General features: G+C 39.0%; 2 protein-coding genes across 10 annotated transcripts; both read right to left on the bottom strand.

Moving 5' to 3' along the window:
- Window positions 1–12,594: 12,594 nt before the first annotated feature.
- Window positions 12,595–143,388, bottom strand: MCPH1 (Microcephalin). 4 transcript variants are annotated; one of them, XM_067147408.2, is made up of 6 exons: window positions 143,307–143,388; window positions 96,298–97,051; window positions 74,794–74,903; window positions 51,747–53,047; window positions 42,079–42,319; window positions 12,595–16,500 (listed from the first exon to the last, which is right to left on the bottom strand). In XM_067147408.2, exons 2-6 carry the CDS (start codon window positions 97,046–97,048, stop codon window positions 16,192–16,194), a joined length of 2,712 nt encoding a protein of 903 aa, XP_067003509.2. In that variant the 5' UTR covers window positions 97,049–97,051; window positions 143,307–143,388; the 3' UTR covers window positions 12,595–16,191. The 4 variants fall into 4 exon arrangements, with proteins under 4 accessions (XP_067003509.2, XP_067003512.2, XP_067003510.2 ...); XM_067147411.2 differs by lacking the exon at window positions 143,307–143,388 and adding an exon at window positions 142,379–142,498; XM_067147409.2 differs by lacking the exon at window positions 143,307–143,388 and adding an exon at window positions 124,541–124,572.
- Window positions 143,389–208,567: 65,179 nt separating this feature from the next.
- Window positions 208,568–1,126,797, bottom strand: LOC136873986 (ankyrin repeat domain-containing protein 17). Of its 6 annotated transcripts, none has more exons than XM_067147404.2 (43): window positions 1,126,687–1,126,797; window positions 1,126,536–1,126,600; window positions 1,004,456–1,004,614; window positions 907,003–907,147; window positions 889,493–889,646; window positions 889,261–889,405; window positions 855,056–855,203; window positions 831,973–832,124; window positions 811,413–811,541; window positions 808,602–808,697; window positions 797,822–798,011; window positions 763,405–763,579; window positions 754,917–755,043; window positions 734,828–735,043; window positions 734,441–734,708; window positions 720,459–720,580; window positions 706,742–706,921; window positions 677,986–678,130; window positions 652,726–652,991; window positions 619,185–619,514; window positions 610,550–610,759; window positions 600,124–600,340; window positions 580,353–580,552; window positions 574,853–575,114; window positions 550,321–550,599; window positions 530,730–530,909; window positions 515,104–515,267; window positions 514,818–515,019; window positions 507,742–508,072; window positions 489,570–489,702; window positions 472,402–472,527; window positions 458,945–459,257; window positions 387,295–387,841; window positions 386,664–386,786; window positions 354,061–354,231; window positions 344,444–344,585; window positions 328,055–328,166; window positions 306,536–306,652; window positions 280,523–281,127; window positions 267,479–267,622; window positions 247,505–249,055; window positions 234,267–234,524; window positions 208,568–209,858 (listed from the first exon to the last, which is right to left on the bottom strand). In XM_067147404.2, the coding sequence occupies exons 1-42, from the start codon at window positions 1,126,700–1,126,702 to the stop codon at window positions 234,309–234,311; spliced, it is 9,573 nt and encodes a 3,190-aa protein (XP_067003505.2). In that variant the 5' UTR covers window positions 1,126,703–1,126,797; the 3' UTR covers window positions 208,568–209,858; window positions 234,267–234,308. The 6 variants fall into 6 exon arrangements, with proteins under 6 accessions (XP_067003505.2, XP_067003503.2, XP_068083717.1 ...); XM_067147402.2 differs by having other exon boundaries at window positions 234,327–234,524; XM_068227616.1 differs by having other exon boundaries at window positions 234,327–234,524; window positions 387,295–387,838.
- Window positions 1,126,798–1,153,433: the final 26,636 nt, after the last annotated feature.

Raw genomic sequence — 1,153,433 nt, 5'->3', positions numbered from 1 at the left:
ATGGAGGCACTAAGCCTTTCCACTTATAATTAAACATTTAATTTACTTATTTAACATTCAGTATCTTTTTTGCTTTTGACTCGGCTCTGTATGACTAAGTTTAACTTTTACTCCGGAATCTCTCTTTTCATAATGTATATTCTAATATATGAATTCAATTGCCAATAAAGTAAGAAATACCAGAATATCGACTAACTATTGCCGGGAGAGTACAAACCAAAAGTGAAAATCTTTTTTTACGTCGCACCGACACTGATAGGTCTTATGGCGACGATGGGATAGCAAAGGTCTAGGAATGGGAAGGAAGTGGCCATGGCCTTAATTAAGGTACAGCCCCAACATTTGCCTGGTGTGAAAATGGGAAACCGTGGAAAACCATCTTCAGGGCTGCCGACAGGGGGGTTCGAACCCACTATCTCCCGGATGCAAGCTCACAGCTGCGCGCTTCTAACCGCACGACCAACTCGCCCGGTCTGATTACAACTGAAGAGCTATCTGACAGTGAGATGGCGGCCCCAGTCCAGAAAGCCAAGAATAACAGACGAGAGGATTTATCGCGCTGACCACATGACACCTCGTAATCTGTAGACCTTTGGGCTGAGCAGCGGTCGTTTGGTAGACCATGGCGCTTTGGGGTGTTGCACCATGGAGTTGTTTTTTCTTCCTTTTTCCAAACAGACTAATATTAAATCTTGTCTGAAATACACAGTGTTTTACTTTTTTGCAGGCGAGTGTAGAATGATATTGTTTGTTCTTAAAAGAACATCATCAGATTCTATCAATACTACCTTCCTGTATTTTCTGACTTTACTTCTCCTAGATTCATACCATATATCTTTGCCCTCAAAATGGACATTATTTCCCCTTCAACTTTCTTTCTTTTGTTTCTTGGTGAAGTATGCACCGTAATTAGACATTACCAATAACTTGGAATTTTAGCCCAGGTAGTACTACAATCATGTTTCTTCACTGTTCAACAGACACTGGCATGTAACTCTAGCGTGCTATGTACCTTACCGAGATTTGTTTTGCCAGCTGGATTTAGAAGCGTTTGTGCCAGCAGATTGAGAGGTTTTTTGTGAAAACCTGTGCTTCTTATTACGCGAGTTGTTTATTGTTTTTTAGTTAACTTGTAATTAGTAGGTACTTGAATTTATGGATATCAATAACAAACTAATATAATTCCTGCAATTCTGAGAAGTTATGTATATATTGCACTAATGTAGTCTTTACTCTTTGAAAGTATTTATGACCGACTATAGTGATTATGTCTCTACCTAAAGAAAGTTTTTACACCAAACATAAAAAAGACGGAGATGCAACATCGGTGTGGAGCCTTTTTTTGGTCGCTAAAGATAGCAAAATAACGCAGTATAAATACTGCCCGGCTATATTAAAAACCTTAGAAGGGTCTACCAAAGGACTACACGCTCATCTTTCAACCAAACATGGCAAAAATGTTATTACTGCAAGGCCGTCCTCATCAACTAGCCAAAGTGGCAAAGAACCACCGGCAATGAAGAGAAAACATAGTTGGCACTTGAAGACTTATTTTGTTAAACCGTTACTTAGACGACATTTTAGCGCGAATGACTGCCTTAGATGACTTTCCTTTTAGTGTCTTTGTAACCTCATAAGATATGAGAGCATTATTATTATCAAAAGGATATTCAGATTTACCGAAAGCTGCTTCAACAGTTTGTAACCGTGTCGTCAATTACAGCTACATAATATATTTTTTTTGCTAGTGGGCTTCACGTCGCACCAACTCAGATAGGTCTTATGCCGATGATGGGAGAGGAAAGGCCTAGGAGTTGGAAGGAAGTGGCTGTGGCCTTAATTAAGGTACAGCCCCAGCATTTACCTGGTGTAAAAACGGGAAACCATGGAAAACCATCTTCAGGGCTGCCGACAGTGGGATTCGTACCCACTATTTCCCAGATGCAAGTTTACAGCCGCATGCCTCTATCCGCATGACTAACTTGCCTGGTAATTTTAAAAAAAGCATATAAAAGCTGAATTAACTGTTTTAAAAACTGAAGGCCAGTGCTTTAGTTTGAGCTTTGATGAATGGACACTGACTTCTAACAAACGTAAATATTCATTCCAAGAAAAAGTTTTGAGTTCAAGCCTTATTCTCATTGATGCATCTTTGAATGCGGATACATGTAGTGATGTTTTAAAAGAGCGCCTTTCTCAATTCAATATTTCACTGGACAGCAAAATTGTGGCAATCATAACCGACCAGTTTTATGGCCAGATGAGGAATGCGTTCAGCTTTTTTTACTATTATAGTTCTGTGATATTTGATTAGGCGGTGTGTTGTATGTACAGGAAGAGGAGTCTCCAAGCCGAGGAATCAACTAAATCTCTGTCCGGGAATCGAACCTCGGACCCTCTGAAACAAAGGCCACTAAGTTGAAAATTTAGCCAATGCCAATTTATTTTACAGTCTGCCTCTGTAGCATAACTATTATTAGCTGCCATCCTTGAAAATCTGGGTTTGTTTCCTGGTACCGCCAGAGATTTAAGATTGGCAGGAGGACAGGTATGTGGTTAGAAATGCTACATGCAGCTCACGTCCACAGGGGGGAGTGCCTGAAAAGAGCTGCATCACCTCAAATATGAGGACACAAGTTTACTTTGTCCGTCTCCTTGGCTGAAAGTGCCAACAGCCGTAGCCGTGTTGAAACACCGGATCCCGTGAGAGCTCCGAAGTTAAGCAACATTGGGCGTGGTCAGGTGTTGGATGGGTTGCCACGCGCTGTTGGTGGGGGGTAAGGGAATGGAGGAGCGGAAAGGAACTGGCCACCCTACCGCACGTAAACTCCGGCTCAGGAACACCTCTGCGGAGGTTCGGACCTGCCTTCGGGCAGAACAACCCTTACCCTTTTGGCTGAATGGTCAGATTAGTGGCCATCGGTTCAGAGGGCCCGGAGTTTGTTTCCCAGCCGGGTTGAGGATTTTATTCTTAACTGGTTAGTCCTCTTGGTTTGGGGAATGGGTATTTGTATCGTCCCCAGCATCCCTGCAATTATTACATCCCACACAACACAATGCTCCACCACAATAACATGCAGTTTCCTAGACATGGCAGATGCTGCCCACCCTCAAGGGTCTGCTTTAAAAGAGCTGCAACAGGCTAGCAATAGCCCCACAAAATTATCCTTATGTTTTTATTTTATTTATTATTTCAAAGAGGTTAATCAGCTATACTTAAGTTGTACTACACATCAGATAATGCATGAAGTACAGTACAAACTACACAGCACATGATGCATTGCACTCCAAAGAGTGTACAAACAGGAAGACACACTTCTTATGTGGCAATGTTGTCATTCAGTATGGAACTGTCAAGAAATGGAGATACGCTGCTATTATTGGTAACCAGAAGGTGAGGGAAAATACAAAGGTTTTATTTTCAATCACTAGGGACCTGTGTTTTTCGTTTTGGTGGAAACTGGGGTTATTTTTTAAGAATTTTGCATTTTTTAAAAACAGAATTTTGCACTGTTTTAAATAATTTTCCTATCATATTTTGGTATTTTAAAGACATAATACTAGCTGTAACAGAACACAGAAAGTACGCGCATGAGTCGAGTTGAGTGAGTGAGAGAATAAGTTGACCTTGTGCGACTATTTATTATTTTTTTTTTTTATTTTTTTTACTATTTGCTTTTCGTCGCACCGACACAGGTCTTATAGTGACAATGGGATAGGAAAGGCCTAGGAATAGGAAGGAAGCAGCCATGGCCTTAATTAAGGTACAGCCCCAGCATTTGCCTGGTGTGAAAATTGGAAGCCATGGAAAACCATCTTCAGAGCTGCCGAAAGTGGGGTTCAATCCCGCTATCTCCCGGATTCAAGCTCACAACTGCGCGCACCTAACCGCACGGCCAACTCGCCCGGTTTGTAAGACTGTGATGGGCACAATTGTTTATTCTGGCGGTGGAAAGACCTTTATAAGAAGGCAAACACCGTGAATTCACATTATTATACATATAAAATTGATAAAGTTAACATATTTGCATTATTGACTCATTTTGTTTTATTTAGCAAAATAAAGCTGTCTAATTTTCGAATTGTTAACAACGTTAAGTACAGGTAACTGTTTCCCAAGCATTTTAGGGAATATTTTTAAAGTTCGGTGTTATCGCAAATGTGAAAAGCGCAGGCCCATATCAATCACTCTTCATTCAAAATGTTTAAAGCCATGGAGTAGAGATATTGCAGTTTGAAGAAGTTTCCTTCAGGCGGTCTTTTACTTACATAGCGGACTCTGGATCCCTTAAATGACACTCTTCTGCAAATGAGCAGTCTTCGTGCAATCACAGGATTCTTTTCTATAATAGCAACAAACTTAATACCGGTACTAAACTTCTTGTCATCCTTCATGCTGTAACATTCACACTAAACCACACTTAGACGATTCGATCCCGGGATCCCGAATGCTTCATAACAAGCCAAATTTTGTATGGCTATGATTGCCCAGTAATGAGAAAATGTCATTTCACAAAATTTACAACAATCCTTTTCGTAAATATCAGGTGAAATAAAAACTTGGCATACTGATGAACAATAAGTTACTTGAAGACTTATTAAAGTTTGGCAACGATCAGCTCAATATTTTTAAAGTTATGAATTTTCAAAGTGAACGCTCCGTTGGAAATGGAAAAAAATACTGGCACTTTTTTGTTCAACCTACGTTAAACTTTTAACTGGGTATAATAAAAATGTATACTCCACATAATTAAACGTAGAATAAAATAAGCTAAATTTTGGTGTAGCTCGTTTCTATGTGGGACAAAGGATGAACTTTTTATTAATGTATTAACTCGGGTGTCTATACTTTTTTCCACGACAGATGTTGATTTAAATGTCGTACTGTGTATGTTGGCCAAACACTTGTAAAACATATGGCCCCAAAAGCTATGTTCAAGGGAATACTTTTATGATGGTACATTTTCAACTTGCACAAACACTTTAAAATGCTTTCAAAGGATGAGTGAAGGAAGTTCTATCAATGATACATTTAATTTAGGAGGGTCTCTTCCCGCATCAAGCTCACTTTTTTCTCTTCCTGGTCGCCTTCTGCGTGACGTCATGTGATATGAGACAGCGCTCTCCCGTCCTGTTGACATGTATTACCATTACAGTCTAAAATGGTCATAACTTCTGAACCATTCATGCAAATAATGTCCTGACAAGGTTATTGTAATCCTTATAAAATACTGGAGGAGGTCCAAAAATTTATTTTGATGAGGAACTTGAGGATAATATCAAAATATTCATTTAATTTTAAGGAGTTATATTTTTTACCACGGACTATAGCATAAAATCGCTTCTAGAGGGCAGTCGGTTGGAAATAGGTATGTGCCATCGCAGACTTTTTTGTAGAGGTTTCTATGCTCTACATTTCGTACACTTATCTTGGGGTCTATCGCTGATGGTTCACGCAGTGTACGCCAAGAAAGCAAGTGACTTACCGACCAACATTTTGGTCTCTTTCTACGTATTTACTGTATATCGGATCACGGATACATAATAATTTTATATTGGTTCATTACGTGAACAGTGTTCGTGTTGTCAGTATCTGAAGCAGAACCACTGTACTGAATAAAATGCAGTCAACATATTACGGAAACGTGTGTGGCACTATAAATTGTCGGCACGTAAAAGAACTCCCGTGGGACGAAATTACGGCACCTCGAGTCTCAGAAAACTGTAAATGTTGTTAGTGAGGCGTAACACAAATAACATTATTATTATTTTGCATATTATAAAGACAGTAATGACAACAACCATCATAGCCAGTTAGTTTGCTACGGTGATGGCATAACAATACTTCCTCATCAGCAATGCTCGGTTGTTGAAACACTTTGTAATAAACTTTTGAATATCTCCATTATTACAGCTCGTACGCCAAAAGGTGTCAGATATAAATGACTGAATTAAAATCATATTTTTTAAAATTATTGTTATGTGCTAATAGCCGGGCCGAGTAGCAACCCAAATGGTAGAGCGCTGGCCGTCTTAGCCCAACTTGGCAGGTTCGATCCTGTCTCAGTCCGGTAGTGAAGGTGCTCAAATACATAGTTAGTGGGATGAAAAATCCAATAACATTAACATTATTATGAGCTAATAACTTATATTTCTGAATATATTTCGAAGCTCGTGAAATAATACAGTATCCGTGATCCGATATACAGTAAATACGAAGAAAGAGACAAAAATGTCGTACTGTATCTCCGTCATTACAAAAGGGGACCTCACACATCCCAGTCATGAGTGGTTAAAAAACATAGCCCAGTACAAAATTTCATTTGGTGTGTTTCACGGTAAGACTATCCAGATGAAAAACGTAATGAAAACTCTTATTTCTATTATTAAGTCAAAATTTCCAGTATTCCATGACAAAATAATTTGTCTCTACGTAAGGACCAGGACATTTATTAGGATATGGCATTTTAATGCAAAGAGTAAGGAACTAGCACTGAGAAAATATGCCAATAAGAAGGCTAAGGTTTGGGCTGGTTCATCAAGTAATTAAGTCTCCTGACACGTACTTTTTAATAATTTAATATAATTTCATAAAGATGTCGATATGATGTATATTTTCCTATGCCATTTGATATAAATATTTACTTCATCAGGAAATAAGTTATTTATTTTGAGTTGCATGGCAATATTTTATTTCTTATCGTATTATATGTCATGTATTTGATAGCTGATGTTCTACCTGCTCAGCATGTGACGAAATTTAACGCATTTTCACGTTTTTAAATCTATTGGAAGTGCCGTTACTTATCAAATCGGACTAAACCAGACTATTATTTGATGAAAGATTGAGAAGATGTTTCACAGGCACGAGAACTTATAGGCTTGCTGTACTGCGACTGTGTACCTTACTCGCTGTCGTTCATATCGTGTGACGTCATAGAGCTCCAGCCAATGGAAGCTTCAACCGCCGGAGTAGCCTACCTTTTATTCTAGTTACCTTGCATTTTATTGATGAAGTCCCTAATAAACGTTAGGGCTGCAGCAGGTATTTTTTCTGTAGGTTTTTCATAAAGCAGTCTGACACTGCTTTATTTGTCTCTTCTGTCTTAGCCAGTGTTCTCATTTCATTCTTTTAGAATTTCGTATTAGATATTAACGAATGATGTCAATGGCAATTCTGATTTGTACTCACAATAATTACTACCAGATAACAGGCAAGTTTTGTTTGGATACAAATAGATTGCAATATGTGTATGTCTACCTCTTAGTCCCGCTTCTTGATGCGGGGTTGGAGATGAGGCGAGATGAATTTATATGGCATGTTGTTTTACAGCCGGATGCCAATCTCAGTTGAGGAGTTAATGTAAATGAAATGAATCGTGGTGAATAAAATTGGGTAAGGAGTTGGAAGGAATCGGCTGTGCCCTATGCATAGGAACTGTCCTGGCATTTGCCTGGAAGTGAAAAATGGGAAACCACAGACAACCATTCTCAGGACAGCTGATGGTGGGGTTTGAACCCATTCTCCTCTTGAATGGAGAGCTTGCCTCCATAGCCATGCCGAGTTAAACTGCATGACCACATTGCTCGGTAGACTGCAACATATGTAACTTCAGAAAATCTGTTGTTGATGAGTGACGGTCAACACTAAACGAACATATTATACATAAGTGCTGTTCTAGCACATATAGGAATCCATTATTCCTTTATTCCTATAGGCCTATGGTGCCCTCCTTTGTTCCTCTTATTTATTCACAAGTTCTTTCCAAGAAAAAAAAAAAAAAAAAAAAAGTTATTCTTATTTCCTCTGAAGTTATCTCTCAATTTAATTAAGATTGGTGCCCTATTGAATCTTTATACATAGGCTCTGCTGATGGGGAAATATTTAAAACATCCATTATGCAATTTTGATCCTTGCCTTTGTAGAGCAACACTACTGAGCATGTACAACTATGGATACCAACTCTCATGTAGCGCCAGTGCTGCCTGTGGGGAGTGAGCCACTGTGGTTCCTATACTTCTCAATAGTAAACAACTTATGAGCTCACACTTTCTCTTCTCATCATGCATCATTGATTTGATGGATTCTCATAAAATTTCTTCATGAAGAATTTAGCTCGCACCATCAGTCTTCATAATACTGCTTGGCACCTCTTTTCCAACCTTTTGTATGAATAGTTACTTGTTCATGATGTAAATCTGTACCTTCCACATCAACAACATTCACCTGTGGGTGCGGGCAGTAGAATTCATCCACGGTATCCTCTTCCTGTCGTATAAGAGGTGACTAACAGAGGCCCCGAGAACTATTAGATGATGGAGGAAGCTCCCTAGCAACTGTTAACGTGTCTGCGTACCTAACTCCTTCTGTTGACACTGCCACAGCCTCAAGTTCCGATGTTTGAGGTCGAGAAGCAAAACACAAATAAGATCTATAGGATGGAGAAATACCTTTGACAATGGTATGTACAATCTGCCCTTCTGAGTAATGAAGGGTGAACACCCTTATATAAAACTTTATACCTTTAATAAAGTCAGCTAAATTCTTGTCTAGCCTTAAGACTCTGAAATAGTATTCTTGTATTAACGAAGGATGAAAGTGGCTAAGAGATGGGCATGGAAGACTTCTATAGAACTTCTATCAGCTACTGCTTTCACAGTTTTATCAGAGAGGACACCAACAGAGTATGCGTAAATGACTTGGAGAATTTGAGAATGAGAAAGAGAGAATACTAAAAGCACGATCCTGAAATTCCACCAGAAACCTCAGAAAGATGATCACTTCGTTAGTAGAATTTACAGAAAATTTTGAGATGCTCTTAAGCAACATAATCAGAGACGGCATTGAATGTTGAGGGGGTTCAAAAGCTGCATTAATGATGATGAAGGGCGCAATTTGTTGTGGATGATTAACTTGTTCAGATTGGGCAGAAATGTGTTGCTGCTCAGCAGATTCCCTATTCTCAGAAGACTTAGTAGGGTTCTCATCGGTTTGCACGTTTGCTGGTTGAAGATAGTCATGCTTAGCACTAGCGGCTCCCGACAACAATTGATTAACCTTATTTGACAACTCCAAACTTTGTTCGACAAAAGTATTAGCTATACTAGCATAACTGTCCTTCAGTTTCAGAGACAATAGTCCCTAGCCCTATTGTAAAAATGGAACAATCTAGCTTCAATATGCTTTAATTGATTTCCAGAAGGTTCACCTACTTCAAAAAAACTTGAAACAGAGACAAGCTCAGTAATATTAGCAGTGATGGTGGACAGAGCCTCATCAATTTCCTTGTCCCCATACACCAGAATACAGATGGAAAACTCTAAAGACTAAGTTTAGCTGCATCAATCGCAACCATATCACCAGATTGGACCTTTCTAATTAGAAGTTCGTAAATTAATTCCTCCTTGTGCAGATACCACGGTGCAAGGACTTCCCTAACACCAGACATTGTGATGGAAAAGTGTAAAAATTTAGACAATTCCAAAAAAGGAACAAAAAATGTTTAGAGTTCAATTTCAAATTTTATGATCAGCCGTCAAAAGGGGCTGTGTCCAGACCCATTCAACCACGCTCTGCTACCACTTGTTCTGGGGATATCGTGGAACACAAAGGTGTAAGAAGGTGCATGCATGAATGGGTGGACAGAAAAAAGATCAAAGAATAATTTACAACTCTAAAATTTGAAAATTTATTTCTTTCCTTGATTTTTTTTGTTTCTTTTCAGATTTTAAAATTTGTTAACAATAACAATTGGACAGAGATAAGGAGAGATCTACAGCTCTAGAAACAATGATTATTTGAAATCAGGTACACTAAAGAGATGAGTTAGGTAGCTCAAACGTTACACAATTACTAAGAGCACTACTGCTCCAATCAATTACAAGTAAGAAGAAGGAGCTCCAAAATTTACAAGGTTCAAGCCACTCAAAGGCACAGTTTAACTTTTAAATTAGGTAAAAGTACAACCAGATCTCACTGTCTTACTCACTCGACAGTCTATATTACATTTAAATGGGAAAATAAGAATAGTTAACAGAGGCAATTAGCGCCCATTCTACTTGGCCTTGGAGAAAAAGAAAAGGTAATATATGTCAGCCGTAAACCGAAGTGTTGTGGGCTTATGGTCCAAAGTTACAGAGGCTAAGCCTATACAACGGTGGTAACTAGATGAACAGAAAATTTTAAATTACAAAAGGAAGACATCAACTTTAAAGTTTACAAAATCGAAGTCATCTCAATACCAAGTTGAAGGGGAATACAAGAGGGTTCACACCCTTTATTTCCTAAAGTTACACTAAGGTCTTAGACCTGATTGAAAATTTACATTGAAAGACTACATTAAGGAAGGATTTTGAAACCTTCCCCTCGAGTTTAGCTTTCTGAGATTATCACATGATTAACAAGATATCTGCCGTTGCCTTGAGCTGAAGGGCCTTCCAGAGATGGGCGAGGCGTGTCCCCTGCCTCCTCTATGAATACATTCTACATTTCAAAAATTCCTGATTTGCTAACATTTTAAGCCAGTGGAAAGATATAGAAGTGCTGATAACTTTAGAACACCAAAAACAATTTACAAACAATAGTTTTACCAACTTATGACTATATTATATCATTCCATTAACAGGAATAATAGCGACATTTAATTCATATCTTTCAACGTTATCAGATGTGGATTGTTCTAAGCAGTTAGTTTTGTTTTACACAGCATTACTTTGAGTATTCCACCCATAAAAGCATTAAGGGGGAGGGGTGTGTGTGTGTGTGTGTGTGTGTGTGTATGCGATATTGCAGTATAATGGTATTTTCATCATAACTCAGGCCGTTTTATGGTTAGCTTTACCAAACTTTGTACACACATAAATAGGTGTCAGAGGGATAAATATAAAAATTTAATTTTCTTCAAATTATGAAAAGTAAAATTTTGAAAATTCTGCCATGGTGTAAGGAACCTTTACACAAAAACGGCTAATGTTATCAACTTGAATTTTTGTATACAGACTGTAAGAAACCAGTTGAAACATTCTGTTGAACAGAATTTGTCTAAATATTTTTGTTTTTAAGGAATTAAATTTTCAATTTCAGAAACCTTTTTTTACCTTTTTATAAGTATATATAAAAATGCATAATTGGTTTCAAAATTTATTTAGGAAGAAACTGTTGGAGAGTATTGTAGACTTAGTTATTTAAAACAACTGTGCTAAATTTCAAAAGAATAGTCCTGATAGTTTAGGAGAAAATGCTCTGTATATGTTGAAATATGTCATTTACGGGAAATGAAGAAAGGAAATTTGAAATGTGATTTACGAAAAACAAACAACTAATGCTGGCCATAACCATATTCATCTTCTTCTTGTGACTTTTCTAAACCTCTCCTTTTCAGCTGTTTCTTTTGCCTGGATTCTTTGACGAGCATTTCCCCTGATAGTTCTCAAGCAGCAATGCGCCAGTTGTCTACCTTTCTCAGCACTGTCTGCGTGTAAGCACCAGCATCAAAATCAGGCCTTTCAAGGACGTTGATTCTTCTGTTATTTCCATCATTGAACACTAAACATGCGTCATATGCAGCAATTTTAACAACAACAGAAACAGCGAATATCGTTTTTGCACACCTTTTACATATTAATTGGTTGTAACTCTCATTTGCATTTTGAGTTTTGCTATGAGTGCACTTTTGTAACAGGTCGGGGTGTGCTAGAATCCAGAATGTGGGCTTGATAGTATTCATCACAGCCTCGAGAAGACTGTGTTTATGTTTATATGATCTTCTTTCTACCTGTATTTGTATATATATTTGCACCAGTTTATGCTGCATGTTCATCAGTAGAGAGCTTGTGAAAAATATTGCCCACACTGCTTTTTGCACAGTTTTGACATCTCCATCATTTTCTCTTCTGGCCTTGCCGTAGAAAACCTGCAAACTGTGTATTTCTTTATCTGTGAGCCTGTGTAACCCACCAAGTGGTTTACCATCTTCAAGCTTCTTGCCTTTCAGTTCACTCAATTCACTTTAGAAATGTGTTTATAATAACCCAGCAACAACAACAATTTGCACCTTTCTTTACAGCGAAAGTGGTCTGTGCGCACGTGGCCATACAGCAGAAGTTGTAACAGCTTTCTTGATCGTGCAGCAAGACCTGTCTCAACTTTCGCCCATCCAAACGGACAAAATAGTTCAGTTTATGTCATGATGACTGCCACGAAGGGGACATGACCTTATGCACCACGAAACAAAATATTATTTTTTGACACACTTGTAGACTGAGTAGCGCCATGAAACTTTGGGAATATACTGTCAATATATCTAACTGAATAATAACACTGTTTTCAAAATCGCATTTTCGACCAAAAATCGCATACCTTCCCCCCCACCCCATCCTAATAAAAATTCATGACAAATTTTGTAAAAATAATCATTTCTCTGAAAGAGATTACCAAAACTCTCTTCATCTATTCAACGGATGTTTACATATACAGAATAAACTATGTAATGTTCTTTGCACACAGAGCATGCACAAAGAAAATTGCACTCAGGGAATTGGAAAGACGTAGAACAAAGAAATAGCAGCAACATTTCAATAAACAGTATTAAGCAGTAAAATTCTAACATAAAATTTATGACTTTGAACATTTTTGAAATTTAGTTACTTTCTAGACTTACTTAACATATTACATACCAACACCTTCCATTACAGATTGACTTTTTTTTTTTTTTAGCTTATTTTGTAAACTATACACACATTTCATTTAAACTGACATCCACTGTTCTTGTGTTCCAGTTTGTAAACTGAAGATTTACTTCTAATTACACATAATTTTTATACATAAAACCTACATTTTAATGGTCCTCTACATTCACGAACAACTTGAACTCTAAGATAACATTTTTGAGACAAATAATTACACTCTCTGGGAAAATTATAACTGATGATAAATAAAAAAATTAAAAAAATAAATAATTCATTTATGCAACTAGCAACAATAGAATAATAACTTGAAAGGACATATAATCTTAAAGAAAATACATTAATAGCATTTTGTGGACAATGGCGATAAATGTATCAGTTTATAGAAAACATGGTAGAGCTATTACAACAGGAAAGTTACAATTAAAAAAAAAGTTTCACAAAATCACCTGTCTCAATACTGAACACACCCATGTTGCAGTTGATATTAAAATGTGCAAAGAAGAATAGCAGCAATGCTATTATAAATTTTATAGACATTCATAAAGCCTTCAATAACACAGGCCACAAACATCTTAGAAGGACTGTTGGTATCTGGATTGTTTTGATACATTTTGTGTATATAATGTAGTTTGTATATTAAGTTTAGATTATGCTATATTTTTATTATGTCAAAGTTGGTACCATGTTTTTATTGTTTGTTTTTTCTTTTTTTAATCACAGATTGTTTCACTATTGGGACTAACTGTTGCTCTCTGTTGATGTAATAAAATGGTTGTGTAGCGGTGTGTGCTTGCCGATGTGAGCAATAAAGGTGTTTTAGTATCTGATATCATGAGTAGTAGATTATCATCATTAAACCTTGTCCAGGTACAACCAACAAGAACACTGAAAAATTTTGCTGCTCCCTCAAAGCTTTCTTCTCTGGTTATCTCATTACAAGAAAGAAATGAAACTCAAATTGAATGTAACCACCTCAAAACCAAGCCAATATGCTTAAAAGAGGCATTTTGCAGGGATCTCCTTTATCTCCAGCATTATACAATCTAGCAACGGACCATATTTTGAAAAAAAAATTCACGAAGAACCTGTTGCAACAGAATATGGATTTCCCGTTACACCAGACCTTAAGCTTAGGCTTCACGGATAATACCTTCATCATCAGCAAAGATAAACAATATACTCTCAAATTTGCATGAGTGGCAGTTCAAGGATTCAATGAGACTGGTTTGAATATTCATCTGTCCAAGCCAGTAGGTATCAAGATTATTCAAGGTAAACACATTGGTGAAGATATTTCAACTTACGGAGCAGTAGTCTAGAGCATCTCTCCAGGAGAATCAATCAAATATTTGGGAGTGATGTTTGAGAGTACTATGACATTCAACTCTCTAACTTCAATGATTGATCTGTCATCCTCAGCTCTTTCGAAAACTAATTTTAAAAAATCTGTATTTTGAATACATCAACTGGCCGATGTCCTAGATGCTAGGACCCTTTAAACAACAAGCAATACCTCAATTTGTCCATGTGTTGTTTAACAGTTCCAAACTATTCCCTCTGAGCAAATTCCATGAAGATTCAGATAAAATGATCAGATGCACATTGAAAGAAATCTTACAAGTTTCCACTAATATGCCAGACAATCCTAGGAAATACAAGGAACCAGGACTATTCGATTCATGTTAATGACCTTGGAATACTCTTTAGCACCAGAGATCTTTACATACTAAATACAAGCGAACCAAAAGAATAAAGCCTCAGCTGTTTGAAAAGGTTTCATCTAACACCATATGACAGTGTGTTGAATAAAAAATGATGGTTTTTTTAGACCCCCGGAAAATACGAACTAAGTTGAGAGAAATTGAATTTAGTAAATGGTGTGACCTCATACAGAAAGTGAACACCCTCCAGCCAATCAGTGGGTTAGTCGTCTTCAAGGATTATCTTATAGCGAAGGGTGTGATGCCTTGAAAATGACAGGCAATGCGACTGAATGAGCTATTCCAGGCAGGACCATGGACAGCATCCGTTATAGGCACTGCCACAAACCAAACCAAACCGCATGGTGTGACAGCCCTGAAGGGCCATGACCTACCAAGCGACCGCTGCTCAGCCTGAAGGCATGCAGATTATGAGGTTCCGTGTGGTCAGCAAGACAAATCCTCTCGGCCATTATTCTTGGATTCCAAGACCAAAGGCACTGCCACAACGAGGTAGACCTTGGTTACTGCTCGCATGTCGAAGCTCTACGAAAAGAAGGCATCATAAAATACTATCTGCCATTGTTCAAGCGTTAAGTGACTCTGGATTCAAAGTCTTTGAGGAGGTTCATGGTCTCTCTCTTACAGGCAGCACCCATCGAATTGACATGACAGCTTTCAAAGACCATCGAAAGTGCTTTATAACAGATCTGACAATCAGGTCTGAAACATCTGTAAAACAACCCAATGAGATACATGAAGAAAATAAAACATCATATGAACCAAACATCCCATTCTATCAACAAGAATACCAACAGAAGTCATTAGATTAATATTTGGTGCTAGAGGAACCATTCTTCTGTTTTTCATGAAGTTCTGCAAATCATTTAACCTCGATCAGGCATCAGTAAAAGAAGTTGCAGTGACTACCTTGATTTTCGATCCAAATCCTGAATAACTGTATCTCTCAAACTTCTTAATGAAACAACATAAGTCAAATTTACAAACCAACCCTTATGTAATCAACTCACAATAAAATCTATCTTGTTTTATTGTATACTTTGACCTCAGGGGCAATCTACAGTTGGGGAAAGTCAAAGTAAATAAATAAAACTCAAATATATTTCACACATCATAGATATCATCTGTTATTTACAGTCATAGCATCCAAGCTACCAATAAGCAAATATATTGCATCACTCATTGACAGAATTCATGCATAAATCAGTGAAATTATTTGAAATGGCAGGATGTTAATCAAGTAAGAAAGGAAGATGATAATGAATTCTGTTCCTTACAAGGTGAACTGATTGGAAATTTACACATTTGAACTTTTCAATCAAAGAGGATGATGAAAAAACAAACTACCATATTATTTTGTTTCCAGTGAATAAAAATATGAAATATGCTCTTGATAAAGAATGTCTATGCGCACAATGTCATAGTCCTATACATTCAATATTACTAGAGTGATGAAGTACATATCATATAGGATGGATATTAACAAAAATGAAAAGAATGATCTACTTTTCACTTCAAAGAGTGCTGAACCTAAATTGTAAAAATACTGTATTTATTTCAATAAGCAGTCATCCTATTTATTCATTATTTAAAAACAGTATATATATGTCATGTGAATATGCCAAATTTTGTAGTAGTAAATTGTTACTTTCCCCTTATTCCCTCCTTTGTATTATACACACATTATACATCACAGTAGTGGTTCATTGTCAAACATTTACTATGTACAAATTTTCAATGGTTCAGACAAACACAACTACTGTATATACAGAATTAATCAGTGTCATGATGATGATGATGTATGCATGGTGTATGTTTCTACAGCTTCAAGCTTATTTCTAGAAATAGAATCTAATATCCATTGGACACTGACACACACTACACCATTACATGAGTGAGATGTTTGGCCAATAACTACTTCAGCAGAATGAATACTTGATGTTATTTTTCCACCACACAAAACAACCAGTTCCTCAATGTCCTCCTTTGGTGGAGAGTTCTTACCACTCTTCTTCACATAGATGGGTCCACATGAAGTAAATAAATCTGGCTTGTAGGCTGGACCAAATGAAATTTTCTCAAGACGATATTGCTGTAGAAGTGATTAAACTAATTAATATATGGCATTAACAACTTTCATGAGTAAGTACAAGGAAATAAACACAAAAAGAAATTTCCTACTATCCACACACAAGAGGAGACAGCATACAAAGAGGAAAGAGGCATTGTTTGAAAGCCCTAGGTCACTACCCAACACAGGAGACAAAGTGTGTCGTAGATAGGCAGAGGAGAGATCATTCACACCACAACATCGTACGGCATGGAGTGTCAAATGGACTTTCTTCCCTGCTCTTAAAAAATCTGACTACCTCAGCCTCAGCCGGGTCTGACCCCACGATCTGGGATCTGGAGGCCAACACTACCACTGGTCCACAGAGGGAGCTATATATAAAATAATAATAACAATAGCAACAACAACAATAATGTTATTGTTTTACGTCCCACTAACTACATTTTGATGGTTTTCGGAGACACCAAGGTGTCGGAATTTCATCCCACAGGAGTTCTTTTACCTGCCAGTAAATCTACCGACACAAGGCAACGTATTTGAGCACCTTCAAATACCACCGGATAGAGCCAGGATCGAACCTGCCAAGTTGGGGTCAGAAGGCCAGGACTTCAACTGTCTAAGCCACTCAGCCCGACAGAGCTTTAAAAATACTGCCAAGCACCAAGTTAATTCATTTAGAATGAAACATGACAGAAATCATTACCGATGTTACATCAGTATCATGGCCAATTTCCTGATAGAAAACAATTGATGGTCAATATGTTTTGGATGCTTGAATGATAATACATGCATGCAGTTGGGTCACTTGGAAAGACATATGAGGTTAGAGATGCTCCTGTAACATCCAGTCATAAAAGAGGTTATTTTAGACACTGTCTAGAACACCAATCATAATGGTGCACAAGCACTTGAACAACAGATCAAAATCGCCAGTCATTTGTTATGTAAATATTCCATAGCAAACATCACCCGTTTGAAGATTACATCAATTACATCAGAAGTTCCACAATCATGACTGCCAACACTCAAGTAGCGTTTTGTCAATAGACATTACACAATGTGGCCAATGACGTAGCCTGTTTATCAACAGTCCTCTTCACTGTTAATAGCCACAATATGCTCTATTGGAGTGTGGAGATCCCCCACTAGGTTAGAGAGACCACATTTCAAGTATAGTGGGGAGTAAATGTCTGGTGGCATCTCTAAAAAGATGGTAAGATGCAAAACCATGCTATGGAATCTGGGGCGAGCACTTAACTGGATCATATTGACAGCATGTTACCTTCATTTTCTCCAAAATGAACTAGGTAAAGTTGATGGAGGGTGTGTCACTATGTGACTGATTAAATAAGTACGGACTTCCACTTCACGGGTCAGTGGTCATCGGGAACCATCTTTATACTATACATCCTGATAAACAGATAAGAAGACGAATGCCTTCCCTGATTACACTGTCAATCCTTCCTTTGACAATGCATCACTAGCTTCTGAAGGCAGATTATGTACAGTATATAAATCATAAATGAACCCTCGTTTAGATCTATTAACTGTCATTCTGTATTCTTAGCAGGCTTTAATCTAAGATTAGATGTGTGTTGCTTCTTTTACAGTTCACGTGACACTGACTGAGTGGTACAAATCTCAAGGCCAAAACAGGTCCCATGGCTGCTGGATATCCTGGTGCATATGAGTGTGTACCTATACATGCATATAAACGGTATATTGTCTACACCAATTCACTGAGACCGATGTACAGATTAAGTGGAAGATCTAGCTTTTTTATTCAAACAACCACAAACAAGCTGTTTTTGTCGTAGTTAAAAATAAATGTGACAGAAAGGAAGGTCTTAAAATTAGGACTATCAGGCAGTACCATATGGCTGACAAAACAAGCATGAGGGAGTTTTTAAAATGTAACTATGATCGGTGGAAAACGGTAAATAAAAATGTAAACAGACACTAGGATGGGTTTAAAACAATTGTTGAGGAATGTGAAAAGAGGTTTGTACCTTTAAAGGTACAATATCTTGTAATTTTTAAAGGTGGTAAGAAATGGTAAAGATCCACTATATTATAACAGAGAAATAAGGAGACTACAAAGGATTCAATTATAAAACCTCCAACACATTAACAAACACAACTCCCACCTTGAAAACACATAGAGACCTCCCTTCACAAGCTACGTAAGTATCCAACATCCTGCCCACAATCCCTTCCCCCACGTCCCCTACTCGCCCTCCATATGTCACACCAGTGCCTAACGCCCCGCCCACAGTTCCTTCCCCTACCCCACCTACTCGTTCTCCACCACACCCGTCCCATGCATATAACACAAGAAGTATAAACACGATAACAAATAGTCTCAGTACTGCAACAAGCACAGCTAGGCACTAAAGTGCAAAAAACAGGGGTAAGTGAGATTCCAACCACAAGATTTTCTAATAACAACTACAAACAACACACTCATAATATTCTTTTGTTACAGATACATACATCCATAAATATTGCAGTAAAATCAATACACGAACAACTAAGTATCAATTATTTAGTGTCCCTTTTAACCATGCTTCAATAACACACACATCAGCATAAAAATAGGCTGACTCAAATCAGATGAAGATCGGTGAAAACAACTAGTATGACGTATCCAGTAGACCACAAACCTTCAATGCGCAATCTTTTAATAATGTTGTGATTTCTCAACTAAAATGAAAATGCAACAAAGGAGAAAAACATTGCAAGTTAATCTTCTAACATCACTAATTTCAAACAGGACATTTAACTTAGAAAATAACTTAACACTAAATAGTGTTAGAAAAACTGGGAACCTACAGGAAAAAAAGCCAAATTTTACAGTTGTTTAGAACATTACTATGACTTGGACATCAGTATTTTGTGATCAATGTCTACTCCATCACAGATATATTTTAATTGTTAATTCTTTTTAATTATGTGTTATTTAGTCATAATATTTTATGGATGTAAAACAATTTTAATGAACAAATTAATTATAAGACGGTTCAATGTAAAGACTCAACTTTGAAATAATTGTTTAAAATGGCTGAAGATGCTCGATATAACGAGCGAAACATGTCCCTGTTAATGTTTCTATTGTGATAAAATGTCCTTCTAGAGACAAGCATTTTTATGTACTGAATTAGGTGGAAAATAAAACAAGAATTGTAACTATTAGTAGTTAGTTCAATAGTGTAAAAAACATGAAAATAGTTTTATGCAATAAGTGGTATGTTCCGATCTGTCAGTGTGGAGAGATGGCATGGAATGACATCAGTAGATGAATAAGTTTGAGTGGTGTCTTTAAACGTAGGAAAGATCATAATATGAAGATAGAGCTGGAATTCAAGTGGACAAATTAGGGCAAATATTAGTTTATAGGAAGGGGAGTTAGGGATTGGAATAATTTACCAAGGGAGATATTCAATAAATTTCCAATTTCATCGCAATCATTTAAGAAAAGGGTAGGGAAACAACAGATAGGGAATCTACCACCTAGGCGACTGCCCTAAATGCAGATCAGTAGTGACTGATTGATTGATTGATTGATTGATTGATTGACTGATTGATTGATTGATTGAAGTAGCATAACAGTAAGGTAGTAGTTTTATGTAACTGGGCAGAAAGCTAGTAGTTTTATATGATAGTTGCCACGATCTACTGGTAGGATTAACTGACACACGGTAGACACTAAATATGATACAGAACCAAACTTAAAAAGCTGGAAATTGTTACAGAATTTAAGCAAGGTCAATAATCATCAAGAAATCATCATATATGAAAAGCATCCTGAAATTCAGAAAACTATTACAATTATACAGTATTTATATAAATTAATCTTAATTGTAGACTATTATGCCTTCCAGCCTCTGTAAATCAACTAAGCTCCTCCACAATCCCATTTTGTAAACCCTGAAATCCATGAAAATAGTATGTGGGATGTAAAATCACTAATATGAAATATTTATGCAATATGCTTCTTATGCAATGCAGGTTTCCATTAAGGTATTAAAAACTGAGTTTTAACCATTATAGGGCTCACTTTACCTTTCTTACCCTAGCCCAGTCAGAATGCTTCTATGTAATCTATCCTTCTCCATTCACTTCACATAGCCCCACAATCAAAGCCAGTTTGTGTGTACAGCTTCATTCAATTTTACTGCTAACTTAACCTGTAACTCTTCACTGCAAATGCCTACCCTTCTGTATTTAAAGATTATTAAGATGTCAATATCAAAATTACAAAGGTGACCAATAAAGAAATATCAACAAAGTCAAAACACTGGAAAGAAGATGAAGAGAGACGAGAATTTTGATGATGAATCAGCTGTTTACAATGTATATGCTGGTCATCTAGCAGACAGTGCCAGTGAGTCTATTGGTGTACACACAACCAATAAAAGATTTGAAGCTGAAAAAGACAAAATCATCTGAGTCTGAAATTGTGGCGCACCAGTCAGAAAATAAAGAAGATGTAAGCTGATTTAGAAATAGAGAAAGCAAAGATGGACAAGTTCAGCAAACAGTATCAAACAAATTTAAAAACAATAATGGACACCAATGAGCCTAATCCTGAAGACTCAAAAACTTCATTCGTACTGGATCAAATCTTAAATTAAAACAAACTGTCCCCCATTGGTCAGAAAACTACATGAAACAGTGCTTCATCCAGCAATTTATATCTCTGAAGGCCTAAGCTTATGCACAAAATCATTTATCCAAGTTGCCTTCTAGAAGCTCATCATGCCAAACAGGAGCGACAGATCTTTACATGTAACTAATCTCATTATTAGACCCGTATTGAACTATGCTATGATATACTAACAATTTGTTGGTGTTTTGATCCACCTTTTCAATACAAATTACAGTTTGTGTTGCTAAGTTGTAATGTTACAACACTAATTTACCAGGACATGTTTCGCTTTTATTCACAATCATCATCAACCTATACAATTGCCTCAAGGTTTGTCATATTTGGATTGTTGTTACAAATTTCATTACATTGAATGTAAATCTAATTTCAGTGATAACAATATTTAAAACACAAGAATAATATACACATTAAAAATTATGACAATATGATTTGCAATGTTAAAATGGAGTAACTTTAATTCTAAAACACATTGACGTCCAAAATACAGTTTTTACAATTTGAAAATTTGGCTAAAAATTGTTTGCAATGTTAAAATAAAATTGATTCAACTATAATTTGGCATTAAAATTTGAGTCATAAATATAAATATTGGATGTTAATATATAGGAGCCATAGTTTCTGAAGTGCATTGGTTTCTAGAATACAGTAACATTTCAGTATTGAGAATTTTAGTTAAGAATTGTGCTCTCTAAATAATGTTATTTAAAAAGACTGTAATTTTGCATTATGCGTGATTAGTCATGATGATAATCTAGAATTGAAGTCTTGGGTTTGTTGGAAAATGGCTTCTAGATTTGATGAGGCTTGCTGCTGCAGTTTGGCAATTTGATCAAAGGAAGTATTGACATATTTAATTCTTGTTTGTAGCGACCAGACTCTCCGTTGGAAGTTGATTGTTTTGATGTAAGTTATGGTTAAAAGGGGCTTCAATCCAAATTTTGAGTATCTGATTATGTTTCTTTCGATTTATAGAATGGAAGAAGCATCTGGAACAAATGGAAATGAACTTAAGTAATATTGTGTGTGTGTTGTGCTTGTAATGTGAATGTTGATGTTGCATTATCACTTACCCCTTTGTCTGTTTCTACAGAATCTTGTGGACCTTACTGCGTTACTGTGACTATTGTCTGTTGTGGCTCTACTCCTTGTGTTGTACGTATGAAAGAGCTGTTGTGAAGGGCAGGTAGGGGGTTGAGGGGAAGAGATGTTGGGCGCGGCGTTTGCTATTGATGTGCTATGTGGTAGGGAATTCTTATCTGTTGTCGAGGTGGGGGTAGAGGACGATCCTGCAGGCGGGGCGTTAAGCTTTGGTGTGTTATGTGGAGGGGGACTTTTTTGCGTTGCCGAAATGGTTTCAGTTGTGAGTGTATTTAGATTGAATATTTTAAAGAATTTGCTTTCATCTGATTTGAGATTTCGTAATAATGTTGGCAACTGCTCTATTAACAGACTTTTTATTTCGACCGCGTCATTAAAGTTTTTTCCTTTATTAAAGTATTGATCCAAATAAATATATATGTTTTCGAATTCTGTCATTAGCTTCCCCTTTTCGATTCTTTTGATTATTGTAAGGTCTTTGTCTACTGAGGTGTAATGATGGCCGGTTTCTTTCATATGATTACTCATTGCGGAGTATTTATTGTGTTTTAAGGCGTTAAAGTGTTCCATGTATCTGGTTAGGAAACTGCGTCCAGTTTGGCCAACATATGAAGATTTACACTGTGCGCATGTTAGTCTGTATATTCCGGAGCCTTGAAATTTGTTATTGTAGGCATTTACTGTGTTATGGTTAAAAAATAAGTTTTTGTTAGTGTTATATGTTTTAAAGGCTATTTGCATATCCCGTTTTTTGAGTGGGTTTGCTATTTGGTGAATCTTTGAACTGGTGTAAGTGAAGGTTGCGTATTTGGATTTTTTAGTCTTTTCCGGTGTGAGGTTTGTGGCTATTTTGAGCTTTACTTTGTTGATGATTCGATTTACTATGTCTGCTTTATATCCATTGGCTAGTGCTAGTTCTTTTATAAAATTCATTTCTTTTGTAAAATTCGCAGGTGATAAGGGTATTTTGTAGGCTCTGTAGACCATACTGAAAAAGGTTGCTTGTTTGTGGGATTTGGGGTGGAGTGAGTCATTTCTTATTGTTATTGGCGTGTGTGTTGGTTTTCTGTATATCTGATAATCAAATTTGGATTTTAAGTGTGTTACAGTAACATCTAGATAATTCAGTGAGTTGTTTTTTTGTCTTCTTTGGTAAATTTTACGTATCTATCAATGTTGTTTAAAAATTCAAGGATTTTTTCGCTGTTATTTTTTCGGTTGTCTATTATTACAAATGTATCGTCAACAAATCTCAGCCAAAGACAGATTCCTTTTATGTTTGGTTTCATTATGCTATGTTCTATGTTATCCATATAAATATCTGCTAATATTCCTGAGCTGGGGTCACCCATGGCTAAACTTAATTGGTGGTAAATTTTATTGTTAAAGGTGAAAAAGTTGTTATATAGTACGAATTTAAGTAGTGTAATAACATCTACTTCTAGCTTACTTAAGTTGCTATATTTGGAAAGGTTTGAGTTAATAATTTCGATCGTTTCTTTAATGGGGATATTTGAATACATATTGGAAATGTCAAACGAGCTCATTCTATGGTGGGGTTGTAAGTTGAAGTTTTTTAATCTTTTGCAAAATTCAATTGAGTTTTTAATTGAGGAGTTACTCTGGAACTTATAATGCTTTTTGAGGAACTGATGTATAAATTTTGATATTTTATATGTTGGGCTATTTCTGCTGTTTATAATTGGTCGAATGGGTGTATTGTTTCTGTGTACTTTAGGTAGTGCTTTTGCCTTGGGTAATGATGGGTTCATGTTGACCATTTTTTGTTGTTCTTGCTCGTTAAATAAACAAATTGAATTTTTAAGGATTGTTTTTAGATTCCTTTGAATTCTAGAGACCGGGCCTTTATTTACTATAGTGTAAGATTCATTAGAAAAGAATTCTTCGGTTTTTTTGATGTAGTCACTTTTATTTACTAGGACTATTGTTTCGCCTTTATCTGCCTTAGTCACGATAATGTCGTTATCTTTTATTTTTGTCTTTAAATCTTTTATTTGTTTTAGGAGGGTCTGGTCGGAATTAGTTTTCATTTCTTTTACTAAACTTGGGAGTTTCTTTTTTACTTCATATTTAATGTCATTTTGTATTTCTGCCGGCAGTTTCCCTATATTTGCTTCAGATTCCGCTATTGTGATAGTCAATTCTTCCATTTTGTACGGGTTAGGCCAATTGAACTTAGTTCCTTTGTTGAGTATTGTGCCGTTTCACAGTTCTTTATGCGAGCTGGTGGGAACAAATATGGAGTCCCAGCGATTAAGATGTTAATGTGAATGCATTTAACGTCAATACGGACGGAAATGTAGTTATTTTCATCGGTTGGTTACGGAAAGAACCATGTCTAGAAGGCGCAGGGAAAGAATGACAAATGGACATTATTTAAACCTATTATAAAATAAAATAAAAATTCTCATCATTCATTACACAATCAGACCTTGAAGCAGCAAGAAGCCATCGAACTAGATTGAAAGAATCTACTTATCTGAAGCAAACAACGTAATTTAGAAGAAAATATAATTCGCGGCTATACGCATAACATCTATTGTCAAGATCTAATCGCTGCGCGAAATTTAAAATACAATAAAAAGGAGATTATCCAGATTATAATAGAGATACGTCACGAATTGATGCAGAGCATATATAAATTTATCGGATACCGCTCAATACTAAAAAGCATACGTACTGATCAGCTGTCAAGTGCACTTGCACTAACAAAAACATAGAGGAGCGAACTTCATTTTCCAAACAGAATAAACACTTAGCAATTATCCTAGCCGATTTGAAGCTGTCATATTGAACTAAACTGTACCATAACAGAACCTACACAATTTAAGCTTCCCAAGAGATATATTAACTGAAGAATGACTGCAATGAATCACATATTTTGTTGTTGCTCTGTTCCATACATACGAGACTCCACTATGAATCTGTAAAGAAGCAAGGCAACGCTACTTGGACCTTGATGAGGCAATACGATGTTGATCAGCCCAGATGATCAGTAATCAGCTATGAGGAGCTACGATGAACCCGATCACTTGTGAAGGAACCAGATGACGAGATCCTAATCTCAGATGACCGGAGATGAGAAGACATCGAGACCACCTTAAGACAAGCTAAGTCCATTATCTGAGTCGTTTTCGTAAGTAAGAGAACATTACCTTTTTATAATTAAATGTTGATATGTGTACTTCCGTGCGAAGACAGTGCGTAGACAAACGTCTAGATGAGGTTGTAGGAAATAGGTAATCATCTATGTGTAACGTCAGATCCATTAGTAGGCGTGGTCACCAAGTGATATTCCGATCATAATGTTTCCAATGATGTGAGAGTAAATGATTAGTGTTATTATTATTACCAGTGAAGAGTAAAGTGTGAAGTTGGTATTAATACGAGTGTTTACTAATATAATTAAGGTCACATGGTACGAGATCGTATATAGGAAGTGTTTATGAAGGAATAAGGCATTGTACTGTTCAGAGTTATAATGTTAAATTTGACACTATGACGGTAGGAAGTAAGGTGATATTTTAAGAATGTCGTGGCACATTTTGCGTGCAGTCTAATGAATTGATATGCATATAATATAGTGAGAGATTTATTATACGTGAAGTAAGAGTGATAATTGACATAATATAGAAATGGTATAAGGATGATAGTGACTTATGATGGTCATATTTATTTATTTTTCTTCGAGTGAATAGTCATAGTTGTCACAGGTGAGATGAAGTGATTTTCAAGTGATGTTTTCTGAGACTGTCATTGAATCTTTGCCAATTCCAAGCGGTAGTTCTTAATCTTATGCAGAATCACGTAGTTTAGGATACGATCTAGACGCAGCGCTATTATCCATGTTGAGATCATCTGAATAATCATGCAGGTAGACATGGTTGTACTTAGGCCTTCACTGAATTATTTCGGATAATTTTGACAACTCTCACAGTTTATAACCTCATTTCGTATAATATTCAAGCTACTAGACAGATCACTGGTGACATATATATTCACACAAGGATTTTTAGTCGAAGATAGTGTCTTCCAACCAACTAGATTTTCCACTGGTAGTATGTTTGATAATAACTTAGTAGGATATGTGTGATGACGTTTCTTACAACCAAATACGCACTTAAATTAATATTTATCCCTGAATTAAGGTCATATTATCTTAAGTCTATAATTTAAATCTTACGATAACATTATTTTGAGGGTGATTACGACTTCCAGTGGACATAGCTTAACTTACGGTTAACACAAGGAAATATGAGTGACTAAGAGGCAATTGAGCATATGAATATGAATATTTAAACGGCAAAGCATATGAGAGTGTACTAGTCAATCCAGGTCATGAGAAGTATTGTGATGATTTTCATTGAGAATTTTAACCTGTATGGATACAAACATTTAGTGTAACTTAAATAACATGTATCATTTTAATGAGTAGGGAGTAGGTATTAATGAACTGAATTTCACATTTATTCGAAGAATAACCGATATCAAGGCAACATAAGACTCCAATCCTTATCTGAATACTTACTTGACGATTCCAAATGCGTTCTTTATTTTTCTCAAGAAAGTTTAATCGGAGACATTGTAAATAGTAACTGATATAATTCTTTATTTCTTATTTTAATGGATGCATCCAACACTTTCAAAGTTATTGATTTTAATGTTCATTTCTTGTCAATACCATTCACTCGAATGTTTTAATTTCATTTATATTAATTTAATTCAATATTACCAAACTTATTAGGTGAATTGCATACGAATGAAACCATTAATTTTATAAATAATTCCCTAATGTTGTACAATACTTTGCTTCTAATATTCTACAGTTTTGAGGGACCAAAGGACTTATAAAATGGAGTGATGGAGCCCTAGAATGCGTTTATATTACGATAACTTCGTAGGTTCAACCATTCTTACCTTTGATATAACGAGGTCACGACACTGTACTGTGAATTAATGATTCAGTAGAGGTTAGATGACATGACTTTCTGGAACATTGGTGATGAACACAGACTTTAAGAATAATACAGAGTTATTTACTTCAAGAAATATTCATTTGATTAAATTTAAGATGAATTTTCCTTTATTGTCTGACTTAATAATTTAATAAATGTGGGATATTAGAACCTCATTACTCTTTCTATGTCTTCCTAGAATAAGTGTTAGATGTAAGACCGTACTAATCTTAAGTCTACAACGATTTCTCTAATGACTAATATGGATATGGTATCTAACTGGTAACGGGTAAGAGAAGTCTTCCAACGTTGGTTAGAATCTGCCATTAAATGACCAGAGCATTTTTCTCTTACGGAACTCATAACCCATAGATCTTAGCCATCGAATCAATGTTGTACTTAGAGCTAGTCTGGATCTCTTGCGTCCATGCCTGGAGAGTTTTTCAATAGTATGTCGTTGAATGGAGCTCCAGTCTAAAGGCGATGTAAAATGGGATATACTTAAGTGTGCTTTGTAGAGCTGTAAGTTTAGTAGCGATTTTCTTCTGTACAGTAACTTTAATTCGTTTTTTAGCCATATTTTGTTTACTCTGTTTTGGGTGTCAAGAGATTTTGAACTTGGTACGTTCTTTCTTTGGGTAGACCTTAAGAATTTTGGTATTACACCGCACCTTAAACATTCTTTCAAAAACCAAATATCTTTTACTGACTTTAACCTGTTTGTCTTAGTTTTTGCCTGGTTGGCTATCATATTACATGTAACTAATCTCATTATTAGACCCGTATTGAACTATGCTATAATATATAGGGGATATCTTGGACCTCAAGGAGGGGGGAGAAATGCAGGTTTCTGGCATAAAACAACAGGTTGAGGGGAGGATTTCTAATATCGAGGGAAACTTTGAAAGCCGTATATCTCCCGTTGAGGGAAATCTTGGGAGCCGTATTTCTGCTGTTGAAGGAAGGATATAAAACCAGATTTTGACAATCAAAGGAGATGAGCAGAATATAAGGGAAAGCATCCTTCATGCAGTAGAACAGATTGAGTCAAACAGGACATACCGCCACACCTCTAACCTCCTTAAACCTAACCGGCAATACAGGACATTTAGACCCGAAGGTGATTATAGAGAGCCTTCCGGAATTTCATGGGCGACTGGAATGGACTAGCTGGACCGACTAGCTTTGTCAAGGGATCGGTCCACCTATTAGGAAGGACTAATTTACCAGAGGACATCTTTGTGCAACTCATCACACAGCGATTAAAGAGGCAAGCCGCTACTTGGTGGAACAACTTGGAGGGATTAAATCTAAACTGGATGGACTTCAAGAGGGAATTCTTCGCTAGGTTTAATTCTGAAGAGGTGAAGAGCTCAGTGAAAAAGAAACTACTGACTGAGGAACAACCCACTGGCATGAGAGCTAGCACCTTCATCCTGCAGAAGTACCAACTCTTCAAGCGTCTGCACCCAGAAAGAAGCGAAAACGCGATCTTACCAGATATCACAGAGCTAGTCTACGATAAGATTCGGCCCCTTGTGAAAGTATCACAACCCAGATCCTTTGACGATCTACACCGAATCATCGCCCAGCTGGTGCTACCAGTGTGGAAGAGCGGGACACCCGAAGAACAAATGCCCAGCCTTGACGTCGGAAAACTAGGTCCGGCCCATTCCAAATTGAGGGGGGGATGGGACCGGGAACAGGAATGCACCTCAAGACCTGACAGATAAACAACCCTGGTCAAGTAGGAGAGGAGCCGGGCTGAGTGGCTCAGACGGTTAAGGCACTGGCCTTCTAACCCCAACTTGGCAGGTTCGATCCTGGCTCAGTCCGGTGGTATTTGAAGGTGCTCAAATACGACAGCCTCGTGTCAGTAGATTTACTGGCATGTAAAAGAACTCCTGCAGGACTAAATTCCGGCACCTCGGCGTCTCCGAAGACCGTAAAAGTAGTTAGTGGGACGTAAAACAAGTAACATTATTAAGTAGGAGAGGGATTGGTAAGTAGAATAGGCCTACCCCGCCCAGCTATCATCTTAAGGATTGGCAACGAGAATTTTTCAGCCATACTCGACAGCCAAGCAAGCCACTCATTTGTCAACGGGATTACTACCGCCTATCAAGCCTCACCACCTCGGAAGGGTAGTGGGAGCAGCGGACGGGGTAACCTATTCCACCCAAGAAAAGGCTAACATAACCGCTAAATGCATGAACATGCCTATTGTAATTTACGTTGCAGTGATTCAGAACCTGATACCTGACTTCATATTAGGTCATGACTTTCTGGTGGAATACAAGGTGATCCTAGACTATACAGCTCATGTAGTCTTTTTTGGAAAAGACAGACGTCTGAGGGTTGCCTGGCACGATGGAAATCTCCGGACTCACAAGGGTACGGAAATTGATGTAAACCTGGGAGATATCCTGTCAATACATCTTCGACCGAGTGAAGAAGAGGAGCTGAGACACACCTTAAAGGACTTTCCAGAAGTCATTACCAATAAAATAGGATGGACTACCATGGTAACACACACCACTGAATGCAGCACTTCCTCACCCATCAAGCAACTTCCATATCCAGGACTACCATGGTAACACACACCACTGAATGCAGCACTTCCTCACCCATCAAGCAACTTCCATATCCAATCAACAAGAATAAGCGCAACTTCGTCAACCAGAAGATTCAAGAGATGGAAGGGCAAGGTCTCATTGAGCCGTCTACATCCTGTTGGGCTTCACCTATCGTCCTACCGAAGAAGAAGAATGGGGAGTATTGACCCTGTACGTGCGATCCCGCGGTGTAGGGGGCAACGTGTCCGCCTGTCACCCGAGGGTCTCGGGTTCGATTCCCAGCCGGGTCTGGAATTTTTAATTGTAAATGATTAATATTCCTGGCCTAGGGATTGGGTGTTTGTGTCGTTCATAACGTTCCTTTCCTAACATTCAACACTTTACACTTCCGCCATTTACATAATACATGCAGGTTCCTCACACATGGTGCAAGTAGGGGCAAAAGATCTTCATAGGTTGATGCCTCAAACACATGGTATTTAAAAAAGAAATAAAAAAATAATAAATCGACTATCCACAGGTTGAACGAGAAGAATTAGTGATGCCTACCCCATGCCTGACCTGAAAAACTTGCTGAAACAAGTAAGTGGGTCTAAGATTGTCAGCACGCTGGATCTCTACTCCGGATACTGGCAAGTGGAGGTCGAGGAAAGTTCTAAACCACTGACTGCATTCATGACACCAAGAGGATTCTATCAGTTTGCAGTAATGCCCTTTGGATTGAAGAATGCTCCTGCCACCTTCATTCGACTGATGGATATGGTATTATCAGGATATGTTGGAGATTTTTGTCAAGTGTATCTCGACCTCGATGACATTTTAATTCACAGCAAGAATTTTCAAGAACACCTTGTACATCTGAGGAGAGTGCTGGAACAACTGAAGATTCATGGACTGACTTGCCAACTGGAGAAGTGCCACTTCGCCCAGTCCCGTGTAGAATATCTTGGCCATGTCCTAACCTCTGAAGGCTTAGAAAGGTAACCAGAGAAGAATCGAGTTATCGAAGAAGCTGAACGCTCGCGGACCAAGCAACAATTACATCAATTCCTTGGCTTGTGTGGATGATATAGCAGCTTCATGCCACACTTTGAAGAGAAGGCTATACCACTCACCGATCTACTCCATAACAACCGCCCATTCCAATGGACCAGCACGGAAGAAGCAGAATTCCAAGGCATTAAGGCTGCTATATGCAACGCTCCCAGTCTAGCCCATCTCAACCCTCAACGGAAGATGTGCCTGCAGACGGATGCCAGCAACTCTGGCTTAGGAGCAGTGTTATTCCAGGAGAGGAGTGACGGCAGAAGGGACATCATCGAGTATGCCAGCAGGAAACTATCTCCCACCGAACATCGCTACTGCACTGCCGAGAAGGAAGCCTTAGCCGTGGTGTGAGCCATGGGAAAATTCAGAGGCTACTTGGAGGGAAGGAAGTTCCAGCTCCACACCGATAACGCAGCTCTCAAATGGTTGAAATCGGTCTCGGGCTCAAAATCTAAATTGATGTGAAGGGCCCTGTTAATCGCAGAATTTGATTTTGATGTGTGTCACGTCCCAGGACCGATGAACATAGGAGCAGACAGCTTATCCAGGCACCCGGCAATGGAACCTGAAGCTAGAAGCACCGTTGTCAACAGGCAGTTCCCACAAAAATTCGAGAGTGAGCCTAAGGAATCTGTCCTGATGACCATCAAGAAGGAACTTGATCTGGAAGTGATCGAAAAGTGGCAGGAACAAGACAAGCCTTGTAGGACTATGACGCAGTGGATTAGGAGACAAAATACCGATAGTTGACTTGTCCCAAGGGAATTCAAGATGTGCTACAAGAATTTCTGGATTGACAGAGGACTCTTGATGTACAGGTCGCACCTCTCTGGCACGTCTGCAGTAGTGGTGATCCCTAGACAGCACATGACGGACATCCTCGAGAAGTTCCATGACAGCACGGAAGCCGTACATCCATGAGGTGAGGAGACATATCAGTCTATACGACTACGATTCTTCTGGGTCAACATGCGGAAAGACATCCTGGACTACGTGAAGGGGTGCTCCATCTGTGCCTACAATAAGGCGAGCAACAGGAGGCAGATTCCAGCCAACAAGGAAGACGGCCACAACGCCTGTGGAGGTCATAGTCCTGGACTTGATGGGTCCTTACCCTACAACACCACGGGGACTCTTAGTAATCACTGATCTCTTCACAAGACGGATTGAGGCCTTTCCGATACCTGAAGCCACGATGGGACGCATCACCAGCCTGCTACAAGACGAGGTATTCAGCCACTACGGTTATCCACGGTGGATTCTGGAGTCAGTTCATGTCGAGAAAGTGGCAGCAAAAAATGACGGAATGGGATGTGGAGCACAGGACCACCCCCATCTACAACCCGAGGGCAAATCCAATGGAACGACAGAACCAGGAGCTGAAAAGGGTGCTACGAGTCCACCTGATAGACAAAGAACATCGACTGTGGGACCATCAGATACCGCAGTAACTCTTTGCCCTGTGACGACTCATCAACCGTGTCACCGGCTATTCCCCAGCAGAGCTGTTTCTTGGTCGACAGCTGTACGGCACAGGGGATTGGGAGATTCGTCCACCATCCACTTCAGGTCAAGATTATGCAGCTGTTTCCCTGGCAGAGTGGCAGCAGCAGCAGAATATCAAGCAGAAGCAAGCTTTGGCCGAGAAGAGATCCCTAACGGCTGACACGGCACATGCTGGTCAAGAGGAGGAGAGCACATCCAGTGACATATCGAGGAAGAAAGAAGATACAATCTACGTCCAAGGCAAAATTCGACGAGTGTGACTAAGTGTGGAAATTGTTTCAAGTTATAGAGGGGATAATGAAGCAAGTGCGATAACAGGTATAACTTGCAAACAATGTTCTCTCACCCATGGATAACTAATGCAATTCAAATATCTATGCTGTTGCCAACATTACAACAGTTGTAATCTGGCATATTGCATAGATATTTGAACATGACACCAAAACCTTACTGACCCTTTATTCTCTAAGAACTGTACCCTATTTTTAACCTCAGCTATGCAATTTTTGGAATATGTGGCATTCATGAAACTCCAGCATGCCAAAGCCTTTCATTCTACCATATGTATATATCTTGTTTGACGTAATGTTGGCAACAGCATAGATATTTGAATGGGGCTCCAACAAGTCAAAGCCCTACAATTGTACCATATGTATATATCTTAACATTAGTATTATATTAGAATAAGGCATTCTTGTTTAATTCGTTTTTAGTAATGTTTTATTATGTACAATCACTATTAAGCAGGTTCACCAACAGCTGATGATGACCGATTTACAGGTCAAAACCGGTACAGTTTTAATGTAAATAATTCTAAACATTTTGTAAAATAAGTATTAATTAGGTGGAAAACTCATCCTTCATACTTGTGTGCCCTGTTTAGCGCAGCAACAGATTCCGACAAGGTTCTGTGATGGTGTTGGGTGGCATCAGTATTGATGGACGTATGGATATTGTCGTCGTCCGTGGTAATCTTACCGCTGCAGGGTACATCGAGCAGATACTGCTACAGCAAGTGTTGGTTGCTGCATACGGTGTTGGCCCTGAATTCGTACTCGTGTACGACAATGCCAGGGCTCATGTAGCGCGCATCTTGCGAGAACTGGACATTCAAGAGATGTAATGGTCAGTAGTGAGCCCCGACCTTAATCCCATCGAGCATGTGTGGGACAGGCTTGACAGTAATGTTCGTGGGCGTCCTGTTCCACCACAGACTCTCCAAGACATGCCACGTAGGTGCCAAGCTGTGATAAGTGCTCGTGGAGGACATACACCATACTGAAGCTCACCAACTGTGATAAAAATCCATCCTGGAGGACTGTTATTACTTTTTTTTCGTACCTATTTGGACATTTGTGTTTATGTTCTGAAAATGAATGCAGATCCATCGATGTGTTTTTGTATATTTCAACAGGAAAGAATAAAGATTTAGTTGGTAATATACCTGGGTGTGAGGTATTGTTTTGTGGAGCATGACATACGTTCAAAAACGTGTTCCCCTAATTTTTTTGAACTGTGAATCCTGAAGAAGCAGACTTTTACTTGATGAACACAAATTCTGTTAAGAAGGAAGCCTTCCAGTGTCGACTCAATTAAATGTAACTTAAAAGCTCTTCAGTCTTTCGAACACACAGGTTAAATAAAGCAAAGCAAAGTCATCTTCATACAGGCCATGAAGTCCCTTGGAAGGGTAAAAGGTAAAGGCTTCCACCATCCGCAACCTCAGCACTTGATGGGGTAGAGTGGTTAGCTCTACGCCCAGCTGCCTTTGCCCCCAGGAATTAACTTGGTACTCATTTTTGGTGTAGGGTGAGTGAACCTCAGGACCACGTGCACCTCCGGAAGTGGAAATCTTTGTTTCTTAAATTTTACGACTTCCTGACGGGGAATCGAACCCACGTCCTTCTGGGTGAACCGAGCACGCCTTTACCGCCTTGGCCAGGCAGCCCCTACACAGGTTAAATACAGATAAATATTATACTACAACATATCTGTAAAAAAAAAAAATCTAAAAAAAAAATCATTAACCCTACAACTGCAATGTTAAATCTTATGGTGGCAGCATTTACTTGTCTAAATACTGTAAAGTACAAAATAAATCTAATAAGTTTTATATATTTATCTAAAGCTAATACACCGAGGGTTGTCTTGGTGGTATGAAATTGCATAAATGTTTTGACTAGAAAAATGTACAATCTGTTCAAAAAGTGTAATTCCTAAATTCAAAATAATAATAAAATTTTCAATCATATATACACTAGACTGGAACATGTCACAAACAAACTGAGATAGGACTTGACAAGTCCAAGTCATCTCAATTTGTTCTCTTCCAGTTTATCATTTAATGTTTGCACATTTAGCTCTTTTTGTAAGTCTTCATTTCTCACTCTATCGTCTTCTGTACCATAACCCTCATTTCATTTCAGCTACCTGTATTCTATGCGCTAGCAAAAGTTTCATCACTCTAAGTAGTACTGTATATTCTTGAAAATATTTGGGTAAATGTAGTGGCATGCAATCATTTGGAGGCGTGACCTTAGACCATGTTGTTATGAATAGTTGCTTTATGGGAGGTTCATCATCACCTTCACTTTCCGATATTTGATGCGAAGAAATAGCTTATTAAAATTCCAAATCTAACTCTTAATCTCTCAGTTCATTCTCAATAGCCTCAAAATCAGATCAGTCACTTTCATCTTCCAACAAATTTTGCACTACTTCATTACACATTTTCCGTAATGATGTAAAGATGCCATATTTAGATACACACTGTACTAAAAATGTACAATCAACCAAATAATGCACTGAATGCAAAACTACAAAATAAAATGAAATAGATAAGAAAAGCAGAGCCCGTGAAGGCTTTGTTTACAAACACTACTGAAATGGTGCTCCAACACATCGTCAGAAAACGTCACTCATTTGTTGTTGTTTGAGTCATCAGTACATAGACTGGTTTGATGCAGCTGTCCATGCCACCCTATCCTGTGCTAACCTTTTCATTTCTATGTAACTATTGCATCCTACATCTGCTCTAATCTGCTTGTCATATTCATACCTTGGTCTACCCCTACAGTTCTTACCACCTACACTTCCTTCAAAAACCAACTGAACAAGTCCTGGGTGTCTTAAGATGTGTCCTATCATTCTCTCTCTTCTTCTCGTCAAAATTTAGCCAAATCGATCTCCTCTCACCAATTCGATTCAGTATCCCCAATTCGATTCAGTATCTCTTCATTCGCGATTCGATGTATCCATCTCACCTTCAGCATTCTTCTGTAACACCACATTTCAAAAGCTTCTATTCTCTTCCTTTCTGAGCTAGTTATCGTCCATGTTTCACTTCCATACAATGCCACGCTCCACACAAAAGTCTTCAAAAACATCTTTCTAATTCCGATATCAATGTTTGAAGTGAGCAAATTTCTTTTCTTAAGAAAGCTCTTCCTTGCTTGTGCTAGTCTGCATTTTATGTCCTCCTTACTTCTGCCATCGTTAGTTATTTTACTACCCAAGTAACAATATTCATCTACTTCCTTTAAGACTTCATTTCCTAATCTTATATTTCCTACATCACCTGCCTTCGTTCGACTGCACTCCATTACTTTTGTTTTGGACTTATTTATTTTCATCTTGTATTCCGTACCCAAGACTTCATCCATACCATTCAGCAACTTCGAGATCTTCTGCAGTCTCAGATAAAATAACAATATCATCGGCAAATCTCAAGGTTTTGATTTCCACTCCTTGGACTGCGATTCCCTTTCCAAATTTCTCTTTGATTTCCTTTACTGCCTGTTCTATGTAAACATTGAAAAGGAGAGGGGACAAACTGCAGCCTTGCCTCACTCCTTTCTGGATTGATGCTTCTTTTTCAAAGCCCTCCATTCTTATCACTGCAGACTGATTTTTATACAGATTGTAGATAATTCTTCATTCTCGGTATCTGATCCCTATCATCTTCAGAATCATAAATAGCTTGATCCAATCAACGTTATCGAATGCCTTCTCTAGATCTACGAATGCCATGTACGTGGGCTTGTCCTTCTTGATTCCATCCTCTAAGATCAGACGTAAAGTCAGGATTGCTTCACGTGTTCCTACATTTCTTCTGAAGCCAAATTGTTCTTCTCCCAACTCAGCTTCAACGTGTTTTTCCATTCTTCTGTAAATAATACGTGTTAAAATTTTGCAGGCATGAGATACTAAACTAATGGTGCGGTAGTTTTCACACCTGTCAGCACCGGCTTTCTTGGGAATAGGTATAACAACATTCTTCCGAAAATCGGATGGGACTTCTCCTGTCTCATAAATCTTGCACACTAAATGAAATAACCTTGCCATGCTGGTTTCTCCTAAGGCAGTCCGTAATTCAGAGGGAATGTCATTTATTTCTGTGAAATTACGCCCAAAGAGGTTGTAAATATGAATGAAACTGAACGACAAGAAGTAGACTTATGACAAGTTGAAGAAATGAGGAAATTACGAGAAATACAAACATGTCGAATTTTCAACAGTGCCACTGGACCAAAGTGTCAAAATTTCAACAGTTGCTAGCTCTAGTGTTAAACAAGCATTTAATAGCGAGTATTTTTATTCCTTGTTTAATAATGTGTTGGTTTCTTTTTTACAGGTATGTTGTAGTATAATATTTATATTTAACTTGTGTGTTCGACAGACTGAAGATCTTTTAAGTTACATTTGAACACAAATTCTATCATTAACAGGCTTAAAGTCCAATGTGACATTCTTATATATATTATCAACAGGGAACACTGTATCTCCGTATCCTTTGTTTCCAAAGCTATAGAACAAGATGTGTGTCCCAGCTGCAAGTATTTCACTTCCATTCCATTTTACCTCTTGTATTGCTACCACCATCACATCATATTTTATAATTTCCTTCTTCAGATTCAGTAATCCTCCAGGTTTACTCAATGTTCTTACATTCCATGTCGCGAAATAGCAATTCAAGTGCCGTTTCCGTTGCCAGGGTCGTTTATCCGTCACATCCGTCCTGTTTCCTTTGTTCTTTGGCTCCGTAACAAGTGCTTTTTTTTCTCCAACATGGAGGAGCTGGGTACTGCCCTTAGCCTGCCTCATTGCCTTAGACCAGTTCAGCTTGGGTGATCCTACCTGGAGCCATAGCCTCTACTGGCATAGCTCTAAGGATCATTTGAGCATGCAAGCCACCAGAAACAGCTAGCAATGCCATATTGCCTTCATCAAGATGGCAGTACCTGCAGGAGGGAAATAAATATTTATGATATCCAAATACAGAATATACGAGGGCTATTTTTTTTTCAAGGTCCGATCGGTCGCGACAGTCAAACGCCCGCGAATATATGATGAACCGCTGCGCAGATGTGTTGCGCAACGTCTCTGAAATGACCGTTATGCGCCTCACCTCAGTCCCGTCAGTAGTGAACGTGCAGCGCGCTCGTAAACATGGCTACAACGATCGCTTCGCCCGCCTAGTGTGAAGTGCGCGGTGTAATTCGAATTCTTCAGGCTGAGGGGTGCAATGCAGCCGAAATTCATCGCCAAATAAGTCGTGTGTATGGTGAAACGTGCATGAGCGACAGCAAAGTGCGACAATGGTGCAGGAACTTTACAGCAAGGCGTACAGACGTCCATGATGCAGGCGGCCAGGGAAGGAAGCGTGTGTCAACCGATGATCTTGTTCAGCGTGTGGGTCAGGCAATTCGAGAAAATCGTCGGTTCACAATTTCTGTGTTGAGTGCTTCGTTTCCTGAAATTTCCAGGTCAGCTCTCTACACAATTGTGAGTGAGACACTTCAGTACCGCAAACTTTGTGCGAGATGGGTTCCGAAGATGCTGTCTGACCATCACAAAACACAGCGAATGGGCGCCGCTTCAGCGTTTCTCCAGTGCTACTATGATGAAGGACTGTCACAGGGGACGAGACATGGGTTCATTTTGAAATGGAAGAAACAAAAGAGCAATCCAAACAGTGGATGCATTCGCACTCCCCAAGTAAGCCAAAGAAATTCAAGCGAACATTCTCCAACAGAAAGTGTATGGCTACTGTGTTCCGGGACCGGAAAGGAATTCTGTTGGTGGAATTCATGGAACGTGGTTCCACCATCACTGCAGCCGCATACTGTGCGACTATTCAACATCAAAGGGATGTTGTCATCAGGCATTGTCCTCCTCCATGACAATGCTCGGCCGCACACTGCAGCTGCCACCACGAACCTCCTGCAGCGTTTCCAGTGGGACGTTTTCGATCACCCAGCATACAGTCCGGACCTGGCTCCATCAGATTTTCACCTCTTTGCTCACATGAAACGCTGGCTAGGAGGACAGCGTTCTGACACCGACGAGGCGCTGCAGACCGGCGTATAAATATGGTTACAGGCGCAGGCGGCGACGTTCTATCAAGAGGGCATTGACAAGTTGGTACCACGCTACGACAAATGTCTCAATCTGCGAGGCGACTATGTTGAAAAATAGCTGTGATGTATCAGTAAGTGTTAGTAATAGAAAAGTGTCAAATTTGTACTGCTGTTTCATTTCGTGACCAATCGGACCTTGAAAAAAAAAATAGCCCTCGTACCATACTTTCATATCAATGTATGAGATTAGATGTTTGCAGCATTTTTCATACTGTATCTCCTTTCAGTTCACTTTTTACGTAGAACTGTCTTTTTTTTTTTTACAATTCACTTTACGTCACACCGACACAGATAGGTCTTATGGCGACGAAGGGATAGGAAAAGGCTAGGTGTGGGAAGTAAGCAGCCGTGGCCTTAAGGTACAGCCCCAGCATTTGCCTGGTGTGAAAATGGGAAACTACGAAAAACCATCTTCAGGGCTGCCGACAGTGGGGTTCGAACCCACTATCTCCCGAATACAAGCTCAAGCTGCGCGTTCCTAACCGCACGGTCAATTCGCTTGGTAAAATTAATCACATCTTGTGATTTTGTCATTCTCCATCACCATTTTCCCTTTTCCAGCTGACACCGGGTGGGGGCAAATATGGTTCCTCTTCACTTCGTCCTGTCTCTTCACCATTCCTCATCCAGCACTGTGTTCCAGTCCAGGTTCTTTTGATATGCTGTTCAACACAGAGTCCATCCACTGTAATCTTGATCTTTCTTATCCTCTCTTAACTGTCATATCTCTTTCCAGTGCTTGTCTTCGCAATTTTTCTTCTTTCATTTTCTTGACAGGTACAAATCATCTCAATCTGTTCTCTTACAGTTTATCATTTAATGTTTGCACATTTAGCTCTTTTCGTACGTCTTCATTTCTCACTGTATCTTCTTCTGTACCATAACCCTCAGGAATTTCATTTGAGCTACCTGCATTCTACTCTCATCACTCAGAGTCATTGTCCAGGTTTATGCTGCATGTGTCATTAAGTAATATCCCTTGTACATTACTCCTTTAGCCTTCATTGGTACAGCATTATTCCATATTAATCTCCATACCTAGTGGTAGAAGGCACTCCCCAGTTGTATCCTACTAATTTCCATATCCAGTCTTCCATTTTCTGTCAGTTCACTTCGCAAGTATTTGAAGTGTTCAACTATTTCTAGTTCTTTGTCTCCAATTCTGAAAACCCCTTTTCCTATTTTACTACTCATCACCACTGTCTTGCTCTTCTCCAAGTTGATCCTCTGTACCCATTGTTCAATCCTTTCATTCAGTAAAATCATTTGTTGTACCACCACCTCATCTTCTTCCCAGATCATATCATATAATCATCATCAGCATCATCACAATCATCAGCAAACATCATTACATTTATTCTTTTTCCTCTATAATCTTCCTTTGCTGTGTTTACAGTGTCATCCATCACCATTATGAACAATAATGGTGACAGCACACTCCCTTGTTTTAGTCCACTGTCAATTCCAAACCATTTTTATTATTCTTCTAGGATGTTTTTTGCTATGTGCTTTACGCCGCACCGACACACCGACGATGGGATAGGAAAGGCCTAGGAGTGGGAAGGAAGTGGCCGTAGCCTTAATTAAGGAACAGCCCCAGCATTTGCCTGGTGTGAAAATGGGAAACCATGGAAAACCATCTTCAAGGCTGCCAACAGTGGGATTCGAACACACTATCTCTCGGATGTAAGCTCACAGCTGCGCGACTCTAACCGCACAGCCAACTCGCTCAGTATTCTTTTATATTATTCCTTTACTTTTTAAAATGCAAGTTAAAGGATAATTGATAAACATTTGTGATAAGAACAAAATATTTTTTGTTATTTTTAATCCCATATGATACAAAGAAGTCACAACCCCCATCTGAGGGTTGTGGTGAACTGTTCCTCAATGGAGGTGGCAGCAGCAGTAGCAGAGAAAGGACCATAGAAAGGTGGGAATACGAAGAGTACTAAGGCCTCACACTAATACAAAATAACACAGTTTGAACATATAGAAAAGATATGAGCGTGGTACAAGTGGAAGCAATGTGAGACATTGATTCCTAGACTTCTCATGAGTAATTGGTCAGTTTCCACATTTGGGACACAGGCTGTAGTTGGACATTATTAAACGCACATGTTTTGTACCTATCAAGTACACCTTTAGATAAGATGGCCATGCAAGCTGGCAACACGAAGACTTCGAAAGTCTCACAAATCTAGTACAATCACACGGTCAGAAGAGAGAAAAAATGATGATTTCAGAGCAGATATCCACTTGACTGGAGGAAATTTGTCGTTCTGTGTTTCAAAATATTTCTGCTTCAGCTATTATGTCAATGTTTTGTTTATGCAGCAATCCTGCCCTGGTTTTGCACGGAAGTAATTCTAAATTTATAGTGATAGGCTTTATAATATTTCCTCGTGGATGACAGTTGTTTTCTTCCTGATGTATGTACATACTTTAGCGTGACATTTTATCAAGGCCAACTATTCATGCAAATTACATAATGTAAAGGGTACCTTCATCAAGATCATTGAGGTGAACAAACAATTTATTTTTAATAAAGATTAGGTGATTAATCTCAAAATATGGTTTTGTAATTTTAAGGTTCATGTTTTACTTCAAACTATAACATGGAAATGTTAACTAAGGCCTAGCTTTTACAGATAGTTATTTCCCATTGCAAACATTTTTGTAATGCTTTATTTATGCTCAACAATTGTTCCAGGCACACTCAGGGTGCACTGTTCCTGGTTTAGGCTGCATAAGCTAAGAAAGCACTCATATGGCTTTTTTTCTCTGACTTCCATCACTAAAATCACTACTACTAAGCTCCCTTTTGTCTTCGATTCAAGTTTCGTACACCTAAACCTTCCTCGAAAAATTCTCCGAACAACAGAGAAAACTCCATCGTTCATTCAGTGGTTCACAAAATTACCCCACACAAACACAATTTCTTTGTACATGATTTTATAATATGTATGGATTATAACTTTTGTTTAATCACCTGTAAAGTTCACAATTAACATTGAACATGGCTCCTAGCCATTCACATGCTATTGGTATCCAATGACATTACAATACCAAAAAGAGCTTGACAAAATTAAGCACTTATCTTTGGTCTTTAGCAGTAAGAGTACGGCAAAGACTTACAGGGTTGAATTTTTATTCAGTGAAATTAACCTCTTTACACTTTTTCAACTACTAGTTATGAATTAAAATTGATGAATGTATATAAATGCTGGAAACAAATACTTGGGAAACATATGGAATCAACCACATTTACTTGAGGATGGACTAAGCCTCAAAGTTATTCTACTTACTTGAACAGCAGGAGAGAATTCAATCATCTCAAACTCTTCTTCATCTAACCATTTCCCTTCCTCCAAAGATCTTAAAACCCACTCTTGCTTCACAATCCAGCATCCCCTTGCCATGCCTTTCAACAATTTGAGAGTCCTTTTTGGTTCCTTTGTTATCACATGAGTAGTTCTAGCAGTTATGTGGTCTTCAACCTCATACTTCCCCAGATTATTCACAATACGCATTATTACGCCAACTTCCCTAGAAAAAAAAATTCATCATGTACAGAAAGATACGAATATGAAGAACACATAACAGGATAAACACAATGACAGGTTAGCGTTGGAAGACAAGGACAAACATGAAAACATACAGGGCAAACAAACAAGAATAAAAGGAACCCAAAGGGTTAATGCAAGTAATGGAGCAAACAAGTGATGAATCAAGTGATGAACACAAAAAGCAACACAAAACAGAATAAACACAATGATAGGTGAGTATTGGAAGAGAGAGCAACAGAAAGAGGAGATGAGGACATATGAGTGGGAAGCAGAAACAAGCTCATTGGGGCTGAGAAGACAGATGTAGAAGTAGTGGAAATGAGGAAAAGAAAGTCTATATTTAAGACAGCAGTGTATGAAAATATGGAGTGTGTCCTTGTCTTTTTGTGATTTCATATACAATACTTACATTAAGTTTAGGGACACTAGTAAAAAATAAAATTCAGTAAATGGGGAAAATATTTATATAATGAAATTACAGAGCTTTATAACTTACAACTGACTTTTCAGCAGTCAGAAGGCCAATTTGGACTGATCTTTTGGTTTCAATTTCATCAATCTTGTAGCCATGGGATTCCATACATTTTCTATTGGGTTTAACACTGGACTACGTGCAGACCAGAACGAAGTTCCAACACCATGGTCCTCAAAACAATTTTTGTGATTTTTTATTTGTAAGCCGAAATATGTGCTGAAAAATAAAATTTTTCACTAACAAGTGGCAGCATCACTTCTAGCGTTTTACAATACTGCACACAGTTTATGAACCTATTAACAATAATTCTCATTTCCCAGGGCCTTTAGATATAATGCAGCCTTGTATAATAATTGTCTCTATCCGATTGGACGGCAGGAGTCACACAAAAGACAAACATTTAGCAGTCTTTTGAGGATGTAAGTAAAAGTTCTCTCTTCAGAAATAACTTGAAATGAGATTCATCTCAAAAACAACATATCTCCATGCTTCTTGCTACCAGTGATGATGCTGCCTACAAAACTCCAAATGTGCCTTCCTGAGCATCTTGGACATACGTGGGTTTTGAAGGGTATACGAAGACTACAGGCTTTTTTCACAAGCCTTGATGAAACCATGTTAAAAAGAATATTACTGTTGTGAATGTTCAGTAAAGCAGTTGCACAGTAGAATTAGCATAGTTTAATGAACACAAATATAGGAACACGAAAAGCATCACACAATGACCGGTCGGAGATGGAAGAGAGCAACAGAAAGAGTAGATGAGGACATACGAGTGGGAAGCAGAAACAAGCTCAATGGGGGCTGAGAAGACAGATGAAGAACTGGAATTGAGAAGAAAGCCTATTTAAGAGAACAGTGTATGAAAATAAAATGATGATGTTATGTTTGTTGTTTAAAGGAGCCTAACAGCTAGGTCATTGGCCCCTGTATGAAAATATGGAGAGTACTCATCTGAACACATGGATGGCACCACAGGTAAGATTTTAAAAAAAGAGGGTTTTATTTTCTTCCTCTTTATTTTTCAAAAATTAAAAACAAATCAACCTCTCATGAAACAAAATGTTCTATTTTTCTTCATGTCATGGCCTAAGTAGCTACGTAAGTCAGTACAGGAGATCTCATTTACTTAATTTTAACACATCATAAACCATGATTTATTTTCCCTTAAGACTAAGGATGTTTTACTATATGGCCAAAAGTTATGAATGCCCATAAATAATTAATGGATAAACACAAAGACTTCAGATTTTCACTGAAAAACTCAAATTTTCAAAGCACTATCACATGGTTATCGTATTTACACAAATAATCCCTGCATATTTTCAAAACAATTTGAAGAAATCAGGGTGCAGGTTTTATTTGCATCAGGGTTGGCAACACACTCCTGACTCACCTAGTTTTCAATGCTGACGTAAGTTTGCCACTAGCGAGGAGATAACAAATGACTGGCGACTGACAGGAAGTAAATGTATGAACTATTATGAATATATACGAATCTGAATGGGGTTGCTATGATGGGAAATGTGTGTAGTTGTGTGCGGGCCCAGTGTTGCCAATTCAGCGGTTTTCCCGCTAGATCTGGAGGCTTTTAATGTAAAGTTACCGGGTGAAAATCAACTACAGTGGCTAGCGGATTTTCTTACAGGTTCTACTTATGAACAGCTGGAATCTAGCTGGAAATATCATTGCTATGAAAACAATTTGATTTATCAGTACAGTACTGACAACCTGAAATATGTATTAGAAAGCGAGAGTTTATATTTTAATGCCAATGAAAAATAATGATGCATTATGGCTTTATTTCTTATTTTGCTGAAAATAGGAAATAAGGAAACTGGAGTCTTTCCAGTGTAACCATCTGTCTCACTTTCTGTGTCCCAACTTCAGATGACAGGGAAGCCGCTGTGTCTCAGTCAGAAGTATAATATACGGTCCTGGTCTTAGTGACCTGTCAACAGGTGACGACAGCACTTCCCGTCTTGTATGCAGTCAGCCGGCTCTTACCTTCCAGGCTGTGCTGTCTAAAATGTCAATGTGTTTGGAAATGGTGGAATACACCTACTTTGCAAATTAATGTAAACTGTGATATATTGGACGTCATGCCATTCAATATGTGATCGTGTATATTCAACCACGCCCATTTTCCAATAAATATGTAGTTTGAAATTCTAGTAGGATTTGGAGAAAAACTGTGGATTTAAAAGATCCACCTAACAGAACTAGGCCAAACACAGCTGGCAAATCTGCGTGGGCTGTGGTGTCATTCTTCTGTGTGCGTCAGTTGAAGTGAATCACATGTTCAAGGTGGCAACTAAGGGTACACGCTATAGGTCTTTCACGGCCAAAGAAAAAATGCAGATTATAGAAGATGCAGAAGTAATTGGAAATCGTGCAGCAGGAAGAAAATACGACGTGGACAAGAGCTGTATTCGTGACTGGTGAAAAAATTAATTATGGCTTCAGCAAACTACTGAAAGTTAGAAACTTCATTCTGATCCGTATTGAACTGGGATCACAGTAAAATGAAAATGTTAAGAGTGCACCTTTTCGTTATAATGAATATTTATTGATGTGAGTATATATCAGATGTCGTTTAAAGAAGATTGGTACTAGTTTCGACGCTCATTGCGCATCATCATCAGCCAATGAATCAATTGAGCAAAACACAACTTATCAAAGAACAATATAAAACACATGCTAGCACCTACAGGACAAATGTTAAATTATGACTAGTTAAAATATAAAACACAAGGTAGCAAATACAATGACAAATGTTAAAAGTTAATACAATTTAATTTAAAACATTGAAATCAAATCAGAGAAGGTAACCCAGTTGTTAAGGTATGATACACGAGAAAATAGTCCAGCTTGAGGTGTATAGAACGTAAGGTGTATCTTATAAAAACACTTGACTGCACCTACTAAGACAAATTTTAAATGTAACGTTAAATTGATGAGAGTATTGTGTGTATGACCATCTAAAACACATGACAGCACCTATAATGTCACTGTTAGATTATAACAAGTTAAAATGATGTGGTGCGTCTAACCGTAAAGTGTAAAATTTTGAGAAGGTATCCCAGTTGTTGAGTCTTGATACACAAGAGAATAGACCAGCTTGAGGTGCATAGATCATAAGGTAACATGTGTTATCAGTGGGAACATTAAACATTGTTCTTTTAAATTGTGGTAATTAACAGGTTTAATTCAGGTGGTTCCGAAGCCAACGATGTGGTCGTGTGAATATCATAATTTGAATCAATATGATTCCCAGTTCAGTATGGAAATGTGGAGACCTTGAGCACCATGATGGCACAGTTGTTGAAAGGAGAGGAGCTGCTCCTCTCTTTCACGCTTTCAACTAAAAAGGTGCGTCCAACATCATGGTCAGAACTGGTGGGAATGAGAAGCAATGGTGTACAGTTATGCTTTATGTAACCGCAGATGGAAGAAAACTGCCCCCATACTTTATATTTAAACAGAAAACAATTCCAAAACTAAATGTGATAGGCATTATCGTAAAAGCACAACCCAAAGGGTGGATGGATAATAGCCTAGTAGCAGAAAAGTAGGTCTGGCTATGGCGCGCCGGAACATTACTAAATCTCAGATATATGCCAGTTTTAGATAGTTTTTGCGGGCACAGTACTCAAGAAGTTCACACTGTATTGACAAGGGGTAGAAAAGACTTGTTAATAATTCCAGGAGGTCTAACATCTGTTTTCCAACCACTTGACATGGGCATTAACCAGCCTTTTTTAAATTATTTTATTTCGTGCGGCTATTTCTAGCCGAGTGCAACCCTTGTAAGGCAGACCCTCCGATGAGGGTGGGCGGCATCTGCCATGTGTAGGTAACTGCGTGTTCTTGTGGTGGAGGATAGTGTTATGTGTGGTGTGTGAGTTGTAGGGATGTTGGGGACAGCACAAACACCCAGCCCCCGGGCCATTGGAATTAACCACTGAAGGTTAAAATCCCCGACCCAGCCGGGAATCGAACCCGGGACCCTCTGAACCGAAGGCCAGTACGCTGACCATTCAGGCAACGAGTCGGACACCAGCCTTATATGGGGGTAGTGAAACAACTGTACATACGTTGGATGGCAGATGAAGCGCACGAATTTACACCTACTAGTAAAATCAACAGCCCAGAAGTGAGGCAGATTTGTGAATAGATAAAACATGCTTGGGATTCCATTCCTCAGCAACTGGTGAAGAAGCGTTTCAAGAAATGAGGGATCTCTAATTCATTGGATGGAATAGAGGACGATGTGCAGTGGGAGAACGATGATGGTGACGAAGATGAGGACTGAGATTCTGCCAGTGATGACGAATGTTACGAAGATTACAGGTAAGGGAGCATAAAAGTACAGTATCTTTATTTTATACTGTGTATTTCTGTGCAATTTTAAAATACACAATTATGGTACAGTTTTTCTATTGCCGGACACAGCTGCTACAATCGTAGTATAATGTTGTGTATAAGTGTATTTTTTTTTTTTTTTTGTATGTGACTCCTACACTTTGCTAATTCATGTACTGTTTATAATTCTTTTTGCTGATTTATATAATATTTATCATTTATGTCCTGTTCATATTTTTATATTTAAGCCTTTATTACTTATTCCAATCCATGTTGTTTTGAGAACTTCACACTTACTTTGTCTGCCCAGTAAATAGTCCGTTTCTAAATTTTGTACGGTTTTAACAAGTTTTTATGACAATCTGAAGTACGTTGCTTTACGTCGCATCGACACACCATCTCGAACAATTTACAAACTTCATCGTATAGATCCGTACTGATAGTGTTAGGTTTTGATCAACCCAATCAATACACATCACTTTAGAGGTGAAAAACTATTTAATTAAAAAACATATTAAATATTAGCTACTTTGCTTACTAGACATTCTTTTTAAAATGCTATGTCTTTTGAAATTTTCGCTATTCTAATTTTGAGATTCATGAACTTATTTAAAACTTTCATGGCCTGGTTGGCTTCATTAGTACAATTTACAAACTTCATTGTATAGATCCGTATTGATACAGTTAAAACTAAGAAGCGATGTTAGATTTTGGTCCACCCAATCAATACACATCACTTTACAAGTGAAAAACAATTTAAAAAACATATTAAATATTAGGTACTTTGCTTACTAGACATTCTTTATAGGTCCCGCAACAAGAGCTTGCCAAAGAAAGCTGCGCAGAACATCGGCAGTGTTCGGGTGGGCTCGGTAGTAGCACTGCACGCCCCCCTCACTTCGCTAAATCGCCTTACTCCCAGCAGTTGTTAATGAACCGTCTGCGCTGGCGGTCCGGCCAGCTGGACTGAGTGAAATCTCAGCGCGTGAGTGTAATGCCTTATTGTAATTATAACCAGAGCCAGGACACATTACCCTATAGCATAATGATATTGTTGTACATGCAGAATCAAAAATATTGAATGAAATAACAATAACAAACAAAGAGATTATGAATTATGTGATCGTAAAATAGCAGTTAACTTACCCAATGGATTGTTCTAGTCCGCATCTTGTGAAAGAGGTTGAAAGCTGCTCATATCGCCTTCACTGTCATCCGCGCTATCACTAACGCTCTCTCCGTCACTGTCACTATCGTCCTCCAGATTAATGATTATGCTGTCTGATACTTCATCCATTATGTGATCGCTCGCAATGTACTTATTCTCAGTGTCGATTACGTGCCTACATCGACTCGACCATTCTTCTCCCCCAATTGACGCAATTCCTTCCATCAGCAATGTTCTTGAATCATCGAGTCTGAAAGTAACATTCTTTTGTGCTACATAATCTTTAACTTGAGCCCAAATCATTTCGATCGGGTTCAAGTCTGGATGGTATGGTGGTAGACGCAAAATCGTATGCCCATATGTAGCAAGTAGTCTGTCGATTTGATATGACTTATAGCGTGATTTATGGGATTTAATCAAAGCGTACAGTTGGGGTTTTATCATCTCTGTAGAAAACGGAATACCCTTATCAGTCAACCAATCCTGCATAACTGTTTTTCTGGATGATGATGTGGGTGCACGCTCACATTGGACATTATGGTACGAGGCATTATCAATCACGACTACAGAGTTGGGTGGCAAATTAGGAATTAATTTCTCTGTCAGATATTTCTCGTAGTTTCTATAGTTCATCTCATCGTGATAATCCCCTGTTGTTTGGTTGGATTTGAAAACCAACAAAGCATTTGGAATGAAACCTGCATCTGAACCGGCATGTACCACTATTAATCGTTGCCCTTTCGAGATAGGTGACTTCAGTCCATGAAGAGTACCGTCACTCCAAGCACTTGACTTGGTGTGCGAACTATGCAAATATGTCTCATCAGTGTAAACAATAGGCCTACCCTCTTGTCGGTACCGCTTTATGCTTTGTATGTACTGCACACGTAGGAGCCTTATGTCAGGCTTCTCCATAAGTATTCTAAGCATGTCTTCTGTCTTTCTCCATCGAAAACCTAGGCCTCAAACTATCTTGCTTAGTGTTCTTACGCAACCTTTAAACTGTATATCCTCTACCAGTTTCTTACGGATCTTTTCAAGCGTTGGTCTCTCGCCTTCGGTATTGTGAAAATTGTGAATCATGCGTCTGACCGCGCATTTCTCAAAATCGTCTAATTCACACTTCTTGACAGACTTCGGTCTTCTCTTTCCAGGCGTTGAAAATAAATCCACTTCACCCCTTTCGATCTTCTTCGCGTCTCGTATTACATTCCGCACGGACCTTTCCGACACTCCCGTAGCTTCGGCCACTTTCTTTTGAATAGCACATAAGTTTCCAGTGGGGTGGGTTTCGTTTTTCATTAATTTATACACATTATAAATATCTTCTCTAGTTTGACTGTGTAAAGTTTTAGCACTCCCTAATTTAGAACGAAACGGGGGCATCGCTACGTACACTGAATATAATACTACAACAAATTCACTTTCAGCTACGAAATATAAATAAAATATTAATAATACAAGCACACGCTTCTTGCTTCTTTTCAATACACGCTTGATAAAGAGCTGTACACTGTGCCTCTCAGTGAGCGGTTGAGTAACAATGAGCCCGGTAATCAGCATTCGGGCGACACACAGGAGCCCCGCAACGAGCTTAAACTTCGCCAACAGATATTGGTCTCTGCGCACGTTGGAGTTTCGGCAAGCTCTTGTTGCGCTTAGTATACCTAATATTTAATATGTTTTTTAATTAAATAGTTTCTCACTTATAAAGTGATATGTATTGATTGGGTGGACCAAAACCTAACATTGTTTATTAACACCGTCTTGCGGCGGCGATGGGATAGGAAATGGCCAGGAGTGGAAAGGAAGCAGCTGTGGCCTTAATTAAGGTACAGCCCCAGTATTTGCCTGGTGCAAAAATGGGAAACCATGGAAAACCATCTTCAAGGCTGCCGACATTCGGGTTCGAACCCGCTATCTCCCGTAACTGGCCGTAGTTAAGCAACTGCAGCTATCATGCTCGGTAAAAATAATATTAGGCGTACTGTTCTAAGCTTCTAGTGAATATCTTAAACATTCTATATACCGTATATGCTAGCTGTAGCAGCTGCAGAGATCACGAATGCACGACCTTGATTCTGTACGCTGCAATGTTTATGCAGAGAGCGGTTCCAGCACATGTAAAACATAAAGAGAGTGAAACCTCTGAAAAGGACAGAGAAGACTGTTGTGTTAAATGTATTTAATGAGTTTATGGAAATGTATCCTGACTGTACAATTGATGATATTGCAAAACTAACATCCGAGTTCACCAGTGTGTCTGTTTCAAGTGTTTACATTGCACGAAAAAAATTACGCACCAACGGTTGTGTTACTATCCAAGTAAAAAGAGACCACGTGTAAGAAGTGTTTTAGATGTGGAGTACGACAAATTTGTAAGTAATTTAGGAGAGATTCTGGTGATGCAAGAGAACGCATCTTCCGATCTACAGGGAATTCAGCCTATGGAAATTCAGATTAATGAAATACCTATCACATGAGTAGGCCTAACTGTTAATTTTCATGGTAAATATATTTTATAGCAGCGATAATATATTTTTATCATCTCAAATATGTTCAGGCAAAGCAGCTATATCCACAAATTTGCATGTTAGTATTTGCGTAAAGACCTCACAGAGTGATATGAAATGTTTATGCCTACGTTACTCTTTTGATGGAAGGAATTTTAGTTTATTTCATTTCTTTTTCAAAACGATCCTTCCTAAAATTAGGGTGTGGGGATTATTTGTGTAAATACAGTGTGTCAGTATACTGACAAAAGTCGATATACCGCTTTGTAGGGGTATACCTACAGTTATAGCAAAGACCTGTATGTCCTTGTCTCTTCTTTCTGCTGTCCCCTCTTTTATTATATGCTATTATATGCTCCTCTTCAAAGTTCCTATTTTTCTGTAAATCACTTAATACACCACTTGTTTGTTCCTTTCCATTATTTATATTACAAAATAATATGTAGCAAACCTCAAGATTTTTGTCTAGAATAGACTAGTCAGAAGTAAATTCTAACTATCGATAAATGGAGCAAAAATCAGATGTTCATTTGCTTTATAAAATAAATTAACCAATTAGTGTTCTTATGTTGCCATTCAAGAGTAATTAATTAATGTTCTGAACTCCTTACTCCAACAAAAAGAGATTAATGCAAACTTAGGAATATTTAAAAATAGGTGGTCCACTATTTACTTCCATTTTGAAATGAGTCTGTCTGGATAGTATAATCAGTAATTTAGATATAAAAACCGCATAATTATGTCAACCAGAATTCTCAGATAATACTGTACATCTTCACTAAGTAAAATTTTCATAAAATTCTAAGAAATTATTGTGACTTCAATTAATTGTTATAACACATAAAACATGAATGTAAATTAATACAGAAAAATATATGGTACTTACTCAGAATGTAGACCAGTGCAGACAACTGTTGGTAGCATAGTGTTCTGTGTGGTGTTGGATTGGCTAGTCATTATGATACGCTGTGATCGTCGACGTTGGATAGCGACAAATTCAAATGAAGTTCTCGACTTCCTCCTAGAGTAAGACACCATATACGCCATTTCCTCCGGGCTCTGTGTTTTACACTGAGAAAGTGCAACACTTCCATGCAACTTAGTACTACAACGTCTAGCATTCTGACGCTGAATTGTTCTGTTGAGATGCTTCTCAGAAATATAAGGATTTTGTGTAAGTTCAACAGGTGGCTCATCATCAGTTGGTGTCAATATTGTAGGATTCTGAGTGAGAGGCAAGAGTTTCCGTTTGCGACCTCTCCTTTCAGAATTGTTCAACTGAGTAGCAGCAATATCGGGAGGATTCATTTGTGAATCCTGAGATCTTTCATTTATGCTGTGTGTTTCTTCTAATGCTGAAATTAGTCTTTTAGGAGCAATGATTTTACTGCAAGCAGATGGAGAAGCATCACTATTTGTGGTAGGAATTTGGCATGGTTCATTATTCTCAGTAAGTGAATTTCTTTTACATGTTAACACACTCAGATCTGCATTATGACACAACTTAGTATTAATTTTACCACTAACATCCAGTCCTGTATCATCTGATGTCAATTCATAATGACTTTTACTAATCAATTCAGCATTTTCATTTGTGTTCACAACTGTCTGTAATTGATTAGATGTATCTTTATTACATGGAGTATTAAGTACTCTATCAACTTTTGGCGACACCAGCTTACGCAGTAAACGAACAGCAAGAGGTGAGCCAGGAATTTCATCATCACTTGCTTCAGGAGTATTTGGTTTATTCACTATTTCTTTGAACTCTTCTTCACTAAATTTTGCAACACTTATCAAAGCCTGAACTAGACCATTACCATTAGCAGCTTCCTTGGCCCACTTTGGACCAATTAAACTTTCTCTTGATTGAAATGTTTCCTTGGCAGGTTCTATATTTTCTCGTTCCTTTACATTCAGATTAGGTTCTTTCTTTCTCCGTTTTGCAGTTGTTAACTTCCTCTTCAAGTCTCTCAAACTTGGGAAAAAGGGCTTCTTAGTATTTGTTTCGAGCACTTGAGGAGATTCGAGTTTTTCTATATCACTTGAGGGATACAATCTCTCAGATACTTTCACTTTTCTTCTCTTGCACTCCTCAATCCAAAGAACTGATACTAATGGTACTTTTCGCTCAACAGCCTTTTTATATGTCGACATTTTTCCATTCATAAAGATAACATGTGTCACCTGAAACAAAATATAAAGCTACAATAAATAATAATTACTCAGCAAAAAGAAGACAAAAAATAATACATTGAAAGTGATGTTAGGAAAAGCTAACAGAAATAGAAAACATTTCACCAAACAATAAGTTGCATCAAACAAAAAGTGAAAAGTTTAGTCTGTAAGTTTATCATGTAATAAATATAATAAATTCCCTCCAGCCAGATTACGTAGAGTCAACTTTGTTGGCAAATCTGCTGACACGGGGCTGGTATATTTGAGCACCTTCAAAATCCATCAGACTAAGCCCTGATGGAATACCCCATGTTGTGTTGCTCTACAGTCTGAGCCACTCAGCCCAACAATATAAAACAAATGTGGAAACTGTATAACATGAAAAGAAGTCCTAATGCACTTTAAACAACTGGACTGATCTCATTTACAACTGTATCAAACAGCAAGAATCTCTGGGGCTAGAGAATGTCACTGCAAGCATACAAAAAATGTCATCCTTAAAACATACCACATAGCATGACATTTCATGAACTACAGAAGAATAGATATACATGATTACTGATCCATAGTTTTTCTCTAGAAACCATTTATATGAAGTGACGAAAAAGGTTTTATAATAATAATAATAATAATAATAATAATAATAATAATAATAATAACAACACTACTTTTTCTTTCCTTCATATGTTATAGATTTTTTAGGAGATGCTGGTGGTGTCAAAATTTTGCCAGCAGGAGATTATTTAAGTGCAGAAAGTAAAAAATATGAAGTACCTGCTTTTATACACACTCAAGAGAACAACTAAACAACTCGGTTAATGAAGTTGGAAAATACATACATTGTGTGTGGCAAAAAGGCCAGGAAAAAGAAGATATAAAATGAGGTAAAGAGACAAGAAAACTGATTAGTTGGTAGGATAAAATATACTGTATTTTTGCGAATAATCCATGCATACTTTTTTAAAATTTGAGGCAAAAAATTGGGGTGCAGTTGTTTTTATTTGCGTCAAGTTCGGCAACACGCTCCTGGTTCACAGAGTTTCCGATGTTGGGTGTACAGTTATGCTTTGTGTAACTGCAAATGGATTAATACTGCCCCCATGTGTCATATTTAAACAGAAAACAATTCAGACTTTTAATTCAAAACTGCCTTTACATTTTAAAACAATATTTTTTTTACTCAGCGCCATGACAGAACGTGTCTTGCAGAAAGTGCAGGGGTAGGTTTCCGCTCGCTTTGGTGTGTCTACAGTGTGTTCCAAAGTTGCTAAGTTTGAGTGAAATCGTAATTCGTTAGTATTCAGCGTTTTACGATACACCACAATATCACGTACATGTAGTGTGCAGAGAAATAGAATCCGTGAACACTGGCGATGCCGACAGTTGGCGAAAAAGCATGGCTCATAATTATAATCAATTTGTACTCACCTAACAATATTGTCAATGCCGAGATCAAACAGACTTATGGTTTTAAAGGAGATTGTCACTGTACCGTGTTGCATTGCAGAAACAAGCGAAAGACTTCCTCCCCTCGTCATAAGAAAGTTCGATAAGCCACGGTGTTTCCGTGCAAGTACAAGGCATCTAAACATGCAAACAGTCCAGTAATGAAAAAAAAAAAAAAAAAAAAGGCACTTGCACAGGGGAGCCAGCATAATTTGTCCTCATCTTTGAATCTTGTTCCTTTTTTTTCTATTGCATGAGGTTAGGTTTGCCAATGATTTATTCAAGTGCTTTATTGTTAATAATGAAAATGCACCTTGTTGGATACATTTTAGAAATCTTTTTTTTTCATGGCATTTGAAAGATTTAAACTGTCAATCAAGGTGATTGCATGCATTAATGGGTCTTCGAATACTTTGTGACGCGGCAAGGGTTGGCATTTATCGAATTACGACAGAAGTGCCATGGTGGGAAATCGTACAAGGATAGAGTCACTGTCCTGTGTTGCAATGCACACAGAAGTGAGACACTTCCTACTTCCTCCCCTTATCATAGGAATGATCGATATGCCACGGTGTTTTAAGGACGTCGAGTACCTTTCATACAAGTACAAGGAATCTAAATTGCATACAGTACAGTAATGCAATGAATAAAGCACTTGCACAGGGAGCCTGCACAGATTTCTCCTCGTCTTTGATTTCCTTTCTTTTTTTTTCTTTTTTCTTTCGTTGTGCGAGGTTATGTTTGCCAGTGAGTTATCCAAGTGCATTATTTGAATACTGTAAATTTGCCTCGTTGGATACATTTGGAATAGTTCTTTTTTCGTAGCATATGAAACTTTTAAACTGTGAATCAATGTTAACTGCATATAGTAACGGGTCGTAGAAAATTTTTTGTGACATGGCAAGGGTTAGCATTTCTGAATTATGAGTTGGCGTATAATTCAAAATCACGTAATTTGAAGTCACATTTTTGTGTCCCTATGACTTTGAATTAAAGAGATTTCACTGTATCGCAAAACAAACAAGTTCGCAGTTGTGTCTGTTTCAAGTGTTTACATTGTACGAAGAGAATTATCCACCACTAGCCGTGTTACTCTCCGAGGAAAAAGATCGCGTGTGAGAAGTGTTTTTAGACATGGAGTGTAACGTATTTGTAAGTAATTTAAGAGAGGATTCTAGTGATGCAAGAGACAAAGAATCTTCCGATCTACAGCGAATCGAGCCTATCGTAAGTTCAGATTAATGAAATACTGGCCACGTAAGAATGCCTACTTGGTAATTTTCATGGCGAACATATTTTATAGCAGTGATAATGCCTTTTTATCATCTCGAATATGTCCAGGAAAAGTAGCTATATCCGTCATGTTCATATTTCTGTAAAGATTATGTGGAACTCGAGGAGTGATATGAAATGTTTGTTTATGCCTACATTACCTAGAAGGAATTTTAGTTCCTAAAATAAGGGTGTGGGGATTATTCAGTGGCGGGGATTATTCGCATAAATACGGTAATTTTATAGACACACCAACTGGGCATAGGTTTCTCCCAGAATGGCACGAAAGTGAAACTGAATCAAGGAGAAGTTAGTGTAAAGAGCTTGTGTTTATAGCATACCTTGTCTGCTGAACATTACTTTTCTAGGCCTAATTCTCCCTTCATTGTAATACTCTTGTTTTTAATTTATGATTATAAGGCACACATAGGGATCTGAACAGAAACTGTGGACAATCTGTTTTATTTAAGGTGGTTTGAAGTGAAGGAATTTTTAAAATTATGCTTTTTATTTTTTTGTCGATTCATCAAGTACGGAATCTAAGCCTTAAAATGATGCATTATACATAAAATTCCACATAGTATAAGGTATTTAATTTTCACATTATTGGATATGCTGGATATGTTTGGGAAGTTGCAGTGGACCTCTCACAACTTCTTTTCAGCAGGACTTTTAATCCTGAAGGGAGTTCTCATTTTGTTAGGTATCAACCCAGCCTACTGAATAATAATAATAATAATAATAATAATAATAATAATAATAATAATAACGTTATTTGCTTTATGTCCCACTAACTATTTTTTATGGTTTTGGATGTTGACATCCTCTACAAACATTGTACATGCCCTCACAAAATGAATGATTATCATATTGCAGAATGTAGTGCAAATTATCACGGAACTAGTGATGAAAAGGAGGTCTGTGGTGTAAAACATATATTTAATTGGTCCGTTTCAAATTACAATGTGCGTAACTTAAAATATCTTGGTGATTCTAAAGTGTATAAAGCTGTAACTGAAATGCAGCCCTATGGACCAGATGTAAATATAGAGACATTGGAGTGCATAAGGGCACGTTCAGAAATAGATGGGCACAAGACTTAGAACTATTTTAAAGTACAAACTCGTTGGAAAGAAACTTACAGACGGTAAATCAATTGGAGGGCATAGACGACTGACAGATTCCAGTACAGGTGACATCCAAAAATATTACGGTTTAGCCATAAGAAGAAATACTGGCGACTACAAAGAAATGCGTAGCCTCCATGGCTCAGGCGGCAGCGCGCCGGCCTCTCACCGCTGGATACCGTGGTTCAAATCTCGGTCACTCCATGTGAGATTTGTGCTGGGCAAAGCGGAGGCGGGACAGGTTTTTCCCCGGGTACTCCGGTTTTCCCTGTCATCTTTCATTCCAGCAACACTCTCCATTCTCATTTCATTTCATCTATCAGTCATTTATCATTGCCCCAGAGGATTGCGACAGGCTTCGGCAGCCGGCACATTTCCTATCCTCGCCGCTAGATGGGGCTTCATTCATTCCATCCCCGACCCAGTCAAATGACTGGAAACAGGCTGTGGATTTTCATATACAAAGAAATGCAAAAAGCTGTTTGGGCAGAATGTTTCCACATTAGGTCAACAGACAATGACCCACGTCATTACCTCTGTCCACATGGTGAAAATACTTGGTACAAATACAAGAAATCTACATCAAAAGGTGAAAAATATGTACACAAGGAACATTTCCATATTCCTCCAGCAGTAGCAGAGGAAATCAAACCGATATTCATGGATTTATCTCAACCAGAGTTGTTCAAGAAATGTGTGCATGGTAAAAGTCAAAACCCCAATGAATTTGGAATAGTCTGCCAAAAACAACATTCGTGGCATGCATGTGTTAGATCTTAGGCCACACGTAATATTTACATCATCACACTGACCATTTTAACCTATTTTCAACCTGGCTGCATAATACATCTATCAACCGAAGTAAATGGCAGGACTCCAAGTTTTAACGCAACTTCATTTATTCTTGTACAAATCCAATTGAATTACGCAAGATAGTATTATAATTCCTAGGACACCGTAAATTCACATCATTATACGACGCTGTGTCCAATATTTTTATTTAAATAGACATCATTTTAACACCCATTAACGGTGGATATCGGCAGGACCTCAAGTTTTAATGCAATTTCATCCATTCCTAACTCAACTTTTTTGAACTACGCTAGGCAACTTCAAGGACACTGTGAATTCATATCATCACAAGACGTTGTATTTAATTAGACATTACTATATTGTGTTTTTAATTTGTACTTGACATAATGGGATTTTAATTCTATGTTTGTACTATCCAAATTTTTAAGTGTCACATTGTCATGCTCATTGTTTTGAATTTTTAATGGGGGCCCCCCCCTATTTTAGTCAGGTCTTATTGTATACTGAATTTTAATCCACTAGCTGAGGAAGAGAATGCATAATATTCTCGAAACATGTACTAGATGTTAAGGTGAAAGGTAAATAAATGAATAGTATTGACTTCCAACATATTTACTGTTACTAAGTCAATACGGATCCAATCCCGACCATCATGGTCAAGATTATTAATAACTCCTCTAACCAATTCAATTCAGTATCTCTTAATTTGTGATTCGATGTATCCATCTCACCTTCAGCCACATTTCAAAAGCTTTTATTCTCTTCCTTTCTGAGCTAGTTATCGTCCATGTTTCACTTCCATACAATGCCACACTCCAGATGAAAGTCTTCAGAAACATCTTTCTAATTCCTTTATCAATGTTTGAAGTGAGCAAATTTCTTTTCTTAAGAAAGCTCTTGCTTGCTTGTGCTAGCCTGCATTTTATGTCCTCCTTACTTCTGCCATCGTTAGTTATTTTACTACCCAAGTAACAATATTCATCTACTTCCTTTAAGACTTCATTTCCTAATCTAACATTTCCTGCACCACCTGCCTTTGTTTGACCGCACTCCATTACTTTTGTTTTGGACTTATTTATTTTCATCTTGTACTCCTTACCCAAGACTTCGTCCATACCACTCAGCAATCTCTCGAGATCTTCTGTAGTCTCAGATAAAATAACAATATCATCGGCAAATCTCAAGATTTTGATTTCCTCTCCTTGGATTATGATTCCCTTTCCAAATTTATCTTTGATTTCCACTACTGCCTGTTCTATGTAAACACTGAAAAGGAGAGGGGACAGACTGCAGCCTTGCCTCACTCCTTTCTGGATTGCTGATTCTTTCTCAAAGCCCTCGATTCCTATCACTGCAGACTGATTTTTATACAGATTGTGGATAATTCTTCGTTCTCGGTATCTGATCCCAATCACCTTCAGAATCTCAAATAGCTTGATCCAATCAACATTATCGAATGCCTTCTCTAGATCTACGAATGCCATGTATGTGGGCTTGTCCTTCTTAATTCAATCCTCTAAGATCAGACGTAAAGTCGGGATTGCTTCACATGTTCCTACATTTTTTCTGAAGCCAAACTGATCTCCCCCAACTCAGCTTCAACTTTTCTTTCCATTTTGATAAATGTCCATGCCCCAAACAAATGACAAAAATGCCAAGGAAAAAGAAGAAACTGACAAAGTTTGGGAAGAACTGGATCATCTAATATTAAACATCTCTGATGTAACCATTAAACTCTTGTTTGGAAATTTCAATGCTAAATAAGGCAAGAAAGAAAATATTATACAGTAGTGGGAAGATGGCCAGCTCATAAATTCACAAACAAAAATGGGTAAAGGTTAACTGAACTTTGTGAGGACCATGAACTTATTCTGGAAACCACAAGATTTACGAGACAACCACACAAATTAATGACTTGGAAATGTCCTAATGTAAAATTGGGGGAGTTTCAAATTGACCATGTAGCCATGGAAAAAGATTACTACAAAGAAGTTTATAATGTAAAAGTACTTTGCGGGGGGGAGGTCGACACTGATTCAGATCATTATATATCAAAAATAAAATTAAAGTTAACACCTAAACAGAGACAAAAAATCCCAATCCACTAGGCAAAGAACTTATGATTCCAGTTTTTTAATAAATAATAAAATATATATGAAGAGATCTACAACACCCCTCAGTGACAAATTGGGGATGATAATTAACAAACTGAAAACTGTAGCCGAGGAAAATGCTCCCATTAAAAGGAGAAAGAAACATGCCTGGTGGAATGAGGAATGTGACAGTACAATTCAGGAAAGGCATAAAGCATTGTCATCTGACCAACAACGGAAAAACGAAAAGTCCCACGAAGGACTCATCAATGCCAGAAGACAAATAGAAAAAGAAATCAGAAGAATTAAAAGAAATTATCAAAAAGAAACACTGAATACCATAGAAGAAGCATTTAGTCAACATAAAACAAGAGACTATTACAAAACATTCCAAACCGAGCTCGATAGCTGCAGTCGCTTAAGTGCGGCCAGTATCCAGTAATCGGGAGATAGTGGGTTTGAGCCCCACTGTCGGCAGCCCTGAAGATGGTTTTCCATGGTTTCCCATTTTCACACCAGGCAAATGCCGGGGCTGTACCTTAATTAAGGCCACGGCTGCTTCCTTCCACTTCCTAGCCTTTCCTATCCCATCATCGCCATAAGACATACCTGTGTCGGTGCGACGTAAAACAAATAGCAAAAAAAAATTTAAATTCAACAATATCAATCAAAGCACACTCCACCTACACTTATGATGAAAAATAAAAGTGGGGAAATGGCACATAATAATAGGGATAATGCTAAAATTATGGCTGACTATTTTAAAGAATTATTTGACTGTGAAGAACCAAAAGAAAAATTTGATTTTGATCCTTCCCTGAAAAATAAAACTCCATTGGAATTGAAGCGATGCGCCGAAAAGGGATCTAACCGACATTTTTTCCAAAAGTGAGATTTCAGCGGAATAAGGATCTATATGGACATCTCTGCATAGTGGCGTAGTCATGTGGAAGAATTCGGAACTTGTTGCTGTGCTAGGGGGTGGAGAACATCTGTCTCGCGCGGAAAAGGGATCTAACTCCAGTCCAAGATGGCGGAGCATAGTTCTTTGCTTGTGACAACGAGTGCATTAAAACATGAAAATTCAACTAAGAAACGCAAACGTAATGTGAATGAATGGAAGGACGTCAAGCGCAAACATCTTAGGGATGCTGGATTGGCATATACTTCAAGGAAAGGTGTCGCAGTTCCAGGGAGGAAAGCACCAGAACCGGTGAGTATGCTTGCATGGAATAGAGATCTATGTGTATGGAGTGGAGTTGGTTAGTGTATCGGGTACGATTTTTCAAGCTTTCAGTGACTAGTGCCGCCGTTTACCGAGCTCGTGGTTTACCGTGTTTCACAGGCAACTGCATGGATAGTCCCCTTCGAACAGGCCATGGCCGATTTCTTCGTAACTCCTGATTCCAACCAATTATAAAAAGAGTTTCGTGTATGCTTATTGGAAAGTAGAGATATATTTTTTTTTAACAAAGGCATTATTTCTCTATGACTATTTAGAACAGGGCCGGCCCCGTGGTGTAGGGCTAGCGTGCCTAACTCGTACCCGGAGGCCCCAGGTTCGATTCACGGACAGGTCAAGGATGTTTACCTGGATGTGAGGGCTGGTTCGAGGTCCACTCAGTCTATGTGATTAGAATTGAGGAGCTATTTGACGGTGAGATAGCTACCCCGGTCTAGAAAGCTAAGAATAACGGCCGAGAGTATTCCTTGTGCTGACCATGTGACACGTCGTAATCTGCAGGCCTTCGGGACGAGCAGCGCTCACTTGGTAACCCAAGGCCCTTCAGGGCTGTTGCGCCATGGGGTTAGGGTTATATAGAACAAGACGACACATTATTAAGCGTAAATTCCTCTACTGCTTTATTCATTATAGCCTACTTATTTCCATGCGTATGTTTATATGTAATCGCTAATATATTTCAATTACTTTTTCCATTACTTAAGAAACATAATAGTATACAGATGGCTCTTACAGCGCATATTTCGAAGCTAAAACATTTTTCCTGTTTTATTATTACAGAATAAAATATGTAAATGCCGGTATGAAGGATGTGATACACTCACCCCTGCACTGAAGGACGATCTCTTTAGAGAGTACTATGCCGGGAGCTATGATCAGCAATCGGCAATCCTTATTGCGTGCATGTCACTTGTTCCAAATCAACGTAGAACAAGGGCAGATGCTGAGGAATCAAGACGAAGTGCCACCTACATGTACACAATTTCTGTAAATGGAAAGCGTTTACGTGTGTGCCAGAAAACATTGTGTGACGTTTATGCTGTTAGTCATAAACGTATACAAAACTTACAGAAGAAAATGAAAAGTGGAATATGCAGCCCAAAAGATGGACGGGGATTACATAAAAATCGGCCACACCGAATATTAGACGACGATAAGCAACTTATACGGGAGCATATCGCCTCGTTTCCAACGTATGAAAACCATTATTCGCGCAGGAAGAATATTGGGAACTCTGAATATCTCAGCCCAAACCTTTCATTGAAAGCAATGTACCGACTATTTTTAGAAAAACATAGTGACTCTAAAGTAAAATTTTGGCTCTACCGAAATGTGTTCCACAACAATTTTCAGCTCAAGTTTGGTCAGCCGAGATCGGACACTTGCAAGTACTGTGATAAGTTGTACGTAAAACAGCTTGCAGCTGAGACATCCGAGGAGACGGAGAAGATATACAGAGAGAGTGAGCTCCATCATAGGAAGGCTGAGAAAGGCTACACAGCATTAGCAAATGACACAATTTGTGCAAAGGAAAATTCGAACGTCATTGTGCTGTGCATTGACCTGCAACAAGTTATATTTTTACCCAAACTCACTCACAGTTCAATGTTCTATCAACGCCAGCATTCGTGCTACAACATGGCTGTTCACAATGCAGGTACAGGTGGAGCGAATATGTTCGTATGGAATGAGACTATTGGAAAAAGAGGTTCCAACGAAGTTGCATCCTGCCTCTTAAAATATGTGAGGTCTCACTTCTCCAATCTTACCCCTCATACCGAAAGGAAATTAATCCTTTGGTCCGACAGATGTGTTGGACAGAACAACAACTGGCGGATTGTGTCTCTACTGCTCTACTTAATTCGACTGGGCTATTTCACTACAGCTGAACAAAAATTCCTTGTATCGGGACATTCATTTCTACCGTGCGACAGGGACTTTGCCCTCTTGGAACGGAAACTTCGTTTGAGTTCAGTGCAAATTCCAACTCAACTATTGGAAATATTTGCCACTGCGAGACCATCAAATCCCTTTGAAGTGACAATGATGAGCAGAGACGACTTTTTTGATTTTGGACACGTTGAAAAAGGGATAAAGAGAGACCCACACCTCAAAATCACTACAGTAATGTGGCTTCAGTTAAGTGCAGATGACTGTAATTCCATACGTGTGCGTAAAACTCACAATGTGTTCGAGCCGTGGAATTCGCACCACTTAGTTTCACTGAAGAAAAGGAATGTGATCACGAAATCCCTAATTATACCAGAGGAACTACCTAAGGCGTATCACATGCCCTTACCCCTCAGAGAGGAAAAGAAAAAAGACTTGACTGACATGCTTCAGTATATCTTGCCAGAACATAGGAGTTACTATGAAGGTATTTTGTCTTTGTAAATGTGAACTGTGGCTAATGATTTTAGTGATTGCTATTTTACACCCTCTTTGGGCAATATATTATGTGTTTATTGTAATTTCTTTCTATTATTCTTTGTGTTTTTGTTGTTTTTAGCTCTAAATAAACTTATGCAACCATGAACATGGAAAATGTTTTTTGATATATTGTGACCTTTTTATGAAAGGAGGAGAAATAAAAACATTTTTGTGCATAAAATAGCCCACGTTGGAGTATCTATCCGCTATGACATCTAAATCAGCCAGTATGAGTAACTGTCGGTTGGTTCTCAATAAACGGTACTTGTTTGAGCCACTTAGATCCCTCTTCCACATTTTTTTCCTTTTGTTATAAATAATTTATTTTGGACGTAGTTGGTGGACTGTCTAATTGTCTCAATCAACATACTAGTTATCAATCTGCACATAATGGCACAATTTTTACCTAAATTAGGTTTAACTATGTTTTTCGCAATTTACTCATAATACAGTTTTTGGTGGATAGACCCCTATTCGGCGCACCGCTTCAATTTATGATGAACTTATGATGAAGTGACCAAAGCAATAAATTCCCTTAAGAACTACAAAGCAGCAGGAGAGAATAAATTGGTAGCAGAACTATGGGAGAATGCAAATAAACAAACCCTTCAAAATTGACATAAACATATCACAGACATCTGGAATACTGAAGAAATGCCTGAGGAATGTACTACATCAATAATCCAGCCAACGGTGATAGATCGGATCCCAGTAATTATTGGGGTATATCTCTGCTTGATGTTACTTATAAGATTTTATCTAAAATTATATATACATGAATCCAGAAACTTGACCGGGAACTGGGACGAAGCTGTCCTGATCAAATCATCAGTTTTAAGTGGATCATCATGAAACACCATAGAGTTTGGAACAAGAGATTAATCATCACTTTTGTTGATTTCAAAAAAAGCTTATGACAGTATTCATCGTGAGTCACTACTGCAAGTTCTTAAAGAATTTGGTTTACACCAAAAACTCTTCAATCTTATTGAAATCACTCTTAAGGATACCTAAGTCGAAAGTCAACTTTAAAGGTGAATTGTCTGAACCATATGAAATCCACACTGGACTTCAGCAGGGAGATAGACTCTCGCCATTATTCTTTAACTGTGCCCTGGAGAAAGTCATGTGAGATTTGGTAAAGAAATGTCATTCATACATCAAATGTCATTTTTAGCATTCGCAGACGATCTTGCATTGCTAGCAAGCAATGTGGAAGAAGCCAAATTTCAAATTGAAGAACTCTAGAAAATTGCTACAAAAATTAGACTGAAAATCTCATTTGAAAAGACTGAAATGATGCCGACCTTCATAACTGAAACACCTGCCATTCACCTCAACAACAGAAAACAAATTAAGATTGTGAACACATTCAAATATCTTGGGGAAATTATAACCTGGAACACAGAAGAGAAAACATTGATCGACAGCGGAACATCTAAACTGAAAACAGCACAGTGAATCACCTGGCCAACTTTTTTTTTTTTTTTTTTTAATCTCTCTCCATGAATGCTAAATTTCCACATTACAACACAGTTGTAAAAGAAGCAACTTATGCTAGTGAAACACACTTCAAGTTGAACACTAAATCAACAACCGATAAATTGCAGAAAGTAGATAGAAGAATAGAAAAATAAGAAACACCAAGTTGATGACCACTGGAGATTATTACCTAATGAAGTGGTATATCGTGAAAGCAAATTAGTAATAGATACAATTCGGAAAAGGAGAATTGACTTTTTTTGGTCATGTATTCAGACATGGTTGGACAGAGACCGAATCATGAAGAGGTTGACAGATTGCCTTTGAAGATTGGAAATTATATATTTAAAAGAGTAGGCAAGTTTAAATTCCTTGGTGTATTAATCGATGAGCAAAACTGAAGGCAACAGGAACAATAAGCTAGAATTGTTCGAACCCCACTGTCGGCAGCCCTGAAGATGGTTTTCCGTGGTTTCCCATTTTCACACCAGGCTGTACCTTAATTAAGGCCATGGCCGCTTGCTCCCCAGTCCTAGCCCTTTCCTGTCCCATCGTCACCATAAGACATATCTGCGTTGGTGCGACGTAAAGCCAATAGCAAAAAAAAAAAAAAAAAAAAAAAAAACTCACAGAAAGAAGAAGTGAAGAGAACTGTCTACCTGCCCTACATTCACACCACCACAGACAGAACTGCCAAGGTCCTTTGCAAGCGTAATATAAAAACCTTGTTTGGCATCGTCACTAAAGTTGCTCATAGTTTAGGTAAAAGCAAGAACAAATACATTGCCCCCTCTATTACACCCTGCAGTGTACAAAATTCCCTGTACTTGCAGCAAGGTATACATTGGCCAAACATGCCAGTCCATTGGGACTCGCATCAAGGAACACCAAAGAAATATCCATCTCAATCAGCCAGACAAGTCAGCAATAGCTGAGCACACCCTATCGTTGGGTCATGATGTCATGTTCCAAGATGTTTGAGCTCTTACCCATACTAAACATTACAGTTCTAGGATTATATAGGAAGCTGTGGAAATACGTAAAAATCCTAACAATTTCAACAGGGACATTGGCTATGTGATGTGGGAAAAGGCTGAGATAAAGAAGACTGGCTATCAATACGTGGTTGCCAGCCATCAAGGATTTACATAGGTAGTTCTCTTCCCTGTTCTTTCTATACTGTTATTTAGTTTTGATATTTCATTGCAATAATAAAATTTGTTTTACATCTAACTACCATTTTCGGAAATGCTGAGGTGATGCAATTTTGTCCCACAGGAGTTCTTTAACATACCACTAAATCTACAAACACGAGGCTGACATATTTGAGCACTTTCAAATTCAACTGGACTGAGCCGGAATCAAAGCCACCAATTTGAGCTCAGAAGGCCAGCACTCTACCATCTGAGCTACCTAGCCCAGCTAAAATGATCTCACACCCCAAATTCGAATAACATACTACAGGGAATATAGTTTATGACCTCACATTTCTGTTCACAGGCCACAGGAGGTGAGTCGTAAGGTTATTATCGCGATGGTTAAGTACACTATAGCCCAGAATATTTTTGATGGAGTGTTATTTGTACAAGAAGAAACCAGTTAAATGGTGCCTTCAAAAATTCTGTAGACAAATTCCCGGTTCTACAGTACCATCAAAACATTACATGCATCAATTCATTCACAAGGGCAGTAGTACTGGTTCCGTAACTATTAAGTAGGGACCTGCGTTTTTCGTTTTATTTTTTTGGTAGAAATCAGGGTTATTTATGAAGAATTTTGCGTTACTTTTTTTAGAATTTTGCATTATTTTTAATAACTTTATTGACATATTTTGGGAATTTAAAGGTACTTTTTCATGTAAATAAATTAAAGAACAATATGGAGTTTAAAGTTTAGAAACACACATTTTTTTCACTCAATTATCACTGAAGTCATAACATAAAAGTACATATTTTTTCCTAGCTGTCGAAGGAGAACATTGTCACTTTCCTGTTGCAACATAAGTCGCTCGAATCTCCTGCATAACAAGAAAAGAAAATTTTACAGTCAACATTAGCACACTGATGCCACAATGACTGACTGTAAAGTCTCAGTGAAATAAGCATAATACCATAAAAGAAAATACATTATGTTGTGTTTTCTAACTGTCAAAGAACATTGTCATGATGTTTGCCTTTTTTTCTTTCATGTACACCTTTCCAATACAAATTATAAATGATATACATTTATATTAACATTTAGAGACTATTTTTGACCTAAAGTGTAGAACATCATCAGCCATGAAGCAAATTACACAAATGTATCGAATAAAATAAACAATGTAATGACACAATGGTCTTAAAAAACTGTACGTACAATCAATAGAATTTTAAGTTAAGGATGGTTGAATGAAATAATTTCTGTAAAACGTTTAAGCAATAGAAGACACAGCGTAGTGTCAATAATATTAAAAATGATATGTACATACCATATGAGAAATAAGGTAATATTCAAGATTTTCATTGCACTACGTTAAAGAGATCCTTTTAATACAGGTTTCTAAAATGCTGCATTACTGCTCCATGTTAAAACGTTGTTTTTCATAGATATTCATAAAATGCTGGTCGTGGTTCACGCATAGAAATGCAACTGAAGTTGGCTCTCCAAATAAGCTGCAGTCCGTTCATAGTACAAGTGATCCAAAGACAAGGTGTCTTCTTAAGATATCAAAATGTTTGAGTTGTGTACACAAAACTATATATTCAGTTCACGTGAATGTGATGCGTGATATTAGAAAAGGCTCTCCTATATAATGAATCTTGCTTTTAAAGAGTTGCTTATAGAGGTTAAGATTTTCTTCTGAAGACACAGAGCAAATTTCTCTACGAAATGTAAAGAAAATCACCTTATTTTCTTGGCACAGCACAAGCCCAAAAACCTATATCATGTATATAAGTACAGGTCGTGAAACCATCAATGGCAACAATTAGTCTACTTTTTATTTGGAAATCCATTCACTGCTACTCGAATTACGCAAAGTCTTCCAACACTGTCATCACTGTCTTTTTCTTCCTCACTATGTCTGCTTATTGTCATAGCTGCCATGAGCATGAGTTATCTTTCTCTATCCTCGTATAAGTTTATTAGAAATGTGAACTGTAAGGGGATAAAATAATTATGGTTATGATATTCTACTTAAAGCTAGTACATTTTTATTTTTAAAAATATGAATAAATTCCAATGCACATGAAGCTTCTAAGACAGAGGAGCTCAGCTGGGCGCCCACTAAGGCTAGCCCAGTGCAGCCGGGCTGGTGTGACGTAAATGCAGGCAGCTTACATAGTATGCATATGTCATAGTGACAAGAGAGAGCAAACACACTTTGTAGGAAATCAAGGGAGCATTGATGTTCGATTGTGATTATGAAGCTCTCCTCCACTACTCAGCGAAGTGCTGATTGGGATACATTATTTAAAATAAAACTGTATAAATGCAACAAAAAACCCTGACCTTATCAAGATATTCCAGTTTGATTTATACTGCGCTCGATATAAACAGTCAGTTTTACTTTCTTATATTTACAGTATTCATTCGAAGAAAACAGACACATTATAATTTCTGAGTTACAATCTAGAAAAGTACAGGGTTTGAGCGTACAAGCTGCTATGATTTACAATTCCTGGATGAGAATGACATAAAATTCCTGTTATTCTTTAAGCAAAAAGTAATAAATTACATAATGCAACAATGATTTTGCACAGTGTTGTAGTGTTGTGTGACTTTCCCTGTTTACTGAATTTCTGAAAAATAGTATTTAAAATTTAACAGGCATCCGGTGATAATAGCTAGCCTCTAAACAGTGAGAGGGAGTTTCATTACGAGTGAGGACATAGATATTTACTATCCAAGATTAAAGTAACAACAACAACGTAAATGTATCTACCACATAGATATAGAGTATGCCTTCAAGTAAATAACCATATTTTATTCCCAGTAAGCATGATTGGATTGTTGGTAAGTTTATCAGATAATTTTAACCCGAACAACCACAAGCCACAGCTTATCCACAACTCCATATTATATTAGAATTGTTTCTAAACCACCTCTGAAGATATAATAGTGTAAATCGTAATTAATTACATACATTGAGGTTACAGGCCTAACTCTTTATTGTATCCAGTCAAAATATGTAAACTGCAGTGAACTTAAATAACTTATTTCTTACAACGTAAATTGAAAATGGAGTAGATTTCTGCCTCCATTTCAAACTCTGGTATTGCAGTAGTGATCGAGAGTGATTGGGAGAACTTCACCCAACCTTCACGGCCTGTGACGTGGCCACAAACGCCACTGTGGTTGAATGACATACGCTGCGCTCATCGCTTGCCAGTCCACCCACTTACAGTGCTGGATGCCCGTGGGACAGAACGCCCAGCGTGAGCACCTCTGTTCTAAAACTTCCCGTAATCTAAGCATACAGATCCTGGCATGATACATGGCCTTCATCTGTCAAATTACTCCATAAACTCATCCTTAATGGCTTTTGCTTCTTGAAACCTTTATCAGCCCCGATCACTCAGCGCCATGCTCACTTCCGGGATGATTCATGGGATGCTAGGTTGAGAAACTCAAAACAAGTACATCAAGGAAGTATAGCTGTCACCAAGAGCCAAAAATCAAAGGGTAAGCAACAGTCTAACTTTTGGCGGTAGTGCTTCACGAAAATTGATATCATACTTTGCAATCATCGGTCCAACCTTCTCTAACAAAAATTCAAAATCATTCTGGCCCATCCATGTAAAATTTTGGAAATGCACTTTGTATCGCCTCCACCACCGGAGCTGTTTTCTTCAATGACCGTGCTGAACAACAATGTACGCTGCTGCCGCAATAGTCTGCAAAGACATCCTCCTCGGTCAAAGTCGGGTGAGGAACTGTTGCCTTGGTTACCGTAATGATTGAATAAAGTTCCTAGTTTACAATAATAAAATAAGCACGCTAAATTCTAATAAGATATTGCTCACATACTACTGTACAGTACACTACAATTATTTTAAACTAAGTTCAGACGTATCCTAATTACAATACCAGTACCGTATGCCAATACTAAGCACAAACAGAAATGAAAATTGTAAGTTTGAAATTTGCATGAACTACTGTACTTCCAAATAGGAAAATCCTCTCAGTTTTAACCCTTTCCACTCGTGTGTAGTGTTATAGCTCGTGTGTCAACCCAGAGTCAACACAATGTTTCGCCATTTGTAGCTAGGTTACCTGGAATGCCAGGGCTTTTGTACTTCATTTCGTAGGTGCTGGTCCCTTCCGGAAATTGAAAGAAACCAAATAGGCGAGTTTTAGTTTCTCTTTGCTTCACAAAATTGGTCCGTTTCCTTGACAATGGAAAGCAGTCGTGTGAAGCAACATGGCGGCGCACAGTCTGACCGAAGCTGAGATTCTTGCATCTATTTCAGCTGATTTTTATGATAGTGACCATGAAAGTGATGAAAATTTTGAATCTGGCAATGAAAGTGATATATCCATTAGTGATTCAAATGACGATACTGATATCAGTGTCGCAAGAAATCATGGAGGAGGCGATAGTATTGTGACTCATCCCGGTCCCAGTCATACAGTGCTGACCGCGAACGGAGAATGGTTGATGCAGGACTAGTCGAATTTCTTTACAGATTAGTCAGTGGATTCGTAAGTTGTGGCAATACACCTAAAATAGAACTAGAGTACTGGTAGCTATTTTTTACTGATCAGTTGATAACCTCTATTGTTCATGAGACAAACAAATTTGCCGAAATGAAAATACAGCAAAATACTCCACTTCAGAAGAGATCTATCTGGTTTTCTCAGAACGCTGTGACATTAGAAGAGCTGAAGGCATTTACTGGTATTGATCAACATGGGGATGAACAATAAGGCAGAAATGCAGGATTATTTTAGTGAAGACTGGTTGGATAAGCAAGCAGGGCTCCATCCAGGCATTTGCTTTGAATGCTTCCACACACCCAAGGCATACCGTTAAGAAAGTGAAAAACTTGATTTTGTGTCCTGTAAATACCATATATTCATTAATTTTTTAGTTCCTTCCTGTATATATTCTTACAACCAGTACTTAATACCAGGTTTTAAAATATGAAGAATGCTGACAGAAATAAACACAAGTTGGGAGAAATCAGGACTTACAAATAATTCGAGTGGAAAGGGTTAATTACTGCGTTCTTTATGGAAATCATTATAAGTAACCAGGTGTTAATATAAGGAAAGATCTTCATTGGGGTAATCACATAAATGGGATTGTAAATAAAGGGTACAGATCTCTGCACATGGTTTTGAGGGTGTTCGGGGGTTGTAGTAAGGATGTAAAGAAAAGGGCATATAAGTCTCTGGAAAGACCCCAATTAGAGTATGCTTCCAGTATACGGGACCCTCACTAGGATTACTTGATTCAAGAACTGGAAAAAATCCAAAGAAAAGCAGCTCGATTTGTTCTGGGCGATTTCCGACAAAAGAGTAGCGTTATAAAAATGTTGCAAAATTTGGGCTGGGAAGAATTGGGAGAAAGAAGACGAGCTGCTCGACTAAGTGGTATGTTCACAACTAAGTATCGACAAGGTGGAAAATAAAAAATACTTAGTTGTGAATCTGTTTAAGTGCAATACGGACCATGAAGCTTATTTTATGAGAGTGGTATGTTACAAGTTATTATCCTCATGATTTTTTCCGTACTGAAAGTTATTCATATAAGAAATAACAAAGGTATTTTTAATGTTTCACCTTTTCAATACAACACACTGTTCTGTGGTTACATTTATAGAACAGCTATATACAGAGATACATACATGTTTCACCCTTACTAGAGAGCATCCTCAGCCTTTTGTCAAACCTGAAATGCTAAACTTGAATATACAGTAAAAATGTGAGAAAAGACAATTAACATTGTAAGGCTCAAATTAGAATACAGTCATTTGTCATGTGGACAATATTACATTTTTAATGTAATATGTGATAATAAAATGGATTAAAAATCAACGTCAGTCTAAAACTATGCTTCTGAGGCTAAATGTCGATCTTCACCTTTCCATGGCACTTGCATATTTTCGAGGATGTAGTTCCAACATAGTCAATAAAGAATCTTGCCCATAGTTAAAATTTGTGTCCAAATTGAATAAAAATAAGCATCTATACAAAATATAATTTTGTCTGAGCCGTGAAATCCGTATTTGGAGCGTCGTAAATAATAATGGTTGAGAATTCAAAGTGTCCGACTCGTTGGCTGAACAGTCAGCATACTGGCCTTCGGTTAAGAGGGTCCCGGGTTCGATTCCCAGCCGGGTCGAGGATTTTAACCTTAATTGGTTAATTCCTATGGCACGGATGCTGGGTGTATGTGTTGTCTTCATCATCATTTCATCCTCATCACGATGTGCAGGTCGCCTATAGGCGTCAAATAGAAAGACCTGCACCTGGCGAGCCGAACCCATCCTAGGATATCCCGGCACTAAAAGCCATACGACATTTCATTTCAGAATTCAAAGTTTGTCATTAGGGACGTATAAAGGAAGACATTAGCTGAAGTAGTTGTTAAAAATTATCTAAAAGGTAAAATGTAGGTGATGACGTCGTTGCACTGGACGTAATGCCCTTCATAGGAATATCTGTTAGTTGAATGGGATGTCCTTTCTCTGGAATGAAACAAACGGAAAGAAATTTTAAACTCCTGGAAAAGTTAAACGGTCCTCCATTTTAACTGAAGTAGAACAATACTTACATGTATGTGTAGATGTTATATACGTTATGGCTGTGCTAGCTTGTCTGTTGGTCCTGCTTCTATTGTTATATCTATGTGGCAGAGACAGTGTGAAAATTGTAGGGGGAGGGGTGAGGGAACGCAGGGGAGAAGAGGAGGTAGGTGGAGCTTTATGCGTCAGAGCTGTTAAAGGAGGGGAGCCCCTCTGATTGGCCGGAGGGGGTCTGCCATTTGGAGAGTTGGAGGTGGTCTTTAAACCTATAAAATTGAATATACGAGGGGATTTATCTTTAATTTTTCTAACCATATTCAACAAATAAGGTGTCACTTCATATAATGAGCTTTTTACGTCTGTGACATTGTTAAGATTGTTATCTTTGTTATAAATCTGACCCAAGAAAATATATAAACTTTCTAGTTCATTTAATAGTTTACCTTTTCTCATGTTCTTAATTATTGTTAAGTCCTTCTCTATCGAAGTGAATCAGTGTTCTGTCTCCCTCATATGTATACTCATTGCTGAGTATATATTATGCTTCTCTCCGCCCCTTAAAAACTCTATTAATTTTTGTGATGTTTTGAATAAGTTTTCTTTATATATAAATGAACTAATGTGCTCATTTGATATAGTTAATATGTACCCGAATATTCTGATTGATGAAACCATCAATATTATTTACAACAACATCTGTAAGCATAGCGGTCTTAGCAAATTAGAAATTGATGAATTCATGAAGATATTAAAATTCGTATTGAATAACAGCAATTTACAAACAAAATGGTTTAGCTATGGGTGACCCAATTTTGGGCATCCTAGCTGACATTTTTATGTACACAAAAATAAAGGCAAATATTAAAGGTATACATTTATGGTTAAGATATGTGGACGACACGTTTGTAATCAATAATCATAGATGAAGAAGTCACCAATAATAATGAAATCTTGGAGAGCTTAAATAACATTGACCCCAACTTGAAATTAACTAAGGAAGACGAGACTAATCTATCACTAAACATTTTGGATATAACAGTTACACGTATGAATAACGCCTTCGAATTCCAAATCTATAAAAAACCTACACAATCATTAGTAACCATAAATAGCTCATTGTTACACCCTGTTTTACATAAACAAGCGTCCTTCTGCAGTTTAATCTATAGAGCTCTAAAAATTCCTATGTCCACTAAAAACTTAAAGATTGAATTAAACTACATAAGAGATCTCGCAAGACTTAATGGATTTAGAGCTGAAATAGTCAATCGACTAATTAATAAAATTAAGAATAGGATGTCCACAAATCTAGTGCCAGACAAAATTTAAGAAAGTACCACGTCATGGAAAGTTGAGGATCGAGTTTTAGCCTCAGAAGCATAGTTTTAGACTGACTTTTAATCCATTTTATTATCACATGTTTTAATTTAATATTGACCACATGACAAATGACTCTGTATTTTATTTGAGCCTTACAATGTTAATTGTCTTTTCTCACATTTTTAGTGTACCGTATATTCAAGTTTAGCATTTTAGGTTTTATAAATGTAACCACAGAACAGTATGTTGTATTGAAAAGGTTGAACATTAAAACTATCTTTGTTATTTCTTATATAAGTGGTATGTTCCGAGTTGTCAGCGGAGAGATGGCATGGAATGACATTAGTAGACGAATAAGGTTGAGTAGCGTCTTTAAAAGTAGGAAAGATCACAATATGAAGATAAAGTTGGAATTCAAGAGGACAAATTGGGGCAAATATTCATTTATAAGAAGGGGAGTTAGGGATTGGAGTAACTTACCAAGGGAGATGTTCAATAAATTTCCAGTTTCTTTGAAATCATTTAAGAAAAGGCTAGGAAAACAACAGATAGGGAATCTGCCACCTGGGCGACTGCCCTAAATGCAGATCAGTATTGATTGATTGATAAAAGAAAAACAAACCAAAGGTTCTCTGAAAGAGAAAGATTTTGAAATCTTAGTGAAGGCTAAGTTTTCCAAGAAACATAATCTGGTAACTACTGCAAACATCAACACCACTCACCCATCAATTAAGTAAAAGGTACAAATCAGCTTGGCTTCTGAATAATATACTTTATGATAAATATTAATTGCATTTACCTTCTTATTAAATGAATTAGCAACAACAGCACCCAACATCCGTAGCTGATCTTTAACACCTTTAGCTTCCTTATCAACACTTGTTCTCACCTCAACATAGGCTACAACATCTGAAAAATAACGTTAAGTATACAATGACATCAATTAACAAGTACTTTTAACATCATACATCAAATTTAAGTTACAGGGAAGAAAATCTCAAGTAAGATAACTAGATCTGCTTCTGTTTGTAACACATCATCTAATGTAAGGAAATATATTACACAAAAACTACCAAACATTCTTTTAAAATGGTGAACACAAAACTAAAACTAAATAAATTAAAACTATACTTTTTAAAGAAACTAAGTTGAGAAAATAACTCCCAAAAATATTATTTATTTTATTCTGTTTTTAAAATATAAATGAGGAAACAATGAACTTGATAAAAAAAAAAGCAAACTAGTCAAATTAGTAGTTTCACAATACTACGAATGTATTTTAACAATGGAACCTCAAATTTTACCTGGAATTCGAACCATAAAGATGTGATTTATTTATTTCAAAAATTCCACATGTATTAGCTGGGATTCAAACCACAGCCACCTTGATAAAAAGCTAGTGACAATGTCACTTAGCTGAACATGGTACAGAGCAACCAAAAAATTGCACACATCAGACTGAACATTTTTATAACTTCTATCGCAGTTTGCATTTAACCTTTGCTATTCAGAATGCTCCAGAGTACTCTAGTTTTATGACATGCCTGCCGTGCTGAACGCTCCAAAGCATTCATCACCCATGCGATTATTAGACGTGTGTTGACGGAAATAATGAAGGGTCTTCCGAAACCAAGCTGCATTCCCATGAGTCAGCAGCTCTCAGCACCTTATTGACAGTCTTACCTGCATGTATTTAACAAGCAGACCTAGTTTATAAACATTAGCTTCCAGTTAGAGATTATTCATGTTAGAGTTTACACCAGGTCATCTACTTATTGTATAGTAGTGTCGAAAGGTTTGAGAGAATGCAAAATTGGACACACGTTAGGAATTATTGTAGAAAGTTAACTTTCTAGTAGTGGTTCAGAATTGTATTCTGGTGAATGTAGTAGTTATAATGATTCAGAGAATCATGAAAATTGTGAACTAATATTGTGTGAAGACCGAGGGTCAGGGCTACAGAGGAATGCTACAAGTGATACATGGAGTTGTGATAACCGTTTTGATGAACTGGAAACATGGCAAAACAATGCTGCTCAAAATCCTGATATAACTTCCAGGAGGTCAGAAAAAGTTATTTTAAATATTATTTGCAGGATGGGAATTTTTTGAGCTTGTAGCAAAACAGACAGATATTCATGCTGAATATTTACAAAGAAAAACTGGCACTGTTGTTACTACCTGGCAAAAAAATAATGCTGACGAAATAAGGGCATATGCAGGTACTCTAATCCATTTGGGTTTGGTTGTTTTATCTAAAATCGATGATTACTTCATAGGAGACTTTTGCATGTGTGTCTAAGGCAGGTAACGATACTGAAAAGGTTCAGATTAAATATTTAGATTAAAAATTACGGTGAGTACAAATATACTAAACACACACGCTGATCATTTAAAAACAAAATGAAAAAGAAATTGCATTGGTATCTTCATTTGTTTGACTTCTCCAAGTTATTTTCTTTAAAGTGGCATTTAAGCTGCTTGGTGTATTGGGATTTAAACGCCCATCAGAAAAGACTGAAAATCTGGCCGGGCAGCTCTTAAATAGGAAATGGCAAAGGGTTAAAGAAAATGACAAGAAAGGCTTAATTTCTGATCCGACCATCCGATTCGAGTGTCATGTAGGCCCGCCTGTTGAAGTCAACCTTGAGAATCAGAACATTTATGCGCCTACAATAGCGTTCTAGAAAAGTAAGTACCAGGTGAATGAAATTGAGATTACTGACCTAGTGGTTGGGGTTCATGGCACTATACCTGCCTTGCTCATAGAATTCAGGAAAAGATTGACCAGACTATGATCAGCATTGAAAACACAGTTACCACAACCATACCTGGTACCGTAAACACACTGAGATCTCACTTCTTCAGACCTTTGTATTTTAAAAACAATTTTACCCAGTGTTGCCAACACTTGATGAAACGTAGCTGAAACCGAGAGCCAAAATGGCCAGAAATAACTAATAAATGGAGTAGCTTACAAATCAGGCTAGGAAAACAAACAGATAGGGAATCTGCCACCTGGGTGACTGCCCTAAATGCAGATCAGTAGTGATTGATTGACTAATTGCTTGAAATAGCCGCTATAACCAAGGGTGTAAATTAAAAGACAGTGTTGGTTCACACACAAAACATTCTTAAAACAGCCAAGAGGTAACGACAGAAATTAAATCAACAATTTTTTAAAAATTACAGTGAATTCACCTAACAAAATATATACATTGTCTTCTTCAAGCCACCTCAACTGCACCCTTTCCAGAAGCACTTCGGGTGTCTGTTAATTTTTTTTTTTTTTGAAAATGTGATGGTTCATGATGTGGGATACTGTGGTCATGTCGTAGTTCGTGAACCATGGGCAACGGCTGAGTGGCTTAGTAAGTGGTCCTGAGAGTCGAGATACCAGTTGCTATGCAATGGGAGTGGGCATCCCAGACATATTCTGAGTCATGGCCCTTCTTGTCCTCAGGCGGCTAGGACTATGCAACCCACCGGTGGTCCATAACCCGTTAGAGGAGAGATGCTCACTTGGACTATGTGAAAGTAGGGTAAGCATCCTGCTTCATGAATTTACCGAGCTCAGAACATTTTAAGCAAGCCTCAGACCTATGGGAGTAATGTAGTCCCACTCCCATTTGACAGGCGAGGGACTCCTTGGAAACAACTTGGCGAACAAAATGGAATTCGATGGGGAGCTATCAATATTAATGGGGCTTATGGAAGAAAGAAAGTAGAACTGGCTGAGTCAGCAAACAAGATGCATCTGGATGTGTTAGGAGTAAGTGATATTTGAGTAAGGGGAGATAATAAGGAAGAGATAGGAGATTATAAAGTGTACTTGACGGGTGTTAAAAAGGGAAGCGCAGAGTATGGGGTAGGGCTGTTTATCAGGAATACAACTGCATGCAACATAGTTTCTGTTAGGCACGTAAATGAACAAACGATGTGGGTAGATTTGGCAGTTGGAGGAATTAGGACGAGGATTGTCTCAGTATATTCACCATGTGAGGGTGCAGATGAGGATGAAGTTGACAAGTTTTAAGAAACATTGAGTGACATCGTGGTCAGGGTCAACAGCAAGGATAGAATAGTGCTAATGGGCGATTTCAACGCGAGAGTTGGGAATAGAACTGAAGGATATGAAAGGGTGATTGGTAAATGTGGGAAAGATATGGAAGCTAATGGGAATAGGAAGTGTTTGCTGGACTTCTGTGCTGGTATGGGTTTAGCAGTTATGAATACATTCTTCAATCATAGGGCTATTCACCGCTACAGATGGGAGGCTAGGGGTACCAGATCCATAACAGACTATATCTTAACAGACTTCAAATTCAGGAAATCTGTTAGGAATGTACGAGTTTTTCGCGGATTTTTCTATGATACAGACCCCTATCTGATCCGTAGTGAACTAACTATCTCTAGGCCTAGGGTAGAGAAAGTGAAAGCTGTCTGCAAATGAATAAGGGTAGAAAATCTCTAGGACAAGGAAATTAGACAGAAGTACATGGATATGATCAGTGAGAAGTTTCGAACAGTGGACAGTAAGCATGTTCAGGATATAGAAAGAGAATGGGTGGCATACAGGGATGCTGTAGTAGAAACAGCAAGGGAATGCCTAGGAACAACTGTGTGTAAAGATGGGAAATAAAGCCGAACATCTTAGCGGAATGATGAAGTGAGAGCAGCTTGTAAACATAAAAAGAAGGCTTATCAGAAATGGCTACAAACAAGGGCCGAGGCAGACAGGGATTTGTACGTAGAAAGGAACAGAGCAAAACAAACAGTTGTTGAATCCAAAAAGAAGTCGTGGGAAGATTATGGTAATAACCTGGAAAGGCTAGGTCAAGCAGCAGGTAAACCTTTCTGGTCAGTAATAAAGAATCTTACGAAGGGAGGGAAAAAGGGAATGAACAGTGTTTTGATTAATTCAGGTGAACTCATAATAGATCCTAGAGAATCAATGGAGAGGTGGAGGGAATATTTTGAACATCTTCTCAACGTAAAAGGAAATCTTCCTGGTGATGTTGCGAACAGCCAAGCTCATGGGGAGGAGGAAAATGATGATGGTGAAATAACACTTGAGGAAGTGGAAAGGATGGTAAATAAACTCTGTTGTCATAAAGCAGCAGGAATAGATGGAATTAGATCTGAAATGGTGAAATATAGTGGGAAGGCAGGGATGAAATGGCTTCATAGAGTAGTAAAATTTGGAGTGTTGGTAAGGTGCCTTCAGATTGGACAAAAGCAGTAATTGCACCTATCTATAAGCAAGGGAACAGGAAGGATTGCAACAACTATCGAGGTATCTCATTAATTAGTATACCAGGCAAAGTATTCACTGGCATCTTGGAAGGGAGGGTGCAATCAGTGGTTGAGAGGAAACAGGATGAAAACCTGTGTGGTTTCAGACCACAGAGGGGCTGTCAGGATCAGATTTTCAGTATGCGACAGGTAATTGATAAATGCTACGAGAGGAATAGGCAGTTGTGTTTATGTTTCATACATCTAGAGAAAGCATATGACAGAGTACCGAGGGAAAAGATGCTCGCCAGACTGGGGGGACTATGATCTTAAAGGTAGATTATTAAAATCATTCAAAGGCATTTATGTTCATATTTGGGCTTCAGTGAGAATTGATGGTAGAATGAGTTCTTGGTTCAGGGTGCTTACAGCGGTTAGACAAGGCTGTAATCTTTCACCTTTGCTGTTCGTAGTTTATATTGGAATTAATAATTTTTTTTCTGTATTTAGTGTCATTAAAAATTTGACATGATGAGAAAAATAGTTCGTAGTGTGTGTAGTATTTTTTTGGCTATTCAATTGTTTTATCCAGAGATCGTGTCGCCAACCTTCTCACACCGAAACCGCGCTAATCTTATATTTACTCTATGACTAAAACTGTGATTCTTTTGTTTTTTGTGCTAAGTAATGGCACAATGTGTTGTTGAGTGTAGAGTTGAGTTGAGACAGAAAGTTTTAATCAATTTTTCTAATCAATTATATTATTCGGAGTTGTGCCCAAATTTATTTCTGATAGGTTATGGGCCCAGTGTGCCAGTAAGTCGTGAGTAAAAATGGCATCAGTTGTGGTTACGCTGAAGATTGAGATACTTGGGACAAAAACCTATGTGGTGTGGTGCAAGCGAGTGAAGGCTTTCCTGATAAGAAAAAAATGCTGGGCTGCTATCGATCCCGGTTACGATGATGATGATTTAACTACAGATGAAGAGGACCTAAACGTCACTGCACTTATTTACTTGACAGAGTTGGTAGAGGACTGTTACTTGAATGATGTAACCAGGCATGAATGAGCAAAGCATGCCTAGAACAGACTTAAGGCAATCCATTTCAAGATTTCTCCTTTTCAATTTGTGAGTACCATGGACGAATTGGCAAGCTGCATCAAGAAACATGATGAACCTGTTTTGGAATACCTGAATCAAGTTGAGCAATTAGTGGAAAAACTGAGAAATCATGGATCCAATATCAATGATCAAGACCTGGCGGCCTACATGCTGAGAGGTTTGAAGCAAGAAAATTACAAACACATTGCCCATGTGATGAAGTTAAATGAAGAAAAACTATCGTCAGAAAATGTGAAGAGTAAATTGCTGCTTGAAGAAGATAGACTAGAGAGAGAAAAGGATGAATGTGAGAAGAAAAATCAAGAACTGAGAAGCTATGTTACGAAGAACAAAGGAAAATTCCATGGTTTTAAGAAGAAACAATTTTTCTGGTGAAAAATTCAGCTCTTCTGATAGATCCTGTCACTGTTGTGGTCAACTTGGGGATTTTGCAAGAGAGTGTCCAAAAGTAAGAAAAGCCAAGTCAAGAGGAAATGTGATTTGTTACACTTGTGGCAAGGAGGGACATCCTTTGTTTAAGTGTAGAAACTCTGAAGCTAGTACAAGTGACAATAGGGGCTCAGACAGGAATGCCCATGACAATAAGCCACAGGGAGAATTCAAGTATAAAGTTGCCACTTGTGAAGAGAAGAAAGAACCGGAGAAAGAAGAAAAGAAGATTGTAAATAGCACTGAAAGTGAAATATGCTGTGCATTTGATGAGAGGACCCGAGGACAAAGAATGTAAACAGGACGAAGTCAAGTGATGCAAACGCTTGGATTGTGGACAATGGTTGTAACCCACATTACACCACGCCGTGAGTTGTTGAACAACTTTACAAGAAATGTGTCAGGTTCAGTGCAGGTGGGAAAGAAAAGTGTCGTATGTGATGTGAAGGACAGTGGCTCCATAGTGCTGAAAATAAGTGATCAGTGTGGTGGATGGACTTTGAAACTAACGAAAGCGTTGTGGGTTCCAGATGCATCTGATAATATTTTGTCGGTGAGGCAACTTGAGAAAACTAATGTGCGTTTTGAGATAGATAATGGAAAGCTGACTGCTTATGACAAAGGGAATGGAGATGAAGAATTGTTCAGTGCCTATGCAAGAGAAGATGGCATGTATATCATCAAATGTGATTGGTATGAAATAGAGAAATCTGACTGTCAAGATAGTGATGGTGAACAGGAATCTGTGTGTGCAGTTGCTTGCAAGATGGTAACAAGAGAGATATGACATGACTGTTTTGGGCATGCTTAAAATTTGCCTGACAGTGATTTGATTAGCAAGCAAAAAGGTAGTGAGAAGTGTGAAGTGTGCATGAAAGGCAAAGCTAAAAGGGATCCTTTCCCAGATAGACTAGTGAAATCACCAGCTCCCCTAGATCTTGTTTACTCTGATGTTTGTTATGTAAAGTCTGAAACCTTGGGAAGAGGGAAATATTTCCTAACCTTGACAGATGACTATTCCAGATACAGTAAAGTGAGTGTGTTAAACCACAAAAATGAGGCTTGTGAAAAAAAAATTACATTCAAGAAAAGAGCTGTGAATATTCAAGATAAAAAACTGAAAAATGTTCCAACAGATGGGGGAGGAGAATATTGTAATAATGACTTTAAACTGTTCTTTGTTGACAATGGTATTGTTCACAGGCTGTCTTTACCAGGGGAACACCAGCAAATGGGAGTGGCAGAGAGGCTGAATCAACAGCATCTGACTTTAGTTCGGTGCATGTTATTGAATGCAGGTATGCCTTTAAATTTTTGGGGTGAGGCAATCTATACTGCCTGTTACATTAAGAATAGGTGTAAGGCATCTGCTATTGAAAACAATGTACCCTATGAGTTGTGGTTTAACAAAAAATTGTCTGAAGAGGAAATTTGTAGAATGAGAGTATTTGGATAATACCAATATAAATGGTCCGTTATTGGACATTATAAATTTTCCAGCTAACTCATTCCTGGTTGCCAGCGTTTCGCCCTCGTGTGCTAGGCTGGGCTCATCAGTTGGTACCTAGCACACCTACCAAGACGCTGGCTAGTGCATACCGTGGAGGCCACTGCGTAAGCTAATTGAAGCCACCGGCAGTGCCAATGCACTATGAGACACTTTGTCCCATTATCAAAAATTGATGCCTGCTTGGCCATCAGATGATGTAGATGTTGATTCCCATAGGGAATCTGAAATATTTGTTCCGAATGAGTAAATTTATAATACCAATATAAATGGTCCGTTATTGGACATTATAAATTTTCCAGCTAACTCATTCCTGGTTGCCAGCGTTTCGCCCTCGTGTGCTAGGGTGGGCTTATCAGTTGGTACCTGGCCAAGCAGGCATCAATTTTTGATAATGGGACAAAGTGTCTCATAGTGCATTGGCACTGCCGGTGGCTTCAATTAGCTTACGCAGTGGCCTCCACGGTATGCACTAGCCAGCGTCTTGGTAGGTGTGCTAGGTACCAACTGATGAGCCCAGCCTAGCACACGAGGGCGAAACGCTGGCAACCAGGAATGTTTTTTGCTAGGGGCTTTACGTCGCACCGACACAGATAGGTCTTATGGCGACGATGGGATAGGAAAGGCCTAGGAGTTGGAAGGAAGCGGCCGTGGCCTTAATTAAGGTACAGCCCCAGCATTTGCCTGGTGTGAAAATGGGAAACCACGGAAAACCATCTTCAGGGCTGCCGATAGTGGGATTCGAACCTACTATCTCCCGGATGCAAGCTCACAGCCGCGCGCCTCTACGCGCACGGCCAACTCGAACCAGGAATGAGTTAGCTGGAAAATTTATAATGTCCAATAACGGACCATTTATATTGGTATTATAAATTTACTCATTCGGAACAAATATTTCAGATTCCCTATGGGAATCAACATCTATATCAGAGTATTTGGATGTCGTGCCTGGGCATATGAAGAACATAACAAAGCTGAGAAATTACAGTCTAGAGCAAAGGAATGTGTCTTTTTGGGCTATCCTGACAATAGAAGAGGTTATAGGCTGTGGGACTTTGAAAACAAGTGTGTTGTTTTGTCCAGAAATGTAGTACTTGAGGAGAGTGTTTCCCATGAAAACTAAGGAAGGAACTGCTACTGTGTTACCTGCTAAGTCATGTGAGAAACCATTAGTCGTAGATTTAAGTTTGTTTGACTCTGATAATGAATCTGACTTGGTGCGCAGAACTGATGAGCAAGTAATAGATGAGCCAGAGATAGGTCCTGAAATCAGTGTGAATAACATCAATGCTGAAGTGCAGGAAGAATCCATAATTCCTGAACTACGTAGGTCACAGAGAATCAGAAACAGACGAGAGTGTGTGGGTTGCATTGGAAGTAATTTGCATGTTGTGTCTGCTGTAACTGACAGTTTACCAAAGAGTGCCATGGCTTTGACTGGTCCTGAATATGAAAAATGGAAATCAGCAATGGAGAAGGAGCTAAGTAATTTTGAGAAAAATGAGTGTTGGGAATTGGTAGAGAGACCAAAGGGAAATATTATTGGGACAAAATGGGTGTTCAGAATCAACTTGATTGTAATGAGAACATTTACAGGGCTAGGCTTGTAGCTTTAGGTTATAAGCAGGTAGAGGGTGTTGATTATAATGATACTTATAGTCCTGTTTTGAGGCGAGACTGTCAGAATCCTGATTGCTCTTGCAATTGTCAAAGGTTGGAATATTCAACATTATGATGTAGATGCAGCATTTCTAAAGAGTAACATTAAGGAGGAAGTGTTTGTGGAGCAACCAAGAGGTTTTGAAAAGAAAACCCAATTGTGTCTACAAGTTAAAGAAAAGTATGTATGGTTTACACCAAAGTTCAAAGGACTGGAACATTTGTTTTGATGATGTCTTGAAGTCAATAAGTCTTAAAGATCTGTTTGTGAACCATGTGTGTACTTCGGTAAAAATATGCTAGTTGGAGTGTATGTTGATGATATGATAGCTATTGGTATTGTTGAAGTTTTGGAGTAGTTTAAGTCAGAGTTGTGTTGCTATCTAGACTTGATCTTGGGCAAATTAAGATTTTTTTATCGATGTCTATGACTGTAACCAAAGATGCGGTGTATGGTGATCAATGCAAATACATTGATAATCTGATACATGAGTATAACTTAGAAAATGCCAAAGGATGTGTTGCTCCGTTGGATGTAGGGGACAAGAGGATTTGAGGGGAGGCCGATAGTTGAAATCAGACTTTGTATCAAAAGGCTGTAGGCAATCTACTTTATACAGCCAACAATACAAGACCGGACATATCCTTTGCGGTTTGCAAGCTGAGACAGTACTCTCAGAACCCTAGCGTAAAAGACTGGCTAAGAATAAAGAAAGCGTTTAGATATGCGAAGAAAACAAGATGTGTGAAGTTACCGTATGCTACAAAGCTCGTGATGATTCAATGAGTGTTTATTGCGATGCTGATTATGCTAACTCTGAGGACAGGAAATCTATTTCTGGGTATGTGTGCAAAATTGCTGGTTGTCCAGTTATGTGGTCTAGTAAGAAACAACAGATTGTTGCTACTTCAACTGTGGAGGCTGAGTTTGTATCAGTGGTGGTGCGCACAAAAATAATGTTGTGGTTGCATAATGTTTTCAATGAATTTGATGATTGTAATTACGTTAAAGTGCCAATTCAAATTCTTTGTGATAATCAAGGTGCTATACATGTGAGCTCAACTGATGTTGTGTCTGAGAAAACTAAACATATGGATGTTCGCTATTTGTTCGTAAAGGACATTGTGGCCAAGGGATTGGTAAAGTTTGTGTATGCACCATCAGATGAAAATGTGGCAGATGTTTTCACAAAGGCATTGTTAGTGGAGGAAACTTCTATATTTAGGAACTTGTTAGGACTTGTTGATTAGCGTCCACATGTTTATCTACTGGGTTGCTAACTCTTTTATTTGTGTTTGTGGTCAAATTTTTATGACAAGGGGAGGTATTGGAATTAATAATTATTCTTCTGTATTTAGTTTCATTAAAAATTTGACACGATGAGAAAAATAGTTTGTAGTGTGTGTAGTATTTTTCATATCTATGGCAGTGTTTTTTGATTATTCAATTGTTTTATCCAGAGATTGTGTCGCCAACCTTCTCACACCGAAACCACGCTAAATTTATATTTACTCTATGACTAAAACTGCGATTCTTTTGTTTTTGTGCTGAGTAATGGCGCAATGTGTTGTTGAGTGTAGAGTTGAGTTGAGACAGAGAGTTTTAATAAATTTTTCTAATCAATTATATTATTGAGAGTTGTGCCCGAATTTATTTCTGATAGTTTACATGGATCATCTGCTGAAAGGTATAAAACGGCTGGGAGGGATTCACTTAGGTGGAAATGTAGTAAGCAGTCTGGCCTAAGCTGACGACTTGGTCTTAATGGCAGATTGTGCGAAAAGCCTGCAGTCTAATATCTTGTAACTTGAAAATAAGTGCAATGAGTATGGTATGAAAATTAGCCATTTGAAGACTAAATTGATGTCAGTTGGTAAGAAATTCAACAGTACTGAATGTCATATTGGTGATACAAAGCTAGAACAGGTTGATAATTTCAAGTATTTAGGTTGTGTGTTCTCACAGGATGGTAATATAGTAAGCGAGATTGAATCAACGTGTAGTAAAGCTAATACAGCGAGCTCGCAGTTGTGATAAACAGTATTCTGTAAGAAGGAAGTCAGCTCCCAGACGAAACTATCTTTACATCAGTCTGTTTTCAGACCAACTTTGTTTTATGGGAGCGAAAGCTGCGTGGACTCTGGATATCTTGTTCATAAGTTAGAAGTAACAGACATGAAAGTAGCGAGAATGATTGCTGGTACAAATGGGTGGGAACAATGGGAGGAGGGTACTCGGAATGAGGAGATAAAGGTTAATTTAGGAATGAAATCGATGGATGAAGTTGTACGCATAAACCGGCTTCAGTAGTGGGGTGATGCGAGGCGAATGGAGAAGGATAGGTTACCTAGGAGAATAATGGACTCTGTTATGGAGAGTAAGAGAAGTTGAGGGAGACCAAGACGACTATGGTTAGACTCAGTTTCTAACGATTTAAAGATAAGAGGTATAGAACTACGTAAGGTCACAGCACTAGTTGCAAACAGAGGACTGTGGCGACGTTTAGTAAATTCACAGAGGCTTGAAGACTGAACGCTGAAAGGCATAACAGTCTTTAATGATAATGTATGTATGTGCAACCTGCACTACTTATTCCAACAAATTGAAGAACTTTCAATGGGACCTCACAGGAAAAGCACATTTCTACATATGGCTATATCCAAAATTACCACTCTTGTTTCTAGTTTGTTTTAATGACATTAATCTGACAGGCCATGCATTTTATTTCTGAATTTGAACGAAGCCAAGTTGGAGCCCAAAAGAGCAAATGAGACCAATTCTATAATTGTCTACTACAGCATCTTAATGATTAAATTCCAGCCAAAATTTAGTCATGGAGGACTTATTTACCTACTTCTGAAAACGCATATTCCTCCACTTTTTAATTTTGTCAATGCTCTTTTTTTTAATCCAAAAGTAATGTATATCATAGGTTGTTTTAACTAAGACTTCGTACACCCTTATATATGATATTTATCAGAGAAATTATGTTGTAGAGCTGATTTTGAATTTCTTCAGCGCTTTCTTCTTGTACAATTTATCCACTCTTAAATTTGCCATGCTGCCATGCGATAAAGGGGCTACCTGGCTGAGGTGATAAGGTCATGCTCTGTTTGCCCAGAAGGATGTGGGTTCATTCCCCATCAGTAAGAAGTAAAATTTAAGAAACGAGATTTCCACTTTCAGGCATATGACCCTGAGGTTCATTCAGCCTAAACCAAAAATGAGTACCAGGTTGATTTCTGGGGGGCAAAGGCGGCTGGGTATAGAGCTAAACATTCTGCCCCGTCAAGTGCCGAGGGTACTGATAGTGGAAGCCTTTACCTTCCACCCCTCCGAGGGTCTTGAGAGCCTGTACAGAGATGACTTTGACTTGCTTTTTGTCATGTAATACATTTGAATTTTTCATGTCATTCCCAACTGAATAACCAAGATATGTTATGCAGACAAACATGTGAGAGAAGTCAACTTCTAGGGAAAGACGACAAGGCAGAAAGAAACCTAAATGTATTAATAACTATTTTAAATAGTATTATGGTTGAATGCACCTCATCAATACACTCTCTGTTACTCATCGAACATACGGTATTTCGAGGATGATAAACATTCTCTTCATTAGCGATCAATAAAGTCTACCTTAATTACAACATCATGGAATAAGAAACAATGTAACAATTTTCATTGTCTGATGATGATGATGATGCTTGTTGTTTAAAGAGGCCTAACATCTAGGTCATCGGCCCCTAATGGCACAAAATGTAAGGACAATTGAAAATCCGTAATCCTCCACTGACCAGAATTCAAAACGTGAGGACGAAGAATGAACGGATGGCTGGATATGAAGTTAAAACAATCAGTGGATCCGACCCACAATGCCCCCACATTCCCAGAAACTAGCGTTAAATAATAGTATTACTGACCAAGCGACTGCTTCTAAAGCACAATACTGAATCGATGATGCTTGTAGTCTAAACGGATCCAAAATCCAGGTCATTGGCCCGTCATAATGGTACTTATCACTATGAAAGTAGAACCATGGTATTTGTCATGTTGCGGTACTAATCAAAAGTAGCGTAGACTCACGGTATTCCACACATTATGGTACTACTCACAAGTAATGTAATGCACACATGTAACACAGACCTACGGTGTTTTGCACATTGTGTCGCTATTTACAGGCAACGCAAACCTATGGTGTTCTTCAGATAAGTGGACTAACTACAGGGACTCGCACTATCCCGTGGTGTTCCTCACATAGTGTGTACTATTCACAGGCAAGGCAGAACCGTGGTGTCGCTCATATAGTGGTACGAATCACAGGTACTGTAAAATGCATCCTGAGCACACATTGTTACTACTAATTACAAACCTATTGTGTACCTAACATAGTGGTACTACGCGCAAGTAAAAGCAATCCATGGTGTTCCCTGCGTGGTGGTACTAATTACAAGTAGTATCACGGTTCTAATTTGATCATCCTTTGGTCGCCCCTTACGACAGGCAGGGGATACCGTGGGTGTATTCTTCATCTGCGTCACCCACTCACAGTCCACCAGCGAGCCGGTTAGGACCCCCCTGTCCACCACCTGGAACGCCCCACATGGGAGTATCACCTCCGCCCCCCCTGCTACGCCAGCGGAGTAGGTTTGTGGATTTTCATCGTTTAGCCTAAATTTAAAGAGCTAATATATCACAATTTGCATCAATGAATAAACAATTATTAATGGTAGGCCTACATTAGGAAATTACTATCACATAAGGTGTTCAATATTAAGGTGATGTTAAATGAGAATCACTTCTTAAAATAAACTCAAATCTTATCTTTTTTTCCTAAATGATTAAATGCTATTATATATAATGGATTTTCATTTGTAATTCTTTCATTTAAACTAAATCAAAGCTATTTTTCTGTGAAATATAAATTTCTAAATTTAAACATAAGAGATTTTAGCACTGGTAGAACACATGGTAAAAAATAATCATGAATTCACAGACAATAATAGTGACATGGAATTAATACATTCGACCCATAAAGGTAAATTCATTAATGTTTTGGAAAATTGAGAAATTTATCTTGCACAGAAAAATAATTTTGATTAGACTTTAAGTGAAAAAAATTCAGATGAAATTCCATTATACAAACTAGCATTTAATCATTTAGAGAAGAAAAGTGTAAAAAAGAAGAAATATATGTGAGTTTATTTAAGAAGTGATTCTCATTTATCATTTTAATATTGATTATTTTAAATGAGAAATTTCGTAATGTACCATTAATAACAGTTTATTCATCGATATTTTAAATTGTTATATAATATTTAAATTTAGGCTAAACAAATGAAAATTGTTATATTGTTTCTTATTTTTGATGCTGTAAAAAGTTAGCCTTTGATGTTAGCTGATGACAATATTCGAAGAATTTTGAAGTGTACTGACAAGACAGATTCAACCATAATACTGTACTAGTTTAAATAGTTTTAAATAAGAGTAGACAAGTCAATACAGGAATAAATAATAGCACCTACTATGGTCAAGTTTATGAACTGGAGAAACCTATGCGACAATTTTCTTCTTATATTTGCTTGTCTAGTATTGTCATTCTGCACAGCTTAGGCCAAGTAGTACCATGAATTTCTAAACAGAATGAACTACACCGCTATTAGAGCAACACTGCATATCTCCACTGCCTCCAGGTTGGTGGAAAATATTGCCGATCTTCATCACTTACGTCAGCATAAGATTATCCTAAGTCAGGGATGGCAAACCTTTTCCAACTAGTGTGCCATTTCAAGTCTGGTTTATTATTCTCAACTGTCTATTGTGCCACTTGTTATTTTTGTTTATAATGGCTACAACCCCACCACCACTACCATCACTGACTTTCATTCCTAATTCAAAATTGTGTTCCATAATACATTATGACTTATACATATATGCATTATAAAAATAATACATTTGATTACATGTTTCATGGTCATATTTTCCCAATACCACAAAAATACTTAGTAGCCATGTCATTTATGTTAGGCTCATTACTGTTGTCTTTAATAACACGCGAGTAACACTTAGATCTGAACTAAGACGGTTTCTAACTGTTGACTTCACGATGTTAATTGTAGAAACAGCTGCTCGCAGGCGTACTATGGTCCAAACAAAGTAAGTAGCGCTGTAGCAAATATCTTCATGGCCGAAAACATTTGTGGGAGGCTGTTCCACTGTTCTAGTATTAAGTTCTCCAGCTTCTGGAGAGACTCTTCACCATCAACAGCACACTCGATTTTCATCAATGCTTCACCCAGTTGAACGAATTTGTTCACCCATGTACTGCTTTCTTGAAATTCAGTCAACTCCATTTCTAAACTGTCAATATCTAACCACTCAAAAAATTGACCTTAATATCAGTCATTTGTGCAATATGAGGTTTTGAAATAAAGTGAGATAGTTTCTCCAAATCTTGAAATTGGGATAATCTCTTAGCAACTATTTGTCTTACAAAATTCAAAACAGTAAACAGTTACTCACTAAGAATAATTACGCGATGCTGGCAACCACAAACAAGCCAAACTTCATTAATTGACTGATGTGGGTGAGGGAATGGCTCATCAGCCGCATCTGACATTTATCTCACTTGACTTCCGGATGTATCAGTGTTGCCATAATGCACTTCCGATTGGAACTAGAATTTAGATTTTCATTATTGATTAAACCTGAAACACTGACTATATGATACGCGAGATACGTATAGTCTATAGTACAAAACATACATAAAAATGTTAATATGTGCATGTGGTGTGCCACCAAAATCGTGCTCGTGTGTCACCCAGGGACACACGTGGCATAGGTTTGCCATCCCTGTCCTAAGTAGTGCCCAATTGTTTTATAGTATTGCATGGTTCTGATCCTACTTGTCAGTGTTTTCCGGGCTTGTAGGCCGTGGTCCAGAAGCAAGTGATTGTCCCAACATTTCACCGAAGACTGAAGACTCTCAGTGAGAGCTTCACTGCTATCAAAGTCAGCAGTCGATATCCTTGACAATGCCAAACGCAGTCTTCGGTGAAACGTCGGGACAATCACTTGCTCCTGGACCACGACCTACAAGTCCAGAAAACACTGACATGATTTGTAGTGCCGGCCGTGAAAGGCTAAACTGCTATATCAGATCCTACAGTTTGGAAAAAGAGAGCAAATAAAAAATGTGTATGGTTGGAGAGTCCTATCTCAGATACCAGAGAACAAAAGAAGGCAAGGTTTTCCATATCACACTGAGAAGTGAAAGAAAAATGGGGCCCACTTTCAGTTCAGATATTTGCAAAAAATCTTAAATTTGTGGCAGCAATCCCATAAAACCAGAAGAGAAAAATATTTTTAACAAAAAACAAACCAAACCGTGATCAAAGAAAAAACGTACATTATTAATATTGTCCAAAAAGTTCCAGTCAAACTGAGAAGAACTAGTGAGAAATCAAGATGACAGGATACCCTGGTGCATAATTGTCACTGAAGAAAAGCAAATGAGCGAAAGGATGTATTTTAGCAACTCTTGGAATCAAGAAATATAGTACCGTAAGTTACTGGATAGATGATGGGAAGAATTTGGATGGTATGGTGCCAATGTCTGAAGTTTATTGTACGAGTCCTGCTGGATAGTACAAAAAGAAAGATAATATAAAATATATTCATTTTTGATTCCTTGCCCTAGACGTCAGCACATTACTTAAGGAAAATATTTTGTATCAGTCATTACATCTCTGATTCAGTTGTTCAATCTTTATGTTAAGTAATGTAAAGAAACTAAAAATCCATAACTAATAATAACAATAATAATAATAATGTTATTTGCTTTACGTCCCACTAACTAATTTTACGGTCTTCGGAGACACCGAGGTGCCAGAATTTAGCCCCGCAGGAGTTCTTTTACGTGCCAGTAAATCTACCGACACAAGACTGTCGTATTTGAGCACCTTCAAATACCACCGGATTGAGCCAGGATCGAACCTGCCAAGTTGGGGTTAGAAGGCCAGCGCCTTAACTGTCTGAGGCACTCAGCCCAGCAAAAAATCCATAACTAAGCCACTTCATGCTTGAAAGCGTGTTCAAGGAACAGCACCTGTTGCTATATCAACTGTAAAAGGACAAGTGTGACATTTGCTGCTGCTATGAAGTGGAGAATATCTCTGAAGATTATTAAAACACACACACATTCAGTTAAAAGATGCTGTAAGAGTAGAAAAGATAAAAGACAAGGAAGAAGTCTGTAAGATACTTGTCATGTAATAACAAAAAAGTACAGGCTGTGAAGCTTTCACCATTCTTAAATGGTGATGCACGCTACTCCCAGTCAGAAGGCTAGCATACAGTGAGCCATCTAGTGACGGACACGAGTACCACTTACAATTGACCAACAGTCCGGTATTTACAATTCAAACCACCATTGTTAGAGAAGTCTTTCTCGTGGACAGACATGTTTCCTCTTCTGGAGCAAAAACTCCTTAAAATGTAAAGCATATCTCATTGTTTTCTTTGACATAGCAAAAATCCAAAAGATAATCATTTTTAAATTAAAAATAAATTGTAGAAAAAATAGAAAATAATGGTTCATGGTGTGGGTTACTGTAGTCATCTCCTAGTTTGTGAACCATGGGCAACGGTTGAGCGGCCTAGTAAGTGGTCCTGAGAATCGGGATACCACTTGCTACGGAATGGAAGTGGGCATCTCGGACATACTCCGAGTAATGGCCCTCCTTGTTCTCAGGCGGCTATATAATCCACCGCTGGTCCATAACCCGTTAGAGGAGAGATCCTCACTTAGACTATGTGCAAGTAGGGTAGCATCTTGCTTCATGAATTTACCGAGCTCACAACATTTTAAGCAAGCCTCGGACCTATGGGAGTAACGGAGTCCCACTCCCATTTGACAGGTGAGGGACTCCTTGGAAACAACTTGCAACAAAATGGAATTCGATGGGGAGCTATCAATATTAATGGGGCTTATGGAAGAAAGAAAGTAGAACTGGCTGAGTCAGCAAACAAGACGCATCTGGATGTGTTAGGAGTAAGTGATATTCGGGTAAGGGGAGATAATAAGGAAGAGATAGGAGATTATAAAGTGTACTTGATGGGTGTTAGAAAGGGAAGGGCAGAGTATGGCGTAGGGCTGTTTATCAGGAATACCAATGCTCGCAACATAATTTCTGCTTGGCACGTGAATGAGCGAATGATGTGGGTAGATTTGGCAGTTGGAGGAATTAGGATGAGACATTGTCTCAGTGTATTCACCATGTGAGGGTCCAGATGAGGATGAAGTTGACAAGTTTTGTGAAGATTTGAGTGACATCGTGGTCAAGGTCAACAACAAGGATAGGATAGTGCTAATGGGCGATTTCAATGCGAGAGTTGAAAATAGAACTGAAGGATATGAAAGGGTCATTGGTAAATGTGGGGAAGATATGGAAGCTAATGGGAATGGGAAGTGTTTGCTGGACTTCTGTGCTAGTATGGGTTTAGCAGTTACGAATACATTCTTCAGGCATAAAGCTATTCACCGCTACACATGGAAGGCTAGGGATACCAGATCCATAATAGACTTTATCTTGACCGAATTCAGGAAATCTGTTAGGAATGTACGAGTTTACCGGGGATTTTTCGATGATACAGACCACTATCCGATCTGTAGTGAACTAACTATCTCTAGGCCTAGGATAGAGAAAGTGAAATCTGTCTGCAAACGGATAAGGGTAGAAAATCTCCAGGACAAGGAAATTAGACAGAAGTATGTGGATATGATTAGTGAGAAGTTTAGAACATTAGACAGTAAGCAGGTTCAAGATATAGAAAGAGAATGGGTGGCATACAGGGATGCTATAGTAGAAACAGCAAGGGAATGCCAAGAAACAACTGCGTGTATAGATGGGAAATAAAGCCGAACATCTTAGCAGAATAACGAAGTGAGAGCAGCTTGTAAACGTAAAAAGAAGGCTTATCAGAAATGGCTCCAAACAAGGGCCAAGGCAGACAGGGAACTGTACGTAGGTAAAAGAAACAGAGCGAAACAAATAGTTGTTGAATCCAAAAAGAAGTCTTGGGAAGATTTTGGTAATAACCTGGAAAGGCTAGGTCAAGCAGCAGAGAAACCTTTCTGGACAGTAATAAAGAATCTTAGGAAGGGAGGGAAAAAGGAAATGAACAGTGTTTTGAGTAATTCAGGTGAACGCATAATAGATCCCAGGGAATCACTGGAGAGGTGGAGGGAATATTTTGAACAGCTTCTCAACATAAAAGGAAATCTTCCTGGTGGTGGTGCGAACAGCCAAGCTCATGAGGAGGAGGAAAATGATGTTGGTGAAATTACACTTGAGGAAGTGGAAAGGAAGGTAAATAACCTCCATTGTCATTAAGCAGTAGGAATAGATGAAAGTAGACCTGAAATGGTGAAGTATAGTGGGAAGGCAGGGATGAAATGGCTTCATAGAATAATAAGATTAGCATGGAGTCTTGATAAGGTACATTTAGATTGGACAAAAGCATTAATTGCACCTACCTATAAGCAAGGGAACAGAAAGGATTGCAACAACTATCAAGGTATCTCATTGATTACTGTATCAGGCAAAGTATTAACTAGCATCTTGGAAGGGAGGGTGCGATCAGTCGCTGAGAGGAAGTTGGATGAAAACCAGTGTGGTTTCAGACCACAGAGGGCGATCAGTCGCTGAGAGGAAGTTGGATGAAAACCAGTGTGGTTTCAGACCACAGAGGGGCTGTCAGGATCAGATCTTCAGTATGCGGCAGGTAATTGAAAAATGCTACGAGATGAATAGGCAGTTGTGTTTATGTTTCGTAGATCTAGATAAAGCATATGACAGAGTACCGAGGGAAAAATGTTCGCCATACTGGGGGACTATGGAATTAAAGGTAGATTATTAAAATCAATCAAAGGCATTTATGTTGACAACTGGGCTTCAGTGAGATTTGATGGTAGAATGAGTTCGTGGTTCAGGGTACTTACAGGGGTTAAACAAGGCTGTAATCTTTCACCTTTGCTGTTCGTAGTTTCCATGGATCATCTGCTGAAAGGTATAAAATGACAGGGAGGGATTCAGTTAGGTGGAAATGTAGTAAGCAGTCTGGCCTATACTGATGACTCGGTCTTAATGGCAGTTTGTGCTGAAAGCCTGCAGTCTAATATCTTACAACTTGAAAATAGGTGCAATGAGTATGGTATGAAAATTAGCCTCTCAAAAACTAAATTGATTTCAGTAGGTAAGAAATTCAACAAAATTGAATGTCAGATTGGTGATACAAAGCTAGAACACGTAGATTTCATGTTTTAGGTTGTGTGTTCTCCCAGGATGGTAATATAGTAAGTGGGATTGAATCAAGGTGTAGTAACGCTAATCCAGTGAGCTCTCAGTTGCGATCAGCAGTTTTCTGTAAGAAGGAAGTCAGCTCCCAGACGAAACTATCTTTACATCGGTCTGTTTTCAGACCAACTTTGCTTTAGGGAGTGAAAGCTGGATGGACTCAGGCTATTTTACTCACAAGTTAGAAGTAACAGACATGAAAGTAGCGAGAATGATTGCTGGTACAAATAGGTGGGAAAAATGGCAGGAGGGTACTCGGAATGAGGAGATAAAGGCTAATTTAGGAATGAACTCGATGGATGAAGCTGTACACATAAACCGGCTTCGGTAGTGGGGTCATGTGAGGCGAATGGAGGAGGATAGGTTACCTAGGAGAATAATGGATTCTGTTATGGAGGTTAAGAGAAGTAGAGGGAGACCAATACGATGATGGTTAGACTCAGTTTCTAACGATTTAAAGATAAGAGGTATAGAACTAAATGAGGCCACATAATTAGTTGCAAATAGGGGATTGTGGCGACGTGTAGCAAATTCACAGAGGCTTGCAAACTGAACGCTGAAAGGTATAACCGTCTATAATGATAATATATGTATCTATGTATAGTAAATATCCTGAGAATGATGTGATACCTCAGTGGCATCATTATTAGCTTCTCACCAATGCTACTCTCACCTCCATAGGGGGTGTGGCTGAAAAGAGCTACACTAGCTCGGAATGAGGACCTGAATTTACATTTACCAATGCTGCTACCATTTGTATGATGTCACTTGCATACCACATTTTTTAAATGAAAATATCACATCACTATGACTTTGATTCCAGGTAAAATATTAGGTCTTATGGCTTACAATCACAAGATTAAGAATCATGTAAATATTCTATGTTATCTTGTTTAAGTGGAGTCCTGTTACCAACAGATTCACAGTAAAGTAGCAAAACAACACTGGAAATCACGAACAGTTTTATGTCAGTTTAAATAAAACAAATACATACCTTTGAGTATAAATGCAGATACAGGCTGTGTAGGAGGAAGATCATCATATGTTTCTAAGTTAACATCAGAAATACTATTATTCAATGATGTATTAGGAGAGCATTCACTGGCCCCTTCTCTTGACTGAGGACAATCTGAATAATCAATGTATCTCCGTGAAGGTAAACTGACTGACTGTGCAGCTGGTTCTTTCCCAGGTGTTTCTTCAGGAAACAAACGTGTTATACCATTCACTTTGGATGAATCAGGTGTCAAAATGCTCCCTGGTGAAGGAATTGGTTTAGCTTTCTTTTTGGAACGCTGCAATATTTCTTCTACAACTTTCTTCCCTTCTAATATGGCTTTATACATTTCTACAGTGTTACTAGATGGTGTACGGTTTACATCATTACATGAATTACTGCCTAGAGGGGCAGGAGTTCTTGGTAATAATTGAGATTCACTCGACCATAGCTTCTGTCTTTCTGATAAGGGAGATCGAAAACTGGCATCTCGATCCGATCTTCTTGGAGTTACCGGACTAGAAAGGTCATAATGGAGAAAACTAATATCACAACTTTTTCGAGAGTTCCTTGAAGAGTTCTCACGAACCGATCGTTGTGGTGTTAAGAGTGGAATGACCTTTCTATCACCAGTACCCACAATTGGGCTGAACTCTGCACAATCAGCAAAAACATCATAGTTGGAAATATTCAGCAGAGAACCTGCTGAACTTTTGCGTTTCTTGGCTCTTCGAGGAGTAGACTCCATACTCTGAAACAAATTGTAAATACCCTACATGAGAACTAAAACAGGGAAGTGTATTGTTACCTATAATTGTGATAATCATGATGTATGATATCCTGAGAGCAGAAAAAGAACCATATGGAAGTACAGAAAAGAAAACAATGCTATTAATTATGATAGCATGATTTGGGAAAGGATAGAAAGAGGCTGAAGAACAGCTGAAAACTGAACCAAGGAAACTGAGAACTGATAAGGAAAAAACTCAGAAACAAAGATCTTGAAATGAGAAGAATTAAACAGCTACTTAGGAAGTGAATTAATTGAAAATTCAAGACTGGATATGGATATCAATGAGATACAACTTGGAGAATTTCCTGACACAGAGAATGTTATGAATCTTTTGACAACTGGCACTGATTTGTTTTTCTTATATGTCCTAAGGTTCTTTTGCCCACTGAAAATGTATGGTCAACATATTTTTGCCTGCATAATTTCTGTCCATTTTCTTATTTACCTTAAGATGAACATTTCCCACCATGAAGAAATGTCCAATTATTTTATGTACAAAACACTCAGGAGGAATGAATAGAATATCCTGAAACAAATTTCTAATGTTGAATTGCCAAATGAACAAGGTACAGGCAAGCAATTAGGTTTTTACGTGAAGAAACACAGACAGGTAAACATACAAACTTTGAGATTTATTTCTACCATTTTTCCTTAAATCACAGTTCCAGTGGGGACCATTATTTTGATATTCCAGGATGATACATAGCCTATGTTACCGGGAATGACATCTTTCAAATGGTGAAAAAAATTTCAAAATCGGTCCGGTTGGTTTGATTAACAATACGATATAATAATTTCTGAGTAATTTTGGACAGGTAATTTTGGTTGCAAATATTTAGTATCTCTGGAATTTGTGAATTTTGTACATATTTTTCTTACATAGTTCTTTACATTGTGGACATGTTTGTGTGCTTATTTTCAGCAATGATTTTTTGTTTTGTTTTGTAACATGCATTTTTCATGATGCAGGTGCCGAGTTTGTCTTACATTGATTTCGCATTTTTCAATATTGTTGGGTGTTATATCAATGATGACCTGTTCTTACTCAAGAAATTGAGAAACTGTGATAAGCACATGTGCATACGATAGCTTGGGAGGATGCAGAAGGTGTCTTGGGAAGGTATGGTATCCAACTGATGAGCCCATGTCACCCTGGGATGAAACACTGGTAATTTTTGACGATTGAGCTTCCAGAATTTTATTTATATATTTTTTCCTTATGAAAGACGCCAGAAATTTTGGAGGATCAAGCGTCAGAATTGAGAGTCAGCCAATTTTCAGTCTCGTGTACAATTATATGCAAGTTAAATGCAAAATTAATGTAACTGAAGCAATTTAAATGCAGAAAAAGGATCAGGTAAATCAATTGTAGAATTTAATGATTTTTAAATTATCAAGCAAATTAACGTTCTTTCAAGTTAACATTTTTGATGGTTGAAAAGCTCAATATTTCCTGGCAAGCAGCATTTCATAAAATGAATAACCTAAAGATTAAATATTTTGTACATAACGTCTGAAGATAAGATTGTTTATTAGAGGTTATGGAATAGCCTCATATCACCCCAACGGCTCTACTTAATTTGATGCGAATTCATGAGATTTTGGTTAAACGTTGCAATCATTTCTACATAGTCACAGCAATCAGAATGGCAGTTTATGAATAAATTTTATTTCATAATTTATTTATGCACCAACTGTTTTAATTGTCTTGTGGTTTACATTCTTCGCCGGCCCCGTGGTGTACGGGTAGCGTGCCTGCCTCTTACCCAGAGGCCCCAGGTTCGATTCCCAGACAGGTCAGGAATTTATACCTGGATCTGAGGGCAGTCGAGGTCCACTCAGCCTACGTGATTAGAACTGAGGAGGTATCTGATGGTGAGATAGCGGCACCGGTCTAGAAAGCCAAAAATAACGGCCGAGTGGATTCATCGTGTTGACCACACGACACCTCGTCATCTGCAGGTCTTCGGGCTGAGCAGCGGTCGCTTGGCATGCCAAGGCCTTTCAGGGCTGTAGTACCTTGGGGAGGTTACATCCTTCAACCCAACTATCATATCATGCTGTCTTTTCGTACTGAGCACATCTGCTTGTACAAATGGGGACAATCCTACTGAGATCATTTTTTTAATTATCTGACTACAAAGTACCAAACATGAGGATGTGAAGTAAGTAAGTCAGTTGTCTCATAAAGAACAGGTTTATCTGAGGAGATTGGTTCATTAAATTTCACGGTTATCTCAACTTCAAATCCACTGACTGTTGAAAATTATCTAGTTATTTTAAATTGTTGAATGATCATCATAGTTTCCTCAATCCAAATCCAGACAAGTTGGGGCTGATATGAAGTTTTCTTCCCTTTCTTTCTCCTGTGTTGTTGATCTGGTCGCACTGTGTTGTTCATAATCAAATCTGTGTAATCCATGTGTCTGTCCTACTCAGCCTGACTTTCTTTAATTTGCATTTTTATTGTTTGTTTTGGTAACCTTTCTTTCATCAACTAAGTACATCCAAACCATTTCAGACAGTTCATTTCATCACTAAACCTGTCCTGTTCTTTCTACATGCCTTACCTTCTCACTCTGCATCTCTCCATGCCTTTTGATATCCTGTAGAACTTTGTTATAGTGACACCTTGTCCATAGCATAATTCAGCGATATCAAATGTATTCCTCATGAGGAAACAGTGTTCTTCTGCCTTGCCTAAATCGATGAAAATACTGTATATGCACCTACGTTGTATATAAAGTCATTTTTATCTCAGTTTGGAATAAGGATTTTCTAAAAACCTCAGTATTTTAAGGTTTTTTATCATTTGAACATTCTGAAGCTGAAGATCATGTAGACAGTGATAATTTGCCATTAACTGAATTACTGCAAAAAATAAACTGTGATGTTCTGAACCCAAATAATTATGAAACACACATAATAATAAACGATGGACAAGTTTCAATGGGCATACTAACGTTGACGATATTATAAGAGAAGAGAAAAATAAGGGCTACAGTGATCAGGGGGAATACGAGGAAGAAAAGTCTGAAGTGCCCATCGCAATAACGAGTGATAATTTCAAAGCCATGAGTTGTCAGCATGGTCTACAAAAAAAAAAAAAAAAGTGTATAGAAATGTTGATGCAAATTATGAAGAGCATAATTTAACATGTATATTGGACAATTAACAGAAGACGGATTCACTATTTTTTCTAGTGGATTAACTTTGCACTAGTTTTTGGCAACACAAGGATGGGAAAGGTCTAGGATTGTGAAGGTAGAAGGGCCATGGCCTTAATTAAGGTACAGCCCCAGCATTTGCCTGGTGTGAAAATGGGCTGTGTACTACAGACTGGTTTGATGCAGCTCTCTATGCACCCTATACTACCAAACTACTACATCCTACATCCGCTGTAATCTGCTTGTCACATTCACACCTTGGTCCACCCCTACCGTTCTTACCACCTCCACTTCCCTCAAAAAGCAACTACAAGTCCTGGGTGTCTTAAAGATGTATCCTATCATTCTATCTCTTCCTCTGGTCTAATTTTTCCAAATTGAACTCCTCTCACCAATTTGATTCAGTACCTCTTCATTCGTGATTCAATGTACCCATCTCACCTTCAGCATTATTTTTTAACACCAAATTTCAAAAGCTTCTCTTCTCTTTCTTTCTAAGCTAGTTATCGTCCATGTTTCACTTTCATACAATGCCACAATACAGATAAAAGTCTTCAAAAACATCTAATTCCTATATCAATGTTCGAAATGAACATATTTCTTTTCCTAAGACAGGCCTTCCTTGCTTTTGCTAGTCTGCATAATCTGTCATCCTTACTTCTGCCATCGTTAGTTATTTTACTATCCAAGTAACAATATTCATCTACTTCCTTTAACACCTTATTTCCTAATCTAATATTTCCTGCATCACCTGACTTCATTCAGCTGCACTCCATTACATCTGTTTTGGACTTATTTTCATCTCGTACTCCTTCCCCATTACTATTCATACCATTCAGGAATTTTTTCAGATCTTCTGCAAACTCAGATAAAATAACAATATCATTGGCAAATTTCAGGGTTTTGATTTCCTCTCCTTGGACTGTGATTTTTTTGTTTCCAAATTTCTCTTTTATTTCCTTTACCTCCTGTTCTACATAAACATTAAAAAGGAGCAGAGGGAGGGAGGGAGGGGGGTGCAAACTGCATCCTTCTCTGACTCCTTTCTCGATTGTTGCTCCTTTGTCAAAGCCTTTGATTCTTATCACTGCAGACTGATTTATATACAGATTGTATGCAACTTCTCAGTACCTGATCTCGATCACCCTGAGAACCTCAAATCGCTATGTCCAATCATCATTATTGAATGCCTTTCTAGATTTACGAAAGCCATGTATGTAGGCTTGTCTTTCTAAGTCGGTCCATTAAGATCAGACGTAATGACAGGATTGCTTCACGTGTTCCTACGTTTCTTCTCAAGCCAAATTTATCTTCATCCAACTCAGTTTCAACTTGGCTTTCCATTCTTCTGTAAATAATATGTGTTAAAATTTTGCAGGCATGAGATACTAAAATAATTGTGCGGTAGCTGAACACCATATGACTGTTGTTCAATACACCAGTATCAAGGGTTATGAATTTCATGTTGTTGGCCCGAATTGAACTGAGATTACATAAAAATTATAAACAGAAAAGTTTTCCATCTATTTATACATAATTATATTTACAGTGCATGTATTTACATTATATGGGACTAGTTTCAACCCTATTCGGGGTCATTATCAGCCATATTTAAACAATGTAATGTAAATACATGCATTGTAAATATAATTATGTATTGAATAGGTAGAAAACTTTTCTGTTTATAATTTTTATGCAACACACCAGTAGCCAACTTGGACGTCTTCAGAAAGTCTGAAGTAAATTTTTGCTCAGAGCACTTGCCTTGCTTAACCCATTGCCTTGCAATGACGGATGTTTCCGTCACTGTCCGCGGGTTCCCATAAATGCAATGACGGAAATTTCCGTCCACTCTCTTTATTGCTTTGTTGAGGTTTGCACTGATACATATTGATATTTCATTTCAATCCCAGCATGTCTACGAGATGTTGGTAATCGTATTTCAGCTATATTGCCCTTCAGCTACGTATTTCGCCGCCAAAAATACTAATTATGATCGAGTAAATTGCCGTGTAAAGCTTTGCTGAAGGTAAAGTTAACGTCATGGCCGAGTCGGTTGAAGCTTAAATATTACCTTTTTTGGAGGAAAGCGATGTCAGTGATGGTTTTTTTCCGACGAAAGTGATACTGAATTACCTTCGAGTGACGTTAGCATTAGTAGTTCTGAAGAATTAGATGACATTATTGAAGAAAATGAAGACCGAGACATAGGTGGGCGTGTGCATAACCTAGAAAACTGGAAGTGGACACAAACAGACAATGTACCAAATAATCTGCGGTGTATTATAGATGGAGAACTGAACTCTGTGGTAGTAAGAAGATTAGGCGAGAATCCAGGGAAGGCTGAATTGCTAGGTGATTTTTTGACTGACGAATTCTGGGAACTTGTAAAGAATGAAACTAACGCTAATGCAGCAAAATGTCTTCGCGATATTGAAAGTAACCCTAAACAAAGGAAAACTTAATCAGGGTGTCCACCAAATCCAGATTTTAAAATTCCCTGACATTTCCCTGTTTTCCAGACATAAAAACCAGTTTTTTTCCCTGACACATGACAAAAAACAATTATAAAGGAAGTGCCAGTAATATTAAAATACATTTTTAAAACTTAACATCCAAAAAAAAATGAGCAATTAATGAGCATATTAAAACTTGGAAGTTTAATTTAGTCTGATTAAATTCACCTTAAGTTTTTTTTAATGTATTACCATTACTGCTTCAGCGAAGAAACTTCTTTGTAGCCACCAACGACTCGAGCTTCTGCCATCACCCTCCACTTCTTTTCTTCTAATTCTTTCAGCAACAAAGCAACCTTTCTCTTATTTTTTGCAAAGAATCTTCTACTTCTAATATTTCACGTTTCTCCTTTAGATTTTGAACGTACAAAGCATGAGCACTCCTTGCAGCATGGAGCATGTTCTTATCAATGGAGACCTTTTCAATTTCACCAGGGTTTGGGACAGAATCATATATTATTCTTTGTGCTACAAGGGATACTTGTAGCATGTTCTATACTATAATTTCTTTATTAACAGGAAAACCACATTCAAGTGAAGCATTTCCATGAAACAGTATTAGTATCATTTTGAGAATTGAAGCCAACTTTTCTGTTTTAGATTTACTATTGGAAGAACAGTGCGAAGCCAAAAGTGATCTAACCTCTCGTCTTTAGAATACAAAGAATTCACTTCTTTCAAAGTATCATTCTCACAAACAGACGTGAACTCCCTTTGTACATGAATGGCTTCATTACCCGAGATACATTTGTTTTCAACAAAGGCATTTAAAGCTATCCTTAGTAGTCTGCTGCTTAGAGGCTACTTGGCTACACTTGGATCGAAACAAGAAATTAATTTAGTCAGTTTATATGCTAGCGGTGAGCAGATGCGGCCAACAGCTGGAAACTGCAGATGATGACGACGATGTGCCAGCGGTGACCTTTCCAGTAACTATTTGCACAAAGCTACCATTCCTCTTAGACAATCTGTGCAAAACACTAATATATCTCTATCATTTAATCCAGGATTGCCACGAAGTGCTGCTTTAGCAGCATAACCTATGTCAATTTTACATGCAGGCAGAAGATTTTCTTTACTGTCTAAATACGTTTTAGGAGATCTTCTGAAGTCTGCAGTGACTCGGACTTAACAAACCTTGTCATGATATTTATCATCAATGAAAGATTCATAAAGGAGTGATGCAAATGGGAGATCTGTCTGAAACTTTTAGGAATGGTTCCAAATCTCCAACAAATGATAATAAAAATGTCAACTTGGCCTTAAGAACCTTATCTTTAAGTGAAGTTGATACTGATTTGAAGCTGTTACAGCTTGGGATTTTCTTGTCTCTGTTTGTTCCTTCCACATATTTTTCGACATTAGGTAGGATGCAAGTATCATTCAAGCCACAAGATCCAATGTTCATCAAAATAGGAGCATCTAGATCATCTAATAAATTACCAAAATCCTGAAGGAACTTTTTATTAACATTTGGACCATCCAATGAAATTTGTAATTTTTTTAGATAGAGTCCTTGCTGTGCTTGCAAAAAACCACTTAACAAATCTGAGGAGGTAGAGTGACCAAGAAATATGGAATCAAAATAAGAAGTGCATACTTCATTAGTATCAGGATTGAAACAATGAACTACAAGATCCATTTGGCCTATCTGAGAAACTTTATTCAGTGACTCATCAAACCCAACGGTGAAATGTGTGCACTTACTACCCATCTCAAGAACTTGTTTATGGAAATAGAGAGCCAAACCATGAGTGATTGTATATGCAACTTTTGTTCTGTGCAGTTGAACTTTCGAAGCTGTTTCAGAGTCTGGAAACATTACTGGAAAAAAGTGAGAATGCAATATAGGTCTAATTCATCGAGCTCACCATTCCCCACCAACTAAGAATATTCAATAGTAAGCAGATCAAAACATTGAAAATTCGATCGACCAATCATATAGCTATTGATATTATTGATTACTTCACATTCGAGATCACACTTTAACTTTTCATTAAAATTTATTCCTGGCATAAAAGACACGCCCTAGATTAATGTTATAAAAACTGAAAAATGTGTTTGTATTACACGGATAAATACGGTATGTCAATTTTATCTGGCAGAAGAATGAATTTCCAGATTTTTTCCTGAATTCCCTGACATTTCCAGGTTTTCCCGTTAATTATCGAATTCCCTGACATTTCCCTGTTTCCCAGGTTTTCCATACGGGTGGACACCCTGTTAATGAGGAGAACTGGTTTCCTGTGACAAAAGTTGAAATGAAGGCTCATTTTGCGTTATGTATATAGATGTCTCAGACTAAAAAGTTTTCTGTTCAAGAATACTGGACAAAGAGAAGGGTTAGAGAAATGCCAATATTTTCAGAAACCATGTCTCATAGCCGTTTCAGTATCATATCTCGATACTTGTATTTTGCCCCAGATTCTCCAGAAAACCAGTGTGATAAGCTCCAGAAAGTTAGACCTGTTTTGCAGCTACTGTTGGACAAGTTTCAGAAGGTGTATGTGCCTGGAAAAAGAATAAGTATTGATGAAAGTCTGATGAAGTGCAGGGGGTGTTTGACATTCGTTCAATTCAGCCCTTCAAATAGAGCACGTTTCGGTATAAAATTCTATAAAGTCTGCTGCTCTGACACTAGCTATTGCTGAAAGTTTTGTATATATGTTGGTAAAGAACCTCAGTACGTAGATGGAACAGGTGATGCCAGAAGATTACTGTGTAGTGAGGCAATTGTTCCTGAATTGTGTGACAAATTGCTAAGATCATGCAGGACTATTTATATGGACAATTGGTATAGTTCACCTACTCTTTTCAGGGACCTGATAATAAAAAATACCAATGCCATTGGAACTGCTCGTCCAAACCGGAAATTCATGCCACCCCATTTTGCAGCAACAAACCTCAAGAAAGGAGAACTGATTTTTGCCTCAGCAAATGGCATCCTTGCCACAAAATGTACATTTTCTATCAGTGCATCAAAGTCCATATTTTGTGGAAACTAGGAACAGAAGAGGCAAACTTGTTCTGAAACCAAACATGGTTGTGGACTACAATTCTGGAATGAGTGGTGTTGATTCACATAACCAATGCCTTGCATCATACCCACTAATGAGACAATATGCCAAAGGGTATAAGAAAATATACTTCTATGTGCTCGACATGGCAATGCAAAATGCTAGTGTCATTCATCACATTCTGAATCTTGGAAAAAGGATGCCCAGCTTTTTCAGTTTCAGGGTTAATGTTACAGAGCAAATTTTGGAGGGTATTGTTCTGCCTGATTATCCAACCACAGGCCAGCCCAGTGCTGGAAGTACACCAGTGAGGTTACAAGGAAAACACTGCACTCACTTCCTTATCAAAATAACAGCAACAGCAAGCAAAGCATCTCCATCCAGAAGGTGCAAGGTCTGCTATGACCGCAGAGGAAAAAATCCTAAGGGAAAGAACAGGGGTGAATCCCCTTATGAATGTGATGAGTTTAAAATGGCACTGCATGTAGACGAGTGTTTTAAGATCTACCACACTGTGTTGAACTATTGTTAGAATGTGAACTGTGATTCATTGTGTTAACTTGCTGCAGCAAAAGTGTTCTCTTTTAAGCTAGATTAAATCGCAATCAATGTACATTTATTTTCAAGAAAAATTGCAGTTCAATGGGTAACTGATTTTAAGATCAAAAGTTTCTCCAAAGTTCGTTCTGACAGCAAGGATCTGAATGTGTTTTTGTCTTGTGACTCTCCTAAAAATCCTTTCACGCTCTGCATTGCTATGTGGAATTAATAAAACAGCAAGAGTCACCAGAGAGTGTCTAACCTACTAATGCCCAATGAACAGCAGTTCTCCCTTTTTCCAGGTCTGTTTCTTTGAGCTGAAAGTTACAGAAATGGGAGTGCATAGTATCAGTTTCTTTATCTAAATGTTCTGTTTACGAGCGAGAGTATTCGTAAATCTGTAAATGAAAAATCTAAGGCTAGAAAATGAAGCCTTACTTATAGCAGAAATATTTACAACTTCTGCATTGATTAAAACTTTATCTTTGAGTAGAAATTTGTGTACCATCTAGTCACATGATGAAGAGAAACACTTTCTAACAGACTTAAAGAATACTTCAAAGTGTTCACAAAAAAAAAAAAATATGCAGAGTTTTATATCATCAGATCACAATCATCCTTTTGATTTGCTGGAGTATGATAATTCACATCAAGGAGAAAGGAGCTTTTAATAATGTGTGGTTTCAAAAACCTTGCCATCATATTCTTTAAAAATTCCTTCAAAACTGGCCTCAATAAAATGATGTGCGTCATATTTAACTGAAGATCTACGTTTGGATTCTCAAAGACAGCCATAAAACTTGAGAGAAAAGGGCAAAAAAAGATTTATGTAAATTTGATGAAAGGAACATGAACAGTCGTTCTTCACGTGACAAAACCTGGCTTTTAGTGTCATCAGTAGTTTCATTTCTTTTGGGTGAAACTATGACTGGGTTTTCCTTTTAATCGTTCCGTGCTCTGCTACTATGTACATGAGGCAGAACCACAGAACTGTTCAGTGTTCACGCATTAAGATGCAATCTAACTGATTCCGCAATAGATAAAAATAGTTGTGACACCGTATACGTGTGAGAAACAGCTCTTTTCATATTTTTGGATACATATATCTATAATCGACGATAGTTTGGTGTCTTTTGATATTTTCAAGTGGTTAGTCTTCGACTTTGACACAAGTAAACGAACATGGCAGCTCATTGGCGGCTGAAAGAAAAAGAATCTTTGATTGAAAGTGATAATCATAATTCTTTCGATGAAATTAGAAGTGAAGCGAGTAGTAGCAGTTCTAGTTCTAATGATGACAAACTGAATAGTGCCGTAAATGAACAGGAGGAGGATCAAAGAGAAGATAAATGTGACGTACATGTGCCAACGGACTGGATATGCATGCAGCTGATAGCAAAATAAAACGTATCTATGTTCTGCAGTTCGTGGAGTGAATGCTAGTGTGTTACGGAGGCTAGGGAATAATCCTATGTTATTGATGTTGTATCAGAATTTCTAGGTGACTGAAAGTTCCCTAATTATAATTTTTTTTCACAGTAAGTTGTACACAGAAATTTTCTTTAAAATAATTCCTGCCCCAGGGCATATTCATTGTGCCAACAATGTCTACCTCAATGGGTTAAAATTGATGCAAGTGAAATGGACTGGTATACCTTGGAAACAATTCTCTAACCTATGGGTAAATAACTGAAATAACGAGCTCAATGATGATGATGATTATTATTATTATTATTATTATTATTATTGTACAGGAGGTACACCCGCCCCGTGTATTTAAAACTAGCGCCTTGTAAAAGGCCATCTAGATCAGGAAATCTACAACTAATTTTGGAAATAGTTTGAACATTTCTCAACAGATATCGCTACTATCAACTTATGTTGCACCCTCTGGGGTGAAGATGAACTATTAATTTTAAAGTAATTTTGTACGTCAAGGTTTCCTAAAGTGAATTGTTTATAGTTTGTTTTTTGTGTTCAAAAGGTATCAACAGTTCTATCCCTTCACGCCAACTTAATTTTTTTTAGCCAATTAGAAAATCTGTACATCTATTTAAGTAACCAATCACTGTTTTTGATATTTATTTGACTGTCCCATGAAAATTGGGGGTGTGTCAGGGTTTCAACCCAGAGAAATCTGGAACCTTCCTCTCCACTAGAAAAGCTGGCACATTTTGGGCCATGTTATCTTTATGATCGCCCCTGTCTAGAGTGTGTACGTAACGGAGGCAGGGGGAAAGGGCTCCCTCGTCCATCTTCGGGAGGTCCAGCAGCTCAAGGTAATGGCAGATTCTGCTTAATAACGTAATAGTTTTTGAAAGCTAGGTCAAGAGCAAGGTTTCAAATTTCTTTTGCAATGTGACTTATTTCTTAATGTAAATTTCAAACAAGTCTAAAGAACTTACTTGAACCTAGGGAATAAAGAGTGAGGAACCCTCTTGTATTCCCTCTCAACCTGATATTGCAGTGACTATAATTTTGTAACATTCAGCTTTATCTCTTAATTTTGTAAACTTTCTTTCCATCTAGTCACCTCTGTAGTATAGGCTTAGCCTCTGTAACGTCGGGCCGGGAGCCCAAATAGGGTTTTATGTATTTCATGTAAATTTCAAGGAGAGTCAGAGTTCGCCTCCTTACCATTTTGATTTTCGGCCAGTAACTCTAACTTTTTGTTTGTAACGAAGACCAGGTAGAATGGGTACGCCTAATTGTTACCTCTGTTACAGTTAACCTTACTCATTTCATTTTAAGGCAAATAAGACTGTTGTGCAGTTAAGACAGTGATACTGTTTAATTTTGTTAAATGTAGGTTGTGCCTCTGATGGGCCTGAAAAGTGTAAAATTGTAGAGCAAAGCAGCTCTTCCACTGATGTAAAAATTTGGGGGATCCGTCTCCTTGACTACTGATAGAAAGGAGCAGTAGCGCTCATGTGAAATTTGTAATTAGGGAGCTTCAAGCTCAGGTTGTTAAGTGATTATCAATTGATTATTCTTTTTTTTCTAACATTGTTACGAGCTGTTTTGTACCCTGATTTGTTCTTTGCTTAGCAAAGTGTAAAGTTTAAATAGAAAAAAGAGAAGAGAAAGAAATATAGCTCAAAATCTTAAGTTTTAAATTAATCTTCTGACTTTTCTATATCCACCCATTCATGCCTGCACCTTCTTTCACCTCTGCAAACCACAGAATCCCCATAACAATTATTATTATTTACGTAGTTATGTACAGACTTTATTTGGTATAAATCGTGATAGTATTATTTGTGAGGTTATGTCATGAAACATCTGCTGTATGTATATTAATATGAGTTTATTTAATGTAAGAACACATAATTAATAGTATATAATTTATTATTACCTGTATGTATGATGTATAAATCTAATGCAATGTTGTGCAACACACGGTAATAGTCCAGAACAACGTATCTTTGGAACTAGAGAGTTGCAGAAAATTCCATTCATTGTAAATAGGCTATTGGAGACGTGAGAATAATATTCAGCAGTGTATACGAGTGTTAAGTGGGCATCAGAACAAAATTCAAGTGATACTGGAAGATCCGTCTGTATAACAACTTAAAGACGAACTCGCAAAGATAAATCTTCCAACAAACAGCAAGAAGAAATCATAGAAGACATGATTACGAGAAGGTCCCATCAAAAACGGCGAAGATCCCGAAAAGTTTTTTAATGGAGGTGGACGAAACACCGACTCGTCAATGGAAGAGGAGATAAATATGACTACAATGTGTTCCAACTTAATGAGCAAATTCCAACTTAACAGACCAAATTTCGAAAGTAAATGACAAACTTTCAGACAAAATTTCTCAAGCTAATTCAGTTTTAACCGGACAAATGTCACAAGTGTACACACAGGTTTACAAAGTAGAACAGTGCCTGGAATCAAAAATTTCAACCGAAGATGATAAAATTTCACCCCAAATTAGAGAAGTCACCAATCAGTTAACACAGCAGATATCGGACATCAGGTCAAAACTGGGACAAGTTGAGCAGATCAATAGTAGGGTAAGCCAGCTGGAAGGGGGCATCTCAAACCTCAAGGAGGAGGTGGAAATCCAGGTTTCCGGCATAAAAAAAGCAGGTTGAGGGAACAATTTCTACCATCGAGGGAAATTTTGAAAGCCGTACTTCTGCCGTTGAGTTAAATTTTGGGAGCCGTACACCTGCCATTAAAGGAAGGTTAAAAAACAGAGTTCGACCATTAAGGGAGGTGTACAGAGTATGAGAGAGACCATCCTCCATGTGGTAGAAGATAGATTAAATCGAACAGGACCTATCGGCATGCCTTCAACCCGCTCACACCTAACTGACAATACAGGATACCTACATCCGAAGGCGATTACAGAGAGCCTTCCGGAATTCCACGGACGACTGGAAGAGAACCCAACCAGCTTCATCGAAGGATCGGTCAGTCTACTAGGAAGGACTAATCTACCGGAGGACATCTTCATTCAACTAATCTAAGTGCGGCCAGTATCCAGTATTCGGGAGATAGTAGGTTCGAACCCCACTGTCGGCAGCCCTGAAGATGGTTTTCCGTGGTTTCCCATTTTCACACCAGGCAAATGCTGGGGCTGTACCTTAATTAAGGCCATGGCCACTTCCTTCCCACTCCTAGCCCTTCCCTGTCCCATCGTCGCCATAAGACCTATCTGTGTCGGTGCGACGTACAGCGAATGACAAAAAAAAAAAAAAAAAAAAAAAAAAATGACATTCAACTAATCACACCACGGTTAAAGGGCCAAGCCCCTACTTGGTTGAATAACTTGAAGGGCTTAAACTTAAACCGGACTGATTTCAAGAGATAATTCCTTGCTAGGTTTAATTCCGAAGGGGTGAAGAGCTCTGTGAAAATGAAGCTACTGACTGATGCACAACCCACCGGCATGAGAGCTAGCACGTTCGTCCTCGAGAAGTACCAGCTCCTCAAGCAGCTGCACACTGAAGGAAGCAAGAACAAGATCTTAGCAGACATCGTGGAGCTACTCCACGATAAGATTATACCCCTAGTGAAGGTATCACAAAGGAGATCCTTTGATGATCTGCGTAGAATCATCGCCCAGTTGGAAGAAGAACACAAGAGTAAAGCCACAGAAGAGACCAGCTCGGTTAAGAAATGCTACCACTGTAGAAGAACAAGACGCCTGAAGAACAAATGCCCAACTTTGACGTCGGAAAACTAGATCCGGCCCATTCTGCATTAAGGGGAGATGGGACTGGGAACAGAAATGTGCCTCAAGACCCGACAGACAAGCAACCCTGATCAACTAGGAGAGGGATTGGTCAGATTATGAGCAGAACAGACCAAAATCGCCCAGCTATCATCTTGAGGAGAGGCAAAGAGAATTTTTCAGCCATACTCGACAGCTAAGCAAGCCATTCATTTGTAAATGGGACTGTTGCCAGATTACTACCACCTATGAAGTCTCACCATCTCGGAAGGGTAGTGTGTGCAACGGACAGCGTAACCTATTCCATCCAAGGACAGACTAACCCAACCGCTAAATTCATGGACCTGCCTATTGTAATTAATGTTGCAGTGATTCAAAACCTAATACCTGACATCATATTAGGTCTTTTTTTTGCTATTTGGTTTACGTCGCACCAACACAGATAGGTCTTACGGCGACAATGGGATAGGAAAGGCCTAGGAATGGGAAGGAAGTGGCCGTAGCCTTAATTAAGGAACAGCCCCAGCAATTGCCTGATGTGAAAATGGGAAACCACGGAAAACCAGGGCTGCCGATAGTGGGGTTCGAAGCCACTATCTCCCGGATGCAAGCTCACAGCTGCGCGCTAGTAACTGCACGGCCAACTCGCCTGGTCATATTAGGCCATGACTTTTAATAAATAATAATAATGTTATTTGCTTTACGTCCCATTAGCTACTTTTTCGGTTTTCGGAGATGCCGAGGTGCCGGAATTGTCCCGCAGGAGTTCTTTTATGTGCCAGTAAATCTATCAACATGAGGCTGACGTATTTCTGATTGAGCCAGGATCGAACTTGCCATGTTGGGGCCAGAAGGCCAGTGCCTCAACCATCTGAGCCACTCAGCCCGGCGTCATGACTTTTTGGTAGAATACACGGTGATCCAAGACTATGCAGCTCATGAAGTCTTTTTGGGGAAAGACAGGTGTCAGAGGGTCACCTGGAATGATCGAAATCTCTGGATTTTGCAATGATGTGGAAGTCAACGTAGACCTGGAAGATATCCAGTTAATGCGTCTTCAACCAAATTAAGAAGAGGAGCTGAGATGCGCCTTAAAGGACTTTCCGGAAGTCATCATCAATAAAATAGGACGGACTACCACTGTAACTCACACTACTGAATGCAGGACTTCCTCACCCATCAAGCAATGCCCATATCCAATCAACCCGGATAAGCGCAACTTTTCATGTAACAACTCTCATTATTGTTCCGTATTGAAGATGACGTTAGGCGTAGATATCAAGGATAATTTAATAAAAAACCACCTATTCAATACTTTCCACGTTTAATGTGGTTATTATCTACATGATTTTATATAGACTTATTTAGGTCAGGAGTAGAAATGTTGATAAGACAGGCACTGCCGGAACAGACAGGTTCATCTGGTATTAATTGAACATATATTCTTAAGATCCCTCCCAAAGACCAAGCAACACATCAACGGGAACAATATTCACACAAGACTGTATCAAGTGTCTAGGATGTTCCTTCTCAATTAAGCAGCAGCCTAAAACTATGAAACAGCTTAATATTGTACTCTTGTCAATTCCTTGACATTACACGAGACCCAAAATCAAGACGCTAACAGTTTCATTCACAACGTTCTTGACCAGTCTACCTACAACAATCGGTTTTTTAAATCTCCACTTGTGCATGACAACACATTTAAATATTAGTTACGTCAAGAACATGAAAATGAAAATCATGGGTCAAATAAGCCCCAATTTTAATATCACCCTTTCTCAAGACTTATGATAAAAAAGAAGATCCGTTTCATTTTGTTTTTATTTTTGAACATTTTAAGTTAACCAGAATAGAACTGCCAAGTAAAAACACATTTAATTTTAATTTATATTATTCAATCTTGACCAACCTACAAGCAACAATCAGTTCAAATCTCCACTTATTGTTGACGACACATCCTGTCACCAGACACGGTACGTCAAGAACTTAATATGATATAGGGGTCACATAAACCCCGATATGTAATCCTCTTTACCAAAAAGAAGATCCATTTTAGTTTTGGACAATTTTCGTATTAGATAGATTAGGACCAAAAAACTTAACTGTATCAACTTATGTTACCCATCTTAAGAGTTCATTAATGTTTGTATATATTGTATATAATGTATATATTGTATATAGTGTATATATTGGTATGTTTATATTGGTTAAAAAGGTCCCAAACCTTGACCTAAAGGTTGTTTACAGGCTGAAGATGCCCAAAATAATGGGTGAAACATGTACCTGACCTAAGTAAGTCTACATAAAATCATGTAGATAATAACCACATTAAATGTGGAAAGTATTGAATAGGTGGTTTTTTATTAAATTATCCTTGATATCTACGCCTAAGCGCAACTTTGTCATTCAGATGATTCAGGGGATGGAAGGGCAAGGTCTCATCGGACCCTCTACATCCTGTTGGGCTTCGCCTATCGTCCTACCGAAGAAGAAGAAGAAGAAGAAGAAGAAGAAGAAGAAGAATGGGGAGTATCAACTGTGTGTGGACTTCCATAAGTTGAACGAGAAGACTGTTAGTGACGCCTACCCCATGTCCGACCTGGAAGACTCCTTGAAACAAATAAGCGGGTCTAGGATTTTCAGCACACTGGATCTCAACTCTGGATACTGGCAAGTGGAGGTAGAGGAAAGTTCTAGACGACTGACCGCCTTCATGACACCAAGAGGATTGTACCAGTTTACAGTAATGCCGTTTGGACTGAAGAATGCTCCTGCAACCTTCATGTGACTGATGGATAAGGTATTGTCAGGGTATGTTGGAGATTTCTACCAAGTGTACCTCGACGACATCTTAATCCACAGCAAGAATTTTCAAGAACACCTTGTGCATCTGAAGAAATTGCTGGAACGACTGAAGATTCATGGACTGACTTGCCAACTAGAGAAGTGTCAATTCGCTCAGTCCCACGTAAAATATCTTGGCCACGTCCTAACATCTGAAGGCAACCGGAGGCAATACCAGTCACCGATCTACTCCATAACAACCACCCGTTCCGATAGACCAACAAGGAAGAGGCAGCATTCCAAGGCATTAAGGCTGCTATATGCAACGCACATGGTCTAGCCCATCCCGACTCTCAATGGAAGATGTGCCTGCAGACGGATGCCTGTGACTCCGGCTTAGGAACATTGTTGTTCCAGGAGAGGAGTGACACCGGAAAGGACATCATTGAATATGCTAGCAGAAAGCTATCTCCCACCGAGCAGTGCTACTGCACTGCCGAGAAGAAAGCTTTAGCCGTGGTGTGGGTCACGGGCAAATTCAGAGGCTACTTGGAGTGAAGGAAGCTTCAGCTGTACACCAATAACGCAGCTCTCAAATGGTTGAACTCTGTCTCTGGCTCAAAATCTAAACTGATGCAATGGGCTCTGTTAATCGCAAAATTTTATTTTAATGTGTGTCCGGATCCAGGACCGACAAACATAGGAGCAGACAGTTTATCTAGGCACCCCGCAATGGAATCTGAAGTTAAGAGCACCATTGTCGAGAGGGAGTTCCCACAAAAACACCAGAGCAAACCGAATGAACCTGTTCTTATGACTATCAAGAACAAACTTGATCTGGGAGTAACCAAACAATGGCAAGAACAAGACAAGCCCAGTAGAACTATGACGCAGTGGATTAAGAGACAGAACACCGATAGTCCACTCATCCTGAGGGAATTCAAGACATGTTACAAGAACTTCCGGGTTGACGGAGGACTCCTGATGCACAGATCTCACCTCTCCAACATGCCTGCAGTAGTGGTGATCCCTAGACAGCACACGACGGATATCCTCGAGAAGTTGCACGACAGCACTGAAGCCGGACATCCAGGAGGTGAAGAGACATATCAGTCTATTTGACGAAGATTCTTCTGGGTCAACATGCAGAAAGACATCCTGGACGATGTGAAGGGGTGCTACATCTGCGCCTGCAGCAAGGCAAGTAATAGGAAGGCACATTCCAGTCAGCGAGGAAGACGGACGCAACGCCCTTGGGAGGTCATAGCCCTGGACTTAATGGGTCCTTACTCTAGAACACCAAGGGGTAAAACAGGACTCCTTGTAATCACCGACCTCTTCAGAAGATGGATTGAAGCCTTTCTGATACCAGAAGCCACAACGGGACAAATCACCAGTCTTCTCCAGGATGAGGTATTCAGCCACTATGGTTATCCACGGTGCATTCTGTCAGATAACGGGAGTAAGTTCACGTCAAGAAAGTGTCAGCAAATTATGACCGAATGGGGTGTGGAGCACTGGACCACCCCTATCTACAACCCAAGGGCCAATCCAATGGAACGATTGACCCAGGAGTTAAAAATGATGCTACGGGTCCACTTAATAGACAAGGAACATCGACTCTCGGACCGTCAGATACCGCAATCACTCTTTGCCCTGCGACGCCGCATCAACCGTGTCACTGGCTATTCCCCAGGGAAGCTGTTCCTTGGTTGGCAAATATACGGCACCGGGGATTGGGAAATTCGTCCACCACCCACTTCTGGTCAAGATGATGCAGCTGTTTCCCTAGCGGAGTGGCAGCATAAGCAGCAGCAGGATATCAAGGAAAAGCACTCTTTGGCTGAGAAGAAGTCCCTTACCAGGCCAAGGCTCAAGATTTCGAAGTGACCCAGACCTTCCAACCAGGCCAACGAGTACTGCGACGTAACCACCCAGTCACTAATAAAATTGGAGGGTTTCACGCAGGTCTCGCACCTAAGTGGGTTGGTCCCATCGACGTCGATAAGCAGCTGGGACAGGGTGTCTACTTACTAAAGACCAACCCTCATGTCAAGGTCCACGCATCAGAATTGCGGCGAGTCGCCCAACCCCTGTGCATACAGAATAAGCCTGCAGGAGAGGCTACTAATGACACAGCACCATACGGTCATCGTGAGGAGAACACATCGACTATCATCGAGGAAGAGACTGGCAGCAAGGCAACCCCGACCCCCGACATGGCACATGCTGGTCAAGAGGAAGAGAGCACATCCTGCGACGTCTAGGAAGAGAGAAGATATAATCTACGACCAACGCAAAGTCCACGAGTGTGACAGACTGTTGAAATTGTTTCAAGTTATTTGGGAGATATTGATGCGAGTGTAATTGACTAGTATAACTTGGAAATAATTCTCTAACCCACAGGTAAATAATGAAAATATCGAGCTCTATTATTATTATTATTATTATTATTGACTTGTGAGGTGTGACTATAAAGTACAGTCGAACCTGCCCTAATTGACACCCTTATTCAGCGAACACCTCCCTATAAGGACAATTTTATCTTACATAGGACAAGTGTTAATTTGGCCTCATTCAACTGCGGGAAAACTCAAACACTATTGTGAAGAACAGAACTGAAATTTTAAAGGAGTGGGAGGAAAACAGGAATCGAGGAGTGAAAAGAAAGCGAGAGTCCGGTTTTTTCAGAAGTGAACGTTGCAGTATATGAGTGATTCAAGTGTGCTCAAGTGAAGAAACTGTGTGTGAGTGGACCAATGTTACAAGAAAAGCTTGAGAGATCGCAGATAATCTGAAAGTTGAGAATTTTATAGCTAGCAATGGTTGGTTAGATTGTTTTAGAAAACGTCATAACGTTAGTTTCAAAACAGTCTGTGGAGAAGGTGGTGATGTGTCTGCGACCGAAGTAGCGGATTGGAAAGATAGGTCACCAGACATTTTGAATAGTTACGAACTGAAAGACATTTTGAATGTTGATGAAACTGGTCTGTTCTTTAGGGTAATCCCCAAGAAGTCACTAACTTTGCCAAATGAAAGTTGCAAAGGTGGGAAAATATCAAAATAAAAAAATCACCACCACAACGCACTCGGTGAAAAAGAAAATCATCTACATATACATACATAATCATTATAGACTGTTATGCCTTTCAGCATTCAGTCTGCAAGCCTCTGAGAATTTACTAAACGTTGACACAATCCTCGATTTGCAACTAATGTTGTGGCCTCATTTAGTTCTTACCTCTTATTTTTAATTCGTTAGAAACCGAGTCTAAACACCGTCATCTTGGTCTCCCTCCACTTCTCTTACCCTCCATAGCAGAGTCCATTATTCCCCTAAGTAACATATCCTCCTCCATTCGCCTCACATGACCCCACCACCAAAGCCGGTTTAGCGTACAGCTTCATCAATCGAGTTCATTCCTAAATTAGCCTTTATCTCCTCATTCTGAGTACCCTCCTGTCATTGTTCCCACCTGTTTGTACCAGCAATCATTCTTGCTACTTTCATGTCTGTTACTTCTAACTTATGAATAAGATATCCTGAGTCCACCCAGCTTTCGCTCCCGTAAAGCAAAGTTGGTCTGAAAACAGACCGATGTAAAGATAGTTTCGTCTGGGAGCTGACTTCCTTCTTACAGAATACTGTTGATCGCAACTGCGAGCTCACTGCAATAGCTTTACTACACCTTGATTCAATCTCACTTACTATATTACCATCCTGTGAGAACACACAACCTAAATACTTGAAATTATTGACCTGTTCTAGCTTTGTATCACCAATCTGACATTCAATTCTGTTGAATTTCTTACCTACTGAAATCAATTTAGTTTTTGAGAGGCTAATTTTCATATCATACTCATTGCACCTATTTTCAAATTCCAATATATTAGACTGCAGGCTTTCAGCACAGTCTGCTATTAAGACCAAGTCGTCACCATAGGCCAAACTGCTTACTATATTTCCACCTAAGTGAATCCCTCCCTGCCATTTTATACCTTTCAGCAAATGATCCATGTAAACTACGAACAGCAAAGGTAAAAGATTACAGCCTTGTCTAACCCCTGTAAGTACCCTGAACGAAGAACTTCTACCATCAATTCTCACTGAAGCACAATTGTCAACATAAATGCCTTTCATTGATTTTAATAATCTACCTTTAATTCCACAGTCCCCCAGTATAGTGAACATCTTTTCCCTCAGTGCCCTGTCATATGCTTTCTCTAGATCTACGAAACATAAACACAACTGCCTATTCCTCTCCTAGCATTTCTCAATTACCTGGCGCATACTGAAAATCTGATCCTGACAGCCTCTGTGTGGTCTGAAACCACACTGGTTTTCATCCAACTTCCTCTCAACGACTGATCGCACCCTCCCTTCCAAGATGCCAGTGAATACTTTGCCTGGTATACAAATCAATAACTCGATAGTTGTTGCAATCCTTCCTGTTCCCTTGCTTATAGATAGGTGCAATTACTGCTTTTGTCCAATATGAAGGTACCTTACCAACACTCCACGCTAATTTTACTACTCTATGAAGCCATTTCATCCCTGCCTTCCCACTATATTTCACCATTACAGGTCTAATTTCATCTATTCCTCTTGCCTTACGACAATGGATTTTATTTACCATCCTTTCCACTTCCTCAAGCATAATTTCACCATCATCATTTTCCTCCTTCCCATGAGCTTGGCTGTCTGCAACACCACCAGGATGATTTCCTTTTACATTGAGAAGATGTTCAAAATATTCCCTCCACCTCTCCAGTGATTCCCTGGGATCTATTATGAGTTCACCTGAATTACTCAAAACACTGTTCATTTCCTTTTTCCCTCCCTTCCTAAGATTCTTTATTACTGTCCAGAAAGGTTTCCCTGCTCCTTGACCTAGCCTTTCATGGTTATTACCAAAATCTTCCCAAGACTTCTTTTTGGATTCAACAACTATTTGTTTCGCTCTGTTTCTTTCACCTATGTACAAATCCCTGTCTGCCTCGGCCCTTGTTTGGAGCCATTTCTGAGAAGCCTTCTGTTTACGTTTACAGGCTGCCCTCACTTCATCATTCCAGAAAGATGTTCACCTTTTCCCATCTTTACACACAGTTGTTCCTAGGCATTCCCTTGCTGTTTCTACTACAGCATCCCTGTATGCCACCCATTCACTTTCTATATCCTGAACCTGCTTACTGTCTACTGTTCGAAACTTCTCACTAATCATATCCATGTACTTCTGTCTAATTTCCTCGTCCTGGAGATTTTATACCCTTATTCGTTTGCAGACAGATTTCACTTTCTCTACCCTAGGCCTAGAGATACTTAGTTCACTACAGATCAGATAGTGGTCTGTATCATCGAAAAATCCGCGAAAAACTCGTACATTCCTAACAAATTTCCTGAATTCAAAGTCTGTTACGATATAGTCTATGATGATGATGATGATGCTTGTTTTAAGGGGCCTAACATCGAAGGTCATCGACCCCAAGATAGTCTATTATGGATCCGGTACCCCTAGCCTCCCATGTGTAGCAGTGAATAGCCTTATACTTGAAGAATGTATTCGTAACAGCTACACCCATACTAGCACAGAAGTCCAGCAAACGCTTCCCATTCCCATTAGCTTCCATATCTTACATTTACCAATCACCCTTTCGTATCCTTCAGTTCTATTCCCAACTTTTGCATTGAAATCGCCCATTAGAACTATTCTATCCTTCTTGTTGACCCTGACAACGATGTCACTCAATGCTTCATAAAACTTGTCAACTTCATCCTCATCTGCACCCTCACATGGTGAATACACGGACACAATTCTTGTCCTAATTCCTCCAATTGACAAATCTACCCACATCATTCGCTCATTTACGTGCCTAACAGAAACTATGTTGCGTGCAATGGTATTCTTGATAAAGAGCCCTACCCCACACTCTGCCCTTCCCTTTCTAACACCCGTCAAGTACACTTTATAATCTCCTATCTCTTCCTCATTATCTCCCCTTACCTGAATATTACTTACTCCCAGCACATTCAGATGCATCCTCTTTGCTGACTCAGCCAGTTCTACCTTCTTTCTCCCATAAGCCCCATTAATATTGATAGCTCCCCATCGAATTCCATTTCGTTCGCCAAGTTGTTTCCAAGGAGTCTCTCGCCTGTCAAATGGGAGTGGGACTCCATTACTCCCATAGGTCCGAGGCTTGCTTAAAATGTTCTGAGCTCGGTAAATTCATGAAGCAGGATGCTACCCTACTTGCACATAGTCCAAGTGAGGATCTCTCCTCTAACAGGTTATGGACCACCGGTGAATTGTATAGTCCTAGCCGCCTGAGCACAAGGAGGGCCATGTCTCAGAATATGTCCGAGATGCCCACTACCATTCCATAGCAGCTGGTATCCCGACTCTCAGGACCACTTACTAGGCCACTCAGCCGTTGCCCATGGTTCACGAACTAGGACGTGACTACAGTAACCCACAAACATATCTAACAATCGGTAAATCCTTGAGACCCAGGTGCTTTAAAAACATGGACTTAAATTGTCTTGGTGTCGAATGGCATGTGAATAAAAAGGCGTGGATGACGTCAGCAATATTGGCTCCTAGCTTTGGATTTCAAGATGAAGGCCAGAAACCGTAACGCGATCTTATTGCTAAATATTGCTATGTGCCATCCAGAAATACGGCTTTAGAATGTAAAACTCTTGTTCCTTCCACCCAATACCATTTCTCATCTTCAGCCATAGGATCAAGGAATCATTCAAGCAATCAAATTAGACTATCGTAAGAGGGTTTTACGGTCATTAATGGCACACATGGATGAAGCGGACTCAGCTTTTTATTTGATGAAGAACATCAATATTGGTGATGCAGTTTCATGGACAAAAGCAGCCTGGAATGCAGTCAGCAAAACCACAATCAGGAAATGCTTTGCTAAATGTGGCATTGCTAATTCTACAGTTGAAGAACAAGCAGCGGTAGAGATTCGAAATGAATATGATGAACTTCAGACTTTTGCAATGACAGCTGGATTGATGTATGATATTGAAGCCGAAGAAGAGAATATTCCTTGCTGTGCCGATCTCGAGGGCGACTGGCAGTCCCGACTCCAGGACGCACTTCTTAAACAAGGTGATTTTACTGGAAACTTCCTCATGAGTGCATACATCGGTACACATTTTTGAAGGTTGGATTTTCTATTTTCTTTACAGGAATGCCAGCAACAATAAAAGCTTTGTAGTGATCTAACGAAAATTGTGACTGGCATTCAGAGATTGCAAAAGATGATATGAGAGTTGCTTTTGATGTTCAACCCAGAACCAATGTATGAAGGAAGTTCAATATATAATGCAACACTTTCTTTTTGTAAAAGCACGTTTATTTTATTGAAGATTCAAATACACAGTGTTATTCCCCAATCGTTTTGCTAATAAAATACGCTATTTTTCAACATAATCTCCGTTCAATGCTAAGGCCTTATGGCACCGTAATGTGGGAGGCCTATATGCCTTCAGGTACAGGTCCATGTCGGAACCAATGTCATGCTGCATCGATAACTTCCCCACCATCCAAGTAATGCTTCCTATGGAGTGCATCCTTCATTGGGCCAAACAGATGGAAGTCAGATAGCGTGAGATCCGGGCTGAAGGGTGGAAGAACAGTCCAGATCAGACAGGTTTCCTCGATCTTGTTGTGATGATGAAACACGCCTCGCCCAACGATTCACCGTGCTTTTGTCCACTGCCAGGTCTCCGTAGACATTCTGCAAGCACCTATGAATATCTGTGATCCTCTGGTTTTCCGCCAAAAGAAACTCAATAACTGCTCTCTGTTTGCTACACACCTCTGTTACAGACAGCATTTTGAAGGCTAGCTATAGCGCTGCCACCTATCGGAAATTAATGTGTACACAACTCTACAGGGCGAAGCGGGAATATTCAAAGATGTCCCTAACAAAATTCCAATTTTTTAAAACCTAAATTGGCCGAGAAATAAAATGTGTTGTATTAGATATTGAACGCCCCTCATATGTTTCAAAGCTTGTAGATGGTGTAAAACAAGATTCTCGTTTGCTCAGTTAACCAATGCTTCACATGCTTTGCAAAGAGCCATCAGTAGCCACCAAATTCCTTTACATAATTGTACAGTTTGTTTTTTAATCCTGCCAGTTCTTTTGGTATGGTGAACTAGGAAATGTTAACAATTGTCCCTTCACATCACCCGCAAACCTGCATTGACACATTTGCACTATACATAGTTTAAGGCAGGGATGGGCTATTGCTGGCGCCTTTTCAGTTGCTGACCTGAAAGCGAACAATTGGTAGCATAAATCAGGGAGAAACACACCCTCTGAGAAACAAGTTTCAGGTCACTGGACAATATGAGGCGAAACTTCTACGATATGGAATGAAAGTATAAGATATTTAAAAACATTCATGGATGTCGTAGTTTCAACAATTTCAGTGCAATTTGTAAGTTAATATCAAAAATCAGGTTTATAGGCATTTATAAGTGCTATACATAGAAACAGGCAAAAATAATATTTGCTCTAAGCAAATTATTTTTGTAATAGATGTGATAATAAAGTTCGAGCATTTTGCCTAACATCTGTTCTCTAATGATTACTCCAGATGTGGAAACAGCGTATACATTTGATGGTGGTGGATTATTTAGTTTCAGTAGACTGTGTCATCATCACTCATCGAACTCCAATACACACATGACAATGTTGTTCTAGTCACACAGAAAACTTTTGAATGCATTTAACCAAGCATATACTAGTATTGGCTTAGAACTTAACATTAACAAACCACCAGTGGCATGCGGTGAACACATTCGTTACCCCAGCTGCAAAAGTGTTTTTTAAATGTAAGCAATCGTAGCCCCCACTACACTCTGTAAAGTCAACATTACCATTTTATAAGGCTGCATTTTTTTGTGGAAAGATCTTCAAGAATATTTTCAACCACACACTCTTACATATTTCCAAATTGATATTCACAGCAGTGACGACGCCATCATAACTTAATCTAAATAGCAGATTTTAAACAATGTACTTACAGTTTCACCTGGTGACTTTTCGTTATAGTACAGTCATGGTTTTCACAAAAATACACTGGGACTATTTTTTTTACCTTAAAAAGCCTAACCTAAACTGAATCAGCAAAATTTAACTGATATTTTACCATTGCCAAAGTTCTATAGTTTCGCTCGCTTATCGAGTGTACACATAAACTACAACCAAGGGAAATTATTTGTACGATGTATAACACACATTATATTAATGGAGAATGCCACAGAACACGCAAAACCTTCACCTTTAAGCCAAAAGGAACACTACAAAAATTCACTATATACTACCATCGCAGACAACCAAATACATAATTATTTTACTTCGCGCTTAACTCTGTGTTCATACTGGGCAATCGAAATATTTTTCTGTGGCTATTGGAAAACAAATTCTACACGTGCCTTCAATGAATTGCTCGAAAAAACTTTATACATTCCGAAATCCAAAAATAAAATATATTCTACTGTATTACAATTGATTTCATAAACTGGCTATATTTTTATTAGCAAGACGATGTGCAAGTGGCTACACTGTTAACATGTTGATATTTTTCTTGTAGCCTCTAGCGTGTGGTGCTGAACAGTTCGAGTGTCAAGTATTAAAACTAACATGCCTTACCTAAGCTAGCTCACCTGTCGCCGTAAATTGCTGTTGGGGTGGGCCCACAGCCCCGCCCCTCTCCCAGGATAAGGAAGCTTCAAGTGCATGCGTCATCCAAGCGATTTAAATTTCGCTCAGGTAGCTCTCTTTCGCACTGGCTAGGAAACCCAGCTCGCTGGAGAAGCTGAACTACGGTAGTGTGAGCGTATTGTCAAGACAGCTGAACTTGGCTTGGCTTAGATGTTCGCAGTTTTTTTAAACATTATAAAAAGTGTTCAAAGGAATAATTTAAAAAATGTTAATACAAAGTTATTAACCCCAACAGCGCTGGGGTAGATGGGGTTCAGTGTACACCACTGAAAAACACAAATTCTTTACCAACCTCATATGAGGCAGTTTCTTCCAACATGATCAATAACAAGATGCACAGATTACTGAACACTTCGCTTACTTTGGCAGACACCACATTGCTTAGATGCACAAGAGCCATATTTGGTCGTCCTCTTAAAGGGGTCTTCAAGAACCATGATCTTAGTCCCCAGACCAAGTTAGAATATAATATGTTTACAATGCAAAACTGATGACTTCAGCATCACCATTATCCAGTGATGACTCAGTGACTCAGGAAAAATACTACCAGTGCTATCTTAGAAGAAAGAGTAGGCCTACACTGTCAGGATAAGTGAACAAATATTGGTATCTTGAAAGAAGCATATATCATAAGGAGTGAGGCAATGATTATCAACAGTGTAGAGAGGCAACTTTATGCAAAATGCTCATAAATGCAACTACCTTTGTATTTTCATTTCCTTAAGACAAGTAAACAACCTTTTAATGTGTTCTGAATATGTAATAAAATTTGAAATTTTCTCAAATTTTCTCCTACTTTTTTTTTTTCAAATAAGGACCGATAACCTAGCCGTTGGGCCCCTTTAAACAACAAACATTGTAACTTTTTTCAAATAAAACTTTATTTACTGTAAATCTTTTATTTTTCTTCTGGAAACTTACACTGAAGAGTTTGTACCACCCTTAGAAGTGTCATGCAGAGTTTGGTCAAATAGTTCTGCAATATATATAAGGTTCCACCAGCAGTGCAGATTGTGAAATATGTTTCGAGTAAATGTAATTTAATTCTGATAGAATACAAATGATAGAAGAAATATTCACGTACGTTATATGAATTCTCTCAGATGAATTTAATGATGCATGAATATGACTTCAGTTGATTTTGTATATTTTATTTTTATTATTCAGATTTTGTATCAATATGAATTTGTTCTTTTTTACGTTGTGCTTTGGCTTATATCAATTTAAAAAAAAAGTAACTACACAAGTTAACCACACTGAATGCATTTTTATTTTATCATTAGCTCTGAGCAAAAGCGATTTTAATTTCACATTAATATTATCAAAAGAAATTACCCATGTATCAGAATTAACTTAAAATTCTTCTTCAAATGATATAAAACACTTTATATCATATATACAGATGCTACGAAATGCAAAATATACTAATCAAAACACAAAATTTCTGATTTCAAAATACTCAAAATCACCCCCCTTAATTATCAAACCTCAACTTCAGCTTTGTGTATCCTTTATACACAGGTGCTACTATAGTAACTCTCCATTCATCTCGTATAGCTCCATCACACAAACAATAATCAAATAAGTACTTCAGATATGGTATTATATCCCAACCCATTGTCTTAAGTACCTTTCCCAAAATCTTATCAATTCCAGCTGCTTTTCTAGTTTTCAACTTTTGAATCTTATTGTAAATGTTGTAATTATCATAGATACATTTTAACACTTCTTTAGTAGTAGTCACCTCCTGTATCTGGACATTATCCTTGTAACCAACAATCTTTACAGACCGCTGACTGAATACTTCTGCCTTTTGAAGATCCTTGCATTCACACTCCCCTAGTTCAACAATGATTCCCGCAATGTCATTCATGGAACCTGTTTCTGCCTTAATTTACCTATACATACCCTTCCATTTCTTGCTAAAATTTGTATGAATGCCAATTATGCCTGCCATCATGTTATCCCTAGCTGACTTCTTTGGTAGATTCAATTTCCAAGTAAGTTCATTCAATTTCTCCTTACATCCACAGCCATTTCTTTTTCTTTCCAACCTGCACCTCCTTAGTCTGTTTACTTCTCAGTTATAATATAATGGGTCTTTACCATTCCTTACTACCTTTAAAGGTACAAACCTGTTTTCACATTCCTCAACAATTGCTTTAAACCCATCAAAGACTATGTTTTACATTTTGATTTTCCATTTTCCACTGATCATAGTTACTGTTTAAAAACTACCTCATTCCTGTTTTATCAGCCATATGGTACTGTCTAACAGTCCTACTTTTAAGACCTTCCTCTCTCACATTTATTTTTAAACTACGAAAAAAAAAAGCTTTCATGGTAAATAATACCATCTATTATTTCGGTTTCTCTATAGAGCTCATCTGGTTTTACCATCACGACGTCCAGGATATTCTTCCTCTAGTTGGTTCCATCATTTTCTGTATCGGTTGTCCTTCCCATATTAACTTATTTGCCATTTGTTGGTCATGCTTCCTGTCATTCACATTACCTTCCCAATTGATATTTGGTAAATTGAGACCACCAGCTACAGTCACGTTCCTATCCATATCGTTTCCTACATAGCTGATTATCTCATCAAATCATTCCGAATCAGTGTCAGAGCTATCCTTTCCCGGTCTGTACACTCCGAAGACATCAAGTTCCTTATTATCTTTAGAAATAAACCTTACACCTAGAATTTCATGTTTGTCATCTTTAACTTTTTCGTAGCTCACAAATTCTTCTTTCACCAGAATTAATACCCCCTCCTACCATTCCTATCCTATCTCTACTGTTCACACTCCAGGCCAGTGAGAATATTTCTGCATCTATTATACCACTTCCCAGCCATGATTCAACCCCTGTTACAATATCTGGTAAGTACTGTACAAAGGCCAATCATATTACTTCTATTCCTTTCTTTACAATACTTCTACAGTTCAACATTAACATTTTTAAATTCATTTTTCCCTATTTGACTTCCAGATCCCTGTACCCTTATCATCGCTCCTTAGGCCACCCCGTTTCCCTGAATTAACCTACCTATAACCTTTCTAAACAAATTTCTTAACTTATAAGTACCACTACGGTTAAAGTGAAAGCCATCCGAGTGCAGATCCCTATCTCCTACCAACCCATTACGATATAGAAATCTTACTCCCAGTTTGCCACATACCCACTCCATAGTCTCACTAAAATTTCCAATCCCCTTCCAATCAGTATCACTTCTACACAGCATTCCACTGATGATAATCTCCGCTTCCTTAAACTTTACTCGTGCTGCATTAACCAGATCCCAAACATCCCCAAGTATGTTGGTACTTATACCTGCTTGCCTTATGTTGTTGGCACCAACGTGAAACACTACCACCTTCTCCTTTCCCTCCTCCTCCTCTTCTACTTTCCTCAACATCTGCCTTAACCTAATTCCTGGATAACACACTATCCTGGTTCCCTTTCCTCCACACACTTTCCCCACATCTAACAATGAAATCCCCCATGACCAAAGCCTCAACCTACTTACCTCATTTGATCTCCTCCCAGACTGGTCAGCCGTATCTTTACTGATGGCTGCAGAAGCTACTTCCCTCTCCCTTTTCTCCCACCCATGACCCTGTTCCACCTGTCTTTTCCTATCCTCTACTCTTTATTTCCCTTTCCTACCTTTTCCTTTTCCCCTACTTCCACACTTCTCTGCAACTGTTCCCTGTTACTCATATTCCCTCTGTAGTTGTACATGCAGTGATTCATACAGATTTTTCACAGACACCTGTCCTGAATTCTGATGCTGAATAGAGCCCTTAGCCTGCAATGTGCTTCCCCTTAAAACAGTAGATCACCTATCTTCTACAAGTCCCTGCTTTCCTTCCCATCCGTCTTTCACACCTACTGTATCCTGTACACTGTTTGAGGGAGGCCGACTTTCCTTCCTGTCCTCTGAGAGAATCCTAATTATCTCCCTCACACTCTCCAATTCCTCACTCATACTCCTTAATGCCTGGCCACACCCACTGTTCCTACACTTGCACTTCTTAGCCATTCCTTACGGAATAATGTAAAGAAAAAATGAAAAACATATTCTGTGCACACAAAAAAATGAAAGCAAGGAAATATTGTCTAGGTTAGTACACAACAATCACATGACAATAAGGTAATTAATATACTACTACACTACCTTACTACTTAGACTATATATTTATCCTACAACACCCTAACAAAATGCTTTTTTTTTCTAGTTGCTTTACGTCGCACCGACACAGATAGGTCTTAATGGCGACGCTGGGACAGGAAAGGCCCAGGAATGGGAAGGAAGAGGCAGTGGCCTTAACTAGGTACAGTCACAACATTTGCCTGGTGTGAAAATGGGAAAAAACAGAAAACCGTCTTCAGGGCTGCCGACAGTGGGGCTCGAACCCACTATCTCCCGGATGCAAGCTCACAGCTGCGTGCTCCTGACCGCACGGCCAACTCGCCCGGTCCTAACAGCATGCAAACTGCCATTAATTACTGAATACCGAAAGGAATGCACAAAGAATTACACAATTCTGACCTGCAGTTAAGCCTATCGTAATTAGAACAATAGAATTCTAGTAAGAGGGTTCCTAGAGATACTTCTACTACACAAATATTTCACTGTAATAGAATAAGCACGCTAATTTCTAATAAGATACTACAATAATTTTTACAATACATTCAAACTCATCCTAATTACAATAGGTTTTTACTAAGCACAAACAAAATGAAAATTGCAGTTAGAGTTGGAAATTCACAATAACTACTTAAGGATTACCAACAAAGTTAAATGCATAGACAGAGTATTATTACAGTAGTCCTAGTACTATTTTAACTTATTATGCTTTAATAGAAATGAAAACTGCTGTCTCATTAAATGCAGATGTATGGAAAGGGTTACATACACACGAATATAGCAGGCAATACCGTATCTACATTACAATTCTCAACTAAAATGTGATTATATGATTATTACAGCTGGTGGATTACTATTATTCTCCCTACTCCATGGGACAGAGAATAAAGTGTCCTTAAATGCTGAAATATAAGAGGTTGTCTACAATCATTTCTCAAAAATCTTCTGTCGAAACTACACCAGGGACTTGAATTGCAATTATGGGGATATAGGAATTTGATTACTATTAGATAACCGCTTATAAATACTGAAAATTCGCCGGGCTGAGTGGCTCGGACGACTGAGGCGCTGGCCAGGCCTTCTGACCCCAACTTGGCAGTTTCGAACCTGGCTCAGTCTGGTGGTATTTGAAGGTGCTCAGATACGTCAGCCTCGTGTCGGTAGATTTACTGGATTTAAAAAACTCCTGCGGGACTAAATTCCAGCACCCCAACATCTCCAAACACCGTAAAAGTACTTAGTGGGACATAAAGCAAATAAGATTATTATTACACTGAAAGACCGAGGGTGCGAAGTATAAATTACGGACAGTTGAACTACCTAGTGTAGTCACGTCTCAGTTCGTGAACCATGGGCAACGGCTGAGTGGCCTACTAAGTGGTCCTGAGAGTCAGGATACCAGGTGCAATGGAATGGGAGTGGACATTTCTGACATATTCAAGCTCATGGCCCTCCTTGTGCTCAGACAGCTAGGACTATACAATACACTGGTGGTTCTTAACCCGTATGAGAAGAGATCCTCACTTGGACTATGTGTAAGTAGGGTAGCATAATGCTTCATGAATTTACTGAGCTCAGAACATTTTAAGCAAGCCTTGGACCTATGGGAATAACAGAGTCCCACTCCCATTTGACAGGTGAGGGACTCCTTAGAAACAACTTGGCGAATGAAATGGAATTTGAAGGGGAGCTATCAATATTAATGGGGCTTATGGAAGAAAAAGTAGAACTGACTGGGTCAGCAAAGAGGATGCATCTGGATGTGCTAGGAGTAAGTGATATTCAGGTAAGGGGAGATAACTAGGAAGAGATAGGAGATTATAAAGTGTACTTGACGGGTGTTAAAAATGGAAGGGCAGAGTGAGGGGTAGGGCTTTTCATCAGGAATACTATTACATGCAACATAGTTTCTGTTAGGAACGATATGAGCGAATGATGTGGGTAGATTTGGCAGATGGGAGGAATTAGGACAAGAAATATCTCAGTGTATTCACCATGTGAGAGAGCAGATGAGGATGAAGTTGACAAGTTTTATCAAGCATTGAGTGACATCGTAGTCAGAGTCATGAACGATTTATATGCAAGAGTTGGAAATAGAATTGAAGGATACAAAAGGAAAATTGGTAAATGTGGGGAAGATACGGAAGCTAATGGGAATGGGAAGTGTTTGCTGGACTTCTGTGCTAGTAAGAGGTAGGCAGTTATGAATACGTTCTTCAAACATAGGGCTATTCACCGCTACACATGGGAGGTTAGGGGTACCAGATCCCTAACAGACTATATCTTAACCAACTTCAAATTCAGGAAGTCTGTTAGGAATGTACAGGTTCTCTGGGGATTTTTAGATGATACAGACCACTATCTGATCTGTAGTGAGCTATCTATCTCTAGGTCTAGGATAGAGAAAGTGAAATCTGTCTGCAAATGAATAAGGATAGAAAATCTCCAGGACGAGAAAATTAGAGAGAAATACATTAATAGGATTAGTGAGAAGTTTCAAACGGTAGACAGTAAGCAGGTTCAGGATATAGAAAGAGAATGGGTGGCATACAGGGATGATGTCATAGAAACAGCAAGGGAATGCATAGGAACAACTGTGTGTAAAGATAGGAAAAAGCGAACGCCTTGATGGAATGATGAAGTGAGAGCAGCTCGTAAACGTAAAAAAGCTTATCAGAAATGGCTCCAAACAAGGGCCGATGCAGACAGAGAATTAATTGTATGTAGATGAAGGAAACAGAGCGAAACAAATTGTTGTTGATTCCAAAAGAAGTTGTGGGAAGATTTTGGTAATAACCTGGAAAGGGTAGGTCAAGCAGCAGGGAAACCTTTATGGACTGTAATAAAGAATCTTAGGAAGGAAGGTAAAAGGGAAATGAAAGTGTTTTGGGTAATTCAGGTTAACTCATAATAGATCCCAGGGAATCACTGGAGAGGTGAAGGGAATAGTTTGAACATCTTGTCAACATAAAGGAAATCTTCCTGGTGGTGTCACGAACAACCAAGCTCATGGGGAGGAGGAAAATTATGATGGTGAAATTATGCTTGAGGAAGTAGAAAGGATGGTAAATAAACTCCATTGTTATAAAGCAGCAGGAATAGATGAAATTAGACTTGAAATGGTGAAGTATAGTGGGAAGGCAGGGATGAAATGGCTTCATAGAGTAGTAACATTAACATAGAGTGTTCTAGCTTGTTTAGACTTTTAAAATATATAATTTGTAACCTCGAGGTGCCCTGAAATGCAACAGTTGTATTCCTCCATATATCAAATGGTCTACATTATATATCGATCAGCGAGGTCTTATTTATCGAACATGATTTTTATATATATTGAACAGCAAGATTTTAAATACCGAACAGAAATATTTATTATAAATTAGTGTACTTTAGACATTATACGAGTGTAATGACATGAGAAAAATAGAATGATTCTTAATTAGAAATCACGAAAGTAGAGGCAATATTAATACAGATTAAAATATCCTGCTAAACACAAAAATCAGTTTCTTATCTCCACCCTTCCACAGAGAGCGGAACATGTCTTTAGTCTTCCTCGTTTCTTTTCTTTCTCTTCAATTCTTCCCGGTACTCCTTTGAAGATATCGCGTATGTTTTCCTTATTCTAAACCAATGAGGTTTTTCTGGTATTCGAGGAGCCTAGCGAAAATCTTTGAAAGAATCCTCACTACTACTTGAGGTGGGTGAGCAGGAAAGTTCCGAAGCAATTTCATGCTCATTCAATATTTTCGGCTTGTGAACTTTCACTCCACTTTTCAAAATGACGGCACCAGGAAAATCCTTCTTGGGAGAAGGTACATACAACACCTCAAACGTTCATCATTCTGCGTGAAATCATCTCTACCTCGATCACCATCATCTTCTGATGAACTGTCTTATCGTTTCAATCTGTTTAGCCGATATTGTTTCACGTGTTGCACTGTACCAAATTGTAACACTTTTCCAATAAGCATACAAATCTGGTTCACCATCATTCTGTTTTTCTCCATCACGTCTTAGTTTGCCATTGAACTTATCAAGAATGCGATGAGGCAAGAATTCTTCCAGGTCATCAAGCACACTAACTTCTGACTGGAAGTAAAAAGGGATGAAGGGCTGCCTTCGTCACTCTCTTGCTGTTGCCTTCCCACTGGAGTTTTCAAAATATCTGCAACACATTTTGTGTAGTCCACAGCGTTGGGATCTAGTGGATAGAGACCACACTCATGAAAGGCACTTTTCACAATATTTGGCCTAACAGTATCATCCCAAACTTTCTTTAACATGGGTGCAAACTCTACCTTGGTTACTGATGCACAGAGAGTTTGTATTTTCTCGTCTTGAAGAGCATTTTCCCATCCTCTCTTTAGAGGTGCAAATACCCCCACATCTGCTGGTTGCAGAAGATGGGTGGCGTTAGGGAAAAGGCAGTACAACATTGATGATGATGCTTGTTGTTTAAAGGGGCCTAACATCGAGGTCATCGGCCCCTAATGGTACGAAATGAAATAACAAAAAGTACAAATTCAGCCACTGACCAAAATAAAATAAAAAATGTCATGAAGAATGAATGGATGGACATGAACCCAACAAAAGCAAACAAACAAACAAACAAAAACAGCGGATCAGACTCAAAAAAAGATCGTAAATAATAGTATTACTGACCAAGGGACCACTTATAAAGCACAATGATGCTTGATGTCTAAACGGGTGCAAAATCCATGTCTAAGGCCCCACAGAATGGTACATGTTGCGAGTAAAGTAGAACCATGGTATTTGTCATGTTGGGGTACTAATCAAAAGTAGCAAAGATAGCAAAGACTCACGGTGTTCCACACAAGATGGTACTACTCACAAGTATTGTACTTCGTACAGGGAACGCAGACCTATGGTGTTTCTCACACAATGGCGCCACTCACAGGAAACGCAAACTGATGAGGCTCTTCATCTGGGTGTACTAATCACGGGCGCTGGTATTCCCATGTGTTCCTCACATAATGGGCACCAATCACAGGTAACGCAGACCAAAAGTGTCGCTCATATAGTGGTACAACACACAGGCTACGCCCAGACCCATGGTGTTGCTCACATGGGTACGACGCACAGGTACTGGAAACCCCCAGGCCAGCCTCTTTACCGCTACGAATCACAAACCTATTTTGTACCTAATTTAGTGGTACTACTCTCAAGTACAGGCGACCCATGGTGTTTCCCGCATGAAGGTACGAATCAAAAGTAGTTTCATGGTTCTAATAAAATCATCCCTTGGTCGCCTTGCCTCTTACGACAGGCAGGGGATACCGCGGGTGTGTTCTACATGTGCGTCCCCCAACCGCGAGAGGTAGTGTGTTTGGTCCGCGAGAGGTATTTTATTTCCCTCAAGTCCGCCGGCAAGCCGGTTAGGACCCCTCTATCCCCCACCTGAGACGCGCCATGTGGAAGTATCACCTCTCCCCCTGCTACGCCAGCGTAGTAGGTTCGTGGCAGTACAATATTATTCCATGGTCATGACAATATTCACTGACTTGAAGGGATAAGTGACTCCTGTGTCTATCAAGAAATAGAATAACAGGAAGTGTAATTTTCTCTAATAATGTTATTTGCTTTACGTCCCACTAACTACTTTTACGGTTTTCGGAGACGCCGAGGTGCCGGAATTTAGTCCCGCAGGAGTTCTTTTACGTACCAGTAAATCTACCGACAAGAGGCTGACGAATCTGAGCCCCTTCAAATATCACCGGACTGAGCCAGGATCGAACCTGCCATGTTGTGGACAGAAGGCCAACGCCTCAACAGTCTGAGCCACTCAGCCCAGCTATAATTTTCTCTACCTCTAACCATGACCTAAAGTGTGTTGAAGGTAGTTCAGAAACGTTGGGGCCTTCATCCAGCCACTTCCAGTTTTCTCGTAGATCCACAGCTCAGGTACACTATCTTTGATAAGTTGCTGAAGTCGTATGTTGCTGTAGATGATCATTGTTGGGGCACAACCCCTGTCGGCACAGAAATTTCCGAGCACTGTTATGCCTTCTTTCTCTTTAGAGGTAGCCGTAATTATGAAGCTGTTCCTCTTTGACTCCAAGGAATTTTCCTGAAACGTCATGGAACAGAAAATTTGTCTCGCCTGCATTGAAGATCATGCTTGGGTCTTGCATAATTGATCTTACATCCTCAGATTCCAGGCAGCGCAACAGTCCAGCAAACCAACCATGTATTCTCTCTTCTGAGACAGCAGCCCTGCCCTTGCTAATGGTTTCAGCCTTCTTCTGAGACAGGGAAAGATGCCATCCCATAAAACATTTGAACCAGGTTTTACCAGGTCTTCCATACTTAAACAGTGAACTCCTTCCTGATGACTGCATAATTTGCTGAACAGTGTCAAGTAAATTATTTTTCTTCAAAGGAAATCCTCTCTTAGCCATGTTGATTACCTATTCACTAACGCCCTCTTCTTCTCTCTCTTTTCGTATGTTTAGATACCTGCCTTTGCGACATCATGCCGGACTTAACCTGTTGAACAGCTTCAGACAAGGCAGATAATGAATACTGACACCGTTTCATTTTTTCAACAGGTTTAACTTTGGCTTTTGGGACGATTCCCCCGCTGGACGTCTTAAGTTTGACCATTGTCAAGCTCTGAGCACTAGTTAAGGAAATAAGCAACAACTGCAAAGAGAAATATTTTCCGCTTTCTAGTTTTAAATGGCTAAAATGTAATAAAATAGGTTCTTTCTTTTCCAAAAAGTGTGGGGTAACTGCCCCCACACACCGCTTCTTATCGACGCCACTTTATTTGCAGACGTCAAGAAACCTTGGATAGAGACAGGATTGTTCAATAAAGAGATTAGAACAACGTACGGCATCAGACAGACACAAGACATCGTAAAAGAAATCTGACTATACCCGATGAGGTTCAAATTCAGGACCTCTCAAGTTACAGATAGGCGCCTCAGCAGTCACGACCACAGAAATCCAGGAATCATAAACAGCCTATTAATTTTCAGTGGCATTTGATATTAAGGGTTGTTTTACTATTAAATGAACCTCATTTATCAAACGTCCTTTTGATATTCTAAAACGGGAGTCAAATATCGAACAGTATTTTATTTTACAAATAAATATGAAGATAGGTGAAAACTCACAATACAAGAAATTAATAAGCATGTAGGTATGCTAATACAACCTATTATTTATAAGATACCTTCTGAAGACAATATTTTACCAGCAAAAAAAGATAATCACAGGGACACTGCGCCTTAGTAACAATACAACGATCTCATCAAAATCCCGCCAACTCCAAAGTTCTGAGACTTTCCCGCGTTCACCAACACGGTAACGAATTCGACCTAACGATTGGCATAAAGGTAAGTTTGGAAGGGTGAATTTAGAAATTTCCAACTTTTTGATATCCTTATTTTGCAATGGGATGTGTGAACTGTTCGATAATTAAAGGGCGTTCGATATATAGCACCATTACCCTACCTTCAGATTGGACAAATCAGTAATTGCACTTATTTATAGGCAAGGGAACAGGAAGGATTGCTACAACTGATCAGTATACCAGGCAAAGCTATTCACTGGCATCGTGGAAGGGAGGGGGCGATGAGTGGTTGATTGGAAGTAGGATGAAAATCTATGTGGTTTCAGACTACAGAGGGGCTGTCAGGATCAGATTTTCAGTATGTGCCCAGGTAAATGAAAACGTTACGAGAGGAACAGACAGTTATGTTAATGTTTTGTAGATCTCGAGAAAGCAAATGACAGGGAACCGAGGGAATGTTCGCCATACTGGGGGAATATAGAATTAAGGGTAGATTATTAAAATCAATCAAAGGCATTTCTGTTGACAATTGGGCTGCAGTGAGAAATGATGGTAGAATGAGTTCTTCGTTCAGGGTACTTACAAGGGTTAGACAAGGCTGTAATCTTTCACCTTTGCTGTTCGTAGTTTATATGGATCCTCTGCTGAAAGGTATAAAGTATCAGGGAGGGATTCAGTTCGATGAAAACATAGTAAGCAGTCTGGACTTGGTCTTAATGGCAGATTGTGCCGAAAGCCCACAGTCTAATATCTTGGAACTTGAAAATAGGTGCAATATGTATGGTATGAAAATTAGCCTTTCTAAGACTAAACTGATGTCAGTAGGTAAGAAATTCTACAGAACTGAATGTCAGATCGGTGATACAAAGCTGAAACAGATAGATGATTTCAAGTATTTAGGCTGTTTCCCAGGGTGGTAATATAGTAAGCGAGATTGAATCAAGGTGTAGTAAAGCTAACGCAGTTAACTCGCAGTTGTGATCAGCAGTATTCGTTTTGTAAGACTGAAGTCGGCTCCTGGACGAAACTATCTTTACATCGGCCTGTTTTTAGACCAACTTTGCTTCACAGGAGCGAAAGCTGGGTGGACTCAGGATATCTTATTCATGAGTTAGAAGTAACAGACATGAAAGTAGCGAGAATGATTGCTGGTATTATTTTTAATATACACGTATTTGTATTGAATAGGTGGATATTAAAAATAACACTTGTAACATACTTTGTATTTACGTACATTTCAATATGGACCTAACATGAGAATTATAACATGTAATGATTGCTGGTACAAACAGGTGGGAACAATGGCAGGAGGGTACTTGGAATGAGGAATAAAGGCTAAGTCAGGAATAAACTCGATGGATGAAGCTGTACGGATAAACCGGCTTTGGTGATCGGGTCTTGTGAGGTGAATGGAGGAGGATAGGTTACCTAGGAGAATTATGGACTCTGTTATGGAGGTTAAGAGAAGTAGAGGGAGACAAAGAGGACGATGGTTAGACTTGGTTTCTAACGATTTAAAAATAAGACGTTATCGAATTAAATGAGGCCACAGCACTAGTTGCAAATAGAGGATTGTGGCAACATTTAGTAATTTCACAGAGGCTTGCAGACTGAACGCGGAAAGGCATAACGGTCTATAATGATAATGTATGTATGTATGTATGTCGAACTATGGGAAAATTTGCATCCCATGGAAGGTTTACATGGGACATAGGACATTTTCCTTAAATTTAGGTTTATCCCTTAAAATTCCGGACATCTGGCAACCATGATGACACTGGCAGAATCAGAATTAATGACAGGATGGTTCTATTACTATTTGTGACAAAATCACCAATAGTGAATGGTTAGATGTTGTTCACATTAAAGCAGTGTATGCAACAAAAATCACGTCCAACACTCCAGTATCGATCTATTTTATCTTTGGCACCAACACCTGCTACTAGCTCACTAAAGGGGGAGGTTATGGGTAATATTGACGTATCTGCTACTGACAGTGACAACTGTTCCTTTTTTCCAACATTCATTATGTTATGCGAGTCTGTGGAGAGCAGAAATTTTCAGTGCAATTCCTGCCCTTTTGTAGTTGTTTTTATGAAGTTGCTTGTGTTGTACTCCATCTATTTCATCTAAATTAGATTTTTCTTTATATCGATTTCAATCATTTACTTGTCTTTTTATGGGGAAGAATATATTCACCAGACTGTTTATGCAACCTGATGATTCTGAAATCCAAACCCAGAACGTTGCAGGGTTGTGGAATATTCACTATTTACCAGATGCATGCATAAGTCCTTTCCGGTTTCACTAAGAGATGGCACCAGCGAACAGTACGCAGGATATGAATTTGACACGGACATCAGTTTGTTCATCTAACATTAACCTACCAACACACACAAGTTGAGCCCGCTAAACACTAGCGTCTGTGTTGTATCCTTCAGTGATCATGTCGACATTTGTGCCAGAAAAAGAACATCGGCACGCATTGCTTTTCTTATTTAATCAAAAGAAAACGGCTGTAGAAAGTCATCGTTTGCTGGTAGAAACATATGGAGAACACGCTCCATTGATAAGAACACGTGAGAAATGGTTTTGACAATTTATATTGGTGATTTCAATGTGAAAGACAAGTGTGTGCTCTGGTAGACCACAAAAGTGTGAAAACGAGCAAATGCAGGCGTTACGGGATGATGACCCAACTCAAACTCAACAGCAATTGGCATAAGCATTAAATGCGTCACAAGAAACAATCAACAGATGTTTACGAGCAATGGGAAAGATCAGCAAACTCGGTAAATGGGTCCGACACGATCTGAATGAACAGCAAATGGAAAATCGCAAAGTCACTTGTGAAATGCTGCTTCAATGTTACGAATTCTGTACCGAATTGTGACTGGTGACGACGATTTTATTTTGAAACCCCAAAGCGGAGAAAATTGTGGCTGTCACCTGGCGAAGCCGGTCCTTCAACACCAAAGCCAAATCGCTTCGGCAAGAAGACCCTGCATTGTGTCTGGTGGGACCAAAGCGGTATTGTGTATTATGAACTCTTGAAGCCCGGCGAAACGGTTAATGCACAACGCTATCGCCAATAAAGGATTCATTTAAATCGTGCATTGATTGAAAGACAACCAGAACGGGCCAGAAGACATGGGAAAGTGATTTTGTTACGCAACAATGCGCCGTCTCACACAGCAAAACCAATAACAGGCACCTTGAAATCACTTGGATGGGACATCCTTCTGCACCCGCCGTACTTCCCCGACCTGGCGCTATCTGACTATCACCTCTTGGGGGCACGAGCTCGCAGAGCAGCACTTCAGCAATTTCGAGGAAGTTGGAAAATGGCTTGATGAATGGTTTGTCGCAAAAGACAAGTAGTTTTTCTGGCATGGTATTCATAACTTACCTGAAAGATGGGCAAGGGGTGTAGAAGCCGATGGCCAATATTTTGAATAAACAAAAAATGAATTTCCCTTGAAAATTGTGTGTTTTCTTTGCCACAAAAACCAGCAAAAACTTATGCACACACCTGGTACATATTTTTTAAGTTCGTGTACTGTATATCCAGAGGCAGAGGAACTCTACTCAAAACATACAGGGGAATCATGTTGAGTTTCCTTTGTGACGTCGTTCAGAAATATTTGGGGTAGGGTGGGGAGTATACAATCTGAAGATTATCTTCCAAGTAGCAAGGAGGCATGCTATGTTGTGGCCAGTGAGTTAGTAGGAAGCAGCAGATAGCAAGCAATAAGACGAGGGTGAGCTTGGAGCTAATGCTGCCTGCACTCCTCACAGACTACCCACGACTCACGCTGAGAGTATCACCATGCACTGGCAGCCCTGACAGTACTCTGTGCCACAGAATTGCAGGGAGGAAGAGTGGGACACAAATGATGCCAATATACTTTCTGTGCCAATTACCGAATACTGCTGAAATCACATGTTCTTTTGGTGTATGTTTAAGGGTGACTAATGTTTCTTCAACAGGTTTGTAGCAAACGAATGTTAGATATATTCAATGAAGCTATTGTAGAGTAGGCTGTTACTGTTCGTTATGGCTTTGTGTCAAGTTCTATACTATATGTTTGATTACTTTGTCCATGAACTTGGCTAGTTTGTAAGCTGGAGCATCTGCAGTTGATGACTGGACATACTGGCATATTTTCTTTGCATAATTTGGACTGAGAATTGTAGGTGCAGTAAGGTGTACTTGTACTTTTTTTATAAATGTTAGTTCTGCTTGGGAATTATCTGTTCGGATTCCCTGATTTGTTTAGCATTTCTTATACGAATTAAGAACCGAGATTGCCAGCTCAGGAAGTGGCTGAAAGAAAGTTCATTCTATCATCTAAAACTGTACCAGTAGTGGTGCCACATATTTCACAATAACCACCTATATCATATGCCATGGCACAAAATTTTCAGTCACCAATATTAAAATATTCGCTCGTCACATATGACAACAGCAGATGGCAGCGATTTTTTATTGGTTTACATTTCTTAGACTGTGTTCCAGTATAAGAAATCTTGTTTCTGTTTCTAATATTTAGAAATGTTTTGTACGAGATACTTTGTGAAAGAGCAGGTTAAAATTGCCAAAATTCTGTCCTGCAAGAGTTTTTTTATGTGCCAATATTTGAGCTCCTTCAAATATGACAATGACATGGGACTGAACCTGCCAACTTGAGCTTGGGATGCCAGCACTGAAGTAATTGGCCCAGCAAGAGAGTGAATCACCTAGTGTTGAATTCAGTTCATCTTCCAATTCTGTGAAAAGAAAATGTGAAGACATCAAAACATCTTTTCCTATTAAAAGGAAGTTCATTACAGATTGGTTAGGCCATTTTGGGTGGTTGTTATAAGATGACATGACTAGTCACTTAGTATGCAAATATCATAAACTGATGCTGGCCAATAGAAACGATAAGAAATGGATCAGAAGTTGCTCTGTGCCATTTAAAAAGGAATTATTTGTTTTGCATACCGCTAACAAGAGCTTAGTGTACTGTAAAAATGTCACCAGCATAATGGCACAGGACTGTATAGAAGAAATTAAATAGGGAGGCAGGGGAATATTATTTTATAACTTTGATTACATGTGTGAGGAATGAAATTAGTGCAGACCAGAGTATTTAGAATGGATAACTGCCTTCCAACTTCAAATTCCATGTCCTCATATATGTTATCACTCCATTTTGGATATCAGCATTAAGAAGTGAACTAATTTGCTTTTCCTATAGTTATGCAGTTTAATCTTACTCCAAACGTGATAAATGCGAGTAAAGATAGGCCTAGGTCTAATATTATATTTGTTCTTATATTACACCAATTATTACTCACATACACAAATACGCCTAAAACACCAGATAGGTATTCTTGTAAATAATTACCATTATTATATATTATGTGAATGCATTTTCAGATGAGAACACTACGATCAAGCTGCACAACAAATGGAAATTTTTACTATATCATTTTCAACCAATCAACATAGATCTGCATCGAGGGCTGCCGCCCAAGTGGCAGATTCTCCATCAGCTGTTTCCTTTGTCTTTCCTTAAATGCTGCCAAACAAGTTGGAAAATCAAACATCTCCCTTGATACATTATTTCAATCCCTAATTCCTATTCTTATAAACAAACATTTGCCTCAATTTGTCATCTTTGATTTCCTACTTTATCTTCACATTATGATCTTTCCTACCTTTTAAATATCATTCCTTGCCTTCGCTCCACTGACAGCTCAGAACACACCATTTACTCGAGCAGTTCATCCCCTTAATCACAAGTCACCCCTGCCCAAAGTTTCCAACATTTCTGTAATGTGACGTAATTTATTAGTTTCATCTCCGCGTTGATTTATGATGACAATGAAAATTGAAAAGACTGCTCCTCCTAACCAACACAAAATGTACTTAAATAATTATATTTTATTCAGGACTAGTTTCGACCCCTTTATTTTGGGTCATCTTCAGCTTTATAAATAAACTTAACATACAAATTAGCAAACATTAAGAAAAACTTATTTAACAAACGAAGAGTAAATGGGGCACATCATATTTGATAAAAATTAAACATAGATTTCAATATTTAGTCAGTTTGAACTTTTTAAAGATTTGTATTAATCTCGAGGACCTTATAGCTCTGATATATATTAATACACCTTTGTATATGATATAATTAAACCATAGTGTATATGACTCATTAAACTCTATTTAAATTACCATGTAACAATCCTTCGTTCAGATTACAGTTCGTGTTGATCCTCGTGGAAATTTTAATTTGACTGTTATGTACACTGATATAATTAAATACGTCTGAACTTCTGTTAACACAATAATCTAAAATTTGGTCCATTTAACTTATTTATAAAACTTCTTTACTAACATCATGTATTAGTCTCCTTGACGTTTAAAATCTTAGAACACGTCCTGGCATCGGGTATAGGCCAATGGTCGAAACTTATCTTGACCATCTAGAATACAATGCAGGCCTAATAAATAAAATAGATAATATATTTTTCTTTGTTTCCTAAGGTAAAAACAAAAAAATTTCTATAATTTACAAAAGTGACACGACTAATACATTAATAATTTGTTCATATTTATTTATAACACTGCCAATTCATAATCACCGACTAATTTATGCAATGTAAACAGTACTGTACATACATGGGCATGATTTGAAGTGATCTGATAGAATCTGAGGATGTTATTGTACAACGAAGCATGTCATTTTTTGATTAATAGTGTGTACTGTTTCTGTAGGTATGTTATGTGTTATATATTATGTGCTGAACTAGTGTGTTTGACACACTGAAAAGCTTTTAAGTTACATTACCTTATTAAATCCTCTTAGCAGGCGAGGAACTTGTAACAATAAATTCAGTCAGGAAAGATTACGTTTTTACACATGGGATTTGCAATCCATTCTTTCCTAACCATCATTACGGTACTTTTTCTGTGAAAGAATAGTCCTTGGAATATTACAAGTTGTTTAGTCACCTTCTTGAAGAATGCTGGGCTGTTAGGCAGAACCGTTTCTTAATTCCTTTTCAGGCAAGTCATATGTCAGCGCATAGCTCTGCAAACATTATCTAGCAAAAATGTATTGGCAATATTTTTAAAATCAAACACAAAAAGTGGCTCAGTATTCATTGTGCTTGTAATAATACTACATATCAGTTTTCTCTCCTGTATTCTTAGCAGAGTGTTTATCAAATTCTGAAATAGATCAGAGTATATTTTAAGAACTTCGAACTGAGACAGTAACTCTGCCTTTGACTCAGCCAAGACAGAGTCCTTACCTAAATAGTCTGACAATATGCACACATTAGTTAGTCGACGTCAACTAAGTTATAAATTTTCGGGTAGGAAACCTGGAAACAGATACGTGTTGCAGAATCACAGAACAGATATTAATAATTCGTTCGCTGTCTGCAATATTATACTTAACCTAAAAATGGGACAAACTTATTAGTAACGTATAAAAGAAAATATTGGCTTGGAGTGAGTCACAATAGGGACGGTATGAAGAATATCAAGTGAAAATGCAAAAGTACGAATAGGACTTGGTTGTCAAAAATTGGAGAGTCCTCTTTTAAACATTTTACACCCTGATTCTAAGGCAGCACCTTACACCGATATCAAAACTGGCAACTTTTCAATCACAGATACTCTCTTTAATGGATTATTTGGAACATTACGCTGTTATTTCACAAAAGCACAATCCTATCTACATAATGCTCGTCACTATGCTACAAACTCACGCTTTATGCACAATCACAATTGACTTGACACCAAGCATATGATCTGTTGATTTCCCACAGCCACAGCTCTGATTAGAGTTTGGGTCGTTCATGAGCTAACTAACTAGTTCATTTGAACGACTCTTTTATTTGAACTAGTACGAGTTCGTTCAAATCACCGCAGTCTCGATCCTCGAGAGGATCGAGACGGCGGTGGTTCAAATATTTTGAACGAGTCGTTCACGCGAGCATGTTAGAGGCAAGACCAACTACAATATCTCAGACCTTAACCGACCTATCGAACCTGTCCATAATGGCGGCAGCTGGAGTGCTAGCATGCGTTTGTTTTGATTTGTGAAAGTCGTGTTGTTACCAAATATTTACGGAAATTTGAATATTATTAATCGTACATTATATTTATTTATAGTCTTAAGAAGGTCATAGATCCTCTTGCAGTGCCGTAAGAAGTTGCTTGTTCTCAAAGAGGTTATTTATTCCAACAATATCGGTAGTGATTAGGTTAATCTTCATTCTCGTGTTGTTCTCTGAAAGTATTTTCTTTATTTTTAGTTACCTATGCAATATGTGTATAGTTTAATGTGCTGTGTGCCTGGATGTAAGTATAAGAGTTTCAGTGTTCCCGTTTCCAAAAGACCTAGTATTAAGGCAAAGTTGGGTTAAGATCATTCGTAAGGAAAACTTCGAACCGGATCATAGGCCTAATAATGTTCTGTGCATTAATCATTTTATCATTTTTGAAATCAAATGTATTGTTAGGGAAGACATTATATACCCATAGAAGGTGATGATCTAATTCGAGTGCCGCGCAAACTTCCGAAGTTTAAACTAATGATGCCCTATCAGTCAACGTACCTTACTACAAAGAAAATTAAATCAGTCCCAGAAAGATCCGGAAAATCATGATCAAGATTTATGACTTAGACACGAAATTAATCTTAAACGGTGGTGCAAAAATGATGTAATTAATTTTCAACGTTTTACAATGAACAATTACAATTTCCCGTGAGTGAACATGAGGATTATGTTCTTTTTATATAATATACAATTATGCCATCAATTCTGGTGAGTTTTAAGGTGACGAGTGCTTTAGATGGTCAAATGTATCATACAAATACCGCTTGTACCTACTCAACAATACAGGTGGATTTTGGAGGGTTGAAATATTGTTGAAGAAATTTGTTTGCGTGTTTTACATAATGGGCTGTGGTTAATGGTGGTGCCATAGTATTTCATGTAAGGATAATAATGCTTTGTTGACATCTATATATCTTATTTGCTGACCGGAGATTCATATGTGAAATAATTTTATACAGTACTCTGTGTCTGTTTCAACCTGACGTTGATACAATAATTCTCCCTTCGTTATTTTCCCCTCTGAAATTACATTTAGACTTACAATACGCGATAACGCTACTTTTGGTGTTTAATTATTCATATTTCGAGTTAATGAGTTGCATTTTATGACGTTCGACGTGTGATCTTTTCTTTAGGTGACTCGGAATAAACATGCATAACCTTACCCTCAACCTCTCATATCGCCCACCGATGTCCGCCATGTTTTTCCTGGATTACGGTCTGATGCAATTGTAGTTGGTCTTGTTAGAGAGTTGCCTACGAGCATCGAGATACACAAGGCCGGGAAATACAGCACACTAGACCGTTGCCTACGAGATATACTTTATTTTTCTTTTCTTTTCTTTTCTTTCTTTCTTGATACTTATGGGCTCTTTTACTGTTGCCCAGCCACTATGCGTATAAAGAAAAGAAATCACACGCAAAATATTATTATTATTATTATTATTATTATTATTATTATTATTATTATTATTATTATTATTATTATTATTATTATTTTATTTATTTATTTATTTATTTTCCACCAATTGTAGGTACAATTTATGGATGGTGAATGGAGAAAAGGCATAGCCCCACATACACGAAAGTGCCCACATCAAATAGAGTCAAGAAAGCATAATACAGATGAAATTTTCACATATCAATGGGTTTTAAAATTGATGTAACTGAGAGCAGTCAAGGTATTCACAGATCACACACGAAAAATCTTGCACATAGTTCAAAATGGAAGTCGGAACGTAGTGTCCGAAGGTAGACAAAAGAAGTATGGAGGGGACAAAATCTTCATCATCTGGAAATTTGAGCGGGTTGGGCACGTGTCACACAAATTCCCCTATGGAACGAAAATTTTTGAAGTTTGGGTGACGGATGTAGAGGGTATCCCTCATGAGACTGTTGAATAAGTGCAACTATGTGGTAAGGAGGATGGCCTAGACCCTCTAAGAGTATGGGGAGTAAGTAAATAAGCAGAAAAGTAGAGAGACATAGGAGAAAGCACCGGGACACAAAGGTACTAATCTTCACGCCGAAGTGACCCATCTTGACGTCCTTTTAATACTCGAACACGACCGGGTCTACAATTGGGATGAACAAACATTAAGGAAAGCTCTATGAGGAAGGTAAAAACGGATAGGAGGGTGAACATTTAAGGATTGGGGAGGAAAAATGAGATAAATACCGGAAAGTGTAGTGTGGAGATAAACGTACTAACCTAAACCATAACACGCGATGTTTGATCTGGTTGACAAAAGAGGGACGTACCGGAAATACTTATGATAATGTTGGAAGCAAGAGTATTGGGAGTAACAAAAGACGGTAGCTATGTTCAGTAGCGAAAAGTACCATAGCGGCAGGAGCAAAGTAGAACGGGAAGCAGAGGAAGACGAACACCAAAACAAAATGAGTGAATAAACTTACACGGCAGTGGAAATAGTCAGTAGACAAATCTTGAACGAGGAATGGTTAAAGAATCAATTGAGCATCATCAAGAAATTGATTAATAACATTAATGATGTCAGGAGATAGATCAGATAACAAACAAGAAAGACTAGTAGGAAAGGGAATTTTCATTCGTGTAAGACTGGTGACTAACTTACGACGAGAGACAAAACAGACATGGCATTGAAAAAATAAATGGTTAATATTCCCTTCTAAATCACCACACACACAAGAAGGCTGGTTAACCAAATGAAAACGGAACTTGTATTGAGGAGTAAGGGCATGATTGAATCGTAAGCGAATTATGATAGTAATATGTCGGCGTGTATATGTGGCCTTGGAAAACCAAGGTTTTGTTGGAATGTATGGTTGAAGCTGATAATAATACGTACCTTTATAGCGTGCACATTGGTTCCACTCGTCTTGCCAGGACCGGTAGGTATTGTCTGTAAGCTTGATCATTACCAGGAATGTTAGAATGTCCGGGTATCCATACAAGCGTTATATACACTCCATCCCTTTCAAGTTGATAGAGTAGGGATTTTACAGTATATATATATAAGTTTAAGGAGGGGGTAAATGACGATATTGCCTGTAAAACACTTCTAGCATCTGTATAAATGGTAACTTTTGGAAAGGAATGTTGTTGTGTATGTAAATTAAAGCCTGTTGGATGGCAAACAACTCAGCAGAAAAAATAGAAAAGTAGTCGGAAGATGAAATCGTTCTACCGTGCTGGAATCACTAATAAAGAAAGCACCACCAACTCCTTGAGAATGTTTTGCTCCGTCAGTGTAGATATGAACACTTCTAGCAGAAGGGGTTATGCGTAGTTTTTTCGACATGGGAAAGGGAGGATCGGAAGAAGATGTCGATCCTGAGAATAAATATTTATGAGAGAATAAAATATTAGGTGTGTAGTGTAGGCTAGTAAGGGGAATGGAGTACATGGGAAGTGTGGGAGTCTTGAGAATCGAAGTGCGGGATCTGCTTAGAGTAATATAAGCAGTGTATATAGCTGGACATCGTCCTGAACGGGGCGGACATTGTTGATAATATTCCTGTAATAGCTGTAACTTTGGGATTAAAGGAGAAGATGAGAAAGCAAGCCTTTTAAGCAGATATTTTTGTGCGAGTATGTGTCGTCTAATTACAAGTGGGAATTCACCTGTTTCTACTAGTAATGCGTTGGTAGGAGTAGTCGTAAGGGCTCCAATACAGAGACGTAAGGCATGAAATTGTACAGTATTAAGTGGTGTAAGAGAGGTGACTGATGCAATGTCTATTATATGAGAGCAATAATCCAGAAAGGAGCGTATAGTTGCCTTATATAATGAGATAGCAGTATTGGGGTCTGCGCCCCAACTACGACGTACTACAGTTTTAAGAATTTTGAGATATCCGTCAGCTTTTTGACGTATCGATGCAATATGCTGCTGCCAAGTGAGTTTTTGATCATATATTATTCCAAGGTATTTGTGATGAGTAGTAAAGGAAATAATATATCCGTCAAAAGTAAGTGGAGAACGATCATAAGAACGTTTATGCGTAAAAAGCATTGCTGCACATTTATCAATAGAAAGTTGAAGACCATTATCCTGAAACCATGTATATACTTTACTCACGACATCGCTCATCAGTTGTCGTGCAGTATCGATGTTATCATGAGATGTGTAGAGGACTATATCGTCCGCATACATAAGCACCCGGGCATACTGCCAAATGAGATGTTCTAAATCACTGATATAAATAGCAAATAAAATTCCACTTAATATGTCACCTTGAGGCAAGCCATTACAAGAAGAGCGGATAGGTAATTGATGATATGAAGATTTAGTTGTTAATGAGCGGTATGTGTATAATTTTTGTAAAATGACAACAAAAGCGGGAGGTAGGCCTTTCGGAGCGAGTTTTTCCCATAAAAGGTGGGTGGGACAGAGTCGAATGCACTTTTGATATCCAGAAATACGGAGGGAGTACTCTGTTTACGATGCTTGGCGAGGAGGAGATCTATAGTAAAAATATTGATGGGATCTTGGGTACTTTTTCCTTTAAGGAAGGCATATTAATACTTAGGAATTAACTGATAATACTCTATAGTCCACAGAAACCGTTGTAGTAAGATTTTAAAGAAAGTCTTGCGAATACAGGATGCGAGGACAATGCCACGATAACTACTTGGGTCCGTAGGAGATTTGTTAGGTTTCAGTATGGGAATTAGGAAAAATTCATTCCAATGAGGGGGTTTATGTGCACTAATTAAAATATCGTTGTAAAGAGTAAGAAGCAATTTCTGTGGATTCAACGGTAATAGCCGGAACATATGGTATGTAATGTAGTCCGGACCTGGGGTGGATTTAGATGCTGAATGAAAGACAGCTGTTAATTCACTTAATTGAATGGGTTGTAAAAGGGTGGAGTAACGAGGATGAGAGTTATATGGGGGTAGTTCAAATATTGGTACAGAATAATCAGGTGTCAATGAATGTAAAAAAGAAAGAATAATATCACGTGGTATGACCCGTTGTGCTTGATGTTGGGAGGCACGCGACAGCATGCGAATAGCGTTTCATAAATGAAGAGCAGACATGTGTGAATTGAGTGAAGATATAAACGACCTCCACGCAGCACGCCGTTTCTGATTGAAAATAATTTTAGTTTTAGCAATATGATGTTTCAGTCGTAGATAATTGTGTCGGGTTGAGGATCGGCGATACTTGCGAAATAAAGTCTTGCGAGTCAGTATCAGTTGGTGGCACTCATTATCACACCAATGGATATATTGGAAAGAGCGGGGGGTGGAAATAACAAATGGTGTGAGGGGATGATCACTATCGAGATACTGATTGAGAAGTGTAACTAGGGACGAGTACGTGATGGCATGTTCGAGTTGTGACGTAGGTGATATTGAAGATAGGATGTATATGTATATGTCTTGCTTTATGCTTGCTGATGGACGTGAGTGAGTGAGGCTCCACAGTAATCAAGTGATTTGAAGGTGTTATACAGCAGTGAAAGTGACAAAAATTTGCGGAAGTGTAACATTTGTATTTACCAATCAATATACACACACGTTTTGTTGGTATTGATCTTTTTCTTCCAAATTCGCATTGTAAAGAAAATGGGTCGCCGAAACAACGGAGTTGGAAACCCAGCTATTACCAGTGCTGCCAACGTAGACCGCCTCGTGAAGTGCGCGCTGGACGACTTCATTAACTCGGACAGCTTCCTTGAAAAAATTGTGCAGGCCATCTCGACCCGCATAACAGAAGTGGTCATAAAAGAACTTGAAAAAAGTTTAAAATTTAATATCGAAGCGTTGTCAGAGTTAACTGATAAACTTGATAAGAAGGAGGAAAAAGGCACCTGGAATTGATGACATTCCCTCTGAATTACTGACTGCCTTAGGAGAAACCAGCATGGCAAGGTTATTTCATTTAGTGTGCAAGATGTATGAGACAGGAGAAGTCCCATCCGATTTTAGGAAGAATGTTGTTATACCTATTCCCAAGAAAGCCGCTGCTGACAGGTGTGAAAACTACCGCACCATTAGTTTAGTATCTCATGCCTGCAAAATTTTAACACGTATTATTTACAGAAGAATGGAAAAACAAGTTGAAGCTGAGTTGGCAGAAGATCAGTTTGGCTTCAGAAGAAATGTAGGAACACGTGAAGCAATCCTGACTTTACGTCTGATCTTAGAGGATCGAATCAAGAAGGACAAGCCCACGTACATGGCATTCGTAGATCTAGAAAAGGCATTCGATAATGTTGATTGGACCAAGCTATTTATGATTCTGAAGATGATAGGGATCAGATACCGAGAACAAAGAATTATCTATAATCTGTATAAAAATCAGTCTGCAGTGATAAGAATCGAGGGCTTTGAAAAAGAAGCAGCAATCCAGAAAGGAGTGAGGCAAGGCTGCAGTTTGTCCCCTCTCCTTTTCAATGTTTACATAGAACAGGCAGCAAAGGAAATCAAAGCGGAATTTGGAAAAGAAATCACAGTCCAAGGAGAGGAAATCAAAACCTTGAGATTTGCCGATGATATTGTTATTTTATCTGAGACTGCAGAAGATCTCGAGAAGTTGCTGAATGGTATGGATGAAGTCTTGGGTAAGGAGTACAAGATGAAAATAAATAAGTCCAAAACAAAAGTAATGGAGTGCAGTCGAACGAAAGCAGGTGATGTAGGAAATATTACATTAGGCAATGAAGTCTTAAAGGAAGTAGAAGAATATTGTTACTTGGGAAAAAATAACTAACGATGGCAGAAGTAAGGAGGACATAAAATGCAGACTAGCACAAGCAAGTAAGGCCTTTCTTAAGAACAGACATTTGCTCACTTCAGACATTGATATCGGAATTAGAAAGATGTTTTTGAAGACTTTCGTGTGGAGCGTGGCATTGTATGGAAGTGAAAAATGGACAATAACTAGCTCAGAAAGAAAGAGAATAGAAGCTTTTGAAATGTGGTGTTACAGAAGAATGCTGAAGGTGAGATGGATAGATCAAATCACGAATGAAGAGATACTGAATCGAATTGGTGAGGAGAAATAGATTTGGCTAAATTTGACGAGAAGAAGAGATAGAATGATAGGACACATCTTAAGATACCCAGGACTTGTTCAGTTGGTTTTTGAAGGAAGTGTAGGTGGTAAGAACGGTAGGGGTAGACCAAGGTATATGACAAGCAGATTAGAGCAGATGTAGGATGCAATAGTTACGTAGAAATGAAACGGCTAGTACATGATAGGGTGGCATGGGAAGCTGCATCAAAGCAGTCTATGGACTGATGACTCAAACAACAACAACAACATCTTCCTTCACTCCATGTATGAATCTACATTTCATCATACGCTCCTGGCAGCAGTTCGCCTCCACTTTCTTCAATTTCGTCACCTCTTCTTCGATATTTTTAACTTTCTCTTTCAGTTTCATAACTTAAGTTTCATTACTTCCCGTCTTTGCTGTTGTCTCTCCTGTTTTCTCCTTTATCCACCTCTCAAACTCTTCAAATTTCTTGGACAGGTTCTGAAATATCTCTTTTAGTTGGTTTATTGTACAAGCATACTTCACCACTTCCCTCACTATCCTCTAATAGCCTCCAAATGTTCCCAGTTCATATTGCCGGTAGCATTCGGGCCGACGATTAGTTCTACGCCCCAATGACTAGCAGCGTCGTTACCACCACTGCCACCAAAACCATCTCTCCTATCTTCTATAAATCACCCTTATACTCCCTTGTCCCCATTGATTTCAACTTCATTCGCCATTGCCACCTCCCTGTCGCGGCTCAGTATTTTCCTACTCCAACCATTACTCTGCACACTCCACTCAGCACGTGCACTTCCGTTGCTTGCTTGAGTAAGACTGACCTGTGTATATTTTAATTAATATATCCAACAACGTTACGCCCCAATAATAATTCGGGTAAGATTTCTCTCCTTTCTTCTTGTAGATTGAGCAGATCACTCCCTCTTGCCAAGATTTGGGAAACTCCCCCCATTCAAATATTCTGTTAAATAATTTAACAATACTTTCTAGAATATCCTTATTCTTCGCCACCTGCTTCCAAAATTCGTTAGTGATACCCGAAAACGCTCCTGATTTACCTCTCTTGGCTTTCCCTAAAACCTCTCACACTTCTTCTTCTTCTTCTTCTTCTTCTATCGATATTTCACTATTTAATGCAGGCACAGTAACCCCAGCCCTGCCGAAATTCCGTTCTCTTCTATTGTCGGTCTCCACCCATCTTCGATCCCTAATAATTTCTCATAGTGCTCCATCCAGATAGTTTGACTTATTTCAGCCTGCCGAGGAAGTTTCTGCATTCCGCAGATCCTCTTAATTGTACTCCATGCTTTTTTACTTTCAATCTGCTTTGAATTACTATTCAATTCAACAACTCTCTGCTTCTGCCATTCGGACTTAGTTATATACAGCATTTCTCTGTATTCTTTTCTCAAGTTTCAAAATTCAATCCTATGATTTTCTTCCCCGTGCTTTCTATACGCCTTCAATGCTATCAGTACTTCATAATTTTTATGCCTGCATTCATCATTGTACCAACCCTTTCCTATTATGTTCTCCCCCTCTTTTACCCTCATCTTCTCCCCGGCCATCTTTGCAGTGTTTTCTATTAATTTTACTGCTACACTCGTTAGGTTATTCACGATCATTGAGTCTATTCCAAATTTCACTATCTGGCCTATTTCTCCCTCATAATAGTTCATAAACTCTTCCTTTAACTCCTCTTACCACCTGTATTTAGTTACTAATGTTTTTGAATTTTATCATGTTGCTTGTTAATACCCTAACCTCTCTATCATTTACTCTGACAATAATCGGTAGATGATGCGACTCTCCCCATTTCTTTACCTTCGAGCTTTTAATCATAGGCAACGCATTTCTGGAGCATAGCGCCAAGTTTATGATATTACCCCCTTTATGCATGTCAGGTTCCTTAATTCAGCGCCATACCGCCATCCATTCAACTCACACAGCTCTAACAACTTTTCTTCATTTTTATTACAGCCCTTATCTTGGCTCACTCTCTTTTGCACATACATTTCTTCGGCCTCTTTGTCGTACAACGGCTTCTGATCCGCAACCCTCGCATTGAAGCCCCCCATTCATAGAATACCTACATCCTCAAAACTATTTTGAATTCTATTAATTTCTAATACCAATTCATCAAAGAAATCCTTTTTCGCAAATGAAGAGGCTCCAAGAGGGTTGTAGACAAAACCGAAACATAAATCTCGCTCACTCTCATCGTACATCTTTATTTTAAACCAAATAATATCCTCCATTTCTGATTCAATATGGTCTATTCTAGCTTGCAAATCTTTCCTAACCATAACCATTATCCCACCCGAGTACCTACCCCAGCCGATACGTCTTTCTTTTGCCTTATAGTAAACCGCAAACTCTTTTACTTCTACCTTACTTTTCGGTGAAATCCAAGTTTCTACACACGTGAGGATATGCAAGCTTCGTAAGAACTCTTTAAAAGATTCATTCTGTAACTTACTTCTAAGGCCTTCAATATTGTTGCACCCTACTATTATGTCTATAGAGCGTTCCAACCTTAAATTGCAGTACAGCGTAGATGGAGCGCGCTGTTGCGAAATCGACCCGTGAAGATCACGCTCGAGTGTGACTCAAGCAGGGCGTCACAGTTCCACATTTTTCGTTTGCAATTTTGTTACTTTAAGTTCATTCATTCATAAATTAATATTTTAGGGTGGTAAAATAAATACAACACACCTTAATCACTGGCGTTGCTCTCAGACATTGAACGTACACCTATCATTTCTGCAAGGCCTGATGTTCCCGCTTTGGATGAACCGGGTTCGGGAGATGAACTTGAGGATTATCCGGACGATGAAGAAAGTCGTATTAAAAACTTTTCATCGTCGAAATCGTCCTGTAATTCGTCTGCTTTCCACAAATCTCTTTCATTTTTCTTTACTTCGTTCACTAATTTGCGCAATTTCTTATGTTTTTATGGCATAAAAATATTAGTTCAGCATTTGGAACAAAACCATGTTCATTACCCGCGTGGACTAAGGAAAATCACGGTCCTCGGCTTTTCCGAGGCCTATGTCCCGAACTCGCCCCTTCATTAGCTGCCTGCTGTGCACTTTTCACTGTCGTATCCTTCCATTCTTTTGTCACTGTGTGCCCAATATTTACCCACGATTCATCTGTGTAAATTATAGCTTTAATTAGTGCCCTCAAACGTTTTATCTCCCTGAGATATCTGTGCCTCCAATTAATAATTTCATTGGTTTCAATGAAAGCTGCTTTATTACCCCGTCTTAAATAACGGAAGCCTATATCATGTAAGAAGCGATACAACGTAGTTTTGGAAAATCGTGGCAAAGAATCTTCTCCATTTACCCGACTCAAAATCACGTTCAATGTCGGTGGTATATTGGCAAATAAAAGAAAGTGAACCACCTAACGCACTCCACTTCGCACAATTTCATCATATTTAATTTTCCTTGCATTTTTCTGCCGTCCTTCTCTTTTTTGCTTTTGTTGCGGGAGTTCGCAAATGACCATGTGTGTGTTCCTTCCTTATAGCATAGATTGTTCTTTCGGAACAACCTGTAGCTTTAGCTGTTTCACTGACTGCGCTGCTTATATTCATAGTCTTTAAAAAATAATCCAGGACACTCATTATAATATTGCGTTCTTTTCCCATGAGTTTACCTACGGAATGTTTCTTTTTAATTTGACGATCCATTGTACATCCTTCTGCACTTTTTCTTCGAACTAAGAACCCCCCGCACGAGCACGAGCACGAACTGACAACTACACAGACTACACAAACACAACAAACACAATCTACTTGTCCTCAAGAACTATACATTTATCACTGAACTTGTCCGGCTCCATGGCTAAATGGTCAGCGCGCTGGCCTTTGGTCCAGAGGGCCCCGAGTTCGATTCCCGGCCGGGTTGGAGATATTAACCTTCATTGGTTAATTCCAATGGCTCTGGGGCTGGGTGTGTGTGCCGTCTTCAGCATTAGAATTCATTACATGTAGGGCCCCATTCTTGTAGACGCGCAGGTCGCTTATGCGGCGTCAACTCGAAAGACCTGCACTCGGCCTCTTCGGAGGCCACACGCCATTAAATATTATATATATATATACATACATATAATATATACATATAATATATATATATCATCGATCTTTATTTAATCAATCTTATAATACTGATTAAATGAACACCACGGCACACGGCTGTCAGTATATTTAAAAGCTCAGCCAGCCGAGTCACTCGTGAAACGTAAACAAACGAGACATTCTCCCTGTCATAAATTAAGAGATAATAAGGACTCGAGGTATGATTTAAAAATAACTTCCATATCCGAAGACCGTTTGCTTTGCTTTAACCACACCATGATCCTTCTGCACTTTTTCTTCGAAATTAGATCCCCACGAACTCACGAACCACACGCACGAAATACACTTTCCCTCAAGAATTGTACATATGTCACTGATATGTATTTAACCACTATTATACATACTACTGACGAAATGAGCACTGCACTGCATGCGACTGTGTGGAAATGTTAAAAGCGCATGTTTGGGAGATCACTACCGGTCCTTCAGCCAGCCAGCCAACCGAGTCACGCGCGAAACCAAAATTCAAGGAGATATTCTTCCTGTCACAAATTTAGAACTAAGCAAGATAGGAACTTCGGGATTGTTTTAAAAATAACTTCCATATCTGAAGACCATTTGCCTCGCTTTGACCCCCCATGCAAATTCAATAGGAAAGACGCTGGCCAGCGACTGACTTTTTCGTGCCTGCACATAAAATTTCCTGAACATGACTGAAAATAAACGCATATACTGCATTTTGTTATCATTTAAAATTAAAAATAAACTTATCTACATCGAGATGAAATGTTTCTTTACCAGCAGTAAAAAAATTATTAAAAGAATGAATATAAAATAGGAGTTATGACATGATAAGTTCTATGCAATGAAGATTTTGCATTTGGCGAAATTTCCATTATATTTCGATTTTCACAGTAAATTATCTTTTTTACATTTCTTTTGTTAACGGCATCAAATGCGCCTTGAAATTCTGTACATAACACGATATTCACCCATTTTAACCGATAACATCTGATTTACGGATATTTGGCAAAACCCGCTGCATTAGAGTAGGGCAGCGCTACTCGCAAAACATGGGAGAAGGCAAGACACGGAATTATCCCATTACTGATGTACTGCAATTTAAGGTTGGAACGCTCTATAGTTATTTCTTCCTCCCCTGCCCCTCACCCTGGCTGCCCGTCTTGGACCTCGTAATCTTAGTGACACCCAGTTCGTCCGAGTTCTCATCTAATGTATTAACACATTCCCTATCGAGGTCACCCTCGTTTAAATGACCTTTTCTGTGCCAGAAGTTCTTCAGACTCACACGTCTGCTTTTCGGTGTTGCGTCTCTGGCGGAGTCAGCACTCAGCTGCCGTTGTCGGTCACCAGGACTGCCCTCGCTACTGGTTGTCTCTGCGTCAGCTTCTTCCTCTCTCTGTCCTCTTCGATTCACATCCTGGTCGCCGCTCACTGCTCCGTACTCTGCTGATCTCAGCTGCCTCGTGCGTTCATCTTCTTAATCGGTCATTGTACTCTCTGTGTTGTACATATTATTTAACTGCTCCACCCACCATGTTCTAGTCCATTTGCCGACACCTACCACTAATTTGTTGCCCCTTATTTAGGCAGCTAATCCTGCATGCCTAGCTTTCACCAGACGGAACTGTAGCGTTTTCCGGTTCCTAAAGGCTTCCTACTCCAGCTCCTCTTTGATCCATAATTTTTCACCTTTCAATCCGCTTGTACTATACAAAATCTTATTCAATAATAGGGTTGGTACGAACCTCACTTTCACTAGTCTCTTGCCTTTTGCCTCCACCATTCTGTGAATCTCGTCTATATCGGCTCCCCTGCAGCTGATCTTCAACCTCTCGTTTATTAGCTCCAGCACCAGATTTCTTTAGTGTCCTCAGGTAAACAATATATTAAAATGTTTTTCTTCCGGGTTTCTTGCTGGCGCATTTTCTCCTGCCACCTCAGTTCTTTTATCTCTTCTTCCATTCTTCTCACCTTATCCCTCGAACTTGATATTTCTTTATTATTTTTGACCACCAGTTCTGTCACCTTAACTATCTCCTCTTTCATTATTTGTCTTAGTTCACCAGCTTGCTCTCGTAACTCGCTCGTTTGTTCTGCTTGAGCCTTAACGATTTCCCTTATCTTCTCCATCTGTTCCCATCCAACCGTACTAGCAGGACCAGGTCCGGGGTCCATCTCGACCCCTCCAATGACCAACAGCACTGCCATCACTGATGCAGCAATCAAAATTGAAGTCAGACTCACATGCTGTCCATATTGCGTCTCGTGGGCCTGCCTCTACTGTGCCAACGACCTATCGTCGCCCGGTACAATTCTATTGAGATCCCCATGTCAGCAATCACTTAACAACCTTCCTCTTCGCTTGCACGATCACAACTGCATAGTTATTAGGCACCAACGGTGGATCATTACGCTGGTGGAAATCTAGTTTCCCCGAGTTGTATTACACCGCGGACAGATATTGCAATAGACACATTTTAAACCACATTGTCTACATTTCAAGGAAGAATTTCGCTTGCAATTCCTAGAAACATGGCCATCCTTTCCAGAATTCCAATATTTAATGGAATTTGGACACCTTACGGCGAGGCACATCCTGACTCAAAATGGCATTGGTGGCACGGTTAGAGGGTTGAGGTGATTCATAATGGTGAATAGGCCTAATAGGTGACCCAGCGAAGGAGACAGTTTTATGCCACAGTAAGGACAAGCAGTATCAGGAAAAGAACAATCGGTCGGTGGAGGTTGAGATTGATATAAATTGTTTGGATGCAGAGTTGACTGAAAATCACGACCCAGATTAATTATGTCATCAACGCAGTTTACTTCAGACATCTAAATGACTAATTTATATTGCACCCGTCCACCCTCTGAGTCCCAGGCTAGCATTAAACTCAGGGGTGTCGGTTCATATTTTAAATCCTCAAAATCATAAATATAGAGGCATCAGTGAACACAGGGACGAACGGGGCATGCAAAAATATAAAGTGGGGGACGCTCAATCGTATACATGAATTTAAGGACTCCATGATAGGACTCGAAAGTGACTTTAAATTTTATCAAGGACATAATATCTAACGACAATAAAACTATTATGAGAATGGTTTCCTTTTAAAATAAATGCCAGAAGGAACAGTTTATTGCGCCATACCGCGCGCTGAATTTAGATACACTTTAGAGAACAATGATTTTACAACACATTACATAATAAGGTCACTTGTTTCACAGCAAGTGGTGACAATACACTTATAATGTCCGTCCCGGAAAATAAACACAAATTCGGGGTATGATTCACTAATTGATCACGTTGGGATCGAACTAGTGTCCGTACGATCTGATGGTCCACGAGGACGAGCCTTCTTTTTGTCGAGAGCTCGAGGATAATTTTATCGTCGGCTTCCCGATTCATATTAGATTGAGTACCTCAGACAATATCTACAATTTCCGATATCGGCAATCGGGTTGAGTACTGTTACGATGATTAAGGAAGGTGTATTTCACGGACGGACTCTTATTATTTACCCAGCGAATGCCATGCCAACTGGAATTCGCGTCTACAAATATTTACGCATGATCTAAATACTGACGAGCTCGAACACGTGGTCTCAATAGGTCATTGTCACGTTAAGATAACACGAGGTGTAGTGGGAATACCGGGCGGTAACCCCCTCTCATCCCTCAAACAAAATAAACAAACCGAGCCTTACGGTGGTTACGAGACCCCATATGATTATCATCTCCATTCAAATTCTTACGCTGAGGGATACCGCCGTCAATAATTTAATTTATTATTATATCATTCATCCACGAAATTATCATTTGCGTCTATTTAACGTAAACATACGAATGACATCCGCGCAACTTTTAACTTGTTCCGGTCTATCATAATAATAATAATAATAATAATAATAATAATAATAATAATAATAATAATATATTCTTGTTATTATTATTATTATAATTCTTATAATAATTATTATTATTATAATAATATATTATTGTTATTATTATTATTATTATTATTATTATTATTATTATTATTATTATTATTATTAGTTGGTCACGTCCTCAGACTCCTCAATATACCAGTCGCGTTTCAAATATTCAATGATCAACAAAAATTTCTTATTATTATTTAGATAATAATAGTTATTTTGATAATAATAAATATTATTATTTTGATGACTACGATTTATCACCGTCCTAACGTTATTATTATTATTATTATTATTATTATTATTATTATTATTATTACTATTATTATTATCGGTTTCACATCATTAGTTATATTCCTCTTTAACACATTTATCATCGCCCCTTCATTTAACACGGGCCAACATTAGAACTGCAATACTCATTTTTATAATTATAATTCTTACTGTCATGATTACCAGCACTAGTCATTCTTAACCATCACACCATACGATCATTTATGTGGAATCTTAACCTCTTTTGATCTTTGGGTCCGTAGTCTTTCAAACGACTATTTGTGCAGTCCATTTATTTCGTACGTACTATTACGGGTTCGAATCCTGCCATCTCCGTAATTCAATTTTACTCTCTTACATTGCCCGTATTTTGTACACACATTTTCTCTGTGTATATCATTAATTTCATACATTTCCTCTATCACATTATCTTTCAACAAAGCTTCATTATACGGCAAGTGTCCCCATACGGAATTTATCTCTCTTCATATCTCAGCATCATTTTATTCAATTATTAATCACAGAGATTTCAACTGACTTATTTCTCATCGACGACATCGTACGACATATTTATATTCTGACTGCATGATCTTTACAACATCTCTCTTCATATCTGATTTATTTATGAGGTCATTTTCCACAAATAATCGCAACAGCCTGAAATTATATTCGCCGAAATTCGATAATCATGATCACGTAATTATTAGTTCTACGTGGTACGGCTAATACTTGCAAATTAAATATCTGACATTTATTTATAAAATATTGGACCGTAATTTAAACAACACGTATATTAGCATTTAAGGTTTATTAGCACCGGTATTATTACTCATAATTATTAATTCACAAATTTTAATTATCACATATTTTTAATTCCGAATAAAAGAACTATTCTGTCATCAACGATTCCCGATTATCTGAACATTATATCCATTCAAAATTTTATGTTACTCACTGTTCATATCGCATGACGATATCTCATGTATTATTATTATTATTATTATTATTATTATTATTATTATTATTAGTTCGTGACATTCCCTACAAACTTTGTCAACATTAATAAAAAATTAACACAACGGAAGACGCTGGAATCGCACGTGGCTGGATTTTCCATAACATCATAAAACAAATTGCCGTCAATTGACTGACATGAAAAGCAAACTCTGGGTCAGTTTGAACATTAAACACAAAATCAAATGTCGAAAAAAATCTCGACTAGATGAATATTATAATACATGCATGACTTAAATCACTAACCTATACCTACGAAAACATATGTACAACAAATTAAATACAATTTTTGACCCAACATTTACGATACTACAATTTAATTTCGTCCGTGTATACTAAATTTAGAATGGACTCGGGAAGCGATCCATTTTGTTACATGAAGTAAACAAGTCAAAACTTAAAACTGTTTCCCTTCCCAGTCATGGTAACATCCCCAAATATATTTACATAGCAGTACTCATCTGTAGTTGAAATCCTTGGCAGGCCCCGCGGACGAGAGGCACATTTGGCCCTACGCCGGCTTACATTTCCATAATGGCTGGTTTCATTTCCCCTTCATATCTTATTCCACGGCGTTCCGCCACTATAACACTGATTTAATAATTATGACACTGATTTAATATTTTAACATATTAACACTGACACACTGAAATTAAATTATACCATATAATACCACTACGGTACCATAGACCCAATTTTATCTATGTACACTGTTTTACCTTCGTCCCTTTTCCCGCACAAAGGACTGGACACAAAACGACGCAATGTCGATTTAATCGCCCGACGCGCTTCATGGACTCCGACACGGCATGTCCGAATTAATATCAAGTTGCACACTTAAGGTGTTATTTATGACGGCGGTTTTATTTCAGCTACCTACAGTACAGGCTCAATTATTCAGCAATATTTCCACTTACTGTCCGTCACAGTTTAGTACACCTACTTTCACTGTTACTTTAAAAGGAGATATTTTATCACTCCTTGCTACTATTACATCTTTACTTGAATTCAGAATATACAACTCGTAGGCTCAGACCGTGGCATGATCTGGCATCATCTAACTCTATTCGACCCGCGGGTGACTGGAACACAATGACCTGATTTAGAGTAACACGTCACTTCGCCCGAGCTCTGAGTTCAGTACATGAGTGCGGTTGTAAGTACATGCGGTCGTCCGTAAAAATGAGTTAGTGAATATTCCTTCCAATTGTTTTTATTAATGGAAGACCTTACTGGTGGATTAGCTGACGTCATGCCTTGGAGATGGGAGGGGGATGATTTCACAAATCGGCACTTGCAGTTCGAACTGGAAGTTATAATTGATATGAAATGAATCCCCTCATCTGGAACATACACCTGGTTTAATACGATTTCCTAACGATTGCAGATTTCGGAGATATTAACAGATATCGCTCCCCGATTTTTCGCGGGTTTCGTAGCGTCTCTCGCGGCGTGGTCATCTTTTGTCCAATAGCATTTGAGATACCCTGTTTCCAGGAAATTCCGTCTTCAATTTATTCAATTTGAAGCTTATTTATTATTCTTCTACGCATAACATCTAAAAATTTCCGTAATTTGACTCATATAATTGCAATAATTGATTAGTGACTACTTTCGAAAATAACTGACACTATATTTCATATTTTTCAAGATGGTATTCCAGGCTGTCCAAATGAATTTTGTGATTGGACTAGAGCAAGCGGTTCATTTGAATTTTCCTTTGTAACAACTTGACAACACATGCCCTGAGGCTCTGGTCATTGCCATTCTCCAATTCCGAGAATACGTGGCATCACGGAAATTCCTGTCTGACACAAACACCTCTTCGCAGCGCTAATGTTGCAACTATTTCGTTGTTAATATTCGCCTTTCTCTTCTTGCACGAAACATATCTGTGTACATCCGTATCGTTTGGTCGATAAGTTAATAGGCCCCCTACCGAGAACAGCACTCTGGCCATTGTGACAGGCTAATCCTCACGGGTCCACTATGTCGCGCAGCCATCCCGTGTTTCAACACTACTCGGTCTGAATATTGTCAACCAAATTTCTTCATTTCAATACGCGTACCATATTCTACTTCGGATATCAGATCATGATTAAATTACGACCCCTATCACTCGGGTTCATTTTCCTCTTGCCCAGACAAAAATCTTATGAGCATCACGAGAATTTTTAAGACCTTTCCACATCATCGTCTTCATGATTTGATATTGGTTTCTCTCCTCTGCGACAGCTGTTCTTTTCATCCCTCAGCATCTGATTTCTTGCTCTTAAATCATCATTCTGTCGTTGGATCATATCGACAAATTCCTACACGTCGCTATCAATTTATCCACACTCCGGACAAGGCCTTGATTCAATTGGTGCTAGAAATTAATTGGACTCCTTCTTCCCTTCCGTCTTCTTCTTCATCCACTTCTTCGACATCATCTTCTTCCTGATCGTCCTCTGCTTCCTCCCGTTCGTCCTCTGCTTCCCTTTGATCTGCTGGCGTGTGCTATAACTTTCAATTCGCAGCGTTATAAACACTCTCTGAACTTCCATCCAAGCTCTGAACCTTATAAACATTGTCATAATTTTGTATGATCTTGAAAGGGCCCACGAACAATTTACAAAACTTGTGGTACACCTCCTGCTGTGGTTAGAAACGCTGGGCTTCTTCACTAAAACCAGCTCGCCAACCCTCAATGGACGGTGGAATCGCTTGTATCTCAGTCTTCGTATTCGGCGTTCTGCTTTCGCCTCCAAATGTTCCCGTGTTTTTCTAATACAAATTTCGCTTGCTACTTGTGGATCTGAAGGACATGCGACTGCATCGTGCCACGGCCTGATCGGATATCTGTTAAAATGAACGACCTCGGGTATCTGACCCGTTGCCTCGTGGATCGTGGTGTTAATACACTTAGTTGTAAGAGGATGGTTGCCCAGTTGTACTTCCTCTTAAAACAATAACCACCACGACCACTTAGTTATAATAGGCACCAGGTCAATCCACCGCCAATGGGCTTCGGAACAGTAGATCCTGCAGAATTTGGAAAATTCTCGCATGATTCTCTCTGATGGGTTCGATTCGGGATGGCGAATCGAACTAAGTACATCCTGAATATCTAGTTGCCGTAATTGATTTGCGAACGCAGCAGATGTGAACTGACTGCCATGATCAGTGAGGATATTTTTAGGATTTCCCTTCTGTGGAATATGTGAAGTGATTCTTCTTATCACGGGTTTAGAGTTTGCTTTCTGCAAAGGATACAAGGCTACCAATTAAAAAATACATCTAAACTCACGAGGATGAATTGGTTTCCCATACGTGCCTTCGGGAGAGGTCTATATAGGTCCGTTACGAATATTTCGCTGAGTTCAGTAGGTAATAGTGGGCGCGGAGATTGCTTAAGCAGATGCGGATTAGGTTTAATCCTCTGGCAAACGTCACATAATCTCAGTACATCCCTGGCTGTTTGGTTCATCTTGACCCACACGAACGCCTCTTGGATATTTGCCAAGACCTTTCCAATACCTCCGCGTCCAATGACCCGGTGTACATGATTGAATACCGGTACCTGCATTTCTGATGGTATGACTATTCGAAGCTTCGTGTGGTCCTCATCCAAGAACTTATGTAAACCCCATTCAAATAATGGTAACTCGTTGATAACTTATGGCTCTGTCATACTGCGGATTATCTGGCTGCAATGTTTTGGTAAAGAATTCTATCATCAAGTTAGTGAAGCCATCTCTCTTCTGTATCGTTCCTATGTCCCTCAAGTTCCTTAAGACCTCCTGATCCTCTTATATCAATTTAATCTGATGGATTGCGGCTTCCTCCGGATTCGAATGTCGACTCAACGTGTCTGCCAAAATATTGAGTTTCCCGGGGCAATGTTCGATTGGCAAATCAAACTGTTGGATAAATAAAGCCCAACGGCTAACTCTCTCGCTTGCCATGTTGGTCTTAATAATGAACGTCAGCGCTTTGTGGTCGGTACGGATAACAATCCGAAACACGTACACAAGCTTTATTCAATACTGCAAAGCACTCACGATAGACAACATCTCTAATTCCGTGATGGTGTACTTCCCCTCATGCTTCCGCAATTTCCGGCTCATGAAGGCAATATAGGTCTTTATGCTTGGATCAGCGGGGTTTTGCTGAAATAAAACGGCTCCTATGCCTATGGTTGATGCATCTGTCTGAATTATAAATTTGAGGCCGACGTCAGGGTACCCGAGCTGAACGTTATGCAACAATCGCTGCTTGGTTTGAACGAACGCCTCGTTACAGGTAGGGTCCCACTTCCATCGATTATTTTTCCTGAGGAGGTACTGCAATGGTGCTACAAGGTCGTATAACCTGGGCAGTGATCAGCAAAGAACTGACGCATTCCAAGGAACTGCCAAACATATTTGACCTTTGTAGACTTAGGAAATATCCTAATTGCCTCAATTTTGACTGGGTTTGGCCGCACACCATCTCCATCCACAAGGTGAGCAAAATAGCACCTCCTTCTGACAAAAATGGGATTTTGATAGGTTGACCTTGAAATCATGCCTTCCTAAATCAGTAAGGGCCTCATTAATATTTTCCAAATGTTCCGAAAGTGTCCTTGTACCTACCAGGCTGTCATCCACATACATAATAGTCACCTCTGACTTTGGACTCAGATTGCGGTCAAGAGCTCGAATCAGCACTGAACCAGCGTTCTTAATCCCGAACGGGATCCGTTTAAAACATAAGTCTGCTGATCAAATAGGAATCCCGTCAGCAGCTTGGATTTAGCTTCTAACATTATGTGGTGAAATGATGACGTCAGGTCAAAAGTTGTTAAATATTGCATGTCTTTAAATCTCTTCAGAATTTCTTTAATAGGCGGAGCCTGCTCATACTCGGGAACCAATCTCTCGTTGATAGCACGCGCGTCTAGACAAATGCGCAAGGAACCGTCCGGTTTCTTTACCACCAACGGGTTTACAAATTGTGTTGGCGATTTCGATTTCGAAATTAGTCCACTTGTTTCCATCTCCCTGGTAGCTTCGCGGACTTGGGGATAGAATTTCTCGGCAATAGGATATACTTTTTATGTACGGAGACCAATCATTTACATTCAATTCGTATACAAAATTGTCAATTTTTCCAGGTTTTGAGCCTAACGTATTACTATGCCTTGTTAAAATTTCGGATAAAATTTTCCTCCCCTCTGGACTTATTATAGCCGCATGGACTTTATCTGCTATGACTCTTCCGCAATTGACTTTCCCTTCCTGCAAATCTGCAGCAAACAATGTTCACCTGATCGTCTCACTCATGGCGTTCCCGTCCTTCTTACGCGGGTTTTCTATCAAGACTTCGGTGTTCCAAATTTCTTCATCCTCTGCTATTTCCAACTAAGGGTTCATGGTCGTATCATCGATACCTTCCTGGTGCTTAAATCTCACAGAGTTATCTCCCATACCGATTACAGCGTGGTATTCCGTCATGAAGTCAGCCCCAAGGATCAAGTTGTAATTTATTTTGTTCATGATAATGAAAGCATGAGCAAATTTAGAATTGTCAATTTCAATGTCCAGCAATGCGTGGTTGTTACAGATTACAGATTCCACGAATCTTCAAGTTTCAAACCGGGATAATCGGGATGTTGAATTTAGATTGCAGTTCATTGACAGAGTTTGGGATACTACTGATACGCTCGCTCCTGTATCAATGAGTGATCGTACCCTCACGTGGCTTATCCTAGTATATATTACTGGTAGTCGCTTAATTTCCTTGGAGACTTGGGTTTCGGGATCGTCAATCAGATCATCAGATGTCACAACCCAGGTATCGACCTCTGCAATGGTCCATTCCTCATCTAAATTTCGGCGTTTTTTAGCTCCGAGCCGTTGTTCAGAATTGAACGTCGGTGCATTCGGGTTCAGATCACTGTCCTCCTTTCTTGTTCGTTGGAATTGCAAGCTCTCTGCTCCCGTTACTTCATCTTCGCGGCCTCGATCACGGATTGCTTCATTCCATTTTCTTTTATTCAACTCCTCAATGTGCCGCCTAGATTCCTGGTATCGGCCATCCTTCTCCTGACGAGATCCTCCCCGGTAATATCTCTGGTTCCATTGGTTCCTGGCTGGATACGGCCTGTTATTATTTCTATGATATTCACGGTATCCCCTATCAGCTCGGAATTGACCTCTGTCTGTTTGCCGGTTGCCTTCCGCAAAGTTTCTCGGTCTACTCCACTGTCGTGGCCTCCATACTGAGTTATACGATCGACGGGGTTACGGATCAGTACTTGTCCCCTGGCTCCTGACACTGGTGGTCAAGGGTTCGATCGCTCGTTCCACGTTATTAATTTGTTGATTCCTATGCCTAGGTTGTCTTTGGTTTGAATGATGGGTCGTCTGATCCAATTGGCTTCCGCCTGGACAGCCGTCTGGACGTTTGATGCGACAATCATCCGCTGGACCTCGAACGGCAATTGCTTGCCGATGGCGCTAATTAGCTCAGTTTCGCTCACCGGGTTATGAAGCTCGCGTGACTTGTGAAACTGTACCACAAAGTAGTCTGATTATTTCGTTGGAGATGACGTCGAATACCGTCTGGAGTACAATTCGTCTTAAATCCTGCTGTTCCTCAATGCTCCAAAATTTTCGAAGAAACGCCAGCCGAAATCCCTCAAAGTCCTCAAACGTATACAAGAACGCCATGAACCATACAGCCGGTGCTCCGTCTAGGAATTTTTCCACCGTTCTTAACTGTTTTTCTACGGGGATCTTGTTTTCACCGATGTAATTGGTGATCTCACGAATGAAACCCTTTGGCGTTATATGCCCACGGGCATCGAACCTAGGTGGTTTGTCATCTGACATCTTAATGACATGTACCACCGTTGTTAGGATGGCATTAGGCAACGTAGATGACCAATCTCTGGTTTCAAATTTAAAGCCGTTTGCGTCAGCTTGTGATACGCCCTCTTTTTATGTATTCCTGGTTTTCATGGGGTTCGAACACGCGGTACTGGAGGTTAAGTCTTGGGTAGACACCGATTGTTCCAGCCTAGCCTTGACAATTCCCAAGTCCTTTCGAATGTCGTCCAGCCCTTCGGTATTGCCATTAAGACATTTCCTTGATGCCGGAATTTTGCCCAGTATCTGCCTTAAATTGCTCGACGATACGGACTTCTGTGTCGGCAATTGATTGGCTCTGTTCCATCAAACATTCCGTTCACTGGAATAACGCTAAGTTCGCTTCTTTACATTGCGTTATTCTTTGGCTACGGTCCTCAAAATTTATTGTCATTTCCTCGAACTTGTTCTTCAACTCTGCTACTAATATAAGTGTACGTGCAGCTTCCCCACGTAACTCGTTTATACCCTTGTCATGTTTATCCAAGGTACCAGCTATCTGCGCACATTTCTTTTCCATATGTCCCCTAATGATGTCATTTCGTTTCCAGCATTCACCCCGTACGTCCTCTATTTGCGTTTCAATAATCTGTGTATCAGCTAATCTCTGAGCGGCAATTTCTTTAACACTAGCGTTCAATTTTTCTTTAAGTTCGGAACAAACACGTCTAACGACATGGACGTACACCCCGCTATATCTGCTAGTCTTCCTAAGAAGGCAATAACCGAATGCCCTTTTCCTTCGCCAGAGAATTACATTTGCGTATAACGTCCAGAGCAGGACTAACGAGGGGCAACCCAGCCTTTACTGAATTAAACATGTGTCCACCAATGTTCATATTCTTATCGGAGAAGTAGTTCATTACAATCCATTTCTAAATCCTATTCCAGCATAGCTGCGAGTAGTGCAAGGCAGAAGGGAAGAATTATCGTTAGCAACTTCACTACTCTTACGTAATTAAATTCTGGGACTGTTATCAGGCATCATTTCACTAACACCACAAGCATTCCTATCTGTTTCATCAGGCATGATACACAGATAGGGGGCATATATCTGGGCAAACACAAAAATAATCGAGAAAGGAAGCACAACGTTCTGCTCAAGATGGAAATAATTACACATATGGGGAGAATAATGTCGGCAGCAGAAGAATATGGATCACTTATAATGGCGTACAACAACAACACGATGTAAAATCATGGGGTTTTAACGAGTTCAGCTCTGATTCACTAAAAATCATGCTTTTGATGAAACATTTCAAACAACCCACGCTCTCCTAACCATTTGCACCACCGCTATGCGAACCCGTCGTTTTCTATGACGAATACGATATGCTGTTGTGTTAGACCAGCCCCAAGTTATACATCTCGCATGCCCACGACAGGTCTGGGGACGATGATCTCCGAAGAATAAATAGCTGGAAAAAACAACTCATACATAGGCAGAAAGATAACGATAAATGAAAACAAAAATAAAAATAATTGGAAGCTCAAATCAACCAGCGGTAACGGGGCGATACCTTAACACTTACCTATCATGTTCACGTGGTCCGGGTCGAAAATGACCGGAGACGAAGTCATGAACTGAACTCTAGCCTATTAAATCAAAAGGATAAAATTTAAAAGACTACCCCCTCCTCCTCCAACAATAATAATGCCAATTAGAAAAACAAAAGTTTATTAAATAATAATTAAATCAAAATAGTAAATGGCTGCACGAAAATCAGGAAGAGATAACATAAGGAAAAGGAAAACACGCCCAGATGGAAACAATACATAAGCTTAATAAACTATCGTCACAGCAACGAGCTTAGCCGATACGTGATTCAGCCACCAGGTTCAACCGTGCATAAAATACAATGAATCAGAAAATAACAAAAGAAATTCTTACCTGGGAAAAAATAGAATGAATCCATTACGCAGAGCTCATCCCAAAGTAATAAATTATTAGATATCCATATCAACAGGACGAGCCTTTACATATCGCGATACACGGCCACTCAATGAGATGGTACACAACAATGGTTTCCAACGAACTCAAAAAAGACGAAAGATAAAATATGGCCGAACAAAAGGTCAAAGAAAGGAAGGCACGCACAAGAATGGCGCCCGAAAAGAGGGATAAAAATGGCGATACAAAGGAACATATACACACCCAAAAATTGCCAGAGCCCAAAAATGCAAAGAAAAGAACAAACGACACAACTAGACAATATCATATGCGTCCTAAATATCTCAAATTCGAACACTAGCACAATGGGTTAATAAGGGGCCCAAGGAACAGGGTACGCCTAAAAGATAACAATGGTGAAAAGGACCCCAAAAATGTAGAAGAACGGATCATAAATAACGTCTCATGCTGATATTCGAGGCCAAACCCACACAAGATCGGAGGCCCAAATCACATCAATACGTCTTTTATATACAATTCGAGTGACGAACAGCACACACCATCCATGTACAGGCCCTTCCGATACGCAACATACTGGCGACATCGATGAGGACGTTGGAAACCTCCGAGACAAAATGCACAATGTCTTAAAACGTTTAAAATATTGCCTGTAAAAACAAGCGCGTGTAAATATTGTGTCACTCGCTTTAACCCTTCACCAAGATAAAAAGCTTAGAAGAAGACTCATGGAGAAAACTAGATAGACAAGTTCGAGAACAAACGTCGTAAAGTCACAAGATGACAAAGGCGACATCTGTGATCTCCTTGGGCTAAGTTTGCGTGTAAAATAGAAGACAATGAATCGACTATGATACACGTAATGAGTACACGTAAGTAAGAGCAAGGCGTTCGTCCGAAAAGCGAACCGGGTAAAGATAGAGGTGGCCAGGATATGGCACACAACTCTGTATAACGGGTCATTGCTTATGGGTATGCCAAAGCAATACAGTCAGCTGACAATCCTCTCTTCCGCTTTCGTCGCTATGGCAACTTTCCCTTCAAAGCTGTAACAAAAATAGCACAGGACAGGCGGTGAAGCCAGTGAAATATTATCTCACAAAATTTCATTTTCTGTGTTTCACACTCGCGGACTCTAAGGCCTCATTCGACATGCATTTATGCACTCCCTTATCTCAGGCTATCTGATATATTCTCAGCACATATGATCCTCACATACAATAGACCCCCGTTCGATTCAAGAGGACAGTCACGTGTTTGCCTGTTGTAACTTTACTAGAAAACACTTCAATCGCAACGTTGCGGAACGAACAGGGAACTAGAAATCAAGTAGTGATGACATAAAAATGTTAGTGCTCAACTGTAGAAGCATTGTAAACAAAGGGATCGAATTAAGTAATTTAATTGATATATACTTACCAGATATTGCAATATGAGTTGAATCATGGCTGAGAAATGATATAATGGAAGCAGAAATATTCTCACGGAACTAAAGTTCGTAGAGATAGGATAGGAATGGTAGGAGGGGGAGTATTCATTCTGATGAAAGAAGAATTTGTAGGGTATAAGGCTCATCTCTAAAGATAATAGGCAACTTGATGACTTAGGAGTGTACAGACCGGGAAAGGGTAGCGCTGACGCTGATTCAAAATTATTTCATAAGATAATCAGCTATGTTGGAAATGATATGGAAAGAAATTTGATAGTAGCAGATGATCTCAATTTACAAAATGTCAATTGGGAAGGTTATGCGAACGACAGGATGCATGAACAACAAATCGCAAGTAAGTTAATATGGGAAGGGCAGCTGATTCAGAAAGCGATGGAATCAACTAGACGGAAGAATATTTTGGATGTGGTGCTGATAAAACCAGATGAGCTCTATAGAGAAACCGAAGTAACAGTTGGTACTGGTGATCACGAAGCTGTTTTTGTCGTAGTTAAAAATAAATGTGAAATAAAGTAAGGTATTAAAATTGGGACTATTAGGCAGTGCCATATGGCTTATAAAACAGGCCTGAGGGAGTTTTAAAAAAGTAACTATTATGGCTGGAAAATGGTAAATAAAAATGTAAACAGACTCTGAGATGGGTTTAAAGCAATTGTTGAGGAATGTGAAAACAGGATTGTACCTTTAAAGGTGGTAAGGAATGGTAAAGATCCACTATATTATAACAGAGAAGTAAAGAGACTAAGGAGATGCAGGTTGCAACGAAATAGAGTTAGAAATGGTTATGGAAGTAAGGAGAAATTAAAGGAACTTAATAGGAAATTGAATCTAGCAAAGAAGTCAGCTAAGGATAACATGATGGCAAGCATAATTGGTGGTCATACAAATTTTAGTGAAAAATAGAAAGGTATGTATAGGTACTTTAATGCAGAAACAGGTTCAAAGAAGGACATTCAAGGATTCATTAATGAACAAGGGTAGTGTGTATGCGAGGATCTTCAAAAGGCAGAATTATTCAGTCAGCAGTATGTAAAGATTGTTGGTTACAAGGATAATGTCCAGATAGTGGAGGTGAGTAATACTAAAGAAGTATTAAAATTTACCTATGATAACAATGTCATTTACAGTAAGATACAAAAATGTTGAAAACTAGAAAAGCAGCTAGAATTGATAATATTTCTGGGGATATACTAAAGGCAATGAAATGGGATATAGTACCAGATCTGAAATACTTATTTGATTATTGTTTGGTTGAAGGAGCTATACCAAATGAATGGAGAACGGAGAGTTGCTACAGTAACCCCTGTGTATAAAGGAAAGGGTGGCAGACATAAAACTGAAAATTACAGGCCAGTCAGTTTGACATGCATTGCATGTAAGCTTTGGGAAAGCATTCTTTCTGATTATATTAGCCATGTTTGCGAAATTAATAACTGGTTTAACAGAAGGCAGTTTGTGTTTAGGAAAGGTTATTCCACTGAAGCTCACCTTGTAGGATTTCAGCAAGATATAGCAATGTCCTGGATTCAGGAGACCAAATGGACTGTATTGAGATTGGCCTATCTGAGGCATTTGATAGGGTAGATCATGGAAGACTACTGGCAAAAATGAGTGCAACTGGACTAGAAAAAAAGAGTGACTGAATAGGTGGCTATATTTCTAGAAAATAGAACTCAGAGAATTAGAGTAGGCGAAGCTTTATCTGACCATGTAATAATTAAGAGGGGAATTCCTCAAGGCAGTATTATTGAACCTTTGTTTTCTTATATATATCAAAGATATGTGTAAAGAAGTGGAATCAGAGATAAGGCTGTTTGCAGATGATGTTATTCTATACAGGGTAATAAATAAGTTACAAGATTGTGAGCGGCTGCAGGGTGACCTCGATAGTGTTGTGAGATGGACGGTGGGCAATGGTATGATGATAAACGGGGTTGAAAGTCAGGTTGTGAGTTTCACAAATAGGAAAAGTCCTCTGTTTTAATTACTGTGTTAATGGGGTGAAAGTTTCCTTTGGGGATCATTGTAAGTACCTAGGTCCTAATATAAAGAAAGATCTTCATTGGGGTAATCACATAAATATGATTGTAAATGAAGAGTACAGATCTCTGCACATGGTTATGAGGGTATATACGGGTTGTAGTAAGGATGTAAAGGAGAGGGCATATAAGTCTCTGGTAAGACCCCAACTAGAGTATGGTTCCAGTGTATGGGAACCTCACCTGGATTACTGGATTCAAGAACTGGAAAAAATCCAAAGAAAAGCAGCTCGATTTGTTCTGGGTGATTTCCAACAAAAGAGTAGCGTTACAAAAATGTTGCAAAGTTTGGGCTGGAAAGACTTGGGAAAAGGGAGCCGAGCTGCTCGATTAAGTGTTATGTTCCGAGCTGTCAGTGGAGAGAAGGCGTGGGAGGACATCTGTCGACGAATAAGTTTGAGTGGTGTCTTTAAAAGTAGGAAAGATCACAAGATGAAGATAAAGTTGGAATTCAAGAGGACAAATTGCGGCAAATATTCGTTTATAGGAAGGGGAGTTAGGGATTGGAATAGCTTACCAAGGGAGATGTTCAATAATTTTTCAATTTCTTTGCGATCATTTACGAAAAGTCTAGGAAAACAAAAGATAACAAATCTGCCACCTGTGCGACTACTCTAAATGCGGAGCAGTAGTGATTGCTTGCTTGATTGATTAATTATCCCTCTGCGTTCACTGCTCAGTAACACACCTAGCAGTAGATGGAGTTCCTATTCCTTACGTTGCCTGAACGCTCCTAACTCTAGTTTCCTCGTTCCAACACTCATGAGTAGAGATGAGAATTATAGGCATGAAACAGTTCAAATAGGCAGGCATGTAGGCTCTTAAATTAGCCAAAATGGACAAATTGGCACAACGTGTAAAATAGGCAACAAAATAGGCATGGAAAAATGCTTATAAATTAATAACACACTCAATTACTATAAAAGTAATTTACAACAAGCAACTTTTCAATGTTTTCCGGTAACAATCTTATTATCCTGTCGGGCAGAATGTTTTGTACAGAGGGAAAGATCTCTCAACATCGCAGGAAGTGATTGGACAAAGCTTCAAAGAAGCCACTTCATCTGGTTTTAATTCAACTGCTTCATCTACCTCATCTCATAGCACCTTGGCTACTTTTACCGTCGCTTCCATTATGGATTCGGCTGCAGAACTCTTATGGAACTTTTTGCTGACAGCGGCTACCTTCTCCGAGGTTCGGTAGAAACTTCTCCTGACTTCTTCCACAACCCTAAATGACTCCACCAGGAAAGGCCACTTTTCTCCAACTCGATGGTTGCTCCCGGTAGCTTGTTGAAGTTTGATGTTGATCTAGTTCATGCGGCGGGGTGGGAGGGGGTATTAGCTCCTACAATTGCAGTGCACAGGTTTATAGAAAATTATTGTTGGTCGCTGATCACAGTGCACGGGTAGCAAAGCTGCGATGACAACGCTTTCTGTACTTGTGTCAAATGCAAAACAGTATTTCTACGTTGATCTATATTGTATCTTTTCACATTTGTTCGGAAAAAATAATAAAATGTACTTAAATTACAATGTTCATATATCTTACATTTCTACAACTGGGCTAATTGGCAACGATGCTTAGTATAAACATGCACTTGTTTCATAAAAAAAGAGAAAGACTCTTAGAGGTGATGTTTCTAGAAGTACAAAACTTTAAAGTAGGAACAAGAGAATTCGTAATTTAGATGGAAATATGTCTTCAAAAATGTTCAGTTATAATCTGGCAGCTTCCTGTCGAGTTCACCGTGTGAAAAAATAATAAAAAATTACGTAAAACGATACCTGAGTAGCGTAGAGATGCGTCCTATATACTAACCAAGGACTCACCAAGCTGCCCCTAGCACTATTCTTCCTTATAGAGAAGAATTAAAACGGAGGCACTATAAAGCTCAGATTTGTGAAAAGTTTATATATTACTATTCGCCGGCTTTGGTCAGCCGGGTCAGCTGTGATTAAGACTATATTATGTTGCCTGCAATAGATCCTGCATCATGTGTGCCCACAAGGCTGCTACGCTCGTTGAAAATTAGAAAACCGCGTGATTTGAAACTGTCGTGGCATGCATCCATAACCTTACTTTTTGACACAATTTAGCAAAACTCTAGATGGAATGCTATTGAATACGCACCCCAGACTCCCTCTGCTTGCCCCCCTTCCAGCACAACGGTAACTAACCGGAGCTTATCAATCCAGACGAACGGTCTTTTTACTGGCCAGGTCTGGTAAAGAGTCTTTGCAGCCTTATAAAATACGCTGTAACATCGTCCGAGCTATGCCATCTTGTATGTCTAGCCTCTGTGACATAGTCCCAGCTGCACCACAATCGATCTTCAACCTATGTTTCGCGAAGGCTTTGTGGAAGCGTGATAGGCTTCACTAGAGCCTACACATAACGCTGGTGAAAGTTACTAACGAAGTTTTAAAATTACATTTCAGTTGTAGTCCGTTTCTGTGGTGTAGTAGTTAGCGTGATTAGCCGCCACACACGGAGGCACGGATTCGATTCCCGGCTCTGCCACGAAATTTGAAATGTGGCACGAGGGCTCGAACGGGGTTCACTCAGCCTTGGGAGGTCAACATAGTAGAGGTGGGTTCGATTACCACCTCAGCCATCTTCGAAGTGGTTTTCTGTGGTTTCCCACTTCTCCTTCAGGAAAATGCCGTGATGGTACCTAACTTAAGGACGCGGCCACTTCCTTCCCAATTCATTGTCTGCCCCTTTCAATCTTCCCATGCCTTCACAAGGCCCCTGTTCAGCATAAGTGAGGCTATCTGAGAGAGGTACTAGTCCTACTCCCCAGTAGTATCCCCGAACCAAAGTCTCGCTCTCAAGGACACTGCCCTTAGGACGGTAGAGGTGGGATCCTTCGCAGAGTCCGAGAGAAAATCCTAACCTGTTGGGTAAACAGATTAAGAAAGAGAGAAAGAAAAAAATAGATATGATATACGCTTTTGGGCTTATGCCGTGTCAAGAAAACAATGTGAAATTCTTTACGTTTCGCAGAGAACTGTGATGTGAACTTCAAAATTTAGACGTTATAACGGAAGTGGAAATGGTACGTTCATTCGTCACCAGATGGCTCCCCGGACGCGGTAAAGTTCTAGCGTTCGAAGCGGACGCTGAGGGAACCATCAGAATCATTCTAAACGTCTCACATAACATGTGTACGTAACATATGACTTTAACACAAGCCTAGAATGAAACGTCTGACGATGGGGAACGTACGAATCTGGAAAACACCGAGACGAAATAACAATGGTGAAGGGACAGGGAAATCCTCACGTAAATCCTCAATGGCTAGCAACCAGGTATTACTTGTTGAAATTGTTAGGCTTTCTACGTATTTCCTCAGCTTCCCTATAATCCTGGACTGTCGCTATTTCGTCAACAAGCTGTCAACCATAAACTTCCAACCTAATGCACTTTTGGTGAGTTTCGATGTGGAGGCCTTGTTCACTAAAGTGCCGATTAACTCGGAAATGTCTCTCATTAAACACCTGTTACCTGAGGACATTACTAAGTTATTTTACCACTGCATGACTTCCAGCTATTTCTTGTAGGGTGGGAATTTTTACGAACCGACAGTGGCTATGGGAAGTCCACTTTCACCCGTAGTGGCTAATTTCTTTATGGAGCATTTTGAAGATGAGGCTATTGCTTCGGCGCCCGTCAAACCTATGATATGGTGGAGGCACGTTGATGATGCATTTGTGGTTTGGACAGCAGGTCGTGAGAATCTTCACCTACTTCTAAACCACCTAAATCAGCAACATCCTTCAATTAAATTCATTATGGAGATGAACTCGGACGGATGCCTTCCTTTCTTGGATGTTCTAGTAAGAAAGAAACCGGACGGCTCCTTAGGACATACCGTCTATCGTAAGTCTACCAACACAAATCGCTACCTTCATGCAGATTCTCACCACAATCCAACAAACAAACAAACAAACAAACAAACAAACAAACAAACAAACAAACAAACAAACAAACAAAAAACAAAAAAAACAAGGAATTCTCACGACACTCGACAAGAGGGCGAGACGAATTTGTGAACCATCATATATCCAGGTGGAAATGGACACGCTCAAAGTCACGTTCAAGGGTAATGGTTACAGCGAATTCAGGATGCATAGAGCCCTGCATCCCGGAGAAACGACCAAACAAAGCTTACAGAAGGAAGAAGTGAAGGGAACTGCCTACTTGCCTTACATTCACCACACCACAAATCGAATTGCCAAGGTCCTCCGCAAACACAATATAAAAACCGTGCTTGGCACCGCCACTAAAATTGCTCACAGTCGAGGTAAAACCAAGGACAAATTGTCCCACTTTGCGTCCTGGGGTATACGAAATTCCCTGTACTTGCAGCGAGGTATACATCGGCCAAACATTCCGGTTCATTGGTACTCGTATCAAGGAACATCAACGTAATATTCGTCTCAACCAGCTAGACAAATCAGCAATAGCTGAGCACACTCTATCGTCGGGTCATGATATCATGTTCCAAGATGCTCGAGCTCTCACCCACACTAGACACTACAGGTCCAGGATTATACGAGAAGCTTTGGAAATACTTAGAAATCCTAACAATTTCAACAGGGACACTGCCTATCAATTAAGTAATACATGGTTGCCAGCCATTAAGGATTTACGTAGGTAGTTTCCTCCCCTGTACTTTCACCATTGCTATTTCGTCCCGGTGTTTTTCAAATTCGTACGTTCCTAATCGCCAAATGCTTCATTCCAGGGTTGTGTCAATGTCATATGTTAAATAGAAACAATGTTAGCGTAAATTGTATTGTATTATAGGAAAATTTTCTTCTCTTGATAATTTAATATTTAGTGCTTGACAATAATGTATTTTAGTGTACCATTTGCCACCGAGGTAGACACCTCATTTGCAAATAAAGAGATTTTGATTTGATTGGAAAATATTTCAGCTGTAAATGTCCATTTTCACAGGAAATGAATCAGTGTTCAAAATACCGACTTTTCATTTCCATCCACTCAGTGACATTAGACCACCGGCGTTCCAACTCCTTGTTCAGTAATTACATGATTATTCACATTTTAGCAATATAAATTATTGGAAGTTCACGACTAACACAGCATTGCAACATGACAAATTTCCACAATACGTAAATTAATAGGCCTATAAATGATACAATGAAATGCGTAGTTCGTTCACAAAAAATATAAAAGGAACAAACGAACTTACCTCCTTACGGCAAGCTTGACAGAAGACTACCCTTCCATCCGTAGTGAAATTGGGATCCCCTATGATCCCCCACTTCAGCCAGTAGGACGAAGATTTTTCTTCGTAATTACAATTTTTTTACGTCACGCCGACACAGATAGGTCTTATGGTGACGATGGAATGGGAAAGGCCTAGGAGTGAGAAGGAAGCGATCGTGGCCTTAATTAAGGTACAGCCCCAGCATCTGCCTGGTATGAAAATGGGAAACTACGGAAAACCATCTTCAGGGCTACCGACAGTGGGGCTCGAATCCATTATCTCCCGGATGAAAGCTCACAGCTGCGCGCCCCTACGCGCACAGTCAACTCGCCCGAGGATTTTTCTTTGGGCATTGCCACAGACACTCTTCTTCTTCTTCTTCTTCTTCACAATAAATCACAACACGTTCTGAAAGTAAAGCGTATCTTACGCGTACAACAGTTCACATCGAGAAGGAGGTATAAGGGATATGGGTTGTGCAACGTAGTTCGACGTTAATTCTCGCATATGTCTTAGAAGGTTGGAGGGGCTGAAGGCTTGAGGGCAAATTCTTCCTTGTTTCTCCTGACGGAAATTTCCCAAGAACTATTTCTGGTGACTTTCGAGAATTCTCATTTTTGTTTGTGGGGTAAACAGATCTTGAGAAATTAGAAGATAATACTGTCGAGCACATCAGTTACAATATAATGCACTGGAAGAAAACTGGCCTTTCAAATAGATTCAAAAGGCATCAAATAGGCAATTTTACTACAAATAGGCACAAACGCCTGATCAGTTACAATATAATGCACTGGAAGAAAACTGGCCTTTCAAATAGATTCAAAAGGCATCAAATAGGCAATTTTACTACAAATAGGCACAAACGCCTGAAATAGGCATTTATAGGCACAATAAAACCAACGAAATATAGTTTAAAGGACACTAAAACGGATATCTTAAAAGGCTACGTTTCTGAACAAAGGAATAAAATAGGAAAATTTCCGTCTCTAGTCCTGTGTCAGTAAACACAATACACAGTCCTGAAGCACCAAAGTAATGAACACACGGCTTCAGATCATTTACTTAAACTATAAATTCCGAATTAAATCACATCAATTCCCATTTAGAAACACACGTTACGAGACAGCAGATTCTCATGTATCTACACCAGCGCTGCGTAGTGAAGGAACCACCGCCGTCTCAATCCTATATACTGCCTGCTCTATGCTATGCGGTGAGCGTGAGCTCTTAGTGTCACGAACCTATGCTAGGGGCGCCAGCTAACGCACCCAACTTATCTCCGTACCCACGTTATTGTGCGTCTACATCGAACATTTATGTGTGTGTCTCTGTTTGTAAAATTATTAATTGTTGTGTTCCTCTCTGTATATCAAAGCAGGAAATCCAAATTCTTCAGGTGTGAGGATTCCTGTTATCCCCCAAAGTAAGGAACTTTGGGAAAATTGGCTTAACGCTATATCAAGGCAAGGATCAACCAAGGGTAATCAAAGGATTCCATCTGATTATTCTCGTGTTTGTAGCTTGAATTTTAGAGACGGAGATAAAATATACAACCAAAAGGAAAATATATTGAAGCGAGAGAGCGTGCATAGTCGGTCTTCGAATTATCCCCGTTACCTTCAAACCAGAAAAATAGCTCCACGAAAGACCAGGCAGCGACAAGATATTTCTTCGGAAGAAATATGTGATGAAACAAGCTCTTCAACCGCAGGAAATTCATTGGATGACGAGTACGAAATTCATTTGAACAACGATGTATCAATCCAAGTCAATATTCCAACGAGTAAGAATGACAGCAGTGACCAGAAAATCAGACATTAGAGGCTCCGTTCAAGAATTCTGAGACTGCGATAACAGCTGATGACTAACCATAATGAAGTTTAAAGACTACAGAGACAATTCGAAGAAAACCCAGAAATTGATCGTCTGAATAAAGTAAAGGAAGCGGCCAAATATAAAGGAGAAACGACCGTTTTTAAAAATCAAATCCATAATTTTCGCAAGACAAAATCCGGGCAGTCAGAACAAATCACGCGGTACTATGTGGCGTGGGGAATAGTATCCCAAACGGTTACGAATATGGCACGACTGCTGCTATAGTGTCAGCTCCGTCACAAAGTACTCTGGACAGGTAGCCTAAATGGAAAATGTTGATAGTATTTGTCGGGATTTCCCAATTAATGAAGGAATGTAAAACTCTCGACCAACAGAGAGGAGTGGAACAGTGATCGCCGATTAAATGGATAATTAGGTAAAGCTCCTCTACGACCGAAACATTGACAAATTCGTTTGTGTGGTCAATGCTGAAGGTACAGTGCATAACAGTCTTGTTTGTACACCAACTTATTGCAACGAAATAACGGTTAAACTTTTGTATACAATTATTGTGATGTATTTTATTGCCCATATCGTAATAGATGCACTAATAAACATTGTAAATAATAAAAAACTGATCTATGATCTTACAATTTAACACAAATTCAAGCAATGTACAAAAACCGGGCGTTTCATCATGCAACAATCTTGTTTGTACACTTACAGAAGATAGCAAAATGTTCACACAAAAACACTCGTTAATACCCCGATGAGTATCCTCTGGCCTTGAGAACTGCTTTGCACCTTCGCTGCATCGAATGAACCAGTTTCTCACATATTTTTGGGTCGGTTTTACCCCATTCTTCGTTGACTATACTTCTTAAAGGCTCTAGTGATTGAGGTTTCCTTGCATGAACCCTTCTTTTTAGATCGACCCACAAATGTTCTAGGGGGTTCAAGTCAGGGGATTGGGCAGGAGTTCGCAGTTGCGATGGTAGGTTCCATATCAGCCACTGCTTGCAAATATCAGCTGTGTGCTTGGGATCATTGTCTTGCTGAAATATATAGTAAGACCCCAACCCCATTTTTACTGCACTCTGTTTGACATTGTTCTTTAAAATGTTTAAAGAACCCCATCTGTCCATGGTGCCACTGATGATTTCTATATTTCCCACTCCACAAGACGACATGCACCCTCAAATGATAATTGATCCACCTCCATGTTTTACGGTGGGTAGCGTATTTGCAGGTTTATTGGCTGTATTAACTTTTCTCCATATATAACTGTTTCCATCCGAACCGTATAGAGATATTTTAGTCTCATCTGACCAAATAACTTTGTTCCAGAATGTGCAATCCTTGTTTTCATACTCTCTGCAAAATTTCATTCTGGCTTGTCGATTTTTCTTAGTAACAAACGGCCTTTTCAGTGGTCGTCTACCGTGATAATCATATTTCCACAATACCCTACGAATTGTCTGACTTGACATTTTCTTCTTCGTCCTTTCTTCTAGCATTACGCGGATCTTAGGCGCACTTAATTGTGTTGTATTGTATTGTATTGTATTTTATTTCGTGCAACTGATCATACAGTGATATGGGACACGTCTGGGATTCTGTTTTACTTGTTTCACAATATAACGTTCATCTCGCCTATTCAGTATCTTTTCTTTTGCTTTCCTTGGCAAATTCTTCGTGGTTCCTCTATATCTGGATTTATTCAACACATAGTGTATTGTGGAATGAGGTTTATTTACTTTGCGTCCAATTTCACGCAAAGAATACCCTTGCAATCCGAGAGGTACAATTACATTTTTTAGTTCGTCACTTAACTCTGTTCTTTTACCCATTAGGCCTATGTAACACACGGTCTGGTGCACTAACTGCGAAACTATACACACTAGCACAGCACAGATACACACCAACTAGCTAGGAGTGTTCCCGAGCGACGAGGTAGCTAACGTGTACGAACAAGACTGTTGCAAGCAAATAGGCCACTACACAACATATATCACTCATATTCTTTTAAAATGGTGTACCGAGACTTTTGATCGCTAACATCAAGTTCTCAACACCTTGTGCAATAACTTATCCATGTCTTGTGCACTGGTTACGTACTATTTAGAAATTATAAAGACATTATATCTGCTATGTGGGGTGTACAATCAAGACTGTTATGCACTGTATATGCGGCACAGATACTGTAAAATCTGCTGCTCTAGCGAATAAACTGTTGTCTTTTCTTGAAATCCGACGTTCAAAGAAGTTCTCTAGTCCTGCTGCCTACTTCCTCCTTAAAGGCTTAGGGTCTCCGATCTATCCCTTTCAGTTCAGAAATTATTACTGTAATGCCTTTCGGCAAAACAATCCAGATTGTGTGCATTTCTATTCACCAGCAGATAAAACACTTATGCTTGAATGATTATTTCATCGAGTACGTTAAAATAATTCGGTTGGAATCAAAACGTGAAAAACTGAAGTGTCTGACTAATAAGACGGCAGATGCTGTCTCGCTAACTGTGAAATCTATAGTGGAATGTGTGTCTTATCTGTTAAAAATCTGTTATTTCATCTTCTCACTGGATGATTTTCTGGAGACGCAATAGAAGTTGTATTTAGTTCAGTGAGATTGGGTGGTAAATTTAATGACATGACGAACGTACACACTGCATTATGTGCTATAAAACGTATCCTGAAATCTGGTCATGAACAAAGGGTCAGCGAAATAGTGGTAGAAACTCTTTTGCGTCCACTGCTGCTAAATAACAGTAAGAAAAGGACTGAAAAGGTGCTCCGTTACTCGTGTCGAAAAAATTCTGAAAATTGTACGCACCATGCAGCATGGGATGATCCTAACATATCTACTGTAAATGGTAAGATTTTATATATTTTACTTTTCTATATCTTAAGCCAAGCTCAAATGTGAAATGTTAGTTTCTGCATGTGTACTATCTTCTCAATTAGTGACATGTTAAGGATTATTTTTCATTTTATATTGGTGTTACGGACCAACTCTCATTTAACCAACATGTGCTCTGGGTGCGGTAAGTGCTGCCATCTGCAATGTCGGTGTAAACGCAATTCTCGCGGCACAGAGCAGGCAGTATATAGAGATTGAGACGGCGGTGGAAGGAACATATCAACCAGCACAAGTCGTCACACTATTTCTATTCGTCCTGAATTCCATACTTGGTGTATGATTGACTGAAATAGGCCTACCTCAAACCAATGCCCAAGCACAATACACAGAGTGTGACACACAGCCTTCAGGGTCATTATGGAGAGAAAAAGGAAATACAGTACAACCCCGCTTAACAGAGACCCGACTTAACCGAAATGCTCTGGCAAAATTGTATTTTAATATTTTGTTTTTACCCTTTCGTTCTTAGCCGTCGATATTAGCAATCCTCTTGCTATATGTGCCGAGAGTTACTAGACAAACCCTATTTTTATATTATGACTTATGCATGAATGCACATGCAGCATAAAACAAAAGTTTCTTACCCTCTAGTTCGTTCCATGAGACATATTTTTTGAACAAGTAGGAATTATTATTAATATCATTACTACTATATTATTCGTCATGAAGATTATGCAGACGACTCCGACCTTGACAATAGCAGTTCTGAGAATCGAGTTATAGCAGATGAAGGATAAATGCATTGGAGGTAAGATAGATTTCGAATTTTGATAAAATACAGTACCACACGCTGTAATTACAGTACGGTCGTAAAATTAGTGTATACAGTATTCACTTCAGTAATAACAAAAATATTGTTTCATTATTTCATATTGCTTTGCGCTTTGTTGAACAAAGCAATGAATCTACACAGCTGATGTATTGTTAATTAAACGGTGGCGCGACATAGCTGCACGAAGAAAATTCAGAAGAAAATCACAGATTTTGTACAATGAGTGGTTTTATGTAGACATTTTAATGTTAATATATATTATGCACCTTTGCTTAACAGAGTTTATGAATTTTCATTTCGACATTTAAATACCGAAAATATATACTATGTGTCATCCGAAAAAAACGCGTTAATCGAAGTGGCTCCGCCCCCTTTATTTAGAATAAACGGGGTTCTACTGTAATGTTATTCGCCTTACGTCCCACTAACTACTTTTACGGTCTCCGGAGACGCCGAGATGCCGACATTTAGTCCCGCGGGATTCCTTTTATGTGCTAGTAAATCTACCAACACGAGGCGGATGTATTTCAGCACCTCCAAATAATACCACCAGACAGAGCCAGGATTGAACAAAATACAGTAGACAATACGCGACACTTACGAATTTAGCCTTGCTAAAATGGGAGACATGTCGCAAGTGGCGCTCCTAGTGGCTTGACCTGAAAATTCGCGATAAATTCAAATATCAATGGAAATGTATATACGGAAATGGATAAATAAATTACGTCTACAAAGAAAGTGTTACTAAGATATTAACTTCAAAGTTGCTAATGCAATTCTGGATAAATGAATGAAGAATTATTTAACAGGTTATTGTTTAAAGACTGAAATCAGACATAAAATCAGGATGTGAAATGGACTGCAGTGAAAGGGCTTGATCTTTAATTTATGCATTACTTTCTTTAGCTTTAGAATTCCTGTCTGAACGTTAACGGCTAGAATTTTCTTTCTTCTCATTTAAAAGCATTGTATTAAAATACTTGTCAACAAAAATATCGGCACATTCCTTAAGCCCCATTCACAATGCAAATGTAACGTAACGTAAACTTAAAATTAACGTTAACTTAGAAGTTAGCGGCCATCTTATCTAATGGATCCATTCACAATGCGCCGACGTAAACTTAACTGCGAGACCGTAAAATTAAGGGATTGCAAACTCCAAGCTCTTGCTTTTTTTTTGGGCACCGAAATGGAGAGTCCCAGGGCGAAAACTATGCCCTTTTACTCATCTGTTTCCTAGGAATAGCCGATGAGTCGGAAAATCGCAATCATGCACTGGCGGGGGAGAAAGCGGTCTGTCTTAAGGCTTAAGCCTGCAAGTCAGAGGTGAAAACCCCCTCTTCGCTAAGTAATTGTTATCAATTAGTTAAAACCATTTGGTAAGCGGAGAAGAAGGAGCATTCTTAAGAAACGGGGCTTTTCAGGGTGTAATTTCTAGGTATTTATTGAGTGGATAGTGTTAAATTTGGAAAAGGCCGAAATGGTTACTTAAGACCGGTCATACAGGAGCCAAGGGCCGCGATACTTGTAGCGAGTATTCGGCTTCTTGTTCCTTATGACCTGTTTTAATAGTGCGATGCCCTGATCAGTAGACTGGGCTTGGAGAATTCTAGCCCTGGTCATCCTTGTTAGCTTGTTAATCTGAGTTCTAATAGTCGGAATACGGACTTCTGTGCGTATCTTCCTATTAGATCTCAGAAGGGGCGCTCTTGTCATCTTTCTTAATATTTTATTTTGGAAAACTTGTAATTTGGAAAGAGGAGTCTTGGGAATATAGCCCCAGGCCTCGCACCCATAGAGCAGTATGGGCCTGACACATGCTAAATAGAGCTTTCTCTTAATGGATATTGAGATGTATCTATTATAAAGCAGAGGTGCCAGGTTTGCCACACGAGCCCATGCAGGGCCTGTTCTAAGTTCCCTCTCCAGATAAGACTTTTGTCCATTGTTAGGCCAAGATATTTGATTTTATTAGACCAGGACAGGGGGGTATCGTGTAAAATAAGATGACCAAGGCTAGGCCTTCGTCGAGAAAAAATAATTGCTTGGGTCTTGCCAGCATTTATTTTAATTCTGTTCCGAAGGCACCACTTCTCGAACAGAGAGATCCAAGATTGCAATATGGTGATGGTATCTCTGTTTCTCCTTTTAGAGGCATAAACAGCTATATCATCCGCATACTGCTGGATTTCTACTCCCTGCCACTGGGGTAGACCATTTACGTATAGGGCGTAGAGTATGGGGGAGATTTTTCCACCCTGAGGGACTCCAGCTCGTAGCCTCCGAGGGGTGGATTTTTCTCCGTCTACAGTAACATAAAATTTCCTATGTGTTAAATAGGAAGTGATAATTTTGATAATATAATTTGGGATGACATTTAGGTCCAAAAGTTTGGCTATTAAATTTTCGTGCCAGACGGTGTCAAATGCCTTCTCTACGTCGAAAAATACCGCTGGCACGCTACGCCGTATGTTAAATGATCTACAAATATACTGCACGAGGCGCAGCGCCGCTAAAGGGGCACTGCGCTTCGACCGGAACCCAAATTGCTCCGGTCGCAGTATATTGTGGGCGTTCAGGCAAGCATTGAGGCGGTTTAGAATAAGTCTCTCGAGTATCTTAGAGATGTGGGATAATAGGGTTATAGGTCTGTAATTTTGAGGGAACAATCTGTCCTTCCCCGGTTTAGGAAGGACGACCACTCGGCCCGTCTTCCAAACCTTGGGGAAGTATCCCTGTTTAAAACATGCCGAAAAAATGGTTGCCAAAAAGATTACTGCTCTGTAGGGCAGAGATTTAATTTCTTTATTGCTAACCCTATCATCCCCGGGAGACTTCTTCTCGTTTAGGCCTTTAATTACCCTGCGGACCTCTGCAGGCGTTACGTCAGATATGTCATTGTCAGGCGTCCATTGTTGTATAAAAGATGAGACCTTTCTGTGTACCGGTACCTCTCGGGTCCGTAGTTCGTTGTCGTCGTCGTCACCGTCAGAAAGATCGTGAGGTACACTTTGACTTTCAATTGTATCAGCAAAGGCCTCAGCTTTATCGTAAGAGGAGAACGCTAATCCATTGCGGCCATGAATTGCACGCCTGGGGGGGGGGGGGGGGCGATTCAGAGAACGAGTAACCCGCCAGAACTCGTTGCGGTTAATTTTACGTTAACTTTAAGAACCAGCCAATCAGAGCAGAGGTAAACATTGTGTGTTGTGCACGATATAATGACTTCTTTCGACGAAACACCTGTAATTCTCTTTCAAAATAATATTTGTGTATAGGCTATGTATGATAGAAGGAAAAAGAATTACAAATACGCCGTAGCGAAAAATAATAGGTGGAAATTAATATCCTGTAGCAATGAAATCTGACGGTAAATGGCGGGAGACAAGCTCGCAGCGCTGGCGAACGGATGAGAGACTATATCCCTGTCATAAATAGAACAGTGTCCCTTTTCTTAACATTATGACGGACTACTAGTTTACGAAAACGATATCATCCAAACATCTCATCGGGGTGTGATCGATAGGGGCATAGATGTCGGTAAAGGAGACCTTACATTTCTTTTTATTAGAAAAGGGTAAGCAAATCGTAAGAAAGGCAAACAGTTCAGGTTTCATCCGCATGTACAAAACGAACTGATGAGGGTCATTTCTTACAGTAGATTACTGAAATCGCCCTGAGATAACCTTCTTTGATTCAAGGGATGAACCCATTTTCTGCACCGTTGTTTAGATTGCCTTTTCAGGTACCGTAGGCCTACACAGCTCCCAGGAGCAAAGCAATAGATGTTTGAAGTAATATGGATTCCACTACCACGTTGTTTGATTTCATCGAGGTACTGAAATATAAAACTGAGTGATAGCCCAAAACCCGGCTTCCGAGCTAAATAACATGGTATGTTTTGATTGGCTGCTGTGTACTCTTTACGTTAATGTTACGTTCCTCCATTGTGAATACCACAAATTTTACGTTAATTTTACGGTTATGCATTGTGAATGGGGCCTTACACACGATTCAATGAATTTACATTTAAGAGCTGGACAATTTTCCTTTTAACATGAAGCCTACTAACATAAAGAAAATGTATAAATATAGCCTCAAAAACATTCAAACTTTCCCTATAAGCAATACTTGCCACAATGCCATTACATTAAGGTAAAGCAAATTTGCATCATATAGTTTCAAAAACATATGTACATTTCTTAAATCATCCATATTTTCTTCAGTGCTTGACAACGCATTGCGGCATTACAAATGGGGTAACTTGGAACAGAACCAGCCACATTCATATGCATATGTATTTTCCTGAATTAAATCAAACCCACAGATCACACCTACAACAACACATCGGTATTGAAGGTTAACTGCTGCACTATACAATAAAATATACGTATTCTATTTTAAGCCAATTAAAATATGGGTCGAGCAGGTCAGAAGATTATGAAGTACTATAAAAATCTCATTGTCACTGGAAGAATATAATATATGCAAACACAATATTACTTACATTTTCCCGTCAGGACGGGAACCGAAGAAAGACCGTGCACTCTTCCCTAATTCATAGTTACTGCAGCCAAACACAGCACATACTTTTCCCATCATGTTGAGAGGAGATATCAAGGAATGACACACGCTACTATTTAATTATGTCAACTCACTGAAAATGCATAAATAACACCAAAATCTTCACACACAAATACACGTGCTCTTATGACAGAATCAGTAGTTCTCAGGTCATTCCGCTAGAGAGAGCCCTATTAGCTGTCCCTTGATATCTCGCCGAGTGTCACGTATTGTCTCTACTGTATTTGATTGAACCTGCCAAGTTGGGTCAGAAGGCCAGCACCTCAACCGTCCGAGCCACTCGGCCCAGCGAAAAAAAGAAAGATCCTAAATATCAAACTTCAATGACTCATACATCAACGAAAATGAACTCTCAAGGGCAAAGATAAACAGGTACTGTACCAAGAAATCATCACTTACGATAACTCGGTGCACGAGAACATTATTAATCACCTACAATCGGGCGCACCCTGGGCAACGTTGCAAATTAGCAGCGGCGGATTCTTCCACTACCGGTCAACACAGATGCTGACCGGACACGGAATGATGATGATGACCATACTCCGATTAGTGCAGCCTTACGCTGAGCATACAAAGGGCACTAGGAAAGTTTTGCAATACGACTGAACGCTTTAGACTTATTCAAAATAATTTCCACCACACTCAATATACTTCTCCATACGTCGAAACCAGTCACTGAACAAACTCTGCCACTTTTCTTTGGTTACATTTTCACACTCTTGATCCCATGCTGCCAGAAGCTCCTCGTCGGATGCAAAACGTCGCCCTTTCATCTTCATTTTCACTTCTGGGAAAAGTGCGAAGTCACATGGGGCAAGATCAGGACTGTATGGAGGGTGATCAAGCACAGTCAACCCTGATCTGGCAAGAAAATCCACTGTTACATTAGCACGATGTGCTGGAGAATTATCGTGATGCAAGAGCCAAGTGTTGATCCGTGAACTTGGACAAAGCTGCTCGAGAGCCTGGATGACCTGAGGCAGACAAGTCTCTCGGTACCACTTCGCAGTGACTGTCCTTTGTGTTTCTAGCATAACCCGAGTCAGGATGCCCCGTTTAGTCAAGAATACTGCAATCATCCCTTTCTTCACTGACCTTGACTTTCGCACAGTCACAGATGTACCGTCATCTTCAAACAGCCACACCTTGTTCTGAGATTTTGTTGGGACATCGTAATAATGAAGCCAAGTTTCGTCACATGTAACGATGCTATTGACGTTAAGCGAAGTCCCATGTACAAACTGTTTTCGCATTTCTCGGCACCATTTCACTCGATGTGCCTTTTGTTCCTCTGAAAGTGAATGGGGCACCCAAAGGGAACAAACCTTTCTAACATGGAGATGGTCGTTTAGAATTGAATGAATAGCTGGTGTAGAGTTGAGGAGGGTCTCTTCTACCTGCCGATATGTCAACCGCCTCTCTTGCTACATTTTCCTCACAGCTTCAATGTTTTCCTCAGTCACTGATTCAGACGGCCGCCCAGAACGAGGATCGTCTTCAACACAAAATTTCCCCTCTGGAACTCTTTGTACCAGCGGAAAATTGTTGTCCGATGTGGACAGTGTTTCCAAAGCACAGGAGACATTTCCTCCAGGCACTGGTCAACAATTAAACCACGAGGAAAATTGTAGCGGATAATAGCGTGATATTCACCTTTAGACCACACTGACAACTTGCTTTCAATCCCACTGCTTGGTAACAACTGGTGTGAAGATCGCGCCTCGCTGTCTTCTAGACCGGTTTTCGCCTCTCTTATCATCCCTCAACATAACAGGGGTGTCCAGCCAACCATTTTTGCGTATTGCAAAACTTTCCTAGTGCCCGTTGCACTACTGGCCTTCCAGGATCTTCAAAAGGCAGAAGTATTCAGTCAGCCGTATGTGAAGATTGTTGGTTACAAGGACAATGTCCAGATAGGGGAGGTGACTAATACTAAAGAAGTATTAACCTTTACCTACAACAACAATGGCATTTACAGTGAGATACGAAAGTTGAAAACCAGAAAAGCAGCTGGAATTGGTAAGGTTCGGGGGATATGTTAAGACAATGGTTGGGATATAGTACTGCATCTGAAGTACTTACTTGATTATTGTTTGCATGAAGGAGGTATACCAAATGAATGAAGAGTTGCTATAGTAGCCCCTGTGTATAAAGCAAAGGGTGATAGACATAAACCTGAAAATTACAGGCCAGTCAGTTTGACATGCATTGCATGGAAGCTTTGGGAAAGCATTCTTTCTGATTATATAAGACATGTTTGCAAAATTAATAACTGGTTTGATAGAAGGCAGTTTGGGTTTAGGAAAGGTTATTCCACTGAAGCTCAACTTGTAGGATTCCAGCAAGATATAGCAGATAGCCTGGATTCAGGAGGTGAATTGACCTATCTAAGGCATTTGATAGGGCAGATCATGTGAGACTACTGGCAAAAATGAGTGCAACTGGACTTTACAAAAGAGTGACTGAATGGGCGGCAAAGTTTCTAGAAAATAGAACTCAGAGAATTTAAGTAGGCGAAGCTTTATCTGCCCCTGTAATAATTGAGAGGGGAATTCCTCACGGCAGTATTATTGGAACTTTATGTTTTGTTTATATATCAATGATATGCGTAAAGAAGTGGAATCAGAGACAAGACTTTTTGCAGATGATGTTATTCCGTACGGAGTAATAAGTTACAAGATTGTGAGCAACTGCAAAATGACCTCGATAATGTTGCGGAGATGGACAGTGGACAATAGTATGATGATAAACATGGTTCAAAGTCAGGTTGTGAGTTTCACAAATAGGAAAAGTCCTCTGTTTTAATTACTGTGTTAATGAGGTGAAAGTTTCCTTTGGGATCATTGTAAATACCTAGGTCTTAATATAAAGAAAGATCTTCATTGGGGTAATCACATAAATATGATTGTAAATGAAGAGTACAGATCTCTGCACATGGTTATGAGGGTATATAGGGGTTGTAGTAAGGATGTAAAGGAGAGGGCATATACGTCTCTGTTAAGACCCCAACTAGGGTATGGTTCCAGTGTGTGAGACCCTCACCAGGATTACTTGATTGAAGAACTGTGAAAAATCCAAAGAAAAGCAGCTCGATTTGTTATGGGTGATTTCCGACAAGAAAGTAGCGTTACAAAAATGTTGCAAAGTTTGGGCTGGGAAGATATGGGAGAAAGGAGACGAGCTGCTGAACTAAGATGTATGTATGAAATAGAACTAGTTTAATCACATGTAATAAGTAATATGTTCCGAAGTGTCAGTGGAGAGATACCGTGGGAGGACACCAGTAGATGAATAAGTTTGAGTGGTGTCTTTAAAAAAGTAGGAAAGATCACAATATGAAGATAAAATAGGAATTCAAGAGGACAAATTGGAGCAAATATTCGTTTATAGGAAGGGGAGTTAGGGATTGGAATAACTGACCACGGGAGATGTTCAATAAATTTCCAATTTCTCTGCAAAATTTAAGAAAAGGCTAGGAAAACAACAGATAGGGAATCTGCCAGCTGGGCGACTGCCCTAAATGCAGATCAGTAGTGATTGATTGACTTCTTGAAGGCGAGAACCCAAGTTTTCACTACTTCCAACTTAGGTGTTCAATCCCCACGCACCACCTCCCCATCACCTGATCATACGTCCTCGCACCAACTCCCTGTTTTTTGACAACTCGAAACATGGCTGCCCTTCATGAACTTACCTCCGCAAGGAGCGCCCAGCGCCTCAGGAGGCGCTGGGAGCGCCGATGTCAGGCACACAGCCCCTCGTCAGGACGAATAGAAATGAATAGTGTGACGACTCCCTCTGAATCACATGTTAACAGACACGGTGTACATGTTCTCCGCCACCTGCAGCGCTGCTGTCGATAAAAGGGCCAAGTACGCGCGCTTTTCGTCGGCTTACTGTGGAAGTGTGCAAACAGTTTGTGGTCTTTTTCAGTAGTTTTATACATCCTCCAGTGTATAAGTGCAAAATAGCTGGCATTAACTTTTCATGAACTGAAAAGTGAAAAAGATTATGCATTTGAGAAGTAGGACGTATACTTTGACATATGCTTCAATTTACTACCGCATGTGAATATGCCAACTTGCAATATCCCGGATTGTAATTCGGGTTACAATAAACATTCGAATTATAAGCGTCATTTTTGTTTCACCCCCAAAAGATCCCACTCTGTTCTCAAAGTGGTCGAAGGTCAACATCTGCTTTTAAAGTGATAGTACCCTTAACATAATTTTTCAGTCAGATTAGAGCTATGGCAAAAGCTGTTGTCAAAGAGAATGCCAAAATCACAAATACAGCTCAGGAAAAAAATTGCAACACGCTTACCTTTGATCAGCCACAATTATCTTTTTTCATTTTTTTGCTAGTTGCTTTACGTCACACCGACACAGGTAGGTCTTATAGCAACGATAGGATAGGAAAGGCCTAGGAGTTGGAAGGAAGCGGCCGTGGCCTTAATTAAGGTACAGTCCCAGAATTTGCCTGGTGGGAAAATGGGAAACCATGGAAAACCATCTTCAGGGCTGCCAAAAGTGGGATTCGAACCCACTATCTCCCGGATGCAAGCTCACAGCCGCGTGCCCCTAACCGCACGGCCATCTAGCTCGGTCCACCATTATCAAGTTGGGAAGATGAACAAATAGCTCCTTTCACCAGTTCAAAAATTAATGTCATTCATCAGTTCTGTGGGTATATTGTTAAACATGCAAGCGAAGTGATAGGCTGTGCAGCATGTATTGGTTCTACGCAAAACAATACAGAGGAGGACCTAACAAGTCTAGAAGAATATTTTAACGCATCCAACTATCTTATTTATCCATCGAGTTTTAATGTGTTTATATTACGCAGCATGTACACTAACAGTCGAACATGTGTTTTTAAAGGTTATAGCGGATAATTGCAACTGAACTTGATTTTGTGGTGAATTAATGAAATAGCTCTATACACACATACCCGTTTGACATATTCGTTAAGACACTGACGAGCCAATTTCAGAAGTAATGTCATTAAATCATTACTAAATGTAAAATATTTCCTATGAATTTGTCACATATTACTTTCAAAACAAGGAACACTATAATCTTAATTTGCACGAAACACAGATCGCACATAAACACAGCCATCGGTCAGTAAAGAGAATGCACATTCCTGAAACATAGCAATAATAAACAGACGGTTTTGAATAATTTATTTAAACGATAAATTCCGAATTAAGTCACATCAGATCTCATTTAAAATCACATGTTCAGGGACAGCTGATCCCTGTTTACCTACACCAGCGCCGCGTAGTGTAGGAACATATCAAACAGCAGAAGTCGTCACACTATCTACTTCTGGGAGGCCTAAGATTCACCGCCATCTAGCACCACGCGTGACGTCACGCAAAGCCGAACATAGCCGACTCCGCTCCGACCCCAAACAGTATCTTACTCCAGCATACGATAGTGGCCAGCGGCTGCGCGTTTAATGGGACTCGTATTAATGTCATAATTTAAGAAAATACTGAAATATACACTTTCTGTAGTACGCATTTTATACATGAGATCATCCCCAGTAGTAATAATTATTGAAAATAACTGGAGGTATATTTTAAAACTTGAAGTTTTTTCAGAAATATAAATACAAAGCACGCCTACACAATACATTTTATATTAAATCTCACTTTGTCAGAAACATAATGCCGAACTTCAGCGGGATAGGAATATACCATAAAATAATTTTATTCAGAACTGTTCTGTTAGATTTTTGTCTTCAGACAGAATCCTTGGAAAACTCTCTGTAAATAAAGAATATTTACTGTTATAAAAGGAATATTTTCATGACGGCAAACGATGTGTTTAAAATTCAGTGTAACTTTAATATTAAAGTAAAACGAAGATTCGATTAGTTACCAGTTCTCAATAAATAATAAAATTATACAAAGAAAATATACACAGTTTTTATTCGTGAATACTAGTTATCTCCCTAGAAATTATGTCTTTAGTTAATCTCCGTTTCAACACAAACCTCGTAATTATCTCTATTTCTGTTTATATCTCCATGACAGTGAGAAGGTGGTGGTGATTATTGTTTTAAGAGAAAATACAACTGGGCAACCATCAACGCTTAACACTGATCACAGGAAGAAGTCTGACACTTCGACAAATGAAGGTATCGGCCAAAGAAAGACAAGGATCACAAAGGGTGTGAAAATGAAAGACTTTGTAGCATTCGCAGATCTAATACCACCGGGGTCGGAACTGAACAATAGTTGACCAAGAGAGGTTGGACAGGACTGATGAAAGTGTGGAGCCTGGCACTACTAAGTGGAAGCAATGCCAGGACTCAGCTAAGGACCTCGTGGTCACCAACCCACGCTCCCAAGCTGAAAGCCCCTGGGACCCCTTTTAGCCGCCTCTTTCGGCAAGCAGGGGATACCGTGGATATTATATTCTACAGACCCCGCAACCTCAGAGGGCTCCATGAAAGCCGTTACATATTACCAACAATAAGCCTATACAGTACTTCAATGAAACTTTAATATTAAAGATTTCTAAATTGGATACTAATTCTGAATTTGGCCGATGACCTAGCTGTTAGGCCCCTTTAAACAACAAACAAAAAACAAACAATTCTGAATTTTTAAAAATAATGTACATAGCTATAACAGATGCAATAGGAAAGCAATAGTGCCATGGGATTTTCCAATTCTTCTTCCGTTTGTCCCACATCCTTGTGAAGTCGGGTGCCAACTGTGCAGCACATGTGACTGGAGCCTGCTTTACGATCGGATGCCCTTCTTAACGCCAAATATATGTGGAGGGATGTATTCAGTATTACGAGTACCGAGTTAATTGGCCATGCGGTTAGGACCACGCAGCTGTTAGCTTGCATGCGGCAGATGGTGGGTTTGAATCCCAAAAATGCGTTAATGCGACGTTAAACCATTAGCAAAAAAAGAAAACATCCCGTCCCCGAGTTAAATTAACTAGACGCAGTTATAAAGCTACCCGGCCGGGAATCGAACCTATGACGCTCTGAAATGGAGGTCTTGATGCTGGCCAGAAGCTACGGAGCTAATAGCAGCGTAGGATAATATCTGTTAAATAAACATTTTTATTTGTTATAACTTAGCTATGCATATTATTTTTAAACATTCAGAATTAGTAGCCAATCTAGAAATTCTTTAATATTAAAGTTTAACTGAGGTACTGTGTAGGCTTTTTGTTCGTAATATATAATGGCTTTCATGGAGCACTTTGATGTTTTTTTACAACTTGCTTTACGTCACACCGACATAGATAGGTCTTATGGCGACAATGGGAGGGAAGCGGCCGTGGTCTTAATTAAGGTACAGTCCCAGCATTAGTCTGGTTGGAAAATGGGAAACCACGGAAAACCATCTTCAGGGCTGCCGACAGTGGGGTTCGAACCCACTATCTCCCGGATGCAGGCTCACAGCTGCGCGCCCCTAACCGCACGGCCAACTCGCTCGGTACCCTCTGAGGTTGCAGGGTCTGTAGAATATATCCACGGTATCCCCTGCTTGTCGTAAGAGGCTGCTAAACGGGGTCCCCGGGGCTTTCAATTTGGGAGCGTGGGTTGGTCCTTAGCTGAGTCCTGGCATCGCTTCCACTAGTTGTGCCAGGCTCCACACTTTCATCAGTCCTATCCATCCTCTCTTGGTCAACTCTTGTTCATTTCCGACCCCGGCGGTATTAGATCTGCGAATGGATCTTTCATTTTCACGCCTTGTGTGCCCCTTGTCTTTCTTTGGCAGATTCATTCATTTGTCGAAGTGTCGGACCTCTTCCTGTTATCAATTTATTAAGCGTTGATGGATGCCCAGTTGTAATTTCTCTTAAAACAATAATCACCACCACCACCTTTTCACTGTCATGGAGATATAAACAGAAACAGAGATAATTACGAGGTTTGCGTTGAAACGGAGATTAACTAAAGACATCATTTTTAGGGAGATAACTAGCTACTCATGAATAAAATTGTGTATATTATCTTTGTACAGTTGTATTATTTATTGAGAACTGGTATCTAAACGAATAAGCAGCATTATGTTTCTGACAGAAGTGATATTTAATATCAAATTTATTGTGTACTTTGTATTTATATTTCTGGAAAGGAAAAGAACTTCGAATTTTAAAATATACTTATAGTTACTTTTAATAATGACTACTGGAGAAGATCTCATGTCATCATGAGTACTACAGTGGAAGTGTATATTTCAGTATTTTCTGAAATTATTACATTAATGCGAGTCCCAGTGCGCGCGAACCCGCTGGCCCCTGTCGGGTGCTACAGTAAGAGACTGTTCCGGGTCGGAGCGGAGTCGGCTATGTTCGGCTTTGCGTGACGTCACACGTGGTGCTAGATGGCGGTGAATCTTAGGCCTCCCATCTACTTCTATTCGTCCTGCCCTCGTTATTCTAGCTCGTTGTGACCTACACACAGTAAGTGCCATCTACACGGATTGTTAGTGTACTGTGATTTACCCGCAAAAATGCTTTTTTACGTGCTTTAGTTCCTTATTTATTATAGTTCCCTTTCTATGCGTTTCAACTTGACAGTTAACCGGAAGTCAGACATTGGTGCCAAATTGTTACGAGTACAAACAGCTCATTACCAACATACAACACGAACAGAAATGTATATACTCGAATCTAAATCCAGAATCAATTGAGGCGTTCAAAAGTCAAGCCGACTAACTCAAAAAATTTAACAAGTGCAAGTAATAACATGGTTGGGTAGCATCACTAAATATTTGTCAGTGGCCAAAACTTACTCCATAGTTAAATGTTCCGCCGCCAGAATGCGCTATCTGATCTGGCAACGGGACATTTTACCAGTGGTTTCAGTGGCCAAAGTGATAAACTCCACAGCGGGCGAACCAGTGCACGTCAGATGACATTTAACTGACATAAGAAATATTCTTGACTGACTTAAGGTGATTTTGCTACTGGTTTGTGTTTTCCAGCTTTACAGTATTTGTGTGTGTTATTTATTATGTTTTCTTTTTTATTTCAGTCAAGATATCGCCTACAATAATAATAATAATAATAATAATAATAATAATAATAATAATAATAATAATAATAATAATAATCGTATGGCCTCAGCTAGCGTGTGCAGACATTTCAATTTGACTCCATCTGGCTGTCTGCTCGTCAATTTCAAAGTTCCGTTTTATTCTAGGCCTACTACATGGCAGACCGAGTAAACAAACTCTCTTGGGCGTCTACAATGTGTGACCACAGCAATGAAAGTGACATTTCTTGTAATAACTCTGACTCTGATCCAGACTTCGTGCCCGGTTCAGATTTAGATGTAAATTCTGATAATTCTTCATGCCAATTAGGTAAAAAAAAAGAGACAGTGTAAATAATTGTGGCTCTAATGAAGTTCACCAACTGAATAATAATAATAATAATAATAATAATAATAATAATAATAATAATAATAATAATAATAATGTTTTAATTGAGCCACACAGTGACTTGGCTCTTTCAGATGTTGAGGTTAGGCCTAGGTCAGAACCAATTAGAGGCCGTAAACGCACAAGAAACCCTGATAATTGGAAGAGGGCACTTCAGAAGAAAAAGAGTACATGATTCAGATTTTTCTTTTATTGAAAAAAGAGCAAAAAAACTTGTATCCACATCTATTCTCCAAGGGATTGGTATGATATTCTTGGCTGCAGGAAAACAAACAAATATATCCTCACAGAAATGAACCATGAAAACTTGTATTCAACAGAAAACTTAGAAAAGTGTATCACCAATAGGAAACTGTGTTGAAAGTGAACAAGTTAACTGGCTGACAAGGAGATGGATCAGGATTGAGAAGGCCGAACCACTCATTATTAAATTTCAAACTACTTTGTTCACAGAAATGCCTTTTGGAAAAATTAATATCCAAAAGAAAAATGGAAACGGACGTCCTTTAGAAAGCCCAACTAATGTTCCACAAGATCCAGACCGATCTCCATGGCAAAACAGAAGGATGTAATGGACCACTTGAAGTTCATACCTTCTATTCATCACCACTACTATAAAAACTTGAAGACTGCAAGAGATGAACCTGTCAGTGATGATGACTGCATCACGTATGCAGAATAGAGGCAATGAATAACGTAGTTGTATTTTAGGCATTTTTTACATGTATTTTAAGTAATACTTAATGACTTACCATAACACTAGTGCACTGTTCATGTAAAAGGGGTTTGTTTGTGCATATTTGTTTAATAAAATGACTTGTATACAAACCATTCAGAATACTGTGTCAAAACTTTCAGTTGGCAACGTGACCAACTCCATAGAAAGTGGCTTCTTTAGGGGGGACAGAGACATTATAAATATTTAAAAAGATTTCAAAGTGCTGAATACATAACTTTAATTGCAAGAATATAAATGAGTATTGTAAATATGCTGAAAAATAAATTGAGTTTTTTACAGATCAATAAGTTCAACTGTTTGTACTGAACATTGTATTTGATGGAGTTGGTCGGCTTGGCTTCTGAACACCTCAATCATTCTTTGTAGCAAAATGCATAACTCACATAAGATGACTATAACACAACATATTTAGGATAAACTGCGAGAAAATAAAATAACATTTCTACTCACCGTTTACAAAGAGCTCGCGTTGTTGCTATATTCAATTTCTCCTAATGAAGTAAAAAATCCTACAAAGGGAATACACCACTCATTTCTGAGTCACAATCGGCATTGTCATCGTCTGTTGAGGTTTCACTCTCCTGGCTATTTCATCCACCACGTACACTGGGTACTAGGGCTTTTTGTTTCACAAGGTGCACGACTTCCCTCATACTATGTTATTCCAAACCAAAATATTGTACTCCTTCACTGCTCAATTAACTCATTATTTCTAGCTGCCAGTGTTCATGCTTTATCAAGACTGACCGAGTGAACTGACAAAGACCGCGGAAAGAACCAAGCACAATAATACATACAACACACAGCTGAAAGCACATGGTTACAGAAAACAACAGATTGACAACACAGGTAACCAAAACTAGAGTGTAACGCACTCTATCGGAGCGATCGGCTGTTTATAAATTCACTTAACCCTCCGCCAAAAGGCAGTGGTCAAATGCCAAGTCAAAACAAATAAGAATTGAACTGTAGCTTAGAATATCAAGATGGACCTAAATACAGTAATATAATACTGTCAGGAACGAAGTGGCTAATAGGAAAGCCTTGAGAGTTCATGGAAAGGCTTACACTACATTAATGGGGATAAATAACGCAGCAAAAATGCCAGTACAAGAGGTATGCATTGTCTTTATAACCTCAAAATATGGTTTTTGAACAATATTGCTGCATGTTGACATTATGAAATCATCCTGTAAGTGTTGTAAGAAGGTGTTGTTTCTAGAATTATTGTACTAAGTCCCAGATTAACAAAGCACATATCTATTGAACCGTACAGAAGTCATCCCATAGCACGCAGGTGACTTGGACAATATGAAGATCCAGCTGAAAGTAAGCAACAATCAACAATGCATTACACTGTTCCCACACGCAATGGACTTGTGCAGGTACGTGCCAAAATTTTAAAGATATTTTCTGTCTCACGAACCGAATAATTCAGATGCTGAATGAGTGGAAGAAGAAAGGTCTTATCACATGTTCAGACGGTTGGGGGGAAACAACCTTCATCACATAAGCAAAACATAATATTGTGAAGGAACAAAGTCATTCTCACACCAAGACAGATGCTATGGACGAAGTAAGAACAGTAAGCAGTATTTAAGCAATGACTTAAACTTTCTACGTGTGCATAATTCTTACAAAGTTAAGTATCCTAACTCAATAGTAGAATATAGAATTTTATCAGCGTGTGCTTTGAAAATGTTTTCCAAAACAACATTTTGAATTGTCTTCCTGACCAATCCCAGTGTGAAATAAAGGCAAGTGAAAATGCCACTGATCAGTTCAACTTCAGAACACAACAAAGTCTGCTCCAAAAGAAGGTTCAGAAGGCTCTTGATTTGTTAAATAAGTTTTTTCTAGTGGCTTTACATCCGACCGACACAGATAGGTCTTATGGCGATGATGGGATAGGAAAGGTCTAGGAGTTGGAAGAAAGCGGCCGTGCCCTTAATTAAGGCATAGCCCCAGCATTTGCCTGGTGTGAAAATGGGAAACCAATGAAAACCATCTTCAGGGCTGCCAACAGTGGGATTCGAACCCACTGTCTCCCGGATGCAAGCTCACAGCCGCGTACCTCTATCCGCACGGCCAACTCACCCGGTGTTGTTAAATAAGTCTTTTGAGTCACAGCTTCCTTCGAATGATGCACATTCCATATCTATGGAACTAAAAAAGTTTATATTCTGCCCCACCCTCACATACAGCAATGTTATATTGGGGGTCTACGTTGCTTCACGTCCGTAGGTTTAACCACTACACTGCCCTCCACGTGTCCCCCGGGTGGTGCTAAGAAAGGAACAATGATAAAATGAGACCGAACAGTCGGAAACGACCTCTCAGTCAAAGAGCGAACAAGAAGGAGATGTGTGGTCCTTTTCAGGACCTTCAAGTTCATAGAATTGGACCATCGCTGCGCATTTGTCAATTGAATATCGAAGGGATTAGTCGAGCAAAATATACAGTCGATGTCATCGTGCTTCAAGAAACACACACAGCAGATGAACTACAGTTACAGAGTAGGGGGAAAATTCCAGGCTTTAAATTGGTAGCACCTAACTTTCATCAAAATTATGGCCTTGCAACTTATGTCAGGAATGATATAACAAATTACCAATTACTATCAGTAAACTCTGAAAATGACATTTTTACTACTACAGTTAACACTGAAAACTTGACAATAGTTAATGTGTACAAGCCACCAGATACTACTTGGCCTAATCCTCCTATACCTTCTCTGCAGTATCCTACTATATATCTCGGCGATTTCAACAGTCATCATCTTTGGGGATATAACAAGGATGACTCTAATGGTGAAGTTCTTGTGGACTGGATGGAAACTGAAACTTTCACTCTGATTTTTGATGCTAAGGACCTGCCTACCTTTCAAGCAGCTCGCTGGTCTCGAGGCTACACCCCAGATCTTTGTTTCACAAATCGGCTTCATAATTCACACAATCAAATTCAACGTACAGTTCTCAACGATTTCCCACATAGTCAACACAGGCCTGTTCTCTTGGAGGTTGGGATGTCTTTACCTGTTGTTCGATCACATCCTAAACCGAGGTGGAACTTCAAGAAAGGCAACTGGACTGAATTTGCAAAGCAAACAGACTCCAATATAAGATGGATCAAACCAACATACAACAACTACAGCAGATTTGTAGGGGTTATAAAAGGTGCAGCGAGACGATGCATCCCTAGAGGATATCGTAAGGAGTATATCCCTGGCTGGAGTTCAGAGAGTGAGGAATTACTACGAGAATATGAAGAACATCCTAATTCCGACAATGCAGCTGGTCTCCTCCAATCCTTGGATGAGAGTCGAAGAAGGATCTGGCATGAAACAGTGGAATCCTGAGATTACACCCATTCTAGCAGAAAGGTCTGGTCTATAATTAGGAAACTGGATTCTTCAAACCCTGCAACTAAGAGATAAAAAACAGCAATCAATCTGAATGATTTTGATAATCATCTAATATAAGTTTCCAAAAACACAAAAGACAAGCGAACCAAAAAGGATATCAAATCAAAGTTGAACATCAAGAAAAGAGCAGCGTCGCTGTTTTCTGAATTCTCTACTCCATTCAAAGAAGGGGAAACTAAAGCTGCAATAAAAAGTATGAAACTTGGAAAAGCTGCAGGATTTGATGGAATTTATCCTGAATTTTTGGTTCATTGCGGACCAGCCACAATAAAATGGTTAACCAACTTCTTCACTAATATTCTGCAAACTGGAAACATCCCACCTCTGATGAAGAAAACAAAGATAATAGCCATACTGAAACCAAATAATGATCCATCTAAAGTGGAAAGCTACTGTCCAATAGCACTTCTAAGTGTTGCATATAACCTCCTTGAGCGACTAATCTACAAATCGAATTTATGAAACAATCAACAGCTACATTCCTATAGAGCAAGCAGGATTTAGACCTGGAAGAAGTTGGAATGATCAAGTACTGTCTCTCACCACGTATATCGAAAATGGATATGAGAGGAAATCAGTAAGCGTGGCTGCCTTTTTGGATCCATCAGCTGCCTATGATACTGTCTGGCGAGAAGGACTGTCTTCTAAAATTTTTGAGTGTGATCCCATGTCGTAAACTTACGGCCTTACTTAGCAATATGCTCAGTAATAGGTACTTCCAGATCTACGCTGATAATGACAGAAGTAGAGTGTTTAAATTAAACGATGGTTTACCTCAAGGATCAGTCCTCGCCCACCTTCTTCTCAGTCTGTATATACGACCTCCCAGACACATCATCAAGAACATTCATGTATGCTAATGACTATTGTAACTATTTAAAAGACATTTGTTTGGTGACTCCGTGCTCCAACTTTTATGATGCTGAAACTACTTTAGCCACTGATCTGGAAGCCTTGGATGTATACTTCAAGAAATGGTGCCTTCACCTAAATCCTCAAAAAACAGTTATATGTACTTTCCACTTACGCAACAGACAGTCTAATCACAAACCAACAATAAAATTCCGAGGTCAAGTATTGCTGTTCTGCAGTACACCAAAATACTTGGGAATAACACTTGATAGAACTTTGACTTTCAAGCAACATCTCTCAAATGTAGCTGCTAAAGTAAAAACTAGAAATAATATTCTTCAGAAACTTGCTGGTACATCATGGGGAGCCAATACTCATGTTCTAAGATCAACAGCATTAGCCTTATCATATTCTGTTGCTGAATACTGCTGCCCCTCTTGGATCAATAGTGTTCACACAAAGAAGATCGATGTACAACTCAATCAGGCAATGCGCATAATCACGGGTTGCATTCGGAGCACGAACACACTATGGCTTCCTGTTCTCAGCAATATTCCACCTCCAGCCCTAAGACGATCAGAAGCTCTCCTAAAGGTTTGGAAGAACATTCAGCACAACCCCCAACTACCCATCCATCAAGATCTTACGCACACTGAACATCAACGACTGAAATCAAGGAAACCACCCTGGCGTACAGCAATGGATCTTGAACGAAGCTGTTTTCATGTTAACAGTTCATGGAGCCCAGTGGGATCAGTCTTCAGTAGTGAACAAACATCTAGTTGAGAATCCTTCCAAACAAGTACAAGGATTTGATCTTCCAAGACGACAGTGGAGAATCGTCAATCGAATAAGAACTGGACAAGGCAGATGTGGTTATCTGTTGTGCAAATGGGGTTGGACTAGCTCTGCAGATTGTGATTGTGGTGTCTCTTCTCAGTCAATCCACCACATTGTTGCTGACGGTCCAATTCGAGCATTCAAAAGAACGCTAATGGACATTCACCGCACATCGGTTGAAGCAGATGATTGGGTCAAAATGCTAGACCTAGAGTTATAGTATTGTACGGACTTGTGACTACGCACATTTACCCTGAACTATATGCATGTGTGTACATAGATTCATCATACGATAAATAATAATAAATAATAATAATGTTATATTCCAGGCAGTTGTCAAATTATAACTCATGTATAGGGCCTACATACAAATCAATCTCTGCTGATCTGCATTTAGGACAGTCGCTCAGGTGGCAGATTCCCTATCTGTTGTTTTCCTAGTCTTTTCTTAAATGACTGCAAAGAAATTGGAAATTTATTGAACATCTCCCTTGGTAAGTAATTCCAATCCCCACATCCGCTTCCTATGAATGAATAATTGCCCCAGTTTGACCTCTTGAATTCCAACTTTATTTTCATAGTGTGATCCTTCCTACTTTTAAAGACACCACTCAAACTTATTCGTCTACTAACGTCATTCCATGCCATCTCTTCACTGACAACACGGAACATACCACTTATGATATAGATGTTGATTCCCATAGGGTATCTGAAATATTTATCCCAAATGAGTAAATTTATAATACTTTATAATAATTTTTTGGAGAACAAATTTGAAGGAAAGGTTAGAGAACAAAATATGAATGCTTTACCGATAGAACTGGAGAAGTTTCTGCCAGGTCCAATAGCAACAAAGCGGAAGGCACAGCAACCCCACGCACCTGAGACTGTGGCAACTATCCAGCAAGCTAGTATACAACGGACAGCTGGAACATCTCAAATTTCAAAACAAAGGGAAGAACAATGTTCAATCGGAAAAACGCTAAATCCAAGTCTGAATGCAGCAGCGCAGAACATAGACAGTCAGGACAAGGATAATGCAGGTATCAAAGACGCAAACATATTGAATGATGCCGTAACAACTTCTAACAATCAGCAAATAGGAGACGAGGGCACCTGGGAGAAGGTTGAAAGACGAAAGCCCAGGAAAAGTAATATCCCTGTAATAGGCACGAAATTAGCAGAAGGAACCACGCTTAAATAGAGTGCCCGAAACGCATGGCTTTATGTGGGACGTTTATACCGTTCTACGAATAAGGAAGAACTAGTAATGTTTCTTAAAGAGAGCGGCATTGACGCAGGAAGAATTGTGTGGGACGAGTTACCAACATGGGGCAATAGTGAGGCATTTAAGATAGGAATACCATTAGAGATGTTGGATGTGGTTAACCAGCCACAGTACTGGCCGAAAGGAGTACTAGTCAGGCGTTTCATACATCCTTTTCAGAGGACAACAGAAGGTGCACGATTGCATCACTAAGAACATCGGCAGACTGAGCCAAAAGAGAGACGGGAATGTACCACCTTACCAGAAGCTTCGATGCATAACATGGAATATAGAAGGGCTGAAGAATGCGAATAACTCATTAAGTCAGGATAGACTAGACATATGCTATCGTGATATTGCTAGAAACGTTCTTAACAGAAGAATGGACTCCACCAAACCATTATGCGGCACGTGTGTTGGCGACGCAAGGATTTTTGGGGCGCCCAAAGGGAGGAATGTCGTGTCTTATAAGCCCAAGTATATCACCGTTTGAACTGACTTATAAAACAGACAATGTATTAGTTGTTAAAACTGCACAGTGCACCATAATGGGGGTATACTTTCCACCAGACACCCACGACAGGACTATTATAGAGGAGTGCAGCACCGCCTTCCTTAATATAAACAAGAACGAGCCTCTCATACTAGCCGGTGATATGAACTGCAGGATAGATCGTGAGTCCACAAAGACGAAACTCGTACTGGATTTTCTGAAAGCAGAGGGTTTATCCCTTCTCAATGATCCAGACAAACACACATACTTCTCACATAATGGGAGCAGTACAATAGATACTGTCCTTTCAAACTTGAAGGGAGTTCACTCCATGAAACAGATAGTACTTCAAGATGTAATTATCAGAAAGTACTTACCAGTCAGGACGACTTTCATCATGGACGTAAGAAACAATGTAGACTTCCGTAATATTCTGTACATTATATCTATGTATTAAGCACTCTAGAAATTAAGAGATGGTATTTGGTGGCATATCTTTCTAGAAGCCTGGCCAGGCACATATAAGGTGGTGGTTTTGATGGTGGAGAAGAGTTACTGTTCAGTAAGTTATGGTTTAACAGAGTATACTTGTGACCTCGTGTTGTGTTTAGGCAGACATGTTTGTGTAAGCAGTCAGTAGTCAATTGTTTTAAGGTTGCAATCTCCATGCAGCATGTGTTTAGTTATAAGCATTTATTAAGAATGGTGGTTTGTTTGTTTATGTTTCCGATAGGGTGTTTTGTTGTGATGGCAGTTAAATAGGTTATATGCGTGTTTAATGTGTAATGTGTAGATAAATAGTTCTAAATAAACAAGTGTACCAACTGACAGCATTTCGTTAGCGTCTTTGTGGATACATCAAGCTGTGCGACTCTAGCAATACAGCTTAAGTGCTTGGTGCATTTTAAATTATTCTACATCACAAATGCTTACCTGCACTGTTCTTGATTAGTCCGAGTTAGTTTTCTTCAAAGAGTTTAAAATATATAAATAAAGAGGAACGTTATGTCTCAAGTATAACCACCTTGCGTATTAAGAGATAAATTGTTTTAACTTTGCATAAAGACACTGACTGGTTGTGAATTACCATAATCTTGTCTTGATACAATTTGCTGGTAATGCGAACTGCAATGCATTCAGGGTGTTCAGAAATTTAACTTTGAAGATATTTGCGATTTATCATCCACTTTTCCAGTAAAAAACGCCAGGAACAGGGACTTTATCTGCTACACAAAATTTTCTGCTTAACTATTTATTGCTGTTAAGAAGGATGCCATCTTTTCTTTTTTGCTATTTGTTTTATGTCGCACCGACACAGATAGGTCTTATGACGACGATGGTATAGGAAAGGCCTAGGAATGGGAACGAAGTGGCTGTGGCCTTAATTAAGGTACAGCCCCAGCATTTGCCTGGGGTGCAAATGGGAAACCACGGAAAACCATCTCCAGGGCTGCCGACAGTGGGGTTCGAACCCACTACCTCCTGGATGCAAGCTCACTGCTGCGTGCTCCTAACCGCACGGCCAACACGCCCGGTGTCATCTCTTACAGAGTCTACTCAATTAATACAACTTATAGCTTTTCAGTCTGTCAAAAACAAGAAAAATAACACTATAACATACCTGTAAAAAAATTTTTGACCAAATTAGCAACTGGACGTTCTTAGCTCAACAGCGAGCCATATTTAGAGTATTCTTAATTGCAAGTATCAAATCCTGCTTTGAACCTGAGCATGGACAAAGTGGGCATTGACAATGGACAGGGCTCTTTGCTACAGTCTCATGCTTTCTATCCTTCATGAAATTGCATTGCCTACGTGACGACTTAGACTGTCTGACACCAGTTTGTATGTGGCCGAGTGATCTCCAGACATCCCAGTCCTTGTTGTAATGAAATGGCGTATGGCTTTTAGTGCCAGGAGTGTCCGAGGACAAGTTCGGCTCGCCAGATGCAGGTCTTTCGATCTGACTCCTGTAGGCGACCTGCACATCGTGATGAGGATGAAATGATGAAGACGACACAAACACCCAGCCCCCATGCCAGCGGAATTAACCAATTTCGGTTAAAATTCCTGACCCTGCTGGGAATCGCATCCGGGACCCCTGTGACCAAAGGCCAGGACGCTAACCATTTGGCCATGGAGCCGAACAGTCCTTGCTGTGGTAAGCCAGAAGTTGTTCGTTCAGCTCCATCCAGTCGCTCTGATGTTTGGAAGAAACTCTTCTTAGATTTTAGCCTGGACTGAGACAGATGGTGAGCTTGGATGTTCCTAGCCTTAAGTTGTTCGCCATCAGCTTCACGAGAAGCATTTGGAAGTGCGATTCCATCAAGATTGTAAACTTCACTCACAGAAGTTGGTTTTAGGCACCCTGTGATCAACTGGCAAGCCTGTCACAACGGGGTCCACAGTTCTCACATGGGATGATTTATCTCACATGGGACAGGCATATTCCACAGCAGAACAATAGAAACGTAACAATGACCTTGTACTTGATGTTATGGCAATGTGTTCTGAAGGTTAGGGTATAGTCCAGTGCGACTCCTATGTACTCTGGAGTGAAAAGAGTGTTCCAGAAGGGTGCCATTACAAGAAGCGTTCAATTTCCTTGTTGCCTTCCTGTTCCTGAGGTGAAAGGCACACCGCTGTGTTTACCATGGATTAGGTTTCATGTGGTTAGCCTAAGGTAGTATGTACTGAGCTCTTTTAAAGCCTTGCTGAGATGGGGTTCCGCCTTTCCAAAGCTTGTACCTTGGGAAGCCAGGGCACGGTCGTCAGCATCGATAAAGCTACTTGCGTTGCAAGGGAGTGGCTGAGCAACAATGGAGCCACCATGCTTACTTGTGACAGCAACCCTGCAATATAGTAGTAGAAATCAGCCTGGTCAATTTGTTATTCTTGGTACCTTATGCAATAGTACATAATGATCAACTACCATACACAGTACCTACTTAATATAAGTACTCCTGCTTTCAAATCCATCTCAATATACTAAACAAGGCTAAGGATCTGAGCAACACCGCTCTCGCCAGGTCAGAAGCCTACTTGGTTTGGTATGAAAAGGTCTGTAACAGTAGTCTGTCTACAGAGTCCTTTTGAAAACATTAAATAGGTGGCAGAGAAGTGATATTGGTCTGTAGTTCTTGCGATCTTTTCAATCTCTTCCGAGCTTAAAAAGGGCTGGTACATTTTTTCACAGTTTTGGAATGCGAGATCTGCACAAGTATCTGCTGGAAAGTTGTAAAAGCCATTGTTTGATTGTTGCACTGATGTTCTTTATTTATTCTTCTCTGAATCAGTCGAGACCAGCAGCCTTTTCAGGTTTACATTTGTTTTTAGCACTTTCCAATAACACACTTACTGTATCAATTATCTACACATCTACGAGTTGAGAGCCTCAGATTTAATCATATTTCTGACATACTTCAAAGCAAATGGAATTCAACAGAGAACAATAGGCTTCGTACTAGCCTTTCAAACATCATACCTACCATACACGTCAGTCCCACAAACAACGCAACATTTATTAAAGGCTTAGCACCAACCGCTAAAATGTAGTACTGTTTGAAGATTATAGGTATGGCATAGAAAATCACAATTTTCTGCTGTCCAAGAACGAGTACCATATCAACTCAATCTAAAATATGAAAAGTAAAGAATGGGCAACATACTTTAGCTCAACATGAAGATTATTTATGAAGGACACCGAAAAATAAAAAGAATGTAATCTTTTAAATTAGGTTTATAAATTACTTTTTGGTCTAATAATTTATACAATGTGACTACCATATCGAAAGTGCACATATACTTCTTTTGAAACCAAAGAGATATACATCACATTTTAAACAATCTATATTCAAGGAGGTGCTAATCAGCAATTTGGCTCGGGTAATACACACAGAGCAAAAATATTCACAGTGCATAAAGATATATTTTAAGTCCTCATGTACAAGCATTATACATAATCCATTTATTTAATATCCCTACAACTTTGGGATTGACATTCAGCAATCCTCCCAAGTTCTACTTGTGCAGATAAGGCAATAACTTTGAAGGACCATATTATGCCTCTCGGTTCACATCCTGATTTACAACCATGATTACGTAAACTCATGGCGCATCAACTGGCCATAAAGAATGGGTCGGTAGACAGTACACCCCTTTAAAATGATAATAAAACATAAAGGCAAGAAACGTTAGTTGACTCTTCTCCTTTCATATCAATGATAGGCGAATAATTGTATCTTAATAACATGATTTATTTCTCCACTCTTTCACTGGTACTGATGTATTTCAAACACAAAATGTTCCCATCACTACATGGTATGAACACTTGAACATATCCCACCTTAACCATGGCTCAGAGTAGCCAAACTACACGCGGCATAGTTACTACCATAGTATTATAATATTTATCACTATCATTTCATTTTGTCCAAGCTAAACTTTACTTACTTATACTGTATTTATATTCCATGGAACGCCTCAAAAACCGAAGACTATATCAATAAAACACAAAGCGTAATCTCACCAACATGGCTACCGGAAAAAAAGATGAAAAACAATGTCACTGCAAATAATTTGTTTCTTTTATTTTTTGTAAACTACAAAGCAGTTATCAAACCAAGGAGAAGCATGCAAAGAACTTATTTCCAAGAGAAAAAAATAGATCTACAGTACTTTCTGAATCACAAAATAGTTATGTACACCGATTCATGTAAATACTCATTAACTGCTACATTTTCGACAATGCATCTCGGAGCTACTTAGCCACGCCACTGGGTTGCTCACATGCCACCCACAACAATCGTATCAACAAAGAAAGGGAGAGGTTTCACTGTCAGCCATGAATCACGACACAAGCAGACTTGCTTTATAATAGAATGCATTTTAGCTAGACTTTATGGCTCTCTCATCAAAGCCAATGGCAGATAAAACAGAGTGGGGAGAAATGAAGGAAGAGATATATACCTAAAAACCAAATGAATTCTAAGACTGCAGGAAAGATTATCTAACACAGCTATGAAAGGTTTGTATCCCAAACACTAGATGAAAAGACCAAAGCTCTTTTTTTCTTTTTGCTATAGATGGACATTTGTTTTAATAAAAAAAAGTTGATGCTTTGAAGATTTTCGTCTTTACTATCTGCACATATCTTCTATGAAGATTCACAACTTAGTGGCTCCATTTTGCATTCCATTGCTGTGAACAGAAAAAATAAGTGTAAATTGTAATTTTATAAATAATGATTAGTAAAAAACCCACATACATGCAATTACCTTCCTATCATTAACATCATTAGTATAATCATATGCAATTTAAACAAAAAAATTAGATTTTGTCTAAATATAAAACATACATAATGAAGGTAGTTAATGCATGGGAAATAATGACACATTTTTCATTAATATTCCCAAAGTCTGATTAAATTATTAAAAAAAGTATTGTTTATACAAAACTGCAGTCTAATAAGCAATTAGTTTGACAACCATTTATTACTAAGAACACATTATTTCAGAAACATTTTCAATGCCAAACACTTCAAAAAATTTTAATTTCATACAATCACTCTGTATGGTTCATGTTTGTGGGTTACTGTAGTCACGTCCTAGTTCGTGAACCGTGGGCAACGGCTAAGTGGCCTAGTAAGTGGTCCCGAGAGTCGGGATACCAGTTGTTATGGAATGGGAGTGGGCATCTCGGACATATTCTGAGTCATGGCCCTTCTTGTGCTCAGGCGGCTAGGACTATACAATTCACCGGTGGTCCATAACCCGTTAGAGGAGAGATCCTCACTTGCACTATGTGCAAGTAGGGTAGCATCCTGCTTCATGAATTTACCGAGCTCAGAACATTTTAAACAAGCTTCGGACCTAAGGGAGTAATGGAGTCCCACTCCCAATTGACAGGCGAGGGACTCCTTGGAAAACAACTTGGCGAACGAAATGGAATTCGATGGTGAGCTATCAATATTAATGGGGCTTATGGAAGAAAGAAAGTAGAACTTGCTGAGTCAGCAAAGAGGATGCATCTGGATGTGCTAGGAGTAAGTGATATTCGGGTAAGGGGAGATAACGAGGAAGAGATAGGAGATTATGAAGTGTACTTGACGGGTGTTAGAAAGGGAAGGGCAGAGTTTGGGGTAGGGCTCTTTATCAGGAATACCATTGCACGGAACATAGTTTCTGTTAGACACGTAAATGAGCGAATGATGTGGGTAGATTTGTCAGTTGGAGGAATTAGGACTAGAATTGTGTCCGTGTATTCACCATGTGAGGGTGCAGATGAGGATGAAGTTAAGTTTTATGAAGCATTGAGTGACGTCGTAGTCAGGGTAAACAGCAAGGATAGAATAGTGCTAATGGGCGATTACAATGCGAGAGTTGGAAATAGAACTGAAGGATACGAAAGGGTGATTGGTAAATGTGGGGAAGATATGGAAGCTAATGGGAATGGGAAGCGTTTGCTGGACTTCTGTGCTAGTATGGGTTTAGCTGTTACGAATACATTCTTCAAGCATAAGGCTATTCACCGCTGCACATGGGAGGCTAGGGGTACCAGATCCATAATACACTATATCTTAACAGACTTCAAATTCAGGAAATCTGTTAGGAATGTACGAGTTTTCCGGGGATTTTTCGATGATACAGACCACTATCTGATCTGTAGTGAACTAAGTATCTCTAGGCCTAAGGTAGAGAAAGTGAAATCTGTCTGCAAACGAATAAGGGTAGAAAATCTCCAGGACGAGGAAATTAGACGGAAGTACACGGATATGATTAGTGAGAAGTTTCGAACAGTAGACATTAAGCAGGTTCAGGATATAGAAAGTGAATGGGCGGCATACAGGGATGCTGTAGTAGAAACAGCCAGGGAATGCCTTGGAACAACTGTGTGTAAAGATGGGAAAAGGCGAACATCTTAGTGGAATGATGAAGTGAGAGCAGCTTGTAAACGTAAAAAGAAGGCTTATAAGAAATGGCTCCAAACAAGGGCCGAGGCAGATAGGGAGTTGTATGTAGCTGAAAGAAACAGAGCGAAACAAATAATTGTTGAATCCAAAAAGAAGTCATGGGAAGATTTTCGTAATAACCTGGAAAGGCTAGGTCAAGCAGCAGGGAAACCTTTCTGGACAGTAATAAAGAATCTTAGGAAGGGAGGGAAAAAGGAAATGAACAGTGTTTTGAGTAATTCAGGTGAACTCATAATAGATCCCAGGGAATCACTGGAGAGGTGGAGGGAATATTTTGAACATCTTCTCAATGTGAAAGGAAATCATCCTGGTGGTGTAGCAAACAACCAAGGTTGTAGGGAGGAGGAAAATGTTGGTGAAATTATGCTTGAGGAAGTGGAAAGGATGGTAAAAAAAAACTCCTTTGTCGTAAGGTAGCAGGAATAGATGAAATTAGACCTGAAATGGTGAAGTATAGTGGGAAGGCAAGGATGAAATGGCTTCATAGAATAATAAGATTAGCATGGAGTCTTGATAAGGTGCCTTTAGATTGGACAAAAGCAGTAATTGCACCTATCTATAAGCAAGGGAACAGGAAGGACTGCAACAACTATCGAGGTATCTCATTGATTAGAGTACCAGGCAAATTATTTACTAGCATCTTGGAAGGGAGGGTGCAATCAGTCACTGAGAGGAAGTCGGATGAAAACCAGTGTCGTTTCAGACCACAGAGGGGCTGTCAGGATCAGATTTTCAGTATGCGCCAGGTAATTGAAAAATGCTACGAGATGAATAGGCAGTTGTGTTTATGTTTTGTAGATCTAGAGAAAGCATATGACAGGGAACCGAGGGAAAAATGTTCACCATACTGGGGGACTATGGATTAAAGGTAGATTATTAAAAATCAACCAAAGGCATTTATGTTGACAATTGGGCTTCAGTGAGAACTGATGGTAGAATGAGTTCTTGGTTCAGGTTACTTACAGGGGTTGGACAAGCCTCTAATCTTTCATCTTTGCTGTTCGTGGTTTACATGGATCATCTGCTGAAAGGTATAAAATGGCCGGGAGGGATTCAGTTAGGTGGAAATGTAGTAAGTAGTTTGGCCTATGCTGACGACTTGGTCTTTATGGCAGATTGTGCTGAAAGCCTGCAGTCTAATATCTTGGAATTTGAAAATAGGTGCAATGAGTATGGTATAAAAATTAGCCTCTCGAAGACTAAATTGATGTCAGTAGGTAAGAAATTCAACAGAATTGAATGTCCGATTGGTGATACTAAGCTAGAACAGGTCGATAATATCAAGTATTTAGGTTGTGTGTTCTCCCAGGATGGTAATATAGTAAGTAAGATTGAATCAAGGTGTAGTAAAGCTAATGCAGTAAGCTCGCAGTTGTGATCAGCAGTATTCTGTAAGAAGGAAGTCAACTCCCAGACGAAACTATCTTTACATCGGTCTGTTTTCAGACCAACTTTGCTTTATGGAAGCAAAAGCTGGGTGGACTCAGGATATCTTATTCATAAGTTAGAAGTAACAGACATGAAAGTAGCAAGAATGATTGCTGGTACAAACAGGTGGGAACAATGGCAGGAGGGTACTCGGAATGAGGTGATAAAGGCTAATTTAGGAATGAACTCGATGGATGAAGCTGTACGCATGTACCGGCTTCAGTGGTGGGGTCATGTGAGGCGAATGGAGGAGGATAGCTTACCTAGGAGAATAATGGACTCTGCTATGGAGGGTAAGAGAAGTAGAGGGAGACCAAGACGATGATGGTTAGACTCGGTTTCTAACGATTTAAAGGTAAGAGGTATAGAACTAAATGAGGCCACAACACTAATTGCAAATCGAGGATTGTGGCGACGTTTAGTAAATTCTCAGAGGCTTGCAGACTGAACGCTGAAAGGCATAACAGTCTATAATGATAATGTATGTATAATCACTCTGTAATATGAGAGTTTAAGGGTCTTAAAAATATGCTATTTGAGAGTTTACGTTGTACTTTTGATGGGTTGAGGTTAATACTACACCTAACTGATGAACGTTTGATTAGTAGTTTGAGATGGTTTGTTGTTTGTCTACTTCTAAATGCTAAATTTCCACCAGTACTGAAAGTAATACCATACTTGAATGACAATTTGGAATATACTGGATGAGTATCAATCTCTGTAAGAGGAGATTTGTCATGGAACGTTCTCTTATCTTCAATAAAACATAATAACTAAGGGTTCATAAACTCTGTCCTCATCATAGCAAATGCCACTTTGGATTCAGGGCTATTTAATATTCTTATCCTCAATGAAACATCAATAATAGTTTTCATAACTAAGGGATTATAAACTCAGTTCTCATCACAGCAAACACCACTTTGGATTCAGTACTGTTAACAGGCAATAGGAATGGAGATAGGAATGGGTTTTTAGCTGAAAACTACACCTAAATTATGCTAGAGAGAAGATATATATACATATAGATCAACCACCTAATTAATATACAATATTATAATCTAAAGGGATTATTTATCAAAACAAAAATGGATAAGTTTCAGCTCAAAACAAAAATGGAAAAGTTTCAGCTCTTGTTTTGATAAATAAACCTTTTAGTTTACAATGTTGTGTGTTAATTTGGTGGTTGATCTATATAAATATATATTTATTTTCCAAATTATATAGTCAATAGGGACCAATATGGACACGATTACTTCTAATAAATTACTACTAAAAATTCTATACAACATAACTTAGGAAAATTCAGATATTAAATCTGAAGGTTAAATTCAAGACAAAATGTTGAGTTGGTAATTCACTCTCAGTGGCTTCAGTTACTTCAGTTACTTCAGTTACTGTATGTAGTCAAGCTACTTTCACTGTATTTTTCATATGGTCGATGGATGGAAAATGTTATTTTGATCAACGATTTCTTGAAAAACTGGATTTGAAGCACATATAATTTTACATGCCTAAAACAGAAAATTAGATTCTGTCAAAACATAATGTAGGCTAGTTATCTTAAAATATCATCCTTCCAAAGGTAAAGTTGCAATACTGAAAAAAATGCAATTCTACAGTATGGGCCAAGAAACACGCCTAATTCAATTCAGGTTTTATTGCGATTCAGTTGAAATCAATGCACGGTAAACTATATTTTTTAATTCTTTGTAATTATATCCCCTAGTATAACCAATTACAAGAGCTTACACCCCAAAAAGTAGATCTGAAACTTTACTAACGTGACAAATGATATTTAATAGTACATTTGCGAATATACCATTAAGATTGCTGTGTTTATTATAGCTATTAAAATCATTAAGTCTTTGAATCCAACACATACTCCACTTTTATTAGTCACATATAATAAAAATGTCGTACCTTTACCCTTAACTAACACATTAACAATAATTATCTAAAAAACACTGTGCGGCACGAAAAGTCTTCAGCTATAGTGGAAAAAAAGATCACAGATCACTGTCAGTCTTTAAACAGGTAAGAGATCATGGGCATCAGAAGGCAGGAAAATTTGCATAGATTTCATGACAATTTTTTGGAATGAGCAAATATGAACATAATATCATTAGATCCCTTTTTATTTGCAGTAGAAATGTTGAATCTGATGGAGTATGGATGTACATACTGTGACTGTAGATGGCTCCTTCTCTCACAAGTGTCTATTTTTGAAAATCCCGAGCTGAGTAGTCAGTTTTTATGAAGAGTGTATCTGTTTTGTTCTTTTGATACTGAAGCGAAACTCCATTAAACAAATTTGCCTTTTTCTCTTGCATTTGAGGAATTACATCACTGAAAATATTCCTTGGTGCTATTGAAGTCTTGAAAGTAGTCACAACAGGCTGACGCTTCATAAGGTCATGGATTTGTGTGAGGAGTTCTCATTACTTGCGCCCATCCATCTGGAATATAAATAGGGATAGCTTTTGATTTCTATTCAATTTTGGAATGAATGGAATTTGCATTCCATATGTCTAAGGCCAGGTTCAAAAATGTATGGTCAAATAGTTGTATGGACGATTTTTTACATGAGGCACATGCTAGCAAAAGTTGTACTTTTCTGCTGCCCAGCACAGCTATCAGAGATCATCCTAACATGTTGTATTTCACTTTTAGTCATCAAGTATTTTTAGATGCAAGTGGCGATTTCTATACTTGCCCATTCTCCCTCTGTATCACCCCAAGTAAAACAGTTTAAGTCTTGATTTCCAAGACTGTATATGTATATGGTTGTAGATGGCAAGTTTTCTCACGTAGAAAACTGGTCCAGCTACTCCTTTGGGAGTGCTGAGAACCGGCTTGTAAATGTAAGCTGAATGACATTACTTTAGAATAATTTTTGGCAGCTTCCTAGTCTTTGTTCCTGTGTACACGAGCAACTTGTTTGCATTGCAAATACGTCAAGTAAGGTTTCATCATAATTTTGATTTGTCTCAGATACCATTAATTTGTGTGGCAAACATTACTTGCACAGGCCTTTTTTTGGCTTACGGGAACGTAGTTTGTATTCTCAAAGAATGTGCCAGTACCTATCCGTTCCAACTGGTTCCTTTCCAGCTTCCTCACACTTTGATGTGTAAATCCTGTACGTGATGCATTGAGCGAAGAGTCTAAATACCTGTACTCTGATGACTTGCAGCAATAATATAACTCCATGGAAGGGAAGGACCGAATATGAGTTTGAATGAATTGTTCATTATCATTCTTAAGTTTATGAGGAGGTTTCTTTCTCCCTCTTATCCTTCTACAAAAACGGGATGGTGAAAGTTGGCTGAATGTGCCTTGTACAATGTCTTCAGTTATATGCAATGTTGCCAGAGAGAATTCCATTTAAACAACTGTATTTTTCTGCCATTTCAAATAATAATATAAACTTCAGTGCTCTTTCCTCAAGGGTCCACAATTAGTCTGTCTTGCCGTTGTATTAACGTTTTTCAAAACAAACCGGCATGATTGTTCCAGATTTTCTTACTTGGTTCCTTGTAAATCCGCTCTCTTTTTTTCGCAGAATAATAGCGTGATCTGGATAGGTTAAACATGGAGAATGCTTCATTGGTCAAGCAAGTAGCTCTACCCTTTGATGTTGAATATTCCCCCCCCCCCGAGCCTTTTCAGTTGCTGTGCATTTTGTTTCCACCTATAAGGGTCAGGAATTTACTTTTTCTTTGCTGGCAAATGTTGAGGTGCTGTTGAAGAAGGTGTACTTTTGTTAGGAGGGCTTGTATTGCTGCACTTGCCAGTTCTGGAAGATTGCACTCTACGGGCATCATTTTCTTGTAAGCTGGCTGAAAAGTGGCGATTAGTTTGAAGAAACTGGACATTTGGCACATAACATTTTTCGAAGTTCGATGTTACTGACAATGGTATATAATCATCACAATCATCACCACTAAAATCACTTAGTTCCTTGGCTGCTCCATCAATGGCTCTATTAGCTAAAGTTTAAGCATTACCAGGATATGATGGAATAATCTTGTCTTCACTTGCCATCACATTTCCTCTGTATACTCAGAATTCTTTAAAACTTCCAGAGCTAGCTTTACTAGTCTACATTCATTATTATCAGAGGATTCTTGGGATTCATAACCCAAACTATTCACCTATAACACAGAAATGGGAAAAACAAAAGGTTGCTTTCGAGAATATACTTAATTAAATTACCGGGCTGAACATAATTAACAAGCTTACTTGAGATGATAACTTTTTAATTCAAATTTACTCCAAAATACAGGTTTGAGCAACTTTACCATTGGAACAATATTTTCAGAGGAAATAATGATTAATTTTTAATTAAAATTGTCAATGATTAAATTATAAAAAGTACTGTACATTCAAATAACAGCTGAGAGGATCCGTCACGCTGACCACACTGTTGTGTTGTATACAAGAAGTAAACAATATATAACACAACTTTTTACAAAATACATAGAAATTAATTGTCTGTCGACTTGCTTCTTATTTGGACCACGCTAAATGTTATAATGAGTAGGCTTGATGCGAAATTGAGAATTATGTACATTTATACAAGTTCACACTACTACATACACAATTATCTGCACTGATAATGAAGAGTGTCACACACATATAAATGTCCCTGATAGCTGATGGCTATCTAATGTCTTGAAAGGCTTGCTGGAATGTAATACAAGTCTTTTCTGCATAGCAGAATGCTAGAAGTGTAGGCGAAGCTACAAGGAAGGCGGAAATAGGGAGGCGGTAGCAAGTCCAGAGGCGAGACCTCCCGATCAGAGTTCAGTCCGCCTATTCAGCCCACATTTTTAAGAGGGGTACCTCCGTGACTGACCTACGGTGTAGAGCTGATCGCTGATCACAGCTGACTGCCTACTGCTGCTGAGTTTGCCTGCTATTTATACGGGCTGGCTGACGCCACACACCATGAGTCAGCGCACTAGCTGGATACACCACCCACATTCTCGGAGCTTTGATGTGGGTTGCATAGCTGCAAGGCGGAGGACACTACAACATACATGGCACCTTATAATCTGCAGGCCTTTGGGCTGAGCAGCGGTCGCTTTGTAGGCCAAGACCCTTTGGGGCTGTTGCGCCATGGGGTTTGGTTGGTTGTATATTCCGTGGCTCAGGCGGCAGCCTCCCACCGCTGGGTTCCGTGGTTCAAATCCCAGTCACTCCATGTGAAATTTGTGCTGGACAAAGCAGAGGCGGGACAGGTTTTTCTCCGGGTACTCCGTTTTTTCCTGTCATATTTCATTCCAGCAACACTCTCTAATATTTTATTTCATCTATCATTTATTAATCATTGCCCCAGAGGAGTGTGACAGGCTTTGGCAACCGGCACAATTCCTATCCTCGCTGCTAGATGGGGGCTTCATTCATTCCATTCCTGACTCGGTCGAATGACTGGAAACAAGCTGTGGATTTTCATTTTTCCAGTGTACATTCAAAACTGGCAGTGTATTGTGCAATCAAGTTGACGTAAACTCCACGTGTCTGTGTGGAGAAGTGCTTCGAGGTGTTCCTGTTTTCAACTAGATATTTCAGGTCCTTCGGTGATGACTTCGTTGCCTCTTCGAAGCATCTATCCACCGTAATGCCGCCCGCCATCTCCGTGTTCCCTCCACTTTTCCAAGCATAATAATTTTAACATCAGAATCTAAGCTTTAGATTCACAATAAAGTTATAACAGCCACCCCGTCTAAATGAGCAGCAAGCCATTCTATCACTTAGTCATACCTTGAGTGCCTCAACCATTCTTCTGTCTAGTACATGGAGGAGAAAGGAAAGCCCTCTTACATCCTTCCAACTACTGTATATTTTAAGAGATGTTAAAATAGTAGCATTTTAATTTATACAACAGGGTTGATTTTGGACTTCAAATGTGACAGCTCTGTGTCGCTGGCTTCTGGCACATTAAAAAACTCAGCCAGGATGAAACTATAAAGTCTCTAAAACTTTTTAATAATTAAATAGACATTAAAAATGTAACATTACTAATGACTCTGGATTTATTATCTAGGAGCATCCACACAAGTGTTGTTGAATGGCAAGGTATCTTGTTCATATAAAATAAATATGCTAAATCTAATAGTGTACAAACCAAAACCAACTGAAAATTTCAAGTTTGTAGGTGGAGGTAAAAGAACAAACTACTGAACTGAGAGCTAAATTAGTCATCAGACCAGCTTGAATTTCAATTTCATAGTGATGTTTAATGCAATGTTGTTATTGAGTTGAATTGAGTGCCAGTTAAATATTAGTGTTTTTTTTAATGTTATGAATTCTTAGTTTTGCTGAAGTATCTTTTTGAATAATTAAGAAAGAGTGTAATATGTTAAAAATTAAGTATTTTCTTATTACAGATGTGGCCTTCATCTAGCAGATGTTCTGCAAGAACCAAAATTTATGACTTTGACAAGTTCATTGCAAAGAGTCAGAAAAAACTACTAACAATGTATAATGCGTTATAATGGAGTTTGTATGTATCAATGGAGTTTGTCAGCAAACTACCAAATTTACCTTCATGTTGTCTCCACCTGACATTTTCATTACATATCAAAGGTAAATTATGAGTTGTATGTACTGCCCATAGTTGAATAGTATTTATTCATTTTCATGATTTCTCTATAATAGTAACCCCTTTTTTGTTTTGTTAGCAGTTTCATTGTACAGACTAGAAGCTTTTGACAATGATTGGAAAGGAGAGGACTAGGAAAGAAGTAGTAGCTGTGGCTTTAATTAAGGTGTGTGAAAATGGGAAACAATGGAACACCATCTCCAAACTTGCCAATGGTGTTCAAACTCATTTCCCGAATGCAAGCTTACAACATGTACTGTGCCGTCAACTCTGTTTCAATTTATTTCCAGTTAAGGGCCGGTTCTACCATCTGCTGGTAAAGTGGCTGGCAGCTGTCCGGGAGATAAACTACCTCGGGGTGTAAAGCAGCTGGTACTTTGCGTTGCGTGCAACCACCTCTGCGCAAGCGCTTGGTAGCTACCAGGACCTAGACACCGATATACGGAGTTGGGTAGACTGATTTGCAGCGACTTCTCGCTTTCGAGTGTGCTGCTATCTATCGTCAGATGTATGAAGCTCATTTCGATTGTCTTATTTTCCTGTGCTTGCATCTGTTGATTATCTTCAAAAAGCCTAATAAGGGGAGTCTTAAGAGTTATGGACAACGATTTATGTCAAGCTTTCGTGATTTTAATCTATGAGCTTCAAAATTAATACTTAATTGGGATTAAAATCTCAAGATTACATTTTCTTACACCAGTTATAACCTGTCATGTAAGGCAGCGTTTTTGGAAAGTATTCTCGTAGTAGATTGGTCAAGTCGCTCGCTTCATCGTCTTTCTAATTTACATTTAAAAAAAAAAAATATTTTCATTCCGTGCCGTTCTTCTTAACTCTTTTTCACGCGCTTCCATATACGTATATACACCCAACATCTTCTTTACGAACTTATTGCCTTTGAGCATTCTATCTGCAGGCTTCTGTGAATTGATTAAGTATCTCCACGATGCTCTATTTGCAACTAGCTCTGTGACCTCGTTTAGTTCCACATGCTTCCATTTATTTATAATGCATTTCATTCTAATGTTTATGAAGATAACGTTGGAAGGTACCGTACTGTTACAGAACTAATCGGGGTAAATATCCATCATAGGAAGAGGAATTTGGGAATGGAATAGTTTCCAATTTCTTCGAAATCATTTACAAGAAGACTATGTAAACAACTGATAGGGAATCTGCTACCTGGGCGACAGTCCTATACGGTATGCTATATTAATCGTAACATCACTTTCTATAAGTAGCACACACACATATATGGCATTTTCCTAGTAGACATAATATTGTGATTAAACAGTCCGGCTGCATGGCTAAATGATTAGCGTGCTGGTCTTTGGTCACAGGGTCCCGGGTTCAATACCATCATTGGTTAATCTCGCTGGCACGGGAGCTGGGTGTATGTGTCGTCTTCATCATCATTCCATCCTCATCATGATGTGCAGGTCGCCTACGGGTGTCAAATCAAAAGACCTGCACCTGGCGAGCCAAACATGTCCCCAGACACTCCCGGCACTAAAAGCCATAAGCCATTTCATTCATTTGTGATTAAACATTTCAATGAAATATGTTATTTATTAAGAACGTATGAAAAGAGGCATACAGATTAATACAACGCTAATAATGAAAAAAAAAAAAAAAAAAAAAACAAACCTTATAATGAAGACTCGAACCTGCAAACCTCGTATTAAGAACTGTGCACGTTAGCCATTACGCTACGAGGTACTTTGAGGTAATAGGAATACATAGAAGCAAGTTATACCTGGTGTTTGAAAACTGAAAAAGTAGAATATTAAATCTCATTTGAAATTATATCCGAATAGGTTTCGATTTTATATCCTTTTAGAGTTTCTTTGCGAAAGCTTGACATATAAAATGTGTTCCCTATGCTATCAATGCGAGAGGTTGGTGTGACCATTGCAACTCTAAGGAAGCATTAATGTTCAAAATCCTGCAATACAATATCGATCACTGTTACAGTATAATGCTTTTTTTCAGTATACTAAGCTAATTTGGGTTGTATGTCACCAGAAATACAGCTAGTAATGTTCAGCTCTCAAAACCTGCCCGGCAGGTAAAGTCTTATCGGGTCCTCGAAGTGGCCGATAAATTACGCGCCGGGTAACGATGATTTATGCTGCCGATAGCGCTACTTGGGAGTGGTCGAATGGAAACATCCTTTTACGCGGAGGGCAAGTTACGCGCTAATTTACCAGTAGGTGGTAGAACCGGCCCTAAGTTTCATAAAGCTTAATGTACCCTACCTGTGATAGTTGAGCACTGCATCAAACCATCTGGTACACCATCAAGGAGTGCCATTTGAGAGTCTACAAAGGTGATCTGATAGACTTTCTCAGTACAACATCATCGAGGCTGGAGTGGACAGCCAGACTGTACATTAGGCTCTAACATTCTTTTGTTTGATGTCATTCCATTAATATGTGTTTTATAATTTGCTGCCTAAAAATTTTCTACAGTAATTTACTTGTTTTCTTTATTATGTAGAGGATTAATCATGATGTATGTTGAGATTTTGATTTACGGTTTTGAAATGTTACTGATACAACTGCCTAATGTATCTCGCTCCTTCCTGAGCTGAATGATACAAACAAACCATTCTTTACCATTTTCTCTTTCCTTTTCTTGTGTACAGTAGGTCCAGTTTTATTCAAATCCTACACTTCCCATATCAAGACTAAAGATCCCTCAAGATGGCCATTCAATGAGTGTTAGGGCCTTTCTACACTAGGAGACCGATGACGGTCACCAGTATCATGTCACTGGTAAAGATACATTTATGTAAATTGGAGCTTTCACACCGGGACACCGCAGTGCGTAGTTTAGCCACATGACGGGCAGGGTCACTGTGTCCAGGGCAGTCACCGCTTGAGATACCTTTGATTGAATTGGATTGTTCACAATGGAACACTGATCACGGACACAGCATTGCAAAGCTGCCAAAGGCGTGGTCATTTGTTCATGGGACATACAACCGAGCACAGTGATACACCCTTCATTCTAGCCATGAGCTTAGATTTGATTAACACTGAAGGTGTTATGTGAAGTAGAGAGTCGTCCTGTTATTTGGGATGTCAAAAGCGATAACTATAGCAACAAAGTGATACAAACGAATGTTTGGCAAGAAATGATAGCTAAGTTTGTACCTGATTTCAATGAGAAGAGCATGGATGAAAAGAACAAAACTGTTAAGTTAAATTTTTAACTGCCATAAAAAATTCACTCACATATTTGGTTTGTAACAGTTGCCAGATTGTAATTCACTTAACAATGCATATCAAAAATACAATCACAAAAAATAATTTTAAATGAAACATTGTTATGTTGGTTCAGTACCATGACACATAACACTTCTGGTACCTTAAAGCAGGGGCTCTCAAACGACCAAAATCTCACGTGTGTAAACTGCGGCGCAAAGTTCCTGTGGACAGTGCATCGGTCCCACTCGGCTCGGACCAACGTTTCGTCTCTGGGCTACTCGCTACGGAGCAAGTGAGGAAGAGGGAGACAGGGGGAGCGAGCGAGACAGGCGTGGGGAAAGAGAGAGACAGCGCTATTGCTCCAAATCGAGGAGTGGGGGTCTGCACACTGGTCAACCAAGCAGTCATCTTTTGCACAGTGCATGCACCCTGAGAGGCCCTGCCTTAAAGTAATAGCAAGTTTTTCTTAGTATCATGTCCATTCCTGTGATGTTTTCTTTCACATTTCTGAGTAGTTCATCAAATTAAATTTTTGACATACGGAAGTATTGTCAAAATTTCCTACAATCTTGCCTCAGATCTACATATAGAGTAAATTAACCCTTTCTCCAGACAAACATGTAAGAGAGAATGTACATGTACTGAACGTCTTTCCATCCTTCTCCTTCCATTTAGAAGCACCAACAATAACAGCACCTCTGCATTTGAGTCCATCTCAATACTAGGAGTGTCCGACACTGGTGACCGTCACCAATGTTAGCCCACCTGATAAGGAAAGAGCTCGTTGCAGGTGAAAAGAACAGGTTATGAAGAAAAGAGGGCCCAATCTATGGACAGAAGTAACCTATTGTGTGTTCTGATATTTTTTATATAGAACTTTGTCAATAATGTTATTTGTTTTTCACGAAATAAATTTTTATGGTTTTCGGAGGTTTTGTCCCGCAGGAGTTCTTTTACGTACCAGTAAATCAACCAACACAAGGTTGTCGTATTTGAGCACCTTCAAATACTATCACACTGACCCAGGATCGAACCTGCCAAGTTCGGCAGTAATGTTTCCATTACTGATCAGTATAACATCCTAATATCATTGAACCATGATGTCTCACGGTGTTGCAAACTGTCCTGAAGTACAGTGTGCTGCAATAGGTTAAGATTTGGGAGGGTGGCACAAAATCAAATTTCTCTTTGATATAGAATACATATTGTAGTGTGTTCGCTGTTTTGTGGATTGGAGATGGGGGTGAGAGCAAACGCTCGTGGCCCCGCCCCATGTGACATCGATGAACTGGAACCTTGCCTCCTGTTGCAACGATGTTCATTGGCTGTTAGGTCACTTGAGGTCTCAGGGAGCATGGAAACTATGAGTACCACGGATCGAGAGCCTTCCATATCTGGAGATTTTCACGGGGTTCCAGTGACCGACGTATCTTGAGCACTGGCCCCATGTACATAAGGTAAGAGCACCTGTGGAGTGGTGAGTGTGTTAGTGAGGAGCTCAGTCGATGTGCATATGGGAGTTGTAGTTCAGTGAGCGAGCAGAGGGCGGAGAGTGCAGTAAGCCTGTGTATACTAGCCTGATGGAGTATTCGTCTGTTGGAGCTGAGGATTCTTTCTGTAGCATGACGTCGTGTGTGTCTCTTATGACCAGCTGCTGTGATCGAGGGACATGCCTCTGTTACAGCGTGGAAGAAAACACTGGGGCCGACATGGGGTACTGAGCTGAGTTCTACTGCAATGCGGACAGCGAACATTTTCCTGAACTGTGAGGCTGTAGTACTGGTGACCGTAGTCTGCATGTACTAGTGTAAATAATCAGTGAAAACTAAGTGAGAGAGTAAGCACTTACTATGCAAGTGTATGTCCTGTGTACTTGCCAAGTTGTAAGCTCGGTAATTCTGTGTGTGTAAATGTTTAGTTTTAGTAACTAGTTAATAAATGGTGAAGGAACTTTGAAAAGAATGTACAGATGTTCATGATGCAGGCGGTCATGGAAGGAAGTGAGTGTCAACCAATGATCTTGTCCAGCAAGTGGATCAGGAGATTTGAGAAAATAGGTGTTCACAATTTCTGTGTTGATTCGTTTCCTGAAATTTCAAAGTTAGCTCTCGTGAGTGAGAGACTTCAGTACTGCAACCTCTATTTGAGGTGGGTTCCCAAGATACTGTCCAACCAACACAAAACACAGCGAATGGGCGCCTTAATGTTTCAGTAACACTACCATGCCGAAGAAGATTTTTTTGAGCACAACTGTCACAGGGGCAAGACATGGGCCCATTTCAAAAATGAAGAGACAAAAGAGCAATGCATTCTCATTCCTGAGTAAACCAAAGAAGTGCAAAGTGAACCTTCTCCGACTGGAAGTGTGTTGCTACTGTGTTCTGGGAACAAAAAGGAGTTTTGTGAAATTTATGGAAAGTGGCAAAACAACCACTGCAGCCTCATACAGCGCGACTCTTCTACGTCTACAAAGGGCAATTCAGAACAAGTGAAGAAAAAGGACAATACCTGATGACATGTTCAGGGATAGAACAAAGCTACATAGGCTTGTAAGAAGCAAGAGAAGAGTATGCACAAAGCTGAGGAAAAATGGAGGTTACTAACACAGCCAAGAGAGAGAAAGAAAACACCTGAAGACTATTTTGACAAATTTGTGAATGTGAGAAAGCGTGCGAGAGATAATAGTGGTACAATATGAAAAGACAGAAATAGAAAATGAGATAACGTTAAATGTAAAATGAACAGTTGTAACATACTCCCAACATAATATTAGCATGAACTTTTCTACCTGTTTATCTGCTCCGTCTGCCAACGTCATCTGGTGCTTGCTGTTATGTATATTTCACTATATACGCCGTCTTGTTGCTCGCCTATCTGCATCTACTCTGCCTGCTTTAAGAGTTCATCGCATACTGTGTACTCGCTAGTGATGGGACATTCGATTCACTTTACTGAATCGATTCATTTGATTCCGTTCAAGTTACTGAATCGATACAGTGATCCGATTCACGGCTCATTGGTCACCGCTCCTACTGCATCTGTGTAGTATGTGCTGGTAAGACAGCAGCAACAGCATTCAGTGCTCACAGCTGCCATCTGGTCTTCATACTATGAACTCCTTTCTTAGAAATAATGCTAGTTACTCTAATACATCGAAGGTTTCCGGCGACGCAGGGTGGGAAAGGTTAGGATTAGGACGGTAGCAGCCATGGCCTGAATTATGGTACAGTCCCAGCATTTCCTGGTGTGAAAATGGGGAAACTACGGAAAACCATCTTAACGGCTACCGACGGTGGGATTCGAACCCACCATCCCCCGAATGCAAACGCATAGCCACGCGATATTAACCGCACGACAACTCGCTCAGTCATTTTTGAAAATATGTATTTTTCTATCAGCTGAGGATTTTTTTAAATCGTCATATTTTGTATAGGCTGTCCGAGATGTACAGTAGCCCGCTGGTTTTCTGATTCAACATACTGTCATTGCGTCTGTCCACATGTGATTGAAGTCTTGTGCAAAAATGTGACATATGAACCGAGAAAATACCGAGCCGTTCTTCCCAATATAAAACAGGTACTTTTGAGTGGTCATGAGCATGACTCATAGTCATAGGGCAGGCTAGAGTTGAGTTTAATTGTCAAATGTCAACTAAGTTATAATACTAAGATTCATTAAACTAATAAATAGTATAACCTAATAGCCTACCTACTTACTAGCTACTTCAGAATTATGTTGTGACTACCTTTTTAACACTGCATATAAATCCATCTATTATTTAAACCTCCCTGTAAGAAGAGGACAGTGAATGCAAATGGGTATTATTTTCAAATGAGTTGAGCTCGAGAGTCCATTATAGCATACATTTCTTTCAGTGTAGCATGGCTCACTGTATGTTTAAAGATAAAAACTTCATTGTTCCGTATTGAAATTATTGATGTTAAAAATTAAATAATTGAAAAGGAGGTTCAACCTATTCAATACTTAAAAGAAAGAAATGCAGTAATCACATTCCTATTTAAATGGGACCGGTTTCGACCTTAGTCCAGGTCATCATCAGCCGTAAAATTTTTAAAATCACTGTATGTCTCGCTGCAGTGAGCCGATAAGGAGCCGTGCGTATCTTGTGTCTCACTGAGCCGGCTCGTTCACGATTCTTTCCGTGTGCCATGGCTCACTGTATGTCTCGCTGCAGTGGAAGCTCGGCTCCCCGTCAACGTCCAGTGAGTGTGCCACTTAGCACTGTCCGCTGGGAGTAAGCTGAATCGTGTGCTGTGAGCTCGCCGTTCCTGTGAATCGATTCACTCGGACACTTGAATGAATCGATACACTGCTTCGAATCATGCATTCAGTAGCCATCACTAGTACTTGCTGGCTTCCAATTCTTTCCAAACTACGTCATCCGCTACGTCATGGAACCTTCTCGATGTGCCTCGTCTGCCCATCTATTCTCCTATAAATGGACCAAGCATGGCCCTCCCTGGCTCAGCAGCCTGGCATTGACTGTGTAATAGTGTGGAGGGAGCAATGACCTCGTGCGGCTGGTCCACACGCACTTCGATATTTTAGTCTAACTGGAATCTAAAATTGTCAATATGTGGACTGGGTGAGCAAAAATTAACGTTTGTCTGAAATACACACTGGAACCTTTTCGTTTCAGTTTTGCCCTTCAGGAACCATTCGCAAAAATAACCATACGGCCCTGGAATGACCTAGTAAATTTTCTCTTTCTATACGGGAACTTACAATTTTCTTTGCATCTTTATAAGTTACTATGGACTTGTGGTTTTTAAACTCAATGTATGGACAAAAACTTTGATATTGGTTACGAGTATCAAAGAGAACTTAATGCACCTCGTATTGGTGTAAATTTTTTTTTTAAAGCTAAGCAGTCAGACTTTTTCCTTTTTCTTCCCTCCCCATCCCATCTTTCTCTTTTCGCCAGACCTCAATAGTTCTCTTTCTTTCATGTTTGTTGTTCGCGATAGTTCTAGAAACACCCTGGTGGTGTCATTTTTATTGTGGCCGCTACTGTACAAAAGTTCAAGACCTTTCAATAAGCGTTTTCTTCTTGATGTGGTAATGCTGCATTGGTAACTTAAGGGGGAATATTCTACGAACTTGATTCATCTCAAATTCTAGTCATGATTTTTTCTAGATCACCTTTTTTCAATAACATAATTCATGCTGTAAAAATGAAGATTAAAAAAAAAAAATTTCCATTGTAAGCTTGTTCTATTAATTTGTTATCTTTCAAACGAAAAATACAAATTCGTAAAATTGTTGGTTGTTCAGAAAAGTGTGCCTACTATGTGTTACAGTGTTTTCCCTTTGCTTCCTCTCCTTTGTGTGTGTGTGCGCTTACTACAGATAACTTCTGGCAACTCTAGCACTGCTTCTTTTCACTATGCTCGCTGCCTTGAAAGTGCTGGAATGGATAATAATGTGGTCTCTTTTCTGGCCCAATATAATTTTGTTACCAAAGCATGAAATAAGGTAACAACCCAACAAGACAGTTACATTACACAGTTAAGAGGATAAAAATGAGGAAAGCAGTAGACATTCATGAATTCCAGATGTGGCTGATACATAATGGAACAAAATTAAAGAAAAAGAATAGCAGGAAGAGAGAGGAAGTTGAAGTACCATAAATGTCCCGATCCAGCTGGATAAGGAGAAATGATGATTATAATAGAAATAAATGTTTTTAGGAAAAGAAGCATGACACTGATGGTTTATTCGCTGTAGAGACCAGTTCTTCATTTGCTATTTTCATAACCTGAAGACAAAATTCATGATTTTCGTAACATATACACACCTCATAAAACAAGAAGATATACTGTACACTGATATTCAAATCAGTACAATGAAAATAAATGAATGTTAAAATTACATTTGCTACTGGATGCCTTAATGACAGTCAACAATATTAACAAGAGCTTGGCAATGTGTTAAGTTTATTTCATTGGCACTCTGGTAAATACATTTGAGAGGAATTCCACCATTTCAATACTGTAAAATATGCATTTACCTATTAAAATACAATTGAGGCACCGAGATTTAAAAAAAAAAAAAAAAAAACGGGAATAGTCGTCATTCTGGTGGTATATGAGTTATTACTGTGGTTCTTTCCGCATCTGTTGATACTGAAATGGGACTTGTTCAGTAACACTTTCTCTATTAAACCAGAGTTGAAATTTTGTGTCGTGCAAAAAAGAGGTTTGGGACAATAATCAGGAGTGAAATCTGGTGTCCAAATAAAATATGAACATAGTTTTTTGACTAAATAACCCGGTTCATTTAGTACGAAAATCCTTTTGTATTAACTCTTCCATGTTGCAAGCCAAGATACTGATCAGTTATTGACTTGTCTTTCCAAGACAGCGTCGATTTTGATATGTATTGTGCCGTTTTTCCCATTGTGCAAATTAGAAATACCAACTGAAATAGCAAGAATGTAGGTGCAAGGAACTGAGTGTGGCAAAGTTCCCTCAAACATGGCGCCAGACTTAAAAGGCTCCTTGTTTGGTACAGTTACACGTCATGGCAGTAATATAAATATTATGAAACAGAAAATTTGAACAGTGAGATTTGGACTATTAGACTATTATAGTGGTTTAATCATGTGTATAACAATCATTTAGTATTAATTTGAATATTTAGTACATTGTGATTAGCGTATTATATTAGACGAAACCAACGAAAGTAAGTGATGAAGGCCATAGAAGAGGAAAATATCTAAACCACGACAGTACGCTGGTGGCCTCACGTATGTTAAAATTATAGAAACTATACTCGCTGAAAACATTAGAGAAGGCGTATTAAGTACAGATTCTATTATTTGGCTGAGTTGAAAAGTAAAGGATCAATCAGTTGTTAAAAGATAAAGCTTTTGGTATTAAAACTCCAAGTTAGAACTGAATGGAAAGATTGGTGATAACTAGTAGCAATAAATCATAGTTATATAAAAGTGTAACCTACGAAAGAATGTTTCAGGTTCATTCCGGACAATATTGTACGTGCTGGTTCATAACCTGATCTAAATTACCATGATGTGCTGCTAAATGCAACAGTGAACCCCAAGTGCCGTACATCCCATGACAATGACACATAAGCCATGTGCGACCTGGACCCTGGCAACGAAGTCAGTAACCTATTTTGTAATCATAATGTGAAATAACGTTTTTCTGGTTTTCTTTTTAGCTTTGCTAGATATAAGACATAATATGTAATATATAAAGCATAATTTGCCCTGAGGCAATAGAAGCAATGAAGAGAGCAAACATGTCGTGTATTACTGCGAGTCATAAGAAGAATTACAGTATTTTGGTGTTTATTTATCCGAGTTTGGCCTTCTAAATTTGCTATTTTGATTGGTGCGCGTGTGATTATTCTGTGGTGGTATTTCAATCTTGGTAGTTTGAATAATAGATAATGTCATGAGTTACTTTTTAAGCTGGTCCCATGGTGTAGGGGTAGTGTGCCTGCCTCTCACCCGGAGGCCCTGGGTTCAATTCCCGGCCAGGCCAGGGAATTTTACCTGGACCTGAGGGCTGGTTCGATGTCCACTCAGCCTGCGTGACATGACACCTCGTAATCTGCAGGCCTGCGGGCTGAGCAGCGGTCGCTTGGTAGGCCAAGGCCCTTCAAGGGCTGTAGTGCCATGGGATTTGGTTTTTTTACGAGTTATTTGTGAACCGTGTGGTGATTTTCATGTGCGGCATGGATTACTTTACCTATTATTTATGCAGGCCTAATTTGGAATGAATAGTAACATGGGAGAAGCTGGTTGGTACATTTGATGGTACGTGTTAGTCTAGGCAGATATTAAGGGATTAGAGCCTAGAACATGTCAGTTTATTATAATTCAAGTTATAATCAGGTATGTCATAACTGTGTTGTAGGTTTCTTGTTGAATTGTCTTTGGAATATATTACATTGCTAAGTTACCGTATATGCAAAGTGTTAGATTCATGATTGGTGTCTGGCACATACATATTTGTTGGTCTTCATTTGAATGATGTATTGGACACGGTAATGTGCTAGTGAGTACCGATATTGATGGAAACTATGATTATTCCTATGTTGGTAGCAGCACATTCTTTGAGAAAACCAAAGGTGTAGATTATATTTAAACTTGAACTAAGTACATTTAGGAAATGAAGTACGGTATGCGAGATGTTCTTGAGTTTATGGCAAGGTACGTAGAATACAAGGTAGGGATCACGAGAGAGGTGCACAGCAGCAAGCAGAGCTGTGACGTCACGCAGGACCCTCGCGTTGAATCTGCTCTGAATGAGGTAGAGGTAGTTCGAATAAGAATCGCTGTATACACAGAAGCTAGGTGCTAATTATACACGATAGTAACATATCTGTTGTGTATAAGAAACCATGTGTGTTTATTTTATGTGATAAAACGTAAAAAGCAGTAATAGGGTACACTTTTCAATATGCTTTGTCATGCCATTGCAGGCTGCACAAATCATAACAGGCACGCGAAGGAACAAAACATACACTTTCATGTATTCCCTAAAGCCACTGAACTAAATGAATGGTGACAGAAGTAATCAAGACATTAGCGAAACCTTTCTCAGCTTCGAGGGTTCGGAAGGCTTTAGGACCATCCTCTTCCGACAGCTGTGACGCGAAAGGTGAGATCATTGCTTCTTAGCCTCAATGCTTCCGAGGCGATAAGAAGTTCCATCTGTTCTTTGAAAGATTATGAAACATTACGCCCAATATGTTACATGCTACTGATGAACTCGATCAAAACTCTGATATCGTGTACCAGTCTAAGGTCAGCGTTGAGCCCACAACATCCTATTACTTACCGGAGGATGAGCAAGGGTTCGTTAAAGCCCTTGAAGAGCTAGTAAAACAGATCGAGGACAGTCGCGAAACCAAGGATCGTGATGAGCTGCTTGAAAACTTCACAGGCTATATTGTAGCTTTTAGGGTAAAGAAGAAGAACCTCGATATAGAAAACAATTATGGAGAGAAAACAGGTCAAATTACAAGGGGTGGAAATTAGATTTCAAAAAGAGGTCCATTTTTTTTTTTTTTGCAAGATGCTTTACGTCGCACCGACAAATATAGGTCTTATGGCGACGATTGGACAGGAAAGGGCTAGGAGTGGGAAGGAAGCGTCCGTGGCCTTAATTAAGGTACAGCCCCAGCATTTGCTTGGTGTGAAAATGGGAAACTACGGAAAACCATCTTCAGGGCTGCCGACAGTGGGGTTCTAACCCACTATCTCCCGAATACTGAATACTGGTCGCACTTAAGCGACTGCAGTTATCAAGCTCGGTAGTTTCACTTTTACCACGGGAAAGAACTGAAAGAGGGTTCTAACATCATCACAAACCTTACGGATATCCTGAAGAAGGAATTCCCCGAAATTTATGAGTTTGCAAGTTGCTTCGTGAGAAACCATTCTTTTATTCGAATGGGCGCTTTCAACAAAAGTAAGACATTCAAGAGACCGGCTTTCAGTTAATGGGAAAAAGCTATGCGGACCTAAAATTTTCTGCTATAGTGTCTCCATCGTTAAGCCACATCATTCCGGAAACATGCCGTGCTATATATGAAGTTCTAAGAGAGGAATATTTAAAGGTGAGAATTCAAAGGCATTATTTTGCTTAGGTAAAATAGATTGCGCGTTCCTTCCTCAGCTGCTGGAGTTCCGTAGCTGTAAGCTGAGTGCATTCATTCATTCATCAATAATAAGGGCTCTCTTTTCAGCTGGTGGTTATCCATGACAGGGAGAAAAGAGTAGCGGCATTTATTGGGTCATGCAAATATGCATGAATACAATTCAATCGTGCAATCATTCATTCATTTATCTATTCATGCAGTCATTCACAATGTGTGTTGTAATTGTAGTATAACTGGATTAGGTACAGAATTGTGACATGAAGCACTAATTGAACTCACGAAGTGTTAAGATAGGCCTGCATGTTGTCCTAGATCATATAACACTGCTAATATCTAGGACAAAATGAATGAATGAATCAATTAATTAATTAATTAATTAATTAAAATACCATTTAAAGATTGGGTGTAAATAGTTGTAGGCTTAATTTTAATGTTTAATGTCATGATAGATGGACAAGTTGTGATAAGGAAATGTTAGTTTAGAAACTAATACATCATATGCCGTGTTTTTTTCATTCCGGACACTGTATTCTTTGCTCTTGATCTTCTAAACACTTGGCAATGATTTATAGAGTTCTATGAATTCAATCATAAATGTACGGGTACAATTATGCGAATCTTGAGTAAACTCACTCATAGCTGATCCTGTATTGAGAGCAAACACTAAACTACAATACAACACTACATACACGCTCCCAGACGAAGGACTGTGCTATCTGTCTGGAGCGTTGTCTGCGTAAGCTTTACATGCTCAGACTTGTCTGCGCGTGGTCTGTGTTAATTCAAACTCTGCCAGACTTTGCACAGGCCGAACACAGACCACAGTACAGACCAAAATTACGGTCGGCGATTCATTTACATGCAACGACTTGTCTGCACAAACACGGTCTGTACAGACAGATCTGTGTAAATGTCTGAGCGTGTAAAGGGCCCTTTAAGGTACAGCCCCAGCATTTGCCTGGTGTGAAAATAGGAAACAACAGAAAACCATCTTCAGGACTGCAAACGTGCCAGAGATACTGATGATAGATTAAGAGTAAAGAAATAATATGCCTGTTTAAAAATAATGAATACATTACTTTGAGTAATGATGAGGAAAGAGTCATTTCCAAAGTTATTAACCAGGAGAACTGTACAACTTATCAAGTAATACAGAAAGGTAGGCTCATGAATATTCCATATAAAACAATCTACTTCACTTTTATGATCATATTTATTTTACAACAAATTATACCAACTTCACTACTGCTTTCAGTAAATAAATTACTTCACTACAATTAGTTGTAATGGACATCAACACTGAAGAATATCTGGGGTGTTTGCCATTCCTCTCTCTCTCTCTCTCTCTCTCTCTCTCTCTCTCTCTCTCTCTCTCCTATCACTATCTGTATAACTTCTCATGAAAGAGAACTCCTTGGTTGACCTCAAGAGGGTGAGTGGGCCCAATTTTAACCCTCAGTCCAAGATTAGAATCCTTGGATCAACCAAGAAATAAAGCTGGAGCCTACATGTGAGACACTGGGACACCATCTGAATACCATATGGCTGATGGGAAATCATATTTCAACAAAAAATAACACCAACTTTTATTTACTGAATTTCTTCTTCTTGGCAAATATGTTTTTACCCCCTACAACTCTTACTTATTGCTACCCCTGGTTAATAATAAACAATTTCAAAAATGCAATTATGTTTACTATTTACATTTTCAGGAGTTACTTTTTTTATATCTGTACCTTCATATGTTGATTTCTCTCATGTAAAGAAAGCAGTAGGAACTACAGCAAACGGCTTACATGTTGCTTATCTGGTACATCAGCCATTCCCAAACGAGAAGCAGTGTCCCAGCTTGGGGCTTCCATCTTTACAGATTCCGGGGCTACCATATCAGCAGTTGTATTGTAATGCGGCAGGAGAGGCAAGCCATGGTGCATTAACGACATTGTGGCAGTGCCTCCGTTGTGGAATGAGTGCTGGCTCTCCGGATGGCCAGGCTGGAATAGAATTGCGTAACAAATGTCATTCCTGAATAGTGACGGAGAGAGAAAAATATTACACATTCATTGCAATGAATTAAGCCAATTACAAACTCTGGAATTTATCATGCAAACCTCTCAGAATTTCTTAACATATCGTTTGGTCTCTACATTTTTGCTAGTAAGTAATGGAAAGGAATTTGTCATATGTAGAACGATAAAGAAGGTGAACTAAAATTCATGAACAGAACACTATAGTCTACAATGAATATAAAGTAATTTTGGTATAAACAAAAATGTCCAATATCACCTGATTTCAGAGTTAAAGAATTCAGAACTTGAGTAAGTGTCAACACTAAAGGGCTCTGAATTGTAGGATACAGTGTTCAATACTAAGCAGTAACATTTTTGTATTGCATTTTTCTTTTCCAATTAATGTATCAACTTCATAGCATTAAACTTATAACGTATAGTTCAAGTGTTCTCAAATGAATAAAAATTTCAGTTAAATGCTACGCTACTGTAGAAATACACTGCTCTGCAAAACTTAACGACAAAAGTAACTTTCGCATGTTGTGTCATTAACAAGTAGTATAGCTTGATGAAACTAGAACCATACATAGCAAAACTGCTACACTGTGGTACAGCAAGCAACTGAAAGGAATACGTGATGAGACAAACAAAAATGACACTTTTATAGAGACAATAAATTACACGTAAGTCACTGGGACTCATAATGGTCCACTGAACATCACAAAAGAAGGGACAGGGTTTTTAAAAGGAAGTATGATCACCACGGACAGCATGTTCCCATGCTGGCCACAAGATTGCTAAGCAGTTCTTGTGGTAGGGCGTTCCATTTCTCCACCAGCGAGGTTGATAACTGCTGTAATTGTCATGGGTGCATGTGGACGTGCTGTAATACATCTGCCCATCTTTGTCCCACACGTGCTCGATAGGACTGAAGTCGGGGGAGGGAGGGGGGACGGGGACGGGCAGGCCAGTCCATTCGTTGAATATCCTCTTGTTCCAAGAGCTCCTTCACCTGCGCTGTTTGAAGCGGTCATACATTGTCATCCATAGAAATGAAGTCGGGGCCGAATGCATCCTGAAAAGAGTACACTGTCACAATAACGTTGACTGGTGAGTGTACCCCGTTGAAAGATTTGGAGGTCGGTACGCCCATACAACATTATGCCTCCCCACACCGTAACACTTGGACCACCAAAATGATCAAGTTCGACAATGTTCCTGGGTGCATTACGTGTTCCCACCTCTCGGCAGACGAGAGTATGTCTAGAGTCACTACTCAGACTGAATCTGTTCTCAAGAGCACATAACCCCACTCCTTGTTAACCCAGGCATGATGCTCTTGGCTCCATTGCAAACAGTGCCCCCCGGTGTGCAGGTGTCAATGGAACACTTATGTAATTGTCACCGGACGAACAGACCACCCCCATGCAGTCACCATGCCACTGAGGAGTGAGATTGGGTGCCTTGCAATCCTGTTAAATGTGGTTGCAACTGCACCTGCTGTTTGATGCGTGTCTCTTCTTGCCTGTTGCACAATGTAGCAGTCATCTGCTGCTGTAGTTGACCGTGGTCAATCTCATCCTATCCTTCAGGCAGCAGTGTTAGTGGTTCGGAATTTATGCACGTGTAAAAATGCTGTGAGCAACACTAAATTCTTGGGCTACATTCGTCACACTTTGTCCTTCCGCTTTATTACAAGTAATGAACTTCGTTCCGGGAGCCTCCATGGATCACGTGGCATCGCACCGACCTATCACCGGTGGGTTCCGTGGTTCAAATCATTTTTCTATTAAACACACAGCTCATCCTTAATAAATGTATATAGTTTACAAAATTCTACTTATAATATCTCCTGTACTACTTACAAATATAGTCAACTGATATACAGTATGTGGAATTACTTCAAATGATACTATACAACTGGTATAAGATTAAACTTTACATTGCATTTATTTACTTTTTTTTTTTACCCATTCTGGAACCTAAGTAGCATAACGACCTGTTGCGTCTTAATCAGAGCCCCCTTTGCCACCACTTTTCAGAGTTCCAGAGTTTGTGGATAAGAATTCCTCTGTATTAATTTTTGATTACTTTAAAACGAGGGTTCTTCTGCTTTGATCATTTGCATCCAGTCTTCTGGGGTGTAGATATGTGCCAGATTATGGGTTAGGAAGTTTATCTTCACCAATAGGCATGTGTGACACACACACACACACCCCCCCACCCCGACTGACACATTCATTGCTGAGCCAAAACTACTGGACATAAAGAAATGAAATTTTGAGGACACATTTATATTACAATGTAGGTGATCGCTAAGGGAAGATTTTTGGATATTCCGTCGCTAAGGGGGTGAAAAGGGGGGTGAATTTTTAAAATGAGTGTATCACTATCTCACAACCTTAAAAGTTTACAGATTTAAAACTTGGTATTTACAATCTCCTTTAAAAATAAACATGTAGTTTTTTGTTTTAGGAAAATCCCAGTAAGAGGGGAGAAAAAGGTGAAAAAGGGGTTGAATGACCTTAATGAGGATACCTATATCTCAGAAAATGAAGATATTACATACCTGAAAATTGGTATTTGGAATCTCCTTTAAAAACAAACACATATTTTTTTGTTTTTGGAAAATCCAATTAATGGGGGTTAAACCGGAGTGACAAATGGGGTGAATTTTTAGAAAGACTATATCTACAGTATATCTCAGAAACGTAAAATGTTACAGACGTAAAAATTGGCATTTTGAATCTCCTTTAAACATAAAGAAACACGCCTTCGTTTTTTGTGGGGTGGGGTGAAAAAGGAGTTGAGACCAATTGATTTTACTGTTCATGTACCTGATTCTGATCATACACCGATCATTTTTAATCTTTCCTGGGTTCGTTTTCAAGAGCCATCTTTTCCTTTGGAGAACTTAGATTACAGTACATTCTCCTGGCATATACAGTAAATAAAAATTTAAACACATTCGAAATAAATGATAGGAATGATATTGACCATGTAATTGTTCACCTGTATACTAAGGTCAATAATGCATGGAAGAATATAATTAGTATCCCCACAAATCTCGCGCACTTGCCTACGCGTGACAATGGTGCTGGTCACATTTTCAGCAATGACAATGGCAGCAGATGTAATTTACTGCCAAGTACCGGTCTTGCATCTTGCTGCGGGGTCCAGAATAATAATAATAATAATAATAATAATAATAATAATAATAATAATAATAATAATAATAATAATAATAATAATAATAATCTAAATTCAACTAATATCACCCACCCTAATAATAATGTTCTGGACCGTCATCACAAAGTGCGGACCGTGCTGGAAACGGGTCCTGGCCAAGTAATGACTATGAATGCAGTCTGGCAGCGGGTTCAGTACCGCCAAGGCACCTAAGATGACACCACCCTGGATCTCCTCAAGGATTGAAGGATTTGATCCATATTAAAAATACTTATAGGAAGAGATGGCAAAGATTTAGGGACCCAACTGACCGGGCGGAATACCTGGAGCAAGCCCGGGAAGTATGAAATTGATTGCTGGAAAGAAAGATTGAAAAATGGGAGGAACTTTGCCGTAATCTGTCAAAAAACAAGTCAGATCACAAATTTTGGTGGATTCTCTCAGAAAACGAATTTCAAATGGTATGGGAAGCAGTTGGGACAGGATATGAATCTGAGGGAAATCTAAATAAGGCACCGGACAGGAAAAGTTCATTCAGGTACCATCTCCTTTTAAAATATTAGGCCTACTTGTACAAAACATAATTATCAGTTTTAATTCTCCAGTTAATTCTGTTTCAGACTATGAACCTCTACTTAATTACATAATATTCCAACTAATGTCAATTTATCTTCTAATCCTATTCAGTGAGAAACTGTTTATAATTTGTATATTTGAAAGGATGTATGATTTGCTATCTAAATATCTTCATCCGACTGATCCTGGAAATGAAATAAATTGGGAGATTCAGGGCGAATTCCTGTGTTCTCTGCATTACCAAGAAAATGAGAGCCCCATCATGGCCAGCAATTCAGACTGATGTTAAGAACAAGCAATAGAACACTTTTTTTTTTTTTTTTTTTTTTTTTTTTTTACATTCGCCCTCGTGTGCTAAGTTAGGCTCGTCAGTTGGGACTTAGCACACCAACCAAGACGCAAGGCTAGTGCATACCGTGGAGGCCACTGCATAGGCTATTTGAAGCCACCAGCAGTGCCAATGCACTATGAGAGAATGAGTTAGCTGGAAAATTTATAATGTCCAATAATGGACCATTATATTGGTATTACTGGATACTGGCCGCACTTAAGCAATTTAACACTATGCACCATATTGGATGCTTCCTGATGTATCATTCTGAACAGGGAAGAGGGTCTTGCGTGTAATTAGGCGATCTCATCGTATTATTTTAGAATAACTATAGTGTATTTTTCCATTGTTACAAAATTTGAAAGCGATATCTTAAGTGGTTTTTACAGAATAAATTATTTAGTGAAGGTACTCCACAACTATACCTGACAAGCAAATTATTACTCTAGGTTTTACCAGACAGTGAGTCAATGATAGTCCATGGGAAAGGATTAACCTTGTAAAAATATTTACAGCTGAAGATGTTTAAAATATGAACGAAACATGCCTGTTTTAACAATTAAGCAATAAACTAAGGATGAGATCCTAATTTTATAATTGCTTTTAATGTATTGAATAGTTGGAAATCAAAGTTTTATTGTTCTCCTTTTGTCATCCTCATTTACCACTAAACTCTCTTCTGCATCATTTCTCACATTCAGGAGTTTATCAAAGTAATCTTTCCACTTATTGTTTATCTTCTCTGGGCCTGTTATTACATTTCCACTCTCTTTTTTCACTTGTTTTTTGTAGATATTTTCTTTTCTCTTATTTCTGATCAATAGAACATCCTTTCTCTGCCATTTACAATCTTTTCAACTCTTATATGAATCTCTCCCAACATTTTTTCTTTTCCTCATTTAACACTTTTTTTACCCTTACTTTTAATATCCTCATATTTAATCTTACTTTCTTTTTTCCCATCTCTATTCCATAAACAACCCCCTTCACCTTTCTATTTCTCCAAGGTGTCTCCTTTTCCTTCACTCTTGTCAAAGTTTTGCCACAAATCATCTCTGCACAGCTTACAAATGTGTGTTTAAATTTGGTCCATTCTTCTTCTACACTCTTTATTTTTGATATAGGGATGTGCTGTCTTAATTCCTCCTGAAATTTCTCCAGAGTGCCTTTATCTTTTAACTTCAATACTTTTAATTTTTTCTTTCTTATTTATTTTCCTCTCACAATTTTACTTATTTTCAATTTTGCCACTACTATCTAGCCTCCATCAAACACCCCACCTGATAGTGCTCTTACACCAAACTGTTCATGATTTGTTTTCTCAACCAAAAAATAATCAATAACTGTTTTGTCCTCCTTTCATCTCCGCCATATCTAAATGATCTTTCTACTATTCTTCTTTCTAAACCAAGTGTTACCCATAATTATTCAGTCTCTCTCACAAAAACCGATCAAGTTATATCCCTTGCTGTTTCTTTTTCCATATTTAAATGGACCAATCACTTCTTTCCCAATTCTGTCATTTCCAACCTGTGCACTGAGGTTTCCACACTGGCGATTACTTCCTCGAGTGTCTCCAAGAATTCCTCTATATTTTCCTCACTGTTTCAATTTTATCTATAGTTTTAAAAAACCCAACAAAATAGTGTAATGCTAAAGACAAGTTTTATAAAATGGGAACAGGCCACAATGAACACAGTGAAACCTCGTTAAGACGTTTCTGCAGGGGACAAGGAAAAAGAACGTGTTAAGCGAGAAAACGTACTAATGAATATGCAAATAAAACCTATCCAACAGAGATATGGAAACACTAGGTAGGATTTTTTTCCGACATGAGGGCATTTTACACCATGTATCCGTGGGTACAGTGAAAATTATAGACCTACTATTATTAATGATGAGGGGAAAGTACTAAAAGGTGTGAAAAACACAAGAGTACAAATATGAAAACCTTTTCTGCTGGAGAATATAAAGTAACAAGTATCAGTATACTGAAAGGTGTGAAGAACACCAGACAACAAACATGAAAACATGTGCACAGGGGCCAACAAAAATATCGAAGTATTATTGCGGATCACACTCTTTCTGAAATGAATGTTAGTAGAAATCTTTTATTTTGGAGCAGTGGGTTATTAAACATTATTTTCTGGTCACACTCTTAGACAATGAACTGGAGGTTACATTCGACTATGTGCAACTGTGAGGAGACTTTGGCCGCCATTTTGAATCAAACAAAATTTCGATCAACTTGAGCGATTGAGTTGAAACTAGAAGGTGCTAGTTTCAACATTCGCGACCTCTGCGTGCTTATGCCAGTCCACTTTGACAGATTTGAACTTTGTCCTCATTAAGTTAAGGAATTTCACATTTTCAGTGTCCATAACTTAGACATCACAAGACAAATATACACCAATTTCACACGATTATGTTCCTAATCCAGGCGACAAATATATGCTACCCTTCACTGTACCACTCAACACAAAACCAATTTCTAATTTTTGAATGGAACACGTAATACAGTACAAGCATAAACAGGTTCACTGTGTTATTCAGCAATTTCACTGCTACCGGCAAACAAAACTGAACACTCCTGAGGCTAAAGGCTTGCTCCCTGAAAGTGCAACTTATTCTTTGAAGTTCAGGAAGGCCTTTTCCTGTAATCATTTAACTGTGGTAAAGGCTCATACCCGAGTCGCAAATCACGTTTCTTTCAGAATGGATGATAAATTCAGTAACATTTTCAGGCCTACGAAAAATGTGATCGTACTAAGTGGTAATAGCAAAACTTTGTGACGCGATAAGCGAGGTATTTTTATACAGATAGATATGATAAGAATCGGGACTTCGAATTTATGTCGTGCTAAGCGGGAAAATGTGTTAATGAGGAACACACAAACAAAGTTTCACTGTATTTAGTATAGACAAACAGTATGTTCAACATGATATCCTGAGGTAGCATCCATAGCCATGAATTTTGCCTCATTCTGTATACATAAAGCAAGATAAATTTGGGGACAACACACACCCAGTACACCACAAGCATGAAGTTAATACAACAGAGTCTGAAATGTGTACCTCTAAAATCCAAACGGTTTCACTCACAAACAACAACCTTGGGCACCGTGTGCAGGCATTTAAATCTGACACCATCTAGGCATCCCATTTTACTATCTGGTAGTGTAAACCAGATCTTTCTTGGGAGATCTATGGTAGAGTTTTAATTAATTTTGTTGGGCAAATACCAAATGTCATAATCTATAAGTTTCATTTCCGTATTGATTGTAGCTACAACATAAGATTGGTACTATCATTCACAGTACCGGTTTCGACCCTTTAAGGGTCATCCTCAGCTGACAATTACAAATATAGTTCTTATAACATCACAGTGGAAAATGTTGTACAGTCGTGACAATTGTCCAATTCAACAGACCGCCTAAAACAAATGATACAATTAAAATAGTAAAATAAGTCCTCTCTTCTTGGATTGTAACAGGGTTACATAGTATAAAAGGACATGTCATTTGCAAATGTTTTTGTTGTTTTGATCAGCGTAAAAATTAAAACTTGCAATGCTATGTACGCACTGATAGTAGTATTCTTGAAGTGTCCACTATTTCGCGTTAAAACATATGGCTAATTGGTTAAAACATTTCGAGGGTTTATTCTTGTAATAACTATATTTTTTGTTTCACCATGTTCCTATGCTGGTAGTATGGGCATCTTGAAGTGACTTGGACACTGTTTTGAAGAATTGGGTAGCTGTCTAGTATTCAATTCAAGGCATATTCAATATATATGTACAAGACTCATAATATATACTAATGCTGAGTTGATAGTAAAATGCATTTAGTAAAAATAAAATTGTTTTAGTGACGTGCTCCTTAATTTGGTGTTGTATAATATTATCGAGTGTCAATTTGTTTTACAATACTTAATATCTTGATTTTGAAAGAGCGTGAAGGCTTCTTCCTTTTATGTTGTAGGCTGTATTTATTCTGTATGTTGACACTGTTGTGCATTACACGGTAGCAAGTCGAGTACTAATATGCCTTGAATTGAATACTAGACAGCTACCCAATTCTTCAAAACAGTGTCCAAGTCACTTCAAGACGCCCATACTACCAGCATAGGAACACAGTGAAACAAACAATATAGTTATTACAAGAATAAACCCTGAAATGTTTTAACCAATTAGCCATATGTTTTAACGCAAAATAGTGGACACTTCAAGAATACTACTATCAGTGCGTACATAGCATTGCAAGTTTTAATTTTTACGCTGATCAAAACAACAAAAACATTTGCAAATGACATGTCCATTTATACTACGTAACCCTTTTACAATCCAAGAAGAGAGGACTTATTTTAATTGTATCATTTGTTTTAGACGGTCTGTTGAATTGGACAATTGTCACGACTGTACAACATTTTCCACTGTGATGTTATAAGAACTATATTTGTAATTGTCAGCTGAGGATGACCCTTAAAGGGTCGAAACCGGTACTGTGAATGATAGTATGCAAATAAATGTAGTGATAAGGTGGAGGCTTCAGTATTAATCTTATGTTGTAAATACCAAATGTGTCGCCAGAAATATTTTACATGACAGAGGGTCGATGGACTTTTATTCAGCCCTTCCCCATACCGTAGAACAGTGATTTGCACAGATGTATGCTTCTATTATTAGTTACATTTGATCTGCGATGAAACAGATTTTAAAGAGCAGCATTCAAACATGAAATTTTGTTATAGTGTTTGCAAATAAAACTCTTCCGAGGCTTGCATGATGCTAAGGGCAGGGTAAAGTGATGCTACGTTTGCGAGATTAAAAGTGTATTGACATTATCAAAGAGAGAAAATCATGCTGGACGTTTCTCTTTGTATCATATAGCAATGTCCATTAGGAATTCTTCCTTCCCGAGTACAAAACAGTAAACGAGAAGCTTTATCTGAATGTTTTACATCATTTACAGGAGTCTATCCCAAGGAAAAGGTCAGAAATGTGGCACAGCAAGCAGTGGTATCTTCTCCATGATGAAGAGCCTGCACATTGGTCTCGTAATGATCTCTTTCTCATCAAATATGGAACTTCGGTGCTTCAACATCCTACCTGTTTACTTTATAGAGCCCCCTACAACACCATCTTCTTCAAAGAATGAGAAAACATATAAAGGGAGGTAATTTCACATCAGCAAATGGTGTGACGTCAGCATCACAAAACGTTGCAAATCATGGCTTCCAGAAGCTCTACCTATGTTGGCAGAAGGGTTGTCACCCAAGAGAATAACTTCAAAGGTGTTTATGCATTGGTGTTTTTAAGTATTCACGGTAAGGAATTATATTACATAAAATAAACTTCATTATAAAGCCCGTATTGTCGTGAGTATACGTTGAAGGTTAGGTCAAATGTTCCACCTTTACAATACTAAGATTCTTTATTAACTAAATATTTACATGATTTTTAATTATATCGGGACATGTTTCGTCTACCTTGTAGACATCATCAGCCATAAAAACTTTTGAGAAAAAGCTACAAGGACAAGGACAAAGTAACACATTAAAATAATTCGGATAACCGAATATGTCATTTAAAATGGTGAAGAATTCAGAACTGTTTTGAGCACAGCACTTAAGAATACAGTTGACATTAAAATTGAAATTGTCCACATGGGATGATACAGTAAAAACTTGCGTTAAAATTCTTCCTTTTTGTGTGATGTGTTAATATATAATATTCTGTTATGTCGTGAAGGCTTGATAATGAATTGCACAATGTTCATTCCAATAGGATAATGACGATGTATAAGAAATCCAGCGAGCATATGTTAAAGCCGTCTTATTGGTGTAGTATTGGCATTTCCTGTTGAGAAGTTAGGTGGAAAATTTGAATGTGATGACGTAATGTGGAATGTGCAGTAGAGGGCCCTAGAATAAGAAAGATAGCTGTTGTTAGTGTTAAAATAGGCAAGTTTTTGTGTCTTGAGATGTAAAGTAATGAAAATGAGAAGTGCAGCACATCTGATTACTTATGTTCTCGCCTGTCTGACATCGACTAGTTCAGTGTGGAAGCCTGTGGTTGACTGAGAGCGAACTATGGAGGTCGTGTGTGAAGGGAGCCGCCATGAGGGGAAATTAGGGGAAGGTTAGGATCAGTAGGCGGGAAACCGTCACATGGAAGCTTGTTATTGGATTTGTTAAAGTAAGAACTATTGAGCAATGCCTCAAAAATTACGTTCGCAGTTTCGGAAATTTCATTTAAATTGTGAAAGGGATTGCATTTATGATCTATATTAATATAGATGTTTTCTAAAACATTGAGTAAAGTGCTTTTATTATGAAAATAAAGAATTTTTAAGTCCTGTTCAAAGGAATTATATGTCAGTCCCTGAACATTTGTATTGTCTTGTTTATTTTTACAAATCAAATGACCCAGAATATCGACTAAGCAGTTTCCTGCACCTTAATAACTTCAGCGTAATATATATATGTGTGTAAATGTGTGAAAAGAAGAATATGAAATTGGTAAATTAGAACAACTATTACACACAACTCCCAGTTTAAACATTACAATACTCTACAAGACAACAGTTTAGGAAAGGATTCAGAATTTTCTATTACAGTGGAACCTCGATTATCCGTTCCCGGAAAATACGTTTTCCCGAAATATGAGTTCAAATTACGTGGTCCCGCGAGCATCGTAATTAAATCACGTTGTAAAAGTCCCGCATTATCCGTTCCTCGAAGAAACGATTTCCCGGATCAACCGTCCAGAAATTCCAGTCCCATCAACGCTAAATCCTCGATCAATCGTTTTTTAATAAACTGTATCTCACAAAAGGACGGCTATGGCATAATTATGGATCTTGGCGTTAATTAATTAAAGCAAGTACTGTACCGGTACTGGAAAAGCGATCGGCGGTGAACTTGCATAAGGGACCATCTTAGCATCGCATTCGGGTGGTATTGTTTAGAGAATCTCGGAAATCATAAAGCAGAGAGTGGCGACAACAATTGCAAGGAGACACGGAGCATTTCGACAGCTCTGCTTGAAGACGGAACGAGTTTCGTCAAATGTTCGCACTTATAAAACGTCCATATTATGTCCAGGGTTAGATGTTTATATTTTTACTTTTTTCGATCGTACTGCCGAAGAGGTTTTTGGCACTTTGCTCAGGGCACTGCAGAGTAACTGGGCTTTCAGGCAGGAATTGAAACTGCTTCTTAACACAAATTCAGTATTTTTGATATCGTACATGATTATGTTAGCGAGACCAAAACACATGTTGCACCTAAATGTAATTTAAAAAAAAAAAGAAAGCCATGGGAGGTCTTGGAATTGCCTATTACTGTTTAGGTCCTAATGTAAGACTGGAAATTTTACGTTTTCGTGTTAAAATACCAAAAACCGCAGTCGTTTTATTTGCGCACGTTACATTTTAAATAGTTGGTATAATTTCAAACTCGTACTGACATGTGCAGCGAGCGCGCTTTCCAGATGACCTCAAGGTCACGAATAACCGTAATTTCTGAAGTTTTGATATTTCTTTTATCTTTCCAATTTGATTGGATTTGTGACGCGCAGAATTGAATATAATGCATTCGAGAACTTTTAAGAATCGATACTTACATTCGAAACCATGTTTTCGAGTTCAACATAACCTTTAAAAGTCGACGTAGGCCTAATTTGCGCGGTACGAGATTTCCAGAAACTGACTACGAACAGTATACCGGAGACCAAATTACAATGAAAGATTAAGAAATGAACGGATTTCGCATTCATTTTGGGTGCTTTCGTATCTCATGTGCTTTATTTTATTAGATGAGAGAATTAAAAACTACCGTACTTGTGGTCGATTGTCGTTTGGCTTGGCGTTATTAGATTTTTCGAAGAGTTTGGCTAGCCTAATCAAAGTCGCTGAACTGAAAGAAGTTTTCACGGGAAACTGACGAAGATTCTCCTGTAAAACTGAATATAAAGTATCGAGATTTTGAACTCGCGTACCGGTAATTAATGCGGTTTCGTGGTCTAACATGCCCGCCTCTCATCCAGAGGCCCGGGTTCGATTGCGACCAGGTCAGACAATTTTACCTGGATATAAGTCTGGTTCCAGGTCCACTCAGCCTACGTGATTACCTTTAATTGTGGAGCTATCTAATGGTGAGATGGCGACCCCAATCTACAGAGCCAGGAATATCGGCCGAGAGGATTCGTCGCACTGACCATGCGCACCTCGTAATCTGGAGTCCTTCGGGCTGAGCTGCGGTCGCTTGGCAGGCAAAGTCCCACTGGGGCTGTAGTTTGGTTTGGTTTAGGAGTTTTGTAAGATTATAATTATACATATTTCATTTTTGTGATGTTTAGCCAAATTGTTGATGGTTTTCATTCATTCCCGGATTTTCCGTTTTCCCGTATTGTACGTTTTATTTTCATGGTCCCTCGAAAAACGGAGAATCGAGGTTTCACTGTAGATCAAATATAACTCCAAGAATGGTTACTTTACTAGCTGCTACAATAACCTTAATTGAACATTCAAAGAATTTTATGGAAGGGATACTAAGTGAGACTGGATGAGAAATTCGGCCTTCTTTGCCCAAGACTGTGAGATTGCCTACTGTACATGGTAATGACGAGAGTTAAAGATGAGAACCTCCACTAAGTGGATTTACATGCATGATAAATAAACCTGTCTGTAGCTAAATTCTGGTTTTCAGGCATGTCTTAATAAAAAAAATAATGAAACAAAGAAACTGTTGATTTTTCAAATAAAACATTAACTTCAATATGACAGATTATTTGATATATGTATATTAAAAGAGCTCTAAATCTAATTACACATTCATATCAGAGATACTTCAGCATGTTTCATACCTGAAACGTTGTATCCATCATGTGTGGTAAGTCGTCTGATGGAGGCAGCCGTCCGTAGTGTGACGGATTGGTTCTATAAATCTGATGCCTGTCCATGGTATGACCCATGCTAGCACCCGTCCAAGATGACACCGGCATCTTTGGTTCTCCTCCTCCTAACATCCAACTTGAAGGATCAGGATCACCACCTGTCCCAACAGTACCAACACCAGTGTAGTTCTTCCAACTGGCTCGTTCTGTACCAATAGGACGAGGTATCTTCCTATCTTCCAGCTTGTGATGGTTATGTTCTCCCACAGATCCTCCAGGATTGTTTCCAGCAGGTGATGAGGGAGAGACTGTCGGAGAGTTTGTTCCTCCAGCAATGCTTCCATTCTCTAAACCTGCGAGAAGGTCAGCAGCACTTCCAGGATGCCCAAGGTTGGCAGCAAGATTGGCTAAATGAGTCATTGTACTAACACTGCTAGAATAGCTCACCTGTCCTACAACATCAGGCTGTGGATGAGCATGGTGTGCATGGTGATAAGGTGGTGCAAATAATGGCCACCTCTGACCATTAGCTGTAAGACTAGATGTAGGAGTAGGCCCTGGACCAGGCATCTGCTGCTGGTGATGGTAAGGGCCAAGTGAGGATTTGCCCAATGGAAATGAAATGTTGGGCAAGATAGTCGCCAGCCCAGAATTCTGTAATGAGGAAGGTGGAGGAGGGGGTGGCAACACATTTGACCTCTGGTGAAAATTGGCTGAGGCAGGAAACATGTTTGATTGCTGCTGAGATTTGCTGGCAAGGTGCTGAAGTGAGAAGTCGGGGGCTCGAGGATTAAGTCTAGACATGCTAACAGTAGTATTCGTGTTTACAGGAGTAGAAGATACCCCCATGCTAGGTTGTGGCTGGGAGTAATTTAACGGATGGTGAGGGTGAGTATGTTGGTGGTGATAAGAAGCCAGTATTTGTTGCTGCTGCTGTTGTTGCTGCTGTTGGTGTTGCTGCTGTTGGTGTTGCTGTTGTTGCTGCTGTTGCTGCTGCTGCTGGGAAGGCTGCCCTTGTTGAGGGTCGCCAGCACTAGGAACCATTTTCAATAATGTTGCACTATGATTTGACTGATCAGGTCCATAACCTGCAGACGAAGCAGGAGTATAGAGAGCATTATGATCTAATGCAGCCTGCGTTGAAGATGCCATGATTCCATGAGGTTGGTGGTTTGGCACAGATCGAGGAGGCATTTCCCCAGTTTGAAATACAGTCCTATTACCAAACGGAGAAGGGGCAACTTCTAGATGCGAGGATTGGGGTTGACTTACACTACAGGCTGCGGATGGCATACCAGTGGTGTGACCGGGTGGCACCGACTGTTGTTTAGAGGAGTGTGTTACAGTAGATCCCGATGAATGCGGAACACATGACTCGGACGAGAAACCTCCCGATGCTTGATATGAAGAACCAGGAGCAAGAGGCAATGAAGGAGGAGTAATACTATTACTGCTTGTCTTTGACGAGACTGGAGAGCACACTGCATTACCTCGATAACCAGGAGCTTTCGCAGCATCCACCTACAAAGAGAAAAAATGGGGAGTGTCAATTATACTTTTTTTTAATATGCACCATGCTTCTATCAAACATGTCCCTTAATATCATAGTAAAGGGTTTTTGAAATAAGGATACATATTTTTAATCGGAAAAAAGTGTCTGAAACAGTGGGCTTTAGAAGAATAGCCACAGCATATACTCCGCACAGTCTTACTTCTAAATTGAAGTATCGTAAAACAAATGAGCATCGCCTTTCCTCTGTTGCCAGCGCACTATGCCCACGAGAACAGGTGATGCAATACGACTGCGGTAAACAGCCCTTGTAAAATGTAATACTAAATGAATATGGACTGAAAACAAATTCACAAAAACTACACTTACTAACAACATCTGACACGAATAAGAGAATATATTATTAAGAATAAAAGAAAATGAGGAAATAACACATCACTCACTGCTAATGGCTGGCAAAGGAAGGAGGTTATGGCCTACAAAGGGAACACTCCACTGATCTCACAGTCACTGGAACCCCCCAACAAGATGAAAAACACACTAATTACTGAAGGAAAATGCAAGAGATCACGAACCATACTGAATACCATACATGCCAAGCAAGATACATTAAACATGTGGTGAATGTTAATATTATAGTTGGCAACTAGGTTTTGAGATCGTGCTCTGCCGATATAAATCGATATGAATGGCAGCTTGGGATTGGTTGGATGTCTATGCTTCAGTGCATAACCACGAGAGAGAGAGCCAAAATCTGCCAAAACGTCAATTCAGAAGTAGAGCCATGCAGAGTATAGTCATGCTGAAACACTGGATCTCACCTGAACCTTTAGAATTTCTATGCTTTTATGGCATTAGCTGTTACAAACATTGTTTATAAAGCACCAGTAAACTGACGATGAAATTAAAATCAAGTAGTTTGTAGTAATGCAAATTCTGATTTTATCATAGCCATGGGACATTCAGTTTCAAGTGGAATCCAAACTACAGGAACATCAACCCACTATTCCCTATTAATCTTAGCATTTATGTAATCTCTCTCCCGTCTATTGATTCTACTAATTCTACTCCGTACCTTATCCCCCTGGTTATTTTTACATTCTATATTAATTAGCCGTGCCTTATCTTTTCTTTATTCCTTTTAATAATTCCTTATACTCTTTTCTTATTTTACAAAACTGTTCCCGCATCTCCGTACCCCCTCCCTTCCTGCAGGCCTTAAGGGTCCTAATCACTTCGAATCTCCCCCCTCCCCTCCTCATCGTAACCTGGGGCTAAGTCTCCTATTCTTGCAATCCAGTCACCGATCATTACAATTCCTGCTTCTTCAAATTTACCTCTAATTATATTTATTTCTCCTATTAGTTTCTCAAAAAAATTCCTGTTTGCATATATTGACCCTATTTGATGATTATGCAAAAATGCCAAACATATCTTTCTGTTCTGTCCCTATCTAAGCCTTATCCACATTACGACTTCCATACCATTCAGTATTTCTTCTATCTGGTTACTAACCCACTGGCGCAGAGTCACAGAACTGTTCTGTAATCTGCTACTATGGACGAGGCAGAAGCACGGAACTTTCAGTGTTCATGCTATATGATGCAATTTAACCAATTCCACAATAGATGGAGATAGTTGTGACTCCATATATGTGCGAGTGACATCTCTTTTGATATTCTTTGGACACATATCGATAATTGACGATAGTTTGGTGTCATTTGATATTTTCAAGTGGCTAGTCTTTGACTGACACAGGCTGGCAGCTGAAAGAAAAAGAAATAGAATCTTTGCTTGAAAGTGATGATAATTATAATTCTTTCGATGAAAGTAACAATGAAGTGAGTAGTATCAGTTCTAGTTCTGATGATGACAAATTGAATAGTGCCATAAATGAAGAGGAGGAGCAAAGAAAAGATAAATGTGATGCCAACAGACTGGATATGGGTGCAGGACGATAACAAAATAAAACATATTCCATGTTCTACAGTTTGTGGAATGAATGCTAGTGTGTTACGGAGGCTATGAAATAATATAGATGTTGATTCCCATAGGGAATCTGAAATATTTGTCCTGAATGAGCAAATTTATAATACCAATATAAATGGTCCGTTATTGGACATTATAAATTTTCCAGCTAGCTCATTCTTGGTTGCCAGCGTTTCGCCCTCGTGTGCTAGGGTGGGCTTATCAGTTGGTACCTAGCACACCTACCAATACGCTGGCTAGTGCATACCGTGGAGGCCACTGCGTAGGCTGACTGGAGCCACCTGCAGTGCCAATGCACTAAGAGACTTTTTCTCATCACTAAAAATTGATGCCTGCTTGGCCATCAGATGATATAGATGTTGATTCCCATAGGGAATCTGAAATATTTGTCCTGAATGAGCAAATTTATAATACCAATATAAATGGTCCGTTATTGGACATTATAAATTTTCCAGCTAGCTCATTCTTGGTTGCCAGCGTTTCGCCCTCGTGTGCTAGGGTGGGCTCATCAGTTGGTACCTAGCACACCTACCAATACGCTGGCTAGTGCATACCGTGGAGGCCACTGCGTAGGCTGACTGGAGCCACCGGCAGTGCCAATGCACTAAGAGACTTTTTCTCATCACTAAAAATTGATGCCTGCTTGGCCATCAGATGATATAGATGTTGATTACCATAGTGATGAGAAAAAGTCTCTTAGTGCATTGGCACTGCCGGTGGCTCCAGTCAGCCTACGCAGTGGCCTCCACGGTATGCACTAGCCAGCGTATTGGTAGGTGTGCTAGGTACCAACTGATGAGCCCACCCTAGCACACGAGGGCGAAACGCTGGCAACCAAGAATGAGCTAGCTGGAAAATTTATAATGTCCAATAACGGACCATTTATATTGGCTATGAAATAATCCTACTGTTATTGACATATCAAAATTTCTGGATTATGTAGTGTTTTTTTTTTACACGATCATCACAGGAACCAATGACAATGTGAAGCGTTTATTGGGTGACCATAACAGAAGTAGATTGAAAACAGACACATTATGGTGTGATTGTCTCCCTCGTCCTTCTCAACCTGATGGTTGGTGGGTAGCATGACTGTCCTCGTCCAACAACATTCTATCTTGAGCCAGCTGCTTGATTAGTTGATATAGACGTCGCCCTTTAATGCCATCGAGGAACCCTGCTCTTGGTCGTCCTCTTCTAGTCTTTCCTTCCAGTTTCCCTTCAAGCAGTGTGGTGCACCATGATGAATGCTGGAGTAAATGACCTATCCAACTACATCTTTTTGTGATCATTTTCTCTAGACCGATGGTTTCTTCAGCTCTCTTGAGAACTTCTTCGTTTGCTAACCTGCGAGCCCAGGGTATTCGTAACATTTGATGCCAGCACCACATTTTGAATGCATCTATTCTTTTCTTATCAGCCTTTAATAGAGTCCAGGTTTCAGAGCCATCGGTCGCAATGATCCAAATGAAGCTCTTAATGAAATGCTTTCTTACTGGTAGGGATATGACCTTGGAAGTCAACACGCTTCTTTTTTTAATGAAAGCTTCCTTAGCCTGGGCTATTCGAGAACGGACGTCCTTTTCACATCTCCCATCAGATGTAATGATGCTTCCCAAATAAATGAACTGATTTACTTGAGTCAATTTTTCTCCTTCCAACCAAACATTAACATTCTGTTTACCATCCGGAGTACATTTCATTATCTTAGAGTTTGTTTTGTTAACATTCATGTTACGTTTTAGTATTAGTAGATCATTCAATTTTTTTAGTGAGGTCTCTAGGTCTCTATCTTTTTCTCAGTTTCAGCTATGAGGGCAATATCATCCGCGAAATATACTGTTTGGTATAGTTGTTGGCCATTTATTTTTATTCCATGGGTAGAGGTGGCTGAAAACTCTTTCATTGCTTCTTCTAAATACACATTGGATAACAGAGGTGGCAGACCACATCCTTGCCTTACTCCGTTTCTTATTTTCACGTTGATTTGCTCCTTTACTATAAGCACCGTCTGGTTCTTGTACAGCTGATGATTTTCCGATCTCTGTAGTTCACTTTCAGACTTCTAAGGGCTTTAAACATAATATTCCAGTTAACATTATCAAACACTTTCTCAATATCAATGAAAGCAACTAGGATTTTCTTAATGATTCTTAGGGCTTGTTCAATAATTGTTCTAAGGCTCAGAATTGCTTCTCTTGTTCCTCTGTGATTGTATTGTTGACAAAATGAAAGCCTATATTGCATTGTTTATCTTTATGAGACAAGTAAAGAAACTGAAGGTCAGATCATACTGGAGTACAGTGAAAGTTATTATAACCCCAATTTTCAGTGCAATAATGGGTTATGAATGATTTTTGATAATCATCAGGTTTCTTCATTTCTCTGATGACAATTTCACTGAGCAGACTAATCAACTCCATTAAATACAACCAGTGGTTAGCTATTTGGAAACAAAGTTCCTGAGAATTTATAATATGGGACATGATGTGGCGGTAGATGAGAGCCTAATCGAGATCCGTGGTCGCCTTAGTTATGTCCAGTTCAACCCAATAAGTGAGACTGGCTACTGTTATGTCTTCAGAATATATGCAGGAAATGACGACGTTCTAAATCCTCATCGCCCTCTCAGTCAATCAGTAGTCTTAGATTTAGTACAGCCTATAATGTTTGCAGGTCATGTAATCTATATGGATAATTGGTATTCATCCCCATAACTGTACCAAAAACTGTAGGAAGTACGTTTACAGGCAGTGGGCACTTAAAAGGAAGAACATGCCAGTAGATTTCAAATCACTGCAACTTCAGAAAGGGGAAGCAGTTGCTTGAAGTTGCAAGAATATTCTGGCAGTGAAGTGGGGAGATCATAGGGATGTCTGTGTTCTTTCCACTGTATATACTGACATATCTATGCAGCTCACTATAAAAAAAAAAAGGAGACTGAAAAATGGTGGTGCGGAGGAAGTCTTTGAGAAACCACTTTCTATCATAGACTATAATGGAGGAATGTTGGGAGTTGATAGTTAAGAGATCAGGTACTCGCTAGCTTCCCTGTGATGCATCGAACAGGAAAAGGTTACTGCAAGATATTCTTTTATCTGTTAGACATGGCCCTGTTCAATTCCTATGCAGTTTGCCAGTTTATAAGTGGTAAGAAGCTCAACTTCACTGACTTCAGGATTGGTACTGCTGAGAGCATGCTCAACATCACACTTCTGGTTCACAGAATTTCGGGGAGATCGTCTCTTGCTAACGGTCCCATTAGGCTGCAGTCCAGGAACTGGGCTCATTTCCCGATGCCCATTCCACCCACTGCAACTAAACAGTTCCCCTCAAGGGTCTGCAAAGTGTGTTCAAAGCACAAGAGGGCAGAAGTGAGATGGTTGTGCAAAAAGTGCACAGTTCCACTGCATTTGGAAAGAGACTGTTTTTGAAGCATACCACGCACGCCTGAACTACTAAAGAAACTGGAAAATATATTTTAACATGCAATGTTCTGTATTTTATCATATTAATTTTCTTTTTATGTTCTGAAAGTTTGAAAGTTCCCTAATTATAATTTTTTTTCTCACAGAAAGTTGTAGACAGAAATTTCCTTTAAAATAATTCCTGCTCCAGGGCATATTCATCGTGCCAACAATGTATGCCTCGATGGGTTAATCCCTTCCTTTAGTAAGAGTGATATTCCTCCTGTGTTTCTACCTCTAACTTCTTGTGGCACACATCACATTTTTATATGCAGAGAGTGACATTGCAATACTGAGAGTAGGTTCTAGGTTCATTTTTTCTACTCCTTACTTATTTTCAAAGCACAGTCACCTGTTTCATTCTCCTTTACAGTACCTTTTGCTCTATATCCTAGGAATCAGAGCTAAACTAGGTTTCTGTTAGTGAAAAAGTTGTGAAAGAACACTATGCGACTCCTAGAATTGTCCAAACAGTCTTATCGTGTTCAAAACAACACACGATCCTTATAACATATCCTGTCTTTCACCCTTGGTCTGATTCTGTCCATAATACAGATCGAAATTAATCCCTTTGTTGAAATGTTCCAGGTTATTATGTCCATAGTGTTTCAGAATCCCTGCATACACCTTTAGACATTCTTCAAACACTCCGAACTGTTGAAAAGCTGCATTCATCATCCCGATCAGAGGGCATATCTTGAAGCCCTTGTCAATCTTGTTTTTACTGATGATCATTATTGCAAAAATGTATTTGTTTCATCAACTTCAGATATTTATTTCTTGGCATGGCTGCCTTGACAATTTCTACACCTAAGTCTTCATTTTCAGACCAATACACTCTTTCTGAAAATAATCTGTGGCACCCAGTAAAAATAGAAAATCCTACAAAACCCCTCAGTTCACGAGGACAGAGTAAGAATTGCGACATTCTTTTGTTTGCAAGATATCGAACAGTTTCTCTTACAATGTGTTCAAGTGTGTCTTCATGCAAAACTGTTTGGAAGATTTCTTTCAGTGAGAGAGATTGGAGTTCCCACTTCATTCTCTCCAGTTTCACCTTCGTGTTTTCTCTTATCTGGCAGTTTTGTACAAAGGGCACTAGGAAAGTTCTGCAATACGCAAAAACGGTTGGCTGGACACCCCTGTTATGGTGAGGGAGGAAAAGAGGGGTGAAAACCGGTCTAGAAGACAGCAAGGTGCGATCTTCACACCAGTTGTTACCAAACAGTGGGATTGAAAGCAAGTTAAGATGTCAGTGTGGTCTCAAGGTGAATATCGCGCAATTATCTGCTGCTGCCAGGAGGAAATGACTCCTGTGCTGGGGAAAGACTGTCCACATCGGACAACAATTTTCCGCTGGTACAAAGAGTTCCAGAGGGGTAATTTTGGGGTTGAAGACGATCCTCATTCTGGGCGACTGTCTGAATCAGTGACTGAGGAAAACATTGAAGCTGTGAGGAAAATGTTGCAGCAAGAGAGGCAGTTGACATTTTGGCAGGTAGAAGAGACCCTCCACATCCCTGCATCAGCTATTCATTCAATTCTACACGACCATCTCCATGTTAGAAAGGTTTGTTCCCTTTGGGTGCCCCATTCATTTTCAGAGGAACAAAGGGCACATCGAGTGAAATGGTGCCAAGAAATGCTAAAACAGTTTGAAAATGGGACTTAAACGTCAATAGCTTCATTACAGGTGACGAAACTTGGCTTTATTATTACGATGTCCTAACAAAATCTCAGAACAAGGTGTGGCTGTTTGAAGATGACGGTACTCCTGTGACTGCGAAAGTCAAGGTCAGTGAAGAAAAGGATGATTGCAGTATTCCTCACTAAACGGGGAGCCCTGACTCGAGTTGTGCTAGAAACACAAAGGACAGTTACTGCGAAGTGGTACAGTGAGCCTTGTCTGCCTCAGGTCATCCAGGCTCTCAAGCAGCTTCGTCCAAGGTCATGGATCAACACTTGGCTCTTGCATCACGACAATGCTCCAGCACATCGTGCTAATGTAACAATGGATTTTCTTGCCAGATCAGGGTTGACTGTGCTTGATCACCCTCCATACAGTCCTGATCTTGCCCCAAGTGACTTCGCACTCTTTCCAGAAGTGAAGATGAAGCTGAAAGGGTAACGTTTTGCATCCGATGCGGAACTTCTGGCAGCACGGGATCAAGAGTGTGAAAATGTAACTGAAGAAAAGTGGCAGAGTTGGTTCAGTGACTGGTTTTGACGTATGGAGAAGTGTATTGAGTGTGCTGGAAATTATTTGAAAAAGTCTAAAGCGTTCACGCACATTGCGAAGCTTTCCTAGTGCCCTTTGTATATCGGGAATTTTTTTTCTTCCCATCTGCTTTCTCCTTAGTAAAGAGGCACTATTTTCTTGAATTACCGATGTAACTAGCTGGAAGACTTGGAACAAACTCTTCTCTTTCACCATACGTTTCCATACAAGGAGCAAAATACTAATATAAAATTTGAAATATAATTCACTGCACTACAAGCTAAGACAGTAAACGGGGCCTCACACAGTGTACAGTGAAACACTAAGGGGTAACTAGTTCAAGAACGCAGCACGAGCAAGTGGCCAACAATGCTTGAGAGTACCAGAGAGCCCAGTGTCCTCATTTGAGGACTCTCAAATTACAACAATGCAGGAAATAAAAGCAAACAAAGCATATTCAACAAACTAAGAGGCACTGTCTGCAACATTCTAGCAGTACAGAAGCCATGAATGGAAATCGCAGAAAACAATGCACTAATTTATGGGAATGTGCAAAATACTTCTTTACAGGCCAAAAGAAAACTATGCTTATAATTTTAAGCATTGAGATGTCTCAATTGTTTACTTCGTTATGAATGAAAGAAAGGTTACGCTAGTATCCTCCTCTGACAATAGTCGTGAAATATCGAATACAGTTTCTTTCTCAACCAAAAAATCTTGATGTCATATGAGGACATCGGGCATTAGGCTAATGGGTTAATCTAGAAATATATATTGTCAAAAACATACCCAAAAACCACCACACTGAGGAACATGTATGTAAAGGCACTGATTCTTGAAGTCTTGACATATGAAGTGACTTGAGAAGTGTGGGAGTGGTTATGTAATACATATACTGATATTATCAATTTGTAAGATACATAAAAAATAACAATCATCTTGATAATGGATATGGAAATTTCTACCAGTTTGGCCAATGTAGCTTGAAGTCCAGGTGTTGAGTCTATATCGTCAAACACCTTGGTAAGCCAGTTCCAGCCCTTTTGAAAAATAAATAAATAAATAAATAAATAAATAAATAAATAAGTAAATAAATAAATAAATAAATAAATAAATAAATATTCCACCATCAGAATGTTGGCAGCAGGGTAGGAGAGGTAGCGATATACAATTTCTAATCACTAGATTATGTGAAAAAGCCTGGATTCAATTACAAACCTTTCTGCAGTGCTCATATGGAGTGAGGGGCATATGACTCTGTTGATGCGATTCGTCCATCGTATGTGGATGTAAAGCCTTGAGCAGACCCCTCTGTGCTGTTAGACCAGAGTAGGCTGTGCCAGTGCTGGGTTTCACTCTCTCTTCCTACTATCATCAGTTTTCCTTTAACTGCTTTATTGTAGGCAAGAAAGGAATGCCAACACCATCTGTTGCACATCCTTGGAATTGTGAAGATCTATGTATGTTCAGCCGTTAGCGATGCCGCTGGTGGGATCCTCAACAGCTCTGCCATCAGCTGTCATAGATGGCCTAGGCATCACTGAAGAGGCGTACTAGGGAAATGAGGACTGAGGTAGTTTCCCATTGCTTTCCTCACAGAGCCAGATTTGCTATTACATATCAGTCTGCCAAACCCACTGAAATGCATACACCAACCGACCCTATGAGCAACATTTTCACACCATTCATAGCAAGGACTGGTTGCATAAGGATTGGCATTACTAGGATCGCTCATACCTCAGTCACTTTCATATTGTCAAAGCCAAGGATAAGACAGGGACAGATCTATGAAAGTAACAAAAATTGCTCTAGCCTATACCAGAAGACATAGTGCACTGTAAACACTAGGTCCTGCCAGCAAAGGCGGAATTGTGAAGATACCGTATTCATTTTGCAGTAGTGCTGCCCTAACTATTTATCCCCCTTGCAGGACTGAACTAGAGACAAAATAATGACGCTAGTCACCATTTGTTTACACTACGGCTTCCTCATTGCACAGTGTTTTGTGTTGTTTGCTAAATGATGATACTGAAAAAGATGATGAAAATATCAATCGTGATGAAGATGACAGCAGTATTCACGATATTTTTGTTTTACTGGCAATAGGGGGTGGTGACGGGACTTCATATTATTGTAAATTCACCCTAATTTGTAGATTATGTTTCTATCCCAGATGAACTACGATTTATTGGGCAAGCTGGTTTGAAAATACATATTCCCGACAGTTTTACAGAAGTGGAGTTCTTTGAATTTCCGTAATTTTTTGACTGACTTATTATAGATTTTAAGAATAATTTTCTGTCAGTATTTCTTGTTTATGCACATGAGTTTATAGAACGCTGTGGATGAAGCAAGTTCTAAGACAGTTAAAGAGTTGAGAAAGACAGTGTATGAGCGACTGGGTTAATCACCAATTATTGGATGAATCTACCATTTTCTCTGTCGCCTACCAACCAATAATAAAAAGAAGTTAAACTTACCATATTTACTCGCATATTAGACCCCTATATTATTTTCCATTTTTACAGTCAAAAAAAAGTAAAGAAGGGTCCAATATACGAAAACAAGAGTTCGTGATTTATAGCATTTAAAAATCAAAGATTTAGCGTTTTGATTTTCAAATTTAGCATTTTGAAGCATCTATACTTCTGAAATTTAGTGTTTTGTACCAAATTGGTTAAAAATAGTCATATTTTGATTGCAAAGTTGACACATCAATATATCTGTATCGCTTACATCAATCAATCAATCAATCAATCAATCAATCAATCAATCAATCAATCAATCAATCAATCAATCAATCACTAGTGATCTGCACTTAGGGCAGTCGTCCAGGTGGCAGATTCCCTATCTGTTCCTAGCCTTTTCTGAAATGATTGTAACAAGATTGGAAATTTATTGAACATGTCCCTTGGTAAGTTATTCCAATCCTTAACTCCCCTTGCTATAAACGAATATTTGCCCCAATTTGTCCTCCTGAATTCCAGCTTTATCTTCATATTGTGACCTTACCTCAACTCAAACTTACTCGTCTACACAATCTTTGCTGAGCTGAGCTAGTGAGCAGACGTGCGTGGTAAAAATCCTGAAGTGCAGGGAATGCAGTACGGGTGTAACAGTGCAGCAGTATAGGAGTGTGATAGGGCGATGGCACAGCCGGGTCAAGTGGATCAAGGCGGAGTGCAAATTAGAGTTAATAAAGGAATAGGACTGACAGAACTGTTGATGGTGGCAGCTATAGTGGCTACTCTATTATTCATCAGAGGTGTTGAGATGAACCCAGGCCCACTGACATGGGAAGACATGGAGAAAATCAAGGAAGTTGTCCGCGATACTTCTCAGACTGACCAGACCAAAAAAATGTTCAAGGTGCAGATTCAACAAATCAACGATATGAAGGACAGCATCATCAAAGATCTAACAGAAATAAAGGCGAAGATAAGAGAAGACAAGGAAGAAAGAGCTATACTAAGTCAGAGGATAATGGCGCTAGAAGAACAAGTTCAGGTACTTCAATGGCGAGATACTGAAGGAACGGAGGAGAAGAGAAGAAATATTATTATTTACGGACTGGAGGAAACGGAAGGGGAATCTACGATGGAATTGATGAACTCAGTCTTAAGAGCTAATGAGAGAGAAATTAGGCATTGATTGCACTGGAAGGGAGATAGATGATTTGTATAGGATGGAAAAGAATAGGGGAAGATGACTTGTTAGAATTAAGTTTGTTTTATTATTAATGGCAAGCTGAATTTTGAATAGTGCGAGGAACTTGAAGGGCAGCAGGGTTTGGATAAAAAGGGATATGGATAGAAAAAGCCACCAAGAGCAAAGAGTTCTACAATTCCATTTACGACAAGCAAGAAAGTCGAATTTACGGGTATTTATAACAGGAAACTGTTTGCATGTAATAGGAGATACCTGGGCGAAAACGTGGACGGTCAGTGATCTGGGCGATTTGTTCAAAGAACGAAGTAAGCAGTTTGGGTCATCAGAGGAAGTGCATGGTGTAGGAGTGATGACACAAGGGCTTCCAGAGTCTATGTGCGGTGCTGGTGTTGATAACCCTGGACAGGTGATTCAATGATCGACGTCAGATCTTTCAGGAGTTAAAAAACAGTGGGAGGAATGACAAGGCGAGCCGGATGTCGACTTACTCGTCTACCGATGTCATTCCACGCCATCTCTCCATTCACAGTTCGGAATTTGGATTTTTTCCAGTTCTTCAATCAAATAACCCTGGTGAGGGTCCCGTACGCTGGAACCATACATACTCTAGCTGGGGTCTTACCAGAGACTTATATGCTCTCTCCTTTACATCCTTACTACAACCCTTAAATACCCTCATAACTATGCGCAGAGATCTGTACCCTTTATTCACAATCATATTTATGTGATTACCCCAATGAAGATCTTTCCTTATATTAACACCTAGGTACTTACAATTATCTCCAACATAAAAATGTTCCAATTTGTAACTCTCGGTACGCTGTTTGATCGTCACTTTGCTTCTACCCATGGCTACCAGACAATAAACCGCTACTGTACTTTAAAACAGAATTAGTACTCAACACCTGTGTCAAGAATAACAGACTATGATCATGGGTCAACACAAAGTGAGTGAACGTGTGTGCTTGAAAATGTATTAAGCTGTTTGATTGGTTGTTCTTTGCACTTCCCTTTGCAAGTTGAAAAATTTAAGGTTCCGTAATAATTCTTTCCCCCAGAAATAAATAACATATATCTTATTTTTAAGAAAATGCATCGTTTTTAAAAAGATGTGTGTTTATTTCGCATAAAACAGACGATTTCATATCAATTTCGCATAAATAGTATAATTTTGCATTTTGAACCGATTTTGCATTTTATCACTAATTCAAAATCACTGCAAAACCACTCGCAAGGGTCATACACTGACAAAGTGTCAACATATTATGCGTTTATCGCAAACGCTAAAAACCACAAACTCTAACGATAACCTCAAATTTTGTGCAGTGAACACATGACTTCCAGGCTATAAAGAGCTATAAATTGTACATGTAAATATTCTACATTATTCTTTAACAAATTAATGAATGTACTTGAGTTATACTGGCTATTTTCGTTGGAAGACAGTATTTCTAAATGTAAAATAAAGCAAAATAAAAAAATAAAAATAAAGGATGAACACGACTTTCAGGCCTACATATAAAGTGCTGGTAAATACAGTCAGTTTAGTTACTCATATCATGTCATTCACTTCATCTCATTAATTCCTCTGATGAGGTTGACGTCAGGAAGGGCGTACGGTCATAAAACTCATTATGAAGATTCATCTCGCTTCGACTCCATAGGAAAAAGGGGTAAGGGTATCGTATTATCATATGATGTAAAATTGATATAAAAGAACTTAATGTTCAGTCATTTGTCTCTGTGAATTGAGCAGTCGGCCTACCACACACTAAACCTGACTACTGCTTTCATTTGAATTACCGTTTTGTCACGTTAACTTCCCTGCTACCGGTGTGTCGTCATTCCAAACAACGTCATCTTCACTGCCATCTCGTCAGCTATGCACTGCAATTGAGAGCATTTGAGGTCCTGACTTTTTGAAACTTTTAAAAATAGTTTCATTCCTGACTACAGAGCCCAAACAGTGAGAATCTATTCCCAAATGGTTTCTGGAGATGTCTCTGATATTCCCAGTTGGTGTATGTGTAGCAGAAGTCACTCCTCCTTAATAAAGCCGTGCTGTAGAAAATGTGACAAACCACCAGCTGATAACTACCGTATGTTACAACTTGTACCTCCGAATGTAATACATAGTGACTGGAAGCATTCTTCGGACAACTGCGGCTGTTGAAAGCCAGACTTTTGTTTTCAAGTATATTTCATGCCTGTTCTCCAAATTTATCTCATCAGGATTTACCTAAACAGCTGTAAATGAGATAAGAGAGGCCAAATTGTTTAGGTTAAGCAAGAATATCAAGTGCCCGGATAGTGTCAGAAGTTCCACGATGGAAAGAATTAAAATAAATAACAGGAAGGTTTGCCGCATTTATGGATACCTACAGGTGTGGCGGTTATTTTATTATCATAATGTTTAATTTCGTACGTTCATTGTCTCTATTTTTTATTTTTATTAATGCATAGTATGTTTTGCTTGCGGTTTCTGAAAATCGTTAAAAGTGGGGACGTAAAATCAATATTATTATTTATTAGGTATATTGGGAGAGTAAAACAATCGTTTGATTGGATTGTTTTTATCACTTATTTAACTTACTTCTCTTCAGAAAATACCTATATTGGTCCAAGTTACGAGATATTAAACGATCACTTTGTTAATGATCTCGCCTGCTATATTAATAGCAACAACCGTGAATATTTATCAACTAGTTTTCTCATTCCAAGTTGGTGCAGCTCTTTTTAGACACGCCACAAGGGAGGGGAGCTGCATGTACAATTTTTACCGCATATCAACCTTCCTGCCACTTGTATATCTCTAGCAGTGTGGTACCGGGAATCGAACTCAGGCTCCCGAGAACGACAGCTAATTGTGCTAACCATTACAATGGCGGATATTAACTACAAAACACAAACATATAGCATGACTGATGCATGCTTGCAATGTGTGGGTTGTATGGACGAAACTATTCACAATTTGTGTGATATTATCAGAGCTGTTAAAAATAGTTTTTTGAAGTCAACAAAGATTACCTACATGATGGCTTTATGCTGTTTTATCTAAGTTTTTGTGTGTGTATAACATGTCCTGTTATTCTTAATGTTTTTATAAGTAGCTAGAGTTGGGTCGTTCATGAACTAACTAGTTCATTGGAACGACTCTTACTTGAACTGGTACGAGTTCGTTCAAATATTTTGAACGAGTCGTTCACGCAAGCATGTTAGTTGCAAAATGTACGTACTAACTCGCGTCTTGTGCCGCAAGAGCTGTTTCCACGATGAGTATGAAGACAGCACAAATGAACTACCTCGTTCATTCGTTCATTTGAATGACAAAATAAGCTCGTACATAATAGCCAATAGCGTGCCATTTTAATGATCACATGACAGCACATCTCCGCTCACACTTCTAAACTGGCAGCGGCGCTGTGCATTGGGTACTTGTTTTCTGTTCGTGCTAGGAGCTCCGAAAGACGACAATCAAATTTCAAGTTCGCAGAATGTCGTACTTGCCTGCTAGCTATAACTAAGCTCACGTTTGTTCGAGTTCGCTCTTATGCAAGATACCGTCCACAATACACACATTGGGGTATTAATGTTGTTGGCATACCTCTTACAACATTACGAAAAAAAATAAAAACGTGTTTACAGTCTGGCACCTCTATAATACACGACAGTTGTGGAAATTATACACGGGCACTAGTAAATAAATACTTCGTCTACACACAAAATAATCAATGTCAACAACATGAGGCACAATGAAACCACACGCACTTGGAGCGGAGTAGCAAAATCATGTTATCACATGACACGAGACTACAGTATTGTATTCAGTACGCATAGTTTATCTTAAGATGAGTGTATCGGCATAGAAGAATAATTAACTAAAATAACAACATATGTTAAAATTGTTCATACCACACAGCAAACGCTCATAAATTTCAAGGTGCCCAAATACGACAGCCTCTTGTCAGAAGATTTACTGGCACTTAACTCATGCAGGATAGAATTTCGGCACTTCGATGTCCATGGAAACCGTAACAATAAATGGGGGCCGTTAAACAGTTCAGATATTACTGTTCAGAAATAATAGCTGCTCAACCCTTTTTCCTGTGAGACAATTCCTGTCCCATGTGTAATGATGTCTTAAATGAGATGTATGTAGTAATGGTTAAAATTAAATGGTGATCGACAGAAAACTATAGAAGTTCATAATTTCAGTCATTACTCCCCTTATTACAATGTAATATTAATGGAAATATTAAAGGAATTTGATTTTACACACCAATAGAGCATATCAAAAGTTAACGAGCTTCTGATATATTCCTTAGTAACAGGACGTTTACACAGGATTCGTCTACCCCAGCTCTTTAACAGTTCAAAAGGATAATCTCAAACAGCTGATTCATACGCCACTCAAACTGCCAAACTTTAAATAACGTAAGAGGTGGGGTGCGGTCGAAGGCTATATGGTTTGCAAGTTATGAATCTCATTCCGTATTGACGGTTATCACTTTACAAAAGAAAATATTTGTAAAATCCTCCTATCAATACAATTCAAGTCATCTGTTAGATGAAGCAAAGTCTATACATGTTTCAGCCTAATCTCAAGGCCATCTTCAGTAGTAAAACAATGATTACATAATATACAAACAAATTAAAAAACCTGCTGCCATTTCTTGATGGATACAGTACTTTTGTACCCATCTCTTGGCACAGGCCAGAGTGAAGTGTAGCTTTCACCGAAGTCCCAGTCTCATCCATGGCTGTGACAATATGGAAGCTGCTGGGGTATGGGTGGTGCTGAGTAATGGCATTCAGAGCACGACTAGTGCATCTGAGTGTTATGAAAGGTGTTGCTCATAGGGTCAGTCGTGCTACAATATCACTTTCTGACCCAGTGAGGAAAGCAATGGCAAACTACCTCACTCGTCTTGCCTAGTACGCCTCATTTAGGTGCTGCCATTCGTTTTTGTGGTTTCCGTATAACTGCACAACCTTTGGTGGTGCTATTTGAGAATCCTACCAGCCTCTGGGCTGATGACCTAACAGACAGATTAAGGGAGGACAAAGACCTAAGCAATCACCATCTATCGTAAAATATACGTACTAGCTCGCGCCACTATGCTGTTGCAACGATGCTCACAATAAAAGACTTTGTTCATTGAACGAAGCGCTGCGAGAGCTGTTTTCATGAAGACAGCACAAATTAACTACCTCGTTCATTTGAACGACAAAATAAGCTTGCACATAAATGGCCAATAGCGTGCCGTGTTAATAGTCACGTGACAGCACATCTCTCACACTTCTCAACTGGGGGATGGGTTATACAAAGAAAACTTATCTGTCTCTCGTAGATACCATTTCTTCACTTAGGCAGACTGGCAGCGACACTGTTTAGTCGTTTTCTGTTCGTGCTCATAATAATCTAACTTGTTCATTTGAACGGAGTGCCACGAGGGCTGTTTCCATGACATTGCCTCATGAACTACCTCGTTCATTTGAACCACTGAAGGTTATGAACGGTATCTAATGAACTAGTTCAAGCAAATGAACTAACTGGACCCATCCCTATAAGTAGCCAAAGCCTAAATAAAAGAAGACGTCATTTGAAACGACGACACTCCTGTAGCAGGGAAGTTGGTGGCGCAAGATGATGATAATTCAAAAGAAAGCTGTGATCAGGTTTACTATGTGGTAAGCCTACTATTCAACTGACAGAGACAAATGACTGGCCATTAAGTTCTTTTGATTAATATTGCATAATACGATACCCTTATCCCTTTTCCCTATGGGGTTGAGTATGAAGTGAGACGAATCTTCGTAGCGAGTTTTTATGACTGGATCCCTTTGTGATGTCAACCTCGTCAGTGGAGTTAATGAGATGAAATGAATGACATGATAAGAGTAACTGAAACTGACTACATTTAATTTATATGTAGACCTAAAAGTTGTGTATTCACCATTTATTGTTTTTTTAAATTTAGAAATACTGCTTTCCAACGAAAATAGCTGGTAAAACTCAGAGAATACATTCATACGTTTGTTAAAGGATGGTGTAGAATGTTTACATGTACAACTTATAGTTCTTTATAGTCTATAGATCATTCCATATTAAGAAAACAGTATTGCTTTCATGACAACAAGGTTGCCATATCGAATGGCTCTGATCAACAGCATCATGGGATAAAAGGTGGCAGGTACATGTGTGAAATTCAGTGTTTAAGTATAAAAGGTAGAATAAATTAAAATTATATTCATGAACTTGTACGGGATGGGGATGGGGGAGTAGAGGGTCTCGTTTTGATGTTAACAGGGTAACGGGAAAACAGTGGAACATAAATTTGTGAAACTCTGTTTTTAAGTTCAAGATAAAAGGCAGGGGGGAGAGAAAATAAGTTGCAAATTGAGGACAATTTTTGTTTCTTCCTCAGCCTCATCCATAAAGTAAATACATCACTGCATTAATGTTAAAGAAAGAAATCACACACAGGCTGATTAATCACAACACTCACTCAACACACAAGTATCCAATGAAGGACTAAATACATAGGCCTACAGGTCACAAAAACAGCCAATTTCTCTGCAACAGTAATAGCTGCCAGGATTCACAAAGTAACGGAATATGCGATACATGTACCAGAACGACACAGAAGGAAAATGAAGGAAGACAACAAAGCGATGGCTGATCTAGCCATTGTGCTTCCTCCCTGCGAATGTATTTATGATGACAGAAAAACTTTAGTCATTATTTTAAGAATGCACAGGCAAAAAATTCCACAGCCATTTTCCCCCTCTATCATAATGCAATATAAAGCACATCATAATATTCCTTAATCACGAGGAATTATAGGTGTCTAGGAGGGGGTATGTTCACTCTTTGTAGGTCCATTGGAGCAATGCTTTCTTAACATGAAATGATCTATAGAATTCAAGTTTTATTTGAGGTTATCACATATTGGACCCCCTTACATTTTTTGGCTGTAAAAGTGGAAAAAAAAGGAGTCTAATGTGCAAGTAACTACGGTATCATATATAATTTAAGGATGGTTAACATTAGGAAATGAAAATAATTTTATAAAATGAAATTCCTTTACCTGAGGAGGGGCATTATCAAGGAACTTGCCACCTGCTGATGTAGGACCAGTGCCTGGAGAAGAGCCAGCAGCTGCCACACTAGCAAAGTTCATACCTTTCTGTGAACTGTCGTTTTCACGTCCCCACATGGACTGCTGCGCCACCTGTAGCATAATAAATCCAAGCAAATTATGACAATGGTTAATGATTATTTCTAGTTCCACTATTTTACCAAAACAACTGAAATCCAAAAGGAAGTTCAATAAATCTAATAATTAATCCAAAATTCTTGGTAAACATCAATAAATACTGAATCCAAGTATTCTTATGAAACAATGACACTAAGAGGAAAATGCATACCAAAAGACTTACTAGGGTCTAACACAACTTAAAGTTTTTCAGTCTGATGAAAACATGAAATGTAAAACTAACAATCCACCAGTGGTCCCTAACCCATTAGAGGCGAGATCCTCATGTGTAAGTAGGGCAGTATCCTGATTCATGAATTTACTGAGCTCAGAACATTTTAAGCAAGCCTTGCACCTATGGGAGTAATGAAGTACCACTCCCATTTTACAGGCGAGGGACTCCTTGGAAACAACTTGGCGAACAAAATGGTATTCAATGGGGAGCTATCAATATTAATGAGGCTTATGGAGGAAAGAAATTAGAACTGGCTGAGTCAGGTGCTGGGAGTAAGTGAAATTCAGGTATGGGGAGATAACGAGGAAGAGATAGGAGATTATGAAGTGTACTTGATAGGTGTTAAAAAGGGAAGGGCAGAGTGTGGAGTAGGGCTGTTTCTGTTAGGCATGTAAATGAGCGAATGATGTGGGTAGATTTGGAGGGATTAGGATGAGAATTGTCTCAGTGTATTCACCACGTGAGGGTGCAGATGAGGATCAAGTTGACAAGTTTTATGAAGCTTTGAGTGACATCGTAGTCAGGGTCAACAGCAAAGATAAGGGAGATTTCAATGAGAGAGTTGGAAATAGAACCGAAGGATAGGAAAGGGTGACTGGTAAATGTGGGGAAAATATGGAAGCTAATAGGAATGGGAAGTATTTGCTTGACTTCTGTGCTAGTGTGGGTTTAGCGGTTACAAATACATTCATCAACCATAAGGATATTCACCGCTACATATGGGAGGCTAGGGGTACCAGATCCATAATAGACTATATCTTAACCGACTTCGAATTCAGGAAGTCTGTTAGGAATGTACAGGTTTTACGGGGATTTTTCAATGAAACAGACCACTACCTGCTGTAGTGAATCAAGTATCACTAGGCCTAGGATAAAGAAAGTGAAATCTGTCTGCAAACGAATAAGGGTAGAAAATCTCTAGGATGAGGAAATTAGAAGTACAAGGATATTATTAGCGAGAAGTTTCGAACAGTGGACAGTAAGTAGATTCAGGATATAGAAATAGAATGGGTGGCATACACGGATGCTGTAGCAGAAACAGCAAGGGAATGCCTAGGAACGACTCTCTGTAAAGATGGGGAAAAGCGAACTACTTGGTGGAATGATGAAGTGAGAGCAGCTTGTAAACGCAAAAAGAAGGTTAATCAGAAATGACTCCACAGAAGGGCAGATGCAGACAGGGAATTGTATGCAGATGCAAGAAACAGAGCATTAAAAAAAAAAAAAAATTTTTTTTGTTGAATCCAAAAACAAGTCGTGGGAAGATTTTGGTGTAATAACCTGGAAAGGCTAGGTCAAGCAGGAGGGAAACCTTTAAGGACAGTAATAAAGAATCTTAGGAAGGGAGGGGAAAAAGGAAATGAACAGTGTTTTGGGTAATTCAGATGAACTCATAATAGATCCCAGGGAATCACTGGACAGGTGGAGGGAATAGTTTGAAAATCTTCTCAATGTAAAAGGAAATCTTCCTGGTGGTGTCGCGAACAACCAAGCTCATGGGGGAGGAGGAAAATGATATTGGTGAAATTACACTTGAGGAAGAGGAAAGGATGGTAAATGAACTCCAATGTCATAAAGCAGCAGGAATAGATGAAATTACACCTGAAATGGTGAAATATAGGGGGAAGGCAGGGTTGAAATGGCTTCGTAGAGTGGTAAGATTAGCATGGAGTGTTGGTAAGGTACCTTCAGATTGGACAAAGGCAGTATTGCATCTATCTCTAAGGAAGGGAACAGGAAGGATTGCAACATCTACCAAGGTATCTCATTGATTAGGATACCAGACAAAGTCTTCACTGGCATCCTGGAAGGAAGGGTGCGATCAGTGGTTGAGAGGAAGTTGGATAAAACCCAGTGTGGCTGCAGACCACAGAGGGACTGTCCGGATCAGATTTTCAGTATGCGTTAGGGAGTTGAAAAATGTTACGAGAGAAATACAGTAGAAAATTGTGTTTAAGTTTCATAGATCTAGAGAAAGCATATGACATGGAACCGAGGGAAAAGATGTTCGCCATATCGGGGGGCTATGGAATTAAGGGTAGATTATTAAAATCAATTAAAGGCATTTATGTTGACAATTGGGCTGCAGTGAGAATTGTTGGTAGAATGAGTTCTTGGTTCAGGGTACTTACAGGGCTTAGACAAGGCTGTAATCTTTCACCTTTGCTATTCATAGTTTACATGGATCATCTGCTGAAAGGTAAGTGGCAGGGAGGGATTCAGTTAGGTGGAAATGTAGTAAGCAGTCTGGCTTATGCTGATGACTTGGTTTTAATGGCAGATTGTGCCAAAAGCCTGCAGTGTAATATCTTGGAACTTTAAAATAGGGGCAATGAGTATGGTATGAAAATTAGCCTTTAGAAGACTAAATTGATGTCAGTACGTAAGAAATTCAACAGAACTGAATGTCAGATTCGTGATATAAAGCTAGAACAGGTAGATAATTTTAAGTATTTAGGTTGTGTGTTCTCCCAGGATTAGGGTGATCAGATATTCAGAGAAAAAAGAGCAGGACCTGATGGTAAAATGATCTAGCAGCGAACTTGATCGCCAATTTTTCTCGTTCCTTTTAAGTGATACCATGCATAAAAAGCATACAACGAATCACAAATTTTTACTCACTACTGCATGATAAAACTTAAAAACACTGATTTTTAGATGCTATAAAAAAAGGATGTAATGTGTTCCAATATCAAATTCACCAAATTTTATTAACATAGTAACCTGTTTCGCTATTATATTTGTTTACAATACAACACACAGTGTTACATTAACATGTTGCAGTGTGAAGTCACTGTGACAGGCTCTCCTACTTTTCATCTGAATAAATTGTCTTCAACAACTTTAAGCTTCCACACAGTATGTCATAAAACTCTTACGCAGTTTTAATCCAAGTTACAACTAGTGATTACCATGTGTTTTACATTTTTCAGGCTTTAACCTGGATTTTTCATTTGTCTAAAGATTGTTCATTAATTTAAATACCCGTTCTGTAGGAGCATTTGTAGCAGGCAAGCTCAACACAAATTCTACAATAACACCTATATACCTGAAGCCAATATTCCTATCTTCAAAATTAGTGAATATTTCCACCCACCTCAAATGAGCTGGTGTACGAGCCAAATTTCATTCCTCTACTTGTTTTTTTTTTTTTTGCAAGTTGCTTTACGTCGCACCGACACAGATAGGTCTTATTGCGACGATGGGACGGGAAAGGGCTAGGAGTGGGAAGGAAGTGGTTGTGGCCTTAATTAAGGTACAGCCCCAGCATTTGCCTGGTATGAAAGTAGGAAATGATGGAAAACCATCTTCAGGGCTGCTGACAGTGGGGTTCGAACTCATTATCTCCCGAATACTGGATACTGGCTGTACTCAAGCGACTGCAGCTACCGAGCTCGGTTTTCTTTACTTTGGTAACTGTGACATATTCCCTGACATTATGTCTTTCCCAGTATACTTAAGTAAAAAAATCTAATGACCTTTATACACCACTCCACACAAACACAGAATTAAGTTCTGCCCAAATTAACACACCGAGTTCCGAAAAATGAAAAGTCCACTCATCTAAGTATTCCAAGCAAGTGGAGTAAAATTTTAAAGTATTGAATAGGTGGAAATCAAAGTTTTTGTTCTCCTTTTAACAGACTTCCAATACGAAAAAAAATGAGGATAGTCTCTTGCAACAACTTCAGTACTCATTCAATGGAAGGTAACAAGGAAAGCCACCTTGTTCTACTGAAACCAAGAACTTTGGAATACTCAATTTCGACGAAATCACAACTCAATCAAGGAGGCCTCACGTACAGTGTAAATGTGAAAATACGAGTAGATTTTCTGCATTATACTTTGAACACAAACTGGAAGACAGTCCACAGCAATTTGTAGTGGAATGTTGACAATGTAAGCACTGCAACCAACCAGTGTTGCCAACTTGGCGGAATTAGAAGACCATCAGCGGAGAAATATATAATTTAGCAGACAGCGGAGGTTTTGGCGGAATTCTGGATTTATTATAGCGGAATTTAGTGTTTTATCCATTTCACGTTAAAAAAAAAATCTCCAGCCTGTCTCCAATCTATTGCGTATTTCTTATACCTAAATTTGTCTACTTGAGGAATATTTCCATATTTGGTGATTAATGGTTGATTGTTGAAACCTGATTGAGTCCCTTCTATATACTTTGTCTTTTCATACGATATTATTATTATTATTATTATTATTATTATTATTATTATTATTATTATTATTATTATTAATTTCCTTCCTTCTAGCCAGATTGGAATTTCTTGACTTTACGAAGAAGCCTATGCCTTTTGAATCCGAAATTTGCATCGGGTTACATGAGGAGCTAGCAGACGCATGAGGTAAACATGTTATTTGCATTTGATGTTATGAGATCATGGTATCATAAATTTGTAATGCGTGGGGAAAGGGCACTTTTCTCTTAGTTGATGAATGACGACAGATAATGAAACTGTCAGAGACTAGCATTTAATGCTATGAAGGAAGACCGTTTAATGAACTGGCCTGTTCTGTGTGTGGCCTTGAAGTAGGGGGTTCACCTAGTTTGCGCACCCCGCAATAAAATGCCTACAAGTTCTAGCTCGCCGGCTCGCAGGCAGGGAGTTAATCCCAGTGAAACTCTCAGATCAGGCGAGTGTAGACATTTATTATTATTATTATTATTGCGTATTTTTATTGCTCATTATTTGAGATTGGATTTCTTGGCGGAATTTTAGCAGATGTTTAGTAGTATTTAGCGGATTTTGAAAATATATGTTGGCAACACTGCAACCAACAGCAACAATTGATTTCTCAAGAGACTTCTGCACGATGGAATAAACAATTTTAGAACCTTTCCGAGATGAGCCACCGAAGTCAGTATTAGTGTTGTCTGCACAAAGTCCAACCACTTGACTTTCAAGATGAAAATCATTTAGCATCTTCAGGACAAATGATGAAATAATGTCAGCAGTTTCCCCTACCTGTTCAGAATCTAACAATTTTACCTGTACCCCATTGTTGTAAATAAAATAGCGAACAAGACGGGGAAAAAGGTTTGGTGGATTTATGATTTTAAGGGTCTGTGTAAACCCATAGTTCACATTTTCAAGGTCATTTTTCACTTCAGATATCGCAAATGGACTAATCACATTAGTGACAATAGCTTCATACTTCGTCTTAGCACACGAATATTTTGGTTCGAAACACTTCTGAAGCCGTTTAGACGTGCAGTCTGCCGAGCGAAATGTTTGGTTATGTTCAACAGTTTGGAATGCAAAACTGCCTTCAGAAGCTGCCAATTTCTGTTCAGCTGACCCCAGTTCAGCTCCTCGAAAGAAAGTAGTGAGAAATGAGCTGGATGCAGCAGCATTGTCAGCGAGCCTGTGTTTCTTAGTATCCAAATGTCGTACAATCTCGCTTTTCCTGCCGTTTGCTATTGAAAACATGGCTGAACATTTGGTGCAGCAAACGTCGCTTTTCGATTTATCTGGTACTATAAACAGGTAGAAGAACTGCAATTCAGCATTTAGTACACATTTGCCTTTAACTTTCGGCATGATTACCACACCTAGCTTAAACCACACTACCTGAATATCTGGATAATCACCAGTACCGTTGCCTACGTTATACTCAAAGCCGTGAAAGAGCTGTTGTCATAACGTCAGTACACAACCACACTGCTCCAAACTGCCCTTCCCGTCGTAAAAGTAACGACCATAATGACAACCGGAAATGGGAGTGTTTATATTTCAAGCTGTAGCCATCTTTCGTTCCCTTTCATTAGTTTAAAACATTAATAATTACATATACCACATTCTGCAAAAGAAATGAAACCATTCATAATGCAAACATATATCGCAGTATATTTTATAAAAAGCAAGATATTTATAAAATTTTTGAGTCTCTTCGTGGACCGCGAGACAGGGTGTTAAAAAAAAAAAAAAAAAAAAAAAAAAAAAGGAGTATCCTGCGAAAAGCAGGACATCTGGTTACCCTACCCACGATGGTAATATAGTGAGATTGAATCAAGGTGTAGTAAAGCTAATGCAGTGAGCTCGCAGAGTAGATCAACAGTGTTCTGTAAGAAGGAAGTCAGCTCCCGGACAAAACTATCTTTACATCGGTCTGTTTTCAGATCTACTTTGCTTTACAGGAGCAAAAGCTTGGTGGACTCAGGATATCTTATTCAGAAGTTAGAAGTAACAGACATGAAAGTAGCAGGAATGATTGCTGATACAAACAGGTGGGAACAATGACAGGAGGGTACTCAGGAGGAGATAAAGACTAAGTTAGGATTGAAATTGATGAAGCTGTACGCATAAATCGGCTTATGTGGTGGGGTCATGTGAGGTGAATGGAGGAGGATAGGTTACCTAGGAGAATAATGGACTCTGTTAATAATAAATAATGTTATTTGTTTTACGTCCCACTAACTGCTTTTTAAGGTCTTCGGAGACGCCAATGGACTCTGTTATGGAGGGTAAGAGACGTAGAGGGAGACCAAGACAACGATGGTTAGACTCGTTTCTGACGATTTAAAGACAAGAGGTATAGAACTAAATGAGGCCACAGCACTAGTTGCAAATAGAAGATTGTGGCAATATTTAGTAAATTCACAGAAGCTTGCAGACTGAACGCTGAAAAGCATAATGATCTATCATGATGATGTATGCACGTATGTATGTCTTAACAAAACTGCCCGTGTTTAAAATTACCCCTTTAAGGGACATGTTTTCGAAGCACTGACATACCCCACAATTTAGGCTTTTGCACACTCTTAAATAAACTGTGTTATATATTATGTGCCTGTTCAGTAATTTATTATTTTTAAAATCGCATATATATACATGGAAAAAGTGAAATATCATATAATCACACAATGTTCATAGTTAATAAGGTTGTTTTTGTGTGGGATTTCTCAAAATATGCACTGGTCAGAGCATGTTATTACTGTCATTGCACTGGTAAATAGTGCTCCTGATTCTCTTATCGGGCTGATTTTGTTGAATACGTAATTACGAGTTTGGGAATTGTGATCAAAGAAAGTAAAAAAAAACTGTACAATTGCTTTACAGCTATTACAGAGCATGAGCAGAGAAAATATAAGAGCATGGATGAGCACATTCATGAACCAACATTGTTATTTACTAATTCCTGAAAATAAATGCATTTCTTTCACAGTTATATCAGTCCATTTTTGTACTCAGGCTCAGAGAGGAATTCCTGGATAATTATTTTACTTGATATATGCACGATACAAGTTCTCTTTGCAGATGGTGGTTGTTCTTTTTATTTACTATCATATTCCTTACCGCTGATAGTGATATTTTCAGGAGGAGGTCATCAACTTCATCCATTTTTACTATTAGTCAGGAATGATTCTTTTGTCTGCACTGTTTGTATCTCCACAAATCTGTTCATTTATATCATATCTTACTTCTGCAGCCAACCAACATAAGCTTTAAGAAAATCATTAGCCACTGCACTGAAGAACCTAAAACTGTGGAGAATTTCAGTTTCTCTAACATTTTTAATTGTGACAAAACAGGATTGTTTCGTAAACATCTCTTAGAAAACTTGTGCATCGAAAAGTTATTTTTGTCACGAGGCCAAAGGAATGGAAGAGCAGTAACAGTCTTATATACTATAGATTCAGACTGAATTGGTAACTTCTTTCAACTTGTCAATCAATGCATGGAAGGTATGAAATTGATACTTGTTCAGTAAGAGACCAAGAAAGACTGGATGTCTGAGGTCATTACATGCACGATTGTATTGAGGAAGTAGGAGGATTTCTGACAATCTACTGAATTTTAACAACATCATGCTTTCTTTCTATCCAGTGAACTGCATCAAGTCCTGCACAGTCATTAGATTTATGGGGGAATGAACATTGCTCACGCCCGCAGGATTTACCTCCACATTGCCCAGCACATGTTCCGCGGGTGGTACTAAGCGAGCAACAACACATCAGCGGCCAAACTATCAACAGTCGTTGATCTCCTGGCCAAATGGACTCAGAACTTCTGCAAATGGTGCTCGTCAGGACCAACCAGCAAAGATACTAGGACCTTCTTTACAAATATGCCAAATAAATATCAAAGGCATATCCAGATCGAAGAGTGAACGTCTTTCTAGAATCCTTCTTGAAAACAACATCAATTTAGCGACCATTCAAGAAATTCATACTGCGACTGAGGAACAGCTAAAATGGAGAGGAAAGATCCCTGGTTATATCGCTAATGGAGCAATCTACCACCAGACGTATGGGGCAGCAACCTACGCTCGTTCGAATCTACGAGACGTTCGGCTTGTTTCAGCAAAGGTGACTGACGACGTTCACGTGGTAACTGTTGACATATCGGGCACCAAAGTGGTAAATGTGTATAAACCACCATCTGTGGCTTGGCCAAATGAAGTGCTCCTCACCCAGAATCATCCAGCAATATATGTCGGAGATTTCAATAGTCATCATCCGAACTGGAAATATGATACAGATGAATGTGGCTCAACTAGTCACCTGGGCTGAAGCTAATAATCTACACTTTGTTTTCGATGTGAAAGATAGAGGAACCTTTAAGTCAGCCCGTTGGAAGAGAGAATACAATCCTGATCTTTGCTTTGTCACTAAAGATGTAAATGGTATTGTCCTGCCTACTACAAGGAAAGTAACGGAAAACTTTCCTCACAGTCAACGCAGACCTGTCATGATAATTACAGGAATACAATTACCTTTGGTTAAAAGCACACCTCGACCATGCTGGAATTTCAATAAAGCCAAGTGGGATCACTTTTCAGAAGATCTTGACAAATATGTCCGATTCATACCGCCTATTCAGTCTAATCTCAATTGCCAAGAAATATATTCCAAGAGGGCTGCAGAAAGAGAGTATCCCTGGATGGAATGAAACTTGCGAGACACACTATGAGGAGCATTTACAGAGTGGAGATCCTGAAATAGCAAGTGCTCTGTTACAGAGTTTAGATGAATCTAACCAGCAGAAGTGGAAAAATATGGTTGAGACTATGGACTTCAAACAGTCCAGCAGAAAAGCCTGGAGTCTTCTCAGGAAACTTACCTGAAACAGAACCTGTCACAAGAGAAATGGTTGTATCACCCCCAACCTAGTAGCTGAACATATTGTTAATATGCCGTGAGCACCCTCTGATAAGAAACATACCGTCCAAGTAAAGAAGCTGCTCAAACAACAGAAAAGCAACTTGCAGGAGAACTCTATATACACAGAACCATTTTCACATCTGGAAGTAGATACTGCTATTAAAAGCCTCAAACCTGGTAAAGCTGCTGGCTTTGATGGGATATTTCCTGAGTTTCTGATACATAGTGGTCCAAACACAAGGCTTTGGTTGGCTAAATTCTACTCTAATATCTTATTGCCTGGACATCTGCCATATGAATTCTGGGTAAGCAAGATCATTGCAATTCTGAAACCCGGTAAACCGGAAGACCAAGTCGATAACTACCGACCAATAACATTGCTGAGTGTTTGCTATAAACTCCTTGAGAGACTTGTGTACAATAGGATTAGTTCAGCCATTAATGAAGTGATCCCAGTACAGCAAGCTGGATTCAGGTAGAACCGAAGCTGTGTTGACCAGGTGCTAGCACTAACAACTCAAATTGAGGCTGGTTTTCAAAGGGGTACTAAAACATCTGTAGTCTTTGTAGATCTAAAGGCTGCATGTGATACTGTGTGGAGGCAAGGATTGTTGAAGCTGCAGCAAGTTATCCCTTGCAAAACTGTAACCAGACTGATCAACAATATGCTAACCGAAAGGCTCTTTCGTGTCGTCATGTATGATGACATTAGTCGTCTTAGGAAACTAAAAAATGGCCTTCCCCAGGGATCAGTATTGGCACCTCTTCTATTCAATCTCTACATATCGGATATTCCTGAGACAAAATCAGTAAAATTTTCTTATGCAGACGACCTAGGCATTGAACATACAGATTTCAACCATGCCGAGGCCATCCTGATGTCTGACCTGAATACACACAACTCTTTACTTCCGAAACTGGAGAATACAACCCACCATGAATAAGACAGAATCTGCTTGCTTCCATCTCCACAACAAGTTGGCTAATACAAAACTCCAAGTATGCTTCAATGGCTCAGTGCTAAAGCACAAGCCTAATCCAAAGTACCTCGGGGTAACGTTCGACCGAACCCTATCTTATAGAAATCATCTTGAAAACCTCTGATCTAAGTTGAGATCATGTAATAATATTCTATTTAAATTGTGTGGAACTTCACGGGGTGCTTCAGCGGACACATTACGACGTACTGCGCTTGGCCTCGTGTATTCTGAAGCTGAATACTGCTCTTCAATATGGCTTAACAGTTGCCACGTGAAGAAAGTCCATGTACAACTTAACACCACCATGCGTATTATCTCTGGTATTCTGAAGCCTACTGCAACGCACTGGCTTCCAGTCCTGTCCCACATTGCTCCACTAAGCCTGCGATGTTCAAGAGCCCTTGTTCAAGAATATGATAAGATCATGTCCAATCAAACTCTACCCATCCACAGGGATGTTGCAGATCTCTGGAGACAAAGGCTGAAATCCTGTAAGCCACCAATGAAAACAGCTAAGAATCTAATGGATGCTAGTTTCAATTTAAAAGAGGAATGGAAAGAGCAATGGTTTCGTACAACTCCGGAGTGGCCAAGCCTCTTTAATCCAAATCACGCCCCAGCTGGTTTCAATTTGCCAAGAAGAACGTGGTCATCACTAAACAGGTTTCACACTAATTGTGGAAGATCTGCATTCTCCCTTCACCAGTGGGGCTTCTGGGAGTCTCCAGCATGTGATTGTGGTGCATTGGCCCAGACCATGCATCATATAATGGACGAATGCCCTCTGCGTGCTTATGGTGTAGACTGGAAAGACTTTGCCGATGTCTCAGTATCCCTAGTGCAGTGGATAAATAATTTAGATATCCATGTGTAATTGTTCCCTACTTAGTACCATGTGTTCTTTGCAGGTTTTTCTTTTGTATAATATTGTACATACTTGTCCATTATGTAAATTCCATATGCTAAATAATAATAATAATAATAATAATAATAATAATAATAATAATAATAATAATAATAATAATAATAATAATAATAATAAGATTTATGGATAATATCCACCATGAAAGTTTAGTATTGGAAGCTGCTACTGGAAAAACAAGTGATAACAGGTAGTGATGATGGAAGGACAACTCTTAAGCTCAAAAGCAACATGTCTTATCAAATTTCAATTCACGCATCTGAACATTCACAAACATTCATCAAACTGTAACAATGTGAGAGTAATGCAAGCCTAAATCCTTCTTGTATGAAGCAGTGGAAGCTCATCTTCAAAATTTCAGCTTGATCTGGAGGATATTACAGAGTTTAAAAAAAGAAGAAAAAACACACCACCTCTGCGCAGCCACACCCACCAGAGAAGAGACAGTATCGCACAGCATATGCTGAACGCATTTGTTAACACTAGTGCTCAAGTGGATGATTATCCAGGGGTGAATTTTTCTCAGTATTGTTTTCAGTTTTAACATTTCAAATGGAATTATTTTAAGCCATAAAATCCATTGCAAAAAATATCTGTGAAGGTTAAGATTAACTGCTCTAAATAGTTTATTATTATGGCATCTCATAATGAAGTAGATGACAATAGTTATCCACACATCTTGAAGTTTTCAGTGTGATTTTGAAATGCTGTATCTAACACGAAAATTTACTGACAGCAGGGAAACAGGGATCTTAATATACAGGCAGCTATGGTTCAACACATAGGGGCAAAGAGAAAGCCAGGACATATATATATATATATAAAGATTCCGGTGGGTATCTCTGTGAAATGGTTGAAAGTACAATGTTTATAAAAATTGTCAACGCCAATCTATGAAAATACTTTTGTGATGTAATAAACATAGTTTCAATTTATGTCTGAATCATTTACAAGAAGAATAATTTCATGAGAAACATTTTGTGAAGAAGCTCTTGCATGATATGTTGGTAGATCTTGTCAAAACTCATACCTTGCAAAGAACCCAGGTGCAAATTATTTGTGAAATTTGAAGATGGTGAAATATCTGTTAATAGAACAGTAGAAGGAGCACAAAAAATACACACGCAGATGTTAAAAGTAGTCTACTAAGAAATCCTTCAGTTACATTAACTCTGAACACGAAGACACAATCTGCTCCCGTGTTCAAGTGAGAGAGTTCCCATTTTTTATTTTGAAATTCTTCTGTATCTTTTGAAAGAGACTTTTCCTAGCTCATAAGAGTAAGTTCAAAAAATGAAACAAAAATACATTTCTGTATGAGTAACATTATTCAATACATAAAATGACCTGTAATATGAATATGAAATTAAAGTAAAACAAGGGAATTAAAAACGGATGATTAATGTCTCGCATTGGAATTCATCGCACGAGCATTCAAGAGTTAATTTATGGGAGCTGAGGCATAACATTCAACAGTCCATGTACAGTACAATGTCTCTGATAAACTTGTTTGGTTCCAGTCTTGTATTGATGATACAGTAATACTAAAGGATGAGTGATTTCAAACCATGGGAAACATTAAAAATAAGCCTACATTAAACATGAACTTTAGTACCTTGGTGAAGTTGTCATCGAATAACGAGTACACCATGGTGGTATTTGTAGGTGCTGGAACTGCAACTTGCTGAGATTCTTGTGGAACCTGAGTTAGAGGGGTACTGCTTCTTCCCTGAGAGGTAGCAATAACAGTTGACTGAGGTACAGAGGACACAGAAGAGGCCGATGTCGAGGCATTAGAGACAGGGGGTCCAGGAGTGGATCCAGCAGGTGATGGGAAAGGTGCTTTACCGGGAGTCATCTGGTATTGGCCAGGGATACTTGGGGGTGCAGAAGCAGCTGGTAAAGGACGGTGGTGTTTAGGTGAAGGTATAGTAGATGATGACTGTTGTCCGGGTGAGGTTTGAGAGGCAGATGAAATTGGGGGAGGTGCAATGGGCCCTGACTGAGGATGAGGATAAGCTGTTCGTGATTTCCCAGGAGGCAGCTGCAGAGATGCTGTTGTTTCTGTCAACTTAGCAGCAAATGTTTGTGTAGTTGCACTAGTTACTATCTTGGCTGCTCGACCAGATGTCATGATTGCAGAGGTATATGACATGGTTGTCTTGGTGTTCGAAGCAGCAGCAAGCTGGGCAGCTGCAGCTGCTGCAGCACGTTTTTCAGCTGAAACATAACAATAAATATATATTACACAAACATAAATTTGACATAGTTCACAAAAATTCAATGAGTTTCTAGTACCCAGTTTATATTCACAACCATAAGTAATGGTCCTTATACACTTTTATATTTCATTTTCTAACAATCCTTGAAATGAAAAGAAATCCAGCTTTCCCAACCAAGATATTCTTCATTAAAGAGTTCAAAAGTCAACATCAGGCCACTGTATGTGACAGCAGATCGCACTACCTGCAAATAGGATTGCTGAGGGTAAGGGTAAGGGTGAGCAGCAGCAGCAGCATTGCTTAAAATGACAAGAGAGGCACAACATGTCTGCAATCGCATGCTTAGGGAGATAACCATAATAGGCTCGTTCATAAGAATTTTAAAGTGGCATGTTACAGCGCATGTTAATAAAAACCTAGCTGTAAAGAATGAATGTCAAATGCTTTCATATTCCAATATCCTTGCCAACACTGTGCCTAGCAAGCTAGCTAGAAAGTACTGTAACAATGAAAGCCAAGTGCAAAGCAGCTGGCTGGCAGTCATGCCGTTGAGATGATAATTTGCAACACAGTTGTGGCTTGCAATAAGGAAATTCCAGAAAAAGCTGAAAACTGAATAACAATGAACCATGTGCCCAGAATGATTTGGAAGAGGAAACTACTACAATCTTCCATGGTTCCTTATAAATGATGCAAGTAACACATGCCAATCAGTTTGGAGCCAGTCTCAAGTAAACCAGTCTTGAGTGCATCAATCGTTAATGAAAGTAAGCAGAAGAAGATGGTCCCCAGTCACTCATCAGGAGCAAGTCCATCACACGGCTAAGAGGAGTTCAACTAAGCTTGCTATTGTGAACAATTCTTGAATGAGGCTGTGCTGCAAGAAGGCATATGGAGAGCATAAGTTTGATGTGCTGGTGTTTGTGTGTTACAATTGCAAGTGAAAACAGTGTTGAGTGGAAAAAGTCAAAAGTGAGTGAACTTGCAATTAAGTTTAAATTTTGACAATAAATTTAATGAATAGTAAAACATGGTACCTCTCTGTGCAGTAATTTTAGTTTTGAAGTTCCGAATGACCAGCTACAGTCGAGTAAAATTGTTTTCAATGTTAACAGGGGATGGTTCATGTTTGTGGGTTACTGTAGTCACGTCCTAGTTCATGAACCATGGGCAACGGCTGAGTGGCCTAGTAAGAGGTCCTGAGAGTTGGGATACCAGTTGCTATGGAATGGGAGTGGGCATCTCGGACATATTCTGAGTCATGGCCCTCCTTGTGCTCAGGCGGCTAGGACTATACAATCCACCGGTGGTCCATAACCCGTTAGAGGAGAGATCCTCACTTCGACTATGTGCAAGTAGGGCAGCATCCTGCTTCATGAATTTACCGAGCTCAGAACATTTTAAGCAAGCCTCGGACCTATGGGAGTAACGGAGTCCAACTCCCATTTGACAGGCGAGGGACACCTTGGAAACAACTTGGCGAATGAAATGGAATTCGATGGGGAGCTATCAATATTAATGGGGCTTATGGAAGAAAAAAGTAGAACTGGTTGAGTCAGCAAAGAGGATGCATCTGGATGTGCTAGGAGTAAGTGATATTCGGGTAAGGGGAGATAACGAGGAAGAGATAGGAGATTATGAAGTGTACTTGACGGGTGTTAGAAAGGGAAGGGCTGAGTCTGGGGTAGGGCTCTTTATCAGGAATACCATTGCACGGAACATAATTTCTGTTAGACACGTAAATGAGCGAATGATGTGGGTAGATTTGTCAGTTGCAGGAATTAGGACTAGAATTGTGTCCGTGTATTCACCATGTGAGGGCGCAGATGAGGATGAAGTTGACAAGTTTTATGAAGCATTGAGTGACGTCGTAGTCAGGGTAAACAGCAAGGATAGAATAGTGCAAATGGGCGATTTCAATGCGAGAGTTGGAAATAGAACTGAAGGATACGAAAGGGTGATTGGTAAATGTGAGGAAGATATGGAAGCTAATGGGAATGGTAAGCGTTTGCTGGACTTCTGTGCTAGTATGGGTTTAGCTGTTACGAATACATTCTTCAAGCATAAGGCTATTCACCGCTGCACATGGGAGGCTAGGGGTACCAGATCCATAATACACTATATCTTAACAGACTTTGAATTCAGGAAATCTGTTAGGAATGTACGAGTTTTCCGGGGATTTTTCGATGATACAGACCACTATCTGATCTGTAGGAACTAAGTATCTCTAGGCCTAAGGTAGAGAAGGTGAAATCTGTCTGCAAACGAATAAGGGTAGAAAATCTCCAGGACGAGGAAATTAGACGGAAGTACATGGATATGATTAGTGAGAAGTTTCGAACAGTAGACATTCAGCAGGTTCTGGATATAGAAAGTGAATGGGCGGCATACAGGGATGCTGTAGTAGAAACAGCCAGGGAATGCCTTGGAATAACTGTGTGTAAAGATGGGAAAAGGCGAACATCTTGGTGGAATGATGAAGTGAGAGCAGCTTGTAAACGTAAAAAGAAGGCTTATAAGAAATGGCTCCAAACAAGGGCCGAGGCAGATAGGGAGTTGTATGTAGATGAAAGAAACAGAGCGAAACAAATAACTGTTGAATCCAAAAAGAGTCATGGGAAGATTTTGGTAACAACCTGGAAAGGCTAGGTCAAGCAGCAGGGAAACCTTTCTGGACATTAATAAAGAATCTTAGGAAGGGAGGGAAAAAAGAAATGAACAGTGTTTTGAGTAATACAGGTGAACTTATAATAGATCCCAGGGAATCACTGGAGAGGTGGAGGGAATATTTTGAACATCTTCTCAATGTAAAAGGAAATCATCCTGGTGGTGTTGTGAACAGCGAAGCTCAAGGGGAGGAGGAAAATGATGTTGGTGAAATTATGCTTGAGGAAGTGGAAAGGATGGTAAATAAACTCCATTGTCATAAGGCAGCAGGAATAGATGAAATTAGACCTGAGATGGTGAAGTATAGTGGGAAGGCAGGGATGAAATGGCTTCATAGAGTAGTAAATATAGCGTGGAGTGTTGGTAAGGTACCTTCATATTGGACAAAAGCAGTAATTGCACCTATCTATAAGCAAGGGAACAGGAAGGATTGCAACAACTATCGAGGTATCTCACTGATTAGTATACCAGGCAAAGTATTCACTGGCATCTTGGAAGGGAGGGTGCGATCAGTCGTTGAAAGGAAGTTGGATGAAAACCAGTGTGGTTTCAGACCACAGAGAGGCTGTCAGGATCAGATTTTCAGTATGCGCCAGGTAATTGAAAAATGCTACGAGAGGAATAGGCAGTTGTGTTTATGTTTCATAGATCTAGATAAAGCATATGACAGGGTACCGAGGGAAAAGATGTTCGCCATACTGGGGGACTATGGAATTAAAGGCAGATTATTAAAAGCAATCAAAGGCATTTATGTTGACAATTGGGCTTCAGTGAGAATTGATGGCAGAATGAGTTCTTGGTTCAGGGTACTTACAGGGGTTAGACAAGGCTGTAATCTTTCACCTTTGCTGTTTGTAGTTTACATGGATCATCTACTGAAAGGTATAAAATGGCAGGGAGGGATTCAATTAGTTGGAAATGTAGCAAGCAGTCTGGCCTAAGCTGACGACTTGGTCTTAATGGCAGATTGTGCCGAAAGCCTACAGTCTAATATCGTGGAACTTGAAAATAGGTGCAATGAGTATGGTATGAAAATTAGCCTCTCTAAGACTAAATTGATGTCAGTAGGTAAGAAATTCAACAGAATTGAATGTCAGATTGGTGACACTAAGCTAGAACAGGTCGATAATTTCAAGTATTTAGGTTGTGTGTTCTCCCAGGATGGTAATATAGTAAGTGAGATTGAATCAAGGTGCAGTAAAGCTAATGCAGTGAGCTCGCAGCTGCGATCGACTGTATTCTGTAAGAAGGAAGTCAGCTCCCAGACGAAACTATCTTTACATCGGTCTGTTTTCAGACCAACTTTGCTTTACGCGAGCGAAAGCTGGGTGGACTCAGGATATCTTATTCATAAGTTAGAACTAACAGACATGAAAGTAGCAAGAATTATTGCTGGTACAAACAGGTGGGAACAATGGCAGGAAGGTACTCTGAATGAGGAAATTAAGGCGAATTTAGGAATGAACTTGATGGATGAAGCTGTACGCATAAACCGGCTTGGGTGGTGGGGTCATGTGAGGCGAATGGAGGAGGATAGGTTACCTAGGAGAATAATGGACTCTGCTATGGAGGGTAAGAGAAGTAGAGGTAGACCAAGACGACGATGGTTAGACTCTGTTTCTTAACGATTTAAAGATAAGAGGTATAGAACTAAATGAGGCCACAACACTAGTTGCAAATCGAGGATTGTGGCGACGTTTAGTAAATTCACAGAGGCTTGCAGACTGAACGCTGAAAGGCATAACAGTCTATAATGATAATGTACGTATGTATGTATGTATGTATGTATGTATTGTACCATTACGTTACATTAGCGGCCGTCAATATAATGGATACAGTGGACAAAGATGGCGGACAATTGCTTCAGGTGCAAGTACACAGAGTAGTGATCTAATAAATCGATATCGCCCGGCCGCAAGGGAAAAGAATCTCAAGAGTTAAATAATGATGGACGGAAAAATTTGAAAGAGAACGATTCTTGACTACTTTGTGAAAATAAAGTTACAAGTTGAAGGGAAGTTGCACGGCTTATAGAAAGATTATAAAAAGGATCAACTCAACGTCAAATACGGAAATATCAGTATATTAATAGAATAGAAGACTATACTTGCAAGAACATAATACGGAAAAGGAGTAGATTTGAAAGAAATAGTCATTACTGTGAGGCCAGAATTCAGAAACGCAAAGGAAGCTTCAGGGGAAATACACGTTGCCGAAATTAGTACCATAGCGGCATAATTTGTTGTTTCCAGGAGGGAGACAATATCTGTTTAAGCAAAGGAAAGAGCAAGGAATAGGCCAAATTAGAGAAATCTATAAATTTAAAGAAAAGAATATTTTCGTCCAACTCGAGTTTCCAAAGACAAATATTGTGGATTGAATTGCCTATTATTCACCAGTATACTATGAATTCTACTATGTATTTGTTCTTTTATGATTGCATGATGACTGGTGACAAGATGGACACCGCTTAAACAGAAGGGATGTTTGCTCAAGACTGATTAGCTCAAGCCAAGACCCAAGATGAAGCCGCAGATGACGTAGTCTTCGGATCGCCGTGGTTGCCTACTCCAAGATGCCGTAGTCCAGCAAAGATCCAGCGTCAAAATCCCGTTACGAGATAAGTATTATGAGTTGCATCATAATAAATTTCAAATCAATTGATGAAAAATATTTATAGGTGTACTGGAGTGCTAGATATATGAGATCAAGTGCCAATGAAAGGATATATGAATATAAATGCCAATTATTAGCCGTTGAAATGTGCTATTTTATGCTATATAACTGCAATGCTAATGTGATAATTTTAAGGTTATTTGAAACTAGATCTGATTGAGTATTTATGCATGTTTTGTGCCAATTAATAGGTGTAGACCGTGAAGCGTTTAACCAGTTATGGATATATAAATATAAGCGAGATATAAGACGTAACCTAGAACTTCAGGTCAATATGTATACCAATCATGGCCAGTACGATAATATTATGGTAAAGAAGTGTTTGAAATATTACGAAGTTGCAGTGTATAAGAGAATAATCAGGTTATTGAATACTGCGTCCGTAACACAGAGGTTATTTTAGTGGAATTGAATGATGATATATTTTAAATATGGAGGAATATATATATATAAAGGAAATGAAGTTTTAATGTGGCATGTTATAAGTAGAATGAGGAGATATGTTTCTGTTTCGTTATTTAAGAATGGGATAGATAACTGAAATGCGAATTCCTGTGTTACATATTATATTTAGATTTTGGTTAGCACTGCAAGTAAAGAATATAGGCCATGTTGAGTTGAATGCATGTCTCGAGCCAAGCTGTATGTGTTTCGTTGTAACTTTCTGAGGAGGATATGGAGAGGTTACGTGATTGATATGCATTACGTTATATATATTTGGGAATAGAAAGAAATCTCGCACATTTACGTATTTGAAGGTCAGCACGTTAGCGCTTATATGGAGTACGGTTTGCTTTATCGAAATTATGGCACAGCGAAGAAATATTTGGGAGTATGTAGATATTTTGGCACATGAATAGGAGCGTATGGCACGATTTTCGCAGATTAGAATGACGTACCGTCAAATCCATGGCACTCCGTACTAGATTTACTTGGTTTGTTTTGTACATATGGTGATGTACTGATTTAATTTATTCATTTGGGTTATGATAAGAATATTGGTAACTGTATGGGTGTTTTGAACCCATAATTAAACATGCTAATGCTTATCTCGTAACGTGGTGAGTCGCAAACAAGAATCCAAACATGAATCTAAACATGTGTTCAAGTATATTTTGGTCAAATAGACCGAAAACAAAAATGAAACTTAACTTATGCCCCAAAGAATATCCCAAACAACATTAAAAGAAAGATATTCCAATCCTCTTTTGTTTAATAAAGTTCTGATCCATATTTTTCCCCTTATATGAATTTAACCATGGAAGATATGATATAATTTGATATTTAACATATATGTAAGCAAATATGTTGAAGATTTAAAGTTCTTTCAAATATGTTTATCCCGGAAACCAAGCATTTTGAGAATGATACTTACAATTCTATGATTTTCCTTTCGTTATTGCCAAGGAATATATATTATTCAATTTTATTATACATTAGCATGCTAATAAATTAGATATAGATTTGATTTTGCATTTCTATTCTTTAAGTAGGTAGTAGTAGGATAGTATACGGAATTATTGAGTTAACTTACGCTGAATTTTAGGTGAGGTTCGGATAATTTCTTTTGACATAAGGAAATGGTATGAATGTTTTAACCGTCGGCGACTCTTCAACGGAATCCGCGATTTATTTAATACATATGGGAACAACAAAGCGAATTTTTACCCTGAGAAATGATTATATGCCATATGTTGGAACTTATGCTCATAAATATTATTCCAGTTTGGAATCTTTGTATGACTTGTGACCTGATGCTTGGAATTTTGTGGCCGGAGTAACATTTAAATATGTGAATACTCAGTTAATACTCCAATAACATAAGACAGAGATGCCGGTAAAGGTCGCAAATCAAATAAAATCATAAGGCATAGTATGTATGTATGTATGTATGTATGTATGTATGTATGTTAACAGGGGTTTCAAGATGAAACATACTTGGGACTAGGGAACAGTATTTTTTGATGGTGCAGTAACTCCAGAGATCAACTCAAATAGGGATAACAAATATAATCAGCTTAATAAGGAAGAAGAAGACTTGTGAGATTTATGGACAGAAAGAAAGCAATCCTGGAAATGAAGCTAAATGGAAAGATAAAAGGAACTAATCTGCTGACTTCCACTTAAGAAATGGTTAATACACATACAAAAATAAAATGAAAAGTTACAAGATCACTGGACATAGGTTAGGTGGACATATAGAGATAGTTATTGTCTGCGTCATTATTGATGCAAGACATAGGCTAGTGACTCGTATCTTAAGTGCTCACAAGCGAGAATCTTGATTGTACAATGGCGATTAGCAGTAGATACAAAGGATGATAAAATAGCAAAGAAAACATCCAAGAAACTGCCCAGGATTAAAGAGTGGGAGCTAAGGAATTAACAGCAAATGAAGAGAGAAAGGGAGGCAGAATGGATATGATTTTAGAAGGAGTTAGTGAAAGACGTGACTGACGTTTATGCGAGGACACATGTTAAAAATATGAGGAGATGCCATAGTGGAATGAAAGAGTCAAGCCATTACAGACAAAAATGAGGTAAATGTGAGACCTCAAGTAAGTTTACCGGTAAGTACAAGATGCTGAAGATTAAAAGAGTAGTTGAAGAGAAGGTACCAAGTGCTGGGAAGAAGATAGTAAAATCATTACTAAAGGTATTATGGTTTACAGTGAAAAACTGATGGAACTCATTAAATGCCAAAAATTAAATTAAAAATTAAAATGGTAAAATGGTCAGAAAGTATGGCATGAGAGATCCTTAAGACCCATTTTGAATCCTTCCTAAAAAACGAGATGCAGACCACAGGACAACAGAACCACCTGCTGAAGTCCCCCATTACCTGACAAATACAGAAGCAGCATCCTGGATCAGTGAATCAAATGATTAAATAACACAAAATGTGAAAAACATGGTCCACTTTGACAGAGCAGTTTCTCAAAATAACTGCCATGAAAAGAGTTGGAGACAGAGTATTGTATTGTGTTGTACTACAAAGACAGTAATTAGTTCGGTCAGGGTTACCTGCAAAAGGATGGAATATACCATATAGCCAACAACAAATGTTGGATGGCGGTAAATAAATCAACTGTCTAAATGTGCCACAAGCTTTGGGCGGAGGAACTTCCTTAGGTGGGTATTGGCACCTTAGTGGAGAACATGTCACAGAAATCCAGCACCCGCCCGTCTCGTATAATCCTGGAGTTAGGTATACAATGCCTTTCTGTAATAATAGCCTATATGAAACAATGAAGTGAATCAGGACAGAGTGAAATGGAGGCCAATGATCCACAGCCTGACCCAGGAGCTCCCTGGACAAAGGTGACTAAAGAAGAACAGGGACAGTAATTACAGTGGAACCTCGATTCTCCGTTTTTGGAGGGACCATAGAAAAAAAACTTACAACACGGGAAAACGGAAAATCCGGGAACGAATGAACCATCAACAATTTGGCTAAACATCACAAAAAAGAAATATTAATACTCATGATCTTATGAACACCCCTAAACCATACCGAACTACAACCCCAATGGGCCTTCCGCCTACCAAGTGACCGCTGCTTGGTCCGAAGGCCTGCAGATTACGAGGTGACACATGGTCAGTGTGATGAATCCTCTCGGCTGTATTCCTTGCTCTCTAGACCGGGGTTGCCATCTCACCATTAAATAGTGCCTCAATTAAAGGTAATCACAGAATGAGTGAACGTGGAACCAGCCCTAATATCCAGGTAAAAATACCTGGCCAGGAATCGAAACCGGGCCCTCCGGGTGAGAGGCAGGCAAGTTTGACCACAGGGCTGGCTTCAAACATTAATTACCGGTACGTGGCTTAAAAATCTCGAAACTTTACATTCAGTTTTACCGGGGAAACTTCGTCAGTTTCCTCTGAAAACTTCTTTCAGTTCAGCAACTTTGATCATTCAAACTGTTTGAAAAACCTAATAACACCAAGCCAAACAACAATCGACCACAAGTAGTTTTTAATAAAATAAAACACATTGGATATAAAAGCACCTAACATGATGGCAAAAGCCCTTTTTTAAAAAATCTTCCATTGTAATTTTTTCACCGGAATACTGTTCATAGTCAGTTTATGGAAATCTTGTACTGCGTAAATTACACCTACATAGATTGTTAAAGGTTATGTTGAACTCGAGAATATGGTTTCGAATGTAAGCATCGATTCTCAAGTTCTTGAATGCATTATATTCAATTCTGCCCGTGACTAATAACAATCAAATTGGAAAGAAAATAATACATTCAAAACTTCCAAAATTAGGGTTATTCACGACCTTGAGCTCATCTGGAAAGCGCGCTCGCTGTACAAGTTGGTACGAGTGCGAAATGATACAAAGTTTTTTAATGTAACGTGCACAGATAAAACGACTGCGGTTTTTATTTTTAACACAAAAACGTGAAATTTTCAGTCTTATATTAAGGTATGTATTAACGTTCGAAATCGCCTGTTTTGCCCAAAAATGCCATTTTAATTTTTTCACTGGAAATGAAAGCTTGAAGTCTCTACTTCAAAATGGGATATAATTCATACATATATTCCAACTGTAAGTATCCGAAAATAAGATTTAAATAGCCACGTGCGCGCGTGATAAGGGGCGTGACTGCAGTGCCCTGCTTACATGTAAACATCTTGTCAGATTTTCTTATTCAAATTTACCTCTTTGGTGTGACATGCCTCCTGAGTACATAGTTCATAGTTCTGACTAACAGATGTCAATACTTGTATATTCCAAAGACTTTTATTCCATTGATAGGCAACGGATATAAACAAACCTTCCTTGTGGCCAAGTGGTCTTTCACATTGTGACCAAAGAGCTTGTTTCTCTGCGAGTGTGTATAAAATGGGTTCTAAAAGCCGATGTAGAGCAAAGAAAAAGAGAAAATTTCATGGAAACAGACATAGTAAGGTGAATGTCACTGTTACTTGTGCTATCAGTATAAATAGTGAGACGGAAGGTAGGCCTAATGTAAGGGAATCATTTGATAGTGATTCTCAGTCCAAACTTTCATCTGTAAATATTGAATCTGATAGTGTTAGTGACATTTACAATATCATTATTGACATAGAGTGCTTTACACGTAAATTGTCTGCATTAGCTTGCCCTAGTTGCTTCAGCTGTAGTACAGTTTTTGTAGAAAATCTAGAAATTCTGAGATTTGGTTGGGGAATGTCCCTTACATTGTTTTGCAGCAACTGTGATTATGAATTCCGCAACTGACAGGAGCACTCATCGATAAGATGGAAAATTATTTGGAATTGCTTTACGTTCCAACACAAGCAGTATTCACGCCATGTCAAATGGCATATGGGCCACACTGTACCATTTGACAGCAACAAAGGACCGTCCCACCCATTGGTATCCTGTAGGAACTGACAGTTGGTGGTGCTCATATCAGTTAGCTAAAGCAAATAATGAGATAGAACAATTTTAATTCAAACCAGGCCTGTCCTTTGGCATTCTTCAAACAGTGAAGCCTATATATGAGCTACTCACCGACCCAGAAATGTGGATTGACTCAAAATAATGAGTCATTCAATGCCATCGTATGGAGTAGGTGTTCTAAGGAGACATAAATGTGGGGCTTGAAACCTTAAAATTAGGAGTGATGGATGCTGTTTGCCGTTTAAACTGGGAAAACGGAGTGGAAATAGAAATACTGAAGAGGATGGGAATTGCTCCTGGCTAGTACACATCATCTGGTGTACTTGAAGCTGATGCAGTACGGTTGCACAAAGGTGCAAATCAAAGTACTGCAGAACAAAAGCAGAGGAGGCAGTACTTGAGAGGCAGAAGGAAACTAAAAGAAGACAAGAAACTTCTAAAAGAGGGTCCAGCCTATGGAACAGGCAAGTTTTTAGGTGCCCAAATAAGTGGGTTATGTTCATAACTTAGTCCTAAAACTTCAGTGCTGTTTTTCTTGAATGTAATTTTTTGCACACCTTCCCACATTTCAAATACATTTAAATATCCTTAAAATTGAGATAGAAAAATCAATGATAGATTAAATTAAAGCTAATGAATGTGGGAATGTTGTAAACTAGTACTTTCTTAATATTGTGAATATTGTTATTATTATTTTTATAGCCATTGTAACACGGGTGATTAATTATTTTTAAACTTTTGTCAAAAATTATGTCTAGCTCCCTTTCTGTTTTTGATAATTAGAAGATCCTAGTTCACAACATTCTATGAATGTAATACTTCAACTTGGTGAAAACAATTTCAAGATTATAACATTTTTGGAAATTTTATGACATTGTGAAAATTTATATGTTTTTTTCATTAAACTAAATTTTTGGGTGAAGATAAGGCACAAAATTTTGATTGCGTTATACGAAACTGTTAGTCTAATATGTCTTGTTTTATGGTACGAAACTCAAAAAAATCGGTTCAGAATTGTGGATTTTCCTTCGAAACGTTAAAACATACCTTAAGACCAAAACAGTAATAGGCAATCCCAAAACCACCCATGGCTTTATGTATGTAAGGTGCAACATCTGTTCTGGTCTTGATAACATAATCGTATACAATAATATTAAAATACTATATTTGTGTTGCTTAAGAAGGAGCAGTTTCGATTCCTGCCTGAAAGCTCAGTGACTATACAGTGCTCTGAGGGAAATGCCGAAAACCTGTTTGGCGATACACTCGAAAAAAGTAAAAAATAAACATCTAACCATGGACATAATGTAGACGTTTTGCAAGTATGAACATTAGGAAAAAAAAAAAAAAGTTCCGTCTTCAAGTAGAGCTGTCAAAATGTGCTCTGTCTCCTTCCAATTGTGGACACACTCTCCTTTATGATTTCGATTCTCTAAACAATACAAGAAAAAGTCCTTCCTTAACAACAGATTATACGAGACTCACCTCGAAACCACAACTTTACTTTAGAATGCTCACTGGAACCTATTTCAAGCCCAAGTTGACAATAGATTATCTATTGAATTATCAAAGAAACAACATACTCTAGAGAAAAAGCTGCATAAGTTAATGAACTCTAAACTCAACAACAACCATGCTAAAGAAACCAACAAAAACACCAGGCCTAACATGCCCAACCAATTTCACCCTCCGATCATAAATTTGTCCAAAGTACCACTGACTGAAGACGAAAATTCCATTTTAGCCAAGGGCCCTAAACACAATTGGCCTAATTTTAACACTCTGAACACAGCCATCACTACAACAGTAGAAGCAGAATTAGCCATTAGTAAATTACCAGCAGATAAACAAGACGAAGTAAGATTTGAAGTAAGAAGAAAATTAAACTCCGTTCTCAACCCAGATAAAAGTAACTCCCATAAATCACCCCTTACTCATGGCAACAACAGCTACAAAGATTCTATCATCGCACAAAAGCAAATATGTGCTCTAAGAAAGAAAATCAATGATGATAATCTCATAATTACGAAAGCAGATAGAGGCAACACTACCGTCATAATGGACAAGAACGAATATGTAAGCAAAACAAATCAATTTTTTAAAGATAGCTCATTCTCTACAATAATGAAAGACCCTACTGCAAGAATCCAACATCAACTTAAGCAGACCCTCAAAAATACTTCATATCTTTCAACAGATCAAGAAAAAACTAAATTAATATGAACCCAGGTTTACCCACGCCAAAGCCCTCCCCAAAATACACAAAACCGGCGTCCCCATTCGCCCGATCATTAACTATAGACCAAGTCCCTTATACAAGGCATCGCAATTCATTCCAAGATTTTTAAGAAGAAACTATCATTTCTTATCGAACAAATCCGTCAAAAACACTAAAGAACTGATCGATAAATTGAAAAAATTTAACATTCAATCCAATCATTCTCTCCACTCATTCGATATTGTAAACATGTATCCTAGCATACAAACCTCCAAAATATACCCCATCATTCAACACAATTTAAGCAAATACAGCGGCTTAAGTATACTAGAAATACAGGATTTCATGTCTATGCTTAAGTTAGTTATTAGCAACAACTATTTCACTTTCGATAATGTTATTTAGCAACAAGAAGGATTGGCTATGGGATCACCGGCCTCGGGTATCTTAGCTTAGATCTACCTGGATTTTTTAGAACACACTAAAATTGATGATAACTTTAACAACATCCTTTTCTGGGCAAGATTCGTAGATGACATTACAAATGCAGCTACCACTCTCATTAATCTAAATAACATTGACCCACATATAAAATTCACACTTGAATCCAAAATTGAACAGAAAATAAATTTTCTAGACGTAACTATTATCAGACACCTAAGTTACTTAAGATATAAGATTTTCAGAAAACCCACCCAAACAGTCATCACAATCCGTCAAGATTCTTCACACCCCCAAATTCACAAACGAACAGCACACAACAGCATGGTATACTGAGCCTTCAATGTTCCAATGTCTAAAAAGAGACCTCAAAAATGAGTTGAACACTATTCGTCATATAGCTAAATCCAATGGATACAGCAGTTTCTTTATAGAAAAAATAATCAATAAATATAAATACTGCCCTTCTACCACCTTGAAAAAAGATAAGAAAAACAACTCCTCTCTTTCTATCTTTACCTTCAACGAACAAATCTACCAAGTCACCAAAATCTTTAAAAAGCACTATGTAAAAGTAGCTTTCAAAACATACAATAGTAATGCACAAATCTTACATAATGCCACATCCATAAACAAGTTCAATAGTTATTCAAAATCAGGAGTATACAGGATCACTTGCAACAGTTGTAATTCTTTTTACGTCGGACAGACCGGGAGAAATTTTAAGATTAAGTACTCAGAACATGTCAAAGCTCTGAAATTCAATAAATTTTCAGCTGTAGGACAGCATATGCATGACTATAAGCACAAATTCACAGACATAAAACAAGATATGGAAATTCTCAAAATCATCAATAAAGGACCCCTCCTTAAAATTACCGGAAGCTGCTTCATACATTTAGATCAATATTTCAACCCAATTCATAATCTTAATGAAATTTCAGAAAAACCAAATGTCCTTTTTGACATTCTAATTCTCATTTTCAGCAATGTCAAACCAACAAGTCATAATTCAGTTTTTCATAATATTCACAGCACCTTTCCCTAACAGCCATCCTTTTTCCCACATCCTTCAGCCCCACCTTAATCCCCCACTCCCCCACCCCAACCCCCTCTCCTTCAGGACCTTCCCCTCCCCTCTCCTTCCTTTTCATCTGAATCTCACAACAGTTAGTCTGAAGCACACTCAACAATAGACCACACACCTCATGCTGTATTGAGAGGCAAGTCTCATATAACCTATGCCATCTAACTAACACATTCTCTCATTCAATTCATTAATTTAATTTTATCTAATTTATCAGGTTAACTTCATGGGCACCGCAATGAATTGCAAAAATTTTATACCAGACACAATGTATCTGTGTTAACCACATCTTCATGTGCTGTCCTGACAATGTCCAACAACATTTCAGCAAGATTTAACAAGCACCATGAGAGCATCTCATTTATTACTTTGATTGAGGATGAAACAACATCTAACAGTTCCCAGTCAGCTAGTGGTTATTTACAGCGGTGTCCAATGGATTACATATAGCTAACACCACACAAATAGATTTGATAAACTACAGAATCAACATTTACCAGTTCCCATTTACTACCGAAATATTAATGATCAGCAGTATTGGAACTAACAGTTCTGTGTATATAAATCAATACTTGAAATTATTCTCAATGATGAACATACTCAAGATGTTAGAAGCTAGTTCATTTTCAAATTTATTCGTAATTCCATCCCAGTTTTTAATGTCACTTTGTATACATTTGTTTTCATTTGTTTTATGTCAATTGTGTGCATGTACATTTGTTTAGTTATTAGGTGTTTTAGATTAAGGCTGAAGATGGCCAGCCCCGGCCGAAACTAGTCCCTAATTAATGTAATTTAGAATATTGCATATTATAGTATTGAAAGGTGGACCATTACTACATTAATTTAATAATTATATTGTACTAAACAATACCACTTGAATGCGATGCTAAGATGGTTCCTTATGCAAGTTCACTGCCGATTGCTTTTCCTGTATAGTACTTCCTCAAATTACCGCAATGACGGGATGTTAACACTAAAACCAGTTAGTATGCCGTAGCCGTCCTTTCGTGGGATACAGTTTCTTGAAAAATGCATGATCGAGGATTTATCGTTAATGGGACTGAAATTTCTGGACAGTTGATACGGGAAAATGTTTCTTCAAGGAATGGATAATGCAGGACTTTTACAAGGTGATTTAAACAGGATGCTCGCGTCCACGTAATATGAACAAATAAAACGGGAAAACGTGGCTTCTGAGAATGTATAATCGAGTTTCTACAGTATTAACCACTGAAGTGTCACGTGCCGATCAGATTGGCTTTCACTTCTCGCATGAAAAGTGATCTAGCCCACTGAATTGGTAATTCCAATATACTGTAATTGGTCCGACGTTGAAAATTATACATTTTCCAGTGAACTCAATCTTGGTTGCCAGCGTTGTGTGCCTCTTGGGGCTTCTGAAATGGTAACTAGCACACCTACCAAGATGCATGGCAAGTGCATGTAGTGGGGTGAAACGATGGCAACCAAGAATGAAGCTGGAAAATTTATAATTTCCAACAATGGACCAATATTGGAATTATGAATTTACTCATTCAGGACAAATATTTCAAGTTTACTATGAGAATCAAAATCATCTACTGAATAGGAGCAATGATTTTGTAGGTTTAAGGGCTACTGCTAACAGACATCTGCGGGAGTTTTTTTCCATTAGAAAGCTAAGTTTCAAGTTTGCATAAGTTGAGTATAGTTTCCTCCTTGAAGATCTTTGACATAAGAAGAGGGAGTAAACAATCTGTGATGTTGACAACTTGGCGAGCTTTAGTGCAATTGCCAAGTTGGATGATAGATTGATGGCCCTATTTTTTTTTTTTTTTAAAGACCAAAATGATACAATAGGGGATAAATTAGATTCAGAAAGCAATTGTGATAGCGATATGATACCAAGAACCCTGCCAATATCACCAGTACCAAAGAGGAAGTGTCACTTGGTAACTATTAACCACTTACCGTGTCACATTCTGATCAGGTTAGCTTTCATTCCTCGCATGAGAAGGGATATAGCCTACTGCATCAGCGCGATCATTTTCTAGTGTTTAAGGGTGTCTGCTAACAGATGTGTCAGTTTCTTTCCATTAGATATCTGAGGTTTCAAATTTGCATAAGATGAGTATAGTTTCCTCCTTGGAGATCTTTCACACAAAAAGGAGTTAATAATCTGTGATGTTGACAATATGGCTAGTATACATGCTCTAGGCTTCTCCATGATATGCCCCTGTCTAAGCCAGGGTTCTTGTATTAGGGACTAAAACGTGCAGGCTTCACTCTATTCAGTGGAGTAGCGGAGGGGAATGAAGGTTAATAATAATAATAATAATAATGACGATGTATGACTTCATTAAAAATCATGACTATAATAAGAAATTATCGGATTATGTTAAAGCAGTAATTAAATCGAAGCTTTGGTAAAGAAATGATTTGTGAAGTAAGCCTGACCTTAGAAAGGAAGGTGATAGCTGTGGACAGAAGGCAGCTGGGAGAGGGAGTTGCATGTTTTGGAGACCACATAAGGTAATGTATTGCATGAAAGTAAGGAATGATTACTTTCATACAAGCAAACATACAACATTGTATACTAGTTAAGGATCATAACGCTTGGGCTATACCGGGCTTCATTACTAGAGACCTTGTAGCAGTTCTAGTGAGACATGAAGCGGACAGCCAAAAGATCTGGTTATCTGTTCTGCATATTTCCCAGGAAATTCGGAATCTCCACCCCCGCTGGAGGAATTCAGGAGACTGGTGATATACTGTAGAAAACAAGGACTTAACCTCATAGTAGGATGTGATGCCAATGCTCATCACAGCATTTGGGGAAGTAAATACACAAACCGAAGGGGAGAGAATTTAATGGAATTTCTATGTACAACTGATCTTGAGATCATGAACATAAGTGATACCCCTACCTTCATCAATAACAGGAGCGAGGGGATCATAGATCTTAACCTGGGTTCCATGGGAGATACCATCTTACAGAAACCCTAGACGAACCAATTGGACGTCTTTTAGGGAGGACGTGAGGAGGGGACTGGAAGGAGGACCCTCGAATATAATTGAGAACAAGGAGAAGCTTGAGCTCAGTGTGAGCTTTCTCACACAGACACTAGTTACCTCTTATGAATTAAACTGCCCAGTCGTTAAGGCAAAAAGAGTAACAGGAAGCTTCAAGTGAAACAGGTATCTTGAACACCTGAGGAGAAACACACGAATGCTCTGGAATAAATATAGGGAACTTTAAGATCAATTAAGTCTAGATTCTTATAAAGAATCACAAATAAAGTACAAGTCAGAAGTCAAAAAGGCTCCTAAGAAATCTTGGAGACAGTTTTGCGACTCCATCGAGAGTCAACATGAAGCGGCAAGGCTTCATAAAATTCTAACCTTGGATGGAAGGGCAAGGCTGGGCTCATTGGAGTCACCTTCGGGTGGATATAAATCCACAGAGGGGGAGACCCTGAGCTTATTTGCTTGATGCCCACTTTCCAGGTTCAGTAGTCACGAATAGTGAAGTAGATTACATAAAATAAATTTCATTGTGAAGTCCGCATTGTCGTACGTTTACTTTAAGGTTAAGTCAATATTCCACCTTTACAATACCAAAAGTTTATTGTCTAATTATTTAAACAACATTATTTAAAATATGACGGGACAGATGTGCCGCATTCTTCCCTTTCTTTCATTCTTATATCGTAAGATACAAAAACACCTTGCCTAATTTCAATAATTACAATAGTCCTTATTCTTATTCTAGGGCCATCCACTGTATTTCTACATACGTCATACGATCAGATATTCCACCTAATTTTTAATAAGAAATGTCAACTTTGCACCAATTAGACGATCCTTATATCATCTCACTGGATTCCCTACACATGCTCGTTGATCATCTTTTTTCTACTAGAAATAACATTGTGCACCTAATTATCAGTTTTTACTGACGGACCTGAATACTGCATGTCAACAGCACCCTCAAGAAGAATTTTAATAAAAAGTATTACTGTATCATCTCATGTGTATAATTTTAAGTTTGTTCATCAACAACTTTTGAATGTTTGTGCTCGGAACAATCTAGAACAGCCTCACTATTTTAAATGACTTATTCGGCAACCCAATTTATTTCAATGTGTTATTCTGTCCTCCTCTTTTTTGTGCTTTTTCTTGAATATTTTACGGCTGATGATGTCTACAAGTTAGACGAGACATGTCCCGTCATATTTTAAATAATGTTGTTTAAATAATTAAGACAATAAACTTTTGGAATTGTAAAGGTGGAATATTGACTTAACTTTAAAGTAGTGAAGTAGAATCGAGCGGATCCTTCAGACCCGATAGAAGTGGTTGGAAGGAAGCCGCAGAGATTGTTACCCCAAGAAGGGTGAAGTGGGCATTAGAATTTTTTGCCCCTTATAGAAGTCCAGGAATGGATGGGATCTTCCCAGCACTTCTTCAGGAAGCGGGCGCAGTCCTTATACCATACCTGCTCAGAATTTTTAGAGCCTATCTCACTATGGGTTACGTGTACTCCTTGTGGCGTCAGGCGAAGGTAGTGTATATACCTAAACCCGGAAGGTCTTCATATACTAGACCTAAGGATTATAGACCCATTAGTCTAACGTCTTTTCTTCTTAAGACTTTGAAAAGACTGGTGGATAGACACATCAGGGAGAAATTATTAAGAGACTGTCCCCTGCATCCTCATCAACATGCATACCAACCAGGGAAGTCTGTTGAGGCAGCACTACACCAGCTTGTTTCTAAGCTGGAGAGCGCCTTGGATCAGCAACAACTTGCTATGGTGGTATTCCTAGATATACAAGGGGCCTTTAACTACACGTCTTTGGGCTCCATAGAACTTAGTCTAGATAGGAGTGAGCCAGGATGCTCATAAAATGGATTATGGCCTCACTGCAGGGCCGTCAAGTTCTGTTTACCCTCAACGCAGTAATGTTGAGAGCTAATATAGACAGGGGGTGTCCACAGGGAGGAGTATTATCACCAACATTATGGTGTCTGGTAGTGGATGAACTACTTACCAGGTTAAATGTTGGAGGAATTTATGCCCAAGGCGATGCAGATGACATTAGCCTGATGGCTGTGCAAAATTTCCCCAGTATGGTTTCAGAGCTCGTACACAGCTCCCTACATAGGGTGGAAAAGATGGTGCCACGAACGGACTTGTCGGTTAATCCCGCAAAATAATCCCGACAAGACGGAGCATGTGATATTTACCAGGAGGAGGAGGCTAGACGGACTGTCAGAGCCTTTCCTATTTGGGAAAAAATTAGCTAAGACAACCTCAGTTAAGTACCTAGGGGTAATCCTTGAGGCAAGACCGAGTTGGAAGAAAGATATAGATCATAAGGTGGATAAGGTTCGCAAGATTGTGTGGGCCTGTCGCAGGGCCGTCGGAAAGACTTGGGGCCTAGGACCTAAGGTGGTCCAGTGGCTCTATATTTCTATTGTATGACCCACGATTACCTTCACATCTTTAGTCTGGTGGCCATGTTCGGAGAGTAAAACTGACCACCAAGTTAAAGTGTCCAAAGACTTGCGTGTCTAGGAATAACAGGGGCACTCGATACCACACCATTATGTGCAATGGAGGCCATTCTAGGTCTTCCCCTATTACATTTATATGTTAAGGAAATAGCAGGAATGAGTGATTACCATCTCTGGTCACTCAGAGGATGGACCTTCAAGAATCCGAATAGAGGTCATGCTTCTATTCTTACAAGGCTTCACCAGACCTGTCCTATGACAATGACGATCGGGGACCTGATGAAGCCTATTTTTAATCTGAATTATAAGTTCACAGTGGTGATACCAACAAGGGAGGAATGGGCCGCGGATGCTAGGGCCCGTCTTAGGTCTGGGGGCTGTACATGGTACACAGATGGTTCGCGGACAGAGACGGGCATAGGCGCTGGGGTGCTAAGACAAGGCTCTCCCTTCCCATGGGTAAATATGCTACTGTTTTCCAGGCTGCAGTATATGCAATACTGGCCTGTGCTGTATATATATATATATATATATATGGAACATGCCTGAATATAGAAGATGCATCACCATTTGCAGCGATAGCCAGGCAGCGTTAAAAGCACTATGCGCAGTCAGAACAACATCAAAAATAGTACGGGAGTGCAAAGGATGTTAGATCAACTGTGTGAACGTAACTCAGTTACCCTATTATGGGTCCCTGGGCACGCAGGAATCGGTGGAAATGAAGAAGCTGACAAAAGAGCGAAACAAGGCTCAAAAGGCCCTTTCTTAGGACCAGAGCCCTTCCTAGGAGTGCCACTCCGAAGTGTGAAACTGGTAATATCCCAGTGGACGAACCAGTCTCACCTAGACATTTGGAAGAGGTTAACCATAGCAAGGCAGGCACGTAAACTTATCAAAGGCCCTAGCCAAAGTTATAAAAAGGTCCTGATAAATTTGAATAGGACCAGAATGCGAATGGTAGTTGGACTGTTGACAGGCCACAATACCTTACAGAGACACCTACACATCATGAAAATCAGTCAGGATCCAATGTATAGAAGATGCGGTAGGGAGGAAGAGACCTCCGCGCATGTGTTGTTATCAGTGCGAGGCTCTTGCAAGCACTAGACATTGATATCTTGGCTCACATTTTGTGAGCCTGGAAGACATCAGGAATGCCAACATCCGGACACTGGTATCCTTTATAGGAGCACTAGGGCTGAACTAGGCAAACCCGCTTACGGGACACAAAGGGTCTCCACAGACCTGCGAAGGCAGGGCTCAACCATTCCTTATCTATCTATCTATCTACGTCATTGGGTTTACGTCACATAGCGAGTGCCGGAGGCGAAGGGGAGTGAGATTCAAGGAAGATCTGCTCCAAATTGGGAATAACGAGATGATGTGTTTAGGAATAATAATCAGGGATATAATAATAATGAGTCGGAACAATTTAAACTTGTTGTTGAGAGTTAAATGTGAGTGACGATTGCGATGATAAATTTTTATGATAAAAATAGACAACATGATGACCGCTAGGGTACATGTTAGTCGTAAGGATATTGTGATTTATGGTGATATGATTAATTATTCAGGGAATAATAATAAACTTTCGTTCAACAACTTACATTGTGTAAAGTAATGACTCAATAATTTGTTTTTTTTCCTTTCCCTGAGGTTATGAGTGCATTCTTCGATGTATCCCTAACTGATGGTGGTGATGATTGTTTCTTTCTTTTTTTTTTACTCATCCTATTTTGGTCATTCATCACAGGTCATGGTGATTCATTGCTATTATCTGCAAATAATGCGAGGGTCTTCAACCTAATTCTGAAGGGAGAAATAATAATAATAATAATAATAATAATAATAATAATAATAATAATAATAATAACCTTGATACTATGATGTAATAAATAATTGGGGGAGATTGTGTAATTGTGTACAACAGCTTATCCATGTGTTTCAACAAGTGTTAATTCTTTTGGTGATTTTTCATGTGGTTTATTGTCATGTGGAGATTTGCTTTCCGTTGGTTGCGCGTATCGCTATGTGATATTCTGCTAACTATCCACAGTAAATTAGTATGTGGATAATCGTTTAAAATTGTCAATAAAAGAATACACTCTAACGTAATCTGAGGATGGGAAACTTGCCAAAGAATTTCCAAATGAAATGTTAAATGAATTTTCCAATGAAATGTTAATGTAATTTGCCAAATGAAATTGTAAAGAATTTTCCAAGTTATGTTTAAAGGAATTTTTTAACGATAATGTTAAAAGATTTTCCAAGTATTTTGTAAGTGAATTTTCTGAGTACTGTGAAAGAATTTTAGAAATGGAAATATTGCAGAATTCTCCAAAAATTGGTAAAGGAAATTTTAAGAAAATTTAATCAAATGATTTTGCAAAGTGTCTTGGTGAATTAGTGAGAAAAATTGATGGGGATTTGCCCAGAACTTATATGAAGGAGCAGTAAAATTGGTAAAGCATTTATCCCTCAAGGAAATATTGTATAATTTAATGATCTAATGTAGCACTATCCGTCATAACGACATTGTCGCGAACATTATGATTGGTCCAATGTTACAGTTCCGTAAATCGAGGATTTGACCTGAAGCATGATTTTGGATGGTGTTTAAATGAAGATGGGCTGAATCAAATGGAACCCATAAGCATGCAGTGTACATATGTTCACGTTACAGATCAGAAGCAGTCAATTGGAGTTGTATTGGGTAAATAGTTTTTTTTCCCTTTTCTCATCTGCATGTCCAGACTGTTGTTTATTTAATAAATTTTGTTATTTTTGTTCCGTTTTCTTTCCCTGACTGTGTCACCTATCCGATCACCTATAGCCCTACAAATATAAATTCAGAAGGTCTGTCCCGAAACAGTAAAGTTCTCAGATAAATACTAGCAGTATTGAAAAACAGTTCATAATAATTGCTGCTTATCTATTTCCCACCAACCCAATACTCGTATACACTAAGTTGCCAAAAATCATGGGAAGGGATGTCCCATTAGAAAATGCGCCGTGTATGACCCCTGAGCATTGCGACCAGCTGTGGTGTAGCAGAGTAATCTGCCACAGCCAACAGTGTCGTGAACATGGCAACACGTCGTGATTTAACCGACTCTGAACGTGGGATGATCATTGGTGCACAGGTCATATCATTGCGGAAATTACACGCAAATTCGGATTTCCGAGGTCAAAAGTGTCGAGGGTGGATCTTCAATATCGCAGAGAGAATGTTCCCACTCGTGTAAACTGCCGTACGGGAAGACCACAGGTGTTCAACGAACGGACATCACGTCGCCTCCGCAGAACCATACTGAGCGCTGGATGAGCTACTGTGTGTCAAATCACTGCCCAGTTTGATGTTGGTACTCAGGAACTCATTTCTACCAAACTGTGTCCCTTCGCTGACACCATGACATAGAGCTCAATGACATACATGGGCCCGTGAACATCGGCAATGGACCATACAACAATGGCGGCATGTGGTGTAGTCCGATGAATCCCGGTTCCAGTTGTATTGAGCCGATGGGCGCGAGAGTGTGGCGTATGCCCCATGAAGCTATGGATTCTGTGCGTCAGTAAGGTTCTGTCCAGACTGGAGGTGGCTCAGTTCTGCCTGGGCAGCGTTCTTATGGTCGCAATTAGGCCCCATTGTATGGCTGCAGGAAGAGCTGATAGGTGCATGTTTTGGGGACATTCCTTCAGACCATCTGCATCCCTTTCTGGCCCTAGAGTACCCTGATGGAGATGCCATGTTTCAACGGGACAATGCGCCACGTCACCGTTCTGTGGTGGCTTGCAGGTGGTTGGAGGAGCACTCCAGCGAAGTTACGACCATGGATTGGCACTCCAGATCCCCCAATCTTAATCCAATCGAGTATTTATGGGATGCTGTCGATACTGGTGTACATTCCATGAACCTTACATCAACTACACAAGAACAATAATTGTGGGTAGCAGTGCAAGATCCAAGGGTCCAGATCCCTCCAGAACGATTTCAACACCTTGCAGAGTCGATGCCTCATCTTATTGCTGCCGTTCTGAGGTTTGCGGAGGAGCAACTCATTATGAACATCATTTTCAGAGTCCTCCCATGACATTTGGCCACACACTGTATAATTTCCAATCTTTCATGCTTCATGTTTTTTTTTTTTTTTACTGTACAAAGAATAAAAACATGAGATGTTTGCAATTACAGTATTACATTTTTCATAAACTTCTGAACATAGCTGTAAATATCAGCACTATCTAAAAACTGTACATAATGAAACTTATAGGAACTACCATTTCCAATAATTTATGGTTCATACATTTTTACTGTTCGAGCGATGCGTAACAGATATTCATCATTTTAGAATTTTAGTCCCTTGGTGGTGGTGGTGATTATTGATTTAAGAGGAAGTACAACTATGCAACCATCCACTTTAGTGCCTTGTCCATGAATGCTGAGCAACACTCAGATGGAAATATTGTTCAAATGTCATGGTTAAAGTCAATTAGTGAGAAGGATCCTTGCTTTTGTGATTGTTTCAGTAAGATGCAAAATCCTGTGACCCAGACTGTACTGATAAGGATAAATTAAGATGGCCACTGAAGCGAGGAGGAGAATGTTAAGAATAAAATGAGAAAAAAGAAAAGGAGTCGTGAAATGAGGGGAAATGAAAGACTCTCTTGACCTCTGATGCCTTAACATCAATGAGCCAGGAGAAAAATAAATTCGATGGCCTACAATGTCCTATCCCCATAAAACTGATAAAAAATTAAATTACATTGACTCTGCATATTCTGCTGCCACTCAATTCTGCTCGATGGCATTACGTCTCGAATTGTATAAACATTACAGCTGCAATTGTATGTAGGTCGAGTCATAAGTCATGGCAACCATTTTTTTCCCTCACGAACAGGAGTCAACATGGAAAATTTAAGACATGCATTTGGAAACGTACGGTATGTACTTGTGTATGATGCCACTAGATGGTGTATGTAAACAACAGTGTGGGTCTAAGCATGCCCCCAAGTTCAGTGTGTGAGTGAGTGTGTCACAAAACGGAAGTCAACAAGCAGGAACAACAATCGTATATTAAAATAGCAGTTCTCCGCGGCAGAAATGCACGCCAATGCCATGCAGAGCTGCGGGAAGCATTAGGTGTGCATGCCTTGCCCTACAAAACAGTGGCGAGGTGGGTGGAGACGTTCAAACGGGATAGAGTATCAACTGCCGATTTGCCTCGCCCAGGCCGTCCAGTGTCCATGGACAAAGAAGTACGTATAATGGTGATCGATCAGCGTTTACATGAGGACATTAAGATGGGAGAAATTTTGGATTTCATGGAATTTGCAATTGAGTAAAATGAGCGCAATTTAATATTTATCATAGACAGGAACAATAAAAAATATTGGCAAACAATCCATACCAGCAGCAACAAGGCGTGGTGCAGTTCCTCGTGTCACGGGAGGAGGAAATGATCCGCTGAGCTTGGTGGCAGATGAAGATCGAAGAGGAGGTATCAAAGGAACAGGTGCTCCCACAACTGAAATGTGAGAGAATTGTTAGCATCACACACTGTAAAAAAAAATAAAACCACAAACTTCAACAGCAAAAATGTACATTCTTACGGGTTAGAAATGTGAAAGGGAAGTCTGTGTAACTAGTGCTTATTCTCTCCAAATTACAATGGACTTGAAAACCTACTCAGCAGCAGCACAACCACCACAATACACTGCTTTCTAACAGCAGCTCAACAATTGAACACCTCAGAAGAAGAAGAAGAAGTCAGTAGTTTTAACATATTGTAGTATATTTTAGAAACATCTCTGTTCACTCTCAAACAAAAATTGATCTGCATAAAAATGTTCATTTTTGTTTTCCAACTAACTGAAATTTTCTCAGTGATGCTGTGTTTCAGCACAGAAAAAAAAGGAGCTCAGGATTTCAACTTTCTGTTTTCTGATTTCATATGGCCATAGTTTTAGCAGATTCTAAATTGCATTTCCAGATGGTTTTCTTTCCATTTCTTCTTTTACCGGGCTCATCACTGAAGTAATACATAATTCTGACTGTAAGTCACATGTAGGAAGTTCCATTTCTGGTAAGTGTTTGTGAAATTCTGTGAAACACATATCAGTAGATTTATCTTTCTTTTAAGCCTGGTTAGCTTTAAATCCTTGTGCACTGAGGGAGGGAGTCAGGCTGATAGAATATGCAGTAAGCAGGCTATTAGAACCATGTCAGCTGCTGATTATCAAAAAAAAATGGGAAGACTCGTATGCTCAGCAAGAACTATCCACTGGAAACACAAGATATAACTGCTTTCATTAATTTTTTTAATATTCATTTCTACAGGCATTTTCCTACTTCAGGCTATGAGAATAAACAACTTAAGCTGATTTTATGCTAGCTCATTTAATGGGCAGCTGGCCACAGTGCCAAGTTCAAACCTTTCCTTTAAAACATTTTAATATGAATTTGTCTTCTGTTTATCACCTTCAACAAACAAATCTCTTAATCCCACCAAGCTCACAGCAGGTATACAAGACACAGACTCAAAGTAATTGACATTGTTCACACCAATAACAGTAGTGAACACAGATGCCAGCTTTAGAATCTCTCCAAGACTTCCTTCTTCATACAACTTCTTTATCATCTTGCTGCCTTCATTGTTGCCTGGGTTTTGTAGATCCACCATGAGCAAGAGTGTGACTTAAGAATTCCAGGTGTTTATTTTTTCACGATTTTTGTAATGAAATTCCCTATTCACCAACTTGAAATATACTTAGCAACTTATTTTACCTAATTATTATTATTATTATTATTATTATTATTTGATTTACGTCACACCGACACAGATAGGTCTTATGGCAACGATTGGATAGGCAAGGCCTAGGAGTGAGAAGGAAGGTACAGCCCCAGCATTTGCCTGGTGTGAAAATGGGAAACCACAGTAAACCATCTTCAGGGCTGCCGACAGTAGGGCTTGAACCCACTATCTCCCGGATGCAACCTCACAGCTATGTGGCCCTAACCACACGGCCAACTTGCCCGGTTATTCTACATAAAGTAAAGACTTGGACTGCAAGCATAATTCATTCTGTTAATGTGACAGTAACCCAAAGCACATATATCAAAGCAAATTTTCTGCTAAGAAATAATAGAAACACAGATAATTTCTTCCAAACCCAAAAATATGTATTGATATAGAATGATTCACAGAAGAAGCAACCTCCATACACTTCTACAACACCTAGCCATTGCTTTAAAACTCTTGCGACTCCTTTCGGTGCATCCAGACCCTTTAGTTGTTCTTTCTACTTTAATATTGTGCAAATAATTGAAATCTCGTGATATCAGCCAAACGCATATTTGGATTACTTCCTGATGATTTCCTTCTTAACTTGCAATTGTGTTCTTACTGCCTTCCTCGTAACATTTTTCCTTTTCATGGGACCCATTGCTTTATTAAAGTTATTACCGTATTTACTCGCATATTAGACCACCTTTCCCCCCACTTTTACAGCCAAGAAAAGTAAACAAAGTAAAGGGTGGTCCAATATGCAATAACCTCAAATTTTGTGCAGTTAACACACGACTTCTAGGCTATAAAGAGCGTCTTTCTTAAAACTCGAGTCAGAAGCATACAATATAACTTTTTGTTTTGGTTTTTACATTACAATTTAGTAACAATAAAACAGAAGGAATTTCTACACATATATACCAAAATGGTATTAAATAGTCTTCGCCCAGAAGCAAGCAACTGCAACAGCATTTCCTTGTGCCTTGAGCAACTCCTCTTCACTGCAAGAATCAGGGCAACACGAGCACTGACACAGATGCAGACATGCCAACTTTCAAAAGTGAAAAATCAGGAGAAATTTCGCAGCGAATCACGATGTATTACGACACATCACTGATGGCAGAACATGTACAAATTCATTATAATTCAATATATTAACAATTCTATTTGGCCTACATATATATTTCATGATTTACATGTGAATACTAAATACTGGACATACCTGAACTGTAGGAACATGTGATTTCTCATCCTTCAACATGGTGATTACATTACAACTAATTGTTGTTCAACACACCAGTAGCTGACTTAGCCCTCTTCAGAAACTCTGTACTAAATTTTTCTCAAAGCACTTGCCTTGCTGAACTGATTTCAAGGTTAAAAGTTTCTCCAAAGTTTGTTCAGACAGCAAGGATCTGAACTGTGTTTTTGTCTTTGTGACTCTGCTAAAAATCCTTTCACATTCTGCATTGCTATGTGGAATCACCTTCGAGAGTGTCATATTTAAGTACACCATCAGCTGATTTCATCTGACCTACCAATGCCCATTGAACATCAATTCTTCCTTTCGCCAGGTCTGTTTCTTCGAGCTTATTTATTTATTTATCGTATGATAAATCTATGTACACACATGCATATAGTTTAGGATAAATGTGCGTAGTCACAAGTCCGTACAATACTATAACTCTAGGTCTAGCATTTTGACCCAATCAACTGCTTCATCCGATGTGCGGTGAATGTCCATTAGCGTTCCTTTGAAAGCTCGAATTGGGCAGTCAGCAACAATGTGGTGTATTGACTGAGAAGAGATACCACAATCACAATCTGCAGAGCTAGTCCAACCCCATTTGCACAACAGATAACCACATCTGCCTTGTCCAGTTCTTATTCGATTGACGATTCTCCACTGTCGTCTTGGAAGATCAAATCCTTGTACTCGTTTGGAAGGATTCTCAACTAGATGTTTGTTCACTACTGAAGACTGATCCCACTGGGCTTTCCATGAAATGTTAACATGAAAACAGCTTCGTTCAAGATCCATTGCTGTACGCCAGGGTGGTTTCCTTGATTTCAGTCGTTGATGTTCAGTGTGCATAATATCTTGATGGATGGGTAGTTGGCGGTTCTGCTGAATGTTCTTCCAAACTTTTAGGAGAGCTTCTGATCATCTTAGGGCTGGAGGTGGAATATTGCTGAGAACAGGAAGCCATAGTGTGTTCGTGCTCCGAATGCAACCCGTGATTATGCGCATTGCCTGATTGAGTTGTACATCGATCTTTTTTGTGTGTACACTATTGATCCAAGAGGGGCAGCAGTATTCAACAACAGAATATGATAAGGCTAATGCTGTTGATCTTAGAACATGAGTATTGGCTCCCCATGATGTACCAGCAAGTTTCTGAAGAATATTATTTCTAGTTTTTACTTTAGCAGCTACATTTGAGAGATGTTGCTTGAAAGTCAAAGTTCTATCAAGTGTTATTCCCAAGTATTTTGGTGTACTGCAGAACGGCAATACTTGACCTCGGAATTTTATTGTTGGTTTGTAATTAGACTGTCTGTTGCGTAAGTGGAATGTACATATAACTGTTTTTTGAGGATTTAGGTGAAGGCACCATTTCTTGAAGTATACATCCAAGGCTTCCAGATCAGTGGCTAAAGTAGTTTCAGCATCATAAAAGTTGGAGCACGGAGTCACCAAACAAATGTCATCAGCATAAATGAATTTTCTTGATGATGTGCCTGGGAGGTCATATATGTACAGACTGAAAAGAAAGGGGGGGACGGGACGGGACGAGGACTGATCCTTGAGGTAAACCATCGTTTAATTTAAACACTCTACTTCTGTCATTATCAGCGTAGATCTGGACGTACCTATTACTGAGCATATTGCTAAGTAAGGCCATAAGTTTACGACATGGGATCACACTCAAAAATTTTAGGAGTCCTTCTCGTCAGACAGTATCATAGGCAGCTGATAGATCCAAAAAGGCAGCCACGCTTACTGATTTCCTCTGATATCCATTTTCGATATACGTGGTGAGAGACAGTACTTGATCATTCCAACTTCTTCCAGGTCTAAATCCTGCTTGCTCTATAGGAATGTAGCTGTTGATTGTTTCATAAATTCTATTGTAGATAAGTCGCTCAAGGAGTTTATATGTAACACTTAGAAGTGCTATTGGACGGTAGCTTTCCATTTTTTTTTTTTTTTTTTTTGCTAGGGGCTTTACGTCGCACCGACACAGATAGGTCTTATGGTGACGATGGGATAGGAAAGGCTTGGGAGTTGGAAGGAAGCGGCCGTGGCCTTAATTAAGGTACAGCCCCAGCATTCGCCTGGTGTGAAAATGGGAAACCACGGAAAACCATTTTCAGGGCTGCCGATAGTGGGATTCGAACCTACTATCTCCCGGATGCAAGCTCACAGCCGAGCGCCTCTACGCGCACGGACAACTCGCCTGGTTCTTTCCACTTTAGATGGATCTTTATTTGGATTCAGTATGGCTATTATCTTTGTTTTCTTCATCAGAGGTGGGATGTTTCCAGTTTGCAGAATATTAGTGAAGAAGTTGGTTAACCATTTTATTGTGGCTGGTCCGCAATGAGCCAAAAGTTCAAGATAAATTCCATCAAATCCTGCAGCTTTTCCAAGTTTCATACTTTTTATTGCGGCTTTAGTGTCCCCTTCTTTGAATGGAGTATAGAATTCAGAAAACTGCGGCGCTGCTCTTTTCTTGATGTTCAACTTTGATTTGATATCCTTTTTGGTTCGCTTGTCTTTTGTGTTTTTGGAAACTGATATTAGATGATTAGCAAATCATTCAGATTGATGGCTGTTTTTGATCTCTTAGTTGCAGGGTTTGAAGAATACAATTTCCTAATTATAGACCAGGCCTTTCTGCTAGATTGGGTGTAATCTAGGGATTCCACTGTTTCATGCCAGATCCTTCTTCGACTTTCATCCAAGGATTGGAGACCAGCTGCATTGTCGGAATTAGGATGTTCTTCATATTCTCGTAGTAATTCCTCACTCTCTGAACTCCAGCCAGGGATATATCCCTTATGATATCCTCTAGGGATGCATCGTCTCACTGCACCTTTTATAACCACTACAAATCTGCTGTAGTTGTTGTATGTTGGTTTGATCCATCTTATATTGGAGTCTGTTTGCTTTGCAAATTCAGTCCCGTTGTTTTTCTTGAAGTTCCACCTCGGTTTAGGATGTGATCGAACAACAGAGAAAAAGGCAAAAAGATTTATGTAAATTTGATGACAGGAACATGAAAAGTCGTCCTTCACGTTACAATGCATGACTCTTAAGTGTCATCAGTAGTTTCATTTTTTTTTTTTGAGTGAGGTGAAATGTTATGACAATCCTTAACCTTTTCAGACAAACAAGACACATCTGCACTTAAACTGTGCTTAGGAATTTTGTAAGTCTTCAAAGTTCCCATCTGAGAATCCTTACTCACAATTTCGCTCCTGAATAATGTAACCAAAGGGTCCCACTGAAGCAAAATCCTATCTAAACACCTTTTTAGTGATAACCATCAAGTAGGCACATGCTTCAGAATTTTCCTGATCTCTGTGTTGTGTAAAGTCTGAAATTCTCTGAATTTTCTTTCCACTTTGCACTCCTTTTCAGATAATAAAATATATCAATTACCGTATACTTTCATCTACATTTACGGGCAAGCACGCCGCACCCTTCTCGGCAGCAAGATTAACTAGGTGACAAGAGCAGCCTACGATGATTATGTTACTATTTTCCCGCTTCAAACACCCTGGCACACCATTCTTTAATCCTACCATTACTGGAGCATTATCAGCACCAAGGCCAGTAGCATACCCTTCTAAATTAGGCACAGAGAGTAGACAACTCTGAATTTCATTGAGTTCAGGTCTAAAAAATGTTACAACAATGGGATATATTTTCAAGTCGCTTTTATTGCTACCATCAGTGGCAACAGAAAATGCGTTCACTTGCAAATGTGATATTTTCGCCCTTTCTTCCATGCACTTTTCTGCAATGATAGCCACTGTTTTTGTTCTAGCACACCCATATCGTTTAGCGATTTCCGAATCAGGAAACATTTTGCGAAACAAAGGTCCCGCATGATCGGCACAATTTACAAGCAGGTTATATTCTTCTATAAATGACGTAAATAACGCCTCTGCATTCATCACAGTATTTACATCTTGGTTTTTACATGAAAAGTTCAGTTTCTGGTTTCTTTCTACACACTGGACACTCTCCTTATGTTTTTTTCATTTGCACATGCTTGAGTATATCGCATTTCCTGCCATGTGCAACTGAAAAATCACACCTACATATAGTACAGAATTTGAACATTGGTTTCTGGATTCACTCAAACACAGAAACTCTTCCCTATAAGCACTTTTAAACACGGCATCATATTTCTTTTTTGACATTTTGGCCAAAACTAATATTAAGGCACAACACGAGCACTTCTGCAGGTCTTGCCCCGGGTAGAACGACTATGATGTGCTACTTCTAAGGTTAGGTTACTCCAAAGAGAATGTTACTTGCTTGCAAAGAGAATGACTGTATTATAGACCTAAGAGGAGCACATGACTGGCCACCGTGCCCCGTACTGCCATCTGGTATCATTATTAGAACTACTATCGACCAGCCACACTCAGCCATATATCGACAGAACGAGGAAATTCGCGGGAGTTTAAAATAATACGAAAATTGCTCTGAAATTCGGGAGATTGGACCCGGTGATCGGGAGAAACGATGAAAAATCGGGAGTCTCCCGCTCAAATCTGGAGACTTGGCACGTCTACAGATGCTTGGTAGTCTGCACCTCTCCGCACTCACATTAGGGGTGATACATCCAAATATCCCAATTTCACTAGGTTGTCCTTAGACTTTCCAACACCTGTTCTTAACCTGTTCAGTGATCTCCATGTGATCCAGTCCAAGTTGTGTCCGGTTGGTAAGCATTCAGCTGGTTTTGTCCATGATTGAAGATGACTTTCTGGCTGCTCACAATTTTTCTCTGGCTTTCTTCGGAGATGTATTTGGTGGAGATGGTGACTGTAGGAAGCTCTTCCTAGATTTCAATCTAGGCTTTGGTGCAGTGTGTCTGTGTAGTGGATGTAGCTCATTTTCTTCAACTTTTTCCCTTTCGACATATGCGCCTACTTCGCGGCGTATATCAGGAGGAGCAATTCCTGCCATTCAATACAGTTTGTCAACTAGAGTTAGCTTCAAACATCCAGTAATTAGTCTCGCAGTTTTATTAAGGGCCACATCTACTTGCTTCGCATGGGTGGATTTAGGCCACACTGGGAAGGCATATTCACCGGCGGAGAAGCAAAGTGCCATGGCAGAAGTACGGACCACCTGAGGTTCAGCACCCCAATTACTACCAGCAAGTTTCTGAATGATGATGTCACGGGCTGACACCTTGTGTTTGGTGTTTAAGCAATGCCATCGGTAGGTGAGCAACCTGTCGAAGGTAGGTTCGCGTACTACGTAACGTACAATTGTAGAGATTATAAAGAGCTATAAATTGTACATTCTACACTGTTCTTTAACAAAATTATGAATGTATTAGAGTTATACTGGCTATTTTCGTTGAAAGGCAGTATTTCTGAATGTAAAACGTCAATAAAGGCCTACATATAAAGTAAATATAATCCGTTTTAGTTACTCATAATTTCACGTCATTCATTTCATCTAATTAATTCCTCTGATGAGGTCGACGTCAGGAAGGGCAGACAGGTGTAAAAACTAGCTACGAAAATTCTTTTCACTTCATACTCGACCCCGTAGAGATAAGGGATAAGGGTATCATATTATGCAATACTGATACAAAATAACTCAATGGCCAGTCATTTGTCTCTGTCAGTAGAGCAGTAGGCCTACCACACAGTAATCCTGATCACTGCTTTAATTTTAATTGTCTTGCGCCGCTAACTTCCCTGCTCAGAATGGATTATTTTCACTATGTTGGTTATTCCTGTCCGTATGGACTTATATTCAATTTTCTATAAAATAATTTCCCGCCTTGTCAATATTTTACATGTTTTATAATACCTAATTCCCGTACATGTTTCGAGAGAATATTACTCTCTTCCTTAGCGGTGCCAAAACATTAATAATCTTCGGACTTTGTACGTTGTGACAGATATACTTATCAACACAACAGTTATATATAAAAATCTTGAAATTGTTGAAATATTTCTGTGTGTTTCAACTTACTTACTGACCATGTCAATTTATTACAGACTTTAAATAGAAATGTTCAAATCATAAAATGGATATCTATTAAATTAGTCAACTATGTGCTAAATTTGAATCTGCTCTGCCCTTTGAACTTACGTCCTTATTACATCTAAAAACTAAAATGTTTCTTTGTGCCTAAGTTTACATTTACTTTGTCATTTAATAAAAACACTTGAAATATATATTTTAAAAAAATAAATAACACCTTTTTTTCTTTTCCTTAAGTCTGCTATATTTCTGAGACCTGCAAGTGATTCGCAAGCAAAGAGAAAGAACACATTTATTTGATTCAGACTAGTGTAATAATACTGACATGCTCGACAGCCCTGGAATTCGTACCTTCACTGTCAGGTTACTTTTCATTGACTTGTGGGCTTTTGATGTGTTCAATTTTACGTCAGTAAGTGTGTGTAAACATGGCTCTGAGGAAGTTTTTAACTTTAAAAGAAAAGGTAGGCATAATAGACTATCATAAACGTGAGAAGTGTGGTGTGCGTAAACTGTCCGAAGTGTTTAAGATTGGAAAGACACAGGCAGCTGAAACTGTGAAAAAGCAAGAGGAACTAGTGAAAGAATGGCATTTAAATGGCAACGAACAGCGCATTAAACTGTTTCAAAGTGGTAGTGGAGCTCTCATTGACAAGGCAACGCTCGAGTGGTTCCCTAAAATAAGAAGTCAGAATGTCCCTGTCTCAGGACCAATGATACAAGCAAAAGCGTTAGAATTTGCGACAGAATTAGGTATTGGAGATTTCAAAGCCTCGAATGGCTGGCTAGAAAGATTCAGAAAGCGACATGGTATCAACTTCAGAGTGATTTGCGGAGAATCATCCAGTGTTAATATGGAGATTGTTGACAATTGGCAAGAAAAAATACCTTCAATCATAGACGGGTATGCTCCGGAAAATATTTTGAATGCCGATGAAACTGGATTATTTTTCCGTGCTTTACCCGACAAAACTTTGTGTTTCAAAGGAAATCGTTGTACTGGTGGAAAAGTTGCGAAAGAACGTCTTACTGTCTTGTTATGTGCAAGTATGAGTGGAGAACGGGAGGAGCCCCTTGTGATAGGAAAGGCTGCAAAACCAAGGTGTTTTAAAAATATGGACGTTACGAAGTTTGGCATTGAATGGAAAGCGAATAGGAAAGCATGGATGACCAGAGAAATAACGACAGAGTGGCTAGGACAATTGGACAGAAAAATGATACGCCAGGGTCGAAAAGTGTTATTATTCCTCGATAATGCAGCATCACATCCGGATACAATTAAGTTGCAAAATGTGAAGATCGTCTTTCTCCCACCAAAAGTAACATCAGTTTCTCAGCCGCTTGACCAAGGAGTGATCCAGAACTTCAAGGTTATGTACAGACAGTTAGTGATGAAGCACATAGTATCAGAACTTAAAGGGAATGAAGTAACCCTTCAAACACTGACAAAGGGGCTGAATGTTTTCCAAGCAATTTCATGGATAACCAATGCATGGAAAAACGTCACGGCCTCAACAATTCGTAACTGCTTTCTGAAAGCTGGGTTTCCCGCTAGTGGTGGACATCCCGAAATAGAATCTGATACCCTTCCTGACAGCATGGAAACAACACAAGAGTTGATTAATGCAGCAGGTTACAGTGTACAAGTGAACACCTATATCGAAATTGATTCAAATATTCCAACAGAGTGTGAGAGTGGAGACACGAAAACGATTCTTTAGTCAATCCAAGGGAAGAGGGACGAAAATGAAGATTCTGACGAAAGCGGGAGTGAAGATGATGCTAATGACGACTTTGAAGGAAATATGGAAATTAATGTGCTGCCAATAACCTCGCACAGTGAGGCTCTCGGCATTGTTAAGCGACTGAAAGAATTTTATTACAAACAAAACGATGAAAAGGGTGTAAATTTGACCCAGGATTTAATTGCACATAGTGAAACCATCATTGCTAAACCGAAATGGACAAAACAAATGAACATTAAGGATTTTTTCAAGTGCTAATGTTTTACTGTACTGTGCTAGATATTGCTACATCTACATACTGATTTGACGTTTCAAAAACTCATAAGTTCTTTTTAATTTTAACATGGTGAACGGTAATAGTGTACAGTGTGCTCAATAGAGGTTTTCATAGAAGTGTTTTTGTCTCTTTAATACAGTGCATCGCAGCTGCACCAGCCCATCTACAACTTTCTCATGTGAGTACAGTGCAGTGTATTGTACAATACTGTATACATTATACAATTAAAGGTACATTTGCGAGAATTGTTAACACATACTATAGATGGGTTATTGTGTTCCAACTTATGCTTAATGGTACTGGTTTCATAACCTCTCGCGGGCGGACACTCCTTCATAACGGACATTATTTTCGGTCCCGAAGGTGTCCGTTATAGGGAGGTTTTACTGTACATATTGTTTGGTTCAGACCAGTGTTATGCCATTTGAATTTGTGGAAAATTTAACTGAAACTGAAGAATTGGACAGTTAAGATGGCTGACATGGTTGGATATGATTAAGAGAAGGAATTTCTGAATTATGTGAGAAGTCTCAGAAATATAGCAGACTTAAGGAAAAGAGAAAAGTTTCAAGAAGGGAGCAGAAATATTATAAGTTCATCATAGTGACTGTTATTTATAAAAAAAAAAAAAAATCTATTTCAAGTGTTTTTATTCAATGACTAAGTAAATGTAAATTTAAGACACAAAGAAACATTTTAGTTCTTTTTAGATGTAGTAAGGACGTAAGTTCAAAGGGCAGAGCAGATTAAAATTTTAGCATATAGTTGACTACTTTAATAGATATCCATTTTTTTTTTTAAAGTCAGTAATTTGTCTTTATTCGTGGCGAAGTTAGGGCTCAAGGCCCTCTCTTACACTTAAATAATTAACATACGTACTGTATAATATTTAAATACAACAAAACTTTTTAAAATAATATAGTACTAATAGAAAATATGGAGATTGTAAATAAAAAATGATTATAGAATGTACAACACGACAATCTAAATGTACACGATAATAAATATAAAACTAACACTAGATGGAAACACAGTAAAAACTTATAACTAGCGAATGTATTTCTAATTTTAATGAAAATATGCTCATTCACACTACACACACCGAAAAGTCAGCTAGAAGTATTCAGAAAGTGATTTCGGCAATCCCTCTTAAATCTCCTACGAGAACGCAAATCCCTAATGGTAGCAGGTAGGGTATTCCACAGCCTCGCGGCAGTGACTACAAAGGAGCGGTTGTAGGTCCTGGAGTGACAGAGACACTGTTAAACAGGAGTCAGATCGTGTATTGTGGTTATGATAGGAGGAGAGGTAATTAAATTTTGAAGAGAGATAATTCGGTACACCTGTGTTGATAACTCCATGCAGAAGGGACAACATGTGGAGACTGCGACGCTCATGAACACGAAGCCATGACAACTCCCTGTAATAATGTGAAATCTGAGAACCATATCGCAGCTTAAATATGAATCGAATACAGGTGTTTAAACGCCGTGAAAGCATCTTCTTACTGTCATTTTATGATTTGAAAATTTCTATTTAAAGTCTGTAATAAATTGACATAGTAAGTAAGCCAGTAAGTAAGTAAGTAAGTAAGTAAGTAAGTAAGTAAGTAAATAGAATCACAAAAAAATATTGTAACAATTTCAAGATTTTTATATAAAACTGTTGTGTTGATAAGTGTATCTGTTACAATGTACCAAGTCCAAAGATTATTGATGTTTTGGCACCGCTGAGGAAGAGTAAAATGGCTCTCGAAATATGTACGGGAATTAGGTATAATAAAATATGTAAAGTATTGACAAGGCAGGAAAGTATTTTATAGAAATTTGAACTTCCCTGCTAGCGTGTCGTTATTCCAAGTGACGTCATCTTCACTGACATCTCGTCAGCCGTGCACTGCAATTGAGACAGAGAGCATTCGAGGTCCCGTCTTTTTGAACCTTTTAAAAATAGTTTCATTCCCGACTACAGAGTCCAAGCTGTTCCCAAATGCTTTCTGGAGATGGTCTCTGATATTCCCAGCTGGTGTATGTCTAGCAGAAGCCACTCCTTCTGAATAAAGCCGCATTGTTGAAAGCATGCCAAACCACCAGCTGATAACCAGAGTTTGCTACGAGTTGTATTTCCGAATGTACCGGTAATACATAGTGACCGGAAGCATTCTTTTGATAACTGCAGCTATTGACATGTTTGCGAAATTAATAACTGGTTTGAAAGAAGGCAGTTTGGGTTTAGGAAAGGTTATTCGACTGAAGCTCAGGTTGTAGCATTTCAGCAAGATATAGCAGATATCCTAGATTCAGGAGGACAAATTGTATTGCGATTGACCTATCTAAGGCAGTTGATAAGGTACATCATGGAAGACTACTGGCAAAAATGAGTGCAACTGGACTAGAAAAAAGAGTGACTGAATGGGTGGCTATATTTCTAGAAAATAGAACTCAGAGAATTAGAGTAGGCGAAGCTTTATCTGAGCGTGTAATAATTAAGAGGGGAATTCCTCAAGCCAGTATTATTGGACCTTTATGTTTTCTTATATATATATCAATGATATGTGTAAAGAAGTGGAATCAGAGATAAGGCTGTTTGCAGATGATGTTATTCTGTACAGAGTAATAAATAAGTTACAAGATTGTGAGCGGCTGAAGGGTGACCTCGATAGTGTTGTGAGATGGACAATGGTATGATGATAAACTGGGTTAAAAGTCGGGTTGTGAGTTTCACAAATAGGAAAAGTTCTCTCAGTTTTAATTACTGCATTAATGGGATGGAAGTTCCTTTTGGGGATCATTGCAAGTACCTAGGTGTTAATATAAGAAAAGACCTTCATTGGGGTAATCACATAAATATGACTGTTAATAAAGGGTACAGATCTCTGCACATGGTTATGAGGGTATTTAGGGGTTGTAGTAAGGATGTAAAGGAGAGGGCATATAAGTCTCTGGTAAGACCCCAACTAGAGTATGGTTCCAAAGAAAAGCAGCTTGATTTGTTCTGGGCGATTTCCGACAAAAGAGTAGCGTTACAAAAATGTTGCAAAGTTTGGGCTGGGAGGATTTGGGAGAAAGGAGACGAGCTGCTCGATTAAATGGTATGTTCTGAGCTGTCAGAGGAGAGATGGCGTGGGAGGACATCAGTAGACGAATAAGTTTGAGTGGTGTCTTTAAAAGTAGGAAAGTTGGAATTCAAGAGGACAAATTGGGGCAAATATTCGTTTATAGGAAGGGGAGTTAGGGATTGGAATAACTCATCAAGGGAAATGTTCAATGATTTTCCAATTTCTTTGCGTTCATTTAAGAAAAGTCTAGGAAAACAACGGATAGGGAATCTGCCACCTGGGCGACTGCCCCAAATGCAGATCAGTAGTGATTGATTGATTGATTGAAAGCCAGACCCCTACTTTTACATATTTCTTTTTTTTTGCTATTGGCTTTACGTCGCACCGACACAGATAGGTCTTATGGCGACGACGGGACAGGAAAGGGCTAGGACTGGGAAGGAAGCGGCCGTGGCCTTAAGGTACAGCCCCAGCATTTGCCTGGAGTGATATGTATATTTCATGCTTGTTCTCTACATTTATCATATCACATCAGGATTTACCAAAACAGCTGTAAATGAGGTAAGAGAGACTGCATTGTTTAGGTCAGGTATGCTATCACCCAGATAGTGCCAAAAGTTCCACGACGGAAAGAATAACAGGAAAGTTTGCCGCATTTATGGATATGTACAGGTGTGGTGGTAATGCGTTTTATTATCACAATGTTTAATTTCATACTTCGTTGTCTCTCATTATTTATTAACCCTAGTATGCTTTCTTTGCGCCTCCAAAAATTGTTGAAAGTGGGGACATAAAAAAATCAATATTATTATTATGATTCGTTAGGTACGTTGGTGAGTAAAGCAATTGTGACTGGAGTGTTTTTATAGAGTTTTAAACCTATTTCTCTCCCCCAAAAAAACCCTATATTGGCCCAAGTTACAAGATATTAAACGATCACTTTGTAAATGATCTCACCTACCTATATTAATAGGTCTAGCAACAACTGTGAATATTTCTTAAAGTAAACTAGTTTCCTCATCCCGAGGTGGTGCAGCTCCTTTTTAGACAGGCCCTCAGTGAAAGGGATTTGCATGTACCACTTTTACTGCAAATCAACCTTCCTGCCATTTGTGAATCTCTGGAATCGAACTCAGGCCTCCGAGAACGGCAGCTAATTGTGCTAACCATTACGCTGGTGGGCATTCTTAACTAAAAAAGACAGACATATATACATGACTGATGCGTGCTTGCACTGCGAGGGTCGGACACGAAATTTTTCACCTATTTGTGAGACGTCATCAGAGCTGCAGGCCTATGCTATGGAGGCGGACATTTCTTAACTACGAAACACAGATGTACCGCATGACTTCGACGCATGTTTTCATTACATGGGTCATACGGATGACACTATTCACAAATTTGTGTGATGTCATCAGAGCTGCTAGGGCTTGGACCTGTTTTGAAGCGGAATCATTGTTCTTCTCTAACGAATTCCATTGGGGGGTCTTGTATGAGAGATTTATTTTCATTTTCTTCGTCTCGAAAAGTCAAGGAGAGTCTAATAGGCGAGGGGGTCTAACACACGAGTAAATACAGTAAATAACAGTCACTACATTTGAACACAAAATAGAAGATATTTTATTCAAACATGCAATTACAATGCCACATTATACAACATAGTATGTATAGGCTCATATAGATGTTGACTATCTGAGCAAGGCATGGGAGAAGAAAATCCACAATAAAAGGAAAAGAGGGGGAAATAATTCACCCAGTTGCAGTAACGTGATGCTCAGCAGACAGATCATTGATTATCAACTAGTGTTTTTAATGTAGTCAGTAGTACTTACAGTGCAAAACCTCACTTGATTATCAAGATAAAATTGTTCTTGAATTTGTCTTGCAAAATATTCGCAGACCAAGTCACTTGCAATCTAAAGTTTTATTGTACAGTAGAAGTCCACTATAGTGGAAATGGCACATAACCAGAACCCTGCTGTAATGGCAGTTATTTCTGTCCCTTGAGAATTCCTATATTAAACTGTGTGTTATCCTTAGGTTGCAGTGAGAGGCCTATCACAGATGCATTCCTTATTACGAGCGATTAAGCGTGCACGATTTTTTCCGTTACCAATATTCATGCACCCAGCAATTATATTGCATGCAAACCGATCTACTTCGGTATTGTTTCCTTGCTGACATAGCTCTCTCGTCAACACCTGAAGTTGATGTCCGAGTCTATTAGTAATACCCGTCGACTGCTGTCCTGTACAGAAAAACAGAAATGAAAGAGGAGAATAAAACTCGGCAACCACAGAAAGTATGGATTTGACGTGGATATTAGTCGTTTCTGATTATTCTTGTAAGTCATTCCCTCCCTTAGGTTTGCTAGAAGGTGTTTTACTCCTCCAGTATCTTTTCGGGATAGTATTCGTGTTTGTGAGAAGTTTGGTTAAGAGCTATTCTGCAAGATACTGTAAACATGTACATCTGCAATTTTGGTAATTTTCTTTTTCATGCCTTTTACTTTTAGAATTTGTATTACTCGTCTGAAGTGTTTTTTGTTTTAAGTTTTCTTAATTGTGACGTTGATTGATTATTTATGAACTCTCCTGTAAATTTAGAAATATTGTTATGTGTATAATTATACGTTTTAGATTGAAATTATTTTGTTTTGCCTGAAAGTACTTCCTGATGACAGCTCACATTGTCGGGGAAGTAGATGATCCTTTCAAACAATAATAAAAGGAAGTTATAACGCTATGTATTTACGCGTGCATTATAGATATGTACACGACTCCAACTGTCACTGGGACTGTCACCAATCAGCCAAGTGACACCGAAAAATGTGTATACAACATTAATCTCAGTAAATTTGCAGATTCTCTTTATCACCCATTCTAAAACATCATGCCAATGGTTGCAGAACTTGGACTGAAGCGATATCTGGAATGGCACTATTCACCTCCGTGACTCCAGAAACAATAGATTCGACAATAACATCTGCTGTTTTTGATTATTTTACATGTCACTCCCTCCCTCAGGGGTGTCTTATCCCTACAGAATCTTTTTGAGATAGCAACCCATATGTGTACCGAGTTTGGTTGAGAGCTGTGATGGGGTATGACCTTCCACTTAAAGGGATCCAGTGCCGGCATTCAGCTAAGTGACACGAAAACTATGGCTTAGAAATTAATATTCATAGTTTTCGATTATTTTCTAGTATCATCCCCTCCACCAGGGGTGCTAGGGGTGTCTTAGCCCATGTAATTTCTTTCCGCATAGTAGTCTATAGTAAGTCATGTGTGCACCAATTTTAGTTGAAGGCTATGCTGGAATATAATGCATACATCCATAATCTTGGTCATTTTGGACAATTTTTCACCCCTTCTCAACCGCCATTCCGACTGGGCCTGAACTTGGACTTAAACGACATCTGGAGTGTCAATATTCATCTCAGCGATGTCGAAAACTATGAACTCTACTTAATATTGGTAGTTTTCTATTACTTTTATACTTGATCCCCTTTCCACTCTTGCTCAGAGGGGTGCACACACATAAATCCATAAACTGGGCCATTTTGAATTTTTTTCAGCCCTTCTCACCCCATACTGATGGGGACTGAACGTGGACTTAAATGGCATGCGGAGTGTCACTGTTCATCTCAGCGACCCTGAAACCTATGGTTTCAAAATTATTTTCGATTATTTTTATATATGCCACCCTCTCCGGACCACAATCCCTAAGGGTAGCTTAACCCCCCCCCCCCCCCCCAAGTGCTTTTTTCGAGACAGTTATATCTGTAGTAGAATCGCTCCTTGGCCTAGTCTACATTTATGCACGTACCTACTTTAAACACCAGGCCTGTATTCTACTGCAGAATCCTTGAGCTGACGTTGCCATGATTACAGCTGGTCATTTCTTCATCCAACTCCTAGAGCGGGATAGGGTGATGCCAATATCTCCAAAATGGTTGGTTTCAGGCTCTTAAAACATGGTTTTCGGGGCCCATAGGGCCTCATCAAGTTTTGTTCTATATGTCATGAGGTTTAAAATGAGCTTTGTCTTGTCCTTGTATGACATATTGAATATTTTACCTATATTAGCTTATATTAATGTGCCAAAGGGCCTAAATCTAGGGAATGGAGAGGGGTGTTAAAATTCCTTGTACATGGGGTTACCCGCAGGGTCCTAAAAGGTAAGTACACAAAATTTCGTCCAGATTGGTGGAACAGTATGGATTTGTATAAGGAACAGACGGACATACATACAGAGAGACATTTAAGAATGGGAACACCTCAAGATATGGCAGAATGCATCATTGGTTTCAGAGGTTAGTATATATTTTCTCGCATCTGGTTAAATTTCAGAAAGGCTAATCCCATGTAAATTTATAGCGAGGAGGTTATCAGCTTATTTTTCTATGGGAGCTTGAAATATGTTTTCATGACACATAAAATAAGTTAGGTTAGGTGATGCTGTTGAATATAAAAACTGAACATTTGCCACAAAAGCCTCAGGAGTGATAATATAATATTTTCAGAATGAAATTAAACGCACACTTTCACATCGTATAGGATTTCGAAAAATAACAAATGAGGAAGCCGTTGTGTGGATATCATCCGCAAAAACACAAGTTTTGAACAAAGTGACTGCTGTTGCATACTGATTTAAATGTGTATGGGGGTTTTTCCTAATTTTTACGAAAAATCCGTTAGAATGACAATTTGCTATAGCAAGTAAATTTTTCGCCGTAATAAGTTCACTATAATGGACCTATACTGTACTTACTGTATTTTTAATATTTTTCAAATATTTTTATGCCTAGCTGAAAAATGATTAGACTAGAAAAAGAAGGGAATAACGCACAAGAAATAAAAATTAAGAACAATGAAATGCAGGTTAAGAAAGATGATGAATTGTCCAAATAAAGATGAGGTGAGGAAAAAAGTATAAAATATAAATAAAAGTCCACACTCTTACTTTGGGTAAAGATGTTAAGTCCAAAGATGTTAAAGCTATTAACTATATAAAGCATAACAGGTCTAGAATCCTAGAGGAAGCACTGGAAATAAAAATTCCAACAATTATAGCAGTGACTCTGGCTATCAGTTAAGCAATATTTGTCTGGCAATCATTAAGACCTAGGTCAGTAGTCCTAAACCTTATCTTTCAATGTATTTCATTTTTTTTTTTTACAAGTTTGTACTCTTGACATCCATACCTGTGGCCATATTGCAAGAAACTGGAAGATTATTCCAGGTGTGTAGGGTAGCTGTTAATTTTGCAACCGCCCGCCCACTTTCGTAATATCTCAAACTTTCTACTAATGCTTTTCAACCTTTCTATTCCCCATGTTAACACATTTCTCTCTCAGTTTTTCATACTGAGATGAATGGGTTTCTGGCAACCTAGGTAACCTATCTTCCTCCATTCGCTTCACATGACCCTACCACCGAAACCGGTTAATGCGTACAGCTTCATCCATCGAGTTGATTCCTAAATTAGCCTTTATCTCATCATTACAAGTACCCTCCTGCCATTGTTCAAACCTGCTTGTACCAGCAATAATTCTCGCTACATTCATGTCTGTTACTTCTAACTTATTCATAAGATATCCTGAGTCCACCCAGCTTTCACTCCCGTAAAGCAAAGTTGGTCTGAAAACAGACCAATGTAAAGATAGTTTCGCCTGGGAGCCGACTTCCTTCTTACAGAATACTGTTGATATTTATATAAATATTATTTATATTTAAAGGCAGATTTCATATTGGTTGTTAAGATCCCTTGATTTATTTATTTACTGTGAACTGATGATTCCAAGAGAATCAAAACCGTTTTTCTCTTAGTAAACATTATGTATTATATATTGTGTTGAATGGTGAAACATCCCTTAATTAATTCCTATTATATAAGTTATACGTCAACACAGAAATGAAAATCAGAACTTATGATTGAAGAACCACATAAAAACATATAAGGGATATAGCTAGACCAAGAACTATAATGACAGCAAATGCATGCACCATCATATTGATAATGCTACACATATGGTTAAAAATTAGTAATGTTAAACGCTCTTGCTAAAACAAACATGTTTTTCATAACTGCTTCCTTGTCATAATGAATGTGACACATCACCACCTTCCCAGTTTTTATTTGACTGGTAACATTATGACTAACAGTAAATGTGAATGACATTTTTGGCTTCCTTGAGGTGGTGAGCACCCTTTCAGAATTATTGTTTATATTGTTGATTCAGCTGCGCGCAGTTGGGTTGAGGATACCATAAGGAAGCTATCTAAAAGAAGGAGTGTAAATGTGAACAAAAACTAGAAATTATAAGCTTCTGTGAAGCAAGTGGAGTGGATGGTGAAGAACAATGCAAAGGCTGAATGTACAGAATATTGTGGCTGTAAAATAGAAATAATGGAAATGTTTCTATTAATGTAATGTAAACTGAGTTCATTAATTTAACTTATCTTACAAAAATGGGAATTGTATATCCAATACCAGTTACATAACAGACCATCAGTCATCTGCTTTTCTGGACTGTGCATATCCCCAAGTAATAACAATGGGTAATGAGGGCCATCATGTAACAGTGTGTTCAACTTACATTCACATTCAGCATGTTTCATAAAACTGCAGTAAGAAATTCCATAGAAAAAATTTACTATACATCAAACTTTCCGATAATCTGCTTGTGCTGTTCTATGTTGTTCTTTATACTATTTACGGTACCTACATTGTCATTGTTCTACATTGAGTTTTATGTGCAACACAATTATAAAAGCACTCAATTTTTTGTGTATTTTTCAGTTTGATAGGATGCCTAATAATTCATAAAACAATTACAAAAACTAAAGTACCAGCATTTTGGATATTGTGAGTCCTCTATATTACATGCTTTTTTTTTTTCTTTTTTAATTTCATCAACTACTGTGAAGCCATTGTGGCTCAGGCAGCAGCCTCTCAATGCTGGGTTCCGTGGTTCAAATCCTGGTCACTACATGTGAGATTTGTGCTGGACAAAGCAGAGGTGGGACAGGTTTTTCACCGGGTAATCCAGTTTTCCCTGCCATCTTTCATTCCAGCAAAACACACTGATATCATTTCATCTGTCAGTCATTAATCATTGCCCCACAACACACACTGATATCATTTCATCTGTCAGTCATTAATCATTGCCCCAGAGGAGTGCGACAGGCTTCGGCAGCCGGCACAATTCCTATCCTCGCCACTAGATGGGGGCTTCATTCATTCCATTCCTGAGCCAGAAAAAGGCTGCGTTTTCAACTACTGTATTGCAGTAACACGGTTTTATACTATAAGGTTACCAGCTGTAGGGTTCAAAACCACTATTTCTTCAATGCAAGCTTACAGTTACGTTACTGGAGAATAAATAACTGGAGAAAATAGGTGCAAAGGATTTGATGAATTATAAATTTATCTAAATAACAATAAACAATTACAATACACTCACATCATAGTGAACTTCTAGTCCGATGAAGTCTCAAACTTAAAAATGTTTTGAATAGAAAACATTTTTAAAATCTGAAACATTTTCCTACTCTAATTAAATTTAAAAAAGACTCATGTAAATGTACTAACATACAAAATTTATAGAATATTTCGATATTTACAATCATACTTTCTGTACACTTGGGAGTTTTTATTCATTTTTATAACAGGAAGCAAGCAATGTGACTTTTGGTATCATGATCATAGCCACAGAACTTCCAGTTTTACACAGAATTTGAACAACTGGGAAAACACTTTCGATTTCCAAATTCCACTTGCACACACAGAAAGATCATGAGGTACTTGCCTGTAGACACTGATTTTGAAAGTAATGCCGAGGGACCAGCCCCCAACAATGAAGTGCCTTGGGAACTTGTAGCCCCACTGGACTTTGAAGAAGAAGCCTTGGACTTTGAGGCCTGGAAAAGAAAGTCAAACTCAAATCTACTGATTTAAGCATCAAATACCTAGTCTGGACATAAACAGTGTGTCCACCAGTTCCCTTATATTTAGTTTTATGCAACCTGCAGTTTACAGAATTAGTACGACAGAAACGGTAAGGAATACATGAAAGAATCAAAGTTGTGAGTAACAGTTTAGAACAAGAAGTGTACATTAAGCCTATGCACATATATCATATAGACTGTGAATTTCCTACTGACTGTTAAGCCTCACACTATCTAAGGCTACAACACGCACTTGTAGTTAATAAACCATGCCATGCAGAGACTACTTCAGATTCCACAGACAACTTTATTTTACTGTCTTATCACTGTAGACAATAGTATGGGCACATACCAACTCATTTCCAAAGAATGAATATTTAGCCCTGGAAAGGTCTGTTGCTAGTAGGATATTCTGTAATGTGATTAACCCAAAAAGAGGACTACTTATAAAAAGGCAATGGAGATAAACATAAAGCAGATAATTACATGCCATCCAGCTTGACGACTGTTGCTTGTACGCTCTGCCAAAGGGTTCTGATTATATTAGACAATTTGCAAAATTACTAACTAGTTTCATATAAGGCAGTCTTGTTTTAGGAAAGGTTATTCCAGTGAGGCTCAATTTGTAAGATTCCAGCAACTTCAGTCAAATGGACTGTTTTGCTATTGACTTATCCACGGCTTTTGATAGGGCAGATCATGGGAGATTAATGATGAAAATATGGGCTATTGTGCTAGACGAGTGACGGAATAGGTGGTTAAATTTCTATAAAACAAAATTCAGACAATTCAAGAAGGTGGATCCTGATCCTGTAGTGATTAAGATGGGTTCCAAAAGGCAGTATTATTGGACTTTTATCTTTTCTTTTATATATATGCATGCACACCCCCTCCCAGGTGAATCAGCTGTCCTGATCAATATTTTATTCAATGAGATCATCAAAGTCAATATTTCTCTGCTAGCATCCCGCATGGTACTAATGCACTGTTAGTACATTGTTCCCATCATGGGACTAGACTGTTTGCCAAATATCACATGCTTTAATCGTATACAGTGAAAACTTTGTTAAGACATTACTGCAGGGGACAGGCAAAAAGAACGTGTTAAGCGAGAAAATGTACTACAGAATATACTAATTAGAACTAGACAACAGGGATTTGGAAACAACAGACACATTTTTTGCAACATGAGGACATTTAACATTGTATATCTGCAGGCAAGCTACAGTGAAAACTATATCTACCATTTCTAAAGATGAGAGGAAAAGTGGCAAGAGGTGTGAAAAACACAAGAGAACAAATATGAAAACCTTTACACAGGGCACCATAAAAATATAAAAAGTATTATTGCAGATCTCACTCTTCCTAAAACAAATGTTAGTAGAAGCCTTTTATTTTGGACCTATGCTTTATTAAACATATTTTGGTCACACTTTTAGACAATGAATTGGAGGTTACACTCTACCATATGCAACTGTGAGGAATGACTTTGGCCGCTATTTTGAATCCGACGAAACTTCTACCAACTCGAGCGACCGAAGGTGCGAGTTTCAATATTTGCGCCACCTCTGTGTGCTTATATATGAGTGTGCCAGTCCACTACTGACAGTTTTTTTCCTCTTCATTAGTAAGAAATTTCACAACTTTTTCCATATCTATAACTAGGCTATCGAAAGACAAATATGCACCATACAAGTCAACTTCACACAATTATGTTCATAATCAGATACAGGTTATTACACGACAAATATTTGCTACCCTTCACTGTACCACTCAACACAAAATAAATGTTTATAACTTCTCATTGGAATGCAAAATACAAGCACAAATTAGCTCACTGTCAGATTGAGGAATCTCACTGCTAACATGCAAACAAAATTGAACATTCTTAAGGCTAACGGTTTGCTCCCTGAAGTTGAAGTTCATGAATTCAAGGCCAGCAAAATTATGGGACACATGGGTTTGGAAACAGAAATGCAGAGATTGCTGATCATGGACGTCGGCCATACAACAAATGAAATTCAGAAGAAAACAAAGAAGAAACAAAAAATAAAGACATGGAAATTAGAGAAAGCTCAGTTCCAGGAAGAATATCAGAATAAAATACAACAAAACCTACCACGGGGAGAAACAACAACAGTAGAGGAAGAGTGGAAAATTTTTAAAGATACATTTGTGAAAAATGAAATGGCATATGGCTTTCAGTGCTGGGAGTGTCCGAGGACATGATCGGCTAGCCAGGTGCAGGTCTTTTGATTTGACTCCCGTAGGCGACCTGCGAGTCATGATGAGGATGAAATAATGATGATGATGATGATGATAACACATACACCCAGCCCCCGTGCAAGAGAAATTAACCAATGATGGTTAAAATTTCCGACCCTGCTGGGAATCGAACCCGGGACCCCTGTGACCAAAGGCCAGCACGCTAACCATTTAGCCATGGAGCTGGACGATACATTTGTGGGAGAATCTTAAGAACTCTGTGGGTTAACAGGATCGACCAAGAAGGAAAAAGAGACACCTTGGTGGAACAACAAAGTCAAAACAGCCATTAAAGCAAGAAAACAAGCAAAAAAGATGCTAGATTAAAAAAAAAAAAAAAAACCCCTATCCACGACCAAGTAAGCCAAGAAGACTACAGGAACTTTACACGATGAAGAGGGTAGCAAAAGAGAAGGAGAAAGCATGGAATAAGTTTGTGGATAAATTGGAATTAGACAGCAGAGGAAATAGGAAATTATTGTGCAGGGTAGTCAAGAACAGAAGGTGTGAAAAAGAGGATGTAAAGGCAATAGAAGGGGACAACAGAACCTTGGTGCAGGAACAAGATGAAACCAGGAATGAATTCAAGACCTTTTCTGATAATCTCTTAAATGGAGTAGTGAGCACTACATCAGACAGTGAGAAACCCTGTAGTAGTAACAAGGGAAGTAGAAGCACAGAACCCCCAATTACATGGCTGGAGATACATAAAGTCCACAAAAAGTATGAGGAAAGGAAAATCAGTTGGAGTGGATAAGTATAGATATGTTGCGAGCAGTAGGAACTCCAGCAGTCCAGTGGTTATATAGACTCCTTAACACAGTATGGCAGGAAAACGCTATCCCAGAAGACTGGAAGAAGGGTATATCATACCTCTTTCCAAGAAGGGGAGTAGACTGAAACTACCGTGGAATTACTCTGCTCTCTCATGGTCTAAAACTTCTGGAAAAAATCATAGAGAGTATATTAAGAGAAATTGTAGAACCTTTATTGGAAGAGGAACAACATGGTTTTAGGCCTGGAAGAACAACTACAGACCTTATCTTTGCTGCCAAGATGTTAATGGAAAAGCGCTGGGAAAAAGGGAAACAACTTTTTCTACTATTCCTAGACAAAGAAAAGGCTTATGATAACGTACCACTACATTATTACTAAAGTGGAGATATTAAGGAGACTGAAATAAATACAACGGCCGGTGGCGGCATCAAACAGAATAAGTACACAATGTCACTGAAGTCCAGATTAAGATCATAGCAGAAGGCATAGAATCATAATGGCTGTGTCAAAGACCAAGAAATGGGAGCTGGATTGTTGAAACAACAAAAGAAAGAAAAAATTAATTCTGAATTGCTTTTCTGTGAGATACACGCAAGTAAGCTGGAAGGATAAAATATCACATTAAATTATCGCAATAGAACAAGAAAGCTCATCTAGGAGAAGTCTAACAAGATCCTCTAATCCAACTGCCTATAGACAGTGAAAATTCTGTGGAGAAAATTCTAAAATTCCAGAAAAATTGATCCATAACATCAGAAGAAAACAAGAGCGCTATACGCAACTTCAGCCAATTCACCAAGAGAAGAGAAAGAGTTAAACCAGGTGTTTCATGCTCATACTAGCCAAGAAAATCGAAGTCAATACAGTAGAAATCTGTTATAGCGAGAATTCATAAAAGCGAAAAATTTACTCGCTATAGCGGATTGTCGTTATACTAGAATTTTGTATGAAATTCGGAAAACTTCCATACACATTAAAAGCGGTATGAAACGGCAATCAGTTTGTTAAAAACTTACTTGTTTGTTATTATTCGTGGAAGCGTGTGTTAATTTCATTCTGAAAATAAAAATAAAAAAATACAGTACCGTATTTCTCCAAATCCAAAACAAACCCCACTTTTCCCTTCAAAAAATTTAAATCAGGCTCAAAAGTGCTTTGTAAAATTATATGAATGCCTTTGTTGTACAGTATGCACTTTTAGATGCCGAACATTGGCCTTCGCTATGTGTTTTTTTTGTTTGTTTTTGCGGCTGTACAATTATTCTTTATTTCCTCAGGTGTAATGACAACTAACTTAAAATTGGCATCATGATACCGAAGAGAACCCAATGAAAATTTGCCGGCAATACCTATTCCATGCGTCTCTACAATACAACGCTCCATTAGGAAAATATTCTTGCTGTCTATAAAATTGGTACTTTTACTCAGCGTCAGATACAACCGGCTACTGCTACACGCACGTCTCACTTGCCGGGTTTGGCCAACTTCAGCGGCTTGCGATGTATAGGCTTAGGCCTAATCACGGACGTTGAAGGTCAACGACCAAGTTTATTGCGCCACGGTATGGCCATTCTGCCCTTCAGATTTTCGTGCACATGCCTCACAATTTCATCTTCGACTTCTTTAAAGCATCCTTGTTGTGGACGTTTTTTGTAGAGTACCCATTCTTTTTAGCTATCTTTGGCTACACGCCAACGTCAAATATTCGCTTTAGTTAGGCCTACGTCTTATATTCTTGCGGCTGCACTATTATTCTACATTTCCGAGTGTTTAATAACCAATAACTTAAAATTGGCATCATAATATCGACGAGAACCCGTTGATAATTTGCCGGCAATACCTGTTCCACGTACCTTTACAATACGACTATCCATCAAGAAAATATTCCTGCTGTCTATAAAACTTAATTTTACTAAGCGTCAGGTACAGAAGATGCATTATAATTCTGAATGAGTAGCCGTGGCCTTTCTAAGAATTCAAAGACTCGCAAGTTTTGATGCCATTCTGCAGATCTGAGCAATATTTTTGTAGAGGCTAATAGAAAGTCGTTCTCTCTTCACTATTTCCCGAGATCCAGTGACGTTATACATAGGCACTGTACAACCAGTTGTTGCGGCTAGCGCTGTATAATAAAGAGGCGGTCGTTTATTGTCAACGAGTTTTGTGTGTGAGCATGCGGGGGTGAAAAGAAGCAGCGTGGTTACCGCGGTAGTTGCCAGTGGTATTCGTTACTGTTTGGCCGCGAATGCAAGATGGTGGTTGTGGTGGTGATTATTGTTTTAAGAGGAAGAAGTACAACTGGGCAACCAGCCTCTATATAACTCTAATCAGAGAGAAGGAATGGAAGGGGTCCGACACTTCAAAAAATGAATGTATCGGCCAAAGAAAGACAAGGGCCACGAAGGGCGTGAAAATGAAAGACTCCCTAGGCCTAAATGGCGTCACGTAACCTAACCGTATATGTATCATGAAAACATTTGAAAGGCATGTAGAGAAATGATACGTTTCTTGCTAAAACTTCACATGTGAATAGCCTTTCTGAAATTTAATTAGACGCGAGAAAATATGAACTATCCTCTGAAATCAGTGTTGTACTCTGCCATATCTTGAGGTGTATCACATTCTTACTTAATTTCAGTATATAACATTAAAATTAATCTACTGTTTTCTTCAGCCTTTATTTTTAACGAGTTGACAACTGCTATCGGCCACGTTATTTACTCATTTATTAAGAAAACATGTTATCCTCTTTCATTTCGAATTTTCTTTAGAGAATAGCAGTCGACGGGTATTACTAATCGACTCCGACATCGCCTTCGAATGTCGACGAGAGAACTCGCTTGTAGAAATAGCAAGGGAACGATACCGAAGGTAATCAATTGCATGAAACATAATTGCTGGGGTGCATAAATATAGGCAACGGAAAAAATCGCTGCACGCTTAATCACTCGTAATAACTGATGCGTCAGCAATAGGGCTCTCACTGTAACCAAAGGATAATACACAGTTTAATATAGGAATTTTGAAGTGACAGCAAGAAATTGCCGTTATAACGGGGTTCTTGTTGTATGCTGTACTCGCTATAGCGGACTTCTACTGCACTAAGAAATCTCATATTCACCATAAAATACTTGAAGAAATAACTGTATTAGAAATTTAATGAACTGCATCAACATGTATTATTTCAAATTTTACCTTATGATTTCATGAACAAGATTGTCACTAAGGAGTCCTTCTAAGATGAGGAAATGGACTGCCCCGGATTACATAATTTAGCTCAAGATGATCGACCGTGATCAGAGATTACACTTGGAGGAGCAGCTGCCAGCCGCGAGGGTCACATGTAGCAGCCAAGGAAAAGAGACCATCCCAAAAAGGCGGAGAAAGCGAGATAAGTTTCTTGTTTTTCAAAATTTTATGTATCATTCGACAGAGAATAATTTCAATAGCTTAATTGCAAGTGACATATAAATGTGCCAAACGTGATCTTCAAAACTAACTTATTTCATTTGAACTTACAAATGATTATTGTGCTAATCAATGTATATGGGTGTAGGAAGTGTTAATGCCACAAACGAATTCCAATCCCATCCACGGTTTTGTTTATGCTATTGGAGAATGTGTTGTGAGTAGATATATAGACCCCAAATCATATTGAAGGTATAGATGGTTGTCATTCGAAGAGTATTGCAGAGGTTCCATGCTGTATGGAATTAAGATGGATTCTAGGATATAACAACATTAATAGACAGGACGATGGCTGTATAATGAAAGAAGAAATAGATCCTATCTGAATTACAGGCAAGTGTAGAAGCAATAACGTCGAGGGAAGTTAAATGTTATGAAGAATGAGAGGTATTAAGGAGATATGAGATGTGAAAGGCATTGTCTACGAAGTGATATGGTTTAATAGAGTAAATATGGAAATGTAAAAGAAATTAAGGTGTATGTCATCAATTTTGAAGAAAAATGGAATAATTGTGACATTAGACGACAAGAGAATAGGTGGCCATGACTATATCATTACATATATGAGAAGCTCTGTATTAGTACTTTTATAATTCTGTTTTTTCTGAACTGATATAGATTTGATGCTGTTGTTATGAAACTTAAGTCATCTTTGTAATATACACTTACTGGTGTCCTGAATTTTATAGCAGTTTTTTTTTGGAAAATATGAAAATTATTTTGCTGTGAAGGATTAGTGACAGTTGCTATGGTTATTATAAACAAGTCTTTTATATTCTTTGAAGATTGAAGTTTCCTTATACGGTGAATATTTTAAAATTATGATATTTTATACACTTTATATGTATTTTATCTATATCATGAAGAACTTGGCATATTAACCTATTTGTTATAGTTCTGTACATTATCTAAAATGAACTTTATGTGGAATACATAACCTCTCCTGGCATTGAAAAGGACAGTGAAATGGACAAAGATTGGAAGAATAAAAATACTTTTAGATGTGCTACCTGGAATGTACAAGGTATCTCACACAAAGATGACCAGCTGGACGACATTCTCGCAAAAAAAAGACATTTTAATTGCAGCAATTTCAGAAACAAAAAGAAAACTTCAGGGACCAAAAGAGACAGTAAATTATTTACAGTTTTACAGTGGGGTTGACAGAGATACTAGAGCACAGGCGGGTGTACTGCTCATGGTACACAAAAGATTAAGATCAACAATTGATAACTACTCTTTTTGGAATGAAAGGATTATCCAATCAAGACAAACTATTCAGGGGTTATCTTACAGTTATAGGGGTATACGCTCCAGTGGAAGGCAATTCAAACGAAAGTGATGGGTTCTATAATGATCTGCAAAAGATAGTCAATAAAATTAACAAACAAGATATGCTACTATTACTGGGAGACTTCAATGCCAGAGTTGGTAATGAGAAAATTCAGAATCACATTGGAATCCACGGAGAAACAACCCGTAATAACAATGGAACGAAATTAATAGATTTCACTGTCTTCAATCAGTTAAAGATTATGAACACAATGTTCCCACACAAGGACACCCACAAGTATACGTGATCTGCACAAAATCAGAAATCGATTATAGATTATATAATTTGTAATGGCAGATTTAGTCTTGGATACAAGAGTCTATCGAGGCCCTGAATTGGAAACTGATCACTATCTATTAGTACCACCTATTCGTCTGAGGCCTAGATGGTATAAAAGAAACACACAAACAACACAAGAAATTAAAACTTCTTATAAGGTTAACCTATTGAGAGACCCCAGTATAAAATGGCTGTACCAGAACAGACTTAATGAACTTACACAGATGACACCAGTTAGTGACAATGTGGAAATGGAGTGGTCTAATTTGTGTTCAATTTTAAAGCAGTCTGCGTTTGAGAGTTTGGGAGTTAAGAAAAAATGGCAGAGGAAAAAGGGGTTTAAGAATCTGGGATGAAGAGATTGAAAAGGTTATTTCAGACAAAAGAAATGCTTATAAAAATTTTTTGTCAACTGGCAAATTAGAAGATAAAATAGAGTATCAACACAAGAGAGCAATAGCAAAAAGGGAAATGCGGAAAAAGCACAGAAAGAGTTGGGAAAACTTTGTTTCACAACTGGAGACTGATATAACAAGACCACAACCACAGACCTATAAAATACTCAAGAAACTAAATAATGATGTAAAAGAAGACATACGCATTAATGCAATACCTCTAACGGAGTGGCTCATTTATTTTTGGAACCTTTGGAGAGGTTCAAATATTGAGCCATTTCTTCTGCCAACATCTCTTAACAAGTCTTCGGAAACCATTACACTCGAAGAACTGGAGCTAATACTCAGAAAACTTAGAAATGGAAAAGCATCTGGAGAAGATTCAATAAATGCAGAATTATTCAAGTATTCCAGTGACATCTTCAAGCAAAGATTACTCAAATTCATCAATTTAATTTGGAATGGCAACAGACCGCCAGAGAATAGGCAAAAAGCTATAGTTATTCCTCTTCATAAGAAGGGCAGTGTGAAAAATTGTGGAAATTACAGAGGGATAAGTATACTCAACTCAGGTTACAAAATTTACTCAAATATTGTCAGAGAAAAATTATTCAGGTATTATGAAAATGTGATTGGAAATGAACAACATGGATTTCGAAAGGGACGCTCATGTGCTGATGCTTACTTTACCTTGAAAATCTTAGTCGAAAAACGCAGGGAATTTAACTTGGAAACTCACATAGCATTTGTTGATTTTAAGAAAGCCTTTGACCTAGTTAATAGGAACAGACTTCTTAATATCTTAGCAGAATATAATGTCCCACAACAGTTAATAGATAACATATACAACATGTACAGTGACAACCTTATTGCAATAAAGTTAGGTAATCATCAGACTGAATGGAAACCGATCAGCAGAGGTGTGAGACAAGGTTGTGGACTTTCTCCTTTGTTGTTCATAATCTATATGAACAACATAATACAGGAATGGAGGCATGAAAGGCATGGATCAATCCCAGTCAGCAGATATCTCACACATCTAGATGCCATACTCTTTGCTGATGATGTTGCATTGGTAGCATCATCAGAAGATGATCTTCAGTGGTCAGTATTTAATCTCCAGAAAGTCTCTTCAAAATTCGACATGATCATTTCACCACAAAAGAACAAAATAATGGCCTTTAAGGGGAAGGACCCTATCCCGAGTAAAATCTGTTTAGATAATAAAATTTTGGAAAGAGTCAACGAATTCAATTATCTGGGATACAATTTATCATACCAAGGGGAAATTGATATCTCTGCAAAAATAACCAAATTTACCAGAACAACAGGAATCATAAATCATATCATGAAGCCATCTCTTGTCCAAAAACACACTCGCTTACGTCTTTATAACACTTTAGCCAGACCAACGCTTTGCTACGACAGTGAGGCATGGACAATAAGAACTCAAGACATTTCCAGAATTACAGCACGTGAAATGACATTCATGCGCAGAACAGCAGGCTATACGAAACGGGATCGTATAAGAAATGAAGATGTGCTTAAGGGACTGAATGTGAAATCAGTAATCAATTACATCTATGATTACCAAGAAAACTGGAAACGTCATGTTCAAAGGATGGAATCTGGAAGACTACCAAAGGAGATCCTACGCTATCAACCAAGAGGACAGAGATCTATAGGACGTCCAATGAAGCGATGGGAAGAAAATGCAAAACCGTAACAGGCCACATGGCCCAGGACTTGGAAGGATGATGATTATGACATAACCTCTCCTGCCCAAAGGCCAACCTCACCTTCCCGAGATGAAAAAACCTGTTCCCAGCCCTGTCGACAGAGTCACGGCGGTATAACCGTTACATCCATTATGGAGGAAATGCTGTGATTTCAGCTAGTCCATTAACTGAGAGGTGGCAGCCCCACCAATGGTCTTACTTCCTTCAGGCTAGCAACCCGTCAGAAGGACATTTGATTGCTTTCAAGTCTTGCAAAAAGTAAAATGCAAGACCGTAACGGGTCACATGGCCCAATACTTGGAAGGAAGATGATAATGATGATAATAGTATCGTACTTGGTAGTTGTTATATGGCAATGGTTTTGTTGAGAAGAGAGTACCGGTATAATACTATGATTACAGCGTATTCCAATCTTAAATAAAACTTATAGTAACGTCCCTAATCAGCTGATAGCCTCCATATTCCAAATAGATATCATGGTAATGAAATATGATATGGTTAATCGACACATTCAGAAGTACTCCTTTCCAGATCAAGTCAAGATCGAGGTTATGAAATGATTCAATATAAATGGCACATGACAGTAGATATAATGTCAAGCTTATAATATCACCACAGAAGGAAGCACAATACATTTTTGGCACATGTCTGAATTCTAAGGTTCAGTTATACAGAATGCAAGATATGTATGACATATGTTACATGAATTTAATATGTGTATGTTAGATATAGAAATATTTCGTTGTAAATGATAGGGTAATAACAGCATATGTTGGCTGCATAAAAGAAACTTATTGAGCATTCTGAAACCCAAGTAGACGGCCGAGTTCATAATAAATTTCAGATAATTAAATTTAAGATAATAAAATGTCAGATATTAAAATTCAATTAGAAATTACAAAAAAATAATTCAGATCAAATAGGTTCAGATTAATCAGTCAAAGAATATTGTACCTTAGTTAGGATATTGCACTGATGATGTTGAATGGTATAATTTGGTTAGGTACAATGCTGAACTCCAATTTTCAATTAAGGGTATAGACCAAAAAGAAGAGTATAATTCTAAACAATTTAGAATAATGTGAATGGTCAGATGTAAATTGCAATTGACCAATCTCAACTTGTAAGAAAGCAAAAAAACAGAAAAGCAAACCCATTTCAATTAATGACATTGAGAAAGTAGAAAGTAAGACATGTAGGATTGTTGCATAAGTTGAAGAATCAGCTGTTCAGTGATTGTTTATATACTGGAAGGCAATTTGTGTATAAGGATATTTTTCTCTTCCTATTCATTATGTCCGGCTCCATGGCTAAATGGTTAGCGTGCTAGCCTTTTGTTACAGGGGTCCTGGGTTTGATTCCCGGCAGGGTCGGGAATTGTAACCATCATTGGTTAATTTCGCTGGTACGGGGGCTGGGTGTAGGTGTTGTCTCCATCATCATTTCATCCTCATCACGACGCACAGGTTGTCTACGGGCGTCAAATCAAAAGACAGGCACCTGGCGAGCCGAACATGTCCTCGGACACTCCCGGCACTAAAAGCCATATGCCATGTCATTTTACTTCACTATGTTTAATAAATAGTTATAAGTAATGGATAACTCGAAGTGTTATTTATGAAAATAATAATAGGATAAGGTGTATTAGAAGTAAGATATTGCATTTTTTTTCGAGTTGGATATCATTGCCGTGATGTGTCAGATGGAGACGTCCATCAGTGAGGTCAAGGTTGATAACATAATCAGCGCATCGAATACTTCCTTGAATCCCACGTTAAACTGAACCAAATTCGACATTCCCTGAGAGGCTGACTAGGAATCCTTTACGTTCAACAACCTGGATGGAGAAAGGGTTGTAATACCAAGGAAGCATATCTGGAAAGGCCTAAAATAGCTGGGAGTTCGTGACAGTCTTATTGCAAAAGTGAAGATGCTGTATCAGAAAACCAGAAGTTGTGTGCAAGTGGGTTGCGGGCTGTCCAAATGGTCTGAAAAGAAGAGAAGAGAACAGCAAGGCAGTGCTTTGTCATCCCTCTTATTTATCACTGTGATGGATGCCATAATAATGGCTCTAAAAAGGAAGGAGCAGCAGGACTTGTAAGCTTTTGCCTTTGCAGACGACGTGGTGATTTGGGGGTGAAGCCGAAAATCATGTGCTGAAAGAGCTGCAGAAATGGAGTCAAGAGTTTAAGAGGTATGATTTAAATATCAACAAAGCTAAGACCGTGGTGATGAAGTTAGGGAAGATGGCAAACCACAAATTAGAATAAATGACACCAAACTGAACAGTGTTCCAAAGTTTAAGTACTTGGTTAGTATAGTATCAAAATGCAACTTTGCAAAGTATGAGGTGGACAGTCTATAATTAGCAAGGCAACTCAATTTTACCACCAAGTAAGACAACTGCTGTGGGATAAACAAGTACCACTGAAAGCACAGTTGACATTATATAAATCATATTATACATCCATCCTCATGTTCAGCTTGGAAACTAGCATGTCTTAAAGATAAGTTGATGTGAAGGGATTATACCGCCATCTTGACCCACGACGACTTGGCTATGAACATGGACATTCTCATGGTTTTCGATTTGGACAGTTATTAGTAGGATGTGTACCTGATCTTGTTATATTTTGTTATGTTTGTTATATTTTATTATGAAAGTTTACGTTTGTTGAATAGTCTGTTGACAGTGCAAGTGAAATTTGCTCAGTGTAGCTGTAACTTGTGCTTTATAATTAATTAATTAAATAAATAAATAAATAAATAAATAAATAAATAAATAAATAAATAAATAAATAAATAAATAAATAAACAAATAAACAAATAAATAAACAAACAAATAAATAAATGTTAACAAGACAACTCAAAACTCCAAGCTGCAGAAATGAAGTTCCTACGCACCATGATACAGAAGACCAGGAAGGACAAATGCAGGAATGAAAAAGTCCAGGAGAAGGCGGGAATATCAGATTCCCTACTACAGAGGATTCAGAAAGCAAGACCAAAGTGGTTTGGCCATGTAAGGATGAGTGCAAGCAGGACTGCAAGAAGATATGCAAGAGGAGTAAAAGGAAAAAGACCAGTCGGCAGACCCAGAGGGAAATGGAGAGATCTGGTAAAGAATGATGTCGAGGAGAGAGGACAAGATTGGGAGAAGATTATGAGAGAACAGTGGTTCATGGGCAGACAAAGATGGAGGGAGCTCGTACACCACACACGGGCAACTGGAGATGGTGAACGATGATGATGATGATGATGATGATGATGACTATTGAATGGATGGATCCTTAAGTGCGATACGGACGAGTCTTCAAGAAGGTTTCCGGAGAAAGTGCTTCTGTGGACAAGGAAGCTAAGGAGTTGTGGTTCGAGAAACTGCCTTTGCTACCGCGTGACGTATATAACGTGGACGAGACTGAACTTTTTTACAGTGTCCTTCTGGACAGAACACTGGTGCTGAAGGATAAATCTTGCCACGGGGGTAAAATTTCAAAAAAAAAAAAAAAAAAAAAAGGACTAACCCTTCTGTTGTGTGTGAAGAGTGCCAGTCATAGTGGGAAAATCATTAAAACCACGTTGTTTGAAGAACACAAAAAAAACCACCAGTAACATATCATGCAAACAAAAACAGCTTGGATGACCACTGAAATTTTTTCACAATTTTTAAGATTATTTGATGCCTCCATGGGTGCACAAGGAAGAAAAGTCATGTTCTTTGTGGATAATTGTGCCGCTCAACCGCCGCTCATCCACAAGACAGGTCATATCTTCGCAATGTGGAAGTTGTGCATTTCCTCCCCAAATTGTACCAGGATGTTGCAGCCTCTTTATCTTGGGGTAATAAAATGCTTCAAGCAACTATACCGTAACCATCTAGTGCAAACTGTTGTGTGCTTGTTGGATGCTGGGAAAGAAATGAGCGAGAAAATTAATTTTTTTTACAAGCGATTCATTTCACAGTAGCAGCTTGGCGGCAGGTATCCCAGCCAACTGTTGTTAGCCGTTTCCATAAAGGCGGTTTTAGCTGTCAGTTACGTGCGGTGGAAATAAAATCCGCTGAAAATCTCTGTGCTAGTAGTGAAGATAGTGATGACGATGATGCCTTTAATGAAGACTGAGAACAATTAAAGGGTGAAAGTGACGCTGTCACCGTTGATTTTGAAGACTATGTGCTCATCGATACTGATTTAGCAACATGTGGAGTGGAAACAATTGAAGAGCTGTGTGATGATGGCACGGGGGAGAGGAGTGATGAAGGGGAAGAAGATTATCTGAGCCCCAAGTCGTACCAAGTTTAGCCGAAGCGCATGCTGCCTTAGCAAAGGTTAAATTGCTTGTGTACTCGCACGATATCAGTGATCGTGAAGAAGAGAACATTATGTAAGTAGAGAAGGCTTTGTTTCATCTGAAACGCAAAGCTTCGATGAAACAAAAACAATAAATGACTTTTTTACTAACAGGAGCTAGCAATAAAGTGACAGAGATATGAAATAATACCATTATTTAAGTTGGTAACAACAGTGATACGGATTAAAATTACTATCCTGTGCCTTAATTACTCGAAGCAGTATCAATGATTACCTGTCACCTGTTTTGATATATTATTAGGCCTATTTGAGAGACATAAATGAAATAAAAATATTATGCTTATACAAATGAATGTACATAACCTAACCAATATTACAGTATTCTGTTAAATAACTAGATCAGTAATAGTGTCAATATTGTTGCCACAAACAGAAGATCAAATGCTGTTAAGTTTAAATGTAAATAAATAAATAAATGAATACTGGATTAAAGCCACTATAGTTATTTAATGAAGCCGAGCTGTCAGCCAAATTGCACTGGCCTTCATCAGGGCATAGTTCTGGTTCCGACAGTGAGCAAAGAAATTAAAAGAAACGTGGAAGTCATGACCGTACTATCCACGGCCTACCCCACTAACTGGACTCGAGGATCGTCGACGGTTTCGTGAGTACGTCCCGCTGTTCCATGGGGGTGTTATGCATGTATTTCTGCAGTACAGGTCTCCATGTGTTTGATAACTTGAAGCCGTCTTCCCTGTTGATGTTATTTGGGCACAGCTCTATGGCTTTTCTTACCAGTCGAGCATAGAAGTCTTTTACAGGCGCGATGACCTTTGTCAGGTCAAAGAGGATTTCATGGTCTGTACTGTAGAAATGTTCTGCTATGGCTGACTGGCTTATGGCATTCCCCATGGAGGATGAAAGAACGACATTTTTTACTGACCTAATGTGTTCTTTCACCTTGGTGCGGACAAGCCTTTTCGTCAAGCCAATATATGAGCAACCACAACTACATGGAACTTCATACACGCCCGGTGTTTCAAGATTTTTTTTTTTTTTTTTTTTTTTTTTGAATGGTACATGCATAACACCACCACGGAACAGCAGGACGTACCCACAAAATAAAATATTTTTCACTTTTTCCAGGAAACTGGTAACCTAACATCCTCTATAACCAACAAAATAAAAACAATTGCTAATATCTTTGTATTTTACTACTATTTTTTAAATCCCATGCCCAAGAATTAATGGCATAAATTTGATCAGGATAAATTTTCATTACCCACAAAAGAAAAATATAACTTTTATTTTATTCAAATCTAACAACAGCTACTGTGTGCAATAGTGTAATGTTCAAATAACATCCACTATTTTGGGAAGTAATTTCACTCCTTTCATACATCCTTCCACTACGAATAAAAAAAAAGTGTTGCATCTTTTGATCCTTCACAACTTAACAAAAATCCAGCAAAATTGTTAGCTAGGACTTCTCAGAATCTTTCCTTGTTAAACTTATTATGCACTTTCACGGATGTCCATTGGTAAGTATACAGAAGTCCTACAAGAGCATTACAATATTTATACCTATAGCATAATTGCATGCTGGGTATTGTTTGGCTTCCTGAACATTTTCACAACATGCATAGGAGAAAGGCTGTAAACTACACATAAAATAAAAAATCACCACAGTTGAAGTTTTGTCCCACGAAGCTGACACCACAGATACCTTGGCAGATTTTGGAAGCATCTGAAGAATGTCTACATCAGGATCTTTGATTAATGCAGCAATAAGCGTATGGGCTTGACGTGTAGCATCTGCTGATCCCCTGTAATAACAGCAGAACACAGTACTGTAGTAGTAGTAGTAGTAGTAGTAGTAGTAGTAGTAGTAATAATAATAATAATAATAATAATAATAATAATAATAATAATCATAATAATAATAATAATAATAATAGCAGCAGCAGCAGCAGCAGTAGTAGTAGTAGGTGTCTTTATTATTGGCAAAATTAGGACAGTGATCTTTACCTTACATTTAACCAAACATTGCAATTGAAAGTTTTTTTTTTTACAAGTTTCTTTACGTTGCACCGATACAGTTAGGTCCTATGGTAACGATAGGACAGGTAAGGGCTAGGAGTGGAAAGGAAGCAGCCGTGGCCTTAAGGTACAGCCCCAGCATATGCCTAGTGTGAAAATGGGAACCCACGGAAAACTAACTTCAGGGCTGCCAACAGTGGGGTTCGAACCCACCATCTCCTGGATGCAAGCTCACAGATGCGCGCCCCTAACCGCACGGCCAAGTCGCCCGCTTTACATTAATTAAAACCCCATTTTATTTATTGAGGCGTAGTAGCGCACTCAAATAGTTGGTAGATAAAAATGACAACATCTGTATAAAATTCAACATTTTAAATATTAATCAGTGGAAACTCGGCTTTAGAAATTATACCATCAACATATGTGGTACCCTGCTCCAAATATCTCCATACTGTCATTCACTGATTTTAACACTGTTTTTGATGCTGTCCACCCTCATCGGAGGGTCTGCCTTACAAGGGCTGCACTCGGCTAGAAATAGCCACACGAAATTATAACACTGTTTTAGATATACTGTTCACCTTGCGAAACATGAGTAGTCGTCTCCTTGGAACTCATCTAGGCTGTCAAAACAACCACTTTAGACTTTTAACAAGTATAATATTTTAACAACCCATTAACGAAATCTGATAATAGGCGATGGGTTACATTTAGTATATCACCAGTAATTGTCATGTCACTTGCAATTAACAGTAGTCTGTAGTCAGCTTCCCGCATTAAACATACCCTTATACACGGATCCAACTTCCTGGTTGTACGGTTATTGAGATAAACTTAGATTTTCCAAGCACTGTACACATTCAAACAACACCCAATGTGTAAGACCTTCAGATTATCCAATTTTTCACTGATCGTCGTCGTCGGCTGTAACTCGATCCGAGTATATATAACTTCTTCCTGCATACATTGACCAGTTCAACGACTAAACAGACCAATCCTGGCATAAAACATACGCCCACGCAAATCACACTGAACGGATGGAGGAGGGCTAAAATTGATAGAGTTTTCTTGCTTGTCGCTTTGCCTCTTGATGTCTCCGGCGTTCTCTTTCAAACATGTTGCCACAAGTGGATGTAGTGTTCCGCCACAGTGAGCGATCCACAGCACATTCTTCCCATGTCTGTATATCTATACCAATTGTCTTCATGATGTGTTTCAGCTGGTCCTTAAAACACTTAAGAGGGGCTCCATGAGGTCTACTGCCGGAGCAAAATTCACCATAAAGAATTTGGTGCGGAAGCCTGGTATCACCAATGTGGTGAACATGGCCTAACCATCTCAGTTGATGAGCGATGACTGTTGCCTCACTGCTATTTAGCTGCACTTTGTCGAGAACTGCCATGTTGGTCACATAGTCCTCCCACTTAATATTCAAGATGAATCTCATTTTCTGTTGGTGGAAGTGTTCAAGTATTTTGATATCACGGCGATAGAGTGTCAAGTTTCACAGCCATACAGCAGCGTGGAAATGACAACAGCTTTGTACACCACGAGTTTGGTATGCAGTTTTAGGTTGTTATTCATGAAGACTTTGTGCATTAACCGTCCGAATGCTGCAAGAGCTGCCCCAATTCTTTTATCAATGTCTTGTTCATAGGTACGTCGTTTAGATATGAAAAGTGATCAACTTGTTCCAGTGTTGTGTCTAAGATGGAAATACTGAACATTGTGGTGCTAACTGCAACTAACGTCGACCCATGGTGTTCCGCACGTAACGGTACTAAGCAAAGTAGTTTCATAGTTCTAATGTCATAATCCCTTGGTGGCCCCTTTTAGTCGCCTCTTACGACAGGCAGGGGATACCGCGGGTGTATTCTTCGTCTGCGTCTCCCACCCACAGGGAGTAATTAAATTGACAAAACTATTCATCATAAAAAAACTACCTATCAGATTTTATTCAAACTAGTTCCTACGAGTAGTAAGAACAAATTGTGAAATTTTCAGCAAAATTGGTCCTGTAGTTTTGGGAGTCTATTCAGGATAATGAAACAAACATGGTTTCACATCTATATACAGTAAAATACCAGTATAACAGCATTCTGGAGACCTCAGAATTTCATTTGTTATAGTGACATTTTGTTAGACTGAAATCACTTCTTAAGAATTCACCCCTTGTGAATCCTGTTGAAGATTCAACATCAATTTACACACAAAAACACCTTAATACTGTATTTATTAAATGAGAGGAAAATTAGGATACATATATATACGCTAGCAAGAAACCCGTGTTTCGCAACGGTATTATACTGCAATTCATAATTGAATGCTTAACGTTTTATATATAAGCCGCCGCATTCTGAGAGATTACGGCAAAATTCCTCCCATTTTTCAATTTTTCTTTCCAGCAATCCATTTCATACTGCCCAGGCTAGCTCCAGGTATTCCGCCTGGTCAGTTGGGTCCCTAAATCTTTGCCATCTTTTCCTATAAGCATTTTTAATATGGATCAAATCCTTGAGGAGATCCGGGGTGGTGTCGTCTTGGGTGCCTTGGCGGTACTAACCCGAGGCCAGACTGCATTCCATACCTGCCAACTATACAAAACAAAAAATCAGGATATTTTGATATGAAAATACAAGATACAATTGGTCAAAACTGCTTATTCTACATGAATTGCACAATACAGTACTATGATATATTTATAACACTTATTGTCTCAAAGCCTGACTGTTGTTATACAAGGCTAAAAATGACACATCTCTATTCCCTCACAGGAAGTATGTGAGTGAGGTGATCAGTCTCTGATAATCCTACCGAAAATAGTATGTACTCATGCTCCACATGTGTGAATCAGTCATGCACTTAGATGCCATTACTTAGCAAATGCATAGATTAATATATTGCATCAAGCGCCTGCGCGATAATGCGAAGCGCAATGCTATTTGGATCAAATAACTAGCTGATGTACCTGTGCTTCGCTACAGAATTCTCAGAAAGACTTATCTTTATAGTTTTCCCAACTGAAGTCAACATAGGTCATTACAATGACGTCTGTACGAATGTCACAATTAAAAGCAATGCTGTCACATGAAATATTTGATAAAATGAAAAACAGCACATTTTTTAACGAAAAGTAATATGGTACCAATATAAATGGTCCGTTATTGGACATAATAAATTTTCCAGCTAACTCATTCCTGGTTGCCAGCGTTTCGCCCCCATGTGCTAAGTTGGGCTCATCAGTTGGTACTTAGCACATCCACCAAGACGCATGGCTAGTGCATACCGTGAAGGCCACTGGTAGGCTACTTGGAAACACCGGCAGTGCCAATGCACCATGAGAGACTTTGTCTCCTTACCAAAAATTGATGCCTGCTTGGCCATCAGATGATATAGATATTGATTCAATCTAACAGTTCAAAGTTCCAGAGCTAGAATGACCAGGCTGCAGATACTCCTGTGTAATTATTCCATTTAAGTGTGCACATTGCTCATTCCAACCACTGCCTCGGAGTAGGGATCGAATAGCTGGAATACTATGATGATCCAGTGTGTTACGTAACAGTAGTATCAGAAAATTTATGAACCACAGGAATGGCATGCTAAAGAAGAGAGAGATCTAACTCCCCACCTACATCCCGCCAATATTCAGGCAGGCCGTTATACTTGATACGGAGCAGTAATCCCATCTATCGGAGATAAATGGCAGCAGAATACACAAGCACGTCACAACAAACAATGGTCAATGTACTGCTATTGTTGATCAATTTTATGAGCTTTCTATATTGTATGCCCTCAGATTAAGTTTTCTTCCGACTTTGTGATATTTGAGCATCTAATGTAAAGTGAGTCGTCCTTTCTTTCACAACTCCCTCTTGTGTTATTATTCAAGCGATTGTTCCTTCATGACTTTTTTTCTCATTCTTATGATCATCTTCATAACTGAATCACCATCACCACCAATATTACTGTATTTACTCGCATATTAGACTACTTTTTTCCCAACATCTACACCCAAAAATAGTAAAGAGGGGTCCAATATGCGATAACCTCAAAATTTTGTGCAGTGAACAAGACTTCTAGGCTATAAAGAGCTATAAATGGTACGTGTAAACATTCTTTACTATTATTTAACAAACGCAGAATATATTTAAATTATACTGGCTATTTTCGTCAGAAGGCAGTATTTCTAAACGTAAAAAGACAAAGGGTGAACACGACTTTTAGGCTTACAGTACATATAAAAGTCCATTTTAGTTACTCATATCACGTCATTCGTTACATCTCTTTAATTCCTCTGGTGAGGCTGACGTCAGGAAGGGCATACGGCAGTAAAAACTTGCTACGAAGATTCGTCTCACTTCATACTCGAACCCGTAGAAAAAAGGGATAAGGGTATCGTGTTATATAATTAAATATTGATACAAAAGAAATTAATGGCCAGTCATTTGTCTCTGTCAGTTCAGCACTAGGCCTACCACCACAGTAAACCTGATCACTGCTTTCATTGGAATATTTTCACCTTGCACCATCAACTTCGCTGCCCTGATACCTGCATGTCGGCATTTCAAGTGACGTCATCTTCACTGCCATCTCATCAGTCGCGTCAGGCATGCTTTATTCTTTTTGAGCCACGCACTGCAATCGAGAGCTTACGTGGTCCATTCTTTTTGCACCTTTTAAAAATAATTTTGTTCCCGACTATAGAGTCTAAACAGTGTGAATCTATTCCCAAATGTTTTTTGAAGATGGTCTCTGATATTCCTAGTTGGTGTATATGTAGCAGAAGCCACTCTTTTTGAATAAAGCCATGCTGTAGAAGGCATGCCAAACCATCAGCTGGTAACTAGCGTATGTTACGAGTTGTACTTCTGAATGTAATACATAGTAACGGGAAACATACTTTTGGTAACTGCGACAGTTGAAACACAGACCCTTATTTTTAAGTACATTTCACGCTTGTTCTCTACATTTATCACATCAGGATTTATGTAAACAGCTGTCCATGAGATAAGAAAGACCACATTATTTAGGTTAGGTACATGATCGCCTTGATAGTGCCAAAAGTTCCTTGACGGAAAGAATAAAAATAAATAACAGGAAAATATACCGCATTTATGGATATCTACAGGTGTGGCGGTAATACGTTTTATTATCATAATGTTTAATTCTGTACGTTTGTTGTCTGTTTTGTTATTAACGCATACCAGTACCCTAGTATGTTTTGTTTGGCATCCCCGAAAAACGTTTAAATTAGGCCTACGTGGTGACAAAATTATTAATATTATTTGTCACGTACGCTGGCGAGTAAAACAATCATTTTAATTGGATAGCTTTTATCACATTTTAAACTTACTTCTCTCCAAATATAGGTATGCCTAAATTGACCTGATTTACGAGATACTAAACGACCACTTTGTTAATAGTCTCGTCTGGTGTATAAATAGCAACAACCGCAAATATTTCTCAACTAAAGTAAACTCATTTCCTCATCCTGAGGTGGTACAGCTCATTTTGGACACACCCCCAGTGGAGGGGAGTTACATGTACCGCTTTTACTGCATATCAACCTTCCTGCCATTCGTAATTGTCTGGCAGTACGGTACCGGGAATCGAAGTCAGACTCCTGAGAACAGCAACTAATTGTGCTAACCATTACGCTGGCAGATTAATATTAACTACAGAACAAAGACATATAGCATGACTGATGCATGCTTGCAATGCGCGGGTCGGACATGAAGCTAGGCCTATTCACCTACAGTATTTGTGCGACGTCATCAGAGCTGCAGTAGACCTATGTTACGGAGGCGGACATAAAGGGAATTCAACTCTGTTTCTCCCCCGTCCTCCAAGATGATTTTCCCCGAAAAATGTGTTTTTCTTTGTTTTTAAAGGGGATCCAAATACCAATTTTCACGTCTGTAACATTTTCAGGTTTTGAGATATCAGTGTAGTAATAAAAAGAATTCAACTCTCTTTTCAGTCATTTTTACCACCCACCCAAGCGTTTTTCCCAAAAACAAACAATACAAGTTTCTTTATTTTTAATAGAGATAAAAAATACCATTTTTTACTTCTGCGATGAGATATTCTGTAGAAGTGCTCATTTTAAAATTTCACCCCCTTTTTTGTTTCCCATAAGTGGAGTTTCCGAAAACAAATCACCTATGTTTCTTTACTTTTACAGAAGATTCCAAACATCAAGTTTTACATCTAACATTTTACGTTTCTGAGATATACTGAAGATATAGTCTTTCTAAAAATTCACCCCATTTGTCACTCCTGTTATGCACCCCTTAATTGGTTTTTCCAAAAACAAAAAATACACGTTTCCTTATTTTTAAAGGAGATTTCAAATACCAATTTTAAGGTCTGTAATATCTTCAGTTCCTGATATATATATATAAGTATCTTCATTAAAAGCGTTCAACCCCCTTTTCACCCCTCCAAGCGGGATTTTCCAAAAAAAAAAAAAAAAAGGGCCTATTACCATGACTGTTAACATCTACAGTTTTTATTTTTAAAGACGATTCTAAATACAGTACCAATTTTTACATCTGTAAACTTTTGAAGTTGTGATATAGAGATACACTCATTTTAAAAATTTGCCCCCATTTTCACCCCTTTAGCGAAAGAATATCCAAAAATCCAGCCATAGCGAGCACCTATATTGTAATATAAATGTTTCCCCAAAATTTCATTTCTTTATGTTCAGTAGTTTTGGCTTGGTGATGATGAATGAGTCACTCAGTCAGGACATGTTCATTTATATAAAGTATATAGATAAAGTAATGATATAAAGTACAGGTACTCGCAGGAAGTTTTCAGTATCTCAAATTTTACCCTGTACTGGTACATTATGTCCGCGACTTTATAACGTGAAAAGTCTGCGATTTCCTTCTGAATACTCCCACTCACAAACCAATATTCAAGGCAGTCAGTAACCACTGCACTTGAATTTATTACAGATTCTGGCACATCACTTCATGAGAGAAGAAAATCCTTAAAACTACGTGCCATGTTTGCTGCCTGAACAAGAGTCGAACTCTGTTGAACACTTTGAGGCACATCTTCCTTTTCCTCCACATCACCAAAGGGATTTCTGTTGTTGTTTGAATCATCAGTCCATAGATTGGTTTGATGCAGCCCTCCATGCTACCCTATCCTGTGCTAACCTTTTCATTTCTACGTAACTACTGCATCCTACATCTGCTCTAATCTGCTTGTCGTATTCATACCTTGGTCTACCCCTACCGTTCTTACCACCTACACTTCCTTCAAAAACCAACTGAACAAGTCCTGGGTGTCTTAAGATGTGTCCTATCATTCTATCTCTTCTTCTCGTCAAATTTAGCCAAATCGATCTCCTCTCACCAATTCGATTCAGTATCTCTTCATTCGTGATTCGATCTATCCATCTCACCTTCAGCATTCTTCAGTAACACCACATTTCAAAAGCTTCTATTCTCTTTCTTTCTGAGCTAGTTATCGTCCATGTTTCACTTCCATACAATGCCACGCTCCACACAAAAGTCTTCAAAAACATCCAATTCTGATATCAATGTTTGAAGTGAACAAATTTCTTTTCTTAAGAAAGCTCTTCCTTGCTTGTGCTAGTCTGTATTTTATGTCCTCCTTACTTCTGCCATCGTTATTTTACTACCCAAGTAAAAATATTCATCTACTTCCTTTATGACTTCATTTCCTAATCTAATATTTCCTACATCACCTGTCTACGTTCGACTGCACTCCATTACTTTTGTTTTGGACTTATTTATTTTCATATTGTACTCCTTATCCAAGACTTCGTCCATACCATTCAGCAGCTTCTCGAGATCTTCTGCAGTCTCAGATAAAATAACAATATCATCGGCAAATCTCAAGGTTTTGATTTCCTCTCCTTGGACTGTGATTCCCTTTCCAAATTTCTCTTTTGATTTCCTTTACTGCCTGTTCTATGTAAACATTTCATCACTTCTTTCTGGATTGCTGCTGCTTTTTCAAAGCCCTCGATTCTTATCACTGCAGACTGATTTTTATACAGATTGTAGATAATTCTTTGTTTTGATAGTCCGGGTCAGTTCTGGTCCCACTAAATCCAGATGAACGAGGTTCTTGTGTACTATGTTCTGCTGTAACATCTTTCCCTGCTCCAAGAACGCCGTCACCAACCACCTAAAGTGAAAATCTTATCCCTTTCAGATCTGAAAGAAAACTGGAGGCGTGAATTTTTGTTTGTATGTCAAAAACTGACTAAAATGCTCCTCAATACACATATTGATCATTTATTTTACAAAATAAAAACTAACATCCGAAAAAAAGGACCCACACAATTGTGCGTATCAAAATTCAAAACCTCGTTGTGTCACATACGATGATGTATCTTCAAAATTTACGTTCACTAACCAATGTACACACTTCATTGAATATATTCCGGTATTCAGTAAAGCTTCTAGATTAATATAAACGCAATAAATAAATACTCACTTTTGGCACTACTGCTTCTCGCCATCTCGCCGATCAACTGTGCTTTTTAAACTCTTCTTCCTTCGCCCTGGCGGTCAAGCGCATAGACGCCACGTGTCCCGCACAATCACTGCAGTCCGGTCTAGCGCCGAAAAAACATCAAATACGGTCAGGGATAAACAAAATACGAACCCGCACAATTGTGCGTACTCGGTCTGAAAGGGCTATGGAGCTGGCTTCTGTTTCTCCTCCGCCGCAAATAATTACACCATCATCTTTCAAATGTTTTTTTTTTTTTTTTTGCTATTGGCTGGTGTGAAAATGGGAAACCACGGAAAACCATTTTCAGGGCTGCCGACAGTGGGGTTCGAACCTACTATCTCCCGATTACTGGACACTGGCCGCACTTAAGCGACTGCAGCTATCGAGCTCAGTAAGATATTAACTAACATAAGCCATGATTAAATGAAGAGAGAGAAGAGGACTAACTCATTTAGCAGCAAGACACAGATAAGCCATGACTGAAAAAAGAGAGAGCAAGCGGCTTCTCCTGGCAATTCATCAATGCGCAAACATCAGTGTTATTAATTTAGTGATTGAATCGTGACATTAGTTGGAATCAGCAGAGCACAGTCTTTCAAGTGATAAAACAGCTTTGTCTAGTCATGAGAAGATCACAACTGTTAGCTCAGAGATTACTTCTAAAACTAACTTTTTAACTTTACCTGCAAACAATGTAAAATTTTCCTAAAACTAATGTGGACTCTAAATGGCTTTATAATCAACACCACTTACTTGATTGTAATAATTCTTTCTCCTTGTCCTTTGCTCTGTTTCTCCACCTCTATATGAGCACCGGTGGCCCCTCGAATGGCATTGATGTTGCTTCCTCCTCGTCCAATTACTCGGCTAATGGCATTCAGAGGCACTGAGACCTTCTTTGACCTGAATGGGGAATTTAAATATCTACACCAATCATTAGAATGTTCATGACATTTAACACAAAATGTGAACAAAAATATAGTTATACAAATATTTAAGAAACATAAAATAATAAATTAACTTTAATAAATTACAGTCCCGTGCTAATTAATAAAAACAATAATACACTTTTATTTTTTGCACTTATTCACCCAATTCGTACCTTTAATCTTTGCTAATAGCTAATATGTCCTCCTTTCAATATTTGCTTTATGTCGCACCGACACAGATAGGTCTTATGGCGACGATGGGATAGGAAAGACCTAAGAATGTGAAGGAAGCGGCCGTGGCCTTCAGTAAGGAACAGCCCCACCATTTGCCTGATGTGAAAATGGGAAACCATCTCCAGGGCTGCCGACAGTGGGGTTCGAACCCACTATCTCCCAGATGCAAGCCTACAGCTGCGCGCCTCTAACTGCATGGTCAACTTGCCCGGTGTCCTCCTTTCTGTATTATATGTTGCTTTACATGACTTGGCATAGATTCCCCAAGCGATGAGCACATATTTTTAAGATCATTATCAAACTACACTGTATATTTGTGAAACAGTCAACTTTTGCGTGTCTCCTTTTGCAAATAGTCCACAAGTTTTCTAATCGATTATTGCCAGGGGATTTCCCTGTCCACTGTAAGACACGAATGTTGTTCCCAATGAAGAAATTTTTCATTTTCTTTTAAGAATGGGAAGGAGCCAAATCTTGCTTAAAAATTCTGTGACCATCTGGAAACCTTTTCTGCACCTCACCAACAACTCTCCTTTCCAGTATTTTATCATCCCATTGAATGGTACTACAGGTTCCGGTCCTTCATGCATGAAATTTCCCCAAATCCCCAGAACACCTTAATGGGGGTGTTCTACAGACTACTGCACATGTGCTAAGTTGTTGGTTCATTTTTCACTTGGAGCCACTCTACTTCAAAGTGACTAATCGGAAAGAAAAGCTTTCTTCTAGTGTTCCATTGTCCAATCCTGGTAACTAAATGGCCACAAGAAAAGTTTCCTGCAACATTTCTTCTCTTAGGTGTTTCTTTACAGGTTTGCGAGCCTTCCTTCCAGCTGCCAGAAGTTTAAGACGATTAGAAAAACGCAGATTCCACTATCCTTTCTCCCCAATTCTTGAGTCAAGTTCACAGCAGTGAGCCTGGGGTTTGATTGGTTTCTTCCGAGTAGAAAATATTCATCAATTGGCACCGATATATATACATATTTTTCCTGTAACAATTTCCCTTTTCGTTCTGTGAAACTGAGCCAGACTGTTTGTGCCACAGAATAATTCTATTTATAGTTCCTACATCAACACTAAATTTAGTAGCTACCTCTCTCTGCGCCATGGAAGTATTCCAAAATAATGCTACAATTGCGCTACACTTCCTGGGAGTTTTATCCACTGAAGATAGAGGTATTACTAATTGCACAAGGAAACCTCAAAATTCCTCAAAAGTGATGCATTGAAAGAATACTTTAATACAAAACAATTGTCACAGAGATTATTAACCAATGAACAAAAGGGCTAAGAATGGGCAATGTATAGCACACTGTTGTCAACCAATGGGGAAATGAAAAAAATTCCTTGTTTTGATTAATTTGCATGGAACTGTATATCTTGAAAATGAAATATTCTCATTTTTTGATCCTGTGAACACCATTTCACTGGCATATTCTAATGAATAATAACATCACTCTATAAAAGTGGTAATTTCATTTAGCCCTGAAAGTGATTTTCCACCATTAGGCAATATCAAAACTTACACATAATATGGCCAAGAGGCGTATGCACTTCGATCTTATGGGTGAACTGCGGCAAATAAACGAAGGATCACGAATGGATTATTAAACTGAATGCTAGCTGCCACTTAGAGTGGTGCAAAACATGTTGCGTGGACTCGTAAAGGGATGAATCACGCTCCACATTGTGGCAGTCCGACGAACATGTATGGACGTGGCAAATGCCAGGTGAGTGTTACTTACCGGAGTGCATCGTTTCCACTATGAAATTTTGCAGAAGAGGCATATATTACGGAATGGTCCTATGTTTCCTGCTTTGGTTTTAGTCTACTGCTTTTTCTCTCTCTCAAACCATGAATGCCCAAGCCCATCAGACAACACTACATAATTCTATGCTATCCACCCTGTAACAACAATTTGCAACTGGCCGTTCCATTTTCAATATAACAATACACCTTTTCATTAAGTGAAGGTCTTAACTGAGTGATTTGTTGAAGTGGGAGTGAATACAATTAAATGGCCACCGAAGCCCTGATCTGAACTGGCATCTATGGAAGAAGTTACAGTGCTAGTTGACAGCCAGACCAGACCGCCCAAAATTGCTTGTTCACCATGTTGCATGAGCAAATGGAAAATTGCAGACATCTACCAAAACTTAGTGGAAAGTCTTCTTAGAAGGACAGATGCTGCAACAGGTATGTAGGGTGAACCTATGTCTTATTGAAACCCCAGGATGGTGGTGGTGATTTTTGTTTTAAGAGGAAGTACAACGAGTTAATCATCCTCTCCGAACAAATTAGTGGAAAAGAAATTTAAAATAAAAAAACAAATTATTTATTCAACAAAGGAATTTGGAAACACAGTACAAAATAAAACAAAAACAATTATACAATTTGGCCGAAAAAACTACTAACGAATCAAAAGCGAACTTGCGTTCTGTAAGTAACAGTACACTCGTAATTTATATAACCTTGATTAGTCCACTGTCACACATAAAGCGTATGACGAGATCAGCAGTAGTCGTGTCATTGGCTGAGATTCGGTCAAGTCAATACCAATGGTGTCCAGTCATTATACTCCGCACCTGTTTTACTTCTAAACTGACGTTTTGACTGATTTTGGCTCTATCTGGTGGTTATGCGCCGAAACATAGACATCCAACCAGTCCCAAGCTGCAAATCATATCGACTTATATCGGCAGAGTACTATCTCGAAACCTAGTTGCCAACTCTAATATTTACATTCATCATGTGGTTAACCTAGTCTCGCAGAGTTTGTATGGTATTTGGTACGGATCGCTTTCTTTTGCATTTTTCTTCTTCAGTAATTAGAGTTTTTGATATTACTCTTTATCTCCCTAGTATAGTACAGTATAGCGTAATTAACAGTTTAGTAGAGTGGAAGTTAGTACGATATAGGTTTCTTAGAAGTGAAGCCCCCACAGGGTGTATAATTATTTTGTTCTTTTTCCGGGTTGAATCGTGTTGTATTCTGTATATTCCGTACAGTTTGCCAGTCTCCCAGCCTGAGAGACCGATTACCTTGGATCGAGTAGGGGTATTTCAGTCGCCTTGACAAAGAATACTGCAACATATTCAAAACGTTGGCAAACTGTACGGAATGTACAGAAAACAACAACACGGTTCAACCTGGAAATGGAACTAAACAATATAGGTTTAATAGTTCAGTGTATAAAAATAGCTGTTTTATTTATGTCCGTGTATTGGTTAGTGTACTTAGCATGTATCAGTGTAGTTTGGGAAACACAAGTGGCAAGAAAGTGACTCTCAGAACAGTTCCCTTTGCAGCCCATAATCTCATTCCTGTGCCAGCCATTAGCAGTAAGTGATGTTATTTCCTCATTCTCTTTTATTCTTAAGTTTAATGTATTCTCTTTTAGTGTCAGATGTTAGTAAGAGTAGTTTTTGTGAATTTGTTCTCAATCTCGATTCATTAGCTTTTCTGAGTACTGCATTACAGGGCTGTTTATCGACAACATATTGCATCAGCTGTTCTCGCGACAGTAGCCCGCTGGAAACAGAGGTAAGGCGATGCTCATTTGTTTTGCGAAACGTGAATTTAGAAGTAAAGCCGGGCAGAGTGTAATAGCTATGTAGAGTATTTCTGAAGGAGGATCAATTATAGAACCCTACAATGCCCTATCCTTCATTTAATGCCAGGTCATTTCTACGAGTCACTACTACAGGCACTGCATAAACAATGTTTAACAGAGGCCAGGTCATTTCTACGAGTCACTACTACAGGCACTGCATAAACAATGTTTAACAGAGGCTTTCCCAGTAAGAACGTGTGCTTCACACGAGACTTCAATAACTGAAGATTCAACAGCATCTGCATTGCTTCTGTGATGATATTGTCCAAAATCACCCTGTCCCATGCCCTATCTTGATCAATAGCAAACATACGAAGAAAGTTACCTGGACCAGAAGTATTGGTATCGGGAGATTTTGATTGAAACTAAAAGCTATACAATCAGCATCTTTTCTTTCAGGATCTTCTGAATGAGGTTTTAGGCATCTTGGCAACTTCCAGCTTCATCATCAGAGAATGAATACAACTAAGCCTTTGCTGCAAGTTCCACACTCATAAATGCAGGGGAGGGGGTCTTTAAATTTACATTTAACACTTCACAAAGAGCCTGTATCTGTTTGAAGTATCATAAACCAATAGTTATCTTCACAGATATTTTCTATATAATGCTCATACTTCACAGCAGAATCAAGGATATGTCTCGCAGTAGAGCTCTTGCTTGGTCATCACAGTAAAGCAAATATGTACTGTAAGTAATTAATTAATTTCTTTCCCAAAATATTCAAGTGACTTTACAGGGAATGACTTTATGTGATTGTGTGAAGTACCTTTAAGAGAAGGCATATTTTGCAGAAGAATTCCTTCCATGTCTGTCTTGCAGCATTTTTCCTAAAAATATCCAGGCTAAATGTAGACAGTCTTCAAGCCATGCAAACTACAAAAACCTATCCGACATGCTGCCTTCTTTTCAGATACAGAGATTATAAAAACTGCAACTATGCTTCTTTTATTCTTGTTCTGTGGCTTCCCAGATCTACTCCAATTCACAGATTGTAAATATGTATCCTGTGCAATTTCGATTCCCAGATTTCCCAGAATAGGACCTTAAATCTTCACCTAGACCCAGTGCTTCAAAATATGAGGGTTGGAACTTAAATAGTGGCAACACTGCTGTGGAGATGCTATGCAACGGAATCTCATATTATCGTTGATAGCACAAGTTGGTTACATATCTACCTAACCTCAGAGCAAATGGACTCGCCCTTCCCACGTCACCTGTGTGCACACAAGCGAGAGAATCACAGTCACCTGTGAGCTAACGGCCTAACGCAATGTTGTCGCTGTGTTTTCCAAACAGGAACAAAGGAGTTGGATCAAGATTGAATGTGCCAGGGATCGTACAGCACGACAGTGTCATCAAGGTCTTCAAGAGGCTTGCGGGGAATCTGAGAACAGTGGAACGTTGGGTAAAACCCTCAATGATGGTCGGCAAACTGTGGTGGACATTCATTGGGCAAGTTGTCCTACGAGCGAAGAAGTGCATGCTCTTGCCGCGTTACTGGACAGTGATCAAAACCAAACGATTCACGAGCATTCGATTCAGAACTGTTGCCGAGATTCTACAGGCAGTACACTGCTCCATTCGCACCATTAAGAGAACAGGCTCTGCTAAAGGTATACTACGACTTCCACATTGCTGGCAACGGGTTATACACAACGCCGGTGACTACATTGGACAGTAAAGGTTGCTAACATGTAACTCTCTTTTATCTGTTGTAAATAAATAGTTGCCACTATTAAAGTTCCTTCGTATCTCCCCTAACACTTAAAACCAACCAAACCAAACCCCATCACATGGCACTACAGCCCTTGAAGGGCTTTGGCCTACCAAGCGACCGCTGCTCAGACCGAAGGCCTGCAGATTACGAGCTGTCATATGGTCAGCACGACAAATCCTCTCTGCTGTTATTCTTGGCTTTCTAGACCGGGCCTAACACTTAAAACGTAAGTTAAAACCAACAGACCACTTGCTTAAGTTTTATGGTTAAAAGTATTAGCAACAGTTATGTTGTAATTTGTTCACTTTTTAGGACATACCATATTTATTCACATATTGGCTGCACTTTTTTTAAATGCCAATTTTAAGGTCCCAAAACCGGGGGGTGCAGCTATTATACAGAAAATTTTCATACTTTTTTTAAAGAGAGCTGGAGATATATTGCAGTCATTGAAACTATTATTAGAGAGATATATAACAAAGAGATGTTGCACTATTGTCAGTACGGCTTTTGACTAGTACAACATTATAACCGGTACATCCACCATCAAATTAAGTATGGTAAATATCGTTCAAAAACAGTTAAAATGAGCAATGATTTCAATGCAACTTCACTGAAGGCCGTAATGGAATTTCATGGTCTATTGTTACGTATGACAATTCTATTAAAAACTATTTAAAATAGTATGTGTTTGGTCCACCTAGTCAATACACCTCTATAATTGAAAATCATTTATTCAGACATGTGTCAGGAACACAGTACATTCCCTTCATTAGAGAAGTCCAATCAAAAAATAAAAACAATATTACAGATTCTTTTGTTTAGGCAAATTTAAAGAAGTATTATAGTATAATTTACAATATCACTGAATGAACAAACATTAGTGATATACTAGGAAACTTATCATTAAATACAACTTTAATATTTAGATAATGTTGAATGAGAATACTTAAATAAATTTAAGATATTCAAGTTTTATCTTTTTCTTCTTTTTCCTTTTAGTCCTTAAACAATTAAAGGCTAATTTATACAATGGGATTTCATCTGTACTTCCTTCATTGAAACTTGATTCAAAGTGACTATTTTGAGCAAAATAAATTTCTGAACTTTCTGAAAAATTCATGAATTTTTCTACTTTTGGCCAAATGTATTAACTATGTCTTTAGAAATGTCTATAAATTTATATTTCTTTTCAACCATACGCTCTTCCATTTATATTTGACTGCATTAACATGTTCTTTGTACCTTAGAGCTTTAGACAAGTCAGTACAGGAACAAATACAAATACCCATTATGGTTAAGTTTATCAACAACATACGACAATGTCGGACTGGGAACCGACTGTGATGCAGTATCTTTTTAAATCACGTGCTGTGGAAATATTAATCACAATTTCGTAATATCCAGCCCGCTGTGTTCAGTCCAATTACTTGGAACAAGTTACTATGTGCCTTTAAAACAGTAATAACTGTACTATATGCCACGATAATAGTTGGAACTTAAAAACATTATTCAGGGAACAAGCTCAAAGGATGACGTTTTGACCAGCTTACTTGTACATCATCATGACAAAAGGAGACAAGCGTTTCTTTACGTCCGTAGGTATAACCTTAAATTACCCTACACGTGTCTCCTGGGCGGTGCTAAGTAAGCAACGAAATTGGCTGCTGGACCTTAAGCTCTGCTTAACGGATATCCCAGCAAATAGAGGATACATTTAGCTTCGACTATAATGACGGAAAATTATTCCAATCAAAATGGCTCTTTTCAGAGCCAAACAAAGGACATAGGGCCCGCTTTGAAGGTCCTACAACTGAATGTTGAGGGTATAAGCCGATCCAAAAGGGACTACCTCTTAAAACTGCTTAACGACAACCATGTAGATGTTGTACTACTTCAAGAAACACATTGCGAGAATGAGAACCAACTTCACTCCAGACGTAAACTACCAGGATTCAATATTGTTGCAGCTACCTTCCATAAAACCTATGGCATCTCTACGCACATTCGAAATAATATTGAGCAAGTAAAAATTCTTGACATCAGCTCTGATAACATTTTCACCACCAGGATTAAAGTTGCAGACTTGGAAATAGTAAACATTTACAAACCACCATCTCAACCTTGGTGTAATGAAGCCATCAAGAACGTAAATCATCCGGCAGTCATTATGGGAGATTTCAACAGTAGGATTACTTCCTGGGGGTATGGAGATACTAATTCAGATGGTCTTGGTGTGTTAGAATGGTCTGAAACAGAAGATGTTTTCCTTGTGTACGATGCAAAAGAGAGAGGCTCCTTTCACTCAGGAAGATGGAAGAAGGACACCAACCCAGACCTCTGTTTTGTTTCAAGGGACGAGCACGGAAGACCTTTACAATGCAGCGGGAAAGTACAGAACAATTTTCCCCGAAGTCAGCATAGACCAATTCTTCTAAAAATTGGCATTGAAGTCCCAATAATAAGATCAACACCTGTACCTCGCTGGAATTTTGAAAGAGCAAACTGGGAAACGTTTACTAAGGAGTTGGATCACAATATCCAGTGGATTCCACCCAAACTGGACAACTATAAGCGATTTGTTAGTTTAACATGCTCCATAGCAAAGAAACACATTCCCAGAGGATTTAGAAAAGAATATATCCCCGGATGGAATAGAAGATGTGATGAGCTGTACAAAGAATACCAAATCAGCAACAGAACAGAAGTCGCTGATTAACTATTGCAAAGCCTAGATTCTGCCAGAAAAGATAAATGGAACTCAATGACCGCAAGCATGAATTTCCAACACTCAAGCAGAAAAGCATGGACTCTTCTTAGAAAACTTGGTAGTTGTACTCCCAAATATATTAATAAGAGCTCAGAGGTATCTCCAGTAGATGTAGCTAAAAGAATCATCAAACTGTCCAAAATACCAGAAAATGTCAATAAAGATGAATCAAAAAAACTCAAGAAAGAGCTAAAAACTAGGCTATCCTCGACTGAATCAACCCCCCCAGTTCTCAGGGGAATTCACAACTGCAGAAATCTCAACAGCTCTAAAAGGAATAAAACCAGGCAAAGCAGCAGGAGTGGATGGGATATATCCAGAATTCCTGAAACATTGTGGACCTAGAACCCTACACTGGTTACTAATGTTCTTTAATGACATCTTAAGAAATGGTAGGTTTCCATCTTTGCTTAAGAGAACTAAAATAGTTGCCATTCGAAAGCCCGGAAAAAGTGGAGATAGTCCTGAAGATTATAGACCAATAGCACTCTTAAGTATTTGCTACAAGTTAATGGAGAGAATGATTTACAACAGAAACTCAACCACAGCCTTCCAACGCATACCAATTGAACAAGCAGGATTCCGACCTAACCGAAGCTGCTGTGACCAGGTCTTGGCACTCACCAGCCACATTGAGAACGGGATTCAAGACAAGAAGAAGACCATCGCTGTTTTTGTGGACTTGACATCAGCTTATGACACAGTATGGCGACAAGGGATGATTTTGAAATTCTTGAAGATCATTCCCTGTAAGAACCTTGCAACACTGCTGAACAACATGCTATGCAATAGAGCATTCGAAATACATTTAAACGACAATAAGAGTAAGCCCTATATACTAAACGATGGTTTACCCCAGGGATCAGTTCTTGCTCCTCTACTATTCAGCATCTATACTGCAGATCTTCCAGAAACTACTTGTAGGAAATTCATATATGCGGATGACATAGCTCTGGCTGCCCAATCGAGTGACTTCAAAACAGCAGAAATTACACTCATAAAGGATCTCCATAACCTGAACAAATATTTCAGTACTTGGCGACTCAAACCTAACTTGAACAAAACTGAAGTAAGCTGCTTCCACCTAGACAACCAAAAAACCAACTATGTACCTCAAGTCGAATTCAAAGGCCAAAAACTTAAGTATAACCTATATTCAAAGTATCTGGGCATCACAATGGATCGGACACTTTCATATAAGCAACATCTCTCTAACACTGCAGCCAAGATAAAAACAAGGAACAACATATTACACAAGCTCAGTGGAACAGGATGGGGAGCAAACGCAACATCAGCTCTTTCCTTGATCTATCCAGTTGCAGAATACTGCTGCCCTGTGTGGCTTAACAGTGTATATACTTCAAAAGTTGATACACAACTTAATGATACCATGAGGACAATATCAGGCACCATCAAATCGACACCCCTAAAATGGTTACCCGTTTTATCCTACAAACATCCCCCTCACATACGAAGAGAACTGGCTCTAGTAAGAGAATGGCAGAAATGTCGCAGTAACCCTCAACTGCCCTTACATCAGGACGGCAACCCTCAGAAACCGAAGAGATTAAAGTCCAGAAACCCATCATGGAAGTTAGGCGAGAAGCTCCTGGAAACACATTTTGATGCTGATGAGATCTGGTGCGAAGAATGGACCTCTTCAAATCCTGACCACCTGGGTTTAATCCACCATCCTTGTAGAGCTCCTCCTGGTTTCTACTTACCGAGAAGGGAATGGACATCTCTAAACAGAATCAGAACAAACCATGGAAGGTGCAAATTCTGGCTTCACAAGTGGGGAAAATCTGAAGACCCATTCTGCGACTGTGATAATGTGCCTCAGACCATCCAGCATGTTGTTATGGACTGCCCAAAAAGAAGATTCAATGGATCCATAAAAGAATTACATAGTGCCTCTACAGAAGCAGTGGACTGGCTGAAAAGTCTGGACATTAAGTTTTGAATGCTGACTTGTAAATCACATACTTATTTAAGAAATATGTATTTATATGCACTTATAATGTATCCTTGTTTTGCCATACGAAGTAATAATAACAAAAGGCGAGTGTAATAAACTTCAGATTTTTTTCTAAACCGAAAATCTGATATCAGCCTGAGGAACTACAGTTAGTGCACTGTTTGTTTCGACTTGACATTTGAGTGCTGTCAATTGGTGGAGAAAATGTGAATTAACAACTGGCCAATGACATGGGCAGAAGAGGTAGTCTACCCAGTGTTGCCCAACTGTCGTCAGCTGGTATATTCAGTCACCACATGCTACTAGCTGTGTTTATTTTGCAGGGTTTATATTACTGTTTAGTGATAATATAGTGTGTATTATGGTGTAGCGCAGGGATGGCGAACCTTTTCCAACTGGTGTGCTATTTCAAGTCTGGTTTATTATCCTCAACTGTCTACTGTGCCACCTGCTATTTTCCTTTAAGGAATGGCTACATCTACCCCCCCCCCCTTCCGACTTACTTTCCTATTTTCGAAGTATGTTTGTATTATTTATTTACTTACTAGATGTAAGTATTACATTTGATTGTATGTTCCATGGTCGTATTTTGCGAATACTGCAAAAATTCATTTTTGTGAGTTTTACGAATACCCAACATTATTTGTAACAACATATACTGTAATAAGCGTCCATTGTAACACACTTCATCACTATATGATTTTTCACGAGAGTTTAATCCTGATGTAAACAAATAGGCGGAGCACCTTGGCCTTTGCACGTGGACATAGACGTAGTTGATTGGAGAAGCAACCGTCGCACTCACTCGACTGAATGCGAGATCAAAGAAAATTAGTACGTCGCATTAATTTAATTTTATCTTAGTTTATTACATTTCGATAGTCTGAAAGGGTACGTAATCAAATTAAAATATGGCTGTCATATATACCAGTATATATCTATATGTTTTTTAAAATAAAACAGTTATTAAATAACAAGATATGAGGGCAGAAGTCTTCTCATAGTGAGGGAAAGTCCCAAGCTGTACAGCTTGGAGATAAGGTGTTGCATCTTGCAGCAGCTGTCAGTGTCAGTATTCATAGTGAGAGAGATGGAGCAAGAGGTAGGACCATCCCGTGTAGTGAAGCACAAAAGAGGAAAACCGCTCAGAAGTGACCATAGGCAGTGCGTTGTGAATGTTTTTAATAAAATAAGTGAACAGAATCCAGGTTTAGCCGTAAAAGAGGTAGGGAAACTAAGTGCAGAGTTGTGTGATGTGTCGGCTAGTTCGGTTCATAACATGCGGACAGAGTTTAGAAAGACAGGGAAATTAACAACGCCGGGAAAGGAACGTAAACAACCTCAAAGAATTGAGAAGTATGACAATATTGTCAAAAGTGGTATCAGAAGGAAAATTCATGAATTTTTTTTTCGGAATGAACCACCTACTTTACGCAAAGTATGAGACAGTGTAAATAAAGATAAAACTTTACCCACCTTCAGTTTGACTACATTGTACAGACTTTTAAAGGACATAGGGTTCCAGTTTGTTAAAAGAGAACGTAAACCTGTGTTAATGGATAGGAAGGATATTATATTGTCTTTTTTGAGTTGTTTCTTTTTGATAGATGTTGTTACAGAATTATCAACAGTTCCGTCTGACATATCCAATCGTGCTATATGCTCTATCATGATAGGAACTCTACAAGATAAGAGATGTACATTTCAATTCGAAAGCTGGTATTTTATTAGGTTCCAGTCTACCGGGCGGACATTTCAAACAGCTGTCCTAAGATAAACCTTCCTACGTGTGTAATTTTGTGCTCTAGCCTACGATAGATTTCTTTAATATTCAGAAATAAATAAACAAATAAATAAATAAATAAATAAATAAATAAATAAATAAATAAATAAATAAATAAATAAATAAATAAATAAATAAATAAATAAATAAATAAATAAATAAATAACGTAGGCCCTAATCATCACAAGTAGATGTCCCTTCAAATCCCTCCGTTTAGTTTCCGTTTAGTTTTACGTCATATGTGGAGCACTGTATGTCCGAATACGAGACGTTGACGGGGCGGAGGTCGATACTACACGCTCAGCGAATCACAACTCTTTCTTTGATTAAGGCGCGGACATGCCTTGTTTACATCAGGATTAAACTCTTGTGAAAAATCGTATAGTATTATTAGATATAAAAATTTAAAAAAAAACTGGCTCGATAGCTGCAGTCGCTTAAGTGCAGCCAGTATCCAGTATTCAGGAGATAGTAGGTTCGAACCCCACTGTCTGCAGCCCTGAAAATGGTTTTCCGTGGTTTCCCATTTTCACACCAGGCAAATGCTGGGGCTGTACCTTAATTAAGGCCACAGCCGCTTCCCTGTCCCATCGTCGCCATAAGCCCTATCTGTATCGGTGCAATGTAAAGCAACTAGCAAAAATATTCAAAAATACTAATATTGCCAATGGACTTCAAGTGAAATATTGTTCTCGCATTTAGTGTGAAAACTGTTGCTGAATCTTAGTAGCCAGGTTATTTATATTAGATTCATAACTTGTCTTCAGTACCAACACGATACACGTAGATCTGAACCAAGACTGTTTCTAACTGTTGTGACTTGACTTCACGAAGTTCTTTGAAGAAAATAGCTGCTCGCTGAAAACTTTTGTGGGAAGCTGTTCCACTGTTCAAGTATTAAATTCTCTGGCTTCTGGAAAGAGTATTCACCATCAACAGGACACTCAATTTCTACCTATTATTTCACCAAGTTGTACAAATTTGTTCACCCATGTACTGCTTTCTTGAAATTCAATCTACTCTATTTCTAAATGGTCAATATCTAACTGGTCAAAAATATTGACCTTACTATCACTCATTTGTACAATACGAGGTTTTGAAATAAAGTGCAAAGTTTTCTCCAAATCTCGAAATTCGGAAAATCTTTTGGAATCTATTTGTTCTGAATTTTGTACGATGTCCACATACTTCTTACAAATACTTTTTTGTGTCTTCAAAAGTTAATTGATCTGCAAAATTTGACATCAATTCAAGTTGCACTTCAAGTGAAGGAAAGTACTCAAATGTCTGTTTCAATATCCCTGACAAATACTTCAAGTTTTCTTTGAAATTATTTTATGATCTCAAACAATCCATCTGCAGTATGTCCTTTTCTTTGCAGGTCCTTATTCACATCACTGTATATTGCTGTAAGATTACGAGAAACATTAAATCGCACTGCCAGATAGGGTCTGTGAGTTCTGGAAATTATTCCTGTTTTCTGTCATGAAGAAGTGAATTTCATCCAAGAGCTCGACAAACTTCTGGAGTACATGCCCACGACTCAGCCAGTGAACATTATTGCATTTCTTCTTCCTACAGGTGCATCCTATTGAGATTACATTTCGTGTAATATCTTCGAGAACTCGCGATTATTTAGAGCACGTGCAGAAATGAAGTACCCAGTTTTAGTTACCATCGAGAGTACACTTAAAAATGACTTCATACTTCCTTTTGCACAAAGGGCTTCTTGCTGTAATAAACAATGGAACTGTAAAATTGGGTGTTAAACTCCTTTCACAAACCCATTATGAATACCCACTATACTTGGGGCAACATCAGTTGTCTCGGACACAATTTCCTGTAAGTCAAACACTATTTTTAATACAAGTTCTTGCTTCACTTCGTTCAATATATCTTTCCCGGTTGTCATAGTTCATAAGTTCAGCAAATTAACTAATTCCTCTCTCATCAGATTTCCACAAGGAAATCGAAAAAAACAGCTAACCTTGCTTGTGAGGTCACATCCGCGCTTTCATCAAGATGTATTGAATACATTATCCAACTCAGCTTTCAACTGCTCTGAAACATCTTCACTCATTCTATCCTTGGCAGTAGTTCTGCAGGCTGGCATTTCTTTAATTTTTTAAATTATTTGTTGTTCATTACGAAAGTCTTCAAATGATGTGCCAGATGACAATAAGAAAGCCTCCTTCCAGAACTCACTGTCAAAAAATGGTTCCCCATGCTGTACTATGCAGCGAGACAGGTGGAAACTAGCCGCACTGATATTATTCCTTGCCCTGAAAGAAGATACAGAAGAATTAGTTTGTTTTGGGTATGGTTCTACTTTTTGTGAAATGAACTCTCTTCTTTCTTCACTTCGCATGGGACAAACATTTGAATGATTTGTCTCGAAATGGCGCTTTACATTAATTGTTCGGGATACAACTGTTTCCGAACACAGGCAACACGCAGCATTATCGTTCCTTTCTATTACTCCAAATTCCCTTGTCCACTGTTCTTGAAAAATCCGGTCACTACCTTCATTAAGTTTCTTTCGGCACCGAAAACATGTTTACGAGGTCCTTATATAAAACCACCAGAAAACGATATTCAATAAACAGTTGCACGCTAAGAATAATTACGCACTACTGGTTACCACACACAATTCGAACTTCACTGACTGACTGGACTGACGTGTCAGTAAAGGGCCCGCCGGCCGCATCTGACACTGTTATCTCACTAGACATCCGGACCTATCAGTGTTGTCAAAGTGCAAGTTGGAATTGAACTAAAATTTGGATTTTCGATATTTATTTCTTACACGTGAACACAATGATTATGCGATGCACGAGATATGTATAGTCTATAGTACACGGCGCATATAAAAATGTTAATATGGTCATGTACAGTGCACCGAAATCGAGTGACACGCGTGGCATACGTTCGCCATCCCTGGTGTAGCGTAAAAACACACACACACGGTCGAGTCATAAGTCATGGCAACTATTTTTTTTCTTGCGAACAGGAGACAACAGGGAAAATCTAAAATATGCATTTGGAAATGTAGGGCATCTACTTATGCACAGTGCCTGAAGACAAATTCTGACTTCAGGATATTCTCGTAGGAAAGTGACAGAACACAAGCCATTGGTAAACATTGTTTTATTATAGTATAGACAGCAAATACACATGACTACATACAAAGGACAGGTCTCCACTGGTACAGACCTTAGAAATATTCACGCAAGGTTTACACTGTGTGTTGCCAGCGGTACGCCAGGCGTTGAATACCATTCGTTGCATGTGTATCGCTAACGTGTGACACCTCTCTCCGAAATGCTGTTAAGATGTCCTCTTTGTCAGCAAACCATTGTCCACGTAATGGCTTCTTGACTTTGGAGATTAGATCATAGTCGCACACCTAATGCTTCCCGCAGCTCTGCATAGCATTGGCGTGCATTTCTGCCGCAGAGAACTGCTATTTTAATATACGATCATTGCAACTGCTTGTTGACTTCCATTTTGTGATGCTCTCACTCACACACTGAACTTTGTGGCATGCTTAGATCCACACTGTTGTTTACATACACCACCTAGTGGAATCATATTCAAGTACAAACGGTACGTTTCCAAATACATCTCTCAGATTTTCCGTGTTGTCTCCTGTTCGCGAGAAAAAAAATAGTTGCCATGACTTATGACTCAACCTCCGTATTAGTGCTCAATTTAAATATGTTGTACATAACTTTGATTAGTATTCATTTCATTGACTTTAGGGTATCTTTAGAGCCCTTCGAGTGCAATAAGAATGTAGTTCCCAAGAAAAAAGAAGGCTTTTGGTTGCAGGACTCCTCTTAGTAGCCTTTCTTGTGAAATGTTGTGAAATGACAAGGAAAAGATAGTGGGCCAACCTTCTTACCTGTTGCTCAAGCAGTTGAGAGAACAGCTGAAATCACGAAAGTCAACAGGAGTACTGTAATTAAAACAGGGAAACAAAACTACTTTGCTGATGAATGAGCAGCAGGATCAACCAGATTTGAAACTCCTGGGAAGAATAAAAATAGGTCTAAAATAGACAGTTCACAAAAATTAGAGGAACATGTTTTTGAATGTATGCCATGCTCCACAAAACAATACCTCACACCCAGGTATATTAACAACTAAACCTTTATTCTTTACCGGTGAAGTATACAAAAGAACAACAATGGATTCACATTCATTTTCAGAACACAAACGGAAATGTCCAAACAGGGGCGAAAACAAAGGGATAACAGTCCTCCAGGGTTGACTTATCACAGTTGGAGATCTTCAGTATGGTGTATATCCTCCACGACCATTTATCACAGCTTCGCATCTACGTGGCATGCTCCGTTCAAGTCAATGCAGGTCACGTTGCGTTATCAGGTCCCATTCTTCAATGAGAACCTGTTCAATGTCTTGGAGAGTCTGTGGTGGAACAGGACGCCAATGAACACTTTTGTCAAGCATATTCCACACATGCTCGATGGGATTAAGGTCGGGACTGACTGCTGGCCATTCCATCTCTTGAATGTCCAGTTCTCGCGAGACAGCTCTGGCGATGCGTGCTATATGAGCCCTGCCATTGTCGTGCACGAGTACGAATTCACAGCCAACACCGTATGCAGCAACCAACACATGCTGTAGCAATATCTGCTCGATGTACCCTGCAGCGGTACGATTACCACGGACGACAAGATCCATACGGCGATCAACACTGATGCCACCCCACACATCATAGAACCTTGTCCGAATCTGTCACTTTCCTGGACAATATTTGGCATGTACTGCTCACCTCGACGCCTCAATACACGTTAACGTCCATCACACTGTGTCAGGGGAAATATGGACTTGTCTGTGAACAACAACGTGGGTATGGGCAAACAGAAGGCAAGCTGCGCGATGTTGCTGCGTTAAACGGGGCACTCGAACAGGACGTCTGGGTCATAAGGACACTTCTCTTAACTTGTCCCTTACTGTTTGGCCAGACACCGTGACTCCAGTGACCCTCCTGAGGTCTTGTTGCAGTTCTCTGGCAGCTGCTAAACGCCGCTGCAATGCACAGAGGGTCAGATATTGGTCGTCCCGTGGGGTTGTCACGTGTTCACAACCTTGTCCAACCCTCCTTGTGAAGTGGCCTGTCTCATTGTAGCGATTCCACAAGCGTTGTATACCTGACGGAGAAACACCGAGATCCACAGCAACACGACAAAACGTCCATCCTTATTGGATCAAAGTGACAGTCCTTGCGACCTGAACCTCGTTAAATTGTCTCGTGTGATGTGCTGGTTTACGTACAATGAGCTCAAATGACCGCACTAATTTGTGTACCTCACAACGAAACCTGGATGCACCGCTATTCACTTATTTTTGAGGGGTCACCTGACAGTTTTATGCATGGCTATGTCTACAGATAGAGTATAACTTTTATTTGACATACCCTGAGTAGCTAAGGTCTCAAGGTATACTGTGATGATGATGATGATGATGATGATGCTTATGCTTGTTGTTTAAAGGGGCCTAACATCTAGGTCATCAGCCCCTGATGGTACAAAATGAAATGACAAAAGTGCAAAATCACCCACTGACCAAAATAAAAAATATCATGAAGAATGAATGGAAGGACATGAAATTTAAAACAATCAGTGGATCCGACCCAAAAACGATCATAAAGATAGTATTACTCACGAAGGAACCATTTCTAAAGTACAATCCTGAATCGAGGATGCTGTTGTCGAAAGGGGTCCAAAACGCAGGTCAACGGCCCCTCATAATGGTACTCATCGCTACTAAAGTAGAACCATGGTATTTGTCGTGTTGGGGTACTAATCAAAAGTAGCGTAAATTCACGGTGTTCCACACATGATGGTACTACTCACAAGTATTGTACGTCGTACAGGTAACGCAGACCTATGGTGTTTCTCACATAATGGCGCCACACATATGCAACACAAACCGATGGTGTTTCTCTCCTAGGTGTACTAATCACGGGCGCCGGTATTCCTGTGGTGTTCCTCATATAGTGGGTTCTAATCACAGGCAACGCCCAGACCCGTGGTGTTTCCCACAATGGTAGTAATCACAGGTACTGGAAACCCACAGTGAACCACTCTGCTGCTACTAATCACAAACCTATTGTGTACCTAATATAGTGGTACTACTCGCAAGTAAAGGTGTTCTCTGCGTCTTGGTACTAATCAAAAGTAGTTTCATGGTTCTAATACTATCATCCCTTGGTCGCCCCTTTTAGTCGCCTGTCACGACAGCCACGGGATATCGTGGGTATACTCTTTGCCTGCATCCCCCACCCACATGGGGTAGACAGAGAGCAAAAAGAAGAGAAAAAAAGGGGACCCGTCACTTCGAAAAAAGAAGTAACGGACGAAGAAAGCCACGGGCCACAAACTGCGTGAAAATAAAAGACTTCCTAGGCCTCGAATGCTCTAATACCGTTGGGATCGGAAAAGAATAAGAGTTGATCAAGGGAGGTCGGACAGGATAGATGAAAGTGAGGAGCCTGGCACAAGTAAGGGGAAGCAATGCCAGGACTCAGCTAAGGGCCCTGTGGTCGCCAACCCACGGTCACAAGTTGACAGCCCTTTGGGCCCCTTTTAGTCACCTCTTACGACAGGCAGGGGATACCGTGGGTGTATTCTTCATCTGCGTTCCCCACCCACAGGGGGTCAAGGTATACTGTACGACCATTGGAACCGTATCTATCAAATCAACGTTTGCATACCAGATGTTGCAAAACATGTTCCCCTACTTTTTTTTTTAAAACTGTGTAGTTACAGAATTTGATTCTTTTCAACAAGACTCTATCCGCAGGCACATTATTCCCATTACCGCACAAGAGAACACCCTACAATGGAGAAATTATTCAGTACACTTGGTAAAAGCGGTCTCTCTAATGGATGTAAAATTTTTTATATTTTATTTACTTGAGTGTTTTTTTATGCTGTATCTTACATTGTTATCCAAAATGCATTATTATTCACGTTAGAATTCAGATTTTCACTATTTGAGTGTTTTTTTTATATTGTTATTATTCTTGTCGTACGTGCATAATTATATCATTATATTATTATTATTATTATTATTATTTCAGTTTTTATAACATACATTTTATTCTCTGTGTATTTCACTTCTTATTAACTGTGTGTTTGTTTACGTTTTATCTCACATTCTCATTTGAAGAGAGTTATTCACAGTAACTACTATTTCAGATATTTTAACATTTATTTTATTCTGAATATGAGGATGGCTTAGTGCAGTTCTGTTCCAGCAATGTGTTGTGTATCAGCTGATCGTTCTTGTTCACAACTTGGTACCACCGCTCCAACTTGTGGTGAACTGTCAAGTCGAATCTGAAGGGGCCCCAACTTTATAAGAGATGTGCGTGCTGTGTTCCTGTGTTAGTTTGTGTGCCTAGTCTGTGATTCAACCTTTGGTTTTTGCATGTTGTTGTGAAAGTCACTATGAGCTTGATCACATCCCCGTGCTGAGCTGGCAGTGTGTCACGCATTTACTATCAATGCATTACTGATACAGCGTTGTTAACAACACACAAAAGTAATCAGTAACACGGTAATGAATACTGTATGAAATCAGTAATGTTGCCTGTGTTGAACTTATCTCATGATATACTTTACCGGATACACTCAAAAGATTTTAAATTATTTACAAACGTACAAAAAACAAATAAAGGTTGAAACAGTTCGTAATTTACCACCCCAGTAGACCTCTCACTTGTAGAGGGGCTAAATTGTTTATATTTTAAAAACTTGGGAGAAAAAATGCGTTATAATCGTCCAGTACCATGTCATTAAAAACCATGGCTTATGAACATTTGCTCAGAATCACAAGCAGAGTGGTTACTTTCGTCTCGCGGATACCAGTCGGGAACGTGATCATACGTAATGACCTCGCAATGAGAGATCGAAACTGGTCCCATTAATGAATAAAATATAATTACATAATTTAAATGTACTGAATAGGTGGACTCTTTCTCAATTTACTAGGCAATGTACAAAGATAGTTCACAGCTGTCAGCAGTAATCGCCAACATCACTGTACAACGTAACTTATCGTTGCCAGTAGTTTTAATTAGAACACTTGCAGCTCCCTTCTCAGAAACAGTAGTGTTCCGTGGCATGAAAAAATACACAGGGGTTTGGTCAACTTAGCCAATCTGTGAGAGGAGATAAGAGTTCTACTACCTTAACCTGATCACATGACTGTGAAATTCTGCAACTTTATCAGGGCAGTCGTTAGGCAGTTTTTGGTGCAAAGATGTTTTATGCCGCAACAGCACTATATTACTTTGCATAAATCCCTGCAACTTGCCTTGAAGTTTCCCGGAATATCGTGGGATCACACAATTTTACTGTTTTGTGCCATGAAACGCTACTTGCTGCTTTCACTATTTTCTCACTTATTTTTCGTGAAGAGAAAACTCATGGCCCACTGCTCTGTTATAATTTTCTTCTGTGAATTTTACCACTTTTAGCTTGAATGAAGTTATGTAACTTAACTTTGTCCACGAGAAATATTTAATAACAAGTTCCACATTGCTTGTTACTGGAGACACGCATTTTTGAGAAAAGCCCACGAATTGGATGTGCGGTTCTTAAATTGGCGCAAACATTTATTAAAACATTTGGTCAAAAATTAGGGGTGCAGCTAAGACGTTAATAAATATGGCAGGTCTCCCTAAATGCACCAACAGAACACAGCCCAACAACAGATGCACTCTAATGGAGATTTATGCTGGATGTACTCATGGTTGACACCATACACCAATAGCATGGGGCATAGGATATAAAAAGTGCTGTCACACTAAGGATACCACAGCCCTGAAATGAATGTACCGGTAATCAGGATATCATACTTTCTCCAAATATTGAATTACGGGGGAAGGGAAGTAAAAAGATTTCACAAGATGGACTGTGAATGATTTTCAATTTTCACTCAAGGAAACTACTATCTTTAGCAAGAAAATTCCAGCTAAAAGCTGCATTAACCAAGGGCTTGATACAGGGAGACAGTAGTGGATCCCTATCTTGTTTTTGTTCTATTTACTATACCCCAGCAGTAAGTGAACAGTTCACAGACTGTACTACAGTGCAAGTCCGTTATAGCAAGAATTCATAACAGCGAAAAAATTACTCCCTATAGCAGATTGTTGTTATATCCGATTTTAGTATAAAAGTCTGAAAACCCCCTATACACATTAAGATCGGTATGAAACGAAATCAGTTTGTTCAAAACTTCTGTTTCCGCGGATGATATCCACACTGCGGCTTACTTGTTCGTTATTTTTCAAAATCTGATACTACGTTAAAATGAATGTTAAATTTAATTCTGAAAAAATTATAATAACGTACTTCTCCAAATCCAAGACAAACCCCACTTTTCCTTCAAAAAATTAAAATCAGGCTCACAAAGTGCTTTGTAAAATCATGAATGCCTTTGTTTGTACAGTATGCATTTTTATAAGTGAACATTGGCTTTCATTATGCCATAAACTTTTTGCAGGTGCGCAATTGTTCTTTATTTCCGTGGGTTAAATGACCATTAACTAAAAATTAGCGCCATAATACCGAAGAGTATTCCTTGAAAATTTGCCGGCAATACCTACTCCATGCATCTCTACAATATGACGATCTATCAGGAAAAGATTCTCGCTGTCTATAAAACGGTCACTTTTACATAGTGTCAGATATAACTGGCTACCGCTACACGAACGTCTCACTTGAATGACTAGCGATATATAGCCCCGATCGCCGACGCTGAATGAGTACCACAGTATGGCCATTCCGCCCTTGCATTTTTCGAGCACATACCTCACAATTTCATCTTTACTTCTTTAAAGCAACCACTAACTGTATTTTTCGTACTGTCCGCATTTTTTAAGCTATCTCTGTCTTCAAGCTAATGCCAAATATTGGCTTTAGTTAGGCCTATGCCGTATATTCTTGCGGCTGCACAAATATTCTACATTTCTGAGTATTCAATAACCATTAACTTAAAACTGACATCATAATATCGACGAGAACCCATTGAAAATTTGCCAGCAATACCTGTTCCATGTATCTATACAATACGACTATCCATCACGAAAATATTCGTGCTGTCTATAAAACTTAATTTTATGAAGCGTCAGGTACAGTAGACGTGTTATAACTCTGTCACCGAGTAGTCGTGGCTTTTCTAAGAATTCGAAGGCTCGCATGCTTTGAAGCCAATTTGCTGATTTGAGAAACGTCTTTCTAGAGGCTAACAGAACGTCATTCTCTCTTCACTATTCCCGAGGCACTGCACAACCGGTTGTCGCGGCCAGAGATGTATAATAAAGAGGCGTCCGTTTATTGTCAACAAGTTTTGTGTGTGCGTGTGAGTGAAAAGAAGCAGCGTGGTTACCATGGTAGTTGCCAGGGGTATTCATTACAGTTAAGCTGCGAACGCAAGACATTGCCTTGATTTTTTGCACGAGATTCTGAGGGGGTAAAAAAAAAAAGTGTCGTCTTGTATTCGGAAAAATACGGTATCTGCTTCTGTGGCAAACATATCAGTTTTCTTCTTCAAATGGCGTCACCTAACCTAACCTAACAGTATATGTATCATGAAAACAATTTAAATGCATCTAGAGAAATGATAACCTCCTTGATAAAAATTTACATGTAAATAGCCTTTCCAAAATTGTTCTAGACGCGAGAAAATACAAACTATCCTCTGAAATCAGTGATGTACTCTGCCATATCTTGAGGTGCATCACATTCTTACTCAATTTCAGTATGTAACTTTAAAATTAAGAGATCGTTTACTTCAGCCTTTATTTTTAATAAGTTAACAACTGCTATCGGCCACGTTATTTATGAATTTATTACGAAAACGTGTTCTTAAGAGAACAGCAGTTGACGGGTATTACTAATTGACTCCAAGATCGCTTGCAAAGGCACATAGTGAGAAAACTACACCGTACTGAAGACGATTGATCGCATTTTGTAGCAAATGATTCAGTTTTCTTACTCAAACAGTGTCACCTATCCTAACGTAACCGTACTATACATATGATGAAAACACACTTCCAAGTGCTAGTAGAGAAATGATAACCTTCGCGCTAAAAATTTACATGATAATAGCCTTTCCGTAATTTAACCAGACGCTAGAAAATATAAACTAACCTCTAAAATCAATTATGCACTCTGCCATATCTCATGCTGTATCCCATTCTTACTTAATTGCAGTATTCAGCATTAAAATTAAGTGATCGTTTAGTCAGCCTTAATCTTTAAAAATTCATTTTGTTGTGCACAATGTGCAAAATTTGTATATTACATAAAGTAAATTATATTCCACTCAAGGAGAACTTTTGTTTAGAGCAAAATTGAGTCACAGAGACTGTTTTCTTCTTGCATTTCAGATTCTCTATGGAAATCAACATCTATATCATCTGATGGCCAAGCAGGCATCAATTTTTAGTGATGAGACAAAGTCTCATAGTGCATTGGCACTGCCGGTGGCTCCAGTTAGCCTACGGAGTGGCCTCCACGGTATGCACTAGCCAGCGTATTGGTAGGTGTGCTAGGTACCAACTGATGAGAACACCCTAGCACACGAGGGCGAAACGCTGGCAACCAAGAATGAGCTAGCTGGAAAATTTATAATGTCCAATAACGGACCATTTATATTGGCATTATGAATTCGCTCATTCAGGACAAATATTTCAGATTCTCTATGGGAATCAACATCTATAAGGCCCTATTACCCGTGTGAGCAACAAGTGATGATGTGTGTATGTGTAGACAGTGTACTGAACATTTAATATATCTTCTTTGCCAGCTAAAGACACATGCCGTACTTTGTGGGCTACGTGCTTCCAACATGAAATGCAAGAGGTGGTTAAAATAATGCAACTCAACCAGGCATACAGTATGTCTGAGAAATGTCCACTGAAAATATGAAGGCCCTTCCTTTGAATTAGTGGGCTTCTTTTTGGATTGTCTTGATGTAGCAGGGCTCCTCTAATCAGTTGCAAGGAACTCCTTACCAAACAGATGTTTCTCTTGAAATCTGAATTTCAATTGCTGTATGCTAAACTATCAGAACATCCATTGGTTCTCACCTGCCAGCTTGAATCTCCTTCACACGAACAACATTTTCTTCTATTTTATTCTCAATCAGATAACCAAGTATGTCCACATTAGGAATATCTGACAGGTCTGGAGAAAATTTACCACCTCCGTAATGTAAGAATAAGGCAGCATCTTCCACCATGTGTTCTTAGAAATATTCTATTACTTTCTATGTATTCTCTACTTTTATTAGCAACTGTCCTGTAATCTCATATGTCAGCTTCTCCAATTTCTCCAATACCCTCCTCCAGTCCATCAGGCATTGCCATTGTACTTAGCACACTGGGGCAAAACGCTGGCAACCAGGAATGAGTTAGCTGGGAAATTTATAATGTTCAATAAAGGACAAACTACATTGGTATTATAAATTTACTCATTCAGGAAAAATATTTTGGATTTCGTATGGGAATCAACATCTGTATCATCATTCAGATCATCCAAAATCCTGGATAGATGAACTGAAACAATTGTAAATTGAGTTCCAGCAACACATTCAGTAGAATGCTTCATAAAATATTATTAATGCATTCCTTTCGTTGGTGTCTCGAGAGATGCTAGCAACTTATATCACCGACACACTTAAGTTTAAAATTAAGGATAAAGGTGTGGCATTCGGTGGTGGCAATTGTAACACAATTCTTAGGTGGTATTAAAACAGGTGATGTAATAATGTGTTTGTTAACCTCACGAGGATGCTTAACAAGGTGTTGGTTGGAGTGGGATGCCTTGCCCATGTCCTTAACAGCTGCATTCAGAACAGAACTGACCGTGAAATTAACTTGCAAGGTTTAATAATGAAGATATATGTAACAATTTTTCAATGTATACTGTTCGTGTTGAGTCTCTAAAGAAATTATGTGACTTAGAAGAAATAAATTACCAACACCTTCTTGGTCATAGCAAGGTACACTGAAGAAAATGGAAATTGCAACACCCAGAAGGAGTAGTGCTACATTGCTGCAATTGAACATGCAGGATGAGTGTTCAGTTATGATTCGATGATTACACTTTCAGGTCCCTCTGACCGCAAGTTTGGACATCAATCAATACAGGATGTGCCCGCCACGAGCTGCAATACACTGATGAATTCATCGAGGCATGGAGTCAACAAGGCCCTGGATTGCTTCCTGAGGAATTGTGGCCCATGCTTGCTGCACCGCACAGGTCAGTTGTTCCAGAGTCGTGGGTGGCTGAGGACGGTTGGCCGGTTGTCGACCCATCATGTCCCACACAAGCTCAATTGGACTGAGGTCCGGGGATCTGGCGGGCCATTCTAAGGTTGCGATGTCGTGGAGAGCTTCTCTGGAGATGCGTGCAGTGTGAACCCGGGCAATGTCCTGCTGAAACATCCCATTAGCATTGTTAGCCATAATAGGGACAACCACTGGATTGAGTACCCTATCAACGTACTGTCGAGCAGTCATAGTGCCCTCAACAAGCACTAATTGTGATTTCACATTAAAACCAATAGCTCCCCAGACCATAATGCTTGGTGTTGGCCCTGTGTGCCTCTCGAGAATAAGATCTGGGCGGTCCCACTCCCTGGTACGTCGGCGCACACGATTCCTGCGATCACTGCGGGCGGGACAGAAGTGTGATTCATCACTAAAGATGACCCTATGCCATTCGTTGACCCACGTCGATCTTTCTTGACACCAGGCCAGCCTTACACGTCGCTGTTGTGGGGTCAACGGAACCCCTTCTGCAGGGACACGGGCTCGGAAGCCAGCTGCACACAGGCGATTACCAACTGTCTGTTGTGTAACGTGGGTGCCACAGTTGCTCGAATTTGTGCTGCTGTTGCATGGGGTTCCATCCGGGCCATCCGAATAATGCGGCGATACTCTCTCACAGTTGTCCGTCACGCTGCACCTGTGCCAGGTCTACGAGTGTGGGTACCTTCATTTGACCACTGCTGCCATACACATTGTACCGTAGATGCCCGTCGGCCAACACGTGCAGCGACAGTCCTTAGTGATAATCCAGCCTCACACAGCCCAATTGTCCGAGCCCTCTCAAACGGCGACAGTTGTTGATAGCGTGCTCTTCTCTGTCGTCGAGGCATGTTTGACAGGGAACACTTCACTGCACAGACTGCAAGTCAACTACGCAATGTTGGAACCCTTTATGACTGAAGTTTAGAGCATATAGTCCATATACTGGAGTCGATTCCTCCACGACCAATCACGTGGGGAGACCTGTAGCAACAATCCAATGGCTCTGAAACTTTGATCATTTACATACCTACATGGCATCATTTCATATCTTGAAAATCAACACAAACGACTAATGCCTTCATGGTGTTGCAATTTCCATTTTCTTAAGGGTACGATGGCTGTCACTACTTCCAGCTATTCAGAGACTTACAGAGATGTTTCCTGCTCTGAAATCCTTCTTCCTGTCTCTAAAAAAAATCTCAGTCCTCAATGGTGTTTTCTGTAATTATATCAGCAACTTAAAAAAGGAAGTAACTCCCTTAGTGATGGGATGAATATTCTAGATACCTTCCGTGATGTTCTTCAAAATAGAAAAGATGATAATTTTATGCCTGTGAGGATGAAAGAAAAGATGGAAAATGATGATTGTACATCTAAGGCGTAAGATTTTAACGGCAATGTTGGAACCCTTTATGACTGAAGTTTAGAGCATCTGAAAATAAAGATGCAACCATTCAGTGAATTTTCTTGTTTTGTGTGTCCTGAATTTGCAGATTTATCATGGAATTATGTGGAAGAATCTACCAAATATTTTTGGATGAAAGCACTGGAAGTGACGATGAAAAGTATTTTGATCCAGTTTCAAATTTAAAAAAATTCAGAGCCAACATGGCGAAAAATATGAACCAAGCCAGAAGAAAGGGTGTAAGTACATTGAGCCGTGTAATAGTGAAGAATAATTTAGTGACTTACTTAAAATCGTAAGTCTTTGCAGTGCCAGCCCATAATGTTTGTGTTGAGAGGTTGTTCCTCTTAATACAGGCACAGTGGACAAAGGAGAGAAACAGATTGACAGCTGATTCTATCAAAGGCAATGCAATGGTAAAATTTAATTTTAGACATGTGAATTGCAAAAATAATTTAAATACTTGTGTCAACAAAAGGAACTGTTTAAGATTCAGTCCAGTGAGAAATGCACATGGGATATGGGCTATGAAGTGTAGATATGCGCAATAAAATTTTTTTATTTTGTCTGTTTCTTATGTAAATGTAGCTATTAGGCAAGGTAAAATTGCACTAATAATGTTTCGTTTGGAATTTGGCAGTCCTAAGAACATGCTGATCAATCCCGTTTAGGTTGCTCTTATTTTGGGGTTTCAGAGAATATGGTAACCTTTAAACCAGTGAGGTGCAATCCCTAACAATAGTAAGCTTCATTTAGAATACATACGGCTGATTCCAGAGAATAGTCCACCCAAGTAGGAAAAAGTAAAGTTTAAAATAAAACTCAACAATTTGTTTTTATGATAGATAAAACATGATATTTTATTAATTTTATGATATGTATTAATTTATTGATTTCTTTCAGTTTTTAATTGTGTGCTTAATTGGACCATTATGTACAGGCTAGATTCATTTGAATTACTCAATAGTTTTAGGAATTCCTGTTTATTATGATGAAAAGTTACAAAAATAAGTATAGTAAATGTTAATTCTAATGCTTTTTCTCTTCAAGTACTTATTGAGGTTATTAACAGTTTATATACGGTGTAATAAAGTGACAAATTTATTGCTGCAGGCCGTGTAAACATGCGACGAAAAAGGTATAAGTTTTGGTAGACGAAGAGTGCGTAGCTCAATTAGTATAAAACTTAGTATGCAAACCCAATACTGCACACCCTTTCAAGCTGGTTATCATTTGTGTAAAATTTCAAACGGATTCACAGGAAACTGGTAGTAAAATACGCCGCGTGTTTAAGGGATTCTTGCAAGCAGCCGACCGGGAAGTTCACCGCTGCAGCAACACGCTGCCGACAGGATTCAGTTTCTGCGTCACACTCGCTTGTAACAGACGTATTTTAGAAAAGCAATTGGTGTTCACACTGACGTGATATTTAATAATGCTGCTTACTCACAAGGAACGTTGTAAACGGTATCGCGAGAAGAAAGATGACACCAGCCCAGTTATGTGTATGCAGCCAACAGATACGAGAATCGGTGAAGAAACACAGAGCTCAGAAAGAACTTCAGGGTTATCACCAGTTACTTCCTGCTCTACAAGTACAACAACACAACCATCAACATCGATCGCAAACAAACATTGGAACAGCTGTGAAGCGTTTGAAGCAAGCTTTACCACTGAGACCACGGAAGAAAGAGTGTAAAATTTGGTGCAAGTTCATCTACCTCTGGCAAGCATAGGAAGTTTTCACTTCTAATCAAGAAGTTCTAATATTTCTCAATCTGGATGATATCAGTTGGCCATCTCCTTGAGCAAGAAATCTTGTCTCCGTAAAGGACAGTTCTGGAAAAACAATGCAAGACACATACAAAGTTTTTAAACAAGAATACCCACATCATGCAATCAGTCGGTCTTCTTTTGTGGACTTCGACCAAAGAAAATTTCTGTGCACTACCAGGAACACATGATGTGGAGTTATTAAAAAATATATTGTTCAGGGAAGAAAATATTATTCTGAAACTACCATCACACACTACATTCAGACTAAAAGATCGAAGCAGATGACAAAAAACCAACCCCGTGATACACCTTTTGAAGTGGGTGACTCCGTACTTAGAAAATACAGCGGAAAGAAACATTCAAAATATTCTGTTTGTACCATAACTGGAAGTAATGGTGATATTTATTTTCTAACCGATTTTCGCAAGTGCAGCGATGAAGCTGAACTGTATTGTAAACCACCGACGAAAGACTAGTGCCTTTTAAATGTAAGTGAAATCGAAAGAAAATTACCGGTGACTCGTTTCACTCATGAGAAATGGTATTTTGATACGTCTATACCAGAAGCTGAATGAACAATTTTTTTAAATTTTATTATATTTTTTCTGACTAAGCTTTTGTTCAAATTGTAGGCTACTTAAGCATTGTTGTTATTTTAAAAATATTTTACTTCATTTTACATTCACTATTATTAGTGTTAAATAAATGTGTGACAATTCATAAAAACTTTATTAGGTAGGCCACATGTCAGTACCAGTGTCTGTAGTTATATTATTATTATTATTATTATTATTATTATTATTATTATTATTATTATTAGGAATGAAGCTTGTGGTTTTGTGTGTCCGATAATCTCAGTATCAAAAGCCATGGGACCTCATTTTTTTAAATGCGAAATCCGAACCACCGGATGCCACTTTCACCTCGAAAATCACACATCCATTAATCGGGACTCGAACCCAGTCCGTCTTGATGGTTCCAAGCAGCTTGACCACTGCACCATCACATCCCTTCTTGATTATTACCTACTGCAATATTAAATACACATTTTATCACTCGGTGATTGTATTTGATGCGGAGTTGAAGATTTATTAGCCCCTCGTGCCATGTTGGTATAGCATTGATTCGCGTGGGTAATCCTGTGACGCTGTCTAGTAAACACGCGACGATCGCCTTTAACTATATTATGTAGACATGACGCAACTTACATTTTTTTTTTTGCAAAATGTATTTTTGTCCTTCTTGTAAACAATATCTTATAATTACCAATAAAAGTTGCCACAATTCACAGAATTCAGAAAACACGTAAAGGTATGTAAAGTCGGAAGTCCGTTCCGTGTAAGCACCGATCGCTACATTTAAAATTTTATAAAATCGCATACCTCAGGTTTGCAACAATGAAATTTGTGGAGGTTGTTAAGTATCAGCTAGACATTATTATGCATAAATCTCAATTTGTTTAGACGGTAAGTTTCATATATGAGTCGCCTAGTTGCAGAACCAGCTAAATGCACTTTTTTAAAAAAAGTTGGGAAAACAGCAAAAACCATTTTAAAGCTGTTTAAAAGGGGTACAAATTTCTTTTTTTTTAAAACAGAGAAAAAACAGCGATTATAAATACCTTATAGTGAGCAATCGTGCATTTGTACTTTAGTCGTATTTTGCACTTAAAGTTTGCAGTTAGCTGGTTTTGCAACCGAACGTCACATTTAGCAGGTTTTGCAAACTTTTGAAAGATCCAAGCTAGGAATTCGAACAACCTAAAATGCGAGCTGTGAGACGTGAAATAGGTGTAAAACTAACATTAATTATTAATAATAATTGCGATGATAGTCAAAGTCATATTTTTTCAGAAGTAGAATTGGGAAATAAATTCACTTTGTCAATATTATCAAAATCAAAACATGAGTTAAGCTTCTATTTTATACAGAGTACATCACTAGCACAATCACATTGTTACAGACTCTTAGTTTTAAACGACAGTCTGTCAGCGTCGTCGAGTAGTTCGAAATCTTAGTCTGTTTGATCAGCTACTCTGCTGGGCTTTGCAGTAAAGATTTCCTGTTGAGTGAACACGTCCTTAAAGAAACTTAAGGTTTCATCTTGGTCCTCCTGATCTCCATAGTGGAGAGCCAAAAGTCTCTTTGTTTCACGACTTTAAACTTTTGGGATGACGTCAGGAAGATCGATCGTAAATGTTTCGCCTTTATTAGTAAGAATTCGGCTGGCAAGCTTCAAAATTATAAAAAGGCTCTCCTTGAACAAAGCACACTTTTTTAGTCAGGCTCTTCGTAAAAATCAGCTTCTTGGCCTTCTGGAACTGCAAGTGCCATGTTCCTGTGGTTTTCAGGATGCTCTGGGCATAAGTCTTCCAATCATGTACTGTGCAATCATTCCCCAAATGAAGCAGCGGGGAAAATTTCTTGATGATTTCGACGAATTTAGTAGGGTTCTCAATAACAGAAAGCTTCCGGAGTTGTCGTTCTATGTTGCCAAAAACTCTGTCTGGTGGAATAAATGAATGTCCGACAATAGGAAAGCATAAAATGATTCTCTCCAATGTATTCGGAGCATCATGAAGAAACAACCGGATAATAATACCCATCACAGTGGTATTTTTATTTTGGCCGCCACAGAAAATTCGCAATGTTATTCGGTTGGTCAGGTCTAAGTTGAGAAATTTGTGATGCACCACGGAGGCAATCTGGTTTGAACCTTTCGGAAATTTGCTTTCAAGTCACACTTAGGCAGTAACGTTGTCTGAGGTTCTACTTCTGCGACGCTATCGATATTCTATAAAATAATAATAGAGAAACGGTTCAATGCGGAACACAGCAACAACTGGCAGGTTCTGCATCCGTACGGTGCGAAGTGGGCAATCGATATACCCAACTTAGCTGGTTTTGCAACTGTTTGCCACTTGGCTGGTTCTGCATCCGAACAAGCGTGACACGTAGCTGGTTTTGCAACCGAACGCTTCTTTCTAAGCTCATTTTGAGAACGTTGTAGCTGGTTTTGCACCCTGAGTCTTTCACCAATCGCTAGAGGACGCGAAAACATATCCAATGGAGCCAAAAGTTCATTTTTCACATTTTTGTCAGTTAGCTGGTTTTGCAAATACGCGACTCGTGTAAGTTAAAAAGAAATGTACAAATGTAAACACGCGACGCCTCGAATTGGCCATATAACACAGCTCGGAAAGCATATTTACAATTATAAGAAACTACTGTCAATTGTCCGACTCGTTGGCTGAATGGTCAGCGTACTGGCCTTCGGTTCAGAGGGTCCCGGGTTCGATTCCTGGCCGGGTTGGGGATTTTAACCTTCATTGGTTAATTCCAATGGCCCGGGGGCTGGGTTTTCGTGCTGTCCCCAACATCCCTGCAACTCACACACCACACATAACACTATCCTCCACCACAATAACACGCAGTTACCTACAAATGGCAGATGCCGCCCACCCTCATCGCAAGGTCTACCTTACAAGGGCTGCACTCGGCTAGAAATAGCCACACGAAATTATATATACTGTCAATTTATTTAAAAAAGGAAGTAATCAAATATTGATGTTCCCTTAGAATTCTTAACAGACAGACCATGTAAGAACTCGATCCACTGCACTCAAGCAAAACTTTTTACTGCTGTTAAAACTGTCATGTCATCCACATGGTATGTCCCAGTTTTCATTCTCTGGAAATACTGTTACTCCTTAAGATTAAAATTTTAGGAACCGTTTCAAGTCTTACAATGAACTGCTTTAAAAGGAAGAAACATTTATCTCAGTTTACTTACTTCCGAACGACTTCCTTCCAGCCTTCCTCACGTTTGCCGCCCTGTTTGGGGCTAGTTGAGTTCATAGCGTTTTTATTCGAGGCTGAACTGTTGCTCGCCCCCTCAGTCTCGCAGTAATGATTCCTATAAAGGCAATTTATGATCAGTTTTATGCCAAGCATGCCCTCCAAAATGAGAAGACAAGTATAAAAATTCCTAAAGGAACAAAAAAACTGTACAGCAGTATTCTGCATTTGATCTACCTGTTATTTAATGATAAGCAATTTGAACGCTGTCTACATATTTAAAAATTAGTCCTTTCTTTGTTCCATGGAAAATAAACTCTTCCTTTTCTAGACATGCAAGAAATCTGATAACTTAAAAGCAAATCATAAAATACTGTTGCACAGGCAAACATTACATTATTACAACAACATAGGAAATTGTTGAGGTCACACAGACTCCTAGAATGCTATTTTTATTGTGATCATTGTTTCAAGAGGCACATCAAATTGCATGCTGTTTAGAAACATGAAAAAAAACCTTCACAAAAATTCTAGCAAGCTGTGTCTCAGTTCTACAAACATAAATATTAAAAAATATATTAAACTTTTTGCCGTTATATACTAATAATACTACTGGATGTACTCACATATACAGGTTCTTCTTCCCTTTTGTAGCTGGTATGTATGTTTCGTTGCCCGTTGCTTCAAAATCCTCCCGTTCGGCAGGATGAGGTCGCGAAGCTTCGAAAACTAGTTGGCCCTTCAGTTTCCTTTCAGAAGCTGGAGGTCCTCTGTTACAGTTCTTGTTCGACATTTCTGCTAAAGGAGTACTCCCAAGGACCGAGACTTCAACATCACGCGCTCGCTTTTCTTTCGAGTCGATGGCCAATGTATCCCTAGGTTTGCTAACATTAGAAACAGTCCGCCCAGTACTGGAATCTGTCCCACTATTTGGAACCACAGGTGGTGAACTTTCTTTGTCACTACTTTTACTCGTGCAAGCTATACCACAACCACTCTTCTTCTTCTTTTTATCCTTACGCTTTTCCTTTGATTTGACATCATTACTACTGCAGCTACCCTGACTATTTGCATCAATTCCACTATCTCCTTCCTCCTTGTCCATAACCTCACCACTTCTCACAGGAGAGTCCACTCCTGGTGAGCTATTGCAGCATCGAGCTTCAGGTTCTTCTGAAATAAATAAATGGAAGCAAGCATAAATTCGTAGAATAAACTGTCCAAATATGTTACAATATCCAATAAGCAATTCTGAGTAACTTGAAAAAGCGAGAATCTTAGCCGAGTTCTCTTCGCTCAGTCTTGCAATATTCACATAATTATAACTACATTTATGCATAGTTTTGAAAAGTAGGGATGATTAAGACTATCATGATCATTTGCAAAGGAACAGAACTGTGTGTTTTGTATAAGCCACTTCTGTGCACGCAATTTATATGATCTGAAACTGCACAGATATGCTGCTGAACTAAAACTGCGCAACAGAAATAATGAATTGTGCAACATTACACCTCAAAAAGCAAGTATGTTTGATCCTTCAATGTCACAAACAACAGTAATTTGTTACCAGACAGTAATTAATCTACAGTATGTTGCATTAATACACCTGCACATCTTTAAAGGTAATACTGTATTTACGCAAATAATCCCTGCATATTAAAAAATAAATAAATTATAATAATAATGTCATTTGCTTTACGTCCCACTAACTACTTTTTAAGGTCTTCGGAGACGCCGAGGTGCCGGAATTTAGTCCCGCAGGAGTTCTTTTACGTGTCAGTAAATCTACCGACACGGGGCTGTCGTATTTGAGCACCTTCAAATACCACCGGACTGAGCCAGGATCAAACCTGCCAAGTTGGGGTTAGAAGGCCAGCGCCTTAACCCTCCGAGCCACTCAGCCCGGCAATAAATAAATTGAGGCACGAAATTGGGATGCAGGTTTTATTTGCGTCAACTTTGGCAACATGCTCCTGGCTCACCTAGTTTTCAATGTTGGGTGTACAGTTATACCGCAGATGGAAGAAAACTGTCCCCATATGTCATATTTAAACAAAAAACAATTCAGACTTTCAATTCTAAACTGCCTTTACATTAAAAAAAAGTGTTTTACAGAGTAATTTAAAATTTCTCTGCGCCAAGATAGAGCGTCTTCTGAAACTTGCAGCGGTAGCGTTCCGCACTTTAACTCACTCGTCTATAGTGTGTTGTATAGTTGAAGTTCAAGTGAAATCGTAATTCTTATGTATTCAGCATTTTAAGGAACGCCACCATATCACGTAGCAGGCAGTGTGCGGAGAGGCAGAATCCACGAAAACTGGTGAAGCCGACAGTTGGTGAAAAAGCGTGGCTCATTATAATAATCAATTCGTACGCACCGATCAATATTGTTAATACCGACTGAACCGCATTTTTAAAATGCCGAGCCCAAACAGACTAGTGGTACTGCACTTTGTTGCAATGCAGACCGAAGCGAAAGACTTCCTCCCCTCTTCATAGAAAAAGTTTGATAAGCCACAATGTTCTAAGGGCGTCAGACACTTTCCGTGCAAGTACAAGGCATCTAAAACTGCAAACAGTGTAGTAAACCAAAAAGCACTTGCGAGGAGAAGGTGAGCCAGCAACAATTGTGAACTATAGTGCATCATTTTTTTAACCTCAAGATCAGCAAGAGTGCTCAAGAACCTCTACATGAACTTCTATTTTTAAGAAAAGTGTCATAAGTGTTACAATTGTGTTGACTTCTTGCCATTTTTGTGTAGGCTGATAATGACATGGACAGATGTCGAAACCAGCCTCTTAATAAATTAAATATGTTGCTACACTGATTCGTGCAACAGTGTTATTGTATTGAAAAGGTGGAACATTTTTCTCTTTTTAGCATTGTAACTATTAGTTCAATATGGATCAGTGATGAAGTTTTTAACTTTAAATAATTTTTCCTTGTCCTTGAATCGTGGTTTTTCCTTTTCCCGCTGCGTAAGGTCATGTTTGCCACTGATTTATTTAAGTGCATTATTTTAATAATGTAAATACACCTCGTTGGATACATTTCGGAAATAGGCTTTTTCACGACATTTGAAAGGTTTAAACTGTAAATCAAGGTGATTGCTGGCATTAATGGGTCTTAGAATACTTTGTTACACAGCAAGGGTAGGCTGCCATGGCGGGAAATCATACAAGGAGAGTCACTGCAGTGCAAACAGAAAAGAGAGAGAGAGAGAGAGAGAGAGAGAGATGTCCGACAGGTTTAATCCACTTATAAACTTGTCCCAACCTCATTTATTAACGAAACTCTGCTTTTATTATATACAGGACTGGTGGCTGGATGTAACGTGCAAGCGAAGTCCATCAAATACAATGAAAAAGTAGAAGAGGAAGAGGAGGAGGAGGAAGGAGAAGAATAAGAAGAAGGAACTTCCTACTATCTCCACTTGTCATAAGAGTGTTCGATAAACCACGATGTTTTAAGGGCATCGGATACTTTTTGTGCAAGTACAAGGCATCCAAAATGCAGACAGTACAGAAATCCAATGAATAAAGCACTTGCACAGGGGAGCCAGCATAGATTTCTCCTCGCCTATGAATAATTCTTTTTTTTTCGTTGCATGAGGTTGTGTTTGCCAGTGAATTATCCAAGTACATTATTTGAATACCTTGAATGCACCTTGTTGGATACATTTTGGAAATAAATTTTTAATGGCATTTGAAAGTTTTAAACTTTGAATCAATGTTACTCGTTTGCAGCAATGGGTATCAGAATATTTACGATGCAGCGAGGGTTAACATTTCTTAATTAAAAGTTGGTGGTTATTTCAAAATTACTTAATTGGAAGTCAAATTTCTGTGTTCCAAAGACTTTGAATGAACGAGGCTTTGGTGTATCGCAAAACTAATATCCGAATGCACCAGTATGTCTGTTTCAAGCGTTTACATTGCACAAAAAGAATTATCCACCACCGGTTGTGTTACTATCCGAGTAAAAATAGATTGCGTGTGAGAAGTGTTTTAGACGTGCAGTGTGACAAATTTGCATGTAATTTAGGAGAGGACTAGTGATGCAAGAGACAACGAATCTTCCAGTGAATCGAGCCTATTGCAGATTTGTAGATTCCCATTTATGATTACATATTATTAGATTAATCAATGATGTCGGCAAGTAGTAATAAATTCGACTTACAGTGAAAAAGTATCCAAAAGTAACTTCAAAATACTGGTATAAATACAGAAGATATATGACTTGGCCTGTGAAAGCCATAACAGGAGATTTGTATAAACATACTACCCAGATTTAAGAAGAATGATTTGTGTTTTACGATGTATATGAAATGGAGAGGGAACAAAAAGTGTACAAATATTAATTACTTAGTTGTTCTCTTCCACTTGCATCGATGTACAGCATTAAATCATTACATCCTCCCTCTCCCTTTGCATTTGTCCTGAATTTCTTATGTAATATTTTTCTTCCTTATCTCTCCATTTCTTATATCAATCAAGCTTTCAATTTACTTCACACTTCCATTGCAAGACAAAATCTTTCTTACTACCCCCATCCCATGAAGACTTATTGAAGGCTATAAGAAAACAATGGAAGAAATAAGATCGAAGAATAGAGATGTTAATAAAAATGGTGGTAGGTAGTAAAGATCGAGTTGCCGGGCTGAGTGGCTCAGACTGTTGAGGCGCTGGCCTTTTGACCCCAACTTGGCAAGTTTGATTCTGGCTCAGTCTGGTGGTATTTGAAGGTGCTCAAATATGTCAGCCTCGTGTCTGTAGATTTACTGGCATGTAAAATAACTCCTGTGGGTCTCAACTCCAGCATCTCCGAAAATCGTAAAAATGTACTTCGTGGGACATAAAGCCAATATTATTATTATTATTATTATTATTATTATTATTAAAGATTGAGCTGGTCCATATATCTCCCTTCTATTATCCCTCATACTGGGTGACCATCATGTTTGTTCTTTAGGAAAAAAGTTCAACTCTTGACACAGTTCTTTTTGGAATTTAAACCTCAAGTGATTTTAATCCTCGAGCACTCACACCGGCGAACTGAGTGCGCCACGTTTAAATAAACAGATGTACATTGTTGCACCTATGTTGACCTGCGTTGTTAGGTATTCCTTCAGTAGAGTTCTAGATAGCTGTGTGAGAAGTCAGATAAATATTTCTTAAACAGAAGCGAATTAAACTGCATTTTAAGTTCACCGTATCACAACTGGCGCACTTAGTGCGGCACACACATCCGTATGCAAGCACATTTTTATTTTAAAACATTTTATTTTTCACTAGAATTGTCGTTCATTAGTTTTCTGTGCACTGTTTGTTGCTATATAAGCGAGTCTCCAGTAATCGTTCAGTTTATTTAGGGCTGGAAGAAATCTGTCAAGTCCACAGCTGTGCTGGTTATTGAACGATCCTGATTTCGACAAAGCGGATGACTGTGAAAATGAAGACAATTCTGAAACTGATGATGAGTAAATAATTTACAGTAAGCATAATTCAACGTGAACAGGATTATGACTCTGTGACAAGTGATGTAGTTCTGGTGAAGCTGTATTGGACAAAATTGATTGCTTCACAGGAGGAAATAAAGTTTGTGTATGGAAGAAAATATGTTCTAGTGGAATCTGTATGACTAAACAAAAAAATATTGTCAAAATATTTTGAGGACCAAAGGATGAAGCTCGGGGTGTAACAAGTGAACTGTCTGCTTTTGAGAAAATTGACGCAAATATGATTTACAGTATTATAAACTTCATGAATATGTACATAGCTACTCAGGTTGCATGATGTAAAAGAGAAGGATAAGGAAACATCGCATACTGAAATAATGGCTTTGTTAGGCTTGCTGCACCTGATCGGCACAAAGAAAACTAATCACACATATGTAAGAGAACTCTGAGTAGAAATCACAAGACCAACAATGAGTTACACAAGATTTCTCCTTTTATTGACATGACTGATTTGACGACAAGTCAGCGAGGGTCAGAAAAAGAGCTCACAAGAAACTGACTGCTAGTTGTTTTACGTCGCACCGACACAGATAGGTCTTACGGCGACGATGGGATAGGGAAGGGCTAGGAGTGGGAAGGAAGCGGCCGTGGCCTTAGAAACTGACTGCAATATGGATGGTTCTTGTTGCAGTTGTGACAAACTGCACGAACAGTTCGAGTTCGTAACCATTGATGAAAAGCTCTAAGCTTTGTCAGGATGGTGCAGTTTTGTTCAGTTTATTCCAAACAAGCCTTTGATAGAGTGGAACATGGAATATTATTAAAGAAATTGGAGGGAAGAGGATTGGACGTAAGGGTTACACGTTGGATAAAAACATTTCTAAATTCAAGGGTTCAGAAAGTCAAAGTAGGAAATGATGTATCGCAGGAGGAGAAAGTTTGGAAGGGAATTGCACAGGGTAGTATAATACCAATATAAATGGTCCGTTATTGGACATTATAAATTTTCCAGCCAGCTCATTCATGGTTGCCAGCGTTTCGCCCTCGTGTGCCAGGGTGGGCTCGTCAGTTGGCACCCAGCACACCCACCAATACGCTGGCCAGTGCATACCGTGGAGGCCACTGCGTAGGCTAACTGGAGCCACCGGCAGTGCCAATGCACTAAGGCCGGTATTCATAGTCAGCGACTTATTTCTCTAATAAGAACGACTTAACAAAGCTGTACTTATTCGTGAAGTCGACTTAAACGTTTCTCGTATTCATAGTCGTTGGTCAAGTTCTACTTTATTAAGCTGGACTTGATAAAGCGTTACTTATTATGCAGACGCTCTGCACAATTAAGTTGAACTTTATAGTACGAGAAATAGTACAGCCATCGTCACAACAGTTGAATATGCGAGTCATCCTTCAGACACGGCCAACTAGATCTACACTGCGCTCCTTATTCCGAGTTTATTTGTTTATTTATTTGTTCTTTTACCTGTTCCTCTGCGGCTAAAATTGTAGTTACTTTTTCTTAAATGGATATGTAATGCAGTCGCAAGCATTTTACTTCCGTTGAAAACTAGGCTTTCAAGGATATTTTATTGAACCATTCTCAAATCATCTATCTATCCATCTAATATAAGAAAGTCGGTCCATAAATATATATAAAGGTACACAAATGTGAATAGACGTGAATTAATGATGTAGTTCCATGCATCTCAGAAACTTACAACTAACTAGAAAAATCGAAAATTCTCAAAATTCCCTCCGAGGACACGCTGGGGTTTGGGGAGGCTTGAAATTTTGGGCTCAGCATAAGAATGCACTCATATATATTTACCCAAAGCGATAACCTATAGGTTTAGCGGGCTTAAAAACATTCGGGAAATTCCTCATTTTTATCCCCCTTCCCCCCAAATCAAGCTGGCGGCACAATCTGCCAGACGAGCTAGAAGACTGAAATTTGGCGAAGTTATAGCTTTTAGCCTGTAAGCGGCGGAAAAATTCAAAGAATTTTAAATTTTTCACTTTTTACTCCCGATTTTTTGTCGTATTTCTTTACCTTATACATTAGACGTGGCTGTATTTCTAGACTGTACGTACATTTTGTGATTTTTATACGTATATGTCATAGTTTGACACACTTATAGGAAAGAGAGAGTCACCGAATTTGGCACGCACACTGACACGACCAATGCTGGCCATATTGCGAGCCAAATTTCATGATTCTAGCTTCCACGTCAGTATGCGAAAAATAATATAAAGCGTTAAAAATACACCCAAATTTCACCCCATTCAAATTTTCTAACTCAATTGAACCCATAAATATGGGAGATACGAGAAAATGTTTGAAGGCCAAACTTGTAGAACTACAAAACTGGCGTCTGACGGCTTAAACCGTTTGTCGATATGATGAACTGTTTAGGAGCAGTAAATCTAGAAAAGTCGGTTTGGAGCGATCTAGAAAATGTGTGTCATTATTATTAATACTTTACAAATTGATAGTGACTGTCAGCAGGAGGGTGTCTCCTGTTGTTATAAATTCTCCCCCCATCTACTTTGACTGGCAGCAAGAATGGAATCCACCGAGCTCGACAGCTTCAGTCGCTTAAGTGCGGCCTGCCGGGCTGAGTGGCTCAGACGGTTAAGGCGCTGGCCTTCTAACCCCAATTTGGGAGGTTCAATCCTGGTTCAGTCCGGTGGTATTTGAAGGTGTTCAAATACGACAGCCTCGTGTCGGTAGATTTACTGGCACGTAAAAGAACTCCTGCGGGACTAAATTCTGGCACCTCGGCGTCTCCGAAGACCGTAAAAGTAGTTAGTGGGACGTAAAGCAAATAACATTATTATTATTATTATTATTAAGTGCGGCCAATATTCAGTATTCGGGAGATAGTGGGCTCGAACTCCACTGTCGGCAGCCCTGTAGATGGTTTTCCGTGGTTTCCCATTTCCACACCAGGAAAATGCTGGGGCTGTACCTCAATTAAGGCCACGGCCGCTTCCTTTCCACTCCTAGCCCTTTCCTATCCCATAGTCGCCGTAAGACCTATGTGTGTCGGTGCGACGTAAAGCAACTTGTAAAAAAATGAATGGGGTCTTTCTCCAACTCTTGTGTAACTGCATTAGTAAGGAGGGCCTACCATTTTAATGAATAATTCCCTTCTCAGTTTGACTAGCAGAAGGCAAGGGAACATGCAAATTTGTTCAAATCTCCCCTACCCGATTGTGTCTGGCAGTAGACAAGGGTGCCCGCCATTATAAACAGTTTTACCCATTAAAATGTGACTGGCTTTAGGCAAAGTGGCCTGGTATTGTAACTGAAACTCACCAACTCGAGTGTGACTGACAGTAAGCTTACTGGCATTAGAAAGTGGGGCCTGTCATTATAATGATAACAGTATAACTCAATACTGATTGACAGTAGGGAAGGTGCCTGCCATTGTAATGAAAGCTCCTCATCTGTAATGTGTCCGGAAGTACGAAAGAGGGCCTGTCATTGTAACGAAAACTCCCCAAATCGATTGTGACCGGCAGTAGACAAGGGGGCCTGCCGTTATCACAACTCCACAACTCGTACGTTACACGGGAAAGAAAGTATGGGGTCCTCCCGTGGCGTTTCTTCGATAAAATCTCACTCAGCGCGTGTACAGCAATTCACGTAGAAATCTGTATACAATGTAGAATACTGTAGCGAAGCACGGGTTCATTTGCTAGTAGAGAATAAGAAAACGAGCGCGGTATCTTCTAAGCAAAAGGAAGATGCTTGGTTAAGTATTGCTGAAGAATTCAATTCCTCAATACACACTGTAGAAAATGTAAGTAATGTTCTTATAATGGTAAAAATACTATTTCAGAAGCGAAGATTGTATAAGTATTATTATAACTAGCACTAATTTCGTTATAATTTATTATAGCGAGATGCTAAAAATTGCGGGAAGTATGGGCAAATATGAAATACCATCACAGAAACCTCCTTTTGAATTCCACTTCACTGTAAAATTCAAATGGGTCCATAACATTTTGCAAGTATCGCTTTGGAGCGCGGATTTCGTCTAACACTTCCTCAAAATCTTCATCCATTTTATAGGTTAAGATGTGAAATAAGTCAAGGGTCTGCTTGACTTGACGAAGTTCAACTTATTTCATCACATAAGTAACACTTAAATGACTATGAATTCCAATAAGTCCAGCTTCATGAAGTTAGACTTTATGAAGTATATCACTATTAAGTAGGACTTATTTGTGCCGGAATCTGGAATAAAGTCGAGATTTAAGTTGGACTTGAACGTAAGTCTTACTTATTGCGACTATGAATACCGGCCTAAGAGACTTTGTCTCATCACTAAAAATTGATGCCTGCTTGGCCATCAGATGATATAGATGTTGAGGGAATCAACATCTATATCACAGGGTAGTATAATCGGTCCGTTACTTTTCTTAATATATGCAAATGATTTAGGGAACAATATAACATCAAAAATAAGATTGTATGCAGATGACATAATTGTTTATAGGGAAATAAACAAAACATTGAGGATTGTTCAGAATTACAAAGGGACCTTGAAAGTATCCAACAATGGGTTGAAGAAAATAATATGAAGGTTAATGGAGGCAAATCAACTGTTACAACTTTTACAAACAGGAGCTTTAAAACTGAATTTGAATATACTCTGGATGAGGTAGTTATCCCAAAAGATGGCAAATGCAAATACTTAGGTGTGAGATTTGAATGTAATTTGCACTGGAAGGGTCATGTTGATGACATTGTTGGGAAAGCATACAGATCGTTACATGTCATAATGAGGCTACTTAAAGGATGCAACAAAGAGTTAAAAGAAAAAAGTTACTTGAGTATGGTTCATCCATTATTGGAATATGCAAACAGTGTTTGGGATCCTCACCAAGAATACCTAATAAAAGAAATAGATAGTGTGCAGAGGAAAGCAGCAAGATTTGTAACAGGGGATTTCAGGAGAAAGAGTAGTGTATCAGAAATGTTAAAGGAACTTGGGTGGGAAACTTTAAGTGAGAGAAGGGAGAAAACTAGACTTATAGGATTATATAGAGCCTATACAGGAGAAGAAGCATGGGGAGATATCCGTGAGAGGCTTCAGTTGGAAAATAATTATATTGGCAGGAATGACCACAAATATAAAATTAGAAGGAATTTTAGCAGAAGCGATTGGGGTAAATTTTCATTCATTGGGAAGGGTGTGAAGGAGTGAAACAGTTTACCAGGGGTAGTGTTTGATCCTTTTCCAAAATCTGTACAGATATTCAAGAAGAGAATAAACAGCAATAGAGAAAATAAATGAAGTGTTAGAGGGCATTCGACCAGTGCAGGTTATTGTAAATAAAAAAAATGTGTGTGAATAAATTAATTCCATCCCCTGGTCTAAGGAGTTTGGACAGCCAAAGTAGGGGACTGCCTGTAGGGGTGAAGTACAGTGGGGACTTCGAGGGCCCTGGGACCGCTACGGTAGCTGTGAAGGCCCTCCAGAAACTCTGAAAAGTGGTGGCGAAAGGGGCTCTGGTTAAGACGCAGCAGGTCGTTATGCTACTTAGGTTCCAGAATGGGTAAAAAAAAAGAAGTACATAAATGCAATGTAAATTTTAATCTTATACCAGTTGTATAGTATCATTTGAAGTAATTCCACATACTGTATATCAGTTGACTATATTTGTAAGTAGTACAGGAGATATTGTAAGTAGAATTTTGTAAACAATATAAATTTATTAAGGATGAGCTGTGTGTTTAATAGAAAAAATTGTTAGCGTAAATTGTACAATATTGTATTATAGGAAAATTTTCTTCTCTTGTTAATTTAAAATTGACAATAATGTATTTTAGTGTACCATTTGCCACCGAGGTAGACACCTCATTTGCAAATAAAGAGAATTTGAATTTGAAGTGTCCCTGGCCAGAATCCATCCTATTCTTTTGTGCTATAATTGTACATATACACTGCTTGACAAAAAATTGAAGTACCCAGAAGAAATGGTCGGATGTTAATGTAACTTTGTACATGCACACACCATTGGCAGGTATGTAAATGATTTGAGTTGCAGTTCTCTATGACAGGTAAAACGGCCACCAGAGTGCATTATTTTTGTTCATATTTAGTAGTGTTACCACGCCTGGTAGGGTATATATGGGGTGTGAACAGCGCGGGATGTTGACTAATCACTGTGTAGGACGTGGAGATGCAGTGCATTCATGTGAGACAGCGTTCTAAAGAGTTTGAAAGGGGCCTTCTTGTGGGTCTCCATTTGGCTGGCTGGTCAAATAGTGCAATATCCAGATTTGTGAGGCATTCAGATGTAACAGTGGCCCAATGCTGGAGTGCATGGGGACATGAAGTCAGGTATACTCATCATTAAGGTTCCAATCGACTGCGCCTGACCACCACAAGGGAGGATTGCCGTATTGTGCACCAAGCACATAGTAACCGCTTCACACCTGCACCTGCCATCCGAGAAAAAGTAATGGACTTCCTGCAACGTTCTGTGTCATCCCACAACCATCCTATGTGTAGGCTGCCATCAACAAAAAACAAACTGCTGCATTTGGAGTGGTGCCATGACAGGAAGCATGGACTGCTGATGAATAGCGTCGTATTGTGTTCAGTGATGAATCGCGGTTCTGCACTACCTTGGATGACTGTCTACTAGTATGGTGGTGACCTGGGGAGAGGTCCTATTCTTCCAATGTTTTGGAGAGTCATAGCAGTGTTATTCCTGGAGTCATGGTGTGGGGAGCCATCGGATACAAATTCAGGTCACGGCTGGAAGTGATTGAAGGAATTAACAGCACAATGGTACGTCATGGACATCCTGTGTCCTCGTGTTGCCTCTCACATGACAGTATCATGGTAGCATTTTTCAATAGGACAATGTTCGTCCACACACGGCACGTGTCCCTACGAACTGTCTGTGTAATGTTGAGGAACTTCTGTGGCCAGCAAGATCCCCCGATCTGTCCTTGATAGAACGCGTGGGACCAGCTCGGATGTCAACTCTGTCCCAATGCCAGTAGCCAGGATATCAAGGAGCAGTTACAACAGTCATGGATCAGCTTGCCTCAGGAGGGGATACAATGGCTTTAAGACACCCTTCCCAACTGAATCAGTGCATGCATCTAGGCCACTGGTGGTGCAATGTCATACTGCTAAGTGGACTTATACTACCAGGTTCTTTGTAAATTTGATTCTATTTTGTAATCTCTGAAATAACATCACATACCCTTTCAACATGTGAAGTTTCATTTTGTTTCGTCCACAATATAACTTCGTACACACCATTGGCAGGTATGTAAATGATTTGAGCTGCAGTTCTCTATGACAGGTAAAACGGCCACCAGAGTGCATTACTGTTGTTCATGTTTAGTGGTGTTACCAGGCCTGGTAGGATGCTTCAATTTTTTTTTTGTCAGGGAGTGTATATGCGTTGCAAAAGAAAAAGCTGTGTAAACCTTGGTAGATTAAGTGTTGAATTAATATCACTGTGGGTTTAAAATTTGCAAAAGACTAAGGTCAGCAGTGAGATTAGGTAGTATCATAGTTTATGAAACAACAGATGAAACAACAAACCGACACTAGGTAATGATAAAACTGAGCGACCTGGATGAACAAACACACGAAAGGGCACGGAGAGATTCCACATTTCCCATATCAAGAACATCATTGATGTGAACTAATCTCATCATGGTTTAAGAGAAGTTCTTGGTAAAGAATGACTCTTTACATGTAACTAATCTCATGTTTAGATCCGTATAGAAATTTGCTATAATATGCTTTCAATATTGTGTTTTTTATTCCACCTTTTCAATACAATTGATTTTATGTTGTTAGAAAATCATAATGCTACAACACTATTTTACAGGGACATGTTTTGCTTGATTTCAAGTATCCTCAGCCTATTTAATCATCTCAAGGTTAAGATCCGTCACTGTTAATTTGCTTTGACAAATTTGTGCTTAATTATAATTCTAAAATTAAGTAGTAAAATACATAAATATAGGAATTTGTGAACACATTGATAGTTTAACAATATGACTGACTATACTAAAATTGTAATATCCATTAATTCTAAAGACATTGACATCTAAAACACAGTAATATCTTCAAAATGTTGAAAATTTGGCTACTTTTTTTTCCTCTCAAAGTTCTAGTTTATTAAAAACAATTGTAATTTGACTTCTATGTTAAAATTTGAGTTGCAATTTTTGTTAAAACTTATTGGTGTGTGAAAATTAAAATCTTGGATACATTGGAAATCTGCTTCAGGTATGAATTTTTTAAGCATGCTACTGTAATTTATTAGTTTTGAACAGTAAAATGCTGAATTAGGTAGTTTCATTGAACTAGTTTTGTTTTGACAATCAGATTTTCCTTTGGTAGTAGTATGTATTCATGAGGGTTTAGTCAAAAGGGACGTCAATCCAAAATCTTGAGGTGTTGATTTGTTTCTTATTTCAAAATATTTGAATGATTGTGCGTCCCTTTGACTGCTACTACAAAACCTCGTGGTATTTATTACATTACGGTGACTTATCTGTTGTGGTTCTACTCCTTGTGCAAGGAGCATGTACAGTAGCATGCCTCAAAATTAATACCTGAAGCAGATTTCCAACATATCCAAGATTTTAATCTTCAGACACCAATAAGTTTTTACAAAAATTGCGACTCAAATTTTAACATAGAAGTCAAATTACAATTGTTTTTAATAAATTAGAACTTTGGGGGAAAAAATTAGCCAAATTTTCAACATTTTGAAGATATTACTGTGTTTTGGATGTCAATGTCTTTAGAATTAATGGATATTCCAATTTTAGTATAGTTATTCATATTGTTAAACTATATTTATGTATTTTACTACTTAATTTTAGAATTATAATTAAGCACAAATTTGTCAAAGCAAATTAACAATGACAGGTCTTAATCTAGAGATGATTACACAGGCTGAGGATGCTTGAAATCAAGCGAAACATGTCCCTATAAAATAGTGTAGTAGCATTATGATTTTCTAACAACATAAAATCAATTGTATTGAAAAGGTGAAATAAAAAATAATATTGTAAGCATATTAAAGAATGAAAGTATAGATAAGAAATGTGTTTTTCCACCAATCAATACACAATTTATTTTAATAGATTAAACTAGTACCGGTTTCGGCTCTTTAACGGCCATCATCAGCTAGTACATAATTTGTTTTAGCCATTAGACAATTCACAAGTTGTTATTGTATTAGGCATCCGGATGTCTAATGGGGGATGGAAATGTATACAATAGCATATAATTAAAATATCAGTAGTCAGGGTAAAAAGTTACAAATTAGAACATGAGTATGTAAAACATATTAAAACACACAGGCCACAATATATAACACTTAAAAAGTTTCAACACATTAAAATGGTACGTATAGGTAGACACTTGTTAAAATTTTTAATTCATGCTACATAGATTCCATTCTTCTGTCCTCTGTGCAGTTTCTTTTGTTTCTAAGTTATGTTGATTTTAGCTGCGTAAGGTAATCTTCGAGGACATTCTGAAACTGGTGTATGTCATATTGATATAGGCCTTTGTCATGAAGAAATTTTGTTGTGTTATATATCCCAACTTGTGATATACTATGGCAAGTTTCAATATAGCAAACAGCAGGTCTCGAGCTTGTATTTAGAAGTAGTTGGTGGCAACACCTCTTGTCTACGTTTGTTGTTGTAGTCTGTAAAGATAAGGTGATATAAGTATGCCGGTAGTGTGTGTATGAAGGAATGCCTGGTGTGTGTATGGAAAAGAGTACTTACTATAGTTGTTGTGGAAGTCTTGTGCCGATGTGTTTGAAGGCTTGTTGTGTTCTACTGCGAGTGCGTCTGGGGCTCATATTAGCTGTGGAGGGGGATGTAGGTGGAGGGGAAGAAGGAGTGGCCGTTGGAGAAGTAGGGGCGGGGTCAGGCTTGTGATTCGTTGGTTTGTTAGAGCGTGTGTTTACTATTTTGAGGTAATCATTCTTGAATGTCGGAATGGCTTTGTCAAAAATGATGCTGGTTTTTTCAGTAATATCATTAATGTTATGATTGGGGTTGGCGTATTGGTCTAAAGAAATGTAGAAATCTTCGGTTATGTTGAGCAGGGGGCCCTTGGAGTTTATATTTAGTATCGTCATGTCGTTATTGATGTTTGTGAAACTATGCTTGGATTCTTCTACATGTTGGCCTATTGATGAGAAATGGTTATTTTTTACTGCATTTATATGTTCATTGTAGCGGATGGTGAAGTTTCTGCCTGTACGTCCTATGTAACTTATGTCACAATTGTTACATTTGATACGGTAGACACCTGATTGGTTGTATTTATTGTTATTATTGACTGTTTTAGTGTTATGTATAATGTTGGTACTATTGTGTGTGGTTTTGAATGCTGTTTTTATGTTGTGCTTTTGAAAATATTACTTATAGTATATATGTGGGTGTTGTTAAAGGTAAATAGGGCATAGTCTTTTTTGGGTTTGGCTGTTTTTGCTAATTTAGTTTTAGGTTGTGATTTTATTTTGTGAATGATTTTGTTGACCATTTCTTTGCTGTATCCGTTATGTTTAGCTATGTCGTGGATTAACTTCAATTCATTGTTTTGGTCTTCTGTTGTCATTGGGATGTTAAAGGCTCTATAAATCATATTATAATAGGCTGCTCTTTTTTGTGTATTGGGATGAATGGAGTCATTTTTTATGGTATTTGAGGTGTGTGTGGGTTTCCTGTAGGTCTTGTGTTGGTTGTCGTGTCTGGTTATTGTTAAGTCTAGGTAATTTAGTGTACGGTTATTTTCGGTTTCTTTGGTGAATTTAATTTGGGGATCTAGTGTGTTAAGCTTGTCTAGTATAGTTTGTGCGTCAGTGGATCTATTATCTAAAACTACGAAGACATCGTCAACAAATCTGCACAAAAAATGTATATTATCTATTTCTTTGATTGACGTGTGTTCTAAGTTATCTATATATATTTCTGCTAATATTCCGGAGGCAGGAGACCCCATAGGTAGGCCTTGTTGCTGATAAATGGTATCGTGAAATCTGAAATAGTTATTGTTTATGGCGAATTCAAGTAAGTTTATGAATTTGTTTATTTCTAAGGTGCTCAAGTTGCTATTGTTTTTTAAGTTAGATTCTATTATTTTGATTGTTTGTTTAACAGGAATGTTAGGGTACATATTTATTATGTCAAATGAAGCAAGGGTATGGTGTTGTTCGATCTTTAGCTCTTTGGTTCTGTTGCAGAAATCTATTGAGTTTAGTATTGTTTTGTTTGCTAAAAATGTATAGTGCTTTTTTTTTTTAATTTTTGGATGAATTGCGATAATTTGTAGGTTGGACTGGCTCTATAGTTTATAATTGGTCTCATAGGTACGTCTTCTGTATGTATTTTTGGGTAGGCTTTCGCAGTCGGTAACTGGGGGTTCATTGTTATGAGTTTAGCAGATTCAGTTTCGGTGAGAAGAAAGTGTGTGTTTTTAAGCAAAATTTTTAAATTCCTTTGTATGTTGTTGGTTGGATCTCGGCGTTTCATAGAAAAAGTATTGTCTTGGAAACATTTTTTAGTCTTTGTTATGTATTCATTTTTATCCATAATGACCGTAGTGTTGCCTTTGTCGGCCTTCGTTACTAGTAGATTGTTCTGTTTTATTTTATCTGTTTAAGTTCGATCTATTGGTGGTATTCATGTTTGGGTTATTATTGTGGATGCTATTGATGTATTGCGGGATCTTTCTACTGATTTCGTGTCATACTTCGTCTCGTATGTCATACGAGATCTTTTGTAAAGCAAGTTCTGTTTCGGTAATGGTAGTTATAATATTCTGGTAGGATGATGCATTACCCCAGTTGTGTTTGGGTCCCCTGTTCAATATATCCGTTTCTACGTCGTCAAATACGGTTTGCGTAAGATTTTTTATAGGCGGATGGAATTTATGTTGGGAATCCTTGTTAGGAAGAGAGGGATCTTTGTTTTGGATTATGGGTAGTGGCTTTGGTTTACTTTGTTGTTGTTTCAGTGTTTCCAGTTTTTTGTTTAGTGTGTTTTGTTTCTTTATGGCTAAGTCTTCTATTTTTTCTCTGGAAATTCGTTGAAAGTAATTCCAATAGCTGTGTGGGAGTTCATGGGATGCTTTCAGGTGTGTTGAGTAAAGTTCATTATTAAGGTGTTGTTTGTTACGATATAGGAATTTTATTTCTTCTTTTAACCAAATTTCATTAGTCCTGTTTGTGTTTTGCGTGTCTGAGCAGTTCGTCTGTGTTTATTATTGTATTTCTGGAGAAATTTCGGTGTTAAGTTGTTTGAAAGGCATTCCTTCAAAAAGGCAATGCTTTTGGTTGTGTTCATTAGTTTAATTTTCAAGTTCTGATATTTAAACGTAGACGAGAGAGGTGTTGCCACCAACTACTTCTAAATACAAGCTCGAGACCTGCTGTTTGCTATATTGAAACTTGCCATAGTATATCACAAGTTGGGATATATAACACAACAAAATTTCTTCATGACAAAGGCCCATATCAATATGACGTACACCAGTTTCAGAATGTCCTCGAAGATTACCTTACGCAGCTAAAATCAACATAATTTAGAAACAAAAGGAACTGCACAGAGGACAGAAGAATGGAATCTATGTAGCATGAATTAAAATTTTTAACAAGTGTCTACCTATACGTACCATTTTAATGTGTTGAAACTTTTTAAGTGTTATATATTGTGGCCTGTGTGTTTTAATATGTTTTACATACTCATGTTCTAATTTGTAACTTTTTACCCTGACTACTGATATTTTAATTATATGCTATTGTATACATTTCCATCCCCCATTAGACATCCGGATGCCTAATACAATAACAACTTGTGAATTGTCTAATGGCTAAAACAAATTATGTACTAGCTGATGATGGCCGTTAAAGAGCCGAAACCGGTACTAGTTTAATCTATTAAAATAAATTGTGTATTGATTGGTGGAAAAACACATTTCTTATCTATACTTTGAATCTGTCAATACGGAAAATGAAATTTATAAATAATAATATTAAAGAATGACTCGCCCCCGAATATACCCTTTTTAGAATTTATTTTCTACAAACAGTATCTGAAGAATTTTTACCCATATATTCTCCAAACACTTCATAGTAATTTTTAAAATATTACACACCTGTACAGGTTTTCCTTACTTTTTATAGAACACCATAAAATGCAAATTATAATCACCTGCTATATTCAATATATAACTGCAATTTTTACCAACTGCAAATACACTGTCACCCAATTAACCGTCACCAGACCAAATGTTAGAAAAGGAGTGTTCTGTACAATACAACTAGGCCTACATATGGAATGCTCAATTGCACACCTATAAAAGAGACTCACCAATGTTAGTATGAAGGCAATCATCTAAAGCCAAATCCCAACAAGACTCAGGTGTGCGCATTTCACTTAAGGAATAGAGAAGCTCGGCGGGAACTGGACATTATATGGCAAGGCAAACGACTAGAACATTGTCCAACACCTGTGTATCTAGGTGTTACTCTTAACCGAACACTGTCCTTCAAGAAACATTGCCACAACACCAGGCTGAAAGTTAGTTCACGGAACAGTATTTTGAGAAAGCTCACAGCCACCACCTGGGGAGCAAGCCCTCGCGTCCTGAGAACCTCTGCTCTTGCTTTGCGTGTGTCCGCTGCAGAGTACGCTTCACCTGTGTGGAGTGCATCCACTCACACCAAGGAGGTTGACATTGCAATCAACGAGACCGTACGTATCTTGTCGGGATGTCTGAAGCCAACCCCAGTTGACAAACTCTACCCGATTGTTGGAATAGCTCCCCCCGCTATCAGAAGGGCTGTTGCTGCTGATGCAGAGAGGACAAAGCAGACTAATGATTCTCGCCACCCACTGCATGATCACCAGGCTGTAGTCTGTCGACTGAAGTCGAGAAAGAGCTTCATCACCAGGACTCAACCACTGGTAGGAACACCTGAGTATAACCGCATCACCAGGTGGAAGAGCATGCTGCCGTCTGATACTCCTGCAAAGGAAGAGCTAGCTCCAGGAAATGACTTGCCCTACCCTATTTGGAGATCACTTAATCGTCTTAGGGTGGGCGTACCTCTTTGCAAGACCAACATGCAAAAATGGGCCATACTTCCAGCTGATGGAGACGCATCCTGCGAGTGTGGTGTAACACAAGATCCGAACCACCTGCTCATTTGTCCCCTACTAGAACATCCCTGCACTACACAGGATCTAATCGAGGCGAACAACAAGGCCATCGGAGTTGCTACATTTTGGAAATGCTGACCGGACACGGAATGATGATGAATGTTAGTATACTTTTCATTCATTTTATTTTATTTTATTTTATCCCTGACTGTTTTGCATGGCTCTAGAGAAAACTAATCATATCCAACTTCCACTACTGTGATTGAACTTCATGCCTAATTTTTCACACCAGTAATTGACAATTTGGAATATAAATACAAAGAAGTTTCTTCCACCTGTGCATATGCTTCTGATATTTCAACTTATTAAGGGCTTTCAAACAACTTATGAGCTTTCTCTCACACACCCACTTTCTTCCGATTCTCAGCTTCTATATTACTCTCAAACCGTTTTCCTTCCAGTCTGTTAAAATATTTACAACTAAGTTCTTGCTTCATACATTTTTGTGGCCGGGGCTAGTACTGTTATCCATAGTAATTTGGCATATTAATTTTCTTTTTCATGTGATTCAAAACCATATGCAGCAGAAACCTAGACAATGAAGAAAAGGAGGGAGAAATCTAGGTCAGTAAAAGAATGTTTGTGAATTATAACAGGAAAGACAAAGTGAGAAATGCGAATGCCAAAAATGAAGTTCCGCTTGTGAGGAAAACTTTCTGAATAGTCAAATTGAAAATGCTTACCACTGAGAAACTACTTCAGATGCATTACGAGATGGTATTCGCCAAACATAAGATCAGGGCTAAAAGGAGAGTGGCTGAACTGATGACAGTCAAAAGACTGGGCGAGTGCTTGCATTTGAACAGGCCTAGTGACTACCACTGTTTACTACATTTGAAGAAGTTCCTTGACAGCAAGCATTTTCACAATGATGATGAAGAGAAGATGACTGTATGTGGTTTTTTTACATAGCCAATTTTCTCCCCTGCATCTTTGCTATTTTAAGACTTCAGGGATTAGCTTGCCAGTAATGTGTGATGTTTTACGATTTGATAGTTGCATTTTCTATTCATATTTTAATTTGGTGTTTTGTTCTAGGTTCGAATGAGTCATGTACTAGTTTCTCCATGGATTTTAATTCCATTGTTCTCTCTTAATAATTCAGTGTAAATTGTCTAGTATTGATGGTATTTAGCTGAAGATTTCCTCTAAGTGGAAAAACATGTACTAGTATTTGCTGTCAGGTAATAACTTTTATTTGAATAAACAGAGTATTGAATTGGTGGCTCACATCTGTATATCAATACGGAGCCAACACGAGACTTTTAATATGGAACTGTAGAGGAACCAATCATCCTTTGAACTGAGATCTCAACATGTAAAACTATCTATATATATTTTTTGAAATACTTCCTCTCACGAAGAGGCTGCCTTGCGACGAAGTATACTATTACATTAATTTTTATAAGAGAAATTTATCTGCTAACCTAATTGTAACAATGATTTCTTAGAATTATTAATGAACCCCTTAAGGCTGACAGCGATTTTTCCTAAGGTTGAAACTGACAGGGACGTCTGTTCGCTTCAATTATCAGACCCATTATGTCGATTTCTTCTAGACGGTATTTATCTTTGTAGTAAGAAATTGTTGATAAATACACACTTATATTTTAGTACCCATACGGTGTATTAAATTTACTTGGTCAACACTGTACAAAGAAATAACATTTTTATGCATGTAAAGTAGACACTTATATGTGGGCACCATTTTAAATTCTAAAGATAACTTAAGGATAATCAAGCTCTTGACACACACTGATTAGCAATTGAGGCATTATAAGCTCAGCTGGTTCAACAATGCATAGTTTCCTATCATCCAGATCACAAACTTTCCTCCTCCACGTCCTTATTATATGTCTATGCTAAAATATTTATATGGGGGTCAAAACCGGAGATTGAGGGGGCCAGGCAGTATGAACCCTTCTTCCTATCAAATATGCAAGAAAAGTCTCTTTCAGAAATGTGCTGGAAGTTAGGTGGGGAACTATCCTGCTGGAATAAGAAATCAGGAGCTATCTGAGAGACAGTAAAGTTTTCCAACAAGTCGAGAAGGTGAGTCCTGTTGCATCACACAAAGGTTATTTTTATTTATTTATTTATTTATTTATGAACTTGTTTTACATGGCGTGGCTCAGGCTATGAAGCCTGCTGTTATACCAAACCATCTTATATGTGCTACATTTTACAAACTACAGAGTATTAAGATTTCTGATTACATATAATTAATTATAAAATTATACTTAAATAATAGTTATAAACAAAAGATAAATTTCTGAGAGTCACTATTAAAAAAACATTAAATACTAATTTCTTAAGTCTATGTACCATTTATAACATTTTTTAAAATACATTTCTACTATGTATGTCTCTAATTACAGCCGGAAGGGAATTCCAAGAGCGTATGGTTGCAGGTATGAATGAGTTGTCATAACCGGTCATGCAGTAAATTGGGAAGCTCAGCAGGGAAGAGGTTTCTGACCTTGTAGGTATGTCTGGAGATGACAAGACGTATTTAAGATCTATTCTCAGATAATTTGGTGTGTCTGTACGAAAAATGTTGTGAACAAGCAAAACAGAGTGAAGGTTTCTTCTCTCCGCCAAATATAACCACGACAGCTGTTCAAGACAAGGTGATATATGACAATACCTCGAGCCTATTCCACGAACAAACTTTGCAACTTTTCACTTTTCAGTTCAGATTTTGTTCCACTATCACTTTTCAGATTTAGCTTGCAAAGTGAAAAGTTAAAAAGGAATCTTTTCACTTTTCAAGCCTGTTATGTTCTTCCATTTGTACAGAAAAGCAAAGTGCAAAGGAATGAAGTGAAAAGTTTTCAGAAACCTTGCAAAGAGATGATTCCCTTTTCTTCTGTTAATTAACACGTTCAATGCGGATCACGTGCTGGATGCGTGACGCTACGTTACAAGCATGTGCGGAGCACGCGCCTAGGGCGTCATGGGACGCTTGCTAGGAAATGTAAATCACAGGTTTCCCGCGTGGTAAGAAAGGCTCTGATTGTCATCCCATACATCGTGTAAGTCCAGTCTACTAGCAGATTAATCCGTAGACATATTTGCGCATGCGTATACTGTTTCCCACGTATTTCCTCTCCAGAGTTGTCTTCATACGTCGTCATTAATTTATGGGATCTTTGAGCAGCAAGACCACTTCAATGTCAGCTAAGGCACTGTATTTTCTGTTTATTAATTCTTCAGGAGAATTACGAGTGGTTCCGCTACTGCAATATGTTCAGTACAAGACCTGAACTTGTAATTGTCGTTTATTCCTGCATCATATATGTGTATAACACTAAAGAACTTCTAATTGTTATTTATTCCTTATCACATTTATAAGTAACTTGAAAGAACGTGCAGTAATCATTTTTGACTGCGTCATGATGCTTATGTTATCAGTTTATTTATATTTATATGTTTTTTATATGTTTATATGTTTTTCTGATGACCGACAATGTGGTTCCTTCAACATCACGAGACCTACCAAATTAGCCAAAGTATTTCATTTTTATTTGTCAAATTCTGTAATAGAGAAGTGTAAATATGAATATATTTATGTCTGTAACATACTTTATGCATTTGTTTGCTATCCGCGGTAAATAATACACAGTAATCTACCAACGCGGAAGGCGCGTGATCCGTCTGGTGACCAGTATTATTTCTCGATTTCAACCACCGTGCGGGTCATGCACCAGGCGCGTGAGTGAGATAAGTCCACGAGTTCGAAAGAACTCCTCCTACCAACGTACAAAACGTTGATAATTACAACTTTTAAAGAGTCCCACACAAATATTTTGCTCAGTTTGGCAGGTATGTCACGCTCCGCTAATACGCAGTGAACGTGTTAACAAGTATGCACACGAGTTTCTTGGCATAGAATTTGGTTTAGTTATATAAACACATTATGACGAGAGCTTTTGTTAGCATAAAGTGAGGACAGTGATGAAAAATCCAACAAGAGAGCGTACAAAGACAGGATTAATTTTCATAAACTCACTTTGACGGAATTTTGCAATACTCAAACACAGGCTGACTATATTCTTGAAATGATCGGTCATTTACTGAAACATGCAACAAAAGAAAGTCATTCACTTTCCAAAAAGAACAAATTCTTACATGCTTACACTGGTTAGTAAATGGTGCCCAGCTGCACGGTACAGCAGCAATGCATGGGACATCAAAATCAATTATTTGCAGAACTGTTACCAAAGTCGTAGATGTTACAGTAAATGTAATATTTCCTAACATAGTACGTTGGCCTGATAATCCACGTAATATAGCGACGGGATTTCTAATGAAGGGTGAATTTCCCTCTGTGTGTGGATGCGTTGGCGGTACTCTCGTTAATATTGACGCTTGTCATCATTTGAGAGGTTATTTTTATAGTTGCCAAAAAAGATGTCCCGTTTCTCCTTGACAACTTCCAGCACAGCCAGCTTCTTGTAAAAACCATTTTTTTCCCATGATAAAAACTTTAAAACTAATGGTACCAAAATAATACCGTCAAGTTCGCTGTGAAAAATAAAGCATTAAAATCATAGAGTATTAGGCCTATACAGTTTGCCCATGGAATAAACTTGATCAGATCACTCATTCGCAAAGATTTTTCACTTTGCGAAGAAATTGAAAAGTACAACCTAGATCATGGTGGAACAAAAGGACTTTGCACTTTGCAAGAATTGAAAAGTGAAAAGTGCAAAGTTGAAAAGTTGCAAAGTTCATTCGTTGAACAGGCCCCTGGGCATATTTAATACAAAACGGATGCATGTATTATAAGCCAACTGAAGTTTAGCGTTAAGTGTGGTGTTTAGGCTGTTGTATATTACGTCACCATAATTGAAGATGGGTAAAATTAAACTTTGAACAAGTAACTATCTCGTATTTAGTGGAAGGAGATCCCATAAATGGTACAAAGAAAGAGAGTACAAAGAGAAGAATACTCGTTAGCATATTTTTGTCGTGTGCTCCGTCCAGTTTAAGTACTTATCAAAAATTAGGCCAAGGTTTTTTACAGTTTCGTTTATTTGTATTGGTGTTGCGTGGAATAGGATTGGGGGAATTTTAACACTTTTCAGTTTGATATGATTATTTTTGGATCCTATTATGATTGCTTGCGATTTGAATGGATTGACTTTAAGAGAATTATTTTTAGTCCAGTCTTTTATATTTTCCAGGTCATCGTTTAGTTTGTTAATGTCTACTTGGATGTCTTTCGGGTTTGTATATATATAGTAAGTTGAATGTCATCTGCGTAGAAATGGTATTTACACGTTTTTATATGTTCTTGTAGGTCATTTTAGTACAGTGTGAATAGCAGTGGCGCTAGAACACTGCCTTGAACTACGCCAACTTCAGTTTGTTGCCAGTGTGATACTTCCGCACCCGCTGACGCACTGCTGCCGCCCAATTAAATAAGAGTGCAGACACGTCAGTGCGCTTGAAGAAAATTTTTGTGCTTGTAGCTTAGCTAATAATATTTCCCTGTCCACACAGTCAAATGCTTTACTCAGGTCTAAAAGTACAAGAATAGTCATTTGTCTGTTGTCCATGCCTGCTTGAATGTCAATTGTAAGTTTTAGTAGTGCTGTGGATAGGTCTAAATCCTGACTGGTATTTGTCGAGTAAATTGTGTTTGTTAAGGTAATTTGTTATCTGCTTGTGAACGACCTATCCATGCTTTTAGTTTTGGTGTGTCCCTTTCACACTCTTAGTTATGTGTATACTCCTCTCAAACATTTATGACTCAACAAATGCTGCTAATTAAATCTTGGAAAAATGTTTATTGAACAAGCATTTACCTACAGACCCAAGGCAAAGAAGAGCATGATCTACAAGCCCACAAGCAGTGAACAGGGTGCAGTAGTCAGACAGTGTACAAAGATGGGTTGAGAAAATTAGTACTGTTGCCTACCAATGCTCAGGGTCAAGATTTCTCCATAGCAGATGAATTGAATACTGAATCTCAAGTGCTCTCAGCAACTAAATGGAACTGTACCACAAAAGGGGATTGCGATTAACAATAAAGACTGATGAGCCAAATACTAATTTAAGGGTTATTGCAAATGGAATCTTAGCTAACTATTGGTTATGATAAGACACCACTAGTGTATTCTTTTGAAGGTACGTCGCATATCAATGTACTTACGCGAGGAATTCATGGTTAGTGAAAGTTTGAAGAACAGTAGGCGGCCGCATATATAAAACTGTGTCACAAATTAAAAGTAGAGCCTGGGTAATTCAAACTCTGAAGCTCGTTATAAAAATAAAATCAACCATATACAATAAGAATTGAAAAGAAATCAGCTGCAAACATATTGTTCTGCATTCTAGCATCAACTCAGATCCACTAGCAAAGTTGTGATAACTTTTCTTTTTTGCTAGTGGTTTAAAGTCGCACTAACACATCAAAGGTTTTTGGCGATGCAAGGATGGGAAAATAGCATGCTTGGCCTTAATTAAAGTACAGCCTTAGCATCTGCCGGATGTGAAGCGTTTTGGAAAAAGGATGTTCAAATGTCCATGTTATCCCCAGTTCATAAAACTGATTGTGTTTATCGCAATTACTAATTACCTTACTTGTCCCAGATCATAAGGCATCACCTTTATTTCATCAATTGATAGATTTATAAAAGAGTACTGCTTTTGAAACAACGCCATACTTCTTGGAACCAAACTGTCTTACGATATGAGTGGTAAAATGGGCTCCTTTTGCTTAACAGAGTATGTTTTCTAATTTGCCCATGTGTGTTGTCTGTTAAGTTATTGGCCCAGAGGCTGGTTGGATCCTCATAGCACCACCATTGGTTATCTGGTTATAGTGAAAACTCAAAAACCTATGGCAGCACCAAAAGCGTATGACCATACAGGACAAAAACAGTGGATTATCACATTTTTATCATGTTTGCCTTTTTACATCATATTTGATTAACACAGTTCCAATAACAAATGACCATGATGTGTCAGATTTTTTTTTACCTAAAGAAGAGTAAATCTATAGACAAAGGAAGATGAGGAATTCCGTAGACGACACAATTCCCAGCTCTACAAACATATTGTGCTAGGAAAAGGAGAGTAGCTTTCTATCACCATGTAGTAAGACTGCCTCTCAAAAGACTGACCTATTGCCTGTTCATCTTCTGGCAGAACAAGAAGATTTGTACTACTTGGCTGACAAAATCTGAGGAGGACATTAAAGAACTGGGAATATCAGATCTCCAACATAGACGATCTGTACGACAAACCCAGAAAGACGTCCATGGATTTCAGGAAAAACCCCAGAAGAAAGGTTCCCCCTGGACAGATGAAAGAAAGGAGTCACACCAGCAGAAAATGCGACAATACTGGGCAAAGATCAAAGCCCAAAAGTTGAACAAGTGAGGTCCAAAGTAGGCTCATTCGAACCAAGAAGAAGCCGACAAGGAATGGCATCAGAATTTGATTTGTGGATCTGGAGGATTGGGAGCGTGAGCCTAACCTAAGATCATCTTCCCCACCGATACAGGATTTGGACATGACCATACGAATGAACAGGTTATACAAATACCAGAATGATATTGGGTAACAGGTTCAGTTAATAATGATGGTATCATAAAAAATTATAGAAATTAATAAGCAAAGTAAACTTCATATCTTTCTGGTTCCACACTGTATGGTAAATACAGGGTAAGTCGTTAAGTCCCTCCTGCATTTTACTGTTCAATGGACCAAACACCAGCTGAGTGGTAAGGAGTGAAACAACGTCAACAGAAGAGAAACTGTTGCATGCATATTTTTGGAGTTTTTAGTGCATATGAATCTGGGCCCTAATGATAAGCAAACTTTTGGTGACTCAATAGACATAAATTTCATATATGTTGTAACATACACAGGTTCGTCGTAGCCAATTTGAAATATTTACTGTGCTTACATCATCTTATTTTGCGTCGTGTGACTTCTAGCTTGTAATGGTAGCTTCTAAGATAAGACTAAGAATATATATTGCGTTCATGTTATTTTGTGCCATGTTACTTTCCAGTTTGCAAGACAAGATTATATTTATTTTTCTCAGATGTTCACTGTTAAAAAGGTGTGGTTAAGTGTACTAGAGAACCACGAGTCCTAATCTCGCCACTACGAAAAAAGGCAAATATAATAATGCTTTAACAATTCTTTGTTGACGTGCGGGTAAGTGTGGCAAGGAAGCGGGGAGAGACATAGACATGATCTTCAACAAAACCCCATAGTAAACAGCCACATGGAGTAAGATCAGGTGACCTTGGGGTCCACAACATCAGAGTCAAGTCTTCATTTGAGGAGTGTCCAATCCAGCGATTAGGAAGAGTAGCATCAAGATAACCATACACATTGAAATGAACTACAGCTGTGCTTCATCCTTTTGGAGAATGTCACTATCCACACTACCTTCCTGCAGTTGTAACAATGACCAATTTTTCAACGTGTCGAAGTAGGTATTACCCATAACAGCTCTCTCACCGACGAATGGTCTGCATGTTTTAATATATGAAACTGCACAAAACACACAGGCTTTTGGAAACTCATCGACATGTACCATATAAGCCCAAAAATAATGCACGCTGTACTGACTGACAGCACCAGAAACCTGGAAGGTTGCTTCATCACTGAACACAAATTTATTGGTGAACCCCAGCCACACTTGCAGTTTTGATGACATTACCTTTTATCTTGGGGACCGAGTGCCTGCATCAGCTCCATTTCCCGTGTTGTGAGTGCCAGTTTCCTGAGACATTTACCAGCTTGCATGGTATGTTGATTTAGGTTAATAAGAGCTTGCCTGGCAACCATGATAATTAAGATGTTGAAGTCTGACACTGTGGTTAGCCGGTTCAAGTCCCGTTGATCGAAAAAATCCCCAGTTGGAATGTTGGCTGGCAGGGTAGCTATTCGTGGTGAGTCAGCCATTGGATGGGGACATAAAACTTTCAGCAGACACCTTGGTGTTATTTGACAGGAGAAAGCTATGCGCTGACACTCTGTTTCACACTCTCCATCATAATCATCATCATCATCATCATCATCATCATCATCATACATCCAGATGCGCAGGTCACCTACGGGCCTCAAATATAAAGACCTGCATCAGGCAAGCTGAACATGTTCTTGGACACTCCTGGCACTAATAGCCATATGATAAATAAATAATAAGGTTTTTACAGACTCCTTAAAAGATAGCCCAGCCTGCTAAGTCTTTTAGTGTCACACAAACAGCAAATCGTTATATGACTTTCCTATACCATTCTCTCAATGTTTCACCCATTTAATGGTAGGCCTACAAACCAACCCCTGCACTGGATAACTTATTACTGGCGTATTAATGTAAAAAATATTTGAAGCTGGAAGGTAGTTTATTTTGTACGAGTCTAGTGTCAGACCTAAGACGAAACGCTGGTTAATAGAGCAAACGCCTGAAAAGCCTTACATCTGATATGTTTTTGACATGCTCTATTGGTGAAAAATATCTAATTCCCTCCTTAGGAATTTAGAATTTTCCAATCAGTACTACGGTCCCGACCTAACAGTCCAAAGTTCCAGTGCTTGAATGACTAGACCGCAGACAGCCATGAACACTCCCCTGCCATTATTCCATTAAATATGCACACTGCTTATTCCAATCAGTGCCTCAGAGTAGCGATTGAATAGCCTGAATGCTATGATGAACCAGTTTATTACGTATCAGTAGTATCAGAAACTTTATGAACCACAGGAACGGCATGCTAAAGAAGAAAGTTATCTAACTCCCCAGCTACTTCCCGCCAATATTCAGGCAGGCTGTTATTTTCAGTACGACCGGGTGAGTTGGCCATGCGGTTAGGGGCATGCAGCCGTGAGCTTGTATCAGTAAGTGTTTGGTTCGAACCCCACGGTCGACAGCCCTGAAGATGGTTTTCCGTGGTCTCCCACTTTCACACCACGCAAATGCTGGGGCTGTAACGTAATTAAGGCCACGGTCGCTTCCTTCCCACTCCTAGCCCTTTCCTATCCCATCGTCACCACGAGTCCTATCTGTGTCGGCGTGACATAAAGCAAATTTAAAAAAAAACTCTGAATACAGCAGTAATCCCAACTATTGGAGATGAGCGGCAACAGAGACACGAAGCACATCACAACAAACAATGGTCAATGTAATGTTATTGTTGATCAATGTTATGAACTTTCTATATTGTAGGCCGTCACATTCAGTTTTTTCGACTCTGTAATATTAGGGCGTCTTATAAAATTAATTATCGCGTAGACTGTAGTTCCTTATTACTCGACTTTACATACCGATTTTTATTAAAATCTGTTTACCCATTTTCTCTTGGCGGCGCTGAAATGCCTTAGCAACAAAAATCCAAATTCATTAATATTTCCGTTATCATAGTCGGCACAGTAAAAATGCGTAAGATATAAATGATCGGAAATTTAATAACATATAATTTAGTTATGTACCATTTGTCAACAGGACCACTAATAACACAAATATTTCATTATTCAATTTTAGGCCTTCCCCTAAACTGTCCTTTCACTCAGCGTGAATAAAATTATTTATAGCCTCGGTTGTAGCGCCTTATTTCCCGACTTTGCATACCGATTTTCATTAAGATAAGACCACTACTAACAAATATTGGAGAATTAAATTTTAGGCCTTCTCTTAAACTACCATTTCTCTGTGTAGAAAAGATTATATATGGCCTAGATTGTAGCGACTTATTACCGGACTTTACATACCGATTTTCATTGAATTCACTTCAGCAGTTTTCTCATGATGCATGTACATACATACAGACAGATAGAAATTACAGAAAAGTAAAAAGTGCATTTCCTTGTTACTATGGACATGACCGATACAGAAATACCATTCTTTTAAAATTCTGAGCAATGTACAGACAAAACTCTCTCTCTCTCTCTCTCTCTATATATATATAAAAGACAGGCAATTGGGAAATGCACGACTATTTCCAGGTTTTGAAAAACATCCAGGGAAAGTTTAGTGAATCATATGGAGAGCCCAACTCTGACACATGAATAACTTGAAGTCATAACTTTGGGCATGGTTGAGTATAGCTGCGTGGGTACCAAAGCGCGGGAAACCTCTCACTCATGATTGAACAGACATGCCTGAACGAGCTTGGACATATCAAGACAGAGTGGGGATGAGGGAGTCTACTTATACGTTGGAGGACGCGATACAGGGTTCATTACTGTGGATTATTACTTGGAACGCTAACTAGTGTAAGATTAACTATGAATGATTGCTTATCAAGGACCGAAGCAGTGTTGTAATTTACTTGCTAACACCGATACAACTCTTGCGCTAGTGTACTGATCTAGTACCTGTACTTGGTCTTCTATCTCATGGCAACTTTTGGTAATCTATGGCCTGGTTTCAAGGCATGGACCAACACCATGTGTCTGTGCAAGCGCAAGTGTCTCTATAACCAAAGGTTAGTGTCAATGCTTGAAGAAGTAGGGTATCCAAGTAGTCTACGATGTGTTGATGGTTGTCCTTTCTCTCTTGTTGAGGGCATGATTATCTTGTTCTTCCCTTTAAAACAATAATCACTATCTCATTCTCCTGATCAAGTCCTTGAATAACCTCTCTCTGAAACTTCCAACTGTTTTGTCCTGTAAAATAATCATTAAGCCCGATGATCATTCCTGGGAGAAAAAAAGAATCCCTTTCTTGAGTGAGAAAGCTAAGGTGATTCTGTTTGGTATTTGTATAAAATCAAGGCAAATCAAAACTTTGGCACATGTTGATTAAGACAGTGATCCCTCTATAAAACTGAATCAATGAAACTAAATTGAAGGTGGGCTTTTATGTGGTCGTTAAATAAAGTGTGTGACAAAAGTAAAATGAACTGTAACTCTTGGTTTCGATTCAGTTCTTTTAAAACAAGCTTCCTTGGAAATATGAAAGCTTCCAACTGTCTAAATCTACATAAACTTGAAATGGGTTATCTTTGAAGGTACATTTTCTACAACCATACCTAGACTTCTTCCCATTAAACAGAGGTACCTAGTGTTAGTGACCAACAAGTAGACACTTCAATCAAGACATTGTTACAAAGAAAAAGCTGTTATCAAAGCAAATGTCATCCAACCATGATGGGAGCTTATTCTATACCAAGAAACTCCTAACCCCTTGAACAAGCCAAGGAAAAAGTACTTTTTAGCACAGCAAATCTATTACACATTTCCTTTATTAAATACTACTTCCAATACTACAAATTAACCAAAAAATAATGAACTGAAAGAGAGATGCTTACTAGGATGCATCAATTGTCTAAAACAACTGAATTCTTTTATATTAAAACAAAAGTTTCTGGAACAAAAGTTTCTGGAGATAGTGAATTAGATTTTACTGAATTGACCATACCAATTACGGTAGATGTGATATTTCATTAGCCTTACACCATTTCTTCTCCTGCCTGTCTTGAATGTATAGGCCTATACATTAACTAGTACCCAAGCTTTGAAATACCTTAGTCAAACCAAAAAAATACTGATAACCTACCTAACACTTTAACACATAGGCCAGCATACATTGAGAAACTGACAGAATATTTGTGAAACACTACACTAAAATGAATAAATGAGCTATGTTCTTATCACAAGGCCAATATATATGTTTTTTAGTACAGTTACTTCATGAACTCTTATTATGAGCATGTTTGTTATATAATAAAAGAGCTTAGTTTTTACTGACAGAGCAGAGTTACTGTGGTATGATAGTGACCGAAATTCAGTAATTCACAAATAATTTTCGAGAGAAAGTATAAAAATGTGCTTATTTTGTACAGAAAATAAAATTCAAATGCAAAAAAGGGAGCTACAGAAATTCTAAAGATTACTTTCCCCCCCCAGAAATAACATTACACGTATTTTCTTTAATGCTAATTTCAAACTTATAATTCAAATATGCCCATGAAGAGAACAATAATTAATAATATGCCCCTGCATATGCAGACTGTAAAACAATTCAAAAATAATGAGAAACCACCATATATTCTATTAAGAAATAAGAAGCAGCAGAATAAAACATGTATTTCAGATATTCTTCAGAAATATGTATTCAGTAGTAGCTACCAAAGAGAGAACAACCAGATTCTGTTTTAGTTCCAGATGATTTCAAACAAGGTCAAAAACTACACATTAATTAAGAATTTCAATAACAATCTAACCAGTAGGTAGAGTAAACATGAAATTCATATTGGAGTTTGTTCCTTCAATTGATTTTCACTTGTCAGTATTACTTTCCAAAGACAGGCACATCTGGCAGAAAAACCACACTCTCATTAACTAAAAGAATGCATTGTTGACATATTAAACCAAGTAATGTACCTACAAGCTCTATTATAGCTTTCAGAATAGTAAGACTATATCTCAAATACATATATTAGAATTATTATACAAGAACAGTTCATATGGGATGAAATTATGTTCACTGTTAATAAATTTCAGATGTTATTTCTTCTTCTTCTTCTTCTCTCCTCCTCACACATGCACAAAAAAAGCTTTACATTAAATGTATTGACTAACAGGCTGATGTTACGAAAAACTTTGTTAATAATGTATTTCTCAAAGATTAATCTGTACATGCCCCATAAACTAGATGAACTGGAAATAAAGACCAACACATTGAGCAGTTTCTGGAAAAGGAGAAATATTAAGATAACAGAGTAGCAATAACAAGTGATACTAATGAAGTGGGAAGAGACATGTCTCTGACTTCTCACAAAGGCAGCCATGGTTCGAATCCTGCTTAATGCACTAGGGATTTTCACAATGAAAAGTCACATCCCCACAGTTCAGATTCCACATAAAACTGGAGGTCCTGAGGCAACGGACATGATCTCAATAGTCATGTGAAGAGAACTACAAGTACATGAGAGAGAGAGAGAGAGAGAGAGAGAGAGAGAGAGAGAGAGAGAGAGAGAGAGAGAGAGAGAGAGGGGGGGGGGGGGGGAAAGAAGGAAGACAGGTCTCGGGACACCATAGAAATTGCAGCAAGAATCAAGGTGATTAGACCAAAACAGGTAATGCTGTTGATTATACAGAGAACACACAGTTCAGAGTAGAATAATTAATTAATTAATTAATTAATTAATTAATAATAACAATAATTAAGGTTTGTGGTGTGGGTTACTGCAGTCACATCCAAGTTCATGAACAATGGGGCAAAGGCTGAGTGGCCTATTAAGAGTCCGAATACCAGCTGCTATGGAACAGGATTGGACATATCGAACATATGCTGAGTCATGGCTATTGGGACAGTTACAGTAGCATCCTTTGTATTTTTTCAGATTCTCTGCCATGGGATCCCATATGAAAGAGTACAACCACAAGTTCACCAATATAAAACAGGATCTTCAAATTATCTGTATGATAAATAAAGGTAATCTTATGAACAACCTGGAAAACATCCACATCGTTCTTGATAAATTGGGAAACGGTGAAGAGAATCTCAACGAAAACAACGAGCATAAAAACATCTTATACGAGAATATTAGCAAATACTTACAATGGGTAGACATGAAACAGACTAGATGAACAAGAGATATATTCAAACACGACATCGTAGAAGCACAGCCCAATCTCCCTCCTCCCTCACAGGTTATTTTAGATGACGATAAAACTCTACTTCCCTTCTCTCCAGAGCTTACCATGAACTGTCAAACTGTATCACATCGTTACTTCACCAGGTCGCGCTCAAAGACAGACCCTCTAGACAGCGCAGAATAAAAATCTTTTCCAAACAAGAACGAGAGGCAAGATGTCCTATTCTGATGACCTCCATTTTTATCAAAGGAGTCTCCAAAGAACTTTTATTTGTGCTTATTGTCATAATGTTTTTTTCTTTTCAGTTCTTTATTTATACAGCTGAAGAGGACCACTAAGTGGTCGAAACATGTCCTGTAAGTTTTAATTTTATTCAATTTTGCTTGAGGCAATAATAAAGTATCGATGAGGTGGTTATTTATACTTCTTGATGTTTATATGCGTGGAATTAAGGCTCTTCGATGTCTATGCTTGTTTTATTCGAGTAATAATGTTGATGTGGTGCACATTTTGATGAAGTATGGCGAGCGTAGAGTCGTCAGATGTTATGATTTGGTGCGGTAATGATTGTGAATGAGATTTATTGAATAGCATGCTACGGTGGTATGTTTAATCTTCGAGATGGTCAATGAGTCAGGATAATGTTGTTGAAGAAAATGTTCGCCGCGTATTTTAAGTATTGGATAGACAAGCGATGTAATATAATGCTGGAATCTAAAGGTATTTCGAAGAAATTAATGTCGAGCGCATAGGATTTGTCATGACATGAATTATGGCACAGCATAAAGTAAATGAACCGATGAGCGGACGGATAGATAGGATCCTCAATAATTAACACATCCGAAAAGTAGACAGATGTATTTTGGGGTCGATGTCACCTGCTATTGTGTGTTTGGACTCGAAGTATTGCTTGATGTAGTTATTTGAGCATTAGAATTATTTTCAGCAAACATGGAGAGGAAGCTGAGGCAGCGCAGACCTTCTAACACTGTATTATTTGATTATGTCGGTAGTTAGCAGATGTTATTTTCCAGGTGCGGCAATGCTGAGTATCCAGATAAAGTAACGGCACTGTGATCATTTATTTATGGGATTATTTGTGTCATGGTTGATTAGTAGATATGATTCCGTATTATGTTAGAGAAATGACCGTTAAGGAAATTCAAGTTGTTCATTAGCTAGGTAAATATTTGAATGACAGAATAGAGAGAACAGGGAAGGCAAGCTATGGGTAAAGGTGATTTAAAGATGAATGAACAAACAAAAATAAAGTGAATGACTTATAATTGACAGATTTTCTTGAGTGATTATTAATTTTCTTCATAATGAAAGCATTTGAAAGACTGTCACGAATTTTTCTAATATTTGGATCTAATGTTAAATAATGTTTAAAAGATGGATTTCAGAACCAACAGAGTGTGATAGGATTTGTATAGTGATATTTCTCCGTTATGTTGCCTACTCAAATTATATATAATTCGCTGGGGCCATCAAGGACCACGTTAAGTCTTGTTGCATTTGACACTGAACTTGGCCTTCTTTAGAGCCCAAATTTCCCTCATTCTTTGTGAGTGGGCCTGCTTACGCTCCTCTGTCCAAGGGGCACCGTGTCTTCTGTTCGGTTGCTCGTCTCGGTTTAGCCCGTTCGTCAATATTTTCTTGCAGAAGAGATCTCTATTGAGGGCGTCTTCAGCTGAGATATGTAGCATTTGCAGGTCTTCTTTGGTATTTCTAAACCAGGGAATTGTGGTTTTGGGGTCTGAATAAAAAAAAGATTTCTTTAGTTAACTTTCTTCCGCCCATTCTTTTCAGATGACCATAAAATCGTGCCTGTCTTTTTCTGATTGTGTCGGTAATTTTCTCTATTTTGCTGTAGACTTCCTTGTTGGATCTCTTTTGATGGATTCCATTTCTGTACTTTGATCCCAAGATTCCTCTCACAATTTTGCGTTCCCTTTTCTCCAGTTCTTCAAGGAGTCCTTTGTTGGCATTTAGAGATAGGGTTTCGGCTGCATATAGAACTACTGGCTTAAGAACTGTTTCATAGTGACGTATCTTGGTGTTTTGGGAAAGGCATTTTTTGTTGTAGATTGTGCGGGATGTTTGGTAGGCTATTTCCAGTTTGCGTACTCGCTCCTGAAGTGCTTCTTTGTCCAGTCCATTTTTCATGATGATCTCACCCAGGTATTTGAATTTGTCTACTCAGGTGATGTCCCCGTATTTTGTATGGAGTTCTGATGGAGCCTCTTTGATGTTAGTCATTACTTCTGTTTTCTTAAACGATATCTGCAAACCAGTTTGTTCGGCAATTTCCTTTAAAATTTCAACTTGAGCTCTAGCGGTTTCTATGTCGTTTGAGAGAACAGCAACATCATCGGCAAATGCTCAGCAGTCTGTTGCGATCCCCTTGGATTTGGTTCCTATTCTCAATGGACTGTAGTTGGTTTCCTGTAATCTCACCCACCAGGTTCTGATGATCTTTTCAAGAACACAGTTGAAGAGTATCGGGGATAGCCCATCACCTTGTCGGACTCCTGTTTTGATGTCAAAGGAATGTGAGAGACATCCGTGGAACTTCACCTTGGATTTTGTATCGGTCAGGGTGGCTCTAATTAACGCCAGCAGTTTCAAATCAACTCCAAATTCATTTAAGATGTTTAGCAGGACTTCCCGGTCAATGGAATCGTACGCTTGGACCTTAGTGTACAATATCTGATGATCGTTTTGAGATTTTGAATCTGTTCAGCTGTTGAACGACCTTTTCTGAACCCTCCTTGGTATTCACCTATTTGATGTTCGACTTGTGCTTCCAAATGCTCCAGGATGGCAAGTGATAGAATTTTGTAAGTCACGGGTAGCAAAAATATTCCTCTGTAGTTGTTAATGTTCTTCATGCTGCCTTTTTTGTGTAATGGATGGATCAAAGCTATTTTCCAATCTTCGGGTAGGTTCTCCTTGTTCCAAATTTCTTCTATTTGCTTTTGCAAGATATCAAGTGATTCCTCTGGGGCATATTTCCATAGTTCTGTTACTACTGAGCCTTCCCCCGGCGCTTTGTTATTTTTGAGACGGGCAATGTGGCGCTTGATTTCATCACTGTCGGGTGGTCTGGAATCTGGGTACCTGAGTAAGGGTTCCTTGGTCTCGATGGTGCTTTGCGGTTTAGAGCAATTAAGTAAATTCTTGAAGTAATCTGCCAGAATGCTGCAATTTTCTTCATTTGACGTCGCCAGTGTGCCGTCCTTTCGCTCAAAGCATAGAGATGGCGGTTTATAGCCAGTGAGTTTGCGTTTGAAGGCTCTGTTACTCAAATTATTATTATTATTATTATTATTATTATTATATCTCCTTAGAATTATTTCATTAAATTTAATGTCCTTCCAAACTTTTATTGTGGTTGTCATTTCTTGACTGATATTTAAGAGCCTAGATATAATTAGGTAGGACGTAGAATCATTAGCTCTCAATTAACATTTGATGAGATGTGATCGGTACTCGTCGAAGGTCCATGCCCTTGAGCGGATTTTCACGCGAACCGCTGAATTCTAGCCGAGGCCTAACTGAAGAAGATTATCATTTTCCGAACCATACGCGTCCATGAACGGTCACATACAATAGGAATGCAGCATATGAAAATGTCCGAGAACAAATGTCTCGATATGTACTGAAAATCAAAATGAACCTGGATCACTAAACGTATCATAAAGTTATAACAAACACTCAAGGCAGTCAAACACTTCATTAAAACATGTCAAAGCACACAGTCTTAACACGACGCCAACCTTGCGAACAAAGAATATGCACATGGGAAAAAGCATACAGCCACGTGGAATGAATGTAATTCTTCTTCTTCTACTTCTTTATAATTTAATGGGCTTCGCTAATAGCGGTATACACAGTCGCTGGAATGAATGTAATTAGTCCAACGAACACAGGAAACCGCAAAGCATGAACTTATAACATAAAAACTCGAACACTTCATTAAAATATGTCAACCTTAAAAGGCCAAAACTTTCAAGTGAACAAAGAACAACACTCACGTGGTCAAAGGATATAGATTAAATCACAACAAGCGAACGAAGTGGAACAAATTTTTTTTGGAGCAGAGCCTGTCGACACCTAAGGTTCACACCAAAGAGGATTCACACGGAACAACTGTTATCCCGGCTTTAAATTCAGTTCCTTGCCGAGCTCGATAGCTGCAGTCACGTAAGTGCGGCCAGTATCCAGTATTCGGGAGATAGTAGGTTCGAACCCCACTGTCGCGAGCCCTGAAGATGGTTTTCTGTGGTTTCCCATTTTCACACCAGGCAAATGCTGGGGCTGTACCTTAATTAAGGCCACGGCCGCTTCCTTCCCACTCCCAGCCCTTCCATGTCCCATCGTCGCTCTAAGACCTATCTGTGTCGGTACGACGAAAAAAAAAAAAAAAAAAAAAAAAAAAAAAAAAAAAAAAAAAAAAAAAAAATGAATTCCAATAACACAAACATCACAAGCTTAAAAATACCAATCATATCAAAGAATGAGTTACCGACTATCGTGGACTTGCCTTTGACCCACACTGAGCGTGCTTCGACCCATGCAAACAATCGATTGTACGGAAATGGAGCGATTATCGAACGTTAACGTTTCAAATTTTTGTCAGCTAAGTCGTAAAATGACGCCTCCCATCCATAAATTTTACGGATAAACGATTAAAGTTAGCAGGTATGTTACTCATACCAGTGAACTTAGTCTCTCCCAATGAAATGCTTCGTGTTTATATGGACAGTTGCACTGTATGCCTGTGAAGCGCGACACTAAATAAAAATGAAAATAACCATCTTGAAGCCTTTGATGAGGTGCTATCGTAAGATGATAAATATGACACGGAGAGATAAGATAAACACCAGTGTTCTGGACACTGTGAACAAACAACACAATGCTTAACTGTCGTCCTGCATGGTGCGGGGTCACACGATGCACCACTCCAATTTAATGAGAATTTAAGCAGAATGCTTCACTGAAGGAAAACATTCACAATGATGTTCAAAGCCATTGTTTCATTCTGTACCAGAACTAGAGTAATGACACTATTTGCATCATCAAAATTGTGCTAACTGGACTAAATGGATTACTCTGCCACTGGAACATCAGAGGATAAGTACAGCTTCTTTTTCTTACGCTTTGCGCTCTTGGTTGGTCAACATCTGTGCTTTCATTATAAATAGTCATTAATATTATCATTCTCAAAAGTGCTAAAAATAGGAATATCCATCTTCTGATTCTATGTGGATAAAACCCTTATAACCTCAGATTCAGCAAGATTGCGCTCTTTGCTGGCGGACAACAAAGCTTACTCATCCCAGCCATCCGCCAGCTTGTGCGCTGGACATTCTACAGCTGATAAAAGGGTGTTGTATTTGTAGTAATAATAATTCATGGAATGAATCAACGGATAATCATTACATAACTTTCTATCTATGGCTGAAAGACAGCTGTATAGGCCCACGGAGTGGGAATGATTTCTGATGTCAACAATGTGAGTATTGCATAGTAGAATTATAGGAAGGAGAACTAGGGGAAGAAGGAGAATATCTTGGCTACGGAATCTACAAAAATGGTATAGGCTCAGTAACCCCCCCCCCCCCCCTCTTCTGAGTTGCCGAAAACAAGAACCAGATCGCCCTGATGACAGCTGATATACGATGAGGTATTATGGTACAAGAAGAAAAATAAGAAGAGTAGAAGTTATTCTAGTTATTCTATGCATTTGCAATATTGTAAGAGCAACAATGCAAAGGTTAATATGCCAATAATTGTAACATACATTGCCAGGAGAGAACGAGTGGGTGGTAAAAAATCAGGAAAGGTAAGACAGAAATAAACACCATAGCAGAATGATAGAGCAAAGAAACTGGAGTGTGTGTGTGAAACAAAAAACAATCTGAAGAAAGAAGGTGGAGAAAAACGAGACACATTGATGTGTTTTGAATAGTAAGTAAGTAACAGAATGGGTAAACAGAACTGGAGGTTACAGGAGTAGGGAACAGCCTGGGGAAAAAGTATAACCAACCAGCACCGACCCCCTTGGCACTAGAGTTGGCTAGTGTGTGTATGCTTCGAAACACTGAGTCGGCGCAATCAGCTGTCTCCATGCCTCGACACAACAACTCTTCAGTGTTTTGAAGCAGCGAGATTGCTTCATGTGTCGTGTCGCGTAGACAGAAACGCCAGTCATTCCATACATGTCAGTTACAACGATGCTTCGAAACAGGAAAGCTTTGAAATGGTACCGATGCTTTGTTTATCCTCTCGACTCTATAAAAACAATCCGCGTGGTACTGCCTTGAAGATGAGCTGACCCTCATTAACAGATGCTTCATATTCCGAAAAGCGAGCCAAGTTACTAAACAAAAAATGTACTCTGCAATGTAAGGTCTTTAATCACACAGATAAAGGACATTTTTCTCAAAGTAAACAAGTGCAAAAGTTGTGAAAATTGTGTTTTTAAACTTCAATTTTAAGTAGATTTTTTAAACTGGATTAGGTCAAGTCTGTTTCTCTACAAATAATACCAACTTTGGACTCTTTTTAGATTTAATTACTCATTTTGTAATCATTCAAACTAGTTCATTTAGTTTGTTAACTATCTTACTATGCTTTTGTAACTTGGTTGTTTGTTAATGTATGTCAAATTCCGATTTTGGACTCTTCTTGGATTTTATTACTGATTTTATACTTTTTTTCAGGTTAGTTCATTAATTTAGACTACTATTTTACAATGCTTTTGCAACCGGATTAGGTTAAGTTTGTTATTGTACATACAATACCTATTTTTGGACTCTTCTTATATTTCATTTAATCATTTTATAATTATTCAAATTAGTTACGGTTTTAGTGTGCCTTTAACTGTAAACCTGATCCCTTTTAGTATCACTGTAAGTGCTTGGTGAAGAAACAAACAGTTTATTACTATATAACTGGCACTTATTATACTGTACATAATCTATTTATCATACTGTACGTTGTTCATTTGCTCATTAAATTTTTCATGAACCTCATATTTTATCCTTATAACGGCTAACATTTTATTCAGTGAAAGGAACTGAGCTATAAAGCATGATTAATGTTTCATCACGCCATCGTGAAACACTGCTTCTCTTGCTATCTGAGATGGAAGTGCGCTGTGTGTCAACACTGCTTCACCATGCCATAGCGAAACACTGTGAAGGTACTATTTACAGAACACTGCTTCTCTTGTAGTCCGAGACGGGTGTGCGCCATGTGTTGACACACTGCTTCGAAGCAATTCGCTGTGCGTATTGAATGTTTCGAAACAGCAGTTACGAGTAATGAAAATCATTGCGAATCCATATTGAAAGTATCTTATGATTAAAATGAGAGCTGGGACATGTTTTGCCCTTTGCTATGGGGCATCATCAACCGTATCATTACCTCAAACCATATTAGGTACCTGGTTAAAATTGATCTAAAATCTACTACAAAATTGAATACATTAAAAACCTGTAAGAAATAATTTATTTCTAGACATGATACTGTATAGGCTTTTGGCCTTAGGCCGTGTCAATAAAATAAGGTAAAATTCTTTGTTTCGCAGAGAAATGTGCTCTGCATCATCAGAAGAAAATCTTGACGGTCCGAGAAAGGCTTTTGAAATTCAGACGTTATAATAGAAGTAGAAATGGTACGTTCATTCGTCACTAGATGGCTCCCCGGACGCGGCAGACTGCTAATGTTCGAAACAGAAGCTGAGCGAACCATCAGAATCAGTCTAAGAGGGTCACATAACATGTGTACGTAACATATGACATTGACACAAGCCTGGAATGAAACATCTGACGATGAGGAACGTATGAATTTGAAAAACACCGATATGAAATAACAATAGTGAAGGGACAGGGAAGGGAACTACCTACGTAAATCCTTAATGGCTGGCAACCAGGTATTACTTAACTGATAGCCAGTGCCCTTATTGAAATTGGTAGGATTTGTACGTACGAGTATTTCCACAGCTTCTCGTATAATCCTGGACCTGTGGTGTCTAGTGTGGTTAAGAGCTTGAGCATCTTGGAACATGACATCATGACCCGACGTTAGAGCATGTTCAGCTATTGCCAATTTGTCTGGCTGGTTTAGAAGAATATTACGTTGCTGTTCCTCGATATGGGTACAATTGGACCGGCAAATTTGGCCAATGTATACCTTACCGCAAGTACAGGGAATTTCAAATACCCCAGGAATTAAAAGTGGGGACATTTGTCCTTGCTTTTACTCACACTGTCAGCAATTTTAGTGGCGGTGCCAACACGGTTTTTATATTGTGTTTGTGGAGGACCTTGGCAATTCGATCTGCGGTGTTGTGAATTTAAGGCAAGTAGGCAGTTCCCTTCGCTTCTTCCTTCTGTGAGCTTTGCTTCGTCGTTTCTCTGGGATGCAGTGATCTATGAATCTGCAAATCGCTGTAACCATTAACCTTGAACGTGACTTTGAGCGTGTCCATCTCCACTTGGATACTGGATGGCTCACGAATTAGTCTCGCCCTCTTGGCGAGTGTCGTCAGAATGCCTTGTTTTTGTGCTGAATGGTGGTGAGAATCTGCATGAAGATGGCGATTTGTATGGGTAGGCTTAGGATAGATGGTAGGTCCTAAGGAGCCGTCCGGTTTCGTTCTTACCAGAACATCCAAGAAAGACAGGCACCCTTCTGACTCCATCTCTATAGTGAATTTAAATGAAGGATGTTGATGATTTAGGTGGTTTAGAAACAGAATAAGTTTCTGAGGACCTTCTGTCCAGACCACAAATGCATCATCAACATACCTCCACCATATCATAGGTTTGACGGGTGCCGAAGCAATAGCCTCCTCCTCAAAATGCTCCATAAAAAAATTAGCCACTACAGGCAAAAGTGGACTTCCCATAGCCACTCCGTCCGTCTGTTCGTAAAAATTTCAACCCCACAAGAACTAGTTAGAAATCATGCAGTGGTAAAATAGCTTAGTAATGTCCTCAGGGAATAGCTGTTCAATGAGAGACATGACTGAGTCAATAGGCACTTTAGTGAACAAGGACTCCACATTGAAACTCACCAAAAGTGCATTAAGTTGAAATCGTAAGTCTACCAACACAAATCGCTACCTTCATGCAGCACAAAAACAAGGCATTCCCGCAACACTCGCCAAGAGGGCGAGACGAATTTGTAAGCCATCAAATATCCAAGTGGAGATGGACACACTCAGTCACATTCAAGGGTAATGGTTACAGCGATTTGCAGATTCATAGATCCCTGCATCCCAGAGAAACGACCAAGCAAAGCTCACAGAAGGAAGAAGTGAAGGGAACTGCCTACTTGTCTTACATTCACAACACCACAGATCGAATTGCCAAGGTCCTCCACAAACACAATATAAAAACCGTGTTTGGCACTGCCACTAAAATCGCTCACAGCCTGAGTAAAATCAAGGACAAATTGGGTGGTGTTATGCATCACTTGACCAAGTGCCAAAAGTAGATTTTGAGATATTGACACAAATGCAAAATCATTTGTATTAATTCAAATTTCCTGTTAAATGTGAGGTATTCTATACCAAAATGAAGATAGAAACATAAATTTTCTTCTTAATGTATAAAATTTAGGGATATTCGAAGTATATTGTTGTAATACGAGATAATGGCGCTTGGTCACTTGATGCTTTATTGCGGTTAGCTTAGTTTTGTTTTGCATCACTTGACCAACAAATAAAATTGTCATTTTGTGATCGATTGGACTTATACAAATTCTGCGCAGTGTAAAATATGATACTTGTTAACTAATTTTATTGCTTATTTAAATACAGGATTAAATTATACATAACAACATACAACATGACATAGAAAAATATGAATTTTAGAATATGGTGTAGAAATTACACTAGTAGATCATGGTATTAAGGCATCATAATCACACAGTTTCTCCAAGTGTAACATAATGCAAGATTTTAAGAATTTTTGAGTTCAAAATTCATATTTCCACAATCAAACCCATCTAGATCATCGTCTATTCCAGGATCACTAAACAGGTCGTTATAGAATGGCTTAGCATCGTTGGAAATTAGCTCCTTGAGGGAGCGCAAGTCGTTCAGCCTCGCTTCGGAATCTGGTTTTCCATTGGGCCATAACAGAGTGAGCAGACCATGTAGAGCTGATCCATTTTCATTCTGAAGCCGGCGACGAACTGTTTGAGCGCCGTGAGAATCTGTATTATAGAATTTTTGAAATTCCTTTTGAGCATTTTTAGCACCTAACTTGGGAGAGACATTTGCAAGGGCATACATACTCAGGAAACTCATTAGATTCCTTCAATTTTCCCCTCCGAGTTATGTAACCTTCATTCCTTATACATTTGATTTTTCTTCTCTCCCTATTTTGGTTGGGATATTTCCTTTTTCGTCCTTTCTTTGGTCTTCCAGAGCGTAATTCACTTTCATCACTAGTTTCTGTCCTTGATGTCTCCTAAATTAAAACAGGAAATTATTGCTGTTAATAATAATAATATTTAAAGTAATAAATCTGCATAAGGACACCGACCAAGAATCACCATTTAGGTTAGATGGGAGAAAAGAGCATATTCTCTTGAAGTTTCCACCATCAAATAAAGTCAATTTCCCCTCAAGAAGGTGCAAAGTGTGCTTCAAAAATAAAATTATTAGTGAAACACGCTATGTTTGTGGAAAGTGTTGTGTTCCATTCATCCAGGAAAGTGTGACATTACCTACCACACCCTACAGAGATACTAGAGGACTTCATTAAGGTATGTGGAAAATTTTGTTTCCATAACTTGTTTAGTTTAGAACTTATTGTGAAAAGAATTCGTTGTTGTTTGCTCTGCCACTAACAGCTGGAATAGCTGGGCGGGCCCTTCAAATAGCCTGCTCAGATGATGGGCGTAAATTTGTTGATTCACAGCAAGTGGTCAATACGGCCCAATGTAGGCCATAAATATGGTCAAGTTTATGGATCCTCTTCAAAAAACTTAATCTCTGTGCATGGAATTAATTGTTTCTGCTCCTTAATATTTTCTATACAGGTCTTCTCAGCAACTCTGTAATTATGTCAAACTTTACTTTTACTGACAATGGCCGTAGCCGTGTTGAAACACCGGATCCCGTGAGATCTCCGAAGTTAAGCAACATTGGGCGTGGTGAAGATTTGGATGGGTTGCCACGTGCTGTTGGTGGGTAAGAGAATGGAGGAGCGGAAAGGAACTGGCCACCCTACCATACGTAAACTCCGGCTCAGGCACACCTCTGCTGAGGTTTGGACCTGCCTTCGGGCAGAAAACACCCTTGCCTTACTTTTACTGTTCAGTGATCATGAAGTTTCTTTAGACTTGACTGCAACATCCATCTTTCTTATGATTTTCTAAATTATAGAATGTTTATCAAAGGTTTTTTTTTTTTTTTTGCTAGGGGCTTTACGTCGCACTGACACAGATAGGTCTTATGGCGACGATGGGATAGGAAAGGCCTAGGAGTTGGAAGGAAGCGGCCGTGGCCTAAATTAAGGTACAGCCCCATCATTTGCCTGGTGTGAAAATGGGAAACCACGGAAAACCATCTTCAGGGCTGCCGATAGTGGGATTTGAACCTACTATCTCCCGGATGCAAGCTCACAGCCGCGCGCCTCTACGCGCACGGCCAACTCGCCCGGTAATCAAAGGTTTTCAGCATGACAGATGCACCTGGCAATACTGTTCTCTATAAATCAACTGGTTCCTGAAGCAAAGTTGACTAGTACTTTCACACCATATCACACAGTTGTTGAACCCTGTGAGAGAATATATTGTTCTGTATCAAGTAGTTCTAAGGAAGATGTTTAATTCCCAACATGAAGCCTGAGAATATCCATGTGATCCTGAAAGTAAAATCTTGTTCAAATGGTTTCATGAACAATATATTACAAGATTTCAAGATTTACAGACATGCATAACCACCACAGCAAATTCTTCTGTAGTTATTAATCTCTACAAGGCAGGAATGGCAGTTACATTGCATTTCCTTTTAGCTGTTTTTATTTCAATTAATTCATGTTTTTTTTTCTTTTCAAATTTTGCTGAGATTAGCAAGATCTTAGTACCTTTAAGAATGGTATCTGAACTAACACTTATTTTAATAATGAGACTTCAAATATTCTCCTGGAGAATATGTAAATACTAAATTGCAATATTGGCTCCATGTAGAAAATTCACTATCCAGACTTTCCCTTTTGGTATCTTTTGCAAAGAGAAGAATAGTCAGAAAACAGATTTCTAGCCAGAGAACTATTTGCCACTATTGACAAAAAAATAAATCAGCAGTTATGAATTGACTGCAGCATTGAAGTAAAATTCAATGTAGTGTCAATTAATTTACAAATTAATTACTTCTTCTTCATCCATTCCCTTTACCAGATTCTCTCTTACTCTATCTTTTTGCCACTCCTCATCTAGTACTTTATTGCTATCGACTCCTCTATTTGCAATACAGTCCACAACAGAGCTCCTCCATCTCATTCCAGGCCATCCCCTAGGCCTCTTTGCAGTCTCTGTATCCATGAATGTTCTCTTTGGTATTCTATCTACTGGGATTCTCATCAAGTGTCCAAACCATTTCAGTTTTGCTATATCAATCTCTTCTTCCCACGCTTCTCCTTATTTCCTCATTTCGTATTCTACCTTGCCTTGTCTTTCCCTGTAAGCTCCTCAAGAAGCTCATTTCAGCTGCTTGTATCTCACTTTGGTTCCGCTTAGTCAACGTCCAGGCTGCCCAATCATAGGTTAGTATAGGTTTAAAATAGGATGAGTACAAAACCTTCTTGCACTTCCATACAATGTCTCTCACACACTGGTAGAAACTTGCAGACTGCTGTATTCTTAAATCAATTTCTCCATCCAAATTTCTATCTTGTGACATCATGCTGCCCAAATATTTAAAATGTTTCACTACTTCAAGAGGTTCATTCCCTATTTTTATCACTCCTCTGTATTTTCTGTTACCTCTCATCATGATCGAAGCCTTGATTTTCACGGCACTTATCTTCATTCCAAAATTTCTTATCTCCTCATTCCATAAATCAACTTGCGTCTGTACTTCCTCATCATTTTCCTCCTAAACTACAATGTCATCAGGAAAGAGCATAAACTTTACTTGCTTGCCCATCATATTCTCCTTGACATTATGTAAAATTCTATTCACTTCCCCGTCTTAAGACCGTCTCAACTCTGAACCATTCAATTTGACCCACTTTGGTTCTAACACAGCTTTTGCAATTTTGATACAATGCTATTACCATCTGCATTGTTTTATTCCCAACGTGTGTCTCTGTCAATGTTTTCCATACCAAATTCCTTGGGACACTGTCATATGCCTTTTCAATATCTGGAAACGTTACTACCATGTCCTTTCCATATTCCCAATACCTTTCCATCATTTGACGCAATGTAAATATAAGGCCTCTTCTGAATCCATTCTGGTCTTCTGCCAATTTTCCCCCTACACTGTCTCTTATTTGTTTGTCCATTTCAAGGATTTTAGTTGTGTTGTAACCAAGGTTGAAGTTTACAGAACACAACTTTATTTGCTTCACTTTATGATATTTACACAAATAACTGAAATTTATTTTGAAGCAAAAAGGAATATTGAATCTTGAGAAAAGTTTGTCTTTATACAATATGTACAGGTTTGCAGTCTTTATATACACTTCTATCTTGAAAAGATAGTCTTCGTGAATTGACACGTTGATAGTCGAGAACTATCTGGCACACTAACATAAATGTTCATGAGAGTCCTTGTTTGTTGAAGTGCCTGAATTCCTAAAAAGCAAGTTCAATTGATTGAAGAAATTCCACCTAGCGAAACTAAGGGAGCTTGCATACGTTAGGGAATGAAAATGGCTTGTAAAAGAATTACGGAACATAGGCAGCGGAAACAGGTAAGGGAGCGGTGACCAGAGGTGAAACCTCGTACTGCCAGAAATTCAGTCCACCTGGTCGAAGCACATTTTCAAGAGGAGTAGCCTCCGTGCTCGACGTAGGGTGTATTCTGGAGCTGGACACCGGGGCAAGTGGGCAAGTGAGCTGGCAGGGAGCTCCTATTTATAGTGCACTCGATGGTCAGGCACGCGCACTGAGGGCTGCGCGTCGAAGCTAGCAGAATGATACACAGGCGCGCGTGCAGCTGGCTGGCGGAGCGAGAAGGGAGCGCCGGACATACAACAAGCTCTATGAGGGATCAGTGTCACTCCTCTGTAATTTTCACATGGCTTCCCGTCTCCTTTCTTGAAAATTGGTATAATGACCCCTTTCGTCCACTCTTTTCTTACATATCACTCTGAAGAGTCTATACAACCACTGTAGACCAATTGCTCCTGCTGCTATTATCATTTCCATAGTGACCTCACCAATTCCAGCTGTCTTGCCTTGTTTGATCCCTTTTAAGGGCCCACTCAATCTCTGCCGTGGACACCATGTTTTCCCTATCTGCCATCTGCAGTAAATCTGGTTCTTCGATTTCTCCTTGTACCGAGGTTTTTTGCATGTTGTAAAGCTGTTCAAAGTATTTTTCCCACCTCTGCAATATATCCTGCTTCTGTATCATCAGTTCCTCCTCTTCACTTTTAATGAAATTAGCATCTTCACCTGCGTTTTTCTTCCTTTTTACCCACTGATATAAGATCTTTTGCTTCCGGTTGCATCTTCTTGCAGAGATTCAGTGAATTTTTACCAGCATTTCTTTTTCTCTTCTTGAACCAGCTTGGAGCATTCCTTCTTGCAGTGCCTGTATTCTGTTTTGCATTCTGTTGTTCTGCTTCTCAGCCACTTTTTCCAAGCTTGTTTCTTCCGCTTAACTTTATCCTTTACCCTGTCATTCCACCAGGGCGTTTCTTTATTTTTCTTCCTTCCTGATACTCTTCCACAGGTCTTTTCTGCAGACTCCACCGTGACTGTTCTTCTTCAATACTTTCGATATCTTCTTTTAATGTGTGTCTGGAACTCTTCATTTATTTCCTTCTCCTGCAATTTCCACACCCTTAGCTTTCTCTGCTTAATCTCAGTCATTTTTTGTATCTTTCCCATCTTTAAATTTGCTATCTCTGCGATCTCCTTCAAAAGATTCACTTTGGAGGTATGTTGCATCTACCAACATTTTCCTGTTACCTTTCTCGACCAAACTATAATCGATCAGAGTTTTGATTTTGTTATCTCAGCGATATCTTGTTATCTTCTGACTGTTTTATCTTTCAAAACCATGTGTTACCAATGATCAGCTCATTCCTTCTACAAAAGTCTACCAAAATATCTCCAGCTTTGTTTCTCTTCCCGTATCCAAATGGTCCTATAATCTCTTCATCCCCTTTTCTTTCCTGATCTACAGTACTTGGGCATTCATGTCTCTTATGATGACAACTTGTTTGTCCTATATATGGCCTTCTAGATATTCAAGGTATTCATCTAAGTCTGTATGTGTATTTCCTGTTTGTGGAACATACCCTTGAATTATATCTGTAACACCAGTTTCAAGCCTCAATCTGACCTTAGTCAACCTGTCATTTATGTTTTCCACCAATTCTAGGTATTCCTTTAGGTCTTTTCTAATTATGAGACCTACACCATTTTTGGCTTCCCTACCTCCACTACAGTATAAAGTGTATCCTTTCTTTAGTTTCCTCTCACCTTTTCCTTTCCATTTGGACTCACTTATTCCCAGCAATGCTGTATCTTTGCCAACCATAAAATCTACAATTTTTTCCACTTTCCCTGTTAGTGTCACTATACTGATGGTCACTATCTTGATGTATTTGGTTGCTGGTCGCCCATTTCTCACATTTCTCTCAGCATCACAAGAACTGCACGTCGCTTGTGGGTAATGCCATAGCATTTTCCGAGGCTTTAGTACACTTATCATATAGCCTTTTATTACGATGGGTTTGCCACTCCCAAAGACATTTTAGAGCTACTGCCAGCCAAAATTTATTGGCCGCTACTAACGTGGAGAACAGACTCCTTTTATAGCCACTCTTCTGGAGTACAGACACTACAGTTGATATGGGGTTTCAGTGGCATTTCCTATATTGAGCGCCCATTTTCTTTCTATAAGGGCTCCTCTGCCAGTAGCCATTGGTCCTTATAATGGATGAGGCAATTTACCGCCGCCGCCCAACACTCGGCGTGGAGACCTGGCTGTATGGTTCACTCCATTACCACAGCAGGTTTAACTGGTCAGACTTTAACTAATTCATTACTTATTTTAATAAAAATAAACGTACCCATTAACTTTAAGACTGCTGGCGAGAAGTCTTGCAAGCCTTCTCATGATAGATATCCTTAGGATCTTCAAACTTTTAAGAGCAATTTTTTCCTTGTCTTTTCTACAATTTTACAATTATTACATGCTGACTGCTCAGAAAAACCATAACAAAAAAGTGTCATTGCTCAGAGGAAAGAAAATACATTTGCACCTTGTTTAAATGTTGCGTATTTGAGCATCCAGGCTTACCACAGGGAGGTACAGGTGAGGGATAGGACAGGAAGCACTTGACAGTCATAGGATCATGAAGGTACTTGCCTGGAACAGAGAGGCAAATCCCAAGAAAAACTCATTCAAGATGATACATCTTGGAGATGATTTTACAGATTATTGAATAAATATAACCAATAGAATGTATAGCTACAGCCACTGTAGCTAATTTCTTGGCAGTAGGAATCAGCAGCAAACAATGAAATTGTATATTGTAGTTAAGCAAATTAACATACCACTACACATGACACATTCCATACAGATTGAATTCCTCTGAGAACTTTAAGACATAACAAGGATCTATGCCATGGCAACATTTCAGGTTCGAGACTTCTAAAACCTCAGCTCAGCCTTCATGCCTCAGTTACATTGCGTGCCAAAGTGCTTATTCAAAACGTTAGTATTTCCGCTATCCCATGTCAAGAAATTACTATGTTTCTGTGAATCGATTTCAAGTAGCAATCGCACTTGTAGAGTACACTGAGCGAGTGTACAAAATAGAAAAGTGAAGACTGAACCATTTCCTCAATATAAAAATGTCACTAAATAATTAACAACTTTACCCAGAATACTTAAGACCATCTTACTGTCATATTCAAGTTCAGTAGCACAGGACAGCATTAATCACTCAAGATTTTAAAATGGAATTCATATGCAGCAGCAATGAGGAACCCTATTTTTGTGGAAACTGAAAACTTTCCTTTTAAAATTACAAACATATGACATTATGTCATGGATTGGAAGAAAAACTTCTTCTAGTAATGAAAAATAATAAATAAATAAATAAATAAATAAATAAATAAATAAATAAATAAATAAATAAATAAATCACAACAAATCTGAATCTGCTTTTTAGGATAAGTTTAACCCTAGAACTGGCAATGTTAAATATCGTCGTGGCAGCCATATTTGGCAACTTTTACTTGTCTAAATAAAATACAAAATATCCGCAAGATATGAAATAAATCTACAAAATTTTATATAGGTACGTAAAGCTAATACACCAAGGATTGTCGCGGTGACACGAAATAGCATAAATGTTTCGACCAGAAAAATATACAGTCTGTTCAGAAAGTGAAATTTCTTAATTCAAAATAATAATAAAACTACAATCATATGTACACAAAACTGGTACATGTCATGAACGAACTGAGATATACAGATTGTCAATAACGTATCTGCAATGTACTAGCAAATGTTTCATCACTCTGAGAGTATATTCTTGAAAATATTAGGAAAAATGTATTGGCATGCAAACATTTGGAGGCGTGACCTTAGACCATGTTATGATAGATTGCTTTATGGGAGGTTCGTCATCACTTTCACTTTCCGATATTTGATGTGAAGAAATAGCTGCTGAACATTCCAAACAGAACCTCAATGTCGCCTTTAGAACTAACAACACTATTTCTAAACTTTTCTATAACACAAACACACTTAACAAATCCGACACACATTTGCAATAAGGGGTCTACAAAATGACGTGTAACCAGTGCAACGCCAGTTATATTGGACACAGTGGGAGGAGCTTTGAAATCTGCTATAAAGAACATGTTAATGCAGCTAAATACAAAAGATTTTCTGCCAAGAATTAACACATGAAAGATCACACTTACATTCTCCACCACAGATGAAGTTCTAGATATCCTACATACAACCAAAAAGGGGACCTTATTAAACATTTTAGAAAATATTTATATAAAGCTCGATCAAAAATCCAATCCCATCAATAATCTTAACGAAATCCAAGAAAAAACGAACATCCTGGTTGACACACTAATGGAGAAAGATCTTATTCAAAGCTCAATTCTGTCGCAACACGCATTACTGGTCTATCCTCCCATCCTTCCACTCACTATCCCTCCCCTCACCCGCTGTTTCCCCCAGCAACCACACCAGAACGGTTACCAGTCAGTGTGGAGGTCAACACCGACCCAACCTGATCTATACAAGCACAGAACTGGAGGAAATAGGAAGCGAGTAATATTTTGCGACTCTTAATATTGTCTTTTACTTCTACTTCATTTTCTCGTTCTCACACTCAGCTTTTTGGTTTTCACATTTAGATCCTGGCTAAACTCCATGAAGAAATGTAATGGATTTTTCAAAACTTCACTCAGTTTCCAGAAGCATGACAAATAGAACAACATTTATTTAACAGTCTTCAAAATGTTTTAATATTTCCTCCAGCCAACCAATACTTTTATTAAATATGGTTGGACCCACACAACTAAATTCATCGAAGATTGAAGCTAAGTACATTAAAAGCAGATTTCAATTGCATTTGTTGATTGTATTTCATCTCAAATTTTTTATGTATCATTGTTTTTTGTTCATGTCTTTCTTTATGTTATTTTAGCAGATGATGATCTCTAGGCTAGGTCAAAACATGATCCAAGTAGCTTTTTAGACGGACCATTTATCATATGGTAAACATGTATTGAACAGGTGGACTTGAAACAATTGAAGCATTGAGCCAAATAGGGGTCTAACCACCAAAATCTCTATTATGAGTTAACTGCGAAAAACACCATCGTGGACTGGAGTTAGATCCCTTTTCCGCACGAGACAGAAGCTCTCCACCCTCTAGCATAGCAACAAGTTCTGAATTCTTCCACATGACTACGCCACTATGCAGGAACATCCACATAAATCCTTATTCCTATGAAACCTCACTTTCTGAAGAAAGGTCTGTTAGATCACTCTTCTACGCATCGCTTCAATTATGTTCTTTTAGAATTTCATCTAAAGTATTTTAAGTCAATATGGAACCAGAATGAAGTTCATTACTTGTGAGACTCAGATTTGTAATAATTTTTCAGTTTTTTAAAATCTTTTTTTCAACATCACTAGGGGAAAGTTTATTTTGTTCCAATCCATCATGTAATGTCCTATATTTGTAATTATAAGGAAAAAAATTTGGTTTCCTTGAAAATAACGGTCATGACCAGTACAAATTAAATAAATATGAACAACAAATGCATCTCTCTTTTCCATTTTCTCCTTTACGGTTAGAATTTAGCAAAAAACCTAGGCTCTATATTATTAAATTAACTGTCTTGTAACATTATTGCATCAATGCATTTTCTTGGCTTTTATCATAAATTTCAAACTTTCAATCATTAACTTTGACTGAAAAACTACCTTTTACCAAGGTTTTAAAAATGAAAGTATACCCCCCCCCCCTCTTGTCTTATTATTATTATTATTATTATTATTATTATTATTATTATTATTATTATTATTATTATTATTATTATTATATTTGCCTTTATTAATACTGGCAAAGTTAGGACTCATGATCCTCTCTTACACTTAGCTTTATCTTAATCTTATCTTACTAACTGGAAGTATCTTGACATAAATAAAATAAATATTCTTAAATCTTATCTCTCTTTTTTTTTTTTTTGTTTTTTTAGGAAAAGATAAGGGGGGCTGGGGACTTTCAGATGCTGAAAAGAAGAATGGGTGGGAGGGAAGAGAGTTGCGAAGTAAAAGATGAAGTGTGACGCCGTGACAGCGAACATAAACGACACCAGTCATTACGCAAGGTTGCGTAACTTAGAGAATGGGGAGCCGATGCCCATATTAGTCTTACGTCAAAATGTCATAGGACCTTTTTTGATGCAAATTTTGTCTATTTTCCGTATTTCTACAAATTATTTACCAAAAGTACACACAAAATGAGGTATTCTTTTCAAAGAGTCATCAGGGGGCAAGGAATTTTTGGTGGGAAGTTAAATATTCAGATTCGATGACCTACGAGTGTAAAATAAGGATGCATTAAATATCCTTTGAAGAAACTTGGAAACATGGCAAGGTGTGGGACAAAAAACCATGGAAATGAAATCAAATGATAATGTTACTGGTTACACATACAATGAATTACGTATTTTATGGTTTTCAGAGTTGCCGAGTTGCTGGAATTTTGCCCTGCACAAGATTTTACATAGCAGTAAATCTACCAACATAACGCTGATGTATTTGATCATCTCCAAATACCACTGGACTGAGTCAGGATTGAATCTGCCAAGTTGGGCTACAGTACTCAGCCAGGCACAATGTAAAGCATTCAAGAGGTATCATTCATAGAGAGTCTGGCTACATGGCTAAATGGTTAGCTAGCTGGTCTTTGGTCACAGGGGTCCCGGGTTTGATTCCCAGCAGGGGCAGGAATTTTAACATTAATTGGTTAAATTTGTTGGCACGGGGGCTGGGTGTATGTGTCGTCTTCATGATCATTTCATCCTCATCACGACACGCAGGTCGCCTACGGGCATCAAATCAAAAGACCTACATCTGGCGAGCCAAACTTGTCCTCGGACACTCCCGGCACTAAAAGCCATACGCCATTTCATTTATAGACAATTATGGTGACTTGCTTCAATGAACTTCACCTTGCAAGAGTTTATATATATCTGAACCTTTTCTGTCCTGCAGGTAAGGCATGTCTAGAGGCATGATTTTTTCGCATTAATTTCTGAACGATTTCGCGAGAAGGATACTCATTTTTGCATTATTTCGCGAAATAGACATTGCCGTATCGCTTTAATTTCGCTTTAATGAAATTCTAAAATTAATCATTGTTTCCTTAGTTGGTTGGCTGTGGGAAGGTCTCCAAATCCTAACCAATAGAAAAAAGAAAAATCCTCATCAGGAAGAGGTCTTGGAAAACCTAGTCTTACCATCACTGATTGTTGATAGTGGAGATTTAATTGATGGACTGAACATACCTGGTACATACTTTTGAAGTCATTTCCGGACTGCAGGGTCGTCTACCTTCTCCAGCGGGATGTTGGCTTTGAGTAGCATCGCTGTTGTTTCGTGAATAAATTCTATTTTTTCACTCTTAGCTTTCTTTTGCATATCTAATGGGAGTTCTAATGTTGGCTGCCGTTTCACTGTTGGAGTGCTAAATTTACGTTCTGATGTTCCTTATTTTTAAAACAGTGTTTTAAGACAGTATCTCTTTTCTCCCACTCGATACGAACATTACAAAATCTACACATTAAAATACTGCTTTCCGAAACGTATAAACCTTCACTCGCAAACTCTTTAGCTCTGTTGTGCACCGTAACACTTGTCGAGTGACCCTCTTCGCTACTGTCTGTGATCACTTTCTGAATTTTACCTGACCACGAATCCGAATTACACCAGTGAATTGTGCTGCTTGTAGACGTCATTAGGGATTACAGGATTGCACAATGCCGTGAGGAGACAGGCTGGGGTGGAATTACCAGCCCCCGCAAGAACAACATTCCAAACATTTCATTTGGCAAGAAGCCTGGACCCAACCCCTTTTCTCTGAAGCCATGTCTTAAAGAGATTATCCAGAACATTAATGATAACATCTTTCCTGCTGATGAATCATTGTTCGCTCTTCCTTTTCTTTTCATACATAATCTTGGAACAAAATGTCAAGTTCGTTATTCACTACAGATTTCGCTGTAATATTGCGCTTATCATGAAATAATTGAATTTCGCTTTAAAATGGCCTTATCGCTTTAATCCGCGAACATAATATCCATATTTTCTTAACCAGAAACATATGATTCGTAAAGATATCGCAAAATTGCTTCAAAATATTTTTTGTTGCGTTTATCGTTAATGCGAAAAAAATCATGCCTCTAGGCATGTCTAATGCTTTTCTCAACTGTGCAAAAAGTAGGAAAGTAATGTAAAATATATCTATCCCACAGAATTCTTGTATCGCCTGATGAAGCAGGGAAGCAGAATGGACTGTGGCAGGGTTGGGAAAAAAATGTGTGTTTTCCTGTGCATCCTAGTCTCTCCTTTCTGCTGCTTAATCTGTACACAAAAATCATCCATTCTGTTTAACCTTGAGTGTGTTGCTATCCTCCTCCATTGCATCTCATCTTTGATGGTGAACAAATAAACTGAAGATCTCTCAAGAATGGCTGCTATAATGAATATGGATGGTATCACCACAATGCAGCTCTGAGGAAGAAATAAACTTGAGAGAGAAGAACTTAAATTCAATAGAAAAGAGCACATATATGAAGACAACAAGGTTTGAGATGGACAGTGCCCTCATCCTTTGTTGTTTTTAAAGTCCAAGTCTGTTGTTCCTTCTACTCACACCGACAAGATACAGGGTGTATTCACCATCTGTTGAGGATTGTAAATAGACAAGTGCCCCACCATCTACCAGGGAGTTTATGAACTATTCATGTACAGACAAATCTGTATTGATTGTATGTATAAAGTATGAGTGAACAACAAAATAAATGTATTGAAGGTGTGCTTGGTGTGTCATGTTTTATCCCCCAATGTTTTGGTGCCAAAACCCGGGAGTGACTGTTATGATACATGATACAGTTGTGTGAAAAGACTGACGACAACCTCCAGGAATTTGAATGACCTTGCCGCGAGAGAAGAGTTGAAAACGACGAATGTGTAACTAGCCACTCCAGACGCCACCACAGAGCCAAGTCACATGGACTTATATTTGGGACATATACTTTAAAAATTAATTGAAAATAATGCATGATTGCAAATAAAATAGGGAAATCACTACTGCTTAAAGATAATGCATCACAACAAGACAAAACATTTATATTAATGAAAGCATGATGCAAGCGATATCTAGTAGCAGCGAGATATACTAACCAGCATGCCGATTTCCATCAGACACTAGCGCCTAAGACGAACTTGGCTACAGTACTCAGCCAGGCAAAATGTAAAGCATTCAAGAGGTATCAGACCATCATGTAAGAAAGAGAGGCGCCCATTGGACAAAGGAAAGAGGAGAAGCATAGCCAGAGAATGCACGAGTATTGGGCAAATATCAAGTCCCTTTCCAAGCAGAAAAGTTGAACGTGGTCCTTAGTTGGCCTATTCAAAGGAAGAAGAAGAGGAACATCATTGAACAAAAGGAAAATATACAGGATTACAGTACACATTAGATTAAAGATTTACATCTTTGACCATCAAGAACATTACTCGACTGCGAAGACATTTTCCAGGCAAGGGCAATATTTGATAATGAACTTACAAAATATATAAAACAAATACTGCCACTAAACTGAGGTCATACCTGATGCACTGCGTCTACTCTGTTGAATACAATCAGTGTATTGATGTAGGCTAACATGTATTTAGCTAATAGAAAAATTAACAGATACATGACAGATTATGTCATATAGAACGATAACATGAATGAATAGGAACACATCATACAATAAAAATATTTATTGATAGGTCAGAAACAGAAAAGGAGACAAGGACACTCCCTTTTCTGATGCTGACCTGCACTGTGCTTGTTTTATTGAATGTTCCAATTAATGTGCTTATCGTTTGATATATGGCTTGATTTATCACTTAATTGTTACTTTCCATTATTTATATTAACCCGTACGACTCATTGACTGAATGGTCAATGTTGAGGCCTTTGCTTCATAGAGTCCCGAGTTCGACTCCCGGCCACGTCGGGGATTTTAATTGTGTCTGATTAATTCGTCTAACCTGGGGACTGGGTGTTGGTGTTTGTGTTTGTCCCAACACTTTTCCTCTTCATATTCAGACAACACACCACACTACCAACTACCACAGAAATACGTAATAGTGATTACGTCCCTCCATATATGGTTGGTGTCAGGAAGGGCATCCGGGCATGAAACATGTGCGACACAGTTTGCACCCGCAGTAGTAGTAGAAGAAGATTAATTATATTAACCCGTAGAGTTTCTTTTCATCCTTTGTTTTTGCCCGGTGTACTTAGTCTCTTGCTACCTGTATTCATTTTTATCTTAGCTCTCTGTGGATTAGCAGCAGTGTGTCAGCCTCCGGATCTCCATGTCATATGATCTCGATATGTAGAAGATCTCAAGTGACATTTGGTGATTACTACATACATACATAATCATTATAGACTGTTATGCCTTTCAGCATTCAGTCTGCAAGCCTCTGAGAATTTACTAACGTCGCCACAATCCACTAGTGTTGTGGCCTCATTTAGTTCTATACCTCTTATCTTTAAATCGTTAGAAACCGAGTCTAACCATCGTCGTCTTGGTCTCCCTCTACTTCTCTTACCCTCCATAACAGAGTCCATTATTCTCCTAGGTAACCTATCCTCCTCCATTCGCCTCATATGACCCCACCACCGAAGCCGGTTTATGCGTACAGCTTCATCCATCGAGTTCATTCCTAAATTAGCCTTTATCTCCTCATTCCGAGTTCCCTCCTGCCATTGTTCCCACTTGTTTGTACCAGCAATCATTCTTGCTACTTTCATGTCTGTTACTTCTAACACGAATAAGATATCCTGAGTCCACCCAGCTTTCGCTCCCGTAAAGCAAAGTCGGTCTGAAAACAGACCGATGTAAAGATAGTTTCGTCTGGGAGCTGACTTCCTTCTTACAGAATACGGCTGATCGCAACTGCGAGCTCACTGCATTAGCTTTACTACACCTTGATTCAATCTCACTTACTATATTACCATCCTGGGAAAACACACAACCTAAATACTTGAAATTATCGACCTGTTCTAGCTTTGTATCACCAATCTCACATTCAATTCTGTTGAATTTCTTACCTACTGACATCAATTTAGTCTTCGAGAGGCTAATTTTCATACCATACTCATTGCACCTATTTTCAAGTTCCAAGATGTTAGACTGCAGGCTTTCGGCACAGTCTGCCATTAAGACCAAGTCGTCAGCATAGGCCAAAATGCTCACTACATTTCCACCTAACTGAATCCCTCCCTGCCATTTTATACCTTTCAGCATATGATCCATGTAAACTACAAACAGCAAAGGTGAAAGATTACAGCCTTGTCTATCCCCTGTAAGTACCCTGAACCAAGAACTCATTCTACCATCAATTCTCACTTAAGCCCAATTGTCAACATAAATGCCTTTGATTGATTTTAATAATCTACCTTTAATTCCATAGTCCCCCAGTATGGTGAACATCTTTTCCCTCGGTACCCAGTCATTTGCTTTCTCTAGATCTACGAAACATAAAAACAACTGCCTATTCCTCACGTAGCATTTTTCAATTACCTGGCGCATACTGAAAATCTGATCCTGACAGCCTCTGTGGTCTGAAACCACACTGGTTTTCATTCAACTTCCTCTCAACGACTGATCGCACCCTCCCTTCCAAGGTGACAGTGAATGCTTTGCCTGGTATACTAATCAATGAGATACCTCGATAGTTATTGCAATCCTTCCTGTTCCCTTGCTTATAGATAGGTGCAATTACTGCTTTTGTCCAATCTGAAGGTACCTTACCAACACTCCACGCTAATTTTACTACTCTATGAAGCCATTTCATCCCTGCCTTCCCACTTTACTTCACCATTTCAGGTCTAATTTCATCTATTCCTGCTGCCTTATGACAATGGAGTTTATTTACTAATCCTTTCCACTTCCTCAAGCATAATTTCACCAACATCATTTTCCTCCTCCCCATGAGCTTGGCTGTTTGTAACACCACCATGACGATTTCCTTTTACATTGAGAAGATGTTCAAAATATTCCCTCCACCTCTCCAGTGATTCCCTGGGATCTATTATGAGTTCACCTGAATTACTCAAAACACTGTTCATTTCCTTTTTCCCTCCCTTCCTAAGATTTTTTTATTACTGTCCAGAAAGGTTTCCCTGCTGCTTGACCTAGGCTCTCCAGGTTATTACCAAAATCTTCCCATGACTTCTTTTTGGATTCAACAAAATTAATTGAAAGTTGTCCATGGATCACTCAACAGAGATCTGGTTTACAAAGAACTGAATGTCAAAACTAACATGTAAGCAGCCTAAATAACCTCAAATTAAAATGCTTGCTCAGAGTAAATGATGTCATATTATATTACTATTATGTATCTTATGTATCTTCCTCTTTCCCATGTTTATCCAGCTTCTTTATCTGACCTTTCTCATATCAAGACTTAAGACTGTCAACATGACCTCCAAATGAGTGTTGTTGCAGCTAGGAAGGAGATAGGAGTTTGCTGGGGGCTGAGAAGAAATGGCAGTAGAAGGATTGGAATTTGTGCAGAGACAGCATACTAATTTGAAGATTGAAGTGTATGAAGATTTAGAGATTATCGTCCTTTTGTGTTTCCATGTCTTAGTGGCTTCATTCTGTAGCTCCCTCTTCCAATGCTGACTTGTTATTATGTCTATCCTACAGTGTATTCCAATTCATGTTTTATCTTCCTACATAATATATGACTTAATAAATATGTATTCGAATATAATGAGTGTGTAGGGCTCACCTAGCCAACTTCCTGGCTGAAGGGTCAACTTTTCAGTCTTTGGTTCAGAGCACCCCTGGGACTGGGTGTTTGCGTTTGTCTCAACATACTCCTTTTCATATTCACATAGGGTTGGTGCCAAGGAGAGCATCGGGCCATAACATAGGGTCAAATCTACATGTGCGATACAGTTCACACCCGTAACCCCACCATGGTGTGGGATAAGAAAAGGAAAAGAAGAAAGCGTGTGTAGTATTATTTTGATTGAAAGTAGTGAAGAAGTTCCCTTTTCTCCAGCTGAGAGGGAGAATTAGTTTGCAATTTTGTGTTCGCCTGTTTTTGTGTTGCTACTGTAAAAACGTAATATTCTGTGAGGAATCTCTCTTTGAATATAGTATTGTAATCTTTCTTTAGCATTCAATATTTTCACTCACTGATTTTCTGTCATTCTCTACAAAAGATAATTTTCAAAATTGTTATACTACTTGCGGAACGTTACATGGGGTAAATTCATGCCATATTCCTATTTGCCACCTGCAAGTCAGAAGCCAAACTACTGGCCTCACACATAGTGGTCAACAAGACATTGTAACCCGAGTGAAAATACACCTAAGAAAACTGCAATAATTCTCTCTATTCTTAAAAAAAAAAAAATAGCTTAAAAATTTCTGAACATTTTATTAATAAATGAAAATATCAAAAACAAAATTTATTTCCATGAACAATGACAATATCAATATAAATGATATTTTCTTTAGATATGCATATTAGATAACAAAATTCCACATATTATAAATCTCTAAATTTATGCCATTAAAATGCCCACTATGAGCAAGTATTACCATTTGCATTCAACTGGATGTAAAAAGGCTTTTCTGAAATAAATAAGAGTATTAATGATAAGGAGATGTGTGTGACCTTAGTCCTACATACAAGGGCCATTCGATAAATAAGTTTCCCTAATTTACAAAAAATACAGGCAGATTCACTTGTGAAATATTTTATTTTTATTCTGCAATTCATACACTACTCCACAGTCACAATTTCTGTCCAAACCCTTTTGTTATCTTGGCAGCAGCCTTTTGATATTTTCGTTATATCAGGTCGGGTCCTGTCTGCGTAGCCAGCAGTTCACCTCCGCTTCCACCTTTTCATCAGTCGAAAACTGCTTGCCTCCAAGGTGCAACTTGAGTTGTGGAAAGAGATGGAAATCACTAGGGGCAAGATCCGGAGAATAAGGTGGGTGGGTAAAAAGGTCCTATTTGAAGATCTGCAGCAAATCCCGGTTCCTTTGAACTGTTGTCATGAAAGAGCAACAATTTCTAAGACAGAAGACCAGGATGTTTACGTCTCATTGCAGGTCTGAGCTTCGTAAGGACCGTGCAGTACCTCTCAGCTGTGATCGTTGTGCATTGGGGCAGGTAGCCAACCAGTAGGATGCCATTACAGTCCCAAAAGAAAGTAGCCATAACTTTTCCCGCAGAGGCTGAGGTCTAGGCCGTTTTTGGTGCACGTTCACCAGATTTCTTCCATGTCATCCTTTGTCGTTTTGTTTCCGGAGTTGAATGATGCACTCGTCCTTCAGTGACAATGCAGGAAAACAATTGATCTCCCTGTTTTTAAAGCATTTGCAGGAAAGCTTGGGCTGCCTTAATCTGGTCTTGCTTGTGAGTATCAGCAAGCAAACGTGGAGCCCATCTTGCAAAGACATTTCAATACTGCAAGACATCTGACAGGATCGTTGGAATACAGGAGCATACAATTTCCATACCAGGAGGCAGTCGATACATTATCTTTATTCACCACATTCCGAACTGCAACAGTGGCTGCATACCATGGAGTGGTAACAGGCCTGCCGCTGTGCTTATCACCGTGCATATTTTGCCACCCTTCCAGGAACCATGAACGCCAGCGGTGAACCATTTGGATGCTCATGCGCCCTTCACCATAAACACACAGTAAATGGTGATGAATATTGATAGCCATTTTATTTTTCACTGTGAAAAAGCGAATAACAGAACTGACTTCACAAGCGGACATGCTTTCAAATAGTAGCTCCATGGCTGTTGGCTCCATACTGGCGGAGATCAAGCGCAGCCACCATACCCCATGAAAGTTCCTGCAGTACCAATTTCATTTTAAAATATGTGGTTTGCAGAGAAAAAAATAGGGAAACTTATTTACTGAATGGCCTTCATACTAAAAGCAACCAGAGGGAAAAGAACCGATTCTCAAAGAAACATTCTGATAAGCAAGATGAAAACAGGATGTAACTAAGAGCAGAAACACAAGATCAAATCAAGACAAAGCAATAGTATTGTACTACAGGAAAGTAAATTTCATAGTTTCCAAGTGGATTACTAATAACCACTATGTTTTTTAAACAGAGTTTATATGGACACACACACACACACACACACACACACACACACACACACACACACACACACACACACACACACACACACACACACACACACACACACACACACACACACACACACACACACACACACACACACACACACACACACACACACACACACACACACACACACACACACACACACACACACACACACACACACACACACACACACACACACACACACACACACACACACACACACACACACACACACACACACACACACACACACACACACACACAAAAAAAATCTCTGGATAAGCCCACTAGACTGGTTGGGAACACACAAGAAAAAAAAGAGTATCGCAATTGTTACTGCATTACTTTTTGAGTTTCAGGAAGTACATAATCTCGATAAAATGTGTTTATCACAGTGTATACACCAATTTGTATTTGTTTATAAAATACAAATTACATACCTGCCAACTTTACAAAACCAAAAATCAGGAGATTTTTGATATGAAAATTGAGGAAAAATCAGCAGGTACAATTGGTCAAAACTGCTTATTCTACATGTCTTGCACAATACAGTACTAGTATATATTTATAACACATTATCTCGAAGCCCAACTGTTGCCATACGAGGCTACAAGACTAAAAACTACACCTATCCATCCCCTCACAGGAAGTATGCGAATGAGATGATTGGTTTCTGATAAGCCTTCCGAAAATAGCATAAAATCATGCTGCACACGTGTGAATCAGTCATGCCATTATTTAGCAAATGCATAGATTAATATACTGCATCAAGCGCTCGTGCGATTATGCGAAGCGCAATGCTACTTGTATCAAATAACTAGCTGATGTACCCGTGCTTCCCTACAGAATTCTCAGAAAGACTGTCCTTACAGTTTGCCCAACTGAAGTCAACAGTCAACATAGGTCATTACAATGACGTCAGTATGAATGTCGTGATAAGCAATGCTGTCATATGAAATACTCTATAAAATGAAAAACAGCACATTATTTCACTTTTAACGAAAAGTACAACGGAGTCGATCTAACAGTTCAAAGTTCCAGAGCTAGAATGACCAGGCCGCAAACAACCGCGAACACTCCTGTGTAATTATTCCATTCAAGTGTGCACACTGCTCATTCCAATCACTGCCTCAGAGCAGGGATCGAGTAACTGGAATACTATGATGATCCAGTGTGTTACGCACCAGTAGTATTAGAAAATTTATGAACCAGAGGAATGGCATGCTAGAAGAAGAGAGATCTCTAACTCCCCAACTACTTCGCGCCAATATTCAGGCAAGCTGTTATACTCGATACGCACCTATGCAGGAGTAATCCCATCTATCGGAGATAAATGGCATCAGAATACACAAAGTACATCACAACGAACAATGGTCAATGTTATGTTATTGTTTATCAACTTTACGAGCTTTCTATATTGTACGCCCTCAGATTACGTTTTCTTCCGACTTTGTGATATTTGAGCATCTAATGTAAAGTGAGTCATCCTTTCTGTCATGACTCCCTCTTGTATTATTATTCAAGCGATCATTCCTTCATGACTTTTTTCTCATTCTTCACATTTTAATCACCATCACCAATATTATTATAGTCGGTAGGTAAAACTGAAAAAGTTATAAATAATTGGAAATCGTATTCTCTATAACTTTTGCTATGTAGTACTTTTCGATATGACCAATAAGTCAGGTAATTAAAAATTAAATTTTTGGCACCTTCCCCTATACTACCATTTTGAACAGAGTGAAAAAAATTATTTACAGCATAGATTGTAGTTCCTTATTCTCCAACTTTACATGCCAATTTTCATTAAATTCTGTTCACTCATTTTCTCGTATGTCGGCGCTGATATGGACTTAGCAACAAAAATCCAAAATCTTCACATTGCACCGACACAGATAAGTCTTATGGTGCGATGGGACAGGAAAAGTCTCGGAGTGGGAAGGACGCAGCCGTGGCCTTAATTAAGGTACAGACCCACCATTTGCCTGGCATGAAAAATCGGAAACCACGGAAAACCACCTTCAGGGCTGCCGACAGTGGGGTTCGAATCTACTATCTCCCGAATACTGGATACTGGCCACACTTAAGCGACTGCAGCTATCAAATATTTAGAATTAAATTTTAGGACTTCCCCTAAACTAACATTTCACTCAGAGTGAATAAAATAATTTATGGCCTAGATTGTAGCGACTTATTCCCCGACTTGATATACAGATTTTCATTAATTTCTCTTCAGCCGTTTTCTAGTGATGAGCATACATACATACATACATACATACATACATACATACATACATTTATTAAAGAAAATTAAAACGCACATTTCCCCTTGTTACCATGGTCACAACCGGTACAGAAATATAATTATTTCTAAATTTTGTGCAACGTATGACAAAAAATCTATTTTATTTATATTGAGACAAATTCAAATTAGTCACAATTGTCTCCAAATGGCTCCTAAAATCTCTGGAAAGTCACTAGTCGTAACTGAAATTCTGTCAGTAAATTACTAAAACAGACTCCATGTATAGCGACTAGTCTCTAGAATTGACTAGAATGATGTGAACTGTGAACGAACACGAACATAACACACGGGAACAAGAGATTGACAAACCGATATATAGGTTTCAATGTTACGATAAACATCGCACATTCACGCACATTTCTCACATTAATAAACGTCGATATTTATTTATTTATTTATTTTTTTTTTTGCTAGGGGCTTTACGTCGCACCGACACAGATAGGTCTTACGGCGACGAGATATTTATTTTTAAAGCGGCCAGTGAGCGATGGACTTCCAGTCACTGGCGTAAAAATGCTGAAATGGCGGGATTTGAAAACAAATGTTTGAAGTTAACAAAAAAAAAAAAAAAAAAAAAAAAAAAAAAAAAAAAAAAAAAAAAAAAAAAAAAAAAAAAAAGCTAAAATCAGGAGGGAAAAAACATGTCGAAAATCTGGAGTCTCCAGTCTAAATTGGGAAAGTTGGCAGGTATGCAATTAAATAAGCATAACTAAAGATGGAAGGTGTGGAATAAAACAAGAAATTCTGAAGTGGTGCAGGAAGTCTCAAGATGTATGGCATAAAGCTAAGTTGTTGCATTCGGAGTCTGTACTTGTGTGACAGATGGAGCAAGACACACGACTCTTAAATTAAGAGTTGTGAAGTAGAGATCGAGCCAGCTAGGAAGACATCTGGTCGCGCAAGTGTACTTTGGACGATACAACGTAGCGCATCCCCTCCTAACAGAGGTCTACAAGGACAGTTCAGTGTATAAATTTACACTTGGCTGTCGCGTGCTGCTTTGTAATTTCTCGTGTAGTAACTGTGGTTAGTGGTGGTGTACGTTAGGCCTATCAGTGACAGTATGGAAGGTGTTAAAACTAGTCTGCATCGTAAGGTGCTGAAGAGTCAGACTCGTGCATCAATCTCGAACATTATAGACTTTATGTCCGACTCGCTGGCTGACCGGTCAGCGTACTGGCATTCGGTTCAGAGGGTCCCGGGTTCGATTCCCGGCCGGGTCAGGGATTTTAACCTTAATTGGTTAATTCCAATGGCATGGGGGCTGGGTGTATGTGTTGTCTTCATCATCATTTCATCCTCATCACGACGCGCAGGTCACCTACGGGCATCACATAGAAAGACCTGCATCTGGCGAGCCAAACCCGTCCTGGGATATCCCGGCACTACAAGCCATATGACATTTCATTTCATAGACTTTATGGAAAGGGAGGCAATGGAAGAAACGTTCGTGATAGATTGTAAGAGCGTGCAGGAAAGAGTAGCAGCAGCTGTTGGAGTGTCAGAAAGTTCTGTGGCATGGATTAAGAGCTAAAAACGAAAAGTGATGGAATAACACCTATGGATAGTCTGTATGAAACATAAAGGTGCAATAAGAATGTTACTGGACTGGAAGACTTTGATGAAGGTGCTGTATGTTGTATTGTTAACAATTTTTATTTAGTTGAAAAATGTTTACCTACAGTTTCAAAAATTCATGCAAAGTTAGAGAAAGACTTACAGTTCAAAGGACCCAATACTAGTATCAAGCAAATCCTTCGATCATTAGGATATGGTTGGGGAAAAAAAAAACACTAACAAGCACGTCCTAATGGAAATACATGCCATAAAATACAAAAGATTTGTTTATTTAGAAAAAAAGCTCAGTATCGAGTGGAGGTTAGACCTATAGTATACACGGATGAAACCTATATACATATATCCTACGTATCCAGCAAAGGCTGGTCTGATAATTCAGTATCCGGTATATCAGCGCCCATGTCAAAAGGTAAAAGACTTTTAGTTGTACATGCTGGCGGGGAAATGGGTTTCATCGAGAACTGTCTGCTAATCTGGAAGTCTGGCAGCAAGAGTGGCGACTACCACGATGACATGAATAGTGACAATTGTTTTAAGTGGGTGAAAGATATGCTTATTCATAATCTTCCAATCACATTCTTGTGATTGACAACACATCATATCACAACAAGGAAGTAGATCATGTTCCAACTTCCAGCTCATGGAAAGTGACAATCTTCTGGCTAGTGAATAGGAACATTCTACACCGTGAGACAATGTACAAACACGAGCTTTATGAGCTTATCAAATTGCAAAAGCCGGCACACAAAACCTACGTCCTAGATGAACTCGTGGAATAGTACAGACACTCGGTCCTTCGACTGCCCCCATATCACAAGGAATTAAACAGTATTGAAATAATGTGGGCAGAAGTGAAGAACTGGGTGGATTCTCACACCACCACCTTCACTATTCACAACGCAGAGAAACTCGCTCGACAGAAATTTGCGTCAATATTCGCCGAAGACTGGAAACGGTGTTTCTTTTTATGAATTATATTTTGTTTCTGTACCTGAGACCAATTATATCATTAAGTCACATTTCTTATTTTACAAGAGAGCAACAAAATCAAGGCATTAAGGATCTAAGGACAAACAATCATACAGTAACCCTGCTTTCTTGCCTTATAACAAAAGTACTTATTATTATTATTTCTTTTCACCTTCTTTGGGGTACTTTGAATCAATCCTTTCTCTGTGTCATTCTTTTCTTAGTGCCCAGTATTTCTTCATTCTTTCTGATCTTAGTTTCCTCTCATCTTCTGAGATAATAGATTTGGCTTTTAATGTAGGTTTGTTTTGGAACCACATATTTTCTTCTTTAGTTATTACTTTAGATGTTCGACCAAATAGTGAATTTTCTATAATTTTTAATTCTGCCAGGTCTTTTTCAGTTTCTTTCAACCAGTTCGGTTTAGTTTTGCGGTTACGGAAGAAGTAAAAGATTTGTTTGGTTAATCTATTAGAGTTCATTCCGAGGAGAAGATAACTGTAAAAAATTATCCTCCTTTTTCAATTAGTATCTGAGTTTTTCAATTTTCTTGTAGTGTGTTTCACTCTTGATGTACACCATCTTACAAGGTGTACAAATTTGCTTCCGAAGATTTGTCCCCAACATTGGAGGCTTTAATGAAACAGTTTACTTACACATGTATCATTCAAAGTAGTGTCCATCGCTGGCCGCGACTTTCTCCCATCTTTCGGGCAGTGTTCGAGTACCGTGTCGAAAAAATGGTTAATCTTTTGAAGTGATCCACGAATCGATCCAATTTGTGACTTCTTCATGAGATCGGAAATGTCGGCCAGCCAGGCCATGCGCAATTGATCGAAACAGGTGATAATCAGAGGGAGCAATGTCTAGAGAATACGGCGGGTGGGGTAGGACGTCCCATTTTAACATTCCCAGGTATGTTTTGACCTCTTTTGCAACGTGGGGTCGAGCGTTGTCGTGTTGCAAAATCACTTTACAGTGCCTATCGCTGTATTGTGGCCGTTTGTCTTTCAAGGCTCTGCTCAAACGCATTAATTGCATTTGATAACGAGCACCTGCGATTGTTTCACCGGGTTTTAACACCTCATAGTACACGACGCTGAGCTGGTCCCACCAAATGCAGAGCATGATCTTGGAGCCGTGAATATTCGGTTTTGCCATCGACATTGAAGCATGGTCGGGATAACCCCATGATTTTTTGCATTTAGGGTTATCATAATGAACCCATTTTTCGTCCCCGTTCTACGTCTCTTGGTTTCAACTCATACGGGACCCAAGTTCCTTCTTTCTGAATCATGCCCATGGTCTTGAGACGTTTTGAAATGACTTGCTGTGTCACTCCCACTGATCATGCCAATTCTTCTTGAATTTGACGCGAGTCTTCACTCAGCAATGTCCCCAATTCCGCATCTTCGAAAACTTTCTCTCTTCCACCACCATGTCGGTTTCCGATGTTAAAATCACCGTTTTTGAAGCGTTGAAACCACTCACAACACGTTCTTCCACTTATAGCATCCTCACCATACATACGTGAGAGCATTCGATGAGACTAAGCCGCTGTTTTCTTCATACTGAAACAGAACAGTAACACCTCCCGTAAATGCTGAGAATTTGGCTCGTACACTGCCATGCTCAATCGAGAACAACTTTATGATGCAGACACACATCGACTAATGTTTGAATGCGGTTATGTTGACCGAGGTCCAAGCTAACTGCCTGACGTCTGCGACCTGTTTCGTTCGACCGCTACGTACCGTTGTCGCTATCCATCGGCAAACGGCGGAAGCAAAGTTGTACACCTTGTGTTACTCTTATTATTATCATTATTACCGATTTATTTTGCATGACATGGCTCAGGTTATGAAGCCTGCTGTTATTGCACACCATATTCTACACTGTACACCTACAGCGTCGTAGAGTTAATTTTACATCAAATTATAATTACTACGCATATTGATACACGAGAAGGATTTTGACAGCTACTATAATAAGAGGTTAAATTTTTATTATTTTTATTTCATAACGCAAAAATAAGGATACACAGGAAACATACAAAAAACTTGTATAAAATATTTACATGTCAGACTGTAGGTAATACTTGGTTTGTTAAAATGCAATGTCTAGTGTACGCAGCCAGGTCACCACTTCTTCATTGGCACTACGTATTTCTTGGATAGATCCATGGAACCTTCTTCTTGAACAATCCATAGCAACGTGCTGGATGGTCTGAGGCACGTTATCACAGTCGCACAGTGGACTCTTAGTTTTCCCCATTTGAGGAGCCAGAATTTACATCTTCCATGATTTGTTCTGATTCTGTTTAAAGATGTCCATTCCTTTCTCGGCAAGTTGGAACCAGGCGGAGCTCTGCATGGATTATTGATTAAACCCAGGTGGTCGGGGTTTAATGAGTTCCATTCTTCACGCCAGGCTTGATAAGCATGGAAATGTGAGTTGATGAGCTTCTCACCAAGCTTCCATGATGGGTTCCTGGATTTCAACCTCTGTCGTGTCTGAAGTTTGCAGTCCTGATGCAAGGGCAATTGAGGATCACTGCGACGACATTCCTGACATTCTTTTAGCAGAGCTGCTTCTCTTCGTATGTGAGGGGGATGGATGTTGTATGTTGGATAACACTGGCAGCCATTTCAGAGGTGTTGATTTAATGGTGCCTGATATTGTCCTCATTGTGTCATTCAGCTGGACATCAATTTTTGCAGTATGTGCACTGTTAAGCTATACAGGGCAGCAGTGTTCTGCAACTGGGTAGACAAAGGCAAGGGCTGATGTTCACAGAACGGAGGTTATATTATCTTCTAACTCCTTAAATCTAACTATCATCTGTAACACTTCTAAATAAAGTTATTTTGGCTAGGTAAGTCTAATTTACAGCTGGATAGGAATTCCACTAACTGAAAATCTGCGGAGTGTTACATGTCAGTTATAACAAATATTTCAGGTCAACTGTACGTCGTCACAACACTGAGCGAGAAGGGGAAGTCAGTATTCTCGCTCCTACGGCTCTGCTTTCTCACTCGCACACTTCCGCTCACCAGCTGTCTTCCTAGCTGGCCTGATCTCTAATGTATATAATTGTAAAACCCATTAGAAGTAATCATAAGCAGTACATTGTGAACTTTTTCAATAAATGAAGTGACCATAATCCAGGTTTAGCAATAAATAAGGCAGGGGAAAAAAGTACAATTGTGTAGTTTCAGTCAGTTCAGTACTTGTGAGAATTTTGTTAATTCAAAAAAAAAGAGCAAATTTTCAAATCTACGGAAGAATTGCTCACATGCTTGCTTTAGTTAGAAATTTATTTCTAAGGAAAATTTACTAATTCTGGTTCACACATAATACTGCAGTGAATAGAAAATAGTAACACTATACAGTTTCAGTTTAATTACATTGTACAGGATTCCAACAGTTTGTTACCAGGGAACAAACAAGCATTAGTGGATAGTCTGAAAGATCAGCATGAAACTAGAAGATATTGTGCATGAGTTTGCATAACTTATTTAGACAAAACGTGGCTTAACAAAAGGCATGAAACTTCAGAAGCATAGGTTGATTCTACCATCATATCCAGGAAACAAACTTTTTTCTCTGCAATTTAAATTGGCCTAAAACAGTCAACTGGGAAATGTAGGGGGTTTATCTTTATTATATAGGTAGTGACTCTGGTTCTGTAGTCTGTGAGGCAATAGCATCAAAGTGGAACACCTGGAATATGTAAATTTATATATATTTTAATGTTTCAAGTTTCTGAAGTCAGAAGAACCAAATCTGGCACTACTGCAACTGAATGACAGCTTCAACTGTCAGGTACAATGAACAACACTGTATGTCTAAACAAATGATATTAATGAGGCAGAGTCTATTATGTTCAGCAAATCATCTGGTGGTATACAGATAATATATTTACATTAGGATTAAACACTGGTGAAAGTGATCATAGTTTTATTTAAGAATTATGAGTTTGCTTACCCCTTTCACATTCTTCCATTCTCTCTACCCCTTCCTCTTCAACCTTCTTTAAATTCTGCTCACTGTCCTGATACAGGCATTCATTTTTCTTATTCTCTTCATGAAGCTTTCGCTTCTCTTCCTTTTTTTCAAGTTTCTTTTTCTTCTTGCGTTCTCTCCTCCGGGCAGCTGCAGCCTTCTTTGATTCTTCTCGGGTCTTCTCCATGTCCAACTCCTCAAGCAAAATGCTTGCATTCTTATTTGCTTTGGCTGCCTGCATATCTTTAGCTGCACGGATGATTTTCACACAGTCTTGACACTTTTCCAGCAACTCCTATTAAAATAAAATCACATTACATATAAAATACTTTCAAGCATTTAATTATTTCATTAATATAAAATTAAAAAATATTACATATTTTAATACCCAAAATTTTCAACCAATGCTTTCATTAGCAGTGGTGTGCAAAAGAACAATAGGTTTGGATTCAATTCTGCAACCTAGGGCACAGAAGGAAAGTGTTTTGAACAACTGCACTATATGGACCATCATTATATGATAATTTGAAAACAGGGTTTAACGTCTCTCCACAGTGTGATGTGCGGAAAACTTTGATTGTGTACTCTAGGCAACGAAAGCTCAAGTAGATGACAGTAAGTCCACCCAAATGGAAGTCAAATCTATCTTTTAAGCCTGTTGTACACCATCAAATTTTTCTTTCAATTCAATACTTCATAAGAAAAATGGTCATATCTTGTCAAAGATTGTTCGACAGTGCTGAAGGTTAGATAGCATTTTGTTTTAACATGGAGGAAAGGCAAGCAATCATCTGCAGAGGTTACGTTATAATGCATTTACTAACATGAACCGAATAAAAGTGATAACAATGCAACGGAAATTCATATCTTATTACACAAAAACATATTAGGAATTAATAATAATAATAATAATAATAATAATAATAATAATAATATGGGAACACTGTTTATAGTCTTTAATTATAGGTTACCATACGGTTATATACATAAAACTATCCACTTCCTTCAGGTACTACTTTCGCAATTTCCTCGCATGCTGCTGTTCTATTAATTTTATTATGGTACTCTATGGAGCCAGTGAATATAGGCAAGTATGCGCAGTTAGTATAAACACAACACCCCTCAGTCACGAAGACAAAGCCATTTTTGTTGCTTTAATTAACGGCAATCCCAGCAAGCCCATCGTGCACTGTTAATACTGAAATTTCATCAGTTGATTCTGTCAAAGACTTGGCTATTCCTTAATGACCAGAATATGTTCTAATTCACTTTCAAGAGTTTTGAAGATTTCTCAAGTATTGTAAGCGATATGACTAGTAAACTTGTGGAGTACTGAAAATACTTGTGAAGTCTTGAATTTGACAAAAATTTGATTGTGTACACCAGGCTTTATCTACATGGCCAACATAATCCAACAAACTACACCTTTGGAGCAAAAACAGATACACTAGGGGCTAATGTGCAAATTTCATGCATCAGAAACCATCTTTCTTAGAAATTAACTTTCAATTTTTAATAGCTGGTTGTAACTTGGTGGGCATCTTTAGTTCAATTACAGAAAGCATATTCCTTAAGATACACAAGATGCCAAGGTGATAATTTTTCAGCAAGTTCAGAGCAATGAAATTACCATATTTAAATAAACTGGAACAGCAATCACCGTGGTATAAAAACTCACTCTCAGGACTAGTAGTCAAACCATCTTTCTACCTTAGGGAACAAACTCTTCAAACTAGCTTAGTTCTGTAGCTGGGCCATGATGAGAGAATATGATCAGAAACTGGGAGAATACGAGTATTCCTATAACATACACCCCACATCAGACAATTTATAGCTAACTACTATTTTACCCACTTTTCTTTTCCTGTATCAAAACGACTTCACCATTTGTGGAAACATTTGTATGCAATAAATATATATATAAGCCACTCACTGATCACCAGATGTTCAGATACAAAAGACTGAAATTAAGAACATTGGTTCATCATCTGCTCTGGAAGTGCATTAAGAAAGGATTATTTTAAAAATTCAGCTTCTGGCCTAGATTTAGGCCTTTTGTGCCAATAGCATAGGCTAATATAGGCAAAAATTAGTTGTACAAGGACGAGGCAAATCTTATTTCAAGTATTATGAAGCGAAACCAGTGCCTATGGCACGGAAAACCATGTTCTGAGGCCCTAAAACCAACTATTTTTGAGCTACCGCCAACACACTTGACACTGTTCTTCAGTCTAAGGGCTTGAGACCACATATTGACAGACTCGTGAATGAGGCAAAAATTACAACTTCCGCTTGAGTAGATTGCGAAAAATATGCAGAAACATTGCAGGAAGATTATGCTATTCTGTGAGAGAATTTTACAGCACACACTGTCAACTGTCTCATACACAGAAATAGGATCAGATGTGTTTCTGCGTTCTATCAGGCTGCTTTATACTGTTCATTGAACTACTTTTTATCATACACATTTTCTTTCCTTTTATATACATATATTCAAAAGAAAGAATACACTATCCATCTTTTCAGACTCATTTTGGTCAGAAAGATTTTTTCCTTTATTTTTACGCACCCCCCCCCCCACACACACACAATTCGCTTTATGTCACACCAACAAAGATAGGTCTTATGGCAAGGATGGGATAGGAAAGAGTAGGAAGGGAGCAACTGTGGCCTTATGTACAACAAAGCATTTGCCTTGTGTGAAAATGGGAAACAAATGAAAACCATTTTAAGGACTACCAACATCGAGGTTCAAACCCACTATATCCTGATTACAAGGTGATAGCTACATGGCCCAAACTGCGCAGGCACTTGATCAGTTACAACACTTTAGTTGTTCAACCAGACTTTTCTAGAACTTCTGTGTACTGTAGTTCCTGTTTCTGTATACTGCAGTTCTTGTTATTCACAGCTCATTCTATTTTTCTTTTCTTTTCCATCTTTACCTTCTATATGTGCAACAGCACAGGCAAGCTTCTGTGCGCACCTGCCCCATTTACAACAATACGATCAAACGTGCTTCTGCATTCTATCATACAGCTAAGGGCTACTGACACTGCTTCATACAGCTCACTGAAGTAACCTTTATTTTTTATTTTCATTGTCAATACTTTCCACCTTTTCAGATTCATTTTCATCATAATGCTATAGTTGTTCTACCAGGTTTTTCTTTGTGTTTACCTACAGCACCTATATACTGTAGTTCCTGTTTCTTGTAGCTGACTATTTTTCTGTTCTTTTACATAAGAGGATTCGTTAGGAATGGAGTTCATTGTTATTGGTGGCATATTTGTACCCCACCACCTTGTACCCACGAAGGGAGATGGGTACTGTTTATCCCATTCCTTATCTTAATGTACGGCACTGACTCGCTGGCCAAATTGGCTGAAGGGAAGAGCTTTTCTCACGCCTACGAATGACACCAAAGCAAGCATCAATGATTCCTTATAGGATAAACTTACTATTAAGATGGTGAGATAAAAGAGTGTACTCTGTGGTGGTACACTATCCTGTGGAGTTCCTCCACACTTCAAATCAACCATATTTTCCACCTCTCAATCTCAGTCTGAAAGTTGGGAGCACCTATAATGCTCCTACGGAATCTGATATCTCCTCAGCTTCATAATGGCACATGGCTGCAAGTGAAGTCTTTACATAGAAATGTGTCCGAAGCAACCATCTTCACAGGATGTGGTACAGGAGAAACAGTTTTCATCTGCTGCATTCCTTAGATTCCCTACAACTACCACTTCCTTTTTGAACGATTGCAATGGCAATAAACTATCCGACCTGCAATATCCCGCCTTCCCAGAAACTATCTGAAAACAGTAGTATTACTGACCTCAGGACTGCTTCTAAAGCACATTCCTAAAATGATGATGCTTGATGTCTTTAGGGGTCCAAAATACAGGTCAACGGACCCTCATAATACTACTTATCGCTAGTGAAGTAGAACCATAGCATTTGTCATGTTGCGGTACTAATCAAAAGTAGTGTAGACTCGTGGTGTTCCACAATTTAGGGTACTACTCACAAGTATTGTACGTCGCACAGGTAATGCAGACCTAGGGTGTTTCTCACATAATGGCGCCACTCACAGGCAACGCAAACCCATGGTGTTCCTCACATAGGTGTACTAATCACGGCCGCCATGGTGTTCCTCACATAGTGGGTACTAATTGCAGGCAACGCAAACCCACGGTGTCGCTCATATAGTGGTACTAATAACAGGTACTGTAAACCTACAGTGAAGCCACTCTGCTGCTACTTATCACAAACCTGTTATGTACTTAATATAGTGGTACTCCTCGCAGGTAAAGGAGACCCACCGAGTTCCCTGCGTGATGGTACAACGGTAATCAAAAGTAGTTTCATGGTTCTAATACAATCATCCCTTGGCCGCCCCTTACGACAGGCAAGGGATATTGTGGATGTATTCTTCGTCTGCGTCCTCCACCCACACGGGGTCAATAAACAAAGCTCAGGGGCAGTAGTCTGAAGTTGCTGGTGTAGATTTAAGGATTGTTTTTCCCCATGGCCAGTTGTATGAAGCTTGTTCACGTGTAATCTCTCCTGATAGCCTTGTGATTCTACAGCCACAGGGGGCTAACGGAAAATATAGATTGGTTCCATACAAGTTCTTTACTTCGGTTACGTGAACGATGTTGATCCACGAAATATCACTGTAATATTTGTCACAAATGAAAGGTAATCATTGATTTACTCAAATAAAGTCTCAAATCCCAGGTTGATTAAGAAATACCGTCGTTACTAGCAAGAAATATGTATACGTATTTACTGGCTGTAAATAGGAGTCCATGGTATTGCATTCCGCTGCTTGCTCTGTCTTTTGTTTCTTTCTGCGATTTTTGTTATCTTTGGCCATATTACTTGCATTCTGCTGCTCGCGCCGTCGTTTTTTTTCTTCTTGAGGTCCAGGGCTGGCACTAACGAGATCTCTTTCTAGCAAAAGGGAGTGCGGGTATTTTCTTGAAAAATAACATGATCCCTGGACCAATAAATCGTTTAATGAATCAGTTAATGCACATGAAGTGACAGCCCATCAAATTAAATCGAATGAGAAAAATCAATAAAACGACACAAAAGAACTTCAGTGAGCAAAGACATCACAGACAACAGTGTTGGACAAACTAAACATGGAAGCGCTGCGATGTAGCAGAAATAGTTGTAAGGCAGTAAAGTATGTATTCTCTAAAATAAAATATTTTGTCTTATTTCTTAATCAACCTGGGATTTGAGACTTTATTTGAGTAAAAGCAATTACTATCTTCCATTTGTGACAAATATTACAGTGATATTTCGTGGATCAACATCATTCACGTAACCCTTTACTTCAACAAGAACAACCTTGGACAACATGATTTGAACAGTAGTAGAATTCAATTGTGACTGGCTGTAGGTAAGGGAGATGCCATTATAATGAGAAGTGCCCAATTTGAGTGTGACCGGCAGCAGGTAAGGGGGCCTGCTTTTGTAATGAACATTCACAAACTCGAATGTGACTGGTAGGTAGTGGGACCTGCCTTTATAATGAAAACTATCCAACCCAGACTTCAAATGAGAAACGACGTATGGCGACCACCAATTGTGTTTCTCGGGTAATGCCAAGAGGAATCCAATAAAATCTTACGTGTATAATATTTTACGTAGAATTATTGTATTTTCTAATGTGTTTTTTAATTTGATATGCCATATGAGAAATATGTAAATTATAATTTAGTTTCATAAACTGCTATTTCATGTTCAATTACTTTTTGTTTTTAATTTCAGTTCTTATGTCTCAATTTCTTACTTATATGATGAGTTGATTTCAATAGATATGCTCATAGCGCAACTAGTGTATTATGTGATTTGGTAATCTAATCACCACTTGACATTTATGTCCATGTTTTATTCCCTAATTTATGCCTTGTGAATTTTCTGTGTGATAGCCTCATTTCCTTAACTCTGTCTGAACCATGTATTCAATTATTTGTGCAAGTCATTTCGTATGCATTTCCATTTAATTTATATTTCCTGATAGCCTTCTACTGCATATGTTGCCATCAGGCAACATAAAACTTTTCACCTGTGTAAATGGATACAGATTGTGGACAGAGGTAGTTCTATGGCACACCTTCAACTGTACAGTCAAACACATACACCAGCATATCTGCCAACTTTACAAAACCAAAAATTAGGAGATTTTGATATGAAAATCAGGAGATACAATTGGTCAAAAGTGCTTATTCTGCATGTCTTGCGCAATACAGAACTACAATATATTTATAAAACTTATTGTCTCAAAGCCCGACTGTTGCTATACGAGGCTACAAGGCTATAAAATTCACATCTCTATTACCTCACAGGACATATGCAAGTGAGATGATCAGTCTCTAATAAGCCTACTGAAAATAGTATGAACTCATGCTCCACATGTGTGAATCAGTCATGAACTTAGATGCCATTACTTAGCAAATGCATAGATTAATATATTGCATCAAGCGCCCGCATGATTATGCAAAGAGCAATGATATTTGGATCAAATAAGTAGCTGATGTACCCGTGCTTCGCTACGGAATTCTCAGAAAGACTGTCCTTATAGTTTTCCCACCTGAAGTCAACATAGGTCATTACAATGATGCCAGTATGAATGTCGCAATTAAAAGCAATGCTGTCATATGAAATATTCGATAAAATGAAAATAATTAGAATGACCAGGCTGCAGACAGCTGCGAACATTCCTGTGTAATTATTCCACTAAGTGATCGTTCCTTCATGATATTTTTCTCATTTTTATAATCATCTTCACATCTGAATCACCATCACCACCAATATTATTATAGCCGGTACGGTAAAACTGAATAAGACATAAATAATCTGAAATTGTATTCTCTGTAACTTGTTATGTAGTACTTTTCAATATGACCAATAAGATAAGTAATTAAAAATTAAATTTTAGGCACCTTCCCCTAAACTACCATTTCAAACAGAATTGTTAGCTTGTTAGCTCACCATTGCTGCAATCTGACCAGAAATTTTCAATTTTAAACAGTTCAATATCACCTACTCTTATTTATCCACTCCAAGTTACTCCCCTAAACAAGATACCTCAATCTTTTCTATCAGATGCGGATAAAATATTAAAGAGTGGAACTAAAGAATTATTACAACTACCAGCAGACGTTCCGGATCACATGGTATACTCCGAAAGGAAGTATAAAGGCCTCGGTTTGTTTCGCGCGACTTGGGAAGCCAAACTACAGCATATTAACATCTGTAATAAATTATCGCTTGCAAATAACGGCTACATTAATGCAACTAGAAACTTGGAACAAGAGCGTACATTTTGTTTGCAAGATCTAGACATAGAAATGAATGATCGAGTTATGTCCAAAAATAGCCATCTTCCCAACGTAAGGAAGGTCCGACAGACACTACGAGACAGAGAAGTTCAGTCATGGACGAAGTTGCCGCACAAAGGAAAGGGCGTCGGACTCTTCCAGGAATACACGCCAGCGAACAAATGGATAAGAGATCACCGAGGCTTATCCTGTGCGGAATGGAGAGAGGCCATCAAGATGACAGCGAACGTGTGCGCCGTTCGCTCCGTGCCAGGAAGGTCCCAGGACAACACCCTCTGTCGGCGTTGCCACAGAGAGCACGAAACCCTTGCCCATGTCCTGGGAGCCTGCCCTCACGGGGAGGTATTGAGAAATTCCCGCCATCATACAATACGACACATGATTGCGACCTCGCTGAGGGATCACGGTTTCACGGTGCACGAAGAGGTCTCTGGCCTAGCTACCGACGGGAGTAACAGACGTATTGACATGATAGCCTTTCAACCAGCTAGCAAGCAAGGACTAATCTTAGATCCCACAATAAGCTTCGAGTCGCACGTTGGCCAGGCCGAAGAGGTGGACGCCGAAAAGAAGTCAATTTACCAGCCAACTGTAAACTACTATAAAGATAAATATCACCTAGACAATATTTCCGTCCACGGACTCATGATCGGAGCTCGAGGCACAATCCCTAAATTTCTTGTACAGCTATGGGATTCTCTCGGTCTCAGCCGGACACGACTCCACGACATCGCTATCGCCGCAATACGAGGTTCAGTGACCATGCTCCGCAATCATCTATATAACATCTGACGAACCGTATTGCAAATCTATCCCTGAGCCTTTTGGGGAATCTTCTACCTGGCACACTAGCAAAGTCAACAGTAACTTAGAAGACAAAATACTGTGTAGTCGACATACTTTGTCCTTGTGGCAGCCTCCGCATGGGGGAAGTTGTAATAATAATTTAAAAAAATAATAATAATAATAAAAAAAAATAATAAAATGATTTATAGCATAGACTGTAGTTCCATATTCTTCGACTTCACATAAAATTCTGTTCACCCTTTTTCACGTACCTTGGCGCTGATATGGACTTAGCAAGAAAAGTAAAAAAGCGTTTTAATGGCATTTTGGTAACCCTTTGGTTCGACCTAAGTATACACAATTCAGTGTGTTTAATTTTTTGGATCTTCTGACCTCTTTTGGTGTTTTCCTCGTTTCATTCTAAGGATGGTTTGTAACTGAATTTATTAAAATGGTGACCTAGTGTTGCTGAGATTGTAAGTACCTCCCTGTAATTACTTTGATCCCAGAGTGAAATTTATTTCTTCAGCATCTTGGATTCTCAACATGCTAATGTTTTCTGTATTTCAATACTGCGTTTTCTGTGGATAAATTATGAATATCTAGGAGTCTTGGATAAATTTTAAACATATCTGCCACTGAGGCATTGACCTTTTTTAAAATTTTTTTGGACAACTCCATTAACTCATTCGCCTCACATTTAAATATCATAGGAGTTCACTAAGAAATCACATATAAATACCGCTCTATGGCCGTCGTCATCACACTATTATCTAGAAAATCATACAAAACCAAGCAGTATATATTCCTTTCTGAAAATTTGCATGCTTGATAACGAAGTAATAAACTTACCAATCCTGCTATTTTAGTACGTCTGCTGGGTGTAGTACACCTCAAAACATTCTTCTAAGTGAAGAGCTACGCCACGCTTTTTGCACTGCCAGCAACTTTCGCTTCTTTTACCCCGGCTGTAGCACACAACACACCTTTTGGTGACTTTTGATTTCTTCTCTGTAGGGGGAATATGCATGGGAAAGTGGGCCCATGATTTAGCATGTACTCTGGTTGGGGTGGTGCTCGCTGAAGGTCGACCTCGAACCGAGTACTCCGGTAACTGAACAGTCTCTAGTAGCTGCTGTGCAATGCTAGTTCGATAATCCGTGAAGCTCGTCTTTCGGCTAGCAGCGATCTTGTGATACAAACTGAAGGAACTGAAAATGCACATATCCAGGAGGTAAAAGAATATTTTCCTATACCCTTTCACTGTGCGTCGCATGACGGGAAACAGAGCTGTAACCAGATCCTGAAGGTCAACACCACCCATCCCCTTCTGGTATTCAAGGCCACACTTGGGTTTTATCACTTCTTCCCTCGGGGTTTGTCCTCTCTTTCGTCTGAGTTTGCCTGTCCCTGTCATGTCAGCTGATTTGTGTTTAGTGGTGAGAAAGCAAACATCCTTGTTATCTTTCTACTTCACACACAACATACTGTTGGCAGCCCACGTCTCATACTCTCCACGTTTTAGTTTTGTCTTATTGATATCGCGAGGCATGTCTTTTCGGTTCTGTCTAACAGTTCCAATTACATTCATCTGCTTGTAAAATGTTGGAAGTAATTTTACGGGAAACAAATTGTGAAATGGAGAGATTTTTAGTAGATAAATGTAAAACCTACAAGCCCTTTTCTCTGACAGAGCTTGAAGCATTTATAGCCATGTATGATTTACACATTTTAGTAACAATAGCAGTTTCTGTCTTTATTGTTGACTGCTAATGATCACAACAAACAATGACACGCAGTTATCTATATTTACAGGCTTGGTTTTGATGGCTGGAGTCTAAAAATCAGCAGGCAAATCACTTCAAGAATTATGGAACGAAGCAGATGGTCACCCTATCTTTCGAGCTACAATGTCTCTTCAAAGGTTCCAAACAATAACCCATTTTTGATGTCAGATAACAAGGAAGACAGACCAGCTTGTAGACGTAATGAAAAGTTAGTAGCAATAAAGGATGTGTTCGAAATGTTCGTACCACAACTACCGAAAATGTCTGTTCCATATGAAAATACTACTGTGGATGAACAGCTGGATCCCTTTAGGGCAAAATGCCCCTCTAGGCACTATTTATCTACCAAACCAAGAGGAAGGTAGGAAAATCAAGAACGGAACAACTACGCAGAGATAGAATCCATACAGAATAAAAGTATGGGTCCTCTCGGAAGTTGACACGGCTTAAGTGTGTGCCAATGAAGTTTACACCGGTAAACCACTAAACAGACAGAGAAGTGAACCAGGGAAGGAATGTGGTACTGAGATTAGTCAAACATATTGAGGGAACAGGGAGAAACGTTACTATAGACAATTTCTTCACCGACTTTACCCTGGCTAGCGAGCTTCTGAAAAAGAAACACTGGTTGGTACACTCCACAGGAACAAGCCCGAAAGTCCTTGCGAATTTATGCCAGCACGATCTCGGGATCTGTTGTCATCAACTTTTGGATTCCTGCGAGATATTACCATAGTGTCTTATGTGCTTAAGAAGAACAAGGCTATGATACTTCTGTCTACCATGCACCATGAAAACAGTATCTCTAATGCACCTCACAAGAAGCCAAACACATTGGATAATAATGCCACGAAAGGGGGTGTGGATACGACAGACAAATAAGCTAGCACATACACTTGCAAGAGGGGAACTACAAGTGGCCTGTTGCTTTATTTTACAATATAGTCAACCTTGTAGCAATAAATGCTTATGTGCTCTACATACATGTGAATACAAATTACAATGCTAAGAAACTTTATTAAAGGGGTTTGTTCCTGAAAGAGAAAGAATTCAGAGAGATATTCCACGAGCACTGAAGGTGAAATTCTTTCAAGATGCAGGTACCAGTTTTCAAGATGTAACCAACAAAAAGCATGGTGGTAGTTGCACTGTATGTGGACCAAAGAAGGACCGAAAAACAACAACAAAATGTGCCGTTTGTAAAGCTTTCTTGTGTCAGGAGCATATCAATGTGTACTGTACATCTTGCATTGACTAAGGTGAAGGAGAACAGCTGTTCTTGTCATGTCTCAATATGTGATTTGTTGTTTTCAAATTATGTTGCCCACCAAATCGGAGTAAACTACAATCGAACCTCGATTATACGTTCCTGGAAACTACATTTTTCCGCATTATTCATTCAAATTACGTGGTCCCATGAACATCCTAATTAAATCATGTTGTAAAAATCCTGCATTATACGTTCCTTGAAGAAACTATTTCCTGGATCAACCGTCCAGAAATTTCAGTCCTATCAATGCTTAATCCTCGATCACACGTTTTTCAAGAAACTGTATCTCATGAAAGGACAGCTACGGCATACTAACGGATCTTGGTGTTAACGTCCCGTCACTGCGGTAATTTGAGGAAGTACTGTACCGTACTGGAAAAGCGATCGACAGTGAACCTGCATAAGGGACCATTTTAGCATCGCATTCGGGTGGTATTGTTTAGAGAATCTTCGGAAATCATAAAGCAGAGTGTCCACAACAACTGGAAGGAGACAGAGCATCTTGGCAGCTCCACTTGAAAACGGAAGGAGTTTTATCAAATGTTCGTACTTGCAAAATGTCCACTGTACATTATGTCCAGGGTTACATGTTATTTTTTAAAAACTTTTTTCGAGTGTATCGCCGAATAGGTTTTTGGCACTTCCCTCAGGGCACTGTATAGTCACTGGGCTTTCAGGCAGGAATCAAAACTGCTCCTTCTTAAGTAACACAAATTTAGTATTTTAATATTATCGTGTATGATTATGTTATCAAGACCAGAACAGATGTTGCAACTTACATACTGTACATAGTCAAGGGAGGTTTCGGGTTTGCCTATTACTGTTTTGCTCCTAATATAAGACTGGGAATTTCACGTTTTTGTGTTAAATTATTATAAAAATATTTTTTTTGCGCATGTTACACTTAGAAACTTTGTATCATTTCGCAGTTGTACCGTTTTGTGCAGCGAGCATGCTTTCCAGCTGATTTTTTTCTCTTTCCTATTTGATTGTGATTAGTGACTGGCAAAATTGAATATAATGCATTCGAGAACTTGAGGATCTATACTTACATTCGAAGCCATATTCTCGAGTTCAACATAACCTTTAATAAGCCTAACTTACGCGGTACAAGATTTCCATAAACTGACTACGATCAGTACACCAGTGACCAAATTACAATGGAAGATAAAGAAAAGGGGGATTAGCCATCATGTTGGGCGCTTCGGCATCTCTTGTGCTTTATTTTATTATATTAGAGAATTAAGAACTAGTTGTGGTCGATTGTTGTTTGGCTTGGCGTAACGGGTATTAGATTTTTCGAAGTTTGGCTGATCAAAGTTGATTAACTGAAAGAAGTTTTCAGAGGAAACTGATCAAAGTTTTCCCGGTAAAACTGAATATAAAGTTTCGAGGTTTTTAAGTGGCATACCGGTAATTAATGTTTGAAGCCGGCCCCGCGGTCTAACTTGTCTGCCTCTCACCCAGAGGGCCCGGGTTCGATTTCCAGCCAGGTCAGACATTTTTACCTGGATATGAGGGCAGGTTCCAGGTTCACTCATTCCACGATTACCTTTAATAGAGGAGCTGTTTAATGGTGACGCCGGTATAGGGAGCCAGGAATAACGGCCAAAAGGATTTGTCACATATACCATGTGTCACCCTGTAATCTGCAGGCCCCCGGACCGAGCAGCGGTAGTTTGCTGTAGTTTGGTTTGGTTTAGGGGTGTTTGTAAGATTATAAGTATAGCCTACATATTTCATCGTTGTGATGTTTAGCCGAATTGTTGATGGTTCATTCATACCCGGATTTTCCGCTTTCCCGTGTTGTACGTTTTTTTTACGTGGTTCCTCCAAAAACGGAGAATCAAGGTTCCACTGAAATTACATATATGTTAAAATCACAATTCTAATTAATTTAAATAAAACATAATAATGTGCTTGTTTGTCAATTATTATCACATAAAATCTCCATGGGTCTTTTCAACCCACTCATGAAATATGTGAGTAGGAAAGTTAAATATTCATTCATAGCTGGACAAATCATAACTTCTGTATCTTAAGAGACTGGTAACATTTAATAACTGGGAGACAAGCAGTAGAACAGATGAGCAAAAAATCTGATAGCAAAATGTAATGCACATTCAAACACATGTAAATAAAAGAAAATAACATGGAAGTTTTTTACCAGTTTACAAGGTGCTTGTTATAGGATCTATCTCAGCAACAAACTTATCACAACATTAAACATACCTTGTCACTTATAGTAGAGATGTATCGTGTCATTTCTTGATCACTTGGGAACTGCGTAACATGGTTTACCATCCATTTAACTACTTTCATATGACCTTTTCTAAATGCCGCCATTAAGCATGACACCTGAAACACACAAAAATCTAATATAAATTCTGATTTTAGCAATCACAAACTTGAAGAACACAAATAGCAGTTAGATGATCTTAATGTTACAGATTCAAAACTTCACACAGTAACTCTTTAGGAAGAGCATTTTGTAACAATTTCTCTAAAAGATACCTGTGCAGCTTTTTCTTTTCCATCCACAGCAATGTTAAATGCCACACCAGAGAAGATTATTCTTTTATAAGGAATATTAAATATACACGGGCAGAAAATGAAATCCCAACACCGGGAAGACATTAGTTTAAAGGAATGCAATTTAGGCTAAGCAACTGTCTAGGTAAGATATTAGATTAAAGTTTCCAGGTCACACATTCAAGTATGTGCGATAAGGCATGTCGCATGGTGGTGCATTAATAAGTGTAGTAGTCACCACGATACTGAATGCAAGCATTGTGCTGTGTATCACTTTGTGGGTGGTGGTGGTGATTTTTGTTTTAAAAGGAAGTACAACTAGGTAATCATCCTCTCTGAATAAATTCAGTGGAAAAGAAATTTCAAATAAAACAAAATTATTTATTCAACGAAGGAATTTCAATAAGAGGTAAAAAATAAAACAAAGTATTGTATTAAGCCGAAAAGTTCACTAACGAATCAAAAGGGAACGCAAGTTCCCTGAGTAACAGAACACTTCTAATTTACATACCCTTGAATAATTCAGCCGCACATAAAGTGGATGACGAGATCAGCAGTAGTCGCATCATCGGCTAATATGTGTTCGAGTGTTTCCTGTAGGCCGAGGCTCCATCTTAGACCAGAGAGTTCGGTGCACTCTGTACGGATATGGGCCACGGTGAATTCTGCTAAAAAGAACACACTGGACACCTCTTTAGGAGATAAAAGTGCATAGATCGTCCGTGATCTATCCTCAGCCTACACAATACTATGGCCTCACTCCGGGCAGAAAGAGGACCACCACATGATAGTTGCCTTCTTAATTAATCTCAGCTTGTTGGGAGTTCGGAGAGCTAGCCACTCAGATTCCCAGGACGCTAATATGGTTCGATGTAGCTGAGAACAAATATCTTTAGCAGATACAATCATAGGTCTTTGAGGTATAAGTACCGCTTCCTTAGCAGGTTCATCCGCAAGTTTATTTCCCACAATCCCAATGTGGCTTGGAAGCCACGAAAAGTGATTCTGGTGCCAGCATCACTTAACCTGGCTAGAAGGTCATGAATCTGCTGCACCCGTGGATGTTGCGAGAAACAGGAGAAACTTAACGAGTTGGTACACATTAGAAAATGGTTTCTTTCGTCACCCAATGCAAACTGCAGAGCTTCTAAGATGGCGTAAAGCTCTGCAGTATATGTGCTACATACACTAGGAAGCAAGATCTTCATGCTCATATCAGTGATGAAAGAGCAACCAAAATTTTCTCCAATTTTAGAACCATCCATGAAGAAATGTCTCGTGGGTGGATAATGGTGAACAAAGTCCTGGAAATACCTCCGATAAACGGAGGAATCCATGTTCACCTTGGGTCCACAGAGTAGATCTAGACGTAATCCAGATGCGGAACTAACAACGGATATATCTCGCTAAAAGTCTGTTCAAGACAACCACTGACATCTATATTTAATTCACTACACAAGCTATCAATTTGAAACCCGACCAGCCATGTGGCAGTCGGCCGGTCTTGGTATCTTTGGTGGTATTGGGTACTAAAGACTGTTTCACGTACATAAGTGCAAAATTTTCCCTTCTATCTGAAGTAAAATTTAACGAAAGGTACACTGGCAGAAAATGAAATCCCTCACCAAGGAGGAGTTGTGCTAGATAAATTAAATTCAGGAGGAATGTTTGCACATCTAAAAGTTGGTGCCTATTCTAATGAGCACGCTAGTTGACGAAGAGTGCTGCTATTAGCGCCACTATGACCTTGCAAAGCAAGTTTGCTTTAAATATGCACTGTTCACTTCATAAGCATTACCTATCGTCTGGTGTTGATGCTGTGAGGTAGGTCAAACTTGCCAGGAGACAGCTTACTGAGTTTTACCAATGCTGTGTAATAGGGCTGCGCTATTGCAGAAAGACTTGGCAGGGATGCAACCACAGTGCATCGGTGTTTGCAACAATTGTCCTGGGAAGGCACTGTCTCAGAAAGACGTGGGTCTGGCTGCATAGAGTCCACTACAGAGAGGGAAGACCGCCGTACTTGCTGCGTGGGGTTAGTGCATCGTACTGCATATGCAGCAGCCATTAGAGCTTCAGTTACCACCAGAGTGACAGCGAACAGTAACAAATCGATTTCTTGATGGAAAGCTCCGAGTCTAGACGTCCTGTAGCATTCATGCCACTAACTCCGAATCACTGCCATCTGTGGCTTCAGTGGTGTTAAGCTAGAGCTCATAGGCCCTCATTGAAGGACACAGCAGAGATCTGTTGGTATTCTCAGATGAGAGCAGTTTCTGCCTTGGTGCCAGTAATAGCCGTAGGTTGTCTAGGAGGAGGCCAGGTGAGCGTTTGGAACCAAGCTGTCTGCGGTGTTGACACACTCCACCTACACCAGGAATTATCATCTGGGGAGCGATTTCCTTTGACAGCAGGAGTACTCTCATCATTATCCAAAGAACCTTGCCAGTAGATCTGTACTTCAGACTGGTAATTGAACCGGTTGTGCTGCCAGTCAATCACAGTGTTCAACGGGGGGTGTTTTCCAACATGATATTGCTCGTCTTCATACCTCTGCTGTCACTCAACGTGGTTGCCTTGGTCTGTGAGATTACTAGACTTTCCCATCGAACACGTATGGGACATTAAGGCAATGTATCGGTGAAATTTGGTGAAAATTGTGAAAAAATCCATTTTTAGATTTTTATTACGTTCTTATTATGTTTATACCTTGTACTTTTTTTCAGCTTTGTTTTATTTAAATATCAGCCATTTAAAGCCCTTAGCGGCCATTTAAATGACCCAGCGCAAGTGGGCGTTGCCGCCCATCGACACTATTCTCATGAAGATCTTTCGTTTTGTTTTTCGAAGATTTTGAATTGAGTGCGAGGGTTGAATGTAAGAAATTTTGTTCCTGTGGGTCTTTGTGTTGGCTATTCTGACGGACTATTGATATATCGAGTGGAATTGGCGCTTATTTCAGTGATGGAACTTGTCCACGTGTTGAATGTAAACAAAGAGTTGTGATCTCACGTTTTGAGTTTATCATTCGTGTTATAGCCCTATACTCTGCTTTTCTGTAATTTCTTAAATGTTATATTTGTAATAAGTGTGTTATAAATGATCCATAAACAATAACAGGATCTACTTAGTGCAAGCAGCTTAGTTTTTGAGGTTGGGATTTGTGAGGTTGTGTAATTATCAGTGTACATAATGGGAAGAAGAATTGAGACTTGTCATCACTGGAAGAAACATCCTAGTAAAGTGTTGGATAAAGTGAAAAAAATGCCATTTCTAACAGGAATAAGAATGTAAGTACTAGTTTAGAAGATCAAGTAGAGGGAGTTAAAATCCCCCCACCAAATATTGTGCCCAGGGAATGCGTAGTGTAATTCGGGCTAAGTGTCTGAAGAAAGTGTTTATGTCAAATAAAGAACTGGAGATTGCTGTAACATCAGCAATTGCTGAATTCAAGATGGGTTGTGAAGCAAATGAGAAACTAAAAGCTAGTGTTAGGGGTGTTAAAGTTAGCAGCTCAGAACAGAAAATTAGTGTAATGAGGGACAAGCGTAGAATTGACCACAGGGGTGTGTCTGGGCGACAAGGCTTCAAAACAGCCCAAAGGAAACTAAAACTCTCAAAACTTCTAGTGAGGCCAGGAAGAAGGCAGCAGAGGGTCCAATATATGGTGCTGGGGAGTTTTAAGTCAACTAGTTTCAGGTATTGGACTATTGTTCATCTCTAACATTTCAATATCTTTTTCCTCAGAATTTATTTTCTAGCACTTTTCAAGATTCAAAATGCTCCTCATGCCACAGTTTTCTATCAGTCTACTCGAAACTTTTAGGATAGTTTCAGATACAACATAATAACAAACTGATGTGCAAATTTTAAAATACATGCAATAGTTCAGTGGCAATCTAGTTTTTTTCTCAAAATGATCATCATAAAATATATTTAAAAAGTTAAGCCTATGTGAAATAATTTGTTCCTTTCATTGTAATTAAAATTTGTCAAAACCCACACATCACTTCTTTTATATTGGTCTTTTAAAACCAAGATTAAATTTTAAGCCAGATCTGTTGAGCCGTTTGGCATGAGGAGCATTTTATAAATACACTGAAAATTGTTAAAAATATTGATAAATTTATGAATATCTCAAAAACTGTTACTGATAGAAACTTGAACCTTTGTATGTTGTATCATACTGATACTGACATTAAATGATCAAAATTCTAAGGCAATAGGATGAAAACTGTAGATTTTAGGATTTTCACAGATGCATTGCCTTTTAGACATTGTTCATCATAGTGGAGTTAGGCTGGTAACGGGAGCTTTCAGTACTAGCCCCATTCCCAGCCTACTCACTGAAGCGGGAGTTCCATCTTTACGAATAAAAAGGCAGCAGTTACTCCTCACATACGCTGCCAAAATTCAGGAAATGCCACTACATCGGTTAAAAAGACGAAGAGATAGAATCCAAAATATTGCTAAATATAGAACCGTAAGTAAGTAAGTAAGTAAGTAAGTAAGTAAGTAAGTAAGTAAGTAATATGTTTAGGGGCCGTATTTTTTGGTAATAGCGATAAGCACGAAATTTTTCATATCTTCTTTCTAGCCTTTATATGACCTTGTAGGTACTGTACCATAACGTATTTTAGCGAAATGAACTCGCAAAATATCGCGAAATCTGTTTATTACGCGAATCGCGCAAATAATCACGAAATATACCCCACTTGGTAAGAAAAATGCGAAATTGTAGCGGAAAAGATCTCCAATAAACGTTTAAATGCTCTTGAGAACTTGACTATAGTAGTTTCCTTCTCAGTTGATTGATAGCGCTGTATATTCTCTACACAAATGCACACAAAGCGATGAGCCCTGTGTATCGGAAGTAAGTGTATTCAGTTCCGCGATCTCTAAGGCAATCATTAAAAATCGATATCTGTTATCGATTACAGCAAATGGCGTTGTGGTCGTAGCAAGATCGGTTGTAGACACAGCAGTGCGCGTTATACTCTTTCGCATTGAAAGTTCGCCATTTAGGAACCTTTATCAGCAAATGTCCAGCATTTAAGTACAAAAATGCTGAAAACTAAAGTCACAACAGTTTTTCCGAGGGCCGAGGAATACAACAGTGAGGCGTTCTATGTATTTGATGCTGCAAGAAAGATTCTAATGTGTTAGTACTGTAACGTTCGCATTACGTGAAAACGAAGAGATGCGTGTGATAAATACTGTAGAGAATCAGAAACGCACAAAAAGAAGAAGAATGAAGCAAATGAACATAATTTTATGCGGCAAATAGCTGAATCTGTGGATCAGCGGTAGAGTGTCGGCCTCCGGAACCCAAGACAGCGGGTTCAAACCCGGCAGAGGTAGTCGGATTTTTGAAGGGCGGAAAAAAGTCCATTCGACACTCCATGTCGTACGATGTCAGCATGTAAAAGATCTCTGGTGACACATTTGGTGTTTACCCGACAAAATTAATTAAATCTCAGCCATAGACGCCCAAGAGAGTTTCGGTGTACTCGGTCTGCCATCTAGTGGGGGCCTAGAGTAAAACGGAACGTCGAAATTGACAAGCAGACAGCCAGATGGCGTCAAATTGAAATGTCTGCACACGGTAGCTGAGGCCATACGATTATTATTATTATTATTATTAGCGGCAAATAACAATCGGCGATACTTTACACATCGCAAAGGAGTTGAAAAGTGATAGAGAGCAATTTGTAATAGACACAACAAAAGCATTCATGCAAGCCAGCATTTCTATAGAAAAATTGGATAATCCTGGCATGAAGACATGGATGAATATAAAAGGGAAGATAAATAATACCGACTTTATTATAAAATATGATGATATTAGTAGGCCTATTCTAAATAAATCGCACCGAGCTCGATAGCTGCAGTCGCTTAAGTGGAGGCAGTATCCAGTAATCGGGAGATAGTGGGTTTGAGCCCCACTATCGGCAGCCCCGAAGATGGTTTTCCGTGGTTTCCCATTTTCACACCAGGCAAATGCCGGGGTTTTAAGGCCACGGCCGCTTCCTTCCAATTCCTAGGTCTTTCCTATCCCATCGTCGCTGTAAGACCTATCTGTAAGTAAGTAAAAATAACCACCTAATCGATACTTTATTATTGCCTCAGGCGAAATTGAATAAAATTAAAACTTACAGGACATGTTTCGACCACTTAGTGGTCCTCTTCAGCTGTATAAATAAAGAACTGGAAAGAAAAAAACATAATGACAATTAGCACAAATAAAAGTTCTTTGGAGATTCCTTTGATAAAAATGGAGGTCATCAGAATAGGACATCTTGCCTCTCGTTCTTGTTTGGAAAAGATGTTTAATCTGCGCTGTCTAGAGGGTCTGTCTTTGAGCGCGACCTGGTGAAGTAACGATGTGATACAGTTTGACAGTTCACGGTAAGCTCTGTATCACATCGTTACTTCACCAGGTCGCGCTCGAAGACAGACCCTCTAGACAGTGCAGAATAAACATCTTTTCCAAACAAGAACGAGAGGCAAGATGTCCTATTCTGATGACCTCCATTTTTATCAAAGGAATCTCCAAAGAACTTTTATTTGTGCTAATTGTCATTATGTTTTTTTCTTTCCAGTTCTTTATTTATACAGCTGAAGAGGACCACTAAGTGGTCGAAACATGTCCTGTAAGTTTTAATTTTATTCAATTTTGCCTGAGGCAATAATAAAGTATCAATTAGGTGGTTATTTATACTTACTTCTTGATTAAACATCGATCCGGTCATGAAATGGACAACTTGTAAGACCTATCTGTGTCGGTGCGACATAAAACAAAGAGCAAATAAATAAATAAATAAATAAATAAATAAATCGTAATAATTTGTAATAAATTGTAATAATGTTATTGTTTTTACGTCCCACTAACTACTTTTACGGTTTTCGGAGATGCCGAGATGTCGGAATGTTGTCCCACAGGAGGTTTTTACGCGCCAATAAAACTAGTAACACGAGGCTGACGTATTTAAGCACCGGACTGAGCCAGGATTGTACCTACCAACTTGGGCTCAGAAAGCCAACGCCTTAACCGTCTGAGTTACTCATCCCCGGCCGGGCAGCACCAGCATATCCATGAATATCTTCCAGGGATATATGGCTTTGCAAAATGCAGTGAAAGCACGTCTGATAGAAGAGAAGAAAGAAGACATTGGTAGTGAAGTCTTAGGAGGATTTGCACCAAGTGTTCGCAAGTTTTATGGTTTCCGACGTCTAATGTGGTCAGCGAAAGGGGCTGCTTCATTTACAAAAACATACTTTCTGACTGTCGCACAACTCTGAATCCTGATAATGTTGAAACTATGCATAGTTTTATTTTACTTTGGAGACAAGTCATTCAAAATGTTAAAACATGTAGAACCAAACGAAACCCCACGGCACTTAACTCCCTGAAAGGACCTTGGCCTGCCCTGTGACTGTTGCTCAGCCTGAAGGCCTGCAGATTACGAGGGGTCATGTGGCCAGCACGACGCATCCTCTCGGCCATTATTCTGGGCTTTCGAGACCGGGGCCGATATCTCACCGTCAATAGCTCCTCAGTTCTAATCAAGTAGGCTGAGTGGACCTCGAACCAGCCCTCAGGTCGAGAAAAAATCCCTGACCTGGCCGGGAATCGAACCTGGGGCCTCCTGGCGAGGAGGCAGGCACGCTACCCCTACACCACGGGACCGGAAAAAACGTGTAGGCTACGTATAAATTCCTAACTTCCGCCTAACTTCATTTTCAGGTTTCAGTGATTTATACAGGCCTACCGGTATTTATTTCTACAACATTTTGTATATTTGGTTGTTCTAAGGTTTAATAACAATTTAATACATTACACGTATTCACTTTAAAATCCTTAATCACAAAATTAGTTAGATTTACCCCATACCATAAGGAATATTTCACAAGAAACATCGATCAGTATGACAATTTATTTCACGAAATACCTACCGAAATAGTGTTAGTTTTAAAACCGAAATCAACAGTTTTATTTCACCAAAAAATAAGGCCCTTAAATATGTTTTATTTATCCTGGCAAAGTTAGGGATATACTCCCTTTCTTACACTTAACCAGTCTTAACCTTAACAGAACATACAAAAAGCAAGACTGAGATGGTTTGGACATGTAAAAAGAATGGGATAGGAATGGGTAGCAAGAAGGGAATTAGAAAGAGAAGTTAAGGGAAAGAGACCAGTTGGAACACCGAGAAGAAGGTGGATGGATCAGATCTGGAAGGACATTAGAGAAGCTGGATTGGATGTGGCGGAAATAATGGATCAGGAAAAGTGGAAGGACAGAAAGGAGTGGAGGAGGCTTGTTAACCACACCCGGGCGACTGGAATGGGACATTGATGATGATTATGATGATGATGATGATGACAGAAGTATTCTCTTACAGCAAGAATTCGTAGTGGCAAAAACTTTCTTTGCTACAACAGAATGTCTTTACACGCAATTTTTTGTAACAGAAACAAGAAAAACAAAAACGACACTAAAATCTGTAAAAAAAACGAACAGTTAGTTAAATACTTCATTGTTTTCACAGATGAATTCCATACTGCAGCTTGCACGTTAGTCATTTTCTAATTCTGATAGTATGTGAGCCCGCATGTTCAATTTCATTCTTAAAAATTAATAATTGTATCACTCCTGAGGTTTGTGTGGCAAACATTTCATTTTTATTCCTCAAACAGCATCACTTTAACCCAACCTCAACATGCATTTTTCATGCAAACATACTTCAGACCCCAGTGGAGTAATGATCACATTTTCGCTAAAAATTCATGCGGGAGCAGCCTTTCATAAATTTAATCAGATGGGAAATTAGGTATATAAACTATCCTCTGAAACCATCCATGCCCACTCCTGTAATCTTAGGAGTATCACATTCTTACTTTATTTCAGTACCTAGTAAAATTACAAGATCGTTTACTTTAGCCTTTATTTTTAAGGAGTTAGTAACTGCTATCGACCAATTTATATACGCACTTATTGTGAAAACAATTTCTTCCCTTTAGTTTGAACTTGCATGTTGGTTTGGAGTCAACAGTTTATGGGTGATGACTGATAGTATGTAATATAATCGGTGTGATGTATAAACATCGATGACGCAAAACTTATTGCGCGCTGAATTATTCATAATAATGGAAGAAAGAGTGAAAGGATTCTCGTAATCGAAGTACATTAGAAGCCTGTTATAGCGAGAATTCATAACGGCAAACAATTTACTCGCTATAATGAACTGTCGTTATATCCGACAATTATAAAAATCAGGAAAACCCCCACACACATTAAAAAAGGAATGAAACGGCAATCAGTTTGTTCAAAACTTGAGTTTTTACAGATGATATCCACACTACAGCTTACTTGTTTGTTACTTTTCCAAATCTGATACTATGTTAAAGGGTATTTTCATTCTGCAAACATTATAGTATCACTCCAAAGGCGTCTGTGGCAACGTCACAGTTTTCTTCTTCAAACAGTGCCACCTAACTTAATCGTATATGCAACATGAAAACACATTTCAAGCACACGCAGGGAAATGATAACCTCCGCACTACAAATTAACACGGGAACAGCCATTCCGAAATTTAATTAAATGCAAGTAAATATAAACTATTCTCTGAAGTCAGTGATGTACTCAGCCATATCTTGAGAGTAGCACATTCTTACTTAATTACAGTATATAACATTAAAATTAAGCGATCGTTTACTTCAGCCTCTATTTCTAATGAGTTACCACCTGCCGTCCCAACCATGTTATTTACGCATTTATTATGAAAAAAAGTTACCCTCTTTCACTTTGAATTTTATTTTAGAGAACAGCAGTTAACAGATATTATTATTAATTGACTCTTACATCGCCCTGTATGGATCAACAGCACACACACAGGAAAAGTTTATGTCCAGCTGAATGAAACCATGAGGACAGTGTCTGGCACACTCAAATCTACACCACTTAAATGGCTGCCAGTATTAACTAACATCCATCCTCCTAACCTTTGAAGGCTAACTGCTCTGAAGAAGGAATGGTTAAAATGTACTGCAAATACACTCTTGCCAATTCATCAGGACTGCAACCTTCAGAAGCATGGAAGATTAAAATCTCGAGATCCATCAAGGCAACTAGGAAAGAGGCTGGCTGAATCACAGTACAACATGAATAATGCCTGGAGGGAAGAGTGGGCGGCTTCAAACACTGACCAGCTAGGGTTGATATCTGACCCTGTAGGAAACTGGCTGGGTTCAACTTGCCAAGAAGAATCTGGGCTTCGTTGAATAGGGTGCGGACCAGTCTTGGAAGATGCAACTTCTGACTCAACAAGTGGGGAAAAATTTCCAGCCGTCATTGCGACTGTGGTGACGTGGCTCAGACAGTCCACCATATTGTAAGGATGTGCCCACTTCGGAGTTTCTAGGGAGGATACCACGAACTTCATGCGGCAAGTGAAGAGGCAGTGAATTGGCTAAATTCTCTGGACATTAAATTACAAGTTAATTACCATCCATTGATCCTTTATCCAATTGTTGTTCTATCTACTTTAAGTGTGTATATATATATATATATATATATATATATATATATATATCGTATTTACTCGCATATTAGACCCCTTTTTTTCCCCACTTTTACAGCCAAAAATAATAAAGGGGGGTTCAATATGCGATAATCAAAATTTTGTGCAGCGAACACATGACTTCTAGGTTATAAAGAGCTATAAATTGTACGTGTAAGCATTCTGTACTATTATTTAACAAACTTAGAATGTATTTAAGTTATACTGGCTATTTTTGTCAGAAGGCAGTGTTTCTAAACGTAAAAAGAAAAAAAAAATGGTGAACACGAATTTTAGGCCTACGGTACGTATACAAGTCCGTTTTAGTTACTCATATCACGTCATTCGATACATCTCATTAATTCCTCTACTGAGGTTGACGTGAGGAAGGGCATACGGCCGTAAAAACTCGCTATGAAGATTCATCTCACTTCATACTCGATCCCGTAAAAGAAAGAGATAAGGGTATCGGGTTATCATATAATTAAATATTGATACAAAAGAACTTAATGGCCAGTCATTTGTCTCTGTCAGTTCAGCAGTAGGCCTACCACACAGTAAACCTGATCACTGCTTTCATTTGAATTATAGCCTTGCGCCAACTTTCCTGCCTTGCTGCCGGCGTGTTGCCATTCTAAATGACGTCATCTTCACTGCTATCTCTCGTCAGTCGCATCAGCCATGCTTCACTGTTCATTCTCTTCGAGCCATGCACTGCAATCAAGACCATGCGAGGTCCCGTCTTTTTGAACCTTTTAAAAATAATTTTGTCCCCGACTATAGAGTCTAGACAGTGTAAATCTATTCCCAGATGGTCTCTGATATTCCCAGTTGGTGTATATGAAGCAGAAGCCCGTCTTTCCGAATAAAGCCGTACTGTAGAAGGCATGCCAAACCATCGGCTGATAACTAACTAGCGTATGTTACGCGTTGTACTTCTGATTGTAATACATAGTAACGGGAAACATTATTTTGATAACTGCGGCTGTTGAAACTAAGAGCATTATTTTTGAGTATATTTCATGCTTGTTCTCTACATTTATCACATTAGGATTTGCGTAAACAGCTGTCCATGAGATAAGACAGACCATGTTGTTTAGGTTAGGTATATTATTGCCCTGATAGTGCCAAAAGTTCGACGGAAAAAATAAAAATAAATAACAGAAAATATACCGCATTTATGGGTATCTACAGGTGTGGCGGTAATGAGTTTTATTATCATGATGTTTAATTTTGTACGTTTGTTGTCTCTTTTTTTAATTAACACATACACTAGTATGTTTTGTTCGGCGTCTCCGAAAATCGTTTAAAGTACGTCGGGACATAAAATTATTATTATTATTATTATTATTATTATTATTTGTTAGGTACGTTGGCAAGTAAAATGATCATCTGAATTGGATAGCTTTTATCTTTTTTTAAACTTACTTCTCTCCAAATATATACCTATAATGGCCCGAGTTACGAGAGATTAAACGACCACTTTGTTAATGATGTTGCCTGGTGTATAAATAGCAACAACCACGAATGTTTCTCAACTAAATTAAACTTGTTTCCTCACCCCGAGGTGATACAGCTCTTTTTAGACACGCCTAGTGGAGGGGAGTTACAGGTACCACTTTTACCGCATATCAACCTTCCTGCCATTCGTAAATCTCTAGCAGTACGGTACCGGGAATCGAAGTCAGACCCCCGAAAACAGCAACTAATTGTGCTAGCCATTACGCTGGCGGACATTATTAAGATGCAATAAGACTTGTACCCGCTTCGAAGCGGAATCGTCATCGTTGGTCTGAGGCACGATATTGCGGTCACACAGTGTACTCGTAGTTTTTCCCCATTTGAAGAGCCAGAATTTGCATCTTCCATGATTTGTCCTGATTCTGTTTAAAGATGTCCATTCCTTTCTCGGTAAGTTGAAACCAGGCGGAGCTCTGCATGGATTATTGATTAAACCCAGGTGGTCGGGGTTTGATGAGTTCCATTCTTCACGCCAGGCTTGATCAGATTCGAAATGTGAGTTGATGAGCTTCTCACCAAGCTTCCTTGACGAGTTCCTGGATTTCAACCTCTGTCGAGTCTGAAGTTTGCATTCCTGGTGTAAGGGAAATTGAGGATCACTGCGACATTTCTGCCATTCTTTGAGCAGAGCTGCTTCTCTTAGTATGTGAGGGGGATGGATGTTGGATGAAACTGGCAGCCATTTCAGAGGTGTTGATTTGATGGTGCCTGATACTGTTCTCATTGTGTCATTCAGATGGACACCAACTTTTACAGTATGTGCACTGTTAAGCCATACAGGGCAGCAGTATTCTGCAACTGGGTAGACTGCAACTGATGTTCGCAGAACTGTTGCGTTTGCTCCCCAGTCAGTTCCACTGAGCTTGTGCAAGATGTTATTCCTCGTTTTTAGCTTTGCAGCAGTATTTAAGAGGTGCTGTTTATATGACAGTTTCCGGTCTATTGTGACGCCCAGATATTTTGGACAAGGATTATATTTTAGTTGCTGGCCTTTGAATACCATTTGGGGTACATAGTTGGCTATTCGACTATCTAAGTGAAAGCAGCTCACTTCAGTTTTGTTCAGGTTAGGTTTAAGTCTACAGGTGTTGAAATATTTGTTCAAGTTGTGGATATCCTTGGCGAGTGCAGTTTCTGCTGTTTTAAAATCATTGGACTGGGCGGTCAGAGCTATGTCATCTGCATAGTATACATGAACTTCCGAGAGATAGTTAATGGAAGATCTACAGTCTAGATGCTAAAAAGTAATGGAGCGAGAACTGATCCTTGTGATAGACCATTTAGTACGTAAGGTTTGCTTACATTGCCATTTACATGTACTTCGAATACTAGATTGCATAATATGTTGTTGAGAAGTGTCGCGAGGGTTTTACAAGGAATAATCTTTAAGAAAACCTATATACACCTGATTTAGAAAAAGGACTACTTTTATTTATTGATGAAGAGTTGTGTAGGATCTCTGTGCTTCTATTGTTAGTACGAAAGGCTATTTTAACGTTGTGTTTTTTTAAGAACGTTAGTGACGTCGTAAATTTCTTTATTGAAGGTAAATGTGGAAAACGTGGCAGTGCTAGTATTGTCTTTTATTAGGGTGGTTTTTGGGCGGAGTCTGAATTTATTGATTATTCTTTCAATAAAGGATTCATTATATCCATTAAATTTTGCTATAGAGCGAATGGTGTTCAATTCTTTATTTAAGTTTTTTCTTGACATCGGAATTTTGAATGCTCGGTCTACTAAGCTATTATATGTAGCCGCTTTGTGTGTTTGGGGGTGTAGTGAGTCATTTCTTATAGTAGTGGCCGTTTGAGTGGGCTTTCTATAGATACTATATGTGAACGAAGAGGGGTGCCTATTGATTGTTAGGTCTAGGAAGTTGATGGAGTTGTTTATCTCTGATTCTAAGGTAAATTTAATGTCATGATCAATGGTATTAAGGTTTTTGAGGGTGGATGGCACGTCTATGGAGCGTTCATCTAGGATTATAAATGTGTCATCTACGTACCTAGCCCAGAATGGGATATTAGCAAATTTGATGTTATTGTTGATGGCGGTGTGCTTTAGGAAATCAAGGTAGATCTCTGCTAAAATTCCTGAGGCTGGTGAACCCATAGCCAAACCATCTTGTTTGTAAATGATCTTATCGAATGTGAAATAGTTATTGTTAATTAGTAATCTTAATATGGTCATAAAGTCTTGAACTTCTAGTTTACTTAGTTGATTGTTAGCGAGCAAGTTCTTTTCGATGATCGGGAATAATGAGTTGGTTTTTATACTGGGATACATGTTGACAGTGCATTGAATGATATGGTTGAAGCTTGAAACTATTTAGTTTGTTCACTAATTCTACAGTGTTCCTGATGGATTTATTTGATGAGAATTTATAATGTTTATTAAGAAATTGTTGGATAAATTGAGATAATTCATATAAGGGGCTTGGTCTGTAGTTTATTATGGGTCGAATAGGGACACCGGTTTTGTGGATTTTGGGTAGTGCTTTAGCTGTTGGTAGGCCTGGGTACATAGTAATTAACTTTTGTTTTTCTTGCTCAGTGAGGAGAAAAGATGTGCTCTTTAGAATTTGTTTCAATTGCCTTTGAATTGATTGTGTTGGGTCCTTCTTAACTATCGAAAAGGAGTCATTATCTAAGAAATTTTTGGTTTTTTGAATGTAATCTGTTTTATCCATAATGACTGTTGTGTTGCCTTTGTCGGCCTTTGTAATGATGAGTTGGTTGTCTTTGACTTTCTTGCCAAGAATGCAAAAGTTCTTACCTAGGGCAAACAGGACGCAGCTTTAAAATCAGGTATGCAGAACATGTCAATGCCATAAAACACAACCGTTTTTCCACGGTCGGCCTACATATAAAAGAATTTAAGCACAACTTTACTGAAATAAATCAAGATCTTGAGGTATTAGATATTCTAAACAAAGGTTCTTTCCTAAACGTCACTGAAAACCTCTATATTCATTTAGACCAATATTTCAATCCCAACCTAAACTTAAATGATATCTCAGAGAAACCAAAGATCCTATTCGACTTTCTCATTGAATTTTTCAAAAACATGAATATCCCGAAAAACAGATCTGTCTTTCACATTATGCATAATACTTTGTCACGCCACACACTTTCACCACATCACCCTCCATATTTCCCCTCCTTCCACTCCTCCTCCCCTACCGCTCCTTCCCTCTCCCCTCCTAATCCAACAATGGCCGCTCCCCAGACCTAAACTATCCAACACGCCCTGTTCCTCTTCATCTCGCGCCATAGCTTTACCGCCTTATGTCCCGCAATAAACATCATAGAAACCTGCCCCCACCCTACATGTAACGCTGCAACAATACACCACAAATACTGGCACAGTCAACCTCCAAACTCTCAGAAAACGTATTCCTTAATACCAATTTTATATTCTTGTCGAGCTGAATACCGGACCTGTGAAGATTACCAGATTATTTTGTGCATCTACAGAAGGGTGGTGTTAATGAAGCTACGTAATATAGAGAGAGGCTTTCAAAGGTGATTAAATGAAGAAGTTATATCATGTTCAAGATCATGCTTTGACGTCTCTGCACAGTATTTAAAATACAATTTACCGTTGGTCTTTATAGCTATTGTTGAGAGTGAAGGAGATTTTCCTGTTGTGTATGTTTATCAGGAACTCAAGGGAGACTTCATTAGTTAGTCCGAACATAAAGAAAATGATGAACTCTTCTCAGAAGAACTCTTAAGGTTTCACCTTACTTTTTCCTGCCTGCTGGCTCTTCAGAAGTGTGTACGCGTGCGTTTTGTATTCAGGAATCATTCAAGCCAAATATTTTCGCACTGCAAGATGTGTGGTTAAGGTTATTTTTAATATGTATAACTTTTGCTTTCTCAACGATTCATTTGTTTCTATATTTGTCCCTGTTTTTATCTCCTTGCAAGATGTGTATTGTTTAATATAACGCCTTGTGTAATACAAATGTCTACATGCTAGCCTATTTCCCACATTTTGGCTGAAGATGATGCCAAACAGCATCGAAACTAGTTCCAATTGTAAATATATGTTGTAAACAAACTATAACAATTTTGTATTGAAAAGGTGGACCCTTTTAAGTTTCCTATCTTCCATTCTCAGTTCAATACGGACAAAAAATGAAATTCTTAGATTTAAATTATTAGATGTATTACATTAAGGCTGAAGATAGCCAGCCAAGGCCGAAACTAGTCCTCAGTTTAGTAATGTAATTCAATAATATTGCATATTGTAGTACTGAAAAAGGTGGACCATTAAGACATTAATTATTTGCAGATCCTGTTTTCAATTTCTGGAAACCTCACTTCTCGTCTGCGAAATGCACAGTGGTTACTGCTTGTCCATTCAAGATGAGCCTTCTTTTTTCCCAATGACGAACAGAACTCTTATCCTCATTGTACTTTCTTCCCGCTACGCGATTAATGGGGAGTTTTTCTTTAGCCATAATGACCAATTACGAGAACTCACACTGGCCATCTAAAACATTTTATATTACTTCCACTGAAGCTGTGTAAATAACACGATGTGTGTGCAGCACGCTTCTCGGTTTTGGCAGGAACAGATTTGCCAATAATATGGGCCAATAAAATAGGAGCTTCCAGATTTCTGTAAGTCAGGAATACTGTACCAACCCTGAAGCAAATAATACCTGCAATATATGGGGATTCATCGTGTTTATTCGGTACTTTAAATGGAACTAGACTCGAAAGCTCTAGGACTCGAACCATAATCCACGTTAACATCAATAAATTACAGCTTACCTTTCTATTATCTTGTGAATCAATGTCAGCACCTGCATTATACAGTAACTCAACAACATTTAGATGACCTCCGTTCGCAGCCAGCCAGAGTGGTGAATTCCCCTTCTTGTTCTTAACTTCCACTTGTGCTCCCCTACAAATAAAAGAAGACACTTCTAAGATAACACTATTCAGTGTATGATGCACCACATATTTACATAAAATAATATACATAGATATATTACAGAAGACAACAAAACACTTAGTTTACAATTCAGGGTCAAATGCTTCCATCCAAAAAGTTTCTCTATGAATGACTCCATGAAGGTCTTGCAGAGAACTAGGAAACAAACACAAATGGGCATTCCTCCATTATGTGTCTGATGGTCTTTAAGTCTATCCCACAGGCACATCGAGCAGACTTTATCCAGCCCCATTTGTCGGGAGGCAGCAGATCTTCTAGCACCAGAAGTGGTTCTGTTGAGTTTAGTCCAGTTAAGGAAAAAACCAGGTGGTTTGATTGTAGGATCTTTTAAGGTTTACTATGCTGCTGGAAGGTGATCTTGACCACTCTTCTATCTGGGTGGTGTTGATATTGGATGAAAGTTCCTTGGCTGTTTTCCAAGCTGGTTTGCAAGACTTCAATCTTGAGAGAAGCCATTCGGTGTCCTGCCGAATGGGGGGGGAGCTAGGTTGTTGCATACTCTGGACCATAAACAGACCACTGCTTGTTGCCTTCTGGTATTATATGACTCACAGACCATCAGAGACGCATCATGAGGATACATAATCCAGTTTGCTGTTAATGATTTTTAAAACCGTGATATTAAAGTAGGGGTGTAGGTTTTTGTTTTTAAATTTGTTTTATGTTGCACTGACACAGATTGGTCTTAAGGCGATGAGAAAATGGGAAACTTCAGGGCTGCTGACAATGGGGTTCAAACCCACTATCTCCTGAATACAAGCTGATAGCTACATGACCCAAACTGCGTGGTCACTTGTTCGGTGATATCAAAGTTCACACAGAAACATGGTGAAAACACAATTTCACTTTGCTCCATGTAAACTTGGATATATGGAGGGTATAGTCCATCAACAACAGTCAGTCTAATTGACAGCTAGGTAAGCCAAGTGTCAGAACAGCCGTACAGTATCAAGGAGATTTTAAAATCCATACTCTGGACTAAAAATGAATATGGTCTTGTTGTCCTCTACTGTTATGTGGTGCAATCAACAGATGGTGGTACAGGATTACTTCATGTTTGAAGCAAATCACTTACAGTTCTATTATGTTCTTCCTGGACAATACCCACTAATGCAGCTGTACTCTTGACTATGAAATTACTGGAAGTAGTTCTATTGATTCTAGGGAAGTGGATACTTTAGTCTATTTATAGTGATTAGAGCGATTAAAGTGCGAGTTTAAGTATTGTGAGTGGTGATGTCCCAACAAATTGAAACAAAACAACAGGAAGTACTATCTGCGAAACTTTGTGATACTTCGGCTCCCTAGTGCTGAATAGGTAGATCTCGGTTATCTTCGAGATTCATATTGGCAACCTCTGACAGAAAAAATATGAATCTATTATGCATCGCCGTTAGGCATCTGGCGATATAATTGCAACACTTTAAATATTGTTGTTATTTACACAGCAAAGTCAAAATATACGTTCCGGTGAAAATGAGTGAGGAAAATCGAAGTACATCACAGGATCAACCTAGAACTCCTACACGGAAACGATGGTTTAGAAAATTCATATCCATCGATCATACTGTCGATTCTATTGAGATTTCATTTCCATTCTGATGGCAGTATACCGGAACCGCTGTAGCTCCTTCACTGCTGCTCCACCCCCGTAAAACGAAGTGTCACCAAACGTTTCGCAGATAGTAGATTAGTGGAAAAGGGAAACTGCTAGTCTGTTGACTGATATTCCATAAAAAGTATGATTGACTGGAATTCTAGGGGTCAATTCCATTTTTGGTAACACGTGTCAAAAATTGTTCTGAAGATTATGGATGAAGGCTTTCAGCAAAGCGTGTACAAATATGAAAATGGTTGTTAAAACTTGGTGATGCTGTCTAGAATTACTAGCTTGGAATCAAGGTCACACGATGCAACTGTCAATGAAATAAAGGCTTTTTTAAAAACTATATATTCTGATGTCGCATGTGAAGAAAGAATCTTTAGTCCTATAGTATGCAATTATCTTCATACTGGTCAGTATTGATACAATTAAAATAGACATAAGGATTCCACCTAATCATAACATATTTATATGTGACTATATATATCACATTGTGGGACTAGTTTGAATCATATAATGATCATCTTCAGCCACTTATAACTAAAAACTGACAAAGCATTAGACTCTGTATGTATACATGATCATGAGTTGTGTTGTAATGTTTGATGTCTCTTAAAAAGTAAAATTTGCGTCAGTGACGTTACTATAGGTGTAAATTCTTAAAATTATTTCTAATGACATTCACATTAGATAAAATAGTATATTGATGAATGTCAAATTCATCCCCTTTAATTAAATGAGCCTGTGGAAAGTGCATCTATGAGAATTTCAGCATTCAGATGATCATGAACTGTCACATGAGTACTATCAGTTGAAACCCATAAATCGGGTAGTAAGATGATGCTGAGGAGAAATTGGCAGTTTTTTCAAATCAATTGCACTTCTATCGTTTTCCAGAAGTTTGAAAACGAGGTGTGGTTAGTTTACATTTGCAGAACCTCATAGTCGTATATGAATTTGTAAATTGTGCCAGTATGGGTTGTTCAAGATAGCATCTAAAAAGGAACGTAAAGAAAAAACCTAATGGGGCTTGTGAAGAAATGTTTGACAAATGTGTGAGTAATACGTTTTCATGGGACTCACCTCCGGTAGCACTGTCACTCCTGATTGTAAACAGGCTAAAACTCAATAGACAGCTTATGAGTGTATGTGAGGAGAAAGGTAAAGGAAGGGGAAGTGAGGAGAATGTTCTTCTAAGGTCTGGAGATGCAATGGGGTGGGTGATTGTTGGAGGGATATATAGGTATCTATATGTTCGTGGGGTTTGGAAATCTTATTCATTTTGTATTTGTTATATATTGGAATGATGTCAAACTATCAAACCAATTAACCTTAATCAAATAAGACGAAAAGGCTAAATTAGGATCTTGGCATGGAGAGCTGTATTAAATAAGTCTATGGACTGATGATCTGAACATCACACATAAAAATTAAAACTCACCTTGAACACTATTTTATAAATTGAGAATACTCACATGTTAAGGAGTCAAGACAGTACAATCACGTGCATAACAAATGATAGCTCCACAATACAAGCCCTATCTTATGGCGATCAAGAATCTTAACTTTCAGTATTATTTCATAAAAGGAAAAAACAGAGAAAAACAAATTCAGCAAAATTTTGCACAAAAATAAAATAGCTTTCAGCCCTCATGGTGCAATATATTGCATACTTCTAAATGCACAGAAGATTTGAACTATTAAGGGAACCTCAAGGCTTCTATTATGTAGTTTTTAATAATAGTTACTTACAATAATACATGCTGTATAGAAAAGCCAGTACATTACGAACAGCTTATACGTTTTAAGCTGTATTTAAAATGTAAAATACAAGGTAGTACATGAATTTCTTATTCTTCTGTTTTGATGGCCTGTCTAGATCACTTCAGTCAACCATTTTTGGGTCATCTTCTTCATTAAAGTTTTCTTTTCAAATTGCCTCATCTGTAAATACCGTTTTCATTGTATGTCTATTATTGGTTTAAATCTTATTTTTAAGTTTTCCAGTTTCTTTAAATTTTCTGTTTTGTTTTGCTAATTGTCCCAAGTTATTTTTAGTTCTTTCATATCCTCTCTAATCTTCTTAATCCCTCCTGCTTGTTGCTTCGGATTCCAGAGTTCCCCTACAATTTTTTGTGGTAAGCTCATTTCTCGTGTCCTCATAATACGACAGAAAGATATCTCTTCCTTCATATAGTACCTGTGATGGGCTCCAGTTCTTTGTACACCACTTCATTAGGCACTAACCACCACTGTCCAGCTTTTTATTGATGCACGTTCTAGCTATTCTTCTCTCTGCTTTAGGATTTTGTCAATTCTGTTTCTCTCAGTGACTTTAAAGAGTTTTGCTTCTGTACATCATCTCCAGTTGAACCACCATCTTGTAACGTTTTAATTTTGTTTTTATCAATAGGAATTTTTTTATTTTCTGCAGACTACATTAATTTTCAGCTTTTTATCATTTTATTAGTTCTTTCTTGCCATGCAAGTTTCTTATCCAAGTTATATGTTATAATTTTTCCTTTGTATTTAAACTGTTTCATTATTTTTACTTTCCTCCTATTTACTGTTATGTGGCTTGTAGACTGATTTCTTGCTTCTTGAATGTTATTAGCTAGTAATTCTATGTTGTCTGCAAATTCCAAGCAATTAAAGTTTAGTTGGTCTTTCTTGGTTCCGATCTTAATGTTCTTGGGATTTTCCTTGTACCATTCCCTCATCACTAGAGCCCGGAATATACGTCATTACTAGGGCCCAGATTTCCATGCAAATGCATGTTTTTAAATAAACTGGTTACAGTTCTCAAAATATTCATTTTATGGCTTACCGATTCCAAATAACTGTTTTTTTCCCCCCTGAATGTTTGCATGTCAGTCCTTTTCAGGAGAAAATTCATGCATAATGCATATTTTGAAGATTTTGGATTTAATAGAGAATATTTGGACGTTTAACATCACATAATGTGACTTTTCTTCTGACTTGTGCGCATATATAATGTTAACTTGCATGATAATGCCTTTTATCAATGTTGGTGTGCAGAATTTGGGACCATTTTTCCAATATATGCAATATGTCTATTACTGAGAGATGGAGAGAATGTATTCCTGGCATGCTGTGTTACAACCAAAGGTAGTACATACGGTAGAGGTCGTATAATCCAATTAACCTAGCATTTTCTTATCTGTTGCTTGAGTGAAAATTGACATAAGCCGGATGTCCCCACGTATATCTCTGTAATTCTTAGGAACAAGGTGTCCCAGTTATACACTGCTATAAATTGAACCTTAAAATGCGCATTACTAAATGACAGCTCATTTTTTGTCTATGTTACACGAACAAAACAAAACTTGTATTGCACTTCTGTGACATTGCGTTAATGAGAAAGCATCTTACAAACGTTGCTTTTGTACTGAATCCTCTTCCGTTGTTATCCTGGAATTTCCAACCCGGAACTCGCACTCATGTCTTTATTATCGCAGCAAGCAATTGAAGACATCATAATCTGCGATCACTGTACGGAGAAGTAGCTGTGACAGCTAGAGATAAGCTGAACAAAGTGATCCGTACAAATCCTGCCTGAATTTGTCAAGCTCATAAAAGACTTATTGTGGTGAAAATGCAAAGACGTAAAATATGAACTCACTTCGTCCCATATGTCTTCATTTAAGTATGCTCGTCACTTCTTGTGACGTAGAAAGGTCATTTTCTGTGCTTAAGAATGTGCTGACAAACAGATGACCTTAAAGACAGTTTGGAGAAATTATGGTAGTTGCTGTACAATGCTTCGAAAAGAACTGAATTTTGATAGTGCATATTTTCCAAGTTTATTGTGCATGATTTCCCATATGATCGTGTATGAATGCACGCATATTTTTAGATTTGATTGTGCATGGGAATCCAGGCTCTAGTAATTACATATTCTGTTCCCATACATGCAGCTACAAGAAAAGCAAAAATGCTGGCAAATCACACTAAAAGGGCCATTATTCCAGAAGTTTAAAGTTTTTACACATTTCAATGCATAATAAATATTTTGATAAATATTACGAATTTTAAATATTTTGAAGCATATAGTGCATTTGAAAGAAAACACAGTCCTTTTATCACTAATTTTACATCGATGTATATTTTTCAATTAAATGCTTAAAATTAGTTTTTAAAGCCTGTACGTCTCTAACATCTAAAAATAATTTAATAACCTAAAGTTACGTATTCTGTCAAAGAATCGCATCCCTTAGTTAAGTTATGGTTTGTACATCCCTTAAGTAGTAATGGTACAGTTTGAAGGGTGGGTCAATGACATATCACTGCTGCTACAGAGAAAGACACAAAGTGAAAGTTATCCTGCGATTGGGATGACTGCTTGGCAAAAACAACCTGCGAAAGAAAATACCAGCTCAAACCATATTCTGAATCACAGTTAGTGAATTGGTATGGCACCAGTCACATCCAAAGTAGCGTTAATGTTAAAAGATTGGGCTTCAATTCATGAAGCCTTTACAACTCACAGTAAAATCGTGCTATGCAGAGTGTGTGACAAACGTACTGGGTGCCCCATGAAGTCACAATTAGAACAGCATTTAAAAAACTGATCATGTGAGAAATAAAACAAAATGTTCTCCGTCAAAGAAACAAGTTCGTCTTACACAAGGGGCGCTGGAACCTTCTTTGTCTTTTACCAGTGAATTTAATAAAGATTTGTGCATGGCAATGGTCACTGCAAACATACCATGGTATAAACTTGGAGTGCCAAAGTGACAAGGATTCCTATGCAAATACAGCAAGTTCAAAATTCCAGATGAATAGACACTCAGGAAAAACGATATGAACTCCTGCTACATTGACACGATGGGAAAGATTAGAGCTGAACTTGGCAATTCATAAGAATTGCCATTGATGAGGCTCCGTGTAAGTCTTATTTAATTTACGGCAAACCACTGGAACAAACAAATCATGCTACAGTTTCGCGATACATCAACAATGGACTTAAAGAGCTAGGGATTAAAGAAAAAAAGTGTTGGTGCTCTACTCAGATGCTGCATCCCACATGTGCATTGGCACTGCCAGTGGCTCTAAGTAGCCTATGCAGTGGCCTTCATTGTATGCACCAGCCAGCAACTTGGTAGGTGTGCTAGGTACCAACTGATGAGCTCAACCTAGCACACGGGGGCGTAACGCTGGCAACCAGGAATGAGTTAGCTGGAAAATTTATGATGTCCAATAACGGACCATTTATATTGGTAATATAAATTTACTCATTTGGGACAAATATTTCGGATTCCCTATGGGAATCAACATCTATATCATACAATCCCAATCTCGACCAGTCGGATTACCATCTGTTCGGTCCACTTTAAAATGCTCTAAGAGACCGTTGAATCAGCTCCAATCAACAGGTGAAGGAAGCGGTGCATACATGGCTTGCTGCGCAACCAAAAACCGTTTTTGCAGAGCGTATCAGAAAGCTTGTGAAATGATGGACCATGTGCATTGAAAAGCAGGGTGACACTGTTGAAAAATGGTATCAATAAAAAGTGTGTACTCTTTTTTAATAAATTATAAAAATTAATTGCAGATACTTATTGACTTGCCCTTATACATATATTCTTGGCTCTACTCCTCACACATTCTAGAGCACAACTGAACAGTAATGGCGATAAACCATCTCCCTGTCTCAATTCTGCTTGAATCTTAAATGGCTGAGATATTTCTCCTCTGAATTTTACTTTGGATTAGGTGTATGGTAGGGTTAATTTTATCATTTTTAATAATTTGGGATGAAGTTCAAAATTTTAGAGTATCGTCATCATTGAGATATGTCGTTACAATCATAGGCTTTTTTTGAAGTCTACAAAGGTAGCAACTTCTTGTTTTTGCCTTCTTTTGTAAGGTGATTATCTGTTCTGGGCAGCTTCTCCAGGGCCTAAATTCTCCTTCTTCCAGCTCAGGTTGATCTTTATAATGATAGTATAGAATTCTTGACATGACTGTATAATCTGGAAGGGAAATTCCTCTATAGTTGTCTTGATTTGATTTTTCTCCTTTTTTTTGTGTAATGGATGTATGGTAGCTGTAGTCCAATATTCTGATAGTTCTTTGTTCCAGATTTTCACTATGTATTGGTGTTATGATATTTTCACTGGTTCTGCCGCACATTTCCAAAGTTCTGCACTGGAGGTGATTTCTATGCAACTGAAATTGAAAAGTTTGTTGACCATTCCGAGAAATGTTTACAGTCTCTTGGGGATTATGTGAAAAAGTGAACTTACATTGTATGTTGTCAGAGCTGTGTTGTTTATGTGTAGGTGGTTTCATAAATGGCCATAACTTGGAAGTGTAACTTACTTTTTGATTCACCCTCGTATTTTGTAGTAATCGAGTTTGTTTTTTCCGCTTTTTGTTTGTATTATTAGAAGTATAGGTTTTTGGTACTGGTGTTTAACCCTAATTATTTTTAGGGTTATCTTTCTTTGTTTTGTGAGTTTCAAGTGTGATTATTCCAATTTTTGACAGATACCTTAACCAGGCTTGGTGTCTATCTTCCACTGTTTTATTACGTACATCATTCCACCAGTGGTGTTCTTTCCTTGGATTTATTGGGGTTATATGCACAGCTATTTGTTTCAATTGGAAAATTATTTCCCCTAGATCAATCATTCCCAAACCGTGGCCCGCGGACCCCTAGGAGGCCGCAACTATAATCCAACGGATTGGCAATAATAATGTAAGTTTTATTTGAAGAGTGATATTTTATTGTACACACACAATTTATAGACCATTATACTAAATGTAGTAAATATGTCTTCACTGTTCTGTAAATTATGTACACAGCGTATGTAACTTTTAACTTGGCCAACAGATGGTACAAGTTGGCAGTGGACAAAGAAGTGCTACCAGGCAGTGCAAGTTACAGTAAAACCTCCTTAATTCGAAGCCGTTGGGACTCAAAAATCGGACTTCGAATTACGTGATTTCGAATTAACCGCCAATTCGCAATTCAGAAGTACCAACCCTTACCGCGTTACGAAATATTCTAAGGCCCGTTACTCATGCAGTTAACCTTGATTCACAGTTTATACCTTTCAAATGCCAAGAAAAAAGAACTATTCCCAAAATCTATCCAAAAAGGTGCATTTACAGTATTCAAATAATGCACTTGCATATCTCACTGGCAAATATAACCTCACGCAACGAAAGAAAGAAAAAAAAGCCCGATTCAAAGACTAGGAGAAATCTATGCTGGCTCCCATGTGCAAGTGCTTTATTCATTGGAGTACTATACTGTATGCATTTTAGATGCCTTGTATTTACACAGAAAGTACCCGATGCCCTTAAAATCAAACTTTCCTATGACTCTATCCTTGTACGATTTCCAGCCATGGCACTTCTCTTGTACTTCAGAAATGTAAACACTTGCCGTGTCACAAAGTATTCTAAGACCCATTAATACATGCAATCACCTCGATTCACAGTTTAAACCTTTCCAATGCCATGGAAAAACTATTTCCGAAATGTATCCAACAAGGTGCATTTACAATGTTCAAATAATGCACTGGGATAAATCACTGACGAACATAACCTCACGCAACGAAAGATAAAAAATCACACAATTCAAAGAAGAGGATAAATTATGCTGGTTCCCCTGTGCAAATGCATTATTTTCTGGACATCTGTACTGTCTGCATTTTTAGAGGCTTTGTACTGGGACCGAAAGTGCCTGACGCCATTAAAACATTGTAGCTTATCGATCTTTTCTATGACAAGGGGATAAAGTTCCTTGCTTCCGTGTGCATTGCAACGCACTACATACCGGTACTACAATGACCCCCATCCTCGACGTTTGTACGATTCCCTGGCTGGCACTTTCTCCTTTAAAACCTAAGACCGTTTGGGCTCGCATTAAAATAAAGCAATGCAGTTTCATCGGCAATGATAGTATTGTTCGGTGCCTACGAATTTATTGTATGAGCCACGCTTTTTCGTCAACTGTCGGCATCGCCAGTGTTCACACATTCTGTTTTCCCGCACACTGCTTGCTGCGTGATATTACGGCGTTCCTTAAAAGGTTGAATACAAAAGAATTCAGATTTCATTCAACTTGGCAAACATGAAGTGCACTGTAGACCCACCGAAGTGAGTAAGTGCGGAAAGCCACCCCTCCACGATCCGAAACACGCGTTCTATTATGACGCGGATAAATTTTGAGTTGAAATTACTCTGTAACATACTATTGTTTTAAAATGTAAAGGCGGTTTCGAATTAAAAGTCTGAATTTCGGTAATGGGGCAGACATTGTACTTCGTATTACGAATTATCCGTATTTCGAATTAAACAATTTAAATAAAATGCAAAACTGTATCTCATGTTTCCGGGAACGAGAGCTTCTTTGAATTACGAGGGATTTTGAATTAACCGATTTTGAATTATCGAGGTTCTACTGTATTTAATTGCGAGACACTTGGAATTGGTAGTACCTGCACTCAGACTATATCTTCTGCCTCTGGTTGAGAAAATATTGTGGGTCAGAAAACCCTTCTTTGAAAATGAACATTGAATTCTTCCCTTGAGGAAGATGAATTAACGTAAGTATCTTGGCAGAGAGAAAGTGAAAAAATAAATCTTAGTATGATATGGGTAGAGGATCTGATGGAGTGACATGTTTAGCTCCAGGAAGTTCCATTAATGTATCAGAACTCCAAGTCTCTGATCAACGTTTGGGTCCATGGCATTTGTTATACACCCTACAATTTCTAGAAAGGAAATACAGAGAGCAATGCCATTCATGACTACACACTTACCTGTGCAGTGTACCTTTCCTGCTCTCAGACAAATGAAAATGAAGTACAGAAACAGAGCTAACATAGAGGCTGCATCTTTGGTTCAAGTGACTATGCTTGTAAAATGCCTCTTTTAAAAACAGCACCATCCATCCCACTGATCCAACAAGCACAACAAGTTAATTTTTCCAGTAAGTTTCCAGATCTAGACTGTTTTAATTATTAGCCAAGTGTCACATTGTTTTATAATTTCTGTGCAGTTATAAAGTAATGACTTTATGAAAATAAAGTTAAATTAAACTATCAAAGAAAGTAAATATTAGTCCTAAATATTATACGAATAAAATCAAACATGGTATCATTACAAAATTCTGTTTTTCTTTACTGAATGCAATTTTATGTTCTGTGGCTAAGGCGTCCTTAGACATGCACGCAGTATGCTCAGGAGGCCCCAGAGACAAAATGTTTGGGAAACCCTGCCTTAGATCATGTGTTATTTTTATATTCCAAGTTTGTTCTTCATATTCCTTGTTATTTGTCGGTTTATGAGGATCATACGTTCTGCTCCGTTTGAGGAGGGATTTTTTTCTGTGTCAATGGAGTGAATTTCATTTTAATTTTTATCAAGTAATGGTCTGATCCGATATCTATCCCTCTCAGGATTTTCACACTGCACACAATTTGTGAAAAAGCACCTAAATACCATGAATTCTTTTTAATTGAATGTATGTTAGTTTAAATTTCCTATGTCTCCACAGAGGCACATTTGACTATATTCTTCAAGATTAGCTCATCACCAAAGGCTACGATTTGTTACATAAAAAATATTTTAGTGTTGTTTTTAAAACGTATATGTAACTTCTTTTCCGCCATAACCTACTTATTATTAATGTTGAGCATCTCTCTGACAAATCCTTCATTCTCAAATAGAGTAGCATCAAAAGAAATTACTTCCTTACACATCGTTGTACTTCAATTACGTACCGTACCTATTTATTCCTTTACTGATCACGTAAAATCTACAGATTACTGACGAATACCAACCAAGGTTTATTTTTATTTCATAATACAATTTGTGTGAAGCACATGGGAGGCTGATAATGTAAAGTATGACGACTTAAATATATGATTCTGCTCTCGTGTAACGACTGTCAGTGGTAGTTTCTCACAGTTCAGCTGAAAGGCCACCCAAGAGTGGGACTGCAAAATGTTTGCAAGTGAACCATTTAATTAAAAAAATATTAGAAATATTTAGGGGCATGTTTTGTCTCCATTTGAGATTTCATCAGCCATAAAATCACGTGGCAGATTACAAAACTCAAATCAGAAACTGAAAAAAAAAAAAGTAAAAAAATGGGAGAACCCAATGTTCTTGTTAAGGACTATTTGGGAAATGCAGAAGATATAAATACATTATTTACACAGATTGACCTCACTTCTTGCAAAATCTTTTGTCTTCAATGTTAAAAAATGAAATTAACTTGAAACTTACAAGCCTGCCATAACGACTCGTACGGAATCGATGTCCACTGTTGCTGTCCGTAATTGAAACAGAAGTTCCTTTTGAACTATTGAGAAAACATAGAACTAATATACATATATTTAAAGAGGTAGTTTAAAACTTCTTGCAAACAATCTTTCAGCCAAGTTAAATATGAACGACCTTACTTGAAAAACATTGCAAGCATTGTTGGAATCTGGTAGTTTCAGTGTGTTGACTGGGGAGATCGAAATTCCGGTCTCGGAAACGGATTGGTACTAAATCCACATCAGGGGCCTATTCCACAAAAGTATGGTCTTGTAGATTACAAGTAAATTCTCTAGTACAAATACCAGAGTTTCTGTTCCACAAAAGAATTTTCTAGTTGTACTTTACTACTTCATACTTATAAATTACCAGTGAATTTTTATGGGTGTGTTCCACGAAAGTACTAGTACTTGTAACTTACTAGTGAATTGGGAAGTATTCTCTACCAGTGAAAGAACAATAATATATAAATGTACCAGTGCTACTTAAATATGCTTATTTCAGATATATTTTGATAAATATGTGGTCTAGGCAGTAGCGATAGTGATGAAAATGAAAACTACCGTCTGTACAGGGAAAGAATAAACTTCCAGTTTAACACTGTATTTGAATACAATGAACGTTTTAGGTTAAGCTCAATACAAGTGGAAGAACTTTTGCTAGATATTAGGCATAGATTAAAACATCCTACAAACAGAAAAAAATCTCTCTCTGCTAAACAACAGTTGCTAACAACACTACATTGCCTAGGAAATGGCGGTCAGTATCATGGTATCGCAAATATGCATGGGATGCGACACCGTGTTGTCATATTTATTCGTCTTCCCCTCCCCCAAACGTTCTGGTTGTGGGCCAATCGCCGTTGAAATTTGTCAAACTATCTTCGTTCCTTTTCTTTCCTACTTCTTGTTTAATTTAATACATCTGTACTCTGAGCATCGCGCTCATTATCTTCATTGAACCTACGGCAAGAAAAGCTTCTTGTATGTGATGACCTCTACACGGAGTGTTCGTACTGTGGTGCTCCGCCCCCTAACCAATTAGAGCCCTCTGCGGGAAAAGCTCTTCCTCGTTCATCCTTGCTAAGTGTGAGAGCGGCCATTATAGTGTTGTGAGTAATAGGAGATGGACCTGTGTTGTGTCTCACGTGCGAGAGGATTTCGGCGTGCATCATGGACTACAACAGAAGAAAATTGTGAGAGGGCTCCTTCTCTCGCCCTCAATATGTTTTTAATGTAAATTCCATCTTCATGGGAGCGTCACCAGACTATGTTTTTTAAATTTTCTGTAAGATTTCATCATCTATGAGAGTATTAAAAAATGGCGCTACGGCATCACCTCAATCCAGCGGAATTTTTTTTGGTGCCTCCATGAACATGGTCTCCTTTCTGCTTTAAACAATTTTGAAAAACTATTGTGTGGCGTATGGAACTCTAAATTGCTTTCAGTCTCCTCCTCTCGGCTTAACCTTTTAAAAAAAAATTGTATTCTAAATATCATTTGGGTTCGTTGTAATAGAAGTGTTCATGGTATTGATCATGTACTGAAAGTATTGTGATATTGATCTCGGGTGAAGCTGAATTATGATCTAAATTATAAAAGAAAAACAATGAACAGATACCGAACTATTTTTAAGTATGTTTGCTACCAAATCATCCCACTAGGTAAAGTTTTGAACCATATGAGTTCTAACCAAGAGGACGGTAATTTTATTTAATTTTTCTCTGTCTTATTTTAATTTTCTTGGTTCTTTTGGGTAAAATTATCCTTTTCTATTTAGTTGTTTGCGCCATTGTTACTGTTGTAATTTCCGTTATGGCTTTGGTTTATGGCGTGTGTGCGTTGTCATGGCGATTGGTGACGATTGTTGTATTGTTGATTATTCATGTGGATGATGATGATTCCTTTTTCTCCGAGTGCAGCTATCTTCTGTGACGATTCTATTTTATTGGATTATTTCCCCTTCCTCTTACGAAATTTTGTGTCCGTATACGAGCCATTTATTTTATTATTTGGTTTCTTATTCTCCGTTTGAGTGGTAGCCGTTGTGATGATTGATCTGGACTGCCGATAGCCGTTCCTGTTGGAGAGAACTCCTTGGTTAAAGAAGTATATTTTAAAGAAAAATAATAATAAACAAAAGAATTATTTGTTTTCCCTATTCCTCTGGTATGTTGAGGCCTCCAAGATTTTAGTTTAAGTTATGACTAGTTCATTTTCCTTTTTTTTTTTTTTTTTTTTGCGTTGGTCGACCACGATTTGTAATATTAACTTACGCTTTAGAGTTTTAATTTAACTCAATTTTCTATTTGTTTCTTTTTTAATTTTTCCTGGGTGGACATTTTCCCTGTTACTATTTCATTTTATTTAATAAATAAATCCTATTTATCTCTTTTGATGAAAACACGTTCTTTTAAACAGTTGGCAATTTGACACCAGGTACCTTTATAATTTTCCACGGGTTTTGATGAGACACTCTTCCATCAGTTCTGGCAAGTTTCTTTCTGTTTTTATTTTTTATGAGGGTGTCTGATTACGCTTCCTGTTTTTCCTTATGAACTAGCTCAGCTGTGTACCAGCTGGTTAGTTTTCATTTATTTTACTACCGTTATCGTAGTGGTGGTGTGTTTGTCTACGTAACGGGACAGATGGCAAAATCTTTAGTCTGTAGGTCAATACATTCTGTGGTAGCTGCACCAAAACAAATATCTTTCCTTCTTTCTATTCCCTTCAAAATGCACAACTACGTTTCTCTTGACATCATTTTAACAATTCATGCCGGGTTTTCAATTTCGTTAACAATTAAGTTTGGCGGCCAAATATCGTTATTAGCGGCATCTGATTCCTAATGGCAGACCAACGTATGTCAGACTATTGTGGAACATATGCGAGGATCACGGAAGAACAGAATGGGTGATATTAATGGAGTAATTTCCTAACATCAAAGAAATAAACTGAAAAATAACATCTAGCATTAAAAAATTCACAGAAATATTAGTTCTTTGAATCTTTGCTGCATAACTTACCTTAAAATACAATATTACGATAAACGAGGCATGCATAACCAAATTCAACGAATGGAATACGAAGATAAACAGCTGATCCATGCTATGGCGTAGTATGTTTATTGATATGTCGTCACTTGTAAAACTTGTAACAATTCACACTGGTAATATGCAAGAGACTTTCAATCTTTCATGGAACAGAAATGTAAAACTCCATACATTACAAGAACCCACACTAGTAACTTGTAATGTACCAGACCAAACTTTTGTGGAATAGGCCCCAGAACACACGCAGTAGCATAGCAAGAAGCAAGTCAGAGTGGGGCTCATCCTAAACCAGCTATAGGGAGTGATATTTAGAATTTTGATCTCCCCAGTCAACACACTGGAACTACCAGATTACAACAATGCTTGCAACGTTTTTCAAGTAAGGCCATTCATAATTAACTTGGCTGAATGATTGTTTTAAACTACCTCTTTAAATATATGTATATTATTGTTCTATGTTTTCTCAATAGTTCAAAAGGAACTTCCGTTTCAAATACTGACAGCAACGATGGACATTGATTCCATACGAGACGTTATGGCAGGCTAGTCAATTTCAAGTTAATTTCATTTTTTAACATTGAAGACAAAAGATTTTGCAAGAAGTGAGGTCAATCTGTGTAAATAATGTATACATATTTATATCTTTTGCATTTCCCAAATAGTCCTTAAAAAGACAATGGGTTCTTCCAATTTTTTTTTTTTTATAACGAGTTTCTGATTTGAGTTTTGTGATCTACCACATGATTTTATGGCTGATGAAGTCTCAAACAGAGACGAAACGTGTCCCTAAATATTTTTAATAAAATAGTTCACTTTAAAGTGATGTGTGTTGATTGGGTGGACCAAAACCCAACATTGTTTCTTAGTTTTAACTGTATCAATACGGATCTACACGAAGTTCGTAAATTGTACAAGTAAAAACCAACTCGTGATCCCCTCATGACAACATTTCTGCAGATAGAGGGCAGTTACGAATATAAAGTACAAATGATTTATTATTATTATTATTATTATTATTATTTTGAGTACGCTAATGATCCTATACCATTACCTTCCTGTTTTACTTACGGCAAGTGCACAGGGGCCTACTGATGAACAGCCAAACGAACAAACGTTTTCTGTCACATAAATCTGGCATGCAGCTTAGCTGAGTTACGTTTTGTTTCACTTGCTTGATCGCCTTGATGGTTTTTTTTTTTTTTGGATATTTCAGACACTTGCTAAAAACTAAAACTAAATTTTTAGCAACTTTAGGGAGACATGTCGCCAGAAACACTCACGACATACATAAACAACCACAGGGCAGCACATATGATATAGTACCACAAGAAAACACAAAATTCCTTTAAATTCCATGCGAGCCGTGTAAACTCTGTACGTGGAAACTACTACTTCCACAGTCCACAGCGGATTCTCATTTTGTAGGCTACTTTAAACTTTCAGAAAAATTTGTTTAGACTTCCTACTTAATTTCCCCTCACTTTTATTAGCTTTAAAGTATTACACTGGTGACTCAAGCGCCACAGCGTCATCCAGACGATGCTCACAATTGGCAGCCATTATGAATACTGTGCATTGAGCATGCTACTGCAGCCAGTATTGCCACCAGATTTCTTGCATCCATCTTCAACACTGTAAAAATTATACAAACTAAACAGCAATGGAATAAACTCGAACAAAGCTTAGTAAGTACACAATGCAATAAGATACCGAGCTGATGTTAAATACAGTAATTATGTATTTTGCTACAAATACCACGGAGATCAATAACTAGTCACAGCCATCTACGTATGAAAGATAAAGAGTTGGTTACGAACCTGTCTAACATACAACTTGTGAAATATTTTCCATATTTTCACAGAGCAAAGATTTTAATTGGCAGAGTCAGTTCTCCAGAATATGTAACCAAACTGAGAGAACCTTCTGACTACAGAAACAAGCAACAAACATAGGAACTGTTCACAGCTGCGGAAGCCTCTTCACTGACCAGAAGTCTGGCTAAAATCAAAAGGAACCACTTGGGTCTTGAGTTGACTCTGAGTATAGTCCATTTACAAGTAATATTCTTTCGAATATTTTGTGCCAACTACATTTAAAAAAAAAACAACTGTTCTTAGACAACGCATAATCTCACCCATCAAAATTAATCTTGGTTTCAAATAATGGACTCGTTTTTGCCCACTATCTTCCAAGCAACATAACTTCCCTGATTCAACAAATGGATCAAGGAGTAACACTGTTTCAGTTTATCCTTTCAAAAGACAGTGCTGGATCCATGACAAAAACACTGAAATCGTAGAAAGTGGAAGAATCAATTTTTGCAGTGTGTGAAGAATTACATTTCCGTTGTTCAAATTATTGGAACAAATTAATGTTCTAGAAAATGACATAGAAGAAAACAATATCAGAGAATGTCACTATCTTGTTAAGGCATATCCAGGTTGCAGTAACGTAGACAATGACACGGGAGTTGCTCAGTCGTGATGCAAATGAAAGGAACAAGCGATTTGCAAGATTATGACATCGAGCATGTGTGCAATACATACACTCAGGAAAATGATGGGAAATCCCCAGATACTGATGAATTACTGATTGACACAGTAGGATAGAAAATCTCAACATCTACTGTGATGGAAGTGGTTGACATAATCAACTTTTCTGAATAGCAGGACTGCAACTACTATCCTTTATAAATGGAAGAAGCAACAATTCTAATGTTAGAAAAATTGTTACAAACTCAGAAAGACAGCAAGGAAGAGTTTTTTTTTTTTTAAATCAAAAAAACCAGCTTGCTACTCTGCACTTTAGTGTATATGGATGCTTCAATGCTTGTATACTGTACTATTACTGATGTTTTAAATTAATTTTCCACTATCTACAATATTTTATTTTCTGTGTAACCCCTGACATTCATTAGTGTGGATAATGGAGTTTGTACTGTATGATCAGGAGTGGATAGAATTATATTTAGGAAAAATTGTACTAATTATGTATTTCCTTCACATTAACAGCAAGAGGTATTATTACCTGGACAGTAAAAGCTCCACGAAGCGGCAATGCCCCTTATCTGCAGCTATAGTAAGAGCAGTATCCCTTGATGATGGAACAGGAGGAGCATTAACATCAGCACCTTTATCAAGGAGAACACGGCCGACTTCCACATAACCTCCACTGGCAGCTTCCATGAGAGGTGTCAAGCCCGTCTTTGCCCTATGTTCTACGTTGGCTTTACGATCCAGTAATAGTGATACAACTTCATGTCTTCCTTGAAAGCACGCCAAAGTGAGAGCTGTATTGCGATTTGTTTCAATCTGGGCGTTGATGTCGCTACCCATGTCGAGAAGTAATTTCACTGCAGCTGCATAATACACAGAAAAATGAACAAAATTATCCAAGACTGAAAACAAGCAATGTTAACAAGGTAAAAGGGGAAATTATAAAATAACATACAGTCTGGGTCATCATCAGCCGATTATAACTTCTTTTAAGTAACTCACATTCCACTTCGTCTAAATTGAACAGTGCCTACCCCCGTCATTTTTATATCGCCTCTTCAACTGATATTGTGTGGACTTGACCTTTAACTTCTTTCTTACTTATGCATTGTTTTTCAAGTTATAATCGGCTGATGATGACCCAGACTGGGGTCGAAACCGGTACCATTTCCATTTTTAATTAAATAAGAATGTAATCTCTACATCTCTTATTTACTTGTATTGAATAGGTTGAACTACCATATTTATTATTTCAATTTAACTTGTGATAATTTTCAATACGGAATATATCTTTAAACAACACTAAATCATTTTGTTCTGTTAGAGTTGGGAACGGGTTACCGAGGAGGGGGTATTCACTAAAAATAGTGGATTTTGAAAAGAGAGAGAGAGAGAAGTCAACTCTGTAATGAGTTTACGTCTGATAAAGAATAAATTTGTTGAATACAGTAGAAGTCCGCTATAGCGAGTACAGCATATAACGATAACTTTCGTTCATCCCTTCGAAATTCCTATATTAAACTGTGTATTATCCTTTGGTTACAGCGAAAACCCTATCACTGACGCATCCGTTATTACGAGCGATTATACGCGCACGATTTTTTCCGTTGCTGATATTTATGCACCCAGTCATTATACTGCATGCGATCGATCACCTTCGGTACCGTATAGTTTTCTCGCTGTGCCCACCAGCGAGCTCTTCTATCACTAATCACAGCAATTGGTGGTGTTCCACTAATAAAATTATTTTCTGAATCACTCTCACTGACTAAAACCTCACCAGAAAAATCTTCAACTCTACTATCCAAGTTCCTGTTCACCTTCTGTCGCTACATAATCGTCATTCCCTAAACTATTTATACAACCAACTATATCGTCATTGTTTGTAAACATGTCGTCACATAAGCCGCCATCACTGTTGACGTGTGCCCGAGATATGCGGACATGATGTTCACTCTTCTTTAAATATTCGCCACACGAAAACAAATAATTTTAGGCAGCTCCTAGTGATAAATTTGGAAACTACACACCTTCCTTGATAAGAATATACCGATACAGTAGAACTTCGATAATTCAAAATCAATTAATTCAAAATCCCGCCTAATTCGAAAAAGTTCTCATTCCTGGAAATATGAGGTACGGTTTTGCACGTTATTTAAATTGTTTAATTTGAAATACGGATAATTCGTAATTCGAAGAACAATGTCTGTCCCTATTACCGAAATTCAGACTTAATTAATAACTGCCTTTACATTTTAAATTCAAAATTAATCCGCATCACTTAGAATCCGCCTTCCGGAACCTGCTGGGGGAGTTTTCCGTACTTTCACTCTGGTGCGTCTACAGAGTGCTTCATATTTGCTAAGTTAGAGTGAAATCGTAATTCTTTTGTATTCAGCGTTTTAAGGAATGCCACAATATCACGTAGCAGGCAGTGCGCGGAGAAGTAGAATCCGTAAACACTGGCGCTGCATATAATCAGTTCGTACGCACCGAACAATATTGTCAATGCCAATGAAACTGGATTGATCTTTTTTATGCCGAGCCCAAAGGAGAGAAGTGCCAGCCGGGAAATCATACAAGTGTGTGTGTGTGGGGTGGGGGGGTCATTGTACTGCGTTGCAATGCATGTGGAAGTGAGAGACTTCCTTTCCTCGTCATAGGAAAGTTCGATAAACTACGATGTTTTAAGGGCATCGGGTACTTCCCGTGCAAGTACAGGACATCTAAAATGCATATAGTACAGTAATCCAATGGATAATGATGCACAGGGGAGTCATCTTAGATTTCTTCTAGTCTTTGAATCAGGTTGTTTTCTTTTTTCTTTCATTGCGTGAGGTTATGTTTGTCAGCGAGTTATCTTACCTACTTACTCCATGGCTCTACGGTCCTTTAAGGACCTTGGCCTCCTTGACCACAGCTCTCCAGTCGTCCCGGTCTTCAGCACGCCTACGCCACCTCCTGACTCCAAAGGTCCTCAGATCAGTCTCCACATCCTCCAGCCATCTCATCCGGGGCTGACCTCTCCTTCTCCTGCCCCCAGGGTGTCCTGTCAGTGCTTTCCTTGGAAGTCTTCCCTCCGCCATCCGTTGTACATGCCCTAGCTATCCAATTCGTCTCATTTTGATTGATGTCACCAAGTCCGGCTCCTTATACAATAATCTTATTTCTTCATTTGTTCTGATTCTTCATAAATCTCCCTCCTTCACCGGTCCAAATATCTTCCTCAGTACTTTCCTTTCCCACACATTTAATCTCCTCTCTGTGGCCTCAAGTCAATACCCATGCCTCACTCCCATGCATAAGCACAGGTTTAATTATTGTTTTGTAGAGAGTCAGTTTTAATTTCCTGCTTAAGTTTTTACTTCTCAGAAGGGGATACAGTGCCCTGTAGGATCTGTTGGCAGCCTTAATTCGATTTACAATATGTGTGTCAACTTTATTTTCTGATGTTATTACTGAGTCAAGATATGTGAAGCTATCTACTGCTTCAAAGGTATAACCATCCACTTGGAGTTTTTCAGTGTTCCTTCCATTTCTCTCCGTTACCATATATTTAGATTTAGCCTCACTTATCTCCAAGCCCAAGGACCCAGCCGCATCTTTCAGCTCCCTCAAGGCAGTTGTAAGTGCCTCGTTACTTCTAGCAGATATCACCACATCATCTGCATAAGCCAAAATTTGGATCAGTCTATTGTAAATATTACCACCCGGATTAGTAGTTACTGATATTACAGCTTTCTCCAACACTAGATAAAATAACACTGGTGATAAGGGGTCTCCCTGCCTTAGGCCTTCTTCGGTTCTGAAAGATCTTGACAGACTTCCCTGCACTTTTATCAGACTTCTGCTGTTCTCCAGGGTCATCTTGGTCAATTTCATTAACTTCCGTGGGAATTTAAACTCCTTCATTGTTTCCCACAATGTTGATCTCTTAACTTTGTCACAGGCTTGTTTAAAATCTATAAAAAGATGCCCTAGTCAAACGTTGTATTCATTTGTCTTTTCCAGAGTCATTCTCATGGTGAAAATATGGTCCATTGTCGATCTTCCAGGTCTGAAACCAGCTTGGTACTCCCCTATAATTCTTTCTGCTCTACTACTAACTCTCTTTGTTATGGCTGTAGAGAGGATTTTGTATACTATACTCAGTAAGGATATACCTTGATAATTCTTATGTATAGGACATATATTTGCTAGTGTCCAGTCCTCCGGCATTGGACCTGTTTCCCATACCTTTTTAATTATCTCGTGTATTTTCTTCACCAACACTTTTCCTCCATGTTTTACCATTTCTGCTGTTACGAGGTTATTCCCTGGGGATTTACTGCACTTCAATTGTTTTATAATATCTCTTATTTCTTCAATCCCATATCGTCTTCATCCTCATCTCCATTCTCCTCATCCCTCTCTTCCTCCTCACACTCATCACCATATTCACCCTCCTCATCTCTCTCTGAAGTTTCCATACGGTCTGATCCTTCTTTTTCTTCATTTATTGGTCTGACAGAAAGTAATGTTTCAAAATATTTTGCCCATTTTTCCAGAATTCGTTCTTTCCCAACAATGAGTCTATCAGTCTCATTCTTAAGCATATTCACTCTGGGTTGATATCCCTTCTTTACTTGTCCAACCTCATGGAAGAATTTTCTGCCTTGTTTGTTTTCAAACTACTTCTGCATTTCATCCACTCTCTCCCTTTCTTCTATTCTTTTCTTGTTCCTTATCAATGTCTTTGCTATTCTCCGTTTCTCTTTAAAAACTGCCATATTATTTCGAGTGGGTCTCTGTAGCATTCTTTGTCGGGCAAGATTTCTCTCTTCCAGAACCTTAGCCACTTCTTCGTCATACCATTTATTTCTACTCTGTTTCCTTCTCTCTCCAAGTACTTCCTGCGCCGTTGTATTTATTGCTAGCAAGGTTTCCTCCCACATTGTGTTGATGTCCACATCTCCGTTTCTGCCCATCTGTAGCTTTCTTTGCAGCCAGTCTCTATACTCTTCCTCCTCCTTCTCATCCCTTAACAGTTCTACATTATAGATCTTGCTCTGCTCTGCTCTGCTCTGCTCTGTCCCTGGGTTTAATTGCCAGTCTTTCTCGGAACTTGATTCTCACCAGTATTTGATCTGAATCACTGTCTACACCACGCATGCTTCTTACATCCATTATATTGGAGGCATGTCGCGTATCTATCAGCACATGGTCTATCTGGTTCTTTGTCAGACCGTCCAGTGATATCTATGACTCTTTATGGATCTCCTTATGGGGAAAACATGTGCTCTTATTCACCAGCTCCTTGCTAAAGGCAAAGTCAATCAGTTTCCACCCATTTTCATTTGATTCTTGGTGTTTGCTATGATATCCTGCCACTGGGTGGTTTTCTTTCTCTTTGCCTACTTTGGCATTATAATCTCCTAGGACAACTTTAACATCATACTTGGGCAACTTGTCATATACTTGCTCCATTTTTTCACAGAAATGTTCTTTCTCTTCCTCATCGGCATCCTCTGTTGGGGCATGGACACTAATTAGTGATATGTTGGCAAATCTCCCTCTCAATTTTAACCGGCATAGTCTGGGGCTTATTGCTTCATATTCAATCACATTATGACTGACCGATTTCTTGACCATAAACCCTGTTCCTATTCTATTTTCTTCCTCCCCACTATTGAACAAAATATAGTGCTGTAAATCTGTCACCTCGATTGTCTTCCATCTTATCTCCCGTAATGCTGCCACATCTATCTGATATTTAAGTAATTCCTCCTCCAATTTTCTACTAGCCCCGGCCCGAAAAATACTTCTCACATTCCATGTTCCAATATATCCGTATCGTTGCCATTTAGCACGCTTTAGTCGTCGTAAGTTTGGGACCATCCGGTTATCTTGATTTGGTTTCTGAACAATATGTAGTTTTGTGGTAGTGGAGTTGTTAGCCCCACATACCAACCCCCAACCTGGAGGACCAGGGTATCACTCTTAGTCTGGATCATCACCTAGACCTGTCCGGCTTGGGTGGCCCTACCAGGAGCATATGCTCACGCCGACATAGCTCTAAGGATCATTTGAACACGCAAGCCTCCAAAACACCCGGCAAAATGTATTTTGCCTTCGTCAAGGTGGTGATACCATCGGGAGGCAGAGAGTTATCCAAGCGTGTTATTTGAATACTGTAAATGCACCTTGTTGGATACATTTTGGAAATATTTTTATATGGCATTTGAAAGGTTTAAAGTGTGTATCAACATTAATTGCATGCAGTAACAGGCCTTAAGAATATTTTGTGACGCAGCAAGGGTTGGCACTTCTGAACTACGTGTTGGCGGTTAACTCAACATCACATAATTCGAAGTCTGATTCTTGCGTCCCAACGACTTTGAATTAACTGCGGTTTTACTGTATGTGCTAACATCTACCGGAAAAGGAAGACCTACAACGGTTTCTAAAGAAATCTGCACGAAGGATGATATATCATTCCCGGCACTTCAGGAGAGTTCATGGAGGAAAAAATCATCCCTTGGCGCTCAGAGAGTTAGGTAAATAGTGGCTAACAGAATGGCCCCACTGAAACACGATATCCTACTTCTGAGCAGTTAAGCAATAAAGGACAAGGTCAACAATCAGGATACCCGTATCGGTGGCCGCTGGCCGATTTGGGGATAGTGACTAGGTCACCGATGTCCAAGGAAAACACGAGTTACAATGCATTGTTGAAATTAACATAGACTGTGTTTGCAGAAAATAGCAGCAATTGTGCTGCAGCATGAATTTTGTGTAGAGCCATCACATGTATACTACTAACATAAACAAAAAAAAAAACAGTTGCATTGTGCCACAAAGAAAGCCTTGTCCTTTTGAGGACCAAATTAAGCCAGAATACAAAAACTGAAAAAGAATGTTAAAATATCTAACTGGATGAACACACGGCACCAATGCAGTTTCACACAAAATACTACAGTTATAAGGCTCTAGATATTGCAAAGAAAAAAAAACCATGTATTTCACAGCAGAAAGCAAACAAAGGATGGTTGGGGAGATTTGTGAAGAGGAACAACCTGTCCCTTTGAAGAACGTCTCTATGCAAGAGAATGCTGGTGGGACTGTATTGAGAGTCTTTTAATTCCCTTGGTATTTCAGATTCGAAATTAAATTTACGTTCATTAGAGAATGATGCTTTACTACTATTGCCAATCGTCTCTAGCATGGGGCTAAAATGACAACCCTTTTATATCTTAGGGCACCATTTTAAGTTCCTTGTTGCTTTCTCCTAGCAACCTTTAGGCGTCGTTTCATTTCTCTGTTGCCTCCTGATGAAGAATGGCAAGGTTCCTTTTGAAACGCGTAGTGTGTGTTTATAATTAATTACACGGCATACGCCCAAAATGTACTTCATGAATAGTTACACAGGCCGTGAAAGTCTAAATGATAATTGTTTAAGTTGTTTAGGTCAATACTGCTTCCAAGCACCCATTCTTCTATTACAACAATAATAAAATAATTAATAATAAAAGAAATAACAAGAATACCACCACAAAGCTAAAGTTGTGTCTATAAGTAACAGGATTTGCAATAAATATTCACATCTAAACAATTTAGTTATGAACTCACCAGTGTGTCCATTCATTGCAGCTAGCATGAGAGGTGAAATACCAAGTTTGCTGCCAGTACGAGAATTGATTTCCGCGCCGTGAGCCAGCAGCAATTTAATGATATTGACATATCCCCCGGACGCGGCTAGACTTAAAGGTGTATAGTCTGATACATTTCGATGTTCTTTGTTGGCACCACGGGTTAAGAGCAATTCAACCACCTGAAAGATATCAAGACTATCAGCGATAACACGAATATAACATTAAAAAGAACACACAAAAAAATTCACACACTAAATACTTGCCTCATACCGACCACCAGAGCAAGCAAGAGACAGAGGGGTATCCTTGGTTCTTTCCGACTGTGCCTCTATGTCTGCACCATGGTTTAAGAGAATTTCTACCACTTTCTCATGGCCAGCCGTCGCAGCCAAAATGAGTGGGGTGAAACCTTTCTTGTCTCTATGTTCTGTGGAATATAAAATTATATTAATTCAAATTCTCTCAAAGACTGACATCCAACTACACTAGGCACAAAAAAAGGAAATATTTTGACATAGTACATTAAAATATTGATTAAAACTAGTTCCTAGGAAAACTGATTTATTTATTCTACATCTTCCTTAAAATGCTTGGGATAAGCCTTCAGCAAATCACCAATTGCGACAATGTAAACCCAACTTTTCAAATTTTGCATGAAGAGGACAATTTACAATATACACTGGCTAACAAAATAGTGGATAACTTTGTAAAAATTGAATTAGAAACGAATCCCCACCAATGTACCGAGACAACTTCCATTTACAATACTTAACATTAAAACATGTATTAAACAGTTTTCGAGATAAGAGATAATAAATGCCACTCAAATGTGTCTTTTCAAGACTAACTGCCAGGTGCTGAATTTTTGCACCCATAAGCAATAAAACCTTTTAGGTTTTAGAAGCTTTTGTGTTTGGAGAATGAGGTATTGATGGATTATCAATATGTGGTATAATATCAAAATTTCTTCAGTTTATCATTCTCATTTTTTATTAGTATAGATGTCTTTTGGCTGAGAAGAAAGTGCGACAACTATCATGTTAATCAAGGATAGATGAAGTATTAGTTACGCTGATCATGTGACTGGTGTATCTTTTGGAAGTGTCGACCACATTCCGAGATGATTATATGAACTGTGTAGCATTTATTAATTTTATTTTTAAGAGGGTAATTCCAAAAATAAGATCTATTTTTATATAAATACAGGCTTGGCAGCCATTGAGAATGGAGCTCCCGTTGGATGTTACCATCAAGTGCGAAGTGCGCGCAGTTATTCGGTTTTTGAACGCAAAAGGTACTGAACCGATTAAAATTCATCGCCAATTGATGGAAGTGTATATAGCAAGTCGTGCATGGATGTCAAAAAATGTTCGTAAGGGGTGTAGAGAGTTTGCAGCCGGTCGGACTGAAATTCACGGCGAACGAACAAAGGAGCGAGAGACCGTGTGAAGGTTGAGCAAATCATGCGTGAAGATCGGCGGGTCACCCTGAATGATCTCTGCACTTTGGTTCCTGACGTTTCCCGAAGCGCCGCACACAATTTCCTGAACAGCATGGCGGCGAGCTGGTATGACATGGGCGTACAAAAACTGTCAGTGTCTACAAAAATGTTTAAAGATAAACTTACTTTATTTAAGCAACTTGTCTTCGACTTCTACACAATTTCGGGACTTCAAATTTATTAAACCGTGCTGTGACTTCGCGCCTGGCAGTGTTTGCAGGCTTGTTCAATGAACTGTTCACCTCTTCTCAAACATTTTAAGGCACAGTGCCGGACATTGCGTGTGTTGTGCTAGTCTTCAGTGACTTGCGCCTTGCTACATATAAGTGACCGATCTTCCACTTCATCTGGATTTTATGATTTAAAATCGCGCAGTAATAATCCCTATTGTCTTATATTGCTTCTTGAACTGCTTTAGAGAAAGACTTATCCTTTAATTTTTTGGTTTCCTATGCATTGTTTTTCTATTTTTAATCGGCTGATGATAACCCAGATTGGTGGTCGAAACTGGTACCGCTTTTAACCAAATAAGAATGTAACACTACATTTCTTATTTACTTGTATAGAATAGGTTGAACCACTTTATTTCTTGTTTCAATTTAATTGTTTTTCAATATATTTACAAAAATGTATGGAACGAAATGGCGATTATGTGAAGAAATAGCTAAATGTTCAAGCTGCAAAGTGATGCAAACAATTGTAGATATAAACAGGTCTATCTATTTATTTAAAAAAATCAAGAGACCTTATTTTTGGGATTACCTTCATATAACAGCTGGGTTCTTCAGTCTACCAAATCTAATTTTGAATAAATAAATTTAATTTATAAATTACCTGAAAAAGAAACTACTTAATTTAATAAATAAAATTAAATTCAATTAAGATTTTAAATTAAGTTTTTTTCTTTTTCAGGCATAATTCTGTTACCATATGTTTTCTTTCCTTTTTCCTTTCCCACCGAGCAAGTGGCTGTGGGGTTTGGATCATGTAGCTATCAGCTTGCATTCAGGAGATACTGTGTTCGCACCCCACTGTTGACAGCCCTGAGGATTGTTTTCCATCGTTTCTCATATTCACACCAGGCAAAAGTAAGTTAATTAAGGCCACAGTCGCTTCCTTCACACTCCTAGCCCTTTTCTATCCCATCATTGTCATAAGACCTATCTGTGTAGGCATTATGTAAACCATATTGAAAAAAAAAAAAAAATCAGGTAGTTTATACAGTAGAACCTCAAGTATACGTTCTCGGAAACTAAGTTTTCCCGTATTATCTGTTCAAATTACGTGGTCCCGCGAACATAATTAAATCACGTTGTAAAAATCCTGCATTATCCGTTCTTCGAAGAAACTTAAAGGTCCTATAGATGTCGATTCCCATAGGGAATCTGAAACATTTGTCCTGAATGAGTAAATTTACAATACCATTATAAATGGTTCGTTATTGGACATTATAAATTTTCCAGCTAACTCATTCTTGGTTGCCAGCGTTTCGCCCTCGTGTGCTAGGGTGGGCTCATCAGTTGGTACCTAGCCCACCTACCAATACGCTGGCCAGTGCATACCGTGGAGGCCACTGCGTAGGCTAACTGGAGCCACCGGCAGTGCCAATGCACTAAGAGACTTTGTCTCATCACTAAAAATTGATGTCTGCTTGGCCATCAGATGTACGCTGGCCAGTGCATACCGTGGAGGCCACTGCGTAGGCTAACTGGAGTTATGTTGAGCAGGGGGCCTTTGGGTGAAACACAATCATTTTTCCTCAATAGGACAACATGTCTCAGACTATAAACACAGTTTTACAAACATCGATAACGATGTGCAAATCCTAAACATAAACTCCAAAGGCCCCCTGCTTAACATAACAGAAGAATTTTACATCACTCTAGATCAGTACACCAATCCAAATTACAACATAAATGAAATCACAGAAAAAACTAACATCATCTTCAATACAGTTATCCCCGCCCTAAAAAACTCTTACCTTAAGTTAATCGATAAACAGAACGCGACACGCAACAGAAAAACACCAAGCAACACACCCAGCTCCACCCCTACCCCCACAACAACAACTCTCCCTACCCCTCCTTCCCTTCCCCTCACAGCAGCTAGTATGAGCCCATGAAGGACACGAAGTAGTACATTACAAGCTCGCACATCAAACACAACTCAGCTACACCAATAACAGTAAGTACATATTCCAATTCACACACATAACCCTTAGACATTCCTTTAAAACAATATCACTTATAACTCAATCTTATCTTCCACAGATAAACATAACATCACTGCACAGCTACAAATGGGAAAGGAGCCACTACTTTGAACCCAATGTCATCCAAATTTATGGACGCCATAGGACAACATGATATGTTCCAATAAAAAGGCGACACACACAGCAGAGCTGAACATATTTTAGTTGAATTTCATCCGTACATTTGGCACTTTTCTTAAAATTGGAAAGTGTTTTATCCCACATATACACATGAAGACAAAATCTTTTACCCATGAATTTTTATAAACTCCAAGAATAGCAGCTGAAGTGTACAACTGTAAATAAGACTCAAATACGGAAGTTAGTCGATCTATTGACCAACAAGCAAGAACGAATGTTCATATGCATGAAGTGCTTTTATATATTGTATTTATCTTGTGTATATATATATATATATATATATAAAGTTAGTTTAAGTAAGATATGTTTTATACACTAATTTTAAGGCCTTCAACATAATATTTTAGACATACAGTTGCAATATTGTACATAATGACATATACGCCTGTTCACGCTAGGACATGCCCCATTTATATGTGACTAAATGTACATCATCATCATAAGGAATAGTACCGTAACTTCTGCAGCAACTTCTCCGGTATTTCGTATAGATATACGTTCAAACTATCGCGAAGGTAATAATTTACTACATTAAAAAACACGATACGCCTGTAAACTTCCATTTAAAAAGAAGTTAAAGAGATTACACGGTAATAGTTAACAGTCGTATTGTTATTGATTATTGTCGCTCCTCATATTCAAATATTGCATTGTTGGCTACAGTCGTGAACAAAGGGTGTAGTGTAGTCAAGTAAATATAAATAAAAATCAGCTGACCTTGTATTCCATTCATTTGTACTTCTGAGTAGGTAGTTAGTATCCGTAATTTATATTTCGCTCCCTCGATCTTTCAGTATTTATGAGCGGTTAGCTAATAATAATAAAGTTCATATATCCCAGTAATTGCAGTTCAAGTCCCTGGAGTAATAGTAGTAGTAGTTTTGATAGAAATATTTGAGAAATTACTGTAGACAACCTCGTATTTTTCAGTAGGCGTAATTAAGGACACTTTTTTTTTTTCTCCGTCCTGTGGAGTAGGGAAAATAATAGTAATCCACCAGCTGTAATAATCACATAACCACATTTCAGTAGAATTGTAGTGAAGATAAGGTATAATATATTAGATAGTATCTTGCCAGTTATATTCGTGTTTTTCTTCGTGTACGGCAATCCTTTTGATACTTAAGCATTTAACCAAACGCAGTATAGTGTAGTGTAGATACATTGTAGTATAGATACAGTACGGTACATTTAGATAGTGCCGTATCTTGCCTGCTGTATTCGTGTGTTATCTTTCGTGTGTATCTATTAGACCCTAATACTAATAATAATTTGTCTAAGCATTTAGCTTCGTTGGTAATCTTTGAGTACAGTAGTTCTTGCAAATTTCATTTCTGTTGTGCTTAGTAGTGACATACGGTACGGTACCGGTATCGTAATTAGGATACGTCTGAAAGTAGTTTAAAAATTACTGTAGTGTACTGTACAGTAGTATACGAGTAATATCCTATTAGAATTGAGTGTGCTTATTTTATTATTGTAAAATATTTGTGTAGTACTGGTGTAGTAGAGGTATCCGTAGAAACTCTTATTAAAATATTGTTGAAATTAGGATAGGCTTAATTGCAGTTTGGAATTGTGTAGTTCTTGTGTATTACTTTCGATATTCAGTAATTAACAGCAGTTTTTATCGTGTTAGGGGTTGTAGCATAAAAAAAATAGAGCACGACTAAGTAGTATTGTAGTGTAGTCGTATATTAATTACATTATTGTTGTGTACTATCCCAGACAATATATCCCTCCGTTCATTTATTTTTTTGCAAATAAATTACTTAATTTTTTTAATTTATAATTTTTCCCCCGTAAAGAATGGCTAAGGAGCGCGAGTGTACTTATTGTGGGTGTGGTGAGGCATTGAGGGGTATGAGGGAGGAGTTGGAAAGTTTGAGGGAGATAATTAGGATTCTCACAGAAGACAGGAAGGAAGATAGGACTCCCTCAAACAATGTACAGGTTACAGTAGGTGTACAAGAGGGAGGAGAAGGAAAGGGAGGAGTTGTAGAAGACAGGTGGTCTAATGTTCTAAGGGGAAGGAGATTGCAGGCCAAGGGCTCTATTCAGGATCAGAATTCAGGACAGGTGTCTGTGCGAAATCTGTACGAGTCACTCCAGGTAGAACAACAGAGGGAAGATGAGGGACAGGGAACTGTTGCTGAGATGCATGGAAGTAGGAGGAAGGGAAAAGGTAGGAAAGGGAAATGTAGAGTAGAGGATAGGAAAAGACAGGTGGAACAGGGTCATGGGAAGGAGAAAAGGGAGGGGGAAGTAGCTTCTGCAGCTATCAGGAAAGATAGGGCTGACCAGGAGGGGAGGGGATCAAATGAGGTGGGTAGGGTTGAGGCTCTGGTCATGGGGGATTCCATCGTTAGACACGTGGGGAAAGTGTGTGGAGGAAAGGGAACCAGGGTAGAATGTTATCCAGGAATTAGGTTGAGGCAGATGTTGAGGAAAGTAGAAGAGAGGGAGGAGGGGAAGGAGAAGGTGGTAGTGTTTCACATTGGTACCAACAACGTAAGGCAAGCTGATATAAGTACCAACATAGTTGGAGATGTGTGGGATCTGGTAAATGCAGCACGGGTGAAGTTTAAGAAAGCGGAGATTGTTATTAGTGGAATACTGTGTAGGAGGGATACTGACTGGAGGGTGATTGGGGATTTAAATGAGACTATGGACTGGGTATGTGGGAAACTGGGAGTGAAATTTCTAGATCCTAATGGGTGGGTAGGAGATAGGGATCTGCGCTCGGATGGCCTTCATTTAAACCGCAGTGGTACGTATAAGTTAGGAAATTTGTTTGGAAGGGTAATAGGGAGGTACATTCAGGGAAAAGGGATGGCTTAGGGAGCGGTGATAAGGGAACAGGGAACTGGAAATCAAGTAGGGATGACATAAAATTGTTAGTGTTGAAATGTAGAAGTATTGTAAAGAAAGGAATAGAATTAAGTAATTTAATAGATATATATTTACCAGATATTGTAATAGGAGTTGAATCATGGCTGAGAAATGATATAATGGATGCAGAAATTTTCTCACGGCACTGGAGTGTGTATCGTAGAGATAGGATAGGAAAGGTGGGAGGGGGAGTTTTCATTCTGGTGAAAGAAGAATTTGTAAGCTACGAAAAAGTTAAAGATGAGACACATGAAATTCTAGGTGTAAGGCTCATTTCTAAAGATAATAGGCAACTTGATATATTTGGAGTGTACAGATCGGGAAAGGGTAGCACTGATGCGGATTCGGAATTATTTGATAGGATAGTCAGCTATGTGGGAAACGACATGGAAAGAAATGTGATTGTAGCGGGAGATCTGAATTTGCCAGATGTCACTTGGAAAGGAAATGCGAACGACAGGAAGCATGACCAACAAATGGCAAATAAGTTAATATGGGAAGGACAGCTGATTCAGAAAGTGATGGAACCAACCGGAGGGAAAAATATCCTGGATGTGGTGCTGATAAAACCAGATGAGCTCTATAGGGAAACTGAAGTAATAGATGGTATTAGTGATCATGAAGCTGTTTTTGTGGTAGTTAAAAATAAATGCGATAGAAAGGAAGGTCTTAAAAGTAGGACTGTTAGGCAGTACCATATGGCTGATAAAGCAGGTATGAGGCAGTTTCTAAAAAGTAACTATGATCGGTGGAAAACGGTAAATAAAAATGTAAACAGACTCTGGGATGGGTTTAAAGAAATTGTTGAGGAATGCGAAAACAGGTTTGTACCTTTAAGGGTGGTAAGGAATGGTAAAGACCCACCTTATTATAATAGAGAAATAAAGAGACTAAGAAGGAGGTGCAGACTGGAAAGAAATAGAGTTAGAAATGGCTGTGGAAGTAAGGAGAAATTGAAGGAAGTTACTAGAAAATTGAATCTAGCAAAGAAGACAGCTAAGGATAACATGATGGCAAGCATAATTGGCAGTCATACAAATTTTAGTGAAAAATGGAAGGGTATGTATAGGTATTTTAAGGCAGAAACAGGTTCCAAGAAGGACATTCCAGGAATAATTAATGAACAAGGGGAGTGTGTATGTGAGGATCTTCAAAAGGCAGAAGTATTCAGTCAGCAGTATGTAAAGATTGTTGGTTACAAGGATAATGTCGAGATAGAGGAAGAGACTAAGGCCAAAGAAGTAATAAAATTTACATATGATAACAATGACATTTACAATAAGATACAAAAGTTGAAAACTAGAAAAGCGGCTGGAATTGATCAGATTTCTGGGGATATACTAAAAACAATGGGTTGGAATGTAGTACCATATCTGAAGTACTTATTTGATTATTGTTTGGTCAAAGGAGCTATACCAGATGAATGGACAGTTGCTATAGCAGCCCCTGTGTATAAAGGAAAGGGTGATAGACATAAAGCTGAAAATTACAGGCCAGTAAGTTTGACATGCATTGTATGTAAGCTTTGGGAAGGCATTCTTTCTGATTATATTAGACATGTTTGTAAAATTAATAACTGGTTCGATAGAAGGCAATTCGGTTTTAGGAAAGGTTATTCCACTGAAGCTCAACTTATAGGATTCCGGCAAGATACAGCAGATATCTCTGATTCATGAGTGTGTCGCGATTGACCTGTCTACAGCATTTGATAGGGTAGATCATGGGAGACTACTGGCAAAAATGAGTGCAATTGGACTAGACAAAAGAGTGACTGAATGGGTTGCTATATTTCTAGAAAATAGATCTCAGATAATTAGAGCAGGCGAAGCTTTATCTGACCCTGCAATAATTCAGAGAAGAATTCCTTAAGGCAGTGTTATTGGACCTTTATGTTTTCTTATTTATATAATTGATATGAGTAAAGGAGTGGAATCAGAGGTAAGGCTTTTTGCGGATGATGATAATCTCTATAGAGTAATAAATAAGTTACAAGATTGTGAGCAACTGCAACGTGATCTCGAAAATGTTATGAGATGGACAGCAGGCAATGGTATGTTGATAAACGGGGCTAAAAGTCAGGTTGTGAGTTTCACAAATAGGAAAAGTCCTCTCAGTTTTAATTACTGCGTTGATGGGGTGAAAGTTCCTTTTGGGGATCATTGTAAGTATCTAGGTGTTAATATAAGGAAAGATCTTCACTGGGGTAATCACATAAATGGGATTGTAAATAAAGGGTACCGATCTCTACACATGGTTATGAGGGTGTTTAGGGGTTGTAGTAAGGATGTAAAGGAGAGTGCATATAAGTCTCTGGTAAGACCCCAACTAGAGTATGGTTCCAGTGTATGGGACCCTCACCAGGATTACCTGATTCAAGAACTGGAAAAAATCCAAAGAAAAGCAGCTCGATTTGTTCTGGGTGATTTCCGACAAAAGAGTAGCGTTACAAAAATGTTGCAATGTTTGGGTTGGGAAGAATTGAGAGAAAGAAGAAGAGCTGCTCGACTAAGTGGTATGTTCCGAGCTGTTAGCGGAGAGATGGCGTGGAATGACATTAGTGGACGAATAGGTTTGAATGGCGTTTATAAAAGTAGGAAAGATCACGATATGAAGATAAAGTTGGAATTCAAGAGGACAAACTGGGGCAAATATTCATTTATAGGAAGGGGAGTTAGGGATTGGAATACCGTATTTCACGGCATAATCGTCGCACTTTTTATACCAAACTTTTCGAAAAAAATTGTAGGGTGCGACCATTATACGATGAATATTTAATACCAGTATTTGTATTACTGAAAAAATGTATTTATAACTAAATTGTATTTGATACAAATTTAAGATGCACGTAATACTCGCGTTTATACATCAAAATAATTAAAATAGTCTAAAACAAAATTCATAATTTTTCGCAACAATTCGGCGAACGTTTTTCCAACCTGAAAATAAAAATGAACGTATTAAGTTAATTTGTCATTAATTTGAGTATTAAAGTTAAAATATTTGCACTTGCAGAAAATTATCGCTTTGTTGTGAAATGCGGACTTACCGGTACGCAATTTATTCCAAATCTTCGGTGTCGCTATCGCAGGTTTCGCTATCTGATGCGCCGTCCTCGCCTCTGTTAATACCAGTATCAGATTCTTCGTCTCCCTGCCACACTGCGTCATCTTCGGAACCGTCTAGTGCATTCGAAATCCCAGTCCTTTTGAAGCTCTTGGAGACTAGTTCAGGTGGTATAAGATCCCAACTCTTCTTCACCCACGAGCATAACAAGTCCAAGGGTGGACGCCTGATATTTCCAGCGGGCGTCAATTGCTGATCGCCGCTCATCATCCACTCGTTGTAAAATCGACGTAAGTATTCTTTAAAGGGTTTATTAACACATACGTCTAGTGGCTGCAAAGCAGATAGATGTTAGGCCACCAGGAATGACTTATCTGTCGTGTCTTATTTGTAGTGAGAATTTGCTTCACTTCGTTCACGAGGTGACCTCGGAAACTATTTAAAACAAGCAGAGCTGGTTGTTTTAGTAGTGCACCAGGTCTTCTATTCCACACAGTTTTAACCCAGTCCAGCATGAGTTCTACGTCCATTCAACCCTTTGGTTGCACTCGTACATGAATTCCACGGGGAAACTGTATATTCTTAGGCATCGTTTTCCTCTAGAAAATGATGTAAGGCGGCAACTTTCTCCCGTCAGCTGTAATGGCTAGCATTGCCGTGCATCGCAACTTCTCACTACCGCTGGTTTTCATTAATACACTCCGTGATCCTTTTAGCGCAATAGTGCTGTTGCGAGGCATATCAAAAAAGATTGGAGTCCGATCGGCATTACCGATTTGAGAAAGCAAGTACGAAGTTTCCTTGCGCAAACGTATGACAAATCGGTGAAAATTTACAATCTTGTCCGTGTAATCAGCAGGCAACTTTTGGCTTAGTGTTGTTCTCCTTCGCACTGACAGATTGTGTCGTCGCATGAACCCCTTAATCCACCCACGAGTCGCCTTAAACTGAGTTACCGGTATGTTGTGTTTGCGCGCTACCCCCTGTCCCTTAATTTGTAACATTTCATATGATATACTGCAGCCATTGTTACGTATTTCACTGACGTACCTAAACACTTCTTCGTCAATTATAGGAAACTTCCCTGTTTTAGGACCTCTAAACGCGCGTCTAGAAGGGTTTGTGCTTTTTATCTTGTTTTTTTACTTTCCGCCAGTCACGCACCAACTTTTCACTCACAGAAAATTTTCTTTCTGCAGCTCTGTTCCCGTGCTGTTCAGCGAAGGCAATTACGCTTAGCTTGAAGCCCGCAGAATAGTTTCTATATTTACCCATAATCGCTTATAAATGCTTCACACGTTAATGTTTTGCGATATAAATGACTTTCCGTAATTGTCCACTATTAAAACAAATTATTTTTGCAAACACCCAAAACACAAATTAAAAATTTAAATTCTCACGCACACATGTCTACAGTAATCACGTAAATCTGAAACAAATAAATACATCTGTGATCTGTCCATTCCAGAGCAGCCAATACTGTTAGGCAGCAAGGAAGCATGCAACAATTTATCAGTTTAGCTCGTTGGTTGCGACACACTACTGCGCTTGCGCAAAGCTCTCAAACCGGAGCTCTAGCTAGCGCGGTGTAAATCTACTGTATAGTTGACTGTATTCCGAGACGTCAGTAACAAACATTCATTTTTTTCAATTTCTTTTAAACATACGGTAATTAGGTTAATATTTCTTCCCAGTTATTGATGATTTTACATTACATTACTGACGAGTTTACAAAATAAAACTTTAATAGCATTGGATAATAATTATCTTGACTGCTTGGATAAAAGTTTTCATCCCATGCCCGGACACTTATGACGTAGTAGTAAGATAAGAGTCTAGCGATGACAACTGAGACATCGTAAATAATTCGGCTGAATAATTCCGTGGAAATCTGCATTATCGTCTTGGATTTCACTTCGTGCGCAATAACACAGCAGCCGGCCCCATGGTGTAGGGGTAGCGTGTTTGCTTCTTACACGGAGGCCTCGGGTTCAATTCACGGCCGGGTCAGGGAATTTTACCTGTATCTGAGGGCTGGTTCGAGGTCCATTCAACCTACCTAGCCGGTATTTCCTGGCGACGTTGCCGATAAGCGATAACTTACAGCCTTACGTATTTCAAATGGGAACTCATAATATGTAGGCGGTGAATAAATAGTACACTGTCTCGCGACCACGTTGTCAAACTGCCGATAGTCTACCGGTAAGCCATGCGTCGTACATATACCGGTATTATTTATTTATACGTTGTGCAACATGTCGCAAACGTGACTGTGTTGCCAAATTGCCCATAAACCATACACGTATTTAAATTGCGCATTCATGTGCAACTTACGTTGCAGTTCCATTTACCTTTTAACCAGATTAGTGAACAAAATTTGGACGTGCGACGATTATGTAATTAAAGGTTTAAAGTCCGATTTTTGTATTGAAAATAAAGGATGCGACGATTACGCAGTGGCGACGATTATGCCGTGAAATACGGTAACTTACCAAGGGAGATGTTCAATAAATTTCCAATTTCTTTGAAAACATTTCGGAAAAGGCTAAGAAAGCAACAGATAGGGAATCTGCCACCTGGGCGACTGCCCTAAATGCAGATCAGTATTGATTGACTTGACTGATATAGCATTCCTTTAACAACACAATCTTAATCAAAGCTTCATTATATAAATATATATGTATGGTTCAGCTGAAGATGACCTTGTATATGAGGTCGAAATCAGTCCTGTAGCTTAATATATGCAATAAATAAGTATTGATTGGTGGAAATCCTCTCCTATTTTTAATTGTGAGCAACACCTTCGTAACGTCCAATCCAAAGTAAGAACTCACAATTAAAAAATTATGTGGTACGACTTGGGGTTCAACAGCAACTTTACCCTGATGCACCACTTTGGGACTTGTGTTCTCGGCTGCTGAGTACTGCACTGCTGTTTGGCTGAATAGCCCTCACACCAACCTCATAGATACGCAGCTCATCACCACGATGCGTCTCGTCACTAGCACAATAAGGTCTACACCCACATATTGTCTACCTATTCTCAGCCATATCTCCCCACCAGATCTTTGACGTAAAATGCTCTCCTCAGGGAATTGTAGCGTTATTAACCAAATACGCTACTTGTGCCATATACTTGGACTATCAACTGTCTACGCGACACTTATTAAATTTTGAGAACTATCTGCGCAAATAACATTTTGTGGATTAAGCATTCTACTGTTGGACTCTGCTTTATTGATAATGTGCCCATATCATCATTCATAATATTGCCATTATCTATTTGGAACTGGAATTCAACACTATGTGACTAGCGGATGGTAATACTACTCACTGGATGTACGGCTATTGGGACATGAAAGCATGTAACGTTTCTGCAAGTTATATCTAGTGGGGTCGATCGTATTGTGGATTGAAACTTGTACTCTTGCGCTATCTATGTATGAGCTGCGTTACTAGGTGTGCTTTGACGGAGCCCACCAGGGCGTGCTGCGATGTTGGACAGTGTCGCCCCTTGTGGCCTTGATCGCAGTGTCTCTCTTGACTGGTTGATTTCGAGTGTGGAAGGTTGACTGCTCAATAATGGTGTGCTTACCGGCACATAAAACTATGATTTTACCTTCGGGTATTGGCTAAGGACGTAGAACTGCCCGAGCAGGGGATTGTACTTGTTTTAATATTCTTATTTTATTTTAGTATCGTTGTGTGGTGTAGCATGTAAGTTTATTACTAGCGAGTGTATTAGTGTTGGTTCGAATCACATCGGTTACTCAGTCATATGACCTCTTTATAAGTACGCTGTTCAAATTTATTTGTGTTAATGTGTTCTTGGGGTGTGTTATTTACATTATAGGTTGAGTTTTTAATTATGATTTGAATTTTTATCTAAGTTCGGTGTTACTGCGTTCTAGTTTCAAGTGAACGTCATGTGTTGCTGTCAAGGTCATTATTGACTGCGTAACTTTGAAATCCGCCCTTGCCTTGTGTAACATTGTTTTCCCTGATATTCTTTGTTTAACTGCGTATATGTGTAAGATTTTCTGTGTTATTTCCTGAGTGCGAGTGCAGTTGCTATTTTTAAATTTTTGCATGTATGGCTTATGTTGCGGTATTCGTGTTTGCCCCGGTGTTTGGTGTTGTGATTCTCTGTTTGGTTTTCGGGCTTTCTTTTTGTGTTTTTCGGCCTTCTTGTCCGTGTTTCGAACTAATGCTATGCTGCACTAAGTTTTCATTTAACAAAAAATTATTATTATTGTATTTATTATTATTATTATCAACCTTATAATTTTTAATTTCTCATGGGTAATTATTTCTTGGATTGGGTTGCTATTTCTTGTTTTATTTCTATTGCGGGTGTTTAAGGTGATACTTACTTAATTAGAGCTGTGTAATCCCGCATAGTATTAACATTATATTTCAACAATGACTGTAACGTCTGCTGGTTGAAGTCAAGGGTTTTGGGCAGCCCTAGCGCGAGATGATTGGGCTCTGGTGTTATCTCATTTCCCATTGTTGTTTTATCTTTGGTGCTTGGCCGTTATGTAACTTTTGATTATTGCGTCTGGTATCGGCCGAGATAACAGCATCTTCGTGCTCCGTGTGGATGACAATGCATTGTTTTTCTTCTCATGTCATGCCTTGTTTTTGATCTCGGTGTTGTGAAGTTAACTAGCCCTTTCTATTTTAATATGTTTTGGGCGTCTTATTTATCGCCCTAGCCTTTTTCTGCTTCTGCGATTTTATATTTTATTTTTATTTGGGCTGTTCACCTTATTATGTGGATTTTGTGGGGTGTCATTAAGCTGAGATTTGTGTTCCCTTGTGTTTTAACGTGATGTGTTGGGTGTCTTTATTTATGTGGGTATTGTGGGGACTTAATCTCTGTTGGGAGCTGTCAGAGGCCCTTGTTTTGCCACACAACCCATTTTTCTGGTGTTAATATTAAATTTTATTTCATGTAAATATTTTTATTATGTGTAAGGTACGGAACTGGTGCACCAGTGTAGCTTGGGGGAAATGTAATGAATTTATTTACTTCAGAATTAACCTTATTTACATGCAGATTATTTATTTAATGTGAATTTATTATTCTTCTATCACATTATTATTATTATTTTCAGAATTTTTCTTTCTTTTCATAATTTAGTGTAATGTAAATTATTATTTATTAATCATATTTTTATTTTAAATTTTTGAAAATCTTGGTGTTATATCCTTGCTGTGTCTGCTACGCAATATCCTGGGTCGCCACCTCTATTCTTTAAACGGGTAGACTTCAGCACCCTTGCTTGCTTCCTCTCATCCGTATCCATGAAGTATTGTTCTGATTTATAATGAATTATTTGCTCTTTTGAAATTTATCTTGTATGTGCACTTCCCCATAACCCTGGTCATTTACTTCTATTGTTGGAGGCGTTGCAGAATTTAAGAAATTAATAAATAGTCCACAATTACCAATACGTGACGACATCGCCGATGTTCACCTGAATCATCTAAGGTCCCGAAATCCACCAATAAGAACTGCAATAGAACTGAAGAATACCAACTTAAATATTACGCAGGAATGGCAGGGAAGACAAGATACTAGGTCTGAGTCAACTTTGCCACACATAGGATCGTCACTGCCACCTGGATCTGAGCTTCCTCGGAAAACCTGGTATACTCCTCAGGATACGATCGGGCCATGGTAACTGCGCCGATTTCTACTACAAGTGGAAAAGAATTCCTATGCCTAACTGCGTCTGTGGTGCCTCTAAACAGACCATCCTGCACATTACCAGCGAATGTCCAAAAATAAAGTACAGTGGCAATATCAGTGACTTTGCTCGTGCGCTTCCAGAGACAGTTAGCTATATAAATAACCTGGATGTAAACATATAGTATGTTCGTCAAATTCATTGTGTGTTGTATCTGTAAAGCCATACGCAAAATAAAATAAATTTACTACAGCGTACTTGTACTATAGTTACTGATATTCTTGATATACTGTGTTACATCACAAAACTGATGCTATATTACATATTAAATCACCTGTAACTTACCTATATCTGCTCCTCGCGAAAGTAACAGTTCAACTAACTCTTCATGACCACCAGCACAAGCAAGCGTCAGAGCTGTATCATGATTACTATCTGTCTCAGAGTCCACATCCATGCAGGAGAAGGGAGCCTGAGGACACTGCGTTCCAGCATATGGTGCACCAGTAGTGTACTGACCTACACCTAAGAAAAAATATATTTTTAAAAGATGTATCCAAAAAATGACAATGTTATATATAAAGATTTATAATTATTATTATACAAATAAGTTGTTTATTTTTTAGAACTATAGAGAACATGAACAAACATTTTTTTTAACCTTTTAAGTGCAGAGTTACCAGTTGACTATTTGCTACCTCAGTGCTGAGTTTTTTCATTCGTATGTAAAAAGTTTTGTAGCAGCCTCAATTTTAACTTATCAGAGGAGCGATTAGCTTAAAATGTTTATAAATGTTGGTTCTTTATAAATCTAAATGCAAATGGAAAATCCTACACTTACGTTCATTATTATTTTGAGAGAAAACAAAATTACACTTTTGTGCCCATGCGTACATTATCTTTATACAAAGTAAAGAGCCCAAAATAATATCATTCCCTAAAATCTGTAGGCAACTAATACACGTAACTTCTTAGAAGTACACAGTTGATATTTTAAAACTCTCTCCAAACCTGGAATGTGGTGATCGTTAAATGTTTTCTACTGGTTGGTTGTGATGCCGATTTGTTCAACTATCTGCACCAACTCCACTGGCACAAAAGTTTAAAAAAAAATCAATGATTTTCAGGTTGTCATCAAACACTACTTGGCCCTCAGAGTCTGTCACAGTTACTTGAAAGTCTGGTGGAGAAAAGTAATCCGTCCACCACTAAAATAGTGATGAAATAGCTTCTGAAATCACCGTGTTTTTGTTCTTTCGTTTAGAAGGAGGCTCTGTTTCTCTCTCACATTCAATATTTTCGGCACTCTCTGCATCACTCCCAGTTTTTAAATTGCTTAACAATTCATTAAATTTTCCATCATGACTTTCCACTGTGGTTAATAACGGAAAGATTCTTTGATCCGAAATAACATTGCTGTGAGAGCAACTAGCTTGTTGTTCCACCATGTTTGTTTATGTCACAGATGAACTCCACAGACGTCTACAAAATGCTCTGTAAGTTACTTCCCGAAGCTAAAATCTGCGATCAATTAGTTCTACATAATGCCCAAATGATAGCAGAATATGTCAGAGGTCAAATTGGCACTCGAAAGTGAACCGGGAAACTCAAAAAACTTAAAGTTCTTGTGCACCGTCTATAGACAGGCGTAGCAGTGCTGGACAGGCCGTGCCAGCCCGTCTATAGGCAGGAGTAGCACTCATCAGGTTAAGAACTCAATCAACTGCAGAGTTGCGACTCTTGAACACTTCAGGCCCAGGTACGAATATGCGACTTGTCAACACAAAATGTGTCATTTTCAATGATGGAGACATTTATACATGTACATTACTATTTAAGGAAGATATCAGTCATAGTTACTACATGAAAATTAATTTGGGACTTCAGGAAATGAAGTAAAAAGTTATGAAGAATCACTTCTAGAATGGATGATTGTATGATTTCACTGTTTTCACATAGCCCATCCCAAAATCTTTAAATGAGTCTTAAATTTGTGACAGAGCCACAGATGAACTTGAACCAACCAGACGAAAAACTCACGTTAACCAACAGTTGACTCAATTTTTTATGAGCAATTTAATCAATCATTTCAATAATGCTACACAGTCAAATACTATTCAAGTTCATGTGAATAAATCACTTGAATACTAACAAGGATTGGTAGAAATTACCGACAGATGCTTTTTCTAAATTTGCCATTTTATGGTATTTTATGTTTTCTATTGTTATTTTGTTGGTATTCACTTAACTCAACATCTCATAAATATAAAAAGGTGATAAGCAACTCAGGGTAAGAGTGTGGAAGTGGTTTTCTGAAAAATACATTGATTTTAAGATTCTTCAGCCAGTATCCAGTGTTCGGGAGTTAGTAGGTTCGAACCCCACTGTCGGCAGCCCTGAAAATGGTTTTCCGTGGTTTCCCATTTTCACACCAGGTAAATGCTGGGGCTGTACCTTAATTAAGGCCACTGCCACTTCCTTCCCACTCCTAGCCCTTTCCTGCCCCATCGTCGCCATAAGACCTATCCGTGTCAGTGCGATGTAAAGCAACTAGCAAAAAAAATATTCTTCACTCTTAGGCCCGGTTTCATCAACACATGTTAGTGCTTAACAAGGTGTTAACTCATTTTAACATACGATTTAAGGAAATTTGCGTTTCATCAACAAATGTTAACATTAACAAATGTTAAACTGCGTATTAAAGTTAACATCAGCCATTTCCAATGTTAAATGGCTAACATTAGCATTAGCAACCTGTTCCAAAATGGCTGCTGTGAATCTCGCTTTCGAGGCGGAATTGCTCTATTTAGATCTTTGACAAAACAATCCTGATCGAAGAAGAGTTCAGCGACCTAATGACTTTGAAAATTTGACAGATCCGAAATTTCTTCATAGATACAGGTTATCGAAAACAGTCGTTGCTAAGGTTGTTGACGAAATTCAAGTGAGGTTAGAATATCCTACGAAGAGAAACTTACCTCTTTCTCCAATGTTGCAGGTATTGATAATATTACGAGTTTTTGCTACTGGTTATTTTCACATAATGGCCGGAGACAATGCTGGAATTTCTAAAGCCACTGTTAATAGAGTTGTTTGTCGAGTGTCTGCAGCAATGGGAAGGAGGTATATAACATTCCCTTCAGTAGAAGAGCGTCAGCAAATTATCCGCGACTTCTATGAATAAGTCGTTTTCCTGGTGTTTGTTCTACGTGCAATAGATTGCACACATGTAAGAATCCAATCACCTGGAGGCAATTGGGCCGAAATATATCGTAATCGAAAGGGATATTTCTCTGTTAATGTTAATGTTCAGGTGATTAGTGAGCCTAACCTCCAAATCAGGGATATACTTGCTAGGTGGTCTGGTTCTGCACACGACAATACAATATTTAATAACTCCCATATCGGAGCACAGTTTGAAGTGGGCCAATTGACGAAGTGATTTTGTTAGGTGACAGCGGAAACCCGCTAAAAAAAAGTATCTGTTTACCTCATTGAAACCCTCGCGGACTTTTCCCGCGCCTCGTCCTTTTCTTTTATCGTCAAGCCATCTGTGCGCTTGCACTCAATAACTTATATATATATTTACTAACTAATTCAATTAACAACTCTTTTTCGAAGGAGGAAAAATTAGAACTACGATTCCGTTTCACTTTACGCGCCATATTTTACAGCTGTGCTCAAACAAAAACGAATCGGAGCGCGTTGTAAAACAGCATGTTCGTACCACTGCCTCCTTGATTCGCACCAGTTCGCAATATTGGGAGAGTTAACAGTCGATTAGTTAACATTTCACAAGAAAAGTTTGATGAAATGCAAGAAACCTAACAAGATGTTAAATTTCTAAGTCCGTATTAACTAACTACTTGTTAATATATATTTAACATGTGTTGATGAAACCGGGCCTTAATCTTTATGAGGATACATTGGTGTTCAAAATATAACAGTTTATTTCTATGGATAGGATATTGCTGGAACGTTTTTAAAACTTCGGAACAGGATTACATGTTAATACATCCTGTTATTGGTCTCTTCCTATTAAGTCCCATCCTGGGACATTACACACTGCAAATACGAAACACATCTACCACCCACAGGAGTTCACTGTCAAATCTTACAGTATAATGTTGCTCCCCTGCCATTACAATCATTCATTTACAGTCCTTGCTCATTTATGCTTACTGTTTTGACCTGAATGAAAGCAGACTTTCTTTTACTTCATTCTTAGATCAAAAAATGACGCTTAGCTTAGCACTGGTATCAAACACAACTGGTACAGTAGACAATACCATTCATCAATGTAATAGGAAAAAGTTCTGAAAATAACGCCAGAAGCTGACACAAACAAGTTTTTGACATAATTCAGTTTCATTAAGGCCCAGTTTCATCAACACATGTTAGTACTTAACAAGGTGTTAAAACATTACAATTTAAGAAAATTTGCGTTTCATCAACAACTGTTAACGTTAACATATGTTAAACTGCGTATTAAAGTTATGATCAGCCATTTCCCATGTTAAATGGCTAACATTAGCATTTAGCAACCTGTTCCAAAATGGCTGCTGTGAATCTCCCTCCCTTTAGATGCGGAATTGCTCTATTCAGATCTTTTACACAATAATCCTGACCGAAGAATAGTTCAGCGACGTAATGAGTTTGAAAATTTGACGGATGCAGAATTTCTTCATAGATACAGGTTATCGAAAATAGCCGTTGCTAAGGTTGTTAACGAAATTCGAGTGAGGTTGGAATATCCTACAAAGAGAAACCGTTTTCTCCAATGTTGCAGATACCGGTACTGATAACGATTTTTTGCTACTGGTTCTTTTCACATAATGGTCGGAGACAATGCTGGAATTTCTAAAGCCACTCTTAGTATAGTTGTCTGTCGAGTGTCTGCAGCAATATCATCTATGAGAAGGAGGTAGGCTCTGTAACGTTCCCTTCAGTAGAAGAGGGTCAGCAAATTATCCGTGACTTCTATGAAATAAGCCATTTTCCTGGTGTTCTAGGTGTAATAGATCGCACACATGTAAGAATCCAACCACCCGGAGGCAATAGGGCCGAAATATATCGTAATCAGAAGGGATATTTCTCTGTAATGTTCAAGTGATTAGTGATCCTAACCTCCAAATCAGGGATACAGTTGCTAGGTGGCCTGGTTTTGTACACGACAGTACAATATTTAATAACTCCCAGATCAGAGCACAGTTTGAAGTGGGGACAATTAAAGTGATTTTGTTAGGTGATAATGGATACCCACTAAGAAAGTATCCGTTAACTCCATTGAAACCCTTGCGGACTTTCTCACATGCCTCGTCCTTTTCTTTTATCGTCAAGCCATCTGTGCGCTAGCACTCAATAACTTCTATATATTTACTAATTCAAGTAACAAATCTTTTTCGATGGAGGAAAAATTAGAAATACGACTCCGTTTCACTTAATGCGCCATATTTAACAGCTGTACTCAAACAAAAGCGCATCGGAGCACGCTGTAAAACAGCACATTCGTACCACTTACTCCCTGATTCTCACCAACTCGCCATGTCAGGAGAGTTAACAGTCGATTAGTTAACATTTCACAAAAAAAAGTTTGGTGAAACGCAAGAAACCTAACAAGATGTTAAATTTTTAACTCGGTATTAACTAACTACTTGTTAGTATATATTTAACATGTGTTGATGAAACCAGGCCTAAGAGTTGTTAAACATAATTATACTAACACCATATTCAATATTTAACAACGTGTTAAAGATGCTTGCTTTTCCTAAAAAATTTCCTGAGAAATTTACTTATACCATACGTTGTTAACTTTTGCAAAAAATATGAACAATGCGATTCTAGAAGGCAGTAGCAGAACTAAGTGGTTATTGAGCACACACTAATGCGATTTTGTTTGAACAGAGCTGTAAAACACAGCATGTGAAGTCAACATAAACAGATTGTCGAACATATGATTCGTAATCCTCAGCTAAGAAGGGGAAACCATGTGATCATACTTTCCATGCTGTTCTGTGTCCTGATGTATAATAGTTTTGAGGTCTTGTTTCAGGATAAGAATGTGGTGTTCAAAGAGTCCTCCTTTAAAAGGTATTACCCAATACTCTTAGATTTCACCAATCAGGATACCTTTGTATCTTGTCCCCACTTTAAACTGTGTTTCGATATATAAGTTATTAAATCCTGTTAGGGAATCTGCCACCTGGACAACAGCCCTAAATGGAGATTCATTGATTGGTGTCTGCTTAATAATCAAATAAATACTGTATTCAGTTTATGCCTCCTCTAGTACAGTAATCCTCTGTCCTCTTGTCACTACCAATGATTTCTCTCTTTTCCGTCCATATTTTTATACATCTATTTCCCTTCGATCCTACAGGTGAATTTGAATTTTTTCCACATAATCTTGTTTCTGGTCGATTACAATAACAAATAAAACATATCAGTACACCACCTAGTCTCAGGCTTGTCTTTGCTTCAAACTTTCTAGATTTCTTATTTCTTATAATGTTACTGTTTTTACGTCCCACTAACAACTCTGACGATTTTTTGGAGATGCTGAGGTACCAGAATTTTGTCCCACAAGAATTCTTTAACGTGCCAGTAGATCTACCGCCAAGAGGCCGACATATTTGAGCACCTTCAAATACCACCAAACTGAGGATCGAACCAGCCTGCCAAGTTGGGGTCAAAAGGTCAGCGCCTCAACCGTCTGTCACTCAGCCCGGCTTTCTCATTTTTGATCTTTAGCCTGCACTTATGAAGTTCCTGTTTAGTCCCTGGAGCATGCATACCATTTCTTCTGTAATTCCTTTCCTTTACCTCTTAAATGTTCTGCACAAAGTTTGTCTAGATATACTTTCTGTATGTCAATAAATGTCATCACTACATCCTGACTTTACTTCCAACTTCATCACATCAACTGTTTCATTGTGAAGACTAAATGTACTGCCTATATGTAACTTTGGAAATCCAATTTGCTGTTATTCTAGATGTTTTCCTATTCCAATACTCTGTCACATATTTTTTGAAAATGAGGTAACATGATGCTTTTATACTACATATTGTTATGAAGAAGAAGAAGAAGAAGAAGAAGAAGAAGAAGAAGAAGAAGAAGAAGAAGAAGAAGAAGAAGAAGAAGAAGAAGAAGAAGAAGAAGAAGAAGAAGAAGAACTGAAATATAATGAACTCCATTAAGTAATTATACATAATGTCACAAGTGAACTTAATTGTGTGATTTCTTAAAAGAAATAAGAATGAGCAGTATATCACGTCATTTGTGTGGAATCAGTTTAAGTAGTGGCATGTGCCTGGATGGCTGGTGTGCATTCTCATTAAAAGTCATTCACAGCTCTACATTATTGAAGAGGTAGAGCAAATTGGTAACCAGACTGCAGGAAGAAAGTATAATGCGGAAAAAAGCTGCAGCAAGTGATTGGAGAAAAATAAAGCTAGTCTTGAACAGGCAAACGGTAACTGCCAGGCATTTCATCGACAAAAAGGGAAGTTACCAGTAATCGAAAACTGGATATGTGAATGAAAAAAGGCTGTTTGGATGCAGGGTCATGAATGAAATTTGTCAGTTAAAAGCTATAGCTATAAGATGAAAGTTGACAATTAAGGGTTTTAAATGGATGGCTAACATGTATTTTCTGAATTAAATTTACTTCATTTTTTGGAGAAAAACTAGCATTGCAAACATCTCCCAGAAAATTATGAGTAAGAGATTGTGAGTTTCCATAGATATGCACCACAAAAAATCATACATAATTTCATTAACTGGTAGTGCAGACCAGAAGTCTGTGTGTAATGTCGGCATATTTGAAAATTATGATGCGGCAAGTTGTTTCATAATTTTTAAATTTTAAGTAGGCTACTGAAGTAATTATTTTCTATATGCCTTCTATACTGAAAATCAACAGAAATTCACCTTAAACAAAATAACACCTATATACCGAGAGAATGGTACAAGGATAATCTAAAGAACATCAAAATTGGAAGATCCAAAGACAACATAAGTTTAAACTGTCTGGGATTTGCTGATGACCTTGATTTCCTGTCCAACAACATTCAGCAAGCCCAACAAGTTAAATCACTACAGGAAATATTGCAGGAAATCGGCCGCAGAATAACCTTCAGGAAAGAAATCATGTTAACTGACCCACCACTTGTAAACAAAATCACAATAGATGAACAGCAAATCAAAATCGTTGACAAATTTAAATATTTAGAAGAAATAACTTAGTACCAAAACAAAAAGTAGACACAACAACAGAATAAACTGCCGAGAACACAATGCATCAACAAGAACACCTATGATAAAACAGCCTTTCTAAACAGCTACAAAATTAAAGCACTATAAAATGATTACAGAACCAAAATTAACATATGTAAGTGAAACCACTTTCAAAACAACATTACACAGAATAGACAGAATAAACAAAAACTATTAAGAAAATGGACACTAGTTTCTAATGAATCAGTTTAGAAGGAAATGGTACTGGTAATGAGCACAATCTGGAAGAAACTATTTTTATTTTTTGCACATCTACTCAGGACACTAAAAAACAGGATCATGAGGAGAATTACTGAAAAATTATGGAACAGTAAGAGCAGCATTGGACTGATTGCAGAAAGTAAGGAAGATATGAGGGAACTACAAATTACAACAAAAGATTTAGAAAAAAAAAAGAAGACAAAATAAAGCAACTCACAAATATACCAGGCAACAAATCAAATTGAACACAGACAATGGGACAGGTCATTTTAAATGAAGAAGGAAAGTTAAGATCTGAGAGAATGACTAACTACTGTGCTGAGAGAAAAATGAAAAACTTATAAAATTGACCAAAAGGTCCATTGATGACCATAAAATATAAATAAATTCCTCAAAGGAACTTTTTTTGCTAGGGGCTTTACGTCGCACCGACACAGATAGGTCTTATGGCGACGATGGGATAGGAAAGACTTAGGAGTTGGAAGGAAGCGGCCATGGCCTTAATTAAGGTACAGCCCCTGCATTTGCCTGGTGTGAAAATGGGAAACCATGGAAAACCATTTTCAGGGCTGCCGATAGTGGGATTCGAACCTACTATCTCCCGGATGCAAGCTCACAGCCGCGCGCCTCTATGCGCACGGCCAACTCGCCCGGTGGAACTTTTTAAAAAATTCTCTTCCCAAAATTAGATGTGATATAATTTGAGTAAAACACAATATATTCTGCTCTATCTAGTGTTATTGCCGAGTCTATACTGTAAATTATACCGGAAGACATACGAATAATAAGATGATTAAAATAAGAAGGGCGAAGGACAATTGTACATCAACTCCCATTAGTGGGATAACCCTTAGTATAACTTTGTTTGTGATGTGTAAAGGATGTGATGACAGAAATAATTCTTTGATACCCACCCAATGAAGTTGGAATTATGCTTATTACAGGCAAGGAGGAAATGGGTTTAACTTCTTGCAACTACATGTACACAAATGTGGACCCTAGTTCATCCAGTATTCTTTTAGTGGTTGTCTAAGTTTTGTGAATTATAACGACAGAAAATATTTGTGAAAGCCTGATTTCATGAACTGTATGCCAGTAGCAGCGTACGCCACAGTAAGAGAATATGGGAGGGTAATATTCAGTAAGATAGTGGAGAGAGACAAGATGCTTTCGGATGCTAGTTTTCTTGGGTGTTGTGACATTCAAACAACGTATTTACCCATTTAGTCCCTGCACATTAAAAAAATAAAAAGTGAAGATAGCAGGTGTTAGTCTTACATGCAAGGTCCAGTTTTTGCACGTGAAAATAAGCCTTCCCTTGTCCCTCGTACACTTGGCAGCATGGAGGAATAGTTCTCACAAACTGAAGTTGCACAACTGTTAACCAGATCAGGTCTGTTAAAATCAGTGGCTTAATTGTTCACTGGGTTCTTCTAATGTAACAGTGCAGTTAACACAACCAAAGACAAGGAATTCTGTGCAGCATTCTAACACCCTTGGAGATCACAGGCACCCCATGGAGGGAGAGATAACCTGAAAATAACAGTACCTTTCATTCCTGTCATCAGAGTACATACTTCATGATTGATCAACACACACGTTTAGAGTGCATTTTGCATACGTTAAAGGATTCCAAGTTGAAATGAATACTGAGAAAGGACAGTGTCTATGATCATTTACAATGAGTGAAAGACTTGAAAGGTATTGCTGTAGCAGAAATAATCTGAAATTGAGCTACGGAGAGAAGATACGACAGACAAAAGCTGCATACGAGACTAGAGGGGGGGGGGCACCTATTTTCTGAAGGCAATTCCAACAGAAGCCCGGCTCCATGGCTAAATGTTTAGTGTGCTGGACTTTGGTCCCGAGGGTCCTGGGTTCAATTCCTGGCCGGCACGGAGATTTTAACCTGATCTCTGAATGGAATGTAAGCACATATAGGATGATTTGTTTCGTAACCACAAAACCGTGGCAGCGGCTCTTACCCGAGTTGTAAATCGTAGTTTGTTTCACAAGGGATGACAAACAACATTTTCAGGGCTAGGAAAAATGTGATCGTTTTAAGCGGTAATAGCGAAAATTCGTGACGCGATAAGCGAGGCACTTTTATATAGATTTATACGATGAGAATCGGGACTTAGAATTTACGACATGCTAAGCGGGAAAACATGTTAATGAGGAATGCACTAACGAGGTTTCACTGTAGTAGAAAGATCTCTAGATATTGCTGGGGTGAAAGAAGGACAAAAACTGATGATTGTTTTCTGGTTGAGAAAATACATCCAACTATTAATGGATGTAACAACACTACCAGGTGACACGTTTGATGGAGATCACACAGTAGTGGTAGCAACATTGAAAATAGGCAAAATTGTGGGAGTAAAAGAAATGAGGCAGAAGGAAATGAAAGTATGGAAATTAAAAGATCAAATAACTCCGGAGAAATATCAGCGGGAATTAAAACAGCACATCCTTATATCAGAAATAGAATGTGTAGAAAAAGAATGGACCAAATTTAAAAACACATTTGTAAGCTGTGCAGAGAAGATTTGTGGCAGAACTTCAGCAAGAGTGAAGGGAAAGGAGACACCTTGGTAGAATGAAAAGGTGGAGGAAGTAGTTAAACAAAAGAAGAAAACATGGCAAAGACAGAAGAGACAGAAAAGAGAGAAGTAAGATTATTTATTACAAAATATAAGAATCTTCTGTATTGACAGTTTTCACTTTACAAAGGAAAAATTAAGTGTATCCTCCAAATTCCATACATCATATAATTCCATCATTAGATGGAGTAATCAAATTCAAACATGTTTTGACTCGTTTGAGTCATCTTCATTAAAAAGGGGGAGAAGGGGTGTTAAAGTAATTTACATAATACAAGTTTAAAATGTGCCAAAAAATTAATGAAGGAACAAATTAAAAAACAAAAGACATGACTGAAATAAAAACAGCACAATATACAATATTTACATCATCATATGGAGCAATAAACAACTCGCTGTGGTAAAATTCAGTGAAAAAAGGGGTTAATACAAAACATAATTGAATCTAAAAACTGTGTTAACCTAAAGGCTGGTCTCCACTGATTAACATTTAACATGTTAAATGTTAAATACTGTTTCATGTAACATTGTGTCCATACTTAATAAACACATTAAACTTGACTTTTTTTGTTTATATACAGGTAATTCATCATATCAATTTGTGGTAATACATTTAGGTGGTGTCTAGTATTTTCAAACAAGGACACTTGACTCAGAAGAAGAGGATTTGGCCTTTGTTATTATCACTGTTGCTTCCTCTGATGATTTAGAAATGCAGTTTTATTAGGCACATTTCCTGCCCTCATCCTGCTCATTGCTTCAAAAGCAAACCACTTCGAAGCATAAACTTCGTCCACTCCCGCCCCCGACTTCCGAACTTTTTGCGATTCTCGACTGTACTGGGAGTGGAGGGACGATAGTTATTTTTCGATGCACTCGCGGGAACAATTACAGATAATTTCGAGTTCCTGGAAACTGTCGTCTTTCTTCACTTTATCTCTGTATTCCTTTGATCAGACATCCCACAAACAAGGCCTTTCTATTATATCATTAATTTTTTAAGTCCAGAGTATCTCCCCTGCTCCACACCATCTCCGAATATAAATTTTAGTATAGTGCAAAGAGAATGACACACATGCACATACTGTATTTGTAGCTTATAACAAAGAGTATGTGTGTTGCGGAGTGTTGTAACTATAATCCTACTTCACAAGGAGCACGTGGTTTGAATCGTTTAGGCTATCCGTTGGCAAAGAAACAGCACAGAAGTTGCCGAAGCTGTGCTGACATCTTACGAACAACGAACTGACTTGACAAGTTTTCCACTTGGAGCGGAAAACACGCCAACATGTTAAAAGTGTTAACCTCAACTTTATGAGTTAACATGTAAAGTCAATTGGAAGACACAATAACAATATACATGTCAACTGTAACATGTTAAATTTAACATGTTGGTGTTAAATGTTAATCAGTGGAGACCAACCTTAAGAAAACAAATGATACAGATGGAAACTAACAATAAGTGCACATAGCAAGGTTGCAGATATCTTAGTCACAAAAATTTTTGGTTTTATAACAATTCAAAACAGGATGAAATCACTGTGTCGAAAATTCAGACCAAAAGTCTGCCTTTGTAGAAACACCATCACATCGAATGGCTAGGAGGGGACAGGGAGCGAAAAAGTTTGAGAAACCAAGCCTGAGATAACGTGCAGGCGAGATGCATGTGGCAAGTGATGGAAAAACGCTGATGAAATTTAAAATTTTAGAACAGCAGCATTCTCAATTTCTTCTCAATCTAGCGGTCCTGTTCTCAATTATTGTTTCACAATGTTGGCTGGTTTATTTGCCTTATTTTAAAAGATTGGGAGGGCTGTGACAAAAATTGAGAAGCTGTGTTAGAGAAGATGACAGATTCATGGTAAACTGTCAGTGACCATAGTGGAAACCGTCAATGAAGAAGCCCAGGCTGTTTTGAGAGGACAACCACCTTTTAAACACCGTATTTTTAAAGCTTTCTTCACACTCATTTTACACTTTTTACTTCTCAGCTCAAGTTTTTCACACCACCTCATTTTTTCCATTACAGATTGGAACTTCAACTCGAATGATCAAGTCGAAACTCGAAGAGGCGAGTTTCAACATTCACGCCACCTGTGCATGCTTTAAGATGCAGGCGCCATTCCACTTACCGATAGATTTTAATTTTGTCTTCATTAAGAAAATTTCACGACTTTTTCCGAATCCTTAACTAAGCTGTCTCAATACAAATATGCACCACACTAGGCAACTTCATACGATTATATTCCTAATCCACATGTAGGCTATCAGGCGACAAATATTAGCTACCCTTCACTGTACCACTCAACACAAAATAAATTACTAATTTCTGAATGGGATGTGAAATACAAGCACGAACAGGTTCACTGCGTTGTTCAGCAATCTCGCTGCTGACCGGCAAGCAAAATTGAACATTCCTGAGGCTAACGGCTTACTCCCCAAAGTTGCAACTTACCCTGTGAAGTTCAGGAATTCAAGGTCTTTTCCTCTTATCACGCAACTGTGGTGAGGGCTCTTTGTTACCCGAGTTAGAAATCATGTTCCTTTCACAAGGGATGACAAATAACATTTCCAGGGCTAGGAAAAATGTGATTGTACAAAACTCTAATAGCGAAAATTTGTGATGTGATAAGTAAGGTATTTTTATGTAGATTTAATATGATGAGAATCGGGACTTTGAATTTACAACGTGTTAGCGGGAAAATGTATTAGCGAGGAAAGTACTAATGAGGTTTCACTGTACTTTTAAACCAGCAAAGTATTATGATTTACAACATTACTTCCGGGACTAGAGAGTAACATACTTTTAGAAAATAATGAATGCTCAGGTAAGAAAGCTATCAGGAGCTACATATATGTGTCCAGGAAACCCATGTAAGACCATGTGGATAGAGTACACATTAAAGGAAAACACTGGTCCAAAATTTTCAGCTGCACTGTCATGCACTGAAGGAGTTTGGAATGGTAATTAGTAAAAAGAAAACTGTAGTTATGCACTGTGGAAAAGAGAAAAAGAGAAGCCAAGTGAAGATAGATGGAGAACAGTTAGAGAATGTAGAACAGTTTACATATCTGGGTAGCGTTATTAATGGAAGTAATGAAATCCTGAAATTAATTACAAGACTAAGTAAAGGTACAACATTTTATCTATATATATATATATATCTATGTAAACATTCGCAAATATCTCAGACATCCATCTGCAGTGCTGAGGTTAGAATATCATCATTTCCAGTAACAAATTCTTCGAATGTTGTGGCACTCGAGTCCTTTGATACAACCCCCTAATGTCATCAGTAGTTTCATATTCACTAAAAAATTCTGGAATGGCACTAAAACCTGCATGGCCAAAGCAGTTTTGAATAGTGTCCGTTGTGACTAGTTGCCATACTGCTACAAACATATGCATGTCTTTGAGTATATTGAATGGTTGTTAGGTATAGACATCTGAAATCAAGATCTCCGCCCATTCAGACTGCAAGGGAACTCATCAATAGGAACTTAAACAGTTCTAATGAATGGCAAATGGAGTGGACCAACACAGCTCCAGATGAATGGTAGACCCTCTTTAGCCATCAATATCTACCGCCAGGTTTTAATCTCCCCTGAAGAACTTGGGTTCTTCTCAACGGAGTTTGTACCAACCATGGACGATGTGGGTCATTGTTGCATAAGTGGGGTATGCACTCCTCCCTGAGTGCGACTTGTGGTGAGAAGAAACAGACCATCCATCATATTGTCATTGAATGTCCAAGGAGGCTATACTCCGGTCAGAGTATAGTGGTTGAACAGTTTAGATTTGAGTTTGTGAACTGTTTTTGAGATTGTTTGAAGTGTTATATTGTTTGTTATATTTTTGAATGTTTGTATGTAGAGTTATGTACAAGCCATAAGCTAAATAAATAATAAGTGGAGGTAAATTTTACTCCTGTTGTTGTTAACACACAACAACACCATCACTTTGCTTTACTTTTATTGCATTCGTTGCAGTTTTCTCAGCGAACAGCGTATGTCTTGGACAGGAGCAAATTGTAAAACACCCCAGTTTCATCAGCGTTAAAAGTATCTTCAGCATCACATCCTTCAAGAAGTCGAGGTAACGTATTCTTATTCCAGTACACAACTGTATCGTCATGAACTTCCGCACTCTCACCGCACGTTTTGGAACGAAAGATTGCGCCGTTTTTTAAAACAATCACACCAGTCATTAGAAGCATGGAAATAGACCAAACCCAGCTTAAGTGCAACTTCCAGAGCTTTATGTTTAAGTATGTTCCCGTCAATTAGAGCGTTCTCACTCCTTTTTCCCCCCCTCGAACAATTTCATTAAAATTTTCCTCGTACGGCGAAGAACGAATTTATTTATTTATTCATTTATTTATTTATTTATTTATTTATTTATTTACTTATTTGAAAAGTGTTATTTTTTTTACCACCGACTATGAACTAAAATCACTCTATAGGGGAAATGGTTGGAGATAAGTATATGCCCTCGAAGACATTTTCGTAGAGCTTCAACAGCTCTACATTTGATATGCTTACACTTGGGGTCTATCAACGACTGTTCAGGCAGCGCAAGCCATGGAGGAGATGACTTTCTACTTATTCCGTGATTTTCTCTAGAATACATTTTCATTATGTTCAATATCCATAGCCATTTTAGTTTCTAGTTGCTTTTTATCTTTCGAAATACATCTTTCACTGTAAATCACGTGAAGTTTGCAAGAGACCTTCCACCTAAACATTAATGCTCATGAAGTAACTTGTGTCTCGCGACATGCAAGTGTACTTCAATCATGCCTCTAGGCCATATAGCTAGTCTCGCTGGAAAACACACTTCGGTCCTGTGTAGTCGTCATTCCAGTACTACCTACAGTTCAATGGACATAAGTAACCAACAGCATCTAGCATAACAGTTACTGCTGCTTCGCAGTAACAGTGATTTCCAGAGGCACAATAATTTATCTTGGTTCCACACATCGCTAAAGGAGCGCTTTCATTTAGCGTGTTAACTTCGGACTGAGATTATGAAAAAACAGACCTTCATTAACATTTAAAACGAGTTTAGAAAAAAGTATCTTATCGCAAATTTTCGTTACAACAGGATGTGTGATTGTAATTTATATGAAATGTATTCCATAATAGTGGATCTTTCCTTAAGTTGGGGTATCGAATTGTATTGAATAGGTGGAACCTCTCTCTTTTTAATATTGCGATTCGTTGGAAGGGGGTTTAAATAACATTGTGCTTATGGTGATTTGGCTGGGCTTTACGAAAATCTTCCTTAAAAGCAGGCACGTAATAATGGGGTTTTGCTGTATTTTAGGGTGGAGCTAACCACTTAGATGTTTTCTTGGGACATCAGTTATGAGAAGCCAGTCATTAACTGTAATAGTCTTTCATTCACATTTCCTAAAGATCTTGCATTCTTTCTTTTACATACTCATCTCAAATTTTTCACTACAATCATATGATAAAACTGCATACTTTCCTGTGAATCCAGAACACAGTCTTGCTTACCCCTAGAGGTGCAAAAGGTCAATTTTTTCGTCATTGTGCGCCTAGTAGCACAAGCACCGGAAAAAATCCAACATTCATAAAAGGTCTTTTTTGCTAGTTGCTTTACATCACGACATGGCAACGATGGGATAGGAAAGGTCTAGGAGTGGGAAGGAAGCGGCCGTGGCCTTAAGGTATAGCCCCAGCATTTGCCCGGTGTGAAAATAGGAAACCACGGAAAACCATTTTCAGGGCTGCCAACAGTGGGGTTCGAACTCGCTATCTCCCGGATGCAAGCTCACAGCTGTGCACCCCTAACTGCATGCCCAACTCACCGGGTCATAAAAATTTATATAATAGGAATCACTGGAAGAATGTTCTATCATTCAACACTTTATATAATATATCACATTTATTAAATGAGTACCGGTTTTGATTCCCTTGGAAAAATCATCAGTTCAAAGCAAATAAATAAATAAATCAATCAATAAATCAAAAGGGCATTAACACACATTCAACATGAAAACTGCCTTCAAATGCACTTAAAATGAATGACACGAGTTAAACATCATAAAAATTTAAAGAATATCCTAGGATCCAGGTCACAAATAATTGGAGTGCGTTTGTACAATGTTGAGCAATTATATAAATAAAACGTCAACACTGTAATGAAAGTTATAAATTATATATATATATATTTATTTTTGCTAGTTGCTTTACGTCACACCGACACATGCAGGTCTTATGGCGACGATAGGACAGGGAAGGGCTAGGAGTGGGAAGGAAGCGGCCGTGGCCTTAATTAAGGTACAGCCCCAGCATTTGCCTGGTGTGAAAATGGGAAACCACGGAAAACCATTTTCAGGGCTGCTGACAGTGGGGTTAGAACCTACTATCTCCCGAATACTGGATACTGGCCGCACTTAAGTGACTGCAGCTATCGAGTTCGGTAAAACGACATAAAAGTCGCGATAAAGGCACCTTAAGTGACATCCATTGATGTAAGACTCTTAAGTTGTCAGGCATTGTCTGAAGTTTATTTGTACTGCCATCAGGTGTTCTGTATCTATGTAAATATTCACTATTATGTATGCTGTTTGCTTTGGAATTTCAATGTTTGCATGTGGTCAAGATGGCCACTTGAGATAGCAATACTGCTGCCAATATTGACCCCATTGCAGGATTAACAGATGAAGGAAGCGATTTCAGAGAAGCGGAATATGACAAAATTAATAGTATTGTTACAAGTAGTGACAATGATAGTAGGCCAGGGCAGACTGCAATGCCAGAAATAAGCGATCACGTAAGCGACTTGAAGGATAATGTACCTCTTCAATGCTGCTAATGCAGGTAAAGGTAGGCCGACACTGCTGGGGACAACTCGAACACTATTATAGGCCTAGAGGACTGACAAGACAGAAATATACTGAGGAAGAGGATGAAGAAATAGGAGAGATCCACTCACAAAACTAAGAAACCTCACCTAACCTAACTTCCTGCTTTACATGTCTACTTATTTTCTACTGTGACCCCAGTTTTGCAAATATTGCAACCAAACTTTTACTGGCAACTGAGAACATATTAAGGAACAGTTCATATATATTTGGTTTTTCAACTAACACAGATGTTTCTCTGAACATTTTGTCTTGAATTTTGAATTGATTTAAATTTTGATTTGTTTTCCATTTATCAATGTGATTATTATGAATTTACGTTTCTTGAATAAACTTTTATGGATATTTTAAGGTTAACTAGTGACCCACCCCAACTAAAATGGTCCCAACTCCCAAACCGTATATATGTAACATTTTCTGCCAAAATTTGTGGTAACTGATAGCCTTTAATCAGCAGTCTACAAATTGCAGGTTTATATGCTGGCACTACAGAAAATAAAGTTGGCACTTAAAGGTTTAATTTCATATACCCTCCAAACAACAAAAATACAATTACTCAAGCAATAGCAGATTGTAAGTAATATAACATACCCCCCCCACCCACCCTTCAGCAATTATCCTCCAACAGTACACAATATACACTTCCCAATTAACATTGAACTTTCAGATATTATTTTATTTTTCAAGTTGTCTTATGCCGCATCAACACAAATAAGTCCCATGGCTACAATGGGATAGGAGGGGTCTAGGAGTGGGAAGGAAGCGACTGTGGCCGTAAGGTGAAGTTGGGAAACCACGGAAAAACATTTTCAGGGCTGCCAACATTGGTTTTCAAACCCACTATCTCCCGAAAGTAAGCTGACAGCTATGTGACCCAACCCACGCAGCCACTCGCTCGATAGATAAACACTAAACCGAATTTCTCCAATTTCCAATTTTCTTTTTTGCGACCAAAACAGCTATCACTACTACCCCCCCGCCCCAACCTTGCTCTAAGGGATTCCAAGATTGAACATCAGACGACACGAGCTCACGGAATCACTAAGCCTCAATATCCAGTACCTGCTTGTTTGCCTTCTTTACATGCACATCAATCTACAGTGTCTGTAGAGCAAATATCCCCTTTTCTCCTCCACTACTGAAGAGGGTTATATCATAGACCTGACACATTTTATTTCCACGTGTGTGGTATCAAACATACCCATGCCACACTAATAATTAAGGGCTTTATCTAAAATAGGGCATATCAAAACTTCTTTGCTCGAAGTTTGCATACCTATTCTAATATACAATTTCTATTGCCCAATGAATCTGTTTCAGGTGTAGCATATCAATCCTTAAACAGTGTAGACTAGCATTAACAGAATCACATAAAATATCACAAAAGAAAAGATTTTTTAATGATTATGATACAATAAAAATAAAATAAATGTTTTTTAAACTGTGAATCAAGTAACATTTGTTAAACTGTTTCAAGGATGAGAAGACTGCATTTACCAACTATAGGTCCAGTAGGCTCCATGCCTTGGAAAATCTGTAATGCATAAGGCAAACTTCATGCACAAGTGAGAAGAAACTTTCATACAAAGCTAAGTTAATGGTGCAGCACAAGGACAAAAGGCAAGATATTTTCAAGCAAAGAACTTACCATTATGTAAATAACTCCACTGCCATGCTAGTAACACACTGAACTTATAACGAGGATCTAAAAGCCACACACCAAATTTATGTGAGACGGTATAATGTGTCCTGAGCATTTGTAGAGCTAATTTTTAACATAATAATATAACAAAACTAGTTATCAGGAATTAAGGTTTCTGATAATTTGAAACTGCCAAGAGGAGGGCAAGGCCTGAGATTTTTACAAAAGCCATAAATTTAATTCAAGATAAAATGTTTCTAAACCTTATCACTTGTTTCTTCAAGCCAAAGAAGAGACAAACCTGTATTTGGATCAATCTGGTAGTTCTGCTGCGTCTGTGCCTGAGGTTGGCGAGGTTGCAACTGGTACCGAGGCTTCTTGCCCTTCCCTCCCCCAGTGCCTGTTCCAGAGGGGGGAATCACCGCTACCCCTTTCTTGTCCGCAACAGTCTGCGTAGCCACTTGCACCTGGTGAGCTGAACACGAAGGCTGCACATACTGAGCCGTGCTACTTGGAGTGCCAACCACACTGCCATTGCTGTGAGTAGGCTCTGATGGTGGTAATGCTTGACCAGGAAATGCTGCAAGTTGTTGGCAACTGTTTGACCCAACCGTACAGAGCTATCTAACCTAAGACTACTATTAACTCAACTATAATGTCTCATGAATTAAGCACTAATATAACATGTGAGTAAAACCATGCAACACTAAGCTTATGTTAAAACAATGAATTACATTCCACACTCAAAGGTTCAAATTCTGTTAGCTATATGGAGAATTAAAAATTTAAAAACCTGTATCAAAATAGGAATGGGATGATTAATGATACCTTAATATTCATACTACCCATTAATACCAGGTAATTTGTTGCTATGACCATATTTGGACAAAGAAAAAATATGTAAGACTATGTTTACTAAGGAACATCAAGTACAACAAAACCCTACACTGTAAATCTCTATCTCTCTCTCTCTCTCTCTCCTATATATATATATTTGACAAAACTTTAAATTGGCATTTCGTCTAATCCAGATTTAACAACTCTCATTATTTGGAATTAAGCATACAGGGAAAAAAATTACTGCAATTATATTGTCTAATATGCTTTCATTTTCATTTGAAATAGTAGGGCAACAAATTTTCTGATATATATTATCATCTTCAATTGTATCCTTGCCTTCTAAGTACTGATCACGAGATTACTTTCTAAATTGTTTCACTGAATACCACGAAGTGATACCGTCTCATCTCTAATATTAACACAAATACACAGAGCACAATGAGAAAGTATCATCATAATTTTTTACTATGAATTTGGAAATCTACATACACAAATTACTTCTATACCGCTTTTCACGAGAGTTTAATCTTGATGTAAACAAATAGGAGGAGCATCTTGCCTATGCATGTGGACATGGACGTAGTCGATTGGAAAAGCAACTGTAGCACTCACTCGGTTGTATGTGAGCTCGAGGAAAAGTAGTATGTCGCATTAATTTTAGTTTATTACATTTAGAGAGTTTGGAAGAGTACGTAATCAAATTAAAATAGGGTTGTCATCTATACCAATATATATATATATATATATATATATATATATATATACGGTTTTGTTTTAATAAAATAGTGATAAAATAACGAGAAATGAAGGCACAAGGTGTGGTGTAATACAGGAATCTTCTCGTAGTGGGGGAAAGTCCCAAGCTGTACAGTGTAGAGATAATGTGTTGCATCTTGCAGCAGCAGTCGGTGTCAATATTCATAGCGAGAGACATGGAGGAAGTGGAGGAAGAGGTAGGACCATCACGTGTAGTGAAACACATAAGAGGAAAACCGCTAGGCAGTGCATCGTGAATGTGTGCAATAAACGAAGTGAACAAAATCCAGCTTTAGTCGTTTATTCAGAAGTTCAGATCTTCGCACTGTTGTCATATGCGATGCGCAACCCCGTACGTCCAAACACGAGATGTTGACGGGGTGGAGGTTGGTATAACAAGCTCAGCGAATCATAACTCTTTCTTTGGCGGAGGCGTGGACATACCATGTTTACATCAGGATTAATTCTCGCGAAAAGACATGCAAAAGTGATAGGAAAGTAGTTTGGGTGCACTTGTCGAACCAGAGTTGGTATATGTTCCTTACACACCTAATTCTCATAGTGGTATTCCTCCACCAGCAATGCTATTGTACCTCGTGCATGTTTAGATACAGAAGAATCAAATGTCCATGGCAAAAACTGCCAGATTGTCTTGAACAAGGAAACAACTAAGTATTTCATGAATAAAATAAAAGTTTATCAGATAGATAAAACATAACTGTGGTTGCAGATGAAGAATAATCTAAATATATATATTTTGACTGAATGTTCTCCAAATATGAAAATATGCTTTTAAAAGCAAACAACTGATTCTCCTTGGGTAGTATCTTATATTTTCAAAATACCATACTGTACTTTCATACAATTTACAATCTTCGCAGAAACTATGACTATAAAATAAAAAAAACGCCAACACAAACATTTTCACTGGTTTTTATCAGCTAACAGTATAGTGTGAAGTGAGCTTATTCTAGGAAAGATTTATCCAAACTCCAATATATATATGTATTTTAAAAAACCACCACCTCACATTCTGTTGGGTTACTCTCATTCTCAATGAATCGTAATGAAACTTGCATTGGTTTGACTATATAAAATAATAATTCAACATAGTGTTTACCAAGGTTATAGGTTTTACAATAATCACAACTATGAGACTTCAAGTTTCACACAGGTTACTAATGATGGCTCAGGTATGGTTATAGACATAACTATTAATTTTTTTCATTTGAACTGTTCAAACTGTACGTATGGAAATAATGTCAACTGAAATCATCATCATCTTTGTTGCAAGTATTGGGCCGTGTGTACCATTTTGGTCTTGCATTTTCCTTCCATTTCTCCTAAAGGTAAATTGAATTTAAGGGTTCCACCTTTCCAATACAATACAATTTACCTTTGTGATTCTCAATTCAATACGGAACAACTACAAAGTTTTCAACTTCCATCTCTCCATCGGATGTCCTAAAGATCTTTTTCCTCTGGGTTAGTATCGAAGAATCTCTTTTGGCAATCTACCAGGTTGCATCTTTCGTATGTGATGTTTCCAGCTTTCCTGATAACTGTAGATGTAGTCAGTCATTGGTAGTACTTTTCCTTTTATGGTTCCATTTTGTATACACTGCTGTACGATGCATGAATGTCATTTCTCATGCTGTAATTCGATACAAGTCTTGAGAGCTTAACATCCATGCCTCACATCCAAACAAAAGTGCTGGTTTAGCTAGGGTATTATACAGGCACAATCAAGTATGTTTCTGAACAAGTGATGGTTCCATGATGTTTTTACAATAAGTGCAATGCCAGCAGTTGTTAACTCCTCAAAAAGAAAGGCTGAAGTAAACGACTGCTTCATCACCATCATCATTTCTTCGCTCCAGCAAGCCGGGTGCAGTTGTGTACGAGCCTCCTCCAGTTTGTCCTATCCATCCACACACGCTGCTCATATATGAGACGCCAGTTCACATCTCTAATTATAAGGCCCTTCAATATCTGTTTTTCCCAAACATCACAGGAACACTGTGGTCAAAGTATGTTCGAGGAGTCCTGTGTAGGTCCGTTCTTTTTATGTGACCATGCCATTGCAATCTCTTCACTTCTGGAGTCTCCAGCAAGCTTCTTCCCAATCCCAGCTGTTGTCAGATATCCACATTCTTAATTTTATCCATTTTCGTTTTTTGTAGAGAAAAACAGAGGAACTTCATTTCTGTTGCCTGAAGACGACTCTTTGTTGGTCCAGTAAGTGTTGCTGCTTCCAGGCCATATGTCAATATAGGTACTGGTACTTTATATATTTTGTACAAGCTGATCTTGGAAGCTAACAGAAATGTTTCATCCCAAAGTATTCGACGTACAGCATAATAGAATTTGGAAGCTTTCTGTATTCTGTTGCTAATCTCCTGATGAAGGGTATTGTCTGATGACAGAACACTACCTAAATACTGGAAGTTCTCTACAATATCCATTTCAACTCCAATGAACAATTGGAGAGTTTCTACTCATCACTGAGCCAACTGTCTTCGTTTTGCTGATTTTGAGACGTAAGTTTGTAAAAGCTTCATGCCAGAGATCTAGTCTTGTTTGTACTTCTGCTTCTGTCTCACCCCATACCATTACATCATCAGCAAAAAAACCAGGGCATTTGATTCATTCTCTTAACCACTTTTAAAACTTCATCCATATAATTAACTCTTTTGCTGCACTATTTTTAAACAGATCACTTACAGAGAAATGTAATTTTTTTGTATTTTCCAAGTAAACTGATACTTTATTTTTTTAAAGGTTAGTAACATTCAACACCATTGCACCATTTTTTACTCAACTTTGGAAAACTAGCAGTGACATTTGACCTTGAAACACATTACTGTGATACATCTCCGAACATGGAACTGAACACATTGCACGCTGTCCTGGGCAATTTTTACAGAATGATACTGTCTGTTTTCTCTTGCACAGTCCCTTTCCTTTCTTTGAGCATTTTGCTGGTAATATGGAACAAACAACACAATTAGGTTTGTGACTATTGCCCTGCTGCTCCTGAAGAAAATGCCTCTCCGTCCGGTGCACTTGAGGTATGCAAGCCGAAGGTCATCCTCGTTTCGCTGGCAGACGGCGCTGATACTCTCATAGAAGTCCCGTTATGACAGAATTTCTGAAGTCAGGAGCACTAGTTGCTGTTTTCTGAAGCTTATTGAACAATATTCTTCCATTCATTAGTGCAGTTTTAATGTCCTCACTAATATCCTGCTAGTCCGAAACAAAATGAAGATCTTCCTCGTTGACATTTTCTTCTGAACAATTGTCCAAATTTACTGAACAGTCTGAATCAGAACCGGCCACTAAAAGACTGAAGATTTCTTCACTGTCATTACTGATATTTTTCCGCGTGCTCATAGCTGCTGAGTGAAGCCTGCTATCGGCCAGACAGCTGACAGGAATGTTGGTGGGCAGGCGGGTGAAAGATAACAAATTAACTCTCTTGGTGCCAGGCGGTAGTGCGAGCATCCGCCCTTTAAATTGCCAGAGCCGATCTGGTCGGCCGTTAACAATCCAGTCGGAAGTTGCCAGAGCCGATTACATCGGCCGGCTTAAAATTCTGTGATATTACGTAATTTTGAGGCAACCTATAGTGAAGTGCATACTTTTGTTACAACCTGTAGTAAAGGGGCTACACGTTATTGTGTGCCTGGCCTTGCTTTGTCAGTTCTAAGAGGGTGTTATACCTTTCACAAGAGTAGTTTCCTGTGTTTACATATACCACTAACCGGTCAGTAAGAGATTCCTCCTTGCAGTGAGTGGATTTCTGACAGGAAAATGGCATGTTATTCACGTGATAATTTTTCAGCAGGTATTGATGACAATAAATTTATGCAGTATTTAGAACAGTGCGAAGTTAACGCTGATGATTTATCGGATAGCGATAGGGAATTTAGTTCAGAGAGTAGCGACGAAATTATACCGGACACGTCCGCGGAATCACCGCAGCTAAAGAAGAGAAGTTTAATTGTGTCTAACAGCACTAAAGCTACTCTGAATATGGTGATAGATGAAACTAGTGATAACGAATATGATGATGATGATGTCTCTGGAGAACATTTTGTGGAAATTTGTCCCAATGAATCCGACAACATTCCTCAACCTCCTGTCTCCTTACCGTCTGATTCTCCGCCCATATCACACTTCAATTTACTTTTCACTACTCTCTGCTAAACCCTATAGTCACATATAGTCTATCATTACCTTAATGCCGGGCTCCGCAGGCCAAGTGTAGCGTGCATGCCTCTCACCCGGAGGTCATGGGTTCGATTCCCGCCCAGGCCAAGAATTTTCGCCTGGTCCTGAGGGTTGGTTCGAGGTTTACTCAATCTAAGTGACCCTAAGTGATTGCAATTGAGGAGATATCTGAGGGTGAGAGGACCCCGGTCTGGAAAACCAAGAATAATTACTGAGAGGATCTGTCTCACTGACCATGATTCACCTCGTAAACTGCAGGTACCGAACTGAGCGGCGGTTGCTTAGTAGGTCAAAGCAATTCACGACTTTTTTGCCATACATTTCTTAATTTCGTAAATTCTGTTGTATTGTAAAATTATTTTTCTAATATATACTACAACCGAAAACGAGAAACTATTTTTTCTGAAAACAAAAACTATAATATCAACTACAATTTTTTACTTATTTAATAATTCAGAATTATTTTAATACTGTGTTGTCCGCACGTAGAAAATTTGTTGTCAGTATTTGCCAAACATCGGTACATACATGCGAATTTTATCGGTGAGTAAAATTGTCTTGTTTTTATTAGTGACATATGTTTGAATTTTTATTTTTTACGTTTTTATTTTTCTCGTTCAAATTAGTTATTCTATAGAATTGTATTTAGAAATACATTATACATAATTACGTATATTATTTTGTATCGTAAATTCTTTTTTCAAAGTAGATATTGAGAGAGAAAGTCTGAAAATATTTTTCTCTTTCTAAAAATAAACGTTTTCGACAACTATAAATCAACAATAAAACGTTTTTGACTCTTTATATCACTCCAAACCAGTTTCTTATTCTACGTAGTCGATATGTAGAAAATTTCATGCCGGTATTTGGTATACACCAGTAAATATACGCGAATTTTAAAATACATGTATTTCCACTGAAAACGGCCTGGCACTTTACAGTAGTAGAGTGGAGGCGGAGCTCTGGCCTCTTCCAGCTGATGGGGAGCGGCCGACTAGATCGGCTCTTGGCTCCAAGAGGGTTAACATAGGTCAAGTATTGGTGGCAACGTTTTCAAACAATGCTTAGTATATACTAAATACATAACCATAGATGTTTTTATTATTAAATGCGCCTTTATTAAAGAAGCGCGTGGAAACTATAGCAGGAAAGTACCAAGTCGACAAAAGTCGATTACTGCAGCGAATGCTATAGGGAAGTAAGTTGACAAAAGTCGACTTCCCCAGCGAAAGAGTTAAGAAGAGAAGTGATGAAAGACAACTTCCTTGCTGGACTCCACTCTTCGCTTCGAACCAACCTGACCTTCCATCCTGGATCTGGACACAACACTTGGTTTCGTCATATAATTGTTGTACTCATGTTATGATTTCATCGGGCACTTTCTTATGTCTCAAACATTCCTATATACGCCTGCATGGTACATGCTATCTCGATGTCCAGAAAAACAGTTACAAGTGTTTTACCTTTCTCCCAAAACTTCTCATAGAGCATTCTGGTGGCAGAAATGAGGTTTATAGTTGATGTATGAGGTCTAAATCCATCTTGTTCCTCCTCAAGTGTAGGTTCAACATATTTTCTAATCCTGCTCTCAAGGATGGATTCATAGATTTTGAGGCCACGTGACAGCAGAGTTATACCTCCGTAGTTGGTACATTTCTATCACCTTTTTTCAACAATGGGATGATGACTCCTTGCTTCCAGTCATTTGGTATTACATTCTCTTTCCAGATTCTATTTAGTACCCTGTACATCCACTGTTGTCCAACCTCTCCTAGTGCTTTGATCATCTCAACACTTAATTAATCTGATCCAGTTGATGTGTTGTTTTTCAGGTTAGATACTGCTGTCTCTACTTCCAACCACGTCAGACTAGTGGTATTTGTGCTGCCAAAATCATAAGGTTCGTTGTCTAATGGAGTGAAATGTTCATAACAGTTGAGCAAGTTTCAAAGTGCGTTTGGAACTCCTGTAATATTTTGGTCTTATCCCTAAGTCACCTCACCATTAGGAAGTTCTACAAATAGGATATAGATTCATTTTGAGTTGTTCTATTCTTAACAATACTGTACAACAGTTTTTTATTTCCATCTTGCGATATTTTTGTAGCCAGATCTTCCTTGCATTTCTGCTTTTCAGCTACAACTATCTATTTCATCTGTAATTTTTCTTTCTGTGAAGTGACAGCTTCTACTCCATTTCATGTTGATCTCCCCGTGTTCTTGATATAAGGATCTTCTTGCACTGTTTCTGTCATTCATAGCCTTTTTAATATCATCATTCCACCAGGCAGTTTCTTTAGGTTTTCTTATTTGACTCTGTCGTCCACATACTTTTTCTGCTGTACCAACCACAACTTTCTTTAGAGTATCCTACTCTTCATCTACCAATTTCAGTTCTCTCGGCAACAACCTGCGGACACCTTCCCTGAATTCTTCCTTTACACTTGGCTCAGTTAATCAACAAGTTTTTATCTTTGGGACTCTTTTCTTGCAGACTTTGCCTCTCCTTGCTTAATCTTAATAAATGTTATTAGCTTTGTATCTCACTAACTACTTTTACGGTTTTCAGAGACACCGAGGTGCCGGAATTTAGTCCTGCAGAAGTTTTTTTTTTGTGTGCCAGTAAATCTACCGACGCGAGGCTGACGTATTTGGGCACCTTCAAATACCACCGGACTGAGCCAGGATCGAACCTACCAAGTAGGGGTCAGAAGGCCAGTGCCTCAACCATCTGAGCCACTCTGCCCAGCACTTAATTTTAATACTATGTACTGAAATAGAACACGAATATGATACTTCTCCTTCTCAAGATACAGCGGTGCGTACAACTAATTTCAGAGGTTACGTTATATACTTCCGCGTCTTGTTAAATTTCAGAAAGGCCATTCTCGTGTATATTTATAGTGAAAATATTATTCTACAGAGAGCCCGTGAAACTATAAAGGAGGACGTGAACATACACAAAGTATTACAGCAGGCTAGCGAGAAGAGGAAACAATACAAAAGGAGAGACAAAGACAAATAAGGAAACAAAAGGACAGGATGAACATCTTTACATTCTGCCACCTTTAATACTTTCAACAGTATGCCCGTACGGGATACGGGTGCGCTGCTCTCCTGCTTCTGGACGGCGCCCGTATGTCATACGAGCGTGATTTTCTTGTGTGTTTATATCCAGCTGCACGTATCACGTATGGTTCCCGTCCCTTGGTTGGAGGTAACAGTTCATCTAGTGACCACTAGAATGCAGCAGTTATCAGGAATTTTGAACTGAAACGATAAACAGGGTATTTTCTCCTTGCGGTGATCTCTACCGAAGCATTCTGTGTGCCGTGTGCTGCGCGTGCCAAATTTGTCACGCTATCAGCTGTGTTACTGTGTAAACATGTCTTCACGCCGGCTCAATGATAGTGATATTTTGGATATTTTATCGGGAGAAGCGGGTTCAGAGATGGATGAAAGTGATGACGACCCTGGTTACGAACCGCATAATGTATCAAGCGATAGTTCAGGTAAGATTTTTTTAATTACGTCACTTTGGAACGTAAGTGTTTAGCTGTATTATTTTACTCTGAATACAAACGATAGAAATACTTCGCCTACAGAAATTTGGGTTTATTTTTTTCGTTCAGACGAAGAGACGCAGGCTGATGATTCACCTGTGCCGGGAACATCTGCTAGATCATCTGAACCTGATGATGAATGGTCAGAAACAGATGACCAACCACAGCTACCTGTCTTCCAGTTGGCATCTGGTTCTACTCAGTTTTGCGCGGGGAGTGACGAAATGGACTTTTTTCAGTAATATTTTTAGTGACAATGTGATCAAAAATATAAAAACAGAAACTAACAGATATGCAGGTACGACAATTGCAGCAATGAAACGTCAGGGCAAACTGAAGGAAAATTCCATGTGGCACCGGTGGTCTGCAGTAAAACTTTGCGAAATTTATTGTTTTTTTTTTTTTTTTTTTTTTTTTTTTAACAATTTTGCATATGTGTGTGGTGAAGCTACCCAAACTTAGTGATTATTGGTCTACTGATCCCTTTTATCAGACAGGATTTGCCAGTCGATTGTTTAGTCGTGATAGATTTTCCGGAATTTTATTTATGTTACACCTAAATGACAATGCCACCTTCATCAAGAAGGGGGAACCTAATCATAACCCACTACATAAACTCATTTGATTTTTTTGTGCACAAATGCATTGCCAGTTTTCTGCCATATGACAACCTAACAATAGATGAGGCTATATGTCCCTTCCGTTGTCGAGTAGGGCTTAGGGTTTATGTGAAGAATAAGCCCAATAAGTACGGTATGAAAATGTATGTACTTTGCGATGCGGCAACAGGCTACGTACTGAATTGTGAAATGTATACGGGATTCGCAGGGAACGTTGACAACAGCATTCAGGCTCTTGTAGATAGATTATGTTCACAGTTTTTCAGTAAGGGCCACTGTATTTATATGGACAGGTACTATACTAGCCCCTCCCTACTGAATATCGTCGTTGCCAGGACAAAACCTCCTATGTGATAATATTTTTGGAGATATACTGACCTGCAGCACATATATTATGAAGAGCGAGAATGCCTTGACAATATTCACACAATATTGCACCTTAGAGGACAGAACCTTACCGGCCAAAGTTGTAAGCTAAAATATTTCACATAGGAGGTTTCGTCCCAGCAGCAACGATATGCTGTTGCAAAAGAAAACCCTGGCTGTTGGAACTGTCATGAAAAACAGGAAAGGTTTACCACTGACGTTCAAGACAAGGAAATTGAAGAAGGACGAGATTATATTTTTTAGGAAAGGGCACCTTTTTGCTGTGAAGTGGAAGAGCAAGCAGGATGTTTTATGCCTTTCAACAAAACATAAGGCTTCCACTACACTTTTTTTTGGTAGATTGAAGGGTGGTGTCGTACAGAAACTAAAGCCTGACGTAGCCATAGATTATAATATAAATAAAACTGGTGTTGATAGAGCAGATCAACTGAACAGTTATTAACCATTTGCACGGAAGCCAATGAAATGGTGGAAAAAGCTCTTCTTCCATTTTTTCCTATGTCTGTTGTGGATGGTTTCATTCTACATAAAGAGATCTCAAAATCAAAGATATCTCTTGTGGATTACATGAGAGTGATCAGTTCACGGTTAGCAGCTAAAGGAGGAGGAGACATCTCAAGGCTGGAAGCTACTCCCTCCCCCAGTGTTGACAGGACTTTTGCTCGCCATTTTCCAGAAAAGGTTCGTCTAACGAACAATAAAGTGAATGCTACTCATTATTGCAAGGTATGCTCAGACAGGGGCAAGAAGGAAAGTGGTAAGCGTGTCAGAAAAGAGAGTAGATGGTGGTATAAGGAGTGCAAAGTAGGACTGTGTATAGTCCAATGTTTTCAGGACTACCATACGAAAACAAACTACTCCTAAATAGGTAAATATTTTATTCCACAGCATTTGTGTTTATTTGTGGCTTAAGTAGTCGCATTAAATTATTATTGTTTATTGTTTGAGCAAGCTTATTGGTATAACCTCAATGTAAAAATTATTTCCGATTTTTTTCATGTTTTTCATGAGACTTGTATAATTAAATTACCGTATTTACTCTCATATTAGACCCCCTTTTTTCCCATTTTTACAGCCAAAAATAATAAAGGGGGGTCGAATATGCGATAACCTCATAATTTTGTGCAGTGAACACATGACTTCTAGGTTATAAAGAGCTATAAATTGTACGTGTAAACATTCTGTACTATTATTGAACAAACTTAGAATGTACTTAAGTTATACTGGCTATTTTCATCGGAAGGCAGTACCGGTATTTCTAAACGTAAAAAGACAAAAAAATGGTGAACACGGCTTTTAGGCCTACGGTACAGATAAAAGTCTGTTTTAGTTACTTATATCACGTCATTCATTACATCTCATTAATTCCTCTGGTGAGGTTGATGTCAAGAAGGGCATACGGCTGTAAAAACTCGCTACAAAGATTCGTCTCACTTCCTACTCGATCCCGTAGAAGAAAGGGATAAGGGCATCGTGTTATCATATTATTAAACATTGATAAAAAAGAACTTAATGGCCAGTCATTTGTCTCAGTCAGTTCAGCAGTAGGCCTACCACACAGTAAACCTGATCACTGCTTTCATTTGAATTATCGCCTTGTGCCGCCAACTTCCCTGCCTTTCTACCGGCATGTCAGCATTCTAAGTGACGTCATCTTCACTGCTATGTCTCGTCAGATGCGTCAGCCATGCTTCATTCTCTTTAAGCCATACACTGCAATCGAGAGCATACTAGGTCCCATCTTTTTGAACCTTTTAAAAATAATTTTGTTCCCGACTATAGGGACTAAACAGTGTAAACCTATTCCCAGATGGTCTCTGATATTCCCAGTTGGTGTATATGTAGCAGAAGCCACTCCTTCCGAATAAAGTCGTACTGTAGAAGCCATGCCAAACCATCAGCTGATAACTAGCGTATGTTATGAGTTGTACTTCCGAATGTAACTGGAAACATTCTTTTGATAACTGTGGCTGTTGAAACTAAGAGCATTATTTTTGAGTATATTTCATGCTTGTTCTCTACATATATCACATTAGAGATTTGCGTTAACAGGTGTCCATGAGAGAAGACAGACCACATTGTTTAGGTTAGGTATATTATCGCCCTGATAGTGCCAAAAGTTCGACGGAAAAAATAAAAATAAATAACAGGAAAATATATCACATTTATGGGTATCTACAGGTGTGGCGGTAATGCGTTTTATTATCATAATGTTTAATTTTGTACGTTCGCTGTCTTTCTTTTTATTAACGCATACCCTAGTATGTTTTGTTTGGCATCTCCGAAAATCATTTCAAGTACGTGGGGACATAAAATGATTATTATTTGTTAGGTACATTGGTGAGTAAAACAATCGTTTTAATTGGATATCTTTTATCACGTTTTAAACTTACTTCTATCCAAATATATACCTATATTGGCCCGAGTTGCGAGATATTAAACGACCACTTTGTTAATGATCTCGCCTGCTGTATAAATAGCAACAACTGCGAATATTTTTAAATTAAAGTAAACTCGTTTCCTCATCCCGAGATGGTACAGCTCTTTTTAGGCACACCCCCAGTGGAGGGGAGTTACATGTACCGCTTTTACCGCATATCAACCTTCCTGCCATTCGTAAATTTCTGGCAGTATGGTACAGGGAATCGAAGTCAGGTTCCCGAAAACAGCAACTAATTGTGCTAACCATTACGCTGGCGGACATTATTAACTACAAAACACAGACATATAGGATGACTGATGCATGCTTGCAATGCGCAGGTTGGACACGAAGCTAGGCCTATTCATCTATTTGTAAGACGTCATCAGAGCTGCAGTAGACCTACGCTACAGAGGCGGACATTTCTTAACTACGAAACACAGATGTACCGCATGGATTCGAAGAGTTTTCATTGCTTAGGTCGTACGGACGAACCTATTAACAAATTTGTGCAATGTCATCAGAGCTGCAATAAGACTCGTACCCGCTTCGAAGCGTAATCATCATCGTTCTCTGACGAATTACATTGGGGGGTCTTATAGGCGAGATTAATTTTTTTTAAATACGGTACTTCAGATATTCACTTGTTGATGAACATCTTCATTTTGGATGCTTGACACCTTCCTACGGTACAAAAATTAGGCATGTAATATGTTTTGCAGTTCCATAATAACGTGTTAAACATTAGCAAAAAGACCCAGCTCACAGCCAGAATCCATGTTAAAATATGGTAGTGTTGAAAGTGTTAAAGGGAGACTCTCACCACATCAATCTAACCAACATTCTTCTCTATTTCAGGCAACATCAAATCTAACTTTGATCAATGTTCATAAGCTTTATTTAGTCTCCGGTCCAACAAACTTCCCCGTGTCTTTTCTCTTTTACCTTGCAAGCTAATTCTGAAAAGGAAGACCAACACCAACTTTTGTGCTTCCAAAGCAATATGTGTGTATCATAATTTTTTATACATCATTATTTTCCACATACGTAAATTGATTGCACTCAAACATCACTGATAGAATTGCTGTTTTAGGCTGCATTTATTTAATATTCAATTAACTTTTAATAATGTGATTATGATCTCTTCCCCTCTCTCATTCACTGCAGAGAGAAATCATCTTCATACAACATATACTGAATTCCTTCAAAAACATGAATACCCCTTCTATATTGCTTCTCTCTCTATTCTGTAAAGCCAATATACCGTCCAGTATGAAAGATGTCAATATGAAAGGATGAAGATATCATTACTTATATTCCTTATTACGACAAGGCCATTCCGACTCTTCATTTGAGGACAGCGAGCCCTAACATAGTCCCGTGTTTGCCCAGGTCTGACACCCGCTGACCGACTTCATTATTGACAGGGATAGAATTTGTGCGTTTAGGACTGAAATTTCGTTCCCCAAAAAATATCCTAATTATAGGAGAAAACTTTCAAAGAATTCCCATCTTCAAAACCAAGTTACTTCTCCAATTGTAACATTGATAGTAACTGTGAAGCCCTTGAATAATTAGACAATGATTTAGAAATATTGCAAAATGCCGCAAAATGAATTGTGAATAATTTAGTCTAACAGGTGTTCTGCCTTCCACCCTTTGCTACTTTCCCAGTGGACTCTTCCAAGTACAGTAGAAGTCCGTTATCGCGAGAATTCGTAACAGCGAAAAATTTACTCGCTATAACGGATTGTCGTTACATCCGATTTTGTATAAAAGTCGGAAAAACCCTAATGCACATTAAAATCAGTATGAAACGGAAATCACTTTGTTCAAAACTTGCATTACCGCAGATGATATCCACACTACGGCTTACTTGTTTATTTTTCGTATTCCGATACTACGTGAAAGTGTATGTTCAATTTCGTTCTGAAAAAAATATAGTACCGTTTTTCTCCGAATCCAAGATGAACCTCACTTTTTCCTTCAAAAAATTTAAATCAGGCTCAAAAAGAACTTTGTAAAATCATATGAATGCCTTGTTGTACAGTAGGCCTGCGCATTTATAGACTATTTTTAGACACCGAACATATGATTTTTCGTCATGCCGTATTTCTTTCTTTTTGCGGCTGCAGAATTATTCTTTATTTCCTCAGGTTTAAGGACCATTAAATTAACATTGGCATCATAATACCGAAGAAAACCCGTTGAAAATTTGCCGGCAATACCTATTCCGAATTCTCCGAATCCAAGATGAACCCCACTTTTTCCTTAAAAAAAAATACGCATGTAGAGAAATAACCTCCTCGCAAAAAAATTACATGTAAATAGCATTTCCGAAATATAACTAGATGCGAGAAGATATGAAATATCCTCTGAAATCAGTTATGTACTCTGCCATATCTTGAGGTGTATCACATTCTTACTTAATTTCTGTATATAACATTAAAAGTAAGATATCGTTTACTTCGGTCTTTATTTTTAACGACTTAGCAACTGCTATCAGCCACGTTATTTACGCATCTACAATACGACGATCCATCAGGAAATTATTCTTGCTCTCTATAAAACACAGCGTCAGATATAACCGGCTACCGCTACACACACGTCTAGCTTGCCGGGTTCGGCCAATTTCAGCGGGTAGCGATGTATAGGCTTAATCGCGGACGTTGAAAGTCAACGAACAAGTTTATTGCGCCATGGTATGGCCACTCCGCCCTTGCGTTTTTTCGTGCACATATTTCACAATTTTAATCTTAGACTTTTTAAAGCATCCTTGTTGCGGACTACTGAATGCATTTTTTGTACAGTACGCATTTTTTAGCTCTTTTGTCTTCACGCTAACACCAAATATTGGCTTTAGTTAGGCCTATGCTGTATTTTCTTGCCGCTGCACAATTATTCTACATTTCTGAGTGTTTAATAACCGTTAACTTAAAATTGGCATCATAATATTGAGTAGAACCCGTTGAAAATTTGCCGGCAATACCTTTTCCACGTATCTTTGCAATACAATTATCCATCAAGAAAATATTCTTGCTGTCTATAAACCTTAATTTTACTAAGCGTCAAGTACAATAGAAGAGTCATAACTCTGCCACTGAGCAGCCATGGCTTTTCTAAGAAATTGAAGGGTCGCATGTTTTGATGCTATTCTGCAGATTTGAGAAAAACACAGGCACTGTACAACCGGTTTTCGCGGCTAGCGATGCATAGTAAAGAGGCGGTCGTTTATTGTCAACGAGTTCTGTGCGCGTGTAAAAAGAAGCGTGGTTACCGCGATAGTTGCCAGTGGTATCCATTAACTTTGTTAGGCCGTGAATGCAACAACCCTTGAGTTTTCGCATGGGATTCTGAGAGAAAAAAGTCTTGGATTCGGAGAAATACGGTATCACTCCAGAGACTTCTGTGCCAAACACCTCAGCTTTCTTCTTCAACAGCGTCACCTAACCTAACCGTATATGTATCATGAAAACATGTTTGAAACGCATGTAGAGAAATAACCTCCTCGCAAAAAATTTACATGTAAATAACATTTCCGAAATTTAACTAGACACGATAAGAAATGAAATATCCGCTGAAATCAGTGATGTACTCTGCCATATCTTGAGGTGTATCACATTCTTAGTACTTATTTCCGTATATAACATTAAAATTAAGGTATCATTTACTTCAGTATTTTTAACGAGTTAACAACTGCTACCGGCCACGTTATTTACGCAATTATTACGAAAACGTGTTATCCTCTTTCATTTCGAATTTTCTTTAGAGAACAGCAGTCGAAGGATATTACTTATCAACTCCAACATCGCCTTTGAATGACGATGAGAGAACTCGCTAGTGCACATAGCGAGGACACGATGCCGAAAGTAATCGATCGCATGCAATATCATCGCTGGGGTGCATAAATAACGGTAACGGAAAAAAAATGGGCGCGCTTAATCGCTCGTAATAACGGATGCGTCAGTGATATGGTTCTCGCTGTAACCGAAGGACGATACACAGTTTAATATAGGAATTTTGAAGGGAGAGAAAAAAGTCGTCACTATAATGGAGTTCTTGTTATATGCCGTACTCGCTATAGCGGACTTCTACTGTATCCTTTGATAGCTTGATGTTTTCCTTGCGTCTGTGTTATTCGAGCTAATGACATGTTTGTAGGTTTATTTTAGTGTATAGTAATTTCAACTCAGCACATGCTAACGTCTAATTTTCTGATTTACTTTTTGCAAAGCGATAATTACTTGGTGATGAAAATATCATGAAATTATTAGTGTAAGTGACAAGTGATCTAGACTTTGTTTATGAGAGAGACCATAGAAATGATCCTGAGTAGGAAAGCTGTGTGTCAGACAAGAATGAATATCTTCATGAAGTTTAAGACTAAACCTCGTTAGCTATAAAACTTTATATTTATGAACATGCTAACTTTTCACTGTGTGATGTAGACTTGATCATTCAATTTTTATGTTCTATATGTGTAATATCAGTCTCAACAACTGTTCGTATTTATTACTCTATCATCAATAGTAATTTTATTAGGCCTATAGCAAGTAGTGTGGTTGTATAACTCATTTGTTTTTAAATAGTGTCATCATCATAATCATCATTTCCCCTTCTCCAGCTTCTGCTGGGTCAAGGTATTTATGGCACTTCTTCCTCTATTAGGAATTTCACCTCACTGGCTAGAATTCTACTCTCTTGCTGCTAGTCAAAGTCCAAGTCTGAGATGCATAAGTATGTACAGTACATTTTGTTTATTTTCTCTTTACTTTTCCTTTGTATTTCTTTGCTCCTAACAAGTTCTCTTACACTTTGGTAGAATGCATTGCCCAGTTGTACCCTCGTGCTATTCTCCAAGTCCGACCTAGCATTTTGTATTAATTCACTTCCTACGTATTTAAAGCTAATTAAAGCTAATTTCTAAACTCTGACTTCCAATTTTCACAGTGCTCTTTCCTTGTTTTTCCCCTCTCGAAATCAGTATCGTCTTTTAAATAGTGTAAATTAGTGAAAGATTCTACGTTCCCACAGGGTTGACATGCAGTACCGAATTCAAATTTTGCATTTACATTTGATGTAATTTTCTGCTGAAGATTCATTATTATTAGATTCTTGAAAGTACAAATAGATATCGTCCCTGCTCTGGCAAACTAGCGAAACTGACAAACTAAGGAATCTGTAGTTCTGAAGTTCTGGTCTAGATTTTGTTATTTATATATTGTCTACCCTCTGACAAAGTCTCACATCTGCAGCTCATTCTGTATGCCTAACACATAAAACCAGTAATTAAATATAAAAATTGATTTGACATGAGTAATCACAACTTCTTTCAGCTCTCCTAACCTTTTGACAATTTTCAGATTCGTTAGTTTGCCAGAGCAGGGACGATATGACATTTTCTTATCCCTTTTAAAGAGGAAGCAGATCTAGTTATACACAGGTATTGGCAGCCCTGAAGATGGTTTTCAGTGATTTCCCATTTTCACACCAAGCAAATACTGGGGCTGTACCTTAACCAAGACCACAGCCACTGCCTTCCCAATCCTAGCATTTTCCCATCCTTCTGTTCCCGAAAACCTTCGGTGTGTTGGTGCGACATTAAACAAGAACGAGATGTGTACGCAATGGCTGAACATACCGTGTCAAGAAGCAAGTTAAGAGATAGTTAACCAGGAAGAGAGAGAGCGTGCTAAACAGACTTCCCACCCTATCTACACGACCACACCCTGCCGGTCATTCAGAAGAATGCTTAGTAAGTATTTGGACTATAGCTGGTTGGAGGTAAAAAGCAATAAGTCCAGTATTCTTCCAAAACAAATGAAGGGGAAAAAAATGAGAAGTGGGTGTTAAGTTGAAAAATAAGTGTACCATTAAAGTAAGTTTACAACATTCATTTAAATAGGGAAAAAAACCAACAAGAACGGGTAAGTGAAACACCACAGCAAAATATCCTCCTAGCTCTCCTGTAAAATTGCATATTTGTGGCATAGTGCCCTTTACCTCCACGGAACAGATATATCTCTCTTAAGAGAGTAAAATCTAAAATCACATTGATGAACATGATATTGAGGGTATTGCAATAACTTCCAATGTAGCAGTATTTACTATGCACAGTTACGACACACCTAATTTCTGGAATAATACATGGTAAAAAGGATGTTTTATGTCTTTCAAATATGATTTTATCACAAGCCACTTATGGTAGAGTACTATGTTGATATATCCAACTGAACTCAATATCCATTTTTATTATCTGCATCTACAAGGAAGTGAGAAGAATACCTGCCTGAGTGAATATGGCCAATACATAAAATCACTTGCTATTTATCTATGATGGATCTCTAAATAGTACTTTGAACTGATAGTGCAATTTTCCAAAACTGAAGATCCCCAAACTTCTGCTTAGTACTATTATTCTTATGTCATAAGCATAGTCAGTTTAACCTTTCAACGAGTGCGCACGGCATATGCCGTGCAATAATACCGGCCGCATTCGAGTAGGTATTTGACCAGTAAATAACTCCTGAGGGAGAAAGAAAGTGAATAAAAATTCAATAAACTTATTTGTTACAACTTTGAGAGACTTTGAGACACAGGAAAATATATTTTTGATCGAGAAATCACTGTCACTACAAAACTTTTAATACATCACCTTCACTAATATCTCTTATTTAGTTCATCTATAATATCACTTGTGTCCAGAAACTCCATAGCATCACTTGTAATTTAAAAGAGAAGAATTATTCACAGATATATTTATGAAGAAAAAAAATAATTTATAGCTACGAAGAGCACAAACATCTATCCACAACGGTGGTATTCGTAACACGGCTGTAACCTGTAAGCTAATGGCGCGCCAAACTCTTACACTGCAGGGAGTGTAGGCTACGCATTTCCGTCAGAGACCACTGCCATACAGAACTAGGATTTGTAAAGAGACAATATTTGAATAACTGAAATAGTTTCAAAAAACGCCGTCAGATGTCATATTACATCAGAAAGCAATTACAGTAGAACCTCGATGCATTGCTCCCGGAACTGTAGTTATCTTTCCCGTACGAATCGTTCTATTTATTTAGTCCCGAAAATGTTATATATAAACCAACGTTAAATTTCCCAGCATCCATCGTTCCTCAAACTATAGTTTTCTCACATCGATCGTCAAAAAGGTTACTAGTCCTCTGCCACAACTTTACCGCATCGACCATTTATGAGAAAAATATACGCAAACATTTGTTTGAATTTAAAGCAACATGGAACAGCGGCAATCTGTTACGTGAGAATGTACGCGATACGAGCGATTATGAGTTACTATGCTTAAGCAAGTTTCTGAACTGAGCAAGGTTTACGTTGGCTGGACTGAAGTGCACAGATTATTTACGCGTATACAAGCCTAACCATGCCTACGAGCTTCCTGGCGCCAAGGCTTCTGCTTGAAGCGCCAAGCCGTCAGTGTGATGTTTTGTTTCATTCTGAGTGGACCTGAGCTGTGTCTTTGTTGTGTAAGGCGATTACAATTTTATTTATTTTTCTTAAATACATTGTTTCTTTCATTTTGGTTCCTGTGTATTATTGCTATTCATGTCCGACTCGTTGACTGAACGGTCAGCGTACCGGCCTTCGGTTCAGAGGGTCCCGGGTTAGATTCCTGGCCGGGTCAGGGATTTTAATATTCATTGGTTAAGTCCAATGGACCGGGGGCTGGGTGTTTGTGCTGTCCCCAACATCCCTGCAACTCGCATACCACACACAACACTACCCTCCACCACAATAACACGCAGTTACCTACACATGACAGATGCCGCCCACCCTCATCGGAGGGTCTGTCTTACAAAAGCTGCACCTGGCTAGAAATAGCCACACAAAATTATTTATATTGCTATTCATGACATGTTACGACCTGTGAAAAAAGTAAGAACTCTGGAAGAATGACTGAAAATTATATAAGAAGTTGAATCGAATCCGTTCGAAAAAATGAGTAGATACCGCTAAACCTCTTGGGTTAGTGTCTTCAACTTTATAAACTCCATATTTGCCAAGAAGAATAAGATAAGAGAGCAAATTGATAAATGTGGCAGTTCAAGTGTAAGCAGAAAAACTGGAAGAGAATCTACATTCGCTCAGCTGTCCTTTTCACTTGGTACCAGCAAGCAAAGGCTTCCAATATCCCTATAGATGGAACCATATTACAGCAGAAAGCAAAGAAGATAGCTGCAAGATTGAAAATGATAGTTTGATAGTTTTACTGCATTGAATGGATGGATCGCTCGATTTAAAGAACGACATGGACTAGTCTTCAAGGTGGTTTCCGGAGAAAGTGCTTCTGTGGACATGGAAGCTAAGGATCTGTGGATCGAGAGACTGCCTTCGCTACTGGAGGGGTATGAGCCGCGTGACTTATATAACACGGACAAGACTGGGCTTTTTTAACATTGTTCTTCCGGACAGTACACTGGCGCTGAAGGGTAAATCATTCCATGGGGGGAAAAGTTCAAAAGAAAGAGTAATCATTCTGCTGTGTGTGAACAGTGATGGCAGTGATAAGAGAGTGCCAGTCATAGTGGGAAAATCATAAAAACCACTTTGTTTTAAGAACAAGAAAAAATTTCCCAGATGTATCACGCAAACAAAAAAGCTTGGATGAACACTAATTTTTTTCAAAATTTTTAAGGTCATTTGATACTTCCACGGGTGCACAAGGAAGAAGTTGTACTCTTTGTGAATAATTGTGCTGCTCATCCAAAGGACAAGTCATTTCTTTGCAATGTGGAAGTTGTGCATATCCCCCCAAATTGTACCAGCGTGTTGCAGCCTCTTGATCTTGGGGTAGTAAAATGCTTCAAGCAACTATACCATAAGTGCCTAGTGCAAACTGCTGTGTGCTTGTTGGATCACGAGAAAGAAATGAGCAAGAAAATCAATTTACTACAGGTAATTCATTTCACTGTAGCAGCTTGGCGGCAGGTATCCCAGCCAACTGTCGTGAACTATTTACATAAAGGTGGTTTCAGCTGTCAGCTACGGGCGGTGGAAATAGACTCAGCTGAAAATCTCTGTGCTAATGGTGAAGATAGTGATGACGATTATGTCTTTAATGAAGACTGGGAACAATTAAAGAGTGAAAGAGACTGTTCCCGTTGACTTTGAAGATTATGTGCCGATCGATTCCCATGTAGGAATGCGTGGAGTGGTGAAGGGGAAGAAGACGATCGTTGAGCCCGAAGCCACCCTGAGTTTTGCCGAAGTGCATGCCGCCTTAGCCAAGGTGAAATCCTTTATGTATTTGCACGATATCAGTGATCGTGAAGAGAACATTATGCAAGTAGAGAAGACTTTGTCTTGTCTGAAACGCAAAGCTTCGACGAAACAAAAAACAATGACTTTTCCACTAAAAGGAGCAAGTAACAAAATGACAGATATGGCATTGCACCATTATTTTGTTATGTTTATAACAAGATTCATATGCATTAAAATTAGCATCTTGTAGCATTAATTACTTGAAGCCATATCAGTTATCTGTCATCTGTTTTGATATATTAGGCCTATTTGAGTGACACAAATGAAATTCTAAAGCTATGCCTATATAAATGAATGTACATAACCTAACCAACATTACAGTGTACTGTTAAATAACTAGACCAGTAACAGGGTTGATGTTGTTGCCAAGAAAAATAAATAAATAAAATGATGCTAGTTTTGTGCATACGTTTGAATTAAATAATAACATTCCACCAATTTCAAGAGATTCTTCCGTCAATGCTTTCCAGTATAAACACGTTTGTTTTTAAATTTAACAACTGGCAATTATTGTAAGTATACTTTTGAAAATTGATGGAATATTATGAACACTGCTATTAAAAAAAGCCTTCACATTGGTGCATCCCTTCATTCTTTCCAAGATAACGAACATCGCCCACTAGTGTCTCTACAATGCGCAGATTTCAGTTCGTCAGCTCGGAGCTGACTTCATGCTCATGATTGCAATTTAAATGTCCATAATTAAGGGCCGGAATTATAATAAAGGTTTAAACTGTCTGTTCAGTTTAAACTTCGGTTTATCTGTTAGTTGTATATTATAAAACTCAATCTTAAGTTTAACTAGAGATTAATTTTACTGACACTCGTCTACCGTTTAAACATGGCAGAACGAATGGATCTCAAAGATATTTTTGAGGTGAGCGAAGAAATACTAAGTGATGACAAAGAAGTGGTTCAAATTATTGAACGACCGTGGGCACTACGAGTTTTCCGAGCAAAGGTACATCACTTTCATATACGGAATGAAATACAGTTCTTAAATAGGTTTAGGCTTGCAAAACAGATTGTCATAGCCCTGTTTCAGCAAATTGGTGCTAGAATAAAACATGCAATGAAAAGGTAAGGATGTGAAAATGACTTTTTGAAGTGTTTGAATGTCAAAAGTGTAAATTTTAGAAAATAACTTCCTTCTATTTCAGAAATCATGCTGTAGAACCAATAGGAGATTTTGGATGAATTCATAAGGCCACTGTTTCACGGACTATATAAATATTTCTGTACAATTGCACAAGCAATTCTATTTCCTTACGAGTAAAATTAGGACAACGTTTATTGCTTTTATCCACCATTTTACCTACAAGAAGTAAACAAAACATTATCGATAGTCATCTTTTCTTGCAAGTCATTGCAAAATATTAAAGACAGTCATCTTTTCTCGCAAGTCACTGCTACCAAGATCGCCTATTTCCTTCTTCCCCTCAGTTTAACTTCGGCCGGCCATTATAATACTTAACATTGGTTTAAACTCAAGTTACAGTTTAACTCACTCTTCAGTTTAAACCCTTATTATAATACCGGCCCTAAGTGATCTACTTTTTACAAATTGATTGAAAAATTCATGACTGGTGAATTGAGAACGTATACACCACGTTTCTAATCGAGTCATATGTACAGTAAAGAACGAAACAACCGAGCGAGGTGGTCTTATGTTGAGAGTCACGCAGCCGTGAGATGCCTTCAGGAGATAATGGGTTTGATTATCACTGTTGGCAGCCCTAAAGATGGTTTTCCATGGTTTCCCATTTTCACACCAGGCAAATGCTGGGACTACCTTAATTACAGACACGGCCGGTACCTTTCTAATCCTAGCTGTTCCCCATCATTTTGTTGCTGAAAACGTTCTGACGTGTTAGTGCAATGAGGAAAAATGAAGGAACAAAACAAAGTCTACAAACTTTCTAATTCAATTCTAAATAATGAAAAATGACATTCTTCGACATCATTTGTATTTCACTGAGAATGCAGGTTATCGTCATAATTATCAACTTATAGCAGTAATTTGCAATAAGAGAACTGACCGTAATGGTTTTCAATTATTACGCGATGTAAAGAAAAGTGAAAAGAAACACCGTAAAAATTATGCTTATTATTTCCATCGTGTATATCGTGGTTGCAATATTTTGACGCCTCTGTGAGGTTTACACACAGAAATGTGTCCAAATTTAGTAACCGTACTTTATTATTTTGCTTTCACCCAATTTTTTCTTTTATGTTCGCCACATTTATAATTTTCCCCCTCCCCCTTGAAAAACGATGCATCGAGGTTTTACTATAATTTCTTATTACTAGCCTAAAATGACAAATGCCGTGCGCACTCTATTGACTGCCCTTAGGTGCACTCATCAACAGGTTAAAAGTAGTTTGTGTTAATTTTCTTTTTTGATCAGAATAAATTGCCCGTTTCTGTTTAAAAATTGAGCAGAGGTCATAATAACTTAATTTGTAATACAGAGTAGACACTACTTAGATCTCCTTAGAAATTTACCAATTAACAGTACTGCAAGGTACTTCATATTTTTTTCCCAAAATAAAGAAAAATGTATTTAAATGGTGGAAGTTTAAAACCATAAAATACAAGTAGTACAATATTGTGTCAGAACTTTATTATCTGATTATCTTTTTAAGAATTTTAATTAAGTAATTTGTATGTAAAGTTCCATTTTGCGATGGGACTTTATACTTTTGAGTAACTCACCTAACTGAGGTGACTGCAAAAGAAGTTGTGACTGGAATGCAGTCCCAGCAACAGTTTGCAGCCCACTCAACCGGGGATTCAGGATCTGAGTGGTTTGTAGGGGACTACTGGCATTGCTACTACTGCTGCCTGTAATCTGGATTCCACCAGTAACTTCCAAGGAACTTCCGGTTTGTATCTGCACTCCATTTGTTGCCACTTGCAGACCAGTAGTAAGCTGGTATTGCTGATATTGGAGATGTAACCCAGAGCCATGCTGAACCTAACCATAAAACAATATTAACTGAATCATTTATATTACCAAGGGAATTTCAGAAACAAAATGAAAAACAGTACATTTCATACAAGAATGTTGTTTGTTATGCTACTAAAAAAAAGTCTTTTACAAACACTAAGTTTTCAGAATTAATTGTATGGTATTTTTCAAAGCTAAGAGTATGTTACTTTTTCTAGTACATTTATATACACAAAAATATAATTGATACATATGCAACAGAATTTCTTCGTTAATGTAATTATTTTCTGGTCTTCATCAACTGATCTATTTTGTACATTAAAAGATCAATATTAATACAGCAGAAGCCCGCTATAACAAGTGCGGCATATAACAAGAACCCCGCTATAACGACAACTGGCAATTGTTACGCCCCGCTGAATCGTCCACCAAGGCTGGGACAGACAACACTGAGCTAACTATCTTTTCCAGCTTTGTCACAAAACAGGTGATGACAATAGGATAAAGCTTGACATTACTATTATTGCTCCCATCTGTAGCTAAAGAAAATGGTTCACGTTGCATGTAAACAATGAATTCACTTCTTGAATCCGTAGCCATTTCTTTCAAAATATGTGGTTTTCGTAAGACCACAACATTATTTTTTAGCATTTCTGAACCTGGAAACATTTTCCTAAACAGAGCACCAGTATGATCGGCAGCAGCTAACAGGATATTATGTTCAATTAAAAATGAAGTGAACAAGCAATCCGCTCTTCAAGGGAGGCTCCAGAAGAGGTAAAAAACTAATTTTTTGAAGCCCATCCTTAAATTTTGTATTGGAGACGTGTTTAACAGATTTAATGCGATTTACTAATTCTGTTCTACCTCTGTGAGAAACGTTTATATCAAACGAGCACATGGAACAGAATGCAAATGTTTCGCCTTTCTGTCATCGTATAAAACAAGGAAATTCAGCATAATATGCCTCCCTCAAAAATTGAAAATATTGTTTCTTAATTGAACTTATTACGAACACCACTACAAATAGTAAATCACTTACAAATTCGTCACACAATTCCACGAGTTTCAAAACAACCACCAATGTTACTCATAACCTCACATCCTCACACACAAAAAGGCCTTTCAACTGCTAAGAAGCATGACATAGTTACTGAAGTTGTATATAAATTCAAGCCTGCTACTTTTCACTGATTTATTTTCTTCAAAATCATAGCCTGCTACTTGTTTGGGAACATCTCAGTGAAGAGTGAATGAAGTAGCAGTTGAGGTAGAACAGGTGACAAAAGTACGGTGATAATTGATAATGTGATTACTGATACATTTACTGATCGAATTTAAGCTACTATCAAAAGTCAAACAAATCCAATTTGCACGCAGAAAGCGAAAACAAGTGCATATATACAAAATTCGTACAATAATGCTGTCCATCCATATACCCGTAAAACACACTCAAAATCCGTACATTTTACGGAAAACTGGAATACTTGGCAGGTATGAGAATGTTTTGAGCTGTCAGTGGAGATTTGGCTTGGAATGACATTAGTAGACAAATAAGCCTGAGAGGAGCTTTTAAAAGTAGGGAAGCCCATAAAGTGAAGGTAAGGTTGAAATTCAAGAGCACAAATTGGGGCAAATACCAGTTTATAGGAAGAAGAATTAGGAATTGGAACTCATTTCTCAAGGGAAGTGCTTGATAAATTTACAACTTCAGTGAAACCTTGTTAATTCGAAGTCGTTGGGACTAAAAAATCAGACTTCCAATTATGTGATTTTGAATTAAACCGCCAATTCAGAATTCAGAATTTTGCCGCTTTACAAAATATTCGAAGTCTGGTTACTGCATGCAGTTAACCTTGATTCACAGTTTAAACCTGACAAATGACATGGGAAAAAAAAGCTATATATATCCAAAATGCATCCAAGAAGGTGCATTTAGAGTATTCAAATAATGCACTTAGAAAACTCACTGACAGACATAACCTCTCGCAACAAAAGAAAGAAAGAAAGAAAGAAAGAAAGAAAGAAAGGAAAGAAAGAAAGAAAGAAAGAAAGAAAGAAAGAAAAAGAAAAAAGCATGATTCAAAGACGAGTAGAAATCTATGCTGGCTCCCATGTGCAAGTGCTTTACTCATTGAATTACTGTACTGTACTATATGCATTTTAGATGCCCTGTACTTGCACAGAAAGTACCCGATGTCCTGAAAACATCGTGGCTAATCGAACTTCCCTATGACAAGGCGAGAAAGTCTCTCGCTTCCTTCTGCATGACAACACAATACAGTCACTCTATCCTTGTACGATTTCCAGCCATGGCACTTCTCTCGTACTTAAGAAATGTAAACACTGCCACGTCACAAAGTGTTCTATAAGACCGTTAATGCAAGCAATCACCTTGATTCACAGTTTAAACCTTACAAATGCCATGGAAAAAACTATTTCTGAAATGTATCCAACAAGGTTCACTTACAATGTTCAAATAATGCACTTGGATAAATCACTGACAAACAAACTCACGCAAAGAAAAAATCACACAATTATTCAAAGACGAGGATAAACTGTGCTGGTTCCCCTGTGCAAATGCATTATTTTTTGGATTACTCCATTTTTTGCATTTGAGATGCCTTGTACATGCATAGAAAGTGCCTAACGCCCTTAAAACATTGTGGCTTATCGAACATCCCTATGATGAGGGGAGGAATTCTCTCGCTTCCGTGTGCATTGCAACACAGTACAATGACTCTCACTCTTATACAATTACCCGGATGGCACTTTCTCCTTTAATACACTAAGACCGTTTGGGCTCGGCAATAAAAGAAAGCAATGCAGTTTCATCGACAATGACAATATTGTTTGGTGCCTACAAATTGATTATATGAGCCATGCTTTTCGTTAACTGTCGGCATCACCGGTGTTCCCGGATTCTCTTTCTCTGCACACTGCCTGCTGAGTGATATTACGGCATTCCTTAAAACGTTGAATACAAAATAATTCCGATTTCACTCGAACTTAGCAATTATGAAGCTCATTGCAGACACACCAAAGGGTGCGAAAGTGCAGAAAGCTACCCCTGCACGTTCCAGAAGACGCGTTCTATCATGACACGGATAAATTTTGAATTTAAATTACTCTGTAACATACTATTGTTTTAAAATATAAAGGCAGTTTCGAATTAAAAGTCTGAATTTCGGTAATGGGGCCGACATTGTACTTCGAATTACGAATTATCCGTATTGCGAATTAAACAATTTAAGTAACATGCAAAACCGAATCTCACGTTTCCGGGAATGAGAGCTGCTTCGAATTAGGCGGGATTTTGAATTAACCGATTTCGAATTATCGGGTTCTACTGTATTTTTAAATCATTTAAGAAAAGACTAGGTAAACAAGGGAAGGTTGAGGGCAGTAGATCAGGGGAAGGACTGCAACCAGACGGATGGGACAAATGAAGAATATCACTAGTTTATATTTCTAACGTGACCTGAGGAAAACCGAGGATCGTCTGGGATGTCAGAGGTGTGACCAGAAGAGACAAAGCCAGTGGGGTCATGCTACTCAGAAATGAGTAACTTGATTAGTGACAAGGTATACAAATTAGAGGAAATCTACCACCTAGACGACAGTCCTAAATTAAAGACGAGAGGAGTCATTACTGCACCAATTATTATGTGAAAACATGACAATTTCCACTTCTGTGACCGGCACATACTTTGGATCATGACATCACGACTTATCTGTATTTCAAAGGAAGCAATTCAAGATACAAGTAAAAATGTACGTGCATGCCAGGGACTAAAGAGTACTTTGAATTAGACATTTTGAGTTAAGAGAGTTGGAATTAACGAGGTTTTACCGTAATAAAAAATGATTAGCACTGTACTGAAGAATGGATAGGTACTGAACGGCATAGATACAGTAGTAAAATATTTAAACATAGGTTCAGCCATTTATGTGTAGAAGTCTGCTTAGCAACAGACCACAGCATTTCATTATATTCTACAACTATACTGTAACTTAGTGGCCAAACAAAAGTACTGTTTTCAAAATTCTTCATACCTATATCTTATATACCATTAACAAGACCAGATGTATTGAAGGCAATCAATCAATCAATCAATCAATCAATCAATCAATCAATCAATCAATCAATCAATCAATCAATCAATCAATCAATCAACTTAGGACCCCTAACACCAGAACCATGACGAATATAAGATCAAGTGTGAGGACTCAGCCATTATAGCATGGTAGTTTGTGGTCCCGCCACTGCAAGCACTGAGAGCGACTATATCCAACACGTGCTCCGGTAGTTCCGGTAAGACGGGTATAGAAAAGTGCGGGAGACGTTACTGTGCGAGATATTTAAGTGAAAATTTTGATTTTTCTATGCATTCAGTACCTAAACTCTGTTCACTTCATGTTGTGTGAACTTCAAGCATGTATCTTATGTGGCTTGATTAATTTAATAGTTCAGCATGTCGTACTGTTTTACACCTGGCTCTAAGTCAGGCTATGGTAGAATAGTTGATGATATGCCATATTTTTCACCACGGAAGGATAGAAATTAATTTGACAAATGGGCCAAAGCTATTCCACGGAAGAATACTGAGTTAACGCGTAATAGCAGAATTTGTCATGTTCACATCCCTGATGATTTGATAGTAAACTCAGATAATTTTATAGTGAATGGTGAAAAAGGGGATATCTCTGGTGTGAGATAGAAGTTACGTCCAGGAGCAGTGCCTCACATTTTCCCTAATTTACCGCCAAATCTTTACGCAAGCTTTCGAAAGTCCCGTAACCGACAAATTGAGTTGGTATGTAGAGTATTGCCTTTAAACAGTTCACGGGCGTTTGTCTTAGTATACTGGGAGTTCTGTGCTATTTATCTGTAACCTGTGCTTTCCGCAACATGTGATGAAGGCCGTAGCTCTTATTCCCATGTATGATTTTTACCATTGTACACCGCCGTGGTGTTTTAATTGTAATCTCTCATTGTTTTTTGAAAGACAGTGTATATGCTTATCAGTTACGGAGTAATACGTTTCCTCTGGCATGATTCCTGAGACCAGCTGATCGGTACTGTGGAGCTTGCCCACTCGAGCGCTGCCTGGCGGGGCGCGCTTGAACTCGAGGAGTCCTCACACTTGTTCCTATATTCGTCATGCCAGAACCAACTAAATTACATTTCTTTGATAGAATGTTAGACGATTAAAAATTTAGTGTTGCCTCCTTTAATTACAGACGTCCATTATGGTTAGTTACCTGCAACGCTGGGATCTGGGCACCTGCAGATGGGACAGCAAAGTATTCTACCCTTGCAACATCTGTCTGTGTGGTACCCACTTGGACAGGTGCCTGCGATGCTGTCATCACCGAAATAGCCTCCTCTAATACAGCTTGGCTACCCCCAAACTGCTGAGCTTGCACCTGGAGTTTCAGATCCTCTCTATCTGCAGCAGTTGCTGAACAAAAAACATACATTGTATTCATTAGTTTAGATAAATATCCATTGAACTGTACCCAAACAGATACTGCATAGTTTACAAGGAGTAATTTTCAACTTCATCCCTTTTTCAAGTTACATACATACATACATACAAAATATGTTGCATTGGGAATTTATGACTGGATCATCTACCTCCGTTTAGAGACGACGTCTTAAGAAGAAGACCATATATTCTGATGTAAGAAAACTGCATCTGCATAATTGCAATATTAGCCAATGAAAGATTAATATTCCTCACTAAAGATAAAAGGATCATATAAACATCATCTTGGAATCCTGAACTATGCCAACATCTCTATCAAAGGAAAATAGTCCTATCAACCTTAGAAAATTAAGTAATTTTATCTAAAAGAAAAAATTAAAAATGTATTACTGGCTCCTCAGATGAAAACAAAGATACAAATAATCTGTATCCAATGAATTTTGGGACATTACATAAGTGGTTCAGATGAAAGCTAGTACGCAAGGAAAATATCACAGCCAAAAGTGGTTAAGATATTTTGGTCATGACAAAAAAAAAAAAGTCATAAAGACAAAACCTTATAAAAGCAAAGAAAGTGTTTGCGAACATAATTAGTGAAATGAATGATGAATACATCTTAAACACACAAACATTATAAAACATCAAGGCAAACAATTCTTAGAAACATGAGGTATGCACATCTGTATTTGTATAAAAATTAAAAATGCACAAAAATGTTCAAGCTCCACATTTTCTGTTTTAAAAACACACAAAGTAACGTGCACATCATCACTTGCATGTAAGAAATGTATCGAAAGTAGACTGATGCTTCTTTCATTCCAAATTACATACAAAGAGTATTGAATTTGGTAATTTAATTCATTATACAGTCATCCATGACATAACTTGACACACCTCACACTATGCTCATAGCTTCTACCACTTCTGAATGCATTTGTACTGCTGTGCAGGTCTCGCCAGTTTCTTTTTCATCCTTGGGTTCATGAATTTTGTCTCTCAGTCTGCCCTTCATAGGTGGCAACATTATCAACATATATGGCAAAATTTCCCTTCTATTCACCTGTCCCAAGCTGGCTACATTCATCTTCTGCATGATCAGTGCTTTCCATTATTTCCACTGAAACATCATCAGTGGTTGAATGACCGAAGCATGCTTTGCGGAAGCACATTCTAAGAAATGCATAGCATCGAAAATTGAGATTTTATGTGAAGTGGTTTCCAGGGGCACATTATCATCAGTACGAGCACCTCTTTATATTTCTGCTTCCATCGGTTGGTGATGGCCTGTTTTTTTTTTTTTGCTAGGGGCTTAACGTCGCACCAACACAGATAGGTCTTATGGCGACGATGGGATAGGAAAGGCCTAGGAGTTGGAAGGAAGCGGCCGTGGCCTTAAGGTACAGCCCCAGCATTTGCCTGGTGTGAAAATGGGAAACCAGGGAAAACCATCTTCAGGGCTGCCGATAGTGGGATTCGAACCTACTATCTCCCGGATGCAAGGTCACAGCCGCGCGCCTCTACACGCACGGCCAACTCGCCCGGTGGTGATGGCCTGTAAAGCTAGCGGGAAGAAACAATACACATACATACATTTCTCAAGGAAGACTTATCAATTGGGTGCGCAGCAGATCGGTCATTGAACAATAGACTTTCCCATTCTGGCATAAAGTGATGGCAAGAAGTTCTGAAAAATTTATGGCTTTGTCCAAGCATTGGTATTTGCTGTGTACTGGCATGGTATGGTATGTACATTCTAAAAACTGCGTGGATTCTTCCACTTCCCTATTATGAGCAGCGTCACTTTCTCAGAACCACTCTTGTTGCAGCATAATAGCTCCATTAGTCTCTCCTTACCGAGTTTAACACCCGTGAACACATACACTTTATCAAGCAAACAGTGAAAATAACCCCACTTCATCTCAATTAAAAACTTCAGATTTCCAGCAGTGTCATCTCTCTCCTAGTTTGAACAGTATCTTTATTGATACCAGCAGCCTCCCGACATATGGATTCGTACAAAAGATTTTCAAATGTTCATGCCATCCATTAGATGCCTTAAAGTTACATTAACATTTTAATGGTAGAATGTGAAGCCTAGACCCGAACCACTATTCCATCAATAGGAATATTGAATGACAAGCAGATTAGAGCAGATGTAGGATGCTGTAGTTAGGTAGAAATGAAAAGGTTAGCACAGGATAGGGTGGCATGGAGGGCTGCATCCAACCAGTCTATGGACTGATGACTCAAACACAGGAATACTGAAAGCCCAAGCTTGCTTAAAACATTTCACCAGAATATTATCTTACTCTGGAAGGAGTGCAACAGGCTTCGGCAGCCGGCACAATTCCTATCCTCGCCACTAGATGGGCGTCTTCATTCATTCATTCGTTCATTCATTCATTCATTCATTCGTTCATTCATACCATTCCTCACCCGGTCGAATGATAGGAAACAAGCTGAGGATTTTCATTATATAACTCTGGAAACTGGCTTTTACAAACAAGTTTCATTTGGCTGCTTCCCTCTGCCAGACAAGCATCATCAATCTTCTTTCAGTTGCTTACGTAAACAACATAGTTATTTCTGTTTGTAATGTCGCACTGACACAAGTAGGTCTTATGGCAACGATGGAAAAGAAAGAGGGCCAGGAGTGGAAAGGAAGTGACCGTGTTCGTAATTACAAAACAGATCCTGCATTTGCCTGGTGTGAAAATGAGATACCACGGAAATCTATCCTCAGAGATGCCGACAATGGGGTTCGAATCCACTACCTCCCGAATGCAACTTGATAGCTACGTGACTCAAAACACTCAGCCACTTGTTCTGTCAGTTGCTTACAATTGTGTTTAAGGTAATCATAGGTATTTCTAACATCTGAGTGATATGCACACATTTCATGTATACATTAGCATCCACTCTCTCAATAAATTTTTCATCATTTGTAAACTGTCTAGCATTCTTCTTCTCCATAACTGAATGTCCTGCAGAACACTATGTGCAAGACAGTAGACTTAATTTACATGCGTTGTTACTTTAATTCACTTACGAATGTAAAATTAAGCATCAACATGTCAACTAAGCTCTGTCGAGTGATCAAAAACACCACAAAGGCCGACTTGGGAGTGACATTCCCTGTAGCTGAATGCCGAGACACTACTGCGCTATGCAATGCGGGGCTGTGAAATTAAGTTCCCTACCAAATCAACCCACCATAACCTAGCCAGTTGTCACTGGCACATTGTGCGCACAATGTGGCCGGGAACGCTAATTTAAATTCCTTACAGCGGGAGTTACAAACATAATCAAGAGCTACATAAATCCACTATCCAGGTTTCTACAACATATATTTAATAAGACATGGACTGGGACTTTGGAATAAAGGCATAATAACCAGGGATGTCTTAACCAGTTTTTACTTTAAAGGTGTAGAGTTTCACAGAGATGCAGTCCATCTGCAGAATTCTAGGACAGATTTTCCCCTATAATGTACAGGTGATACCATCTGTTACACAATGGAAGAATAGTTTTGTGGCAACATTCAGCTGTGAGCACGTGTGGTTTAATCAGTTACAGCTATTTCGCGGTGAGTAGTAGGCTTGTCAATGAATTTTAATTCCTTGCATCGTTAAGAAGTAAGGATGGAAGAAAGAACAGTGTTCAAATTTAACTTTAAACTCTGTAAAGGAGCAACAAACATGTACAAGTTGATGAAAATCGCTTACAGTGATGACTAGAGGTTCAGACAGTGTTAGAATGGAGCAACATTTAAATAAAATTTAAAAAAGATTTGCTCAAAGACAATACCTCATTACAAGTTTGTCTGATAAAAACGTCGAATGAATTTGTGATCTCGTCGCTGACCATCATCCCACTTGTAGGACAATTATAGGAAAGGTACATGTCGAAAACAGTGGTTCACAAAATTCTCCACAGTGCTCTGAAGAAGGAAAACTGGGCATTATCCAATACAATTTTCCCTCTACTTTTATCAGACATCAGACAATTTATTATTCACAGTCCACAACTTTACAGCTATACAAAACCGACCAACAAAATCCGAGATGCCACCTCCTAGTCAAAACGACTAAAAAAGCAACATCAACTAGCAAGTGGGCCATTACACATCGCTCCACAATAAGACCTAAGATAGAATATTTGTGTTTTTTCACATGTGTGACTGGTGCCCTTTTTGTGACCTTTTTTACTATGAAATTGATGTAGAACAACAGAAGGATTGGACTGTGAATTTACTGAAGTATTTTAAGACAAGAGCAACATTTTAACAGAGAAGTGAATTGCTATTTTAGTTAGTAATATGATCAGCTGAAGATGATCCATACAGATCAAAACAACTGTGATGTATTTTTAGAACTTTTTAAATTTATTTGTACTTCCTACAATGATAGGCTGCTTAAATCTGACAAAGTATACCATAACATTTGAATATTGAATGTCTGTGTAACCATGAAGAGTTTTCTGGAGTTAATCCTTCTGGTACCACAGAGGCGATTTCTAACAATTTGGGCGGAGCCTTTAATGGCCAAGACAGCTAAATCATAGTACAAATTCTTGGGAATGCTGACACTTTTGAAGAACTCAACTAATTACCGAGCTCGATAGCTGCAGTCGCTTAAGTGCGGCCAGTATCCAGTATTCGGGAGATAGTGGGTTCGAGCCCCACTGTCGGCAGCTCTGAAGATGGTTTTCCATGGTTTCCCCATTTTCTCACCAGGCAAATGCTGGGGCTGTACCTTAACTAAGCCCACGGCCGCTTCCTTCCCATTCCTAGGCCTTTCCTGTCCCATCGTCGCCATAAGACATATCTGTGTCGATGCAATGTAAAACAAATAGAAAGAAAAAACTCAACTAAGAATTTTGACATCGTTCCTCTTGCTCCAATGAAAAGTCCTACAACTCTTATACAGGAGATGATGTATGATTCTTTGAAGTACTGTAGCTGATGGTTGGTTCATAGATGGCTCGCTTCTCTGAGTCTTTGACTTGAGCCGACCTCACATCTAATGGTGGAGTCCAGAATATATGCAAAGTGTTTTTCGGGGTCAATAGCGATTATATCTATTCTCTAGTTGCTTCTACCACCAGCAACACGACACCTCTTCCTTGGGAGAATGCTGCTCCAATTCTGGATCTTATTCTGTTGTGCCTAAAATTCCTAAGCAACCCCCTCCGTGGACATGAACTAAGAACATGAGCTAGAGTTTCAGGTTCACTGCAGTGGACTCCATCCCGGCTACGTCCAGGGAGGGCCCGTACAGGAATCACGTTGTATTGCACTTTCAACGCATCTTTCCACTCTGATCCGGAGAGTCCATTTAGGGTATCGATCCATCAGTTATCTGGTGTGTATTCCTGATAGAGGATTGCTCCCTTACCAAGAGTTCTCAATGCACACTGTTTGCTATACTCATTTTCCCTTTGCATTTCTTAGGTCAAGTCTCTCAACGCACAGTTTCCTCTCTTCTACCAGATTGCGCAATGATATTAAGTATTCATTACCAGCCTTCTCTAGCAAGTGAAAGATGTTAAGATGTTGAAGTGGTGCCTCCCATTCTGCTTTCTACAGCCCAAGCCCCTTCATTTTCCTTGCAGTTTACAGAGAGCTGCCTGGAGTGTCTGCAGGTAACTGATGAATTTCTTCAATTGTGCTTCTGATGATCTTGTCGACATGAATTAAGAAGGACTGCTGAATTTTAATGGTATTAGCATTCCACAGGGGGTATGTAAGAGTGGGCCATATGAACTGATTTACAACCAATAACTTTTGCTCTGCTTTTAACAAAAGACTCTTTGCTAAATTGTCGAGATTGCATTTTAGGTCATTTATAACCTTTTAGTGATCAAAGATAATTTTGTCGTGAAAGCCGACTCCAAAATATTGAATATTTTTGTCCGGTTTTAAGGTGTTGAAGAGTAAAAATGTTCTCTTCAATTACGAAAGGGCAGTAAGAAAGTCTTCCCTTTACAAAATAATTATAGCCACTGATTTTGATGGACTTAGCCGATTTCTGTAAATGCCTTGCTGGCCATGCCAATGAGTACTGCGACGTGTTCTTGGCTACTGACAGTTATAATGGCGTCATCTGCAAACCCTAAGCAAGTTAGTTTCTGAAATCATGGAATAAGCTGATAACCATACTCTGAGGAGAGGAGAGTTCATCCAATATGAAGTATGTAGCTAAGTTGTTTAGAGCTGGTGACAGTGACGCTCCTTGCATAACTCCTCGTCTAAGTTGGATCGATGCAGACCGTTCCCCATTTGCTTCTCTAACAGTCGAGTTACCTGTTTGCAACTGAACTATTATTTGCTTTAGTTGGTAATTCTCGATGGTCTATTGTTTTCTCAATATGGAGATGGCCTAACACATCAAACGCCTAAGTGATGTCGAGAAATATTGTTACATCATCTTAATTTTGCAGTTCATAATATGCTGTCCAGAATTGTTACATTCATTTATGTCCAAAGACAAGAAGAGAAACCTTGCATATTTCTGTGGAAACTGACGTAGCTTCGCAATCTTAAGTCCAGTATTCTCTCCAAAATTCTTCTTAGTATCGAGCAAATTCTTATTGGTTTCCAGTTTCCAATGTGTTTCACTGCCAGCTTTGTGGATCAATATGGTTCTAGCCTTATGAAGTCGTGGAGGAAGATAGCTAGTTAACGATATACGAGTAAAAAATCAGTGCTAAGATTGACAAAACAGTTTCACTTTCAACTGCTCTCGTTAGTACTCGATTAGGACCAGGCGCTGTATCAATCTCAACTGACTTCATTGACAGTATAACATCCTGCTGGCTGACTGAAGGGATGTATTGATCATTCGTCAATTGTTCACTGCTGCTAGTAATGTGCTCGTTATAATCACTCCAAACGTTGGTGTCTTCCTGCGAAAACGTTGCCGAAAATGAGTCATGTAATTTGTCTTTAATTATTTTACATTGTTTATTGGTCCCATTTTGTAAAATGGTACATACAATTTTCAATCCCTACTTGTAGAAGTCAAATTGTCCTTTCTAGCACCGCCTCCCCCCACCAAAACCTTTTGGATGATCTAGTAGGATTGCTGGAATGTTTGTAATTTATGTTGTTTTCTGAAATTAATCCTCCCTTTTGAGCTTGTAGATGGATATTTAGGTCTGGGTAAAAGTGTGATAGATTGTGCTAGGAAATCGGTAGGGGCTTCTACTTTCCGACCAAGTAAGTCGATTTCAAGATTCTCCATGAATGTATTCCGCCATTTCCCCAATTCATTGTTGAGAGTAGTAATTTGGTTGATGTCACTTTGAATCTTAACTGGCAAATCATTAACTTCACTATCATCACTTAATGGTGTAGCTGGAAGGGAGGAATTGTTAGCTGTCACATGTAGGGCAACGTTCTCCCTATGCTGAGATGATAAGCCTTACTAATGTGGATGTTAACTGATCAGAATTGTTTACTGCAAATATGGCATGGAGTGGTTGGCTTTACACTCTGAGCTGGTGAAATCTTGGGAAGTTGCTTGAGAATTTTCAAGTGTCACAATATCTTTGACACAAATATCACTTGCCATACGTGCTTTCAAATAACATCAAACAGTATTAATAACAGTGGGAGGACAATATCTATCTGACTCGCACTAAAGTTGAGACAGTAGCACCTTTGGATCCACCAAATATTATAAAGCGTTTGCATCACGTCAGCTGTGTTTAATAGACGTACTTATGGTAAATACCTCCGTCAGCAAATATATAGACAAATGCAACTTTCCTGGTGACCAGCACACTCAACGTAAGAATAATCACAAAAGGCACGATTTTTTCGCATTAACGATAAACGCGACAAAAAATAATTTGAAGCGATTTTGCGATATCTTCACGAATCATATGTTCCTGGTTAAGAATATATGGATATTATATTCGCGAATTAAAGCAAATTAAAGCGATAAGGCCATTTTAAAGCGAAATTCAATTATATCACGATATTACAGCGAAATCTGTAGTGAATAACGAACTTGACATTTTGTTCCAAGATTATGTATGAAAAGAAAATGAAGAGCGAACAAAGATTAATCAACAGGAAAGAAATTTATCATTAATGTTCTGGAAAATCTCTGTAAGACATGGCATCAAAGAAAAGGGGTTGGCTCCAGGCTTTTTGCCAAACGAAATGTTTGGAATGTTGTTCTTTTGGTGGCTGGTAATCCCTCCCCAGCCTGTCTCCTCACGGCATTGTGCAATCCTGGAATACCTAATGACGTCTACAAGCAGCACAATTGACTGGAGTATTTCGGCTTCGTGGTCAGGTAAAATTAAGAAAGCGACTGATCACAGACAGTAGCGAAGATGGGTCGCTCGACAAGTGTTACGGTGCACAGCAGAGCTAAACAGTTTGCGAGTGAAGGTTTATACGTTTCGGAAAGCAATATTTTAATGTGTAAATTTTGTAATGTTCGTATCGAGTGGGAGGAAAAAGACACTGTCTCAAAACATTTTTTTTTAAACAAGGAACATTCAGAACGTAAATTTAGCACGCCAACAGTGAAACAGCAGGCCACAATAGAACTCTCATTAGATATGCAGAAGATAGCTATAGTAAAAAAATAGAATTTATTCACAATATAACAGCCATGCTACTCAAAACCAGCATCCCGCTGGAGAGGGTAGATGACCTTGCAGACCGGAAATGGCTTCAGAAGTATGTACCAGGTATGTCCAGTCTATCAATTAAACCTCCACAATCAACGATCAGTGATAGTAATGAAACTTTTAATGATTAATTTTAAAATTTCATTAAAGCGAAACGGCAATATCTACTTCGCGAAATAACGCAAAAATTAGTATCCTTCTCGCGAAATCGTTCAAAATTTAAAGCGAAATAATCATGCCTCTAATAATCACTAACTAAAAGGGGCGGGGGAAGAAAATGTACATAAATGTACACGATCTTCAACAGTGGGAAGCAAGAAGGTGCTTAAAACATCAATGTAGGCCTGTGCTGTGATAGTGCCATGCAAAACAACAACGGGTGCAAGCCCCCTCCAAGAAAAGCACGACCACACCATAACACCACCGCCTCCGAATTTTACTTTTGGTACTACACACGCTGGCAGATGACGTTCACCGGGCATTCGCCATACCCACACCCTGCCATCGGATCGCCACATTGTGTACCGTGATTCGTACCTCCATACGACGTTTTTCCACTGTTCAGTCGCCCAATGTTTACACTTCTTACATTAAGCGAGGCATCGTTTGGCATTGACCTGCGTGATGTGTGGCTTATGGGCAGCTGCTCGAACATGAAATCCAAGTTGGAATGGATCCTGATGCAGTTTGGAATTCCTGTGTGATGGTCTGGATAGATGCCTGCCTATTACACTTAACGACCCTCATCAAATGTCGGCGGTCTCTATCAGCCAACAGACGAGGCCGGCCTGTACGCTTTCATGCTGTACGTGTCCCTCCAAGTTTTCACTTCACTATCACATCAGAAACAGTGGACCTAGGGATGTTTACGAGTGTGGAAATCTCGCGTACAGACTTCTGACACAAGTGACACCCATCACCTGACCATGTTCGAAATCCGCGAGTTCTGCGGAGCGCCCCGTTCTGCTCTCTCTTGATGCTGAACAACTACTAAGGTCGCTGCTATGGAGTTCTTGGCAGTAGGTGGCAGCACAATGCACCTAAGATGAAAAACGTATGTTTTTGGGGATGTCTGGATACTTTTGTTCACATAGTATATGTTGGCCATGAGGGAAACACGTGTCAAGGACATACAGTAAAAATGTGCAGCAACCCTAATCCATGAAATTAATTAATTACACCCGTTAAAGTAACATGAAAAGTCAGCAAACAACACCAACATGACTGGAAAATCAGGTGGAATCTTTGGAACGAGTCTCAAAGAAATCAGTCATAATTCTATGTTACGACAGTGTGAACCTACGCCAGGCAACATTAAAGACGACAATTTCCCAACTGTTAAATGGTGAACGAAGACAAAACAAGCTATTGAAACATTGTGGTTAACACATCTATCATGGTCGAGGAAGAGAATAAAAAGTTTAATAAATATAGGATTACCAAACTTCTCATAGGGAGACCGCAGATAGTTTTTGTGAATTATTGTGGAAAATGTTATTTTTTTATAATTGGTAAGGGAAGATGTAAGTCTGGCGGAGATAAGCTTATAAATAATGATAAGCTTTATGTAGCACGGTCAATCACACCTGTGAACATCTGGTTAGAAAGGAGTTGGGAAGATTCCACAAGCTGAATTAGTTGAGTTCTTGATATGAAACAAGGAGGTTTAGCTGTTACATGTGTATAGATTAATTTATGATAGCATGTGTTGCCTCAAGCCAAGGGTAAAATCTGTGTATATACAAGGTAATATTCAAGAGTAGAAGGCACCCTGCAATTATGAAGGTTAAATTGAAGGTTGCTGGCACAAGATGAAGTCAAGATAATGCAATGCCGAAACAACTACAATTTACAGGTCTGCCTAATTTAAATATTATGTTTTGTAGTTAGAGATGTAAATGCTTGTCCCTTTAAATTAATTAGTAAATCAAAACATTGCGCTGCATAAGTGGCGTGTGTAATCAAGTATATTGCGATGATGAGGAAGTGTCTTATCGTCATTCTACTGTGGAGGGGAATTGTCTATTATTTATGTCAGCGTGCAAGACATTAAAATGTGTTTAAACTTCTTTTTAAAAATGTAAAAGTGAAGTTAAATATTGCAATGAAATAATGTTCGGACCAGTAAAAGTTACAATAATGAATGATAAAATAACCGTTATGAGTGTGAAGAAGTCAAATAATAATAATAATAATAATAATAATAATAATAATAATAATAATCATCTCTCTTTTTAATGAGAATGAGAAGCTATTTTGCAACAAACTTAGGACACCTGAGACTGCTAACATGCAGAATAGCAATGGGATACCAACTGCAGAGAGCATAAGAGAATACTGGTCAACTATATGGGATGCATCCATAAAACATAATGAAGAGGCACACTGGCTTAGAACTATCAAGAAGAAAGCTGAGAATATTGAAAGCATGACCCAAGCAGATTTCACATTAGAGGAGGTTGTAACAGCGATTGGCAATTCACATAATTGGAAGACCTCAGGAATAGACCGCATACACAATTACTACTATAAGAAATTTACCAGTGTTCACAGATTACTCACCTAGCACATACAAATTTTCATCAGTAAACCAGATGCCTTCCCACACTTTCTCACTACAGGAATCACATACCTAAAATCTAAAAATAACAACATGGCAAATCCTGCTAACTACCGACCTATCACATGCCTACTAACTTTATACTAAATTATAACATCACTTGTAGCAAACAGAATCCAGAATCATTGCAAGACCAATGACATCATCGCTGAGGAACAAAAGGGCTGATAACGGTTCACAAAAGGCTGTAAAGAACAATTAATAATTGATAGTATAATCATGGAAAGAGTATACCATAACAACCGAAATTTGCACACTTGTTTCATAGATTACAGAAAGGCATTTGACTCAGTGCCACATTCCTGGCTTGTTGAGGTCCTTAGAATATATACAGTTGATCTTAAAATAGTGACATTCCTAGCAACTACCATGCAGACTTGAAAAACTACTATTAACCTCCACAATGGAGAAGAATGTGTGGTAACTGACCTCATACCAATTAAAAGAGGCATTTTCCAAGGGGATTACCTCAGTCCGCTATGGTTTTGTCTTGCTCTGAACCCACTATCAGAGTTACTGAGTTCAACAACATGTGGATTCACTATCAGAAATAAGCAAAGAACAATCTACAAAATTTCACATCTACTGTATATGGATGATCTGAAACTGTATGCTGCATCACAAAGACAACTTGAACACCTTGTCTCAATTACCCACAATTTCTCCACAGACATCTGCATGAAATTTGGACTCGATAAATGTGTTACTCAGACAATTAGGAGGGACTCTTTCTCGGCACAGGGCATCCACTCTGAAGCAACGGATATCTCACCACTGACAACAAATGAAACATATCGATATCTTGGATATAACCAATCAGCAAGGATTCAACACAAGGACACAAAACAGGCATTGAGAATGACATATATTGAACGAGTAAGGCGAATCGTGCGTTCTAAGCTCGCAGGAAAAAGCATCGTTAAGGCCATCAACACATTTGCTATACCTGTTCTTACATACTCATCTGGAGTCAAAGTGGACTACAACTGAGTTGAAGGATCTTCAAACGAAAGTGAATGTGATACTGACAAAGCACAACATGCATCATCCAAAATCAGCCTTAGAAAGACTCACTCTGCCTCGTTCTGATGGTGGTCGTGGACTAATAGACCTTGAGAAATTACACAGTGAACAAATTACGTCATTAAAGTGCTACTTCAAACATAAATCAGAAACCTCTGCCCTACATACCGCAATGGTTGTAGCAGATGACGGTTTTACACCCCTCAATCTGAACACCATGGCTTCACTTGCAATGTCATTCTCCACAAATGAGGAAAAGATAATTCTGTGAAAAAGAAACCTCTTCATGGATGTTATCCAAATGAGTTAAATCAGCCATATATCGACAAACAAGCGCCGCATGCGTGGCTGACACACACTGATATATACCCAGAATCAGAGGGCTTCGTGTTTGCCATACAAGATCAAATCATTGCCACAAGGAACTACAGAAAGCATATACTGCATGATCCGTCTGTCTATTCAGATCTGTCCCGACAATGTAATACATCTCCAGAAACCATTCAGCACATAACCTCAGGTAGTCAATTAATGGCAAACACTGACTACAAGTACAGACATGATCAAATTGCAAAAATCATTCACCAGAAATTAGCCCGAAAAAATAACCTAATCCACTGTACCACAGCATATCGGAAGTACAAATCCCAATCAGTCTTGGAAAGCAAAAATTACAAAATTTACTGGGATAGAAGTATCATTACTGATAAAAATATTACGTGCAATAGACCAGATATAACTTTTGTAGATAAAAACAAGAAAATCTGCTACATAATATATATAGCATGCCCTAATACTCACAACCTCCAATCAACACATACACAGAAGATTTCCAAATACACAGATCTGGCCACAGAGATAAAAACCATGTGGAAACTAAACAATGTTATCATAATTCCAGTAGTGATTGGATGTAATGGTATTATACCAAAGACAATACACAGGAGCACTGAAGCCCTTAATCACCCTCTCACAGAGAATAACAAAAAGCAGCAATCCTGTCCACTTGCCATGAGGAAGTTTATTGGCACGAACCATTCACCACCATATACAGAGGAATAATGAAAATCAACCACTAATAATTTTAACCATTTATGTATAGTAAATATCTCATAAATATCTGTCAAATTTATTGGTTAACAATGTAAGTATATGCCGATATGTATGAAGCATATGTGCGTATGTACTAAATAGTGCTTCTTCCATGTACATTGTACCGAAGAAGGTCATAAACCCAATTATAAAATTGTGAATTATATAATAATGATAATAATAATAATAATAGTAATAATAATAATAATAATAATAATAATAATAATAATAATAATAATCACGTCAGGATAAAATTTGATATGATAAATTATGTGTTCAGCAGTTATAAGCGAGATTTGCGGTTTATATCGAAATCCAGTGAAGGAAATTATGAAGTTGGCATTTTTGTGACACTTAAATTTTGTGACACCGTGTAATTGTGATACAGAAAATCACGGTATGCTATTTTGCTTCTGAGGTCAGGAAAAATTGCGAGAAGTTAATTGTGAGATCATTATGAAGTGGTTTGGTCATAGGATTGCTTGTACATAAAAGTTTCAAGCAAGAAGAAAATGGATTGTAATGGAAATGAAATATTGTGAGAATAGTTAGGAAGATGTTAAAGGCAGAGTGAGCCTGTATTTTATGAGTGAGCAGGATGCCGAAGTCCTGTATTTTGATGGATAGGAATTTTTGTGACATGGTGTGTAAGTTGAGGTGTAATATGTCTGAGATTAGCTGTATACGATGAATGATGTCCTGTAACAATCCAAAATGGTTAATGAATTTAAAGGTTGTCAAATCCAAGTGAGCGCGTTGTAATGCCTATTTTTAGTACAAGTTGATGTTTCCCCTATGATTATTATTTTATGTAAGACCGTAGGTAACAGCAATTAAGTCTAAGTGACGGTCCTATTTGATACCAGCAAAGTGCATTTTGTGATAGCCAACCCCACTAACGAAACACATTCTGACACAGGGTCAAGATAATACTTGATTATTGTAAATTGAATTATTCTGCTAGTTTTATTTCGCACTAACACAGATAGCTCTTATGGCGGCGATGGGATAGGAAAGGCCTAGGAATGGGAAAAAAGGGGCTGTGGCCTAAATTAAGGTACAGCCCCAGCATTTGTCTGGTATGAAAATGGGAAACCACGGAAAACCATCTTCAGGGTTCAAACCCACTATCTCCCGGATGCAAGCTGACAGCTGCGCGCTCCTAACCGCACGGCCAACTCGTCCGGTAAAAAATTTAATTCTATTCTGTATCTTTACGGGATGAAATTATCGGTGACTAGAAACAATGCAGGTGTGAAAAACGAATTATATTACAATGATAGTTTAGCTTGAGTAGATTGATGAACAGTTACATCACTGGACAGTTTATGGTGATGCCTGTTTGGCATGTTAACATGAAAGGAGAGTTGGAGCCTCACACTTGAGTTATGGCATGGATATCGTGATGGTAGTGATTATTGTTTTCCGTGATATTGCATAATATTAAACGAGTTGAGTTGATTTTATTTTGTGAACACTGCATGTGTTGAGACTGTAGTGAGGAATATATTAAACTATTCGGACATGTTGTTTAATTTCGATTTCACACTTCATTGTAGGAATAGACAGTAATATTTCCCGGTTCGAGTTCATTTCTGTAGCGAATTTCACTTCATGTGTTAGAATTTCAACCAGGATCAGAGTTAAATATCCGGACATTGTGTTAAAAGTTTCGATTTTGCCTGGCTGTATGAACGTTGTACAGATACCATAACGTTGACTCAACGATATTTAGGATGCCGCATGCATTATATAACTAAAAGATGAGTAGACACAGTAACGTTGGCTCAATGACAGGATTAGGGCCTCATCTGTATATAGTCAAGTCATAGGTTACGCATTTTTGCGAATCGACTTGAACGATGTTAGTGTTTGCAGTAGTGAATACGAATGCGAGAGGTATTAGCAGGTACTATTTAGGGCACGTTTCGGCATAATTCTTACTAGCCAGAAGGTGCTCCCATAATAGCGTTGCATCACCTAGTGGCATGAATGTAAGGGTTTTCCTACATGGAAACCTAGCTAATGGAGACTGATCCTTACTGCTTAGCTGCTTGTGTTCAAGTTCGATGAACTTTTGTTTTGTTTATTTACTTTTAAGATTTATCGTTCGGGTGTCCGGCATATTATGATAGTGCCAAGTGTTGACACTTAGTTGATTTATGTAGGAATTACATTACGAATGCAGTTTTAATTCGTCAGCTGTAAATATATTTTATTTTCATTTTTCGTTATTCACATTATGTATTCTCACTGAATTAGAAATTGGTATTACAATGTGCAAAAGTGGTAAAGCTGCAGGTTTGGACAATATCTGCACTGAGCAAATAAAGCACTTCGGTTCTGGAAAAAAGTTGTGGCTCGTGGAATTATTCAACAAATGCCTAGCATTATCCAACATCCCAAAGATTTGGTGGAAGGCACGGGTGATTGCAATCCTAAAACTAGGCAAAAACCCTGAAGATCCAAAAAGTTATAGACCAGTATCTCTTCTATGCCACTTGTATAAAATCATGGAACGAATGATTTTGAATCGCCTTGCTGAAGTTATTGACCCACTTCTTATTCCACAGCAGTCAGGATTTAGACCTGGAAGAAATTGCACCTCCCAGATTTTGCATCTAACTCAGCACATTGAAGATGGCTTTGAGTTTTAAAAAGTCACAGGAGTCTCATTTGTTGATCTCACAGCAGTGTTTGACATGGTAAACCATAGACTCCAGTTAAAAAGAATTTCACAGTCTTACTGAAGATCTTGAGTTAACACGACTGGTAGTTACACTTCTTCATAACCGCGCCGATTCCTTGTTGAATTTCAGGGCCGGCGAAGTCGTTGGCGAACTCAATAGAATGGCTTACCTCAAGGAAGTGTACTGGCGCCTTTGTTATTTAATATATACACAAATGATCAGCCACAGCCTCAAGACACCAAGAGTTTTACCTATGCTGATGACCTTGCTCTCGCTGTCCAGTCAGATAGTTTTGAAGCGATAAAATGCACCCTGAAAGCTGCCCTAGAAGAACTCGGCAACTACTATGATCAAAACCAACCTGTGCCAAACCCGAGCAAAACCCAAGTTTGTGCATTTCATTCACGACATCTACAAGCCAACAGGAAACTCGTGACATGCAATGGAGCTACACTAGACCACTGCTTCCATCCCAAATACTTGAGCGTCACTCTCGATCACAGTGTCACCTTCAAGGTGCACTGAAATGAAAAATGAAATGGTGTATGGCTTTTAGTGCCGGGAGTGTCCGAGGACAAGTTCAGCTCGCCAGATGCAAGTCTTTTGATTTGACACCTGTAGGCGACCTGCGTGTCGTGATGAGGATGAAATGGTGATGAAGACGGCACATACACCCAGCCCCAGTGCCAGCGAAATTAACCAATTAAGGTTAAAATTCTCGACCCTGCCGGGAATCGAACGTGGGACCCCTGTGACCAAAGGCCAGCATGCTAACCATTTAGCCATGGAGCCGGACTTCAAGGTGCACTGTATGAATGTAAAACAAAAGGTCTCTTCCAGGAACATACTACTTAGAAAACTTGGTGGATCTACTTGGGGCACACACCCACAAACTGTTGGAACTACTGCACTAGCCTTATGTTACTCTGGCAGTGAATATGCCTGTCCAGTGTGGTACAAATCTGCCCACTCAAAACAGACTGATGTGGCACTCAATGAAAGCTGTAGAATAATTACTGGTGTCCTGAAGCCAACTCCTCTCGAGAAAATCAATTACCTTGCCGGTATTGCTCCTTGTGATGTCAGGAGAGAGGTCGCTGCTAATAACGAAAGGCTTAAAACAAATTTAATGCCTTCACATGCACTCTTTGGATACCAACCTGCCCAATGAAGACTGAAGTCCAGGAAAGCCTTTTTACCATCATCAGAACACCTGGAAGGATCATCGGACAAAGTCAAGATTACCAAATGGAAACAAAAGACCCCTGGCCTTTTGAAATGGATGGAACCACGGGAAGTGTTGCCTCCTGGACGGGTTGACATGGAGGTCCTTAAAAAGACTTAGATCTGGACTGGGTAGAACCAGAGCGAATCTACAAAAATGGAACTTTCCCATTGATACCGGCTTTTGTGACTGTGGTGAATTTCAGACAACCGAACACCTGCTATGCTGCCCCGTGTCCATCAAACTGCACAATGGAAGACTTGGTGCTGGCCAATCCAAATGCCCTTGAAGTGTCCACATTTTGGGCAAAATTGGTGTGACATCTGTAAGACATATACTGTTATAGACCTTTTACTTGTATATATTTGTGTATATAGTTTGTTCCTTTTAAATGTTGTATTATTCTAATGTACTTCTGATTCGAATAAAATATTATTTATGCGAGAAGTTGATCTACCGATCACTTGTGGTTTAGTTTAATGGGACAGGTGTAGATAGATTTGTAATGGTAGTCGTAGTTATAGAATAAAGAAAGATTTATTTGTATTATATTGTGGACTTGTAATTTAACGAACTTAATGATGTAATTGTTTTAAAACCTGAAAGCTGGTTTGGTAAGAATATTTTCAAGTGATTTATCACTTTTCTCTATCTTCAGTGTTTGGCATTTCTTCTTAATGCATAATGAATTAATGTCTTCCTGCATTTCGCAGTTTTGTTTCTTCAGGACGATATAACGTAAGTTTCCCTCGGATGAAGTGTTGTGTTTCCTTCTGACCATCTCTTTGGGGTGATGCATGTTTCAGGATCGGGATTCCTCTGTAAATTATGGGTGTCACAAGATAGCGATACATGGCAGAATTTTATTTTTGAATGTGATAATTGCTGTAAACTTGTAATGAACAACATGCTTGCTAGTAATATTTCAAAACCTATCCAAAGCAACTGATAGTAGATTTGGTTCGATTAAGGATCCGTTTGGGGGATGTTCCAATTTCCGACAGGATAGAAGACTGGTGGATAACGTAAATTAAATGTAAATCTGGAATTCTATTTGTTGAAGGTAAGTTTTTCTACAGATCGTGTGGATTACCTCTCAGTTATTGTTTGGATAAATTGTGCCCGATTTTCAGGTTTTATTCTAGTTTTCAGGGTTTTTGCTGTTCACGAATTTTACACTATATTTTCATTCTTTGAAAGACAATAATAAATAATTTCAGTAAAACTTCACCACTCACGTTATGCACTGTGACTGCATTATAATATGTTGTGAAAACTAAGTGATTTCCTTGCCAATCTAATTAATGAATTATCATGATTTACAATGAATAAATATTATTGTAAGAACATTTTTGGTCCTCATTTAAAATAGTTACGCTCTCTTCTGAACCCTATCGTTTCATCGATGTAGTGACAGAAAAAAAACTCTTAACGACCCCAAGATCCAAGAGTACGATACTGCTCTACTGAAGCAGCCGAGGCATATGACCAACAATGGAACGTTAACTTAAGGGTTCAGGAAACTGCATCATGCACCTGTGTGATTATGTGAGGGCAATGATATTTTTATCAAGTAATAAATTAAAACTCACCAGAATTGTCTCCGAAAGGCTCCTAAAATACGTAGAAAAGTCACTAGTCACTATCTTTGAAATTCTGTCAATTATTAGAAAAGACTCAAAATCTAGCGACTAGCCTCTAGAACTGACCAGACTGATGCGAACGAACAACACAGCACACGAGAACGGTAGACTGACAATCGATATACAGGTTTCAATAAACATTGCACATTTGCGCGTATTTCTCGTAATAATAAACGTTGATATTTCATTTGAAAGCGGCCAATGAATGTAGAACTTCCGGCCACTGATGTACGAAGTTGAAATGGCAGGATTTGAAAACAAATGTTTTAAGTTCACCAAAAAAATCCTAAAATCGGGAGAAATAATAAAATAACCGCGAGGCAGGAAAAACCGTTGAAAATCGGGAGTCTCCGGCCTAAAATAAGAAAATTGGCAGGCATGAAACCAGTATCTTAATTAGGAATTTTAAATCCCCAGTTATACCATTAGTAACATCATTTACAAGAACTTCTGATTTACTATTACACTAATTGGTGATTCTATTAATTGTTGATTCGTAAAGAGAAATCTGTTGGTTGAAGAGAGAACTGCACCTATCTGCACAATTAATATTTGTTGAAGGAAAAACAACATCATTACAGCATTCTGTCACACCTACAAACCTAGAGTCATATCTTCCAAACTGAATCCTCCCAAGGTCTGGGCAACTTCATCCATGGCTTCTTCCAATTCAATCCTAGAAGTCTCTTCTGACTTGCTGGTCTTGTCAACTTCAGCCAGAGCTTCTTCAGCAGCAGCAGCAAACAACTGACACCGCTGTTGCTGGTCTGACAGTAGTCCTGATAGATCCGAATGGTCCACATTTGTCTGCGGAATGATCTGAAAAATGAATCATTAAGCACAGAAATGATAAAACCTCTAAGTGGAACTTGGGTTAAAGAAATGGATCAGTAGGTAGAAATATTTCTTACAGCCTTACTTGTAAATATGTTCATGATTCTGTAAACCAGAAGACCTTGTGTAAATTATATAGTACTCTTACTTGGCCGCTTCTTAAGGCAGCAACTGAAGCTGAACACTGTAATATAATGCTTACAGCAAGCAAATATTAAGGCATGCTCCCACGAAGTGGAATAGAAACAAAACAAGCAGAACAGAATTTGTTTTTAAGATGTGTTTGAACGGGAAATAAAGGTGGCGATCACTATGAGTTGAATCAAACTGTACAAGATTTGCTGCCAAGAATATTATTTGACTAGCGGAATAGTATCGTACAGAATTATCAACATTCGTGCAACTCAGTAGATGACCAGGATCTTTTGAATGGCTATTTGGCAGCAAATGTGCACCACCTGGGAAATCAGGTGCTTCTGCTTACAGTCGGGAACTTTGTTTTGCGATAGTTCATTGAATTTACTTGTAATGGACATGGAAAAACTTATCAGTTTAGTCCAAAAATATAATTTCCTCTACGATATGACCCCGCAAGTATTATTGCAACAACAACAACAACGACAATGCAGGAGACAATGCTTGGGAAGAAATAAGCAAGAAAATGAAAACCGAACAGGTTAGAATATTCACATTCTTGGTAATTACTGTATATTTAAAGTTAAAAACATAATTGTACTGTATTGAACTGAGAATAACAATACTAAAAACAAAGTATAGAGGTTCCACCTTTTCAATACACTGTTATTAAGTTACAACATGTAAACTTTGGGACCGGTTTAGACACATTTTAAGTGTCAACATCAGCCAATTAAGAGAACAGGGCAAAAGGACTAAATCATAACAATTATAAACACATAACAGATGTAAGACATTATTCGCAGTCAAAAGGGTGTATGTACAAATATCAACACTTTTTATGAAGAAGTAAATTCAGTTCAAGTTCATTTGTAACATAACAGTCTTGTATATTCCTGCTGTGCTGTAATCACGTAAAAACACATTGAATTGATGGTAAATAACGAGTTAAAAAGCTTGATCCAACATAAAATCTTGAGGGATGACTCGTTGAAAATTTGATCCTGAGAGATACAGCCTGTGTACAGTTGTTGCTAAGCAAGGTCTAATAGGCATTTGTTTTATCGGCACGTCGAAGAGTGGAAAGCGACATACATGAAGTCCTAGGATACAGTGTAGGACTCGAGTTCCTCAGTTCAATGTGGATATATGAAGCCTATAGAAAAGTATATTTAAATAGAAATGAAATAAGGGGTAAGAAATTTAGAACAAGTTAAATTATGAGGCTCACCTTTATCAGCGTGCCGTGATGATTGACATGTGTAAGGGAGAAAAAAAAAATCAGATAATGGCTTTCAGGCCATATCTAATTCCCTCCATGGGAACTTAGAATTTCCATGTGTAAGGGAGGCAAAATGTGAAGCAAATAAGGAAGTAAGGAATAAGTAGAGGTAGGGGAGGGATAAAGGAAGGGAATTGTCTAATGTGATGAGGGGGACTTTTCGGAAGGGGCAAATAGTGTGAAAAGTGTTGTGTAGGACGTGGAAGATCGTTTGACTACTTGTCAACTTAAGGTTATTCAAAGTTGAGATGTGGAACTCGAAAAGGGTGTTTGGCTTCTCAGAAATATCATTCAGATTAACCCCCACGACATGCCTTTACCTATTTACAGAACCTTTTTTAAGATGTCGAGATAGAAAATGGGATTTATAGTCAGAGAGATCAGTATATGAAGAATACATCTAATGTTATTACAAGATATTAGACACATCTTATGTATCAAATTAAATGCTAGATCCATGCCAACTGTACAACAAGCATGGCTGGAAATAAGTAGGTTTTATCTTTTCCTGTGCCATTGCACTTTGTCGGTTTTCACCTTTTTTTCATTACTCTTTTGTGGATTCCATTACTCCTGCTAGATCTTGCCAGAGATCATAATTTTTGAGTTTCATGTAATGTTGCAGAATCTTGAGGATCCCAGAAAATAGGCTTTTTTCTGTAATACTCCAACAGTGTGCCTTTTCTTGGCTCTGTTCCATATTGAATTCATGAACTGAACTATTGCAACAATTCTCTTCCAAATGGTGGGAAGATGACTGCCTCTGACGTAAGCTCCTGGGGGTCATATGCTTGTATCGATTTGCAATGCAACACTAACCTATGTATCAGAAACTTGGGTGATGAAGCAGAGAGCTGTGGCTAGGATACAGGCAAGTGAAATGAAATTTCTGAGAAGCAGGATAAGCGTGACAAGAATGGATAAAATGAGAAATCAGAAGGTTAAATTTATGGTAAAAGAAGAGCCATTGCCAAACGGATAGAGGCATCTCAACATAGATGGTATGGACACATGAAGAGGAGGACGGAAGACAGGATGCCCAGGAAGATACAAGAAATGAAGATAATAGGAAAACAAGAGGAAGACCAAGAGACAGGTGGATACAAGAAGTGTGGGAATGTGTGAAGAGAAGAGGAGAGGACAGGGCAAGAGCAAAGAGGAAGAAATGGTGAGAAGATAAAGAACAGATAGAAAGGTTTACTGTATGTTCCAAGCGGATTCAGCCAACAGCTGGAAAATGCATATGAAGCAGAAAGGGGTTAGGGAAAAAAACAATCGAGTGGAGCGTGCAGGCTCACACAACCAGCTCTGTTCGCTGCTCTTTAAAATATATTGACTAGTGAACATTATCAAAAGATTCCTTCCATTTACTAATGAGGAAATTACATTGAGCTCACCTAACTACATAAAAGAACTGTACAGTGAAACCTCGTTTCTGCAGGGGACAACCTAAAAAAAAGTCATGTGGGAAAACGTACTATTGATATTCCATTAAAAACTATCCAACAGGGAGATGGTATCAATTTATTCATTAGTACATTTTACATTGTGTGTAAGTGTGTGTGTGTGTGCGTGTGTGTGTGTGTGTAGTGTTTCAGGAGATAACGGAGAGCACTAAATAGTGTGAAAAAGTCAAGAGAAAAAATATCGATAATTCTCTACTGGAGACCGTTAAAGTAACAAGAGACTATTAAAAGATGTGAAAAACTCGGAAAAACAGATACAACATTCTTTTGCCCTTCGGCTCATAGAAATAGCTACAGTACCTACATACTATAGCAGATCATTTTCTTCCTGAAACAACTGTACAATGAATTGTTAGTTAAAGCCTTAGGTTTCTGACTAGTGGGAAATTAAACACCGTTTTCTGGTCACTTTGTTCAAGCATGAATTTCTTGCGAGATTACACTCGCCATTTGCAACTAAGTGCCTTCGGCCGCCATCTTGTAACACGAAACTTCGGCAGTACTTGGCATTGGTTCGGACAACGTGCCAACTGTCAACTAGCAGTTAGTATTTCTGTATTAATGGTACACCGCTTTACCTTCAATTTATTGTCTTGAGTGGTAAAAAGAAGTGAAGTGATTATTTGTCGCGTGACAGCCTACTTACAGACTTATAGGATAATCGTGAGAAGTTCAGTAGTGTGGCATATAAGGCATCTGTCTTGTGATAGCCTAGCTATGGATAACAAAAGGGCCATGAAACCACTCACTAATGAAGGAAAAATTAAAATCCTTCAAGTAGAAGGTAGGAATCCACATCTTAAGCGTGTAGAGTTGGTGCTAACGTTCAAACTAGCACCTTCTACTTTGAACACTAATGTGGGCAACCAAGACAAAATTGAAAATGAGTATAAGCAAACTAGAAACGGAACAAGAAAGCAAGTGCGCAAAGGAAATTTTCCGAAGTTGAAAGAATGATTTTGAATAAATAAATTTCTAATTTCAGATTGGAATTGCATGATATTATCCTCATTTTTCCGTATTGAAATTCAGTTAAAGTAGAACAATAAAAGTTTGATTTCCACCTATTCAATACTTTACAAGCAATTATAAAACTAGTATCTCATCCTTATTTTATTGCTACATTATTAAAAACTTAGGACATGTTTCGTTCAATTATTGAACATCTTCAGCTACATACATTTTTAACAAGGTCTAAATCGGTAATACTATTCTACTAACCTGCGACTATTGTTTACTGCTAACAGATTTAATCATAATAACTATTAAAATACTTTTGAATATAAAACATATATTACGTCGTCATTGTTAAAACAATATTACTATTTGTAGTGTTTGATATTTTAAAAATGTTTTTCTAAATTTGAATACAATGTCATAAGTTTGTCAGATATAAATAACTTTACAATCTGTTTGATTTTGTTGATAATCTTAAAACTATCAGTTGGATACACATTAAAATCTTTTTGCTAACTGGCGCGAGCATTACTACATCTTATACTTTATGAATACAAAATCTTGGTGCTCTCTCAAAACAGTTGAATTTGGTTGTGATTAATAATCTTTTCATCCATAAATTAACAAAGTGAAGCACACTGATTATTATTTATTAATTTGTCGTATTTCAAATCTTTAATGTCAAACAGTTGAGTGCACAAATGTAAATACAGGCAGAAGTAGAAAGGAGATGTCAACAAACTTACTTTCGTAAAATTCGAGTAAGTTACTAATTACTTATCATAACTGGACTGTCGCCATCTGACAGAGTTCATGAAAGTTTTGAAGAATTGCTCCACACCAGTAAAGTTTAAAAGCAAGTCGTGAATTTGAACAATTGGACGTTAAAGATTTGAAATACGACAAATTAATAAATAATAATCAACAGTGTGCTTCACTTTGTTAATTTATGGATGAAAAGATTATTAATCACAACCAAACTCAACTGTTTTGAGAGAGCACCAAGATTTTGTATTCATAAAGTACAAGATGTAGTAATGCTCGCGCCAGTTAGCGAAAAGATTTTAATGTGTATCCAACTGATAGTTTTAAGATAATCAACAAAATCAAACAGATTGTAAAGTTATTTATATCTGACTAACTTATGACATTGTATTCAAATTTAGAAAAACATTTTTAAAATATCAAACACTACAAATAGTAATATTGTTTTAACAATGACGACGTAATATATAATGTTTTATATTCAAAAGTATTTTAACAGTTATTATGATTAAATCTGTTAGCAGTAAACAATAGTCGCAGGTTATTAGAATAGTATTACCGATTTAGACCTTGTTAAAAATGTATGTAGCTGAAGATGTTCAATAATTGAACGAAACATGTCCTATGTTTTTAATAATTTAGCAATAAAATAAGGATGAGATCCTAGTTTTATAATTGCTTGTAAAGTATTGAATAGGTGGAAATCAAACTTTTATTGTTCTACTTTTCAGATTGGAATGCGAAATAGGCAACAAGCACAATCAAGCGCTCTGGGTTATTCGACAATCTAAATGACAACAAAGACCTTTCCATAGAACAAAGAACAAAAAATAAACCACTTTCCAGAAAATCAAATGATCATAGATATGTCTCTGTCATACCAATCCACGAACGGCTGCACGGTTGCTAGAGTTACACTTCCGCTACCTGTGGCGGTAACTTACGTGACACAATTTCTGATGACTCCCAGCCATAAGCCATGTAAAAAAAAAAAAAAAAAAAAAAAAAAAAAAAAAAAAAAAAAAAAAAAAAAGCGTGAAAACTGAAATTAACGCTCCTAGTCGTAGTGGAATCTATTACTGTGCTTTAACTTAGCACTGTCCTGTCTTGTTCTAGTGTAAAGTCTTTGCAGCCAATTAATGACGCAAAACTCAACTTTACCTAACACCTTGCCCCTCGCAATATACTCGGTGTTCGAGAATTCACTCATTTCCTCATATCGCGCAACTTTCTCCGACCGACCCGTGGCGAGGCCTCTGATCTCTTTTGGAAATCACACAAGGGATGACAAAAGAACATTTTCAGGTCTGGGGAACATATAATCGTACTAAGCGGTAAAGGCGAAAAATCGTGACTTGTTAAGTAAAGAATTTTTTACACAGTTTTAATATTATGGGTGTCGGGACTTCAAATTTATGACGTGCTAAGCGGGAAAACGTGTTACTGCTTCTGCATGGTACGGGATATCCGGATGCTCCGCTTCAATGTCATCCAAGAACTCTTTGAATTGACGGTGTGCGAGTCCATGGGTGCGAAGAAAATTTACCATTCGCACAACTGTTCCCATTACGTCTTAAAGCTTGGCGAATTCTGCACAGATTGCCTTCTGCTGTATCAAGCAATGGATCGCCGCCATTAGGGTACTACCGCTCTCAGCCATTTTTACTTTTACATAGCTGAGAAACCCCCGAGCGTAGACCACGGAAATCCTTGGTGACCCGAAGATCGTCATCCACCCCTCGAATGAAAATAACGAGCTGAGCTGTGTCTGCAATGTCGGTTGATTCGTCGAGGGCGATGGAAAATGATACAAAATGTGCTGCCTTCTCCATTAATTGCTGTTCCATGTCAACGGCCATATTGTCTATTCTGCGAGCCACAGTTTGAGGAGAAAGAGAGATATTATCACATTTCTCAACTAGCTCCACAGGACAAATACATGCCGCCGCGTGCATTAGGCACTCCTTGATTAAATTCCCTTCCGTGAAGGGTTCCCCAGCTTTGGAAATTCACAGCGAACATTTATAGCTTGTTTGTAAATTCTTCAGATAATTCAAACATTTCTTAATTCCCGTTTGTAAACAATCATTTTAAAATTTAAAAAAAAAAAACTTATAGAATAGTGCTGCTTGAAATTTTCTTTCAATTCTTCCAAGTTTGGTTGGCGATTGGAGTCTGTCAAATCACCATAATCATCCCTGTGGTTGGTAGTGTTTATTGTGTTTATTTTAAACACAGTAAATCTCGGTGTGGCACACTAAACATTTGGCATGGCCTTTATAAGCTGTACAGAAAAAAGAAATTTCCCATTCTGCTTTATGATGTTCAGTCATGACACCTGCGTCCGGCTTCATGGCTAAATGGTTAGCGTGCTGGCCTTTGGTCACAGGGGTCCCGGGTTCGATTCCTGACAGGGTCAATAATTTTAACCATAATTGGTTGATTTCGCTGGCAAGGGGACTGGGTGTATGTGTCGTCTTCATCATCATTTCATCCTCATCCCAACATGCAGGTCGCCTACGGGCGTCAAATCTAAAGACCTGCATCTGGCGGGCCGAACTTGTCCTTGGACACTCCTGGCACTAAAAGCCATACGCCATTTCATTTCATTTTTACGACAGCTGCGAAACTGATTTAGTTACACTCTGTCAACAAAGCGCAATGGACTAGACTAGCGACTGATGGATTGGCTGCTTGCTCAGCCAGCCAAGCCAAGTGCTTGGAGCATGGCCGAAGCGCTGTTTGGATGGCCCTGGCCTACAGCATGTTGAGGTCCTCCCGTAGCCAGCAAGATCCCCGGACCTCTCCATCACTGAACACGTGTGGGATGACATTGGAAGGAACTCCGTCCCAGTACCAACCAGCGGGATCTGGAGCGCCAGCTGGAACATCTGTAGACGAACTTGTCTCGGGAGAGGATTCAAAGGATTTGACACCATTCCGAATCGCATAAGGGCAAGCATTGCAGCCAAGGGAGTGCGACACCCTACTGATCTGGCACAGACATTCCACCTGTAACTGCTAATGGCCTTGTCTCTTTCATCCCATATTGTAATCAGTTCAATAAAGGCACATGGTCTTTCACCAAATGTACTTTCAATCACTTTCAACCACTCCTCCTCCTGACATTTTTTGTCAGGCAGTGTATTTTCACCTTAAATACATACATTGTGTATCATTGTATACACTACGCTTGTATATGCCATATGACTTTTAAAAAAACAGTGAAGGCCAAGTGCAAGCCAGCCGGTGGAACACAATAATGCTGGCGAGAGCAGTAAGGTCAGTGCTGCAGTGACAATGGAGGACGGGGCCAGCAGCAAGCAAAACAATAGTGCCAGCAAATGGTTTATGCAAAAAACACCACCACCACCCACAAGAAGCTGGAAGGTGATTAACCCATTCATCATTGCCTAATTATATATCTCCCGCTGGCACCAGCATTTCGTAGGACAGATATCATAATTATGATAAAACCTTCAATAATCGTATTTTGAAGTTTTACGATGAGTCAAAAGTGTTATGTTAATATATTTATGTTTCGTGTCCCTGGTCGTATAACGTACATATGCTTATCCAGCTTAACATAGCAATGGACGTACGGACACACAGACTTGAAATATGGCATCAAGAAACAGCACCATTAGGTCTCTAGTGTAAAACATGTATATTTTCTTTGTAGATTGTTAGAGAGAAGCGATTTTTTTTTTATCTGACAAGAGTACAGTAAAAAAAATGTTAGCACTGTGGTGTTTTAAAAAAGAGAGATTGACGAGACTAGGGTAAGTTTCGTAGTGACAATAAAGTTGTTTAGAAATTAGCAAACGTGTTCTTGTGTGATATTTTTCTCCGTAAAATAAAAAAAATCGCATATAGAGAACGACAAGCACACTGCCCAATAGACATTGTAGTTTCACTCTGTACATTTAATTGCAAAACATTTCACAATTCATAGACATGATATAGGCTTTTGGGCTTATGCCATATCAAAAAATAATTCTTTACGTTTCGCAAGCTACAAACGATAGCGCTATACTGCATCCAGGGAGCCATCTGGTGACGAATGAACGTACCTTTTCTACTTCTATTATAATGTCTAAATTCAAAGCTCAATTGTTTTTGGAAGCCTTTCTCGTGGATAGTCAAGATTTTCTTCTGAAGACGCAGAGCAAAGTTCTCAGCGAAACTTAAATAATTTCACCTTATTTTCAAGACGGCATAAGCCCAAAAGCCTAAATCGTGTCTGTAAGTACAGGCCGTTAAAGCATCAATGGCAACATTTCATAATTCATATCTCTGGTCATTTTTATGAAACTAAAACTACACCGACTGTGAATTATTTCATACCAGGCAAATGCTGGGTCTGTACCGTAATTAAGGCCATGGCTGCTTCCTTCCTACTTCTAGGCCTTTCCTATCCCACTGTCGCTGTGAGACCTATCTGCGCCAGTGCGATGTAAAGCAAATTTAAAAGAAAGAAGAAGAGAGATAAAAATGAAAACAAACCTTTGTGCATCTCCGCCTTTGATGAGCAGTAGAAGTCTGCTATAGCGAGTATGGCATTTAATGAGAATCCCGTTTTAACGTCAGGTATTTTTCTGTCCCTTCATAATTCCTATATTAAACTGTGTTTTATCCTATTGTTACAGTGTGAGTGCTATCACTGATAAATCTGTTATTATAATCGATTAAGCATGAGCGAATTTTTGTGTTACCGATATTTATGAACCCAGCCATTATATTGCATGCGATCGATCATCTTCTCGCTATGTCCACTAGCTACCTCTCTCATTGACATTCGAAAGCGATGTCCTCTCTCACTGACATTGGAAAGCGATGTCAGAGTCGATTAGTTAATATCCATCGGCTGCTGTTCTCTAAAAGGAAATTCAAAATGAAAGAGGATAACATGTTTCCATAACAAATGCACAACTGACATGGACGATAGCAGTTGTTAACTCGTTAGAAATAAAGGCTGAAGTAAACAATCGCTTAATTTTAATGTTACATACTGGTATTGAAATTAAGTAAAAATGTGATACACCTCAAGATATGGCAAAGTGCATCACTGATATAAGAGGATTGTTTATATTTTCTTGCATCTAGTTAAATTTCGGAAATACTATCCCCATGTAAATTCGTAGCAAAGAGCTTATCATTTCTCTACGTGCACTTGAAATATGCTTTCGTGATACATGTACGGTTAGGTTAGTTGATGCGGTTTGAAGAAGAAAACTGAAACGTTTGCCGGAGACCTCTGGAATGAAACTATAATTTTTTTAAAATTCCATACACTTTCACGTACTATCGGTTTTTCGAAAAATAACAAACGACTAAGCCATAGTATGGATATCATCTGGGGAAATGCAAGTTTTGAACAAACCGATTGCCGTTTCATACCGATTTTAATGTGCATGGGTTTTTTTCCGACTTACAAAAAATCTGATATAACGACCATCTGCTATAGTGAGCAAATTTTCCGCCATTATGAATTCTCGCCATAATGGATTTCTACTGTATACATTTGTTCGTTCAATACCTAATAAAGGTAAGTGACTTGCTTTAACACAATTTTCATATCTTAATTACCTGCTGCTGAAGGTTGCGTAAATGTTGGTGCTTATGGTGAAGCACCTGGTTCAGCTGCTGGGGAGTGGCAGGGACTATTAAGGGATCTAGCTGCTGCAGCTGGGCCATCAGTTGAGTTGGAGTGATAATGGAAGTAGGTTGCATGTTACTTTTCAGGAGTGCATGTTGCTGCTGGTCCTGCTGCAAGTCTAATTGAGGCTGCTGCAAGACCTGGAAACCAGATAAGAAATCTTGTATTATAAGTTTTGTATAGTAACAGCTTCATTACTCAAATCACGTAACTCAAGATGGTCCTAAAACTAAGATATTTAATTGAAAATCAGGATAATTTACATTATGAAGGACAACGCTGATCATGTTATGTGATCTGGGTCTCCTGTCTCTGCAAATTGTTTAAAATACATTTTATGGTGCAATTTTCGTCATAATATTGTGGTTTTGTTTAAACTTTGGTGGATCAGTAAACAGAGAACAAGTGTCATAGAAGACGTCTGGAGGCATTTGAGGTGTGGTACTGAAGGAGGATGGAAGCAAAGCTCAAAAATGAAGAAATTATTAGAAGAACAGGTGAAAACACAAAAGGAAACTGCTCATTCCTCAAGTATATCTCCTCAGCGATACATGCATTTCGGTGGGTTTGACAGCCTTGTAAGTGAAAAGATCTTCCAATTACTGCAAAAAATAGAAGAGGAAACTACAGTGAAACCTCGATTCTCCGTTTTTCGAGGGACCATGAAAATAAAACGTACAATACGGGAAAACGGAAAATCCAGGAATGAATGAAAACCATCAACAATTTGGCTAAACATCACAAAAATGAAATATGTATAATTATAATCTTACAAAACTCTTAAACCAAACCAAACTACAGCCCCAGTGGGACTTTGCCTGCCAAGCGACCGCTGCTCAGCCCGAAGGACTCCAGATTACGAGGTGCGCACGGTCAGTGCGACGAATCCTCTCGGCCGATATTCCTGGCTCTGTAGATCGGGGTCGCCATCTCACCATTAGATAGCTCCACAATTAAAGGTAATTACGTAGGCTGAGTGGACCTGGAACCAGACTTATATCCAGGTAAAATTGTCTGACCTGGTCGCAATCGAACCCGGGCCTCTGGATGAGAGGCGGGCATGTTAGACCACGAAACCGCATTAATTACCGGTACGCGAGTTCAATATCTCAATACTTTATATTCAGTTTTACAGGGGAATCTTCGTCAGTTTCCCGTGAAAACTTCTTTCAGTTCAGCGACTTTGATTAGGCTAGTCAAACTCTTCGAAAAATCTAATAACGCCAAGCCAAACGACAATCGACCACAAGTAGTTTTTAATTCTCTCATCTAATAAAATAAAGCACATTAGATACGAAAGCACCCAAAATGAATGCGAAATCCGTTCATTTCTTAGTCTTTCATTGTAATATGGTCTTCGGTATACTGTTTTTTAGTCAGTTTCTGGAAATCTCGTACCGCGCAAATTAGGCCTACGTCGACTTTTAAAGGTTATGTTGAACTCGAAAACATGGTTTCGAATGTAAGTATCGATTCTTAAAAGTTCTCGAATGCATTATATTCAGTTCCGCGCGTCACAAATCCAATCAAATTGGAAAGATAAAAGAAATATCAAAACTTCAGAAATTACAGTTATTCGTGACCTTGAGGTCATCTGGAAAGTGCGCTCGCTACACATGTCGGTACGAGTTTGAAATTATAGCAACCATTTAAAATGCAACGTGCGCAAATAAAACGACTGCGGTTTTTTGTATTTTAACACGAAAACGTAAAATTCCCAGTCTTACATTAGGACCTAAACAGTAATAGGCAATTCCAAGACCTCCCATGGTTTTCTTTTTTTAAAATTACATTTAGGTGCAACATGTGTTTTGGTCTCGCTAACAATCATGTACGATAATATAAAAAATACTGAATTTGTGTTAAAAAGCAGTTTCGATTCCTGCCTGAAAGCCCAGTTACTCTGCAGTGCCCTGAGCAAAGTGCCAAAAACCTCTTCGGCAGTATGATTGAAAAAAGTAAAAATATAAACATCTAACCCTGGACATAATATGGACGTTTTATAAGTGCGAACATTTGACGAAACTAGTTCCGTCTTCAAGCAGAGCTGTCGAAATGCGCCGTGTCTCCTTGCAATTGTTGTCGCCACTCTCTGCTTTATGATTTTCCGAGATTCTCTAAACAGTACCACCCGAATGCGATGCTAAGATGGTCCCTTATGCAAGTTAACCGCCGATCGCCTTTCCAGTACCGGTACAGTACTTGCTTTAATTATCGCAGTGACGGGACGTTAACGCCAAGATCCATAAATATGCCATAGCCGTCCTTTTGTAAGATACAGTTTATTAAAAAACGATTGATCGAGGATTTAGCGTTGATGGGACTGGAATTTCTGGACGGTTGATCCGGGAAATCGTTTCTTCGAGGAACGGATAATGCGGGACTTTTACAACGTGATTTAATTACGATGCTCGCGGGACCACGTAATTTGAACGCATATTCCGGGAAAACGTATTTTCTGGGAACGGATAATCGAGGTTCCACTGTACCTCATTCCTCATTTTCCCAGCACACCTCAACGGTACTTTGGCCTTCGAACACAACTAATGGTAGTGAATGTAGATAATCTAAAAGGCAAAGAATCTGAAGAATTATGATTTACATTTTACACAGTTGTAAACAATGTCACCAGGATCAGAAATGACCCCCCAAAAGTTTAGTTCTAATGGTGTACGCTGTCTTCTTATTTCTCAATCGGAAGACAGGTTGGCAGGAATTCTTCCCCTTCATTTGTCTCCGTTAGTCTCTTCATTTCTTCACATAAGTTTCCTCCTAACTCTTCTCAGATATGCCTAGTGTACAGCAGTCCAGGTCTTCCCCTGTTACCCCGTGTCATTCTTTCCATTATGTTAAACTGTGGCTGTACAGATAGCCAATTATTTGGTCTCTCCTTTTTCTTATCGTTGGTAGCAGTGATCTTTTCCCACCTATTCACAGAATTTCTTTATCAGTGAGCACTGCGTCTACGAGGTATTTTCCATACTCTTCTGCCACCACACTTCAAATACTTCTAGAAGTCTCCTATTGCTTCCACTAAAAGTCCACATTCAAAATCCATACAAAGCCACACTGTAGACCAAGTATTTAGTAAATTTCATTTTTGTGTTTCCATTTAGATTCCTTGACATTAGCAGCTCCCATTTTTTGTAAGTCTACCTCTGCCTGACCAATTTCGCACTTTAGGAAGGTTGAACTTTTTGCATTGTAAATGCAATTTTGCACTTTAGGAAGGTTGAACTTTTTGCATTGTAAATAATTTTGTTTCTTGAATAGGTAAAAATATTTACTTGATCCAATAGTAAAAAGTTGATTCTAATGTCGACATTGGCAGATTCAAACCTTGATTTTAATTTTCATGCTGTTCTCTTGAGGTTTGTGCATTCCTGTTAATGTTTTTTGTAGTTTACATTAATTCTCCTCAATGATAGCAACATCAGCAATCCTAATCATTATGACTTATACTTCATTTATACATATCCTCCGTACATTCCACGGTGCCTCTCTTACTACATAGGTTGAATGACACCAATGACAAATTGCATCCCCGTCAACTGCTGTAATATTAGGGCCGGCAATGCAAGCGTGTCCACAATTTAAGACCACCTTCAGACTTCCCTTGAATGAGAATGAATGGAATGAATAATTTTACCAGAATGCCACTCTACACAAGAAAGGTGCTGGATCATTTTGTAGAATGTGTAGAAAAAGACAGTTTTCACAACTCAAACAGGAATTGTCAAGTGGTTGCATCTAGCAGCAATTATTATTATTATTATTATTATTATTATTATTATTATTATTATTATATCAGAAATTAAATTCCCAAAAGGAAACCATAATTTAATGTCATTAATTGCAAATGTAACATTCGAGCTTTTTAGGCCTTTACACCCAAGCTGGGGTGAAACACTGGTAATTTCAGAACTGACTTCCATCATTTTGTCCCAGTCCAGGTTTCTTCTTCTTGCACTTCTTTTTAGTGAATCAATCCACCTTGTTCTACGTCTCCCTCTCGCTCTCTTTCCCTCAAACTTCATCTTCACAATCTGTTTTTCTTCTCTCCTCCATCCATTTCACAGGTCCAAACAATCTTAGTTTACTCCTATCAAGTCTCATTCAGGTTTTCCATTCTGCCCTCCTTGCTCACATCTTTGTTTCTCAGTGTCACTCCTTGTCTTTGATATCACACTTCTTAGGTATTTCACTTTGCTGGCTTAAATTTGAGTCTCCTCCCTATTTGCCATTGTTCAGGTCTCAGGCAGAGAAGTCAATGTGGGTGCACAATATATTTTGTACACTACCTCTTTACACTTCCTTGGTACTTCCTTATTCCAGACAAGATTTCTTACACTCTGGGTCCTCCAAGTACTTCTTCAGACGCTCCGATCTTCGTCCCCGTTCCTCGGTTGAAAATATGAGTGGTGTTGGTTTGTTTCGCGTAAGGGTAAAGCGGAGGATTGTATTCTTCAGTTTTGTATTCAATTTTATCTTATTTGTGGTGTCTTCTGTTGTAAGGCCTATTTCCTTCAGATCCTCAATTACTTCTCTGATCCATTTACATCCTGTTGTGGTATTTTTTGAGATGAGATTGTGTTGTACTAATTGTTTCAGAAGTCTCTAATCCTGCATCCTCATTATATGTTCAAAGGATCCCAGTCTCCCCTTACGCATAGTATTTTTAATGGGTTCTAGCTCTTTGTACACGACTTTGTTAGGTATTATCCGCCACTGTCCATCTTTCTGGTATTTTTTGTTGATGCAGGTCCTTCCAATCCTCCTTTCAATTTTCTTAAGTCTGTCAATCTTTGATTGTTTATTCAGGTGAAAAAGTGTTTCTGCTGCATATGTAGCTTCTGGTTTTATAACCGTGTTGTAGTGTTTTATTTTTGCATTTGTTGATTGACATTTCTTTTTCTAGATATCCCATGTTAATTTTTGTACTTTAGATAATCTATTTGTTCTTGTTTGGAATGAGATTTTGTTCATTTAGGTTAAGTGTTATTACTTCTCCAAAATATTGAAACCGAGTTACTATTTTGATTTTATTACCATTTATGGTAACTTCTTTTAGCTGTGTTGGTTTTCGGGGCATAATTTCTGTTTTTTCAAATGATATTTTGAGGCCAATTTTATTTGGTATATTTTTGAAGTTCTGAATCTGGGTTTCTGCTTCTTTTATGTCAACTGCTAGTAATGCTAAATCGTCGGCGAAACCAAGGCAATTTGTTTGGATTTTCCGGCCAATCTTTATTTTGGGGGGGCATTTCTTAAACCATTCCTCATTACCATTACTAGAGCACAATTAAATAGCAGTGAGAGCCCATCTCCCTGCCATATTCCAGTTTTAATTTCAAATGACTGATAATTCACCCCTAAACTTCACTTTTGATTTGGGTATTAGTGAGAGTCACTTATCATGTTTATTAATTTGGGGTGTAGTCCAAGGTGTCTTAAAATTTTAAACAGAGTCTCTATAGTAACAATCTATCAGTTCTTCTTTTTTTTTTTTTTTTTTTTTTTTTGCTAGGGGCTTTACGTCGCACCGACACAGATAGGTCTTATGGCGACGATGGGATAGGAAAGGCCTAGGAGTTGGAAGGAAGCGGCCGTGGCCTTAATTAAGGTACAGCCCCAGCATTTGCCTGGTGTGAAAATGGGAAACCACGGAAAACCATTTTCAGGGCTGCCGATAGTGGGATTCGAACATACTATCTCCCGGATGCAAGCTCACAGTCGCGCGCCTCTACACGCACGGCTCTATCAGTTTTAAATACTCTCTCATTGTGATTAGTTAATTTTAGTTGAATCTTGTATGATGTGTATATCTTTAAACTTTTAAAACAGCTTAAAATAATTCATATTATTTTGCTAAAATCAAATGAACTACAGGTTTCTTTGACTTTCCTATGTGCACCACCTACTTTTCCTACAACCATACAGCCTTAAAACAACCTTGCACTTTTCTTTCAGCCATTCTTCCTTAATTGTCCTATACTTTATATTAACTTCATTCTTTAATCAAATTATTTTCTTCTTGCCCTCATTTTTTTACATTCTTGTACTTTTACCAAGTTATCCACTGTTTTTTACTTGATCTTGCCTTTCTTCCTACCATTTCTTCAGCAGCCCTACTGATCTCATTCTTCACAACTGCCCACCTATTGTGTTTCCTTCAGCTTTTAATTTAGTACTTGTGCAACTTGTTTATTGTAACAATCCCACTCGCTATGTTCAGTCATACTGTCCACATCCCATCTCCTTGCACTCAATCCTTTCTTCAATTTCTTGAATTTCCCCGTTGGTATTTCATGACTACCAAGTTGCGGCCGAAGTCCAGGTTTGGCCCTGGGAAGGTGATGAAATCCAACACCCGTTTTCTGAATTCCTGCCTAATTTCCAGGTCTTGACCACATATACAGCCACAGTTTGTGGTGTCTGAACCAAGTTTTAGCAAGGACTAAATTATGATCAATGCAGAATTCTACCACTCAACTCCCTCTTACATTGATTTGCACCAGTCTGAATTCTCCCACTACATTACCTTCTCTTCCTTGGCCTACAACTGCAAACGAGTCTCCCATCACAATTAGATTCTCATTTTCTTTCACATATTGTATTAAATCCATCCAACAATTCTACAGTATAATCCCAAGTACCAATCATCACCGAAGAAGACCTGCACCCCGAATTTCTAATTATGAAATTCGAAGGAAAGAAACGTATATGGTGAAACCTCGTCAGTGTGCTCCTCATTAACAAGTTTTTCCACTTGGCACGTCGTAAATTCTAAGCCCCGATTCTCATCGTATTAAATCAATATAAAAATACCTCACTTATTGCCTCAAAAATTTTCACTATTACCGCTTATTACAATCACATTTATCCTAGCCGTGAAAATTAAGTTTGCCAACCCTTGTGAAAAGAACGAGATTTCCAACTTGGGTAAGAGCCGTTACCACAGCTGCGTGATTACGGAAAAAGGCCTTGAATTCCTGAACTTCACAGGAAAAGTTGCACCTTTGGGGAGCAAGCCGATAACCTCAAGAATGTTCAGTTTTGCTTGCGGGTTATCAGCGAGATTGCTGAATAACACAGTGAGCCTGTTTGTACTTGTATTTCGCACTCCATTCAGAAGTTAAGAGTTTTATTTTGTGTTTAGTGGTACAGTGAAGGGTAGCAAAGATTTGTCACATGATAGCCTATATCTGGATTAGAAACCTGCAGTGTGGAGGAATGTCATATGAACAGAAATAGAAGCGCTGACAGCAACTAGACTTTTCACTTTTGTAGAAATGCAATGGCCATGCAGTGGGATGGATATAATGCGAGGGAAAGCAACAAAAGTGACGTATTTTAAGTGTGCCATTTGTGCAGCATTTGATTAAGACGTAGCATGTATTTAGGAAGTCTGGTGCGAATTCCCATTTTAGATAGTCCCTGGTTAAAGAACAGTTCCATACTATTGAAGACGCAGAGCGAATAGGCAATCGTGCTGCAGAAAGAATGTATGATGGCGAGCATTGCAGTATGGTATATGATTGGAGGAAAAAATAATAATTTTGTAATAAAATAATTATTACGAACAGGTAGCAACTGTCAGGCATTTTGTGGACAAAAGGATGAGAGTCTACAAATCAAAAACAGGATATGAGAATATATGACTGAAAAGTAGTATTTGGATGTGCAGCCACGAGTGAAATAAGTCTGTTGGAAGTTAAATTATGGGGTGTAAGGCTAGCTGTGGATGTCTCGCGCTTGATTTTGAAGGAAATAATTTTCATCAGGAAACAAATATTGCCGTATGTCTCCCAGCCAATTATGAAGGAAAGGCTGTAAATATCCACAGATTTGTAATCAGTCTGTGCCAGAAAAGTTTGTATTAGCCTGTACTCTTGCAGATTCATAAAGGAGACCAGGCAAATGTATATTTTGAAATAATGCTGCAGTATTGGCTACGAAAATTACGATTTGAGGAATTCTGCTTTTCCGCACACCCTTGCGGGGCCATATACGCAAACTATTGAACAAGTGGACTTGGCCTCATTTTACAGCCAGATGTCCTTCCTGACATGAACCCCGTGTGGAGGGCTGTATTCACTATTGCTTGTTTCTGTGATATGCTGTGTGAGCGTGAAGAGGTGAGTATTGAGACAAACACATACACCCAGCCCCCCATCCAGGGGAATTGACCACCAATCAGAAATCCCCAACCCCAGCTGGGAATCGATCCCAGGACCCTCTGAAATGAAGCCCCTGCACTGACCATTCAGGCAAGGTTATGAAGTGATGAACTGCTTCATAATTTTGTGATTTATTGTCCTGTAGTTTCTAAAGTTTTCAAAATAAATATCTAACAAAGCTAAACAAAAACAAAAATATTTAATTTCCTCTCCTAAAATTAGGGCGCAGGGGGTATTCACATATGCACAGTAAGTATTCCATAGTAATACAATAAAGGAAATGCATATCAAGTCTAATTATATGAGAGATCATCGCCAGTTTTAGTCTACAAATTAATTCTCATTTACATATTATTTAATGTATACATTCAGCAAAACTTAATACCTGAGGCTGGAGTTGAGGATTAAAGTGAAGTTGGTGGAATTGAACTTGCTGCTGTTGCAATTGCTGCTGCTGTAGCTGCTGTTGTGTTGTTGGTGGTTGTTGCTGTTGCTGTTGCAGTTGTTGCTGCAACTGCTGTTGAGCTTGCTGTTGCAACTGCTGTTGAGCTTGCTGTTGCAACTGCTGTTGAGCCACTTGCTGCTGTTGCTGCACCTGTTGTTGTACCTGCTGCTGTTGCAAGCTGGACTGGAATGCCTGTTGTTGTTGCTGCTGCTGCTGCTTGCGAAGATTCTTACCAGGTTTAGCCTTTGGTCGATCACTGATTGCTGTGGCCTGAGGGGAAAAAAAGGGGGGAGATATGCAGTAATGACAGCTTCACTTCTGAGCAAGATGATGATTGATTTCACATTACTATGAGAACAAAGTATTATATTAGAAATATTGAGCTACAATATTACATGGTAATTTAAAAAAATGAGTATGTCATGAAGACTGAAAAAAAATAGTCCCATATTTCCCAGCATGATTTTCTGTGATATACCAAGATCTGAGAACAAATAGCAGTCCTAAACTTGTAAATTAGGACAAAAATTATGGAGAAACGATGATAGAAACCATGAAAAGTACTAACTTCCAGGTGAGAGACACAGTAACATCCAGCCTACTGCTATTAATGTACCATTAAAGATACTTCGGGCTAGATGATCAATCAAGCTTTCTCGAAGAACTAATTCTGTCTAATGACTTCAATTACTACCAGTACTGTATAATGTCAAATCTGGTGTGTATCTTTTTCTAGGAAAAGTAGCGACTGTGATCTTGATTTATGTATCATCTAGTTATATTCATGTCAAAAGAGGAAATCATAAAAACTCATCTCAAGGATATTGCCAAGGAGTACTGGACCTACTTGTCCATTTAAGTCCCAAGATATTCCCACTCTGCCCTCTGTTTTAATGTACTGAACTGCTATCAATAGCTTGTATATCTATACATATAAAAGTAGGTGTTGATATATATGAGATTAATACTCAAACTACTGGACCAATTTTGCTGAAAATTTCATAATTTGTTCTTATTACTTCTGAGAGTGTTTATGAAGGGCTTTGAACAAAATCTGATGGGTAGTTTATGATGAGTAATTTTATGTAATTTTATTAAATTGCAAATGCCGCACCAGGATTGGATCGACTTGATAAGATGGATTGTTGCTAGGCGACAGCAGCCTGTGCTATATCATGATAGTCCGGTAATAAATGCTGAATATAGAATGATGGGAACATGCCGCTATGTTTTATAAAGTATCTTTCTTGATAGGAGGTTAATTCCTATGCCTGTTATTTGGAAATAGCAATCCAACATGCGGTGATCGAGATGTACTTTCATGTCATAGGACCAACTTTGATGGGTCTGCCCAGTTTGAAGGATGTAGCTGGGTATTAGAAGTGTAAAATAATTAACAAACTGTGAAAAATATAGAATATCAACACTGGAATGACACGAGTTATCACCCACACCTAACGATGAGCAACTGGGTGTTCCCAACGAGCTAAGGCGCGTCTACGTAATCTAATCAATAGGTATACATATACACACACTTCATTGTATGTGGGTATGTACGTATGTATTTCATCTCCTCCTAAACCACTGGAACAATTTTAACCAAACTTGGTACACTTGATTTAGTATAAGTATCTAACAAGGTTGAATTAATAAGCGCGAGTGAAGCCATAGGTACCTGCTAGTTGTCTTATAAAACTGAGACTAGTTTTGACCCCATATATATTGGGGTCATCTTCAGCCATGTTCCAATTGGAAGACATATGCACGCATATAACCAATAACAAATTAAACAATCTTGTATGTCACAATTTACAAACTTAATTTAAAACATTGATGAAGTCCGAATAACACATCCAAACTTGAAACCAAATGACACATCAAAACTGGTATTGGTGTCCATACCAGGTGCACGCAACTTACGAAGAACACAGGGACATTCACTTTAAAACAAATTAAACAATAGATCACTACATGTGATGAAAAGGAATACCAATTCAAGTTACAAATGTTCCCCTTCAAGCTACATACATGTCATTACCCCTACTACTGAACAAACACAAATTATAAATCAAGTTTCTCGTCTATACAGATAGGAATGCCAACTCCCAGATCAACTCAGGAACATTTGGTTGCTGTACCAGTGACGACATAGTTCGGCATCACCCACAGCAGTTTTGATGTGTCATTTGGTTTCAAGTTAGGATGTGTTATTCGGACTTCATCAATGTTTTAAATTAGGACTGTAAATTTTGACATACCAGACTGTTTAATTTATTATTGGTTATATGTGTGCATGTATCTTTTAACTGGAGCATGGCTGAAGATGACCCAATATATATGGGGTCGAAACTATTCCCAGTTTTATAGACAATATACAAGCTAATGGTATTGAATAGGTGGACCCTTCTGTACTCTTTGATAGTGATCAATTGTCAATACGGACCATAATGAAATTCATATCATATAACACCGACCTACTCATAACAGGAGGCTGTAAGTGTCTATTTTACATTCAATTCTAAGCATTTATAATGAAAATTCACCTCCTTCAGAATGCACAAATTCTACTTGCTTTCAGGAGCTTGTCAATGACAGATTCACAATATATTCTAAAAATTTACATCCATTCTCTGTTCCAGCTTTTCTTTATTCTTGTCAGTATCAATTTGTACAGAGATAGCTTATATGGTTGCATCTAGATATGATTATATTACTATGAACAAATATACATATATAACACAGGCAATTACAAATTATTACACTTCATACACCTACAAATAAATATAAAATAAAATCAAAATAATGAGTTTTGTAAAAGCATGATGCATGATGGGTAGGCTGATAGTCCCACAATTAAATGATTTCTCTATACTAGCAGAAGACTGTAATATCATTAGGGATGGTTGATATAAGGTCTTTATAGTGCATGCTGAAAGGTATGAGGGCAGATCGGAAAGTAAAACACAATAATTTTTTGCCCCCTGGTGTTGTAGCTAGAATGTTGAAACTTCAAGATGATACAGTTTGAAGTATGCGTTACAGAGGGCAATTTGTTTTCACGAGGAGCTCTAGCAAAATAAGCCCGAACTACGAAAAAAATACGGTGCGCATGTTACTGTCGTCCACATTTGAAGAGCAGTGAAGTGTAGTTCGATATTTGTGGGCCAAAGGGCATACACCGAGTGAAATTCACAGGGAAATGCGTTGCGTATAGGGACAACTGTCTCGACCGTAGCAACATCTGCAGGTGGTGTGCATTCTTCCCCGAGAGCCGGCTGGTAACAGCTACAACTCCACAGAATGTCTGCACCATTGAAGCAGCAATTTTGAATGACCAGCGTGTGAACCTGTGAACCTTATCACAGACGTTCAACATTTCCTATGGTGCGGTGTACGATACTGGTCATGACATGTTGAAATTCCATAAAGTTAGTGCTCGCAGGGTGCCTAAGAACCTGACTGACAAACACAAGGGCCAGCGAATGATGACAAGCATGGATCACTTAACGTGTTACGCTGCAGAAGGGCACGACTTTCTGAAAGGAATCGTCAATGGTGATGAGTTGTGGGCGTAACACTACACGCCCGAAACCAAGCAGGCCTCTATGGAGTGGAAACATGCTGGTTCCCCAGTACGAAACATATTCAAACCGAATCAATCTGCTAGGAAAGTGCTTGCAAAAGTGTTCTGGGACATGTCTGGGGTGTTACCAGTGGATTTGGCTGAACACGGAACCACTGTGTACGCTGCAGCCTACATTACTCGTAAAACTTTGGTTAAGTTCTATCGTGCTCTTTGTAACAAACGCCACAACATTAATGCTGATGGTGTCACAGTTCTTCATGACAATGCCCATCCCCATGTTGCAGCTCCTGGTCGTGAAATTTGGGTGGGAGGTATTCCCACCATCCACCACATAGTACGGACCTGGCACTGTCGGGCTTTCATCTGTTTGGTTTCATGAAGAAATTCCTGGCCAGCCAACATTTCACGACAGATGCAGAAGTGAAATCAGCAGTCTACAGTTAGCTACACTCCAACCAAATGGACTTCTACAAACAGGTTTTTTTTTGCTAGGGGCTTTAAGTCGCACCGACACAGATAGGTCTTATGGTGACGTGGGATAGGAAAGGCCTAGGAGTTGGAAGGATGAGGCCGTGGCCTTAAGTAAGGTACAGCCCCAGCATTTGCGTGGTGTGAAAATGGGAAACCACAGAAAACCATCTTCAGGGCTGCCGACAGTGGGATTCAAACCCACTATCTCCCGGATGCAAGCTCACAGCCGCACGCCTCGACGCGCACGGCCAACTCGCACGGCATATTTAAACTGGTACCACGATTGGAGAAATGTGTTGAGAAACTTGGTGGCTATGTAAGAAAAGTAGGTCATAGTTGCAAGTTCATTTGTGATTTGTTTGGTTTTGGTAAATGCCAAACTTTTTTGGAAAAAAATTATTGTGCATTACTTTTCGACCTGTCCTCGTAGAATAACAAAGTGTCTCTTGCTCCCCAAAATGACAGGTGAAAGTATGCTGAAAAACCCTATTTCTAAAAGTTAACATTAGCTATGCCAACTCCGGTTATAAGTCTGTTTTTCTCTTCCTTAATGATGGGCAACGTGAACAAGGAATTTACCTCACTCGCACTGAAGAATTTTCGGACGAATTCATGCATGGCATAACATCACCAGTCATGAATACCTATCCTCTAGATGTATTCCAAGTGCCAGTTTATTTTTCCCTTTTTGATATAATTTTATCGAAACAGAGTCATAACTCAACCAATAAACACATTTGTTCAATGGAAAGCTTCCAATATTTGCCACTTGTGTAAAATTGTGCCAGTGTGCTTATACTAGGGTTAGTAAAATTTCACATTCATTCCTTCCATGTCACGAGCAAAGAGAGCAGAAGCTGGGCTTGAAGATTCAACTGGAGATGAATCTATCTCTTCTAAGAATTAGGTTATGCCAAAAGCTACTATGGATTACACTGACAAAGTAGAGGTCTTTCAAAAAGAAAAATCACAGCCTACCAAGTGAAACAGGCAACACCGATCAGACATCTGTATACTTTGACAACTGAAGCTTCAAGTCTGCCAATAATGTCAGGAGCTGAGCAGCAGTGATCCACTGTAGTAATTGCCTTTTTTTTTTTAAATTTATAAATACAGAAGTACAACACATATTTGAGCTCCAGAGCATACGACTTCTCGTCTTTCAATTTAACAAATTCTCTGCCACTGGTACCAATCATTGTCCAGCACTATAGCTGACTTGGTTCTCTTAAAAAAATTTTAAATTACATTTTCGCATGAAGCATTTGAAGACCGAGGAGATTTTATGGTTAAGTTTATCCAGAGATTTCTCCAAAGGCTTTCACCTGAACTATGCTCCTGTCTTATTACATGTGCTAAAAATTATCTCATATTATCCATACTCATGTGAAAATGAAAAAATGACAAGGGTCACCTTACAGAGTCTGTTATATTTAAGAACACCCTAACAAAGCGTCCCCAAATGTTAATTCTCTCAAATTATTGATAAAAAGAGGAAAAGCACAATTCAAGAATATACTGCACTCAAACTCAGGAATTGTCTCAACAATAAGAAAAGTGGGAGATAAAAGGAGTCAGGAATCTTCTGATTAAATTGGAGGAGATGGTATGTCTTGAGTTTCCCATGAAACTGAAGGAAGAAGTTTCAAAAGAATCATATCTTAAATTCACTTGATGACTCCAAGTATGATGCCAGTTTCACCAAATGGGTCGCTGCTGCTGCTGCTACTACTGATGATCCAACAAAGGAGGAATCCAAGCTGGAGACCAGCAAAGTCAGCAAAGGAATCAAAGAAAGAATTTTTATAATTTGCTTAAAATATGATAATAGGTTTCGATAATCCATGAAGTGGCAAACATTTATACCATATGCAACATTGCAGTAAAGAGTGATATACAGTAATTTTATTTGTGTGAGATTACTGAACGTTGCTTTTGAATTTTTGACAGTTTTTAGAAGTACTGTATTTCTCTGAATCCAAGACGATCCCCGCCTTTTCCTTTTAAAATATCTGAGAAATAATCGTTTTATAACAATCTTAAAATTAATTTGAAAAAATAAAATAAACACACACAAGTATCATGTAAATCCTACCTACTTCCCCCATCATTTTCATTAGAAGTATCTGATACTGCTTTTAAAAGTTCAGGAAATTCCTATTCATGAGCTCGCATCTGTAATAGGATCTCGTGGCCATTCTGACCTTGCATTTTTTGCGCATACACCTCACAATTTCATGTTCAACTTCTTTAAAACATCCTTGCTGCAACCACTGAAAGCCTTGCTTGTACAGTACGCATTTCGAGACTACCTTCGTCTTCACGTCAACTCCTAACATTGGCTTTGGTTATGCTGTATATTCTTGCGGGTGGACAATTATTCTTCAATTCGGCGTGTTTAATAACCATTAACTAACAACTGGCATCATAATATCGATGACAACCCACTGAAACTTTTCCAGCATTACCTGTTCCACGTGTCTGTTCAATACGACGATCCATTGCAAAAATATTTCTGCTCTCTATAAAACGGTTACTTTTACCAATCGGCAGGTACAGTAGACCACAAGAAATTAATTTCATAGCTAGTACTGTTAACCGTAACAAGTCAAGACTTCTAAATGGTGGGGTAATTTCCACCTTTACAATACTACACAATTTGTTTTCTTTTCATCTATTTAAAAAGGGACATGTTTCGTCTCTCACATAAGAAATCTTAAGTCCTGATACAACTAAATTTTAAAAAAATGCAATATCCCTTATCAATTAAAACAATGACTTATCCACAATGACTTAACACACTGGAGACGGCCATACTGGAATGTGCTACCCTCCAGAAATCGCAAGGTTTTTATGGTTTTGAAATTTTCTCAATGCTATGGTAGACCATGATTATAACAACTTTAGGAATATTTAGAAAGATCACACTATCTTCTACAGAAATGTAAGTTTTAATTATCTTAATACTGCAGCATTTTTTAAATATAAATTTATGAATACAGTAAGTTTTACAAAGGAAAAAATCTGATGCAGCTATGGATGCCAGTTCGGTTAATATTTTGAAATCCGTCTACCATTGTGGACACATCTACTGAAACACACTAATACAGATTCTAACCTAATTGGTCAATTGGCACCAGTATCTTTGTTTACAACCAGTGATTTGCTCTCCCACTGTTCGTTGTTTGACGACAAGGTTGCATCGAGTTGTGGCAGGTTGTCATCTGCATACGGGACATTCTTATAAAACAGCATTGCAGAACCCACTTCAGTAAGCGGGATAAAACTACGCTACACATCACGCCAATTTGAAATTAGCTCATTATCTACATTTACTTGCCTCAAGCGCCAAAATCATTATGTTTACAGTACTTAGTGTGTGTTATCCTCATCCTCATTTTCAGAACTCGTGTCTTCCACAAGAAGACTCATCATGGATTTGTCGAAATTTCATACACTAATAATACAGGCATGTTAAATATTCACAAGAATTACACAAACAAGCCTGCCTCTCGAACACACACTCTTTCTGTCCGCATGTACCGTACGTACTTTCCCGCCCATTTCACAGCCGAGAGTCAACGACGACGCAGCCCCAGGTTATGTAGGAATGTGGCTATGTTAACAATGCCTTGAAAGAAGAGCACACGACTTATGTTCATAACTAGTAAATTTTATGCGTATAGAAGCATTCAACTTTATCCTAGTGAAGTCACAGCTCGCTGAAACGGCAGCTACTATTTTTTAGCGACAGTGAAAACGTGCCCGTAGATTCTCCGAGCTCCGTCAGCAGCAATGAAATTGTGCGCCCGTAGTTTCTATGAGCGGCGTCTACAATGTGTTAATACGACTCTGTCAAATCATGCATAAAATTAACTGAAAGCAGTTCATATTGTTAAAATATCTTGTGATGAAAATATTATGTCATGAAGGTAGACTGCTGGAAAATGTAAGTTCCATTGGATTTGAAAATGAAAATCCACAGCTTGTTTCCAGTCATTCAAACAGGGCAGGAATGGAATGAATGAAGCCCCCATCTGGCGGCGAGGATAGGAAATGTGCCAGCTGCTGAAGCCTGTCGCACTCCATTGGATTTGTAATTCTTAAATATAAAAAGTCCAATTACAGTAACAATGTTCTGAATACAAGAATATTGTAGTAATATGTGACAAAAAGAAATAGTTACAGGCTCAATGATGTTTTGAAGTACACGTTTGTGGTGGAACGGGGCTTATTTCATATAGTTGGAATTTCTTCAATGTATTGGTTGCATTGCCGGACAAACCATACAATTCCATATATTGAAGATCATGAGAATATAAAAATAAAGAAAAAGGAAGGGGTGCAAGACCTGAACAAGTCTTAAGTTAATTTTAAGACTCAATAAGTACTTTTTCGCCCAGTCACCTGGCTGGCCAGTGTGTGGCCTTGTGTGGAACTGTGGTTGCTGTTGATTGTGAATGAATGAATGAATGAATGAATGAATGAATGAATGAATGAATGGAGTACAGTAGTTCTTGCAAATATCATTTCTGTTGTGCTTAGTAGTGACATACGGTACAGTACCGGTATCGTAATTAGGATACGTCTGAAAGTAGTTTAAAAATTACTGTAGTGTACTGTACAGTAGTATACGAGTAATATCCTATTAGAATTTAGTGTGCTTATTTTATTATTGTAAAATATTTGTGTAGTACTGGTGTAGAAGAGGTATCCGTAGTAGAAGAAGAAGAACTCTTAATAAAATATTGTTGAAATTAGGATAGGCTTAATTGCAGTTTGGAATTGTGTAGTTCTTGTGTATTACTTTCGATATTCAGTAATTAACAGCAGCTTTTATCCTGTTAGGGGTTGTAGGATAAAAAAAATAGAGCACGACTAAGTAGTATCGTAGTGTAGTCGTATATTAATTACCTTATTGTTGTGTACTATCCCAGACAATATATCCCTCCGTTCATTTATTTATTTTTTGCAAATAAGTTATTTTATTTTTTAATTTAAAATTTTTCCCCCGTAAAGAATGGCTAAGGAGCGCGAGTGTACTTATTGTGGGTGTGGTGAGGCATTGAGGGGTATGAGGGAGGAGTTGGAAAGTTTGAGGGAGATAATTAGGATTCTCACAGAAGACAGGAAGGAAGATAGGACTCCCTCAAACAATGTACAGGTTACAGTAGGTGTACAAGAGGGAGGGGAAGGAAAGGGAGGAGTTGTAGAAGACAGGTGGTCTAATGTTCTAAGGGGAAGGAGATTGCAGGCCAAGGGCTCTATTCAGGATCAGAATTCAGGACAGGTGTCTGTGCGAAATCTGTACGAGTCACTCCAGGTAGAACAACAGAGGGAAGATGAGGGACAGGGAACTGTTGCTGAGATGCATGGAAGTAGGAGGAAGGGAAAAGGTAGGAAAGGGAAATGTAGAGTAGAGGATAGGAAAAGACAGGTGGAACAGGGTCATGGGAAGGAGAAAAGGGAGGAGGAAGTAGCTTCTTCAGCTATCAGGAAAGATAGGGCTGACCAGGAGGGGAGGGGATCAAATGAGGTGGGTAGGGTTGAGGCTCTGGTCATGGGGGATTCCATCGTTAAGACACGTGGGGAAAGTGTGTGGAGGAAAGGGAACCAGGGTAGAATGTTATCCAGGAATTAGATTGAGGCAGATGTTGAGGAAAGTAGAAGAGAGGGAGGAGGGGAAGGAGAAGGTGGTTGTGTTTCAAGTTGGTACCAACAACGTAAGGCAAGCTGATATAAGAACCAACATAATTGGAGATGTGTGGGATCTGGTAAATGCAGCACGGGTGAAGTTTAAGAAAGCAGAGATTGTTATTAGTGGAATACTGTGTAGGAGGGATACTGACTGGAGGGTGATTGGGGATTTAAATGAGACTATGGACTGGGTATGTGGGAAACTGGGAGTGAAATTTCTAGATCCTAATGGGTGGGTAGGAGATAGGGATCTGCGCTCGGATGGCCTTCATTTAAACCGCAGTGGTACGTATAAATTAGGAAATTTGTTTGGAAGGGTAATAGGGAGGTACATTCAGGGAAACGGGATGGCCTAGGGAGCGGTGATAAGGGAACAGGGAACTGGAAATCAAGTAGGGATGACATAAAATTGTTAGTGTTGAACTGTAGAAGTATTGTAAAGAAAGGAATAGAATTAAGTAATTTAATAGATAAATATTTACCAGATATTGTAATAGGAGTTGAATCATGGCTGAGAAATGATATAATGGATGCAGAAATTTTCTCACGACACTGGAGTGTGTATCGTAGAGATAGGATAGGAAAGGTGGGAGGGGGAGTTTTCATTCTGGTGAAAGAAGAATTTGTAAGCTACGAAAAAGTTAAAGATGAGACACATGAAATTCTAGGTGTAAGGCTCATTTCTAAAGATAATAGGCAACTTGATATATTTGGAGTGTACAGATCGGGAAAGGGTAGCACTGATGCGGATTCGGAATTATTTGATAGGATAGTCAGCTATGTGGGAAATGACATGGAAAGAAATGTGATTGTAGCGGGAGATCTGAATTTGCCAGATGTCTATTGGGAAGGAAATGCGAACGACAGGAAGCATGACCAACAAATGGCAAATAAGTTAATATGGGAAGGACAGCTGATTCAGAAAGTGATGGAACCAACCAGAGGGAAAAATATTTTGGATGTGGTGCTGATAAAACCAGATGATCTCTATAGGGAAACTGAAGTAATAGATGGTATTAGTGATCATGAAGCTGTTTTTGTGGTAGTTAAAAATAAATGTGATAGAAAGGAAGGTCTTAAAAGTAGGACTGTTAGGCAGTACCATATGGCTGATAAAGCAGGTATGAGGCAGTTTCTAAAAAGTAACTATGATCGGTGGAAAACGGTAAATAAAAATGTAAACAGACTCTGGGATGGGTTTACAGAAATTGTTGAGGAATGCGAAAACAGGTTTGTACCTTTAAGGGTAGTAAGGAATGGTAAAGACCCACCTTATTATAATAGAGAAATAAAGACACTAAGAAGGAGGTGCAGACTGGAAAGAAATAGAGTTAGAAATGGCTGTGGAAGTAAGGAGAAATTGAAGGAACTTACTAGAAAATTGAATCTAGCAAAGAAGGCAGCTAAGGATAACATGATGGCAAGCATAATTGGCAGTCATACAAATTTTAGTGAAAAATGGAAGGGTATGTATAGGTATTTTAAGGCAGAAACAGGTTCCAAGGAGGACATTCCAGGAATAATTAATGAACAAGGGGAGTGTGTATGTGAGGATCTTCAAAAGGCAGAAGTATTCAGTCAGCAGTATGTAAAGATTGTTGGTTACAAGGATAATGTCGAGATAGAGGAAGAGACTAAGGCCAAAGAAGTAATAAAATTTACATATGATAACAATGACATTTACAATAAGATACAAAAGTTGAAAACTAGAAAAGCGGCTGGAATTGATCAGATTTCTGGGGATATACTAAAGACAATGGGTTGGGATATAGTACCATATCTGAAGTACTTATTTGATTATTGTTTGACCGAAGGAGCTATACCAGATGAATGGAGAGTTGCTATAGTAGCTCCTGTGTATAAAGGAAAGGGTGATAGACATAAAGCTGAAAATTACAGGCCAGTAAGTTTGACATGCATTGTATGTAAGCTTTGGGAAGGCATTCTTTCTGATTATATTAATAACTGGTTCGATAGAAGGCAATTCGGTTTTAGGAAAGGTTATTCCACTGAAACTCAGCTTGTAGGATTCCAGCAAGATATAGCAGATATCTTGGATTCTGGAGGTCAAATGGACTGTACTGCGATTGACATGTCTAAAGCATTTGATAGGGTGGATCATGGGAGACTACTGGCAAAAATGAGTGCAATTGGACTAGACAAAAGAGTGACTGAATGGGTTGCTATATTTCTAGAAAATAGATCTCAGAGAGTGAGAGTAGGTGAAGCTTTGTCTGACACTGTAATAGTTGAGAGGGGAGTTCCTCAGGGCAGTGTTATCGGACCTTTATGTTTTCTTATATATATAAATGATATGAGTAAAGGAGTGGAATCGGAGGTAAGGCTTTTTGCGGATGATGTTATTCTCTATAGAGTGATAAATAAGTTACAAGATTGTCAGCAACTGCAACGTGACCTCGAAAATATTGTGAGATGGACAGCAGGCAATGGTATGTTGATAAACAGGGCTAAAAGTCAGGTTGTGAGTTTCACAAATAGGAAAAGTCCTCTCAGTTTTAATTACTGCGTTGATGGGGTGAAAGTTCCTTTTGGGGATCATTGTAAGTATCTAGGTGTTAATATAAGGAAAGATCTTCACTGGGGTAATCACATAAATGGGATTGTAAATAAAGGGTACAGATCTCTGCACATGGTTATGAGGGTGTTTAGGGGTTGTAGTAAGGATGTAAAGGAGAGTGCATATAAGTCTCTGGTAAGACCCCAACTAGAGTATGGTTCCAGTGTATGGGACCCTCACCAGGATTACCTGATTCAAGAACTGGAAAAAATCCAAAGAAAAGCAGCTCGATTTGTTCTGGGTGATTTCCGACAAAAGGGTAGCGTTACAAAAATGTTGCAATGTTTGGGTTGGGAAGAATTGAGAGAAAGAAGAAGAGCTGCTCGACTAAGTGGTATGTTCCGAGCTGTCAGCGGAGAGATGGCGTGGAATGACATTAGTAGACGAATAGGTTTGAATGGCGTCTATAAAAGTAGGAAAGATCACAATATGAAGATAAAGTTGGAATTCAAGAGGACAAACTGGGGCAAATATTCATTTATAGGAAGGGGAGTTAGGGATTGGAATAACTTACCAAGGGAGATGTTCAATAAATTTCCAATTTCTGTGAAATCATTTCGGAAAAGGCTAGGAAAGCAACAGATAGGGAATCTGCCACCTGGGCGACTGCCCTAAATGCAGATCAGTATTGATTGATTGATTGATTGAATGAATGAATGCTAGTGGCTTTACGTCACACTGACACAGATAGGTCTTATGGCGACGATGGGATAGGAAATGCCTAGGAATTGGAAGCGGCCGTGGCCTTAATTGAGGTACAGCGCCAGCATTTGCCTGGTGTGAAAATGGGAAATCACGGAAAACCATCTTCAGGGCTGCTGACAGTGGGATTCGAACCCACTATCTCCCGGAATCAAGTTCACAGCCGTGCACCTCTAAACGCACAGCCAACTCGTCCGGTGCTGTAGATTGTATACCAGAAGCAGCATGCTTTGGAGCGGAGGTGAGGGGAGCACTAGGAGGGGGAATCAAACAGGGGGAATAGAAGGACTGAGTATGATGATGATAGTTGCTTTGTTAAAGAACTAGCTGATATACCCGTGTTTTGCTACGGAATTCTAGAATAGGTAGTGTACATGTTGTAATATTCTATTAAATTGCATAGTTTATAACATTACCCCATAAACGTGACGGGGAAGTCACCGTACGTCTTTTCTCATGTGAAGACTGGGATAGGGAATTTTCATTGTAATGTTAGACTCTCATGCGTACTATCCGTCGCAATAAAGTTGGAGAATTTCATCATAATGGCAGGCACTCACTCTCCACATGCCTTTCTACAACTACAGAAAGACTGATTTTCCCAACTGAAATGAGCACACGTCATTACAATGATGTCAGTAGGAATGTTGCAATTAAATGAGAAACCATGCATTTTCTCACTTTTAACGAACAGTACTACGCTGCCAATCTATGCTATTATTCTGTTAAGTTTGCACACTGCTCACTCCAATCAGTGCCTCAGAGTACGGGTCGAATAGCTGGAATACTGTGAAGAACCAGTGTTCTATGTACCAGCAGTATCAGAAAACCTATGAACCTGAGGAATGGTATGCTAAAGAAGTAAGTTATCCAACTCCCCAGCTACTTCCCGCCAATATTCAGGCAGGCTGTTATAAGCGGTATGCAGCAGTAAACTCATCTATAGGAAATGAGTGGCAGCATAAGAGAAAAAAAATATCACAACAAACAATGGTCCATGTAATGTTATTGCTGATCAATTTTATGAGCATTTGATATTGTAGGCCTTCAGATTTAGTTTGCTTTCAACTTTGAAATACTGTTATTATATTATTATTATTATTATTATTATTATTATTATTATTATTATTATTATTATAATGGGTACGGTACAACTGAATAAAACGTAAATGATCGGAAATACTACTCTATAACTTTTGTTATGTAGTACTGTTTGATACATACAAAAAAAAAACATACAAAAAATTACATTTTAGGTGCCTTCCCCTAAACTGCCATTTCATCCACGGTGAAAAAAATTATTTATAGCCTGTACTGTAGTTTCCTATTCCCCGACTCTACATACCGAGTTTCATTAAATTCCGTTTACCTATTATCTCGTGGCTTGGTGTTGATATGGACTTAACAACAAAAATACAAATTAATTAATATCTCTTATCATAGCCAGTATGGTAAAAATGTATAAGATATAAATGATCGGAAATTTAATTCTATGTAATTTTAGGTATGCAGTATTTATCGATGTATGTATGTTCAGTCTTCAGCCCTAAGGCTGGATGGATCCTCAACAGCTCTGCCTTCAGCTGTCATAGATGGCCTAGGCATCACTGAAGAGGCGTACTAGGGAAATGAGAACTGAGGTAATTTCCCGTTGCTTTCCTCACCGAGCCAGTAGTTGCTATTACGTATCAGTCTCCCAAGCCCACCAAAATGCATGCACCAACCGACCCTATTAGCATCGTTTTCATACCATTCATAGCAGGGACTGGTTGCACAAGGAACGGCATTACTAGCATCACTCATACCTCAGTCACTTTCAAATTGTCAAAGCCAAGGATAAGACAGAAACAGATCAATGAATGTAACAAAATTGCTCTATTTATCGATAGGACCATTAATAACATATTTGAGAATTAAATTTTAGACCTTCCTCTAAACTACCATTTCACTCAGCGTTAATAAAATTATTTATGATCTAGATTGCAGTGACTTATTTCCCGACTTTACATACAGATTTTCATTACATTCTCTTCAGCTGTTTTCTCGTCATGCGTGTACATATATAGAGACAAATCATGGAAAATGAAAAAGTGCATTTCCTCGTCACTGTGGACACGACCGGTACAGATATACAATTCTTTTTAATTCTGAGCAATGTACAGACAAAACTCTTATTTTATACATAGATATTTTTATAATTTCTTAGAAAAAAAATATTAAGGGTTTCAGAGATTTTGTTTTGGTTGCTGTTAGGGTTATTCCTTCGGTCAATGTTAATTGAAGATTTTCTCGTCTACGTTTAAGAGAACACCTTTATTAGTTATTTTTAAGATTTGTCTCGTTCAGTATCAGAGAAGGAGTGATTATAATCAGACATGAGACTACCCATAGCCGAAAATTTACTGTATCTTTTGACATCAACATGTTCTAAGTAACGAGTAAAACTACATACTGTTGCCCATGTAACTTGCTGGGCAGTGGGTGCAAGTTAATTTATAAAAACATATGTACTACATAACATCACCAAGCCTGTGACAATTTAATTAGTCACATAATACTACAATATTATTGTATTCAGAACATCATTAAACTAATATTAAACTTTTTAATTTAAGAATTATAACTCCAATGGAACTTACAATTTCCAGCAGTCTACCTTCATGACATAGTATTTTCATCACAAGATATTTTAACAATATGAACTGCTTTCAGTCAATTTTATGCATGATTTGACAGTCGTGTTAAAACTTAGATTCATCGATAAGTCATTGTTTTAGATTATCAGCAATGAAAAATGAAAACCTACAACCTGTTTTCCAGTCTTTGACCGGGTCAGGGATGTGATGAATGAATCGTATATAGGCTGTTATTACGATGGAGTCGCCACTCCCAAAGTGATTTATATTAAAGAGTGATAGATGCTATGAAATGAGAATGGAGAGTGTTGCTGGAATGAAAGATAACAGGGAAAACCGGAGTACCCGGAGAAAAACCTGCCCCGCCTCCGCTTTGTCCAGCACAAATCTCACATGGAGTGACCGGGATTTGAACCACGGTATCCAGCGGTGAGAGGCCGATGCGCTGCCGTCTGAGCCACGGAGGCTCCATTATCAGCAATATTGTGCTTTTTTTTACTATAGTTGTATCAAGGCTTAAGATGTCTCATAAGAGAGGTGAAACACGTCCCTTTTTAAATAGAAAAAAGGAATAAAAATTGTGTAGTATTGTAAAGGTGGAATTACCCAACCATTTAAAATTTTAACTTGTTAAGGTATAGTAGCCGCGTTATAACTGTGTCACTGAGTAACCGTGGCCTGTGTAATAATTCGAAGGGTTGCATCCTTACTATTCCAATTCAAATGACATTCCTGCACAGCTGGGGCTCAGAAGTACAGTACATTATGGTCTACCTTGCAATTAGATCAAGAGAGTAGGCCTAATGTTTTGATGCCAACCTGCAGACTTGAGAAACATTTATGAAGAGGTTAGTGGAATGTCATTCTGTCTTAACTATTTTCCGAGAACCCGTGATATTACACAGAGGCACTGTACTATAGACTGCCGCAGCTAGCGATGTATAACAAAGATGTGGACGTTGGAGGTTAGAGTTAGGAGCCTGCAGAGGGGTTGAAGGGAAGCACGGTGGTTGTGTTCATTACTCTTACATCGCAAACCCAAGATGACCAGTAATTTTTCACATGAAACTCTGAAAAATGTCCTCACAGATTAGGAGAAATATGGTATATACTGTATGTCTATATAGTGAAACCTCATTAATGCATTCATCACGACATTTTTTTCGCTTCCCATCGTATTAATACCCCACTACCTGCATCACTATTTTTCACTACAATTGCTTAGTATGACCATGTTTTTCCCGGCCCTGATGTTCTATTTTTTTGCTATTTGCTTTACGTCGCACCGACACAGATAGGTTCTGTGGCGACGATGGAATAGGCCTACGAATGGGAAGGAAGCAACCGTGGCTGTAAGTAAGGTACAGCCCAGCATTTGCCTGGTGTGAAAATGGGAAACCACCGAAAACTATCTTCAAGGCTGCCGACAGTGGGGTTCATAATAATTTAATGTTATTTGTTTTACGTCCCAATAACTATTCCTTTACGGTTTTCGGAGACGCCGAGGTGCCGGAATTTAGACCCGCAGGAGTTCTTTTACGTGCCAGTAAATCTACCGACACGACGCTGGCGTATTTCAGCACCTTCCAATACCACTGGATTGAGCCAGGATCGAACATGCCAAGTTGGGGTCAGAAGGCCAGCGCTTTAACTGTCTGAGCCACTCAGCCCGGCAGTGGAGTTCGAACCCATCTCCCGATTACTGGATACTAACCACACTTAAGCTAATGCAGCTGTCGAGCTCGGTGTCCTGATATTCTTTTTCGCCCCTTGGCTATGGAATGTGATTTCCATTACAGGTAATGGCTCACATCATCGGAGGTAGGTCAAAAAGTTGCATGATAACAGGATAAGGCCTTGAATTCCTGAACTTCACAGGTTAAATTGCACCTTCGGGGAGCAAACTGTTAACTTTGCAAAAGTTCAGTTTTGCTTGCTGGTTAGAAGTGAAGATGGTGAAAAATCCAGTGAGCTGGTCTATGCTTGTATATGGCATTCCATTACGAAGTTAGAAATTTGTGTTAGCTGTACAGTGAAGGGTAATTAATATTTGTCATGTCACTTGCAAGATGATTAGGAAATGATGGTGGATCAGTGATGAAACAGCCCACGATGGAATTCCCAGAGTACTAGATTCTCACATATCCAAAATGTGTTGAGTTTAGCCCACACTTGAAATGAAAAAATATATGCCGTCATGGGCGACATATACTTTTCCTGTGAAACTTTCTTACTCTGTCAAATAAGAATTCTCTCTTTAGAGTGGAGTTTCTTATTTTTTAGAAAACTGGCCACAAGAGGCTGCATCTGTTAAGTGCTGATGAGCATGAAGTCAGTCGCTCTTTTATAGCTACTGCTATTTCTTTGTTCCACCAAGGAATGTGTTTATTTTGAGGAGTTCTGGAAAACGATGGAATGGACTCTTGAGTGGCATCAAAATTAACTTGAGGCATAAATCATGTAATCGTTATACACTCAGCCTTTTCACATTGTTAAAGACAGCTCGTGATGTGATTGTTGCTCATAGTGCTTTAATAACGCTTTGCTCAGTCAACGACCTTTTGAGGTTCCGCATTTGAACTGGGAAACGTAGTTCTTGTTAATAGCTTAAGGACTTTATTTGTACGTTTCCACCTCATCAGCCTCATTTTCAGTGAACAATACTGCCAAAAAAGACACTATGTATCTTCTTGTAATCTGTTTATGATGGCACTATATGCAGAATTATGAAGTGTATTCAATTAAGCACAATGAGTTTTATGAACAGAACTATTTTAATAACTATGTGTGAATTTTAATTTTAATTTACCATAATATTACAATAATTATAGCGAATGTGATAGCATACGGTTTTAATAATTTGTACAACAGACCCGCAAGTCTTCGACTTGTTGAGAAATGAAAAAACACTATCTGTTTGAATATATATTCATTTTAATTGTATTATAAAAGATCTTAACTTGTGATAAGGTTTATGTTAATAATATTTATACGGTTGCCAGTTTTCCAATGCCTCTGTTCAGCTGATGACGCAGTATAGCGTTTAAACTAGTTCTGAATAAACGTAATATGTTGTAATTTACATCTACACAACAAATTGTATAGTATTGAATAAGGTGAACCCTAAAACTTTTAAAAGCTATGTGAACTTTAGACAATCCGCATGCTTCAGAATCCATTGGGGAAGAGCTTTAATGAATTTCTGCTTCGATAAGCAAGAATGAAAGAGAAATGGCCACTGTCACAGAGGAAGTCATACACACTCAACTGCACAAAATTGGCTGTTGCAGATGACTCAAAATCCTCATCTGAAATAGGATGAACATATTTTGCAAGTGATGGTAACGTCTTTTTGGCCAACAGCTATCCACAGAGTACGAATATCCTCACGTTTTGAGAATGTATAGAATTAAATTTTTTCACCGACCAATCTGAGTGCCGAGTGTACATCCCACAGAAGCAGGGAAATAAGCACGACTGCACAGACCAGCGTCATTGCGGGAGAAAATGCTACGCTAAAATGAGTTCGCTTCCCTGTATTCAAAATGCATACCTCCAGCTATCCTACCAGACTCTGAAACTCCCTTTCCTTTACGGAAGGTGTTTCCAAGCTCCGTTATGGGTGACAAGCTTTAAAATCAACGAATAGGAGGAAAGGTGGTAGACGCTGACTTTTAACGTCAATTGCATCATTGATATTCAGAGGCTGGCTGGGTGGGAGATAAACACTACTAACTGTAGTTATGACAAGTAACAAAACACATAATGCTACAGCTTCCAGCTCAGTTCCTAACCACCTGAGTGCCACTCATCGATCAGATTGGCTTTCACTCCTCGCGCGAAAAGTGCCAGAGCCAGCTGAATCGGCACGATGATTTCCTAGTGTTTAACGACTTCTGCTAAGAGATGTCTCCAGGTGTTTTGTTCCATTAGAAAGCTGAGGTTTCAAGCTTTCACGGGAGTGGCATAGTTTTGGCCTTGGAGATCTCTGACATGATTGGAGCGAGTTAATAATCTGTTATGTTGGCAAGCTCTCAGTTGTTGACAACATGGTGAGCTGTAGTAGAGATAGTTTTGTTGCCGGCATGGATGACGATAAGCTAATAGCCTATTTAGAGGAAAATTATATAATAGCAGATGAATTAGAATCGGAAAGTGATTTTGATAGTGACATGATACCAGGAACACCACTGTTATCACCAGTACCGAAAAGGAAGTGCTATTCTGGCCCCGGTACACCGAGTGTTCAGGTTAGTACTCAATTGCAGTCTGTGGAACTGACTAAAAATTCACTGTCAGTTCTGAGTGATTAAGAAAGTGACAGTAATGATGACTGAGCTATGGAAGACGCGAGTGATAATGACAATAATAATGAAGGCAATGTGAATGCTAATGTTTGTTACTGAGAATTTTTTTCGAACCAGTCCGATAGGCCAAACACTCCCATCATTTACATGGAACTCGCTGAGCCTAAACATGCGCCTCCACGTAATGACGCTCCAATAGATTATTTTCAGTTGTTCTTCACTGCTTCATTGCTAAATTTGATGGTAAATGAAATAAATAGGTATGCCCAACAATTCGTGTTAACATATATCTTTTCACCACAATCAACGGTTAAAGTTTGGCGGGCTACTTCTACATTGGAAACTAAAGCATTTCTGATAGTAATTTTTAACTTTACAGACACTAGTAAACTTTCTGGTCCTGGTAATGAAAATTATGATCCATGTGCTAGGTTCGATCCCCTATTGCAGCATGCTAACAGGTTATTTTGACATCACTACACACCACAAAAACTGTTCTCCATAGATGAAAACCTAGTAGGAACAAAATGCCACATGCAGTTACTTCAGTACATGCCCAACAAGCACCACCATAAATGGAGCATTAAAGTTTTGGATGCTGTGTGATTCCGTCATGAAGTACTGTTTGGGATTTTTGAATCTGTTCAAGAAAAGACAGCTATCAAGGATCAAGGCCTGGCCTTCACAGTGGTTACAATGTTACTTGCTATGGGAAATTATTGCAATAAAGGTTTTCATTTATATGTAGACAATTTCTTTACAAATATTCCTCTGGCCATGCATTTGTACAATGCTGGAATATGTTACCAGATTTACTGCGGAAGAAATTCAGTAGAATTGCCAATAAGTATTTCAGGAAAGGAACCGTGCTCTTAGTAGGGTCAAAGCAGAAGAAATCTCAGAAGAACCATGTAATACTTCTCAGTACAAATGGTAAGGCAGCATTAAATTATTGCTCAATGCCAGGTACGACTGACAGTGGAACAAAAATTTCAGTGAGGAAAACGGTGAGTGCAGATTTTTAAAAAAATACTTTTTGGAGTGGTTGTAGTTAAATTGATCAAATTTTTAATTATGTTTTGTTTGGAATTATGTGCATATTTTACTGGTAAAGTTACAAGCATATTTTATATAACTTAATACTGCAAGAATAATGCATATATTTTTCAAAATAAATTTAAAATGAATATTTTTCTCAAAGTTTGCAGAACCATGAAAAATAGCTTGGCATTTTTAGCCAGAATTTCAGAAAATGGCTTGGCACTAAGAGGGTTAACGGAATACATTCACTGTAGGTTATCATTTCGTGAGAAAATACCAACGCCGCTGGAAGCCCGATTGGCATAATCCCTTCCTTTAGATTACAGTTTAAAATTTCTCAAGAATACGATGATCTGAGATTTTTTCCTTGAATACAGACTATACTCACTGTGAACTGATTGGCTGATGCAACTCAGTATAAACTATCATAAACATTAGAATTCCATTACAACAATACCGTATGAGTGGACTCCAGCTTGTCTGTGTTAGGTTATAAGCAGTAAGCTACTCTGAAACCAGAAAACTGCTTCTGCCGACTTTTTGGGGGTGGGGGAGTTGCCTCCGACAGCACTAGCTTCTTTGTGGCCTTCATGCTGAATGCCATGTGTATGTTTGTCCGTCATTGCAGCCCAGCCACTCAGAGCTCTTTGGTTTTCAACCCTGCTGTGGAAGTATACATCCTCCTGATCTGTAAGTAGTTCGGCATTCCCAGTCCTTATATTATATCCATTATTTCTTGTTATCCCTCACCATGGATCCTGTCCAGTGAAAAAGTCTCAAAGATGAGAACAGTTATTAAGTCTCGTATAAAGCGTATAGCTAGTTCTGTTGGTGCATTTAATGAAGGCTCTAATCTGAATTATATTAGAGTTAGGCAAAGGCTGCTGGAATCCACTGAACTTATCCTAGAAATAGAATCCAAGGTGGAAACTTTGTTGAATGAAAATTCGAGTGCAACTTCCCCCGCAACGTCTAGTTCAAATACTAATTGCATGCATGAAGTAAGACTCCCTACAATTTCACTGCCAAAATATACAGGAATTATTTCTGAATTTATTCACTTCCGAGATACCTCCCAGAGCCTGGTAATTAATAATCATGCCTTAACAGACATACAGCGGTACTATTACCTACTATCATGCTTATCGGGGGAACCTCTCAAATTAATTGAAAGCTTGCCTGTCACTGAAAGCAATTTCATGGCAGCTTGGGAATTAATCTTTGAGAGATATAATAACCCCAAATTGATTGTAGACCTACACGTTAAACAACAGCTAGATCTTCTATCAGTTAAAACAGAATCAGCTAAGGATTTAAGAGTATTGCTAAATCAACTGCTGAGCAACCTGAGTGCTATCGAAGTAATGGAGAGAGATGTGCCTCTGCATGAGGTTTTGTTATCTCACTTAGTGCTAGATCGAATAAGCCTCAGTCTAAGAAAACAGTGGGATTTAGTAACATTCTTGGAGAACAGTTGTCAAACTCTGGAGCTAATCAACCCTGAAAAACACCAAAGCGACAAGCATCGGGTTGTACCCAAGCATGGTAGTGATAAGGGCAGTAAGAAGTCCTTTGTCACAACAGCAACTCATTGCGAGTTTTGTGAAGATTCCCACACCCTAACAAAATGCCCTAGGTTTCGTGAAGCCAGCGTTGGAAATAGAATAGATTTCACCAAAAAGTGTAAACTTTGTTTTAACTGTCTGGGTGCTAATCATACTTTAAAGGAGTGTAGTTCTACAAGTTGTCCATTTCATGACCGTATCGATGTTTAATCAAGAAGTAAGTATAAATAACCACCTAATCGATTAGGTGGTTATTTATACTTACTTCTTGGAGTGTAGTTCAGCAAACCTGCAATAATAGACATCATACTCTGTTGCACAAGGAGCAGAGTACCTACTACAATGCTTCTACCACATCAGAAACCAACCAGACTCAGCAGCAAACCTACTCTGAAGAGTAACTATACTCATGTAGAAGTTCTATTGTCAACAGCTCTCATAGTGGTTACAGACAAATGTGGGAATGTGCATCAATGTCGAGCTCTATTTGATAGTGCGTCTTAAATGCATTTCACGTCCAGGCATTTGGCAGATCGCTTGGGGATTGAATTGAGTCGGCACTCAATGCCTATAGCGGGAATTAGTTATGTTAAGGCAACTGAATCATCACATATTTGTCAAATTCAAGTTACATCCACCCCTATTGTTTGTGCTGTACTTCCTTGCATAACTGGTCAGCTCCCTACAGCACAGCTTGACATATCTGACCAGCAGCTCCCACGGGACATTCCCTTGGTTTAGTACACCAGGTGAAGTTGATTTACTACTGGGGGCTTCTGTGTTTTTTGGCATACTGCGTCGTGGTCAACTCAAGAGAGAAAATCATCCTGTACTACAAGACACTGAATATGGCTGGATCTTATCAGGCAAGATACTACCACACTCTCTAAAGTCTACCAGCAAGAACGTAATGTCTTGTCTTGCACGCAGCAACGATCTGCACATACAGGTCGAACGGTTCTGGCAACAAGAGGAAGTAAAAATATCTCCCCTGCGTTCTAAGGAAGAAAGTCAGTGCGAAGAACACTTTGTGAACAACACTACTAAGGATAGCACTAGAGACAGTTGTAACACTGCCTATTAAACCACACCATTAGGAAGGACCATGTCAAGTTCATGACAGAATATGCTGATCATCACATGGAACCTGTGACAACTCAAACCAATAAGCCAACATATTAGCTGCCGCATCATGCAGTAATTAATTAGTCCAGCACTACCACTAAGGTCAGACTCATCTTCAACGCCTCTGCTAAAACAACTAATAACTACACACTTAACGATATCTTGATGGGTGGACGTACAGTGCAAGAAGACTTGTATTCTATCATCTTGCGATTTAGAACACACAAGTATGCCTTCACTGCAGATGTACAGGCAAATTCTAGTTCATCCTGATGACCAAGATCTGTAACGCGTTGTATGGCGTTCATCTCCGAATGAACCTATACAGATTTATTGACTTTCCACTGTAACTTATGGTACCTCAGCAGCGCCTTTTTTAGGCGCGACATGCCTGATACAACTTGCCAATGATGGTGCACTGCAATATCCAAGAGCGTCGGAGATAATACGAAGAGACTTCTATGTTGATGTTCTGAATGGAGCAGATACCATTGGAGACGCACTCAGTCTGCAACAAGAGCTGATCGAACTACTCGGTAGCGCAGGCTTTCCTCTTCGTAAATGGTCTGCTAACCATCCCACTCTTTTAGAGCACTTACCCTCCTGAGCACCAAGAATCACAACTGCCCTGGAGTCTGGATTGCAAGGAAGAGGGTACCATTAAGGCCTTGGGACTACTGTGGCATCCTCTAAAGAACATCTTCCAGTTTGTAGCTACCAGTCACACCCAGAAGATCACAACCTGGACAAAACGTAGTGTTTTATCCTACATTTCATCCATTTTTGATCCTTTGGGACTCTTAGGTTCAATAATAATAAAATGTAAAATTTTCTTGAAACACTTATGGCAAGCGAAAGTGGACTGGGATCAGAGTTTGCCTCCTGAGCTATTAACTACTTGGGAACAGTTTCACGCATATTTGCCATCACTCAATGACATTCGCATCCCTCGAAGAGTGATGGGAGACTGAGAAATTAAATGATATGAGTTTCACGGATTCTCTGATGCTTCAGAAAGGGTCTTTGGAGCATCTGTTTACCTACGGAGTATAGATGTCAAAGATAATGTAACAGTAGTGCTATTAAGCTCCAAATCCAGAGTAGCACCACTGAAACAGATTTCCCTCCCTAGACTAACTATGTGGTGCATTACTCCTTGTAAAGTTAATGGATAGAGTTAGAACTGCACTTAACCTAGAAATTGAACAAAACTACCGTAGGACAGATTGTACTATAGTACTAGCTTGGCTTGCAGGAGAGCCCGCATCGTGGAATACGTTTGTTGGTAACTGAGTGTCTGAGATACAACAACTTTCTTTTTTCTTTTTTTTTTTTTTTTGCTAGTTGTTTTACGTCGCACCGACACAGATATGTCTTATGGCGACGATGGGACAGGAAGGGGTTAGGAGTGGGAAGGAAGCGACCGTGGTCTTAATTAAGGTACAGCCCCAGCATTTGCCTGGTGTGAAAATGGGAAACCACGGAAAACCATTTTCAGGGCTGCCGACAGTGGGATTCGAACCTACTATCTCCCGAATACTGGATACTGGCCGCACTTAAGCGACTGCAGCTATCGAGCTCGGTCCACAACAACTTTCCTCTGAAGAACAATGGAACCATGTGACATCACAGGACAATCCAGCTGACATCATTTGAGAGGGATTGAACCACATCTTCAAGACAATCTGTTATGGTGGGCGGGACCATCCTGACTCTACCAGCCACCGTCAGCCTGGCCTGTCAGCAACATGAAGAGAACTTCCGAACTCACTGACGTACCAGAGCAACGGAAACCAGCTGTTTGCTTACTTGTTGTCAGTTATTTCCTTGAAGACTTAGTCCAACGCTTTTCTTCTTGGTCACGGCTGGTGAGAGTCGTGGCCTTCATACTGAGGTACATGACCAACCTCAGGCTTGCTGCTTTGAGGAGACAGGTGGGAAATCTGACTGTAGAAGAACATCCAGAGGCATCGCACAGGATCATTCGTACTACCCAAGAACGAGAATATGGTAAGGAGATTCAAGATCTGCGGCTTGGCAGACCGATTGCAAAGGACAGCAAGTTGGAGCCTCTTCATCCCTTTGTAGATGCAAACCAGATGCTTAGGGTGGGCGGCAGATTGGAACGATCTCAAGCTCCGTACAGCCAGAAACATCCCATCATCTTACCACCTAATCATCATGTGACCAGGTTGTTATTAATGTGCGAGCACATGCGACTTCTGCACTCTGGACCCCAACTTTTGCTTGCAACCATTAGACAATGATATTCGATACCTAATGGTAATTTATAGACAAGAAAAGTGTTCCACCGCATAACATTTATAAATGTTATGTACTAGCTGATGATGGCCATGATAGGCCGAAACCGGTACTAGTGTAATAATTCATTCACAATAAATAAGTATTGATCGGTGGAACACTTTTCTTGTCTATAAATTGAATCCAATCAATACGGAAAATGAAGCTTATAAATAATAATACCTAATGGTAAGTCTGTCATTAGGCACATAACACACAAGTGTCTCCCTTGCTACAGGCTGAAGGCAAATACATCAGCTCAACTCATGGGCCAGCTCCCACACCACAGGGTAGAACCGAACAGACCTTTTTTGAACTGCGGAGTTGACTATGGGGGTCCATTTTACATTAAGCAAGGGACCCGTAAGAGCAAAACAAAGGTAAAATGCTGTATTGCTCTATTTGTCTGTATGGTGACCAAGGCAATCCATCTTGAACTTGTCTCTGACCTGTCTGTTGATGCGTTCCTAGTTGCTCTGCGTGGATTTACATCGCATCGGGGTTTCTGCCAGAATATCTACAGCAACAATGGAAGTCCATTCGTGGGATCAAGAAACGAGCTACAGGAGCTTCACACCCTCTTCAGATCTCAAGTACATCAGAGGAAAGTGAATGACTTTGCATCTCAATGTGGAATACAGTGGCATTTTATTCCACTGCATGCCCCTCTCATTTTGGTGGGCTGTGGGAGGCTAACAAAGTCTACTAAGTCCCATTTGAAGAAGGTTGCGGGAAATCTTGTACTGACTTTTGAAGAAATGTCCACGTTGTTAGTCCAGATTGAGGCATGCCTGAATTCGAGACCAATAACCAAATTGTCTGATAGTTTTGATGACTATTCATTTCTGACTCCCAGCCACTTCCTGATTGAAGAACCTCTCACAACAATCCCAGAGCCAGATTTACTTGCAGTTTCAGGTTCTCGTCTGTCCAGGTGGCAACTGCTTCAGCGCTGCAGGCAGTACATCTGGAAGCAGTGGTCAAGTGACTACGACAACTCCAGCGGCGGACTAAGTGGTCAGCAGGAAGGGTCAGCCTTCGACCCGGAATTCTGGTTCTTCTCAAGGAAGGCAACTTGCCACCTCTCGTGTGGCAGACAGGGATCGTGGTAGATACGCAAGTAGGGGCCAACGGCTTGGTGCGAGTTGCCATTATTCGCACTCCCAAGGGAACCTTCAAACGCCCAGTTGCAAAACTTTGTCTCTTCCCAGAAGAGGGTGAACCTGTACAGAGTGAAAAGGTATAATCTTTCATGATCTAAACCTTTCATTTTTACATTTGACATTTTCAGTCCGAGTGCTAATTTTTATTGTTCTTAATATTTATGTTTGTAATTTATATATAAATTAGGTGGGCAATATGTTGAATGCCATGTGTATGTTTGTCCATCATAGGTCAGCACTAATCAGACTGCTACCCCCCCCCAGTGGAAGGGGAGACCAAGTCACGCGCCTCACCGTCGGCAGAGAGTTAACGAGACTTGAACTATCGTGGGTAATGGTGTTGGGTTTGGTGCGCTACATTATGGATCACAGTGTCCTATGTGTATATTTTCCGCAGTGTAATTAGTCTTGTGAATAAATTAAGTATGTAATGTATATTATGTTGGCCTTCCCTTTGATGATAAAGTACATTTTGTGGACTGTGGGAAGAGCTAGGCCTTGTTCAATATGAGTAAACAACTCTAACACAAGACCAAACACTTTTCTCTTCGCGGCATTGCTCACTGGAGTAACTGGTGCAATCGGTGCGGTGATCTTCGAGGGTGTCAATGGAAGAAACAAACCAGATAGACTTTGTGCTATAATGCTGAAGTCATTCAAGGAACTGAATTTATGGCATTTCTCCTGGTATGAAAGACCATCTTAAATCTTCTGGATCCATTTCTCACCGAGATAAATAAGACAGTTATTACCTCAAGGAGAATGAAGACCAGGGCAGTTAGTGCACTGTTCAGAGCTGTGAACTGTTCCGCGCCATGAGCTTCTTTTCCACATGCACCACACGTGACTGATTTGAACGATACCATGTGCCCGAACTTTAGCTGTAGTTACATCTTTTTTTTTCTTTACGTCATACCGACACACATAGGTCTTATGGCGACGATACAATCATCATATGGGGGGAGGAGGATGTATGGACTCACATCTCAACAACAGATGCCACATTGTTTACCTCTGGTAACAATGACACCTTGAAGGAGACAATAAGCATTGTTGGCAACGTCTTAACTGTCTACTTTGCACATACTGTACCTGACATGTCACAACAACATCAGTGTTCCAGAACAGGCCGTAGTGGAAGACCACTCCGTGAACCAGATTCAGATATTTGTGCTGTCCCGTGGAGATTTTGCCAAAGTGGTCACACTTGAGCAGCTCCATGGACAAGGTGTTCAAATGTTGACTCTGTATTTTATTGTTTATTACTTCAAATAGTAATTTCACACTACACGTCTTCTTGTATTTTGATTGTAAAAATCTTTTCCACCTGGAGCAGCTGCTATAAACAGACAGCTTCTTGTTTCTATATTTCTGAGGCAGATGTACAATTTCAGTGTCATACAGATTTGTTGAAGAAGGAAAAAAATACAGTGGAAACTCAGAATGCAAGTAACTTGGTCTACAAGTGTTTTGCAAGATGAGCAAACATTTTAAATAAAATGTAACTTGATAAGCGAGTAAGGTTCCGCAATACAAACACCAGAAGTGCCTACGTTTCCCTTCCCCCTTCACTGCTCTTTGCTTCCCATTCCCCCTGTCTCTCTCTTTCCTGGGAGAGTGTGTGTAATCATCTCCCGCGCTGGGATTCAGTTGGCGTGCCCCGCTCATATAGTCAACACAGATTTTTTTTTTTACAATAACAAAGTTTTATTATGATCCACCTTTCCAATACATTATGTCACATTTAAAATACCTTAATTCGTTAAAAAGTTATATGTGGGACATGTTTCGCTCCTTTACAGAGCATCATCAGCCAAATCTGAATCTCGAAGAATGGTTATGTTCGTAAATAATGACTTAAGAACTATTAGACCATTTTTCACAAACTTAAAACTTACTCTATTAGAATATTACAAAATACAGAATCTTTGGAGACATGCCTTAATTACATGTGCTTAATAGGAGAGATACATTAAAATTGCAGAAGAATGAGTTCTAAAATATTTAAAACAACGAACATGTATAAAATCTTAGAAAGACATGAAAATCAATCTTAAGACTAAATTTGAAGATTTTCTTGGCAATGACATCTGGTAAAAAAGTTTTTTATCCCTTGCGGATAAGAGTCTGTAAAAATTCAAAGATCTCGTCAATTTGATAATTACCGAGCTCGATAGCTGGAGTCGCTTAAGTGCGGCCAGTATCCAGTATTCGGGAGATAGTAGGTTCGAACCCCACTGTCGGCAGCCCTGAAGATGGTTTTCCGTGGTTTCCCATTTTCACACCAGGCAAATGCTGGGGCTGTACCTTAATTAAGGCCACGGCCGCTTCCTTCCCACTCCCAGCCCTTCCCTGTCCCATCGTCGCCATAAGACCTATCTGTGTCAGTGCGACGTAAAGCAACTAGCAAAAAATATATAATTGAACTTGTGATGGGATGAATGTAGGTCTGCAAGAAATTTAAATGCTTGTTGTCATTTGACCTCGGCGAATGCTGTTGAATAAATATGTTTTGTTGACGTCAGAGACCGTACGTTGAAACAATGGATTTAATAAGGTACGATTGAAAGGGACGTAAATCGACAATTGTATTTAAAGGTTGATGGGTAGTTTATATTGTTGTATGTCTGTAACAAGAAAAGGAATCTTGTAGGTAATCGGAAGCTGTGTTGCTAGTTAAGAGTGTGCTTCTAGATACTTCACTTACCCCTCCAATTGCTGTTTGTCAGTTTGGTGATATCCGAGGATGTGTGGTGACTGCCTTTTGTTCCGTGTCTACTCCTTGTGTTGTAAGAGTGAGGTGGTGGAAGTTGAGGGGAGGGAATAGGGGTAGGAGGAGAAATGTTTGTGGGTGTGGTTTTGGAAGGGGAATGTCTAGTAGGGGCGCAGAGAGGGGTTGTGTTCTTTAATCTTCCATGATTATTAGTTGTTTTGGGAATGAAAATTTTGGCAAAGCTACTTTTTTCTACATTAAGCATTTTTAATAGTTTAGGTAATTGTTCGTGTAAATGATTTCTTATTTCAATTTTGTCATTTCAATTCTTTTCTTTATTGAAATACTGGTCTAAAGAGATACAAATATTTTCTAATTCTGTCATTAATTTTCCCTTTTCTATCTTCTTTATAATTTTTCGGTCTTTCTCTATAGTTGTAAATTGGTGGCGTGACTCATGTGAGCACTCGTCACAGAATGTTTGTTGTGCTTTGTAGCATTAACGTGTTCTAAGTATCTTGTGAGAAAGCTACGGCCAGTTTGGCCAACATATGAACATTTACACTCTACATACGTTAATCTATAGATGGCAGAACTTAGATAAGGGTTATTGTTAGAATTTATACTATTGTGGTTGAAAAAAATGTTTGTTTGTATTTTGTTTCTTGAACACAACATCTCGATTTTTGATAGGATTAGTTATTTGAAAAATGGCTGGATTGGTGAATGTAAATGTTGCGAATTTGAACTGCTTAGTTTCTTCGGGAGTAAGATTAGTTACTAACTTTTGTTTTAGTTTATTGATGATCCGATTGACCATATTTATTTTATATCCATTAATTGAGGCCAGATCTTTTAAAAATTTGAGCTCCTTTTTTAAGTTACTACTTGGAAGGGGGATTTTGAAAGCTCTATAAATCAAACTGACAAAAGCTGCTTGTTTATGTGATTTTGGGCAAAGTGAATCCTTTTTGATTGTTAGAGGGGTGTATGATGGTTTTCTAAATATTTAAAATTTGAACCTATCTCCTGTTCATGTTACATTAATATCCAGGAAGTTTACGGAGTTATTAGTTTCGTCTTTTTTCGTGAATTTCATATTTGGGTCAATATTATTTAAGAAATTTAGGATTTTTTCACTATCTCTTTTTGGCTATCTATTATGAGAAAACTGTCGTTTACATACCTGATCCAAAGACAAAGTCCATTTATGTTTGTATTTATTTTGTTTTGATACAAATGATCCATATACATGTCTGCCAGTATGCCCGACATGGGGTCTCCCATTGCCAAGCATGTTTGATGGTAAATCTTTTTATTAAATGTGAAATAATTATTGTTTAATAAAAAAAATTCAGTAGGTTAATGAATTTATCTATTTTGCATTTACTTAATTTACTGTGTGTAAGGAGACTGTGTTTGATGATATTGATAGTTTCTTTAACCGGTATATTTGGATACATGTTGGTTACGTTGAATGAAACCATTTTATGTTGTGGTTGTAAATAGAACTTTCTTAGTTTATTACAGATTCTATTGAATTTTTGATTGTTGATTCGTTATTACACTTGTAATGTCTTTTGAGGAAATAGTGTATAGATTAGTCACCTGCAATAGTCAACACAGTACGAGTGTACAGCTTTTGTTTCTTTCATTAGTGTTAGAACTGTTCTGCAACGATGGGCCCAGTGAACGAAAAGAAGGCTAAGGAGGAATTTGGTCAGAAGGAGATGATTACGATGGAAGTTAAGAAGGAAAGGATCGAAAAGCACGAACGAGGTATGCGAGTGGCTGATATCACAAGATTTTAAAACAAGTCTACATCCAGGATTTGCACAATATTAAATTAGAAAGAAGAAATAAAAGGGATAGATGCAACAAAATCAGTCACAAGAATATCAAAGCAACGGCCACGTGTTCTGGAAGATGTAGGAAAGTTGCTTCTCACTTGGATAAATGATAAGCAACTAGCAGGCGAAACAGTGACCGAGAATTTAATCTGCAATAAGGCAAAGACACTGTACGCTGACCTCGTAAGTAAATTACCATGCAGTTCACACACGGCAACTGAAGTCGAAGAAAGCTTGAAGGCCAGCAGGGGATGGTTTGATAACTTTAAGAGGAGAAGTGGCATCCATAGTGTTTGGACGCTAAGGCTGCCGAGGCATTCACAGCTGAGTTCCAGAAGCTCATTGTTACCGAGTGTCACCTGCCACAGAGAATTATTAACTGCGATTAAACGGGACTTTTTCGGAAAAAGATGCCTAAGAGGACCTACATTACAGCAGAAGAGAATTCAATGCCCTGTCAGAAGCCCATGAAAGACCGTTTAACCCTGCTATTGTGTGCTAATGCGAGCGGGGATATTAAAGTGTATCATTCCGAGAATCCACAAGCCTTCACGAAATGCAAGGTGCAGAAGAGCCAGTTAAATGTTAGGTGGAGGTCCAACACTAAGGCTTGGGTCACTCGTATTTTCTTCGTTGAATGGATGAACGAGGTCTTTGGTCCTGTAGTGAAGAAATACCATTCAGAAAATAATCTGCCGCTCAAAGTCTTGCTGGTTATGGACAATGCTCCTGCTCATCCTCCAGGCCTTGAGGATGACTTACTGAAGGAATTCAAGTTCATCAAAGTTAAATTCCTTCCTCCCAACATTACTCCACTTCTCTGAGAGTTTTGAAGAAATCATTTCCACATCGTAAACTGCCTGACGATCATCAATAAAGCCTGGGATGGGGTTCACCAAGAGAACTACGAACATCCGCTTGGGGAAAGACATGGCCCGACTGTGTTCTTGGACGTGAATTTGCGAGAATTGTTGGTTTCAATGAGCTGCTGATTGTCGATGAAATTGTGTCCTTAGCGAAGACCATGGGGCTGGAGGGGAATGACATGGACGTTCAAGAGCTGGTTGAACAACATAGCCAGGAACTCGCCACTAACGAAATGGTGGACCTGCGTCGCGAACAACAGGAGGAGGTCGTAGAGATCTCGTCCGGGGAAGGGGAGAAGGAAAAAGTCAATGGAATCTCTCACTTCAACCGAGATTTGGGAGAAGTGCAAATTGTTGGAAACTGTGCAAAATTTTGTAGAAAAACACCACCTGAATAAGGCTGTAGCAGTGCGAGCGATGAATCTGTTCAACGACAATGCGATGTCACGTTTTCGTGAAATCCACAAAAAGAGGCAAAAGCAACAGTCATTGAGAGGTTCCTTGTAAAAAATGCACGAAAAGAAAACAATTCCAGTGAGCCAACAGATAGCAGTGATTCTGTTAGTAAAATGCATGCTACACAGTAAATCTTTCGTCTCCCTTTATCTGTAAGGTAAAGTGCAGTTTAATTTGTTTTACGTTATATTTTGTTTTAGAAATGTTATGCAAATAAATATGTTTGTGTTGTGGACGAATCATTCGCGTTTCAATTGGGAAAGTTTGCTTTGATATACGAGTGCTTTGGATTACAAGCATGTTGCCAGAATGAATTATGCTTGCAATCCAAGGTTCCACTGGAAAATAAAAAATTCACACACATACTTAATGCCTGCACAGTCTGTGAGGATAATGGTTCTACCATAAAAGAAAAGCAGCTTACCTGTACTACATCTGCACTGGCACTCAGAGGCTGTGACGGTGATGTAGGCTGTACAGCAGGAGGTGGAGGTGGATACGCTGATACCGCTGACATAAAACTGTCTCCAGCAGTAGTGGCAACTAGCTGAGGTTGCTGCAAGCAGGCACTGCTACTGGCTGTCAGAGGAAGTTGCCCCTTCCCCGTGTAGAATGAGTTATGGACAGATATAGTGTTGTTAGGACCTTGGTGGAATAGCGTACCTGGCATTCCAGATGCACACACCATGCCTAGCCAAATAAAGAAACAGGTCTTTATCACATATAATTTCTTCATTTTATAAACACCAGCAGGAATAAAATTCCAGCCGGGCAGAAGTTAACCTTTATACTGAAGTCATATCATGAGAAGTAAGCTTTGTATACACATTGCTCATCATTCATCCAAGACCTAGTTTCACAGTTAATACAGTGAATTTAAGAGCAATTGTTATCATAGTGTTTAGAAATCAAGATAATAAGAATATCCCCACAAAACATCATATAATATCCTCAAATAACACAAACTAATTACTACAGAGCATCCAGATTGAGAAAGGACTGTGAAGCCTTATGGTGAGAGTGATGCTACCTCTAGGCAGTGACAGTGTTAATGTCACTGTTGATAAACTTAAACCATAATAGGTATTTGAAGATTTAAAATACAAAACAATACAATCAACATACTGAAAGATAAACACACTAGACTACAGACAAAAATCAAGAAGCAGAAAATAGGAAGTGTGATTCCAGAAGCAGAAAGGAAAGTACATTCAGAAACAATAAACAGTATTGGGGTGACAAAAAAAAGAAACCTCCATAAACCTGACTAAGTAGTTCATGTTGGCTAAAAAATTAAAATAAATAAATAAATAAATAAATAAATAAATAAATAAATAAATAAATAAATAAATAAATAAATAGCTATCTATTTGACTAGACCCTGTACTGACTTGTCTAAATCTAATAAAAAACTACTTAAAATAGTTTGTGGTGGGTCCACCTTGTCAATACTCTTTTTATAATGCGCTTCTTGATAGAGTGTAATTTCAAGTGTTCAACAGTGGGATTTTCAGTGTACGCACCCGATTTGTTCAAGTGTGTGATCTATTATGAAGTTATTAAAGAAAAACACAAATTTACTCATCATCAAGAATCCCGAAATAGTACTAATTCCGGAGCCTGTTGTGAGCATAGCAGAATGGAGGCTTGCGAGCAAGGTGGAGTGGAGCTGGGAAGAGCCCTCAAGGTACAGTGGGCTTAGTACAAAAAGTGGTACCACAAAAAATGTGTGAACAACCTGAATAGATATAGCATGTGGTCCTGTGAAAGTTGTAGTGTAAGTGAAGGAGACAACAGTACGAGGAAATCAGTGGGGAACACTATCCCATCCGTAGATAGTATCTTTTCTCTTCTAAAAGAACTGAAGAAATTCGGCAAATGAAGGAAGACCAGAAGATAAAGAGACTGATTTAGGGAACTCACTCGAAGTGTATCATAAGAAGTTGGATGATACGGCCCAGCTTATTTCGAAGCAACAAACTGATCTCGATTCTCGATAAGTGTTTTGATCACAAAGAAATCCTGACTCGGAAAACTGCAATTTAACGAAGAAAATAAAATCACTTAGAGCGCCGAGTAAATGACACGGAAATTTACTCAAGAAGGAACACAACTGAAATCCCGGGGGCCTCCTGATATTCAAAACGAAACTGTACTGGACACAGTTAAGATTGGAAGGGCCCTGGACATAGAGGTGAAGGAAGAGATGGACGCACGTCATCGCCTCCCGAAAGCCCCGCACCAACAACACTACGGAATTATAGTGAAGCAGGTAAGGCGAATGGACAAAGACCTGTTCATGGAAAGACGGCGAGTGAAAAGAAACCTCTGCACCAGGCACGCTGATCTTCCAGGCGACAGTGTCATCTACATCAACGAGAGTGCCACCGCAGAGAAGAAAATTGCTAGCCCAGGCCCGAGTCATCCGCAGAGAGAAGGACTATGCATACATATGGGTAAGAAACGGACTCATTAGAATGCGTAAAATGCGTAAATCTAATTTTTGATCTGAAACTCAGGGTTCCAAAGTAGTTATTAACAACCACGATGATCTAAATAAGCTGTAAATTAATGGACGACACTAGGCTTAATATTATCCAAATGTGAGCAGGTTAAAAACAAAACTTGATGAACTGAGTGAGAACATTTAGGCCAATGAATATCAATTTGTGGCCCTAACAGAGACTTGGCTGGACTCTACTGTGTTCGATAGTGAGGTCTGAAGTGAGCAGTACAGAGTGTACAGGGCTGACCGAAGCACTAGGAGGGGTGAGGGTGTGCTCACTGCTGTCAGGAGAGGATTGACTGTGCTCAAGGCCAAAAAGGTCTCAAATAGTTTTGAGGGGCTCTTACTAAAAGTTGTCATTCAAGGAAAGGTATGGTATTTTGGTAATGTGTAAGTACCACCTTCCTAAAAATCATCTGTTTACAGTGAAATATTTGGATGGCCAGAATCTCATTACAAGCTACACAACAGTAATGTCGTCCTTGTCAGCGATTTCAACATACCATCGATTAGTAACATGAACAGTGAATTAAACACAAATATGCTAAGTCAGCAATTAAGAAATTTTATTAATCTTCATAATCTCTCCTTATGTAATTCAGTTCCAAATTGTAACGGAAAAACTTTGGACTTAGTAATGACTAATCAAAATATTTCAAATATTGAATGCACAAGGAGCACAGACCCGCTAGTGCTAGAGGATGTACACCACGCAGCCTTAGAAATAGAGCTACGAATTACATTGCTAACTCTACCCCCAAACTTCATATAATTTAAAAAATGTGAACTATGAACGACTGTTCATGAGGCTTAGAGACACGAATTGAAACTCTCTCTACGAATGCATTGAAGTTGAAGCTGCAGTTCGATTTTTACGGCAACCTTTATTCAGCTATAAACGAATTGGTTCCCACGAAAAAATCAGGTAACAGCAAAACATACCCCATTTGGTTTACAGATAGCTTGCTTGTTGTTTTAAGGGACCTAACATCGAAGGTCATCGGCCCTTTACAGATAGCGTAATTCGACAATTGAAAGAAAAAAAATATTACAGAAAGCGGAAGCACATTACGGAACATTATGATAGTCGATATAAAATTCTGAGAAGATATGTTGAGACAGTGGAACAAGGTATCAACAATGACGCTAGATCTTTCTGGGCATACGTTAAAAATAGGAGAAAGAGTAGTAGGGATTGCAACACTTAAAAATAACGTACTAGATACTAAGAATGAAACTGTAGAAGGTTTTGGGGACTACTTCCAATCAGTATATTCCCCGCATAAGGCACAATATCGCATACCTAATGCTCCAACTTTCGCTAATGATACATTGCATATTAAAAAATTCACTTTAGAAGAGGTTGAAGTAGCATTTAAAAAGCTGAAACCTAAAGAATCTGCAGGACCAGACCAAGTACCACCGTATGTGATAAAAGGTTGTTCAGATGTTCTTAAGCATCCACTTCTATCTATTTATAATTCAATTATTAAAACATCCATATGTCCATCCGCCTGGAAGTTATCACGAGTGTGCACCATACTTAAATCAGGGGATCCCACACTAATAAACAACTACCGGCCTATTTCTATTTTATCCGCGGTAGCAAAAGTTTTCGAATTTATGGTATGTAATCAAATAACATATTTAAGACCTCTTATATCAAACATGGTTTCCTTTCAAGACGTTCCACAGTCACGAACTTGGTTAAATTCACTCAGCGAGTGTCCACAGAACTTGACATGGGTGGACAAATGGACGTAGTATCTACAGATTTTGCAAAAGAATTCGATGAAATTTGTACCGGGAGGTACACCTCAACCCCGTGCATTTAAATGAAGTGCCTTGAAGAACGCTATCTAACATACAAAACTTGAAACACCTAGTGCACTATGTTGTAATAGTTGATCAACAGATGACACTACTAAAGTGATAGAGTAATGTATTACTTAAAGGTTTCCTAAACTGACTGGATTTCTTTGGTTTTTTTTTTTTTTTTAGTGTATCAAAGTTTACAAAAGCTATTTCAACAAGTTTGGACTTTTCTCCATAGATGTCTATTAAAGAACTTATGTCATGCACTCTGGTGTGAAGTGGAATAACTAGAAATTTAAAGAAATTTTTTATTTGTGGGTTTTCTAACCTGAATCTATTACGTCTTGTTTTGATAGTTCTAAGGTTCCAACCCTACTTGCTCTTCCCACCGACTTGGGATTTCAACCAATAAGAAAATTCATGTATTTATTTTTCTGCCAATCATAGGCTTCTTGTAACTTTTCGACTGCCCAATAAAAATGAGAGGGTGTGTCTGGTTTTAGTCCAGAGCCTTCTCGAACTTTCCTCTCAGGTATAAAAGCCGACGCCTTTTCGAGCTAACTTGTCTTATTGATCGTCAGGTTACCGAGTGTGTGTGTTAAGAGAGAAGGCAGGGGCCTCATTCTTCGGCAGTCAGAACATCAGATAAGGTAATGGCCACCAGTATCTAACTCAGTAGTTATCTCCACAAACCGACTCGAGGGGAAGGTTCCTAAAATTTCCTAAAATGTAAACTTTCTTTCTTCTCATGTAAGAGCTCAAGCAAGTCATGAGTAGTTAAACTGAAAACCGGGGAGAGTGCGTTACGCTCTCTAATTCCCCTTCAATTAATCTTGAGGTGACTGATTTTGCAACCGTTTTCGCTTGTAAATTGTAACTAAACTTGTCCATCTAGTCACCACAGTAGTTTAGGATTAGCCTCTGCAGTGTCGGGCCTCAAGCCCAAGTAGGGTTTTAACCTTTTTATTTCAAGGAGCACAAGTGTTCGCCTCCATCCATTTTGTTTTTGGAGCCAGTAATTGAACCTGTTGATTTCCATAAAGGCTCAGTAGAATGGGTACTAGATACCCCTGTGTGAACTTAAAAAGCAATTGATATGGTCTTGTAAATTGTAGGTTGTGCATAGAGAGGCCTAGAAGTGTAATTTTACTGCGCGAAGATGCTCTAATCTCTAGTGTAAAAAGTAAAAGTCGTCTTGAGTAGGCGGTTAGGGTTGGGGAGTACAGTCTCCCTGGTTGAATTAGAGCACAGAGGCTCTGTTCTTGTAATGTAATATATATTTGTGTAATATTGAGTGGTGCCTTTGGTAGGCCGTAACTTGTAACCGTTGGAGCAAAGTGCTCTTCAAAATTGTGATTTATAATTTCCTGTGAAACAAATTCTTAGTTTTTCTGATTTTCGAATTTGTACCAAACTAGCTCTGTACCTGTAATCTTGTTCTTTCACCAAGTGAATAGTTTTGTTCAAATTTAATGTCTGAAAAGAAATATAACCTTTATTTTAAAGTTTGAAATTAATCTTTGACTATCGTAGATAAACCCATTCCCACCAGCACCTCCCTACACCTCTGCGTTCCACAGAATACCCCGGAACAAAATTAATCATGATGCCCTACTAAGCAAGTTAAACCTGTTCAGTTTCTCGAAACAACTCTTGCATTTTTTCAGTTCTTATCTGGGTGACAGGAAGCAGTTCATTTCTTTCCAGACAAATTCTTCTCAGGAATACCCTGTAAATTCAGGAATAATTCAGGGGGTCAAATTTAGGCCCTTTAGTTTTTCTCGCAATCATCAATGACTTGCCTGAACAAGTGAAATATCCAGCTGTCTGCTATACGCCGACGATTTCAAAGTGTTCAAAGCCATTGAAAACAAACAACTGTAAACAGCTTCAGGTAGACTTGCAAAAAAGTGTATTGAAGCGGGCGACTGAAAATAAACTGTACTTAAATGTAGAAAATGTGTCTCGATGTCGTTCACGAGAAGGAAAACTCCCGTCCACTACACTTACAAGCTAGGCGACAGTGAATTACGATCAAAGGAGAATATAATACCCAATGACTGGAAGCATGGAGTCATCATCCCATTGTTGAAAAAAGGTGATAGAATGAAATGTACCAACTCTGCTGTCACATGACCTCAAAATCTACGAATCCATCCTTGAGGGCAGGATTAGAAAATATGTTGAACCTACACTTGAGGAGGAACAACATGGATTTAGACATCATAGATCAACTATATACCTCGCTTTTGCCACCACAATGCTCTACGAGAAGTATTGGGAGGAAGATATAAGACTTATAACTGTTTGCTGGACATAGAGAAAGCATAAAACCATTTACCACTCAGGCATATATGGGAATGTTCGAGACATAAGAAAATGCCCGATGACATCATAGCATAAGTACAATAATTATATGATGAAACCAAGTGTTGTGTTCAGGTCCAGGATGGAAGGTCAGGTCGGTTTGAAACGAAGAATGGAGTCCAGCAAGGAAGTTGTCTTTCACCACTTCTCTTCATAACCATAATGGATGAAGTTTTAAAAGCAGTTAAAAGAAAGGATCCAACAACTAATGCCCTGGTTTTGGCTGATGATGTAATGGTATAGAGCGAGAGAGAAGCGGAAGTACAAACTAGACTAGATCTCTGGCATGAAGCTTTTACAACCTTACGTCTCAAAATCAGCAATACGAAGACAGTTGGCTTGGTGATGAGTAGAAACTCTGCAACTGTTAATCTAAAAATTGGAGATGAGGAGATGGATATTGTAGACAACTTCCAGTATTTAGGTAGTGTTCTGTCATCAGATAATACCATACATTAAGAGATTAGCAACAGAATACAGAAAGATTCCTAATTATATCACGCTGTACATCAAATACTTTGGGATGAAACATTTCCGTTAGTAAGATCAGGTTGTACAAAATATATCTAGTACCTATACTGACATATGGCCTGGAAGCAGCAACACTTAATGGAACAACAAAGAGTCATCTTCAGGCAACAGAAACGAAGTTCCTCCATTATGGTCTACAAAAAAACAAAAATGGACAAAATAAGGAATGTGGATATCCAGCAACAGCTTGGACTGCAAAGAAGCCTGCTGGAGACTCTAGAACTGAAGAGAATGCAATGGTATGGTTACATGAAAAGAATGGACCCCTCACAGGACTCCAACATACTTTGACCACAATGTTCCAGGGAAGAGACCAAGATGTGATGTTTGGGAAAAACAGATATTGAAGGACCTTGAAATTAGAGATGTGAACTGGCATCTCATATATGAGCAGCATGTGTGGATGGACAGGACAAACTGGAGAAGGCTTGTACACAACTGCACCCGGCTTGCTGGGGTGAAGAAATGATGATAATTATGACGATTTCAAGATTCTGAGGGAGTATTGTATTGTGTTAAAGAATTACCGAGTGGAAATGAGATTAAAACAAACCGACTTGACATAATAAGTTATGCATTAATGTGGAGTTTGTATATGTATGTATAGAGTCAATTTTTTTGCGCCTATTAAGAACTTGTACATAGTCGATTGTCAACTGTAGCATCATATGCTAAATAAATATATTATAGTGGTGCAATTGTGCTCAATTGAACAATAAGACTTAGAAGATGTAATGGAATGATTCAATATCCGAATGGATGTATTGGTGTGACTGATGTCAATTGACCATGCGACTTTTTAACGATTTATTTTCTTCATATAGTGCCTTTTTTCTGTCGTACTGCCAAAGTTTTAAATAAACTTAGTTTATGCACAGGGTTCTCATTCATAACTTTTTTTTTTTTTTTTACTCTATCTTTCCCACCTATTAATTTTAGTTTTATTTTAATTCTCGAAATATCACCTGCAATCACCCGTATTTGACCCTGGGATGAACAGCCAGCGCCCAACTTGTAGGTTGGAAGGGTAGATTATAAATAATACTTTAGGCTTCCCAGTCGTTCTTCCTACCATGCATTCCTTCACTCGGTCACCAGTGGTTCGATTCCTTCCATATCGATGTTGCTATCACAGTCATTATTTTAAGATGTGTCACTTTCTTCCAACTGAATTATGAAGGGCGCTTCATCTTCCTGCATCATGTCTATTGCCACATCATCATCATCATCATCTTCCTTCCAAGTATTGGGCCATGTGACCTGTTACGGTCTTGCATTTTACTTTTTGCAAGACTTGAAAGCAATCAAATGTCCTTCCAACGGGTTGCTAGCCTGAAGGAAGTCTATTGCCACATATTAACTTCTATTTCTTTCATATGGTCAACATAATTACTCCAGTTTTAATTTGAAACAATTCTGACAAAGTCATTAATGTATTTTGCTAAATCTTTAATTTTGTATGTCCTTCTTTTAAAATTTAGAAGTTCGGGGTCATTATCCACAGTCCTCAACAAAGATGATAATGTTGGTGGCCAATTACTTAAAAGTAAATTTTAACAATTTGCTTTACGTTCCACCATCACAAAACAGGTCTCAACTAAGGTGTGGTAACTGATCAGCCCAACTTAGCGAAACGCTTGCAACCAGGAACGAGTTAGCTGGAAAATGTATAATGTCCAATAATGAACCAACAATATTGGTATTATAAATTTCCCTATGGGAATCAACATCTGTATCATCTGATGGCCAAGCAGGCATCAATTTCTGAAAATGAGAAAGTCTCTCCTAGTGCACTGACACTGCCTTCACAGTGGCATCCACCGTATGCACTAGCCATGCGTCTTGGTAAGTGAACAAATGAGCCCAACTCAGCACACTAGGGTGAAACGCTGGCAACCAGGAATGAGTTACATAGAGAATTTATGATTTCCAATAATAGATCAACTATATTGGTAACTAACGGAAGACCATAAAGAGCAAAGAAAAAACATTGTGCAGAACTGCTTGTTTGTTAGGAGGCTGAAGGTGAAAATTTATTGTCAAACACTGGCACAGGCTATGAAACATGAATTCATCACTTCGAACTGGAAACAAAACGGCAATCCATTGAGTAGCGCCACACCAACTCTCTTGCAAAGAAAAGGTTAAGGTTCAAAAACATACCCTCAGCTGGTAAAGACATGGCTAAGGTCTTCTGGGACTCCGAAGAGGTTATTTTGATCGATGTCCTCCCTCGTGGTGAAACTATCAACTTTGAAGTGTACTGTCAACTTTTAGAAAAAAAATCTGAAGATTTATTAATTCCTGGATTTCATCACGTATATTGTACCATGGTCTCTGTGAATAAAAAGGACAGGATAAGGCCATCCATAACTATAGTTGCAATGAAAACTGACCATTGATTTTAAAATTTTAGCACATTGACAAAAGGCCCTAAATGGACGCTGCTACCCCATGCAGACCGGATAGTTCAAGCCTCCAAGAAAGAAATTACACTGCTGCACTCAAACTACTTTAACTCGAAAAGTACTGAAGGTATCAACCTCAAACTTGGAACATGTTCTCACTAGGTTGATTAGTTGTCTGTACAGTGTGATACCTTTCAAAGCAGTACCTTTGTGACTCCATTTATTACTCTTTCTAAGCACAGTGTAGTATGAATGCCCTGTTTGTGCTATGCATGGATTTATTGCATTTGAGTACGCAAGAATTTCTCTTTACAGTTACACCCTGTTTAGTGTTAGCTGTTAATCATAAGAAATATCTAATTCAATCTCACGCAGTACCTATTAAAACTGGTCTGGACATAATAACAATTATCGGTAGCAATCGGCACCTGAATACGCCGCGCCATGTTGACATCCGCACTGGAGCTCCAGGGAATAGCTCTACATATCAGACATTATTTTGTTAAATACATGAAGGTTTGAAGAAAGAAAGAAAGACACAGCGATGATATTCCATGACTACACCGTTTGGAATTCATAATCTTGTCCGCAACTTCATCTCAATAATCAATAAAATACGAGCAGCATCAAAAGCGAGAATTCTCGTAGCCCGCCACCTACCAGTACTGTCAGCTGTCACCTAGAGTCAGATGAGGAAACTACGAGAATTCCTTATTCACCCTACAGCCCAGATCTCGCACTTTCTGACTTCCATCTGTTTGGCACAATGAAGGTTGCACTCCGCGGGAAGCATTACTTGGATGATAGGGAAGTTATCGATGTCGCACGATGTTGGCTCAGACATCAACCTGTCGAATGGTACCGTGCAGGTATACAGGCCCTCACATTACGGTGGCTTAACGCTGTAGCAATGAATGGAGATTACGTTGAAAAATAGGGTACTGAAGCAAAAGGATTGGGGAATAATATGGTGTGTTTGAATCCTCAATAAAACCAACCTGCTTTTAGAAAGAAAAAAAAAAAGCGTTGCATTATATACTGAACTCCCTTTATACTCGTTACAGTCAATTATACAATGAAGTTTTACTACACGCTGTCTGTCTGTCAGTCTTCCCTGAGGGTCTCGTGTTGTCAGTATCGTCGTGTGGTCAACATACAAACTTCCGTATGATCCAACCACCTGATGGCAATCATGTTATCCGTCACTCATGATTCAAGTTGTCCTATCTCCAAATTTTCAGTAAATTTCAGCCTACCCCTCCTGTTTGTCCTGTATTTGTTTTGTTTTTGTGTACATGATCATACAGTTGAGGATTTCAATAAGAGTTATCTATCCACAGTGTATGTCCTTTCTGCAAGTACCTTTCAATTAGCATGCAGGCAACTGCACCTGATACCCCAAATCCACATTCAGGAATTGATGATTATGATGATGATGAAGATGATGCTTGTTGTTTGAAGAGGCCTAACATCTAGGTCATTGGCACCTAATGTACGAAATGAGACTAAATGAAATGCCAAATTAAAAGGCCAAAAACATCCACTGAACACAATTCAAAACCTGAGGACAGAGAATGAATGGGATGGATGGATATGAATTTAAAACGATCAGTGGAACCAACTCACAGTGCCTGACATGCATAGAAGCTGGCGTAGAACAATAGTAGTACTGACCAAGGGACTGTTTCTATAGTACAATACTCAATCGATGATACTTGTAGTCAAAAGGGGTCCAATATCCAAGTCAGAGGCCCCTCACTATGGTACTTATTGCTAGGAAAGTAGAACCATGGGGTATTTGTCATGTTGCGGTACTAATCAATAGCGTGGACTCCCTGTATTCCACACATTATGGTACTACTCACAGGAAATGAAACTCGCACATGTATTACAGACCTACTCTGTTTCACACATTGCGGCGCGATTTACAGGCAACGCAAACCTATGGTGCTCATCACCCACAGGGACTCTTACTATGCCATGGTGTTCCTCATATAGTGGGTACTAATCATAGGCAAGCGAGAACCATGGGTTCCCTCATCCCATGGTGTCGCTCATGTAATGCTACTAATCACAGGTACTGTAAAAGCCGTCGAGCCCTTGTTTGCTACTAATCACAAACCTATTTGGTACCTAACATAGTGGTACTACACGCAAGTAGAAGTGACCCGTGGTGTTCCCCGCGTGGTGGTACTAATCACAAGCAGTGTCATGGTTCTAATATAACCATCCCTTAGTTGCCCCTTTTAGTCCCCTCTTACGACAGGCAGGGGATACCGAGGGTGAATTCTTCGTCTGTGTCCCCCAGGCACAGGGGGTCATTCAGGAAATATTTCTGTAGCTGACCCTGTGTAAAAAATAAAATCTACCACATATGGGGTCTCACAATCGCAGATAAATGTTTATATTCCAAATCTGTCTTTCCTTGATGGGATAAACTGAATGAATGAAAGCCTACCTTTGAAGAGCGTCAAACTGCCATGAATGCAAATGCTTTTGAATGGAGTGAACAGTCGTTTGAAACTGTTTCTGGGATGGTCAATTACAGGCTTTATTTTATACAGCTGGTCATCTTCAGCCTGACTGTCATTACTGAAATTTAACAACCGCAGTAAGAGGAACCTGTCTCTAGCCATAAAATCTGAGAAATGTGGGGAGGGGCATCATTGTTAGAGGATCGGTTGACCAATATTCAAGAAATGTAAGTTTCTCATTCTTGACATAGGCACAGAAATGTGTGGGGGAGGCTTACAGTTCTTCAGGTGTGGTTTTCCTCCATTTCTGTACCACTGAACTTGGAGATGGTGGCATTGTTTGCATAACAATTGAAAATACAACTTCGTTTGAACTGTGCATTACAGTACTGAACACATTACCCATGAGCCATTGAAATAACACAGGTTCGGAATGAATTCTTTTCCTTGTTTGCAGAGCTGGTAGTGGAGGTTCATCACTGTCACTAATCACTACACAAATCACCGATATCTCAGTACTCGTCTTCTGATTCAACAGTAATCATAGCTTCTTTCAGTTCGAGCTGGGCTGAGTGGATCAGACGGTTGAGGACCTGGCCTTTTGACCCTAACTTGGCAGGTTTGACCCTGGCTCAGCCCGGTGGTATTTGAAGGTGCTCAAATAAGTCAGCCCAATATCAGTAGGTTTACTGGCACATGAAAGAACTCTTGCAGGACTAAATTCTGGCACCTCCAAAAACCGTAAATGTAGTTAGTGGGATGTAAACCAAAGAACTTGATTATTATTTAGTTTGAATTCCATAAACATGCGCTGTCCCTTACTTGAGGCCATTTTTACAAACCCTGGACACAGGTGCTTTGAGGGACTGCCAACCTAGGTTTTACACTGAGCTGAGTGCATTATTTCAGATGTTTGACCAAAGATAACATTAAAATGCAATCTGCGTTTTGACTGATCGTCCATTATGCTCCTAGAAAATTTAGCTTTCTGCCGTTCAATTTTGAAAACCAAAGAATTATCCAAACCCATCCATTTTCTTTTCAGAAATTTAGCTGAAGTTGCCGGCAAGACATCTTGGCGCAGCGAGGGCGCAATATACTACCACGCACAAGATATCTCGGACGAAGCAGTGTAAGTGTTAAGGACTGCTTTATTGTTACTTAATTTGTAATACCTCAAAAGAAGAGAACAGTTACTGATGTACTGAAACCATATGTACACAAGTTTGTAGATTTTTTGACATAAGTATTTTAATATGTAAATATCGTAGCACAGTCAAAATGGTAACTAAAAAGTACTGAAACAGGAACCACCCACGATTGAACTGGCAATTGCGCGGTTTGCTTCATCCTTTCAAATTGTGCGTGTTGTAAGCTATGATGCAATGCTTCCGGCGAGCGAGCTTGTTGCAGCCTGCTAAGACACGACTATGACGTCACGAAGCGTGTGGCCCACACATCAGAGGGAACCATCTGGAAGCTTTTTAATATCTCCGCTTCCAGATGAGATACCGACTAACGGACAACAGGACCATGTAGCTTATAATAACAGATAGCTCATGTCCAAATTTCATGTTGATAACTATTTTATTTAAGGAGATATTGCAACGTCAACATTATCAAGTAATTTCAATGACGTGTATGCTCAGGGTCAAGCCCGAGTATATAAGAAGGGCCAATTTTTCCAGCAAGTCAGTGTAAGGACAGTACAGCATAGTAGAGACCTGCTGCCCGAGGTTGTGCCGGCAGTGAAGTTTAACTTTGTGCGCGAGTGTCGAGTCCGAACGCCGAACTGAGTACCCGCGAGGTACAGCCGAGAACTCTGAACTCCGATAGCGGTATTAATCCTGCATTCAGTCTTTCCAAATAATTAAACATTTCTTAGAAGTAAAGACAGTGCCACTAACTATTTCACAGTGATAAGAGGGATAGAAGACTGTTTCTCAACTCATAGGGAACATAGACTGAATCCTACACTAGTATTACATGTGAAGTTGAATGAATGGACTTTATTTCAATTTCCGTGAACTGCATTCATTTGACAGTCAGAACTTAGTGAAGTCAGGGTATCGTGAAAGTTCAATTATCTTATTATACACTTTGTTTAAAACTTACTGAATTGCACTAAACTGGCAAATAGAACTTAGTAAATTCAGTGTCTCATGACAAGTCAATCACCTTATTAGTGGACTTGGTGCAAATTACTGACCATATTAGATGGGTTCCTGATCTATGGTGGACGTAGTACTATAGTCTGTGAAGACACGGTCAACGGAGCCAGAACTTCAATAAGGTGATGTGCATCTGTGTCATTAAGGAACAGTGTGAACTGTATCTTATCAAGTAAATTTTAAATTCAGCAAGTCACTTTAGAACATTCTAGCAAATTTAATTCTCATGATTTTGAACTTACACATTCCGATTTTCAAATGACTTGCTATTTCTTAAAGCCAGTATAATATTAAGTCGTACCGATACACTTGCTAGCGAGTGGAAACTTTAAAACTTAACCACTTTGTTAACCTGTCTAAGGACTGGAACTTTGCTTATACCCGTATTACGTTAGTCAGAAACTTTAGCTTGATATTTTATAGGCATATCAAGATTGAACTTTATTTGCTGCACCAACTGATCATTTCAGAAAGAAATTCTAATTAATTTTGTTAGTTCCATTTTCAAGAATGATCTTTATTTCAAGGTGAACAAGATTGAACTTTAGTTGCTCGCACCCATTGATCATTTCAGAAAGAAATTCTAATTAATTTCGTTAGTTTCATTTTCAAGAATGATCCTTACTTATTTCAAGGTGAACTTAATGAATGTTGATATTTATGAATCACAAGAATGAACATTATCCATGTAAAATAATTATTTCAATGTGATCTTAATTAATGTTGTCATTTATAAACTTCAAGAATGAACTTCTTTTATCCAAGTTAATGATATCAAGAAGAGATTTTATTCATTTGTCGCTAATAAGTTTGACACAACCTATTATCAATGTATTGATTATTAAATGTGGATGAGAGTCCAATTTGACAAGTATTCAAGGAAATGAGAGGAGCCTCCGTGGCTCAGACGGCAGCTCGTCGGCCTCTCACCGCTGGATACCGTGGTTCAAATCCCGGTCACTCCATGTGAGATTTGTGCTGGACAAAGCGGAGGCGGGACATGTTTTTCTCCGGGTACTCCGGTTTTCCCTGTCATCTTTCATTCCAGCAACACCCTCATTTCATAGCATCTATCATTCATTAATAAATCACTCTGGGAGTGGCGACCCCATCGTACTAACAGCCTATGCCTGCTTCATTCATTACATCCCTGACCCAGTCAATGACTGGAAAACAGGTTGTAGGTTTTCATTTTCAAGGAAATTATAGGCTGTTCGTTTACTTTGATTGATTTTAATAAAGTTTATGTGGCCAGTCTATGCAATCTTTTACTCCCTCTCAGTACAATCTCCGACATAAGACCGCACACACCCTGTGAAAGCCTCATGCCCCATTACACGCGTCAATGAGTGCGTGCGTGTCAATTACTGGTACAGTACCAAGTTCAAAAACCTCTTCAACCAACAAAAGAAAAGAAATTAAAAATAGTAAACTTAAAACAAAAATACCAGCCTCTTGAAACCAAAACTTTACTTAATCTCAGATTTACACAAAATAAATTAAAAGACGACTTGTGTAAAGCATTTGTCTCAGCACAGCTATTATAAGCTAAGTTAAGCAATAAGAACTTAATTCAGTTTCAGAGGGAGTATACAAAACAGTCTCAGATAAATATACAATTAGAAGGAACTACATTCCTGAGTTTTATGAAGTGGCATTAGACAAACTAATGGGAAAGGCCGATGAAAAATATCCAGTAGAACCTCGACAATTCGAAATCAGTAAATTCAAAATGCCTCCAATTTCGAAGTCTCTCTCCTTCCTAGAAACCTGAGGTACGGTTTTGCATGTTATTTATATTGTTTAATTTGAAATATGGATAATTCGTCATTCGAAGAACATCGGACCCAGTATCGAATTCAGACTTTTAATTCGAAATTGTCTTCCATTTTATTTGAAATAATATTTTACGGCGTAGTTTGGATTAAACAATTTTATGTGTCACAATAGAACGTGTCTTCTGGAACATGCAGGGGTATCTTTCTGAACTTTGACATTGGTGTGCCTACAGTGTGCTTCAGAGTTGCCACATTCTAGTGAAATCATAGTTTTTTTGTATTCTTGTACTTACTCATTTTACTTTAAGTTTTAGTGTACAGTTATAAACTCAGAACTTACATTTATACTGTGTTTTAGTTTATTTTACTTTTTTTTTTTTTGCTAGGGGCTTTATGTCGCACCGACACAGATAGGTCTTATGGCGACGATTTTACGGTTTTTAGTTTAGGGCATGTGCATTCCTTTTTTTGTGTTGTGAGATGGCTAAGCGTCAGTATTCTTTCAAGACACTACGCCAGAAGATGAAAATTATAAGGGAGGTTGACAAAGGACAAAAAACGAGAAACGAAATAGCTAAAGACTATAGAATTCCTGTGTCCACACTTTCCCATATTTAAAAAATCACGAGAGCATAGAAGCTCAGAAAATGCCAGGTTGTAAACACAGCAAAGCGAATGCACATTCGAGGAGCTAGACTCTCTTGATTTGGAAGTGGAATTGATCGCGTGGGTTCAGCATGTTCGAGTGAACAATATCCCTGCTGATAGTGGGATTATTAAGGGGAGGGCAAATGAACTGGCGCTAAAGACGGGGCTGGAATTTCAGTGTTCAAATGGGTAACTTCAGCGTTTTAAGGAATGGCACAATATCACGTGGCAGACAGAGTGCGGAGCAGCAGACACACTAGCGATGCAGACAGTTGGCGAGAAAGCGTGGCTCACATAATATCACCGAACAATATCTTCAACGCCGATGAGACTGCATTGTGTTTTAATGCAGAGCCAAAACGGACTTATGGTTTTAAAGGAGAGAAGTGTGAGAAATCTTACAAGGATAGGGACACAGTCCTTCTGTATTGCGATCCAGACGGAAACAAGACACTTCCTCCCCTCGTCACAGGCAAGTTCGAGAAGCCACTATGTTTTAAGGGCATCAGGCACTCTCCATGCAAATGCAAGGCGTCTAAAAATTTCTGGATGACACGAACATTTTTTGAGGAGGGGCTGGTATGCCTTGATTGCAAAATGGCATGCCAGGACAGAAAAAACAGTTCTGTTGTTGGATCAGTATGCTGCGCACAAACATACCGTATTTCACGGCATAATCGTCGCCACCGCGTAATCGTCGCATCCTTTATTTTCAATACAAAAATCGGACTTTAAACCTTTAATTACATAATCATCGCACGTCCAAATTTTGTTCACTAATCTGGTTAAAAGGTAAATGGAACTGCAACGTAAGTTGCACATGAATGCGCAATTTAAATACGTGTATGGTTTATGGGCAATTTGGCAACACAGTCTCGTTTGCGACATGTTGCACAACGTATAAATAAATAATACCGGTAGATGTACGATGCATGGCTTACCGGTAGGCTATCGGCAGTTTGACAATGTGGTCGCGAGACAGTGTACTATTTATTCACCACCTACATATGAGTTCCCATTTGAAATACGTAAGGCTGTAAGTTATCGCTTATCGGCAACGTCGCCAGGAAATACCGGCTAGGTAGGTTGAGTGGACCTCGAACCAGCCCTCAGATACAGGTAAAATTCCCTGACCCGGCCGTGAATTGAACCCGAGGCCTCCGTGTAAGAGGCAAGCACGCTACCCCTACACCATGGGGCCGGCTCCTGTGTTATTGCGCACGAAGTGAAATCCAAGACGATAATGCAGATTTCCACGGAATTATTCAGCTCACGGTCAGCCGAATTATTTACGATGTCTCAGTTGTCATCACTAGAATCTTATCTTACTACTACGTCATAAGTGCCCGGGCATGGGATGAAAACTTTTATCCAAGCAGACAAGATAATTATTATCCAATGCTATTAAAGTTTTATTTTATAAACTCGTCAGTAATGTAATGTAAAATCATCAATAACTGGGAAGAAATATTAACCAAATTACCGTATGTTTAAAAGAAATTGAAAAAAATGAATGTTTGTTACTGACGTCTCGGAATACAGTCAACTATACAGTAGATCTACACCGCGCCAGCTAGACTCCGGTTTGCGAGCTTTGCGCAAGCGCAGTAGTGTGTCGCAACCAACGAGCTAAACTGATAAATTGCTGCATGCTTCCTTGCTGCCTAACAGTATTGGCTGCTCTGGAATGGACAGATCACAGATGCATTTATTTGTTTCAGATTTACGTGATTACTGTAGACATGTGTGCGTGAGAATTTAAGTTTTTAATTTGTGTTTGGGGTGTTTGCAGAAATAATTTGTTTTAATAGTGAACAATTACGGAAAGTCATTTATATCGCAAAACATTAACGTGTGAAGCATTTATAAGCGATTATGGGTAAATATAGAAACTATTCTGCAGGCTTCAAGCTAAGCGTAATTGCCTTCGCTGAACAGCACGGGAACAGAGCTGGAGAAAGAAAATTTTTAGCGAGTGAAAAATTGGTGCGTGACTGGCGGAAAGTAAAAAACAAGCTAAAAAGCACAAACCCTTCTAGACGCGCGTTTAGAGGTCCTAAAACAGGGAAGTTTCCTATAATTGACGAAGAAGTGTTTAGGTACGTCAGTGAAATGCGTAACAATGGCTGCAGTGTATCATATGAAATGTTACAAATTAAGGGACAGGAGGTAGCGCGCAAACACAACATACCGGTAACTCAGTTTAAGGCGACTCGTGGGTGGATTAAAAGGTTCATGCGACGACACAATCTGTCAGTGCGAAGGAGAACAACACTAAGCCAAAAGTTGCCTGCTGATTACAGGACAAGATTGTAAATTTTCACCGATTTGTCATACGTTTGCGCAAGGAAACTTCGTACTTGCTTTCTCAAATCGGTAATGCCGATCAGACTCCAATCTTTTTTGATATGCCTTGCAACTGCACTATTGCGCTAAAAGGATCACGGAGTGTATTAATGAAAACCAGCGGTAGTGAGAAGTTAGGATGCACGGCAATGCTAGCCATTACAGCTGACGGGAGAAAGTTGCCACCTTACATCATTTTCAAGAGGAAAACGATGCCTAAGAATATACAGTTTCCCCGTGGAATTCATGTACGAGTGCAACCAAAGGGTTGGATGGACGTAGAACTCATGCTGGACTGGGTTAAAACTGTGTGGAATAGAAGACCTGGTGCACTACTAAAACAACCAGCTCTGCTTGTTTTAGATAGTTTCCGAGGTCACCTCGTGAACGAAGTGAAGCAAATTCTCACTACAAATAAGACACGACAGATAGTCATTACTGGTGCCGTAACATCTGCTTTGCAGCCACTAGACGTATGTGTTAAACCCTTTAAAGACCACTTACGTCGATTTTACAACGAGTGGATGATGAGCGGCGATCAGCCATTGACGCCCGCCGGAAATATCAGGCGTCCACCCTTGGACTTGTTATGCTCGTGGGTGAAGAAGAGTTGGGATCTTATACCACCTGAACTAGTCTCCAAGAGCTTCAAAAAGACTGGGATTTCGAATGCACTAGACGGTTCCGAAGATGACGCAGTGTGGCAGGGAAACGAAGAATCTGATACTGGTATTAACAGAGGCGAGGACGGCGCATCAAATAGCGAAACCTGCGATAGTGACACCGAAAATTTGGAATAAATTGCGTACCGGTAGATCCGCATTTCACAACAAAGCGATAATTTTTTGCAAGTGTAATATTTTAACTTTAATACTCAAATTAATGACAATTAACTTAATACGTTAATTTTTATTTTCAGGTTGGAAAAACATTCGCCGAATTGTTGCGAAAAATTATGAATTTTGTTTTAGACTATTTTAATTATTTTGATGTATAAACGCGAGTATTACGTGCATCTTTAATTTGTATCAAATACAATTTAGTTATCAATACATTTTTTGAGTAATACAAATACCCTACAATTTTTTCGAAATTTTTTGTATAAAAAGTGCGACGATTATGCCGTGAAATACGGTAATTTAATTTTAAAACATGTGAGTCTTTTTTCTGCCGGGAAACACAATGAGCTACTTGCAGCCCCTAGACCAAGGTATAATTCCATCCCTGAAACGTACCTACAGAAAGCGGCTGGTGCGTCACCTGACACTAGAGGGAGATGCAGCTATAGCTGATGTTGAACATGCCGAAGATCCGGTGCAGGCGGCAGCTAATGCTCTTATGGACCTACAAGGAGTGAACAAACCCCCCTGTGAGACACCCATAATTCCTTGTGATTAAGGGATATTATTCTGTACACCGTAATGTACTGTCGAACACAACCTCATGCCCGAGAAAAATAAAACATGATTGGATTTGGCCCTGATTTATGGCTAGGTGCCCTTCTTGAAGCCAACCCTATATGGAGGGATGTTATCACTACTGCGTGTTTCTGTGGTGGTTTGTAGTGTGGTATGTTGTCTGAATATGAAGAGGAGAGGAGAGGGTTGAGACGGACAAAAACACCCAGTCCCCGAGCCAGAAGAATTAATCAGAAGCGATTAAAAGCACCGTCCTGGCCGGGAAGTGAACCCGGGACCCTCTGTACTGAAGGCCAGTACGCTGACCATTCAGCCAATGAGTTGGATAGGCCTACATTCCTTCAGTCGAATAAGTGAGGTTTCGGTTCATTAAATAAAGTAGAAGGATAAGAAGACAATGAAGATACAAGTGTTACGGCAAAAGTCTGATGTCTGTATAATTTTCGCCGAATACATCGACATAGACCGTGCGGGGACTACCCCAGAAGAGCGGGATCCTGCCATGATCAGCTATGATCACCTGACACTAGAGGGAGATGCAGCTATAGCTGATGTTGAACATGCCGAAGATCCGGTGCAGGCGGCAACTATTCCATCAAAAAACTATGTACTTGTCAATCTAGCCATGTTGGATTCTGTGATAAGTGCAAGTGATGCTGACAATTAAGACTATGGCACATATGGAGCAGTTCGTAGCTAGCATTCATAAAATAGGAAAAAATTACTCAGCCTCTCATACATTTAAAAAAAAGGTAATAAGCGTAATGAGTGTGAAAAAAATCCCCTACTAGACCATTAAACATCTGCGAACTTTTCAGGTACTGTACAAGTTATTTATTATTCTTGACATTTGTGTTAAATATATGTCTTTTAAAGTTTGTTTTGTTGGTGTCATGTGTTTCGAATTGGACAGTCCTGTTGGTTCCCCGGTGCAAGGGCTTTATACTGTACTTAAATTGCGTCCTGCATATACAGTAGATTACTCTTTGTCTTTGAATCATGTTTTATTTTTCTCGGGTATGAGGTTGTGCATGGCGCTATCCAAGAGCATTATTTGAATAAATGCACCTTGTTGGCTACATATTGGAAATAATTTTTTTTTTCCACGGCATTTGAAAGATTCAACTGTGAATCAAGGCAATTACATGCATTAAAGGATCTTAGAATATTTTGTGATGCAGCAGCGGTTGGTATTTCTGAATTTCGAGTTGGCAGCAGTTAATTCGAAATCACGTAATACGCAGTCCGATTTCAGCATCAAAATGACTTCAAATTAACAAGGTTTTACTGTATTTGGATCTCGCTAGACGAAGCAACAGATGTGGATCAAAGATCTGAAATTAACTTTGTGTTTGGAATTTTAGGAGAGGAAGAAGAGAGGCAAATCATATCTACTGACTATGGATATGTTATTTAACAATAAGGTGAATCATTCCACAGGTGCAGCATTTTTCAATGATGCACTTTGTTTTTTCTTGCCATCACATATTCTTTATGATCATGGTCTCGTGCCCTGCACTAATTCTGCACCTTACATGTACAAAACCATGAGGTTATATCTCTTGATACCAATCTTAGGTACAGTACATGAACTTTATCGTGTCACTGAAGCAGTCCAGGCTTTCTTTCCTGAACTAAAGGTTTTGATCGCCACAAAAAAGAGCATTTTGAAGGGTCCACGTCAGTTTTTGGATACAGCTGGTAATTTGCCGCTCCTGCCTTCATTGGCTCATACAAGATGGGGAAAGTGACTTGAAGCCGCTGCTTATTATGACAATTTTGAGTAGTTAAAGAGGTAGTCAAAGACCTCAACTCTGAAGATGCCGTTTCTACCTAGTATTAAAGAAGCACAAGAAGTCCTCAGCAAAGATGGTGTTCGTGAATAACTTATATTCATTCATTCATTCATTCATTCCAGTTGTTTTTCTTCTTTCCAAGAACTTTTTCCCACACATGTGGGGTTGCAGATTCGAACTGCGTCGCACATCACATTCTGAATATTACAAAAGTTCTTTCTGCTATGTGCCTAGAAGGTCGTACATTGGAGAGAAAAACGATATGAAAACTTCTACATTTAATGCTGTTTCCGTAAGATATACAGTGAAACCTCATTAGTGCGTTCCTCATTAACATATTTTCCTGCTTAGCATGTTGTAAATTCGAAGCCCTGATTCTAATCACATTAAATCTATATAAAAATACCTCATTATGTCACAAATTTTCGCTATTACCACTTGGTACAATCACATTTTTCCTAGCCCTAAAAATGTTGTCACCCCTTGTGAAAAAAAACATGATTTTCAACTTGGGTAAGATCCTGATGCAAGTGTAATAGACTAATATAACTTGGAAACAATATTCTTTAACCCATGGGTAAATACTGCAAATATTATTATTTAGTGCCGGGAGTGTCCGAGGTCTTTTGATTTGACGTCCGTAGGCGACCTGTGAGTTGTGATTAGGATGAAACGATGATGGGGATGACACATACACCCAGCCCCGTGTTGGCAAAATTAACCCCGCTGGGAAGCGAACCCAGGACTCTTGTGACCAAAGGCCAGCAAGCTAACCATTTAGCCGGACATTACTATTATTATGACTTGTGAGGTATGGCTATGAAGCGTTTACATCCATTTAGTATTAGTATTATTATTATTTACGTAGTTGTGTACAGACCTTATTGGTATAATCAAGAATGTATTATTTGAGGTCATGTCATGAAACATCTGCTGTATACATATCTACGAGTTTATTTAATGTGAGAACATGTAATAGTACCGGTATTTAATTTATTATTACCTGTATACATGATGTATAAACCAATGTAAAATTGTGCGCCACACTGTAATATGTCCAGAACAATGCTATGTGTGACCAGAATTATGTTGAAAGTTACTTACATTGTAAGTAGGTTATTGGAGACTCAAATTTATGAGAAAACATGTCGTATTCTTCTAGAAGCCTGGCCATGCAACGTATATAAAGAGGCAGTCGTCAGGATAGAGTTGAGTTGTCTTAATGAGACTTGTGTGGAAGTCGTGTTAACTGAGTGTTGGAAGTCAAGTATGTGAATTGGTTCTGTTGGGTTGGTAGTTGACATTCATCTGTTGCAGTCTTCTTCTGATTCTTCGTAGTAGTGTTTTGTTTATGATAGCAGTTTATTAGTTTGTGTATATAGAATATGTGTAAATGACTTGTAAATAAAACAGTGTACAAAATTGACAGAATTTTGTGAGCGTCTTTGTGGATACATCAATCTGTCGCCACAGTTGCGTGATTATGAAAAAAGATGCTTGCTGATGATGATGATGCTTGTTGTTTAAAGGGGCCTGACATTGAGGTCATCGGCCCCTAATGGTACGAAATGAAATAACAAAAAGTTATTCATCCACTGACCAAAATAAAATAAAAAATGTCATGAAGAATGAATGAATGGACATGAACTCAACAAAAAACAAACAAACAAAAACCAGTGGATCAGACTCAAAAAAAAAAAAAAAAAAAAAAAGATCGTAAATAATATTACTGACCAAGGGACCACTTATAAAGCACAATGATGATGTCTCAAGGGGTGCAAAATCCACGTCTAAGGCCCCACAGAATGGTACATGTTGCGAGTAAACTAGAACCATGGCATTTGTCATGTTGGGGTACTAATCAAAAGTAGCGAAGACTCACGGTGTTCCACAGAAGATGGTACTACTCACAAGGATTGCACCTCGTACAGGGAACGCAGACCTATGGTGTTTCTCACACAATGGCGCCACTCAGAGCCAATGCAAACCGATAAGGTCCCTCACCTAGGTGTACTAGTCACGGGCGCCGGTATTCCCGTGGTGTTCCTCACATAGTGGGTACTAATCACAGGCAGCCCAGACCCACGGTGCCGCTCATATAGCGGTACAACTCACAGGTACTGGAAACCCCCAGGCCAGCCTCTTTACTGCTACTAATCACAAACATATATCGTACCAATTTAGTGGTACTACTCGGAAGTACAGGCAACCCATGGTGTTCCCCACATGAAGGTACGAATCAAGAGTAGTTTCATGGTTCTAATTCAATCATCCCTTAGTCGCCCCTTGTAGTCGCCTCTTACGACAGGCAGGGGATACCGCGGGTGTATTCTACATGTGCGTCGCCCACCCGCAAGGGGTTATGAAAAAAAGCCTTAAATACCTGATCTTCACAGAGTAAGTTGCATGTTCGGAGAGCAAGCTGTTAGCCTCAGCAACGTTTAATTTTGCTTACCCGTTAGCAGCAAGATTGCTGAATAACACAGCGAGTCTCTTTGTTCTTGTATTTTGCATTCCATTCAGATGTAAGAAATTTATTTTGTGGCGAGTGGTACAGTGGAGTGTAGCGAATATTTGTCGCGTGATTCGGTAGTCTATATCTGGATTAGGAACATAATCATGTGAAATTGACCAGTGTGGTGCATATTTGTCTTGTGATAGCCTAGGTATGGATACAGAAAAAGCAAAATTCCTTTGTAATGAAGACAATACTAAAAATCTTTCAGAAAGTGGACTGGCATCCACATCTTTAAGCACACAGAGGTCATGAATATTGAACTCGCACCTTCGAGTTTCGACTTGATCGAAGTTTTCAAAATGGCGGCCGAAATCATTCTGTCGCAGTTGCACATGGCAGAGTATAATCTCAAATTTATTGTCTAAGTGTGTAACCAGAAAATAATGTTTTATAACCCACTGCTCAAAAATAAAAGTCTACTACTTCCGTTTTAGAAAGAGTGTGATCTGCAGTAATACCTGGATATTTTTATTGGCCCCCATGCATATATTTTCATATTTGTTGTTTGGTGTTTATTACACCGTTCAGTGCACTTGTTATTTCATATGCCCCAGCAGGAAGGGTTTTCATATTTGTTCTCTCGTGATTTTCACACCTTATAATAGAACCTATTATCTTGAGAAATGTTCCCGATGTAAAATGCTTTCATGTCGGAAAAAATCATATCTAATGTTTCCATATACCTATTGGATAGTTTTTATCCGTATATTCAGTAGAACGTTTTCTCGCTTAACACGTTCATTTTTGTTGCCCCCAGCAGAAACGTCTTAACGGGGTTTTACTGTACTTAAAAAGTCTGGAGGACTGAAATCTTTCCCAAAATAGTGTAACTTTCAAGTCTTTAGAACAGAAATGTTACCACAACAAATCAGCAAAGAAATTACTTATTTGAAAATCAAAATCACTACCTTGTGTCGCCATAGGCTGAGATGCCAGGTCGATGTTGAGACTAGGCACCATTCCCAAAGTGCCAAGCTGAGTACTACCATCCTGCATAGGTGAACTGAGAAGCAATTGGCTCGGACCTTTCTCCTGCAGTTCACGCTCCACCCTCTGAAAAGATCGTAATATGTACACAACTAAGATGACTAACTAAAGCAAAATTAAATGCAACGTAATATGACAACGTTTTATGTAGTATAACATAAAAAATAATAAAAATAGAGGAGTGCTGACAAGGACACTCAAGTTCCTTTTCACAAAAGGGAAATTGTTCAGTCTCTCATCAATCGGAATGATTATGCAAGAGGAGTACTGCACTTTCAACATCACATTCTGTATACCATTACATTTTACAAAACATTAATTACTAAGAATATTTCATTTCTAATAATACAAGGATTATTATTTCCTCCATATTACTTAACGTATGGCTTTTAGTGCTGGGAGTGTCCGAGGATATGTTCAACACTCCCGGCAGCATTATGTGCAAATACGATAACTAGGAGAGAGAAATAATTAGTACCCCTCTTCCAACAAAGATATCTATTTTGTTGTCTCAATTATTTTAATTTAGGATCTTCCTGTGTTTTGTGCATACGGTACCTACAAGTGGACCATACATTGACCGATCCCATTATTTATTTTTAAAATGAAGTCAATGGGAATCCAATCAACAACAAGAACATTACTCTTCTGCCATATGGACTCTCAAGATAATGAAGAGAATAATAAAGCAGGGATTAAGGGGTATGGATACTGAATTTTCATGACCACATTGTAATCAAAATCTAGGTTAAACTATTAGGTCGTGTTCCGTACACATACAAGGGGCATTCAATATATAATGTTACATATTTCGGTTCTCAGTCATTTTCGGTTTTAAAAAATTGGAATTATTTTGGGAATTTTTTGAATAATCTCGCTTCGTCTCTTAGAGTTTCGTTTAATTTCTATAACTAGCCTTCAAAATGGCGTCTGTAATGCAGCTGCGTACCAAACAGAGAACAGTTATAGAGTTTATTTAGGCGGAAAACCAGGGCATCACATATATTCATAGGCATTTGCAGAATGTCTACGGAGATGTAGCAGTGGACAAAAAGCACGACGAGTCATTGGGTGAGGCGTGTCATCATCACAGCAAGCTTGAGCAAACCTGTCTGATCTTCCACATGCTGGCTGTTACAGCTGTTAAAACGCCTGCAAAGTTTATTCAAGGTAATCGAAGGATCACAGTCAAACACCTCGCTGCTGAACATGACATCTCTGTTCGTAGTGCTGACGCACTTGTTAAAGTTTTGTTCACGCCGAGTTCCTTGACACCTAACGGAAGTACAAAGTATGTTACAAGTGTTATTTTTTTAATATCCACCTATTGAATACAATATATTGAATATTATTATAAAATGTTAAGTGACATATTTCGCCCATATTAAGGGCATCATCAGCCTGAATAGGTGGATATTTAAAAAAATAAGACTTGTAACATACTTTATATTTACATACATTTCAATACGGATCTCTAACATGAGAATTATACCGTGTAACCTAATGGAAGACCGTAAAGAGCAAAGAAGAAACATCTGTGCAGAATTGCTTGCTCTTTATGAGGCTGAAAGCGACAATTTTCAGCCAACTATTGTCACAGGCAATGAAACAAGGATTCATCACTTTGAAACGGAAACAAAACAGCAGTCCATGGAGTGGTGCCACATATACTCACCAACGAAGGAAAGGTTCAAAATCATACCCGCAGCTGGTAAAGTCATGGCTACGATCGTCTGCAACTCTGAAGGGGATATTCTGTTCGATGCCCTTCCTCACGGTGAAACTATCAACTCTAAAGTGCATTATGCTACTCTGAGGAAACTGAAGAAACTACTTCAGCGTGTTCGTAGCCACAAAAATGCAAACAAACTTCTCCTTATCCTCCACCACAACGCAAAACTTAACACAAATCTGCATACCCAACAGGAGCTCACAGAACTTCAGTGGACTGTTCCTCCTCATCTACCCTACAGCCCTGATCTCACACCTTCTGACTTCACCTGTTTGGCTCCGCGGGAAGCACTATCTGGATAATGGGGAAGTTATCGATGCAGCACAACGTTGGCTCCGACATCGAGCAGTCGAGTGATACCAAGCAGGCATACAGGCCCTCACGTTACGGTGGCGTAAGGCCGTAGCATTGAATGGAGATTATACTGAAAAGTGGGGTATTGTAGCAAAACGATCGGAGAATAACATGGTGTATTTGAATCCACAATAAAACCAACCTCCTCTTAGAAATGTGTTGGATTATATCTTGACCTCACTTCGTAGTACGTGTTGAAGAGATGTTAAGTATAGAACAAAAACAGCCAGAAGCCCACAGTCTGCCAATTTCACGTCAGTTTCTCTAACAATTGAGCTGTGGTGGCCGAGGTCATGTTTATTCCGTTGGAAAGGATCCAAGCTACAGGTCTGGAATAACTGCGGGTTCAGACCCCAATGGTGTCTGGTTGGCCTTTCTTGTTTACTACTTAACATCAAGGCTCTTCACGTATTCTACGTATGGAACACGACCTAATCGGTTGAAAGTTGATTTCGATGACGGTGTATCTCTGAAGCATTGTTTGAACAGTTATAAAATACAGAATACAAAATTAGGTCAATCTAATCAATACTTGCATACAACTAGTCAGGGCTTAAAAGAAGTAATGTAACAACAGTGCTGATATTTGGTGCAAGGATTATTATAGAAAAGCACCAGAAGATAACTTTACAAAAGAAAATATTTAAAAATCCTCCTTATCAATACAAATCAACTCATCTGTTATATGAAGCAAAGTCTAAACATGTTTCAGCCTAATATCAAGGCCATCTTCAGTAGCAGAACAGTAATTACATAATACACAAACAAATTAAAAATCGTAATGAAGTGAAGTGACAATGATCATGATTAGTGTATTAAAAAACATATTGAGGTATAAAGTCCTCTCGTCTAATAGATCATTCTTGAATTGTCAATCACCAGATCCATTGCACTCATTGGTTTCAGGAACAGGAACAGATATCCAAATATCCAAAAATATAACAACTGCTTTGAAGTATATTATCACAATATTTGAGACAATCTCAATGTTATCGGTTAAAATGGGTGAATATTGGATTATGTACAAAATTTCAAGCCGCATTTGATGCCGTTAACAAAAAAAAAATATTTACAAAATAATTGAGTGTGAAAATGTTAATATAATGGAATGTTATCTCAAATGCAAAATCTTCATTGCATAGAACTTATGTCATAACTCCTATGTTATATTCACTATATTTGTAATTTTTTCACTGCTGGTAAAGGAACATTTCAGCTCAACGTAGATAAGTTCGTTTTTAAATTTAAATGATAAGAACATGCATTATTTGTGTTTCTTTTCAGTCATGTTCAGAGATTTTTGTGTGCAGGCACGAAAAAGTCAGTCGCTGGGCAACTTCTTTGCTACTGAATTTGCATGGGGGGGTCAAAGCGAGGCATATGGTCTTCAGATATGGAAGTTATTTTTAAAACAAACCTCAAGTCTTTATCTCGCTTAGTTCTCAGTTTGTGACAGGAAGAATGTCTCCTTGGGTTTTGGTTTCGCACGGGCTGGCTGTCTGTCTGGCTGCCTCGACTGCCGGTACGGATGTACCAAACATCGCTCTCCAGACAGTCGCATGCAGTGCCGTGTTTTGTTATAACCGGAGACCTTTGTCTACCATGATTATTTTAAAATCTTTGCTTCTCAACAAAAAAAGTTCGATTTCTTTGGTTGATTGGTTTATTTTGTGTGTGCTTCCACATACAGTATACTCATTTCAAGACGCATGCCGCCTATAAGACGCGGGCAGAGCAACTTCAGTCGAAGAACTCGAAATGCTACAAACCAAGCTAATTTTCAGTCTAATCGGACTGCACAACACCGTGAAGAGCGAAATGAAACTGAAAGGATTTGAATGTCATAAACCCGTGCAGCGCGTCGTTCAACTAATTATCTTTCAAGTTTGAATCGAGCTGCTTTCAGTTACGATGTTTCAATTGACTACAGTGCCTACCAATGCGTTGATATTCGATCTATGCACTCAGTTTGCCAAAATTGTAAGGCATTGAAATACAAAAATGAAGCTGCTGGATTGTGTTGCGCAAATAGCAAAGTGAAATTAGTGCCATTGATTCCATCACCAGATCCATTGCACTCATTGGTTTCAGGAACAGGAACAGATATCCAAATATCCAAAAATATAACAACTGCTTTGAAGTAACTTCATTTGGGGCAACAAATGTACTTCAGGACAATTTCATGCCAACTTTCAAGGTAACATATAACATTGCTTTCTTTTAACATATAACAAACAGACTTATCCCCCATATTGCTTTGTTTATTTTATTTTATTTTGTAGTTTTTGTGACAAAAATAATAAACCTGTCCTTAATTTACAGATTTTTGAACTCGCTGGATTTGCCACGATTGCCGCCTCACATTCTTCAATTAACTCTTTCCCGCAGATTGCGTAGTAAAGCGTACTGGAGTTGCACATTGTCTCCCGCGGATTGCGTAGTAAAGCGTACTCGACTTTCAAACAGACTTCCTCTGCCATCTGTCTGCTAAACATATAACTTTTTGGAACCAGCGAATTCTCTACGCTTCCTAGATACTACTGGCATGCACGGAATCCTAAAGTAAAGTGTTCTTTTATACGTTTTCTTAGATAGAACGGACAGCTGACTGAATGTAAACACACTGCAGCAACATGGCTGCTCATAACCACTCGAATGCAGAGGATATTTGTTACAAATTAGATCAATACGTTGACAAATGGAATGGTAGTGAGTTTGAAGTTGTATATATGATAATAATAGTATGTGAAGCATTTGGGACAGGATATGAATCTGAGAGAAATCGAAATATGGCACAGGACAGAAAATGTTCATTCAGGTACCGTCTAGTTTTGAAATATTAGGCCTACTTGTAAAATACATAATTGTCAGTTTTAATCCTTCAGTTAATTATCTTTCGGACTATGAGCCTCTACTTGATTACATAATAGCCTATTCCAACTAATGTCAGTTTATCTTCCAATCCCATTCAATCAAAAATTGCTTATAGTTTGTATGTCCAAGAGGAAGCACGATTTGCTATCGAAATATCTTCATCCGACTGATCCCGAAAATGAAACAAATTGGGAGATTCAGGGGGAATTCCTGCGTTCTCTGCATTACCAAGAAAATAAGAGCCCCATCATATCCAACAATTTAGACTGACTTCAAGAACAAGCAATTTAACATTATGTACCATGCTTCCTGATGTACCATTCCGAACAGGGGGGGGGGGGGGGGGGGTCTTGCGTGTAATTAGGTGATCTCATTGTATCATTTTAGAATAACTATTGTGTATTTTCCAGTGTTAAAAATTTTTAAATTGATATCTTAAGTGGTTTTACAGAAAAAAATATTTAGTGAAGGTACTCCACAACTATACCTGACAAGCAAATTATTACTCTAGGTTTCGCCCGACAGTGAGTCAAAGATATTCCGTGGGAAAGGGTTAAAGGTCGGATCAGTGGTCATAATGTTACAAAATATCAACCAACCGCGACTTTGTAATGGCACACGGCTAGCAGCGAAAACATTACTGAACAACATGATCGAAGCAACCATTCTAAACGGGGAAGTATAAAGGAGAAGACGTTTTGATACCACGCATCTCTATGATTCCGACTAACATGCCATTTAAACGACTGCAGTTTCCAGTGCGGGTCGCTTTTGCTATGACCATAAAAAAATCCCAGGGGCATTCATTGAGTGTTTGCGGCATTAAACTTGAAAACCCATGTTTCTCGCATGCCCAATTGTATGTTGCCTGTTCCCATGTTGGAAAACCATCAACTTTGTTTATGCGCCATGTAATCAAACAAAAAATATAGTGTACCTTACGGCTTTACAATGAAAAATATCTTCATACTGTTGATTGGACTCACTGTTTTCTATGATAGTTATTTCCTACGAAGAAAGAGGAGTAACTTTTGCCACATTATCTTCACGCCATCAACTTATCAAATTACTTGATTTGCAACAGGGGATAATTAAGGCTCTGTGAGAGATTTGAAGACCTGCTGAACAGTTCCCATCTATGTTACAGTCAATCAGGGTTATTTCTGGGTAGTGATATGCTGTGATCTATTTGAGCATTTCCTTATTCACAATCAAGATATTAATATTGCAGGTAATGAAAACACGTTTTTCCAGTAGTTTGTTACTAACTTTGGTAGCAGTAGAAAAATAACTCATCTGATGTTGATATTGTAGTCATTTGCATTATTCTGATTTTTGCGTGCAGTACGGACTGAATTTCAGTTCGTTCAATTGTCATTTATTTTTGACAGAACAACGTCTGTCAGGTCAGCTAGTACTGTATAAAATAACAGTATGGTAGTTAAGAAAGAGGAGAAAATGACTAAAACTAGGTTAAAACTTGTCTCCTAAAACTGCTACAATAGGTGCGGGTTACACTTTTGCATTGTGCCCGGGATGCTTGTGATGTTTAATAGTTCTGCCGCTCTCTCAGTGGTAGCGCTGCAGAGCGTGAGGGTGTCAGTGAGCAGTTCATGAGGAATACGTGGAAGAAATTGTGGCAGAGTCTCGCATTCATCGAGAGTCCAGCGGAAGTGTCTGCAAATGTCAATCTCCTTGAAATCGTTCAAAAACTTCCTGGGTGTGAGGAAGCCATTGGAAATGACATTAGCGAGTGGATGGAAGCGGACTGTCAGTAATCACAAACAGACCAAGAAATTATAGCTATGGTGGAGAAAGAATCTGGATTTGATGAGAAACAGTGTGACGACAAAGGAGACCACAGTGAACAACTAGTGTCACATTCAGATGCCGCGGCCGCCTCAGAACTTGCCGTACGGTACGTTGAGCAACACTCCGCTGCTACGCCCCCTGATGTGATGATTACGAGACGCTGGTTTAACACTGCATCTTCGAGTAGGTTTCAATCACTTTGGCAAAAGAAACTAACAGACTTTGTAAAGATAAACGACCAGTGATTGATGGTTTATGATGTGTAATCATGTTTACATTAAGTTATTCTAGTAAAATATGACTAATAAAATGCCAAGTAAATCTTCATTATAAAATATGTTCTTTCATTTAAATAAGATTTTTTTTAAAAATTGAATATTTCAGTTCGGATTAACCGGACTTCAGGATTAACAGGGTTCGGATTAGCGGGGCTCTAGTGTATATCAAGTACATTTAGTACTTTTAGTAGAGAAATTCTGCTGACTGATGGAAAACAACTGTAGTTGCTTCAACAAGGGTCACATCACAGTAGTTGAGGATAGGAAGGATTTAAATCTTGACAAGTCAGTCACAGGTCTAGTGTTAAGACCTCTTGCTGCTTCTTTTCAACAGAGTAAGCAAAGCAAGAACGTTCTACAACACACTCACTAGCATGAAAAATGCAAGACGTAATAAATTCTTAAGAAATGATGTGTAATTGTCTACTTAATCAAAGTTTATAGGTTATCCTAAATGTTTAGATGGGGAGACATTGTTAGCTTTGTTTTGTGAGCAAATGATGAAGTGTAAATTGATTATTGAAAAAGCTTTTTTTCTCATGCAACCTGGAAAACACATCACAAGATAGGAGGCAATGTATTCCCACTGTTCAAGCTCTTATTGTTGTAGTGTTGTATTGTACCCCCTTTTCAGCCATGTGTGTGTAAGATGCTTCTGTCATTGTAATCTATTTACTGGAGTAAACTTACAGTCAGTCCTAAAGCTGCTGCAAATGTTACAGCATTCGTGTAAAATTGTTGCAGTATGCATTACATTGCAGAAATGTTGAGAACTATGCTTCTCATGATTTCCAGATTTGTAAGAAGGTACAGAGAAACTTGAGTCTATTGAAGAAGTCCAGGATCACACCCAAGAAGAGCAATATAGACAGGAGATAATTACTTCTTACCGATTCAAGTTCCCCACAACCATACCACCACTATCGATAAAGCATACAACAGACCAACCAAGTTCAAAGGGTCGATGTTAGTGAGAACTGTGAGTGAACAGCACTTTCTCCCATTGTCAATCTGCATGATGCTGTATGGTGAGTTCTGGGCCTTTAGTGGGTCTTCTGGATTGAAGATTGACTTCTTCCCGTCTTCTTCAGTCAGTATAACAATGGGAGAAAGTGCTGTTCACTGATGAGTTGTGATTTAACCTATGATCTCCTGATGGTAGAGAAATGGACAGGAGAAGGCATTCCAAACGTATATTCTCACCCAGGATGTCTTTTCAGGATGATTCTCTGACAGTGTGGGCAGAAATCAGTATGACGAATGTGATCTTTGTGGAGCATGGAAGACTTAAGCACATCAGTATATTGAGGAAATTCTTCTGGAGCATATTGTGCCTTTCACTCCATTTATGTTCCACACTAACCTAACTAACCCCAGGGCACTACAGCCCTGAAGGGCCTTGGCCTACCAAGCAACTGCTGCTCAGCCCGAAGGCCTGCCGATTACGAGGTGTCGTGTTGTCAGCACAGCAAATCCTCCGGGCCGTTATTCTTGGCTTTCTAGACCGGGGCTGCTATCTCACTGTCAGATAGCTCCTCAATTCTAATCACATAGGCTGAGTGAATCTCGAACCAGCCCTCAGATCCAGGGAAAAATCCCTGACCTGGCCAGGAATCAAACCCGGGGCCTCCGGGTAAGAGGCAGGCGTGCTACCGCTGTTTAGGTAAATCCTGATGCGATAAATGTAGAGAACAAGCATAAAATATATGTAAAAATAAGTCTCTGCCCTTCAACAGCCGCAGTTATCAAGAGAATGCTCCAGTAACTATGTATTGTCCCCTTCAAAAGTGGAAATAATTTATTAAAGGAGAATGATTTATTACATCAGCGAGTAGTAACATTCTTTAATCGCCAGGAGGGTGATATTTTACACTCCCGTGCTAGCGCGAACCAGCCGCCTGCGAACCGGTTTTCCCGACCTACCAAGAGAACGAGGAAGCAGGGTGAAATTCCTGTTAGATGGCCTTCAAACACATGTGTGTGTACCACGTGAGCGGGCGAGCAGCGTGATTTCGATCGATCAATAAATGCAAGGTCGAGTGACTTGAAACTAGAGCAGCCAATAAAAATGACAACCTTCACAGGAATGCAAAAGATCCACCAATCAGATATAATTAAGAGGCACACCTACGTCTTAAGACAGTGAATTAATGGTAATTCCAAAGGAAATTTTATAGAGGGTTTTTATTTCTGAACACATGATTTGAGCGTTACTCTGAAGGCAGCTACGGTCGAGACTAGACGTCGTTACTCTAAATGCAGCTACGGTAGGGACTGGACGTCGTTACTCTGAATGCAGCTACGGTAGAGACTGGACGCCGTTACTCTGAATGCAGCTACGGTTGAGACTGGACGTCGTTACACTCTAAATGCAGCTACGGTCGAGACTGGACGTCGTTTGCTTCATTGGGAGACTTTGCATTAGGGAAGGCACTGAAGACTGAATAAACTGCAATTCAGACATTTGGAAAAATTCTCTACGATTTATTTAGGATTGTCATAAGATAAGTGTCCATCTCCGAGTTATTAAACATCGCGTGTGTATCCTGGACTATTGCTAAGACTTTTGTTAGTTTCAGCTTTTCTACAAGAACTCAGAAGAAGGAAGGTCGTTGGTTCGAGCTCGTTTCAAGATGGCTATCCAGTTCCGAGATGAATACTAGTGTTTCCTGTGCACCTTCAGCTCCTCCATGAGTCACTAATCATGTAAGGCGTCGGACATGGGCAAGACTTTGTTCGATGGAAGGTGATGTGACCACGTACTAGGTCATCAGCCAGAATCCAGTTAACACCAGCCACATGAATATTCTTTAAGAATTTATCTTTCTATCTTTCTGTAAAATGTTTGTAAAACGTAGCCTTACCTTATTCATATATATTTCTATTAGTTTAGCAGTAGTTTGACTTTTCATTCTTCTTTCTTCGGTGGGAGGTAGTTTGTGCTCTGGAATGAATGTGTATTTGGTTCTATTAGTTAGAGATGGGAGTGTATGTTATCGAGAGAGACCTCAACTGCCCTAAAAATTTAGAAGGCAGGAGAAATAAAAGTAAATGACCTCCGCGTTAATCTTGAATGATTTTGAAATAATTTGAAAATTAATTGAGACAGATTAGGACAGTGTTCTAGCGTTTTCTAAGTGTAAAATTTCATTCTACGATTATATGACATGTCTGTGAGCTTTAGTTCGTTTAGAGTCATCTGAATAAATTCATATGACAGCTTTGCAAGTGAGATTAAGCACGATCAATAATATAATATAATAATAATGAGTAAAAATAATTAAACCTAATTACGGGCTAAAATTTGAATAAGGTCATGGGTTTAATGTTGGTTTGTTCTTGGAAAGAGTTATCGTGTGCTCACTTTATGTAAAGTAGGCCTGGAACATGGCAATCCTCCGGACGGAGTAATGATGAATTATACGTATATTTTACTGTGCTATTAATTGAGTATGACTTGCAGATGGATATTATATTTTGTGTGATAATTTATGCATCCATTAGAGTCATTTTGGAAGGAATGTGTCATTGGACATGATTTCTTCGAGCTTGAGTGCAGATTAATCAAGAGCCACGACATTATAGGTGAATAAAAAATAAATGCCGCAACTCATGTACCGTAAGCGCGTATTCTAATATTTTGACCTGTGTTGTAGGTATTTTACTTGCTTACTTTGGATGATTTCTGTTTAAAAGTTTCCCTTGAACATCGTTGTATAATTAATTTCTGCATAAAAGTGATAACCCCAACTCTATCACACTCTAAATCGATACCTGGGATATACGTGATATTGTCATCTAGAGAATGATTTCCCTAATTTGGAATAAGTCCAAAATTTAATAATAATGGGTTAGTGTTCGTGTAAATAATATTATAATATGGTCGTGTACCTACGTGTGAATGTATGTTGTGTGATTTGATTATATTCTGTGTTTTGTGAATATTTCTTGAATGATTTTGTGATGATATTCTCCACTGTGTGCGTCAAATTTTGACCGATTTACATTATTTTCGCGTGTCCGTGATTTCATGAATTATGAATCTTTAGAAGATTTTATTATAATTTAAGGTAGATTAGGGTCTAATTCACTAAATTAAAGTGATTAAGAGAAGGCAACGTCCGTGGATTGATGTCACGAGATTGAATTATTAGTTATTGTACAGTCACTTATTTCATAAAAACGAGTAAAGTTTAGGTTAATATGAGTTCAAATAAGAATTTATTATAAGAAGTTCAGTCACTTAATAATTATAAAAATGAATTAATTGATGAAGGGAAAGTCTAAGGAAGACTTATTAACCACAATTTCTTGAATTAAATAATTTTCAATAATTCTTATAAGGAAGAGAAAATGATCATTTTCTTGTAAGATAAAACGAGATCCAGAAGGAATATTTTAATTTAAGCAATTTGATTATCATTATAGGAGAGAGTGATACCAGATATTATTTTGATTTTCAATCCATTTTACAGTAAATTAATGATCCCTATTATTATTATTATTATTATTATTATTATTATTATTATTATTATTATTATTATTACAGACAAGAACATTCGTTGAGCTTTAATTTGATCAAGATTCCTTATAGACGATAGCACGAGAAGAAGAGATTTCCAAGAATCAATCCCAGATTTTGTAAATTTAATTGTTTTATTGAAAGAGTGTTAGTTTTTAATAAATGTATAAACCTATTTTAGTTTCCTTTCATTTGTCGCTAGTCCTTCATCTATTCCTGCCTTTAAAATTTTCTGCACAGCCGATAGCGAACGGTCCACCTCTGAGACCCTCGCTCTCCGGCGAGCTGAGCCCGGCATGATGGGGGCAGTATCGCCGGTACATTCGTAAATAAAAGTCGTAACATACACTAATTATCAGATGGTGGTTTGGCACGCTTTCAACAACACTGCTTTATTCAGAAAAAGTGGCTTCTGCTACACATATACCAGCTGGGTATATCAGAGACGATCTCCAGAAACCATGTGGGAAAAGCTCCACACAGTTTACACTCTATAGTCAAGAACGAAACTATTTTTAAGAGGTTCAAAAAGACGGGACCTCGAATGTTCTCGTCTCGATTGCAGAGCATGGCTGACAAGATGGCAGTGAAGACGACGTCACTTGCAATGACGACATGCCAGTAGCAGCGTAGTGGCGCAAGACGATTAAAATTAAAGCAGTGATACGGTTTATTGTGTCAGAAGCCTACTGCTCATCTGACAGACAAATGACTGGCCATTGAGTTATTTCATATCAATACTCCATAATATGATAATAGGATTCCCTTACCCCTTTTCTCTACGGGGTCAAGTATGAAGCGAGACGAATCTTTGTAGAGAGTTTTTACGAGCGTGTGCCCTTCCTGACGTCGAACTTATCACAGGAATTAATGAGATGAAACGAATGACGTAATATTTACTTTATATGTAGGCATAAAAGTAGTGTTCACCATTTATTGACTTTTTACATTTAGATATACTGCTTTCCAACGAAAATAGCTAGTATAACTCAAATACATTAACAGGTTTATTAACTCCTTGGAGGTCACGGCGCAATGTATTGCGTGTAGTGGTAAGTGCTGCTGTGGTTACGGCGCAATATGATTGCGTGTCTGAATTTGAAGTGATATATCTTCGTAACCGTATTGTACCGGGAACAGCGGTACAGAACTAAGTTCCCGCAACTAAAACTTAAATTTCACGCTACGTGCCGGCTCAACAGCAGAAGACAGCCAGCGGGTTGACGTCACAACCTGCCTCCCCGTGACACAGAGAGAGCCTACGTCAGCATGGAATGTTTGAAAGGGTTCTTCGGTTAATAATCTTCCTCACAGTAATAGTTGGGTAAAATCAACATCATCATGTAGCTCTCATCTTCATTCCTACAAGGTTTGGTAAAAATCCGGCAAGAGACAACGAAGTTGTTGAGCAAAATGTAAAGGCAGATTTTGGCCTGGTTCGTGTATAAATTGAGAGATGCTAACCTAAGCAGAACAGTGTGTGTCAGAGTGTGTGAAGTTCGTGTGGCGAGCAAAGGGCGAGAACACGGATCCTCTATGCCACAGTCGAACCCGCCGGTCGCCTCGTGGGGACCGCAATGCTACGCGAGTGAATCTCATTTCACCGAGTTCAAGACTTAAACTCCACATTTGAACTTATAAACATTTCAGCGAGTTGCAAGTGATAATTTTATTTTGCTAAGTTCCCGTGATTCACGAGTGATAGAATCTAGCCTCATTTAAGACTGATTAGAGTAGACATTGGACTGTGATTAGTTTCAATCCGTGTACTACGCATTTAATCGGTGAAGACATTGAACTGTGAGTTAATGATAGGCTGTGAAACACTTATTTGAACCGTGCATTCGCTATAGACAATGAGCTGTGTGTTAATGACTGAATATGGATATATATTTAGGCAGTGCATTCATGGTAGACACTGAACTCTGTTAAGAAATGAAACACGTAATTGAACCGGGTATACAATGAACTGTGCTAAGAAGTGAATTACCTATTCGAACTTTGCATTCATGGTAGACATTAGACTGTGTTTAAGGTGCACATTTACTGTGAAATTAAACTCTTTATTCACGACTAGCAAGGAACTGTGCATTTAAACTCTGGGTTTTCAATAGACAGTACTTTATTTTTGTGTGACCAAACCACGGACTGTGGAAGAGTGAAACCCATTTCATTTAATTTCAAATTAATGAACCAAATTCGTTTACAAGTGAAACACTTTCTTTTTCAAGTGACTGGGTTAAAATTTCACGAACCCTAAACAAATATTTAGTTCTTTTAAGTACCACATTTTCTTTAGTCCATTTTATTGACATTTGGTTACGTTACACTAAGAGTGATTCTTGTGTTCAACATTCAAATCTGTTATTCTTTCCGTGTCCCAGGTGCTAACCTGTACAGTCATAAGTCATTCTCAGTGCAACCAAATCTCAATGCTCACATTACTATGTTATCCTGATCTTCTGGACATCGTATGGATATTCCAGAACTTCTAGAATTTCCATTGTGGGAGAAATCATGGTTCCGTGGTGCCGAGAGGACTCTGATAGCAGTACGAGGAGAGCAACCAGATTTTGAGTACATCACCAGCCTGGATGAAGAAAGAACCATTTCCTGCATATTTGCTGTATGAAGGTGATATAATTTTGAACTTTGTTAATAAATTCAGAATTTTTAAAAAAGAACTTAATAATCATTTAAAGACACCTCTCTTCCTCTGTAAGCACTTCAATCAGAAACGGTACACGCCCTGCGTCTAACTCATGCTCGTCAAAGTACTGTATTTACTGTTACAGAGGGTCTTTGGACAACAATTGAAAAACTGATAGCTTCTGACATCTGTTGGCTATTTTCTGAAGTCATTAGGTTATTGTTATCACCACGGGGAGCGCTGGAAATGGAATGTTTTTAAGCGGATGTCTTCAGCTTTAGCGAGTCAATTGCCAATAGTTGAAAATGGCTGCGCAAGTCGAGCAGACTTGCTTACAAGCGACGATACAGTTCGTGAAATTCTTATGAATGATGAAAGTGATTGTTCAGTATTTGAGGGTGGTGATGAAGACGATGTAGGAGGTATATCTGGAAATAATTCAAGTGGTGAAGAAATAAATGAAAGTGAGGATGAGGTCTTACAGCCGCCACGTCCGAAGATAATTAAGATAAATAAAGTGCCTTATCCCCCAAACACACCTTCAAGGGTGTGCCATGTGTGTGCTCACACATCAGGAAGGGAGAAAAGGAACACAGGGACTATTTACCACTGTAAGGAGTGCAACAAAACTCTTTGCCCTGTACCTTGTTTTGAGGATTACCATACCAAAAAACATTACTAAAAATGATGTTTCACAATTTTTGTGCTTAAACTAGTTTTTGATGTCTTGTTAACATACGGTGTTAAAATTCATTCGTTTCATTAATATATAATGCCTTTTAAGGGTGGTTTTACAAACATGTGCAAACACCTAAATTTTGGGGTGTGCAGTGGGCTAAGAAACCTAACTCTCATCAAAGGGTTAAAGAACAGTGTAGAATGTTTACATTTACAATTTATAGTGCTTTATAGACTAGAAGTCATGTGTTCACAGCACAAAATTTAAGGTTATCGCATATTGGGGCCCCTCTTAATTTTTTTTTTGGCTGTAGAACTGGGAGAAAAGGGGGGTCTAATATGCGAGTAAATACAGTAAGTTGGCATTTATGTTTTGTACTGTGTCTGATAATTCAATTTTGCAGTGACTAAATATATGAAGGTCATCTGTGTGTATTTATATAGATATGGCAACTACTTACTTGATTTTAGTGTAGATGAGATGGCATGACGTACAACATAAGAAGTAGTGGGGTCCCAACACACTTCCCTGTGGGGGGGTACTCTTTCCTAGGTTGTCATTCTAAACTGTTATGAGTTGTTATCTAATGCCAATGATAATTCAAATACGATGAAAAAAACTTGAGCATTTAAGAGGCAAACAACATTTTCCTAACTTACTATTGTTGAAAGTCCATTAAAAAAAATACTTTATGCCCCTGCACTTCCACCAGCAGACTTCAAGCAGTGCAAATAAAGTTCTTAAGAAGAATGCTCCATAAAATGAGAGTTAAGAAAGGGAATGATGAAATACAACATCAATCTCAAGTAAAACAGCTGCTGTTTCAACAATCCAGGTAAAATGGTGTTGTCATTTTAAGACAACAGATCTACAAAGGACAGCCAGCAGGTGGTAGGAGAAAGAAACTGAAGGCAAAAGACCAAGAAAGATATGGCTAGACGAGATAAAACCAGACCAGGAAGGACAAGTTGGGCTGGCAGTAGACTGAAAATGAAGATTATAACTTGGATAACTAGAAGTTGAGGTTATTTACTCACAGCACTAAGGTGGTTCATGACTTTTATTGTGCTCAAGAATTTTATTGTATTCAGGAACTTTATTGTAAGTTATTCAAGAAGCTGTCACTAATGTTTCATTTTTAACTTTTAAACCAGTATATCTACAGAATTAATAACAAGTCGTGCTTCAAAGTTTTGATGTGCCAATAACGAGAATGTAATAAAAATCATTTAAAAAAGGACCTTTAAGTTTTAAGCAACCCTTGGTATTGCGATTATAGCTACAAGACCTACAAATTACATGGAGCCCAACTACATGGATGCAAGTTTAGATTCCATGAAGTATAACATTGTACCTATGGGTTAAAAGTGACATTTACATTTAAATTTCTTTAGTAAGGAAATACATCAAAACTGGAAAATAAGCTGGTGCTGATGAAATTAATGGAGAAATGATCAAGGCTATGGGCATTTCTGGAAAACATTGGACCTACAGACTCTTTCGTAAGATCTGGAAAGAAGGAGACATACCAGTCGATTGGAAAACAGGCATCATAATTCTAATTTTCAAGAAAGGAGACAGAAAGAAATGTTCCAACTATAGAGGCATCACTTGAACATTTCAAGTTGGCAAACTTTATGAGAGAATTATAGAGCGTAAAATCAGACCCCTTATTGAAGAGAACCTCTTCGAAGAACAGTATGGTTTCAGGAAGAGGAGATCAACAACTGATTTAATCTATACAGTCCGTCAGTTAATGGAAAAATACTACGAACACAACCACGATTTGTGGTTAGTCTTTCTGGATATCAAGAAAGCATTTGATGCTGAAAACAGAGAAAAGGTGTGGGAAACACTGAAGAAAATTGGAATACAGGATGACATGATCAGCGGATCAAGAATTTATATGAAGATACCCGAAGTAAAGTCAAAACACCTGTAGGAATGACTGAAACCTTTTGATATAAAATCTGGGTTAAGACAGGGTGGTGTTTTGTCTCCTGTTCTTTACATTACTGTGATGAACGAGATTCAGAGAAAAGTTCACCAAACCATTGGAGGTAAGAAAATGAAAGTCTTGTTCGCGGATGATATATGCTTGTGGGGAGAGACTAAGGAAAACCTTTAAGGACAAATAACTCCTGGACGGAAGCTGCTAAAGAATATGGACTCATCTTCAGCCAAGAGAAAAGTGAGGTTATGATCATGAAGAGGTACGGACAACCAATGGGACACATTGAAATGGAGGGGAAACAGCTACAGATGAACCATCAATTCAAATATCTGGGAAGTGCTATCTCTGATACTGGTTCTATAGACAAGGAAATTTCCCCACAGAATTCAGGCAGGTAGCAAATTTTACAATATAGTTAAGACATAATATGGAACAAGGAAATACCAACAAAATGTAAGTCCTATATGAAACCTATTATGTACCAATCCTGACCTATGGTTGCGAAACATGGACCATGAGAAATAAAGATGTTAGTAGAATCCAGGCAGCAGAAATGAAATTTGTCCGTAGCATGATCGGTAAAACACGGAGGGACAGCGTCCGTAATGAGGAAATCCGCAAGCAGGCTCAAGTTGTAAGACTGCAGGACAGAATAACAGTGCAGCGACTGAGACGGTATGGACATATGCGACGCATGGGAGATAACCGATTTAAAAAAAAAAAAAAAAAATGTATGATCTAAAACTTGAAGACAAAAGACCAAGAGGACGACCATGACTGAGGTACAAGGACATCGTGTTGACATTCAACAGCGAGGACATGCTTTGGAAAGCACCGAAGAAGGAGAGAAGTTCAGAGACCGCAACTGGTGAAGAAGCCTCGTTCACCGACCCATCGCTTAAGATGGAAAGACGTGGGATATGTATGTATGTATGTATGTATGTATGTATGTATGTATGTATGTATGTATGTATGTATGTATGTATGTAGTAAGGATTTGAATATGGAATATACAACATGTAAATGAACTCACTGTTGACTACATGAAAATACATCAGGGAGGGGGAAAGCATATTTCTACAATTGAAGGGCTCGGTGAAATAGTCATAAGCCAACATTTTGTTGTTTTTGAGATGTTCATGCCATCGTATTATTTAAATTTCCCTCTTTAATATCACACTAAAAAGTTTCTTGTATTTATAAAAGATGGTAACATATGATAGGTGGAGGTTTTTTACTTTGCCATCTAGTGACAATTTCAGAATTAACACAGTCATAAACCACACCAAAATGGCGTCGAAATCAAGAGTGAATAAAGATTTCTCTCCTGTTCAGAGGACTTATGAGAATAATGAAAATGAAAGTTAAGAGTCAGATCCTTTTGATACAGATGGTGATGATTCTTGGCACCCATCAAGCAGCAGTTCCAGCTCTAATGAGAAATTGGTAAGAGTATAGACATATTTTATCATGGATAACCTCTAGTTTGTGGCTTGGGACTGTATTTTACTCATTCTACTTACTTTACAAATAACTATAGAGTTAGATTTGATAACCATAGAATAATTATTTAGTAGAACTATTAATATTAACAATAACAGGATATCATGTGAAAGCAATTACCAGTTAAATATCTATTGGTGTGGCTTATAACTTTGTTCATCTGAAATTGGGAACATGCATCATTTTCAAAAATATTTTTTTTGAAAAGTACACCAATGAAATAGTATGTAAACGTATTGCATTGTGGTATGTTGCCTTGTTTTCTACCATTAAAAAAATATTTAATAGTGCCTTTCCGCAAGGCGAGTGAAACGGCCTCTGACGTAAGCGGCGCGCTGTGACGTCACGATCCAGTACCGCATGGAGCTCTACCAGCCGTTGGGAATCAGCCGTTGCTAAAAGCCGATTGTTTATTATTCATGATCGCGAATAACTTCGAAATGACAGAAGAAAGGTTCAAAACAGCACAGTCAGACAATCTACCATGTGTAGATGTCATCATTCTTGAAAAATATGACTTTTGTGGCCGCAGAAATTCGCGGATAACAAGCAAGTTTGTAAGTGGCGTCTTTTATATACGTGCAATGTACTGTAACCCATAGTATTAGGATAACAACGAACCTGGATAGATATCACATCACTTTCAACATTTCCTTCTAGACTGATTCCCCTATTAAAGAATAACATTACATTTTCGGGCTTTCAGCATTAGGAAAGTAAGAAATCGGATTTCAGCACTAACATAAACATATAGGTAGCATTATAGTACTAGTCCACTTCTGTGGTGTAGTGGTTAATGTGTGCCACTCCCGGAGGCCCGGTTTCGATTCCCGGCTCTGCCATGAAAGTTGACAACAAATAGTACGAGGGCTGGAACGGGGTCTACTCAGCCTCAGGAGGTCAACTGAGTAGAAGGGTTTCGAATCCCACCTCAGCCATCCTCGAAGTGGTTTTTCGTATTTTCCTACTTCTCCTCCAGGCACCTAAGGCCACGGCCATTTCCTTCCCTCTTCCTTGTCTATCCCTTCCGATCCTCCAACAAGGGCCCTGTTGAGCATAACAGGTGAGGCCGCCTGGGCGAGGTAATGGCCCTCCTCACCAGTTTCATCACCATACTCAAAGTCTCACGTTCCAGGACACTGCCCTTGAAGTGGTAGAGGTGAAATCCCTCGCTGAGTCCGAGAGAAAACCAACCCTGAAGGATAAACTGATTAAGAAAGAAAGAAAGAAGGAAAGAAAGAAAGATCATAGTACTATAGGGCTATAATCTATCATTCCCCAAAAAATATATATTTAGGGTTGGGACAACTGGCCTACCGACTTCCGGGGCCCATGAAAAAGAATTAAATATCTTTGTGGAGGGAAAAAGTTAAACATGATAAAGATAAATATGACTTCATCTAGTTTTCACAAGTCGGGCTGAGTGGTTCAGACGGTTGAGGTGCTGGCCTTCTGACCCCAACTTGGCAGGTTCGATCCTGGTTCAGTCCGGTGGTAGTTGAAGGTGCTCAAATACGTCAGCCTCGTGTCGGTAGATTTACTGACACGTAAAAGAACTCCTGCAGGACTAAATTCCTGCACATCGGCGTCTCCGAAAATCGTAGAAGTAGTTAGCGGGGCGTGAAGCTAATAACATTAATTACATTTGGCTTTTAACAAGCTGAGCATATCAGGAAAGAAAAGTGTCCTGGTGACATTTTAGTCGCTCAATACAGGAATGTCTTTGGGTGCTGTGACTTTTTTTTTTTTTTTTTTGCGTCACACCGTCACATATAGGTCTTATGGCGACGATGGGACAGGAAAGGCCTAGGAATGGGAACAAAGCGGCCGTGGCCTAAGGTACAGCCTCAGTATTTGCCTGGTGTGAAAATGGGAAACCACGGAAAACCATCTTCAGGGCTGCCAGCAGTGGGGTTCAAAACCCACTATCTCCCGGATGCGAGCTCACAGCTGCGCGCTCCTAACCGCACGGCCAACACGCGCGGTATTTTTACCCTTCGGTTTATTGACTTAGCTTGTACAACCTAAAACTTAGGCTAAGTTGGATAATATTTTAAACACCTACATCACTATTTTCACCTGTGTGCAATTATGTTATTTATTTCATTAATATTATGATAATTATTATAATTGAGCATTGTTAATTTATGAGACCCCAACAGACAAGCATTGGTTTTGTGTAGAGTTATACATTTGTTAAATTCACGTTGTTTCCTTTCATGATGTACACGCCTATTCTTTGTTACATTATAGAGTATTTAGATATAGCCTAAATATCTTTATTTATTAAGCTCTTCAATAAAGACACACATAACCGTCCCATGCCAAGATAGAATTAGAGCTGTCAAAATGGTTCATAACCCCTTTGATTTATTATCTTGACATGGATCACCCAAAACATAGGTTAGGTTTGGAGAATACTTTAATAATCAGCATTATTTAATGCACTGTTTATTACTTTCATATTCCAAGATGTAATTGAAGCATTTAAATAAAGCATCATACATTAAAATTTAAAGTTTTACCACTAGAACAGCTGGCATGGAAAACTGATTTGAAAATTCAAACAAATTCATCTTACGTTCAAATCTTCAAAAAAATAAACTGTAGAATTTTCCGATATATCACCAGCATTTCTCCGGCTCGCCAAAATCCATTTCTCCCTAGTTTTAGCGTCTTTGGAACATTTATAAACAATTTGTTTGGTACGGTATGCGATGTGCTATTGCACATCAGAACTCTACACCATTTATAAGTTTTCTGCCTCACTGTCTGCGCAGGATTCATTTTAAGTCTAAAATATACCACTCAGATTATTATCCAATGTATAGACCTCGAATTTAACTATACCAGACACTAACGTAAAGTAGAAATACGCGAAGTGTATCCTGCTTCTCACAGCACACTATGCGTTATTTCATCTGCTAATTCAGTCAACCTGTACGATGACGTCAGATCGCGTACTTGCGTGATGTGACATTTTCGTAGGTTTTTATCATGTTTGGAGTTATTATTTGTACATTCTGATCACATTTTTGAATTCTGCATGAAATTTTGAATCAGATTAGCATATTTTTAATTAAAACCCCGGATCATGCATGTTCCCTGTTGTCTGAATTTGTTACTCCTAATTTTACAGCTTGAAGTAAGTAGAATGCCTTAAGAATCACCAAGAAAACAAAACCCATCAAGGAAAAGGAGGTGTAATAGTAACCAATGGAAAGTGGTGAAGGCCAAACAAACACTTAATGCTGGTCGTCAGTATGTGTCCATTAAAACAAATAAAACCGTTGATGTAGCTTCAATGGGACCTACTTGCAGCTGTTCCGATAGATGCTTCACTAAACTTGCTGGAGAGGAAGAGAATATTTTTCACTCTTTCTGGGACTTTCTGAGCCATTCGGAGCTGTCTGCAGACGAGTTAGAACAAAAGAAAAATATGAATTACATCTTAGAAGGGCAGAGAGTGGGCAAAATATGATTTCATCTTTAACAGCTTTAGCTAAGGAGAATCTCCAAGAATACCATGTGATAGCAATGGGCATGCAGCAAACATTGCCCACCCCTAAGATGACAGCAGGACCAGAATTTTATAAGCGTAAACTGTGGACATACACCTATGGAATATATGACTGTGGGGTTACATGTTTCTGTGCAGTGAAAACGAAGGAGGAAGAGGATCTGATGAAGTTGGTTGCTGCTTGATAAAGTACCTAGAAATAGCCAAATCACATGCTAAGGAACTCCATATAATAACTGATAACTGCAAGGGACAGGCAAAGAATTGGGCTCTAATTGCTTTGGAAAGATCTCTTGTGGCAACCAAGAGGTTTGAAATTGTGCAACATTCCTATCCTTGGTGGGTCACACTAGACTCCCTTGTGATCGTGACTTTGGTCGCATTGAACTATTTCCTAGAAACAGACGTCAAACAGCATATACCCCAGATTAATGGGTGGATGTTGTGAAGTCAGCAAGTCCAAAAAACTTCATTGTGACAAAAATGAAAAGAGATGACTTCAAAACTTTAGATGATCTAAAGTCATTGCTATCAATACCCACTAAATTCGCTACTGGAGATTTAGTTCACTTCAGTGAAGCTAAACAATTTCAATTGAATTTCAAGGACTCTTTTCAGCTAGGTGTTAAACACTGTTAAAACTACATTAGGGCCAGTTCAGTATGCAAACATTCGCACCAAGAAGAAAGGAAGACTTGTGGAACATGATCCATTTCTGCTCAGAGTAAAACACAGAAATCATCTCCCTGTCAACCAGAAGAAATCGACTGATGATATGTGTCTCATGCGTCAAATCAAAAGACCTGCATCTGGCGAGCTGAACTTGTCCTTGAGCACTCTCGGCACTAAAAGCCATACGCCATTTCATTTTCATTTCATGTCTCTCATGACATTGATTCCTGTATCCAATCAACACTTCTTCTTGTCCCTTACAGGAAATAATGTTGAAGGTAATGATGTGGAAGAATTCCCTTGAGATACACATTGCTTTTCTTAAAGTATGTGTATTCATTCTCAAATACAGTAAAATCTTGTTAACTCGAAGTCGTTGGGACTCAAAAATCGGACTTCAAATTACGTGATTTCGAATTAACCGCCAATTCGCAATTCGAAGTACCAACTCTTGCCTCGTTACAAAATGTTCTAAGACCCATTAACACATGCAATCACCTAGATTCACAGTTTAAAGTTTTCAAATGCCATGGAAAGAACTATTTCCAAAATGTGTTCAACAAGGTGCATTTACAATGTTCAAATAACGCACTTGCATAAATCACAAACATAACCTCACGCAACGAAAGAAAGAAAATCTCACAATTCAAAGACGAGGATAAATTATGCTGGTTTCCCTGTGCAAATGCATTATTTTTTGTATTTCTGTACTGTTTGCATTTTTAGATGCTTTGTACTGGAATGGAAAGTGCCCGACGTCCTTAAAACACTGTGGCTTATCGAACTTTCCTATGACAAGGAGATAAAGTTCCTCGCTTCCATGTGCATTGCAACGCACTACACACCGGTACTACAATGACCCCCATCCCCTACGTTTGTACGATTCCCCGGCTGGCACATTCTGCTTTAAAACTATAAGACCGTTTGGGCTCGCATTAAAATAAAGCAATGCAGTTTCATCATCAATGACAATATTGTTCGGTGCCTACGAATTTTATACACGAGCCACGTTTTTTAGTCAACTGTGGCATCGCCGGTGTTCGCGGATTCTGTTTTTCCGCACACTGCCTGTTGCGCGATATTACGGCGTTCCTTAAAAGGTTGAATACAAAAGAATTCCGATTTCATTCAATTTAGCCATCATGAAGCGCACTGTAGACCCACCGAAGTAAGTGCGGAAAGCTACCCCTCCACGTTCCGGAACACGAGTTCTGTTATGACGCGAATAAATTTTGAGTTGAAATTACTCTGTAACATACTATTGTTTTAAACTGTAAAGGCAGTTTCGAATTAAAAGTCTGAATTTCGGCAATGGGGCCGACATTGTACTTCGAATTACGAATTATCCGTATTTCGAATTAAACTATTTAAATAACATGCAAAACTGTATCTCATGTTTCCGGGAAAGAGAGCTTCTTCGAATTAGGCGGAATTTTGAATTAACCGATTTCAAATTATCGAGGTTCTACTGTACTGTGTTTTTTTAAATTAAGTATGTTCATTCTCAAATATTGTGTCTTTATAATTAAGTTTAGTTAGGCTTATTCATTCTCTAATATTGTGCTTTTCTTGATAAATAAAAATGTATTCGCCCTCATGTATTTAAATTTATTTCTGGGAAATAGTCATAAGCCCATTTTAGTTACCTCATTCATTAAAAATGCTCTTAAATCATGTACGAGGGCAAAGTGTTGTTTCACTGTCTCCCATATGTTTTATAACACATACAAGTGTTCATTGATACGAGGAAAGTTATTACAAATGTAGTGAATGATTTACAGATTTGAGCTGAACTTTAATTTGCCATTTACTCAGAACTAAGTTATTGCGGCTTATGACTATATTCCACCTACCCCTTCAAATACTTACTTCGTTTACAACCAAGTGTCTCATACCTCTCTTCTGAGGAAACGAAGCAACGTCTTCACAAAACAATACTTGAAGCAGTTTGAATCGACATAAACCTGAAATAAATCACTCCTTTCTTAGCCAAGATGACATCTTTCTACTATACATCTTTTCCATCCCGGCCCATTTTTGTGAACTATATACTTTTCCTTTTATACTGCAGGACTGGTTTCTTCAGAGAAATACTTATGCTGGTTATCCTCCATTATCTGTTCCCGATACTGAATTTTCCTTGATTATTAGTTCAAATTATGTGGTCCCACCAGCATCCTAATTAAATAGTATTATAAAAATCCTGCATTACCCGTTACTCAAAGAAATGATTTCCTGCATCAACCGTCCAGAAATTTCAGTTCCATACATGCTAAATCCTCGATCAAGTGTTTTTAAAGAAACAGTATCTCACAAAAGGATGACTACAACATATCTATGGATCTTTGCGTCAACGTCCCGTCATTGCGGTAATTAGAGCAAGTACAGTACTGGGAAAGCGATCGGCGGTGAACTCCATCACGGACCATTTTAACATCACATTCGGCCAATATAATTTAGGAAACCTCTGAAACCGTAAAGTACATAGTGGCCGCAGCTATTGGAAGGAGACAAGAGCGCATTTCAACAGCTCTACTTGAAGAAGGAACGACTTTCGTCATAATATGTTCGTACCTGTAAAACATGTACATTATGTCCAGGGTTAGATGTATGTATATTGTTGACTTTTTCTGACTGTATTACGAGACAGGTTTATTGCACTTCTCTCTGGGTACTACAGTCCCTGGCCATATTATTAGATGCACTTGATTTTTTTTACAAGGCATTTGTCTCTGGGGTATGGTTTTGTAAACTGGCTCACCTATCATTGTTTAATGGGTTGGATATTGTAAAACAGCTATTACTGAATGAAATGAGCTCATTTGTTGTTGTGCAGAATCATATTTTTGAGAGCTGATATATTGATAAACAAGTACCTGTTGCAGTCTTGAGAAGTGCATCAGCTGACGTGATTGAAGTGTGAATGCATTATCAACATCAAGTATTGTTGATTTCCTGGTTTTTTTTACAATCTGTAGCCTCTAATGCTAAAGTTTTCCGATCACCGAGAAATTTCATACACACAATATGAAAAACAATGAGTAAAATAAGTGGTATGACAGCTCGAAACATTGCAGAGGTAAAAGAATTGATTGGCACTAATATGTATTCAAATCAGGTGATTTCTTGAAGACTGGGTATATCTGAATCATCTGTGAAGCATGTAAAGAAGAAAATTGATTTTGGTGAGGAATTAGTCCCTCAAAGGAAGAACAGGTGTGGCAGAAGACCATTATTCTTACCAAGGTCAGAGCACTCCTTAAAGAAGATATGTCACGAGAACCGGTTTGCTTATACAAAGTAAGAAATTAAAATGAATTGGAAAACAGTAGCATCATTGAGTCTGAAGGAACTGTAAGGCGCTAACTTTCACAGCTGATCTTCAAGGCTCGCAGGTCTGCCCGAAAGTGAAAATTAACTTCTGCTATGATATCAAAACTTCTTGCATGGGAGAAGGAGCACAAGCATCGAGACTTGGAATTCTGGAAATCGGGAGTATTATGAAAGTGTACAGTATCTGCTAACACTAAGTAGTGATAAATGTATTTTCTGAGTTCAAGGCCATTCCTAAATAATATTTTAATTGGTTTTTACATTCTGTTTCAGGTTTCCTTTAGTGACCACTCCACATCTGAAATGTTAACAAATACACCTCGGTTTGTATACAGGCGCCCTGCTGAAAAGTACTAGCCAGTTGTATTGTACAGATTGTGAAACATTCCACCAATGTCATGGTTTGGTCTGACATCAGTGGGAAAGATGCTAGATGTCTGGACATGGTTGAGAAAACCATGAGGGAAAACAAGTATAAGGTGGTGTTAAGGAGGATGTTCCATCTAAAAATAAAAGAATGGTTTCCCAATAGAGAACCATTTATGTTCATGCAAGATGGAGTTCCATGCCATATAGCTCAAAATCAGAAAAAACCTATTTCCAGCAATAAAACGTCCCTCCTCCCCTGCGAACCATGTGAGCTTGCGGCAGTGGAGAGGCTTGCACGTCCGAATGAAGCACACAGCCGAGCCGCAGGTGCAACCATATCGGATGGGTATCTGTTGAGAGACCAGACTGCCGAATGGCTCATTGAAAGGGGTGTAGCAGCTTTTTGGAAGTTGCAAGGGCGGCAGTCTAGACGATTGACTGATAGGCCTTGTAATAATACTCAACATGGCTTAGCTGTGTTGATACTGCTACACGACTGAAAGCAATGGGAAACTACAGCCATAACCAACTCCCGAGGACATGCAGCTCTCTCTGTATGAATGATGGCTTCCTCCTGGGTAAAATATTCCGGAGGTAAAATAGTCCCCCATGCGGATCTCCGGATGGAAACTACACGAGAGGGGGCGATCATCAGGAAGATAGATACCGACATTCTGCGAGTCAAAGCGTGGAATGTTGGAAGTTTGAATCATGGTAGGTTACAGAATCTGAAAAGGGAGATGGATAGACTGAAGTCGGATGCAGTTAATGTAAGTGAAGTACGTTGTCAGGAAGAACAGGATTTTTGGTCAGGCGACTAAAGAATTATCAACACACAATCAAACAGGAGAAATGCAGGCTTTGGTTTAATAATGAATAAGAAAATAGGGCAGTGGGTAAGCTACTATGACCAGCATAGTGAAAGAATTATTGTCGTCAAGATAGAAACCCAAACCAACATCCACCATAGTACTGCAGGTCTATATGCCTACTAGTGCAGCGGATGATGAAGAAATCGAAAGAATATATGAAGAGGTTGAAGATTTAATACAATATGTAAAAGGTCATAATAAGTTTCATGTCCGTATTGATTTTTGATATTCACAGATATGAAGTTTTGAAACTTCGACCTAATAAGTACATTATTTATTTATTGTTATTTTACAGTAACAATTTCGACCTTGTTTAGGTTATCTTCAGCTGACTAACATAGTATATAATTAAAACATCACTGATAAAATAAGAATGTCACGTAGTATAGGTAAAAACATAGTCAATTTGCAAATATTCTTCGTACTAGCTTAACCAATCATCTACGTTAAACGATATGAGAATTAGAACTTAACATTACTATCATGTACATGGATGATTTATGTTTAAAATACAATGTTCTTAAGTTGTGAACGTTTACTATTCCACATTAAAACTTATAGCTAGATTGAGTAAAACATTCTGAGGCACAAATGAGTTCATACGGCGTATTGTATTTATGTAACTATGTTATGTCATGTGATCAGCCGTGTTTGTCTACTGATGGTATAGTGGTGTAAGTTTCTTGAAGTAATGTAAACAGTTATGTTGAGGTCAAAGTTGTTGTCTGGTATTTGATTGAAGTTCTTAACATTTGCACCATTTATTTCAAGACTGTGTGAATGTTCATCAAGAAGACTTTTCTACAAATATTCTCATGAAGAAGAAAGGATCATGTTAGACTTTTAAGATTGCGATATATAAGTTATTGTCCTCGGCTCATTGTGAATCAAGTCGCATATCATTCAAAGCTTTTAAGATTCAGTGAACTCTTGTCAAAAGGACGTTTACACAAAACATTAAGATAATTGGTGCTATATTTTTAGAAAGGAGGACTTTTAGGTTAATGTTTCAAGTTAATGTTCATGGCTCGTGTTTTTAATCAAGTCATTCCTCCTATCATTTATAAGATTAGTGTACACTTTTATGCATTGTTTTTGCAACCTTAAGTTGTAATTGTATGTTTTTCTAATTTTGTGGCTGAAGATGATGCACACCAGCATCAAAACCGGTCCCATTAATAATAAAATGTTATAATTTATCTTATAACATTGTATTGTACTGAACAGGTGGACCCCACTTTTTTGTTCCCATTAGAAGAGAGAACTACATGGAAACATTATCCCACCAAGAACACTTGGAGTACATTTATGTACTTTATCGAGGGTATGAGGTAGATCTGTAAACAATATAAGGTGTTTTAGGTGGCAATGGGTGAGAATATGATTGTATGCCCCATGTACTTCTGGATTGTCTTCAGCATGCAAACCAACTGTCCTGTAGGTGTCTCAGGAACAAGAAGGCGAGTAATATAAAAATTATTTTTAAAAATTTCACCATCGTATTTATCTGTTAACTAATAGAATAGTAGGAAAAGAATGAAAATGGCACTCACCTGCAATTCTTCCAAAATCTGTTGTTTTTGCAAAATTTGATCTTCTCGCGTTGAATGCTGCTTTCTTCCCTTTTCTACATCTAGTGTACTACCCTTGTCTAGAATACTCGTATCATCTTTTGACAGAAGACCAACAGGGGGGCAGTTGTTGCTTCCATCTCCAAGTGGCTGGTTTCGAACCTATAAACGAAGATCAATAAGATTAAATCACTTAGTGGTGCTGTACTGTATCAATAGTCAGCTGAAGCTGGAAAGACTGATTTTTCTGGTTTTCCTTGTTCTACTGAATTTGTCCACGCTGCTTTTCCACATAATTTTTAATTGTGTACTATCTTGTCGATAAACTGGGCCAACTATGTTGGATTTTGTCACGCAACCTGGTGGACAATATACATAGTTCTATACATCTTCTTCTCACTCTTCTGTATAAAATATATCTACCAGTATAGAGTTACATAAATCTTATTAGAATGCTAGTTCCCCTCCTAATCTCAATATTATTTTTGGTGCCAAAACCCAGAAAATATCACCGGAAATCATTGCGACAATCTCTATATACATCACTTTATAAGAGAACAGAAGAACGTCATAATACTTCCACAACACACTGCACGCAAGGAGAATGATGACAGCAACACTTCATTGCACGTCATTTTGCAAAGATAAGTATACAGTACTTCTTTGTTGCCGACTGAGATCAATTGTGATGTAATGGGATTCCAGAGTAACTGCATGCATTGAATTTATTAGTAGGCATAGTAAGAGCTTATACCATTTTTTGTACAAGAATTTGTTATTGGGCACCATGTTCTTGTATCTGACACATGGTGCTATCTAGCGGTGCTGAGTGAAAGTGGTACACTATCAGTAAACATTGGATCTTAAGTTTTTACCTATTGTTTTCTGTAAGACCCTATCAAGCCTAACTGGGAGAATTATCCACATTATGTACCTACCACCACAACACATTCAATTTTATAGGGCCTGTATGAACCTATAGGGATGTATTACGCAAAACTTGTCTGCCAGGCAGCGCAATGGTAATACAAGGTATGTGCTTTCTGCTACTTGACTGTTTTAAATGGGACTTGTATGGAGTAATTCTAAAATTACTATAATCGAAATGAAATTATTACTCTAAATGCATGAAATTACCATATTCTGCTGATGTTTGAAAGAAATGGGAAATAATATAGGTGCAATGACGATTGTAGATTGAAAGCAGAATTGAAGGAAAAGGGCGGAAAAGAAGCAAGAGTTGATTGAAAGGGAAGGACTAAAAGTAGTAACCTTATCTTTTAATATTTTTGTTAAGATAGAATTCTTTAAGTGCAAATAGCCTTTCCAAATATGCATGGTATATATATATATATATATATATATATATATATATATATATATATATATATATATTTATTTTAGGTTACAGGCATAGACAAAGCATGATATTGGTATGACTGCAGTACCAGAGGCTATAACCAGTACTACTGCATTGAATTTCCCTTCAACGCACGACTTACAAGATCTTGTTTCAGGTCATAAAACATATAAAAATATTTCAAATGTGGAATTCATGAATTATTTCATGTTCAGGAAGTCTTAAATCGATGGTGCTCCAGCGTCAAATTATAGGCCACTCTGTGATACACTACCACACACGGTGTTATGGCTGCTTAACCACTTACAGATCATCTTGCTCTCGGGATTATTTCCAAGATGCCGGTGGCACTCCATGAAAGTATCGAAGGTTCTCCTTACATAATTGAATAACTAGCTGATGTACCCGTGCTGCGCTACGGGATTCTCAGGAAGACTGACTGTGGTTTTCCTAACTTAAGTCAACATAGGTCATTAGAAAAACGTCATTAAGAATGTAGCGATTATAAGCAATGTTATCATATAAAATACTTGATCAAATGTAAAACCGCACACTTTTAACTAGAGTACTACGGTGCCGATCTAACAGTCCAAAGTTCCAGAGCTGGAATGACCAGGTTGTAGACTACCGTGAACACTCCTCTGCCATTATTCTGTTAAATATGCACACTGCTCATTCCAATCAGTGCCTCAGAATAGGGATTGAATAGCTTGAATGCTATCATCAACCTATGTGATACATACCAATAGTATCAGAAAATTTATGAACCAGAGGAATGGCATGGAATGCTAAAGAAGATAGTTATCTAACTCTCCAGCTACTTCCCGCCAATATTCAGGCAGGCTGTTACACTCTGTGAGCTTGCATCCGGGAAATAGTGGATTCAAACTCTATTGTCTATTTTCACACCAAATGCCGGCCGGGGCTGTACCTTAATTAAGGCCAAGGCAGCTTCCTTCACACTCCTAGCCCTTTCCTATCCCATCGTCGCCATAAGACCTATCTGTGTCGGTGCGACGTAAAGCAAATTTAAAAAAACTCTGTATGCAGCAGTAATCCTGCTTGCTTGTGCTTGTTGTTTAAAGGGGCCTAACATCGAGGTCATCGGCCCCTACGGTTCTCTCTCTGATGTGTTACGTGAACACTATCCCTCTGGTCTGCATGGTTATTCCTAAATATTTACACTTATTGACTATGTTAATTTTGACGTCTTCACATGTTAAGGTTTCTTTCCCTGAGGTTCTGCCTCCCCTTCTGAATATCATACCTACAGTCTTATTTCTGTTGATAGTTAATTGATTCTCTTCTGACCACTTAGTTCGTATGTCCAGGGATTCCTGTAATTGTCCTAGATTCGGCGATAACAAAACCATGTCGTCTGCGTATATTAAGATCTTGACTTGTTCCGAGGCGGTGGCTACATAATGAAGGGCAGATAGGGTCTCCCTGAAGTACTCCTACAGTCTGCAATATGGGTTTTGATATCTAATCTTTTTTATATTAGTTCTGTGAAAATTTTAAATAATGTGCCTTCTAATGCAATTCCACTATAAGAGTTTGGGTCACTTACTTCTCCCTTTCCTGTATACAGAATTTGTAATATGAAATGTCTCCATCTGTGGGGTATAATTCCTTCAATTAGACAGTTATTCAATAACTCTGATATCGGCTCTTTCAGTGTCGTCCAGCTTGCTTTGATATGCTCATAGAAAATCAAATCGTGACCAGCTGCTTTTTGGTCTTGCTTTTTTTTTTAAAAATTATTATTATCTCTTCTATTTCAGTTATTGTGAATAGATCCACTTCTAAGGAGTTATTTATTTATTATTTATTCTATCATTTTGCTGTCTGGTATCTCTGGATTGTAGGATACCTGTAAAATATGTCTCCCATGATTGTATTGGTAGATGTCTTGGAAACTTGGGCTGCTTCGCTTTCAAAATTTTAAATGGTTCTTTCTTTGCTAGTGCTATCGGTTTTCTTCTTCCCTTTGATTGTAATGTCTCTTTGCCTCCTTCATTGTAGTTTTATATATTCTTCTTTTCTCAGCATTTTCCCTTAAGTTTTCAACAGGTGGTGAATTTCTTGTTTTATGTAAAGCTTCGATAGCTTCCTTCCTCTTGGAGTAGTATAGTCGATTGAACCATGGCCTTGCCTTCCTTCCCCCATGTCGACATTTACATCTTCTCAGCTATAAGTGATTCCAATGTAGATGTGCTTAATGTAGATCTGAATTTTATCTGAATCTTCCTAACAATGCAGAAAACTTTCTGTGGTAGAGTTACTGTAAGGTACACTTAATAATGCACATATGTAAGGTTTCATACTTAATTTGTCCACTAGTGCTGGTTACTGACTGAATGATTCAAAGCAGTTTATCAATTCATTGAACTGACCACGTGAATTGAATTGTAGTTACGGCGAGCTCCAGCATAAAATTCAGCCGACTTGCAGCAGACAAGTGCCGAGTGGTGCGCTCGCGGATCAGCGAGACACAATACACACGGTTTGTTATCAGGAGACTGGACATTGGCGGAGAACTGAACGTTCACTGCGGGCGAGACATAAAGAGGCATGGCTCGCTGAAAGAACTGTGCACTGTAACGGACTCTCGTTCTGAGCTCATTTGAAAATTACACACACTTCCTTTCAGTGTCAACTTCTTACAGGGATGTTTAAATAATGGTTGGATATATTTGCAGTGTTAAAAAGGTAGTCAAAACATAATTCAGAAGTAGCTATAGAGCATCCAGAGTTAAGAAAAGACTACAGGCCTTATGGGCTTGCTGTCTTCCACTGTTGCCATATTCGCTCACTCACCGCTTGTGAAATATAGTGATGACATAAAATTATACATCGCTTGGTTCAGCTGTCTCAACCTCCAATATCTCTATTAATGAAATTACAGTTATGAAATTTTGTTTTGCCATATCATTTCTAAGGATATCAGCCCACTGACTGTATCATTCGAAATGGAGTAAAAGTTTGAACATGTAGGGATGCAAACTAAATAATAATAAAAGCAAAGGCATCTCCGTACAGGCCATGAAGGCCCTTGGAGGGATGGAAGGTAAAGGCTTCCACTATCTGCAACCTAGGCACTTGATGGGGTAGAATGGTTAGCTCTATGCCCGGCCGCCTTTGCCCCTAGGAATTAATCTGGTACTCAATTTTGGTGTAGGCCGAGTGAACATCAGGGCCATGTGGACCTCTGGAAGTGGAAATCTCATTTCTTAAATTTTTTACAACTTCCTGATGGGGATTCAAGCCCACGTCCTTCCGGGTGAACCCAGCATGCCTTTACCACCTCGGCCAGACTAAATAATAATACCGGTAATATAAACAATAACATGCGTGTCCAGAACCAGAAAGGATTATGTCTTGCTTCTTATATCTGAGAAAGTTTCATGATCGTTGTTTTACTTTAAGTGCCGAGTTTATTAACCCCCAGAATCATTTCACTATTAAGGCAAATACTGTGTGGTTACAACACACAGGCAGCTCCGTTGAGGATTGACTTCGGTTATGTATCCTACGGCTCATTTCAGATAAATTTACTCGTAACTGACAACAGATGCAAGGGCTTTGTCTTAATCACAAAATACGATAACTTAAATATTCTTCCGCAACATACAATACAGAATGTCGAATGACCTATTTGTATGAGAACGCTAAAAAACACAAGCACAGATAGAAAAATAAAAATATAATTTTAAAATAAATCAATCTACTGTTCTTACCTTGTCAGCAATGTACAAATTTCGAGGCAGAGGTGGAATGTTCATCTCTTCCATTACACACTGCTTGAGGAATCTTCATCTGAAGAGTCACCGTGGTGGACAATAATGGGTTCGATGTCGACCTGAATTTCATCAGCTTTCGACATATCGTCTTCTGTTTTCATTACGCGATTCACATAATTTCTCCAGTTATCTTTGCATTTTTTCACTTTGAAGTCCGTATTAAAGCTCATATAATGTTTCATCTGAGCCCATACAAGTTCAAAGGGGTTTAATTCACAGTGGTAGGGGGGCAGCCGAAGTACTGCCTCTCCTCTTTCTAAAGCAAATTCATGTATCTTATATTTATCATATTTTCCCTTTTTCAAAGCAATAATAATTTAATTTTAGTGTTATGGAGTTGCCATCGTCTGAGGGACGAATCATTAGTAATAACATGACAGCCTGGACTGTGGAAGAAAGACCCAACACTGCCTTTTATGTATTTCTTTCTACATAATCAACATGTTACTAGCCAATAGTTACATAATACACTGCCACAATATTCTGAGGAAAGGAACGCGAACAACCTATGCACAGCAGCTGAGTGATGATCCGATTACACCTAACCTTCGGCACCGGCTTATGCATCCAACTCTGTTGCAGGCGTTGAGAGCAATGTTAACCAAAATACTCCAATTAAATACAGAAACGCGTAAACCTGAACAACAACCCTACAACCAAAAAACATGCGTCTTTTCTCCTTCCAAGTTGCAGGCTCACTTCTTTTACACTGCTTACACTAAGTATTGTATTGACCATCAATCAAATACCTAAATGGAGTGCGCAACTGATATGTAGGTAGTTAAGAGCAAATAGACAGACCTTAAATTGAATCATCATATGCAAATAATAAGACATGCTTAAAGTAAGGCACAAACGTACTTGCCACCAAAGCTGCTGATAAAAGAAACCATGATCACTTGTTCAATTTCACAACGGTCACCGATGTTTTTGGAGAAAATGCAGTGGTAGAGAGATTGAACCCAGAACAGAGAGAAAGAGACAATTTGTGCAATTTTCTCCTTTGAACGTATTGAAATCGATTTTTTCTTTCTGTATTGGTTACGATGGAGATGTTCAGTGGCCAAGAATAAAACAAGGGCTTTTCATGTAGTAATGACTTTTAAGGCTTCAAAAATAGAATTTGCTTGTGTATGTGTAGTTTTAAGATTTGGTTTACTTTTCTTACGTGCATAAATGTGACAATTGCAGATATTGGTGGTTTCCAGTGATAAAGTTTGTCATCTGAGAGGTTAGTAATCAAGGATTAACCTTAATGCCGTAACTGCAAACTAAAATCTGTAATAAATATAGACAAGCTGCGATAGTTGGCACCTCCGTGACCATACGACTGGAGAAGTTATTCCCGTGCCTTATGAGTAATGGGTGCGATATCCATTTTATGACAACGGTGTTATTATTGACATGATGCAGTAGTGTATTGTCAATTGATCAACGGAGCGTATGCATTTCCATGTTGTGTGATTGGCACTCCTGCAGTTTTGTCAGTTGGCCAACATTCAACACTGTATAAATGCGGCACATTTTGGACTTAAAATTTAGTAGCATCCTTCTGTCACACAATATGCCTGAAGCATCCCTCAATCTCCTCCATGCTGCCTTTATCCACTTTCAACTTCCATCACCTTCAGTCTTTGAGATCCTAGATACCTGAAGCTTATGGTCTTCGCGAAGGTCTCTCTTATCAACTTCCATGGAGCCACTGCTTCAGGCGGTTTCTTCAATCTAAGACTGCATTGTGAGATGGCTGTGCCAGTCTTCAACTTTACACTGCAATCCTCTTCTGGCAGTATCTGCGAGTGAAACATCATCTGCATATAAACGAGTCCGCAGGACACTCATTTGCAGGTCCCGTGTGATTGTGCCCATGATGAGGACAAAGGCAATGGGGACAGTGCAGAGCCTAGGTGTACACCAACTTTCACTGGAAAGCTGTCAGAAACGCCGACAGCACAACATACACGACTTGTGACATTCATGTATAGCATCTTGATCCAATTGATAAGCGTTTCAGGTCCACCAATGGTCATAAAGTGCATAGTAGATCATACCATGTAGAACACTGTCAAAACCCTTCCTATGATCATGGAAGGCAATATGAAATGGCTGTTTTCTCTCTCTGCTTTTAATGAGCATCCCGGCAATAAAGATTGCATTGGTTAATCCAGTACTCTTGACGAAGCCGCACTGATTGGTACTACTACTACTACTGATGATGGCATGCAGTCGTCCATCAAGTATTCTCTCATAAATTGTATATATTTCATAAAATATATAGTAATATTAGTAATTTAATGTATTATGTTATCACAGTACACTTGTAAGACAAAAATGCAAGCCAAACAGTAATATTACCGAGCTCGATAGCTGCAGTCGCTTAAGTGCGGCCAGTATCCAGTAATCGGGAGATTGTGGGTTCGAGCCCCACTGTCGTCAGCCCTGAAGATGGTTTTCCATGGTTTTCCATTATCACACCAGGCAAATGCCGGGGCTGTACCTTAGTTAAGGCCACGGCCGCTTCCTTCCACTTCCCAAGCCTTTCCTATCCCATCGTCGCTATGAGACCTGTCTGTGTCGGTGCGACGTAAAGCAAATAGCAAAAAAAGTAATATTATTACCAGAGTTTAAGAAGCTATGCATCGTATTTGGGATTTAAGCATTTACATTTTCTTTAAGTTTAAAAAATCCTTAATTTAGGGCCATACAGTAGAATATTTTAAAATTCACTTAACAATGGTCAGTCAGGAATAGCGTGGATATAAAATCATGCTGCCAATTACATTTAAGTTGAAGTGGTTCAAAACATTTGCAGCTAATGCGACTTATTTTCAATTTCCAGTCATTCATATGAAAATTTCTTATTTTTCTTTCCTTTCTTTTCTTTCTTTTATTTTTATTGGAACTCCTTTCAACATCCCAATAAACTCAAATCATACTATAGAATTCCTGTAATTACTATAAACCCTCGAACTGATCAGTAATAGATAGCAACTGGTCGGTAATACACAATTCACAAAAATGTGGGGAACATGATTTGTAACATCTGGTATGTGAACGTTAATGTGCTAGATGGGGTTCCAATGATCGTACAGCATACCTTGAGACCTTACCTATTCACGGTATGTCAAATCAAAGTTATGCTCTGGGTGTAGGCGTAGCCATGCATTAAACTGTCAGGTGACCCCTCAAAACAAAGTGAATAGCGGTGCGTCCGTGTGTCGTGAGGTACACAGACTACTGCGGTCAATTGAGCAAGTTGTATGTAAACCAGCACATCCCACGAGACATCTTAACAAGGTTCAAGTCGCAAAGGTCGTTGCTTTGATCCTGGAAGGATGGACTTTTCATCATGTTGCTGTGGATCTCGATGCCTCTCCGTCAGTTATTCAACGCTTGTGGAATCGCTACAATGAGAAAGGCCTGTTCACAAGGAGGGTTGGACAAGGTCGTGGACACATGACAACCCCACAGGATGACCGATATCTGACCACCTGTACGTTGCGGCATCGTTCAGCAACTGCCAGAGAACTGCAACTAGACCTCAGGAGGGTCACTGGAGTCACTGTGTCTGACCAGACAATAAGGAACAGGTAAAGTGAACTGTTCTTACAACCCAGACAACCTGTTCGAGTGCCCCGTTTAATGCAGCAACATCGCGCAGCTCACCTTCTGGTTGCCACGTCAACTGGCAACTTCGCCAATGGAGACCTGTGTTGTTCACAGACTAGTCCAGATTTCAACTGACACAGCGTGATGGACGTCAACGTGTATGGAGACGCCATGTTGAGCAGTACATGCCAAATGTTGTCCAGGATGGCAACCAATTTGGACAAGGTTCTGTGATGCTGTTGGGGTGGCATCAGTATTGATAGCCGTACAGATCTTAAGAACTAGTGTTAGGTTAAATGGTCCACCCAATCAATACACTTCACTTTACAACTGAAAACTGTTTAATCTATATACAGTAAAACCTCGTTAATTCGAAGTCGTTGGGACTCAAAAATCGGACTTCGAATTACGTGACTTCGAATTAACCGCCAATTCGCAATTCAGAAGTACCAACCCTTGCCGCGTTACAAAATATTCTAAGGCCCGTTATAGCATGCAGTTAACCTTGATTCACAGTTTATACCTTTCAAATGCCATAAAAAAAGAACTATTTCCTAAATGTATCCAAGAAGGTGCAATTACAGTATTCAAATAATGCACTCGGATATCTCACTGGTAAACATAACCTCACGCATCGAAAGAAAGAAAAAAAAACGATTCAAAGACGAGGAGAAATTTATGCTGGCTCCCATGTGCAAGTGCTTTATTAATTGGATTACTATACAGTATGCATTTTAGATGCCTTGTATTTACACAGAAAGTAACCGATGCTCTTAAAATCGAACTCTCCTATGACTATCCCCGGACGATTTCCCGCCATGGCACTTATTCTCGCACTTCAGAAATGTAAACACTTGCAGCGTCACAAAGTATTCTAAGACCCATTAATACATCACCTCGATTCACAGTTTATACCTTTCAAATGCCATAAAAAAAGAACTATTTCCAAAATGTATCCAACAAGGTGCATTTACAATGTTCAAATAATGCACTTGGATAAATCACTGACAAACATAACCTCACGCAACGAAATAAAAAAATTGCACAATTCAAAGACGAGGATAAATTATGCCGGTTCCCGTGTGCAAATGCATTATTTATTGGATTTCTGTACTGTTTGCATTTTTAGGTGCTTTGTACTGGCATGGAAAGTGCCCGACGCCCTTAAAACATTGTAGCTTATCGAATTCTCCTATGGCGAGGCGATAAAGTATCTCGCATCCATGTGCACTACTATGACCCCCATCCCTCACCCTTGTACGATTTCCCGGCTGGCAATTTCTCCTTTAAAACCATAAGACCGTTTGGGCTCGCATTAAAATAAAGCAATGCAGTTTCACCGGCAATGAAAATATTGTTCGGTGCGTACGAATTTATTATATGAGCCACGTTTTTTCGTCAACTGTTGGTATCGCCAATGTTCGCGGATTCTGTTTTCCCGCACACTGCCTGTTGCGTGATATTACGGCGTTCCTTAAAAGGTTGAATACAAAAGAATTCCGATTTCATTCAACTTAGCAATCATGAAGCGCACTGTAGACCCACCGAAGTGAGTGTAAATGCGGAAAGCTACCCCTCCACGTTCCGGAACGCGCGTTCTATTATGACGCGCAGCGGATAAATTTCAAGTTGAAATTACTCTGTAACGTACTATTGTTTTAAAATGTAAAGGCAGTTTCGAATTAAAAGTCAATTTCGGTAATGGGGCCGACATTGTACTTCGAATTACGAATTATCCGTATTTCGAATTAAACAATTGAAATAACATGCAAAACTGTATCTCATGTTTCCGGGAACGAGAGCTTCTTCGAATTAGGCGGGATTTTGAATTAACCGATTTCGAATTATCGAGGTTCTACTGTACCGTATCTAAAATAAGAGTTTTGTCTGTACATTGCTCAGAATTTAGAAAGGACGGTATTTCTTTATCGGTCGTGTCCATAGTAACAAAGAAATACATTTTTTAATTTTCCGTAATTTTTGTCTGTCGTCTGTGTCTATCTGTATGAACATGCATCACGAGAAAACGGCTGAAGAGAATGTAATGAAAATTGGTATGTAAAGTCCGGGAACACGTCGCTACAATCTAGGCCATAAATCATCTTATCCACGCTGAGAGAAATGGTAGTTTAGGGGAAGGCCTAAAATTTAATTCTCAAACATTTGTGTTATTAGTGGTCGTTTTGACAAATACTACATAATTTATATAGTATTAAATTTCCGATTACTTATGTCTTATACATTTTTACAATACCGGATATGACAGAGATTCATGAATTTGGATTTTTGTTGCTAAATCCATATCAGCGGCGAGTCACGAAGAAATAGGTAAACAGAATTTAATGAAAATCAGTATGTAAAGTCGGGGAATAAGGAACTACAGTATATGCTATAAATAATTTTGTAAGAGGCCCTTATATCACAGAGTCGAAAGTAAATTAAATGTGAAAGCCTACAATATAGAAAGCTCACTGATCAACAATACCATTACATTGACCATTGTTTGTTGTGCTTTGAGTCTTTTGTTGCCACTTAGTCAATCAATCATTACTGATCTGCATTTAGGCAGCCGCCCAGGTGGGATAGATGGGGATCACTGCTGTATGCAGAGTATTTTTTAAAATTTGCTTTACGTCGCATGGACCCAGATTATGGCTACGATGAGATAGGAAAGGGCTATGAGTAGGAAGAGAGTGGCCCTGGCCTTAATATTATGCCTGGTGTGGAAATGGGAGATGACAGAAAACCATCTTCACGGCTGTCGACAGTGTGGTTCAAACCCACTACCTCCTGGATGCAAGCTCATAGCTGCACTCCCCTAACTGCACGGCCAACTCGCCCGGTTGTACCGAGTATAACAGCCTGCCTGAATATTGGCGGGAAGTAGCTGGAGAGTTAGATAACTTTCTTCTTTAGCATGCCATTCCTCTGGTTCATAAATTTTCTAATACTACTGGTACCTAACAAACTGGTTCATCATAGCATTCGAGCTATTCAATCCCTAATCTGAGGCATTGATTGGAATGAGCAGTGTGCATATTTAATGCAATAATGCCAGAGGAGCGTTCATGGCTGTCTGCGGCCTGAGCCATCCAGCACTGGAACTTTGGACTGTTAGATCAGCACCATGGGACTGTTTGTTAAAAGTGAGAAAATGTGCGGTTTTTCATTCGATCGAGTATTTTATATGATAACATTGCTTTTATTCGCTACATTCCTACTGACGTTTCTGTAATGGCCTAAGTTGACCTCAGTTAGGAAAACCACCGAGACAGTTTTCTGAGAACCCCGTAGCGAAGTACAGGTACATCAGCTAGTATAAAAATACATTAAACATAATTTGGAACATGTTTCGTCTCATTTGAGACTTCTTTAGCCGTAACGTCTCATAGCAGATTACAAAGCTCATTGTTGCTGTCTAATAATTAAAAAATGGAAGAACCCGTGTCCTTTATGAAACTGTTTGAGAATACACTAAAGACAAAATATACACACTATTTACATAAAATTGTCTATCACTTCTTGCAAAAAAAATGTTTTTTCAATCTTAAAATTAGAATGACATTTCTTGAAAATATGACGGCTTATAGCACTGCATATCATATTTTCAAGAAATGACAATGGCCGGCTTACAAAAAAGATCTTCTCACTCATGAAAAACTACAAGACGGAAAGCATGTAGCTAAATAAGGTAAAAAGTGTCTTAGCTTCCGCAGGGATTTCTGATACTGATGAATCGACAGCCCTAAATTCTTTAATTGGTAAAATTCGTGGTCTCCTCTACCAAAGGTTGTTAAATCTCGCAAACCTCTTTCAAGAAAAGTAAGGAAAAATTAATAACAGGACCCAGGAGGTATTGGGAACGAAAGCGAGCATCAATAAGTAACTAGTCATACACGCTCCCCAGTGGGCTTAAATCACTAATAATAGACATGAAAATCCTACTCTTTTTTTTTTTTTTTTTTTTTTGCATTCTATGGATCAGTCAACAAGAATAGGAGTCAACTGATAAGCATCAAACAATAAATTGTACTTGGCAGGGGCTAATATTGAGAGGATTCGTCATGCTGACCACACGACACCTTCTAATCTGCAGGCCTTCAGGCTGAGCAGCGGTCGCTTGGTAGGCTAAGGCCCTTCAGGGCTGTAGTGCCATGCGGTATGGTAGGGGCTAATTTCTTTTCCACCCAATTGGCTTTAGGTCGCATGGTTTCAGGTAGGTCTTATGGTGACGACAGGATAGAAAAGGGCTAAGAGTTGGAAGGAAGTGGCTGTGGCCTTAAGGTACAGCCCCAGCATTTGCCTGGTGTGAAAATGGGAAACCACAGAAAACCATCTTCAGGGCAGCTGACAGTGGGCTTCGAACCCACCATCTCCTGAATGCAAGCGCACAGCTGCGCGCCCCAAACCGCACTGCCTATTCGCCCGGTGTGTTTGAATGTAGGAGAGTTATTGAAGTGCTAAGCACTCTGGTATATTAAACACTAACAGAAGTTTAAGTATGTTCGGTGTAATTAAATATACACCTAGATTTTGTAGTCAAGGTCTATCAAAGTTGATGGTATTTGCTTATGCTTTAGAAGAGAGGTCACAGTTACAGACCTTATGTACCCATAAGCAACTATCCTGCACCAAGGAACAAACTGTGGTTTTCCTTGGACATCGACTACTAAGCTCAACATTCAGTTAACAAACCTACTTATTGTTAAATCCTGAGAGTGGTCAAGGTTTCAGCTCTTCCATCTTTGATAGATCACAATGATGGTGAAATTATCCATAATGAACACATTCTGATATAAGAACAGAAATAAAAATAAATAAATACAGAAGAAGGCTCCTTCATCAATCATTTCATTATTCAAAACAAAATAAAAGTGAAAATTTGTTTCAGAATACTGACAGCATTAAAGGCAGCAGAAATGCTTACCTGTTGCACTTCAGCTGATGTCAAATTGTTCTCGTTCATCATGATGGATGAGCGACTCTTTCTAAGAAGGGACTTCTGGGTGTTATGTTTTTGTTGGTTGCTGATGTGCTCCACAATCCGACCTAAAGGGAATGAATGAATGTTCATTAAAACATATTATGTTGTAGATTTAACACAAGGAATTGTTACGAGTAATGTTAGAAATAATAATCTCCCTCTTTTGACACTACCATATCCCTGTGTATATTTTCTGTTTGTACTTCTATCTTCATTCCTAGATTTCAATCTCTGAACTATATTTGTATACATGTTTGCTCCTTTTCTATTACATACATTATCAAGTCTGAGTACATTCTGCCTTTTATGTTCCGTATCTGAAACTACCCTTTTAGTTTTTGTCTTCACTTTCCCCTGCCTAATATTCCTCCCACATTTCTGTTCTTATTTCTTGTTGTCACTTTGTTGCTGTCATTGTCGTTAAACTGGTCTGATGCAACATCCCTGCCACCCTATTCCATGCCACGCTAACCTTTTCATTTCTATGTAACAACTAATATAGATCCTATATCAACTCTAATCTGTTCACATATTTATGCCTTGGTCTAGCCCTACTTGCTGCTTGCACATCCCTCAAATATTGAGCAAATCCTGAATGTCTTCAGATGTGTCCTATCATTCTATCTCTTTTTGTGGTCAAATTTTGTCAAACCATTCTCTTCAGACCAATTCGATTCAGTATATTATCATTTGTGATTCAATCTATCCATCTCATCTTCGTCATTCTTCTGTAACACCACATTTCAAAAGCTTCTATTCTCTTTCTAAGTTGGTTGTTGTCCACATTTCACTTCGATACAATGCCACGATCCAAATGACAGTCTTGAAAAACAATTTTCTAATTCCTATATCAACGTTTAGAGTGAGGAAATTTCTTAAACTGCTTCCTTGCTTGTGTTAGTCCGCATTTTATGTCCTCTTTACTTCTGCCATCATTATTCTACTAAAGTAACAATGGTCATCTACACAATGGTAATCTACTTGCTTTAAGGCTTCATTTCCTAATTTAATATTACCTGCAGCACCTGACTTTGTTCGTATGCACTCTCTTACTTTTGCTATGGATTTATATATTTTCATCTTGTACTCCTCCTCCAAAACTGTGTCCACACAATTCATAAAATTCTCTATGTCCTCTGTAGAATCAGATAAAATATCATTGGCAAATCTCCTGAGTTTTGATTTCCTACCCTTGGAATGTCACTCCTTTCCAAATTACTCTTATTTCCTTCACTGCCTGTACTATATAAGCGATAAAAAGGAGACACTGATTGAATATCTATCAAGAATGGTCTTCTCAATGAGCACAAAACACCTGCTTCCTAATGTATTTGAAAAAGAAATGAGCTTGTCAGAGACTGAGAAGATATGAATTCAACTTCTACAACCTCGTAAGATGTACCCTGGAATAACAAGGTACCCATGAGAACCAAGATGACCGATAAAAGTCACACTTTGTGCCCATCTTAACATACAGTCTAGAAACATGCACACTGAAAGAGAGAAGTTAGTAAACTGCAAGGAAGTGAAATGAAGTTTCTATGAAACACCCTCAAAAAAAAAAAAAAACCAAGGACCCTGTAAAGAATGATATCAGAATGAAACTGCAAGTGGACTCAACAGAAGAGAAGCGAAGGACATCATGACTAACATGATCTTGACATGTAAAGAGAACGCCTGGCACAAGAACACCTAGAAAGATGGGATGAAGGAAGAAGACCAGTCGGAAGACCTAGCAAGAGATGGCTACTCCAGCTGAGAGAGGATGTGGAGAGAAGAAGAGGGAACTAGCAGTTAGTGATGAGGCGGAAGGCATTTCTTGACAGACAACGATGGCAAGCACTCGTTCAACACCACCGTACCCGACCCGGATGGGTTCTGTGATAATGGTGAGGAGGAGGAGGGGCATTTATCTATAAGACAAAAGCATGTTAAGATGAAGAATTAGTCTTTAGACCTTTTGCATTTTCATATTTGTCCTCGTCTCTTCTTACCAATACTCTCTTTCCACATGAATAGTCATAGCTTTTATACTCTGTCCATGCTCGTATCTTCCTGGTTTTCTATCATTGATTTATATGATTGGAACACGAATGACACATGAGGGGGTAACAGCACATTAGTCAGGCATGTAGAATTAGAAGAGATGTGATTTTTTATTAGCAATCTGATCCATATCTGGATTTGCCACAGAGATAGAATTTTTAACAGAAGTGTATTATGCACAGACCAGAAAAAACACTATGTGATATATTTAAAAGAACACTACAGAAGTCCAGGACAGGTAACATCATCACATATTCTATAAATGTTAAAAAGCAAGAGATATATATTTTGTCATTATATTTACAGACAACACAACATTTATTATTACCCCAATTGTTCTACTTGACCAACACACCAAGTACAATAATAATAATAATAATAATAATAATAATAATAATAATAATAATAATAATAATAATAATAATAATAATAAAAGAATTAACGTGAAGTGCCTAGCTTTTGCTGATGATCTAGCTATCTTTACGAAGACTAGTGAAGAAACCAGGTATGCCATGGAGAAGTTGCATGAGATAGCATCAAAGACAGGCCTCCAAATATCATATTAGAAGACTCATATCATGGCTAATGGACACCAGAATATCCAAAGATCCCCACTACAGACAATTTATGGAATAATCACACAGGTCCCTTCCTTCAAATATCTACAAAAAATCATTGTACCACCCAGATTGGACAGGAAAGCTAATTTAGAAAGAGCCACCAAACTCCTGAAAGAATACCGAATAACATGGAACCATTAATGGTTATGAATTTCATGTTTTTGGTCCGTATTTAACTGAGAATAATATATAACTAACAATAATAACAACGTAAACGTTTCCACCTTTTCAATACTAAAATATATTCACAAAATTATAAATTATACGGTACTAGTTTCGACCCATCTAGGGGTCATCATCAGCCGTATTGGAGCAAAGATCCCTTTTGGCGAAATCCTAAGAAAATGTTATTTTAAAGAATAACAAGTGAAATGAGATATTATGGTAATAGTTAATAATACAAGGAATATACATATTAAGAGGTTTTTAACAAAGAATTAAGTATAAATGGGGTGTTGTAAAAATTATAATCATGGAAATCAGTAAGTTCTTGTGTTGAAATGACATATATAAAATTATATATGGCTTAGGAAGAGGGCTTAAGGTGGGGCTGAAGGGTGCAGGATAAAGTGTAATTGTCTTGGAAAAGTACCTTTGATTAAATTTAGGATTGAGTTTAGGTTGGCTGCATTATTGTTTCTGAGGAAAGTCATAAATAGATCGAAGAGTATGTTGGGTTTCTCTGAGATTTCATTGAGATTGTGACTGGCATTAAAGTATTGGTCTAGGTGTATGTAGTAATTTTCCATTATGTTGAGTAAAGGGCCCTTGTTTGCTAATACGAGGATGTCCATGTCTTGTTCAGTATTGGTGAAATTATGGTTATAATCTTGCATTTGTTGGCCGATGGCTGAAAACCTGTTGTATTTTATTGCGTTAGTGTGCTCGTGGTATCTGATAATGAAGTTTCTCCCGGTTTGCCCGATGTAGGTTTTTTTACAGGTGGTACATTTGATCCTATAAACTCCTGATTTTAAAAAACTGCTGGTCTTGTTGATGTGTGAAGTATTGTATAAAACGTTCATGTTCTTATTGTTGGTTTTGAAGGCTATTTTAACGCCTTGTTTCTTAAAGATGTTGGTTAACTTGTAGATATCATTGTTGAACGTGAAGGTGGAAAATGTTAGAGGTTTGGTTATTTCTTTTTTGAGGGTAGTTTTTGGGCGATGTTTGTGTTTATTGATTATCCTTTCTATAAAATGATTGCTGAAGCCGTTGAATTTTGCGATTCCGCGGATTGTGTTGATTTTGTTTTTTAGATCTTTATTGGACATAGGTATGCTGAAGGCTCGGTGAACTAGGCTGTTGTATGTGGCTTGTTTGTGGGACTGGGGGTGCACTGAATCTTGGCGAATGGTGGAGGCTGTTTGAGTGGGTTTTCTGAAAATTTTATAACTGAAAGAATCTGAGTTTCTAGTGATGGTTAAATCTAGAAAGTTGATTTTTTGATTTGATTCGGATTCTAGTGTGAATTTGATATGAGGATCAATATTGTTGAGTCTTAAGAGGGTGGTGGGTGCGTTAATTGATTTCTCATTCATGATTACAAAGACATCGTCGACATATCTGGCCCAAAAGAGAATGTTTTCGAATTTGTTGTCAATTTTGGTGTATCCGAGGAAGTCCAGGTATATTTCTGCTAAGATGCCTGAGGCCGGTGACCCCATTGCCAAACCATTTTGTTGATATATGACACTGTCAAAAGTTAAGAAGTTATTGTCGATGATAAGTTTTAATATTGTGATAAAGTCTTGTATCTCTAGTTTGCTTAAGTGGCTGTTTTTGTTTAAATTGTTTATAATTATCGGAATTAATTTTGATACTTGTATGCTTGGGTACATGTTTACAATATCGAAAGAGTGGATGGAGTGATCCGGTTGCAAATTGAACTTGTTAGTTTTTCTACTAGCTCAGATGTGTTTTTAATAGACTTTTTGGATAAGAATTGATAATTTTTTCTTAAGAAACATTGGATGAATTGTGATATTTTGTATAAGGGGCTCGGTCTATAGTTTATAATTGGCCGGATGGGAATTAAAAACAACGAACTCATCGTAACCAAAGCTGACAAAGGCAATGCAACAGTTATCATGGATAAAAAAGTATATATTGAAAAAACAAAAAACTTTTTCACAGACAGCTCATTTTCCATAATCAAAAAAGACCCCACCCAAAAAAATTCAAAAACTACTTAAACTCTTAAAAACACTTCATTTTTATTTACCGAACAGAAAAATCCAAACTCATACATATGAACCCAGGACTCCCCACTGCTAAAGCTCTTCCCAAAATTCACAAAACCGGAATTCCCATCCGGCCAATTATCAACTATAGACCGAGCCCCTTATACAAAATATCACAATTCATCCAATGTTTCTTAAGAAAAAATTATCAATTCTTATCCAAAAAGTCTATTAAAAACACATCTGAGCTAGTAGAAAAACTAAACAAGTTCAATCTGCAACCGGATCACTCCATCCACTCTTTCGATATTGTAAACATGTACCCAAGCATACAAGTATCAAAATTAATTCCGATAATTATAAACAATTTAAACAAAAACAGCCACTTAAGCAAACTAGAGATACAAGACTTTATCACAATATTAAAACTTATCATCGACAATAACTTCTTAACTTTTGACAATGTCATATATCAACAAAATGGTTTGGCAATGGGGTCACCGGCCTCAGGCATCTTAGCAGAAATATACCTGACTTCCTCGAATACACCAAAATTGACAACAAATTCGAAAACATTCTCTTTTGGGCCAGATATGTCGACGATGTCTTTGTAATCATGAATGAGAAATCAATTAACGCACCCACCACCCTCTTAAGACTCAACAATATTGATCCTCATATCAAATTCACACTAGAATCCGAATCAAATCAAAAAATCAATTTTCTAGATTTAACCATCACTAGAAACTCAGATTCTTTCAGTTATAAAATTTTCAGAAAACCCACTCAAACAGCCTCCACCATTCGCCAAGATTCAGTGCACCCCCAGTCCCACAAACAAGCCACATACAACAGCCTAGTTCACCGAGCCTTCAGCATACCTATGTCCAATAAAGATCTAAAAAACAAAATCAACACAATCCGCGGAATCGCAAAATTCAACGGCTTCAGCAATCATTTTATAGAAAGGATAATCAATAAACACAAACATCGCCCAAAAACTACCCTCAAAAAAGAAATAACCAAACCTCTAACATTTTCCACCTTCACGTTCAACAATGATATCTACAAGTTAACCAACATCTTTAAGAAACAAGGCGTTAAAATAGCCTTCAAAACCAACAATAAGAACATGAACGTTTTATACAATACTTCACACATCAACAAGACCAGCAGTTTTTTAAAATCAGGAGTTTATAGGATCAAATGTACCACCTGTAAAAAAACCTACATCGGGCAAACCGGGAGAAACTTCATTATCAGATACCACGAGCACACTAACGCAATAAAATACAACAGGTTTTCAGCCATCGGCCAACAAATGCAAGATTATAACCATAATTTCACCAGTATTGAACAAGACATGGACATCCTCGTATTAGCAAACAAGGGCCCTTTACTCAACATAATGGAAAATTACTACATACACCTAGACCAATACTTTAATGCCAGTCACAATCTCAATGAAATCTCAGAGAAACCCAACATACTCTTCGATCTATTTATGACTTTCCTCAGAAACAATAATGCAGCCAACCTAAACTCAATCCTAAATTTAATCAAAGGTACTTTTCCAAGACAATTACACTTTCTCCCGCACCCTTCAGCCCCACCTTAAGCCCTCTTCCTAAGCCATATATAATTTTATATATGTCATTTCAACACAAGAACTTACTGATTTCCAAGATTATAATTTTTACAACACCCCATTTATACTTAATTCTTTGTTAAAAACCTCTTAATATGTATATTCCTTGTATTATTAACTATTACCATAATATCTCATTTCACTTGTTATTCTTTAAAATAACATTTTCTTAGGATTTCGCCAAAAGGGATCTTTGCTCCAATACGGCTGATGATGACCCCTAGATGGGTCGAAACTAGTACCGTGTAATTTATAATTTTGTGAATATATTTTAGTATTGAAAAGATGGAAACGTTTACGTTGTTATTATTATTACTTATATAACATGGAACCATCACAAAAAAAAGAGTGATGTCACGAAATGCAAAACTTCGGCATAACAAGACTGTTGTTCTTTCGGAAGCCTTGTATGTCTCAGAAACCACATCTCTAGGAGGCCACTCTAAAATTGATGAAATTGAAAAACAAGAACGAAAAATTCTGAGGAAAATATATGGCCCCGTTCATGTAAATGGTACATGGATCAAAAGGAAAACTGTAGATTTGTACAAAGCAATCGACAAGTTCACCGATATGATAAAAAATTAGATGTATAGCTTTTCAGGCGTTTGCTCTATTAACCAGCATTTTGTCTTAGGTCTGACACTAGACGCATCAGACTGGGATGTGTCAGACCCTACCCACTGACGCTGGGGTGTATGCAGGTGAACTTATCAGAAGCCTATTTAAGAGGCACAGTCTGATAACTGCATATGGGAGATAAAACTCCACAATGGAATTACCCCTATTGGTGAAAAAATATCTAATTCCCTCCATGGGAACTTAGAATTCCCATTAAGTTCACCGATACCGTACGCAGGAGACGACAAATTCTATGGCCACATATGTAGAATGGACGACACTAGATATGCAAAAAAACTGCTTGGTATAATTAATTCAAAGGAGGTCAAAATAAGCTAGTTAGAGGAAATAAAGCATGACTGAAAAGAAAAGAACATCACAGAAGATATCGTCGGGGATCGCAATGCTTTTGGAACTCTGGTTGCAAAGCACACGTTCACGGAAAAGGCTAAAAAAAACCATAGTGAAACAATGGACGGAAGAACGCAAGAAACAGCATAGCGAGTTCATGAAGAGATTTTGGGAAGAGAAGAAGAAAGAAAAACCATTATGAAGCTAACAAGTTCCAACGCGCTCTGTATATGGGCATAACGAAGAAAGAATAATAATATCCCACCAACTACTTTACAGTTTTCAGAGATGCCAAGGTGCCAGAAATTTGTCCCTCAGGAGTTCCTTTACGTGCAAGTAAATGTACCGGACAGTGTTGACATAGTTGAGTCCCTTCAAATACCACCAGACTGAGCCAGGATCGAGCCTGCCTACTTGGGCTAGAAACCTTAACAGTCTGAGCCACTCAGCCGGGTAGCAGGAGTATTAAAGGAACGGCTGTTGCAAAACATACTATAGGTCAGGAAAATATTTTCATTTTGCTTTAAAGAATAAATCTCAGGTGTCATCAGTGAATTTATGGGGACTATTAGAGTATAAAGCATCTGTCTGTTGATGACTACATTTCACTGATCCTGTATTATTCCATCCAACTCCTATGAATGCAGCTACTGCTTTTAATTATGGAACAGCTTGATTGAATCTTCACAATCAGAAAACCAAACCAAACCAAACCCCATGGCAAAACAGGTCTGACGGGCCTTGGACTACCAAGCAATTGTCGCTCAGCCGAAGGCATGCGGATTACAGAGTACCAGGTGGTCAGTGCAATGAATCCTCTTCGCCACTGTTCTTGCCTCTCTAGGCCTTGGCTGTTATCACCCTGACTAATAGCTCCTCAATTGTAATCACGCATGCTGAGTGGACCTCAATCCAGGGCTCAGATCCAAGTAAAAATCCCTTACCTGGCCAGGAATTGAACCTGGGGCCTTTGTCTAAGAGACAGGCATGCTACCCCTAAACTGCAGGGCTGGCATAATCTGCAAACGTTTCTTATAAATAGAGGCATGAAAATAACGTAACTGTGATAACAATAAAAAGCATGATTTTTTTGCACCTTACCTTCCCTTTTAAGTATCGTCATTATCGCAACCCTCTGCACCCAGTTTCATTATTGCAAATTAATGCTGTTAGTGGATTATCATAGCAACAAACTGTATTTTCAGCAAAATACAAGAAAATTTTCTTTACATACAACACAGCTGAAAACCTTATCATTGAATCAGCTGCCTGTTGATCAACAGTAAATTGCCCATGCACAACACTGATATGTGGTTTGGTTTCAATCACAGCATGTGGCATTCGTTCCTTCTGAAAGCTGATGGGGGGGGCCCCAATACAAAAGGTGTCTGAGGTTTGCAGTATTTCAGGGCAGACATGCACAGTGTTGGCTTAACACCAGAAGATGTCAACGACAGACAGAAATGGAGATGTAGCAAAGCAGCAGACCCTGCAAGTCGGAATTAATGCTAAGAAAGAGAGAGAGAATAATTGTAAATTGTTGTTAAACCCTTGTCCCACATGCAAGAAATGATGTAAATCATCTTTGGTGTTAATAGTCATGTCAGAAAAGGCCATCAGCAACCAAGGATACAAAACATAATCCCAGGAAAACTCAGCCTCTCAACCAGACTACACTATCGATCATTGCTGCAGGCCTATCAACCAACTCCACACCACACATTCAAACTACTGAACTGAACATATCCATTGCAACTGACCTCAAGCATGAACGAGATGATACTAAGAGATGCACAGCTATAGCCCTCTAGCTGAATGGGAGGAAAAATAATCTAGAATTAAATCTAAGGGGAATGAAGAGGAATTTGGTGTTCTGACAACAGACTGTATAGACTTTCAGTCAAGAAAATCCAAGGACCTTAACACCAACCCAAGACTCATAAAATAAGCAGAATTAGTAACAAGACACACTTCAAATCATCCCCAAATCTGGAAATGACATAAAAAAAGGAACAGGAAAAAGAACAAAGTAAGAGTATGGGGTAGCAGAACATATTTTTTGTAATCAAAGAAGAACAGTAGCAAGGGCTATTATGAAAGAATTTTATAGTAGGAAATGATGCAAGGAGCCCTTAAATGTTATAACAGAGCATTTTCTAAATATGTTTGGAACAAAAAATTACTGCTCTTCTCCCCCTGAAGAGACGGCTAACACATGTGCATATAAAAGAAAACCATTACAAACGATGAAATTGCATATATAGGGTAAGCGTTGATACTTCACATCATAAGCATTTATTCGTCAATGAATATGTAGTAAATAAACACAATGTCATTTGGATGTATTAATTGTGTCGTCTCAGATGGCTGAACAGTCCTATTCTGGATGAAATCAGTCCTATTCTGGATGCACAGATTTCATTGCAGTGACAGCACACACCATCCCTCGCATTCGCTCGTTCTTTTCTACGGTTCCTCCTCTTGGCTTCCAATCTTCTATCTTGTTCTAGATGTTCAACTCCACTGTATACAATACTACGCCATTTGGGCGTATCCTCGGCTGTAGTTTTCCGATTGACCATATCAATTTGACACCTTGAGATAATACTTTAGAACATTCTTATATCGTTTAAGCTGCCCTCCATGCTTACACAGGCCATTCTTTGGTTGGGAGTACATGATTTTCTTTAGGAGGTGTGTTTCTGGCATGCACACGGTATGGCCAGCCCAAGCTTAGCTGATGCCCAACTATCTTTGCCTCCATGCTTGCAGATGAAATGGTGTTAATGTCTCATGACAGATAATCTACAGGGCATTTAACACACACTCGCAGCATGGGCTAAGGCTCATGAACTAATTAAAAACGAAGATAACTGTGACCATGAAATTTAGGCAAGGAGGCAAACTGGTAGCTTTTGGTATGGTAAAGCACAAAAATCCTCGAACATACCTGCCAACTTTACAAAACCAAACATCAGGCGATTTTGATATGAAGATGAGAAAAAATCAGGAGATACAATTTGTCAAAACTGCTTATTCTACAGGTCTGGCACAATACAGTATTATGATATATTTATAACAATTATTGTCTAAAAGCCTGACTGTTGCTATACGAGGCTACAAGGCTAAAAATTACACATCTCTATTCCCTCACAGGAAGTATGTGAGCGAGATGATCGGTCTCTGATAAGCCTTCCGAAAATAGTATGAATTCATGCTCCACATGTGTGAATCAGTCATGCACTTAGATGCCATTACTTAGCAAATGCATAGATTAATTTATTGCATCAAGCGTCCGTGCAATTATGTAAAGCGCAATGCTATTTGTATCAAATAACTGGCTGATGTAGCTGTGCTTCGCTACGGAATCCTTAGAAAGACTGTCCTTATAGTTTTCCAACTGAAGTCAACAGTCAACATAGGTAATTACAATGACGTCAGTATGAATGTCGCGATTAAATCAATGCTGTCATGAAATATTCGAGGAAATGCAAAACAGCACATTTTCTCACTTTTAATGAAAAGTACTATGGAGTCAATCGAACAGTTCAAGCTCCAGAGCTAGAATGACCACACCGCAAAAAACCGTAAAAACTCCTGTGTAATTATTCCATTTAAGTGTGCACACTGCTCATTCAGGGGGTAGGGATCGAATAGCTGGAATACTATGATGATCCAGTGTGTGTTTCGCACCAGTAGTATTAGAAAATTTATGAACCAGAGGAATGGCATGCTAAAGAAGAGAAATCTGTAACTCCCCAGCTACTTCCCGCTAATATTCAGGCAGGCTGTTATACTCGATATGCACCTACGCAGTAATAATCCCAACTATCTGAGATAAATGGCAGCAGAATACACAACACACATCACAACAAACAATGGTCAACGTAATGTTATTGTTGATAAATGTTATGAGATTTCTATATTGCAGGCCTTCACATTTAGTTTGCTTCCGATTTCTGCTATTAGAGCATCTAATGTAGAGTGAGTTGTCCTTTCTTTCCGACTCCCTCTTGTGTTATTATTCAAGCGATTGTTCCTTCATGACTTTTTCCTCATTCTTCAAAATTTAATCACTATCACCACTAATATTATTATAGTTGGTACGGTAAAGCTGAATAAGATATAAATAATCGGAAATTGTATTCTCTGTAACACTTATTATGTAGTACTTTTTGATATAACCAATAAGATAGGTAATTTAAATTTAAATTTTTGGCACCTTCCCCAAAACTACCATTTCGAATAGGGCGAATAAAATTCTTATTCCCCGACTTTACAAACCGATTTTCATTTAATTCTGTTCACTCATTTTCTCGTACCTCTGCGCTGATATGGACTTGGCAACAATTTTTTTTTTCTTTTTTTTTTTTTTTTACCAGTTGCTTTACATCAACACAGGTAGGTCTTATGGCAACAATGGGACCAGAAAAGTCTGGCGTGAAAATAGGAAACCACGGAAAACCATCTTCAAGGCTGCCGAGAATGGGGTTCGAACCCACTATATCCTATAAACACTGGAAACTGACCTCACTTAAGTGACTGCAGCTATCGAACTCTGTTAAAAATACAAAATCAAGAATATCTCTTATCATAGCCAGTTTGGTGAAAATGTATGACATAAATGATAGGAAATTTAATAATATATAACTTTAGTTATATAGTATTTATCGATAGGGCCAATTCTTCCTCCTTTTGCTTCCGATTTTTCCCACATCTGTGGGCTCGCGGATGCGAATTGCAGTGCACACGATTTGGCCCTGTTTTACGGCCGGATGCCCTTCCTGACGCCAACTTTATAACGGAGGGTAGTGTGGTATGTTGTCTGAATATAATGAGGAGAGTGTTGGGACGGACAAATACACCCAGTCCCTGAGCCAGAAGAATTAATCAGAAGCAATTAAAATCCCTGACCTGGTTAGGAATTGAACCCGGGACTCTCTGAACCGAATGCCAGTACACTGGTCATTCAGCCAACGAGTCGGACTTATCGACATGACCAATAACAACAAATATTTGAGAATTAGATTTTAGGCCTTCCCATAAACTACCATTTCACTCAGCATCAGTAAAATTATTTATGGCCTAGACATAGCGACTTATTTCCCAAATTCATATACCGATTTTCATTAATTTTTCTACAACCGTTTTCTCGCAATGAGCGTACATACATACAGAAATTACGGAAAATTACAACCTGTATTACCCCTTGTTACTGTGGTCACGACCGGTACAGAAATATCATTCCTTTTAAATTTTGAGCAATGGACAGACAAAGCTTTTATTTTATTTATATTGAGATGAATTAAAATTAGTCAGAATTGTTTCCAAATGACTCCTAAAATCTCTAGTCGTTATCATTGAAATTGTTACTTACTAAAAAAGGACTCCATGTCTAGCGACTAGTCTCTAGAATCAACTAGACTGATGTGAACTGTGAACAAACACGAACATAGCAGGCAAGAACGAGAGAATGACGGTCTATCTACGCGTCACGATTTACAGGTCTCAATAAACATCGCACATTCACACACATTTCACGAATTCGTTTGAAAGTGCCCAATGAGCAAAGGACATCCGGCCACTGGCCTAAAAAAGCTGAAATGGCGGGATTTGAAAACAAATGTTTGAAGTTCACCAAAACCTAAGCTAAAATCGTGAGAAATCATTGAATAATCGGGAGGCGGGAAGAACTGTTGAAAATCGGTAGTCTACCGCCTAAATCGGGAAAGTTGGCAGGTATGCTATAAGAAATATCCCACACGTTAATATACAGGAGTCACGAGGTGCACCTACTCAGGATATGAGTTTACTTTAAGGGTGCACGGAAATGTGTAAAGCATAAGTGTCAAAGCGTCACAGAGGAAGTAGAAGCCTCAATATATTCGTTATGAACAGCATATACAATGTACAGCAGTTAATCCTGAGGACAGCTTTAAAACTATTTACACTGAAAAATCACAGAAGTCACAAAATACGGCCTAACATTCTGGAAACAACTTAAAATGAGCAGACTGATAGAATGGAAAACTGAAAGCAAAGTTAGTGAAGAAAGCAATGTGTGTTACGTACACAACATCACGTCTGGTGTACACTTCATCAGAAGCACATTGAAACCTACTTCAGAAACTCAAGAAAAAGACGGAAGAAATCTGGAAAGAATTTTACTCTACAGATGCAATGATCAACATAGAAGCGATGAAAGCAAATTACGAACCGAGATATATTTTGAACCAATTTGCAGTATATTTGTGATCTGTACTCCGCAACTCATTGGGATATACTGTAATGAACATGACCAAATGAGCTGGAAGTTTATTTTAAGTACAAAGTAGTTTCGAAAAATATTCAATTGAAAATAGTAATTTTATCAAGTGGCCCTAATAATATTATCACACAACTCAGTAATCATACCTGCACAACAGTGTAATCTTTAGAAGATAGGTACATACTTACCAGCCTGACTTGGAGTAGGTTTGCCTGTTGCCAAATTCTGACCTACATTCACCTGTAGGTCCTCCTGAGGCACCACCCTCACTGCCTCAAGAACTTCATGCAAGCCTGCAGAGCTGGAGACAGTGCTACCTGCACCCTGAGGCTGGGTCCCTGTTACACCATGAGGATGGGGAGTAGTCATCATGATGGAGTGAGGGAAATCCAGCAGGAGTTGCACTACATTCGTATGCCCACCTTTAGCTGCTTCAATCAACATTGTGGAATTATCCTAGAGAGAGAGAGAGAGAGAGAGGAGAAAAAAAAAAGAAAATCATGCAAGTCTGGTAATTTTTAAGTCTTAAAAAATTAAACACTGGCCAAAAGTATCTCGAAATAAACTGAACATACCTTCAGCTTATGGAATGGATCTGCTGACTGAGCAAGCAGCAATTCAACTACAGCCAAATGACCACCAGCACATGCCAGGGATAAAGGGGTATGGTCATTGTTAGTTGTCTGTCTGTTGACATCAGCTCTTTTAGATATAAGAAACTGCACAGTACACAAATGACCAGCTCGACATGCCTTCATCAGTGGTGTTCGACCTCCCTCTGATTCATGTTCCTGTAAAAATACATAGTAGCACATAATTCCAAGAAAAGTAACTGAAAAACAATTACATTCTTGAATATTACTGACCCAGGATAATGACATTTATGTTTGTAAATATTCTACACGCAAGAGAACACACACAAAAACCTAGAGTTCAGTTTCACACCCTTCAGAGCAAGAGGGGGGGGTCACACGTTTCAGTTACGATAACGTGAGTTGCAATAAATTTAACTTTTACTGCTCTCTTGTAATAATTTTATTGATTTTATGTCCTTAAATATCAGACATACTGTGGCATTAGAAATTTTGTCCTGCTCAACACAATGCCGGTGTAATTGAGCACCTTCAGATTCCTCTGGACAGAGCTAGGTTCAAATTCTCACCGGCCCAAAAAGCCGAACATGCTACCATCCGAATCGCTGCACTTACTGCACTTGTATGTAGTTAACTCTGATCATTTACTCAACACACTTGTGTACTCAATATGGGTGAAATATAGGTGTGGTCTAAGAATTAGTTTTGTAATTGAAAGTGTTGGAGCTATGACTGAAAAGAAGCAGCCACAACTGTATATTAAGCCTTCTGAACAAAGCAATCAGCTCTACTTAATCATAATAAGTACCAATAAGCATTAACGCAGGTGAGCAGAAATCCCGATTGTGATTTTGCTAATGGCACTTCAGTTTTGGGCCCCAGAAAAGAAAAAATTGTGTGGTCAGTTTTTACATTCTTTCTTCTCCTATCCATCAATCTGCAATGAAAGTCCTTTGACATATGACGTGATATCACTGAACATGCTTAAAACCACAACACGATCTTCCCAAAAATAAACTATGAGACCAAAGAGAATAAATATATATATATATATTTATAATAAGTATAATATATATATATATATATTATTCTCTGCACAGGACCATCAATGTACACAGCCTGACAAAAATTTGAAGCACCAAGAAAGAGAGGAGGGAACTAAATGAAACTTCACATGTTGGGAGGATATATCATGTTACTTCAGCTATTACAAAATCAAGTCAAATTTACAAAGAACTTGATCGTACGAGCCCACTTATCAGTATGACGTTGCAACCCCTCTGGCCTGAATGCATGCATTGATTTGGTTGGGAAGGGTGTCATAAAACCATTGTACAATCTCTTGAGGCAAGCTGGCCCACAAATGGTGTAACTGATATTTTGGATACTAGCACTGGGAGGGAGTTGACGTTCGAGCTGGTCTCGCCAAATGTCCTATCGGTGACAGATCTGGGATTCTTGCTAGCCGTGAGAGTACCTGAACATCATGCTGACAGTTCATAGAAACAAGTGCCGTGTGTGAACGAGCATTATCCTGTTGAAAACTGGCAGCACAATACTGTCGCATGAGCGGTAACAGATCAGAATGTCTGATGTACTGTTCTATCAGAGTTCTTTCAATCATTACCAGCCAGGACCTGAAGACATACCTAATAGCTCCCCCACGACGCCATGATTTAACACCACTGTACCTCTCCATAACACTGGAAGAATTGGACCTCTCTCCAGGCCACCACCATATTCGCAGACGATGGTGATCCAGGGTAATGCAGAACCGCAATTCATGGCTGAACACAATACGATGCACTTCACCAGCAGTCCATGCTTCCTGGTCACGGCACCTCTCCAAACGCAGCCGTTTGTGTTCTGGTGTGGTGTTAACAGCAACCTAGGCATGGAACGGTAATTCCCTAGTCCAGTCACTGCTAGTCTCCAACTAATGGTACGGGATGAGACACAATGCTGCAGGGATCGTCCATTACTTGTTCCCGGATGGCAGGGACAAATGTAAGGTGTTACGATGTGCTTGGTGTACAATACAGTGGATCCTCCGTTATGATGGTAAGATGTTATCGACCAGAACCCTGACTACTAGTATGCCCAGCCTCGCGTTTCCATGCAATCCAACATCAGACCTATGTCACATCAGAATGCCCCCCAAATCTGGATATTGCACAATTTGACCAGCTGGCCAAATGAAGACCTAAAATGAGGCCCTTTCTAACTCTGTCAGGTGCTGACGTGGCATCTCCCTGTCCTTCACAGTGATCGCTCAACACCTGTCGCTGTTCACGCCCCTTATATACCCTACCAGGCCTGGTAACAATGCTAATGTAATCTGGTGGCCATTCTACCTACAACAAAGAATTGCAACTCTTATTTATATACCCGCTGATGGTATATCCATGTATGAAGTTACACTGACATTGGGCAATTTCTTTTGGGTGCTTCAATTTTTATGTCTCTCAGTGTATATCGAAAACGAGAGGCTTAGCATCAACGATAGTGGATAGTCACAGTGCATAATGCAGTTGGCTATCATCTCTTACAGCAGCATAGCCTTTGGTGGAAGAATTGAGAACTAATTACTTCGTAGTCACATGTAGTCAAAAGTACAATGAATCTGAGGTACTGTGGTTGACAATTCTTTACAACTCCCATACATATTAACCGGGTACTGGGAAAAAACAAATATGCAGAAAATATGACTGGTTCCTCCATAACCAGTACACGAGTTCCGGTTTCCAGTATGTCAGCAAGAGAGCCTGTAAATAAAGTTATACCTGAAGCGAGAAATGGTAACAGATGTAATAGACCTACAACAACGTAAAAGAAAATTCAAAGAAGAGTGATGTAAGGAACTGCCTTGGCAAGCATTCGATAAAATTATGGGTATGGCTAAATGTATATCTTGTGTTTTGTTTCCTAATCCTTCAGATCAGTCTTTGAAAATAGTAACATGTTTCGCAGGACCATTTAAACTAGACACATTTAAGAGGAATAACACATCTTTATAACACAGAAATTGTCTGGTAGCTTGTAATACAACACTGTTTCCAGAAATAATGCACCTGGATAAGTGTAAAAAGAAAATGGATTCTAATGTTTGACAATTTGAGGAAGCTTTTCAATATTGCATATTATATTGCAAAGAATAATAAATCCTTCACAGATATTCTTGAATTATAGAACCAAGTGAGAAATTGAAAGCAGGACAGAGAGGAGAATAGTGGCAGAACTAGTTACAAGGAATTTATTAGTTTAATAGCTAAGGCGCTAAGAAGTGACTCAATTTTTAAACTGAAAGATGCAAGTTGTGTTTGTTTATTGTTGGATGAATCAGCAGGCAGTGGATATGTTGAAGAACTAATTATTATTATTATTATTATTATTATTATTATTATTATTATTATTATTATTATTATTATTATTATTATTATTATTATTATTATGCCTTTATTTACATGATGCAACTCAAGCTACGAAACCTGCTTTTCTGCCAAACCATGTCACAATGTACATTCACAGTTTAACAATTTATTACACTCTCTAAAACACATTAAAGGAAAGAAAGAAGAATAAATAAAATAACACAAAATAAAGGAAATTGTCCTACTCTACAGTATATACACAAAAGCAAGTCAGTATGGAGTGATCTAAAAATAAAGGTATAAAAATGAAAACAGACGTGAACTAATGAAGCACTTCCAGGTACCAGAGAAGCTGATGACCTCAAGATCCCTAGAATAATCTAAAATTCTCAAAATTACCTGAGGGGATCATGCTGGGGGGGGGGGTCTTCAAAATTTAGGCTCAGTGTAAGAATGCAGTCATATATATTTATCCAAACTGATAACCTATAGCTTTTGTGGGCTTAAAAACTTTCAGGAAATAACTAATTATTACCCCCCTCACTCCTAAATCACGATGGCAGCAATATCTGCCAGACGAGCTAGAAAATTGAAATTTGGCGAAAGTATAGCTTTTTGCCTGTTACTGAAGGAAAAATTACACGATGTTTAAATTTTTCACCTTTGACTCCCGAAAAATATTGAAATATGGAGGCAATTTTTATGACGGTGTAGACTTTCAAGGTATTTTGTGGCTATACGGTAATTGCTATTGCCAAGCAGGCTGCACTTTCTGTTCCTAAAAACAAGACATCTACAATTTTCGTCCTGTGACATTTTGCCGTATCTCGACCCTTTCTGCCATAAATTGAGCTTTGTTATCCAAGTTTTGGTCAATTTTGTTTATTTTTTTATTATTTTATTTTACTGATACACATATGTGTAAGACAGACAGAAGCATGAAATTCAGCAGGCGCCTTGACACTACCAATGGCTATATGTAAACCAAATTTCATTGTTCTAGCTGCCATACATGTATGGCAAAACTAAAAGAATATGCTGAAACTGTACTGCAATTTCAGCCTAATCGAAGTTTCTCAAGCAATGTAACGTGCAGCCAGTGGAGATACGACAAAACACCAAAGAACTGAAAGTGTAGGTTGTTTTATTGTCGATACGCCTGCCAAGTTTCAAGACTGTAGCTGTCTGCTAAGTTGGCAAAATAATTTTTCAACTTGTGAAAAGCGTACAAAATTTGACATGAAAAGAAAAATTCACCTCTATCCACGATATAAATGACCGAGATATGACAAAATGCCTTAGGACCAAAAATGTAGGCCACCAAATGTGTCGTCTGATACAGCAATCCACTTCTCAATACCACCTATCGTTTCGCCGCAATAAATTTCCAAATGAAGTTCTGCACTATTTAGAGTGCTCGTTCCCTGACTATCTATATTCAAAGTTGTACGGGGTCCGCTGATTGTAATTTTGTTTTGCCAATTTTCCGATTTAGGTCAACTCAAGACCTTCTAAAGTGTTTTTAGCTTTTGTGTCTGTCAGTTTGTTACACCATCGTGGCAAAAGGGCTTGATAAATATCTACCGAATTTCATATTTAGAGCATACTCATCCAGGGGAAGGTTTATGTATAAATATCATTTAAGAATCGCTGAACAGACTGGGGGGATGTGGGAAATCCACGATTCATCCATTTTCTCTTATACTATTGATTTTCTGTAAAATCCCTGGACTATATGTGAAATGTCCCTTCATTTTAATTCCGCTATTTTTCTGCAGGTATCATGCTCTGCATCGAGTGACTAACAAACCTACCAGTAACCGTGACAACGTCTCTCGCTGCTTCCTAGCAGCGAAGTAACGTAATGCCATTTTCATCATTCCTGTAAACTCAGGGTTGTTTCTTGCATAGAAGGCGAGAGAGACGCCAAGCTGCTATTCTGCGGGATATTTGCAGAATACCATTGGAGGTTACAAACGTCTTTGAATAGCACTAAAGTAGGCTGTTAATATTTGACAAGTACCGCGGAGTGTAGTCCATTATTTCATACCACAAGGCGTTTTCTGGCATTTGCTATTATGTTTACTGTATTTCTCTTCTACTTTAATTTCTTGCCTCTGCCTTGCTACTTTAGGCTTAAGTAATAACACTGTACAACTAAAGGAGGCAGTGTGAAACAGGACAACTTGGAGAGCACTAATTCATAGAATTGCCAATGGTCAGATTCAACTGAATTTATGACATCATCAATGACACCATAAGTCATCTTCCTTCTTGCATACCTAAGCATCCCTGCGCCTATATTTCTCCTCTGTTACTGCCTTCTTATATTTGTAAACCCATATCATCACAATTTAATGAGGGACATTTCATTTTCTAGTACATCCACCTGGTATTTATATACTGTATTTGTCCTATCCGGCTGTCCTCAGTTATAATCCTATTTTCTACTAATTGAATCTTTCTAAACTGTTATTACTTTCTTCATTAACCCTTTCCCGCCCTTAATGACCGACTGTTCCCTTCGCCTTCCAGTCCTTAAACGCCCAGCTGCATTATCTGCACACATCTGCGATGTGTACGGTAGTTTTTTTCTTTTTTTTTTTTTTTTTTTTGGCAGTGCCGTGTTTATAAGGCATTTATGAACACGCACTACAATCTACAAGGCTTACGAAATAAAAGAAGAGCAATTATCTGTCTTGACGTTGCCTAGGCAATAAAGGCGAAGTAAGTGATACAGAATCATTGAGTAGGTGTGGAGGTGAATTTTTAGAGTGAATCACATATCAACAAAGATAATTTTCATGTTAACAGAGATATAAGTGAAAATAGACATTGAAAAATCAGACCTGATGGCAGTGCCGCTGCAATTCAGGTAACAAACATTTTGTTTTGTTACTCCGAATGATTATATGGATGATGTTTAAACTATCCATAATTCTGAAGGAGTCTTATGAGAAACGGATTGTTTTTTACGCATGTTAGGAGGAGACGAACTATTCAGTGACATAGCCCATTGCATATATATCAATGCAGCATTCAAACGGGCACATTCCGGTAAAATGGATACAGAATGGGAAGAAACTAGCCCAGATGAAATAAAATCTTATATACATGGGCATCATTCCACTTCCAAATCACGTGATTACTGGTTTAGAGGGATTCAACAACATGAGTGCGTGACAAATACAGCCTACTTCTGTGTCGAGTATCGCCAGTATAAATATGAGTCTCCACCTTATCAATACAAAATTAATTTACATTAAGCTGGTAAATATAGTCAAGACTAGTTTCGACCCCTAGGGGGTCATCTTCAGTTGACATGCATTAAAAATGTATTTTTTACAAAAACATCACATGTAGTGGTAAAAGCTTAAATTAATTTAAACCGATCATAAATGTTGGTATGTCTGGTACATTTGGGCTGTTGTATGTGTCAATTTTGAGTTTTTAGCACACAGTGTAAAGGTAGTTTATTAACTAGTGTGCATCATCCATGAAGTCACATCTTATTTTTTATGCTACTACCATCCAATTTTTTGGGTTATACAATGTGGAATATACATACATTTGTGCAAATCAACAGTGGCAAGTTTAACAATATACATTTAAAGTTGGTTCATAAATTACACAAATTGGCTATTGATTAGTCATATGAAAATGTAGGACATTGGTTTGAACACTTTTGACTGAAATATCAATGTAACACCTTACTGGCATATATCTTAGATGCTAAAATCAGTTTATAAAGCCTGTTATTCTTGATTGAGTCTTGGAATAGGGTTAAAAAATTTTTAAATAAAAACTATTTACTTAGTATAGGCATTAAATAATGCTATTAAAATGGACATATAACTAAAACAGTGGTATATGTATGCCATATATGCCTGGTTAAAAACACATTACATTAATGTTATTGATATGTGGTGCTACATGTACATTGTTTTGGAATAAATGGGGTTGACGAATTTTTCACAACAGTCTTAGATATAGTGTTCCGATAAAATGGGTCCGTAAAAATATTTATATGTAAAAAACGGTTAGGTAAGTATTTGAGTAATCCGCTTGCAGATCAGGTAATACTTAGTTATATATCTGGAGATATTTTAGGCAGCTACTAATGTTGGAGTTATTAGAAATCTTGAAACACAGACATTTCTCAGCTATGGGTCAGCACATTGACGATCAAAAACATAATTTTACGGACATTAAGAACGACATGCAAATCCTCAATATGAATCCAAAAAGTCCCTTGCTCAGCATAATAGAAGAATTTTACATAAATTTAGACAAATACGTCAATCCGAACTCCAACTTAAATGAAAGTATAGACAGAAACAATATTCTTTTTCATGCAGTAATTCCCTTATTAAAAGATTTCTACATCAAAAGAATAAGTAAACAAAAATCTATACGTTCAAATCAACCGCCCCAGGACTTCCTCCCCTCCAACCCCACTCCCGTTACTAACACTCCGCCCATCCCCCCAAACCTCCCCTCTACCGCCGCTAACTACAATCTCAGAGCAACACGTATCAGATCTCAACAGGCAGCTACAAAGAATGCACGGTTCCAACACCTTACGTAAGTAAAACGACATACGATTTACTATTACACTTTCATACCACATCATTATCACACTTATTATTTCTATTTCCAGATACTGTACCTTGTTTTTACAACATATACGCTTCCATGATAAAATCAACGTGCATCAAGACGCATAATTTCAACACGTTCTGACAAATGTCACCAACTTAAAACATCACGACATACGGATGGAAAAACATGCTCCATTAATATATTCAAGATTTCTAATAACTCCAACATTAGTAGCTGCCTAAAATATCTCCAGATATATAACTAAGTATTACCTGATCTGCAAGCGGATTACTCAAATACTTACCTAACCGTTTTTTACATATAAATATTTTTACGGACCCATTTTATCGGAACACTATATCTAAGACTGTTGTGAAAAATTCGTCAACCCCATTTATTCCAAAACAATGTACATGTAGCACCACATATCAATAACATTAATGTAATGTGTTTTTAACCAGGCATATATGGCATACATATACCACTGTTTTAGTTATATGTCCATTTTAATAGCATTATTTAATGCCTATACTAAGTAAATAGTTTTTATTTAAAAATTTTTTAACCCTATTCCAAGACTCAATCAAGAATAACAGGCTTTATAAACTGATTTTAGCATCTAAGATATATGCCAGTAAGGTGTTACATTGATATTTCAGTCAAAAGTGTTCAAACCAATGTCCTACATTTTCATATGACTAATCAATAGCCAATTTGTGTAATTTATGAACCAACTTTAAATGTATATTGTTAAACTTGCCACTGTTGATTTGCACAAATGTATGTATATTCCACATTGTATAACCCAAAAAATTGGATGGTAGTAGCATAAAAAATAAGATGTGACTTCATGGATGATGCACACTAGTTAATAAACTACCTTTACACTGTGTGCTAAAAACTCAAAATTGACACATACAACAGCCCAAATGTACCAGACATACCAACATTTATGATCGGTTTAAATTAATTTAAGCTTTTACCACTACATGTGATGTTTTTGTAAAAAATACATTTTTAATGCATGTCAACTGAAGATGACCCCCTAGGGGTCGAAACTAGTCTTGACTGTATTTACCAGCTTAATGTAAATTAATTTTGTATTGATAAGGTGGAGACTCATATTTATATTGTTTTTTTGTAAAGTAATATCTATCAATACGGAAATGAAACTTATAAACAACAGTATCGCCAGTATGGCGGTGGAGGTTTGAACCAATGACCTTATGACTCTCTGAATAGAGAAATGGATGTGATGGTATATTTTTTAGTATAATTGAAAATTTGAATTCATTGCGATAAATAGTTTTTATAATATTTAACTTTTTTCCTGAAACAATGCGCTCTGTTTCAGTTGTTCCTAAATAATAGGTTGAAACGTGGGGATAAGTGGAGTGAAAATGTGGACAAGAAAGGGTTAATTACTACGTATGTATGCGAGTGCTAATCCAGAAACCTGGACACTCTTTCCTTTGAGGAAAAATTCCAAGTTCTTCAAAAGTACAACATTCCGGACCTGGAAAATACCAAAATATGGATGCAATTTCAATTAATGTACAGCCCTTCATTTTGGAATAATTGGTGGCAAAGAGGTAAGTCATATCACAAAACAGACAGCACTATCGCCATTCAATTTGGAGAGATCTACAAGTTGGGTCCTGTGACATTTTGTCGTATCTCGATCCCTTATACGTTAGAGCTGCATTTCTTGATTACAATCAAATCTCTCCAACTCTATTTTGAGTGGCATTAAGAATAGGTGCCACTCATTGTAATGAAAACTCTCCATCCCTAATGTGAATGGTAGATGGCAAGTGAGCATGTCGTTATAGTAGAAACTCCTGAACTAGTTTGTGGATGGCAGTACAAAATATGGCGAGCCTTTTATCATCAAAACTTCCCCACCGTGCACCTTACATTGGAAGAGGTCCTCCCCGTTTTATTTCTTGAATAATGCCAAGAGACATGCAGTTTTATATCATCTTACTCACTTTGGGAAAAGTAATTTACATACAAATCCATATACAATGTAGAATACAATAGGGAAGCACGGATATATTTGCTAGTGCATCAATACAAGCAAATTTAGTAAAACCTAAAATTATCTACCTAAGATTTGTAAGGAACTTCGAAATTCAAAGAAATTTTTCCTATCACTCACACCTTCAGAAATTGGAAGTGCAGGTGGGTACATGGAAGCACTTGAAAAAGAACTTGAAAAACTTGGAATTTCAGAATGGTTATTTGATTTGATTCAAAGGCAGTTGGTAATTGGAACAGATGGTCCTGCTGATCTACCTTTTACTTTTTTTTACGTTGCACTGACACAGATAGGTCTTATGACAACGATGATGGGACAGAATAGGCCTACGAGTGGGATGGAAGTGGCCGTGGCTTTAATTAGGGTAGAGCCCTAGCATTTACCTGGTGTGAAAATGGGAAACCATGGAAAACCATCTTCGGGGCTGCCGACAGTGGGGTACAAACCCACCATCTACCGGATGCAAGCTCACAGCTGCTCGCCCCGAACGGCATGGTCAACCTGCCCAATGCTTCTCTGCTTGATGCACAGAACTGATTAATTCATGATATTAGACAAAAGGTCAAACATATATATTTGCTATGCACTGCATAGCACACAGCATTCAATTAAGTGTATTAAGTTCAGTAAAAATTATGTGGATTATGTTGAAGAACGTTATGCATTACTGAAGTTGCTCTACAAATTCCACCACCAGTCTTCCAAGAGTCTAACAACTAAAACAATAGTTCAGAAATTTCAGTGTTTGCACAGTGTAAGAAGGGTGGCCAGCAAGGGTGGTTATGTATCAGCTCTAGTGACTGATTGGAAATGTGTCATCGTGCACTTGGAAATTAATGAAACTGCATGGCAAAAGACCTACGAAGAAAGCTCACTGGTTTTAAATTTATTCACTTCCTGAACTTTTATCTGGATTTTTTTTTTTTTGAAATCCTGAAGAAATTGTCTCCCCTATTTCAGATGGAGCAAGTATTTTTCAGCACTATTGAACTACGTGTAGAAAGTTCTCACGAGCATCACTTGAATAAACTCAAAATTACCCCTGGAGTAGGCTCAAAGGAAGATAAATTTGTAACTATCACCTCCATTAGTGGCATTTTCCAAGGCATACAACTGAAGGGAGTGGAACCAGCTGCTAATTCTGCTGTCGATTTGCAGAAAGAAAATCTGGTTAGTCATAGTGTTAGATACTTAACCCTTTCTGTCAGGCTCTAATGTAGTGGTTGAGCTACAAATACCAAGATAATCTTAGGAAGAATGATGATGATGATCATCATCATCAATAATATGTCTAACTCCAGTCGCCTGGGTGTGGTTAACAAGCCTCCTCCACTTCTTTGTGACCTTCAACTTTTCCTGCTCCATTACTTCCACCACATCCAATCCAGTTTCTCTAATGTCCTTCCAAATCTGATCCATCCACCTTCTTCTCGCTGGTCTCATTCCCTTAACTTCTCTTTCCAATTCCCTTCTTGCTACCCGTTCCTTTCCCATTCTTTTTACATGTCCGAACCATCTCAGTCTTAATTTCTGTATCTTCTGTACTAACGGTTCTATATTGAGCTCTTCTCTGATTTTAATATTTTGAATACTATCTCTTCTTGTCTTTTTAACCAATGTTCTTAAAAATTTCATTTCTACTGCCTAGATCTTACTATCTTGTCTCTTATTAGTTACCAGCATTTCTAGTCTGTATGTTACAATTGGCATGAACAACTGTTTATATAATGTTAATTTCGTTCTCTTGGGTACTTTGTCATCCCATAAGAGCTCTCTGACTTGATAAAATGATGTACCTTTACTTAGTCTGTCATTAATTTCAGGGTTGATTTCATTACTTCCATTAATAATGCTACCCAGATATGTAAACTGTTGTACATTCTCTGACCGTTCTCCGTCTATGTTCACTTCGCTTCTCTTTTTCTCTTTTCCACAGTGCATAACTACAGTTTTCTTTTTACTAATTACCATTCCAAACTCCTTCAGATTTTCATTCCAAATGTCCAGCCTCCTTTGTACATCCTTTTCTCCCTTTCCCCACATCATCTGCAAATACCAAAACATTCACTTCATCACTACTGATACTCTGTTTTACATGTTTTATGATTTCATCCATCAATATTGTACCGGGCGGTACACCTCCACGCCGCTAGTTTAAAAATGTGCGCCACTTGAAACTCCTCTGCTGGAGGAAGTCTGAACTTTATCTATGGTATTAATTTTCTACTTTATCAGAAGATGTCACTACCTGGAAATTTTGGAGTTTTTGAACTGTGTCATTTTCGACGTATTTTTGTTTTGCTTGTAGTAAGAAGTGTGAACTTTCTCTTCTAGAGGACACTACTGAAAAACTACAATGGTGCACCCTAGTGCGACGTGAAAGAACTATTTTTTTGGAGAAATTTTTATTTCAAAAGTTTGTTTCTTGTTAAATTTCTTTCTGTTATTGTTTAAGTTGGCTGTATACCCCTCTCTTTCCCCTTGTTTTGTATTTAGCTAATCCCAAATTTCTTTTATTAATTTCTGACCAATCGGATGTATCTTCCCCCAACTTGAATATGTTGCTGTATCCTACCCAATAAAGAGTTTGTGGGAGGGTGTTCTCATTCCCCTAACGCCTCGAACTTTCTGCGAGAGTATATAAACTGCTGATTTTAGGGTCTCCGGGCCACTTCTGTTCCATCTTTTCGTGTGTAAAGTACATAGCAGGGGGCGGGAAGCGCCTCTTTCTTCGGCGGCAGTCAACAACCAGGTAATGGCCGATTAATTACTTCTTTTCTTGCTTGCTCAGCAGTTTAACTCTCGGGGCGGGTCTGAAGTTTTTCCATTATGTAACCTTCCTTAAATGTAAAGGAACTTGTATCTATTCTATCTTTTAAACTACATATTGGGATAGAGAGTGCTTAACCCTCTCGAGCTCCCACTCATATTGTTTTGAGGTGAACTTGTTTTCTCAACCTATTCTTCCTTAACATTATGTAAATTTGTCAATTTCTAAAGTCACCTCTTTAGTATGGGATTAGCCCTTGCATCAGTGGCCTAGAGCCAAATTAGGTTTTGAAACAAATACATTAGGAGTGCAAATCGCCTCCTCTCAAATTGTTGATTTAGAGGTCATGTTATTAACCTTCTTGTCATTTAACAGACCTCAGTAGGTTGGGTATTTTACCCCTGTGTATATGTCCTGAGAGGACAGCTTGAAAGTAGAATTAGGTGTGGCCTTTGACAGGCCTGAATTTTGAGAGCAAGTTGCTCTTTTCCCGAAAATTTTGTTTTCTGCGTGCCTCAAGGAGGCCTTACTGTGTATTTTGGAGCAAGTGCTCCTAGGTATGAATGGGGTTCTCCCCTCTCTGTTGACACTTGTGTTTGGGGTAAAACTGAGCTGATTGCTCAAGGATTGTGATCGCGGGGCTCGAAGCCCAAATCCTGTAAATACTGTAATTGTACTTTTGTTGCCTTGCTACTCTGTACCTGCCATATTTGTTATTTCTTGATTTTAAAAAGAAAATATAACCTTGTTAAATTTTAAATTCACTTTAATTTCGTAGCCTGAGACCTATTCACCACCCCGCACCTTCTTTCACCTCTAACTACCACGGAAAACTCCGTAACAAATATAATAAACTAATGGCAACAGTGCATTTCCTTGCTCGCGACCTTTTCTTGTATAAAATGTTTCAGAGTCACCACTCCCCTCTTGTACACTGCTTTTACTCTCATGATACAACATTTTTATCTTGTTAATGATTTTGGTACATTCCTTTTCCGTAGGCATTGCCATACAGGTTTCCTATTAACTGCATCATAAGCTTTTTCCAAATCCAAAAATACTAAGATGATTTCCTTGTTCCTTTCCAGATGTTTTTCCATTATCGTTTGCACTGTAAATATCAAGTCTATTGTTGATCTATTCAGTGTAAAGCCATCTTGTTCTTCCTCTGTGTTTCTATTATATCCCTCAGTCTTTGTCAATGACTTCCTTCATTATTTTTAGTCCATGTGATAATGGGGTTATACCTCTATAATTTTCACATTTCTTCCTATTTCCTTTTTTGAACAGTGGTACAATGCTTCCTTGTTGCCAATCTTCAGGTATCCTTTCATCCTTCCATATGGCATTGAGGGCTCTCTACAGCCACTGTAGTCCAATACTTCCTGCTGCCATAATCATATCAGCATTGAATTCACCCTTTGAAGACACATTCAAAATGGCCATTCTGAATGCATACACTAAGGAAAAATGTTCTCCTACTTACATTTTTGGAGGTAATTCCCTGTCCTTTTTCTTCCATAGCACACAGGTGTCTAGAGAACATGTACGTATAATTGTAATTGCAGCAATGATTTTCTTCATATAAAAGTGTAGGAGAAATGATCATGAGCATAAAATTAGGGCCAGAAACCAGCATACGGACATGGGCAAGTTTTCCTTCATGAACAGAACCATGAGGGATTGGAATAAATTACCTGCAGCAGTCTTTGATAGATTCCCTTCCGGTATCAAGTTATTTAAGAAGACCATTAGTGCTAGTGTAAAGTGAAAAGTAGTACGGACACTGAATTTGTGATTTTCTGCTTGATTTAGATTGAGAAACTAGGATTTTTTTCTTGTGGTATTCTCTTTCCAGGAAATTGCGTGTTGTACCCATGTTGTTGTTGTTGTTGCTGCTGGGTAATTACAAATGTTTTTATTTTTACTTTGTTATCACTTGCAATGTTACGCTAGTAGTAAGTTCAGCCTATAGTATTGGAACGTGTAATGTTAAGCACTGGAAATACTTAAGTTGTGTATGAAATTTTATATAATAATGCTGGATTTGGAATGTTAAAGTAGTAGTAATTCTTGTAATATTTTCTTTCCATAGATTTGCTTGTTGTACTCTTGTTGTTTTCTTGTTTATTTGTTTGTTTGTTTGTTTGTTTGTTTGTTGTTGGGTAATTATGTTTACTTTATTATTACACTACTGTAAGTGACCACTGCCACCAGGATATTTCCCATTTGCAATGTATTTGTTAATAATAATAATTTCTATGGCCATATCTACAGAATGAACAGCGACAGACTAACTAAAAGATTATTCAAAGTAATCAACTCAAAGAAGGTCAAAATAAAATGGCTAGAAGAAACTAAGGCGGACCTCCAAGAAATAAATATTACAGACGACATCATGGAAAATCGTGGAGCTTTTAGAACCAAAGTAGCTAATCATAAATTTAGGGAGAAAGCAAAAAAGACAACTGGTAGGAAGTGGTCGACAGAACGCAAGATGCAACACAGTGCATTCATGAAGAGATTTTGGGAGGATAAGAAGGCACAAACCATCAAACCAACTATCAAGTTCAAACGCGCTCTATGAATGGGCATAACGAAGGAAGAAGAATAATAATAATAACAACAACAACGTGTTATTTTTGAAGGAAAAAAGCTTTTATAAAATGTCACCAATATCAATAACATGTGATATTGATATTTTCATAGGTAAAGCTTGGTTCTTTCTGGCAGTACTGCTTTGAAGTATCCTGTTTAAAGCATGAATTCTTGTATTTTGTAGCCCAGAAGTATTATTTTTGTCAAGCAGGGGTATGTCGAAAATCGTTAGGTGTTTTGTCGCACGTGAGTTTAACTGATGGCCCTTTTCAAAAGTTATATATTGCTTCTTCAACTGTTTTGGTGAAAGACTCATCCTTTAATTTCTTGTTTTCCCTATGCATTGTTTTTGTATTTTTGTATTTTTATTCGGCTGATGATGACCCCGATTGGTGGTCAAACCGGTACCACCTCCACTTATAATTAAATAAGAATGTAACACTACATTTCTTATTTACTTGTATTGAATAGGTTGAACCACGTTATTTGTCATTTCAATTTAATCGTTCTTCTGCTTACGTTCACAAGTTCCAGTCTTATTTAAAAGGTGTGAACCTTGCTCATTTTCGCCCAAAGTGTAGAACTGGGTGAACAGACTCACCCTGTACTCACGTAGTGACGTCTTACAAGCATATTCACACTTACATGTAAGTTGTTCCGATGGCGCTTTCTTGCAAGGAATCTCACGACCTGTAGATGTAGTGTAAGGTTTACCAGTGGTACATTTCTCCTTATGCTCTTTGTTTATCGTTGATTTGTAAACCTTCCCGAGACGTATGAGGTTCCATGTCAGTTCATCTGCATTACACACGCACAATGTAATAACGTGTCACACAACCACTAAAACAGCATTGGCTAGCGTATCGTAAGTTATGATCTTGTATCAAGTAGTTTGAATCAGAGCCGTCAATCAAGTTCCGTGTTCCACTAACACATGGGAATAATTCTAATTTAGACCCAAGATCTCTCTTAAATACTAAGCATCTCAGGCCAGTGTATAATTTCAGCTGATTACCAACATTGCATGTGATGTGTGGTTGAAATAGTCAACAAATCTTGGTTCTTTTAAAAAAGGTTCACATATTCCGGTTGATTGTGAGAAGACTGCTCGACAAGTCTATGCCGAGTTGTGTAAACATACGACGGCATTTTATACTGAGATCCAAGGACATTAAAGTGCCAAGTGTTTCGCATTGGTGTATAAACTTTCAATCAATTAATTCCAACTGTGATAATGCATTAGTTTCCAGTAGATAGAAGCAGGACCAACAGTTATATTCTGTGTTCCACGAACGCATGACAATTTTTGAAACCAATAACCAGAACTTTTAAAAGCCAAGTGGTTTGTCTATGTACATTCAATGTATATATGTTTCACTAGTTTAGTCAGATGGAGGCAGGACAGTCAAACTCAAACGTTTTTGTAACGCCAATATTTCGTATGGTTATAAGTGTTTAATTCGTATATGTGTTTTTTCAAACAATACAAGTGTTCCCAGTGTTCCGTGTCCACGAACGCACGACAGTTTAGGCTAGAACTGTGTCTTTGTACATTTTGCTTCAGTGTGTGTATTTCATCCAATCTTTTTCAGATAGAAACACGACTGTCAAATCCACGAATGCTCTTAGAGAGCCATGGTTCCATACCATTATAATTGTTCGTATTGTGTTTGTATATATTTTCAACCAGTACATGTAATTCCAGTGTTCCAGTGTTCCATGAACACAAGACTGTTAGAGCCAGAACTGGAAACTTTCTAAACTCCACATTCTGCTTGCCAAGTGTACGTTGCATCTCAAGGTAATGTCTAGCAACTTATTTATGTGTTTCCATGCAATCGCCTATAGGTACATGGTTTTTCATTATGATGATTGTTATCAGATTCCCCTTAATTTAATTTTTACCAAGAACTGATGATGACTCCAAGGGAGTCGAAACCAGTCTTCTTATAACTTAATATATTTTTGCAAGTGATGAATGGTGGAACATCCCTCGAACTCTATATTATTTGTTAAATGTCAACATGAAAATTAAGATCATAAATTACGATGGCACTGGCTTGTACGATGTAATGCGGTGCGAGCCGCGGCATTACACACATCGACGTCGGACCTCCCTAGGCGCTTGCGTCCTTCTCCAGGCCACGGTCACTGGCACTAGTGTCTGCTCGAAATGCTAACACTATCTTCGTACCATTCTTGGAATGAATATAAATGTTTCTGGTACATGAATCCTTTCCAGAGTGATAACCACAACACACAGTCTCATCTTATAACAAAAACCTCAAAATGGTTTTTGTGGCACATCGTTTTCCATTTCCACTCCTCAATTAGGCAATAAATAACAGTGCAAGTTCTTAGAAGGAGAGCTGTAAACAAGCCACATTCCTGTTCTATTCAGAGAGTTTGCAAAGGGGAAACCCCTCACAGGGGTGATCAAAATATAAGCTAGCATGTACGACTCGGCGTGTGAATGTCTCGCTCGTCATTTCAGTTTAAGGCCTGGCCAATGCTCGTGTTGACGTCACATCAAATGAGTCAAATAGGTTAATGGAAACTGCAGAAATGCACAACACACCAATAACGCGATCTGATTCGTAAGAGAGTAAGGAATAATTAGCAATGCACTTAATCAGTATCGGCTAGCTATAACAAGTAATACAATAAATAACACAACTGAATAATTGATAAGTGCAGTCCTAACATTGCCTATGCATTCAGTCCAGGGGTGATAGCAGTAAGCTACCTGTCACAAGAGCTCAGTTTGTGGCAGACAATCATAACTGGATCGTAGATTTAGAAAGTATTGGCTACCCTATGGCTCACATACTCAGTATTCTAATCTCAGGTTATTGCAAAACATGCAGGATCTGCCGACTAGAGAAATGCTTTCCCCTCAGCTTAATGCTCGCCTCAATGAAATACCAGCAATTCACAAAGCCAAAGCTATAAACACTGTAAAGACAACAACACAGAAGAGTTTGAGGAAATCCAAGTCACTTGATGGCATGCGACCTTTCAAAGGCTTTTTTTTAAGCCGTTGGAAACTTGGTCGCCCAGAAAAATTTACGCAACAAGACTCTCACTAAGGATGGTGTAGAGAAAGAAATGAGAATACTGTCATATGCAACTCCCATAAATGCACAAGCATTATTTGAGGGCTACACAGTCTTCCACCGAATGGCAAAAGAAAAAATATCCTGGTCAGATACCTCTATGATCAACATTTGCAGCCTTTTGTGCTCTCTGAAAAAGGACTATCCCTAATTTACAACTGTAATGCAAGCTGTGTGGCCCCGTAAGTACATACTGATGCCGAGCGCTCTTATATGGTATGGTGGTGAGTGACTGTAAGAGACGGCTGAAACCAGAGAACACAAAAATTCTCATGATGGTTGCACTTCCACAACAGGTAATGAATATCTACTTTATATCTAGTTAATTTGGTGAGCATATTTTCAACTAAAAGAACATAATATAGAATATTTCTATTCAAGCTTAAGGTTGTCTTTCTGACCAGCTTGCAGTTAAAGATATTCCAAGCAATATGGCTAGAACTGAATCATACAACACAATAACTGATTAGCAAATATGAATTGTAGTAAATTTGTAAGTATACATAAAGTGTAAAAAGTTCAATAAGTAATTTTTTTTTTTTTTTTTTTTTTTTTTTTGCTAGGTGCTTTACACCACACCGACACAGATAGGTCTTACGGCGAAGATGGGACAGGAAAGGGCTAGGAGTGGGAAGGAAGCGACTGTGGCCTTAATTAAGGTACAGCCCCAGTATTTGCCTGGTGTGAAAATGGGAAACCACGGAAAACCATGATGTTCAATATTTCCATCTGCAATAGGAATAGGACTGGTTAACATGTAATAACATTACTAAGTATCCTGTAACACCAAAATCACGTAAAAAATATATATATACTAACAAAATAAAACATATAGCTAAAGGTAAGAGATGCAGTAGGTGCAAACCTACAGCACTACAGTGCAAGGTGCACAGCACATGGCTTGGACATTGACACTGGCACACTGGCACTTGAAACCCCTGCTACTGCCATACTGGTACTCTGTGCAATGATCAGAATTTGGGTGATAGGGTGTTTCTACTAGTGTATTAACAGTATTCTGCTTGAGCACCGCCACTTGCTCCACTCACTCCCACCCCCACTCGCTGTCTCATTGCAGACCAATCATAGCACGCTGCCATTCTATGATTACATTTTGTTGTAACATACAGAAATAATAGAAAGCAAGTTTTCCTTATTTTATTTTGAATATGCACGTTCTTCATTCGTCAACCCTTCATGTTTCACACCTCACAGATTTCATTTTTCACATAGTGCCACCGGCACAAGGATATCTAAAGTACTACTACTATTCATTCCATGTCAGGTCTAGCACTAATGGCATAGCACGGTGTTGGCGCATTCTTTACATCACCAACATACTGTAATGAACTCTGTTTTTAAAAACTTGCCAAGAAGTCATATCTATATAGAAAAAACCAAATGCAAACCATACAGAAATGAGCACAAAGAAGAAATAAAACAATGGTGAGAACCACCAAGGGTAAAAAATGTTCATAAGAATAAATATATACAATAGCTCTCACAGTAATGCTAATAAAAACTGCATGATCCAATATAAACATTTCTAAATTAAAAAGTGTAAGATTCTTACCAGATCAGCCCCATACTGAAGTAAGAGATCAGCTACATCAGTATGGCCATTTTCACATGCATACGTCAAAGCGGTGTCTCCCGTTTGTGTTGTGGCATGAACATCTGCAGATGCTTCAAGTAAATACCTGCAAGAAACAAATTGAAGTCGCAAAACATAAAATCAAGTGTGAAAGAAGGGAGAATACACCCATTCACTCTCTCGCTCTCTCTCCCACATCCTATTATTCTAACAAGAGCATGATCAGAGTAAGTCTTAATGGAATAAACTGCATCTTTCTCAGTCTCTCAACTTTGTGTTATGCGACTATGTGTATTCTGAGTCCAAAAAGTGGCTTCAACTGCTCTGTCCACTGATTTGGACACACGCACTACGTCATTAATCCAAACTGTTGCAACAGCATTCCAAAGATATAAAAATCTATCTCAACAAGGCACTCACAAAGGGAACGGAAGAAAATAATGTTATTTTTTACGTCCCACTAACCACTTTTTCCGTAGACGTCAAGGTGGAATTTTGCTCCACAGGAGTTCTTTCACATGCCAGTTAATCTACATACACGAGGCTGGTGTATTTGAGCACCTTCAAATACCACCGGACTGAGCCAGGATCAAACCCAGCAAGTTGAGGTCAGAAGGCCAGCAGCTGAGCCGCCAAAGCCACTCAAGGCCGGCAGGAAGAAAACAATTATTGTACTGAATACTCAAACCTTTTGAAAATTACGGGTACAAAAGCAAAACCGTAATTTATGAGTTGTTTCAGTCATCAGTCCATAGACTGGTTTGATGCAGCTCTCCATGCCACCCTATCATGTGCTAACCTTTTCATTTTAGCGTAACTATTGCATCCTACATCTGCTCTAATTTAATCGTTATATTCATACCTAGGTCCACCCCTACCATTCTTACTGCTTACACTTCCTTCAAAAACTAACTGAACAAGTCCTGGGTGTCTTAAAATGTGTCCTATCATATCTCTTCTTCTCATCAAATTCAGCCAAATCTATCTCTTCTCACTTATTCGATTCAGTAAATCTTCATTCGTGATTCAATCTATCCATCTCACCTTTAGCATTCTTCTGTAACACCACATTTCAAAAGCTTCTCTTTCCTTCCGAGCTAGTTATCATCCATGTTTCACTTCCATACAATGCCACATTCCAGATGAAAGTCTTCAGAAACGTCTTTCTAATTGCTATATCAACATTTGAAGTGAGCAAATTTCTTAAGAAAGCTCTTCCTTGCTTGTACCAGTCTGCATTTTATGTCGTCCTTACTTCTGCCATCGTCAGTTATTTTACTACCAAAGTAACAATATTCATCTACTTCCTTTCAAGATTTCATTTACTAATCTAATATTTCCTGCATCACCTGCCTTCGTTCGACTGCACTCCATTACTTTTGTTTTGGACTTATTTATTAACAGTCGGGCTACATTTTTTCCTATTTAATTTAACACATATTAAACAGGGAAAAGGGAAGGGGCCTAAAATATGTTTTGCAATTCTGAACATTTCATTATATTGGTGTTCGTTATAGAACTCATTTACTGTATAAAAGGTTACAACTCTTACCGACAACGCAATTTGATAACCACCCTAAGCCGAGAAAAAGTTACCATACTAAAGTGGTAACAGGTTTTTTGTAATTGGAAGCATAAAATTCTGAAACTTACACATAATGTAACAAAACCCTTCAATGTATATTGTTTATTTGTATGTCATAGGTTCTTCAGTATGTTGAAATTGTAACTAAATAAAATTTAGAAATTAACTAAAAATACTATAATTAAAAAAGGGTGACATGTTTTGCTCCTGAAAGAACATTGTCAGATTCTATAACATCAAACATTAAAAAATTAAATTATGAACGGATTGACATTATTTAGAAGCGTAAAACCATTTATGTTAACACCTGCATCCACTCTAATAATTGTTGAAATACTATAACAATTCATAATTTATTTTGTTGTTTTATGTATATTACGTACAGTTTGGCGATGTTTCAAATACATTGCAGTATTCTTTGTCAAAGAGGTAATCAGTCTCCCAGGCAGCAAGAGTGATTTCTGACTTTGGTCTATATACCCTAGCCTTTCTGGCTGACGTAAGCCCCTGGCTGTCTAGTGAGAATTCTGGAAGATATGTGTCACAGCCGGGTAGTGGGACTTCCCTGAGCGGTTATGTAATAGGAGGTTTGACCTACGTGTTTATGTTGTGGTCTGTATGTCTTAATCTATGTATGATATGCATCTAAGAATTACTGACTTTATATCCTTTTTCTAAATTCGAATTGTTTGGATGTTTCTTAATTTTGATAGTCTCGCGGATTTTCCTTTCCAGATTCCAAGGGACAGCTGCTACGATCATGGTCTTGTCAAATAATATTCCGTGTCTTGTTTCATCGGAATGCTTGGCTACCGATCATTCTATTTTTAATTGAGTTGCTTCATTTTCAGATATAAGCTGCGGTTAAAATGTTCTCTCTTTGAAGTATTTTTAAAATTTTATTTCATTACAGCTTCACCAACCGCCTGTTGCCATTTCCTGATGGACGCAGTATTTTTGTATCCGTCTCCTTGGCACTGGCCAGAACAAAGTGCAGCTTCCACCGAAGTCCCAGTCTCATTCATGGATGTGACAATATGGAAGTTGGTGGTGCTGAGTAATGACATTTGTAGCACAGTGTCTAAGTGTTATGAAAGGTGTTGCTCATAGGGTCAGTCGTGCTGCAGTAATACCTTCTGGTCCAGTTATGTGGCAAACTACCTCACTCATCAGCTTGCCCAGTACGCCCCATTTGGGCCCTGCCATTAGTTTTTGCAGTTTCCCTATAACTGCATTGCCTTTGGTGGTGCTATTTGAGGATCCAACCAGCCTCTGGGCTGATGACCTAACAACATAGCTTTACCAGACTGAAAAATCTAACAGCTATAGATTAATGTAGACCAAACAGAGAGAGAGAGAGGAGGGGGGTGGGGTAAAGAAAGGCTTCCACTCTTCTTCTTCATCCCTTCCTTTTTCCAGATTCTCTCTGGGTAGGGTAGTGTACCAAAGCCCTCCACCTTAATCTTTTCACCATTCCTCTTCTAGTACGTTATTGCTATCAACTCCTCTATTTGCAAATACAGCTACCAACAGAACTCCCCCATCTCATTCTAGGACGTCCCCTAGGCCTCTTTCCACTCTCTGTATCCATGAATATTCCCTTTGGTTTTCTCTCTCCTGACATTCTCATCATGTGTCCAAACCATTTTAGCTTTGCTATATCAATCTCTTCTTGTAGTTTCCACACTCCCGCGCTTCTCCTTATTTCCTCATTTCATAATCTATCTCGACTTGTTTTGGCTTGCACTATAACAAATTATTATCTTAAAATCTGGATTCAATCAGGTAACAGGTCTTTGAGAAACAATTTCTAAAATTGACACACAGTTGTAAGTTATAACAAGTTTAAAAACAGGTACTTTCAGCGTTCCATCTGCAATAAAAATATTAAAAGAGAAATTAAAAATTCCAAACCTACAATACCTAACCTGAAATAAAACAAGGCAAATGACTGTTATTGGATTTTCCATCAGCCAATTCTTGAACACATATTTTGGTCAACAATAGGCCTAATGAGCAGACTTTCCTGGTTCACATTGTGAAGGCACGAGTTCTTATGGACAGTGCTTTCCTAATGGGAGAATAAAGTGCACTGCTGCCAAATGTATTGGTTATCAAATTTAGCAAATCAAAATTTAAAATATGCACTTTTATAGAGAATTTTATGAAAAATGGGAAGTGTTTTACATATTTATTAAATTATAATTTGTCCATGAAACAAAGTTTCAACATCTTTCTCATTCTGAGCACAAAATCATGCTGGCTGGAATGTTGAAGGAATTGTCCTGGGAACACAACCGACACACATAATGATGGTGATTAATGTTTCTCGATATGTTTAAGCATATTATTCCAATTTCCCCGCAAGTCAACAGTCGAATGAGTTTAAACTTGCTGTGTGTGCCACTGTATCATGAATGTTACATAAAACGATTTTCCGAGCCTGGCGGCTGAAGGCTTCGTATTTGGCACTGGAGGACTAATTCTTCTGTTTCTGAGATCATCCCGCCTGTGCCTTCTCGGGAGCCATTCTTTGGACCTTCCAATGAGCAGGTCTCTGTCGCCAGAGTTATTGGTGAGGTAGGTGAGGCCAAACTACAGCAATCTAAAATCTTGAATAAATTCTCAATCATTGGTTGGTATTCATGCTTAAGTCTGATTGGTTCATTACGAAGTCGGTCATCACACAAAGAGACTCCTAGTATTCGCTGCAGACACCGCATTTGGAATGCCTCCAGTCTGCTCATTTCTGCTTTTAGTTTCAAAACTTAAGAGCAGAGCTGGAAGAATAAGTAAGCAGAGTTTTGAATTTTAGTACTGATCACATTATGCTTCTTCCTCAAGTACCATTTAAGTGATCCAAAGTCAGCTGCAGCAAGATCAATCCTAGTGTAAACTTCAGCAGTAGATGCTACTTTCTTCAACCACACTGGTGACCTAAGGTATTTGAATTTAGTGACTTATTCCATTTTATTTCCAGAAAGGCAGGCAGTTGCTGCAGAACAATCAGTTGGGATGAATTTGGTTTTGTCCACGTTGGTGATTATCCTATATAATTAATGTGGCCGTATTGACTGTATCATCTAGAACAGCAGTTTTCAAATGGTGGCCTGCAAAGCAATCTTTGGTTTTCAAAAATATATTTTAAGGAATGTGAAAAATTTTACAAAAATGTTTCATAGCTCGTTCAAAACTGCATAAATGTTTATACCCTTTACAGACCCAAGTCAGACCTAATTTTTCTTTAAGATTATTTCCTGTTTTTAAGTATTCACTTGGGCTGAAGAGATTATTTTTGATTTAATAAAATTAAAATCATAACTTTGGCAGAAAGTGAACCATCACAAATGCCAGTGGGATCCATACCAATTCTTGAACTCCATGCCAATCTCACTGTGGACATTTTATGCAACATAGCATGCAATGAATACCAAGAAATTCTTTAAATGGCATTGGTGTAAGAAGTGGTTTCAATCTTCGTTTTTTGCTCACGGGTAACACTGGCTGGTACACAGTGCTGCACACTCAAAGAAATTTTGAGGGAAGTACTCCTGGAAGTACACTGACTGAGCAAATGTCATGGGATAGCGGAGCACTGATGCACAGGTGTGTTGTCTGTGCACCACACACCCCCTGTGCCAGCGACAGTTGTATAGGAGACCTTGTGAGCAGTGGCTGTGAATGTGACAGGTGTAACATGGAACGTTGTCGTGAGCTGACATTGTTCGAACGGGGTATGGTGGTCGGTGCCCAACGGATGGGAAGTGGAGTGGGAATTCACCTTCACACGATCAACCGTGTCCAGGGTGTATCGTGAATGGCTGAATGTGGGTGTCACCGTCCACAACAGACGAACGACCAGCCTTCCAGTCACCCTCGATGACCGTGACCGGCGACATCTCAGACGGATTGTCAATAGTGACAGACGGGCCACAGTGCAACAAATCACGGCTCAATTCAACACAGGCCGTGCTAGACACTTCTCCCAGTGGACAATCCGTAGGAACATGGTACTACGGGGTATGGGCGCTAGCGCCGCACACGGGTGCCAATGTTAACCCAACCTCATCAGGCACAATGACGCGCATTTGTCGCCAGTCACCTGGGATGGACACTGGAACAATGGCGTAACGTTATATGGTCAGACGAATTACGATTTCAACTGCACCATGCCGATGGGAGGCACCGTATATGGCGCAAACCACATGAAGCGATGGATCCCGCCTGCCTTGAAGGTGTGGTCCAGGGTGCTGGTGTCTCTGTTATGGGCTGGGGTGCATTTTCCTGGTATAGAATGGGCCCCCTAGTTGTTCTGGAAGAGACTTTGAATGGTACGTGGTATGTTGAGCTGTTCGGAGACCATCTCCACCACCCATTTTTGGCCTTCCAGCGCCCAAACGGTTCTGCGGTGTTTGAAGATAACACGCCGCCACATCGCTCCCACGTCGCCCGGGAATGGTTCCAGGAACATGCAGCGGAAGTCCAACGACTGCCATGGCCTCCCAGGAGCCTCAATATGAACCTTACCGAGCTTATCTGGGATGTCCTGAAACGCAGGCTCCGTGCCATGAATCCTGCACCCACGAACAGACCAGCATTGGCGGCCACTCTGCAAACGACTTGGTGTCAGCTGCGTCCAGAGGACTCCCAGGGACTTGTCGACTCACTTCTACGGCGTCTCACTGCCAGAGGAGGCCCCACGCGCTATCCCATGACATTTGCTAAGTCAGTGTACATTGCTGGGATATTAGGCTCTTACAACTGTATATCATTGACCTTCACACTACTCCAACTAAATTGTCCTGTTTGCTTTGACTACATAATTTCAGTTTTTCTTTTGTTTAACTTTTTCTCATTTGTCAAATATTTATTCAAATGAAGTAACATTGTTGGGGGCTCTCTTCTTCCAAATTCAATTGTCCTGGGTATAACAGTGTTTCTTTTTAAATTAACTCTTATATGAAATTGTAAAATAGTGTTTTAAGCAATTAAAATTATTAAACCTTCATTTCAATTGAACTATGCGTATTATTTGATACTGGTACCTCTGTCCTATTTGCGGAATTTTACGAAAATTGGCCTCTTATTAAAGTGCGGCCCACGATTATGCCTAAGGTTTCCAATGTGGCCCTCGAGCCCTTACTACCTGGAAACTCCTGTTCTAGAATGACTGTGGCTACAGCATCATCATTTACAAATATGCGATCATCAGTGAATGTTAGGCGAGTTATGAAGTACGTTATCTTCGAACAGAACGCCTGACCTGTCACAAAAAAAATGCCCTCATGATCACATGAACAACTGTGCTAAGTAATAAAGGCAAGATCGAACAGCCTTGGTGGACACCAGATTAGACAGGAAATTCGTCCGAGAGCTCTTTATGGATGCGAATGCAACTGTTGGAGTTGCTGTGTTGTCTGGATCAGGCATAGTATTCTTGGGCACATGTTCACTTCTTTTCATCTTCCTTAAAGCTTTCCCCCCCACACACTGGCCTTATATAGCACCGACAGAGATAGGACTTATGGTGCTGAAGGGACAGGAAAGGGCTAGCATTTCCCTGGTGTGAAAATGGGAAACAGAGTACAACCATCTTCCCATAAAGCTTTCCTAATAGGACAGTAAAGTGTGCTGTTACCAGAAATATAGATTATCAAATTCAGCTACACAAAAATTACACAGTATCTTTAATTCAACTGTTCAAGGTACCCTCAAAGTGTGTTGTTGCCTACCCACCCGATGAAGCTGGAAAGCAGAAACGAGTTTGTCGGGCAGTGAGAAGAGATGGATACAGAACTGGGATTGATGAAGAGAATGCCTTTATATTTGTAGACGGAAGTGAGTGACTATATGGAGATTGTTCTTGTCCCTCCATGTTTCTGTGTTTGTCCGTATCTACTCCTCCTGTTGCTCCATCTGCACATGCTGATATGCCTTTATGTGCATCTTATTTTGTGTTCCTTATCTTGTTCCTATTATCTATCTACAGTCTGTCTCACCATGTTTAAGAGTCAGAGTATACAACATTTGCGATGTTTGGTTTTAGTAATGCACTCCCTGTATGAACAAATGTACAAAAATTAACATTGCCCAACTTGCATAGTTTAGAAGAAATGTAACAAGCCTAATATATGATGCTCTGTCTTTTTATTAGCAATATAATTTGAGTATTTCTTATTCTTCACATATGTATATGCAAATATGTTACGTCTCCCAGACAAAGAGAGACGAGTTGCTTGACGGAAGAGTTTGCGATAAACGACGTTCCATTTCGCAAACATCTTCCTCGAGCCCACTAGCTCAGCGACTGCTGATCCAAAGCACTTGTCCACTTTGCTTGCTTGTTCTAAGGTAATTGTGAATAAAAATAATACACAACGTTTATCAAGTACATTGTTTAATTAACTGCAAGTGCAAATGTCTGCCCAGTATATGTGTAAGAAAGTCCTGTAATTGTAAATCACGTGTGAACCAGGCCAACCTGTGATTAAACATTAAAAAAAAAGGAAAACCAGAAACAAGTGGCGAGAAGACGTGTGTGTTAAATGTGTTTTCCAAATTTTGCGAAGAAAATTTGGAAGTACTCTGGATGAAGTAACACGTGCAGCAGCTGATGTAACAGGTATTTCCAAGGCAAGCATTTATATGCTAGGAAAGAACTGAAGATCGAGTTCACCATTAAAAAAAACGAATATTTTACAGTAACCCTGGCAAGGAGCCTTCACAAGATTTTGCCAGCTGGACCAAGAATTTTTGGAGAGGAATAACGCAGTGCAGTCCAAAGCAAAAGAAGAAAAACAATGGTCAAGTAATATTGATACTAGTTATACAAGCATTTCATACTTTGTATAGGAAACAATATATAATAAAAATAACACTAACTTGACAAGTTCTAAGTGACCTTCTTGTGCTGCTTCCATTAGAGGAGTAGAAGCACCTAATTCGATATCGGCGCCAGCCTTTATCAAAAAATCTGCAACATCTGTAAATCCACCACAACATGCCAAAGTAAGGGCTGTTTCTTGGGTTTCCTCTGTTTGGGCATTGATGTTTGCTCCTGCAACAAAAAAAAATACATAATAGCAAATAATAACAATAATTATGGGGTGGATTTCTATGACAAATTTTCTCCCTTAACAGGTTGACTGCCAGGACATATAGCAAGAAATATCCCAGTGGCCAAAGTATGTTTTCTACTATGCATGTAGTAAATAAGCATTAAAGCAAAATTCGAAGTGATATTTCACTGAAGTGTTCAATGTACGTACGAAATACAATAAAATTTCTCAGCACCCCGAGGTACCGCCGTGGCCCCACAGAAAAGTTCACTGCATGGTTTTGCCTAGACAGCCAGAGCGGTACAGTCTAGCGGTACCAGAAGCTTGCATCGCTTGATAATGCACATTGTAGATAACAGAGCAAGCCACGATTTGTTTACTAGCGCTTACGACTACAATCGCAAGGCACTCATTCTTTTACAGTAGGGTGTGTGTGAAATACTTGCGAGATATTTCTAAGTTATTTTACCGGTGAACGGAGAGGTTAGTTATAAAAATGCAACCGTTTTCTTTCCGAACTCGGAAGATAATGACGCTAGCCCTTCAGTATGAGATCTCTGGTACGTAGTGTCCATGTCAAACTGGTCTATTACATTTTGCAACACAAAAAACTCTTCACCAAATTAAATTTGAAGGATATTTATTTCCTATTTACTCCTTGCCAAATGCTCAACGGTAATGTAAAATTTTGCTATGTTGTCGATGAATGTTGTTAATTTAGAAAATGCAAATACGCTCATTTTTACGCTATATTTATTGCGATAACCGTAGAAATCAGCTCAGGTATGGGTGCAACAATTTAGACGGAATCAGTGTGGCCTATTGATTAGGTAAGCATAAGCTTGGGATGAAAATGGTAAATCACAGAAATCCATAACCAGGTTTCCCGACAGTAGTATTCAAGCCCACGATCTCCAAAATCTTGAGCTTGCGAGTTAGCTAACCCGGCACACCTAAGCGCATGGCTAAACTGATTGGACAAATACTCACATATTGCCAATGAAAGGAGGTTGGATTAATATAAAATAAAGACTATATTTTGGAAACCAAGCACGCCAGGATTTGCACCGAGGCCATAGCGGTACGCTAGCATGGCGAATTCAACAGCTCAGTGGTCCACCGGCCCGGCAGGGAAAGTCAAATAGAAACACCTGTCAGCGTGGCCTCGTGAGACACTCACTCAGCGGTACAATGTACCGCTCTGGCAGCCAACGTGTTAACCTTATTTTATGTAGTCTTGTATTTTCAACATGTCCCCAAGCATGATAATAAACATTGAACAGGCAACTGTATATTAGGCATATAAATGCACACTTAGGCCCTCTTTTTTAGCTTTGTGGTATATTTTGATCAAAACCTCATAACAACATTTTGGTAATTTTTATTTTAATTTTGTTTCATAATTTCTAAAGCTTACTCTGAATTTTGTTTTTCGGGATAGACTGGATATACTTCTACTGAAGAACCATTGAAAAGTAGTGTATGGAATACAATATTTCTAGCAGGTAAGAGCTATGGATAGGGTCAATTTCCAGAAAAATGGCTACTGCTTTAGGGAAGCAGAGGCACTTCTGCAATTATCTGTCATTGTCCCTGTCTCTCTCCTTCACCTTCCATCTTCAACACACTTAATAACCTTGGTTATTGAGGGAGCTTCAGTCATTCAGCTTCTTTCAATATACCTAAAACAAAAGTCTGGATGAGAAGTTGCAAACTTTTGTTCGAGAGTTCGGTGAAAATACATTCAGTACAGATAGAGCGATATTTTTCTATAAATTATGAGAGGTGAAAGTTACTGCTAAAAACCGCTTCACTGTGCTACAATATTATAATACTGTGAAACATAATTGTGTGACTAGGCATTCTGTACTCGAAACTAGGCAATGTCTGCTATTTGAAACCCTGACATCGAGTTCACAGTATTCACAATTTTTGTAGGTACTCTGCAAGACTATGTTTTTGTCTAATATTCATTTAAAGAAACTTAACAACCGAGGCTTCTTGAAAAACCGTACAAAACATCCTGTTCCCAATGAATCTACTCTCAGGAAGGACTGATGATGATGATGATGACGACGACGATTATTGTTGTTTAAAGGGGCCTAACAGCTAGGTCATAATGGCACGAGGTGCAAAGAAATGAAATGATAATTAAAAGTTCGAAATGTATTCACTGACTAAAATATAACACAAATTATGAAAAAATGACAATGAATCCAAAACTATCAGTGGATCCAATTTGCAATGCCTTCCTTTCTGAGATGATGCTCTTATAAAAACGGGTCCAAAATCTAAGTCACCAGCCCCTCATAATAGCAATAATCACAGGTAATGCAGACCCGTGTTGTTCCTCCTATAGCAGTACTAATCACACGAAATGCAGAAAAATGATATGTCACACATAATGGCATCACTTTTAGACAACATAGACCCATGATGTTCCTCACATAAGGGCACCACTCGCAAGCAATGCAGACCCACTGTGTTCCTCACATACTGGAACCAATCATGGTTGCCAGTATTCGTGTGGTGTTCCTCAGAAAGTGGAACTAATCACAGACCAAAGAATTAACTGCAGAAAACAAATCTGTTGAAAACATTATTTCAGTATCTACTGACAGTTCCTGGCAAGGTTTCAGTAGTATTACCTGCCGGTGCTAAGGGCCACTTACAATTTTTCAACTGATGCTTCTGTCTCACTTCATGCTGACAAATTTCATCAGCGGCCTTGGACATATTGTATTTATGACAATCATGTTTATGCTTGTGTTCACGCCCTCATGTCGTTGGCTTTATATTATTACCACTGTAGTTTTCCACTAACATTTTAAATGAACTGTTTTAACTGGAATTTTAATGGAAGAAGTTTTAGTCTCCAACAAGATTATAGTTTAATCATTGACAGTGTTTCCATTAGTATCTTTATATATTGTATCATTTTTCACATTTTTATGTCCCGAATTTTAATAACTAGCTAAACTTTTAGCTTCCACTTTTAATATTAGTTGTACTCTAGATGATTGTTTTTTAGGCTGAAGATGCCCTTAATTGAGGGCAAAACATGTCCCATTTAACTGTGAGTCTAATTATTTAACCACTATAAGTGAAAATAAAAGTATTGAATAGGTGGATTAAATTAAAACACCTTTATTGTTGTTGAACTGTAAATTTTCAATACGGACCAAAAATGAGATTTATAACATGTAATAATTTCCTACGGTGGCGGAAGGAAGTCTTTTGCTTTCCTTGTGCACTGCATAGCGACACAGTACTTTTCCCGGCTGGCAATTCTCTCCTTCGTTTGGCCTCATTTAAAAAAAAAAGACAAACAACGCAGTTTCATTGGCATTGACAATTGTTTGGTACTACAAAGTGCTTATAGGCTATAAGCCACACTTTTCCGCCAACTGTCGGCATCACCAGTGTTCACGGATTCTACCTCTCCGCACACTACCTGCTAAGTGATATTGTGGCGTTCCTTAAAACGCCGAATACAAAATAGTTACGATTCTGCTCGAACTTAGCAGATATGAAGCACACTGTAGACACGCCGAAGTGGGTGAAAGTGTGCAAAGTTACCCCTGCACGTTCAGGAAAATGCGTTCTTTCATGACAGAGAAATTTTGAATTTAAATTACTCTGTAAAATTACTATTTTTATTTCAAAATGTAAAGGCAGTTTCGAATTAAAAGTCTGAATTTTGGTAACGGTACCGACATTGTTCTCCGAATTACGAATCATCCGTATTTCGAATTAAACCATTTAAATAACATGCAAAACTGTACCTCGTGTTTCCGGGAACGAGAGCTGCTTCGAATTAGGCGAGAATTTGAATTAAGCAATTTTGAATTATCGAGGTTTTACTGTATTATTTATTTATATCGAGGTTTTACTGTATTATTTATTTATATCATTATGTCCACTCTGCCGATATGAACCGTTTGTTGTGTCTTACTGAGCCGTGATTGCGAAAGATTATTTCAGTGTGCAGCGGAAGTTTAACTCCCCGAAAAAAGGTCCAGTGTGCCGATAATGAACCGTGTGTGCGTTGTGTCTCACTGATCCATGAGTGAGGCACTCAGCACTGTCTGGAGTCAGCAGAATCGTGTGCCATGAACTCGCCGTTCCTATGAATCGATTCACTCAGATACTCGAATGTATCGATGAACTGCTTCGAATCATACACTCAGTAGCCAACACTACTGCAAACTTCATTCTTGATTTTTGAAGTGTGTGTTGCTTAAAGACTTTATTACTGGCTCTAGCACTGGCTGTTCGTAGACTTTTGCTGAGTGAAGTTTTCATCCCTTGCTCAGAAATCGAGATCAGTGGTGCCAGAATAGCTCTCTCCCCACCAAACCATTACTGAAGCAGGATGATGGCCTTGCAAGATCCTCGGAGCTCTTACACGGGCTTCACCACATGAGGCGTACACCTTGTCATTTTGGACATTAAGAGATTCTTCATTAACCAAAAATGTGTCATCTGTAAAATGAATTCTTCTGTGCCCACCTCGAGCGAACCTCTTTAGGGGCATTTTGATTTTAGCTTCATCTGCATCTTCAGCTGGGCTTTGATAAAATGTCCTGTGTTTTGCCGGCAAGCTTTCAACCCAAGATCACTACCTAACACACAGGACATGGTATGTACGACAGATACAGACTTTTGATAAATGGTTAATGTTTCTTTTCTGCTGATTTGTCAGTATCACATAACACCATCATACGTAGCAAAAGTTGTTCGGATTGTTCACACAGTGTCTTATACTTGTACAGCTCGAACTTTCTATTTTTCCATACACAAAATTCACAACGCAATACACATTTAAAAGAGAGCCACTGACTGACACATGATTTAAACTGTACTGAGGAAGGGAATGATAGATTCCTGCTGTTATATTAGGAAATAAAACTTTCTTTCACATCTGTATCTTTATCGTTTAAAAGATAACCGATACAGATAACAGACAAATTTGGAGGATATAATCTATCTTTGATGCAGTAACCAAACAACTTTTAAATAGAGATAGAGTTCGGACACAAGATATCAAATGATTTCAAAATATTACACATGTAATTAAACCTTGCAGCAAGTGGGAGAGGTACAGTGGTCCAATACTAGAATGGCAAGTTTTCAGTTTTGTATTAAATATGGAATTGCACATTATCTGCTCATGACATGCAAAAACTAATATTTTTTAAAACAGGTCTTCAGATATTACCGTTTTGAGATAAAATATTCCACACCGTGAAATTCATTGAAGGTCTATGTTATTTAACAGACTGCGTCAGAGAAAACTGTGTAGAAGAAAAGATTTTTGGGTTGCGTGCTGATAACAAAAATAAAATTTTGGAGGTGCTGAAAGAAAAACTCTGAATAATGTTTTTACCAAATTACAAGAGCAATTTGGCCATAAACCTGACAGGAGTGGGGTGTGCTTGGCCATATACAATATTTTATAACACTGCTGGCTACTGATATTTTGCTTGTAGGTGTAGGAATGGAAATTTCCAAAATACTTTTGTACTTCTCAAATTATACACTGTGAGAGTTGAAACTCTTAAGAGAATTTTTCAGCTTAGTGGAAACAAAGTTTGCAATAAAAAGAAATGTTTATTGTTCCTACAAATCGTCTTTTTTTCAGAACCCTCTTTCGCTCAAATCCAGGCTTCATCATTTGATCAAATACGGGAAAAGGTTCAAGGACAGACAGTCAGTTACTGTATTTGAAGCGATTGTTTTAGTTAGTTTTATCCCTCAGGGGTGTGGAATATTCAAGTGCCACTTTACCCAACGGACAGAGTGATTCAGGTGTTAGCACCAAGAAAATGCAGTGATCTCTCTAAAACTGCATTGTTACAACAGTTCAGCTCAGCATTTATGGTAGAGAATGTAGTTTACTACCACTGACTTCATATATCTTTTTAACTTTTTTTCCTTACCTTATAGTGTATTAATGAAGAAGAGACCTTCCATATTTTATACAGAATTAAAGTAAAATTCTTGTATTTGCATGGTGGTTTCACAATTCAATGGAAACTAGGGTAATCGCTGCTTTGAAAACTTAGAGTAGAAGAACTGGAAACAGCAGTACAAAGATTACAAGTTGTAAGAGGTTTCAAGGCATTGTATGGACCTCATTTACAAGTTGCCAACCTCCATTCATGGTATAGACTCCTGTAGGCCTAACATTTGGTTCTAGCTTGTCAAGTTTGAAATGATGGATCTTTGAAGCTGAAGATCTCTGCCTTCTCCTATGCAATTAGTTTTCCTTCTTTAATCCATGGAGGACCTTATTGAAACTTGATGACATTAAAGCAAGGCATACGGTGGTGTTATTCCCATGTTCATATGATAATTATTACGGGAATTATTCCAAGAAGAAGGAATGGAACATTCTATGGATGATGTGACGCATCCTGTGAGAGGTGAAGCCAAGCACTACGTCACTCGCCACATGATAGCTGCAGTTGGCAGCTAATAGCGCACGCAGCACGTGTTTCAAAATTTTAAAATACTTTGCAAAATGATTACAGGACCAGCGTTCCATAAAATTGATTAACAATAACATTATGGTACAAGGACTATAGCTGTGATGTACTTTATCTCTTCTGCTGTCATTCATCTCCGATAGCAAGCATTACTGCTTCATACCGCACGAGCTTCCCGACCTTCCCGAGTAGGACAGCCTTCCCGAGTAGTGGCAGGAATTAGCATGCCATCCTCTGGTTTATACACTCTGGTAACTACCAGGTATGCGGCACACTGGTTCATCCTGTATTCATGCTTTCTGTCTTACTGCAAATCTGAAATCTTTTCTCCATTTACCGCAATTACCAACCTGATTAAACTTTACACAAACTTCAAAATATTTCCGGAAATATTAATTCTATCCAAACTGCACCTAAAAACAATATAGAACTATTTCATAATATTTTGTTTCTTACATGGCTCATGCCAACGGCCGTAGCCGTGTTGAAACACCGGATCCCGTGAGATCTCTGAAGTTAAGCAACATTGGGCGTGGTCAGGAGTTGGATGGGTTGCCACGCGCTGTTGGTGGGGGTAAGGGAATGGAGGAGCGGAAAGGAACTGGCCACCCTACCGCACGTAAACTCCAGCTCAGGAGCACCTCTGCGGAGGTTCGGATCTGCCTTCGGGCAGAATAACCCTTACCTTACATGTCTCATACATTCTTGCCTAATGAGCTAATAATGGAGATATTAGTTAATTTAAAACTTTATTGCAAGTACAACTATGGCGAACATTACCGACTGTGATAGTCTCTATGGCAATCAACTAGCTAGTAATACTGATTATTGTTGCGACTGTGTAAATAACCTGCAAATCCTCTCTGCTATTAGCCACTATTGATCAGGAAGATAATCAACATGACTATCGAAATGAGAAGGAAAATGCAATCGCTTGAAGAATGAGGGAAAAGGGTATCATGAGGTGTATTTTATAATTTAATGGCTCTTCCTTTGGTTTCTTGGTTCTTATTGAAATCACCATGCTCAAAGAAAACCGAATGTGATGGCCTACAATGTCTTAAATCCATTACATCCACTCACTAATGTTTACCGAGGTGATCTACCACTTTACTGCCCCTCAATTATATAAATAGTAACCTGTCAACGACAGATACGACAACTAGTTTTCAAATAAAATTAGCAGATTAAAACTAACATTTTGTTCCTCATATCATGTGTAGAGTTGTGTAGAAAATTTAAAACAGTGGAACAACTGAGTTCATTCATCTCTTCCCTCAGGAGTTCCAATGGTTTGGCATGCACAACAAAATGATTTTAGTCTATCCAGAATATCTGAATTCAGTAAGAAAAGCAAGTTGGCCATTATAAATGCAACCCTGCTCTAAGCAGTAAGGTCTGTGCTACATGGACCACATGTTCACTGCAACAACACCTAAGGCATTGCCACAGAGTAGTAGCAGTACTCCATGCACTTTGAACTTAGGACGGTTTTTGCAAAACCCAACAACAACAACAAAATTTCAGGAAACATACTTTATTGATTATCTTCCAATAGAAAAATTATATATTAAACTGAACATTCACTTATAATAGAGCATTCAACAAAAGTTATTACACGCTTTTCAAAATACCATATTTACGCGAATAATCCCCGCATATTTTTTTAAAAATTTTGAGGCACGAAATTGGGGTGCGGGTTTTATTTGCGTCAAGGTTGCTAACACGCTCCTGGCTCACCTAGTTTTCAATGCTGAGTGTACAGTTATGCTCTGTGCAACCGTAGATGGAAGAAAACTGTCCCCATATGTCATATTTAAACGGAAAACAATTCAGACTTAATTCTAAACTGACTTTACATTTCTTTAAATAGTACCGTATTTTACAGAGTAATTTAAATTCAATATTTCTCTGCGTCACGATAGAACGCATCTTCCAAAACGTGCAGGGGTAGCCTTCCGCGTGTCTATAGTGTGTTTCATAGTTAAAAAGAGAGTGAAATCGTAATTCTTTTGTATTCAGCATTTTAAGTAACTCCACAATATCACGTAGCAGGCAGTACACGGAAAAGCAGAATCCACGAAAATTGGAGAGGGTTGGCATTTCTGAATTATAAGGTGGGCGTTAATTCTAAATCACGTAATTAGAAGTCCGATCTCTGTATTACAAAGACTTTGAATTAACGAGATTTTACTGTATCACAAAACTAACATCAGATTTCGCCGGTGAGTCATTTCAAGTGTTTACATTGCACGAAAAGAATTATCCACCACCAGTCGTGTTACTGTCCAGCAAAAAGAGACCACGTGTGAAAAGTGTTTTAGACATGGAGTGTGATGAACTTTTAAGTAATTTAGAAGAGGATTCTAGGATTCTAGTGATGCAAGAGACAATGAATCTTCCCAACTACACAGGGAATCAAGCCTATTACAAGTTCAGATTAATGAAATACCTGTCATGTAAGTAGGCCTACTTGCTCATTTTCATTTTACATGTTCATATTTGCTTAAAGACAACGTGGACCTCGCAGAGTGATACAAAATATTTGTTCTTGCCTACATTACTCTCTTGATGGAAGGAATTATAGTTCATTTCATTTTTTTTTTTTTTCAGAATGAGCCTTCCTAAAATGAGGTTGCGGGCATTATTTGACGGCGGGCATTATTCGGGTAAATACGGTAATTATTAACAATAGAAAAATAGGGTTGAAAATTGTGGGTTTCCTGCAAAACTCAACATCTAAAGGAACGAAGGTTCAAAGAATGATTTAAAGTCGTATTTCACATGCAGAACTACAGTTGAAAAGTTAGTAGACTGGCTAGTATGGATATTCAACATTATTGTCCTAACTTCGTTCTGAGCAACCATGCCTAAGTTTCATAACATCCCCACTTTTCTTAACATCAACATGATTTGATAATTTGATAGGCAATGCCTTGTCCATGCTTCTGAAGTTGGTGGACAAAGTTTCAACAGTTCAACAACAATAAAAAATTTAAGTTAATGGTTATTAAACACACGGAAATAAAGAATAATTGAGCAGCCAGAAAACAATACGGCATAACTTAAGCCAATGTTCGTCGTTTGCGTGAAGACAAAGATAGTCTAAAAATGCGTGCTGTACAAGAAAGGCATTCGTATAATTTTACAAAGCTATTTTTAAGCCTGATTTAACTTTTCTGAAGGAAAAAGAAGGGTCGTCTTGGATTCGGAGAATTACAGTCATTTCTATGCAATGGTTTAAGACATTCATAAATCTATAAATGCCAGTTATAAATTTATGATCTTCACATATAATATAAAAACAAGAACAAAAAATTAATTGACTTACATGGTATTACTGTACTTTTTAATTAATCAGTTTTAATAAACACACAAGAATTTTATCATGTTATCGAGCCACTATAAGATTTTTTCAAAACTCTGTAATTTGTAAACATCAATCATAGTGAAATCATTGGTTTCCTCCATTTTTAAAAAAACGACTGAATGCTTTTGCTTGTGGATCATCGGGTCATCTTAGAAACAGGTGCCCTCTAGTTTTGTGTACCCTATCTAACTCTAAACCCCGGCAAGAGGCCTGCATCAGAGAGAAATGCTGCAGACTTGCTCACAAAGAATTTATCAAGCAACAAGCTTAAGAGTTTGTATAAGCTTATAGGTTTGCGATGAGAGGACAATTGATTGAGGTGTTGTATTTTTATTTTTTTGAGAAAAGGGGGGAGTGTTGGAATGTTGAAGTTTTCTCATAAAAAATAAAATGTCATGTATCATATCTTGTACATATTTTAGGAATACAACATTGAGGTTATGTTTTGGTAATTCATATTAATTTAGTCAAGTGGTTTATCTTCATTTGTTATAGTCTTTGGACATTTTGAATTGCTATGTGCGTGTGTGTGTCGGTCAGTTGTAGTCAACAGCTCGTAATAAATGGATGTGTCATGAAGCTGGTGTTTCAATGGTATAAGTTTTGCCCTAAACGCGGTGTAAGCGAACAGAAATGAAGATATTTTCAACAACTGAATGCTTTTGCTTGTGGATCATCGGGTCATCTTAGAAACAGGTGCCCTCTAGTTTTGTGTACCCTATCTAACTCTAAACCCCGGCAAGAGGGAACTTCTGCTCCAGCCAGCTGCTAGCACATTGCTAGAAATTGTTAGTCTTCATGCAGTGGTAACCCTAATTCTGGTAACAACTGACTAGACAGTGAGGCTCAGCCGCCCTTATTCCGACCCAGACAAGGGTAAATGCATTAAACCATCCTGCGACTCCAGCCCTGCTGTGTTTCATTCTATTGAAGTATGACTGTGTTGATCTGTCTTCTAGGTCAATTTCTAGTTACACCTCTGATCCTGTTGAGTGCTTGAAAATATCCTCCAACATATGTGGGTCCACCCTATTTATCAAGGTAGAAATAACTAATAAACCCGTTTTTGGCCTACGGGATGTTGGGAGTGTTTTGTCCTGCATTAGTGAAGAACGGTACTTCAGAATGTAATCTGTGTGTACATTTTTGGATGGATTTTCCTCTTTGTTAAATAGTGTTTCGGCTAATTTTACCTCGAAGTTTTGATTGTTTCCAACTAGAAATTTGTTATGTTCTATTATTCTGGGAGCTAATTTCATATCTTGCACTGGTCTAATGTCTAATCGTGTATGTTGGTTCAAGTTTTGTGATACGTTAACTCTTCCTCTTTTGAATTCTTCACCCCCTCAGGGTTAGATGACGTTAGACATTAGTCGTTTACCTGAGGATCAGGTGCAGTGTATACACGGTCTTTGTGAAATATTTTCAGATTTGTTCTCAGAGAAGTTAGGTGTAACTAATGTGATCGAATACAAGATTAAGTAATTGATTCAATTCCGGTGAGGTTTCCTCCATATTGTTCAGCCCCTCCTAATATCAATGCCTTAAGGAAAATCATTAATCACACTCTTCCACGCCAAAATAACTCCCACTATCTCATACGGCCTAGAGATAATATGGGAAAGGCTAACCACAACAGACCTCACCACGATAGAAAAAGTGAAAGCACGATTCCTTAAGAGAGCACTGGGCGTGGCAAGATCGTCACCGTCCAGATTAATCTATGAATTAGCAAGGGAACCTTTCTATATAGAAGACCTCCGATTCAAACTACACCTGCCATCTACCCTGCCAATGGAGAAGGTACTTCAGCAGAAGCATATGAAGCAACAGGACATACCACTGGATTTTTACGCAACAGAAGCAATGACCGATAGACAATGGACACAGGAAAATAAGGAACTAAGAAACGTAATCACTAGACTCGCCGTACATGGCTTCCATCACAAAATTTGCAAAAACATAAAATATCATGAACCGAACAAAGAATGTATATGTTCTCTGTGTGAGAATCCATGCGACAAATACCACATAACACTGTGTAGTAAAAGGGAAAAGAGCATAGTTGTCTACAGCAAAGACTAAACCGCCTCTAGCATCTGTAAATCGCAGTATATTGTGACAATATTTCGTGCTTACTTTGTAACCTCGAAACATATTGCAGTACCCATTATATGGCCATCTTGCTGCAATAAATTATTATTATTATTAATCATACGCTTAGTGATGGAATTGTCTCCCCTCCAACTTCAGTTTATTCATCCCCTATTATTCTCATGCCTAAAATACAAGGTGGTTTTCGCTCTGTGGTACATATAAAAAGGCGTTAAATATAAAGGTCGTCTTTCAGTCGATACCCCTTCATGACTTGCACTCATGCTTTTCTTGGTTTTGCAAGTCAAGGTATTTTACTACCTTAGACTTGAATAAGGCTTAGTACAGTATCAGATCCTGCTAGCTGAGGAGTTTTAACATCTTACAGAGTGGAACTAGTATGAATTTAACTGACTGCCTTTCGGGCTTTTGACAGGAGCTGCTGTTCTCATTAGGCTTCTAGATCAAATTCTGTCCAATGTCAAATTTGACTACGTCTATCATTATTTAGACTATGTTGTCGTGTACAGTGAATCTCTTGAGGAACACCTTGCTCATGTAAGTAGTTATGCAGCACGTCAAAAAGGCCGGTCTCATGGTTGTTGTCTAAAGTTTAGTTTGCGAAGCCTACTATGTCCTCTCAGGCCATATTGTTTCTCCTAGGAGAGTTTCTGTTGAACAGTCTAGAACCAGGCTATCCATTATTTTTAGTGTCCTAAGGATGATAAGGGTGTTGCCCGATTCATCGAAATGATGAATTTATTCCAAAAGTTTATTCCTAATTTTGCTAATCACTCTGCTCCTCTCAACCTTCTTCGTCGTGAGGGACTCAAATTCGCGTGGCGACCATCACAGCAAGCTGCATTTAATGACCTTCGTGTAATGCCCCGGTTCTAGCCATGCCAGATTTTTCCAGAAAGTTCCTAGTGCACACAGACTCTTCATCTGCTATCACTGCTGGGTTATTGCAAGATTCTGGGTTGTGTAGGCTAACCGTCTCATTCTTCAAGAACCTTTTCACCTTATGAAGCTAAATATCCTGTGTATTAACTCCGACTTGCTGTACACTTAGCCCTGGAGAAATTAAGAACGTAATTGAACATGTCAAATTTGAGCTGGAAATTGATAATCAGTCCTTAAGTTGAGTGCTGGATAAACCCAGTCTTACAGCTCTTATAGCTCGCTGGGCTATTAGGATTTCTGTTTACCAATTTGATGTGTGTCACATTACGGGATCTGAGAATGTGGTCACCGATAGCGTAAGCAGAACGTTTTCAGACAGTTCTTTTAATAGCTGTAAACTAGTCATTTCCGTTCAACCTAACTCTCCATCTTCTCTCCCTTCATTTATTAATGCCATCCTGTCTGATGCTATGCTGTGTCGTGATATTTCGAAGTATCAAAGAGAAGACCTGGAGCTTGGGCTGACCATAAGTGATCTTTCCTTAGATAAGACTGTCGCACCATGTTTTAACCACCAACGTGGAGTGCCGTACATTGCACGTGTGTAGCAGTTTCTGATTTGTGTTTCTATCTAGGAATTATTTAGTGAACTATAACAAATGTAGTATGATATATCTACAGACGAAGCACCGATCTCTCATTTGATGCATATGCTTATCAAGTATTTATTCATTACGAAAGATATATTGTGTCTGAAAAACCAAGTTCTGTTGTTGACATCAAGGCAGCTAAACGTTTTCTTGTGATCATGAATTTGAAAATTAACGATGGTTTACCGAATGATACGGAAAATTTAGTTTCAATAAGCAAGGACTAGGATATAGAATTTGAGAGTGAAAGTAGCGATAGTGACATTGACTGCTTTTGATACACGAGAAAATATCGGCCGTAATGTTATTGATGGTGGGTTTGTGTGAGAAGACATGGATAATTACAGAGGGCAAAGGGAAATGTTTACGGTAAATTATGGGTCTCAGAATGCTGCAAGGAACTGTATGTCCTGTGTGAAAAATTTTCAGCTGTTTTCTACTGTCGAGTTCGTAAAGATGATAGTACTATGTGCAGATATTTATGCTCAACATCGCGTGTAGTCACGCGGTATGATATTTCAGTTCCGAGCGAGGGTAAATGAAAGTGTACCAGTTAATGTGGAGGAAATGTACATAGTTTTTGCATTGTGTATGTTAATGAGCATATTGCAGCAACCTGTAGTGAGATCTTATTTCTCAAAAATTCAGTTTACTAGCTACTTCTATAATTGGTTCAGCCATGTTTTGGGTCCGTCTGAAAGATCAGAAAATTCCTCCATTTGACTGGCCTTAGATAATTCCACTAAATTACGCTTTTGTGTGTTTATGCATTTATTTATTTATTTATTTATTTAGTCATATCAGAAGCAATACATGATATAAATTATTAATTAAGAATGAGAGACAGGCCTAACTGGTGAAAACATACTAGAGGTACATTCAAATAACAATTATATCATATCGAACCAGAATTTGGCGAGATCTCGGCCATTTGGTGTGGCCTTCAACAAATCTTGCATGGTGCAATCGAGAGGGCAGGAGTTGCAATTAAGTAGGTGCGCTATGGTTTGTTGTTCTCCACAGGCACAGAGGGTTGACTCTTCAGATAGACCCCACTTCTTCGTATTGTTCTTAGATCGACCGACCCCAGACCGCAGCCTGTTCAGACTCTTGCATGTAGACCACGACTCTTCATAACCGGCTGGAAGAGTTTCAGATGGATCCATCCATCCACTGAGATGGAGGTTTTAGGATCTCCAGGAAATTAGTCTTGATGATTGAGGTGACTCCAAAAGGCACTCAGTAGAATGAAGAAAACTTCTCCTTGATTTCAATCGTTGTTGTGCAGGTTGATAATCATGTAACATATGTGTTTGGGAAATGTCTACTTCAGATCTTTCATATTTGGCAGCTACTTCACGTCTGATATCTGGGGGAGCAATGCCAGCCAAACAATATACCTTGTCACAAGGTGTAGATCCTAGGCAACCCGTTATAAGCCAGCAAGTTTCATTTAAAGCAATATCTACCTGTTTGACATGGCACGAACTATACCAAACAGGGCATGCATATTCTGCTGCAGAGTAGCTCAGTGCTAAAGCAGTAGTTCTCATTGTTTGAGCTTGCATTCCCCAGCTGGTACCGCATAACTTGCGAAGAATGGAATTTCGTATAGCTACTTTGTGTTTCGTGTTAATACAATGTTGTTCATACGTGAGTGCACGATCCAGAGTTACCCCTAGATATTTAGGTGTTGAGCAATGATCCAAAAGAGGACCATCCCAAAAAATCTTTTCTTCTTGCCTGCATATTCTTTAAGTGAAAAGCACAAACTTGCATCTCTGAGGTGTTAGGCTTTAGATGATTTTCTCTGTAGTATGGACTCAGTTCATCTAAGGCTTTGATTAGTCTGCGTTCAACACTCTCAAACTGATCACCCTGGGTGACAATTAGCTCGATCATCAGCATAAATGAAGCTGTTTGTTCCTTTTGGCAAGGGTGTAAATATTAAATAATATTGGAGACAAAACACTACCTTGGGTTAGGCCATTCCTGAGGTTTTTCCAGCGACTATGTCGCCCTTGGAAATCTACAAAGAATCTTTGATTTTCAATAAGACATTGAAGAAATTCAGTCAGCTTGTTGTCTTTTGCCATCTTATATTACTGAACAGAATTCAGTGTCTGTGTCATAGGCCGCAGTTAGGTCGATGAAAACTGCACCAGTTATTTTCCGATTTTCAAAACCATCTTCAATGTACTGGGTCAAATGGAGGATTTGTGACGTACAGTTCTTCCCTCTTCTAAAACGAGCTTGTTCTGGGATCGAAAGTGGTTCAACTATTTTTGTAAGCCTTACCAGAATCATTCGTTTTAAGATTTTGAATAAATGACAGAGCAAGGAAATTGGTCTGTAATTTTTAAGATCACCCGGATCTTTTCCTGGTTTAAGGAATGCTATAACTCTAGATTTCCTCCAAATTTTGGGTATTCTGCATGATCGAGTGCAATTGTTAAGAAGATTTAGTAAACATTCTCTAGTAACAGGTCCAAAATTCTTGATTTGTTGAATACAGATTTCATCTACACGAGGAGCCTTTCCATTTTTACTGATATTTATAGCTTCATTCAGTTCTGCCATAGTAAAGGGATTAGAAAGCATACTGGTCTCTGGCATGAATTTTGTCTTAGTAACAACCACTTTTATTTTAGAACTGGAGTTTACAGACTTGCCATATTGGAAGAGTTGGTGAACAATTTGGTTTGCAGATACGTTACAAAGAGATGATGCTTTATTAGGATCATTACTGAGATGCCTGAGTAGCCTCCAGGCCTTCTGACTACTCCTATCCATTAAAGTTTATGCACTAATAACATATTGACCATTTTGGTAAAATTCATTGAACTGCTTGTCATTTACACCTAATTAAACAAGAGCCAGCACTCATAGCATGCTTGGTACGATACTCCTGCCGCAGAACAGGGTAGCACAGCAAGGTACTGAAAGTCGTCCCACGCTGTGAGGTTAATAAATGGTTTCCTTTGTTGTCCATCTCGTCAAGATCAAAAGCTCAAAATTAATACCTCCTGTCTTAGTACCATGATCTTCAAATACAGTAAAACCTTATTACAGTGAATCTCAATTCCCCATTTTTAAAGGGACCCTGACAAAAAACGTACAACACAGGAAAACGGAAAATCCGGGAACGAATGAACCAGCAACAATTTGGCTAAACATCAAAAAAGTAAAATATGTATACTTATAATCTTACTAACACCCATAAACCAAACCAAACTAAACTACGGCCCCAATGGGTGTTTCACCTACCAAGCGACCGCTGCTCGGTCCGAAGGCCTGCAGATTCCGAGGTGACGTATGGTCAATGTGACGAATCCTCTCGGCCTTTATTCCTGACTCTCTAGACCGGAATCGCCATCCCACCATTTAATAGCTCCTCAATTAAAGGTAATTGTAGAATGAGTGAACCTGGAACCAGCCCTCATATCCAGGTAAAAATGCCTGGCCTGGCCGGGAATCGAACCCCCCCCCCCCAAGTAAAACGCAGGCAAGTTAGACGCTGCGGCCATCTTCAAACATTAATTACCGATACGAGACTTAATCTCAAAACTTGGCATTCAGTTTTACTGAGAAAACTTAGTTTCCTCTGAAAACTTATCAAACAAACTCTTCAAAAAATCTTACACCCGTAACGCCAAGCCAAACAACAATCGACCACAAGTAGTTTTTAATTCTCTAACCTAATAAAATAAAGCACATCAGATACAAAAGCGCCCAACATGATTGCAAAACCTTTTTTAAAATCTTCCATTGTAATTTGTTCAACGGTACATTGTTGGTAGTCAGTTTATGGAAATCTTGTACCACATAAATTAGGCCTACATCAACTTTTAAAGGTTATGTTGAACTCAGAATTTGGTTTCGAACAAGACCGTTCGAATTTAAGTATCGATCCTCGAGTTCTCGAACGCATTATACTCAATTCTGTTCGTCACGAATCACAATCAAACGGGAAAGAGAAAAAATTTCTGAAATTATGGTTATTCGCAACTTTGAGCTCAGCTGGAAAGCGCGCTCGCTGTACAAGCCAGAACAAGTGCAAAATGATAAAGATTTTAAATGTAACGTGCGCAAATAAAAGACTGCGGTTTTTATAACATTTTAACACAAAAACGTGAAATTCCCAGTCTTATATTAGGACCAAAACAGTAATAGGCAATCCCATGGCTTTATGTATGTAAGGTACAACATCTGTTCTGGTCTCTATAACAATCGTATAGGCTACCATAATATTAAAATACTAAACTTGTGTTACTTAAGAAGGAGCAGTTTTGATTCCTGCCTGAAAGCCCAGTGAATGTGCCCTGAGGGAAGTGCCGGCGATACACTAAAAAAAAAACAAAGTAAACATGTAACCTTGGGCAATAAATGTAGACGTTTTGCAAGTACGAACATTTGATGAAACTCGTTCCGTCTTCAAGCAGAGTTAAATATCATTGTTAATCCATATTGGAGATAGTGAATGTAGGATGCTAAAGGGTTTATTGTGTCACCTATTCAATACATTATACATTTTTTTAAACACTTAGGAATTTATTATTAATTCCATTTGAGACATGTTTCGCCCTTCATTGAGGGCATCATCAGTCATAGTACCTCCTCAAGGTATAAACCAGGTACCTGATTAGTATTTAAATTCTAAACATTAAGATATATTACAATGAGAAAGCTAAGCAAAAAAGAAAAACATGTTCAGTGATGATACAGTGAAACAATATAAGTTTATAGACACAGTAGTCGGCACCAATGCGTAAAATCACTGGGTATTTTAGCAGAATCCAGCAGTGATGGTCCGAAGAATAATTGACGCTACTCATTAGAAAATTATAAAGTTTAAACATATATTTACAATGAAACAGTTAGGAGAGAAAAGGTATAAAGTATCTGGCGTCAATCTTCATGACACTAATTACTGCCGTAGGTTGAACGATTACAGATTGACAGGGTAACTATACAGTAAATTTCTTCTTCTTCCTCTCCTTCTTAATGTGCCATCTTCTAGCGAAGGTTGGCAGTCAACATGGCAATCTTGAATTTGGAAGCAGCGACACGGAACAGAGCCATTGTGTCCAACCCATACCAGTCTACGAGGTTCTTCATCCATAGAGTTCGTGGTCTACCAGGACTCCTACGTCCTTCTATTCTTCCTTGTGTAACAAGCTGCAGGATTCTGTACTTATCATTCTGCATTATATGGCCGAAGTATTCCAGCTTCCGCCTTTTAATGGTCAGCACGACTTCAGTCTTCTTTCCAAGTCGATCCAACACCTCAGAATTCCGGATTCTGTCTGTCCACGAGATGCAAAGCCAACTTCCAGTATGACTACACCTATAGAACCTCATTTGACATTCTTGAAAAAACGGTGGAATATTTTTCCCTACCCTCTGTGGCTATAAACTAAGGTTAGACCACTCTGCATATTACTGGTGTGTTAATGCTGCAATCATCAACCAACGACAAACAATGTGATGCATTTGATGCCAGACATTTTATATCCTTTCTCACCAAACAGCTCTCTTGTAAATATGTATATAAGCTTGTAATTTCTTAACTGTTCAATTGGATATTGTAAATTTACTGTATAGTTACCCTGTCAACCTGTAATCGTTAAACCTAAGGCAGTAATTAGTGTCATGAAGACTGACGCCAGATACTTTATACCCTTTCTTCCCTAACTGTTTAAATGTAAATATATGTATAAACTTTATAATTTCCTATAATTTCCTATAATTTTCTAATGAGTAGCATCAATTATTCTTCGGACCACCACTGCTGGACTCTGCTAAAATACCCAGTGATTTTACGCATTGGTGCCGACTGCTGTGTCTATAAACTTATATTGTTTAACTGTATCATCAATGAACATGTTTTTCTTTTTTGCTTAACTTTCCCATTGAAATGTATCTTAGTATTTAGAATTTAAATACTAATCAGGTACCTGATTTATGCCTTGAGGAGGTACTATGACTGATGATGCCCTCAATGAAGGGCGAAACATGTCTCAAATGGAATTAATAATATATTCCTAAGTGTTTAAAAAAATTTATAATGTATTGAATAGGTGACACAATAAACCCTTTAGCATCCTACATTCAAGCAGAGCTGTCGAAATGTCCTCTGTCTCCTTCCAATTGTTGTGGACACACTCTTCTTTATGATTTCCGAGGATTCTCTAAACAATACCACCCGAATGCGATGCTAAGATGGTCCCTGATATAAGTTCACCGCTGATCGCTTTTCCAGTACGGCACAGTACTTTCTCAAATTACCGCAATAACGGGAAGTTAACACCAAGATCCGTAAGTATGCCGTGCCGTCCTATCATGAGATAGAGTTTCTTGAGAAAAAAAAAAACATGCGCGTTCGAGGTTTAAGCGTTGATGGGGCTGAAATTTATGGACAGTTGATCCGGGAAATCGTTTCGAGGAACCGATAATACAGGATCATTTCAACGTAATTTAATTAGGATGCTCGCGGGGCCATGTAAGAACGAATAATAGGGGAAAATGAAGTATAATCGCGGTTCTACCGTAATTTGAAGTCACTGGGACGCAAAAATCGGACTTCGAATTATATGATTTTGAATTAATTGCCAACTCTTAATACACAGTTTTTGTTTTTGTTTTTTGCTAGGGGCTTTACGTCGCACCGACACAGATAGGTCTTACGGCCACAATAGGATAGGGAAGGCCTAAAGGAAGCGGCCATGGCCTTAATTAAGGTACAGGCCCAGCATTTCCCTGGTGTGAAAATGGAAAACCACGGAAAACCATCTTCAGGGCTGCCGATAGTGGGATTTGAACCTACTATCTCCCAGATGCAAGCTCACAGCCGCGCGATTCACAGTTTAAACCTTTCTGATGCCATGCGAAAAAAAAAAAAAAAAAAAACTATTTCCGAAATGTATCCAACAAGGTGCATTTACATTATTCAAATAATGCACTTGTATAAATCACTGGTGAACCTAACCTCACGCAACGAAAGAAAAAAAAACACACAATTCAAAGATGAGGACAAATTATGCTGGCTCCCCTGTGTAAATGCTTTATTTTTCGGATTACTGTACTGTTCGCATGTTTTAGATGCCTTGTACTTGCATGGAAAAGTGCCCTAAGCCCTTAAAACATCGTGGTTTACCAAACCTTCCTATGATGAGGGAAGTCTCACTTCCATGTGCATTTGAATACAGTACAATGATCCCCATCCTTGTGCAATTTCCCGGCTGGCATTTCTCTCCTTTAAAACCGCTAGTTCGTTTGCGCTCGGCACTAAAAAAAAAAAAAAAGTACTGACAATATTGTTCAGCGCGTACGAATTGATTATATTAGTCACAATCTTTCGCCAACTGTCCGGCATCGCCAGTGTTCGCAGATTCTGCTTCTCCGCACACTGCCTATTACGTGATTTGTGGTGTTCCTTAGAACGCTGAATACAAAAGAACTGCGATTTTACTCAACCTTATATTTGCCAAATTTGAGTAAAATCGTAATTCATATTTACTAAAGCACACTGTAGACACAGCGAAGTAAGTGTAAGTGCAGAAAGCTACCCCACCACATTCCGGAAGACTCATTCTATTTGGAATTTAATTTACTTTGAAAAATACTAATTTTTTTTTCTATGTAAAGGACGTTTTGAATTAGAAGTCTGAATTTCGGTAACGGGGCCGACACTGTTCCTCGAATTACCAATTATCCGTATTTCAAATTAAACAATTTAAATAACACGCAAAACTGTACCTCATGTTTCCGGGAATGAGAGCTCCTTTGAATTAGGCGGATTTCGAATTATCGAGGTTCTACTGTATCGTCATGAGACTCCCATAGTAGATAAACTAGGAGCTTTTAAGACCTGGGGGAAAATTCGAGACTTTTTCATACGGAAATCTATGGACAGAGAGATAACAATTGGTCAAATTTTATAAGATTTGTAAGGTTAGCAACCCTCCATTGAACACTACGTTATGCTTGCTGTCTTCTCATCGAGCCACTCACCCTATGAAGCGTTGATACATAAGACTACATGAGGCTTTTTCCCCGTTCAAAGGGAAATAGGACTAAGTTCACACTGTATGCGTGGACGGGTTCACCCGTGTTACTTGGTTATTCCCAATGAGGCTGGCAAATGCTCAATCTAATAACAGTTGCTTGAACTCCATTTTGGCCTCTTTTGGTCCCAGTCAGTATCTTGTGTCAGGTAATGTGAACACATTTCCCACAAGCTTCTTCCGTAAGTTTTCCTTCAACCTTTCCATCTCAGATGATACAACTAACAAGTAAAACCTATTAACCCAGCCTTCATATGGTGAGCAAGTTAACCGCAATCTCTGGTCAGTCCTCATCGCTATTCATCATGATGATCATACCTGCTGGGATATATCTTCATACTGGCTCTCTTCCGCATTCAACTCTGCAGTGAGCAAACCACACAACGTTACTCCCCTGTCCTTAATGTTTGGTTCTCTCCCTAACTCATCACTTTCCAGCTTGTGATCTATGAACGGTCTTTTACCAGAGACAAAACATCCTGACATTCGGGATCTATGGGGGAGGAATAGGGATAATCTTAGGGCCTCTCATATGATAGTAAAAGAAAGGTACGATCATGGACGAAGACCCAGTAATTTGGTGGTTGGGGACAAGGTATTGATTAAGAATTTTGTAGCAGTTGGTAAGCTTGCACATAGATTTCGTGGGCCTTGTACCATTGTTGAGTTTCTCACTTCGGTTACTATTGGTTATCAACACAGACACACCAAAGTTTTAGCGTTCACCTGTCTCAACGAACTTTTCTTTGTTAATTTTGTTCCTAATGCCTGCTGAGGCATTTTTCTCTTGGAAACCGACAACAATTTGTTTTTCCCTTTCTTTAGTTAACTTGTTTAATTTGTATAGATGTAAGATTATTATTAGGTTCTTAAGAAACACATCAATATGTATGAATATGGTTGTGCTAGTAGCTTAAAAGCATGTAAATATGTTATGAAAGCATAATTAGCCTTTTTTTTGCTCTTTGCATTCTGCTGCTGCTGTTTCGGTTTATCTTTATACCCCAAATCCCATTTTTCCACCTGTTGCTATTTCTTGATGCATGCAGTACTTTCGTATTTGTCTCTTGGCACAGGTCAGATGGAAGTGTGGTTTACACCGAAGTCCCAGTCTCATCCATTGCTCTGACAATATGGAAGCTGCTGGGGCATGGATGGTGCTGAGTAATGACTAGGGCTCGGATTCGAGCATATTAGCATATTTTTTTCCTGAATAGTACACACTGAAAGAAGCCTTTCGGTAGTATTTTCATCTCTCTGGGACCAACAGAATTTAAATTTATCGAGCATATAAATGCATAAAACAGCTGTTTTCAGAATAGAAGCATATAAATGCATGTACTTCTGGTTTTCGTCTAAATAGTTTGTTATTCTTCTAACTCACCCCCCCCCCCCCCGAATTCGGGCCCTGACCATCCTTAAGGTTCTAAAACAGAAATATTTATTGAAAAGACTATCTAGTGCGAATAATAGAACCACAGGTTTTTAACCTTTAGCGAGGTCATTCACACGCCCTAATTGGCCCCTGCCGGATTAGAGAGCGACTCGTTAGATGAGCTCTGGAAGCCCCAAGCATCGTTTCACTTTGACATGCGAGGTGTTTTTGTGGTGTGCCTATTTTGGGAACCAGTATTGTTTAGGTGGCTTTTCCCATGAAGTGGTGGAAGATCCGACCCGGTCAAGTGACGTTTCTGCGTTCTACTCTCAGTTCTCAGTTCGTAATCGCATCCGTATGTACCTATCGAGTTCTTGTGATTTCCAAGACCGCGATGACAAAAGTTAAGGAATCTCTGAGTGTTTTACTCCGACGATGTGCAAAGGAAGACCCTGACTCGTTTTCTACTGGCCGGAAAATTCTTTTCAGCAAAATGTGCGAAAAAGAGGTAAGTTCTTATTGACATTTTCACATCTATATTCTTAAAGATATCACTGGTCAAACGATTGAAATTTCAAGTAACCCGTATGTGCAGCATACGGTGCCTACCTACTAGGTAAGTAGAGAGCAGTCTAAGAATTCGGAGTGTAGACCCGTTAGATCCTCAGATTTTACATTTCCGAGACGGAAATTGACGTTTGGATTTGCTGGTTTTTCATGGGATCGTTGACAGGGTGCTCTTATTTCTACTGCAATATTTGAAAATAATTTCATAGTCCACAATGCTTTATTTTTATTCATTCAATGAAATTTTGCGCACCTACCTATTTATTTTCAGATCAAGATTTCGAAGGGTTTTCAATTTTCTCAACATAAAGCCACAAGTGGGCACTCAGCAAAAGTTGAAGAATTTAAAAAAAGGAAATCGAAGAAACAAGTGCTGATACAACCTTTGTTCAATCAGCAACAGCACTCGGACGAGCTCTCTTCCAGAGTTTGTAGGGCATTTTTAAGAGCCAACATACCCCTCTACAAGGTCGAACATGCTGAGATTAGAGCTCTCTTCAAGGACTTTGCAGGAAGAGAGTTGTCTCATGAGCCGGCCCTATGCAAAAATTACGTTTCTTCAGAGTATTCCGCATTCTCATTTAAACAATTTAGAAGTAACTTTAACATGGATCTGGCTCTGTCGTAATGAAGGTAATCTCTTGATAATACCTTCATTCCACGAAGAATATTCATTCAGGTACTTTCTTCATCAGATTCTACACGCAATCAGGGACGACATCGGGAGCCATCCAATTTGGTTATTATCGACGAGACCCCAGACAGTTGTGGAAGATACATGGCCAACGTTATTGCTGGAAAACTCAGTCCCAGTGAACCGGGGAAGGGCCACCTAATTCTGTGCAGGGAGCTAGATGTGACAAACCATGGTATGATTGTGCGAACAGCACAAGCAGCTCTGCGTAGGTATATTTTTGTTAATTTATTTTCTGAGCGTTTTGCCAAAGAAGAATAAGTACAGTCTGGCTTAATTTTAATGCATTCTACGTATGCTCAGTGAAGACTCTGATAGTTCTGATAGTTAAATATCTCTTACAGTCGTACGACATGTCAGAATACCATTAACTGAACGGTTCACCCTTCATTTTATGCATTCCTGTTTCAGGCTTGCTGTGGCCAATCTTTCAGATGAGGAGGTAAACAAAGTACTCGCATTGGTGACTGGCGCTGCTCCCTACATGATTAAGGCTGGGAAGAGCTTAAAGCTTCTTTACCCGAAGATGTCACATGTTAATTGTCTTGCCCATGCAACGCAGAGTTGCTGAGGAGCTGCGTGAAAAATCACCCAGCATGAACAGCGTCATTTCCTCAGTGGAGAAAATTTTCGTCAAGACTCCTACTCGCGTCCGTGCCTTCAAGACGATGCATCCAGAGCTCCCTTTACCTCCCGAGCCCATATTGATGCGATGGGGAACTTGGATATTGGCTGCCTTGTATTACGCAGAAAATCATAGGACAATTGAAGAGGCAAGACTAGTTGAAATGTTTAAAATCTTCTCATTTTCGAGGTTTTCTCTATCATTCCTTTCATATCTTTTATCTTTACTCCATCAGACGGCACCTAATTTTGTAATTTTCTCAGTTATTCTCCTCGGCTAATGTTATTCATTTATATTTTTTCCAGGTGATCAATACGTTTGACGAGGCGGACAGCAAGTACATCACGAAAGCTAAGGCTGCTTTTAAAATGAAGGGCTTTATGCCATCCTTGACTTTCATAAAAGCCTACATGAGCTTCATTCCTGAGGCCATCCTAAAGTTGGAATCGCGAGGGATGGAGTTGGTTGAAGTGGTCGCTACAATACACTGAGTCATCCAAAGAAGCCGAGTTGTGGCCTGGAGAGACTGGGAAAACCGTGAAACAAAAACTGGAGTTCGTGCTGGCTCAAAATCCCGGTTGGAGTGCAGCGTTGGACTTCGAGAGGATGCTGCGTGGCGAGTCTGCACCGTCAGAGGATTTTCCGAACTACTCTGCACAAGAAGCAGCTTCATTCAAGTATTTACCTCTCGTGTCAGTTGACGTCGAAAGATCGTTCTCATCATTGAAACTTTTATTGACTGATTTAAGAAAATCATTCAAAACTGAAAACATAGAAAAAATTCTTGTTGTACAGAGCAATGCAGATCTACTTCAGTGACTCGCCTAATTCTGAACATCTTGTAAATGAACTTTTAAACTGTAACTTTTATAAGAAAACTTCTCATATATATACTTGAAACTTGAATGCGAGTATATTGCAGTGTATCATACATACAATTAGAAAATAAAGCTCGTATATAAAGATGTGTTACTGGTTTTTAGTTTCACTTTCCTTTCTACAGTTTTTAACGGTGTTTTTCGAGCATATTCTGCATATTTGACCGCATATGTTTTTTTGAGCATATCTATGGAGCATATAATGGGTTTTTCGAGCATATCTATCGAGCATATATCACATGGTTTTCGAGCATATCTGGAGATTTTATAGAGCATATCGATCCGAGCCCTAGTAATGACGTTCGGAGCACAACTAGTGTCTGTATTATGAAAGTTGTCGCTCATAGGTTCAGTCATGCTGCAATAGCACCCTCTGGTCCAGTGAGGAAAGCAATAGCAAACTACCTCACTCCTCATCTCGCCTAGTATGCCTCATTTGAGCTCTGCCATTGGTTTTTGTGGTTTCCTTATAACTGCATAGCCTTTTGTGGTGCTACTTGAGGATCCAACTAGCCTATGGGCTGATGACCTAACAGACAAACAGACAGACCCTATTTTTAAGCCAGTAATCTGAGTTTTCTCTAGTAAATTAGTTAGGGTGCCCCATTTTAACTGAATACATACGTTTTTCTTAATTTACCCTTTTTCAAGTTCGGTAGAGATGTCCCAGCTGCCATAATTTCAAACTGATAAGCACTACTTTTAACAGACTTAAAATTTTACATATATTTATATACTAGCTGATGTACCCGTGCTTCGCTACGGGATTCTCAGAAAGACTGACTTGGTGGTTTTCCTAACTGAATTCAACATAGGTCATTACCAAAAAGGTCAATAGGAATGTAGCGATTGAAAATAATGTAATCATATAAAATACTCGATCAAATGAATAACCGCACACTCTCTCACTTTCAACGAACAGTACTACGGTGTCAATCTAAGAGTCCAAAGTTCCAGAGCTGGAATAACCAGGTCGCAGACTGCCGTGAACACTCCTCTGTCATTATTCCGTTAAATATGCACACTACTCATTCCAATCAGTGGCTCAGAGTAGGGATTGTATAGCTCGAATACTATGATGAACCAGTGTGTTACGTACCAGATATATCAGAAAATGTATGAACCAGAGGAATGGCATGCTAAAGAAGAAAGTTATCTTACACCCCAGCTACTTCCCGCCAATATACAGGCAGGCTGTTACAGTTAGTATGAACAGGCGAGTTGGCCGTGTGGTTACGGACGCGCAGCTGTGAGCTTGCATCCGGAAGATAGTGGATTCGAACCCCACTGCCGGAAACCCTGAAGGTCGTATTCGGGAGATAGTGGGTTCAAGGCCCACTGTCGGCAGCCCTGACGATTCTTTTCCGTGGTTTCCCAATTTTCACACCAGCAAATGCTGGGACTGTACCTTAATTAAAACCACGGCCCCTTCCTTCCACTTCCTAGACCTTTCCTTCTCCCATCGTCGCCATAAGACATATCAGTGTTGGTGCGACTTTAAGAAAAAAATAAAATAAAATAAAAATGGCATTCCGTGGTTTCCCATTTTCACACCAGTCACACCAGGCTGTACCTTAAAGCCAAGGCCGCTTCCTTCACACCACTATTCATTTCCTATCCCATAGTTGCCATAAGACCTACCTGTGTCGGTGCGACGTCAAGCAAATTTAAAAAACCTCGGTACGCTGTAGTAATCCTATCTATCGGGGATGAGAGGAAACAGAAGACAAAAAGCACATCGCAACAAACAATGGTCAATGTAATGTTATTGTTGATTATGAGCTTTCTATATTGCAGGCCTTCACATTAGTTTTCTTTCGACTCTGTGATATTAGGGTGTCTTACAAAGTAATTTATATCGTAGACTGTAGTTCCTTATTCTCAGACTTTACATACCGATTTTCACTAAATTCTGTTTACCCATTTTCTCGTGACTCGGCGCTGATATGGACTTGGTAACAAAAATCCAAATTCATGAATATCTCCGATTATATGCGGTACGGTAACAATGTATAAGACATAAGTGATCGGAAATTGAATAACTTCTTACATAACTACTACTAACTTGACATAACTTATGTTAGTTATGTAGTATTTATCGATACGACCACTAATAACATAAATAACTTATTTGAGAATTACATTTCAGACCTTCCTCTAAACTACCATTTCACTTACTGTGAATAGCATTATTGACAGCCTAGATTATAGCAACCTATTCCCCGACTTTGCATACCAATTTTCGTGAAGATACGACCACTAATAAAATAAATATTTGAGAATTAAATTTTAGGCCTTCCCCTAAACTACCATTTTTCTCCACGTGTGTAGCCTATATTGTAGAGACTTATTTCCCATCTTTGTCTAGCGATTTTCGTTAGGACACGACCACTAATAACATAAATATTTGAGAATTAAATTTCAGGCCTTCCCCTAAACTACCATTTCACTCAGCGTGATTAAAATAATGTATAGCCTAGATTGTAGCGGCTCATCACCCGACTTTACATTCCGATTTTAATTAAATTCTCTTCAGCCGTTTTCTCGTGATGCATGTACATACATACAGACAGATAGACAAGACAGAAATTACGGAAAAGTAAAAAATGCATTTTCTTGTTACTGAGGACATGACCGATACAGAAATACCATTCTTTTCAAATTCTGAGCAACGTACAGACAAAACTCTTATTTTATATATATAGATAAGCACTGTTTGCGCACCAAAGCAATTTATGGCCCACTGCTGACTTGTCGTACCATTCTGTTCTTAGTGCTACTGGGAATGGTGCAGTAATGGTTACTACCTGAGAACTCTACATCAGCATGCCAGCCCTTATACTACCTGGAACGAAAGTCCTTCATTGAGACCTGTATACCAACTCGCTAACTCTCACTGCACAGGAGGCCGGTCTCTGACGAGTAACTTAGGGGTCTAACTCCTTGGAACTGGACCTCGGCTACGACGGCTGATTTCACAGCCAACCTTGTTCACCACTGCCTGGACTATTCTATGGCTTTCATCAACCAGCTAGCAATTTGACTGCAGTGCATTATACTCTCAACATCAAAAAAACATAAAATTAATGTCATTTTTGGAAAAAAAAAAAAAATTCAAGATTATCTCCAGTGTCCTAGAATTGTGAATCTTAGGAGGGAGAAGTCCGTAACATCTGTACAGACTCTCCCTAGTAGTAGGAACACTTAACAACTGGATTTTTTTTTTTTTTTTGCTAGTTGTTTTATGTCGCACCGACACAGATAGTTCTTATGGCGACAATGGGACAGGGAAGGGCTAGGAGTGGGAAGGAAGTGGCCGTGGCCTTAATTAAGGTACAGCCCCAGCATTTGCCTGGCGTGAAAATGGGAAACCACGGAAAACCATTTTCAGGGCTGCTGACAATGGGATTCGAACCTACTATCTCCCGAATACTGGATACTGGCCGCACTTAAGCGACTGCAGCTATCGAGCTCGGTAACAACAGGATGTAATGAAATCTTGCAGAGAGAGTCTGAACTGAATGAGACCCATATACTATAATTTTCTAGTTTATTAACAGACGTCACTACCTTCCGTTTGGAGTGCCACCTAGGGGCTTGGTATATAGAAGCAATCTATGGCTCATTCCACGTTAAGAAAACAGTATTGCTCTTACAGACCTACAACAAGTGAATATACGCCCTCTGAGACACCCATAATTCCTCGTGATTAAGGGATAGTATACTGTACTTTGTAATGTATTATGAAAGACAGATATAAAGGATGAGGCATTTTTGCCCATGAGATATTAAAATAACTATATAACATTTTATTTTTTATAAATACATTCGTAGGGACGAAGTACAATGGCAGGAACAGCCATCGCTTCGTTGCCTCACATCACTTGCCTTCTATGTTGCTCTGGTACAAGCATCTGTGAACCGCGGGCAGCTCACTTCTGTAGAGAAGTCACGTACAATGTTTCCTTATTGCACGTGTATTTTTAGGCTGTAAATCAGTGCGTTCTTGTCTTGTGTTGAGTGGTAGTTATAAGATAAGCCCAACTGTGTGATTTCTTTAACATTGACACTGTGGTCTTTTGTAGAGTCATCTACAGTATTAATTTGTTGCGTCTGTTTTCTGGTTTTTATATCAGTGTGTACTTGTGTTGAGTGAGTGTTATGTGATTAATTAGCCTACTTGTGTGATTTCTTTCTTTTAACATCAATACCGTGATTTCTTTTGTAGAGATGTCGTTTACGGTATTTATTTGTTGCGTGGGTTTTTCAGTCTTTATATCAGTGTAAAGGCCTAATTGTATTCTGTTGAGTGAGTGTTATGTGATTAGCCTACGTGTGTGATTTCTTTCTTTTAACATTAATAGAGATCATTAATAGTGATTTATTTGCATTATGGGTGAGGACATCCATAAAAATAAGCAGGGAGAGATACTTAGGAAGAAACAAAAGCAAACTCTGCTTAACGTACTTAATTACCTTCCTCGAAAGAATCCAAATAAAAGTCTCAGCTGGGTGGATGAAGAAACTGCTGAAGCAACAAGCATTTCTGAGGGGACTGTTTATGAAGTGCGATCAGCAGCCGCTACAGAACCTTTGACTTCTCCAATTAAAACAAGAGAACGTAAAGCACCACGGAAAGATAGCAGGTCAGTCAAGTTCAATGATTTTGTTCGCAGTGGTGCAAGACGTAAGGTGCACAAGTTTTTCCTTAAAAATCAACCTCCAACCTTGCAGCAAGTCCTACAGTCTGAATAATGATAGAGACCTTACCGAGTTCAAAAGAACAACTTTGTTTCACTTGTTGAGAGACATGGGTTTTCAGTATGAAAAAAAGGAAATTCAGCTTGACAGAAACAGACTCACTTTTGTAAAGTGACTCCCAGATCAACTCAAAAACAATAGCTGCTGTAAAAACAACAAAATAGTTCGCCACCAACCACAACATTTTTGATGTGTTATTTAGTGTAAAGTGTAGATATGTTATTCAGACTTCATCAATGGTTTAAACTAAGACTATAAATTGTGTCATATCAGTGTTTATATCATTATTGGTTATATGTACTCTTATGTCTTCCAATTGGAGCGTGGTTGAAGATGACCCAATATATATGGGGTCAAAACTAGTCCCAGGTTTATAAGACAATATACAAACTAATAGTATTGAATAGGTGGACCCTTCCTACCCTTTGATAGATATTATATCTTGGCATCACAAGTATCTGTCAACAGTTAAGAAATATCGAGACGAGGGAAGGAACATCTTTTACACTGATAAGTCATGAGTTAACACAGGGCACACTGTTGGAAAAGAATGGAAAGATAAGACCATTTCAACTCCACGGGATGCTTTTCTGTCAGGACTCACTTGCCGTCTGAAGTCACCTACAGGTCGTGGTCCACAGTTCGCGTTAGTTCATGCCGGTAATGAGAATAGGTTTGTGCCAGGGGCGAAGTACGTGTTTCAGGGCAAGAAGGATACCGCAGATGCTCATGACGAAATGGATGGTGACTGTTAAGAGAATATTTTAAAGAACGTCTACTACCGAGCCTGCCGCCAAACTCTGTCATTGTTCTTGACAATGCCTCCTATCATAGCCGCAAGAAAGAAGCTCTGCCTACGAAGGCATGGAAAAAAGAGAACCTGCGGTCATGGCTTCGAGAACGTGGTGTAGTGTATGATGAGAACATGCCGAAAACAGACTTGATGACCCTCGTAAGCAGTGTGCGATGGAAATACGATTGCCACAGAATCGATGAAATGGCAAGAGAAAGTGGTGTTACGGCTCTTCGTTCACCATCATACCATTGTGAGCTGAATCCTATCGAACTTGTTTGGGCACAAGTGAAGAACTATGTTACTATAAACAACACCACGTTCAAAACAAGGGAGATTGAAAGACTCATCGATGAAGGTTTCCTATTACATAAAATCAGCTTCATGGTCCGTATCGCACTTCAATAGATTCACAATTAAGTATTTATTTTCCACCTAGTCGATACAATGATTGCTTAAGGCAATTTTTAATGGTCAAAAGTGGTACATGTTTCGTATATTATCAACATCTTCAGCCACATAACACTGTTTAGATGAAAAATGTATAAAATTGACACTTCCTCTAAAGCATTACTTTGTCAATTTTATACATTTTTCATCTAAACAGTGTTATGTGGCTGAAGATGTTGATAATATACGAAACATGTACCACTTTTGACCATTAAAAATTGCCTTAAGCAATCATTGTATCGACTAGGTGGAAAATAAATACTTAATTGTGAATCGAAGGTTTCCTACGCGTGTCTACTGAAAACTGGGCGAACTACGTGAAAAACGTGAAAGATATTGAAGTGGACGTGTGGAAATCGGATTTGATCCAGGACGAAATGGAGCCCTTCATCATTGCTGTCGGCAGTGAATCTTCGGCTGGTAAGTTACAAGTAACTAATCTCATTTTGTTCTGTATTGAAGATACAATAAGTGAATACTTTCTTGAATAAAATTACTGTGTCCACCTATTCAATACAATTATATTTTGTAGTGATTAAATTCAACATGAAATATAAACACTAGTTAGGGAAATTCTGCAACACCTACCCTGCTGGCCAACGTTCCGATGGTAAAAAATATTTTCAACGAATGGGACAAGAACCAGCTAACCACAGTGTCGGGCCTTACAGTGTTGACGTTTTAATGATCATGGCTATCAGGTAGGTTGGTCTATATCATGTTTATTGATAGAGATACACCCCGGAATGGAAAAAAAGATTCATTCTTTTCAATGAAAGATAGTATCTTTCACTGAAAAGTTCAAATACATGGTCATCATTGCAATGTTCTTGTAGGCCAGGGCCTCTCAAACGCCCAAAATCTCACGCGTGCAGATAGAGGCGCAAGAGCTCCGTGCACTGTGCATCGCTGCCGCTCGGCATGGCTCGGATCAACGCTTCGTCTCTGGGCTACTCGGCTAAGCTCGGCTGAACTCGCCTATACTCGGCTCAAGTCAGCCCGGATTTGGAGCGCTACTGCGCAAGTGGGGCAGAGGGAGACAGGCGGAGCGAGCGAGACAGGCGTGAGGAAAGAGAGAGTAAGCGCTATTGCTCCAAATCAAGGAGTGGGGGGTCTGCACTCTGGTCAACCAAGCCAAGTCTTTTGCACCGTGCACAGTGCATGCACCACGCGCATGCACCCTGAGAGGCCCTGTTGTAGGCCATAACTGGTACCAGTTGTGTCTCATATATATCTGATGAGGATGACAGAAGACAGGATGTACACAGTTCAATCTCATGCCAATAGATATACCTGTGTACAAACGTCATCATGGAAAATATGCAAAAACGACTGCTGAAGAAGAGCATTTTTCTTTAAAAATGTATGTAAGTCGTGGTCATGAGGGATTCATTATATTTTACTTGTAAAGAAGACATAGCAATCTATAACTGGCTCCAATTCCAGCTGCTGAAACCTTGTTTACTCAATATGGCCGTGAATGACGGAAAAAATTAGGTATTATATAAAGATGTACAAGTGTGGACCTTCATTTCCCCTGTTCACTTTGTTTGTGGTGACTAAGCTTTTCCAGATTTCTAAATTTTTTCCCTTGCTTTCCTGCCAATAATTTCTTTTCCCACCAATGCAGTAAGCCTATCGTCTGTGTTTAGCTTTAGCATTAAGGGAAACGCAGTAGCAAGTTTATGAAGTTCACTGTGTTTCTTCTATGGGATCAAATAGAAGAGCTGACATCATTGCCATTCGTTCAAATAAGCACACTGCTTTGGTGTTTGATACCATTATTCATTTTGAAAGAGACAATGAGCAGGTGATAGCTTGACAAAAAAAGTAATTTATTTATGAACCATGCCTCCCATATTTAAGCAAATATCACAACATCCCACTTGAGCATTGGTCAGATAAAGGATTAGTTTTTGGTGGCAGGGAAGGTACTATAAAATACATCAGGAATATCTTGAATGCGTTAGAAATGCCCAGAAATATAACATCATAATAGGCATTATCATAGACTCTAAGCATTTTGCACTACTACCTTTATGACTAATAATTGTTACTCTGGACAACGTTGTGTGATAATCCCCTATAAATGTGTTGCATTCCTTGAAGTCCAAGCTGGTTTTCTTTTAATTGTGCATATGAATAGATTTTTTTTTTTTTTTTCCAAGTTGTAACATTACATCTGCTAGCATTTTTTTTTTTTAATTTGTTCTAGAACAAAAATTAATTTAGGAAATACATTGGAAATTTAAAGTTGAGTGGTAATTTGTCCAGTAACCTACGCTCTGATGTTTCCTTCCATCTCCTTCCCTTGTTGAGATAACAGAAATAATTGTATGCTGAGTATTTTCACCACAACACATGATTTTTAGGTAATTTCAGAATGGTTTGATCAATTTTCATACTAAGTTACAGCAATATTAGAAGCAGATTAAGAATAAAACAATATGGGTACCATTAAAATTCTAATGTCAGAAAATCTAAATATAATGCAACTTTATAGTCTAAGATAAAGTAAACATACCCTGACTGAGGAGAAGGGCTACCATTTCTTCATGACCTTCCCGAGCGGCTTCCATCAGAGGGGTATAACCTTCATCGTTAACTTCCTCAATGTTTGCACCCCTTTCAATTAGTAGCATGGCCAAGTCTACATGACCCCCACATGCTGCTAATGTCAGAGGGGATTCAAAGCTATCTGTTGGCATGTTGACCTGAAAAAGAAATTGTGATTATGTTTACGACGATGATGGATGATGATGATGGTGATGATGATAAATGCCTCCATTAAATACTGCTGTACCTTTCAGCAATCAGTCAGCAGCGTCTCTGAATAAATTAATAGTCTCCACAATCATCTACTAGCTACCAGCACCATGGCCCCATTCAGTTTCACACATCTAAACTTTAAATCAGGAGGAAGAAACTTTCCATTTCTTCTTTCTCATTGAAGTAATGATGTCAAAGTGTTATTCTTGCTCTACACCTGCATTAATTAAATGTGCTCATTGTTGCAAAATACTTAATTTACAATGCTTCTATGAAAAATACACCCACATAAGTGTAATAACGAGTCAAGTCCAAGCAATTCATTGTCAGATGAACAGTGAAAATGTGACAAATATTGTAAAAAATGTAAATAACCTGATACTATACATAGAAAAAACAACAAATAATGAAGTATGTGATGTAATAAAAAAATTGAACATTGTATCAAAAACATGAAATTTACAAAAATATGAAAAGAAAGAAAAAGAAAGGTAAAATGAAAAAATATCAAGATCGGAATCAAACTCTAAAACTTCAATTCCCAATGCCAACGCCCTAACAACTACAGTAAAACCTTGATTATCCGTTCTAATGCCCGGGAAGGGGTGAACACTTAATTTTAAAAAATGGATAATCCATACTACTAATTTTAATAGACTTCAAAGTACATAAAATACACACCATATAACCTTAAAAAGCAGTGCATAAAATCCTCTTTAAAACCAAAATGTAGTCAAAGCTACAATAATACATACTAAATATTCACCTAAATTACCAGCAGACCATAAATAATTAATTTACCTGGTGTCATTTAAGCTGCTTTTGAAAAAACCCGTTACTTTTTTTTTTTTTTTTTTTTGCACTCTCCTACAACTCATTTCCTTTTTTATGTCCATTCTGAGCTTTCTAATTGCAAGAATGTCTGAAACATCTGTATCGTCCTCTTGTTCCAAGAATTCCATTAACGTTTCAGCCGACTCCCGTACAGTCTGAAGCGGTACGCGATTGCTTGTGATGCAATCTTCTTCCCTATCCCCCTCACATCACTCATCGCTTCGCAGCTGACTGCCGAGTTCCCGTTCGTGCTCTTATTTATCATTTCGTCATCAGTTAAAATGTGTTGCTCAGGCAATACATAGTCAATATGAAGCCACCCCTCAATGTTACTTTCATCCACTTCTCCAAAATGAACGTCTTCAGGATAGGTTTGATCACCAATCCCTCATTTTCATCTTCATCAGTGAACCCATGAAAATCATTGGCAAGCACTCTGACATCAACATAAAATTTTCTCCACGATCAAATGATGTTCTAAGTGGTTACTATATCCCATGATTTCTGGGCAAGATTAAGCACTTCTTTAAGATAGAGTTTTTTCCAGAACTCAACTATCGACGTTTCTTCGGAAAGTAAAGAAGCCTAGCAATTCCCGCTTATAATGTGCCTTAAAGGTTGCGAGGATGCCTTGGTCCATTGGCTGAATTAATGAATTTACATTAGGTGGCAAATAGGAAACAAAAATGTTTCCATCCTCTGATTTCAACTCTGTATCAACAGGGCGAGAGGGTGCATTATCAAGAAAAAGGACGGCCTTTAACGGCAAGCCTTTGAATGCCATGAAATCTCGAAACCGCGGAACAAACTAATTATGGAACCATGTTCTGAAAATATCGTATCATTTGTTATGACAATAATCTACTGGGAAATATTTGATCACTGTTCCTTTGAATGAACGCGGATTTTTTGCTTTACTAACAGCTAATTTTAATTTATGGTCGCCACTAGCATTCGCACAACACAAGAGGGTAATGCGCTCTTTACTGGATTTGTGACCAGGAGCCGATTTCTCTTCAGCAGCTGCTAGTGTTTTACTGGGTAAGCACTTCCAATAAAGTCCGGTTTCATCAGCATTGTACACTTGACTTCGAATGAAACTGTATCTCTCAATTATGCGATTGAACCACATCTAAAGTTTTCTGCTGCACTGCTGTCACCACTTAACTTTTCTCCTTCGATGTTTAATTCTCAAATGCCATGTCTGTCCTTGAATTTCTGTAGCCAACCACTGAACGCTGGTGAAGACCCTGAGCCCCCCATCTTTTCGTGAAAAATTTGTGCCTGCCTTATCATAGGACCACTAATAGGTACACCTTTGCCTCTCTTCTGCTGAAATCACGTGAATAACGCAGCATCCAGTTCTTTTAAAGATGATGCTTTCATTGTTGTTCTTTTAGAAAGTCCATGCAAACTGTCAGAACTCGCCGTAAACTGCAACACCTTGTTCCGCACTGTTGTCACACCCACACCAAACTCTGATGCTAAATTTGAGACTAGTTCACCTTTCTTTAACCCTTCGATTATATTAACATTATTTTGTATGGTTAAAACCACAAGTTTTCTTTTTACTACAGATTTCGATCTCAACATTTCTTGGCTGTTAGAATGGAAAATAAATGTTTAACTTCATCAGTCACTCTCATATTTCCTTACTTCGCACTACAGTACAGAATGTAGCGGAGGTTGACTATGACTGCTAGGCTGGTTTCAGATTCCTGTGCATCGTGAAATATTTACGATGCAGTAACCAGTGGTGAAAATATTTAACCTTGACAGAGAACGATATGAAAGATATACGTACGGTACTTGAAGATGTTACACACTACCAAATAAGTTGTACGTATCATTCTGAAGTAGAAATGACCAGCATACTGTACTCTATGCTTCGTGGGCTGGGAAGGGGCATATTATAGTACATTATTCGTCAACAATGGAATGTTTTTTAACGTTAAGAATTTCATATTTAGGTTCCGTATTGAAACAATGGAATGGATAAAAAAGTTTGTGACTGTGGAATTTGAATAGCATCCCTCTTCTTTCGTAACTTACAATAGTTAAATAATTTTACAAAACATAAAATTACGTACAGTAGTAAAAAAATGTATTAAGTCAGGTCTCCAATGCCGATTGCCAGTCTATGCGCGTGTACGCATAGTAGTTACCGTACGTAATCATCGTGGGCTCAGGAGACGGAGAGTCAATGTACATATCAGATGTAAGATTTTTCAGGCGTTTGCTCTTATAACCAGCGTTTCGTCTTAGGTCTGACACTAGACTCGTCAGAGTGGGATGTGTCAGAGTCAATGTACAGTCGCTCCAAAACAGAATACTGAATCAAGATACATTGACGTCAAGAGCTGGGCTGAATGGCTCAGACGGTTGAGGCGATGGCCTTGTGACCCCAACTTGGCAGGTTCGAACCCAGCTCAGTCAGGTGCTATTTGAAGGTGCACAAATACGTCAGCGTCGTGTCCATAGATTTACTGGCACGTAAAAGAACTCCCGCGATACAAAATTTCGGCACGTCGACGTCTCCAAAAACCGTCAAAGTGAGTAGTGGGACATAAAACCTATAACATTATTATTATTATTATTATTATTATTATTATTATTATTATTATTATTATTATTATTATTATTATTGACATCAAGTTTTAGAGCGACTGCACATTGCTTTTTAAAAATCAAGACTCTTTTTTTGACGACGGATAATCCGTAGGACGGCTAATCGAGGTACAGATAATAGAGATTTTACTGTACACCACGGAGAAGTCAGAAATATCTGTCTGTATACACTACAAAAGTTTGAGGATAGATATATATATAATTTTTTTTTTTTTTACATCGCACCGATACAGGCAGGTCCTATGGTGACGATGGGATAGGAAAGGGCTAGGAGGAGGAAGGAAGCGGCCGTGGCCTTAATTAAGGTACAACCTGGTGTGAAAACGGGAAACCACGGAAATCCATCTTCAGGGCTACCGATGGTGGGATTCGAACCCACTATCTCCCGGATGCAAGCTCACAGCTGCGCGTCCCTAACTGCATGGCCAACTCGCCTGGTTGGGATATATTTTAAACATTACATTTTGAACAAAATAAGGCCCATTGGAAAAAACGCTCAAACAAGGTTGAAGTAATTTTTAGTGATGGGCAAATCCTCAAAATCTGAACATTCTAGAAAACCACAAGGCGACCTTGCCTTGAGTTAGAAATTAAGAGTAGGACTCTAAGAGGAGTATGGCAGTAGAACTACCTTATTAACTCGCATATACAGATATATATATAATAGGATGTAACTCTGTGTGCCTTGTCACTGCGATTCATCCTATGCTTTCTTGCATGGTGTTGTGAAGGCTACTATGAGTTTGATCACATCCCCCGTGCTGACATGGCAGTGCATCATGCATTTTCAATCATTAAATGTTACTGATACGACCTTGTCAATAACACACAAAAGTAATCAGTAACACGGTATTGCAAACCGAATTAAATAAGTAATGTTGCCTGTATTGTTGAACTTACTGGACTAAATATTTTATTGGATACACTCAAAACATTTGAACTTATTTACAAACATACAAAAGCAAAGAAAGATTGAAACTGTACTCGGAGGCTCTTTATTAGTTTATATTCCATTTGTAATTTACCAAAACTGTAAGCCTTTCACTTGCAGAGGGGCTAGATTGTTTACATTTCAAACAGTTGGGAGAAAAAATACATTATTGTCCCCGTCAAATTTGGCAATTTTGAGTATTTCCAACAAGCTAATATTAAAAGTTTTATTGTTTGCCTGGAGCTGTAATTTGTCATTTGGGAAGCAGGCAGTGAGCTCCAAACCAGTTTTTTTCTTCATTCAGAGGGGCGATGCATTGATCCAGCCTCGACAAGGCCAAGGTAAATCACGTGACGAGTCCATGTGCTGTATTGCCACGTGCGAACGACTGACAGCCAGTTTCCAGAACAGTCAGAGCCAATTACAAGTGACCTAACAACCAATTACTGTCTTCATAGAGTACACGCCTCCCAAGCCAAGGATATAAAAAGCCTTGTTCCGAGTAAATCACTCTCTGCGCTGTTCTACTCTATGCTGTTCTATGCTGCTGCTCTTGGATGTTTGACTTTCTGCTGTGCGACGCTACATTACTCGACCACGTGGGAAAATAACTTTGCAGTATGAGCAGACGCCCGTTCTGCCACAATTTAGTGGAATAGTTAACTAACTCCTATGGAGTAAAATTCATCTTAAGAACTAAGTTAAGTGTGACTATCTAGGAGAATATTCAGAATTCTGCGTGTGTTTGTGCATATCTTAACGTTTGCCATCTCACTTACAGCTTACACGTCCGGAACGCAACAGAAGTCAACCTGAAGGTCGGTGTGCGTCAAGATGAATAATCCTTCGATAATCCATACCTCAACTTCATCGTGGGACGTCTACTGCCGTGTCTCCATGGATTTCTAAAATGTGAGGCGAATCTGGTCAAGTGAAGGTGACTGACCGGGGAAATGCTGGAATGATTGACTACTACCTGGGATCGAACCTCATCTAAAACTTGAGTACCATTTAACAATTTTATTTCTGTCTCATCTTTTGGAAAACTAGAGGTCTTTCTTCTTTAAATCGTAGATCTATTAGTTTTGCTGTAGTTAGAAACATTTCATTTTTCCATTTCTTGAGGTGTCGTGGTAGGCGAGTGTCATGTGTGTGAATGAAATTTGAACCTATTAGAGTAGATGTGTAGTTTGTCTTTGAATGATTTCCCATGCATATGAGCTAGGTATTTAAAAATCACTGACCACACGATAAACCTTATTTCTTTGTAATATTGGAATTAATCGGGCTTGAATTTACGTGTACATCTTGTGAGATAGGGTCGAACCTAGTGTCTTTTTAAGATCACTTATTTTCTCTAGAATCGAGTCATCTAATTTTACGATATTTCATGAGGATTGATAGATGTAATAATCACTTGAATAATAATAAAATTAACTAAAGATCGGGTATAAAGAGAATTAAACGCTCGTGAGCCATAAATTATCTTAGATTCCTTATATGTGATATTTAATGTGCTCTATTCATGAAGTGTCTGGAATATGGCAAATCCTGCGGGATATTTATTATGTAATTGAGTAATTTGATAAATTATTCTGATAATTGACTTGTTCTTGTGTCATTGGGAGCACAAGGGAACTTATTGTAAGTGGAGCACGTGTTGCGTGTGTATTTCACGGATAGGGAATAATAATAATGCGATCGAGGCTCACGAACGCGGTAGTTGCGACATGGAACCCATGTGATGGTAGTGATTACAGATTTTATCGGAATCTTCAATTATAATTCCAAAATTTAGATGAATCTCCATCGTTGTGAGAAGAATATTCCAACCTAAGTGATATCCTTAACTTCGATCACTAGTCACTATTGATAAAAGAGTAATCTCCGTGCACGAATTTATCTTCTTCTGAATGTTGACATGACCATGCTAAGAACTAAGAATAAACTTATAAGGACAGGATTCGATGTAAATAATGTACATAAAAATACGTGTTTCCCAGTATGAATGTGTGTGTGTAAATATGAGTATTTTTCTTTGTATCTCGATTGTTCCATTTGATTTATCTGGTCGTGTACTTGTGGCGACGCAGATTACGCTCATCGTTGTGCGCCACCTTGAGAAGTTATTTTTGAGCCCTTAAGGGAAAATTTAATAAGTAAGTCGAGGAAGACTAGGAAAGGATTTTTATTTTGTTGATTAGGGTGATTTAAAAGGAAAGATCATGTCGTTCTTTTCTCAAAGGCAAACGATTTGTAAAGTAAATCATCATTTAATTAGCACTCACGTGGATAACAAAATTTTCCAACAGATTTATATTTAAATTTTGTAACATTTTTTTAAAATTAATTTGAAATGTGAATGCCATGCAAATGTCAGAATTAAATGTTCACAAGCGGCATGGTTATCTTGAATTCTGGTGATAATGGGTCACAATAATTAATTGGAGAATAATTATTTAAAATGTAAATGATAATTGCCATGTGGATAATGCAGTGAGATACATTAATTAGAAACATGATCGTGTGATGGTAAAGAACATGTTATTCGAACAAGGCTAGAGAATAATAATAATAATAATCATAATAATAATAATAATAACAACAACAATTAATTAATTATGAAATTTTGAAATTAATTTTGATTTTTATTAAAGCTTATACTGGTGTAATTGACAAATGACATATACTTTAAATGTTAAAATTTATTAGAATTCAGCTTAAACCACGTGTTGAGACTACTGATAATTCATGAAACCTGTAACTACTTTCGTTATGCAACTATAAGCGAGACAGCTGTCTAATTGTTTTGTAAAACACTTTTGTTCAAGTTTTGAATTCTTTCAGCCAGATATTTAATTTTAAAAGGCAGCAGAGGCCTAATTTTCCTTTGATTTTCATTCCATAATAATAAGGCTGGATGTCAAGGAATACGTGTGTTTCTCAAACTGCGGAAGAAAAGAATATTATGAAAGTTCATTACAAATAAACTCACCAAGGATATTTCTTTTGTGATATGCTTATGTCAATAAATGTCAGAGTGTTGTTTTTTAAAATTTATTATCTTTGCCTGGTCATCAACCCGTTTCCCTTAAATGCCTCTAGAAACGATAGCCATGAACGAACGGTCCCCCTTGGGATCTCTCGCTCACTGGCTGGGCTTAGCTAGGCAATAATGGGGGCATTATAATCGTACAGTACCACGCCATTAAAAAATAACTGCTTTGAACATTTACTCAGAATCACAAGCAGTGTGGCTAGTTTCACTTTCATCTCGTCGATACCGGTCGGGAATGATACTGTTTTGCTTTTAAATATGACGTACGGAGGTAGATAATGACCATTGGCAGTAATAGGCAACATCACCGTACGTCATTTTTCTTTGCCAGCAGTTTTCATTAACCCACTTGCCATCCCTGCTCAGAAACAGTTAAGCCAGAATTTGGTCAACATTATCAATCTGCGAGGAGAGATATGAGTTCTACCACCTTAACCTGATCACATGCTCGCAAAATTCCGTAACTTTATCGGAGCAGTCGTTAGGCAGCGTTTGACACCAAGATTGTCTCCACCACAACTAACCCGCATAAATCAAGTAATGCACCAGTGACTTGCCTTGAATAAGTTTCCCGAAATATAATTGGATTGCGAAATTTTTCGTGCTTTTAGTTGTAACATTTCATGAGAAACACTGCAACCACTGTTCCACGTATCTCTCACCCATTCCAGTAATGCTTCCTCAACACTCGTAAACATGCCCTGTTTTGGGTCAGAAAATTCCTCTTGCTGCTTTCTCTAATTTCTCATTTGTTTTATGTGAACAGAAAACTCACAGCCCATTGCTCTGTTATTTTCTTCCACAAATTTCACCACTTCCAGATTGAATGAAGCCGTGTAACTGCTAACTTTCCCGATGACAAATATTTACTAACAACGACAACGAGTTCAGACAGTGCGCGGAAGTGGCCTTTTCAGTTTGTGACTGCAGACACGCATTCTTGTGCCAATCCCGCAAATTGGATGTGCATCTCTTAATCGGCGCAAAAAATATTCAGTCAAAAAATTATGGGTGTGGTTGATATGCGAGTAAATATGGTAGTTACAAGGAATTTATTAGTTGAATAGCTAGAATTCTAAGAAAGGATCATTTCTGAGCTGAAAGATGCAAATTTTGTTATTTAACTTCTGGATGGAACACCAGACAGTGGATCTGTGGAAGAACTAATTCTCTATGAATGATTTATAAGGAACCGAGTACATGGAAACACTAGAAAAGTAACTTGAAAAAATTTGGATTTCAGAATGGTTGTCTAGTTCAAATGTAGTTGGCATTGTAACAGATGGTGGTGCTTCTTCCCTGCTTGGTGCACACAATGGATTAATTCGAAATATTAGACAAAAGGTCAAACACGGGATTCAATTACATGTATTCAGTTCTGTAAAAGAATGGACTATATTGATGAACTTGTTTCAACAATGAACTTGATTCATTACTGAAGTCGATCTACAAATTCTACCAACAGTCTCCCAAGAAACTATAAGAACCGAGAAGAGAGTTCGAAAATTTCATTACTTGCACAGTATAAGATGGGTGACCAGCAAAGTTGGTCGTGTATCAGCTCTAGTGACTGACTGGAAATGCCATTTGTACTCTTGGAAAATTTAGTTAAAACAGCTCCAGTGGCAAGATATCTACTGAGAAAACCCAGCAATTTTCAATTTGTTCACATGCTGCTGTTTTTTTTTTTTGTTATTTTAGAAATCCTGAATCTCACCTATTTCAGTGGGAGGAGCTATGTCTCAGCACTACTTAAGTACACGTAAAAAGTACTATAGTATCACTTGAATTACTCAAAACTATCCCTGACCCAAATGAAGATAAATTTGAACAAAGAACTCCATTACTGGCATTTTCCAAGACATAACTGAAGGGAGATGGACCAGTTGCTAGTCCTGCTGTTGATTTGCAGAAAGAAAATCGATTAGTCATAGTGTAAAATAAATGAAGGATATAGTTTTTGTTCATGGAACTGTAGAGAAGTACACACACCTAATTTGATACCTCTGCATGGCCGACTGGAACTTATCTGGAAAATTATGGTGTTGATAACATCTCAATGTTGGCAAAATATTTCAAGGATTTACCAACATTATTTGAAAATGGTGGAAGTACATACAATGTGAGTGGTATGAGTTTGAAGTTTTTGGAAGGAGAAGATAATGGTTTGAGCTATTGGAGTGACAGATTTTGTATTCTGGGACAGCTACTATCAGATGAACCTTACACAAAATATTCAAATCATCATTAGAATCAAACATTTCGTGTGACTGATGATGTGTAATACGAATGTACTGTAGTAAATGAATTTGATCCTGCAAGGGCTATGGAACAGTGTATTTTTAGTAGCAAGACCACAAGGCACATCCATGGTCGTAAACCACCATGCAAGAATTAGGCCATTATTCTGTAAGATTATAAGTCTACGTTCAGTATCTTCTGAATTTTGTAAAACAAGCTGACAGTAGCATATACAGCTATAGTCCTACTATAGCTCTAATATTTTTGGGGAGTTTAAATGTGGAAATTAGAGAAAGTAAACCCAGGTCAACACTAAGTAGTGCAACTTATTTATGGGTATCAGATTGATGGGATTCTTGTTAGCTCCTAAACTGTCGGGCTGGCTCCACAATTCAGATAAAATATTCTGCACCCGTTCTAAAAGATTACGTTTACATGCCCTATTTTGACAATACAAGGACAACAGAAAATCAAACAAAACATCTCCAACATATGAACACAGCGGTTAATGGTAAAATGACCATTAATCAAATTCACTCTGATGTGATGTCATTATGTCTACCACATCCTGGCATCTAAATATCCAACACTCCGAAGACCGTAAAAGTAGTTAGTGGGCGTAAGCAAGATCAATCAAGTTCTATCATATTCATTTCTTCATTTCTTTCCCTGAAGGCAATGCCATCACCTACGTTCCTGACAAGCATACGTGACATTTGCAATCCAGAATTCACCATTACAGTTTTCTTTTTTCTATTTCAAAAGAAGTAAAATAAGTAATCATTAGCTGAAGCACTTTTTAACAAGGAAAATTTATTTCCTTACTCAGGAACATAATTTTACCTGTGCTCCTGAATCCAGCAAGAGCCTGGCAACTTCTACATGACCATCCATCGATGCCTCCATCAAAGCGGTGTGCATTTCATCTGTCTTGTGCTCCTGCAGAAAACAATTACAACCAATCACCTATACAATTAATATATATTATGTAGGCCTATGTGGACAAAAATGTGACTTCGATGTAGCTCGATGGGTGTAATTAAGCATACAGAACTTGTTTTTTAATATACTGGTTAAACCATATGAGGAAGAATTCTCAACTGTTTTAAGTTAATTATTGTACATTGAGAATGACTAGCTCAACATGCAACACAGAGAACCATTAAGAGTACCTGCATTACAGAGAATGTTGCTTTTAAGTACAATGGATTTTATCCCATTTCAGCATTAAGTGAGATGATTATTTGCCCCCCTATACCATAATACTAAAAGATATCAAGTTAACAATAATACAAAATGGTTTTACTAATGTAGTAAAAGTATTTCAAAAACAAACACTTTATACCAAGCCATTGAATAAGAGGAACATGAAAGCTGTGTGCGATCATTCAGAAAATGCCTGATAAAAGGGAGGTTCACTTTGGCAGGGAGCAATATGATGTGTGCAAAGGCCTAAATAACTATGTTCCAAAAATAAAATTAAACATTACAGAAAATAATTTTTCTTGGAATATTGGAATCATCCCTTTATACCACTGACTGCTGCAAAGGGTAAGTATTACAAGAAAGGACTAATGTAACTTTTATATCCACAACTTTATCATGAAGGTCGATGTTGCCAACTTGTCTAAAGAAACATTTCTTATCAAATAATTCTGCTATTACTCAAACTATTCTGCTACTTCCTGTAAGTTGATTGGAAATGTTGTTACTATTTTACATGAAATAATTACTTACCGTTAAACTCTGTAAAAAACAAAATAAGCAAATGTATTCACCGAATAACATAACATACATGGCAGACTTGCAGTCATTCTTCCGTATACCCTGCTCTTTTTGCCGCTCATTTAGTACAAGGAACAAAATTACAGTAATGACAGAACAGGACAACTTTTGTAATATTACAGGGAAAAGGACAAATAATATAGACTAGGCAGGGATGGTTCCAGATAGAGAGATAAATCACAGATAAAACCAAGAATCCTGCCCAATATCTTAGGTTATCTACAAGCAACAACAGTTACTATGCCAGAAGAATAAATAATCAGTATGGTAACTTAAAAAAAAAAAAATAACATAATTCAAACCTCCTTGTTTCCTTTCCTTTTCCTTGCTTTCCTTTGAACAAAAACTTTATTCAAACTAAAAGGTACATTTACTCTTGAGAACGTAAAGAAAAGAAGAGACAACAAGTGTACAAGTCTCTTTAGACAATTGAGTCTTTATATGGAATTCTGCTTTAACATTCTCTTACACAGCCTGCTCTCTGCTCCAAAACCCTGCTTCTGCAATGCACAACAGAATTCTGCTACAGTTGGCAATGCTTATTAGGGTTCTCAAAGCAACTTGCATATTTAACACATAGTTTTCTAAAAACCTCCCGAGATGCTCTTGGTAAAAATCTTCCTTACAACCAACTGTACATAACTTTTCTGGATACACACACTTGCTTGAAAGTACTATATTACTTAATATTCCGAGGGCTCTGTACGCAGACACTGCCACTAGGCTTATCTCTAAAATATTTATTATTAATAACGCCCGTTTTGAGACACGATTTAGAGCTATGGAATAAAACTTGTCACCAGATCAATAATAAATAAAGGAGGAACAGATGGTGACCACCTAACTACCTTATCCTCCTTATGATGGATAATATTGCATACTGTGTATTTACATGAAAAAGATGTAGTTTTGATGTTCTACATAAAACAGTTGGGCACACCAAAAATACCACTGCAATCTGCAGAATTTCTGGAAGTCTACAAGCCCAGGAAGGAGGAGAAAATCCTGCAATTCAGAATGACTACCGTTTGACAAAAAAAGAACAGTGTAAGGAGTTTAGAGTTCATGTGGTTACTTTAAAAACCAAGTGAACTTAACATATTTGAAACTGCAATAAAACTCAGCCTAACTTTAAGTATAAACGTTCGTATTTTTTTTTAATTTTCCAGTAAGCCTTTGAAATTGTGGAAGCATTGCATAAGCTACAACTACCTCAACAGTATGCACCAGGATTAATGCACTATGATTGTGGAAACTAGCAACTCAGATGTTTCTTAAATCAGTTCAAAAACCCTGGTTTTGACGACGTGATAAAAATTCTAAGTATGCATTTGGAAATGCACATTTTATTCAATTCGATATTGGAACCAGTTAAAAGTGACTGAAAGACACTGTTGGCAGGTTTGCATTATTAAGGTACCAATACAAACTTAGATTCAGTAGTTCTACTACACGAATGCTTTTCACATCCTTGGACGACACCACCTGTAACTTTCCTCTCCCAGCTTACGAGAGCATTTTATATTTTCGTAAAAAAATAACAGAATTAAACAAGCATTTAAAACTACAGTAAATGCTTTCAAAATGAACTTAAACTGTAAAGTAATAACTAGGCAAATTGCTTACGAGCCTGCGATATTTGTAGAATTCGTACATTTAAGCTAATGTGATTGGGAATGGATGTTTGAGAGTCCATACGCAACATATTACTGTAATATTTCTTTTATAATTTCTCAGGTTCTAAATGTTCACATTTTTTATTTCTGATAGGAAGGTCTGATCAATTTTCATGCAAGAATGATAAATTATTATTTTATTTAGAGGCAAGATACTTAGTTGAATATGATATTCAATGGATAAAAAAAGTACCTGATCTGCACCAGCCTCGAGAAGAAAGCGTACCATGTCCAGATGGCCTTTATAGCAAGCCAATGTAAGGGCAGACTCCTTGAATTCATTTGAATGGGTGTTAATACCAGCTCCATGTTCCAACAGGATCTACGATTAGAAGAAAGAACTATATACTTACAGACATAATCAGCATACCATTAAATGAAATGCAGAACTCTATGAACAAGGGTAACAACTATCACAAGTTGGTTTAGGGCAAAAGAAAGGAGATGAGAACAAACTTTAAAATATGAGAGGACAAAAGCAAAATCTACACCTTTGTACACACATTTATTTATATACGTGGGCTCTTCCTACATCTCAGAAACTAGATGTTCAAGATATACTTCAGTATTCAACAAAAACTCGAAGTCTGAAACTCAGTATGATTTCATTGATTCATATTAGTCAGCTAAAGCAAGAATATAGAAGCCTAACTTAGAATAATAACTACAATCTGAAATTTTTAAGAATGCCACATTAAAAAAAAAAAAGTGCAGGCATACTACTTCTAACATGCAAAAATGTCCACACTTCGAGATGATTTTACAGAAACTGACCTATTCACTCAAGAATCACAAAAATTAATTGTTCAGTAGTTTACACATTCCTCTTTTCTCTATCTTGTAGATTTCTATAACAAGAAATTCTGTAGCACTTGCGTAATGTAGGCTTGGAAAAATCAGGGATGGTATAGTACGACGACGTTAAGACCTTGCAAGCCAAGTAACATAAGCGCCAGCTCTGACAACTGGTGTGACAGAGAGGGCAGGGGAGTTATGAGAGAGTAGACGGCAAATGTGCTGATGCTATCTCTCTCCCTTCACTATGAACAACTTCGTTTTAGCACTTGTCATTACTTAACACAGAGATAATAGAATAAAATCATATTTCTGGAGAGCTGTCAGCGAAAATCTCACAGTCAACACAGTGGGACACCAGCGGACAAGAGCCGGAAGCACTGGCTATTTAGGCCTCAGTGTTGCCGAGCAATGCGTGGTGACAAACAAAGCACAGAGCTAGAGCATGTGAATGCTGGCTTAACAGAAACATCTTCCATGAAGGCTAGGTGAGCAATGGCCTATGGTCACTATTTGGCAACAATGGTCAATAATCACTTCAGACTCATCACGGAACACAGCCCTGTACAGATTAGAAAGCTGTTGGTCTTTCGTGAATAGGGAGAGAAAGGTGGGAGGAGTTATTCAAAGTTTGCATTTCTTGCAGGGTTTCATTAGAAGTTCCCAATCTCTAATCACTGAAGCACATCTGTAATAGAACCATTTAAATTAAGGAGTGTTCAAAACAGTAATATAAAACTGAACAGACTTTAATGTACAGTATATTTCTGCATGTATCAGGGAGGTGAAAATGAATAAAAACAGGTTTGGTGATATGAAGGATAACTAGCAATATGAATAATACTGGAAGTTTAAGGACGTTCAGATTAATATTATTGTATTGCTTGAGAAGTACATATACAAAATAAAGATTAATACTACGAAAAAAGGCTGAATGTTCGCATTTCTGCATGTCGTAACAGAATTTGTTCCAGCCTTCTGTCAGATTCTGCTGCAGTTTTTACTGCTCCTAGGTCTCTGAACCTATTCCATGGATCTATTTCAATGAATGGAATTCCATTAATACTGTCTTATATTTCTTACAGAAACTATATTCCTCAACAAGGAACTGTTCTAATAGTTTGTATTGCATGCGCAAGTTTGTTGACCTGTGCGCATCTACATGGCTATAGCTGTTCCCAGCCAAGCCAACTTTAACTTTCTCTTGCCAGTTGAAGCTTCAGTTCAAGCAAAGCAACTGTACGAGATGGATCTCGTGTCGCGGGGAGGTCGACATTGCGCCTCAACCAGCCTAGACTGTAACTTCATATCACATTTCATAAATTCTGGTATAATTACCTATCATCCGGTACTTGCATTTCCTTCCAAATACACCTTAGCAGCCTATATAACCAATGTAGAAGATAAGGTCCTGCTCCCTTTATCATTTCCATACATATTTCATCCATCCCTGCAACTTTTCCCGTTTTCATTTGTTTAACAGCTATTCCTACCTCTGCCATCGAAGTATCACTCTACATTTCTGGATCATCCTCATTTATGACTACACTCTCTTCCGCATCATTTCTCACATTCAAGAGATTACCGAGTCTTTCCCCTTATCTTTATCTCCTCTGGGTCTTATTACATTTCCAGTTTCTTCCTTCACTCGTTTTGTGTAGATTTTTCTTCTGCTATCTTTTATCAATCCATACAACATCCTTTTTCCACTATTTACATACTTTTCGCACTTTTGTGTGAACCTCTCCAAACAATCTTTCCTCATTTGCCACCTTTTTACACTTTTAACTTCCTGATAGTTAATTTTACTTCTTTCTTTCCTGTCTTCCATTCTTGCTATGCTTTTACTTTTGTTTAACAAACTCCTTCAATAATAATAATAATAATAATAATAATAATAATAATAATAATAATAATAATAATAATAATATTTGCTTTACGTCCCACTAACTATTTTCACGGTTTATGGAGACGAGGTGCCGGAATTCAGTCCTGCAGGGGTTTTTATATGCCAGTAAATCTACCGACGTGAGGCTGACATATTTGAGCACCTTCAAATACCAGACTGAGATAGGATCAAACCTGCCAAGTTGGGGTCAGAAAGCTAGCGCCTCAACAATCTGAGCCACTCAGCCCAGCACATCCTCCTTCACCTTTTCATTCCATCAAGTGTCTCCTTTTTCTTCACTCTTGCTGAAGTTCTGCCACAAATCTTCTCTGCACAGCTATTTTTTTTTTTTTTTAATTTGGTCCATTCTTCCTCTATATTTTCTATTTCTGATATAGGGATGTGCTGTTCTAATTTGTCCTGAAATTCCTTCGGAATATTTTAATCTTTTAATATCCATGCTTTTAATTTTTTTCTGACTCATTTCTTTTACTCTCACAATTTTACGTATTTTTAATGTTGCTACTCCCACTGTGTGGTCTCCATCAAACGCCTCAGCTTGTAGTGCTGTTACATCCATTAACAGTTTTCAACCAGAAAATAATCATTGTCTGTTTTTGTCCTTTCACCCCAGTCATATCTAGTGATCTTTCTACTATTCTTCTTTTTAAACCAAGTGTTGCCCACAATCAGTTTCTCTCACAAAAATTAATCGACTTTTCTCCCTCGCTGCTTTTTTTTTTCCCCCACCATAAGCAAAAAGCCTAATTAATTCTTCTTTCCGAATTCTGTCATTTCCAGCCTGCGCACTGAGGTCTCCCATGACTATCACTTCCACGTCTGTGATTACTTCCTCGAGTGTCTCCAAGAATTCCACTATATTTTCTTCCCACTTCGGGGTGCATAAACTTGGAAGACGTCTTTCATTCCTTCCATCCTTAATCGTACTGCGATTATTTTGTCACTAACAGTTTATCTATTCCACATTTTTTTCTAGAATTTTGTTAAAAATCACTCCTACTCCATTATTTGCCTCACCTCCTCCATTCCAGTACCTGGTATATCCTCTACTCATCTTCTTCACCCCCTTTCCCTACCACTTGACCTCACTCATTCTGATCATTGCAACATTCTCTTTCTCTATAAAATCAATGAATTCTTCTGACGTTCCTGTTAGGGTCATTAAATTAATTATTCCCACTCACATAATATTGGTTGCTGGTCACCCACATCTCGCAGATCCCCCGACACAAGAACTGCGAGTCACCTTTTGCAGGGTACGCTCTAACCTTTTCGGAGAATGATATTTGCTATTTTTAGGCTATTATGATGGGATTAATACTCCCAAAGGCATTTTAGAGCTACGGCCAGCAATTATTCAGGCCGCCCTTTACATGGGTAACAGACGCACGTGTAGTCGCCCCTAACATGGGAAACATGCTGCTGATGAATAGTGTACCCATAATAATCTCTGAGTACTGGACAGCCACTTAGTCAATTTCCACTGTTCCAAAGTCTATCTTCTCCACTGTAGATTCCATTAAGTTCTTCATTCGTAACCTTGAGCAGGGACCCTTACCAGATGATACACACCAGGTCAGTATGCTCTGGGACTCTCATAAGCACGGGCGCCACTTCCTGGGAAGGGCTACCTTTGTAGAGGGTCCCTACCTCCTACCTTTACAAACTCAGTAATACAAATGTTTATTATTTTATTACCTTATGGAGGATTCATAGTTTATAAGCTACTGTAATATTTATTTAAGATTTAACTGCACCATTATTAATTGTATGCACAGTTTATTTTCGGTCATCCACTTACAAATATTTTTAAATTCTAATTTCTTTAATGGAATGATTTTAAGTTATACCATGTGTCCTCATTTCATTTCATGCTAGAGTAATGCATTTCCTTGTAGTAGCTTGATATCTTTCCTTCACATATTACCTTGAGCTGGACTTGCAGTCACTTCCTGCTGTGCTATAACTGTGGTAAGTACCGCTTATGTAGGTGTACTGTGGCTCAGTATTTTTATGTACACATTATGGTGATCAGTCTATCTAGCGCATTCTTACATATAGAAAAGTAACTATCTGCTTACTGCGTTTTGATTTTAATAGCAATTGTGTAATTCAACTTATGCTGCTTTCCTTCACTACTCTTCCTGAACAAAAACAAAGAAGTAAAAAAATCACGAGAAATTTGGCAGGAAATCATGACATATTACGATACATAACTTATGGCAGAACATGTCCCTAATTCATTATTTATTTGCATACTTTATGCCCACACTGGAGCATGTAAATCAATCCATATACACTACAGTCTTCACAATATTAGTTGTAATGTTTTCTTAACTTCCTCTTCTCTTCCCAGAACTTTTTCATTTTTCCTGACCTGGCCGCCCTTTCTTCATCTGTAATGGTGTACTGTTTTCGTTTATTTTTAATTTTAGTCTTGTATCCCTACTTTTCAGAATACTCTTCTCTCTCTGCAATTTGTTTCATTGTTATATTCAGCTCTTCTAAATCATTCTGGACCTCAACAAACCAGTTGTTCTTGGTTTCCTAATTCATTATAATTCAATAACAACTGTATTCGGCCTACAAATGTGTGTATACATACAGTAGAACCTCGATTATACGTTTCCGGAAACTACGTTTTCCCGTATTATCCGTTCAAAATGCATGGTCCCGCAAGCATCCTAATTAAATCACGTTGTAAAAATTCCAATTATCCGTTCCTCGGAGAAACGATTTCCCAGATCAACCATCCAGAAATTTCAGTCCCATCAATGCTAAATCCTCGATCATTCGTTTTTCAAGAAATTGTATCTCACCAAAGGACGGCTCCGACATACTTACGGATCTTGGTGTTAATGTCTAGTCATTGCGCTAATTTGAGAAAGTACTGTAATGGAAAAGTGATCGGTGGTAAGCTTTCATAAGGGACCATCTTAGCATCGCATTCGGGTGGTATTGCTTAGAGATTCATGGAAACCCTCAAGCAGAGTGTGTCCACAACAATTGGAAGGAGACAGAGCGCAATTCGACAGCTCTACATGAAGGCAGAACAAGTTCCATCAAATGTTCGTAACTTCAAAGCGTCTACATTATGTCCATGGTTAGATGTTTACTTTTTACTTTTTTTGAGTGTATCACCGAACAGGTTTTCGGCATATCCCTCAGGACATTGAATAGTCACTGGGCTTTCTGACAGGAATCGAAACTGCCCCTTCTTAAGTAACACCAATTTAGTATTATCGTATACCAGTACGATCAAGACCAGAACAGATGTTGCACCTTACATACATAAAGCCATGGGAGGTTTTGGGATTGCCTATTACTGTTGTCCTAATATACGACTGGGAATTTCAAGTTTTTCTGTTAAAATGTTATAAAAACCACTGCCGCTTTATTTGTGCACGTTACATTCATAACTTTGTACAATTTCGCACTCGTACCGACTTGTACAGCGAGCGTGTTTTCCAGCTGAGCTCAAGGTCACAAATAATCGTAATTTCGGAAGTGCTAATTATATTTTTTCTCATTCCAATTTAATTGTGATTAGTGATGGGCAGAATTGAATGTAATGCATTCGAGAACTTGAAGATCGATACTTAGATTCGAAGGGTCTTGTTCGAAAACATATTCTCGAGTTCAATGTAACCTTTAATCGATGTAGGCCTAATTTACGTGGTACAAGATTTCCATAAACTGACTACGAACAGTATACCGGTACCAAATTACAATGGAAGATTTAAAAAAGGGATTTCGCCATAATGTTGGGCGCTTCGGTATCTAATGTGCTTTTATGTTATTAGATTACAAAATTAAAAACGACTTGTGGTTGATTGTAGTTTGGCTCGGCGTTACGGGTATTAGATTTTTGAAAGAGTTTGGCTGATCCAAGTTGCTGAACTGAAAGAAATTTTCACAGGAAACTGACAAAGTTTCCCCAGTAAAAGTGAATGTAAAGTTTCGAGATTTTTAAGTCGCGTATCGGTAATGAATGTTTGAAGCCGGCTCCGCTGTCTAACTTGCCTGCCTCTCATCCGGAGGGCCCTGGTTTGATTACCGGCCAGGTCAGGCATATTTACCTGGATATGAGGGCAGGTTCCACGTTCACTCAGTCTATGATTACCTTTAATTGAGGAGCTCCTTAATGGTGAGATGGCGACCCCGGTCTAGAGAGACAGGAATATTGGCCGAGAGGATTCGTCACACTGATCATGCGTCACCTCGTAATCTGCAGGCCTTCGGACCGAGGGCGGTCGCTTGGTAGGCAGAAGGCCCGTGGGGGCTATAGTTTGGTTTAGGGGTGTTTGTAAGATTATAAGTATACATATTTCATTTCTGTGATGTTTAGCCAAATTGTTGGTGGTTCATTCGTTCCCAGATTTTCCGCTTTCCTGTGTTCTACGTTTTTTTCCCCAGGGTCCCATCAAAAACGAAGAATCGAGGTTCCACTGTATAGTATTTTTCATTATTTATATGTGAATACTAAATACTGCACATACTTGAACTTTAGGAACATGCGACTTCTCTTCCTTCAACACATTACGACTAACTGTTGTTCAACACACCCGTAGGTGACTTAGCCCTCTTCAGAAACTCGGAACTAAATTTTTGCTCAAAGAACTTGACTTGCTGAACATATTTCAAGTTTAAACGTTTCTCCAAAGTTTGTTCAGACAGCAAGGATCTGAACTGTGTTTTTGTCTTTGTGACTCTGCTACAAATCCTTTCACGTTCTGCATGCTATGTAGAATTGATAAAATAGCATCGGCTTAGGGAGTCTGTCATATTTAAGTACACCATCAACTGATAACTTCTGACCTACCAATGACTACTGAACATCAGTTGTTCTTTTCGCACGGTCTGTTTCTTCGAGCTGAAAATTACAGAACTGGGAGTGCAGAATATCAGTTTCCTTATCTAAATGTTCCCTTTCAATAGTCAGAATGTTCAGAAACTTGTTAATGATAAATCTAAGTCTAGAAAATGATGCCCTACTTATAGCAGAAATATTTGCAACTTCTGCATTAATTAAAACCATATATGAATGGAAATTTGTGTACCATGTAGTCACATGAAGAGAAACTCTTTCCAATAAACTTAAAGAATATGCACTTTCCCTCAGACTTCCAAGTGTTCGCCAAAACAGACGCAGAGCTCCCTATCATCAGTTCACAATTTCCTTTTGATTTGCTGGAGTATGATAATCTACACCAAGGAGAGAAGAGGAGCTTTCAAAAGTGTGGTTTCACAATCCTTTCCATCGCATTCTTCAATAGTTCCTCCAAAACTGACTTCAATAAGTGGATGTGCGCCATACTCTACTGAAGAACTGAATTTGGATTCTCAAGGATATCCGTAAAGCTTGAGAGAAATAGTAAAAAAACATGTTTGAGTATATTGCACTATCTGCCATGCGCAACATGTACATATAGTACAGAATGTGAACATTTGTCCCTTCCTGGATTCAATGAAACAAGGAAACTCATCCCTATAAACACCTTTAAACACTGCATATTTCCTTTTTGACATTTTGGCCAAAAACAAATATGAAGACATACAACCAAGCAGCACTACTACATTTATTTATTTATTTATTTATTTATTTGTTTATTTATTTATTTATTTATTTATTCATTCATTCACGAAGCACAAAATGCAGCTACACTGAGCAAATTTCACTTGCACTGTCAACAGACTATTTAACAAACATAAACTTTCATAATAAAATATAACAAACATAACATATAACAAGATCAGGTACACAGCCTACTAATAACCGTCCAAATCGAAAACCATGAGAATGCCCATGTTCATAGCCAAGTCGTCGTGGGTCAAGATGACGGTATAATCCCTTCATATCAACTTATCTTTAAGAGACTATTTACACCCCTCTCGAATATGCTTTTATTTGATGCTATATCAAGCTCTTGTTTCCTATTAATATTGTTAAAGAGAGTTGGGAGGTGGATTAGCAAAGATCGTTGAAGTATTGAGTGCTGAGTGTGGGGATGTGGAGAAGGTCTTTAGTTCTGGTGGAGCGGGAAGGAACATGGAGAGGGAACAGTGAGACAAGATGTTCCAAGTGGTAATGCCCATTTAAGATCCCGTGGAGGAAACTCAGGTCAGCTACCTGTCGCCTGATGTGCAGAGGTGACATTAATTGCCATTAATACCTGCTGCGTAGACAGATTTCTGAGCTTGGGGTTTCTGTTCCTTACAATTGCAGCAAAGAAGGACACTGCTCTGTCTAACTGCTTAGTATTGGAAGGGGCGGCTGTTATCGAAATCCGAGAGCAGTAGTTTAAGAGAGATTGAATGATCGTGAGGAAGAAGTGACGAAGAGCAATGGGGTCAGAAATTTCTGTGAAAGGATAGAGAATGCCTAGTAATTTCATAGCCTTGGTTATGTTTCTATGTGGGTCTTAAATTGTAATTTTGTATCGAATATTACACCTAGGTCACGCTGTTGCGCAACTACGGAGATGGGCTTGTCGAGTAGGTAATATGAAGAAGTAAGTATAAATAACCACCTAATCGATACTTTATTAATGCCTCAGGCAAAATTGAATAAAATTAAAACTTACAGGACATGTTTCGACCACTTAGTGGTCCTCTTCAGCTGTATAAATAAAGAACTGAAAAGAAAAACATTGACAATAAGCACAAATAAAAGTTCTTTGATAAAAATGGAGGTCGTCAGAATAGGTCATCTTGCCTTTCGTTCTTGTTTGGAAAAGATGTTTATTCTGCGCTGTCTAGAGTGTCTGTCTTTGAGCGCGACCTGGTGAAGTAACGATGTGATACAGTTTGACAGTTCATGGAAAGCTCTGGAGAGAAGGGAAGTAGAGTTTCATCGTCATCTAAAATAACATGTGAGGGAGGAGGGAGATTGGGCTGTGCTTCTGCGATGTCGTGTTTGATTATATCTCTTGTTCGTCTAGTCTGTTTCATGTCTACCCATTCTAAGTATTTGCTAATATTCTCATATAAGATGTTTTTATGCTCGTTTTCGTTGAGATTCTCTTCACCGTTTTCCAATTTATCAAGAACGATGTGGATGTTTTCCAGGTTGTTCATAAGATTACCTTTATTAATCATACAGATAATTTGAAGGTCCTGTTTTATATTGGTGAATTTGTGGTTGGACTCTTTCATATGGGATCCCATGGCAGAGAATCTTTTGTATCTTTCAGCATTGACGTGTTCTTGATATCTAATTGAGAAGTTCCTTCCAGATTGTCCCACGTAAGTTTTTTTACATTGAGCACAAGTCAGCTTATAAATACCCGATTCCTGCAATTCGTCATCTTTAAGTTTATTAGCTTTATTATGACTAAAGAACCTATGTTTCGTGTTGTTGTTTGTAGAGAAGGCTACCTTGGTATTGTGTTTCTTGAATAAGTTGATTTCGTAAATCTTCGGATTATTAAAGGTGAATTTTACATATCCTTATTCAAGAAACACAATACCAAGGTAGCATTCTCTACAAACAACAACACGAAACATAGGTTCTTTAGTCATAATAAAGCTAATAAACTTAAAGATGACGAATTCCAGGAATCGGGTATTTATAAGCTGACTTGTGCTCAATGTAAAAAAACTTACGTGGGACAATCTGGAAGGAACTTCTCAATTAGATATCAAGAACACGTCAATGCTGAAAGATACAAAAGATTCTCTGCCATGGGATCCCATATGAAAGAGTCCAACCACAAATTCACCAATATAAAACAGGACCTTCAAATTATCTGTATGATTAATAAAGGTAATCTTATGAACAACCTGGAAAACATCCACATCGTTCTTGATAAATTGGAAAACGGTGAAGAGAATCTCAACGAAAACAACGAGCATAAAAACATCTTATATGAGAATATTAGCAAATACTTAGAATGGGTAGACATGAAACAGACTAGACGAACAAGAGATATAATCAAACACGACATCGCAGAAGCACAGCCCAATCTCCCTCCTCCCTCACATGTTATTTTAGATGACGATGAAACTCTACTTCCCTTCTCTCCAGAGCTTTCCATGAACTGTCAAACTGTATCACATCGTTACTTCACCAGGTCGCGCTCAAAGACAGACACTCTAGACAGCGCAGAATAAACATCTTTTCCAAACAAGAACGAAAGGCAAGATGACCTATTCTGACGACCTCCATTTTTATCAAAGAACTTTTATTTGTGCTTATTGTCAATGTTTTTCTTTTCAGTTCTTTATTTATACAGCTGAAGAGGACCACTAAGTGGTCGAAACATGTCCTGTAAGTTTTAATTTTATTCAATTTTGCCTGAGGCATTAATAAAGTATCGATTAGGTGGTTATTTATACTTACTTCTTGATTAAACATCGATACGGTCATGAAATGGACAACTTGTAATAGGTAATATGATGTCGGTAGAGGAGATTCACGTAGTGTTATGGTCATGTGGCTGCATTTTTGTGGACTGGGGATAAGTTTCCAAGTACAGCACCAGTTCGAGAGGGCATTATGTGAGGACTGAAGCAGAGCTGCATCTGCTGGATTCCTGATCTCTCCAAATATCTTGCAGTCGTCAGCAAAGAGTAGGGTATTCGCTGTTTCGTTGAGTTCGGACGGCAGATTGTCCATAAACAAAGAAACACACAAGCACTTGCGCAGGTCCTGCCCTGGGTAGACGTCCATGGCGTGCTACTTCTGAGGTCAGGTTACTCACTTGCGACTTCTACTTCCTATTGTTAAGCTATTTGAGTATTTGACTGTATTATAGACCAAAAGAGTAAACTGCTGGCCACCGTGCCCCGCACTGCCATCCAGTTGCGATTAATAGAACTACTATCGATCAGCCATACTCAGCCATATATCGATAGAACTAGAAAGCGCGCGGGAGCTTAAAATAATAGGAAAATTACTGAGACAGCTCTGAAAATGGGGAAATTGGTCCCAGCGATTGGAAGATGGAGAAGAACAATGAAAAATCAGAGGTCTCCCGCTTAAATCGGGAGAGTTGGCACGTCTGACAACACCATGATTGTATAAATGCTGTAGAACACATGGCAGAGAAACTATTTCTTCCATATCAGGGTTAAGAAAATGTTTCTTTAATGAAAGAATTTGTACATCATAATTCCCAAATAATTCTAGAAAATCTACTTCACATTCCAGTACTTTCACTACCAAAGTTTTAAAACTGTAGAATAGTAGGATTTTGCTCTTGGTCCAAGACATTTCTCAGTTGGCCAAAAGCTGAATATAATTTGGAGGTTATTTATGTAACTCAGGATGTTTGCTGCTGTTACTGGCACATATACCCAATAATTCAACTGTAGCATATGGAGAAATTAATATGCACAGCAACCTTAGTCCAACTCATTGGCTGAATGATTGGCGTACTGACCTTTGCTTCAGAGAGTCTCAGGTTCGTTTCCCAGCTGGGTCGGAGAATTTAATCACTTCTGATTAATTCTTCTGGCTCAGGGATTGGGTATTTGTGTCTCTCCCAACACTTTCCTATTCATATTCAGACAACACACCACACTACCAACTACCTCAGAAACATTCAATAGAGATTACAATCCTCCATACAGGATTGGTGTCACAAAGGGCATCCAGCCGTTTCAAAAAAAAGTGGGGATTGCTAGTTGACTGTTGAAGAGTTTCTTCAGCGATGGGTATTTCCTAATGAGCTTGGCGAGTAGCAATCGGGACATGGGCAAGCAAGCAGGGGGTTGCGGAGTGCGTACGCAATGCTGACCTGCAGCAGGCAGTTACCCAGAAAGGTTATATCGTCAGCACGCATTACTACATTACTTGTTATAGGAGGCTCAGAGTTAAGCCAGGCTCTGTTCAAGCAGCTTCAGAAGAGGTGATAAACTGAATTGTATGAGATGTAACAGGAACTTAAGATCTGGTGCTAAGTGTGATATGTGTAGGATGTGGTATCATTTTAAATGTAGTAAGCTACAAGCCCTGGGCAGTGATAAGAAAAGGATGGCATGTAGAAAATATTCCATAAATGGGGATGATGTGAATGGTGACAAAGCAAACACTGAACAGAATTTTATAATTGATGAACTTCAGCTGAACTTCAGATGGGATTTAAACAGATTGCAAAATGAACAAATTAAACAGAAATATGCAGAGGATACAAATGCACTCATGGAATATAATAATTGTGAGATGGACTGGGAAATGATGAAACAAGGAATCTCTGAGATAGCACATAGACGTTTAGGTAATAGAAGACTAGAGCCAAGAAAACCATGGATTACTGAAGAGATATTAGACCTCATTCAGAAACTAAACCAGTATAGGAAGATAAACACAGCATTAAGCCAAGATCAGTACAGAAAAACAAAGAATCTCATTGTGACAAAATGTAGGGAGGCAACAGAAGTATGGATGAAGAAAATTACGCAGACTATAGAGAATGATATAATAGGAGGAAGAACAGATAGAGCATATCGCATGATCAAATCTCTCCAATATAAACCCAAAACAAGAAGTTCAGTTATAAAGGATGAGAAAGGGCAACTACTTATCGATAGTGAAGATATCGCAGAATGCTGGAAGAAATATCTTGAAGACCTGTACTGGGATGAAGAAGTAATGGCAATTCAAGACTATCTTGAACCTGAACAGATGGTGGAAGAAGACAATATAGGCCCAATAATCACATGGGAAGAATTTGACCTAGCACTAAAACAATTAAAGGACAAGAAAGCAACTGGACCGGACGAAATACCATCAGAACTTCTCAAGGGAATAGGAGAAAGAATGAAAAAACAACTGTATGACATCAATGCGAAATGCTATTACAATGGTGAAATTCCTGGAGACTTTACTCAAAGTAGGACAGTTACCTTACCAAATATAGGAAATGCTACTGACTGTTCCAACTATAGAACACTAACACTGCTATCGCACGCATCCAAAATACTGCTTAATGTAATTAAGAACAGGATTAAAAAGAAAATTGAACAATATACGTCGCAGGATCAGTTTGGTTTTACAACAGGGAAGGGAACAAGAGAAGCTCTTCTAGCATTAAGAACTATTCTAGAAAGAAGACTAAGTGTTAACAGGAAAACATACATTGCATTTGTTGATATAGAGAAAGCCTTTGACAAAGTAAACTGGAAACAACTCTTTAGGAACATGAAGAATATAGGACTGGACTGGAGGGACAGAAGACTCATTTTACTCCTGTACAAAAATCAAAGCACAACAATAGGAATCAATGGTAATGTTAAGACAGTATCCATTAGAAGGTGAGCGAGACAAGGTTGTGCGCTATCTCTATTTTTGTTCAACATGTTCATTGAGGAGGCCATATCAAAACTTAAGCAGAAAACAAAAGGAATCAAAATTAACGGACAACAAATCCACTGTATAAGTTTTGCCGATGACATTGCATTAATTGCAGATTCAGAGAGGGAAATAAGTAAAGTACTACGAGTTTTAACATCAACACTACAAGAATCAAAATTGAAACTGAACACCTCGAAAACAAAAGTATTAATTGTCAAGAAATCAACTGAGGGAATACCAATAAACATTAAGGTAGGCGATGAAAATGTACAAGAATCAATTTTGCTACTTGGGAAGCATTATCACTCAGGAAAACAGGTGCACCACAGAAATCAGGAGGAGGATTGCTCTAGCTAAACAAGCCTTCAGTAACAAGAAACAGCTTTTGACAAGCAGGAACATTAACATTAAAATTAGGAAAGAATTTGCCAGAGAGAGAGAGAGAGAGAGAGTGTGTGTGTGTGTGTGTGTGTGTGTGTGTGTGTTTTTTGTTGTATGGTTGCAAAACATTGGTCTTAGCAAAACAGGATATAAAACGCCTGGAAACAATGGAAATGTGGATATGGAGGAGGATGCTGAAAATTAGTTGGACAGAGAAAAAGTCAAACAATAGGGTCCTTAAGGAAATAAACGAAACAAGGGAATTGATCAACACTGTAGAAAAGAGGAAAACCAAATTCCTTGGCCACACACTTCGACATAACACATTCCTCACGACACTGCTGGAAGGAAAAGTTCTGGGTAAGAAGGGAAGAGGAAGGCCGAGGAAGAAGTATCTGAATTCCGTGATGGACAGGCTGAATTTGAAAAAATATGCTGATCTGAAATGCTCAGCAGATGAGACAAATGTGGTTGCAGCGACAAGGCCTTGCCTTTAGGATATGAATGAATGAATGAATGAATGAAATCTCATAACTGCGGAGCTACAAAAGAAGTTACAGGAAGTGTACAAGAGAAATGTAGACGGTCATTCATCTGCGTAGAATATTAAACCTGTAAATTGTATGGGAATAGGCGATTCTATCGTACGGCATATAGGACAGGAAAATAGGTCAGTGAAAGTAATGTGCCTGCCGGGAATATGAGCGGAAAAAATTGAACAGGAAAACAGAGGACAAATGCTACAGGCATGAGGAAGTGGTAATTCTCCACATAGGAACTAATGATTTAAAAAGGTAATGGACCGAATACATAAAAGGGGGACATATATGATCTGGTGAACTTGACTAAGAAAGTTCCCTAAGGCAAATGTTGTAATTGGTGGTATACTAAGGAGACCAGATGCATCATGGAAGAAGATTGGCCGGTTGAACTAAGAGCTTCAATGCTGAAAGTTCCACATCGCTCTTTGTAGATGGCAACAGTTGCATTGACAACAGGGACTTCAAGCAGAAATAGACTTCACCTGAACCAGCAAGCAGTGATGAGACTATGCAAGCTCTTTTCGAGGGTTACAGAATCCTTTTCCACCCAACCGGATGACAGTGCAGAATGGGCTGACTGATGACGCTCCAGCGACAACAGGGCCACCAACAGGATACTGTGACATATAGTGTTACCAGATTGGGAGTCCGACTCGTTGGCTGAACGGTCAGCGTACTGGCCTTCGGTTCAGAGGATCCCGGGTTCGATTCCCGGCCGGGTCGGGGATTTTAACCTTAATTGGTTAATTCCAGTGGCACGGGGGCTGGGTGTATGTGCTGTCTTCATCATCATTTCATCCTCATCACGACGCGCAGGTCACCTACGGGTGTCGAATAGAAAGACCTGCACCTGGCGAGCCAAACTTGTCTTCGGACACTCCCGGCACTAAAAGCCATACGCCATTTCATTTCATTTCACCAGATTGGGTAAGTTTCTTAGATTTTTGCAGGTAAACTGGGGAAGTATTGGTAGTAAAATTGCAAAATTCAAAAACTGGAAAATGTATAATGTCTAATAACAGACCATTTATATTGGTATTATAAATTTATTCATTCAGGACAAATACTACAGGTTCCCTATGGCTTGCTTTTGGCTTCATGTCGCACCGACACAGATAGGTCTCATGGCGACAATAGGACAGGAAAGTGCTAGTAGTGGGAAGGAAGCAGCCGTGGCCTTGATTAAAGTACAGCCTCCGTATTTGCCTGCTTTGAAAATGGGAGACCATGGAAAACCATCTGTAGGGCTTCAAATTATTATAATTAAAGAACCACCTTTCCAATACACAAAATCCTTATATTTAGGATGAAACCATTTAATCACAAATTGGACATGTTTCACTCAACTTTGTGAGCATCATCAGCAATAGTTAACATAAATCATTGGTGGGTCAGGGCCCTGATCCTGGTGTATATCACAAAAGAATGTCTAATATATATTGATAAAAATATATAAATTTAACACTTTAAAATAATCAATAAGATTATTTATGTCTATTAAAACAAAAAAATTTCATTAAAATTGTTTAAAATGTAAACGGAATGGATGGCTTAGAAGTTAAAAATAGTATATGGTAATTAGATGTTCTTAAAAATCGTTGTCCAATATATCTACGCTCGATTGCATTTAACTGTTTGATAAATTCAGTTTTTCATATCAGGGTGAGTTCTTATTATAAACTATATTGCTGTTTTTAAAAAATAGTGATGATGAGAAACGCTAAAATCGCACACGATGGTTGAAAAACGAAGTTCACTGGTGATAAAATGTCGTCTAGATCGGCGTAAATTAGCCTTTATGGGACTCCTTGCGTTGTAATTTCAGCCGTTATTTTGTGCAGTAATGTGTTGAAATTGTTCTTCTAACGGAGAATTACTGATCTATTATATGGAATTGATCGGATGTATCCTGAAAAAGAAAAAGGTGGGGGGGGGGGGGGATATGAGTGTCGTCTATTGGAAAAATTATTTTAAAGAAAGTAGCACTTTAAGGAGATGATAACGGAAAGCACTTACCCGTGTGTGAACTGGTCCCTTGGTTGTTTACTTAGGTTTGATGGTAACTGGCTTACTGCTGCGTGTGTTATACAAATGCGGTCGTGGAAACGGGGAAGGTAGCGGTCAGGGGAAGGGAGGCGGGGCATTGCGCGAGTTATCAGCCAATGGGGAGGATGCAATGGTAGGAAGCGTTGTGGGTGTGGCTACTGTTGTTGCTGTTGCTACGGGAGGATTAAAAGCATGTTTATAATGGAAAATTTTCAGGAAATTATTAGCATTAATTCCGAATTTAGCAATTAATTTGGGGATTTGCTCAATTATGGGGCTGTTAATATCCGATACCTCTTTTAAATTACTATCCTTATTGAAGTATTGGTCCAATGAAATATAAACACTTTCATACATGGTCATTAGACTGCTTTTATTTACGTATTTGAGTATTGCATATCTTGATCGATAGTACTGAAGTTATGCCCTGTGTCTCTCATATGAATACTCATAGCAGAATGCTTTCTGTGTTTCAGGGCATTATAATGTTCTAAATATCTTATTCGAAAGCTGCGGCCAGTTTGCCCTATATAAGAAAAATTGCACTGTGTGCATTTAAGCCTATATATTCCGGAGTTTGAGTATTTGTCGTAAATTGTATTGATGGAATTAGAATTGAAAAAGATATTACGGTTAGTGTTATAGGTTCGGTATGCGATGTTAATATTATCTTCATTTAATGGTTTAGTGACATTATGAATAGCTGGGTTGGTGAAAGTAAAAGTAGCAAAATTTGTTCTTTTGGTTTTTTCGGGAACTAGTACTGAATTTATCAAACAGTTTAATGCAATCGAGCGTAGATATATTGGACAACGATTTTTAAGAACATCTAATTACCATATACTATTTTTAACTTCTAAGCCATCCATTCCGTTTACATTTTAAACAATTTTAATGAAAAAGTTTTTTGTTTTAATAGACATAAATAATCTTATTGATTATTTTAAAGTGTTAAATTTATATATTTTTATCAATATATATTAGACATTCTTTTGTGATATACACCAGGATCAGGGCCCTGACCCACCAATGATTTATGTTAACTATTGCTGATGATGCTCACAAAGTTGAGTGAAACATGTCCAATTTGTGATTAAATGGTTTCATCCTAAATATAAGGATTTTGTGTATTGGAAAGGTGGTTCTTTAATTATAATAATTTGATACTCTGAACTCCAATACGGTTGAAAAGAAAAATGAGATTTATAAATTGTAAAAATCTGTAGGGCTGCCGACAGTGGGGTTAGAAGCCACTATCTCCCGAATACTGAATACTGGCCGCACTTAAGCGACTGCAGCTATCGAGCTCTGTGGTTCCCTATATATATCAACATACCACTTAGTCGAGCAGCTCGTCTTCTTTCACCCAACTCTTCCCAGCCCAAACTATGCAACATTTTTGTAACGCTACTCTTTTCTTGGTAATCACCCAGAACAAATCGAGCTACTTTTCTTTGGATTTATTCCAGTTCTTGAATCAAGTAATCCTGGTGAGGGTCCCATGCACAGGAACCATACTCTAGTGGCGGTCTAACCACAGACTTATATACCGTCTGCTTTACATCCTTCCTACAACCCCTGAACACCCTCATAACCATGTGCAAAGATCTGTACCCCTTATTTACAATCCCATTTATTGATTACCCCAATGAAGATCTTTCCTTATATTAACACCTAGATTCTTACAATGATCCCCAAAAGGAACTTTCACCCCATCAACACAGTAATTAAAACAGAGGACTTTTCCCATTTGCAAAACTCACAACCTGACTTTTAAACGCATTGATCATCATACCATTGCCTACTGTCCATCTCAATACATTATCAAGAACATGTTGCAGTTGCTCACAATCTTGCAACTTATTTATTACTCTATACAGAATAAGATCATCCGCAAAAAACCTTACCTCTGATTTCACTTCTTTACTCATATCATTTATATATATAAGAAGACAAAGGTCTGATAATACTGCCTCGAGGAATTCCCCTCTTAATTATTACAGGGTCAGATAAAGCTTCACCTACTCTGAGATCTATTTTCTAGAAATATAGCCACCCATTCAGTCACTCTTGCCTAGTCCAATTGCACTCATTTTTGCCAGTAGCCTCCCATGATCCACCCTATCAAATGCTTTAGATAGTCAATCGCGATACAGTCCATTTGACCTCCTGAATCCAAGATATCTGCTATATCTTGCTGGAATCCTACAAGTTGAGCTTCAGTGGAATATCCTTTCCTAAAACCGAACTGCCTTCTATCGAACCAGTTATTAATATCACAAACATGTCTAATATAATCAGAAAAAATGCCTTCCCAAAGCTTACATGCAACGCATGTCAAACTTACTGGCCTGTAATTTCAGCCTTTTGTCTATCACCCTTTCCTTCGTACATAGGGGCTACTATAGCAACTCTTCATTCATTTGGATAGCTCCTTCAACCAAACTATAGCAACTCTTCATTCATTTGGATAGCTCCTTCAACCAAACAATAATCAAGTAAGTAATTCGGATATAGTGCTATATCCCAACCTGTCTTATCCCCAGAAATCTTATCAATTCCAGCCGCTCTTCTTTTCAATTTTTGTATCTTACTGTAAAAATCATTGTTAACATAGGTAAATTTTAATACTTCTTTAGCATTAGTCACCTCCTCTGCCTGGACATTATCCTTGTAACCAACAATCTTTACATACTGCTGATAATATTGGAGAGGGAGAGGGGTGATGGCCGAGTTGTGTTCGGGTATATATTTGTACTTTTCCCCGGCTCATTAAAGTCCCCTTTAAATTTCTCCCTGAACGCTGTGGCAATGGCCTCGGGGGGGGGGGGTTTGGTAACAGCTGTTCCATTAGAGTAAAATTCACTTGGTGCTGAGTTGCCATGTTTCCTATTCAGAAATTTCCACATGCCTTTGATGTTGCCTCTTATCTTGTTTATATAATTTTTCTATTATTCGCGGATGAGTTGCACTTACTATTCCATAATTTCACTATTATTCTCCTGATGATCCTATTTTCTGGTGTCCTGATTAGATGTCCAAAAAATGAAATGTTTTTCCTCCTGATTGTGCTCATTACTGGTTCTATTTCCTTGTAGGCTGTTTCATTAGAAGCTACTGTCCAGTGTCCATCTTTTTGGTATGATTTATTGATGCACGTTCTAATGGTTCTTCTCTCTATCTTGAGTATTTTGTCTATTTGTGCAGTGTTAGTTGTTTTTTTTTTTTTTTTTTTTGCTATGGGCTTTACGACACACCGACACAGATAGGTCTTATGGCGACGATGGGATAGGAAAGGCCTAGGAGTTGGAAGGAAGCGGCCGTGGCCTTAATTAAGGTACAGCCCCAGCATTTGCCTGGTGTGAAAATGGGATTCGATTCAAACCTACTATCTCCCGGATGCAAGCTCACAGCCACCCGCCTCTACGGCCAACTCGCCCGGTGTTAGTTGTTTTGAAGATGGTTTCACTTGCGTTTGTAATTTCTGGCTGAGTGACTGTTTTGTAGTGTTTTAATTTTGCTGCAATTGTTCAAGATATTTTACATGATCCGAAGGTTGATAGCTGGTAGTCATCGTCAACCTCCGAGACATTTTGCCCAGGCAACAGACAGCATTAAGAGAATTGACAGTGGGAACAGTTCAGTTACATTACGGGTAAGATTATTTGAAGTTTGTTTTGACAGAACTTTCAAATCTCAGCAGGATTAATATCAATTTATGTCATACATTCAACAGATTTGAAAATGGAAGAGAGAAAATTTATGGACATAATCTTTTATTTACCTTGGCAACACCAACATGACCTGCACTAGCAGCTTCCATAAGGGGTGTATGACCATTCTCATTATGATCCTCCACATTAGCTCCAGACTCGAGTAATGTGTGTACCACTTCCTCATGACCACCAGCACAGGCATACATTAGAGGTGTGTTTCCTGTAAAAAGGAACAACCTCATAGCAAAATACAACAAAGAATGTAAAATGGTCACAAAATTACCTGCCTTCACTGGAATAATTTAACAATGAACATCTAAGATATCAGGGATGGTGGTTAGCTGTTCTTTTCACTTCTGAAACTTCTCTGAAATTTTCTTAAGGTCTACTACATTTTGTTAACCAAAAGATGATTCCAATTTATTTCTAAATCAATATCAATAATCAAAATCAACACACACACCAATACATATATAATTCTCTCAAATAGACATCAGAGGTTCTATAACTTGCTAGTTCAGGAAAGAGACTTGGAATATACTGGTCTTCTACCTCTTTTTCATTACTGTGGGATCACGGGTGCGAACTGTGTCGCACGTGTGAATTTGGCCCTATTGCACAGCCGGATGCCCTTCCTGACGGCAACCTCACACATACAAGCTAAAGATGTGCTAAAAACGTAATGAACAAATGAAAAACAAGAGAGACATTATGGAAATAAAAACAATACAATATACAATATTTACATCATTACATAGAGCAATAAATAACTCTGTACTTTGATCCAGGAAGGATGAACTTCTCGTCGTGCTGCTGTGGGTCTCAATGTCTCTCTGTCAGTTATTCAACGCTTGTGGAATCGCTACAGTGAGACAGGCCAGTTCCCAAGGAGGGTTGGACTATGTCGTGGACGTATGACAAAACCACAAAATGACCGATATCTGACCATCTGTGCGTTGCGGTGTCGTTCAGGAATTGCCACAGAACTGCAACAAGACCTCAGGAGGGTCACTGGTCACTGGAGTCATGGTGTCAGACCACACAGTAAGAAATAGGTTATGAGAAGTGTCCCTATGACCCAGACGTCCTGTTTGAGTGCCCCTTTTAACGCAGCAACATCGCCCAGCTCGCCTTCTGTTTGGCCGCACCCAGGTAAACTGGCAACTTCGCCAATGGAGACCTGTGTTGTTCACAGACGAGTCCAGATTTCCCGACAATATGACGGACGTCAGCATGTATGGAGACGCTATGGTGAGCATTACATGCCAAATGTTGTCCAGGAAGGTGACCAATTCGGACAAGGTTCTGTGATGGTGTGGGGTGGCATCAGTACTGATGGCCGTACGGATCTTGTCGTCATCTGTGGTAATCTTACTGCTGCGGGGTACATCAAGCAGATACTACTCCGGCAAGTGTTGGTTGCTGCATACAGTGTAGGCCCGGAATTCGTACTCATGCATGACAATGCCACGGCTCATGTAGCACGCATCAGCAGAGCTGTCTTGCGAGAACTGGACATTCAAGGGATGGAATGGCCAGCAGCGAGTTCCAACCTTAATCCCATTGAGCATGTGTGGGATAGGCTTGACAGAAGTGTTTGTGGGCGCCCTATTCCACCACAGACTCTCCAAGACCTCAAAAAGGCTCTCATTGAAGAATGGGACCTAATACCACAACGTGACCTCCGTCGACTTATACGGAGCATGCCACATAGATGCCAAGCTGTGATAAATGATCGTGGAGGACATAAACCGTACTGAAGCTCTCGAACTGTGATAAAAATCCACCCTGGAGGACTTATCACTTTGTTTTTGCCCCTATTTTGACATTTCCGTTTGGGTGTAAGGTATTGTTTGTGGAGCATGGCGTACGTTCAAAAACATGTTTCCCTAATTTTTTTTAACAGTGTATTAGCCCCTCATGCTATACCACAGATTCGCGTGTGTAATCCTGCGACTGTGTCAACTAAACACGCGACGATCGCCTTTAACTATATTGCACAGACATTACGCAACTTCCACTTTTTCTTTTGTAAAATGTACATTTGTCCTCCTTGTAAATAATATCTTAACAATACCAACAAATGTTACCACAATTCCCAGAATTTAGAAAAGACGTAAAGGTGGGTATGTGAAGTTAAAAGTCTGTTCCATGTAAACACCGATCGCTTTGTTTAAAATTTTATAGAATCGCATACATCAGGTTTACAACAGTGAAATTTGTGGGGGTTATTATGTATCATCTAGACATTATACATAAATCTGAATTTGTTTAGATGGTAAGATTCATATATATGTTAAAAGCAATGTACAAATGTAAATACGCGATGCCTGGAATTGGCCTCTTGTAGTTTTGAAGACATTATGAAAATAATTAAGTGAACAAAATTATTGTATATCAAAATTATATTTTGATTTGTTTCCTTATGCTTTGTCAATTGTGGCAACCTTTGACTGAGGAAATTTTGTGAATAAATTGCATAATATGATAAATAAAACTGACCAACCATATTTATAGAAAAAATCATGTTTTCAACATTATTTTAATTTTTTATTTTTGAAATAATACCTTTCAACAAAGGTAGCCAGTAAAACTCTGAATATATTCATGAGTGGGGGACAGATTTTAATGACAAAAATATTAAAAATATGCGAGAAAGTATGCCTGAAAAGCAATCAAATATGCATTTACAGGTCGGTTAATATATGTATAAAAATGTGACTTTACAGTTTAATTTATATGTAACCAACATCTCAATCATTACTGGTTACATATTATTTCTATCATCAGAACATTTTTTTTTGTTCCCCTTAACCTTCAGCTATTGCAAGTTATGCACACTAAAAGGTAAAATTATATATATATAAAACAATCAGTAATGAAGTACTTGGTTAGTATCTAATCAACATATTTATAAAATTGCCAAGTTTCTGACCAAGCTCCTAGTAGAAATCAAATCTCGCACAATTATAATACATGCCAAATCAGAAGGATCTTGAATTACCTTCTCAAAAGGAATCTTAATTACTGTAAAAATATTGAGTAGTATTGACCCAATTCCCCCAACAAGTAAGGATACATTGAGGAAGAAGAGATAAAGAAAGGCTGTTTCACTTTCAGTACTTGAAGTAAAGCTTTCAGGAGCATATCCTTTCTATTGATTCAAACCCCTTCTATCACTAGGCAAACCATGCACGAGACACGTAACATGGACCATGTTGGTGTAAAATAGTCAAGTCCTTTTCCTGCCTTGGTCATGTACGGCGCAGCATTGTTCACATACAGTAGAATGTTTTTCCTCTTTACACCATTTGGTCAGGACGGCTTCATAGTATCAAATAGCACTGAAATAGCGGAATGATTTACTTTCTCCAGAACTTCACATCTTAGAAGTAACACTTCACTAGGTCGGTCCTCTTTCACTACACCAGTAGCAACATTATCAACACATCTCCCATCTACATCCAATGTTTCGTCCACCAATACCCATATCTTAGGGTCGTATTCATGAACGAGACTTTGACTTACGGAAGTTCACTTAGTTGAGTTTTGTGGAAGCCCACCCTAGCACACGAGGGCGAAACGCTGACAACCAAGAATGAGCTAGCTGGAAAATTTATAATGTCCAATAACGGACCATTTATATTGGTATTATGAATTTGCTCATTCAGGACAAATATTTCAGATTCCCTATGGGAATCAACATCTATATCATCTGATGGCCAAGCAGGCATCAATTTTTAGTGATGAGACAAAGTCTCTTAGTGCATTGGCACTGCCGGTGGCTCCAGTTAGCCTACGCAGTGGCCTCCACGGTATGCACTAGCCAGCGTATTGGTAGGTGTGCTAGGTACCAACTGATGAGCCCACCCTAGCACACGAGGGCGAAACGCTGACAACCAAGAATGAGCTAGCTGGAAAATTTATAATGTCCAATAACGGACCATTTATATTGGTATTATAAATTTGCTCATTCAGGACAAATATCTATATCATCTGTTTCATAGGCGCAACTTTTACAAAGTAGACTCTGGCGTAAGTAGACTTTGGTAAGTTACGATGTGAAGAATTAGATATGAAGTTGGCAATGAAAACAATGGAAGAGCAGTGCAGCATCTTGCATCACTCAATGTTGTTTTCTTAATAAATCAGTAGAAGAAGAAGGTCGGCTGTTTCCTGCGTTATAGATCACATTGGACTCTAAAATCAATGCAGTTAAATTTCTATTTCTCGATGATGGACGGAAAGAAAAAATTGCCAGCCTTCAACAACTACAAAAGGGAGGTGTTATTAGAACTAGTGAAAGAGAAGAAAGATATAGTAAAAAACAAAAAGACAGTGTTACTATGAGGGAAAAATTAAAAGTGTGGGAGGATATTAGTGTAAAATTTTGTAGTATAGCTAACACAAGCAAGAGAAGTGGAGAGCAATTAAAAAAGTGTTGGAACAATATTAAATTTAGATCTAGACAATGCAAAATGGAGCAAAGAAAGGAAAGTATTGCAACTGGTGGAGGCCCCAGTGCAAAAGGTGACAAGGATGACAGTTTTCTGGCAATGGTGGAAAGAGTAGTTCATCACCTTAATCTGAGGATTCCGAGTGAGTTTGACAGTGATGGATTCATGGGTGAAGAGGAGACGCAAGAGGTGGTGTTGTATGATGAAGTCACTGACGTACTGGAAACATCCGGAGCTGAGAGTGGGCCTACATTACTGGCAGAATCATCATCCGAAAAGGAAGCCACAGAAAGAAAGAGTGCAGGTATGTCCAAATGTGCGACTAGACCACGAACTGAGGCAGTGTCATATCTGCAAGCCAGGAGGGAACTTGATATAGAGCAGATGAAAGAGTTTCACAAACTCAAGATTCAGCAGGAGTAGTTCCATGCAGCGAGAATGAAATTCCAACAGGAGGTGCATAAGTTGACTATTATGCAGATGAATGAACTCCATCAATTAAAAAAAGCAAAATACAACTAATAATGTATATATATATTAACCTAACCTGAAATGACGAACATTAATAAACACTTTATTATTATTACATAAATGGGTACAATTATTATAAAATTAAATTTAAGGCATTAATAAAGCAATTTTATGAAGCAAATTATATTACATAATTGTGGTAATGCATTTCTGAAAGGGTAATGTTATTTTAGATAGTTATTTTAGATGCCACAGAACACTTTTAGTTAAAATATCGTTTTATGATGAGTCTTCTGGCTACAGCTCCCAAAATTTGGAGTGTAGGTTGGTCATGATGTTCACCATTGCCATTCCCTTCATCCGGTTCTTCCAGGAGACCACGGTCTGCAGCAATGTTATGAAGTACAACGGTAGCCACAATGACCGGAGGTATGTTGTTTAATTTCAATGTCAACTTCCTTGATAAACACTGAAATTTTTTCTTCCAGTTTCCGAATGTTCTCTCTACTACATTTCTAGCAAGAATGCGAGAGGCATTGTATGCTTCTTCAGCTGGTGTTTGAGGATTAGTAAGGGGTGTCTTCGCGAATGGCCTGCAAGCGTAACCGCTATCTCCAACAAGTAATCAACGTCGCTGTCCCGTTTCAAATTTTAAACAAATCCTGCTGTTGTTGAAAATTCTATTATGTGTAGAACCCGGCCAATCCGTCACGAAATCAATAAACTTCATCTCGTTGTCGACTATGCCCTGACAATTGAAACTAAAAATTCCTTTCCTATTATGGAAAACCTCAACATGGTTGCCACCTGGACTTATTATTGGTACATGGGTGCTATCAATAGCTCCAACCACTCCAGGGAATTGGGATCTTTCATACACACGACGCGCATTATTTCGACATTCAGCTTCATTTGGGAATGAAACAAACTGTGGTCTCTTTTGGGCAATCAGGATCGATATTCTTCTGATTATTCTACATACTGAGGGCTGGCTTACTCCTCGTAAATCAGCGGAGTCAATTTGGAAGTTACCTAAAAACCATGGAAGTGTGAAAGGCCATTGTGATTACCATTAGAATGCATTAATCTGTACCGATTATCCCTTAACCTAACTACATAACACAGCGAGTAGAAAGTGCAAAAACTTTGCACTTCAGTAACAACAATTTTACTCTTACCTGTAGCATAATATCTTAACGAAATTAGCAACTGTATTATTGGAGGTATGGGTGATCCTCTATTATATTTCTGTAATTCGTCTTTAAACATCGTTAGTACATCTAGTACTGTACGTTTGTCGAACCTATATAATTTTCTGAACTCATTTTCTGTTTAAAATTCAACTGGGTTCTGTGCATCTCTCATAATACACCGAGGATTAGGCACAACGTACTGAATAATTTCCTGGATCTCTTCAACGTCTACAAAATTAACTACATCTCCAATATCTGCCATTTTATTATTTTTCTGATCTCAGAGTCTACTTAAGTACGGAACATCGGCGACTTGCAAGTAAGTCGCCATACCTCCAAGTAGCGATTATGAAATGGAAACTGACACAATTTTTTTTTTTTTTAAGGAATAATGGCAGTAACCATCATCATGCATAGATCTTCACAAAATTCTAAAGCAATATGTATCAAAACCACATTTGAAGTAGCTCCCTCTGTTAACAGAGTTTACTTTATAATATAACACCATCACTGATCACTAGAGACAGGAATTTGCCTATTTTATTCCTGTGTTCAGAAATGAAGGCTTTTGAGATATAAATCCATTTTAGGGTATTTTTTTAAGCTATATTTCATTGGTTTTATTGTGCCTATAAATGCCTATTTCAGTGGTGTGTGCCTATTTGGAGTATAATTGCCTATTTGATGCCTTTTGACGGTATCTTTAAAAAGCCAATTTTCTTCCAGTGCATTAAATTGTAGCTAATGTGCTTGACAGAATTATCTTCTCTTTTCTCAATCTGTTTAGCCCACAAACAAAAATGGAAATTCTCAGAAGTCACTAGAAATAGTTCTAGAGAAATTTCCATCAGGAGAAACAAGGAATGATTTCACCTCGAAGCCTTCAACTCCTCCAAACTCCTAAGACATATGCTAGAACCAGTCAACGTCGAACTATGTCGCAAAAAACCATATGCCCTGTACCTCCCTTTCGATGTGAACTGTTGTACGCATATGCTGTATGTTCAGAATGTGTTGTGATTTATAGTAAAGTGGAAGAAGATGTAGTGTGTTTGCAGTAACGCCCAAAGAAAATTCGTTGAAGTCCTACTGGCTGAAGCAGTGGATTACAGGGGCTCCCAATTTCACTGCGGATGGAAGGGTAGTCTGTAAGTTTGCTTGTTCCTTTTATCTTTATTGTGATTGAGAACTACGATTGCATTTCACTGTAGCATATATAGGCCTATTAATTTATGTAGTGTGGCAAGTTGTTTTGTTGAAATTCCGTATTACTCATGAACTTTCAATAATATTTATATTGCTAAAATGTAAATAATCATTAAATTCCTGAACGAGGAGTTAGAACGGCGGTGGTCTCTTGTCACAGAATGGATGAAAATTAAATCTGTATTTTTAACCGATTCATTTTCTATGAAAATAGAGATTTACAAATGAAATGCAATTTTTAAAACTCCCTTTAAAAAAAAAAATCATGAATTCTATTACACTTCTGTTAAGCCTTTGCGAAACACAGGTTGCAGATCCAATGTAGTCCAGCTAGGACGATGCCACAGTGTGTTTTACAATGTTGCGAAGACCATCTTTACAAGACCAGGCCAGCGAAAAGACAGTGGGTCTGGATTGGTGAGGTCCGGTTAGTAACTGTTGTGCTTGGGGGGGGGAGGGAGGGGGGGGGGGGTACGGGGAAGCAAAGAGTCTGAGGGACGTAAGCTCCCAGGTTAACAAGACTCTAGCATCCCCTCTAGAGTCTTGCTAAATTGTGACAAAAATAAGGTTATGCGCATGTCACGACAATTTCAAATTACGCAGCTTATAATTTTCAACGAGAGAGGCGGCCTTGTGGGCACACATGATGCAGGATCTATTGCAGGCAAAAGAAATTAGTCTTCATGACAGCTGACCTGGCTGACCAAAGCCGGCAAATAGAAACAAATAAAATGTTCACAAATGTGAGATTTATAGTGCCTCCGTTTTCATTCTATATAAGTGAGAGTAAGGCAAGGTCCAGCTTGGTGGGTCCTTGGCAAGCATAAACAACGGATCTCTCCTCTACGCTACTCCAGTATCGTTTCGCGTCTTTTTTATTATATTTTTTACCCGGTGAACTCGACACGATAATGCCAAATTATAACTAAAAATCACTGAGGACATATTTCCATGTAAATTATTATTCCCTTGTTCCAACTTTAAAGTTCTGTACTTGTAGAAACATCATCCCTAATAGTCTTTTTTTTATGAAACAAATGCATAATATAAACTAAGCTTTATTGCCAATTAGCCCAACTGTAGAAATTCAAGATATAGGGACAATGTCATTTATGTCTATTTTATTATTTTTCAGATCAAATGTGAGAAAAATTCCACAAAGATAAACTTTGGAATACTGCAATACATCTCAGACGAGTATAGAAATCTGTATCAACGCAACCTTTCTACCAGTCCACTTTGGGCAGCGACCAACAACTATTTTCTTCAGATGTATGCACTGCAATGTTGCGAACTAATATGCCCCTGTATAAACTGGAGCATTTTCAAATTTCAACAAGCTGCCGGGAGCAATCACCAAGTTGGAGAAGAGTGGCATGCCCCTGGTGGAGTCATTTAGGATTGTGGAAGTAGTCAGGGGAAGTTTTGATTGAACCCCTGGGAAGGCAGCCGCTGTCAGCGAAATATAACCAGCTGAAGTGACTTCATTGAAGTTTAGTTCAATCTAAGTGATGTTGATAGATCTTTCTCTCAGTACAAAAACATGCATGGGAGGAGAACAAGACTGTTACCGGAAAAAAATTGAAACGTTGCTTGTAAATTCCTTTTATAGTAATTGTGTTATTAACTGAAGTAATTTTTTCATGCCTATTTTGCTGCCTATTTTACACGTTAGTGCCTATTTAAATGCCTATTTGGGATAATTTAAGAGCCTGTATGCCTGGCTATTTTAACTGTTTTTAGTGCCTATAATTCTCATCTCTACTGATCACTGCAAGAAATCAGTTCCCCATATTCTTGAACAAACTGCAGCAGTTTCACATTCTCCAAACACTTCCCTTTAGGCATGCTGAAATAGCACTGAAAGACTGAAGTTGTGATCTCAAATCAAGGACAGCCGAAGGGTGGAGGAGAGGTTAGTTTGGTTGCTTTTTTCTTTCCCCCAGGAAACAACATTCCTGGCAACATGACTATTCAGGTAAGAGTGAGGTAAAGATCTGCCAAACGAAGCTTCCGTATCCACAATTCGGTCCTTCACAGTCGCTTCACTGAGCGACGACCAACTTGTGTCCCTTTGCTAACACCTCGACACTGAGCTCAACAAGGTTGAGCTCATTAGGAATTACCAATATGCTTTTACTGCTATCCGGTAAAAAGAGACTAAAGCTGAGAATTTCACTCCACAGAAGGACACCAACTACCTGTTGCAGTAGAAATATATGAAAGTGCAACAGAAACTTATGTATCAGGAATATAAAATTCTGTCAAATATGGCAAAAAGACTATATACAGTAAAATTAAGCAGAAGTTTCAGCAATATCTCAGACACGTCACAAATATGACTGAGGTAAAATAAATACCCCACAATCTTGTTCAGAAAATCTATGTAGGTGTTTTTGCATAGTCAGGAATTAAAAATAAAGCTCATAGAACAAATCTGACATATCATAGAAATCCACCCCTATACTTATAACTAGGGACTGGAAAATTTAGAATTTGCAGTAACTGTAAATTTTTGTCTTAAGAGTTAAAAATAGTTTTACAAAAATTTAAGTGTGGCAAAATGCAAATTTTGACTCAAATAGCTAGTTAAGGAAATGTATGCAATTTTGTAGTTAACACCACTGTTCTAAAACTGACTTTGGCGTACATGCAACTCATCTGCTTGCGATGCTCCTGATGCTAAACAACTATCAGGCACAATCATTCTTCATGAAACTTCTATTTTAACCTTGTCTCCACAAGTGAAGTGTAAAACAGCATCCCTGACACCCAATTTCAGATAGGACAGCCCCTCACGTCTCTTTTCTACACCATTTCCATACTGTAACTTTGAATAACTCATTGGTATTTAGAATCAAATCCTGAAGACATTTCAATAGCGTATTTGGAGCACAGACCCTTTCATATACAGGCTTTTACAGCAACGATGCAGAAATACGTACCGTCTGCTCGCAGCGGCGGCTGTGATTTTGCTACTGGCGACTAAGTTTTGCTTATCAGTTTTCTCTTTATTATACATTCTTTTTCTCTCCTATCCATCGATCTGCAACAAAAGCCCTGTGACATATGACGTCGCTGAACAGCTTTAAACCAGGCCATGATCTTCCCAAAAATAAATGCAAGATCAAAGAGAATATAGATAATATTCTTTATACGGGACCATCGATGTGTATCGATGAACGGGAGAGCAATATCAATACAGGATAGTCGATGCGCGTAACGCAGCAGAGCGTTTACTAGAAGAATTGAAAACCAATTATTTTGGCAGTTCCGATATTTCAGTACTTGCAAGGTGTATGATGAGTGGCCAGCAAGGTTGAGAATCAGCTCTAGTGACAGACTGAAAATTTCATTGTGCATTTGGAAAATATTATGGCAAGTAAAGATAAAGCAACTCCAGTGGCAGAACATCGATTGAGAAAACTCACCAATTTTAAATTCTTCCACATGCTGCACTTTTTTCTGGATATTCTAGAAATGATTACAGATCTCTCTCTCTCTCTCTCTCTCTCTCTCTCTCTCTCTCTCTCTCATATTAAACAGGGAGCAACTATTTCTCAGTACTATTGAACTACATGTGAAGAGGACAGTAGCATCACTTGAATTACTCAGAGCTAACCCTGCTCCAAATGAAGATACATTTGGATGAAATAATGTAATTTGCTTTAAGTCGCGGCCGTGGCCTTAATTAAGGTACAGCCCCAGCATTTGCCTGGTATGAAAATGGGAAATCACAGAAAACCATTGTGACACTCCCGTAATTCCCACCACCCTTTTTTAATTGTTTTTTCCCAAACTCAAAAACAGGGAGGGAAAATTATGCGAATCTAAATTTAAAAAGAAAATTAAAAATCTTACAATTTCCTTACTGAAGTTAGAAAATTTATGTAGGCCTAAAATAGTACAAAATAATTGAAAATATGTATAACACAATTTTAATTTTTTTAAATCAAAGGCAATAACACGTTCCCTGGTAATAATTATACGAAAACCCGTCGTCTTTTAAAGTCACGCAAGAATTCGCTGAAGATAGGAGCCAGATACCTGAAATAAATTAGAAATACTGTACTAAGGTAAAATCTGTGAAACTGCCTATACTAATATGTATTTCACTTCAAAGAAAGACTTACCATGTCATTCCTCGTCACTTTCTTCCGAAGTCTTCACTTTCTTACGTCTGCAATGAATTACGCCCATTCTCTTCCATCTCCGAGATGCAGTCATGTTCAGTTCTATTTAATTCATTGGAAATGCCAGTTTTCTTGAAACTTTTCACAATGTCGTCTTGTGAAATCAATCCCCATTCACTCGCACAATTACAGTAAAGGCCTCTTGACCTTCCCGGTAGGCATCAGAATGAGAACCACCCGCCACAAGTTCAGAATATACCTGCCTCATGTTGTCTTTGAATGGCTTATTGACACATCAAGAGGCTGCAAGGCTGGCATGAAGCCACCAGCAATTATTGCAGCACCAGTCTTCTGGTTGACCATTTCATGATGAACATCAACAAGATGGCCACAAACTGTCCATAACCAGGAGAGACCTGTGGTTTAAAAGATGGCAAGGCCATTTTTCCCACAGAACACGCAACGAATCCTTCATGAGATCCGCCCCCATCCATCCTTTCTCCTGGGCAGGAATGTGCCCACTGGAAGGAAATTTCTCTTTAGAAATTGTTTTTCGCTTGAAAATTATATGGGGAGGAAGATTTGCCTGTCCACAGTAACAGCCAGCATAACTGTGCAGCGAAGCTTCTCTGCCCCAGTAGTCCCCATGACTACGCTGGATGCTTGCTTTTCAGTCATTGTGTTTTTCGGCATATCAAAGAAATTACATGTAATGAATTTCAGAGTGGTACGTATTGAAAATGGTATATTATCTTAAAACAGTTAAGTTTAATAACCCGTTGGGTGGGCGATGCGGTGAGATCCGCGGCTGCAAGATGCTTGCTCGGCGGGGAACACGCGGGCGGATATATCCACCAATTCAAGTTATATTTTTCTTCTCAGTTGCCTGCCTGCAGAAGTTTATTTCTTTTCATGCAGCATATTCTGGATGAGTCTGCCCTCTGATGTGAATTTTTTCAACTATTTTCTTCCAATACCAATGTGTCATCCACGAGTTGCATCATAAAGAACGCAACTTACGTCCGAGCAAGAAAGACCTAAAGCCTAATAGCTTTGCGCTGAAGCTTTAGCTCATCACCTAATCATCCCTTGAAAGCAATAATATTGCTGTAGGAGGGATTTCTAGAGATTGTGATACTGAACAGACCTCTCTGACGACATTTTAGTACTGTGATCTGATTTATTATCCCCAATCTTTTGTTCTTCCTTCATGCCTGTAGTGTGTGTTTACTGCGAGTTACACAACATTTATTATCGTACGCATCCGTAATACAGGCACAATTCATGATTTCCGTCCAAACTGCAGAGACCAGGGTTCTATTCTATCTTTTCTCTTAAATTTTTTCTCCTAAAATGTCTAAAAGGAATTACTGGCCCCCACCGTTAGAGGAAGATAATTTACTGACCATGAAAAGCGAAATGTTGCAATTTAGTGGGGAGAGTAGTGGTCATAGTGAAGTAAGTTCTACCAAAGGAGAATTCGTAAGTGACAGGAACTTACCAGGAATAAGTACTGCAGGCTTGAATGTACAGGGTTCGGGCCCAGCTGATGCGAATGTTCAGCAGTCGCGAAAAAGACAACACGTGTTCGATTGCAGTTCAAGCAGCGATCATGGCAGTGACAGCAATGACAACAATACTGATTACAATACGTAGGTGGATCAAAAGGTTAGTTGCATTAACGCGCCGCAGCAGCGTGCTGAGTGTCGCAAACGTGGGCACAGCGGAGAAAGGGACAGACACTGCCCACACATCTGTTAGGCAGGTCACTGTGGTGTCTTGTCTAGTATTGTGTGAATAGCGGCCAAATGCAATGGCGTCAACTGGACGTTCACTCCAAATATGAAGTGCGTTATACAATCCGATTCCTATGGGCCAAAAGGAAGAATTACACGGACATTCATCGTGAAATTAGTGCTGTGTGTGGGGAGCGGGCCATTTCCCGGCAAGGTATCGTAAAGTGGTGTCAGCAATTCGAAGCCGGACCCACGGATATCAAGGACAACCATCGCGAAAGCAGGCCTGCAGCGTCCAGGAAACGTGCAACATCTCACGGACAACCATCACGAAAGCAGGCCTGCAACATCCAGGAAACTTGCAACGGACAACAGCGTGAAAGTGATCATTAGACAGAATCGGCGCATTAAACTGAGAGAAATTGCGACACAGCTGAACATTACATGTAATAAATATCATTTTTGGTTCGTATTGATGATATCTGATTGAAATAATAACATTAAGTTATTTATTAGACCACCTAATCAATACAAAATCGCCAGCTGAATATGTCGAATGGCAGTGTGTTCGCCATTGTTCACGAGGACCTTGGATATCGTAAGCTGAGTCAAATATGGGTCCCACGTCTTCTCACCGATGAGCACAAGGGACAATATTTCCAATCCTCCCTGGCATTTTTGCAGCACTATGCCGCAGACGGCAACGGGTTTCTGCGACGAATCGTCACAGGCGACGAAACATGGGTCCACCACTTTACCCCCACAACGAAGAGAACATCAATGGAATGGGTGCACCCCTCATCACCACAACGAAAGAAGGCCAAGGTTCAGCCTTCAGCCGGTAAGGTTATGGCGACAGTGTTCTTTGACATGGAGGGTTTGCTGCACGTGGAATTCATGCCAAAAGGAACGACGATAAACGCGGCGGCGTATTGTCAAACGTTGCACCGGTCACGTAAAGCGATTAAAGAGAAGCGCCGGGGGAAATTGAGCGCCGGTGTGATTTTGTTTCACGATAACGCAACACCTCACAAGGCCCGCCAAACGAGAGAACTGCTGCAGCGTTTCAAGTGGGAGGTCTGGCAACATCCACCCTACAGTCCCGACCTAGCGCCATGCGACTTTCACCTGTTCGGTAAGCTCAAAACGGAGCTCGGTGGTCAACATTTCCAGACCGATGAGGAGGTGAAGGCCGCTGTCTCCGAGTGGTTGCAGAACGCTGGAGGAAATTTCTATGCAACCGGCATTGACAAGTTGGTTGTGCGTTCGCAGAAATGTTTGGAGTCTCTTGGAAACTATGTGGAAAAGTGACGTTACGGTGTATGTCGTTATAGTCGTGTTGCTGTTGTATAGGTGGTATAATAAATGGCCATAACTGGGAAGTGCAACTTATTTTTTGATCTCCCTCGTACAACCAGTGCTAGTTCTTCTTCAACTTATACTGAAAATGGACAAAGGAGGTCCCTCATTGATCCGAAATTCCATCGTGATGTAAAGGCAGAGTTTTTAGAGAAAATAAAATCGAGCAAAATATTTCAATTATTTTTTTATGATGAGATATGCCAGACCATAGCTGAACAGAAAAATTATGCCCAGCAAGAAATCGCACATAAAACAAATAAGGACGAAATAAAGTTTCTTATGGCCATACTGTTGCTGCAGCAGATTGTACAGAAACCTAAATTAGGGCATATTTCTCACAATAAATTGTTCACTACGCCTATTTTCTAAGAGCTGATAACACAGAAGAAATTTTTTCTCGCCAGGCTGAGTAGCCCAGATGGTTGAGGCGCTGGCCGGCCTTCAGACCCCGACTTGGCAGGTTCGATTCTGGCTCAAACCGGTGGTATTTGAAGGTGCTCAAATACGTCAAACTATTGTCAGTAGATTTACTGGCATGCAAAAGAACTACTGTGGGAGTAAATTTCCGCACCTCAGTGTTTCTGAAAACCGTAAAAGTAGTTAGTGGTATGTAAAGCCAATAACATTATAATCATCATCATCATCATCATCATTGTTGATCTGTGAGATCAAGAAAAAACTAAATTAATAAACATGAACCCAGGACTACCCACTGCCAAAGCCCTCCCTAAAATTCACAAAACTAACATTCCCATCCGTCCAATAATCAGTTACAGACCCAGTCCCCTATACAACACTTCTAAATTCATCCAAACATTTTTACTAAAAAATTATCGATTTTTATCCAACAAATCTATCAAAAACACTTCTGATCTAATCAACAAATTAAAGAATTTTGAAATCCAACCAAATTTTTCTCTCCATTCTTTTGACATTGTGAACATGTACCCTAGTATTCAAATTTCAAAATTATTCCCCATTATAAACAACAACCCAAACAAATTCAGTAACCTAAGTAAACTTGAAATTCAAGACTTCATGTCTATTTTAAAATTAGTTCCCAACAATAATTATTTTACCTTTGACAACACCATTTATCAACAAGATGGCTTGGCTATGGGCTCACCAGCTTCTGGCATTCTTGCTGAAATTTACCTCGACTTCTTAGAAAACACAAGAATTAATAATAATAATAATTTCTCCAACATCCTCTTTTGGGCGAGATATGTCGATGACACATTAGTAATATTAAATGAGGAATCAACCAACGCAGCCTCTACACTTCTTCATCTCAACAACTTAGACTCTAACATTAAATTCACCCTCGAATCAGAACACAAACAAACTCTTAATTTTCTAGACCTAACCATTACTAGACATCCTTCTTTATCTTACAAAATTTTCAGAAAACCAACCCAAACAGCAACCACAATAAGACAAGATTCTTCGCACCCCCAAGCTCATAAACGTGCTACTTATAACAGCTTAATTTTTCGTGCTTTCAACACCCCTATGTCCAAAAAAGATTTAAATAATGAATTAAACACCATCCGCAACATTGCTAAATTCAATGGCTTTAACAACTCTTTCATAAACCGCATCATCAACAAATTCAAACACCGTCCAAAAACCACTTTATCTAAAGACACAATAAAACCAACTGCTTTTTCCACCTTCACTTTCACTCAGGATGCTTATAAAATAATATTTTTAAAAAACATAACATGAAAATTTCAGAACTAACAATAGAAATCTTGATATCTTACACAACTCTAAATCTCTAAATAAGTCTAATGCTTTTTCTAAATCTGGTGTATACAGATTCAAATGCAACAACTGCAATTCCTCCTACGTCGGACAAACTGGCCGCAACTTCAATATCAGGTACTCTGAACATGTCAACGCCATTAAATACAACAGATTCTCTGCCATAGGACAGCACATACAAGACTCCAAGCATAGTTTCACCAGTATTGACAATGACATGAATATACTTAAAATCATTAACAAAGGCCCCCTCTTAAACATTACTGAAAATTGCTTTATCTACCTTGACCAGTACTTCAACCCTAATTTCAATTTAAACGACATTTCTGAAAAACCCAATATCCTTTTTGACTTCCTAATTCTTCTTCTCAAAAATTCCAAATTCCAAAACCCCAATTCTATTTTCCATGCCTTACAAAGTTCCCACCCACATTTTCTACCTCCAATAACCCACCCTCCTAACCCACCCTAAACTACCCCTCCTTCATTTCCCTATCTTATCCTTCCTCAATACCATCTAACTTCAATTTCTTTTATTCTTTCTCTTATTTCACTATCACTCTTCCTCTGTTAATTTATTCTACCTTCTCTATTATAAAAAAAAAATAACCATCGACCTTCATTTCGGTTCTCCTCTTTCAAATTTTAACTCTTGTCTTGCGCCAACTTCGATTACTTCAATCATGACCTAAATTTTTTTCAATTTAAAAAATAGCGCACTGTGCATGTAAGTTTTCATTTGTTTTCCGATATTGCGCTTTTTACTATATTTTTTTCTTTTCTCTTTACAATTGTTTTTTCAAGTCAACTGTTTTCCAAGAACTTAGCAGGAGCACAAGTACTCATTCAATTATACTGATTTGCGTTGTATATTTCTATATACATGTACTTAACTTCCCGCAACCGAGACAAATACTGGACCTTCAGGATATTCTCCATTCTACTTTGGCGTTCGAGACCGCAGCGCATGACCTTGAATGTGCCGCGCTGATCACCGGGAGCTGGCGGTTTGCTTCTACAAATCTATTCGTCTGCGACTTCAAGTTATTTATGATCTTCATATATTATTTGATAGTGTTGTGACTTTGTGCCTGACAGAGTGTGGAAACTGACCCTTTTGACTGTTCTCCAATATTCATAAACATTGTGAGACTTCGCCTATCATTGCCTGTACCATACTACCATTCTTAATATTACGTACTGTTTCATCTTATACCGATCCAGAGTTTAATTAATCTTTTTCTTTTTCATATGCATTGTTTTACATGTTTTTACAGCTGACGATGACCTGGACTAGGGTCGAAACCGGTCCCATTTATATTTACTATTAAATAAAAATGTAATCACTACATTTCTTTCCTATCTATTGAATAGGTTGAACCTCTTTTTCAATTATTTAATTTTTAACGTTAATACTTTCAATACGGAACAATGAAATTTTTATCTTTAAACGTACTAAGGTGTCAATCTAACAGTTGAAAGTTCCAGAGCTAGAACGACCAGGCCGCAGACAGCCGCGAACACTCCTCTGTCATTATTCCGTTTAAGTGTGCACACTGCTCATTCCAATCAGTGCCTCAGAGTAGGGATCGAAAAGCTGGAATACTATGATGATCCAGTGTGTTACATACCAGCAGTATCAGAAAATTTATGAACCAGAGGAATGACATGCTAAACAAGAGAGAGGTCTAACTCCCCAGCTACTTCCCGCCAATATTCAGGCAGGCTGTTATACTAGGTACGCAGCAGTAATCCCATCTATCAGAGATAAATGGCAGCAGAATATACAAAGCACATCACAACAAACAATGGTCAATGTAATTTTATTGTTGATCAATTTTAAGCTGTCTATATTGCAGGCCTTCACATTTAGTTGTCTTTTGACTCTGTGATATTAGAGCATCTAATGTAAAGCGAGTCTTCCTTTCTTTCACGACTCCCTCTTGTGTTATTATTTAAGCGATTTTAAATTCACGACTTTTTTCTCATTCTTATAATCATCTTCACAATTTAAACACCATCACCACCAATATTATTATAGCCGGTATGGTAAAACTGAGTAAGATATAAATAACCAGACATTGTACTCTCTATAATTTTTGTTCTGTAGTACTTTCCGATATGGTCAATACAATAGGTAATTAAAAATTTAATTTTTGGCACCTTCCCCTAAACTACCATTTCAAACAGGCTGAACATAACTATTTATAGCAGAGACTGTAGTTCCTTACTCCTCAATTTCACAAACCAATTTTCATTTTCATTTCTGTTCACCCATTTTCTCGTACCTCGGCGCTGGTATGGACTTAGCAACAAAAATAGCCGGTACGGTAAAAATGTATGACACAAACGATAGGCACACTAGCAAAGTCAACAGTAACTTAGAAGACAAAATACTGTGTAGTCAACATACTTTGTCCTTGTGGCAGCCTCCGCATGGGAGAAGTTGTAATAATAATAATATGTAGTATTTATCGATAGGGCCAAAAATAACAAATATTTGAGAATTAAATTTTAGGCCTTCCCCTTAACTACCATTTCACTCAGCATGAACACAATTATTTATGGCCTCGATTGTAGCGACTTATTCCCTGACTTTATATACCAATTTTCATTAAATTCCCTTTGGCCGTTTTCTCGTGATGGACATACATACATACAGACAGAAATGACACAAAATAAAAACGTGCATTTCTCCTCGTTACCGTGGTCACGACCGGTACAGAAATATCACTTTTTAAATTCTGAGCAATGTACAGACACACTTACAATAGTTGTTATCCTTGAAATTGTCACTAAATTACTAACAAAAAATCCATATCTTGCGTCTAGTCTCTAGACTAGACTGATGTGAACAAACATGGACATAGCTCGCGAGAACGGGAGACTGACAATCATACACGCGTCGCGATATACAGGTTTCGATAATCATCGCACACTCGCGCACATTTCTCGCATTAATAAACGTCGATATTTCATTTGAAAGCGGCCAATGAGCGAAGGACTTCCAGGCACTGGCGTATAAAAAACTTGTAATGGCGGGATTTGAAAAATGTATGAAATTCACCAAAAAGGAGCTAAAATCGAGAGAAATACTAGAATAACCGGGAGGCGGGAAAAACTGTCGAAAATCAGGAGTCTCCCGCCTAAACTGGGAAAGTTGGTAGGTATGCTAATGGTATTGAATAGGTGGACCCTTCTCTACCAACTGATAGTGATGAATTGTCAATATGGACCATAATGAAATTCATAACTTATGATAAATATCTTAACACATTCATGCCCGTATCCGAGTTATTGCCTATGGCACGTGACCATGCTGTGGACCGTATCCGAGTTAGCCCGGATAAGCGCAAACTTGAACTGGAGCCGTTCCTACGCAGCTGGGATCTATTTTGGTCACAAATATGTGCGAGAGAGATGAAAGTAATACCGTTATGAATGCTTCTACTCACCAGAAACCACATGGCCACGGCGATTTTCCCTCCCAATGCACTTTCTTTGCTTTGTTCCTGAAGGTAGCCTAGCGTTGGCACAACTAGCTGCGTAGTTGGTTTGTGATTGCACAAGCGTGTGTATAATCGCGTTCTGAAGTGTAACCATGGCATGTAGAGACAATATAAATGATGAAAGTGATGCGAATTCACAATGCACAGTTTTTCAACTGCTTGAAAATATCTTGGCCGGGGGTACACAGTCTAGATGGAAAATTATTACAAATAGCGTTGGACTCGCGAAACAATTACGGGAACAGAACACTGCCCTATGTGGAACAATACGGTCAAATAGGGGTGTACCAAAAGATCCAAAGGAACACCAGGCAATTCTCAAACGGCGGGGGAGTAAGTGAACCCGACATAGAAGTACAGTCACCTCTCTCCGAAATCTCAGCTCCATCTACTTCGTCAGCTCCAAGTCAACGTCCCACGATTCTGCCACCAAAAATCGCACCGGCCAAGGATCCATTATATAGGTTAGATGGGAAGAGAAAAGAGCATATTCTCTTAAATTTCCACCATCAAATATAGTCAAGCTCCCCTGAAGAAGGTGCAAGTGTGCTTCAAAAATAAAATTATTAGTGAAACATGCTATTTTTGTGGAAAGTATGGTGTTCCCTTAGGAAAGTGTGACATTACCTACCACACACTACAAAGATACTAGAGGACTTCATTAAGGTATGTGGAAAATTTTGTTTTCATATCTTGTTTAGTTTAGAAATTATTGTGAAAAGAATTCGTTGTTTGCTCTGCCACTAACAGCTGGAATAGCTGGGCCAGCCCTTTAAATAGCCACTTAGATGATGGGCATGAATGTGTTAAGACTTGGGGTCATCCAAAAATGTTACTCTTGAAATTAGAGGTACAAAATGTGTGATGCGGTGTTGCCTAGCAAGCATGAAGGCTGATATGGGAAGTATGGATGGATGGTCATAACTACACCTGTCGACTCCAAATTCCATATAGATGTCCCTCAAGATTTGTTGGATGCAAGTAAATTTTTCTCAATTTGAGATTAATTTACTGAAAGACATATTTATGATCATTTGATTTTCCCAAAGGAAAATTTGACACCATTTCTTCTTTTTTGCACTTTGATATTAACTCATTGGGCCCGAGCCACGGAACCGTTCCGTGCTTCGTCTCAGTGGACCAAACGCCGGACCACGGAACTGTTCCGTTGTCTCATTTTACTACGTAATTCAACTTTCCCTCAAGAGATGGCATAGTGAGTTGCATTTGTGATTTGTGTAGGGACTCTTTCTTTGCAATGTTATACGCTCTTTGCTAATATATACCGATAGTGTGCTTGGTAATATTAGTTTGAAGTGGGCTATCTCTAGCTTTGAGATTCGCTTGTAAACAAGATGGCTGCCACTACAGAACTGATATTTACCGATATATAACCCCCTTTAGGAAGTAATGATGATTAGGAATGTAATTTTTTCAATGAAATTAGTAGTAATATTAGTACTAGTGTGAGCAACACTCCTGAAGAACAAATAGATGCGGAAATCGAAGAGGAAGTGCAAAGAAAAGACTGTGTTACAGCTCAGCAGACGGGCTGAGTACGGTCCCGTGATGCTAATAAAAAGGAATGTTTTACAGTATTCCTTGTTCCGCAGTTTGTGGTATGAAAGCCTTTTGTTCTCATGTATATTTAAATCTTCAATGGTCTTGTAAGTAAGAAATTTCTCGCGATATGAAGCGACACTGTATTTCCTCCAAAATAATCCCAGTGCCAATGCAGTTTCAATCCAGCAAATATATAGGGCTCCAATGGGTTAAGAGCCCAAAACAACATTCACAGCCAAAAGCACTAAATAGGTAAAGTCACAATATTTTCGCTCAAAACATGTAGTTATGTTAACCATGGAAACTGTCATTACCACTACCATTACTCCTATGTACAAAAATGCACACATGGATCTGTCCGTAGAGAAACATTCTGCAACAATGGGCCCCAAACTTTAAATTTAAAAACCGAAAGGGACTGTAAAGTTCTCTGTGCAGCAGCGCCACGCCTACCTCAGGCTGACACAGGCGCAATGATCCATTTAAATAAATTTTCTGAGCATGTTTATGCACAGAACGTGTAAAAAGAACATATTTCCTAAAGTAGAAGAATTATATTTTCATCAGGAAACAAAAAATTAAGAAGTTGAAATATCGTCCAAATAAGTCATTTCAAACTTAAGTGAAGAAGAATGCATGCACAACGCTTAACATATATACTCGTCAACGGGCCACAGAACCTGAATGTGCTCAACCATACTCCTATTCAGGAGCAACGGTGTTAACAATGCACTGTTACATGGAATTAGGATGTCACATCAAAGACTTAAGATATCATCCGCAAGATAAATCTATTATAAAGACTAAGATACTGGATGTGAAAGTCTTTTGGCTTGTGCCACGTAAATAGAACATACTACAGTAAAATCTGCCTTTGGCAGAACCTTTATGAACAGTAAAACTGTTCACATTGGAAAATGTTCCCCGTCGAATTACAGTTTAATATTCATCTAAATCTACCTGTATTTAGCGGAATCTCTCTGGCGCGGAAACAGAAGGAAACTTTGCTGTTATAATGGGAAAAAAATCCTTCCTAACATTTTCAGTACAGATGTATTTCAAATGGATCTAAGATGGCCAAGATAGCATTTGCCCAGGAAACGTCCGTCTCTGTGCTCGATGCTATAATTTGGATTGCAGATGTAGTGAAAGGAGTGCCGCCAAATATGGTACGTCGTGCTTTTACAAAGCCAAGTTTGTCTCACGCCCTGATAAAGGAACGATAATTAACGAAAATACTTGTGTTTCAACAAACTCTTGAACAGTGTAAATATGGTAATGTCAATGAAGATTATGTGGCCATTGATCTAGAAGCTGAGATGGGGGCGGCCTTATACAACTTTTGATAAAACCTCTAAGAAAAGAAAATGATGGTGTTGATGACTCGAACGAAGATGGAGAGGGTGGTTTACGTTATGTGAAGTACAACCGTCATGCCCCATCAGCTGTAAAGGACATTCAGTCTTTTTCGCTAGCGAAAAATAGCGGGAAATTGTTTGACATTATTTGCCATGGACATACTTTGAGAACCATGCTACCAGAGACAGTTATGTCCAGCGTACAATTCTGGTTTCCCCTGAGGACAGTTTTTACTGTACCAAATCACTTCAACAATATAGAGTAGCTTGCTTACAAAACATAGATTCAATAGGTCCAATAGGTTACCCAGTTTTATGAACCTGTTAAAGGCACACTGTTTTCCTAGTCAGTTTCTCAGTTGGTTTCAATTCTGTAGGAAAAAAAAGATAACTTACCAGAAGATGACTGTGCATTGACATCAGCTCCATGGGCGATAAGGAGCCGCACAATATCCACATGGCCAGCGGAAGCTGCCTCCATGAGGGGTGTGCAGTCTCCTTTAATGCCCCGGTCTTCCACATTAGCATGCATAGCTAACAAGACCTGTAAAGAATTAAGTGCATTTATGATAAATTTGCTAGCAGTACATGAAACAACCACAAAATATGAAGACAAATTTAACACCATACAAAAACATCAATGACACCCAGATCTACATTAAGACTGATGAAGAAATGCACATTTACTAAAACAAAATGCTGCAAGTTCTCATCACTCGGCTGATTTGCTATTTTGCAGTGAGTAGTGTTGCATACTAGAAGCCAATAGACTTGTTGGGAAATTCCAACACTTCTAACGCTCATTCTTCCCAGAAAATTATACCGTAAAATACCAGTATAACAAAATTTTGGGGATCTTGCCTGGTAAAAAAACGGAGATAATTATAACGGTTGTGCAAGACATAGAAAACGTTATATTACAGTCAAATTGAAGCCTTACTGGACATATTGAAAGACTCTAAAACATTATAAGAGCATTTTAAGAAGCGGTAGTCACAAATTAGCAATAGATCATAGCAGGCTGTGTGTGTCTGTAAGATGACGAAAATGACCATGTTGACGTACTTTTTTGTTCCAACTGAGCAAGAAACCAGAGACATCATGTGCTAGAGAAACAGAGGCAGGAGCTACCTGGGGTATGGCGACACGAGCTGACAAATCCAGCCCATGGCGACCGGCGATGACCTAAGACCGTCCCAGATGTTTCCGAAAGGATGAGAGAATGCTGTGAACCCAAACACAGCATGTCCTAGCCAGCAAGATATGTACAATAACGATGGAGCAGGAGGAAATATAAGTCATTACAGTCAATCCTTATGTGAGTAATGCAAATTATATTTGTTTTGAAAGCACCATTCTATATTTTATGTTTCTTTATTGAAAGATATACGAAGTGCTATCTTAAATTTTCCAAAGGAGTGATGTTACGTGAAGAGACAACCAGAGCAATGACATTAGAGTTTATTAGGTAATCATCTACCATGAATGACAAATCCATTGATGTAGGAAGTGGTTAGCCAGTGATAATATAATTTTACATTCGCAATGCTATCAATGATGAATGAGAAGAGGTTAATTTAGTTTCAATGCGAATATAATGCGACATTGTGGTGAACATTAGGCTTACGTTAGGGCACGTACTATTAAGCTGAGATGAAATGAGATCATATATAGAATATAACAACATCGTAGCAAAATATATGGAGATAATTTATGGAATTTTAAAAAGATTGAGAACAGAATGGAATAATCATACGGATGGCTAATGATGACAGAATAACAAGCATCAAGTTGAGATGAATTAATATGTTTATTGTAATGTAGAGTGAAACATAAGATGTGTAATGTGAAATGAATAATTTATATGTGAAGAATGGTAGAAGGTTATGATGAATAGTGTTGGTGATTGTTTCGTCGTAAATGAAGGTGTAGATTATTTTAGCGACGATATAGGTCAATTTACGTAATTTGAGATGGAGAATAGTTATAATTGGTTCTCAAATGTTTGTTATTTCTTCAACAAGCCAGATATAGCACTAGATACGATCTAGATAACGTTCCCATGTTGACACCTATTGGATCATGAAATAATTCCGGATAGGAAGAGTAGCACAAATGTAGCCTATATCTACGATTTTTCTAACCACAAATATTCTCATTCAGATAGGGAAGGCTAGGAAGCTTATTTAACTGCATTAATCAATATCACTGGTAATTTCTCTCCATAATTGAAGGCTAATAGTAATTGGTAGAGTCTTCTTACAAGCTAGATCACTTGATATCCAGCAGAATCTAGTTAAGTAACTGTCAGATATGAATGATAGCACAGCAACAGATGACATATGATTACTATATGGGAACATATTTGAAATATGTGAAATATTTGAAATATTTATAATAATTGAGAAAATATTTCCTTATAACAAATGATATTGTTGATAATTAAGTATGAACAGCTACGGTCAAATGAATCTATCGCGCTGTGAGGTGATATGGGAAAATTTTAGTGACAGCAAGTAAGAATTTTGGAAGCATTTCATGCAACATTTGAGGAAAAATGATATTTTAATTTTATTCTTAACTTATTCAACACAAAGAATTTGGGTCAGAAACAAATTTATAGCTCCCAATCAAGATTTAAATACTGTAAACATATTTATTTTTTTATTTAGTTGCAGGCATCTAATTTGAAAACATTTTAAGATTAATTGATGGGACACGAAGTCAGTTGTTTACCATTTATTTCTTCGAAATGAGATACAAAGTATTTAAATCACTTTCTAAGATTTTTCCTCATTTTTAAAAATAGTATTATATAAAACTTAATTATTCTTTCAATGACTTCCTAGGATAAGTGTTTAGTTTTAATCGATTGTTAGTTGAGGATTATAGTAATTTATGCAGAAACTAACCAGATTACGAACAGGAGATGTCCATTACGTAGGTTAGGTTTATCTGACAGCATACCCCGGTGACCTCCTCTCGATGCGGAGTATTTAAGAATTGATACTGTACTCGAGCTAGCCTGGATTTTACGCGACTCGACCTGGACGCAGGAACGGCGCAGTATTGATAAGATTTCTGGGGATATATTGACAATTGTTGATGGGCGCCAGCTACAAATAAATGTAAATGATAATAGAATAAGAATCTTGAATATCCCTAGGGTGTGAGGTAGTAAGCTTACTTTGACAGCGTAACATATAGGTTGTGGGAAAAGGACATTGAAGTTTGGTTTCCCCATTAAAATATGAGGTTATCTTATATACTATTGAAATAAAACAATTGTATTTGATACTGAGCCGTATCCTGCCGGCCCGTAAGAGATACTCAGATCATTATTTGACATAATATATAAATTTTAGTGATATAAATTGCAGTCACATATGGTAAAGTAATGAATCACAAGCTAGCTGAGACCGCAAGTCCATGGAGACATCAAGTCGCTGGATATTGCCCAACACTTCCTCAGGACCGTAATAAAGGCTTAGCGTCACTAGGAGATGGGACATCTCCGCACGTGTACAAGATGCTGGCCATGAGAAATATTCAGCCAATGAGAACGTGTGGATATAGCAAATATGGAGTCTACATCGCGCAAAGTCATAATCCCAGGTTGACCAACATGGACAGTTGTTTGAAATCAATTCTGTTATCTGACGGATTTCCACAGGTCTACAAGTGAAATATGATCAGGAGTACGATATAAAAATTATAGGAAGAGATTTGATATTATTTGAACTGTGTTTTACTGGTATGTTATAATTAATATTGTGTCATTATGAATAGCAAGCATTCTGATTGGTGGTTTGTCTAGACATGTGGGAATTCCATTGTGACAATGGAGTTAGCCACGCTTCCTTAGCACCTCAAGGTCTGGAGAGCGTCACTCTGATCGCGGATACTGACGTGATGTGAATGTTGTTCGCTGTGCTCAGAGAATTGTACGTGAAAGTTGCCACGTGAATATATCAGCAACAGTATATGGTTTTTTAAACAGTGTTTCAGTCGTGCAGTAGAATAAATTAACTGGTGCAGAATCATATCATATTAGCACAAAGTTCACTACCAGTAAAGAGAAAGTGATAATTAGCCGCCGTTTGGAAAGTGAAGGAGAGACGTTCCGTTGTCTCATATTTTCGTGTCGGTTGCGTTTCGCAAGGAACTCTCAATCCGTACCGCGAACTGCTCTCAATAACTGTGTATATATACCCTAAAGTGTTAAATTTCAAGTGTATTTGTGTGTCAGTGTGTTGGCTGAGTTTATAGCCAAGAAAGGGTTGTTCGGCACGTGCAGAATTGAGCGGTAAAGAGATATTCATCCAAAGCCTTCTGTGTTGCAGTGTTCCATAACTTTCAGCAAGAAGATGGCATCGCCAATGGAAGAAGGAAGAGTATTTCTATGTGTTAAAGCAGTGATCAACATGGAGTAAACACCTAACGAAGCAGGGATGTGAGCCGCTGCTATGTGTCCGGAGAGTCTTATAAGATAAGGCACATGTTTTAATTATGGAATGTTATATGGGTTGTGTTAAAATACTAGTGCAGTTTAGTGTAGGGATTTTCTTTAACGTAAAGTAAGCCTGACGGCATGTGTTTATTTCACCTTTGTATTGTTGTATATACGGATAAGAGAGAAATGCATGGTCTCTATTTTTACTTATGAATAGTTAGATGGGATAATGAGGGAGTTGTTAGGATTATTTTGTTGTTAATTTATGCATGATAATTTAGCTTAGTATTATTCCGATTTTTCTTTGTATATTAGTGCTAGGAGGAGTAGATTGACAAGTTCATCCATTTTCCAAGTTAAACACTTGATATGTTGAATGTAAATTCAATTTAATTTTGGTCATTCAGAGAGTTAGTAACAGACTGCATGACGAATGGTATTTCAGAAACTAAACAGTAAGGAGCTGCATAACAACGTTGAAAGAATAGGATCTTATGACTTAGGCTGGAAACTGTTTTGCCCAAAGATTGGTAGAGGAAACGAACCTGGTCTCTTAATGTAAAAGGCTGATGAGAATTGTAAGAGATATAAGAGGTTATAATGCATGCGGAGTTATAAAGTGATTATGCAGGCCGATTGCATGCCTGATGAAGTGAAAGAATGATGTGCAGTGAATATGTACCTGCTGTATTAATATTAATATTAATATTAATTATCAGAATTAACAGGAATTGATTCTAGACCAATGAGTGTGATGTGGTAATAAATTGTCAAAGCATGCTAGGAAGGAGTACGATTGTACGAGAGTTTCCGTATAGCCGAAGAAAGATGATATTTCCTCACAAGCTTATTCTTGGCCGTATTTACATAGACAGCGTGAATGAGATGGTATTTCCGTGTTACAATCTTGGCAGACAGAAACCAAGCCTTAGTACAGTGTTGAGTTCCAACATTCCCTTTCAGCTCACAGCATAGCAGGAAATACGTGACGGATGATCGCGCTTTAAAGTGCGCAAATGCAGCAGAAGATTGCAATGTTGCCCATTGCTTTCCACATGTTTTATAAGGATAATTATATGTTTTTCTCTTACAGGATGGTGTTTTGTGATGTTTTATGTTGTTTGAATATGTTGTCTTGTTGTTTAATGGGAAACAGCCCGAGTGCTGAGTAATACTGATGGTCAATCTAGTTCTCACTAGATCCTTTTGGTGAACTGCGATTCACATCGAATCAGTGTAGTATGTAAGATTTCCTTCTCTTTATCCGATGTAAATAGGTGTGATATTTTGCTTATTTTTGTTCACCGTAAATATAGCATGTCACTAGTATTTTCCATAATTCATAACATGTTCCATTGCGTCTTAATTTTTCTTTTATCTTAATTTTCATTTCATCGTAATTTTCTTTTACCGTAATTTTTGTTTTAACATTTAATCTTGTGAAGACTCAAATTAAATTACAAACCCGTATCAATGTGATAATTTCAAGTGTGTTACTCCATCCGAAATGAATACGTGTCAGTATTTGCATACGTCTATCATTAGATAATATGAACAATGGACTATCAGAAGAAGATTATTCCTAAAAGTTTTCAAGTATTCATTGTTGTGCTTGATACTTCGTTTCACATTTGATTCTTTGAATATTTAACGTTTTTAATGTCCAGTTCTTTCTTTAATTTTTGGATTTTGTAATGTCATTCTTGTTCTTTGATTTACTTGATTTTTTTCACTAGCATGATTCGGGGATATTTGTTAATAAACTCATCCTACCCCATATTATTGTTTCTCATTCGAGTAATACCTCCATTTTCCTGTCATTTACTTATATTTAAGTGAGGAACTTTGACTTTTAGCCTGGCCCATTGACGACCAACCCACATCTCTGCACAACCCTGAGTTAGTCGGATGTTTATACAGGAATGGAGGCATCGTCCGAGAGGGTATTTACCCCTGGGTACAGTACAATACTGAACAAAATATATTCTTCAAATTTATAATTGAAATGGTAAGACTTGTTTTATAATATAGATAATATAAAATTCTGAAATTACAACTGAAAAACTCTTAAGCATTAAATTTGAAATCATCTTGACCGGACAATTGAAAGTTGTACAAGAAACGTTTTAGCAGTAAATATTTTGTGAAAATTCATTACTTTAAATCTCAGAACTTACGAAGTGTAGGTTATCCTTATTTATACCCGAAGTTTTCAGTTATCCAGGAACTACTCTCTCAGTTTGAGTACAAAAACAGGCTTATGTAATTGTGAAAGGACTATGTTGATTTTTAGGAATTATGCCAAGGGTCACATACAAAAACATATAACACAAGTATAAGAATACCAGTCTACTGGTCTGTTCATCCACACTCCTATATTTTTTCTCAGCTTATGCTGTGTAATCAATATAAATCAATCCTACAGGTCTTTCATTTCAATGATAACAGTTCCCTACCTTAACACGTTCAGTACCTGCTTCTGACGGGACACTTGAATGCCTGGACCAGCCATTTTCATGCCCGGCCCTCTTGACGTGCATCACTTAATACAATTTACAATTACTCCTAAACTACAAATGTTAGAAAAATGATACTTTGTGCTTACCTCTAGTAAATATTTAGGGTGTGATATCTGGTGTCACAGGTTTCAAAATACGTCTAATTTTATACAGCCTATCTGTACTTTCGACATACTGATTACTGTCACCGAAGTGAAGAAATGAAAGAATATGAAGGAAGCGTATTCGTTACCATTGCATTAGAAAATATCGGAGTATGAAGAACAGGGTCTTTGGTCCAGTACATTTTTATGTCAGAATTTTGGACTAATCGGTTTCCATGATTGCATGATCGGATTCTTTGTGAAAGGCCGGGGCATCACACTTATCACTTGACTCGCGTATAGATTGGTCTGCTCACACACATACTGATAAAATTCGTCATTCATGAAATTACTCACATAACTCAAAATATACCGCTCATTTTCTATTTGAACGTTTATACCTGAATTCTCTGTAAATGGTGGAACGGGTGGACAATAACTGGGATGATATGTATCAGGCACTTCACTTTTCTCTATAGACCTATCGGATTTGGGAATCTTAATTTCCTCGTCACTCTCACTTTCAATATCTGAGTCTATTTCAGGAATAAGTTCATCACCAGAATAATCATTGTGAAATATCTAATAATTAATCTTCCGTAAAAACTTTGTTTTATAAGCCATTATACTACACTCGTAAGAACGACACGCGCTGCATTGGAATCTCAAGTACCGTCTTGACGCGCGAGGAAGTGTTAAGATATTCCCACTAAAACAGCTAAGATAAACATGAGCCCACTCAACGCGAGGGTTATCTCAAAAAGGTCAACCAACTTCCTGCTACAACCAGTAATGCTGACTAAGGTGTAAGAATGCATAGATGATGAATATAAACAGCATTTCTTCACGCGGAACATTAAACGTCATACACTGTCCACGGCCCGCAGCATAGGAGCAAGCTTGAACGTCTTACGCCGTCCACGGTCCGCAATGAGTTAAAATGACAAAATCAGAACCACAGGACGATATATTAGTGCAAAGAATAACAACATTTGTGTCTACCACCACATTTTGTACCATGCCATGTAAAAAAATAATCTTGAAGATGTGATTGTGATTTTCCACTTTTTTCATGTATGATAGCCATTTTCAAAAATATAATGTTTTACGTGCCTCTATATTAATTTATAATGGGTTTTATTTATGAACTTGGAAAAATCTAAATTGTGAGGCATGTCAGTACTTTGAAACCCCGACCCTCAAAGGCTTAATAAAGGATATGTAATATGAAACTTATAAATAATAAAGGATAGCTGAGCAAATTACAAGCAAATCTGCCAAGGAAAGAAGAGGACATCAGAGAGGTTCTGAGGAATTTTTTAAAAATTTATTTATTTATTTATTTATTTATTTATTTATTTATTTATTTATTTATTCAGGATCAGCAACAGCATAACGCCGAACAGGACAGAAGCAGATAAGAGAATAAAAGAACCAGCTGTTGAAACCAGCACAGACGTATCTCCCATTACATGGGCAGAAACAGAAGCAGCCCTTAAGATGATGCCACAAGGGAAATCAGGGAAATCCCCAGGAATCAAGTTAGCACGGACATAATTAAAGCTGCAGGAGTCGAAGGTTTACCGTAGCTACACAGAGTGCTCAATGCAGTTTGAAAAGATGGCAAGATAGCTACTGATTGGAGCAAGGGTGTCATTATCCCCCCTGTTTAAGAAATGAAATCACCGAAAATGCTCCAACTACCGGGCAATAACATTAATTTCTTTCTTTTTTTTTGCTTTACGTCGCACCGACACAGATATGCCTTATGGCGACGATGGGATGGGATAGGCCTAGGAAGTGGAAGGAAGCGGCCGTGGCCTTAATTAAGGTACAGCCCCGGCATTTGCCTGGTGTGAAAATGGGAAACCACGGAAAACCATGTTCAGGGCTGCCGACAGTGGGGCTCGAACCCACGATCTCCCGATTACTGGATACTGGCCGCACTTAAGCAACTACAGCTATCGAGCTCGGTCATTAATTAATTTCTTATGGGCTTAACATTCTTGAGAAAATCTTAGAGAGCAGATTGCGAGTCATCTTAGAGACACAGTTTGAAGAGGAACAGTATCTTCTGGCCTAACAGGTCCACAACAGACCTAATCTTCGTATCCGTAAGTTAATGGAAAAATGCGAAGATCTGTTTATGGTTTTCCTTGACATTGAGAAAGCATATGACAGCATTGCAAGCGGGATTTGCATGGGAATGCCTGAGAAAAAGGAATGTGCCAGAGGGACTGGTGAGGAAAGTTCAGATGCTGTATGAGAACTGTAAAAGCTGTGTGTGATTGGGTGACGGACGCTCATCCTGGTTCAAGATCGAAAGTGGAGTCCAGCAAGGCAGTGCACTATCCCCATTATTGTTAATCACCATCATGGATGACATAATGAAGAACATCAAGAAAACCTCTGGTGAACTAAATGCAATGGTCTTTGCTGATGATGTTATGATCTGGAGAGAAACTGAGGAACAAGTACAGTGGAGACTCAAAGAATGGAAGGTCAAGTTCCAGAAGTTCAATCTCAAGATAAGCGAACTCAAACAGTAGTGACGGCAATAAATAGAGGACGACCAGCGAACATCATGCTAGGAAATCATCCACTAGAAAGTGTGGAAAGCTTTACATACCTCAGCAAAGTAATATCTCGAGATGCACTAGCCACAAAGGTGGCAAATAGAGTGCAGAAGAGCTCTCACTTTCACTAGAAAGTACAAACACTCCTCTGGGATCCCGAAGTACCAACAAAATCAAAGTTGGTGATGTTCAATCAGTACTTCAAACCAAACTTAACCTACGGTACTGAAACCTGCACCCTCACTAAGAAGGACTCATCAAGGTTGCAGGCAACCAAGATGAAGTTCCGTTGGTCCACAATTCAAAAAAACCAAACTGGACAATGGACAAGTTGAAACAATAGTATTTAAATAATATATTATTCAGGTCCACCTTTTCAATACAAATTGTACAATGTTTTAAATTACATATACATTCAGAGACTAGTTTTGACCTAACGGTAAGTCATCATCAGCCTAAAGCAAATCAAACACAAATATATTGAAGAAATTAAGCAATGTAAAGACACAAAGGTCTTAAAAATGTACATACCATGTAAGATATTAAGATAAGAATTCGAGAGATATGTTGCACTACGTTAAAAAATAGTTCTATGATATTCATAAAAAATCCAGTGCACCATACAACATTAAAAATGTTTAAGAGAGAGATCCTTAAATTGCTGGTCAAGGATTTCAACATAGGCTGGCTCCTAAAAGATGCTGCTTTACAATCAAGGACCAAATGAGCCGAAATCACACTGTCTTAAGATATTCCTAAATTCAGTACACATGGATGCAAAGCATGATGTTAGAAAGTCTCTTCTGTTTTTAGAATCTTGAAGGATGATGATTGTTGCAAATGGAGGCTTAATACATAATAGTAAATAAAGGTGGTTGGATTTTGCAGTTCAATGCGGACCGTAGAGTTGACATTAAATAAATGACCGCTAAGATAGAGTTAGGGGAAAATATACATAAATAAAATATGCCATATGGGAATTACTTCGTGTTGTAACTAGCTGAGCGGAGCTGGAAATGAAACGTGAATGAGGAGTGGAGTGGGTGAGGTTCAAACGAAGTCTTGTGAAGGAGGAGCGAGGAGAAAGAGAGGAGAGAGGAAGGAAGGGAAGCGTAAAGAGAAGAGGGAGGGGGAGTGGGGAGGTTGTTAAGGCGGGGCTGAGGGATACAGGAATACAGAAGATCGCCTAAGTACTGTAAATAGAACGAAAAATCAGACCATGACTATTTGATTTTGTATTTCTGAAAATGTGAATGAGCAGGTCAAATAGAATATTTGGTTTTTTGGAAATGTCATTAAGATTGTGATTTGGATTAAAATATTGGTCCAAATGTATAAAGCAGTTCTCTGCTATGTTAAGGAGGGGTCCTTTATTCATAATTTTGAGGATTTCCATATCATGCTTAATGCCAGAAAAATTTACGATTGTAATCGTTCATGTGTTGTCCTACTGCAGAAAATTTATTGTATTTCAGGGCATTGACATGTTCCAAGTATCTCATGTTGAAGCTCCCTCCTGCCGGTCCAACAAAAGTAAAATTACAGCAGTTGCACTTTATCCTGTATACTCCTGATTGTGAAAAGCAATCAGTCTTATTAATAGAAGTTGAGTTGTGGAAGATAGCTGTGTTATTATTGATGGTTTTAAAGGCTATTTTAACATCAGTTAGACCCGGTTTCATCAACACATGTTAGTACTTAACAAGGTGTTAAATCATTTTAACATACGATTTAAGAAAATTTGCGTTTCATCAACAAATGTTAACATTAACAAATGTTAAACTGCGTATTAAAGTTAACATCAGCCATTTCCAATGTTAAATGGCTAACATTAGCATTTAGCAACCTGTTCCAAAATGGCTGCTGTGAATTTCGCTTTCGAGGCGGAATTGCTCTATTTAGATCTTTTACAAAACAATCCTGATCGAAGAAGAGTTCAGCGACGTAATGACTTTGAAAATTTGACGGATCTGAAATTTCTTCATAGATACAGGTTATCGAAAACAGTCCTTACTAAGGTTGTTGACGAAATTCAAGTGAGGTTAGAATATCCTACGAAGAGAAACTTACCTCTTTCTCCAATGTTGCAGGTACTGATAATATTACGAGTTTTTGCTACTGGTTATTTTCGCATAATGACCGGGACAATGCTGGAATTTCTAAAGCCACTGTTAATAGAATTGTTTGTCGAGTGTCTGCAGCAATAGCATCCATGAGAAGGAGGTATATAACATTCCCTTCGGTAGAAGAGCGTCAGCAAATTATCCGCGACTTCTATGAAATAAGCCGTTTTCCTGGTGTTTGTTCTACGTGCAATATATTGCACACATGTAAGAATCCAATCACCTGGAGGCAATTGGGCCAAAATATATCGTAATCGAAAGGGATATTTCTCAGTTAATGTTAATGTTCAGGTGATTAGTGAGCCTAACCTCCAAATCAGGGATATACTTGCTAGGTGGTCTGGTTCTGCACACGACAATACAATATTTAATAACTCCCATATCGGAGCACAGTTTGAAGTAGGACAATTAACGAAGTGATTTTGTTAGGTGACAGCGGATACCCACTAAAAAAATTATCTGTTTACCCCCATTGAAACCCTCGCGGACTTTTCCCGCGCCTCGTCCTTTTATTTTATTGTCAAGCCATCTGTGCGCTTGCACTCAATAACTTATATATATTTACTAATTCAATTAACAACTCTTTTTCGAAGGAGGAAAGATTAGAACTACGATTCCATTTCACTTCACGCGCCATATTTTACAGCTGTGCTCAAACAAAAGCGCATCGGAGCGCGTTGTAAAACAGCATTTTCGTACCACTGCCTCCTTGATTCGCACCAGTTCGCAATATTGGGAGAGTTAACAGTCGATTAGTTAACATTTCACAAAAAAAGTTTGATGAAACGCAAGAAACCTAACAAGATGTTAAATTTCTAACTCCGTATTAACTAACTACTTGTTAGTATATATTTAACATGTGTTGATGAAACCGGGCCTTAGAGACTTTATAAATATCTTCATTGAACGTGAAAGTAGAAAATAAAGTAACTTTAGGTTTTTCCTTTTTCAGAGTGGTTAAGGGGTGATGTTTGTATTTATTGATAATACTATCAATGAAGTAACTATTGTATCCATTAAGTTCAGCAATTATATGAATATTGTCCAGTTCTTTTTTGAGATCCCTTTCGGGCATTGGTACAGTAAAGACTCAATGAACTATACTACTATATGCTGCTTGTTTATGGATTTGGGGATGTGAAGAATCTTGACGAATAGTAGAAGCTGTTTGGGTATGTTTTCTGAAAATTTGTATTTTTGGTTGTCTAATGATGGTCAAGTCTAAGAAATGTATTCTTTGCTCATTTTCAGATTTGAGTGAAAATTTTATGTGTGGGACAAGTTGAGGAATGATGTGGTTAGGAAGGAAGGTGGGATTGTTACATCATTGTTAGATCAGATCAGCATGTCCAGACTGAAGTGGTTTGGGCATGTAATGAGGATGGAGCCAACAAGGACAGCATATGTTAACTTGGAGCGACATGTGGGAGGGAAACGGATGGTGGGAAGACCAAGAACCGACTGGATGGATATCGTAAGGATGGACATTGCAGATCTGGGAAGGACTCTGGTGGACGTCATTAACAACAGAACGTATCTCAATAAGACAGAATGGAAGAGGCTTGTCAACAGCAACTGTAAAATGATGATGAAATTAAGTTTCTGCAGTCAGCCAAGCAGAAGACTAGAGAAGATAAAACTGGGAATGAAGATGTCTCAGAAGAGATTCAAGTGAACTTGTCAATGGCAGAGAGACGACTGCTGCACAACTCAAGTAGTTTGCACGTGTGAAGAGAATGAGGGAGAGAATAACACCAAGACAATACTTGGTTAGGAATATACGTAGGTGGTATGAAAACTTCTTAGAATGTACTAGAATTAAGTATCTTACCTTGGTGGAACTGCTTTTATTTTTCAACATAGTCTCCCTGTATACTAATGCATTTGGTCCAGCTATGTTCCAATGCCTTGATCCAATCTCGAAAATGAGATTCCTCCAGGCCTGCAAAATACCTCTCCAATTCGGCTGTCAGTTCTTCCCTCATAGAAAATCTCTGTCCACCGAGAAAAATTTTCAGCTTGGGGAATAGATGAAAGTCTGATGGTGCCAAATCAGGTGAATAAGGTGGATGTGGCAACAATACATACCTCAGTTCATGAAGTTTTGCCATAGCAACAATACTTGTGTGCGGCAGAGCGTTGTCCTGATGAAAGTTGACCTTTTCCCTTGCCAAACCAGGCCTTTTCCTGTAGTTGGTCTAGAAGGTTTGCATAGTATTGCCCCGTAATTGTTTGGCCAGTAAGAAGATAATCTATCAGCAGAATGCCTTTTGCATTCACCACCGAAGAAAGCAAAGGCAGTGCGTTCGGCTGGAAAAGTCATGACCTCAGTTTTCTACGTGCAAGATGTATATTCTGCCGGTATTATTGTACGTATATATTGCATATGCACTGCGTATTTGTTTCTGAACGTACCCGAAGCCTTGTAATGCTTTTTTGATGTTCAATATATGAACAGGACAGATGGACGAATACTTATGCGAGTGACTGTAACTGGCTCTTATCTGAATTTTAGTGAAAACTGGTAGGGTATATAGAGGTACGTTAAGGCAAAAATAAGCTCCAAGAACAACACTCCAGGCATCATCAACGGACAAGGGGTGTGTATATGTGAGGACGTACAGAAAACAGTATTCAGTCAGCAGTATATAGAGATAGCTAGATATAAGGATAATGTCCAGGTAGAGGAGGATAGTAATACTGACAAAGTACCGAAATTTACCTGTGATAAAATATTTACAAAATGAGACTAAAATGAAAGCTAGGAAACCAGCTGGGATATTTCTGAGGATATAATAAAGGTAATGGTTTGGAATGTATTGCCATATCTGAACTGTTCATTTTGTTACTCTTTGCATTAAGAAGCTATACCAAATGAATGGAGAGTTACTATAGCACCCCCGTTGTACAAGGGGAAGGGTGTTAAACATAAAGCGGACAATTACAGGCCAGACAGCTTCACATGTGTTGATAGCAGGGAGTTCGAATTTCAAGGAGGTTATTCCAGTGAGGTTCAACTTGTGGGATTCTAGCAAGTTATAGCAGAAATTCCAGATTTAGGAGATAATACTTTACCTACCGGTGCTCTAAGTATCTAACTTCTACGTTCTAGAAATTGTCACCCATTAAAACACTCTTTTGTCCAGTCCAATAGCCCTCATTTACGTCAACGATCTCCCATGATGTACCCTATCAAAAGCTTTGGGTAAGTCAGTCAAGATACAGTCCATTTGCTCTCCACGTTCTCCAAGGAGCATGTTTCCACTGCTTTGACTGCTGTTTTGCCTCAGGGGTAGAGTAGTGGACCCAAGTTTCATCTGTAGTCACAAACCGGCGCAAAAAATCTTGTTGGTTACACTGAAAACGGGCCAGACTTTGTTCGGACATTTCCAATCGGGTGCGTTTATTGTCCAATGTCAAGAGCCGCGGCACCCATCTTGCGGATAATTTTTTCATACCCAATTCTTCAGTTAAAATATAATCTACCCGTTCAGAAGACATCCCTACAGCTTCAGCAAACTCCCGCACTTTCAGTCGACGATCCTCCATGAAAATTTTATGCACTTTTGCGATAAATTTTGAGGTCGTAACACTTTTTGGCCATCCACTACGCGGATCATCATCCAAGCTCTCCCGACCAAATTTAAACTCGCTGGTCCACTTGGCAACAGTTGAAAATGAAGGAGCAGATTCCCCCAGTATGTTCTGAAAGTCTGCATGAATTTCTTTTGCTTTCATACCTTTCTTTACAAAGTATTTAATCACTGTTCGAATCTCAGTTTTTTCCATTGTCACAAATCACTATGCGGGGAACAAGAACAAAGAGTCGTAACTACCACACTCCTGCAGCTAGAGCACTGATGCGCCACGTGTTCACTCACAAAGGATGTGTGATTATTGCGTGGGAACCTCGTTGCTCTAGCACTGACATCTAGCGGCGATTCCGAGAACTTTTCAAACCGTCCTCGTACAAGAGAAACCCTGGTAATTTTCCACAAGCGTGTTTCCTGAATTTTATTTAGTTACCTCAATCAGAAGCCATATGTTTGGGTGGCTTCAAAGTTGTAAGGAAACACCACAATATCACGTGGCAGGCAGTGTGCGGAGAAGCAGAATACATGAACACTGGCGATGCCGACAGTTGGCAAGAAAGTGTTGCTTGTATAAAGAAATACAGATCAAACAATATATTCAATGATGATGAAACCGAGTCATTTTTAATCCAGAGCCCAAACAGACGGTTTTAAAGGAGAGAAGGGCCATGGCAGGAAATTGTACAAGGATAGGTTCAGTGTCCGCTGTTGCAATACATACAGAAGTGAGACACTTCCTTCCCTCTTCTTAGGAGAGTTCAAGAAGCCACGATGTTTTAAGGGCATCAGACACTTCCCATAAAATTACAAGGCATCTAAAAATGCCTTGACAAGGGGCAAACTTTCTGAGTGGCTGGTATGCCTTGAGTGCAAGATGGCATGCCAGGACAGAAAAATAGTCCTGTTAGATCAGTGCACTGCACATAAAAATATATATTTTTTCCTACCCACCAACACTACGAACTACTTACACCCCTAGATCACTGTATCATTTCATCTCGGAAATGTGTGTACAGAAAGCTACTGGTGTCGTACTTCTCTGTAAAGTCGCTAGACAATCTGCTTTACATCGCACTGACACAGATAAGTCCTATGGCAACGATGGAGTAGGAAAGGGCTACAAGTGGAAAGGAAGCAGCAGTGGCCTTAATTGAGGTACAGCCCCAGCATTTGCCTGATTTGAAAATGGGAAACAATGGGGAAAACCATCTTTAGGGTTGCCAAGAATGGGGTTTAAACCCCCTATCTCCAGAATGCAAGTTCACACTGCGCGCCCCAAATCACACAGCCGACTCGTTCAGTGAAGTCGCTAGAAATGTTCCGGCAGGAGAAATACCCAAGTGGAACATGATGGATATTATGTCGATTGTGACAGTTGCCTGGAACACCATTAACAGACAATCAAGAACTGCTTTGTCTCGTGTGGATTTGGTTCCTTAAATGAAAAAGACTAAAATGAAGATGAATGGGTGCAGTTCCAGCAACAGCCCGATGTCTTTCACACAATACATTGCCATCGACCATATGGAGACTACTTCATAGGAGCAGGATCTGGTCATACTGATTACCTATGATCACAGATGATGCTGTACAAGATGAAGATACAGAACAGGTGACAATTATTCCGTCGAAAAATAATGTACTTGCCGCTCTAGCCATGTTGGCCTCTATGAAAAGTGCAAATGATGTTGAAGAAGCAGCAATCGGGGCTATGGACTACATGAAACACCACAGCTAATGTTTTAAACAAACAACAACAAAAAAAAAGATTAAGCAACCTCTCATACTGTACATTCCTTTTGACATTCTTATGGCTGGGGTCATCCGAAAATTTGTGTAACGAAAGTGTAACCATAGCAACCATGCAGGCAGTGATGTAAGGTATGGATGCATAATTAAGACAATGTTACCTAGGCTGTCTTATGGCTGATTGCCACCTGAAATTTGCAGCCATTGAAGGATGGCCAAGACCGGGATACATATTTATGATCATTTAATTTTCACAGAGGGAAAAGTGATTTCTTTTTATTTTTTTATTTTATTTCTTTAACAGGAATTAAAATAATGTATGACCAAAAGAACTACTGCTTGTAGTGTTTTATTTTTGTACTTATTGATAGACATTTCTTTTTGTAGATATCCCATGTTAATTTTTTGTGCTTTAGCTAATCTGTTTGTTCTTATTTGGATTGAGATTTTTTCATTTAGGTTATGTGTTATTACTTCTCCAAAATAATTAAATTGAGTTCGTATTTTGATTTCATTACCATTTATGGTGACTTCTTTTAGCTGTGTTGATTTTTGGGGCATAATTTCTGTTTTTTAAAATATTTTGAGGCCAATTTTAATTGCAATGTTTTGAAGTTCTGATATCTGGGTTTTTGCTTCTTTTATGTCCACTGCTAGTAATGCTAAATCGTCAGCAAAACCCAGGCAATTTGTTTTGATTTTCAGCCAATCTTTATTTTGGGGGGACATTTCCTAAACCATTCCCTCATTACCATTTCTAGAGCACAGTTAAATAATAGTGGTGAGAGCCCATCTCCCTGCCGTAGTCCAGTTTTAATTTCAAATGTCTCTGATGTTTCACCCCTAAACTTCACTTTTGAATTGGTGTTGGTGAGAGTCAATTTTATCATGTTTATTAATTTGGGGTGTAGTCCAAGGTGTCATAAAATTTTAAACAGATTTTCTATGGATGCAATCATAAGCTTTCTTGAAATCTACATATGTTATCACCATATCTCTGTTTCTTCTCCTGTTATAGTCCATTATCAACTTAAGACTCGTGATCTGATCAGGACAGCTCCTCCAGGGTCTGAAACCTCCTCGATATTCTCTTAGTTCTTTCTCAAGTTGTCAACTTATCCTATTAAGGATGATTATTGAAAATATTTTGTATGTTATGTCTAGGAGCGAGATTCCCCTGTAGTTATTAGGGTCTGTTTTGTCTCCTTTTTTGCACAGTGGATGAATGAGGGCTGTTGTCCAGTGTTCTGGTAGTTCTTTAACCCAGATAGAGACAAGTTGTTGATAGAGGGCAACTTTCGCTGATGTTCCTGCATATTTCCAGATTTCCGCAAAGGTCTGATCTTCTCCAGGCACTTTGTAGTTTTTTAATTTATTCAGAGCTTGGTAGACTTCCTTTATTGTGGGGGGATTGATGTTCTCTGGCGATTTTTTTTACTGGGGTGTTGGTGTCCAAATGAAGGAGTTCTGTAGGTTCCTCACAATTTAAAAGCATGATGAAATGTTTAGCCAGAATTTCTGCATTGTCTTTATCATTATGGGCCAGCTTACCATCTTCATCCTTCATCAGTAGGGTCAGGGGTTCATATTTTTGAAGCTGCTTTCTGAAGGTTTTGTAGTAGTCCCTTGATTGAGTTTTATTGAATTGTTCTTCAATTAACTGCAGGGTGCCCTTATGATGTCTTTTTATTCTTCTTAAGACATGGGTAGTTTCTTTTCTCTGTTTTACTAGCTTTTGATAGGATATTTCTGTTTTTTGGGACTGGTGTAATAGCCATGCCTGATGTCTTTTCTCCACCGTTTCACCACATTCACTGTTCACCATTGGTGTTTTTTACGTGGTTTAATCGGAGCCAGGTCTTCTGCAATTTGTTTAAGGTTGTGTACTAAGTCTTCAAGTTTGTCTGTGATTTTTATTTTTTCAGTTGCTTTCTGGTAATTTTTGTTGTTGATTAGCTGCGTAGGATCTATTTTTCTTCTAGTTTTAAGGGCTTGCTTTTGTTGTCTCTTCAGGGGAGTGAGTTTAATTTTAATTTTAACTACGTAGTGATCTGAACCTGTGTCTATTCCTCGGAAGACTTTGACGTTATAGATCTCTCTGTGGTGGTATTTGTCCATGCAGACGTGATCCAGTTGCCATTCTCCTTTAGTGTAGTCAGGGTGTTTTCATGTTTTGAGGTTTCCTCTTAAAACATGTAGATTTTGAGATTAAATTATGGTTTCTACACAGGTCAACTAGTCTCTCTCCATTTTTATTTGTTTTCTTGTGTGCTGGCCATTTTCCGATGATGTCACGGTATTTTCTTTCCCTGCCTAGTTGAGCGTTGAAGTCGCCTATTAATAACTTTATATGGTGTTCGGGGATGTTATCTATGGTCTGGTCCAATAGGTCCCAAAATTCTCCTGTCTCCTCCTGGTCTTTTGAGGAGTTGTAATTCTTGTCTATATGTATAAAATAAGAGTTTTGTTTGTACATTGCTCAGAATTTAAAAAGGATGGTATTTCTGTATTGGTCGTGTCCATAGTAACAAGGAAACATACTTTTTTAATTTTCCGTAATTTCTGTCTGTATGTATGTACGTACGTACACGCATCACGAGAAAATGGCTGAAGAGAATTTCACACAAATCAGTATGTAAAGTCGGAACAAGTCACTACAATCTAGGCCATAAATAATTTTATTCACGCTGAGTCATATGGTAGTTTAGAGGTAGGCCTAAAACTTAATTCTAAAATATTTATGTTATCAGCGGTCGTATCGATAAATACTACATAACTAAAGTTATATAGTATTAAATTTCTGATCATTTAAGTCATACTTTTTTACTGTACCACTATGGTCACAGAGAGATTCATGAATTTGGATTTTTGTTACTAAGCCCATTTCAGCACATAGTCACGACAAAATGGGTAAAAAGAATTTAATGAAAATCGGTGTAAAGTCTGAGAATAAGGAACTACAGTCTACACTATAAATAATTTTATAAGACACCCAAAGATCACAGAGTCGAAAGAAAACTAAATGTGAAGGCCTACAATATAGAAAGCTCATAAAATTGATCAACAACATTACATTGTTTTTTGGTGATGTGCTTTGTGTCTTCTGTTGCCACACATCTCCAATAGATAGGATTGCTGCTGCATACCGAGTATTCTTTTTAATTTGCTTTATGTCGCACCGACACAGATAGGTCTTATGGCGACAATAGGATAGGAAAGGGCTAGGAGTGTGAAGGAAGCAGCCTTGGCCTCATTTAAGATACAGCCGATCGCACCGAGTGTAACAGCCTGCCTGAATATTGGCGAGAAGTAGCTGGGGAGTTAGATAATTTTCTTCTTTAGCATGCCAGCCCTCTGATTCATAAATATTGGCAGTAAAGATCCCCAAAAAAGGCAATCTCTATGACTGCAATAACTGGCGAGGAATTGCCCTTCTGTCTGTACTTGGTAAAGTTTTCTGTATCGTTCTACTCAGGTGTTTGGAAAAAGTAGCTGATAAACCGTTACGTGTGGAACAGGCTGAAAGTTATGTGAACGAATCGTATCCACAAAATTTCATTGTAATTTTTGTCTCAAATGGAGAATAATTGCTTTTGCGCAAATCAACAGTAAAATTAGTTGGTAAATTGATAAATACCATAATTACAAGAGAAATACAGATACCTAGCTATTGCAACTATTTCGCTGTAGACATGACTCTTCTGTGGCATTCCGCTTCATCGTGCCATATTTGGGTTCCTTCCTGAGGTCCAAGGCTAGCACCGACAAGTGGAAGTGCTATATCTGTCAATTCTCAATATCTTTGTCTGTCACGACTAGCACGGGACCAATAATTATATTGAGTTAGCAGCGCCGAATGGGAGTGCTTTGTCTGAATTCTCTGTGTCTTTTCCGTAGTGACATGGCAAAGCCTCAAATGGGAAAATGGAGGTAAAAATTATATGGTAAATAAAACAAAAATGATTTTTGTTGGAAAATAGCATGATCTCTGGACCAATAATTATATTAATGAACTAGCTGATGTACCCGTGCTTCGCTACGGAATTCTACATTGTATACAGAATTGTAGGTTAGGTAGAGTACACGTTGTGAGCAAGACTGTATTAAATTGCATAGCTTGCCTACCATCAGTCACAGTTAAGTTGGGGAATTGCATCATTAAGGCAGACACTCACTCTCCATCTGCCCTTCTTACATCTTCAGAAAGACTGTTTTAGTGGTTTTCTCAACTGAAATGAACATAGGTCATTACAATGACGTCAGTAGAAATGGCGCGGGTAAAGGCAGTGATTTCACATGAAATACTTGATCAAATGAAAAACCACACATTTTCTCACTTTTAACGAACAGTACTATGCTGCCAATCTAATAGTCCAAAGTTCCAGAATGACCAGGCCGCAGACAGCCATGATCCGTGAACATTCTTAGTCTTTTTTCGTGGGGGGGAGGTGTCGAATAGTGGAGTGTCCCAGTGCAAAAACTATGCCCTTTTACCAATCTTTCCTAGGAGTACCCAATGAGTCGGAAAATCTCAATTCACTACACTGGCGGCGGAAAAATCTGACTTGGCAGTTTTTTCTCCAAGCACCGACCTCGATAGCTGCTGTCGCTTAAGTGTGGCCAGTATCCAGTATTCAGGAGATAGTGGGTTCCAACCCCACTGTCAGCAGCCCTGAAGATGGTTTTCCGTGGTTTCCCATTTTCACACCAAGCAAATGCTGGGGCTGTACCTTAATTAAGGCCACGACCGCCTCCTTCCCACTCCCAGCTCTTTCCTGTCCCATCATCGCAATAAGACTTATCTGTAACGGTACGACGTAAAGCAACTTGCAAAGAAAAAGAAAAAAATCCTTCAAGCCAGAGGAGAAACCCCCTCTTCGCTGCTAATTTTGAATAAAATGAATGTAGAATTTAATACAACTGAAGAGGAAAAAGCTCTTTTTAAGAAACGGCTCTTTTCAGGGTTGAATTTTGAGTTATTTAGTAAATTGTGATGCTGTAATTTGGAATATGCCTAAATTTAATTCTAGACCAGGTCATAATACTACTGCTAAGTGAGCCTCTGCCTTAAGAGTGCACACTGCTCATTCAAAACAGCGCATCAGAGTAGGAATCGAATAGCTGGAATACTATGATGAACCACTGAGTTACGTAACAGCAGTACAGTATCAGAAAATGTATGAACCAGAGGAATGGCATACTAAAGAAGAAAGTTTTCTAACTCCCCAGCTATTTCCCGTCAATATTCAGTCAGGCTGTTATACTCGGCATGCATCAGTAATCCCATCTATAGGAGTTGAGCGGCAGCATAAGAGACAAAGAACATCACCACAAACAGTGATCAATGTAATGTTATTGTTGATCAATGTTATGTGCTTTCAATATCGTAGGCCTTACACATTTAGTTTTCTTCCAACTCTGAAATACGACTCTTATCATAGTCGGTACGGTAAAATTTAATAAAACATGAATGGTTGGAAATTGTATTCTCTATAAGTTAACTTTTGTTATGTAGTAATTTTCGAGAGGACCAATAACATAGGTATTTAAAAAATAATTTTTAGGCGCCTTCCCCTAAACTACAATTTCATACAAGGCGAATACAGTTGTTTTATAACTTAGACTGTAGTTTCTTATTCCCCGACTCTATATATGACTTTCATTAAATTTTCTTGACCCATTTTCTCGTGGCTCGGCGTTGATATGGACTTGGCAACAAAAGTACAAATTCATGAATATCTGTGTTATCAAAGCCGGTACGGTAACAATGTACGACATAAATGATCGGAAATTTAATTCTGTATAACTTAAGTTATGTAGTACGCATTGATAGGACCACTAATAATATAAATATTTGAGAATTAAATTTTAGGCCTTCCCCAAAACTACCATTTCTCTCAGCGTGAGTAAAATGATTTATAGCCTAGCTTGAAGTGGCTCATCCCCCGACTTCACATACCGATTTCATTAAATTCTCTTCAGCCATTTTCTTGTGATGCGTGTACATACATGCATACAGACAGAAATTACGGAAAAGTAAAAAGTGCATATCCTTGTTACTATGGACATGACCGATAGGGAAATACCATTCTTTTCAAATTCTAAGCAATGTACAGACAAAATTCTTATTTTATATATATAGATGAGTGATGGGCACAAGTCAACAACTCGGTCCACCAAATAACATCAAGCAAAGCAGTTCGAAGAACTTAAGTGAGTAAAGATTTCACACACTAAAGTGTTAGATGAACGAAAGACATACTGAAGTGCTGTCACTTTGTAGAATTCATAATTGTAATGTAGCAATGTATGTACAGTATGCATTTCTCTACTAATAATGGTATTCATAGATTTACCGCTAATTTCACTTTTAATTTGCGTAAAAGTAATTGTAGGACAAAAATTATAATGAAATTTCAGTGATACCTTGTACAATTCGTTCACTTACCCTAGGCTGGGTTTTGCCATGGTCGCCCATTCCCGAACAAATTCTTTCGGTGCGTAACTCTATTGATCAGTGTATTAAGTTCCGGAAACCAGTTACTTTCAGTTTTATCAGTTTCATGAAATGTTTTGATAGCAAAGATCAGGACTTGTGAAACATTGTAAGAAATTATGGTATCCTAGGTAGGTTTATAAACTTCTTCAAAATCCTGTATCATAACAGAAGCTGTTTTGCAAGGGCCGATGGTTGAACAGCGAGCTTCATCATCGATACAGGTGTCAGTGATGTATTTATCACCCTTTTTTCTCTTGACTATAGATTTTGTTATGCAAAAGGCGCTGAATTGACTAAACTCTGCGGAATCTAATGGACTGATCTCATGCACCTCACTGACCTCAACTTTGCTGATGATGTCGCATTGATGGTGGAATCCAGCTTATACTTTCAGCTTATACACCAATTTGACTATGCATTAGTGTTGATAAAATAAACAGCAAATGTTTATTGGTAATCATTGTATTACCATCGATCACAATTAACAGCTGCCAGTTGAACAAGTGAAACAATCCACCTACCTCGGTAGTGTCTTTTCGGAAGGTGGCAGCGTAGATGTCCGCTACTGAATTGGCAAAGCCTCTGCAGTCCTTCAGCACTTGCAACACATCTGATTCACTTCAACGGTCGACAGGGAGACAAAACTCAAACTTCATAAAACCCTAGTCATGCCAAGAGTGATCTATGCCAGTGAAACATGGGAAATTATAGCGCAGACAACACAGAAACTCAACGTATTCCACCAACGTTGTCTCTGCAAAATTTTGGGTGTCACTTGGTGTAACAGTCGCCAATGAGGAAATTTTGCGACAGAGTGGCTGCAGGAAATTGCAATATATTGTTGCGGAACGTTGCATATGTCTGGTTGGCCATATTCTTTGCTTGAACGCTATACAATGGGAGCCTCCAGAGGGCAGATAAAAGCCAGCAGACCACACAAAATATGGTGTGAAGGAATCGATGATTTTCATGCCTGTTCAGGTTTTATTTTTAAAAATTAATCTTCCAGTTTCTGCCAGTCTCAAAATAACTTCTCGCTAACTGAAAACTCGCACTCCGCAGCTCTATTCCTGTGTTATTCTGTGTAGTATCACTATCAGCTTGAATCCTTGAATCGTACCTGTTTTCTTAACCTGCTCTCACAATCTTCTTTCAGGTCTTCCACTGGATCCTGTGTCTTCTACTTTCATTTCTAATACTTTTCTTGCTGTTCTCCTTTTCCCATTCTCCGCAGGTGTCATGATATGTTCTTGAATAACAGACAAGTAACTGTTGATGACATGGCAAACCAGTACATTCAGCATCGATCAACAGGTGAAGGAAGCGGTGCATACGTGGCTGTTCTATCCTCTCACCCTTTTGTTTATTCTGAGTCTCTATCTTAAATCAGGATTGCTTCTTGTTTTTGCCAGCATACTTCATGGGAACTTCATTTTGCTTGCCTGAATTTTGCTTTCCTGAGCCTTGGTGATCACCCTTGTTTCTGCTTCAGATGTCAGGATTTGTACTAAGTAGCTTTTGAAACTAATTCTTTGTATTCCACTGGCACATCATTACAGTAAAACGTTAATTTGAAGTCATTGAATTAATCGCCACAACTCATGTACACATCGTGTGCACCAGCAATTGTTTAACAATCCAGTTACCTGTACTACATGACCTCCAACGGCCTTCAAAAATTCTGCTAGGATCTGGTCTATACCGGCAGTCTTATTGTTCTTCAGAGCATTCATTGTGTGCCTGACTGAAACGTTTTTAATCATGCTCAACAAAACACTGGTATCGGTAGTGTTGAAGTCTTGGGCCACATATGGAACTGGTTGGTTCAAAGTCTCCTTAATACGCTGCACCCGTCTCACCTCCTGCTCTTCTATGGCATGAAGAATTTTGCCATCCTTTTGACACGAGAGTAGAGGCCTTAAACCCAGCAATTTTCTGCATATAGACCAAGCAATTTTTGATTAGGTGTAATAAGTGTGGGATGATAGTTGTTCTGTGACCTACGAGATGGTACAAATGAAGGACGCGAAGTGGCTGAGCGTAATGGCATTATGGAGAATAAATTTAAGGTGTAATCGTCGTCGAGTTAGGGTATTTGTGCGGCAATACAACCTGTCTACGCAGAAGGCCAACTGTAAGGTGCCATCAGATTGTATGGAGAAAGTTGTTGCCTTCCACTGCTTTACCCTATGTCAGTACCAGGAAAAATTTTATCTTTTATCCCAAATTGGCAATACTGATCAGATGCCAGTTTAGTTTAACATGCCTTGCTGTAGGAATATCACAAGAAGAGGTGCTCAGATAATTCCATTAAAATCAACGTGCAACAAGACCCTATGCTGTACACTAATTACACTAACGTTTGTCATTACACAGGTGGAAGAAAGCTACAGTCATATATATGGTTTTTGAAAGAAGAACTATGCTGAAGGGTATTAACATTTTAAAGGAAAAACTATGCTGAAGGGTATTAAATTCTCTCGAGAAAGGAGTGTGTTTGCAACCCAAAGGACGTGAACCCGATGGTGGACAGGGTAAACAAAAGTACAGTACAACCTCGTTAATTCCAAGTCGTTGGGAAGCAAAAATCAGACTTCGAATTACGTGATCTTGAATTAACCGCCAACACGTTCTTCGGAAACGCCAACCCCTACGGAGTCACAATATATTCTAAGACCCACTACTGCATGCAATTAACCTTGATTCAGAGTTTAAAGCTCTCAAACGTCATTGAAAAAAAAACTATTTCCAAAATGTATCCAACAAGATGCATTTACAGTATTCAAATAATGCACTTGGATAACTCACCGGCAAACATAACCTCACGCAATAAAATCGAAACAAAGAAAACACGATTCAAGGACGAGGAGAAATCTATACTGACTCCCCTGTGCGAGTGATTTATTCATTGGATTACTGTACTGTATGCATTTTAGATGCCGTGTGCTTGCACAGAAAGTACCTGGTGCCCTTCAAACAACGCAGCTTATTGAACTTTCCTATGACGTGGGGAGAAATTCCCCCGCTTCCGTCCACATTACAACAGTACAGTGACTATACTGGTACAATTTCCCGCCATAGCACTTCTAAGACTCATTAATGCATGCAACCACCTTGATACTTGGTTTGAAATTTTCAAATGCCATGGAAAACACTATTTCAGAAATTTATCCAACAAGGTGCATTTACATTATTTATATAATGCACTTGTGTAAAACAATGACAAACAAACTCACGCAACGAAAGGAAGAAAAAAACTATTCAAAGACGAGGAAAAATTATGCTGGCTCCCCTGTGCAAATTATTTATCTTTTGGATTACAGTGGGACCTCGATTATCCGTTCCCGGAAAATACGTTTTCCCGGAATATGCGTTCAAATTACGTGGTCCCGCGAGCATCGTAATTAAATCACGTTGTAAAAGTCCCGCATAATCCGTTCCTCGAAGAAACGATTTCCCGGATCAACCGTCCAGAAATTCCAGTCCCATCAACGCTAAATCCTCGATCAATCGTTTTTTAATAAACTGTATCTCACGAAAGGACGGCTATGGCATATTTATGGATCTTGGCGTTAACGCCCCGTCATTGCGATAATTAAAGCAAGTACTGTAACCGGTACTGGAAAAGCGATCGGCGGTGAACTTGCATAAGGGACCATCTTAGCATCGCATTCGGATGATATTGTTTAGAGCGGCGCATTTCGATAGCTCTGCTTGAAGGCGGAACGAGTTTCGCCAAATATTCGCACTTATAAAACGTCCATATTATGTCCAGGGTTAGATGTTTATATTTTTACATTTTTTCAATCGTACTGCCGAACAGGTTTTCGGCACTTTGCTCAGGGCACTGTACAGTAACTGGGCTTTCAGGCAAGAATCGAAACTGTTCCTTCCTAACACAAATTCAGTATTTTTGATATTATCGTACATGATAATGTTAGCGAGACCAGAACAGATGTTGCACCTTACATTAAAAAAGAAAGTCATGGGAGGTCTTTGGGCTTTCAGGCAAGAATCGAAACTGTTCCTTCCTAACACAAATTCAGTATTTTTGATATTATCGTACATGATAATGTTAGCGAGACCAGAACAGATGTTGCACCTTACATTAAAAAAGAGAATCATGGGAGGTCTTGGGATTGCCTATTAACTGTTTAGGTCCTAATGTAAGACTGGGAATTTTACGTTTTCGTGTCAAAATACCAAAAACCGCAGTCGTTTTATTTGCGCACGTTAAATTTAAATGGTTGGTACCATTTCCAACTCGTACTGACATGTGCAGCGAGCGCGCTTTCCAGATGACCTCAAGGTCACGAATAACCGTAATTTCTGAAGTTTTGGTGATATTTCTTTTATCTTTCCAATTTGATTGAATTTATGACAGGCAGAATTGAATATAATGCATTCGAGAACTTTTAAGAATAGATACATTCGAAACCATGTTTTCGAGTTCAACATAACCTTTAAAAGTCAATGTAGGCCTAATTTGCGCAGTACGCGATTTCCAGAAACTGACTACGAACAGTATACCCGTATACCGGAGAACAAATTACAATGAAAGATTAAGAAATGAAGGGATTTCGCCATCATTTTGGGTGCTTTTGTATCTAATGTGCTTCATTTTATTAGATGAGAGAATTAAAAACTACTTGTGGTAGATTGTCGTTTGGCTTGGCGTTATTAGATTTTTCGAAGAGTTTGGCTAGCGTAATCAAAGTTGCTGAACTGAAAGAAGTTTTCACAGGAAACTGACGAAGATTCCCCTGTAAAACTGAATATAAAGTATAGAGATTTTGAACTCGCGTACCGGTAATTAATGCAGTTTCACGGTCTGACATGCCTGCCTCTCATTCAGAGGGCCCGGGTTCGATTGCGACCAAGTCAGGCAATTTTACCTGGATATAAGTCTGGTTCCAGGTACACTCAGCCTACGTGATTACCTTTAATTGTGGAGCTATCTAATATTGAGATGGCGACCCCGATCTAGAGAGCCCGGAATATCGGCCGAGAGGATTCGTCGCACTGACCGTGCACACCTCGTAATCTGCAGGCCTTCGGGCTGAGCAGCGGTCACTTGGCAGGCAAAGTCCCACTGGGGCTGTAGTTTGGTTTGGTTTAGGAGTTTTTGTAAGATTATAATTATACATATTTCATTTTTGTGATGTTTAGCCAAATTGTTGATGGTTTTCATTCATTCCCGGATTTTCCGTTTTCCTGTGTTGTACGTTTTATTTTCATGGTCCCTCGAAAAACGGAGAATCGAGGTTTCACTGTACTGTACTGTCTGCATTTTTAGATGCCTTGTACTGGCATGGAAAAGTGCCCGACACCCTTCAAAAATCGTGGCTTTTCGAACTTTCCTATGACAGGGGAAGGAAGTTCGTGTGCCTGTGCACTGCACAGCACATTTCCCGGCTGGCAATTCTCTCCTTTAACACCGTAAGTCCATTTGGCCTCAGCGATTAATAAAGTATAACAAACAATGCAGTTTAATAGGCACTGACAATACTGTACAGTGCACGCAAATATATTATAGGCTATAAACCACGCTTTTTCGCCAACTGTCGACATCACCAGTGTTCGCGGATTCTACCTCTCCGGTCTCCGCACACTGCCTGCTACGAACATGATTGTGGCGTTCCTTAAAATGCCCAATACAAAATAATTAAGATTCCACTCGAACATACCAGATATGAAGCACACTGTAGACACGCCAAAGTAGGTGAAAGTGAGCAAAGTTACCCCTTCATGTTCCGGAAGACACGTTCTTTCATGACGCGGAGAAATTTTGAATTTAAATTACTCTGTAAAATCCTAGTTTTTTTTTTTTTTTTTTCAAAATGTAAAGGCAGTTTCGAATTAAGAGTCTGAATTTCAGTGAGGAGACCGACATTGTTCTTCGAATTACGAATTATCCCTATTTCAAATTAAATGATTTAAATAAGAAGCAAAACCGTACCTCATGTTTCCGGGAGCGGGAGCTGCTTCGAATTAGGCGAAATTTTGAATTAATTGATTTTGAATTATCAAGGTTCTACTGTATGGGGGTAGATGATCAGGAGCATTGCTGAAACAGCCAGCTATGTAGGGGAGGATCGGGAGGTATCGGACGGCGGCTAGTGTCGGACAATCGCAGATCTTTTTTTTTAAGCAGCATGTGGCAGAACCTTTTTAGTTCCTCACAGGTCCGCCTGCATGTTTGAAGGGTGGGTACATCCTATTCAGTTGAAAGGCAGGGTCGTTTATGAGTGCTGGTGTATTTTTGTCCTTTGTGTGATTTTCGGCCAGCACGGATTTATTTTTACCAAGAAGTAGCAGCAACAAGGATAAGTTGCATTGAACTTTAAGTACATTAACAGAAACAGTATTCCTTACTCTGTAATATCGTGGGTTTAGAATCAGTTTCTTTTCGAACGTTCTCGTTCAGTTCCTGTTGTTTCTTAAGGGAGTCATTCAGGCGGTATCGGACACGAAACTGGCGTGCGGTACCGGATATCATAGGTTGCAATTCCGTCCAGGTTACTGATAGTACTATCCTTTGTTTAGGTTAACATGGAGAAGACACGAGGATAATGGGAAGAAAGCAATATGATATTAGCTGTGAATAGTGTCAGGGACAATAGAATTGGTGTTAGAGAGACCATGATATTCATCTGTTCCAGAAAAGCACGTTAGGTGATAGAATGAAAGCTCTTGATGCTGGTAAAGAGATTCCAATAAAAGCGTATACGGCGAACAGCGAGACTTATCAGAGAACATTCTCAGATGAAGAAGAGAAAGACCTGTACATGCATATCATGACCCTAGAGAGCCAGCTCATGTCACTCAACAAAACAGAATTTTTAAAACTTGTGTATCAGTTTACTGAAGAATTGAGAGCTTAACATAGGTTTAATAAAACTAAAATGATGGCAGGAAAGGTCTTTTTTATTATTCTATGAAGAGGCACCAGGACCTCCGTTTAAGGACGGCCGAGTCTACAAGCTTGCAGCGAGCAGTAGGCTTCAACAAGGAGCAAGTGGACAATTTTTTTGATAAATTAAATGATCTTACGACTAAATATTTGCTTTGTCCACCAAGAATCTTCAACGCTGATGAGTGTGATATTTGCAGAATGGCTAAACGTTAATTTGTTTGTATTTTGAATGTGAAAAAATCTCTTTGTTAAAAAGATTGACCGTCCGATACCACCCTCCATTTTTCAAACCTACGGAAGTGTAATAACCTCATAATTTGTTAATATTGTCCGTGTTTTTAATTGCGATTTAATATATTCTAGTGAATACGTTAATATAAGAATATACTGTAGATGCTTATAAAATGCTTTACACAATATTTTTCGTATTCCATTAAAAAATGATGGCAGAAAAGAAACTGCCCGATACCTCCCGACATTCCGCTATATCCTGGGCAGTTTCCAAGCTTATCCCATGACTTAAGTGAAGGAGCACAACATGTGATTATCAGATATGCTAACTTTCAAGAACGGCAATTAGTAATGCAGCCGGCAGGGCACGAGGGGGGGTAGAGGAGGGGGGTCGCGTGGCAGAATTTTTTTTTTTTTTTTTTTTCGAGATCTCACTAACTAGCACATCATTGAAAAATCAATGAACAACATACAATTCTACCAGATGTAACATATTCAAAGTCTGGCATATAAACAGTGTATGATTCTTACCTGCTAGAGTAACATGTGATCTGCAGTACATATCTGAGTGGAGGTTGAAGGATCAATTTTTTCATTGGGTAATTACTGCAGTTGCCCACGTAGCAGCTTGTAATTCCTGTTTGATAAAGGTACACTGGTGACATGCTTTACCTTTTGATATCATCTGAATCCTCTGCATTAACACAGCACTTAACAGTTCGGTGTCCATATTAGCACGAAATTCAGTCTTGTTCTTCCTCAAGAAACTAAAAACTCTTTCCGCTGGAGCATTGGTATAGGCTACTAGAAGAACAGCCATCAGCAGCTTACTCAGTGAAGGGTACTTTCTTATTCCTGAGGCATCACTCAACATCGAGATTTCAAACCAAGTCTGTTGGCCCTTTCATCCTTGTCATAAGGCAATCCATCAAATTGGAAACGACTAAACTCTGTTTCCAAAGAATCAATTTCTTCTGATGACAGAATTTTAGGAAACCGGTTAATCATAAATCCTATTGCTAAAAAATTCTTAGATTTCCTCTGGAAAACATCAGCAGCTTCATCAGGCTCAAGAAACTTATCCCTAATGGGCCATTTGTTGACAGTGTACTCAATGTTTTTGTATAGAACAGTCTGGAATAAAACTTTTTCAATGTAGTTTTGCCTAGAGAAACTGCCCTTATTAAAGCCCTTCTGTTTGCCCCCAATTACCAATTCACTGCCATTTTTCTGAAACATTTTTAGCAGAACTGAATTTCAAATCAAGCAATTTACTATGGGACTCTGGAACAGAGGATGTTCTCACAAAACAAACAATAAGACCTCTGAAAAATCCATTTAACTTTGAATGAATTTATGAATAAGTGGTGTCTCTTGTTGGAGGAATACATTTAAGGACGTAAAAAGTGGAAGAACAGAGCTGAGAAACAAAAGGTAAAGCTTAGTAGATGGATTTTCAAATATTCTGAGTTGGCCTTGTCAGAATATGATTCACAGAAGAGAATTTTCCAAGGGTTCCACTAATCAAAGATCGTTCATACAGACTGTAGAAAAGATAACCATCTGGTAGAAACATAATTCAAAACTTTGTGACACTTATCACCAAAGACTTCACGACATACTTTTAAAGCAATTTGCCTCTTTGAACTCTTCAGCAAATAGTAATAAACGTCAATAAAAATGGTTCAATATTAACATTTCTCACAAGAACACTGCACCATTTTTGAGCAGGTAAGTGCACACGATTACAAGTAGAGCCTTGCACACGAATAATAGGATTTTCTTTACAAATAAAGGAGGTTTACCCTTACATGAAACAAACCATCAACATGCATATTTTCAACTGAGGAAAGGGCACGAAGTCTGGAGCGTCTGAAGAAGTACTGGGAGGATCGCAAAGCCCGAACAATCCCTTCAAAGAGACCTGAACGATTGACTGACTAAAGTGATCCTATGTGGTCATAGAAGAAGAGGAAGAAGAGGAAGAAGAAGAGAGCACACACATTCGGAGACACCACTCATAGGACTTGCATTATCACATGCTAAACCTACGAAGTTATCCCACGCAATCCCCCTCTTGTTCCGTTCATCATCCACAATACTGAATATTAGTTTGTCTGTAATGTTAGATTCCAGAATTGTAAGAATTTTCGTTGAAATTTGCGTACATTCCCCATACAAAAGCATCACAACTAATTCATTCATTAATATTGTTACTGCCATCTGTTGCCAGAGCAACCTTTACCTCAACTGTAGAAGCCAAAGTTATAACTAGAGCTCCCATTTTTAATCTTGCATAACCGTACTTTTAAACTATTTTCAAATCGGGAAATATTTTCTTGAACAAACGTCCCGCATGGTCACTGCATGCTAAAGGCAAGTTGTGTTCAACAAGAAAAATTGTAAACAATAACTCTGCATTTGTTACAGAGATTACATCTTCCCAGCATTTAGCAAAAATTGTTAAATTCTTGTTTGTGTCCCTCAACTTAACTGTATCCGTATGTATTTTGCTAGCCACGTGTTTATGACAGTTGTCTCGTCCACCACGCGCAACTGACAACACTTTTCTGCCAAAACAGAAACAACTGAACTCATATTTGCATGGAAGACTGATCATGTGACGAACAAAGAAAACAACTCCGCAAGATATAGCACTTCACAGGTGGCTATTTTTCCAGTACTGGAAGCACACACTGTGTTTGGCACGTGAAAACTAAATATTCTTAAATGAGGGACAGGAAACTGAATGGGCTGTAGTATAAATGATTACTGAGAAATCCAAAAGGAAATATTATGAGAATTCGAGTTTTAATGACATTCCTTGTGTATCCTTTTGAAAACTTCATACACTTACATTTCAAAATCAACAAAAAATCGTAATTTGTGGTGTGATTTGTAAAGGCGTAATTATGATGGGTAATTAATTCGTAATTATTACGATTTAATCGTAATAATTGGTTTGACATCCATTCTGCAGCTCCTGAACATGTGTGCCCATAAGCTATTTAAAGACAAATATATCTGCTCTATAAAAAATTGGCGATTGGTGGAAATCACTAACTGATGCCCATCAAGAAGAAAAAATGGCCAACACTGGAACTTGTGCTCATAGGTGATACAAAGTTGAGAACTTATTCCTCTCGAAAGAGTGGCAAAAAATTTCAAAAACATGGGAATTTCCCAACACACCGGATAGAAGTTAAGACGATGCACTGCGGCAGAATGGCGACAAATATGGTGATATCTAACTGCATTCGACTGGCAGCGAGGATAGTGGGTGTATGTAACATTTTCCGATGTATACAACACACCTCAGAATAAAAACTTTTTTATCAAAAAAATTTAAGTAAAAGAATGGCTATAATTTAAAAATAAAAATACTGCAATAGGTTTTAAGCCGTGCAAACCTGCAAAATCCATGCCAGTCCCATCTGTATCTTTTACCCCATCTCACATCAATGTTACCAATTACTTCTGTTTCTTCCTCTTTTTCATCCCTCATATGACAATGTTTAAAAAAAATTTAAAATATCTTCACTTCCTTCAAGGACATTACTGATGCCACACTTTGGAAAAGATTTAATAACAATTTGTTCATTCATCCTGCAAACCTGATTCCGCACACCTGTGCGAAGGCAAGGAATTTCAGAGCCCCTTTCGCATCACTGATGAACACTGGTATCCATATGTTGAATTCTTACCATGTACATGATACTCCCACTGTGCTTCTTTGAATGTTAAATGTAATGACATAAAAAATTGACTACTTAAGTCTTAAATGAAACCTAATATCTTATGAATGAAGTCTGCACAAACTTGCAAGTAACACACTATATGGAAGTACCAATCCAAATACCTGAGCTAATTCGTAGTAGCCTGCCGAGCAGGCTAGGGATAAAAGGCTCTCCCCCTCCTCCGTTGTCTCGTGTACACTTCTACCTTCCGTTAGTAACTTCCTCACCGTCCCAACGTCACCGTCCGTACAAGCCTCAACTAAAGACCTGTAACCAGATATAAAGAATTTCTGTCAGGATCTTTTCTGCAAAAATTACTGGCCACATATAGCTATTTAGACACTTTTGTCATACCTCGTTTCCGTCTGGGGTCTTGGATTTTCACTACGCATTCGAGTGAGTGCTGCAGCAGCCTCGTCTAAAGCACAAGATACACTGGAAGTCAAGCGGCGGAGAACTTCAGGATCGGCAAGGTGTTTACCATCACCCGTTGACAACTTCCCAATTCCTGAAACATTTACATAAGGTTTAGTTTGCAGTGACATTCATACTGCCATACTGCACGTGAAAATGAAAATTAGCAGTAAAATAAAATCTATTAATAACTTCAGGAAGAGAGACAGCAGTTCAGGAAGTCTTATGGAGCACAACTTATAACAGTTCAAAAACATTAGGGGAACATGTTTGTAACGTCTGGCATGTAAACATTAATTTGGTAGATGGGGTTCCAAAGATCGTACAGCATACCTTGAGACCTTAGCTACTCAGGCTATGTCAAATTAAAGTTGCACTCCATCTGTAGGCGTAGCCATGCATTAAACGGTCAGGTGACCCCTCAAACAAAGTGAATAGCGTTGTGTCCGTGTGTCGTGAGGTACACAGACTACTGCGCTCATTTGAGCACATACGTCAACCGGCACATCCCACGAGACATCTCAACAAGGTTCAAGTCGCAAGGGCAGTCACTCTGATCCAGGAAGGATGGACCTTTCGTCGTGTTGCTGTGGATCTCAATGTCCCTCCGTCAGTTATTCAACGCTTGTGGACTCTCTTCAATGAGACAGGCCAGTTCACAAAGAGGGTTGGACAAGGTCGTGGACGCATGACAGCCCCAATGATGACCAATATCTATCTGTGTACTGCGGCGTCGTTCAGCAACTGCCAGAGAACTGCAACAAGACCTCAAGGAGGGTCACTGGAGTCACGGTGTCTAACCACACTGTAAGGAACAGGTTAAGAGAAGTGACCTTACGACCCAGACGTCGTGTTCGAGTACCCCATTTAACGGAGCGACATCGCGCAGCTCGCCTTCGGTTTGCCCGCACCAACTCGACTGGCAACTTCGCCAATGGAGACCTGTGTTGCTCACAGACGAGTCCAGATTTTCCTTGACAAGTGATAGATGTCAATGTGTATGGAGACGCCGTGGTGAGCAGTACATGCCAAATGTTGTTCAGGAAGGCGACCGATTCCCACAAGGTTCTGTGATGATGTGGGGTGGCATCAGTATTGATGGCCGTACGGATATTATCACTGTCCATGGTATACTTACCGTTGCTGGGTACATTGAGCAGATACTGCTACAGCATGTGTTGGTTGCTGCATACGGTGTTGGCCCTGAATTCGTACTCGTGCACCACAATGCCAGGGCTCATGTAGCACGCTTCACCAGAGCTGTCTTGCGAGAACTGGACATTCAAGAGATGGAATGGCCAGCAGTGAGTCACAACCTTAATTCCATCAAGCATGTATGGGATAGGCTTGACAGAAGTGTTCGTGGGCATCGTATTCCACCACAAGACTCTCCAAGACCTCAGAACAGGCTCTCTTTGAAGAATGTGACATGATGCCACAACATAACCTCCATCGACTTATACGGAGCATGCCACATAGGTGCCAAGCTGTGATAAATACTCATGGAGGACATGCACCATACTGAAGCTCTCTATGACCAAAATCAACCTGGGAAGACTGTTATAACTTTGTTTTTGCCCCTATTTGGACATTTCTGTTTGTGTTCTGAAATTGAGCACAAATCCATCAATGTTCTCTTGTATACTTCCACGGTAAAGAATAAAGGGTTAGTTGGTAATATACCTAGGTGTGAGGAACTGTTTTGTGGAGCATGGCATACGTTCAAAAACATGTTCCCTTAATTTTTTGAACTGTGTATAAAGAAGCTGTCCTCAATTTTACGTAACATGTAGTTGACACACCACAAGACCAAAAAGATAGTAAATTTCATACTAAAGTATACAAAATACAAAAGTACAAATGTACATATTCCTGCATGAAATCGGCCAGGTGTTCGTGAGGCAAAATGGGAGAACTCCCTAACTTGCAATGAGTACAGATGGTTGCAGCACAGTTAGTTGACTGTCTTGCGAGAAGTTTCAGCCTTGCAGATTTTTTCCATGTTAATAATTTTTATTAATTTCCACTATTTCTGGTTAGTCATTACTGTGTTCTAAGTGAATGCAGTAGAATACTATTAAACATGGAGGTGGCCCTACAATGGAGAGACCACAATTTCATGGTATAATGTTGGTTTTATTCCACAGTAACTGTAAAAAAAAAAATATATATGGCCAAACGTTGTGTCCTATAGTATTGATTATCAAATGGTACAGATGTTCCCTAATAAGAATGCAGTCTTTCAAGATGACAATGCTCCAATTAACACATATAGCTCACCTCAGGTCTAATTTTACAAACAAATGGATAGATTTTAAGAAACACCTCCTTTGGCCCAACCAATCACCTAACTTGAACATTATCTAGCATCTGTGGTCCTTTTTACAGCCAAGAATCGAGTGCAGATTTCCTTCTCCATCACTGCTGACAGAATTGAATACCGCACAGCAGGACAAATGGTAAAAAATTCCAATGGAAACTTGTTTTGCTGGTAGCTTTACGTTGCACTGACACAGATAGGTCTTATGGCGACGATGCGAGAGGAAAGGCCTGGGAGTGGAAAGGAAGCAGTCATGGCCTTAAAATACAGCACCAGCATTTGCCTGGAGTGAAAATTGGAAACCACGGAAAACCATCTTCAGGGCTGATGACAATGGGATTCGAACCCACTATCTCCCGGATGCAAACTCACAGCATGCGCCCCTAACCGCATGGCCAACTCACCCGGTCCACCGGAAACATTTCAAAAACTGTATGCATCCACTTAGCAATGATTATACCTCTACAGCAGGCTAATGTTAATCCAATGCCATATTAATCATGTTCATTCAGGTGTTTCCATTATTTTTAGTATCTTCTGTACAATGGACTCACAAATAAGAAAAGAGAAGAAAGGAGAATAAAGCGTGCATACAAACTATAAACATATTCAATAATTTTCCAACAGAAAAAACTACCAATAATACCAGGTGGATGGAACAGAGCTATAAACTTTTAATCCAAGTTTAACGAGGTGAATGAGAAGTGCGGAGGATGACAGCACCTGAGAAAATTGCCTGTGGCCCTAAATGGAGGGGACAACAAAACATGAAACACTGAAATAATATACCACGGATAAACAAGGAATAAAAAGGAAAATATTTAAGAAGAAAATGCATGCTGGGAGAGAGCAACCACAAAGATTAAGTAGTTTTAGCTGAGAGATATACAGAAAGCACAGCCACTAAGTGATGTCATGACATGACATCACGGACATGCAGAAGAATGACAACACCCCAGATTAAATGTGGACAGATTCCAGAGGTACTGTACCAGCAGGGCAAGGCATCACCTTTGAGTTTCTAACAGCAGATTGAAAATTCACAGGTAACTCACTATTTGGTCTCATCTGTTTTTGTGCATTTCGGAAACTTTAAACATAAGCTTGCCGATTACTTTTAATGGGCGTTTCCCATGCCTCAGGTTGAAAGAGGACTACGGGTCAAATATGGCAGTTTATTTTAAATGTGCTTGTCTCAATGACTTTCTCTCTGAAGAGTAAAAATAAAAACCAAGAAACGAACGAGTTAACTTCTCCATCAGCACCAACCAAACTTCCCTCGTGGGTCTTAGTTCAAGAGCAACTACTACAATCAGTCATACCCAAATGGAAAAGTTCCCATTAAAAAAAAAAAAAGCAAAGACCGAGCAAGTTGGCTGTGTGGTTAGGGGTGCACAGGTGTGAGCTTGCATTTGGGAGACAGTGGGTTCGAACCTCACAGTCAGTAGCCCTGAATATGGTTTTCCATGGTTTCTCATTTTCACACCAGGCAAATGCTGGGGCTGTACCTTAAGGCCATGGCTGCTTCCTTCCCACTCCTAGCCCTTTCCTATCCCATCGTCGCCGTAAGTCCTTTCTGTGTCTCTGTGACGTAAAGCAACTTGTAAAAAAAAAAAAAAAATACAAAAGATACATCTGATGAAAGTCCAGACCTACATTCCTTCTGAGCACAGGGATTTCTTCACAGAAACCTTTTCGTGGACAACTGAACATGAAAATGACGCAGTAAGAGCATTGAAAAAAGAGCAGTTTGAATAAAAATATTGACGTTTATGATATTTGTTTGCTTGTCCAGTTTGTTCTATACAGTAAGAAGCAACAGTGATATCATATTATTAGTTTTTACTTGCTGAACGTAAATCTCAGACGTCTTTTCAGGAGATTGTGGCAGAAGAGAAAGTATGTTCTGAAGTACTAAAGTGTGAGGCTGAATAATAAGTTATGTATTACTTAGAATAATTATCATATGGAATTCCATAAAATTAATTTAAGTTAATTCTAACTCAATTTCTCAAGTTAAAGGTTGTATTTTATTTTAAGAATGTATGTAGGTAAAGTTTACTATTAAATAAAAACTGGATGTTTACTTCAAGGTAAAAATTTGTTTGATATAACATCACTTTATAACTTACCACTTAGATAAAAATATGATAATGCATACATTGAACTTAGTCTTCACACAGTTTTTTTAGTTTCTCAAAAGGTTACTCAATGTCACATACACCCCTTTAAAAAAATTGATTCAAATAAACAGCAAAACCTGGTTTTGGATATAAATGTCAAACAGGCACTGAAGAGGAAAATGACTGGGCTTAAAGCATGGTGAGAACAGAAAGACAACCAGAACAAACAAGATCTAATGGCAGAATATAAGGCCGTCAGAAAGCATGCCACGAGAGTCGTCGCAATAGTTAAAAGTGAAGTGCAACAAGGCCTCTACGAGGACTTGGAGACAACAGAAGGTATGCAGCAGATCCAAAAGTTCGCTGCTCAGCATGAAAGACAATCCAGCAATATCGCCGCTACCACGTATTGTATGCTAACGATGATTGGGGAACGTAAATGACCAGCAGTCAACCAATTAACAACTGCTGGAAGAAGAAATTTAAGAGTAGCTAAATGAGGTGTTTCCATGGGACAAAGCAGCTTCACAGTATCCATTTGAGGGGTTTGTGCCTGAATCACCCGTTCTAATATTTCTGTAGCTGTGTCAAAATGAAGAAATGGCAAAATTGGTTGGCCCTAATTACACCAGCTGAAATATGGGAAGTCCTAGGTGCCAAAGTAAATGGCTGGTTGATGAAAATATTGTAGATCCTCACTGGATTCCCAATGCCAGAACAGTTCTATCGAAGCTTCCTTGTGCTCATCTGTAAGCAAAAGGGTGATGTTTGAGAATGTGAGAATTACGGAAGCTTTGAACTCACTTCACATGTTGATGTCTGTGTATATCAGGGGTCAGCAATAAGCCCAGCACTGTACAACACCACTGTCAAGTGTCTGATGGAGGAACTGATGACAGATTTCCCATGGACCATACTTTCTTATTATGGGTTCATAATAGGTTGAATATAATACTTTCTTACATTTCTACAGGACATCTTGGTTCTACAAAATACCCCTTACACTCGGGTAGAAGCTGTTTGCTTGTTGTATTCTTTTTCCAATTTCCTCGGTTATCTTTCCATCTTCTGTGATCACAGTTCCCAAGTACTTGAAACGTTTAACCACTTCCAGAATTTTACCATTCAGTTTTATCTTTCTTCTGCCTTCCCCTTGTCATCACTATTGTTTTACTTTTCTCTGTGCTTACTTTCATCCCAAATAAAGAAGTATCGACCAAATTTCATGATCCTAGTAAGAACTTCTTATTGACTTCTCTCCCTTGTAACGCAGAGTTTGCGATGAGTGAAGTTCTTTTCATATACCACTTTGATCGGTGTTATAAATCTGTATACGTTCCATGGTATTCATTAAGGACATTACCTCTTTGTGAAACACATCACATTGTTCCTTCCAGGCTTTAGTGGTTACACATTTTGTTATTGCCCATGAACCAAGATGGTGTGTCTGCAACCCATCAATGGATAGATCCAGTGAATTGAGTGAGTCCTATTTCTCGAGCCTTTTCCAAACCCCAAGCACGAATATCCCTGTCATGAACATTAGCGCCTAGAAGAGTTCTCTCCACCCTGAACTTTTCAGCTACATAATCGTCATGCAGGGGAAGTTTACAGCGCTGGCCTAGCTCCCCTTATTCCACTATGTGACGTAAATATTGTAGATGATGTACGCCTTGCACCATAAAATATCATTTCTGTACTGTATTGAAGCTTAATCGTTTGGTTTTCCCAGAATCTTGGAACGAAATTATCTCCTTTGCCTTTTCAAAAGATCCAGCACCCCCACCTCTTCCTCTCCGGTAAGCTTGGCAGATACGCAAACAACCAGCTTCCATCACTTTTTATTAACGACTCTTCCTCACAGTCAGGTTCTGGATCGTTCATAATATTTTCACAATCGGATAAGTCTACCTCTGCGTATTCATATTCGTCAATATAGTCTATTGTATTTTCTTGATTATATTATTACCATTGTTTACCACTGTTTCGTCTATTACATTGATTATGAATGCAGCTGCATTTCTCTCACCATAATTTCTCTGGATCGTTTGTGCTTGTAATGGCTAACAATTATACTCACTATATTGGCAGGATTCACACTATTACGATGACTGACTCCCTACGAAATTGGAAACACCACAAACAGAAGAAACTTTATGAAGGGTCGAAGCAGATACAACACAGACGGAGGTCTCTTATTATACTAGCTTCCTTACTCGTATGCGGAATGTCTGTCTAGTTCCCCTAGTCTGGTGACCTTGGACACGGCACGACGTGTTGACCATAGCATACACGTAAAATAACTAAAGTAGCTAGAGAAAACGTTTACGGTGTCTAAAGTTACTAAAGCCACAATATCTTGTTAGATAGGGTCTACTTTGAGCGGAATAGTGAATCTTTGTAACTTACAGTGTAATTGGCGATGGCACTTAAGTTATACTGTGTTGTAATCAGCACCTCAAACATATTCAAACAAACCACAAATCACCTGCAATTGCAATCGCAAGTTGTGCTAACTCCCTTGTGAGAGGAACATAATTTCGGAATCGTCGTCAATATTGAAACACTTCCCACTTAGAAACTTCTTTGGGTGGAGGGAGAGACAGTAGTTACTAGGTACTGTTCAAACACAAACACTTGCCCAGACTTCGACCACACTCCCTACTAGTGTTGGCTACCGAGTGCATGATTCGAAGCAGTGTATCAATTCATTCAAGTGTCCAAGTAAATCGATTCGCAAGAACGGCGAGCTCATGGCACACAATTCAGCTGACTCACAGCAGACAGTCCTGAATGGGAGACTCAAGGATCAGTGAGAGACAACAGACACGTGGTTCATTATCGGCACACTGGACATTAATAATATCAATCAACATCTGTATCACTCTGGACATTGGCGGGGAGCCAAACTTCTGCTTCAGCGAGACATGCAGAGCCATAGCACACTGAAAGAATTATACACAATCGCAGATCAGCGAGACACAATACACACACGACACACTACCGATACACTGGCGGGGAGCTGAACTTCCGTTGCAGCTAGACATACAGAACCATAGCACACTGAAAGAATCGTGCGCTATAACGGACTCTCTCTCTCAGCTCATTTGAAAACAATACCCACTTGCATTCACTCTCCTCTCTTACAGGGAGGTTTATATAGGTGGATTTATTTGCAGTGTTAAAAAGGTAGTCAAAACATAATTGTAAAGTAGCTAGTAATTAGGTGGGCTATTAAGTTATACTATTTATTAGTTTAATGAATCTTAGCATTATAATTTAGTTGACATTTGACAATTCTAGCCTACCCTATGACAGTCATGCTCATGACCACCCAAAATTACCTGCTTTATATAGGGAGGAACAGCTCAGGATTCTCTCAGTCTGTATGTCACATCATTGCACAAGACTGCAATCATCGAATCATGAAGCCTACTGATACAATAACTTAAACAGTATGCTGAATCAGAAAACCAGTGGGCTACTGTACATCTCGGGTAGCCTATATAAAATATGACGATTTAAAAAAACCTCTGATAGCAAAATACATATTTTCAAAGATGACAGTGAATTGGACGTGCAGTTAGGATCGTGTAGCTATGCGCTTGCATTCAGGGATGGTGGGTGCGAATCCTACGGTCTGCAGCCGTTAAGATGGTTAACCGTGGTTTCCCCATTTTCACACGAGGCAAATGATGGGACTGTACCTTAATTAAAGCCATCGCTGCTACCTTCCTAATCCAAGAACTTTCCCATCCTGCGTTGCCGGAAACGCAGAGTGACTAGCTTTCTTTTTTCTAATGAAGATGACAAAACTTTTGTCATTAGTCGCCAACTGCATTCCTGAATAGGTAGGCCAATACAAGACTTTTCACCCAATCTGGCAACCATAATTCAGGCCTGCACCCATTGAGCGTGTTCATGTACCACACGTGAGCAATGCAGGAGCTGCTAATGGTACGAACTACTGCAGAAGATTGCTGTTGGTGGGAACTTCTGAAGGGAATTTGCATGTTTCAAAATTGATACCGTTTACTTGCATTTAATACTAAGGACAGTTCATGAATTTCAGTGAGCGAAGTGTATATCTTTCCACCTGTGAATTTCGTACGAGTATCATGGCAAATTTAAGAAGTCCGGTGTGGGATTATTTCATACGATCAGGGAATTATAAAGTGCAATATTTGTTCATCAATACTTTCAATTAAAGGTTCGTCGACTACTAATATGAACAGACATTTGCGGCTCAAACATCTTGCTACAAACCCAAATGAAAGTTGTTTAAAGCAACTGAATAGAGCTGGAGATTATCATGAACGACTTACTGGAGCAGAGTGTATTGTGGCTTCTACGTCTGCTGCCAGTTCCCTTGTTCCAACTCATCAAGAGCGTATTGTGGCTTCAACCTCTACACTGAACCCAACACAGACCAAAATTACCAGGTATGCAACAAAACCTGTCAATTCACACAAACGTAAACAAACCTGATGTGCAAATGTTACAAGTTGCTTTACGTCGCACCAACATAGAGCTTACGGCGATGATGGGACAGAAAAGGGCTAGGTGTGGGAAGGAAGCGGCCGTGGCCTTAATTAAGGTACAGCCCCAACATTTGCCTGGTGTGAAAATGGGAAACCATGGAAAACAATCTTCACGACTACCGACAGTGGGGTTCGAACCCACTATCTCCCGAATGCTGGATACTTGCCGCACTTAAGCGACTGCAGCTATCGAACTCGGTGTGCAAATGTTCAAGGTAAGAGATACAGAATACCTTCCATTCAGCTTACTTGCGTGAAAACAATTCAGAGAATTATTCAATATGATCATTCGTAATTATGAACTTCCTACAGAAAAAACCTTTCTCATTCCATGCTAAATGCCAGGTATGATGAAACAGCTGATAAAATCTACTCCACTCTCTCAGAGGAGGCCCCATGAATTTGTATAACCATAGTTGTTCATCCGTGAAGAATGAAAACTATCTTGCCATCACAGTACATTTTATAGATGAACACTCCATACTGCAATCTTTCTTATTGTCGTGCAGTAAATTTCGTGGCAATCATTCTTCAGAGAACATAGCATCTGAACTTAAGAGAATCGTGACAGAATGGGGTATAAGCAAGAAAATTGAAGCCTGTGTAACCGATAATGCAAGCAATATAGTCAAGGCAGTACGCATGGGTCAGTAGGGGTATGTACCATGCTTCGCACATTCCCTTAATTTAACTATACAATCAAAGCCTTGAAACAATTCTAGAAATATGGAACAAAGTGAAAGCAAACATTGAATTTGTTCATCAAAGCTCAAAAGTAAAAGAGCCCTTTCAAAGGACACTTCTTTCTTCTTCTTTTCTAGCCAATTTCAATCCACTGCTGGATATAGGCCTCTTCCATATGCTTTCATTGTCTTTGGATTGAGCCACGGAGAACCAGTGTGTTCCAACCAACGGCTTTATGTCATCGAGCCATCTCTTCTGGGGTCTTCCAATGCCGCTCTTGTGTTCCTATGGTCTCCAGTGAACAATCCTTCAGGTCCACCTGTTGTCTTGTCGAGCACACTAGTCAGAGTGAAACCTGATTTACTTCAGAAAATCACAGACGACTAGTATGTAACAGAAAAATCTTGTGAGATACTACAGTGTTTTGAAAAAGTCACCAAGGAGATGAGCAGTGAAAAGAAACCATATCGAAAATAGGCTTGTTAATATTTGGTTTGTTGGATCACTGCAACAAATTTCAAAACAAGCCGTTTAAAAGTGAAAAGTTGACAGCCATGGTTACTTCTGAAATAAAATGGAAATTGTATGGTAAATACGCTAGTTTGCAACTTTTGAGGGAAGCAACATTCCTTGATCCACAAATCAAGCAGTATGAATTTCAATCACAAACCAAAGATGCTATAATTTATGAATGCTCCATAACAGAACTTCTAGGAAATATGGAGCAACAGATTCAAGTTCGAAACCACTAAGCGAGGCTCCCACTTCTAGCTGCTCGACTTCTGTCCGAAAAAAAATGTAATACTATTGTCGAAACAGAGCTTCAAGATGACATAAAAGCAGCGAGCACCTGGTAAATATTTGCGGATGCCACAACTTCCAAGAGTGGTGGATCAACTTAAATGCTGGCAGGAACACAGACCTCTCTTCCCTAGACTCTTCCAGATTATGAAACTGAGATCATGCATCATGGCCACTTCTGTTCCATGCGAGCATGTGTTCTCTAAGGAGGGACAGATCACAACGGAGACACGTGGTCATCTAACCAGTGAAAAAGTGCCCAAGATAATGTTTTTAAATGTCAATCTGAAATAATGCCCGATGTTTTGAGAACTGTGAACAACTACAAGTTAGTGTAGGCTATAAGATTTCAGTTATGTATTATTATTATATTATTATTATTATATTATTATTATTATTATTATTATTATTATTATCAGGTAATTTTCATACTGTAACTTAATAAGCATATAGTGATGTACAGAAAAGACAACTTTTTAATGCATTTTATTTGTTTAACTTACATTTAGGCCTAATATGTATGCTAATTATTATATGAACACAGGTATTCTTGCATCTAATTCTCTATATATAACAGAGGTGTGACTTTCAGAGAACTGTAGAAAACCATTATTGTTTAAAATTATTATTTTTATTCATACACTTCTCCACAGGAAATATGGGTAGTAATGGGGCACGGGATGCACCAAGTGCCTTACAATAATTAAAGTATTTACACATTATAATACAAACACTGATGCACAGGTATATACAAAACTGTAGACAACGGGATCTTCATTCTTGCGAGAGGAACAATCGCACAATGTTGCATGTTGACAGGAGGACAGAACGTTGCATAATTTTGTGGATGTTCAGTGGAAGACCCAGTTCTCGCAGACTCTTGTGAAGTGTGCGTGGAATGAGGTCGTTGGCTGACAGAATCACAGGGACTATCCGTACCAGTTTCATGTTCCAGATCCTATTGATCTCTTCTGCAAGTTCTTTGTACTTGGAGAATTTTCCACGGTACTTCCTGTCAATGTTGGTGTCACTGGGGATAGCGATGTCAATAATGAAAGTTGTCCCAGCTTTCTTGTTTACCAGTATAATGTCTGGTCTGTTATGGTTGACTGTTTTGCCTGTCACTACAGCAGTGTCCCAATAAAGCTTAATCAACTCATTCTCCAGAAGTGGTGATGGATGGTACTTGTAATAAGGGATACGCTCCTGAATGAATTGGTTTTCCTGAGCAAGTGCCTGGTGTATGATTCCCAAGACATGATTGTGTCGTCTCGTGTATTCTACGGGGGGTAAGTACTGGGCAGCCCACAGTGATATGGTCGATGGTCTCGAGATGAACGAAGCATCGTCTGCATTTGTCAGAGAGTTTGCTGGTGTCTTTGATGATGTACTTTTTGTAATTGTCTGTAGCTATTACTCGGCCTTGTATAGCAACTGCAAATCCCTCTGTCTCCCCAAATACGTGCCCACTTTGTAACCACATACAAGACGCATCCTTGTCTATGCTCTGTTGGTTTAGATTGCTGTAGTATTTTAAGCGGAGGGTCTTCTCTCACCATGTCCTTTCTTTCTCCTGCAGGGATACTTTGTGATTTGTATGTGGGTCAGAGGCATTGTATGGATACAGAACAGTGTACTTGTCCGCAAGTACTACAGCTTTATGGAGAAGGCTGTTTTCTTGCTTTTTATGGAAGTATCTCCTTAAGTTCTTTATCTGATTCAGGAGCTTGACTTGAAGATCCAGCACTCCTCGGCCTCCCAATTTCCGTGGAAGAGTGACCCTTTCCATGCATGAATTTGGATGATGTAATCTATAGGTGGTGAGCACAGTTCTCGGTTTTCTTTGTATGCTATTTCTGTAGCAGACCATTTCAGAATTCCGAATGAATAAACAAGAGTTGGAATAGCATATGCGTTTATTGCTTTAATTTTGTTCTTGGCATTTATGTAGTTGCGCAAAATCAGATGCAAACTCTATGTATATTCATCAATTAGTTCTTGTTTGATTTTCTTGTGCTCCAGGGTTGCATTCTGAGCAAATCCAAGATACTTGTATGTCTCCGTTTGTGTAATTCCCTCAATTAAAGATCCGGTATGGAGCTCATATGGTTGGAAGTTTGTGTACCGACCACGTTCAATAGTTAGCAGCTTACATTTCTTTACTCCCAACATCATTCCCACATCAGATGAGTCTATTATTATTATTATATCAACTATAAGTTTTGTACTGTAATATACACTTATGTTCATAAAAAACAGAATACCTTGAAAGACTAGAGTTAGGAAGTGCATATTCAAAGGACATGTTCATTAGTATGTTCTGCAGAAACTATTAGCATTTCAGTCACCTAGGTTCAGCATGTGTGCTGTTGCCTAGTAGGCACTGGGTCCTTCATGGGCACTGATAACTTGTTCCATGCATGATGGCATCGACACAAACAAGGCTCAAATGGCGTCCTGGAGTATAGCCATCCATGCTGCATTCACCTCGTTCCACAGTTCATTTTTGGTGGTTGGCATTGGCTCACAGCGCGGCACCCCTCGTTACACCACATCCCACACATTTTCGATTGGCGTCAAGTCCGGTGATCGAGCAGGCCAGGCCTACAGTCTGACATCCTGTGACAACAAGAAGGCACGTATTCATGCAGCAACATGTAGGGTTGAGCACTATGTCCCTGTTTCAGTACACTATGCCGGTGCACAGTTATGTTCTGCTGTTCCTGAACTCCGAATGTCAGTTGTTTCGAAACATTCTCAAGCGAGACAGACAGTGACTCGCTATCCTGTCAGAAACGCCACTATGCACAGCCGTTCGCCCACTAGCTGACTGTTTATACCAGTAGTGCGCCACCACGTGCTAGAGTGTTCCGTGTTTTGTCATATCCTCTTTATTCTTTGAGTTCCGTGTAAGATTGTTATTCATAGAAGCCTAGTAATATATACCACACAATAGACTGTAAACTTTGCATAATGTCGCACTGAAGTCCTGTTTAGGACATTTTTACTAGAATAAAACCAAACAGAGTGAAATGCAATTTATGTTCTGCCATTTTGTCTGCAAAGGGATCTTCAACCGGCACAATGACGAGACAATTCAAACTTAAACATCCCACAATTTTTATTTTCATGTTCTGCTTTAATATTGTGTATGTAGAGTACTAACGAATGTTTCTTCAACTGTGCGAGTATATTTTAAATTTGTGAAAATAACATTGTGACATTTGTAAACACATCTACTGCCAATCTAATTGTGACAGGTGTACTTCAGAATCAATGAAAACATTCTTATCCTAAAAACAACATTTAGACATGATTATTTGGGCAGGCATTTCAGAGTTCCGACTACTTCAAGTGCCGAGAAGTTTTATCCTGGCCCTAATTACTCTCAATACAGGCCGATACATTCAACTGGTGAAAATATTCTTGGATTAGTTACTTTTAACCCAGTCTTGAAAGCCAAAAATAACGGCCAAGAGGAATCATCATGCTGACCACACGACACCCCGCAACCTGCAGGCCTTCAGGCTGAGCAATGGTCGCTTGGTAGGCCAAGGCCCTTCAAGGGCTGCAGTGCCATGGGGTTTGGGTTTTTGTTACTTTTAAACATCTGTACTGCCATTGTAACAGTGTTATATGTATTTGATATTGGCCAAAATAATCTTAACCTAAAAGCAGGCTTTAAACGTGATTACGGGGTACGAATTTCAGTGTTCCGACTGTTCCTTCAAGTTCCGTGCACCTTTATGCTGGCCATAATTACACATAGAACATCCGGTATAGGCCCATTCCCCAATGCGGAGAGTGTCATGTTGCCTCATGAAGTTCTCTCTACCGCGTAGTTACTATCCCATGTGCTGGCACACTGTGCCAAAACACTCCCCCTCAAGCTCCTAATGTTTCGGAACAACTGACTGTTCCGGTCTCCCTAACGCTTGCAACATGTGGTCACCCATTGTCCTGCTGAAATATGACGTCTGGGGCATCGTGCAGAAAGGGTATGGCTATGGGTCGCAGGATGTCATTCACGTAGGTCATACTGGTCACAGGGCCCTGGACACTCACCAACTGTAATTTGTGGTCGTACCCAATAGCACACCACACCATAAGGCCTTGAGTTGGCGCTGTATGTCTTGTGAAAATGCAGTCAATGTGATGCCTCTCCCTGTCTGCGGCAAACCAAAATGCGACCATCATTTTTAAACAAACAGAACCTGGATTTGTCCAAAAACACTATCTGCTGCCATTCCTGTCCCTAGTGACATCATTTCATACACCATTGCAGTCTAGGATGTTTATGCACATTAGTCAAAGGTAGGCAGAGAAGCCTGTAACCCAGACCGCAATAAACGGCGACGGACTGTCACTCCTAATAGTGTAAAATGTGTTGTACTGTTCCACTTTTGCACCAGAGCCAAGGAGGGTGCAGATCTGTCCTGCAATACCATTCAGATGAGGTGTTGATCTCCTGAGGGGGTGGTCTGGGTGGTGCGACCAGACCCATCTCGTCGTGTTCTACGGCCTTCTGTGAACCATTCTGTACATACCTGTTGCACTGCCGACACACTTCGTCCCACACGAGCAGCAATTTCCCGGATGGATGAATCACATTCTCTCATGCCAATAATGCGCCCTCTTCCAAATTCCCTCATTTGACGGTACGGTTCACACGTCTGCTCAAGTCACACTGATCTATTACCTTCCGTTTATAGTCACGAGAGCTGCAGGCACATTTTACCAGTTGGTGGTGGTGCGCCGAGATATCGATGTGGACCTTGAACCTGACAGCTGACACGGTTCAAATGCTTATCATTTCTTCAGAACATACTAATGCACATGTCCTGTGCATATGAACTTCCTATCTCTAGTCTCTCAAGGTGTTCTGGTTTTTATGAACATAGTACTTCGGAAGTACCTATTTTTTTTCCTGCATTTCATTTTTTAACTTATTTGTTTTGTATAACGTGCTTACCATGAATACAATGAAATTTCCAAGTTCTTTGAAATCATTTAAGACAAGACTAGGCAAACAATTGATACGGAATCTCGCAAATGGGCGACAGCGCTAAATGCACATCATTGAGTGTGTGTGCAGATATTTTTTCATCTAATTCTATATACTTAATGAAGTTGTCACTGTGGGGGGAAAGGCCTTGTAATATCAAAACTTGATACGAAGACATGGCTGCAAAAGAAACCTGAATCTAAAAGCTAGACAACTCATGGGACAGGAGTTCATAGAAGGAAGACCAGATGGCAGCACCGAGTACTGAATGTTGTTGCTGCTGTCTTATCAGTAAACACTAAGGGCCCTTACACACGAGCGTTTTTTTGTCGCCATTGTCGACCACAAAAAGTGGTTCATGTGTGGCCGGCTGTCGCCGCTTTGCCGTTACCGTACAATGCAATGGGAAGAATACCTCCCCTTTACACACGAGCGTTTTCTCGACCACATGCGAACCACGTCGCCAGCTATAGCCGATCCCGGCCACCGACCACTTGCCGACTGCAGCGCATTCCTTTACACACGGGCGACGTCCTGGCGACAAGTTCCCGCTGGCAGTATTCGTGATGGAGTCGTTTGATACAGATATGTTCATTGCCGAGATTCAAGCCGAACCCGCTATATGGAACTACGCTAGTGATACATGCAGCAACCGAGTTGAGAAGGTCAGAGCATGGGAGATGATCTGTGAAGTCTTTCACAGCAACTTCCAGAACTTAAGCACAAAGGAGAAAAATGAAATAGGTAAGATCTACATGTATTTATTTACAAAATGTTTAATTATTGCGAGTCTGTCTTCTGACGATATAGCCTTCCTCATCACAGTATCTGTCCATGAAATAATTGGCCCTATTTCCTGTAGTAGTTCATCGAAAGACGTTTTTGACATTCTGAAGAACTGGAAAAAAACTTATCCGGATAATTGCAGAGTTCGTGATATACTGTAAAGCATGAAACTGCCCCAACTGTTGCCGGACTTCTACTATTGGATGTAACCACATCGTCCGCGTTTTCCTTCTTTTCCTGCGTCGTCGCATAAGCAAAAGAAGTACAGCCTCCTCTTCAGAATCCATTATAAATGAGATTGACCGAAGTTCCACTTGCCGACTGTCCCAGCGGTGATGCTGACCAGACCACATTTTGTCGCTGGCTCGGCCACAAAATGTGGCTATAATGAACTGCAGAAGTGGTCGAGCCGGCCACAAAGACGCGTATTTTTGCAGTCGATAACGACGACAAAAAAAAAAAAAACGCTCGTGTGTTAAGGGCCTAACTACACAGATGCAATAGGAGCGGTGACTTATGTGCCGTGAATCGGATCACTGTATCGATTCAGTAACGTGAACGGAATGAAACGAATCTATTCAGTAAAATGAATCGAATGTCCCATCACTACTCCCTACAGCCTCGATCTTCCACCTATTGACTAGCACCTCTTTCTCTGTCTGAAGAAGCTTCTCGGCAGTAAGCATTTTCACACCGACGGTAAAGTAAAATGACGAGTCAGAAGCGGTTTTCCTAGGAGGATCTACTAAAACTTGTCCCATGCTATGACAAATATTGCAGTAAGCTTATAATTATGTGGAAAAGTAGCTGAAGATATGAAAAGAGGCATAAATATGTAATTAGTCAATATGTAATAATTCTTATTTTATTGGCAAATGGTCCTTAATTATAAAGCAGCCCTTGTATATTCTATATATTCCTGTGTATTGAAATAGATGAATTTGACTGATTACATAAATTGATAAAGAGGAATTTTGGAAAGGATAACTCAAAAATCAATATTTAAAATTCCCTATATGGGATCCTTTCACTGTTCTGAATTTGGCGAACAGGTAAGTCGACAAACTTACGAATACTAACATCAGCCATTGAGAACAACAACATTAAGCCACAATCATTTCTTAATAGCACAGAGCAAGGTTACTAGGATCAATACCAAGCGTTATATATGAACTAGTCATTTAACATACCTGCAGCCTCAAGAAGAGCCTCGAGCCTTGCCTGCGTTTCAGGATCCACTGAATGGTCCGTATCCTCAGGGGACAGCAGGAACTTGGAAGTTTCCAGGCGAGTCTCTTCGTCCAACTCGGCCTGGTCTATCACAAAGGATTCAACCTGAATGGAAACAACAAAACAGTGTTACTTCTTATCAAAAAAAGTTGCATTTTGTAACATAAAGCCAATGTACATGCTTTCCCCTTTCAATCCCCTGCTTCCCCTGTAAGCAAGTCTTATACCCTAAGCAAAGAATAACATCAGGAACAGGTCTGGAAATAAAATATTAGAAGAAAGATAATGATCCAGTTGGTGAAAACTATAGTCCTCTGGCTTAAGAGTTAAATTTTATAGTGCTTTACACTTAATTTTCAATACAAGTAATGAGTGTGACATGAATGCCAAATTTTCTCCTGTGCGAGATATAACATAATGCTAATACAGTAACATAACACAGATAAAATCTTTGATACAATACTCTTCTTTATTATAATGAAGAAATATCCATGTTAACCTGTCGGGTTGGTTCTACATTCACACACCTAACAGTCATTACCGCAGTATGCTGTATGTATGTACACTCTGTACAGTACTACGCAAAAACAGCATTTATACAGCATCTGTTGAGCACAGACGGAAATAGCATACACAAATGATTTCTAAAGGCCCTAATCTTTTTGACCATTAGCATTTCAAAAAAATATTTCATAATCTCATCACTGAAGAGAGGAATAATTTGCCTTATACCCTATGTTGAGACAAGATAGAAACTGTAGACTCATAGATGCCCGATCTCTATTTCCATCCATATAAAGAATTTAAAATCCTTTTAATCCAAAGGGAAAGGCAAATATCATCAGGGGAAGTATTGGTGGGCCAATACTGTGAAAATTGTCAGGACCTTCACATGGTCTTTCGGGTTCTGAAAAAGTACTTTTAGGGGAGCAAGAAAGTAGTGCAAGTAGTTTCCTTAACCCAACAGCGTGGAGTGTCGTATAGCACACGTCATGCAGTAGCCATCTGCTGCTGTGGAGTGATGTGTCTGACATGCATTGTGCCGCATCTGCATTGTCGCTCCATCTTGTGAATTTCCTTCGAACTATGTCTGACGTCTCTTCACAGTCATCTACATAAAGCTTCATTCTTTCATTTCATATATCTATTGATTCATTTTAACGATTTTTCACTTCGTTATCGATGTGTCAAATTCATCTACTATTCGCTTGTGTACTTTTCCCGCAATGGCATCTAAACAAAGATAATTTTTCTAGTGATGCTATACAAGGTATATTAAATAACTGTTTTAGTAATTATGAGGATAGCAGTTATAATTTTAGCGATGATTCCGATGACATTTATGTTGATATTGCCAAATTAGACCGTGATGAGGCTGAAATGATACAGAAGAGACTGTTGTTTCCGATACTATCTGTGCTAGATGCTGTAGTGGTCCATGTCATTTTTATTAGGATGACATGCATAATTATGTAAGAAATTAACATTTTGTAAGGTCTTTTTCACCCCGAGGTTTAGCTCTAAATGTCGTGCCACCAGTAAAGCCTTTCAAACTTCTTTTTTCCAATTGAACTCGTCCACCAGAGTGTGAGTGTAACAGAACCACTAAACTTAGCTGTACATAAAGTCCCGAGGAATGTTATTTCTATTTCGATCTAGGGTAAGGGAATTGATTCCAGTCATTTAAAATGAGATGTATGTTACCTCAGCCCACTCCATGTTGATGGGAATAGCACAGAAACTAAATTTTAGGTCTTACTCTCGAAAAATTGTACGATTGTCACACCTCCTATTTGATTCATATCTTTAGACAAATGTGAATTTATATGCAAATCACCTCACTTCAACGATGAGACTAAACACACTATATATGGTGGACCAAAAAGCTATTACCAATATAGGCCTAATCAAAATTGGTTGGAAATTAACAGAGATGTGGCATCATAAAACAGTTTGATGCACAGGTATGCCAGCCTTTAAATGTCCAGTGAAAGCTCCTCTCGCATCCAGTGCAAGCTAGATTTTTAAATGCTCGCACTCAGAAGGGTTAATGATTACAGTAGTCCAAAAAATGGCGTAGATTATGCCCAAGAAAAATTTCTGCCTCTTGAAAAGATAGAAATGTCAATATAACATCTGCTTATAGTGACATTTAGTTGGTGTTGTGCAAATTGCAAAATGCAGTCAGTGAGTAGGCTACAAAATTCTTCTTACTGGACAATCAGGGCCAGGGATGGATTTCACAAGTGTTTTTGATGCATTCTTGCCCTTCTTTGATGAAGGGGTTATATCATAGTAAAGGAGAACAAATATGCTGAGCAATGCTTACAAGCGTCTGGAAGATAAGGTCATGTGTTAGGACCTGGGAGCCCATGACAGGCAGTAAAATTGTAAGCGGTTCTTGGTCTCAATATGAGTGGAGTGCAGAAGCCCACTCTTGAGAAGTTATTTCAGTAGAGATGCATTTCTGGAGTCCTTGATCTTAACACAAACGATGAAATAGGACCAGTTTGAACTCATGTGATACAAATATATCGTTCATAATAGGATTGCTGACAATTATACACAGCCTCCAAAATTATTTGAGGTTCAAAACATTCTCCAAATAATGAACACAAAATTTCAGTCTGCCTACCTTCTATCACAAAACACCACTATTGATAAATATTTGAGCCTGTAGAAAGCCTAAAACAGTATATCCCTCTGAAAACACTGGAGTTAGAAATAAAAATTTGTAACTTTGAAAATTATCTTCCAGTTCCCACTATACACACCCAGACATTTGCTAAGTCACCCTGAAAATTATGTTATTAACTTGTACAGTTTCTGAAATATGGAACATTTTGTGAAGTGCTACAAAATCTCATTCTACTGGCCAATTTAAATATTGCCTAGAGTGCAGAAGCTAGGCCATTTAAATACCTGCCTGAGATGTTAAAGAACATGTTCTCTACCACCCACTAAGTAAACAAATGATTTTCCAGCACTGTCTCTACAACAGTAATGGCAACTATCACGCATCTGTACAGTGCATATCAAATGACCTGGCACTCAGTAAAGTGTATAGGAATCCTGCTAGTACATTTATGTTTACCTCGCCTCAAGGACATTCAAATATTCTACTTTCAAGTATCCAGAACACCATTTCCTCAATAATCAACATCATGGAAGAGAATTTAATAAACATCGGTGATGGCCTTCTTTAGTCAAAAGATATAAAAAAGAATGGCATACTACCAGGTGACTCTCCGAGCCTCTTGATGTTTAACATAACACATGACGAAGTACAAAAGGTAGTAACTGGGAATGAGAATGTGTACTTATATGCAGATATGGTTATATTGAGCAAAATGGTCTCAAAGTGCATAAACGGGCATGTATATAAATCAGAGTAAGGCGGTTATGAAGTTCCGGAAAGGAGGGGAACTGTCATCAACGCATAAATTTACCTGCAAAAAAACAAAAAATTGAAATAGTCAAATCCTTCAGATATATAGGGGTGACACTGCATGTCACTGGATTCACTTTCACAAGCACATTGAAGATAGAACAGTGGCTGCGATACAGGTTGCAATGGAGATTTGCAATCTCAAATCCCTTTCACTAAGAACAGCAATGTCTTATTCAAGCTGAAAGTTGCAACAGTAGAACGGTATGCAATTGAGATATTATGGCCGTACCTTTCATACAGAAATCTTAAAACTTTAAGACAGAACTAAAGTCAGATACATAAAAATTTAAAAAAGAGCACACTGCATCGGAGTTTTCACCAAATTGACTTGTATACCATCTAGCATGAACGTCTTCCTTCATAGAAGATCTGATAACCTATAAGCTGACACCAAACCCAGCTACCAAAAGGTGCCTGGATGAATGACTCCAGAAAACTGCAGAAATAGACCCAGAATTCTTCAATACTCCTGCCATGAACAATCATGAATGGAAAGTATCCAATTTGGACCTACGTCACCTCTACACAAGATCAGCTATTTACAACTTCCATCACCTTAATTTATTTTGTAATAAGAAAGGGTTGTTTTTGTTTTTTTAATCCAGGTATCCAGTGACTGTTTTTGAAATTTGCAGCTCACAATGTTCACTCCACCACCTGTTCGACTGCACACAAAGAACACTACCTTTTCTCTCATTATGAAACCTTGTACTGACAGCGTAATTTCTATATTTTCGAATCATATGTACACACTGCATAAATATTAAATATTATTAAACTGCTTAATATTCGGACAGTTCTTATTTCATTAAATGAAAAGGAAAGGAAGAGGAAGAACAGATGCAAGAAAAAGTAACAGCCCCTACAGATTCACATTCAATATTGTTTCTCCACAACTAATTCTAGATGCCCCATGTGGATAAACTTTTGGTTTATTATTTTAAAACTTAGTTATGTAGGTGCAAGAAGTTCAAGAAATAAACTGTTGTATTATTTCTGGTTTCAGTGAAATCCTTTTAACATGTTTATTATGCGATACTATATAATGAAAATTGTTTGTCATTCATACGGCAACACTAAATATCTTTGAAAGTTATCGGCTATTTGGATAGTGCAAATTATTAATGCTATACAAGTGCACATCTGCAACATCTGAAAGTAACAGAGTAAAGACGTTCATGAAGGTATAATTTTTAGTTGCTTTTAAGTTACGTACACTGAAAGAAGACCCTGCTATCCATTGAGCACCAACAAAAATTCTGAAATTTTGCTCTATGGGCCGAAACTTGATCTTCAGGTGAGCCAGCTGATACTCGTGTTCGTCATGGCCTAGTAGGAAATCCAGAACTAGGTGTTTGTGACACACATGTTAACATTAACAAATAGATGTGATTTAAATGTTTCTGCACAATCTTTAAAAATGGCCATACCTGAAAATAATTATATCTCTGTGTGCCATGGTTTGGATTATCTACGAGCATCAAAATTTAATTTTCACTTTTTTTGGGCATTTCAGGCCCAACATTTTAGTAGAGTACTCTCCGAAATGGAATACTGAACATTTTCTCATAAAAGAAGGATTTGAAACAGATGACAAAAAGCTGCTACTAACAATTGTTTGGTTCTACCAATTCAGATGATTCTCATCACTCCACAGATTCAATTAAAAGCAAGATAAATCAACATTGGAGCCAGTGAAGGACAAGCAAAATGCTGTATTTCTTTACATAACAGTGGAAAAATTAAAAATAATGGCAAATTCATTAAAGAGTCCAGTAAAAATGACTATGTGAGAAGGCAGCACTTTCTGGACACAGGGAAGTATTTTGAAGTAACTTAGGAGAGAAGAACGGTAGAAATCATTTCCTCAATACCCTTGACTTGTTTACTGTATCATCAGAAATTTTTGCTATATACCTCTGCGTACTTTCCTTACCTTTAAATCTCTCCACTCAACTGTATCAGCAAAGTTAACATTCCATGCCTTTGTTTACTGCAAATCAGATTCCTAGAAGTTTGTGGAATCAAAGTTGGTTATGATATGGATCCGATATCCCAATCCTCAAAAACATACCAGTGAACAGCCTCATGTTTCAAGAAACAGCTAAAACCACGCCAGCATAAAGATCCAGGAAGCGATTCCCATGATCTACGAAAATACATCTTCTCCACATTTAACTAATAAACGGTTTGTGCAATGAAATCATCCATGAGAACTATCACTCTGTTGGTCTTAACAAAATTCAGTGTCTATAAAACTTGTGTATATTGTCCTTATCTGATACAACCTGCTGCCTTGTAGGTTGAGGTGACTGGACATCAAAAGAGAGAAAACCCTGAAAGAAAATCTCTCTCTTGTGTTAAGCTCAGTAGGTCAATGGAGGGATTATTGAGGAAGTTGCTTTCAAGAATAATAAGAGCCTCAGATACAGAAATTCATGACAGCAACATCAATTTGGTGCAAATGACAGTTTACAGCCTGATATTACACCAGTTACCCAAACCAAATAAAGACAAAGTATCAGAGCGTGAAAATTAAATATCCTTAAGTAAAATTTACAATTCCACTGTTTCAATACAACATACTTTTGCAAATGCAGTTTTACATTACAGTTAAATAGAACCTATAACAGATTTCACGAGAAAAAAGAGAATATCATTCTTTGGTCATCTGTTGAGAACACCTCAAGACAGGTTAATACACAGAATTTTGGAAAAGCTTTGGAAACAAAAGCAACAACCTGTCTGGATTAAAGAAATAAAAGACAACACGAAAGAATTAGACATAACACTGGAGGATTTATAAATCAAACAAACTAAATAAATTGAAGAATAGTAAAGTTAGATTCCTACCAAAATGTGATAAAAGAGAAACAACTAAAAGGGTATTTTCAGAAGAACGACAACGAAGATCAGACAAAATGAAGAAATACTGAAAGATCAGAAAAGAAAAGAAAAACATAAAATATCATAGAAGACCGGACAGAAATTGACTACAGTGGTCCAATGCAGCTATAAAAGCACAATAATAATAATAATTATTATTATTATTATTATTATTACAGTTGAATATTTATTTGGTACAAGTTTCGACCCTGTTCGGGGTCATTATCAGCCATAAATATGAATTGTACAATTCATTCGAAAGGTCCTAAAACAATACAATTTTAACATAACATTAAGATTAAAATAGACAAATGTGACACATACATATGAAGGGTTGCCGGCAAGAACCGCAGTAGTCAGAAAAGTCTAAAAACGAGTTATAGGCGGCATCTTGTTGTGTTCAGCATTACGCACGTGATTACACAACCGATTCTGTCAAAAACACTTAAGTCGTACTGTATTAGCCTCTAAACATACGGCAATTCGGCAAAAACCCCACAAGTCTGGACTGTTGCTAGCGAGAACACCACTAGTCAGTGGTGCTTTAGGAAGGTGCTGTGAGAGTGCTCTGCTCAACTCCCAATAAACCACTGATAAGCTACAATTTTGTTTACAACTGCCCGCGTTCCTCTATGTTGTACTCCTGTTTTCCAAGGTTTTACGTTAATATGAACACAAATGTCCGCCTCTGTGGTGTAGTGGTTAGCATGATTAGCTGCCACCCCCCGGAGGCCCGGGTTCGATTCCCGGCTCTGCCACGAAATTTGAAAAAAGTGGTATGAGGGCTGGAACGGGGTCCACTCAGCCTCGGGAGGTCAACTGAGTAGAGGTGGGTTCGATTCCCACCTCAGCCATCCTGGAAGTGGTTTTCCGTGGTTTCCCACTTCTCCTCCAGGCCAATGCCGGGATGGTACCTAACATAAGGCCACGGCCGCTTCCTTCCCTCTTCCTTGCCTATCCCTTCCAATCTTCCCATCCCTCCACAAGGCCCCTGTTCAGCATAGCAGGCGAGGCCGCCTGGGCGAGGTACTGGTCATTCTCCCCAGTTGTATCCCCGACCAAGAGTCTGAAGCTCCAGGACACTGCCCTTGAGGCGGTAGAGGTGGGATCCCTCGCTGTGTTCGAGGGAAAAGCCGACCCTGGAGGGTGAACAGATGATGATGATGATGAGATGATGAACACAAATGGTCCAATGAGGTTCTCAATGCTGCAATATTTCATAATTAGCATCCCACACTCCGAGATAACGGATGAGCTGGTTTTAGTAAGTGACAGCTGTCCTGCGCAAAACAAAAATAAAACAATGGTTTACTTCCTCTTCTGTGTAGTACACATTCTCAAACTTCTTCACCGAGCTCGATAGCTACAGTCGCTTAAGTGCGGCCAGTATCCAGTAATCGGGAGATAGTGGGTTCGAGCCCCACTGTCGGCAGCCCTGAAGATGGTTTTCCGTGGTTTCCCATTTTCACACCAGGCAAATGCCGGGGCTGTACCTTAATTAAGGCCACGGCCGCTTCCTTCCCATTCCTAGGCCTTTCCTATTCCGTCGTCGCCATAAGACATATCTGTGTCGGTGCGACGTAAAAAAAAAATTAAAAAAAAAAAAAAAAAACTTCTTCAAAGGGTTACATACTTTTCCCATTCGTGGTCATAGGTACCCACCAAACGACCAGGACTTCTCACTTTTTTCTGCTCAACGCAGGAAGAGTACCATCGCTGAATTTCCTGAAGACTGGGATGAAAGGATTCTCAAGGCCCAAATGTGTCCATCTCCATTTGGTTTGGAGATATTCACCCACCGTGATTTCAAGGATTTTAAAAAAGCAACTGACAGTTTGTTTTGTAATAAAAACCAAAGCCAGCATTCAGGCTTCAATGTGTTGAATCTATGTGGTGTGACTTCAAACATAAAGCTGTATATTTGCGACAAACGTACTGTGGTCCTTGGAGCCGTCACATCACAGACCCGAAGTTCAAAACTCGGGACACAACTTACCAGGAGCTTTCCCGTCCCCTCCTGCAGTGAAACCTGCAAAGGCTAAGGAAATATTAAAACTTGCCCAATACCTTGCAAATCCTGCAAGCAAAGAGTACTACTCAAGCCTCTTTGGCACAGCTGCATCAGTGGATGTACCTACAACCAGTTGTGACTATGAAACAGACAATGATGATAATAGTTTTGAGTTGTCATTGTATGCTGTATATCACATTTTCCTCCTCTTTATTTAATGATAAATAATCATTTATATTTATATGGTATATAAATATAATAATATTAGGCATTATCTTAGTGGTGTTGGATTGAATTCTGCAAAAACCCCACCAGTCCAATCCATTTTCCTTCATCACGCTGAGAGAATATAATTTGGTATCACTCAATGAGTTCTGATAACATCCCTGATGCCTACAGAGTATTTACAGGAAAAAAAAAAAAAAAAACTATTTATGGGACGAAGATATGCGGTTTTTCTCGTTTTCCCACAATTGTAATTTTCTGACTAGTGGGGTTCTTACATTCAATTTTACAAAGTATACATTTATTATTCACCTATTCAATACCTACAATACCACGTTTTGTGGTTACATAATCATAAAATCTTTTATAAAGTTTGCGACAAACATACCGTGGTCCTTGGAGCCGATCCGAAGTTCAGAACTCTTGACACAATCAACTTACCAGGAGCTTTCCCATCCCCTCCTGCAGTGAAACCTGCGAAGGACACGTTGACTCCAGATACTAAAGTTCTGAAATGTGTCTCTTTTACACAAGTTCTAAAGGTTGTATGACTGTGTGTAGCGCTGATCAATATGAATTAAGTAGACACAAACATGATAAAAGTTTGTAAAATAAGCACAAATGCTTCAGAATATGGTAAATACATGTCGTTGGAGTAGTACTAATATATTTCTAAGTACTAATTGTTCTTAAAATGCATATCTTTCACACAAGTTCTGGCATTTGTACAACCTCGTTCAACGCTGATGTATAGGAAATAAGTTATACACATGATGTAAAATAAGCACAGATGTTTCAGAATATGGCAATTATATGCCGTTGCAGTAGTACTAATAGATTTCTAGGTAAAAATTGTTCTTAAAATGTGTATCTTTCATGGAAGTTCTGCTGGTTGTATGACCTTTGCATGACACTGATGTAAAGGAAATAAGTCATACACATGATGTAAATAAATTAGAAAAAATAAGTCATTGGATGAACTTCAAGTAGATATCTATGAAGCTGAGGGCAATCGCTGTGCATGAGGGTCGAATAAGTATTTGTAAGAAAAGGGTGGTGAAGGAGGGGCTATGTTTGCGGCAAGGCTGAAGGGTGTGGGAAAGGGGGTAATCGCTGCAGAAAAGTGCCTTGGATTGAACGTAAAACCAATTTCTGATTTGTTAAATTAGCATTTCTGAAAATAACAATAAGTAGGTTGAATAAAATATTAGGTTACTCCGAGATATCATTAAGATTACAATTAGAATGGAAGTAGGCCTACTGGTCTAGGTGTATAAAACAGTTTTCCGTTATATTAAGTAAAGGGCCTTCGTTTACTATTTCAAGGATTTCCATATCCTGCTCTATGCTGGTGAAACTATGGTTGTAATCATGCATGTGTTGGCCGACTGCTGAGAATGAGTACGTTCCAAATATCTTATGCTGAAATTCCTCCCTGTCTGTCCCACATATGAAAAAATATAAGAATTACACTTAATCCTGTAAACTCCCGATTTTTAAAATCTGTTAATCCTGTTCATAGATGTAGTATTATGTAAAATACCTGCATTATTACTGCTGGTTTTAAAAGCTATTTTTACATTGTGTTTCTTGAGAATGTTAGTGTTAGTTAAATGTGAAAGTAGAAATTGTAGGGAAGTTGTGTTTTTCTTTCTTAAGTATGGTTTTAGGATGATGTTTTTATTGGTTGATTATTCTTTCTATGAAATTACTATTGTAAACGTTAGATTTTGTGATACCGCGAATAGTGTTAAGCTATTGTAAGTCGCTCGTTTGTGGACCTGGGGTTGTTCTGAATCATGGCGATAGGGGAAGCAGTTTGAGTGGGTTTCCTGAAATCTTATAAGTTAGAAAGTTCGGGTGTCTGGTGATGGTTAAATCAAAAAAGTTTATTTTTTGATCATTCTCAGATTCAAGTGTAAATTTGATGTGAGAATCGAGAATATAACGGAAAACTGTTTTATACACTTAGACCAGTACCTTAATTCTAATTATAATCTTAATGACATATCAGAGAAACCTAATATTTTATTCTACCAACTTATTGTTATTTTCAGAAATGCTACTTTAACAAATCAGATACAGGACGAGTTGGCCGTGCGGTTAGGGGTGCGCTGCTGTGAGCTTGCATCCAGGAGATAGTGGGTTCGAATCCCACTGTCGGCAGCCCTGAAGATTTTTTCCGTGGTTTCCAATTTTCACGCCAGGCAAATGCTGGGGCTGTACATTAAGGCCACGGCCAGTCCTTCCAAATCCTAGGCCTTTCCTATTCCATCATCACAATAAGAGCTATCTGTGCCGGTGCGACTCAAAAGCACTAGCAAAAAGAAAAATTGGTTTTACGTTCAATCCAAGGCACTTTTCCGCAGCGATTAACCCCTTTCCCACACCCTTCAGCCCCGCCGCAAACATAGCCCCTCCTTCTCCCCCTACCTTCCTCGCTTTCTCCATACCGCAAACCCAACCTCTCCCGTGTATTCCCAATCTTCCTCATTCACATTTTATTTCACATCAGTCATACTATAATCTGCCATGCTTCTAACACCGTCGCACAAGGTGAGTAACATTTACTTTCGTTATTCAATCCCCCCTTTCTTCTTTGGTCTTCGCACTAACTTTGGCTTTTTTTCTTATTGTTTATTAGGTCCAGTTGCTCTGCAATGAACTGAGAAATCTTCACTAAACTTTTCTTACAAATATTTATTCGACGTTCACACACAGCACTTGCCCTCAGCATTATAGATATCTACTTGAAGTTCATCCAATGACTTGTTTTCTAATTTATTTACATCATATGTATGACTTATTTCCTTTACATTAGTGTCAAGCAAGGTCATACAACCATCAGAACTTGTGTGAAAGTTATGCATTTTCAGAACACTTGGTACCTAGAAATATATTAGCACTACTCCAACAGCATATAATTGCCATATTCTGAAGCATTTGTGCTTATTTTACAAACTTTACAAACAAATAGTAGTTGTCTAATGGAGTAGTAACACATCACAGGATATGTGATTTTCTTTCACCTGACTCATGTCTATGCAATGGAATGAGATTTAAATAGTGACTATTCTAATTACCTTCTTCATTCCAACGAACATAAAAGAATCAAATTTATGTATAAACATTTTTATTGATAGCAATATGATATCCTCTATGATTTTATATACTTCACTATCAGCTGTATTTTGTGTTTTAACCCCCATCAATACGATTGTAGTGGTGTTTTTACTCTTAGCTATGTCGAACATTCTTAGAAGTTTTCACACTAGTTTTAAGGCTATTGATTGTCTCTAATGTAAACGTCAGATCTTAGGGATCCATATACTTTAAAGTCACTAGGTTCGGGGCCCTGATCAAACTGTAGGCTAAGGTTTATTTTGACTGAGGATGCTTACAACAGTTAAGCGAAACTTGCCACAACTTACAACACCAGTTGTAATGTTTGTATTCTATATATAAGGACTGATAAGTATTGGAAAGGTGGTGTATATTATTGTTCTTATCTTAATGTTTAGAATGTCATATTTGTCTATTTTAATCTTAATGTTATGTTAAAATTGTATTGTTTTAGGACTTTTTGAATTAATTGTACAATTTATGTTTATGGCTGATGATGACCCTGAACAGGGTCAAAACTGGTACCAAACAAAACATTTAACTGTAATGTAAAACTGCATTGCAAAAGTATGTTGTATTGAAAAGGTGGAATTGTAAATTCTACTTATATATGTAATCTCAGTTCAATATGGAAGATTTGATATGAAGTTTCTAACCCTCAATTAACTATCCTGACAATGAAAAACAAAACTAAAGAGCCAGTTGACCTCATGGAAAGGAGGAAACCTCTAATTATAGGATTGAGTGAAACAAAGTGGAAGAAAACTGGGAAAATAAATATCAGATTGGACTATCGCCTTTACTGGTCTGGAAATGAAGTAGTCTAAGAACGTAATGGGCGAGTGTATTAGTGAAAGGATAATTAAGTTATCTGAGAAATTAGGAGGAAAAAAATACAATGTGATTCAAGACTATGTCCCACAGGTATGATGCTAAAAAGATAAAAGGCCAACTTCCTTATTAACTTGGACGAACACACAGAGTATGAAAATCTAATTGTAATGGGTGATCTTAATTCACAAGTTGGCTCACAACAAACAGGACATGAATCCACACTGGGCCCTCATGGAATGGGAAATAGAAATGAAGAGGGAGAATGTATGCATGAAAAACAACCTGATAGTAACAAATAGTTCAAGAAAAGAGACTTCCATAAAATCAAAAGATATAGCTGGGATGGTAAGAAGGGTACAGTAATAATTATATTTTGATATAAAAAAAGGTATGGAAGAAAGTAAATGATGTCAATGTCATTCCAAGTGAAGACCGTGGCATAGACCACAGACTGCTGGTTGCAGTTGTTGCAGAGAACAGACCTTCCAAAGTCTGTAACAAAAGAGCCCAAAAATAAAGATGTGGCAGCGTACCGAGTCAAGTGTAAAGGAAGAATTCAGGGAAGATGTCTGCAAACTGTTGCCAAGAATTGAAATTGGTAGATGAAGAACGGGATACAGTGAAGGATGTTGTAGATACAGCAGAAAAATGTGGACGACAGACAGTGCCAAATACACAAACCTAAAGAAAATGCCTCATGGAATGATGATACGAGGGTAATCCTAAGAGTAAGGTCTCCTATTTGTTTTATAAATACTGAACTCTGTTGGTGTGACTGTTGATCACAATATTTTGAAGAGTGTTTCCCGCGTTCGCATATAAACATGCGCACGTCACGCTGCGGCACTCAGTCTTGGCAGCCGTTGAGAATGGAGCTCCCGTTGGATGTTACCGCGAAGTGTTCAGTTATTCGGTTTTTTAACGCAAAAAGTACTGAACCGATTGAAATCCATCTCCAATTGACGGAAGTGTATGGTGAGTCATGCATGGGTGTCAAAAAAGATTGTAAGTGGCGTAAAGAGTTTGCAGCCGGTCGGACTGAAATTCATGACGAACAAAGGAGCGGGAGACAGTCAATTTCAGTCAAGACAGTCATGAAGGTTGAGCGAATCATGCGTGAAGATTGGCGGATCACCCTGGATGATCTCTGCACTTTGGTTTCTGAGGTTTCCTGAAGCACCGATCACAAAATTTTAATGGAGAAGTTGAAATATCAGAAAGTGTGTGCAAGATGGGTGCCACGCATGCTGACTGAAGACCACATGTGGCAACAAGTTGATTCTTCCCTTGCATTACTCCAATGCTTTGCAGCTGAACAGGACAACTTTTTGGACTCAATTGTCACAGGTGACGAAACCTGGGCATTCCCCTTTACACCTAACACCAAGCAACAATCAGGCCAGTGGCGGCATCCCTCTTCACCAAAACCACGGAAATTCAAGCGAAGACAGTCTGCCGGTAAAGTCATGACAACTGGGTTTTGGGATCGAAAAGGGGTATTATTAATCGACTTTAAGCCCGCTGGGACCACAATTAATGCTGACAGGTACTGCGAGACCCTGAAAAAACTCAGACGGGCAATTCAGAACCGGAGAAGAAGAATGTTGAGCAAGGGCGTAAACGTTCTCCATGACAACGCTCGCCTCCCCGTCGCCCGGCAAACTGTTGCTCTCCTGCAACAGTTTCAGTGGAACATCACCCACCCACCTTATAGTCCGACTTGGTGCCCAGTGACTATCACTTGTTCCCTAACTTGAATGAACATTTAGCTGGAAAGCGATTCAGCACTGACGAGGTGAAGGATTAGGTTCACAACATCCTGAACATGGCGAGCTGGTGCGACATGGGCATACAAAAACTGTCACAGCGTCTACAAAAATACATCGACCGAAATGGTAATTACATAGAAAAATTCCTAAATGTTCAAGCTGTAAAATTATGTAAACCATTGTAGAAATAAACTGGTCTATGTATTAAAAAAAAAAAAAATAGATCTTATTTTTGGGATTACGTTTGTATAAATGTGTCTAGATTTAGTTTAATTATGGCAATTATTTAAGGATTTTTTTTTTTTTTTGCTTTACGTCGCACCGGCACAGATAGATGATCTTATGGCGACGATGGGGCAGGGAAGGGCTAGGAGTGGGAAGGAAGCGGCCGTGGTCTGAATTAAGGTACAGCCCCAGCATTTGCCTGGTGTGAAAATGAGAAACCACGGAAAACCATCTTCAGGGCTGCCGACAGTGGGGTTCGAACCTACTATCTCCCGAATACTGGATACTGATTTATTTATTTAAGGTGTTGTATGTGTATATAGGTCTCTAGGTTTAATTTAAATTTGGTAATTATATATTAAAAGAGTTTACTGAAAACAGCTCTGGCAAATCCGTCAGTTCGTTCTACATGACCAATTTGCTTAATTTCTTTTTTTATTCTCTCCGGAATTAACTACCGGTAATTCATGAGACATTGATAGATCTCTAAGTTCAACCAACATTGAGTAATCATGAAATCGAATCAATAATGATCAGTCCAATAATTGCATCTAGAGAAATGAATTTCATTTTATGGGTCCGTATTGAACTTTGATTAAACCAAATATAATAAGCAAGTTATTCCACCTTTTCAATACAAATTAACAAGTGTTTATTAATTAAAAATTAAATGGGACTAGTTTTGACCTATTTAAAGGTCATCTTCAGCCATATCGCGTGCAGAACTTAGCTACAGCTAAGTGAACTAATTTCTTACAAGAAACGTGTTTTCAGGAAATTCTATAAACAATTTTTCATAGTGTCAAACTTATAGGTTTTAAGACTATCTTTAAAACAAATGTGTTTCAGATACTTTGTTCTACACACGATAAGGCTGATGATGACTTAAATAGGTCGAAACTAGTCCCATTAAGTGTTTAATTAATAAACACTATTTCATTTGTATTGAAAAGGTGGAATAACTCATTTTATTTGGCCCAACAATTGCAGGCGAAGGCTTACCCTATCCCGCAATACATTCTGTACTTAGCCGGTTGCGAAGCGGCTAACACTTTCATTAAGAACTGTTACATGTGATTTTCATCCTTAGTAATGTCATTACCTGCAGCCATGTTTGAAATTTATTCTCTGACCTTCCCCAACTTCTGAATATACTCAACAGATGGCAGAATGTTGTTAGTAACTTTCATGCTGCTAAGAGAAAACAGGCAACGTACACACAGATGGGAAGGTTTTATAACCTCACCCATTATAGTAATGAGGAGAAGTGGAGATAGACAACTTCTGCATTGGACTCTGCTCTTGGTTTCAGAACAGGTTGACTACCTCCTTGAATATGCACACAGCTCTTTATCTCTTGATATACGTGTTTTACTCAAGCTCACCTGGCATTTCTCTACGTCTCGGACATTCCTAAATGTGCTTACATGGTACGTAATCATATGCCTTCTCGGCATGCACGAATACTACTATAACCATTCTATTCTTAATTCAATACTTTTCAAAGAACATTCTTGTTAAACAAATGAGGTCTAGAGTTGATCTGTTTGGTCTAAATCCATATCATTCTTCAAGTCCAACTAATTTTCTGATTTTTCTTTCCAGGATGCACTTGTATATTTTTAACCCATGAGATACAAGGGTTACACTTAAGTTCTCCAGGTGCTCTGATCATGTCCACACTGAGCTCATCCAGTCCAGCAAACTTGTTTTTCATTTACATATTCCTGTCTCCACTTCCAGCCAGATTAAACTTTCTATATTATTGTTTATAGGATTTAGAGAGTCTCTTGTGGGTCTTCAGTTGTATTACAGTTCAGTAAGTGGTTGAAATATCTGTTGAACTCCTGTCGTAATGTTTTTTTTTTTTTTTTAGTTACCTTTCCATTTGGAAGCTCTACTGTGTTGATAGTACTATTATCATTTCTTTTGTTTTGAACAAAGCTATACAGGAGCTTCTTGAGTTTGGCCCTATTCTGTTTGCAAGTATTTTCTTTGCATTTCTGCAAATGTCAACTTTTCTTTTGACCTGTAATATTTTTTTCTCTGTAAAATGTTAGATTATCCTCAATTTCACTTGGATTTCCTCACTCTGACACGTTACAGAACTGCTTTTGGTCCCATAGCTCAGCTGCATTATGCATTGCTATGTTAGAATTTTCCATTCATAGATTTATCATCAACAATATGACTGTGAGTTATCTGACCATGCGGAGCAGCATGGGTTCACTAGTTATTTTACGAAATTAGTTTTATTTATTTAAGGCGTATTTGTTGTATATAATGTTTTATTCAATCATCTAAAACTGGGTAAATAACGGCACTACCAGTTAAGAAATAAGGAAGTCAATAAAACAAAGAATGGCAAAGCTGTTTGTCCAGATCAAACACAAGGTGAAATTCTTAAAGTACTATATGAGATCACGTGGCTGTTTTAAGGAATCTAATTATATATATGATTCAGAAAATAATGCCTGATGATTGATGTCAATGTTTATACCAATACCAAAGAAACATAATGCAAAGAAATGTGAGGAACACTGATCCATTTGCTTGAGTCATGAACGTACACACAAAAAATTAGAAGAAGGGATTGGAGACACCCAGTTTTAGAAATGGCTCTGGCACAAGATGGGCTCTATTTAGTATTTGTATATTGGTAGAAAGATGCCAAGACAAACCAGAATGTGTGTGCTTGTTTTGTAGACTTTGAAAAAGCTTTCAACAAGGTCCAACACAGGGAGCTCCTAGAAATTCTACAAGTATGTGGCATAGATAAAGATGTCAGATTCACTGCTAATCTTTACTGGTATCAAAGAGCAAGTATGAACAGAGATCTGAACATCTGAAGAATTTTACATTTGTAAAGAATGTATATTGTCTTTATTATTGTTTAATATCTACCCCAAGAAGTTGTTCAAAGAGACACTGGAAGGTGTAGAGTATGGAATTTCTGTAAATGGGGTTAATTTTTAACAACTTCAGATAGACATCCAATCTATGTGAATGGGAAACGACTGCTAAGGCTATTCACTAAATGAGAAACGAGACCAACATCGAGAAATAAAAATTTTAATTGAGAAAGTATGAGCAGCATTCTATCAGATTAAAGTATTATGTAATCTTCAATCACTTTAAAACCTAAATCCTTAAGTGTTATGTCTTCTCCACTTTGTATTACGGTGTGGAGGCATGAACACTCATGGCTGTAATAATTAAACTATTAAATGCCATCGAGCTCTGGTGATATCGGCGTGTGCTCCGAATATCTTTGTTGCATCATGTAACAAACATTGTTATGTAATGCATGAGTGAACAATTAGAAGTAACAGACCATCAAACAAAGGAAAATAGCATACTATGGTCACATACATAAGAAGTACTACTTTCAAAAAAACCTACCTCAAGGAAAAGTGAAAGGATGAAGAGGCTTTGGATGACAAGACATTTCCTGAGTGGGAAACCTGTGCCAGTGGTCCAATTAATCATCAGGTGGCTTCTTTAGAGCAGCTGTTAATAGGGAGCCATGGATAAGATTGACTGCCAATGTCCATTGAATTTAGGAATGAATTACAGAATTTTCTCTCTCAGGAAATGCATCAGTGCTGTTGCAGTACTGTAAACATCAGCAGCTTCATATGAAAAGGGCTTCAGTACTATGAAACTACTGTAGAATAAGTTGACATCTTCATAGCAAACAGTTCAAGCCTAGAAGATTTAGAACTGACAAAATCAGCAGAGCACTGGGACACCAACGCAGGTAGGTCTTATGGCATCGATGTGATAAGAAGGCTAGGATCGGGAAGGAAGTAACAATGGTCTAAATTAAGGTGCAGCCCCAGTATTTACACTGATCAGCTAGAACATTATGACCACCTACTTACTATCGATATAAACCCATCCAGGGGATAGCAGAGTCACCTTACGAGGAATGACTGCTAGTCAGACACAAGCACGTTGCATGTAGTATCAGTGAGCATGCTACCCGTGTATAGAATAGGGAAGGCGCGCGATATGAGTTTGAACGAGGGCTGATTGTGATGGCCCAGAGGCTCAGCACAAGCATTTCGGAAACTGCTCGACTTGTTGGGTGTTCGAGGAGTGCTGTGGTGAGTGTCTGCAACAAGAAACACTTCCAAATGTCGAGCGGCTGGGCGACCAGTCCTCATTACAAATGTCTGACATCATAGGCTGGGTAGACTGGTAAAACCGTACAGGCGGTTAACTGTGGCGGAACTAACATTCGAGATATCGAGGTTCCACTGTATTTATATCAAACGGACTCGCGCAACAAAACGCATAATAGTTTCCTTTGTTGGACTGTAAAATGAACGGAAATTTAATTTTATAGGTATCTCTGAACACTTGGAGATAACGTTTCCATTAATGCTTTCACGGCCCGTACTTATAGACAGGATATTGTATAGGCTTTTGGGCTTGTGCCGTGTCAAGAAAATAAGGTGAGAAATTCTTAACGTTTCGCAGAAAACTGTGCTCTGCGTCCTCAGAAGAATTCTCGACTGGCCACGAGAAAGGATTCTTAAACAATGACACTTTTGAATTTGGAACATTATAATAGAAGTAGAAGTGGAAATGGTACGTTCATTCACCACCAGATGTACCCCAGGACGTGGCACAACGCTAGCATTCAAAGCAGAAGCTGACCGAACCATCACAATCAGACTACGCGGTTCACATAACGTGTTTGCGTAACATGACAGGTGTAAGACAGACATAAGCCTGGAATGAAACATCTGGTGACGAGGAACGCACGAATTTGGAAAACACCAAGACGAAATAACAATAGTGAAGAAGCAGGGAAGGGAACTACCTACGTAAATTCTTTATGGCTGGTAACCACGTATTACTTAATTGATAGCTGGTTAAGTGGAGTAATGTGACGTTTTCTGCGGTGCTAAGTGTGCTTATGCGTATATGTCCTTTAACCCTTTGAACGCCACGTACTATTACAGTTTTCGTAACGCTAAGCGCCAAGGCTTGTTTCTGTTTTTTGCAAGCTTTTGTTTGATCACTCACAGTTCAGCTGTTATTGTAGGTAGAAACTTGAAATTTTCGCTATTAGTTTACTAATATGATTGCCTATACAAATAAAGACTTACTCAGTTCATTTATGACCATCAGTAAATATTTGGCAGCTAAAACCCAAAAATATTAATTAAAAATAAAACAAAACAAAAATTTAGCAATAAAATTTAGGTAGAACAAAAAAATTTTTATACATCACGAATACATTTATTGAATACTACAACCTATTATGAATCTATATTGAAAATTTCATTAATTTTGTACCTAAAATAAATCTGTAGTAAAAATAATTAGTTTAGATATCCAAATGAGCCAAAAATACAAGTCTAATAACACTCATTTGGTTTGTCATTACTACTGAAATACGGTACAAACTTCTTTTACATAACATACTACAAATAAAAATAATAATAATAATAATAATAATAATAATAATAATAATAACAACAAAATTCAGTACAGGTACATTTTCCAAGACCTCTCACTTATGTTTTCTCAAGGAGAGTGGATATAATTATGATCATTTTCACAGCAATAAATGAACAAGTAAAAGATCGAGAGCAACTAGACACATAGCGGACAACGTGCACAGCGAGACTGCTAATGTTGTTGCCGCGCCAAGTAAAGCGCACCGATAATGTGCCTGCTGATTGGACTGATATACTGAAACAATGGCCTCGAAAATAAAAGAGGCTGTTTATTGCAAAAATAGTAAGTCTTTAACTAATTATATTGGGAAATTCTGAAAGGAAATGGCTGTTACTTTTAATAATAAAAAATAAATACTGAACGTCGTTTTGAAAGGACATTGGCAGTTTTCAGATGGAATCCAAACGGGCTTGCAAATGGACATGGCACTCAGAGGGTTTAAGAAGCATAGGTTTGATATACCTAGCGCTTGGTTCCTGCCTCTTATTTATGAATGGTAGACCCTACTTTTTTCGCACTACTAGGAGAATTTCTTTAATTGAACTGATATTTTAATGGTATTTGATCTGTCTGAATGTTTATTTTTCTGAGTCCATTTTCCTTTTAAATGTTACCATTATTGCTACATCTGACACCATTGGACTCATCATATGCATGCCACCCCCTATCTTATATTTTGTTGTGCTTGCATCTCATTGATTCGTGCGGGATCCAGTCCCTTTATCTTGCGATTTTGATCCAGATTACATCACCAGGCTTTATCCCGTGATTCAAACTTTATTTCCGCACCCCGTGATTGATGCTATTGTTGAGAGAGCGTACTTTGCAGTCTGCCTGTATGTCTGGAGTGAATATTTTTCCATCAGGGACATAATCAGAGTAATGTTAATGATAATCAATCAGGCGTTATCGGTATGCGTTCGTGAGCGATGATGTATGGACAATTTTGGTTAAACTATTGCTGTCTAGGTTATTCGAGTATGTGTTATGTACCACAACGGGTCAAGATTGGTGTTTTCCGACGGCCACATGTGGCCCCAACTTGTATGCTGCAAAGCAAGGTATTGTAAATTTGGCATTTACTCAGTGCTCTGCAGATTATATTAATTAGATTTGTGTGTGTGAAAGCTAAAATGTCTTTGCCTTAATTTCAATAACGCTCATTTTTTCCAAACCGGCTTTTATTTGGTAGTTTGCTATTATCCTAGGTAGACTCTCATTTTAGGAAATAGAAGGTTCAATTCCAGGTGGTTCCCAGGCTGGCCTTGGCCAGACTCCATGACCCAAAATTTGGTATCCAGGTTACTTTCTTGCTCTCTCATGTTTCTGCTGTTATTAATTTCACTGACCTTTTTTGGGGGCCGTTAACTTGTAGTACATTCTTGTTCTTACAAGTCAAGGGGGATTAAGTGCTCAGCACATAACTGACTGATTATTGATTTTCAGTGTGTTTCAATAAGCCATGCCTATGCCTGAGCTAAGAAATCACCTTGTCGTAAGCAATTTCTAATTTTCAGAGATTTTGAGCGAAACCCATACGCCATTCCTTACAAACTTCACAAAGCCCTACCATTCACATCAGTTTCCAGAGAATTGCCATTTCTCACAAAGCACAAAACAACTGCTCTATGCTGATCCTACAATATGCAGCCTTGTAATTAATGAACAGATTCTGGATGCAAAATTTGAACTTTAGTCTTCTCCCTAATTTAAGGTGAAATATCCGAGCTGAGATGATATGATCTGTGCTAGACAACTCCAGGAAAAATGCAGAAAGCAACAGCAGCCTCTGTATTTAGTTTTCTATGATCTGGAAAAAGCCTTTGGTTCAGTGCCAAGATCTGAAATGTGGAAAGTATTGATACATTTTGGATGTCCTGGTTTGTTTTGTTTTTGTTTTTTTTTGCTAGGGGCTTTACGTCGCACCGACACAGATAGGTCTTATGGCGACGATGGGATAGGAAAGGCCTAGGAGTTGGAAGGAAGCGGCAGTGGCCTTAATTAAGGTACAGCCCCAGCATTTGCCTGGTGTGAAAATGGGAAACCTCGGAATACCATTTTCAGGGCTGCCGATAGTGGGATTCGAACCTACTATCTCCCGGATGCATTGGATGTCCTGAACGTTATATGGAATTGGTTCAAGCTCTTCATGATGGCATGCCCGGACAGGTTCTTTATGGTAATTCAGTATCAGATTCGTTCCCAATCACTCATGGATTGAAACAAAGCTGTCTGCTTGCTCCTACACTCTTTGCACTGTACATGGCTGCCATGCTGCATGAATCATCTGCAAACAACTCAGGCATGGAGATTAAATTTCATTTTGATGGAGGCCTTTTTAATCTGGCAAGACTTCGCTCACAAAGACGTACTCTGGTTATCCGGGTAACAGAACTGCAGTATGCCGATGACAACGCATCTCCTGCTCTAACACCTGCAGAACTACAACAGTCAGTCAATTGCTTGCACAACCTGCCCCAGGATTAACTCTTCCTGAGTTCAGCATCTGGAACAGGCTAATCGCTTTCCATATCTTGGAAACATCTTGTCTAAACTGTGTACCTGCGAACACGACGTTAAGTGAGTAACCTAGTCTCAGAATTAGCACACCATAGACGTCTACCCAGGGCAGGACCTGCGTAAGTGCTTGTGTTACGTTACTTAGTAGTGCTTTTTGGTTGTATATGTCTTCATATTGTTTTGGCCAAAATGTCAAGGGGAAAAAAAATGATGCAGTGTTTAAAAGCGCTAATGGAGAAGAGTTTCCGTGTTTCATTGAATATAGGAAGGGACCAATGTTCACAATCTGTACTATGTGTAGGTGTGATTTTTCAGTTGCACATGGTGGGAAGTGCAATATACTCAAACAGGTAAGTATTGGTGTTAGGGATTGATTGCAATCGCCAAGTGGTTATGTTCAGTAGGTTGGTACTTCTCATGTGCACGTGAAGATGGAGGAGCTGTTACCTGCAGCAATTACCACGTGCTCATGATAGTCATGTCATTACTGTCAATTCAAGTTACCATACTTAATTGTTCGTATACGCACATTGTGCAGTATTATGTAGTTAATTAAGGAATGAGCCATACATTCAAGATAGATTTATGTGCATTTTAGGTGTTTAATTGCATATCAAAGCGAGATGAAACTAACCCTGAGTGCTTTCAAATTAATGCTGGCAGTACGTGCAATGGATACCTAAATAACCTTCTGCGAGTACCATTTGAATACACTACTTCCTATTCTTGATACTGTGTGAACTTGCAACGTAATGTAGCCTCCGTTTCCTGTGTAGGTAAGAACACTTTCTTGGGTCAATCGGTGGGTCACTGGCAACCATAACAGAAGGATTTCTCCTCATCTCTGCGTCACGTACCGTTTCATATCATTCATACATGCATTTCTGATTCCTAAACATGCACCTGCGTTCGTAAATTGGGAACCGTTAATTGCTCCCTAATGATCGGGCGCTCAAGCGGTATCGAAGCGATTTCTGTTTACTTCCTTTGTTTTTAATTTCCAGTATTTTAATGGTTCATTGTGATTTCTATTGTGAATTTATATCATACGTATGGATTATGTAATGTGCTCATCTTCTGCTGTAACCCATGAGAGTAATTATTTAGTGTTTTCATATACATGAAATGAAATGTCGTATGGCTTTTAGTGCCGGGATATCCCAGGAAGGGTTCGGCTCGCCAGGTGCGCAGGTCTTTTTTGACACCCGTAGGTGACCTGCGCATCGTGATGAGGATGAAATGATGATGAAGACAACACATACACCCAGCCCCCGTGCCATTGGAATTAACCAATTAAGGTTAAAATCCCCGACCCGGCCGGGAATCAAACCCGGGACCCTCTGAACTGAAGGCCAGTACGCTGACCGTTCAGCCAACGAGTCGGACTTCATGTACATTTAAAGGTAAGATGTTGGCCCGTGATGTCAAAGTTTCATCATGGCTGACCTTCCACAGGTTGAAGGGATGAACTCTGATGACATAAACATGGCTACCCCGGCAAGAGAGTTGTAGCGCTTGGCACATATTTGCATTTAATAATTACTTACAAATTGCAAAGAAACAATTTTTGAATCTAAGTTCCTGTTTTGGACATGGTAGAATTCGCCCTTTAGGTTAAACAATTTCTGCGACCCGAATTAGAGATGGTCGGCTTGTGTACCGGACCCAAATTCCCAGTGCTCAATAAAAATAATAATAATAATAATAATAATAATAATAATAATAATGCTCATGATAGTGTAAATGGGTGTAAATGGGTGTGTCAAAGGTATACACTAGGCTACACAAGTGCAGAATAGTTGAAATTTTGCGTAACTCTGCACATAATTATGTAATGCAAATTTAAAGAATTCTGAAAGCAGTAGGCCTACTTAATCATGGAAAAAAAAAGAATATGGCAGGCTCATCTGGCAATGAAGATTATTATTATTATTATTATTGCTTTTTTCAGGATCTTGAGGACAGTGACAATAATGATGATTAACAAAGGTGAAGGGTAGGGAGAATGAAACACTCAACCCTTTAAGATCAAGGGCAAGTGAGGAAATAAATGACTAGTCATTTGAGAAATGCTGCATTGAGCAGCTCCGATGATAGAGCTAAAATTGGTAGGTTCGATCCTGGCTCAGTCCAGAGTTACTTGCACATAAAAGATCTCTTACAGGGCAAAATTCCAGCATCTCAGCATGTCTGAAAGCCATAAAAGTAGTTGGTGGGATGTTCAATTATCATCACTAGAGAAGAAGTTACCACTGGCTCAATCCCCCACTTCCTTCTCATTCTCCTCGTATGAGAGTGCAGTAGGCTATATGAGAAAGGGGGAGAACAGGCTGTCTTGGAGTAGGAAATAATGGACTCTGCCATAGTGGATTGAAAAAAGCAGACAGTGACCTAGTAAGTGATAGACTTCGTACATAGTGATTTCAAGGATTGTGTCAGTTGCAAACAGAGGATTATGGAACAACATACTTGGTTTATAGATGCTGCATACTAAACACTGGAAGGCATACATCGACAAAAGCATATGCATGTTCTAACGCCCCATGTAGTGAGAGGTATCTTACAAATGTGAAGACCTTGGTCAGAGTACTCAATGAATATTAAATGGGGGAGGGATGACATTTTGCCATATCTCAGTTCTATAGCCTACAACAAGAAAATTGAGTAGAATTATTTCCTTAACTGCAAATTCTACTTCTGAAAATTCACTATTGGAAACTGCAACAATAAGATGCAAAGAGAGGCAAACTTTCTTGCTGCTGCTACTGCTTCTAGCAAATGTGAAAAATAGACCTCCACATGCTAAACTGAAAGATGCTCAAGACAAATATTCGTAGGACTCAAATTTTTTCTATATTATAAGAGAGTTTTAAAAATTAATATTATTGCTCTTAGGAAAAAATGAACTGTTGTGCATGAAATAAATTGGCTGTGTAAAAGCTCTATGCTTAATATAGTGAAATGTTAAGTAGTTCGACATTCCGTTGACAAGAAGAATTTTATTATTCAAGATGGATGTTGGAGGTCAAAAATACCACCAGAACATGACCATTTTTAACAGCAGATTGCCATGGTACAGAATGTGAGAAAACATCCTGTTTGTGTTACAAGATGTTTAAATATCGTCCATCACGCCTGTGAAGAAAATGTGGTGCATTGTTTTTGATGGACTTTTCATGGTTGTCTGTGTAAGTGTATAGTAAATTCTACAGTGAAGGACCGAGTGTGTTAGCTGCACCAACCACATAGTTGTGAACTTGCATTTGGGGGGATTGTGGGTTCAAACCCTACTATTGGCAGCCCTAAAGATGGTTTTCTGTAACTAAAGATTTTGACAGTTTCCTAACCAATCCTATTGTTGTCCAAAATCTGAGTTAGTGTGAAAACTGCTGGTAATAATAAAGCTAAAGTACAGTAAAATGACTTTACTCAGAGTTGGCCGTGTGGTACAGGCTACGTAACCATGGGTTTTCATTAGGGAAATATAGAGTTCAACCTCACCTTAGGCATCCCTGAACATTGTTTTCTGTGGTTTCCCATTTTTCCTCCAAGCAAATGCTGGGGCTGTACTTTAAGACCACAACTGCTACCTTTCCTGTTAAACCACTAGCTAAAATATATGGAATGATGATGATGCTTGTTGTTTAAAAGGGCCTAACATCTAGGTCATCAGCCGCTAATGGTACGAAATGAGACAAAATATGACAAATTAAATCCTTCACTGACAAGAATGCAAAAAGTGAGGACGATGGATGAATGGATGGATATGAATTTTTAACTATCAGTGGATCCGACCCACAATGCCTCACATTCAGATAAACTGATGTAAAACAATAGTATTACTGACCAAGGGACTGCTTCTATATCATAATATTGAATCGATGATGCTTGTAGTCTAAAGGAGTCCAAAATCCAAGTCATCGGCCCCTCATAATGGTACTTATCGTTAGGAAAGTAGAACCATAGTATTTGTCACGTTGCGGTACTAATCAACAGTAGCGTAGACTCGCGATAATCCACACATTATGGTACTACTCACAAGTAATGAAATTCGCACATGGAATACAGACCTATGGTGTTTCACACATTGCAGCGCCATTTACAGACAACACAAACCTATGGTGTTTATCACATGTACTAACCACAGGGACTCGCACTATCCCATGGTGTTCCTCATATAGTGGCTACTAATCATAGACAAGCCAGAACCAAGGTGTCGCTCCCAAAGTGGTACTAATCACAGGTACCAGTACTGTAAAAGCCAGCAACGCACTCTGTTGCTACTAATCACAAACCTATTTGGTACTTTATAGTGGTACTACACGCAAGTAAAAGCGACCCATGGTGTTTCCCGCATGGTGGTACTAATCACAAGTAGTTTCATGGTTCTAGGACAAACATCCCTTGGTCGCCCCTTTTAGTTGCCTCTTACGACAGGTAGGGGATACCATGGGTGTATTTGTGTGCGTCCCCCACTCACAGGGGTTATACAGTTGAACCTGACTTATACGTATATCAAAGGGAAGAGAAACATCTACTTGTAACTGAGAATTACTTAGAAATCAGACTTACACAATACACCACATATTTACTAAAAAACCAATGGAATAGACCTGCATGGGTAAATCCTTGCAAATAATAAATACATTAAGACTAGAAAATATTATTTTGAACTTGGTTCAGCCTTAAAGAAATCAGATAGTTTGGCTTGTTTCACTTTTGTTGTATTAAGAGTATAAACCTCCTTTCGCAAACTTAGTAAGGAATTCAAAGCATTTTCACTACAACTTTTCGCACTGATGTAACGCCTACACACATCGATTGTATTTAACACTTCACTCAGTTGAGGTGTTTCAAGATTCAAGTCATTATCTCCATCTCCATCACTGTCACTATCGCTTGTAACTGGTCAATCACCACCGCGTTGTTGACATACATCAGCAATAATGTCTTCATCCGGTAGTTCTCCACATACAGCCAGATTATCATCGAAATGCACAAAAGTATCGAATTCTACACCCTCCGGTAGCGTTAGCTCATTGCCAAACAAAACTACATCCCCATAATCATCACTGGAGGCAGCCTCTTCTAGTAAGACACCAGCTTTGCGGAAACAGTTGCTGATTGTGGAGGATGACACCTGCTTCCAGGCAGTCGAAATAAAGTCCATAGCTTGTAGCAAATTAATGGAGAGAGGTTCATTTCCTGCATCACTCAGTGTTATCAAATGTTGAACGAGCATTTTTCTATAATGCACTTTGAAATTTGCAATGATGCCCAAATCAAGCGGTTGTAGAACACTGGTACAGTTAGGAGGGAAAAATTCCACTCGGACATTCTCCAGAACGATTTGAGGTGGATGTGCTGCACATCGATCCATAAGAAGAAGGATCTTCTTCTGTTTCTTTTTCATTTTAATGTACAGTTTTTTCAACCACTGTTCCATTAGAAGCATAGTCATCCAAGAATTTCTGTTGGATTCATATTCCGTATGTTTTGTTTTCGCATCCTTAAAACACCTCGGATTCTTCAATTTTCCTATCACAAGTGGAGGAAGTTTATCAGATCCATCTGCATTGGTGGCGAGAAGTACTGTTACACGAATTTTACTTTTCTTCCCTCCATGGCATGAGTCACCTCTTTCCGCAAATGTTTTACTGGGAAGGAGATTGTAGAATAGGCCGGTCTCATCACAATTGTAGATGTTTGGAGGCTGATAATCGCTTACGATACCCGGCAGAGCCTCTTCTTTCCACTGTTGCACCGCGATGTCGTCCACAGCTTTTGAGTCACCGCAAATTGTTCTCCTTGTGATTCCAAGACGATCTTTAAATCCTTGCAACCATCCTGATGAAGCCTTGAAATCAGCAGTGATACTCATCTTTTTAGCTAAATCTATCGCCTTTGCCTTCAGCATGTCGCCACTAATTGGTAGAGCTGCAGCCCGCTTTTGCTGGAACCATGTGAAAAGTGCTTTCTCCAAATCTACGTACCTTCCTTCTTGCTGACGGCTGCGCTTTGCTGATTTTGAACCCAGTTTTAAGAACTCATCCAAAATAGCATTTCTTTTACTGATGACTGTACATAGCGTTGTATAAGCAATCCTTAAGTCTGAAGCAATTTCACATTTTTTGTTTTGTGTGGATTAGCGTCCACTTCTCGTATAAATTTTACTTTTTCTTCTAGGGTGTAACTTTTACTTTTTCTGTTCTCCATGGCTAATCAAAAGCAACTGAGTGACAAAACTACTGTTCAACAGTAAACACCACGTACTGGCACCGTGGACATTTTACTTCTCTGTTGTTCCCAAGAAAGAAATTCTCATATTCAAACAAATTTACTGTATTTTCTTTTGTTTCCGCAAAGAAACCGCTCACTTTCCTTGTAATGTAACTTAATCTTTGGCGTCATTGTGATTGTCAAAAACGACGAAGGTAGAGGAGGAGCGAGATAGAGAGCGAAGAGGACTCGATCGGTTGGCCGTTGTTAAGCCGCCAATAAATAAGTGTCAATCATGTCACTCGGCGAAACTCTGTGTTCTGTTTCAACACCGAAACGAGACCGCTCTACTTCCGCCTTCGCCGACAAAGTGGAAACTTCGTAAATACAGTAGTTTCTTTTTAAAAAGCATGAGCTCATTACAATTACGCAAAACTCAGATGTATTTCACTGACACTTAATACGTATAACAGCGAATTACGTATAAACGGATTACGCATAAATAAGGTTTAAATAACATGCCTTTAAATTACATTTTGCCGGGACTTAAAGGAAATTACGTACAAGTACGAATTATGCAGAATAGAGTTATGTATAAAGCAGGTTCAACTGCATATGGAATGACAATTATTTTTCTTTATGATGTAATGTGGACAGGAAGATTTTTCATTGTTACTTGGCTCACAACCAGTTTTACTTTTGGCGAGGTGAAATGAAAAATCAAAATAATTAAATTGCACATGTTAGTTGCTCAATTTGGAAATGTTGTAGATCACAATGTTGGTTGTAAAAAAGGAATTCCTCACTAAGTCATATCTTGAAAATAAATGCACAGAAATAACTTACTGCATCTTAACATGCTATTGTCAGTAAGGAAAATTTGATTCTTACAATCTTTAACTCTTGGGTAGTAATTATTGTGATCTGTTAATGTGACTTGAACATGATCTCACATAACGCGTCTAAATTTAAGTTCTTTAACTTATTGCCTTTCCCGATCTTGACAGCATTATCCAGTGGAATGGTGTAAAAGTGGACTCATGTAAATTATACATTTGAGAAACCATTGGAAATTGATACCGGGAATTTATTAAGCATTAAAATGTGTTTTGAAGTTGTTCTAAATATAACCAATCCCTCCAACTTTGTGTAGGTGAAGTAAGTAGACTGAAGAATGAAACACCTTTAATGAACCTGGTGTCACTTCTCTATAAAGAACTTGACCCAATCGACACAGTCCCATTACAACCAGCTCTTTGAAGTCCTCAGCTGTTCTTATACCTGGAGAACCATTTCCTTCTTGAGAAAACTTAACGACAAAATAATTACAGGAAGCAACTAACAACTTATTTTGACAACAGCACCACCTGATCTTTATCAGAACACTACACTGATGTAAGAAACAATATTTGCAGAAACTAGAATTACTACGTCATGAAGTTCCAAAGTGTCACTATAATCTACTTAGGTAATACAAATCAATGTAATGCATTGAAAGTAAATTTGTGTCCTCATATTTTCCTCCAGGCGCTGCAGCTCTTTTCAGCCCCACTCCCACCAGCAGTGCACTACATACCAGCCCTCTTGCCAATCCTAAATTACTGCCAACACAGGGAATTAAACCAAGGCCTCCAAGGGTTGCAAGGGTACGATGCGCATTGGTATCACCCAAATATCACTGTAAAATTTGTCATAAATGGAATATAATAATTGCTTTTACACATATCAAGTGATAAATCCCTGGCAAATTAAGAAATACCGTCGTTATTTGAGAAATATGAAAACATACTTAAGGCTTGTAGACAGGACTGGTTTATGACGTACTGCGCTGCTGGTGCCATCTTTTGTTACTTTCTTCAGGTCCAGGGCTAGCACCGTGGAATGGGAGTGCTATGTCTGTAGATTCTCATTATCTTTGTCCATATGACTAGAGCGGCCAGTTCAAACAGCAAAATGGAGGTCAACAGAAAAATAGCACGATCCCTGGACCAATAAATATTTTTATTTCTGTTCGAACGAAAGTAGCTCGATCCCTGGACCAATAAATCACTAGTCCACTGAATTTTTCTTATGTACATTGGCCATACCATTTTGTCTCCTATTAAATATTGCATATCGCGATACAATTCATGAAATGATGATGTTTGACAAGTGAAGCAATGAAATGAAAGCAAAGAACTTCAGTGAACACAGATATCACACATGAAATTGTTGAAAGTGTAAGACAAAAGACATACGTGTGTCACTGTGAGCGCAACACCAAATGTACTTGTAAAGTGGTAAAGTACGTATACATAATATTCTCCAAAAATCAAATATTTCTTAATTTGCCAGGGATTTTTCACTTGATGTGTAAAAGCAATTATTATGTTCCATTTGTGACAAATTTTATAGTGATATTTGGGTGATACCAATGCGCACTATACCCGATTGCAACTGACAGCACTAACCATTACACTATTGAGGTGGACAATGAAAGTGTGTGAAGTAGCTGAGATTGCTACTACTTCAATATATACTATGCAATCTCCTAAGTACAGCTGAATTGCGTTAATATCTATTCCCAGTTTCATCACAACCAGGAGAGGGCCCCCCCCCCCCCCCCCTGCCTCCAACTACTAAACTGAAATTGTGGAAGTGTCTTTGGTTCTCCTGGAAGGATATGGATATGATTAATAATGAAGAAGTTGAGAAATTATACCCACTACAGAAGAGATGGACGGCCCTGGGGTTTACACAACTTACAAGAGAAGTTAGTACCCAGTTAAATCCAGCAGGCAAAGACCATGAAATTTAAATCACCTATCATACCTCTAATCCATGCTGAGTATACAAATAGGCAAGCCTTTACCTTCTCCTTTCCCAAGGACCTTTATGCCCTGCATGGAGATGGCATTACTTTTCAGTATGCATACAGAACCAGACAACATTGCAGAGAAAAAATCCCCATACATCAAAACTGAACTAAAGGACCAGACTTTAGGCTAGATCTTTTGCCAAAATAATGCAGATACCAGAGAAAATCAAAAATTAAAAATGTCAGAAACACAGATGACAGAGAAAAGCGCTACAGGTTCTTACCTCCCAATAATGACTGACAAGACCTTCACACGATAAGAACTCGTCTACAGGTAAGGATGTTTAAGAAGACAATACTGATCTGACAAGCAACAATGAATCCCTCAGTCCATAAAATCAAAAATGATATGCCCATCTGAAGACTTTCTTCCATGAATTACTCTACAGCCATCCAATGTTCGTTTAGAGTTTTATTTCACTGCTGTAGTGAGCAAACACCACACCATCTACAGTTTCACATGGAACTTGAACTACAGGGATCCAACCTTCCCTTTTGAAAATTTGCACAAGCAGAATTTGAACCATGGACACAAAAAATGCAATGAGGTACAATGCTGAGTAGCTAAAGTGCAGAACTACCCACTTTCATATTAGAAAGTCTTCCCATGTAAAATCAATACAGGAAGCAACTTGACTGCATATATGACCAAAATAATCAAAACACACAGCCCAGGTTACTTACTGTGACCTATGTGTAGCCTAAAAGTAAGGCATACAGAAAGAAAAGACTCCGCAGGTGAGGAACATACCCATTAAATTACACAGATAAGGAAGAACACACCACAGAAGAATGTTATTTGGGTATAGTGCGCATTCGTATCCCTGAAATATCACTATGAAACTGTCCAGACATGAGTGACAAGTATAACAAGAGCTTTGCACCATACCTGGTTCACAGCAAAATATTTCCATAGATCACATGACACACATTCCATTATTACAAAGACTTCAGAGAAAGGCTGACACTGTACTGAAATAACACTTCAAGTGTAATAGAATGTACATGGATGGTAAATACAACACTTGCGACCTGGTATCCCATGCATCTCAGCACAATTCAGACAAGGGCTATCAGGAACCACACGTAATGAAATGGATTAAATAATAGTTATGAATGAATTACCTACACACATTTTAAAACTGCGGTAAAATTACCCCACTGGAAATTATAATAATCAGTAACATCTAACTCAACACAATCCTTCAAAGAAAATAATTGACCAATTTCGAATCTGCACAAACAATTTAATATAATATTAATGAGCTTAAACTGAACGAACGAATTAATTACGGGACTGTGAAGGTTAGTGAGTACTAAGAAGCAACCATAATAAGTCATCATGTAGGTCTATCATCACAAATTAATGGTAGCCTATGTCATAACTTTACACAGATTCTGTGAATGACGAGCTACAAGAACACAAATACAACTCGTTCTGTCCAATCAAATGTTATTTTACTGTCCAGATATATGAGTGACAAGTATAACAAGAGCTTTGCACCATACCTTGTTCACAGCAAAATATTTCCATAGATCACATGACACACATTCCATTTTTACAAAGACTTCAGAAAAAGGCTGACACTGTACTGAAATAACACTTCAAGTGTAATAGAATGTACATGGATGATAAATACTTAGGTATACATTACAAAACACGCAGTATGAAACTATTCTATCCGTACAACACACAGAATGACATGCTGAGTGTAAGTGCTTATTCCCAGATGCCTTTCCCACCTTAACCCACCATGCAAACTATTGACGTATATATTAACACTGGCGGGCAATAATCAGCTGTATACAATCCAACATATTTGACAGACCAGTGAGTAAAATCACACTAAAACACAATCTCTCAGACATGGCCTGGACATTTGGCTAGGTGCATACCAACCATGAACAGGGATTTCTGATATAGATGTCGCAGCTGAATTCCTTACGATTTGGATAAATGACACACATTGTACTCTATAATCACTACAGAGTTATGTGAATTGCGAAATTATCACCACAACTATTGATAATCTCGGTAGCCCTACATTGTCTCTTGAACATTACTATGCCACAAGATGTCTCTCGACGAAGTTCATTGAAACCTCCGTTCGCAAGGGGCCACTCATATTTCTACTTACATTCTACAGGATACACGGTAAAATTACCTCTGAAACGTCGTCCTCCTCACTTTCCGACGAATCGGTCATAAATCTTGGCTGCAATTCCGAATATGTCTCTGTTTCGGACTTGGTTGGGCTCGAGTTGGAAGATATGGGAGTCGACGATTTCCCTATATCGTGGTGAACATTCACTTTTTCAAGTTTTTGATTATCTGAAGTAGATCCTTGTGCTACATTCTGCATTTTTAACTGTACTAATTGTTAAATAACATCAAACGGCGTTGTTAAACTTAAGGAATACACAACATACACTATTTTCTGACAATATTTCTATTACAATTACCGTCATTCACACAAGTTAATAACCGCCATGTCTACTATAGTACGGTTCCCGGATGCTTTAACTAAGTAAACCCAGAGCTGCCATCTGTTGGCGAAATAATTATCCTTACGGCAAACGGCTCGGTGCTGATATCTACACGGCAAAAGGTAGCACTTCATAGACTTCTCTATAGAGGTCTCGTAGAAATCGGTAAACTCTGTAAACGTGATTTTCCCCGCGGATCAATATTGGAAAAGAATAGAATATTGTCACCAGTACGAATACTCCTTTTATACAGTCTTTAAATCCAAATGCAACGTACCTATATACATCAAATTAAGGTAAGAAAGTAATATTTATAAAAAAATATTCTGGAGTCGCATATCAGTACCGACACGACGGAAAGAAATACAGTATAATTTCACACCTGAACTATGAAATTGTCCACCTCGCGTGATTAGCTGCCAACCCCCGGAGGCCCAGGTTCGATTCCCGGCTCTGCCACGAAATTTAAAAAGTGGTTCGAGGGCTGGAACGGGGTCCACTCAGCCTCGAGAGGTCAGCTCAGTAGAGGTGGGTTCGATTCCCACCTCAGCCATCCTCAGTGGTTTTCCGTGGTTTTCCACGTCTCCTCCAGGCAAATGCTGGGATGGTACCTTAAGGCTACGGCCGCTTTCTTCCCTCTTCCTTGTCTATCCCTTCCAATCCTCCCACCCCCGCCTCACAAGACCCCTGTTCAGCATAGCAGGTGAGGCCGCCCGGGCGAGGTACTGGTCCTCATCCCCAGTTGTATCCCTGACCCTATGTCTGACGCTAGAGGACACTGCCCTTGAGGCGGGATCCCTCTCCGAGTCCGTGGGAAAAACCAACCCTGGAGGGTAAACAGATTAAGAAAGAACTATGAAATTAAAAGACCAAGGCCGCAGCCAAGGGGAAAGTTACGGGAGATTAATATCCCCACCCCTTAAAAAAAAAACTTGACAAATTTAAACAGCACATGTGAGTTTAGAAACTTGTAAAACATGAACAAATAAAACATTTGAATTGAACCTACAAAAACCGTGCCGTCTTTAAATGTTTCTCTATGAATCTAGTTTAAGAAACTCACTGAAAACAAATTTTAATTTTAATTTTGGTGACAGCCTATATGGATTGCTTGTTTTTTAATGTTCTTAATAAATGCATCATTATTCAATTATTTTCACTCCAGATATTATAAAATTATTATATATTGTTTCACTTGGGCATTTTTTAGCGTCGTACAAACACATAAAACGGAAAACAAAGTATATTGCCGTAATTATTATTACGTGTGTAATACATGTATGTGGGATTCACAAAAATGTTTATGTATGTCTACCCCTTAGTCTCGTTTCTTGATACGGGGTCTGGGATGTGTTAAGATGAATTTATATGGCATGCTTTTTAAGGCCGGGAGCCCTTCTTGGTATCAACCTCACTTGAGGAGCTAATGAAGATAAAATGAATGAATGATGAAAGAAATCGGGTAAGTAGGAGGCTGTGGCCAATGAATAGGAACTGCCCCGGCATTTGCCTGGAAGTAAAAAATGGAAACCACAGGAAACCATCCTGAGGACAGCCGACGGTGGTGTTCGAACCCACATGCCTCCCGAATGTTGAGCATGGCTCCATAACCGTAGGGCCTTGACACGCACCGTCAATCCGCTCGTTTCACACAAATGTTAATACTTTCTTAAAATACTGTATGGTGAATAATGTTAATAAAAATAAACTGAAATATTACAAGTGTTGAAATACTTGTAAATCTGATTGGTTATAAATCTAAATCTAAAAATGTATTATTTCTGTCTTCAGTTTTTGAAGCATTTGTCATCAGTCCGTGTGGATCGTGTTTCAAGTATTCTTCTACATTCCTGACCTTTTTCCCAGTTAGCTGGGGTCAGCACTAATGTGGATTAAACCCTGTTTTACGGTAGGACGCCCCAATCCTACTGCGTATTTATGTGGTGGTTAGTAGCGTGATGTGATTTGACGTGTGTAGGTGAAAGCATGTATTAAGGTGATCGCAAGGACCCAGTCGCCGAGCTGGAGAAATTAACCAAACTTGATTGAAATCCCCGGCGTGAATGGAAATCGAACTCGGGACCTATGAATCGAGGACGATTTAGCCATTCAGCCATTTTATTTTATTTTTTTATTTTGCTATTGGCTGTACGTCGCACCGACACAGATAGGTCTTATGGCGACATTCAGCCATTCAGCGGGCGTTCAAAGACATTTAAAATTCTGAAATACAAATTAAGACATTTCCCATAGCCTATAGTAAAGAATTCAAATAACAGATTTGATTTCTGTAAACAAAATAATCAGCTTTTGGTCTAAAATTTGTCCGTGTCGTACAGTGTCCTCCCGAGCAGTTGTAGCGCATTCATGTTCATAGGTGAAAATTAATTTTAAATACACTGCCTGACAAAATTGAAGCAACCAGGAGAAATGGTCGTATGTCAATGTAACTTCGAACACGTACACATCATCAGCGGGTATGTAAATGACAGGAGTTGCAATTCTCTGTGACAGTGTCCCAGTGTACAAACATAAAGCGGATAATTTACAGGCCAGTCAGCTTGACATGTGTTATTTGTAAGCTCTGAGAAAGCATTCTTTCTGATTATATTAAACACGTTTGCGAAATTCCTAACTTTGATGGAAGGCAGTTCAGGTTTAAAAACGGTTATTCCAATGAAGCTCAACTTGTAGGATTCCAGCAAGATATAACAGATAATTTAGATTCAGGTCAAATGACTGTATCTCTATTGATCTACAGGGTAGATCATGGGAGATTACTGAAGAAAATGTGGACCATTGTCTACACGAATGTGAGCTATTGGACTAGACAAAAGAGTGGTTGAGTGGGTGGCTACATTTCTGAAAATAGAACTCAAAATTACAGTAGGTAAAGCGTTATCTGATCCTGTAGTAATTACGAGAGGGAAGGGGGGGGGAGGGGGGGGCGCAGGGCAGTATTATTGGACCTTTATGTTTTCTTATATACGGTATATACACGTAAGTGTTCAAACAGATGTACATTGACCCATTAGTCAACATAAAATAGGCACGCTAGCAAACTGCGTACGTTGTTCGGTTCATCATGAATTGAAACGATACATTATGCATGCATACGCTAAAATCCTCATCATACATGAAGAGGTGAGGAAAGTAAGGCCGGGCAGTGGTGGTATGCGTGGGCAGAAGTCTACACACACGGATGAAAGCTATGAACAAAACAGAGTAGTACTCATCAGTTCGGACTTGAACATTGAGGAGTGAATAAAGTTACGAGCCTTGTTTACATTTGAAGTGAATACTGATGATTTACGGCGGAGGGGGGAAAATTAGGAAGGAACTACCATTGAAGAGAGAGAAATAATAGTAACTCTGCATGATGAAGGCAAATCATACACCGAAATTGCAAAAATCATTAAACGAACCAGATTACACAGTGCAAAAAGACTCCAAAAATATAATTTTCCGAAATTGCAGCAGCACTTCAGAACTACCATGGTAAACAAGGTACATCCTAAGACCATTCGTAGATCTCTTCATAGAGCTGGATTTCATGCCCAAAATCCCAGATGGAAGTCATTTATCAGCCCAGTAAACAAAAAGAAGGGGATTGGTATTTGCTCAAGAGCACGTAATGAAAGGACTTCTGAAAAAAAAAATAATTTTTACAGATGAAAGCAAATTTAACATTTTTCGCGATGATGGAAGAATGTCCGTGTGGAGGAAAATGAATACAGGGTTTGAAACACCCGATCTCCAGGCTACAGTCAAACACTGTGGTGGAGGGGAGCTGTTATGCTGTCGGGGGTGCATGGCGGCTTCAGGTGTTGGACACCTAGGGTTTATAGATGGAACAATGGAGCACAATGTTTATTTGGATATTTTTATGAATAAGTTACGACATAGTGCCCAAAAACCGGGTTTACAGGCTGATTACTACCTTCAGCAGGACGAAGACCCGAAGCATACTGTTAATAATGTTCTTTATTGGATAGTTTATAATATCCTGCCCCTCCTCCGTCCCCCGACTTTAATACTTTAATCCCATTGAACATCTATGGGATGAATTCGAAAGAGTCAGAAAACACCACATATCCAGCAAAAATCAGCTGAAAGAATTGCTTCTGCAAGAAGGGAATACTATTCGTGAAGAAATCGTAAGAAAATTAGTAGCTTCAATGCTCAACAGATTAAGAAGTGTTATTCGCAACAAGGGAATGCACACACGTTACTAAACCGTATACAAATTGTGACAAACATATAAGTTAAGTTGTGGGAACATTAATGTCCACTCATAAAAAGACTAGAAGAGTAGTAGTGTGCGCTATACGGGTTCAGAGCCATGGCGTCAACATTTTTTCCTGCTGCGTCAGCACCCGAGGTCATTGACCCCTAGTAGTGGAACTATGCTGGTTGTGGACCAAGATCATTGACCCCAATAGTTGTACAATGCAGATTCGCGAAATTTTGCGTAAGAGGGCGAGCCTAACCTCACAGACGCCCTCTTGGAGGGGCCTAACCTCACTTTTTCGGCTAGTTGCCCTTCCCAATGTGGATTTTACACAAGAGAGCAAGCCTATCCACACAGTCGCCATCTTGGAGGGCCTAACGTTAGTTTTACGGGCAGATGCCCATCCCGACGCCATCTTGAGTAGTAGGGCAATGGGAATTCTCGCGACGCCATCTTAAGTAGTTGGGCAATGTGGATTCGCGTAAGAGAGCAAGCCTAGGGGGCCTAACCTTAGAGTTTTAAGGTAAGCTGCCTTTCTCGACATGACCCTTCCCCCGACACGATTTTGGAGGGAGGACTATAATTTTAAAGCAAGCTATCCTCCACGACATGATCCTTCCCCACACCATTTTGGAGAGAGGATTATAGTTTTAATGCAAATTGCCCTTCTCGACATGACACTACCTTAGAGAGGGCTGGATTTAGGGCTAGCTGCCTTTCGACATCCACTTCGCCAACACCGTCATAGAGGAGGGCCTTTTGATTTTTTTGAGTTTTTTGATTGATGATGATTGAGGTTTGTTGTTTCAAGGGGCCTAACATCGAGGTGATCGGCCCCCTAATGGTACGAAATGAGACGAAATGAGATGACATATTAAAAGTCCAAAATCCTCCACTGACCAGAATTCAAAGCGTGAGGACGAAGAATGAATGGAAGGATTGATACGAAGTTAAAACTATCAGTGGATCCGACCCACAGTGCCTCACATGCACATAAGCTGGCACAAAACAATAGTAGTACGGACCAAGGGACTGCTTCTATAGCACGATGCTGAATCGATAATAGGCTCGTTCTCGAAACGGGTCCAAAATCCAGGTCATGGGCCCACATAATGGTGTTTATCGCTAGAAAAGTAGAAGCATGGTATTTCCCATGTTGCGGTACTAATCAAGAGTAGCGTAGACTCGCGGTCTACATACATACATTCCATACATTATGGTACGACTCACAGGTAATGAAATTCGCACAGGTATTACATTCCTCATATAGTGGGTACTAATCATAGGGGACCCAGAACCATGGGTTCCTTCATCCCATGGTGTGGCTCATATAGTGCTACTAATCACAGGCACTATAAAAGCCGTCGTGCCCACGTTTGCTACTAATCACAAACCTATTTTGTACCCAACATAGTAGTACTACGCGCAAGTAAAGGCGACCCATGGTGTTCCCCGCGTGGTGGTACTATTCACAAATAGTTTCATGGTTCTAATTTGATCGTCCCTTGGTCGCCCCTTTTAGTCGCCTCTTACGACAGGCAGAGGATACCGTGGGTGTATTCTTCGTCTGCGTCCCCCACCCACAGGGGGTACATTTTTGTTTTAAAGCTAGCTGTCCTTCCCGACACCTCTTGGAGGGGGCCTAACGTCAGAGGATTAAGGATAGCTGCCCTTCTCGACTTGTCCCTTCCCTGACACTATCTTGGAGGGGTCTAACCTTACTGGGCTATAGTTTTATAGTAAGATGCCCTTCTCGACACTATGTTACCTCCTCCTCTTCTCGACAGCGTTACGTTACGGAGGTCAGCTTAATCTCTCCTCCCCCTCCTTCTTACAGCGGAGGTCAGCTTAATCCCTCGTCCTCATCTTCCTCCCCCTTACAGTTAAAAAGGTTAGCTCAATCCCTCCTCCTCCTTACAGTTTTACGAACAGATGCCCTTTCCCTCGAAGGAAGCGCAAAACTACACCATCGCTAAGGCTTTATGTCTCTATCCGACGAGTGTACTCCCCTCCTGAACATATTACACAGGACTGGAAATGATATGGCCTCTACTAAAAGCATCTTTTTTTTTTTTTGCGTGTTTATAACACAGTCTGCTGTTATCTTACAGTAAAGATTGGAATAGTCAGCATACATTCCTATCGTGTTCTAAACAGAAAAAACTTGCCTTGAAAGGAACAGTGCACGCGAAGAGAAATTGACACGCAGGCAGTCTTAATGGTCGGTGTTGAGAGGAGTACTGTCCTGTTGTTTAACACTGTTGAGCTGTTGCTGTTTAGTTGTTCACTGTGTTTGTGTGAATTACTGGACTGTCTCTGGAGTCGAACCAAGGAACAGTCATCGTGTGTTGTGTGCCCAGTAGCCCTGTGTTCAAACCGGTTCAAATTTAGCGATCAGCACGCAGCTACTGTGTGGGTGACTGGTCTTGAGAGCACAAGTGAAAGGCCTGTCAATCAGGTGAAAACCGGGATTAAATTAGAGCGATTAAACAGACTGTTTTATTCGTAACAATGTGTGTGAGTTAAGTGTTTGTAGTTTATTGGAGTGTGGGGATAAACTGATAACAGATTATATGTGGCAATATACTTAGGAAGGTAAACTCCATCAGTTGAATTTGGAGCATAGTAATATTTATGAAATTATGAAATATTAACCATTTCTTACCGAAGATCATTTAAAACTGTAGACATACGTATTCGAGATTTTTCATTTCTTTATTTTTTGCATTCGAATTTGGCCTCTATGGGCTGTATGTTAACAACCAGTCTCATTTTCAGTATCTAGTAGATCTTGTTCGTTCGCCGGCTTTGACGTCCTGCCAGTATCTCTTGAGCACATCAATCAGCGCTTTCCATGAATGTTCCTTTTAATACTGTGATGGTGAGAGTCTGCGTAATCAAGCAAATATATTTATACTAAATCTGAAAAATTGTATGAACGAATGATTCTTTACAACATTAGATCAAAAGGCAACGTTTGGTACTTAAGTCAAAAATAAATCCTCATCTACACATATCTGTTTAAATTACGTCATGACACACAGGCTTGAAGAATGACGTAAAAATGATAATACAAAATGAGTCAAAATATGTGAAGTCGTCCCCTATATCACCAACATTACTCAAATGAAAAAACTTTAGCAATACTAAATGGAAGATACTTTGGCTACAAGTAACTTTGCGAAATTCTAAATATTATAAAAATTATAAACAAATTCCACGAGAATGGCCTATCGATAGACTCAAAAAACCTACAACTAGCAATGGCTATCGCGAAATCTGACGATGAAATACTGCACCAATAATCATCCGCACGGAAAACATGTATCCCATGGAGTGTCTGTCACTAAATATAAAAGGCTTGGTAGTGAAACTGGAAGTCAGAGAGAAAATAGTTCTCAAAAAGATCCTAGGCCCAGTACTGAAAGATGAGAAATACCGGAGTCAGAGTCGTACTCCTCGACAGAGAAGCCCTCTGACTATGCAAGGAAAAAGGGGGTAGCTTTCTATGAGCATGTGGCAAGATTGTTCCCCAATAGACTGTTCACCTTCTGACAAAACAAGGAAGTCCGTACCACAGGGTTGAGGAAGACGGAGGACATAAACGAAGTGGAATGACATACTTTCAAAATAAGATCCCGAAGAAAGCCCGTGGTTTTCAGGAGGGGGGGCTCTGAAGAAGGGCATCTCCTGGTCAGGGAAAGAAATAGTTGCACCGGGAAAGATGCGACAATACTGGACTAAGATCAAAGCCGAATGGAAGAACAAGCGTGGTCTCAAGTAGGCCTATTCGAAAGAAGAAACAAATGCATTTTTAGCAGTGTTTAAAATAATCATTACTCTATAAATGTAAGTTGTAAATTAATTAATGTCTCATGTAATATATAAAGAAGAACAAACTAACAAATATGTCGCTCAGACGGCATTTTAAAATAAACATTATAATGCATTATTGAGGGAGTTCATCAAATGCATTAACTCCGAGTCGTTGGCTTCCGGCACGTCAACGAACTCCCTCCGGACAAAATCTACAGCAATCTCTTAAAATATATAGCATTGAAGTGGCATTAAACACAGAGGAAGCAAGTTTGTACTTTTTTTTTTTGCTACGGGCTTTACGTCGCACCTACTGATAGGTCTTATGGCGACGATGGGATAGGAAAGGCCTAGGAATGGGAAGAAAGCGGCCGTGGCCTTAAGGTACAGTCCCAGCATTTGCCTGGTGTGAAAATGGGAAACCACGGAAAACCATCTTCAGGGCTGCCGACAGTGGGATTCGAACCCACGATCTCCCGGATGCAAGCTCACAGCCACGCGACTCTACGCGCACGGCCAGCTCGCCCGGTGCTTGTAGTTTTTTGTACTTTTTACGTGACTGCTGATGTCGAGACCACCAGTTTAACGTGGAATCGGAACCATAGGGACAAGACGTAAAGCCATTATTATTATTATTATTATTATTATTATTATTATTATTATTATTATTATTATTATTATTATTATTATTATTATTATTATTATTTCACTACCGCCGTTGTCAAGGGGTAGCATGCCTGCTTCTCACCCAGAGGCCCCGGGCTTGATTCTGGATCTGAAGACTGGTTCAAGGTCCACTCAACCTACGTGAGAACAGTTGAGGCACTATCTGACTGTGAGATAACGGATTCGGTTTAGAAATCCAATAGCAACGGCCGACAGGAATCGTCACGTTGACCACTCATCACCTCGTAAGTTACAAACCTTCAGGCTAAGCAGCTGTCACTTGGTAGATTGAGGCACAGCAGGACTGATGTAGGAATGCATAAATTGTGCACAGATCTACTGTGGAGGGCGGTAGACCTTCATAGCACTTCCTGAGAGGCTCTTCTCATCTTGGGAGGGTGAGTTAACGACCACGGTGTCTCCAGCCGAGTCTGACACTTCCACTTGACTGTGCCAGGCTTCTCGCTTTCAATATTCCTATCCGACCGGCCTTAGTTAACTCTCGTTCTCCTCTGAACCTGACGGTGTTTGGTTTTGCGAGGCCCAGGGTATCTTATTGTCACGCCCTTCGTGTCACTTCCACTTCTTTTGCCGGTTCATTTATTCTTCGACGAGTCGGACCTCTTCCCCTCGGATTCGACTTAAAGACTGCCCAGCTGAACTTCCTCTTAATACAATAATCACTACCAACCGTTATAGATCCACCGTCTTACCAATAAACGGTGTATAGCTTTTATACAAGGTTTATACGCCGTTTATGTGAAATTCGTTACTAATAAACCGTGTATAAGCCTCCTGTGTATACATCGTTTATAGTTATTCATTGGATTGCTTATACAGACCAGGACCCTTGTATAAGCGTTGTATAGCAGCGAGTAGCGGAAAAAGAAACGAGTGAGCAGTTTATTTTCGTGGTATTTATTGTCTACAGTAATATAATCGTGATGAAATATTCGACTTATCCATTTAACATTGAAAGAATGGACGATAACGTTGATGATCTTCACGATATTTTAAACATAGAAGACATACACCGTTCAGAGGTTATGGACGCTAGACATCTTCGTACAGTAAAACACTTTAAAGAGACGGAATGGCAATGAATAACTATAAAATAAATTATGGCTGGGCGTATTTTTGTGTAATAATGTGTTACTGCTTAATAGACTTTTGATATTGCGAGTTTATTATACATTATCTGGCCCTACAAAGATCTTTCTCAAATTTGAGTACCGGTACCTATAAAATGGGACATATTCCTCGAGATAAAAAATGGCATAACTTGAAAACCATATGTAATATGATTTCCATACTTTGTAGTTGAATACCCAGAAATATGATGTATAAATGCCTAATAGAAACTTTTTTGATCAAACCTTTCTTTAGTCTCCTAAAAAGTAAGGATTTTGGAATGTGTACCCTTTTCAACTCGCCGATTCAATTACAATTGCTTACGTTTTCCGTACTACCCCAGTTAGGAGCTTTTGATCTTAGCTTTTCCATTTCTTTTTTGGCGTTCATTACACAAGCAAGCTGAAGAAATGTTGATATCAATATAAGTCAATTTCCAGCTGTCTCATGGAATGACAATGAATAACTAAGTTATAAAAGAAATGATGGTTTGGCGTATGTTTGTGTAATAATGTATTACTGCTTAATAGACTTTTGAAGTTGCGAGTTTATTATACATTATCTGTCCCTACAAAGATCGTTCTCAAATTTGAGTACCTATAAAATGGGACACATTCCTCGAGATAAAAAATGGCATAACTCGAAAACCATACGTAATATGATTTCCATACTTTGTAGTTGAATACGCAGAAATATGATGTATAAATGCCTAATAGAAACTTTTTTGATCAAACGTTTCGTTTAGCTACAAAACAGGTTTTCCTTTCTCCTGAAAAGTAAGGATTTTGGAATGTGTACCCTTTTCAACTCGCCGATTCAATTACAATTGCTTGCGTTTTCCGTACTATCCCAGTTAGGAGCTATTGATCTTTTCTTAAGCCTTTCCATTTCTTTTTCTGGCGTTCATTACACAAGCAAGCTGAAGAAATGTTGATATCAGTATAAGCCAATTTCCAGCTGTCTCACTTAGTGTTGCCACTGCCTTTTCGATATGCCGTGCTACTGTGCGACTTTCCGGAAAGTTTTGCTGGTAGATAACCAGCAGAAGCGATCATAAAGGCGGTGAACGTGCGAAATACGTCAGTGAACTGCAGGAAGAGATTCCTACGCCTTGGAACGAGTGTATACGTTCTGTATAGTAATACAATGCGTATACCTCGTTTATTAGTAGGAAAAAGGTAAAACGCTTATACAGGGTTTAGTCACTGTTTAACTAAACAAGAGTTAAACAACTGTATAAGGACTTTTTATTAGTAAGACGGCCAAAATATGTTAAACTTCGTTATGCAGCCGTCTTTCAACAGAGAAACGGGGGACTTTGGTCGTCGCTAAAGTGTGTAGGGAATGTTATATAGGCTACAGTAACTAACTGAAAATCAATCTCTTACATGACAACTGGGCTTAGTCTGATGATGGAATTATTGGAGATTCAACCGGACTTCGGACTGAGAACTCAGAGAGAGAGAGAGAGAGAGAGAGAGAGAGAGAGAGAGAGAGTGAGTGAGAGAGGGAGGGAGGGGCGGGAAGAGCTTTATTCATAATTATCGAACAATATCTATATAATAAGAGTTTTGTCTGTGCATTGCTCAGAATTTAAAAAGGATTGTATTTATGTATCATTCGTGCCCACAGTAACAAAGAAATGCACTTTTACTGTTCCGTACTTTCTGTCCGTCCGTCCGTCCGTCCGTCCGTCCGTCCGTCCGTCCGTCCGTCCGTCCGTCCGTCCGTCCGTCCGTCCGTCCGTCCGTCCGTCCGTCCGTCCGTCCGTCCGTCCGTCCGTCCGTCCGTCCGTCCGTCCGTCCGTCCGTCCGTCCGTCCGTCCGTCCGTCCGTCCGTCCGTCCGTCCGTCCGTCCGTCCGTCCGTCCGTCCGTCCGTCCGTCCGTCCGTCCGTCCGTCCGTCCGTCCGTCCGTCCGTCCGTCCGTCCGTCCGTCCGTCCGTCCGTCCGTCCGTCCGTCCGTCCGTCCGTCCGTCCGTCCGTCCGTCCGTCCGTCCGTCCGTCCGTCCGTCCGTCCGTCCGTCCGTCCGTCCGTCCGTCCGTCCGTCCGTCCGTCCGTCCGTCCGTCCGTCCGTCCGTCCGTCCGTCCGTCCGTCCGTCCGTCCGTCCGTCCGTCCGTCCGTCCGTCCGTCCGTCCGTCCGTCCGTCCGTCCGTCCGTCCGTCCGTCCGTCCGTCCGTCCGTCCGTCCGTCCGTCCGTCCGTCCGTCCGTCCGTCCGTCCGTCCGTCCGTCCGTCCGTCCGTCCGTCCGTCCGTCCGTCCGTCCGTCCGTCCGTCCGTCCGTCCGTCCGTCCGTCCGTCCGTCCGTCCGTCCGTCCGTCCGTCCGTCCGTCCGTCCGTCCGTCCGTCCGTCCGTCCGTCCGTCCGTCCGTCCGTCCGTCCGTCCGTCCGTCCGTCCGTCCGTCCGTCCGTCCGTCTGTCTGTCTGTCTGTCTGTCTGTCTGTCTGTCTGTCTGTCTGTCTGTCTGTCTGTCTGTCTGTCTGTCTGTCTGTCTGTCTGTCTGTCCGTCCGTCCGTCCGTCCGTCCGTCCGTCCGTCCGTCCGTCCGTCCGTCTGTCTGTCTGTCTGTCTGTCTGTCTGTCTGTCTGTCTGTCTGTCTGTCTGTCTGTCTGTCTGTCTGTCCGTCTGTCTGTCTGTCTGTCTGTCCGTCCGTCTGTCCGTCCGTCTGTCTGTCTGTCTGTCTGTCTGTCTGTCTGTCTGTCTGTCTGTCTGTCTGTCCGTCTGTCTGTCTGTCTGTCTGTCTGTCTGTCTGTCTGTCTGTCTGTCTGTCCGTCTGTCTGCCTGCCTGTCTATCTGTCTGCCTGCCTGCCTGTCTGTCTGTCTGTCTGTCTGTCTGTACAAGCATCACGAGAAAACGGCTGAAGAGAATTTAATGAAAATCGGTATACAAAGTCGGGTAATAAGTCGCTACAATCTAGGCCATAAATGTAAAGGGAGATGTAAGCAAGAGAACCTGCCATTATAATTCCCTAACCCAGTCTTCACATGAGAAAAGACGTATGGGGACTTTCCCGTCGCTTTTCTGGGTAATTTTAAGAGCTATGCCATTTAATATAATCTTACTCACAACGTGTACAGTACTTAATCTAGAATTATGAATACAATGTAGAATTCCGTAGCGAAGCATTGGTACATCAGCTAGTCATATCTAAATTTGTTTCAGAATCTAATTACGCTGTAACGGGGACTCCGAAGTTAAGAATGAAACCCCCTCAAGAAAACAATCGATAATGTTTGGTAACAAAACACATGATTAGCATTACGAAAATGTTGCAAACCTTGGGCTGGGGAGACTTAGAAGTAAGAAGACGAGCTGCTCGACTAAGCGGGATGTTCCGAGCTGTCAGTGGAGAGATGGCGTAGAATGACATTAGTCGACGAATAAGTTTGAGTGGTGTTTTTAAAAGTAGGAAAGATCACAATATGAAGATAAAGTAAAAATTCAAGACGGCAGATTGGGGCAAATATTCGTTTATAGGACGAGGAGTTAGGGATTGGAAAAATTTACTAAGGGAGATGTTCAATAAATTTCCTAATTCTCTGAAATTATTTACGACTTAGGCCTACATGTACTTACTTATCGTGTCCTATTAGTGCCAGGAGTGCCCGAGGACGTGTTCGGCTCGCCTGGTGCAGGTCTTTCTCCCTGACACTCATGGGCGGCCTGCGCGTCTGGATGTGGGGTTATATGTAGGGAGAGGGTGAAACCCGATGTCGGCACGTGGCCTACTCCTCTCCAACAATACCAAGGGGTCCGTTCAAAGCTTTACGTCGCCATCCGACAGACGAATCACCATCAACAGCATCATATTCCCTCACTCAACTTGAACACTGCGAAGAGGTTTGGACTTGAATCCAGGCTTTCGGCACGCAATCTAGTGATTAGAAATTGTATACCACCAACCGTCCTACCCTGCCGGCCCACATTCTGATGGTGATTTCTTTTTAATCTAGGCTCAGTGGCTCAAACGGTTGAGGTGCTTAAATGTTTAAAATATTTTTTTACAATTTGCTTTCCGCCGCACCGATACAGATAGGTTTTACGGCGACAATCGGATAGAAAAGGGCTGGGATGGGAAGGAAGTGACCGAGGCCTTAATTAAGGTACAGCTCCAGTATTTGCCTGGTGTTAAAATGAGAAACCACGGAAAACCATATTCAGGGCTGGTGACAATGGGGTTCGAACCCACTATCTCCCGAATGCAAGCTGACATCTACGTGACCTAAACCGCGCAACCACTCACTCATTCATCCAAACTTAAAAGCTACCGTAACATGTACGGCCAGCAACATTTATGCCTCATAACACAACTGAACGGCGGAAGCCAATACGTAAACAAGCAGCAGGTAGCTGGAAGAAATAACATCCATTTGTTTACTTATTACCTGCCGCTGCTTGGTTGTGCGGTGACGGCGTAAATGAAGAAGGTTGTATAACAAAGATATGCCGACAACAAAATGCACTGACTGAGGCACTCGATTTTCCGAGTTGCTCCACTTTGCCCGGACTCATCCTGCCCATTGTGATCACTAGAACCCAGATTTGTAAGTAAAATGCATAATATTTTGCAAACCTCTAAAGAGAGCATAAAAGCTGTACTTCGTAACACACACACACACACACACACACACACACACACACACACACACACACACACACACACACACACACACACCATGATAAGCAGTTTTAGCCATGTTTGATAGTGCTTATAAATACTTACTAAGCAGGAAAGCTGTTTTGTTTGCTTTTTTTTTTTTTTTCAATTTTAAATTTAAATAGCGTGCTTTACACAAAACTGACATATTTCAATCCGAACTGACATTAATCATTCTACGCTTCATATTCCTATCGTCCAATAAACAAGTGTTTTCAGGTTGTTTTTTTTTTTAAGAAAAGCTAGGGTGCGAGTGTAAAAGGGGGAAGCTTGAAAGTGATGTGAAGTGGTGGTGGTGGTGGTGGTGGTGGTGGTGGTGGTGGTGGTGGTGGTGGTGGTGGTGGTGGTGAGCTTTGTTTTAAGAGGAAGTACAACTAGATAATCATTCTATCTGAACAAACTAAAATAAATAAAAACTATTTATTCAACGGAGGATTTTGAAAATAAAACAAAAATCAAAAGGAAACATGCATTTGTTGTTGGCATATATTTATTACTAGCTTTTGTACCCGTTCTTCGCGCGTGAATTTGCAGTGGATTACATGTTTCCTTCGGGAATTTATGCGGAGTAACATGGCTCTATTCACACGTTTAATGAGACATATTAAAATGATATTTTCCTACGAGAGCGCGTGGTAATAACGTGAAATATGAAGCTGAACAAAGTCGAGAGAGAGAGAGAGAGAGAGAGAGAGAGAGAGAGAGAATGAGGACGATTTCCGAATTAATTGTACGGTACAGATCCTGGTCCGAAGTTGTGCAAAATTCTCCACGATTCTCTGTTACAAATTTTATCATTAACCACTGTTGTGGCGCTCTGACGTTGATGAATCTGCTCTACAGAAAAGAGTAAAATGGCTGTTTAATTTTTCCCGTTACCCATCTTGAAGTGACATGCAAATGACCCACGGGACTTGAACTAAAAATCCTATTTTTCGTAATCATCTGCGTTATTATCCGTCGCACAATAAATATGTAGCCAACATGGCATAAAGGAACGGAAATGACATTCTTAAACGTTTGTTATATACAAACTTCAGATAGACCTAATGTTAACGAAATTATTTGAGAATTAACTTTCTATAAATACCAACTCCATGTGACTACCATGACATCATAAACAACTGATAATACAATCTTGAGTCAGTATATTGCAAATACATAGTTTGATTGAAAGAAGTCTAGCAGTTTTCCACTTTTAGGAATATACTAACGGACAGATAACCAGACAGACAGACAGACAGACAGACAGACAGACAGACAGACAGACAGACAGACAGTAAAAGAAAAGTTCTATGTCATATTTCCTTGGTATTCAGTTACATTAGGCGGGGTTAATTTTTAAGTCGAACGAAATATTATGCATCCTCTGTTTTTTTCTTGTTACGGATCCTTCAAAGAACTGTAGGTCTGCGAGTGTGTCCGTCACTGGCTGCAGAGTATGAAACCAGTATAGTCATTTTCTCCGTCCTTTAAAGAGTAAGAGAAAGTATGCACGTAACAAAAATATTTAAAATGAAGGGGCGTTTTACATATAGTCCATAGATTTTACACATAATCTAGTGTAAGAGAAGATTGAAAAAAAAAAAAAAACTTATCTGGTCTTCCTATAAATCCCCAGTCTATTGAGTGACTTCTAAATGATATGCATATCGAAACCTGCTCCTTGATGAGTAGACTCTGAATATCAAGTTTGGTCGAGATATAATCAATAGTGTAAGAGAAAATGGAAAGAAACTCTTCCGGTCTTCGTACAAACCCCAAGGTCCATTCAGTGATTTTTAACTGACATGCATATCGAAACCTGCTTCTGGATGCGTAGACACTAAATATGAAGTTTCATCGAGATATAGTCGACGCTGCGAGTCGGAACGTAAAATGTTAGAAGTTTGAAACATTGTGGTAGGTTAGAGAATCTGAAAAGGGAGATGAATAGACTGAAGTTAGATGTAGTTGGTGTAAGTGAAGTGCGTTGGCAGGAAAAACAGGATTTTTGGTCAGGCGACTACAGAATTATCAACACAAAGTCAAATAGGGGAAACGCAGGAGCTGCTTTAACAATGAATAACAAAATATGGCAGCGGGTAAGCTACTATGACCAGCATAATGAAAAGATTATTGTCAAGACAGACATCAAACCAATGCCCACCACAATAGTACAGATCTATATGCCTACTAGTTCAGCAGATGAAGAAATCGAAAGAATATAGGAAGATAAATTTAACACAATATGTAAAAGGTGAAGAGAATTTAATTGTGGTGGGAGACTGGAATGCAGTAGCAGGCCAAGGAAGAGAAGGTAATACAATAAGAGAATTCGGACTGGGAAAAAAGGAATAAAAGAGGAAGTCGGCTGGTTGAATTCTGCACCGATCAGAATTTAGTCCTTGCTATTACTTGGCTCAAACACCACTAACGACGGCTGTATACGTGGACGAGACTTGGAGAATCTGGAAGGTGTCAAATAGACTTCATTATGATTAGGCAGAGTTTCAGAAACCAGGTGTTAAGATTACAAAACATTCCCAGAAGCAAATGTGGACTCTGGCCACAACTTGTTGGTCATACAGTCGTGAAAAAAGAGATCTCTAGGGCTGCTGAAGAAATGATAGGAAGAAAGGAAAGATCAACTAAGAATCAATGGATAACTCAGGAGATACTAGACCTCATTGATGAACGTAGAAAGTATAAGAATGCAAAAATATGAAGAGGGCAGAAAGGAATACAGGCGATTGCAGTGGATAGAAAGTGCAGGACAGCTAACGAAGAATGGCTGAAGAAGTGCAAAGATGCTGAAGGTTGTATGGTCCTAGGAACGGTAGATGCTGCATACAGGAAAATCAAGGAAACCGTTGGAGAAAGGAAAACTGGATGTATGAATATTAAGAACTTAGTTGGAAAACTTCTTCTAGGGAAACAAAACAAGGTAGAAAGATGGCAGGAACATATCCATCAATTGTATCAAGGTGAAGACGTATCTGACATGGTTGTGGAACAAGAAGAGGGTATTTATGCTAATGAAATGGGAGACCCAATTTTGAGGTCAGAATTTGACAGAGGTTTGAGAGACCTAAGTAGGAACAAGGCACCTGGAATTGATGACATTCCCTCTGAATTACAGACTACCTCAGGACAAACAAGCATGCCGAGGTCATTCTATTTAGTGTGTAAGATGTATGAGACAGGAGAAGTGTCATTTTATTTTCGGCAGAATATTATGATACCTATTCCCAAGAAAGCCAGTGCCGACAAGTGTGAAAACTCCCGCAACATTAGTTCAGAATCCCACGCCTGCAGAAATTTAACACGCATTATTTACAGAAGAATGGTAAGACAACTTGAAACTGAGTTGAGAAGATCTGTTTGACTTTAGAAGAAATGTAGGAACACGAGAAGCAATCCTGACTTTGCGTCTGATCTTAGAGGATCGGATTAAGAAGGACAAGCCCACACATGCCTTTTTTTTAGATCTTGAAAAGGCCATCTGATAATGTTGGTTGGACCAAGCTATTTGAGATTCTGAAGGTGATCGGGATCAGAAACCGAGAACGAAGAATTACATACAATCTATATAAAAACCAGTCTGCAGTGATAAGAATCGAGGGCTTTAAAAAAGAAGCACCAATCCAGAAAGGAGTGCGGCAAGGTTGCAATTTTTCCCCTCTCCTTCTCAATGTCAATACAGAACAGGCAGTAGGGGAAATAAAAGAGAAAATTGGGAAAGTAATCACAATCCAAGGAGAGGAAATCAAAACTCTGAGATTCTTTGATGATATTGTTATTTTATCTGAGACTGCAGAAGATCTAGAGAAACTGCTGAATGGTATGGACAGAGTCTTCGGTAAGAAGTACAAGATGAAAATATATAAGTCCAAAACAAAGGTAATGAAGTGCAGTTGTACGAAGTCAGGTGATGCAGGTAACAAATTAGGAAATTAAGTCTTAAAGGAAATAGATGAATACTGTTGGGTAGTAAAATTACTAAGGGTGGAAGAAGTAAGGAGGACATAAAATGCAGACCAGCACAAACAAGAAAGGCCTTTCTTAAGAAATTTGCTTACTTCGAACATTGATAAAGGAATTAGGTGGTTTTGAAGACTTTCGTCTGGAGCGTGACATTGTATGGAAGTGAAACATGGACGATAACTAGCGCAGAAAGAAAGAGAACGGACACTTTTGAAATGTGATGTTAGAGATGAGTGCTGAAGGTGAGATGGATAGATCAAATCACGAATGAAGAGGTACTGAAATGAATTGGTGAGAGGAGATCGATTTGGCTAAATTTGACCAGAAGAAGAGATAAAATGATAGGTCACATCTTAAGACACCCAGGACTTGTGCAGTTGGTTTTTAAGGGAAATGTGGGCGATAAGAACGGTAAGGGTAAACCAAGATATGAATATGACAAGCAGATTAGAGCAGGTGTAGGATTCATCAGTTATGTAGAAATGATGTTAGCACAGGATAGGGTGGTACGGAGAGCTGCATCAAACATGTCTATGGACGGATGACTCAAACATAGTCAATGATGTAAGAGAAAATTGAAAGAAACTCTTCTAGTCTTGGTATAAAACCAGAGTCTATTCAGTGTTTTTCTTTTTTTTATGGTATGCATATTGAAACCTGCTCCGTGATGGAGAAACCAACAGACACGAAAGCTAAAATCTACTGATACGATCTTGAGTTGACCCAAACCAGGTAAAGATATATCAAAAGAATGGCGAAATAAATGGCATTACAGACAGCGGACCACCTACAACTTTATAAGATACAGCCTTCTTCGTTTAGACCATAAATATATAGCCCATAATGTACATACCCTTGATTAATCCACTGTCCGTCTTCGTAGCGTAATGGTTAGTGTTATTAGCTGCCGTCCTCGGAGGCCTGGGTTCGATTCTCGGTACTGCCAGAAATTTAAGACTGGCAGGAGGGCTGGTATGTGGTCCAAATGGTACATGCAGCTCACCTCCAATGAGGGTGTGCCTGAAAAGAGCTGCACCACCTCGGGATGAGGACACGAGTTTACTTTACTTTATTAATCCACTTTCACACATAAAGCGAATGACGTGATCAGCAGTATTCTCGTCATCGCGTAGTAACAGTTCGAATGTCTCCTGCACGCCGAGGTTTCGTCTTAGGACAGAGAGATCCGCCCACTATGAGGATGTGGGCCACGGTAAATTCGGCATTACAAGAACACACGCCGCAGGGCTTTAGGAGGTAAGAGCGCATAGATCTTCCATGACCTACCCTCAGCCTACACAAAACTACGGCCTCTCTCCGTGAAAGTCCGCACGTCAGTTGATTGTTCTCAGCTTGTTGGGAGTCCGGATAGCTAGCCACTCCGTCGTTCGACATACAGTGTATAACAGTCTTGTTTGTACACCAGCTTATTGCAACGAAATAACGGTTAAACTTTTGTATACAATTATTGTGATATATTTTATTACCCATATCGTAATAGATACATTAATAAACAATTTAAATAATACAAAACAGACATGTGATCTTACAATTTAACACAAATACAAGCAATGTATCAAAACTGGACGTTTCATCGTGCAACAATCTTGTTTGTACACTTGTAGAAGAAAATGAAAATTTCACTCAAAACACTTGTTTCCTTGGGTTTAATACCCCGATGGGTATCCTCTGGCCTTGAGAACTGCCTTGTACCTTAGCTGCAAGGAATGAAGGAGTTTTTCACGTCTTTCTGGATCGGTTTTACCCCTTCTTCGTCAACTGTACTTCTTAACTGCTCAAATTATTGAAGTTTCCTTGCATGTACCCTTCTTTTTAGGTCGACCAACAAACGTTTTGTGGGTTTCAAGTCGGGGGATTGGCCTGGAGTTCGCAGTTGCGTTGGTACGTTCTATACCAGCCACTGTTTGCAAATATTAGCTGTGTGCTTGGGGTCATTGTCTTGCTGAAAGATGTAGCGAGACCCCAAACCCATTTTTACTGCACTCTGTTCGACATTGGTTTTTAAATTGTTTAAATAACCTCATCTGTGCATGATGTCATTGATGATTCCGATATTTTCCACTCCACAAGACGACATGCACCCCCAAATCAAAATTGATTCACCTCCATGTTTTGCGGTGGGTAGGGCATTTGATGGTTTATTGGCTGTATTTACTTTTCTTCATACATAACTGTTTCCATCCGTACCATATAGAGATATTTTGGTCTCCTCTGACCAAATAACTTTGTTCCAGAACGCACAATCCTTGTTTTCATACTCTGCAAAATTTCATTCTGGCTTGTCGACTTTTTTGTGACAAACGGCCTTTTCCGTGGCCGTCTACCGTGATACTCATATTTCCACAATACCCTACGAATTGTCTGACTCGATATTTTCTTCTTTGTACTTCCTTCCAGCATTATGCGGATCTTAGGCACACTTAATTGTGGATTCTGTTTTACTTGTTTCACAATATAACGTTTATCTCGCCTATTCAGTATCTTTTCTTTTGTTTTTCTTGGCAAATTATTTGTGGTTCCTCTATATCTGAATTTGTCCAACACACAGTGTATTGTGGAATGCGGTTTATTTACTTTGTGTCCATTTTCACGCAGATAATACCCTTGCAATCCAAGAGATCATATTACATTTTTTAGTTCGTCACTTAATCCTGTTATTTTACCCATTATGTAACTCACGGGCTGGTGCACTAACTGCGAAACTGTACACACTAGCACAGCATAGATACACACTATCTAACTAGGAGTGTCCCCGAGCGAATACGAGGTAGTGAACGTGTACGAACAAGACTGTTGCAAGCAAATAGGCCACTACACAACATATTTCACTCCTATTCTTTAAAAATGATATACCGAGACTTTTGATCGCTAACATCAAGTTCTCAACACCTTGTGCAATAACTTATCTAAGTTTCGTGCATTGGTTATGCACTATTTAGACATTATACAGACATTATATCTGTTAAATGGGGTGTACAAACAAGACTGTTATGTACTGTAGCTGAGAACAAATATCCATAACAGGTACATTCGACTGTCTCGGAGGTAAACGTAGGCCTACCTCTCCCTTTGCAGCTTGATCCGCAAGTTCCTTTCCCTCAATTCCTATGTAGCATGGAAGCTACGCGGAAGTGATTCTAGTGCCAACATCGCACAACCGGGCTGAAAGGTTATGAATCTGCTCCAAGAGTGGGTCCTGAAGGAAACAAGTATCAACAGATTGCAGAGAACTTGTAAATACGTCGGTATACGCGATAACGCGACCTGCTTTTCACTCAGCTCAAAGTGCGGGCATTCTAAGACAGCAAATAAATCGACAGTATACTGTATACGCTCCAGACACTAGGAAGCGAGATCTCCCCGCGAACATTATCATTGAGGAAAGAATATCAAAAACCTTCTCATATCCTAGAATCGTCCGTGAAGACACATCACATCCCAAGATAGCGGGTTCAAACCCGGCAGAGGTAGTCGGATTTTTGAAGGGCGGAAAAAAGTCCATTCGACACTCCATGTCGTACGATGTCGGCATGTAAAAGATCTCTGGTGACACATTTGGTGTTTACCCGACAAAATTCATTAAAAAATCTCAGCCATAGACGCCCAAGAGAGTTTCGGTTTACTCGGTCTGCCATCTAGTGGTGGCCTAGAGTAAAACGGAACGTCAAAATTGACGAGCAGACAGCCAGATGGCGTCAAATTGAAATGTCTGCACACGGTAGCTGAGGCCATACGATTATTATTTTTACGGGTCCGGATACGAGCAAACTAAGTCCTAGAAATAGGTAAGATGAACAGCGGCATCAGTGTTCACCCTGGATCCTCGGAATAGCTCTTGCTGTATATCCGGTCGCGGAACTAGCCACGGAGGTAGCCTACCGCGCTACGGGTCCACCGACCGATAGCCACATCGAACTTACGACACAAACCATCAATTCGAATCCCAAACGGTCGTGTGACATTCAGCCGGTTTCCGTACCTCTGGTGGTATTGGGCATTAAAGAGACACTGACAGTCTAATGTTGCGGACTTCCACGAATTTTGGCAGTGGTTGCTCTGGTGTGTAGTAGGCCCAGTTATGGACAGCTAGATCGCGGTCCTCTTGATTCTCATTCTTTTTACGCAAGAACCTCGTGGATGTGGAAAACATTCTACTGCAACCTCTACACATCAAATAGGGCCTAATGAAAGAGTTCGTTAAAGCCTTACCCAAAGATGGGTAATATTTCAAGTACAGTATCTCTGCGAGGCGTTTCCTCATTTATCAGAAGCAAAAGTGAAAGAAGGGGTGCTTGCTGGACCTGATACCTGAAAAATGATGTTCGATTCCAACTTTGAATCAAAAATGAAAGTCAGTGAGAGCAAGCAGGTTGTTACCCAGTTCTTGTGCAACAAAAAGAATCCACATTATAAGATCACCGGACAAAATATTAGTCACCCCTGGAGAAATCATTACAAGCATCATTTAATACCGTGTAACTCCGCCTATGGACTCGATAACCACCTGGATTTGGTTAGGAAGTGAGTCCCCACGGTTGTGCAGGTACGTCGCATCTAGGTTAAGCCACGCGCTGAGGATTTGATCTCGCAAATCCACCAAATTGCGGGGATGCTGATGTCGGCGTTTTACCCGCTGTCCCAACATGTCCCACAAATTTTCAATGGAGTTCAAGTCAGGTGATTTTGCAGTCCGATCGAGATGTAATAGGGGGGGGAAGGGGAGTGTTCATAAAACCAGTCACACGTGCGTCCAACTCGAGGAACTTTGCTGTTATCTTGAAAAATCGGGGTATCAATAGCATACTGATCATGCAGATATTGACTGAAAGGCAACACCTGATCATCCAGAATGCTGAACTAAACGGGACTCGTTCGCTCAGTGAGCGGGCCTAATCCATAACACGGGAAACACACCCAAAACATCACAGGTCCACGTCCGGCTTGAACCTGGCCTTTCAAACATCCAGGATGAAATGCTCCATTTGGCCTTCGGTGTACTCGACGTTGTGTGTCATTGGAATGCAGGCAAAAAAAAAAGTTATACGTTCCGCCAGTCAGTTACTGTCCGGATTCGATGCTTTACAGTCCACTGAAGACGCGCAGCTTCATGTGCCTGTGTCAGCAATGGCCTCTTGCGAGGTTACCAACTCCAAATGTTCATTTCATGCAGTTCTCGTCCCAATGATCTCTCGCTAACAGGTTGAGATGGACATTCATTCACTGACTGCAGCAATTCCTGTCCGCTTTGGAAGCGAGCTTGATTCACAAGCCGTGAAACGCGTCTCCGGTCCCTCTCAGTCAGGATCGTATTCCGACCACAATTCTGACGTGGTGTTTCAAGGCCACGTGTAGTACACCACTGCTTTTAGACACGTTGAACATTCCGTTGCAAAACACCACCAAATCCAACAACACGAATCGTATGGCCATGGGCACGACCAAACACGACTGTCCCTTCTTACCACTCTGGCACATCCTTACATCTATCCATATTGACGTACAGTGTCCGCTTGAAACATCAATGTCTCACTAATCGCCACTGCCTTATGCTCACATAAACGCAGTGCGCGTGCGGTTGAGAACGGGACTCGTTCGCTGCGCCATCTGTACAAGTTTAACGAACCATCTGTGCGTGCAAACAACGGTGACTGATTTTTGTCCGGTGAGCGTATTTCTGTTGTAGCCAACATGTTGGATAAGTTCAAAAGCTTAAGATATTTGATGAACCTGGAGATCCACATTTTTGGGCATTCACCTTGATTTTTCCCCGACAATTTGGGTGATGTGAGTGACGAACAATGTGAGCGGTTTTTTTTTAAGATATCAAAGTGATGGAAAAAGGATATCAGGGCCGCTGGAATACCAGTATGCTGGGAGACTACTGTTGGTCACTTCACCGAGAAGTTCAGCAAGAGACTCACAGGAGTAAAAGCTATACCAAAAGCTGTAAGGAGAAGAGGGAAATGAAGTATAAGAAAATGGACACACAAGCCTATGTAATAGAGATATTTTCATGTTTAGACAAACTAGTCACCTGTCGTAGCAATAGACGGGAACTTATTTTTTTGTCTCATTGCTTTGGCAGCATTATATGAAATAGCGTATGGGTTATTCAGTAAAATGTTGGAGATTCTTTCAACTGTCTGAATTAAGAGAGGCATTTATAAAATTTTCACAACGAATTTTGTTCACAAGACTTGAATCTACCACATGAAGCTGGCCGTATAACCCTCGAAATTTTCAGTAGGCAATAAATCTGAAATGTATCTATGATTCATCCCCTGAATCCTAAAACAGTAAGGACCTAATCCAGAAATGTGGCTACGGTTAGCAGAGAAGGATGCAAAACACATTGTACTATTATACTGCCTTATATTGTTCATGAAATCATTATCATGTAGCATCATACTGTGCCATTCCACTACTCCAGAAATAAAACTTAATAAAGTCGCAATGAACGTAATTACCGACAGCGAAATTATACATAATGAATAACGTTATAGAATGTCATGGAAGATCAGAATAACGCAATGTCGAAATATATAGGATAGTAATGGCAGTGATAAAGACAAAATAAGAATTCGAATTGTTAAAAAAAACCAACACTGCACAAAATACACAAATGAAAAGACAAGCTTAGGAAGAAGACGTATTGCGACTGAGAAGCGAGCTGAATCTTTTAAAATATCAAGAAAGATAATTTAAAAAGAAGTTATTGAGGTCGACAAAATAACAAGCTAACGCAAAAAATATATAAGAATATGAATATAAAACGTGTTATATATACATAAAATACGCAACAAGACTTGGTTATTAGCCATACTATAGACGGCAAGAACAAGGCCTTGACCAGAGAAGCAAACGGTCGATATAACGCAATATCATCATTGTATAAATTATAAGCAATTCTGTAAGACATATAAACTGAGATAATTGCAGACATCTTGGTGGTCTGATAGAAATTAGAATTACGCAAAGCAATCTTAAACGTAATCTAACTGTTAAAGTATGTTAGAAGGCTTAGATATCATTCATATGCTACAGCTGACTTCATCTATGTATTTCATCTCAGTAATTGAGCAAGTCAAGATCGTCATGGCTTAAGAAGACATGGGTCAGGCTACCTGGATAAACCCGAGCTGGACCAACACCGCAGATGACATCTAGATGACCAGCCATGCAAGATGACCATCACAGGCGACTGCAGAGGATGAACGAGCAATGATATTCCAGAAGCGAAGGAAAAAGAGATAAGTTTCTTAAATAAAATGTATATCGATTGGTACATATTAACATGAGTTGACAATTTTTAGTAAAAGCCTAATATTTTTTATCGTTATTGTCTTTTAAATAACCTAATTTGTATTAGATTCTCGCGAGAGATTTATTTATTATGTCGTTATAAAGGAAATAGGTACTCTTCTTACGAAACATAACTGACCACAGTTAGAAACATGCGATATAGTAATGGGATAATAGTATCTCAGTGAAAGCAAAGAATCCAAACATATTATGCTAATATTGTATTTGAAGTTCTTATGAGGAGAATATTTTAAGATTTTAATAATATAGGCCTACCAAGTGATGTGTACATGCGAATATAGGTGATACGATATCATGAGTTACGATAGCACAAGATATGGAAATAACAGCAGACAGAAAAATGTTGATATTATTTAAGAAGATAGTGATCGAATGATATGAATATACGAGGATAGGGATATTTGCGCGTCAAGAAAGGTAAACGTGTGAAATATTTGGAATAAGAAGAAGAGATATGATTTGAAATGAGTAATGAGGATGTAATGTTGTTACATGAAGGAAATGAAAGACGAATTGAAGGAATACGTGTTGCTACATTGATATAATAGGTGGAAATGGAATATTTGAATACAGAGATGAGATGAGGGTATAGTGCGCATTGAGATCACCCGAATATCACTATAAAATTTGTCACAAATGGAACATAATTGCTTTTACACATATCAAGTGAAAAATCTGCGGCAAATTAAGAAATATCTGATTTTTGGAGAATATAATGTATACGTACTTTACCACTTTACAAGTACATTTGGTGTTACGCTCACAGTGACACACGTATGTCTTTTGTCTTACACTTTCAACAATTTCGTGTGTGATATCTGTGTTCACTGAAGTTCGTGCTTTCGTTTCATTGCTTCACTTGTCAATGACATCATTTCATGAATTGTATCGCGATATGCAATATGTAATAGGCGACAAAATGGTATGGCCAATGTACATAAGAAAAATTCAGTGGACTAGTGATTTATTGGTCCAGGGATCGAGCTACTTTCGTTCGAACAGAAATAAAAATATTTATTGGTCCAGGGATCATGCTATTTTTCTGCTGACCTCCATTTTGCTGTTTGAACTGGCCGCTCTAGTCATATGGACAAAGATAATGAGAATCTACAGGCATAGCCCTCCCATTCCACGGTGCTAGCCCTGGACCTGAAGAAAGTAACAAAAGACGGCACCAGCAAGAATGGACAAAGATAATGAGAATCCACAGACATAGCTCTCCCATTCCACGGTGCTAACCCTGGACCTGAAGAAAGTAACAAAAGACGGCACCAGCAGCGGAGTACGACATAAACCAGTCCTGTCTACAAGCCTTAAGTATATTTTCATATTTCTCAAATAACGACTGTATTTCTTAATTTGCCGCAGATTTTTCACTTGATATGTGTAAAAGCAATTATTATATTCCATTTGTGACAAATTTTATAGTGATATTTGGGTGATACCAATGCACATCGTACCCATGAGATGATTGACGCAAATTAGGTTCATATATGTTTATGATTTAATGACATTATACTTCGTCGAAAATCCATATATTATGATAATGATGACGTGTTCTGATTTTCATTGAATGTTGTTATAGAATAAGATCACCAAAAGGCATTCCTATAAGATTGAGTACTCGTTCACTTGAACATTTTTAACTTAGAATTTCTACTGAAAAATCGTATTCTCTTTAATTATGGCATACTTACGATTAATATGGATGAGTGCTGCTTTGTACAGGAATGTAACTGAATTGATGTCGCACTATGTCTTCAAGAATGATGTTTCCTAGATATTTTAATTCGCGCAAGGTCTCATATTGATATTTAGGCTCGTTTAAGGATCTGAATACCTTGTTATACTCAACGATTAATTTATGTTGTAAAAGGGAAATTAATATACGACATCATATTGCATAATATAGTAACTGTAATTGATTAGAAACAAACTTTTGCTAATAAATAAGAAACTTTTCACTTTTCCGGATGCTTATAGTGGGATACTCTAACCATAATCCAACCGAAGATTAATAAATCTTATTTTAATAGCTTGTCCTACGAACAGTTAAGATTATTAACATTAACAGAAACTGATATGAATAAATAAGTGTAATACATTAACGTAACTATCGATTTCCCATGCAGATTTTGCCAGTTTTCTTTATGACTGTTGTATAAAGATAATAGCACATTTAAATTGTGATGAAAAGATGAGAAATGATAATTGTGATCATTAACATTTTAAGCTATCAGATCAAATGTCAATCATTTTAGGGCCCGATGACCTAGATGTCAGGCCTCTCTAACCAACAAGCATCATCATCATCATCATCATCACGATCATTTTTAAAATGTTAAGTTCATGATTTCATTTTCCTTTACCAATATTTCTATTTCTGAATAAATAATAGTATGATAAAGATGTTGATTCCCACAGGGAACCTAAAACTTTTGTTCCAAATGAGTAAATTTATAATACCAATATAGTTGGTCCGTTATTGGACATAATAAATTTTCCAGCTAACTCATTTCTGGTTGCCAGCGTTTCGCCCCAGTGTGCTAAGTTGGGCTCTTCAGTTGGTAAATAATATTGTGGCAACACGAATTAAAATGTCCATTTACCATTTCCACAGCAAAATGTCGTACTTGACAGTGCAGACAGATTTTATTTAATAACCATTATCTGTATAATTCAATGGAGGTTTCATCGCGAATGGTGTTCCAAACCAACGGACGTATTTCCCTATTGCGGAAATTATTAACTCGATCCTTAGTTCGAGCTCTGACATCTGCAGTGCTTCGTAAAATAGCACCCCTTTCTTGGGCGTTCTCTCCTCGGAACATAACTCATTTCATACAAGGAAAACGAAAACTCTGTGTGTGTGTGTGTGTGTGTGTGTGTGTGTGTGTGTGTGTGTGTGTGTGTGTGTGTGTGTGTGTGTGTGTGTGTGTATGCGCGCTCTTCAGCGTCAGAATAAAATAACTGACCTTTTGCTAGGCAGCAGGATATTTAGTCAAGGAATAAGTAACCATGAAAAGAAAACGGAGGTCATACAGGGCAGAATCAAATACCAGTTATCGATAATACGTCCTTCCGTGACTGCACTCCAAATTTAACGCAATGGCGCTTTTGCTACGAACAAATAATTAAATGTGCCATGATAGCGCCGTGGAATAAAACAGCTAACACTCGACTTGCTCTGCAGCCTCGTTTATCCAATAACGGCAGTTGATTTAGTTCAAAGAAGAAAATATGCAACCATACACAGATACTCGATAAAGTATTCGTACACTTGAAAATGTTGACTATTTATACATTCATGACGTCTCTGGATAAATATAGTGATATGCACGGGGAGTGTATGGATTAATATAGAACAAGACATAATGCCTGAACGCCCCTTGCCCCCATTTCATTGCAACAAGAGGTCTAGATCGTTGATTGTGCAGGTTGAGTATGACATTACGCACCTCGTAAAAGTATTCGTACACCAAGAAACAGGTCCCTGCAGTCCCACGCAAGGCCCTTGCCAGGCCCACGTACATGCAATGGCACGCGAATACTGCAGTCCACGTACCATCGCTGTGTACGCCTGCAGTTGACGCAAGGTCCAAACAAGCGCAATGGGGCGAAAAGGGCACGAAACAACACAAGGGGAACGGAAAATAATTATCAAGCTTCATAATGAAACGAAGTCCCTGTATGAGATTTCAGGAATAATCAATCGACCTCGGTCGACTGTTCAATCCATCATTGACAGGTATTGTATGGCTAAACGTGTACGGAATAAGCCCAGAAGCGGTCGTCCCCAAGTACTGTCTCAGAGGGACAGTGCATTTATTGTTCGAACTGTGAAAAAGGATCCGAAAACTAGTGCCCATCAAATTGCTGCCGAGTTACAGAAGCGGAGCGTTAAGGTATGGACGGCTACTGTCTGAAATACCTTGAAAAAAAAACAGGGTATAATGGTCGAATGTCTAGATTTTTTTTTTTTTTTTTTGATTAGTGAAAGGAACCGCGAGAATCGCCTAGAATTCGCTTTAAAACATGTGGATAAGACGAACGAATTTTGGAAGCATGTGATTTTGATCAATGAAAGTAAATACAACGTATTTGGTTCTGTTGGGAGTTTAGTGTGGCGAAAACCGAACACACAGCTGGACGCCCAGAAATCTCACTCCTACAGTCAAATATGGAGGGGACTCCGTTCTTGTCTGAGAAGCCATGAGTGCTCCCGGTGTTGGAAATTTGTGTTTTATAGATGGAACCGTCAATCACAAATGCTGATTAAATATTCTCAAAACATATCTCATACCCAGCGCTAGGAAACTTGCTTTGGAACATAATTTCATGTTCACGATCCAAAACACACACCGCCCATTATTCAAAGATGTGGATACTTTACAACGTGCCAAAGCATCTTCCTATAACCCCTCATTTCCCCGACATCAATCCGATAGAGCAAGTGTGGGAGATAATGGACAGAAAATTACGATCCAGGGTAATCTCCAACAGGAATGATCTCCGAACTGCCATCGTGGAAGATTGGAACAACACTGCGTAATCGGTTACCGAGAACTTAGCCGCTTCCGTCCCACGACGACTGCAGGCAATAATAAAGGCAAAAGGGAATCCAACGAAGTATTGAAAAGTGATCAAAACGTATCGGACTGGACATGGTGTACGAATACTTTTTCCGTGTGTAATTCTTTAGAGGGAATGCGGTAGTCTTTTTTGTTTCAGACGTACCTTCATATTGTAAGCAATTCTTGATGGTAATAACTAATTAACATTCCAAACTATGCATTCCGTGTTATGTTTATATTACCTTTTGATATTTGCCCCTAAATCGCAAATGTACGTCCCGTTCTCGCATAATGTGACGTGTACGAATACTTTTTCGAGTATCTGTAAGTGTGCTCTGACCGCTAAAAACGTTCACAGGTGTTTCCGGCCCATGTCACAGCAATCTCGCCTTCCTGACCACTATCCGGCCGTACGTAGCACAGCTGGGAACCCAGCAGGATCTTCACAGAGATCGAAAGCGGGCACACTCGCCAACTCCAAACTGACGCGATCCAAGTCTGTATCCCGGCTGAACCACGAGACGTCCCGCATGCCCAACGAGGCACGAGAAACCAATCTCAACGACGTTCTTCTCGCCATCCGTGATCTCCGGACGGCACATAATGTACTTCAAGATCGCGTCCAGGATCTACAACGCTCCTTTCTGTTAGGTGCGTACTATGAGATAAATATGCGAAGTTAGTTGTATGCACGAAAGGAACCAAAAACAAAATCACCGTCTGAGAGAGTACCCATTACTGGCACAATGGCGCTGTGTGCGCGTAATCAAATGGCCCATATTATGTATCGACAGCACATTCCCGAGGCAGTCGGTGAAACATGGTATTGAAAGATCAGCGGATCACGCGGACACATGTTCAAGACTCACATAGCCATCTAGCGGCAAATGCAGTTCAATGTAACAACCACAGCATCGTACTTTGCGAATAAAGAACTATCACTATTAGTCATATTCAATCGTTTTTTATATATGGCCTCCTTACGTCCGAAGCAAGGTCCATGAGGTCTCTCCATCTGGGACGGTCTTGAGCGGTGTTCTGCCAATTGATCCCAGTAATCTTTCGGATGTCTTTATCCCATCTGTCCGGTGGCCTTCCCTTTGGTCTCAGATCTTTCGGACTCCACTCAATCACACGCTCTGTCCACCTACCATCAGTTCTCCGAGCAACATGGCCTGCCCATTGCCATTTTAGGGTAGCCACCCTTTCTGAAATGTCACTGAACTTTGTGACTGACCTGATATAATCTGCTCTCTTCCTGTCTTTCTTCGGGAAGCCTAGCATAAACCGTTCCATAGCTCTTTGGGCTGTTCTGAGTTTTGCTTAACAAACTCGCTCAATGTCCAGGTTTCACAACCGTAAGGCAGTAAGTACATGGAGAACACTCTGGTCAAAGACTATATTTCTTTAAGTGGGTTGGCATGTTGGATTTGAAGATTGAAGAATTTCTTCCGTAGGCCTATCATCCTAGTATGAGACGTCGGAAGATTTCCGGTCTTAAGTCCCCTTTCGTGTTTACAAGCTGGCCAATATAGACATACTCATTGCCCTGTTCTAGTGTGGAGTTTCTCACGTGTAGCTTTCCTGCTGGAGCCCATTTGTTGAACATTACTTTGGTTTTAGAAAGGTTCACGGATAGTCCCACTTTTTGACAGGCTGAGAAGGCAAGATCTTGTATTAAGAGTTTGTAGTTTATCGATGTCGTTGGTCAAAGGTGTAATGTTGTCTGCAAACCTTAAATTGTTCAGCCTGTTCCCACTGATTTTGATTCCTGTGCCATGTCATTTGATTTTTGATACGGCCATTTCTAATACTGCTGAGAGCAGCTTGGGAGATGTGGGGGTCACCTTGCTTTGCACCTCTTAGAATGGGAAAATCCATAGTTGGCACACTGACGTTCACGAAGGCTGAAGAGCATGGGCGCCCGCAAGGGGGGGCAAGGGGGGCATTTGCCCCCCCCCCCTGGAATTCTAAACATGTTGATGTTCAATTGTTTAATATCATACCAGATTATTTCATAAAATGAAATTACTGACAGTCATCTAGCATATGTTATAACTGGAAGTTTCTGTAAACAGTTTAATGTTGCTGACGTTATATTGGTTTTTATATTCAAGAAAATTGTTAATGTGCCCCCCCCCCCCTGGAAAATATCCTGCGGGCGCCCATGCTGAAGAGGTTTCGTAGATATGCTGGAGTACTCTTATGCAGGCAGCATCGACGCCGTGTTCGGCTAAGGCTTGCATAACAGCAGCGTGGTTCACCGAGTCAAAAGCCTTTTCAAAGTCCACAAAGGCTAGACAAAGCGGCATTTGATATTCATTACTTCTGCTGATAACTTCACGAAGGGTGAGTATGTGGTCGATTGTTCCAAAACCTCGGCGGAAACTCATTTGTTCAATTGGCTGGGCAATAAAGGACTTTTCGAAATACTGAATATCCTGAGACGGGTGTATTTCTGTTTCTTAGATTCTGGTGATAACATGATTTCACAGAGCCATCTATCGGACTAACATAGAACGATCCTCACAGACAACTTTCACAGCTCTATCGGGCTGGCATAGAAAGATCAGCGCAGACAACTTTCATAGAGCCATCTCCCAGCTCAACGCCGTAGGCATCTTACATATCTTCTTATATATACATAAAAGTGTAACTATGTGTGTTTGGCTTACATGGGCTTCAAAACTACTGGACCGATTTCGCTGAAAATTTTACAACTCGTTCTTATTACTTCTGAGACGGTTTATGAAGTGGTTAGAACGAAATCCGGTGGTTAGTTTTAATGAGTAATTGTACGTAATTAATTTAATTACCAAGCCGAACCAAGATTGGATCGACTTGATGAACAGATTGTCGCCAGGTGACAGCAACTTACCCTGTACCATAATAGTCCGTTAAGAGATGCTGTATATAGGAGGATGAGAACACAACACCATGTTTTATGAAGTATCTTTCTTGCTAGTTATTCATATAAATGACTATTTTACGCAAATAATGGGCTTAATGAAATAATATTTTTTCTAGTAATCCTGATGTATAACAATAGACGTTAGTATTAAAGTTTTCTCACAATATTGTGTTACGTTCAAATTATATACAGTATGATTCAGCAGCGCCTTCCACTATCGTTTGCGGCAGCCCAACTAACGTGCAAATGGTTATAGATGTGCTATTCCCCTGCAGGCGTACTGTATGGTTCTAATGTTCAGTGCACACGATTCTGAACCCTAGCAAAATGTTATATCATCCGTTCGGAAAATACGACGCCTTGAAATCATGTAGCAACGTCCTTTCACAACGAAACTTTAATGTGTCCTGCCGCGTGACCTGGTGCATACCTGCCAACTTTCAAACCAAGAAATCCGGAAGATCCTATAAAGCGGTAAATTTTTAACAACATGCGCATGCGTCGCAAAGTCTTGAGACATAATGAAAAAGGGCGGCAAGGGGGTAGATTATAAACAATACTAATACAAGTAAAATATATGTTATGATCACCCTTGAAATTAAATACAAAGTTCCATCTTGATTAATGTTCATCTGTTTCTACTGAACACTGGGAATACTTTCCGTTATCGTATGAAACAAGGAAATTAAGCAGAATGTGCCTCCCTAAATGACTGATAATATCGTTTCTTAGCTGAATTAATTACGAATACCACTAAAATTACCAAATCGCCAATTAATTCGTCACACAATTCCACGCGTTTCAGAACTACCGCCAATGTTACTCACACCCACACGGAAACAAAGCCTTTCAGAGCTGCTACGAAGCACGACACAGTTACTAAAGTTGTTTTATATAAATTCACATCCTGCTACTTTTCACGGATTTCTTTTCTTCATAATCACAGCCTGCCACTTGTTTGGGAACATCTCAGTGAATGAAGTAGCAGTTGAGGTCGAAAAGGTGACAAAAGCACGGTGATAATCGATAATGTGACTAACGATACATTTACCGGACGAATTTCGAACACTGCATCTCTTATTACCAGCTACTATCGAAAGTCAAACAAATCCGATTTGACCGCAGAAAGGGAAACCAAGCGCGGATATTCAAAATCCGTACAATAACGTCGTACATCCGTACAACCGTAAAACACACTCAAAATCCGTAAATTTTACGGAAAAACCGAAATACTTGGCAGGCATGGGGTGTAACGAAGAGGGGTATCAATGCATAAAACTAGGTAACAGTGCGGTAATTAATGTCTTAAACACCGAGCCGGATTGCGTATTGTACCAGGAACGCGCGGTACATGCCGTATTTTTTAAGATGAATGTTATTTAATTATCACGCGCGTCGTATACTGCCTATTTGATGTGTGTATGTTTAGCAGAGCGAGCCAGCATGAAGCGCAAACAGCTGCGAGTGACGTACAGTAACCGTCATAATTTTTCGGACAGGGAGAGTTCCTTTAAAATTATAAAAGGGAGATTAATAACAAACATATATAGCTTAATTTTGCTTACTTCAGAATGAATAGTTACACATACAGGTATCAAAAATAAACATGCACTTCATTTCATGATAGAGAAAAAATTTGAAACTTATGAATGTTATTACAATAATACAGAACTGCCTGTTCATAAATATTCGGACAAAAATGCGCAAGTACAACAAAAATATGAAGGATGGAGTCCATGTAGGAATATTAATACTTCGTTACTCTTCCCTTCCTGCGAAGCACTTCAGTCTTTGCAGTCGTCTCTTCATATCAGCTTTGGAATTTATGGGATGTTTCCGGATCTTGTTTTCCAGTATATCCCATAAATTCTCTATCATATTAATGTCAGGAGTTTGTGGGGGAGGATTCACAACTTTAGGACAGTTGTACAACAACCATAGCCGTACATTATAGGCCGTATGTTTCGGGTCGTTGTCCTGATAATATTTAACAGTCCCCAACTCCCAGATTCTCTGCAGTTTTCTTCAGGTTGATTTTTTTTTAATCCGAGGATACTGGCGGTGGTCCATGTTTCCCTCTATAAAAATCAGCACACCTACTCCTTGAGCCGACATACAGCCCCACACTGTAACATGTCCCCCTTCATGTTTTACCGTTGCCTTCATATTTCTTTCTTCAAACTCTTTATTAGGCTGTCTCCAAACTATGATGCGCCCATCTGAGCCAGAAACGTCGAATTTCGATTCATCGCAGAAAATTACAGTCTTCCACCGGTTCATATATTTGCTGAGATGCTCCTTAGCAAATCGTTGTCGTTTGATCCTATTTATTTTGTTGATATAAGGCTTCCTTCTTGCAGTTCGCCCGTTATAATCACCTCTCTATAACACCCTACGGATTGTACTTGCACTGATTTTCTTCCCAAACTCGCTCTCAGCTGCAGCAGCAATAGTAGCTGTAGTAAGACGTGGATTTCTTTTCACTTTTCTTACTACTGCTCTCCCTTCTCTCCCAGTAAGGACCCTTGGGCGACCTGTCTGTGGCAAATTTTCAATTCTGTCTTGAAATTTGCATTGGCAGATAATATCGTTAACAGTACTTTTCTTCATGTTCCGCAAATCTTGTGATTTGTCGACATGCTTTCCCTTTTTCATGATGGAATATTACTAATTGCCTTTGATCAAATGTACTGTTCCTTCCTCTACGTCCCATTTCACTCAGGAATCGTTGCTTGTGCTTTTTGCATGAGGAAGGCACTGACTGGGACCTACTTGCACAGCGCATAACAAGTGCAAAGCATGCCTCGAGTAGCTGAACATCTCCTGTCCGAAAATTATTGACCAGCAAATTATTACTTTGTAAACTCATCTACAAATCGCAATTGGATAATTACAGTACCTACGAAGTGCATTAAATTCAAAGTTTAGTAATTTAGAATGTGTTACCTGTTATTTCTTTAATAACAGGGTTATCACATGTATAGATTATTCTGTCCGAAAAATTCTGTCACTGTAGGTGCAGGAGCGAGATAGGCTACCCGCCCACTCAGCCACTTGCCACGCGACATGGACTAGTGTTCCAGAAAAAACGACACACCTTCCAGAAACTTCGATTCGGAAATTTTCAAAAACTTCTGTGATAATGGTCGTGTCAACTCGAGAGATACGTCACTTTGTAGGGAATTGTGTGAACTTCTATCATAGCAAGTTTCAAGCAAATCCACCGAGTGATTTTCGCATAATTCCAATTCTTAAGAATCTCAACATCTGATGGCGTATGAGCTCCAAATCGTATATAAGACGAGCCTGCTAAGTGACACAACACACTCACACAATACAGGTACAGCAGCCCAGCAAGAGAGCACCTCGGAGAGCTAACCCCGAAGGCCTGCACTGGTAACCCAGACTACCAGCTCGCCGCCCGTTGCTTCAACAGCCCCGGCTCGCCACCTAGCAAGTAGGCAAACTGCTACGGAACTTCAGCGCGGTCCGGCCTTCCTGATATACTCTACCAGGACCGCCTGCGCTCGCTGCCAGTCCCCATCGCAGAATCGCCGCTAGCACCACACGCTAGCTCCACCAACCAAGAAGACAGCAGCTGCCAGCCAGGGCAGCGCCAGAGCATTTGTCAGGCAGCTTGGTGTCCTGAGTTTGTGACTTGCCTGTGGCGTAATCCACTTTCAAAACTAGCCTGGCACGACTCTGGCAACAAGTTGCAACCCATAGCCCGGTCCGCAATTGCGTTTGACCATCCAGTATTTCTTCCCTGGTCCATCCCTACCCTCTATAATTAATTCCCAGCCAAGAAATCCTGCCATGACTCGAAAACCAAGATCACGCAACACGCCCGGTGAATCGAGTAGCCGGGCCCCTGTTCACCCCCCACCCATCAATTATAACACTAGAAGCAAGAAGAAAACCCAGCTATCCCCTTCCCAACACCCCAACTGTTCCTCGTAGCCGGCTTCTTCACAAAACTCAGAGTGCGCTACCAGCAGCAATTTTAATATCGAGAACCACGACTTCGACCGTCCCTTCACCTACAAGAGTAATAACTCAGCACCCCGTATATCATCTACCAACACCGTAATGATCATTCCGCTCGGCTCACAGGATCTATCTCATTGAACCGTATGACATTCATAGACGCCATCTAAGACCTTATCGCCACTCACGTTGCGTTAATAGAAGAAACGTATAAAAACCTCCTGTTGATCACCCCCTTGCACGAACATCAACTGAGCGAACTCTGCTCAAAAATGGACATGATTAAGGAAACTCCAATACCAAATTATTTTTGCCCCCTCAAATGTTATCCCAAACCAGAACCTGAGGAAGAAGAAGACGAACCAACTGACGAGGGAGAAGAGGAAGAAGACGAACCAACTGACGAGGGAGAAGATGAAGAAACAGCGCAGGATGGTTCCCCAACAATCACTTCGTCACCGTCTCTCACTGATACCTGCACCCAAACCGAACCCCTAACCACAGAAGAAAACTAAAACCAACCCATTCCGCAACAAACTGTTCCTACGCCACAATCACCAACTCCTTCAACACCAGCCAGCCAATCCACTACCAAATCGAACAGACCAAACCGAAATCATTTCTGTCTACAATCCACTCTTATCCATATGTGCTACAATTGCCTGCAGTTGAACCACTCAGCCGCAAACTGCACAAATGAGATCCGATGCAAAAGACGTGGTGACGATCATCATCACACCGTCTGCCCAGTTCCAAGGGACCAGACTACGTGCGCCAACTGCAGAGGAAAACACGCCGCCTCCTACCCAGGTTGCCCGTTCCTTAAGAAGGCAATTAAAACGCACTACGCAGTCAATAAACACCTCAAGCAGTCGCAAGCAACAAATCAGACACCACCACCCCTACTGGATATAAAATTCACTCACCCTCCCACGAACCACTCGAACCGCACACCACAAACCATCTCCACTATAGATCTTCTTCGAAACCTCCTCTTCCTAGTAACCAGCACTACCCAAATCTAGTCCCCCCCCCCCTAGAACCCAAGATTATCCCGCCCAGACACACTGCATGCCCCTACACCTCCAGAAGCATCCCAAACGCTCCTTCCGAAGTCCCACAAAGCCACCACCACATTTCTATCGATCCACCACCATATTTCAATCGTTCAACCATCGTCTCCTTCCTTTCAGAAATACTGGAATAATTTCCCTTGCTAAACCACAAGTCAACGCTCTCTCAAGAGCCCCATGTCAAGTTGAGATAAAGGACCCAATGAGGTCGGGATCTCATTCCAAATTCTGCGAGGCTCAGGCTCAGGCAGTAGATACCAGCCACAGCTGGGAGTTCTGATGTGTCAGACTCACCACGCGACGTCGTAATCCTGTTCGTCGGAACATAGTGCTGTTCAAAGTCTGCGAGTGAAATGAACTTCTACAAGTAAATCGAACTTGGAATTTGTGTCCAAGTAGGAACTCTGATATTTGTCAAGTCTTTAAAATTTGTCAACGGATTGTGGAGCTTTGATTTCCCCACTATCAAGTGTTGTAAATGTGCTAATTATTTCAAAGTGACACACTGTAACATTTTTTTTTTAATTTCGTGTGGCTATTTCTAGCCGAGTGCAGCCCTTGTAAGGCAGACCCTCCGATGAGGGCGGGCGGCATCTGCCATATGTAGGTAACTGCGTGTTATTGTGGTGGAGGATAGTGTTATGTGTGGTGTGTGAGTTGCAGGGATGTTGGGGACAGCACAAACACCCAGCCCCCGGGCCATTGGAATTAACCAATGAAGGTTAAAATCCCCGACCCGGCCGGGAATCGAACCCGGGACCCTCTGAACCGAAGGCCAGTACGCTGACCATTCAGCCAACGAGTCGGACACACTGTAACATTATGTCATTAACTGTCGAACTTTTCTTAGAATGTATCCAGTTCGAAACTCAGTTCAATTTATTTGCTACACAAAGGTGATCTTGAAAGTGCTTAAACTGCTTCGCTAGAATAATACAAGTGTTTGCCTATAGCGCAATTCAATGCTCGAGCGCTCCGATACAAGTGATTGATTCTATGTCTAAGTGAACGGTAATCAATTCAAACTGGATTGAATTTATAACTGTACATAATAATTTCCAAACTTTATTTCATAAGAGTGATTAACAATTTATCAGTTCGTCGCTAATAGAAGTGTCCAATGGATAAACTCTTGAGCAGCTGTTTTGTGTGTGTCAAGTGTAACATTTTTTAATGTGGGAAGCAACCACGAACAGAGCACAATACAACAAGCTTTAGTTTCATTATTTCCAGAAACCAATACCCATGAACTGTGATTTATTTTTTCTTTCTTAATTCGATGCTACTCGTATCTTCAACTTCTTAAATGACATTTAAATTCTACTATCTACAAGTGACAAAGTTCTGACTACTTCAAACTTCGTGTTACGTCAATATTAAAGTCAATCGTTGGTGCCGAATGAATGTGCCGGGGGACTGTGTAAATGTGGACACTCGTGTAAGTAAATCTTGAGTGATTACTCCGCGGCAAGATCGTCGGAGAAGCTTCGAGATCGTCTAGAGCTTCAGATACGAGATACGAGTTCGACCCCATGTCAGACGGACCTGGGTGTTCCAGCTCCATCCCATGGTGACGAAAGGACCCTGCAGCACGGATTCGATTCCATGGTGACAGGGAGACCTGGGAGTAGGAAGTTCTCTGGTAGGCGATTCTGAAGACGACGAATATCTACACCAAGGTGATATGCAATGTAACCTGCATATATTGAATAAACAAAGTTCTTTAAAGAAATCTTAATTTTCTTGTAGATAGGACCTATCCTCCTGTACAAAGCCCTAGCTAACTTTCAACTAGGGTTGCCCTAAGAAATGTCTTGTGCGCTTTTAAAATCAACAGTAGAGTCGGGCTATATTTTACTGGTACAGTATGTACTCTGCTCTCGTCGTACTACCAGCATGTTTCCAGCAGTGTAGCGTAGCGGATCTAGTTAGGCGTACGCCTAACTTTAGACGGAATGTGCCAGCGGCGGTTCGAATCCTGCATCGTTCAAATATTTTTGCATCGGTATGATGTCTGAATACGTAAACACAGGCCCACGTTTGCCACATTCAAACAGTAGAATGACCTTGTAATTCATCTTCTGCCCAGCTCATACTCCCCTGATTAGGGCCTGAATGTACTATAATGTCTCTGGTGTCATTCGGCATGTTTTCCACAGAGGAATACGATGGTATTCTCCTCATTTATGGGGAAGCAAGACAAAACGCGTGCGAGGCACTACGTCTGTACCAGGAACGGTATCCCGACAGGCGACATCCGGCTGCTACGACATTCCGCCTTATTGAAAGACGCCTAAGGACAACAGGCGTGATTTCCAAACAGCCACCAGTACGCGATAGGCCCGTTATGTCGCGTGAGACATAAGAGGCCGTTCTGGAGGCAGCTCGTAATAATCCATAATCCACACATCATCAGTACAAGGGCGATTGCACGACAGGTTAACACCAGCCAGTCGTCCGTCTGGCAAATACTGCATGAACATAAATTTCACCCATACCATCTTGAGCTACACCAAGAGCTCCATGGGCGGGATTTCGAAGCTCGAATGGAGTTCTGTCGGTGGCTATTAAGCAGGCTGGACAATGAAGCAGCATTCGTATCGCATATATGGTTCTCGGATGAATCGCGCTCACTTCCACAATAATGGGAACGTCAATCACCACAACATGCGCTATTGGAGTCCGGACAATCCTCAATGGGTGCGACTGGCGGTCCATCAAGTACGATGGGGAGTGAATGTTTGGTGTGGAGTCTTGGGGGATCGCCTGATTGGACCTTATTTCTTTGAGGGACATTGGACGGGCCCACGCAACCTGCACCTTCTGCGTCAGGAACTCCTACTGTTGCTGGGAGACGTGCCCTTGCACGATCGTTTGACGATGTGGTTGCAACAGTATGGAGCTCCACCACGTTCGACTTTGATCGTTCGTAACCATGTGAACGAAGAAATGCCAGAGAAATGGATAGGACGAGGAGGTCCTGTTTCTTGGCCCACTAGATCACCGGATTTAACGCTGTCGGACTTCTTCTTGTTGGGACATTTGAACACGTCGTTTACACTCACGCGCCGGAAAACACCGACCAGCTCCGGCAACTCATCACGGACGCCTGCTGAGCAATTACACCTGGGATGTTTCAGCGTGCAAACCGATCTATTGGATCGGACACCGGGCCCAAATGTGCATAAACCAAAACGGCCATCACATCGAGCAATTTGCTGCGATAAAACATTGTCAGGGCAGTTGTGTTCCTATTATTACCGGTCTGTATGTGTCCGGCCTGCTAACTAATCGGCCCTTCTTAAGGCCACAAACACATTCATTCACACAATTTACATGAAAGCGGATACTGAACGGTTGTGTACCATTTGCGATCAATCCCATTTGCGATCACTTTCGTTACAGTGGAAAACAAGAATGTGAAAAAAGACCAGTTCGTGTCCCAATTGCGACCACTGTAAAATTATCAGCAGCCTAGCAGGGTTTTCCATCGTCCATGCAGTACGGGGCCTGCTAATTAGGGCGTACTCCGTACAACCTCCCTCTTGAAGGTTTTTTTACGTCGCACCGACACAAATAGGTCTTATGGCGACAATGGGATAGAAAAGGCCTAGAAGTGGGAAGGAAGCGGAAGTGGCCTTCATTAAGGTACAACCCCAGCATTTGCCTGGTGTGAAAATGGGAAACCACGGAAAACCAACAGCAGGGCTGCCGACAGTGAGGTTCGAACCCGCTGCCTCCCGGATGCAAGCTCACAGCTGCGCGACCCTAACCGCACGGCCAACTCGCCCAGTTTGAAGGTTTTTACGGTAATATTAGTCTATAGTTTTTAACATACTCTAATTATTCCAGCTGTAGACATCCATCGTTGATGTAGATTTTGTTGTTAACTGCGTGCTTACTTACGACATGCAGGTCATAAAGACGAAGAAAGGCAAGCCCTCTACTTTATATAAAGGATACTCTTACAGAATTTTACGGAAAAGTCAGAGATGTTTGGTAACATGGGTATTTTTTCGCTGGCTTTACGTCGCACCATACAGATAGGTCTTATGGCGACAATGGGATAGGAAAGGGCTAAGAGTGGGAAAGAAACGGCCATGGCCTTTATTAAGTTAAAGCTCCAGCATTTGTTTGTTGTGGAAATAGGAAACCACGGAAAACCATCTTCAGGGCTACCGACAATGGGATTCGAACCCATTATCTCCCGAATGTAATCTAATCTTTTTGCGCTATCATTATAGAATTATCATTTTTTCAACTTATTTTAATCTAAACATTTTCTTAAAATTAAGTTCTGGAATCTTGTACATCTAATCCGAGCGTATAGACAAAAATTATAATTTTATTTATATAGGTGAAAGTAGGCTGAGTGGCCGTGCGTTTTACCGCGCTACGCCTATGGATCCAAGTTCTACATTCGGGAAACGCGTTGATTCGAACCTCACCGTCGGCTGTTCTCCGAATGGTTTTCTGTGGTTTAATATTTTCACTTCCAGGTAAATGCCGGTACAGTTCCTATCCGTTGAGCTGTGACCTCCTACATCTTACCCAGTTTCATTCACAATAACACATTTCATCTTCATTAGCTCCTCAATTGAGGTTGGTGGCAGGAAGGGCATCCGGCCGTAGAAACATCATCTCGTTCCGACCCATTATCAAGAAACGAGACTAAGGGGTAGACATACATACAGATAGATGAAAGTAGGCTAATTATATTTTGAGCAGCTGTTCACTTAACGTGTCAGTATTATAAACTTTATTGCGCACAAGTTGTGCAGTATTATGATACATTAATCAATACAGAGGTCTATGATTGATTTCACACGATTTTTACACGACAGTACGTGATATCGGTCACAATGTTTACCACAGAGTTCACATATGCACATCGAGTCCGGGTCGTGGTATGTCTTCGACCTACAGATTTTGTGATGGTAGTCATGGACTGCCATGGAATTTACAAAATGCCTCAGCTCCTGGTTTGTGCCGGTCCATGCTCTGTTCATCATGGCCTCTGAAGAGTAGAACTCTGGCCATATCTTCTCCTTTTTCTTCTCCCTCTCTAACCGCAGTTTCTTCCAGTTGTCTGTACGGGGCAGATTGAATTTCCATCTCAGGTCCTCTATTAGAAATGTTTCTCTCGCGAGTTCGTACGTTAGTCTTGACTTGGTGTACTTTGAAATTCCGAGGGCTGCTTTCAAGAATCTGGCTTTCACTTTTTCCATTCGTATTAGGTCTTTATAGGTTAACTTTTCCCATGTTATCTCTATTCCGTATGTTAGAATAGGAACTATTTTGGCTTCAAAGAGGGCTATAGCTGTATCCAGGGAAAGTTTGCTTAATGACATGATGTCGTAGATGGCTTTGGTTGCGGCAGCTGCTCGTTGTGTTGTGTGAATTCTGAATGAGTGTGCTGTTGTCGGGACCGTTACGCCCAGATATTTGAAGCTGTTCGTAGTTTGTAGAGGTTCATGTTTGAGGTAAATTTTGTCCCTTGCGGATAGGCGTCCTCCTTTCCTGAAGACCATGTGTACTGTCTTTTCTGCGTTTATTTGCAGTCCGTTGTATTCAGCCCATGTTCCTAGAGCATTTATTCCTTTCTGGAGTTCGTTAGTATCGTGAGAACCCATCACCATGTCGTCTGCGTATATATAAATCTTGAGGGACGGAGCGGAAGTTCTTACTGCTTGGACCACGTCATGTGTGGCTACGTTGAACAGAAGGGGACTAAGGGGGTCTCCTTGTAACACTCCGTTTGTCTGTATAATTTCTTGCGAGGTTGTTACGTTGTCTGAAATTATGATGGTGTTTTTACTCAGGATGTTGTGTATCAAGACGCTTAGTTCCTTGTTTTGTTCCACCATCTGTTCTAGTTTGGCGCATGTTAAGGTCCTGTTGAGATTGCCGAACGCTTTTGTAAAATCGACGAATACTGCGTGGAATTCTCCTTTTGGGAATCTTTTATCCTCCTCGATGTCGTCTATGAGGTTTTTGACTGCATGTAGGGTACTTCGGCTTTTCCTGAATCCAAATTGTTCCTTGATACAGTTTGAGCATTATTTAAGCAGTAATTTAATAGTGTCCCCTATTGTATAAGAAAGTGTAAGTTAACTGTCAAGTATGAGACGAGCTACAATGGCTTCAAAAAGGATAGCACTATCGAAGAAGCTAAGTGTTACAGCAAAATCCTTTGTTTTTAAATTGAAAAGTGTAAATTTGAACGCTTTTAATACGCCCATGGTTTATCCTACTTAAAACTCATTTAAACGCATTTACATCCACAGCAATCAGGTAACACTAAATAAAAGGTTCATTTGTTATTTATTTATTTATTTATTTATTTATTTATTTATTTATTTATTTATTTATTTATTTATTTATTTATTTATTTATTCAGGATCAGCAACAGCATAACGCCGAATTACAAAGATCCGAGCTATGTACAATAGATATGAATCTAAAATGAAAGATATATAAATAACTACAAAGAACAAAAATATACACAATAAAACTGTACAATTATATATGATACATATTTACATTAACAACGATTTGAGTCCTGCTTATTCTCTATTAGTACCGATATTAACGCATCAGTCCCAAACGGTACATATAAGTAATTTAATAAGTTTCAACATACGATTCGTAAGAATCCTAGTATGTAGTTTCGCCAGTTACTTGAGGGATGTCTTCCTGTACCAGTTCCTCAGTAGAGAATTCCCTCACAGCAACCTGTACCTGATTGTTTGCATGTCACTGATAACAGCGATCGCAAATGGGACTGATCGCAAATGGGACGACACCTATTGAACTTACATTGCGTGCGGTATGTATTAAACAAAAATTTCAAAAAGTTGTCATCTTCGCCCCGCACCCGAACATCTCACCTTACACGCAAGCCCGCTCCGCCACGCCATTACCAACTACACTACGATTCCGTATGGCACACTGGGCAGCTTATAGTAAGTATTAGGTTTACTGCGGTCACAATACCAATTTAGTGTTTCGCCGGCGTGTCAGGTTCATATAATCTACAAGGCACACGCATGTCCTCCAGTGTTTAATACGAATATAACATTACGGTGTTCTATCATGATGAGGCGGTAAATACCAAGATATCTGGTTGTGTTGTCTGAGGATACAGGCAGGGTAGATGTTTTCAGGACGGAATGATTATTGTGGGTTGCATAAAACTACACTGGAAGGGGCGGCGGAATCACGCTGTATACGTAAGATAAAAGCTTTGTACATACTGTAACATTAATTTAGTTTTCATTCCTATAGTATGTTGCGCTAATTTTCTGGTTTGTAACGAGGTCACACTGTGACGAAACCATGGGTGATAGGAAAAAAAATTAAGGTCAGATCTGGAATCAGTAACAACAAAACCATTAGAATCACCTACAAACGTCAAAAAAGTTATTTTTAAGTTTCTTTTAATGGCCTGTGTACTAATAGCTTAATAATAATAATAATAATAATAATAATAATAATAATAATAATAATAATAATAATAATAATAATAATAATAATAATAATTGTACCGGTTGGTACACCTATACGCCGCATATTTGAATGTTCCGCCTTAAATTACTTCTACCGGAGAAACTCTGAACTTTAACAACTGAATTAATTCAACAGTTCCTCAGAAGATGCCACTGTGTGTATTTCGATTTTTTTTTTTTTTTTTTTTTTTTTTTTGACCAAGGAGTGTGGACCTTCTCTGACAGATGTCTCTACTAAAAAACCTATGATCATGCACCCTGGTGCGAAGGGAAGGAACGTTTTGAAGAAATTTTGCATTCGAAAGTTTGGCTTTACTAAAATTTTGTTCTTTCATTGTTTGGGTTGGCAATATTAATCTTTCTTTCCGCCAGTTTTGAACTCAGCCAATCCCGAATTTCTTTAATTAATTTTTGATCAATAGTGTCTTTCTTCTTCGATGTGATGTATAACTTATAGCTACCCGATAAAGTTGAGTGGGTGTGTCTTAATTATTCATGAAAGGTCTCGAAGCTTCAACGAAGGTTTAAAAACTGCTGATTTTCTCGGCTCTTCGCCACTTCAACATCATCTTGCTTAGTGTATAGAAGCATAGCAGGGGGCGGGTAGCGCCTCTTCCTTCGGGCAGCAACTCTTCAACAAGAAATGGCCGATTAACATCTTTCTTTCCTCTTTGCTAGCTCAGCAGTTTAACTCGCGGGGAAGGTTCGAAACCTTTAATATGTAACCTATCTCTTTAAAATGTAAATCCTTTTTCAGTCTATGTAAAAACTACAAATTTCTTCAACTGTAAATCGGGGATAGAGAGTGCTTTACCCTCTCGAGTTCCCCTTCATTTTGAAGTTGAGGTGACTACATTTTCATAACCGTTTTTCTCTTCCTTAATGTGTTAAAGTTTTCTCATACGAGTCACCTCCCTAGCTTAGGATTAGCCCCTGTGTAATCGGCCGAGCGCCACTTAGGATTTAAAATGTGTATTTAGGAGTGCAAGTTCACGCCTCCAGTCCTCACTGTACTTTGGTCCAGTAACTTACCATGTTTTTCCTTCATGCGAAGGCCCTGCAGGTTGGGTACAAGGTACCCCTGTTTCTTTGTAAGTGTGCCTTGAGGGCAGTCAGAAGTAAAGTTTATTGTGGCCTTTGATAGGCTTGTAAAATTGAGAGCGGGTCTGCTCTTTCTGGTATTTTGAAAGGTGCCTCGGGGAGGCATAACATTTTGATTGCTGGGAGCTAGTGTTCCATGTAATTAGGGGCGTTCTGCCCTTTGGTATTTTGTGGTTGTGAGCTGAGAGCTCAAGGATTGACGAATTTGGGCTCGTAGCCCAGAATTTGTAAAGACACTTAACTTGTGCTTTCTTTTGTAAAGTTGCATTGTACCTGATTTTCTTTGTTATTTCACCTAGTGAAAATTATTAAATGTTGTTGTCTGTTGAAAATATAACCTTTATTTAAATTTTAAATTCATCTTTAAGACTTGTAGTTAGAACCATTCCAGCCCGCACCTTCTTTCACCTCTGCCTTCCACGGATAACTCCGTAATAATAATAATAATAATAATAATAATAATAATAATAATAATAATAGTAGTAGTACCGCAATTTTAAATCTTGCGCCAATAAATCCTCTACAGGAGAAACCCTGAACTTTAAAAACTGGATCCATTCATTAGTTTTCTCAGAAGATGTCACTACCGTGAATTTTGGGATCACAAAGTTGTCAGTACTGTGTGAATTTCATCTTGTTTTGTTTTCCATTGATCAAGAAGTGTGGACATTCTCTTACAGATGTCTCTACTAAAAAACTATGACCATGCACCCTGGTGCGAAGTGGAAGAACTTTATTTGAAGAAATTTTGTATTCATAAGTTTGTTCTTTACTAAATTTCGTTCTTTCATTTGTGGGTTGGCAATATTAATCTTTTCTTTCCCCCAGTTTTGAAAGTAACCAATCAATAATTTCTGTAATTAATTTTCAGCCAATCCTGTGTTTCTTCTTCGATTTTGTGTGTAACTGTGAACATCAACCAATAAAATCCTGTTGGTGTGTCTTCATTATTCAGGAAAGGTCTCGAAACTTCCTCGAGGGTACAAAAACTGCTGATTTTCTTGCCTCTCCGCCACTCGAACATCAACTAGCATAGTGTATGGAAGTGTAGCAGGAGGCGGGAAGCGCCTCTTTCAACCGGCAGCAGCTCTTCAATAAGGTAATGGCCGCTTAACATCTTTACTTCTTGCTAGCTCAGCAGTTTAATCCGCGGGGAAGGTCCGAAACCTTTACCATGTAACCTATCTCTTAAACATGCAGGATTCTGTAAAAACATATATCTCTAACTGTAAATCGGGGATAGAGAGTGCTTTACCCTCTCGAGCTCCCCTTCATTTTGGATTTGAGGTGACTACATTTTCTTAACCGTTTTTCTACTCTTCCTTTATGTGTTAAATTTATTCTGTACGCGAGTCACGTCCATAGCTTGGGAATAGCCCGTTTCATCGGCCTAGTGCCTTTTAGGTTTTAAAATGTATATTTACAGTGCAAGTTCTCGCCTCCATTCATTTTGTATTTTGGGCCATTAACTTAACCTATTCTTTTTCTGCTAAGGCCAAGTAGATTGGGTACAAGATACCCCCGTTTCTTTGTAAGTGTACCCTGAGGGCTGTTAATGGTAAAGTCCGTTGTGGCCTTTGGTAGGCTCAGAATATCGAGAGCGGGTCAGCTCTTTTATTGGTGGTAAATGTGCCTCTAGGAGGCTTGACACTGCTAGGTGGGAACAAGTGCTCCATGTAATTAGAGGTTTTCTGCCCTTTGGTAATAGGTGTTTGGGAGCTGAGAGCTCAGAAATTGTAAACATTAGGGCGTGTGGCCCAGATTGTTAAATTGTCTCTAAATCTTGGCTTTCCTGGTCTTGTACCTGATTTGACTTGTTGTTATTTGTTAAAGTCTGAAGTTTCATGTGAAAATTGTTAAGTTTTGCTATTTCCAAAAAATAACCTTTAATGCAATTTTAATCCATATCTCAGCTTTGTAGTTAGACCCATTCCAGTCCGCACCTTCTTTCACCTCTGCATTCCAAGGGTATCCCCGTAATAATAATAATAATAATAATAATAATAATAATAATAATAATAATAATAATAATAATAATAATAATAATAATAATAATAATAATAATTGTAAAGGAGGTTCACCCGCCCCGCGCATATAAATTAAGCGCGTTGGAGAACGCCCATTGAAAAATAAACCTTGCAACGACTAGTATAGTACGCGCACCTTTTCTTGAGCCCTGGTTCCCATTCGTTACTATGGAGATTCGGGCTCAAGAAAAGGTGCGCGTACTATACAAGAAGTTTGAACATTTCTCAACAAATGTCGCTACTACAAACGTATGTTGTGCCCTCTGGTGTAAAGATGAACTATCAAAATTATAGATACATTTTGTATGTAAAGGTTTCCTGAACTGGAATGTTTAGTGTTTGTTTTTTATTTTCAAAAAGTTATCAGCACTTCTATCTCTTCCCGCCAACTTAAGGCGTTGGCCAATCAGAAATTTTGTACATTTATTTACTCACCAATGACAAAATTTTGATATTTAGGTTATCCAAGAAGAATTGGTGGTGTGCCGGGCCCTTGGCCTAGAGTTTTCTGGAACCTTCCCCTCAGCTATAAAAGCTGGCACTAGTAATCAAGCCGGTCTAGAGTGTGTTCGTAACGGAGGCGGGAGCCACCTCATTCATCTTCGGGAGGTCCACCAGCTCAAGGTAATGGCAGATCCAGTTTAAAATGTGATAATCTTTCAAAGCTAGCTCGAGGGGAAGATTTCAAATCTTTAGTAAGGTAAATTTATTTCCTAAAATGTAAATTTCAAACTCTAGATGTAAATTTCAACTAGCCGAAAGAACTTAACCGAAATCAGGGAATAGAGAGTGAGGTACCCTCTCGTATTCCCTCTCAACCCGATTTTCAGGTGACTATGATTTTCTAACTTTTCTATCTTGTAATTTCTGTTATTTCAATATTTTTCTCCATCTAGTCACCTCCGTAGTATAGGCTTAGCCTCTAACGTCGGGCCATAAACCCAAATAGGGTTTTATGCAATTAAGGTCAATTGTACGGAGCGCAATTGTTCGCCACCTCACCATTTTGGTTGTTGGGCCAGTAAATGTAACCTTTTGTTTTTACCAATGGCTTCGTAGAATGGGTACTTGTTACCCCTGTTAAACTCTATTTCATACTTTTCGTGTTAATTTTTGCTATTGGCTTTACGTCGCACCGACACAGATAGGTCTCATGGCGACGATGGGACAGGAAAGGGCTAGGACTGGGAAGGAAGCGGCTATGGCCTTAATTAAGGAACAGCCCCAGCATTTGCCTGGAGTGAAAATGGGAAACCACAGAAAACCATTTTCAGGACTGCCGACAGTGGGGTTCGAACCCACTATCTCCCGAATACTGGATACTGGCCGCACTTAAGCGACTGCAGCTATCGAGCTCGGTCTTTTCGTGTTAAGAATACCAGACTGTTGAGCGTATAAGACAGTAAAGACTGCTTAATTTTTGTTAAACGTAGGTTGTACCTGGATAGGCCTGTGAAGGTATAGAGCAAAGATGCTCTTTCTATTAATATAAAGGTTGAATGGTGCCTTTGGAAGGCTGGAATGTTATACTATTTGGAGAGCAGTCTCCTAGATAAATTTGTAGAGCAAAGATGCTCTTACTAGTGGTGTTAACGAAATCGGGTGATCCGTCTCCTTGAATATTAATTGAAAGGAGCAGTAGTGCTCAGGTAAAAATTGTAATTGGGAGCTTCAAGCTCAGCCTTTAAAATTGTTATCTGATTATTTTAGACCTCTAAAAGTGTTTTTCAAGCTTACGAGCTAACTTTTGTAACTAATTGTTAATAACTTGGCAAAGTATTATTTGAAAAAAAGGGGGAATGGTTAAGTTTTAAATCAATCTTTCGATTTTCGTATATCCATCTATTCATGCCCACACTTTCTTTCACGTCTGTGATCCACAATATTTCCCTAACAACAACAATAATAATAATAATAATAATAATAATAATAATAATAATAATAATAATAATAATATTATCTAGTGAGGACATTTTGATTCCATGTTATTTAAACTGTTTGCATGTCAACGTCGGAAGCTTAGTTGTCTGTACCTGATGGCAGAGAAACTGAACTCCTAGACCTATTGCATAGCTATATTCAATTTTGTTGGGTGAACACAGTATGTGAATACAGATCCTTTACAAGCCGACATCATATGACAAAGTGTATGTATATTGGGTATTCAGCCCGAAGGCTGGTTGGATCCTCAACAAGTTCACCATTAGCAGTCATAGATAGCCTAGGCATCACTGAAGAGGCGTACTAGGGAAATGAGTGAGGTAGTTTCCCGTTGCTTTCCTCACTGAGCCAGAAGTTGCTATTGCACATCAGTCTGCCAAGCCCACTGAAAGGCGTGCACCAACCGACCCTATGAGCGACATTTTCACACCATCCATAGCAGGGACTGGCTGCATAATGGCATTACTAGCATCACTCATACCTCAGTCGCTTTCATATTGTCAAAGCCAAGTAGGTTATAAGACTGAGACAGATCAATGAAAATAACATTGCTCTAGCCTATACCAGAAGACACAGTGCACTGAATGGAATTTTTCCACCTTTCGAAAAATAAAATGCCTACAAGGGCACCTGGCCGGCCAGTTGGACCACGAACAAGTAACAAGATTAACAAGTAAAAATAATGTTATTGATTAATTTTATGTCCCACTAACTACTTTTTACGATTTTCCGGAATCGCCGAGGTGCTGACATATTGTCCCTCAGTAGTGAACCCTACGACGCGTAGCTAACATATTTTAGCAGTTGAACCCACCTACTTAGGCTCAGAAAGCCAGTGCTCTATCATCTCAGCCACAAATCCCCAACAGTTCAACAAGCACATGATCGACTTGGATAGAGTGATCACTAAATAAAACCAACCAATATGTATTAATTATTTAATATTGAAAACATAATCCAAATGTCTAGCTAGGATAACATGCTACGGTAATGGAGTAGATTGTACTGCCAGCAACTCAACGTCGAGTGATGGGAAGCGGAAAATAACCTGACACCCTAAGGCAGCCAACGGCTTCGGGCGGAAGAGCTCCCTTAGGAGGGTGATGGCCCTTAGTGAAGGAAATGTCACTAAAATCCATCAGAAGGAGTCAACAGCTCCAATGGCGAAGGTGGACAACAAATCCCAACGGCAAAGGAGGTGGTTGAACAGTCTTTAAAACTTAAATCCACACATGTCTGTTCTCGCATTGAGCGGTGTTGTGGTCAGCGTCTGCACACCATGCGAGATGCGGCTGAGAAATAAACTCAACGGCTCACAACCGTAGTTTTGATCTTAACGTATGCATGATGCAAACTTGCGGAATAACTACTCCAGGTGATGATCGGACACGTCAATCCACCATGGCAGTATGCCGTGCAACTGGGCCTAAGGATTCTGGAGATCCCAGAACAGCATGCAAGGAGGAGTCGGAGCCTTCTACTGGTGACCCATCAACAGCAAACTGAGACTAAAACGAAAATACTTCTTTGGCACGCTAAATATTAATACATTTCTAAAAGTTGGAAAACTAAAAGAACTAATCAAAATTCTAGACGACCAGAAAATATTAATACTTGCTCTTCAGGAAACCAGATATACAGACTAATATGTTAGACTCAGAAAATTACAGAATATACAAAGGAAACCCGGGGAAGAGAATAATGAAGAACGTCCCCTACCTACGAACTGGTTTCATAGTACAAAAGAGCATAGTGGAATCAGTCCAAAACTTCTATTCGCCCTCTGAAAGACTGTATCTTTTGACCATAAGATGCGGAAATAAAAATTATACATTAATTAATCCTCATGCTCCAATAAATGATAACAGGAAAAATCCTGACAAAGTGGAAGAGTACTGGTAACTCTTGGAAAACGAAATCCACAAAATTCCTGCAAATCACGTCAAAGTGTTACTTGGAGACTACAATGCACAAGTTGGGAGAGAAAAGATTTATAAGAAGATTGTAGACGAGTTTCCGGCACACAAAAAGAACAAACAGAAATGGAATAAGGCTTGTAGAGCTATGCAAGGCTTTTAATCTCAAACTAATGTCTACCTACTTTAAAAAAGCTGAGTAGAAAACAAAAAAACCTGGCGGTCTCCAAACCCACACCTCGGGGAATTCCAAATTGACCACGTAACTATCTCTGCTAAGAGCAAAAAGAAGATCCAAAATGTCAAGTAAAAAAAAGGATCCAACATTGAGAGTGATAATTACCTCACGACCATAAAAATGAGATTCGTCCCCCAAAATAGACAAAACAAAAGAACAAACAGGAGAACTAAATTTGATATTGAAATGTTAAAAAACAACTTGGAAGTAAACCAAAAATTCAAAGAGAAGTTAGAAAAGGACAGTGCGAAAAACTGGGAAGATCTGAGAACAAAAATAACTAAAGCTGTGCAGGAACTATACTCTCTGAAGAGGAGAAGAAAAGCATAGATGGTGGAATGAAGAACGTGAAGAGGCCATAAATAACACTGACAGCCTAGAAAAGGTGACACCCCTCTAAAACTGATGGGAACTGTCAGACTTTAAAGACAATGCGGGAACAAACTTCTAAAACTATAAGAAATATGAAGAGAAAATATTAAAGAAGTCAGCTCATGCAAATTGAAGATGATTTCACTAAACATAATACAATAAATTTTGACAAACATTCAAAGAAGAAACAACCAAGTATCAACCCTCCAATCTCGGATTTAAAAATTAAAATGGAAAAATCGGACTAAACAACAAGGACAATTGTGAAATGTTGGAACGTTATTTTGAAAAACTACTGAACTGCGAAGAACCTAAAGAAAGATTAAATTCAGTCAACCACAAGCAAAAGCTAAACCCTCAGACCCACCAGATGAGAAAGAAACATCTGACATAATCCGAAGTCTGAAAAACAATAAGGCTGCAGGGGAAGATTTGATTGTTGCAGAACTGTGGAAAGAGCAGGGAGTCAAGCAGGCCTGACAAATATAATACAATAAATCTGGCGAACAGAGAAAATCCCTGATGATTGGAAGAACGCACTGATACATCCATTATATAAGAACGGTGACAAAACAGATGTGAACAATTACAGAGGATTCTCCCTAGTAGCCGTTACATATAAAATACTGTACTGTCAAAAGCTCTTCATAATAGAATTGCACCAATAATAGACAAAGAAATTAAAGAATACAAAGGTGGGTTCAGAAAAGGCAGATGATGTGCAGAACAGATTCTATACCTGAAAACTGTAATACGAGAGAGGGTTACAAAGAACCCGCTACTGAACGTTTTAGAGGAATTTGGAGTTGACAACAAAAAATCAATCAATATAATTAGCCAGACACTGACTGAAACAAAGTCCAGAGTGAAATTTATGGGAGAGATCTCACATGAATTTGAAATTAAAACCGGTGTCAGGCAGGGAGATGGGCTTTCCCCGATTCTTTTCAATATCGTCCTGGAAAAGTAATAAGAGTATGGGAAGAAAGACTTAAAGAAAGGGGACCCCATCATGAGGTAGGATTAGGTTCAAAGCACAAAGCGGTTGGTGTAAACTCTTTGGCCTTTGCTGATGACACAGCAATCCTCTCTGGAAGTATAGAGACTGCCTTAGATGAAATCAACCTTCTGAAAGAAATAGCAGGAAAAGTTGGACTTCAAACATATTTTGAGAAGAATAAATTCATGTCAAATATAAGGGATTCACCCACAGCGCTACAAAACAGATTACGGGAAAATCAACAAGGTTAATAAATTTAAATACTTAGGCCTAGGTGAAATAATTCAAGTTAACGGACTCAATAAGGAAGATACAGATCAAGAGCAAAAAAAAAAAAACTGGAACTAGCATGTTGTTGTTTGAGTCATCAGTCCATAGACTGGTTTGATGCAGCTCTCCATGCCACCCTATCCTGTGCTAACCTTTTCATTTCTACGTAACTATTGCACCCTACATCTGCTCTAATCTGCTTGTCATATTCATACCTTGGCCTACACCTACCGTTCTTACCACCTACACTTCCTTCAAAAACCAAATGAACAAGTCCTGGGTGTCTTAAGATGTGTCCTATCATTCTCTCTCTTCTTCTCGTCAAATTTAGCCAAATCGATCTCTTCTCACCAATTCGATTCAGTATCTCTTCATTGATGATTCGATCTATCCATCTCACCTTCAGCATTCTTCTGTAACACCACATTTCAAAAGCTTCTATTCTCTTTCTTTCAGAGCTAGTTATCGTCCATGTTTCACTTCCATACAATGCCACGCTCCAACGAAAGCCTTCAAAAACATCTTTCTAATTCCTATATCAATGTTTGAAGTGAGCAAATTTCTTTTCTTAAGAAAGCTCTTCCTTGCTTGTCCCAGTCTGCATTTTATGCCCTCCTTACTTCTGCCATCGTTAGTTATTTTACTACTCAAGTAACAATATTCATCTACTTCCTTTAAGACTTCATTTCCTAATCCAATATCCCCTACATCACCTGCCTTCGTTCGACTGCACTCCATTACTTTTGTTTTGGACTTACCCAAGACTTCATCCATACCATTCAGCAACTTCTCGAGATCTTCTGCAGTCTCAGATAACAATATCATCGGCAAATCTCAAGGTTTTAATTTCCTCTCCTTGGACTGTGATTCCCTTTCCACATTTCTCTTTTATTTCCTTTACTGCCTGTTCTATGTACACATTGAAAAGGAGAGGGGACAAACTGCAGCCTTGCCTCACTCCTTTCTGGATTGCTGCTTCTTTTTCAAAGCCCTCGATCCTTATCACTGCAGACTGATTTTTATACAGATTATAGATAACTCTTCGTTCTCGGTATCTGATCCCTATCATCTTCAGAATCATAAATAGCTTGGTCCAATCAACATTATCGAATCTTTTCTATATCTACGAATGCCATGTACGTGGGCTTGTCCTTCTTGATTCGATCTTCTAAGATCAGACGTAAAATCAGGATTGCTTCACGTGTTCCTGCATTTCTTGTGAAGCCAAATTGATCTTCTCCCAACTCAGCTTCAACTTGTTTTTCCATTCTTCTGTACATAATGCGTGTTAAAATTTTGCAAGCATGAGATACTAAACTAATGGTGCGGTAGTTTCACACCTGTCAGCACCGGCTTTCTTGGGAATAGGTATAACAATCTGCCGAAAATCGGATGGGACTTCTCCTGTCTCATACATCTTGCACACGAAATGAAATAATCTTGCCATGCTGGTTTCTCCTAAGGCAGTAATTCAGAGGGAATGTCATCAATTCCAGGTGCCTTGTTCCTATTTAGGTCACTCGCAGCTCTGACAAACTCTGACCTCAAAATTGGGTCTCCCATTTCATCAGCATCAACAGCCTCTTCATGTTCCGGAACGAAATTATCTACATCTTTACCTTAATACAACTGTTGGGTATACTCCTGCCATCTTTCTGCTTTGTCTTCTTTCCCTAGAAGTGGCTTTCCATCTGAGCTCTTAATATTCATACACCTAGATTTCCTTTCTCCAAAGGATTCCTTGATTTTCCTGTATGCAGCATCTACCTTTCCCAGGACCATACAGCCTTCGACATCCTTGCACTTCTCCTAGAGCCATTCTTCCTTAGCTACCTTGCACTTTCTATCCACTTGATTCTTTAATCGCCTGTATTCTTTCCTGCCCTCTTCATTTCTAGCATTCTTGTATTTTCGTCGTTCATCAATCAGATCTAGTATCTCCTGAGTTATCCACTGATTCTTAGTTGATCTTTTCTTCCTTCCTAACATTTCTTCAGCAGCCCTCCTGACTTCCATTTTTCATGACTCTCCACTCTTCCTCTATAGTGTTTCCTTCAGCCTTTTCATTTAGTCCTTGTGCAACATGTTCCTTGAAACAATCCCTCACACTCTTTTCTTTCAACTTGTCTAGATCCCATCTTTTTGCATTCTTTCCTTTCTTCAATTTCTTCAACTTCAGATGGCATTTCATGACCAACAAGTTGTGGTCAGAGTCCACGTCTGCTCCTGGGAAAGTTTTGCAATCCAACACCTGGTTTCTGAATCTCTGCCGAATCATAATGAAGTCTATTTGATACCTTCCAGTGTCTCCAGGTCTCATCCACGTATACAGCCGTCGTTTGTGGTGTTTGAAACAAGTACTGGCAAGGACTAAATTATGATCGGTGAAGAATTCAACCAGCCGACTTCCTCTTTCGTTCCTCTGTCCCAATCCAAATTCTCCTACTGTACTACCTTCTCTTCCTTGGCCTACCACTGCATTCCAGTCTCCCATCACAATTAGATTCTCGTCACCTTTTACATATTGTATTACATCTTCTATCTCCTCATATATTCTTTCGATTTCTTCATCATCCGCTGAACTAGTAGGCATATAGACCTGCACTGTTGTGGTGGGCATTGGTTTGGTGTCTATCTTGACGACAATAATTCTTTCACTATGCTGGTCGTAGTAGCTTACCCGCTACCCTATTTTCTTATTCATTATTAAACCAATTCCTACATTTCCCCTGTTGGATTTTGTGTTGATAATTCGATAGTCGCCTGACCAAAAATCTTCCTGCCAACGTACTTCACTTATACCAACTACATCTAACTTTAGTCTATCCATCTCCCTTTTCAGATTCTCTAACCTACCACAACTATTCAAACTTCTAACATTCCACGCTCCGACTCGCAGAATGTCAGTATCCATCTTCCTGATGATCGCCCCCTCTCGTGTAGTCCCCACCCGGAGATCCGAATGGGGGACTAGTTTACCTCCGGAATATTTAACTCAGGAGGAAGCCATCATCAGTACATCATTCATACAGAGAGAGCTGCATGTCCTCGGGAGGTAGTTACGGCTGTAGTTTCCCGTTGCTTTCAGCCGTGTGTCAGTATCAACACAGCTAAGTCATGTTGAGTATTATTACAAGGCCGTATCAGTCAATCATCTAGACTCCCGCCCTTGCAACTACCGAAAGGCTGCTACCCCCCTTTCGATGAACCATTCGTCAGTCTGGTCTCTCAACAGATACCCATCCGATATGGTTGCACCTGCGGCTCGGCTATCTGCATCATTGGGACACGCAAGCCTCCCCACCGCGGCAAGGTCACATGGTTCGCAGAGGAGGGGAACTAGCATACCAACTCACTAAAGATACCTACAATAAGAAGAATCTCTCAAGGAAAGCTAAAATCAAACACTACAACACAGTAATCAAACCAGAGTGTCTCTATGCCACAGAATGCTTGTTTTCTATGAGAACTGGTGAAATAGAAGAGACAGAGAAAAAAGAAAGGAAAATGTCGAGGAAAATTTGGAGACCATTGAAAACGAAGAAAGGATAGTTTAGACATAGGAGGAATAAAGATCTATACAAGGACGAAAATGAAAGGCTGTTAGAAACAATCAGAAAGAGGAGAATATTTTTTTGGTCACATAATAGGATGGATAGCAGTAGATTGAAATAACGAGTGCTTAACTATGTTTACAAGAGCAAGAATGGCAACCAGTGGATTCAGGGAGTAAAAAAAAGGTATGACAGAGATTGGAATAACAGACGATATAATACAAGACAGAACAACTTTCAGAAGATTAATACAAAATTTCAAGGGTTTCCAGAAGGAAAAGAAGAAAGGTAATAACATCTGGACACAAGAGAGGAGGAACCAGGAAAGTGAAAGGATGAACTATTGGAAGTCAAGAAAAGAAGGATAAGATGAATGCACAGGGTTACTTCCCGTGGTCCTTAGATTGCCAAAATCGAAGAAAGAAGAAAACATAATACTCGTGAATGATTATTTTCACAGAAATTACCTTTGACTATATTCGTTGGACAAGTTAATTCTTTGTTCAGCTTTCCAACTGGTTACGTAATATGTAACATTTAAAAAATAGAAACGTCCTTTTACTAAGAACGTTAACTGTATTGGAGAAAGTGCGAAAAAATATTTCTGAATATCCACAATTCTGATCTCAATAGTTCAACGTCGGTGAAGTACGAGGGACGTTAACATTTTAGCTTCGTGTAGGCCAATAACGTAACGTAGTATTGTATTCTGAACGTACAAAGAGAAACACCATAATAGGAAGTAACTGATGAGTCAATAGTAATAGGATAATCAATTACTTTTCTCCAATATTCGGGATGGTCACTGATCTTACTGAGGGAAAACTACGCATGCGTGTACCAGGTAAATTATCCGGTGCATCCATCACCTCGTCGAAGTTCCAGAACCATCGCCCTCTTAATATGGTTACCTAATGAATGGAACAGATGATTATCGGAAGGGGTAATGTTAAGGCAGGATGCAGGAGTCTTTCCGAACCAAAACGGATAATGCAGTCACGGATGCGACCTTAGCTATATGTGGCTTCCTTCTAACCAGGAGCAGAATAGCATCTCATGAACCCCACGGTTCACAACTTTTGTGGAACATGTCGTAGTTGCTGTGAGTGCGCAGTTGCAATAATAGGTTGAGTGGCAACAATTCGCGATGCACGATACGCCTACCCCGAACAGTCGACCAAATGTACAGGATAAACTGCTTTTTATACAGTGACGGTTTTGTTAATTTCAATGGAATCATCTGGTACTAACCTATGATAAATGTACCGTAGTGTGTCGTAAGAAATCGCTTCTCATCGTAGTCAGTAACCTGTCCTGAAAGAGATCCTTCTCCTGGTGAGCCACTAAAGCAGGCCTGCACAACTAGCTGATCGCAGGCAACGTGGCTGTTACGCGGCCCAAGGCACGTTCAGGGCAATTTTCTTCCCGCAGTTCCTCACCTCTAGTGCTACGGTACTGCCTTTCTCACGGCAGCCGCAACCCTTGCTTTTCCGACGACCGAATGCAAGGTCCACAATTCTATACGAAGTGATCGGCTAATCCAAATGTGTAATCTATCGCGAGAAAATCCTCTCGATTTCTACCCAAACACAGACTGTCTACCGTAAGTTTATGTTCTGTACTACCTATCTGTATGAATAGCTGTTTTCTAGTATGAAATTATGTAAAATTCAGATCTGTTCTTCCATGTCAGATGTTCACCTCAAAAAATAAGATGCCAGATGTCTGGAAGCTGACCCGAATATACGCGACAAATACGGTAGTACCTAAATTTCATGTCGCTTTGCGTTTTATTTATTTCTTTGGGATGAATATATATTGAAACACGTTCATCATTGTTCATAATGTTTAATATATGGTTGAAATTTGCATTACGTTTGTTGTTCACGTGAGTTTTTAAACCCGAATAAATTGGCATGATCTTACAATCCAGTAATCGCGAAGACAATTCTTTTTTTTTTCTAGTTGCTTTACGTCGCACCGACACAGATAGGTCTTATGGCGACGATGGGATAGGCCTAGGAGTTGGAAGGAAGAGGCCGTGGCCTTAATTAAGGTACAGCCCCAGCATTTGCCTGGTATGAAAATGGGAAACCACGGAAAACCATCTTCAGGGCTGCCGACAGTGGGGCTCGAACCCACGATCTCCCGGATGCAAGCTCACAGCCGCGCGCCTCTACGCGCACGGCCAACTCGCCCGGTAAAGACAACTTCTCTATTTCTTTGTGTATTATGTCGTTGCTCATGCTGTGAACATGCGTCGTGGGAAACTTCTCATAGCATGCGCAGGAAGGTGACAATTCTTCGACTACACCGCCTCCTGGCGGTTGGCGATATACGGCAGGAAAGGTCGTGTCCTGTGTGCTCTCCGAGCAGTCTGGCCCGCACGGCAAGCATGCTCCTCTGACGCCCATAGATGTAGCACTAGGGCATGAATGAGTTTTTAGAAGTACCTGTAATTATGATCAGGAGAGTGGTAAATAATATAAACAGCTTATGTGATGGGTTTAAAGCGATTGTTGAGGAGTGTGAAAACAGGCATGTACCTTTATACGCACAACCTCGCACTAAGTAAACTCAAGTACTGTCAATCCCATAAATATTCGGCCACTGATAAAATCCGCTAATAAGTTATCACACTGACGCAGCCATGAGTAGAATGTGAAAACAAATGTGTCCAAGTAATGGAATTACATGTTGTTGCTTATGCCGAACGGGAATCACGGAGCATTGACGTACAGTATCCTGTAAAAGAAAGGGCATTGCGCACATGGGTGAAATGAAACGCCTCAAATATGTTCGGTCACCCGGAAAGACCGGGATTGCCGCTGTGTTCGTTGACAGGGATAGGGCACATAACGTTACAAAACGTTCAGTTCCGTAGCGCGGTTAAGCAAGACACATAGCGCCGAAATCATCCGCTGCAGTGTTGCGGACTGGTATCAAATAGGGCGCAAAAGACAACACAATACCACGTTTGAAAAACCCCAGCTCGTGATATTCCATTTTGCTCGAGGTAAATCGCACAGAAAGATATCGCAGATGCTTAACATAAGCAGAACAGTTGGAGATATAAGACGATTCAAAAATGAAGACAGAATTGATTCAGTTCTCTAGACAGGCAGACCAAGAAGGCTGGCGGAAGGAAAGGAGCGGCTTGTGCTTCGGAATGTGAAAATAAACTGGCAGCAGCTGTTTTAGAGGAGTGCGGAAAGAAAGTGGGTACTAAAAGCGAGCGAAGAGCACTGCGAAAGAATGGGTTCTTTGTGAGAAGAGCTAGGAAGAAACCTACATTAGTGCGGTAAATAAAAAGAAGCGGCTAGAGTTCACAAAAACCTATGTAAGCAAACCCAGTGTTTAGAGGGAAGGTGTGTTATTTGTTGATGAGTCAAAGTTCAACGTCTTAGGGTCCAATGGAAAGCAATTGGTGTGGCGGAAACGTAACGAGGAACTGAAAACAAGCGATTTACAAGCAACAGCAAAACATGGTGGAGGAAGTTCAATGGTGTGGGGATGTGTTGAATCGAACGGGATTGGTGCACTGAGTTTCACTGAACATACTTTGACAAAAGAGGGATATTTGGCTATCCTCAAAAACAATCTGCGGAACAACTTGGTATACAGAGTACTTTTAAGTTCTACCAAGATAACAACCCCAAACACAAGTCGTACCTTGTCAAGGAGTGGCTGCTGTACAACTGCCCGAAGGTTTTGGAGACTCTGCCACAATCACCCGACCTGAACCCCATTGAGAATATGTGGAGTTACATGAAGACAGCTCTGCAGTTGCGGCCGCCAAGTTCCCTCACAGACTTGAAGAGGAGACTGCTACAAGAATGGGCGGCGTTAAGCCCTGATAATATCAAGAACGTTATCGCCAGTATGCCGAATTGACTGGAGGTGGTAATAAAACATGAAGGTGGACCTACAAAGTACTGAATGTGTAACAGGGTTGTGAATTATGCGAGTTTATGTTGCTTTTTGTATAGTGGCCGAATATTTTTGAGGCGTCACTGGAATTACTGCTTTTATTTAATGTACGACAGATGGCGTACTAATGACTGTCAGAAGAGTTTGACTTACATCACAATGTCTGTAGAATGTGTTATGTTTTTCTACATGTTTCATTGTATTATAGGTTATCATTACAGTGTAAGAATAATAACCCAATAGAAGTGTGCCAAAAATCAGAGTGACCGAATATTTATGGGAGTACCTATATAGAGGCTGCTGTGTCGCCTTCGGTCTCGCATTCAACTCATGTGAGGTCTATCATCCCACTTATATTGTTTGTTGCAAACCTTTTAGAAGTGTCGTCGAAAGGTTTCTATCTAGGCATTTTTAATTAGTTTCGAAATGCTCCGTCCTCAAAGCCTTGTTTATAGCTCATGTTCGTTCTGCACGAGGTGCATCCCCGAAGGATTTAAAACTGCGCATTCTTTAAACCAGCGGTGTACTGTACGCAAATTCAACACTGCACTTCCGAAGATCTGGCATATATTTTTCTCTTCCCGATGCAGTAGAGTTAATTTAAAAGTTTAAACTTAAAACATGCCGATCTGTATCACGTCCGCGGCATCAAGAGGAAACAACTATAACGGACGTCCGGCTCCATGGCTAAATGGTTAGCGTGCTGGCCTTTCGTTACAGAGGTCCCGGGTTCGATTCCCCGCAGGGTCGGGAATTTTAACCATAATTGGTTAATTTCGCTGGCACGGGGGCTGGGTATGTGTGTCGTCTTCATCATCATTTCATCCTCATCACGACGCGTAAGTCGCCTACGGCAGTCAAATCAAAAGACCTGCACCTGAACACCATTTCATTTCATTTCAACTGTAACTGACAAACATCATATCTATCTCACTTCTGAACGCACCCATGCAGTAGTCTATAGCGAGAAAATGTGTTTTGTACTTCAGTTAATTCAAAGCTGTAAAATCAGTGTTCATCTTAGAGTGAAACCTTCGAAACCGCTCTAATTGTATTACTCGGTTGGACTGAAAAAAAAGAACAAAAAATGCCCACACAAACCTGACGAACTATACTTACTTGACGTTTCCGTAACCTGGTTTCCCGGATCTTCAAGGAACAAATCTCTTTCAGCCAGTTAAATACCTTCCGTATATGCCAAGCAGGATTGCACTCAGGAGCCGGGCAACTGGATATTTCCATGCGTAGTCGCTGTAATATCAGGTCCCTGGCATCGCGCTGTTTGAGAAAAAATAGCCTCTTAGAAAATGTGAATGAACACAGAAAACAAGAGACACTGATTAAAAAAAGAAGTTAAGAATGCATTTTTTTTCACAACGTAGCATCGAATTCAAAACAAAAGTAAGCAAACAACCAAGTTTGTAGTTTTACGTGAGTTCTGATACAGCGATCACAACCAAGTGACACCCAGCTTTAAATCGAATACGAACTACAGGGACGTGACTAATTTGAAAATCTCGCATGGTTTGGTCAGGGTTCGAACTGCGGCCGTCCTTGAAAAAACCAATGGCCAGCATCGAATCTATCTAAATGAAGATAAGCGGAGAAAGAACATCTCAAAAGTTATGGTCACAGGGTAACCTCCATAGTTGGGCAATAGATACACATTAGTTCTAAAAAACAAGTTGGACACGATGAATCTGCGTGTGTCAGTAGCGGAACATTCATTATTAGATTTCATTTACAACTCAACTTCCAATTCTTTTAAGAACGTTTAAACTCAAAAACGCTTTTATTTTCATATTATTAATAGTAGACTCCAGATACTCTATCTATCCTACCATGTATCAACCCTTATCTATCGACTCTTGACTGAAAATATACCTGAATATCTCTCCAGTAATTTCCGTTTTCTATCCTCCTTTCATGACCGTGACACGCGATCTGGGTCAACAATTGCAATACCTCCACATCATACATCTGCCTTCAGTAATTCTTTCCTTGTGTCGGGCGCTGGAATATGGAATGCATTACCCCCTGAAATTAGAAAAATTGTTCCTCATTAATTACCTTCAAAAGACAATCTAAAGATTTCCTCTTGAATACGTAGGCTATATCATGTAGTTATGTGTGAATGTGTGAGTGAATGTCTGGAGTAAATAGTTCCCAAAAGTTTACATAAATTACTGTTATATTTTATAATTTCCACCTAGAGTAGTTAATATTGAATTTATTTTTCTAAATTTAGACTTAGGATGCAATCTTTTAGTTTTAGAGTTTATTAAGTTATATTACTATTATATTATATACGCTGTGTTAAGTTTGAATATTAAGTTTGGATTCAGTATTAAGCCGCATAATGTGGTTAAGTGTTAAGAGAGGGCCAAGAGCCCTAACTTCGCCACAAATAAAGACATCAATAAATAAATAAATAAATTACTTCTTGCTTTCGGGGAGTGTGATAGGCCATTTTTATTATTTTCATTACTAGGGTTCGAATGTTAACGAAATGTCATACTTATCACACCCCCCCCCCCTTCTTCCGGTTTGGCTATTTGTTAGGATTAAGCACGAACTGGACGTTTCTGGGCAATTTTTGCTTATTTTATAGGCCAGTTTTTATTGTTTTGGTCATATTTCGGACATTTTGGTTATATTTTGCACGGAAAAATATACTGTACTTTGCATGTAATATCCGATGTTGCTTGTGTAAATGTGTTCGGGGCAATGAGAGAAAATTTGAAACCGAAGTATCAACGCAGAATGGTTGGCACTTATTTATCTTTTTTCAAGTTGCTTTACGTCGCACCGACTACTGATGGGACATTCGATTCATTTTACTGAATCGATTCATTCGATTCTATTCACGTTACTGAATCGATACAGTGATCCGATTCACGGCACATTAGTCACCGCTCCTACTGCATCTTTGTAGTATGTAATGGTTAAGACAGCAGCAACAGCATTCAGTGTTCGCTGCTGCCATCTGGTCTTCATACTATGAACTCCTTTCTTAGAAAAAAAAAATATAGTCACTCTAATACATCGAACGTTTGCAGGATGGGAAAGGTCTGGGTTTAGGAAGGTAGCAGCCATGGCCTTAATTAAGGTACAGTCTCAGCATTTCCTAGTGTAAAAATGAGGAACTACGGGAAACCATCTTAACGGCTGCCGACGGTGGGATTCGAACCCACCATCCTCCGAATGCAAGCGCATAGCTACGCGATACTAACCGCACGTCCAACTCGCTCAGTCGTTTTTTAAAATATGTATTTTTCTATCAGCAGAGGACTTTTTTATATCGTCATATTTTGTACAGGCTACCCGAGATGTACTGTAGCCCACTGGTTTTCTGATTCAACATACTGTTGGTTAAGTTATTGCGTCAGTAGGCTCACTTACTGTCCACATATTATTGAAGACTTGTGCAACGATGTGACATACGAACTGAGAGAATAATGAGTCGTTCTTCCCAATATAAAACAGGTACTTTTGAGTGGTCATGAACATGACTCATAGTCATAAGGCAGGTTAGAGTCGAGTTTAATTAATTGTCAAATGTCAACTAAGTTATAACACTAAGATTCATTGAACTAAAATAGTATAACCTAATAGCCTACCTACTTGCTAGCTACTTTAGAATTATGTTTTGACTACCTTTTAAACACTGCAAATAAATCCACCTATTATTTAAACCTCTCTGTAAGAACAAGACAGTGAATGCAACGAACAGTGTGTGTGTTGTGTCTCATTGATCCGTGACTGCATACGATTCTCTCGGTGTGCCATGGCTCACTGTATGTCTCGCTGCAGTGGAAGCTCGGCTCTCCGCCAGTGTCCAGTGTGCCGATAAGGAGCCGTGAGTATCTTGTGTCTCACTGAGCCTACTTGTTCACGATTCTTTCGGAGTGCCATGGCTCACTGTATGACTCGCTGCAGCGGAAGCTCGGCTCTCCGCCGATGTCCAGTGTGCCGATAAGGAGCCGCCGTGTGTATCTTGTGTCTCACTATGCCGTGCTGTGCGCGCGATTCTTTCGGTGTGCCATGATTCACTGTCTCGCTGCAGCAGAAGCTCTGCTCCCCGCCAGCACTCTCCGCTGGGAGTAAGCTAAATCGTGTGCCGTGAGCTCGCCGTTCCTGTGAATCGATTCACTCAGACACTTGAATGAATCGATACACTGCTTCGAATCATGCATTCAGTAGCCAACACTAGCACCGACACAGATAAGGCTTACGGCGACGATGCGATAGGAAAAGTATAGGAGTGGGAAGTGGCCGTGGCCTTAATTAAGTACAGCCCCAGCATTTGCCTGGTGTGGAAATGGGGAAACCACGGCAAACCATCTTCACGGCTGCCGACAGTGGGATTCGAGCCCATTATCTCCCGCATACTGGATACGGCCGCACTTAATTAAGCAACTGCAGCTATCAAGCTCGGTTTATTTATCTCGTCTGAGTTTAGTTTTAGAATAACTTCCTTTTAGAATACAACTTGTAGTGCGGGTATTTACATCCACTGGACTGTCATCCTTGTTAAGAGACAAGGAAATACCACAAGGGCGTATCTCCTTACCTCTCTTGCACATGTGGCTCGTAACGACTTCAGGTAGCGCGTAAGTTACCATTCACCTCTCAACTTTCTAATTTTACTTCAATAGAGACAGTTTTCAAGACTTCATAGTTCCATTAATAGTGACAGGACTAATATAATGATAGGCCTACGTAAAGAAAATGTAGTGAAAATGTAAAATTAAGAAATTGCGTTAGGAAGTGCAGGGAGGAATACATCTCTACCGAATGAAAAATCCTCTTCTACAAACTGTGTAAAAGAATTGCTATAAAGCGCTTTAATGCCCAGCAGTATAGCGACACAGACACACAAATGCTGAGATGAATCGGGAACAGGAGGTATGGTGGGTTTTTCCTTCTCGATTTTACTTCAAATGTGTTGTACCCAAGGAAATTGTCGGCGCATTCTTAATTCCGATAACTAGTAAGGGTTCCATTGGTTTGCACAAGGAGCAGCAATGTGGTCTCTGTCACCACTCTATTGTCTTATTTTTCTTGAGCGTTTGTCCCTCCTGCTGGTGGGGTCCGTTACATGGATTTGTCTCCATTTAGTTCCGTCCTGAGTCATGTCAGGGTGGAGGGCGTTCTACAGATCTTTGTGAAGCGTATCGGCCCATCGCTGTTTCGGGAGTCCTTTTAGTCTCCTACCGGCGAATTCTAACATGTAACCCATCTTCGCGATAGTGTCAGTCCCTGCCCTTAGTACATGTCCCAACCAAAGTAGACAACTCTCGCACATTTCTTGAAACGGCGCAACGCCCAAGTCTCTCCCTGATGAATTCATTGGAGATGCGATTAAGTTTAGTGACGTTCACCTCAGCATCTTCGTCTTCATGACGCCTAGTCGACATTCTGTCTCAGCCGTGGTCGGCCAAAATTCGCAACCATACAGCGTAACAGGTCGGATAAGAGTGCGATAGATTTTTTATTTGAGATTATCCTTCAACCTCCGGTCGCAAGTGATGCCGGTTGTTATTCGCCATTTCATCCAGGCTGAGGATATACCTGCATTGATCTCTTCGACAAGTCGGCCATCACCAGCGATCGTGGAGCCAAGGTATTTTAATCTTGTCACTCGCGGCAGATCCTCACTGTCTACCTGAATGGTTCCGATTGATTGTGGATCTGACGTCATATGATTTTTTTATTTTAAAAAAAATCAGGCGCTGGCCGTATTACGCCAACCGATCGCTCCATTCTTCGGTTTGGCGTTGCATATCAACCCGGGCCTCAGGTCAACATGACACTGTCTGCATAGAGAAGCTTTCATGGCAAAGAACGGTGCAAATTATTATTATTATTATTATTATTATTATTATTATTATTATTATTATTATTATTATTATTATTATTATTTGCCAGATATTGTAATAGGAGTTGAATCATGGCTAAAAAGTGATATTACGGATGCAGAAATTTTTCTCGTAGGGACAGGATAGATTCAAAAGGAGAGAGACTATCCATTCCGGTGAAACAAGAATTTATAAGCCATGAAAAAGTTAGGGACGCGAAACATGAGATTCTATGCTTAAGTCCCATCTCTGAACACAACAAACAACTTTATGTTTCTGGGATGTACAGACCTGGAAAGGGTGACGCTGATGCAACATTATGTGGGAAATGACAATGGAAGGAACGTGATTGTAGTGGGTGATTTAAATTTACAGTATGTTACTTGGGACTCTATAACGCATCACCAAAAACTAGAAAGCCAATCTGGGACGGACAGTTGAATCAGCAAGTGATAGAACCAACTACAGGGAAGAATATTCTGCATGTGGAGCTGATAAAACCATGAGCTCTAAAGGGAAAATGACGTAATTGGTGGTGTAAGTGACCACGAAGATGATTTCATCGCAGTTAAAAATAAAAATTACAGAAAGGAAGTTTGTATAAGCAGGTGTATTAGGCAGTACCATATGACTGATAAGGAAGGCATGAGGGAGTTTTTAAAAGTACTTATGGTCAGTGGAAAATGGTAAATAATATAAACAGCTCATGGGATGGGTTTTAACTAGCCGTTGAATGAGAAAACAGGCATATACACTGAGTGGCTAAAAGTTACGGGGAGGGGTGTCCCATTAGAAAACGTGGCGTGTATGAGCGTTGCGGCTACCTGCGGCGTAGCTGAGCAGTCTGTCACAGATACCAGCGTTGTGAAGATTGCAAGACGTCGCGAGTTAACCGACTTTGAATGTGAGATGATCATCGGCGCACAGCGCATGGCTCATAGCATTGCGGAGATTACACGCGAATTCGGGGTTCCAAGATCAACAGTGTCGAGGGTGGATCTTCAGTCTCGCAGAGAGAATGTTACCACCCACGTAAACCGCCGCACGAGAAGACAGCAGGGGCCGATTGCTGAAACTGTATTTAGACGATGTCCACGGTTAAACAATGCCTAAGCATGGCTGCCGCATTGCAGAGACGTTATTTATCTCTTAGACACTGTCTAAAACCGATGCTCAACCGGTCATGTTTAAACACTGCCGAGAGCACTGTTTAACCTCAAATGAGAGGAGTGAATCACAATTAGAGGTTATGTACCATAAAATATGTAATTTGTATGATCATGTTGAAACGGTTAAGGAAAGAGAGGTTAGTCCGACGGCCTCTCTGTGGGTCGCCCGCTGCTAAATCGCAGCAATTCGTTTGACATGCACGGGGAGATAACAATAAAATAAGGTTTCGCTTTATGAGAGACTTGTTTCTTGAGACTGACAAAGTGACAGTCCCGTAACTGTCAACTTGAATACAATTCTTGGCAACAGATATATTTTATTATGCACATGAGGTAATTTCCATGGAATTATAGGCCACTTCGACTACATAGGCCTACATATCAGAATTACGTGTCCCGATCGTCTAAGGGCTGTCACATATATCAATCAGGAGGGATTCACTTATATTTACTGCCAAGTAAACACACATAATAATAAAAACTAAAAAGTAGGTTGTATGGGACTTTTATATATATCATCGGCAACTATCAGATAGGAAAAGGCAAGTGGTGGTGATTATCGTTTAAAGAGGACTGAGGAAGAAGAGCCGTGGCCATAATAACAGCCTTAGTATTTGCCTGGTGTAAAAAATAGGGAAACTACGGAAAACAATCTTCACGGCTGCCGATGATGCGTTTCGAACCTACGATCTCCAGAATGCAGGCTACATCTATATGGCCCGTACAACACACTCGTTAACACGTTACTATTGCTTCATCTTCCCTTCGTCGAAGCTACCGTATTTATGAGTAGATTACACTCACTGTAACAACGCTATAATGAAAGCTACACTTCCCCGTACGGTGCCGTGTCGCTTTAGTGTCGATATTATGAGATTTAATTTCCACCGAAAGCGATACTCTTATCTGTGGGCAAGTCATGCTCAGCCATATTTGAGTAATGTGTAGGAAGACAAACAGCTGACTGGCGTTCGGCGCGCGCACCGGCGAATTTCATTGGTTGCGACAAGCAAAGAGTTGCATTAAAGATACTTCTGCATCCATTTTCAAACCAAAACTGAAACTTTAAGGGATGTCTAGTTAAACATCGACTGAACATTGTTTATGCAATGGAAGATGGTGAACGATTTAGGCGTTGGTTAGGTAGACGATGTCTAAGGCTTAAAACTAGTCATCGTTTCTGCAATCGGCCCCAGGTGTTTAACGAACGGGCAACACGTCGCCTTCGCAGAACCATACTGGGCACTCGACGGGCTATTGTGAATCAGATAAGCGCCCAGTTGAATGCTGGGAGTCAGGTATCCATTTCTACTAGGACTGTACCAGGGTACGAACATGCCGAGTGGATGACTCCTCGCTCAGCGCTCATCACTCCTTTCTCTTCACACAGGAAGCTGAGAGATGCAAAACAAACCCATACATTTCAATAGTGGCGTTCATGCCGACACTCCACTCATCCCCCTTCTCTCCGCTCCTCCCTCAAGAATCAAATCGGTTTGATTTTGGAGCGATGTGCTTCTTGAGCGCTGTTCTGTTATTGGTTGGCTCAAGGCCACGACCGCCTACTCATAATATTATCGGCCTGCGTTCACTGAAGGTAAAATATCCATATTAAATTAGTAGGCTACTTGTTGAATATTATCTTTAGGCCTATACTCTGCAATTTTAATCTTTCGATGAAGTACAGATTGCTTTCTTGAAATGGAGAATAATATTATACTACTACCGCTTACGTTATTGTAATGACCAGTTCTCCTGCAATGCAAATATGGTTGACATGATAGTTGCTGTACTTCCGTGGTTTCATATTTCCTTCAATTCCTTTCAGCAAATATTGCAATGCCTGCATTCTTCTTCTGAGAACTACTGATTCTGTCATAAGAGCACGTGTATTTGTGTGTGAAGTTTTTGGTGTTATTTATACGTATTCAGTGAGTTGACATAATTAAATAGTAGCGTGTGTCATTCCTTGAAATCTCCTCTCAACATAAGGGGAAAGGTATGTGCTGTGTTTGGCTGCAGTAACTATGAAGTAGAGAAGAATGCGCTGTCTTTCTTTCGCTACCCTCGTGACAAGAAAATGTAAGAAATATTATGTTTGCATATATATTCTTCCAGTGACAAAGATTTTTGTAGTACTTCATAATCTTCTGACCTGCTCGACCCATATTTTAACTGGCTTAAAATATAATACGCATATTTTATTGTATAGTGCAGCAGTTAACCTTCAATACCGATGTGTTGTTGAAGGTGTGATCTGTGGGTTTTGAAATGTCAGAGAAGTGATTTGGATAAGGTGTACGAGAAAGAAGGGACGTTACACTCACATAAGAATTATAAGATCTGTTCAGATCATTTCCAGACCAGCGACTTTAAAAGTCCTCGACTATACAGCCAAGGGTATGTTACATTTTTACTCTAATTGTACGTAAATATTCCTCAAAGCATCACTATCGACAACATTTTCATATTTTTCTTTCTTTTATCCCTCTTCTCAGATTAAAGCCGGGATTTTATAGATTTTCTTTCTGTTAGTAGGCTTCATGTTAAGAGGAAAATTGTCCAGCTTTTAAATGTTAATTCATTGCATCACGTGTGTAAGGAATGTGCCGATATTTTTATTGACAAGTGTCTTAATGTGATGATACAATGTTTAAATGAGAAAAAAGACAAATCTAACCATAAAAGTTCAGGCAGGAATGCTAAAGCAAAAAAGTAATACATAAATGAAAGATCAACCCATTTCACTGCAGTCCATTTCACATCTTGTTTATATGTCTAATTTCAGTCTTTAAATAATAACCTTTTGCATATTTCTTCATTCATTTATCCAGAACTGCTTTAGCAACTTCGAAGTTAACATCTCAATAATACCTTCTTTCTAGACGTAATTTATTTATCCCATTTTCGCATATGCATTTCCATTGATATTTGAATTTAGCGCGACTTTTCAGGTCAAGTCACTAGGAGCGTCACCGTCGAATTGTCTCCCATTTTATCAAGGCCAAATCCGTAAGTGTCGCGTATTGTCTCTACTGTATTTGCTGACATCTAGACACAGAGCTCAATGATGTGCATGGGCCCGCGAACATCAGCAATGGGCCATGGAACAGTGACGGCGTGAGGTATGGTCCGATGAATCCCGGTGCCAGTTGTATCAAGCTGATGGGCGCGTGCGAGTGTGGTGTATACCCCACGAAGCTATGGATCCTGCGTGTCAACAAGGTTGTGTCCAGGCGGGAGGTGGCTCAGTTCTGGTCTGGGCGGCGTTCGCATGGTCGCAATTAGGCTCCATTGTCCGGCTACAGGGAGCGCTGACAGGTGCACGTTATGTGGACATTCTTTCATACCATCTGCATCTCTTTCTGGCCCTAGAGTACGCTGATGGAGATGTCATGTTTCAACAGGACAATGCGCCATGTCACCGCTCTGTGGTGGTACGCAAGTGGCTGGAGGAGCACTCCAGTGAATGAAGTTATGAACATGGATTGGTCCTCCAGATCCCCCAGTCTTATTCCAATCGAGCATTCATGGGATGCTGTCGATGCTGGTGTACGTTCCATGAACCACACACCAACTACACAAGGCCAATCGTCCGTAGCAGTGCAAGATGCGTGGGTCCAGAGCCCTCCAGAACGATTCCAACACCTTGTAGAGTCGATGCCTAAACGCACTGCTGCAGTTTTGAGAGCTCGCGGAGAAGCAATTCGTTATTAACATCATATGCAGTGTCTTCCCATCACTTTTGGCCACTCAATGTACATTTAAAGGTGGTAAGGAATGGCAAATATCCACTAGATTATAACAGAGAAACAAAGAGATTAAAGAAGAACTGCAGGTTGGAAATACGTAGTGTGGATGATTATTGAAGTACAGTAATTTACCAGGAAATTGGAAGGGGACGTACAGGTACTTAAAGAGGCACAAACGGGTTCCAGGAACGACATTCCAGGAAATATAAATGACCAAGAGCAAGTGTTTGTGTGACGGTTTATGGAAATTACTAGTATTTAGGCAGCAGTAAGTCATAGAAGATGGATATAAGGACAATGTCCAGGTAGAGGAAGTGACAAATATTAGTCCTGAAATTTTCTTTTGATAATATAAATATTTGTAAAAACATACAAGAACTGAAAGCTAGAAACGCAACTGGGACTGGGAATATAGTGCCATATCTAAAAGTATTTGATTACTGTTTGCTTGAAGGAGCTATAAAGTCTTGGGTCTCACCTAAACCTTTGTTAGGTTAACATCAACTGGACCACGTCCTAATCTCCGCATGAATACAACAGAAATCATGACATTCGAAGTCCTCAAAGGACTAGACTTGGACTCTGATCACTACCCTACTAAATTCTAAATCGATAATTCCAGAAAATGATGATGATGCTGGTTTAAATGGGCCTAACATCGAGGTCACCGGCCCCTAATGGTACGAAATGAGACGAAATGGAATGAAAAATTAAAAGTCCAAAATCCTCCACGGACCAGAATTCAAAACGTGAGGACGAAGAATTAATGGATGGATATGAATTTAAAACAATCAGTGGATGCGACCCGCAATGCCTTACATTCACAGAAACTGACGTAAAACAATAGTATTGCTGGCCAAGGGACTGCTGCTATAGCATAACACTGAATCGATGATGTTTGCAGTCTAAAGGGGGTCCAAAATTCAAGTTGACGATGATGCTTGTTGTTTAAGACGGGTCTAACATCTAGGTCATCGGCCCCTATGGTACGAAATGAGAGTACAATTTAAAAGTAAAAAAATCATCCACTGACCATAATTCAAAACGTGATGATGAGGAATGAATTGATGAATATGAATTTAAAACAATCGGTTGATAAGGCGCACAATGCCTCACATTCCCATAAACAATATTACTGACTAAAGGACTTCCAACGCCCAATCCTGAACCGATTATGCTTGTCTAAATGGGGCAATATCTATGTCAACGGTCCCGCATAATGGCACTTATCGCTAGTAAAGGAGAACCATGGTATTTCTCAAGTTGCGGTACTAATCAAAGGTAGCGTAAACTCACGGTGTTCCAAATATTATGGTACTACTCACAGGTATTGTACGTCGTACAGGGAATGCAGACCTATGGTGTTTCTCACACAATGGCGCCGCTCATAGCCAACGCAAACCGATGAGGTTCCTCACCTAGGTGTACTAATCACAGGCGCCGGTATTCCCGTGGAGTTCCTCACATAGTAGGTACTAATCACAGGTAACGCAGACCGACGGTGTCGCTCATATAGTGGTACAACTCACAGGCAACGCCCAGACGCGTTGTATTGCTCACATGGGTACGACTCACGCGTACTGGAAACCCATAAAACACACACTCTCTCTCTCTCTCTCTCTCTCTCTCTCTGCTGCTGCTACTAATCACAAACCTATTGTGCACCTAATATTTTTTTTTTTTTTTGCTAGGGGCTTTACGTCGCGCCGACACAGATAGGTCTTATGGCGACGATGGGATAGGAAAGGCCTAGGAGTTGGAAGGAAGCGGCCGTGGCCTTAATTAAGGTACAGCCCCAGCATTTGCCTGGTGTGAAAATGGGAAACCACGGAAAACCATTTTCAGGGCTGCCGATAGTGGGATTCGAACCTACTATCTCCCGGATGCAAGCTCACAGCCGCACGCCTCTACGCGCACGGCCAACTCGCCCGGTGCACCTAATATAGTGGTACAACTCGCAAGTAAAGGCGATCCATGGTGCTCCCCGCCTGGTGGTACTAATCACAAGTAGTTTCATGGTTCTAAGACAATCAACCCTTGGTCGCCCCTTTTAGTCGCCTCTTACGACAGGCAGGGGATACCGTAGGTGTATTCTTCGTCTGCGTCCCCCACCCATAGGGGGTAATTCCAGAAAAAAGAAAATCTACAAACCGAACGAAAATATGACATAGAACACATTTAAGATAATGAAAACTAAGATAGCAACAGAAAAAAATTGAATCCGTAAATTGGTTACAACTCCAAGCAGGAATTCTATAAATAGCTCAAAACATAGCCCCACTAACGAAAACCAGAAAACATGCTTGGACAGACGAATGTGACAAGCTCACACAACTAAGACAACAAGCTTCAAATAATTGGTCATGCAACAAAAATCCAACCACATTTCAAAATATTAAAAATGTCAGAAAGACATTAGAAAAAAATCGAAAACAAAGTGAAGAGATAAATCTGCTAACTATAGAAGAAGAGTTTAAGAAATACAATTAACGAAATTATGACAGAACTTTTAAGTCCAACTCATTGGCTGAATGGTCAGCGTTGAGGCCTTCGGTTCAGACGGTCCCGAGTTCAATTCCCGGTCGGGTCGGGGATTTTAATCACGTTTGATTAATTCTTCTGGCTCGAAGACTGGGTATTTGTGTTTGTTCCAACACTCTCCTCTTCATAGTCAGACAACACACTACCAACCACCACAGAAACACGCAATAGTGCTTACATCTTTCCATATAAGGTTGGCGTCAGGAAGGGCGTCCGAGCGTGAAACAGGGTCAAATCCACATGTGCGACACAGTTCACACCCGCGACCCAACAGGTGTGGGAAAAGGGGTATTAGAAGAAGATTACAGAACTTTTAAACAGAAGTTAACCAAATATTCGCCACCATCACTCCATTTTGCCAATGAACATGGAGAAATCGCCTACACTAACAGTGCTAATAGTGAAATCCTGGCAACATACTTTTCAAAATTACTTCAATGTGAAAAATCTCAAGAAAAGTTCATGTTCAACTTTCCCCAAACTAACCCATATTCAACCCCTCCGAGTGTCCAGGAAATTCAGGAAGTAATTAAATCACTGAAAAACAACAATGCTTCAGGACAAGACCAAATAGAGGCAGAATTATAGAAAAATACAGGAGAAAATTTTATCATGAAACTTTATAAAATTGTGTTGACAATATGGCGAACCCACAAAATCCCTACAGATTGGAAAAAAAATAATGCTACACCCAATGCATAAAAAAGGAAGCAAGATTGATCCAAATAATTATCGGGGAATCTCTGTTTTAGATTACCTATAAAATCCTTTCAATCACCATCCTGAACCGTGCAGAGCATCAACTGGACCAAGAATTAGGTGAATACCAAGCTGGATTTAGAAAAGGAATGTCGAGCGCTGAGTAATTTTTTAATTTAAAGAATACTACAACATACTTCCGTACCACAGCAAACAAAAACTATGTGATTACATGCGTTGATTTCAAAAAAGCACACGACAGTATAGATCGAGAATCACTCAATGTTTTATCAGAATTTAGACTAGATCAAACAACAAGAAATATTATCAAGGAAACGCTTAACGAAACTACAGCTAAAGTAAAGTTTATGGGTGAAGATAGTAAGGAATTTCAAATAAACACAGGTAATGGGATATCTCCATTACTTTTCAATTGTGCTCTTGAAAAGGTTGTCAGGGAATGGAGGAAAACAGGTGCACCATCTCACAATTTAGGACCTAAGAATAAAGGAATAAAAACTGACTGTCTAGCCTTTGCTGATGATATGGCACTTAGCCTCCTCTGCGAACCATGTGACCTTGCCGCGGTGGGGAGGCTTGCGTGTCCCAATGATGCAGATAGCCGAGCCGCAGGTGCAACCATATCGGATGGGTATCTGTTGAGAGACCAGACTAACGAATGGTTCATCGAAAGGGGGGTAGCAGCCTTTCGATAGTTGCAAGGGCGGCAGTCTAGATGATTGACTGATACGAACTTGTAATAATACTCAACATGGCTTAGCTGTGTTGATATTGCTACACGGCTGAAAGCAACGGGAAACTACAGCCGTAACTAACTCCCGAGGACATGCAGCTCTCTCTGTATGAATGATGTACTGATGATGGATTCCTCCCGGGTAAAATATTTCGGAGGTAAACTAGTCCCCCATTCGGATCTCCGGGTGGGGACTACACGAGAGGGGGCGATCATCAGGAAGATGGATACTGACATTCTGCGAGTCGGAGCGTGGAATGTTAGAAGTTTGAATCGTTGTGGTAGGTTAGAGAACCTGAAAAGGGAGATGGATTGGCTAAAGGTAGATGTAGTTAGTATAAGTGAAGTACGTTGGCAGGAAGAACAAGATTTTTGGTCAGGCGACTACCGAATTATCAACACAAAATCCAACAGGGGAAATGCAGGAGTTGGTTTAATAATGAATAAGAAAATAGAGCAGCGGGTAAGCTACTACGACCAGCATAGTGAAAGAATTATTGTCGTCAAGATAGACACCAAACCAATGCCCACCACAACAGTGCAGGTCTATATGCCTACTAGTTCAGCGGATGATGAAGAAATCGAAAGAATATATGAGGAGATAGAAGATTTAATACAAGATGTAAAAGGTGACGAGAATCTAATTGTGATGGGAGACTGGAATGCAGTGGTAGGCCAAGGAAGAAAAGGTAATATAGTAGGAGAATTTGGATTGGGACAAAGGAACGAAAGAGGAAGTCGGCTGGTTGAATTCTGCACTGATCATAATTTAGTCCTTGCCAATACTTGTTTCAAACACCACAAACGACGGCTGTATACGTGGATGAGACCTGGAGACACTGGAAGGTATAAAATAGACTTCATTATGATTAGGCAGAGATTCAGAAACCAGGTGTTGGATTGCAAAACTTTCCCAGGAGCAGACGTGGACTCTGACCACAACTTTTGGTCATGAAATGCCATCTGAAGTTGAAGAAATTGAAGAAAGGAAAGAATGCAAAAAGATGGGATCTAGACAAGTTGAAAGAAAAGAGTGTGAGGGATTGTTTCAAGGAACATGTTGCACAAGGACTAAATGAAAAGGCTGAAGGAAACACTATAGAGGAAGAGTGGAGGGTCATGAAAAATGAAGTCAGTAGGGCTGCTGAAGAAATGTTAGGAAGGAAGAAAAGATCAACTAAGAATCAGTGGATAACTCAGGAGATACTAGACCTGATTGATGAACGACGAAAATACAAGAATGCTAGAAATGAAGAGGGCAGAAACGAATACAGTCGATTAAGGAATCAAGTGGATAGAAAGTGCAAGGTAGCTAAGGAAGAATGGCTGAAGGAGAAGTGCAAGGATGTCGAAGGCTGTATGGTCCTGGGAAAGGTAGATGCTGCATACAGGAAAATCAAGGAAACCTTTGGAGAAAGGAAATCTAGGTGTATGAATATTAAGAGCTCAGATGGAAAGCCACTTCTAGGGAAAGAAGACAAAGCAGAAAGATGGCAGGAGTATACCCAACAGTTGTATCAAGGTAAAGATGTAAATAATTTGGTTCTGGAACACGAAGACGCGGTTGATGCTGATGATATGGGAGACCCAATTTTGAGGTCAGAGTTTGACAGAGCTGTGAGTGACCTCAATAGGAACAAGGCACCTGGAATTGATGACATTCCCTCTGAATTACTGCCTTAGGAGAAACCAGCATGGCAAGATTATTTCATTTAGTGTGCAAGATGCATGAGACAGGAGAAGTCCCATCCGATTTTCGGAAGAATGTTGTTATACCTATTCCCAAGAAAGCCGGTGCTGACAGGTGTGAAAACTACCGCACCATTAGTTTAGTATCTCATGCCTGCAAAATTTTAACACGTATTATGTACAGAAGAATGGAAAAACAAGTTGAAGCTGAGTTGGGAGAAGATCAATTTGGCTTCAGAAGAAATGTAGGCACACGTGAAGCAATCCTGACTTTACGTCTGATCTTAGAGGATCGAATCAAGAAGGACAAGCCCACGTACATGGCATTCGTAGATCTAGAAAAAGCATTCGATAATGTTGATTGGACCAAGCTATTTATGATTCTGAAGATGATAGGGATCAGATACCGAGAACGAAGAATTATCTACAATCTGTATAAAAATCAGTCTGCAGTGATAAGAATCGAGGGCTTCGAAAAAAGAAGCAGCAATCCAGAAAGGAGTGAGGCAAGGCTGCAGTTTGTCCCCTCTCCTTTTCAATGTTTACATAGAACAGGCAGTAAAGGAAATCAAAGAGAAATTTGGAAAGGGAATCACAGTCCAAGGAGAGGAAATTAAAACCTTGAGATTTGCCGATGATATTGTTATCTGAGACTGCAGAAGACCTCGAGAAGTTGCTGAATGGTATGGATGAAGTCTTGGGTAAGTCCAAAACAAAAGTAATGGAGTGCAGTCGAACGAAGGCAGGTGATGTAGGGGATATTGGATTAGGAAATGAAGTCTTAAAGGAAGTAGATGAATATTGTTACTTGAGAAGTAAAATAACTAACGATGGCAGAAGGAAGGAGGACATAAAATGCAGACTGGGACAAGCAAGGAAGAGCTTTCTTAAGAAAAGAAATTTGCTCACTTCAAACATTGATATAGGAATTAGAAAGATGTTTTTGAAGGCTTTCGTTGGAGCGTGGCATTGTATGGAAGTGAAACATGGACGATAACTAGCTCTGAAAGAAAGAGAATAGAAGCTTTTGAAATGTGGTGTTACAGAAGAATGCTGAAGGTGAGATGGATAGATCGAATCACGAATGAAGAGATACTGAATCGAATTGGTGAGAGGAGATCGATTTGGCTAAATTTGACGAAAAGAATAGATGGAATGATAGGACACATCTTAAGACACCCAGGACTTGTTCAGTTGGTTTTTGAAGGAAGTGTAGGTGGTAAGAACGGTAGGGGTAGACCAAGGTATGAATATGACAAGCAGATTAGAGCAGATGTAGGATGCAATAGTTACGTAGAAATGAAAAGGTTAGCACAGGATAGAGTGGCATGGAGGGCTGCATCAAGCCAGTCTGTGGACTGATGACTCAAACAACAACACATGGCCCTCAAAAACATACCAGATGCACAAAACAACTACATATTCTACAAGAACAAGCAGCAAAAATCGGACTTCAAATGCCATACGAAAAAACTAAATATATGACTGACATAAAAAAGTACCACAAGAACTTATCACCGGCACTAACAAAATCTCAAGGGTGAATGAATTCAAATACCTAGGTGAATGGATTACAGAAAATTGTAATGAAAGAAAACCCGTAACTTCAAAAATTCAAAAGATGGAAACTGCTTTCCAACTAACATGAACAGTTTACAATAAACAATGTATTTCATGGAACAATAAGATACATTACAATACAGTAGTTAAAACAGAAGCACTCTACGCTGCGGAAAATCTCAACCTACAACAAAAGGGATTAAATGAACAATTAGAAATTAAAGAACGAAAAATCATGAGAAAAATCTCAGGACCAAGAATAATAAACAGAACTCGTTACTCTAAATCTAATAGTGAAATATACAAGCACATTTTCAAAATTACAGATGCAATTCGAATGCGACGAATCCAATTTGCAGGGCATTTGAAACGAATGAACCCTAAAAAACTTTCACATCAAATTTACAAATTTCTACAAAACAAGACCACTAGACCAAAGTTGTACAAATGATTAGAGAAAAACCTCACTGAATTAGGATCGTCAAATCTACAAGATCGAAAGGAAATACAAAACATCATTCAAACACGGGTATTTGAGGAAGAAGAAATGAAACCCACACGATCGACATGGTCAGAGGACCGAAGACTTGCACAATCATTGAAGATGAAAAACTACTGGGCAGAAAAGAAGCCCGAAAAATGTTGATTCCGCGTGGTCCTAGGTGACCCATTCGAGAAGAAGAAGAAGAACCAAATGAATGTAGAGTTGCAATTGTAGCTCCAGTGTACAAAGGAAAGGATGATAGGCACAAAGCAGATAATTACAGGCCAGTCACCTTGACATGGGTTATTTGTAAGCTTTGGGAAAGCATTCTTTCTGATTACATTAGACACGTTTGCGAAATTATTAACTAATTTGACAGAAGGCGGTTCGGGTTTAGGAAAGGTTATTATTGTGAGGCTCAACGTACAGGATTTCAGCAAGACATGGCCGATATTTTAGATTGAGGTCAAATTGACTGTATGGCTATTGACCTATCCAAGGCTGTTGACAGGGTAGATCATGGAAGATTAATGACAAAAATGAGAGCTATTAGACAAACAAAGTGACTGAATGAGTAGCTAAATTTTTCGAAAATATATGTCAAGAGAATTAGAGTAGGTGAAGCGTTGTCCGTGTCTGATACTGTAATGATTACGAGGGGATGCCGCAAGGCAGTGTTGTCGGACCTCTGTTTCCTTTTATATATATAAGTATGGAACTGGAATCACAGATACTGTAGGATTCTTTGCGGATGATGTTATACTCTATGGAGTAACAAATAAGTTACAGGATTGTGAGCGACTGCAATAGATTTCAGCAAAGTCATTTGATGAACAGCAGGCAATGGCATGACGTTTAATGGATGAAAAGTCAGGTTGTAAATTTCACAAAGGGGAGAAGTCTTCTCTGTTTTAATTACTGTGTTGATGGGATGATAGTAGCTCATGAGGATCACTGTTTATACCTAGGTGTTAATATAAGGGAAGATCATTAAGGTAATCACATAAACGGAATTGCAATTAAGGGCTACAGATTTATTCCTATGGTTATAAAGGTATTTAGCGGTCGAAGTAAGGATGCAAAGGAGGGGGCGTATAAGTCACTTGTAAGACGCAATTAGAGTATGGTTCTAGAGAACGGGACCCTCGACAGGATAACTTGATACGAGGAATTGGAAAGATCCAAATGAAAGCACGATTTTTTGTGGTTGATTTCCAACAAAAGAGCAGTGTTACGAAAATGTTGCAAACACTAGGTTGGGAAAACTGTGGAGTAAGGAGACGAGTTGCACGAATAAACGGAATGTTTCAAGCTGTCAGTGGAGAGATGGTTTGGAATGATACTACTACAGGAAGAAGCTTGAGGGGAATTTTTAAAAGTAGAATAGATCACAAAATAAAGAATGGAATTCAAGAGGGCATATTCGGGAAAATATTCGTTTATAGGAAGAGAAATTAGGGATTGGAAGAAATTATCAAGGGAGATGGTTGATAAATTTCCAAGTTTTTTGAAATCATTTAAGTATCTTTCGTGTGTATCTATTAGAGCCTAGTACTAATAACAATCTAAGCATTCAGCTTTGTTGGTAATCTGTGAGTACAGCAGTTCTTGCAAATTTCATTTCTATTTGTGCTTAGTACTGACATACGGTGTCTGCCTCTGTGGTGTAGTGGTTAGCGTGATTAGCTGCCACCCCCGGAGGCCCGGGTTCGATTCCCGGCTCTGCCACGAAATTTTAAAAGTGGTACGAGGGCTGGAACGGGGTCCACTCAGCCTCGGGAGGTCAACTGAGTAGAGCTGGGTTCGATTCCCACCTCAGCCATCCTGGAAGTGGTTTTCCGTGGTTTCCCACTTCTCCTCCAGGCGAATGCCGGGATGGTACCTATGGTGCCTATCCCTTCCAATCTTCCCATCCCTCCACAAGGCCCCTGTTCAGCATAGCAGTTGAGGCCGCCTGGGCGAGGTGCTGGTCATACTCCCCAGTTGTATCCCCCGACCGAGAGTCTGAAGCTCCAGGACACAGCCCTTGAGGCGGTAGAGGTGGGATCCCTCGCTAAGTCCGAGGGAAAACCGAACCTGGAGGGTAAACAGATGATGATGATGATGACTGACATACGGTACCGGTATTGTAATTAGGACACATCTGAACGTAGTTTAAAATTATTGTAGTGTACAGTGATAAGTACAGTGACTAGTATACGAGTAATATATTATTAAAAATTAGCGTGCTTATTTTATTATTGTAAAATATTTGTGTAGTATAGCAGAGGTATGCGTAGAAACTCTCTTACTAGAATTGTAATTGTTGTAATTAGGATAGGCTTAACTGCAGTTTAGAATTGTGTAATTCTTGTGTATTCCTATCGGTATTCAGCAATTAACAACAGTTGTTATCCTGTTATGGTGTTGTAGGATAAAAATAGAGTACAACTAAGTAGTATTGTAGTGCAGTAGTATATTAATTACCTTCTTGTCGTGTGATATTTGAGTACTATCCACAGACAGTAATATTTCCTTCCGTTCATTTTTTTTTTTTTGCATATAAGTTTCTTCTCTTCATCTTTTTTTCGTAAAGAATGGCTAATTAGGATTTTCACAGAAGACAGGAAGGAAGGTAGGCCTCCCTCAAACAATGTACAGGTAACAGTAGGTGCAAAAGAGGGATGAGAAGGAAAGGAGAGAATTGTAGAAGACAGGTGGACTAATGTTCTAAGGGGAAGGAGATTGCAGGTTAAGGGCTCTATTCAGGGTCAGAATTCAGGACAGGTGTCTGTGAGAAATCGATACGAGTCACTCCAGGTAGAACAACAGAGGGAAGATGAGGAACAGGGAACTGTTCCTGAAATGTGTGGAAGTAGGAGGAAGGGAAAAGGTAGGAAAGGGAAATGTAGAGTAGAGGATAGGAAAAGACAGGTGGAACAGGGTCATGGGAGGGAGAAAAGGGAGGAAAAATTAGCTTCTGCAGCTATCAAGAAAGATAAGGCTGAACAGGAAGCCAGGGGATCAAATAAAGTGGGTGGAGTTCAGGCTCTGGTACGGGGGATTCCATCGTTAGACGTGTGGGGAAAGTGTGTGGAGGAAAGGGAGCCAGGGTAGAGTGTTATCCAGGAATTAGGTTGAGGCAGATACTGAGGAAAGTAGAAGAGAAGGAGGGGGAGAAGGTGGTAGTGCCTCACGTTGGTACCAACAATGTAAGGCAAGCTGGTATAAGTATCAACATAATTGGGGATGTATGGGATCTGGTAAATGCAGCACGGGTGGAGTTTAAGGAAGCGGAGATTGTTATCAGTGGAATACTGTGTAGGAGGGATACTGACTGGAGGGTGATCGTGGATTTAAATGAAACTATGCAGTGGGTATGTGGGAAACCGGAAGTGAAATTTATAGATCCTAATGGATGGGTAGGGATCAGCGCTCAGATGGCCTTCACTTAAACTGCAGTGGTACGTATAAGTTAGGAAATATGTTTGGAAGGGTAATAGGGAGGTACATTCAGGGAAACGGGGTGGTCTAGGGAGCGGTGGATAAGGGTAGAGAGATCTGGAAGTCACGTAGGGATGACATAAAAATGTTAGTGTTGAACTGTGTGTAGGGGTGTAGGGGTAGCGTGCCTGCCTCTCGCCCGGAGGCCCCGGGTTCAATTCCCGGCCAGGTCAGGGATTTTTCTCTCGACCTGAGGGCTGGTTCGAGGTCCACTCAGCCTACGTGATTAGAACTGAGGAGCTACTGACGGTGAGATGGCGGCCCGGGTCTCAAAAGCCCAGAATAACTACCGAGAGGATGCGTCGTGCAGACCACACGGCCCTTCGTAATCTGCAGGCCTTCGGGCTGGGCAGCGGTCGCTGGGCAGGCCAAAGCCCTTTCAAGGGCGTTAAGTGGCGTGGGAGGGTTGAACGGTAGAAGTGCTCTAAAGAAAGAAATATAATTAATTTAATAGATATATACTTACCAGATATTATAATAGGAGTTGAATCATGGCTGAGAAATTATATAATGGATGCAGAAATTATCTCACGGAACTGGAGTGTGTATCGTAGAGATATGATAGGAATGGTGAGAGGGGGAGTATTCATTCTGGTGAAAGAAGAATTTGTAAGCTAGGGAAAAGTTAAAGATGACAAACATGAAATTCTAGGTATAATGCTCATTTCTAAACTAATAGGCAACTTGATATCCTTGGAGTACAGACCGGGAAAGAGTAGCGCTGACACGGATTCAGGATTACTTCTTAAGAAAATCACCTATGTGGGAAACGACATGGAAAGGAATGTGATAGTAGCGAGAGATGTGAATTTACCAAGTGTCAACCGGGAAGGAAATGCGAACGACAGGAAGCATCACCAACAAATGGCAAATAAGCTACAGTGGTTGATCATATTATTAGGGCCACTAGGTGAAAGATGTATTTTTCAAACTTGATAACACATACACAATTAAACTTCACTGATATTCATTTAATTAATCTAAAATGGACTTTTGACAAATATATTACACAAATTTACATTTGAAATATTAATGAAAATTATGAAAAAATAAGGAAACTAGGAAAATATAATATTTTGTAACACCTCCCTTCGCAGCAATTACCGCTTCGACTCTATCTGGCATACTACAAATGCATCTGAGGCAGCTTTTTTTAATTTCATCATCATGATGCCACACATTGATTAGTCTTTCGATCAGTTGGATCTTATTCGTGACATTATGAGCACAAATTTTCCTCTTCATTAGCCCCCAATGGTTCTCGATCGGGTTGAGGTCAGGAGAATTGCCAGGCCAGTCTAGAACCTTCACTTTGTTGTCCAGAAGGAACTTTGTCACAGTTTTAACCTTGTGACAAGGTGCAGAGTCATGCATAAACACAAATTTGCCATCTGGGAACCATTCACGAACTTGTGGAAGTAGCCGTTTCTCCAGAACCTTAATGTACTGGTGTTGGTTCATGGTTCCTTCGACAATATACAGGCGGCCGGTTCCATTACTACTGATGACGGACCACACCATGACACTTAACGGGTGCTTAACGGTCTTGACACTATTGTATTTCTCACCCTTGCGCCTCCTCACAAATACAGATCTGTCATCAAGGACATGTATTGATGACTCATCCGAGTAGCAAACCTGGAAAAAAATGTAGTTTTGTATTAAAACCTGTTTACGCCAAGTTCGGTTGAGCATAACAGGGAGGAAGTAAACAAATTACAATTTTTGTAAACAGCTTATCCTTTTCCATTCATCAGCAGTCCAATTTCGATGTTGTTTTGCCCATAATAGTCGCTTCTTCATCATGGTTGGTGTCAGTGATGGTTTCTTTGCTGGACGATGACAAGCGAAACCCAGCTCTTTGATCCTCCGACGAGCTGTCATTGAGGATACGTTGATCCCCGCTTGTCGAATCTTTGTTGTAATGACTTTCATTGAAGCTTTTCTGTGTTAAATGACGATATTTCTCAACAGGCGCTCTGCTCGTGGAGAAGTGATTCTTTTGCGGCCACATTTACCCACCCGTTTAGGTGACAAATTCGTGCCTTGGTCAAGTTTTTTCTTAATTCTGTCCACTGTTGACTTTGAAACAGAAGTGATAGACGCTATTTTTCTATGAGAATAATCAGTATTCTTTAAAAGTGTTTTTATTTCCGAAATTTTACTAGGAGAAAGGTCTTTAGCTTTCCCCATGTTTGTTTTCTAAATACCCGTATTTTTAAGTATATACTGAACTATAATTAACTGTATTCTACTCTTGTCACTTCACTGTATCACTTAAAGAGCAAAATTCGCACAAGAGATGCAAGGAAACAAATCTACAATAAATCACGTGTGTTACTCCAACAGCAGTCAGCAAGGCACTGTAACATTATTGGCGCCTTTCTCAATTCATGACCAGAGTTTTCATTATTAGGCTTCTTAATGTAGGGCTGATTGTTGAATTTAACTATGGAAATGTGTAATTAATAATATCCAACCATAAAAATAAGCAATAAGTAAACACTTAGAAAAGAATAATGATCCAAACATAAATTCTTCAATTTTTACCTAGTGGCCCTAATAATATGATCAACCACTGTAATATGGGAAGGACAGCTGATTCAGAAAGTGATGGAACCAACTAGGGGTAATAATATCCTGGGCGTGGTGCTGTTAAAATCAGATGAACTATATAGAGAAACCGAAGTAATAGATGGTATTAGTGATCATGAAGCTATTTCTGACGCAGTTTAAAATAAATGTGACAGAAAGGAAGGTCTTAAAAGAAGGACTATTAGGCAGTACCATATGGCTGATAAAGCAGGCACGTGGCAGTTTTTATAAAGTAACTATGATCGGTGGAAAACGGTAAATAAAAATGTGAACAGACTCTGGGATGGGTTTAAAGCAATTGCTGAGGAATGTAGAAACAGGTTTGTACCTTTAAGGTGGTAAGGAATGGTAAAGAAACGCCTTATTCATCAACCATCTCAGTCTTGCTTTATGTATCTACTGTACTAACGGTTCTATATTTAGCTCTTCTCTGATTTTAATATCTGGAATTATATCTCTTCTTGTCTCCTTAACCGATGTTCTTTAAAATGTCATTTCTAGTGCTTGGATCTTGCTATCTTGTCTCTTATTAGTTACCTGCGTTTCTAGTCCGTATGGTATGAAATACTGTTTATATAATGTTAATTTCGTTCTCTTGGGTACTTCGTCATGCCCTGAAAGCTCTCTGACTTAATAACATGTTGTACCTTTACTTAGTCTGTTATTAATTTTATTACTTCCAGTTAATGCTACCCAGATATGTGAACTGTTTTACATCCTCTAACCATTCTCCGTCTATGTTCACTTGGCTTCTCTTTTTCTATTTCCCCACAGTGCATGACTACACTTTTCTTTTTACTAATTACCATTCCAAACGCCTTCAGATTTTCATTCCAAATGTCCAGTCTCCTTTGTACTTCCTTTTCTCCCTTCCCCCAAATCACCACATCATCTGCAAATACCAAATCATTCACTTCATCACTACTGATACTCTGTTTTACACGTTTTATGACTTCATCCATCAATTGAATAAACAATAATGGCGACAGTGCACTTCCTTGCCTGAGACCTTTTTTTGTATAAAATGTTCCAGAGTCACCACTCCCCACTTGTACACTGCTCTTACTCTCATGAGACAACATTCTTATATCGTTAATGACCGGTTTTGGTACATTCGTTTTTGGTAGGCATTCCCATACATGCTTTCTCTTCAGTGTATCATAAGCTTTTTCCACATACAAACTGTACCGGATGGTACACCTCTACGCCGCACATTTGAATTTTCCGCCTTAAAGTACTCCTCTGCAGGAGAAACTCTGAACTTTAAAAACTGGATCAACTCATAAGTTTCTCAGAAGATGTCACTACCGTAAATTTTGTGATTACGAAGTTGTCAATACTGTGTGGATTTCAACTTGTTTTGTCTTCCATTGATCAAGAAGTGTGGACATTCTCTTATAGATGTCTCTATTAAAAAACTATGGCCATGCACCCTGGTGCGAAGTGGAAGAACTTTATTTGAATATTTTGTATTCATAAGTTTGTTCTTTACTAAATTTCGTTCTTTCATTTGTGGGTTGGCAATATAAATATTTTCTTTCCGCCAGTTTTGAACTTAGCCAATCCAGAATTTCTGTAATTAATCTTTGACCAATCGTGTCTTTCTTCTTCGATTTTGATGTGTAACTGTAAGCTACCCAATAAACGCCTGTGGGTGTGTCTTAATTATTCATGAAAGGTCTCGAATCTTCCCCGAGAGTATAAAAACTGATTTTCCTATCTCTCGGCCACTCGAACAACATCTAGCATAGTGTATGGAAGTGTGGCAGGAGGCGGGAAGCGCCTCTTCCATCCGGCAGCAGCTCTTCAACAAGGTAATGGCCACTTAACACAATTTCTTGCTAGCTCAGCAGTTTAATCCGCGTGGAAGGTCCGAAACCTTTGCTATGTAATAAACATGTAATCTCCCAGCGTTTTGCAAAACTTCAAATATCTTTAACTGTAATTCGGGGATAGAGAATACTTTACCCTCTCGAGCTCCTCCTTCATACTAGTTTGAGGTGACTACGTTTTGTAACTGATTTTCTTCCTTTCTGTAATGTCTTAAATTTTTTATACGAGTCACCTCCATAGTTTGGGAATAGCCCCTGTTTCATCGGCCTAGTGCCTCTTAGGTTTTAAAAGGCTTCATGTAGGAGTGCAAGCAACGCCTCCATTCATCTTGATATTTTGGGCCATTTACTTAATCTGTTCTTTTTCCACTGAGGCCCGGTAGGTTGGGTACGAGATACCCCCGTTTCACTTGATGTAAGCTGTGCCTTCATGGCAATTTAGTGTAAAGCCGGGTATTACCTTTGATAGGCTTGGGAAACTGAGAGCGGGTCAGCTGTTTGGTATTGGAAATGTGCCTCAGAGAGGCTTGACATTGCTAGGTGGGAGCTAGTGCTCTATGTTTTTAGGGGATTTCTGCCCTTTTGTAAATATGTGGTTGTGAGCTGTGAGCTCAAAAATTGTAAAACTTGGGGCTTGTAGCCCAGATTGGTACATTATCTCTAGATCTTGGTTTTTCCTGATCTTGTACCTGCTTTGTTAATTTGTTGTGATTGGTCAAACTTTGAAATTCTAGGTGAAAATTGTTAAGTTTTGCTATTTTCGAAAATATAACCTTTAATAAAATTTTAATCAATATCTCAGCTTTGTAGTTAGACCCATTCCAGCCTGCATCTTCTTTCACCTCTGCATTCCACGGGTATCCCCGTAACACAAACATATGAAGATGATTTCCCTGTTCCTTTCCAGATGTTTTCCTTTTATCGCTGGCACTGTAAATATCAAGTCTAATGTTGACCTATTCGGTCTAAAGCCATATTGCCATACTGTTCTTCCTGTAACTGTGTTTCTATTATATCCCTCAGTCTTTTATCTACGGCTTTCTCCATTATTTTTAGACCCATTTTATTATAATAGATAAATGAAGAGACTAAGAAGGAGGTGGAGACTGGAAAGAAATAGAGTTAGAAATGGCTGTGGACGTAAGGAGAAGTTGAAGGAACTTACTAGGAAATTGAATATAGCAAAGAAGGCAGCTAAGAGTCGGACCGATGATGTTATTCTGTACAGAGTACGGTAATAAACAAGTTAAAAGATTGTGAGCAACTGCAACATGACCTCGATAATGTTGTGAGATGGACAGCAGGAAATGGTATGACGATAAACGGGATTAAAGGTCAGATTGAGAGTTTCACGAATAGGGAAAGTCCTCTCAGTTTTAATTACTGCGTTGATGGGGTGAAAGTTCCTTTTGGGGATCATTGTAAGTATCTGGGTGCTAATGTAAGGAAAGATCTTCATTGGGGTAATCACATAAATGGGATTGTAAATATAGGGTACAGATCTCTGCACATGGTTATGAGAGTGTTTAGGGGTTGTATTAAGGATGTAAAGGAGAGCGCATATAAGTCTCATGTAAAGGAGAGCGCATATAAGTCTCTGGTAAGACCCCAACTAGACTATGGTTCCAGTGTATGGGACCCTCGCCAGGATTACTTGATTCAAGAAATGAAAAAAATCCAAAGAAACGCAGCCCGGTTTGTTCTGGGTGATTTCCGACAAAAGAGTAGTGTTACGAAATTGTTGCAAAGTTTGGGCTAGGAAGAATTGGGGGAAAGAAGACGAGCTGCTCGACTAAGTAGTATGTTCCGACCTCTCAGCGGAGAGATGGCGTGGAATGTCATTAGTAGAAGAGTAAGTTTGAGTGGCGTCTTTAAAAGTAGGGAAGATCACAATATGAAGATAAAGTTGGAATTCAAGAGGACAAACTGGGGCAAATATTCGTTTATATGAAGGGGAGTTAGGGATTGGAATAACTTACCAAGGGAGATGTTCAATAAATTTCCGATTTCTTTGAAATAATTTAACAAAAGACAGTTGGGGAATCTGCCACCTGGGCGTCTGCCCTACATGCAGATCAGTATTGATTGATTGATAGGTAAAGAACTGTTAGGGAATCTGCCACCTGGGAAACAGCCATAAATGCAGATCAACGGTGACTGAATGATTGATAGATTGATAATAGTAATTGTTACGGTGTTTTCCTTGGTTCGCAGAGGGAAGGAAGCGTGAGGGGTGAATGGCTGGACAAAGGACTAACTAAACCTTACGTATCACAAAAAAAAAAAAAACTTATTTCTTTCCTAATATTAGAATTTTTTAAACTCAACCACAACTGAAAATACAATAAACTCTTTACCAAGGAACTGAGAAGCTCGAGAAATTACAATCGAAAATCTCGTAAAATTCAGCAAACAATACAATTCCAGGAGCTCATAAGCCCAGAAAACTTTACAACTCTTGTTACATGTAATTCTCATTTCGAGTGGAACTTACAAAATATTTGACCCGCAAGTCTCCAGAATTTGACATTGTGAGAAAAGGGGAGGCTAGCCTTTACACATTCGGGAAGGTACATATTAGTTAAAGACGCCCTGCCTTTTAGGATGTTTTACAAGTCACGGTCCTCGAAACAGGAGCTTCATTTATATTTTTATTTTACAAGGTGCCCTTTTGTGGGTCATGAAATTACACCCGTGACCACATCAGTCACCACAAAATTCTTGAAGCCGTGAATACACTGATGTACAGTTTACCCATTAATATCTACGCTACCATCGAAAAGAATTTAAATATTCCGAGACATAAGGCCCACACTTACGCGGCCATGAAAAAGATAAAGAAAATGGAAGGTTATATTTTCAAAGGCCGAAAACCAAATTACTTGCAGGCGGAATCGCAAGCACTCCAAAGTGAATTTAAATTGCAAACACCTAAGAGGGCGTAAGGCCCGGTGACACAGAGACTAAGCCCATACTACGAGGTGACCAAGTGAAATGAAATTTAAAGCCAAAAAGAGAGACAAATTTATAAGACAGAAATACTTGGTCACTCTAAATTAGAGGAAGTTTAGGAGGGTAACCACTCGTGCTTCCTTACATTTTAAGTAGTTCTCATCACGCGAAGGAAAGCATAGAAAGTCCGAAGACTGGCAATAAAGCTACATTTATTTTAGAAACGAGAAAAACCTACATTTTAATTTTTAAACCCGGCGGTCTAGTAGTTACATGCTAATGGGGAACGTTGAAATCTTCCCAAGCTCACAAGCTGCAGTTTCTATAAGATACAAATTTCTGCCATTACCTTGTTTATAAACACGACACGCCGGGCTGAGTGGCTCAGTCGGTTGAGGCGCTGGACTTCTGACCCCAACTTGGCAGGTTCGGTAGTATGTGAAGGTGCTCAAATACGTCAGCCTCGTGTTGGTAGATTTACTGGCACGTAAAAGAACTCCTGCGGGACTAAATTCCGGCTCCTCGGCGTCTCCGAAAAGTAGTTAGTGGGACGTAAAGCAAATCACATTATTTATAAACACGACATGATGACGGACACCCGCCTCACATCTTTCGAAGATCTCTATCCTCCGTTAAGTAGAACACACGCAATAAAGCTGCCGCAAGATCAGACCGTTTATGCTCAAAATAATCTTATATTAGACGGTCGACAGAATAATCTAGATGTTTTCAGTAACCACCAATTTGAATATCAACGATTATGATAGGTAAGTTAGATCAATTTAACATCAAGCCTTTTGATAGGTGGATGAATTTAATGACAGTTTTTATAACGTCAGAGAATTTAAAACAAACAAAACAATACAGATAGTTTGCCAAACACCCTAATATAAACTTTCTCAATGACTACTAATGGCCTTGAAACCTAGATAGCGTTAGCAGATAGATGTCCGAGATACCTAGTCCTCAAAGGAAATATTCTGGAATTTCACACAGTTCTTACTTTTTATTAGAGATTGATGCACAGTAGGATAAGGCACTAATTCGAATTGACGGAGAAGCCTTACTCACGGTACTCTTAATAATACTAAATAAGGCTTACTAGTGTTTGTTATCTATGTTTTACTTAATAGATGACACAGACGAATATGTCACGTATGTTCCAGTCCCTCCTGAGGAAAACGACTTTTCAAATGGTAAGTACACATCTTTATATACTGTACATTATAATTATGTATGTTAGCGTTATTACAAATATTTACCTTTTTGACTTGATATTGTGCCCAAAAATCAAAACGAAATTTTAGAATATTGACCCTTGAAGTCTACTTAATTATGCGTTCTTTAGGCCATATAATACGTTAAACTGTTTTGGTTTCCCGTCAGATTCCAGTGAAGATGGTACTGAGAGGGAATCTATAGATGAACAAGCTCCAATTTTAAGCAGGTTGGCAGAAAGAAAATGCGAAGAACAGGCAGCAGGGATAATAAAGCAAAAATAAGAAGGATGAAGATAAGCAGTTTATAGACTGGACGGGGAAAATTCATGAGGAGAGACGGCGAAAAGAATGTAACAATATAGCAGGCTTAAGTGCAAACGACAGGAAGTATCTGAACATTCTTGGGAAATGTGTGATTGGAATTTACCAACTGCAATCAAAGTCTCCAATGACTGTTGAAAATCAAGCAAGGAAATAAATAAAAAAGAGAGCAGTACAAGGAGAGTGAGTATCTTGCCATTATAGCTTGAAAGGTCACAGGGTTTGCAGGTCTATCGTTCCGCTGACTACGCGTTTACCTCTTAAGACTTGGAGTTGCCCTCCTGTCAATGATTACAGCGTCGTAGTTGCACAACTAAGTAAGATAGTATTCATGTGTTCGATTTCCAGCCAGAACAAGGATTGTCTAGTAACAATATTCGTTAGAAGATGGTAAGTATAGGCTGTTGTGTTATACTGAGATGTTTTTAAATTCTAATAGCAATATACAGTCGCAAAATTTGCTTGGTATTTACTATGACGACAGCAGAAGATCGTATTGTCTTGCGTTAGAAGATAGTATCATCAAGAAGGCCAGCGCCGTTCAACCCATTCAGCGTAAGTATATATCATTCTATGTGTGTGTAAAAAATCCTCTCCGAAGCGAAAGGACACTGTTCAGAGTTATTTGTTTGTTGGATGGAGACAAAGTCTTATGCTAATCACGCAATGCTATTCGAGAGAAGTATCTCAGGTAATCAAAATGTGTTTGCGCGTAGTGATGTGTGTAAGGGGCTACCTCACAGCATTGGCCTGTACTGCAATCAATGTCATATCTGTATGTGTGTTCAGTTTTACGATAGTGTTGTGTGCATATATCATTAATGAAGTAGTGCGTTGTTTAGAATGTTGTTCTTACACATCAGAGAGTTTTAGTGTTCTATTCCATGCATGTAATTCTTTTACGGTAACTGTGTAGACAGCATACCAAATAAGGAGTGAGATATTTATTCCTGCATTAATCCAGTGAGGTTCCACGTATTAGAGATTTTTTTATTTTGACGATAAACTGAGTGAACAGGGTTCGAAATCCATGTGATGCATGTATTATTCTAATGCTAATCGAATCCATTACAGTAATAGAAAGATATTTTTATAGTGGCTATGTGTTGATATTTTTATTTTACCATTAATCAGAGTGATAAGGGTTCGATTCCATGACAGAGAACGAGAACTCGAATCCATTCTTTTTCTAGAGATTATCATTTTTTAAATCTGACATTCAACAGAGTGATTAGTGTTCGAATCCATTACAGTAACAGAAAGAGATGTGTTCGTATTTTTATTCTACTATTAATCACGGTTCGATTCCATAACAGAGAGAGAACGGGGTTCGAATCTATAAAAAAATTCTAGAAATTTTCTTTCTTAATCCGACATTCAACAGAGTAATCAGTGATCGAATCTATATCTGTAATACAGTTTTTTTCTGCCCCATGTACCAGTAATAGAGATTTTCTTCATGCGTCGGTTTGAGACGTAAAACCTTAGCGACGGTGTTTTTATTCTGTTCATAACACGATAGAGAATGTATGCTGACTATTCCAAATCTTTACTGTAAGATAACAACAGACTATGTTCAAAACACACCAAAAAAGTTGCTCTTGGTAGAGGAGCACAGCACAATGCAATTTTTCCGGTTTTCTGCAAGAGGATTGATTAACGTGTTTTATCGTGTTCAGGAGGAGGTCACGCGTCGTATAGAGACGTAAAGCCTTAGCAACGGTGAAGATAGTTGAGTGGTGGCAGGAGGGTCATCTAGTGCAGGAGGGCATCTATCCGTAAAACTGTCAGAAGGAGGAAGAACACGGCTAAGCCCGCCAGAGGAGGAGAGGAATGAGCTGACTTCCGTCCATGTAGTTATGACCTGTCAAGATGGCAGCTGTCAAAAGCACGTGGATTTTCAATTACGCGCTCTACGTAGTTAAGTTGGCAGATAGCCGCCATCTTGCGCAATCGCCCCTAGGCCGTCTCCTTAAGTCCTGTCTCCCCTAGACCAACTTTCTCCGTAAGAGCCTATGAATAGCCGCTATCTTACGCAGTAGCCTCTGGGCTGGCTTTCTCCATATGAGCCCGTGTATAACAATCATCTTGCGCAATCGCCTCTAGGCGGCTCCTTAAATCCTATGTCTCCCCTGAGCCTAGGTATAGCCGCCATCTTCCGCAGTAGCCTCTGGGCCAGCTTTCTCCATAAGAGCCCGTGTATAGCTGCCATCTTGTGCAATTGACGTCGGGGAGGGCAGCCTCCTGAGGAGGAGGAGGGAGGTTAGGACCATCCAAGATAGCGACCGTCCACGTCGGGAAGGGCATCTGTCTGTAAAACTGAGGTAAGGCCCCTCCAAGATGGCGACTGTAAACGTCGGGGAGGGCATCTAGCCGTAAAACTAGGTTCTGTGAGGTTAGACCCATCCAAGACAGCGACTGTCCACGTCGAGAAGGACATCTTGCCATAAAACTGAGATTAGGTCTATCCAAGATGGCGACTGTCTACGTCGGGAAGGGCACCTGCCCGTAAAACAAGTTAGACCTTCCACGATAGCGACTGTGAAGTTAGTCATGCTCTCTTATGTAAAATCCACGTCGGGAAGGGCAACTTGCCGTAAAGCAGTAAGGTTAGGCACGTTCACTTGTTTAAATTTCGCGCCCACGTGGTTAGGACCTGTCAAGATGCCAACTGTCAAAAAACACGTGGATTTTAAATTCCGCGCCCACGTGGTTAGGACCTGTCATCGTGACAGCTGACAAAGGCACGTGGATTTCAAATTGTGCGCCCCTGCGTGCAGAAGGTGGCAACAATGAGGTTAGGGTCTGTTAAGATGGCAGCAGTGAGGTTAGCGATGTTCACTTGTCCGAAAAAGTCACGGTCACGAGCTCATGACGTCATGGACCTTGGCCGAGGTCAATGACCTCGGGTGCTGACTTAGCAAAAAAAATGCTGACGCCATAGTTTGGTACCCCCACTGCACTACTATAGAGCACGGGTTCGGGAGGAGGTGAAGATCAGTATAAAGACACTTGAAAATTAATGTAAACAGGGGCGCGCGGAAGTCAAAGAACAATTAAGGAACTTTGATGACAACCTAACAAACTTTGAGGTTAGATTGGCAGAGCCTAATAAAATGACTGAGAAGTATAATGACTTAGTGGAGAAAATTTAAGCGGTTCAGCAACAGTGCGAAAAGGGGGCTCAGGAACTAAGCAGCAAAACAGATGCAGTTTCGGAGCTTAATGCCGTAGCCGAAACAAAGGTCGAGGAAATAGCTGAGCGACATAATCAGGTTGAGACTTGTATCGAACGAGACATTATTCATATTAATGGAGAAATTGGGAGCGTCAGATGCGAAATCGATAGGGTTAAAGACGAGATGAAGCAGGTCGAGACCCAGGCATATACCCACGATGCGAATATTGAGGAAATCAAGGAACAGGTCGAGGAGAGTGAGCTCAATATCCAGATTGTTAGAGAAAGAACAGAAAAGGCATTGGTGGTAATTGATGCGTTGGACGAAAAAATTACGTCAGTGTCAGAAGCGATCACGTCCGACGTAAAAATGAACTTTGCAGAGGTGTGGAAAGAAATCACGGGACAGATATGGGAGACGGCCAAGCAGATTCATGAATGGAGCGAAGAAAGGGGCTCTAAGATGAAGGTGAAGTTGGAGATTCATGAAGACCAGATAACAGTCACGAGCGAGACAGCGGGAAGTGCGGACGTGTGAGCTGAGGAATGCAAGATGGGAGTAACGCTACAGCAATACAGGCTAAGAATTTGAAGATGTCATGGTGCAAGGTGGTGTTAGAGGAAAGGTGAAGCAGAGAGAGGAAGAGGAATTAGTGGTTCTTGTAAATTATGCTATATGTGACGTTTATTCCGACGTTGCTGGTGGTAGGAGGTATAGAAAACAACCCGGGTCCAAATCACGGACCATTCGGTTGGGAGGAACTTGAAGAGATCGAGAGTGTGGTGAAGGAAGGGAGCAAAGGAGAAGAATTAAAGGAAATGATGCAGGAACACCGGGCTACACAAATGAAGGAGATAAAGGACTTAACATTCTTTATAAAAGAAGAAATTGAAGGGGTAAATGACAAGTTAGTGGAGATAGATGAGGTAGGGAGTTTGAAAAATAAGGTGTTGGTACTGGAAGAGGAATTGACAGCAATAAAGAGAGAAGAGAGGCTAGCGAGGAACGAATCAGCAAGGAAAAAATGTGTGTGTATGGTGTACCAGATGAATGGTTAGAATCCAAAGTGGAGTTGGTATTGAAAGTGGGACATATATTCGAATAAAATGAAGAAAAAACATAATGAAGGATTTTTCAACTTATATTAAATTATTTCTAACTCCCCTCATTTTTCACTGAAGATGGCTCAAACGAGCCGAAACATGTTTGAATTTGTTTACTCCGTCTAATGACGGGATATTTATTATATTTAATTAGGAGGATACTCTCATTTTTCACCTTTGTAAAGTGAAAACCATCAATACGGAATGATTCTAATGTCTTGTAACTGCGGATTTAGTTAAAGATTTTGAGATAATTGCTCTAGTGGCGACGTGGTTAGGGAAAGGGGTTGAAATTATATAGGACAGCTATAGAGTAGTTAACGTGTTAAGGAAAAAAATACGGAAGAGGGGAAGAAACCCTGGGGGCATAGTAATTCTAATAAGAAATGAAGTAGCTGAATGGGTGGAGATGTTACAGAGTAGGGTAGAGTGGGAAGTAGGGCTGACAAGGGGGGATTCCCTACTCGTCACCACCGATTTCGCTCAAATTTATAGAATATGCAGGGCTTGGCTAGAAATGAAAGTACCCGAAGTGGAAACTCCAGATGGCCAAGCGTATAGAAATTAAAAATAAAAATGTTGCCGCGGCTCTCGCGTCGTATAAGCCACTTACGTTAGAGCACGCACGCCGAGCAGTGGGTGGTGTAGCGGTAAGAGTTCGAACTAGTGCGGTCCGGCTCCATGGCTAAATGGTTACCGTGCTAGCCTTTGGTCACAGGGATCGCGAGTTCGATTCCCGGCAGGGTCGGGAATTTTAACCATCATCGGGTAATTTCTCTGGCACGGGGGCTGGGTGTATGTGTCGTCTTCATCATCATTTCATCCTCATCATGACGCGCAGGTCGCCTAAGGGAGTCAAATCGAAAGACCTGTACCTGGCGAGCCGAATATGTCCTCAGACACTCCCGGCACTAAAAGCCATGCGTCATTTCATTTCGGACTAGTAATTCGATGGTCGTGGATTCGACTCCCCGTGTAGAGACTTTTTGTTTTCTTTTCCTCTCAACTTTTATATTATTCATTTTCCAATTAAGCAGAGAGGTGAATAATTCATTTTATGTATTTATTTATTTATTTATTTATTTATTTATTTATTTATTTATTTATTTATTTATTTATTTATTTATTTATTTATACGCAAAAGGCATAGAAAAGGTTAAAAAATGGGATTTCATTGTCAGACTTTCCAACAAGGGATGGTAATTAAAGCGCGTACGAAAATACTTTGTACATGAAAATTCAAAACTTTATTCATTGGCATTCGATGATTTACATGTGTAGGGATGGTATTTATCGTAGAAACAGGAGAAACAATAATTATTTCTGCATCTGGCACAAGTTATAAACGCCGCATTTTTACAACCACATCGTTGTTTCAACGTCTCCATAGAAAAACATACTTGATTGACATTCATAAAGCATTCTCTCATCTCAAAGTTTAGAAGCGAACCACGGGTAAGGTAACATGTTACCGAATATTGGCGTGGATAATTGATGAACAATCGAATGTATTTTTATGCAGTCCTCTCAGGAAGTTATTTCTTTTTCTTGCTCGATGAGATGAGAGCAATTTTGTAATTTGTTAAATCAAGTTTTTGACCTGACGATAAATATATACATCACAGGGTTGCACCAGTGGAGTACATTTAGGGGGAATTACTTTGATACTACACGTTGGCAATCCTCCTCCATCTAGGAAGAGTTCGTCGTATAATTGAGAACTTGCTTGTCCTCCCCACGAGTCAATCAGCAGAAGAAATTTGTTCTCTTGTACGTACGGCTTCATGACATCCGTTAAAAATTTAGTATACTGTTGTAAGTTTTCCTGATTTTGAAGAAGTGGTGACATTCTTGTATTTTGCTGCGTATTCATCCACCGTTTTTTGAATCCTCGGTCCAAAAGAGCCAGTATTCTCTTGTAAGCATACGTAAACTTTTGGCAATAGCTTTCCGGAAAGACTCATATCATATTGCGCTGTATATGAGAGGGTTACTTTGTTAATATCCTTTCTTTTTACGAAAACCGTTTTACCCCCAAGTGTTCCAGTGTTCGGCTATACGTCGACTGGTACTGGCAACCTGGCAAGTGTATATACGAATGTAAATTTATTATACGCGCCGTTAAACAGAGTATTTCATTTGAGGTAGAGAAATAAGAATTCTTGACTTACCCATCTGATCAGTGTTGATACCAAAATCCTTGTCGTATTGAGGAACGAGAGCTCGAGTTTGGAGTCGGAACGTATCTGCCGCAGCAAGGATTTCCTGTTGTGTAGCTGTCTCTTTTTCCGACACAAATCTTGTAATTTTTCTCTGACGATTCTTATGCCTTTATTTAAAGTCGATGACCCACGATTCGGATGCTTGAATTTCAACTCTGGAAACTGACTGGCAGCAGCAAGTGCCCATTGTTGCAAGTTTCTTGTGGTGACTTGCTAGTTACAACATCGCACTTTACGAAGCGATCATATGTCCACGAGTCAATTGTATTGTATTTATCCTTTCGAGTTCCACCATTTTTAATATGTTGCTCCCAAATTTTCAAATCTCGCATATGCTTCAAGCGAGATGTTCCTTTCGTCTGCATACATTTAACCTCCACGCTGGATGCGCTTTGGCTAGATTAACAACCATTATTTTGTAGTCGAGTGGAACGTAATCTGGATCCTCCTTCATTTTTTTTTTTTTTTCATCGGGTTCATACTCATCACTTGACGACGATCTGACACCCCCCAACATTTGATATTCTTCTTCTTGGTCGATTTCTTCGCGCCAGATCAACTCTTCGTCGCATATAAACTGATACTCCGATAAACCTTCCACTACTTTCTCGTGTATTTTATGTCCCACTTGAATGTGTTCTTCGGTTATCACTTCGGCACTTTCTGATGAGATTATATTTTCTTCGGCCAAAAGATGTAAACAATAATCCATCGCCGTCTTCAATCGTTGCTTCGACGCTTCGCTGTACCAACATAGTTGGAGATGTGTGAGATCTGGTAAATGCAGCACGGGTGAAGTTTAAGAAAGCGGAGATTGTTATTAGTGGAATACTGTGTAGGAGGGATACTGACTGGAAGGTGATTGGGGATTTAAATGAGACTATGGAGTGGGTATGTGGGAAACTGGGAGTGAAATTTCTAGATCCTAATGGGTGGGTAGGAGATAGGGATCTGCGCTCGGATGGCCTTCATTTAAACCGCAGTGGTACGTATAAGTTAGGAAATTTGTTTGGAAGGGTAATAGGGAGGTACATTCAGGGAAACGGGATGGCCTAGGGAGCGGTGATAAGGGAACAGGGAACTGGAAATCAAGTAGGGATGACATAAAATTGTTAGTGTTGAACTGTAGACGTATTGTAAAGAAAGGAATAGAATTAAGTAATTTAATAGATATATATTTACCAGATATTGTAATAGGAGTTGAATCATGGCTGAGAAATGATATAATGGATGCAGAAATTTTCTCACGGCACTGGAGTGTGTATCGTAGAGATAGGATAGGAAAGGTGGGAGGGGGAGTTTTCATTCTGGTGAAAGAAGAATTTGTAAGCTACGAAAAAGTTAAAGATGAGACATATGAAATTCTAGGTGTAAGGCTCATTCCTAAAGATAATAGGCAACTTGATATATTTGGAGTGTACAGATCGGGAAAGGGTAGCACTGATGCGGATTCGGAATTATTTGATAGGATAGTCAGCTATGTGGGAAATGACATGGAAAGAAATGTGATTGTAGCGGGAGATCTGAATTTGCCAGATGTCAATTGGGAAGGAAATGCGAACGACAGGAAGCATGACCAACAAATGGCAAATAAGTTAATATGGGAAGGACAGCTGATTCAGAAAGTGATGGAACCAACCAGAGGGAAAAATATCCTGGATGTGGTGCTGATAAAACCAGATGAGCTCTATAGGGAAACTGAAGTAATAGATGGTATTAGTGATCATGAAGCTGTTTTTGTGGTAGTTAAAAATAAATGTGATAGAAAGGAAGGTCTTAAAAGTAGGACTATTAGGCAGTACCATATGGCTGATAAAGCAGGTATGAGGCAGTTTCTAAAAAGTAACTATGATCCGTGGAAAACGGTAAATAAAAATGTAAACAGACTCTGGGATGGGTTTAAAGAAATTGTTGAGGAATGCGAAAACAGGTTTGTACCTTTAAGGGTGGTAAGGAATGGTAAAGACCCACCTTATTATAACAGAGAAATAAAGAGACTAAGAAGGAGGTGCAGACTGGAAAGAAATAGAGTTAGAAATGGCTGTGGAAGTAAGGAGAAATTGAAGGAACTTACTAGAAAATTGAATCTAGCAAAGAAGGCAGCTAAGGATAACATGATGGCAAGCATAATTGGCAGTCATACAAATTTTAGTGAAAAATGGAAGGGTATGTATAGGTATTTTAAGGCAGAAACAGGTTCCAAGAAGGACATTCCAGGAATAATTAATGAACAAGGGGAGTGTGGATCTTCAAAAGGCAGAAGTATTCAGTCAGCAGTATGTAAATATTGTTGGTTACAAGGATAATGTCGAGATAGAGGAAGAGACTAAGGCCAAAGAAGTAATAAAATTTACATATGATAACAATGACATTTACAATAAGATACAAAAGTTGAAAACTAGAAAAGCGGCTGGAATTGATCAGATTTCTGGGGATATACTAAAGACAATGGGTTGGGATATAGTACCATATCTGAAGTACTTATTTGATTATTGTTTGACCGAAGGAGCTATACCAGATGAATGGAGAGTTGCTATAGTAGCTCCTGTGTATAAAGGAAAGGGTGATAGACATAAAGCTGAAAATTACAGGCCAGTAAGTTTGATATGCATTGTATGTAAGCTTTGGGAAGGCATTCTTTCTGATTATATTAGACATGTTTCTGAAATTAATAACTGGTTCGATAGAAGGCAATTCGGTTTTAGGAAAGGTTATTCCACTGAAGCTCAACTTGTAGAATTCCAGCAAGATATAGCAGATATCTTGGATTCTGGAGGTCAAATGGACTGTATCGCGATTGACCTGTCTAAAGCATTTGATAGGGTGGATCATGGGAGACTACTGGCAAAAATGAGTGCAATTGGACTAGACAAAAGAGTGACTGAATGGGTTGCTATATTTCTAGAAAATAGATCTCAGAGAGTTAGAGTAGGTGAAGCTTTGTCTGACCCTGTAATAGTTGAGAGGGGTGTTCCTCAGGGCAGTGTTATCGGACCTTTATGTTTTCTTATATATATAAATGATATGAGTAAAGGAGTGGAATCGGAGGTAAGGCTTTTTGCGGATGATGTTATTCTCTATAGAGTGATAAATAAGTTACAAGATTGTCAGCAACTGCAATGTGACCTCGAAAATATTGTGAGATGGACAGCAGGCAATGGTATGTTGATGAACGGGGCTAAAAGTCGGGTTGTGAGTTTCACAAATAGGAAAAGTCCTCTCAGTTTTAATTACTGCGTTGATGGGGTGAAAGTTCCTTTTGGGAATCATTGTAAGTATCTAGGTGTTAATATAAGGAAAGATCTTCACTGGGGTAATCACATAAATGGGATTGTAAATAAAGGGTACCGATCTCTGCACATGGTTATGAGGGTGTTTAGGGGTTGTAGTAAGGATGTAAAGGAGAGTGCATATAAGTCTCTGGTAAGACCCCAACTAGAGTATGGTTCCAGTGTATGGGACCCTCACCAGGATTACCTGATTCAAGAACTGGAAAAAATCCAAAGAAAAGCAGCTCGATTTGTTCTGGGTGATTTCCGACAAAAGAGTAGCGTTACAAAAATGTTGCAATGTTTGGGTTGGGAAGAATTGAGAGAAAGAAGAAGAGCTGCTCGACTAAGTGGTATGTTCCGAGCTGTCAGCGGAGAGATGGCGTGGAATGACATTAGTAGACGAATAGGTTTGAATGGCGTCTATAAAAGTAGGAAAGATCACAATATGAAGCTAAAGTTGGAATTCAAGAAGACAAACTGGGGCAAATATTCATTTATAGGAAGGGGAGTTAGGGATTGGAATAACTTACCAAGGGAGATGTTCAATAAATTTCCAATTTCTTTAAATCATTTCGGAAAAGGCTAGGAAAGCAACAGATAGGGAATCTGCCACCTGGGCGACTGCCCTAAATGCAGATCAGTATTGATTGATTGATGCTATCGTCTGGCTCTTGTTCATGTTCTGTCGACGTTCCAGGCATATTAAAAGTTTCACTTTTGTCCGACATTGTCGATTTTTCCACAATATTTTCCTCACAATTTCATTTCACAACAATTTCGATATCTTCCAGACTATCCTAACAGTATTCTCACACAATTCAAGTTACTTGGCCAAGAGCTAGAAACAAATGAGCTCCCTAGCTAGCGTCGTCCCTGGCGGTCAGGGACACCTGCGCAGGAATATATTGTTCGTGTACAGCCGCCAGGAGCAACCTTCACTTGTCAGGTGAAAACGAACCGTATTGTGAAACGACTATTCACGTTTATGGCAGATTCCCTAAGGAGGGGAGATAGCCAATAAAAGAGAAAAAAGAAGAATTCCTGTTTCAACACGACGGGAAAGTTCGCAACTCCAAATTTTCTACAATTATGCGCTCATTAAACATGGCATCCTATATGCCTTTTGCATATAAATAAAATAATGTAAAAATACAATGATATATAACGTTTATATAATACAATATATATATATAATATATAATAAAAATAATATAAAAATTGGGAACAAAAAGGGTCTCCACACGCGGAGTTGAAGCCACGACCATTGAAGTACTAGTCCGAGCTCTTACCGCTACGCCAACTACTGCTCGGCGTGCGCACTAACGTAAGTGGCTTATACGGCGCGAGTGCCGCGGCAACATTTATATTTTTATTTTCTATACGCTTGGCCATCTGGAGCTCCCACTTCAGGTACTTTCATTTCTAGCCAAGCCCTGCATGTTCCGTAAATTTGAGCGAGATCGGTGGTGACGAGTAGGGAATGCCTCCCTGTTAGAGTAAAATGGGGAAGGGGGTATCGGAAGCAATTTGTCTGGCCCTGCTTTATAACCATCGGAGTGTTCAGTTTATGCAAATAAACATTTCTTTGACTGTATGTAGATGGGATGATTTTATTGGGGGATTGGAATGCGAGAGTGAGCAATCGAGTACCGATGTACGGAAAAGAAGTAAAAGCAGGCAGAGGGCTGCAAAATAATGACAATAGTGTAAATAGTTATGGAGAAATGTTATTAGTGTTATGTGCTATAGAACATTTATTTATTCTAAATGGATGGATGAAGGAGGATAGTGGGGGAGACTTGACGTATATTACAAAATGGAGGGAGTGTATTGGATATAGGAATAAGCTCAGAGATAGCGTTACGGAGAATAATAAGTTTTGAGGTGTTAGAATGTGTGTTAACTGAACATGTGCCTATCCAAATAAAATTGAGAACTGGGGTTGCTAATGAGTAGGGCAAGATGGAGGTAAGTAGGAAGAGATATAGGAAGGGAGGATGGAAGTATGTCTGGGACGATAATGCGCAAGAGAAATTGAGACGGGATTTGAAAGAGGAGGGAGAAATATTAAGGGTAGGAATTGAAAGGGCGGCAGAAGGAAATGACATGAATAGGGTGCTAGAATTAATAGAACTCCCTGTATGGAGGGTGGGGAAGAAAGTGAGAAGGGTAGAGGGAATAAAGAACAAAACGAATGGATGGTTTGATGACGACTGCAGGAGGAAACGAGAGGTTGTAATGAGAGCCCCGGCGGAGTTTAGGGAGGAGGGCGAGCAAGAACAAAGGAAGGAATATTGTAAGGTATTGAATGAGAAGAGAAGATGGAAGAAGGCGGAAGCTGAAAAAATTAACAGATATTGTAGAGAGAAGAAATTTGAGGAGAGATGGGAGTCTATAAACAAGATTAGAAGAACGAAATCGGTAGGGAAGGGGGATAAAATAGGAGAAAAAGGGTGGGTTAGGTATTTTAAAAGGCCTTTAGAAGGAGAGGGGAATAAGGGTAGAGAAGTAGAGTTATATGTAGGAAGGGAATTGGAAGTAGAAATTAAAATACTGGATGAGGAGATAACAAGGCAGGAGGTAACGAGAGTATTAAAGAATGTAAGACAAGAGGCAGCAGGAGGTGTGAACAGTATTTCCAATAGTGTGTGGAAGGAGGTAGGGGCAAATGAACCGATGTTGAGGGGGATTGTGAATTTTTTTAATAAGTTGCTTGAACGGGGAAATTTCCGACGGAATGGAGGAAAGGGGTATTATGCCCAATTTATAAAAATAAAGGGGCCAGTAGCGATCCTAACAACTATAGAGGAATTACACTCCCACACGCGTTGTCGAAGGTGTACACAGGGGTTTTGGCGAATAGGATAAAAAATTGGGCGGAACAGTATGGGAGGATATCTGAGTTTCAAAACGGATTTAGGAAAGGTAGGAACACAGACGATAATGTTTGGATTCTGGACACCGTGATTACAAAGTATGTGAGGACAGCAGGGCGTAAATTATATGTAGCAGCGATTGACATAGAAAAAGCCTTCGATACGGTCAGCAGGGGGTCGCTATTTATGAGATTAAGGGTGGTTGGAATGTCGAAGAAAATGAGGGGGCAATAAAAACAATATATGAGGAAGTGTTTGTGATTATTAAATTGCAGGGTGGAAGAATGAGTGTTTTGAATCGAAGAGCGAGGTGAGACAAGGGAGTAAGCTATTCCCGATATTATTTATATTATTTATAAATAAATAATATTTCAGAGGGCCATGGAGGAGAGAAATGGCAATGTCCTTGGATAGGGAAAATGGAGGTTCCGGGGTTGCTATTCTCGGATGACCTATTGATTTTGGCTTTGACGGCAAGTGGGTTGCAAAAAGGGTTAGACAAGGTAGTTGAGTATACTAGGAAGTGGTCTCTCAGAGTAAATGTAAGAAAGACTCAGATAATGGTTTGTAGAAAAAGGGGTGGGAGAAAGAATAAGGAAGTATGGAGGCTAGATCACGAAGAAATTAGACCAGGGGGGAAATTGAGTACCTAAGTGTAATAATCAGTAAGAATGGTTCTTGGAGGAGGGCTGAATTGAAGAGAAGAGGTGCGCTTGCGGTAGTGGGGGTATTAGAAAAGAAATTTCCACATGTTAAATACAAAATTCAGAAAACGGTGTTTAAATCACCGGTAATGGGCAAAATGCTATTTGGGCTGGAAGTATGGGGGATGGAGGAGGGCAGCGGTGAACTAAACCAGGTAATGGCGAAATTTAGTGAGTCATGGTGAACCCCCGAACTGCACAGCCAATGCCGCTGCCAGACTAGTGTGTAAAGAATCGATGGAGGTTGAAATCGCTAAGAGGGTGTTCAAGTATTGGACTAGATTGGAGGAAGGAAAGGGTGGATTATTATCACAAGAAGAGTTTAGTTTTCAGAAAGGTATGACGAATGAAGGTTACTGGGTGAATAAGTGCAAAAAAGGCTACAACAGATTGGATTGGGGGTATACAGAGATGTTTGGCGCGGAAGTAGAAATAAATGGGTATGGAAAAGGCTACTAGATATAGAAAGACTGAGTTTGTTAAGGGAATGTAGAGAGAGAGAGAGTCTTTATCAGTATTAAATACATTGTTGGAAGTAATAAACCCAAAACTGAGTTCGAGGGTAGAAGGGATAAGAGAGGTTCGTGATGGTGGATATAGGGAGTTCCGAGAAACAGGGGATGGTAGAAAGTAAGAGTAAGGATAGATATGTGTTACGTAGAGAGGTGGGAGGACCTGCATATTTTCAATCAGTGCCGAGCTTTGGAGGAGATAAAGATTAAACTACTAAAACGGTGGATAAGGTAGGAAAAAGCTACAAGATGGCATCTTGGTTATGTAGAGAATGAGAAAAAGGAACGAATATAGCAAAATTCTGAACTGTGGCAAGATCTAGATTTCTAAAGAAACTGAGGGAATAACAGGGGTTGTTCAGATAAAGTGGTTCATGCTGAGGGGGGGAAGGGGGACAGGATTCTGCTCAGAGGAATGGTTATCCGCCCTGAGCAGATGCGGGAAGGGTATCATGGTGATCATGATACCAGAAGAGGGGGCTGTAGGGTTAGGGGAAGAGCACATTGCCCTGTGGAACGGTGATCCGCCCGGGGCAAGTTTTTGGGAAGTAAATCGAGGAGTTGTAGTATGGGAGGGTGTAGTATATTTAAGAATGAGGAATACGAGAGTAGATGTGTTTGTGAAAAGAGTTTGTAAGAAGGGAAAGCCTGAGAAAATTAGGTAGAAGTTGAGAAAAGGAGAGCTTGAGTAGGCTCTGAGGGTAATGTAAATTTAAGAAGTTGGTATATAGATTAAGTTGATCGTTGATGGCTGAAATGACGCTTAATTAGAAGTTAGTAAAAAAAGTTCTGAGAAGACTGAGTGAACTAATGGACTTGGAATGGAAAACTGTTTGTGTGTAAATGAGGTGTGGGAAAAAATTCGGATTGTTCAGGTGTATATGTATGAGGAGGGAAGATAAAGAAGGTGTATGTAATAGTAATTAAGGTAGATTAAGTGGGACTGTAGTTAAGGAGAAAATGTTAGCAGTATGGAAACTGTGAAAGTATGTAATAGTGTCTTTAAAAGTAGCTAAATTGCTTTAGGTGCGATGATGAGGGATGTAAAATGATTGATAGTTGATGTTTAAGTCTGAAGTTTAATAAGATGGAAAGAACTGGAAAAAAAATCTGAGTGAACAAACTGTTTGGGTAAGAAAACTGTTTGAGGTGTGTAAGTGTGGTGCTGTAGATTGAGAAGACTGAGTGAACGTATTGATCTGGAATAGTAAACTGTTTGTATGTGTGCGAGGTGTGGTAGAATAAGGGTTTTTGTTTAGGAGTATATGTGTTGAGGAGGTGATGTAAGTGAATGTGTATGGAATAGAAAATTATGAGAGTTGGGGTGGGTAGTGTAGTACAGTAAAAAGGGTTGATAAAATTGAAATTGTGAAAGTATGTGATAAAGAGTGAAAAAAGATAAACTGTTATATTAATGTATCAAGGGAAGAGGGAGGGGTGGGGACCTGACCCATCCCAAGGAAGAAAAAGGAAAAGGAAGTTCGCTGACAATGGATCAGAATAGGCGTGACGCACACATCGGAAGAGTGTGGCAGTCCACGTGTTGGGTATGGTTTCCGACACAGGTGGCTTGCCATGCAGATAGGGAAGGAACACAATGTCAGCAGGTGTCGATGAGATGTATCTGCTCTCATGTGGCGACCCAGTGGCTGCGTCATCGGGATGGTGGGCTTGTGTTTCATACCAGGGCTGGCGCAGCGACCAGTCTACTCAATTTTTAGGTGGTGGGTAGGAGTAGGTGATTAGGGTAGTTTGTAGTGCAGTGGCATCCTGCATGTGTGCTAGCTATCCGCGCACATGTGGGATGATACTGAGTAGATGTAGAGGCAGTTAATTTAAGTAGTTTTAAGAGAGATGATGATGATGATGATGATATGTTTGTTGCTTAAAGCGACCTAACATCTAGGCCATCAGCCTCTAATGGTACAATGTGTAATGACAAATTAAACGTTCAAAATCATCCACTGACAAAAATAAAAAATGTCATGAAGAATGAATGGAGGGATATGAATTTAAAACAACCAGGGGATCCGACCCAAAAACTAACATAAAAATGAGTATCACTGACTAAGGGACCACTTCTAAAGCACAATCCTGAATCGAGGAGGCTTGTTGGCTAAAGGGGTCCAAAATCCAAGCCAACGGCCCCTCATAATAGTACTTATCGCTAATAAAGTAGAACCATAGTATTTGTCATGTTGGGGTACTAATCAAAAATAGCGTGGACTCACGGTATTCCACACATGATGGTACAACTCACTAGTATTGTACGTCGCACAGGTAGCGCAGACCTATGGTGTGTCTCACATAATGGCACAACTCATAGGGAACGCAAACCGATGGTGTTCCTCATCTACGTGTACTAATCACGGAGGCCGGCACAAGTTGAAGCAATGCCAGGACTCAGATAAAGGCCCCGTGGTCGCCTATCCACACTCCCAAGTTGAGAGCCCCTTGCGCCCCTTTTAGTCACCTCTTACGAGAGGCAGGGGATACCATGGGTGTATTCTTCATCTGCGTCCCCCACCCACAAGGGATGTTTTATAAAGAGATGTAGTGGCTGTTTTTTGTTTCGTTCTGTCTTTATTACCTGTAAGCCTCTGGTGTATACTAGGGTGGGCAATAAAAATATATATGTATGTATTTTTATTTATTTATTTATTTATTTATCTATTTATCGGATTAACAAACTTCGCGAAGAAATAGATGGTTTGAAGAAATTGGATATTTGGGAAGAACCACATTTCAAAATTGAAGCAGATGAAATGAAGATGGAACCAGGTAGCGAACAAAATCAAGCTAGGCTACAGCATATTCCAAGAGCAATTACCAGTCAATGAAGAGTATAAAGTACCGGCAATAAACGAGAGAACGTCGACCTTTATTGGTCAAAATAGCATACCCGTGTAGTTTATTACGTTCAGCGGACGATAAACCCAAGAAATTTAAACCAAGTTCTACTACACCCAAAAGTTTGCTGCGTGAGGTAGACGATTACATGGCAGATCATCGAATACCACCAGACCGAAAATTACGGGTAATGGAAAAATTGTTGATGACCAAGCTGTCGAATGGCTCAAGGCCTTCCGTTATTGTTTTGCCAGTTACGAAGGGTTCAAGAAGCTGTTTTGGAGAAGTATTGGTGATTAGAGACACAGCAAGGACTTAGGCTGAAACTCTATTCTAGAAGGTATGCTTCTGGGGGACCAACAAGGTTCTCTGACTACTTCACTTCACAATAGTGAAAATGCGCGAACTAGACAGTCCACCGTCAGAAAGCGAATTGAAATCGGCTATTACCAAATAATTTCCTGTCGAGGTTCAGCGTATGTGGATTGCTGCAAACGTTCGCACAGCAGTGGAAGCCGAGCACGTATTGAGACAACTTGACCAAACGTCTCATGTCGGACATGCTCGAGCCAGGGCCGTATTGTCTTCTTCATTGCTTGTTGAGTGCGGCGTGTACTAGGGGACACGCCGCAAGCGGCGTTCGGAAGGCCCAGCATAGCAAGGTAACTGAAGAATTCTCATAAACATGTGATAGCTCCTACAGATAGCTTGAGGGGAAGGCTTCAACCTCTTTTATTTTATGTAAATTTCTAAATCTGGTGGTTTAAATGTAGAATTTTCGGCCAGTCTGAGGACTCAATTCTATTCCTTACTGGGAAGTATTAATGTAAGGGAACAAAGAGTGAATACCCTCTGTTGATTCACATTCAACTTGGTATGGGATGACTAAAGTTTTCTAAACCTCTAAAATTCTTAACACTCTTTTGGTATTTAATTTTCTTATTTAGTCATCCCGGTGTAGAATAGGCTTCGTCTCTGTATAATTACGCCATAAGCCCACTTAGATTTTTAAGTATTTCTAGGAGTGCAGGGTTTTCGCCCCCGTGCATTTTGTTTGTGGCCGGTTTCAACCAACCTTATCTTACTACATTAAGGCTATTTAGTATGGGCTCTCATGCCCGTTTATTCCGTAATTATTTCTGGTGTGAAGTTCCCTTGAGGATCAGAACGTGATCAACTGTTGAGCTATAGATAAGCCCACCATCTTAATTACGGACAACCGATGGATTGTAAGTGCGCTGTTAAAAACTGACGTCTCTGTGAGGCTGGACTATGATATAGCTGGAGCGCAGACTCCCTTGTAGTGGGAAGGATAGGAGCACATAGTGCTCTTGTAAATTTGGTACCTGCCAAGAGCAATTCAGCTATTTTCTGTGTAAATTAGTATTTGTAATTCTCTCAAGTTTTGTGCCTGTTTTTTTAGTCGCTGTTGGAGCTGACGAGCTCAAATTGTTATTGTTCTTTCAGATTTTCTATTTATCCATTTTAAATTTTAAAAAAGGGAAGAAATAAAATTTCAAAATTTGTTGTGTTAAGTTCTACTCTACTTAGTTCCTTGTCCACCCATTCAGACCAGCGGCTTATTACGCCTCTGTAAACCACGGAAATCACGTAACCGATATAATGCGGGTTTCTCCTATGAAGGTTGTAATTTACAATAATAATAAACAATTCGTGCGTATTTCTTTTTCTTGTATTCAATGGTTGGAGGACAAGGAGTACAAGCGACTCTTCCTGCCAGAAAAAGAAAGATTAATAAATGATGACTGTTTATACTAATGATTTCATACATACACACACGTGTCCAAAAGTTAAGCATATGTTACAGTAAACAGGGCAACAGAAAATAGACCGCAGATCGCACGACATATGCACCTACCAACCTTACGTGTTCGCTCTGTATAGGAAAGGTAAACACAGCCACTGCCTGCGCTCCATATTCCCTCAGTCGTGTTTGCCCTGTTATAGTGTGCGGGGTGTAGCCTCGTGGTGAACGTGACAACATAATGGCACAATGACGCCATTTCGACCCCGTTTTGCAGGGTAGAAAACTCGGCAGCCTGGAAGCAGGCCAGACACAGACCGAAGTCACCATATCCTTGAATCTGCCACGAAGTGTCATTTCTAGGCTTTGGAGACGATTTCGAGACACAGGAGATGTTAGTCGTAGGCCAGTACCAGGCTGACCAAGGGTAACCAACCCACAGCAGGACCGATGATATCTGGCCTAAACCGCCCGACGAAATCGGAGTGCACCTGCAAGACAATTGTCGGCGGAGCTTGCAGCCGTCTCCGGGGTGCCGTTTCCCGGCAAACAGCAGGGCTGTTTGCCCGCCTGCTGTTTGCCCGACGTCCAGCGGTGTGCGTTCCGCTCACTCCAGCACAGAGACGGGCACATTCTTTTTGTTAGGGGCTTTACGTCGCACCGACACAGATAGGTCTTATGGCGACGATGGGATGGGAAAGGCCTAGGAGTTGGAAGGAAGCGGCCGTGGCCTTAATTAAGGTACAGCCCCAGCATTTGCCTGGTGTGAAAATGGGAAACCACGGAAAACCATTTTCAGGGCTGCCGATAGTGGGATTCAAACCTATTATCTCCCGGATGCAAGCTCACAGCCGCGCGCACGGGCACATTTACTGTGGAGCCATCAACATCGAAACTGGACGATGAATGGAGGCATATGATCTTCAAATATGAATCCCGCTTCAGTTTTCAGAACGATTCCCATCGCACATTAATCTGGAGAGAACCGGGTAGCCGATACAACCACGGAAACATCGTAGAACGGGACCAGTATGGTGGTCGTGTCATGGTGTGGGGCGGCATCATGTTGAATGGCCGTACGGACCTGCGGTTATGTGCATGTCCGGGTTTTGTAGACCAAAGATATCGGCGAAATATCACTGTACTATCTGTCCCAAATGGAACATAATAACTGCTTTTACACAAATAAAGTCTAAAATTTGCGGTAAATTAAGAAATAATACGAAATATTTTATTTGGGCAGAATAATATATATACACAACTCCATTTGGTGCTACGTCGCAGCGCTTACGATAACAGACGTATGTGTTTTTTGTCTAACACTTTCAACACTTTCGTGTGTGATGTCTGCGCTCACTGAAGTTCTTTGGTTTCGTTTTATTGATTTTTCTTATTCGTTGTAACTTGAAGGGCTGTGACTTCACTTCACTTGTCAATTCACGGTAGTGCTGTAAAGGAAGAAACAAAAAGTGGCATCATTTCCTGAATTGTATCGCGATATGCAAGAATTAACTGGCGACAAAAACCCATGGCCAATGTACATTAGAAGACTTCTGTGGATTAGTCAACTGAAATACAGAGATAGATTACCATTTACAGTGTTCTTTTAAATGGCTGTCCTATGGACTTTTTCATAGAATTTTTGAATGGTTGTAGACGAAAATCTAACGCCTTAACTCCAAAGAAAATAGCAACATTAATAGGAATATGGAAATGGTTGGAGAAATGTGTCGAAAAACAGGATGGATATTTTGAGAAAAGGACATATTATAATATATCGTTAGGGCGATTTGTGGACTTGCGCCCTAACTGATTCATTAAGAGATTCATTGGTCTAGAGATCATGCCATTTTTCTTTCAACAAATATCATTTTTGTTGTACTTATATTTCTCTAATGTGCAGCACCAAGTTGTCGAATGCGTCCTTAGTTGATTTTCCGTACAGTTCCAGCCACATGAACTGGTCAATATGCTCTGGGAGCAGTTTGGAGTTCATTACTCCCATGCTTCTTGGCATACCGTTTCAGTCGTGACCAGTAGCCTTCTACTTGGTTGGTGCAGGCACCAGTGATAAGATCGATGAAATTTCTGCTATGATTAACTGTTTTATGTATGAATGGTGAAAACCCCCAAAGTAGATAATTTAGCATAACCCTGCCAAAGGTCAGTCCATAATTCCGTTCCAGGTAGAACATGTTCCAAAATAATGCCAGTTAATGTTTTTTATTTTCTATCGTCCACATGGATAACCATTCGCCTTTATTTGCAGTGTCACAAAAGCAGAAAATCCACTTTCGTTTAACTATTCTTCCAACATTATGTTTTCTTTTGGTAATAACACCTCCGTCCAACTGAACAATAGTGCCTACACCACCGAACTGAAATGTATCTTTATCATTAATCAATTTCCACGAGCAAATGTCGCGGAAATATCTGAATTGCTGCACCACACACTTCTTCGTCATGTCTAAGACGCGAATTTTAGATGCCCATAACCACTGTACCGGGAGGTACACCTCTACGCCGCGGGTTTAAATATTGCGCCAATAAGTACTCCTCTGCAGGAGAAACTCTGAAATTTAAAATCTGGATCAACTCATTAGTTTCTCAGATGTCACTACAGTAAATTTTGTGATTACGAAGTTGCCAATACTGTGTGGAGTTCAAATTGTTTTGTTTTCCATTGATCAAGAAGTGTGGACATTCTCTTATAGATGTCTTTAAAAAAAACTATGATTATGCACCCTGGTGCGAAGTTAAGGAACATTTTGAAGAAATTTTGTATTCATAAGTTTTCTATTTACTAAATTTCGTTCTTTCATTTGTGCGTTGGCAATATGAATCTTTTCTTTCCGCCTGTTTTGAATTGAGCCAATCCAGAATTTCTGTAATTAATTTTTGACCAATCATGTATTTCTTCTTCGACTTTATGTGTAATTTCAAGACGGGCCAATAAAGAAAGAGGGTGTGGCTTGATTATTCATGAAGGGTCTCGAATCTTCCACGAGGGTATAACACTGCTGATTTTCTTGTCTCTGGGCCACTCGAACAACATCTAGCATAGTATATGGAAGTGTAGCAGGAGGCGGGAAGCGCCTCTTTCATCCGGCTGCAGCTCTTCAACAAGGTAATGGCCACTTAACATCTTTATTTCTTGCTAGCTCGGCAATTTAATCCGCGTGGAACGTCCGAAACCTTTGCTATGTAATAAACATGTAATCGCCCATCGTTTTTTGTAAAACTTCAAATATCTTTAACTGTAATTCGGGAACAGAGAGTGCTTTACCCTCTCGAGCTCCCCTTCATACTAGTTTGAGGTGACTCCTTTTTGTAACTGGTTTTCTTCCTTTCTGTAATGTCTTAAATTTTTCTTATACGAGTCACCTCCATAGTTTGGGAATGGCCTCTGTTTCATCGGCCTAGTGCCTCTTAGGTTTTAAAAGGCTTCATGTAGGAGTGCAAGCTACGCCTCCATACATCTTGGTATTTTGGGCCATTTACTTAATCTGTTCTTTTTCCACTGAGGCCCAGTAGGTTGGGTACGAAATACCCCCGTTTATTTTATGTAAGCCGTGCCTTGATGGCAATTTAGTGTAAAAGTCTGGTATTGCCTTTAATAGGCTTGAAAAATTGAGAGCGGGTCAGCTCTTTCTAGTAGTGGACATGTGCCTCTAGGAGGCCTGACACTGCTAGGTGGGAGCAAGTGCTCTATGTTATTAGGGCTTTTCTGCCCTTGGGTAAATATGTGGTTGTGAGCGGAGAGCTCAGAAATTGTATAAAGTGAAGCTTGTAGCCCAGCTTGTTAAATGATCTCTATATCTTGGTTTTTCCTGGTCTTGTACCTGATTTGTTAACTTTTTGTTATTTGTTAAACTCTGAAATTCTATGTGAAACTTGTTAAGTTTTGCTATTTTCGAAAATATAATCTTTAATGCAACTTTAATCAATATCTCAGCTTTGTAGTTAGACCCATTCCAGCCCGCACCTACTTTCACCTCTGCATTCCACGGGTAGCCCCGTAACATATACAATAATTTAAATATAACTTTCTCCTAATTTTGAATTGCTAAAAATGTCCCTTTCCTGAGGCTTCTGAAATTCCAGCACTTTTTGCATCTGAAAATGTACCCTAGCAATTCAGCCCTATCTCTCTTTACGAAAGTGCAGTTGCCTCTACAGTTTCTCCTGACACATCTGCCTTCCTTCGGCAATACCTCTACGTCTTGTAGCTTCCTTGTAACACGGTCTTTTGCCACGTTAAATAAAGCAATAACATCTTGAATGGTCTTGACCTCCATTTCGCTGTTTGAACTGCCCGCGCTAGTCATATGGACAAAGATAATGAGAATTCACAGACATAGCACTCCCATTCGTCGGTGTTAGCCCTGGACCTCAAGAAAGTAACAAAAGACGGCACGAGCAGCGGAATACAACATAAAGGAGTCCTGTTTACAGCCCGTAAGTACGTATACACATTTCTTTAGATACTTCTCTAGTAAACGACAGTATTTCTTAATTTACCGAAGTTTTTTCACTTTATTTGTGTAAAAGCAATCATTATGTTCCATTTGGGACACATATTACAGTGACATTTCGCCGATATCTTTGGTCTACATAACCCGGACCTGCACATCTTCGTGGGTGATCAGAGGAACACTGTTAACGCTCGGAGATAAAGGGATCAGGTACTGAGAACACATGTCCGACTCTTCGGCGGTGCGGTTGGTCCAGACTGCCTCTTAATGGAAGATAATGCCCGACTGCCCGGCGTTGCTCTGGTGGATGAATTTCTGGCTGGGGAAGACATTCATCGCATGGACTGGCCAGCGAGGTCTGTGGATCTGAATCCTATAGAACATGCCTGGGATGCGTTGGGGAGGCGAACTGCATCCCGTCCGCCTCCACCAAGGACCCTCCAAGACCTTCGCATTGCCCTTTCGGAGGAATGAGATCGACTGCCACAAGAGCTCTTGGACCATCTGATAGGGAGCATGCAACGCAGCTACGAAGTATGTGTGGCCGTTAGGGGTAACCATAAACCCTATTGACAGAATATATTGTTGTGGAAGACATTGCCAAGTTTTGCTAGTTGTTGTCAAAGGTGTACCTTAGCTATCAGAACCTCCTTTCTGACACTGGTTTTTTTTTTTTTTTTTGGACAAGTTGTGTGACATATGGTGCGCGAGTCAGATTCAGTGTGTTCAACAATCCGTCTGACATTCATATCAGGCGGTGTGGCCCCGTTTATTGATTATGCTTAACATTTGGACACTAGTGTACATATATCAACATTATAGACCGTTATGCCCGTTCAGTCTGCAAGCCTCTATATATCAACATTATAGACCGTTATGCCCGTTCAGTCTGCAAGCCTCTGTGAATTTACTAAATGTCGCCACAACCCTCTATTTGCAACTAGTGCTGTGGCCTCTCTATACCTTTTATCTTTAAATTGTTAGAAACTGAGTCTAACCGTCGTCGTCTTGGTCTCCCTCTACTTCTCTTACCATCCATAACAGAGACCATTATTCTCCTAGGTAACCTATCCTCCATCATTCGCCTCACATGACCCCACCACCGAAGCCGGTTTATGCGTACAGCTTCATCCATCGAGTTCATTCCTAACTTATCCTTTATCTCCTCGTTCCGAGTACCCTCCTGCCATTGTTCCCACCCGTTTGTACCAAGAATCACTCTTTCATGTCTGTTACTTCTCTTTTTTGCAAGTTGCTTTACGTCGCACCGACACAGATAGGTCTTATGGCGACGACGGGACAGGAAAGGGCTGGGAGTGGGAAGGAAGCGGCCGTGGCCTTAAGGTACAGCCTGGTGTGAAAATGGGAAACCACGGAAAACCATCTTCAGTGTGCCGACAGTGGGGTTCGAACCTACTATCTCCCGAATACTGGATACTGACCGCACTTAAGCGACTGCAGCTACCGAGCTCGGTTCTGTTACTTCTAACTTATGAATAAGACACCCTGAGCCCACCCAGCTTTAGCTCCCGTAAAGCAAAGTTGGTCTGAAAATAGACCGATGTAAAGATAGTTTCATCTGCGAGCTGACTTCCTTCTTACAGAATACTGTTCATCGCAACTGCGAGCTCACTACATTAGCTTTACTGCACCTTGATTCAATCTCACTTACTATATTACCATACTGGGAGAACGCACATCCTAAATACTAGAAATTTTCTACCTGTTGCAGCTTTGTATCACCAATCTGACATTCAATCTTCTCAGATTTCTTACCTACTGACATCAATTTAGTCTTCGAAAGGCTAATTTTCATATCATATTCATTGCAACTATTTTCAAGTTGGAAGATATTAGACTGCAGGCTTTCGGCCCAATCTGCCATTAAGACCAATCGTCAACATAGGCCAGACTGCTTACTGCATTTGCATCTAACTGAATCCCTCCCTGCCACTTTATACCTTTCAGCAGACAATCCATGTAGGATCTACTTAGGTTTTGTTATGTAAGAGTTAATATTTGTCTAAAAGTAGTGTGGATTACCAGCGCTCTTGTAAGTAACCGTGTATTTAATATTTTTCTCGTGTAATTTTATCTTATTGTGCGTCATTTAAATTAATTTTCCTATTAAGGTTGTGAAATGATGATTTAGTGTTTCTCTCTGTGTGACGCCGCTTTGTGCGCCATGTTGTTGATTTTGAAATTCCTATGTGCATTATTGTGGACTACGATTTGAAATTTACTCCACTTATCTAAATTTTCCTTCCTGCCTTCTTCTCTTTTCGCTTGTTTGTCCGTGATTTCCATGAATTATTTGTTTTGGGCTCGGGTTTAGCAATTATTTAATATATGTATATTTTTGGGAGATTGTATTCCTTGCCTTCGTACATTTCGGTTTTTATCTTTTCTTCCTTCCCCATTTTGGTGTTGTTATTATTTCCTTATTTTGGGACTAACTTGTCTGGCTTATTCTGCGTGCGCTGTGTAATCACAATTTGCTTTACCTTTCTTAATTTTAATGATGATGATGCTTGTTGTTTAAAGGGGCCTAACATCTAGATCATCGGCCCCTAATGGTACGAAATGGGACGAAATGTAATGACAAATTAAAAGTCCAAAATCCTCCACTGACCAGAATTCAAAACATGAGGACGAAGAATGAATGGATGGATATGAATTTAAAACTATCAGTGGATCCGACCCACAATGCCTCACATTCACAGAAACTAATGTAAAACAATAGTATTAATGATCAAGGGACTGCTTCTATAGCACAATACTAAATCGATGATACTTCTGGTCTCAAGGGGTCCAAAATCCAAATCATCGGCCCCTCATAATGGCAATTACCACTAGGAGAGAAGAACCACGGTATTTGTCATGTTGCGGTACTAATCAAAACTTTCTTATTTTAAAATTTATTACCAGTATTATTACCATCGTTACTTTTTTATTTCTCCAGGATGTTAAATCTCTTTATTTTTCTTATGCCTGCTTTGAGTCTATTTTTTATTTCGGTTACGTAGCCACAATTATCATTATTATTATTATTATGAAATATGTAATTTAATGTCAATGTGAATAACTTAAGATTAATCTATTGGGAGATCGTAACTAATTAAACATTGTCATCCTACATTTTAAAAATTTAACACATATTATTCCTCATAAGATTCAGAAAAGGCGTGAAATTATCTTTAATAATTGTAATTACGTGGGGATTTGTCCTGGTTCAAGTGGAGTATTTCACGCGTTTAATTTCTCTCCTTGATCTTGCATTGCTGTTATCCTCCCCATCCATGTTGCTTTTGTGGTTCTCAGTTTTGTCTTGACCTCGACCTACCTTTTTTTTTTTCACGTGGGGACGCTGATATGTTTTTGTTTTCTTGGGCATTATTGGTGCTGATGCTCAGTGCTGTGGATGGATGGATGGATGGATGGATGGATGGATGGATGGATGGATGGATGGATGGATGGATGGATGGATGGATGGATGGATGGATGGATGGATGGATGGATGGATGGATGGATGGATGGATGGATGGATGGATGGATGGATGGATGGATGGATGGATGGATGGATGGATGGATGGATGGATGGATGGATGGATGGATGGATGGATGGATGGATGGATGGATGGATGGATGGATGGATGGATGGATGGATGGATGGATGGATGGATGGATGGATGGATGGATGGATGGATGGATGGATGGATGGATGGATGGATGGATGGATGGATGGATGGATGGATGGATGGATGGATGGATGGATGGATGGATGGATGGATGGATGGATGGATGGATGGATGGATGGATGGATGGATGGATGGATGGATGGATGGATGGATGGATGGATGGATGGATGGATGGATGGATGGATGGATGGATGGATGGATGGATGGATGGATGGATGGATGGATGGATGGATGGATGGATGGATGGATGGATGGATGGATGGATGGATGGATGGATGGATGGATGGATGGATGGATGGATGGATGGATGGATGGATGGATGGATGGATGGATGGATGGATGGATGGATGGATGGATGGATGGATGGATGGATGGATGGATGGATGGATGGATGGATGGATGGATGGATGGATGGATGGATGGATGGATGGATGGATGGATGGATGGATGGATGGATGGATGGATGGATGGATGGATGGATGGATGGATGGATGGATGGATGGATGGATGGATGGATGGATGGATGGATGGATGGATGGATGGATGGATGGATGGATGGATGGATGGATGGATGGATGGATGGATGGATGGATGGATGGATGGATGGATGGATGGATGGATGGATGGATGGATGGATGGATGGATGGATGGATGGATGGATGGATGGATGGATGGATGGATGGATGGATGGATGGATGGATGGATGGATGGATGGATGGATGGATGGATGGATGGATGGATGGATGGATGGATGGATGGATGGATGGATGGATGGATGGATGGATGGATGGATGGATGGATGGATGGATGGATGGATGGATGGATGGATGGATGGATGGATGGATGGATGGATGGATGGATGGATGGATGGATGGATGGATGGATGGATGGATGGATGGATGGATGGATGGATGGATGGATGGATGGATGGATGGATGGATGGATGGATGGATGGATGGATGGATGGATGGATGGATGGATGGATGGATGGATGGATGGATGGATGGATGGATGGATGGATGGATGGATGGATGGATGGATGGATGGATGGATGGATGGATGGATGGATGGATGGATGGATGGATGGATGGATGGATGGATGGATGGATGGATGGATGGATGGATGGATGGATGGATGGATGGATGGATGGATGGATGGATGGATGGATGGATGGATGGATGGATGGATGGATGGATGGATGGATGGATGGATGGATGGATGGATGGATGGATGGATGGATGGATGGATGGATGGATGGATGGATGGATGGATGGATGGATGGATGGATGGATGGATGGATGGATGGATGGATGGATGGATGGATGGATGGATGGATGGATGGATGGATGGATGGATGGATGGATGGATGGATGGATGGATGGATGGATGGATGGATGGATGGATGGATGGATGGATGGATGGATGGATGGATGGATGGATGGATGGATGGATGGATGGATGGATGGATGGATGGATGGATGGATGGATGGATGGATGGATGGATGGATGGATGGATGGATGGATGGATGGATGGATGGATGGATGGATGGATGGATGGATGGATGGATGGATGGATGGATGGATGGATGGATGGATGGATGGATGGATGGATGGATGGATGGATGGATGGATGGATGGATGGATGGATGGATGGATGGATGGATGGATGGATGGATGGATGGATGGATGGATGGATGGATGGATGGATGGATGGATGGATGGATGGATGGATGGATGGATGGATGGATGGATGGATGGATGGATGGATGGATGGATGGATGGATGGATGGATGGATGGATGGATGGATGGATGGATGGATGGATGGATGGATGGATGGATGGATGGATGGATGGATGGATGGATGGATGGATGGATGGATGGATGGATGGATGGATGGATGGATGGATGGATGGATGGATGGATGGATGGATTGCTGAGTTGCTATAGGGATAAATACAAATTATTTCTCCATCCATGTGATATTTTGCATGTTTACTGATTCTTCTGATTTAATACTTGATGTTCGTTTCATTTTATTGATCTGTGATTGATCCTTCTTGGTCGGTTTTCTTGAGTATATATTTTATTAGGGTAGTCCTTACCCTCTTATTTTATTGTACCGTTTCATTTGATCTACGCTTAATAAGATGTTTTACACATGTGTTTATCCCTCCACTGGGAACTACGACAATTTTTTACGTTGATTCACCCAGGATAACATTTTTCTTGGAGACTTAAATTTATGAAATCACCATAATATTCTTGAAACAAATATACTCTTGCTAACTCAAACTAATTAGATTGGTGTAACAAAATCTTAATTTACTACATCTTTATTCATATACTATTTAGCAAATTTAAGTTGTTAAACATTTTTCTTTTTATTTACTAAATTATTCCTTACATTCCTATAAAACTAAATTTCTTGTATGTTGTTGTTTGAGTCATCAGTCTATAGACTGGTTTGATGCAGCTCTCCATGCCACCCAATCCTATGCTAAACTTTTCATTTCTATGTAACTCTTTCATCCTACATCTGCTCTAATCTGCTTGTCATATTCATACCTTGGACTACCCCTACCGTTCTTACCACATGCACTTCCTTCAAAAACCAACTGAACAAGTCCTGGGTGTCTTAAGATGTGTCCTATCATTCTCTCTCTTCTTCTTCTCGTCAAATTTTGCCAAATCGATCTTTTCTCACCAATTCCATTCAGTATCCCTTCATTCGTGATTCGATCTATCCATCTCACCTTTAGCATTCTTCTGTAACCCCACATTTCAAAAGCTTCTATTCTCTTTCTTTCTGAGCTAGTTATCGTCCATGTTACACTTCCATACAATGCCACGTTCCAACGAAAGTCTTCAAAAACATCTAGTTCCTATATCAATGTCGGAAGTGAGCAAATTTCTTTTCTTAAGAAAGCTCTTCCTTGCTTGTGCTAGTCTGCATTTTATGTCCTCCTTCCTTCTGCCATCGTTAGTTATTTTACTACCCAAGTAACAATAGTCATCTACTTCCTTCAAGGCTTCACTTCCTAATCTAATATTTCCTGCATCACCTGCCTTCGTTCGACTCCACTCCATTACCTTTGTTTTGGACTTATTTATTTTCATCTTGTACTCCTACCCAAGACTTCGTCCATACCATTCAGCAGCTTCTTGAGATCTCAGTCTCAGATAAAATAACAATCATCAGCAAACCTCAAGGTTTTGACTTCCTCTTCTTGGATTGTGATTCCCTTTCCAAATTTCTCATTGATTTCCTTTACTGTCTGTTCTATGTAAACACTGAAAAAGGAGGGGAAACAAACTGCAGCCTTGCCTCACTACTTTCTGGATTGATGCTTCTTTTTTTAAGCCCTCGATTCTTATCATTGCAGACGGATGTTTATACAGATTGTAGACAATTCTTCGTTCTCGGTATCTGATCCCTATCATCTTCAGAATCGTGAATAACTTGGTCCAATCAACATTATAGAATGCCTTTTCTAGATCTACGAATGCAATATACGTGGGCTTGTCCTTCTTGATTCGATCCTCTAAGATCAGACGTAAAGTCAGGATTGCTTCACGTGTTCCTACATTTCTTCTGAAAAAAAACTGATCTTCCCCAAACTCAGCTTCAACTTGTCTTTCCATTCTTCTGTAAATAATACGTGTTAAAATGTTGCAGGCATGAGATACTAAACTAATGGTGCGGTAGTTTTCACAGTTGTCAGCACCGGCTTACGTGGGAATAGGTATAACAACATTCTGCTGAAAATCGGATGGGACTTCTTCTGTCTCACATCTTACACACCAAATGGAATAACCTTGCCATGCTAGTTTTCCATAAGACAGTCAGTAATTCAGAAGGAATGTCACCAATTCCAGGTGCCTTGTTCCTATTTAGGTCGCTCACACCTCTGTCAAACTCTGACCTCAAAATTGGGTCTCCCATTTCATCAGCATCAACAGCCTCTTCCTGTTCCAGAACCAAATTATCTACATCTTTACCTTGATACAACTGTTAGATATGTTCCTGCCATCTTTCTGCTTTGTCTTTTCCTAGAAGTGGCTTTCCATCTGAAGTTTTAACATGCATACACATAGATTTCTTTTCTCCAAAGTTTTCCTTGATTTTCCTGTATGCAGCATCTACCTTTCCTAGGACCATACGACCATCGACATCCTTGCACTTCACCTTCAACCATTCTTCCTTAGCTACCTTGACTTTCTATCCACGTCATTCTTTAATCGCCCGTAGTACAGTATTTTCTGCCCTCTTCCTTTCTAGCATTCTTGTATTTTCGTCGTTCATCAATCAGGTCTAGTATCTCCTGAGTTATCCACTGATGCTTAGTTGACCTTCCTTCCTAACATTCCTCAGCAGCCCTACTGACTTCATTTTTCATGACTATCCACTCTTCCTCTATCGTGTTTCCTTCAGCCTTTTCATTTAGTCCTTGTGCAACATGTTCTTTGAAACAATCCCTCACATTTTCTTTCAACTTGTCTAGATCCCATCTTTTCGCGTTATTTCCCTTCTTCAACTTCAGATGGCACTTCATGACCAACAAATTGTGATCAGAGTCCACGTCTGCTCCTGGGAAAGTTTTGCAATCCAACACCTGGTTTCTGAATCTCTGCCGAATCATGATGAAGTCTATTTGATACCTTCCAGTGTCTCCAGGTCTCGTCCACGTATACAGCCGTCGTTTGTGGTGTTTGAACCAAGTATTGGCAAGGACTAAATTATGATCGGGGAAGAATTCAACCAGCCGACTTTCTCTTTCGTTCCTTTATCTCAATCCGAATTATCCTAGTGTATTACCTCCTCTTCCTTGGCCTTCCACTGCATTCCAGTCTCCCATCACAATTAGATTCTCGTCACCTTTTACATATTGTGTTAAATCTTCTATATCTTCATATATTCTTTCGATTTCCTCATCATCCGCTGAACTAGTAAGCATATAGATCTGCACCATTGTGGTGGGCATTGGTTTGGTGTCTATCTTGACGACAATAATTCTTTCACTATGCTGGTCGTAGTAGCTTACCCGCTGCCTTATTTTCTTATTCATTATTAAACCAACTTCTGCATTTCCCCTGTTTGATTTTGTGCTAATAATTCGATAGTCGCCTGACCAAAAATCTTGTTCTTCCTGCCAACGTACTTCACTTATACCAACTACATCTACACTCTATCCATCTCCCTTTCCAGATTCTCTAACCTACCACAATGATTCAAACTTCCAACATTCCACGCTCCGACTCGCAGAATGTCAGTATCCATCTTCCTGATGATCGCTCTCACTCGTGTAGTCCCCACCCGGAGATCCGAATGGGGGACTAGTTTACCTCCGGAATATTTAACCCGGGAGGAAGCCATCCTCAGTACATCATTCATACAGAGAGAGCTGCATGTCCTCGGGAGTTTGTTACGGCTGTAGTTTCCCATTGCTTTCAGCCGTGTAGCAGTATCAACACGGTTAAGCCATGTTGAGTATTATTGCAAGGCCATATCAGTCAATCTTATAGACTGCCGCCCTTGCAACTTTCGAAAGGCTGCTACCCCCCTTTCGATGAACCATTCGTTAGTCTGGTCTCTCAACAGATACCCATCCCATATGGTTGCACCTGCGGCTCGGCTATCTGATTCATTGGGACGCGCAAGCCTCCCCACCGCGGCAAGGTCACATGGATCGCAGGGGAGGATTTCTTGTATGTACATTCCTAAATTGATTATAATTTTAATGTTAAAGTGTAACATGTGTATAATTCAGTAGTTAACTGTGCACTTCCCCTGTGGGTCCCGTTCCTTTTTTATGTGGGTGGGTTTCAGTTATCTTCCTGACGGACTAATTTCTGACTGGTAAGTTTATTTCTGTGTTTTGGCACATGTTCTCATATTTGGTTTGTTTACCCTGTCCGTCCTTCTTTTTCGTAATCCCAGTGGCGTTTGTGAGCGTTGCGCCGTGGCTGAAATGTGGGGTTATGTTGCAAAGGCTGCGGCCGTTTCCTATCGCGTCGTCACTATAAGACCTATCTGTGTCGGGGCGACGTACAGCTAATTGTAAAAAAATGAGAAAAGCATGCTTCTGTCACCGAAATCGTCCGATGTGTTAGTGCGACGTTAAACCACTAAACACTGAGATTACGGACAGAGACGCCTTTGCAGTCCACCCCTCCAGGGGGATTTATAGACTATGAATAATAATAGTAATAATAATAATAATAATAATAATAATAATAATAATAATAATAATAATGGTGTGTCCTCCGAAGGTGTCTGGTAGAGATCTTTAGAGTTTACGCTACATGACCTGCGCGTCTATCAGATGCTACACCTACCCAGCCTCCGAGCTCTCAGAATTGCCCAATGAAGAACAAAATTCTCGACCCAGCACAAATTACAAAACCTAGAATATTTACGTCATCTTAGATTACACCTACACACATGTGCATTATTTCTGAGATACCAAGCAAAATGCTGGATCTGAACCAAAGACTTATTCCTCACCCAGTTGCCAGAGACCAAAGAGGTACTGTAATCTAGCTAGTAGGTTCACAATAATAATTGAGACACACAGACAGGAAGTTGTATGTTACCGCAATCGCACCTCTTACGTACGCAAGCTAGATGTAACAATCATCAGATCCATCAGCTTTGTTAAGCGTAATAAATTTGACTAGAGGACCCGTGTGAGAAATCTAGCAAGTTTATAAGATATGACAGTGACTCTATATGTGTCCGGATAAGTCCTGAATACTCGAACCTTCCCTGAGGATATATAAGTTGCGGCTTTTCGAGTTTCCTTGCCTATTGATCGTCGTCTTTCTGAGTGTATGTGTTAAGGCAGGAGGCGGGGCGCCTCTTTCTTCGACCGGCAGAACATCTACCAGGTAATAACAACATAAATTCAATCTTTCTTGCTGTTTCCGCATACTTATCCGAAGGGATGATCCGAATTTCTAACTATGTAACCGTTTTAATGTAAACTTCTTCCTTTTCATGTAAAATTTCATAAAGTCTTTAACTGTAAACCGGGGATACAGAGTGAGCTTCCCTCTCGAGCTCCCCTTCATCTTGGTCTGAGGTGACTACGTTTTCGTAACTGTTTTCTTCTTGTAATGTATTAAAATTATTTCCATGCGAGCCACCTCAGTGGTTTGGGACTAGCCCCAGTTTCATCGGCCGAGAGCCCTGTAAGTTTTTAATATTTCATTATCTGGGAGCCCAGTGTACGCCTCCATTGAGTTTGTGTTCGGGCCGTTTATTGAACCTATTCTTTTCCGCAAAGGCCCGGTAGGTTGGGTACTAGATACCTCTGTGTAGAACTATTTCAATCTGTAAATCGTGCTCGAGAGGCCAGATATTGCAAGATTTTGAGGTAATGTTGCCTTGAGTAGGCTGGAAGAAACGGAGAGCATGTAAGCTCTTTTCAAAGTTTGGTAATAGTGAAGGGTGCCTCTGGAGCAAGTGCTCTTGAATTAGGGGATTTTTGTCTTTGATTAAATTATTCCTCATGTTGAATTGTAAAATTTGGTAAATTTGAGCTCATAGCTCAGATATTGTAAATCGAGGGCTTGAAGCCCAAACTTGTTAAATTTCCTATTCTTGAAGTGTTCCACCCTTATTTGGATTTTTTTTTTTTTGCCAGGGGCTTTACGTCGCACCGACACAGATAGGTCTTATGTCGACGATGGGATGGGAAAGGCCTAGGAGTTGGAAGGAAGCGGCCGTGGCCTTAATTAAGGTACAGCCCCAGCATTTGCCTGGTGTGAAAATTTGAAACCACGGAAAACCATCTTCAGGGCTGCCGATAGTGGGATTCGAACCTACTATCTCCCGGATGCAAGCTCACAGCCGCGCGCCTCTACGCGCAAGGCCAACTCGCCCGGTATTTGGAATTGTTATCCAAGTGAAAATTTATTAATTGAAAAGTTAAGTTTATTAAGTTTGTTGTTTTTTAAGAAATGCAACCTTCAGTTCAAGTTTTAAATTGATTTTGATATTGTAGATAGACCCAATCACCCCAGCACCTTTTTTAACCTCTTTCTGCTCCACGGGTATCCTCGTAACAAATGTCTATTCACTTTCTTTTGGATGCTCATTTGTCACGATCGGTTACTTGTGAGCGCCGCATAAGGCATCTATACTACTGAAATAATATTTATGATACTGCTATGTCAAGTTTGCAACTTAAATATTGTGCGATACTAACACCGCAAATCTCAAGATCCGTGTTAGTAGCTAGAAACTACAATACCTCTTTGGTCTTGGGCAACTGGGTGAGGAACACGCCTTTGATTGGTTCAGCTCCAGCATTGCGCTTGGTATCAACTGAATTTCCCAGAAAATGTGCGTGTGTGTAGTAATCTAAGCCGACTTAAATATTCTAGATTTTGTAATTCTCTGCCGGGTCGGAATTTTATTCTGTATTGGATAATTCTGAGAGCGCTGAGGCTGGGTAGGTGTAGTATCTAATAGACGGGCAGGTCACCTATACGGCGGTGTGACATGTTCACTCCCGGCAAATGCTAGGGGTTACACAATCACATGTACGCCTTTTCTGTGTTGACTACGCTACAAAACGTAATTAAATAAATAAAGCAAGGGTCTAGAAACTCAGAACTTTGGAACACACAAGCTGTGTAAGTAAAATGTTTTTTATTGTGCACGCAACACACAAGAGGCATGCACAGAAAAATCAGTAAGGTGGTTTCCCGTTGTTTTTCTTCAAAGAGAGTATAAGGTTCAGTGATTGAGATTTATTTTATTCAAGCTCAGTGGCTTCGTAATTGTGTAGTCGAAAGAGATAGGTCGCTTATCTTGTACAGACAGACATACCTCCCCCAGCATTAGTATGACTACAAGCCAGCATGCTAACCCATTTTTAATTGCATACAACTGTGGTTGTTGAAAATAGCTGGCGGTTGCAAGCTGTGGAAGTAAAATGCGTTTTTATTGTGTAGGCAACACAGAAGAGACATATAAAGAAAAATAAGTAAGGTAGTTACCCGTTGTTTTTCTTCAAAGAGAGTATAAGGTTCTGTGATTGAGATTTTTTATTCAAGCTCAGTAGCTTTGTAATCGTGTAGTCGAAAGAGATCGGTCACTTATCTTTTACAGACAAACATACCTCCCCCAGCATTTGCATGGCAACATCGCTAATCATTTCTGCATCTTTTTCAATATCCCTAGAGGATTATAACTTAGGACCGTAGGTTGGCTACTACAGTGCTCTTAGCTGAGTCCACGATTTGCCTCTAACATTACAGTAGACAATTAAAAGTCTCTAGAGTTCAAATCTATAAGCTCGAAATGTTACAATAAAAAATTCGGTGTTCTAATTATCAAAAACATGTTCAGAGAGGTGACTAAAAGGGTGGCGCCTGAGTAGCAGTCCAAGCTATTCAGCGTAACAGATTCATTTTTTTGTGACTATGTTCGATTTTTAGTCAGATTAGAGATAGTTTTGCGGTATCCCCCTGCCTGATGTAAGTAGTGACTAAAAGGGCTAAAATTGTAATGTGAAAATGGGAACTAATATTTACTGGACATAACTGAATTATTACATCAAAGCATCTAAGTGTATTTATTTATTCATCTGTCATGTCGACTTGTGTATCCAGCCGTTATCGGTATTATCGGCCATTGTTGGAACTGTTTCCTAACTGTGGAAGTTACCAGACCAATTTAATTCAAGTTATCTATCCATTATTGTCAGGCATTTGACTGGACTCTGTAATGCGCCGAATTATCATTTGTAACTTCTGCGCATTTTCGCGGTGCACGCATTGAATTATGGGACTGCCTAATCGCCTAGCTCGGTGTGAGCTCAGTAGTCTGCAGCAGTCAGCTCGCCGTTATTCTCCAAGATGGCTGTGTTGTATGAAGCTCCCAAGCAGACGGCTTGGCGAAAAGGGAAAGCTATTATAATGGAGCTTGACTCCGGCGGTTAAAGAGTAATGTGAGGGCTAGGCCCTGTTATTTTTTTTGAAAGTATCCAGTGTGCTCCAACCTTAATATTTTCTTAATGTAACATGTAAACTTGGTGAAGTGACTTAACCGTTATCGGTATTAAAAGTTTCAAGTGTCTTGTAAGTTTGGATATCGTTACTCCAAGTAAGTACTGAAAATTATAATTTATTGAAGGGATCCCATTCGTTCAGGCACCAGTGTGAGTAATTTCATCGCGGACATGAGCAACATTATAAACGACAATTTTGGTATAGTGCAACCTTGTAAGCAAAATTTGATATCTGTTTGAACCGAACCGGTTGGAAAAAGAAAATTTAATGTAATGTAGGGAGCTCGGGATCGCTAGTTATGCATCTATGAGGTGATATTTTGTGTAAGTGATTTTGTCTTACGTTTTTGTCGGGGTCCATTATTGCCAACTGTGTTTCTTGATGTTCATTATGATGACGATTATTATTATTATTATTATTATTATTACTTTTATTTTTTTGGGTAATTCATTTCGGTGCGTGTTTTCTCCCTTAGTTTTTTTCTGGTTGGTTGTAATTGCTGTCTGATTTTGTCCTATTGCCTTCGTGGCTGGTTATCTGTACGTAATGATTATCGCGTTGTTACGGGCCTTAATTAATGACACCTCATATTCGCATCGTAGCGCATTCCACGGCCCCCTCTGTTCTAAAGTATGTAAATCGCTGGTGAATTGATTAAGTAAGGCTAATGTAAACTGGTACTATTACCTCTTGGATAAATAATAATTATTAATATTATTATTTTAATAACTTACAATCTTAAAATTGAAATTTGCTGGTCGAAATTATGTTTATAATGGGAGTTTTCTTTCGTTGTCTTATTATCTTTTCTCCCATTGTTTGGTTCCTTGCTTTTGTCTTTATTACGTCATGTCACCCCTTCTTATCTAATCTGATGATACGTAAATATTTTGGGTGGCTTTGATGATTATTATGGGATCTTGGCTTCGCGTCGGTAACGGGTAGCTCTTGTTGGGTGCTTCAGTGTTCCTTAATTATTTTTATGAGTGCACCGTTAATTGTAAATTTCCTTTAATATACTTCATTTTGTTGGGATTGCTGTGCACTATTATTTTATTGTGTTTTCATCTAGCTCGTTTCTTTTGTGTAATGTTTATTCGCGGTTGGAGCCACTAAATTTTCTTCTTTTCCGTGTGTCCTTGTGTGCGTCTTGTAACTTAGTATTTTAGTAGTGTAGCAAATTTCAGTTTTAAAGTGATTTTATATCGCGGGCCCGCATATCGGTTGCAACCAATTTTAAAATAATATTATTTTCTGTATGTAAGGTAATGAGTTATTAATGAATTTTCAAACCTTAATTACGGCGGAAGCCTATGTTAATGTGAGCTTCATTTCTCCTTAATTTCAACTTTATTTTAAAGTACTGTTTTCGGCAGTCTAGCTCGAGCGGTCGAGGAGAGAGGTTGCGTAGTGAAGTGCGTGCTGTAAACATGGTCGGCATTGAACAGTACCGGGCCGCTATTGGGAAATGGCAGGCAAGGCAGAAGAAGGAGACCAGGAGTGGATTGGTGATAAGTACGGACGGATTGAAAATGAGTGAAGCGGTGCTGGTGGTGACAGTGATAGCAGTGCTACTGGTTATTGGGGGGGTGGAAGTAAACCCAGGCCCAAATACCAGTGGAAAATATAGTACGGAGGATTTGGCCGCACTCAGGGTGGTTGTAAGTGAAGTTATGCAGGACAAGTGTCAATGGGATAAGGTGCAGGAAATAAAGGACATGATGGAGGAGCAGAGAAAGGAGATAGGGAACATGAAGAAATGGCTTGAAACGAAGACAGAGGAATCGAGCAGGAGAGTGGTCAATAACGAGAAAGAAATCGAGTTATTGAGAGGGGAAGTGAAACATCTGAAAGAGGAGGTGATGAAGATGAAGAAAGAAGCGGAGGGGTACAGGCAGGAGAGATTGAAAAAAGCCATATTTATATATGGAGTTGAGGAAGGGGCGAGAGAGAGCAAGATTGAGCTGATATATAAGGTGGTGGAAGTTATACGTGATGCAATGAAGATAAACTTTAGTGAGATAGACATAGATGATGTAGAGAGAGTTGGTAAAATCAAAGGTCGGAGGCCAATTAGGGTTAAATTGTTCTCAACCTTAATGGCAGAAACTGTGTTAGGTAACAGTAAGAATTTACAAGGGATGAAAATAGGGGTGAAAGGAGACATGGGAAGAGAAGGAAGTGAAAATATGAAGATCTTGAATAGGCACCTATGGAGAGCGAGGAACCAGGGGCTAAAGGCCCGAATAAGAGGTCTGAGGTTGGAGGTGACAAACGGGCGATGGGTTAGAGTACATTCAGTGACGAAGCTAAAGGAAATGGACGAAAACGAGAGGGTTGAGGGTGGTGAGAGGACAAGGCAAGATGGGAAGAAGAAAGAAGAAAAGAAGAGGAGGAGGGACGTGGCAGGAGAGCAGAGCATCTCGGAAGAGAATGGGCAGTGCAGCCGGGAGACAGAAGATCAAGATAGTGAAGTGGACGGTGAGAGTGAGCAGCAAGAAACTGGGAGAGTAGAGTGTAGAGGTGCAGTGAGCAAGAAAGGACAAAGGAAGGTGGATTCAGAAGTCCAAAATAGTGAGGGGGTGAGTGGGGGTGAACAGCAAGAAGGAGTGAGAACAGGGTACAGTGGTGTAGTGAACAAGAAAGGTCAAGAGGAGACAGATCGACAAGAAGGTAAAAAAATTATGAGTAAAGTCAGAAGTAAGAGCTTAAAAGACATGGGGAAAAGTACGTAGAGGGATGGAGGATACAGAGGAAGAGAGGTCGATAAATACTAGAAGTAAGAATAGAGGGGGGGACCTAGAAGGGAGGGAGGGAAAGTTATAACTATATTGGAAGATAGGATGTGTGAATATTGAGGGACTAAGGAACAAATTAGGAAACAAGAAAGTTCGGGAAGTAATTGAAAGTTTTGATGTTGTGGCACTCTTGGAGACGTGGTTGGAAACAGGGAGGGAGATTTCATGGAAGGGGTTTGAGATAAAATATAAATATAGAAGAAAAGAGAGGAATAAGGGACGAGCACCAGGAGGGATGATAGTTCTAATTAGGGAAGAAATTAGTGAAAGAGTAGAGGATATAGAGACCGATATGATGGAAACCATATGGCTGAGATTGAATTTGGGAGGGAGTGAGGGAAGGAGGAAGAAAATAAATCTAGCTTTTGTTTACTGCCACCCTAGTAATTCAGCATATGCAAATAAATATTTTTTGAAGAGTTATTGGTGGATATTGGTAGGATAAGGGGAATGTATCCAGGTGAGGAGGATATGTTGTTATTTGGGGATTGGAACGCGAGAATAGGAGAACAGAGCCCAGTTTATAGTAGGGAGGATGGAATGTGTTTGTTGGAAAGTAGAAGGAGTGAGGACAAAATTACAAATAGTTATGGAGAGAAGCTCCTAGAGATGTGTGCTGTGGGAAATTTGTATATTCTGAATGGGTGGATAGAGGGTGACAGGACGGGGAAATTGACATATGTTACGGAGAAGGGGGGTAGTGTGATAGATATGGTTTTAAGTTCCGAAGGGATGATTGAGGAAGTTGTAAGGATGGAAATAGGAGATTGGATTGAATCACACCATTTTCCGGTGAGGGTTATGCTGAAAAGGGAGGAAGAGAAGTGTACAATGAAGGAAGATGAGACAAAGGATAAACGAGGGAGTGGTTATAATAAGTATAAATGGACAGAGAAGGTGGGCCGGGATTGGAATAGGGTAGTAAAGGAGGAGCTACATCTTCTGAAATATGGGTGGGAAGGGGCGTTAGAAGAGAATAATACTGATAAAGCCTTGGAATTGTTGCTACATCCATTAAAGATGATAGCGCAGAAGGTGAAAGCTAGAAAAGGAAATAAGAAAGAGGGAGAAGAATGGTTTAATAGGGAGTGTGAAGGATTGCGGAGGAAGGTGATGGACGCGTTAGGAGAATATAGAAGGAAAGGCGGGAGCCAAGAAAGGGAGTTTTTCTGTAGATTGAGGAAGGAGTATAAAAAGAAAATCTCTGAGACAAAAAAGACGTGGTTAGAGGAACAAATGGAAGCCATAAATAATGACTGCAAGACAAACAATTTTGAGAGAGTTTGGGATAAGATTAATAGAATTATTAAGGGTGGAAGGAATATAGAGAGAACGAGTATTGAGGAAGTGCAATGGGTCAGGCACTTTGATGAATTACTAGGAAAAAAGGGGGGTGATAGATGGAGAGGTTCGGGAGAAGAAGTAATTTGGAGGAATAGGGGAGTGGCAATTTATGACCTGGATAAAGAAATCACAAGAGAGGAAATCCGGAGAGTGATAAGCAGAGCCAGAGCGAAGTCGGCCGGGGGGTGTAATGGTATAAATAACAAGTTTTGGAAGGAAATTAGTAAAAATGAGATAATGATATAGGGCATGGTTAAACTATTCAATAGGATATTTGAGGGAGGAAATTACCCTAAGGAATGGGAAACAGGAATTATATGCCCTATATACAAGGGGAAGGGTAGTAGGAACAATGTGAACAGTTATAGAGGTATATCTCTGTTGGATTCTTTGAGTAAAATATATACTGGGGTGCTAGCGAACAGAATAAGCGGGTGGGCGGAAGAAAATGAAATTTTGACAGATTACCAAGGGGGATTTAGGAAAAAGAAAAGAACAGTGGATAATATAATGATAGTAAAGACTATTTTAGAAAAGTATAAGAATATGGCTAGAAGTACGGTTTATGTAGCAGCAATAGATTTTGAGAAAGCTTTTGACAAGGTGAATAGAGAGGCCCTACTAGAGAAATTAGGTAGGTTAGGGATTTCAGAGAAGATGTTGAGGGCAGTGGAAGAAATATATAGGGACGTCAGGTTTTGTGTAAAATTGGGAGAAGGGAGAATGAGTGGACCATTAGAGTCCAAGGTGGGTTTAAAACAAGGATGCAAGTTATCGCCAATACTGTTTATTTTATTTATCAACGATATTTTAGAGGGGTTTGGGGCAGAAAATTGGGCTGTACCAGTAATTAATGGTTTGGAAGTACCAGGACTGATATTTGCGGATGATGTGTTATTGATGACGCTAACTTCAGGGGCGATGAATAGGGCCTTAGAGTCAGTGATGCTATTTGCGAGGAAATGGGGATTGAAAATTAATGGAAATAAGTCTAAAATATTAGTAGTACAGGTGGACAAAAGAAGAAAGATAGAAGGGAATTGGGTAATTCAGGGAGAAAGATTGGAACAGGTAAGGAAGTTGGAATATCTAGGAGTTATTTTTAATGATAAAGGAACTTGGAGTGACCAGATCAAAAGAGTGAAATATAGAGGATTGGCAGCCTTAGCCTCAGTCAGAAATTTGCTACTCAAGTACCCGGGGATCAGTTATAAAACACTGAGACTCGTGTTCAGGTCGGTAATCGTTGGGAGGGTATTATACGGAGCAGAAGTTTGGGGGCTGGATGAGAAAAGAGAGGAACTAAGAAGGATTGTTAGTAGTTTTGCTAAGTTAGTGATGGGCTTACCGAGGTGTACAGCAAATGTAGGGGCGGAATTAATGTGTGGGGAGGGTTTGGAACCAGAGGGTGTGAAAAGAATAGTTAGATACTGGATGAATTTAAAAAGACAGGAAGGTGGGAGAGTATTACAGGCAGCATATGTACAGCAATTTAAGAGCATGTATAAGGGTGGATGGTTAGAAAAAATAAAGGGATATTTGGAGAGGATAGGATTAGGACACCTGTGGGGGGAGGTTTGGTCAAAGACAGAAGTGAGAGGGATGAATATACTGGAAAGGAGAATTAGAGATATCCATAGGCAGAAATTATTGGGGGAAAGCAGACTAAGAAATTCGCTGACTGTTTTGACGAAAATAGAGGAGATAGCAGGGTTGAATATTAGATACGTCGATAGGTCAAAACGATATGGGATGATGTGGTGGCTTTTAGGTTTGCCAAGGAATACAGGCTGGTTACAGGGGAGGGATAAGACAAGGTGTGTACTTTGTGGAGATGTGAATGATGTTTCACTTGCTAAGAGACTGTGAGGTAACGAGGGGGTTAAGACATGGATTATTGAGTGCCGAGCATCGGGAAATATTGGGGAGAGGGGATGAGAACGCAATACTGAGATGGATTATTAAACAATGGGAAAAAGGGGGTGAATTGAACAGGTATTTTTGTGCGACAAAAAAGGCCTGCGAGAGTAAAATGAAGGAGAGTGAGTTAGAGGGTGGGCAGGGGAATAGGGGGGTGGAATAGTTATCTGTATAAGGGAAGGGGATAGTATGTTAAAATTCTAATGGATTAGGGAATATAGGGACTGAGTACTTAGTTAGGTGGAGTTGGGTAAGAGGACAGGATTGCGTGGTCCGTTTGTTTTAAAGTTAGCTGGAATGCAAGTGCTGAAATGCTGAGTGTTGTTGTTTGATTATTGATCAGGTGTAGGTCAGTAACAAGAATGTGACGCAAGCACAGAGCATAATAAGGACACTGGATGAACACTGAGTGAGTGAACTGCTTCAGCTAATGACTGCTAATTATTCTTATTATTATTATCCTTATTATTATTATTATCCATTTTATTATTATTATTATTTATTATTCATTTTATCGTTATTATTATTATTATTATTATTATTATTATTATTATTATTGCATGTGAACATGTACAGGGGCGAAGTCGCCTGTTATGTTCAATAAATGTATGTATGTATGTAAGTACTGTTTTCCTCATCTAGTTTGATTGCATTTTTAAATTTTAGAAAAAGAATTATATATTTTTTATTATTGTTCTTATTTTATACCATTTTCAAATTACATTTGCTTAGTAAATTTTCTTCATTTCAAATTTATCTGGTGTGTCATTTAGTAGCTAGCAATGTTTACCTGGCAACCTGTCAAAGTTATGTAAGATCCTGGCCTTTTTAATTCTCGCTTTGCCTTCCATGCTTCATATTTCTTTAATGCTACTGCCCTTCGGTAAGTATTGTGCTTGTTTTCTTCTTGATGTTGGTATTTTTCAATTGGATGTTTTGTTTACTAATTGGTAGGTTGCAGTAATGTGTGGTAGCAATTCGCTGTGGTTACTGTTATTGTTATTCTAACACCTTGATAAGTTGCCCAGGTCAACATTGCTAGTTGCTCAAAATAAAATAACTGGTATTTAAACTTGTATTTGTAAGACCAAGTGTAAAGTCTAATCTAACTGTTGTCTGTTTCATGTCAATCATGGAGTCTCGCCCCTTGCCAGTTCCTAGAATGTTGCGGAAGCTGGAGTTAAGCTATGAGGTGCAGATTCGCGGTAGGAAGCCATCCGGTACTATCCAGGGTGACGTAGAAATACTTTCTGAAATTGCTGATCTCCCCATTGTTGTACCTGACATGTCAGAAGCAGAGATTGGTGAGTCTGTTTTGTTCATTACTGATGCCTTAGATGAAATAAGTGAATTAACTGAAGCCTTTAAAACATCTCAACCTTCAGAGTACCAGGTACAGAGACAAATAGCTCGTGTAACGCATTACACGAATCGCCTCCAGGATCTGTTTACCTTAAAAATGGATCGGTCCACTCTGAACCAATGTACTGTGTTGCTAACTAGGGCTGTTAACATATCTGCTGATTTGAACGTCATCATGCAAACTCTTAAATTGGGAAGTATTAATATTAATGCTGGTTCTCAAGATAATGACCCCAATATTTCTGCTGCTCATGATTTTAACCAACCCATTTCTGGCTCTGTTTTGGGTAATCACTCATTAGCTGCTTTTCATGGCCAACCTGTATTATTGGTTGATAATCCTGGCATGCTAAGGTGCGATAATGTGAACCCTGTTTGTGATTTGCTTAAAGGGGTTAACAAGTTGTCCATTGATTCAATTGAGGAAACAGTGTCCTTTTTGAGATTACTGGTCGAGGTTAAAGAGACTGCAAATTGTTTTAAACTTAGCTCTTCCAGTGTATTCCGAACCCTATTTTCCCATTGTGTTGGTATCCTTAAATCTGAGATCTTAGAAGCTTGTTCGGGTGATACTACCTTGGACCAATTTCATGATGGAATTTTAAGGAAATTTATACCTTTCAGAGCGCTCAAGGATTTAACTGCAAAACATTGTTTTCGGGTACAGTTGTATTCTGAAAGCCTGTTTAACTATGTCAATGACCTTAAGTTTTATTGTAATGTGTTCAGGCTATCTATTGATGAGGCAAATATGGTAGATAGTATAATGAGTGGTGTATCCCCTGAGTACCGTTCATACCTGTCCTTTAGGAAATGTCCTGAAACCTTTAGTGAGCTGAAAGTGGCTTGTATTAAGGCTGAAGAAGCCAAACATGGCGATAGTTGTAGACCTGTTAATGTACCCCCTCCAACTGGTCCTTCTCCTAGGCAGTCGTCTGGCCTGAACGCCAGTAGTTTAGGTGCTGTTTCAAAAAATGTTTTGCTTGTGGGTCTAAAGACCATCTGAGGAACAAATGCCCATTGGTAAAGAGGAAGAATTTGCCTACTAGTAATTTTCCTAGCCCCCAATTTCACGGAGTTGCTTACCCGGTGCCAAATTATCCACCTCCCTCTGCTAATTTCAACTTGAGTAATACTAATCAGCGCATCTTACTAGGTGAAAGTACTGATAACGCAAGCCCCTCCATGAGTAATTTGAATGACCATGATAATACTTATGTCTATGATAATGATGTTGTTTGTCCTGGTGACTGTAAAAGTATTTCAGGGAGTGTCCATTCTAAAATTCCGATTATTCCTGTAGAAATCAATAATGAGCCTACATTTGCACTGGTGGACTCTGGCAGTGTTACCTCTGCTATTAATTGGTCTTGGTTTTCTAAAAATCAATCTGTCTGTAAATTTCCGAACCTTGAGCCCCTTTCAACTGTGTTTCATGCCGCAAACGGCTCTGTCTTGAATGTTAAAGGTTATGTAAAGGTCAAAATTCGTATTAATCATTTCACCTGGAAATTTAATTTCATTGTGGTCGAAGGATTATCGCATGATGTAATTCTTGGTTACGACTTTGCTGTTCATGTAGGATTAATTCTTGATGCCCATAATCGTTGTCTGTCTTTCAAGTTTTGTACAGATTATGCTCTGCCATTGGTCAATTATCTCCCTTGTTCTGGTAAACATCTCTGTTCTATTGATGCACACGACCAAGTTACTGAGGAAAAATGTGACCTGAGTCATTTAACTAGTGAACAAGCTCAACTGATACATGAATTGTGTGATGAATTTCCTGAGGTATTCACGGATAAGCTAGGGGTAACTAATGTGCTTGAGTATAAAATTGATGTGAGTGACACCATCCCTGTTCGATCTCCTCCCTATCGTCTATCTCCCCCACGTATGAAGGTTCTGAAAGAAATTATTGATAAGATGCTTGAGGAAGGAGTTATCAGGCCTTCAACTTCTGCTTATGCGTCCCCCATCTTCCTAGTCCCAAAGCCCCAAGGTGGCTTCAGGCCTGTGATCGACTACCGATCTCTCAATAAGAAGATTATCTTGCAATCAATTCCACTACCTGACTTGCATACTTGCTTTTCATTCTTCTATGGTGCTAAATTTTATTCTGTATTTGATCTCAATCAGGCGTATCACCAGATCCCTCTGGCCGAGGAAAGTAAGCATTTAACTGCATTTATCACGGACTGGAACTTATACGAGTACGAACGAATCCCGTTTGGCCTCAGTACGGGCGCAGCTGTGTTGTCGAGACTACTAGATTCCATATTGTCTGACATTAAGTTCAGGTTTGTGTACAATTATCTTGACGATGTCGTCGTGTACTCTGAAACCTTTGAGGAACATCTCTCTCATATCAGGGAAGTGGTTCGTCGCTTTAAGCAAGCTGGTCTCACTGTCAAGCGATCTAAAGTTTCCTTTGCGCAGCCTCGTATGTCTTTCCTGGGTCATATCGTATCACCTAATGGTGTAGCTGTGGACCAGAGTAGAACCCAAGCCATCTATGATTTTCCAGTACCTAAGGATCAGAAGGGAATAGCCCGCTTCGTTGGTATGGCCAATTTTTTTCGAAAATTTATCCCAAATTTTGCCCAAATTGCTGCTCCCCTTAATGCCCTTCGGCGTAAGGATGTTAAATTTGTCTGGAAGGAACCTCAACAAATTGCTTTTGATAAACTTAAATCTGCTCTGGCAAATGCCCCTGTCCTGGCAATTCCTAACTTCTCAAAACCTTTCATTATTCAAACTGATGCTTCTGGTTCTGCCGTTGCTGGTGTCCTCCTCCAAGAAGATGAGCTAGGTAGGAGACCCATTGCTTATGCCTCGCGTACCCTGAATTCAGATGAAATGAAGTATTCCATATACGAACTTGAATGTTTGGCCGTTATTTTTTCCCTTGAAAAGTTCCGCATGTATGTAGAACACTCTAAATTTCTTCTTGAAACTGACAACATGGGACTTAGTTGGGTATTAAATAGACCTAAGCGCACGGGTAGATTGACCCGTTGGGCAATTCGCATCTCCGCCTTTAATTTTGATGTTCGCCACATCCGTGCTACTGAAAATGTTGTAGCTGATGGATTGAGTAGGATGTTTGGTGAAAAGCCTCTTCACCCTCCTGATTTTGATGTCAATTCCCTTCCTAACCATTCTGCATGCCAATCCAATTGCATTAATGCTATCTTGACTGACTCTCCGTTGCTGTTCCATGATATGTCAAAATTGCAAGCTAGTGATCCTGAAATTAGTTCCATTGTTAAACAACTTGAAGATGGTAACGTTGTTAAACCTTATAAGCTTGTTAACAATGTCCTACGTTGCAAGGCCAGACATGACAATAAGTACAAAATTGTGTGTCCTCAAATCCTCATCCCTGAAATCTTTAAGTATTACCATGACTCCCCCATGGGAGGACATTTAGGTGTTTTCAAAACTCGTCAAAAGATACGAACGCATTTCATATGGAAGAATATGGATTTTCATATTAGGGAAATGGTCAAAGCTTGTAGACTGTGCAGTATAAGTAAACCTAGTTTGAATACCCGTGTTGGGTTGTTGTCCTCATCTCACCCTACTAAACCAATGGAGAGACTGTTCATTGATTATGTCGGAGCGTTCCCATTAAGCTCTAAAGGAAATCGATTTGCACTAGTGTGTGTTGACGGTTTTACCCGTTTTACTTGGATTTTCCCGACGAGAAAGATGGATGCTCAGACCACTATATCTTGTCTCAATTCGATCTTTTCTGTATTTGGTCCTCCTAAGTTTATTGTGTCTGACAATGCTAGATCCTTTGCATGTAACCTGTTTAGGAAGTTCTGTTTTGATCTCTCGATATCTCACGTCACCACTACTCCTTACTATCCCAACCCCAGTTTTGCTGAAAGAGTTAACCGCAACTTACGTGCTGCCCTCATTGCATACCATCATAACCAACAATCTAAATGGGATTCTTGTATTCATTGGCTTACTTATGCGTTTAATTCATCTGTTCACGAGTCTCATGGCCAAACACCCATGTCTTTAATGCTTGGATTTACCCCATTTTCCCCCATTTCTAATGTGCTTAACATTGATTCCCTCCTCCCTGATGATCCAGATCCGGAGGAGATTCGTAAAATGTGGAACAGAGCTAGAGCAAAACTTGTTGTTTCCTATGATAATGTGCAAAAGAAGTATGACAAAGGACGCAGGCCTACCAATCTATCTGTGGGTGACACTGTTTTTGTCAAGTCTTATCCTAGTAGTAAAGCTGTAAATAAATTTTCTGCTAAATTAGCAGCTCGTTATCACGGTCCTTGTACGGTATTAGAGTTCTTAACTCCAGTATCCTTGTTAGTTAACGACCCAATTGCCAAACGCATTAGACGTGTACACTTGAGTCAAATTAAGCCTACTTAATCATCAAAATTTTGTAAACATATTTATGGTCATGTAAACTGAATTCCTTAAAAATAGCGTTTATTATTTCCTTCAAAATTATGTAACTTACTCACACGCAAGATACATTGTCAGATATTACTATCGATGACAGACTATGTAAATTATTATGATTATAAACTTCAAGTGACATCAAAACTTATACATCTAAATTTTCAACGGTATCCTCCATCAGACATTTTCAAGTGCTACTTCGATTTGGCTGTTCGAGTGATTAGTTATGTGCCATGCCACGACGCCATTTATGCCTGTGTTGTGTATTTCGACCTGCAAAATTATTTACGGTCTTTGGAACATTATTCTGTGCTCCGACATATTATGTTGCAGTTTGTGTTGCGCGCGCTTTTCCAACCATGCAACTACCTTAAGAGAGCAAGAATGTATGATACCTATGGTTGCCTACTACACTCTGTACTGGTATGATAATCCTACTCTGTGTCATGTGCTGTCAACTTGTGTGGTGTGTGATGAGACGCTGGCCACGTTGCATCCCATTCTGTTCACACTCAACATGTAATCTGCTAGTATTGTGTGAAGGTCAACATTCCTGCAACCAAGTAAGACCATTCCTTGTTATTTGAACCTGGAAAAAAAAATTGGTGTCTCTCTTCCTGTATCCAACGTATGAAGATTTGTTTGGACATTGAAATTATACCATTGGCATGCTATCCATTGTTTTGGACTTGCGCCTCCCCTGTGTTCTGGCTTCGGGAGGGGAGGACTGTAATGTGAAAATGGGAACTAATATTTACTGGACATAACTGAATTATTACATCAAAGCATCTAAGTGTATTTATTTATTCATCTGTCATGTCGACTTGTGTATCCAGCCGTTATCGGTATTATCGGCCATTGTTGGAACTGTTTCCTAACTGTGGAAGTTACCAGACCAATTTAATTCAAGTTATCTATCCATTATTGTCAGGCATTTGACTGGACTCTGTAATGCGCCGAATTATCATTTGTAACTTCTGCGCATTTTCGCGGTGCACGCATTGAATTATGGGACTGCCTAATCGCCTAGCTCGGTGTGAGCTCAGTAGTCTGCAGCAGTCAGCTCGCCGTTATTCTCCAAGATGGCTGTGTTGTATGAAGCTCCCAAGCAGACGGCTTGGCGAAAAGGGAAAGCTATTATAATGGAGCTTGACTCCGGCGGTTAAAGAGTAATGTGAGGGCTAGGCCCTGTTATTTTTTTTGAAAGTATCCAGTGTGCTCCAACCTTAATATTTTCTTAATGTAACATGTAAACTTGGTGAAGTGACTTAACCGTTATCGGTATTAAAAGTTTCAAGTGTCTTGTAAGTTTGGATATCGTTACTCCAAGTAAGTACTGAAAATTATAATTTATTGAAGGGATCCCATTCGTTCAGGCACCAGTGTGAGTAATTTCATCGCGGACATGAGCAACATTATAAACGACAATTTTGGTATAGTGCAACCTTGTAAGCAAAATTTGATATCTGTTTGAACCGAACCGGTTGGAAAAAGAAAATTTAATGTAATGTAGGGAGCTCGGGATCGCTAGTTATGCATCTATGAGGTGATATTTTGTGTAAGTGATTTTGTCTTACGTTTTTGTCGGGGTCCATTATTGCCAACTGTGTTTCTTGATGTTCATTATGATGACGATTATTATTATTATTATTATTACTTTTATTTTTTTGGGTAATTCATTTCGGTGCGTGTTTTCTCCCTTAGTTTTTTTCTGGTTGGTTGTAATTGCTGTCTGATTTTGTCCTATTGCCTTCGTGGCTGGTTATCTGTACGTAATGATTATCGCGTTGTTACGGGCCTTAATTAATGACACCTCATATTCGCATCGTAGCGCATTCCACGGCCCCCTCTGTTCTAAAGTATGTAAATCGCTGGTGAATTGATTAAGTAAGGCTAATGTAAACTGGTACTATTACCTCTTGGATAAATAATAATTATTAATATTATTATTTTAATAACTTACAATCTTAAAATTGAAATTTGCTGGTCGAAATTATGTTTATAATGGGAGTTTTCTTTCGTTGTCTTATTATCTTTTCTCCCATTGTTTGGTTCCTTGCTTTTGTCTTTATTACGTCATGTCACCCCTTCTTATCTAATCTGATGATACGTAAATATTTTGGGTGGCTTTGATGATTATTATGGGATCTTGGCTTCGCGTCGGTAACGGGTAGCTCTTGTTGGGTGCTTCAGTGTTCCTTAATTATTTTTATGAGTGCACCGTTAATTGTAAATTTCCTTTAATATACTTCATTTTGTTGGGATTGCTGTGCACTATTATTTTATTGTGTTTTCATCTAGCTCGTTTCTTTTGTGTAATGTTTATTCGCGGTTGGAGCCACTAAATTTTCTTCTTTTCCGTGTGTCCTTGTGTGCGTCTTGTAACTTAGTATTTTAGTAGTGTAGCAAATTTCAGTTTTAAAGTGATTTTATATCGCGGGCCCGCATATCGGTTGCAACCAATTTTAAAATAATATTATTTTCTGTATGTAAGGTAATGAGTTATTAATGAATTTTCAAACCTTAATTACGGCGGAAGCCTATGTTAATGTGAGCTTCATTTCTCCTTAATTTCAACTTTATTTTAAAGTACTGTTTTCGGCAGTCTAGCTCGAGCGGTCGAGGAGAGAGGTTGCGTAGTGAAGTGCGTGCTGTAAACATGGTCGGCACTGAACAGTACCGGGCCGCTATTGGGAAATGGCAGGCAAGGCAGAAGAAGGAGACCAGGAGTGGATTGGTGATAAGTACGGACGGATTGAAAATGAGTGAAGCGGTGCTGGTGGTGACAGTGATAGCAGTGCTACTGGTTATTAATTAAATAATTAATTAAGCATCTAAGTGTATTTATTTATTCATCTGTCATGTCGACTTGTGTATCCAGCCGTTATCGGTATTATCGGCCATTGTTGGAACTGTTTCCTAACTGTGGAAGTTACCAGGCCAATTTAATTCAAGTTATCTATCCATTATTGTCAGGCATTTGACTGGACTCTGTAATGCGCCGAATTATCATTTGTAACTTCTGCGCATTTTCGCGGTGCACGCATTGAATTATGGGACTGCCTAATCGCCTAGCTCGGTGTGAGCTCAGTAGTCTGCAGCAGTCAGCTCGCCGTTATTCTCCAAGATGGCTGTGTTGTATGAAGCTCCCAAGCAGACGGCTTGGCGAAAAGGGAAAGCTATTATAATTGTGCTTGACTCCGGCGGTTAAAGAGTAATGTGAGGGCTAGGCCCTGTTATTTTTTTTGAAAGTATCCAGTGTGCTCCAACCTTAATATTTTCTTAATGTAACATGTAAACTTGGTGAAGTGACTTAACCGTTATCGGTATTAAAAGTTTCAAGTGTCTTGTAAGTTTGGATATCGTTACTCCAAGTAAGTACTGAAAATTATAATTTATTGAAGGGATCCCATTCGTTCAGGCACCAGTGTGAGTAATTTCATCGCGGACATGAGCAACATTATAAACGACAATTTTGGTATAGTGCAACCTTGTAAGCAAAATTTGATATCTGTTTGAACCGAACCGGTTGGAAAAAGAAAATTTAATGTAATGTAGGGAGCTCGGGATCGCTAGTTATGCATCTATGAGGTGATATTTTGTGTAAGTGATTTTGTCTTACGTTTTTGTCGGGGTCCATTATTGCCAACTGTGTTTCTTGATGTTCATTATGATGACGATTATTATTATTATTATTATTACTTTTATTTTTTTGGGTAATGCATTTCGGTGCGTGTTTTCTCCCTTAGTTTTTTTCTGGTTGGTTGTAATTGCTGTCTGATTTTGTCCTATTGCCTTCGTGGCTGGTTATCTGTACGTAATGATTATCGCGTTGTTACGGGCCTTAATTAATGACACCTCATATTCGCATCGTAGCGCATTCCACGGCCCCCTCTGTTCTAAAGTATGTAAATCGCTGGTGAATTGATTAAGTAAGGCTAATGTAAACTGGTACTATTACCTCTTGGATAAATAATAATTATTAATATTATTATTTTAATAACTTACAATCTTAAAATTGAAATTTGCTGGTCGAAATTATGTTTATAATGGGAGTTTTCTTTCGTTGTCTTATTATCTTTTCTCCCATTGTTTGGTTCCTTGCTTTTGTCTTTATTACGCCATGTCACCCCTTCTTATCTAATCTGATGATACGTTAATATTTTGGGTGGCTTTGATGATTATTATGGGATCTTGGCTTCGCGTCGGTAACGGGTAGCTCTTGTTGGGTGCTTCAGTGTTCCTTAATTATTTTTATGAGTGCACCGTTAATTGTAAATTTCCTTCAATATACTTCATTTTGTTGGGATTGCTGTGCACTATTATTTTATTGTGTTTTCATCTAGCTCGTTTCTTTTGTGTAATGTTTATTCGCGGTTGGAGCCACTAAATTTTCTTCTTTTCCGTGTGTCCTTGTGTGCGTCTTGTAACTTAGTATTTTAGTAGTGTAGCAAATTTCAGTTTTAAAGTGATTTTATATCGCGGGCCCGCATATCGGTTGCAACCAATTTTAAAATAATATTATTTTCTGTATGTAAGGTAATGAGTTATTAATGAATTTTCAAACCTTAATTACGGCGGAAGCCTATGTTAATGTGAGCTTCATTTCTCCTTAATTTCAACTTTATTTTAAAGTACTGTTTTCCTCATCTAGTTTGATTGCATTTTTAAATTTTAGAAAAAGAATTATATATTTTTTATTATTATTGTTCTTATTTTATACCATTTTCAAATTACATTTGCTTAGTAAATTTTCTTCATTTCAAATTTATCTGGTGTGTCATTTAGTAGCTAGCAATGTTTACCTGGCAACCTGTCAAAGTTATGTAAGATCCTGGCCTTTTTAATTCTCGCTTTGCCTTCCATGCTTCATATTTCTTTAATGCTACTGCCCTTCGGTAAGTATTGTGCTTGTTTTCTTCTTGATGTTGGTATTTTTCAATTGGATGTTTTGTTTACTAATTGGTAGGTTGCAAAAATCATTTTATAAACAACGTAAGATAACAACAGAAAACATATGATTATATTTTCAGTCCCTCTCCCCTCTATCTACACAGCTGAAAACAGGATTGAACCAGTTTTTTTTTTTTTTTTGCGACAAGACGGACAGCGCCGTCCAAGCCATTCAGCATAACAGAGTAAGTATATACCATTCTGTGTGTATGTGTGTGTAAAAATCCTCCCCGCAGTGAGAGGACGCTGTTCATAGTTTTGTTTGTCGGATGGAGGCGTAAAGCCTTATGCTAACCTCACAATGTGTGTGTTACTACCCTCTCCCTTATAAGATGTCCTTTTTCACATGTAAGTATCAAAATTAAATACTAAAATGAAATTGCCATATCTGTGAATGCAGTGTGCATAGAATTAAAACTCGCGTATGTGTTTGCAAGTAGTAATAAAATGTATGTGGATAACGGGTACCTTACAGCATTGGCTTGTACTACAATCAATTCCGTATTTTAGCCTGGGCTCGCTTTTACGATAGAGTGTTGTGTGCGAATAACATTAAAGAAGTAGTGCGTTTGTTAACATGTACAGCATGTTGTTATCGTACACATCAGAGAGTTTCAGTATTCCATCTATGAATTTTGTTTACGGTAACTGTGTTATGAATCCTGTGTAGACAGCATACGAAATAAGTAGTGAGGTATTTTCATTCTTGCATTAATCCAGTGAGTTTCCATGCATTAGAGATTTTTATTATTCTGACGATGAACTGTGAGAGAAAAGGGCTCGAATCCATGAGAGGCGCACAGCACAATGCATTTTTAGTCCTCTGTAACAGGATTAACAACATGTTTTATCTTGTTCAGGAGGGGAGGTCACGCGTCGGATGGAGACGTAAAGCCTTAGCCTTAGGAGGGCCATCTAGCGTAGGAGGGGCATCTGTCCGATAACAATAAAACTGTGAGGAGAAGGGATTGAGCTGACCTCCGTAACGTCACAAGGAGGAGGAAGATTGTGTCGGCGAAAGGGTATGTCGAGAAGGGCAGTTAGCATTAAAACTAGGCCCCTCTAACGTAGTGTCGGAAAGGGCGTCTAGCCGTAAAACTAGGTTCCGTGTAGTTAGCCCCCAAGTCGTTCCACACCTGCACGTGGCTATGTCCCGTCCTGTCTCGGACAGAGGTGTAAAGCAGTAAGCATAAGATCACGTCGTCATGTTTCGACTTGTTTCGTCACTGTCGGATGGAGACATAAAGCCATGAGCTGACCTCTTTTAAAATCACTCACGCTGTAACGTCTCGTTATTTTTCCGTCGGATGGAAACGTAAAGCCATAAGCAGAGTAAAGCTGGGGCCAGACCCAACCAAGATAAGTGTCTGAAAGGAGAGGCCACTTCAAAATGGTGTCTGAGTGTGTGTGTGGTTAGGCTTGCTCTCGTACGCAAGGATATGAATGTGACGTAATGTTATTTGTCTGTCGGATCGAGACGTAAAGCCATAAGCAGACCACACGATAACACAGGTGCATCTAAGCTGGCCTCTTGCCCCCTCTTGGTGAGATCAACATGGCGACGGGAAGGTCATCTGACCGTAAAACTGTGCCCTGTGTAGTTAGGCCCCTTCAATATGGCGTCGGGAGGGGGCATATGTCCGTAAAACAGTAGATGAGAAATTAGAAAACATAATGGAATTCCTAGAAAACAAGCTAGATCAAATAATTGAGCAAAAAATTTACCAAAGACTAAAAAGCAAAACTACGACAGAAATAAACCACACGGACAGGACAGCACAAAATACATTAGATGAAACAAGCACCAGTACATGCGCGGAAAAGAATCAAAATCGCCCAGAAAGACACAATAAGGGAAACGAGAAACAATGTGAATAAGAGATCGCCCTTGACCAACCAAAGACAAAAGGATGACGGTGAACTAGAAGCGGCAGAAAAAATGGCATGGCTGTACCTACGTCGGCTTAAACAGAGCACTACTGCAACAAATGTAAGAACATTCTTGGAAAGGAATGGCATTATGGGATAAATAGAATGTGAAGAACTTCATACACTGGGAGACAGAAAAGCTTTTAAGGTCGGTTTCCCATACATCTACCTGGAAGATGCACAGAGCGCGAATTTCTGGCCACAGGGAATAAAAGTCAGAAGATTTCGCTTTCGGACATATGATAGGAGACTGGAGGAAGAACGAGGGGTGGAATTTCAGTAAACATCTCACCCAATTGCCAAAGAAGAAGGATGATGATGATGATGATGCTTGTTTTTAAGGGGCCTAACGAAGATCATCGGCCCCTATTGAAACGAGATGGACGACATGATACAATTAAAATTTTAAAATGTATCCACTGATTGGAGTTTAAAATAATGGTGATGAAAAATGGTTACGAGATTAAAACAATCAGTGGATCTAATTCGCAATGCCTTATTTCTACAAAAAATACAGGTGACAAAGGAATGAGGCATTGCCTGGAATACAGATATATAATTCAAGTTAGAAGTTAAAATAACATATTAAAATACGCAATACGAACTAAAATAAAGTAAATAGGATGAAAACGCAGTGAACACAAATACACGAGGACAAGGAACATCATTACACACGATGAAAAAGACCACTATCCCTCATAAAACAGATGATGAGGTCTGCGGACTGTTCGTCATCGCGCAGGATGAGGGAGATGGTACGCGGAAGTTTTAGACTACGGCGCAGACCGACCAGGTCCACGCACTCCGTAAGGATCTGTACCACAGTAAGATGATCGCCGCAGATATACACCGGAGGGGGTTCTCCTTTCAATAAATGGGAGTGCGTTAATATATCGTGGCCGATCCGAAGGCGACATAATACCACTTCTTCCCTCTGAGAAACCCGAAGGGAAGTCCTCCATACCTTCGTTGTACCTTTTATCGCTCTCAGCTTATTTGGAAGAGGAGTGGCCTGCCACTCCATCTCCTAATGGAACATAACGAAATGTCTCAGCTGAGAGCGAATATCACTTGCTGGAACCTTGTAAGGCAGTGGGGGCAGTGTTACTGCCTCCTTGGCAGCCTTATCTGCTAACTCGTTTCCCTCTATACCCATGTGCCTTGGGAGCCACAGAAACGTGATTCTGGTGCCGGCATCCGAACACCCGGCCAGCAGGTCCTTGTTCCGCTGCACCAGAGGGTGCCGAGGGAAACAGGTATCAATAGACTGCAGCGAGCTCAAGAAGTCAGTCAAGAAGTAGTGTACACACTACAGGTTTCCGGGAGAGCAAAAAGAAACCTATCAGTGTCGACAACGAACGCACAGCCCACTTCAGTGTGTTCTCGAGCCATCCGTGTAAACGACGACTGAACCTGGATACCGGCCAACAACGGACAGAAAGAGCTTCCGATAAATCGAAGGGTCCGTGTTTTCCTTCGGGCCAGTGTGCAGATCCAGGATTTTTTTTTTTTTTTTGCTAGGGGCTTTACGTCGCACCGACACAGATAGGTCTTATGGCGACGATGGGATAGGAAAGGCCTGGGAGTTGGAAGGAAGCGGCCGTGGCCTTAATTAAGGTACAGCCCCAGCATTTGCCTGGTGTGAAAATGGGAAACCACGGAAAACCATCTTCAGGGCTGCCGATAGTGGGATTCGAACCTACAAGCTCACAGCCGCGCGCCTCTACGCGCACGGCCAACTCGCCCGGTAGATCCAGGATTATTTCATGACGTCGTACTACCCACGGAGGTACCCCACTTGGTTGTCTGGCAAGGTAAGGAACCGAAAGTACGTGAAACAATCTATGACTGCTATCCAGGCGTATTCCAACCGGCCACGTTGCTCGAGGACAAGCAGCATACAGCCGACGGTGTCCATTGTTGAATACGCAAGTAATTAATGTTGCTGTATGAACTCTAGATGTATTTTAAAAATTCAAAATTAAACTGAATGTATGGTATTAGTAGAAATTAATTTTCAAGCTTTGATTTTCACCTTCAATATACTGTATTGCTTCGGCTGCCCTGTGACCATTCGAAGCATTTATCAGACTTCAAAGCTCTGACCACTGACATAACTGTGAAATTCTATGCAGTCTATCTGGTTGTTAAAAACGCATTATATACGGCCTCAATTGTTGACGTCTCAACAAGAGTTTATTCCTCTATCCACTGCATATTCAAGAGAGAAAACACCCTTTTAATGTTGTCATTATGCCCAGGAACACTACAGATAAATTTGCATGGTTTTAATAATTCAGAGTGCTGTTCCAAACATTCACACTACGCACAGAAATTCTTACACCAATCACCTTTCTTCTTTACAAGTACCTGCTCCTTCAATACAGCAATTCAAATATGGGGACTGATCAAAGTGTTCATTGCCCCTTGGCATGCAGAAACACAACAGTTTGCTCCACTACACTCCACTGCAGCACAGAAGCTACCAGCATCCAAATAAAGATGAATAATTCATTGGAGGATGTAGTCCACTTTTGCAGATAAACATGATATGTGATAAAACTCTCCCACCTTGTTATAGAACATATCTGCCCCTATAGCTGATAGACCTGTCTTATCCTGTGCTTGACTGAAAATAGACTTTGCTTTTAGGGGAACGAGTCTGTCTTCTTGCTGCCAATTTATCAATGTAAGAGTTTCACCTAAACTTGCACTTCTAACATGCTACTATCTGCCTTCTCTGCTTTGAGGATTTGTCTATTCATAACACTCATCTGACTTTGGACAAACCAGAGATAAACCTCATTTAGAGGATTTTCGAAAGTGTGATCAAAACTTTCGGTGTCTTTTCCTCCGAGACGAAAAATTATTTCAGTGCTTCATAAAGCTACAGCTCTCTTTCCACTGGATGAAGCAAAGATAACCACCTTGTTCCTGGGTGAGACAGTAGTTTGCAATATTCTATTTCTACAAATTTTCAAAATTCTTTTAGGCGCTCTGTGCATTCAGTATATAGTGAAAAGTAACGAAACAATTTAATTATTACCGTTTCCTCATCTACGGTAAGAATGCCAGCAGTTGCTTTAGCTGCATTATGTACAAAGTAACTTATACATGTTCGGCATCTGACACCAAAAAAGTTTTCATTTTGTTCGCTCTTCAACTAAATGAAGAGAACCTTCGTGGTTCAAGAGGCCATCGGCCTCTCAACCCTAGATTCCGTAGTTCAAATCCCGGACACCCCATATGAAATTTGTGTTGGACAAAGTGGAGGCGGGACAGGTTTTTCTCAGGGTACTCCGGTTTTCATTCCAGCAACACTCTCCAATATTAGTTCATTTCATCTGTCAGTTATTAATCATTGCCCCAGAGGAATGCGACAGGTCCCAATACTTGGCACAATTCCTATCCTCCCCGCTACAAGAGGGGCTTCATTTATTCCCTTCATGACCCGGTCAAATGACAAATCAGGCAGTGATTTTCATTTTCAACTTAATGAACACATTATTCGTACCACTTCGTAGAAGTCCACCGAAGTTTACATTTGTATAGTCACCACAGAATCTAAAAACTTGACCATATTAAAGACCTAAGGTGGTCCTTATTAAGTACTTACAATGACAATCTCATTACACTGAAAAACAGGAGATAATATGATCTACCTTGTCAATACTACACACACACACAAAAATCCGTTTAATATATATTATTATTTGTAGGATGCATGTTTCAAGAAAACGATTTGAGCAAGTTAATTACATATTGAACCTAATTAATTTGTCATAATCAAGTCATTGTGAATTTGGTAAATACTTTTTTGCTGAAAGAAGAGAATTGTGTGTTCTTGAAACATCTACAAATAATAATAATAATAATAATAATAATAATGATGTTACGTGCCAGCCCCGTGGTAGCCCCTTTCGTACTTCCAGGAAGGAGCTAGTGACTCACAATGACCTGGGATCTCCCAGCTGGCTTGTAGGGTGGGACCGGCCTTTCCGTGTATTTTTATCGTCGGCTGGCATACCTGTGAGTTTCTTGGAGATTCAACGGGAATATTCTGCCTCTAGTGACCTCGCGAAAATTCTGGCTCAAATCACCCTAGCTATAAAAAAGGGAGACTAACCGCGGACAGTCAGTCAAGAGTGGAGCTCCGTGGTGGAGTCAGTGTGAGACTCAATGTGTTGGGGTTCAGTGACTGGGCTGAAGGCGACAGAATTTACTCATTCGAGACAAATATTTCAGGTTCCATAAGTGAATCAACATCTACATCATCTGATGACCAAGCAAGCATCAATTTTTGGTAATGAGACAAAGTCTCTCGTAGTGCATTGGCACTGCCGGTGGCTCCAAGTGGCCTACCCAGTGACATCCACGGTATGCATTAGCCATGCGTCTTGGTGGGTGTGCTATGTACCAACTGATGAGCCCAACATAGTACATGGGGGCAAAACGCTGGCAACCAGGAATGAGTTAGCTGGAAAATGTATAATGTCCAATAATGGATCCTTTGTATTGGTATTATAAATTTACTCATTCGGGACAAATATTTCAGGTTCCCTATGGGAATCAACATCTACATCAGAGGTGTTGGCTGTCGCTAGTGTCCCACTGAGATCGGAACCAAGAGCTGTTGTAGTGTCGGAGAGACCGGTGAGTGCATGGACTGGAGATGATGGAACAGAAGGCTATACTGTGTGTTCGTGTATTCTTGTGTGAGTCAGCGAGGGAAGCCGCTGTCACGAGTGTGAAGGTAAATAAATGGGCCTGTGTTAATGTCCGCTGTTGTGAGTATTGTCCTGCTGTTGAATACTACAGGTACTGAGCTGTTTGGTTGTTCACTGCATGTGGCTGTGTGAATTACTGGACTGTCTGTGGAGTCGAACCAACGAACAGTCGGCGTGTATCGAGTGGCTCGTAACCCTGCATTCAGATCCAGCGATTTAAACACAGCTGCTGTACGAGGTGACTGGACTTGGGGAAAGTGAAAGTAAGGCTTAAGCGTCCGCAGGTAAACAAACGGGCTGGACCGCCTACTATGCCGTAAGGAAGAGGGACTTGTGAATAGACTTGTAAATTAGTAAGTGTGGCCATTCATAACTGGTTAGAATTGTGTGTATTTAAATATGTGTGTATGCATTCATTGGGTCATCCCGAAATAAATTAGAGTAATGAAACAGATGGAGTTTTATTCATAACAATAATATGTATTATGAATTTCAGAATGGTGCGGAAACTGTCGAGTAAGACCATCAGACGTGTGAAAAGATCTTACGATCGGTCAAGACTGGAGAAGTTAGATGAAGAATTCAAAATGTACAACACCAGAAACTTTTATCGGGCCTTCAAAGAGGAACTTTCGGGTTATAAACCACAATGTCTTCACTTTAAGAATACAGACGGGGAGTTGGTCACCTGCAACAGCCAGAACGTGGAACTTTTGGCAAACTACTTTGAGCAGCTGCTCAATTGCGAAGAGCCCACGGAAAGATTACCTGTTGAAGATCCTCCAGAGATACACCTCCCATCTAACCCACCAACAATGCAGCAAGTTGCTAATGCCATCGGACATCTTAAGAACTGCAAAGCACCCGGGGAAGATGGCATCATTGCGGAAGCTCTAAAAGCAGGTGGAAATAAGATCACAGAGGCCATACACCAGATCTTGATCGATTGCTGGGAGACTGGCAGGATCCCTGATGACTGGAAATCAGCTATCATACACCCTTTACATAAAAAAGGTGACCACTGTGATGTCAACAACTACCGAGGGATATCTCTGCTGTCAGTAGCATACAAAGTGCTGTCAAGGATTTTACTGGACAATGTAGAAAGCCAATGTGATCGAACGATTGGTGAATATCAAGGAGGATTTCGGCGGGGACGGTCTTGTACCGAGCAGATCTTCAACCTAAAAACCATTCTCCAACTAAAACAAGTAAGGAGTATGAACATCGCTGTGGTTTTCGTCGACTTTAAACAAGCTTATGATTCCATCGACCGCCAGACACTCTTCTCCGTACTGCAAGAACGAGGTGTTGATTACAACACACGCACCCTCATCCTACAGACTCTTACGGATACAACATCTAAGGTGAAGTTCAGGGGAGAACTATCTCGGACTTTCAAGATAAAAACTGGAGTACGGCAGGATGATGGCCTCTCACCCATTCTGTTTAATCTAGTGCTTGATAAAGTCATCAAGAACTGGGAATGTACACTGAGGAGTCTAGAAATCAAACCAGTTGCCATTGGAGCCGGGACTCGAAAGATTGAGATCAGGTGCCTAGCATTCGCAGATGACATTGCAATCCTAACCAACAACTCTAAGGATGCTGTCATTGCTATTGAAGCCCTGCACGAGATAGCGGTGAAGGCTGGATTACACATATCGTATGACAAAACTAAGTACTTTGAGACTCGGCATCCCGGTAACCCCCCTTTGACGACCATACATTGAACGATTGGGAAAGTCAATCGCTTCCGCTATCTTGGTGAATGGGTCCACCCCAATGGTAGAGACGGTACATCCATCCTAGAAAGGTGTAACAAACTCAATGCAGCGTACCAACTATCCCACAACCATTATAATAAGAGGTGCATTTCGAAAAATGCTAAGATCTGTCATTACAAAACTGTTGTCAGACCACAGTTTTTGTACGCCTCCGAGACCCTCCTGATGAACAAAAAAGGCACCATGGATGATCTAGAGAAAGCCGAAAGACGTATCCTCAGGAAAATTCATGGACCGAGATTGCTCCCAGATGGAACCTACAGACTTAAATCGAACTCTGAGCTGCATCGACAGTTAGAATCAGCCAATACCAGCATGCGACGTAGGAGGCTTAAGTTCTATGGACACCTACAACGAATGGACAACAACAGGCTTACCAAGAAGATCTTTTCTTTGGTTAAAAGCTACAAGACTGGAAGCTTGTGGCTTAATGAAGTACAGAAGGACTTGGATTCGGCTGGGATTTCAGATATTGATATAGAAGATCGTTCCAAATTTTGTGCTATGGTACAGTCTTGGACCCCAGCACCTAGAGTTCCTAGAAGTCGGAAGCCCCTTTCACAGGAGAGAAAGGAGAAATTATCAGCAGGGCTCAAGAGATATTGGGAACAAAGAAGAGCATCGAGGAAGAACTAGTCACCAGCGCTCCTTAGTGGGCTTAAATCAATAATAATGTATTAAACAGGTTTTTTTAAATCATATTCTCTCCTGTTTTTCAGTGTAGTGAGATCGTCATTGTCACCATAGAACACAAGGTACAAATGGTTATCAATGCTATTTTTTAAAGAATCCATTTTAAGCTTTTCTCACTGTCATGCTATTCTTAACAGTGAATAACTTAATCAATGGAAACATTATCTGGGCGTCATGATTGCTAGCGTCAGTTGCAATTCCAAAATAACAGGCATTTTATGAATCAACACATATTTGTTTAGTAGTGTCTGGAGATAGAACGGCATTTACCAATGCTGTTGCTTTGGTTCCCTCAATTGCCAGATTCTGAACTGTTTTGGAATCATTAAAAATCTTGGGACTTAGTTTCTTTTGGTGGTGATCGCAACATACATGGATGTTTTGTGTTTTTCACTTCCGATGTCATCTTTTATATCCGATCTTCCACCATGTGAAGTGCTGATTTAACACTTACACATTTTACATTGGAATTCATGGTCATTCTTTCCTATTTCATAGAAGTCCATTCCTGCAAATAATTTTCCTGATAAGCACACTTCTTTTTAAAACCGGCTTTATGTCGCACTGACACAGATAGTTATGACAACGATAGGATAGGACAGGGCTCGGAGTGGGAAAGAAGCGACCGTGGCCTTAATTTAGGTACAGCCTAAATGGCTGTGACCTTTCATTTTCATATGAATGGACAGAAGTATCATATACCTACCAGTGAAAAAAGTGCTAGTGACATATGTGGTCAGAGATGTGACAGTTATTATCTCACAGCATGACGTAACAGATCGAAAAACTGAGTGAATACAGTTAAAGTCATTTTTAAGACCATTCAGGTGACCTTCCCGTATCAACTAATTTACAGATGCCCTTCATATCACTCAGTCTCACACACATTCCCTCGCTGACTAAATGAAATTAGTTTTAACAACTCCCAAAATCTCACATCATCTGTCATGCCATTTTTATTTGTTTCCATCAGTATTACTATACACTGTTCCAGAGCAATTCTGTAACCAAGTCAATTAACAGGCAGCCAATCAGCAACAACTTAACTGAAAGAAAATTGCTTTTGATATGAACGCAAAAATGTGTCATAAAACTCCACATTAATAACTGGTCTATCAAATAAAGAGCACTTATAAATTACACTTACAGTAATTTATGAAGAGGATAATGTCAAAAGCCAGTTTATGTAGTGGATAAATTCTCAACTCATGATCTGAAAGGTTACACATATGAGCACACAATATGAATGCTTATTCACTTCACTTTTCTAAAATGCTGATTGATTCATAATCTAGCACACTGTCTGTTATAGATGGGCTACAAATAGCTTTCCTCATTCACCACTAAATTACCACTGTTATGGTTGGATAATGTTTTTGATTAATTAATATCAGGATACTGCATATCAGAGTACTTACTATATTTTTTATACTCAAATTACTTAAAATAAAGGAGCAAATATTTCTTACTCATATTTTAAGATTTTCTTCAGTCACCACATTATATCCCGCAATTATTTTAGTTACTGTATTTATAATCAATCTTTAATTAATGTGACCATTTGTCCCGCCTTTTCGTAACAGTAACAAATTTTGATGTTCTGTCCCAAATTTTTTCAGAAGTAAAAACGGGAGACTTATTTTTCTCGGATTACAAATATCTTATGATATACTACATCTTCACTATAGACACCAAACCAATGCCCACCACAACAGTGCAGGTCTATATGCCTACTAGTACACAGGATGATGAGGAAATCAAAAGAATGTATGAAGAGATAGAAGATTTAATACCATACGTAAAAGGTAACGAGAATCTGTGATGAGAGACTGGAATGCAGTGGTAGGTCAAGGAAGGGAAGATTGTACTGTAGGAGAATTAGGATTGAGACAAAAGAATGAAAGAGGAAGTCGGCTGGTTGAATTCTGCACCAATCATAATTTAGTTCCTGCTAATACTTTGTTCAAACACCACAAACAACAGATGTATACATATAAAGCAAAAAACTTCATCACTGATCCGTATTGAACTAATAATTACAATGCATCATTTTTTTAACCTCAACATCTACAGCAAGAGTGCTCAAAAACCTCTACATGAACTTCTATTTTTAATTCAAGAAAAGTGTCATAAGTGTTACAATTCTGTTGACTTCTTGCCATTTTTGTGTCGGCTGATGATGACATGGACATATGTCAAAACCGGTCCCATAACATATTAAATATGTTGCTACATTAATTTGTGCAACAATATTATTGTATTGAATAGGTGGAACATGTTTCTCTTTTTAGCATTGTAGATGTATACATAGACGAGACCTGAAGACACAGGAAGGTATCAAATAGACTTCACTATGATTAGGCAGTGATTCAGAAACCAGGTGTTGGATTGCAAAACTTTCCCCAGAAGCAGACCTGAACTCTGATCACAACTTGGTCATGAAATGCCACCTGAAGTTGAAGAAAGGAAGGAATGCAAGGAGATAGGATCTAGAAAAGTTGGTGAGGGATTGTTTTAAGGAACATATTGCACAAGGACTACATGAAAAGGCTGAAGGAAACACGATAGAGGAAGAATGGATAGTCGTAAAGAGTGAGGTCAGTAGGGCTGCTGAAGAAATGTTACGAAAAAAAGGAAGATCAACTAAGAATCGATGGATAACTCAGGAGAGACCTAATCGATGAACAACAAAAATTAAAAAATGCAAAAAAATTAAGAGGGAAGAAAAGAATACAGGTGATAAAAGAATGAAGTTGATAGGAAGTGCAGGACAGCTAAGGAAGAATGGCTAAAGGCAAAGTGGAAGGATGTTCAAAGTTGTATGGTCCTTGGAAAGGTAGATGCTACATATAGGAAAATCAAGGAAACTTTTAGAGAAAGGAAAGAAAACTAGGTGTATGAATATTAAGAGCTCAGTTAGAAAACCGCTTCTAGGGAAAGAAGGCAAGGCAGAAAGATGGCAGGAACATATCCAACAGTTGTATCAAGGTAAAGACATAGATCTGGTTCTGGAATAAGAAGAGGTTGTTGATCCTGATGAATTGAGAGACCCAATTTTGAGCTCAGAATTTGATGGAGCTTTGAGAAACCTCAATAGGAACAAGACACCTGGAATTGATGACATTCTCTCTGAATTACTGACTGCCTTAGGACAAATCAGCATGGCGAGGTTATTCCATTTAGTATGTAAAATGCACAAGACTGGGGAAATGCCATCCGATTTTTGTCAGAATGTTGTTATACCTATTCCCAAGAAACCCAGTGCTGACAAATGTGAAAATTACTGCAAAATTAGTTTATTATCTCACGCCTGCAAAATTTTAACATGTATTATTTACAGAACAAGTTGAAACTGAGTTGGGAGAAGATCAATTTGACTTCAGAAGAAATGTAGGAACATGTGAAATAATCCTGAATTTACCTCTGATCTTAAGAGGATCGAATTAAGAAGGACAAGCCCACATACATGGCATTCATAGATCTACAAAAGGCTTTCGATAATGTTGATTGAATCAAGCTATTTGAGATTCTGAAGGCAATCAGGATCAGATACCGAGAACGAAGAATTACATACAATCTGTATAAAAATCGGTCTGCAGTGATAAGAATCGAGGGCTTTGAAAGAGAAGCAGCAATCCAGAAAGGGGAGAGACAAGGTTGCAGTTTGTCCCCCATCTTTTCAATGTTTATATAGAATAGGCAGTAAAGGAAAGCAAAGTGGAATTTGGAAAGGGAATCACAATCCAAGGAGAAGAAATCAAAACCCTGAGATTTGTTGATGATACTGTTATTTTATCTGATGATGATGATGATGATGCTTGTTGTTTAAAGAGGCCTAACATCTAGGTCATTGGCCCCTAATGGTACGAAATGAAATGACAAATTAAAAACCCAAAAACATCCATTGACTATAATTCAAAACGTGAGGACGGAGAATGAATGGATAGATGGTCAGGAATTTAAAACGATCAGTGGAACCGACCCACAGTGCCTCACATCCACAGAACCTAGCGTAGAACAATAGTATTACTGACCAAGGGACTGCTTCTATAGCATAATACTGAATCGATATGTGTAGTCAAAAGGGGCCAAAATCCAAGTCAGTGGCGCCTCACAATGGTACTTATCGCTAGGAGAGTAGAACCATGGTATTTGTCATGTTGCGGTACTAATCAAGAGTAGTATAGACCCGCAGTATTTCACACATTATGGTACTACTCACAGGTAATGAAATTCGCGGATTGCAGCGCCATTTACAGGCAACGCAAACCTATGGTGTTCATCACATAGGGGTACTAACCACAGCGACTCATACTATCCCGTGGTGTTCCTCATATAGTGGGTACTAATCATAGGCAAGCCAGAACCATAGGTTCCCTCATACAGTGCTTCTAATCACAGGTACTGTAAAAGCCGTCGTGCTCTCATTTGCTACTAATCACAAACCTATTTGGTACCCAACATCGTGGTACTACGCGCAAGTAAAAGCAGCCCATGGTTTTCCCCGCGTAGTGGTACTAATCACAGGTAGTTTCATGGTTCTAATTTGATCATCCCTTGGTCACCCCTTTTAGTCGCCTCTTATGACAGGCAGGGGATACCATGGGTGAATTCTTCGCCTGCGTCCCCCCCATCCACAGGGGGGTATTTTATCTGAGACTACAGAAGATTTGGAGAAATTGCTGAATGGTATGGATGGAGTCTTGGGTAAGGAGTACAAGACGAAAATAAATAAGTCCAAAACAAAAGTAATGGAGTGCAGTCAAAGTCAGGTGATGCACGTATTATTAGATTAGAAAATGAAGTCTTAAAGGAAGTAGATGGATATTGTTACTTGGGTAAACTAATGATGGCAGAAGTAAGGAGGGCATAAAATGCAGACTAGCACAAGCAAGAAAGGCTTTTTTTTTTTTCTTAAGAAAAGAAATTTGCTCACTTTGAACATTCTTATAGCAATTAGAAACATGTTCTTGAAGAATTTTTTTTGGAGCATGGCAATGTATGGAAGAGAAACATGGACGATAACTAGTTCCAAAAAAAAGAGAAGAATGATCGGACACATCTTAACACACCGAAGACTTGTTCAGTTGGTTTTTCAGGGAAGTGTAGCGGGTAAGAATGGTAGAGGTAGACCAAGGTATTAATATGACAAGCAAATTAGAGCAGACTAGCTGATGTACCCGTGCTTCGTTTCGGAATTCTACATTGTGTACAGAATTCTAGATTAGGTAGTGTACACGTTGTGAGCAAGATTTTATGAAACTGCATAGCTCTTAACGTTACCCTAGAAATGCGACGGGGAAGTCACCAAACAGCTTTTCTCATATGAAGTATGAGTTAGGGAATTTTCACTGTAATGGTAGGACTGCTTGTCTACCATCAGTCACAACCAGGTTGGGAAGTTTTCATTATAATGGCAGACACTCACTCTCCACCTATCTTTTTACATTCTCAGAAAGACTGTCTTAGTAGTTTTCCCAACTGAAATGAACATACATTACAATGACATCAGTAGGAATGGTGCGAGTAAAAGCAATGCTTTCATATGAAATACTCGATCAAATGAAAAACAACACATTTTCTCACTTTTATAGACCAGGACTAAGCTGCTGATCTAACAGTCCAAAGTTCCAGAGCTGGAATGACCAAGCCACAGACAGCAGTGATTCGTGAACACTCTTCGTTTTTTTTTTTTCGGCTGGGGAAGAGTCGAATAGTGGAGAGTCCAGGACAAAAACTATGCCTTTTTACTAATCTGTTTCCTAGGAGTACCTGAAGAGTCGGAAAGTATCAATTCACTACACTGGCGGGATATAAATCTGTCTGACTTGGAGGCAAATTTTTCCTCCAAGCCAGAGGAATTTGGCTAATTTGGAATAAAATGAATGCAGAATTTAATAAATATGAAGAGGAAGAAGGTTTTCTTAAGAATTTTGAGACTATAAGAAAGCTTTTGATTGTGTCAGGCAGAATAAGCTGATAGAGATTCTGAGATCAACAGGTATTGACTCCGGTGACTTACATATAATCAGTAACCTGTACTGGAATCAGTTTTCAAATGTCAAAAACGATCAAGAAACTGCTTCGATCAGCAAGGGCGTCTGCCAGGGTTGTGTACTGTCACCTCTGTTGTTCAACATTTATTCAGAGCCAATATTTAAAGAAACATTTGCAGACTATGGTGGGATCAAAATTAACGGGAAAATCGTCAACATCAGCTATGCAGATGATACTGTTGTCATAGCTGATGACATGCCTGCCCTTCAGTGGATGATAAACTCCTTAGTTTAGCACAGTGAAGAGTTTGGATTATATGTTAACCCCTCAAAGACAAAACTGATGGTGTTATCTAAGAAGAGATTTTTTTTTTTTTTTTTGCTAGTTGCTTTATATCGCACCGACACAGATAGGTCTTATGGCGACGATTGGACAGGGAAAGGCTAGGAGTGGGAAGGAAGTGGCCGTGGCCTTAATTAAGGTACAGCCCCAGCATTTGCCTGGTGTGAAAGTGGGAAAACACGGAAAACCATTTTCAGGGCTGCCGACAGTGGGGTTCGAACCTACTATCTCCCGAATACTGGATACTGGCCGCACTTAAGTGACTGCAGCTATCGAGCTCGGTTCTAAGAAGACAATTCGGACAAATCTCACAATAAAGGATAAAATAGTTGAGCAAGTGTCTTCTCTCAAATATCTGGGTACCATCTTGGATGACCAACGTAACTCCAAACGGGAGATAAATTCTAGAATTGAGCAGGCCAGGAAACAATTCATTACCATGAAGAAATTCTTTGTGAGGTTAGATCTCAGTCTCCAACTACGAATTTGTATGATCCGCTGATATATATTTTCTGTTCTCCTATATGTACTCTGGATCCAATCATAGAAAAACGTATTGATGCCTTCGAAATGTTTCTGTATCGCTGTCTCTTGCGGATATCCTGGGTAATGAAAATCTCAAATGCCGAGGTCCTTTGTCGGATGAAAAAGCAAAATGAACTACTGCTCACCATAAAACAAAGGAAAACACAATACCTAACACATACTATCATGAGAGGTGAGAGGTATCAATTATTACAGCTTATTATCGAAGGAAAGATACAAGGGAAGAGATCTGTTGGGAGAAGAAGGAATTCATGGCTGAAAGACCTTCGAAGATGGCACTGCTGTACTTCAGAAGTGGCATTCCATTCTGCGCTGTCAAGATCACAGCTAGTTACGTGGATCGCCAACCTCCGCTCGGAGACGGCGTCTTAAGAAGTGAATTGTGGTGCTATAATTTGGAATAGCCCTAATTGTTATTCTAGACCAGGCCATACTACTACTACTACTACTACTAAGTGAGCCTCAGCCTTATGTATGTCCACTGATCATTCAAAACAGCTCGTCAGAGTAGGGATCGAATAACTGGAATCCTATGATGAACCAGTGTGTTATGTACCAGCTGTATCAGAAAATGTATGAACCAGAGGAATGACATGCTAAACAAGAAAGTTTTCTAACTCCCCAGCTATTTCCCGCCAATATTCAGTCAGGCTATTACACTCGGTACGCTGCAGTAATCCCATCTATCAGAGTTGAGAGGCAGCATAAGAGACAAAGAACATCACAACAAACAATGGTCAATGTAATGTTATTGTTGATCAATGTTATGCGCTTTCGATATTGCAGGCCTTCACATTTAGTTTTCTTCCGACTCTGAAATACCACTCGCATCATCGTCGGTACATTAAAACTTAATTAAAACATAAATGACCGGAAATAAGTACCATGAACCAAGAACTCACTGCAGCCCAATTGTCAGCATAAATGCCTTTGATTGATTTTTATAAACTACCCCTAATTCCATAGTCCCCCAGTATTGTAAATATATTTTCCCCTCGGTACTCTGCCATATGCCTTCTCCCCTCGTAGTACATTTGCAATACCTGGCACATACTGAAAATCTGATCCTGACAACCCCTCTGTGGTTTGAAACCACATTGCTTTCCATCCAACTTCCTCTCAACCACTGATCGCATACTCCCTTCTAAGATGCCGGTGAACACTTTGCCATGTATACTGATCAACGAGATACTGAGCCATATCCTGACGGCCCATAAGAGACAATCAGATATATATTTGCCATATTAAATAATTATAATGAGATACATTTCAGTCAGGCATTGTAAAAGTAGTAGACCAAAGGATAGCTGAGACCGGAAGTCCATGGAGACAAAGTCGCCGAATATTGCGTGATGCTTCCCTGTGACCGTGGGAAAGGTTCAGCGTTACCAGAAGGTAGCACATCTCGGCATGTGTAGAATTCGTTGGCCAAGAAGAGCATTCAGCCTATTAGGAAGCATGGGTGTGACCAATATGGATTCTGGACCACGCGGAATTAAAATCCCAGGTTGACCAACATGGATATCTGCGTGAAGAATACACGGATATAGAGGATACACTTCTGTTAGTTGACGGATTTCCACAGGTCTGAAAGTGAGATATAATAAGGAATACGCTATAGCAATTATCTGAGTCATTTTTAAGTCATCAGGAGTGCGTTTAATGTAAATTTTAACTAATATAAAAGTCATTGTGAATAACAAACACTCTGATTGGTTGATTCTTTGAACATACGGGAATCCCATAGCTACAACGGCGTTAGCTAAGCTTCTTAAGCGTATGGTCTTTTCGACCGAAAAACAGTGCATTTAGTTGTGAAGTATGCTAAGTAAACTGGTGCGGTGATAAATTGCCGATTACATTATGACGCAAAGTTTTACTCTAAAGTAATAGACGGTAATATCAGCCGCAGATTGGTGAGTGAAGAAGAGATGCTCAGCTGCATTGTATTTTCGGGTCGGTTGTGTATCGCGAAGGACTTTATTACCGAACCGCAAGCCGCTCTAACTAACTGTGTTAAACTCTAAATATTTGTGTTCTTAATTTTACGTGTGATTGTTCTGTCCGAATAATATTGGCTTAATTCACAGCTGACAAGGGTTTATTCAGCACGTGCATATAGAGCGGTGGAGAGGTATTTACTTAAAGTCTTCTGTGTTGCAGTGTACAGGAACTTTCATCAAGAAGATGGCACCGCCCTTAGAAGAAAGAAGAAGATCGTTTCCATGTGTTAAATACGAGATGAAAATGGAGTAGAATAATACCGGTGCGGGGATGTGAGCCGCTGCCGATGTCCAGGGAGTTGTCAAAAACGTATGTTTTTTTTAAATTAAATGGCATGTTATATGAATTATGTAAAATACTAGTGAAGATTAGTGTAGGGATTTTCTTTAATGTAATTTTTGCCGGACGGCATGTGTTTATTTTACATTTGTGATGCTGTAAATACTGATAGGAGGGGAATGCATGATTTCTCTATTTTCTTTTACTTTACGATTAGTTAGATGGGATATTGAGGGAGACGTTAGGATTATTTTGTTTTTGTGTCATTATGCATGTTACTTAGATTAGGATTATTCCGATATTCTTGTATGTTAGAGACAGGAGAATTAGATTGACAAGACCATCCACTTTCTGAGTTAAACACTTGCTGCGTTGAGAGTAAATTCCATTTTTGTATTTAGAAAAGTTAGTAACAGTTAGGTTGCATGACACATTATTTCAGGGGTTGTGACACGTGTGGAGCTGTAAAGCAACGTTGACTAGATAAGGATTCTTCCAGTGTGGGTTGGAAACTGTTTCGTACAATGATTTGAGTGGGAATCGAACCCGGATTTATAATGAGAAAGGCTGATGAGATTGTAAGAAATACAAGAGAATTTAATGCATGCCGATTTATGAAGTTGATTATGCAGGCCGAGTGCGTGCCTGATGATGTCATAAGAATGTGTGCAGTGAGAATAGTCCTGCAATTGTATTCTGAGAGATTATTGAGAATCAAAATTGATGGGAAATTAATGTCAGACCAGTGAATCTGATGTGTGTATTGAATTATAATGGCATCCTTGCAAGAAGTACGATTGTATGTGAATTTCCGAGCAGTTGAGGAAATTAATGGTTATGAATTTCATGTTTTTGGTCCGTATTGAACTGAGAATAATATATAAGTAATAATAATAACAACGTAAGCATTTCCACCTTTTCAATACTAAAATATATTCACAAAATTATAAATTACACGGTACTAGTTTAGACCCATCTAGGGGTCATCATCAGCCGTATTGGAGCAAAGATCACTTTTGGCGAAATCCTAAGAAAATGTTATTTTAAAGAATAACAAGTGAAATGAGATGTTGTTATGGTAATAGTTAATAATACAAGAGGTTTTTAACAAAGAATGAAGTATAAATGGGGTGTTGTAAAAATTATAATCATGGAAATCAGTAAGTTCTTGTATTGAAATGGCATATATAAAATTATATATGGCTTAGGAAGAAGGCTTAAGGTGGGGCTGAAGGGTGCGGGAGAAAGTGTAATTGTCTTGGAAAAGTACCTTTGATTAAATTTAGGATTGAGTTTAGGTTGGCTGCATTACTGTTTCTGAGGAAAGTGATAAATAGATCGAAGAGTATGTTGGGCTTCTCAGAGATTTCATTGAGATTGTGACTGGCATTAAAGTATTGGTCTAGGTGTATGTAGTAATTTTCCATTATGTTGAGTAAAGGGCCCTTGTTTGCTAATACGAGGATGTCCATGTCTTGTTCAATATTGGTGAAATTATCAGATACCACGAGCACACTAACGCAATAAAATACAACAGGTTTTCAGCCATCGGCCAACACATGCAAGATTATAACCATAATTTCACCAATATTGAACAAGACATGGACATCCTCGTATTAGCAAACAAGGGCCCTTTACTCAACATAATGGAAAATTACTACATACACCTAGACCAATACTTTAATGCCAGTCACAATCTCAATGAAATCTCTGAGAAACCCAACATACTCTTCGATCTATTTATCACTTTCCTCAGGAACAATAATGCAGCCAACCTAAACTCAATCCTAAATTTAATCAAAGGTACTTTTCCAAGACAATTACACTTTCTCCCGCACCCTTCAGCCCCACCTTAAGCCTTCTTCCTAAGCCATATATAATTTTATATATGTCATTTCAATACAAGAACTTACTGATTTCCATGATTATAATTTTTACAACACCCCATTTATACTTTATTCTTTGTTAAAAACCTCTTGTATTATTAACTATTACCACCGGGCGAGTTGGCCGTGCGCGTAGAGGCGCACAGCTGTGAGCTTGCATCCGGGAGATAGCAGGTTCGAATCCCACTATCGGCAGCCCTGAAAATGGTTTTCCGTGGTTTCCCATTTTCACACCAGGCAAATGCTGGGGCTGTACCTTAATTAAGGCCACGGCCGCTTCCTTCCAACTCCTAGGTCTTTCCTATCCCATCGTCGCCATAAGACCTATCTGTGTCGGTGCGACGTAAAGCCCCTAGCAAAAAAAAAATAAAAATTAACTATTACCATAATAACATCTCATTTCACTTGTTATTCTTTAAAATAACATTTTCTTAGGATTTCGCCAAAAGTGATCTTTGCTCCAATACGGCTGATGATGACCCCTAGATGGGTCGAAACTAGTACCGTGTAATTTATAATTTTGTGAATATATTTTAGTATTGAAAAGGTGGAAACGTTTACGTTGTTATTATTATTACTTATATATCAGTTGAGGAAATACGAGCTCGCCTTTACTTATCAGCCATGTTTATATAGACAGTGTGAAATGAGATGTCGTTTCCGTAATACAATCTTGTCGAACGGTGACCAAGCCCTCAGTGCAGTACTGAGTTTTAACATTTCTTTCAGCCCACAGCAAAGCAGGAAATATGTGACAGAGGAACGTACTTTCTGGTGCACAAATGCAGCAGAGGAACGCAATGTTGCCCATTGCTTTCCACATGTTAATAAAGTATATTATATGTTTTCTCTTACAGGATGGTGTTTTGCATAATTCCATGTTGTTTTGATATGTTGTCTTGTTGTGTAATGGGGAACAGCCCGAGTGCTGAGTGAATGTTTGTGGTCAATTTAGTTCCTACTACATCCTTTTGGTGAACCGCGTTTCACGTCGAGTCAGTGAAGTATATAGGTTTTCCCTTTCCTAATCTAATGTAAATATTTGAGATATTTTAATTATTCTGTGATTATTGTAAATATAGCGTAGGTAAATGCCACTAGTATTTTTCATAGTTCATATCATGTCCCATTGCGTCTTGATTTTCTTTTTATGTTAATTTTGCAGCAACTCTCCTGAATTTAAAACCATATCATTGTGATACTTAAAATCATGTTACTCCATATGAATCAAATACATATATGCATACGAATACAAATATGAACGTGAACAATGATGTGAAGTCATTTTAAAGTTCACAAGTATTTAATGTTGTGTTTGGACTTTCATTTTGCATTTAATTGATTGTGTACTTAACGTTTTGTTGTCCATTTTCTTTTCTATTTTATTTCTTTGACAATTTTATACTCATTTATTATTTGAATGTCATTTGTGATAGTCTGATTCGGGGTTATTTTATGAAAAAACTCATCCTACCCCATATTATTGTTGCCCATTCGAGTTAAACCTCCATTATTCCTGTCATATACTTATAATTAAGTGATAAACTTCGACATTTAGACTTGCCGTTAGACAACCAACCCACTTCTCTGCCCAAACCTGAGTTAGTCGGATGTTTAATCAGGAATGGAGGCATCGTCCTACAGGGTTATTACCCCTGGGTACGGTACAGTATTTGATACTGCAATAGTTGTTGGAATCCTTGCTGTTCCCGTACTTATAGATAGGGGCAATTACTGCTTTTGTCCAGTCTGAAATTACCTTACTATCATTCCATGTTAATCTTATTACTCTATGAAGCCATTTCATCTCTGCCTTCCCACTATACTTCACCATTTCAGGTATAATTTCATCTATCCCTGCTGCTTTATGACAGTGGAATTTATTTACCATTCCTTCTACTTCAAGCATAATTGATGACATAGATGTTGATTCCCATAGGGAACCTGAAATATTTGTCCCGAATGTTCCCACACGGAACCAATATCTATATTGTTTGATGGCCAGGCAGACAACAATTTTTGGTAATGAGAAAGTCTCTCATAGTATACTGGCACTGCCGCTGGCTCCAAGTAGCCTATGCAGTGGCCTCCACAATATGCACTAGCCATGCACCTTGGTGGGTGTACTATTTACAAACTGATGAGCCCAACTTCTGGCAGCCAGGAATGAGTTAACTAGAAAATTTATAATGTCCAATAACAGACCATTTATATCAGTATCAAGCATAATTTCTCACTGTCCTCCCCAAGAGCTTGGTTGTTCACGTTGTATCCAGAAAGATTTCCTTTTACATTGAGAAGATTTTCACAATATTCCTCCCACCTCTCCAGTGATTCCTTCAGATCTATAATGAGTTTACTTGATTTACCCAAAATACTATTCATTTCCTTTTTCCCTCCCTTTGTAAGATTACTATTATCCAGAAAGGTTTCCCTGCTGCTTGACATAGCCTTTCCAGATTACTACCAAAATCTTCCCACAACTTCTTGGATTCAACAACTATTTGTTTCGCTAATTCCCTGTCAGCATCAGTTCTTGTTTGGAGCCATTTCTGATATGCCTTCTTTTTACATTTACAGTATTCCTGTATGCCACCCATTCTCTTTCTATATCCTGAGCTTGCTTACAGTCCACTGTTTGGAACTTTTTACTAATCATATCCATGAACTTGTGTCTATTATCGTCGTCCTGGAGGATTTTCTACCTTATTCGTCGGCAGACAGTGGTGGTGGTGATTTTTGTTTTAAGAGGAAGTACAACGAGGTAATCATCCTCTCTGAACAAATCAGTGGAAAAGAAATTTAAAATATAAAACAAAATTATTTATTCAACAAAGGAATTTGGAAATGCAGTACAAAATAAAACAAAAAACAATTATAGAACTAGGGCGAAAGGATTACTAACGTATCAAAAGGGAACGTACGTTCCCTGAGTAACAGTGCACTTGTAATTTATATATCCTTGATAAGTCCACTGTCACACATAAAGCGGATGACGAGATCAGCAGTAGTCGCGTCATCGGCTAGTATGCGTTCGAGTGTTTCCTGCAGGCCGAGGCTCCGTCTTAGGCCAGAGAGATTGGCGCACTCTGTGAGGATGTGGGCCACGGTGAAGTCGGCACCACAAGAACACACTAGGGGGTCTTCCCTCTTTAGGAGATAAGAGTGCGTGGATCGTAAATGACCTATCCTCAGCCTGCATAGTAATATGGCCTCTCTCCGTGAAGGTCGGAAAGAGGACCGCCACACGGCAGTTGTCTTCTTAATTGTTCTCAGCTTGTTGGGAGTTCGGATATCTAGCCACTCCAATTCCCAGGACGCCAAGATGGATCGACGTAGCTGAGAACAAATATCCTTGGCAGGTACATTGACTGGTCTTGAAGGTAAAAGTACAGCTTCCTTAGCAGCTTCATCCGCAAGTTCGTTTCCCGCAATCCCAACGTGGCTGGGAAGCCATGCGAAAGTGATTCTGGTGCCAGCATCCCATAACCTGGCTAGAAGGTCATGTATCTGCTGTACCAGTGGGTGTTGCGAGAAACAGGATTCAATAGACTGCAGAGAGCTTAACGAATTGCTACACATAAGATAGTGGCTTCTTTCATCACACAGTGCAATTCTAAGATGGCGTAAAGCTCTGCAGTATACATGCCACATGCTTTAGGGAGCGAGATCTTCGTGCTCATATCATCAATGACGAAGGAGCAACCAACATTATCTCCGATTTTAGAACCATCCGTGAAGATAAGTCTCGCAGTCGGATATTGGTGAACAAAGTTCTGGAAATACCTCCGATAAACGGAGGAATCCGTGTTCACCTTGGGTCCACGGAGCAGATCTAGGCGTACATCCGGTCGCGGAACGAACCACGGAGGTACCTCGATAAGGGTTTGTTCAAGACAACCACCAATATTGATATTCAAATCATGACACAAGCTATCAATCCAAAACCCAACCAGCCGTGTGGCATTCGGCCGGTCTTGGCACCTCTGGTGGTATTGGGTACGAAGAATGCATTGATAGCTTGGAAGTAGCGGCATTTCACGAATTTTGGCAGTGTACATGAGACAGATCAGATAGCTGTCTGTATCTTCAAAAACTCCCTGCAAAACCTAAACATTCATAACAGATTTCCTGAATTCAAAGTGGTTATAATATAGTATATTACGGATCTGAGCCCCTACCCTCTCATTTGTAGCAGTGGATAGCCTTTTGCGTGAAGAACGTATTTGTGACTGCTAATCCCATACTAGCACAGAAGACCAGCAAGTGCTTCCCGTTCTTATTAGCTTGGCCCATCCTTCCTCACGATTACCCATCACCCTTTCATATTCTTCAGTTATATTAACAACTCTCACATTGAAATCACCTATTAGCACTATGCTATCCTTGCTGTTGATCTTGACTATGATGTCACTCCACAATGCTTCATAAAGCTTGTCAACTTCATCCTCATCTGCACCCTCATATGGTCAGTACACTCGGACAATTCTCGTCCTAATTCCTCCAACTGCCAAATCTACCCACATCATTCGCTTATTTATGTGCCTAATAGAAACTATGTTTCGTAGCCCTATCCCACACTCTGCCCTTCCCTTTTTAACAACCGTCAAGTAGACTTTGTAATCTCCTCCTCATTATCTCCCCTTACCCAAATACCATTAACTCCTAACAAATCCACTACCTCACACTGTGCCCTCGCCTTTTTAACACCTGTCAAGTAGACTTTGTAATCTCCTCCTCATTATCTCCCCTTACATTAACTCCTACTAAATCCAGACACATCTATGCTGTCTCAGCCAGTTCTACATTCTTTCTTCCATAAGCCTTATTAATATAGATATCTCCCCATCGAATTCCATTTCATTCACCAATTTGTTTCCAAGGAGTCCCTTGCCTGTCAAACGGGAGAGGTAAGGGTTATTCTGCCCGAAGGCAGGTCCGAACCTCCGCAGAGGTGTTCCTGAGCCGGAGTTTACGTGCGGTAGGGTGGCCAGTTCCTTTCCGCTCCTCCATTCCCTTACCCCCCACCAACAGCGCGTGGCAACCCATCCAACTCCTGACCACGCCCAATGTTGCTTAAATTCGGAGATCTCACGAGATCCGGTGTTTCAACACGGCTACGGCCGAGGGACTCCATTATTCCCATATGTCTGAGGCTTGCTTAAGACATTCTGAGTGTGCTCGGTGAAAATTTACTTACACATACCAACTGGTATCATGACTCTCAGGACCACTTAGGCCTACTAGCCCACTCAACCGTTGCCTGTGGTTCATAAGCTAGGACGTGACCACAATAACCCACACCACAAACCACTGTCACAATATATCCCAAATGATATATTTATTTCATGTGTGTCAGTATATTTTATTACACATGAATTAAATGGGTGAGAATGTTTGAGAGAGAGATTCTACTGCTCCACTGTAATAAACTATCTCTGTTTTCGGCATAACCAGCTCACTATGCTGCACACAAGGCACAAACATGGTATCTTATCACCACGGGTCGTCCATATGCACGAAATTATATAAATTGTATTGTGTGCTACATCGTGCTTACTCTATTTCTTAAGTAAGCTTCTCAGCAAGAATGAGCTCAAAGAGGTACAAAGAACAATTACACAAGGAATTTCAGTTCTTCATGGAAATCAGTACTCCAGACTCAGAAAAAGTAAAATGCAACACATGTGCAACTAATTTCACAGAAAGTCACAGTGGCCGTGATGATATACAACTCCACTTAAAAACTGACAAACACAGAGAAACAGTCTTTACTTCATCTGGATTTTGACGTATACAGCATAATATTAGCCTACATAAAACTGCTATGGGTTAAATAATGTATCTTAGATTAGGAATCTTACAGAACATGACTGGTTAATGAGTCAGCGACAACTAGGAATGGCTCTGATACAGCCCTGTGCTAAATAATCTTAAATAATGGTAGTGAAAACATTTCATATTAAGAATAACCTGAAAGTTTGGACTCTGGTTTTCCCCACTGTGATTGCAGTTTCTCTCGTCTTTGTGAGCTGAAGATGCATGTTAGGAAAACACATTTTAATGTTAAAGAAATAACTACTGACGGGACTGAACACCACAATGATCAACCACAGGAACTCCAGACTCAACAGTCTGAGAATCCAGTATCCTCTGCCCTGTTTTTGGAGTGCTATATTGTTCCATTAACAGTCATGTAAGTACTGGTAAAGCATATCCTTCAGAACACAGGGAAAGAATCATCCAGAGAGTTAAGAAACCAATTCTGACAACATTAAGTGGTGACCCAATAGACCTATTGGTAATAACGGAGCTCAGGCCATCCGTGCCAACTGCAAAACAGATGCCCAAGTAAAGAATGTTACTCATTTTAAGTGCGCAATTCAAGAAGTTGTGACTTTTTCTGATGATCTTTATCAAGAAGGTTTTGATGCTGCCATGCAAGAATTCAGTATATCCCTCTTGAATTCGATTAACTCTACTACAAGGTCCAAAACTCCCTTCTGTTAAGTATTACGAAGCACGATAAAAAAATTCTAGATGTTAGGTTTAATAGAACATATCAATCTTTTAGTAATCCTAGTAGGGCATCCAAGATAGTTATGAAAAGGAATGAAAATTTAAGTAGAAGTAGGCTCAATATCACTATTACAATCAGCGTTGAATGATAGTGTAAATGATACCACAAGGTTATAAACAATTTAAACCAATAAACAAGTCCTGCATGAAGAATTTAGCTCCCCTTTCTCGAAAAGCAAAGAAAATGAAAATCCACAGCCTGTTTCCAGTCATTTGACCAAGTCACGAATGAAATGAATGAAGCCCCCAACCAGCGGCGAGGACAGGAATTATGCCGGCTGCCAAAGCCTGTCTCACTCCTCTGGGGCAATGATTAATGAATGACAGATTAAATGAAATATGACAGGGAAAACCGGAGTACCCGGAGAAAAACCTGTACTGCCTCAGCTTTGTCCAGCAAAAATCTCACACGGAGTGACCAGAATTTGACCCACGGAACCCAGCGGTGAGAGGCTGATGCGCTGCAGCCTGAGCCACGGAGGCTCGAAAAGCAAAGACATATCTGAATATTCTGTAAAAATTGACCACTGAAAATGAGCACTTTGATGAGGACTACAACCCCCGGATATCAGTGGAGGATATGAACATGGTAATTAATAATGCTATTTGCTTTACGTCCTACTAACTACTTTTACGGACTTCGGAAACGCCGAGGTGCCGGAATTTAGTCCAGCAGGAGTTCTTTTACGTGCCAGTAAATCTACCGACACGGGGCTGTCGTATTTGAGCACCTTCAAATACCACCGGACAGAGCCAGGATCGAACCTGCCATGTTGGGATTAGAAGGCCAGCGCCTTAACCGTCAGCCACTCAGCCCGGCAACATGGTAATTAAGGGTATAAAAGTAGACACTGCTGCACCACCAGACAATATAATGTGCAGTGTGAAATATAGTTATGTCCTATCAGTTCTGTTATTATTATATACTAAACCCATTCTGTGTTTGTTCAAAAATATTTTAAACTAGCAAGGACAATAGGCCTACTTATTCCTAAAGGAGATGATGAATCTGATGTTAACTGATACTCAATCATGATATGTTCCCAATCCCAAGGGGATTCTTGACTGCAGACTGCAAAGCTATATCTGATTTCATAACAACCAGAGGGTTTTCTTCTTGCATAGGGATGTACATTAGCACTGCAATTTTAGATGGCAACTTGAATGCTGCAAAATCAAAGAAAGGGAACATATCAATCATATTTCGGGATATTTCACAGGCTTTCGATTCAGCAGCCATAAAAGACACTAGACACACTATCTCCCATTTAAAATGAAATGGATCCTATTATCTCTTCAGCACGGTAACAGAACAGCAACTGAAAGCAGTGGACATAAAGCAACACCAATACTCACAAAGCGTAGTGTTTTACGAGGAGCAACTCTTCCTACAGATTTATGTAACTTAGCTACAGACTTTGTACTTGAACTATCTGGAAACACCATATCTAATTAATTCAGCTTCAAGTCGTCAAAGACCTCCCTAAAATAACACGTAAGCCTATGGGTTTCGCTGATGATATGGCACTAGTAGCTAATAAAGAGCAAGCTGAATTGTTGACTAACATGGCGAAGCAGCAGAACTTGGTCTGAATGCTTCAAAATCTGTCGCCATAAATATTGACTAGGCAAATCTTAATTATACTGATCTATTAATCATACTGATCTATGATTGATAAAAGCTGTATTATTCAATCACTAGCTAGCCTACAGCACAGAAAATTTCCTATCTAACCATGCACTTCCACTCTTTGCTTCTAGACCAAGAAAAAATTAGTGGTGATCTCAAATAAAACATTAACTTAATGACTGGTAGTTTATTTTTGAAATCTTGAACAGAATTTCATAGTCATCAATCAGCTTCTGTGGCCTACTCCTACAAAATGCAAATACCACAAGAAAACCACATTCGTTCTTATTGATTACTGACAAACTTACAAGAAGTACTGTGAAAGAAATTCTGCAAAAACCAGCTGATACCCCTGATGCAACGCTCTACTACTCCCCTAAAGTAAAAGGAGCTTTTAAAGCCAAATAGGAAGCCAACTTGCAACATATAAATGTTTGTGATATTCTTTGTTGGGCTTCAAATGTGCACATTCACTCTTATTGCTCTCTAGCGCAAGAAATGTCTGTATTGCTGTGGACATTAGAAGAATGAGAGACAGAGAGTATCAGAAATGGTGGTCTATGAAACTCATGGGCTCAGTGCAGCTTTGATTAAAGAATAAAGATGGCATGTCACTAAAGTAGCTCTGAGTGGAGACACCTTCAAAATGCAGTGCAATGTTACTCCAGTAACAACTCTTCACAGGTAAAGACAAGACAATACCCTCTGCAGGCACTGCAGTGAGACCGAAACCCTTGCCCATGTCCTTGGCTTTTGTCATCACAGAGAGCATTTAAGAAATAACCAACACCATCTCATATGGAATATGATTGCTAAAACACTTGTTAATAAAAACTATGAGGTTCACTGTGTGGCTGAAGGTGAAAGCACTCTCCAAATAAGTTAGACATTGTGCTGGACAAGACAAGGGGAAGAGGTACTATAATTAACCCCAAGGTTAGTCTAGTTCCACCAGCAGTCGGTAAGTGGAAGAAAAAGAAAATATAGGCCTACAAGCTAACAATAAGTTACAAATGGCACAAGTATATAACATTAAAGAATTGCATGTGATTGGCTTGACAATTGGGATCTGCTGTGGAATTTTTCAAATCCCTTGGGATCTACCCACAGATCTGCCAAGATGATGTACTCCATTCCTTGAAGGGGTTGATCCAGATATTAAGGAATCACCTGTACAACCTCACAAATTAATATATAGCATATAAATTAACCTCCAGAAGGCGAGGAGGTTCGATGTCTGAGCCTTGAAGAATAATGCTTCAATCACGGATGAGTACAGGGAAATGGTCCGAGACAATCTTGCAGATCAGAGGGAGGTACAAGAAGGCACTACTGTAGAAAATCTATGGGGAACAATTCAGGACGTCATTACGAATGCAGTGACAGAATCTGTAGCGTTCCAAGAACCGAGAGTAAGATCCGAGTGGTTTGATGCGGAATACGAAGAACCATCCACAGGAGGACCAAAGCAATGGTCAAGACCTTATAAAGATCGACAAAGTCAACAGAAGAAGACTACCATATGGCGAGGGTAGAAGCAAAGAGGGTGCTCCAGAAGAAGAAAAGACAGCGAGATAAAGAGCTGCTTGAGGGCATCAAGGAGCTGTATAATAAGAAGGAGGTTTGCGCCACATTCCAGGGAACAAGTGAAATAAAGAATGGGTTCGTGCCCAGAACCTCATACTGCAAGAACAAGAAGGGTCTTTAAGTTGGAGAGGACGAGATCTTGTCACGATGGGTGGAGCACTTCGAAGAGGAGACAGAAGCAAGGGTGCCTGATCAGGTGACAGCTGACCACCCACCTACTGATGAGCATAAGCCGGTCCCCAAAGTGACGAGGAATGAGGCGAAGGAGGCAATTCACCTCATGCGCAATAACAGAGCACCAGGAAAGAACAGCCTACCAGCAGAGCTGTTCAAGTATTGGGGAGAAGAGGTCGTAGATAGCATGGATGCCTTGATCCAATCTGCATGGAAAAACGAGGAGATGCCAAGGTACTGGAGCTCGGCCCTTATCTGCCCCATCTACAAGAAGGGTGACAAGACAGTGCGCAGCAACTACCGAGGAATCTCACTACTTAGTGTGGCCTACAAGATCTTTCTGAAGGTGCTGGCTAGGAGACTTGAGCTCTTTGCAGAGAGGCAGCTAGGAGACTATCAATGTGGGTTCCAGAACAACAGATAAACAACAGATCGCATACTAACCCTACAGCTCATCCTTGAAAAGTGCCATCAGTACAACGTCAACAATCACCAGCTCTACATTGACTACAAGGAGGCTTACAACAGTGTGGACAGGTCAAGGCTGTGACAGGTGCTGGAAAAGATGCAGGTGCCAACGAAGATCACCAACCTTGTCCTGATGACTGTGAGAAGTACCAGAACCGAAGTGAAGATCCACGGAAAACTCTCCAGGGAGTTTGAAGTGCACAGAGGGTTGAGGCGACGCAATGTCAACCACTCTGTTTAACCTCTGTCTGGAGCATGTTATGCGTCGAATACCATAGACCTAAGGGGGTACCATTTGCAACAGAACCCTCCAGTACCTGGCCTTCACGGACGATGTTGTCCTACTCAGGAGAAGTGCGAACTACCTGACGGAAGCTCTGTAACACACAAGCGAGGGATCACAACATCTGGGCTTACAGATCAAAAAAGATAAAACGAAGTACATGGTGAGCACCCAAGACAAAAGAAGATTTCAAGGCATGAGAGGCCTGGAGTTTGCAGGTAACACCTACAAGAGAATAATGCAGTTTAAGTACCTGGGAGCCCTCATGACTGAGGACAGCAAGGTCAGCGAGGAGATAAAGGCTACGGTGGCAGCTGGAACAGATGTTACTTCGCCTTCCAGAAGTTACTGAAGACTGCAACACTGTCCGGAAGATTAAAACTCACTGTGTACAGGGTTATAATCTGTCCAGTTGTGCTGTATGCATGCGAGATGAGGACCCAAAATGAGAGCGAAAAGGACTTTCTACAGGTGTAGGAGAGAAAGATCTTGAGGAAGATATTCAGAGCGGTTCACAACGAAGGAGAGGGGTGCATCAGGACCAATGAAGAAGTCTATGCCCTGTATAGTGACCTCAAGATAGTCGTAGAGGCCAAAAAGAGGAGACTTTGGTATCTCGGGCACATCGTAAGGATGGACCAGGACCAAGCAACGAAGATAATCCTTGACCAACATCCTGGCGGCCAACGAAGACTGAGGAGACCAACGAGAAGATGGTTGGACAATGTCTCGAGAGATTTGGAGTTGTTAGGGATCCAGGGCTGGAGAAGGAGAGCTCTGGGACCGAAATGAGTGGGCAAAAGCTATTGGAGAGGCCAGGGCCATTCATGGGCTGTAATGCCAGGAGAGTGAGTAATATAAATTAAATCTCATGTAATTGTATAAAAACACAGTAGTTTCACATCTCTACTCATTCTTTGTACCCTAATGAATATAACTAATAGCATTTCATGGCGCCTACAAGTGAACTGGCGATGGTCAGCTTCTTTACCTATACTTCATAACACCGCTCCAGCAGCGACTAATATTTTGCCAGTAGATGTAGAAATGGTTGTTTCCAAAATATTTTTGTACTTCAAATCATACACTGTGAGAGCTGAAACTCTGCTGTTGAACTAGCCATTAAAATGTTGAAACCACTAAAGTCATACTTCCAATCTGAAAAGAAATGTATGCTATTCCTCCAAAACTCTTTTCAGAACCCTGTTTTTGTTCACAGCCAGGTTCCATCATTTCATCATTTCATGCAGCAGTGAAAAACATCAAAGAGCAGACAGTCAATGTATTTGAAGTGACTGATTGTATTAGTAAGTTAAAACTATCTTGGAGTCCAAATATGAAGACCAATTTTTTTCGTCGAGTATCAAAAGAATTCTTAAAACTTGAAACAGAGGAAGGACTGCAACCAGCAGAGGTAAAGAAGTTCCATAACACTAATAGTTTTCTATTAAACTGCTCTATCCTATCCAAAAAAAGTGGAATTGAAGAAGGGTTTCCAGAACTTGGAATCCTACAGTAGGGTAGGGATGACATTGAAAGTTCTCAATATCAAAACTGAGCCATATGTTCAGACTGCAGAAAATGAAATGTATTATGAGCATGTCTGTGTCGAATAGTTTGTAACCTGTGAGGAAATCAGTGAATGGACTGCAAACAACACTTCCGGTTTGCCAAATCAAAGGTGGGTTGAAAAGATCACTCATTTTAGTCATAATCATGTACCATTCTCAAATTTACTCAAGTTAGTGGGGTTCTCTCCTGCCTCCCTGGCACCAATGCTGCTACTGAAATGGTATTTTCGCACATGGGTCACTCTAAAAATAAAAATCTATATATATAAAATAACAGTTTTGTCTGTATATTGCTCAGAATTTGAAAAGAATGGTATTTCTGTATCGGTCATGTCCACAGTAACAAGAAAATGCATTTTTTACTTTTCCGTAATTTCTGTCTGTCTGTCTGTATGTATGTATGTACACGCATCACGAGAAAACGGCTGAAGAGAATTTTATGAAAATCGGAATGTAAAGTCGGGTGATGAACCGCTACAATCTAGGCTATAAATTATTTTAATCACGCTGAGTGAAATGGTAGTTTAGGGGAAGGCCTGAAATTTAATTCTCAAATATTTATGTTATTAGTGGTCGTGTCTTAATGAAAATTGCTAGACAAAGATGGAAAATAAGTCGCTACAATATAGGCTATACACGCTGAGAAAAATGGTAGTTTAGGGGAAGGCCTAAAATGTAATTGTCAAATATTGATTTTATTAGTGGTCGTATCTTCACGAAAATTGGTATGCAAAGTCGGGAAATAGGTCGCTATAATCTAGGCTATAAATTATTTTAATCACGCTGAGTGAAATGGTAGTTTAGGGGAAGGCCTGAAATGTAATTATATATATATATAATAAGAGTTTTGTCTGTACATTGCTCAGAATTTGAAAATAATGGTATTTCTGTATCGGTCACCTCCATAGTAACAAGAAAATGCACTTTTTACTTTTCCGTAATTTCTGTCTGTCTGTATGTACACACATCACGAGAAAACGGTTGAAGAGAATTTAATGAAAATCGGTATTTGAAGTCGGGGGATGAGCCTCTACCATCTAGGCTATAAATCACTTTGCTCACGCTGAGTGAAATGGTAGTTTAGGGGAAGGCCTAAAATTGAATTCTCAACTATTTATGTTATTAGTGGTCTAATGAAAATCGGTATGTAAAGTCGGGGGATGAGCCTCTACAATCTAGGCTATAAATCATTTTACTCACGCTGAGTGAATGGTAGTTTAGGGGAAGGCCTAAAATTGAATTCTCATCTATTTATGATGTTAGTGGTCGTATTTTAAAGAAAATGGGTATGCAAAGTTGGGGAATAAGTTGCTACAATCTAGGCTATCAATAATTGTATTCACGCTGAGAAAAATGGTAGTTTAGGGGAAGGCCTAAAATTTAATTCTCAAATATTGTTGTTATTAGTAGTCCTATCTTGATGAAAATCGGTATGCAAAGTCAGGAAGTAAGTCGCTATAGTCAAGGCTGTAAATTATTTTATTCACGCTGAGTGAAATGGTAGTTTAGGGGAAGGCCTAAAATGTAATTCTCAAATATTTCTTATTAGAGGTGTAATCGATGAATGCTACATAACTAAAGTTATATAGTATCAAATTTCCTATTATTCATGTCTTATACATTGTTACCGTACTGGCTATGATCACAAAGATATTCATGAATTTGGATTTTTGTTACTAAGTCCATATCAGCGCCGAGTAACGAGAAAATGGGTAAACAGCATTTAATGAAAATCGGTATGTAAAGTCGGAGAATAAAAAACTACAATTTATGGTTTACAAATCACAGAGTCGAAAGAAAACTAAATGTGAAGGCCTACAATATAGAAAGCTCATAACATTGATCAACAAGAACATTACATTGACCATTGTTTGTCGTGATGTGCTTTGTGTCTTCTGTTGCCCCTCATCTCCAGTGGATAGGATTACTGCTGCGTACAGAGTATTTTTGATTTACGTTACACCGACAGATAGGTTTTATGGCAACGATGGGATAGGAAAGGGCTAGGAGTGTCTTAGGCCTTAATTAAGGTACAGGCCCAGCATTTGACTGGTGTGAAAGTGGGAAACTACGGAATACCATCTTCAGCGCTGCCGACAATGGGGTTCGAATCCACTATCTCTTGGATGCAAGCTCACAGCTGCGCACCGCTAACCACACGGTCAACTCGCCCAGTCGTACAGAGTGTAACAGCCTGTCTGAATATTGATGGGAAGTAGATGGGGAGTTAGATAACTTTCTTCTTTAGCATGCCATTCCCCTGGTTTAAAAATTTTCTGATACAAGTGGTACGTAACACACTGGATCATCATAGCATTCGGGCTATTCAATCCCTACTCTGAGGCACTGATTGGAATGAACAGTGTGCATATTTAGCGGAATAATGGCAGATGAGTGTTCATGGCAATCTACGGCCTGGTCATCCCAGCTCTGGAACTTTGGACTATTAGATTGGCACCGCAATCTAACCGCAGCTCTGTTCGTTCCCGTGCGGCTTTCCATTTGATTGAATATTTTATATGATAGCATTCATACTACATTCGTACTTCATTCATACTTACCTTTTTCTAATGACCTATGTTGATTTCAGGTTAGGAAAACCACAAAGTCAGTCTTTCCGAGAATCCCGTAGCGAAGCACGGGTACATCAGCTAGTACAAAAAATAAATTTAAAAAAGCAAATTTGCATCCCAGCTGGTTTTCTGGTGTAAAATATGTTTTTATGAATTATAAATTATTGTAATTTAGTTTGACATAAGATCTATTTCGTCCGTTGATCTACTTTTTCAATAAAGGTTTTAATTTTAGAGCACAGTATATGAGATCTCACCTCCGCGTCATGTCCCAACACCTGACTTGGCATTTTGATGATTTCATAATTTGATAGAATTTAGTTTCCAAGCCATTTTGGTATCATAATAAGAATAAGTAATTGAAAAATTTCTCATGAACACTTCAGGAACATTTATATTATTTTACAAATCAAGGCTTTTGCAATGAATATGCCTATCGCCAAGTGAAGTCTCACCTCTGTGAAAAATGAAAAACTTCAATAACAACCCTACAGATGGCACTGTGGGCTTCCTAGCTTCACTGGATTCAACTATTGGCAGCTATCTGTAAGCTGCCTGAAGCCAAGTTGTGCATGTGCTTTTCTATGTATTGTTTTTGGTGTATGAAAGTGCTAGTGGAGATTTGGTAATTGGACTTTCTCACCTCCAAAACATGCTCCTGCAGAAAAAGTTTTATGATTAATAATTTAATTATACTACAAATTAAAATCATAAGTAATACATAGTCTAACACTCAAAGTGAGACTTCCCAACCTCAAATGTTTTCAAGTAGTTCAACAATGAAGAGAAAAAGCTCACCTCCGTTACCCTTATCCTTGAGTGCTATTCATGGAGGCAAGAACAAGTACCATAATGGAGTTTGTAATGCAGTAGTCTATTTTATAATATTGCGTTACAGGTATATGGATTTCTTCTTATTACACACAGACTAACTGGTCATCTAAATAATGAAACTGGAAAGTAAATTTTCCTAAAGTTAAGCTTTTTAAATGGTAATATAATGGATAAGAACAAAAAAGAAACTATCCAAGAAAGACTACAGCTTCAAAATCTTCAAATGAAAAGAGGGAGGAATCTATGTGACCGAGCGAGTTGGTTGTCTGGTTAGAGACGTGCCGCTATGAGCTTGCATTCAGGAGACAGTGGGTTCGAACCCCACTGTCAGCAGCATTGAAGATGGTCTACCATGGTTTCCCATTTTTACACCAGGCAAATGCTGGGACTGTACCTTAATTAAGTGCATGGCTGCTTCCTCCTAGCTATTAGCCTTTTTGTATCCCATCATCACCATAGGACATATCTGCGTTGGTGCGACATACAGTCAATAATGTAAAGGAATATATGTGAAGTCTAAGGGAATCAATAAAGAATGAACCAATCAGATATGAGGAAGCTAAATAAAAGGATACCATGCAAGGAAAGAAGTGAAATAAAATCTGAGGCATAAGACAACTTGAGCAGAGCAAGATCACAAAAGACTGGCGAGGAAAAAGTAGGTGATTTTTTGAATCGAAAAGGTGGGGGGATGAGAAAATTGGTGGAATGTTCGAGGAAAGTACACCACCTAGTTCCCAACCTGGTCCAAGTGGAGACAGTGAAATCTGTAACAACAGAATAAAGAAACTGTGCAGAAACAGGACTGAACTAAAAAGTAAAATTAAGACATTCTATGAGAAGATGATCTAATAATTTCATATCTACTGTAGAAGTATCAGATGTAGTTGGTATACCTGACTAGCCACCATTGAACAATTGTGGCCAGTACATGATCTTTCAGTAATGACTTTAACAACTATGAAAATTTAATCTAAAACTCTCCAGTACTTTATACCAATTGATTCGGTATCCCTGACCCTTGTCAACATTTATTATTTTTATACTTTAAGACAACATAAATAAGTTTTGATAATATTGATTTTAAGGAGAGAAAGTTTTGTTTTTATTTCCTAATATGGTAATATATGTTATTCTTTCCTATTGTAATATCTGAAAACATTTATTGCAGTAAATTTAATCCTTATTCTCACAGATTATAAATCTCATATTTTGTCCCGTATTGGCTCAACACAACTAAGATAATGTTACAAGGAGATTCACACCTTCCAATACTCGTCAATTCCTTATAGCTAGTTTATTATTTACATATCTCCTTGTAACATAACCTTAGTTATTCTCACAGATACTCCACTCTGTGCAATTATTTTCAAACCTCCATGAATATACCACTTTTAAAAGTAGTTATATAAAACGCTGTAATGATTAGTGAATAGGACCAGTACTGAAGTAGTATTCTGCATAATGAAGTGTAACACAAAAACCAATATCAAATGAAAAGAAACATTTTAAATTTTTAAAACTTCTATCAAAATCTGGCCTCTTATGGAGAATGACCCACATGCATAATGTACACACCAGTGACAAAACACAGCTTGCTGTAGAAAATATGAAAACAATGTCTGTGACTACTGTAAAGCAAATGATGACTAAACTACTGTTGTATTTCATGTGCTTATGAAGAAAAAAGAATTGCTGAAGAAAATTAACAACACTGGTAAATACAGTTGGTTTGCTGGTAAGATCAGATTAATGTACTGTTTGTCGCAAATAAAATGATATGTTCATATTATTACATTTACCGTACTTCAGATTTTTACATTTGTTATTACAGTCTCAAAATTTGGCACTGTAAGAAAAGCTAGATTCCATGGATTACAGAGTAAAGTGACCTTTGGTAAACAGGAGTCCAGTATAAATAAATATAACTCCTTGCCATTTAAAGGGCCTAGAATCAAGGTCACTGGCCTGAGTCTATTTAATTAATCTGAGTTGGAATAGGCCTAACTTTTCAAAGAAAATACTGGTACTTTTTTCTTGTGTAAGGGAAATAACATTTCTAGCTATAAGGAAAGATAGTCTTTTTTTTTTTTTACTACCTCCATTCTTCCAACAACGCCTAATCTTTAATTTGGCCTCTCCAAATTAACACCTCATAGCTCAAAGTGAACCATTTAGCCTATAAATGAACTTTCACTTCTGTGAGATAACTGCCACATCTTGGAATGATTAGGCTATTTATTATCCGTTAAGTCTTTGAGTTTTAAACATTTTTCTATCAAGTGTCACAGGAAACTGAATTGACGTTCTACATGAAGAATTAATTTTGTAAATCAAATTTCTTTGTATCTACCATTCTGAAACAAAATCTGATGGATGGCATTCTGTACAGAACATTACAGCTTCCATCAACGACGCTCACTGGCTCTAAAACCAACTAGGCTATTAAAAAAATTATATTTGTAAAACTCTTCCTTAACAAAACAAGAAAACGAATATGAAATGTAGAAAGACAAGGGAAGTAAATCTGATCAACATGCACAAATTTTGCAAACGTTAGAAAACCCAAGCATATATAGTCCAAATACTAATTAACCCAATGTGCCCTGTAAAATACCAAAATGATATTATTATCATGACGAGCATTATCAATAAAAAAAAATCCGTCTAGACCTACTAAATAATCTTGGTATAATGAGTTCGTTAACACAAAGGAATTAGCCTATAAGTCTTTTTCGATTTCTTAACCAGTAATATAACATAACCTGACGTAACCAACCTAACCTCACACACACCAAAACAAAACTCATTGTGTAAAATTATGACACAGGAATAGCCAGATTTCATATTAAATACACTTTTGCTTGTAGATCTCAACTGTTTACAATGCTACTTACTTTACGTTTGCCCGATACTGGTTTAATTTTGACTTTCTTCTGTTGTGGTTCAGCCAGATTGAATTCTATAACAGAAATTAGGCACAACATAACCAATCCCAATTTCTGAGCAGCACAACATAAAACTTCACACTAACCAAATAACACGTACCCTCACAATACACCATGCCTCTTTACATTATGTCAACGTTTCCTTAACACATTTCACACTTTCATCGCACCAAAATGCACACAAAACTACAGCTGAACTAAGCGGGGCGCGGATTACACAGGAATGGTGGGAAGGGACGACAGATTTCCGCTTCCTGCTTCTTTCGCTACCAACTTGTCAGACTTGGAATAACTTGAAGAATCTACAAGAGCTGGTGATTTTTTTATTTTTTTTTTAATTTTTTTTATCATATCATACAGTTCCCATGTATATAAACTTTTCAGGCATATCACATCATAATAAAGATTGCATTACTTCATAAAAAGCCAGTAATCCACATGACATGGAATGACATTAGCAGACGAATAAGTTTGAGTGAGGTCTTTAAAAGTAGGAAAGATCACAATATGAAGATAAAGTTGGAATACAAGAGGACAAATTGGGGCAAATATTCATTTATAGGAAAGGGAGTTAGGGATTGGAATAACTTACCAAGGGAGATGTTCAATAAATTTCCAATGTCAATGAAATAATTTAAGAAAAGGCTAGGAAAACAACAGATAGGGAATCTGCCACCTGGGCGACTGCCCTAAATGCAGATCAGTTGTCAGGGACCTATGCCCACCCGGTACAGGTATAACTAGTTAATCATATAATAAAGACCCACAAGTGCTGTAAAAAGAAACACTATATTACGAAAAATACAACATCACACATTACAGTCCGTCAGCCAAATACTCAGAGTAAACGTGGCATTATCCACCTTTTGATCCCAATCAAAACACAATCTTTACAGACAGAGGCGAGAAGGTATTTTAACTCTTCTTCCACTACTGATGAAGTTGCGGCCACCGTGACTTACTGTCTCAGGAACCGTGTCACTGGGCCATCTCCTCACTCCCACCTTCAAACTCCAATGAATAAAGGTCCTCGTAGGACGGATGAGTTCTCCTGAGGATGTCTTCACACGAACTAACCTGATCACTTTGTCTTTACTTGGAAATATAGCTGTTACTATTCCCAGCGGCCAGTCGATTCTTCTCTTATCACTACCAATGATGACCACATCTCCTACCTTCCACTGCCGATCAGGCTCCTTGCCCGATGAACAGCACAGAAGGCTACCCAGATATTCCAGTCGGAATCTTCTCCTCAGTTCATTCCTCAGCTGTTGAAGGTACTGAAACCTTCTCGAGAAACTCGCCTGATCTAGTTTGTCTAAATCTGGAGTACCAACCACGCGAATGTCCTGAAGAAACATTGTCGGAGTTAGAGGGCCTAATTCATCACGACTTTCTGAGTTACCAGTAATTATTGATTCACAATCAGCAATAACAGTCATCAATTCCTCAAATGTCAAGATATTCTTGCCTAAAACACGCCTTAATAGTTTCTTGACCATGTGCACAATGCGCTCCCAGAATCCACCCCACCAAGGAGCTGAAGGAGAACTAAACTTCCACTCGATTCTAGTAACCGATGTTTCCGCACCTATTTTTTTTTTCAATCAGTGTTGCCGAACAATTTGTTAGCCCCAACAAAGTTTGTCCCATTGTCACTATAAATCACGCGAGGTCTGCCTCGACGGACTATGAAGCGCCTAAGGGCTAGTAAAAACCCTGTAGTCGACAAAGTCATTAATAGTTCAAAATGGACTGCTCTAACAACTGCACATGTAAAAATCACAATCCAAGCCTTGTCTTTGGATTTTAGAAATAGTGGCCCAGCGAGATCGACTCCTACCACTTCAAATACACCTGCATCTCTCACACGATCTTCTGGAAGGGAACTGATTTTTTCATTTCGAATCTTCTACATTGTATACATTTCCTGATAACTTTACGAATTGTTCTTCTTCCCTTTGGTATCCAGTAGTGCTCCCGCACTATGGCGAGTAGAATCTGAACACCAGCATGAGAAGCTCTCAAATGATGTTCTCTGATTATCACCTCAGAGGGCAATAAAACAGATGTACGGAAATCGTACCTATTCATCCTTTCTGTTGGTGATTTTTGTCTTAACCCTGACGAGGCCCAGCTGGTCTTTGAAAGGGCACAACGTTTTTTGGTTGTCCCTTTCAGTAAATATCTCTTCTTGAACAATTTTCAACAGTCGTCTCTCCGCCATTGAAATTTCAAAACAATCCAATTCAGAAGCAACATTCTGCTCTACGACTTTCTCGCATTGTTGATGAACCGCAGCATCCAGGCCACCATTCTGACAATTCTTGAATACTGAGAAAAGAATCTCAAATACCACTGCTTTTCCTGGGAGACAAGCATAGTAGCGGTAACATGGCCTTTTCTTCTTTCATCGACCTCCTCTTCATTAATTTCTACAATGTGCGATGGCCAACTGTTCTCTTCCAACTTTAACCAAGCGGGTCCCTACCACCAGCGAGAAGAAATCAGCTGCGAAGTAAAGCAACCTCTCGAAGGTAGGTCTGCTGGGTTGTCGGCGCCTGGTAGATGAAACCAACGCTTAGGATTAGATAATAATCTAATTTCTTTCACTCTGTTAGTGGCGAACACTCCCCAAACTTCCTCTCTTCTTATCCAGCATAGCACAGAAGAAGAGTCGCTCCAGTAGTACTCCGGGATGTCAGTCAGATTCAAACTCTCTTTCACAGAAAAAGCGAGACGTGAGCCTATAGTGCAGGCTAATAACTCCAGTCTCGGTATCGTTATTTTCTTTAGGGAGGCTACCCTTGATTTTGCTGCGACCAGTCGCACTTCAAACTCTTTTCCATTGAAGGATCTTAAGAAAATAACGGCTGCATAAGCCATTTGACTGGCATCACAAAATACATGCATACTCCATGATGATTTGTCCTCACAACTAGAAAATCTTCTAGGCACTTTAACTTCAGCAACAGAGGACAACTCATTCAACCACTTATTGAATTTGATTTGGGTGTCTTCACTTAATGGACTATCCCAACTCACTTTCTCTCTCCAAATTTCCTGTAGTAAAACCTTAGGTACAATAGAAACTGGACAAGTAAAACCAATTGGGTCAAAAATACTTTGAGTCATTGACAAAACTCTCCTCCTCGTGAGAGAACATCAAAGTCATTAAACTTCACTATTTTACATGACAAAACATCAGCTACGGGGTCCCACAACAAACCCAAAACAGGTATCACTTTAGGTGCTTTATCCTCCAGAGTCAACCTGGTGTACTCCCACCCTCTTAAGTCAAATTTTCCTTCCAAGAGTAGCTCCTTCGACTCATCCACAAATTGTTTAAGTTATTCTTCTGTGCTCACGCAAGTGACGCAGTTGTCCGCATACAGAGATGTTCTCAGCTTATCTGCGGTTTCACGGAAGCATGAATTGTTTTTTAAATGAAGATCTAGTATAGCTCCAAGTAGAAACGGACTGCAGTTAACTCCAAAAACAGCCCGCTTGTGGCGGTGTATTTTAAGAGTTCCCTCAGCAAAATTCTCCCACCACAGGAATTTCAAAAGGTTTCGATCCCTTTCAGAGACTGCGATTTGAAAAAAGGCATTCTTTATGTCTGAGATCACGCCTGTTTAAACGGAACCGGTTCAAAATAGATGGAATTACTTCTAATAGATTAGGTCCCTTCTCCAGACAGTCGTTGAATGAAATTCCTCCTTTCAATTTACATGAAGCATCAAACACCTGCCTCACTGCTGTAGTCGACCCTTCCTTAAAAACTCCTCGGTGCGGTAAAAAGTACCCAGAATTCTGAGAGCTTTCTTGGCCAACTTCTTCACAATTATCCCTTCATCTTGCCAGTCATGGAGCACCAGCTGGTACTTCTCAAAATTGTTTTCCTAGATTAAGCGGTGTGTTGCAGAAACCAGTCTTTTTAATGCAACATCCTTGTTGTCTGACAATAGCTGCTGATCTTCTTTCTATGGAAGTGAGGCTTCCTATCGTCCTTCCTCATCTATCTTAACATTTTCTTGGAAATGTTTCAATGCTGCCATTTCAATTTCCTTCTTCGATAGCGCTTCAGTCGGATCACGAATTCCTATGCTTTCCAAGTTCCATAGTTCAACCAAAGAAGCCGTTCTCACAAACATAGAGTTCACCATAGACACTGTGTTAGAGTTCTCAATTGCCTTCCTGAGCTGCCCCCTCACTGTCCAACCAAATGTGGTCCTAACAGCAACCAAACCAGACCTCAATTTGATTGTTTCCCTGGTCAATAAACTACCCACGTTGTCTTCACCAATGAGTAACTCAATCTCCGATGGCTCTGGACCATAATCAGAGAGCCAAATTTTCTTTTCTCTGATCTCATCCATCCAAGGACCCTTCTTAACCGTTACCTTTTGTCCCAGTACCTTCAAGTTTTGAGAAATTAAATGACGTAGGTTGGCAATAGATATCTCATACAGGTTATGATCGTTCGCACCGATTGAAGCACCCCCAAAAAGCTTGTGTTCAACTTTTTCAGTCTTTGATGGAATATACCCCATTTCCACGACAGTTTTTCTCAATAGATAGGATCTCTGCGAGCCTGTATCCAGCAATGCCCGTACAGTTCTTTCTTTCCCTTGATGATTTAATCTAACTACAAGAGTTTGTAACAGTACTTTCGAAACATCACTGGTTTGTGTGTTAAGGGTTACAGTTGGGCCAACTGACAACTTTGAACCCCTATGTCCCACCTTCAGACATGAAAAACAAGCTTTATTCTCTGACAACCTTTTATGTTTATCCCTTAAGTTCAATTCTTGAGCCAGATGACATCCTTTGCTGTCATGCGGTTTATTACAGAAGACACACTCCAAAGTGTTTCCTTTTCCAGCAAAAAGTACACTAGCAGTAGCTAAACCTTGCTCCTCCCGCACCCGTTCTTTAATTTTACCAATCCTCGATTTATTAGAGAGTCCAAAACCAGCTTGAGCGAAAGTAATTCCCTCTCCACTCTCTACTTCACTCTTCAGAAAACAAAGTAACGCGGTCAGTTTGTCAGCATGTCCATTATCCTGATCCGTTTTAGTCGTTGATGAACTCCTCATACAGACATGTAATTCTTCCTCAGGCAAGCAAGATTCTACTAACGGAAAGAGCATCGAGCCCTACTTATCTCGAGTAACGCCCATTGATTCTAAAGCTCTCAGGTGTGCCTCTAGCTTGTCGTATATACTAGCAAGCATAGGCTTCTCCCTTGTGTGAGAAACATTTTTTTACTACAAGACTTACGAGCTCCCTGGCATAGAAATCGGTCAATAAATCTTCTCTTCCAAACCTATCCCTAAGGGATTCTACAGCCTTAGAGTAATTTTCAGCAGAGGAGGGTGAACTGGTAACTAAATCTCTAGCTCGGCTATCAATCTTCGTGGACTGGATTAGATATTGAAATTTATCTTCATCCTCAATTTCAGAGTCCTCATGGATGCGCCGAAATTGTCCCCAAAATTCCAACCAATTCCTAACCTCCCCATCGAATTTCACGAGTTCTATCTTTGGTTATTTCAAATGCCTTTTGTTTTTACTTCTCGGTTCGCCCGGAAGGACGTGGGTTCGAATCCCCGTCAGGAAGTCGTAAAATTTAAGAAACGAGATTTCCACTTCTGGAGGTGCATATGGCCCTGAGGTTCACTCAGCCTACACCTAAAATGAGTACCAGGTTAATTCCTGGGGGCAAAGGCTGCCGGGCGTAGAGCTAACCACTCTACCCATCACGTGCCGAGGTTAACAATGGTGGAAGCCTTTACCTTTCACTCCTCCAAGGGCCTTCACGGCCTGTACGGAAGTGACTTTGCTTTGCTTTTGTTTTTATTCTCATCTGATACAGTTGATCTACTTGATACTACTTCCAACACATTGGCATTATTAGCTTGTAACTACAGGGAATATTTTTGTCTTGTATCATCTAATTTGTCTCTAAAACTGTCTACAGATTCGTACTCACGGTCATACTCGTCATCTCCTTCTCTTTCCAGCAACATATCTTTTTCGTCCAACGGTGCCAGTTCATTTACTAACCTTTCCAATTTATCAAGGATTGCAACGTGTCTTCATGAATGCCGTCTTGTATTTCTTGACTTAAATCTTGCAAGAGCAAATTGTTCGTTTTCGTAAAAGTCGCTCTTACCGGCCTCCGAGCTTTCGTTAACTTCTCCATTTCAACACAATCTACAAGTTGTATGAATTAATACGTATCCTGGCAGCTACGAATCCTGTCGCGGTCGCCACAAATTGTCAGGGACCTATACTTACCTGGTATAGGTATAACCAGTTGATCATATAATAAACACCCACAACTGCTGTAAAAAGAAACACTATAATACGGAAAATACAACATCACACATTACAGTCCGTCAGCCAAACACTCAGTAAACGTTACATCAGTAGTGATTGATTGATTTTGAACCAACAGTGGCGGCTCATTCAAATGGAACACATACAAAACTAAAATAAGCTTTTCTTTTTCATCCTATTAGGAAAAACAAATCTTTCCTTTTGCGAACACAGATCAATTAAATGGACTTAAGCCAGTGACCTTGATTCTAGGTCCTTTAAATGGTAAGGAGTTATACTTATTTATACTGGACTCCTGTTTACTCTGTAATCCATGGAATCTCGCTGTTCCTACAGTGCCAAATTTTGAGATTGTAATCACAAATGTAAAAGGAGAAAGTGGCAGTTGCCATATCTGCCTTGAACAGCATCCAGAATAAACAGAAAATTTTATTGGAAACCGCGTTGAAAGTATTTTTAAGCGTATGATCTCACCGATATTAACCTACGGCCTGATACTAATCTGGGACCAACTGCAAAAGACAGACATCAAAGATATTGAAAAGGTAAAAGCTAGATTTCTGAAAAAGGCATTGGGAGTCTCTAAGTTTACCCCATCACGCTTGGTTCACCCGCTAGCTAGAGAACCCTTCTATATTGAAGATCTACGGCTTGAATTATCATTGCCCAAGTCAGGAGCATACCAGAGTCTATTACAGGAACTTCAGGACAAAAGGGAAGATATATGGCTAGATTTCTTCTCCATAGACGTGATGATCAACAGGGAATGGATAACGGCTAACTATGAACTGAGGCACACCATGACTGGCTTTGCGGTCCATGGTTTCCACTACAAAATCTGCAAGAGAGGTACCTACCATGATCCAAGTGAAGTGTGCCAGTGTAAACTCAGTGGTGACCAATGTGATAGATACCATGTGATAAAATGCAAAAGCAGACAAATTTCGCTGACAAAATTCTGTGATAGTTAAGTGCTATATAAACTATAGAACTATACATTGATCACTATGACTAAAACCGTATTATTGTATGGCCATTGGCTGCATTCAATATTATTATTATTATTATTATTATTATTATTATTATTATTATTATTATTATTATTATTATTATTATTATTATTATTATTATTATTATTATTATTATTATTATTATTATTACTATTATTATTATTATTATTGTTGTTGTTGTTCCTGGGTTTTTGTGCACCAACAGAGGTGAAAGAAGGTGCCGGGGTGAATGGGTCTAACTACAATGTCAAAAAAAGAAATTAAAATTTAAACTGAAGGTTCTATTTACTTAAATAACAAAATGTTCATACAAATGAAATGTCAGGTACACCGACGAATTCTAAACAAAACAAGAAATCCAAAATTTAGTGACTGTTTAAAAAAACTGGGCTTCAAGCCCCTCGCTTTACAGTTCTTGAGCCCCTAGCTCAAATTTACAAAAAGCACAAATTTACTCAAGGGCAGAAATCCCTCAATACATGGAGCACTTACTCCCAATTTACAACATCAAGCCTGCCAGAGGCATTTTTACAACACTTGAAAAGAGCTGACGTGCTCTCAGTTTTCCAAGCCTATTCAAGGCAATATCAGAAAATTACCATCACTCGCCACCAAGGCACAATTTACAAAATTTGAAACAGGGGTATCTAGTACCCAACCTATTGGGCCGTTGCGGAAAAGAATAGGTTAAGTAAATGGCCTGAAAAACAAATTGAATGGAGGCGTGTACTTGCACTCCTAAATATGTGTTCTTAAAATATAAAGGGCACTAGGCCGATGAAACATGGGCTATTCCCAAACCATGGAGGTGACTCGTATAAGAATAAATTAAGACATTACAGAAAGGAAGAAAACCCGTTACAAAACGTTGTCACCTCAAACCAATATCAAGGGGAGCTCGAGAGGGTACACCACACTCTATCCCCGATTTACAGTTGAAGACTGTATGAAGTTTTTACATTAGCCGGCAGAAAGTTACATTTTTAGAAAGTAGGTTTCATAGTTAATGAGTCGGACCTTTCCCTCGGGTTAAACTGCGGAGCTAGTAAGAAAGTAAAATGTTAGGTGGCCATTACCTTGCTGAAGACTGCTGCCTGATGAAAGAGGTGCCGCCCGCCTCCTGCTTGACAGATACACTTAGTTAGATGACGATCAAATGGCCAAGAGACCAGAAAAGCCGCAGTTTATAAACCCTCGGGGAAAGTTCGAGATCATTCATGAATTATCAAGACACACCCACAGAATTTTTTTGGTTAAATTCAAAAGTGACACTCAGAATCGAGGAAGAAGCCTGTGATAGGCGGTAAAAATTAATTACAGAAAATAGGGATTGGCTGGATTCAAAACTGGCGGAAAGAAAAGATAAATATTGCCAACCCAAAAATAAATGAACATCAATCAATAAAAACTTATGAATACAAAACTTCTTTAAATCAAAGTTCATTCACTTCGCACCAGGGTGCATGATCATAGTTTTTGGTAGTGTCATCTATGAGAGAAAGTCCAAACTTATTGATGAATGTCAAACAAAACAAGTAGAAATACAGTCAGTTTAGGAAACTTCACAATAACAAAATTATATCAGATTTTATTGGTGACATCTTCAGTGAAAAGTTTTAAGTAGGTCTAGTTTCAAGTTCACGGTTTCTCCAGTAGAGGAGTTCTTTTATGCGCTCGTTTTGAACGCGCGTCGTAGAGGTGTACCACCTGGTACAATTATTATTATTATTATTATTATTATTATTATTATTATTATTATGTCTTTCAAAAAATGAAACTTAAATATTGATAACGATCGATGTATTTGCTTCATTTCACAGAGCATCTTTGGCGACGAACGCCTGAGCTAACGACTATATTTATTAAACATACTGTGTATGAAGATATTACAAATCGTTCACAAATTTTTACCATCTGCATAATACGCCACAAATTCACGTGTGAATACTGAAGACTCGAGGAAAGATTACGTAATAAAGAATAAAAGATACAAAGAAATGCCTTAAGGGTGAAAAGGAGAAGTATCGCAAGGCAGAAGAGGCCATCGTGGTAGAATAAGCCAGAAAAGAACCATACAGAGTGCTCCCGCCAAAAAAACCGACGTTCTTGAGACATATATCGATGGATAGTTGGACCATGCACTTCAAATCCATACTCCAAAACAAGAACACATGCACCGTCATATCGGAAGGATCAAAAGAGGCAGCAATTACAACCCCCTTCACTGTTACACAAGTAGTCAATTCAAGCCAGGAAATGAAGAATGGTAAAGACTGTGGGATTGACGACATCTTCAACGAGCATCTTACACAGAGCAGCTTATTCCTTGCAGAGGCCTGGACGATATTACTCAACCAGTGCCTTGTAGAAACACCAGTACCAGAGAAGTGAATATATTCCATCACAAAAGTGGTATACACGGGAAGAGGCCGGACAGAAGACCCAAACTCCTACCGAGGCATAGCGCTAGAAAGCACAGGACCCAAGTTTCTTATGTCTCTACTGACGAAGAGGCTAACAGCCGTAATAGACCCAGTGATAACGGTAGAACGGTCCACAGTGCATGCCTTACAATGCCTAATGGAAGACATCAAAGATGTTCTTCACCTCCATAGAGGCAAACTGCATGTAGTGTACACCAAAGCATTCGACTCGATCGACCGAACCACACTGATTGACAAGCTAGGATCAATCATAGGTCGAGAGCACTACTTATGTAAAATGGCAGCCAGCCTACTGTCAAGAAATTACCTGCATATAGACGATAGGTAATCTCTCCAGATCAGAAGCAATACAACAGACAGTAGAGGTTCTTCAAGCGGACCCGCTAAGTCTGTTAATGTTCAATATTGCAACGGTGGATGTAGTTCCAATGACAGCAAGTGCAGATGTCTCGATATACATCTATGCAGACGACATGGCGTTGGTGTCGAAATAACAACAAAAATTGCAAGAAGCTTTCGATAAACTCATCAACTGGGCAAACACCAACAACATGACACTGAACCCAAAGAAGACGGTAAACATGATATTCAGAAAAGGTGGAAAAATTCCAATGTCAACCATGATCATGTACAAGAACGAAGCACTAACCAAAGTAAACACATTCAAATAACTGGGGTTGATATTATAAACGACTGGCACAAGCTTTGCATCTCACATCAATGACAGGACAACTGCGGCGATCGTGGCGGTGAACGAGATTAAAGTTTTACGTCAACTTTCAATAACGACAACCATAGAACTACTCATGTTAAGATTACACCTATCATTACATACGGAATGCACGTCATATGGGAGCACCTGAGCAAAAAAGACTTAATATAAAAAATCAAAGCCACCTATCTCAAGAAAACCCTATGCATTGCAAAGACTGCATTGTCAAGATTAACAGCTCGCGAGCTCACGAGAGAACCGTTTCTCATCGAGGAGATAAGATCAAAAATGTGCTTACCACCTACACGCAGATATCAGAGCGAACTCCGAGAACTACGAGCGAAGAAGGCTGACATCTGGGGAGACTTTCATCTAACAGATGCAATAACAACATCCGAGTAAAAAAAAGTGAGATGAACTGAGACATACGATAACACGATTCGCAATCCATGGATTCCATCATAAACAATGCCATAGGAAATCTTTCCATGATCCGGACGAAAGCTGCATATGCACACCATGTGGAAACAAGTGTGATCGCTACCACGCGATAAAGTGCAAAGGAAGGAAATAACATTGATTGAACTCTGTACTAAATAAATTGTCTAAATAAATTCAGTCTAGTCCAATTGCGCTCATTTTTGCCAGTAGTCTCCCATGATCCACACTATCAAATGCTTTAGACAGGTCAATCGCGATACAGTCAATTTGATCTCCTGAATTCTGGATAACTGCTATATCTTGCTGGAATCCTAAAAGTCGAGTTTCAGTGGAATAACATTTCCTAAAACCGAACTGCCTTCTATCGAACCAGTTATTAATTTCGCAAACATGTCTAATATAATCAGAAATAATGCTTTCCCAAAGCTTACAAGCAATGCATGTCAAACTTACTGGCCTGTAATTTTCAGCTTTATGTCCATCACCCTTTCCTTTATACACAGGGGCTACTATAGCAACTCTCCATTCATTTGGTAAAACTCCTTCAACCAAACAATAATCAAATAAGTACTTCAGATATGGTACTATATCCCAAACCATTGTGTTTAGTATTTCCCCAGAAATCGTACCAAATCCAGTCACTTTTCTAGTTTTCAACTTTTGTATCTTATTGTAAATGTCATTGTTATCATATGTAAATTTTAATACATCTTCAGCATTAGTCTCCTCCTCTATCTGGACATTATCCTTGTAACCAACAATCTTTACATACTACTGACTGAATACTTCTGCCTTTTGAGGATCCTCACATACACACTAGCCTTGTTCATTAATTATTCCTGGAATGTCCTTATTTGAACCGGTTTCTGCCTTAAATACCTATACATACCTTTCCATTTTTGACCGAAATTTTTGTGACTGCCAATTATGCCTGCCATAATGTTATCCTTAGCTGCCTTCTTTGCTAGATTCAATTTCCTAGTAAGTTCCTTCAGTTTTTCCTTACTTCCACAGCCATTTCTATTTCTTTCCAATCCGCACCTCCTTCTTAATCTCTTTATTTCTCTATTATAATAAGGTGGGTCTTAACCATTCCTTACCACCTTTAAAAGCTGCCTCTGTGGATCAGCGGTAGAGTGTCAGCCTCCGGATCCCAAGATAGCGGGTTCAAACCCGGCAGAGGTAGTCGGATTTTTGAAGGGCGGAAGAAAGTCCATTCGACACTCCATGTCGTACGATGTCGGCATGTAAAAGATCTCTGGTGATACATTTGGTGTTTACCCGACAAAATTAATTAAACCTCAGCCATAGACGCCCAAGAGAGTTTCGGTTTACTCGGTCTGCCATCTAGTGGGGGCCTAGAATAAAACGGAACGTCGAAACTGACGAGCAGACAGCCAGATGGCGTCAAATTGAAATGTCTGCACACGGCAGCTGAGGCCATACGATTATTAATTATTAATTTACCACCTTTAAAGGTACAAAACTATTTTCACATTCCTCAACAATCGCTTTAAACCCATCCCAGAGTCTGTTTACATTTTTATTTACCGTTATCTACCGGTCATAGTTACATTTTAGAAACTGCCTCATGCCTGTTTTATCAGCCATTTGGTACTGCCAAATAGCCGTACTTTTAAGACCTTCCTTTCTATCACATTTATTTTTAACTACGACAAAAACAGCTTCATAATCACCAATACCACATATCACTTCGGTTTCTCTACAGAGTTCATCTGGTTTTACCAGCACCACATCCAAGAAACTTTCCCTCTAGTTGGTTCCATCACGTTCTGAATCAGCTGCCCTTCCTATATTACTTTATTTGCCATTTTTGGTCATGCTTTCTGCAGACCGCATTTCCTTCCCAATTGACACCTGGTCAATTCAGATCTCCCGCTACAATCATATTCATTTCCATGTCGTTTCTCACATATCTGATTATCTTATCAAATATATTCTGAATCCGTGTCAGCGCTATCCTTTCCCGGTAGATATCAAGTTGCGTATTATCTTTAGAAATGAGCCATACACCTAAAATTTCATGTTTTCCATCTTTCAATTTTTCGTAGCTTACAAATTCTTCCTTCACCAGAATGAATACTCACCCACCCACCATTCCTATCCTATCTCTACGATACACACTCCAGTTCCGTTAGAAAATTTCTGCATCCATTTTATCATTTCTCAGCCATGATTCAACTCCTATTACAATATCTGGTAAGTATATATCTATTAAATTAATTCTATTCCTTTCTTTACAATATTTTTACAGTTGAGTACTAACACTTTTATGTCATCCCTACTTGATTTCCAGTTCCCTGTTCCCTTATCACCGCTCCCTAGGTCACCCCGTTTCCCTGAATATACCTCCCTATTACCCTTCCAAACAAATTTCCTAACTTATGTGTACCACTGCGGTTTAAGTGAAGGCCATCTGAGTGCAGATCCCTATCTCCTGCCCACCCATTAGGATCTAGAAATTTCACTCCCAGTTTCCCACATACCCACTCCATAGTCTCATTTAAATCCCCAATCACCTTCCAGTCAGTATCCCTCCTACACAGTATTCCACTGATAACACTCTCCGCTTCCTTAAACTTCACCCGTGCTGCATTTACCAGATCCCACACATCTCCAACTATGTTGGTATTTATATCAGCTTGCCTTACGTTGTTGGTATTAGCGTGAAACACTACCACCTTCTCCTTCCCCTCCTCTCACTCTTCTACTTTGCTCAACATCTGCCTCAACCTAATTCCTGGATAACATACTTCCCTGGTTCCCTTTCCTCCACACACCTTCCCCACATGTCTAACAATGGAATCTCCCATGACCAGAGCCTCAACCCTACCCAACTCACTTGATCCCCTCCCCTCCTGGTCAGCCCTATCTTTCCTGATAGCTGCAGAAGTTACTTCCTCCTCCCTTTCCTCCGTCCCATGACCCTGTTCCACCTGTATTTTCCTATCCTCTACCCTACATTTCCCTTTCCTGCCTTTTCCCTTGCTCCTACTTCCACACATCTCAACAACAGTTCCCTGTTCCTCATCATCCCTATGTTGTTCTACCTGGAGTGACTCGTACCAATTTCGCACAGACACCTGTCCTGAATTCTGATCCTGAATGTAGCCCTTAGCCTGCAATCTCCTTCCCCTTAGAACATTAGACCACCTGTCTTCTACAACTCCCCCTTTCTTTCCCCTCCCTCTTGTACATCTACTGTAACCTGTACATTGTTTGAGGGAGGCCTATCTTCCGTCCTGGCTTCTGTGATAATCCTAATTATCTCCCTCAAACTCTCCAGCTCCTCCATCATACCCCTCAATGCCTCGCCACACCCACAGTTCCTGCACTTTCACTCCTTAGCCATTCTTTACGGAAAAATGAAAATAAAAGTAAAATAACTTATGTGCAATTAAAAAGTGAACGGCGAGGTATATTGTCTGGGATAGTTATTAGCAACACCAGATTGATATAGATCCAACGGTGAAAATTTTGATATGGCCAAGACAACATTATCTTCCTGTTTCGTAAGAGTCATTAACGCGTTTTGCATTATTTCTGCAAATGTAATTAAGTTACCACAAGGTGATTCGGTCAAGAAATATAACAATGCCTTCCAGAAGATAATAAACTTACCACATGTTTTCTATGTTATGGGTGGAACATATGCTCCCATGAAAGCCCCCCAATATATGCCGAATTTTACGTAAATAGAAAATGCTTTCACGTAATTACACTACAATCGATTTGTGACTCAACTTGAAGTTTATACGTACATTGTTTCGTGAGTTATCTAAGTTCAGTGACTGATGCAAGACTTCTTCGGAACTCGAACATTTACATAGACATACCGTCACACTAAAATACCTTTTTCCTTAATGGTGAATTTTTGCTGGGTGACAAGGCATTTCCTATTCATGAATGGCATATTCCACCTTAAAAAGACCAAGGAAATCTGACTGGAACTGAACGTCATTTTAACACATTATTGTCAAAATCAAGAGAAGTACGGTAGTCGAACGATCATTTGCTCTGTTGAAGGGCAGATTCAGGAGACTTAAATATCTAGATACGAATAGAACCAGTCTCATTCTCCCTACAGTTTTTGCAGCATGCATTTTGCACAACGTATGCCTGGATCGTGATTTATCAATAGAGGAGTTCAAAGGAGAGGAACATGAACCTTTCGATTGCGGAGATGTCGAAGATGATGTTTGACCTCGTCATAACCTACGAGGTGGAAGTGAAAAAAGGAAGGACCTGACTGAACAATTGTTTACAGCATAAGATCTTCGACGTTTCCATATTGTAATTTATAGTTTTCACATAATTGTAATATATGTAATTCCAAGCCCTGCCCTACTAGGAACTGAAATGCCTAATCTAATTTAAGTTTGTCAAAGATAATCATTCACAATTAAGTAAGATTTTAAATATTTAATGATTAGGGTAGTTACTCTTCAGTCAGTACACTGGACAACCTTTACAGATTTTCATTCAGTTAATCCATTTTTCACCGAACAATTGAATGGCTTCATTCTGCAATTGAAGGAGTTCCCTATGTCTTCTGTCTCTTTCCTGCATTCTTAGCATTTATTTCTGCAAGATGGGACAGTACCAAATCCAATTTCATTTTCTAATTCGGAGGTTCTTGTACATTCTTTTTTGCCTTGCGTTTATTCTCGCTAGTGCCGGTATTAGCTGTGATTTTATCGGCACTAGAACGTAGCGCTCCTGTCCTACCTTCCGAACTTATACCGGAACTCCTGCTAAAATATTCAACTGCTAAGGTTCCTTGACGAATATTTCGTAGAACTGGTCTAAGTATTCAAATTTAATATAAGATGTGCCTGCCTAATTGTGAAGACATCATATTGTCACATTTCGTATGGCATCTATTTTTTTTCAGATTTCATAATTTGAATTCGCATTGTTTCGAAGAATAACTACATCCCGCAGACTGTAACTGCGCCGATTTCGTCCATAATACTTCATTTCTAACACAGGATGAAGTAAATGTAACAAATTATTTTTATAACCATGTATCAGTTGTAATACGGCATTGGGTGACTACTATCTTTGGTTTCTTCTCTCCCTTCGAGTACGACGATATAATCTGCATTTTCTTGTAAAACACAACAAATTACTAGGTGATAAGTCAATCAATCAATCAATCAATCAATCAATCAATCAATCAATCAATCAATCAATCAATCAATCAATCAATCAATCAATCAATCAATCAATCAATCAATCAATCAATCAATCAATCACTACTGATCTGCATTTAGGACAGTCGTCCAGGTGGCAGATTCCCTATCTGTTGTTTTCCTAGCCTTTTCTTAAATGATTGCAAAGAAACTGGAAATTTATTGAACATCTCCCTTGGTTATTCCAAGTTAAATTTTATCTAGGCTCTGTAGTGTTAATTAATGTTTTCATGGCAATAATTATTTCTGTGATATTCATATACCTTCTTGGACTTGCATGCACGTATTTAGCACATATAGTCCTTTCTAACCGATGATTAACCCTCTACTGCCCAAATTATTTTGTTGTGTTTTAAAAAAATGTTCTCTGTCATATATTAAGTAAGACTGTTCTGAAGCGGGATAAACTGAAATGTTCTCATCTCAACATGAATACGTGTGCGGAGTGCAAGAAAGAGCTAGGGAAAGCGGGAAGAGTACAGCGTGGTGAATGTAAAAACTGGTATCACGGGAAGTGCACCTGTGCTGATGGAAAGAACAGTGGCTGGAACTTGGAAGATTGCGACTCTAAAAACTATCGTATTCGGTAAGTGATGTGACTTTTAAATAAGATACGGGAAGAAGTACAAGCCATTAAATTAGAAGAGCGCCAGAGAGGAACTGATCTGGGGAATTCACTGAATGCATGTCATGACAAACTGGATGACAATGTGCGTCTACTAAAAATCAGCAGAATGATATAGCTCAATGTTTGGCTCAGATTGAGTCTCTTACACAGGAGAATGCTCAATTGCCCTCTGGGGTGAAGGCTTTAGAGAATCGGATAACGGAGTCAGAACGGTATTCAAGACGGAACACCCTTGAAATACAAGGTGTTCCGGAGTGTAGGAATAAGAATGTGCTCGAGACTGTGAAACAGGTAGGAAAGGCAACTGACATGGAAGTGAAGGGCAGTATGGTGAATGCATGCCACCGTCTACCAAAGCAACCGACTCAAGAGCACAGTGCAATTATTGTGAAATTTGTGAGGAGATTTGATAAAGACAGCTTCATAGAACGTCGTAGAGTGAAGAGGAATCTGAGCAAAAGACACCTGGGGCTACCTGGAGACAACACGGTATATGTCAACGAGCGTCTGGCTCCGGAGAAGAGAAAATTGCTGGCAGCAGCACGTCAGAAGAGAAGAGAAAAGGATTATGCTTTCTTATGGGTAAGAGATGGAACAATAAAAATGCGTAAAAATCAGGATTCTCATATTGTTGTTATTAATAATGTTGATGATCTAGAAAAGTTTTAGCGGGCGACGATAAAAAGAACTGATAATTTATTAACAAAATGTACGTGGACTGAAGACAAAATTAGATATATTCAATGAGAACCTATTATGTAGTAATGTAGGCATTTTTATCTTAAGTGAAAGCTGGCTTGACTCTAGTGTGTATGACAGGGAGGTCAACAATGGGCGGTACAGAGTGTACAGAGCCGATAGAACCAGTGGCGGGACGGGGAGGGGAGGGGGTGTCCTCTTGGCAGTCAAGAGCGGATTATGTCTTGAAAGTTGAGCAAGTAACGAGAGGTTTCGAAGGATTGCTTCTAAGATTACTCGTTCAAGGGAAAGTCTGGTATGTTTGCGATATTTACGTGCCGCTTTCTTCAAAGTTTGAGATATATTCGGAGGTATTTGGATGGCTGTAATCTCACTATGAAATACACGACAGCAATATGTTAATTGCCGGAGATTTTAACATACCATCAATATGTAATAACAAAACAGATCTAAATGTAAATAGACAAACACAAGAGCTTAGAAATTTCGTGAACGTATACAATTTGGCTACATATAACTCTGTTCCAAATTTTAATGATAGAACTTTGGATTTAGTTTTAATTATTGGGTCGGTAACAAACGTAGCATGCATGCATAAAGAGCGATGATCCCATACTGTCCGATTACGCTCGCCACTCCGCCCTGGAAATAGAAAATAGAAAATAGAAGTCCAGTTCACTTCAGATCGTAGAAAAGGCTATGGAGTCTCCCAAACAGCTTACAATTTCAGCAGAGCTGACTTTTTACGTCTGTACACTGAGCTAGGGAGTATAAATTGGGGAGCATTGTACAAATGTACTGTTGTCGATAATGCAGTAGACTGATTTTACACGAACGTATACACGGCAATAATAGTATCGGTTCCTCGAACATGAAAGGCAAAGTATAGGAAGTATCCGGTTTGGTTTGCGGATGATATGATAAAAAACAATAAAAGAAAAATAATACTTCAGAAAACGAAAGCACACTTCAGAATATTGCAATAGACAATTTTTAAGGTCGGAAGTAAAGTCGGCGATAAGATCAGCTTATAAAAGGCATATAGCATCAGTAGAACAAGATATATTAGGTAATACAAAATATTTTTGGGTTTATGTTAAAAATAAAGGAAAAAATAATGGTAATTGCAATGCATTCAAGTACGAGGATAAAATATTAGATAACGATCAGAATACAGCAGAAGGATTTGCAAATTTCTTCTATTCTGTATATGCTCCAGACATGGCGCAATACATTTGTCCAAGAAATTCATGTGTTAATACAAAATGTTCAAATATCAGCTCTATAAACGTAAAAGAGTTTGAAATGGCGATGAAGAAACTTAAACGAAAGTCATCCGCGGGCCCAGTTCAAATTCCACCTTATGTAATTAAATTCATTTACAATTTAATTTTCAAAACGTCGAAATTTCCATCCTTATGGAAGTGTCGAGAGCGTGCCCAATATTTAAATCAGGAGACCCCACGCTAATTAATAGCTACAGGCCGGTATCCATATTGTCAGCAGTAACGAAAATTTTAGAATTTGTACTATATCTTAGAATATCGAATCACATAAGGCCTTTAATATCAGAAAAACAGCATGGATTTCTTTTAACACGATGTACAGTTACAAATTTGGTCAATTTCACGCAGTCGGTATCCACAGCTCTCGAGAGCGGCGATCAGATGGATGTCATTTTTACGGATTTTGAGAAAGCTTTCGACAAAATTAATCACGATACTTTTAAATAAATGAAATAATTTAGGATTCTTTCATTCATTGTTATGTTTCTTCTCTTCCTACTTGAGTGGAAGGAAACAATATGTGTCGTATAGAAGATTTAATTGTAAAGAATGCGCGGTAAAATCTGGAGTAATTCAAGGGTTTAATTTGGGCCCGTTAATAATTCTCGCATTTATAAATTATCTACCTGATCGAGTTATTTATTCTGATTGCCTACTATATACCGATGACAAAGTTTTCAAAGCCATATCAACCATTAGCGACAATGAACATTTCCAGTCAGACCGGAATAAGATAACGGGCTGGGCGATAAAAAAATTATATATAAACATTCCAAAATGTGTGTCCATGTCGTTCACCCGAAGTAAAGCACCCTCCCTCTAAATTCTTCAAAGCTGCCTGTTCCCTTTTTCTTCAAATCCTTATATGAGGATAAGGGACAGTTTCTCAGCCTATTACAGCGAACTCAGCCTATTACAGCGAACTGCACCCACAGACAGAATCCATAATTTTTGCAATTCAACCTGCGGATCTACACTAGTGAACCAATTACCGAAACAAAGCTTATGGAAATCATGCTTTGGTATGACGGTTGCCAGGTGAAGAAAATTTCCACTTACACCGACATTTGGTAAAGAGGCATTATGAATGACCTTTCCTGTATATAATTCCATATTATATACAATTCCTGATTAATCACATAGCAGGAACGTTTTGTATCCCCATTTTCTAGGTTTTTTCTTTATATAATACTTTAGACTGTGTTTGCGCTTGAACGGGATTACTTGCTCATCAACTGACAGCTTCTTATCTATGGGTATTGCTTTGAAATACTGCACTAGGGCCTGTAAAAATGGTCGAATCTTCTAAATCTTATCATCTGGATCAATGGTACTATTGACATTGAAATGAAGATTTAGTTTTATTTGTTCCCACCGATTACGGTACATTGCATTAGTGACAGCAGGTACCCGAGTCTCAGTTTTCCAATACATCCGAAATGATGGTGGTCCAGCGAACTGCACCCACAGACAGAATCCATAATTTTTGCAATTCAACCTGCGGGTCTACACTAGTGAACCAATTACCGAAACAAAGCTTATGGAAATCATGCTTTGGTATGACGGTTGCCAGGTGAAGAACATTTCCACTTACACCGACAGCATCCAAAAATTGTTCTATTTCACTTTTGTCCGACTGTAAGGCTTTTGAAGGATCTGTCTGCAGAGAGCATAAATTAGATTGAGATACTGCGTTTTCTAGAATATTATCATCTACTAATTGTTTGAAATATGTTATTGGTGACTTAATACCATCTGGTCCACTGGGAAGTTTTCCTTTCCATGGTGGAATAGGCATGATTGAGCGACTAGTACTTGCCTTCCACGAACATTCAGTAAGATTGGATGCTGTATTTTCAATTTCATTATCAGGCCCCATTCTTTCATCTTCATCGTCATCTTCCACTCCTTCTACATTATTTTCTTCTTCATTTGTATCGCTGTCATCGCTCACTGGAATAATAATATTTGGAGTTTCATTCCTACTTATTTCAACATCTTCATCTGGATCAGAAGCTAATACAGAATCTTCTGATTCATATCTAGATATTGACCTAATCTGGACGTTATTTTCCTTCCCCTTAGGCTTTCCATAAAAGGACCGAACATTCATGACTCTTTGAACATATGATGATGTTATGGTGCCGTTATTGTCCAATGTGACTTTGAGGATCCAAAGCTTTACTTTTGAATTATAAGGTACGAAATCAACTAATATATAAAATAACAGTCTCATAAAGTATTCAGGGTGCTGTAAAACTAGCTATCCGCCATGTGTCTGGGAAATGCTTCCAACCATACATTTAGCACTTACTGGTGGCTTAAGCATGTCACTATTAAAAAATAAACAGTTGAACATCACGACAGCCATACTATAACTTTAAAGCACAGAACACCACTTTAAAGTTACACTGGGAAATAGTGGCTCAATTGCATTCTAACAGTAGAAAATGTATACAAAACCATGTGTGCCTACAAAGTCACATTGGGCAGTAGAGGGTTAAGAAATAACTTGCACTCGAATCCATTATTTTATGGTTAACTTTGTCTCCCCTTGCTGCGAGCAACACAGTAAACAGGGCCATGTGTTTCCCTAATATAAACAATCCATTCTTCTTCTTCTTCTTGGTTAGTTGTTGGACATCGTCGTAAGACGCTACGTCCAGTCAATGGTTTGCAGTTTAAAAATTGTCTAGGAGAGGTGCCAACTTAGAAGAAATTCGTGCACTACAAAAGAGTAGGGATAGCCATTTAAAGTAGCTAATTCACAGCGAGTAAAGATAAAAAAATAGGAAAGTACAACGTTATTTAGGGAAACTTATCAGGACATAACATAAAAACACTGGGACACGTCTGTGTGATCCGTCATGACGTCTTACTACAAACGAACTAGACCGGGCCACAAATAAGGGTTGGGATGAGAAAGGATATACCTGATGGAAAGGAAAAGGTTACAAATGAATGTTACAGGCAATTAATAATTGAGAATTAAGTCTATAATACGAAACGTCGGTTGGTACACTAAACACGAAACATTTAACGGTAGTTGGTAACCCTCGGTAAGAAGCTTAGATATGAACTCGCGTCGTTGATTGTCATATGTCTGACACTGAAAAAAAGATGTGATTTATAGTCCCGTGTGCCTGTCCACATGGACATGATTTACTTTCGATAATATTAAGGCGATAGAGATGTGCAGGCGTACATACATGATTTAAACGGAGCCGTATGATTGTAGTAATATGACGGCGAGTGTATTTACCAAAAGCAAACCGCGGCTTGTTAGGGATGTCAGGTAGAAGCTTAAATAAATGCTTACATTTCGTCTGTGTTACTGGTCGCCATTCTGCATTCCACTGGTCTTTGATGAAGTGACGACAGTGTTCCCATAAATCTGTGTGTGGAACTGCGATATAATAATCTAATCCAGTACCCAGTGCTGCCTCGTTTGCTAGGGTATCGACTTTCATGTTTCCCTGGATTCCAGAATGGCCCGGAATCCACTCGAAGAGTACTTTAACATTACGGAGCGACAAGTCATAACTTAATTTGCGTAAATTCTGAATATACTAATTATTTGTATTTTCACGATTATCTAAGGCCATCAATGTGCTTAAGGAATCGGTACAAATTAGAGCTTTTAATATTCCGGAATATTGTATATACAATAAAACCTGGAGGATTGCGAAAATTTCGGCCGTGAAAGAAGCAACGTGTGGTAGAGTGTATTTTTTTTGCACGGCCGGTTGTGGCGAGTAAATGCAGCGCCTACAGCAGTTGGAGATAGATGTTTTGAACCATCCGTGTAGAAAGTGATATACTGCTCATGTTTACTTAAAACAACGTGAAATAGACCATTCGTGACATGAGTATTTGTTCGTGGTATTGAAGAACGGTCTTCAAAATAGTGTGAAGAATGTCGGGTTTAAATGTACTAGCTCGAAAAGGTACGGAGTATTTCGGGTGGTTTAATGTTTGTACCATACTAGTACGAAAGTGACCGAATTGGTTAAATGCCCATAATAGAGTCGGTTGGTATTCTTCCTGAACATTCCGGTTTTGATAATATTCGTGTAACAGCTTTAGTTTCGGGAGGATTGGGTGGCGATATTTATTTAATTTGTTTAGAAGATATTTGCTTGCGATTAGTCGTCGTCGAAACTTTAATGGCGGTTCTGATGCTTCAGCTAAAAGTGCATTCGTTGGGGAGGAAGACATAGCCCCCATAATTACTCGGAGTACTTTAAACTGAAAGGTATCAAGTTTGCGTAGGTGACTAGTAGATGCTATATCAAAAAAGTGACAACCATATTCGAATACTGATCTGATTATATTTTATGTACCGTAAGAAGTACATATGGATCTGATCCCCAAGTGCGTTTAGTGAGAGATTTGAGAATATTATATTTAGTTTCTAATTTGGAAAGAATATATTCTATATGTTCTTTCCAGAGTAATTTGTTATCAATTTTGATTCCTAAATATGTGATCGAAGTTGTTATACTAATCTCATGGGAGCCATAAATTATTGGCGTACGGTCATAATTTTGTTTCCTCGTAAAGATCATTCCAGAGGATTTTTGATATTCAGTTCCTAAACGATGATGTAGAAGCCATCTATGGAGGATCGTTAGTGTATTTGCAAATGTAACACGGAATTCTATTACCGATTCTTTAATGGAATAAATAACTATATCGTCAGCGTATTGTAGGATTCTAGCATGTTGAGTAATCTCCTGCTCTAAGTCAAAGATATATAATAGATACAAGATCGGGCTCAAAATGTCACCCTGTGGAAGGCCTTTGGAAGTGTACCTAGAATCAAGAATCTGTCCGTTGCTTTTTACAAAAATGTGACGATTAGTTAATAATTGTCTTGTAATATTAATAAACGGGATAGGAAATTGCCACTTATGTAATTTAGCGAGAAGTACTCCGATGTCCACATTATCATATGCTCCTTTTATATCGAGAAACAGAGCTGTCACAACGTCACCTCGACTTCGAGCGAGTAATAAGTCTGTAAAAAATATGTTAAGGGCGTCTGTCGTACTTCTGTCTTTCAAACAACCAAACTGATCGACTGGAAGTATATTATAATATTCCAAACACCATAGAAGACGGTGCAAGAGAATTCGTTGGAAAGTTTTCCGTAGACAGGATCCCAATGCGATCCCCCTATACCCATTTTTGTCTTGAGGATGTTTAACATTTTTTCAATATTGGTATGATTTGAAAATCATTCCAATCGACAGGAATAGCATGGTAATTGAGTATGGCGTTAAATTTATGTACCAGCATTTGTTTAGCATAGGACGGTAGATGTTTCAACATTTTGTAAGTTATAGAATCTCCGCCTGGACTAGAATCTTTTCGATGTTCGAGTGCCATATCAAGTTCATTAAGGGAGACATTTTGTAGGAGACTGGGAAATTTCGCGGAGGGAAGTCTGCAACTATATTCCACGTAATCAGGTGTCAGTTGGTGATAAAATTGGGCAATTCCGATAGGGTCCGATTGAGAAACAACATTTGTGTGAGCATTACTTAGATGTTTGATGGCTGCCCATATATCATTGATAGGAGTGTGCCTATTGAGAGATGTGACAAATACCTTCCACGCTGTTCGTCTTTTTTTCATAAAAATAGACTGTATAGAAGCGACAAGCCCGCCTGGTGGCCATGATCGTTAAGGCGCTGAAGTCTAAAACGGTCTAACACCGAGGTTAGCCGGTTCGAGTCCCGTTGGTCGAAAAAATTTTCACCATCAGAATGTTGGCCGGCAGGGTAGGGGAGGTGGTGGTATACAATTTCTAATCACTAGATTGCGTGCCAAAAGCCTGGATTAAATTCCAAACCTCTCCGCAGTGCTCATATGGAGTGAGGGCATATGACGCTGTTGATGGTGATTCGTCCGTCGGATGGGGACGTTAAGCCTTGAGCAGACCCCTTGGTGCTATTCGACAGGAGTAGGCTATGTGCCGGCACCGGGTTTCACCCTCTCCCTACTATCATATATCACGTCATTCATTTCATCTCCCATTAACTCCTCTGATGAGGTTGACGTCAGGAAGGGCATCCGGTCATAAAAAACCGCCACGACAAATTCATCTCACCTCATACCCGACCCCGTAGGGAAACGGGACAAGGGTTGGACAAACAGACTGTATAGAAGCGACAATTTTTATACTGAACATAATGATCATAAGTACCATATTTTCGATAAGCTTTTAAGGCAGCTTATCTTCGACGGACTAGGGAAGTGCATTCGGAATCCCAGCAACGAATAGAATTGTTCTGCTTTTTAAAAATCTGCTTGTGTTCGATGGGATGATAGGTATCTAAATAGGAATGAATAAATTGTAAAAGTAGATCATAGTCAAGAAGATGTGTATGTGGAAGTGTAGAGCGTATTTTATCGGCAAGAAAGGTTTTGAATAAATTAGGATCAAACGAACAGAGATTACGGGATGTAGTAAATTGAGACACATTTCTGTAAACTTGTGGGCCTATATCTATTATTATTGGGAAATGGTCACTTTGATGTGTAACATAAATTACACTCCAATTTGTTTTGTGGGCTAAATCAAATGTGCAAATAGTGAGATCTACTGCACTTTTATTAATGTTAGGGGCTGTTAGTCGGGTAGGAGAGCCATCGTTGAGGATAACCAGTTCCTGTTTTATGGTGATTTTTTCGATATTCCTCCATTTTGGGCAGCTAGATATGCTCCCCCTAAGAGGATTGTGGGCATTAAAATCTCCAGCTATGAGAGTGTTTTTTTGTGAAAATTGCGAAAAAAAGATGTCCCATTGAACATAATTACCTTTTATCCACGGCGGGCAGTATATTGAAACCACGTGCTAATCTTTAATTTGTACTGCAATGGCTTGAGTTCCCGGTATAATATAGTTTAATGGGGTTTCCTGAAAATAGATGTCCTGTTTGAGTAAAATGCATGTACCTCCAGAGATGTGTGCATCATGACGTAGCGCCGAAAAACCTTTCATACGAAAATGAAACTGAGGTTTCAACCAAGTTTCGCTCAATAAAATTAAATCAGGAACAAAGAATTTAACAAACTCACTAATTCATGTTTCTTATTTAGAATGCTCCTACAGTTCCATTGCAATAATCGTATGTTTTACTTGTAAGTGGTGGAATGTCCCAATAAAAGAAGAACCTCATCATGTAAAGACTTTAACAGATGCTTCCATTGGACGTTTTGTCCCATGTGGTCCATTAAGACTTCAAATTTCTTAGAAACGTTTCGAAATTTGTCATTAGAATTAGTATTTGGATTACAATTTAAATCCGCGACAGAGGTAGATGCTGAGATTTGTGCATGGGTATCCGAAGGTTACCGTTGTTGACTGGACTTCCGTGAGGTAGATGCAGTCTCGTTAGGATTAGCAGGTATCAATCTCACTATTGGAGTGCCAGAATTTTCCGTAACTACCTTCGGATTACTTAAATTCAGATACGCTGTTCTGTCATAACCTGGTTTAATGGGTGGGCGGGGAGGATTACTAACCACCATAGTATATTTACGCTTTCGAGGGAAAGTTTCTTCAGATTGTAAATTTCTATTTGGTAAAGAAGGGAAATGTTGTGGCATCATAAGGGGGTTGGATATGGACTCTAATGGGGAAAAATAGTTTTATATAAACAAAGCACAGTGCACATGACGAGATAAATCTACCCACTTATCTACACGAACTAAAAAGAGTAAACTCTGAGTTTTATGAACACCTCACAGAGTAAACTCTGCTGGATAATTTTGTTTCATGAACGGAAGATTTAACTCGGAGTAGCAGATTTATATTTTACGAACGCAAGCCAGAGAGTACACAAACAACGAATTGATGGCTGGTGATATCCTCTTAGGATGTAGAATCTATGATGGAAACCAGGAACGGTTATCCTGGAGTACACGTTTCGAAGCGCAAGATCTGACTGTTGCCATTCGTCAGTGTTCATGCCTAGCTTTTCCTTTTTTTATCACTCCTATGGATCTGCACTCCCCAGGACCAATATATGTCCCTATACATGTATGTAACAAAGCT

This window comes from Anabrus simplex, chromosome 5 (genome assembly GCF_040414725.1).
Source record: "Anabrus simplex isolate iqAnaSimp1 chromosome 5, ASM4041472v1, whole genome shotgun sequence".
Classification (NCBI taxonomy): Eukaryota; Metazoa; Arthropoda; class Insecta; order Orthoptera; family Tettigoniidae; genus Anabrus; species Anabrus simplex.
The sequence above is the reverse complement of the archived record's forward strand: the minus strand, read 5'-3'. Positions and strand labels throughout refer to the sequence as shown.

What these genes read in the sequence shown, in the direction of transcription:
- LOC136873986 (XM_067147402.2), bottom strand. An exon ending in AGACCCCAGACGGAAACGAG is followed by an intron (nt 889,406 to 889,492) that starts GTATGACAAAAG and finishes ATCTGGTTACAG; the next exon opens with GTCTTTAGTTGAGGCTTGTA. An exon ending in AGATTTTGGAAGAATTGCAG is followed by an intron (nt 678,131 to 706,741) that starts GTGAGTGCCATT and finishes CGATCTTTTCAG; the next exon opens with AGGGTGGAGCGTGAACTGCA.
- MCPH1 (XM_067147408.2), bottom strand. Translation starts at nt 97,048, where the DNA reads ATGGAGTCTACTCCTCGAAGAGCCAAGAAACGCAAAAGTTCAGCAGGT. An exon ending in ATCTGCATTTATACTCAAAG is followed by an intron (nt 74,904 to 96,297) that starts GTATGTATTTGT and finishes GTTATTTTTCAG; the next exon opens with ATGTTGTAGCCTATGTTGAG. An exon ending in CTAATTCATTTAATAAGAAG is followed by an intron (nt 53,048 to 74,793) that starts GTAAATGCAATT and finishes ATTTTGTTTCAG; the next exon opens with GTGACACATGTTATCTTTAT.